The 1,106,200-nt window shown below is 45.2% G+C and overlaps 1 protein-coding gene, 2 long non-coding RNA genes, 1 other non-coding gene and 3 pseudogenes across 8 annotated transcripts in view; 4 read left to right on the top strand and 3 right to left on the bottom strand.

Moving 5' to 3' along the window:
- LOC118541855 (U4 spliceosomal RNA) overlaps positions 1-121 on the bottom strand; it is a 148-nt gene extending 27 nt beyond the window's left edge. The window contains exon 1 of the small nuclear RNA XR_013449417.1: positions 1-121. This exon is cut by the window's left edge and continues 27 nt beyond it. This is a non-coding gene — a small nuclear RNA (U4 spliceosomal RNA).
- A 55,265-nt stretch (positions 122-55,386) lies between these two features.
- Positions 55,387-56,428, top strand: LOC144382036 (small ribosomal subunit protein uS2 pseudogene; annotated as a pseudogene).
- A 30,717-nt stretch (positions 56,429-87,145) lies between these two features.
- On the top strand, positions 87,146-965,144 carry SDK1 (sidekick cell adhesion molecule 1). 5 transcript variants are annotated; one of them, XM_078074254.1, is made up of 45 exons: positions 87,146-87,657; positions 440,284-440,443; positions 451,941-452,047; positions 454,155-454,302; positions 614,086-614,219; positions 726,734-726,845; positions 727,585-727,775; positions 735,480-735,563; positions 739,001-739,195; positions 741,619-741,735; positions 742,975-743,142; positions 745,006-745,108; positions 747,278-747,454; positions 755,699-755,835; positions 776,696-776,843; positions 777,748-777,888; positions 782,444-782,625; positions 801,752-801,867; positions 803,625-803,817; positions 817,645-817,743; positions 823,698-823,889; positions 827,008-827,129; positions 847,848-847,957; positions 849,527-849,677; positions 850,271-850,508; positions 859,485-859,600; positions 860,979-861,168; positions 863,134-863,232; positions 877,632-877,826; positions 880,522-880,723; positions 884,743-884,846; positions 887,176-887,246; positions 896,742-896,877; positions 898,322-898,378; positions 900,400-900,501; positions 920,324-920,439; positions 922,319-922,505; positions 924,086-924,223; positions 930,069-930,230; positions 931,063-931,188; positions 941,220-941,384; positions 944,958-945,095; positions 947,804-947,924; positions 948,364-948,493; positions 961,498-965,144. In XM_078074254.1, the coding sequence occupies exons 1-45, from the start codon at positions 87,429-87,431 to the stop codon at positions 961,747-961,749; spliced, it is 6,561 nt and encodes a 2,186-aa protein (XP_077930380.1). In that variant the 5' UTR covers positions 87,146-87,428; the 3' UTR covers positions 961,750-965,144. The 5 variants fall into 5 exon arrangements, with proteins under 5 accessions (XP_077930380.1, XP_077930381.1, XP_077930382.1 ...); XM_078074255.1 differs by having other exon boundaries at positions 726,737-726,845; XM_078074256.1 differs by lacking the exon at positions 898,322-898,378.
- On the bottom strand, positions 102,879-104,263 carry LOC118530007 (developmentally-regulated GTP-binding protein 1 pseudogene; annotated as a pseudogene).
- Positions 174,094-174,702, bottom strand: LOC118535866 (large ribosomal subunit protein uL15 pseudogene; annotated as a pseudogene).
- Positions 965,145-1,051,402: 86,258 nt separating the features above from the next.
- LOC144382056 (uncharacterized) lies at positions 1,051,403-1,054,359 on the top strand. The gene is made up of 2 exons (XR_013448441.1): positions 1,051,403-1,052,180; positions 1,052,524-1,054,359. It is a non-coding gene; the product is annotated as an uncharacterized LOC144382056 (long non-coding RNA).
- Positions 1,054,360-1,069,895: 15,536 nt separating this feature from the next.
- Positions 1,069,896-1,072,884, top strand: LOC144382057 (uncharacterized). Its single transcript, XR_013448442.1, has 3 exons — positions 1,069,896-1,070,542; positions 1,071,328-1,071,491; positions 1,072,371-1,072,884. It is a non-coding gene; the product is annotated as an uncharacterized LOC144382057 (long non-coding RNA).
- Positions 1,072,885-1,106,200: the final 33,316 nt, after the last annotated feature.

Genomic DNA, 1,106,200 nt, shown 5'->3' on the forward strand with positions numbered 1-1,106,200 from the left:
CCCTGATTCTGGACTTCTGGCCCCCAGATCTAGAAGGGGCTCTATTCCTGTTGTTTTCAATTAGCAATAATCGCGCCTCGGATAAACCTCATTGGCTACGATACTGCCACTGCGCAAAGCTCTATTCCTGTTGTTTTAAGCCCCAGCTTATGCTCATTTGTTACAGCAGCCCTGTGACACGGATACCCATGCATGGGGGGTCAGGGCGTATGTAGACACAGGCTCTTGGGAAGGTGATCTGCTGACACTTATCCAAATGTCAGGCACCCCTGGCCCCTGACCCAGCTTCTCCTCTGCTAGGAACTTGTCCTACAGATGTGTTCACACAGGCACTCAGAAAGCATTCCTACAGCATGCTCTTTCCAACATTGCAGAAGTGAACCAAAAATGGAAAACAGCCCAAAGCAATAAGAGTCTGCTTGACTGAGTTAGGGTACTTTTCCTTTACAAAAAAGAATGAGGAAATTCTTTGTGGGCCTATATGGAACAGTATCCAATGCATCTTGCTCAGGAGAAAAAGTCAAGGCGCCAAAGGAAGAGAATGATTCACTAGCCCTTTTGAAGTTGAAGGGATTCTGTATACACATGTGTATAAAAAGTACACAAAGCAGAGATACAAGTACAGCTGTGTCTTCCTGAATGAGGTGCAAGCATCGGTGACATCTCCGCCTCTGTCAGGACAGGGAGGGAGCCTGCCCTCTCCCTACACCCCTTTGTACTGATGAACTCTTTACCTCCTGCACAGAGTACCTGATTTTTAAAAACCTAACTTTTTTTTTTTTATGTTCTTGTGCTCTGTATTTGGCAATATTATTCTTGGCTCATGAGCTGACTTTTAGTTTGCACAATTTGAAGAAGAATTTGGTCAACATTGAATGAAAATGGAAAAACCATTCCAAGCCTCTACCTGCAGGGAGTGGGCGGTGGTGGGTGCGGTGGGGGACATTCCGTGGTGACAACACCACGCGAGTGATTCATCTCGCGCTGTCCCTGCTCAGTTTGACAACTACCCTCCTCGTTCAGCCTGTGCTTGACACGCAGCCATGTGGTGGTCACCGTGGATGCTGTGACACCATCCCCGCTCAGATGCAGTCACTGGCAGGGCAGTTAGGTGGCTCATCCCCAATCCCAGGAGCGAGGGCTTCTGCCCAGGTCCCCTGACTATGACTTTGGGCTTTGTCTACGGGTTGCCCAGGGGAACTGAAAATCAGGCACAAAAGCAAGAACTCATCAAATTCAAAAAAAATTTTTTTTAATGTCATTTTAACCTTTACCCTGATACAGAATAGTCTCCCCCTGGCAGCCGAGGATGGGGGGGGGGGCGGTTAGGTCGTGTTGCTGCCCTGTTCCGAACTCAACCAGATTTCCTCATCACTGTCACCAAGAGAAAAAGCTGAACCTCGCCATCCTCTGTGGGGTCCGCAAGGACTGTCCCCCCACTGCTCATCCAAGCTCAGCTGCCTTCTGGGAACTGGTTCACCCCCTACACCCACCCCTCCAGCCAGCTGGCCTCCCCAAGTCTCCTCTACCTCTGCACCTGTGTCTCCCACCCCAGAGCGCCCTTGCCCTCCTCTGTCTCTGCAAGGCTGAGTGGCTTGTTCCATGAAAATGTCCCCTCTCCGCTGGCTCTCCCAAGCACCCTCATTAAATTTGCAAGCCCACTCTGCACTCCCCATTCCCCTCCCGTGCTTCATTTTTCCTCATAGCACTTTCCTTCTGCTATTTGATGTAATGGGCTTATTATCCTGTGTGTCTCTCTTCCCCCGTCATGGACTAAATTATGTCCCCTCCCTTCCCATTTATATGTTGAAGCTCTAACTCCTAATGTGTCTGTATCTGGAGTTGGAGCCTTTGAGGAGATGATTAGGTTACACGAGATCATGGCGGGGGTGGGGGTGGTGCAATCCAACACGACTGGTGACCTTGAAAGAAGAGGAAGAGACACCAAGGATCCCTCTCTCTCCCCATGGGTGCACAGCAGGAGGACAGCCACCTGCAAGCCAGGAGGAGCTCTCGCCAGGAAACCAGCCCTGATGGCACCTCGATCTTGGACTTGCAGCCTCCAGGACCATGAGAAATAAATATCTGTTGTTTAAGCCGCTGGTCTGTGGTATCTTGTGGCAGCCAGAGCAGATCGCCCCGATTGGAATGTCAGCTCCACGAAGACGGACGTTTGGTGCTCTTGTTCTTTTTTGCATAACTAACTCCTATAGTAAGGGAACTGAGTAAACGTTTGCTGAGTGCATAAGAGAATCTGGATGTGGCCCCCACAGGGCCAGTAGAGAAGGGTCGTGGGGCTTCTCAGTATGTCTGGGCACCATGGGGACAATGAGTCCATACCTGGTTGGTGACAGTCACGGCTTTCCCCAATTCCTTCTGGAAGAGTGTGTGAGGGCCTGCCTCTGCTATGATGATTGCATCTTTCCGCTCCCACCCTGCGCTAAGATCTTCCACCAGACGGACTGCTTACCTTTTCAGTGCTTCAGAGGAGAAACCAGCGAGGGCTGCCGGATACGGAACAGGTGCATTCCCATCCCCGCGTCGGATTCCAGTGGGCCCTCCGCAGGCTCCAGTCTGTTCAGCTCTGGCCCTGGAGACATCCGCCTGCCCCCTCTGAGCTGGGAATCCACCTCGTCGTGTGAAGTCGAGACAGCAAAGACAGTGTGGGTCGCACTCTGCCTGACTCCGGATGGCACACCTCCGTTTATTTTCTGTTCCCGGTGCCAAAACGCGAGACACGTGCCATATGCCCACTGATTTCCAAAGACTGTGGGATTCTAGATGCATCGGCAGCATTCACACACTCGGGGAGGTGTGATGATTGCCGCCACGCGGAGCGTGCCCGTGTCTGTGCGCCAGGAGGCTCCGAGCTCCTTCCTGGACACATCAAACATGCACATATGGTGTTGGAGGTGCCATAATTCCAGACACACAGCATATGTCCTTGGAGCAGACAAGGCACTAAATTAATTCTAAACACCGGTTGTAAGTTTCTTACCGAAATGCTCCCTTCACTGTATAAATAGCTTTTGTGTTCCACATTTCCTACGGCGGACTCTATGGAAGCCCAGACATGCGATTCTGGCTTGATTTTTATAGCGCTGAGCGCTCTTCAAAATAGCGCCATCTCCATAAAGGGAAATTTGGGGAAAATGATGAAATGTGAAACAAAGGGACATGGAGTCCTCTCCTCTTTGTCTCTGTAGGGAGGACTTGGGGCCTCTGAAGGACGTGGGCCCTAATCCTCTAAGGAGGGACATCGTCCTGGTTCTTACCTTCACTTCTCCGGGATAGGCTGTGTCCCCACTGACATCTGGAGTCTGGGCTTCTTGGCCCCAGTCCTACCTCTGCTTCTCTGCTGAGTTGACGGTTTGCTCCATGTTGGTAATGACCCCTAGGTAACATCGGGAACACCAGAACAAACTAGAATCCTGGCCAGAGGAGGCCAAAATGACATGGAAATTACTTTTTGGGTGAGTATGTTTGGGGAGCCGGGGACAACAGAGGAGCAGAGCCCCTGGGGCTCAGCCTGAGTCTTGAGCCTTGGACCTCCTTGGCCCTCCCCTCTCTTGCCCTGCATTCTCATCCCCTCCCTCCCCTCCCATCCTCTTTCCTCTTCTCCCCTCTCCCCCCACCTCCTGTTCCAGCCTCTAGTTCTGCTCCCCTTCCTCATGACAAGACCAACCAGGACCACAGCCGGTCCATGTGATTATTTTATGGATGTTAGAAAAGTGTGCTCTCCTGAGTGTACACAACTCTGTGGCCACTCCCCTTAGTAAGTGGACAATGCCCTTTGCAAAGGAAATGTCTCCCCTTCCTCCGAGCAGATGCAGCTTTGTGATGAGCATAGAGCTCAGTGAATGGAGGACAGGATGGATTTCAGCTCCCACTTGCCGTCTCGGCTGGGTGCCTTTGTACAGTGCACAACCTGTACAACAGTCCCGGGCAGCCTAGGGAACATGCTCCTACCCCCTTGGTCTGGAATACATACTTCCTACTTGCTACTGGCCTTTGTGGCAGATTATATTCTCAAACAAACAAACAAAATCAGCAACAGTATCTCCCATTTCACACAATCTTCTTACAATGACAGTTCTTTCATCTATAGTGGGGTCTATCCCCTTGAATCTGAGTGGTTATGACTGTGGCAGAAGTGATGTTATGTGACTTCCAAGGCTAGGTTATAAAAGGTGATGAAGTTTCCACTTGGTTCTCTTGGGATGCTTCCAGGACAAAAGGAAGCCAACCAGACCATGCTGAGAGAACACAGGGAGAAGCCCCGGGTCTGCATTCCAGCTGACAGCCTAGCTGAGGTCCCAGCCAACAGCCCAGCACCCACTGCCAGACATGTGAGTGAAGGTGCCTCCAGGTGATTCCAATCCCAGCCGTGCCCAGACTTCGAGTCTCCCAAAGGCGGTGGAGGTGGGGCCAGGCACGGTGAATTCTTGGCTCAGAGTCTATGAACAGGAACTGGTTCTTTTCCACCACTAAGCTGGGGCGTTTTTATTGCACGGCAGTAGTAATTGGGATAGCCTTCAAAACTCAGCTCTCTGCTCCCTCCTTCAAGAAGCCCTCCAGGATGCCTAGACTGGGTCAAATCCTCTATCTTCTGTGCCCCCGTCCGTTGCCCCAGGCTACTTGATCTCAGCCCTTACACTGTGCATCAGCTCACTTAATCCCCACCTCAACTCTGTGAGCCAGGTGTTCCCATCCCCATGTCACAAGTCCGGATATCGAAGCTTACGAGGTCAGGGGACACTGCTCGGGTTGACAGCTGACGTGGCTGTGAAAAAAGTGGAAATGCATAAAAGAAAATACATGAGTATTTCTCCAGGTACCAGGCTCCTGGGCCCTCCAACTTGTACCGGTGGAACCCTTCGCAAGGACCCCTGACAGGTGAATGAAGCTTGCGGCACCTCCTGAGTTCAGCATCTGTCCCACGAGGTAAGCTGTCGTCCCCCAGGGCTGTCGGGACCCCCAAAAACAAAACAGCAAGAAGGCAGGTTCCCAGCCAAGCAGCAACAAATCGGTCACATGGCTCAGACACATGGCTGCGGTGGCTGGAATGTTCAGATCTCTTGGGGAACCTGGCTCTGAGTGGAGGTCAGAACTCTGTGGGTGACACCAGGTGGGACGCAACGGGGAGGTGCGTGTGACTGATGTTTTCTCTGGTGGAGGCCTGCGGGGTCCCGCGAGTCAGGGCTCTGTTTGCAGGCTCCGCTGGGCCCCAGGCTGAGAAATTGGGGGCACTGACCTCGCTTGGCAGCCTGGGAGCTGGTGCGGTTTCCTCACTGGCCGGAACCGCTGTCGTCTGTGATGTAGGGGCGGCCTCGGAGGGGCAGGGACAGGCAGAACCACCCCCTCGTACAATGAAACCTTTTTTTCCCATAACACATCCCTTTTATATATTGACTTTGAACATCACGAGTGGCTTGCATTTTTAAGAAACCACACAATACAGTAATACACTGTAAAAACTGGTTTCAAATGGAACATAGAATACAAAGTTAAAGTGCTCTCTTTATTCCCACCTCCCCACTTTCTCCCTACAGAGGAACCACTGTTAATACTTACCCTCCTCCTTTATAGTCTCTTGTCCATGGGTTTGCATATGGAAACACGCAGCCTGTCTGTATACATTCCGGTACAAGGTTTTACGTAAGTGCAATTGTATGGTTTGCGTTATTCCGTGACTTGTTTTGCACTGAACTTTTTACTCATTGTCTTGGGTTGTTGTTGTTTTTCCCATGTCTGCACACTTAGCTAAAAAGCTCCTTCTTCTCGAAACTGCCTGGTTTTCCAGAGTGCCACTGTGTCACGGTTTATTTACCCAAGTCCTTCTTGGAAGCAATTTGGACTGCTTCCCGTTTTTGCTGTTACTATTGCTCCAAATCAACATCTTTCCAGTTACTTACTCCTTGGTATATTTGTGCAAGTGCTCCTACCAAATAGGTTGAAGTGGCATTGTTAAGTTAAAGGGTGTGTGCATGTAAATGTTTAGCAATAACTGTCAAAGTGCCCTCTCCAAATGCTGTGCTAACTTCCTCCCGGGGCATCCCGGAGAACCTGCACCCCACAGCCTCACCAGCATTACCTGCTATCAATCCTTTTACTCTTTGCCGATCTAATAGGCACAAATTATATCACTGTGACTGCAATTTGCATTTCCCTATTTAACTACTTAGGCTGAGCATATTTTCATATGTTTATTGGCCAATCGTATCTATAAAAGTGCCTATTCATATCTGTATTATTTAGGATGCTTTGGGGAGCAAGGAACAGAAAAATGTGACTCAACTGGTTTTGCCAATAAGGAATTTATCTTCTTGTGTTGAAAGAACCACAGATAGGGGCGCCTGGGTGGCTCAGTCGGTTAAGCGTCTGCCTTCAGCTCAGGTCATGATCTCGGGGTCCTGGGATTGAGCCCCACGTTGGGCTCCCTGCTCAGCGGGGAGTCTGCTTCTCCCTCTCCCTCTGTCCCCTCCCCCACTCATTTTCGCTCTCTTACTCTCTCTCAAATAAATAAATAAATAAATAAAATCTTAAAAAAAAAAAGAACCGCAGATGAGGACACGTAAGATGGTGTACCTGCTGTGGAAAACAGCGTATCTGCTCCTTAAAAGATAAACGCGATGGCCAGATGACTCAGCGATGCCACTTATAGGTATTTACCCAAAAGAATCAAAAGCAAGGACTCAAAGAATTAGTTGCACACCCACGTCAATAGCAGCACTAGTCCTAATAGCCAAAAGGTGGAGGCAGCCCAAGTGTCCATTAAAGGATGAACAGATGAACGCAGTCTGGTCCATCCACACAATGAAATATCACTCAGCCCAAAAAAGGAAGTTGTGACACCTGCTACCACATGGATGAACCTTGAAAACATGGTCAAACAAGTCAGTCACAGAAAGACAAATATTGTGTGGACCCACTTTTGTGAGGTCCCTAGGGGCGTCAGACTTGCAGAGACAGAGAGTGGACAGTGGTGCAGGGGGCTGGGAAGGGGGTGGGGGTCAGTGTGTCATGGGGACAGAGTCTCAGTGTGGGGAGATGGAAACGTTCTGGAGACAGACGGTGGGGATGGTTGCACAACAGTGTGAAGGTACTCAGCTGGACTGCCGCTGAGCTATATACTGAGAAACGGTTACTAGGGTAAATTTTATGCTACATGCCCTTTACCACAATTAAAACCAATTTTTCCAGTTAAAACAAAAAAAGTGCAGATTAAAAGTAGCTCCAAGGTTGGTGAACTTAGCAGTGATATCATGGAGGTCCTGGTACTTTCCATTTCTCTGCTCTGCTGTCTTCAGGGAAATCCCATCTTCGGCCAGCTCCCCTCCAGGTCCTGGTCATCTACAGTGGCCTCAGGCCTCGCATGTCTGCCACAATGCCCGGGAGCAGGAAAGGGGGGCTCCCCTTTCAGTGTCTCTTTTTAGGGTTGAGGAAAACCTTTCCTGGAAGCCCCATTCCTACCCCTCCCAGGAGATGGGACTGACGGCATCACCTGCCCATGACCTGTTCTATCTGTGGGCCACGGGCAAGGAGAACGACCAACTGTGATGGGCCTTGAGGAATCCAGAGTCCAGGGCACCGGGCAGGTAGAGGTGGCCCTGAGCAGCTCGGGATCCCCTAGGAAGGGGGAGAGAGGACTGACTGCCACAGGAGGCAACCAACACAGCTTGTGACGATGTTTGCTGCCCGTTTTTCCAATGGGTCATTTGTCTGTTCTTTTTGATTTCTAGGAGCTCTTTATATATTATGGAAAGTAATCTTTTTTTCTATGATAGCTGTTAACATTTTTCCTGGCCCGTTGCTTTTCTTTGAGTGGCTTATATTTATGTAAGGCCAGAATTCAGCTGGAAGTATGATTTTCTCCCTCTCTCTTCTTGATTTCATTAATAATGCAGATGCTTTTCTCCTGCTGAAAAACAAAACTGGAGGCGGTTGAAGGTGACTGAAGTCATCCTTATTGGTTTGCAGGCTTTAAAGGCAAAGGATGTCTCCAACCAGAGGCAGCTGCCGGGCAGTCGTCTGGGAGGCTGCAGGTAGCACGGTGTCTCCTCTGTCACCGGCTGATGTGACAGATCAGTGAAGTGACCGAACCATTGCAGGTACACGAGGAGGGATTGCACAGGAAAAGAAACTGAGATTGTGTTTCCACGGAGGATCCACTTAGCAAGTTCTGCTGATGGGGCTCACCAGAGGACAAAGTTGATTCCTGGGGTGGTGGTCACAGTCATGCAGAAACATCTCAAACCGCAGGTGTTTCCAGGAGCCATGTGGGTCTGGAAAATGCCTTTACAGTGACCACGATGTCTGACCATCCCCCTTCCTGGGGCTCCCAGCCTCCGCACGCCCCTGGGAGGTGCATGGAGAATGGAGGGGATGCTTCCATCTCTCATTGGTCTCACCCAATTTGTTTAGAACTCAGGGAGCAAGGGGGGCAGTATTTGATGGGGATTCCCTCTGCAAACTCAGAACCCTCTCGCCTGATATCTGTGGTCATGCAGGCTAGAGTGAATACCAAGAGCTCACGTGTGTGTTGTGATTCTCACGCTCCAGGTCCTGTTCTCCATGATTTGCAGGTGTAGTGACCCTATGAGGTTAGAACAACCATTCCCCCATTGTACAGGTGGGGAAACTGAGGCAGGGGAGGCTAAATAGCCACGAGGCAATGCTGCTGCTTTCGGCCCAAGCCCCAGCCCTCTCTGCCCGTTTGTGGAAAGCAGAGCCCTTTTGCCAAAACCCGAGTCGGGTGTTTAGTGTCCCGGCCCCTCCTGGCTGGCAGCTTATCTTCCTCACGTCAGGCCAGAGCGGATCCGTTTCCTGAAGTGAGGACGGTGATGACCCTCTTTCGAAGGGGAAGGTCCCGAGAGAGGGTCTGCTGAAAGAGGAAAGAAGGGGCAACGCTCTACAGGAGTGAAGGTTGGTTCCGAGGCTGAGAGGTGATACTCAGAGAGTCATAGAGGGCGAGGAGCAGGCAAGCCAGGAGGAGGGGGCAGCAAGCACATCACGCAGAGATGTGACTCTGATTCCTTGTCCGGGATCACCTGTCCCGCGGTTGCACTACGACCTCTCACATTCCTCCATCGGCTCTCGAACCACAGATGTATCCACATATTGCACATCTGGTCCAAGATGCCAGGCTGGGGAGAAGGCGCTCCACCCACGCCCCGCCGGCTACACCTCATTTGGGACGTCTGCAAATGATCCGAAGTCGCAGGCGGAAACAGGGTGCGTGTGTGCGCCCGCGGGCCCGCGCGTTGCTCTGCAGAAAGAAGGTGCAGGTTTCACCGGCCTCTCCGAGAGATTAGGAGCCACTGCCCTCGGGTGATGGCCATTGTTGAGATGGGCATGGGGGGCAGTGGGAGGTCACAGAGGAAGGGGACTGCGTGCGGATGGGGGCAGCAGAGGGGCTGCCGAAATCCTGTGTGGTGCCAGGCCAGTCTCCCACCCGCTCTGAATCCTGCAGCCTCATCTGTAAACATGAGAGGCTCCTTCCAGGGTGGGTGTGAGGAGTAAATGAGATGACGCCCCCCTCCCTGGTCTGAGCCATCTGCCTGCAGGAAAGGTCCTCCCTTGTCTTCTGTGCATCTGGTCCATGTCTTTGGTTTTCTTCTTCTTTTCCAGCCGACCCTCTGGTCGATATCACTATCACACCTTCAGCAGCGGGGGAGGGGGGGGTGAATGCGTTGTTAATTTTACAATTCACACAGCCACAGGTAACATTTGGGGAGAAAGAAGCGGGAATTACCGGCTCACTCAGGTCCGTGCTTCCAAATGCTCCTGATGCTTCTCTCTTGCGCTGACCCCTCCCTGATCGTGAATAATCGAGAGGCTGATCATGGTCAAATTGCCTAATGCAGTCACTAAACACAAACATCTGGCCCCATTAAAACCAAAAGCATCCCCAGAGGCCCCAGGCCCCAGGAGGGTATTACCAAGAGAGGGTGGGACGGCCACATCCCAGCTCAAGCCGGCCGTCCCCAGATGGCCCAGGAGGTGAGAGCAGGGGAGCTTATGGGGCCTCAGGCCATTAATCTCCCCAGGGCCCTAATGCCGGAGCACATTTATGGCCCAATCAGTCCTTGTGCCTTGTCTCCTTGGCGTCCCTGCTTTGTTAACACTCAGCGTCCATATTTTCTGGTGACAAACTAGGTCACGTCTATGGCAAAGGGTACTCTGAAATCATACTGTGTCATGCTTGTGAAATGAAACATACACTGACCTTAGACTGGGGATCCGTTCTTAATTCAGATGGAAAGGTCAAGACCAGGGGAGGGGACAGTGAAAGTCCGCGCCCCCGGATTTCCCAGACACACCCCCTGAGCCTAAGCGGTGCCTTGGGACCGGCCGCCACCTCCGGGCCGGAACATTTAGGAGCTGGTGCAGGAGGCGTTCGCTCTCCTCTGGGCCACGGAATTGGGGCGGGGGCCACATGTCCGTGGTAAAGCCACACAGGAAAGCAGCCTATGTGACTAGGCACTGAGTGGAAGACTGGTTTAAAATATATGTTTTAAAAGAAAAGTGAGGCGCCGTAGGACCAGGAGACCAGGAGATGACCGGCATTGGAAATAAAGTCTTTATTCACAGTTCCAGGAGGAGGGTGTGCGGGGTGCCACATGGGGCTGCAGGGGACGCACAGGGCCGGTCCGGAGGCAGAGGGAGGCCGCACTGGGGGTGAGAGCCTTCTCGTGGTTTCCCCGGGAAGGAGGGGCGAGGCGGGGTGAGCAGGCTCAGGCCCGGCTAGTTTGAGTAATTCCAGGGGGCTCGGGGGCTGAGGGGCTGTCCTGGGTGTCTGGTCCCTGGGGGATTAGGGCAGGGGGGGGGACAGTGGCCCAGAGCGTGAGAGCCCCATTTAGGAGGGGTTGGGGTGCAGGCTCTGGGTCGGTTGGTCCGCTTTTGAGACGTGTGCTCCCGGGTGGGTGGTTTAGGGTCCTGAGGGGCGAGCTCGCCTTGGGAGGGGCAGTCCCTCCAGGGTCGGCGAGGCCCCAGGTGTGGAAGCATCAGAACGCAGACGATGAAGGGCGTGGTTGATACAAAGACAACCACTCAGGAGGTGGTGGAACTCACTCTGGGCTTAGTGGAAGGGAAATTAACCTTTGTTATGTGAAGCCATAGAGATTTGGATTGTCATGGCCCTTGCTTCCTGGGTCCCTCCTTCAGTGGCCCCTCCGTGAGATCTGCGATGTTCGCCCAGCCCCCGTTGTCACAGCAGGGGAAAACTCTCTTAAGCTCCTCTGCTCTAAGGCAGTGAAAATAAGTACTTTCTTCCCCTTGGAAGCCATGGCAGACATCACTAAGCAAGTGACAGGCTTTGCATCAGAAGCCAGACTGAATCTCAGAGGTCTTCTTAACATAGAGCTTCAGGCAGTTGCTATCCATGGGTCCAGATTGGCACGCATGTCAAATTGTGTGTCATTTCTATTTTAAAGGGTTAAGGATGTTCTCTTTCTGGAAGTATTTTTAGTTAAAGAAGGGGAAGGAGAGGATAGGGAGAGGAGGAGGAAGAAGAAGAACAGGAGGAAAAGGAGGAGGAGGAGAGAAGGCACCTGGGTGGCTCAGTCAGTTAAGCATCTGCCTTTACTCAGGTCATGATCCCAGGGTCCTGGGATCGAGCCCCGCATTGGGCTCCCTGCTCAGTGGGGAGTCTGCTTCTCCCTCTGCCCCTCCCCACCACTTGTGCTCTCTCTCTCTCTCTCAAATAAATTAAATCTTTAAAAAAAGAAGAAGGAGAAGAAGGAGGGATGGGGAGGAGGAAGGGAAGGGGGAAAACTGGCAGGGGGAGGGCACAGTGTAACCAAAGGAATGAATAGATAATGGTGCAATTTTAGTCAGCAGAAGTTTTGGGAAAGAGAAGGGAGGTCTGCATGATCCCCTCATGCCCCAGCCACTCAGAAGAGTGCTCTGGGTGGGAAACCAAGGACACTTTCTATGTTCTCACTTTCCTGCCTCTGTTGTCACCCAAAATGGTTCTGATGCTAGTTCTCCAGGCCAAGGTAAACACCACAGAGCAGACAGGAGGCGCTTCCATGGAAAGCTCCTCCCACCTTGTCTCTCATCGCATCCCTCACAATGCCCACAATCATGCAGGCAAAGAAAAGATGCTCAATAAATGTTTACTGATTGGATCTAAGTTGCAATGCTATCTACCACCCTCCAGGAAGCCAGGTGGCAACGAAATTCACCCCCGTATAACCCTGAAGGGCATGATGACCGGGAACCAGCATTGAATGATGCTCCAGACTGGCGAGATGCATGTGTTTCAAAGGCCACGTAGACCACAATTCACGCAGCCCCTTGGCCTCTAGGGGACGCACACTTGGTCTTGGGCTCTCTCACGTTAGCTCCGAGGGGACAGGCATGGTGGCTTTCACTGCTCCGTGTCCTAGTCCTGGGCCCGACACGCAGAAAGCTCTCCATCCACACTTGTGGGTGGAGGAGCAAACTGATAGCAGCACAGCAAGGTGAATGGGGTGGGACTCCTACCCTCATCCCATCAGGAGGCGAGGCAGACATTGCAGCCGAGAGCTGGGCGGGGCTCCATTCCCCTGTGCAAGGTGCGGAGGGTCTGGGCGGCTGGGCTCAGGCGGGGGCTCATGCAGAGGCTGGAGGGCAGAGCCGCGGGAGGGCTGGGGGTGGGCCCTGAGTTCCCTTCCCGGAGATGCCTTTGAAGAACTGTGTTGTGCACAGTAACATTGCTATATTTCCACACACAGCTACAGCCCAGAGAACCAAAGACTTTCTCAGTTGACAACCTCTTTCTTGGCTTATTAGGACCAGCCCCCAGTCCCCGGGTCAAACCCGCATGGTCTAATTTTATCAGAAGCTTCTGGCACCCTTGCCAACCTACACCAGCTTGGGTGATCTCTGCTCACCCTTCCTGTCGAGCCTGCAGAAAGGAAGTCAGAGGCCCCCGATGTTTTCACTGACCCAGGGCAGGGAGGTGGATCAGGAAAACATTAGCTCACAGACGCTGACCCTGCTGCAGCTGATCCGACAGGCAGAATGAAGGCACTTCCTGAACAGTGGGGCTGGGGGCAGGGGTGCAGAGAGCGAGCCCGGGGATCCTCAGCTTGCAGACAGCAGGGCTGAAGGCACAGGGAAGACTTGATGCTCTGCATCTTGGATCAAAACCCGCTGAATGCCTTCACCCTTGGCGCTGAGAGCAAGCAAGCCGCCCTCTGTGGGGAGCTTGCTTCTCACTCCAACGACCTGGACGGGAAACCTGCTCATGGAGCCATTCTCCCCTCTGAGCCACCGCACAGCGTCGCTGGAAAGGTGACAGTCCCCAGAGGGGAGGACCACAGGCTCCCGTCCTGCCCTCCCTCCCACCTCCACATGCACACACCCCTCACCTGCCTGGTCCAGGTGGGCTCAGGGTGAGGGGCTGCAGGGTGAGCAGGCAGAGACTCTCGGAGGACAGCTCCAAATTGAGTCTGGAGGACAAATCAGAAGGGACCAGCACGTGTCAAGGCCTCAGGGTGAGAGAGGGCAATGCAGCACTGTCTTTATCTGAGGTTCCCCCAAAGCAAACCCCGCACCAGAGAGTCCAGGGGGTGCGGGTCAGGGTGGACAGAGACACAGCAGTGGAAGGCAGCCCTGAAAGTGCGCCTCATGGAGCCAGCGACCACAGGGGCAATGGGAGTAGGACCCCACGGGGAAGTTCTGGGAAATGGTGCCAAGCCCCTGCCTCAGACGATCCTGGGCATGGAGTGAGGGGGCCGGGGTGTTTGTAGCTCCACGCAGGTAAAAAGGTTGCCTTCCAGGGGGATATTGAATCCCAGGTAATTCTGCTCCACCCTTTTCCTGAGGCCGGGGGCGGGCAGCTCTCTGACGGCAATGAGGTTCTGGCCTTTGGCAATCAGACTGATGAGCCTGGGACAGATGTGGGAGGTCCTGGGCCGGGCGGGGTGTCGCAGAGAGCCACCCCAAAGCATTGCAAGGGGGTCAGGACAGTTGGGGAAGATTTTGGTAGCAGGAGGGGGAGGCCAGCAGGGGCCAGACTATGGAGGTGCGGACAGGAGGCTAGGCCGCAGGGCTCTGTGCTGTCAGCCTGAAGAGCAGTGGAAAAGTCGCCTGTCCGAGAGCTCTCTTTTCAGACCACAGCGCAGAGAAGAGACCGGAGGGAGCAGGGAAGGTTCGCAGTCCTGGTGCAGGGACACTTTGTGGCCAGTTGTCACCGCCCGCCCACTGGGCTAAGTCTCCTGTTCCGAGCCTGGCGTGACCTCAGACCTTTCCCCTTGTGTGTCTCGTAGCAGCTCTGATCTCCACCTCTGACCCTGGGGGCTGGCCAGGCAAGACATTTCTGGAAACAAACTTGTTTGCAAAATTGTATCCATGCTTCTTTGCAATGTGCCTTTGTGACTTTGAGGGTCTGCCCATCCACAGGTGGGGGCCATTTCCCCACCCCCCGAGCCCCAGACTTGCTATGGTCAGTACAATGCATGATGCGGACTCTGAGCAATTACCCCCACAAGGGTTTGCATGCTTCTGCTCTCTCTTTTGGAATTCTGCAGCTGCCACACCAACAAGCCTGTGCTGACCCAGTGGATAATGAGAGACATCACCTCTGTTTCAGGTATCACTTGCTGCATAACAAATTATCCCAAACCTAAGCAGCATAGGACAACACACAGTTATTATCTCCCTGTTTCTGTGGGTCAGGAATCAGGGCTTGGTTTGCCATCTCTCTGAAGGCCAGCTCATTGGGTCAGCTGGGGCCAAGGTCATAACAAAGTCCAGCTGGGGCGGAATCCACTTCCAGGCTCCATGACGAGGTATTGGTAGGCTTCAGCTTACCTGGGGCTGTCACCCAGAGGTGGGCCCCACGTCCTTGCCACTCGACTTCCCCAGAGGGTGTTTTACAGCATTGCTGAGTGTCAAAATGAGAAACAGAGAACAATCAAGATGGAAGTCATAGATTTTATGACCTCATCTCAGAAGTGACATCCTATCACTTTTGCTGTATTCTGCAAAGAGCACCTTATCGTATGTTTGGCATGGCCTGGCATCCACGCAGGTCTTGGTGGCTCCTTCCATTCCCTGCGAGATCTTCCCTACCCACCAGTCCAGCTCCCCATGCAAGACCCAAGTTCCGTGCACTGCTTCTAGTTCTGCATCCCCCGGCTCACCCAGAATCATGCCTTCCGTTTTGCAAGAATTTCAGGAATGACAGCTTGAGTCAGCTCTCCATTATTACACAGGTGTGAGCTTTTAAAAACTTGGAGATCATAGTAAGTACATAGATTGAAAGAAACAATGCAGAGAGATCCTAGATACCATTCTCCGACTTTTCCCCAATGGTATGAACTTGCATAACTGTATGACAATATCACAACTGGAAATTCACATTGATGTGATCCACCCACTTTTTTTTTTTTCTTAAAGATTTTATTTATTTGTTTGACAGAGAGAGTTAGCGAGAGCAGGAACACAAGCAGGGGGAGTGGGAGAGGGAGAAGCAGGCTTCCCGCCGAGCAGGGATCCTGATGCGGGGCTCCATCCCAGGACCCTGGGATCATGACCTGAGCCGAAGGCAGACGCTTAACAACTGAGCCACCCAGGCACCCCTGATCCACCCACTTAATTGAGATTTCACCAGTTTCACACACATCCGTTTGCGTGCGTGTCTATGTGCGTATTTCGTTCTATACAATTTTATAATGTGCGGAGTGTGTGACCACTGCCGATCGCAGTAAACACACAACAGTTCCATCAAAAGGATCCCTTGTGGGGCGCCTGGGTGGCTCAGTGGGTTAAGCATCTGCCTTCAGCTCAGGTCATGATCCCAGGGTCCTGGGATCGAGTCCTGCCTCGGGCTCCCTGCTCAGCAGGGAGTCTGCTTCTCCCTCTCCCTCTGCCTGATGCTCCCCCTGCTTGTGTGCACGTGTGCGCTCTCTCTCTCTCTCTGTCAAATAAATAAATAAATAAAATCTTAAAAAAAAACAAAAACAAAAACCCCAACAGGATCCCTTGTGCTGCCTTTTTATATCTGGAGCCACCTCTCCTTCCCACCTCCCACCCCCCAGGAACCTCTGGCAACAACTAACCTGTTCCCCATTTCTAATTTTATCATTTCAAGAGGGCTCTATCAACGGAATCTTGTGCCATGTAATCTCTTGATGTTTGGCTTTTATGGCTCAGCATCACTCCCTTGTGATCGACCCAGGGTATTGTATGTATCGATAATCTGTTCTTTTTTATTGCCAAGTAGTATTCCACGGTACGAACATACTACCATTTGTTTAAACGGTCACACTTTGAAGGACATTTGGGTTGCTTCAGATTTGGGGCTATTAGGCATAATGCTGCTATGAGCATCCCCGTGTATAGATTTCAGGTGGACGTAAGTTTTAACTTCTCTGGAATAAATGCCCGGGAGTGTGATTGCTGGGTCCAACGGTGCGCCCATGTGTGGTTTTATAAGAAACCACCATACTCTCCTCCAGAGTCATGCTTGTACTATCTCACCTCCCCACCAGCACGGGATGGGTGGTTTGGTGTCTCCACATCCCCACCAGCATTGGATGTTATCACCGGTTTTTGTTTGAGCCATCTGATAGGTGGGAAGTGATAGGTCATTGTGGCTTTAATTTGGGTTTCCCTATTGGCTAGTGATGTTGGTTATGTTTTTTTCATGTTTGTTCATGTCTTTTGCCAATTTTCTAGCTGGATTGTTTGATTTTTTTTTTTTTTAATGCCTAGTGTTGAGCATTCTTTATATTTCTAGGTATGAGTCCTTTGTCAGATGTGTGGTTTGCAAATATTTTCTCCTCGTCCAGATTTTGTCTTTTTGTCCTCTTAACGGGATCTTTCACGGAGCAAAGTTTTTTAATTTTGATGAGGTCCACATAACCAACTTTTTCTTCTATTAAATGTGCTTTCAATAAACTCTGTCTAGCCCTATATCCCAAAGATTTTCTCCTATGCTTTCTTTCTCTAAAAACTGTATCATTTTCACACCTAAGTGCATGATTCATTTGGAGTTACTTTTTACATAAAATGTGACACTTAGATAGAGGTTCATTTTTTTGGTGGTGGTGTTATTTACAGGTCTGAGGTTGTTTCAGCATTATTTGTTGACTAGGCTATCCTTCCTCCATTGAACCGCTTTCCTATTTTTCCGAAAATCCACCAGGCAATTGTATGAGTCTATCTCTGGGTTCCCTATTCTGTTTCAGATCCATGGGTTTATTCACTCTGCCAAAACTACACTGTTTTGATGACTGTAACTATATAGTAAACATTAATATTGAATAGAGAAAGTTCTCCCAATTTAGTATTTCTTCAAGAACATTTTTAGCTATTCTAGGTCCTATGCTTTTCCATAGAAATTTCAGAATAAGTTTGTCTATGAACAGTCTTGCTAGGATTTTGAAAGTCATTGCATTGAACCTATAGATCAGTTCTGGGAGAACTGACATCTTTTACTAGGTTGAATCTTCCAATCCATGAGCATGGTATATTTCTCCACTTATTTAGGTCTTTTTCTATTTATTTTATTAGTATTTTATAACATGCAAGATACAGATCCTATGCATGTTTTGTTAGATTTATACCAAAGTAGTTCACCCAGTTTGGATCAGTTGTGTTTTAAATTTCACTTTTCACACATTCATTGTTAGTACGCTGAAATGAGATTGATTTTGTGAGTTGTTGTTCTATGATATTACTGGACTCACTTATTTGTTCTAGAAGTTTCTTGGAGATTCCTTAGAATTCTCTACATAGACAGTCATATCATCGAATAAATAGTTTTATTTCTTTTCTTCTAACCTATGTGTCTTTTATTTCCTTTTTTGGGGGTCTTATTCTACTGGCTAAAACCTCCAAGCACAAAAGACGTTCTTCTTTTGTTTCCAGTCCTATGGAGAAAACATTTAGTGTGTACTTAAACTTTCATAAGTGTGATGTTAGCTGAAGGTTTTTGGTAGATGCTCTTTATCAAGTTGAAGAACTTTTCCCTGTAGTCCCAATTTTCTGATAGTTTTTATAATGAATGGGTATTAGATTTTGCCAAATGTGCTGGAGTTTTCTTTTGCATAAATTGATAAGATCATATGATTTTTCTTCCTTAGCCTGTTAATATGGTAGATTACATTAATTTTTTAATATTGACCCAGTCTTGCATCCCTGGAATAAATTCCATGTGGTCATGGTGTATGATTCTTTTTTATACATTATCAGATTCCATTTGGCAAAATTTGTATTGAGGATTTTTACATCTAAATTCATGAGAGAGATTGGCTTATTTTTTTTCTTTCTTGACACTATCTTTTTCTGCTTTCAGTGTCAAGGTAACATTAGCCTCATAAAATGAGCTGGAAGGTGTTCCTTTCTCTTCTATTTTCTAGGAGACATCATGTAACATTATTGGTTGCTGTAGGGATTCCAATGCGTACACAGTTTATTATGGTATTGATACTTTACCACTTGAGTAAAGTGTAAAAAACCTTACTTCCACTTAGGTCTTTTTAACCTCCTCATTATTATATGTGTATTATATACATATTAATACATATATTAATATATGTATAATATATAGTAATACAAATATTAACATATATGTATTATATGCACGCACACACACATACACACAAACAGTAAGTCAGTCCTATTCTTTCTTCTCCTTTTTGGACTCAGAAGATATAAATGTTAATTGCTTTCTTATTGTCTCAAGCTCTCTGAGAATCTGGGATGTTTTTTTCTTTTTTTCCTAGCTTACTTTCTTTCTGCTAGTGAGATTGGGAAGTCCTAGTGATCTGACCTCAAATCTGCTGATTCTTTTCTCTGTCATCTCCGCTTCTGAGCCAACCAGTGAGGGTTGTTCTTCTTTTCCTGGTTATTGTATTTTTCAGTTTTTAAATTTACATTTGGTTCTCTCTCTCTCTTTTTTTTTTTTTATATAACTTCTATTTCTTTACTAGGAGTTTCTATTTTTCATTTGTTTCAGAAGAATTCATAATTGCTTTTTTGAAGCATTTTTATGATGGCTGCTTTTAAATTCTTGGATAATTCCAACCTCTGATTCATCTCTGCTTGGGTGACTGTTGCTTGTCTTTTTTCATCCAGGTAGTGATTTTCCTGGTTCTTGACAGAGGAGCGATTTTCTATTCTATCCTGGGTATTTGGGGTATTAGGCTGTGAGACTCTGGATCCTATTCCATTTTTCTTCTTGAGCAGGCAGTCTCTCTGGGAAGACGTGGGGTGAGGGCTGGATGGGTTGTATGTTCAGCTTCCCACTGAGCCCACGGACACCATCCTGGCAAACGTGGAGAGCTGACTCTCTGCCTCCTTGCAATTGGGGAGGTGGAAGTGAGTGTCCCCATTGGCTCTGCAGACATCTTCCCAGTGAAAGTGGAGAGCAAACCTGCCCCATCTGACTGTCTCTGAACTCCCCTGCCAGGCTTCACAGATGCGGGGATGGGAAAAGTGGACCGCTGACTCCCACTGCTTCATCATTTCAGGGCACGGGCAGGAGCCTCGCTGACTCCAGGGGAAGGGAGAGGGGAACTCCTCTTATGCTTCTTTGTTGTGTCATGTCCAGGAGTAAGAGGGAGGACCTGGGAGGAATGGGGAGACCCCATCTTGTGCAGAGCTAGAAGTTCAGGTACCACATGATCTTTCTATTCTCTCTCTCTGTTTCTTTATCTGTAAAATGGGCATAATAATACCCACTCCACCTGCTACAGAACTGCTTTTTAAGAATGAACTAAGATGCTTATGCAAATGAAAGCACAGTGGAAAATCTTACGCTGGTAGAAACTTCTTTTATAATGATGGTTATTTCTGAAAGTAGGGTCTGGCAAAATGAAGCTTGAGAAGAGACAGGATAAGTGGTAGGGCTCCTCCCTCTACATCTATCAATTTAATGTTGGTGAAAACAAACTGGACAGCCAGAAGGCAGCCTTCTATTGCCTATACCCTGTTTCTTTTGAGTCCATGGTGACCTTTCTCTTGACGAGCAATAACCCTGGAGAAAGATAGAGGAAAAATGAAGATTAAGGTCATGGCAAGGAGAAAGCAGTAAAATAGCTTTAAAGAGCCTAATAAACCAGGATAATTGAATGTAGTGAGGATCGTGACTGGGACAAAGAGGGGTGTCTGCAACACCATTTCCAGGAAACAATCATAAAAGGAAAATAATGCTAAACCCGGGAGGGGAGGAACAAGCCATAAAGGGGACCCAGAGCAGATAGGGATGGCCATTCAGAATGGTTCGTAGCGACCCTGCCTTACTTAGGGGCATGGGATGGGACCTCCAATTGGAATGGTGTATTATTAATCAGGATGGCCTGGGTCTCAGGTGTCATTGGCCCCCATTCCAGGGAGGCAAAGGGTTCTGAACTGCCTGCCCTGGAGTCTCAGGTCTGCCACCTTGTGTCTGTGTGATCTTGGGGGAGCTTTATAACCCTTCCCTAAAATGAAGCTGGTGAAGGTGCCAACCCCACCAGGTTGTTTGAGGGTCAAAGGTGAGAGGATATGAATCGTCCAAACTGCCCATCATAGGTGATTGATGTATAGGGCAATTCCCTTCCCAACTCCAAGCTTGGCAGTTTGACCTCGGGGGCCAGGCTCCAGGTCTTGGAGGCACCTCTTCTAGAGCTTCTAGAGCTGTTCTGCCATCATTTCCTCCATGTAGTGGCTCAGGGTTGGGAAGAGCAAGTCTAGGTGACCTTGCCCTAATCTCCTCTCCAGAATACAGTCCATCCCATTCTCTGGGCTCCTTTTTCTCCCCTGTCCCAGTGGGTCTCCACTGAGCTTACTGTGCAGGGGGCTCTGGAGGCCCAGTCCTTGGGGCTATCCCTAAAAAAGGGGTATTCCTAGATCAGAGTGGGGGCTGAGGCAAACCAAGAGCCAGTCCCATCTTCCATCCTCCTGCTCTACGTCTAGCAGACGCTGGGTTTGATGGAGATCAAGATACCCCACTAAACTGTAACTCACTATGCTCAGAAGATGGGTGCCATGTCTGTCCTGTGCGTGGTTGAGGCCCCCACCCGGTGCTGCAGTGGGGCCAACCAGCTGAGAAGAGCCGACTGTTAAATTTCAGGAGTTTTGTAAGCTGGTTGTTAAACATAGACATTATTAAAAATTAGATTGTAAAAACTTTAAATAAATGATACTGAAAACAAAGATAATGAATACTCAAAAGTCCTCACTCCCTAATTAATGTGTTATTATCTCTGCTCTAGAGGTTGTTTATGTCTATTGTATGTTTAGGACATACTGTATGGTAATGTGGGAGCTTGACATTGGCCATTGACCATGGTGGGAGTATACACACCACAGGAATCAGCAAACACAACAGATAAGAGCTGGATTTATTGCTTGGTTGATTGTTTACATTTAATACAGTGATGGAGAAAAGGTTCACCATGTAGGTTAAAGTGAGAAGTGTGCAGTGTTAAGTTATAAATAGCACAAAGAATTAAAGAAATGTTCTTCCAGTGTTTGGGGACTCGTTCCGTATTCAGCAAAGAAGTCACTCAGGTCATCGATGAAGAAGTGAAGTCCGGGCAAACACCTTTCTTTGTTGTTTTACTTCTGTCTTAACCTAAATGAAAACATTAACCACGACTCGTGACGGAATTCCTCTCACCGAGCGGTTAACATTAACCAGAATACCACCATGTCTAGAACAGCGCCTCACTGAAAGGGCATGCCCAATAAATACTTTTTGGGTGACTGAAATCAGTGAAAACAAGCCATGAAGGATGTGTGGGGCCGTCTCCCCTGTTTGGTGATGCCTTGGTGTTGGTGGTGGCCCTGTGCGTTTTGGGTGCTGTCTCTGTCCCCATCCTCGCTCTGTGCCCCTCTTGCACGCGTTCAGCTGTGCTCTGTCCTAGGGCTCCTCAAGCAGCAACAGGCACGCGAGTCACCTGCGGGTCTTGTCAATGGGCAGGTTCTGACCCAGTGGGTCCGTGGCGGGGACCAAGCTTTGCAAGCTCCTGGGTGACATCGTGCCGGTCCCAGACCACACTTTCAGCAGCGAGGTTCTAGCCACACCAGCCTCCTTCTCACATGGGAGGGTCAGGGCTGCCATGCCATCTTTGAACTTGCCACGTCCTTTCCCCGCAGCACTGGTCCCCCTGATCCTCACACGACTGGCCTCCGTGCATCTTTCGGGTCTCTGCCCAAGACAGAGAACTACCCATTGAAAGAAAGTGAGCCCTTCCCTGGGCACTCTCTACCCCAGCAGCCCACCTCGGTTCCCTGTACAACATCAATGGTCGTCAGCCCCCCTCCCCCACCAAATGTAAGCCCCATGGGAGCTCTCCTGTCCACCCTGGGGACTTCATAATAGCAGGTGCGCATTTCATCTTTGTGGGCTGATGGTTAGTGATGTCGCTGCTCCTCGGGTAGTTGGAGTCCAAGCGCTGGAAGCCGTTCTGGGAAGGCGTGCGGTGGGGTGGGGATGTTTATCCCTCACCCACATGGAAGGGAAGACTTTTCTTACACCCTCTCTCGTCATTTCAGCTCCTCTACCATCATGACCCCCCACCAAGAGTGCAAGCCCCCAACCTCAGCAGTTGCCCCATTTGCCTCCCCCTGGGGCAGATCTTCCTGGCGTGCGGGGATGGCAGTGTGACCGGCCCCAGCGGAGGCTCTGAGTAAGGGCTGGCTGGCTGCCGCTTTCCGAACAGTTTCTGTTGAATTTTGCACAAACATGGGGCATGGGGACGACACACATGTAGCACCCGGAGGAGGTACGTTCTGGCCAGCCTGGCGCCCCTGGCACATTTCTCAATTGCAGATGCTCTCTGGAGCTAAGCAGGGCTGTGGATTGTGATGCTCTTCTCCGTTGGCTCAGCCAAGAGATAGATGCCTGGGGCCCTTCAGTTTGGGGGGGAAGATGAAGTCTCTGGAGTGTCTGGAAGTTAGTTCCCTTGTGACTGCTCTTTTTTTCTAATTTATTTAAATTCAATTAATTAACATATAGTGTATTATTAGTTTCCCAGGTAGAGGTCAGTGATTCATCAGTTGCATGTAATACCCGGAGCTCATTACATCATGTGTCCTCCTTAATGCCCATCACCCGGTTACCCCAACCCACCCCTCTCCCCTCCAGCAACCCTCAGTTTGTTTCCTATGATTAAGACTCTCTTAAATAAATAAAATCTTAAAAAAAAAAAGTCTCTTATGGTTTGTCTCCCTCTCTGATTTCATCCTGTTTTATTTTTTCCCTTTCTTCCCCCATGATCTCCTGTTTTGTTTCTTAAATTCTGCATATGAGTGAGATCATATGATAATTGTCTTTCTCTGATTGGCTTATTTCACTCAGCCTAATACCCTCTAGTTCCATCCATGTCATTGCAAATGGCAAGATTTCATTTTTTAATGGCTGAGGAATATTCCATTGTATATATAAACCCCCTTGTCACTACTCTTAACATTAAATCAACACATGGAGTGCCTTTTGTTATTTTTACCTTCTACACCCAGAGTTTTGATAATATCAGCACACACCATTCGCTGAGTAGGACACCCTCATTCTGCACCGGGCATACATTTCAGTTCATTTAATCCCCCCGACAATCCCATAGAACAGAATCTCATCCTGTCCCAGTTTGGAGACTGGGACTTGAAGCTCAGAGAATGTCAGTCCGCTGCCCCAGGTTAAACAGCAAAGGGGGAGAGTCGTGATCCAGAGGATCAGAAACTCACTCAGAGGTGAGTGCATGTTGTCCGTTATGGACGAGATCAAACATATTTCAGGCTTTGTGCTCCAGACAGGCTCCATGCAACCCCTCGCCTCTGCCACTGAAGTGTGAAAGCAACCGTGGACAATCTGTAAACAATGGAGCATCGTGGCGTTCTGATAAAACTTTATTCAGGAAAACAGTACTCAGCTCCTCCCACCCCCACCCAGACACGGGGTCAGTGTGGCCAGTGTCCAAGAGAAGCCACAGGTCTGGATGTGAGGTCTGTGTGTGTGTGTGTGTGTGTGCGCACGCCCGTGTAATATCTCCTCTTTTAAATATTGGCTCGGATTACTACAATAAAATCCAAAGTCCCGTGCAGCCCGAGTAGGTGTTCAAGGATAGACTCTGGCCCATGGGCTGCCGGCTTACAGCCTCTCTCTGCTCTGGAAACCTACCAGACAACACCGCGTTTATTAAGTAATAATTCATCTGTTTTCCCATATTTTATTTATCAAAGACCTCAGGAACCATCAAGCCGAACATTTTATCAGCAGGAACTGACCGGCAGACAAGTGTTACCTCCTAGGGGTTGATGATAAATCCTGGCGAACCAGGAAACCCTAACATTTTAATTAGCTGGAACATTCTTATCAGCCGTGAAACCTGACCATGTCATTTCATATTGTTTGCGAACCCCTAATCAGGAATCTCTGATTTGGCCCCTCGAGGGCCACCTCACACACACGGGCTCATCCTCATTATTTTACTGTGGCGGCCGCCTTTGTATTATTCAACAGACCCCACCAGCACCGACTGACAGTCGGGGAGCACACTTGCGCTCAGCGGAGCATCTTGAGTTGCTGAAACAAAAAGTAAAAAGGGGGTTCCATTTGCCACAACACCAGCAAAAAAATACACACTTTTTTTTGCACAGAACAAAGAACTACTCCAGATCAAGCACGGCAGTAGACAGGAGATTTCCTCCTCTCGGCTCCTGGAGAAACCGGAGTGCAGTGGGGACAGGACCACGCAGATGCTCTGTTACCCTTAAGGCACTAGGTAATACCTGAAAGGCCCCTGCTTACCTGCCATCTCCATGGAGACTTGGGGGGAGGGGGGGAGATGTCCCTGTTTCTTATGGATTTAGAAAACCCAAGCCTTCTAGAGAACCACAACTTTGGGGAGATCCCACGCAAGGAAATAAAAGCAAATCCAGATTTAGTAAGGAGGGACCTCATTCGAAAGGGTTGTTAGGGGAGGGAAGGGGGTCAGGGCACCGTGGCAATGGGGGGAGAGCTCAGGTCTTGGCTCTGCAAGCATCGTGGGATTAGGCAAAAGGGTTTTCTTTCATGGGGAGGAGTGAGCAAAGCTAGGAAGGGCATGGGCTGGAGATGATCGGGGTGTGCGCGGAGACCTTCTCATCCGAGACAGGCTTGTTTTAGGGGGGCTGGCTGCCCACAATCCCTGAGGGTAGGCCAAAGGTCAGGCACCCACAGAGCGGAGAGGCTTAACCCAAGTTTGGTTAACCAGCATTTGCTGCAGTTGACCAGTGGGGACTGTTTGTGAAACAAAGGATGGGAATTTGGGGGTCTGCGTCTAGCCTTGCCGGAGATAAATAAGGCGGCAGCAACCTTGAGTCTTATCTGGGTCACGTGGCAAAGGGCATTTGTTCACTACAAGCTGTTTCTGGAACACAGAAGGGGGAGGAACTTCCTAACCATGCTGTTTTCCAGGAGAACAGGGCTGAGGCAAAAATTCAAGGCTGTCACGCCCCCCTCCCCCGCAAGGCATCACCTACAATAGTCTATGGCTTATGGATATTTTTAGAATTCTACCACCTTTGCCTAGAGTCATCTAATGAATTTTCTGGGACTTTCCCTTCTGGAACCTTCCCTTCCATCTCCCCCAAAGGAGCTGGTCCCTCAAATTCTGGAAGGATCTGCGATAGGAGGCAAGGCTGAGGCTGAACAAAGAGGCTTATCTCAGGTTCCCCTGGAATTTGAAGGAGGCCCTTCCCAAAGTCCACCCATCCCTGACCCCGCGTCAGGCCCTGCTGTAAGGGGGTTCCAGGGATATCCTGAACCGGAGCCCTCCACTGCTTTCCTAACCCCCTTTTCACCCCTCATCCCCAGCCAGCTTTTTCCCCAACTGCAGACTCTGACCCTACCTACCAGGTTCTGTTGCAAAACCCGAGAGCTTTTTGATTATCCTAATCTGCCTGTAAAAATACTGCCAAGAGCCGGGTTGCCACAGATATGGAAAGTTCAAACCTATTTCCCTATGACAATAAAGAATAATATTTACCGGCATCATTATTATAACCACTAACAGGGCCGTGGGCATGGCCACGCGCCAGGTACTGGGGGAAGCACGTTGCAACTGTGAACGGGTCCCTCGGATCCAGGCAACAACCCCGTAGGGCTGGTCTCATTATTCCCATCGTACAGATGACGGGACTGAGGTTCAGAGGGGCCTTTCCTAGTGGCAGAGCTGGGATTTCAACCCCAGGCAGCCCGGCCCCAAGGCGGGACTTCCACAACCAACTGCAAGACTCCCGGGATTATACGGCAGCACAATCTTGTTTCCCAGAAACGATTATTTTCTACTTGTTGGCAGGTGGAGGGGACACAGGACACCTGCTGGGAAGTCAGTGACAGTCTTTGCTGCAGAGGCAAGTGGGCATGTCTGTTTTAGGGAAAACCGGCTGCAGACAGAGGCATCTGGTTACCCCAATGCACTGTTTCTAGACCCGTGCTGGGAACCGAGGTGCTTTTCCTTTTAAGAGGCTCTCAGAGTAAATGAACTTGAGATTTCATTAAGATAGCTATTGTGTGAGAAAACTGGGCAATCTGGCTGAACAGGTTTTGGTTTTGTTTTGTTTTTTTTTAAAAGAAGTACCTATTTTAAAATAAGATTAGTATTGGTTACTCCATCTCTGCAGCCAACTCACCTCTCCCCTAAACCTGACTGGTGGGGGGAAGGGGGTGGGGGAGGGGGAATGAGGGAGGGGTAGAGAAGGGGTACTGATGATCGGGACCTACTCTGCGCTGGCCACATACATCATCTCTCATTCTTACGATAACCCTGGAGGCAGAGCTTGGCATTTGAGTCCCCCCGAAATTGGTTTAAATCTCCTTTCCGCCACCTATTAATAAGCTGCTTGGCCTTCAGAGGGCTGCAGTCCCCTGTGTGAGTATTGGTGTCCTCAGATAAAGGCAGGCATCCTAATCGTATCTGCCCAACGGGCTGTGAGGATGAATGAAATCATGCACATAAATACATCCTGCATATAAAGTGATGACTAAGTGCATAGTCTTTTTAAAGTAGGCGTAATTATCCTCACTGTACACAGAGGAAACAAGTCGGAATGACCAGACCCACATCGTAAGGCTAGTAAGCGATGGACATGGAGTCGGCAGATCCAGATCCAAATTCTAGCAGGCGGGAAGCAGTTAATAAGTGGGAGGTAGTATTACTGGTAATGGTGAGTACCATTATTGTTACAGGCTGGTGGCTTGGGGTCCGGGGCCTGGGCCGACACCCCGTTGTGACTGGCCCCCTGCGGGGACTCCCCTGCTACCAGCAGTAACAACCATTAATGAGGACAGGGCTCACAGACGATCACCAGGAACAGTCTGCCCTCATACCTTGGCCTTGCTGACTTTATATGCTGGGGAAGCAGAAGGGAGGCTAAAAGCTCTTCTGAGCCCTCAGAATTCCTCTTCACCACCTCAGCCTGAAATCTAAAGACTCAGAATTCCTCTTCACCGCCTCAGCCTGAAATTTAAAAACCCCCGCACACATACTCAGGGCTACATATCAGGAATTTAAAAGGATCTTTTTCCAGGGATGCCGTGGGACCACTTCTCTGCATAATGATTACAAGGGTCACAGAGAGGCAGTGTAGTGCAGTCGCTGTGAGCGAAACTGGCCAGTCAGCCCCAGTCATTGGCTCGCTGTGCAACTTTGAGCACGTACCTTAACCTCTCTGAGCATTGGTCTACTCCTTTTATAACACGGAGGCAGTAATAACCTACCGCAAAGAGCTGGGGTGAGGATGGAATGAGATCCTTGTAAGGTGCCTGGCACCTAATAAAACTCATGATAATGATAAGGAAAATCTGTGTCCTGAGATGGCCCACCGAGCCAGCTAGAGAGTCGCAGGCCTTGCCCCGGGGCTCTTCCGGGTTATTCTCCCTGCTCCGCTTCCCGCGTGCACCCATCCGGGTCCTTCTCGCCGCCCCACTTCGCGCATGCGCCAAAAGTGCCAAGTATGCGGAAGTAGAAGTGTATACATTGCCCCCTTTGTGCTCGGGGCTCAGACCTTTGGAGACCGTGCTCCTCTGAGCCCGCCGGAGTTAAATAAACCTCCTGTCCTCCAGGATCTCCGGGTGCCGCTTGGTTCTTCCGTCGGGCGATCCAGTCCGGGTTCCGTAACATTTGGTTCCCTGACTGGGAAACGCAACCGCGCTGGCCCATTGTTGCCACTGGTTTGGGGGCAACGGCGAGGCGGTGACAGAACGAGGGATCATAATGGAGAAGGCGCGCCCTGCCTAATATTCGGCAGTCTCCCGCCCTGGTCGCCTCGGGTGGCCCCACTCCGCTGTTCTCGCCGGACTTGAGGAGACTTGGCAGGTGAGGACCTGGTCCCAACGTCGGATTCCGGTAAGGCCTGGGGCCCCAGGACCCAGACAGGCCCGCCCCCATTGGGGTGGAGGGGAGCCTGATCACCTCCCAGAGACCTCTTAGAGCTCTCACAGGTAGGGATTCCCAGGGAGGGAATGTAATAACTTCTGGAGTGTGAATGTGTGAGTGAATGTGCAGTCCAACCTGACTTGCTCAAGCGGACTGATTCTGTGACTCCACGGGCGGGCACCCTTAAGGTCCCCAGAAGCCTGCGGAGTCTGAGTGGGCCCCTCTGCGATTCCATGGTGAACGGCATACAGTCTATGGCGGCATCGGAATAGTTTACGATCGTAAGTCACAACGCTGAGACCGCTACGGCTAAGCCTCACCTAAGCTCCTTCAGGACATGGCCAGACAGGCATCTGATTGGTCTCCTCATCTCAGGAGGCACCCCCCACCTTTGTTGGTCTCTGTGCCACTGCACACGGGGACACACCATGGGGTTAGGGCAGAGTAAACCTACAGTTCTAGAGACCATGATCAAAAATTTCAAGAAGGGGGGCGCCTGGGTGGCTCAGTCATTAAGTGTCTGCCTTTGGCTCAGGTCATGATCCCAGGGTCCTGGGATTGAGCCCTGCATCGGGCTCCCTGCTCAGTGGGAAGCCTGCTTCTCCCTCTCCCACTCCCCCTGCTTGTGTTCCCTCTCTCGCTGTGTCTCTCTCTGTCAAATAAATAAATAAAATCTTAAAAAAAATTTTTTTTCAAGAAGGGGTTTTTGGGAGACTATGGAGTCAGGATGAACCCCGGCAAGTTGAGAACCCCATGTGAATTGGAATGGCCCACCTTTGATGTCAGGTGGCCTTCAGAAAGGACATTGGATGTCCCAGTGATTCATACCCCCCAGTATGGCGGGTCATAACAGGAGAACCAGGACACCCTGACCAGTTTCTGTACATTGACTCCTGGCTAGGAATTGCCCAGACCCTTCCCCCGTGGGTGCAATTTGCTTGCAATAGGCAGGGACAGGCCAGGGTCTTAATTGCCTCATTCAAGCGACCTAAAGAAAATCAGCAAAAGCCCTGGTCTCCACAAATCCTAGCCAGAGATCCCGAGGACGAACCGACCCTGCCCCTACCGACCGTACCCCCAAGACCGCCTACACCTGGCCCTTCAGCTCCAGACACTCCGCTGCCGTCGGTTTCACTGGCGCCCCCCAGGCCCAAAAGATCCACTTTCTCCAGGACCAGCGGCCAGGCTGCATCCCAGGCCGGCGCAAGCACCCTCCAAATGCCGGTATGAGAGACGTGGGAACCTGAGAGGCATGATGAAGATGGGACGGTCCAACCCAGCCATTCCATGATGTATTATCAGCCCTTCTCCACCACTGATCTCCTCAACTGGAAACATAACACCCCATCCTACTCTGAGAAACCACAGGCTATGGTAGACCTCATAGAATCCCTCTTCCAGACTCATCAGCCAACCTGGGAAGACTGCCAACAGTTACTCCACACCCTGTTTAACACAGAGGAAAGGAAGAGAATAATGAAAGGTGCACGGCTGTACCTGGAAGAGCACGCACCAGCGGGAGTCATCGACCCTGCTGCCTGGGCTAATACGGCCGCACCCGAAGAGCGCCCAGCATGGGACTTCACCACAACCGAGGGACAAGCCCACATCTGCCAGCACCAGGAAGCCTTTCTCTGGGGAATCTGTGCAGGAGCTAAAACCCATGAACATGACTAAAGTATCCTCGGTCACTCAACAACCAGGGGAGTCCCCCGGGGACTACTACGAAAGACTATGTGAAGCCTACAGGATATACACTCCATTTGACCCCAAGGCACAGGAAAGCCAACAGATGGTAAACACCTCCTTCGTGGCTCAGGCCACTCCAGACATCAGGGAAAAAAACTTCAGAAACTAGAGGGTTTTGCCGGGATGAACATCACCCAACTAAGAGAGATTGCCAATAAGGTCTATATGAACAGGGAGGTCACAGCCGAACGGGAAGCCGACAAAAAGGTGAAAAAGAAAGTCAGCCTCCTCACCACCACCCTGAAAGAAAAGGACAACACAAAGGTGGGGAGACCCCAACCACTGAAAGGGGGGAAGCCCAGAACCCCCTTGGCAAGGGATCAATGTGCCTACTGTAAAGAGAAAGGGCATTGGAAAATGAATGTCCCAACTGGGGAAAGGCTCAAAAGCCCAGCCGCTTGGAAGAACCCCAAGAGGAGGACCTCATAGGCCTTGCAGGGATGGACTCAGACTGAGGGGGACCAGCCTCTTTCCTCCTTGGCTCCCATGAGTTTCATCGGTTTCACTGGCGCCCCCCAGGCCCAAAAGATCCTCCAAAATGGAGGTGGGGGGCCAACCAGTGACTCTTATGGTTGATACTGGGGCCAAGCACTCTGTTGTCATCTCCCCAGTGGCCCCTTTCAGCAAAAGGACTGCGACCATCCTCGGGGCCACTGGGACGCAGGCGATACAACAGCCCTTTTGCCAGGCTCGCCAGTGTGAACTCAGGGGCCACAAGGTCCAACATGAATTCCTTTATCTGCCCGATTGCCCCATCCCTCTCCTGGGCCGAGACATACTCTCCAAATTTAGGGCTCAGATAACCTTTGAGCCCACAGGACACACTAGCCTCTGACTGAACCCAAGGCAAGAGGAGACGGGGTCTCTAATACTAGCAATTACCATGCCGAGTGAAGAACAATGGAGGCTATTCTGTGCCCAGGCCCAACCAAGCAGCCCACTGGAGTTCAGACTCGCCTTCAGTATGGGCTGAAAACAACCCACCAGGAATAGCCTGGAATTGGGCCCCTATCATTGTTGAACTGATCCCAGGAGCCCAACCTCAGATGCAAAAGCAATACCCCCTTCCACAAGAAGCTAAGATCGGCATCCAAGAACATCTGACCGAACTCAAAGAAGCAGGCATTCTAGTCAAGTGCCAGTCGGCCTGGAATACCCCACTCCTCCCAGTCAAGAAGCCATGAGGGGGCTACCAACCAGTTCAAGACCTGCGGGCCATCAACAAGGTGACCATCTCTCTGCACCCAGTGCTCCCGAATCCATACACCCTCCTTGGCCAAATCCCAGGGTCGGCGAGATGGTTCACTTGCCTAGATTTGAAGGATGCCTTCTTCTGCCTCCGCTTAGCTCCCCAGAGCCAGCCACTGTTTGCCTTTGAATGGTCTGAACCTGATACAGGGCCCCAGATGTCCTGACTTGGACGCGCCTCCTGCAGGGGTTTAAAAACTCACCAACCCTCTTTGGGGAAATGCTGGCCACAGACCTCGCCAGCTTCCCAAGAGAGGCCACATGATGCACCCTCCTCCAGTATGTGGATGACCTCCTCCTCGCCAGTGACACACAAGACGACTGCACAAAAGGCACAAAGGCCCTCCTACAGCTCCTGTCAGACTCGAGATACCGAGCCTCATGGAAGAAGGCACAAATCTGCCAACAACAGGTCCAGTACCTTGGTTTCCTCCTCACCCAAGGGAAGAGAGAACTAGGGCCGGAGAGGAAAAGGGTCATCATCTCCCTGCCACAGCCCCAGACAAAAAGGGGCCTACGAGAATTCCTGGGGGCTGCAGGATTCTGCCACATCTGGATCCCTGGGTTCTTGGCAATAGCAAGACCCCTTTATGATCTCTTAGGGGGACCAGATCAAGAACCCCCTGCCTGGACTGAGGAAGCAGAAGCCGCTTTCACAGAGATAAAGACCGCCCTGGGGCAGGCTCCAGCCCTGGGCCTACCAGATGTAGAAAAACCCTTCAATCTCTTTGTGCATGAAAAGGAAAAAATAGCACCCAGACTGTTGGACCTTGGCAACGGCCAGTTGCTTACCTGTCAAAGAAGCTGGACCCCATGGCAGCAGGATGGCCACCGTGCCTCAGGGTGCTGGCAGCCACAGTCCTACTCATCAAGGAGGCGGACAAACTTACCCTGGGGCAAGAACTTAATGTCACGGAGTTGTGTCCCTCATGAATGCACAGGGACACCGCTTCCTTTCCAGCTCTCGGCTAGCACAATACCAAGGGCTTCTCTGCGGAAACCTGCGGGTCACCCTCGAAACAGTAAGGACATTAAATCCAGCAACCCTTCTCCCCACGGAAGAGGGGGAAGCGGACCATGACTGCTCCGAGGTGACTGATGAAGTCTACGTGAGCCATCCAGATCTGTGGGATCAAGCCATAAAGAATCCAGAGCTCACCCTGTTCAGCGATGGCAGCAGTTACCTACAAGAGGGTGCCCGGAAAGTGGGTTATGCAATAACCACAACCACTGAAGTCCTAGAAGCTAAGGCCTTACCAGCTGGATGGTCAGCTCAATGGGCTGAATTATATGCCTTAGTCCGAGCCCTCAGCCTTGGTGAAGGCAAGCGAGTCAACATCTACACTGACTCTCGGTACGTCTTCGCTACTGTACATATACATGGAGCCATCTACAAGGAAAGGGGCCTCCTAACTGCAGCAGGAAAAGCTGTCAAAAACAAGGAGGAGATACTGAGACTCCTCAAAGCCGTCTGGCTTCCAAAGGAAGTAGCAATCCTGCCCTGTAAGGGACACCAGAAAGGAGACAGCCCCATAGTGCGGGGAAATCATCTGGCAGATGAGGCAGCCAAGACCGCAGCCAGTGAGGACATGGACAGAGCCCCTTCCCTCACCATGGCCCTGGCACCCCTGGAAGAAGTCCCTCCATCCAGTTACACTAAAAAGGAAAAGGAATGGGCCATGGCTGAGGGAGACACCCTAACTGAAAAGGGATGGTGGATGATGCCAGATGGGCACATCTTTGTTCCAACAGCAACTGGAGGGCATCTAGTCAAGGAACACCACCGACTCACTCATCGGGGAAAACTGCACTAGAGGCCTTCTCAAGAGGCTGCCAGCACTATGCCGAGCAACAAGTGAACGATGCATGACATGTGCTAAAAATAATGCTCGGTCTGCACCACGGTCCCCGCCAGGTGTCTAGAGGATGGGAGCAACCCCCTTCGAAGATCTAGAGGTAGACTTCACAGATGTACAGCCAAGCAGAGGGTTCAGATATCTCCTAGAAATAGTATGCACATACTCTGGGTGGGTCGAAGCCTTCCCAACCAGGACGGAGCAAAGCCGGGAAGTAGCTAAAGTCCTCTTGTGGGAGATCGTCCCCCCAGTTCGGCTTGCCATTAACAATCCATAGTGACAATGGACCCACATTTGTGGCAGACGTTGTACAGGTCTTGACCAAATCTCTCAACATCACATGGAGACTCCACACCACTTACCGGCCCCAAAGTTCAGGGAAAGTAGAGCGAATGAATCGCACCCTCAAGGGAACCTTAGCAAAGTTTTGTCAGGAGACTAACCTCCCATGGCCAGATCTGCTGCACGCCTGGGATATCAGGTTTCTCCCCATTCGAATTAATATATGAACGGCCTCCCCCGTGCTTGGGAAGCCTTCCAGGAAACTTGCATCAGGTTGGAGATAAAGGGATAAAGGAGCAGCTTCAGGCCCTGGGGGCCACCCTAAATAAATTACAAAAGTACACCATTGAGAGGGCCCCAATCTCCTTAGGGTCTCAGGTACACTCCTTCCAGACAGAGGACTCAGTTTGGGTCAAAGATTGGAAGAAAGACCCCCTCAAACTGCAGTGGACAGGGCCCCACACTGTTGTACTAACCACCCCCACTGCCCTCAAGGTCTCAGGTGTCACCCCGTGGGTCCACCACTCCAGAATGAAGAAAGCTCATCATTCGGATGAGGAGCCATGCCAGTGGAGAGTCCAGCCAGACTTCACAGACCCACTCTGGCTTCACCTTCGACAGGACCCCACCGACTGATGGACACCTGCTCACTGTGGTCGCTGGCTCTCATCGGCGTGATTTCCCTCATCTTGGGAATCGGACTCTACACTGTTGCCCCTCCTGACTGGACTTTCCCCCAGAGGCTTACTATTGTCATTGCTTATTAGGTGACCCTAGGGTGTATTACTGCACTTACTTGTCCACGGGTTTCATCTGCTGACAGGTTAACCATGATGGCTCCCTCTACCTAAGGTCATAGACCCCACTTTTACTGGCCCTCTGCTGTCTACTCCTGAGCGCATGTCACCATGGTTTTCCTGGCCCCAGTCAGTCCCGGTTTTCTGCTACCTGGTGTGCGGTTCCTCCTCACTGCCTCTAGCTTGCCCGGCCCGGCAGGGGGGCAAACTCTCGTATCACCGTTACTGGCAAATGGACTTTCCAGCTTATCCCCCTCAATCCTGCACCAGTGCCCCCACTGACTTCTTCCACCTGGGATGGGCACACACCAAAAGTTAACCTCCATTTTGATGGATTCCAGCTTCTTGATACCTCCTGGGAACCTCATAGACGGTGTTCCTACCATGGTCCTCACTCAGGTTACTGGCTGGTAGATATCTACATCTGTGGGGGCCCTACACCTCAACAGCCAAACACCTGCCCTCAGTTCTGCTCGCAAGCCTGGGGATGTGAGTCATGGGTAGCGACTTGGCCGGGAATGGAATGATGGTCCATCAGGTGGTGGCACCTCAAACAGCACAGTGACATCCGGATTTCCTTGTCACACAACGCCACCCCATACTCTTGCTCTAACAATCACTGTATACCGCTCACCCTCTCAGTCTTAGAACCCAATGCCACATCATGGGCTACAGGAATCATTCTCCTGTTGGGCCAATATCACCCTATGGGGACCGACCCCATGGCCAAATTTATGATTAAGTCCATGTTCACTCCAAGCCTTACAGTCAACCCACGGAGTCAGACAGAAAATAACTCGCCCTGGTGCATCCCTGGGTCCCCTTATAGCGCAACTGTTAGGTATGATTAATGCCTCCCACCAAGCACTTAACCACTCAAATCCACCCCTAGCATCTGACTGCTGGATCTGTATAAAGCCTGGTCCCGTCCAATACCTAGGTGTCATTCTCAACCAATCTACCCTGTCACCCCCCACCTTGGCATCGGGGACCTCAGATTATCCTTTTCTGGCTCCGGTACCGCTGTATGGCAACTCTTCCTCTCCCATCATGGGCCACAGTCGGGTCTGTGCGCCTAGCACTTTTCTGGCTTGTGATCAAGGTGTATACATCTGCATCACCCCGCGCGATCAATCATGCACACTTGTTAGTCTCTTACCCGATCTTTCAGTCCTCCCCCGGAGTGATGCCCCACTTTTATGGAGACCTCCTAGCCGCCCCCGACATTCCCCCCATGGCCATCCCTCTTATCGTGAGCCTGCTGTCCACATCAGGTGTTGCCCTCGGCGCCACTGGCATTGGGATGTCTCAGGTGCAGTACCAGGGGTTAACTCAACAACTCATGGCAGACTTTTCCGTCCTCACTCAGTCGGCCCTGGCCCTACAGCGCCAACTCGATTCACTGGCCTCAGTGGTCCTCCAAAACAGGTGTGGGCTCGACTTACTCAGGGCTGTGCAGGGGGGCTATGCCTCTTCTTACAGGAGGAATGTTGTTTCTATGCTAGTGAGTCAGGGGTGGTCCAAGAAACCTGACCCAATTACAGGAACGAGTACATCGCTGGTGGGAACCACTCCAGTGGACAACTTTGTGGGATAATCTCTCACAATGGTTCCCTTGGTTTGCCCCCCTTGTTGGCCCCCTCCTATTGTTTCTCCTCATAGTGGCATTTTGTCCTTGTATTCTTAATGCCCTTACTAGGTTTATCACTACTCAAATTGCTAAAATCAGACTCCAGTTGCTCCTTACTCACTATCGCCCCTTAGAAGATGAAAATGGTGCCCTCTAAACTAGGTGTTTAAAGGGGCATCAAAGGGGGAATGATAAGGAAAATCTGTGTCCTAAGATGGCCAACTGAGCCAGCTAGAGAGTCCCAGGCCTTGCCCCGGGGCTTCTCCGGGTTCTTCTCCCTGCTCTGCTTCCCGCGTGCACCAATCCAGGTCCTTCTCCCCACCCTGCTTTGCGCGCGCCAAGTATGCGGAAGTAGAAGTGTATAAATTGCCGCCTTTGTGCTCGGGGCTCAGACCTTTGGAGACCACTCTCCTCTGAGCCCGCCGGCGTTGAATAAACCTCCTATTCTCCAAGATCTCCAGGTGCCGCTTGGTTCTTCTGTCGGCCGATCCAGTCCAGGTTCCGTAACAATAAAATTTAGCCATTATTTGGAAAGATGTGTCCCTCTTGGCTCCCAGGGAGGCTGGGGTCACATTTGTCAGGGGCGGGTGGACTGATTTTGAGGCACTAAAAATCATGCTGTCTTGTCTTCACACACAGCATGGTGGCAACCTCCAGCCCACCCCTGACCTCTCGGAAGGAAGGGAGTGAAGACCTGGCAGATCCCACCACCCTGCCCTTGCCCCCCACTCTTTACCTGCCCCCAGGACACACCAGAGCTTTCCCTTCAGTGTGTCTGAGTTCTACTCTGTCCTGGGGAGGAAGCCAAGTTCTTAGCCATGACATTGGCCTTCTTTCTTCATTGTTAAAAAAAAAATGGTGAGAAATGTTCTCTTATTGCCTTCCTGCACCGTTTCCTCTTTCTCTCCCTCAATTTCTTAGGAATGAAATCACCCAAGATATAAATAAAATGTTCTAAATAAAGCTCTCCTCAACTGCAGCATAAGACATATCTGCGTATGTATGTGACTGTCAGCCAAAATAAATTAACCTCCAATGGAAGTCATTTTCATGTAATTAATTATTCTTGTATCAGTTGAAAGAGACAGGTGCACCATTGGCATGCCTCGCCCGAATTTCTCAATGAACATCTTAAGAAGGCTACACTTAAAACATGCCAAATGACTAGTGCACAGCTACTGCTTTTGTCCTGATACTGTTTCTTGACTTAGAACCTTTATTTCTCAATTACTGCAAACTGAAAACAAAAGAATTCACATCAAAGGCATTTTGAAGTACGGGAGGTATGTGACGTGCTAATTAAGCAGCAGGAATGCAGCCTAGTGTGTCAGCTGATGTTTTCCTTCTCTAGCTCAAGAAAGGGGTTTAGGTTGCTTGGGGATTTACAGCAAAACAACCTGCGATGTGGTAAGTCTGTTATTATCAAGAGTTCTTTCTGCATCTTGGAGGTCAAAGCCCTGGCATGTTAAGTTATTTGTACAAGATGAGAAAATAGGATGAATGAGGAGATGGCCAGGTGAATCTGCAACTTGCTGAATGAAATCATCCAGATAAGGACTATTAGGGAGTTGGAGTCTCTAGTGGAGTGTCTTAGGCCTCTTTCCTTAGCCTTCTTTTGAAACCATCAAAGGGGGACATGACATGAATCTGGGGAGACAGTGACTATACTGGGTGACAGGATCAGACCAACCAACCCCAACAGCCTGGAAATGAGGGGCTGATTGAACAAGCTGTTTTCCAAAATAAATGTAAATTCTTGCAGTGGGGGTTAGAAAAAATACAGGGTACAAAGAATTAACTTAAAACAACCTTATAATCATAACCCTTTCTGAGGCATCTGGTTTTAAGTGTGCCTCTTATTTATGAGCAGCAAATAACTGTATTTTAAATCCAATTAGATATTTAATAGGAGAGCTTAACCCAATCACATTTATTGTGATGTCTGATATACTGGGATTTAATTCTGTCATCTCATTTCGTATTTTTTTATTTACCATGTGCCTCCCTCCCCTTACTTTCTTTTATGGATTGATAAAGTTTCCTTCTTTCCTTTTCTTCTACTGTGTTGGAAATGATAGCTTACACTTCTGTTTTGTTTGTTTGTTTGTTTGTTTTTTGCTACCCATACATTTTTTGAACAAATATACTTTATATTTTTCCCTAAAATTACATAATGTCTCTGTTCTTCCCTCAAGCAAGAAAAGGGCTTCTTCCCTCCCATTTTCCATGTTACTGCCCTATAGAAGTGCACATCTATCTTTTGTAAACACAAAAACAGTTTTACTAAGTTCAGTGGTTAGTAAGATTTATCAAATTACTCAATGACGTCTTCATTCACTCTTGTTGCTTGTGTCCCACTCCTTCATCAGAGTGAACTTTTCTTTTTGCTGAAGTGCGTCCATTAGTAGCTTTCTTGTGGAAGGATGGGGCCATCTGTGCAAGTAAACCGTTCCTGTCTTTTTATGCGTGAAAGTGTCTTTACTTTGTTCTCACTCTTGAGCGATAGCTTCTCTGGGTATATAATTCTAGATTGACAGTTATTCTTCCTCAGCTGTTTTATGTTTGAGGGCATCTAATGCTACTGATGAGATGTCTGGATTGTCTTTGCTTTATTGGGGAAATCAACGTCTTCTCTCCAGTAGCAATGAATCTTTTCTGTTTATCTTTAAAACTCTGCAGTCACTAAAATTGTCTGTGTGTCAGTTTATTTGTGTTTATCCTACTTAGCACAAGATGTGAAATTTCTAATTAGGGATCCAATATCTTCCCACAAAAGCAAACTTCAGCAAATAGAAAAGACACGTCTTATTCCTGAACAAGATGGCTCAGCATCATAAAGATGTCAAAGTCTCCATAAAAATGCCAAGTTGTTCCCCCCACCCCAGAGCCAGATAAGATGATTTGAATGTTCAAATGGAAAGATAAACATGCAAAAATAGGGAAACCACACAAAAGGGAAATAAAGGCTAACTACTGTAAACATATTATACAGCTTCTTTAAGTAAGAATGTGATCCTAGGGCATAAGTAGACAGAAAGATCAACACAAAAGCCAGAAACAGACCTGAGGACATAAGAAAGCTTAGTATGTGTTAAATGTGATGTCTCAAATCATTGGGGGAAAAGATAGACTTTTTAATAAATGGTTTTGTAGTAGGTATTTATACTTGGACAAAATTGAATTCGTTCCTCACACCATAAACTAGAATAAATTCAAAATGGGTTAGAAAGCTAATGTAAAGTGTTTTAAAAAAATTATGGATGAATTCCTTTACAACATGGGCATGGAGAAATCCTTTCTAAATATGAGGAAAAATCCATATGCAATCAATAAAAAGACTGATAATTTGATTGCATAAAGATATACCTTTTTATGGTTAAAAAATCAATGTAAGCAAAGTAAAAAACACAATAAATGAGAAACCATGGACTATAAGCATAATCTATATTGTAGACAAATATATATCCCTAATAATATAAACCCTAATATATGTTGTAATAATGTCCCTAATATATAAAATCCTTTCAAAAGAGAGGGGTGAAAGACCACAAACTTGCCAACCAAGCAAAAGACATAACCACATAGTTCATAAAAATCAATGTACAAATAGCCCTTTTAGACATATGAAAAGATATTCAACCCTATTCTTAACAAGAGGAATAGAAATTAAAACTACACCCAGGTACCATCTCTTACCTTTCATTCTGGCAAAAATTCTAGACCTGAACAACACTCTCTTGGGGAAGACACAATAAGATGCAAAATGGCTAGCCCCTCCAGAAGGAAATGTGGCAATATCCAACCAACTACAAAGCACTTACCCTTTGATGCTCTGATCCCACTCCTAGGGATTTACTCTTGCCCACCCCCAAGACACACCTCTGCAAATACAAAACAACATCTGAACAGGTCGGCATCGCACCCTTGTTTCTCATAACAAAATATTGGAAACAATCTAAATACCACTCCTAGGAGACTCATTGAAAAATGATGGTACGTCCATGCAGTCAATTGCTGTGCAGCTGGGAAAACGGTGAGGAAGATCCTTAAGAATTGATAGAGTGGTTTCCAGGATATGTTGTTAAGTGAAAAGAGCAAATTGCAAAAGACTATTGGAATATGCTAAGGGTGTGTGTGTGTGTGTGTGTGTGTGTGTGTGTGTGTGATTTTTTTTTTTTTCTGGAAAGGAACATAGGAAACACAAACAAGTTAAGAGCTTCTTCTAATATTTCTTACAAGGTAGGTCTACTGGAGACAAATTCCTCACTTTGTGTTCTTCCTAACTTTTGAAGGATAGCTTTGCTGGGTCAGATTTCTAGGCTGGAGGTCTTTTTCTTTTTATGACACATTAAATATTCCACTCCATTCTCTTCTTGCTTGCATGGTTTGTGAAGAGGACTCTGATGTAATTCTCTAATCCTCATGCTCTGTACATAAGGTGTTTTCTTCCTCTGGCTTCTTTCAAGATTTTCCATTTGTCTTTGATTTTCTGCAGTTTGAATATGATATGCCCAGGTGTAGATTTTTTGGTATTTATCCTCACTGATGTTCTCTGAGCTTCCTGTAAGTGTAGTTTGGTGTCTGTTGTTAATTGTTAAAAACTCTTGGTCATTATTATTTCAAATATCTCTTCTGTTCCTTTCTCTGTTTCTTCTTCTGGTATCCCCATTACACACATGTTGTACATTTTGTAATTGTCCCACTGTTTTGAGTATTTGTGTCCCCCTTTCTTTTCATTCTTCTTTTTATTTGCATTTCAGTTTGGGAAGTTTCTACTGACGTTTTTCAAGCTCACTGGTTCTTTCCTCTACCATTGCCCAATCTACTGGTTTGCCCATCAAAAATGTTCGTTTCTGTCATGGAGTTTTTGATTTCTAGCATTTCCTTCTGATTCTCTTTTCGCATTTCCATCTCTCTGCTTACCCATCTGTTCTTGCATCATGTCCACTTTTTCCATTAGCTCCCTTAGCATATGAATCATAGTTGTTTTAAATTCCCAGCCTGATAATGTCAACATCTGTGTTGTGTCCAGGTCTGGTTCTGGTGCTTGGTTTGTGTCTTCAGACTCTGCTTCCTCTTGTTTTTTAGCATGCCTGTAATATTTGTTGAAAGTCAGACATGATGTATCAGGTAATAGGAACTGAAGTAAGGAGGCCTCAGTCTAGCTCTGTGGGATTCTTGTCTCTTAGGGACATTGACAGGATGTGATTTGACCGCAGGTCCGTTCTGTACGTGCCTCTGCTCATTCCTGCCCCCTTAGGCAATCACCTTGGGCCATTGTTGCTATGTTTCAGCCCCCATTCATGAGTAGAAAAGTCCTCCCCAGATGACCCAGTCCTCAGATACATGGAGTCAATTCTCTGTTCGCTTTACCTTGCAAGATTTAACTCCCAAAGAATCTGGGTGTTTTTCAATGGCAGTTAAGTCTTAAAACATATTTTTATACTTTTTTCCATTATTTCTATACTTTTTTCCATTATTTCTATGATTTTGGAGATGGAAGGAGGGAAGCATTGTGTGAACTTATGTTGCCATTTTTATGGAAAGTAACCTCTCTTCCCCCCTATGGCTTTGAAAAAGCAGCTCCATTTCATAGAGCATGGATTGCCCTGGCGTTTCAATTGCTATCTTAATTAGCTTGTAGACAGGCATTTGCTTGACTTGCTTGGATAATGATAACAATCCTTTTGGAAGATTATTGACTGATACTTCAGATTTTTCAATCAAAAACCTTAAATTGCAAAATTACATATTTCAGACATGTATTAACTTCAGTAACAAAAGTAAAAGATGCCACATAGAATCTTTGAACATCATTGAACTTCCTGCTCTGATGCACAATTATAGTATTTTTGTGAAATTACAAAGAAAGTAAGAGGACGTGATCTTTCCTCTCTTAAAGGCAATTTCTTTCTTTCTTTCTTTTTTTTTCCCAGCAAAAACTGAGGTATATAATCCGTGAAGCCAAGCAGGGTTTCTGCTACCTGCTCTTCCCAATTGTTGTTCACATTCAGTGCAGGTGATCAGCCAAAATGCGTTTGGGCAAAAATAGCAATTTTGCCCACCCCCAATTCTCTTTCTTTTCTGTCCCCCATCACCACTCCAATTTGGCCATAATTGTACCGTTCCCATAACAACAGCCAAATAGCTGGATCTTTGCGGAGGGCTTATAACAGGGTTGTCCACAAAGCCACCGGCAATGCTGTGCAGACCCTGCCTATCAGCATCTCATAAAAGAGACAGCTATCGGGGTGAACGTTCTTGGCAGCTCCAGACCTAACTTGCTAACTTGCTGCTGATGACCGCTTCTGCGTTCCTGAACTGAGGCCCGTATTTCTCTTACATTCCTCGCATGCACTCAGCCTTCCGATTGTCATTCCCTCGTGGCCTGCCTGGGACATTAAAAAAGGCACACACAGAGAGAAAATCTCCTTCTCAGCATAATATTCCACCAAATTGCAGCAAAAATCAAAGAATAACATTCTTGAGATCTCAGGGCTACCTTTACGGGGAACTCTCTCTCTCTCTCTTTCTCTCTCTCTCTCTCTATATATATTTTTTTTCTTCTCCTTTTTGCTGAGCCACTGTGTGATTTTTAGGGAGCAAATTTGTTGGTCAGGATGCAAGAGCTGGCTGAATGAGAAGTTTTTTTGTGACGGACTGCAAGATATGTCAAGCTAAGTTAGATGAGTTCTTACCAGCAGCTATTTTGATCTCTCAGTAATGAATGAGACAGCTGCTGTGGGTCAGCCTGGCGCTGAATCCCATTTTCTGTCTGAACTGAGGACAGGTACTTTGCAAACTGACAGTTCTTCTACCCTTCCTTTGTGAGTGTGCTGCTAACATGCAGACTGACGTGGGTCAAAATCTGGGGTGTAGGGAGGGCAAGAGAAAAGGACAGTGGGGATAAGAGGTTGTGATTCGCATTCACCTGTGAACCCAGACTCAGGGTTTGTTCTAGCAGCCAGCCGTGCTGTACCTGCAGCTGCAGGCGTGAAAGCCACTGGCAAGGACTGTAAGCAGAGCCCAGGGGCTCCCTCCGACAGAAAGAGAGCATGGGTCACCTCCTCTGCTGTCCCTGGGAGCTGAGGTGGGCTGGGCTGTCGGGCAACTTGATACCTGGCAGCCAGAGACCTCCAGGCTTCAGGTTGGACCCGTCAGAAATGGGTTTCAAATGTGTCACGTCGGATGAAATTTTCGTTTTTACCCTGTCCGGGGACAATGCCAATATTTTGTATTTGCAAGAACTATTGTCTAATTTTCTAAGCAATTTCTCGTGTTTTACTAGTGATTTGATTGATCCCATGTGCATTGAAATATGCTCTGATGTTTGACTTTGTAAAGTGTGGATCGCAGACCGGCAGCATCGCATCCCCTGGAGCTTGTGAGAAATGTAGACTCCTGATCCCACCCCAGATGTCTTGGGTCTGAATCCGAATTTTAACAAGACACTCAGGTGGTTCAGTGCACATGAGGGGTTGGGAAACACTGTTACGGGTTCATCCTCTGCAAGTCTGTTCAGATTGCTCTTGTATTTGTATTTCCTTGGGAAGGATGAATTTGTCATTTTTTAAAGATTTATTTATTCATGAGAGAGAGAGAGAGAGAGAGCAGGTGGGGAGGGGCAGAGGGAGAGAGAGAGAGAATCTCTAGCAGACTCCCCGCTGAGCGAGCGTGGAGCCTGACTCGGGGCTCAATCTCATGACCCAGAGATCATGACCTGAACTGAAATCAAGAGTCAGACACTTGATTTTAGACACGGATTGAGCCACCCAGGCACCCCTGTTTGTCAGTTTTTATAAGATGTACTTTGGAATTTTAGTTTGAAAGCTCATCTTGAGTAAGTGTATGTACGGGTACATATGTGTGCACGTGTGTCCGTATGCATGTCCGTGTGTGTTTCTTTTTCCCTTGAGGCCCTGGTGAGCCCAGCTGGGAAGAACATGAGACTCAGTCGAATATGCCTGAATGGGGACCATGACTCCAGAACTGACCAGCTGTGGGGCCCTGGACAAACTACCTCATCTCTTTGAACCTCAGTTTGTTCAACTGTTCGGTGAGGATGATATCAACCTCACCCAGTTCTTATGAGGATAAAAATAATATACATAAGACCCATAGCCCAGTGCCTGGTCCATAGTGGGTGTTGAATAAATCGTCATAGCGTTACCACTGTCTTCAGTTTTACGGAGGGTAGCAGAGTACAGTAAAGTACACAGAGCTTAAGTTTTGGGCTTGGTGACTGTTTGCACAGTATCACCTGTGTAACCCCTGCCTTGATCAAGGTGCAGAATATCTCCAGCCCACCAGAAAGCTCCCTTTATGTCCTTGTTATTTCAGAGATATAAAAGATTCAGTCTTTGCCCTGGGGAAGCTTTACCATCTCTCTGGGACTAGAAATCTAAACTATGTGAAATTGTTAGTGAGCAATCATTAGCAACTGTATATTCAATACTGTGTTTGGGGCTGGTGTCTTAGTCCATTTGGGCTGCGATAGCAAAAATATCATAGACTGGGCAGCTTAAACAACAAATATTTATTTCTCGCAGTTCTGGGGCTGGGAAGTCCAAGGTCGGGGTGCTGGCACATTCTGTGTGTGGTGAGGGCCTGCTTCCTGGTTCACAGATGGCCATCTGGCCGTGTCCTCACATGTGGAAGGGGGAAAGGAGCATGTTGGGGCCTCTTTTATAAAGGCATGAATCCCACATCATCTCACAAAATGCTCCCTCCTAGTACCATAACATTGGGAGCTAGGATTTCAACCTATGAATTTGGGGGGTAGGGATATCAACATTCAGTTCATTGCATCTGGGGACTTAGAATAAAGGAAATGGGGTTATGAGAACCCAGAACTCAGGAAACTTTGAGGAAGGCTGTGTGGGGTGAGAAATTCTGAACTCCCTCCCTGTCAAGGTGAGGCAGAAATTCTTCCCCTTCTCAGGTGAGGATCCTGAGTGTTTAGTGAAAGAGCTGAGATTAGAATTTTTCATCTTGCAGAATTCTTGTTCCCCATCTTTATTCTCTATCTGATTTAGGGTTAGATTGTCTCTAGGCATGGGGGACGGTTCCGATTTTCATGACTGCTCTTCGAAAGTCCTTTGTAGGATCGTCATGAATTTGAGAGGGAGGTAGCTTCACAAATGAGTTCAGGGAAGGAGGGTGTGATACTGGACATGCTTCTCAAAGGATGAGAGAACAAAAGGAGACATGGGAACAGAAAACAGTCCTGGTTCCCTCATGCCCAATCCTGGTGGAAACCTTGATTTAGATCTCTATGTATGTACAAGCTATGGAACACAATACATTTAGACAATTTGAACCCTGGGTCACCCTTAGATGGGACTTGAGTCTTGTAGGTTTGTTAAGCCCAAGAGCAGCATGTGCTCATGAGATAGCGTGCCAGACTCTCAGCTCAAAGAGATAATGGCTCAGCTTATGGGATGGTTAGTACAACTTGCCCATGCCCTTCTGGCACAGTGTTGCTATTCCTGAGTTGGGCCAGTCAGAGATGCACAAACTATGAGAACAGGGACATCTGTCTGGAGGTAGGGGAGGAACTGCCTGTTCCCCCAAGCTTCTCAAAGCCCATCAAGACTGCAGCTCTACTGACAAGGTACAGCCTGAGGAAATGGCAGCCGATGTTTAACAAAATATGTGGGTTGAGAAAATATTTCAAAAACAAGAAATGGAAAGGATTGGGTTGGAGCAAAGGAAACAAAGTAGAACCTGATGTGAGATGAAGCTAGAGAGGTAGAGGGGCTTGTGCCCCATGATAAATAACTTTATTATCTTAAGAATGCTGGGAAGCCATTGGAGAGTTTTATAAGGCTCTGTGACATGACCAAGCTTTGAAATGATCACTCTGCAGTGGGACTACTAGACTAAAAGAAGTCAGGATGGCGCAGTTAAATAGTCAGGAGGCTACTGCGGTGAAATGGAGGTTGCTTGGATGAATGTCATGGTGGTGGTAGTAATGGTGGGGGTGCTGGGGGTGGTGATGGTGACAGTGACGGTGATGGTGTAGGTGGTACTGATGGTGACAGTGGTAGCAGTGGTAATGATAATGATCATGGTGATAATGGTGGTAGTGGTGATGATGGTGGTGATGGTGATGGTGATGGTGGTGATGGTGGTGGTAGTGATGGTGATGGTGGTGATGGTGGTGGTGATGATGGTAGTGATGATAATGGTGGTGATGGTGGTGGTGGTGATGGTGGTGGTAGTGATGGTGATGATGATGGTGATGGTGGTGGTGTAGTGATGGTGATGGTGGTGATAATGGTGGTGATGGTGGTGGTAGTCATGGTGATGATGGTGGTGATGATGGTGGTAGTGATGGTGATGATGGTGGTGGTAGGGATGGTGATGGTGGTGGTGGTGATGGAGGTAGTCCTGGTGGTGACATGGTGGTGATGTGGCAACGGTGGTAATAATAACGATCATGGTGGTGGTGATAGTGGTGGTGGGGGTGGTGAAGAGGGTGATGGTGATGCTGGAGATGATGATGATGATGATGGAGATGATGATGGAGGTGATGGTGATGATGATGGAGGTGATGGTGGTGGTGGTAGAGATGATTATGGTGGTGGTAGTGATGGTAGTGGTGGTGGTAATGATGGTGGCGACATGGCAGTGTTGGTAATAATAACAATCATGGCGGTGGTGATGGTGGGGGGGGTGGTGAAGAGAGTGATGGTGGAAATGGAGAGAAGTGGAAATCTGCACAATATTTAGAAAGCAAAATGGACCATATTTAGTGATTCTTGGATATCACTTAGAATTAGAGGATGAGGAACAAGAATAAATCAAATTTATTTTGTAAAGAGCCTAGAAATTACGTTAAGTTGCTCTTTGCTTAGTTGAACATGCATATTTGTTAACCTCCTTTCTACAGTATGGTTTAACAACGGGCCTCAAATGGTAACAGTCTCCAAAGCAACCACCACCGTGCATGTGTTTGTGATTGCAGTGGTGGATTTGAGGCGGCTGCACATTTTGACAATCCTATCATCAACACATGGGGCTTGTTTCCCTTGCCTTGTGATCTGGGCTGGCCTAGGACTGTTTCGGCAAACTTGTGGGAGAAGTGATGGGCATAATATCCCCGCACAGCATCTTGTCTCTGAACCCAAGAAGTCAAGACCCCAGTAATGGACGCTCTATCTGACGGTCTGGTCCCGGAGGGGTACCATGATGCATTGCCTATTTAAATTAGAGGGGGTTTAAATTACTCAATTTGAACAGTCCTCCCCATGGAAGAGATTAAATCCCAACTAACGGAGAGATGCATGAGAAGCAAGGAGCAAGACTCTGTCAAGCGCTATTCCTCATCCAACCTCAGCTCCTTGGAACAATGACTCCTAACTGACTGTTCAGGTTTTAGGGGTGTGTAAAATGAGGAAAATAAATCGATGATTTCACGTGGTAACTCTTAAGAAGTCTATATGGTCCAGTTAGGTTATTTTTGTTAACATTTCCATTGTAAAATGGCATTTCTTTCCAGGATCAAAGCTCATCCAAATGATGCCTTCCTAGGAGCATAGGCATAAACTTTACACTCTGCTAATTGTATATCTGATTAAAACTTGAATGCATCAAAACATCCTTTGGAATAATTAGAGACACTTCACCGATAGGGGCACAAAGTTAAATGTGTCCAAACACATCTGAAATCAGCAGAGATGGAGCTAGGGAAATTAATATGGCGTTATGTCATTTTACAGTATTTTAAAAGAATGCAGAATTTGGCTTTCAAAGGATATGCTTTTTCATTTAGGGTAAAATAAGGTGCACTCTCCAGTCAAAATAAGTGGCCCATTCGTGTAAAGTTAATGTATGAAGTACAATTTATCTCCAGGTTGTTGAAGGGAGAGCAATCATTTAAGGGGCACTGCTGTTCCCTGGGAAGGGAGCCTCCAAGACAGTTTTGATCCATTGATGTGTGCTGTCTAATACGCTCCCCGAGGTACAGTTTCCCTAAATCTATTAGACTTTTACAGTCTTCCAGGATGTGCAGTCTGGAGATGCTCTATCACACTGTATTAACTTGACAACGTAATGTACTGCCATCTTTTATTTTCATAGGAAGTACTAGGTTTGACCTTGAAACTCTTAACCACACTTTATAATCTTCAGCCCATCCTGGCAAAGAGGGGCCCCTAAGAAAAATGCCCCAGCAAGATTGTGAGTCCATAAAACCTTGGATTGAAATGACTGAAATGGGGGAGGTTTGGAGAGAAGGGGTCCTGGCAGATCTGTCTGGATCCACGGGGCAAGTGAAATGGGGAAGTGAGGAGTCATGAAAATTATTAACAGCTACTAGTTTACTGAGCTCTCACCTTGTGGCAGGCACTGCACTTCACAGAATTATCCTACTTCCTCCTTGTGAGAATGGACAGAGGCTCAGAGAGGCAAAGTAACTTACCCAAGGTCACCCAGCTAGTAAGTGGCAGAGCGTGGAACCAAACTCAGGTCTTTTTGACTCAAAAGCCAGAGCTTTTGAGCATGATGAGTGGTGCCTCACCCTAAGATAAAATCTCTGCTTTTGAACAAAGTTAAGTCATCTTGGGCTGTACTTGTCCATTTGGTGCCTTTGTGTATCATGTCTAACCCTTCCCTTCACTTGTCATAAGCTGATGGCTGGGCATTTCCTTCCTGGGTCCTTCCCTAGGAAGACAGAGTCCTTCTCTGGGGGCCCAGGATGGTGTGCTAGGGATACTAGGTGCATACGTTTCCAGAGCAGGAAATTGAAAGGGGCCGAAACAGTAGCTCCATGCAAACTTCCTAGATGCTGAGCCCATTCAGGTTTCCCTGGACCAATTAGTTCATATGCAAATGCCAGGGGACACCTGAAAGTGCCTGATCTCTGCAGATATCTAGTAGGGCCTTTGAATGGCTGAACTGAGGTCCCAGAGGCCAAGTCAAAGGTCAACAGTTCACCAGCCAACAGTGGATGCAGACATCAATTGGTTGGGAGGGGCACTGCACAGATCCATGGTGGATACTCACATACTCAGAAATTTGCTTCTTCCTGCAAGCCATAAAGGCTTTTAATTATTGAAGAATGATCCTTGCGTCTGGCCAATTTATCAGCCTCTGGCAAGAGTAAAGAGTCAACCGGCTATGAATCCTATGTGATTACTAATAAGAACGACATAAAATGACACCAGTGCTGAGGAATGTTCTTGGTTGGGCTCCAGCCAAGGCAGTCCTGGATTGGATGACCCCAGGTTAGCTACTGCTTTCTTGGTGGTTCTAAGTGGATGCAGAAGGCAAATTCTCCCAAAAGGCTGGTACTCATAGGGCCGTGGCAGGATTGGGAAGTAGGCGAAGATGGTTTCTAGTAGGTCCCCAGGTGGACCCCCCCTTCCAGGATCATGATCACTCCCTCCAGGCAACCAGGGCACCCCCAGAGCCTCCTCTATGTACTTCACTCTGGGGCCCAGGCCTTCTGCAGAGGTCCACAGTGGGGAATTGGAGCCAGCATGGCTGGGCTCAAGTCACAAGATAAACAGCCCACAGGTCCATCAGCAGATGAATGCGCAGACTAATTGTGGGACATCCATACAATACAAAAGTATTCATCCATAAAAAAGAACAAAATTCTGATAGACGATACAATGGGGATGAACCTCAAAAACGATGCTGAGTGAAAGAGGCAGATGCCAAAGGTCGCATGTGGTAGGATTCCATTGACAGGAAGTACGCAGACTCAGTAAAGCCCCAGAGACAGAGAGCAGATGGGTGGTTACCAGGGGCAGTGGTGGGAGCGATGAGAAGCTGCTTACTGAGGGCTGGGTCTCCTTCCCGGGTGATGAAGACGCTTTGGAGCCAGGTACAGGTGCCACGGCCTGGGGAACGTGCTAAATTCCACCGAACCCTTCACTTTAATATGGTTACTTTATGTCCTGTGGGTTTCACTCCCATAAAAAAATAATAAAATAAACACAAAAACATCCAATCACAAGACCCTGTTAAACAAGCTAGGGAATGCCTTGCAACCCAGCAGGGGCCAGTGAGATACCTTGGTTCACGTCCACAGCTGGGCTGAGTTCTAGGAGAGCCATTGCATTTCTGGTAGAAGTTCAGAGAGCTGACTTGCCTCGCTGGGCTGCCCAGTTCTCCCCCTCTTGAACACATGCACCATCTAGAACCCCGGAGCCATCTTGCGGTGATGGGGCTTCCAGCAGGAGGGAACGGCCACGGACCGTGGAGAGGCTAGCCCTACCTGCCCGTGGCGGCTGCTGAGTCAACACTGTAACAGCCCCATTTTTTTTCTTTTTTTTTGCCTAGGAAAACTGGAGTCAGGTTGACCTCATGATTTATTTGGAGGGCCTTGAGAATGCAATCAGTATTGTCTAAGGTCCAAATTTAAGGAAAAGTAACTTATTTTATAATATATTTGGCAAATTAACTTTGTTTTGTACAGTGAGTTCAAGTTACTAAAGTTGAATTTTAATAAAATAGACCTTATACCTAATAGAACACATTTAACAAGTGAGGAAAAATTCACAGAATATTGCAATTCAAATATGGAAACCAGGGGCACCTGGGTGGCTCAGTGGGTTAACCTTGACTCTTGATTTGGGCTTAGGTCGTGAGCTTAGGGTCATGATCCAGCACCCCCCCCCCCCCAGCGGGCTCTTGTCTCCAGGTGGACCCTGCTTGAAATTCCCTCTCTCCCTCTGCCCCTCCCCCCCCAAAAAAAGACAAATATGGAACCCAAACTAAAGACTCTTGTCTTTTTGTCATTGAGAAGAATCAATTCTTATTTGTTTAAACCATCCTAAAAAACAACAGAAGCCATCTGTGCAGAGCTTGCTGTGGGACCTTCAAGAGCCTGGCAATAAGGTGGGAGACAGATCTATACACGAATAATCCAACATTGTATGGTGACCACCATGTGAGAGCTATAATCGGGGATGCATGGGAGCCCAGGGAAGGCACCTGCACGTGTCATCCAGGTGAAGCGGTTGTTCACTCAGGGGAGGGGCTGGGGGCTCTGCCTGGGCAGAGCTAGTCTTGAGAGAAAAGACCTGGTAAGGCGCATGCAGGAAGCCGATCCCCGGCTCAGTTTTGCTAGACTACAGCATGAATCCGATAAAGGGGAAAAAAAGGTAACAGACATATCAGCAATCTTCCAACCACCCTCCCTGTTGGCCTCGCTGTGCTAACCTGTGCAGGGAGGGGACGGGGCCGGGGCGGAAGGCCAGAGCTGGCCCCTTTCCCTCCCTCGAGGAAGGACAGGGGGTGGGTTGCAGGAGAAGAGAACAAGGGAGGGGCATTAAGGAATTAATGAAGGAGAGAAGAAAATGAGATGAGCAGCTCCCGTTAGAACCAGGGCTTTGAGGAGAGAGGTATGGAAAGTGGGTTTTTAGGACATCCCTCTGTGTGTGAAGGCCTTCAATGAGAAATTGTCAGTAAAGACTATCATTAAAGTTCAGTGCTTTTTGGGGTTGGATTTTCTGTTGGTCACACTGCTGGCTGTGGGAGTCTCAGTCTCCTTTAAGGCAGGAAAAAGAATACCGGGTTTCCTTTGGGCGACAGTGAGGGATAAGGTAGGGGATGGAAGAGATGTGTAGATGGCTAGATGGAGAATCCCTGGGCTCTGGGACTTTATCCTGCAGGCAGAGGAGAACTTTTGGATGGGCAGACAAATTATGTAGCTTCCCTAAAGCTCAATTGCATCTATAAAATGGAAATCATGATGATACCCGTCCTATAGATCTGTGTCATGGGTGTCACAAAAAAACCACACATGAAAATAGACTAACACATTTCCCAGCACAGAGCAGCCTCCTAATTAACCATCACTGAATCGGGATCTTCCTTTATGCCCCCAAACTGACCTGCCCCATGTCCTATTCATCAAGGACCCACGTCTCTCTAGAGCTGTTCCAAAATTCACACCAGGGAACCACAGTGGCAAGAGCTTTGTGATGATTTCATGGTTCGTATCGAACTTCACTCCTTGATCCAAAGGAGGGGGTGAGGTGGGTGTTTCTGTGGGCAGAAGAGAAATACACACACCGTCTGCTTCATTATAAGGCTCTGATCCTTGAGCAGGCTCTTTATGCAGTTTGAGCTCAAGGGCCTGCCTGAAATGAGGAGCACAGATAAAAAGAATAACAAACATGTGTTACACATTTGCTCTGTGCGCTTCTGCGCAGGATCCTCCTTAATCTTCACAACAGCCCTATGACATAGCTCCTTGTACCTGCTCTTTACAGATGAAGAAACAGCCCAGAGAGGTAAAGTACTTTGCCTAAGGCCACACAGCTAGGAAGCAGCAGGTCCAAGTCTTGAACCCAGACTCTTTGCCATTAGTCTGAGCTCTTGAATCCGAAGACATGCGCCTCTCTCAGGAAAGCCAAGAAATCCTGGTGGAGGAGTGAAAGTCCAAAAGTACATTAAACATAGTCATAAATGAACCTTGAAGGGCCAGATGACTAGATTCTATTAGCATTAAAAAAAGTTAGCAGTTAGCATTTTAAAAAAAGAGGTATTTATATGTTCGTCCTCACCCTCATAACCCATTCTGTTCCAATAAATTAACTGTGCTCAGCTTTGCAGAGAAGCAGGGAGCTGCCCCAAATCAGATGGCTCCATACACACACTATTTCTCTTGCAGGATCATTCCTAGAAGGGATTCCTGCAGCCAAATGACACCAAGTGTGACCATTGCAAAGTACAAACAGGATTAAAAGGAAAACATCTGTGTTTTGCAAGGCTGCACTAACTCAAGACAAACAAGCTGTGTATATACTCAAATGCTCAGTGACTTCTGATGGCATCCCCACACCTGAGTTCGTTGGGTGGCCTGGGGCATGAAGACATATGTGTGATTCCATCATGTCAGAGTGACTTGGAGACCCTCCTTTTGTGGTGGTGGTGGTGTTCAAGTCAGTGAGTCGTTACTACACATCCCTCCTGGGATGAAGTCTTTGGAGTTTCAGAATAACTTCACATATGTACTACTATTTTATTAACGCTTCTCAGATGTCATGCAGGGCTCTGAACTTCAAACACAGCTAGCCAGGATTTGATCCTCAAAAGAGACGAGGAGGCTTCATCAAGATGCCCACATGCCTAAAGCTATTTGTTGGATCCAAAAAAACAGTCTCATTTTGTGGGGGGAAAAGAAAACTTAATTACCAGTGAATAAAGCAACTCTCAGAACATGTGGTTTCAGGTTGTGCCAAGATTTGGGGCCAATTTATTACTTTATTATTATTGTTGTTGTTAATCTTTACTTGAAAGATGTATAAAGCCACTCAGTAAGTCCCTTTCTCAAGGATACTGAAGCCGGAGAGTCTCTGAAAGGCAAAGCTGAACGGCAGATCACAGATCAGAGCAAAAGCATTTTTATCATACATCAGCATTAAAGGGTAAAGGATGTTCCATAATGGCTTTCCCCCCCCTCCTTAACAAAGAAACTGCACTCTCCTTTGTTTGGGAAACTGTGATGCCTTCAAGAATAATTTGCTTTTCTGCTTCCGATTTTGTTCTTCTCCTTTGGCAACTGTGCTCGGCCTGCATCTAAACCAATATTTGGAAGGGATGTTGTTCTCTGTTTATACTTCCATGTTTCAGGGAAGACATCATGGCTGAAGGAGATGCAGTTTGAGAAAAGGTCTGTTCTCTGTTCTCCGCAAGCCAAGGAAAACATATTTTTAAAATCTTGCTAACACGTTAGCTTTGGCATCTTTAAAACTCATTTTTCTCCACATTTTTGTGTCTCTCCAACTTGGCTGTCGGTGAGCTGTGTGGTCTGATGAGTGACCAGAGGCGGAGATATGCATCGTAGCCCCATCACCAACTGGCAGAGGGCATCGGTTACAAGATCATTGTCCTTGTCCAATGGAAGGAGGTGGTTTTGAGCTGGACAAAGTGCCATCTGTGTCTACAGACACAGCTTGGAGATGGACCACACGTGAGAGCAGACGTTTGATTGCAAATTGTTAGAATTGACCAGAAAGTAGAGAAACACAGCAGCACGTCCCCCACCACCACACACCCGGCCTGGTGAGCTGGATTGTAGGGCTGACGAATGGACTTAGGGCTTTATGAATGACCCTCTTCCTTTGTTGACACACAGGGTGACCCCTGTGTCCTCTAAATGGTGCAGGCCAGACATCTTTTCCAAGTCCTAATAGTTCCTTCCCTTTTATAAATGGCCAAATCGAAGCACATTAGAGCTCCCAGGGGGCCAACTCTTTAAATGCTTCCTGTACAATGGGCCTCAGAGGCTCCTGCCTCCTTCCTAAATGGGCCTTCCTGCAAATCCCGGCGCACTTCCTCACACTCAGGCATCAGTGGGCTCTGCCGCATGTCCTCGCTAAGGCCACAGCAGCAGCTGCTGAATATTTTATTTCTCACCGGTGTCTCTCCATGCAGTCCGCACCTGGATGTCATCTTTCCTGTTGTGACACACTTTTCTCTTAAAGGAGCCATCAGTGATGATGTGTTATAGTCTGTTCAGAAGCAAGGTCTCAACCAGCGTCCCTGTTAAGCTGGAAAACATTATCCTTTCCAGAAACCGGTCTTTGAAGGTTTGTGCAGATTTGGTAAGAGGGAACAATCCAAGGAAGGCCTTGCTTTCATGAAAGCCCCCTCTCTGTCCCCAACTCCCTTGCAGGTAACCCCAGGGGAGAAATTTTAAAAAGAAAATGTGGGCTTAGAAGACTCCAAAGGTTGCTTTTTCAGAAGGCACTAGTTTCTAAGAGTACTATTCTTAGTCTTTGGTTTTAGAACTTGCATGAATTCATTTATTCCTTCAGGAGATGTTTATTTAATTCCTACTATGTCAGGCACTAGGCAAGTCACTGGAACCCAGCCCTGAACAGTGAGACACCCACCTTGCCTTCGGAGAACAGAAAACCTAGTGAGGGATTCATTCATTCACTCATTCATTCAGTACTGCTTATTGAGTGCCTATTATGTGCCTGGCATTGTTCTAGAGATTGGGATACACAGTGGTGGACAAAACGGGAAAATCATTCTGGTGGGAGATGGACATTTTTCAAATAATCACATAATGTATATAATTATAAAATGTAATAAGCACAGCAAAGAAATCTTCTTAAAAACACCTTCCATGGGATTCTATACCCAGCTAAACTATCATTCAGCAGTCAAGGCAAAAGGTATTTTTCAGATGTACAACAAATGAAAGACTTTATTACCAGTAGATACTCAATGTCAGAGGGAAGTGGACAAGGAAGAAAGGCATGAGAAATGAGAAACAGCACAAAAATTCATGAAATTCACTGGCAAATGCAATGAACTACTGCTTATGTTAAATTGCTACTTTTTTAACAGAGAAAAAAATTACAATTAATGAAAATGAACAAAATAGAAAACCAAGTTAAAGGAGAAATAATATTACAAAGTAACAGAAACTGGCTTTTTAATTAAACGACTAAAACAGACAAGCCTCTAGCAAGATTTAAAAACGGATGGAGCTTTTCCACACTCCCCAGAGAGGGGTCCATACGGTGTTGTTCTGCGTTCCCATGATAACTTAAAGGGAAACTTTTACAATGTCTGGAGCTCTCAATGTCCTGCAAATGAAGGAGGAGGAGGTCCTTAAATTCCTTGCAGTAGGAGCCCACTTAGGTGGCACCAACCTTGACTTCCAAATGGAACAGTACATCTAGAAAAGGAGAAGTGACGGCATCTATGTCATGATTCTGAGGAGAACCTGGGAGAAGCTTCTGCTGGCAGTACATGTCATTGTTGCCATTAAAAACCCAGCTGATGTCAGTGTCCTATCGTCCAAGAATACTGGCCAGTGAGCTGTGCTGAAATTTGCTGCTCCTACTGGAGCCACTCCTGTTGCTGACCGCTTCACTCCTGGAAGCCTCAGGAACCAGATCCAGGCAGCCTTCTAGGAGCCCAGCCTTCTGGTGGTTACAGATCCCAGGGCTGACCACCAGCCTCTCACAGAGTGGCTTATGTTAACCTGCCCACCATTGCTCTGTGTAACACAGTCTCTACCCTGGGCTATGTGGACATCGCCATCCCTTGCAACAACAAGAGAGCTCACTCAGCAGGTGTGATGTGGTGGATGCTGGCCCCAGGGAAATTCTGAGCATGCGTGGCACCATTTCCAGGGAACACCCATGGGAGGTCGTGCCTGATCTCTACTTCTACAGAGATCCTGAAGAGATTGAAAAGGAAGAGCAGGCCGCTGCTGAAAAGGCTGTGACCCAGGAGGAATTTCAGGGTGAGTGGACTGCTCCGGGTCCTGAGTCCACTGCTACTCAACCTGAAGGTGCAGACTCGTCCGAAGATGGGCAGGTACCCTCTGTGCCTATTCCACAGCTCCCTGCTGAAGACTGGAGTGCCCCGCCGGCCCCTGAAGACTGGTCTGCAGCTTCCACTGCTTGGGCCACTGAATGGGTAGGAGCAACCCGAGTGGCCTTAAGCTGCTCTTCCACAAAGGCAAACAAAATGGAAAGAAGGCTGATGGAAGATAAACAGTTTCTTACAAAAGGGTATGAAAAAAACATAAATAAACAATGATAGGAATAGAAACAGATGTATAGCTGAGATTTGTTTTAATGAGGGAAATTAAATTAAAATAAAATAAAATAAAATAGGGGCACCTGGGTGGCTCAGGCAATTAAGCATCTGACTCATGATCTCAGCTCAGGTCTTGATCTCAGGGTCCTGAGTTCAAGCCCTGTGTTAGGCTCCACATTGGGTGGAATAATAAATAAAAATAATAATAAATAATAAATAAAATAAAATTAGGCAGATACGATGAATAACTTTATGTCAACAAATTCAAAAGCTTAGATAAAATGAATAATTTTCTGGAAAAATATAGACTACCAACATCAACTCAAGAAGGTTTAAAAAATCTCAAATACACCAACAACCATTAAAGAAACTGAACCGGCAATCAAAAGTACCCCCCATCACTCCCACACCCCCACACCCCAAACACACAGACAAAAGGCCCTGATTCCGTTTTACAGATGAATTCTAACAAACCTTCATTGAATAGAGAGAGCCCCTATCTTATAAAAGATATTACAGAGACTAGAAAAAGAGGGGGAAACTACGGAAATAATTTTATAAATTTAGCATAATCATGATGGCCAAACCAAATTCTCACAATGCTACAAAGAGGGTTCGAGCATTTTTGTTCTAAAAGCCGGTGCCCTGCTTGCTAGCCTATAAAGGGTGGGGTCAGTTATCTTGCACACTAAAAGAGTCTGGAAGAGAAAGGGGGTTATCACTGATCATCCTTCACATTAAACCGTGTGTTCAAGTGAGAACTTTGTTTACTGTACAAAGACTAAGATATCTCCCATGAGACTTGGATGACACCATTTCAAAAGCTGGAGTTACAAAGATGAGGTTTGCTAATCCATTGTGGTCCATTTGAATGCGATTGCTAGAAATATCACTTCATCAGGAACGAGGAACTTGGGACAAATGCTAAACCAAATGGGAGGCCAGATCAACAGGTGAAAACCAGGACTCTTCCTGAGCAAATCAGGAAATTTATAGCCCATACCGAGGAGATCAGAAGTATTCTGGATGTAAAATCAAAATGCAAAACCAATAAATAGCCTTCCTCTATAACAATGGAAACTAGTTAGAAACATGTAATAGGAGAAGACACACAAATATAATAGAAGAAAAACACATACAACAACAACCAAAAGTATTTACACCAATTGGGGACATATCAAAACTTTTAAAACTTTATGGAGAAAAGTACAAAACATGGCTAGAGGTGAGGTTTTTGTTTTGTTTTGTTTTGTTTTGTTTTAATGCATGGATAAATCATATACAAGCTTAGGAATGTTCAGTGTAATAAAGATATTGGTTCTCCTTCAATGTATTTATAAACTGAAATTCATCCCAACAGGATTTCTCAAGGAACTCCAAGCGGTGGTTTCAGATGGGGGCTGGAGCTCCTTGTGTCAAACCGATGTTCAAAGCAACAAGAAGAGGGAAAGAAGTAAAACCCCCAGTCTGATGCTCTTTGGTCCCACTCAGGAACCCCTGCTTATTTTGTAGCAGCCAAAATATAGAGGTGGCCACATCTGAGAACAAGACAGGTAAGGAAATGTATCCTTTCGCGCTGCGTTCTGAATAATGTGGGGTCTGTTACTGAGGAAGAGGGAAGGGGATTTGGGAAGCAGCCAGAAGGCTTTGTCACTCAACTTAAATGTCTATCTTTAGGAGAATGGGTAAATAAGTTGCATTTACATTCACAATGGAGTATTACCTAGTGGTTAAAATGAAGCAAACAGAGGTACATGGATCCATATAGCTAAGCTTCGGAACAAAAATCTCTTACCTGAAAAAGAAAGTTGCAAAGTGACTCAAAGTATATGATACCATTTATATAAAGTTTAAAAGCCTGCAAAACAACACTGTGTATCTTTTATGGCTACACAAAATACTTACGTTAGGAAGATAAAAAACATGAATGGGAATGAAAAACACTAAATGCAGGGTGGTGGTTACCTCTCAATGCGATCAGAGACAGATACGTCAAGGATTTCAGTTCTCCCTATGATGCTTTATTTCTTCAAAAATGAGGAAAGGGGCACCTGGGTGGCTCAGTCGTTAAGCGTCTGCCTGGGGATCGAGCCCCGCGTGGGGCTTCCCGCTCAGCCGGGAGCCTGCTTCTCCCTCTCCCACTCCCCCTGCTTGTGTTCCCTCTCTCTCTGTCTCTCTCTCTGTCAAATAAATAAATAAATAAAATCTTAAAAAAAAGATGAGGAAAAAAAGGTTTGAAGGAAAATACTGTTAAAGTTAAATCATGAGTACACAGAATGTAAGTTATCATTCCCTATACATTTCTGTATGTTTGACATTTTTCAAAATTTATGAGCTAGAAGGAGAGAGAGCAAGAAAGAGGAAGTTATGTAAAGACATAACTAATGAGGTGTAACTTACATACAGTGAATTCACACATCTCAGGTGTACAACTTGATAAATCTTTACAAAGCAAATAAATCCAGAGCATGGTACAGAAGGCAGCGCTGAAGAAGGTTCTCTTAAGTCCCCTCTCAACGATAGCCCCCACGAAGATTCACCACCATTGTGACTTCTGTCACCATAAATTAATTGTGTGTGTTTTTGACTTCTGTATGAAGGAATCATGCAGCATCCTCCAGCGTCTTCTCTTTAATGGCTGGCTTCATAGTCTCAGCATGATGACAGGTTCATCCCGAGGGGCTGTCTTCTAAACTGCCTTGGTTCTGATCCAGGTGGAAGGCAGGGGCTCCACGTTCAACATGAGGAGGACCATCTATCACTTCCTGAGCCCTGCAAAGCAGTGGGGAGGGAGATCTAAATTTTGGGTGGTTTTCAGGATCCTGTACTCATGGCTGTCGAGGGAGCTGGTGTCCTGCCGACAGCTGTAGGTGGATTTGACAATGCTCCCAAACTCCCTCCTGACCCTCAGCTTCCCATTTCCCTCGTCTGATGTCTGCTTTAAATAAAGTAACAACCAAGTGTCAGGGACTGTGGAGAGACTTGGGACATCCCAGCCCTCAGACAGCTCACCAGGGGTGTAAAAATAATTAAAGCTGCAAAAGGAGATGTAGGTAGTATTTTTAGCCGTATGTCCGAGGTTTGCCTCTCTTCAGTGCCCTGTTCCAGTCCCTCACTTGCTGCCAGTGTTTTAGAAAGTTAACTCCTTCACATTGTTTGTGTCAAAAATGTTAATTTACAGAGTAACACGCCGAGGTATGATATGCTAGAGATGCATGCAGGTGGGTCCTGCAGCTGGACTGGGAGGATGTGGCGCTCTGGAGTTTCTTGACATGGGCTGTATGTCCTGGGTGTCGAGACCGTTGGCCAGCTATGCTCCCTCCACATGCTCCCTGGTGTGTGGAGGCTGCAAGGCGGGCCGTTGTTCCAGGGGGCCAGCCGGATGCTCCCCCTGGCTGCTCACAGTTCCCTGGAATCCATCACTGAAAGTCATGGACCAATGGAAGTCTCAGGTCCAAACTACAAAAGACAAAAACAAATACAAAAAACGGAGGGTGGCGTGAAACGCACACACGTTACATAGACCACAGCGGAATCCGATGTCTGTTTTAAATGAGTCATTCTCACTTCCATATTATCACTTTGTTTTGTCTGCAGCGGAGAGGCTACTTCGAGTTATGTATACTCTCTGTGGTCTCCCTGGAAAGATGGATTGCCAAAGATGACAGTCTGAATTTGACCACCAGACCCACTGCCCACACACAAAGACCCCATTCCCAACTTACCTAAAGAACCTGTTATGTCATAATGGTTTTGTTTTTGCACAAACAGGAGGACGGCCCTAATTATCCAGGTAAAACAGGACACGTGAAGCTCAGAACACACTCCTGGAGATCATGCAGTTAATAGTCACGCCTGTGAGTGGGAAACACAGAATCGTGATGCTGACCAGGAGGAAAAGGGCAGTTTGGTTGCCTTAGTGAAGTTGATTCACTACCCGTGCAAAGGAGATACTGAGCTTAGTTCAACAAAGAAGCAAACATGTGGTAGAGTTCCATCCCCGTTCAGTTTAACCCGAACTGGATGGTGTCTCTGTGCTTGTGATCCCCCTTTCAACTTGAGAAGGAAGAAAGAATCACGACTCTGGAGAAAGGAAGGATGGAAGAGCAGCAAGGTGCTGATGAGATGCCAACTGAGTTATAGAGAGTCTGTCCAGAAAGGGGGGAGGCGGTGTACTTGAGAATTCAGCCAAGGAGAACAGTGGAAATGAATAAATTATTTTGGCTGCCGAGAATAAAAACCTGTTGGTGGAAAAGGCACAGAACAAGTCACTGGGAAGGGAGTGTTGAGTGAGATTTCGATTTGGTGCCGTCTCCTCTGAAGTTGTAAGAGACAGCTGGTCCAGTGGCTGTCACCCTGCTCCTTCGTTGGCAGCTCCCTGGGGCCACACACTGCAACGTAGCTTCTCCCTTTGCCACCTGGAGCGAGAGGAGAAATGTTCCTTGATAAAACCTGAGCCACTTGTACACTTATCAGACCTTAGCTCTTCCAGTGTGTGCCCACACCAGGGATTAGCAAAAAACAAAATGCCATTAACACCTTAAAAAAACAAACAAAAAAACACAAAAAACCCAAACCAAAAAGAACCTCTGAAGGATGCAAGCGCCTTTGCAGAGTTCTCTCAGAGCCAAAGTCCATGGACTTTCAATCTTGTCGAAATCACTACTAATTAATACCTTTTCACTTCCCGCTGAAAGGAAAAACAATTTACAATTCAGTCAGGCGGCCTACGCAAAATCACTCTAACACCTTCTATGTATGTTCTGAGACGTGCTCTCACATTTCATGATCCGTTTATTTAACAAGGTGGGTAAACGGCACACAATTATGGCGATAATATGGCTGAGGTGTTTGGTTTCTATCTCTTCGCCGTAAATTGTGGTTGTTCAAGCCTTCACAGTAATGTTTGCATCCCTCTCTCAATTTCTTCCTATCACTTGACAATAACTATGAGGGTTTTTTTTTTTAAAGAATGTTGGTTTAGGGGCGCCTGGGTGGCTCAGTTTAAGCATCTGCCTTCGGCTCAGGTCCTGGTCCCAGGGTCCTGGGATCGAGCCCCGCGTTGGGCTCCCTGCTCAGCAGGAAGCCTGCTTCTCCCTCTCCCACTCCCCCTGCTTGTGTTCCCTCTCTCGCTGTGTTTCTCTCTGTCAAATAAAATTTTAAAAGAAAAAAAAAATGTTGGTTTATTGTCATCATATCACCTATTCAAATAGCACTATAATTTAAAAATGTCTTGGTAGGCACGACTCAACTAAATTAATTACACTAACAAAGATATTCTAGGGTATATGCCTCTGAAAATATAAGATTAAGTATATTAGCTCTGTTGTGTGTGTCATTTTTCTCTGCATAGGCAAAAAGTGCTGCCTGGATAATTGAGCGGGCAATTTTGCTTTTGAACGATACTATCAAAGGACCCAAGGATTTAATTTCAGATTTTTTTTTTTCTTGGAAGACTACATTCCACATGTAATTCTCGGCACTGGGTCAGGGCTGACTTGCTTCAGAGATTCATGAGCTGCTGGAACGAACATCAAAAACCAAAGCCAGGGTTGTGGGAAGAGCCGGACCATGCAGGGCTTCTGGCTTCTTAGACTTGGCCTCTTTATTGCTCGTTGCCTCTGAAATGTCCTTAGTCTACCTTTGCCAGGGGCAGTCTCAGATGTGAGTAAAGGGAGCCCAATCGGCTGTTTGTAGAGGTCCAAAAGGATTAAGATTTGAAGGTGACAGCCCTGTTAGGATAATCTCCCTCAAACCTTGGTCAACAGTTGAGGGTGATATCCTTATACCTTTTGCCTGTTGGCTCTCTCCTGGGGGCAGTCTCAAAATGTTCTTGAAAAAGGTGTCTTAAGGAAATAGGCAATCTCACTTTTGTAGAGTGCAGTAGGAAACCATGGTAATGTCACAGTGAGCCTTCCATCACAGAGACATGGGTAGCCTCCCATTAATTAGGTTAGGGAAATGCAGAACGAAATTGCCATCTGGGGAGAGTAAAATGACATATTCTTTTTTTTTTTTTTCATGCCTCCTGAATTTTGAACGCACTGAACATGGTCACAGCCAAAGCCATCCTTTAAGACCCTCCGACATTTTAAGATGTATGGGGGTTGACTTTATCCTAAAGCCCCTCTCCTCAGTCCCCACACCATCCCCGCGAAGTCTACGGAGAGAGACGCACACCTAAATGGTCATTTATATGACAATAATGACAACTAAGCTCTGCCGATACCACTCTGCATTTTACAAAGTGGCTTTCCAAGTATCAGCCCATTTGTTTGTGAACTCAAGATTCCTTGCACTTGGCAGTGGTGGTGGTGGGTAGGTGGAAGGCATGTGGGGTTTGATTTGATTTATTTTTTTTAAATCGTAATAGGAATCAAAGCAAAGGGAGATGCGATCATTCTGCTTCGTAGAACTCCCTCTGCCCATCTTTCTCCCTCTCCACGACCTCCAAATCTGTATTGAGCTCCATGGACCCTCATTACATTTTATTTGGGTGCTATTCGTTAAGTGCTGTCCGTGGCCGTTCATAAGGCCCCCCCTAGAATGGCAGGAGGTGACCATTTCCTGCGTCTCTGGGGATCACCCATTCTGAAATGTGACTCTTCCATTCTTCTCCAATCATTAGGACTGTCGGGGGAGCAGGTTTATGTTGCAAAGCCAGAACAGCTGTTTTGTGACTCATGGGAATATCATATTTAGCATGTTTTCCCCAGTGAAATGTATTTATTTAGATGACACATAATACTGTTTAGAAGCCAACCCTCCTTTGCTCTTACACTCAGCCTTATGGAAGAAAACAGAGGAGTGAAAAAGGCAGAATGAGCTCATTTGAGAGAGCCAGCTGGTCGGAGAGTTCTCTCGGGCCATTCATGCAATGAGCTCACACTGGAAATCTAAACAACAGGGAAATTGACACTGGGTACTGAACTACAGGGCACAAGAAATAGGAAGTAGCTTTGTAGCCAGCTCATCCTAAGTATCTGTGGCTCACAAATCTTGCCACTGGGGCTGGGAGATCACTGATTGCACACAAGCATCTGGAGAGAAAACACAGCCATCTACCACTTGAATTGATAGGGTATCTCGGGAAGTGATAGCGGCATTATGGCTTTTATCCTCTCTGTAGGTCAGCCTCTGGAAGGTAACAAGACCATTAGCACTTGAACAAGCCAGATGGCCCACTCAGCAGATAGCAGGCTCCCCTCCTTGACCCAGTCCCCTAGTTCAGCTGTTCCCAGACTTGGCAATACTGTGCCTTACTGAGCTAGAGCTCAGAACATCTCCCAAATATAGGGAATTGGGGGGGGGGCGGAATACAGAAATGACATTAATGTGTAAGTGATAGAAGCCTTCCTTTCCCCTTTTTTATTGTTCTTGGTGATGTCTGGAACACAGTGACTTTGCTGAAGCAGCATGCTGAGGGCACTCTCCAAGGGCTCCCATTTAATTAAGTATATCACCTTGAACTTGCTCACATTTGATCTCATTTCCCTCCTTCCTGCCCACCTGCACGGTCTTAAGATCTTCCTGTTTCCCTGTCATCAGTTTTGAATCCCTTGTCCTTTTATCTGCTAACCCTGAGCTTTCTCTGTACCCATCCCCCACCTCCTTCAGCTCTTGTAAAAGAATATTAAATAAAACTGGGGCTGCCACTGATCTTTCAGGAGTATTGCTCTTTGCACCTCCCGTTGGAGAAAAGTCTGTGTACCCTTATCACAACCATTTGTTCCTTTCTCCCTACCATTCCCCAACTGTGTCAAAACAGTCCTCATCTCATTGGTCAGTGGCTCAATTATTTCAAAAGGTCTTTAGTGAATAAAATTCCTTGAAGTCTTGAAAGTTTAAGCACATGTTTTTCAAACCTTTTGTAGCAGCAAATCCCTTAGTTACCCCACTGTTACGGCACTGCTGGATACACAGAAGGGTGTGAATGTGTAGATCAAGACCAGAGAAGGTACCCAATCAACAAATAGCTGCTTATGAATAAGAATAAGGAGCCCAGGGAACGGTGCAACACAGAAAACATCCCTTTCCTGCCTGGGTCATCAGTCAGTCCTTACAGAACCGGCCTCGGATAAGGGCTAAGGGGAGCCCACGTTTCACAGGCCACCCTCCAGCCTCCCCTTCCAACTCAGTCCCCAATGCAGGGTCCCTTTCTCCAGCTTCTGGCTCCCTGCACAGTCAAAGCCAGGGAGGCTACTGTTCTTTGTTCTGTCTTGGAGGGCAAGGGAGAGTATCGTTGTTTTCTGTGGATACAGTGATAAAGATGATGATAATGGTGATGAAGATGATGTGGTGATAGTGGTGATGGTGATGGTGATGGTAGTGATGGTGGTGATGATGGTAATGATGGTGGTGATGGTGATGGTGATGGTGATGGTGGTGGTGATGGTGGTGATGGTGATGGTGGTGATGATAGTGATGGTGGTGATGGTGGTGGTGATGATGGTGATGGTGGTGATGGTGATGGTGATGGTGGTGATGATGGTGGTGGTGATGGTGGTGATGGTGGTGATGGTGGTGATGGTGGTGATGGTGATGGTGGTGATGGTGGTGATGATGGTGGTGGTGATGGTGGTGATGGTGGTGATGGTGATGGTGGTGATGGTGGTGATGGTGATGGTGGTGATGATAGTGATGGTGGTGGTGATGGTAGTGATGATGATGATGAAGATGACAATGAAGATGATGGTGATGGTGATAGTGATGATGGTGAAGGTGGTTATAGTGGTGATAGCAGCAGTTAATAGCACCAAGGCACCACCCTAGCAGTTTGCATGTATTAACTCATTCAAACCTCAGGACATCTTGATGAGCCAAGTATTATTATCATAATCAATCTCATTTTACAGATGAAGAAACTGGGGCCCAGAGCCATTAAATAACTTGCTTAAGGTGACATAGCCAGTAAAGGCAGAGCTAGGATTTAGACCCAGTCTGCCTCCAAAACTCATGCTCTCAGCCACTGCACTGAAGGTGCAGACGCCTTAGAGTTTTTGAGGCAGTAAATCTAGAAGCAAATGAACTGGCATTAGCATTATATGGAACTATCATTAATTATGTTTGGCAACCCCATAAGCGATGAGGATGGGACGGGACAGGAGGGGACGGAGAACTCCACCATATCACACCTTTTCTCAAAAGGAATCTTATGTAGAAAATAAATACAAGCAGAGCTGTTTGGGGAAAACAGATGAGGGGGCCTGGAGTCTTATTTCCTGACCTCCTCAAAGACCCTCCAAAGGGGCCCTAGGGTACTGTGGAACTCAGCTGGAAAGTTCTTCGGTTCCAGGTGTGGTGCATAATACTGGTCACCATTTATTAGCTACCTGCTTGCTACCTGCCAGGTGCTTTCCTTATCAGTTTTAATCCTCAACACTGCCTTGGAGGTGAGGAGTGATCATCCTCATTTTACAGGCTCAGGCAAGTTTTGCAAACAGTCCAAGTTTCCCTAGTCTAAGTTGGTGGCAGAACTGGGGTTGGAGGCAGGACAGCATGGCCGAGAAAACCTCCTGTCTCCCAGATATATGGGCTGCTTGCTGTGCATTACCCACAGGGATGAGAGCCATCCATTTCTCTTTGTGCACATGCTGACCCACCCTCTCGGGCCTAGGGCCCCGGAGGACTCCAGTGCAGCCATCAGGTGTGATTGCTCCGGGAGACACCGGTGTAACTGCTCTTGCTGGCACACCCCATTCGTTCCTTGCCCTGTGGGTAACCTTTAAGTCCACGGGCTTCTCTTCTTTCTCCCAGTTACCAGCAGCTTGGTGCAAATGGAGGCTGAGAGCTGACTCATCTGTGATGTAATTCCCCAGGCCCTGCCGGGACGTTCTTACGGACAGGGTCACATCTGTGAGCCAACATCCTCTCCAGCCCAGCAGCCGTTTGCAGTGACAGGTCCCACACTCCTGCCAACCGACCATCCCAATTTCATCCTTGAGCTCCTGCCGCTCTCTCAGGTGGATGCCATCTGCGTGCAGTGATTTATCTGCCCTCACTCCTTTCCAATCTGGCTTAGAACATCCTCGTATTGACCATGGTTTGATCTAGTACCTGTCTGCTGTAGAAGCCATTCGAACAGCCTCTGTAGACCGAGGCTAGAAGTCCATTCAATCCCTTAACTGATTTCTTTTCATCCTTTCCCCTGTAGAGAACATCTATTAGTCATACCATCCTTTTCAAAAGTGGAGTGAGCCACTGGGTTGGTGGCTTATGCTCTCCTGGCAGGATGCTGACCTTGTCTGTGATCAGGGAGTTGTGTTGCTTAGTGACTGAAGTATCAGCTTCAGAGCCAGACTGACCTGCGCTGATGCCCTGTTTCCACCACTGCCCATCTGGGGAGCTTGCTGGACCACTACCACTTTCTCTCCCCCTAGGGAACCGCTCCCTCCACGCTCCATCCTGGTGCTTGTGCTGGGGTCACCGATCACAGGACACCAGCCCCTCAGCCACAGTGATTGGTCCAGTGATAGGTCAACCAGAATCCTTTCCTGAAATTTTTCTAAGAGAGCCTGTGGAGGAGGCATTTCTCCTCATACAGACAATCCAGATCTGCTAAGGCCCTTCCTCACTTCTCCAGTGGAAAAAAAATCTCAAAGCGGGTGAGAGAACTGGCAATAAGTACAGAGAACAAGAGTCAAGGGGCGGGGAGGAATCCGGAACTAGGGCACGAATAGGAGTTTGGTGCCCCGAGAGACCAGTTTCTGCGGTCTCCAGAGCTAGAACGGCACCATACCTTTCCAGTTATGGGACGAGTCCTTTTTCCCTTGAGCTAATGTGTTGGGGTCCTGTTAATTACAACCAATGTGTCCAGATTAATCTAGCTCCCCAAATGAGTTTCCTACCGAGTCTCTAGAGGTCTTTCCTCTTTAATATCATTAAAAGGCCTCTTTTCATGGGATTGCTTTGAGAGTCTCCTGCAAACTATACAACAAAATCTGGGGGATCAAATTGTGTCTGGCTCTGTTCAGAGAATTCTCTACTGCTATTTGGACAAGCTCTTCTTCTTTTTTTTTTTTTCCTTTCAGTGATCCAAACTACTTACAGAGCACTTTTGTACCTCATCAAGTGCTGTCAGCCACCTTTTGAGATAGGAATCTATTCATTCCATCAACAAGCCTACTATGTGCCCATCTCTCTTCTTAGTGCTGAGAATACACTAGTGAATAAGACAAAGCTCCCACCCTCATGAACTTACATTCCCGTGGGAGAAACAAACAAACAAGTGAGTAAATGCACAATATAATTTCAGGTGACAGTAAGTCCTATGAAGAACAAGTAGATCAACTCAAAGAGAAGCTAGGGGGTTGGGTGCCATTTTAGACAAGGTCTTCCTACATGGTCATAGAAGGCCTTTCTGCAGAGCTGACATTAAGCCAGTAACTTTAATCAACTCAGGGAGTAAGCCAATGGGAATGACATTCCAGGGCAAGTCCAAGGACCCTGAAGCAGGAATGAGATTGGCATAATGTAAGAAAGCAAGGCCAACTGGATAGCATGAAAGTGAGGGGCAAGTCTGGGCACCTATTAGCCCAGACAGTACCTTTGTGTTAATTAGAAAAAGGTATGCCTTCTAGGTAGACTGATTACCACCAGCCATCATTGTGCAGGCCACAACCTGGACAACTGTACCTGGTAGTCATGAAGAAAGTCTTAGGAGATAAGTCAGAGAGAAACTGGAACCAGGTCATGTAGGAAGGACACTGATTGGATTTTACTCCAAGTCATCACTGAGAAATATTACATGAACCACATATATAATTTAAAATTTCCTATAGGCACATTTTAAAAAGTAAAAAGAAACAGGTGGAATTATTTTAATAATATGTTATTTAACCAATAAATACAGAATATTAACACATTAACATGCAATCAATATAAAAAATTAATGAGATGTTTGTCATTGGTTTTTTTCATACTATTTTTTTTTTTTGAAGTCTGGTATATATCTTACATTATAGCATAACTAACTCAGGTGCCAAATTTTTATCAGATATACTTGATTGGCATTTAGATTTTATAAGTTTACAGTGGAAAAGGTAGATTTACATACCCAGGTTGTCCAAACATACTTAGAAGTTTTCTAATAATTGAATTTGGCATCAGTTTTTAAATTTAAATTAAATCAAATTAGTATGGATTTCCTTAGTTCAGGAGCCACATTGCAAGTGTTCAATGGCCACATGAGCTAGTGGCTCTCGAATTAGGGCAGGGCTAAGTGCTTTGGGAGTGACTGTAGGGTTGAGAGCAGAGAGTGCGCGACCTCACAGACCTTTAAGAAGGAATGTTCCGGAAGCTGTGTGGAGAACAGACTGGTAAAGGGGAGACCATTCTAACAGTCGAGGTGGGAAATGACAGTGATGTGCAGGGACGCTGGGCTGGCAAGACAGGGCAGACCGGGAGCTGTTCCAAGGCTATAGGTCCCCAGACTTTGTGGGGAGAAACCAAGAATGACTCCAGAGCCTGGGCAGACTTTCTGGGACACTAACGGAGCTTGAGCTTCAAGACTCTTGTGTGGGCTTCTCGCCAAGGCTTGAATTTTGTGGTATGTGTGGTATTTGTCAATTTTTTCAAATGTGTTAATTTGGGGTGAGTTTTTACTCATTCTAAAGAAATACTCACCTTCATTCTTTTTGTTTTTTTTTTTTTTTTAAAGATTTCATTTATTTATTTGACAGAAAGAGAGAGCACACAAGCAGGGGGAGCAGGAGAGGGAGAAGCAGGCTCCTGGCTGAGCAAAGAGCCGGACAGGGTGCTTAATCCCAGGACCCTGAGATTGCGACTGGGGCCGAAGGCAGATGCTTAACCAACTGAGCCACCCAGGCGCCCCTTCACCTTTATTCTTGATTTTATTAATACTCTTTTTTTTTGTCTTCTTAATGAGAACCCTCCAGATTGAATAAGCTTCAAATTCCATAAAAACCTGGATCCGCCTCTGCTAAAGGGTGTTACTCGTCCATTTATGAAATTTAGACCTGCAGGGGTAAAATGATGACTCTGTATGTTTTTCTGTAATGTGCCACTTTTCATCCAGTAAGTTGTGTTAAGACAGTGCTCTGGGGGGGGGGGGGGCACCTGGGTGGCTCAGTCGTTAAGCGTCTGCCTTCCGCCCAGGTTATGATCCCAGGGTCCTGGGATCGAGCCCCGTATCGGGCTCCCTGCTTCTCCCTCTGCCTCCTCCGGTTTGTGCTCTCTTTCTCTCTCAAATAAATAAATAAAATCTTAAAAAAAAAAAAAAGACAGTGCTCTGGGTTTTATAGACTTATTCTTTTTCATGCTCCCTTCATGTTTTCCTAGAGCCTGCTTTTGAGCATATTGTCCTTCTAGAGGGAGCAGGTAAGCAGGCAAGCTAATTCTTGGGTATGTACTTCTCCCACCCTCCAGCAGACAATGAATCTGTTCTGCGGCTAGGAAGTGGTCTATCCTGATAGCTAAAATGTGGATTTGCAGCCAGATGCCTTGGCTCCACCCTGATTCTGCCTAACTCGTTGTGTGACTCTGGGCACATCACTATCCCCCTCTGAGCCTCCTCAGTTAAACATGGACCATTGCACCTACCACAGGGTAGTTATGAGGATTAAATGACACACCCCATGGACAACATCAGCCGTTTGCCTCATAGACAGTAAGTGCTCAGTCATTGATTGCTATTATTATTATTATTTTGTCTATTTTCTGGTGCCTTTCCTCCATGACTTCCTGCTCCAGGCATTGTCCATCAGTCAAGGCCAGGGTCCTAACCCACCTGTAGCAGGAGAGAGTCAGTCAGCCTATCACCCTCTATAAGGACTCAATCATTGCAGCCCCTTAACCAATTGGTCAAAGTTCGCGTCACCAGTAACGGGCCCACTTGACTCAATGTGTCCTGATGTGTGGCACCCAGAAGGCCCGATCAGCCTCGTTCTTGTCCAAGTGCTGAACCTGAACATAAGCAGGAGGAAACACCCAGCAGATGTGCAAAGTGAGGCATTGGAAAGGACAACTGACCTGGACTCTTGCAGAACATTTAATGTCACGAAAAGCAAGCGAGCAAAAGGAGGCAGGGCACGCTCCGGGTGGGGCGTCGGAAGGGACAGGGCGGGAACACACCGCAGGCTAGCGCTGACTGCGACCCGGCGCAGGTAAGAGCAAACAAAACGAAATGGCCGCCAAACCCAGTCAGGGATCAGGTGGGGAGGTGTATGGGACACCTGAGGTCATGTTAGTTCTCCTGGGTGTGAGGTCGGGATCAGAGTCAGTCAGTGCAATGCGGACAGCGGTACCTCCCATACGCTCCACTCTGTGCGGTGAGGATTAAGGGAGAGACTCCATGCAAACAAAAATAAACAGGAGAATGTCCTTATTTTGAGGAGAGGCCTGATGAAGGAATCAGAGGTGACAGGGACATTCAGAGAGGAGAGAGAGAAGGCAGAGGGAAATTGGAGGAAAGAGAGAGGGAATAGCACACCGTTAATCCTGGTAAATCTAGCGGAAAAGTACATGTGTGTTCATTGTACCATTCTTCCAACTTTTCTGTCAGTTTGAAATTAAAAAAAAAAAAAGACGCTGACCTTCAAAGCCACTTGACCTTTACTTTCTGTTCAATAACGCATTGGGCCTACCGGTGCACAGCAATGAAAGGTTTCCATCAATACTGGACTGAATTTGGCCCCTTGCTAAAGCCAGACGCTGTTGTCCCCAGCCAGGGCATGGCGGGGTGGGTGGTGAGTGCGGCAAAGTGGTTTTGTTACGTGGGATGGAATTTCCATGCGCTGGGATTCCCTGGCGCATCCTTCGTCGGGGAAGGGTAGGTGCCCCGCTGCTGCGTGTCCTCCCTTTCCAGACGGCTTTGCTCCCTCCATCCCCCCTCCCCCTCCTTCTGGCATGGGTTTTGGCCGAAAAGCCCATCTCATCAATTGTTCCCCTGCCACCAGTTTTCTGAGACGCCAGCTATGTTAAGATCTGCATTTGCTGCCAAGGATCCATATGAGCCATCTCACTATTTAGGCTCCTGGCATTGGGATATACAATCTGGCTTTGCTTGTCTGTCTTAGCCTACCTAATGTCTCATTCGATGGGTCAGATTCTGTCTATTCCATTTATTTTATTTTATTTTTTTAAAGATTTATTTATTTGAGAGAGAGAGAGCGAGTACACGGTATACAGTGCACAGGAGTGGGAAGGACAGAGCGAGAGAAAGAATCCCAAGCAGACTCTGTCCTCAGCGCAGAGCCCGACACGGGGCTTGATCCTAGAACCCTGAGATCACGACCCTGACACCATGACCTGAGCTGAAATCAAGAGTCAGACGCTTAACTAACTGAGCCACCTAGGCCCCCCTATCCCATTTATTTTTTTTTAAGAAGGCTATGAGTCTTTCCTCTTGGCCTCTATCCCAGCAGCCTCATCAATATCATTTGCTGGCTTCCTCCCATTTTAAGTTTGGAAAATCTATTGAAACAAATAGTGGACCTTTGTAAACTCCCATAATGGAACCAATCTTGGTTGAGCTGTGCTAACGGAAGTCATTCATATTAGAATTCATTGTGTGTCTTCTACGTTAAACTGTAAGTTCCTTGAGGACAGGGACTGTGTCCTAGTCTCTGGCCCTCCAACTGTGTCCGTATGTCATGGGAATTCAACAAACATCTGTCAGATAAAAGAAACATCCCTATCGCTGTAATCCTTCAGAAGCAACAAGCCAATCCCCCTCGGACAGCAGAAGGTTGACAACTCGTGAAGGCCTCCCTGGCCCTTTATAGCTTCAATGTCATTACTGTGCAATAGAAGTGTTTGCAGGGGATTTCCTGGGCTTAAGGCACCAGAAAGGAGGGAGGATTCACTACAACCTTTACTTAATGACCTACGAGTGGTCAAGGCCTCTTGCTTTCATTCAACAAACTTTACTGGGAGCCAGGGTTCCCACAGCAGCACTGGGCACCAAGGATAAAAGACGGTTGGTCTTAGGGAACCCCCGGTATCTTAGGGAGGGATGACCAAGGACACATGTCCTAATCAGAAGAGGCAGAGAGAAATAACTGTCACGGGAAGAAAGAGGAAAACATCCCTCCAGAGTCCCACTTTGAAATGATCTCGAAAGCTCTCAGGATAAGAACTTTGCAAAATAATACGAAGAGCAATGTTTATAGAGCTTCTCATAATCACAGAACATTTTAGTTGTAGATTCTCATCTACATGAAACATGCTCCTCTTTTCCTAGAAGAGGAAACCCAGGCTCCCGGAGGGAAAGATTCCTGGCCCAGATCCTGCAGCTGGGAACTTCATCCCCTGCTTTTGCTCTGAGGACTGGGTGTGTGGTTCCAGCGGCGCAGAGGGCTCATCAGTTTCCCTCCACATAGACTCAACTGGCCTGGGGTCACTCTGTTTCTAAAGCTCCTTTAGTGATACTAATAAGGACCACTGTGTATTTGTCATACCTTTTTATTCTGTGTTTCTGATGCTTTGCTATCTTGGGGACTTGCTGGCCCTGAGGAGCTGCCCTCCCAAGGTGAACCCATTCCCAGAGACAGTAAACAACTCACCTCCAGTGTCCCTTTCATGTGCAAACCGATCAGCCCAGAGCCCACTCCCTAATCCTCTCCTCCGTGGTGCCAGGCACAGGACAGCCAAGGACAGCCATTATGCCCCGAGCACATTGAAATTATTCAGACTAGCCATACTAAGCCTGATGCCCTTGCCTTGACCATTCCTTCTTGAGAAAACAATAGAGAAGGCCTTTGCCCACATTTCTCCTTCCTCTCACTACCTCCTGGCAGATCCTGATGCTCCCCGGAGTGACCAGTGTGGTGGGGAGTACTCCTCCTCTTGGAACTGTGAGTAACAAACTATCTATTCAATGGCAGTCATCGCCTGATCTGTTGGCCTTGCTGTACCTAAATTATAATAAAACCTATGTTTAAAAACAGTGACATTAGGGATGAAACCAATGAGGGCTTTGCAGATCCCCTGGGACTTGGGATCACCCCATTGAGAGGTCTCTTCTTTCTCTTCCCCTTAAACAGAGTGGCTTCCCTATTATCTGGTTTACATAATGGACTTTTTTTTTTTTTTTTTAAGATTTTATTTATTTATTTGACAGAGAGAGAGAGCGAGCACAAGCAGGTGGAGCAGCAGAGGGAGAAGCGGGCTCCCCGCTGAGCAGAGAGCCCCACATGGGACTCCCTCCTAGAACCCTGGGATCATGACCTGAGCTGAAGGCAGATGCTTAATCGATTGAGCCACCCAGGCGTCCCCATAATGGACCTTTTAGACATAATTCAGATCGTGGCACTCCCAGTGCCACTGCTATGACTCCCCAAAGCTAAAGTTCCTATCATGGCCTTAAAGGCCCTCCTCCTACACCTGCTGACCTCACCTCCACCACACTGGCCTCTTTGCTACTCAGGAACCCGGCAGGCAGGCTCCCCTTTAGAGCCTTTCCAGCTGCCTGCAACACTTTTCCCTAGATAATCCCCACGTTCAACCCCTCCCTCCCTCCTTCCCTCCCTCTCTCCCTCCCTCTCTCCCTCCCTCCCTCCCTCAGGTCTTTGCTGAAATGTCACCTTCTCCATGGGGATACACTGTCTTCTCTGTTCTGCCTTTTCTTTTTCCTGTCACACTTATTATCCTTGAATATGCAGTATAATTTATTTATTGTGCTTATTGTCTTGTCTCTCCCCTCCTTCCCTCCCCACCCTACTGTGTATCACACAGGGTAAGGAACTTTGTTTAGTTCCCTGATATATTTCAAGGACCCAGAAAAGTACATGGCACAAAGAAGGCATTAAAATTATTATTTGTTGAATGGATGAATCTCCTCTTAAGAATTTGTTGAACAGGGGCGCCTGGGTGGCTCAGTCGTTAAGCGGCCGCCTTGGGCTCAGGTCATGGTCTCAGGGTCCTGGGATCGAGCCCCGCATCGGGCTCCCTGCTCCGCGGGAAGCCTGCTTCTCCCTCTCCCACTCCCCCTGCTTGTGTTCCCTCTCTCGCTGTCTCTCTTGTCAAATAAATAAGTAAAATCTAAAAAAAAAAAAAAGAATTTGTTGAACAAAGTTTCCTCCGTTAATAAAAGAGCTTGCGGGGCGCCCGGCTGGCTCAGTTGGTACAGCATGTAGCTCTTGATCTCAGGGTCATGAGTTCAAGCCCCACATTGGGGGTAGAGCCTACTTTAAAAAAAAAAAAAAGAGGACTTTGCAAACGGCTTGCCTAAATCTCTCTGACCATTTTCATGTCAAGGATGGGCTGGGCCTTCAGGATGTCCAGCATAAAAATGTCAAGGAGGGATCTTCTAGCAAGACCCTGAGAATGGTCAAGGGAATGTCACTTCTGCTCTGGGCAAAATGGTGAATCACAGTAAGTAGTGTGATCATCCAATACCAAAGGAAAGGAGAGATTCTGGGAGAAAAGCATCATTATTTTGGTACAGGAAAGGGAGCTCTGTTAGGGAGTCAACACATACAAAAATAAACACATGGAAATAGTATTTTAGGTTTTCAGAGAGCCCTGGATGAGACTCTGCACCAAAATCTATTTTTAAACCTTCAGTTGGCACAGGATGGAGTGGGCAGGGCGGGGCTCCTTAAGGGATGAGACAATGACTTCGGGGCAGAGGGAAGAAGAGCAGAGATGAATGGGCAGCTGTGGCCCGAACAGTGTCAACCGTGGGGACCCCGGCGAGGAGCCCTGGAAACGGTCCCTTGCAATGTTTTTGCAAATGATGTGTCAGGAGACGTGCCCGGTGAAGCCAGCAAATCAGCACGTGACCTTGGACCTTCCCGGGCGTTGAGACGCCAGGTCAATGGAGACAAACAGAAGGAGGTCTTCAGGGCTGAGTGCGCGGGCAGGGAAGTAGCAGGCAAGCCTCGCTGGGGCCGACTCTGGTCACGCATCGAGGGAAAAAGAACTCGGAGCTGTCAGCCGTGACCCAAGGAGAGGGCCGAAGAGGCACTGTGCGCTATTTCTGGAACATGTCAGCCAAGACGAGAACGGAGTAGTGGATCCTACTGGGTCATTAAAGACAGTTCATCATCCTGCTGCTTTATGAAATGCTTCATCCTCCAGTGTTCTCTCCCCACGCCCTCCACCCCGGTACTGGGCCTTCCTCTTAACCTTCCCTGCTCTCCCTTTGTAATTCCCTGCCTCTGAAATGGGCGTTGCCCTCTGCAGAGAGGGCCAGGATCTTGTGAGTTCCTAGTACCTTTTCAATCCCAACTTAAACTCCTCCTTCTCTGTGAGACCTCCCCAGACAGGGCTTCGCCATCACTGCTCAGAGTTAAAAGTGCCTCCCCTGAAACATGTTAAGATGATCTGCTTAAAGCTGGCCTCTTGCACCGTGAGCTCCTCAAAAATGAGAAGTGTGTCTATACCGTAAGTGCTCAATGACTATTTATGCGATGCACGAATGGAGAGATACTCTGTATCTCAAGACAGGCACATGGAGAGGAGGACTGTCCTGAGCCAGCCACGATGGCCGGGGGGAGGAAGAGTGTGGTGGGGAGGCAGGTGTCTTCAGCGTGGAAAAGGGACAGCTTCAGAGGACACAAGTACCACGTCAAAACCCTTGAAAGGTGTTGAGGCAGTGAACAGGGCCACAGAATACTGGACCATGAGGACACGGGAGAGGGGGCAACCCTCCATGTTTCAGAAACACTTTGAAACGTTTATTTCTGCAAAAAAAGAAAGCTGCCTTATATCTTTTTGTTACAAAGCATCACATTTAAAAAAAAATAAAATCAACTTTGGGGGAAATTTACATGCAATTAAACACTCTGTGACTGCATAGTTCAATGAGCTTTGACAAATGTATACGCCCACTAACTATCCTCACTGTCACGATGCGGAGTATGTCTGTCGCCCCAGAAAAGCTACCAGGTGCCCCTTTGGAGTGAATCATCCCCATCCCCCACCCCAGGCAACCAGTTGGCTTCCTCTTGCTGTAGATTGGTTTGCCTGCTCTAGAGTCTCATGGGGACATGGTGGTGTCTGGCTCCTTTCTCTCATCATTGTGTTTTTGAGATCCATCCCCTGATGTTGCATCTATCAGTAGCTGGGTCATTTTTTTTTTTCTTTCATCCATCTGTAGTATTTCACTGTGGGACCATGGTACAGTTTATCTGTTTACTTACTGAGGATATTCAAGTTGCTTCCAGTTTGGGTCTGTTATGAATAAAATCGCCATAAACGTTTACGTAGAAGTCTTTTTGTGGGTAAGGCACAGTGCAGACACAGTGGTTACCAAATAAAATAGGAGAGACAGAATCTCAGATTTGGGAGGGGAGTTAATAGGAGTCTTAACTGTTACTGAGTCCAGCCCTCTGCCTGCTGCTTTCTCTCCTGCATCATATCCCTGAAACCTGGCTGTTTGGTCTTTACTTGCCCCCACCTGACAGGGAACTCACTACCTCTCAAAGTAGTTTATTCAGTAGGGGGGAAGCTCCAAGTGCTAGAAAGTTCTCCCTTCACTGAATTTCAACTGACCACTGAATAGGGCCCACCCCCCCCAGTGCCAAAATTCAGTCTAATAACATGTGCACAGAATTGGATGTGTAAAAACGGCCACCAGCTTCACCTCAAGTGTTTCCCAATTTAGTCTACAGATCCTTTGCTGTGCCAACCATTTCACTCGATTTATGGCTCTAGCTTGTGGCTGTCACTCTTAACTTGGGCCACCAGTTACTGAACACGTTGCTCCAGCTATGGTCAAGCTGGCCCGGCACTGGGCAGCTCGTCCTGCTCTCTGCACAACCATGTTGACCCTGCCTTAGCCCAGGACCCCCGGCACACACGGCTAACTCCCACAGACTGATAGGCAGCGAGAGAGCAGCCTGGAGCCTTTTCTCACATGTGTTGCTATTAAACCATGTCCCCCCCACCCCGATCCTGTGCTTTCCACAGTGGGTTGCAGATTTATGGAAATAGTACAGACTTGAAAATACAAATAGTTTCAAAAATGATTCAGACAACTTCATGGTTGAGAGACCCATAATGGCTTATTATGGCAAACTGGGATGTTCTGTTGCTCATCTCTTGCTTTTCCGGCTGACATCGGGATAAATAACTGAGCTGGACTGGATGGTTTCTGAGGCCCCTTCTAGTTCTCAAATTATGTGATTCTTTGTCCTCCCACCAAATGTCCTTTGGTGCCACTGCCCGTCCCAGAGTGAAATCAGTGGGGCCAAGAGGCTGGCTCTGTTGTATGTTTTTAGAGAAAAGAAGGTAAACAAAAGAGAAAGGAAGGAGAGAAAGTAGGGAGAAGCAGCATAACTAAAAATTCCCAACATCACTGAGTATGAGTTTGTGCAAAGGCTTCTCGCTCCTCATGTGGGAGGGAGAGAGCTGCTAAGTCCTACCTCCATGTTAAAAGCACAACTTATTTTGGGGCGCCTGGGTGGCTCAGTCGTTAAGCGTCTGCCTTCGGCTCAGGTCATGATCCCAGGGTCCTGGGATTGAGCCCCACATCGAGCCCCACATCGGGCTCCCTGCTCGGCGGGAAGCCTGCTTCTCTCTCTCCCACTTACCCTGCTTGTGTTCTCTCTCTGGCTGTCTCTCTCTGTCAAATAAATAAATAAAATTAAAAAAAAAAAAAAAAAAAAGCACAACTTATTTTAATTTACCTATTGTTTCTTCTAAAATGATATGTATTCATCTTAGACTTCTTAGAAGCTAAGGAAAAATTTAATGAAAAAAACACCTACGATCCTATAAAGAATGAACACCCGTAATATTTTGGTGAATTTTCTGCCAGTCCTTTTTAAATGTTTGTTTACCTATCTTTCTGTCCATCCCTCCAATATATACCCATGTATTCCAAATTTTGTAAAATAAAAATGGCACAGATAACTTTCCCCATTTAACACAATCTCGACCATTTTCCCATGTCATTGTTCTTTGAAAAATATAAGTTTCATGATTTCATAGTATCCCACAAAGTAGATAAGCCATAATGTATAATAATTCCTTCTCTTAGACACTTGAATTCCTTCTGATTTTTTCCTATTATAAACAATGCAGAGATAAGCATTCTGGCACATGAATCTTCACATTTTCAGTCATGTTAAAGATATTTCTACTGGAGTGTAATTTGGGGGCAAAGCATATGAACTTTCTTAAGGCTTTTCATATATGAGAATCACCAAGTTACTTCCCACAATCCCTATGTGACTCTGCAGTTGTGTTCATCTCTCAGCCAAGAACTTTTCAGAATGACAGAGCAGATAAACTCTGTTTCACTTCCAAATTGAATATACTCAGAAGAGCCAAAGGTAAAAGCCATACAGAAAAGCCCAAATTTCTCACTAAGCATCCTAAGCCCTGTAAGAGAGGAAAAAAGCAGTTAGAAGGAAAATTGGAGGTAAACTGCCATAATTGAAAAAAGCCACATAGTAAATGTCCCAGTTGAAGCTGAAATGCCAAGGAGCACAGGTATGGAAAGAAGATTGTCCTATAAACTAGGTCCAGGGCTATTAATGTGTCTTAATTCACAAGGCTAAAGGGACCTAGTCACCACTGCATTGGTTTACTCAGGCTGGGGTCTTCAACGGCAGAAATCTGTTTTCTCACAGGACTAGAGGCTGGAAGTCCAAGATTATGGTGTCGCCAGGCAGATTCTTTCTGCACCCCCACTCCCTGGCTGGCAGGTGGCCAACCTCTTGCTGCCTCTTCGCATGGTGGTCCTTCTGCGTGTGTATTCCTGGTGTCTCTCCATGCTTCCAAATTTCCATTTCTTACCATGACACTGGTCAGATTGGGTTAAGGCTTACCCTAACGACCTCATTTTAACTGAATTACCTTTTTATTTTTTTATTTTTATTTTTTTAAAGATTTTATTTATTTATTTGAGAGAGAGAGAATGAGAGAGAGAGCATGAGAGGGGGGAGGGTCGGAGGGAGAAGCAGACTCCCTGCCAAGCAGGGAGCCCGATGCGGGACTCGATCCCGGGTCTCCAGGATCATGACCTGAGCCGAAGGCAGTCGCTTAACCAACTGAGCCACCCAGGCGCCCTTAACTGAATTACCTTTTTAGATACAGTCCCATTCTGAGGTACTGTTAGGACTTCAGCATATGAATTTTGTGGAGGGATGCAATTCACTCCATAATGTGCACCTAGTCGAAGGAATGGTTTATGTGGCGGGCTTTGTATTTGTAATCTGATTCCACAGGCTTGTAAGGCAGGTCTAGGAGAAAAGTACCTGCAAAGTACACTTCCTCCAAGTATCTCACGGAGCCCTCAGGAAATATCCCTGGCAGACTATGTTTTCCAAAATGTCTACAACAATACCTCCTATCTTGCCCACTTTTCTGCGATGTGACCTTGCCCCCTCTACATCAAGAGGTAGAGTCTACTCGCTCCTCTCAAATCTGGGCTGGCCTTAGTGACATGCTTTCCAAGTCATGGTGGGCAAGTGATGCCCATACCGTCCCAGGCTACTGGAGAAGGGGCCATACAACTCCAGGAAAACGCTTTTCAGACGCTCCCTCCAGGAACCCAGCCGCCGTGCTGTGAGGAAGCCCGAACCACATGTGTGCAGTCTGGTTCAGAGTCCCAGCTGAGGCCAGCCTGCAAGCAATCCCAGCTCAGGTGTCAGACTTTGAGTGAAAAGTTCTAGGGGATCCCAGCCTTAGCCATTTCCCTGCTATGCCCTCATTGAACTCCTGATCCCCAGACCCTGTGCGCAAAGGGATGGTTTCACATCACATTTCGGGGTGAAACTGAGCCAAAAGACAGACTGTGGCTTATTCACACATTTTCACCTGGTGGACGGTGGAGCTAGAGTAAAACCCAGCCCTCACAGCGTTCCGTCCAGGGCTCCTTCCACCATTTACTCTGCCAACAAGTGTGACTTGTCTGTCGTGAGCACATACTCTGTTGGGCCCTGAGGAGACACTGGGGACAACTGCATGCAGCTCCAGAGTGCAGCATGAGGGCGGTGGAGGACATCGCAGAGAGGCTACAATTCAGCACAAGGGAGACTCGGCGGTAACTGGAGCTTGCCCCGCACGGAATGATTCCGAGGATGGACACCGAGGAGCTGAGTGCCTCAGGCAGACAGCGGGGCTGAAGAGGGGCTCATATCAGCCCCGAGTCCCCCGTTCAACTTCCTGCCTTGTTCCAAAAGGGATGTAGGAACTTTCTTTCTTTTGACTGAGAACTTCCTCTTTTAAACAAGATGCTCTTTAAGATCCCTTCTGATGAGTTCTCGTGATGCTGTCTGTAGAGTATCTGTCCTGCCTACTCCAAGGGCAGGAGGCAGTGTCGGGAGACACGGGTTCACATCCCAGCTCTACCTGTTTGTTACGGGCGGGGTAACCCCAGGGAAATGATTTAAGCTTACGGACCCTCAGTAAAGTGCACAAACATACTTCCTGTCTCACAGGGGTTGTTGTGAGGATTAAATAAAGTGCTTATGTGAAAACCAGGTGCAGAGACATCTACTGAATCTGTTGCTAAAGTCTGCCCCTTTGTCCAAAGTAGTATCTCCAACCGTCCACATTCTCTTCCTCTTTCTGTCCCTAAAATAGCCTCGTCCTCTTTGAGGACAGCGATAGAAGAGAGAGAAAGAAGAAAATATGAGCTACCTCTTCCTCAGCTTTGCTTGACCATCCACCAATGAACCTGTGCCCCTTGCCCATCCCCCTGACCTCCCTTTGTGAAAGACTGGAGAGCCCTCTCCTGTTCAAAGCCCAGCCTTCCCTTCACAAGTCGTCCCCAGAGGTCTTCGGGATCCTGAGCTATTGGTTATGGATCCTTGCAGATCTCCCTTTCTACAGAAAAGACACTTCCCTCAAGCCCAAATCTCCTCGCCATCTTCTACCCTCACCCAAACTTCTTAAAACTGACACCTGCCTCTCTCACTCGCTTCTCTCCCACCTGGGGTTGGCTCAGGCTCCCACCGAAACTGCTGTCACAGGTGTGGGAGGGGAGTCTTGTCACTAAATCCAGGAGTCACTTTTCAGCCCTTAGCTTCTAGATGCTCTGTCCTATTGTCTTTGTAGATTCTGTGAAGTCACCTTCCCATCACGGGGGCACCACCCTCTTCCACCTTGCCTCCCACCTCTGCTCCCCCTTGTTGGCTTTAACCCTAACATCCTCCTGTCCAACAATCGTATCTGTGTGCGGACGTCCCACGGACATCTCAAATCTAACAGATTCAAAATCAGATCAGGTGTCTCTTTCACCCCATCCCTCCAATTCTGTTCCTCCAACTGTGTTCACTTGCTTAAGAAACCAAATGGTCATTTTTCTGGCTGCCCAAGCTGGAAAACGGGTATCATCCTCCACACCATCCTATCTTATCTATGGATCCCACCTCCTCAATAGCTTCTTAATCTGCCTCTTCTCTCCCATCCAACTGTCCCTGTCATTCCCTATTTAAATGGCCACAATGGTCTCCTCTCAGGCCTCCTGGCTTCTGATTCCCCAACCCTAATGCATCGCCTGAATGGTGTGGCTAAATCATATCTGATTATGAACTCCCCTGTTTAAAAACCCTCAGCAGGGCTCCATGGTTCTCATGCTGGAGTTCACACTCTGAGCTCCCGCACATGGTGTTCGCTCTGCTTGGAACATCCTGCCTTCTTCTTCAGGCTGATTCAACTCCTACTTATCCTTCGGATTTCTGTTTAGACTTTTCTTCCCTGGAAAACTTTCCCTGTTTCCCCACGGCTGTGAGATCCTTCTCAGATGTTCCCTTAAGTGCTTTTGCTTATCGTACGATTACTGTGATTGTTTATTTCCCTCTTGCCTAGCTAGCCCTGGGGCTGGCACAAATCAGGACATTAATAAATACTTGCTGAAACTTAAGAAGGGAAGGAGTTACTTTCCACCAATCGTTCTCAAACGTTCTCAGCAAGCATGAGAATCACCTGGTGGGCTTGTTAAACCAGCTTGCTAGGCTCCACCCTCAGAGATTCTGATGGGAGTTTCTGCTTCTGTCCTTTTGGGGTGATGCCCCGGCATTTGCACTTCTAACCAGGTGATATTGTTGCTGCTAGTCTGGGACCACACATGAAGAGCTTCTGCTTTATACACTTTATACACTTACATATTATTCTATTATTCAGTCTGCAAGGTGAGGGATGGCTATTTTTAGAGAAGGCTGGCAGAAGTTTTTGGAGGCTTGGTACATTTCTGGTACCTCTCTTCTTCATAGCTTCCTTAATAACATTTCATGAGAGTTTAGCTTCTTAAAAAGTTCTCGGAAAGCTGAGTGGGCTCTAAGGTAACCAAAGCCCACGCCCCATTAGGGATCAAAAGCAGCACCTGGTGGCTCCTTAGTGGGTTGCCAGGCTACGGAACAAAGGTGAGGGTAGGATGGGATTAGCAGCTGGAAGAGAGTTTAGAATGAGCTACTGAGGCATGAAGAGAGGGTAGACCTCCCATCAGGAGAAGACTGTGGAAACCAGATGCAAGGAATCCCCATGACCATTGCCTTGATTTGCACGTGGAAGGGCACGCCATCCCCTTGAGGACAAGTTCATGCTGCAACTTGTCCTCTAATAGGACTGGGGAATATTTTTCTCAGAAGAACCACTGAGCTCCCGTAAGGGACATTTCTTATGGGTAAGAAATGACTTAGGCTTATCACCACTTGCTTTTAAAAAATAAGCTCTATTAGTTTATTTTTGATCATAAACTACAATTCACATTTGAATATTTAAAAAGTACAGAGAAGCATGGAATTCCATGTCCCCTGAAGGGCATTTTATTAAAGTTTGGCATGCATCCTTACAGAAAAAAATAAAATTAACATAAAGGGGGATTATTCTATATATACTTCTCTATAACGTTATAAGAAAAAACTTAACTGAATACAGTGGGCATTTCTGCATCCATACTTCTAATTCTACTTCATTAACAGTGATAGGAAGTTTTATTGTGTGGATGTACCATATTGTACTTAACCTTCCTGGATGGGCATTTAGATTGCTTCCTGTTTTTTGCTGTTATTAGCAATCCTTCAGTGGACAACCTTGGACATACATCTCCGTGCATTTGTGAAGTGGAATGGCTAGATCAAAGACAATTTGTCTTTAAAGTTTAGCTATGAGTTGCAGGTTTCCCTCCAGAAAGGCTGTGAATGTATATTTCCACCAATAGTATGAGTGTCCATTTCCACATACCCTCACCAACATTTGCACTCATCAGTGCTTTAAAATTTTTTATAAGCTCTGTTACTTTAATTTTTCATTTCTTGGATCAGTTTCTTTGGGCACTCTTCAAACACATTTTTTCCCCTTTGTATTTCTTCCTGACTTGCCTGTTCAGTTCTTTGCCCCTCTTTTTATAGGAATTATTCATCTATTTTTCTTATTGACTTACAAAAGCTATTTATATGTAGAGAGATTAATACTTTCTTCAGTTTGTTGCTTGTTTCTCTTAATTTTTCTTTCACAGTGCCATACAGATGTCCTTGGTTTTTAATTTGTATACAGTTGAGTCTGTTGATGTTCTATGAAGCTGCATATTTTCCTTTTAAAATAAAAAAAAATCACAATTCTTTTTTTTCCTATGAGGAAAAAAAGAGAATGAAGCAAAAGAAAAAATAAAGACAGGAAGAGGATAGAAAAGAGAGCTGTATTCATGTTTATTCTATTCTCAGGAGATATGGAGTGATTCTCAAACTTTAATTTACTTGGAGACCTCATTAAAATGTAGATTAAAATTCAGTAGGTCCTGCAAGGGCCTGAGATGCTATGTTTCGAAATAGCTCCCAGGTGAGACTGATGGCCAGTGGACCACACCTGGCGTAGCGAGGTTTTAGGTTATGACAATGGGGAAGACACTGGTGGCCTCAGTTACAGTTCTAACTTCACTTAAATGATCATTTGTTTGAAAACTCCTCTCTCTCTCTCTCTCTAATTAAGCAGGTGAAATCTTAACTTTTTGCTCTGCAAAGTAGGAGATAGCTGCAGCTCATTTTTAAAAGTAAGTCCGCTCTCATGGAGTAAAATCCCTCCATCTCATGGTCTTTTAGAATATATGGCTAAAGATTTTAATTTTATTAATTTTTTTTTATATTTGTGCCTATAGGTTTTTAAAGGTAAGTATACAAGGATGAAGTGTTCTCGAGAACTTTTTGGGCTGGATAAAATTAAATGGAGAGATTAATTGGTCGTTACAGGCAGAAATAGTCCAGCTCTGTGCTGACTAGTCCTTTTCTGAGCATTATAAAGGGGTTTTTCTGTATTATTTTTTTCAGAAAGAATAGCTACAGTCTAAACACATCCCTGAAGACAGTAATCTAATGAGTCATGTAAAAGGCAACATAGTCTGGTTGGGGAAAAAAAAATCTTAGAATAGCACTCAGGAGAGCTAGATGCCTACTCTGGCTTTAACGTGGTTACTTTGTGTATGTTAAACTTCCCTAGTTTAGTGCCTTCAACTGTAAGATGAGGCGATGTTCCAGCCTCACTGACCCAGGATGATACTGGAATAAAAAATTAGAGATTTTGGAGTAGAAGTGGTATCAGTGCTCCTCTTACAACCTATGGTATACTGGCTTAGGCTTTCTAATTTCCAAACAAGTTTCCACAAAACTGTCTCTGACATGCAAAACAAATTGTAGCAAAAGAGGCTCTGGACATTTTTTGAGTGTCCTGAAATCAAGAAGCTGCCTCTGCCATATTCATGCCTATGCTGTAAGAGCATATGGGCACGGCTTGCTTTTTGCAAGGAGAATAATGGGCATGTGTTTCTATTTGAAAGGAAAAGGTTAAATACGGACTGGACTCAAGGGTAGTTTGGGACAGCACTGCCAAGTTGGTATGAGGAAAAGGAAACCAGCATTCATTGAGTGTGAATTATCTCATTCCCTTGCGACGACCCTGTGAGATGGGAATTATTTCTAACTTTTTACGGGAATTCAGAGTCAGCAATTTGCCCAGATTTCACAACTAGAAAGACTAAGACCTCAAAGCCCTCAGCTCCACTCTTACCCCTCACCCCCATCTCTGAGCAGAGCAGCTTCACCTCTTTTAGCCTTAGTGTCCCGAACTCTACTAGTGACAGCCCCTCTCACACAGGGGGATGGTGGGGATTAGTGCCATGATGTGCCTGTCCAGGGCTGGCCCACAGTAAGTGTTCAGCGCACAGTAGATATCATTTCTCTCCTAGGCTCTCATATAGCCCCGGAGGTTAGAAAGGACGCAGGGCCGTTGCAATGGAAAATAAAAGTAGACACGCCCCCCTCCCAGTCTCATCCACCTGTCCTCAGGGACAAGGTACCCAAAGGGCGCGTCTGTGCTGTATCAGGAAGTGCCCACTAGTGCTTCTCACTTTTCTGGCCCTCCCTGCATGGCGTGGGAAGGGGTCCGAGCCCTGGGAACGGATCTAGGTCAGAATCCACCTCCTCTATTTGGCTACTGTCCTTGGGCCTCAGTTTTGCCATCTTTCCTTCATATGGTCATCGTTGAGACTTAATAAGGGTGGGTAGTGCATAGTAGGTGCTCTGGCAGCGGGAGCTGAGACGCGGCTCTCCTCTCCCTCGCCTGGGGCAACAAACCGAACAATCACAGCAAACCTGCACCCAGTTGTCTTGGGGATCCAGCACGGAGCGAGGCGCACGCCCTGTCCCGCTGCCATCGCCACTTACATGATCTCAATCATCACATGCCCCCAGGCTCCTCCAGGCCAACTGCCAACAGCATCAGACTGTGTGTCACCTTCCAGGCCTCCTCCCACAAAAATACTGGCCTCCCAGCCTCCGGAGCTTAGTTCACCCCATAAACTCTGCTAATGCTTACCACATGCGGCTGAGCTGGCGCGCCCCGCCCCACGCCCCTTCCGCGGGCTCCCCAGGCCTGGCTCTAGGAGACCCTGACTCCCAAGGGACCCTTCTGCGTAGGGGACCCTTCCCCGCTAGGAGAACTTCTCCCGAGGGGACCCTTCCCGCTAGCAGACCCTCCCCCTAAGGGACCCTTCCCCTAAGAGACCTTCTCCTTAAGAGATCCTCCCTGTAAGGGCCCCTTCCCCTAAGAGACCCTTCCCAGAGACCGGCCCTGCCCTCGGCGGGAAGCGGCCGGCGCTGTGGTCCCCGCAGCCCACACATGACCTTGGACGCCTCTCCAAAGCCAGCGTCCACTCCTGGCAACAGGCGGCGGGTCTACACCCAGTGGTGCCTTTTGTTGTTAAGAATTGGAAACCCGATCGCGCTTGTTTCCCGTTCGCAATCACAGTAACTTGGAGCTTAACCACTCGAACACCCACCCTCTGGCCGGAGAGGGCGGATCCCGGAGGGGTTGAGGGGGTGCGGAGGGCGGGCTGGGGGCGCCGGGAGGGGCGCGCCCACCTGCACCGGCCAGCGGCTCTGCGGCCCGGCCCACCTGCTCCTCTGCCGCACGTGCGCCAGCCCACCTGCGCGCCCGCACGCCCCAAGGAGGGCGAGGCCGGCGCCGCCCCCGCCCCCACCCCTGCGGCCCGCACCGCCCCCGCCCCCGCCCGAGCGGACGGCTGAACGCGTGCCGAGACGGCGCCGGCCTGCAGTGCGCGCCGCGCGTCCCTAGGGGGCGCAGCCGGCGCGGGAAGCCGCCGAGGCGAGCCAGAGGCCCGGCGCGAAATTCCAGGCGGGCGGGCGCGGCGAGTTTGAAAACAGGCGAGGGCGTGGGGGCGGGGCGCGAGGCCCGCGAGCCGCCTCCCCGCGGCCAATCAGCGGCGGCGGCGGGCGCGGGCGGGCGGCGCGTGCGGCCCGGCTGTGAATGGGGCGCGGCGGCGGCGGAGGGCGAGCGCCGGCGCGCGGGCGGGCGCACTTTCTCCTCAGCGCCGGGCGGGGGCGGCGGCGGCGGCGGCGTCTCCTCTTCAGCGCCCGCCGGACCCTCCGGGAGACGTGGCGCGGCCGGGGCGCTCCGGCTGCGGGGGCGCTGGGGGCGGCGTGACGGGAATTTCCCCCGCTGACAACTTCTCCTCCGCCGCGCCCCTCCGCCGCCCCCGGCCCCCGCACCTGGCCGTTCGGCCGGCGGCCACCGCCCGCCCGTCCCGCTCGCGGGGCCCGAGGCCGGGCGCGGGCGGCGGCAGCTCCGCCTCAGCATGGCCCGGGGCGGCGGCGGAGCGGCGGGCCCGGGGCGGCCGCGGGGGTCCTCGCCCGGCCCCGAGCGGCGGCGGCGGCCCCGGGGAGCCCGCGCGGCGCCCGAGAGCCCCGGCCGGGACGCGGGGGAGCGCGGCGGGCGGCCGGCGACAAAGTTGAGCGCGGGCCGGCGGCGCGGATGGTGGGCGCTCCTGGCGCTGCAGCTGCACTTGCTCCGGGCGCTGGCTCAAGGTAGGCGCGGGGCCGGGGCGAGTCCGAGCCGTCGGGCCCGCGGGCGGGCGGCGGGGCTTGACGCAGCGGGCCGGGCAGCCGAGCGCTCGCCCTCCAGACGCGCCCTGCGGGGCTCTGTCGCCGGCGGGAGCGGAGTCGTGCGGCCCCCGCCGCCCAAGTTGGGAGCCGGCCGCTCGTCGGAGCCCGGCGCCCCCCGCGGGCGGCCGGCCGGCATCTCCGCGGGACCTCGGGGCGCGGCGCCCGTGGCGGGAGCGGCCGCGCGGTCCTGCCCGGGTCCCGATCCCGCACGGCCCGCTGCCCGAATCCGGGGCGGGGGGGGACGGTGCAGACCGCCGCGGGCAAAACTTTGGTGCCCGCGGCTTTGCCCCCCGCCCGGGCGCCCGGCGAGAGCGGGGCGGGGCGGGGCCGCTCCTGGGGAGCCTAGCTGGCGGCGGCGCGGGGAGCTCCCCCTTCGGCCTGGGTCCTGTGAGAGCCCTCGGGCGGCAGCAGCCTTCCCCGCCGAAGTTGGCTGGTCTGAAGAGGGTCAGGATCGAAGCAGACGGCGAGGACGCCGGCGAGAGGAGGTGCGTCCTGCGGGGGAGGGCTGCGGCTCGGGCCAGCGCACCCCTGTGCTGCCGGCGGCCCTGGGAGCGCGGGCTCGCTGGGGGTCGCGGCGTGGGGGCGCCCCCGTCTCCGGAAGGAGCCGGCGCCGGCGGCCGCGGGCGCTCGAACTTCAGTGAGCCGTGCGCGGTGTCCGGTGGCGGCGGGGGACGCGGAGGGACGCGTCACGGCGGGCAGGGGGTCGCGTCCGCGAGGTGCGGGCCCCCAGCCGTCCCCGGCAGCGGCAGCTCGCTCGCGGCGCCTGGTGCCCTCGACCGCGGTCCGCCCCTCCCCGCACACCTGCTCTCCCGCTCTGCTGCGTGAAGGCAACTGCCGTAGGGCTGCTTAACCCCTCCATTACTAGGGAGTTTTCGTTTCGCTGTGTGCGCGCGTTTCTTTTTGCCTAATGACTGACTTCGGTAGAAAAGCGTTTATTAAGTCATTTTGTAGAATGGCATCTGTAGGTTGCTAGAGAAGCCAGGGTCAGAGGAAGAAGTCTAAATCACTGCGGGCTGACTTTTAAAATGGAGATGGTGTTTATTATTGTTTCCCTTTTTTTTTTTTTTTTAAAGCGGTGACTTGCACTTTGCAGTAAGCCCTGTACATTTGTACATTTGAAGATTTGTGCCAAGTTCACACGGCGGTGGTGGGGGGGGAACCTGGTGGTCTTGTTCTTAGGTGTATTATAAGGGTGTCAAGCTATCAGTTGCACTCTGAAGGCTGTATAATGTGTCGTATTTTTACAGCTGTAATGCTAATGAAAATACATAATTAAACTGCACTAAGGCAACAGTTAAACTTTGTTAGGAAGGAATATTCCTTGTTGCAGGGAAAACATGGGTACCTGTTTTACATTTATATGGTTTATGAAAGTGTACAGGTCTTTTAGTGTAAAATTTCAAATGGGTTGTCACAAATTTTAAATTCATTGACAGGCTTCTGTTCTTTGTGCTCTGTGAAATGTGTAATATATCCATCATTTTTTTATATCATATTGAAAATTCATATTACTGGGGAGATGTCACCATTTGACAAAAGCTCATGTATCTTGAAAATGAAGATTCTGGTGCTGCTATAGAGATTTCTGATGGGATGATGAGTTGGTCATATGCAAGGGAATATATTCTCTTGAACCTTATCAGATAAAATGTAACATTCTAAATGGAATGCTTAACACCAGGCTGGAACTAGTTACAAGTACCATATTATTGTGTTGCTAGGTGAAGCGTTTCCTAATTTCTCTTTGTCTTCTAATGGTATTTCATGTGGTTGGGCTTGGTCATGATATTTTGGGAGAAAAGTGCAACATTGACTAGTAAAAGTTACATATAGTTACATAGCCCAAGTTACATAATTGGCATTGCGAGAAATACCAGGTTCGGATCTTCCAAATATAACTTTAATATGTCTTGGGGACATATATGTGAAGGAGCCAGATCTGAGTGAGTTTATTTAAGTAGGCACCACTCCGAACGTGGGTCTTGATCTCACCACCTGAGATCGAGTTCCTTGCATGCTCCATAGACTGAGCCAGCCAGATGTCCCCAGACCTGAGTGTTTTGGGAGGATGCCTTCTGGCGTGAACGGTGGTTGGGTCATAAGTATCATATACGTTTAGTCTGTGATGCCCTAGTTTTATTGCTAGATCTTTGATAGGCTTGTTGATCCTGGTAATGTTTAGTATAGCCTCCTACATTCAATATAGCCTCGTGTGCCAACAGTTTATATTCACCAGGCTGAGAGGGATAGAGATGCCCTCCTCAGTTATTGCTTTGGGGTTGTTCATAGTTCTCAGTTTCTCCTTTGGAGTTATCGCCACTTAGATCGATGGTTCTTGAACTTTGGTGCGTATTAGAATTACCTGGGGAAATGTGGTGATCCTGTGGAACCACAGCTTGCTTTCCAGGTGATTTTGATACACACCAGGGGTTGAGGACACTAAGTTAGATTGCCTTATGTCTTTCCTCATTCCAGTTATCTGCTGCTTTCCTGGAGCCTCTCTGGCTCTATGTTTCTCCAACCTGGGTACGCCCTGGAGTCACGGAGGAGCTTTAAACCATATTGAAGCCTGGATCTCATTTCCAGAATTTGAGGTTTGACCTGGGCATCGGATTTAAAAACTCCTCAGGTGATCCTAATGTTCAGTCAAGTTTGAGAACCATTGCTCTAACCCTTTCAATGAGACCACATGATGCATTTTCCCTTTGAACCTTGTTGCTGGCCTTGTGGTTTCATAGTACTCCACTGCCCCCCAAATTCCAGTGACCTTTATACACTTTGAACCTTTCATTTAAACTTGTTGCATGTTTGTGATCTCAAGCTTTGAAGTTTCTCCCTGACTTAATCAGCTTTTAATCGCTTATTCTGTTTATTCCTACTGTTGGGTTCCTACTTTGTGCTAGTGTGCGGTATGCATCAGAATCACCAGTGAAATTTAAAAATACAATCATCTGGCCTCCACCTCTGACCTGGAGGATCTCTGGAGAGTGAATTTTTGCATTTAAAACTCCACAGGTGATGCTTGTATCTTTATGCTCTGGTTTTATCCTTGTTGGCCAATCCCATTATCTCACTTAATTCTCTGTCATCATTAGTCTGACTTCATGTGGTCTGGATGCTTACCTGGACCCCTACCTGGACCACTTTTCTCAGGCCAATTCCCAGCCTTGGGTAAGGTCTACTAATTAGGCTTCTCTGCCACTGGTTTGCTGGAGAAGTCAGAAAACTGTGCTAATTGGGTTTGCTGCAAACCTAGCTTCCTTTTGGGGCCTTATGCTTTTATTACCCCAGAAGCATTTGGTTTCCCCTTTTCCTCTTGGACCCCCTTTCTCTCACAACTTTGAGATTCGAGTTTCCTCTGGAACTTGAGTTCCAGACTACCTACTTTACTGGAGAGTCTTCATGGAGAGTGCTACACTAAGTGTTCAGATACTCACTGATTAAATTTTATTAGACCACTGCATGTTTAACAGATGGCAACTAGCCACTGGGTTGGTAACTGTCTTGTAAATCCAGTAATCAGCAATTACCACCCTCTGTGCAGCCTTACGTAAGCCGCCTGTACCCGACCTTTACTGAACCCTTCTCATGTGCCAGGCACTGAGTGCTTTATGAGTAGGCTCATTTACTCTTCACAACAACCCCTGAGAGGTAGGTAGCATTTTGTACTCATTTTACCTGTGGGGAAACTGAGGCACAGAGATGTTAACTGATTGGCTTGAGGTCCTGAGGCTTGTAGTGGTGGAGCCAAAATGGAAAGCAGGCTGCTTAATCCACAGTCTGTATGTAACCGCTAGGCTGGACTGCCTTCCATGTAGCCTGGAGCTTTCTATGGGAAGGGAGAGCAATCAGATCAATACCAAGGGAAGATGGTAGTTGATGTTTTCTAAATACTGTGTTGTTACTGGACCTCAAATTTCAGGTTACCTTATTTACTGTTGTCATTGTTAAATTCCATTGCATAATTTGGAAGAGAGAAGAGGAAATATGCATAACCCCCTCCATATACCCATTCCTCTCCCGTAATAAAATGTTGCCATTTTGGAGTTTTTCTTCATAAAGAATCTTTTTCATACTGTAATTTTCAGATTCCAACTGAGAATAGGTTGTGGCAGTCTCTTGGCAGATTTGAACACCCCAGAATTGACCACTGGGAGTGTACCAACCATTTCTTTGAGGAACAGTTGGAAAATTCTTTTATCTGCATTCAAGTACATGAATTTAAGTCCTTTAAATGCAAATAAAGAGGTGGGGTTTGTAATGCACAGAATTTTTGTTAGTTTGCTTCAGCATGCCTTTTATCTAAACATGGTTAAGTTTAGCTACTTACTGGGATTCTACCTAGCTAGGAAGTTTCTTGTGCCCTTAAATATTGGGGTAAAACAAAGTGGAACTCTGACGAGTTAGGTAATTAAATGGAATCAAGATGTTATTAAATTCTGCCTACCAGTTGCCTTTATGTTATTTCCACTCTTTAGAGCCCTTGCGTATTTTTTGTTTAGAGACATGAACTTGGGGCTGTCCTCTAGGTGTCCCCTAGATCAGAGACGAGTAATGTTGGTTGACTGAATCTACAGAATGAAAGACCCAGAGTGAGTAGGAAAACCGAGAAACTGGTTTTGACTACGTCACAGCTTAAATTTCTGCAAGAAGTAATAAAAGCTGTAGTGTGTGGTTTTTTTCTTTTTTTAAAAAATATTTTTAAGTAATCTCTATACCCAACGTTGGGCTTGAACTTAAAACCTCGAGATCAAGAGTTGCATGCTCTTACTCACCTTCCACCTGAGCCAGGCAGGTGTCCCTAAAAGCTGTAGTTTTAAGAAGTAGACTCTTGAAGTCCAAATCCATGGAAGGTGAGTAAAGCTGAGGGTAGGGAAATAAAAATCAGGTTGAAAGGTATAGTATAAAGAGGAGTTAAAGTAGAATTATTTTTTAAAAAGTGAAGATTTTTTTTTTATTTGGTTATTCTTTCTAAGTGATGATACATTTCTACCTAATGTAACTGAGCATTTTCATTTGTATCGTTTTTTATTATAATTAGGCTCCAACATGCCTGTAAGTTATTTTCTTAAATTTCCCCCTATGTTTTTAAATCTCCTTTAATAAAAAAGGCATAAACATTTGTACGCATGGTCCTGACCAATGTATTTTGTCAACTGGTCCAGAGAATATGGTACCTCCTGCCATCCTTTTGTATTAGCACATAGAAATTAGTCCTAAGTTTTTTAGTGAATTTTTGAAATGCAAAAATCTGTCAGAATTAGACAGCTACTTACCTGCCACTTATTGATCCCATATCTGAGACCTCTTCTGGAGAAATATATTATTAGTCTTAGATTCATTGTATTAACGCTATTCTTGCTATATCCAAATATAAAATGAATAAATGCTGTTATGGGAGCACTGCTCTAGGAAACCCTAGATATTTATATATTTGCTATTCTAGTATTTAGGTGGTCTGGCCTCTTGACAGGCAGCTCTAAAGCCTTAGCCTGCCCCCTGCCCCCACAGTCTGAATGAGAATACTTTTGTAAAGCTTTCTTAGAAACATGGATGTGGTGAATGGAAAAGGTGATGGTCTAAGTGTCAGTAGACCTGGTTTTTATTTCACTCTGTAACTAACTTGCAATAGGAGTAAATCTGTTAGCCTCTCTAGATCTGTTTTCTCGCCTGTGAAAGGAGGGGGTTAGACTAGATCTTTAAAATCATTTTGTTCTGATTCTCTGATCTTCCGTATGTTGTCATATCCTTTCTGCCCTTTACTAGACTCTGTGTGTGTCCTATCTGGGGATTCTGTAACTCCATATGTCTTAGCTCTTGGAAACTAATTCTCTTCATTTTACTTTTTCCAGGGTATTTACAATATCAAAGACAACTAAGATGCAGTACAGTATTTCTCCTGCCGTCTAGCACATGATGTATTTACTCCAGCCTGAAAATGGTTCATCAGTAATTTAAAGAGATTGGTAGATGGTGTTTGTTGATGTTTCTGTGCTCAACCTAATGTTATGTTGGTTAATTGTATTCCTTAGGGACTTTTAGTAAATCAAAAGGCCCTCAAAATTAACACAAGAACTATTTTTCACTCTAACAGGCTTAGCTAGCACTCTGTTGATATACAATGCCTAGTGAAGATAACAGCTATCAATTAAATAATCAATTTCTTGACATGTGTCAGTCATGTAAATCTATTAATTTACTGATCTTTGGAGATTAGCTTGTTGAACATGGGCTAAGACTATAGTTTCTGCACTGTTTTTGGCTTTGCTAAGTATGTATTTTTTAACTGACAAGGCCAGCCTTTGGAGATACGGGCTGTAGAGAATGGGCTAGACTTGTGGGCCCACATTATTATGTAGATAAAGTTAACCTTTGGTGCAATGTTCTGTTGCTTCTTCTCCCTTTCAGAATTCTCTTCTGTATTCTAGACATGATTCCTTATCAAGAGAGGTTTGGAAGCTGTCAGATATGTAAGCTTGATTTTATAAATATGAATGATCTTTTCAAGAAAAAAAAATATTGGGAGGTAACCAAAGAATGGCTATGGCTACTCAAAGAGGAGTGCCCGTGGTTGCCTTTATTTATGTATGTATTTATGTATTTGTTTATAGAACCCACGGGTGGTGGGGTGGGGCAGAGGGAGAGAGGGAGAGAGAATCTTAAACAGAAGTTCCTCATCCAGCGCAGAGCCCAACGTGGGCTCCATCTCACGACCCTGAGATCATGACCTGAGCCTAAATCAAGAGTCGGACGCTCAACCAGCTGAGCCACCCAGATGCCCCAGTAGTTGTCTTTATTAAGAGTAATTGGTGGTGGGAATTTTAGCAACCTAAGTAGACAACTAGTTTGGAAAAAGATTTCAGGTAAGGAAGGATTTTCATAGCTTATATCACGTAGGTATATCCTATCCTACTTAGATAAGGATGATCATCTCCAGAAGTTGTAGTTTCTGTGGGTTCTTTGGTGTGATCCTTAATTTATTTTGTGTCTTTGTGGTTTATTCATGAGAGAGGGCCTATTTTCAAAGTGAAGGTTGGTTCTGTTTGCCTTCATCCTAGGTGTTACATGTGGTGGAAAAAGAATAGGAGATTTTTATTTTGCGGACCAAGCCCTTATATACAATGAGTGTCAGTGTTGATTTAATATATGAACCACCAGATGGCAACAGAAAAAAGTGTTTATGGAGGATATAATCTGTAGTTTTCACAGCTAATTTTTTTCTTTCCATGGTTACACTACTTTTCAGTATACTTATGTAATACTTAAAATATTTGGCTGTGAGCAAGGTGAGTTTATAATACCTGACAATGCAAATCACAACCAGCAAATAGAATAGTAACTGTAAAGTATTACTAGAAAAAGACCATTTCTTTACTCAAACATGTGTATAACTGTTCCCAGAGGGAATGGGTTTCCAAATATGCAACTTTATGATTTACGTTATTGTATAGTTACACTTTTACTTCTAATTTTTTTTGTTTTTGTTTAGCAGTTAGCTTTACAGTAAGCTGTGATGTTTTGTAGAACATAAAGGAAAACATGGCTCTTACCCTACAGCATTTTATGTAACACCTTTTAAAGGAGATACATGAGTTTACAAACATTAAACATATTTATATATTTTCTGGCCAAAGGTATTTTTACTTTATGTCGAATTTGTTTTATTTTTGCCTTGTAGGCATGTCCCCTTTTTCTAAGTGTGTCTTCTTGGCTCTTCTCAAGTTTTTTTCTTTCCTTGTTCTTAGCTAAGACTCTTGGCTGCAAGCTAGAAACTCAGTCTGAACTACTTAAGAAAAAAAGGATTTCATTGGAGGCATCCTGGGGTATCACAGTGTAACAAGAAGAATACCTTGAAACTTGGCAAATTTGTGATTCAGCTCCACCTTAGGAATAACTTAGAGCCAAGTGTTCAAAACCTCTCAGGAATTGTCCTCTCTGTCATCCTCTCTCAGTTTGCTTCTGTTCCCGTGTTTGGTGTCATTCTTGACTGTCACTGAAAATTGGCTTTACTTCTGTGACTCAAACCCAGCTATCATCAGTCTGCATTTCTAATGCATCAGAACCTGAAATAAAAGATTGACTTAAAGCTTTGGTCCTGAGTCCGTAATCTGGGAAATGATCAGATTGGTATTTTAAAAGCATAATCTCAAGAAGGGGAAAAAGCATTTTGGTTGCAAAACAGAGTAGACTGGGAAGAACCAGAATGAATGACCCTAGGTGAGTTAGGCTGTCCCAGCAGTTGAGGTGAGAGAAGGTAGTATAGCTTGGACTGGGCTAGGCTGGTAGTGGTGGGGATGGACGGGTAGGTGTAGAGACAGATGTAGGGTGCAGAAAACCACAGGATTTGGTAAGGTAATAGTTTGGATATGGAGGGTGGATGAGAATGTCATGGGTGATGTTCAGGTTTCTGGCTTACATGACTAGTTGGTTAGTGCATTCATTTGCTGAGGTTGGACCACTGTAGTTGGGGCAGTATGGTCATGATTGTGGTTTTTGATATGTTAATGCCAGGTACTTTTGGGGCATCCAAACAGCTGTTAGGAAAGTGTTAGATACACCTTTTTCAGTCAAAGGTGAGGTGTGGGCTTTTGTTGTAAATACTTGTGGAGAAGGTATAGCCTATTGTTTAAAGGATAGGATTGGCATAAAATGGACTCAGTCATTTGCTAGCTTTGCTTCCTAAGGTTGGCTACTTAGTCATCTTTTAGCATTATTTCTCATCCCTGAAGTAGGTATAGTAATTGATCCTACTTCATAGAGCTGCTGTGAGGATCAGTTGGTATGGTTGCAGGTAAGGTGTTTAGCACCTTAGCAAGTACATAGCATGCATCCTGTCAGTGTTAGATGGTAGTCTTATTTTTATGGTTTTGTGGACAGGAATTGTGCCTCATTCACCTGTTCTTTTCCCATAGTATTAGACATTAATGAGCCACTGTAGGGCAGAGTGGGGAGTGTGAACAGTTGACATGACTGGAGCATAGTGAGGGTAATATGGCTGTGACTTGATAAATTGAAGGAGGAAGAGATTGGAGTGATGGGAGTGAGAGAACAATGGTGGTAATATTGGAATAAGTATTTGAACTGGGGTGATAGTGGGGTGGCAAAATTGGAATAGTCAGTATTGCTGCGGGGAGGTGAGTAAGATGAGAACCAAGAAGAGGCCATTGGATTTGTTGATTAGGTGGGAAATGTTTATCTTTTTGAGTGTAATTTCACTAGAGTTCTAGGACTATAGAGCAGATTGAAGTTGATTACAGAATGAATAGGTAGTGAGAAAATGGAGTCAACAGGTGTATTCTTTGTTGAAATTATCTGTTGAAATTCTCAAGAAAAACTATGAAGGCATTTGAAGTGTGTAGTGACGAAATGATCTTAAAATGTCTTGGGAATATTTAACCAATTTGGAAACTGTTCTCAAGGTTGAAAAAAAAGTTGGCTGTTGTCATCTGGCAAAATGGTAAGTAAGCATCACAATTCCCTGAAGTGATCATTTTAGTTTCATACTTTGTGACAATCGCAGGTTTCTATCAACATTGCCACCAGAGCTGATCTAGAGGACTTTCACCCATACCCTGACACAAACACATAGAAACTGTGGACAGAATATACTAAGGACAAACGAAAGCATTCCCGAGCCTGATAGACCAGGAAATCCCAGGTGCCAGAAGTGGGAGAACTCAAAGCCAGGGTATAATTGGGAGCTTAAGACCTGCCCTGCTCTCAGATCTGGATGCAGGCTCCAAGGGCTTGGTCCTGAGGGTGTCATGAAGGAATAGGAGACATGGTCTTAGGTCTCCATGAAGAAGGAAGGTGGGGTTGAAGTCTTCCTACATAAAACTTTGAAGGTTGTCCATCTGTGAAAAGAAAACTAGAAAAATCTAGTCCAAGGAAGTGCAAAGAAACATGTCCTCCTGAGGTTGTATGTAATTAGAAATAAAAAGAGAAACCTCTGAATCCCAAAGCTGTACATAACATTGAGGGTGGGTTAAAATTTAACATTTCTTACAGTGCAACTAACCCTCAAGCTGAGAAATTAGCGGGAAATGTGGTATAGAGCTATGGAAACCAATGGAGCCCTTAGAAATAAGTGTGAAACTGTCCTGCAGAGCAAATGAAAAACTTGGCACTCTAAATGAAGAAAGAGTTCATGCTAAAGATGAACTTGCAGTAAAAAAAAAAAAAAAAAAATTGCCAGCCAAACAAGGAAATGAATCCGTACGAAGGAGAGTGGGCAGGTGTTTTAAGTAGGAGAATTGTACTCCAGGAGGTACTCCCAGGACGTAAGACAGAGATTCCTTGGTTAAAATTATTAGAGATACAAGAGGTAAGACTGTAATGAAAGAACACCATAGACTAGAAGATTTGGGAAAGGACCAAAGAGAACTTACAGAAATGAAAACTATGGTCTTTAAAAGTAAACTCAGTGGACAGGTAAAACAGCTGAGCAGTATAATTGAAGAGCATACTACTGATTTTTTTAAAAAGATTTTATTTATTTGAAAGAGCACGAGTGGATGGGGGTGGGGGGCCAGGGCAGAAGGAGAGGGAGAAGCATACTCCTTGCTGAGTTGGGAACCCGATGTGGGGCTTGATCCCAGGACCCTGAGATTATGACCTGGCCGAAGGCAGATTCTTAACCAATGAGCCACCCAGGTGCCCCCAAATTACTGATTTTTAAGGAGGTCTGAGGAAATTGCTTGGAATGAAGTACTGAAGTGTCAAGAGATGGAAAGTGAGTCCTTGAGACTCATGACCTTTAGTGTGAAAGTCTAGTATTACCTTCTCTGAACTTCCAGGAAGAGGAAATAGTGGGGGGAGGCACTATTTGAAGATATAATGGCTGAAAATTTTCCATAATAAATGCAGGGCCTAAGTTCTGAGTTCCAAGAAGTGCAGTAAGCCCCAAGCAGGCTAAGTAAAAATAAATTCATATTTAGACACATTGTAGATGAAATACTAGAAACAAGACAAAAAGCAACCTGAGGGAGGCCGTTGTCTAGACTGGCAGGAATTTTGAGTCCATATAAAGTAATGTTCAGGAGTAAGTGAAATAAAGCCTTTGTAGATAAAGACAAAGATCACTCATAGACTTGCTGGAGGACTACTAAAAGGTGTTTGTCAAGAAGAAAGAAATTGAAACTGGAGGAAGGAGTGAGATGCAAATAGCAAAGTACGAAGTTTTAGGAAGCAGTTTCTCTAATTTATTATATGCCTTGTGGTTTGGGAAAAGTGAGCATTAGTAGTTTCCACTGATGTAGGGTGGACAGATTAGCTTAAGAGTGAGGGCAGCACAGTTCATTCATTCATTTAGTGCTTACTGAGGGCTTTCAAGGAGCAAGGCACTGTGTAAAGCAATAAAGGCACAATGATAAAACACAGTTCCTTCCTTCATGGAGCTTATTGCTTATTAAGGTGGAGACACACTGACAAAATAAAATATAGTTGGTTGTGAAGAGCCCTTTCAGCTGTACAGATGATTCAGAACCTGGGGGATGAGCTTCAGCAGGATCTTAGCAGGGATACAAGTAGGCAGGCCATATTAGAGTCTGGGGATTCAGATTAGGACTTGGGAACACAGATTCATGTAGAAAGAAACTGAGCAACCTGAGTGAGGAATTTAGTGTCTAGATAATGACAGGATATTGCCAGATAGAAGGACCGAACATCAAGACTTTTGTGTTTAGCCGGCACATTCCAAAATGGTGTTCTTTACATTCCGAATTGGGGCCTTAGCTGTGAAAAAAATTGGACTTGGGTCTTAGCTAGCAGGAAGCTAGATTAAATGTGCAAGGATAAACTACTTTTTTTAAAAAAAGATTTGAGGGCAGTGGGGAGAGAGGGCGCGTGCGTGCCCGCGCACACATGGCGTGGGAGAGGGAGAAGCAGGCTCCCCGCTGAGCAGGGAGCCCTCCACTGCCATGGGGCTCAATCCCAGGACCCTGGTATCATGACCTGAGCTGAAGGCAGCTGTTTAACCGACTGAGCCACCCAGGAGCCCCAAGGATAAACTACTTTTAGTAACATTTGAAGAAGAGCATACATATGGAGGAACATTGTTAAGATATAAAGAAGTTCAGCGGATCAGAATTAATGGCAGGCGAGAATGTAGACATTTGTGATTTGTGGCAACTTGATATTACTGGCTGGTTGTTTTTAACAAACTCCTGGACTTTGAAAATTACTTAAATCTAGTATCACAGAATATTATAGTTAGAAAGGCAGAGGTCATCTGTATCTCTCACTTCTTTGTGGAATCAAACATGAAACCTAAATTGTGTTGTGCTTTTGTGTTGATGGGGATGTTGTAGCGAGTGAAAATTTATAATTTAGCATTTCATTAGCTTCAAATGCCGCTTAAGGTTTTTTTCTTAAAAAAAAAAACAAAACAATTTCTTTGCTTCAAAAGTTGTTCTTTCTTGGGTAAATAAACTGAATTTTACCATAAATGATATTGACAATAAACATGTTTGTTAAAAAAAAAAAAACAAAAAACCAAGCCAAAACAAAAAACCCCAGTCAAACCTCATTTTCCCTGTGACTTTTCCCAAATCAGCTAGTGAGGAAACATTGGGAAACTGCTCTGACTCTCCTTGCCCCATTTCAGGAAACAGGCTTGGTTGGAGTCCTCTGTATGTGTTAGCAGTGGGTGACCCTGACCAAAAGTTTCTGGCAACTTTTCTAGTGACTGATGCAGCGTAGGAGTAAAAACTGTACTGGGTTGGTATTAAGTATGTTGTAGAAGTAGATCTAATTGACATGGAAAGATATTCAGAATACATTAGGTGAAAAATGAGGTTATAGTGTGCTTTGTACAGTGTAATAGCTTGTCTTTACCGAGTGCTTCTCATGCACTGGGCACTGTGATAGTGCTTTCTATGCAGTATCTTCTAGCCTTGTTACAGCCCTATTCTATAGATGAAGAAGTTGGGGTGCAGACAGGTTAAGGTCACCACTTAATAAGTGGTGGAACTGAGCTTTGAATGCAGCTTTGGTTGACCCCAGAGCCCCTGCTCTTAGTCCTTGCACTTTGCTGCCCCTCTGCATGTGACCTGACCACATGGTGTGGGAAGTTTCTCCAATACAGGGCCGTTTATACGTACATAAACAGGAAAGGGGCTGGGAGGCAGCACACTGAGATGTGAATATTAATAGCAGCTGTCTCTTAGTAGAAATATCGCAATTTTCTTTTCTTTTACTTTTCTCTATTTTCTGACTGTAATGGGGGCTTAGATTGCTTTTGAAATAAATAATATAAAATCTTACAGAAAAGCATAATAGGTTTAAAAAGTAATGGGGATGTAATATTAAGTCAGAAACAGGAAACCGTCTTATAATCTATGCAGCAAGTATGAATGAACAGATCATCCTGTCTAGAAAGTGTTTATCTGTGTTATGGGAAAATTTTCTGAACGTTCCAATTTTCAAACAATAAGCATTTATAACTTTTTAAAAAATTATGAAAGCAATTATTATTTACCGTAATGTGGTATTAGTGGATTTTAGGAGGACTATGGTATTAAAGTAGTTCAGTGGTTCATGCTGAGATTCCATTAATGGGTACCTGAGATTTTGGTGTGTTTTTCTGTTGGAGGGAACGTAAATTACTGTTTTGGGCCTTATTTTGTTCATTTATTTGAAAAGACATGCAGTATCTTAAAATTACAGACTCCCTGGAAGAACAAAAACTCCTTTGAAAGATGGATGGATAAACACATTTGTACCATTGATTTCTGGTTAGGGCTGCTTAATCTTTGTTTTACGACTCTGGTGTCAAATTCTCCCAATAACAACTCCAATATCAAATCAATAAGTTGAAGTTTTTATGGTATTATGTACAAAAAGCTTGAAGCTTGTAATTGTAAATGAAAATTAGGAGTAATTTTAAATTGAAATGTTTTATATAAATTAAGAACTTAGTGCATTTATATTAGATACACTATAAATGTAAATTAGGAGAGTGTTAGGTATGAATGTGGTAGTGTGGCAGGCAACACTTAGGGTGGCACCTGGCTTACAAAAATGTACCATTTCCTGGGAATCGCCCTGGTCCACAGCAGGGGCCTCCGTTGGCCATTTCTCTGCTGTGTCCTCTTTCTGAATTGTTTTCATGATGCTCTGTGAATCTGTGCATCCTCAGAGCTGCTCTGGCTCTTGCCTGTCCTGAAGTGCGGACATTCTGCTTTTCCTCATGTTTCTCAGTATATCCTCCTTTTTGCTTAAGCTACTCAGAATTGTTTTTCTTTGAGCAAATGGTATTCAAACCTTTTGAAGGATGGGGGCAGGGGTGCTTAATAATAAAGCATTGCCAATAATTTTGAACCACGTAAATATAAAATTATAGATATTCTAATAGTAAATACTTTAAGGCAAGCAAAGGAACATACATTGATTCTGAATAGGCATATTTTTAACTGAATTTCAACAAATTCAGGTCTTCGTGTGTTTTGAGTTTGTGTTCATCTTTCTGCTTTTCAGACTAATTGGGGAGTGGGAATTCCTTTTCCTTACTTTGCTTTAGATGCTTCTGTGTCTTCATTTTCCTTCCCCATTTCTGCAGCTCAGCTTAGTTCTGTAGCTGTGTTCCCTGGGCCTGCCAGGGGTGGGCTTGCCTCCGCTCATTCCTGTCTGTTTACTGACGATTTTTGAGCAGCCTTGTTTCTTCCCTATCTCACCAAGTTTTCCTACCCGCAGTCTCTCCTCCCACATTCACAGGAGTTGGTTTCTTCTTTCCATGTGTGGCAGCACGTTCAGTCCTCGTTTAGGATGTGAGCAGTGGTAATAGGTACTCTTCATAGGTGAAAACATGTAGAAAGCATATATGACTAAAATAGGTGTGCCTTTGTTGTCCATAAATCTTTTAGTTTTATTTAGCCTTGGTAAGCAGGGAGAGGTGTAAGGTATCCTTCATTATAGGATTTTTAGCTTTTACAGTTATAATGTATTTTATTATGTAGTGCTTCTTTTTTTTTTTTTTGGAAGGGTCTCCCATGACTAAACATCAAATAAGATGTTGCAGTCACATTTTTATCTATTTCACACTTAAGACCAAGCTCCCAAGTACCCCTTCTGCAGATGTCTCACTGTACATATACCCATCCTCATTCAGTCCAACCCAAAACAAATTCTGACGGTGACACATGAACTGCACATAGCTGGATGGCCTACCAGGTCCTTTATGCAGTTGAATTTACAAGGTGATACCAAGTTAAGACAAAGTTCCAGCTTGGATGCCTTCATCTCCCTCCCCTGAATCCTGATCCACTGGCTGCCAAAGCTCGAAGGGGTTTGGGGTAGGGTGCTTGGTCATGGGAGAAGCTGCTATGGTTGGCCCAGCACATGGGTAGAGGGGAAGGTTTCATTTCTTCACAATCTGAATGACATCCTCGTCCTCCAATGTATGATCTTTACACACTTTTTGAGGATTGTGTTTCACAGACAGACCCCACACCAGAGAGTATTTAAATTCTTTGATAAGATTTTTGTGAATCTTCGTGCAGAAATCCTCCACCGTAGTCCTAGAGTAAGGCAGCACCACTGGGGATATATAATCTGGCAACTGGCCTTTGGGCTTGGTGTAAATCCTCACTAGTTTCAGGTAGTCCCAGATCTTTTCCAAGAGGTCATCAAAATTCCAGCGGTGATGGGCAGAGATGGGTACACAGTGAGGCACCTTATAGATGATATCCAATTCCTCAATGGAGATCTGATCAATCTTATTCAACACATAGATACAAGGGATATAAACTCTATTTCCTTCTACCACGTCGATGAGGTCATCCGCTGTGGCATCACTACGCAGTGTCACATCAGCATTGGGAATTTTGTATTCAGCAGAGTGCTCTTCACAGTTTCAGCATCCAGCTCACTCTGAGGGCAAGTGGCCGTGAGATTAATGCCTCCTTTATCCTTCTTCTTAAAGCCAATGTTGGGGGGTTTGCTGTTCAAGCGAATGCCAAAGCCTTCCAGCTCATTTTCAGTTATCTTTTTGTGTCCCAAGGGTTTCAGGACATCCAGAACAATCAGGATCAAGTTACATGTTCGGGCCACTGCAATGACTTGACGGCCTCTACCTTTCCCATCCTTGGCACCCTCAGTGATACCTGGAAGATCCAGGAGCTGGATCTTGGCACCTTTGTTATCTGATGACACCAGGCACAGTGGTCAGAGTAGTGAACTCATAGGCTGCCACCTCGGAATATACCCCTGCCAGGTTACTAAGCAGTGTTGACTTTCCCACTGATGGAAAACCCACAAACCCAATTCGAGCATCACTTGTCTTGGCCACATCAAAACCTTCTCCTGGTCCACCACCACCACCACCTTTTGGGGTAATGAGCTCTCTGTGAAGCTTAGCAAGGCGAGCCTTAAGCAGCCCTAGGTGATGTGCTGTGGCCTTGTTCTTTTGAGTCCGAGCCATCTCGGCTTTGATCTCCGCAATCTTGGCTAAGGTGCTGCTCATGGTGGCGAGTCACAGGGCGTTGGGAGGAGAGCGTAGTGGCCTCCGCACAGACTACTTCCCCTTACACAGCCACGGGGGTACCTGCCAAGGCCACCAGGCGCTACTCTGTAGTGCTTATTTCTTGTGAAAAATGACATGAGTGGGTTAAAAAGTCTCACCATGCCGAAGTATATGTAGTGAAAAGGCTCTTTTCTGATCTCAATCCCCTGGTCCCCTCTGTCTGAGGCCATCACTGTTCCCAGTTTGAATATTCTTTCAATGATATTTTTTGTGTGTGCGACCATATATATCTTTTCTCCCAGCCCTTGACTTTATGCAAAAGGTAGCATACTATTACTTTGGAGACTGGCCTCAGCACAATTGTCTTTTTTTACTTAACATTGTATCTTAGAGAGCATTCGTATTAGCACATGTAGATATCTCATTTTTAAATACATAGAAAATGTGCTTTTAAGCCGTTGGCTAAGGTGTATTGGCATTATAACATGATGGTGTCATGAGTTTAAGAGCTGGGTTAAAACCCTGGCTCTGCCATTTATGAGCTGTGTGACCTTGGAGAGGTTATATAACCAGTTGCTCCTTTATAAAATGAAAGGTTAGTATCTCTTCACAAGGTTTTTGTAAGGATTAGAAGAGATAATGTATGTAAAGCATTTAGCACAGTGTCTTGCTTAATAAATCATAGCTATTTGCTCATTAATTTATCATCAGATCAGATGAACCCCTAATGTGTTTCTCCTTCTTTAACTAAAATAAAATATACAGAAGGCATTACATATTTCTTGACCTTTTAACTTACCTTGTCTGTCCTTTTCTTCCATTGTATGCTTTCCTTCTTCCTTCCCCATCCTTTCCTCAACAAATGTTACATTTCTTTTACTTTTTGAGATATCTTGGCTTGTTGATGACTTTACTGACCTATCATATCATCTCTGTCATTGCATTAGGTATCATCAGTTGTGGTTTATTATAAAACCTCACAGAGAAGAAATATTTCTGTTGATGATACTCCAGAGTGAATTTAATGTCAGCAGTCGAAATTTTTCAAGTCACTAGGCAGAATGATTCTTTTTGTGACTGGGATTTCAGCTGGGATGGAACTGAGGTTTGGATACAGATGGTAACTGGCAGAGAGTGGTAAGTGTAGGGCTGAGGTGCCACAGAAGCACTCCATGGTGTGGGCCTGTCCGGGTTGTCCCTAGGAGGCCGGTCATGAGCGGGTGGGGGAGGGGAGAGTGTGCATGGGGAGGGCGGGGATACAGCAACCCCATTGTTCACTGAAAACTGTCAGGATGATGATAAGTCAGAGGCAGTGGGGCCTCGGGGGAATGGTATGCAGGGTGTGGTGTGTACAAAATAGAATAATACGGTGTCTGTAAACTAGATGAGTTGCCTTACTGAGCTATTTTAATGTTCTGCTCCAGGGTACAAGAAGTCTAGCTAGGAATTCCCCCCACCTTTTCATAGGGGCTGCATGGATCTCCTTTGACAGGACTCTGTCAAACTGTCGTGCTTGGAGGAGTCAGGGCTGCTGTACCTAGAAATATTTGTGTAGGGCCCTTTAAGGGAGTTGAGTGTAAGAGCATCTGGGGGTTTAGACCTGGTGAGTTTAGGGTATTCACATCAGTGTGATTCCATCTATACCCACCAGCTGGTGTGATCTAAGCAAACCAACTTACATTTTAGAGGTTTCTTTTGTGCCCTCTTCAGGAGTGGTTTTTGGCTTCTTGGCCCTGATAGGTTTTCACTACTTGGATGATGTGTATTTGTACTGTTTGATATTAATGTTCTTGTCCCTTTTGAGTGTCTGTCATTGTATGCCAGTGATGAGCAAGGATTGGTTATCCACTCCCAGGGTACCTGATAATGGCCTGCATGTCCCTGGTCTGCCTGTCGCCAACTCAAATCTCGTTTTTGCTGTAGATCTGTAATCATTGAAGGAAATACGTAGAAATGCAGCACTAAAATACATTTGAAATGTTCTGTTCAAGAATTTGACTTTTTTTGGTACTGTTTCTTTATATTAAAAATCTGATTTTCTCTTTCACTTTCCTAAATCTAACCTATTCTTAATAATCCTTTCTTCCCCCATTTACTTTACTGAAAATTTGAACATTTAAAGAGATGATGGCTTGACTGTGTACCAAGGCTTTCTGAGAAAGGGAGAAAATGAATTTCTCTTTGCTTCATAGAATTGCCCAGAAGTGGTGGGAGGATTATAGTGTGGCAGAGTTGTAATTCTTCTGCCCTTTTGAAACAGTTCTTCCAGATCCCTTTCCCCTTTCCCCATTCTGTTCTGATGTGTGGGTTTAAGACATTCCAGGTGATTCTGCTTTGCACACAAGCTCCCCTCTCTTCCTCCCCAGCTCCCTTAAATGCATGTATACACCCGAAGAGGGAGACTTTCTAGACACCTGATTCTAATTTCCAGATGTTTGCCCTCCTTTGCAGTTTTAGCCATCTTCTTTTTTTTTCCCTATCCCTTGTTATTATTTTACACATAATACCTTGAAGTCTGTGGAGAAAGCTACAAGTAAACTAAAAATGTTTATATATTATACAGAATGAGAACTCCTGTTCCTGTAAATCGCTGCATGGCATTCAGAATTGTGTATTTCAGCATCCCAGTTCTTCCTTTAAAGTAGTTTTGTTTAACATTGGTTGATTTTTCTCTTGGTTGGTGTATGAAAACCCTAAAGATAGAGGAAACATTTTGACCCAATTTTGTTCTTTACAAATAAGTCATCAGAAATCAGATTTGTGGTGCCAGTTCAGTCTTTGTAGATTTTAGTCAAATATCTTGTATCTCTTAAGCAGTTGCTCTGTTTAAATAGTAATTGTTACAACCATCTCAGAATAAGTCCTACTTGAGTTATGGAATTTGTTCACTCATCTGTGTTAAGAAAGGAAGACCTTTTGTATATCTTTTGCTGCTTATAGAGTAAGACCAAACTGTATATATAATATCAAACTTGACAAAAAATTGTTTAAAATGATTTTGATGTCAGGAATTAGAGAAATGAGTATGTTGGTACTGTCAGGGAAAGTGTGGCTTAAAAATATCAGCTAAGGCTAAGCAGTCTTACTTTAAACCTGTGCTTGATAAAAATTAAATGTAGCCTGTAGACTCTGACAGAGGATCATGAAATTCTTGAAGTATGTATTTTTCTTCTGAAATTTAACTTTTGCTAATGTAATACAGTATTTAGTGATACCTTGCCATTTAAACATTTTAAGATATTTCAGGGCATATCAACTGAAGGCTCTTGAAATGAAAACTAAGTGTATTTAAGTGTTTTTTTTTTTTTTTTTTTTTAAAGATTTTATTTATTTGACAGAGACACAGCGAGAGAGGGAACACAAGCAGGGGGAGTGGGAGAGGGAGAAGCAGGCTTCCCGCCGAGCAGGGAGCCCGATGCGGGGCTCGATCCCAGGACCCTAGATCATGACCTGAGCTGAAGGCAGACTCTTAACGACTGAGCCACCCAGGCGCCCCTACTTAAGTGTTTTTATTGTATGTGAAAAGAAAATCTTTTTTGAAACTCATTCTTTAAAAAAAAATCCTGAGGGGCGCCTGGGTGGCTCAGTTGTTAAGCGTCTGCCTTCGGCTCAGGTCATGATCCTAGGGTCCTGGGATCGAGCCCCGCATCGGGCTCCCTGCTCGGCGGGAAGCCTGCTTCTCCCTCTCCCACTCCCCCTGCTTGTGTTCCTGCTTTCACTATCTCTCTCTCTCTCTCTCAAATAAATAAATAAAATCTTTAAAAAAAAAAAATTCCTGAATGATGATACCACGGATTTTTTTTTTTTTGAGGGTTTTTTTTTTTTTTTTTTTTAGAAGCCTCAAAATCAAAGTAAAAATGAATTAGAAAGTCATCTTTGATTTTTCTGGATCACTTAATTTGAGTTTATTTCAGAGTACCTGAAGTTTCTTGGAGTGCAGTAATGGTGAGGGAATCCTGGGTGATCAGCCTGTGGGTGGTGAGCTTTGGCCTGTCCTGCCACTTCTGGTTCTGGGGGTTCAGCCCAGGACTGTGATTGAGGTCCATCTATCAGAACCTGCAAGAAGAACTCAAGGCATTTACTTGATTGATACAGAATCAGAATAATGGTCAATTTACATGAAAAACAAGCAGTGCCTTTTTTTTCAGCTTTATTGAGAAATAATTGACATATCACTGTATAAATTTAGGATGTATAGCATGATGGTTTGATTTACATATATGTGTGATGGTTGTTGCAGTAGGTTCAGCCAACACCGATCATCTCATATAGATAGAATACAAAGAAAGAAGAAACAAAATTTTTTCTCCTTGTAAAATGTGAACTCTTAGGATTTCCTCTTAATAATTGTCCTGTATATCATAGAGCAGTGTTAACTGTAGTCATCATGTTGTATGTTACATCTCAAGTACTTATTTCTTTTTTTATCATGAGTTTCAGGTGTATAGCTTTATAATTAGAAACTACACATTACAGAAAATCATCACCAGAAGTCCAGTTTCCATCCATCACCATACAGTTAGCCTCCTTCACCATTTCATCCAACCTCCTTCCCCTCTAGTAACCACCAATCTGTTCTTTGTATCTATGACTTTATTTTGTTTGTTTGTTTAGATTACACATATGACTGAAATCGTACAGTATTTGTCTTTCTCTGACTTATTTCGCTTAGCATTATCCCTTCAAGGTCCATCCATGTTGTTGTAGATGGCAATATTTCATTCTTCTATGGCTGAGTAGTATTCCATTGCATAAATATATCACATCTTCTTTATTCATTCATCTATCAGTGGACACTTAGGTTGTTTCCATATCTTTGCTATTGTAAATAGCTAAGGGGTCCGTGTATGTTTTTGAAGTAGTGTTTTTGTATTGGAAATAAATACCCAGAATTGGAATAGCTGGGTCATATGGTAGTTCCATTCTTGAGGATTTTCTATAATGTTTTCCAAAGTGGCTGTGCCAATTTTCAATCCCACCAACAGTGTATTAGGGTCCCCTTTTCTCTGCATCCTCTCCAACACTTGTTATTTCTTGTCTTTTTGATAATAGCTATTCTCACAGGTGTAAGTTGATATCTCATTGTGATTTTGATTTGCATTTCCCCAATAATTAGTGATGTTGAGCATCTTTTCATGTGCCTGTTGGCCATCTTTGTCTTTGGAAAAATGTCTATTCAGGTCCTGTGCCCATTTTTTAATTGTAGCTTCTGTTGTTGAATTGTAGGAGTTCTTTATATTTTTTGGATATTATCCCCCTATCAGTGATACGGTTTGCAAGTATCTTTTCCCAGTAGGTTACCTTTTTGTTATGATGATAGTTTTCTTTGCTGCACAGAAGCTTTCTAGGTTGATGTAGTCCTATTTGTTTATTTTCGTGTTTCCCTTTGTAGTCAGATCCACAAAGATGTCAGTAAGACTGATGTGAAGAAGCTTACTGCCTTTGTTTTCTTTTAGGAGTTTTATGGTTTCAGGTCTTACATTCACGTATTTAATCCATTTTGAGTTAATATGTATATGGTGCAAGTTAGTGGTCTAGTTTCACTTTCTACATGTGGCTGTCCAATTTTCCTAGCACTGTTTATTGAAGGAAACTGTTTTTTCTCTGTTGTATGTTCTTGGTTCCTTTGTGGTAGATTAATTGTCCACATATGTGTGGGTTTATTTCTGGACTCTCAATTCTGTTACATTGATCCATGTGTGTGCTTTTTTTCCCCCTCAATACCATACTTTTTTAAAAAAGATTGATTATTTGTCAGAGAGAGAGCACAAGCGGGGGGAGCAGCAGTCAGAGGGAGAAGCAGGCTCCCTGCTGAGCAAGGAGCCTGATGCGGGACTCGATCCTGGGGTCCTGGGATCATGACCCAAGTGGAAGGCAGACGCTTAACCAACTGAGCCACCCAGGCGTCCCCCCAATACCATACTTTTAAAATTACTATAGCTTTGTAATATGGTTTGAAATAAGGGAGCGTAGTACCTCAGCTTTGTTTTTCTTTCTCAAGATTGCTTTGGCTGTTCAGGATCTTTTGTGGGTTTGTACAAATTTTAGAGTTATTTGTCCTAGTTGTAAGAAGTATGCCATTGGAATTTTGATAGGGATTGTATTGAATCTGTAGATTGCTTTGGAAGTATGGACATTTTAACAATATTCTTCCAAACCATGAGCATGGAATATCTTTCCATTTATTTTTGTCTTGTTCAGTATCTGTCAGTATCTTAAAGTTTTCAGTGTTCAAGTCTTTCACCTTCTTGGTTATATTTGTTCCTAGGTGTTTTATTCTTTTTGATGCGGTTGTAAATGGGATTATTTTCTCAATTTGTCTTTCTGATGCTTTTGTTACTAGTGTATAGAAACACTGCAGATTTCTGTATATTGGTCTTGTATCCTTCAAATTTACTGAAATCATTTGTTCTAAAAATTTTTTTTCTTTTGGTGGTTTCTTTAGGGTTTTCTATATGTAGTATCATGTCAGTTGCAAATAATGAGTTTTACTTCTTCCTTTCCAATTTGGATGCCTTTTATTTCTTTTTCTAGCCTAATTCTTGTGGCTAGGCCTTGCAATACTGTGTTGAATAAAACTGGCAAGAGTGGGCATCCTTGTCCTGTTCCTGTGCTGACAGGAAAAGCTTTTAGCTTTTCACTATTGAGGATGATGTGAGCTGTAGGTTTGAGAGTTTTTATCCTAAATGGATGTTGCATTTTGTGTTATGCTTTTTTTTTTAATGTGTTGTAGCCTGTTGATTGACTTGTGGTGGTGGTTGAACCATCCTTGCATCCCTTAAATAAAGCTCACTTGATTGTGGTGTATGATGCGGTTAATGTACTAATGTTTGGTGTGTATGTGTTCATGGGAGCCTCTTTTGATTGTATTTCTGTGGTATCATTTGTAATGTCTCCTTTTTCATTTATAGTTTTGTTAATTTGGGTCCACTCTTGGGTAGTCTAACTAAGGGTTTGTCATTTTTGTTATCTTTTTCAAGGAAACAATACTTTGGTTAATTTTTTTCTCTATTTCTCCTATAATCTTTATTTCCCTTTTTCTGCCAACTTCGGGCTTGATTTGTTCTTTTGTTTTTCAGGCATAGAGTTAGGGTTGTTTTTTTTTTGAGATATTTCTTTTTAATGTGGGCATTTATTGCTCTGAATTTCCCTCCTAGAATGCTTTTGCTACATCCTGTATGCTCTGGTATGTTTCCTTTTTGATTTGTCTCAAACTTTATTTCCCTTTTTAATTTTTTCTTTGATCCATTGGTTGTTTGGAGAGTATTGTTTAATTTCCATGTGTTCTTAAATTTCCAGTTTTCCTCTTGTTAATGATTTTTAGTTTTATGCCATTGTGGTCAGAGTAGATACTTGGTGTGATTTCAGTGTTCTTGAATTTGCTCAGAGCGGTATTGTGGCCTAACATATGGTCTGTCCTAGAAAATGTTTTATATGTGCTTGAGAAGAATGTGTATTCTTTTGTTGGATAGGATATTCTGTATATGTCTGTTAGGTCTATTTGGTCTATAGTGTTGTTCAAATCTGCTGTTCCCTTATTGATTCCCTAGATGATATATCCATTGTTGAGACTGGGGTATTAAAGCCCTCAACTATTACTGTGTTACTGTTTATTCTTTGAGCTTTGTTAGGTTTTGCTTTATATATTTAGGTGCTCTGATGTTGGGCACATAAAGATTTAAAATTAATATATCTTGATTGACCCCTTTATCATTATGCATTCACCTTCTTTGTTTTTACCAGTTTTAAAGTCTATTTTGTCTGTTATATCTACTTTTGCTTTTATTGGGTTACCATTTGCTGGAAATGAGTTCTTCCATTTCTTCAGTCTATGTGTGTCTTTAAGGCTTAAGTGAGTCTCTTATAGCTAGCATATCAGTGAATCTTTTAATTCATTTAGCCATTCTGTGTCATTTGCTTGGATAATTTAATGTGTTTTAAAGTAATTATTGATAGGTAATGACTTACTATTGCTATTTTGTTCATTGTTTTCTGGTAGTTTTGTAGATCCATTGTTCCTTGTTTCTTCACCTGCTTTTTTGTGTTTTGATTTCTTTTGATGTCTGTATGCTTTGACTTATATTCTGTTGTGTAATTGCTATACATTTTTCTTTTGTGGTTACCATGAGGCTTACATAAAATATCTTCTAATTATAACCTATTTCAAGCTGATGACAACTTCAATAATATTTCAAGACTATACTTTTACTTCTCCCTCTCACATTTTAGGTTATTACTGTTAGAATTTACATATTTTTATATTGTAGAACTATTAACACATTGCTGTGATTACGGTAACTTTTACTACATTCATTTTAATTTTCAAACTAGAGTTCTAAGTGAATTATGCACAATCATGCCAAATTACACATTCTAACTTTGTGCATATATTTATCATTACCAGTGAGTTTTACGCTACATTTTTATGTTCTTATGATGTTGATTAGCGTCCTTTTTCTTCCACTCAACTCCCTTTAGCATTTCTTGTAAGAGAGGTTTAGTGGCAATGAACTCCCTTAGTTTTTATTTATTTGGGAAAGTCTTCATCCCTCCTTCTTTTCTGAAGGGCAGCTTTGCCAGGTATAATACTCTTGGTTGACAGTTATTTTCTTTCATGTTTTGAATATGTCATCCTATTTTCTCTTGGCCTGATGTTTCTATTGAGAAATCTGCCGACAGATTTATAGGAGGTCCTTTGTATGTAACTTCTTTACTTATGCTACTTTTAAAATTCTTTAATTTGACTTTTAAAAATTAATTATGTGTCTGTATAGCCCTTTTGGGCTCAACCTATTTGGGGTCCTTTGGGCCCCATGGATCTGGGTGTCTTTCTCTCACCAGGTTCAGGAAGCTTTCAACCTCTGTTGCTTTAAAAATACTGTCTGTGCCTTTCTATTTTCCTTTTGGAATTTCCATAATGTGAATATTGTTTCTTTTCATTGTGTCTTGTAAGTCTCAGGGTTTCTTCACTCTTTTTCATTCCTTTTTTCTTTTTTCTTCTCTAACTGGGTAATTTCTAATGTCCTAGCTTCCAGGTCACTGATTTTTCTCTTCAGTATGGTTGAATCTGCTTTTGAAACCCTCTGTTGAATTACTCACCTACTACATTTTTCACCTCTAGGATTACTGTTCTGTGTTTTTTTTTTTTTTTTTTTGATGGTGTCTATTGCTTTGTTGATCTTATTTTTGTTCATTGTTTCCCTGATTTCCTCTAGTAGTTTCTGTGTTCCTTTAGTTCATTAAACTTTTTTTTTTTTTTAAAGATTTTATTTATTTGTCAGAGGGGGAGAGAGCACAAGCAGGGAGGGCAGCAGGCAGAGGGAGAAGCAGGCTCCCCGCTGAGCAAGGAGCCCGATGCGGGGCTCAATCCCAGGACCCTGGGATCATGATCTGAACTGAAGGCAGATGCTTAACCAACTGAGCCACTGAGGCATCCCTTCATTTAACTTTTTAATGGAGATTTTTCGGAATTCTTTTTCTGATAGTTCACAGGTTTCTGTTTTTTAAATAGGTTATTAAATGTTGTGTTATTAGAGCTTGTTGTGTCATATTTACTTGGTACTTCATGTTCCTTGATTCCTTATGTTGGTATCTGCTCATTTGAATAATCAGGTTTCTTTTTCAGTCTTGGTAGGTTTGCTTAGGCAGAGACTGATCTTCACCAGTCAGCTCAGTTTGGGTTTCTGTGCCTCTTGGTAATATCCTTTTGCAGGTGGGGTCTGCTATTGTCTTTTTGAGTGAGGCAACTCTGACCTGTGAGGTTGAAGATAGGTGTTGTACCATTGGCTGAGAACAGCTGGATAGGACTGCTGGGTTGGACACTACTAAAGGGATGCTTTAGGATGGGCCCTGAGGCTGCCTGGATTCTCTGGTCAGGCTTACTAGAAGATTGGGGTTGGGTACTATATTCACTCATAGATTGGGCTATGGGAAGCAGGACAGGACCCAGGGCTTGTATGGCATGTTGTTTGGAGACCCGAATCAGGCCACAGTGTGGACTGAATTCCCTGGGCATGTGAGGCCATCACAGGGGAAAAGCTGCAGGCAGTGCTTTTTGTCCAAGTGACACTCTAAGCAGGGCTGTTGGAAGGGCTGTGTAGTTTCTCATGTGCTCTGGTTATGTTTTCTGGTTGCGCAGGCTGGAGCTGTACTCATTAATGATGGGGCTATGAGTTAGTTTCCGTCTGGGCACAGTGGGAGAAGCAGCTCTAAAGTCGGCAGAGCTCTTTGTTGTCCCAACTTAAGCTGACCCACACCCTAAGTTCCCTGGTTGAACAGGTTCACTGGTTTTACTCTGCACATTATCAGCACTGCCTGCCCTTCTCTTGGGCTTGAGTGCCACTGGTCTGCATGACTTTCAGGTGTTCCCACCAGCCCCTCTTGTCAGATGTGGCCAGGAGACACATTCTACAGTGGGTGGGACTGTGACTCCGCTCCTTACTTGGTCGTAGCCAGACTGGCTCTAGGGCTGGCAAAACTCCTTGTTTGAGGATCTGAATCAAGCCAGTCTGTACACCCTGCAGAGTTCCTTGGACAGTCCCACTGACGTGATTCTACAGATGAACAAAGCCTGCTGGTTGGGATTACTTTTCTTAGGCACTGTGGATATGGACTTGGTCCACCAAGATCCTTGTGTTGATTGTTGCTTTCCCTTTCCCACCCCTCTGTTACAGTCAGTTTTCCAGTGGCTGGGCCCTGCAGATCCCCTGCAGTCCCCATTGAGGTCAAACTAGTGGCTTCCACATAGCTACTCACACTGCTGGTGGGGGGCGGGGGGAGGCGGTGCATGGCTTGTTGTCCCTCTGGCGTTATCTTTTCCCATTGGAGGATCTAGAGGCTGATGGGAGACCTCTCTGGAGGCTTGGTGCTTTGCTGGCTTGGGGATGGGCGGTGTTGTCAATTTATAGCTGATTCTCTTACCCTTCTGGTGCAGTCTATCGTCTACTCTGTGGTGCAGTGGGGGATGCTTCAGATTAACCCTGGTGTTCTAGGATTCTCTCATTGCTGTTCTTATACTTGAATAGTTGTTAGTTCTTGTTGTGAGAGAGAGTGAAGTCAGGACCAACCCATGTTGCCATCTTGGTCACATCATCCTTCCCTCCCCCCCCCCCCCCCGCCTTGTTAAAATTTAAAGATATTGTAAAGATCTTATGGTGTTTGAAGTTACTTTCCAAAAAAAATACTCCTTGGGGAGCCTGGATGGCTCAGTCGGTTAAGTGTCTGCCTTCAGCTCAGGTGATGATCCCGGAGTTCTGGGATGGAGCTCCATGTTGGGCTCCTTGCTCAGCAGGAAGACTCCTTCTCTCCCTCTCCCTCTGCTCCTGCCCCTGCTTGTGCTCTCTCACTCACTCTCTCAAATAAATAAAATCTTAAAAAAAAAAAACATATAAAAAAATCTTATTTTTTTGGTCATATTATGACTAAACTTATTTAAGCTAAGACTTAATAAAATAAATGTGGAGTTATTTTTGCTTACTTTGTAAACATATTTACAGGTCAAGCTGTATAAGAATATATAGGGAGAGGTCTTGCTGACACCTCTATCCCTCCAGCCTTTTTGTCTCCTCCCCTGTCCCAGGTAACCATTTTTATTAGCGTCTCTCTTTTTTTAAAAAATTTAATTGAGGCAAATTTCATACTGTAAAAATAGCCATTTTATTTATTTATTTTTGAAGATTTTATTTGACAGGAAGAGCGCACCTGCACAAGTAAGCAGAGCGGCAGGCAGAGGCAGAGGGTGAAGCAGAAGCAGGTTCCCTGCTGAGCAGAGAGCTGGGGGATGGGGAGCTCAGTCCCAGGACCCTGGGATCATGACCTGAGCCAAAGGCAGACGCTTAACCAACTGAGCCACCCAGGTGCCCCCAAAATAGCCATTTTAAAGTGAACGGTTCAGTGGCATTCAGTACATTTTTTCAGTATTACACAATCGTTGCTTCTATGCAGTTCCAAAACACTGTTATTACCTCCAAAGGAAACTCTGTACCCATTAAGTGCTCATGCTTTCTTCTCTCCTCCCTCTTCTAGTTCCTGGCAACCACCAGTCTGCATTATGTTTGTATGGATTTGCCTGTTGTGGATATTTCATAGAAATGGAATCATAGGGGCACCGGGTAGCTCATTCAGTTAAGAGTCTGACTTTGGCTCAGGTCATGATCCCAGGGTCCTGGGATCCAGCCCATGTTGGGTTCCCTGCTCAGCGGGGAGCCTGCTTCTCCCTCTCCCGCTGCCTGCTACTCCCCCTGCTTGTGCGTGCTCTTTCTCTCTGCCAAATAAATCTTAAAAAGAAAAAAAAAAAAGGAATCATATAATAGAGTAGGAGACCTTCTGTGTCTGGCTTATTCCACTTAATGGTGTTTTCTAGGTTCGTCCATGTCCTGTGTATCAGCACTTAATGTGTTTTTGTTGTTTTTGTTTTTGTTTTTTTTAATGGGTAACCATTATATGAATATGCCACACTTTTTAGCCGTTCTTCCATTGATGGATATTTGCATTGTTTCTACCTCTTGGCTATTGCAAACACTAGCTGTGAAAATGTATGTAGTTGTATGAGTACTTGTGTTCATTTATGGATTATGTGCCTAGGAGTGGAATTACTGGATCACATGATAATTCTATGTTAAATTTTTGAGTAATTGCCACACTTTTCTCCAGTGGCTGATCCATTTTACTTTCCCAACAACAATGTATGAGAATTTTAATTTTTTTTGAAAAATTTTTGACTTGCATTTCCCTAATGAATAATGATGTTGAGCACCTTTTCATATGATCATTGGGCATTTGTATATCTTTGGAGAAATGTCTCTTCTTTCTTTGTCCATCCCTAAATTGCACTGTCTTTTTGTTGAGTTGTAAAAATTCTTTATATATTTTGGATTCTAAGGCCTTTTCGGATACATGATTTGAATATTTTTTTTCCTTTCTGTTACTAGTTTCTTGCTTATTTTTCCCGTATTGTTTTTGCAAAAATGTGAGTATACAAACATATTCTCATTTCCTCTCAGTCATATATAAAAGATAGCATATTGTACAGTTTTCTGTAATTTGATTTTTTCCAACATAATAACATAATTTGGAAGTCTCTCCATATCAATGCACAGGGATTCTCTTCTTCCCACCTTTCCTATGCTCTGTTTATGCAGTACCTCATTGTACAGCTATACCAGGTTCATTCAACCAGTCTCCAGGTTACTTGGGTTTTTTTAGTCTTTTACTATTCAAGATAGTCCATATTGAATAATCTTACATTGTGGGTATTTTCACACTTGTGTTGGTTTATCTGTGTGATATATTTTTAGAAGTGAGTTTACTGCAGCAAATGCCCATAATCTTAAATATGGTCTCTTTCACAGCAGAAACTCACTTATTCTTACCTGGACTTCTTTTGTGCTACCATTACATTTTAACATTCCTTTATTTCTGTAAGAACTGCTGTATAGTGTCAGAGTTGTGTTTCACCAAGAACAGTGGCTGCCCCAGATATGGGTACTCATGAGTGTTTTACAGGAGATGATTTTTATACTTCATATAAATGGATCTGTTATTTTCAGGTGAAAATCTAAACATTTAAGTGGATATCCACTTTGGATTTTGATTGTTGGTCATAGAAAACATTGAGAAGCACCTGCGCCAAACTGAGGAAAAGTCTCTCTTCCTTGCCATAACCCACTCTCTCAGCTACACTCAACTTTTTGATTATCCTTTTCTTTTACAAATGAGAGTAGTTGCAAAGACTGACTCCAAATACATGTAAAAGTCCACCATTGTTACTGGTTATAATTTCCCTTTATTCTCTTACCTTTGTGTTTACATTCCTTTCCCTCTTTGAAGGGTCAACTCTGATGCATTTTCCTTCATGAAATCTTCCCTAATTCATCCAAACTAGAATAGTGCCCCATCTCCCATACCATTTATTTGCAGCTTCACTATAGTACTCAGAAGTTTCACCTAGTGTTATCATTACATATACGTAAACTCTTCTATTGTACTGTACAGACTCCTTGAAACCAGGGAGTGTTTTTCTCAGAGGCTTGAACTTATTTCATGCTCAATTAGTTAGAGCTGAGTGTCTTGTATAAATTAATGTGTAAGTCTTTATGCTGTTTCTTCCTCTTCCTTGTCACCCTCTAAGTGTAGATGTTCTTCAGGGTTTTCTCTCTGGCCTTTTCTTCCTTGTGATTTCATCTACTCTCTGTCAACAATCATTCCTAAACAGATGACTTCATCTGTATCTCCTCACTCCAGTCCCTGATCTGAGCTTGGGCTGTGATTCATCCTACTAGAACCCCAAATACAGTGTCCCTCAAGCCAGAATTGTCATTGCATCTTTTAGTGCTCTATCTGGCCTGTAGTAAGCGTTTGTACTCGTGGAATAAATGTATATATGAAAACATTTTTCTTTTCCTGACTACTGAAAAATGTTACTAAGACCCTGCTTTGCCTACCTGTCTCATCACTTGCTGGTCTCCATTGTTTCTGTAAGGAAATATTGCACATATATCCCCTGTTTTTCTACTGTCTCCACCTGAGTGTGCCCGCCCCCCCCCCCCCACCTTACTGTGTGAGCTACTACAAAGACTAACAGCTTTTTTGTGATGGATAACTGAGGTCTACCCTTTTAGTCTTAGGAATCTTAGCTCTCCAAAGCTGACCAAGTTGAGCCTAGCATTAAAAGCTCTCCAGCCTCTGGATGTCTCTGAACACCTTTCCAGCCTGTTTCCTATTCTGCAACCTGGTCTGGTTTCAGCCAGTATTTTCCCTCTCTTGGTGTCTCCATCATCTACTGAGTCACTTGAGCTGGAAACCTGAGACTTCTCTTGAGTCTGCCTCTTCCTTCCTTGACTCTTTCCCCCTCTCCTGCACAGCCAGTTAGTCAGATTTGCAATCCTATGGATTTTACTCCTTTAAATATTTTTCAAATCTGTCCTCATTCTAACTGAACTTTCTGCCCATATTTTTGGTCAAATCCATCCTCTATACAGCTTCCAAAACCTAAATCTCATCATGAATCTCTGTTCATAATGGCTCCTACTGCAGCATTCAAGAATCTTCTCATAATCTGAGCCTCGTTTTCCTCTACAGTGCAGTCTTTCTTGGGTTTCACTTGGCACTCTTGAAATACTGAACTGCTGGTACTCCTTTGTTGCTCCCTTCTCCAGAACACACTATCCTGTTTCTGCCTCCTTACCTTTGTTTTGCAGGTTCCTTTAGCCCAGAATATTGCTGTCTAGCCTCTCTTTCCTGCCCCACCTTGGCTAGGCAAACTTCAGGTCATTTGTTGAGTCTCAGCTCAGGCATCACTGCCTTCTTGTAGCCTTTTCTGATTTCTCTGTCCTCCGCACTCTTTCCATAGTACCCTGTGCATCTCCCTATCTTTGTACCTTCCTCATTGTAGTTGATTATAACAGTCTCTTAAGCTAGTCTGAGAACCTCAAAGATTATTTTATACGTTGATATAATCCTTGCATCTGGCACAGTGCCTAATACATAATAGGAACCCAATAAATGCTTGTGGAATGAATGCATTGTGTAATTATTCTTCGTTTATCACCATTTATGCCTCTGCTTATTGAATTTCCAGAGCTTGCTATAAAAGATAGGAAGAAAATATATGGTAAATGTGGGCCAGCATTTGGATGGATCATAATATATCCAGAGCCTCTTTTAGAGAAAAATCCACTTCCAAACTCATTCAGACTGTTGATCAAGTTCACTTTATTGTGGTTGCAGGACTGATGTCCCATTTCCTTGTTGGCTGTCACCTGGGGCTACTCTGCTTCTAGAGGCCACTTGCCTTCCTTCTCATGTAGCCCCTCTACAAGCCAGCAATAGCACATCAGGTTATTTTTATACTTTGAAAATCTCTGGCTACTTCTTCTTTCAGTCAGAGAAACTAATTGCTTGTAAGGGCTCATGTGTCCAGATCAGGCACAACAGGATAATAACCCTATCTGAAGGTCATATGTGCTATAAGATATAACATGACCACAGGAGTAATGTCCTCATATCCACATGTTCTAGAGATTGGGGTGGGACAATTAAAATTCTACCTACTGCTGGACTCATAGTTGAGTGATGTTTTGACAGGTTGGGTAAAGGTTCTGCTTTAGCCGGTAAAGTGTCTCTTTCCTTGCCTTTAAGTTCAGGGTTTATGCAACCTGTTTCCATTTCTTCAAGTCCGTTGGTCTCCTATTCCTGCATATGTGACAAGGATTTTAATCATGTTATGTATCTCATAATGCAGAAATAAGTTTGAGAGAAAGGAGTTTAAGTGGACTGTTAGTCCTCGTAATGAAATCTGGTATGTATTATTCTAGGGAAACATTCATTTGAAATCACTGAGTAGATTATTTTGATTGTAAGTAGAATTATTTTTTTAAAGTAAACTTTTTATCGAAATAGACATACAGAAAGTACAGAAATATATTATTTGATAAATTTTCACAAATGGAACATAACACATGTAATTAATATCAAAATCAAACTCTTAGAATGATAACCAGTACCCCAGAAGCCTACCTATCCTATGACTCCTTTGAAAGCAGAGTTTTGTTTGCCCATTAATTTGATAAACTTTTAGCCTATTAAATCCCTTTAAAAATTTGCTTTTATTTTAATTTAAGATGCAGGTATAAAAAGATAATCCTTAAAATTTTTGGAGCATGTGATAAGAGTAGTTAGGAGAGAGCTCTTAGAATTTGCTGCAGAGGATGAGATGTAGTGATCAAAGGTGTTGTGGGGCTAGATTCTTTATCTTCTCAGTAATAGGAAATAAACTCCCAATTTTCTGACCTTTAGTTAGAAAAATGGTTTTTGTTCTCAAAGCAGTAGTAAGCTCTTTTGTTGTTAAACAGAAACTAGAAAACTCTTCTTTAGGGAAGTCCTCCTCATGGGGTCAATTTGAGGTGGTTGTTGGTTTTTATATTTTAAGACCAGAATTTCTAGTTGTTCTCTTGTTTAATTTTATTAAACTTGTGTCCAGAAAAAAGTAAAGGACAAGATTTCAGAGTTGATACGTTTGAAAGTTCTTATGATCAAACATTAGAAAGGAAATTCTTTTTCCCGGCTTATTAACAGAGGGCAAGCTTTCCATGTTGAACTTTACTTTTTTTAAAAAAAAATTTATTGGGGCACCTGGGTGGCTCAGTTGTTGGGCGTCTGCCTTCAGCTCGGGTCATGATCCTAGGGTCCTGGGATCGAGCCCCGCATCAGGCTCCCTGCTCTGCGGGAGGCCTGCTTCTCCCTCTTCCACTCCCCCTGCTTGTGTTCCCTCTCTAGCTGTGTCTCTCTCTGTCAAATAAATAAATAAAATCTTTTAAAAATTTTATTTATTTACTTTAGAGAAAGCTTGCGCACGTGAGTGCGAGCAGGGAGAGTGGTGGGGAAGGGAGTTAATCTCAAGCAGATTCTGCACTGAGCCCGATGTGGGTCTAATTTCACGATCCTGAGATCATGATCTGAGCTGAAACCAAGAGTTGGACACTTAACTGACTGAGCCACCCAGGCACCCTCGAACTTTACTTTTTAACAGAGAACAAGCTTTAGGAAACTATTTCAGCCCCCTATATAATGTGGTAGACTCTGCTGGAATACCTGTTTATGTGTCTCTGGAACTGTGTTTATCACCACCATTGCCAAAGTCTAGACTGTCTGAGAAGGATGGCTTCTTAAATTTTTCTACCTAGTTACTTTTTGGGAGGTGATGCTTGAGTTTCACAGGCCCATCTTAAAACAGATTCTGGGGCACCTCGGTGGCTGAGTTGGTTAAGCATCTGCCTTTGACTCAGGTCATGATCCCAGGGTCCTGGGGTCAAGCTCCACATCAGGCTCCCTGCTCCGCGGGGAGTTTGCCTTTCCCTCTTCTGCCCCTACCCCCAGCTCGTGCTCTGTCGTTCATTCTTTCTCTCTCTCTCTCTCTCTTTCTCAAATAAAATCTTAAAAATAACCCCACAGATTCTGACATAGTGCTCTAATGGATGAGTTGGAGATCTTCAAGCAATAGATCATATCCTAAACATTGATATGCAAGGATTCATGATCTGAGCATCAGTGGCCTATTCTTTTTTTTTTTTTAAAGATTTTAGTTATTTATTTGACAGAACACAAGCAGGGGGAGTGGGAGAGGGAGAAGCAGGCTTCCTGCGGAGCAGGGAGCTCGATGAGGGGCTCGATCCCTGGACCCTGGGACCATGACCTGAGCCGAAGGCAGACGCTTAATGACTGAGCCGCCCAGGTGCCCCACAGTAGCCTATTCTAAGTATTATAGTAATCCCAATCTTTTGTATATAATTTTTTTTTTTTAAGATTTTATTTATTTGTCAGAGACAGAGAGACAGAGAGGGAACACAAGCAGGGGCAGTGGGAGAGGGAGAAGCAGGCTTCCCGCCGAGCAAGGAGCCCGATGTGGGGCTCCATCCCAGGACCCTGGGACCGTGACCTGAGCTGAAGGCAGATGCTTAACGACTGAGCCACCCAGGCGCCCCTGTATATAATGTTCTAATTTTTATATGTAGCATCTTAACCTATTACTCTGTATTTCTCTAACCTCATGGATTATTGCATATATTTGTACATGACATAAGTAATTTTACTTTTTATTTTCATTGATATTTAAATAATTTTAAAAAGAGAAAAATACAGATATGTTTTAAAATGAGAATTTAGGCATTGTGCTTAAAAATTCTTTTTATTGTAGTAGGCATGTGAAGAAGCTTTTTAAATGTAATTTTGGTTCCCAGGAACCAAAGTGATTTTAATTATAGGCGATAGAATATAAAAGTAACTCCATCATAGAAACTGTCCTAAGGGATTAAAGTGCATATCTACAAAATAGCTTCTTGTGAAAAATTATTAACATTGCTAAGTAATGTAGTTTTATATATCTGCAAAAGAGGACTAGAACAATTGGTGAATGTCGTATAAGTAATCCTCAGACCCCTTTATTTTCTCTATGAACTTCTGCTCAACTAATTTTTCATGAACAGGAAAATCTTAAGGGTTGTTAAAATCAAAGCCATTAGGCTTTACGAAACCATGACTTAGGTGCATGGAGCAAATCTCCATTTGGGTGACCTAGGAAAGACCATGTTTCTTGGCTGTGCCCATACACACACACATGGGGTTGGAAAGAGCCAACCAGAGAAAAAGGCAGAATTCTACTTGGGAGTGTGTGTGTGTGTGTGTGTGTGAACATCTCAACTTTAATAACATGATTTGTGTTTTTCCCATCCTAATGTCTTTGGTTTTATAAAAATGGTACTTTTTCATGAAAAATTGTAGAATATAGAAAAGCATAAAGAAAGTACAAATTAAAAAATCTTCCTCCCCACATGTAACCATAGTTAAAATTTTGATGAACTAGTTTCCAGAAATCTCTGTGCCTATGTATATATGTGAACGGGTACATATCCATTGAAGTGGGATCAAATTGTATGCTGTTTTGTAATCTTTCACTCAACCGTCTGTCAGTTTTCAAATCTATAAATACAGATATGTACTATTTTCAATGGATATGTACTCTACTGTTAGTCATATTTTGCTTAACTCTTAGACATGGGAATTTAGTTCTTCATTTTAAATCATGATATGAATATGAGTATACATGTTTTCCTATTTGTCAGATAGTCACCTCAGTTAGCATAAATACCTTGGAGTAGGATTGCCGGTCACAGGTAAATACCTTGGAGTAGGACTGCCGGTCACAGAGTACATTTGTTTCATATCACAGGTGGTGTTACTGTACCCTTTGCTAGGTCCTCAAGTCTGCATCTTCTCCCCAGCACTGCTGTCAGTTTTGTTTTTTTATTATTGCAAATCAGAAATATGCAAACTGATAGCCTTTCCTTCCACTTTATCTTTCCTTCATTCATTTTTAAAAAAATTTTATTTATTCATTTGAGACACAGAGATAGAGCATGAGCAGGGGGAGAGGCAGAGGGAGAGGGAGAAGCAGGCTCCCTGCTGAGCCAGGAGCCTGATGCGGGGCTGTATCCCAGGACCCTGGGATCATGACCTGAGCCGAAGGCCGACACTTAACCATCTGAGCCACCCACGTGCCCCTCCTTCATTCATTTTTTATTGCTTTAATTTATCATGATAGATGTAAACATAAGCTATGGTAGATTATGCATCCATCACTCAGTTTCAGTAATTTCAACTCAGTTAATCTTGTTTCACCTACACCGTACCTATTTCTCTTCCTCCCATTTATTGTGAAGCAAATTCTAGACATTCTTATTTAATCTGTGTTAAATTATTTAATATTCTCATTTTTATTTGTATCTCTTCACTTATTACTGAGAATGAGTATCCTTTTGTATACATATTGGGTCCAAAGTGGTTATACATTTTAATTCAATGTGTGAATGTAGTGAAATAGTTGATTTTCTTTCTCTGGTTTTATACCAATTACATTACTGTGATTTAGCATTTAGGTTTAATAATCTTAAAATGTACATGTAAAGATAAGATTCAGTTCCAGGAAAGTAACTAGAGGTTGTGCTGGTCGTACAACATCTGCAGCATTTTGTTCTGGGTGTGACATTTTGAGGACGTTTACAAGTGAGGATATCCAGAAGAGTGACTAGTGTGGTGAAATTACAGAATAGTGTCCTACAGGGAATAGTTGAAGGAGCTGGGTGGGGATCTTTAGTTTGGAGGAAACAAAACAAGGCAGAGAGTGGTGAAAGGTGACAACTATCTGAAGATGTGTCATGTGGAGGGGCTTCAGGGATAAGGAAGAAGCGCTAGTTAGGTAGCAATAAATTATATCTCCTCTCTGGCTCCTCATACTTTTACTGATTTTGTTCATATACTGCTGATGAAAGCAAGTGATTTGTTATGTGGTGCAAATGATGCTTTTGGGTTTCTGGGAAACCCTGAGATGATCTTTGTCAGGTTTTGCTCCACACATCCATTCTCCAAACCAGGACTTAACTTTGATATTTAAATTGATTTTGCTGTATAAGAACATACTCTTCAGTTAAAAAAAATGTTTTTCTAGCTTAGAAAGCTGCTCAGTATAGGCCCACAATCCCATACCCATAGTTTCAAAATAAAAAAAAAGTTCTGAACTATTTTTCATAACTCATTTGGAGGCAAAACTTGACCTGAACAGATGTCTTTATTTATTCCACTTTGTGTGAATATTCATACAATTCTTTGCAGAAATAGTAATGTGTTTGATTACAGTGTGCTTTTCCATACCCGAGGGGATGTTATGTAATGTTGTATTATTACCCTTCTAAAATCCAAAGAAGTCTGAATTTTGAAACGCTTCTAGCCCAAAGGGTTTTTGTACCTATAATTGTTTTTTTAATATGTTGAGTGATATATTGTGTATTTTGATACCTGATGACTATGCGTATGTAAAAAGAGGACAGTAGTTAACACTTGTTTGTCCTTTTGGAGGCTGTGAAATTAGGTTAATATGTAGAACATATTCAAATTAGGACTGCCCCAAAATAGCATGTTATTAGCATGGTATTATTCTAAACAGGTTTAACATTCTTCTGAAAATGGGAAGAACAATGTGGTAATACAGAGTTGAAATATTATAAATGTTGAAGAGAGATGTCTTCTAGAGGCAAATGGCAAGATATTTTTAAATGTTTTCACTTCATCCAATCTGATTGGTGCATTATGGTGTTACATTGAATAATTTGAAATGAAGTAATGTAAAACAGAAACAGGCCTGTTTTAAGTCTACATTTATGACCTTTTTGAATTTACTTTTGGGCATAGATATTGAAGTTCCTTGTAAACAATGATGATTTCATTTTAGATCATGTTGACATCCTAGTTCAAGGGATCTAAATTGCTGATGTTGTAAGCCGCGCCCCAAACTTTACATAGAGAGAAGGGCAGTATGGTTTAATAATGTATTTATAAAAAGAAAAACAATTTGGTTAAAAAACAGCAGAAAAATGTATTATGTGAAAGTCTCCTTCCTTTATTCTACCCAAAGATAACTACTAATTTTTTTGTGTATTTTTCTAATAATTTTATTCATATCAGTAATATACATGTGTTTTTTTAAAAAATTATACAAATAGGAACATATACTCTATTGTCTATTGCTTTTTCATGTATGTGTCTTAGAGGTCTTTCTGTAAGTGCACATATAGATCTACTTTCTTTTTGGTCACTGTGTAGTATTCCACGTATGCCATAACTTTCATATCCAGTCCTTGATGGACTTATAGGCTGTTTCTCTTTTTGGTTATTAGAAATGATCATGCAGTAAACATCTTTGTATGTGTAGCTTGATATATTCTTTTTTTTTTTTTTTTAAAGATTTTATTTATTTATTTGACCAGAGGCACAGCGAGAGAGGGAACACAAGCAGGGGGAGTGGGAGAGGGAGAAGCAGGCTTCCCGCGGAGCAGGGAGCCCGATGTGGGGCTCGACCCCAGGACCCTGAGATCATGACCTGAGCCGAAGGCAGATGCTTAACGACTGAGCCACCCAGGCACCCTGTTTGATACATTCTTGTAAGAAAATCCTACAGGTAGATTTCTAGCATGGTAATGCTGGATTTATACAGCTAAATATATTGATAGTGTTGAATTACCCACACAAAAGGTCTTACCAGTGTTATCTTTTTACTGTGTTCATGAATGCTGTTTATTTCCTCTCTTGCTGCTGCAAGTAGGTATGTTTTAAAATATAATGAACGTTAAGTTTTTTCATTTAAAGTCCTATTTTGTTAATGACACATTTAAATCTGAAAAATAATTTCTGTGTATGAACCCATATTTTCATTTTGTAGACAGTGGTTGTAGGCTCAGGTTCTCTGCTCACACACCTTTGGAAACCCCGTCATGAGGCACTCTCTTTATGATGTTGGGGAGAAACAGATTATTTCCTTCTCATTTGATCTCCTTGGGAGAAAACAAGCCCCTTGTTTATGTACTTTTTTATTGAACAGGTTTATTGAGATGTAGTTCATTCAAAATGTAAAATTCAGAAACTTTTGGTATATTCAGAGGTGTGCAACCATCGACATAATGAATTTTAGAACATTTTCATTACCCCCAAAAGAAACCTCACACCCCTTAGATATAATTCCTCTATCAGTTTTAACCCCTAACCTAATATAATTAGTGGTTTATTAGATTAGCCACTAATCTACTTTCTGTCTTTATAGATTTGCTTATTCTGGGCATTTCATATAAATGGAGTTCTACCATTTGTGGCCCTTTCGCATATGGCTTCTTTCACTTAGCATCATGTGTTTAAGGTTTATCCACCTCGTAGCATGAATCAGTACTTCATTCTTTTTTATGGCCTTATAGTATTCCATTGTGTGGATATATCACATTTGTGGTTTTTTAATTCTTTTTGGTGGTTATAAATAATGCTGATGTATACAACTTTTGGTGTGAATGTAGGTTATCATTTCTCTTGGGTATTCTGTCTAGAGGTGGAATTGTTGGGTCATAGGATAACTATGTTTAAGCATTTGAGAACTCTCAGACTGTTTTCAAAGTGGCTGCATCACTTTATATTCCCACCAACAGTTTATAATGAGAGTACAAATTTTTCCACATTTTTGCCAACACGTTTTCCTTTAAAAAATTAAAATTATAGCTGTTCTAATAGGTGTGAAGTAGTATCTCATTGTGGTTTTGACTCCCATTTCCTTGATTGCTAATAATGTTGAGCATCTTTTTATGTGCTTATTGGCAATTTGCATATCTTTGGGAAAATATTTATTCAAATCCTTTGCCTGTTCTTATATTTGAGTTGTAATAGTTCTTTATATATGCTAAATATAACTGTCTATCAGGTATGTAATTTTTGGATATTTTCTCTTCTGTGGGTTTTTCACTTTCTTGATGCTGTTCTTTGAAGTACAAAAGGTTTTAAGTTTGATGAAGCCTAGTTTTTCTTGCTTGCACTTTTGGTGTCCTATCTGAATATACTTTTAGGTGACGAATTTGCCTGATGAAACATCTTTCTATTGGATACTGGATCCATTAGATTGGCTATAGGCAACATGTTTCTCATCTCAGCCACTTATTCCTTCAAATCTTAGGTGCAGCTTATTTTAAGGCAGTACCAACAAGCTGACTTTTATTTTTTTTAAATATTTATTTATTTGACAGAGAGAGAGCAAGAGAGGGAACACAAGCAGGGGGAGTGGGAGAGGGAGAAGCAGGCCTCCCGTTGAGCAGGGAGCCCGATGCGGGGCCCGATCCCAGGACCCTGGGATCATGACCTGAGCCGAAGGCAGACGCCTAACGACTGAGCCACCCAACGACTGAGCCACCCAGGCGCCAACAACAAGCTGACTTTTAGATGTTTTACTTGGAAATAAGTTTAAAGGTATTTTCATAAAATCTAGCTTTTAAAATAAAATATGACCTTGCAATATGGTTTTGCATGTTTATGGTAAAACATTTGTTATTGCTTACATTGTAAGTACTAAAAAATACACTTTTGCAATTTCAGAATGTAGCTTTCTTGTGCCTTATTTTGAGTAGCGTTAATCTGATTTTTTTAATGCTAAGAAGATGGTGATTAATTTATTGCAGGTTAAAAAATACCTTATCCAAACTATTACTGTATTAAAAGTTAACGTCTCAAATTTTTGCTACTAATTGATAACTGAGATTTTTTTGAGTTTTAAACTGATTTATTTTTGGTCATACACAGTTAAATATTTCTTTATTGTAGTTTTAAATCTCCTCACTTTTTCCCCATATAATTAATGTACAGGGCATGGCTTACTGATAAGTATGACTAGAGCTGTACAAATTAATCCTAGCAGGGCTCCATCTTTTAATGTCAGCACTGTAAATTGTTCTCAACATTGTTCCTGTTATTCTGGTATTATATCTTATGTAGATATAAATTCTTATTTTGTGGGTGAAAAGGGATATGGTTCAGTGGGATTCAAGAACTTAGAAATTGCCCTCATTCACATTTCTAATAAGTGAAGTCAGAGTAATTATAAAGGAATGATAATGGAATCTGTTATCTATTTAGAAAAACAAATTTTATTGCCATTTATAATACATGTAAATGTCTGCTATTTATTTTAGAAAGAATTATTATATTTCTAGGCCCTAGAAAGTCTTTGCATTTCATAATTAATGTTAGTAGAAGTTGGAACAGTTTCTAGGAATGTCATAATGTGCTGTAGGGGACAGTAATACTTTTAAAGGTTCTGACATGCAGCCAGTAAGGTGTTTCTATTTCTCAATAACTCCCCTTCCCTCCTGAGAGTAGATACAAGAAGTATTTTTGGTAAATCTGCCAAGTTTTTTATATGATTCACATTATAATATCATTGAAAGTGCCTAAATAATATTAACATTTTAAGTTAAACAGTTACTCAGCTTACCACTTTGACATTATCACTGATTAGAATTGAAGGCTAAGTTGAGCCTGGGGAATGGGTTTCATTGTCTAGAAAAGGCTCTTACATTTCTCTTTTTCAGTATATCATAACCTTTTGTTAGGGCATTGCCAAGAAAGGAAGAGACTGCGTCACGCTGTGTCTTTGACTTTGGCATTCTCACGGGTACACTGTTCATGAGTTCAGATCTCTTGTTTTTTAAATTTTATTTTATTTTTTTACTTTTTGAAAAGATTTTATTTATTAGAGATAGTGAGAGATAGCAAGAGAGAGAGCACAAGTAGGGGGGAGAGGGAGAAGCAGGCTCCCTGCTGATTAAGGAGCCCAGTGTGGGGCTCAATCCCAGGACCGTGGGATCATGACTGGAACTGAAGGCAGAGTCTTAACCAACTGAGCCACCCAGGCGCCCTAGATCTCTTGTTTAATAAATTGGAAGCTAGTATGTTTCCTGTGGTTCTGGTGCTCTGGGGGTGCCTGATTCCTAACGAAGGCCAAAATGCACAGAGCTGATGGGACCAGTTATTGGCAAAATTATGATGTTCAAAATCTACTTGTGGAATATCTGGAATTTCATACTTCTAGGGAGTCATCTGACTTCTGGAGAGTCGTATAAAGGAATATTTCACTTTCTGAGAAGATGTTTGTTACATTTCATAATTGTATGTTACCCTTTAATGAGGTCAAAGAAACATCTTTACTGCAACTATGGAATGCGCAGTTTGGTTCTGCCTGCCTTCGGTTGGGCTCCTACATGTTTTCGTGTCTTTCATTATTTCTGACTTCTGGTTAGGTGGTGACTTTATTTTCTTCCGTACTCAGCCTGGATTCCAGGGTCATCTCTAGCTCTTAAATCAGTACCCTGAACTTTGTCACGTTAATGAACTTCTTTGTCTCTGTTTTTCAATCTGTCATGCCTATTCCTAATGCCACATAGACTCTTCTCCTTTATCTGCTCTTGAGGCCACATTGCTCAGTACTTTTGTGTGAATTAGAACAACTTTGAACACTGTTTTTTGTATTGGTCAGGGTTCAGTTCTTTAGAGAACAAGATCTAATTCTTCCTACTTTAAACAGAAAGGGATTTAGCACAGGGAATTAAATGTTTTGCTGAATTGTTGAGGGGGCTTAAAGGCATACTGTAGCCTGACTGCCAAAGGCAACTGCCACATCCACCCTGTAGACCTGGGCTGCTAAGGGAGCTGATATTCCAGCCTGATCAGGAAGCTCATTGCTGAAGTGGATGCTGCTGATCTGCTCCTGACCCCACAGTCCTGCTGCCTTGGCTGTCATCCACATGAGGGTGATGGATATGTCACACTGTTTCTCTCCCCACTTAATTCAGATTCAGTCGTAACTCAGTTGAATCATACAAAATATAAATTTGTATTATTCACGTTTATCATGATCTGATTGATTCAACCTAAGTCCAGTCCAGAACACCAGTAGCAAGAGTGCTGAGAAATGTGGTTTTTAGTTTTCCTGTCCCTGTGGTTTGCTAGTAGAAGGCTGGAGTAATTTGAGTCAGTCTGTGGTATTCTCCACAAATGTATGGTTTCTCTCTAAAGCTGGCTTTGGAATTGCCTTACTGTCCTTCCACTTGTCCTTGCGAGAGTGATTCTTCTGTTCACGAACGTGGCAATTCCTATTCCACTTTACTCTGGTCCGTTGAGCGCGTGACTAGAACCTGTGCTTGAGAGGAAAAAGAAGCTGTTACTGGGTGTGAACTCCACTTAATCATTCTTCTGGCTTTATCTCCTGTTATTTTCAAATTGCCATAAGTAGCTGCAGCACCACCATGTGGCATGTAGGAATGAGGAGGTGAGTGTCAGCAAAGTGTCTGGGGACATAGAGACTCTGGGAATTGGGGTCTAGGTGGTGCAAAGGACAAGTATGAGGAGAGAAATAAAAACGTTCTGGTAATTCAGAAACAATCTCTTGTGAGATTTTGACACCATGAAGTTACTCTTTCCTTCTTGAAAACCTTTCTTCACTGAGTCCAGGACATATTATTCTCCTGTCTCACTGACTGAAACCCTTTCCTTGTTTGCTTTGTTGATTCCTCTCCTTGCCTCAGGTCTCAGTCCTTCTTTTTTTCTTTGTGGGCAGTCTCCTCTTTAGTTTTTATTTCTAGCCTCAGCCTTTCCCAGAAATCTCGACTTGCTCTTCCAGTGGCCTACACTGATCTCCTTGTAGGTGTCTAATACATCTATAACCAAAGTCTTGATTGTTTTGTTCCTCCTCATCTGCCCCTCACCCAGTGTACCCTATCTTACTAAAATGCATTATGATTTACCTAGTAACTCAGGCCCAGAACCTTGGAGCTGTCCTCAGTCTTCTCTTTCATTCTCACATTCACTCCATTAACAAATTCTCTTGGTTCTGCCTTCAAACTAAGTTCTGAAACTGCCACTTGTAATCATCCTTACTGTTGCCATCCTAGGCCACCATCATCACTTTAAATGGTTACCCTCACTTTACTCTTCTGTACCCAACAGCCAGAGTGAGTCAGTCCTGCTCACTTAGCGTATAAATCCCATTGCACCTAGAATACAATTTCAAGTTCTTACTATAGCCTACAAGGCTTTGTGTGTATAGTCCTGGCAGTTGTTCTGACCTTACCTCCAGTCTCTGTCTGGCTTATTAAATTTCTTCCTCATTGTTCTCCCCAGCAAACCGCCCCCCCCCAAACTTACTGGGATAGGTACATACTAGTACATATCTATTATTCTGATCCCCCCTAGAATATGTTTCATTCTCAGGAACTTAATTTTGCTCCCTGCTTTATGCTTCTTTGGCACATGGGTGCTCACATGTTTGCTCATTGGAAGGTGGGGGCAATGAAATTATTTTAAAGGTCTTAGTGCAAGATTGAAGATTAAAGTGTCTTTTGGGGAGGGGCAGTTTGTAAGAAATAGTAAAATATGTGATTACAGGTAAGAGAAAGTAAGTGTTAAGGAATAATACAAATATGGAACTTTCAAATTAATAGAAAAAATGGAATGAATAACAACCTGACCAAAACAGTAGGAGTTAGGAAAGGGAAGGTGGAAACAGTATAAAATAGCAAAGTAAGATAAAAGAAAGAAAAGTGAGTGGGCCAGAGACTTCCCTTTCTGTCAAGATGAAGCAGTTCATTCCTCCCAGCTCCGCCCTCTTATAGCTCAAAACTCCTGGAGGTAACACAACAAACAAGCACAGGAAGACCCTGAAAGATGGAAAGAAGGTGGACAGTCTAGGAACCTGGGGACTTTAGAAATGACAAGAGGGTTTCTTTAGTTTTCCTTATTGTCTCCCATGCATCCTGGACAGCATACTGCAGAAGCCTCCAACCCTGAACAGCCAACAGCACAGGAAAAACTCCAAGAAGAGCCTTTCCTTAGCCAAAGTAAAGGGAAAGGATGGTCTAAGCAAATTTTGTGTTAGTACTCACCCTGCTCCAGCCAAACATCAAGGGAACCTCTCTTTCAGCACTCAGTTTCAGCAGGGCTGAGCTAGGAGTTGACTCTGCCACCTTCCCTCCTTGGGAGTGACACACATGCCTTTCAGTTGGTCACTGTCCAGGAGAAGTGAAGAGTATAAAACATTTGCACTAACAAATGGCCCTAAATAATTATATGAAAAAAGAAAAGATTTAAAATCAGTAACCCATGCTCTTAACCTCAAGAAATTAGAAAAACAAAATAAATCCAAAGCAAAGAGAAGGAAGGAAATTGAAACTAAGAAAACAAGGGGGAAAAAAATCAAATAAATTGTTCTTTGAAAAGTAAAATTGATAACTTCTAGCAAGACTGGCAGAGATAAAAAGGGAGAAAACACATCACAATAAATAAAACTACAGATCCTGCAGCTATTAAAGGAATAATAAGGGAATGATACACCTTTACACTCATAAATTTGACCACTTAGAGGAACCCAATCAGTTCTTAAAAACTAAAATCTACCAAAACTGAATTAAGATGAAATAACGTGTATTAGTGGTATAGCCATTAAATTGAATTCTTCATTAAAGAGATCCTGAGAAATCTCCAGGCCTAGATGGTTTCACTGGATGAAACAAGAGAAGAATTAATACTGTTTTAATGTAATCTCTTCCAGAAAATAGAAAAGGAGGGAAAACTCACTCAGTTTAGGAAGCTAGTATTACCCTAACAGCAAAATCAGGTAAAGGAAAACACATATGAAAAGAATTCTGCAGGTCAGTATCTTTCATGAACTTGGAGGCAATATCTTCAACAAAATGTTAGCAAATTGAATCCATTTATAATGAAAATTTGTATATATGTATAAATTATATATATAAATTTTAACATGGCCAGGTAGGATTTATTTCAGGCATCCAAATCTGGTTCAGCATTTAAAAAAATCAATGTATAATCTACCATATCTGCAGGCTGAATAAGAAAAATCATGTGACTTATCATTTGACCCAGAAAAGGCATTTGACAAAATCCAACATTCATTATGATTTAAAAACTCCAAATATTAGGAATAGAGAACTTCCTCAACTAGATAGCATCTACCAAAAATGTCCAGCTAAGACCCTACTTAATGGTGAAAGGTGGAATGCTTTCCCTGTAAGTTTGGAAGAAGGCCAGGATGTATACTCTTACAGCTATTCAAATAGTACTGGAAGTTCTAGCCACTGCAATAAAGCAAGAAAAAGAATTAAGATATCCCCTATAAGCAGATTACATTATTATTTACATAGAAAATCATAAGGAAGTTTAGGAAAAAACTTGAACAGTGAGCTCAACACAAGTTGTATACAAGATAAATACACAAAAACCAATCACATTTTTATTTAACAAAGAACATGTGAAAACTGAAATTAAAACCAATACTATTTATAATTGTTCCAAAAATATGAAATTTTGAGGTATAAAGTTTTATAGGATTTTTGTACTAAAATTACAAAATGCTAATGAAATTAGAGCTACATAAATGTTGACACATACTGTGTTCATATATTAGATTTAGTAAATATGTTTCTAAATTGACATAGATTTTATGCAGTTTTTATAAAAATCATCTGTTTTGTAGACACGGCAAGGTTTTCAGAATTTTGTATGCATAGGCCTCAGAATAACAATCTTGAAAAAAAGAACAAAGTGTTTGGAATCATTCTGATATTAAAGTTTTCCCTGTACCTACAGTAATTAAGATGGTGTGGTATTGGCAGAGGGAGAGACACATAGATCAGTGGAATGAAATAAAACCAACAAATTCATTCACAGAAATATGTTCAACTAATTTTTGATAAAGGTGCAGAAGCAGTTCAATGAAGGAAGGATAGCCTTGTCAGATGATGTTGGAGCAATTTGACATCCAAAGACAAAATGGTGAAACTTGATCTGAAATTTATACCTCACATAAAATTAATTGAAAATCATATTTAAGTACAAAATCATGAAACTAAGGGGAAAAAAAGTCATCAGGACCCAGGAGTAGACAGTGAGTTCTTAGTGTTGAGACAAAAGCACAATCCACAAAAGAAAAAAGTTGACCACTTGGAACCCATTTAAAAACTTTTGCTCTTGGTAAGACCATATTAAAATAATGAAAAGAGAAGCTACAGACTGGTAGAAAACACTTGTGACCAACATACCTGCCAAAAGACTTACTTAGCTATATAAAGAACTGTCAATATTCAGTAGTAACAAAAATCAATTAGAAAATGGACAAAAGACATCAACAGACACTAAAGAGGACATATAAATGGCAAATAAGCACAGAAAAAGACATTTAACATTGTTAGCCATTAGGGAAATTAAAACTACCAGAAGAAACCACTGCTGAAGGTAAAATTTAAAAAAGTGACACCACCAAACACTGGGAAGCATGCAGAGAAACAGCATTACATCTACGCTGCTGGTAGGAACCACCACTGTAGAAAATGTTTTGGCAGTTTCTTATAAAATTAAATGTGCAACTACCATAGGATCCAGGAGTTGGCACTTCTGGCTATTTATCACAGACAAATGAAAACGGTCACATAAAAACTTGTACAGGAATGTTTATAGAAGTTTTATTTGTTTACCCCCACACTGGAAACAAATCAGATATCCTTCAGTGGATGAACGATGAAACAAACCATAGTGCATCTATATCCTGATGACTACTCAAAAAGGGGCAAAATGTTGATACCCATTATGTAGATAAATCTCTACATTGAATTTTAAAAATTATACTGAAAGGTTACATACTGTGTGATTCTCTTTATATATTCATAAATGATGAACTTCTAGAAATGGAGAACTTGTTACTGGTTTCAAGGGGGATGAGGGTGTGAAGGATGTGGCTACAAATGGCAACATGAAGGGATCCTTGTGATGGAAATGTTCTGTATCTTGACTGTGTAATATCTTGGCCATGGTATTGTACCTGATTACTCAAGATGTTGCCATTGTAGAACAGTTGATCAAGAGTGAATGGGGGGGGGCACCTGGGTGACTCAGTCGGTTGAACATCTGCCTTAGGCTTGGGTCGTGATCCCATGGTCCTGGGATAGAGCCCCACATTGGGCTCTCTGCTCATTGGGGAGCCTGCTTATCCCTCTCCCTCTGCCTGGCGTTCCCCCTGCTTGTGCACGCTCTCTCTCTCTGTCTCAAATAAATAAAAATCTTAAAAAAAAAAAAAAAAGTGAATGGGGACCTCTTTGAATTTCTTACTACTGCATGTGAATCTACAATTATAATAAATTTAAAAAATGAATGGACTGGATTCTATCAGAAGACTGGATTAGAAATTGATTTAATACATACAGTAGATTATAAGTAACACTTAAAATCCAGTTGCTAACGATGAAAATAGAGATGAGCAAGAAGATACCATATACAAGAATGAAAAGAGGAATGGCCATATTGATACCAGATTAGTTGAAACTTCAGCTGAAAGCACTCAACATTGTTACAGGGAAATTAATTGGTAAAAGCTTGCATTTATGAAGAGGATATTGGCAGTGAAGATGGGTAGACACCAGATCACTCTCTAAACACATAAAAGAACTAGAAATGCATGTAAATTTTAATAAATTTAGGTCAAAGCAATCAAAAGATCATCACCTACCAAAGCCTATAGAGCACAATGAAAACTATATGAGGGAAATTGTATAGAATTAAATGTCTTCAGTATTGAAGTAACAAAAAAATTCTCCAAACCTGCATATCTAATTGAAAAGTCTTTCAGCAATTGAAAAAAAAATTTTTTTTAAAGAAATTGTAAGATACACATACTTTACCATCTTGACCATTTTTTGAGTGTACTGTTCAGTAAAGTACATTCACATTGCACAATTTCTAGAACTCCTTTTATCTTCACCAGCCCCTGGCAACCACCATTTACTTTTCTGTTTACAAACTTGAATACTCCAAGTACCTCATTAAGGTGTGATCATCTTATTATGTCTGGCTTATTTAGTATAATATTCTCAGGGTTCATCAATGTATCATATTTCAGAAATTTTTTAAAAAGATTTTCATTAGAGAGCACGAATGGGGTGGGGGAGGGAAAGGGGAGAGGGAGAAGGAGAAGCAGACTCCCTGCTGAGCAGGGAGCCCTACGTGGGGCTCTATCCCCAGGACCCTGGGATCATGACCTGAGCTGAAGGCAGACGTTTAACCAACTGAGCCACCCAGGCACCCCTGGAATTTATTTTTTTAAGAATTTATTTTTAAGGCTGAATATTCCATTGTATGTTTTATACGCACACAGACATATATGCACCCCCTCCTCCCACATTTGTTTATTCATCCCTTGATGGATACTTGGATTGTGGCTATTGTGAATACTACTAAGAACATGAGTGTGTAAATATCTCCAAGATCCTGCTTTCAGTTCTTTTCTGGAATTCTTTATATTCCAGATGTGGATTATGGATCATTAAAATCCCATTTTTAATTTTTTGAATAATCACCATACTGTTTTCCATACTTGCTGCACCACTTTACATTTCCTCCAATAGTACACAAGTGCTCCAATTTCTCCATATCCTGCCCAACACTTTTTTTTAAATATAATAGCTATCCTAATAGGTGTGAGTTGTGTTATCTTATTATAGTTTTGATTTCCAGTTCTCTAATGATTAATGATGTTGAACATATTTTCATGTGCTTATTGACTATTTGTATGTCTTTGGAAAAATGTATGTTCAAGTCCTTTGCTACATATCCAGTTCTAAGCAGTTAGAACATATGAACCTATAAACTGAAATAAACCTACAAGAAGGAATTAATAGTTAAAAGGTGAAATTAATGAGGGGCGCCTGGGTGGCTCAGTCGTTAAGCGTCTGCCTTCGGCTTGGGTCATGATCCCAGGGTCCTGGGATCGAGCCCCGCATCGGGCTCCCTGCTCCGCGGGAAGCCTGCTTCTCCCTCTCCCACTCCCCCTGCTTGTGTTCCCTCTCTCGCTGTCTCTCTGTCAAATAAATAAATAAAATCTTTAAAAAAAAGTGAGATCTTTTTATTTTTTAAGAGTTTATTTTAATTCCAGTTAACACAGTGTTATATTAGACTCAGGTATACCGTACAATGATTCAACATTTCCATACATCACCTGGTGCTCATCGCAACAAGTCTGTGTCTTAATCTGTATTGCCTGTTTAACCCACCTCCCACCCACCTCCCTTCTGGTAACCATCAGTTCTCTAATGTTAGGTGTCTGTGTTTTGGATTGCCTCTTTTTTTCCTTTTGCTCGTTTTTTTTTTTTTTTTTTTTTTAAGATTTTATTTGTTTATTTGACAGAGACAGTGAGAGAGGGAACACAAGCAGGCAGAGTGGGAGAGGGAGAAGCAGGCTCCCCGCTGAGCAGAGAGCCCGACGCGGGGCTCGATCCCAGGACCCTGGGATCATGACCTGAGCCGAAGGCAGACGCTTAACGACTGAGCCACCCAGGTGCCCCTGCTCGTTTGTTTTGTTTCTTAAATTCCACATGTGAGTGAAATCGTATGTTATTTGTCTCTGATTTATTTTGCTTAGCATTGTACTCTCTAGCTCCATGTTGTTGCAAATGGCATGATTTCATTCTTTTTATATGGCTGAATAATATTCCATTGTGTGTATATACAACTGCTTATTCATTCATCAATTGATGGACACTTGGGCTGCTCCCATAGTTTGGCTATTGTAAATAATTAGTAAACATAGGGGTGCATGTATCCCTTTGAGTTAGTGTTTTTTGTATTCTTTGGTAAATACCCATTAGTGTGATTACTGGATTGTAGGGTGGTTCTGTTTTTAACATTTTGAGGAACCTCCATATGGTTTTCCACAGTGGCTGCACCAGTTTGCATTCCCACCAACAGTGCAGGAGGGTTCCATTTTCTCCATATCCTTGCCAACACCTGTTGTCCCTTGTGTTGTTGATTTTAGCCATTGTGACAGGTGTGAGGTGATACCACATTGTAGTTTTGATTTGCATTTCTCTCATGGTAAGTGATGACGAGCATCTTTTCATGTATCATGGCCATCTGGATGTATTCTTTGAAGAAATGTCTGTTCATGTCTTCTGCCCATTTTTAAATTGGATTATTTGGTTTTTTGGTGTTGAGTTTTGTAAGTTCCTTGTATATTTTGGATACTCTTTATCAGATTTGTCATTTGCAAATATCTTCTCCCATTCAGTAGGTTGCCTTTTAGTTGTGTTGATTGTTTCCTTGGCTGTGCAGAAGCTTTTTATTATGATGTAGTACAAATAGTTTATTTTTACTTTTGTTTCCCTTGCCTCAGGAGAGACGTATCTAGAAAAAAGTTGCTACAGCCAGTGTCAAAGAAATTACTGCCTGTGTTCTCTTTTAGGATTTTTGTGGTTTCAGGTCCCACATTTAGGTTTTTAATCTACTTTGAGTGTATTTTTGTGTATGGTGTAAGAAAGTGGTCCAGTTTCATTCTTTTGCATGCGGCTGTCCAGTTTTCCCAACACCATTTGTTGAAAAGACTGTCTTTTTCCCGTTGGGTATTCTTTCCTGCTTTGTTGAAGCTTAATTGATCATCTAATTGTGGATTTATTTCTGGGTTTTCTATTCTCTTCTATTGATCTTTGTGTTTGTTTTTGTGCCAGTACCGTACTGTTTTTAAGTACACAGACAGCTTTGTAATATAACTTGAAGTCTGGAATTGTGATGCCTCCAGCTTTGCTTTTCTTTTTCAAGATTACTTTGGCTATTTGAGGTCTTAGGGTTTCATACAAATTTTAGGATTGTTTTAGTTCTGTGAAAAATGCTGTTGGTATTTTGATAGCAATTGCATTAGATTTGTATATTGCTTTGGGTAGTGTAGACATTTTAACAATATTCTTCCAGTCCATGAGCATGAAATGTCTTTAAATTTCTTTGTGTCATCTTCAATTTCTTTCATCAGTGTTTTATAGTTGTTAGAGGTACAGGTCTTTCACTTCTTTGGTTAGGTTTATCCCTAGATATCTTATTAATTTTGGTGCAGTTATAAAAGGGATTGCTTTCTTATTTCTCTTTATGCTGCTAATTGTTACTGGCATATAGAAATGCAAAAGATTTCTGTAGATTTTGTATTCTGTGGGTTTACTGAATTCATTTATCAGGTCTAGCAGTTTTTTGGTAGAGTCTTTTAGGTTTTCTATATAGAGTATCAGATCATCTGCAAAAAGTGAAAGTTTTACTTCTTCCTGCCTGATCTGGGTGCACTTTCTTTTTGTTGTCTGATTGCTGTGGCTAGGACTTCCAGTACTATGTTGAATGGAGGTGGTGAGAATGACATCCTTGTCTTGTCTCTGACCTAAGGGAAAAGCTCTGTTTTTCCCCATTAAGGATGATGCTCCCTGTGGGTTTTTCCATCTGTGGCCTTTATTATGTTGAGGTATGTTTTCTCTAAATTTGCTTTGTTGAGAATTTTCATCATGAATGGGTGTTGTACTTTGTCTTTTTCTACATCTATTGAAATGATTATATAGTTCTTATTTTTTGATATAATGTATCACATTGGTTTGTGAATATTGGACCACCCTTGTAACTTAGGAATAAGTCCCACTTGATTGTGGTGAATGATTTTTTAAAATGTATTTTTGGATTCAGTTTGCTGATATGTTGAGGATTTTTGCATCTGTGTTCATCTAGATATTGGCCTGTAGTTCTCTCTCTCTCTTTTTTTTTTTGTGGTGTCTTTATCTGGTTTTGTTATTGGGGTAATGCTAACCTCATAGAATGAATTTGGAGGTTTTCCTTCCTTTTCTATTTTTTGGAATAGTTTGGAAAGAATAGGTATTAACTCTTTTTTAAATGTTTGGTAGAGGGCCGCCTGGGTGGCTCAGTCGTTAAGTGTCTGCCTTCAGCTCAGGTCATGATCCCAGGGTCCTGGGATCGAGCCCCGCATCGGGCTCCCTGCTCCACGGGAGGCCTGCTTCTCCCTCTCCCACTCCACCTACTTGTGTTCCCTCTCTCGCTGTGTCTCTCTCTGTCAAATAAATAAATAAAATCTTAAAAAAAAAAAAATGTTTGGTAGAATTTGCCTCTGAAGCCATCTGGTCCTGGACTTTTGTTTGGTGGGATTTTTTTGGTTATTGACTCAATTTCTTTGCTGTTTATTGGTCTGCTCAAATTTTCTATTTCTCCCTGTTGCAGTTTTGGTAATTTATGTTTCTAGGAATTTATCCATTTCTTCTAGGTTGTCCCAGTTTGTGGGCATATAGTTTTTCATAATCTCTTATGATTGTTGTATTTCTATGATGTTGGTTATTATTTCTCCTCTCTCATTTGTGATTTAATTTGAGTCCTTTCTCTTTTTTTCTTTGTAAGTCTAGAGGTTTATCAATTTTACTGGTCCCCCTCTTCCCCCAATGAACCAGCTCCTGGTTTCATTGATCTGTTGTTCTTTTTTTTTTTTCCAGTTTCTATATTATTTATTTCTGCTCTAATCCTTATTACTTCCTTCCTCCTGCTAGTTTTAGGTTTTGTTTGTTCTTTTTCTAGCTCCGTTAGGTGTAAGATTAGGTTGTTTGAAATTTTTCTTGCTTCTTGAAGTAGGCCTGTATTGCTATAAACTTCTGTCTTAGAACTGCTTTTGCTACATCCCAAAGGTTTTGGACAGTTATGTTTTCATTTTCATTTGTTTCCTTGTACTTTTTTTTTCTATTTCTTTTTTTTTTTTTTTTTTAATTTTTTTATTGTTATGTTAATCCCCGTACATTACATCATTAGTTTTAGATATAGTGTTCCATGATTCATTGTTTGTGCATAACACCCAGTGCTCCATGCAGAACGTGCCCTCCTCAATACCCATCACCAGGCTGACCCATCCTCCCAACCCCCTCCCCTCTAGAACCCTCAGTTTGTTTTTCAGAGTCCATCGTCTCTCATGGTTCTTCTCCCCCTCCGATTTCCCCCCCTTCATTCTTCCCCTCCTGCTACATTCTTCTTCTTCTTTTTTTCTTTCTTAACATATATTGCATTATTTGTTTCAGAGGTACAGATCTGAGATTCAACAGTCCTGCACAATTCACAGCGCTTACCAGAACACATACCCTCCCCAGTGTCCATCACCCAGTCACCCCATCCCTCCCACCCCACCCCCCACTCCAGCAACCCTCAGTTTGTTTCCTGAGATTAAGAATTCCTCATATCAGTGAGGTCATATGATACATGTCTTTCTCTGTTTGACTTATTTCGCTCAGCATAATACCCTCCAGTTCCATCCACGTCGTTGCAAATGGCAAGATCTTATTCCTTTTGATGGCTGCATAATATTCCATTGTATATATATACCACATCTTCTTTATCCATTCATCTGTTGATGGACATCTTGGCTCTTTCCACAGTTTGGCTATCGTGGACATTGCTGCTATAAACATCGGGGTGCACGTAGCCTTTCGGGTCCCTACTTTTGTATCTTTGGGGTAAATACCCAGTAGTGCAATTGCTGGATCATATGGTAGCTCTATTTTCAACTTTTTGAGGAACCTCCATACTGTTTTCCAGAGTGGCTGCACCAGCTTGCATTCCCACCAACAGTGTAGGAGGGTTCCCCTTTCTCCGCATCCCCGCCAACATCTGTCATTTCCTGACTTGTTAATTTTAGCCATTCTGACTGGTGTGAGGTGGTATCTCATTGAGGTTTTGATTTGGATTTCCCTGATGCCGAGCGATATTGAACACTTTTTCATGTGTCTGTTGGCCATTTGGATGTCTTCTTTGGAGAAATGTCTGTTCATGTCTTCTGCCCATTTCTTGATTGGATTCTTTGTTCTTTTGGTGTTGAGTTTGATGAGTTCTTTATAGATTTTGGATACTAGCCCTTTATCTGATATGTCATTTGCAAATATCTTCTCCCATTCTGTCAGTTGTCTTTTGGTTTTGTTGACTGTTTCCTTTGCTTTGCAAAAGCTTTTTATCTTGATGAAGTCCCAATAGTTCATTTTTGCCCTTGCTTCCCTTGCCTTTGGCGATGTTTCTAGGAAGAAGTTGCTGCGGCTGAGGTCGAAGAGGTTGCTGCCTGTGTTCTCCTTTAGGATTTTGATGGACTCCTGTCTCACATTGAGGTCTTTCAACCATTTGGAGTCTATTTTTGTGTGTGGTGTAAGGAAATGGTCCAGTTTCATTCTTCTGCATGTGGCTGTCCAATTTTCCCAACACCATTTGTTGAAGAGACTGTCTTTTTTCCATTGGACATTCTTTCCTGCTTTGTCGAAGATTAGTTGACCATAGAGTTGAGGGTCCATTTCTGGGCTCTCTATTCTGTTCCATTGATCTATGTGTCTGTTTTTGTGCCAGTACCATACTGTCTTGATGATGACAGCTTTGTAGTAGAGCTGGAAGTCTGGAATTGTGATGCCGCCAGCTTTGCTTTTCTTTTTCAACATTCCTCTGGCTATGCGGGGTCTTTTCTGGTTCCATACAAATTTTAGGATTATTTGTTCCATTTCTTTGAAGAAAGTGGATGGTATTTTGATGGGGATTGCATTGAATGTGTAGATTGCTCTAGGTAGGATTGACATCTTCACAATATTTGTTCTTCCAATCCATGAGCATGGAACGTTTTTCCATTTCTTTGTGTCTTCCTCAATTTCTTTCATGAGTATTTTATAGTTTTCTGAGTACAGATCCTTTGCCTCTTTGGTTAGATTTATTCCTAGGTATCTTATGGTTTTGGGTGCAATTGTAAATGGGATCGACTCCTTAATTTCTCTTTCTTCTGACTTGTTGTTGGTGTATAGGAATGCCACTGACTTCTGTGCATTGATTTTATATCCTGCCACTTGACTGAATTCCTGTATGAGTTCTAGCAGTTTTGGGGTGGAGTCTTTGGGATTTTCCACATAAAGTATCATATCATCTGCAAAGAGTGAGAGTTTGACTTCTTCTTTGCCAATTTGGATGCCTTTGATTTCTTTTTGTTGTCTGATTGCTGTGGCTAGGACTTCCAGTACTATGTTGAATAGCAGTGGTGATAGTGGACATCCCTGCCGCGTTCCTGACCTTAGGGGGAAAGCTCTCAGTTTTTCCCCATTGAGAATGATATTCGCTGTAGGTTTTTCATAGATGGCTTTTATGATATTGAGGTATGTACCCTCTATCCCTATACTCTGAAGAGTTTTGATCAAGAAAGGATGCTGTACTTTGTCAAATGCTTTTTCTGCATCTATTGAGAGGATCATGTGATTCTTGTTTTTTCTTTTGTTAATGTATTGTATCACGTTGATTGATTTGCGGATGTTGAACCAACCTTGCAGCCCAGGGATAAATCCGACTTGGTCGTGGTGAATAATCCTTTTAATGTACTGTTGGATCCTATTGGCTAGTATTTTGGTGAGAATTTTTGCATCCATGTTCATCAGGGATATTGGTCTGTAATTCTCCTTTTTGATGGGGTCTTTGTCTGGTTTTGGGATCAAGGTAATGCTGGCCTCATAAAATGAGTTTGGAAGTTTTCCTTCCATTTCTATTTTTTGGAACAGTTTCAGAAGGATAGGTATTAATTCTTCTTGAAATGTTTGGTAGAATTCCCCTGGGAAGCCATCTGGCCCTGGGCTTTTGTGTTTTGGGAGATTTTTGATGACTGCTTCTATTTCCTTAGTGGTTATAGGTCTGTTCAGGTGTTCTATTTCTTCCTGGTTCAGTTTTGGTAGTTGATACATCTCTAGGAATGCATCCATTACTTCCAGGTTATCTAATTTGTTGGCATAGAGTTGCTCATAATATGTTCTTATAATTGTTTGTATTTCTTTGGTGTTGGTTGTGATTTCTCCTCTTTCATTCATGATTTTGTTGATTTGGGTCATTTCTCTTTTCTTTTTGATAAGTCTGGCCAGGGGCTTATCAATCTTGTTAATTCTTTCAAAGAACCAGCTCCTAGTTTCGTTGATCTGTTCTACTGTTCTTTTGGTTTCTATTTCATTGATTTCTGCTCTGATCTTTATTATTTCTCTTCTCCTGCTGGGTTTAGGCTTTATTTGCTGTTCTTTCTCCAGCTCCTTTAGGTGTAGGGTTAGGTTGTGTATTTGAGACCTTTCTTGTTTCTTGAGAAAGGCTTGTATTGCTATATACTTTCCTCTTAGGACTGCCTTTGCTGTATCCCAAAGATTTTGAATAGTTGTGTTTTCATTTTCATTGGTTTCCATGAATTTTTTTAATTCTTCTTTAATTTCCTGGTTGACCCATTCATTCTTCAGTAGGATGCTCTTTAGCCTCCATGTATTTGAGTTCTTTCTGACTTTCCTCTTGTGATTGAGTTCTAGTTTCAAAGCATTGTGGTCTGAAAATAGGCAGGGGATGATCCCAGTCTTCTGGTACCGGTTGAGACCTGATTTATGACCTAGGATGTGATCTATTCTGGAGAATGTTCCATGGGCACTAGAGAAGAATGTGTATTCCGTTGCTTTGGGATGGAATGTTCTGAATATGTCTGTGAAGTCCATTTGGTCCAGTGTGTCATTTAAAGTCTTTATTTCCTTGTTGATCTTTTGCTTAGACGATCTGTCCATTTCAGTGAGGGGGGTGTTAAAGTCCCCCACTATTATTGTATTGTTGTCGATGTGTTTCTTTGCTTTTGTTATTAATTGCCTTATATAATTGGCTGCTCCCATGTTAGGGGCATAGATATTTACAATTGTTAGATCTTCTTGTTGGATAGACCCTTTAAGTATGATATAGTGTCCTTCCTCATCTCTTATTACAGTCTTTGGTTTAAAATCTAATTTGTCTGATATAAGGATTGCCACCCCAGCTTTCTTTTGGTGTCCATTAGCATGGTAAATGGTTTTCCACCCCCTCACTTTCAATCTGGGGGTGTCTTTGGGTCTAAAATGAGTCTCTTGCAGACAGCATATCGATGGGTCTTGTTTTTTAATCCAATCTGATAGCCTGTGTCTTTTGATTGGGGCATTTAGCCCATTTACATTCAGGGTAACTATTGAAAGATAGGAGTTCAGTGCCATTGTATTGCCTGTAAAGTGACTGTTACTGTATATTGTTTGTGTTCCTTTCTGGTCTATGTTGCTTTTAGGCTCTCTCTTTGCTTAGAGGACCCCTTTCAAGATTTCTTGTAGGGCTGGTTTCGTGTTTGCAAATTCCTTTAGTTTTTGTTTGTCCTGGAAGCTTTTTATCTCTCCTTCAATTTTCAATGACAGCCTAGCTGGATATAGTATTCTTGGCTGCATATTTTTCTCATTTAGTGCTCTGAATATGTCCTGCCAGTCCTTTCTGGCCTGCCAGGTCTCTGTGGATAAGTCTGTTGCCAATCTAATGTTTCTACCATTGTAGGTTACATATCTCTTCTCCCGAGCTGCTTTCAGGATTTTCTCTTTGTCTCTGAGACTCGTAAGTTTCACTATTAGATGTCGGGGTGTTGACCTATTTTTATTGATTTTGAGAGGGGTTCTCTGTGCTTCCTGGATTTTGATGCCTGTTTCCTTCCCCAAATTAGGGAAGTTCTCTGCTATAATTTGCTCCATTATACCTTCTGCACCTCTCTCTCTTTCTTCTTCTTCTGGGATCCCAATTATTCTAATGTTGTTTCGTCTTATGGTATCGTTTATCTCTCGAATTCTGCCCTCGTGATCCAGTAGTTGTTTATCTCTCTTTTTCTCAGCTTCTTTATTTTCCATCATTTGGTCTTCTATCTCACTGATTCTTTCTTCTGCCTCATTTATCCTAGCAGTTAGCGCCCCCATATTTGATTGCACCTCATTAATAGCCTTTTTGATTTCTACTTGGTTCGATTTTAGTTCTTTTACTTCTCCAGAAAGGGTTTCTCTAATAACTTCCATGTTTTTTTCAAGCCCAGCTAGTATCTTTAAAGTGATGATTCTGAACTCTAGATCTGACATCGTACTAATGTCCGTATTGAGTAAGTCCCTGGCAGTCGGTACTACCTCTTGTTCTTTTTGTTGAGGTGATTTTTTCCGTCTTGTCATTTTGTGCAGAGGAGAATAGATTAATGAGAGACCAAAATGCTAACAGGGTAACAACGTCCCCGGAAAATATACTCTAAACAAATCAGAAAAGACCTGAAGCAGTGGGAAAAGAAAGGGAAAGAGAGAAAAAAGAAAAGGAAAGAAAAAAAGAAAAAAGAAAAAGATAAAGATAAAAACAAACAAAAGCAGAACAAAACAAAACAAAACAAAAACAGAATGTGATCAAATATGATCAGGCTGGATTATAGATCAGTGCCACACACTAGATTTTGGGTGTATTTTGGTCTGTTAAAAGAAAGTCCCTCCCAAAATTTTAAAGAAAGAAAAACTTATATATGTACAAAAATAAGGGTTGATATGATGAAGGGATGGAATATGACTGTAAAGATGGAAATTATAAAAAATTTTAAAAAAGGATTTGATAAGTTGTTTGAAAAAAGAAAGAAGAGGATTAAAAAAAAAAAAAGAAAGAAAAAAGGGAGAGAATGTGATCAGGCAGGGGAGTAGAAAAAAACCATACACTAGAGATTTAGAGTATATTTTGATCTGTTAGAAGAAACTATCTCAAGATTTTAAAGAGAGAACAACTTATATATATATGCCAAAAATACGGGTAACTACTATGAAGGGATAGAATATGACTTTAAAAATGAAAAATAAAAATGTTTTTTTTAAAAAAGGGATTGATAAGATGTTGGTTGAAAAAGGGAAAAAGAAAAATTCAAAAAAAAAGAAAAAAGGAAAAAAGAAAAAAAGACAGTTAAAAAAAAATAATTAACTTTGAAAGACTAAAGAATCATGGTAAAAAAGCCATGAATTCTATGTGCAGTATTCCCCTAGCGCTGGAGTTCTGCCGTTCTCATTGATCGGTAAACTTGGTCTTGGCTGGCTGTTCTCGCTGATCTTCTGGGGGAGGGGCCTGTTGCCGTGGTTCCCAAATGTCTTTGCCGGAGGCGGAATTGCCCCGCCCTTGCCGGTCGGGCTAAGTAATCTGCTCGGGTTTGCTCTCCGGAGCTTTTGTTCCCTGCAAGCTTTCCGTACAGCTTTGGAGGCGGAGAGTGAAAATGGTGGCCTCCCAGTCTCCGCCCCGGCGGAGCCAAGAACTCGGGGTCCCGCTCCTCAGCGAGCCCCCAGAGAAAAGCAGTCAGTCACTCCCGTCTCCCCGGTCTCCGGCCGCACTCCGCGCTCACCCGGCCTGTGACCGCGCCTTTCTATCTGGCACCCGACCCCGGGTGGAGTCTCCAAACCCAGCAGATCCCCGCGGTGCGCTCCCGCACCTCTCCTCCCAGGGGAAGAAGGTGAGTCTCCCCGGATCTGCCGCTTGTTGGGTCCCTGCTGGAGGAGCAGTGGCCCGACTGTGCCGCGGATCACGGTTTATAGCAACCCCGAGCTGAGAGCCCGCACCTGGGCTCCGTCTCTGCAGCCGGCTTCCCTGCTCCGATCCCTGGGAGCTCTGCCGCACTCAGGCACCCCCGGTCTTTCTGTGACCCCGAGGGTCCTGAGACCACACTGTCCCGCGAGGGTTCCACCCCCCACTTCGCCACCAGAGTGACGTCCCTCAGCGGAGCAGACTTCTAAAAGTTCCGATTTTGTGCTCCGTGGCTCTATCACTTGCCAGAAGCGGCCGACGGAGGCCCCTCCCCCGCCGTCTATCCTCCCGAATATCGCCTCGGATTCACTTCTCCGCTCGTCCTACCTTCCAAAAAGTGGTCGCTTTTCTGTTCAGAGAGTTGTTGCTCTTCTTTTCTTTGATCTCCTGTTGAGTTTGTAGGTGTTCAGAATGGTTTGATCCCTATCCAGCTGAATTCCTGAGAGGAGACGAAATCCAGGTCTCCTACTCCTCCGCCATCTTGCTCCGCCTCTCTTTTTTTTTCTATTTCTTGATTGCCCTATTCATGGCTTACTAACATGTAACCTCCATATATTTGTGATCTTTCCAGATCTTGTGTCATGGTTGACTTGTAGTTTCATAGCACTGTGGTCAGAAAAGATGCATGGTATGACTTCGATCTTCTTGAATTTGTTCAGGCTTGTCTTGTGGCCTAATATGTGATCTATCTTTGAGAATGTTTCACATGCACTTGAAACGAATGTGTATTCTGCTGTTTAAGGATGGAATCATCTGAATATATATGTTAAATCCATCTGTTCCAGGGTGTCATTCAAAACCATTGCATTCTTGTTGATTTTCTGTTCAGATGATCTGTCCATTGATCTAAAGGAGGTGTTAAAATCCCCTACTATTGTATTATTATCAATTAGTTCCTTAATGTTTGTTTTTAACTTTTTTATGTATTTGGGTGCTCCCATGTTGGGTGCATAAATATTTACAATTGTTAGATCTTCTTGTTGGATTTATTACTAAATTTATATATGTCTTCTTTTGTCTTTTACAGTTTTTGTTTTAAAGTCTATTTTGTCCAATGTGAGTATTGCTACTCTGGCTTTATTTTGACATCCATTTGCATGATAAATGTTTCTCCATTCTCTAGGTTTTCTTTTTATGTTACTTTCTTCTTTTGCTGCTTTACATTTTTTTTCTTTATCGCTATATTTGGCCAGTTTAATTGCAATATGTCTTAGTGTGGATCTGCTTTTTTAAATTTTGTTGGGGGTTCCATGTGCCTCCTGGATTTGTATTAGTTTCCTTCTCTAGATTAGGGAAGTTTTCAGCTATTATTTCTTCAAATAAATTTTTTGTGCCCTTTTCTCTTCTTCTTCTGGGATTCCTATAATATGGATGCTATTACATTTGATGGAGTCACCGAGTTCCCTAAGTCCTCATTTTGCATATATTTTGTTGTTGTTGTTCAGCTTGATTACTTTCTCTTTCTTTGTCTTCTAGGTTATTAATTCATTGCTCTGCTTTTTCCAGCCTGCTGTTCATTGCATCCAGTGTGTTTCCAATCTTTGTCTCTGATTTTGTTTGTTTGTTTTTGTTTGTTTTTTGTTTTTAAATCCCTGATGGGTTCTTTTTTTAATTCTGTGTTAAGGGTCTCACTGATGTCTTCCACTCTTTTCTCAAGTCTAGTGAGTATCCTTATGGTCATTGCTTTAAATACCCAACTAGGCATGTTATTTATATGTGTTTTGCTTAGATCTCTGGCCGTGGCCTTTATTTGGAATAAATAAATATTTATTCCTTTATTTGGAATAAATTTCTCTGTCTTCTCATTTTGTCTGAGTCCCTGTGCCTGTTTCTCTGTGTTAGTAAGTCACCCATGGCTCCTGGTTCTTGAGGGTAATGGCTTTATGAAGAAGAGGTTCTTTAGTGCCTTGCCATGTAGTGTTCCCTGTTCCCCAGGGCCTAGGGTTCCCACAAGTCTCCAGTATGTACTGCGTGTCCTCAGCTATTTTGTCCTGGCTGCTTTATCCTTTAGGCCACTTGGCTGCAGAGGCTTTCTTTTCCTGTTGTGGTCAGTGTTTTGTCCCTGGCCTGAATGTGGCGAGTTTTAACTAGGTATGCCTTGGTCTGCTTGTGTAATGAGACCTGTTGTCACTGCCAATGAAACTGAGGTTCTGCAAAACTTCCAGGTCAAGAGAGGTGTTATGAGCAGGGGTTTGGGCTGGTCTTTTGGAGGAGGGGACCTGTCATGCTGGGACTGAGGCAAGCATGGCTGCAAAGGATGGTTTCACTGGTGGATAGAACAGGGCTTGATGTAAGCAAGTTAGGTAGCAAGTGTAGGAGTTGCACTGGTTCCTGTAGGTGATCCTGTGCTTATGCTGAGGGTGGGGGAGAGAAATGGTGCCTGCTAGTTCCTTTGTTCCTGGAGGTCTCTCTGTGAATGCTTTCTCTCTGGGATATGCCCCAAGACGAGCAAATAACCTCCCCACTGTGTGCCCCAGGCACTCTTCAGATTGCTGTTTTCAGTCTGTATGTCAGGGGGCTGTTTGCCTGTCTTCTGTCCAAGAGCAGTTCAGTGTGTCCTGGCTCTATCCGAGCTAAGCCCACTGACCTTTAGAACTCTATGCTTTAAGCCCAGCTTGTCAGAAGTCATGAAATTTGGCCCCTCTCTGTCTCCAAGCCAATTGCTGTGGGGATGTTTCCCCTCTGTGCACCAGGGAGATCTTTTTAAACCAAGATTGGAAACTCAGGGGGCGCCTGAGTGGCTCAGTCGTTAAGCGTCTGCCTTCGGCTCAGGTCATGATCTCAGGGTCCTGGGATCGAGCCCCGCATCGGGCTCCCTGCTCGGTGGGAAGCCTGCTTCTCCCTCTCCCACTCCCCCTGCTTGTGTTCCCTCTCTCGCTGTGTCTCGCTCTGTCAAATAAATAAAATATTAAAAAAAAAAGAAAAAGATTGGAAATTCAGAAGTTATGAAATAAATGGCAGCACATTTGGTGATATGAAATCTTAACTTTTTCCACTGTAAAATATAAAAATAGGAAAGTTATTTGCAGTTCAGGTGATAAAGATATTTTCATATTGACATTAAGAAAACAACTGATTATAAAGCAGCAAATATAAATGGTCACCAACATGGAAGGTTGCCAAAATTTACTAGTAGTCACTAGTCAGAAGAAAAATTCAAAATAAAGCAATAATGAGGCCAGGCAAAATTAAAAAGCTACTCTGTTGGTGTGGTGGGGATGTGGAAAAAAGGTAGCAACGTAATTTGATACAGCTTTTTGGGAAAGCAATCTAACAACATCAATTACAAAAATTTTTCACACAGTGTGCATACATACTAATATGCATCACATGCATACATACACCCTTTGACTTCAATTCCACTCTTGTGACTCTGTCTTGGAATAAACTGCCAACATGTGAAACAATGGTAAGAGAATGTTTTCTGGGCCATTGCTTGCAGAGACAATAGAAAACAAAGGTGATGACCATTAATCAAGATTTGGCTGAATAAGCTATGATATGTGCAACCATTTGCAGCCATGAAATAGAAGTAATAGAGCAGTGTCAGATGTCTGGGGAGAAATTTCAAGAGGTGTTGAGTATGAAGATCAAATTGCAGGAAGGTGTATATATTCTGATTCTGTTAAGCAAATAATAATAAAACTTCTATATTTGTATTTATATGATTATATGGTGGAGAAAAATATAGAGGAATATGTATTAAGGGAAGGGAGAGAAGGAGGGAAAAGGAGAGACAACTAAAACCTCACTGAATGGTCTGTGTGATATCAACACACTCATTTGTAGGCAATATACAGAGTATATATTATATATAAGTTGTTTAGAAGTATACATGCATAATAACTTCCAAAAAGTGAACTTGAAAACAGACCCACATAGTTCTTTCCTTGTGCAGATCCTCTTTTAGATCATAGTTGTGCTTTGAGGAAGGTAACCACATTCTTGCAGAGCTGGGCTCAGTTACTTTGTTCACACAGCTCTTTTCTCTGACCAAATACAAAGTCTGTCAGGAGACTGTCAGGTGCCCCCCAGTTCATATTAGAAACTTCTCTTTGTGACGCCTTCTTCAGCTCACCAAGTGAGGTTATTCAGGCCTGTGTGCTTTTCTGGCATTGTTTTTGTGACTCAGTTTTCCATATTGTACTTTTACATGTTTGTCATTAGGCCATTACACCCGAGGGTATCTTATAAGCTCATATTTTTTTTTTTTTTTAAAGATTTTTTATTTATTTATTTGAGAGAGAGAATGAGAGACAGAGAGCACGAGCAGGAAGAGGGTCAGAGGGAGAAGCAGACCCCCCCGCTGAGCAGGGAGCCCGATGTGGGACTCGATCCTGGGACTCCAGGATCATGACCTGAGCTGAAGGCAGTCGCTTAACCAACTGAGCCACCCAGGCGCCCTTATAAGCTCATATTTATAACGTTTACTTACAGTCACGTTCATCAACAAGAACTGGATTGTTGCAAACAAAAGAAGACTTATGGGTAATGTATGCAATCATATTGGCTTTAGGATCCAGTTTTTTCTGTTTTATTTTACGTGTATGATATCTGAGAAAGCTGATTTACTTTAGTAGTGGCAGTAGTTAATAGCTTTTAAAAATAGCTTCTCTTGAAATTTCAAGATGTGTTTGTTATATTGACATAGAAGCTTATAAAGAATTGTAGGAAGTTTATTTCCAAGCTGATTAAAAATGTGACAGCTGCTCATTATTATCATAAATAGAAAAGAAAGCCCCCAAATTTTCAAGAAACAATACTACATTAGGAGCTCAGAATAGATGGATATTATGTCTTAATTTTTTTGTTGCTGGACTGAATATAAATGCCGAAAGCATGTTTCAGTCCTCTTTGGTGTATAATTTAATTTGGCACATATGTGTTGCAGAAGCATACTTGGTACTATAGTTCTGTGAGAGTGAACATAAAAATTCAATGGTCTCTAATTCAGAAAACAATGATCACTGCAAGTCATACAAATCCTTATATAACAATAGCAAGAGAAACTTTACTTCACGGTTTATACAAGTAGAAATTAACCTGATTATTCAGGGTAGTTCTTTGGGGGACTTCTGTATATAAAACATTGAAGTTCGTATCCATGTGTTTATGACTTGTGCTTCATTAACAGATTTTATTTTATTATTTTTAAAGATTTTATTTATTTGAGAGAGAGAGAGCACGAGAAGTGGGGAGGGTCAGAGGGAGAAGCAGACTTCTCGCTGAGCAGGGACCCTGGGATTGGCACTTGATCCTAGGACCCTGGGATCATGACCTGAGCTGAAGGCAGACACTTACCAACTGGATGGTTGCAAACAAAAAAAGAATTGAGCCACCAAGTGCCCCTATTTTATTATTATTTTTAAACATTTTATTTATTTGACAGTGTGTAAGAGTGCACGATCAGGGGTGCGGGGGTAGCATGGTGGAGCACAGGGAGAGGGAGAAGCAGACTCCCCGCTGAGCAGGGAGCAGGCAATCCCAGGAACCTCCCTGGATCATGACCTGAGCCCAAGGCAGACACATAACCAACTAAGCCACCCAGGTGCCCCTTATTATAGATTTTAAAATAAATATATTGCAAAAAACTGTTGATGGAAGCCTTGAAGTTTTGTTGCTGAACTTTGGAGCTTTGTTGAATATGCGTTGGTAACTACTACACCATGGTACTTGGACAAAATGTCATTAGAAATCGCATTTTGGGTTTGGAGGATTTTTATTTTATTTATTGGTTGTATGGTAAAAAAGTTCATGCTGATAAAATCTATTTTCTGGTTTCTTTAGGATCTGCCTTGTTCTAGATTGACAATATTTCCACAGCTTAAATCTCTTAATTTCAAAAAAACACATTGATTGAAAGAAGATTTTGGGATATAACATATGTTAAGAAACAAATGAGAATTAAAGACTGAGCTAAACTTTTAATTCAACCTAAATATATCATGTAAATAAATTAAAGTAGTTGTCATTTTTATGAGATCAGGTTTCCTGAAAATTTTTTTGTAAAATCCTGTTTAGTGATATAAACACATTAAGTATATTTTGCTTATTCCTACAAGAGGAATGATTTTTTTTTTAATTGCAAAGAATTAATACCATTCAATAACATGAGCTTTTGTTTTTCCAGAAATTCTTCTTAATCTGAAGATAGAGGAGTATGGTAACCTCACTTATCAGGACCTGTGATATGTTTACAGAAACCCAAATTCCAGAATGGGTTCCTTTTTTTTTTTTTTTTTTTAAAGATTTTATTTATTTGTCCGAGAAAGAGCAGAAGCAGGGAGAGCTGCAGGCAGAACAGGCAGAGCAGGCAGAGGGAGAAGCAGGCTCCCCGCTGAGCAAGGAGCTGGATGCAGGGCTAGATCCCAGGACCCTGGAATCATGACCTGAGCCGAAGGCAGATGCTTAAGGACTGAGCCACCCAGGCGTCCTCCAGAATGGGTTCTTAAAAAGATCTTTCAGCCTGAACTGTTTACTCTGATCATGCCTTTCCTTTTAGTGTTTCCTTAGAGTATCTTCTCCTCAGTCATAAATGACCTTGTAGTGTGAAATTTGAGATTTTGTTTTTTCACATTAATCAGTTTTTGGCAGTAGTATCTGATATCTTTGTTGGGAAGCACATCACCTTGTCTAGATTATGCAGTCTGGGCTGCTGTGACATCAGTGTCCAGCAGTATCAGCCTGTTAGACTCATCACATGCTATAATTTTGAATTCTTGTTTTCTGTCTCTTTTAAGCATAATAACTAAAAGATTCTTTTAGAACATCTTATTGTTCATTGTTTCTGATGTTTGTATTCCTGGATAATCTGTATTTAGTTTGGGTCTAATTTTTAAGATTTAAGAGTCTGAATTTTTCTAAACTGTTACTTTGAATATCTCATACAGTTCTTAAAATCTTTCATGGGATCCCTATTATCTTCAGGATAAAACTCAAACTTTTAAGCCTCTAGAACTGCTGCTGACAATTAAAGTTGGTTGTGCTCTACATGTGGGTACCCGTAAGGAGTCGAGTCCCAACAGTTTTCTATCCAAGCTCTGGGCTGCTGGCAGTGGTGGGCACTTCTCCAGTTCATTTAGAGGCATCATATGGGCTATTATGTAAGGCTATTCATCTGGCTTTTGCTTTCTTTTTAACTATACTTTATGCTTTTTTTTTTTTTTTTTTTTAAGATTTTATTTATTTATTTGTCAGAGAGACACAGTGAGAGAGGGAACACAAGCAGGGGGAGTGGGAGAGGGAGAAGCAGGCTCCCCACTGAGCAGGGAGCCCCTTGCAGGGCTCAATCCCAGGACCCTGAGATCACGACCTGAGCCGAAGGGAGACGCCCAACGACTGAGCCACCCAGGCGCCCCTATGCTTTCTTCTTTCTTTCAACACAACAGACCTGTGTCTGTTAGGGTTTTCTGAAACTACTTGAGGTTCTCCAGATGTACTATGTTCTATGGTGCCTTTCTTGTAATAATAATTTGAGGCAACATTTATTAAATAGACATTTTATTGCAATATCTTACCTAGTCCTTACTAAATGAGGGTAGGTCTCATATTGCTCTCATTAAATACACCTGAGGAAGTGTTAAGTGATTTGTCCAGGATAACATAGCTATAAAGTGGTGGTGTCAGGATTTGAACCCAGGCTATGATGATTGGCCTCAGTGTTTGTTTGTTTTTTTTTTTTGAGATAGAATTGATATATAACATTATATTGGTTGTAGGTGTACAAAATGATTTGATATGTAAATGTTGAGAAATGATCAGCACTTTAAGTCTAGTTACCACCACACATAGTTTCTTTTCTTGTGGTGAGAACTTTGAAGATCAGTTCTCTTAGCACCTTTCAAATATATGATACATTATTAATTATAGTCATCATGCTATATGTTACGTTATATCCCCAGGGCTTATTTATCACTGGAAGTTTGTCTCTTTTGACCATCTTCACCCATTTCATTCACCCCCTACCCTTGGCAACCACCAGTCTGTTCTCATAGATTAGTTTGGTTTACTTCTTAGATTCCACAAATACGTGAGATTATATGGTATTTGTCTTTCTCTGACTTACTTCACTTAGCGTAATGCCCTGAAGCTCCATCCATGTTGTCACAAATGGCAAGATTTTATTCTTTTTTATGTCTGAATAATATTTGATTGTATATATACCACATATTCTTTATCCATCATCCATTGATGGACACTTAGGCTGTTTCTGTGTCTTGGCTGTTGTAAATAATGCTGCTGTGAGCATGGGGGTAGTACAGATATCTTTCTGAGTTAATGGTTTTGTTTCTTACAGATAAATACCCAGAAGTGGAATTGTTCGAGCATATGATAGTTCTATTTTTAATTTTTTTAAAAGATTTTTATTTATTTATTTGACACAGACACAGTGAGAGAGAGAACACAAGCAGAGGGAGTGGGAGAGGGAGAAGCACGCATCCCACTGAGCAGGGAGCCTGAGGCGGGGCTCAATCCCAGGACCCTGGGATCATGACCTGAGCCGAAGGCAGACACTTAACGACTGAGCCACCCAGGTGCCCCTCTATTTTTAATTTTTTGAGAAACCTCCAGATTGTCTTCCATAGTGGCTGTACCAATTTACATTCTCACAGACAGTGCAGAAATATTCTTTTCTCCATATCCTCACCAGCATTGGCTATCTCTTTTTCATAATAGCCATTCCAGCAGGTGTGAGTTCATATCTCATTGTGACTTTGATTTGTGTTTCCCTGATGGGTAGTGATGTTGAACACCTTTTCATGCACCTGTTGGCCCTCTCTGTCTTCTGTGGAAAAATATCTATTCAAGTCCTTCACCTGTTATTTATTTATTTATTTATTAAAGATTTTTTTATTTATTTGACAGAGAGACAGCGGGAGAGGGAACACAAGCAGGGGGAGTGGGAGAGGGAGAAACAGGCTTCCCGCTGAGCAGAGAGCCTGATGCGGGGCTTGATCCCAGGACCCTGAGATCATGACCTGAGCCGAAGGCAGACGCTTAACTGACTGAGCCACCCAGGTGCCCCCTTCACCTGTTTTTTAATTGGGTTGTTTATTTTGCTGTTGAGTTGTAGGAGTTCTTTTTATGTTTTGGATATTAACCTCTTAACAGCTATATGATTTACAAATATGTTCTCCTATTTCATAGATTGTTATTTCATTTTGTTGATGGTTTTCCTTTGCTGTGCAGAAGCTTTTTACTTTGATGTAGTCTCAATTGTTGCTTTTGTTGCCTTTGCTTTGGTGAGAAATGAAAATATCATTGCCAAGACCAATGTTTTTTTTTTGTGTGTGTGTGTTCCTATTTTTTTATTATGTTAATCACCATACATTACATGATTAGTTTTTGATGTAGTGTTCCATGATTCATTGTTTATGTATAACACCCAGTGCTCCATGCAGAACGTGCCCTCTTTAATACCCATCACAAGGCTAACCCATTCCCCCACCGCCCTCCCCTCTAGAACCCTCAGTTTGTTTTTCAGAGTCCATAGTCTCTCATGGTTCATCTCCCCCTCTAATTCCCCCCCCCCTTCAAGACCAATGTTAAGGGAGCTTACTACCTATGTTTTCTTCTAGGAGATTTATGGTTTCAGCTTTTAGGTTCAAATCTTTAATCCATTGAGTTTATTTCTGTGAATGGTATATGAAAGTGGTCTGACTTCATTCTTCTACATGTGGCTGTTCAGGTTTCCCAGCACCATTTGTTGAAGAGGCTATCCTTTCTCCACTGTATATTCTTGGCTCCTTTGTTGTAAATGAATTGACCATATATACATGGGTTTATTTCAGGGCTCTCTATTCTGTTCCATTGATCTATGCATCTGTTTATTTTTTTTATGTTTTTTATATGCATCTGTTTATATGCAGATACCGTATTGTACTGATTACTAGAGCTTTTTAATAGAGTTTGAAATCAAGTGTGATGCCTCCAGCTTTGTTCTTTTTGAGGATTGCTTTGGCTATCCAGGGACTTTTTTGGTTCCATATAAATTTTAGCATTCTTTATTTCTATGAAAAATGTGACTGGAATTTTGATAGGGATTGCGTTGACTTTTATAGATTGCTTTGGGTAGTATGGACATTTTAACAATATTCGTCCCATTTCTGAGCATGGAGTATCTTTTCAGTTATTTGTGTCTTGTTCAGTTTCTTTCATCAGTGTCTTACAGTTTACAATCTACCAGTCTTTTACTTTCTTGGTTAGATTTACTCCTAGGAATTTTATACTTTTTCAAGCAATTGTAAGTGAGATTATTTTCTTAATTTCTCTTTTTGCTAGTTATTAGTGTATAGAAACACCACAGATTTTTATATAGACTTTTGTATCCACTTTACTGAATTTATTCTAAAACTTTTTGGTGGAGTCTTAGGTTTTTCTATATATAATATGTCATCTGCAAATAGAGACAGTTTTACTTCTTTCTGATTTGGATGCCTTTTATTTCTTTTTCTTGCTTAATTGCTCTGGCTAGGACTTCCAATATTATGTTGAATAAAAGTGGCAAGAGTGAGCATCCTTGTCTTGTCCCTGACCTTAGAGGAAGAGCCTTCAGTTTTTCACCACTGAGTGTAATGTTAGCTGTGGGCTTGTCCTGTATGGATTATGTTGAGGTACATTCCCTCTGTACCCACATTAGTGAGAATTTTTATCCTAAATGAATGTTGAATTTTGTAAAATGATTTTTCTGCATCTATCGAGATGATCCTATGATTTTTATTCTATATTTTGTTAGTGTGTATGACATTGATTTGTGGATGTTGAACCATTCTTGCATTGCTGGAGTAAATCCTCCTTGATCATGGTGTATGATCCTTCTAATGGATTGTTGGAATTTGCTTTGCTAATATTTTTGCTTAGGATTTTTGCATCTATGTTCAATAAGGATATTGGCCCCGTAATTTTATTTTCTTTTAGTGTCTGTCTGGTTTTGGTATCAGGGTAATGCTGGCCTTAACATAAAGAATTTGCCAGTATTCCTTTTTCTTACGTTTTTTCGCAAGAGTTTGAGAAAGATTAAGATTAGTTCTTTTTTTTAAATGTTTGGTAGAATTCATCAGAAGAGCCATCTGGTACTGGACTTCTGTTTGTTGGGAAGTTTTTGATTACTGACCCAATTAACCTTACTATTACTATTTTTAAAATTTGTATAAGTTTTCTTGTGTTTCTAGAGATTGAATCCGAGGTCACCTTTGAGGACAAACTGTTGCTTTGGGAAGGTCACTTAAGTAGGCTTTTGGTTATGTAGGACAATATAGGATCTTATTCTGGAAAGTGGAGCCAAACTGTTCAGCTTAGTAAAATCTAAAGATTCATTCCCCACCCCTCAGCTGCCCCCTCACCACCACCATTGGAAGAAGTGTTGCACTTCTAGATTATTTTTTGTAGGTCTTCAGGGATGCCAGAGGCCTGGATTTCTGGAAGATAAACCCTCTTAATGGTTAGGTGAAACACTAGGCTTCCTAGGGCCAGGTGGAATGTGGCCTCTTGAGTATTCATGTCAGTACTCATGTCATTCAATAAGGAGATTTTAAAGCATTGATCCTATAAGGACAGCAATATTATTGAAGTAAGAGTATTTTAAGAAAAAGGAATCTAAAAAAAAAAAAAATGCTGGAAAAGAACAATTATAATAAGTATGGCTAGTTGTATCTTTATTTGAATCGATATGGCAAAAATATCAAAGGAGATAAAAACATCAGAATCAGTAAGAAGAAAGCCAGGGAGACATATAGGAAAAGTTATCAGTGAAGCTGAGAGAATTTTTTGCTCTTCTTTAGTAAGGAAATTGAAGAAAGTTTTACTTTAGACACCAGAGCCTGCAGTGAGATTCCTTACTTGCTGCTTCCTGAAAGATTTAATGTCTTCACTTCTGTTCATTTGCTCAGCATGTTAATTTTTTTTCTTTTCTTTCCTGCATCTAGGTGTTAGCCTGTTATTTAAAGTTGTCCTTGCCCTTAGAGACCCTGCTTAGATGCCACTTGCTCCAAGAAATTCCTCTCCATTTGCACAAACCAGAAATGATTTTTTTATGTTCTTGCTTTTCTTACAGCAATTTGTACCACTGACAACAGTTGATATAAATCTTCTGATATTTTCTAGTATGTGGAGCAATAGCTTTATAGGTTAAAGAGCATATTTCATTTGGCATTAGTAGTGTTTACATTGTCTTGAGTATACAGTACATACAGTGAGGTTTAGATTGCATGAGACTTGTGAGTACTGATGTACTATCACCACAAGGCAGTGAGGAGGAGGAGTATTCTTGGAAGACAGACTGATAGGTTAGAACTATCAGCAAAGAGAGAATGGGAAGGGCGTGGTACCAATTGGAAACCTGGAGACTTTTCCTAAAGCCACTGCTCCTGCTGTCTCTGCCAAAAGTTCTTGAAGCAGGAGCAAAATAAATTTTTCTCTGCTTTCTGATGAATCAATCAAGTCTACACCCTAACCATTGGGTCCAAATACTCTTCCAAGGTGGTTTCCTATCCAGAAGACCTAGATACTTCCAACTTCCCTTTAGTTTCATTTCTGCCAAATTCTTGAGGCCAGGGGCTAATCCACTAGAACAGTATTTCCCTATAGCTTGGTTTTTAATTGTGTTCTGAATTTAGTTTATATTCCTAAATGGTTTTGCAAGTTTTTTCTCCCCATGCCCTCAGAGGAAGTTATGTGCTTCTGAACCTCTCGGGTACCATTTTAGTAAATTAAGAATTCAGTTCACTGAATGATACCCCTGTGGCCTGAAAGAGTTAATACAAGTTTCTTAAGTACCTTATTAATTCCCAGGGAATAATTTATGCATTAGAGTGTAGCTTAGTATCTAGTCACTTACACACTATGGATTTTTTTTTCCCTTTGGAAAGTAGATTTGAACCTTTGAAAAACAAATGGAGATTGAGCTTAAGTCAAAGAATCCTGTTTCATAAAAAATGTAAACATGTAACATTTAGGTGAGAGAAGTGGTGTTATTTTAATAGTGAAGATGAAGCAGGTTCAAATCCCAGCTCAGCCCTGTACTTTTATGAGACCTTGGTAGATTAACCTCTCTGTATTTTTCTCCTCTCTGAAGTGGGGATGATGCTTACATCAGAGACAACATGGAACAGTGGGTTAATCACTTAGTGCATTTGGGTTATGCCCAAAAACTTGGGTTCATTTCCTGGTTTCACTACTTGATAGCTATGTGACCTTATGCTTAATTAAACTCTTGATTCATAACAACTCAGTAGTGTGAGCTATTTTTATTATTTATCAGTATGACTTTTGGAGCAGATCAAATGAAGTAGGGGATAAAGAGTACCAAGTACTGTGTCTAGGACATAGTAGCAAACACTGAATAGAGCATAGCTTTGCTATATTATTCATTACAGAAGGTTTATCTGTAGAGTTCCAGTTTTAAGTTGCAGATGTAATAAGCCACTTACCATATAAAATATTGTGACACTCCTTACCTTATTTCTTATGTTGTTAGGTTCTGTCCTATCTCTGGAAGGTACTCCTCACAGTTTTATATGTGTCAGCAGAGAGTTTATGTGGCTGGCTTGCTCCTCCTGCTCCTTTTTACAACCTAGGCAGCAGTATCTTGGAAGTGAACTTTAGTTTTGGCATTTTGTTCATTTCCCTTCTATATCCTCTTTTCTTCCTGCTTTTGCTGTCTTCTTCCTCAGTCTTCCATTGCCTTCAGCTGCCCTATGGTTGCAGTTTTAAAGAAAAACATCATGTATGTAGGTGTATGACTTTGACATTATGAGGACTGTGGTTTTGTGATAAGAGCAGGGTCTTACCCTTATTAGACTATGGCTCACTATTACCTAATGGGAAAGTCATTCTTGGAGTCCCTCATCTGAAAAAGAGGCCAGCTCTTCAGGCTGGAGAGTGGAATAGGCTGGGGAGAGAGTGGTGGGAAGAACTCTGGTTTATAAGATGGATTTCTCCTTGACTCTTGGACCTGAGGGTGAGTGACTAGGATGTCCAGAAAGGAGTTAATTGCCCTGGTGTTTTTCTAATAGGGACCAGCTATGTGGAGGCAGATGGAGGACTAAGAGTTAGGAATATGGGCAAGTAGTCTGTGGAGTTAAACCTCCCTTTTGGGGCCAGAGCCACATGTACATTGAGATAGCATCCTGGTTGGCAGATCTAAGGGGTTTACTTCTTGGGCATTGTTGGACTGTTGATGAAGTAGTAAAAGGAGGATAAAGTTCTACTTGGGGCCTTTATATATCCCATGTTTATGCCATCTTTTTATGAAGTACCATAATGAATGTTCATGCTGTTGGTGGTGTATGGGTGAGGTGCCCCAGTAACAGTAAGTTTGGTTTGGAAGGGATGACTTATTTTGAGTCAGTTAGTATATAATGGATCAAAGTGAAAGAGTGAGAGACACCCCCCCCCCCGACCAGCAAATGACATAATCTAAAAACAATAACAGGATGAATATGCCACAGTGGAAAAAGTCACTTGACAGCTCAAAAAAATTTTTTGTGTCTGTCTGAGCATTATCTGTTGAAGACAGTGATTTATTGGAGATGGTATCCTAGGGCAGGCATATTTTCATAGTGGAATGCATACAACATGATACCACAAACGTCTAAAACCAATAAATAACTCCCTTTGTCAGGATTCCAATCTACTGTGTGCTCATTTGATATTACTTGTTCTCCACTGTAGTTCACCTATGAAGACAGATTACAGTGATCGGAGGTATTCGGTGTTCAGGGGCGCCTGGGTTGCTCAGTCAGTTAAGTGTCTGACTTTGGCTCAGGTCATGATCTTGGGATCCTGGGATCAAGCCCCGTGTTGGGTTCCGTGCTTAGTGGGGAGTCTGCTTGTCCCTCTCCCTCTGCCCCTCCCCCCGTGCTCTCTCTCACTCTCAAATAAAATCTTAAAAAGTATTCAGTGTTCAGTCTTTTTGACAGTTTTTCATTTTCTTGTAAATGACTAGTAATATTGGTAAAATGTCCTTTTGCTTTATGTAATTGACTGCCTTTAAGTTTGGCCTGTTTGAGGTGTTTTTCCTGAGTCTGATCAACTCTAGAATCATGAAAAGATCTCTGGGCCGTAAGACTGAGGATCTTATCCTGGACTGCTGCTATGTGTGGCATTTGTCTATGGCCAGCTAGCCTTTTCCTAGTGATGTCTCAGCTTTTACTTCTTTTTTTTTTTTAATATTTTTTTTTTATTTTTCAGAGAAAGAGAGGGAGAGAAAAAGAGAAAGCACAAGCAGGGAGAGCGGCAGGCAGAGGGAGAAGCAGGCTCCCTGTTAAGCAAGGAGCCTGATCTGGGACTTGTCCTGGGATCATGACCTGAGCTGAAGGCAGACACTTAACTGGATGAGCCACCCAGGCGTCCCTCAGCTTTTACTTCTTTTTTTTTTTTTAAAGATTTTATTTATTTGAGAGAGAGAGAATGAGAGAGAGCACATGAGAGGGGGGAGAGTCAGAGGGAGCAGCAGACTCTCTGCCGAGCAGGGAGCCCGATGTGGGACTCGATCCAGGGACTCCAGGATCATGACCTGAGCCGAAGGCAGTCGCTTAACCAACTGAGCCACCCAGGCGCCCTCAGCTTTTACTTCTATAGTTGCCAAACATGTCAATTTTGCTCCATTTCATATGCTAAACTTTGTACCTGTTTATTCACTTATTACAATTAATCATGCATCTGGAAGTTGGCTTGAAACTTTAAAAAATTAGACAATTATAATAATCAGTTTTTCCCCCATTAAAAGTGAAAAAAGTTTTGTTTCTGAGGAATTTGGCTTCAGATGGTTTTTATTTTGGGCTTGATGTTAAAAGAGAATTATGATAGAGTAAACACAATTAATAACATCTGGTTGCTGCAAGGATCAATAATGTCCGATACATAGATATCTATTTTGTGCTAATATACCTAAGTTTCAGTGGATAAAACTAGAAGAATAAAAACAAATTTGAAAGCTGCTTGGTAACTGCCTAAATGGTAGTTATTCTAAGAGTCTGCTGCCATCATTTTTAATGGGGTAGCCTTGTACTTTCATGGATTGGTTAATCTTAAAAACCAGATGGTAGTTGTAGCAAAATTTCATGAAGATTTTATGTCCTGTGCTTTGCTATCAGCGAAAAGCATGAGAATTTATTAACTAGGGAAGTTAAACATTACCCTCAGTGAGAAAACAAGCATATAAGAATAAAAATTGATGAATCATTTTATTTACCTAATAATTTATTGTCATTACTCAAAAGGAATACAAGGGGGAAAATGAGAAAAAAATGGAGACCTTAGCACCATTGTCTTCTACAAAGAAAAAAAGAAGAGGCAGGAAAAACAACATAAATTCAGGTGTTAGTAATTACAATAAATGTAAGGAGACTAGATGATTCAGTTAAAAAACAGTTTGTCAGATTGGGTGAAATAACCCAAATCCAAGGAGATGCTAGGTTTACAAGAAGCATATCTAAAGGATACAGAAAGAAATGGAAAATTATATTTCAGGGTTATTCTAATCAAAAGAAAGCTGGTGTAACTATATTGATAAGAGACAAAAGAGACATTAAGGTAAAAGGCATTAGTAGAGATGAAGAAAATCTCTACACAATGGTAAACTGTTCAGTTCATCAGCTATAAAAACTTACGTACCCAGTGACATAGGTGTGAATTATATAAGCAAGATCGACAGGAAAAATAGCCAAATTCACACACCTGTGGGAACTTAATACCCCCCCCCCGAATAATTGATAGACCTAGCAGACAGAAAATTCAGAAGGATGTAGGTGATTTAAAGAGCCTGAATAACAACTTTGACCTAATAGAGATACATAGAACATTACTTACGCTTCCTGTGTAACCCATTTTTTTCAAGCATATATGGAACATTTGACATTGGTTATGTATAGACTGTAAAGCAAGTCTCAACAAATGTTTGAAATCCTGTAGAGTATGTTCCCTAACTATGGTGGAATTATGCAAAGACTCAATAATCAAAAGAGAACAGGAAAATCCCCATATGTCTAAAAATTAAGAAATATACTTACAAACGCCTTATAAATTAATAGTTACATAAAAGTACCAGAAGGCTGAAAAATTGTCATTTAAAAACCAAAAAAAAAAAAAAAAAAAAATCCCTGCGCTGCTGAAGGTGGTACCTAAAAAGTGTCATCATTTGGGTGTATTTTTCTTAATGTCCAAGTATTTGATACTTCTGTATTCCAGGGATCTCCAGTATTTTTGAAAATTTTCTTTTCCCTGGAGGTTAATGATCATCTAAGTTGGATTAGGAAAGTAAGTCTCTGAGCTAAATGGGGAAAAACTCCTGCTGGTGGCAAGAGGGTGTGCCATGACCAGGAAGTCTGTGGATTTATTAGAAATAGAACATTTATATGCTGGTTTTAGTTCACGGTCTGTGACCCCTCTTTTTATTTACCTAGAGCTGGAAGACCAGCTGAGCCTATAATGTGACCTTGGTCTAGCTGCTTAAGAGAATTTGAGGCCCAGACAGGTTGAAGTAGATTATTTTTACTTCTGTATTTAAATAATGGTAACAGAGGCAACTTTAGGCCCTCACACATGCACAGGTTTGGCATTTAACCACCTCTTCTCATTTCTGTTTCTGAGGAAAAGAAAGGAGACTTTGTTACTACTGATTGTTGGTGATCTAGAGAAATTTACTCCCTCACCCTCCCCGTTCCCTTTCTCTTTCCTTTTCAAAAAGATTCAGTCATTCCCAGCTTCTAGTAAAGAAATGAGTTCAGGCCTACAGTTTGAAAGAGTGAGAATCTAAAGCAGAGCAGACACCAGGTTGAAGAAATAATTTGTCATGTCACGGATGCAGGAACACGCTATATATGGGAAGAGTTTGTTGGAGTAGAAAGGCTCTGTCTTGAGGAAAAACAAAGCATAGAAAGGTATGTTAAATGTCAGGTAAATGTGTTTCTGGTGATCATGTCCCATTGGCTCATTAGTTTTTTTTAAAATTTTCCACATTATCCCAATTTATAGTTTCTTTTCCTCAGGCAGTTTCTCTAACTTGTTACCTTTTCTTGTCATTGGTACCTTTTTTGAGTAGAGGCTGGATGTGTAAGTGATGTATATGACAGCATAGAAAAACTCAACTATTAAGTAGATTAGATCCCTTTTTACTTATCTTACAGCACCTTACTTAATCCTGGGTCACTATTTACAAGTTTTAATGAATATCTTTCATTTTAGCATTATTTTGAAACTTGATGGCATTTAGAATAAAAGTGCACATAAACTTAGTCCATATTTGGATTTATAAAATATATGGACAAGGACTCCTGTTTTTTTAAATAAGCATAACTTACAAAAAATTAAAACACAATAATGTAGAAAAAGTTATTTTCATACTTCTTGTTATTAACCCATATTCTATGTTTCTACTCTGTAAAATTCAAAAAATGTTTAGCTCTTACTAGTTGTGCCCTGTGTGTAGTTTCCTTGATGGTTCATCCCAAAAATGTCTTTCTGAATGCCCAGTGGGGTGGGCAACCCCTAGACCTGTTAAAATGATGATACTTCCACTCTGTCATGAACAGAAACCACAATAACTAGATTAATGCACACAGACCATGAGAATGATAGCCACAGGGGTCGTGTTTATCATTTTTGGGTGAAGGACTGTTCAGAGTGGATTCCATACAAATGGTGAATAGAAGCAGTCTGACGTACTTGGGCACATCCATTGTGTCAGCCTGCTTGCAGTGTGCTTTCCATAGGGCACCTCATGTGGTCCCTGTCATGATTCCTTGAGGTTGGAGCTGGGAAACCAGACCTAAGTGAGATTGACCAACTTTCCCAGGTAACACATTTCATGGTTGAACTGGGTTCCGAATCAACATTTTAGACCACTGTCCATTTTACCAAGATTCAGATTATTTTGTAAGGCAGGCAAAAAACCAGGGCTGTGGACAAATCAGGATAATATGACTTTATTTTAGGCCTTATGTTTATGTCTGGAAAGTTGAACATGAAAAGGTTGTTTTGAAATGCTGTTTTTCATCGGTACTTACGATCAGTCTAGAAATTAATTTTCTGCGAAAAATGTTGATAAAAGAAACATCATAAATGTTAAATTTAACAGTCTTCATATTTCATTTGCAAGAACATTTTTAGTCATTTAATACTTTAACAGCTGAAAAAAATTTAGATGATCTGTATTTTTTTCATGTATATCAAAGTCACACGTTTATTAAATCACATACAGTTAATTACATTTCACTGGGAATTCATAGTGACTTTATAAGTCTGGAGTAGACTGTTTAAATAGCCCTCCTAGCTAAGGCATTAACCCTTGCCCTTATTAAAAACATATCCTGAAGGATAAGGGCAAAATATGATTGATTATGCTGTGCTTAAATATCTCAAAATGAAATAAAATGAAGCAAAGTTAAATAAGAAAACTGGACTAAACTATGTTAAAGAATTCTCACTGCTGTGCTTAAAAATAATCCACCAGACAACACTTAATGTACAGATCTTCCTTGCTTTATGGTGGGGTTACTTCCCAATAAGACCATGTAAGTTAAAAATATCATTAAGTCAAAAGTGTATTTAATACACCTACCAAACATCATATCTCAGCCTAGCCTACCTCAGTTGTGCTCAGAACACTTGAGTTAGCCTATAGTTGGGCAAAACCATTTAACACAAGGCCAGTTTTATAATAAAGGGCTGAACATATCACGTAATTCATTGGACACTGTGCTGAAAGTGAAAAATGGTTGTGTGGGTGCAGGATGGTTGTAAGTGCATAGGTTACGCTCATCATGGGACCGCTGACTGGGAGCTATGGCTCACTGCTGCCCAGCATCACGAGAGTATGACACTGCTCGTGGTAGCCCGGGAAAAGAACAAAGTTCAAAATTTGAAGTATGGTTTCTACTGAACACATATGGTTTTTGCACCATCGTAAAGGTGAAAAATCCTAAGGTGAGCCATCGTTAAGTCAGGAACTGTCTGTATGTTGAAGTGTCTACTTTCTAATCATATGATTGGAAACAAGTCTTCATTTATTGTCTCATTTTCTTTGACTAAACTGGGATGGACCTATTTGGCCACATCTGTTTGTTTTTTAGTCATGTTAGGTGATAATTTCATTGATATATTGATATGCAGCAAGGTTTTTTTTTTTTTAAAGTAACTGAAGATTTCAGCATAACTCGTATCTAAAACTTGATCATGAATATTCTCTGAAATTAGGACTAAAAGTCTGTTAAAATATAAATGAGTTGTCATTCACATAGATAATGGAATTACTTTTAAAATACAGATCTCTTTTGTTGAAAATGTACTGTTTGCCATTTGTAAATTTAAGTTTCAGTACAACCACTGTTTCCAGTCAGGCTTCTCTTCTGCTCTCTGCATCCATGCGCTTCCCTGTTCTTCTCTCTCCACAGATGCCTTTCACAGGAGAAATGGAAGCTGTAGTGGGAACATTCTGAATTTCCTGAGTTTTCTGAATTTTAATGAAATTTCGGAAACTGTCCCCTGAATTAAATTTATCTATCATGCCCAGATTCATTATCCATTAAATCTGCTCTTTTATGCTTTCCATATTCTTACCTTCCCAGGTTGAGAGGGCAGGGCATAGACCTTTGCAGCACATTCCCAGACTTGTCCTCTAGAGGGTATTTATCTGGTAATTCTCCTTATAGCTGGTTCTGCAAAGTTAGAAATCACACAGTTGTCCCAGCATTCATGACATTCTTCCATCCTGCCCTCCTGTCCCCTTACCATGAGGTCTGCACTGTGGGGGTGGAATACCACATAGCTCTTATGGACTGTGCTTCCTGATGAGGAACACTGCTGAAAGAGGGGGTTCATGACCTCGTAGAGTAAGGCTCCCCATGTCAGTTTCATTAGGTTATACAAGTCTTCGTGGTCTGAGGATCTTCCAGGGGCTCACAGCTGGTCTGTCTGTAGGTTGGAAATCCATTGCCTTCCTCAAGTCATCTGTACCTCTTAAATTGTTTAGTCTTTTTTTTTTGGTGAAATACAGCACAAATAAAGTGCATAAAGCAGATGTACATTTCAACCAAGTGTAAAACACCTGTGTGATCATCACATAGATCAAGAAGTGGGACACTGCTGGCTCCCAGAGGCCCTTGAGTGTGTTACGGTTTCTGTAAAGATTAAGGCAGGTATTCCATGAGTTTATCCTCAGATTCCTATGTTTTGATTTAAACAAGTTAGGAGGCTGCAATTTAGAGTATGAGATTCACTCCTTCATTGTTTTCACCAATCTTTGGATTTTAGTTTCCTGTTTCTCATGTTTAGTTTTCTGTATGGATTCTGAAGATTATTTTCTTTGACTAAACCAGTAGGTGTAGAGTTATGTGTTTGCTAAAATTATTTGTTACAATGTAATATAATTAAAAGAAACTTTTTTCATTTTTTGAAAACCTCATATTATTCTGAGATTGTTTCCTGATGCTAATTTTAGTGTCAGTAATTTGTCATTCTTTTATACACATGATGTCTTTTCAACATTTCTTTTGAAAATCTGAGCTCATCAGAAAAATACCTGCTTGGCCACATTAATCTTTTTAAGTATCTCTCTAATTTCTTGAAATCCTGTGTTTATATCCGAATTTAAGATTTTAGAGACTCTGGACACTCCTGTTGATGTACACGCTGATACTCATGGTTGTAGGGAATGTGACATTTTGTTTTTGTGTCTTTTTCTCTTGCTTTGCCTGTTTATCAGGCTTTTTCCTCTTCTCTTTTTCTGCTGCCTCTGTCTCCATCCATCTTTCTCTCTTCCCTTCCCTTCTCTTTCTTACTCTAACTGAACATGATACAGAAACGAACAAACCCACAGAACCAAGTTTTTAAACTAATGGTGCAAGTGCTCAGATTGTCTAGATATCCTATAGCTGTGACCTGAGGGATGGAAGAGAAAGGCAAATAGATTTTAATGAGTAAAGAGTTAGGAACATATTTTAGGATGTCCTGATAGGTGCACATACTGTTAATGTGACCACTGAGCATATCTTCTGCAATGACTATATCTTCTTGAAAACAGAAAGATAAACCATGAACTTTTTCTGCTATTGGATTTATGATTTGGGATTAAGCATATTTTTTCTTCCCCATTCATGCTCTCTGAGTTATGGTCAGGTGTATTTCTCAGTTATATTTGGTTTAAAAACCTGTAGAGTAACACAAGCAGCATAGCATAGTAAAACTTTATTAATGACATTCGTAGACTGATGTGTAAGCCTTTCCCATTCATCTCTGGCTGAAGTAGTAGAAGTGATGATTTTTGACAATTTTTTTCAGTAGTCAGTTACTTTAATGAGGGAGGCTAGCTGGAACAATTATCTAATCATTAAAATGTTCTTTCAAGCTTACAGTGTAAGTTAAGGTATGACTCATAAAAAAAGTTTTTCTATAAAAACCATCTCAAAATAGAATTAAGTGTTGTTTGGAATTACTATGCACCTAGAATTTTCTGTAGGATTGAAGGTGGTAGCAGCTCTGAGCATTGATATTGATTTTGAAAATTAAACCAATTGGCAGTCGTCCCCTGGAGGACTTGGTTTCTGAGTCCTTTATATGTACTTGCACTACAGTAAATAAAAATTCGTTCTAGATGGAGCCAGAATGTGATGGATTTTAAGCATTTAATAAAAGCTTTAAATATTTTAACTATTAAGGTTTTCTTTGCAGTTGCAAATAAGGATCAAGTAATGATTGTTATAGATAAGAATATAGTACACTCATTTCTAAGGCTTGGTTTGGAAGGTTAGTGCAGCTTTCCCCCAGAAGTCTCTAAATTAGAGCCTGGTTTTCAGACTGATCCTCAGAGCTCCAGAGTTAGAGTTTCCTGAGGTATCACTTTGGGGGTAAGGAATACAGGTAGGGATATGTGTGTTGGGGGTAGACATTGTTCCTCTTACCTTGCCAGCTCTGCTCTTACTTATTTGCCTCTGTATAACAGTCTAAGATTTCAAGAAAGGCTGGCTTTTGTAAAAATGAAAAGTTGAAAAATTAGTGAGCTGTGGCATCTATAGCTTTCTGTCTAGGATTGTTTTTCTTCTATATTCTGGTTCTTTTTGCAAACCCCACCTTCATCCCATACCGTGTGCACATGCCTGAGTGCAGCGGTTTGGTGGAAGCTGAAGGTTACTGTGCCTCTCCTGTTTACCCCCCCCAGCATGGAACTCATCGTGGAGACACACTTAGTTCAAGGGATGGGCATGTGAGCAACCAGGTCATTTGGCTTCCCATTTGGTACTTTTCCACAGGAGTACCAAGGAAAGACTGCCTTTTTTTCTTGGATTGCTACTTGTCTGTGGGCTGCCAAGTGGCCTGCTTCCTGGCTGAGGGAGAGCTCTTGAGAAGAATGCAGCACATAGAGGGAGCACAGCCAGGGACTGTGCCCTGCCACCACTCTAGGAATCTGGTTCCTACAAAGGTAGGGGCCTTCCACTCCTGGGCTACTCACTTGCATGGTGCGGACATGCTCGCTCGCCCGCTATGTGATGATTTTTCCATGTAGAATTAAGAAGTACGAATGATACCTTAAGGAAGGTGACACGTTAGGAGCTATACTGTTAGGCTACTGTTGTTAAAAGAATCAGAGTCTAGACTTTTAGTTTGTAATTTTAAAATTTATTATTTTTTTGCCTGCCTGTGCTGAGTTCATTTTGCGTCTGGCCAGGACATTCAAATAAAACATACAGAATACCTTCTGTAAAATGTCTCTTCTCAGAACAGGATTACCACGTGGTCTCTTAGTGCTGCTGACATTATAGTCCAGGGGACTTGGGGGCTCGCTGTTAGGAATAGTGTGAGAACGCCTGAGCAGACGTGCCAATTCCAGAGCAGGGCCTGCCCTCACTTTTGAGTTTACAACCTTACCTTCAAGAGTTGAGCAATTTCAAGACAGTATCTTTAGGCTTTGTGGAACTCTTTGGGGGGTTCAGGACATTCTGGAGGTCACTCTAAAGAGGAATAATATTCAGTAATTAAGCCTTGGAGGTAGGAATTCATACTGTAGCCATGACCCTGTAGGGTCTTAGGACAAATTGAGGAAGGCTCTTTGTTTGCCTGAGTGAATTTTGAGGCTTTTGCCTTGCCCCTGGGGGTTTTGTCCTCATTTATAGCAATAGACACTTTCACGAAGGAATTTTATAAGCAAAATATAATAACACTTTCTCCATTTTACGTCTGGTTCTGCCATTCTGCTATTTGTTTTCTTTGCAAGCCGCATGACATCAGGGGCAGGAGAAGTGTTCCTTCCTCTTTTGTGGCCTTCAGCATTCCTAGACGGGAGGGAGCACAGTTTAACATTCAACCATTTCTGTTAGTTTGCTTCTTTAGTGTTAGGATGTAAACTTCAAGAGGGTAGGGGTCAAGTTAGTTTTGTTCACCATTATATTTTTCTCTAGTCCCTGTGGAGTACCTGCCTTAAGGAGATGCTCAGTATACAATTTGTCTAATGAGTGAAGGAAGCTCCTGGGTTACCTAAATTGCAGTGAAGGCTGGGGTTGATTCTTATCAGACCAGTGCAGAAGACAATAGGTATTTTAAAGCAAGTAGACTTTACAGGAACACTATTACACAAACGTGTAGCTCTGGGGTAGCCTATTCAAACACTAGGCCTGTGATGTTAACTGTATGTGTGCACGCACGCGTGTGTGCATGTTGGAGCAAATTAGAGAGTGCATGTTGAAGATTGCTGTTGAAACACACTTTTCTTTCCTGTATGTTTTAAAACATGTCAAGAATATGTGACAAGCTAGTGCTGGGTTGACTGTCTCAAGTTTTGTAACCCTGGCCCAATGCTGTGTGCATTCCCAACCACCTGGCCTGCCTGATTCTGGAGCAGTGGGAGAGAAGCTCTTACTCTGTCAGAGTCCCCTGCATTAGCAGTCCTCCTGCCCCAGAGGAAGGGAAGACTATACTCTTAGGAAATTGTGAGCCCACTGGGGATGGGGAGAGGTGTTGATTTGGGCAATTTCCATGTTGGAAATGGTTCTGCCTATGTGTTATATGATGTATTTAACATGGAGGAACAACTCAATACATTTGAATAGCAAAGCCTCCAGTTGGCATTTATAACATGTGCTGAAGAAACAAAATGGGGAGTTGATGGTCATATCTATCATCTTTCCACTTCAGTTGAATTTTAAAGTGACGCTTTAAGAAATTTAATGATCAAGGGGTGCCTGGGTGGCTCAGTCATTGGGCGTCTGCCTTCGGCTCAGGTCACGATCCCAGGGTCCCGGGATCGAGCCCCGCATCGGGCTCCCTGCTCCGCGGGAAGCCTGCTTCTCCCTCTCCCACTCCCCCTGCTTGTGTTCCCTCTCTCGCTGTCTCTCTGTCAAATAAATTAAAAAAAAAAAAAAATTTAATGATCAAAAGATAATCTTATCTTTTTTTTTTTTTTAGAGATTTTATTGAGAGAGCACGCACAAGTAGGGGGAGAGACAGAGGGAGAGAGAGAATCTCAAGCAGACTCCCCACTGAGTGCAGAGCCCGATGTGGGGCTCCATCTCACCACCCTGAGATCATGACCTGAGCTGAAATCAAGTCAGACATTTAACTGACTGAGCCGCACAGGTGCCCCAAAGTCTTAGAAAAAATATATGATCAGATATCTCTGACACTGTAGTTTCTATATTAAAATTATTTAATTTAAAAACCTCCATTAAATTAGTACTAATTTTCTAAACACTTATGGTAAGAATATTTGTCTTTAGTACCTCTGTTACTTGTTCTTTGATTCTACTTTATGTCCCACCTACTGCCGGGTTCTCTTATTTGTATTTTATTTTATTTTTTTAGCACTTGTTAGCATTTAATGACCCTCCCCCCCCCAAAGTGGCTTCAAGCTACTAGAAGGCAGGCGCCCCCGACACACTTAACCTTCTCCTCTGCTCTTCTACTGAAGAATTTGGCCTTCACGATGACAGGCTGTTTTGGGAGTTTTCCCTTTCCCAAAACTTTGTAGTAGCCCGATCGCACCACATCAGTGATAGGAGCAGCTGCAGTCTTGTTTTTGGCGGCATTTACCCGTGTCTGCTCACTGACCACGGTCCGCAGGTGACAGTTGGGCAGAAGCTCTGGTTCCTCTTTAAGTGGTAATGTCTCACACCAGCTTTTCCAAAGTAACCTGGGTGATGCTTGTCGAAGCTGATCCTGTGGTGGTGCATGCCAGCAGCGTTAGCCCGGCCTCCGGGGTACTTCCGGTGCTTGCCGACACGGCCGTGGCCGTGGCCCGGGTGGCCCCGGAGTCTCCGGGTCGCCCTCAGTCTGGATGGCAGGTCGGCAGCGCGGACGGAGAAGGGAGGCCTTCGCGAAATGTCGCGAGGTACCGATGACGGGGGCGGAGCCAACTCGTGTTTGTATTTTAATTTCCTAGTCTTATCCTTCCTTGGGTTACTTTCCCATCTTTTCTCCATGTCCTGCACCTTCTCTGTTCATCCTTTGTCTGCTTTTGATTCACTCCATTTAAATTTACAATTTGATTATCTCTTATTTAACCATTTATAAATGTCTATAAGCAGTTTCAAATAGGGTAAGAGCAAATTATGCTTCTTGACAAACTACCCTGCGGCTGCCTCCTTTTTAGAACTGCTGGCCAGAGTTCTCCTTTGATCATGCAAAGTATATAAGGTCTTTATTGCATATTTGTTAGAGAAAAAACTATGTAGAACATTATAATTGTTCTTGACCAGTATAGCTGGGCAGGTTTCTAATATCAGTCAATTTCAAAATAACTAGTGAACTTTACAGGGTGATTATTTAAAATGCTGTCTTGGTAATAGCTAACGAAAGCGAGCTCTATGTACAACCTGGCATTTTAAAAAACCTATCGTAAGTATTCCAGATCTATACCTTGGAGCAGATGAATTTTTCAATGGCAGTCCTCATTTTCTCTACATTGAGTTATGTCTTGGTACCACACTTTATTGCAAACCTCTCAGACCTAAAGGATTTAAGGTTTATTATTGCAATTTTAGAGCAAGAAGGAAAGAAAAATAATTTTCCTGAGTGAAGGGACCTAGTTCTTGTAATAGCATTTTGAACTGAGGACTATACTGTGATAAATAACTCTTACTGTAGAATCTGGATGAAATTAACCCTGGGAGAACCTTATATATCCCTGAGGCGTTAGGTGGCTGATTATGACTTTGTGTAATGTTTTCACACAGTGTAGTACACAAATGTGTGTGTGAGCTGAGTGTAATTGCAACCTTTCTTTACCTTTTCCCGACTGTCTTTTTGAAGATTCCTTTTGGAGAGGATTTATCTAACCCCACTTGAATCTTCTCTTATTTGAGTAGGATTTTGGTGATGGTGTTTGAATATAAATATATGGCAGCAGAAAATTTTACAACACCAAATTCATAATTATTCTTGGGTTTACTGTATCTGAAAATGCCATTTTTTCATATTTTCTGATATCTTTATAAGTTTCTTTAGAATATTAAGGTTTAAAAGTGTTTTTTGTTTTTTTTTAAGATTTTATTTATTTATTTGAGAGAGAGAGAATGAGAGCGAGCACATGAGAGGGGGGAGGGTCAGAGGGAGAAGCAGACTCCCCGCTGAGCAGGGAGCCCGATGCGGGACTTGATCCCGGGACCCCAGGATCATGACCTGAGCCGAAGGCAGTTGCTTAACCAACTGAGCCACCCAGGTGCCCCTAAAAGTGTTTTTTTAAAGTATAATTTACTTCAACTTCTGAAGGAATACCCAAGATTTAAAATCCATTAATTTTTAGAAAATAAAAAGTATGCATTTATTTTGTAAGCTAACACTCTGCAATATGAAATAGTATTGAAACATATAATTAAGGAAAACATTTATTGAGAATTGTATGAATATAAAACCAGCTTTCTTCTTGGAAGACATATACATGTACCATCTAAAAGGTACTTTTGGGACTATTTATTTGTTATACTTTCCTTTCATAGTTTTCCATGCTTATTTTAGTAGACTTCTAAGAAAAACTTGGATAATTTTAGGAAATAAACATTTGTAATGCCTCATTTAAAAATTTTCATTTAAATTATTTTAATTTTGAGATAATTGTAGATTCATCTACTGTTTTAAGAAATAATACAGAGAGATCCTTTGCTTTTTTTTAAACCAAGTTTCTCGCAATGGTAACATCTTAACAACTATAGAGCGTATCTAGGATACTGACATTGATACGGTCAAGATACAGAACATTTCCGATGAAAGGATTCTTCTGGTTAACCCTCCTTAGCCACACCTGTTTTCCTTCTGCTGCCCTCAACACCACTCCTGGCAACCACTAATAAGTTCATTTCTATAATTTTATCACTTCAAGAATAAATAAAGGGAGTCATATGCAATGTAGCCTTTGGGGTTGCCTTTTTTTTCCCCACTCAGCATAATTCTCTTGAGTTTTATCCAGATTGTTGTGTATACCAATAGCTAGTTTCTTTTTTATTGTTGAGTGTAGTCCATGCTATTGATGTACCAGTTTGCTTAATGATTCACCCATCAAGGACATCTGGGTTGTTAACATGTTTTGGCTATTACACGTAAGACTGCTATAAACATTTGTGTATAGGTTATTTTGCAAACTGATTTTTCTGTGATAAAAATGGGCTTATGGGTATAAATGTTGGTTGTATTTTAGTTGAATGTTTAATGTTTGAGAAGCTTTTTCTGAGGTGGCTGTACCATTTTGCATTGTTACACACATTGTGTGAATGATCCAGGTTCTCTACATCCTCATCAGCATTTAGTGTTGTCATTTTATTTTAGCCATTTTGATAGGTGTGTAGTGATACTTCTTTTGGATTTTAATTGGTATTTATCTGATGTTGAACGTCTTTTCATTTGCTTAGCTCTCATCTGGAGATCCTCTATGGGGAGATGTCTCTATGTCTCTTGCCATTTTCTAATTAGATTGTTTTTCACTATTGGCTTTTGAGAGTTCTTAATATATTTTAGATACTAGTGCTTTGTCAGCCATGTGTTTACAAATATTTCCTCTCACTCTGTAGACTCTTCATCCTTGTAACAGTGTCTTATGTAGAGCAAAAGTTTAATTTTGGTGAAATTGCATTAATCCGTTTTCCTTTTATGGATCATGCTTTTGGTGTCAAATCTAAGAACTTGTTGCCTAGCTGTAGATCCTGAAGATTTTCTCCTATATTTCTTTCTCCTAAAAGTTTTGTAGTTTTCTGTTTCACATTTCAAGTCCACGATTGATTTAGAGTAATTTTTGTGTATGGTCGAGGTTCATTTTCCTACCTGTGGATGTCCAGTTGCTTCAGCACCATTTTTTGAAAGGCTTTTTTCCCCCTCCCATTGAATTGCTTTGTACCTTGTCAGAAGTCAGTCGGGGTACATTTTTGAGTCTGTTTTGGGTTTTCTATTTTGTTTCATTGATCTGTGTTATCAGCCAGTATTATATAATCTTTGGTAATTATAGTTATATAATAAGTTTTAAAATCAGATAGTGATTATTCTCCCTTTTTTTTCAAAATTGTTTTAGCTATTGTTACTTTGTATTTCCATATAAACTTTAGAATACTGTTCTCTGTATCTACAAAATACCTTTCTGGGATTTTGATAGGAATTGCATTAAATCCTTAGATCAATTTTGGGATAATTGATACCTATACTGTGTTGTCTTTCAATCCATGAACATGGTGTATCTCTCCATTTGTTTACCTCTTCTTTGATTTCTTTTATCAGCATTTTTTAGTTTTTGTCATATAAGTCCTGTATAAGGCCTGTAAATTAAGGATTTAATTTTTCTTGGGACAGTTACAAATAGTATTTTTAATTTTTGTGTCCATGTGTTCATTGCTAGCATATAAAAGTTTTGTGTATTTATCTTATTTCCTGTGACCTTGCTGGTAGAAGACCACACTGCTGCATTGTAAATCTAAAGCCAGTGCACTTGAAGGAGGCAGAAAATGAACTGGAGTAACTTATATAGGAGTAGATTGCTAGAGAAGGGGGGTGATGGAAATGCCTCTTGATTTTAAAGACCTTGAAGGCTTTAAATGTGTCATTCATTTTCAATTGGAATATGTCACTTTCATCTTGTACTTTTTAAAGACCTGGAGCCAGTATTTTCTCCAAGAAGCCCTGGTTTATTTTAGAGGAACAGGATGTTCAGAAACCAAGATCTGGGCGCTATTGCAACAGGAGGCCATTGCTTTATAGTTCTTTCCATGGTCAGAGCTAGGAATTGAAAATAATTGAGTTCACATTGATATTTTGAAGTTAGGAGATTTTTTCTCCCTTCTTTCACTTTATATTTCTATCCTTTTTCTTTTTTTTTTTCCTATCCTTTTTCTTATACTGAAAATACTGGTTTGCTTAACCTACAATATACATTCATGTTTTAAAATGGCACAATATTAAAACTACTAAAGTTCAAGATTTTTTTTGCAGGTTTGTTTTTTTTTTAAAGGAGTACTTTCAATATATACTACTAAGGATGTACAAAGTACTGAGGGTAAATGTTCAAACAGTTCCCTGTGTAGATACTTTAACCATTTGATGTAAATATTGTCTTATTTCCATTTCTTTACATCTGCATTTTTCATTTTTTTAGTTCTTTATATGTGTATATGTGTATATATGTATACATAGACATTGATATATGTGTGTATATATGTATACACACATATGTACATTTTTAGGTTCAAAAGTCAAAATTAAAAAGTTATCTTTAGAGAGCCCTCACTTCCATCTCTAAGCCCTTCACTCCTTCTTAGTATTCCTCCATTTTATTATTTTTTTTGCAAAAATAAGCAAATACTTTTTTCTTTCTTATACAGAAGTCAGTATTTTATATTCTCTGTCCTCCATCTTGCTTTTTTTATTTCACAATATATCCAGGAGATTACTCTGTAAGAGTACATAGAGAACTGTTCCTCCTTTTTATAGCTGCATAAGTACTGTATAATTTTGCGTGTGTAATTTTATTAGATGTTTTATCTAATTTATCTAATTTTATTAGAGAAATTCCTTTATAGGAATTTTACTTTTTATCAATAGTGTTTGTGATTTTTCAGTTTCTTTTCAACCTTGCCAAGAGAGTGGATTTTTGCCAGATAGGTAAGAAGAGGTGTCTCATTGTAGTTTTAATTTACATTTCTCTTCTGAGTATAGTTGAGCATCTTAAAATGTCTAAGTGCTTTCTCTTCTGTCAGCTGTTGGTTCATGTCTTTTGCCTATTTGTTTATCAGGTTTTTGGTACTTTTTGTCTGGATTTTTAAGGAAAAAAACACTATCTCCTCAGGAAATGAATTGTTACATCCCAGTTTGCTATTTGTCTTATGATTTGCTTTTTGGGTAGACAAGTTTTTTAAAATGGATCTTTTTTATAGTTGTAATTTCATATGCTCTAGATGTTTATGCAGATGTTCTACATAGATGGGATAAAGAAGTTAGAAATTACTTTTCATGTTTGCATGCCCTAGCTGCTCCCCTTTTTGGGCTATATTTCAAACCAACTATTGCTAACAGTGCATTATTCTGGGTCTTATGTTGATTAATTTTCTCACCATATACCACAAAATCACAGAATGCCACTACTGGCTTTTTGTCTATCCTAAACTTGTCATTTGTAAAACAGTTGCTTGGTGATGTTAATTATTTTTGTAGAACTGCACTCATGCCCCTTTTTACTTTGTAATTAATTTCCATAGTCTGTGTTCCTTGGGTCTCTTGTCTAGACTAGAGGTTTTCATTCTTTTTCTGTAAAGGGCCAGAAGTAAATATTTTAGACTCTGCAGGCCATATAATCTTTGTCACAATTATTCACATTTGTTGTTGGAACATAAAAGCAGCCTTAGACATTATGTAAATGAATGGATATGTCTGTGTTCCAATAAAATATTATTTATAAAAACAGGCAAATTGGGGAGAGAGAGAAGAGTGGGCATATATGGGTCATGGGGCATAGTCTGCCGAACCCTGATCTAGACCATTATATTTTAACTCCCCTTTGACTGGCTTAACTGCCTACTTCCTTGCTGTCCTTTTGGGTAAATTTAATATCATTCCCCTTAACTATAAACTTGGATAATTGAATCATGTACCTCCTGGGAAATCAGTATATTGTTTGGATGATGATGATGATGATGATTAGATTTTATTTACTTTTAATGTACAGTATTATGGCAGCATAAAATGAGTAGATAGGAAAATGTTTTTTCCTAGAAAATTAGAATAACTAGAACATGGTTAAATTCCTATTTATTGGGACTGCTGCTGAAATATTCCCTTTGAGGATGAACATTGCAGAAAGACTGTCTATCATATCATCAGATCTCTCGTCAATATCTAAGTGATAATTTAAGAGAAAATGATCAGCAGGAAGGAGTCCGGTCATATTTTTGTAAGTATATTATTGTCCTCAACTAAAAGTAAACTTAATAATAAGGGCATCTGTGGGACGCCTGGGTGGCTCAGTTGGTTGAGCATCTACTTTTAGCTCAGGTCATGATCCCAGGACCCTGGGATCGAGTCCAGCATCAGGCTCCTTGCTCAGCGGGGAGCCTGCTTCTTCCTCTGCCTGCTGCTCACCCCGCTTGTGCTTGCTCTCTCTGACAAATAAATAAAATCTTTTAAAAAAATTAAAAAATAAGGGCATCTGTGAGTAAAAAAAAAAAATCTGAAACAGAGAAAATATGTAAAATTTAGTTAAATATTCCTGAGTCACTTATATAAGACTGATCATTTTTAGGCATTACAAAGAGAAGAAAGTGTTCCTAAGCTGCTCCTTTCCTGAAAGAGCATTTTGTGTATCTGCTATTGACATCAAAGTTACTTGTCTTCTGGTTAGGCTACTGTTTAACTGAGCATTTAAAAATCACCCATTGCCCAGCTCACTTTTGTAGGAAGCATTTCAGTTCCAAATTTTATCAGCGGGATTGCAAATCTGATATCTCTACTACCGTATTTCCATCCAGTTTTGTTGGTATTGAAGAACTGTCAGTATAGGTTAGAGAACATTGAGTGAAATTGATAATTTGAGATTTCAAGTTGGCATGGAAAGGTTTGGATTATGGGGTGGTGGAGCTGGAGGGCTGACCAGTAAGGACAGCAGCAGACAGCAGCACTGGGAACTCGTGAGGACTTGCAGAGTCTGGTGTTTGAATCCAAAGCATGTGCCATTTGGGCCTTTCCATACTTACCTTCCCTTTTATTCATTGTTTCCTTTTGTGGAGGTGAAAAGTAGCCTGATAGGACCTGGTATCTCATTTATGTCTTAACACTTTATTTCAGTTGTTAGGAGAACTGAATTAGAACAGTACTTGACACATGTAAGAGCTGAATAAAAGTTAGCCATTACACATAAAATCTGATTGCTATTAAATAATACAAATATTGCTCCCTGTTTCACATATAAAAGAGTCAGGTCTTTGTAATTCTGTGAAATTGTGTTGTCCCAGATTGTTATACCTCATTGCTCTGTGCTGCTTCCTGCTGCCTCATTTAATAATGTAAATAAAGTTTTATTGAAACACAGTGATGCTCATGTGTTTAAAGTATTGTCTATGGCTGTTTTCATTCCACAGTTGAATAGATGTGACAGAGATTTTATGATTTGCAAGACCAAAAATATTTACTATCTGGGTGTTAGAGGAAAAGCTTGCTAACCCTTGGTATATAGGGTCTTCTGGTCCAGAGAAAAAGGAAATGAGAAGTTCTCAATTATGAAACAGCTTTTGAGACCAGTATTTTAGTCTTCATCTCTTTTACACCCCATACTGAAGCCAATGATTTTATATGAGAGGATGGTATCACATGTTTTTTTCACATTTTCATTTATATTGCTACCAAAGAGCTGATTGTGAAGAACTGTAAATTAATAAAACACCAGATTTCAGTAAACTGTAAATAACTTAGAGATTTGAAGTAACTCCTCTCATAATAAATGAAAAACTAAACCCCCCAAATTTGTGGTACATTTCTTTTCACTTAAGAATAAGTACCTATAGCCTCATTGGCTCACAGTACCCATGGAACACAGCATGTTACTACCAAGTGAAAAGAACTTTTAAAACCAATCTTTGTTTTAAAATGTATCATTAATATTATCTGAATCACTCAGATTCAGAATCATCATGAACAGAATGAACACAGACCTAAGATAAAAGTTTGAATTTAGACCTGATTTTAAATTGAATTATGTATATGATTTTAGAGAATATGGTTTTGCTGGTGTGATAATGTTTCAAAAGTGAATCTGCTTTATGCATACATGGCTTTTCAGAGCAGTCTCCTTTCTGGCAGGAGAATATCAGACAAGTGGTGTTTTTTAGACAGCAAGGCAGATGGCTCTATTTCTTCAGTACGGGGTATGCCAACCAAAAGAGACAGCTACACGAATGTTAACCCCTGAGGGAATGAGAAAACAATTGCTGTCAGTTGTTCTTTATAAGCCTGTGGCTTGAATTCAGAATGATGTGGAAAAGTAATCTTGTCTTTTAAGAAAAATAGGCATTAAATGCACAAGCGCAGCCTATAATCTCAGTTCTCACTAAAATTATGGTGTAATTACTTAAACTCTTAGTCTGACATTTCTGGGATAATGTGGTGCAGACTACTTAGGCCTGATATACCGCTTCCCAGTTCCCATTAAAAAACATCTATGAAGGTGACAAACATGGGCATTTGCACTATAAAGCAAATGCCATGTGCCAAGATCGGAGTAGAAGCTTCCTGAATGTTGGTTGAGACTAATTTTGGACTATATAGCACATGTTCTACTTCTGAACTAGAACAGGGCAAATAGTCCCCCACAAAGTAGGACACAGTTTAAAAATTGATTGACTTACCATGCCTAACTTCAGGAAGCACAGGGATTATACTGAGTGGTTTGTCTTTTGCAGACCTTTGAGCCAGTCAGACCAGTGTCCCTAACCTGCCCTTTCCCTGTCTCCACTAGTTATTTTCTATTTATTTTCACCTGAAAACTGTCACTCCCAATATGTCACCCAGCAGCAGGAGCTTGGGGGGAGATGGCTGAGGGTATACTACACCCCCGAATGCATGTAATTTAAGGAAAGGCTTTTTAAATAGGGCTGTTGGTGCCTATGTTTCATGCACTGTGTACTGTGCATGTGACAGCTGACAGGAGTACCTAGCAGAGTAGGAAGAGTTATACCCTGTCCACATGCTTACATGGGAGGGAATATGTGTCACACACTACCAGTCAAGCCGAGAGTTGGACACATCTCATTCCAAAGTTTCAGTCTGAGAGGGAGAACTTGCCAGCATTTAGTGGGCGTTGAGGAGACTAAGGACGTGTTACCTGTCTGCAAGAATATAAGATCTAAATAGAACTCGTGCTCAATGGACATAGAAGACGCCTAGCATGTGGCTTTTGAAAAGATTCTAAAATATAAAGAATTACTTTGAAGACATAGTGCATCTCTCTGAAAATGATTACATGTAAGCAAATTTACTATAAATTTATAACCGGTGTAAATCTTATGTATTAAAAAAATAATCATGGCCTCAAGTAAAAAGGAAACCAGAGAACCCTGAAGAACAGGATGAGATTGACAGCAGAAATGTTAAAACTCGTTGAAATAAAAGAATTCAAGGAAACCAAACTTGTAATATAATTTAATATTTATATTAAGACAATCAAAAGAAGACTTGATACTTGAAAAAATGGAAAGAGTAATATGGATGACAAATTTGATAATATGTCCAGAATGCAGAGGGAAAAAGTGACAAAGATATGTAAGTGTGAAAAGTGGATGTGGATGACAGATAACAGGTCTTCAGTTCAACAGGTGTTCCAGAGCAGGAAACCAGAGCAGTAATCAGGGAAATCGTGATTGAACTTTCCTGTGCCAGGGAAGAGTGTGAGTAAATATCAAAAGGGTCCCCTGAGAACCAGTCAGAAGTAATGAGAAAAGGTTTCTACTTAGATCTATCCTGGAAAAATATTTGAATTGTAAGGATAAAACAAGCCCAGGAGATAAAGCAGGTTACCTACAAAGGAACGCAAATTAGGTTTGTCTCAGTATCTTGTCTATTAAATGTCAGAAGTCTGTGGCCTTGTAACCATATTCAGCTAAGTTGTTCATACGGAATAAAATGGCTGTTCTCAGGTGTGAAATAACAGCATTCATATTTCATTCCTTAAAAAGCTATTCAGATAGGGCGCCTGGGTGGCTCAGTTGGTTAAGCGACTGCCTTCGGCTCAGGTCATGATCCTGGAGTCCCTGGATCGAGTCCCGCATCGGGCTCCCTGCTCGGCAGGGAGCCTGCTTCTCCCTCTGACCCTCCCCCCCTCTCATGTGCTCTCTCTGTCTCAAATAAATAAATAAAATCTTTAAAAAAAAAAAAAAAAAGCTATTCAGATAAATATTTATGCATGGAGGAGGCCACTCTTGGATTTTAGCTTATTTCTCGACTTTGAACGAGGAGTGTGAAGCCACATAGCCTCCTGACCTTTTGGGAGGTGAGGATGCATTTATGTGGCATGTCTGATGATTGGCGGTTAGCAACACAGGCTCTCAGGCTAGTCCAGCTCCGCTGATCAGGAAGTTGGGTCATCCGAAGGAAAATGGATCCCAAGTTACAGTTAGAGCATTAAAAACCGACCAACCAAACATAAAACTAAAAATAATCCGACTAGATTTCCTTTATAAAAGCTATATTTCAAATAAAATAACTCAAAAACTTGAATGAAATTGGTAAATGCAAACAGAGAACATAGAAGTTCTCTTATTGCAAGACAAAGCATTAAAATGGGACAGAAGTAATCATGAAGATGAAAGGTCTAAGCCACAGTAAAATAATTTTTATGGGATAGGTTACATCATATTAAACATTACTGGAAGACACAAAGAAAAGCAGAGTAATGAGACATACTACTGTGTTTCTTTTGTATAGACTAAGTTAGATAAGAAGAATGGTAGAGGTTATGAATACTCTAATCATTAAGGCTGCTCTAAGAGACATTGAGAGCTTTACCCTGCAAATAGAAATGATGTCTTCTTAGGGCTCCAGGGAAATTTTTTTCTAGATCATAAATCTAAACTTCCAACAAACTGAGAATAGTACAAAATACATTCCCTAACCACAATGAAATTTCAAAAATGTACATGAAAGTTTAAAAAAAACCCAGATTCTTGAGTGCCCCCGCATTTCCTAAGTAACTTTTGATTGGATCAAAGAGGAAAGCAAAACTAACAAAATGTCTAGAAGAAGTTCTAGAAAAAAATTATGGGAAGTGCATGTTAACATGAAGATATGATCAAAGCAGGACATAGAGGGAAAGTAATGTATTTAAATTTCTTAGCAAAAGTGAATAAAAATCAAGCACTTCAGCTCAGATGTTATAAATGAAAAAAATGTATTTTTTTTTAATTAAAACATAAAAATACTAGAGGGTGCCTGGGTATCCCAGGGTCCTTGGTTTAAGCCCTGCATCTCATCGGGCTCCCTGCTTAGTGGGGAGCCTGCTTCTCCCTCTCCCTATGCCTGCCGCTCCCTCTACTGTGCTGTCTCTCTCTCTGTGAAATAAAGTCCTAAAAAAACACAAAAATTCTTGAAAACAGAATAATAGTACAATTGATAAAAAATTTAAGTGTTATTTGGAGAAAAAGGTAGGACTTTAGATAGCCTAATTGAGAGAAAACAAAACATGAAAAATAAAGAATGGGAAGGGTAATTAGGAAAAATGTATTTTGTGTGACTATACAGTTGACCCTTAATGTGGGGTAAAGGGGTGCCAACCATATTTAACTTTTGACTCTCCAAAAACTTAATAGCCTGTGGTTTACCAGGAGCCTTATTTTTAACACATTTTGTATGTTATATTGTATTCTTACAATAAGTAGAGAAAAGGAAATGTTAAGAAAATCATAAGAGAAAATACATATACTATATTTATAGAAAAAAAATCCTCACATAAGTGGATCCACCCAGTTCAAACGTGTGCTGTTCAAGGGTCAACATATATTCATAAATACAAAGCTCAAATGGATACTTTTCTAGGAAAAACTAAGTTACTCAAATTGACTTGAATAGAGAAAACCCTATTAAAACCCAAATAAAGATTTACAATATTAATAGCAGAAAGTGAGGGTTAAAGAGCTAGCAATGCCCCTCAGCACACATACACTCAGTTTTGTTGCTAAATTCTTCCAAACAGATCATAAGTATGGTACTTATTCTTCCTGAACATAGAGAGATGAGAAACTTTTTTTTTAAAAAAAACTTTTTACCACCCTGTTGGTTGTCTTTCAGTCATCCATTTTTCCTTATTTTCTTCCTAAAAAGATTTCTGATTTTGTCAGGAATCCATTCCATCCTTAGCTCTGTGGGGTGGGCTATGATTAGTCTAAGAGCCAATTAATGGGAAGGAAATGGTCCCAGCACCATTTGTTTTTTTTTTTTTAAAGATTTTATTTATTTATTTGAGAGAGAGCGAGAGAGAGCACATGAGAGGGGGGAGGGTCAGAGGGAGAAGCAGACTCCCTGCTGAGCAGGGAGCCCGATGCGGGACTCGATCCGGGGACTCCAGGATCATGACCTGAGCCGAAGGCAGTCGCTTAACCAACTGAGCCACCCAGGCGCCCCCAGCACCATTTGTTGAACAGACTATTCAATGGAAAAGAAATGGGCTTTTTAACAAGTGGGACAATTGTATATCCACATGCAAAATGATGAATCTGGGGCCCTGACTCACACATACACTAAGATCAACTAAAAATGTATCACAGATCTAAATATAAGAGCTCAAAAGACAAAACTCTTAGAAGACATAGGGCCAGGCAGATACTTCCTTAGATCTGACATGAAAACCACAAGAGATAAAAAAAAAAAACTTGATAAATTGAACTTTATAAAAATTGAAACTTTTGTGCTTCAGAACACACCCAGTTCCCTCTTACCACCATTTTAAAACTAGAAAGAGAGCCCATCTGATGATAAATCTACTACCTCGAGAGGACAGAGCAGAAGGCAAAACCCCGAGTTTTTGAGATTGTTGGGCCCCCGAACTAAAGAATCTTAAAACCAGCACCACCTCTGTAGTGATAATTACATGAGATGGTTAGTTTCCTTTTTGTGAAAGTTTGAGTTGGAGATTCTGTTATGTGCAGTTGAATGGATCTTAAGGGATATACACTGAAATAAAAACAAGCTAGCCTTAGAAGATAGCACATGATGTAAGATAGCAGACTCTGTAGACTATATTGGCAGAATTGCAAATTATAAAGATAGATTTTATTTCAAAAGAGAATTACCTAAATTCTGACATTCTAGAATTTTACTTTTGGTTGTTTTCCCAACTGCAGGATTTTGATGATGAAACTTAAATTTTAGAAACTAGAATCCAGCAGTTAATTTAAAAATAATATCAAGTGGAATTTTGCTCAGTACTAAGAATAATATAATTGAAATTATGTACAAACCAATGGAAAATTATATAGTCTAAATAGGTGTTAGGAAGTTACTTGGTAAAATTTCGTATCCCTTATTTTAAAAGGAAAACTTAGAAGGACTGAAGGGTGTGTTCCATCTTAACGTCATCAAAGATGGGTCTCAAATTAACAGTCAACATCATTTATTACAGTGTAACTCTGTAAACACTTATTTAAATATCCCAAATAAAGTTACCAAGGCCATTGAAAAAATTTTTTGGAAGTGCGACACAATGTTAATTTGATACTGAAAAATAAACAGCAAATGGCAGAAAGGAAGCAAAATTATTGTAATTCAAAGGTATTAGATGGCTAGAAAAATCAAAAAAGGCAACTGATGAACTATTAGAAGCAATTTGCTAGGGTGCTTGTTTACAAATGAAGTGTTTAGTGCTTTGAAAACATCAGGTTCTTCCCCACCCCAGGCCCTTTATATATGGTGTTCCCTCTGCTTGGACCAATTCCTAACCATCCTCTCCCCGCTCCTTACCACACACACACTTGGTCAACTCATTCAACCTTCAAATCTCAGATTAAGTGACACTTTAGAGAACTTTGACTTTTCAAAATTGGGTCCCTTCTCACACCAGTTCAGTTTCTGCTTTTCTTACATAGCAGTTATCTATAATAATAAATTATGTGGTTTTGTAGCCTGTCACTCCCTTCAGAGAACAGAGACTGTGTCTGTTTAGGTCACCATTTTATATCTAGTACCTAGATGCTATCTGCCACATAATAGACATTGAATACATATTTGTTGGTGAAAGAATAAATGTATAATAATTAAAAATAAGTTTTATGAGTAGCATATGTGTAACATGTTTAGTGATGCTATATAGCCATTTTCCTAACAGTTCCTATGAACAACCCTCAGCACTGTCATAGAGACCGATCTGGCCTCTCATTCTAATAAAGTTAATAAGAAGTTCATTTGCAAGAATACAGGCATACCTTGGAGATGTTGTGGGTTCAGTTCCAGACCACTGTAATAAAGCAAATATTGCAATAAAATAAGTTAAATGGGTTTTTTGGTTTCCTAGTATCTATAAATGTTATGCTTACCCTATACTGTAGTTTATTGTGCGATACCATTATGTTTAAAAAATGTACATACTTTAAAAATACTGCTAAAAATGCTAACCATCACCTGAGCTTTCAGGGAGTCATAGTCTTTTTTTGCTGGTGGAGGGTCTTGCTTCGTCATTGATGGCTGCTGACTGATCAGGGTGGTGGCTGCTGAAGGTTGGGGTGGCCATGCCAAGTTCTTAAAATCAGACAGCACTGACGTTTGCTGCACTGATGGACTCTTCCTTTCATGAGGGATTTCTCTGTAGTGTGGGATGCTGTTGGATAGCATTCTACCCACAGGAGAACTTCTTTCAGCCTGGGAGTCAGTCATCTGACACCCCACTGCTGCTTTATCAGCTCAGCTCGTATGATCCTCTGAATTCTTTGTGGTCACTTCAACAGTCGTCACAACATCTTCACTGGGAGTGGATCCCATCTCAAGAAACCAGTTTATTTGCTCCTCCATAAGACGCAGATCCTCGTCCGTTCAAGTGTGAGATGGCAGCAGTTCGGTCCCACGTTCAGGCTCCACTGCTGATTCTAGTTCTCGTGCCGTTTCCACCACATCTGCAGTGACTTCCTCCATGGAGTCTTGAACCCCTCAAACTCGTCCATGAGGTTTGGAATCAATGTCTATCAAACTGCTGTCACTACTGATATTTTGACCTCTTCCTATAAATTATGTGACATCTAGAACGATGAATCCTTTCTGGAAAGTTTTCAATGGACTTTTTCCAGAACCATCAGAGGAATCACTATCTATGGTGGCGATAGCCTTATGGAGTGTATTTGTTAAATAATAAGACCTGAAGGTTGAAATGACTCCTTGATCCTTGGGCTGCAGAATGGATGTTGTGTCAGGCATGAAAACATTTATCTTGCTGCTCATCTCCATCAGGGCTCTTGGGTGACCAGGTGCATTGTCAGCAAGCGGTACTATTTTGAAAGGGATCTTTTTTCTGAGCAGTAGGTCTCGACAGTGGGCTTGTTGTTCAGTAAAGCATGTTGTAAATAGATTCACTGTCATCCAGGCTTTGTTGTTGCATTTATACAGGACAGGCAGAGTAGATTTAGCCTAATTCTTAAGGGCCCTAAGATTTTCAGAATGGTAAATGAGCATTGGCTTCAACTTAACGTTACCAGCTGTATTAGCCCCTAACAAGAGAATCAGCTTGTCCTTTGAAGCTTTGAAGCCAGGCACTGACTTCTCTCTAGGTACATAAGTCCTGGAAGCCCTAGACGGCATCTTCTTCTATCAGGCTGTTTCATCGTCACTGAAAATCTGTCGAGTGCAGACACCTTCAGTAAGGATATCAGCTAGATCTTCTGGATAATTTGCTACTGTTTCTGTGTCAACATTTACCACCTGTTCATCTTGTACTTTTATATTTGGAGAAGTCTTCTTTCCTGAAACCTCATGAACCAGCCTCTGCTAGCTTCAGACTTGTATTCTGCAATTTCCTCACCTCTCTCAGCCTTCATGGAATTGAGGAGAGTTAAGGCCTCGCTCTGGATAAGGCTTTGGCTTAAAGGGAATGTTGTGGCTAGTTTGATCTTTTATCCAGACCACTCAAACTGTCTCCAAACTTCCCATTCCCAATAAGGCTGTTTCACTTTCTTATCATTCGTGTGTTCACTGGACTAGCACTTTTAATTCCTTCAAGAAGTTTTCCTTTGCATTTACTACTTGGCTGTTTGGTGCAAGAGGCCTGGCTTTTGGCCTGTCTCAGCTTTTGACATGCCTTCCTCACTGAGCTTAATCATTTGTAGCTTTCAATTTAAAGTGAGAGACTTTACTCTTACTTGAACACTTAGGGGATCTTGTGGAGTTATTAATTGGCCTAATTTCAATGTTGTTGTGTCTCAGGGAATAGGGAGGGCCCCCAAGAAGGAGAGAGATGGGGAATGGCTGGTCTTTGGAGCAGACAGAACACAAACATTAAGTTCAGTGTCTTAAATGGATGTGGTTTGTGGTGCCCCCCCCCAAATTACAATATAAACACCAAAGATCACTGACCACAGATCACCATAGCAAATATAATTATAGTGAAAAAAGTTTGAAATATTGTGGTGATTACCCAGATGTGACTCAGAGACACAAGTGAGCAAATGCTATTGGAAAAATGGTGCTCAATGCAGGGAGGGTTGTCACAAACCTTCAATTTGTTTAAAAAAAAAAAAATACCTTTAAAGTGCAATCAAGCAAGTTATGCCTATAAATATTTATGAGTTGTGAAGAAAATTTTAGAAAATGGACAATGAGGGCAGGCTTGCCTTTGAACATAAGCTTATGATAAAGTTGTAATTATTAAATCATTGCGATACTGGCTCAGGGATAGGAAAATGAAATACAGTCTAGAAGTAAACTCAAGTATATGTGGAGATTTAGTATATTTCCAATATTTTTTATTTTAAATTAGTAGAAAAAATATAGGTGATAGCCAGTCTTTAAGATGGCCTCCAGTGATCCTTGCCTCCTAGTGTTTTCACCCTTTTTAGCCCCTTCTCATAATTGGGTAGGGCTGATTTATGTAACTTAAAGGATATTATGAAAATGATAAGTGTACATCTTCCCAGGTTGGATTATAAAAGACATTGCAACTTCTGTCTTATACTCCATTGGATCATTTGGTCTGGGGGAAACCAGCCACTGTGTCATAAGGACACTCAAGCATCCCTATGGAGGGGTTCATGTGGGGAAGAACTGATGCCTTAGTCAACCCCCCAGTCAAGAACTTCTTTATGACAAAGAAATGATATGAGTAAGGATGAAAGAAAAACCACAAATTAGGAAAACATGTTAGCAACTTGTATTATAAAAGGTAATATCTCTTAAAGAACTCTTGAAAATCATTAATAAGAGTCTCTTTATAGATGGGATGGCTGAGGACATGAACAGGCAATTCACAAAGTAGAAATACCGATATAGGAATGAATAGTAGTTATCCAAGAAATATAATTAAGAACAAGGTAAAATATGATTTTTCATATCAGGTTGGCAGAGGTTAAAAAGACTATGAGGTTAAAGAGATTTCTGGATCTGCAGCAAGTTTAGAAAACATGGGTGGGAATGTAGATTTATCTCCCCTTTCTGGAGGGCAGTCTGACAACATGTCTCAAAGTGCAGATACAAAGTGATTACCATGTGTCTTTAGCTATTCTACTTGTATAAATGTATTCTGTGGTACAGAAAGATGTATATATTACCATGAACTGAATGAGAGTCTTTGGGCTAGTCAGATTTCCTCTGCTTCTCCCCCCCCCATTTCCCACCTCTTTTGTTTCTGTTTCCCTTTTCAGAAATTCCTGTTGGACCCTCCTGGATTTATTCTCTACTTTTCTTATTTTTTTTCTTTGTTTCTTCTTTATATTAATAATTCCCTTAACTTTTAAGCAATCTGTATACCCAACTGGGGCTCAGACTCACGGCCCCAGGATCAGGAGTCACATGCTTTACCAAGTTGGTAGAGCTAGCCAGGTGCCCACAGTAATTTCCTTAACTTTAACTTCTGTGTTGCCTGCTCTCTTCCACCACGTCTATTCTAACATTTAAGTACACTTCAGAAGTTTTGTTTTGCCAATTACTTTTAACTTCTAAAAATACTTTATCATTCCTGGGGCGCCTGGGTGGCTCAGTGGGTTAAGTGGCTGCCTTCGGCTCAGGTCATGATCCCAGGGTCCTGGGATCGAGTCCTGAGTCAGGCTCCCTGCTCAGCAGGGAGTCTGCTTCTCCCTCTGCCCCTCCCCCTGCTCTGTGTTCTCTCTCAAGTAAATAAATAAAATCTTTTAAAAAAACCCCATAAAAATAAAGATACCTATTGTTCCTGATAAATTCTTTTTTCCACCAGTCTGTTCTGAAATGGGTATAATAGCTCTTGAATCTTTCCGAGGATACTGATTAGAATTTTTTTTTTTTTTTTTTTTAACTTCAGATTCCTTGATTGTCTTTCTTCCAGGGATAATTGTTGGTTTTTTGTTTGTTTGTTTGTTTGTTTTTTTAATCTTCTTCCCTCTCTCATGTTGTTAGATAGTCTCCAAGGCCTGATGATCCTTGGCTAACTGTTCATAGTTATGAATGAGGACCAGGTTAATTAGCAGGTTTCCTCTTCAGGTATCTAGGTCTGTTTTTCCAGCTCTCTCTTCCCTTGAATGGGAGGGTGTCCTGCACCTTCAATGTAGAGTGTAGAGCACATTGCTTGGCAGTTTTCCTTGTTGGGTGCTGCCTGGATCAGAAGTGGGCAAGTGAGATGGGTTAAGAAGGACTTTATTTCGTTCTGAAGAGCTTCACTGTCTTGTATTCCCACGCACAGTTGCTGCTGCTTCTTCCTCTCCCCTCCCCACCCCCACCCCTATCTTTTGCAGGGTTTTGGAGTTGTCAGCTTCTCTCAAGCTCTAACATCTGGGAGCTTTCCCCAGATAAATCCTCCATTTTGGGTTGTGTGTGGCATGCTTACTTGTCCAGCTGTTTCAGACTCTACTTTTTAATCAACCTACTGAGCCAGTGGTGCTTGTCTGTATTTGTTGACTCTGAACTAGAAGCTTCTCTTGGATACCTTGAGAACTGCTCTCATTCTTCTGTTTGGGGCCACAATTATCCTTGCTCTAACTTCTAGGAGTCCCTTATATTTTTGATCCCTCATTTTTATGATTTCTGGGCATCCATAAAATATTTGGTCTGCTGATGGCACCATTTTTTGCGTTCCAGGATTCTTCAATTTTACTTCGATACAGAAGTCTTTTCTCTCAGTTTACAAGACCTTTGGTGGGAGGAGAATAGACGCTTGTGCTCAGATGACCTGTTCTTATTTTGTATGTTATTTCCATGAATTTTTCTGAGATTTTAAGTTTTCTTCTGCTTACTGTATTAACGGTTTACTCAGGGGTTAGGAGTGTGCACATATCCTTGTTTTACACATGAGAAAATGCTGAAATCATGGTTAGGATTCAGATCCAGACTCCAAAAACCCATCCTTGTAGCCCCTAACCCTTTTACTATCTTTTCTGGGTGTTAGTTTGGTGCCTCTCTTTCATGCTGTTTGTTTATCTCAAGGTTTTGTGTTCCTTGCATTTCTGTTCACATCTGTAGGTAAGGAACTATGTGTGTATTTCCTCAGCTCAAGAGAGAATTTCTCCTTACCTGTTGGCAAATGCAAGTTCAGATACAGTAGCTTGACTTCAGATCACTTTTCTGAGGAAGGCAGGGGGCATGTTGTAGGGCAGGGCGTTCACTTAACTGGCCTGCCTGGTGAAGCAAATTGCTCCACTTACTTTATCCCTTTGTGGGCTCAACTGTCTTCTCTGGTAGGGCCCCTCTTTCAGACAGCTGTGCCCATGGCTACCTACCCCTTTCCTGGAGCAAATATCCAAGTAAGGCATTTGAAGTAGGGGGACTAAGTCAGTTCTTCTACTCTCCAGTTAATTACTTGGCTAATTATCTGTGGTCAGTTCCCTCTTCTAGCCTGCACTGCACTGATAATGGGATTATTCTGAGGTTCTGCTGGGGAAACTGTTACAGGTTCCTTGTATTTCTTTAGATTTGCCATCATAGTGTCCTGTCAGTTTTAGATTTTTTCCAGAAATTCATCTGTTTCACAAATGCTAGAGTGATGGGTATTAGGAAATAATAGTAAACAAAAAGAGAAACAGAGCCTATCATGTTGGAGTTTATAGTCTCATGGGGGAGAGGGGCATTAAATAACGGACTCACAAGTGCACGTTCTCTGAGGAAAAACTGGTTTGCACTGTGGGGGCATACGAAAGGGCTGACTTACTGGGAGAGGGATTGCCCTGGAATTCTACCTAGACTAAGTGACACTTGGCCTGAGATATGAAGGAACAGAAAAACAAGTAGATGAGGGCACAGGATGTGAAAAGACCTTATAGATGAAGGGGAATGTGGTCCACTGCTGTTACTCCTGAATATTTACTATTGCTATGTGGATTTATTTTTATTGTATATTTCTTCTCTCGTTTCTTAGAGTTTTGAAAGAAAAAGATAAACTGTCTTGAACTAGGAAACCTCAAGGAATAATCTGGGAAAATTAAATTAGCAAAAAACAAAAAAGGATCAAACTTACATATCATAAATTGGAAGGCAATAAGTACACTAATACCAAAAACGTTATCGTTGGGAGGTGGATATGACCTTTTTTATACTTGTATGTTTCCAGTTTTCTATGAATGTGGATTGCCTTTATAATAAAAAAAGTTCTTGAAACTTTATGGTTTGGCTTATATGTAAAAAATGCAGAGTATGTTAATAGGTGAAGAGGAGTATACATTACGATTTTATAAAGATGTTAATATGTACTTGGTGGAACTGGCATACCATTGGTAGCAAAACCAACCAGTACAGTAGAAGAAGATTATACTTAAGAATTCTTACTAGTGTCTCATGATAAAATTGTTTTAAAGCTGTTAAATGGTTCATAATCTTCAAAGATTTTAAATCTTTATATCCTACAAATAGTGCTTTAAGAGTTACAGAAAAACTGAGTTTTGGATACCTTGACATTGAAGTGTCTGCAGAATAGCTTGTGTGTCCTTTTGGTATTCTATCAGTTGGGATTGTATTCAGTGGCAAGTAACCTAAACCCAGACAATTGCTTAAATAATTTAAAGACAGAAATGTTTACATTTAATTTTAACTTTTTAAAGTTTAGGACATGGATGGTAGTTTTTTAATGGCTATAAAGGAGCCAGTCTTTGTCTTCCTGATTTACCATCCTTTTATGGCTTCTGACTTCATGATAACGAGGTGGCGGCTGCATCTCTAGAAATTAATATTGTGATCCAGACGGGCATAAGGAGGAAGGATATTCCAGTTGGGTTTGTTCCTTTTTATCAGAAAAAATACCATTCACAGAAACCTCACCTGTTAGACTTCTCTTTATGTATCACTGGCCAGAAATGTGTCACAGAACCATCTTTAACTACAAGGAAACCTGAGAAATCAAGCTTTTGTTTTTAAAAGGGAACTCATTGCTCTTTAAAGCAGAAGCAGAGTTCTATTAATAAGGGACAGGGTGGACATTGGTTGGGCAACTTGCTGTGTCAGCCATAGGAGTTACTTGCTTATAGATGGTAATGGAAGTCAAGAGTGTGATTAAGATTGTTCAGAGGAGTATACAGAATAAGAAAATCAATGAAAGAACCCTGAGGAACTTCAGTGTTGAAGGAACAGAATATGTATTCTCACAGGGCACTAAGGAATAACCATGAGCAGACGGTGGGAGGGTGATTACCTGGAGAGCGTAGTGTCACACAAGCCCAGGGAGATGGAAGAAGGCAGAGTTTACATTGCCATGTGTGCTGGTGAGTCAGGTATGCCAGGCACCAAGGTGTGAACTTGAGGTTTAGCAAAAGGAAGCCATTGGTGACCCTGGAGAAAAGTTATTTTCAGTGGTGGCCGTGGGCTGTGGAGTGAAGGAGGGCTAAAGCAGTGACAGTGACAGTAAATGACTCTCAGAGGTAAACCAATTCTAAGCATAGTAGAGGGGCAGGGAGAGGAGTAATTGGGGTGGGGAGATGTGAGTGTGGGAAAGGTAATACTAGAGCATGGTTGAACATTGAAGGTGTTTGAGAAAGGAGATTATAGAAAGATTGCATTTCCCAAGGGAGGTGGAAGGTGTGGCGATCCAGAGCCCAGGGCGAAGGATAAGCTTGGAGGAAGGATGGATGTGTGGATACAGAGGGACTTTTGTAGCTTGGCAACAGGGAATACGAGCGAGGACCTTTTGTCTTCTGTCTTTCCTGGGAAATGAGAAAGGCATCATCCTCTGTGTTAGGAGAGAGATGGCAGGCCTGGAGTCTGGAGGGGACGGACAAGATCACTGATAACATTGTAAAGAATCTGGGAGAGTGAAAGGTAGGGAATTGGGCTGCATTAAGAGCCTGGTCCATGGTTCGAGAACCTGCATTGAATGAAGTTCAGTCCTACCAATCTGCTCAGTGCCATTATCTTACATAAAAAGGATTGAAAAAATTTTAGTTGACATTTTTGAGTGGTACCTAAGAGCATTTTAGAAGTATTGAACCATAAATTTATACAAAAAGCAGTTAAAACACATTTTTAATAGTTTTGTCTCTTAAACAAATTATAGTAATGACTAACATTTGTTGAGGATCTGCTCTGACACAGACAAAAAGCTAAGCATATTCTCTGTTATTTTTGCAGTCTTTGTGAGAAAGGCCAATGGGGCAGGTATTATTATGGTCTCTATTTTTACAGATGGCAGAACCTAGGCTCAAATAATTTTAAATAGCCCGTTCTAGATCACATTTGAACTGCATCTCTTGACTCCAGAGTGGTGTTAAGTACTCTTGTGTGGATTGACTCATTTGAAATTGCCTGTGATGATAGTGGCAACGTATGGTTCATGCTAACATACTTAACAAAATATTTGCCAAGGTCAGTGGACTGCTTTGTGCTAGGACTTAACCCTGGGTATTTTAATTGCCATAATCTGTTGTAGCATTTAAAAATATTTATAGTCTTAATTATCCTGATTTTTTAAATTATCATATCACATTAATGCTAATTTTTGAATAACATATTAGTTTCCTTTAAATTTGAGTATATTTTGATAGTGATGTTAACTTTGCCTAACTATACTGACAAATCAGAATGGGGTGGGGAGCTGCTGGGAATATTGGCAAAAATAAAGAAAGAAGCAGACATTACAAATCTACTTTCTCACAACATGAGTAAAACATAAAAATGAACTAAACTGTGATAGTTGTTAGCCTGCTTGTTTAATCTTCATTTTACTACCTTTGTCTGTCTAATCATTGTAAGCCAAACCATAAGATAAACATCAGCTTCTTTTAAGAACATTTTTTTCTGATTATAAAAGCAATCCATAATCATAGAAAAGTTGAAAATCAAGTATATATAAAATAAAATACTTAACATATATTTGTATTCTTCACCTCTGATTCGGTGAATGGTAGTCACTTAAGAAATGTGGATTCATTTTTAATTCAGTAGGTTTCTGACTTATTATGTACTTGTTGACTCATGATCAACCTGATCCTCTTCCATTTCCTAAGCTTGTTTTGGGTGAATGGCAGGAATTTCTTATTTTATCTCTGACTTGTGAACAGGTATCACTCAACAGTATTAATTAAGTCACCCACTCTCTCACTTACTAATAAAATATTAGTTCTTAAGTTATATTCTCATACTTTAGTTAAAAATTTCCATTTAAAATCTGAACTAAGAAATTGGAATTTTTTTTCCGCATTAAAAAGTCTTTATTAAAAGGATACAAAATTACGCCTGTGGTAGTGTTTGCTTATTTACAAAGCTTGTGGAGGCTATCTGGCCTACTTTTTTTGGCCTCCATATAGTTAGATTGCATGCATATTTGAAACACTTGAAAAGTGTCTAGCTGATTGTACACTCTGTGTTGAAGACCTAATCTTAAACTGTGTAGTCTTGGTATTTTCATGTAACTTTTAGTTCAGGTACAAGAATTCTTTAAAAAAAAAAGGCACTGACAATTAATTATGTGATCGAGAAAAATAATTTCCCCCAAGTTAATTGCACAAATTACTGTAGACCTAAAAGGTTAATGATTGTCAAATGTCTTTGATGCATAGAACCTATTAAGTGCCAGTATCATTTGAATAAATAACTAGACTAGTCCTTCTTGGACAAATGGTCTTATCCAGAGGACAGCAGTACATACTACCCTTTTTTTATGTTTTAGAGGGACATTTTTTGAACTCTTCAGCGAAACAACTTAAATGAGTTAATCTTAGGAGCCACAGTAGATTCTTATAGTTCAAAATATAAGATAGTGAAGCAGTTTAGATTTCAAAAAGTAACTATGGTCATTTTTTATACACATTGTACTTTATAGAACTGAAGTTTATGAATAGATTCAATTTTTGTATTTTATACAGACTTAGCTTAGGCCTTAATTAGATAGAATTAATGCATGATTATCACTGTGCGTATCTGAAATGAAACTTCTTTTATAGCTATTCATAGAAGAAAACTTTGATATTTTAACATTTAATATTAAATAACTAACATTAACATTAGTATTGAAGTTTAGCATTTAAAAAAATAAAATTATTTCTTAAGCTTTGTCTTTTAATCTTTTTATACTTTTTAGTGTTTTGTAGTCAACAGCAGGTTCCAAAAGAGTTAACTGGAATATACTTTATTTTCAGTAGCAATATATATAGTATTGTGTGAAGAATACTAATTTCTCTAGGAGATGGTTTCTCAAAAAGGATTCCATGGTTCAATAAATATGAGAAAGACTGCATGCTATATGCTTTTAGAAGTGTCACAATTTACATTAACATACTGAAAGATCTGAGAAAATCTAGAGCAACAAATAAATCAATTTAGCGTTGTCTCATCCAGTGTTAACCAAAAATACTTGATGACAGAAATTCTTGTTTCACATAATACTTAGGAACATTCTAAGCACTTGCTGGGATCTTGTGTTCCATAACCATTTTGGTACATACTATTATAGCTATAGTTCTCCTTCCCAGATCTTGAACCCCAGCATTCAAATGTAGCAGATAAGTTCATCTGCTATATTTATACAGACGTGTGTAGATAAGCTCACCTGTATAAACAAATACACATTTATAAGGGTATATACACACATATGTAGATAAATGTACACATATGCACATGTATTTAATCTATATGATACCTGCAATGTATAGCAGATAGTAGAATCAGAAAATATTTGTTGAGTAAATGGATGAGAAAATCATCCCAGTCCATGGCATATTCCCAACTGCCTTCTTCAAGATGCAGAAAACCACACCACCAGCCTCAACAAGGTGTGCAGTTCACAAGTATGTAGATAGATATGATCTTTTTAGGGACACCTGAAACATTAAAGACAAACGACTAACAATTTTTTGTACCGTTTCAGTATTAAGTGTGTCAAAAGTAAAGGCCCTGGATTTTGGGTCAGGACACCCAGGTTCAGGCCTACATTCTACCATTTTCCACCCATGTGATTTTAGGCAAGTTACAGATTTTCTCTAAGTCTCAGTTTTTCTCATCGATGAAGGAAAATAATATATACCTTGTAGGATTATTGGAATATAATGTAATATATGGAATGTATTACAACTGACTTTAATTACTTGGAAATAATGCTGTGAATGCTTATTGATCCCAATATGGGGTAAAACTCTATTAAAAAAAATGTGATTAACCTAAATTTTTAATTCCATATATATGTTGGATAAGAAAATCCTATTTGTTTTGTTTTCGAAGACAACTTTAAACTATGAACATAAAAATATATTTTTCTGATTAGTGGAGAAAAAAATGAATGGACTTTTCCCATTCTTGTTTAAAAACTTAAAACCTTCCTCTAAAGCTTCTGAAAACTAAAAACTCCTGAAGACTAGTCTAGTCTCTTTATGCCTTTAGCCTGAGATCCTTTGCACTTGTTAATCTTTCTGCCTGGAACATTCTTCTACACATGGTGATTTGCTGCTTCACCTCGCTTCCCTGACTGCCTTAGAACTGTCCCTGTAGGTATCTCTCTATCCCTCTGCCCTGCTTTACTTTTTCTTTATAATTAGTCACTATCAAACATTTATTATATATATTGTTTGGAAGGTGAGAAATGAAGGTCACACTATGGATATTAGTAAGGTATTACAATATTTTGTAATTCTGAATTTTAACAAAAATTTTTTTGGAGCAAATTTGTGTTTGCTTGTATAGTTTTTCATACCTATTATTTTAGCACCTTAGAACTAATCCAGCTGTTATTTAGTAATGTTACTTCTGTAAAATTCTCTAGTAGAATTTGTATCAAATTACATGTGCTCTCTCTTCCCTTTCTGTATGGATATCTCTGTCTCTACATGAAGGAAGCTGTGGTAAAAATGTTACGTATTTTTACTAGCCAATAATATTAAATAAATAATGGGAAAATATTTCTCCTGACACATTGAGTTGATAACAATAGGAAATAATAGAGTTACTTATTTTAAAATTATATTGATAACTTTAAAAAATACTGTGGTAGAAATAAGACTCCTTTTATGCATTAGCATCCAGTCAAATTGTAATAATATTTTATAATGTAAGGTTATTGATATTAGAAGATGTGGAACATTTGGTTTTCCATTGTATCTGTTAGAAATGTATTGTGTTTTTTGTGGTGATACTTTTAGTACTATGCAGATTATAATTTTGGGTATCAGGAATTTCTTAACACTTTGGGTAAAAAGTTTTTCCTTTTTAAAGGGTTAGGGTTAAGGTTTTGTAAGAACATGATTTAGCTTTATGTAGCTTTATGACATAGACTTCTACAATAATTTAAAAACATTCTCACCTTTTTAAAATACTTTGGGGGGTGCGGTACCTGGGTGGCTCAGTCGGTTAGGCGTCCAACTCTTGATCTTGAGGTCATGAAATCGAGCCCTGTGTTGGGCTGGCTCCATGCTGGGCATGGAGCCTTCTTGGGATTCTCTCTCTCCTTCTCCCTTTGCGCTCCCCCCGCTCCGCCTCGCAAGCACACGCTCTCTCAAAAAAAAAAAAAAAATCTTATTCAGGGTTAGAAGAGCCATCTAGAGTATCTAATTTTTCTTAAGTCCTTCATAATGTTCGGATTCTTTTGTATGTTCTCTGTTGAGGTATTTTTCTTTTCCTCCAGAAGTAAACTCTTTTGAACGTCTGTAAGTATGTTCCTTCAGGAGCTATGTCCAGTCCACCCATTCACTATTTGCAAGGAAATGCTGCTTTCCTAATGAAAATCAAACTCAGACCTTCCAGTTTGGTTTTTGATGGCAGGGAGTGCGCATGGACTGGGTGGCTTAGAGTCAGTCCTAGATACTCCATTCCTTCTGGGCTTTCTGTTAATTACAACTGCTACCACCATGTTTATCTTTTGGGAGAATGTGTGTTGGTCCCGTTTAACACTTTGGCCCAAAAGGAGACACCATATGTCATAATTGAGACAAGGCTGTAGTGTTCAAAGACATGTTAAGGACATTTTTACTGAGTACTACAGGGTAATGAAGGAATGAACACCCAGAGAGAACTCTGAATCATGAATTTAGGCATTCCAACTTCAGGGCTAAGGCATATTCATCTTTAGTGAGTTCACACTCCTGATTGGTCGTAAGTGCCTTTTTGCATTTAAGAAAAAGGTTCCCCAGTTGAGCATGTTTTCTCTGGGCTGACAGATAACAAATAGTTGTCCCTTTTAGGCACATGCCTCCTTCTCCAGGCTGAACCAGCTCTGGCCAGCGTGCATGGTTCCAGGGCATGATTTCAGCTGCCAGTCGTGCTTGCAACCTGGGCACCTTTGTGCCGGCCACATAAATATGTTGTGGCCCTGCATTGGAGTCACGTAGGTTTTTCCATCTGTCCTTTTGCCTTCACAAGGCATGGACCACCTTTAACCACCCCCTCTACCAACTGAGATTGCTTGCTTTTAGAGGGCTCTCATCTCCTCAAAGCAGTGTGGGTCAGTTGTCTTCTCCTACCTCCTCCCCTCGGGCTCACCCTCATGGTGCCTGTTGCACATCTGAAGCCCTCTCCTTTTTGGCAGTTGGCACTAGGACACAAGCTCAGCTTTCTGCTAAGACTGTCTCTCAACCAAAATATAATAGAATATAGCAACCTACAACATCAGGGAAGAGCTGCATGTGCCAGTCACAGTGGAGTTTTTATCCTACACCAGGTCTCTGTATTTTGAAGGTAAATGTTCGTTTTCACTTTTGTGTTTGCAAAAGTATGTTAGCTCAGGCAGCTACGATAAAATACCATGGACTGGGTGTCTTAAACAGCAACATTTATTTCTCATACTTCTGGAGGCTGGATCAAGGATCCATGATCAAGGAGCTGGAAGATACAGTGTCTGATTAAGGTCCTCTTCCTGGTTTGCAGACTGCTATCTCCATTCATTCATTCATTCATTCATTCAAAGATTTTATTTGAGAGAGCATGCGCAGGCTCGCATGCACGAGTTGGGGGGGTAGGGGCAGAGGGAGAGGCAGGCTCTCCACTGAGCAGGGAGCCCGACATGGGGCTCAATCCCAGAACCCTGGGATCATGACCTGAGCCAAAGGCAGACGCAACTGAGCCACCCAAGCGCCCTGCAGACTGCCATCTTCTTGATGCATCCCCGTATGGTGGAGAGAGAGATCATCTCTTCTGTGTCTCCTCTTAGGACACTAATCACATTCATTAGGGCTCCACCCTCATGAGCTAATTACCTCCCAAAGGCCTCACCTCCAAATACCATCACCCTGGGTATTCAATATATGAATTTTTTTTTTTTTTTGGGTTTTTTTAAATTTTTTTTTATTTATTTTTTTTTACTATTTAAATTTTTTTATTGTTATGTTAATCCCCATACATTACATCATCAGTTTTAGATATAGTGTTCCATGATTCATTGTTTGTGCATAACACCCAGTGCTCCATGCAGAATGTGCCCTCCTCAGTACCCATCACCAGGCTAACCCATCCTCCCAACCCCCTCCAAATCAAAACGTCAATGAGATACCACCTCACACCAGTCAGAATGGCTAAAATTAACAAGTCAGGAAATGACAGATGTTGGCGGGGATGCGGAGAAAGGGGAACCCTCCTACACTGTTGGTGGGAATGCAAGCTGGTGCAGCCACTCTGGAAAACAGAATGGAGGTTCCTCAATATATGAATTTTAGGGGGACAGAAACCTATCATCCATAGCAAGAAGTATATTGCTTAATAAAATAATGCTTGATAAAGTTCTTGCATTTTTACTACAGGCTAGAAACTAGTCTGAGAATTTTGCATATTGGAATTAACTGAGTCCTTATAACAATGCTGCAGAGTAGCTAGTATTATAATACTTATCTTACATACAGGTGAGGAAACCGTGTCACAGGGAAGATATACATAACTTCCCCAGGATTGCCTGGCTGTTAAGTGGGAGAGCCGTATTCAAACCCAAGCTGTTTTGCCCCGTAGCCCACACTGTAAACCACCGTGTTCCTACAAATACATATTGCCCTAAGTTGATTCTGTATTTATATATTGATAGAAGGAGCTCAGGGCTGGGAACCTGGAGACTCTGGCTTTGTGAGTAAACCACATTTGTGACTCTGGCAGGGTAGCTTCTTTGATCTTCAGTTATTTCAGGTATAAAACAGGGTGACTGTACAATGTTCATTGTTAAATTCCCTTCTCATTCTGAATGCTTTGGTTGTGGTATGTTCTTAGATAGGCTCTAAGGTTTAGTGGTCTCTGTCATCTATGGAGTCCCATCTCTCAAATGCTATGTGACTGAAGTAAGAAAGAAGAATGTTATTAAACCTCATTTAAAAAAGTTGTTTGCATTTTTTACCTATGAAATGTGGACTTTCTCTTTATAATACCCATCACACAGGTAATAGTTGAATGGTGGGTGTAGTTTGAAACGTGTTTTTTAGACTTTAGTGGAGGTGTAAGATATTGAAAATTATTCCTTACTAATTTTTTAAAATTTCAGATAATTTTATGCATGCTATATATGTGTATATGTGTATAAATATATGTGTATATATTTATATCATATAAATATTATGTAATATTTTATGGACCATGTAATCTCAGTTTATTTTTTTAAAGACTTTATTTGAGAGACAGAGAGAGCACGAGCAGGGAGGGGGGGGCAGAGGGAGAGGGAGAATCAGATTCCCCGCTGAGCAGGGAGGCTGATGGGGGACTTGATCCCAGGACTCTGGGATCATGACCTGAGCTGAAGGCAGACGCTTAACGACTGAGCCACCCAGGCGCCTGAAATCTCAGTTTAAATAAGGGATCTCTATCATATTCATTCAACGCATATTTATTGAATACCTACTATGTGTCAGGCACCATGTTTGATGCTGGAGTATAGAGAGGATAAAGAGAAGGTAACTTGCCCAAATGGAGTTTACATTCCAGTGGTAAAGGAAGCCGATCAACAAGTAAACAAATCAGTGAATAAAATCAACAGAAGGTGTGACACCTCCTGGGCAAGAACCAGCAGCTGCTGTGAGAGAGAGTCACTGCTGTGATTGAGATGGGGTCAGCTTTTCAACAGGGCCGTTTGGGAAGGCGTCTGAGAGGCAGTGGCATTTTAACCAAAAGCTGACAGAGGAACAAGAATGATCCAGCTCTGGGAGGACTGTGGGCAGAGGTACAGGAAGGGGTGGACGGGGGATGCCATTCTCGTCCAGTTTGAAAGATTGAGTAATGGCTCCCAAAGTTACCCAGGTCCTAATCCCTGGAGCCTGTGAGTGCTGCCTTCCATACTGAAAGGAACTGCATATGTGGTTGAGGATGTTAAAATGGAGAGATTGTCCCTAAGTACAAGTGTCCTTATAAGAGGGAGGCAGAGAATTGACTTGAAAAGACGTCTAAAAATAATACAGAAAGAAGAAACCAACAGTACCTTCAACACTGCTCAAAAATGTCCTCAGCTATTCAAGTTCATTGCTCGTACATTATGCTTTCCATAAAACCATAGGACATAATTGGGCTAAACTTTCTGCAAATATATTAAAAACCTGCTTCCCCAGTTTCCAATAACAAGTTCCTCATTTCCTTTTGAGCCCTTAGCACCAGAGCCTTGAACCTCCATATTTCTACCGAGAGTCTTTTCAAGGCAGTCTGGGTTTTTTCCAGTCATGCACCTCAGAATTCAATCCTCTAGTCGATGACCATTTCCAAGGTCCCTTCCACATTTTTAGGTTTTTGTTGCAGCAGCACCCCACTTCTAGGTACCAAAATCTGTATTAATCTTCCATTGCTGTTATAACAAATTACTACCCATTTATGGCTTAAAACAACAGAAATTTGTTAACAGTCCTGGAGGCCAGAAGTACAAAACACAAGTATAAAGGGGGTACAGTTAAAGTGTTGGCAGAGCTCCCTCTGGAAGCTCAAGGGAAGAATCCATTTTCTTGCCTTTTCCAGCATCCAGATCTGCATTCTTTGCATTCTTTGGTTCATCACCACTTAACTCATCTTGTATATATATACACCAAATCTTCTTTATCCATTTACCTATCAATGAACACTTGGGCTGCTTCCATACGTTGGCTATTGTAAATAGTGCTGCAGTAAACATGACGTGTATATATCTTTTTGAATTAGTGTTTTTGTTTCTTTGGGTAAATACCCAGTAGTGCAATTGCTGGATCATAAGGTAATTCTGTTTTTAATTTTTTTTAAAGATTGATTGATTCTAGGGAGAGCAAGCCGGGGGGAAGGGCAGAGAGAGAGGGAGAGAGAGAATCTCAAGCAGAGTCCCCCCTGAGTGTGGAGCCCGACATGGGGCTCGATCCCAAGGCCCTGAGATCACGACCTGAGCGGAAATCAAGAGCCAGGTGCTTAACCAACTGAGCCACCCAGGTGCCCCTGTTTTTAATTTTTTGAGGAAACCCCATGCTGTTTTCCATAGTGGCTGCACAAATCTCCATTCCCACCAGTGATGAGGAGGGTTCCTTTTTCTCCACAAACTCACCAACACTTGTTATTTCTTGTTTTTTATTTTAGCCATTCTGACAGGTGTAGAGTTGTATCTCATTGTGGTTTTAATTTGCATTTCTGTGAGGATTGATAATGCTGAGCATCTTTTCATGTCTTTTGACCATCTGTCTGTCTTTGGAAAAATATTTATTCAGGTCCTCTGCCCATTTTTTTTTTTTTTTAAAGATTTTATTTATTTATTTGACAGAGAGATAGCAAGAGCAGGAACACAAGCAGGGCGAGTGGGAGAGGGAGAAGCAGGCTTCCCGCCGAACAGGGAGCCCGATGTGGGACTCGATCCCAGGACCCTGGGATCATGACCTGAGCCGAAGGCAGACACTTAACGACTGAGCCACCCAGGCGCCCCCTCTGCCCATTTTTAATTGGATTTTTTTTTGTGTTGAGTTGTGTAAGTTCTGTATATATTGTGGATATTAACCCTTTATCGGCTATGTCATTTGCAAACATCTTCTCCTATTCAGTAGGTTGTCTTTTTATTTTGTTGATGGTTTCCTTCACTGTGTAAAAGCTTTTTATTTTGGTGTAGTCCCTATAGTTTAATTTGGCTTTTATTTAATTTGCCAGAGGAGACCTATCTAGAAAAATGTTATTATAGTTGATGTCAAAGAAATTACTGCCTGTGGTTTTTTTTCTAGGAATTTTATGGTTTCAGGTCTCATATTTAGGTTTTTAGTCCAGTTTGAGTTTATTTATGTGGATGGTATTAGAAGTGGTCCAGTTTCATCCTTTTGCATGTGGCTATCTAGTTTTCTCAACACCTTTTGTTGAAGATACCATCTTTTTTCCATTAGATATTCTTACCTCCTTCGTTTTAGATTAATTGACCAAAAAGCATGGGTTTATTTCTGGATTCTGTTGTGTTTGGTTGATATGTGTGTTGATTTTTCTGCCAGTACCATATTGTTTTGATGACTACAGCTTTGTAGTATATCTTGAAATCTGGGATTGTGATACCTCCAGCTTTTTTGTTCTTTCTGAAGATTGCTTCGGCTATTCCAGGTCTTTTGTGATAGGATACAAATTTTAAGATTATTTTTTCTAGTTCTGTGAAAAATGTTGGTATTTTGACAAGGATTGCGTTAAATCTTAGTATGGACTAAGTATGGACATTTTAGCAATATTTGTTCTCCCAGTCCATGAGCATGGAATATCTTGCCATTTGTTTGTGTTATCTTCAGTTTCTTTCATCACTGTGTTACAGTTTTCAGTGTGTAGGTCTTTTACCTTCTTGGTTAATTCCTAGGCATTTGATTCTTTTTTGTGCAGTTGTAAATAGGATTGTTTTCTTAATTTCTCTTTCTGCTACTTCATTATTAGTGTATAGAAATGCAAATGATTTCTGCACATATGTATCCTGTGACTTTACTAAATTCATCTATCAGTTCTAGCAGTTTTTGGTGGAGTCTTTAGGGTTTTCTATATAGAGTATCATGTCATCTGCAAATAGTAAAAGTTTTACTTCTTCTTTAGAGTTTGGATGCCTTTTGTTTCTTTTTGTTGTCCAATTGCTGTGACTAGCACTTCCAGTACTATGTTGAATAAAACTGGTAATGTGGACATCCTTGTCTTGTTCCTGACCTTAGGGGGAAGCTCTCAGTTTTTCCCCATTGAGTATGACATTAGCTGTGGGTTTTTCATGTATGGCCTTGATTATGTTGAGGTATGTTCCCTCTAAACCTACTTTGTTGAGGGCTTTTATTGTGAATGGATGTTGTACTTTGTCAGATACTTTCTCTGCATCTCCTGAATTTATCATACAGTTTTTATCCTTTCTCTTGTTAATGTGATGTATGACATTGATTGATTTGTGAATATTGAGCCACCCTTGCATCCTGGGAATAAACTCCACTTGACTGTGGTGAATGATTTTTTTATTGTATTGTTAGATTTGGTTTATTAATAATTTGTTGAGGATTTTTGCAGCCATGTTCATCAGGGATATTGGCCTGTAGTTCTCTCTCTCTCTCTTTTCTTTTTTGTAGTGTCTTTTTCTGGTTTTGGTATCAGGGTAACGCTGGCCTTGTAAAATGAATTAGGTTTTCCTTTCTCTTCTATTTTTTTGGAATAGTTTGAGAAGGCTAGGTATGAACTCTTCAGATGTTTAGTTGAATTCACCTGTGAAGCCATCTGGTCCGGTGTACTGGGTTAAACAGTGTTCCCCTAAGTTCATGTTTACCTGGAACCTATAAATGTGACCATATCTGGAAATAAGGTCTTTGCAGCTCTAATCAAGTTGAGATGAGGTCATACAAGATTAGGTGGTCCCTAATCCAGTGACTGGTGTCCTTACATGATGAGGGGAATTTGGACACCATGACAAACAGGGAGAATGCCACGTGAAGGCAGGAGCAGAGATAGAAGTTACGCAGCACCAGCTACGGGGCACCAGGGATTGTTGGCAGCCACCAGAAGGTGGGACAGAGGCATGGGCGGGTCATTCTTCTGAGACCCCAAGAAGGAGCCGGACCTGCTGACCTCTTCATCTTGGAGTTCAGTTCTCCAGAACTGTGAAGACAAATTTCTATTGTTTTAAGCCCACCCAGTTTGTGGTATTTTGTTATGGCAGCCCTAGGAAATGAATACATCTTCTAGCACGTAAAAATTAGATAATGGACTCTAGCACATTAAAAAAAAAAAAATAGAAAAGGCCACTTTTTCACAGTGTCAATGTTTACTATGGCTGCTTTCCAAATTTGGAGTTGTGGAAGTTAAGTTGCTACTCTAGCTCCGTGGTAATGCCTAAATTTTTGCTCCGGGTAAGATTTAGAGTGGAGTAAAAAGATCTTAAACACAGAATCAACATTAATATCAAACTGAGAAGGGACAAGAAAGAACTAGAAGGAAGGTTGAATAAGATGGTGCCAGGTCTTCTGCAATTTGTTTCTTGTAATTTTTGCCCTGGGCTGGCCAGGGAAATAATAGATAGACTCTACAGAAGTCAACTCTTAAAAGTGATTTTTCTATCATTCTTTTCCTCTGTCCTATCAACCCCACATGACCTTTTTCCCCCCCGTGCAGGACTTAGAAATGCACTTCAAATGTAAGCAGTTGCTTATCGCAATGCCACAAGTAAAAGGCTGCCTCATTTTGTGGAATAGAGTTGTCTCTGGAAATTTCGCTTTAAAGTACATTCAGGAGTTATTTTTTCCTTCTAGTTTTTCTACTGGGAATAAAAGATTTTTTCCTGCAAAAAAATAACTGAACCCAAAATGTATTTTACAGATTATTTAAAAGTAGATAAAGGTATCTGATTAGCAAACAATAGAAATATTTTTAAGAGTATTTATCATATATTCACAATAGCAAAATATACTATGAAGTTAAAAAAACACAAATCCTTTATAGAGGTATAAAAAGAGGCATAGATAAATGCACTGATGTTCCACATTTACAATGCAAAGTATCAATATGATAAAGATGGCAGTTATCCCCACATTATTTCATAAATTCAGTTCCAGTTAATAACTGAATACTTAAAACATTTTTCAGCACAGACATTTTTAAACTTCGCAAAAGTAAAGAGAATAGTTTAATGAACCCCCTGTGCCCATCATCCAGCTTTGACAGTTACCAGCATTTTGGCCATCTTGTTGTAGGACCAGGGATTTAAGGGGAGAATGTAGTGTTGTTTCATATTCCTGGAGAATTTAAAGATTTTATTTATTTATTTATTTGAGAGTGCACGTGCAAGTGGGCAGGGTGGGAGTGGGAGAGGAGCAGAGGTAGAGGGACAAGCCAACTCTGCCCTGAGCATGGAGCCCCATGTGGGGCTTGATCTCAGGACCCTGATTCATGACCCTGAGATCATTACCTGACCAAAACCAGGAGTCAAACGCTTAACCTACTGAGCCACCCAGGGGCCCCTTCCCAGAGAATTTTAAAACAGGTCCAGAGATTGTCATGCCATTTTTAGCTATAATTGCTTTACCTGTAATCTCTAACTTAGTACTTATTTTTTAAAGACATAACTACTAGTTCATTATCATACCTAAAGAAATGAATATTTATTCCTTAATATCATCTAATTTCCCATCCGTATTCTGATTTCTCAGATTGTCTCTAAAAAGGCTTTTTATAGTTGTTTTATTTGAATCTGGATGTAAACACAGTCCTTACACTGTATTTGATTATTTGATTTTAATGTCCCTAAGCCTCTTTTATTTTATAATGGCCTCTCCATTTTTATTTTACGCAGTTGATTTGTTGGGTGTGTGTATGTTTAAGTGTGTGTGTTCTGGTGTTATGAACCTGATGCCTCTCTTCCTCCACCTGAGCCTTTAGCGTCCACTGATGCTTATTGCCCCAAATCATTATTTCCTTGGGGGTTGAAACACAGTGCATTTCTAATTCTGTCATTCCTTATGCTTCTATTAGATAGAATTCTTTATAGATCTTATCCCTCGTCAGCTATATAGTTACTCTGAAATGTTTATACTAGAAAGGCAGGATAAATGCTTGATTTTTTTCTTTTATCTATTTTCAGAGTGGTGAGCTGATGCCTGCTTGGCTATCTACTGTTGCATAAAAATTTACCTCAAACTCAAGGGACATAAAAGAACTGTTTTTATTGTACGTCATGATTTGATAGGTCAGACATTTTGGAAGGCCTGACTGGCAGTTTTGTTCTCTGTGGAAGAAGGTGTTCTGCTGGTGGATGGGCAGGTCTGGAGAGTCCAAGATGGCTGCACTCACATGTCTGGCATCTTGGGATAGTTAGAAGGGTGGGCTCACCTGGGACTCTTGCAGAGAGTCTATACATGTTCTCTCAGGCGTGGTAGTTCCAGAACAGTTGGACTTTTTCCATGGCAGCTCTGAATTCCTGGAGAAGGAAAGAATTTGCAGCCATCTTTAATCTGCCATGATATCCTAGTAAATTCTACTGATGACCAGTGATTTAAAAAAATTTAATATCATTGATTCATGAACTTTTATATATTTGAGGTCTTTAATCTGTTTCACTCATTAGTTTTATTGGTACTCAAATTGTCACATTGTTGGCCAGGTGGGGCCCCTTTAAGTTGGATCTTAGGACATTTTGATACAACCTCATTATTATTTTTGTGGTTAAAAAATATGTATATATAATATATAACAAAATTTGTCATCTTAACCATTTTTAAATGTACAGTGTTGTGCAGCATCACCACTATTTCCAAACTACTTCATCATTCCAGACAGAAACTCTGTAGCCATTTAAGCAATAACTCCCCATTCCCACCTCCACCAACCTCTAATCAAATTGTTGTCACTCTGAATTTGCCTATTCTAGATATTTTATATAAGCGGAATCGTACACTATTTGTCCTTTTGCAATTGCCTTATTTCAGTTAGCATAATGTTTTCAAGATTCATCCATATTGTAGAATATATCAGAATTTCATTCCTTTTTAGGCTGAAAGTTCCATTGTCTGTATATACTACATTTTGTGTATATCCATTCATCTGTTGAGGGACGCTTTATTTATACCTTTCAACTATTGTGAATGATGCTATGATGAACTTTAGCATACAAATATGAGTCCCTGTTTTTAATTTTTTTGGGTATACACCTAGGAGTGAAAGTGCTCATTCATAAGGTAATTTTATGTTTAGTTTCACAAAGAACTGCCAAACTGTTCTCCAGAGGCTACACCATTTTACATTCCTCCTAACAATGTATGAGGGTTCCAGTTTCTATATATCCTTCACAACGCTTGTTATTTCCTTTTTTTTTTTTTTAACTATAGCCATTCTAGTAGGTGTGAAGTGATATACAATATGGTTTTGATTTGCATTTCCTTAATGACTACTGATATCGAGCATCTTATGTACTTCTCAGCAATTTGCGTATCTTTTTTGGGGAAATATCTATTCAAGTCCTTTGCCTTTTAAAATATTGGGTTGTTTGTCTTTTTGTTGTTGAGTTTTGGAATTCTTTAGATATTTCTGGTATTAAATCATAATTAGACACATTATTTGCAAATATTTTCTCCTATTCTGTAATTTGCCTTTTCACTTTCTTGATAATATCCTTTGCACCAAAGTTTTAAATTTTGATCAATTGGAGTTTTTTTTTGTTGTTGTTTCTCATGCTTTTGTTGTCGTATTTAAGAATCTGTTACCAAATCCAAGTTCACAGGGTCATACCCTGTTTTTTTTTTCTAGCAGTGTAATGGTTTTAGCTCTTATATTTAGGTTGTTGATTCATTCTGAGTTAATTTTTGTATGTTAGATGAGAGAATGGTCTAACTCCATTACTCTGCATACAGAAATCCAGTTGTCCTAGCACCATTTGTTGAAGAAACACTTCTTTCCCCATTGAGTGGAGATGGCACCCTTGTTAAAATTCCTTTGGCCATACATGTATTGGTTTATTTCTAGACTCTTCAGTTCTATTCCATTGCTCTGTATGTCTCTTCTCATGCCAGTACCATACTGTTTTGCTTGCTGTAGATTTATAGTAACTTTTAAAATCAGAAGTGTGAGTCCTCCAAATTTGCTTTTCTTTCTCAAGATTGTTCTGGCTATTTGGGGCCCCTTGCAATTCCTTATGAAGTGGCTCTTGGCATTTGATAGAGTTTGCACTGAATCTGTAGATCACTTTGGTTACCCAGGCGCCCAGCCTGTAGTGACATCTTAGTATTAAGTTTTTTTTTTTTTTTTTTTTAGATTTTATTTATTTATTTGAGAGAGAGAGAATGAGAGAGACAGCACATGAGAGGGGGAGGGTCAGAGGGAGAAGCAGACTCCCCGCCGAGCAGGGAGCCCGATGTGGGACTCGATCCAGGGACTCCAGGATCATGACCTGAGCCGAAGGCAGTCGCTTAACCAACTGAGCCACCCAGGTGCCCAGTATTAAGTTTTTTGATGCTTGAACATGAGATGTCTTTCCTATTATTTAGGTCTTATTTAATTTCTTTCAGCAATGCAATATTTTGTAGTTTTCAGTATATAATTTTTTTCACTTTCTTGGTTAAAGTAATCCCTAGGTATTTATTCTTTTAGATGCTGTTGTAAGTTGTTTTCTTAATTCCTTTTTCAGATTATTTATAAGAGGTGTATAGAAATGCAACTGACTTTTTCATGTTGATTTTTGTACTCTGCAGCTTTGCTAAATTCATTTTTTAAGCTCTAATATCTTAGAAATTTTGGTGATGTTTTTTATAAATAAGATCATGTCGTCTTCAAATAAAGATCTACTTTTTTTCCAGTTTGGATACCTTTTACTTATTTTTCTTGTCTAAGTGCTCTGGCTAGAACCTTCAGGACAGTATTGAATAACTGGTGAAAGTGGGCATCCTTATTACTGATCTTAAGGGGAAAGCTCTCAGTCTTTCACCCTTGAGAATGATGTTAGCTGTGGGTTTTTTGTAAATGTACTTCATCATTTTGTGGAACTTGCCTTCTATTCATACTTTTTTTTTTTTTTAGTATTTTTATCATGAAAGTATATTGGATTTGGTTAATCCTTTTTCTTGTCAGTTGTGATCATCATGTGGTTTTATTCTTCTGTTCTATTAATGTGGTGTTACATTGATTTTCTTATGTTGAAACACTTGCATTCCTGGGTAAATCCAACTTGGTCATGATACATAATTCTTAATATGCTCTTGGGTTTGGTTTGTTAGTATTTTGTTGAGACCCCCATTCTTTTTTGACAGTTTTGTTGCTTTCTAGAATAACAAGTTGTCTTAGTCTCTCCTTGCATGTTTCATGACCTAGCCCTGGAATCAGTCATTTCTTAAAATAGTCCTTGTTCCTTTTAGTGGAAATAGTATTTAGAAGCCACAGTTTGGGTTATTGCTTTTTGGTGTTTGCAGTGGTCAGAGCTAGGAAATACATATAAATACATATCTGTGAAATCATATACACATGAATACATATATATTCATAGTAAAATAATATGCTATACATTTATTTTAAATTAAGTGAAAAACTGAGGCTTCTATTTCAAGTGAAAGATTAGTAGGGCTGCTTTGATTTTGTATTGGTGTCCCTTTTCTCTTTGGGTACAAGTCCAGCTTCCTTATGATACTCCTCATTTGATTCATCCTATGATATAAGAATAATAGTTTAAAAATAACAATACCAACATTTCTGTTTACAAAAAGACTATAGAATGCCATTTAATGTTTCTTTGCAGTTCTTTCCCTCCCCTCACCATCTTAGGCTATATCCCTGTGGAAAGAGGTGTAGTCAAAATTCAGTATTTTAACTTGAAGTAATGGTTTTCTCTGTGTGGTTATACTATCAACTTGATGTATAGTTTAGTTCATTTTCTATTTCAGGAATTGCTTTTCCTTTGTTTTTATTTAATTTTTGAAAATTACTATTATATGGTTTCAATGTCTCCATTTTAAAACAGGATATATACAAAGAGATCAATCCATGTCCCTTTTTATTTGTATTAATTTTAGTTTCTTCTTTATTCCATAAAAAATACTGACTATAAACACTGTACTGCCTTTCTCATTTTCAGTTAACAATAAGCAAAACAATATGTACATGATATGAGATCTCTCCATAGTAGTTGGTGGAGATTGTCCTTTTGCCTTTTCTAGCTATAGAATACTATATCCAAGAGGTGTTATTTACATGTGGTTTGACAAACTCTTCCTAAAATTCACATAGTAGAGAGCCATGAATAGCCAAGACACAGAGAAGAAGGATTGTACCTTACTAGTTTTCAACACTGGTTATAAAATTTATTATTTAAAAGCATGTTTTTGGTATAGGGATAGAAAATAGATCAGTGGAAGAGGACAGAGAGCCAGAAAAATACCCACATAAATGTGGGAATTGCATGCATAATAGAGATGGCATCACAGTGTCACTGGGAGAAAGAGTGAACTGTTTAATAAATTATGGCAAGATACTTGGCTATTGATATTAATAAAGATAAAAAATTAGATCCCTACTGTACATTAGGGTCAAAAATAAATATCACATGGTAAAGACATCAGTCTGAAAAACAAACTTCTAAAATATATATATATTTTTAAAGATTTTATTTATTTATTTGACAGAGACACAGTGAGAGAGGGAACACAAGCAGGGGGAGTGGGAGAGGGAGAAGCAGGCTTCCCGCGGAGCAGGGAGCCTGATGTGGGGCTCGATCCCAGGACCCTGGGATCATGACCTGAGCTGAAGGCAGACGCTTAACGACTGAGCCACCCAGGCGCCCTTAAAATATTTTTTAAAAGATTTTATTTATTTTAGAGAAAGTGTGAGCTGGGGGGGAGGGGCAGAGGGAGAAGGAGAGAGAGAATACACATGTATAAAAACAGGTTCAATCTTACTCATAAAAGGTGGTATGCAATTTGAAACAGCGTCCATCAAGTAGTCAAAAGTGAACTGTCAATACCAAATGTTGATATAGAAGATGTGGGCAAACAGGAACTCTGATATATTCCTGTGACAGATGTCTGCCCTAAAGAAACGTTTGTACTTGATTCATAGAAGTTTATTCAGAAATATTTATTGCAGCACAGTTTTAAGAGTGAAAAATGGGTAAACGTTGAAATTATGCATCAGAAATAGTAGATAGATAAACTGTGGCTTATTCATACCACAGAACACCATACAGCAGTTAAAATGAATGGCCTAGATTTGTAGCTAGCATCATGGTTTAAGTTTCAAACCAAGGGTCAGATGGAGAAAATGTGGATCCACAGAATCTTAGTCACATGGCTGGTAGAAGTGTAGATTGTTCTATAAATTTGGAAAACAGTTTATTATGTCATAGTATTGAAAATCCATATACTTTACAATTTAGCCCTTTCAATACCAGTTATATATCTAAGAGAAGAAACTCTTGTCATGTATATCAGGCACATATATGTGATGTTCATGATAGAGTTGTTTAATAGCAAAAATTTTGCAAACAACCCAAATGTTTAGTGAAAGGAAAGTAGATGAATAAACTCTGCATCTTTGTATAGTAGAACTCTATATAGCAATCGTACAACATGCACTGGTACAGATTTTTTTTAACAACTCCTTATTTACTTTTTTTCCACACAGCTTTAAGTATGTCTTACATATCATAAAACTCACCCATTTCAAGAGTATAGTTTAATGATTTTTAGTAACTTTATTAAATGGTATAGCCATTACCATAAATCTGCTTTAGAACATTTTCATCCACATCTCTCTCCTGCACTAAAGTCCCGCCAGCCCATTTATAGTTAATCCCAGTTTCCACCCTCCACTATCTCCAGGCAACCACAATCTACTTTTTGCCCAAAACTCTGACATTTTATATAAGTGGAATCATATAATATATGGTCTCTTATGTCTACCTTATTTCACCCCAAATGATGTTTCTGAGGTTCATCCATGACATAGCACATGTCTTTAGTTTTTTCCCTTTTATTACTGAATAGTTTATTATGTAGATAAAGCACATTTGATGCATTCACCATTTGATGCATATTTAGATCGTTTCTAGTTTGGGGCTACTATGGATAATACTGCTTTGAACATTAGTGTGCAAATGTTTGTATGGGACATATATGTTCATTTCTTTTTTAGGAGTGGAATTGCTGGATTATGTAGTAGTTTTAGTTTTTAAGTTTTTGAGATACTGACAAACTATATTCCAAAGTGGCTACACATTTTGTATGTCCACCAGCAGTGTTTAAGGTTTTTTTTTTTTTTTTGCTTCATCCTTACCGACATTTGTTATTGTCTGCTTTGTTTATTATATTCATTCTAATGAGTGTGAAGTGATATTGCAGTTTTAATTTGCATTCTCCTAATTATTAATGATGTTGAGCATCTTTCTATGCATTTATTAGCCATTCCTATATCTTATTTGGTGAAATGTATGTTCATATCTTTTGTCCATCATTTGAATTGGTCATTTTTCTTATTTTTACTGAGTTAAAAGAGTTGCCTGTAAATTCTGTATACAAGTCCTTTAATATCTGCTTTGCAAACATTGTTCTCCAGTCTGTAGCTTGTCTTTTCATTTGCTTAATGGTGTCTTCAAAATAGAAATTTAAAATTTTTAAGAGGTTCATTTTACCAGTTATTTCTTTTATGAACCATGCTTTTGGTGTCCTAAGAAATATTTAGCTAAACAAAGTCTTGAAGACTTTTCTCCTATGTTTCTTCTAAAAGTTTTAGAAGCTTGAATTGAAGTCTGTGATCATTTTGAGTTAATCTTTTCGTGTGGTGTGAGAAGGTCTATAAGATCATCTTTTTGCATGTGTATATCCGGTTGTCCCAGTTTCATTTGTTGAACATACTCTACATTCCCCAGTGAATTGCCTTGATGTATTTGTCAGAAATCAGTGGACTATAAATACAAGGATTTGTTTTTAGAGTTTCGATTTTGTTCCACCTATCATTGTCTATCTTTTATGCCAGTATCACCCTACCTTGATAACTCAGGTTTTATAATAAGTTTTGAAATTGAGATGTGAAATTCTTCCAAACTTGTTCTTCTTCAAAATTGTTTTGGTCAGGGGTGCCTGGGAGGCTCAGTTGGTTAAGCATCTGCCTTTGGCTCAGGTCATGATCTCAGGGTCCTGGGATTCAGCCTGGTGTTGTCGGGCTCCCTGCTCAGTGAGGAGTCTGCTTCTCCTTCTCCCTCTGCCTTTCCCCTGCTCCCTCTCCCTCTGCTCTGTCACTCTTGCTCACTCTCTCGCTCTCAAATAAATAAATAAAATCTTTTAAAAAATTGTTTTGGCTATTGTAAATGTTTTGCATTTTAATGTAAATTTTAGGATCTTTCTTCCATTTTCCGTGAAAAGGCTGCTGGAATTTTGATAAGGATTTCATTGAACCTATAAATCTACTTGCGGAGTATTGCCATCTTAACAAAATAGAGTCTTCTAATCCATGAACATTGAATGTCTTGCCATTTTTAACAAATCTTTAATTTTCTTCAAAAAAGTTTTGTCATTTTCGGAGTGTAAGTCTTGTACTTTTAAAATTTATTCGTAAGTACTTTATTCTTTTTAATGCTATTATGAATAGCATTAAATTGATTGTTTAGCATTAAATTGTTAGATTGTTTAGCATTAAATTGTTAGATTGTTTCTTGCTCATATATAAAAGTACAATTGGTTTTGTATGTTGATCTTGTATTGTTTGTATTGTGTGTTCTGCAACATTGATGTACTTATTTATTGGTTTTAATAGGTTTTTTTTGTTTTGTGTGTGTGTGTGTGTGTGTGTATTCCTGAGGATTGTCTGTGTACAGGATCATGCCATCTGCAAAAAGATAGTTTTAATATTTCCTTTACAAACTGATGCCATTTATTTATTTATTTTGAGCGGGTAGGCTTCCAGTACTGTGTTAAATAGAATTGATGAGAGCAGACATCCTTGTCTTGTTCCTTATCTTAGGGGAAAAGAGTTCCATGTTTCATTATATGTATGGTATTTTCTGTAGTTTTTCGCACATACTCTTTATCAGGTTGAGGAAATTGCTTTCGACTCCCAAGTTTAAGAATTTTTACCGTGAATGGGTATTGGGTTTTGTCAAATGCACATTCTGCAGTTTTCATGTGGCTTTTGCCCTTTATTTTATTAATACAGTGTTATGTTAATTGATTTTCAGCTGTTAAACCAACCTTGTATTCCTGGGGTATTTCCTATTTTATCTTGGCTTATAAGTTTTTATATGTTCTTGTATTTGGTTTGCTAATGTTCTGTTGAAGTTTTTTTTGCATCCATATTTGTGAGGGATATTGGTTTATAGTGGTTTTTTTTTTTTCTTGTTTGTTTTTTTTTTTTTTTCCTTATGCTGTCTTCTTTGGTGTCAGGGTGATACTGGCCTCATAGGATGAATTGGGAAGTGTTCCATTCTCTTTTACTTTCTAAAAGAGTTTTTAAGTAGAGTATTAGTATTATTTCTCCTTTTTAAATATTTTATACAATTCACCAGTGAAGCTGTCTAGACCTAGACCTTTTCTGTGGGAAGACATTAAATTGCTTATTCAATGTCTGTGCTTGTTAAAGATCTGTATAGATTTTCTATTTCTTCTTGAGTCAGTATTGGCAATTTGTGACTTTTCTAGGAATTTGTCCATTTCATCTCAGTAGTTGAATTCCTTGGCACAAAGTTGTTCATAGTATTTCCTCTTAATTCTTTTAATTTCTAAGGGTCAGAAGTAATCTCTATTTCCTGTTTTGGTGGTCTGTTTTTCTTTTTTTCTTGCTAAAGGTTTGTCTACGTAAGGGTTTGTCAGTTTTAATATTTTTAAAGAAACTACACTTGGTATTTTAGGTTTATTTTGTAGAAAATTCATTTAGTTCCTGCTTTTCTGTTTTATATTTCTTTAGTTTCCACTCTCATCTTTATTATTTCTTTATGATTCCCTTCAATGTGTTTTCCTTTTCTTTTTCTACATTTGTAAGGTAAACATTTTGGTTGATTTATGATCTTTCTTCTTTACTAATATAGGTATTTATGCAGTAAATTTCCCTCTACATATTGCATTAGCTGTGTTCCATACATTCTGACCCTTTTCCCACAAATACAATTATACTGTTTTTTATATTTACCAATGTAATTTCCTTTCCTGGTGTTCTTTATTTCTTCATGTGGATTTGAGATGCCATTTAGTTTCGTTTTATTTCACATTGGAGGAATGCCTTTAGTATTTCTTGTAGAGCAGGTCTGCTAGTCACACATTCTCAGTTTTTCTTTATGAAATTATTAATTTTAATTTTTTGAAGGATAGTTTTGCTGGTTATGTAATTCTTGGTTGACAGTCTTTTTCTTTCACCACTTTGAATATATCACCTCACTGTCTTATAGTCTTTATGGTTTCTAATGAGAAGTAGGCTGTTAATCTTATTGAGGATCCTTGTAGTAGATGAGTCTTTTTTTTCCTGCTGTTTTTAAGATTCTCTGTGTTTCAACAGTTTGACTGTAATGTAAGAGTTTATCTAGGTGTGGATCTGTTTTGAGTTATCCTCTTTGGAGTTCATTGAGCTTCTGGATGTGTAATTTAATGTTTTTCATCAAACATACTTTTTGGCCATCATTTCTGTTACAGTGTTTTTGAATTCTGATATTTCCTTTTGATTTTGTTTTATTCGTTTTCATCTCTCTGCTTATATTCCTGCATGTTGTACACTTTTTCCATTAGAGCCTTTAGCATATTAATCACAGTTACTTTAATTTTCTGGACTGATAATTCTAAAATCTGTATATGAATCTGGTTCTGATGCTTGCCTTGTTTCTTCAGACTTTGTTTTCTTGCCTTTCTAGTATGCTTTATAGTTTTTGTTGAAAGCTGGACATAATATCTGGGTAATAGGATCTGTGGTAAGTAGGTGTTTAATGTGAAGTTTTATGTTTATCTGGCTTGGAGTTAGGTTTAGTGTTTGCTGTAACTACTATAGGTGTTAGAGGCTTTAGTTTCCTCTCATATCCTTGTTCCCCCCTTCGTTTTTGTTTTTATTTTATTTATTTATGCATGCTCCCCTAGAAACTCCTTCCTAAATAGCATCTGTATCTTGCAATTTTTTTTTTAGCTGTAATCACTGGTATTTTCTTGGAGCCCTGTAGGTATGGTGGTAAGGTATTGTGGGAAAGAAGCATTCTGTAATCTTATGTTCAAATCTCAGATTTTTTTTTCTTTTTTTTTTTTAGTGGACTTGAGTCTCTAAGATATGATCTTCAGAGACTTTCACAGCATTGCTTTCTTCCCTTACGTGTGGCAGGGATGCTAGAAGGGACTGAGTTTTTAATTATTTTTCTTGCATGTCAGTTTTCTTCTGGTAAAATAGTTTCTCTTGAAGGCAGGTCTTTGTTATGGGGAACAGAATACTCTGGGAGTATTTCAAATGGTTACTTTCCTCCTGGGTGTATTTAGGAATTAATACTTTTCTTTTTCTCCTGCCGGATGGATGTTGCAACTTTTCTTCTGTCTTCACTGGGAGTACCTGGTAGGGCTCCAGGAGTAAAACTCATGAAAATGTAGGCACCCCCTAAGACTGGGCCTGCTCTCATGCTAGTCTTATGTTCAGCCTTGAGCAATTAGTCAATTATCATTTGAGTTAGTGGTTTAACTTAAGTCAGCTACTGGCTTTTAGTGGCTTTTCTCCTAGTTGTGATTCTGTGTCTCTATTTTTTGGCACAGATGTTTGTCCTGTGATTTCAGTTATCTGATGCGTCTTAGATTTGTTCATTTTTAGTTTTTTTCAGCATTTTTCTTGTTGAGAGAATGTAAATGATGACTCCCAAGTTCTTTATATGTTGGAGTTATTTCCTCAAATACACTTTTTGCCAATTTTTTTCTTTTTCTGGGACTTCCAGTGTGCATGTCTTTGTATATTTGGTGATGTTCCAGAGATCTCAGAAGTTTTATTTTTCTTCACTCTTTCTCTGTTCTTCAAACTGGATAATCTCAATTGAGGTATCTTCAGATTTGTTGGTTCTTTATTCAGCCAGTTCATATATGCTGTTGAGCCCCTGTAGTAAATACTTCCTTTCAGTTGTTATAGTTTTCAACTGCTGAGTTTCTATTTGGTTCCTTTTTTTTTATAATGTCTGTCTCTTTCTTAACATTATTTTGCGAGACATTATTTTCATACTTTCCTTTAATTTTTTAAAATTTTATTATTTTTTTTTTGCAAAAAAATTGTGTTATATTGTAAATGGTTACATCATGTAATAAATTAATTTTTTTTTCTGTAGTTACACATAGAAGTTATTCAACATAAACCGGGGTGCTCAAATCATTAAAACATTTATAAAAGAAGATTGATTCCCAGGGCCTTGCAAGCAGGAGTGGTCCGATATGGAGTCCAGCTTAAGCAGAACGATGAACTTCTTTCAAACGTGTTGGGTGTATATGAGGTTATGCCACCGGTTCCTGTTGGAAGGTCAAGTTCAAAGGGAAAATACACAGTAGCTGCGGGAGCGGAGGCATTACCTTGCCAGGAGCCTTTGGCAAGGTGAGCTCGCTCCTATGCTCATCCTTTCCCGCATGCTGCCGGGAGTGTGCATGACAAGCTGCCTCCTTCCCTCTCCCAGCTGCCTGGAGCCTAAAATTTTATTATTTTTTAAAGATTTATTTATTTGAGAGAGAAAAAGAGAGAGAGTGCTCACATAGAGGGAGAGAGAGAAGCAGACTCCCTGCTGAGCAGGGAGCCCGATGTGGGGCTTGATCCCAGGACCCTGGGATCATGACCTAACTGACTGAGCCACCCAGGCGCCCTCAAACTTTCCTTTAATTCTTTAGACATGATTTTCTTTAGTTCTTTGAAAATACTTATGATAGATTATTTGTAGCCTTTATTTAGTAAGTCTAAAGTCTGGGCTTTCTCAGGGACAGTTTCTATTGATAGCTCTTTTTCTTGTGTATGGGCCGTACTTTCCTGCTTCATTGTGTGTCTTAAAATTTTTTGGTCAAAACTGGAAATTTTAAATGATGTAATATGTAAACTTTAGAATTCAGAATTCCTCACCTCCCAGGATATCTTCTTGTGTTGCTATTTTTTTGTATAGGGGCTTTTTTGGACTAATCCTCTAAAGTCTCTTTTCCTTGTTGTGTGTAGCCACAAAAGTCTCCGCCTAGTTTGATTAGTGTCAACTGATGATTAGAGAAAGATTTCCTTAAATTCCTTTTACCAGTAAGTCTTCTAACCTTTTGTGAGTGGTGATGTGTGCTGAGTGGCTCTCACACTTTCAGCACTCAGGTATTTTTTGTGCCTGCCTTCACTTTCTGTAGTGTAGGGCCTCAGGGTCATCCAGAAGTGAGAGACTTGGGCCCTCTTCAGCTTTTTTCTGGGAATGAACATAGCTCTACATATGTGTGTGGAGCCCTAGGTCCCCAAGAATTTCTGTGATATATTCAAAACCTTCTGTGGACATCTTATTCCATAGATCTTCCTTTTAAATTTTTGACTAGACTCTTGTTTGCCCAACTGGTATGACAGACCTAGTAGTGGGGATGTTAATCAATTGCAGCTAATTGTTTTTGACAGACCCCCTGGGGATAGGGCTTTTCTTATTTAGTGAGCTCTGAGTGACATCAGATAATAATGCTTTGTGAATGGGGCTTTTCCAGGGAGCTGAGATAGGTCAAATAATGACAGTGTTCTGGAGATGGTGTTTCTGTGGAGATCCAAACCTGGAGGAGGCAGAGCTACAGGTTTTTGTCAGTTACTGTGTTTGGGAGGCTGCTGGTTTGTGAAGTTGCTTGTTTTTAAAGTTACTGCAGAGCTCAGGAGAGGAGGATACAGTAGATCATACTGAAATGCCATAAACTCAGCTGTTCTAACCAAGGCTCAGCAGTTTTTCTAGGATAATGCTAGATTTTCATAAGCCTTTGGTTAATTTCCAGAATTTTGAGAAGTTGATTTTCACAGTTGTGCCAGTATTTTCATTGTTTTTATGGATGGGAGCATTTACACAGGTCCTCATTTCACTCTTCTGATAGTTCTGTGCCTCTGCTCCCAGTATGGATGAATTTTAATAGCAAGTGAAAATAGTAAATCCCTGAAGATTACATATACCATTTACAAATTTTATAAACTTAGAAACAACTAAAAGAACACATACATATATAACTATATTATGTATGTTATGCATTTGTATGTGATATGTGTGTATATACATATATATGTATTATGCAAAATACATGAACATATAACTATAAAAAGTATAGGATTCCAGATAGTGGTCTCATCTTAGGTAGGGGCAGACCTAGGGATAGGATTGAGGATACATGAGAATATGTATAATATACATAAAATATATATATATTATAATTAAGGTCCAGTTTTATTTTGGAGTAGTGAGTTCATTTTTTATTACATCATTGAAAACGTATATACAAGCAGAAAACATTTTATGGTTGAGGTTGCTTTCACATTAGCATGTGACATGGGGAATCTGTTACTCAGTGGAGTTTTATAAAGGAGCTTTGACCTTAGCTTTAAAAGCCATTTTTATGGCTAGAGGAATTACTTAGGGGGCATATCTCTCTCCAGTCTCACATGGGGGCTGCTTCAGTTGGCCTAACATCAGGACAAGACAGATGATTGTGAAAGAAGTGATAGCCATTAGTGCCATTCTGAGATGAGTAGTTCTCAAATACTGCCCCTCCCTAGGTCCCTGCCACTGTTTGCATTGTTATAGTCCTCAGCTTCATAATGTGCTCTGAGGGGTTCAGTAAACATCCAGGAGCTGTCAACGGAGCCCTATAAATATCCAGATAATGCAATTCTTACTGAATCTTATGCTTGAAGCATGATGTTCATGACTTGTGCAAATGTTGAAAAGTTTTTTAGAACTCTCATGTGAAGATTTTGGAGCAATACCCAAAACTGCATTGAATATGAGTTGAGCATAATATCATGGAGGCAGGATCAGAATGGAAAGGTAACTAAAAAAATGGAAATTTAAACAATTATAGTTTTCCCATTTTAAAGAATGAGTGCTTTTAAAATTTCATTTTATTTTAATTCCAGTATATTTAACAGAGTGTTACATTAGTTTCAGGTGTAGAATATAGTGATTGAACAATATCATACATCACCCAGTGCTCATCATGACAAGTGCACTCCTTAATCCCTATCACCTGTTTCACCCATTTCCCTACCTCCCTTCCCTCTGGAAACCATCAGTTCTCTATAGTTAAGAGTCTCTTTCTTGGTTTATCTCTCTGCCTCTCTCTCTTTACCTTTGCTCATTTTTTTCTGGTTTCTTAAATTACATGTACAAGTGAAATCATATTGTATTTGTATTTCTCTGACTTATTTTGCTTAGCATTGTACTCTCTAGCTCCATCCAAGTCATTGCAAATGGCAAGATTTCATTCTTTCTGTGGCTGAATAATACTCCATTGTACATGTGTATATGTGCGTGTACATATATATACACACACCACAGATTGTTTATGCTTTCATCAGTTGATGGACACTTGGACTGCTTCCATAACTTGGCTGTAGTAAATAATGCTGCTATAAACATAGGGGTGCATGTATCCCTTTAAAGTAGTGTTTCTGTATTTTTTTGGGTAAATACTCAGTAGTGTGATTACTGAATCATAAGGTAGTTCTATTTTTAACTTTTTGAGGAACCTCAATTTATTTGTCCACAGTGGCTCCACTAGCTTGCATTCCCACCAATAGTGCAAGAGGGTTCCTTTTTCTCCACATCCTTGCCAACACCTGTTGTCTCTTGTGTATTTTTAGCCATTCTAACAGGTGTGAGGTAATCTCTCACTGTAGTTTTGATTTGCATTTCCCTGATGATGAGTGATGTTAATCATTTTTTCATGTGTCTGTTGGCCGTCTCTATGTCTTTTTTGGAGAAATGTCTGTTCATGTCTTCTGCACATTTTTAATTGGATTATTTGTTTTTTGGGTGCTGAGTTGTGTAAGTTCTTTATATATTTTGGGTACTAACCTTTTATCAGATATGTCATTTGCTAATATCTTCTCCCGTTCAATAATTGTGTTGATTGTTTCCTTGGCTGTGCAGAAACTTCTTATTTTGATGTATTCCCAATAGTTTATTTTTGCTTTTATTTCCCTTGCCTCAGGAGACAGATATAGAAAAAAGTTGCTATGGCCAATGTCAAAGAAATTATTGCCTGTGTTCTCTTTAAGGATTTTTATGAGGTTTCACATTTAGGTCTTTAATCTGTTTTGAGCTTATTTTTGTGTATGACATAAGAAAGTGGTCCACCTTCATTCTTTTGCATGTTGCTGTCCAGTTTTCCCAACACCATTTGTTGAAGAGACTGTCCTTTTCCCATTGGATATTCTTTCCTGCTTTGTCGAAACTTAATTGACCATATGATTGTGGGTTTATTTCTGGGTTTTCTATTCTGTGTTCCATTGATCTATGTGTCTGTTTTTGTGCCAGTACCATACTGTTTTGATTACAAAAAAAGAATTAGAGACCAATATCTCTGATGAACATATATGCAAAAATCCTCAACAAAATACTAGCAATCTGAATCCAACAATACATTAAAAAAATCATTCATCACGATCAAGTGGGATTTATTCCCGAGATGCAAGGGTGGTTCAGTATTCAAAATGAATCAGTGTCATACATCACATTAACAAGAGAAAGGATAAAAACCATATGATCATTTCAATAGATGCAGAGAAAGCATCTGACAAAGTACAACACCCATTCACGGTAAAAGCCCTCAACAAAGTAGGTTTAGAGGGAACATACCTCAACATAATCAAGGCCATACATGAAAAACCCACAGCTAACGTCATACTCGATGGGGAAAAACTGAGAGCTTTCCCCCTAAGGTCAGGAACAAGACAAGGATGTCCACATTCACCAGTTTTATTCAACATAGTACTGGAAGTGCTAGTCACAGCAATTGGACAACAAAAAGAAACAAAAGGCATCCAAACTCTAAAGAAGAAGTAAAACTTTTACTATTTGCAGATGACATGATACTTTATATAGAAAACCCTAAAGACTCCACCAAAAAAACTGCTAGAACTGATAGATGAATTTAGTAAAGTCACAAGATACATTATTAATGTACAGAAATCTTTTGCATTTCTCTACAATAGTAATGAAATAGCAGAAAGAGAAATTAAGAAAACAATCCCATTTATAGTTACACCAAAATAATAAGGTACCTAGGAATAAACCTAACCAAAGAGGTGTTGAAAGACCTGTACTCTAAAAACTATAAAACATTGATGAAAGTAACTGAAGACAACACAAAGAATATTGTTAAAATGTCTCTACTACCCAAAGCAATCTACAGATTTAATGCAATCCCTGTCAAAATACCAATAGCATTTTCCACAAAACTAGAACAAAGTAATTCTAAAATGTGTATGGAACCACAAAGGAACCTGCATAACCAAAGCAATTTTGAAAGCAAAAAGCAAAACTAGAGATATCAAAAGTCTAGACTTCAAGTTATTTCACAAAGGTGTAATAAAGGATGAGTGTGTTTTAACAGAGGTGTCAACATGCAGCCTTGAGAATGGCAGTACCACCACTGGAAAATTTTTTATTACTGAAAAACGTTCGTAGAGGCAGTATTGTTAGGGTCCAACAGTATTCCCAAAACTTTTCCTACGTGGAATCCACAAAAATGGTAATTTTATGGTTTGTTGGGGAAAATAGCAAGGTCACTCATGGCCACAATAGCCCAAACCAACCACAGTTCACTGGTTGTGAAGACCTAAGTTTGATTTCTGGGTTTACTTCTTACTTATTCTTTGGGCTGTTACATTACTTCTCTGAGCCTTAGTTTACCTACCTAAATGATAGGGATAATACTGCTTATTTGTAATAATTTTATATCTACTAATGTTTGACTATAAAAATTACCCCTTAGTTTCTGAAATACTTAAAATGTAAAATAAATTTGAATATTGGTCAACATGAGAGCAAATGCCATTTGTACAAATGAGTAGTCTTTTAATTTTTATTATTTATCTACACTTGAAGGCCAGTGCATGGTATTTGCTAGGAGTTTATATTCATACTCTCATATATTTGTGTGGATATCTTTACTGCTTTCGTCCATTAGGATGTATGAGCACCTGCTATATGTGTACCTTGTGTTAGTCATTGTAGGAGATATAAAAGAAGCAGAAAACTTATGGAACTCAATCTGGCTTGTGAGGTATGGCTTTTATGCAAATCATGAATGATAAAGTGGTGTCATTTACAGAAAATAATGTGCAGAAGATAAATGCAAAAAGATCTTAAAGAGAATGTGACTTAGTGTCTGGTACTCAGTAAGATATGAAGGGGATGGATGTGTGTAAGATCTAATTGAGATTCTTAGGAAAGGCGTTAATGAGGTCTGAAGAATTGAATGATCAGACATACAGGATGGTGAAGTTTGGCTATTCTGAGAGTAATGGGAGAGGCACTTCAATAGTTCTTACTGTGTCTTCCCAAGAAATTCACTTGGAAGCACAATATTCATTTCTGAGGAGGCAATGACTAAGTGTTAGAAAAGAAATTCTCCTAGATACTATTATAAAGTTTGAGTATTTCTATTATGATTTTATTACTTCCCATCTGTGGTAGATGTTTTATTGAAATTATTTGGATGTTATCAAGCTGTGACAATGATGCTTTAAAGGTCATACACAAAACACAATTAAATTTGTCAAGTGAAATAAGAATATGCATTGTGAAAAGCAAATAATTTGAAGTAGTTCCTTTTTTTTTTTTTTTTAATATGGGCCATTTTATGATGACATTTTGAGGTATTTAAATAAATCACAATGTTTTTCTTTTTGATTGCAATTTTCCCTTCACTATTTGTGTAGGGTAAAAATAGAAAACCAATGTGTTTAAAGTTTGAGTCTTTTAGTTAATATAAACTTATTCTGAAGTCAACAGTAGATTGTATTATAACTGTGTGGAAATGTACTAAAATTATTTAGCTCTTATGTAAATGTGATGGCTTCTGATTGATAGAGATTTAATTATGCATACTTTGGTTTATTATAAATTACATAAACCAACATTTCCTTACCTCTGTTTGACATTAGTTTATTCATTAAGAGATCTCTAAGTTTCCTTTAGTTTAAAATTTTGTGATTTTATTTTATTTTTTCCCCCATAAAAGTAATGAATGATTGTTTCTTCCAAATGTTTGGAAATTCATAGTAGAAAAGTTTTAGTTATTATTGCCCATCTCGGATTATTTTAATATGGTGACTGAGAATGTTTTCTGTTTGATTTGTGGTGCAGACTCAAAGTCACTGAAAAACAGATGTTTTTGGTTCTAATTTAAGGAGTGCTGGTTTAGGTAATGAATTAGGCAAACAAAAATTCCTTTGCACCTAGGAAGAAAATGCAGATGATACCTAGCTGTCTGAATAAAGAGTAAAAACACAAGAATAATAAGAAAGGGAGATCCAACACCATGTCAGGTTTTTGGTGTAAAATAGCCTAGTGGTTACTATCTATTAAAATAGTCTGTTACTATTGTCTGTTTCCATACTGATTGCTCACTTATGTGCTCTGAGAGGGTGGGAGCACTGCACATCTCTCTTGGTACTGGAGTAGAATATTCCACATTCCTTTAAAGCAGTACAACATGTATCTGTATGTGTGTATGTTTCTATATCTACCTGTCCTCAGGTAATCGAGAATTGATAGCGTTAGTATTAATGCAGTTTGTTGTCTTTTCTTTGTTTACCTAAACAATGTATTCGTCTGCCCTTAGCTTGACATTAGTTAGGGGTGCAAGAATACTTATTGGAAAAGTAGTTTGAGATGTTCAGAATTATTATATACTTCTGAACTGGATCTGAAAGCTCTTCTGGGCTGAAAGCCAGTTGATTCTTGTCAGTGTTTTTACATGACTGAGGTCAATTACTTCAGAGATTGAACAACTGTAGCCTTGGTAAATGGTTCACTTCTGTCCAGTGGTACGATATAGGATCCTTTTAAATGCTGCTGTAATTGGTATTTTAATGAATGTGTTTTGATTGGACAAGAATGTAAAAGCTATTTTGGAGTATTTTCAAAGGCATGAAGTTTAAAATACTGTAACTTGTTAATTTTGTGTTCTGTAATGTACATAAAAAGATAGAGGTTTCAGTGTTTGTATTAAGTAAATGAAAATATTCAAATGAACCTTTTGTATAAGAGGATTTGCGAAATGTAGAAAGATTCTGAGCAGAAACAGTTGGATTTAAAAATTGAACTAGTTGCCAGAGGGCTTGGGTTCTGATCATGGCCTGCCTACAAGCAATATTTGTGACTTTGGCAAGTCTGAGTTTTCCCATTGTTAAAGATCTATTCCAGGACTGGCCTAGTCCAATTTCCTTATTTGTAAAACCTTCCTTAGTCCTGGAATACTTTCTGAAAGAAGTAAGTGTGGCATATTGCTAGCTCTATCAAGTACCCTGCTGTTATAGGAACTTGAAGTTTGAGGGGTGGGGTAGAGTAGTTGGGAATAAAACTTGGACATGCCCTTTCCAGAAATCCTAGAGCCTTATTGCTCTGCAAAGCAGCAAGATTTTATGCTGTAAGTGCACAACTTGGAAACAAGTAGCCACTGGGCTGAACACTGGTTTCAGTGTTTATGCTAAAATACTATGTCAAACCACCTTCACAGGTGTGTGCTCTCCCCGTTCTCCGCAATCCCTACACCTCCTTAGTCTCATACTCGACTGTTTTACCTGTTTTTTGCCTTTGAAAGCTTTCGAGTTTATTCCATGCTGGAGTAATACGTAGACAGAGGAGGATTGTGAGAGGAGAGTGGCATCATCAGATATGCTTATAAAAAATTTACTTTAGCAATATAGTGCAGGGTTGATAGAGCAGGGTCAAGAGTAGTGGCTTAGTAACTGACCCTGTAAGAAAGTTAAAGTCAGTACTCTTGATTTTATTTCGTTTCTTTCTTTCTCAGTATAGTTTTGTTTAATTTTTAAAAAACAAAAAAAAACTCTTGAGTAAGTTAATCAAGTGGTTGATTCAGGTGATTTTTTTGCCCCCATTTAAAAGCTGATGCATTGAAAAATGAACTTAGTCAATTATCATCTCTCAGAGGTTCTCTTGGCATAGAACTTGGATATGTGTGTTACACTGGAATTTTGGTTTAAAAAATGCATATACATATACACAATATATGTAAATGCAATATACATAAAATCTGTGGGAACACTTTTCAGATATCCCAGACAATTTAAATAACAGATTTGTACCTAAGTAGCAAATGTGTTTCTCATTTCTCTCTATGGAATTACCAGTTGTGTCTGAGGGAAACTTGCTGGATTCTTTTTTTTTCCTCCCCAATTGCACTGCCTTTGTGTATTATTGTCAAGATCAGATACTCCGGGATCAGACAGATCGTGTTTACATCTTACCTCTCTTTCTTCACCTTTGGGCCATTTCAGTAATTCACCTGAGTTTTGATTTCTCCATGGATCATTTTGCGGATCGAATTAAACATCATATGGAAGGCATTTAGCTTTATCATGCATACAAGAGTGCGAAACGAGGATAGACCAGTCTTCCAGTTTTTGGATGTGTTTCAGAAGAAGGGATATCTAAGAGGAAATATTAATCTCTGATCCTTCATTAAAGACTTTGTGTGTGAGCCACATACAATGTCCACAATATATAGTGCTCACACACGAGTAGAGTTGTGTTTATGCATGTATACAAGCATTGGTATACACACAGAATGAATTTAGAAAGTCAGTTGATGAATTGATGAAGAAGTTCCTAGTTGGTAAAATAAGCATGAACAGTACATTTATAATGTAAGCAGTCCACTTTTATACTAAAACAGAAAAGCAGAAAATACCTATTCTAATTTTTACCTCTTTGTAGACAAGGTTGAGTAAATTGCAGAGTGGTTGAGGCACAGAGAATTGGTTACCTATGGAATCAAGAACCCTAGAGGAAAGGGCAGAGATTATTTTTTTCACCCAAAATTGCTCTGTCTCTCCGTAATGGGTGGGGAAAAACAAATCCCCCAAAACACACAGTGTGCTGAGACAAGGAATACTGGTCTGTTCTAATGATGCTTGGGGTCAAAGAAGACCCTACAAGGTGGCTTCTGTTTGCCCCAGAGTTCATAGCCTACTCAGAATTCACTGCATTTCCTGGAACTTCATATTGAAAATTTGATAGATCACAGCAGGGATTTTCAAACAAATAGCCATTACCAAACATTTGTTCTTTCAGTGACTGATAGAAAACAAAGCTTCTGTGAAGACCAGGCTTCACAGATTTTGCATCATATGAGGTGGTATTTTTTGTGACCAGTGCATGGTTGACTGGTGTCAGCAAGTGCTTAAATATCTGCGATTAAAAGATACAAATGAAAGAACACATAATTGAAGGAAAAATAAACATAGCGACAGCACCCGTACATTCAGAAATGTGTCTATCTCAGTGTGTCACTTTGGGCAGCCAGTCTTCTCATCTAATAAATTTATTTTCCGGAAATCAGCTTTATGTGAGGGACATATATTATTTACCTGCATTATAAAATCCAAGCTGGGGGCGCCTGGGTGGCCCAGTCATTAAGCATCTGCCTTCAGCTCGGGTCATGATCCCAGGGTTCTAGGATCGAGCCCTACATCAGGCTCCCTACTCAGTGGGAAGCCTGCTTCTCCCTCTCCCACTCCCCCTCTTTGTGTTCCCTCTCACTGTCTCTCTCTCTGTCAAATAAATAAATTAAAAATCTTTAAAAAAATAAATAAAATCCCAAGCTGAGTGCTATAACTTGAAAATAAAGATCCTTCATTTTGCAAACATTCCTTGGGTGCATATTATATGCTGGGCACTGTTCTAGGTGTTCGGTATACAAGGATAAGTAAGAATTGCTCTTTTCTTCAGGAAGTTCCCACTTTTGTGGCAGAAACAGAGGTGTAAACACATCTTTTAATGACTACTTATTGCATGAGTGCTGTGTGCCGGGCTTGGTGCTGCACTCTGGAGAAAGAGGCAGATGTAGCCCTGTTCCCAGCAGGCACCGTGGTGGTATGGGGCGGTACAGGCAGGAGCTGAGAAGCACTGACAGGCCCTCAGAACCAGGTAAAGACCAGTGTGCTGTTAGGGCCTGGAGAATGCCAGCGCTCACTCTTTTTATTTTGTTTTATTTTTTTAAAAAGAGGGAGTGGGTGCTCGTGCACGCGCAGGGGGAGGCAGGGAGAGGGAGAAAATCCCAAGCAGACTGCGCACACAGTGTGGAGCCCAACGTGGGGCTCAATCCCACGACCCTGAGATCATGACCAGAACCGAAATCAAGAGTTGGACGCTCAGCTGACTGCGTCACCCATAGTTCACTCTTTTCTTTTGGCTCAAATAATTCACTTTATGACTAAAATGTTGCTTTCCTCTGTTTTATATTATTACTTAACAATCTTCTTTATAGTCTTTAACCATAAGCTGTAGCTTTATTGATTTTTCTTTTTAATTTACATTCTGGTTATTATTTCTGAAGGAGTTATGAAGAAATTCCATACAGCATCCTATTTGATAAATTACTGAAAAAATATTTAATATATTTGAGTATCTCATTTATCTTGTTATTCAAGGAGGTTTTAGCCAGTTACTCTTTGCTTTTTGTATGTTGAATTGATCATTCTTTTTAAGCACCTGTTTATATAAATTTATTGATTTGACCTGTACTTGAATTAACTGTTTACAGTTGATATGTTGGACAGTACCATAGATTATTTATTAATTATAAGTTTTATATTAATACAAATTTTAAATTCTGCTTTTTAGAACTTTATTTGCTTTTCCATACTCCAGTATATTCACCAACATTTGATAATAATGCATTATAGGATGGCAGTGCCATTTACTTACTGAAGGCTTTGCAATATTTATTTAGCCGTTTCCAGTTTTGCAATAATTAAGTGATGCTGATGTACAGTTCCCATTGCATTTTAAAGACCTAGCTAGTTAATTAGCTTAAGTGGTTCTGTCAGCCCTATTGACAGTTGGAGGCACATAGTGCTGGCTTGTCAGGCTGCTCAAATGAAACCTGTAAGAATGACATTACTGGGGTTAGCTTCTTTCCCTCCCCACCCTTGAGATATGCGTTTGCTTTCTTTTTCATGACATAAAAACAAAACCAGATAATGTAAACTGACACTTTTGCTTCTGATTAACATGGCTTTTTATTAACATGGATTAGTGTTTTTCTACTCCTTTTCCTTGCTCAGGTTTCACCAGTCTTCATAATCTTTCATCCCACCTTTCCCTCACGATGGTCTGTTTTAGGATTTTATTATATTTTTGTTTTGGATGCTCTTGGTTACTCTCAGAACGGATTGCAGTCTGATCACATGTTTGCTCCTGTGTCCATCATCTGATGGCCCGCACAGTTGAGGAGTCTTGTTTCCGCCTCTCATCCCTCGTTTCCCTTATCATGGGCTTTGAGGTGTTGCCACTTCTTGTTTCCATCAAACTTGATGGAAGTTATGGAATTGTTCTGGAAGCATACATTCAATGAAGTTGGTTTGGCTCTGGAATCCAGCTGTCTGGCAGGACAGGGGTCAAGGAAGTGTAAGTGGAAAAAAGAGGAGTCCAAGTAGGAAGTGAGTGCTGTCCTCCTGAAAGGCTGAGAACCATGTGCAGTGTGCAGGTAGGCTGGCTGGAGGGAAATGGAAGGTGGAGTTTGAGTTTTGACATTGTTATGTTTATGTTGGTGAGACATGGTCTGGAAATCCCCCAGCAGAGTTGAAGTGAATGAAGATCTGTGTTTTATGGGATATGTGTTTGAGAGTCACAACGTAGAGGTATTCATGAGGGCAGTCACTGTTTATTGAATGCCTATTAGCTACTGTGATGGGGCTTTGCGAATATGCTCTCTGTGCCTTAATTTCCTCATCTGTAAAAGGGGTGTAATAGTAGGATTCTTGTGACGAGCAAATGAGTTAATATGTGTAAAGTGCTTAACCGTATCTGACACATAATAAATAACATTTAAATGTCATCATCATCATCATCACGATTTAATCCAACATCCCTTTGGAGAGAGGCATTATTATACACATTTTATAGAAGAGGAAGCTCCAGCAGCCTGACCACTCTGTCAAAAGTGACATAACTAGTAAGTGACAGGGTCAGAATTTGAACTATGCTTGTTTCTTTCCTTCCTTTGCGACAGTAAGCTCTTCAGCGGAGGCTGCGTGGTGTAGAGGAAGTTGGAGGATGAGATGCCTGCCACGGATGTTGTTTTGAATGTTAAATGGACAGGGCCCTTTCACAACACTGGAAGAAGAGCTTTTTAATAACAAATATAACACAATCTTACAGAAAGATGAGGATGAGGCTTGGCTTTTGAGACCTGCTAGGGAAGAACAAGGGGAAAATGGAGAAGATCAGTATAAGACAAAGCAGAGTTAGAATGAGAGGACAAGAGGACGACCATGTAGTTTCCACATTGAGGGATAAGACAGCTTCAAAAAGTACCTGTTGGTCAATGTTGTCAAGTGCCACATGCAGGTCAAGCAGAATGAGACTTGAGGAAAGGCAGTCTAAGTCACTCTTTGGTGTTATAGCAGATTAAGTTTATTTCCCTTTCAAGCTAAAACAATTGGCTGTAATTATAGTTGTAAGAAACCGAAAGATATGATACAGTGATATAAATAAATTGGGAGCTAAAATTTGGATCCCCCCTTTTGCAGTTCATATATTTTATCAACAGAACATTCTAGTTTGTCATTTGTCAGCTTAGAAATCCACTCAGTTATCTCACACAGCTCTGATGCTTCTCAGCATATCTGAAATGCAGTAGATACACTACCAGGAAACGGTGAACAATGTGTTAATGTTAACCTGGAAAAGCTCCCTTTTAATGCAGTGATTTCTATTCACACTAATTCTTCTCATTTTTCCTTTATTTTTTTTGTCTGTCCTCTCCACAATTAAAAAAGACTCAGCTGACTTGACTAGAACTTGAGAGCAACATACAGTGAATTCTGGAGTTAACTTGTTTAATGTCTGTGAGGGCTTGACAAGACCTGGAACTTGGTTCACTAGGTGTGAGCCTATTGCCTTGGATAGTAGTCTTTAATAAATGTACTTTGAATGAGGAATGAAGGAACTCTCCATGGAGTTTCATATTGATAAAACCTACAGATAATTTATCTGACACAATGTAATGATATACATAATTGGTGTATTGTTTCAAAGTTAACCAAAAGCAGAAAACAGACTAGGTAAATTGCCATTAAAAAGATTTTCTTTTATATAATAAAGTCAGGTTTTATGCAATTCATATTGTCTGTGTGCATGGGTTAGAGGATTATGGAGCTAAGCTCAGAACCCTGGACAGAAATTGTCCCCCATTTCTGCCCCTGCCTGCACCTCCCCTCCCCTGTGACCCAGCCTGATTGAGCTCCCTGGGATTCTTTGTTTGCAGATTTTCACTTTTCATCAAGTACTGGAAGATGGCATACTATGAACACCCATAACTTAAGAACACACTAAATTTATGATAGGATGGCCTCCACCCTCTTTAATAAGAATTACATTTCATCTTACTAAAATCAGAGAATAGATATAAATTGGGATAGTCTAGGGGTGAAGTTTCCAATTAATTTGAAGTAATGAGATTCTTGGTGTCCATAATATAGAGGTAGTAAATAATAACTTGAGAGCCTACCATATACAAGATATTTTGTAGGATGCAAAGATACATAAGTCATAGTTCCTATCTGGGGCAGTTTACAGTTTAAAGCATTTTTTTTTTTTTTTTGAGATATACTTCACATAGCATAAAATTCACCATTTTAAAGTGCACAGGTTAGTGATTTTTAGCCTTCTCACAAGGTTATGCAAACATTCCCACCATCTAATTCAGAACACATCACTTCAGAAGGAAATTCCAAACTGATTAGAAATGACTCCGCATTCTCTCCTCCCTGCAGCCCCTGGCAACCATTAATCTTTACTTTCTGTCTTTATGAGTATGTCTCTTCTTATGATATGTTATTTTATATAAATGGAATTATAAATATGTGACTTTGTGACTGGCTTCCCCCCCTCCTTTTCCCTTTAGGATAATGTTTCCAAGGTGTATCAGTGTCATAGTGGGTGTCAGTACTTTTCTCCTTTTCAGTGCTAAATAATATTCCATTGTGTGGATGTGCCACATTTTATTTATTCATCAGTTGGTGGACATTTGAATTGTTTCTGCTTTTGGGCTATTACAAATAATACTATAATATTGCTGTGAACATTCTTGTACAAGTTTTTGTGTGAAGATATGTTTTTGTTTCTCTTGGTTATATATCTAGCAGTAGAATTGCTGGGTCATACAGTAATCTACTTTTAACTTTTTAAGGTTATGTAGAACCTGACTATTAAGAAAGTGCTTTATAGCCTTTATAGTTTTTATTCATCACAGTAACTGACTGAGAAAGGAAACTGAAGATCTGGAAGGTTAGATGGCCTAGAGGAAAACTTGCATGTGCCACAGAAATAGATTTAAAATGAGGTTCCTGGATGCATCAGTTGATGTAGGGCAGAGCTGCAGCCTCAGTATGTATTGGTCGGGAAAGGTAAATAAACTGTGGTAACCCTGTAGACTGTGTCACGGGTGTGTGTCTGTGTGTGTAGCAGCTTCGTGTGTGTATAAGCAGGGACAGACTTAAAACCATAAAACATGAGGTGAGTGGAAAAACCTGAGTTGCAGAATGATAGATATGGTATAACACATCTATGTAAGTTAAGAAAACCATCAAGTAATATAATATATTGCCATGCACTTGGAAAAGTATAAAAATGGATGTGAAGGACATTCACCAATCTGAGCACTGGTTGCTGTACATCCCTACTCCTGAACTTTAAAATCTTTGCCATTTCTCCTTACTGTATATTTAGCAAATTACTTCTGTTACAAGACTATCAATTTCTTTAGAATAAAAAACCATATTAACCATATTTTCCTTACTGTTTTATCTCCATTGTCTGGTACAATATGCCTAGCATATAAGTGTGAAAACATATTTTTGAATGGCTAGGCAAATGAATACTAGGCCGCTTAAATTATTTTGGGACAAGGTAGGGCAAGACTAAATAAATTAGCTGTTCTCTCCCTCTCGGCATGTTGTCTCTTCCATACCTTCATATTCAGCTAGTGTTATCATAATATGAGGCTTGCAATTACAAGAGCAGTTTTGTGTGACATGACAAGCTAATAAAGCAGATGGTATGTGCAAATAAGCAGGATAAAAGATATCTTTGCTGCAAAAGTCATTGCTGTCTCCTTTAAAGTATGGAGTATTTTATGATAGTAGATTTTATCTTCTTTGTCAAGGTAATGATTATGGATCCTATAAATCTTTACAGCTTTGTTGTATCAAGTGTCAAATTACACAGCTTAGGTAGTTGTAGAAAGAAAGATACCTGTGATCAGATTTGGAAGTAGTATTACTAAAATTTTCACCTTTTGGGAAGGTGTTGGTCTCACTTCTTTGTGTTATAGAAAAGAAGAACTCTGTTTCCACTTCGGGTCTCTCCCTTGTTTCTCTTTATTGGCTTCTCCCCATGGGAGAAAGAATGGCAGATTGTAAAGTTTGGAGCCTGACAATAATATGGGTGAAAGTACTGTGTCTACACATAGCCTCTCTTCTGTTTCTCACTAAGTGCTTCACAGGTAGACAAGGCTCTCCTCCTTCACTTCTTGCCTTTTGCCTCCAGGCAATAACTTACAGGGGAGATGGAGTCCTGGCAGCACCAGCCTGATCTGTACTGTTTCTGGTTCTGTGTCCCAGCCTTCCTGTGAATGGGTAAATTAGTGAAGTCTTGCTCAGAACCTGGTAGGAGGAAGGACATAGGAACCCCGTTTTGACTTTAGGCCTAAGCTACATCCTTTAACAGAGTTTACCGGAACCTATGGGAATATTATATGCTACCAATTCTCTACAAAACCCATGTTTTAATGACCCATCTGTTTTAATCCCTGTCAGTTATTTGTGGTTATGTTTAGTTGTTTAGAACCAAAAGAGGTGGTAGAAGTAAGCCATACATTTCCTATGCAGTCCTTTTTCTCCCCTTCTAGTGGTGATACTCCTGATTTTTACCATTCTTGACAATTGTTGAAACTTGTTTCTTTATAATTATGTCTTGCAGAATCTTCAGCCAACATCTTGGCAGTATAGGAGTTTACTAAGCTTTTTAGAAGAAATTTGACCTATCTGGACCCGTAAAAGCAGTTACAATCCTAAGGGATTCTATCAGAGCGCATTTTTGGTAGTTGTTTTATAGGTGGTGAAGTCGTTTATTTTCACTTATGAAAGTACCACAACAGTCTGCCTTCCTTCAGACAATACCCACTCAGCAAAGGAGCATTTGACTTGAAAAAGATAGATATTATATTTAATTGAATCTCAGATGCCACTAATTAAAAAGATACACTGTTTTATGTCTCACTAAAAAAAAGGCTGCCAATTAATTGTGAGATGTCATTGGTTATAAGATACAACCCATTTCACAGATGTTAAATATAAAGAAAAAGAACTACAAAACAAATGACTTATAGATGAGCGATTCTTCATTTGTGGAATAACTCAGTAGAGGCAGGTTGGTGTGTTAGAAGAAACACAGGACGATGGACTAGACATTTGGAGACTGAGGCTCTAGTTGAGGCTGTAGGGTAAAATGTATACCATTTCCTTTAAAAACCGTAGAACTGATAGAATTTGGAGCATTTCTTGGTCTTTGCCCACATCTCCAGCATCTTCTCGTGACACTTTCTCTTCGTTCTGCTTCATGCAGTCAGACTTCTTTTAGTTTCTCCAGCCGAGCAAGCTTCTTTCAGCCCTGCATCCTTTGCAAATGCTGTTTCCTTTCCCTGAATCCCATTTTGCTTCTTTCTATGGCCAAGTGCTACTAACTCTTCAAGCTTATACTGAAATATGACTTTCTCTGACCCTCCAGGCTAGGTTTGATTGCTTTAGTGTACTAAGGCAAATATAAGTATATGTACTTGCTACCCCTTTTATCTCTCTTTAGTAATACTTGTCACAGTTGTAATCAGATATTTACTTATGCAGTTATTTGTTGCCTTTCTGCCTGCCATGACAGTCTCTTTCATGCTGTATCCACTGTGGGTAGTGTGGTGCCTGGTGCATGGTCCACACCCAATAGACATTTGTTGAGTGAATTGAATAGTAGTGTCCAACAGTGACACATACTGCTGAAGTATGGCAAGTCAAAGTCTGAAAGTTGTCCCTTGGATTTGGCAAATGGAAGTCATTGGATATTTTAAAAGGCATAATTTTAGTAGGGTGCTAGGGACAGAAATGAGATTGCAAAATAGGCCAGAATGAAAAGAAAGACATAAATACTTGCTATAAAGTGCTAGAACATTTGTAAATGATTTCTCTGATGATAGCACCTTTTCTTGAGTTTTACTAATTTGGTAGATGCTGTCAGACTCCTCCAAATTACAACAATAGGATAAAAAACAAATCCCAAGGCATACTGTGGTTTCTTTTTTCAGCGGTTGTGAATGGAATGGAATATTCACTTTAGTACAAATAATCACAGGCAGGCAGTTCAGAGCATTCTGCTCCAGAAGGAGTAAAGAGTAACCCAGATGTTCATGATACCCTCTACTTAGCACTAAGCCAAAAGTGCAGTCATTTAAAAAAAAACAAAAAACCTATCAGTTGCATCAAAAAATACGTATGCTTCATCTCTATGCTCAACAGGATTTGAAATAGAACCTTAGTAGAAGCAACTCTCCACATAAGGATGAAATAATTTGACAGCACTTACGTAATGGAAGTGGCCTCCTGAAGATGTTCATTGTGAAGACCTTCCAGAGTGTATTCTGAGAGCTGCTTTGCATAGTCTTGGTTTGTTCTACTTAGGAAAATTAATCATAGTAACAAGTACTCACAACACTTTGGGAAAGTTGATTGTTGTAAGCACTTGATGTATGTTAACTCACTTCCTCCTCACAACAAACCCTGTGAGGAAGCTGTCCTTACTCTTTTTTTTTTTTTTTTTTTTACTGATAAGGAAACTGAAACCCAGAGGGCTTACAAAACTTGCCCAGGGTGGCAGACTTGGCATTCATATGCAGTCATTCTGGCTTCAGGATCCACGTTCTTACCTACTGTAATGTACCACAACTATGTGGGAACTTGATTATAAAGTCAGGACTTAGGATTGGCTACCATTCTCTCTTCTGCCCATTTTCTCACCCCTGAAACTAGAGCACCTTTCCCTCTTCACCTCTAGTGTGACTGTCCAGAGAAACACCCATGAGAGGCTTCCACTCTCTCCCACCAGGGCAGCCTACAGGGAAGTTGCTGTATTGGAACTCATGAGACTTTCCAGGACACCGCCATCAGCTCTGTGGAATTCTTTTGTGATAGGAGCTTCATGGTGGATTCGGTCGATTTTTGAATGCTGGTCAGGAATCCTCATCACCCTTCAGTGTTGATCACATGGGAAAATATGTTCCTAGTTCCAACAACTGATTTACACGTATGCTTTTGGAACATAATCTGTCTTTAGGTTGGTAATTACCTGTGTATGAATTAAGTACTGAAGTTCCCAATGTTGAAGAAACATGCTACGCTATTAAAAGAGAATTAACAGCTTTCTCTAAAGAACAAAACTAAGCTCAATGTGGCCTGGTATTAATCCCTGCCTAGAAGTTATACAATCAAAAGGGTGAAGTGTGGAAAAGCAAAGATAAATAAGTAAAACTGGAAAATATGCAAAGCAGTTTGAGTTGTACCAGTAATTCAGAAGTAGGTAATAATGAGAAGTGCATCAAGCCCTGTGGTTGTGAACGTGCCACCAAAGCACTAGGTTTTTCAAGTATTTCTCTGGCACTCAAACCTCTTTGTCAGTGGCACTCTAGAGCGCCTTCCATAGTTATTGCAAAGAAAAGAATGGCCTAGATTGAAAACAAAATGCTACTTAATATTCAATTTGATGTCCTTTAAATTTAAAAATGTTAGTAATAATATTATAGTAGGATTAACAGTATTATCATATTAGCATTAAAATTTTCCCATTATTTTTTTGGGTTGGTGTATTTGAAAGTATTGTTTAACCTAAAAGATTTTAAAAGGTTAGGTGAAATAGCATTTATTTCACACAATTTGATGGATTGGCAGCAGCAGGGAAGACTTTACAGCTCAGATGGTTTCAACACCCTTCTGATCTTCTTTCGGCGTTTTTCCTCTCTCATTAATTTTTCTTTCAGAGCAGTAATCAAATAATTTTACTGTATGTAGAAGAGATGCTCAAGTAGTGAGGTGTTAATGGACTCCTGTGCATTTTATATTTCTGTGCATCTTCTTTATCATAGATCTTAATAGGCTTAACAGTCTTTTGGGGAGAGGGAAGGGGAGGTTTTACTTAATTTGGGTACATACGTTGTCTTTTATAGAGCTTGGTATGTGGCTCACACAGCAAGTAGGGTTATAAGTTGTTGTTTTAAAGAAACTGAATGTTTTCTCATTGTATTTGTTTTAACATAAGGAGAATCGTTCTGGAAGAATTTATCACATCTCAGAACAATTATTTTTAAAGCATAATACTTGGATTGTTTTATGGCATTGTTGTTTAAGTGGTAGTCGAAAGGAGAAAGGGCAAATTAAAGCCTTTTATCAATGTTTTTTTTTTTATAAAAAGTTTCCTTGTCTTTACACCCACTTCTAGTTATTTCAGTGTTAAATTTAGTTTGTTACTGAATAATTGTCACGTTCACAATTACTCAATCTTTTAAAACTGCATTTCATATTTTTTGCTACTTTCTGATAGAAAACCTTTTGACCTAAATATTTTATGAATATGTTAAAAATCTCATATTATTGATATTAGTTTAGATATGTAAAGTTTAATTTTCAGCACTGACTACCATATGTAAACTGGTGGTATTGTGAAATGAAATCAATAGAGAATGGACATTTTCTACATTGTATAAGTGTTTAAAATTAAAGAACACCACTATGGGGTTAAGTGCCTTTTTGTTAGTTTTTGGTTGGGTTGATACTCTTGCGGCTTTGGCAATGGTTGTTACACTACAAGACTTACCTTTCCTCTTCTAATTAGAGATGACATTTAGAGTACTGTGGGTTTATGAGAACCTGTTCTTAACCTCAAATAATAGAGCTTCTCCAGGGGCTGTGTCTTTCCTCCTTGATTTCTGGGCACTTGAGACTCTTTTGAAAAGTGGGCAAAGTTCTTCTTAAGATGAGCTATCAATTCCGTCAACTTAAGATCCCTAGAGGGGCCGAGCCTCTCCTGTGGAATCTAAGTGCTACTTCCTTATTTCCGCAGAGCTGCCCTAGTTTTTTATGACTAGCCTGAATAAAAGCCAGATAGCCTTGGTTTTAGTTTGGATCCACATTGGATACTACACGAATGGCATTTAAACTGAGACCTGGGGGGCACCTGGGTGGCTCAGTTGTTAAGCGTCTGCCTTCGGCTCAGGTCATGATCCTAGGGTCCTGGGATCAAGCCCCACATCGGGCTCCCTGCTCCGCGGGAAGCCTGCTTCTCCCTCTCCTGCATCCCGCTCACTCTGTCTCTCTGTCAAATAAATAAATAAAATCTTAAAAAAAGAAAATAACCTGGTAAGTTTTTAATGAAATTTGCTTTGTGCTGAATCTATAAAATAAGAGACTGATGTCAAAAAAGAAATAACCTGACTTTGGGAAGGAATTCTTGAAAATGGAAAGCATTGTTGCTGAATAGGGGAATGAAATAGACTGGATGGTGCCTGAAATAAAAGAATAAATCGGAAAACATGAGGCCTGATTAACAACAGAAGTAACAATAGACATATAATGAAATAATTATTGATATACCTACAATGAGATTTCTGAATTTCAAAATAAAAAGAAAATTCCACAAGTATCTGATCGGAATAAAACCTGTTACTTTCAAGTGGAAGAAGCTCAGACCCTAGAATTCTATAGCTACCTAAACTACTGTTAGGCTGTTAAAGGCTCAATATTTTCACACATGCTATTGTTTTAACTATGAATCCTTTCAGAAAAAATTAAGAAAATATTGCAGGCAGTGACAAAACCAAGGGTGAAAACCCCACACACTATAACAGAAAAGAACTCATAGCTTATGTGCAACCAGTGGAACTTGAATTGGATCTAAATAATTGTGACTAGATTGTGAAGCTAAGTGGATTCCTTGAACGAAGAATACTGTGGAACATAAGCAGTTTTTCTTTCCTTACTAACGCCTTTACAAAAGTAAAATATGTATATATTTCTTTAGCTCTGGTTCACATGCATTTCTAATTAATTGAAAACTACTCTGGCAAAACCTGAGGCCTGAGGATAAAAGGTGGGAGTAAAGTGGGGATATTTAGAGTGTGGGAAATGGTACAAATATGATAGACTAGCCATTCCAGGGAAACATACCAGAAACGATCTGATTTTCAAAAGTAATCATTGAAATAGGTAGCATTTATTAAGTATTGCAGGGTTCTGTGCTAAGTATGTTATTTTTATCTCATTTTACCCTGCATATTATCAAAGATATTAATGGGCAGGCCAATTTTGTATACCTGCAAAAGTGTAAGAAGCATTCATTAATATTATAGATTAATTTCAAAGTCTTATTTTTTTTGCTACTTCCCTTTTCTCTTAAATTGAAATGTTCTAGGGAGTAATCCTAATAAGGAGTCAAAGGAAACTATTATAGATCCAGCATGTAAAGAGAAAAGAATAATTTGGTTGGTGAAAGCTGTCATCCTTTTCCCAAGAAAAAATTTAAGCACAAATGATTCTAATAATTTACCTTTTTTATTATGGCCAAAATATTGGCTCAGATGGTAGAGAAGAGTAAAATTTTTATTGAGGAACCAGGACCTGAGCTTTCTGTCTTTGAAAGAGGAGAATATGTAGTTAATTTTCATGATTCCTATCAAAAGAACAATGAACTTTTGAGCAGATTGGCTGCTGAGCAAAGGGAGTACAGAGCAGAGCTAATTGAATCTTCAATAGGGAGAATTTCTTGAGATAAGCAGGTTTCTATGATTTCATAAGATTTTTTTGGGCAGTGAGAACATAAAAATAATAAATTCAGGAATGAAAAGTCAATCAATAAAGACCCTGAATTGTGTTTTAATCATGGAGTCAATTGCTTTTTATTTTTCGTTTTTATTTCCCATACAGAGAATTCTAAATGACAAAGAAATATATTTCTAGGTAGTATTGTATTATGGGACTCAGTAAATTAAACTGGGTTTAGTTTTGCTTTTGATATCTGGATGGATTAGGAAAATTCCTTTTGGGCAACCAGGGACCAGGAGATCAGACAGACACCGTATCCATTTATTTGCTATGAAGATTGTAATTCAACCTTGTAAAAGTGTTCTAATGTTATGTTCTTGGTAAATAGTAGAGTAAAAGTAGGGAAGACCATTTTACGTTCTGAACAATAAATGGTTCTTGGCAAATACATATTAATTTTAGAAATGTTATTTTATAGTTCATTTTGAAAAAAAATTTTAAAAAGATGAATTATTTTATACTCAAATGTGTGCTAAGGCAGCTTACTATAGACGTTTGGTGCCTTTCTGGAAAACCTTTGTTTAGATAAATCTTTTCTCTGGAATTGTGTCCTTAAATATTTGAACATTTAAACATAGCTATGCCACCCTCAAGTATAAGGGATTTATGAGCTTAAACTTCTGTAGGATACTTAGGAAATCTCTTCATGCTGATGAAACAGGAGACTTTAGTATTATCGAGGAAAGAAAGAAATGTGAGATTTGTGAGGATATGTCTCAATAATTTTACTGCATCAAAATTTAATCATTTTTTCTGCTGATAGTCTGGCTGATGTGCAGTTTAGTTTACTTTTCTAAGAATTCCCTTTCAAAAACAAAATACATTTATATGTAACACATTTTATTCTTAGAAATATAAAACCTAAAATATTTAAGATGGACAGCAAAATGTTTTTAATTTTTTGAAAGTAGCCACATCTGATTAAAGCCATTTCTAGCTAAATCAAGTCTTTATTTTTTCACGTATTTATTACGTCTAATATATGGAAAAAGTATTCAAACCTTGAGGTCTTTGTTTTTCCATTCTTGACTGTCATAAAATTGTCAGCTCTTTTGCTGTGATAGAAAAGTTGTAGGAACTACTGAACTAAAAATTATCTTCTCTTTTTTTTCCCCATAAGCTGCTGCTCAGCAGCTGAGTGATCTCAGGGAGGCAGGCCTCTGTTACCCTCCTGTGGCAATGATTTACACTTTACAGAGGGCAGATTTATGGCCCTTATCTGTTGAAGACTTTTATGAATGACTGGTATAAATCAAGAACTGAATGACTGTTTTTCCCTTGGAGCATAAATCTATGATTGGGAGATTGATTTCTGAGAAACTCTTTGGTAACCCATTTAAATTATCATCTTCTACCAGTTTTCTGTATTTTGGCATAAACTGAATAAGTAAAATACAGCTTAATACCAGTGTGATAGATTTGTTTTTCTTCTGTTAGATCTGGAATTCACCTGGACCCCTTCTGTAACTCAATAAATAACTCAGTTAATAGAGTAGAAAACAAATTTATATAGTGGGAATCCCATTGATGGAAATAACTGAAGCAACTATATCTACCTTAGGCAGGAGAGGGAAAATGAAATATGTGTTTAATTTTAAAGGTACTTATGACAGAATGTGCCATTAATTGGGGAAAATAAGATAGAAAAAGCCAGTCCTGTCTAGGACATTAGCAGACTACATTGGAAATCCTAGAAAAGTATAAAAACATGTCAGCCCGGAATCTTTCACACACAGTTTCTTAGGAGGCTTTCTTTCAGGAAGACCTGTCTTTCTACAAACAGCATGGAAGAGGTCGGAGCCCACTTAGAATGGAAAGCTAGATTCAAGTGGTTTGAAAAATAGTTTCACGGACAGTGCTGTTCTTCCTCTCACAAAAATTTTTGATCTATAAATGACAACTTATAGGTAGAGGGATAACAAAATGCATGAAATTATATTATTTTCTTCTCAGATAAATGGTCCTTCCCTTCTTTTCCTCTTGTTCTGTGCAATTGTACAACTTACAGTATGGAAGAAAAGGTTGGTCAGGAGATAAGCGGTTGATCTGGGCTAGATTTAAATGGAACTTTTAAAAGGACAGTGCTGGGCACATAGCTCAAGGGCAGAAGTAAGGAAAGCAGCCTGCTGGGGAGGGACGACAGCACAAGAGGGCTCTACGTGCAGCAATAGGGTGAAAAGATGAAAAGAGGGTGGTCCCCTGGATGAGTGGGAGAAGAGTGGGTTCCGATTGTGGCTCTGGACCTGGGCAGCCTTATTACCTGTATGACCCCAGGCAAGTTACCTTCTCTGTGCGTCATTTTCCTTATCTCAGTGATAATAGTAAGAGAACCTACCTCCTAAATTTGTTAGGAGCATTAGCTGAGTTGAATATATAGATGGATGTAAAGTCCTTAAGATAGTAGCTGGCACATGGTTTTCAGCAAATGTCAGGAAGTAGGACACTGACTAGATAGCCACTGCCATTCTCAGCTCCTGTCTCTAGTTAGTCACTGCCTTTGGTCAGTTCTACATTTAAATATTTAAATACATTTAAATATTCCTTAAAGATGGTTTCTCCATGGGGCACCTGGGTGACTCAGTCGTTAAGCGTCTGCCTTCGGCTCAGGTCATGATCCCAGGGTCCTGGGATCGAGCCCCACATTGGGCTCCCTGCTCGGCAGGAAGCCTGCTTCTCCCTCTCCCACTCCCCCTGCTTGTGTTCCCTCTCTTGCTGTGTCTCTATCTGTTAAATAAATAAATAAAATCTTAAAAAAAAAAAAAAAGACAACCCTGGATTCAAACCCCTGCTCATATCCTATCAGCTAAATGCCTTAAAAAAGCACTCTGGGCAGTGTCTTCATCTGTAAAATGGATAATAACTTAAAAAAAAAAATGGCTTCTCCATGCTGAAGGCCACAGCTTTATTTAGAGATTCCTAATTTTAGTTCAGTTGCTTCTTTTAGTAAAATTTTCCTAAAGTCCATCCTGCCCAGTATGACTAGGTATTTTTCTTTTTTCTTTTTTTTTTTTTTTAAAGATTTTATTTATTTATTTGAGAGAGAGAGACTGAGAGAGAGAGCACATGAGAGGGGGGAGGGTCAGGAGGGTCAGAGGGAGAAGCAGACTCCCTGCCGAGCAGGGAGCCCGATGCGGGACTCGATCCAGGGACTCCAGGATCATGACCTGAGCCGAAGGCAGTCGCTTAACCAACTGAGCCACCCAGGTGCCCTGTCAAATAAATAAATAAAAATCTTAAAAAAAAAAAAGAGCTGGATGCTTAACCAACTGAGCCACCCATGTGCCCCCAGACTCCTTTTAATATATCATATAGCTCTTAAGTAAAAGGTACCAGACTAAAACATTATTAAAAGAAAGTAAGAGTGTCACCTGGGTGGCTCAGTCAGTTAAGCATCTGCCTTTGGCTCAGGTCATGATCCCGGGGTCCTGGGATTGAGCCCCACGTCAGGCTCCCTGCTCAGCGGGGAGTCTGCTTGTCCCTCTTCCTCTGCTGCTCCCCCTGCTTGTGCTCTCTATCAAATAAATAAATAAAATCTTAAAAAAAAAAAGATATTTACAGAATGATTCTCTTATCTTGATCTTGAACTAAGCCTGTTGTATTGATCTCAGAATGCGCTTTTCTGTAGAAATGTTTGAAGATGTGATTTGGTACGTGGTCCATACTACAAAAACCTATTTTATATGCATATCTATATGTACTTGTGTCTCTATTATCTCTTTATATGTATCTTTCTGTACCATTTAAAATGCATATAATTTTTGTATAAAATACTACATTTCGAGTCCCAACTTTGGGAATCCTGGTAACTGCTCCTTATCTTGAAGGCAGCCCTTCCTCTTAGCCATGCTTCAGATAATTAGGAGCTCTAGTAAATTATTAAATGTTTACATCTGTGCAGGAATGGCAGTCTATCTTCATTTCTACTTGATACTCTACATTCCATTTCTCTGACCGTACACGTGTTTTTAATAAAATATTTTTGTGTATTAGGACTGTGTCTTAATCAGTAATTAAAGTTCTTTTGATATCAAGTAACAGAAACAGACTCTACTAAAAGAGACACCAGCTCTGAGGCTAAGGTGGATGTGTCACAGTCAGAATTGCCAGGCCCCTGGAGGACTAGGGATTGGGGCTCTGTTAGATACTCAGGAGCTTCTCTCATTGTCTAGCTCTTCTCTGCCTCTTCTCTGTAACTACGTTTGCCTCTCTGGCTTTGAGATCACTTGAAGCAAGCTTTTCTTTGTCTGCTTCATTCTTCTTTCTCCATTGACTGGCTTGTTCTAGACCTCTGAGTCAGACCTCCTGGTTCATGGTTTTATTTCTCTTCAGTTGCAGTGATGAGCAGATTCTATTGATAGCCTCTGAGACTTGATTCCAGAATCCAAAAGACAGAATGACTTCAGTTAGGTGGGCCTCTGTCACTAGATGGGCCTCTGTTGTCATTGGTTAGGCCTCCATCACTAGTACAGTTGTCTGTGATGTGAGGAGCTGACTCCTGCCCTCCCCTCATGCTGCTGGGGTTCAGTTCTCTGTTGGAACCAGAGCAGAGGGAGAATGGGAACTCCCTGCTCATGTCTATTACCACTAGTTGTATTTGGCTTTTTTGCTTCTGGCTTTCTGTCTATGTTTCACCACTTTAAAACTAAGGAAAAAATATCACCACACATTCTGTGTTTTCAATTAAAATTTCACATCCAAAGTATTCCTAATAATAAATGGCTCACAAAGAACCATGAAACAAGGACCAGTAAGTAGACTTACTGTGAAAGCTCTGGAAGATGTTTCTAAACAAGTGTATCTGTTTTACTTTACCAGAATCGTAATAGTCTGCTGATTCTTCGAGGTGAGTAGTCTGAGGACACAGACATTGGTACGGGCTGTGAGTGAGACTATGACTTTTAGTCACATTCTGTGCTGCTTCATTGCAATGAAAAATATCAAAGGTGAATGCCGAATCAGTTTTTCAGTATTGTACTTGTAAAGGCAGTCCATGAAGTGGTGAATGGAGGAATCAAACTTTTATGGTAATCTTTTATTATAATCTATTTCCAGTTCAGTCAGAGAAGCAGCATGGCCCAGTGGACTAAAGGGAGGATGGGGAATTTGGAGCTCTGAGATATAATCTGTTTTGCAACTGACTAGTTTTGTGACCTTGGGAAAGCACATTAACCTCTGTCTACTTCCTCATAGGTAGAATGGGATCTACTGGATAGAAATATAGGTATCTTCTGATTTGTACAAACTGAATGAATAATAAGATTTTATACAAATCAGGAGTGATTTTTTTTTTATACCAGAAGCCTGTGGTTTATAAAAAGATTCTTCCTAGCATTCCTTTAACACTCAAACTCTTTTCAATCTTTTAAACTGTGATTACTAAATATTAAATTTATACATACCAGTTTAAAAAACACACCCATTGGATAGAATGAGAAAAAAATAGTCTCATAGAATTATGACAAGAGCTCAGTAAATTTACATGAACTACTCCAAAAACAGTGTTTTGGAGGCCACAGTAAATGAAGAATATGTCCATACCTTAGAGTTCAGGGTTAATTTTTTCTAATATGGAATGACATTAGTGCCGGTTTTGCCATATGTTTGCTATCTTTTTGACTCTGGTATCATCGTATTGGTCTTGGCATTTTGACCCTGGTGCTGAGTCGACATTCACGCTGGCACCATGTCATCTCGACCCAGCAGAAATGATTGTAGGCACTTGCAGTTTCTGCTGCTGCTGGAATTTAGATGTAGCAGTGTTGAAGGTTCGATTTGTACTCTGGAAATCTTATGCCTTTCGAATTAATTCTCCAGAGGGTGAAATATCCTAAAAGCTAACATGTAAACAAGCTCGAAGGATTAAAGTAGTAGGAAGCAATAGTAGTTTGTCATATATTTATGTTGAATTTGCATAACAGTCTTAGTTATTTAAAAGTATATTACTGTAGTAAAGAAATATGTTTTGCTGGATTTCACATAGAGAAGCTCCTGAAGCACAGAGATTAAGTAGCTAGAGACACAGACAAATACCTGAATCGTCAGAAGAATCCAGGCTTGTTACCTTCCCAGTGTAGACTGCACCCTGAACTATCGTAGAGGGGTATTGCCTGATTGGGTTGTAAAACAGTCTGATATCTACATTTGAGTTGCTTTTGAAGGACTCCCTATCCCTCCACAAATACGGTAACAAAATTTGCTTGTATTCCACAAATAGAGGTGTTTTTTTTTTTTTCCATCTAAAAGAGTGTCTCCCAAACCAGTCTGAAGATGAATGCTGCTGGGCCACCTTTTCCAGAAAGAATTTCATGACTAAGCCTCATTGATATATAGATTCATAGCGTGCTATTCCTAGCTTCAAATACTCATTTACGGGAAAGACTGACTAGAATTTTTGAGTTCTTTTATATTGTTATTTAGATTTCTGTTCAAGTTAAGCTAGTTTTCCATTCATTTTACAGGAAGATTTTCCCAGAGTTTCTTCTTGATTGCAAAACATATCCCCAGAGATGCCATTGAGCATAACTCATGCTGACCAGTTGACTCCAAGTGTGACAGCACCGTATTCAACAAGTCCAAGTGAAACCAGGTGGAGGCCAGAGAATGTGCGTGCTTTTGCCTAAATTATCTGGTTCACTGTTTGAGTCCTCAATTTCAATTGGCCTCAAATGAATGTTAAACCAGAGATAAATTTTGTAGCCTTTTGAAGTACAACAAATGTTTCGACATTGCAATTACTGGTTTATAGTCACAATTCAAAAGGTGTGTGCAAATTGATGTTTGGTTTAGTCATTTCAGTACTTGGGAGGACGGGTAGGTTGGATTAGATTTGTGTTACTTCTTTTCTCTGAGAAAGGTAAGGCAAGTTCTTACATTATTGTATTCAGTTAATAAATTCTCTTCCCCCCTCTCCTCCTCCTCCTCCCACCCCCTCCTCCCTCCCTCTCCTCTCCCTCTCCTCCTCTTCTATCTTCCCTCCTCCCCTCCCCCTCCTCTCCCCTCCCTTTTCCCTCCCCTTTCCCCTCCCCCTCCTCCCCTCATCCCCTTCCCTCCCCCCTCCCTCTCTCTCCTCCCCTTCCCTCCCCCCTCCCTCTCTCTCCTCCCTCTCCTCCTTCTCCTCCCTCCCTCCCTCCCTCTCCTCCATCTGTATCTCCAATCTCTTTTTCCCTCTCCTTCCCTTATTTCCTCTCCCTCTTCTTTATGTGTATATTATATAGAAAAAAATTCCAGCACAATGACTGAGTGAATTGCAACATTAAAGACTGCTTGGCCAAGAAACTATTAATCTTTGTATGTCAGCCTTTAGGGACCAGCATCAAATACAGACATGTTAGAAATCTTTTGGCCATTCCAGCTGAACTGACTCAGAAAATTTTTAAGAGCAATAGTCAGTGCTTAGCAGAAGAGAACCAAACTTGTAAATTTGAGAAACTCTCATTTTTAACATGGCTCTTATACATCACAAGCTTGACAACCTTACAGATTACATGCCTCCTGCAGCTGACTTCAAAAATTTGTGTTTTAAACACAATTTTACATTAAAGTTTTCTGTGAACTTAATGATTTATTAATAAGTTTAACTTTTGTTGAAAAGTCAGGTTACTTTGCATATAAATACTACAGTGCTTTACAGAAGTGTTAAGAGGAATTGTTATCCCACACACCGGACTACTTAAAGCAGTGTTCCTTTTAAGCAGTCAGTTGAAGGAAGTTCAATGAAGGACTAATAACAGAAAAGAGGCAGAAACCTTAGCTATGGGTCCATCTTATAACCTGTTTTTTCTTTCTCTTTGAAGACCCAGAGTTAGAAAGTATGTGTGCTGTGCTACTCACTTTACCAGGTCAAAGAGCCAGTGTGATGAGAGATTAGGAAACAGTGTTTTCAAAGACTCACTTAATGTAGATGAATATGTTAATTTGACGTTTCTTTCACTAGGGACCTGTGCGAGAATTTCCACTTTGTTCCCCTTGATTTTTGTGAATGGGGTGGAATTTTTATTCAAGTCCTCTTTCCGTTAATTTTGTTGAGGATGATTATCCTGGATGTGCTACCTACACTTCTACTGAAGAGGTATGCTCAACAACAAGAACCACCCACTTCTCTTGGATAAGATAGGACACCATATAGCTACCATTTGTTGAAGATCTCATATGTTTCTTCATTTTTTTTTTTTTTTTTTTTTAAAGATTTTATTTATTTATTTGAGAGAGAGAGAACGAGAGACAGAGAGCATGAGAGGGAGGAGGGTCAGAGGGAGAAGCAGACTCCCCGCCGAGCAGGGAGCCCGATGCGGGACTCGATCCCGGGACTCCAGGACCATGACCTGAGCCGAAGGCAGTCGCTTAACCAACTGAGCCACCCAGGCGCCCTGTTTCTTCATTTTAATCCTCACAACTCTATAAGTATCATCCCCATTTCATGTATGAGGGCAACAGTGGCTCAGAGATGTTGAGGAGGTCATTTTTCCAGTTAGGTGACCAAGCTGGGATTCCAGCCCAAGTTGGCTGGACCAAACACAGATGGTCCTAACTCTGCTTCTCTAGATCCCTTCCCCATGATGTGTGAGTTGCTGCCATTAGCAACTCAAACCTGTTTGCTTTCGGAGTTGTGAATTGCATAAACAGAGCACATCCTGGGGGAGCCTTCCTTTGCTTCCCAGCAAACTTAGACATAGATTATAATAGACCCATTTCATAGCAATGTTTATCTTTTTTTTTTTTAGAGTGGTGGGGAGGGGGAGAGGGAGAGGGAGAGAGAATCCTAAGCAGACTCTAGGCCCAGTGCAGAGCCTGACTCCTGGCTAAATCTCACAACCTTGAGATCATGACCTGAGCCAAAATCAAGAGTTGTATGCTTAACCGACTGAGCCACCCAGGCACCCCAGCAATGTTTAAGTCCTCCTGTTTCACAGGTGATTTTTCTGGAGGAAAGATGATGGGCTAAAATTCTAGATCAATTTTTAAGGGACTTTTCCTAATTATTCAATCCCCGTCTGGATCGCCTTAATAAGACATGAAGTTATATTCCAAAGAGTAAAGTACCAAATTATATAATTCTTATTCTGATCAGTTAATTGCAATGTATTCAACTTTAAATGAATTAAAGATTTCTAACTTAAAGTCTATTTATATTTGTGATTCTTAACACTTTTACGAAAGCCTCTTTGTATGATTATCAATGTAAATCCTTTCCTTTTCTCACTATTTATGTTATGGAAGATAATGACTGGGAGAAAAGCAAACTATTATTAAGCATAAAAACAGATTACATTAGAAATCCTCTTCCGTGTTATTTCTAAACCCACATATTTTGACATGTGACTTAATAAGGGGGCTACTGTTTAAAGAGGGACTAAAGGACGACTGATCTCTGTGCTGTTTTACATGTCCCTCCCCCAGCCCCACCTTAGCCCACCTTCTGATTTGTCCTGTCCCCTTTGTCTGTGTCTGCTCTCTGGAGACCCTCTCTGGAGACCCTCTCTGGGGACCTCATCCTTTCTCATGGATTTATGGTGACTACTACCAAACTTTTCTTTCTGGCCCTGCCCTCTGCCCTATAATCACTTTTTATCCACAAGATTGTTTAATGGAACCAACAAAGAGTTTAATCTCCTCTAAAAATATTTAAAAAGGCAGGACTGTTGCTCTCAACTAAATGTTAGCTTTGGAAATTAGGTCTAAATTATGTTTAAGGTTATAAATGAGCTTAGTATCTTGTAGCTTACATGGTAAGTTATTCTAAAGAGTTTAGTGCCATAATGGTTTCAAATAATTATGTCATTTTGTTTTCCATATAATATCGATTTTAATTGTAACACTAATAAGCACTGAGGACACATTTTACATTCAATCATATAAAGTTATTTGATGAATTGAAGTAAGGTGACATTTGCTGGATTTAGTGGAAGTTTAGATCCATTTTGCATTTCAGTGGCTGACTTTAGAAAACTTTTTAGATAGGATTTCTTGGTAAATTAAAGGATTTAGGGGGATGATTATGAAATAATTGATTAAAAAGTGTGTAATATTAGTTTTCATTGAACTTAAGCTTGTATGGGTTCAATTTAAAACCTAATTCAATACATTTTAGATTTTATATTTCCCTGAACCTCTTTTGGAGTATTAATTTTGTCATGCTTGTCATTCTAATCTAATGATGATTTAATGTTTGCAAACCTGAATAAATCTGTATGCAAGGAGTTCTGTGTTTTTAATCAATGAAGATTGAAATTTGGCAGCTGAGATGATAAGAAAAATTTTAAATAGAAAATGAAAATAATGATTAAACTTTAGAAAGTACTTTTATTAATGTTCTTGGCTATGAACCATGTAATATTTTTCTCTTCTTTTTATCATGTAACATTTAGATGGTGATTGAACCTTAAAAGAAGTAATTACCACTAAATTGTGAAGAATATTTAAATTAGAACAGAACCTTTGTGTTCACTTTCTCCCTCTTTCCCTAAAACCTATGATTTAGAGTTGTAAATAAAAGCCAAAAAAATGCTAGCCTACTTTAAAAAAACTCATCTACCTTCTGTTCTTTAATGAAAGTATATCTTTACTTCATTATTATTTATTGAATAAAAATGTAGAAGTTAGAATGTTTAATAGACTAGTCACACCAAATAAAAGAAAAATTCTGGCTTTAAATATCTAGGGGTCAGCAGCCCCTCTTCATCAATCTAGGAGAGCCCTGTCTGGTTTAACATTGCTTTGCTTTTCCAAGGATCTCATGACACTAAAAGACAGTACAGTCCTTAAAAATCAATACAGGACATCTGATTGTAGTCCTTCACCTTTATTGCTCAGTGCCCTTTGAGGGTGAAGGAAGATATTCCAGTGCAAACAGTAGGTCTGAAAACCTAACAGAGTGATAATAAATGATTCTTGGAAAAAATAAAAAAATTCTAACGTTATTTCTCAGAACTGAGGGGTGGGTTTTGAGGTGGAATAAAAAATGAATGTGATTATTTTCAAGGCCGAAATTTGACTTGTTAAATAGAGTGATTTGGTGACTTAGTGATTAGCGATTTAGTGATTAAATAACACAAATGTTTTATAGTATATGAAAAGCAAAAATTTTTTAATAATGTGGAAATTTATGAAGCCTGTAATGCCCTATTAGATGTCAGCAGTTAAAATTAGATAGAATTAAGGAGAAGAAACAGTTATTCAGATAGCTTTGTAGAAGCTTCGGCTGAATTGGAGCTTCTGCTTTTGTAGTATTGGAGCTTACTGGTGAAGAAAGCACACAGTGACATCCCTGAAGGAGGTCCTGTGACACAAGTGAGAATCCCCCTTACATGTGTGAGAGATGGGACCATCTCTTTTACATTATCTCATTTGATCGTCTTAACTCCAAGACCTTGTTAGGGTAGGCATTGTTATTCCGCATTTTACAGATGACAGAATGGACTTGGAACAATTACGTTATCCAAGGCTGTATGGTTTATAGGTGCAACTGACCTCCCCTCCAGAGCTGCTGAGATCCTCCCCCTCCCCACACACAGTGCTGTTAAAACACTGCATTATATGGTCTTTTGATAATCTTTTATCCATAATATTTAACACTAAGCCAAAATTTGCTACTGAGACTTATCTGGCATTGTTAGTTCATATGCCCAATGAATATGACTTCTTCAAAAAAACATGTAACAGGGGTTATCATTTTATAGTTATGTCATCTGTCTTCCAGCTAAATTCAATACCTTCATTTAAAGACATAGAAGATAGAATGTGCCGTGTATGCAAAATAATTTGTCTTTAAGCCATAGCGTATCCTAGGTCCTATGATTTCTATATGAGACAGGCCTCGAAAATGTTGGCATAATGCAGACAGCTGCAGAGACACCGCCAACTTCAGGAAATATCCATTAATTGTTGAGCATTTTGAATGTATAGTGCATGACCGTTTTTAGTTGAGCCTCAACCAGTTAGACACTACATAGTTATCTCATTTTAGAGGATAAATAACTATTTCCCATGAGTGAACATTCCATCCAAAACGTATGCCACTTTCTTTCTTAAAAACTGGTAAAGTGGACGTTTCCCAAGCCATGATAACACATGAGGAGCATGCAAGCACCAGATTCAGCTGTTCCATTGGAGACCACTATTGTATTCCTTTCAAACCTGAGGAGAAATAGTCAAGAGTAATATAAGATTGTTTGGGGGTGTGGTTAAACTTTCCTAAGACTGATGTAGTGGACAATAATCAGTTATATTCGAAGATCTATAAGCTAAATCCAGAATTCCACATATGAATACTCATACTGAATCTACACAAACACTGTGAGTCAGTGTTGCCAGAACATCCTGTATCTGCTCTGTTAATACTTTCCAGTGGGGGGGGGGGTTTCTTCTTTTTAATTTGTCTCTTAATGATCTGATACACTGTTGGATGAGATATCATAGTTTGCTTTATAAAACAATAAAGAACCATTTTCATACATTATTTAGTTTTATTATAGTGTAAAGCCATCATCTTTGTGAGAGGAAGACCATCAGATGGCCAAACAGAGCTCTAACTACATACAGGAAGACCTCCTTTCTTACCAGAGGGCCCTTTTGTTGTGCCAGAAGCTTCTGAGGTGGAACAGAATGAGACGTTAATTAAATTAGCTCCCAAATTAACCTTACTGGTTATCTTTTTTTAAGTTGCAGCTCTATTGAGGTATAATTAACATATAATAAACTGAAAATATTTTAAGTATGCACTTTGATAAGTTTTGATATGTATACATCAGGAAATCATCACCACAATCAAGATAGTAAGCATATATATCCCTCCTCCCAAATTACACTGAGCAGAGTTGTAGTTCCTCTATCAGGTTCTTTGCACATGCCTCCATCATCAGACAATCACTGATCTACTTATTGTTACTGCAGATTAGTTTGCATTTTCTAGAGTTTTATATAAAGATGGGCTCCTGGGCGGCTCAGTCAGTTAGGCGTCCGACTCTTGATTTTGGCTCAGGTCATGATCTCAGGGTCATGAGATTGAGCCCGGTGTCTGGCTCCATGCTGGGTGTGGAGCCTGCTTAAGATTCTCTCTGCCTCTCCCTTTTTCCCTCTCCCCCCCACCTCAAACAAACAAACAAAGAAAAGGCATACAGCATGTCGTCTTCTTTTTGTCTGGTGTAGTTATTTTGAGATTCATCCATGTTATTATGTGTATTGTTCATTTTTCATTTTTATTGCTGTGTAAGTATTCCATCATGTAAATATACCACAATTTGTTTATCATTTATCTGTTGATGGATATGTGGACAGTTTCCAGTTTTGGGCTATTAGAAATAAAGCTGGTGTGAACATTTGGGTGACACTGTTTATCTGGACTTATGTTTCCTTTTCTTGTGAGCAAAGCATAGTACTGGAGTGGTGGGGTCATATGATAGGCACCTGTTTTAAGAAACCGTTTCCAAAGTGGTCACACCATGTCCTCTGGGACAGCTCTAGTTTCTCCACATTTGTGCCAACACTTGGTATGGCCAGTCTTTTTAATTTTAGCATTTGTAAAGAAGTGTGTAGAGATACCTCATTATGGTTTTAGTGTTTACTTCCCTGATGACTAATGATGTTGAGTATCTTTTCATGTGCTTATTTGCCATCCATGTGTCTTCTTTGGTGAGGTGTCTTTTCAAATCATTTGTATGTTTTAAATTGGCTGGTTTTCTTTGTTGTATTTTGAGAGTTCTTTATTTCTTTGGAAAGTAAGTTTACCAGGTGTATACTTTTCACAGGTGTTCTCCCAGTCTATGAATTGCTTTCTCATGTGTCTCACAGTGTCTTTTGAAGAATGTAAGTTTTTAATTTTGAGGAAGTCCAGTTTTCCAAATAATCTTTTATATGTTGTGCTTTCAGTGTCATATCTGAGAAAATTTGTCTAACCTAAGCTCATAAATATTTCCTCCTAATTTTTTCCTAAAAAGTTTTATAGTTTTAGGTTTTATATCTAGGCCTATGGTCCATTTTGAATTAAGTTTTGTATATAGTGTGAGGTATGGATCCAATTTTTTTTTCTATTTTTTATTTAATAGTTCCAGCATCAATTGTCCATGTATGTCTTGGTCTAATTTTGGACTGTTTTGTTCCATTGATCTATTTGTCTCTCCTTACACCAGTGCTGCAATACCAGTAGTTTTATAATAATTCTGGAAGTCAGGGAGCATGAGCCCCCCAACTTTGTTGCTTAAGTGTTTGGGCTATTCCATGTGAATTTTAGAACCAACTTGTCGATTTCTACCAGAATGCCTGCTGGGATTTTGTTTGGGATTACACTGAATTTATAGGTCAATTTGGGGAGAATTGATGCCTTAACAATATTGTCTTTCAAACCATGAACAGAATGTCTTGGTGTCTGAAATTTAAAACTGTTATCTGGGTTTAAAATATAAGCCATTCAGGATTACTGATCAGGAAAGAAAGCAAAAGGGATACTCAGAGTGCCTCACAGTTAGATAAGCAGGATACTGGGAATTGGTCTTTCTGCTTGATTCACCCGATCAGTTCTTCACATAATTCTCATCTAATGTGAGATGTCTAAACATTAGATGCCTTATCCAAAATAGGAGCCTTGAGTCTCCCACAAGCATCTTTGTCCCACAGATGCTAGTCGACCATAAATATGTATACTCACCTAGTCTGCTGACACCATGCCAGATGGAGGGCATTTTGTGTGAAGTTAGGATGGATTTAAGCCACAGATCCAAGAATATCTGAATCCTCCCCTAATCAACTACCCTTTTTTGGGTGTTTTCTGTAGGAAAGACACAGGAACACATGCAACAAAGATTAAATCATTATTAATAGGAACAACGTAATTCTAGTTGTGAAGGAAAGAGGTCAGGGTACCACAGATATTTAGATAGCCATGTTGTTTTATAGAATATAGCCTTTCATGTTGGGGCTATACATTTTTCTGAAGGAGTGTCAATTATAGTAATGAGGCTAAGCTTTGACTTCTATAAAGACAACAAATGCAATGGTGACCAAGTCATTGCAAATTACCAATTCTTCAAGGACAAGTGGAAACATATTTGTCATTGACCGTGGGCCCATTCTGTTCTCTAACATGGAGAATAGATCTTTTTGAACTAGGGTAGTGGTGTGGTTGAGGGCATGAAGTCAGGCTGCCTGGGTTCAAATGGCCACTCTGTCTTTGCAAATGTGCAGACTAAATTGCTCTGAGCCTCTTTTCTTTAAGGATACAGAAAATTGTCATGGAGAGAGTAAAAGCAAATAGTTGGGCTCAGTGTACTTGGTACAATTTGTGTTTTTGGCATAATTTTTTTCCACTTTTTATCTTTTGTATGTTCTTGTTAACCACTGACCACCTTTGAAAATGTGGACTGTGTGTTCAGTGAACTACTCTTGCTTCGCTTTCTGTCAATTAATTGTTCTGTTTGTTGGCCTCCCCCTTCACATCCCTTCTGACTTTCTGATCTTCACTCTCACCCCAGCTGGCCTTCTCCACTTACAAACGAGTTTCTTCCGAAAAGCCTGCCCTCCTGTACCACCAGTGACTCTGAGACTAGAGCAGGGATGGGCAACGTGTTTACTTAAAAAGCAACACAAACAGCCTTTCCACATCCATCCTATAAAAACCAAAGCCAAATGCTCTTTTCTACTCTGAAGTCGAGAGGAAAGTTTTAGGGTTATATCCTTAACATGTAATTTAGAGTTCAAATATTTTATGTCTTAAATAGTGATGCAGGGAGTATTTAATAAGCATTGACACAAAAAAATTAACCATGTGGTAGATAGCATTCTGCCAATTAACAATTTATTTTATTTAGCTGCGGAATGAACTATGTCAGTATGAGCGCTAACACTACTTATTTCTGACAATTTTTAGAATAGGAATAGGAAAAATATTCAACAGAGATAATGGTTGCTTGAAAACCGCTTATGTCAAATATATTAAAATTTGAAATCGTTGAAGGCTAAAATCCAAATTCTGGAGTAATTAACCAAAATAGTTGACAGATGTCAGCCATGCTAATAAAATTTGTATTCCCTGAATATTTTCCAGCTTGTAATTAACTGTGCAGATGATGTGATCTGATTTTTGTCACTAACTGCTTATTAATGAAGGGGAAGATGACTAGTTACAAAATCCATAGTGCTAGCTGAATACCGAGTTTAAATATTTCTCATACAGCTGGCATAGATAGCAGCTACAGAAGCCTTGATACTGGTTTGATTTGTACTTACTTTCTTCATCTGTGATTGCCAAGGGGAAACTGAATTTGTTAAATTCAGCCCTGAGTGACCTTGAAGATAGTAAACTGTTTTTATTTGATGGTCAGCAAGTATAATGCTTTCATTTTTAGATTCTTTGTTATAAGTTTATGTCATCAGGCTAGTGATATCACCATTGGAAGTTCCATAATAAAGTGCCAAAAGGTAATTTTGAGTTCAATGAAAGCTAAGCAGAATGCCATCTGCCAACATGATCTGAAGACTTGAATGCAGAATACTGTTAACAGAAATGGTGTGATAACAAAAGAGCATCATTCATTATCCTCTTATAATGTGGCATTTAATATAAAAGAGAAATACTCTTCAGATGGCTGATGAGCGTCTAAGTGTGAACAAGAGTTTGTATCAGGTGTCTGACTTCAGTGCCTCGCTCCTGTATGCCATACATCTCTTCTCTCAACCAGTGCTTATCGAGAGCTCGCGGTATGTTGGGCACTGAAGTCAGTGCTGTGGGTATAGTAGCGAGCCCAGTCGTTCAGCATCTCTAAGCAGCTTACACTCTAAACGGAGGTAGACAGATAGTCACACCAGAATTCTAACTGTAGCTGGTGTCCTGAAGGGCAGGAACATTTTATTGGCGTTGTTGCTGGAGGTCAAGAAAGACTTCCTTGAGGATTTGCTGCTTAAATTGTCATCTGAAGTTGACCAGGTGAGAAGGTGGGAAGGGTGTGCAGGTAGAGGGAGCAGCTAGTACAGAGTCCCTGTGGTGGGAGAGAAAACCCAGGATGCTCAGTATTTGAGGCACGTAGAGAAGAAGGCCAGCGAGGCTGGAACAGGGAGGGCAGTGGGTCAGATTACAGATGGTTCTGGAGAGTTAGGTAAGAGTCAGAGCATGCACGATCCAGAAAGCCAGTTTCAGGAGATGTGTCTTTGATGGTACAAGAGCAAAGGGAGTCCTTGGAGGGGTTAAAGAAAGGTAATGTGATCACATTTCAGTTTTGATAAAAATCTCTATGGCTGCAACAGAACTTGGATTGAAAAGAGAGTGCATGTGGGCTAGGGCAGTTAGGGAGCAATTACAGTTGTTTTGACAATAAGCATGGAAGCCTGACCAGAAGCAGAAAGATTCTAGAGATACCACTGTGCACCCTTCCCACTGTGCCAACCCTCTCTTTAACAGACTGTCGCTCTCTTACCTCTGCAGGAATCTTTACTCCATTGCTCGTCTCCTGTTTGCTTTTCCCCCTGTCAAGGACAAGTTCCTTTAGTTCCTTCCTCTTTTATGATGGATACTTTCAGACCTCAGTTCTTTGTTGTCTTCTTTGGGTGGCCTTTCCAGTAGAGTGGTCTTACAGTATTTATGCTTGTCTGCCAGATTAAACTGTATTTGAATTCAGTCCCTAAGAAATAACTGTTTGACATCTCCACTTGGATGTCTCCCAGACATCTCCAACTTCACATGTCCTTAACGTCACTTTGATTTTACTTTCTCCAAACTGGTTTCTTTACTTCCTCCTCCTCCCCTTTTCTCTCTTACTCATTTTTGTATCCTGGAGTTTAGGATAATATATATTGAATGAGTGGGTGATTCAAGGTATAATTATAGCAGTAGGTGGCTCTAAGAAGAGGGAAGACTCTTTCCTTACACCATCTAAGAACAAGAAAACTCCATTCCTTTTATAAGAAAACTAGTTTGTCAAAGTTCTTTTAAAAATGGGTCACCCACAACTGGACATACTCCTTTATTGTCCAGTGCTAGTTCCCTTTAGAGGATCCCACGTCTATGTTTCCCTCCCTGGCTATGTATAGCTCTACTCCACAGTCAGGTGTTAGATTGCTATCATTGACTAATACTCCATTTTCGATAGGCTGATATGCAGCTTGGTTGGAGGGAGTTACCTTTCTGTAAAGCAGTGATCCCCATTTGCCTAGGTGACTCAGCTGCAGAGTTTGGAACTTGGTCTTTTCTGATACCACCCCTGGGTATGGGGGAGCAGTGCCTCCATTCGCCTGGGCAACGGTGTCAGTCTAGGCAGCGTAGGTGGCTTTTGCTTCAGAGGTGAGGCTTTGTGTTTCCTGTGGTGTTTGGAGTAGAGTGGTCATTGTTTAAAGTTTTCTGTTAGGTTGTGCCCTTCCTAGTCCTTTAGTTAGAAAAAGCAAGTTTTCCTTAGAGATTTTTGTCCACTTTCATTGGTTTTTCTAGGTTGCCATCTTCTCCAACATTGAATCTGGGATGACCCCAAAAGAAAACCCAAGGAACATGCTGCCGTGTCATTCTTTGGGTCCTGAGGTCCAGTCTGACTTCTTTTCTCTGCCTTTCAGAGTCTTTTAATGATCGTTTTATATATAATGTTAAGAGTGTTTAGCTGTTTTTGCAGGAAGAATGGAGAGACATAATTCTCCTTGGTTTGGAGCTAGAAGTCAGGAAGCTCTCTTTAATGATTTTATGTCTTTCAAATAAAGTTTGGCCATTAAATTAAATAAGAATAAACTCTTTCCGTAGAAGAATGTAATGTTCATCCAGTTTAACGTATACTTGTTTTATGTATATTTGTATATATTGCAGAAAATCTTAGAGTTTGTAAAATTTCCACCAGCTCTTCACACACAACAAAATTAAAATTACTTTATCAGTGCTTTATGTGACTTATATTTAAAGTAGGATCTTAAAAAGAATTATGAGTAAGAGCAACCAACGTACTTTCAGAAACTTTCTCAAATTAAATATATTGGATTTATCAAGTCTCTGCTTTTAATTTTCTCTAGTAGATTCCTTCCAATGTATTGTAAAACAGCATTTGTAGAACAAGTTAACAATTTGAAACAATACCTGTTTTCAAACAAGATTAAACTGTATTTGAATTCAATCCCTAAGAAATAACTAATATCGAATCAGTGGCACTACACAGAGTCAAGATCCCAGGGTATTGTTTTAGCTACAAGTGTTTGCTGATGTTAAACTGTACTGTTAAGTGGGTTTGCTTTCGAGATTATTGCTTTACCATGAATTTATTCTCTTCAAAATCTTTTTCAGACTTTGCAGTTACATGGCTCATCTTTTTAGACACCATGTAATCAATAGAATAGCTTTCAAGAAAAAAGTTGAAAAAAAGACAGATGAATTCCATGAAGGCAAAATTAATGAACCAGTTTGAAATGTGAATGAATCCGGGTGTGTGGTGGGTTTTAGGTGATCCCCCCTTTTTTTTGTGCAAGTGAAAGGCTCTAGGGCTCTAAACTTCAAATCTCATTAAATCTTTGAGCATGCAGATAGAATAAATCTCATTTAAAAAGTGTTCTTCACCCAACAGGTTTATAACAGTATTATTTATATCTGTTTTAATATACTAAATATTATGCATTAAACTACATTAGAGGAGAGATTTTTGTGTTTAATATTTACTTAATTTAATTACAAAAATAAAATAAATTATAACAATTGAAGCAATTAACATATTATAAAGGAAAAGTTATTTTTCCCCAGCCTTCTCTCCTCCATCCTTTCTCCCTCTCCCCTGCTAATGTTAACATTGTAGGGTTTGTCTTTCCATAGTTTTCTCCATGCTCAGACAAGTACAAACACACACTGATATATACTCATACACATTTCACATTTATTGGGCCCCACTGACTGTAATTATATGCTTCATAATGGGGTCATTCTCTATATATACCTGAGTCTTCAAATCGCCTTTTCCCTCTCACTCTTCCAGGACAATAGATGCAAATCAAAGTTATTTAAAATTAACTATTGTATAGAGTATCTGAAGTATAGATGTGTCCATTTATTCAGTCATTCCTGTTGATGGCCATTTGGGTAGTTTCCTGTGAGATTTTGTATTGCTTGTTGCTATACAAACAGTTGTTTGTGATTACAAACAGGAGATGAACATCTCTGCTTATGTGTCTTTAGTTTTATATAGCAGTTCTTTTATTCCCAAAGGGTGGATTTCTGAAAATGAGACTTCCAGGTCAAAGGGTATGTATATATATACTTAATTTTGTGTGAATATTGTTGTATATTTTCCCAAATGTTTACTGAATTTGTAGTCCTAATAGTGTCATATGAGATTGCTCATTTTCTCACATCCTTAACAGCACTAGATATTCTCAGTCTTTTAAATTTTTACTAATTTGATGGGTAAAAAAACAGTACCTCATTTTTTGCTTTAAGTAGCACTTTCTGATTTTTGGTAGAGTTGAACATCTTTTGATGTTTATTGGTCACTTCAATTTGATCTGTGAATTTTTTCTTTATGTTATTGGCCTGTTTTTCCTTCCAGTTGTCTTTTTCATCAGTTTATGGGAGTGTTTTCTAAATCAGGGTTATTTTCTCTTTGATGATAATTTTTTTTTGAAGTTTTTTTTTTTTTTTTAACTGGTCTTATATGTATTTGGAATGGTTTGTGGTATTTTTTGTTATAGAATAAATAATACATGAAATAAGAAATAATAAATGCTATCACTTTTATGTGTCTTTATATCTTTATAGGTTTCTTATCATCCTTAGTTCTACAGACATTCTCCTAAGTTCTCTTATTGTGAATGTCACTGTTTTATTTTTTAATATGGAGATCTTTAATTCATCTGGAATTTACTTTTATAATGGGTGGGATATAGGGGCCAAGTTTTGCCTTTTTCCTGATAGCTAACCATTTATTATGCTAATGCCATTTAGTAAATAAACCATCCTTTCCCTTCTGAATTTAAATGCCATCAGTGTTCTTTTAAAATATTTAAATGATTACATTTCTTCTCCAGCTTAACCCATTTTCTGTAAGGTAATGACTTTTTAAAAGCAGGATTTAGTAAATTGGAAAGGTTATTTCTCTGCTCTCAAATGTCAAATGCTACCTGATACTCTCTACTGTTGCTGACTAAAAGTGCAAGTACAAGAAGGATTACTGCTGTGAACAAATCCACTAATCAGGATGTAACTTAACAATTTTAAGACCCTGGGTAAAAAAAATGGGAAAATTTGGGATATTCATTCAGTGCTTCTACAAAAGCAGTAACATGTAAGCACTGTGAAGAAAGTCATTTATTAAATATAGAAAGAAATTTTTTTTCCTATTCAAACATACAGAGAAATTAAGTTCATAGAGGCCTTCCTTCTCCTTAATGGCATAAGCTACACAGGGATGGCACTCCAAGTAAGGCTGTGTTCCAGGTGCAGTCGGGGCACCTCGCATGTGGAGATCGGTAGGCAACCATCTACTTCACAGTTGTATTTTGGGTTCATCCTTGAAGTAAGCCGTGCACCAGGAGATCAAATCCAGACATCTTATTTTCGTGCATTTTGGGAATAAGTCCTTGGGCTTGGTGATACATCATCATGCTTTACAAAATCTTTTTGCTGGGGAATGCTAATTGTATTTATTCATCATACAAGTGATGGTGTAACTGAGGCCCAAGGGTACAAGAGCAGTTGGCTCCAGGGGTCCCAGATAGATCAGGTTTGGCCACTCACTGCTGACAGAATCCAAAGGCAGAGAGATGAGTGATGGTGAAACAAGAATTTATTTAAATGGGGCCAACACTGGAAGACGCTAATGTCTCAGAGCCTTCAAAGCGCTGAAAATAAGTCTAGGATTATATAAGGAAAATGTGGGATAAAGATTGGTGGGTACAAGCAGGTGAGCAGGAAAGGTCAAGTAGATCATTGTCTCAGCATCACTCACATGGGTTCTTGCTGGTGCCAGGGCAATGCTTGTTGCTTGAGGGGTAGTTTCAGTTTCCTCTTGGGATGCTCTGCCTGCCGGGTGTTTTGCCCGAGTTAAAGATAAGCTGGTGAGAAGAACTTAATCAGTTAGAAAGTACAGTCTGAGGTCAGAACGGAGGTGGTTGAAATCCTCTTTCAGTGAAGGAGAGACCAAGGGGACTCCTGCATCTCTAATCAGGAGGAAGAACTGTATCCATTACAGATTTGAGAAGATTTGGCTATATATTGCAATATAGTAATGATGGATCATCTTTATAATTAGAAATAAGATCTTGAAGTACAAAGCATCCTTACTGCTATACTAGCTGGCAGTAAGGCTATAAGCAAATAAAATATGCTGTGTCTTAGGTTGGAATAGTATGTGGCTATTAAATCATGTGTTTCTGATGGATAGTTATAGTAGGTAAATATTCTGACATTATTAGATTTCATGACAAAACAGTATCTACAGTGGATATCCAGCATTTAAACTCAAAAGATACCAAGCAGCAAAGGGACTTGTGTGACTCATTTGGTCCTTCATTCATTCATTCGTCTTTTACTGAGCATCAGCTGTGCTGCAGGCACTCCACGAGGCTGTGGCAAACAGGGATGAAGGGCAGTTTTTCTTTCCAGGAGCTTACAAGCTAGTGGACAGGTGAGTTGTATCATCACAGGACTGTGCTTTAACAATCACGTGAGTGCTCAGGATGTGATGAGAGTGTAGTGGAGGCACACACGAATCAGACTGGGCGTGTGGGGTCTGTAGGACTTCCTGGAGGTGGTGACGTTTGAGTTGACTTCAAAAGGAATAAAAAAGAATTAACCAGGGAAAAAGGATGATTAGAGGGAGGGAAGCTTTCAGATAGGAGTATTCTTAGTACATGGGGACACTGAAGAACTAGCTGACTGTAATGTTCGGATAAATTCCAAGTTGTTTGGTATAATTGTATCAGGTGCATACATGTGCATGTACGTATGTTCATCATTGTGAGAGATGATGTGTAGAGATTCATAATAGTGAGGTCTTGAAAATCCTCTAACCCACACTAAAGAGACTAGATTTTATCCTGAAGGAGGACATTAGGCAGGAGGGTGATCTTTTCAGATCTGCTGTTTAGAAGGCTTCCTCTGGAGGTCTAGTGAAGGATGGATGAGGTGGTGTTAGGTCCAGAGTCATGAAAACTGGTAGGGCCGAGGCATAACATTCCCAGTGAGAACTGTAAGGTGTATTTAGAGATTTCAGGGAGTAGCACTGCTAGGATTTGGGATAAGAAGGAAGGAAAGGAAGCTAGGATAATACCTAGATTTCTGGTTTGGAGCAAGTGGATATATGGGGATTTGATCCATGAAAACTAGGGGGGGAGTGAATTTGGGAATGGGAAAATACTGAGTTCAGTTTTGGACTTAAACATTTTGAGGCCTTTGGGGAGAAATGATGGTATTTATTGGGCAGCTGAATAGATGTGACCTTGGCACAGGAGAGAGTTGAAGATTTAGAAGTTGTCGGCATGTAGGTCGTGATTTTAATCCTGGGGTTGCAGCGATGAAATAACAGCACGCAAAGAGAAGAGGGCTGAAGATGAAGGCAGAGCACCCTGGGACGGTGACCGAGATGGAACAGCCAGAAAGTAGGAAGGAAATAGGAAGAGAGCAGCCAGAAGAGAGACTCTCCGAAGGGAAGCAGTTGTCACCAAGGTCAGATGGCACAGAGATTTCATGTTAGCTCAGTTTGTCAGGGCGTCTGTTGGACTTGGCAACAAAGAGGTAATCAGTGGGGTAGGCCAGAGCGGGTTCCTGAAGTGGCGCTGATAAATGGCAGTTTATAGGGATTGCACAGAGAATGGTAAGTGAAGTGGAGACAGGCATACTATTACTTTGTTTTGGTAGGTTGGCTATTAACAAAAGTAGACGACAATACAGCAGCTAGAAGGAGATGATGCAGGGCTGAGGGAGGTGTGTGTGTGTAAGATGAACAAGATTTGAGCAGTGTCCTAAATTTAGGGATTAGAGAGTAAAAATAAAGGTGATGAGGTAAGTAATTGATATGAGGTCCCAAAAGAGATGAGGGAGCATGGAGCTCTGTAAGAAATTGGGACCCCTTCCTCGCAGAGTCTACAGAGAGGGGGGGAAGACAAGGACGGGATGTAAGGTGCAGGCAAGTTTGGGTCGGAGGCGGGGCAGGCAGGGTAAGAACAAGGAGAGCTGTGTTTTCCTTTGTGAATGGGGGGGGGTGCCTTCTGAGGAAGGAGAGAGAAGAGATGGAGAGCTAGGGGACTCAGGACACGGGGAGGGGAGCCGCATAGCACACACACGTCTGCTCATGGCCACCGCTGCCATGGCTCCTGCCGGTGATGCAACCACATGGAATTTGAGTAAAGTGGATGTAATCCAACTTCCATGGTCTTCCATTAGGTAAAATGTTTTGACACTGAGAATCTATGTTTAACATGGGACTGAACAATTTACTGAAATTTAAGCTGAAGTAAATATTTGATGAATAATACAGGTATAAAATTAAATAGTTCCATCAGCCTCTAGGAGACATGCTTTGCTTCAAAATATTAACATTTTTTTTTTCTTTCAGCTAACCATTTGAAAGCCACCTGTATTCAGACAGTCAAACCAGGGCAGTAAGGGAGAGACTTGGGGAAGTACATAAAGGTGTTGCTCTGGGCAGCTGCTAAGAAAACAGGCTCCAGATGGGAGTGTTAACATAGTATACGGGTTTCTCTGCTTATGAGCCCTGACTGTAATATTGATTTTTTTTGTATATAGGAAAAATAATTTGTTCAAAACCCAGAGTGAATAAGCTTGTATCTTAGAACCAGGAACAGAGGACTAACTTTTTTATTGAGTTAAATTGTGTGAGTTTATCAAGGGTTATTAAAGCTGACTTACGTGATTAAGAATAATCAAGTTATGGACATTTTTACGTCTTATCTGTTCAACATATATGAGGCCTTTGCCATGTCACCTTTCTTTAGAACAGGTAGCATTTCATCTAAACTTTTCAGAACAAGAGTACTTTTTTAAGGGTTCTGGGAGGGTGCGGATATCTCAAATTCTTAGATGCTGGCTCTGTATTGCCTTTGCTAAGCATCTGGTTTCTTTCTGTCCCTCTCTAGAAGCAGACGATTGATATTGGAATTTGACAGCTTGGGAGTGATGTCCCTACACATAAAGAGCATGGATTTATTCATTTTGAATCCTAGGGATGTTCTTAACCTGTAAGCATCCCTGGAATTAAGTTAATCCTGTGATTGTTGTATCGAAAATAAAAGGCAAGAAAGTTACTTTGAAAGTGCATTAATCAAAACGTTTATTACTAAAATGTCACATTAAGAAAACTCTTAATTTTGTGTTTATTTGCTTCATGGCTAACATCATAATGCAGTCTTGCAAATATCTAAAACAGGAAAATATTTTCCAACCTGCTATGTTATATTACAGAAAAATTTCCCACAGTACTGTCCTGTATATGGTGACATTTAGAATTCAAAGAGAGATATACATAGTTATGTGACTTTGGGAATTTCTCTTCCTTCCACCGTCTCCCTGTTAGACACCTCATTGTTTACTCTTTCTTTACTCTTTCCAAAAGTCGTATAAAGTTTTTTAATAACCAGATTCCTGTTGCTGTTGAGCTATCCCTTCCCCCCCCCCCCTTTTTTTTCCTGATGTTTTTCCCAACTCAGAGCATATTCCATTAGGAAGTCCCTAATGATGTCAGTTAACCCATTCCACCTTAATCAACCATGAGAAAACCACATACGACCGACCACTATTTTTTTTTTTTTTTGTAATTTTTAATGCCATGCATTGGTGCCTCCCCTCCATCCTGACACCTTTATAGGACTGATTCTGCAGCCACAGTCCCTCTGTTCTCATCCTGCCATCGGTGTCTGGAACCATGGCAGAACTTACACTCCCGTGTCTCCAACATGACGAAGCCCCTGTCCCAGTGCCTGGACAGGCCAATGCCTTGATGCTGCGGCAGACGCCTTTCCCAGCGCTTACGACACTGGCTCTGAAGCTTGACTTGGACTGAGGGACATTGCTGGCGTGTAAAGAATGCAGACCCCTGGTCCCTACAACCAGAGGTCCTGATTCGGTAACTGTGGTAGGCTGTAAAATGACCTCCCCTCCCCAGCCGCCAAATATCCAACATCCCATACACAGATCTGTGAATATTCCCTTATTTGGAAAAAGGGTCTGTGTGGATGTGATTAAATCCAGGATCTGAAGATGAAGAGATTACCTTGGATTACCTAGATGGGCTCTGAATGTCACTGCAAATGTTCTTGTGAGAGAGACACACAGGGGAGAAGACAGACTGAGGAGGAGGAGGCAGTGAGTGTGGCCATGTGTAAAGCAATGCTGACAAGCGGCCAGAAGCTGGAAGAGGCAAGGAACAAATCTTTCCTTAGAGCCTCCAGAGGGTCAGTCCTGCCGGCGCCTTGGCTTCAGAATTCTGGCCTCCAGAAATCTAAGAGTAAATTTCTGTTGTCTTAAGCACCCAGTTTGTATTTTGTTATGGCAGCCGCAGGAAACTGATCTGGTCGCTTTGGATGGAGCCCAGGAATGTGCATTTTTTGAAATGCACCTGGGTTATTCTGATGCAGGCGCTCACCTCACCACACTGGACATATGTTGGCTTAGAAGGAGGGGCTAACTTTGACCTGCAGCCAGTGTGAGATGGCACCTAGCATCTCAAGTTGACACTTGGACAGCATTTTTTACTGGACTGAGAGACACTGGTGTTCTTGAGTTCTCCTGGAACTGCGATTCAGGTTTGTTTGGGTTAACTGTGGATCTGGGTTAGTCTAGGTCTATAAAGTAATATTATTCATTATTCCATTTTGCTACAAAGCATGGCGGTGAGGTGGGAGAGGAGAAAAGTAGGGAAATTTTAGAAAGTATAGGTTATGTAGTTTTTTTATATGGAGAACTTTGTCATTTCCATTAAAATGCTAACTTTTTCATTATAATTTACTATTCATGGTAAATAATAACTGCTTTCTTCTTTCTTATAGAAACTTGGACCCAAGGTTGATTGGTTGGCAATTTATTTATACACGTCCTATTCTACACCATTTTTGAGGCAGTATGCAATAGGAATATATAAATACAATATACATAAAATTGATACAATCAGATCATAAAAACCAACTCAATTTCTAGAGTTTCATCTTTATCATTCATTTCAGTATTACATGTATTTCTTTGAAGTTTCCCCTTTAAAAAGGAACTTTAATTTTGGTAATAAATGTATTTAAATTTTTTCAAGCTTCCCTAGATTTACTTGTACTCTTGCGTGTGTGTGCGTGTGTGCATTAAATTCTGTGCAGTTTTATCACAGCTGTAGGTTTGTGTTTCCACAGTCAAGATACAGAATAAGCTCTCTTCCTACGAGGGTCCCTCCTGTGGTGCTTTCATAACCATCCCTGTCCCAGTCCCTAATCTGTGGCAATGATGGGTTTGTTTTCCATTCCTCTAATTTGTCATTTCAAAAATGTCACAGTATGTAACTTTTTAGGATTTCTTTTTTCGCTCAGCATAATTTCCTTGGACATCATCTAAGTTATATTTATCAGTAGTTCCATTCCTTCTTACTGCTGAGGAGGATTCCATGATCTCTATGACAGTTTGTGCAACCATTTGCCCATTTAAGGGACATCTGGTTTATTTTCAGTTTTTGGCTCTTGCCAGTAAAGCTGCTGTGCACATTTATATGCAGGTTTCTCTGGCATAAATGCCCAGAAGTGCAATTACTGGTTGTATAGTAATTGCATGTTCAGTTTTATAAGACTCTGTCAAACTATTTTTCAGAGTGGTGGTATAATTTTAATATTCCACCAGCAATTTATGAATGGTACAGTTTCTCTGCATCCTTGCCAGTATTGAGTATTATCCTCATTTTCAAGTTTAAACATTCTGGTGGGTGTGTGGTGATAGCCTGTTGTGGTTTCACATTGCCCTAATGGCTGTTGATTTGAACATCTTTTGATCTCTGTTCATGTTGTTTGCCCGTTGTACAGTTGGATTTTTTTGTTGAGTTTTGAGAGTTCTGTATATATTCAGATACTTGTTCTTTGTTGGATATGTAGTTTGAAAAATTTTCTCCCAGTCTGTGGATTTTTTCATCCTCTTAACAGGATCTTCAGAGAGCCAGGGTTTTTTTTTTTTTTTTTTAAGATTTTATTTATTTGTGAGAGACAATGAGAGACAGAGAGCATGAGAGGGAGGAGGGTCAGAGGGAGAAGCAGGCTCCCCGCTGAGCAGGGAGCCCGATGCGGGACTCGATCCTGGGACTCCAGGATCATGACCTGAGCCGAAGGCAGTCGCTTAACCAACTGAGCCACCCAGGTGCCCCAGGGTTTTTAATTCTGATGACGTCCAGTTTATCAGTTTTTCTTTTATGGATTGTGCTTTTAAGAGTGAAGTCTAAGAACTTGTTGCCTACCATTAGTTCCTGAAGATTTTCTCCAATTAAAACAGTTTTAGAGTTTTAAGCTTTATGTTTAAGTCTATGATCCACTTTGAGTTAAATTTGTGTAAGACTGGAGACTTAGGTTGAGGTTCTTTTTTTTTTAACCCATGGATATCCAAGTACTCTAGCTCCGTGTGTTGAAAATGCTGTTCTTTCATTGAATTGTTTTTGCATCTTTGTCAAAAATAAGTCGAGCGTATTTGCATGTACGTATTTCTGGGTTCTGTGTTCCATCCATCTATGTGTCTATCTGCCAATACCTCATAGTCCTGATTAATGTAGGCCGTATAATATCGGGTAGAGTGATTCTTTTCACATTGTTCTTCTCTGTCAAGATTGTTGGAGTTATTCTAGGTTTTTACCTTTACATAGGAATTTTTGAGAAATCTTGTCTGTCTTTGTCTACAGTGTCTATATTTGTACTTGGATTTTGATAGAAATCATGTTAAACCAATAGATCAGTGTGTGAGGGGAAGATTGACATTCTTTAAGGAAAGGTTTGCTAGTCATAAATTCTTTCAGTTTTCCTTTGTCTCAGAATGTTTTTATTCCCTCTTCATTCCTCAAGGATGATTTTATTGATACAGAAGTTATAGTTGACAGTTTTTTTTCTTTCAGCACTTGAAGAATATGTCACTTCTGGCCTCAACAGTTTTTGTTGAGAAATCTGTCATTTGAATTGTTATTCCTCTATAAGTAAGATGTTGTTTGTCTCTCACTGATTTCGTTTTTTTTTCTTTAGTTTTCATTAATGTGTCTTGGTGTGGATTTTTGGGGGGTTTATTATGTCTGGGATTTATTCAGTTTCTTGAATCTGTAGATTTATGTCTTTTGCTGAATTTGGGGACTACTATTTCTTCAAATATTCTTTCAGCCCACTAGCTTCTCCTGTCTTTCCGGGACTCCAATGATACAAATTTTGGAACTTTTGTTATTGTACTGCAGGTCCAGAGGCTATGTATTTTCTCTGTGTTGTTCTGATCACTAAGTTTATGGTTCAGTCTTCAAACCTGTTATCTACGTTTTCCAATTGAATGCTTCCAGAAGGTTTCTTTTTTAATTTCTCTTATTGTATTTTTCAATTCTATAACTTTTATTTGTTTTTTTTATAACTTGTATTTTATTTCTTTGCTGAGATTATCTTTTCCTTTTTTTTCTTTTCTTTCAGTTTTTCCAAGAAAATTGGTAATTGCTTGTTGATGTGTCTTTATGATGGCTACTTTAAAATTCTTGTCAGGCACTGTGGAAAACAGTGTGGAGGTTTCCCAAAAAATTAAAAATAGAAACACCATATGATCCGGTAATTCCATTACTGGCTATTTACCCAAAGAAAATGAAAACAGTAATCAAAAAGATACATGCATCCCATGTTTATTTTGCAGCATTATTTACAAAAGCCAAGATAGGGAAGCAACCCAAGTGTCTGTCAATAGACAAATGCATAAGGAAGATGTCACACACACACACACACACACACACACACGATGGAATATTACATAGCCATAAAAAGGATGAGATCTTGACATTTGTGACAACATGGATGGACCTAAAGGGTATTATGCTAAGTGACATAAGTCAGACTGATAATACCATATAATTTCACTTATATGTGGAATCTAAAAAAACAAAACAAAACAAAACAAATGAATAAAGAAAAAGCAGGATCAGACCTATAAATACAGGGAACACAGTGGTGATTTCCAGAAGGAAGGGGGGATGGGAGGATGAGCAAAATGGGTGAAGAGGAGTGGAGGTACAGGTTTCCAGTTATGGAATGAATAAGTTATGGGAATAAAAGGCACAGCATTGGGAATATAGTCAATAATATTTTAATAGTGTTGTATGGGGACAGATGGGAACTACGCTTGTGGGGAACACACTATAATGTATGGAGAAGTCAAATCGTTGTACACCTGAAACTAATACTGTGTGTCAGTTAAACTCAAATAAAAAATTAAAAATAAAATACAATTCTTATCAGAAAGTTCTAACATATGTGTTAGAGTGTTGGCATCAGTTGATAGTATTTTCTCATTCAGTTTTGATGTTCCTGGTTTTGGGTATGTTTTATGATTTTTAATTGTATCTTTGATATTTTGGCTATCAAGTGTTTGTTCCTATTTACACCTTTTATTTTAACTCCTAAGTTCAGCACTTGGGTACTATCTACTTTTGTTAGTGGTTCCAATGACATCTTAATTTTAAAGCCTTTGTTGTGCTGTTTTGAACTGTTCTTTGTTGTTGTTTTGTTTTTTGTTTTTTTCTTCTGGTGCCTACAGGCCTTGCACCAATTCCTGCTGCTGCTCCTGAAGATGCAGAAAGTGCTTTTCTGTTCTCAGCTGCTTGGTGACTGAATGGACGAAGGGACTCTCAGATTTGGTGGGGAAGAGGAATGCTCTTTCTGCCACTTATCAGTGAGGTTCTTAATTGAACCCCCTTTCTGGTAGTGCTGGTACCATTGCTGGGATTCCTATTGATAGGGGAGAAATGAGCTTACCTAGCTGCCTCTTTTGCTAGTTTAGAGGTGGAGAAATACCAGGCCTGGGTTGCTTTCTTCTTACAGGTTGGGGTTCATAAGATGCCAACCATTTTGTTTTGCCTCCAATCTTGGCATCCCTGACCAATTCACTTCTTCTTTCTGCCTTTCAGAAGTCTTGCGGGATGAGGATATAACTCTCTTAATTGGTTCTTGTGCCCTTTCTCAGTCTCTTCCATGCATACCATATACATTTTCCTCTCCCCTCCCTTGGTCCTCCCAGTTTTATAACTTTTGGTCAAATCAGAACTTGGTGCTTACATTTTATGACTGTTGATTATTGGCACATACTGTGTTCCATGAGGATATTTCTTTTCTTCACAGGTTTCTGTTTGGTTTTCTATGTACCTGTTATTAGCTTATCCCTAAACACTATGAAGTTGAGCTTAATATGGCCAAACATACCAGTTGGCTTATCATTTCCTTTTTTTTCTTTTTTAAATCAGTTCTTCTTTTTTTTTCCTTGGAGATGTTCCTCTAAGAGCCAGCTTCAGTCTGAGCTGGTTACATGGGCTTCCACAGAGCTCCCATCTTGGAATGCATGTCACCACCATTCTGCCTTCTCCCTTTGCCGGCCTCCTTTGCTGTCTCTCTGTTGCTTATTTCAATCCTTGTTTGTTGGTGCACACCCTCTGGGAGTTTCCTAAGAATGCACAAGTGAGAAGGAAGTTTTTATGCACTTCAGATCTTTGAAAATGCTTTTATTTTACTCTGATACTTGTCTAGGTATGAAATTCTTGGTTTAAAATAATTTTCCTTCAGAATTTTCAAAGTATTGCCCATTGCCTTACAACCTCCAGTGATTTTACTGTGAAATAAAATGACATTCTAATTCTTGAATTTGACGAACAAAAATATGACTGCTTTTAGATAGTTCTTTTTATCTTTGATGATTTGAAACTTTGGGTCGATAGCCCTTGATGTGGCATGGTAGCACTGGGATGGGGCTTTGTGGGCTTGTTTAATCTGGAAACTGTTTTTCTGTCCTGGGAAAATGTCTCATTGTCTTTCCTCTTGTGTTTCCTTTCTTGCTATATGGAACTCTGCTAGAAATAAGTTCCACAACTAGAGGGATTTTTGTCATTTGTTGTTTTATCCTGAGTGCCTAGAACACTGTCTTTACAGAGTAAGTACTCTGTGCAATGAATATTTGTTGAATGAAGGAATAAGTGAACTTCTTCCATTTGGGAGTATGTCTCCTGGATTTATCTTTTTTTTTTTAGACATTATACTTTTATTTTTTATTTATTTTTTATTTTTTATTGTTATGTTAATCACCATACATTACATCATTAGTTTTTGATGTAGTGTTCCATGATTCATTGTTTGTGCATAACACCCAGTGCTCCATGCAGAACGTGCCCTCTTTAATACCCATCACCAGGCCAACCCATCCTCCCACCCGCCTCCCCTCTAGAACCCTCAGTTTGTTTTTCAGAGTCCATAGTCTCTCATGGTTTGTCTCCCCCTCTGATTTCTCCCCCTTCATTCTTCCCCTCCTGCTATCTTCTTCTTCTTCTTCTTTTTTTTTTTTCTTAACATATATTGCATTATTTGTTTCAGAGGTACAGATCTGTGATTCAACAGTTTTGCACAACCTGGATTTATCTTCTAATTGTCTTTCCTCTTCTATTGTACACCTCTCTTACCTTTTGTTTTGTACACAGGGTGATCCCCTCAGTGGCTCTTTACCAATTTCCTGGTGTTTTGTCTGCTAGTATATTATTTCTATGATATTATTATTATCTCTCCCTTTTTTCCCCTCATATTTCTTTTTTATAAAGCACTATTATGGTCAGAATCCTGGTAAGAAACAGAATAATCTAATAGGTATACAGTCTATCTGGAATTCATTTAAGAGTATGAGGTAGAGGTCAAGATATATTTTTTTTCCAGGGGGGATGGGGTAGCTCAGTTGAGTCTTGATCTCAGCCTAGGTCTTGATCTCCGTGTCATGAGTTTAAGCCCCACATTGGGTTCCATGCTGGGCATGGAGCTTACTTAAAAAAATTATTTTTTCCTTATGTGTGTCTGGACACAACATCATTATTAATATGATAATCATTTCTTTTAGGCACTGCAGTGTCACATTTGTCATAAATTAAGTGACTGTGTATATGTAGCACTCTACTTGCTTAAGCAAGTAGAGATTGTTTCATTGTCATCTTTTGTTTATTCTTGTGCCATTACCACACTATTTTTTTTAAATTCAATTTAGTTAACATATAATGTACTATTAGTTTCAGGGCTAGAATTTAGTGATTTATCAGTTGCATTTATTACCCAGTACTCATAATATCAAGTGCCCTCCTTAATGCCCATTACCCAGTTACCCCATCCCCCCACCTACCTCCCCTCCAGCAACCCTCAGTTTGTGCCCTATAGTTAAGAGTCTGTTATGGTTTGCCTCCATCTCTGTTTTTATCTTATTTTATTTTTCCTTTCCTTCCCTATGTTCATCCATTTGGTTTCTTAAATTCCACATATGAGTGAAATCATATGATATTTGTTTTTCTCTGACTTATTTCGCTGAGCATAATACCCTCTCGTTCCATCCACATCATTGCAAATGGTAAGATTTCATTCTTTTTGATGGCTGAGTAGTATTCCATTGTACACACACACACACACACACACACACACACACACATATCACATCTTCTTTATCCATTCATCTGTCGAAGGACATCTTGGCTCTTTCCATAGTTTGGCTGTTGTGGACATCGCTGCTATATAAACATTGGGCCCCTTCCAATCACTGTTTTTGTATCCTTGAGATAAATGCCTAGTTGTGCAATTGCTGGGTTGTAGGGTAGTTCTACTTTTAACTTTTTGAGGAACCTCCACATACTGTTTTCCAGAGTGGCTACACCAGCTTGCATTCCCACCAACAGTGTAGGAGGGTTCCCCTTTGTCCACATCCTTGCCAACATCTGTTGTTTCCTGAGTTGTTAATTTCAGCCATTCTGACCAGTGTGAGGTGGTATCTCATTGTGGTTTTGATGTATATCTCCCTGATGCTGAGTGATGTTTAGCAATTTTCATGTGTCTGTTAGCCATTTGTATGTTTTATTTGGAGAAATGTCTGTTCATGTCTTCTGCCTATTTCTTGACTGAATTTTTTTTTTTTTTGGTGTTGACTTTGATAAGTTCTTTATAGATTTTGGATACTAGCCCTTTATCCAGTATGTCATTTGTGAATATCTTCTCCCATTCTGTGGGTTGCCTTTTAGATTACCACACTATTTTAATGACTCTAGCTTTACAAATAGACGTTATGTTTGGTAATGAAAGTCTCTAAATTTGTTCTCTTCAACATTGTCTTATTATTGACCTTTTGTATTTCTTTGTAAGTTTGCAGATTCAATGTCAAATCACAGACACACACAAACATGTAAAAGTACTCTGCTAAGGTTTTGGATGGGATTGCATTAAATCTATAGGTCAACTTGAGGACAACTGACATCATTACAGTTCTGTATCTTTTAATGCATGACTTTAGTATAGTCTTTCTATTTTAAATTTTGCATTTTTAAAGAACAAATTGCATAAGATTATTGTTTGTTCATGCCCTGAAGTATCTTGTCCATTTAGTAGGAATTCGGTATTATATTTGTAGTAAATTCTTACATCCCTTTTTGCATAAGATATGCTTTCAGTTATGAAGTTTTTATATACTTTATCACTTCGAAATGTGTTTGGTTCCCAATGATTTGAACCTCATGAATCTCCCCTGTGTTTTGTTTTATTTTATTTTAAACTTTATCTGAAGCTGACATATTCAGGACAGGACCGGATATAGCTGCTCCCCAATGCCATCAAGAACTCAGGCTCTTCCTGTCTTTCTGCTTCTCCTTCCTTACTGTGTTGATTTTGTCCCTGTGCTTGCTGCCTCATAGTCATGGCAACACTTGTCTATTCCAGACAGGAGGTAGGGAAAAGGGCCCAGAGATGAAAGGAGATGCCTGCAGAGTGTATTTGTTCTTTCTCTGTTCTAAAACCAAGAAAGCAGATGCTTTCCCAAGTCCCCACCCCACAGAACTGAGAACTGTTGTTGGCCAGAACTCAGTCCCACAGACTGTCCGGACCTGTCACTAATCAAGGCCAGTGAGGTCACCGCAGTGACCAGTTTGTTTAAACCTGTTGTAACTCATATCCTTGGCCTGGGGTAAGGGCCTCCTCTCCTTCTCTACTGCTATTTGAAAGTTCTTTATTTTTTTAAGATTTTATTTATTTCAAAGAGGGAGAGAGACAACATGAGTCAGGGGTGGGTAGAGGAAGAAGCAGACTCCCTGCTGGGCAGGGAGCCCCATGAGGGACTTGATCCCAGGACCCCGGATCATGACCTGAGCAGAAGGCAGATGCCTAACCTACTGGGCCACCCAGGCGCCCCTCTACTGCTATTTGAACTGACTTCTTTTTTTTTTTTTTTTTTAAAGATTTTTGTTTATTTATTTAACAGAGAGAGAGAGCACAAGTAGGCAGAGCGGCAGACAGAGGGAGAGGGAGAAGCAGGCTCTCTGCCAAGCAGGGAGCCCGATGCGGGGCTCGATCCCAGGACCCTGGGATCATGACCTGAGCTGAAGGCAGCCGCTTAACCGACTGAGCCACCCAGGCGCCCCCCCCTTTTTTTTTAAAGATTTTATTTATTCATTTGACACAAAGAGAGAGAGTACCCAAGCAGGGGGAATGGCAGAGGGAAAGGGAGAAGCAGACTTCCTGTGGAGCAGGGAGCCCGATGTGGGACTTGATCCCAGGACCCTGGGATCATGACCTGAGCCGAAGGCAGTCGCTTAACTGACTGAGCCACTCGGGCACCCCTGACTGGGGTTCTTTTAGCAGAAAAAGAGTAGAGAGAAATATTGTGTAGGTAAGAGAAGATGCCGGTCACAATTACTGAGGTTTCTCAATAAATAATATGTTAATTTTTAGAAATCTGCCTGTTTTTGGGTAGCAAAGGAAGTGATTTTAATTTTGAGTGTTTTTGCTTTTTGCCCAACATTTTAAAATAAAGTAATTTTGGGATAAGTGTTTATTTTGAAGTCTTTTTTTTTTTTTTTTTTTGAAGTCTTTTTTTTTAATCTCTTAAGATCTGGTGGTATTTTAAGAAGGTAAATGGCGTTCCTATTTCCGTAAACTGTTGCTTCCTGGAGTGTTTAGGCATAATGGCATTTATCTTTTTAATGGGAAAATGCTTTCTAAATTTTCATCAGCCAAATGGTAGAATGGGGACAAGTGTAGTGCACGCGGGTCACATACTGTTACCTGCTTGTAGTACTACAGTTTGGTATGATTGAGTTATGCCTTTCGTAAGAAGGGTCTGGGAAAGGTGGAAATTGGTGTATTAAATCACTTTATCTGAGAAAGCTTAGTTAGTGAATTACTAATTTTCAGAAACTCTGCTTCAGAATCTGAATCAGTAAATATCTTTACTATAGGCTGTAGGTGTTTATGTCATTGAAAAACTGAAGTTGTTTTTTATGTATCTGTTATTCGATGCAGTTCAGATTTTATGAGTGATTTTTTTTTCAGTCTTCGGAAGAAAGTTGGAAATGTGCTTTTAGGGAAGAACTGGAGTTGTGGTAGCTTATAATATGTCAGTATGTCAAATCAGTTGATGTATACAAAATCTCATTCACTCAATTTCCAAATTTAATGACTTGAATCTTGCCATTTCCCCCCCTTATGTTTATCTTTATTTTATAGGTTATATTATCTTGCCTAATGTTCCGATTTGAGAATAATTAGGAATACAGCTGACCCTTGAACACCATGGGGGTTAGGGGCACCAACACCTGCACAGTAAAAATCTGCATATAACTAATGACTTCCCCAAAACCTAACTACTTATGATAGCCTACTCTTGACCAGAAGTCTTACCAATAACAGAAACAATCAGTTAACACCTGTTTTGTATGCTATATGTATTATATATTGTATTCTTACACTAAAGTAAGCTAGAGAAAAGAAAGTGCTCTTAAAATCATAAAAAAGGGAAAATGCACTTACAGTACTGTATTGTATTTATTGAAAAAAACCCAGGTATAAGTGAACCCTGTCGTTCAAACCTGTGTTGTTCAAAGCTCAGCTACGTGGTGTCAAGAGCTTTGTTTAGTCATTGTGAATGAATCAGTTAAAAGAACTATTTCAGGGCAAAAAACAGCCCAATTATTATAAATTGGAGAATGAATGAATCTTAAAATTATTTAACTTATAGAAACCACTTCTGGTTATCTGTATTTCCTCATTGCTCTGTTCCTTATCATTTGGCATTTTTATCATTCATTCATTCATTCATTCATTCATTCAGAGAGGGAGTGGAGAGGGGCAGAGGGAGAGGGACAGAGAGAGTCTTAAGTAGGCTCCATGCCCAGCACGGAGCCCAACTTGGGGCTTGATCTCACGACCCTGAGTCATGACCTGAGCCAAAATCAGGAGTCGGAGCTTAACTGACTGAGCCACCCAGGCACCTCTGGCATTTTTAAAATAAGAAATCTTAGACTAGATTTTTGACTGAAGAGCAGCCTTTTTATCTTTGATAAAGAAATGTTTCTTTTTATATTCTAAAGAATACATAAAAATTCAAGACCAAATCACAGCAGGTTTGGAACATAGATATCTGAAGTGGAAATTTCATAGGATATTATATAAATACATAGGATTTAACTGGATTGTGCACATTTTAATGTTTTTGATGGATTGTAAAGTTTTCAGTTTAACTGTCATGCATGATTGTTGGTGTCTTGTAGAAATCAATTTGCACAAAGTAGCCTTCCTGTTGTTGGATCTTGACTTTTCTCTAGCTTTTCTTGATTCTTGCCCATTTTTGGAGCATTGTTTACCAGTCATTGTGACAGTTCTGTGAGCAACATGGTCTCATTTCCATGAATTCCTTGCCCACTTGATACATCTAAAGTTGAACTCTCTTATTTAAAACCATCACCCTGAGTGGTATAATAAGCTCATGAAGTTTTAGCCAGCATCCACATCTCCCTGAGAAGTCCTGTGATTTCACTAGCCAGAATGTCTTTGTGCAAGAGTCAGAGTTGGGGAAAATGATGTGAAGAAAAAACCTGAAGGACCAGAGGACAGAGCAGCAGCTGCTGTGGAGCGGCATGCGGGCTGAATTGAGGTTTTACGATCTGGATTAGAATCCTCCGGGCACTTGGGGGGCGGAGCAAGATGGCGGGGGCGGAGCAAGATGGCGGAGGAGTAGGAGACCTGGATTTCGTCTCCTCTCAGGAATTCAGCTGGATAGGGATCAAACCATTCTGAACACCTACAAACTCAACAGGAGATCAAAGAAAAGAAGAGCAACAACTCTCTGAACAGAAAAGCGACCACTTTTTGGAAGGTAGGACGTGCGGAGAAGTGAATCCGAGGCGATATTCGGGAGGATAGACGGCGGGGGAGGGGCCTCCGTCGGCCGCTTCTGGCAAGTGATAGAGCCACGGAGCACAAAGTCGGAACTTTTAAAAGTCTGCTCCGCTGAGGGACGTCACTCTGGTGGCGAAGTGGGGGGTGGAACCCTCGCGGGACAGTGTGGTCTCAGGACCCTCGGGGTCACAGAAAGACCGGGGGTCCCTGAGTGCGGCAGAGCTCCCAAGTATCGGAGCAGGGAAGCCGGCTGCAGAGACGGAGCCCAGGCGCGGGCTCTCAGCTCGGGGTTGTCATAAACCGTGATCCGCGGCACAGTCGGGCCACTGCTCCTCCAGCAGGGACCCAACAAGCGGCAGATCCGGGGAGACTCACCTTCTTCCCCCGGGAGGAGAGGTGCGGGAGTGCACCGCGGGGATCTGCTGGGTTTGGAGACTCCACCCGGGGTCGGGTGCCAGATAGAAAGGCGCGGTCACAGGCCGGGTGAGCGCGGAGTGCGGCCGGAGACCGGGGAGACGGGAGTGACTGACGGCTTTTCTCTGGGGGCTCGCTGGGGAGCGGGACCCCGAGTTCTCGGCTCCGCTGGGGCGGAGACTGGGAGGCTGCCATTTTCACTCTCCGCCTCCAAACCTGTACGGAAAGCTTGCAGGGAACAAAAGCTCCGGAGAGCAAACCTGAGCAGATTACTTAGCCCGGACCGGCAAGGGCGGGGCAATTTTGCCTCCGGCAAAGACATTTGGGAACCACGGCAACAGGCCCCTCCCCCAGAAGATCAGCAAGAACAGCCAGCCAAGACCAAGTTTACCGATCAATGAGAACGGCAGAACTCCAGCGCTAGGGGAACACTGCACATAGAATTCATGGCTTTTTTACCATGATTCTTTAGTCTTTCAAAGTTAATTATTTTTTTTAACTGTCTTTTTTTCTTTTTTCCTTTTTTCTTTTTTTTTTGAATTTTTCTTTTTCCCTTTTTCAACCAACATCTTATCAATCCCTTTTTTAAAAAAAAACATTTTTATTTTTCATTTAAAGTCATATTCTATCCCTTCATAGTAGTTACCCGTATTTTTGGCATATATATATAAGTTGTTCTCTCTTTAAAATCTTGAGATAGTTTCTTCTAACAGATCAAAATATACTCTAAATCTCTAGTGTATGGTTTTTTTCTACTCCCCTGCCTGATCACATTCTCTCCCTTTTTTCTTTCTTTTCTTTTTTTTTTTTTTAATCCTCTTCTTTCTTTTTTCAAACAACTTATCAAATCCTTTTTTAAAATTTTTTATAATTTCCATCTTTACAGTCATATTCCATCCCTTCATCATATCAACCCTTATTTTTGTACATATATAAGTTTTTCTTTCTTTAAAATTTTGGGAGGGACTTTCTTTTAACAGACCAAAATACACCCAAAATCTAGTGTGTGGCACTGATCTATATACCAGCCTGATCATATTTGATCACATTCTGTTTTTGTTTTGTTTTGTTTTGTTCTGCTTTTGTTTGTTTTTATCTTTATCTTTTTCTTTTTTCTTTTTTTCTTTCCTTTTCTTTTTTCTCTCTTTCCCTTTCTTTTCCCACTGCTTCAGGTCTTTTCTGATTTGTTTAGAGTATATTTTCTGGGGACGTTGTTACCCTGCTAGCATTTTGTTCTCTCATTAATCTACTCTCCTCTGCACAAAATGACAAGACGGAAAAAATCACCTCAACAAAAAGAACAAGAGGTAGTACCGACTGCCAAGGACCTACTCAATACGGACATTAGTACGATGTCAGATCTAGAGTTCAGAATCATCACTTTAAAGATACTAGCTGGGCTTGAAAAAAACATGGAAGTTATTAGAGAAACCCTTTCTGGAGAAGTAAAAGAACTAAAATCGAACCAAGTAGAAATCAAAAAGGCTATTAATGAGGTGCAATCAAATATGGGGGCACTAACTGCTAGGATAAATGAGGCAGAAGAAAGAATCAGTGAGATAGAAGACCAAATGATGGAAAATAAAGAAGCTGAGAAAAAGAGAGATAAACAACTACTGGATCACGAGGGCAGAATTCGAGAAATAAACGATACCATACGACGAAACAACATTAGAATAATTGGGATCCTAGAAGAAGAAGAAAGAGAGAGAGGTGCAGAAGGTATAATGGAGCAAATTATAGCAGAGAACTTCCCTAATTTGGGGAAGGAAACAGGCATCAAAATCCAGGAAGCACAGAGAACCCCTCTCAAAATCAATAAAAATAGGTCAACACCCCGACATCTAATAGTAAAACTTACGAGTCTCAGAGACAAAGAGAAAATCCTGAAAGCAGCTCGGGAGAAGAGATATGTAACCTACAATGGTAGAAACATTAGATTGGCAACAGACTTATCCACAGAGACCTGGCAGGCCAGAAAGGACTGGCAGGACATATTCAGAGCACTAAATGAGAAAAATATGCAGCCAAGAATACTATATCCAGCTAGGCTGTCATTGAAAATTGAAGGAGAGATAAAAAGCTTCCAGGACAAACAAAAACTAAAGGAATTTGCAAACACGAAACCAGCCCTACAACAAATATTGAAAGGGGTCCTCTAAGCAAAGAGAGAGCCTAAAAGCAACATAGACCAGAAAGGAACACAAACAATATACAGTAACAGTCACTTTACAGGCAATACAATGGCACTGAACTCCTATCTTTCAATAGTTACCCTGAATGTAAATGGGCTAAATGCCCCAATCAAAAGACACAGGCTATCAGATTGGATTAAAAAACAAGACCCATCGATATGCTGTCTGCAAGAGACTCATTTTAGACCCAAAGACACCCCCAGATTGAAAGTGAGGGGGTGGAAAACCATTTACCATGCTAATGGACACCAAAAGAAAGCTGGGGTGGCAATCCTTATATCAGACAAATTAGATTTTAAACCAAAGACTGTAATAAGAGATGAGGAAGGACACTATATCCTACTTAAAGGGTCTATCCAACAAGAAGATCTAACAATTGTAAATATCTATGCCCCTAACATGGGAGCAGCCAATTATATAAGGCAATTAATAACAAAAGCAAAGAAACACATCGACAACAATACAATAATAGTGGGGGACTTTAACACCCCCCTCACTGAAATGGACAGATCGTCTAAGCAAAAGATCAACAAGGAAATAAAGACCTTAAATGACACACTGGACCAAATGGACTTCACAGACATATTCAGAACATTCCATCCCAAAGCAACAGAATACACATTCTTCTCTAGTGCCCATGGAACATTCTCCAGAATAGATCACATCCTAGGTCATAAATCAGGTCTCAACCGGTACCAGAAGATTGGGATCATCCCCTGCCTATTTTCAGACCACAATGCTTTGAAACTAGAACTCAATCACAAGAGGAAAGTCAGAAAGAACTCAAATACATGGAGGCTAAAGAGCATCCTACTGAAGAATGAATGGGTCAACCAGGAAATTAAAGAAGAATTAAAAAAATTCATGGAAACCAATGAAAATGAAAACACAACTATTCAAAATCTTTGGGATACAGCAAAGGCAGTCCTAAGAGGAAAGTATATAGCAATACAAGCCTTTCTCAAGAAACAAGAAAGGTCTCAAGTACACAACCTAACCCTACACCTAAAGGAGCTGGAGAAAGAACAGCAAATAAAGCCTAAACCCAGCAGGAGAAGAGAAATAATAAAGATCAGAGCAGAAATCAATGAAATAGAAACCAAAAGAACAGTAGAACAGATCAACGAAACTAGGAGCTGGTTCTTTGAAAGAATTAACAAGATTGATAAGCCCCTGGCCAGACTTATCAAAAAGAAAAGAGAAATGACCCAAATCAACAAAATCATGAATGAAAGAGGAGAAATCACAACCAACACCAAGGAAATACAAACAATTATAAGAACATATTATGAGCAACTCTATGCCAACAAATTAGATAACCTGGAAGTAATGGATGATTTCCTAGAGATGTATCAACTACCAAAACTGAACCAGGAAGAAATAGAACACCTGAACAGACCTATAACCACTAAGGAAATAGAAGCAGTCATCAAAAATCTCCCAAAACACAAAAGCCCAGGGCCAGATGGCTTCCCAGGGGAATTCTACCAAACATTTCAAGAAGAATTAATACCTATCCTTCTGAAACTGTTCCAAAAAATAGAAATGGAAGGAAAACTTCCAAACTCATTTTATGAGGCCAGCATTACCTTGATCCCAAAACCAGACAAAGACCCCATCAAAAAGGAGAATTACAGACCAATATCCCTGATGAACACGGATGCAAAAATTCTCACCAAAATACTAGCCAATAGGATCCAACAGTACATTAAAAGGATTATTCACCACGACCAAGTCGGATTTATCCCTGGGCTGCAAGGTTGGTTCAACATCCGCAAATCAATCAACGTGATACAATACATTAACAAAAGAAAAAACAAGAATCACATGATCCTCTCAATAGATGCAGAAAAAGCATTTGACAAAGTACAGCATCCTTTCTTGATCAAAACTCTTCAGAGTATAGGGATAGAGGGTACATACCTCAATATCATAAAAGCCATCTATGAAAAACCTACAGCGAATATCATTCTCAATGGGGAAAAACTGAGAGCTTTCCCCCTAAGGTCAGGAACGCGGCAGGGATGTCCACTATCACCACTGCTATTCAACATAGTATTGGAAGTCCTAGCCACAGCAATCAGACAACAAAAAGAAATCAAAGGCATCCAAATTGGCAAAGAAGAAGTCAAACTCTCACTCTTTGCAGATGATATGATACTTTATGTGGAAAATCCCAAAGACTCCACCCCAAAACTGCTAGAACTCATACAGGAATTCAGTCAAGTGGCAGGATATAAAATCAATGCACAGAAGTCAGTGGCATTCCTATACACCAACAACAAGTCAGAAGAAAGAGAAATTAAGGAGTCGATCCCATTTACCATTGCACCCAAAACCATAAGATACCTAGGAATAAATCTAACCAAAGAGGCAAAGGATCTGTACTCAGAAAACTATAAAATACTCATGAAAGAAATTGAGGAAGACACAAAGAAATGGAAAAACGTTCCATGCTCATGGATTGGAAGAACAAATATTGTGAAGATGTCAATCCTACCTAGAGCAATCTACACATTCAATGCAATCCCCATCAAAATACCATCCACTTTCGGGCGCCTGGGTGGCTCAGTCGTTAAGCGTCTGCCTTCGGCTCAGGTCATGATCCCAGGGTCCTGGGGTCGAGTCCCACATCGGGCTCCCTGCTCGGCGGGAAGCCTGCTTCTCCCTCTCCCACTCCCTCTGCTTGTGTTCCCCTCTCTCGCTATGTCTCTCTCTGTCAAATAAAATAAATAAAATCTTTAAAAAAAAAAAAAAAAAAAAAAAAATACCATCCACTTTCTTCAAAGAAATGGAACAAATAATCCTAAAATTTGTATGGAACCAGAAAAGACCCCGTATAGCCAGAGGAATGTTGAAAAAGAAAAGCAAAGCTGGCGGCATCACAATTCCAGACTTCCAGCTCTACTACAAAGCTGTCATCATCAAGACAGTATGGTACTGGCACAAAAACAGACACATAGATCAATGGAACAGAATAGAGAGCCCAGAAATGGACCCTCAACTCTATGGTCAACTAATCTTCGACAAAGCAGGAAAGAATGTCCAATGGAAAAAAGACAGTCTCTTCAACAAATGGTGTTGGGAAAATTGGACAGCCACATGCAGAAGAATGAAACTGGACCATTTCCTTACACCACACACAAAAATAGACTCCAAATGGTTGAAAGACCTCAATGTGAGACAGGAGTCCATCAAAATCCTAAAGGAGAACACAGGCAGCAACCTCTTCGACCTCAGCCGCAGCAACTTCTTCCTAGAAACATCGCCAAAGGCAAGGGAAGCAAGGGCAAAAATGAACTATTGGGACTTCATCAAGATAAAAAGCTTTTGCAAAGCAAAGGAAACAGTCAACAAAACCAAAAGACAACTGACAGAATGGGAGAAGATATTTGCAAATGACATATCAGATAAAGGGCTAGTATCCAAAATCTATAAAGAACTCATCAAACTCAACACCAAAAGAACAAAAAATCCAATCAAGAAATGGGCAGAAGACATGAACAGACATTTCTCCAAAGAAGACATCCAAATGGCCAACAGACACATGAAAAAGTGTTCAATATCGCTCGGCATCAGGGAAATCCAAATCAAAACCTCAATGAGATACCACCTCACACCAGTCAGAATGGCTAAAATTAACAAGTCAGGAAATGACAGATGTTGGCGGGGATGCGGAGAAAGGGGAACCCTCCTACACTGTTGGTGGGAATGCAAGCTGGTGCAGCCACTCTGGAAAACAGTATGGAGGTTCCTCAAAAAGTTGAAAATAGAGCTACCATATGATCCAGCAATTGCACTACTGGGTATTTACCCCAAAGATACAAAAGTAGGGACCCGAAAGGCTACGTGCACCCCGATGTTTATAGCAGCAATGTCCACAATAGCCAAACTGTGGAAAGAGCCAAGATGTCCATCAACAGATGAATGGATAAAGAAGATGTGGTATATATATATACAATGGAATATTATGCAGCCATCAAAAGGAATAAGATCTTGCCATTTGCAACGACGTGGAAGGAACTGGAGGGTATTATGCTGAGCGAAATAAGTCAAACAGAGAAAGACATGTATCATATGACCTCACTGATATGAGGAATTCTTAATCTCAGGAAACAAACTGAGGGCTGCTGGAGTGGGGGGTGGGGTGGGAGGGATGGGGTGACTGGGTGATGGACAATGGGGAGGGTATGTGTTCTGGTAAGCGCTGTGAATTGTGCAGGACTGTTGAATCTCAGATCTGTACCTCTGAAACAAATAATGCAATATATGTTAAGAAAGAAAAAAAGAAGAAGAAGAATGTAGCAGGAGGGGAAGAATGAAGGGGGGGAAATCGGAGGGGGAGAAGAACCATGAGAGACGATGGACTCTGAAAAACAAACTGAGGGTTCTAGAGGGGAGGGGGTTGGGAGGATGGGTTAGCCTGGTGATGGGTATTGAGGAGGGCACGTTCTGCATGGAGCACTGGGTGTTATGCACAAACAATGAATCATGGAACACTATATCTAAAACTAATGATGTAATGTATGGGGATTAACATAACAATAAAAAAAATTTAAAAATGAAAAAAAAAAAAAAAAAAAAAAAAAAAGAATCCTCCGGGCACTTAACAGTTGTGTGACCGGTCATCACTGAACTATTCTGAGGTTGTTTTTTTTTTTTTTTAATTAATTTATTTTTATTTTAATTTAATTTTATTTATTTTAATTAATTTTATTTTATTTTATGGAGAGAGAACAAGGGGGTGGGGAGTGGCAGCAGAGGGAGAGGGAGAAGCAGACTCCCCTCTGAGCAGGGAGCCCGATTCCAGGCTTGATCCCAGAACCCTGGGATCATGACGTGAGCCGAAGGCAGATGCTCAACCAACTGAGCCACCCAGGCGCCCCAACATGTGTTATATATTGATGATTCACATTTATCTGAGCTCTCAAGTTCTCTATCCAACCATCAACTCGATTTTTTCACTTGTGTGTTTCCAGGGTACCGCAGACTCAGCATGTGCTAGGCCAGGCTCTTCTACCTGCTCAAGCACTCCGTAACTTAGGAGTCATCCTCGATGCCTCATCCACGTTATCCCCACATTTCACGGTTTTTCCTCCCAAATGTCTTTCCCACCTGTCCTCTGTTTCTGCTACTGCCACCCTAACCCAAGCTAACACCATCTCTTTCTTGGACAAGTGTAGTGGTTTTTTAGTGGATCTGGTCTCATCCATTCTGGTGCCCTTCCTGTCTGTTTGCCACCCATTGCCAACAGGATTTCTTTTTTTTTTTTTTTTAAGATTTTATTTATTTGACAGAGAGAGACACAGCAAGAGAGGGAACACAAGCAGGGGGAAGGAGGGGGGGAGGGAGAAGCAGGCTTCCCGCGGAGCAGGGAGCCCGATGCGGGGCTCGATCCCAGAACCCCGGGATCATGACCCGAGCCAAAGGCAGATGCTTAACGACTGAGTCACCCAGGCGCCCCACCAACAGGATTTCTGAAACACAAAAATAATATCATGCTACCCCACCTGCTTATTTTTCAGTGCCTTCCAATTGATGTTAGGATAAAGGCCAGAATCCTTAACATGGACTGTGTGGTCTGGATTTTACCTCTCTGCTTTCTCCCTTCCTTTCCCCTGATGTGTGAGTGCCTTGCTCCCTCCTGATAGGGGGCTTTACACTTGTTTCTTTCTCTTCCCTCACCTAAATGTCCTCCTTCAGATGTTAGTTAGCACAGATGTCATTTCCTCAGGGACGTTGTCCCTGATTCCTGTGGAGACTGAGTGAGGACTTGTAGGCTTTCCCTGTCCTTCATGTCCTTTGCACACATGTAATTTTACATTTAATTTTGTGGTAATTTGATTAATGTCTCTTTCCCCATGACATCAAGGACCGTGTCCTTTTTTCCCCCCCCCCAGCATTTTAACCTTGGTGCTGCAAAACACTTAGTATTATATGTTTGGGACTGACATATTCTTGAATGAGAGAATAAATGAGGAAAGAATGAATGAATGACATCAGATAGATTGGGGTTTGAGTTCTGGCTCTTATACTTACTTGTTATGTGACCTTGAGCAAGCTTTTACAGAGGTCAGTTTCTCTAAAAGCCTTTCTTCCTCATTTATTGAATGGGGATAATAGGGGTCCTAGATGGCTCAGTGGGTTAAGCACTGGATTCTTGATTTTTGGCTCAGGTCATGATCTCAGAGTTGTGAGGTGGAGCCCTGGGTCAGGCTCTGCACTCAGTGGGTAGTCTGCTTGAGGATTCTCTCTCCTTCTGCCCACCCCTGCCACTGACTTCCCTCTCTAAATAAAATAAATGGGGTTAATAATTGTACATAGTATAAAAATACAAAAATTTCATAGTTCAGTTCCAGCCCCTGTAAGTGCCAATTAATCATCAGACAATCATGATTGTTACTACAGGAGTGTTTGTAACTTCTGGTTTTCTAAAGTAGGTGAGTTTTCTGTGCATGTTTAAACTACTTTAGCTTCAAGGAACAAATGATCTTAGGCCTTGTGAGTCTTCATCTCTGCTTGTCTCTCCGGTAATGCTGGTCTTCCCTTACATTGGTCCATGTTAGTGTCTGATTTTAACACATTCCTTCCATAACAGGCTGTATGAGGAGGATCTAATATAATGGTGACGTTGGCACCTGAACTGGCTTGTTCGTCACGTTCCAGGCATGTGGGCCCCATCTTTCACCTTTAATCCCACTCCAGGCACCTGTAAGCTCAGGGCCATGTCCCCCGTCTTTGGGGCTTTAGAACCCAGAGGTCCAAGCACATGTAAAATATTCTTACTCTTAATCTGTCCTTTTCTGACAGCTTTAATCTGAAACCAATCAGCCTCCTTTAGGATGCTTTAACTATGACTTAACCAGTCATTTAAATATTTTATGTACTTATTTCTGAATACTGTTACACTGACATATCTTTCTCTGTGTGAAATATACAAATGCTCATTTCAAGTATATAAAGTCATTTTTTGGGACAGAGGAAATTTGCTTTCTATTGTTAGCAAGATAGTAAAGTTAAACTTGGCATGCCTTTCCATTCTGTCTCTCTTTTTTAATAAAAGCTATGCTTTTATTAATTTTGAGAGAGAGAGCATAGCAGGGGGTGGGGGTGGAGGGGCAGAGGGAGAGAGAGAGAGAGAATCTTAAGCAGGCTCCGTGCCCACAGCAGAACTTTGGTATGGGGCTTGATCTCGTGACCCTGAGATCATGACCTCAGCCGAAATCAGGAGTTGGACGCTTAACTGACTGAGCCACCCACGCACCCCTAGAAAAGCTATGCTTTTAAAGCCAACATTTATAACACAAGGACAATAAATGTTTTATTGATACAATTCATAGTTTGTTTTTAACATTCACATATAAAGAAAGTAACTTGGTTAAAGTACATTTCAGTTTAATGACTTATTTCTCAGTTCACTGTTTTTATAGCAGATTTTTACAAAATACATCATGACTTTATATTATATATTAGTTCTTATCTGGAGAAAAATATACATTTATGTGATTTTTTTTTTTTCCTTTAGAATTTGCCATCAAACTATAGTTTACTCTGAGTATTTAAAAAATAATATACCCTTTGTGGCTCAGGTAACATTTTTGCTCACCAGTCGTGCACTTGAGGAAGACCCCTGAAAAGGGAGTGCACACACTCTTACAGGAATCAAGAATCAGAAATTTGAGTGTGGTGGAGCTAATTCTATGAGAGAGGCTGCTGCTGGAGGGCTTCCCAATGCAAATTGGAGCTAAGTCTCCACTCAGAGTGATTACTGGAATTCTGGGGACAAATCCTCAGAACTTTTTGATTTATGATATGGGCTGGCTTCTGGGGTGAAGCAGAGGCTCTCATGTCTAGTTTGTCACCTAGGACAATCAGTGGCATTCTCTGGAGGTTCTCATAATTCGTTCCAACATTTGTATAACACATAGAAATTCAAAAACCCAAAATGAAGATTTTTGGAGAAATGGGCATAGAAAACAGTGAAAAAACCTCAGCGTAGTTTGAGATTTCAGCAACTGAAGACTTAAGTTGAGAAGAGGTATTTCTAGTAGAGATACTCTGATGTCCCTAACCCTCGGTTTTTCTTGTTATTTAATACTTAGGAAAGCTTTTCTTCTTTTTTGTGTGGCTTTACATCCCTCTAATTGCTGAATTTTGTATAATGTTGGGTTATTGGTGGGATCAAGCCTGCCATGTACTATAAACACAGTCTTCCTGATTAATTACTTTTTGGAGGGTGGGAAAGTCCCATAAAGGAAGGTGGATCTATGTTCTTTTATCTGCTTATCTGAACATTCAGGCAGACTTGGAAGGTCTGGAAGGAGCGTCTGGTGAGCCAGCTTAGAGCATTATATTGGTGTTTACTAAAGGATTTTACCGCTTATGGATAGAGCATTTCAGGGAGTCAACGCTGAGTTATCCATTGGTCTAAAATCCTAACCAACTGTAGGGACATAGAGGAGGATTTATTAACCACACCTGAGACATGCTCACATGACCAGATCCTTTCTGACTAAAAGGTGCTATAGTAATTTTCCATCCCTCTGTTTTTCTGGACTAATAGTAAAGCACAGACATGAACCCTTTGAATTCTTCTTCAGGAGGTGGTGGTTTTTCTCTCCTCAAATGGACAACTCTGAGAAGGTGAGGTTTTGTTACTGGCTCTGCCTTGGCTTCTACTCTTATGAATGGGACCGTTGGACACATTAGCACATTAAACTCATGGGAAACTTTCTAATTTTGTTTGGTTCTTGGGATAGGAAGAGCCTTAGTGCCTTCAGGCAGATTCTTAGCTTTATATGCTGGTTCTGGGAGCTGTGTTCTGCAGGATATGGATGCAAATATTGACCTTACAATGAGGCCCTGGATGCTGCTTCCCAAAACATTAATAGGAAGCACAGCAACATCAAATCACTCCTTCTCTGTGATACTGGAGAAATGCTGGGTGCTTACCTAGAGAACGTTATTCTGCCACAGACAGGGTTCTTACCTAGTTGATGTCCTAACTTCAAGTATCTGGTTGGGTTGTGTCTTACCATTTGGGTTCTTTAGCTTGGGCTGTGAGCTCAGCCTTGTACTTTGTTTGGCAGGTTTTCTCATCTTCATCCACTCTTATCTCAGAATGCGTATATCTGTTTTTTGAGCCGTGTTCCATATCCACAGTTCATATGAAATTGCTTGTCATTCTTGCTTATCACTTAAAATAATAACTGACTCCTTTGTTTTGTGACATTTGCTAATAATGGCAGAGCTATCCAAACACACAATAATCTGTCAAGAGAATTGCACAAAGTATCCCCCTTCCCCCTCTCCAAAGCAAAGTTGAATTGAAAACATAAAGTGAATTTTCATATATAAGGATTTTGACTCATGATTTTTACTATGTGTTAGATTGATACCAAATGACTGGAGGCACTGAGTTTTTAAAATCGGAAATACTTATACATCATCCATGGTAAACATCCAGTCCTTTTTTATTAAAAGTGTCTGTTTTTCCAGTTCTTTTGATAAATATGCTGTAAAAATCTCTCGATACACACACACACACACACACCCCATGTGTATATTTGAAAAAATATATGTAGTTAGTAAATAAGACTTTAAGGAAAGAGACACCAAAATGTTGATAAATGTGGTTATACCTGGGTGGTAGAATTTGAGATGCTTTCTATTTTGCTCTATGCTTCGTGGGGAACATGTGTTATTTTTATTGTCAATAAAAATTTTTTTCGGGACGCCTGGGTGGCTCAGTTGGTTAAGCGACTGCCTTCGGCTCAGGTCATGATCCTGGAGTCCCGGGATCGAGTCCCGCATCAGGCTCCCTGCTCGGCAGGGAGTCTGCTTCTCCCTCTGACCCTCCTCCCTCTCATGCTCTCTGTCTCTCATTCTCTCTCTCTCAAATAAATAAATAAAATCTTTAAAAAAAAAAAAAAAAATTTTTTTTTCTATGCTTTTAAAATTTGCCAATAATTAAAGACCGTAAAATTTGTATATTGACCAACATTTGAATTGGAGCTAAATATCACTTATATTTCTCAAGAAGAGGAAAATATTTTTATTCCTGTAATTAAAATGAGCCCTACTGATGGTGTTCAGGAATTGTTGGCCACTGTACTTTTGATACATGTGAAAACTGTACCTGGTAAAATAACTCTCTAATAGGTTTTTGGAAAAATGGACTAGGTATTCCTTTATATGAGTGAGTTTGTCTGCTTTCAGCTAATTATCATAGTAAATTCTTTTAAATTTGGTACCTGTTACTAAAATACAACAAAAATCATAGTCCATCTTTGCAACTATCAGGGTTCCTTAAGCACAAAGTTTGTTGAAACCTTTAATTTTAAAGGTTTCTTCAATAGTGATTTCTTCATTAGTGATTTCTTTCTTCATTTTTTTGAACTTCTAATTTGAGGTAGGATTAAAAATAAACTTAATTTTATGTGTTTTAAATTGGAGTATTAAAACTCATTCTCCAAATGAAAATTTGTTTCCCATAGCATAAGACCTTATTTATTAGCTTATGCATTGGAACAGTGCTTGGAGAAATCTGAAAATGCATCACAAAGTTATTAGAGATCTTGCTTGTATATAATTTTTAAGCTGAGTTTCTAATTGTCATACATAGGTGACATAATCATTATTGTTACTGTATTTCTTGAATGAGGATTTAAGCAGTTCTCCACCTCAGACATTTATAATGTAATACATCCAAGAAATGAATAGTTATCTCAGTATTTTTGGATGGAAGAAATAAAGCATAGAGAAATCAGTCTGTTGTGAAAAAGTTCAGATATATATATTCAACATTTCTTTATTCCTACTTCATGTGAGACATTCTTGTTGTCTCTTGGACAACAAGAATGTCTTTTACTGGTGACATGCAGTTCTCTTGTGCCCAATACTGTGTTTTCTGAAACGGTATAAATAAAAGTTGGTTGATATAATTTTGGGGGCTAACTTTACACAATTTGGGCTTTTTCTCTGGTTACATGAAGTTACAAAATACTCATTAACAATATATTGTTAGGTTTAAAGATTTTTTTTGATCATGTGATAATATACAGGCTGGTTTTAAATTTGGAATTTTGTATCAATGAAGTGATTTCCTCAGATATTCTTTAGTAGAATAGAACTGAAAACATGCAGTAAGTAGCATTAGGTTATGTTTATTTCAGTATTTGAGTATTTTTGGAGAGCTTATCTACTTCATTGTGATTTGGTTTTCCAGTCAGGGCTTATTTCTAGCTTGGTTTTCCAAAGAAAGTTTTTTTGTGAGTGAATGCCTTGCTTTTCCTTATCCATTGACCTTTCAGAAGACTTTCTATTCTCCATTTAATGCCTAATTATTTAAGGATTCTCTGGGCAGTTTGCTTGAAGTCTGTTTTTCCCTCTTAGCCATTGACAGCAAAACACATCTGCCTGAGTGAGGCCCCTTTGATCTTCAGAGAGCTTTATCTAAAGGGAGATTAAAAAGAAGTCTGTCAGGCATTTTCCCAAAGAAATTGAAAATGCTTCCTCAGATTTCAGATCAGGTGAAGCTGCTTCTCTGAATTAAGACATAGGACAATAACTATGTTGATCAATGGTTTAATCATAGGTTAAAGATTTCAGAGATTTGCCTTACTTGGTATGAGGGAATATTTTTTATTTCAGCACAGACACAAATTTCATACAAAAATATTGATGGCCAGAAGCAACTTCTGTCCATTAATTTTACCGTTTTTTAATACTACTAGTGTCTCTGGAGAAGAAATGAACAAGGTTCTGTTTGTTTTCAGTTTTGTTTGAACCTAGCGTCCTGGGAGGAATTTTTAACCAGTCTTTTCTGAATCTAGAGTTTGAAGATTTCAGAGATGCATATGATGTAGTTTTTGAATATAGGTGAGGTTTGGTGGGGTGAGATCTAGAGCTGACGGCCAAGAAAGAATTCTTGAGACGTCTTTGGTGCAAAATGGTTGTTTTATTAAAACACGGGGACAGGACTTGTGGGCAGAAAGAGCTGCTGCACTGGGGTCGTGAGGGGTGGCTGATGATACATTTGGGAGTTGGGGGAGATAAGGAAAAGGGGAGTTTTCAAAGGAACTTTTATAGGCTAGAGAGGACCTACCAGATACTGAAGGCCTTGCCATTGTCAGGTTAAGGTGGTTTTTCCCTCTAGCAAGGCATTAACATTAAGACAGTTGGAGGAACATTATACTCTTGTGCCTTAAGTATTTGTCAATGGGCTGGAGATTATAAGGACAGTTAATTTTATCTACATTTCCTTCTGGAAGTTAGGTTATCTATAAGAATGCTTTCTTTCCTGGGGCACCTGGATGACTCAATTGGTTGAGTGTCTGCCTTTGGCTCAGGTCATAATCTCAGGATCCTGGGATCCAGTCCCACATCTGGCTCGCTGCTCAGCGGGAGTCTGCTGCTCCCTCTGACCCTCCCCATCTTGTGTGCATGGCGTGTGTGTGCACTCTCTCTTTCTCTCTCTAATAAAATCTTAATAAAAAAGAATGCATTTTTCCTGTCAGTCTCTAAGACGTTTGTAAATTGAGGGCAACTCCTGTCTTGCAGGACTATAATCTCAAAATTAACCATTTGTTTTTCCTTCCCTTAGCTTTAGGGCAGCCAGGAGTGCCTGAGGAATGTTGTACATGTCCCACCTTGAGTGTGGTGGTTGGGGGGTGGTTGTAGGGTGTCACCTTGTGATTTGTCCTCAGCTTGCCTTCTGCTCCCTCATCACTTACGCCAACCCCCTCCCTCCTTTTACACAAGCACGCACACACACACACACACATACATGCATGCACGCACCCACAGTGCTTATGTTGTGCCAGGCTCTAGATTTGTACTCTTTACCAGGAGCAAACCTAACAGGTGTAGGATCTGATAGGCTGTAGGCTTCAGAGAAAGTTCATATACTGTCCTTAAAACAGTATATACAACTATTTAAAGATCTCTCGAAGGGCTTCACTTTTAGTAAAGAAATACAAAATCTATACTCAAATAAATTGAATTTCTGATTCACTATTAATTTTAATCTTTTAAAAGCTTAGAGCTAAGAACAGCTAATGAAATTAATTTATAACATAGAATATGTCTGTAAAAAGTCTTTGAACCTTCTCATTCAGTTAGTGAGAAAACCTTGAGAAAGAAAAACCTGTAGCAGGGTGTAATGGAAACTATTGAAGTTGGGGGTGTGGAAGGAGAGGAAGCAATAAGGAAGTCTAACACAGGGTTACAGGTGATTTCTGAAATGAATGGTTGAAAGGACACAGAAAATAAGGAGCTGACGGGAGAATCAAGCTTTCCAAATTTCTTTTCAGAAATTCCAGGCTTTTTATGAAATTTTGAGAAAATGGCTTAGCCTTATGTTTTTCCATTTTGAGCTGCTTGGAAGAAAATATCATATAAATGCAAATTTCTGCTATAATCATTTATCCATCTTGTATTATGTGCTTAAAGATTTGGAGAATCCAGAAGCTGTTTAATATAAAAGGCATTGCCTATAAAATATTCCTTTATCACATAAATAGTTTGCTGTATTTGATAAGTATATACTTCTTCTTTTAAAACATACATATTATCTTTGTCTTGTATTGTTTCCTAACTTATTAGCCTCATCACTCTAATTAGTGATGTCACACGAACTTTAATCAAAGAGCGATTTTCCTCCTCCTCATTTTCATCCCCTGAGTAATCTCTGAGTTGACCAGAAAGACCCTGTCAACATCTGGTAATTATTATATCTGTTTGGGGACTACTGGAATATGGGACTTGAGTTGCTATTAGTTGATAACATTTGATGTCCTTCATTTCATTAATTAGTTTAGGAAGACTATTTGGATTTCATATATAAGTGCTTGCTAATTACTTGAGTCATGAGAAGACTGAGAGAGGTCCAAGTGTCCTATTAATTCCTTTGAGTCTGAAAATTTTCTCATAATTGGTTTGGCAAGAAGAATAAGTGAGATTAGTTGCTAATGAGGAGATAAATATGTAATTTTAGCATGATGTAAAGCTGTGATTGTCAGTAAGTGGTATTAGGAATCCAGATTATTTTTATTAGACCTTGTTTCTTTCTGCAAAATCATTATCATCTCCTGATATTGTAAATTGGGTTATTTCACACCGTTATTTTTAATATGTGTTAATCCTCAAACTACAGGTACTTAAAACCTTGTTAATTAAGGAGTCATTAATAAAGTTAGCAATATGAGCAGTCAGTTTGTATTCTTCAACTAATTCAGATGAAATTCAATTTGGCTTATTTACATTGTGTTTTCAATTTGGCTAAAATAGATAAAGGAAGTCAAGAATAAGAAATGCTGTCAATTTACACAGGCAAGCTCTGTGTTCAGGTGGACTGATAAATTTGTAAAGAAAGGTAAAATGCTTCTTTTAGTAGTCAAGAACAAAATAAGCTTTGTACAGTTTAACTTTTTATAGTCCATTTGACTTTCTGTTCATTTTTTTGTATTTTTATTTTTTATTTTTTATTATGTTAATCCCCATACATTACATCATTAGTTTTTGATGTAGTGTTCCATGATTCGTTGTTTGTGCATAACACCCAGTGCTCCATGCAGAACGTGCCCTAAGCTTTCTGTTCTTAACGTACTACTTGTCTGGTTCTGTTAGTTTGAAGCACTCTCTGGGACTTCATTAGTTAAACCTCAGTTGTAAGGTGCGGTTTCTCTGCAACAAATATTTAAGTATTTTGCATTTGATTTGTGGAAAAGGCTCATTTTCCTCTTAAAAAAATCAAACTCTTCAAATCATTCATAACCACAATCACTGTTACTTCAAGCATGCATTGTAGTCCTGAGTCCGTTTGTCACTTCTGTAATCTTCATATCCCTCTTCTGTATTTTTGCTTATGCAGAAGAATTTGTATTGTTACAGTGTATATGAGTGCTTCCTCATCCTTTATGTCTGGCTCTTGCCCCACTATGTGTTGGGTTAGTAAATCCATAGTTCTCTTCATTAATTTTTGTTGGCAAGAAGGATTCTAAATATTATTTTGCATCTTTTGTTTCTAGATATCCTCAAAACTCCCATTTTTAGCCATAACGTTTTGGGTTTTTGTTTTTGTTTTTGTTTTTTATAATTTTGAAGCAGCTCTTGCTGCAGGCGGAGGGATTATAAAGAACAGTTTGGTTTCTACACGTTACATATTTTGCACAAATTTTATTTGTGGATCTGGCACGTGCCCATTGTGTTGCTAGACAGTGTAAAGGAAATGAAAATTTTTAGTGACTTTTCTTCCTGAGGAGATGCACTAATTAGAGTGATGAGGCTAATAAGTTAGGAAACAATACAAGACAAAGATAATATGTATGTTTTAAAAGAAGAAGTATATACTATTATTATTGTTATATCTTCACAGAATATTTGTAACCAGTAATTACTGGTTCTGTACTTAGTTAAAAATGGTGACTTCCCCATCATGAAGCCTTGAAATAAATGGAATACTACTGTTTGATTTTTTTTTTTAAAGGTTTATGTATGTATGTATGTATGTATGTATTTTAGAGAGAGAGGGAGAGGGATAGTCTTAAGCAGACTCCACGCTGCGTGTGCGTAGCCTGATGCGGGGCTCGATCTCACGACCCTGAGATCATGGTCTGAGCTGAAACCAAGAGTCGAATGCTTAACTGACTCTGCCACCCAGGTGCCCCTACTATCTGAATTTTAAAGAAAATGAATCGCTCTTTGATTAAAGTTCGTGTGACACCAGAAAGCCTTCAAAAGTTCGAACTTTGGACCTAAATTACTCAGTGTCTATTTGAAGAAACTGAGGCCAGCGACTTGCCTAAGTTACAAGCTAGGTAACAGTAGTGTCAGCATTAGAACACAGGGCGACAGCTACACACAGTGCAGTTACTGGCAGTGCTTAGGGAAGAAACACTGTGAGCATGACTGATGAAAGAAAGGCCCTTTCCCTCCCTCCTTCTCTTCTTCCCCCTTTTTCTCTTGCCACTTTTTCTTCATCATCATCATCGTCATCGTCTTCGTCGTCATTACTCTTTATATTTGCATGGCTCCTTCTGGCTTACAAAATATTTTCACGTACACCAAGATACTGGAGCATCACAGCAACCTTGTGAGGTAGGTCAAGGTTGACTCTGATCTAGGATGAAAAAAACACACCTGCAAATCAGTGAAATAATTTGCTAAATAAGTGAAGCAGAACCTCAAACCCAAATTTCATACTCCAGGCCTTTGACACCACCTCTCAGAAAGCTGATTCTACCCCAAATCCTTCCCCAAACCAGGAGAATCAATTAGAAGAACATGCAGAAAATGAGTGAAATTGTGTGTGAATGCTTATTGCAGTTGCGTGGCTTGCACCTCTTAAAATGCTTCACAAGTTTACTTCCTCAGTAATCCTTGTAGATTTGTGTTGTGTGCATTATTAGTCGGTACACAGCATAAACAGAACTCGAGGCTGGCTTGAAGAATAGCTTTGTGGAGTTTTAAACCCCCGAGGACCGCCCCTCTCTAGATGGGACTCCTGCATAAAGTGAGATGTTAGCAGTTCTAAAATGACCTCCAGAAAAGCCTTCTGAATTCTACTCTACACTTCCATATGCTTATTCATTACTACATTTTCCCTACAGCTTCAGCTACTAATATATCTTGAATTACTACTTAAATTTTTTTCTTTCCAGTTACCTTTGTTCTACTTCCAGCTTCTTCCTAAACATAGAGCCCTAGCTCTCAAAGTAAGGTGTTAATATATATGACAGTGTTCAGGAAGTGTGGTAGAAACTAGGTGATCGTTTTAGACCGTTGTTTGCCTTTATTTTGCTTAGGGTATTTTTCCAAATTCATATATATTCCTAGCTACCATAGCAGTAAAGGGTAGTAGAAGGCATTTGGACTTTCAAGTCAGAATAGTTCAGGTTACAAGATGCCCTCCATTATTTGCTAGCTGTGTGGCCTGAGGCAAATGCTTTGACATCTTTGGGCCTTGACTTTTTTACCTATAAAATGAGGTAGATGCCTGCTATGTGGGATTGTATGAGGGTCATATACCTGTCCACTTGACTTCTCCACGAGATGTTTTAAAGACACTTCCTGCTCATCATGTCCAGTACTAACCTCAGTCTCTCCCTGCCACCACCCTTTCAAAAGGTGTTCTCTAATTTGGTTAATGGCACCATCCTCCATCTAGATGCACGTTTCTCTTTCGTACTTTATATCTAATCCAGAACTGTTTTGCCACGTTTACCTCCTATATTTCTCTCTAACCTACTTTTCTCCACCTGCAGTGACATCGTATTAGTTCACACGACTGCCATCTCTCAGCTGGGTCATTGTAGTGACATCGAAACTGATTTCTTTGCTTTCACTTTGGTACCCTACAGTCCATCCTGTATGCAGCAACCAAGATAATATATATATATTTTAAAGATTTTATTTATTTGAGAGCGAGCGACAGAGATAGAGCACAAGCGGGCAGGGTCAGAGGGAGAAGCAGGCTCCCGTCTGAGCAGGGAGCCCGATGCGGGGCTCGATCCCAGGATCCTGGGATCACAACCCAAGCCTAAGGCAGACGCTCAACTGACTGTGACACCCAGGTGCCCCAGGATAGTATTTTTAAAATAAACTTAATCGTGCCATTCTCTAGCTTAAGACTCTTCAGTGTTTCCCATTGTCCCTTCTGTAGCACATGGCCTATAATGAGGTCCATCATCATCTGGGACCTGCACTGTCCCTCTTGCTCTTTAGCTATCGGCTGCTTTCTGTTGTGTTTCAGCCATGGTTTGTTCTCGCTCTGTCTGGAATTACTGCTCCATGCTCCCTGCCACTCTCTCCAATCCTGTGCCATTAAGTGACCACCTACTCTCCCTGGAAAACTACTACTCATTCTAAAGTCCTCTGGGAAGACTTCCTCATTGCTGTGTCTCCTTTATGGATCTGTCAGACCATACAGACTTCCTTAGCACAGCCCTTCCAGAGTAGGGTGTCCTTTCTTCAGAGCACTTGTATCTCACTCACCGTATGGTCACTTGGTTTGGCAGAAACCAAATGCGGCACGGTAGTTGCTTGGCATACTCGTTTTTTTCTCCCTGCACTTAATTTTCAGTTGAGAAATTTATTTTATTAATGTTTTATTGGAAAGTAAATTTCTCTTTAATTTCTTTAAATTGTTTGATTTTTCTCTTTAATTGTTTGATTTTTTAAAAAATTTTGTTGTAGGTATTACTTGTGACATTATGGCCAGTTTTTTTTACCCTTCTGGGTAAAAGTCTATGCGGGATTTGGACAAAAAGTAAAGAAATTCATTTGTCAAGTCCAGCTTGTATATCCTTTTTAAAGAATGATGTATATTATACCTGCACGTGATGGTCTTCATGTACAAATGTATGATTTCATAGTGGATCTGCAGCATTTAAAAAATTACCTTAGTTCTTCTGTAGTTTCCTGTGGCACCATGAGGTATGAATTATTCATTGTTCTATATGATTTCTGCCCAAAAACATTAATTAACTCAAACATTTTGACTTTCCCTTTAAAATTCCACTGTAATTTAGTATCTTTAATTTAGTTTTAGAACCTGTTTATATATCCTGCTTATTATCTTTTGTTAATTAAAACTTCTTCTATTTATCATGGAAAAGGCTCTGTATATTTTTAAACCTGTGTTTTAAAAACCAATTTAAGGGGCGCCTGGGTGGCTCAGTCGTTGAGCATCTGCCTTCAGCTCAGGTCATGGTCTCAGGGTCCTGGGATCGAGCCCCGCATCGGGCTCCCTGTTCGGCGGGAAGCCTGCTTCTCCCTCTCCCACTCCCCCTGCTTGTGTTCCCTCTCTCGCTGTCTCTCTTGTCAAATAAATAAAATCTTAAAAAAAAAAAACAATTTAAGGGCACCTGGGTGGCTCGGTTGAGCAACTGCCTTCGGCTCAGGTCATGATCCTGGAGTCCCTGGATCGAGTCCCGCATCGGGCTCCCTGCTCGGCGGGGAGTCTGCTTCTCCCTCTGACCCTCCCCCCTCTCGTGTGCTCTCGCTCATTCTCTCCCTCTCAAATAAATAAATAAAATCTTAAAAAAAAAAAAACAATTTAAAACCTATTTCAAAACAATGTTCTTCACTTGTGGATGATCTGACTAATTTCATTTATATTCTGTCTCATTCATCAAAGGTTTTGGAGTGCTTCCTATAATAAAATGCATATGGAAGCTGTTTCTGTAATTTTCTTTCTTTGATCAGTTTCCACCTTTTGTAGCTTTCTTTAATGTCATTGACCTGAACAGTGCGCGGGATTCCATGATCCAAAGCAGTGCGTCATTTGCATGTAGACAGCCCTCTTCAGTTACTGTTACCTGTGAACATCCAACACTACAAGGCTGTCTTTTCAAACAGTGGTCACTAGTGATTTCAATATTAATGTTTTTTAAAGCAGACATGACATTTTTTTCTCTAAATTATCATATTGTTACTGTTGTTGAAATCTATATTCCGCTTTTCTGCCAAATGATACAGGTTAGTAAAATCCTTCAAGATTTTATAACCAAAAGCTTGGGGTCATGTAGGACTTCACCATCTTTTATTTCAGTATATGTATCATTTTTTTACTGTGCCGTTACCTTCTGATTTTGTAAGTGGTGGGTTCATTTTCTGTATTGAGATCTAGCATTTTAATATAGTTAAATTTGTCAGTCTCTTTGTAGTCAGCTTTTCAAACCTCTGGTTCTTTCTCCCCAACCATTTTCTGCAACTGCAGTTCAGTTTGGATGACCTCACCCAAGCTTGACTGTGTGGTTGAGTCTAAAGGCAAAATCCCAGGCCTTCCTGTGGATGGAATTCAGGCCTCCTCCAGCCAGTGCAGGGCATTCTCTTTGTTCCGGTAACGATTAAGAGGTGGGTGTATGTCTAGGATTTGGGCAGGGATGGAGGAAGAGCAACTCAGCTTTAGATGATGAGGCCTACAGATGAGGACTGAGACCCGTAGGCGTGAAGGAAGCCATACTGTGGACGAACTGGCACATGCTGATGGGCAGATCCAGAGAACTGCAGAAGAGTGGAACCAGAACTTTGGTTGAGATGAACCTGAAACATGATCTACCTCTGTACTTTGCAGTTAAGCCAGTTGTGATGATTTTCTCTTTGCAGCCGGATGACATCCTAATGATTCATTTTTGCTTCATGGTTTTTATCTAATGTGTACAATGAGAAGTTGGATGAAAATGTACCTGTATTTTCTTCTCTAGTAGTGTATCCTTTTCCATCGATTTAAAACATGCTTCTAATGAGGGGCGCCTGGGTGGCTCAGTCGTTAAGTGTCTGCCTTCGGCTCAGGTCATGACCCCGGGGTCCTGGGATCGAGCCCCACATCAGGCTCCCTGCTCAGCGGGAAGCCTGCTTCTCCCTCTCCCACTCCCCCTGCTTGTGTTCCCTCTCTCGCTGTGTCTCTGTCAAATAAATAAATAAAATCATTAAAAAAAAAACCAAAACATACTTTTTATGAAACATTACCCTTGTGGATTTTCTGTTTTGTTCCACTGATTTGTCTTTAAATCCTTGTATCAGTAAAAAAAAAAAAATGTTAAAGTATTATCCCCTTGTATTATGGTTTAATGTTTTTAGGCCAAATCTCCCTTGTTATCTTTCCCAAAATTTCTTGGCCGTTACTCTTCGTTTACTCCAGGATTAACTTGAGAATTATTTATGTTTTGTAAAATAACTTGAGGTGTCTAAATATGGGGTCTGTCCTGATCACATGGGGGCCCCCAAATGTGGGGCGAAGATCATGTGGAAGCCGGTGGCACAGGCTTTGAAAGAATTCACCTGAGGCAAAAGAAAGGAGACAGAAGTTTATGGAATACACCTGCAAGGGAATGGAGGGCAGGACAGCAAAGCAGAGACTGTCTGCCAGGAGGCAGTGGGTGAGGGCTGTTTGGGGAAGGTGAGGAGGTATGGTGACATAGGGCATTTTCCCTTTTTTGGTAACTGTGCCCGATTGTAAGTAGCCCATTGGTAAGTTTGGGTCTATGGATATTTTGAGGTGGGTCACCTGATGGGCCTGTGTTCAGCCGGGGGTCACTGTGGACCGTTTCAACATTCCATAGCTCAAACCTGTTTGCCTAAAAACTGCCTCTACTATAACTCCTTGGAGTTTTGATTAGAATTCTTTTTATTTTATAAACTTGTCTTATAAATTTGGGAGTTTTGGCATCTTTATGTTATTAGGTTTTTCTGTGTATACCAGAACATGGCAAATCTCTATATATCATGTATTTTTATATCCCTAATTTTTTGAGGTAGATTCTCCACATTTCTTGATAATGTGCTATTAGGCATTTAATATTATTATTGCTGTTATTAATGAGGTCTTGACTCATTTCTTATTTTTTTTAATTTGGAGAAAATATTTAAACACATACAGATGTTATTATTAGAAAAAAATCTAGGAATGTCATTTACATCTTCTCTTTAAATAAAATTCAAATACAGTTGAATATCCAATTACCACGAATTTTACATTTGTATCTTTGTTTTCATTTGTTTGCGGACCTTTTGTTTTTTTGAAAATTTGTTTTAACTTAAATTCAGTTAATTAACATATAATGTATTATTAGTTTCAGAGGTAGAAGTCAGTGATTCACCAGTCTTATATAATACCCAGTGCTCATTTATACCCAGCACTTAAATTTATATATTTTCTGTCACTTTTGTTGCTTCTTGGGAGTTCTAATATGTGTTATTTTCATTATTCACGTGTAAGTATCTTAACATTTTAATTATGATTTTTTGTTTAATCCATGAATTATTTAGATATGTGTTTTTAAATGAAAATTTCCATATTTTTTTGAAATACTGATTTCTGGGGTGCCTAGGTGGCTCAGTTGTTAAGCGTCTGCCTTCAGCTCAGGTCATGATCCCAGGGTCCTGGGATCCAGCCCCGCATTGGGCTCCCTGCTCAGTGGGAAGCCTGCTTCTCCCACTCCCCCTGCTTGTGTTCCCTCTCTCACTGTGTCTCTGTCAAATAAATAGATAAAATATAAAAAAAAAAAAAAATACTGATTTCTAATTTGCATTATAGTCATAGATTTTGAGGTGTATTAAGTGGATTGTTTAAAATTTCTTAGGACTTGCTTTATGGCTCAGTATGTGGTCACTTTTTGTAAATGTTTCACATTTGCATAAGAGTATCTATTCTCCAGCTGTTGGATACAGGTTCTAAAAATAACTATTAATCAGCTTAATTATATTGTACAAATCTTCAATATCTTTAATGATTGTTTTTAGTCTGATTATCTGGCAATTACTGAGAGAGATATGTTAAAATATTCCACTAAATGATATATCTGTAAATTTCTCCCAAGTTCTTCCAATTTTTTCTTTATAAATTTTGAGGCTGTGTTATTAGGTAGGCAGAATAATGTCTTCTTCCTTCCTACTCCCCCACCAAAAAAAAAGATGTTCATATCCTCATTTCCAGAACCTGTGAATATGTTCACTTACATGGCAAAGGGGGGAATTAAGGTAACAGAAGAATGAAGGTTGCTAATCATGCGATTTTAAAATATGGAGATTATCCTGGATTTTCTGGGTAGGCCCAGTGTAATCACAGTGGTCGTGAATGTGGAATACAGAGGCAGAACATGTCAGAGGGCTATGATGTGAGAAGTACTCCATCAACTGTTGCTGGCTTGAAGATGGAAGGGACCATGAGTCAAGAAATGCAGGCAGCTTCTAGAAACTTGAAAAGGCAAGGAAATCGATTCTTTCCCCTAGGGCCTCCAGAAAGGAGGATTGCCCATTTCAGCCCAATGAGACTTGCATCAGATTTCTCATTAGTCTTTCCCTGCTGTATCTTTTTTCCTTCGTTAGCTTTCTGTCCTTCAATATGCTTACGTTTTGTGTCTCTTTTTAAAATATTTTTTTATTTAAATTCAATTAATATGTATTATTGGTTTCAGACGTACAGGCCTGTAATTCATCAGTCTTCTATAATACCCAGTGCTCATTACATCACATGCCCTCCTTAATGTCCATCATCCAGTTACCTTCCAGCAATCCTCAGTTTAAGAGTCTCTTATGGTTTGTCTCCCTGTCTGGTTTTGTCCTGTTTTATTTTTTCCTCTCTTCCCCTATGATCCTCTGCCTTGTTTCTTAAATTCCACATATGAGTGAGGTCATATGACAATTGTCTTTCTCTGATTGACTTACTTTGCATAGCATAATACCCTCTAGTTCCATCCCTGTCATTGCAAATGGCAAGATTTCGTTTTTTGATGGCTGCGTAATATTCCATTGTGTGTGTGTGTGTGTGTGTGTGTGTGTGTGTGTGTGTGTGTATATCACATCTTCTTTATCCATTCATCTGTCGAAGGACATCTGTGCTCTATTCATAGTTTGGCTATTATGGACATGGCTGCTATAAACTTTGGGGTGCACGTGCCCCTTCAGATCACTACATTTGTACCTTTGGGGTAAATACCAGGTAGTGCAATTGCTGGGTCGTAGGGTAGCTCATTTTCAACTTTTTGAGGAACCTCCATGCTGTTTTCCAGAGTGACTGTACCAGCTTGCATTCCCATCAACAGTGTGAGAGGGTTCCCCTTTCTCTGTCCTCTCTAAGATCTGTCATTTCCTGAATTGTTTCTTTTAGAGATTCTGACTGGTGTGAGGTGGTATCTCGTTGTGGTTTTGATTTGTATTTCCCTGATGCCGAGTGATGTTGAGCATTTTTTCATGTGTCTGTTGGCCATTTGTATGTCTTCTTTGGAGAAATGTCTGTCTGTTCATGTCTTCTGCCCATTTCTTGACTGGATTATTTGTTCTTTGGGTGTTGAGTTGGATAAGTTCTTTATGGATTTTGGATACTAGCCCTTTATCTGATAAGACATTTGGAAATAGTTTCTCCCATTCTGTCGGTTGTCTTTTGGTTTTGTCAGCTGTTTCCTTTGCTGTTCAAAAGTTTTTTATCTTGATGAACTCCCAATAGTTCATTTTTGCCCTTGCTTCCCTTGCCTTTAGAGGTGTGTCTAGCAAGAAGTTGCTGAGGCCAAGATCGAAGAGGTTGCTGCCTGTGTTCTCGTCTAAGATTTCGATGGATTCCTGTCTCACATTTCGGTCTTTCCTCCATTTTGAGTCTATTTTTGTGTGTGGTGTAAGGAAATGGTCCAGTTTCATTCTTCTGCATGTGGCTGTCCAATTTTCCCAACACCGTTTGTTGAAGAGACTGTCTTTTCCATTGGACATTCTTTCCTGCTTTGTTGAAGATTAGTTGACCATAGTGTTGAGGGTCCATTTCTGGGTTTTCTGTTCTATTGATCTGTGTGTCTGTTTTTGTGCCAGTACCATATTGTCTTGATGATTACAGCTTTGTAATAGAGCTTGAAGTCTGTAATTGTGATGCCACCAGTTTTGGTTTTCTTTTTCAACATTCCTTTGGCCATTCAGGTCTTTTCTGTTTCCATACAAATTTTAGATTTATTTGATCCAGCTCTGTGAAAAAAGTTGATGGTATTTTGATAGGGATTGCGTTAAATGTGTAGATTGCTCAAGGTAGCATAGACATTTTCATAATATTTGTTCTTCCAATCCATGAGCATGGAATGTTTTTCCAGTTCTTTGTGGTCTTCCTCAGTTTCTTTCATGGATGTTTTATAGTTTTCTGAGTACAGATCCTTTGCCTCTTTGGTTAGGAGTATTCCTAGGTATCTTACGGTTTTGGGTGCAATTGTAAATGGGATCGACTCCTTAATTTCTCTTCCTTCTGTCTCATTGTTAGTGTATAGGAATGCAACTGATTCCTGTACACTGATTTTATATCTTATCACTTTGCTGAATTCCTTTACGAGTTCTAGCAGTTTTGGGGTGGAGTCTTTTGGGTTTTCCACATAGAGTGTCATGTCTGCACTGAGAGAGAATTTGACTTCTTTGCTAATTGAGATGCTTTTTATTTCTTTTTGTTGTCTGATTGCTGAGGCTAGAACTTCTAGTACTGTTTTGAACAGCAGTGATGATAGTGGACATCCCTGCTGTGTTCCTCACTTTAGGGGGAAAAGCTCTCAGGTTTTCCCCATTGAGAATGATACTTGCTGTGGGCTTTTCATATATGGCTTTTATGATATTGAGGTGTATTTCCTCTATCCCTACACTGTGAAGAGTTTTAATCAAGAAAGGATGCTGTGCTTTGTCAAATGCTTTTTCTGCATCTATTGAGAGATCATATAGTTCTTGTCCTTTCTTTTATTTATGTATTGTATCACATTGATTGATTTGTGGATGTTGAACCAACCTTGCAGCCCAGGAGTAAATCCCACTTGGTTGTGGTGAATAATCCTCTTGTAATCATCATGTCTGTAGATTATGAATTTTTTACAGTTTAACAGTACTTTTTAATTAGAGAATTCAGAATAACATACTTATGATTGTACATATATTAGGAATTATTTTTACCATGTATTTCTACCATTTTATTTTGTCCCATTTTGGCTTTTAAAAATTTTCTCCTTTTTTGTTTTCCTCCACTATTTTGGATTTAATAGATTATATTTCTGTTATTTTTGTAGTTACTCTTAACGGTTTCACATGCATACTTAGAGTCTAAAGACTTCTCCCTAACACTCCAAGGACCACTAAATGATTTTAATTCTTGTCATTTCATTTCCACATTCTTATTGTCTAGTATATTTTGTTCTTTTTTTTTATAAACCCCAAATGCAATATCATTATTATTATTGTTGTTTTATATGGTTATATTTGTTTGGAATTAATCATGTTTACTATTTTCTTGACCCAGCTTTTTGTCTTGCATTTCAGAGCATCCTTCTGGGATTTTGTTATTGTTTTTGACTACAGTTATTTTAAAATTTTATTTATTTATTTGAGAGAGAGTGGGAGAGAGAGAGCACGAGAGGAGGGAGGGTCAGAGAGAGCAGGGAGCCTGATACAGGTCTCGATCCTTGGACTTGAGGATCATGACCTGAGCCAAAGGCAGTTGCTTAACCAACTGAGCCACCCAGGCACCCTAATAGTTACTTTCTGTCTGCATCATTTAGTAGTCTTTTTTCTTTGGCTTTCCACTATTGCCATTGAGAGGTTCTCTGTGAATTGAATTCTCTTCCTAAGATGGTTTGTCTTTGGTGTTTTGTAGTTTCATTATAATATGTCTAGGTGTGGATTCTTCATAATTATCTTGATTGTATTGGGATTCATTATACTTCCCACATCTGAGGATTTATATCTGTCATCAACTCTGGAATATTTGCAATTGCTGTTTCTTCCCTCTATCATTTTCTTCTGGGGTGCTATTACATGTGTCTTAATGCTCATTGTCTTATTTTGCATTTTAGGTAACTTACTCTTACCATCTCCTGGTTCACAAGTTCTCTCCTGGAGGCTGTATCTAATTTGCTGTTTAGGCGATTGTATTTTTTTTTTTTTTTTTTTTTTTTTAGTTTTAGAAAATGTATTTTTTGTAAAATATGCTTGGTCATATTTTCATTTTCTCTTGGACCTTTCTCGTGGCTTTAATTGCCTGTTATTTTTAAAAACATACCGAACACTGTACCTCATGTTCTGTATCTGAACATTATGTGTTAATTTTTTTTTTGAGTCTGATAATTATGTTTGCTTTTTCTATAGACCCTTCCTGTGATTTTTTTTCCTTATATGTTATCATTTTTATTGTGAGTTCATGTGTGCAAAGATTTAAATTGTAAAAATTCTGTGGGGCTATTTTGGACCACATAGATAGGGTAAAGTTAAATATTAATAATTTGTTAAGGTCAGTTTGTGATTAAAATTCACAGATACTTTTCCCACCTTTGTCCAGAATCAAGACCAGAAAGGGCAAGTTGCCTTTTATGTCTGCTTTGTGATTTATTATTTTATTATTGTTATTATCATTTTATTTTATATTATTATTATTAGTATTTTTAGTTTATCTTTTCACAGAAAGTAGGGACCTTTAGTTGCTCTGGCTTGATTATAATTTCCCACTTTATATAGACTCAAGGTCTTATCTTCTGTTTTTTTGTGCAGTTGTTTAAAAACAGAATCTCTACATTCTAGGGTCACCATCTTAAGGTATGTAGGTTTGTGCTCCATCTTTTTTTTTTTTAAGATTTATTTCAGAGAGAGAGTGTGCATGCACAGGCGTAGGGGGACGGGCAGAGGGAGAGAATCTTCAAGCAGACTCCCCACTAAGCACGGAACTGGATGTGAGGCTTGATCCCAGGACCCTGAGATCATGACCTGAGCCAAAATCAGGAGTCAGCCATTTAACCGACTGAGCTACCACGTGCCTGTGTGCTCCATCTTTATGTTCTGTGGTTGTTTACTCTACCCTTTGAAAAGGAGTTCCCTTTCCTTTTTGCAGCTGAGCTATGCACCTAAATGGAGTTTCAAGTATTTGTCTTTGTGTATTTTATTGCAAGGAAAGCTTTTGTAGTATCTGGATTAGTTTATTTTCTTTCTTTTTTTTTTTTTTTTTTGTAATGTACATGTTTTTAGAAGGTGAACATTTATGAACAGTGTCCACTATTCCTCTACGAATGTGTAGTTTTTTAAAAAATATATAAATAGTACACTATGTTCTTTTGTTTTTTTTTAAAGATTTTATTTATTTATTTGCGAGAGACAGTGAGAGAGGGAATACAAGCAGGGGAAGTGGGAGAGGGAGAAGCAGGCTTCCCGCAGAGCAGGGAGTCCGATTTGGGCTCCATCCCAGGACCCTGGGATCATGACCTGAGCTGAAGGCAGACGCTTAACGACTGAGCCACCCAGGTGCCGCACTATGTTTGTTCTTAAATGCTGTTTTACTTACATATTTTTTAGATTTACCCATGTAAATACATATGGGCATAACATATAACTTTTAACTGCTACATGAAATTCTATCTTATAAATAGATAATGATGTGTTACTCATTCTTTATCAATAAACATTTAGGTTTTTTTTTTCACTTTTTTGCTATTACTAACAAAAAATATTCTTTGTGCTTTTTTTGGAGAATTTCTCTAAGGTATACAATTCAGAGCGGAACTGAAATCAGTTAAGTTCTGCCATTCTATAGTTCGATTAGTCTTGTCTCTTCATCTGTCATGGAAAAAAAATGTTGAAGATCATTGGAGATTAAAACTCACTTCAGAGTGAACTCATAACCAAATGGAGCATGTTGCTCTTGGTTGGATCCTGAATCAAACAAACCAGCTGTAATATTTTTAGACATTTGTGGAAATTCGAATATGGACAGTGAGGGTGAGTTGAAAATAAGGAATTATTGTTGATTTTGTTATCTGTGACAATAGTGTGATTATATAGAAAAATATCCTTATTTCTAGAAGATGTATGTTGAGTATGCATGAGGCCCTATCATGATGTCTGGCATTTACCTGGAAATAATCCAAGAAAATATTGATAAGACAAAAAAGCAAAATGTTTATATTAAACTTGGATGTTGGGTATACAGGTAATTGTTAGACTATTTTTTGTACTTTATATTTTAAACTTTCACCATAGTTCAAAAAGACGAAAAAAGAAATTATTTGCTCTTCATTTTGTAAGAGGGGTTGGCAGACTGTAGTTTGAGGGCCATATCTGGTCCTGTACAGGTTCTTGTAGATAAAGTTTTATTGGAACACAGTCATATTTATTTGTTCATGTATTTTTGTGTGGCTGCTTTTGTGCTACACTGGCAGAGTTGAGTAGTTTTGACTGAGACCATTTGGCCTGGGCAGCCTAAAATACTTACTATCTGGTTATTTACAGAAAAAGTTTGCTCTATATACTTACCGTGATTTATTTTTCTTTGCAGCCTTTAACTCTCCAGCCTTCTTTCTTCCCTTAACATATACTTATTTATTTGTTGTTTGGCTCTGGTTACTAGAATACAAACTAAACAGAGTTGGTGTTTTCACTAAAATAATACCAAGTACATATTAGGAGCGCAGGAAATATTTGTTGATTAATAGATGAGTTGTCAACATGTGAGAATCTAGTTTCCCCACATCCTTGTTAGCACCTAATATTCTAAGATTCATAAATTTTGCCAATAAAGTGAGTGAAGTGGTATTTGATTATTGTTTTCATTTGCATGTCTTTGGTTAGTAAGGGTGAGATTATGCATGTTTTTTCTGTGTTCTCTGTTTATTGATTATGTATATTTTATCTTGTGTGAATTGCTAGCTAATCCTTTACCTCTTTTCCTGTTTGGCTGCCTTCATTAATGTTTTGAATACTGAGTTGAAGCTGCTGTCCTCCAGAGGGGATTTGCATTTGCTTTTGCCAGTTGCCCAGGGCCACAACTACCTGAAGGCTACAGTTAAAAATTGTTTGCTTGAGGCTGTTTTTGGACTTCCTAATAGTGTAGCTTGAATCTAGGCTGCAGACATGTGTGAGGCCCCCTGGTGGTTATAAATTCTCAAGGACCAGGTTTCCCTTCTATTCCAGTAAATCAGACTTGTTTCTTTGCTTTTTTGTTCTACACAGGGATTTATTTCTCACTCACCTTTACACTGTGATCAAAGGACTTTGGGATTTCCAACTTAATTCAGAAGTCTCTTTTGAGCTTCCTACTCTGTAGAGCCCACAGACTTCATTGCCTGCTTCTGATACTCCAGGTCCCTGGAATTCAGAGATGGTGAAAACTTGCTGCCCCTAAGTCCAGCTTTCACTTTTTCCCCCTGCCGATTTCTTATGCTCTTGCCTGATCAGAAATACATTTTAGAATTTTTTGAAATATTTCATCTAACGTTTTTAATTGTTTTCAGTAGGTACGTAGTTTACGGTGTCTGATCTGTCATTTGTCTGTAAGATGAAACCACTATCTTTTTTTAAACTCAAGTAATACATGTTTTATTACTGGAGCTTTGCAATATGTTTAGTACAGCCTGTCCTTTCACTTAACTGTTGTGTGGTTTATCGTTCCCATAGATGTTTTGACATTCTTTACATGCTTTAATTTTTCATCCTTTCTTACACTACAAGTTCTCCCTGCCAAATCTGTTGGCTTATTTTTTGTGACACAAAATTAAAAATATTGATGTCATTAAATTCATTGTTTTTCTCTCATGTGTTTTAAGTTTTGTGTCTTTTTGAAGAAGGAATCCTCACACAAGGTTATGAAATACTTTCCTATACCTTCTATTAATATTTATAAAGTTTCACTTTGAATATATTGATCTTCAATTTGTCTAGAATATTTTTTTTTAAAGATTTTATTTATTTGACAGAGAGAGAGACACAGCGAGAGAGGGAACACAAGCAGGGGGAGCGGGAGAGGGAGAAGCAGGCCTCCTGCTGAGCAGAGAGCCCGACGTGGGGCTCGATCCCAGGACCCCAGGATCATGACCCGAGCCGAAGGCAGACGCCTAACGACTGAGCCACCCAGGCGCCCCTGTCGAGAATATTTTTTGTGAGTGTTATGAGGGAGGGCTTTAACCGTTCATTTTCCTAAAAGGATAGCTGATTGATTAACTGATCGTTTCTCAGTCTATCAGTTAGGTCCTGGCAGAAAACAGATTGTGCAAACAAACAGGGATAATTTAAGAAGAGTTTAATAAAGGGACTTTCACAAATGTGTGGCAGTTTAGGGAAATGGAAAGGAACTCAGACTGTGAAGTAGGTAACAACTGCTTTTTCCACCTTGAGGCTCTAAAGGGATAAGGGCTTGAAAGAGGAATATAGATGTCGAGAGGGCTGAGTGGAAAGGCCATCTGATAGGAGCTGTGGCATTTTGTCTAGGGATGTCATGAGCCTAGTGGCAACCATATAGAAAGTGGCCACAGTATAGAAAGGGGGTGGGCGTTTGGGGGCAGGCAGGGTTTAGGGGCTAGAACAAGTCCCTGGACCTCATTCTTTACCCTCGTTCCCCATTGGATGAAACCACCTGAAAGTCACAGGAGCCCACTATGTAGTCCCAACAGGTCAGCCTCCTGGGGCACAGAGCAGGTACCAGAAAAGTGTAGAGAGGTATTGGACAATATTCAGTGTGTCAGTTGATTGGAAATTTTACCTCCTTTACATCTGGAACTCCGTGAGCTGTACCAGGAGAATATGGCGGTTACTATGAGCAGATGTACTGGGCTCGAATGCAGATTCTGCAGAGCACTAGTTGTGGGACCTTAGACAAGTTACTTAGCCTCTCTGTGTCTTAGTGGGGTAAATAAAATACCTAGTTTAACGGATTGTTGTGGGAATGAAATGAGCTCATGTATGTAACAAACTTAGAGCTGTTTCTGACCCACGAGTGCCAAGTGAAGGTTAGCTATGATGAAGACCGAGGCAACAATGATGATGTTGATGCTTTTTTTTTTTTCTAAAGATTTTATTTATTTATTTGACAGAGACAGTGAGAGAGGGAACACAAGTAGGGGGAGTGGGAGAGGGAGAAGCAGGCTTCCCACTGAGCAGGGAGCCCGATGTGGGGCTCGATCCTGGGACCCTGGGATCATGACCTAGCCGAAGGCAGACGCTTAATGGCTGAGCCACCCAGGTGCCCGATATTGATGGTTTTGAGGCATTTTCATTCTTTCTTTATTAATACCACACCATATTAATTAAGACCATGCTGTGTTGCTTTTGTATTGTTCTATGTAGCTCATACTCTTTCAAGGTTTTTTAAAACATTTTCTTATATATTGTTTATTTTATGTAAGTTTTGGGATTAGCTTATCAAATTCCTGAAAAGTCATGTTGGAATTTTGGTAGGGATTGGAATTACATTTATCAATGAATTTGTTAAAAAAGGACATCTTTACAATATTGAGTCTCACCATTCTTGAACAAAGTGTATCTTTTCATTTTCCAGGCTTCTTTTATGTTGTTCAGTAAAGTTTTATAGTTGTCTTCATAAAGATCTCGAACATTTCTTTTAGTTTTATACCCACTTTAGCGTTTATGTTGCTTTTTTCTATTAGATTCTTAAATTGGCTATGTTAGAGGTGTAAGAAAGCTATTGATTTTTGTGTTGACCTTGTATGTGGCCCACTTGCCAAAATTCCTTTTTTTTCTGTTTATTACCTGTGATTTTGTAGGTGAATAATCATATTGTTTGTGAATTATGGTAATCTTGCCTTTTCCAATAGTTACAGCTATAAATTTTTGATTATTTTATTGCAATACCCAATGAGTAGGTTGTAGGTTTGTAGCAAGTAGAGTGTATCTCCTTGTTTTACTCTTCCTTTTAATGAGTGCTTCTACTATTTTACCAATAAATGTAAATTTTTCTCTGAAATTCTGGTAAAAACCCTTTATTTGGTTTTGCTAAGCATTTTTGTTAATAATTGGAGTTGACTATTATCAGATGATATTCCAGCCTCTACTTGATAATCTTAAGATTTTTTTCTCCTTTAATACATTAATATAGTAAAATCATTGGCACTTTTTTTCTTTTCCCTTTTTTATCATTGACTACATGTATGTGCCTTGGATAAACCCTACACAGTCACAACACATGGCTGGCTTTTACACTTCAAAATCATACATTGTTTAAAAATGTTACTTCCATGTTCATAAGTGCTATTTCCATCTAAGTTTCTGTTCTCATCCTGTTGATGAGTCCAGTTATTTTGGTCTCTTAAAATACGTTAGGTAGCTTTTTTTAAAAAAATCTTTTTATTTGTCTGAAGGCAGTTTTATATTATAGTAGGAATTATCTATTCCCTGAAGATTTAGGAAACTTCCAAAACCCATGTGAACTTAGTGCTTTTTTTTTTTTTCTTTTTTTTTTTAGAGTTAAAACATTACCTGTCATTTTAATTTTGTTTGTGATTATTTGGTGTGTTCTTGTTTTTATTTTTGGAAGTTTTTAGTACATTTTTTAAATATTTTATCCATTCTGCCTAGATTTTAAAATTATGATTTTATGGTGGAAAATAATCTTTTTCAAATCTGAAGTTATTTTCCCTTTCCCATTTCTACTGTGGTTTATTTGAACTTTCTTTTTTCTTAATCAGACTTGCAAAACTTTGCCAATTTTCTAGATCATTTCAAAGCACCTGGGTTTCAAATGTCCTGGTATTTTTGTTTCCTAATTCATTTTTTCTTTTGTCTTTAATGATTTATTCTACTTTCTTCTTTGGATTTATTTGTGAACTTTTTTTTTCCTCTCATTTTCTGAGTTAAAAAATTTATTTCTTTTAAGTGTCTTATCTTTTCTAGTAAATAAATCTTATGCTATGAATTTTTTCTGACCCTGCTCAGGCTGTTTCTCAGTCTTCATTCTGTAAGCTCTAACTACTATGTGCAAAGGACATGCAAATGTTTCTTTTTTTCCCCCTTTATTCCCAAACACATTTATATGTAAGGTTTTATAGCTAAATAGGCAAATATGGAGATAGCACTTTTTGTAACTATGTTTTAACTTTAACCCATTGCATTCATTTAAAAAGGTTAATATGGGGGCACCTGGGTGGCTCAGTTGTTAAGCGTCTGCCTTCGGCTCAGGACATGATCCCAGGGTCCTGGGATCAAGCCCCACATCGGACTCCCTGCTCAGTGGGAAGCCTGCTTCTCCTTCTCCCACTCCCCCTGCTTGTGTTCCCTCTCTCGCTGTGTCTCTCTCTTTCAAATAAATAAAAATCTTTAAAAAAAAAAAAAAAAAGGTTAATAGGATTGCTATTTTTTTGAATTTGTGAATATATTCTTTTGTCCTAATATTTGGTAATTTTTGTGAACATTCCACATGTGTTTGATAAGAATGTATATTATACTCTGCCTTTCTTAACTGTCTTATCCTCTGTCAACTTGTTTTTATCTTACATGCGTATTAAAACTATTGTATTAAGTGCATAAAGGTTATATTTGCATTGCAAATGTTGTATGAGCTATATTTTTATGGTCTACAGTTTTTCTTATAAAGGGCCAGATAATAAATATTTTAGGTTTTGTGAGCCAGATGTTATCCGTCACAACTACTCACCTCTGCTGTTGTGTGTGAAAGCGGCCTTAGACAGCAGGTAGATTGCGGCTGTGTTCCGGGAAAACTGTAGGAACTTGTGGCGGGCCAGGATTGGCCCGCTGCTCTCAGTTTACCGACCCCTGCTCTAGCATAAGGATTATGAGAATCTGAAGTTTAGATATTATCTATATGTAATATCGTATTTGTCAATCTTTTGGGTAGTAATTTGTTGAAAATTCTCACAACATTACCCCTTGTTTTTTGTATTTCTTGTATTTTCTCTCTTGAATCAGTTGGAAAGTACTTATTTTTCTAAAACATCAGTTTTATTAGTATTAATGTGTGTATTCTCAAAAAGGACAATATTATGAAAATTGGTTTGGGTTCCAGAGGAGGCCAAAAAACCGAACCAAACCAAAACAGACAGCTTAGAAATTACAATGCCTATGACCCTCCAAAGCTGAGTCCTACCCAACGAAATTTTTTTCCTTAGCATTTAATTTCAAGGGCAGGATATTGATTAGGACAGTCCCCTCAGGGGCACGGTAATGAGAAAACGGTTAAGTATTCAGATTTCGTACTGTTTCTTGAATGTAACGTCCTTTAAAAGTTTTGTAGTGTCTGTTTCTGAGGTTATACATTTGCTTACTCCTACTGTTGCATATTGTGTTTTCTCCAGTTGTTCTTCATCAGACAAGCTAAAAGTGTGTCTTCCCTGCCCTCTTAAAAGACACTCAGCTCTCTCAGCTCTTTTCCAGATTCATCTATTTTTATCTTTTATCTTTCTCTGTTCTGTTTATTGCTGTTTGCTTTCTGATATCTTTAAATGATTAATTTGTTAACTACTTCCCATCTCGATTTTATGTTCTTCTGATTATAAATCTTGCTTTATTTCTTTTTTCTTTTCCTATATTTTCTGTCTTTTCTGGAGTGTAACATTCTTACTATCATTATTTTCTAAAGATTTCGCAATTGCTTCTCCAGCTGCTTTGACAAGTGATTTCATTTTTGATGAGAATTAAAATTTTTTTCCCTTATTTGGCAATTTTGTCACGAATTTCAGTTTTTATTACATTATCTTCAGGGAATCCGATCTCGATAATTTTTTCTTTTGAATTGAGGATTAGTTTATGGCATAATATATAATCATGTTATATGATCGTGAGATGATTTTTGAAGCCCATTACAGTGGTCATGAGTTAAGATGCTTTCAGCTATAGGCAGTGGAAAAACAGCTGAAAATGGCTTAAGCAGAAAGGAAATTTATTATCTACAAAACAAGAAGCCTTGAAGGAGAGTAATTCTAGGGATTGTTAACTATGGGGGCCTTAGTAACATCATCAAAAACCTATGTTTCACCAGTGTTTTCCATTCTCACCTTCTTAGCCTGCCAGCTTGGACTTGGGCTCTTACACAGGCTCTCTTCAGGGTTTCAGGGTGGCTCGCATAGAAAATGACCAGAGGCTAACAAGAGTAAATGTCCCCATTTAAGGGCCTTGTGTGTGTGAGGCCTTCTCAGGAGCTTCCTGTAGATCCAACAAGCCCTTTCAGTCCCCGGGATTGTGTCGCAGGCCCACTACTGAACCAGTCATTGTGAAGGAGACCACTGTGGGTAGCAAGCGTGCTAACCATTTGCCTTAGGCTAAGTTGGGGCTGGCAGATTTGATAGTAGCCTTTCCTGAAGAACACAGGCCGTGGGCAGAGTGATCAAAATCAAGATTCTGAGAGTAAGTTAAAGCCGGGGTGCAGCCGAGAGTGCAGGGATGGTGTTTGGGCAGGAAGCCAGTATTACTGTCCACACAGTGGAATACTTTATCAGCTAGGACATCAAATAATCTACACACTTAATTTGGAATATTTATTTCTTCAGGTGTAACTTAAGCATAATTTTGGCTATAAATAATTGAGTTTGTCATGAAAAGCTTGATATGATTTTTGTCTTTAATCTATAGTTGCTGCCCCACTGAAAATTGATTATAAAATTCTCTATTACTATTAGTAAATTAGATATATATTTTTGCCATTTTCTTTATAATTCAGAATCTTAGGATTTTGGGAAGACATTGTGTGTGTGTGTTTCACTGTTCATCCAGTACTGAATACTAGATTTCCAGAAACTAATTATTAGTAATAATGAAAGGTGCGTATCTTGAGATACATTGAGGTGCAACTCAAGATGGGATTAGCTACCTAGTTTGTTTTTATTAAAATTTTTTTTTCCTGCATATTTGTAATCCGGGGAAAGTTTCTAATGTGAAAAGTAAAGTAGATTTATTTTAAGGCAACAGATAAAAAATTGGTCTAACAGCATTGTGTGAAGACAGATAAGATGGTCCTATTAAAATTTGGTCACAAAGTATATATGGTAATGCAGCAGGATTCATGCCAACTAATTACTAGTTCAAGTTTGTTGTAAAATCCTGAATTAATGGGAATTGTAGTGTCACTAAGTGAGTCCTGTCATGAGGAAATGATATTACCAGTGACATAAAATAGTCAGAGGCCAATACATTTGGGTAGCTAATTCTCAGGATGAACTTTTTTTACCTGCCTTGTGCTTCCTGGTGGTTTCTTTTCTTTTTTGTTGAGAGAATACACAAAAATGATATATTGTCACTTGCTTTCACTATGGAATTATTTCTCTTGATATTTAGACATAGGTACCAATTAAATGAAAAGAAGTCTGTCTTAAGTAAAATTATTACTACTCGTATAGTGTATCTTGTAACTCTTTAATCTTGTAACTGCTAGGTTTCTTACTTTGCGTCCAGGTAATTTAATATGAATGATGGATTATTAAATTCTTTTCATAGAAAATAGGCATATATTAAGTTAATAGTCCTTATCACTGATACCAATTAGCAGAAGAGAAATGAATTCCCAGGATTTATATTTCCTAACAGCTCTTTCAGGATTGTTTTGTTACTCTCGGGGAAAGGGTATGAAATGTGGCCTAGGGATCTGGCATAGAACATTTATTCATTAATTCAACAAATATTTATTGAGCTCCTGTGATTGTCCGCCATTCTTTTGTTCTATACATCATTTTAAAGATTGCCATCACTTTTCTTCTGATACTTCTTTAGAAACCTTATTTTGTGTTAAGCATTTACCATATGGAATGCCTTGGCTTCCACCACCTCCAAGTCACTCTATCAGGAATGGAATTCAGTGTGAACACATGAACTACATGCCCAGATGCTTGGCTGCTTGAAATGGTTCGTGAGTGGAAAACATTGCCTGAGCCCACACCCCTGACTCGGGAGGCCTGTCAGCCCTGCACCCCCTTTCTTACAGGATGTTGCAGGGAGTCCCAGTCCTACGTGTGGGCAGGGAGCTTCCTTTAGGCCTTGATGAAGCGTGTTCCCTGTCATCTCTTAAGGCATTTCTTCTAGAAGAGGATAGTCTGTTCTCCCTGTCCAGCACTCCCACAGGCAAATTTGCTTCTGTTTGGCATTCATTCCTGTGCAGCGTTTATCCTGGGGCCCAAATTGCAGTGGTAAAATAGCCGCCATCAACAGACTGCTCCCCTTCCCCACACCTTTGCTCTAACCCTCATGTAACCCCACTTTATAGATTACAGGACAAAAAGGACAAAGATCTTGTTTGGATTGCCTGGTGGAAGTCTGAGCATTTGTTGGGGGTATGAAGTCTTAAGTGAGCAGGATGTCCAAGCCTGCCTGGTTGTTAAGGGGCTCGCTTTGGCTTCCATTCAGATGTCTCCCATGTTGACAACATAGAGTGAGACCACAGCTAGAGAGGTCGGTGTATCTTCCGAGCGTGGTGTCTCCGTAGGGAGGACTGCAAATAGATCCCTGTTTGGTGACTGGGAAGACTAGAATTTCTGAGGAGTTGTCTGAAGCTTAGCGTGGCGGGTCCCTCTGGGCATTGGAATCACCTGAGGAACCTTTAAAGCTGCCGATACTCAGACGGCCTCCCCCAGCCAGTTACATCAGAGCCTGTGGACGTGCAGCCCAGGTGTCAGTATTTGTAAAGTCCCCAAACAATTTCAGTATGCAAACCAAGGGTAAGAACCACTGGTTGAGAGCTTTGAACAATGCAGTTGTTGCTGTTTTATGGTAGATATCATAGAAATATGTTGTTGAATTGCCTATAAAATGAATTAAAGATTGAAGCATTTCTTTTTCCCCCATTCATAAACCCTGTGATAGCATTCTTAACTTTTATAGAATTACCTAATTTTGCCTGATGAGATTTACTTAGAAAAAGAAACATATAGCTCTATCTCTCCTGAAGTCTTTTTGCTGCTACTAATTAAGGCAGTACACACATTCTTAGCTGAGGTAGAACTTTAGATATTGTCTCTTTGCTCCACTGAATGTAACATGAGTGTTACGGCTTTTTGAATGAATCAGGGCAATAAATCCAACATTGTTTGCAAGCCAGATGCTTTTTCTCATATGCCAACAATTATGTAATCGAAGTCTAAAGTAGCCATTTAAAGATTCCTTGCTCTTGAACAGAATTTAAGAATTAGAAGTAGTAATTAGCATAGATAAAAGTATCTTATTGACCACCATTTAGTCGATGCAGTGAATACGGGTGCTCTTAGGAAACAGGTATTTAAAATCCTCTGTCCTTATGGAACACATTACCTTTTGTTCAGTTTACACTGACTTCCTGTTGCTTTCTGGATACAGTGCAAGGTGTTCATTTCATTTGCAAAGCTGGATGTGATTTGGGCATTTGGCAGGATAAAACTTAAATTTCCTCAAATGCATGCCTTTTAGGGACTTAAAACATGAGAAAAACAATAATAACCACATATTTAAATCCTGAGCATTTCCAAAAGTCTTTCTTGTTCATCTCAAACTTTCTCCTCTGCTGCAGTTGTTTGTTGTGTCTGGGGGCAGATTTGTGAGTTAAAGAGTAATGTCTCTAATTAAAAAGCTAGTGGCTGACAGATGTGTCTGTGAAATTGGTGTGACCTTACCAAAGGCGTGTGTGGACAGTTCTTCATCAGCGCTCCTCTTCCTCCTTAACACGGGGGACTTGATCCGGGATCGCACAGTTCACGTTTAACAAGTGCCCTGTTGCTTTCTGGTTGACTGATGTTTTGTTTGTTACATAACTTCTTGACATCCTATTAAGACTGTAATTATAAAACGAAGTCCCAACTCCTTGACAATAACGGCAGACAGGAAGATGCAGCTGTTAACCTGCTCTTCCTGATTGAACACAGAACTTAGTTTGGTTGTTAGTTGACTAATGATTAAAATTTTTATATTTAAAGATGAGCTGAGAAAATCCTGGGAATTTGATACTTAAATTAATATGTAGTTTATGCATGTACTGTATTCTAATATATTTTAATGTGTCTGTCTACTTTTCATCTATTTATCCATCCTTGCCATTACTTGAGCGCTAAAACTCTGAGTTTTTAATCTTCAAGACTAGGGCTCAGTCCATTGAGTTATTTCATTAATCAGATTTTAATGATGCTTATGGATTTTGTTTTCAAAAAAGAATGAAAAGTATTACTTTTTGTGTAGTGTGCTGTTCTTACTACAGAGTATTGTTTTCTTTATTTCTAATTTAAATTTATTTACAAGGAAGTGCCCACACTGATAAAATAGTCATAATTAAGCAAGAAATTTGATTTTCTTGGGCTATTCCTTTATTTAGCCAACTAAAGAAAGGAGAATTATGGAAGGAATTTTATGAATCCTATCTTCATGAGGCAGGGCTTTGCAATGCTAAGGCTTTTCAGTTTCAATTTCTCTCTCCCGAGGTTAAAAGAATCATTCTTGTGTTAGATCATGAGTACTGCGTTTGATCATCCTTTCTCACTTATGACATAGCCTCTGTGACTTAAGGAACATTGGATTTGCTATAGTAGATCATTCTGAATTTGTCTCTACATGGAATGGCCAGACTGAATTGGCACCGAAGTTCCATTACAAATCCTTCATCCAGCCTTCCAGTTTGAATTGGAAATATCAATTCAAGCAGCTCACAAGTCATCAAATGTTTCAACAGGTTGTTATAGCCAGAGCAGGCAAAAGAATAAGTTCTGGTATAGACTGTTCATTGGAAGAGTCCAGTTTTGCATTATATTTAGGTGAGTTTTGAAAAATTAGATTTTTTTTTTTTTTTAAGATTTTATTTATTTGACAGAGAGAGACACAGTGAGAGAGAGAACACAAGCAGGGGGAGTGGGAAAGGGAGAAGCAGGCTTCCCGCGGAGCAGGGAGCCTGATGCGGGGCTTGATCCCAGGACTCTGGGATCATGACCCGAGCCGAAGGCAGACGCTTAACGACTGAGCCACCCAGGCACCCCGAAAAATTAGATTTTAGTAAACTTTCACCCAGTTTATTTAGAAGTCATATATGTTCCAAGAACCTAAGAGAAAGAAAACAAATACCTCCTCCTCCGCGTAACATTTAAAATAGCTATTTAAAGTCCCTTTTTTATTACATAGGGAAGACTTAATGCTTTTTAACCTTGGAGCAGTGTTTTTTACTTCATATGTGATTTTAATGAGTTTTGTTATATGTTATTCTATTACAGTCAAGATTAAAGATAGGAATTTGGAGGGGGGTGATGAGTAGTACTAGATGGAGCAGTGGGAAATGAGAGGGGCATCATACCTGGAAGAGAAGAAGGGTTTATACTAGTCAGGGGACATTTAGGGTGGTGGTAAAGAGCTCTCAGTCAGTAATAACTTCTGAGGGTATCATAACATTATGTTATTTTAAGAAAACTAGTGTTAGAAATTACAAATATTTGAAAAAGTGTTATGTTTTATATACTCCATCAAAGAAATCAGGGACTATATTGGGAAAAATCACCAAAGTCATTAAAACTTTAATCCAATTTTTAAAATGATAAGAGCAAACATTTGTAAAGTGCATCTGTTTGAATCACCTCATTCTCTGATTATGCTGCATAATTCAGAGATTACTACGTGCACTTTATTTGGTAAACATTGTGTGCAAGAAGTGATATGGGGACTTCTCCACTTCTTGGTCCTCTGGTTTCATGTCTGTCTGTCTGTCTGTCTGTAGCCTGACTTTGAGTTCTAAGCCATTATCTTTATGGGCTAATGTTTAGCACTGTCCTTCTCTCCTCTAGGACCTGAAACCTACTGTGAGTCAGACACATTTATGGGAAAAGAGAGAATAATACTAGTACATTTGGGGAAACATCCCAAGGGCCAGTGGGACAGGAACACTTACCATCTTAAGAGGAAAACTTGGGGACCGATCCAGGAGTTGGGAATAGTTTGGGGAATAGTTATTCCCTTTTGGACTGTATAAATTTTAGTCTTCTCTGTTAAGTGTAGGAACGAACTTACTCTCAGTGGTGAGGCAGCCTCGCTAACTGTGGTGCTGTAGCGAGAGCCCTACTGCCTGTTAGAAGTTGGACTGATGCCCACAGATCTCATCTTCTACCTACTCATAAATGATTACCTTTCAGTGAAGAACTTACTCTGCTGTCTATATTTGAGAACTCTTTTGATGGGAAAAAGGAGCTTCCTCAGATTTTAAATTTGTAGTAAAGGCATTTAAAAACCTTCTGTCTTTCTAAAGTGCTCCTATTCCAGGGCATTCCCTGTCTTGGTTAACGAGGGTTGTCACTATACGTCTCTCAAGCTTGAAGCTTTAGCACAATCTCTGTGCTTTTCTTAGTACCCACAGCCTGCTGAAGATACTATATTATGATTCAAAACTCTTCTCTCAATGAGACCTCCCTCTTGTTTATGGTTGCCTTAGTTCAAGCCTACAGCTGGAACATGTAACAGTTCTTACTAGTGGCTTCTCTGTGTTTGGGCTCTCCACAAGGTAGACAAGATTATCCTCTTTAAAAGCAATGGTGGTGATGTCATGCTTCCCACAAGATCTCCATTGACTTTGGCTGCATCACTGGTCAGCTTGGCTTCTCCCCTGTCCTGCTCCACATGCCCCACTCTGTGCCTTTGCACATGCTGTTCTCAGAGCTTGGAGGCTCTTAAAATGTGGAAGCCACGGAGACGATACGCCAACTCTCTCCCGAGTTCACATCTTATTCTGTCATAGATCTGTTTACCTACATTTCTCAAAATTTCAATTCATAAATTCCAAAGAAAATGTGTATATAATTAGAACATATTTATCATATGGTCTGTCGCTTTAAAATCAAATAGGGTCTTAATCGTAAAGTAACATTATTGATAAACTTTTTTCAAGGTAGAGAGATGATAGAACATAGTGGTTAAGAGCTTGGACTCTGGGAAGCACATGGCTTGGTCTTGAACTCCTGCTTTCCATTGAGTCAGTAGCTGCGTGAGGAACCTCTCTGCCAGCCGTGCCCCTTATCACTAAATTGGCCATAACATGGGACCTGTCTCATAGGATTGCTGCAGGAGCGAAGAAGTTAGCATATCTGAACCTCTGCGGATAGTGTATGCCGACGTGCTCTGTGTGTTAGCTGTTGTTACTGTCCTTGCCTTCATCAGTTCTGGCCCCCAAGTTGTGTGTGTATACAATTATATATGATGTTATATACCATATATATTTTAAAGTTTCTATAGCTTGTCAGGGTATCAAGCTCTGTCTTAACATTTTATCATCAGCATTATAGAAGGAGTTTATCTGTACCTACTTTATCTTCTTTTGCTTCCTATTTGTAAAATATAGGGAAGATCATATTTTGCATTAGCAAATGAGTTGTTTGGAACATTCGTATGGCGAAGGTGAAAATTTAAAACTGAGGATTCAGGTCAAGTGTAATGCATTGGCTTATGCTTAATAAATTTCAGAATAATGAATTTTCACATGTTGAATTTCCCTGTTTTATGAAGAATGTCTACATTCTGAATATTTTGCTTCTCAATTCAGTTTCATTTGTTACATTGTGAAAGCATAAAGAATGGGCCATTGGTTAATTCATTTAGTGTAGTGAAGGTATACAAATTCAAGCTAAATTTGGCTAATTTCTTCTACAGGCTGGAAGATAAAACTCCTTTTACCTCCCACAGTTAGGTTAGTAGTGCATGACCAGACTCCTCTTCAGAGGTCACCTGATTTAATTGTGGCTGTGAAGCAGCCAAACCATCTGAGTCCCCACATTCCTGTTTCTACCCCTGTGCGTTATCAGCACAGAATGATTAAATAATTATTGTTGGTCATGTCATTTTTCCATATGAAAAATGTTCACAACAAATACAAGAGTTAAAATCCTTCTAGATAGGAATGTTTATTAATGGACAAGACCGGGCTTATTGCTAAGTCTTGATTTGAATCTATAGCTTAGCTAGGAAGAGAGACTCCCAAATATGCTCCAGCAAGGATGTTAACCCTACATGGGCATGATGGCTACTCCTGTCTTTTTTTGATTATTTTGTCCCAAACCTAGGATTCCACACTGCTTAAATTGTGAAATAGGAAAGTACGCAAGGGGCCTGGTGCCTCTGTGGGAGTAAATAGAGTATTCATGGGGAATGTCCAGCTACCTGCTCTTTTTTATGTTTTATTTTTTGATAGATGATGCTTATCACTCTTGTAGCTCTCTGCTGCAGACATCATTGCACCTTTATCATGAATGCGCTGTGGCTTCCCAGTCATTGCTGTTCCAGAGCGAGTCTCTGAAGCAGCAGGAGTGAGATGGTTTTGCAAATTACGATATTATACCACATATGATCTGTCTCAACCTGTACCACACATATCCTCACAGAAATAACATTTAATTACGGCACTATCCTTCCTGATATCAGACACTGTTAAGATTATATTGTTTGTAGTAAGATGGGGTAAAAAGTGGCTTAAAGATGAAGGAATAAAATCACATACCTTGATAAACCCCTTAGATGCCATTTAGGCTGGGGAGTGCTTCGATTTTGTTTCCTCTCTTTACTCCCACAATAAAAATGCAAACAATAATTTGACAGACAAACACTGTCAGACACTGTAACCCCATCTAATCCCCTCACTGCACATCTTAATCCCTGATGGACTTCTCTCAGATATATGGGCTGTGAGGTTAGGGAGTTTTCTGGATGTGACACTTTTCGCAGAGTCTTCCAGTGACGGATGCAGTGACCTTATCATACAGACAGCTCTATCCAGTTTGACAGTCCAGCCATCTGGCTTATATCGATCATAATTGATTTAAAGAAACCAGCCCTCAGAAGTTGGTCATTTAAAACCCTAAGGCTAACTGGGCCTACATTTAATTTGAAGTTTTAAACCTTTATTCTTGAAACTTGTTTTGAATTGATCTGTAAAATTAATCCTAGTTTCTTGTCTGTGTGAGGTTTTGGGGTAAAAAAAAAAAAAAAACTCATGGCTTGCCTTCAAAATGTCAACTTTTATGAGGACTATTTTATACTCTAATGACCATATACGAATGTGTACTCATAGTTTGAACTTAAGTCTCTTGTTAGAATTTGCAGGAGTTGAAAACTTAGGTGTACTGGAGCGCCTGGGTGGCTCAGTCGTTAAGCGTCTGCCTTCTGCTCAGGTCATGGTCCCAGGGTCTTGGGATCGAGCTGTGTGTTGGGCTCCCTGCTCCGCAGGAAGCCTGCTTCTCCCTCTCCCCCTCCCCCTGCTTGTGTTCCCTCTCTTGCTGTGTCTCTCTCTGTCAAATAAATAAAATCTAAAAAAAAAAAAAAAAAAGAAAACTTAGGTGTACTGACTGTTAGTCCTGGCCTCCTTATTTTCCAGCTTTCTAGATTTGAGTGCATTACTCCACCTCTCAGAGTCTCTAGACTCTATCGGGTGGTGATAGTAGGTGTTTCATCGCATGGCTGTGAGAATTAAGTGAAGTGGTATACATCCAGTGCTTAACGTGCTGCCTAGCACATTGTGTGGAGAAATAAAGATTGATTTTACTACTGGCTGCTGTTACTGATTACCAACTGCTGCTGATACTGCTTGCTCTCTTGAATCTTCCTCTCATGGCTCCCTAACACCTGCTCTCACCTTGTTCTCCAGTTTCACTGACACAGCGGCTCTCTTTTACCTGCTTCTTCATTTATCCGCCTGTTCAGTGTTGGAATCGCTTGGAGTTTGACGAGTGGGCTTTATCTTACTTGACTTTATGTTCTCTGAGGATGATCTCATGCACAGCCAGGATTTCCACGCTCACTTGTTTGCTGATGGCTTCTGTATGGTTATCTCCAACCCAGATCTCTCTTCTGGGCTTCTGAAGGCACTTCTCCTGCTACAGGGCAGATTAGGGGACCCAGTGCCGTACGGGCAGGTAAAGATCAGTTGGGAAATGAATACCGTTGATTCAGAGCCAGCTTTTATTGGTTAATTGATAAGAATATGTGGAAATCCAACATTTAATTAAAATGTAGGTGTTTTATACTTTCTGTTTTTTAAAACTTGATATTGGCATGTCACACTGTAATACAAATACGTTTTGGTCAAGTGTTCCCTTTCTGCAACTCCTGGTTAAAATGATGCCTCTAGAATTATTTGTTTTGGAAAATCTAATTTTCTGAATTGCTGAGATTGTACCCAGCTCAGCACTAAATGGTTTCTTTAAGATGGACATCTTTCCAGATTTATTTTATGCTCTGATTTAATTTGATGATCAACAGTGATATATACAGTACTAACTTGCATGGTGCCTTGTTAGGCTACCTGCTCTTTTTTTTACATTTTATGTTTTATTTTTTGATAGATGATGCTTATCACCCTTGTAGCTCTCTGCTGCGGACATCACTGCACCTTTATTATGAGACTACTATGGCTTTCCAGTCATTTTAATAAGGTACTAACTTGTTTTGTTAAAATGGGGTTTATTAACCAATCATTCCTTAATGCCTTAGCCATTTTTTTTTGCTATTTTTTTTTTTAATTGTGAGGTGTATACTACATGAGGACGAGTATATAAAATGTGCGCTATGGTTTAAAGAACAATAATAAAGGAACAACTAAGTACCCAGCTTCCAGATTAAGAAAACAGTATCGTTTTCTTAGAAGCCCCCCATGTGCTCCTCCTCTGTTGTTTCCTTCTCGCTCAGCCTCAGGGATAAGCCCATAATGTTTCCTTGCTCTTCCTTACAGGTTAACTACCACATTGTTATTTTGCATAAAATAATTTGTTGTTTTGAAAAATTGAGTGACTTAGATATAAACCTAGCTGTGTAAGAGAAGGGCAGTGTTGTCACTGTAGTCTCCCTAATTAGAGACTGAACTGAACCTCTGGCTCATGGCTGGGCTTCATTATCCCTGGGAGTTTACAAAGCCCCTTCTGGGGATGGTGGGCAAGGTCACGAACGAGTCCTGGGAAGCTTAGGGCTTCCTGTAGTCAGAACAGGGCTGTTGTGTGGATCATGTGTTAGATGCCTGGCAGAAATATGGAAAGGGGATGAACGCTTCTCTGTTTTCTGTTTCAGCATTCCCCGTACCAACCCCAGCTTTCCAAAGTAGACCACAGTAGCCATTGCAGGGTAAAAGGAATGTCCTCAGTGGATAAAGGCATCAAAGTGGGATTGGGAGTTGGTGTTGGGGGGCAGTAGAGACTATCAGCTTGTGGTTAGGACTAGCCAAGTACATATAAGAGTCTGGGTCAGGCTCACCTGAGCATTTTGTGTTCAGGTGAAAAGATGGTTTAAAGCAGAGTTGTTGAGGGGGTGTGGTTTGTGGTAACAGTCCACACGTCTATCTCTTGGGTCACATTGCTGAAATTTGGATCACTTCCCTCTTTAATTGTACAGCTCTCATCCTGGGATCAGTCTTCATTGTGTTCTGAGGATGGCATTTGCTTCTTACTTCTGTTGGATCTCATGCTTCCTGTATCCCACATTTCCCTCTTTCTTAGATTATTTTTTTGTTTTGGTGGAGCACCACCTCCAGTATCTTTTGAGTGAAGTCTGCATGGGAGATGCATTTTTTGAGATCTTATATATAAAAATTTCTTATTCTACCCTCAGTTTTAGAATGACAGGTTGGAGAATTCTTGGTTGACAATCACTTTCGTCAGTAGTTTGAAGGTACCATGCCATGGTCTTGCTTCCAGTATTAAGAAGTTTAAAAGCCATTCTGCTTCCTGCTTCTTTGATGTGATCTTGTAGTTTTTCTTTGCTATTTGTGAGAATTTCTCTTTTCCCCATTGTTTTGAAGTTTCACAATGATATGCCTAGGTGGAGATCAATTTTCTTCCATTGTGCTGGGTGCTCAGTGGGTCCTTTTTAACCGAGAAACTGATTTCTTTCAGTTCTGAGTTTTCCAGAATAATTTATGATATTGTCCCCTTCATTTTTTCTGTCTGTCCTTTCTGGGATTCCTCTCATTTGGAGGTTGTACCTCCTGGACTGGCCCTCTATTCCTTTTCTTTTCTTTTGCATTTCTTTGACGTTTTTGCTCTACTTTCTGGGAGACTTCTTTAACTTCATCCTCCAACTCTTTGTTTTTTTCATTATCATTTTGTTAATTTTTAAGAATTATTTTTTCCTTCTTTTCCTTTTCATAGCACCCTGTTCATGTTTTAATAGATGCAATATTTTTACCGTATCTCTGAAAATTGTAATGAGTTGTTTTTTTTTTTTTTGGAATTTCCTTCTCTTTTTATATAGTCTTTGTTTTCCCTGTGCTGCTTTTATTTGCCTTATGATTGTTTTGATTTCTAACTTCTCTGTTGAAGTCTTTCTGTAGATGACCATTAATCTTACATATGTGCTTACAGTACAAGCCAGCAGGCTAAGGTAAAATGTTGGCTGAAAGTGCTGAGCCTGTGGGTGGTACATGTTAACTTGGAGTGTCACTGAGGGGTGATCTGCTTGAGCTCTTTTTTGGGTCACCTTTCATGGTTAGTATCTTTAGAGAACTCCTCCTGGATTGATGAGATTCCCTAGAGAAGATTTCTTCAATTCCTTACTTGACTTTTAGTTGTTGCTTTTCTTCCTTTTCCTCTTCTCTCATTTGCTGTCCAATTTGCTCTGGGCTAGAGAATTGGGGAAAAATCTTGATTAGGATTGTTTGAAATGAGAACAGTTAGATTCTGAGTAACAGCCTAAGGGACTGGACTGTGCATAAAATGCTTTAAATGTGTGGATTTTTTGGCATCTGTTTCGGTGACCCAGAAACATGTTTTTATTTATTTTGTATTCTTGGGTGTATTCTGGAAACCTGATGTATTCATGTAACAGAATTCTAAATAGATGAAGTATTAATGCAGATTGTTCTGGAGCAATTTTTTTTCATAGCCATTTCAGTTGATCCAGTACGTGTACTTATCTAGTTGATTATAAAATGATTTATTCATTAATTTGTTCTCTAATCTTACCAGTTACTGAAGGAAAAATACTGATCCATAATGATCATAATCTTCCTTTTATTTTTATTTTTTTTGAAGTAGAGCAGTTGTTTTAACTTCTTACCATTATTGTAGGAAATCCACAAGCTCTCAAAAGCAATGGGAGACTGAGAAATATTTCTTACTTTTGATGTTTTCCAAGGTTCATATCATGAGTTCCTGTTGATTTACAGACATTCGGAAATTTAAAGTATTCTGCAGCCGTTTTAGCTTCTTCTTATTCTTGCTTGTTGTTTTGACTTCCCTTATCAGAGGTGTTTCTTTTATAACTTTGTTTTTTATTACAGTTGAAATTCTAGTGATAGATAAACCTTTAACAAAAATTCCATTTATCCATAAGTTCACTGTCATTTGGTTATTCTGATTAAACATATGAATGTTATAATTAGGGTTTATTTAGTCACTGCCATTAAAACAAACCTATGAGATGAAAATTCAGTGTACACAAGGATCATTAATTGAGGATTGCTTCTTCAGAGAGTTTAAACATTAATTGTTTTAATTAAAATTTTTTACAAAATGTTTTCATAAGATGATTTATTTTTAATAGCACTTCTGACACAGTTAAAACATGATCACATATACAAAGTGTGGATTCACGTACACTTTTATAACTACATATTTTATGTAAGCAAACCACTTCTATTTCTTAACAAATGAAAGGGACTTTTGTTAGAATCAGCTCCAGCTTCTGATTTTCTGAATGACCTTGAGGACATTGTTTACTTGTTCTATATAACACACTTTTCCTGGCTATAGAACTAAGATGAAGATGTTAATCCTGATCCTACCAAATCATTGCAGTATTGTAGGGATTAATGAACTCATGTTTGTAAAATATTTTGTTCTTCGTAAAATTGGAATTACCTAAATAGATGATATTATCATTAATATTATGTATTATGTTCACAGTGGACTAGATAGTAATGCCATTGTATCACCTAATGTTTTAGATGTCTTTTAATTAAAATTACATGGAGATACTGGTGTGCTTTCTGCAGTCTTGTCTTTCCCTGCAAATAGTAAGTGAATATTAACATGAAACATTTAAATCATACATATTTACAAGGTTCTTAAGAATTTATCAGCTCCAGGGCGCCTGGGTGGCTCAGTCGGTTAAGCATCTATCTGCCTTCGGCTCAGGTCATGATCCCAGAGTCCTGGGATTGAGTCCTGCATTGGACTCCATGCTCCACAGGGAGCCTGCTTCTCCCTCTGCCTCTCTCTCTCTCTCGATCTCTCTCTCTCTCCCCCTCCCTCTCCTCCCCTCCCCCTCCCTGTCTCTCATGAATAAATAAAATCTTTTTAAAAAAAGAATTTATCAGCTCCAGGGAAAAAGAGGGAGTAAAAAAATATTCATTAAGACTCAAGAACTCCAGCAATCATATTTGGAAGAATTGGGTTATCTGTTTTATGGTATTCATAATATTTCATAATATTCATTTTCAGCCAGTGATGATTGAGTCTTGTCAAACATAGTATACAGCAGAGAACAATCTACAAGTGAAATTGAGGAAAAACAACTACATTTACAATAGCATTGAAAAGAGTGAAATCAGGGGTGCCTGGGAGCTCAGTTGATTAAACGGCTGCCTTCGGCTCAGGTCATGATTTCCAGGTCCTGAGATTGAACCCCATATTGGGCTTCCTGCTCAGCAGGGAGTCTGCTTCTCTCTCTCTCTCTCTGCCCCTCCCCATCACTCATTCTCTCTCTCTCTCAAATGAATAAATAAAATCTTTAAAAAAAAAGTGAAATCTTGAGAATAAAAATGAAGTGCAAGACTGGTACATTGAAAATTACAAAACATTGTTAAAAGAAATCAAAGATCTAAATAAACAAAAGACAAGAAATGTTTATAGATTGGAAGACTTAATATTATTAGATGGCATTATTCCCCAAATTGATCTTAAACCAATTCATATAAAAATCCCCACTGAATCTTTGCATTGGTGTTGCTGCAGAATTCAACCAGCTGATCCTAAAATCACATAGAAATATAAGGGATCCAGAATAACCAAACAATATTGCAAAAGAAAATCAAAGCTGGAGGGATTCATACTTCTCACTTTGAACACTCCAGAGCTATAGTCATCAAGACAGTATGGTACTGGCATGAAGGAAGGTGTCTAGATCAAGGGAATAGAATTCAAAGTCTAGAAATAAGCCCTTACATTTATACTCATTAGATTTTGAACCAAAGTGCCAGGACAATTAAATTGAGAAAAAACTAGTGTTTGTAGCCAGTTGTGCTGGGACAACTGGATATGCATGTGAAGAGAATGTCTGGGCCCTACCTCATACTTGCACAAAAATTAAAGTTTTTTTTATAGCTAAACCTGTAAAATTCTTGGAAGGAAACATAGGAGTCAATTTTGAGACCTTGGGTTAGATAATAGTTTCTTAGGTATTATGCTTTTGAGACCTTGGATTAGATAATAGTTTCTTAGGTATTATGCTTTTGAGACCTTGGATTAGATAATAGTTTCTTAGGTATTATGCTAAAAGCACAGTTTATTCAGCCACTGAATATTTATTGAGTACTTTTTATATGCCTTGCATAATAGTATAAATAAATATAAAAAAGGCAAAGTTTCAAGTGGTGATACACTAGATTTTTGGGGGTTTTTAAAATATGATAAGTCTCTTTGGCTATTAGAGTAATTTTCCTTAAAATATACAGATTGTATATACTTGAAAATAAGTAGAAATTTTCCTTTTTTCTTAACTTCCTATGCATTGTTTTTAAGGATAACCTGTTCTCTCTCTTTTGCTTTACTAACTAAACCTTTTTGATTTTTACTGGTTGCTCTAGGGTTTACAATACACATATTTATTGTCTGTCTTTAAGTAATAATCTCTTCCTTCATGTGAAAGATAAGACACTAAAGGAGTATACTTCATTTCCCCTTCTTGCCTTTTGTGCTATTATCATCTCTTATCTTTATTATATGTTACAAGCGTTACAGCAGTTTGTGTTTTTGCTTTAACTCTCAATTTTTCTTTTAAAGAAATTAAAAAATGTGAAAAAAATTGATTTTTGTTCATCCATGTTTACCACTTAGGATGCTTTTTATTCCTTTCTGTAGGTATAGGTTTGCATCTTGTAACATTGTCCTTTTGCCTGAAGACCCTTTTTAAATTTTTCTGGCAGCTCAGGTCTTTTGAAAACAAATTCTCTAAGCATTTCTTTGTTTGCAAACCAGTTTTGGTTCTATTTTTAAATGACATTTTCAGTGGATATAGAATTCCAACGTGACGGTTTTATTTTTTCCTGTAAGAAAAGAAGTACTTCCATTGTCTTCTGACTTGTATTGTTGCTGGTGAAAAGTCAATAATAACTCTTATCTATTCCCTGTGTATAATATATCTTGTTTTTCCCTTCTGGCTGCTTGTAAGCATTTCTGTTTGTCACTTGTCTTTAAGGAATTTCATTATGATGTGACTTGGTGTGTTGTCTTGGTTTTTATTCTGTTTGGGGTTTATCAGCCTTTGGGATATATGGGCTTATATTTTTAACTAATTTGCTAAAATTTAAATGTTATATTTTCATATCATTCTCCTTCTTCCAGAGCTCCAATGACATGTATAGTGTATTTGATTTCTCTGTTTACCCAGATTATTTCTTTCAGGCTTGTTTCTCTCCATGCTTCAGTGTGTACACTTTCTATTGCCCTGTCTTCAATCTCACTGATCTTTTCTTCTCCTGTGTTTATGTACTTGTAAGCACATCCAGTGACTTTTTTATTTCATTTCATTTTTCAACTCTAGATGTTTTCCCCCTATATTTTCATCTATATTCATTATGTTTCTTGTTTTTCTTTAAGTCCTCAAATATATTTATGCATTCATTTGAAGTCCTTGTCTATTAATTCCATCATCTGTCATTGCTGCATCTGTTTATATTGTCTGATTTTTCTCCTGATTAAGAGTTGCATTTTCTTTAAAAAAAAAAGTAGGTCTTTTTATTCTGGCAGCAAGTTACATTACATGTCTATAACCTTTATTTTGTCAAGTTTGTCTTTTGTGTCCTGTTGGTGGGCAAACTTTACTTGTTTACTTGGGTGAGTCTTTACTATGGCATTTGTTTAGCTTAATTATTTTATTTTATTTTTTAAGTAGGGTTCATGCCCAGCGTGGAGCCCAACACGGGGCTTGAACTCATGATCCTGAGATCAAGACCTGAGCTGAGATCAAGAGTCAGATGCTTAACTGACTGAGCCACCCAAGTGCACCTGTTTACCTTAACTCTAATGCACGGTCTTTGGGTCTCTGGTGAGTGCCCCAGGTGTTGAAGGAGGTTCCTTTGGGGCTCTGATATCTTCTAGCTGGGCACACTTCAGTCACCCTTCTTGATTTTTGCCTTGTTTCTTGGAATCTCACCCTATACATATATGGCTTTGTATTCAGACAGAGAGTCAAGGAGACTCATTTGTAGATTTCTGGACTTTTCCATAGAACTCCTCCTTTTTAATATTCTGCCCCATCAACTCCTCTCATCCCTGTGTTCTCAGCAGAGCTGATCTGTCTCCAAGTCACTTCCCCTAGACTGCACCCTTCTCTTCTCTTACCATGAGACTCTCCACTTGATGTCACAAGGCAGGCTTACACAGGACAGGTATTCTCTGCCATTGGCCCTGTGTAGGATTTCTGTAAGAAAAGGAAAAAAGCACAGAGAGCCCCGGAATACACATAGAAAATGAGCGTTTAGAGGCTAAATTTTAGAAAATAGAATGAGTTAGATCAGTGGTTCTCAACGCAGGCTCCATGTGAGGATCAGGACCTCTGGTGGGAGTGGGCCCATAGTTTTCAAAGCTCCCCATGTGACTTTGAAGTCGAGCTGTGGCTGAGAAGAACTGCTGCTGTAGAGCTGACCAGGGGCTCAGTTACAATCTTGTTCCCCTAGGTTCTCTTAAGAGACAGCCAGTGCTTGGACCTGTTTTGTTTTTTTTTTTTAACGGCAGCTTAATTCACCTTTGCAAACCACTTTGTGCTGCTAGTCACCAGGGGAAGGGAAGAGCAGGGCACAAAGTGATGAGAAAGCCAGTGTCTCTCAGGCAGTTTGAGATTTCATAGGGAAGCAGTGCTGAATACTCAAATTGTAACTGATACGCTCAAAAAATTCTGTTGTCAGAACAGGTGTCACTAATAATATCTTGGCTGCTCAAAGTTCAAAGTTTTCCCTTTGCTGGCACGGCAGTGTTTGATTATGTCATGTGACAGTATTTCAGTTGGCTGTGGATACTCAGATTTTTATTTTTATTTTTTTCCTTTAAAGATTTATTTATTTACTTTAGAAAGAGAGAGTACATGCGAGAGGGAAGAGGGGCAGAGAGAGAGGGAGAAAGAGAATCCCAAGCCGACTCAATGCTGAGCACAGAGCCCAACATGGGGCTAGATCCCTTGACCCCAAGATCATAACCCGACCCGAAACCAAGTCGGACGCTTAACCAGCTGAGCCATCCAGGTACCCCTCAGATTTGGCTTCTAAGAAAGAAAACATGGCAGATGGAGGATTACATGAAGGATTGAAGGATAATGAGCGGCTAGCTTTGGGGAAGGAATGTCTTTATTTTTCTTTTCCAACATTCTTTTCAGGTATTCTGGTGCATGTTTTTCTCCACCATGAGGATAGTTTTCTGATATATGATGATAATCACTTTTAGCAGTACACACATTAAGTGTCACTGGTGTTAAAAGGGAGATGTGTAACATACTACATTTATTTTTAGGCACATTTCCCATGCATGGTAAGCATGTGCACCATGGTAAATGTACCACTTTTTTCACTTATTTAGTACACATTTATTTAGCATGTACTATGTGCCAGTTAAATTCTAGATGCTTGGGAGACATCAGTGAACCAAATGGGCAAAAACTCCTACCCTTTTTGAGCTTTTACTTAGTGGCAGCATTCAGAGGGGACAAAGACTAAATAATAAACATAACAAAGATATTACACAGTATGGCATAAGGCAAGGAATGCTGTGAGGAAAGAAAAGAGCAGGGGATAAGTGATGGGGTGAGTGGTCTGGAGTTTTCAGGGTAGTGGTTGAGGAGTGCACCATGAGGATGGTGATATTGAGCAAAGACTTGAGAGGAGTGAGGGGGTGTGCAGTGCAGTTTCTCAGGGAAGTGTTCTGGTGAGTGCAGATGTTGGCAGGGCAATGTTCCGCAGGTTCCCAGGAGTACCTGGCAGTCTGGGCTGCAGACAACTGTGAAGAAAACTCAGCTGGCGAGGTAACAGGGGCTTGGCCATTAGTGCCTGTGTAAGGATTTTGGTTTTACTTTGCATCAGATAGGAAGCCATCAGAACAAGAAGTAACGGGACTAACAGGAAAGGGCCACGGTGGCTGCTGTGTTCAGGAGATCCATGCTGAGGCTGAAAGCTGGGGCCCAGGGCCAGGGCTAGTGCAGTAATCCAGGCAGAAGAGGGGGTGGGGCCAGGGCGACAGGGGCGTCTCTGAGGGTAGAGCCCACTGGCTTCTGTGATAGACTCCTGATCTGAAGAGAGGAGTAGAGAGTGACTCCAGGCCGCACTCATTTCTACCGAAGTCCACCATAGGCAGCATCTGTTAATTTAATACAGTGATTGCAAATTTTATTTCTTTCGCTTTTTGGGCATTTACAACATAATTTACTATATTCTGAAAATCATACGATATTTAGATTATTCTTCTCATTTGCAGAGTGGTAATATCTTTACCTATTTATATGTTCAAGATTTCACATTTGATTTCAGGGATAAAGATTTTAAATAAAACTGTAGTTCAAAAGTAATTTCAGTTCCTTAGACTTAAATTATTTAAAATTCAGTAAGTAGATTATTTGGGTCATTTTACTTCGCTTAGTGCTTTACATTAAAATTTTCCTGTTTAATGATCACTTAACTAATAAGTAAAATTTGCTAATCAAATTGTCAGACTTTGTTAAATGGCTTGTTGAAATGTTTATTTAACAGTTATTCCTGACTTTTTAACATGGTGGAATGCCTTCTAATCCAGTTTTTTCCTGGTAATTGTGATACGTGGCAGTAGTTAACAATTATTTTAAAAAATTCTTTATTATAAAAATGAGCTCTTTGTAGACAATTAGTAAAACATAAGAAGTTTAAAGAAGCAAAAAACAGAAAAAGAAAATCAACCATAATTTTACCCTCCCAAGACAACTACTCTTAATGGTATTATTTCCTTTCAGTCTTTATTTCTGTGCTTATTTGTATGAATAGTTGACATTTGGGGTAAATAAAATTTTGTTATCTCCCCCACCCCCACCCCCCACTTAAGATCACAGTAAAAGCTTTTCTTCTTGCTTTGTTAGAAATGCATCCTGCCATCCTAAGAGCTGAGTGATGTAATGAGATTTAATGTTTACCTATTAGAAATTTTGGTTATCTTCACCTCTAAAAAATTATTTATAGCATTGCATTAAAATAATGGTGCATAAAAATCTTCCTGGTATTTTGGATTATTTTCTTAGAGTACATTCCCAGAAGTTAAGTGACTTGTTTGGAGAGTAGAAACATTTTGATGGTCTTTATACATTATGGTGTTGCTTTCCAATAATTATGCTAATAAAAATAATAGTAGTTAACATGACTGAGTTCTTAGTTGTGCCAGGCATTACTCTTAGTGCTTTTGATGTTTCCTCTTGCTGAATCTTCCCAACAGCCCTATGCGGTGGGGCATGTGCTTTATTCCTGCTTTACTGCTAGAAAAACTGAGCCCAGAAGAATGATAAAGGCAGACCCAGGATTCGCGTGGTCTATCTCCTTCTGCATCTGCTCAGCTGTGTTGCTTTGCAGGGCATGCAAGCATCCTATCAGTTCAATCCTAGGTAGCTACTATTGTAAAGTTCCCATTTAAAAATCTCATAATTTTACTAAGACATGGATTCTTGTTTGGGTTTACTTGTCTTTGAATATTAATGAAAACTTATTTAAGTACATATTAGCCCTTTGTATTTCTTATTTTGGGCATTGTCTTTTCATGTTCTGAAATTGTTATTAACTTGCTGTGAACTCTTTATACATTAAGGAAATTAGCTATATTGTGTCAAATTTGTTACAGATATTTTGTCTAGGTTTGTGGTTTGCTTTTTATTGTAAGCTGGCTTTGATTGCAGATTTTGAGTTTGGTAGAAAATATGGTCAAAGTAGATTAATTTGTTTTTTTTTTTTTTTTTTTTTTTTTTAAGATTTTATTTATTTATTTGAGAGAGAGAGAATGAGAGACAGAGAGCATGAGAGGGAGGAGGGTCAGAGGGAGAAGCAGACTCCCTGCCGAGCAGGGAGCCCGATGCGGGACTCGATCCCAAGACTCCAGGATCATGACCTGAGCCGAAGGCAGTCGCTTAACCAACTGAGCCACCCAGGCGCCCTAATTTGTTTCTTTTATGATTTCTTCCATTGCTTTGAAATGTAGAAACATCATCCAGAAAGTTGATATTTATATCTGCACTTTCCCTTAATTATGAGATTTTTGTTTGGAATTGTGTTAAACTTATAAATCAATTTGGGAATAACTGACATTTAAAAAAATAGTCTTTCCCATACACAGCAAATCTCTTTATTCCAATCTTTGTCACTTTTAGTGTCTCTTAATGAAGACTTAAGAGTCATGTGGCTAAAAGAGTTATGGCAAACAATATAAAGAAAATATTAGTATTTTAGAAATGAAAAGGAAGAAGCAGGACAAGAGAGGTTATCTGTTTCAGAGGAAATGTCTACAGACTCACTGTCTGATGGAGTTTGTATGTTTTTACTCTAATTTCCAAGAACAATATTTTTTTTTCTGCAAGAGATTTCTAATAGACATTTCTGCATCTCATAAATTGAATATGGTGCATAATTTTCTGTTGTGTCTTGGGTTTGTTTTTATGTGTTTATGTATTCTGTTAATGAAACAAGGGAAAATATGTAGTTAAAACTTACAAATATATTTGTTGGAAATTTACATACCCATCAGATTAGCTTTAGTTTCCCTTGCCTAAGAAATGCACGTGGCTTAAACAAGGGAGAGGTTTATTTCTCAAATTTTGAGAGGTAGGTTGTCCAGGGCTGATGTGGTGAGTCCATCATCACTCGGACTCAGTTTCCATGGGACTCACTGCTTTACCTTCCACAGTGTGCCTCTTAAGTGGTTCTAGGTGGGTGCTGTTGTTCAGCTCTCATGTGTCTCCGCATGCAGGAGGGAGGGGAGCCGAGGGACATAGGACAAATAACATATGCTCAGCTTTGTTTGAAGGTTTCTGAAAGTTGCTTCGCAGTACTGAACACTGCATCTTGTTGGCCAGAACTGTAGGCCCATGGGACAAGATACAATATCTTGTGCCCAGCTGAAAATAAGGAGTTGTATTACTAAAGAGAAATGGGAGAATGGATACTGAACTAGTTAATTAGCCATCTCTGCTCCACCTCATTTTTATTTATTTAAGTTTATATCTGTCTCTGTCTCTCTCTCTCTAGCATTATTTTATGTATAATTAAAGGAAAGGCAACATTTCTAATATTAATTAGAAAAATAATTCCTTATGCTATTTCACCCCTGAGTGCAAAGTTTTTATGATGAGACATTATTGGGCTTGGAAGGTACCTTTGGCACTATTTAACCTTGACGTCACCCAGTGTATTCTGTGGGCAGAGGGAGAGGCTGAACTTGTTTGGGAGGAGACCAGACCTGGAGGGGCAGTGACTTCTCATTCTGCTCTGTTGTGAAAGTGAGCATGTCTTGGACTGAGAGTTGTCTCTTACCCTCTTGGGACCATCCTGAGAAATAGTCCCATAGGAGGAAAGACTTTTGTATTTTAGGAAAAGAACATTCTTTATTGTGTCTAAATTGAATTTATAAAGAGAGGTATCTCTGACTGGCAAGATTCTTGAGGGCAAATATTGCATCCTTATGAATTGCTTGGCACAGATCCATGTACATAAGGCCCTTAATAATGTTTCTAAGGGCAGCGATATGATAATGGCAGGACTGAAACTATATTTAACTCATAGTTTCAACTCTACTTGTAACTTCATGAATGATTACATTTAAAAATACATACTGTGTAGTTAAATGCTAGGTAATTTATGCTCAGAATTGTGTTTTTGATAAAATTGTGTCCTCTATAACGTAGAATGTATTCTTAAAATGCTCAGATTTTTCTTGACTTCCAAGACCTAGAACTGAAACAACAGGTAACTTTCTTGTTTTCATATTTGAGTGTTATTTCAGATTGTGTAAGGGTTTAGCCAAAGAAAAACATTGATGTAAATTTTGCTTTGTACGTTTTGCACTGTTTTTCAACTCACTTGACTTTATAAATCTCTTGATTTTCCAATTACAAGTTATAGTTGGCCCTAAAACAACATGGGTTTGAACTGCTGGGTCCACTTATATGTGAGTTTTTTTTGATAGAATACAGTACTATAAATGTATTTTCTCTTCGTCTTTATGGTTTTCTTAAAAACACTTTTTTTTCTCTAGCTTACTTTATTGTGGGAATACAGTATGTAATACATATACAAAATATGTGTTAACCAACTGTTTATGTTATCGGTAAGGCTTCTGGTCAAGTTTTGGGGGAGTCAGATGGTATACTTGGATTTTTTACTATGTGGGATTGACAGCCCAACCCCTGCATTGTTCAAGGATCGACTGTACTTGAAATTACAAATGTATCAGTATTATAGTCTCAGAGATGTAAATCACCTTATTTTGATCAATTTTTGAAAATTGAAACAAAGCTAATGAAAAATAGTCTTCACCATGTATGAGATTTAGCTGAAATTTTTCATTTTTGATCTTTAAAAATGTTCATGTAGTATAATTTGATGGGCTTTCTGCACATGTAATTATTTCATTATTAATTGTTATTTTATACTTAGATGAGAACTAAAGTATTAAGTCTTTAATGCAAAAACTTGAAAAAGTGCAAGAAAATTTTAGAACTCCTTTGTTCTTTTAACTCGAAGATATTTTCTTGTTTTGGTCCACTTTCAAAATAGGCACACACATTTATTTATATACGTATATAATGTATATTATATAATATGCAGATTGTACATATGTATTTTTTACGTATTATATAATACGTAATATATACATACTATATATACCGTACATTATGTATTATACACATGTACTATGTTTATATATAATATGTAATATATGCATACTACATATACCGTACATTATGTATTATACACATGTACTATGTTTATATATAATATGTAATATATGCATACTACATATACCGTACATTATGTATTATACACATGTACTATGTTTATATATAATATGTAATATATACATACTATATATACCGTACGTTATGTATTACATATACTATGTTTATATATAATATGTAATATATACATACTATATATACCATACATTATGTATTATACACATATACTATGTTTAAACGTACATGCATCTATATGTGGTATATTACAGGTGCACGCACACACGCACATAACCTTTGAGTGGAAGCTGCCTGTGTCACACCATCCTGCTCGATGACATGTATTTTATATTCTTTTAACAAAATTTTTGTATTTTGAATTTATTTTCCATAGGCTAATACTTGAGTACAATAAGCAATTTTTAAGTATCTTACTTTAAAAGGCTGTTTTATACTTTCAGAAATAAATAGTTGTCAGACCTTTTATGAAAATACTCTGATTTCTAAATGCAGTATTTTTAGAGCTTCCGTGACCTCTTAAGGAATTCATTTTCTAGTGTACTACTAACCAATACTTTTGCAAAGTGTTCTAAAAATATATTAATTAGGGTGTAATAGCCTTTCGAATGAGTTATTATGGGTTTGTATAAACTATAATTTGAAAAAGTTCATGAAGTCTAGTGAAGAACTATGGTTATTGTCTGACAATTAACAATTTGAAATATATCCAGTTTTACACATTTTTACTTTAAAAGAAATTGATACAAAAATCAGTCAAAGAAAAGTACTTTCTTAGGAATTCATTAACTGTAATAGACTTCATTACCCATAATTTGGGGACACGGAAAAGCACTCACGGAAAGAGCTCTGAAGTGCCCTGTTGGGTCGCCTCCGCCTGCTAGTAGCTCTCTGATGTTGACAACCAGGGGATTTTTGGTTGCGGGGAGGAGTATGCTTGCCTGTGCTTAGGTTATCTCAGAGGATTAGGGTTACAAGCAAGCAGCCCTGATTTTCCTCTGTGACCTGTGTTGTATACATCATTTCTAAGTGAATGAAAAGTCTTAGTGAGCCTACTAAAATTTTGAGTCTGAACCATTTCTGGAAGAAGCTTACTCCTAAGCCTCTGAATGAATAGCAGCAATTGCTCTGGTAGTTAAGTCAGGAAACTAGGTCTCCAGGTCTGTCGTAGGAGTGCCCCATATTAAAGTCACATTCAACATTGCATGAAACTTTGCTTATGCCCAATTTACTCTTGGAATTGTAGAGTACCAATGTTTTTAATCTATTGTTATGTGGGCCTCTTATCCTCTTAATTATTTTAGCTTATTTTTGTTTGATTTACTGCATCTCCTCTTGAGTTGAACCTGTGCAGATTCTTTACAGTATCAGAAATAGAAATGCATCATGATTCCTTAGAGGAGGAAGTCAAGTAATGGTCCTGTGTTTCAAATACTCTTCCTGATGAGACTCATCACTTTTGCATGCTTTAGACAGGAACTTATTGAGCCTGTTTCATTAGGAAAATAGCCCATGACCACTTAGGGAGTCACGAATATGTCACCTTTCATGACTCATAGCTCAGGGCCCGTTATCCCTGGAGTAGGTTGTGTTATTATCTTGAGTTTGTAATCTGCACATTGTCGTGTTGATATCCACCACTCTTCTCACAAGGCTCTCAGCTTTTTTATGTTACATGGTCTATTAGCTTTGAATTTTACCACCACCAAGGGCTTTCTTTTCTTAGCACATCTGGAGAATTCCTTGTGCATTTCTTTTCCTAGGTCATCATTAAATAAGACCATTTTCCTGGCACCTGACACTATAGCTGAAATTGCTCTTTCCAGAAAACAAACTCCCTGTTATTATGCTATCTTGAGCCAGGGACTAAATGTTTTTTCTTAGTCTAAAGGTAATTCATCTTGTATTTTGTTTTTTGGTTCATTTTTTGTGCCCTTTCTTTTTTTTTGGTGGAAAAGCCTACCAGGGTGTTTAAAGAACCAAATTAAGTTATAGTTTTAGGCCATTTTTGGTCAAAACATCATTTGTCTCTCAAAGTGTTTTCATAAGATACTATGATATTTGTGTTGATATTTATAATATGTTTTTGCCTAGAAGATAGGCTCAGTTCATATAGTATATCCAGTATTTATACGAGGCAGGAAAATACATTTTTTTTCCTCGTATTTTAGGAGAATAAAACTGTCGACTCTCCAGAACATACAGGAAGAGGGAAAGATTAGATAGGAAGGTAGGAGATAAGAAATGTGAGTGCCTGTGGAAAGAGTTTAAAAATTTGCTAAGTTCTGAAGAGGGAAAGGCTTCTTCCTATCTTTCAGAAGGTCTGAATCCAGAGGCCAAGAAATAGGGCAAAGTAAGTGGAATAGTACTTAAGGTGCTAAGTTAAATGGAAAATACATTTCTTCTGGGGGAATAATTTATTTTGTACTTTCCTTTCTGGAAAAAAAAATCAGTAGTACATATTAGAAATTCTTAAAAGTGTAAGCTTTTTATGCAGTAATTACACTTTATTGTAGGAAATAATACCAATCATAGCCAACATCTCTCTGTTGCGTGCCATGTTTCAGGCACTGTTATAAGTGTTTTACATATTTTAACTTCTCTAACTCACCATAACCCTGTGGGGGCAGTACTGTGTTCTTCCTTTGTTTTGGGGGTGGGGGTGGGAGGCTAAGTGACTCGTGTAGTATCACAAAGCTAGTGAGTGGTGAAGCCAGAATTTTATTTTGGCTCTGTTATATCCAGAGATGTGCATAAAAATTAAGTAAAATATTTAAAAAATTGAATCTACTTATATTTCCACACATAGAAGTTACTATTAGGAGGAGAATCACATAATTTTGTGAGGAGATTAAAAGGTATCTTGTAGAAGATACCTTCCATAATGCTAAACCTGAAAAAAGTGTAATACTGTTTTAATAAAAGGGGTATTAATGCACATATATTGGAATACAAACATTGTATGAATCAGGAAAACATCTAACAGAATAATAATGGTATTGATTACTCTGAATGTTGGGATTATTGGTGATTTTATTTGTGTGTGTGTTTTTCTGTTTTCCAACTTTTTTTCCATTGAGCATGTGATTCTGGGTTTGGGAAAAAAGTTATTTTAAATTACTTTAATTAGATTAAAAGTTTTATTTATAATTATGCTAGTTAGGTAAGTAAAGATAGTAGATACCAAGTTATCACAATCTTTTCTGGAGCCTGCCTTGTGGGTATTACATTATGTCCTACCTGTCTTTTAGCACAGTGATCTTGTAAATGACATGGCTTCAGGATTTTGACCAACAAATTCATGGTTTCCTTCTGTGTTCCTCTAGAACATCTGGATAAATGCTGTCTAGTTCCACTGATTTATCTGTGTATAGTTTGTTAAGAGTTTAAGAACATCTTGTGCTGTTTTGATAGCCATTGAATGGTTATTGCATTAGTACAGTATTTTTTTTAAGAGAGTACTCTTTTTTTTTTTTTAAAGATTTTATTAGAGTGCATGCACGAGCACCCACGGAGGGGGGAGGGGCAGAGGGAGAGGGAGAAACAGACTCTGGCTGAGCAGGGAGCCCGACGAGCCATCCCAGGACCCTGAGATCATGACCTGAGCCAAAGGCAGACACCTAACCAACTGAGCCACCCAGGCGCCCCTGCATTAGTGTAGTATTAATAATAACAAAGCTGTGTGTACAGTCTTCCTGTGTGTTATTTAACTTTGCCATGTATTGTGGTATAGACTGGACCCCTAACCCTGTCCAAGAAAACTGACTGGATCATAAGGGGATGTTTTGCCTGAATTTGGAAATTTTAGTATGAGTTTCTCACCTTGTTTCAAAAGCAGTTGAATCAAATAGCTTAGCATATACTATAGTTCTGATGTATTTGATCTGCTAAGTTTAAAATTCAGTTTGGCTATGAGAATTGCTCCAAGGTTTCCTTAATAAAGACTGAAACATTAAGGATGCTCTTTACTGTTATCCCTGTTCAAGTGGGCCTGTTGATCATTTATCTAACCAATTTACCAGCATTTAAAGAACCATTTATGTTTGGATAGCATGTCTGAAATTGCCTTTTGGCCTGTGTACTTTCTCTTATTTGACCTTGTGCTGCCCTAGTTGTTAGCAGATTAGTTTCTTGTTGCTACCATAATAAATTAGCGCAAATATAGCAGTTCAAACAACACTTATTTATTATTTCACGGTTCTGTAGATCAGAAGTCTGGGTACAACATGGCTCAACTACTACTTCTGCTGAGAGTCTCACAAGACCCACGTCAAGGTGCTGGCAGGGCTAGGTCCTTTTTTGGAAGCTCTGAAGACGAATCTGCTTCCAAGCTCATTCACATTGTCTGACTTCAGCTCCTTGAGGTTGTAGGGCTAAAGCCGTTTCCTTGCTGGCTTTCAGCGGGGGCTGATCTTTGCTCCTAGAGGCTGCCCACATTCCTTCTCATGTTTCCCATGTGGCTCTCTGCAGAAACATCAGCTTGAGTCCCATTCAAGGGAATCTTCTACTTCCTTTCCGCTACATCTCTCTGCTTTAAGATTAAATTAGGCTCACCCATATAATCCAGGATAATCTCCCCTTTATTCCACAAAATCCTTTTTGGCTTGTAAAGTAATATATTCATAGGTTTCAGGGGTTAGGGCGTGACTGTTTCGGGTGCTGCTCTTTTTAACACAGTGAGGTTGTTCTCTTAATAAACCTGTTCCTTCTATATATTAACTATTGTGTTATTCACAGTCATGGGCACCCAGAAATTAAGAGAATCAGTCCTGACATAGGAGTTGGTAAAAACTCATAGAGGATTTGTGATAAACACTTATGTTGGTATTTTAGGATTTTTAAAGGAAAGTAAAACTGGTAGAGATGGAAAATAAGGCTTTATATAGAAGGAAGCACTGGAGTGGGTCCTTTCAGGCTGTTTTGGGTTTTGATATTGTAAGGTTTGAGGAGTTAATAGAAGGTGGGAAGAACTTAATCACCTGAACAAATACGGTGTAGGACTGGGCTTGGTGTGCTTGTGTGGCAGCAAAGGGGCTACATTGACTCAATTAAGAAGTAGCCAGGAAGTAATATATATACATTGTAGAAGGGTTGGACAGTCATGCAATGGAATTAGGTATAATTTCCAAAATGGGAGACCACTTTGTTATGGAGTGAGAAAGTAACGTGTGGAAACTAGTGTAAAGACTAGTGTTGCGGCAGCATGCAGGATGGATTGAAAGTGGGGAAGGTAGAGTTAGGACAGATGGTCAGGTGCTGCTGTCTGCTGTCTCGGGGCATGGGGTACCCCATCTGGACCATCATCATCAAGCACCTCACTTTGGTCATCTTAAATATCAACATCATGAGAGTTTTACGATTTTTAAAGCAGAGGGTACTTCATTAATTCCTTCATTGATGGGGCTTTTGGTTTTACTGTATACAGTAAATCAATCTCTCTCTCTCTTTGTTAAGGCTGTGATGTCAGTAAGAGTGATGAACTTTTCTCCTGTGTCAGACTTGTAATGCTTCACATACTTTTCCAATAGCTGTCTTCAGAACACATTCAGGATAGAAAGAATTGCTTTTTCTATTTGAATATGAAGGGCTGAAATTCCGGAATCTGAAGTTATTTTATCAAGATCATTCAGCATGTCAGTGTCATAAGTAGAAGCAAAATTCTGGGCTTTAATTCTGATCCAGTGCTCTCTCCTTGCAGCTATTCTTAGAGATAAGTTGAGTGAATCTTCAGACGGTACAGCTTAAACTAAGCTGAATAATCTTCCTGCTAAATAAATATGTATATATTTACTAGTTTTTAAGGAGATAACTTATCTGTGAGGCATACAGTAAATACTTTGGAGTTCCTTGGATGCAGGGACTTGAGCATCTTGCTGCCCCGGTGCTCATTATGGGGTTTGGCTCACAGAAGGAGCCATGAGATTCTTATTAAATCAGTGATTGATGATGGGGATCACCTGGGCTGACCTTTGAAGCTGCTTCTTTCTGATCCTCTTCTAAACTGCCAGAGGCCTGAGGGCCAGTCGACAACCCAGATCCAGGGGCAACCCCACCCTGGATCACTGATGTCTGGGGTCCCAGCTTGAAGGCTCAGCGCCCTTTATAAAACAGTCTTGTTTTAAAATAGTTTTTCTTATTCTTTCTGGGGAGATCGAGATTCACAAGTTTTCGCATCAGAAAGTGTAAATAGCCTTTTTCTAAGGAGATCTGGTTAGTTTGTTAAATTCCGACTAGCATTTTAGACATGACTTCACTAAAGGTTACAGGCACTCCTTGGCTCTAAAATTTCATTTCAAAGTAAGAGGTCCCTAAGGGCTAGTTTGACTTATTTAATTATACCATACAGAACTCGGGTAATAGTTTTATAAAAACCCTCTTCAAGGCAAATTTGTAATTTAATACAAAGTGGTAAATTGGTATACCTTTAACATTTGTATCATGAGACAGGTGATGTAGATCAGGATTAAGTAAAGGGAAAAATTTTACGGTATCACATTTGAATTAGAAATGACAATATTTGTGTAGTTTTAAGAAAACTTGAAATGTGAAATCTGAAAAACAGCATATGCAATTGACCTGAATGACATAATTTTAACAAGCCAGCAAATACTGCAGAAGCATTTGTAAATCATAAGTGAAACTGTGGATTTTCTTCCTAGTTAACAGTTTCCATGTTTCTGTATGCAGTGAAGTGTGCTAAGTACTGGATCCTGGAGGATGTAGTCTTTGCTGTCACAGGGCTTCTAACCTAGTGGGGGAGGAGACACAGAGACCTAGGGCAGATATCTCCGAGGTATCTTACTGTGGGTCCAGAGTACTCAGCAGTAGGTACTCAGCACACAGTAAGTTATCACTAAGTATTGGATTAGTGAATGCAAGTGGCCTTTTTTCTTTTTTTAATTGTTATGTTAATCACCATACATTACATCATTAGTTTTTGATGTACTGTTCCATGATTCATTGTTTGTGCATAACACCCAGTGCTCCATGCAGAACGTGCCCTCTTTAATACCCATCACCAGGCTAACCCATCCTCCCACCCCCCTCCCCTCTAGAACCCTCAGTTTGTTTTTCAGAGTCCATAGTCTCTCATGGTTTGACTCCCTCTCCGATTTCCCCCCTTCATTCTTCCCCTCCTGCTATCTTCTTCTTCTTCTTCTTCTTCTTTTTTTTTTTTTTTAACATATAATGTATTATTTGCTTCAGAGGTACAGATCTGTGATTCAACAGTCTTGCACAATTCACAGCACTCACCATAGCACATACCCTCCCCAATGTCTGTCACCCAGCCACCCCATCCCTCCCACCCCCCACCACTCCAGCAACCCTTAGTTTGTTTCCTGAGATTAAGAATTCCTCATATCAGTGAGGTCGTATGATACATGTCTTTCTCTGATTGACTTACTTCGCTCACAAGTACTGTGGGGAGAGCGTTCTTGTTAAAAGGAAACTTTTTTTTTTTAGTGTGCTTGCTGTTGTTATAAATTACTGCATTTCTAATATTTTCTTTTACTTTTTTGCATCCCTTTGCAAAAATCCACTTCCATTTCACTGGGTTTGTCTGATGATAGGCTTGTGAGTTTCTGGAATAAAGCTCATTCACTTGCACAGATGAGAATTATACCATTGTCTTGTGTCCCCCCTCTTTAGGAAACATGTCCTTCTCCCTTTTACCAGTTGATGGCCTCCAAATTTTCTGTCACCTGTGGTTCACTTATCTATACAAGATGAATTTATTTATTCACTTGTTCAGTAGGTATTTTTGTTTTAAGATTTTATTTATTTGAGAGAGAGAATGAGAGACAGAGAGCATGAGAGGGAGGAGGGTCAGAGGGAGAAGCAGACTCCCAGCTGAGCAGGGAGCCTGATGTGGGGCTCGATCCCGGGACTCCAGGATCATGATCTGAGCTGAAGGCAGTTGCGTAACCAACTGAGCCACCCAGGCGCCCCTGAGTAGGTATTTATTGAACAACTAGTAGGAGCCAGGAATTATTTTAGGTATGGAGATAAAACTGTTTTATAATTCAGACATGGTGCCTGCCTTTACAGATAGAACAGTCCAATAGAGAAGGCAGATGATTGGACCAGTAATTAGAGTGTCATGTGATGGAACTGTCATAGGGGACAGATGGAGGAGTGAGGGGGTTTAGGAAAAGAGATATAAAGTTATAATGGAAACCCTTTGATATCAGAAAGCTCTGTGAAACATGTAACCTATCAGTGTCAGTTAAAAAAAAAACAACAACCAAGAAGCCCTTAAAGTTTCCAAATTGCAATCTGTTATGGGTAAATTTTTTTTTTTTTTTAAAGGTTTTATTTATTTATTTGGCGAGAGAGACACAGCAAGAGAGGGAACACAAGCAGGGGGAGTGGGAGAGGGAGAAGCAGACTCCCCGCGAAGCAGGGAGCAGGATGCAGGGCTCGATCCCAGGATCCTGGGATCATGACCTGAGCCGAAGGCGGATGCTTAAGGACTGAGCCACCCAGGCGCCCCTGTTATGGGTAAATGTTACGAAAAGAGAATTGAATAGACATTTGACTTAATAAAAAAAAGATGAAAAGCAAGCATTATTTTTTTTATGTATTTAAAGGAAGAAATATTATCAGGAAGATGCTTGTATTTTGGTTACTGAATACCTTACAGCAGTGCTTCTCAAACTATCTGTGGTGAAGGATTGTTTTTTCCTGTTTTATCTTTTTATTTTTTTTTTTAAAGTAAGCTCTGTGCTCAATGTGGGGCTTGAACTCACGACCCTGAGATCAAGGATTGCATGCTCTACCAACTGAGCCAGCCAGGCACCCCCGTTTTTTTCTGTTTTAAAAGTTCTGGTCCATTGCAGACTGATTAATGGTGTTTCAGCACATGATTAATATGTAGTTCACACCACATGGAATCCAAACTGATATATACTCTGATCAGATTCACTGATGCGTCACAGCAAAGTCAAATTGCCACAAAGTTTCTAAGTGTTATTCTTAATTTCTGTTCTGACAGTGTGCAGACTGGCACCAATTCTAGGTCACATTTTTGAGCAGCAGGTCTGCCGTGTAACTGGATGATTAATTTCGTCTATATTATAACAGATAAAATTTAAGTCTCTTTGTTCTAACGTTGTCATCACCAAGCAGTCTTACGGTTGTGCATTTGGTTTTCTACTCACTTTCATGGCCAAAATTTTGCTGTGATTGTGGGTCTAGGCCCCATGGTCAGCTGACAACTTGATCTCTGTACAAATCTGTCTCCTCTGAGTCTGGATTCTCATCTCTGGCCCTTGATTCCATCACAGGGATTGAAATCCTGCTGTGCCTGACCTGAGTCTGTATGGTCAACATATCAGCTTTGTTGGCAACATTGATCCATTCATTCAGTAAGTATTATCTGAGAAGATGACATTTGAGCAAAGACCTGCAGGAAGGAAGGGAGTGAACTAAGTGGAGATGTGAGGGAAGGACTTTCCAGAAAGCAGGAACAGCAAAAACCATAGCTCTGAGATAGGAGGGGTGAGGTCAGGGTACCACATCATGTAGGGCCTTCTAGAGCATTTTAAAGACCTTGGCTAATAATTATTTGGAGTAAGTTGGCAAACCATTATTGAACTTTGAGTAGAGGAAAAAATCACAAGACCCTACTTACATTTTTTTTAAAATTTTATTTTATTATGTTATGTTAATCACCATACATTACATCATTAGTTTTTGATGTAGTGTTCCATGATTCATTGTTTGCATATAACACCCAATGCTCCATTCAGTACGTGCCCTCCTTAATACCCATCACCAGGCCAACCCATCCCCCATCCCCCTCCCCTCTAGATGCTACTTACATTTTAACAGTTACTCTGGTTGCTGTGTTGAGAACACTGTGAAAGGACAAGGATGGAAGATCAATCAGGTGATTTAAATGATCTACGAGAAAGATACTGAGATCATTGAACCAGATGGTAACAGTAGAAATGGTGGGAGGAGATGTTTGGATCTATTTTAAAGGTTGTGCCCGTAAAAGGAAAACAAAACAAAACAAAAACAGAGCCAAGGATGACCTTAGCATTTCTGACGTGAGAATTTATGTTTCTGTCCACTGAAATGGGGAAACTGAGAGCAGCAGGTCGAAGGGTGACATGTTTGCTGTGAGACGTCTCTTAGATATCCAGGTAACATTGTCAGAGGGGCAGTTGGATGTACAAATCTGAGTTATGCTCTGGAGAGGTCTGGGTTAGGATGAGAATGGGGGATCATCGGAATGACAAGAGGCTTAAAACCACAGGAATGGGTCGGGTCATGAAGAGAGTATGTGAAGATAAACCAGAGAAGAGGTCTTTTGAACTGAACACTGGGCTCTCCAATATTTAGAGATTTGGATGATAAAGAGGAAACAAGCAAGGAGGCTGGACGGAGCAAGCAGAGTGGTGGGAGGAACGTGGAGGATGGTGTCCTGGGAGCCGGAGGAGAAAGGAGATCAGCTCTGCGAACTGCTGCTGAGTCCAGTGGGGGGACACTTGACACTTGAATATTGGGTTCAGCCTCATTGGTGACCTTAGAAGAACGGTTTTGATGAAGTGATCTTGATGGAAACCTAACTGGTGTGGGTTCAAGAGGCAGTGGGAAGAAAGAAATTGGAGATTTCCAAGGTGCAGTTTGCTGTAAAGGGGAGTAGAGAAAAGCAGTAGTGGCTGGAGGAGGGAGTGACAGGCTTTCAAGAGAGGCTTTGAAAATTTTAATGGGAGAATGTCTGTAGGCCCAGGAAGAAAAATCCAGTGGAGAGGGAGAAGTCAACAATAGGGAGAGAGAGAGTAGAATTGCTGGAATTATGTTTTTGATCTAGCGTACAAATGCAGGTTTTAGTCTTGGATGGGAGCATGGCCAGTTTATGGTAACAGGAGAGAGGGCAGAGTGTACAGGTATGGGGACAGGCAGGTGGGTAGAGGTGGTGGATGCTTATGCAGGGGCTCTTCAGATTGCGTTTATTTTCTCAGAAATAGGAGCAAGCTGAAAATGAGGTCTGAGGAAAGGGGTATATAATTTTCATCTAGAGGTGTGGGAGAGGGGACAGAGCAGACCATGGGATTGCCAGGCAGCACAAGGTCCCATTTGAGGTTTGTGATCATGAATTTAAAGGGAGCCCAGTCAGTAGGATTGTGTGTCTTTCTCCAAATACAGTTAGCTGCCTGGGAGCAGAAATGGAGTTCACACATAAAAGAGAGCACATTATTCTTGTAACGTAGAGTAGGCATCTCCCCATGGATTCAAGCCCCCAGGAGTGGGTTCTGGGCACATCAGGTCATTTTCTTCTGCCTCTGCCCTTCTTTCATCTAGTGAATTTGTATCGGGCAGCTTGTTCATTTGCACTCAAGAAAAACACCTCTTCACTCTAAGTTTGTTTAGACCCCATGCCTTCCTTTTCTTATCTTCTGAGAGGTTGATGGCATCATGCCTTCCCTCCCCAAGTACAGTCTGTAAGTGTGGCTGGTTGCTAAGAGAGTAGAAGTAACTCAGTAGTGTCCCCCGGTACCAGCAACCTGGAAAACGCTTTTATGCCTGCTACATATACAATGTCCTTCTGATTGCAAAGACCTCTGTTCTTGAACTGGGCCAGGATTAATCCTTGTCACCTCTCTTTTCTCTTAAAGTCACATGTCTGATAAAGGGATGGCTTCTGGAACAAGTAGTACCAACATAGAAGCCATACGTAAAGTTGGTCTTCCAGTGGCTTCCCCTGCGTTCCCTGCTATTTCCTGTCTCAGTTGCTTTGTAGATGACTTCTTCTCCCTGCAGTTCCCTAACTCCCTATTCTCTGGCCAATAAAAAACTATCACATTTAATGTAATAATTTTTTCTATGTAATTTTGTTCACTTAAATAAAATTTAAATTTTACCAAGGACTTAAAATGGGGTTGGGATAGAGATTAATGAGACAATAATGTATCGCTGCTCTCAAATAATTCACATTTCAGCTTTTATAGGGTTTGTTATTTTTACCATTCAATTTTACATTGTAGGACTTATCGCAGACTTTTGTTACGATACCTATTTCACTATAAACTGGCAATATTTTTCATCTATTGGAGAAAATTTTTAAAGTCATTGTTTTTCTCTATGATTTGATGTAACTTCCATTTAATAACGATTGTTTTTAGATTGAGATTTTATCAGCCTCTTTTTTATATACTGTATTTTCCCCATATTCAGTAATGTGAATATACGTATTCCGTATATATTTGGATTTTTTTCATTGCAGATAGTTATTTGGTGGAATTTTTATTTTTAGTTGCTATACTTTCCTCCATCACTTTGCTCAGGAATGCTGGATGAAATGGTTGCTTTCATTTCTCTTTTTCACCATCATGATTGTTTCCTGCAGTCCCATTTATTTTTGTCAGGTTTTCCTTCATGCCATCAGTCTGTCTCATTTGTGTCCTGGTTCTACCGCACAGAGCCATGGATGGTCTTTTATTTGCTTGATTTTCATTCTTGACGCATATACAAACCACTGGAGTGTGCATTTTTGAATCCCATATATGTCTTCCAGATTTAGCTTTATATTATTATGAAGATATTTGTCATTTGGGCAGATCTGAAAGTCTTTATTCTTGAGACTTTTCTCTGCTTACCTTTTTTAATGTTCACATGGCAGGTTGTCAGTTAAATTGGTATAAATCTATCTTCAGTTTTAGTATTCTATAACTACATAAATTCTAAATAGCACACCTCTGCTCTGGTGGTCTGGTCTAGATGTTGTTAGTGGTCATTAACTCTGTTATTTTGCCGTTTATAGTGAATCTACATCTTCATTTTTTTTTTAAAGGTTTTATTTATTTATTTGAGAGTGAGAGAGATCACAGAGGGAGAGGGAGAAGCAATCTCGCCGCTGAACAGGGAGCCTGATGCGGGGCTCCATCCCAGGACCCTGAGATCATGATCTGAGCCAAAGGCAAATGCTCAACTGACTGAGCCACCCGGGCGTCCCTGAATCTACGTCTTTCGGCGATTATATTTCTCTTTCACAGAAATTTGTTATATATACAATTCTGTTAATGTGTCAGTATAACAAATATCTATTAAATGCCCACAATATGTTAGTTACATAAGTAATGGGAATACCATGGTGAATAGAGTGCCCCTGTAAGAATTACATCCAGGTGTGGGAGACAGACAATAAGCAAGTAAACACAACACATTATAGAGCTACAGATAGTGTGTGAAGACATTGCTGAGGACATGGGGCGTGGTGAGGGCAGGCCTTGTGGGAGAGGTGCCACTGAAGCAGAGAGCTGATTGATGTGATATGGTGAAGGGCATTGTAGGGAAGGGAGCAACAGGGGGAGAGGCCCTGCAGCAGAACTAGCATGGAGTGTTTGCAGGGCAGCAGGAAGGCTGGGGGGCTGGATGGTAGTCAACCAGCGGGCGAGTGGAAGAAGGTGAAGTTGGAGGTGCAGCAGGGCAAACTGAGGGCACAATAAAGGGTTTGAATTTTATTTTAAGTGGAGGACTGGTCCTTAAGGTAGAGGATTTTTAGTAGAGAAGGGTTGTGAGCTTGTTTGCTAAAAAACAAAAAAGCAAAACACACAAAAACAAGAATACTCCCTTTCATAACCACAAGAAAAGCACCTGAATCAGGAAATGAGTGTCAATATAACACGGTGTGTCGTATCCATAGATCATGTTCACATTTCAGTTTCCATCCCAACAACACCTCTGTCTGCTTTCTGCTCCAGGGTCCACGTGCTGCATCTGGTCTCCCCATCTCTTTCAGTCTTTCCCTTGTCTTCACAATACTGACAGTTCAGGCCATTTACTCTCCAGCATGTTCCTCAACCTGAGTCTGTCCAGTGTTCCCTCATATCCAGACTCAGGCTGAATTTCGGCAGAAATAGCACAGAGTCAATAGTGTTCTTAGCATTTCTCATCAGGAAGCACTGGCAGTGTGTTTGAGAGGGCATACCCGAAGGCAGCACCAGTATTCTGTCCCCCATGAAATCTGCCTGCCAATATGAGCATCCATGGATGACCTCTGCCTCGATCATCATTGTAAAGATGGCGTTTCAAGTGAGACTGAGTGAGCTTTTGTGACTTTCACGAACCATGTTCAGCTATTTTTCTGTGAGTGAGGCGGGCGTAGAGCATTGGGTGTAATTGATATTGGGTTTTCCAGGTGTCTGTGATAGAAGGAGAGGGGACAAGAGAGTTAGGGGTGCTTATAAGAGCATGACTGTAGTGATGGGCCATGGAATCTAAACTGGGTAGAGGTTGGGGTAGGACATGGACAGAGGAATGACCAGTCAAGGTGTTTTCTTGTGGTCGGTGGATTGGAGGTCTTGATGGAAGCCAGTTCTTGTTTGGGGGTGCATCAGCCGGACTGCCTGTGACACAGCTCCCGTAGTACAGTGTGGTGGCCTTGATAATTGAGCAGGTGAACCAGGAATATAGCAGGGTACTTAAGACAGATATTGTCAAGGTCTCTAGAGTTTAGTGATGGAAGGAGGTGACCAAGTTGGGCTGGAGGAAAAGTTCTTCAGAAATGATAACAGAAAGAACTGAGAGAGAGCATCACAATGGATGGATCTTCTGTGTGCCTGTTGCATGATGACAGAAGCTGTGAAAGGGGGAAAAGAGTGCCTCAGTGCTATAGTTTTCACCAGTGAGGGGAAAGGGTGCCCAGGAGGTAAGTAGCTGGTTTAGCAAGAAGTAGCTGGGGTGGAGTGGTCTGGTAAGCAGAATAGTATGAATATGTTGCCTTAGCTGATGGAGGGACTTCGCAGATGTGATTACAGTAAGCTTCCTGAGATAGGGAGACTATTCTGGGTCGTCTGGGTGGGCCAAATCCCGTCACCAAGGTGCCTCTAAGAAGGAGGCAGGGAGGTTAGAGAATAGAACATGCTGGTGGCAGTGCAGCCAGAGGGACTGAAGAAGCCACTGGCTTGAAGGTGGAGGAAGGGGTCCTGAAGCAGGGAACACAAGAGTCCTCTAGAAGGGCAAGGAAACAGAAGCTGCCCTGCTGGCAGCTTTATCTTAGCCCAGTGAAGCCCATTTTGGACTTCTGACCTCCATGATGGTGAGGTAATAAATTTGTGTTGTTTTAAGCTGCTGAGTTTGTGGTGATTTGTTATAGCATCAACAGTAAAATAATCCAAATGGTTTAAGGCTAATTCTTCAAGTTCGCAGGAAGTTTTGAATGAGGAGGAAGATCTGGAGCCAGTCATGGCAGGCCATCTTCAGGGCAGTGGCAGGTGGGGTTTGGGAGATGAGACGGCTGCCACCTACAAAGGGCTTCAGGGCACAGCCTGGTTTCAGTTACAGAAAGAAGGGATTGGGCTATTTGGAGAAGAACTTGAGCATGTAGGGATGTGGCCAGTGGTCTATTCCTTACGGCGTAGTGAGTGGCAGGGTATGGAGGTCGGGAGAGGTGGAATTTGAATCCACTCACTGCATGCAGAGAGTTCTGTGGGGTTCAGAATCTGCATCATGTTTGATAACCTCAGGTGCTGAAAGTCCTTGTTGTGGCCGAAGTTTACAATAAAGCAAACAGAACAGTAATTTAAGGCATGATGGGATTCCTCCTGGGAATGGTGGGCAATCACTTCTCCTGGCTGTGTCGTGGCCATGGCCACTGTGTCATGGCCTAGGGCCAGCAGCGTGCCTTCCTCCTTACAAGGCGCTTCTTCTGCTCTAACTTGGGGTCTTCCCCTTACACACCTGGAGGGCACCTTAGCAGCTAGAGAGATGTGTGAAAATATTTTTCCAGAGCCATAGTGAAATAGCCTCCACTCAGGTCTCTCCTGCCCAACCATTCAGGAGCTTGTTACACCTAAAATACAGAACAAAACTCACCTTTGTAACACTTATCTTCATTTATTTTACTGAATTTAAAAGAAACGTGTGCATTGTAGAGATTATAATAACATATAAAGAAGAAAACAGATTATTCACTCACATAATGAGCATTCCATTTTGGCATACTGCTTTACTCTTTATTTGATGTGTTTCACATAGTTGAAATCATGCTATACATAAAATTGTGTCCTGATTTTTTTTTTTTTTTTAAGATTTTATTTATTTATTTGACAGAGGGAGACACAGCTAGAGAGGGAACATAAACAGGGGGAGTGGGAGAGGGAGAAGCAGGCTTCCCACCGAGCAGGGAGCCCGATGCGGGGCTCGATCCCAGGACCCTGGGATCATGACCTGAGCCGAAGGCAGACCTTAACAACTGAGCCACCCAGGCGCCCCTCTGTGTCCTGATTTTTAAACATAATATGCGCCATAGCCATTTCCCCTTCTTTTAAACATTACTTATAAGCAACCATTTTTTTTTTAAAGATTTTATTTGAGAGAGAGACAGAGAGCACGAGCAGGTGGGAGGGGGGCAGAGGAAGAGGGAGAAGCAGACTCTCCGCTGAGCAGGGAGCCAGACATGGGGCTCAATCCCAGGACCCTAAGATCATGACTTGAGCTGAAGGCAGATGCTTAACTGAGCCACCCAGGTGCTCCTATAAGCAACCATTTAATGTAAAAAATAGTATTCCATCATATAAATAAGTCATAATTCAACATTGTATAGTGTCAGATTTCTAAGTTTTTATTATTATGTGATGAACACCTTTGTGGGTAAAATTCTATACCTAAGACTATTCCTTGGGATAGAGCTCTAAGAATGTACTAACTAGATCAAAGAGTAAGAACTTGTAAAGACTCTTGAAAAGTATTGTTAAATTGTATTCCCCAAACCTAGCACCAGTTTATACTCGCACTAATGATATATATGTGAGTGCCCATTATATCGGCTCAAAATGACAATGACTTTATTGATATATGTTTTATAATGATGATACAATAAACCATAGAATCTTGGAAATGACCCATTTCAACTTGCCTAAGAGTAGGAGTTAGATATTTCTGGTGCAGGAACTGTTTTTGTGGTATCTCTTACAGATGTTCATTACTGTCCTGCTTAAGCACTTCCAATGAAAGTTCCTGGATTTTGTGTTTTTCTCAGTGGCTAATTCTTATTAAAATTCTAGGGCTTCCCAAGCTACTGAAGAAAAAGTGTCTTTTTATCATACTGTTTAATCTGTGTGATAACCAATAGAGGACATCTGCTGAAACTGGTTCTTGGAATGACTGTTAACCATGAGAGAAGTGAACCAAGCTGGAAAGGAGAAGAAAGGACTAGAATTTGAAAGGTTCACTCATGTTTTATAGAGGAGAAGTACATGGATGGGATGAGAAATGGAGGGAAAAGCGTATTACTGTTGCTCGTGATATTACCAACAGAGTCTTACTTACTTTCAAAGAGCTACACATATGAGGAAAAATTCTGTATTTCAAGATTACTTTGAATATGAAGTTACCATATGTGTATGACCGAGAAATAAAAATGTAAGCCAGGGTAGCTAAATTCATACCTGGAATATCAGCCTTTGTTTAGTTCATGAGGAGTAATAGTAGTGAGTCTATGAAATTACATCTATGAACAGATTTATGTGATAACATATTTTCCTGAAAGAATTGCTTGCCTATTGTTTCTCTGTATATAAAAACATAGACAACTATCCAGAAAGTCAGATCTAAATATTATTAAAGTTCATTTCTCCATGAAAAATCCTTATTGTACCGTTGATCATCCCTGTTGAATTTTCATTGGTTTGGAAATGATATGGCTGGTGCTTGGAATTATGCTGTTAGAATGTTCTACCAAAATAGCTCTGCTTCATGTACCAGTGAATGAATCATTCATTTAAGAGTCTAACAAGATCTGACTAATGTGAGCTCTAGTCTGCATACTGGATCTGTTCCCGACTGTCAGGCCAAAGGACTGACCCGTGAACCACGACGTGGGGCTTACACTTGATGTTAAATGCGGATCTTTTGATAAGTCCGTGTTTTCATTTGAATAATTCAGGGGCACATTTTGGATTGATCTTAATCTCTGCCCTGTATTAGTGCTTAGTGGAAGTCCTTTATTTACCCTGAGTTTCGCTTTGAAATGTTCATGATTTTTTGACTTCAGTTACTTATGGGTTGGGAGAAGTGTGGCAGAAATTTGGTATTTATTTGAATAATGGATATTTAGAAGGCCAAATTGAGGATAAATTTAACTTTTACTTTCTTAAAACTAAAAAAAAATGGAATTTAAACAACCTGGAATTTGAGCAGTTAATTTGTCTTTCGGATTTTTTCAGAGTCCCAAATTTTCCTAACCATACTGAGTCTAGCCAGAAGGAATATAGGTTGGTTAGAATGTAGTTAGTGTATAAGGAATTAATTTGTGTCACTATCTAAGTACATCCCAGATATTAAATATAAATGGTCTTAATATATTCATTATTGATATTGTCCATACTATTTTCTTCCCCATTAGTGTAGATAATTCACTTAAACCCGTTACTTATTTTTGTTGCTTCCGCCTGGGTGCTGACATTTGTAGAAGTGATATGTGGGAGAGTTTATTTTTGAAAAAGAAAAGATTTTGGTTTTCTACTTATGCTTACCTGAACAGTATAAAGTGTTACTCATTAATATTTTAAATATACAAGGAATTCATAGGAAATACTTTGCAGTTCAGGTAAAATAAACTGTCTAGAAATTAAGTAGGCTTTTGTTTTAAACTTGATTCATTTATTTGTACTAAAGTAGCCCATTCAGTGACACCCCATTTATCTGGTCATTTTCCAGAATAAGATGGAATTTTCCAGGTAACTGATCATAAATTAGTTTTCCAGGTAACTGAATCTTACACCTTCAAGGACTAAAAGCTTCTAAATCTAACCATTTTTGATGGAAATCTTTATAAAATATATTATACAGATTCTACTTTCTTTTGTACATTTTCTTAATCAGAGGATACTCAATGTAATTTAATCTTTTTTCTGATGATTCAGGACTACTGTTTTTAACATAAAGTAGTTGAGCGTTACGCCACCTTTTAGGTTTTTTTCTTCTTGGTCGGATTATTAACAAGCTGCTGGTTCTCGTGCTGTTGTATCTCCTTCTGATAACTCCTCTTGCACCCTCTTCTGGTTTTCCTTTTGTTCTCCATGGCTTGTGAAACTGAAGTTAGGAATTACTGTTTATGGTAAATCAGAATCCAGGAGGATCAGAGTAAGGGTCCAAGGAAGCAAGTGAGGTCCTTGAGTGCGGTTTTTCTCCACCGGCTGTGTCTGGTATTCACATTTACCCAGATTGCTTCTGGATAAAGCTTTGTTCTGAAAGATTGGTTGCTGAGAGGTCACTGACTCATGGTATGTTAGGTCTTACCTGGGACGTTCACCATCCCTCACAGGTGAGTAAACTGAGCCGTAAGAGAGCATTCTGGGAATCTCCGTGGTTTATACAAATAAGTCATGATGATACCTAGGCTTTAGGACTTGGTCTTCTCTCTCCAAGCCGAGTGCTTTTCTACTGTAACTACACTGTTAACTCTAGGTAATGATTATGAGCATTGTCATCAGTCTTGGTAGGTACAAAAAAAGAAAAAGAAAAAGTCTGTGTTCTTTCTCGTTGGGTCTCTTGTTACTCACCCTTTTACCTAGCCTGTAAACCAGAGAATCATCCTGAAGTTCTCCATACTCTCCATTCTAAGAGTTGCTAAAACCTTGCCTGGTTTACAGCCTCAGTACTTCTAGAAACTTCCCTCCTCTCCATCTCTGTTACATGGCCCTGGCTTAATCCCTTGTCATGTGTCTTTTTTCCTTCCTTGTTATGCTCCCTGCCTCAGGGGTAATCATTCTCAAAATCACCATTCACTTGGCCAATATAAGCACTCAGTAAATGGAGAAAATAAGGGGATAAAGAGGGATATGGAAAGATTGTAACAAACATGGGCACCTGAGGCACAAAGAATGCATACCAGTGGGTAGAAAAATAAAAACACCCAAATACAGATGGAAAATAGTTGAATTATGCATGTATAGGTGTGAAAGAAAATGATTCCAGTGTTAGAGCAAGCCCAAACCATGTGATAAATGTAGAGTAAGACACAGTGAAAACCCTGAAAACATATGGTATGTAACAGCCATTGCTCTCTTACCACATACTTGAAAATGAGTATTGCTGCTGATCAGATTCTGATTAGAATTCCATTTCCAAGTACAGACAGGGCTGAAGGATGTGAAGTCTACTAAGTAAGCTGAGAAGATGAATAAGAAGATCCATTGGTAAAGACTTAAGGAAAAAGAATTAATGTGACTTGAAAAGGAGAGGTTAAGGGATAGCTCATATGTGACTTCAGTATATAAATTGTATTGTTCTGAGGGTGATATCAAAATAAATTCTGTGTATTCTCCAGACAGTAAGGGATTATATTGTCAGCAGTGCTTTAAATATTTTTGTTTTTATCAGTTTAATACATGTACTCTATAAATAAAGCCAATTAGCCCTGTAAGTTTATAATGAAAAATAACAGTACCAGGTACTCTGCTTATCCTGAAATGTGGAAATTGATGTCCTGGGAAGTTTTTATTGTTGGTATTAGTTCATTGATAGTTTTCTTCTCCCTTTTTGTCTTTTATCTCTTTTTGTAGAGCTCTTGCTAGTTTCCTGTTGTGCTTGCTGTGTTGATCCTCCTATTTTAATCTATTTTTCTCTCCCATTGTCCATCTTTTTGGCTTCCCCCATTCATTGTTTCACAGTATTTCTTTCTTAGGTATTTAAGGATATTAATTTTTTTTCTTCCTTCATTGCTGCTGCTTCTTGCATCTTTTTTTTTTTTTTTAAATTGAGGTAAAATTGGCATATGACACTATATAAGTTTCAGGTGTACAGCATTATAATTCAATATCTGAATGCACTACAAAGTCATCACCATCAAAAGTCTGGTTTCCAACTATCACCATACAGTTGACTTCCTTCACCCATTTCACCACCCCAATCCCCTTACCCTCTAGTAACAATCAATCTATTCTCTGTATCTATGAGCTTTTGTATTGCTTTGTTTGTTTTTCAAATTCTACACATGAGTGAAATCATACGGAATTTTCTCTGTTTTACTTTATTTAGCATAATACCCTCAAGGTCCATCCATGTTGTTGCAAATGGCAAGATTTTATTCTTCTTTATGGTCATTGTGTGTGTGTATCTTCTCTATCCATTCATCTATTGATGGACACTTAGCTTGTTTCCACATTTTGGCTATTGTAATTAATGCAGTGAACACAGGGGTGCACATACATCTTTCTGAGTTCATGTTTTCATATTTGCATAAACATCCAGAAGTGGAATAGCTGGATCATATAGTAGTAGATTTTTCTTAATATTTTGAGGAATCTCCATACTGTTTTGCATAGTGGCTGCACCAATTTACATTCCCACCAACAGTGTATGACAGTTTCCTTTTCTCCACATCCCCTCTAATACCTGTTATTTCTTGATTTTTGATAATAGCCATTCTAACAGGTGTGAAGTGGTATTTCAATGTGGTTTTGATTTACATTTCCCTAATAATTAATGATGTTGAACATCTTTTCGTGTGCCTGTTAGCCACCTGGATGTCTTCTTTTGAAAAATGTTCAGATCCTCTGCCCATTTTTAAGTCAATTTCTTTGTTTTTTATTGTTGACTTGTATGAGTTCTTTATATATTTTCCTTGTTAGCCTCTTATCAGATATGTGCCTTGCAGGTATCTTCCACCATTCAGTAGGTTGCCTTTTGGTTCTGATGATGGTTTGCTTCACCGTGAAGAAGTGTTTTGGTTTGATGTGGTCCCATTTGTTTATTTTTGCATAAGGTGTAAGGTAGTGGCCTAATTTCATTCTTTTGCATGTGGTTGTCCAGTTTTTCCAGCACCATTTATTGAGGAGACTGTTCTTTTTTCATTGTATGTTCGTGGCTCCTTTGTCATGAATTAATTATTCATTTATGTGTGGGTTTACTTCTGGACTCTCAGTTCTGTTCTACTGATCTCTCTGTGTTTTTATGCAAATATCATACTGTTTTTATTTTTGTAGCTTTGTAGAATAGCTTGAAATCAGGAAGATACTTCTGGATTCGTTCTTTTTTCTCATGATTGCTTTGGCTATTTGGGATCTTTTGTGGTTCCATACAAATTTTAGAATTATTCTAGTTCTGTGAAAAAATGCCATTGGAATTTTGATAGGGATTACATTGAATGTATAGATTGCTTTGGCTAGTATGGACATTTTAACAATATTCTTCCAATTCATGAGCATGGAGTATCTCCACTTACTTGTGTCATCTTCAGTTTCTTTCATCCCTGTCTTAGAGTTTTCAATGTCTTTCATCTCCTTGGCTAAGTTTATTCCTAGGTATATTACCCTTTTTGATGCAATTGTAAATGGGATTGTTTTCTTAATTTTTCTTTGTTATTAATGTATAGAAACACCACAGATTTTTGCATATTGATTCTGTATCCTGCAACTTTACTGAATGTGTTTATTAGTTCTGACAGTTTTTGGCAGATTCATTAGGGTTTTCTATATGTAGTATTATGTCATTTATAAATAGTGGCAAATTTACATCTTCCTTTCTAATTTAGATTCTGTTTATTTATTTATTTATCTATTTATTTATTCATTTTTTTGTCTTATTGCTATGGCTAGGACTTCCAATACTGTTTTGAATAAAAGTGGTGAGAGTGGGCATTCTTGTCTTGTTCCTAATCTTACAGGAAAAGATTTTAGTTTTTCATTATTGAGTACAGTGTTAGCTGTGGGTTTGTCATATATGGCCTTTATTATGTTGAAATATGTTCCCTCTGTACCCACTTTATTGAGAGTTTTTATCATTAATAGATGTTGAATTATTTTGCATCCTATTTTTTACATTTGTTTTGGTCTCTGTCCTTTATGTTGGAAGCTGTCTTCCAGTGTCTGTTGGTCATAAACCCCTTGCACACAGATGGATGTCAAATGCTTTTTTTTTCCCAGACTGATCTGTCATATTTCATTGGAGTTCTCCAGCTGTCAGTGTATATAGTTCTCATGTATTAAATTTTCCATATTTAACTAGCAAAACTAAAAGCTATTTAAATTAAGCATAAGAAAGACTTAAATTCTAGGGATATTAGATATTGCATTGGATTAGCATGGGAGGCTTAATAACTTCTTTTTTTTTTTTTTTTAAAGATTTTATTTATTTATTTGACAGAGAGACAGAGAGAGAGGGAACACAAGCAGGGGGAGTGGGAGAGGGAGAAGCAGGTTTCCCGCTGAGCGGGGAGCCTGATGCGGGGCTCGATTCCAGGACCCTGGGATCATGACCTGAGCCGAAGGCAGACGCTTAACGACTGAGCCACCCAGGCGCCCCAAGGCTTAATAACTTCTGAAAGCTTTTTGTTTTGATTTTTAAATATTAATGTTAGCTGTTTGCAATGTATATGGTGTGGTAGATTTTGTTAGGGGTTTCAGGAGTAGAGTTCTTGCCTTGTTTTGGAGGGGAGGAATTGTTTTCAGGAGCTTTACAATTCTCCTTCCCCAAAGTTCACCGTGATTCAGAGGTTAAATTGGGTTTAGATTGATGAGTTACAATATATACTTCTTATTCTGGTAGAATTGCCAACAACTTGTGGTTGAGAACTCCTCCTAAGTGATACTTCATTACCATCACCCTTAATTAAAGATAAGATAATGGGTCATTTTCTTCATTCTGAATACTTAGTTGTTGAGAAATTATTTCATATAAAAATAATTTAAATGTTTTAAGGGCACCTGGGTGGCTCAGTTGGTTAAGCATCTGTCTTCTGCTCAGGTCGTGATCTCGGGGTCCTGGGATCAAGCCCTGCATCGGGCTCCCTGCTCAGTGGTGAGTCTGCTTCTCCATCTCCCTTTCTCTCTGTGATTTCTCTCACTCTCACTCTCTCTAAAATAAATAAATAAAATCTTAAGAATAGGGACACCTGGGTGGCTCAGTCAGTTAAGCGACTGCCTTTGGCTCAGGTCATGATCCCAGGGTTGTGGGATCGAGTCCTGCATCACGCTCAGTGGGGAGCCTGCTTCTCCCTCTGCCTGTGTGCTAGCTTGCTCTCTCTCTGACAAATAAATAAATAAAATCTTAAAAAAATTTTTAAATGTCTTAAACCAATGTAAAAAAAAATAGGCAGATTTCACAAAGGAAGTTCAATGTTTTCACAGAAGGAGTAGTGATAGATATTTTCTCAAAATTATTTTACTAATAGATGCTAAGGGCCTTGTAAAGTGAGAAAAATGCATTATGGTTTAAATTAATAAAATGCACCAATTTATTTCAGAACTATTGAAGCTAATAAAATAAAATAACTTGGACATTAATTTTCATTACTATGATTGTGTTAAGTGTGGGTAGTTCTTTTATTGCATTAAAACAAACTGGTAGACTATAAAGAATCCTTTGTTTATCTGTTGGTTTAATTTTAAAAGGAAAATGTATATTATTCTAATTATATCCAGTGTTGAATGTTTCATTTATAAATTTATGACTCACATTCTTAATTTTAACAATATTTGATTACCTTATATTCTGTGGCTTCTGTATGGAAAGAAAGCTAGCCTAAGAACCAAGAAAAGAAGACTTTTCCAGGTTGAGTTATACTACTCATTTAGCTATGTAATATTCCTTTATTATATGACAAAATATTTCTATATAGGGATTTCTTTTTATGTATAATTAGGTAACACAAATGATATATGTGTGTGTGTTTGTGTATCATGGTGGAAAATTCAGACATTATCAAACTGTATAAAATGAAAAATGAAAGTCTGCCCCCACCTCCACTGAAAACAAAACAGGTTATAAGCAAACAGAAGCCTACAGTGACAGAGCTCACAATTGTTAACAGTTTTTGTACATCCTTGCAGAAATTTTTCATGCCAGTGTCAGTATATGCGTATAAATCACAATACAGGTATTATTTAGCACCTTACTTTTTTCCCCTTACATCTTGGAAATGTCTTTATGTAAACATATTCCTGAACATATTTCTAACCAATATCTGGTAGCTATAATTTACAAATTAATAAATTTAATTTTTCTTTTTTTCTTAAATCTTAATTTTCCCCATGCATGTTTGAATTATATTAGCAGAATGATTTTTAAAAATCTGTGCATAGAAAAATGAAATTAAGTAAAGCGAATGTTAACAATGCACGTATTGGGTGGTGAATTTGAAGTGACTTTTTCCTTTATTTTTTTTTTTTAAAGATTTTATTTATTTGACAGAGAGAGACACAGCAAGAGAGGGAACACAAGCAGGGGGAGTGGGAGAGGGAGAAGCAGGCTTCCCGAGGAGCTGGGGGGCTCGATCCCAGGACCCTGGGTTCATGACCTGAGTTAAAGGCAGACGCTTAACGACTGAGCCACTCAGGCGCCCCTTTCCTTTTTTAATACTTTTACGTATATTTCATATTTTTAACAATTGACATTTTATTGTGGAAAATCCATTTTAATAAAAAGCACTGTCCTATTACGAAGTAATTATCAATCGGCAGTTCTTTAATTGAATTATAAAACCATATTCTTTATTGACTGTTAAATCACACCTCATTAAAAATATTATTTTTAGGAGGGGAAGAATGAAGGGGGGGAAATCGGAGGGGGAGAAGAACCATGAGAGACGATGGACTCTGAAAAACAAACTGAGGGTTCTAGAGGGGAGGGGGTTGGGAGGATGGGTTAGCCTGGTGATGGGTATTGAGGAGGGCACGTTCTGCATGGAGCACTGGGTGTTATGCACAAACAATGAATCATGGAACACTATATCTAAAACTAATGATGTAATGTATGGGGATTAACATAACAATAAAAAAAAATTAAAAAAAAAATATTATTTTTCCCAGTCTCTTTATTTTTTAATTCAAGTATAATTTACATATAATAAAATGCATGGATTTTAACTATACCCTTTGATGAGTTTTTTATCCACTACACTTAAGATATAAAACATGCCAGTAATCCCATAAAAGTCCCTCAAATCCTGTTTAAATCAACCCCTCCTCTCCATCCAGACCACCGCTGATCGGGCATCTATCCTATGGATTAGTTTTTTTCGTTCTCAGCATCATATGAATGGAATCGCACTCCAGGTACTCTTTGGTGTCTGTTTCATTAAACAAAGCAGTATATGTGTATCTTCATCACAATTTAAAAAATGCCTTCTCTGGGTGCCTGGGTGGCTCAGTCGTTAAGCGTCTGCCTTCGGCTCAGGTCATGATCCCAGGACTCTCTCTCTCCCACTCCCCCTGCTTGTGTTCCCTCTCTTGCTGTGTCTCTCTGTCAAATAAATAAATAAACTCTTAAAAAAAGATAAAAATAAAAATATATGCCTTCTTTTCATCCTTTTCTTAATGTTTAAGTAACTGGACCAAAGTCACACAGGAGGTGCCAGAACCAGGGCTTGATCTCAGGTCTGTGTGAGCCCAAAGCTCCTTTCCCTGACTCTGTACTGTGTGGCTTTTATAGGACTTGTGATAGGAAATAAGGTCAGAAAGGGGGGTAGTCTCTGGTTGGTGGTACCTCGAGTGTTATGCTAAGGAATTTGTACTTTATTCCTTGTAATGTGAGTTCTCCACAACAGCATTGTGATATCTTGGGATTGAGAAGTACAGCAAACTGCAAGTTTGTTATTTAAAAAGAGACAAATTCCAGTTTTCCTTTAGCCAAGTATTCATTAAGTCGCTCCTGTGAGTCAGATGCTGTTCTAAGCCGCTTGCTACCAGAGCCCTGGCTGTGGGGAGGTCTGATCGGATCTTTGAGTCCGGGGCCTTGGTTTGAGATGTTGGCCTTTTTAGGTGTTCCTCCATTGAGCAGGTCAGTCTCCCTCGACAAAATTCTGTCTCCTATCTGGAGGGTGATAGCCTGGCTGCCAGCATCCAGGAAATTGAGTTGGGCCATGTATGTGTACATTCAGATAATCTCCCTCTCTTCGGGAAGGTATCGGGCCACGACTCTCCCGGAGTTAGTTCTCTAAGTCCAGGTGTCCCTGTGTTACCCTCTGCAGAGAGTAAATCTCAGTGCTTGTCCTGAGCGGCTGAGAGCAGGCCCCGGGTTGTGCACAGTGAGGAAGGACATCCGGTTGCTGGTTGTGTGCCTCCCCTGATTTCCTCCTTCGCACTCCTTTGGGAGGTAGGTCAGGCCACCCGAAATCCTCTGGGGATTTTGCATCGTAAATCATGTCTGCTGTTAGTTTCCCTTTTGCCAGCTTTGGATTCAGGTGTCTTTTGTTGGCTATAACATTTTGTATCTCTCCGTCTTATATTCTCTCCTGTGTTCCCTTTACCTTTAAAAGAAAATCCCTTCACTGTCATTTCAGTTAGGTTTCCAAAAAGAAATATATACATGTTTTCATTCTGTCGTCTTTATCTTGGAAGTCCTGTTTGTATGTTAAATCATTCTGGGAATAGATCTCTTTTCATTGGTTTTATCTCTTAATGAATTTCCTTTGTTAATTCTGAGGCAAGTTCAGAAGTACTGAATTTCTGTACTTTCGGAAGATCAATGTAATTTTGACTCCAAGCATCTTCTTGTTACCCTGTTAGCAACTTATCCTTATTCATTCTTAAGATACATTCCCTTTACCTGGAAAGGGGGATGGTGTCACATTTTGAACTACCTTGGATGTCAGCAAGGAACTGGTATTTCATTCCTTTTGTGTGGGAATTGATTAGGTCCATGTGGCCCCCTTGTATCTGCCAACCCAGCAGCTTCTGTGGTAGGTTTGGGACACAGGGATTTAAGACACTCCTCAGCCCAGAATGTCATGGACTTGGTGTGTGTGGGGGGAATCTTTAGGCCCATTGAGAGGAAATCGCTTTGGTGGCTAATGTTTTAAGGAACCAAAGAGGGGGGGAAAAAAAAGAAACTCCAAACACATTTATACCGCTGGCATGATTTATGGTTGTAGGCACCAAGATGCAGAAGGGATCTCCTCGAGAGGTGCTTTCGTTGCATTCCGTTTTCTGTTTTTTGTACAGTCTACCAAATTGGCATCATCTCCCTTCTGCCTTTTCAACCCAGTCACTAACTGGTGTGGCTCAACTCATAAAAAATGGCTTCTGGTTTTGTTGTTTGTGGATTGAAAACTCCCTACCACCTTTAGGGGTACAAGAAGACACACAGGAGAGGTTTTCCAGTAGTTCCCTCCTCTTTGCTTATGGCACCTAGGTCCCAGGTGGTTAAACTTTTCTTTCCACAGGTAGGGCTTGTTGGGGAGCTGGCGGCTAGGGCATCCTCTTACATGTACTTACCAAGACATTGGAGCATGGCTATAAAGACCATCCAGCTGGTGCTTCATTTTTAGCAGTTCCTTCAAAGACTGATGTATGCCTTGTTTAAAACATTATTTGTATGTTTTATGTGGGATTTAATGGGAAAGCAAAAGAGGAGCTATGGGGCTTTGCCCTTGCCACCTACGTGCCCAGGATGGGGCTTCTTGCAGGAGCTTTAAGCTGGACAGGCTGAGTTTCTGCTGCCCCATTAGAGGATCCATGTGAGAGGTCCTTGTGGTCTGGAGACTGTGGGCTGGAGCTCAGCAGAGACTGATTACTTTGCCTGTCCCCGTACCCTGAATTGCAGACTCACCTAGAGCAGGACCACCTCTCACTGGCATAATTCATGGAATGTATGGGTGCTCAGTAACAATTGTAGACTGAGTAAATGAGGCAGTTATCACCATGGTGGTGGTCTGTGCTGAAGTGAGTCATGGGCATCAGTGAGGTTACAGAGACTATCGGCCACACTGCCGTGGCCAGCTCACCAGCTCGGTGCAGGCCGTATCCACCTGAGGAGCGGGGAGCACCCACTCTAGGACGGAGACTGCTGCGGGAGCTTAGCGCAGCGTCAGGGCAGACAGTGCTGGCTGGAGGGCACAACGAGCCTTATCTGATGGGGGCAGTTGCTGCTCAGCCACAGCCAGTACACATGGTGACAGAGCTCCCAATTTCTCAGATTTAAGCAAAACTCTAAGTGGTAACATGAAATATCTTGAATTTTTTTTTTTTTTTTTAATTTGTAATACTTTGAGGAAACAGTGAAATACAGATTTGGTTCAGATTTGGTGTGTGGGCCTTCACATTGTGGTTTCTAGCTAACCAAACAGGAAGAGGGCTAGGCTGCTGGGAACCTTCTTATGAGGGGCAGGTGGATGAAAAAAAATCCTTTAACGGGCTTGAAAAAGAGCAATTAAAGAGCTAGAGAGGAGCAGTGAACTTGAATCTAAAGAAGAGAAGACTTGGAAGAAATCCGGGGGAGGTTGATGGAGATCTGCCGCGATGTGTATGCATGGTGTGGAGACGTCACATAATTAGAGACCACAGTGAGTCTGTCGTGAATACAGAGAGAATTCATGTTAGCGTCATGCAGCTGGCTCTGGTCTGGCCTGAGTATCCAGGTCCAGACTGTGACTTAGGCATCAATGGAATCAAACTTGTTTTTGAAGTTATTTCCTTAAAGCTTTGCAAAAAGAGCCCAAGTTCGTATAAATTAATTTGACATTCTAAAAACCATTACTCATGTATCTGTAATATAATACTTTAAAGGAGTATTTAAAATATTTCAAGGAATTTACATGAAACTGTCAAGGAAACCACTGTTTTTATATCTTCACCATGAAAGGATGGGCCTTCATATTGTCTGTCTGGGTAGAATTATGACAGTAGATCCTATTCCAGAAGATTTGATTTGATTGGAGGGAAGCCCAGTTAAAGTCCCAGTATTAATTTTCTGTCATGTTATCTACCAAAGAACAGATTTCCAAAGTCTCTCAAACATTTGTCATAATTATTTCTATTTGCTAAACTTGATCAATGTTTTTCAAGTGACATACACATTTCAAATCAAAACTGAACAAAGTATATCCTTGAGTATAGCGAAGTATATCCTCTCTAATGTATTGGACTAAGAAAATGTTTTCATTTGTTGAAATAAAAAGTTTATAATTAATTGTAAATTAATCAGTGCTTTGTGCAAGTTAGAAATTATCTAGTCGGTCAAACAAAACCCGTTTACTCACTTCCTTCCATGTACTTCCATATGCTCAAAGCTATACAGATTAATTTGTTGTTATCCTTGTGCTGCAGTGGGTATTAGTGGGTATAATCTATGCCACACACTGATCACTCTGTGTGCTCCATGCCTCCATGTCTTTACTCATGTGTGTGCCCCAGCCCACGAACGTCCCACCCACTCTATCTCTTTCCCATGATCTCCTTCTTATGTTTCAGGGACAACAGAAAATGTCAGTCATGCTAGAGCTGTCCTTAACTCCCCTTATTGTTATTCCTGTAACCCTTTGTATGTGCCATGGATATAGCACTTATCAAATATGTGTAATGTATATATTATGTATATATATATTATATATAAGGGAGAGAGCGAGTGCACGAGAAGGGGGCAGAGGGAAAGAGAATCTCAAGCTGACTCCGTGCTGAGCATGGAGTCTGATGCCGGGCTCAATCTCATGAGCCTGAGATCACAATCTGAGCCAAAACCAAGTCAGGCACTTAACCGACTGCACCACCCAGGCTCCCCTCAAATAATATTTTTGGTATTTAATTTTTTCTTCAGCAAGACTGCATGCTTCCTAAGGGGTGTGTGTGTGTGTGTGTGTGTGTGTGTGTGTGTGTGTGTGTATCATTAATTTCTGCATCTAGTCATGTATCTGACATAGGGGAGCTTTTCAACAAATGATTGTTGACATAGATTGAATCTGTTCGATAGGACGGATACCACTCTAGTTCATGACTCAGAAAAATAAACTGTTAACCCAATGTGTTGTTAGGCAGTTAGCTTAAAAGTCTGATGAACTAAATGTCCTTATATATTGTTATTATATCATTCAAACAAAGGAACAAAAATAAGAATCTTTAAGGGAAGAAGGGCTAGTAGATGTATATTTAAGCCTTCATAAACTAAAAATCCAACACTATCTTATACTTTAAGATATTTCACATTGATTTACAAGTTTAATTGATGGATAAGTAGTCAGTGATAATGCCAAACTCTAGAAATTTCATTCATGATGAGAGTTTTTTAAATAATCTGTGATAAATTTCTATTATGTCAAAGCCTGAATTACATAGTTTAGATATTATATGAGTGAAAGCATTGTTCAGAAATCTGATTGTGAAAGTCTCAAATAAAACAGCTTAGAACATTATTTTTATTCCCAGTAGGAATGTTGGGAGGTGATCCAGTGTATCAAAAATAATCCTGTTCAACCTCTGCTTTGTAGAGATCGTGATTATGCCCCTGCTTTGTGCTGCCTGTGTATCCAGCAAGGGCTGAGATGGGGAAGTATGTTGGTGTGCCAAATTCATGCCATCATGCCTGGCATATAGTAGGTTAGCATTTCACAGGTGTCCATGCTATTATTGCTTGATTAAAATAGCATTGATGTTGTAGTCAATAAAAACATTAGAAGAAAAATATTTAAAATATTAAAATAGGAGATACTTTAATCTATAAAAACACCTTGCAGTAGCTATTGGTGATGTGATATTGTCTCTCTTTAAACCTCTCTTGGAAGTTATGTGGTAGGCTTAGTTTTTTTATTTATTATTATTAGTGAAGTATAATGGACATACAGTGTTATATTAGTTTTGGGGGGGCAGCATTTTTTTTATTATTATTATGTTAATCACCATACATTACAGTATTAGTTTTTGATGTAGTGTTCCATGATTCATTGTTTGTGCATAACACCCAGTGCTCCATGCAGAACGTGCCCTCTTTAATACCCATCACCAGGCTAACCCATCCCCCCACCCCCCTCCCCTCTAGAACCCTCAGTTTGTTTCTCAGAGTCCATAGTCTCTCATGGTTCATCTCCCCCTCTGATTTCCACCCCCTTCATTTTTCCCCTCCTGCTATCTTCTTCTTCTTCTTTTTTTTTTTTTTTTAACATATAATGTATTATTTGTTTCAGAGGTACAGGTCTGTGATTCAACAGTTTTACACAATTCACAGTGCTCACCATAGCACATACCCTCCCCACTATCTATCACCCAGCCACCCCATCCCTCCCACCCCCCCACCACTCCAGCAACCCTCAGTTTGTTTCCTGAGATTAAGAATTCCTCATATCAGTGAGGTCATATGATACATGTCTTTCTCTGATTGACTTATTTCGCTCAGCATAATACCCTCCACTTCCATCCACGTTGTTGCAAATGGCAAGATCTCATTCCTTTTGATGGCTGCATAATATTCCATTGTATATATATACCACCTCTTCTTTATCCATTCATCTGTTGATGGACATCTTGGCTCTTTCCATAGTTTGGCTATTGTGGACATTGCTGCTATAAACATCGGGGTGCACGTATCCCTTCGGATCCCTACATTTATATCTTTGGGGTAAATACCCAGTAGTGCAATTGCTGGATCCTATGGTAGCTCTATTTTCAACTTTTTGAGGAACCGCCATACTGTTTTCCAGAGTGACTGCACCAGCTTGCATTCGCACCAACAGTGTAGGAGGGTTCCCCTTTCTCCGCATCCCCGCCAACATCTGTCGTTTCCTGACTTGTTCATTTTAGCCATTCTGACTGGTGTGAGGTGGTATCTCATTGAGGTTTTGATTTGGATTTCCCTGATGCCGAGCGATGTTGAGCACTTTTGCCTGTGTCTCTTGGCCATTTGGATGTCTTCTTCGGGAAAATGTCTGTTCATGTCTTCTGCCCATTTCTTGATTGGATCATTTGTTCTTGCATGTTGATTTGACAGTTCTATACATTACTCAGTGCTCACCACGGTAAGTGTAGTCACAGTCTGTCACCATACAACATTATTACAGTATTAGTGTCTATATTCTGTATGCTGTGCTTTTCATCCCTGTGACTGACTTACTTTATAACTGGAAGTTCATGCCTCTTAATTCCCTTCACCTGTCTCACCAGCTTTTCTTCTGGCAATCACTGGTTCTCTGTGCTTAAGAGGCTGTTTTATTCTGTGTTTACTAAAAGTACCTTTGGAGAAGGCAAAGAGCTCCAAAAGGGGCCTTTTTAAAGAGCAAATGGAGAAATGAGAAAAAACATCAAAGATGAAGGAAGACTTCTAAGAAGGAAAGTAAAAAAAGGATTTACCCTTGCATCAGAAGCTCCTCCAAAAATGGGACCAGAAGTAAGGAGATGGGCAGCCCTTAGAGAGAGCATCCTCCATGCCCTCAGTGCTTGTCTCACTCCCTGGTGCCAGGAGCCTCCTTTGGGGGAGATGAGCGTTTATGTGAGTTTGCATTTGTTGTCGCTGCCCTCATCCCCATGTCTGGGACAAGCTTAACAGTGATTCCTATTTGTCTTTCAAAATTTCCTGCCAACATGTGTTGAGCTCTGTCTCCAAGCTAACTGAGGTTATTTCTCATTTTTATTTTATTTTAAAAAATTGATGTTTCTTCCACTAGCAAGAAAAATTGAATTATCACCATGGAGGTGTTATCATTGAGATAGCATTTGTTATAGGATTTGGCCTCTTGAAGAAGTAGGTCCCATTCTCCTTGGCCTCCCTGTTCTACTCTATGGTTTAATTTTTGTATTATGAATACATTCATGATCTTTTGTGATTGTGAGAGTAAAGCCACAAGGCCAGACTCCTACCCTGTTGGGCAGCTATTCTTACTAAAAAGAAGGAGCTCTCAAGTCTGAAAGGAGTCCAGGCAGAATGGGCCAGGCAGGTGAGGTGGGAGGTGACTCCCTTTCTCATGGCCTGCACTTGACTAGCAGCATCCTTCCAGCAGCCCCTTCTAGTAGCAGGGAATCAAGAGGACACGTAACCATACAAAGGCAAGTCTGGGGACCTGTAAGGTGGCCATTTGCTTATTCTGAGAAAAGCTTTGGAATGGCATTCAGTATGTTTCTGAGACCGTGGTATGCATGCTTACGGACAGGGGCAGGAATTATAAGAATTTCATTTTTATAATGCATTTTAAATCCTATTGATGTTCATATGGTTTGAATTTCATTTTTGGTTTATTCTGTGCCAAAAGATCATGTTTCTTCAGAGCCTTTAATGAATGTTAGCTTCTAAATTACTTCAAAATATTCATTTATTAGTTACCTGATAGTATAAATACCAACAGCAACCTGAGTTATATAAACTGGATTTTATCACTAAGAAGGACTTTATTTTTGAGAAATGATCACTTCTTTATGCATAGATGGCTACCACTACCCATCTCTTCTCCTTTCAACTTGTTTAATTCCTTCCTCAACTGTAACAATTGTATAGTTTTTGTATTTGAATTATTTTGCTCATAAATTATGTTATCCTTGGCTAAAGGCTTTTCTTTTTTAGTAAATGCTTTTGACTATCTGGCCTTTAGAGCATCAATTTCATTTTTAAATGCCTACAGAGACATGCTTGACTGCTTGTAAATTTTCTAGTGTAGTTCTGTAAGAATTCTTCACTTTCCAAGGACCATATGTATCCATCTTGGTTTCCAACAGTTTATAACTGCCAGAATAATTTAAAAAACATTTTTTTTTTTTTTTTGCAACTTAATTTAGAGCAGAGCGCATTTTGTCAGCCAAAGCAGTGTAGGAAGGGGCAAGGATGAAGCAGCATTAGACCCCCAGCACCATTCAAGGCAGAGCAGGGTGCCCAAAGAGCACTGCCCGCAGAGTCTCAGGTTTTAAAATTTCAGTTTATTTCATGCTTAGGCTACGTATCCAGTGTGGGTGGGTGAGGGGGTTTCTGCCCAGTGCAGTCCTAGGCTGACGTGGGAGCCCATATCAGATGCTGCAGATACCTTTCAGACAGGAAGAAGTGCAGCAGGGATGTGGCCTGGAAGGGCGCCCTGTGACTTCTGCTTGCATTTCATTGGCTGAAGCAAGGTGCCATACCTTACTGAGCGGGCAGGAAGTGCAGTCCCACAACGGGCCTGGAATATTCTGTGGGCAGCAGGATTGAAACCACACATTACAGACATCTTCCAACCAAGGCTAACTGTAGGGGGTATTTTTAAGTGATCGGTAATAGCTTTTTGCTAGAGACATTTCCACATTATGCAGAATGAAAACAATCTCTGATGTCAAAGCTATTAGGGATGGGGAAAAAATTAAACAGGAAAGCAGAGAATTGATGAAGAGGTTTGGAAAATTGTAGCAGTGCACCACATAAACAGTTTGGCAGAACGCCAGATGGCCTAGTGTTAATCAATTTTAGGCCGACATGACTGAAAATTTGGGGAAAAAGAAAAGATGAATGTGGAGTTGATTTTAGCAAGGTAGAGTTTTGTCTTCCTTGTAGCTGTTCACTGCTAGAACTCTCAGTTCTCTGTACTCTTAATCCTTCAAGGCTTAATTCAAATACTGGTTATTCATGTGTATTTTACCCCACTCACATATGAACTTCTCAAGGAAGGAGGAGGGGCCATTTTGTGTCCTCTGTGCCCAAAACATAGCTTACAGGCGCTCCGTGATTATTCAGTGAATGAATTAGAACCAGCTGGCAACCCTCTCCCAGTGTGCAGGGGCCTCCAGCCCCTTTGGATGCTGAGCATTTCATGCCCTGGCTTGGGGCACTGCTGCTCTTGGCGCTGCTGAAGCAAGATGGCATTCCTGAGAACTCCTGCCCCGCTGCTCTGCTCATTTTGGTGAGGCCAGTGCAAGTAGGAGGGGTAAGAAATAGTGTTGGAGAGCTGAGAAGCAAAGGAAAAAAGTAAATTTGTACCTAATAAGTGTTTTTTGTTCTGCATGTTTTTGTTTCATTCTTTTGAACATTGAGTGTATCAGAATGAGGAAAGCCTAAATTAGTATAATCTAGTTATTTAAAGAACTTAACAACTCTTGATAAAGTCTTCACATAATTCGACAAACACTTTAACTTTCAGTCTTTGTAATGTAGAGCGGTGGTTCTCCAATGTGCCAGTGCATCAGAGTGGCCGGGGGGGTTTGCCAGAACCCAGACCTGCTTCAGTAGGTCAGGTGGGGGGACTGAGAGTCTTTCATATCTAACAAGTTACCAAGAGATGTGAGACTGCTGTCTGGGGGCCACACTTAGACCAGCGGTGATGTCCAGGAAGGACGACGGAAACGGGATAGAAATATATGAGTTTACAGCTCCACGATGCTACCTAACAGACATTTGACTTTATGTAAGTTCTTCCACCCCCTAGTCCTCTGTTTCCTTCTTGTGGAAAATGAAGGTCATAATTGATTGAGCTCACATGGTATCAGATGAGCTTGTTTAATAGAGCCATTAAAAAAGTAAGGCTCTGTAGAAACATTGTCTTACAGTATCTTCAGTATTATGAGCCATGAATGCTTACTTTGTATCAGATGTACACAGGGCACTGTGCAAGGGAGTGGAGGGCAGGACATGGAAAGAAAAAGAGCAGCATAAGTGTGGCAGATACCCAGTGCCAGGTGTGTGGAAGGGACATTTAGAATTCAGGGAAGGACAGGTTGCCGTGGGCTGCTCCGGGTGGCCTTGACCCACATTGTACTGTGTAAAGACCATCATTTCACACGAAGACCCTGGTCATTCTTCGATGTAGAACTGTCTTATTGCAGAGGTAGTCTCCTGAAACGTAGAAATCTGTAATGTTAGTGCATTCGAGTAAAGTTTATCCTTTCATTGGCCTCAATCTCAGGTTACCAACCGGTTAGACTTTGGTAAAATTAAAAGTATAAAATTATTCATTTGCCAGCATTTAAAATCCATCATCTCAGTAAGATAAAATTATAAATATAAATACCAGAAAGAAACAAAAAAGTCCTTTTCTTAGTCTCTTTAGGCTGCTATAAACTGCCATAGATCAGGTAGTTTATAAACAACAGACATGTATTTCTCACAGTTCTGGAGGCTGGGAAGTCTGAGATCAAGGCACTGGCAGATTTGGTGTCTGGTGAGGGTCCCTTCTTAGGTTCATGGACAGTCATGACCTCACATGTGAGAGGGGCAAGGGAGTTCTCTGACATCTTTTTTATAAGGGTACTAAGCCTCCACCCTCATGACCTAATCACCCTCTACAGTCCCTATCTCCTAATACTGTCACATTGGGAGTCAGTTTTCAACATATGGGTTTAGGGGATGGGCACTTTTGATTGAACCAAATGAGATTGGTGAGGAAAATCTCTGAGAATCTCAACTTAAAAACGCAGAGTATATACAGTTAATACGTAGTTGACCAGCATTAGCATTTTTCTTTTAAGGCATGTGACCTTGTCCATTCTTAGAGTTTTAGTTACGGTTTTTTTATTTGGTTTAATCCTAAGGCTTTAAAGTTACACTTAATAGTAAGTTTAGAAATTAATATTGAATGTAAAATATTAACAGTTTTATTCTACTTTAAGTGATTTAATAGCCCAATATTTAAGATTGGATAAAAATTGTAATTTGCCAGTAATAATTTTTATTGATTTGAATAGAAAATATGGAATAATTTTATAGGTCAGAGCAATTTATCTGGTAAATAAATTATTATTATTTTTTTTTTTTAAAGATTTTATTTATTTGACAGAGTGAGACACAGCGAGAGAGGGAACACAAGCAGGGGGAGTGGGAGAGGGAGAAGCAGGCTTCCCACGGAGCAGGGAGCCCGATGCAGGGCTCGATCCCAGGACCCTGGGATCATGACCTAAGCTGAAGGCAGACGCTTAACGACTGAGCCACCCAGGCGCCCCTGGTAAATAAATTATTTTTGACAATAGAATTGGATTTTAAACACATCTTGGGCAAAGACTGTATCTGGGTAATAGATTGAGTTCTAAATGATGAAGTATAATTATATATACCAGCTACCATTATGAGTAATATAATAATTTATATAAAAGCTTTACTGCAATTTTAATAGTTTTTGTTATCTATTTTCCAACCAGTGAATACTAAAAGGCCAGTTACTACCATATGAGTTCTGTTTAGATTTTTGACATTAAAAAAAGGATCCTCATTCTTGAAAAAGATTGAGAATCCCTGACCCAGTTCAAAATATTAAATATAATAGTATTACCCAGTCCCTTCATCTTGACTGACTCTTTGCATCATCTTGTAACACATGTGTCTTACATATTTCTTGCCTGATTGGCTAGAATCATAGCTTCTGTAAAGTAAGCAAGGATAGGAAACTAAAAACATTAACTAGTTTGAAGATGCGAGCATTATTTCACCACTCTCAAGGCACAGATACAGCTTAGCCTTAGAAGTGGCTTTTTGCTTCCCTGCTTGGTTCTCTACCTGGCTACCTCCTTCCAGAACCTTCCTTTCTCATGTTGCCTCACCTGTCCTTGTTGCAGAATATATTAGAAATCACAACCAAATTCTTCCACCATCGTTTTTCCTTTTTTATACTCTTTTAAAGATAACTTGTTTCTGAAGTACCACTGGAATAATAAATCCAAAGATTTGCCCTCAAATTCTTGAAAAATTTTAGTGTGGGACAGTTATAAACCCTGCACTATGTACTATCAATTTCCCACAATTAAATGAGTGTGAATTAACATTGAAATGGATCATTTGAATAGAGATCCAGGTATAAAGGAAGATCTGATGGGGGCGCCTGGGTGGCTCAGTTGTTAAGCATCCTTTGGCTTGGGTCATGATCCCAGGGCTGGGATAGAGCCCCGTGTCGGGCTCCCTGCTCCGCGGGAAGCCTGCTTCTCCCTCTCCCACTCCCCCTGCTTGTGTTCCCTCTCTCGCTGTCTCTCTGTCAAATAAACAAAATCTTAAAAAAAAAAAAAAAAAAAAAACTGATGTATGATCACGCTGGAAAAAATCAGTTCAGAAAAGGTGGTTTATTTAATATCATTGATATAACTGACCATACTTCTGGAGGAAAATAATTTTAGGCACCCTTCTTACCCTATGTACAGTAATTTCAGATAAGTTATTATCCTAAACATTCTAAATATACAAGTCATAGAGGCAGGATTCAAGTTCAGGTCTGACTTACTCCAAAGCCACATGCTACATTTTAAGTGTTGATAGATGTCATTGTGTTACATTTCCTAAAGGAGAAACATTTTTGTTGCTCAACATTTGACTGTTTCCGTTTTGTTGTCATTATAAATAATGCTGTGATGAACATCCTCCTATATAAATTGGTAAGTGGAGCCAAGATTATTTATTTACTTAGAACAAATTCTTAGAAGTGAAATAGCTGGGTCATAGGATACTCAAATTTTGAAGGCTTTTGAAGTGAATTTCAAAATGCTTTTCAGAAAGGCTATGTGGATTGAATGATTTTATTTATTTTTTTTGGTGTATTCAATATCTTACTATTTTTCTGTTCAAGATAGATCATCATTTGTTAGAAGTATTGTTGCCCCTGTTTTCTTTTTATATCGGCCAGTTTCTAATGAACTTTGGACTTCCTGTGAAATGTGGAGTTGATATTTTATATCCTTTATATCATCTGTTACAAATTAACATATTAATAAGCTCATGAAGAAAATATCACTTCTCTGAGTCCACATGTCTCCTTCTCTAGCATTATTCAAAGGGCTCTGTTAGGATCCAGTCACAGCAGTAGGGTTCTGCTTTCAATAGTATACTTGTAGCAAAGGTGCTGAGGCCAGAAGCCCTCTGCCCTCACAGTCTCTGAATTCCGTCTCTCGGTGAAGCTTGTGGCTACATGATTTCTATTGCTCTCCATTATCTACTCGGTGGAAGTGCATTTTATTTCCAAGTTGTATAAAAACATGTAAGACTTACTCCTGTATTTTGTTAACTTTCATGCATACAGTTCTTTTCGATAGAATCTAGAATTTACTGGGTTAATTCTGAAGGCCATGAAATGTGATTTCTGTGAATTCTAGTCTTCCTGTGAGGATGCATTCTCTTTGTGGAAGCCGCCACAGGGTTGACACAGTGTTCTTTATTTTTCTTCCACATACTTTTTGTACCTTCATCTGCAACCAACAAGAGACAGGGTTGAAATAATGACATTTCATGACTTATCTGATATACATAGAATTCCTTGTGAGTTGCCATTTTACTTAAAATTTTTAAATAATATATTGTGCTAAATATTATCCCTTGTGATGAAGGAAAATAAAGTTCTTTTCAGAGCAGGGAGTTTTATGTCCTACAGTATTCTTTGTGAAATAGGGTGGAGGCGCATCGTCAATCACAGTACAGTCCAGACTGAATTTAGAGCATCTGCATCCTGTGATCAGAGTTACCTGGTCTCTGCAGTGGGGGGTTTTGGTTTTTACTTTTTAGCACAGACTTGGCCTACTATACTACAAGGTGAAAAGTACAGGCATTGTTTAAGTTGGCCGTGAATAATAACACTGTCGATCTTTCTGTAAACAGTTTTATTAAGGCACACTAAGGCATTGTTTTTTACTATTGTCCTTCTCTTTACTGCAGACCAATTAATATGCAAACAGAGACTGGAATCATGACTTATTTTTCTTTGCATAGGCCATTTAAATTTAGCCAGGATGGAAAAAATCCTATTTTGGTGCATGTAACACTAAAAAAAACAATGCAGCTTCATTTGCAGTCTCCTGAAATCTGCATCTAAAAATAATATATTTAGATATATAAAAATTATGTTTGTTAAACATCAGCACAGTTATCACAATGATAATGATATTTGTAAAGTCAATGTGAATTTTTAGCTTTACGTATAAATATATATATGCATACATGTATATCAATATATTTATGTATATATGTATCTCAGCATATATATCTATATAATGAGATAACACAGATTACAAATGATTTATTAGAAAGGCTGCAAATTTTAGGTATCTTGTGATGTTTAAATAAACCACAGTATATCAGCGCCTGGAATTTTTTTTATCCTTATATTTTATATATCCTTTATATATCCTTTTTATATCCTTTATATTTTACTTCTTTGCATTTTCTTTCCTTTTCTTCAGATGAATTAGTATACTCCAAATCAGTGTTCTTTTTTTTTTTTTTAAGATTTATTTATTTATTTGACAGACAGCGAGAGAGGGAACACAAGCAGGGGGAGTGGGAGAGGGAAAAGCAGGCTCCCCACCGAGCAAGGAGCCCGATGTGGGGCTTGATCCCAGGACCCTTGGACCATGACCTGAGCCAAAGGCAGACGCTTAACAACTGAGCCACCCAGGCGCCCCTCAAAATCAATGTTCTGTGGCAAAAAGGAAATTATGGGTATTGCGCATGTTACCAGGGATTAAGTTACAGTAGCCTGGAGGACCACTTGGTTAGGGCACCTATCTCACGTCCCTCCACCCACAGAACCTCTCCTTAGTTATTGCTGGATACTTACTATTATGCCTTCCTTGATTTTATTGGAATAGTGGTACTTAGGATACCTCTTTGCCGATCTGTGACATAATAGTTTGGTTTTCCTCCATCCTTATACTTGATAGGCAGCTACTAAAGGTGAACTTCTAGAACACGTAGAACAAGTTGGGGCTTCTCTTGTACTGATTTTATCTGCTTGACAGATAGATGTGTTCAGGAACTTTCTGTAGTCATTAAAATGTAAAGTAAAATTTGAAAGGCTTTGTATGATATTATTATTATTACTATGGCAAGTGATGGTTTAAGAAAGAAAAGATTTCTTGTAAGAACTCTTGTCATATTTCCTTCTATTTCCATGTTTTGATATTTCTAAGAAATGTTTTACTCTATAAAAGATAGGTTTTTATAATTATTTTTGCAATATTGCTCAAAAGCCTAGTTGAAATGAACATATTGGCTTATTTAAAACCTTCATTTACCAATCATGATTGTTAAAAGTGGTAAAGGTTAAAGTAAATCATACAAGTATTGGATAAACTCAACCAGCTTTTAATAATCTTATTTTAGCATGGTAGGAGAAAGAACAACCTATTTAATAGCCTTACCTACTTTTAAATCATGCAATCTAAATTTTTTTTGTTGTTTAAAAAATCTTTTTCCTTTTTGTTCTTTTGTATTTTATTTATTGTAGCAACTGTTGGCCAGGAGTAGATGTTTTTAAGAGTTACAACCCCGGCAAAAAAAAAAAAAAAAGCACATCTGTGTTGATGATGCAATATTTATTAATATAGGTCATATTACTTTACTATATCAGCACCTGATGGGTATGTGAATTATTTAAAATGAGCATCTGTATACTATTTTATGATATTTGAAATAAAATGAATTTTTAATATTCATATGTAATACAATCTGCCAAGATTATCCTGGTAAAAGTTTCAAATCCAAATCGGAAGTCAGCTGCAGTGTTTCTCCCTCGCTTTATAGGTCAAGCAAGCCTAAAGTTGGACACAACCTTCAGTGAAGTTTTCTTGCTTCAAAATGGGATAATTATGTATATATTTATACACCATTATGCTAATAATTTTCAAGTCAGTTAAACTTCCAGCTTGCTTGCATGCCTCCTCTGTCCTTTTTTCTGGAATTAATGCTATCCAAAAATAGAACCAGAAACATCGATTTAGCTGACCTCACTTTCCCCCTAAATTTAGAAGTTTTATATAACAGACAACTTTAAAAGTTTTCATCTAGAAAATTTTTCTCAGTGGAATTATTTAGACCTAGAAATTGTGAATCTTATCAAGCTTTAAAAAAACTCTTAACTAACTGAAAAAATTGAGTATTGGTTTTGTTCAGGTTTTAGTCTAATACAACTCCTAAGGTTAAGATTGGATTTTCTGGTGAGTTGAAATCAGGGCCCCTGGCCTCAGGAGCTCTCTGTTGGGTGAATGCTTGTGGGGCCGCTCCACTTTCCAGAGGCTGCTGGATTGTTACCTGCCTCTTTGCCCCCCAGACCTTAGCTGACGCAGTCTGAAAGGAAGGCGGAATTTGCCAGTATGTTTGTTCATGATACATATTTTTCTCTTCACAAATAATTATGTTCATTTTGCTGGATCTCATTTCAGAGAGCTCCTTTCTGTTGAGTGGATTCCGAGCAATGTTTCTGAGCTAGACTGACCACAGAGTAGGATCTTAACCTTATTCATGGCTGTGAATCATATGAAGCTGTTTATCTTAGCTGTCATGCTGTTCACTAATTAGGTCAGTCTAGGGGTTAAGGGAAATGAAAGACTGCAATAATGATTGCATTCTCAGAACAAAGCCCAGTCATTTTGTTTTGTCTCATAAACCCAGAAAGGGAAGATCGGTTCAGACCTTGGTGAAGCATTCATCATCTTCCTCGCTGTGTCTGAAGATTGTGCAGAAGGTATTTAAATAAGTACCTTAAGAGTGATAAGGTACAGGGCGCCTGGATGGCTCAGCTGGTTAAGCCACTGCCTTCGGCTCAGGTCATGATCCTGGAGTCCCGGGATCGAGTCCTGCATCGGGCTCCCTGCTCAGCAGGGAGTCTGCTTCTCCCTCTGACCCTCCCCCTTCTCATGCTCTCTATCTCATTCTCTCTCTCAAATAAATAAATAAAATCTTAAAAAAAAAAGAGTGATAAGGTACATATTTAGATTATACTGATTTTTAAAACGTTTTTTATCCTCAAACTAAAACCTGTTAATTGTAGAACATTTGGAAGACATGGAGAAATAGAAGAGAGGAAAGTTTAAAAATACCCACGATCCTACCATCTAGAGGTATAATTATTTCATGGATTTCCTTCTGGCCTTTTCTATTCATACGTTTTATTTCACAAAATTTAATTATTGCAATTTTCTGAGTGCTTATTTCATAGAAGGCAGTGAGCTAAGAGATTTACATGTGATATCTATTTCATGTTCACTGCAGTCTATGAGACTGTAATGTCCAGTGATGAATCTGAGACTTAAATTAGAAACTTGTGACTTGTAGTCTGGACAAGAGAGCATAGATCTGGTTCTCCCTCCTCCTCCCTACTAAGTACAACTGTAAACCCTAGCAATAATGCAGGAGGCGAAAAAGGAGGACTCTGAAAGTTTGGGACCTTTGCACTGGAGGAACCATAGAGTGGCAGGGCCTATCACATTCCCCTAGCCAGGAGGAACCAGCAGATCTGGCATTTCTTGACCCCTAAACTAGCAACAGAAGGCAACCCAGGTGGGCCCCCTCCTTCCTTGGATCAGACAGGAACAAGCCTGGCGCCAGCAGCAAGAGGTATTAGTAGGAGCCCCTCCAACATTCATCAGCCAGGGCACGTGATCTCCTTTCCTGCTGGGCCTGAGATACCTCTTCTCACTGAGAGATACCTGGGCATCTGGCAGGTCCTGCCGTCGGGTACCACCACCAGAAGTGGCCCAGTCCTTTCCTGCCTCGGCACACTTAGTGTCTAGAAACTGAGGAGGCACAGATAAGGGGGATCCTGTCACAGTACGCACTAGGCCAGGGAAGCCTCTTCCAGCCTGTGGGCCTGGTCACCAACCCCCGTTCCACTGGGAGAAATGGGGCAGCCGGGCTTGGTGAAGCTCCTTCCACCCTCTCAAGCAGCACCAGCAGGACCCTTGGGAGTCCCATCAGCACCAGATAAATAAAACAGATCAAAAGAACACGGTAAAGGCTATGAAAATTAGACTGTCTTTGGAACTAAGGCCCACAAAAGTAGGCCAGGACCTTGATGCTGAACCCAGACAGGGTGATGGCCTTAACAGGAAATCACCAAGGATACAGAAGAGCTGAAACACCCGGTCATCAACAGGGCTTAACTGACATTTCTAAAACACACCACCTAATAGTAACAGAGTTCGTAGGACACTTGCTAAGGTGGAGCTTGTCCTGGGCCGTAGAGCGGACTTCAGCATGTTTAAAACCGTTGAAGTCATGCAGGGTGTGTTCTCTGACACACTGCAAATGAACATTCAGTAACAGGAAAGACAACAGGAAAACCTCCAGACAGGTAAAAATGAGATCACACACTTGTAAATAATACATGGATCAAAGAGATCTTAAAGGAAATACAAAATACTACAATCAAATGGAAATGAAAACACAACATATTAAAGTATGTGGGATGCAGCTAACAGTTCAGAAAGGGAAATTTATAGTACCAAATTTTACATAAAAATTGATGAAAGATCTCAAATCAATAATCTAAATTCCTACTTCAAGAAATTTGGAAAAGAAGAACAAAGAAACCCAAACAAAAACCCCAAAGTAAGCAGAAAGAAGGAAATAATAAAAAGCAGAAGCCAATGAAATTCAAAATAGGAAAAAAATAATGAAAATCAAGGAGCAAAAAGCTGCTTCTTTGAAAAAAAAAATCAATAAAGTTGACAAGCCTCTAGCAAGACTAAGAAGGACCGAGATAGTACACAAATCACTTAATATCAGGAATGAAATGGGGTAACACTACAGATCCTGACGCCATTAAAAGAATAATAAGGAACAATATTATTCTCATGTATTTGCCAACTAAGAAGAAATGGACAGTTTGTCTAGAACTATAAACCACCACAACTCAGGATGCAATAGATGATCTGAAGCGTTTTCTAACCATCGAGAGATGGGTAGGAAGCAGTGGTGTGGTCACAGAGGACCAATGCCAGGGACCCTTGTGATGACACATGAGCCGACACACATGCAGAAATTGTGTGCAGTCACACATGTACGTTCATGAGTACAGCCAGACTGGGAAATCTGAATAAAAGCAATGGACTACATCCACGTGTAAGTCTGGTCCCAGTATCCTACTATAGTTTTGCAGAATGTTTCTCACTATTGCAGGAAACGGAGTAAAGGTACTCAGAATCTCTCTGTTATATCTTACAATTCCATGTGAATCTACAATGATCTCCGTAAGATTTTCAGTTTTAAAAAAGCTAACAACTTGTTGCTTTAGGAGTGGAACCCTGCTGGTGATTCCAGAGCCTGTGGTCTCAGTGGCACATCTGTGTTGCCATGTTCCTCTGAGATTCTGCATTGCTAATGGTTCTGTGCAATCACATGTGAATCCCACTATGTGTAAACTTTAAAGTGTGTGTGTGTATGTATATGTGTGTGTGCATATGTATCTTTCCTTTATCTTTACCAGCAATGATCAGAGTTAGATAATATATATATTTTCCTATTTCTGTCACATAGTTTGAAAGTTCCATTAAGTATTGGCCATTGTAGTCACTGAGGACTCTGTAGGTTCCCAGTGGCAAAAAAACCGGACATAACTTAGTAGGGAGAACAATAGCAACTGCCAGAATGGCTGCCAAATTCGACCATTTTGACTTACAGAAATGGTAGTTTCATATGGTTCAAAGAAATTCCTGGCATACAGGATTTCTTGGAAGGATCTTAGAATGGGTCATGGGATCAAAGGAATTGCGGAGAGGACAACAGATCTTTGGGGCTTCTGAGACTGGGACCCAGGACACACACTATTTCCATTTCTTCCTAAGTTTTGGGTTCTGCTGCAGATGAGCATTCTCCATACTGCCTGCAATGGGATCATTGGTGGCCTTCAGGGTCTTAGCCTAACAGTCTTTCAGTGAGAAGGAAAGGAAACCTCTCCGAAATTTGTTTAAAAAGTTGAGGATTGAAGTTAGTTTGGCTTGGGTCCCATGCCCATTTTCCAGTCATGGAGCAAGGGGCAGTGGTTGGCACAGCACGAGTCTTATGGACAAGGAGGCAGAGATTGCTCCTGTATGAAGAGGGAGATGGGGGAGAGCACGTGAGGGCTGACCCGGACATGGCCAACAGGATGACCACTGGGATCCAGGAGCTGCCGCCGCGGCCTGTGTCTCTTGTTACCAGGGCAGGACATCTAAATGATCGTTAAATTGTGAATGTAAAAATGACTCTAGACTAGACTTAATTGTTACAGCTTTGAGGTCAGTAGAATTTTTCTCTTCTGTTAATGACAAGCCTGTCAAAATTAGAGACTATCAGAATGTTTTCAAAGGTAGCATTTGAAGAAGGCATAGTATTTATAAACTTTTAACATATATTTTTAGTGGACAAATATGATTCCATCACAAATTCACAGTCACCTTTTTTTTTTTTTTTTTTTAAGATTGATTTCAGAGAGAGAGAGAGAGTGTGAGTGTGTGGGGAGGGACAGAGGGAGAGAATCCTCAAGCAGACTCCCCACAGAACACAGAGTCCCACAAGGGGCTTGATCCCATGACCCCGAGATCATGACCTGAGCCGAAACCAAGAGTCAGACGTTTAACTGACTGAGCCACCCGGATGCCCCTCACGCCCCTCACATAGTCACTTTTTTTTTTTTTTTACCACGCTTGAGGTCACATAGCAAAGACTGTTTGAAGGCAGGCTTGTGAATAATGGGTATGAGAAGCAGTGGCTGAATGCTTTAAATCTTCCTGTAACATACAGGTTGCTTGTTTTAAGAACTTAAGAATACAAATGGAAGGCTCACGTGTCCTCTCCAACTGAATGTATTTTCCTTGAAGCTTTTAGTTTGTGACTCAGATGCCGAACTTAGCATGATATATGAGTGATTATTATTATTACAAAAGTCAGATGGGCTCTTGGAAATAAAATCCTGAACGGCGCAGGATAGTGTGACTCTTGCAAGGACTTGGTTATTCAGTAGTTTGCTGCTATGCACTCGGACTTCAGGGCTCATCAGCATAGGAGGCCCCCGTTTGAGCAGTGCAGTTGTGTCCTTTGTAAAATGGTAGTGACCATGATCGCCCACCCTATTGTCCAGTGTGGCTTACGTGAAGACCCATGTGAACCTTGCTTGGGTCCATTTTCAGAAAACAGTGTTTTCTTTACCAGTGAATTTCTGTTACTTTGGCTAGAAAACAACAACAAAAATGCATGCTTTAAGGTTTTCTTCAGTGCCAGGAAGCCCCACTCAGTGCCCAGACGGAGTCATCAGCATCCTCAGATGTAGCTGTTCATTTGTACTCTTCTCTGATTCATCCCTAAGTATCTTGCAATAACTTCTGCTTTTTCTGTCTGCAGCCCCATTGTAAAAGCAATGTCCATTCAAGTCCCTTCCATATCTGTTTACAGTTTCTAAGCTGTTTTCATAGTCATAAATATTTGAACTTCAAGGTAATCCTGCAAAGTATAGACAAAGATGATACCATGCTTTTTCCTTTAAAAACCTGCCTAAACAGAAGCCAGCACAGGTGAGTCCAGTATCAACATAGACTGTAGACTTCATAAGGGCAGGGACCTGTTCTGTTCACCAAGTAGCTCTAGCTCTCAGTATAGTGCTTGCCGCTCAATAAATGTTTCAAGATCATTGATGTTGAATAAACCTAAAATGTACTGAGCTCCTCAGAACTTGGAAGAACACAGGAAAACTTGTGTTGGCAGAAGAAATACACAGCCCCAGGAGACCAGAATGTAGCTCAAAGCAACCTGTCACGAGCACGTTTCTTTGAAGTCTGGTGTTTTATCTTAAAAACTCATGTAAATTTTGAATTCTGCTTCGTATTAGGAATGTTTATTTTATCACAAAATTATTTTAAATGTTATTTATCCTAAAATAGTATGTTTCTGGGAGATGTGTTGTATGTATCCTGAATACCCCTAACTAACATATCTCTAGGGTACTTGTTTTGCTTTTGAGAAATACGAATGTCCAATTAATTACATCCAATTGAAGGATTATCAATATGCGGATGAACCAAATTTATGCCTTCCACCTTTTCCTTACCCCTGAATTCATCATCTTAGTTCATGGCAGCTCTACCTTTCCACTTTTTTGGACACAAAAACTGTTGCATCATCCTCGACTTGTTTCTTTCTCTCACAGTTTACATACAGTTTATTAGGAAATACTGTTGTTTTTACCTTGAGAAAAATCCTGAATTTGATCACTTGTAACCACCCCTTCTGCTACCAGACTGGCACCCGCATCTCTGTTAAATAAATGCAGCAAGGAGGCTGTTAGGCTGAGGTGGCTTTAATGCGGTAGCAGGTAGCAGCCTATGTAAGCAGACTGAAATCTAAGCCTGTAAGTGCCTCAAGGTTACGAAATCAAAATGCTAAAGATGACCAGTCACAACAAACAGCCAACTAGCCTTTGAGCCAGTTTCCTTTGTTCTCGTCCTTTCGCACTTTCTCTGTCTCTCCCCTGGCTCCTGGGGCAGAGGGCTCCTGACCACTCACCATCTGGTGCTGCCCCACTCCAATCAGGTTTTGCTGAAATAAACTCTTAAAATGTTTGATACGCCTCAGGATATCTTTTGCCATCTTTCAGCTGGTTTGTGCGGTAGCCTGGTAACTGGTGTCTGCGTCTCCACACGGCAGCACGAACACACACGTCAGGCCGTGGTAGTGCTCTGCGTGACATGCCGTGCGGCCCGTCTGACCGAAGGGAAGGCCTTCGCTGGAACCTCAGCTCCTGGATCCCTGTCCCAGACGCTCTGGCCACCAGGGTGCCTGACTCGCTGCTGCTTCAGGGCTTTTCACGTGCCGTTCCCTCTGTCAGACCTGTTCTTGGCCCAGAGATCCGGACGGTTAGCTCTTGTACCTCGTTTGGGTCTTTACTCAGAAGTCAGACTTGCAGTGAGGTCTTCTCCATTCATCCCACATGAATCTTCACACCCACCACCAAACACACTTCCCTTTCCCACTTTATTATTTATCCCGTGACACTTACCGTATCTAACATACTATCTCTTTTACATCTTGAAGGCATTTATTATTTCCTCCCCCCACCCCCTTTCTCTCAAAAAATATATCTCTAGATGGTGAGAGGAGCGTGGCATAGGACGGCACAGGATACATACCAGGCATGCCAGGAAATCTTTGCTTTCCTGATCTGTGTCCAGAGTTTTATTAGAATGCTGTCTTTGAACTGTCCCTCACTCTCTTCTTGGGTTCAGAACCCTAATGCTTACCCCCAAAGTCTAAAGCCTACTTCTTGTCTTTAGGATGTTCAGGCAACTTTGCTCTGACTTTGAGTCACCCTCCCAATTGTCCATGATTGCTGCTTTCTTCAGGCATCAGGGACAGAGCTGCTCATGGAGGAAAGAAAGATATTGTCTCCTTTCTGATTACTTATTTATTCCTGCGTATCTCAGTGCCTTTCTCTTAATAGAAATTGTAAGTGTGGTTGTAGAACTGGAAAGTCCTTGAGACCATAAATACCCTGGTGACCACCTGGGCAGGCGACTCCTGAAGAGACTTGCTACTTAGGTTTGGGGTGTGTCTGTTTCCCTTCAGTGGTACTTGCCGACCGGGCATGATGCCTGGCACATAGTAAGTGCTGAATAAACCGTTTTTTGAATCAAGACTGGACCCCTAAATTTGAATTTGGTTACTTGACTTAGTGTTTCCCTATATGGCCTCCATGTGGCCTTTACATTTTTACATGCTGAAGCTGCAGGAGACCTTGTCAGAGGCCAGGCTACGAAGAGCATGTGTTTCCTTCCAGAATGTGCTGTCTCTAACAAGCAAGCTAAGTAAGTTTTTCTGAATATGTATTCAAACAGGATTCACTATAGGGCTGGCCTTGAATTTGGAACATGTTTTTACAAGGAACCTGTAAGTTATAAATATTTCACTTTCTTTTCATGGTTTTCTTTTTAAATTCACATTTGCTTCCATTTTCTTGTTAAAATGGATTGAGAAAGATTAATTTAACAAAAATGCCAGTGGGGGAAATACAGAGAAAATATGCAATCCTAGTGAATATTTTAGGTCTCTGTTATTCAACAACCCGCAGCTGTTTATATAGTAGATCTGGGACAGAAGGCAATGTCCTATCGCCACAGTATGCTGCCTCGGAGCCGCTGATCACCTGGGGAATAGAAGGTGGATGTTTGGGGACTCCCATGGTGCCCTAGTGAAAAATGATTCCGTGTGCAAGGCAGATCCTATCTCTGAGGATTTCAGACCATATTGTACAGTTTCCAAAAATAACTTGCCATTAATCAGCTTTGACCCCTGTCTTTAGAATAACATTTTCTGTTTATTCAAGTAAGACTTGTTCATCGTCGAAAATACTTTGGCCTATTCCTGCGTAGGTTTTAAAGGCAAGAAGTGGTGTACGGGCTTTTAGCTCCAACCAATTTAAGTAGCATAGACACTGATGCCCTAACCCCAGATTAACTTCTGCGAAAGTGTAAAAGCTCTAGTGCTAAGAACTAACCACAAAAACATGAGGACCCCTTGTGGAGACTGAAGGCTGCTTGAATTTCGGTATCAGTGGGAAGTGGGGAGGCAGCCAGGGGTGTCACGAGAGTCTGGAAGAAAGCTTTTTGTTTTTTAAATTGTGGTGAAATATACATAACATAAAATTTACCATTTTAACCATTTTTCAGTGTACAGTTCAGTGGCACTAAGTATGTTTACACGAAGCTCTGCTTTTACCTTTCCCACTACTTTGGATTTTATTTCCAGCCTAACAAGCCCCTAAAGGCTTTCTGTATGAAGACCTACACTGAAGTATGTTTGGAGGAAGTATTTAAATATGCAGGGTAGTAAACACACGGGCAGCTCCAGCAGACAAGGGAAGGAAGGAAGATCAGGTCCCCTGGGAAAGTTTATTGACGCTGTCAAATGACAAAAAAATAATCCAATTTAGTAAGAAGTCTGATGTCCTTTATTCAAGGGAAAACAGTCGATGGATTGTTTACAAGGGTCTTCACAAGCAGTGGAACATGTTCCTGAGGGATTTGGAAGAGGTTTGTAGAGTGTTAGGAGCAGCAGAGCTGAAACAGGACCTGATGGACTAGGAGGCTGGGGCGTCCCTGGGAAGGCTAGCAGGTACTGTTTTCTGGAGTCGGGTGAGCTAGCTAAAGCGTTGCTGGACGATGTGGTTGGTGCGTGTTAGGATTCCTTGGCAGGTGTTTCCCATAGTGCAAGGCTGGCTTAGGATTTGATTTGTGCTGTGGACGGGGCCACAAAGGTGGCCTCCATTTTGTGGGTCCTGATATGGGAATTAGCTTTATCAGTGCCTTTAAAAAAAGTGCAGGACCAAAGAGAGGAAGAGACCACAGGCCAAGTGACCTGGGACTAAAATTCCAGACATTATCTGAAGGATTGAGTACAGGGGAAACCAAAGAGACTTGGCTACAGGGCGCTATGCTCATAAAACACAGAGGTACGGCTTTTATACCAACAGGAAGGTATTTGCTCTGTCTAATCAAAAATAGGGAAGGCGGTGTGATGGGGGGAAAAGACAAAAAGAGAAAGGACTACATTAAATGGGAAATATGAAAAGAGTGGCCAGCATCTAATGTGATAATAATTACAACATATGTTACCAGGTTATCCTTTATAAAGGGGAATTCTCAGACCTGATGGAAAAAACAAGATGCAGAAATGAGTTATCTACAAGAAACACACTTCAAAAGAAAGGCAGTGGAAGGCTGAGAATAAAAGGTTAGAAAAGAGATCTACACAAACAGGAACCCAGGGAAAGTAGCGGTACCTTAAAGGAACTATAAGGGAGAGCAAGGGATGTTCTATACTGATAAAAGGAGCGTCAGAACATGGTGTACTCCTCAAAAATATGGGTCCCTAACAATTCAGCTTGAAAATATACCAAGCAACAATAGAATTGCAGAGAGGGAGAGAGAAAATCAACGATTGTGTTGGGAGAGTTTCAACACTCCTCTCTCAGAAACCAAAACCCTGCTGTGAAAAAATAAGCAGACACGGAGAAGAGTTGGACAACACAGTATGCTTTAGCTGTTAAAAATATGCCTAAAACTGTACCCTCAACAGGCTGTGATTTGGGGGGCTCGTAGGGAATGTTTATAGAGAGCAAACCATTAGTGTGCCATCCAGGAATCCCTGAGGGTCCCCACAGACGGGAGTGATACACTTAGGGTCCTTCAGTAAAGCACCATATGACAAGAAATTACCAGCAAATGACAGCCCCCCCCCAATCTCTGTGGTTATAAATTAAATACCTATTTCTAAATAGCCCTAGGGTTAAAAAGGAAGTAAAAAATGAAATTGTGATGTGTTGAGAACTGAAATGTCCCAACTGTGGGATACAGTCCAGGCAGCACTTAAAGGGGTTTTAGGGTCTTTTTTTTTTTTTTTAAGATTTTATTTATTTGTCAGAGAGAGGCAGAGAGAGCACAAGCAAGGGGGAGGGACAGGCAGAGAGAAGCGGGCTCCCTGTTGAGCAAGGAGCCTGATTCAGGACTCGATCCCAGGACTTCAGGATCATGACCTGAGCCAAAGGCAGACACTTAACCAATTGAGCCACCCAGGTGCCCCAGGGTTTTAGAGTTGTAAATTTGTCAGCAAATAAGAAAGGTTAAAAAATGAGCCAGGCAGTCATCTCAAAAGTTGGTAAAAAACAACCAACACAACAACAAAACAAAATCCAAGGAAACATGAGGGAAGCAAATAAAGGTAAGTACTAAAAGCTATAAAATACAGAATAATAACACTAAATGATACAGAAGTTTAAGAAAATCAAGAGCTGGTTCTTTGAAAGCTAAATAAGATCTCTGACAGACTGAACAAGAAGAAAAAAAATGAACAAAAAATTAGAAAATAGCCATAGACCCAAGATATTTTCAAATGATAAAAGAATACTGGAACACATACTATATACTAATAAATTTGGAGGAGGAAACTAAATGAATAGGTTTTCAGAAAAAAATACGAAATGTCAAAATTGCCACGAGAAGAAATAGGTAACACGATTAGATCAATAAATGGTCAGACCAATATACAGACATGCAGTCTGTTTCCCAAAATCTCCAGAGAGAATTTTATAGGTGATTTCTGGCAAACTTCTAAGAAACAATCACTTACTATCTTTTACAAGTCTTCCCAGAAAATAGAAGGTAGGTGGAACGATGCCCAGCCCCTAACGCTACAGAAGCCTCCACCAGAAAGTCTGTGAATGCAGTACTGCACGCTAAGAGAACGAAGGAAAAAGTAGGATTATCTCAAACAGTGTAGCAAAGGCACTTGATAAAGTTCATCACCTATTTGTGATTTTAAAAACACACACAGGTTTCATACCAAAAGCTGTTTCAAAGGCTAACTTATTGGAGAAATTTTGGATAATTCCTTCTACTACTAGGAACAAAACAAGTACGCTGCTGTCAGTCACAGTCTAGTGCAGGAAACAACAAAACCTTCCAGGTTTTCATGCAGAAAGAGATAGAGTGGATTAGGTACTTAAGTTGTTGGAAAGGCTTGGAGGAGTAGGTTTGGGGGTAGATTTCAAGGTCACCCCGCAGTAGTTCTAGTCCAGAGGACAGGAAGTTGCTGCTGCTGCCACTTTCATTACCATTTGCTTTTTACCCCTGCAAGCAGATAGCCAGATACCCAAATGCAGACTCTGGCCCCACAAACAAATCTGCCCCCAAGCTTGCTTTCCAGCATCCACTGGAAGCACGGCCATCCTCTGCTTTGCCTCCCTCTTCCAAATCTTTTGTAGAGTGCCCCTCAAGCGACAGATTCCAAGTTGCATCCACAACCTTAGTTACAAGGAAGCCTAAGAAATGTAGCTACTGGTTTTCAGACCTATCTAGATGTAGAGTGGAATGGAGTTTGAGAGAGTCAGAAGTATCTGCCACATGCTCTCACTATCTCTGCTGCTGATTGACCAAGCATTGATGTCCTAAGGAATGCTATCCAGAAAGAAAAAGAAAGAAAAGCTTAGTATTGGAAGGAATAGATAAAATTATCATTATTTATGGACAATAAGGTCATCTTAATTAACAGCATGTAATAAACTGTTTATTAGAACTAATAAGTAGGGTGACATTGGGGTATATATGCTCAATCTATAAGAATCAATATAATTTCTCTATATTAGAAATATCCAATTAAAAATGTAATAAAACATAAGCTATCACTCATAATAGCAACAGAAACTATACAGTATCTGTGAATTAATCAAGAATGCATAATACCTCTTCAAAGAAAAAATTTTAATAAAAGACAGACGATTATGTAATAGTTTTTTAATTCTCTTGGGTGTAGTATTGAAAGAGGACATCGGTTCTTCCTAAATCTTTAAATTCAATTAAATCTCTCCCAAAATTTGTTTTTGAAGAATTTGATAAACTTCAACAAAAGCATAATGCAATAGGGAAAAATTTGACAAATTCGATTAAGTTTTGAATATGCCATGAAGGCATCCATAGACAGATGGCCAGGTGACAGAATGGGAGATGATGTATGCAGTGTCCAAAACCTGCAGAAGATTAATAGCGAGTCGATGTCTAGAACTGCAAGAAACTCCTTCAAAATGGTATGAGGGAGATAGCAGGCCTAACAGAGAAAGGAGGAAGACATATGAGCTTATATTTCACCAAAGAATAAACCAGAAGGCTAGCCAACATATGAAGAAGTCATCAAACTCATTGGTAACCAGAATAATGAGAATGGAGGCAACAGTGTGATAATCACTATTAAACTAGTAATGATTAGCTGAAAAGTGAGTGTAGAAATTCTCATGCAGTGATAGTGGGAATGTAGACTTCTGCAGGTATAATGGAGGACAGTCTGGAAGTTCTTAATCGAATTAGGAACACACACTGGTTCAGTTTATTTTCCTGGGTATATGTCCCAGGGACATTGTCAGTAATTGAATAATGTATGTGGATGAGGTGTTTGTGGCAATCTTTGTTAGTTTCTAGAGGCAGGAAGTCTGGGTGCCATTCTAGGAGAGCAGCTGGGTAGGACATGGTGGCTACACGCATGGAGCGATTAGAAGCAACTGCAGCTACTGTACACGGAGGGCAAGGTGTGAGGTGTCACAAAACACAGCAATGTAGGAAAAAGAAAGCCACTGAATGAGATGAGTAGCATAATACCATCATTCATTTGAATTAAAAGTACATGCATACAGAACAATTTGCAGTTTTTAAGAGCATATTAAAACAAAAAGATACCACAAAACACAGGAGATTGTTTTAGCTTTTTTTTTTTTAAGATTTTATTTATTTGAGAGAGCGAGAGATTGAGAGAACGAGTGGGGGGAAGGGTAGAGGGAGAAGGAGACTCCCTGTGGAGCCGGAAGCCTGACTTGGGACTTGATCCCAGGACTCTGGGATCATGACCTGAGCTGAAGGCAGACGCTTAACCGACTGAGCCACCCAGGCGCCGTTTTAGGGTTTTTAAAAAGCAGTGTGATGAACATCTTTGCATGTATTTATCGGGTCGCATTTCATGTTATCTGCTTAGAGAGGGAGGGCGGTGTTCTTTGGTTTGCGGACTGTGTGTCCTCAGGCAAGATGATGATCCCTCTGTGCCGGATTGCCCCTGGGCTCTGAGGATTAGATGGCTTGAACTTATAACAGGATCTGAAGGTTGTCCACCACATCATAAATGCTCAGTGAGTGACAGCTGTCACTGTGGCATTGTTCCTGGAAACAGAGCATGGGGTTGTTGACTGGTTTAAACTTTTTTAAAAAAAATTTTTAAGAATTTATCCATTTGGGAGGGGGAGAGCAGAGGGAGAGAGAGAATCCCAAGCAGACTCCCCACTGAGCCTGGAGCCCAACACTGGGCTTAATCCCATGACCCCAAGACCATGATGACCTGAGCCAAAACCAAGAGTAGGACACCCAACCAGCTGGACCACCCAGGCTGCCCTGGTACAAACCACCTTTAAGGTATATCGTTGGTTTGTTCATTCAATAAATATTTATTGAATGCCCACTGTCTGTCTCGGCATTTAGACAAAGTAGGCAAAAATCCTTGCCCTGGTGGAACTAAACTGCCACCGTAAAGAGAAAAAATGAATAAATGAAATATGTAAGATGGTAGTACGTGTCATAGATAATAAAGCTGTGGTTGGTTTTCATGGTAGTTTGACTCAAATGTGCTCAGCATCTGGGTCATTCACTTACCTTTTCATTCTACATGTTCTCAAGAGAGAGGTCATTAAGAGATGTGTTGTTTGAACCAGGGTCACTAATGATAAGGTATAGATCAGTTCATTTACTGTATTAATCTTTGTTGGTCAGCTACTTGAGATGACTCTGATATGCCATCCCTAACTTCCCTCCAGATGAAGCTGTTTCCCTCTCTTTGCTCCCATGACTCTGTACCTCTGTTAGAGCAGTAATCACTAATATTTTTTCTATGACTAGATTTCAGATTCTTCTGATCAGGAACTGTGGGCAGTTCATCTGTCAATCCCTAAAATGGTCAACATTCAGGGAGTTTTGTCTAGTTGAATTTTGACCTTTTCTTGTATCCTTTGGGCTTCTTTCTGGTAAATATTCCATGACCCCCAGTGTATTCATTACCACATTCCCAAAGACCTCAGAAATGATTTGTACCAGCAGTTTATGGTAAAGAGCAGACCATTGGCAGACAGAGCTTTTATAGTTAATGATTCTACCTTTGGTGACATACTTTTAGCAGACTCCCTGACATGAAGTGTTTTTTTCCTATATTGACCTCAACTTGGATTATCTGTGATGGGTATTGTTGGTCAACAGATCCCTTCAAATACCATTCAGATTCCAACAAGTTTTGCCCTGACTTAGGAGCGTATATCCATTTTATGTTGTTAATAAATAGAAAATATTTTCCCAAAGGAATTAGACAAATTGATTTAGTATCTTTTTTCATTATACAAATAAACATTTATTTTTAGTTTAGCTGCTCTAATTTATTACTGAATATTTAGTGTGGCATGTTTTTTCTGCACATCATCATCAGCGGTTCTTTGGACCTTAATTTTCTCATTTGAAAAATTAATGAGTTTGTATTTTTTATGTTTATTTACTCATTTAAAATTTATATCTTAGTTTTAAAATGCATTTAAAACTGGTGAAAGTGATACAAAGAGTACAAAAAACAAATACATCAGAAGTGAGAAAAACAAGGAAAACAGAAGTAGGCCCACGCACTGGAACCAGATGTGAGGCGGATAGAAAGACGCAGAGAGTCTGGGTCCTTTGCCATGAGGTGCCTGATTTTGGTGGTAGTGCTACCCAGCAGCCAATAGGAGGAGGGAATCCCAGCTGGTGCTAGGCTTCCCAAGGCTCAGCAGGGAAAGCAAATTCTTTGTTGCAGAGAAGCACAACCATTCATGAGGCCACAGCCAGAGGATATTGTTCTTGAGAAGTTCGATGCAGTGGACACGGTGGTTTAATGAGCAGTGTCCCAGTTATAAAGCCTTAGGAAGAGTCCCCGAGGGCTTCCTGTCCACATAGGCGGTGAGAGGGGCCTGACTTGGGAGCCAGGACCAGAAGTGAAGGTGCTTCTCTCGATGCGGGCTTGGCAATCCTGTGCTGGAGACGCCCCATGTCTGCACCCGGGGATCATTGGCTTCTGCTTTGCACTTACTGAAGGAAATTTTCACTTTGTCATCGTGCGTTACAAATTTGTTACTTTTGGAGAAAGAATTTGACCTTAAACTTGTTAGGGTCTGTTCTCTGTGACATGCAGTTAACACTTGGTTTACTATTTTACTGGGCACTGTGTCCCTTGGTGCGTCTTCTGTGTGAGAAACCACCATCTTCCTTTGCTTCTACCTTGCTGAGGCTCAGAGTGTCTTTAACTTTGGCCTTCGGACCATCATTTTCTGCTTATCACTTTCTTTTCCTCACAGTCGTAAATCCCGCACAACAGCTCCATCGTTTGAGAGAGGTGGGGACAGAAACCACTGGCGCTTCATCCTCTGTGCAGCGCCCGCACCTGGCTGGGTTGGGACAAGCCTTAGGCCACGGCTTGCCTGGCTTTTTTCAGTTACCACTTAACCTAATGGTCCCCTTTCCCCAAACTGCTGTTTTCCTCTCCCTGGGCGATGAGGACTCCCATTTAATCCATTGCTCTTGTGGGAACGTCTCACCTTCTGTCTTATCTGGAGATACTTCTGGTTTTCTAATGATAGTTTTGTTTATAACAACATGATCACTGACTTCTGTCAGTCAGCAGATGGCACTGGCCGGGTCCCGTCCCCCAGCGTGGCGTGCCGGGGCGAGCGGGAGTCGCTGTGATTTCCTGCACCAGTAGGTCCCCAAAGGCGTTTCCAGCTTTGTGCCACAAAGTGCTTTATTTTAACACAAATTAATGTTCTTTATTTTGTTCAGTGATTTTTGTCAATACGTAAATGCTCAGAATTCATTTTGCTGGCTTCCTTTTCATGCATGCTTCTTTCATCTATGGTGATTTATGTGTTTACCATCTGAGTTAAGAATTTCCCTGTCAGAGTATGTACTGAGGTATTTGTACTTACAGTACATAAATTTGTTTTATGTTTTCCCCGGGAGCTGATATTTTATATTTTTCTCAAATATATGTATTGAATGAAGTTAGGATCTTCCCATTGGAATGTTTGTTTTAAATATTCCAGTTAAGTGTTCTATGTTATTTGATTTACAGTTGGATTATTGAAGTTGATTATTTACTTAAATGTAATAGCTGGAATACCTGTCTCTCTCTCTATATGTATATCAACTTATTTTGGATGTTTTATATTATCAACCTGCAAAATCTTTGTGATATTATTGGTGTTATTCCAGGCTGTCGTTGTTAACAAAATAGCTTTTTGTTTTAGAGTTTGTTATAAAGGAAATCCCAAGTACACATCTTTTAAAGATTATTAGCTCATCTAAACCCTTTCTAAAATAATCAACTCTGAGAAATATGAGGTCATCGAATATAGCATTCTTGGTAATCAAAGAATTAGGATCAGATTTTTCACGTGGACAAGCAGTTGTGTGAGTTAGGAGGAGGTGGAACATGAAGTGTTTTCTTGATGTTGAGCTAATCTGCTGTCTGTATTTTTTAAGCTAATTGGTGAACCCCTAAAAACTCTGCCTTGCCCTTAAAAAGCCCTCAGTCATTCTCTTCTTACTCGTTTATTCCTTTCTCTTAAATTACTCACTTGCTATCCTATTGGGAAAATCTTCAAAGCTCCTTGTTGAACCTCTGAGTCACAGGGTTAGTCGGCTACCTGCCGGTGCCTGATGTCAGAGAAGGGGCGCTGGCTCGTTACCTGATGTCAGAGAAGGGGCGCCGGCTCGTTACCTGATGTCAGAGAAGGGGCGCCGGCTCGTTACCTGATGTCAGAGAAGGGGCGCCGGCTCGTTACCTGATGTCAGAGAAGGGGCGCCGGCTCGTTACCTGATGTCAGAGAAGGGGCGCCGGCTCGTTACCTGATGTCAGAGAAGGGGCGCCGGCTCGTCACCTGATGTCAGAGAAGGGGCGCCGGCTCGTCACCTGATGTCAGAGAAGGGGCGCCGGCTCGTCACCTGATGTCAGAGAAGGGGCGCCGGCTCGTCACCTGATGTCAGAGAAGGGGTGCCGGCTCGTCACCTGATGTCAGAGAAGGGGCGCTGGCCTGTTACCTGATGTCAGAGAAGGGGCGCTGGCTCGTTACCTGATGTCAGAGAAGGGGCGCTGGCTCGTTACCTGATGTCAGAGAAGGGGCGCTGGCCTGTTACCTGATGTCAGAGAAGGGGCGCTGGCCTGTTACCTGATGTCAGAGAAGGGGCGCTGGCCTGTTACCTGATGTCAGAGAAGGGGCGCCGGCTCGTTACCTGATGTCAGAGAAGGGGCGCCGGCTCGTTACCTGATGTCAGAGAAGGGGCGCCGGCTCGTCACCTGATGTCAGAGAAGGGGCGCTGGCTTGTCACCTGATGTCAGAGAAGGGGCGCTGGCTTGTCACCTGATGTCAGAGAAGGGGTGCCGGCTCGTTACCTGATGTCAGAGAAGGGGCGCCGGCTCGTTACCTGATGTCAGAGAAGGGGCGCTGGCTTGTCACCTGATGTCAGAGAAGGGGTGCCGGCTCGTTACCTGATGTCAGAGAAGGGGCGCTGGCCTGTTACCTGATGTCAGAGAAGGGGCGCTGGCTCGTTACCTGATGTCAGAGAAGGGGCGCTGGCTCGTTACCTGATGTCAGAGAAGGGGCGCTGGCTCGTTACCTGATGTCAGAGAAGGGGCGCTGGCCTGTTACCTGATGTCAGAGAAGGGGCGCCGGCCTGTTACCTGATGTCAGAGAAGGGGCGCCGGCCTGTTACCTGATGTCAGAGAAGGGGCGCCGGCTCGTTACCTGATGTCAGAGAAGGGGCGCCGGCTCGTCACCTGATGTCAGAGAAGGGGCGCCGGCTCGTCACCTGATGTCAGAGAAGGGGCGCCGGCTCGTCACCTGATGTCAGAGAAGGGGCGCCGGCTCGTCACCTGATGTCAGAGAAGGGGCGCCGGCTCGTCACCTGATGTCAGAGAAGGGGCGCCGGCTCGTCACCTGATGTCAGAGAAGGGGCGCCGGCTCGTCACCTGATGTCAGAGAAGGGGCGCCGGCTCGTTACCTGATGTCAGAGAAGGGGTGCCGGCTCGTCACCTGATGTCAGAGAAGGGGCGCCGGCTCGTCACCTGATGTCAGAGAAGGGGCGCCGGCTCGTCACCTGATGTCAGAGAAGGGGCGCCGGCTCGTCACCTGATGTCAGAGAAGGGGCGCCGGCTCGTCACCTGATGTCAGAGAAGGGGCGCCGGCTCGTCACCTGATGTCAGAGAAGGGGCGCCGGCTCGTCACCTGATGTCAGAGAAGGGGCGCCGGCTCGTCACCTGATGTCAGAGAAGGGGCGCCGGCCTGTTACCTGATGTCAGAGAAGGGGCGCTGGCCTGTTACCTGATGTCAGAGAAGGGGCGCCGGCTCGTTACCTGATGTCAGAGAAGGGGCGCCGGCCTGTTACCTGATGTCAGAGAAGGGGCGCTGGCCTGTTACCTGATGTCAGAGAAGGGGCGCTGGCCTGTTACCTGATGTCAGAGAAGGGGCGCTGGCCTGTTACCTGATGTCAGAGAAGGGGCGCCGGCCTGTTACCTGATGTCAGAGAAGGGGCGCTGGCCTGTTACCTGATGTCAGAGAAGGGGCGCCGGCTCGTCACCTGATGTCAGAGAAGGGGCGCCGGCTCGTCACCTGATGTCAGAGAAGGGGCGCCGGCTCGTCACCTGATGTCAGAGAAGGGGCGCCGGCTCGTCACCTGATGTCAGAGAAGGGGCGCCGGCTCGTCACCTGATGTCAGAGAAGGGGCGCCGGCTCGTCACCTGATGTCAGAGAAGGGGCGCCGGCTCGTCACCTGATGTCAGAGAAGGGGCGCCGGCTCGTCACCTGATGTCAGAGAAGGGGCGCCGGCTCGTCACCTGATGTCAGAGAAGGGGCGCCGGCTCGTCACCTGATGTCAGAGAAGGGGCGCCGGCTCGTCACCTGATGTCAGAGAAGGGGCGCCGGCTCGTCACCTGATGTCAGAGAAGGGGTGCCGGCTCGTTACCTGATGTCAGAGAAGGGGCGCCGGCCTGTTACCTGATGTCAGAGAAGGGGCGCCGGCCTGTTACCTGATGTCAGAGAAGGGGCGCCGGCTCGTTACTTGATGTCAGAGAAGGGGCGCCGGCTCGTCACCTGATGTCAGAGAAGGGGCGCCGGCTCGTCACCTGATGTCAGAGAAGGGGCGCCGGCTCGTTACCTGATGTCAGAGAAGGGGCGCCGGCTCGTTACCTGATGTCAGAGAAGGGGTGCCGGCTCGTCACCTGATGTCAGAGAAGGGGCGCCGGCTCGTCACCTGATGTCAGAGAAGGGGCGCCGGCTCGTCACCTGATGTCAGAGAAGGGGCGCCGGCTCGTCACCTGATGTCAGAGAAGGGGCGCCGGCTCGTCACCTGATGTCAGAGAAGGGGCGCCGGCTCGTCACCTGATGTCAGAGAAGGGGCGCCGGCTCGTCACCTGATGTCAGAGAAGGGGCGCCGGCCTGTTACCTGATGTCAGAGAAGGGGCGCTGGCCTGTTACCTGATGTCAGAGAAGGGGTGCCGGCTCGTTACCTGATGTCAGAGAAGGGGCGCCGGCTCGTCACCTGATGTCAGAGAAGGGGCGCCGGCTCGTCACCTGATGTCAGAGAAGGGGCGCTGGCTCGTCACCTGATGTCAGAGAAGGGGCGCTGGCTCGTCACCTGATGTCAGAGAAGGGGCGCCGGCTCGTCACCTGATGTCAGAGAAGGGGCGCCGGCTCGTCACCTGATGTCAGAGAAGGGGCGCCGGCTCGTCACCTGATGTCAGAGAAGGGGCGCCGGCCTGTTACCTGATGTCAGAGAAGGGGCGCCGGCCTGTTACCTGATGTCAGAGAAGGGGCGCTGGCCTGTTACCTGATGTCAGAGAAGGGGTGCCGGCTCGTCACCTGATGTCAGAGAAGGGGCGCCGGCTCGTCACCTGATGTCAGAGAAGGGGCGCCGGCTCGTCACCTGATGTCAGAGAAGGGGCGCCGGCTCGTCACCTGATGTCAGAGAAGGGGCGCCGGCTCGTCACCTGATGTCAGAGAAGGGGCGCCGGCTCGTCACCTGATGTCAGAGAAGGGGCGCCGGCTCGTCACCTGATGTCAGAGAAGGGGCGCCGGCTCGTCACCTGATGTCAGAGAAGGGGCGCCGGCTCGTCACCTGATGTCAGAGAAGGGGCGCCGGCTCGTCACCTGATGTCAGAGAAGGGGCGCCGGCTCGTCACCTGATGTCAGAGAAGGGGCGCCGGCTCGTCACCTGATGTCAGAGAAGGGGCGCCGGCTCGTCACCTGATGTCAGAGAAGGGGCGCCGGCCTGTTACCTGATGTCAGAGAAGGGGCGCTGGCTCGTTACCTGATGTCAGAGAAGGGGCGCCGGCTCGTTACCTGATGTCAGAGAAGGGGCGCCGGCCTGTTACCTGATGTCAGAGAAGGGGCGCCGGCCTGTTACCTGATGTCAGAGAAGGGGCGCCGGCCTGTTACCTGATGTCAGAGAGGGGGCGCCGGCCTGTTACCTGATGTCAGAGAGGGGGCGCCGGCTCGTCACCTGGTGTCAGAGAGGGGGCGCCGGCTCGTCACCTGGTGTCAGAGAGGGGGCGCCGGCTCGTCACCTGGTGTCAGAGAGGGGGCGCCGGCTCGTCACCTGGTGTCAGAGAGGGGGCGCCGGCTCGTCACCTGGTGTCAGAGAGGGGGCGCCGGCTCGTCACCTGGTGTCAGAGAAGGGGCGCCGGCTCGTTACCTGATGTCAGAGAAGGGGCGCTGGCTTGTTAACCTAAACTTTCAGATCAGCAAGAAGTGACTTTTTTTTTTTTTTTAATTCAATTCAACATGTATCTGCTGGGTATTTACTATCAGAATACTATGGATGATAGGAAGACTAGTGAGTCAACAGTTCCTAATTTCAAGTAATTTACATTCTTCCTTTATAAATTAAGTTTGATAGATCTTTAATTTGTTTAATGGTATTTCATGAATTTTTGTAAAGTAAGGTGTTTTAATTTATGACAATCCTAGGCAAAAACACCTCGTCGGAGAGGACGTGGAGCCTATTAGGGATTAGAATCTCCTAGACCCTCAGGGCAAGAGTATCGAGATCGTTTTCATAATGGGTATGAAAACCTGGGCTTGGCATAGGCATCGTATCTGACTGGACTAATCTCTCCGCCTGTGTCCTAGAAAGACACCCATCACTGACTGACCATAAGGGAGAGCACTGGAATGTGCCAGAAAGAGCACAGATTAAATAAGCCAAACACATAAAAGGGCCTAGCAAGTTGCCTCACAGTGTATGAACTCAAATGGTGGCTTCTATTATTCTATTATTTTATTATTATTTCTTATTCTGGTGAACTTTCTTTAGAGAGGAGGGACAGCCATTCATCTATGGCTATTTATCCAGTGCCTGTTTTGTGATGGGCATGGTGGTAGGTATAGAGGATTTAACTGTGAGCTAGACAGACGTAGTCAGTGCCCCATAGAGATTTTAGTTACCTGGGCCATTCAGGCAAGTGCCTAGGCTAAGCAGCGTGTATGATAGGGGTGAAGTACAGGGTGCAGTTGGGGGTATTCCCCTGAACTAGGGGTCCAGGACCATGTCCCATTGAAAGGCGGGTGGAAGCTGGAGAGAGCAGGAGCTGGGGCTAGTAGTGTTCCGGCAGAAGTAGCATCCTGTGTGACCCCCCAGCCCCCGCCCAGAAACGAGGGGAAGTCCAAAACACCCGGAACTTGTGTGTACAGCCCGGGTGTGGGGCCAGGTAGGCCCTGCTTGGGCAGTGCCTTGAGCTTGCTCTGAAGGAGTCTGGGCTTTATCCTAGAGCAGTGGGGGAGCTATAGATTAATTTTAAGTATTGCCAGGATCTGACAAATCCTTAACTTAGAAAGTTTTCTGGGGTCTCAGCTGAGACTGGGCCGGCTTGGTGGAGGAGAAGCTGCAGAACCAGGGCTGGAATTGTGCAAGGGGCTGGTGCTGAGCAGCTGTGGTTGGGAGGGCTGGAAAAGCGCCCCAGAGGCTTGGACAGTGGGCAGAACCGTGAGCAACAGGGGCTGCGCAGAGGGCCTTTCTCTGCTGGGCCAGCCCTGGGGTTCTGTATACTCTTCATCAACAGGGAATGGGGTGGATCTGTTTGCTCATGGGCCCAGGGAAGAGCAGGCGTCAGGGAGCCTTGTCCCAGGACAGTAGATGCAGCTGCCCACTGGGGAACCGCCGTGCCCCCGGGAGGACACAGAGACAGTGTCTTTGCAGTCACACCCAGCACCTGGTTAGGGGGCTTTCTTCAAAGCCAGCCTTTGAATAGAAAGAACAGTAATCAAATGATTCTCTCCCCAGGGGTTGGGCGGGTTATCCAGATTAGCTCAGGGCCAAAGCTAACTAAACAATGGAAGGCTTTCTGGGAACTGGGCTGTGTCCCTCTGCTGTGGCCAGGTGCCACCGTGATTTCTGCTCTTGTGTTCTGCACAGGGAGAGCCCTGGAAGCCGCTGTGGTTCCTCCCTTTCCCGTGCTCTCACTCCAGTGCTCACTCAGACAGACGGACAGACAGGAGGAGGGAAAGAAGGAAGGAAGGAAACCTGAATGTGTGATGAGCCCAAAACTAAATACTGGGTTTTTTAATCTTTTTTTTTTTTTTCTCTTAGCTTCATCAATTCTATGTGCATTTATTGATTACTTCTTAAAAAAGGGCTATATTTTAGGTGTCAATCTTTGCAGAGTTGGTGTTTTCACTTTGGAATCCTAATAGTTTGCTTTGATGACATGGCTAGACCGGCTTCCCAGCTGAGGCCCAGCTCTCCTTGCAGAGCAGACTAGTTAGTTCCCAGGGGACCTGGTATGTGAATTGACATTTCTGCTGCTGTTTACTGATGACAGAACCTGGGTTCAAGGTAGCCAGTGGGGCCTGTGTTCTTGTTGTGGAATGTGTATGAACTTGGGAAGGATCCCCAGCCTCCTTCCCACGCCCCTGACTCTGGTGAGTGCTGCGTGTAGGGTGCTTGGCATTTGCACATCAAGACCTCTGCTCCCACCCCACGCCCCTCCTCCACACAGGGTCATTCCCTCCGCAGCTCAAGGAAGGTAGAAAGTAATGGGTGCAACATGGCGCCTCCTGGCTTCATGAAACTCAGAAGAAAAACATTGCATTTAAAGGTATGAAGCATACCAACTGCTAAACCAAATAAAGGAATAAAGAAACAAGTGATAACAGGTAAAAGTAAAAAAATCTACTGGAATGAGGACGTTAGAGTTCTAGGATTAGGAAAAGAAGTAACTAACAGGCTCACAGATTAACAGTGTCGAAGGCACTTTGTGTGAATTCTAGACGTCTGAGCGTGAGCTGTGCTGTTGCAGCCCCTGGCGTCTCCAGGTGTGGGGGAGTAATTCTCTGTTTCTCCTTCCAGCCCCTTCAAGTTGTCAAGCTGTTACTGCTTTACACTCGTGAGGAGCCAAAGAAACCTCCTTTGCTTCTCAGAAGACAGGCCCCGAATTTGAACTGATACCTGTGTTAGTCGGCTTGGGCCACCATAGACCGGGGGTGGGGGGCTGCCTCAAACACCAGAAATGGTATTTCTCACAGTTCTGGAGGCTGGAAGCCCAGGATCAGGGGGCTGGCCCATTTGCTTTCTGGTGAGAGCTCTCTTCCTAGCTTGCAGATGTGTTGCACATGGGGAAAGAGAGAGGAGAGAGGACACTCTGGTGTCTCTTCCTGTAAGGGCATTAATCCCATTGTGAGGACCCCACTCTCATGACTCAGCCTAATCCTAATTATCTCCCAAAGCCTCAGCTCCAAATACCATCTCCTGGGGGTTAGGGCTTCAGCGTGTGAATTTTGGGAGGACAGAAACATTCAGTCCAGAACAACATCTCATTGGTATTTTATTTAAGCTAAAAGAATACATTTATACATTTTCTGGAGGAAAAAAAATCCCACATGGCTATAAATAGTGGTTTCAGCTGGCTTTTGATTTTTCAAGATCAAGTAAAATAAATCTAGAGGTAAACAATAAAATTCCATTAAGTAGGAGCATCAAAGGGACCATCTTAGTAAAGGCTGTAAATCTGGAGAAAGTTTTGGGGATCAACTTATTAATAGCATTCAAGCCCATCAAGTTTTCTTTGTTCTTTTAAAGTTATGGGAATGAATTAAAAAACAAGCTTCCCAGTCTATCATGTATCATTGAAACCCAAAACACAATAGCATTTGTCTTGTTACAAACCAGGAGGCTGTACATCTATTATTTATTTTTTATTAAAGGTGCGAGCTCCAGAGCGAGGCCCATGAAAGGCCAAGAGAAATAGGAGATGAAGCCTTTCATCTCTGCCTAGTTTTTCCCCATGTGCCCCAGGTCAGCAGTGATTCAGTGTTCCTGCTACTCTTATGACTGTGTTTGTTTACCTGGACTATGTTGAGAGGTAAAGAGAAAAGAAAGGGAAAAAGGAGGAAAATGACAAATCTGACTTTACATTTTAGAACAGAGTTAAAATTGTAATTAAAGAAAGCTACATGATCATTTCTAGCTCTAAACACAATTTTCCATCAAACCACTTGTGCCTTGTATCTCTTAAGGATCATTACACATAATGTAGAATGATAATGCTGTGCTATTCAGAGGGCTCTTTTATGGCCATCACCCTCAAGTAGGGCCCCAGGGGTCACCATTGTTTACAGGGTTGATAATGGCCTGGCCCAGGTGAGGGCTTCTGAAATGATATCAAACACCTCAGTCTGACTCTGAACCAGGAGGGGCCTGTGGAGCAAGGTCCACTGCCCCTGCCTCCCCAGGGGGGACTGGGGAGCAAGCCAGGAAATCCTGGGCAGAGAAGTCCCAGCGTGCAGCCACATGACAGGGGTGACCATTGGAGATCCCTGACGCCTTCCTATGGGGTCTGTTAGGGAACGGATCCAGTTCATGGGTCCCATGACCTCCACAATCCAGCAAATAACTTCCTTAACTTGAATATTTTAGTCGCACTACCGTAAAGCTGCCGGTATCTTTAACTTGTTAGAAATAAAACCAAAAACAAGTGGTTGTGAAGTCTACCATTTTCTGCAGTGTAGGAAACCTGATTTATTTACACCTGTGGCACTTAGCGCGATCATGTGTAGGGCAGTGTGTTGCCTGTTAAGTCCATGTGCATAAACTAAAAGGAGTGTTTATTGTCCCGGAAACTAGAGTTTCTGCCTTTTGTTCTCGATGCTTCCTTGATTCAGGGGGAAGGTGTGTACCTGTGAATGATACAGAGGTCAGCTGCCCTTCGCTGGCACTGCCGAAAGCTGCCCATGGGGAGTAGCGGTTTGATTTCCCTGCTGGCTGTGGGCATTCGTTTGCACTTCCGCCATCATGGGCGGCCTCTCATCATCTTTCCTCTGCGCCTTTGTGGCCTCCTGACATGACTCCTGTGTCTGTCCACCTCGCAGACACCAGGCCGCACATGAAACCGTCTGGAGGCTGGCCATCCTGGAGAGTTTGCCCTGCCTCTGAGCGCATTCTGAATTAAGCCTGTGTTCCTCCCTCTGGCTCCCAGACCCATTGCAGTACCACCCCACCGCGCGTCTCCTTCCCTCGTGCTTCTCTACGAGTCCTCTCTTGCCAGTAACAATAATGATAGCTGAGACAGTGCTCCAGGGTCCGTCTGTCCTGTTAGTTACACCGTTTAGAAGGTGCCCGGCCCAACATCCCAGCGCCGGCCGCTCGTAGCCGCAGACTACGCGGCTCAGCCAGGCCACTGTCACTTCTCAGCCACCTTGGACTTGGCATGCTTCTGGGGGTCCGTGCGCCCCAGGAGTGGGCTCCTTCACACGCCTTCCTGGCTCCATTGCCGCCTTCTGTGCTGTCCTTAGTAAACTTTCCCTCCTTCCGTGGAACCCCATGGAACTCCTTCATGTTTCTGCTATTTATGGAGCCCTGTCCGTCAGGAGCTGTGCTAAGTGCTCTCTGTGTCTGTTCAGTTAAACTGAAGTGAAATAAACGGAGAACTTTATTCTTCAGCACTCCTGTGAGGAAAGCGTTCTCTCTTTTACAAGTGAGGGAACCGGCTTGCACTAAGTTTTTGTTTGGTTGTATGGTCCCCCAGCCATGTTATAAGCTTCTTGAGGGCAGAGTCAGAGTTTCCTCATTTCCTGTATCCTCAGGCAATCCCTACTCTGTCCACACACCGAGGAGGCAGGCAGCGAAGTGTGAAGGAACTCTGAAGCTGTCGGGACGATCAGAAGAAGAAACGTTTGTGAGAGGCGCCAAGGGGTCTCTCCCTGCCTTCCATCCCCCTTTCTGCATGCACCTGGGATATTTTCCCTGTAGTTGGCATTACTTTTCTCACCAAAAGGGGGCTTCATGAAAGTAATGGACTTGAGTGCCAGCGTCTTGTCTCCACTCAGCTCTGTGGTCGGTGGCTTTGTTACTTGGGGCCTCAGGGTGCCATAGAGGGGAAACTCCGCGTACAGGGGAGGACTGTGGTGGGTAATAAACGAATCACACAGGTAATGGGTGTGCATCTAGGAGTTCACAAGCCTACGACAGACTTGTGTCCCAAGGTCTTCCCTTCTGTGACTCAGGCCCAGGCCTAAAGGACGATGGGGGTGGGAGCAGAAGTGGGGGGAGTAAAGCATTTTGATAAAGCAAACTGGAGACTGCGGACAGATTGGTGTAAACACTTTTCAAGCCTCTGGTTGCTTCTTACATTTAGGCCCTGGCTGTACCCAGTGGGCCGTATATCAGCAGGACCTTGTTTACCGCTCTCAGACTAATGAGGATTATCATTTATGCTTGAGAGTATGTAAATTTGGCAGTTCTTGCTCTAAAATAACATTCTCCATCTTTCCGGGAGTAAACTGCTTTCTTAGTAAACAAATTTTCAGTTTATTATGTTACCATTTAGAAACTTTCTTATTCCAGTGCCAAATTGCTCTTAAAGGTGACTGAGTCGTAAAGAATATTTTATTTACCTTGAAATCAGATTCTGTTTAGAACAGTATTAAAACACGAGGAGAGTCAGCAATCCATCACTAGAAATATGTGAGGAGCTAACATTGGAATGCACACGCGTATTTGAGAGGTTGTTTCTATCCAGTTCATAGCACTTATTTCTGTATCACTGAGCAGCTGTTACATGCAAGACCCTCTACTTGGGGGTCTCCTTGAGATACAGAAATGAATAACCTATTATCTCCGGCCTTGGAGCCTCTAAACTTTGATAAGGAGAATAAAACAAGTACTAAATAAGAGGCAGAGAGTCCAACATGCCCTTTGAGAGGTTGGCATGCAGAGGATGGCTCAGGGGAAGACCATCCGAGGAACCGGTGCATGGAAAGCAGTGTCTGTGACAGGTTGATTTGCCGATGGATGGGAGGTGGCGGGCGTTTGCGGTGGAGGGAACGTTACCAGCAGAGGAAAGCCTGGGGGCCTGTGGAGCAGTTGAGAGGTCCAGTCTTGGTGGAATGAAGGGTACGTGCCCACAGTTTATGGCTAGAACCCTGGTGTGGGGTCAGATACCCTGCCCCTCACCCTCCCGGGAGGTACCAGTGCTAATCTGACATGGTTGATGATGGAGAAGTTTCTAAAGTTTGTACAGCCAGGATGACCGGCTTCCCAATAGTCCAGACAAACAATAGGGAGAACAAGAAGGAGAGGAAATGCCCAGTAGGTAGTTGATGAGGTGAATGAGAACCGGGAATAGAGGAACCGGAGGTAAAGATTTGGGGGGAGGTCTCTTACAGATGGCTGAAAGGATGGTAGTGTAGACTGCACGGGGTGGGGGGTGAGTAGACAAAGATGAGCGATAGCAACATGTCGTCACAGGAAGAGAGGAGGAGCAGCTCTGGATAGAACGAGGACGGATGACAGAAGCAGGAGTGGTGCCCTGAGCACACGAAGGAGCAGGTTGCATAAGGAAGGGGATGGCGTTAAGCACATTGTCACTGGAGAGTTCGGGGCGGGACAGCGGGTGCTGCTGTGGTGGCACTAAGATTTGAAGCTTGGTGGTGGAGGGAGGGAGGGAGTAGAAGGTGCGTCAGGGGTGAGAAAAGGGTTGGGGAGATGAGACAGGAAGAACCTAACAGTAGAACAGGTTTAACCACTTTCGCCTCTAAAGATGTGCTATGATTTTTGTCAGTGGGGAAATAGCTCATTTCTTCTACCTTCCAAGACTGGTGGCAGAGGGATTACAAGGAAGACTCACATCTCAGGGCCTCTGCCATTCCTGTGTTGCCAAAGGAGACAGACCGTATGGCTCTTTGTTGAGTATGCACGTGTGGCTCCGGAGTGGATGGGGGTGGGTGGGGGGAGAGAGCTCAATTGCTGTGCTTTACAAAGTGAGGGGGTTTACTTCGGGGGTGGACTGGCCTGGGAGAGCAGAGAGGCCGAGATGTATGTGATTGTTAGGGAGAGAGGGTGGAGCCACTGCTCAGTTGTCCTAACTTTAAGTGTGGCCACTCACAGATGAGTGTCTTTGGCAGGAGAGAGTGAAGAGGAAGAATTTAAGTCATGCCAAGAAAAGGAGACCGGGGGGCTAAGTTCTACTGGGTCAGCATGGACTAGCAGAAGAGCCCAGCCATGGGGCCAACAGCTGTGAGCTGAGCAAGTGTGGCCAGGTGATGTGGCCCTGAGAATGCATCTCTGGTGATTAGCAGCAAAATTGAGGAGGGCTCTGGACTTCCCACAGTATGTGGGAAAGGACAACAGAAGCGATTTTATTCCACTGTCCAAGGACAGAGTAACCTTAACTGTCATCTGGATGTCATGGGGGATTTCTTAATGTTTGTGCAGACAAGGAGAAAGCACTCCGTGGGGACAGAGACGCTGCCACTTGTGCAGAGGTGACATGCCGGAGGAGTGTGAGAGCCGATGTGATAAGGACTCCATAAGAGATTTTTTTTTAAAGCAGTGAGGGTCCATGTAAGGTTAGTGAGCCCCGCAGTGAAGCAGTCCGCATAATTGCTGGGTGGAGGAGGCGGAGGAGGAAGAGAGGGCAGTGGGCACAGTGCAGAGGTTTGGGGATTGACATGGTGGGCTCGGACCAAGGGTAGGTCAGGGAGGGATGCTTGGGTGTATGTGAAGTCTTGTCGAAAGGGCTGGGTATGGGTCCAGACACAAGTCCTAACTTGTGTTAGCTAAGTCCTAACACGCACGGGAGTGCAGGAAGAAGAGGGCAGGGATCAGCAGTCAGAGGGCTAGAGGGTTTGAGACTTTCAACATTTGCTACTGCCATTGGTCAGGGCTCTTCAGAGAGACAGAACCAACAGCATGTATCTATCTGAGACAGAGGGAGATATTGATTTTAAGTATTGGCTCACATGATTGTGGAGGCTGAGAAGTCGCAGGAAGCAAGCTGGAGACCTAGGAAAGCTGGTGTACTTAGTTTGAAGGCCCAGAGCCCAATTCTAGCCCGAATCTGCAGGCCGGAGAGCCAGGACCACTGACAGGAGAAGATCAGTGTCCCAGCTCATCAGTCAGAGGCAAGGCAATCCAACTTTCCTCCGCCTTTCTGTTCTATTCAGGCCCTCAGTGGATTGCATGGTCTCCACCCATGATGAGAAGGGCCATCTGCTTTACTCAGTCTATCAATTCAAATGCTAATCTCTTCTAAAACACCCTCACAGGCACATCCAGAAATAATGTTTAACCAGCTATCTGACATTCTTTGGCCCAGTCCCATTGACACATAAAATGAACCATCACAATGCTCCATGACCTCTCTTAGATTGTTAGCTAGCTTTCCATGTTTCATCAGATCTCCTTGTCCAAGTTGTAAGCTCCTCCAGGGCAGGGACCCTGTCTTCTCCTTTGCATTCTTGGTAGCTGACACAATACTTCCCATGTACTAAATGTTCAGTAAAAATGTGTTGGATGGCTCATTGATCCAATAAATTTATGTCTGTGCCAATACAGAATTGCTCTTGAAAAGCTATGGGTAAATCAATTCTTTGCAAATTGAATCTTATTTCATATGTACCAGGGACATAGAGCACTTAAAGGGACCCTAGGTGGATCTTTTGGGAATCCAAGAGTCCTTTACTCTGTTTTTCACATTTTACAGAAAAGGAAGCTGTTACAGAGAAGTTAAGTGACTTGTCACAATCTGATTTGTTGGTCAAATACAAGGTTTCTTAAAGAGAAGTATTGCTGTTATTTTAGGTAGAGAGTGACTTGGTGAAGAGCCCAGCTCTAGGGTTTATGTCAGATCAATAACACCATACTTTTAGCAGTATTTCTTTTAGTCTGCAGATACTTAGTAGATTTGTATAAATCAAAGCATTATTTCAGTGATATACTAATGACTGCACTCTATACTGAACAGTTTTGCAGGCTATGTAGCAGGTTGGGAAATAAAAACCGAAAACAAAAGAACATACAGAAAAAGCTTCTGGCTGAGAAAATCACTTCTAAAAGAGCCTGGCTGGAAGCATTTAGTTTTTCTTCTGTGACTTGTGTGAGGATGATGAATGTGCTGGGTGGGTGCCGGGTCTTGGGGTCCTGAGGGTGTGCTCCCAGATTCATTGTGGGGGTGATGGAAATCTCTTCAGTCAGTGGCTTCATGTTAAGTTGGAGGAAGATGTTGACAAGATTTAGTGAGACCTTTCGGATACCTCACTGATTGAATTACTCATTTTAAATAGATTGGGTTTTATCAACATCTGTATTGGGTTGATTTAGTTTCTTCTTGCTGCATTCTGGAATAAAGTAATTTATTAGATGTGAGAAACTTGAGAAAAGAAGCAGTGCTACTTTGGGTTACTATTTTTGGATTATCCAAATAAAAGAAATAAAAGAGCCAAAATGTTCATTTGATTTGCTCTCCTTTCTCTTCATAGTTGTTTTCACATGGCTTCTGCTTGTCAAAAATTATTTTGAAGTTGTCATTTACTACAAGAGACACTTCCTTTTCGTTTGGGATTTTAGTTTCTTGACATGAGACATTGAATCAGATGTGAGGGGCAGGAGTTAATTTGTATTGATATTAGCTCACAGCTGTTGTGCAGACACTATTTCACGCAGTTCCTGGCACTCTGGGGGGGTAGACATTATTACCCCCCTTTTATAGATGTGCAAACTGAGACCCACAGGGATAACAAAACTTGCTTGCACAGGTGTGTGGGTCCTTTGCCATAAGTGCTCAGACTCATCCTGCTCATCAGCACTGTCTCCCTAGCCTGAAGGTCTTCCGTCCGTTTTTACATTTATTATTAGTGTTGGCCGCTGTGACTACTATTTTTTGGAGACACTGTGATATATAGAGCACCTGGGTGGCTCAGTCGGTTAAGTGTCCGACTCTTGATTTCGGCTCAGGTCATAATATTGGGGTTGTGAGATTGAGCCCTGTGTAGGGCTCCATGCTCAGCAGAGAGTCTGCTTCTCCCTTTCCCTCTCCCCATCCTCACTGCTCACTCTCTGTCTCAAACCAACCAATCAATCAATCACTTTTTGAGGACACTGTGATATTACTTACATAATAATGTCTTAAAAAATAAAGTAATACTAAATGAATAATCCTAAAATAATACTATTTGAGCCCTGTGAAAAGTATGGATAAATGGAATCTTTTGGTTATTCAAACTCTCAGTATTTGTGCTCATCACAGTCTCTACTTAGCCAGAATTGTGTGCTGCTTGAGCTTGTTATGTGGCGCTGCGTTAGGATATACACAAAAGTGGTAATGAGTGGAACGTTGGCTTTCAGGTCAGTGTAAATACAACTCTGTTAGGGCTAGAGGGTGAACTGTGGTGGGTTTGTAAAGTTGAAGCTGGAATTGAAATGCGTCACCTACAGCAGGCGGCTTCCGGCTGTACTCCCAGACCTTTGGGGTGCCTGTCCATTGTCTTCACCTGTTATGAGCACTTGTAGGTAAAAGTTGAACTTCAGTGGATTTGAAGTAGTAACATACATGGTCTTTCATGAATTCTAGTTGGTGTGAAGTAAAGAAATACGTTTAGAATTTTTACCTCCTTTCCTGTTTCCATGTCCTTTGCCTTTCTTTTGATTAAAGTGTGAACGGATAATGCTGCAGTTGAAATACAAGAGGGCAGATTATGGATAAACTGGAAAATCAAACTCTGTGGAACAAAGACTCATTATTTTAAAATTACGTAACAAATTTAATTAGGTAAACTATACCAAAGAATGAATTGACAATGTAAAATATGCTGTGTAGCTTTTAAAAAATGAATACTTAGTTTGAAATCACTAAATCATAGCAATTTCTTGCTTTATGCAGCAGAGTTCTATTATTTACAATCGAAAGTCAACATATTTTAGGGAAGATTGCTAGTTTCACCTCACTGTGTGATATCCTTCAGTTCCTCTCGGGGGTCCCCAACCTCAGCTGCACATTGAAATCACAAGGGAGACTTGAAAAATACTGATGCTGGGGCCTCACTCCCAGACATTCAGATTTTATTGGCCTGGGGTAGAGCCTGGCTAGCAGCATTTTTTAAAACTCCCCTGGAGGTTCTAATGTGCATCAGAGTTAAGAACCATTGTTTATATTATAATCACTCTTTAATTATATTTGGTTACATCTTCATAGACGGAGCTCTACAGTTGAGCATTTTGACTTTAGAGTCGTACTCTAGCGAGGCAGGCAGCTCAGATCAACTTACAGGCAATTTAAAGTGCTGACCTTTATCTCTCAAGTTTTTATGTTTAGAGGGCAGTTACTGTAAGGATTACCCTTTCCCTGTTGCAGCATCATAATACTGAGTGCCAGGACCCAAGTTTCTGAAACCTCCCAGTAGACCCTTTTTAAACTGTCCTGAGCCTGCAGGGTATGGCAGGACCTAGCTGTTAATTCAGTACTTTCATCTGATTGACGTGGGGAGGATCACTGGCCACCTAAGGGAGGCCTTCCCATTATTAATTCCTTTCTGGATGTCCTTTGTGTGTCTGCCCAGAGGCCTTGGCATTGGGTACGTTGTGAAAGTCATAAAATTAAAGAAACATCTTGTCCTGGCTGCTCACACTGACATTCAGAAAAACAATCACAGTAATGGCTGGGGCTTTCTCCTTTGAAAGAACACGCACCAAGGGCCTTTGGTGTATTTCTTGATGGAATTTGCTGTGGGCCCGCTGTGCACTGATGGGTGGAAAAGGGCTAATGGTCATGTTGGGGCCACCGCTACTGGAATTGTCCAAAATCTTTGAACTCATTTCGGTGTGTGCGCGCATGTGTGTGTCCACGTGCACGTGGACGTACTGGGGGGTGTGGTGCGCGCGCGCACATGTGTGTGTCCGCGTGCACGTGGACGTACTGGGGGGTGTGGTGTGCGCGCGCATGTGTGTGTCCACGTGCACGTGGACGTACTGGGGGGTGTGGTGCGCGCGCGCACATGTGTGTGTCCGCGTGCACGTGGACGTACTGGGGGGTGTGGTGTGCGCGCGCATGTGTGTGTCCACGTGGACGTACAGGGGGTGTGGTGTGCGCGCGCATGTGTGTGTCCACGTGGACGTACTGGGGGGTGTGGTGTGCGCGCGCATGTGTGTGTCCACGTGCACATGGATGTACTAGGATGCACATATGCCGTTTCTTATTGTATTTCAAACATGAGGCTTATTTTTAAAATGCTTGCAAAATTTGCCCAAAGAGAGGAAAACCTTTAAATTGGTGATTCTTAAATTTTTGTGGGTGTATCAGGATCAGATATAGTCAGCCTCGGATGGGGTCTAAAGTTTGAGAGGCAAAGATTTAAATAAATTTCCCCAAAAAGCTACTTTTCTTAGATCCCCTGATACAGATTACAAATAAGGCTATTGATGGTTCCGTACAAAAACAAATGAATATAGTTTTACCATTTGTGGAAATCATAGTTTTGAAGCTGGGAAGAAAGCCTGTGTATCACTATCTGCTCTATTTTTGGAAGTAATGGAGGAAGTGGTTCAACCTGATTACTGCCTGTGGAGTGAGGAATTTCTTAGTATTTGACTGACCGCCTGCTGGCACTTTATTTCCTTAGAGCTCTTCAAGTCATTATAAGAATCACCCAGCGGTTTGAAATGAAAATGATGTCTTACTATAAAATGCCAGCTATCTATGGTAAAAAGATTACACGCCATTTAAAAATATAATTGCCATTCCCCACTCCCCCTTACATCCAAACATCTCAGCATAACAGAATCCTTGCAGACTGAGAAGGAGCACTCAAGGTTCAAGACTTGCAAATTTGAGAAACTGCATCTATTTTAAGTGTTTTAATAGTCCAGATAATTATAACTTCACCTACTGCCCTTTTCTTTCTGCCTACCTCCTGGTCATTTTAATGATGCAGTTTGTGTATTGCTGCTGATGAATTCTGCCCGGTGCAAGTTATTTATTTATTTTTCCCTGAGCTGGATTTTATCCTCTGTTTACTTATCTTGGTGTTCTGTTTCCTTTCTGAACTGCCACCAGACTTTCCTTTACATGGCCATTGTGTAATGCACAGCAGGCCGAAGAGCTTGGGGACTCCTGCTGTGGGAGCCCTGTTTGGGTAAATGTCACCTCTTTAGACAAAGAGAAACTTGGCCAAATCACAAATCCAGAAAGAGCTTAGATTGCCACATCTTTAACATTTTATATAACAATTTGAAAGTCTATGTTTGCTGCATGGTTTTGAAGTGCTAACTGGTATGGTTAGGGTTTTTATTGCATTGCTTGTTACTATCCTTGGGGTGAAGGTGGAAAGGAGCCAGTTGGGGATAAGTAATCTGGAGTCTGTGCCCTCCTGCCCCACTTCCCTCCACAGGCTTACGAGGAGCTGGGACATGTACCTAGGAGAAGAGAGCTCTTCTGTAAAAACGTTGTTGACTTCCATGAAAATTAGTGTTGCCACTGGAACTTAATGGGGGTGCAGAAGAGAGCCTGCCTCCATTGACTTGTGGGGGAAAGTATTTGCGTTGAGTTAGTATCTGTGACACAAGCTAGGGTTTAGGTACTGTTTTAAGAAGTCTTACTCATCTTTAGGCTTATTTATTGACCTTAAGAACGTTCTTAGGCAGTAAAGCTGCTTCTCTCAGCATCAGGGCTTCCATCAGGGGCCCTGGCCTTCACTGATTTCTATGCTTGGCTGCTGACCCTGGCCTCCTTTCTAGTGTATAGGAGTTGGGGTCAGTGTAGAGCACTTCCACGTGGGCTATCCCTTCCCACCTTTCCTGACATTTTGCTTTAGTTGGAGACCTTGCTGGCTCTGAAAGGACTTAGCTCATCTTTGTATAATTCTGCTTGTTTGGACCATGATTATTGTCTAAGGACTTGATCCAAAAGAGGGTACCCCTAGCTACTGGGGAGAGCCTTTTAGCTTTCAAGAATGTACGTGCAAATTTAAGGCAACTATCCTTCCCTGTTTCTCTTGTCATTTCTCCTGTGTCCCCTCCAGTCTCCCTCCCTTCTCCTTCTCACTGGCCACAGCTGATACCCAGAAGGTTGGCTCTTTTTAAGAGCACACACAGCACAGTGGGCGAGAGAATAAACTTTGCGGACAGGTTCCCTGGGCGCAAGTCTGGCTCTGCCACTTCTCAGCTGTGTACCCCTGGACAAATTTCCTTGACCCTTCTGTGCCTCAATTTCCTCATCTGTAAGAGAGTAAAAATAATAGTACTTACCATGCTTAGCACAAATAGCTATTATTGTTTCCTAAATACACTCTTTTAACAGCTTTATTGAGATAGAATTTATAGCCGTGAAGTCCATCTGTTTAAAGTGTCAACTCAAGATTTTTAATATGTTTAGAGCTGTGCCAACATTTCCATATTCTAATTTTAGAACATCCCCAAATCATCTACTAGAGGCCCATCCGCACTCCCTCCTTGCTGTCCTTCCCTGTCTGCCAGGTAACCACCCATCTACTTTGTGTGGATTTGCCTATCCTGGACATTCCTGTCAATGCAGTCACACAACACATGGTCCTTTGTGACTGGCTGCTTCCATTCCACATGTTTCCAGGGCTCATCCATGTTGCAGCATGGATGGGTCGTGTATTTAATTCCTTTTGATTGTTGAATAATATTACATCGCATAGGTATTTACCACATGTTGTTTATCCAGCCATCACTTGACAGACATTTGAGTTGCTTCCGCTTTTTGGCTCTTAGGAATAATGCTGCCATGACCATTCATGTACAAATTTTTGTGTGGACATAACCCACACATTTCATTCCTCTTGGACATATACCCAGGAGTGGAATTAATGGGTCATATGGTAACTCTGTTTTAACATTTTGAGGAACTGGCAGACTATTTGCACCTTATATTCCCACCAGCAACCTATGAGGATTTCAATTTCTCCATATCTTTGCCGGCACCTGTTAGTGTCTTTTTGATGATAGCCCTTCGTGTGGGTGGTTTGGGATGCGTTATCTCATTGTAATATTGATTTTTCTAATGACTGATGTTGAACATTTTTCGTGTGCTTATTAGCCTAAATATACTATTGACTATATGAAAACTGGCTTATTGGTTTAGAGATAGTAGGGATATAAGAAATATCGGTCTCTGCTTTTATAAAGTTTGCAACCATGACAAGAGTGAAGATAGTTTCTGAGTCAAGCATACGTAAAGAGTCCTATCTGCATCTCATTAACAGTAAGAAAACTTTAGCTCTAGATAAAGCTAAGTCATCATTAGTGTGTGGAGTTTAATCATTTCCTAATAGGTTTATGTGTAGAGAGATCATTTTGTTTGATTTCATCTCTACTTGCTTTTGTGTTTTAATTTTTACAAATTAAATTGGTAACGTGGAAAATGCCTTTGTTGCCATGCTGTGAGTTCCAGTTTGTTCTCAGCAACTCTTAGAAGATTGAAGTCAAATGTTGGCCATTTTTCTCCCTTTTTTTAAAGTTTTTTTTTTTCCCCCATCTTGCCTGAATTATATAAGCTATTCAGCTGGCCACTTAACGGTGGTTTTTCTGTAGCATTGGTGAGTTTATGTAATTTTGCTTATAGGAAATTATATATATTCATTTTTATACCTCAATTTACCCTGTCCGTTGAATGTTACCGGCACGAAATCTGTGGCTATGGCACTGATTATCTCTGATGGCTTTTCTAATAGTGCTTATCTGCACATAGCTTGATCTTGGGTAAGAGGCTTATTTGGTGTATATTTTCTGGTTTTTGAAACAGAAACATGAATCACTGCCTCTGATATAAAACTCACCAACACTAATGTTAATATTTTGTCATGTAATTATGTTTCTATTCATTTTTAGTTTACATTCTGAACCAGAGGGCCAGTGGGCAGAGTGCATTTTCATGGAATGAATTAGGCAAAGAGGTTTGACCTTGATACTACCATTTACTGTCTCTGTGGTCTTGAACAAGGTGCCTAATCTCTTTCTCAGTTTTTTCATTTGTATAATGGGCATAAAGTATGACCTCTATCTGATGCAGTTGTTGGGGGAATACCTGAGATTTTGTTTATTAAAACATTTCTTCCTGGGTATGCAGTAAATGCTCAATAATTGTTAGATAGTAGCACTAGTACTATGAATAGGAACTATAACCTTGTTGGCTCCTCTGTCTGATCAGGAGATAAGATGCGCATGAAGAGTTAAATGGTACTAGGAGGGTTAAAAGCTCAGTAACAGACAGCAAGCTTGTTGGCACGATGGCACAGGAGCTTGTGTTCTAAGGTGCCGGTGACCCCCAGAGTGGACAAAGTTACTGCCCTAAAGCGATGTGAGCCAGGGGCTGAGGCAGGTGTGTCTCCATCCTGAAGGTGGATAGATGTATGCCTTAAGGACTTTTAACTGAGGTAAAGTTTATAAGTGGTGAAATTCACAGATATTAAGGGTACAATTCGATGAGTTTTGACAAATGTATAGACTCATGCAGCTACCACCTCAGTCCGGATGGAGAACGTCTCTGTCACTCCAGCAGATTTCCTCATGCATGCCCATTCCAATCAATCTCCGTCCCTGTAGGCAACCGTTTTTCTGATTTCTTTTCACATAGATTAATTTTGCCTGTGCTTGAATTTCATATAAAAGGAGTCATGTAACACGGGCAGTTTTATGTCTGGCTTCTTTGACCCAGCATGATGTCTGAAATTCCTCCATTGTGTTGAGTTTATCAGTTTGTTCATTTTTATTGATGTACATCTCTGTTGTTTTCAGTTTAGGGTATTATAAATAATGCTACTATGACTATTCATGTGAACTTATTTGTGTGGATGTGTGCTTTCTTCAAGAAATATCTCTTGAAGAAATATCTAGGCCTAGAACTTCTGGGTCATTGGGTAGATATTTGTTTAATTTTATAAGAAATTGCCAAACCTTTCCCCCAAGTGCTCGTACCATTTATACAGTCTGCCAGTGACGGGAGAGCTGCCATGGCAACACACATTTGCCGACATTTAGTGTTGTTTGTGTTTTTCCACTGAGCCATATAGTCCATAGTGGCAAATGATGTTAAGCACTTCCTATGTGTTTGGTAGCTATTTGTATATTTTCCTTTGTGAAGTTCACGTTCAAGCCTTTTTGCTCCTTTTACTAATGTGTTTCTTTTCATCTTAATCATTGAGTTGTGGGCGTTTTTATATAATTTGGATACAAGTTTTTTTTAAGATCAATGTAACCCCCAGAATATTTTCTTCCACTTTGTGGCTTTCGTATTCCTTCGTTAACAATGTACTTCACAGTGCATTTGTTTTAATTAAGCTTTTTTTTTTTTTAAAGGTACTCATACATTCAAAGGAGTTATTAGAACTAATACAAAGAGATCCCGTGTACCTCTGTGCCCTTTACTCAGTTTTCCCCAATGGAAATATCTTGAACAATTATTGATTGCAACCAGGCAACTGACATCCGTGCAGTCAACATAGAGAATCCCTTATGTTGCCCTTCCAGTGTCCTCCACCCCCACCCCGCCCCCATTTCTGGCCCTTGCAACCCCTAGTCTGTTCTCCATTTCTATGATTTTGTCATTTCAGCAGTGTTATATAAAAGGAATCCTATTGTATGTGACCTTTGGGATTAGATTTTATTTTTCACTCAGCAGAATTCTTTGGAGATTCATCCAGGTTGTTGTGTGTATCAGTAGTTTGTTCTTTTGTATTACCTAGCGGTGTGCTATGGTTTGGATGTCCTATAGTTTGTACAACTATTAACCTTTCAGGGACATCTGGGTTCTATCCAGTTTTTGCCTGTTATGACTAAAGCTGCTATTAACATCTTGTACAGGTTTTTATGTAAACAGAAGTCTTCATTTCTTTGGGATAAATGCCTAAGAGTGCAATTGCTGGGTCTGTATGGTAGATACATGTTTAGTTTTATCAGAAACCGCCAAACTGTTTGCTAGAATGATTGTATTACTTCATGCATCCACCAGTAGTGTATGAGTAATCCAGTTTTGTTTTTGTTTTTACACCATCAGCATTTGGTGTTGTCCCTACTTTTTTTAATTTAGCCATTCTGATAGGTATGTGCTGATAACTTATTATGGTTTTAATTTGTATTTCTCTAATGATTAATGATGTTGAACATCTTTTCATGTGTATATTTGCCATCCATAGATCCTCTTCAGTGAAATGTCTGTTTATCTTTTGTCCATTTTCTATTTAGATTATTTGTTTTGTACAGTTAACTTTTGAGGGTTCTTTATATATTTTAGATACTAGTCCTTTTTAGATATGTGGTTTGGACATATTTTCTCCTAATCTGTGCTTGTCTTTTTATCCTCTTCACAGAGACTTTTGGAGAGCAAAGTTTTAAATTTTGGTAAGATTCAATTTGTTGTTGTTGTTGTTGTTGCTTTTAATGCATTGTACTTTTGGTGTCAGGTCTGAGACTCTTTGCCTAGCTGTAGATTTTAAGGATTTTCTCTAATATTTTTTCTAACAGTTTTCTGGTTTTACACCTAAACCCATGATCCATTTGAGTTAATTTTTATATGAAATAAGAAGGTTAGGTAGAGGTTCTTTTTTTTTTTTTTTTTAATCTTCTGGATATTTGGTTGCTCTGGTGCCATTTGTTTTAAAGACTATCTTTCCTCTTTTTTTTTTTTTTTTTAAGATTTACTTATTTATTTGGGAGAGAGAGTGTACGAGTGGGAGGGGCAGAGGGAGAGGGAGAGAGAATCTCAAGCAGACTCTGTGCTGAACACAGGGCTTGATTTCATGACCCCGAGATCACAACCGGAACGGAAACCAAGAGTCAGATACTTAACCAACTGTGCCTCCCAGGCACCTCTATCTTTCCTCTGTTGAATATGTTTTTCATCTTTGTCAAAAATCAGTTGGCTATACTTGTGTTGGGGTTTTTCTAGGTTCTCTATTCATTTCTTTGATTTAAAGTTCTACCTCTCTGCCAATACCGTACAGTCTTTTCCCTCCCTCCCTCCCTCCCTCCCTCCCTCCCTCCCTCCCTCCCTTCCTTCCTTCCTTCCTTCCTCTTTTGTCATTCTAACTTGATTGTAGCATGCTCCACTCTTTAGTTGAAAACTTCAAGCATAACCACTGGCTTAGGTCAGGCTATTTGTGACAATTGATTTCATTTTTAAGTCACTTAAAATTTTTACCACAATCAAACAGAACTGGAAGGCCAATAAAGGAAAATAAAAACAAACAAACTCAGAAGTCCCCGGCTCCACTCCTCCCTAAATTATTCTTCATTGAACGCTAGTTCTTGATTTATCAAATTTTATCATTTTTTCCCTTTTTTGTTTTTTTGTTATGAAGATGAGGATTTCACATCCTTATATATCCTTGCTTTCCCTCCTGTTTTCCAAATATAATTATATCAGAATTTTTAGTTAAAGTGGTGTAAAATGTTTGAGTAATTTTCTGTCTAATATTTTGTAGTTACATTTCCTTTCTTGTTCAAAGTATTTTGCTTTCTGCAGTTAATAATTCACTTCCCCCCACCTATTTGTCTTTGTTCCTATTACTAATTATTTGCAGACTTTCCAACTCCAAAGATTATGATTTTCCCACCCAGCCCAATGCATCAGCTTTTCTTTGTTCTTAAAGATGTTGCTCTGGGAGTCATCTGCCATCATGCTCTTGCCTGACCCACCTGTGCTCTAGGTAGTCCACATAGATGTGCTCCTGGCCTTTCTCTTTGCTCCTCTCCAACATGTATCTTGTTTCCTAAATCCCACCTCTTTCTCATCCTTAATATATACTCTAATTTTAGTAGAGTACATCTTTTAGTAGTTTCATGAGAAAGCATGTATGGGAAATATTTTTTGAGACCCTGAAAGTGTTAATATGTATTAATATGAAAATAATACGTATCTTTTCATGCTTAATTGATAATTTGAATGTTGAATTCTGGGATACAAATATTTATTCAAAATTTGGGGCAGTTGCTCCATTGACTTCTAGCTTTGACTATGTTGTTGAGAAGTCAGATGACATTCATATTTACAATCTTTTAATGTGAACTAGTTATTTATGACTTGAAGATTTTAGTATCTTCTCTTTATCCCCAATGCTCTGAAATTTCATAGCAGTGTAACCTGATATGGGGATTTTTAAAAATTCATTATGCTATGCATTTAATAGGCTCTTTAATTTGAATATTTATGTCTCAGTTAAGGGAATATTTTGTGTATCAATATTTTGATAATTTCCTCTTTATTTTACTCTGTTTTCTTTTTCTGGAATTCTATTACACAGTGGTTAGAATTTCTGGACTAACTGATATTCAGATTTCTTATCTCCTATTAATACCGTATTGTCTTGATTTACCGTAGCTATATAATAAGTCTTAAAATCAGGAAGATTGATACCTCTCATTTTCTTATTCACTTTTTTTTTAAGATTTTTTTTTTAATTCATTTGAGAGAGACAGAGACAGAGAACAAGCAGGGGAAGAGGCAGAGGGAGAGGGAGAAGCAGCCTCCCCCCCTCCCCCCCGCCCTGAGCGGGGAGCCAGATGTGGGGCTCAATCCCAGGACCTGGAGATCATGACCTGAGCTGAAGGCAGATGCTTAACCATCTGAGCCACCCAGGTGCTCTCTTCTTCATTTTCAAAATTGTTTTAGATATTCTAGTTTCTTTGCCTTTCTATATTAATTTTAGAATAATCTTGTGTATATCTACAAGGAATGTTGCTGGTGTATTAACAAATTCCATTAACCCTATATATCTGCTTGCATAGAATTGACATCTTTACTATGTTGAGTCTTCAAATCTATGAACATGGTATATCTCTAAATATTTGTTTAGGTCCTTTGATTTCTGTGATCAGCATTTTATAATGTTCAGAATAAAGATATATTTTGTAAAGTTTATACCTAAGCATTTCATTTTATTTGGAGTGATTATGAATGGTATTGTGTGTATAATTTTGGTTTCTACTTATTGGTAGTTTATAGAAATGTGATCGATTTGTGTGTTGATTTTGTATCCTACAACCTTGTTGAACTCACTTATTAATTCTAGAAGGGGTGTGTGTTTGTGTGTGTGTGTGTGTGTGTGTGTGTGTGTAGCTTCTTTGGGATTTTCTACAGACATAATCATGTCATCTACAAATAGGGACAATTTCATTTTTCCCTTCCAATATGTATGTCTTTTATTTATTTATTTTCTTCCTTATTTCAGTGGCTAGACCTTGAATAGGACTGATGAGAGCAGACATTCTTGACTGGGTACCAAGTTCAGGGGAAAGGTATTCAGTCTTTAACTGTTGAATAAGATGTTATTAGATGTAGATTTTTGGTAGATTTTCTTTATAAAGAAAGTTCCTCTCTATTCCCAATTTGGTGAGTGTTTTTTTTTCTTCTTAACTTTATGAATGGGTGTTGGATTTTGTCGAATGCTTTTTCTGCTGTAGTTGATAAATCACAGATTTTTTTTAGCTCATTGATATGGTAAATTATGCTGATTGATTTTTCAAATTTTGAACCAGCCTTGCATACCTGGAATACATTCCACTCAATCTTGGCATATAATTCTCTTAATACATTACTGTATTTGACTTGCTAATATTTTGTTGAAGATTTTTGTGTCTAAGTTCAGTAGAGATATTGGCATATAATTGACTTCTTTGTATTATCTTTGCCAAGATTTTATATCAGGGAAAAACTAGGCTTAAAAAATGAGTTGGGAAACATTTCTTTCTCTTCTGGTTTTTGGACAAGAATATGTAAAGTCAATGTTAATTCTTTAAATGTTTGATAGAATTCTTTAGTGAAACCATCTGGGTCTGGAGGTTTTTCTCAGAAGCTTTTTAATTACAAATTCAATTTCTTTAATTGGTTACAGGGCTATTCAGGCTGTAGATTTCATTTTGGCTGAATTTTTGTAGTTTATAGTTTCTCAGGAATTAGTTCACATCTTCTAAGTTCTCAAATTAATGAGTTTAAAGTTACTCATTGTATTCCTTTTTTAGTGACTGCAAGATCTGTAGTGATAGCCCCTATTTCATTGCTGGTATTGATTTGTATTTTCTCTATTTCTTTCAATCTTGCTAGAGCTTTACACTTCTTTTTCCTTGAAAAACCAGGCTTTTGATCCATTAATTTTCTCTCTTCTCTCTCTCTCACTCTTTTTTTTTTTTTAAGAGAGAGTATGAGTGGGGAATGGGAGAGGGATAGAGAGAATCTTAAGCAGGCTCAATGCTCAGCATGAAGCCCGATACAGGGCTCAATCCCATGACCCTGAGATCATGACCTGAGCCGAAGTCAAGAGTGGGATGCTTAACTGACTAAGCCACCCAGGCACCCCTAAAAATTGAGCTCTTAAGTAAAAATTAGAATTTTGGAAATTTTGTATATGCCACCCTGAGCTGGACAGTTCCCATTATTTAGGGATTTTTCTGATGAGATATGGAGCTGTATTAATGTGTGATACTTTTTATATAGCATAACGAAGTATGTCAACATTTGGAAGAGCTACATAACTCAGCAAACCAACAAAGTCATGCAGGCATAAGAAATCCACTCAAAGTGTGAGATAAGCTGAAAGATTGTAACTTTGCCAAAATCAATAGGCCTTATCTATTGGAACTTTGGTATCCATAAGAAGTTCCTTTCCCATGTAATTTTCTTGGTCTAAAGTTAAATCTTTACCATTTAGGTACATTCTGAGTCCCACTTTTGATGTCAGTACATACGTGGCATAAATTCACTGTAAGCATATAAGCAGGGCAAGGTAAATCACCTCTGAATTTCTTTTCTTGGACTTTTCAGCCTTTTATTTAATTTGAATTGGACTTTTAGGATTATTTGAAAGAAATAGTGTGCCATGTTCAAGAAAAATGTTGGTTATTTCTGATAACTCTTCTCTCATTTTGGTTGGTCCTACTTTTTCACTACAAACCATAGAAATGACAATTTAGTCCAATTCTACTTTGAAATAAAATATTGGAGAGCTGGAAGCTTATTTCAGTTTGGAGAAGTAGGGGAATTGCTTTTATCCTTCTCTCTCTTATTATTATTAATTTATATGCTGAAATATATTAGCATAGTGCAGGATCAAACCAGTACATAAATACAACCATTTATGTTTCTGCCATAAGCTTCACTGTAGTTTAATCTCACTGAAAGCTTGAATGGTTTCTTAGGGGAAAATACTGGAAGGGTAGGTTTATCCCATGAGTTCCCTTAAATATGCTGTTAATTCGCATTGATTTCAGAGGAAACAGATAAGCAGTTTGACTTCCCCCTGACTGAATGCATCATCAAGCTGTTCTCAGTACTGTTTAATGGAAACCTGAGGGCCCCTCCTGCTTTCTGGGTTTTCATATGCACAGATGCCATGAGAAGACTGCAGACACTACTCAGAGAAAATCCCACACTTCCTGATCAAACTTTTGAGTCCAAAATGATGACTTTATGGTGAGATCTGGGAATATATACTGGGAGCTTTTTTCTCCTTTCTCCCTTCTGATTATAGTGCCCTCCAGAAGACAACGGGACAGAGCCTCAGGCGAGGGGTGAAGTGTACCTGCTCATATGGTGTGCTCAGGCTCCCCTAAGTCCCTGACCAAGCTTAGCAGTCATGCCACCCCACACCAGGCCATCCTTCACCCTCAGAGGCCTCTCCAGGGCGGCCAGGATGCTCCTACAGCCCCGCTCACCTTTCACAGGCCAGGCGCACGTACGCACGCGCACACACACACAGAGGCTTGCACAAGTCCACTTTTAATTGGGGTGGAGACGTGCAGTAATCTAAAAACAATCTCATTTGTCATCAAGGATGGGATGGTTCTTTAACAAGCCTTCAAATGCCTTTGAAAGCCACTGTGCGGCATGAGCAGCAGTAAGAATGTACCTGAGCCCTCACGTCTCTGTGAGACCTTGGAGCCTCGGTCCCTGGGAAGCCTGAGTCAGGCCGCCCCGGGCTCCCTGGGCACTGATGCCCCTTCAGCTCCTCGCCTGGCTGACTTGTAGACACTTGAGCCATGGGACATCCGTGGCCGTGAACCCGTCGAGGGCCCCCTCAGGCAGGGCTTCCTGCCTCTGTCCTCTTGCCTCTTGTTGGCCAGCGTCACGCTTCCTGGACTGTGGCTCCTCACGGCAGGGACCAGCTGTATCCCCAGCGCTGAGCCGCCAGGAGACACCCCGTGAATGCTTGGGGGGGGGCGGCTTTGTGGCTGCAGAGCTGACATCAGCAGCCCTGCGCTCCTGCCTGCGGCTCTTCTGGGCTGAGCTCTGTGGGGACTGGCAGGGTGGTGAGGCTCTCCTGGCTCCTGGAGGGCAGAGTGGCGACTTGCCTTCCGGGGAAACTTGCAGTCCCGCCCCATCAGACATGCTCGAGGGTATAAATATGGGAAACACGGTATATTTTGTAGTCATCACGTTCATTTTTTACCGTGTTTAAAATACATATATTTGTTCAACGGTAGCTACCTTTTGCCCTGAAATTTCTGATACTCATTTATTTTAGAAGGCAGTAGTGGAAATACATAAGGTGACATACAGAGAGGTTGGCTGATTTTTTTTTTTTTTTAAGACCCACAGAATATGATGGGTCTGTCACTGGAAAATACTTATAAATATTTCTTTTTTTTTTTTTTTTTTTTAAAAGGTTTTTAGTCTTTTTCTTTTTTTTTTTTTTTTTTTAAGATTTTATTTATTTATTTGAGAGAGAGAATGAGACAGAGAGAGAGAACATGAGAGGGGGGAGGATCAGAGGGAGAAGCAGACTCCCTGCTGAGCAGGGAGTCCGATGCGGGACTCGATCCCGAGACTCCAGGATCATGACCTGAGCCGAAGGCAGTCGCTTAACCAACTGAGCCACCCAGGCGCCCCTATAAATATTTCTGATAAGCTAGGAGAATGAAGCCTGAGAATTAGCCCTGATGATAGAGCTGCATCCTCCTCCTTCATTTCACCTGTAGCCAGCAAGGGCTTCGGTAGGTGGTCCCAGAAAGCACAGCTTGAATCAGCTTGTTCTAAAGCACGTGGTGGACTCGGTCCAAAGGGAATTATCTTAAAAGATCATCTCATCATTGAAGGGCGACCTTTCCATATTTGCATATTTAACTGTAGTAGAACATACCTGATCATATTTACATTTTTACCTCAGAAATACACTTGAAATGCACAACTGTTGCCTTTAAAAAGATTAATACTACTATTATGAGAAAGCACAACACACTGTGAGGTTGAACTCCCAGCTTCAGTAGGTGTACGTAATGACCTGCCAGCAGCAGGGATTTGAATGACTATATTTACCAGAAAAGGATCTTCTACCTGTATTTTTCGGAATAGGTGTTCACAAATGATGCATTATGCCCTGTGCTTTTGTTTCTCACTGGGATTTGAAAAATAAAACTTTCCATTAGTTGTGAATTCATAAGCTTGGGGCATGAAAATGTTTGAATTTGATGTAAAAGAAGTTTTGAAAGGAAGATTAGTAGTTTAAACCAAAAGATTAGTCGCCTTGGGAAATTCAGCTGTCGAAAAAGCCGAGTTCAGTAATAAAAGGTCCTGCTCCAGCTGATTGCTCCATTCACGCTGCGATTCCTAATCTTTCCCGCCGGACCCTCGCCTGATCGACAGCGCTGATTACCAAGGCCTAATAGCACTCATCGTCACTTTACCAGAATGTGTGGGGCTCGTCTGCCGTAGACACCCCTTGTCTGTGGTGTACTTGGCTCCTCTGCTGTGTGGGAGTTGATTATTATTTCTCATATTCATTATCACTTCAAATGGAGGAGAAGGGTGAGGTCCCAGAACCGATCACGATTATGCTGGCTCACCTCTCTCACTGGCAGAGTCACAGAGGAGCTTGAAGCTGGACTCTCTTGCCACCAGCAGTTGATTCCTATCCATTCTACCACGAGAGAGTTTCTGGTAGTAGACCCAGGATTTCCGTGATGGAGCAGATCGTTAAAATCCAGGGCAAGCTCACCCTTCTTCAGGGTAGGACACCTGGAGCCACAGGACAGGGTTCTTCTTCAGAGCTGTTTATTCCCTGGTTTCTCACAGAAGTAAATGATCTTTACTGTGGCAGGTGGGTTGTGGTCCCTTTGTAGATGAGCAAAAGATTATCTCCACGCCGGACAGGCAAAGTTAAATCCATTTACATTCTATCAAAACCTTAAAGTCCATTTAGGGAAGTGACTTCTACATCATAAAATTGTGATGTTATCTTAAGAGAACATTACGTGCACTGCTCTCCTTTGGATGGCCCTGAAGTCTGTGTTATCCAGACAGACGGGACTCTCTTGTTCATAACTGATTTATGTTCTATATAAAAGTATGTGAAAATGGAAATTTCAGAGTTTTTTGTAGTAATTCATTCCAGGGTCTTACAGTGTTCATTGTTAAGAACATAGAAGCTGTGACTTAATGTCTACTTATTTTTCCCAAGGAGAGGGAGAACTGCTATTCATTATTTGGGAAAACACACCTGTGCACGTGTACACACACACACGCATACATACATACATACATACACACACACACATGCACACACACCCCTCATCGAGCACCAGGTAGACCATTGACTTTTTCCTAGGTCAGAGTTTGATGATCTTATTTCAGAGGTAACTCAATCATTTTTGTCTTTATGGATCTTTTCAGACTTTTCTCTGTTCCATTTAAGGTATATAAGGATCACATGCTTTTGTCAGGGTCTGTGTGGACCTGAATACTAACGCTTCTGTCTCTTTTTTTGTCACCAAAGCTTTTGTGCTCTGTTGCTTTTATGCCCCCTGAATTTCATGATCTGCATGTATTTCAGTGGTAAATAGTGCCAGGTTCAGAGCAATAACGCTGTTATTCTGCACACTGGCTAATCTGTGTTACAATATTTGTATAATGATTGTCACTTACGTAAGATCCCAGAGCACGGACACATTTGCCTCCCTTCCTCCTATCATAAATGTTAGTATCTGCACTAACCACACTTCTGTGATCATTTGGATCACAGGATATTTGCTTGCCAGCTATATGAAACTACTCTTTATGAAAACTTCTTTTCCTGCTAATTCAGTGTGTGCAGCATAATTTGTACAGAGTATAAGCATGTTTAGTAAACTATGAATTCTAGGAAAAATTGAATTATGGTATCATTTACATTTAAAACAGTCATATAATATATTAAATTGATGATGCTCTGTCAGTTGTAAAACCAAATTCACATCCTTGAGTGTCTATTTTGAAGCTTTTTTCTTTTAAAAGATGTATTTTTTATGACTCATTTTTGTAGGACTCTGGAGCGATATGAAGTGGCGTTTCTTTCTCCATCATTAAATATGGTGCAAGCGGCAGGGCACTAATACAGCCTGGAGCTCAGTCAACCCCAAGGTGTCAAAGCTATAGTCATCACTTCAGCCTCATGAGGCCATGAGAGTGGACAGTTTTAGATGAAGTATGTAGCAAAGAGGGACATCGGACACGCTGTCACTGCTGGCAGTCAGCCTGAGGATGCCCTTGTAGCATGGCTCAGAGTGGGTGGTGTGCAGTAGCACCTTGGGATGGGACGAGGATCGACTGCCTTCCTGTCTTTCAGTCACAAATTTCGGTCACAGTGCCTGATACTTTGCCGTCTCTGTTCCTGCATCAGACGTAGCCGTAGCCTCTTACGGGACAGCAGCTGTGACTTATTCTCGTTGCATTCCTAGCACTAATAACTAAATCACTGTGTGTGTGTGTGTGTGTGTGTGTGTGTGTGTTGAACAGAAAATCGCGCAAGTCAGAGACCTAAGAATCCTTCTTGACACCTCTCTCTCCCTCAGTCCCATATTCAGTCCATCAATAATTTTCTTTTTTGCTACCTAAATATTGTTTTAAAGCCACCCATTTCTCTCCATCTCCACCACTACAGCCACTGCTGTTACCTTGGCCCAAACCACTGCCACCTTTAAGAGCATTTGCCTGGATCACCGCAGTGGCCCTAACTGGTTTAATCCCACTGCTTGGGCCCATCTTAATTCCTTCCCCATGGTGTGGCCAGATGAGCTTTTAACAGCACAGCCTCTTCAAAGGCTGTCTGCTGTCCTTCCATAATAATGGCTAATCATCATTATCATCATAACACTGGCAGTACTTTGACCAAGGCCAGTGAATAGGGTATCATATAATTTATCATTCACACAAGGTCACTTTTGAATGTGAAGTGGCACCATTGAAAATCACACAGCGATGACATGGAAACAAGGATGTTCGCTTGCCTTGCCTGCAACACCCTGAGAGGCCTAGACCTTGTTCACCCTGCTTCCATGCACTCTGTCTTCTATGTGCCCATAGATCTGCTTGTTTTTCAGTCTTTTGTACTTTCCGGGGTTACTCACCATGTTTGCTACCACCACAGGGCCTTTGCAGATGACACTACTTGAGTTTTTGAATCCTCCTGATCTTTTAGCTTCTGCATGGCATCTCATTGACTAGGCTAAGCCTTCTTTTTTAATAGGCTCTTACCACATTCACAAATGCAATTTAACATTTAATTATTTGAATGAATACTAGTAAGAGATTGGCAATATTCTATTATCAATATACCAGTAGTAGAATGCAGTGGTCAACACAATGGCAAAATAAACTCTATACAGTTGGCCCTTGAACAACATGGTTTTGAACTGTGTAGACCCACTTATACATGGTTTTTTTGTAGTACAGTACTATAAATATATTTTCTCTTCCATATGATTTTCTTAACATCTCTTTTCTCTAGCTTACTATATTGTAAAAATACAGTATATAATACGTATAATATACAAAATATGTGTTAATCGACTGTTTATATTATTGGTAAGGCTTCTGGTCAACAGTAGGCTATTAGTAGTTAAGTTTTTGGGGAGTCAAAAGTTGTATGTGGATTTTTGACTGTGTGGGGGGTTGGTGCCCCTAACCCCTGTGTTGTTCAAGGGTCAGCTGAATATTTAAGTTCTGTATATTGGGGCGCCTGGGTTGCTCAGCTGGTTGAGCATCCACCTCTTGATTTAGGCTTGGGTCATGATCTCAGGGTCATATGATCGAGCTCTGCGTTGGGCTTCACGTTCAGCATGGAGTCTGCTTGAGTTTCTCTTACTCTGCCCCTTCCCTGCTAGCGTGTGCACATGCATTCTCTCTTTCTTTCTCTCTCTCTCAAATAATCTTAAAAAATTAAATTGTATATATTAAGTACAAAAAAACCTAGCTATATGTACTCCAACTTAATGTAAAAATACAGTTAATATGCTATTAACAGCATACTGTTAATATGCTATTTGATGCTTAATTTGTTAAAAATACAGTAATTTAAAAGCCCAGCTTAGTAATTCCACAAATTTATCCAAAATGTGAAGTTAAGATATGGGTTCTTGAGAAGATTTCCTTAAGGAGAAACGCATGGCATTTAGAGTCATAATATATAGAATTCAGGGATTCTGTAACAGATTATCTGAGTTTTAAATGGTGATTTCACCACTCACTGGGTGGCCTTGAGCAAGTTACTTAGTTTCTTTGGGTCTCCCTTTACCCATCTGGAATATAATAAGGAAGGAATATAATAAGGACTATAATAGTGACATCTGTCTCATAGGGCTTTTGTGAAAATTAAATGAGGTAGTGCGTACAAAGCGCTTAGCACAGTTTCCAGCACATAATAAATACTCAATGAATACCAGCCATTGCTGTTATCTGTGTTGTTGTTATTCTCTTTATTTGTTCAGCAAATATTTTATTCAGTATCTACTTTGCCTCTGGCATTGTTCTAGGTTCTGGGATTCAGAAGTAGTCACTAAGAGGGCGTAGAATGCGTTGGTATAATCCATAAGTACTCTCATGTCGAGATCTTGTAGGTGCCATGACTGGAACAAATGTCATGGTTTGTTGGGGCATGTTGGTAGGGAGCGGTTTTGTCAGCTGGAAGGATGAGAGCGAGTCTGCTCACACAGAACTGGGGGCACATGGGGGGTGGGAAGGAGCACCTGGCAAGGCCCGAAAGGGCTCAGCCTGGTTCAGAGTTAGTGTTCATGTGTGAGTAGAGAGGGTCGGGGGCCTGAGAGAGGCAGGTGTGCCAGGGGGATTGTGTTCGAAAGTGAGGAGCTAGAATTCTGTTTATTTTAGTGATGAAGAAACAGAAACCCACATGCCCTAATCAGGGTCATGTAGAAAATGAGTGATGGGGCTGGAACTAGAAGCTAAGTGTCCTGTGTTCATATTTATGTATTTTTAACTATTGAAGTGTACATACAGAAATTGCACAAATCTTACATAGAATAATTTTCCATGAATTTTCACAAAATTAAGTGCCCCTGTGTAATCACATCGGGAAATAGGTCCTGGTCTGCTCGCCATAAGCTGCCCTGTTACACCCCTACACCGTCCCTGTCCCCCTGAGGTAACATCTATCCTGACCTCTAAGAGCACAGATTAGCTTTGCCTGGTTTTGAATTTTCATGAACTTTTGGATAGAAGCATATGCTATAAACTTCTTTCGGTCTGGCTTCTTTCACTCCACATGTGTCTGTGAGATTCATAGGGGGGGCCAAGAGTTGTTGCATTCCCATTGCTGTGTAAGATTTTGTTGTATAAATACACACAGGTTTCCAGTTTTATAGCCCCGTGTGTGTGTGTGTGTGTGTGTGTGTGTGTGTGTGTGTGAGAGAGAGAGAGAGAGAGAGAGAGGTGGAAGCTGGATGGTGCTTCCTGTCATTTATGTACGCATGTTACTCTTGCTTATCCTAGTTACTTTTTTTTTTTAACCGACTGAAGGTTACATGAAGAAATTTCTTTTAGAGCCTCTGTGTAGACCCTTGGTTGATACTGTGAAAATATAATGCCTAGTTAAAACCATGGCTTGCATGACCAGAGATTGCCCAGTACGCCTCTTTGTTTAACAGGTATTAATCATAAATAGAAATAACTGCAATGAACTTGTCAGATGTTTTTAAACAGTGCTGATCATTGAGCTTTCTGCCTTCTGAAATATCATCTAGGGTATTACATGTTTCTAAGGGGTCGAGGATTATTGGCTCCTTAATTGGGCCAAATAGCCATCATTTATACTTTTTAAAATTAGGTCTGTTTAAATAAGTGATTGATTAATTGGATGAATGCCATTTTCATGTGTACTTCATTCACTTTTTTTTCTTTCTCTCTTGCTCTCTTTTTTTTTTTTTGATATTTCAGATGATGTTGTGCCATATTTTAAAACGGAGCCAGGCCTACCGCAGATTCACCTGGAAGGCAACCGCCTTGTTCTCACTTGCCTTGCTGAAGGGAGCTGGCCTTTGGAGTTCAAGTGGATGCACAATGACCGTGAGCTCACCACCTACACCAGCGAATATAAGTAATTGATTGCTTGAAAATAAGATTCCATTTCAAGTTGATGTGTTTAGAATATTTGCCTTATTGACCATAATAGCACAAAGGGTGAAAATATTTGATTGAATTTCTAATGCATTAGGATTAAAGGAATAGAGTTAATTAGAATGTGATTTAATATTCTGATCTACATTGTATTTACACCTAGGAAGTCTATCATTATATTTGTAAAAGGAAGCCCGTTAGTGAAATTACCAGACTAAAAAAAGCTATAGTTACGGAGGAATGCAAGTAACAGCTTTAGCACGATAAATTTGCTGTCTTGTGGCAACAGCCCCACCCACCAGTATTGTTCGTATTTAACAAGCATGAATGTTTAAACAGAGATCTTTAAATCAGTAGCTTCTGGAGCTCTGAGCAGTCAACAGAAAATTTACCCGGCTAACTTTTAGAGTCAGGATGGGAGAAGATGAGGCTTTGGGGGAGGGACATGAGCAGAGTCTCTTGTTCCAGCAGCAAAAAAGGATGTTTACTGAACTCCTGCATGTGCTAGGTGTGGGGTGCAGGAGTGAGCATGATGCTCTGAGGCAGAGGGGAGGCTGAGATGAGGTCACACCTGAGCTGTGGCTTCTCCCAGGACCAGTGGTACCCGCTTGTAAACTTCCTGGTCTCCCTGCAGTACTCAGGTCTTTTCAGGTTTAAATCTATTTAGCTTCTGTTTCTATGTGAGGGTTATTGTAACAGATGCTGTAGTTCTGAGTAGGACAGAGAATTAGTGACTGCCTAAAAAGTCCAAGAGGTCCCCAAATCAGCAATGTCATGCTCTTATTTAATGGAAATTAGAGAATTGGTTGTCCAGAGGTATTTTAAATAGAGTAATGGGCTTCTGAACATGGGGCATAGCCATCACTCACTCACTTTGGGAGTCAGAAGTTAGGGGCATCTGGCTAGCTCAGTCGGAAGAGCACACAACTCTTGATCTCAGGGTTGTGAGTTTGAGCCCCATGTTGGATGTAGAGATTACTCAAATAAATCTTAAAAATTTTTAAAAAATAGTCAGAGGTTATAATATGATGGTCCATGAACCACATCCAGCCTGCCCAGAATGTGGTATGTGTGTATGTATTTTAAAAATCAGTTGAAAATATATGTGGATATACACACAGAATATATTTCTTAATTGCTTGCCAGCATTTAACAATTGTAAGATTTCATATAAAAATGCACTTTCTGGTCCCTCTTGACCAATCAGAAGGCCTAGCCACCTGGCTCTGCTGCCCCCCACAGAAGAACCGTGTTTTGCTCAGTTACCTCATCCGCCTGCTCTTTGTAGACATAGAAGTTTGTGACCACCTCTTTCATTACTAGGCCTGTACTGTTAGAGTATCTGCTGTCGTAGGAGCAGTTTATCTTAATAGTGTAAGGTCATGTGGACATCAGCAGACCCAGGTTTGAATCCCAGCTCACTCCCAATTTGCATCAGCAATGTAATTTCAGGCAAGCCACCAATACCTGCAAAATGGGGACGATCATACCTCATTTGTGGTGTTGTGAGCATTAAAAGGCTCTAATGTAGGTAAAATGGTGTATTTTCTGGCCCACAAGCAATCAGCTAATAAATCCTAGTTGACATTCTGTATTATTATAATGAGGTGTTAGGGTACTTGGTTTTGTAGGAGGGGCATAAGAAAGGAAAAGACAAGCAAGCTTAGAAATGAGAACCACGTGTGAGTAGTGGGCTTTAACAGCCAGTACCTTGAATCCAGATATTTCTGTTCAACTTCTGTGTGTGACTTTGGACAAGTGACCTAACCAGTTTGATTTTCTCATCTGTAAAATGGGTGTGATATAACCCACCTCAGAGATTTCTCATAAAAATGAAGTGACATAATGTTTTGTATGCCCCAGGAAGAAAGGAATGAAGTTTCAGAAGACTCCAGATTATTCTTCCCTACAAAAAGTAGTAATGTGGATGATCTATAATGATGGTCTTCAAATTGGGGAACATGGCCATGGATAGTGGCAAAGGAATTTCTTTTTAGATGTTCAGTTTCCATATGTGTGTGTTCTGAGGTTGAGCTGGCCGAGAACATGCCCCTGTGTGGGCACCTGCGCTTCTCCTCCCTGCCCCTCTCTGTGCTCTTTCTCCCAGTTTACAGAAGGAAGGCTCACTCTCCCTGAGTCCTCTTGTGGAACTGCTTCTCAAGGATGCAAGACAAGTGCATAGTTCAGAATATTCGGCTTGAACAAAATGTTGGGCTCTTTTAAACAACCCCAGAAGAACTTCTTGCCTTTCACATATTCCCTTTAGGGGAAAATAGGACACTAGAAATGGGATATTTTGATCAATTTTGGGTTTTTAAAAATTCGGATACGTTGTAGAGTTAGGCAGCAAGAGCTATACCAATTTTAACATCCTCACCTTTTCCATTCTCCAGCTGTTATCAAAGAATATATTGTGCCTCAAGGAACGTGTAATGAGAGCAAAGCAAAGAGTGTGCAAGATAGATCCATGGCAGACAAGGGCATCTTGTTTTATCTAGGTGGCAAACCCACAGCCGCACCCTGGGGCTTGTCCACTTATACAGAGCAGGAGTAGAGTATTCAGGATTTGTTAGAAGAATGAAGTCAAGAAATATTCTTTTATGAAGCATGTTCTTTCTGCATTTTACCCTCCTCTGAGATGAGAAGAGTGTGGTGAGGCCTCAGTTGGAGATATCAGGGAGGAGGAGGTAGAAAGTGTTGTTTACTTCGATCAGATCCATGTTCTATCTTGATGTAGAAGGGACATGCACAAGAGGAAAGTTAGGGCTTTGTATTTTTCTCAAACATTTACGCAGAAGACACTTTGATTAACTTTTGCAAAGAAGATTATTTGATGCTCTAAATCCATATCCATTTTTTATTACTTTCCTGTGTTTTGCTTGCTGCTATGCTTCAACTTCTTCTCTACTTGTTTATTTGCTTGTTCCAGGTACTCATTGGATTTAAATGAACACAAATGGCCACAAATATGTTGTCAATACCTTCTCTTTGTTGTTAATTTCTATCCAATTCTGTTTATTCTAGTGGTAAATAACTTCCCATTCAATGAAATGTAATTGAAAAAAAAGCCACTTTCCTGTCATTAAGAGACATTTTCTTTTTAAATTTTAAAGGCTTAATAATTATATTTCAGCATTAACACATATATGTTGTTTTGATTAACTGTAATAATTGCAATGAACATGTAATACAGAAGAATTTTTATAAGCACTTAGAATCTTTTGATCAAAGGATATCCTTTTTAAGTTGCCGTTTATATGTGTATTTTTATTTCAGATAAGTATATTAGATAATCAATAAGTATCTTTCAGGCATAAAAATATGTTACATTAGACTAAAATTCTATGGGGTAAATAGATTTACAACTCAAGTTCAAAGAGTAAAAAGGAACAGTATGAAGGTTGTATGTGTTAAAGAGTTCATTAATAAAAAATGGATAATGTGCTGGGGCGCCTGGGTGGCTCAGTCGTTAAGCGTCTGCCTTCGGCTCAGGTCGTGATCCCAGGGTCGTGGGGTCGAACCCCACATCGGGCTCCCTGCTCGGTGGGAAGCCTGCTTCTCCTTCTCCCACTCCCTCTGCTTGTGTTCCCTCTTTTGCTGTGTCTCTCTCTGTCAAATAAATAAATAAAATCTTAAAAAAAAAATGGATAATGTGGATTTCAAAATCTTTAGATTACATTGGACACATGTAAAACAGCAGTGTAACAGTTTTGTTTTAAAATGCTAAATCAAGGACGCTTGGGTGGCTCAGTCGGTTTAGCTTCTGCCCTTGGCTCAGGTCATGATCCCAGGGCCCTAGGATCAAGCCCCACATCTGGCTCCTTCCTCAGCAGGGAGCCTGCTTCTCCCTCACTCCCCCTGCCTGTGTTCTCTCTCTCTCTTACAAATAAATAAAACCTTAAAAAAAATGCTAACTCAGGGGTGCCTGGGTGGCTCAGTCAATTGAGCGGCTGACTCTTGGTTTCAGCTCAGGTCATGACCTCAGGGTCCTGGAATCGAGCCCCGCATGGGGCTCTGTGCTTAGCGGGGAGTCTGCTTGTGGATTCTCTCTCTCTCCCTTTACCTCTCTCTCTCTTTCACACACACACATAAATAAATAAATCTTTAAAAAAATGCTAAATGATACACCATGCCATTATTATATAGGCAACTATTTAGACTTAATGATGAAACGGTTTTATTGTCCATTTTAAAATATGCAAGGAAGATGCAGCTTTTTTGTGTTGCTCTTTGCACTAGCAGATTTACCTGTTAATTTGGCACACTCTGGATAATCCACAGGAAGACAAAGCATTGTGGGTCACTGAAGCAAGATTGCAGGGGTGGCTCATTATATATGGACGATTAAAATGATATACATGCTTCATTCCCATTTCTTTAGAAACTTAGAAGAAATGGGTTATTCTAAAGCAAGAGGGGTTTGGGGTAGATGTGATAAATTATATTCTGTTCACTGAGGGCTTCAGACACTGAGATGGGTTATCAGGGATCCATTGTATTTTGTCATCATTTTTTTTAGATATAAAACCTGTCCAAAAATCTCATGCTATTTTTTTCAAATTACTCTTTCATCTACTTCCTTCTAATAAGCACCTTCAGCTGTCATATGTTAACGTTCACGAGACCATTCTCAGTCTCAAATTGAAAAACATGGCTACTTTATGAAAATGGTAGCTGTTTTCTCCCTGAAATGGAGTCTCTCTACCTTCACCCCCACTTTGGTGTCAGTAGAAAATACTAATCCTATAAAGGGCACATAATATAAACTCAGCTTTTCTAGTTTTGACCAAAAATAGCATTTTCTTTGCTGCTTGTGTTGCAAACTGCACAATGAATTTCAGTGATTTTCTGATGTTTTTCATATTGATGCATTATGCATATTTAGGTACAGGTGACTGTATTGGCAAAATTGTAGTAGTTTAGCAATTAAGCCAAGTTTACATAGCTGTCATAGGCAGATTTATCTTTTTTTCTTCCTGAAAATATTTATTTTCAATTATTTTCTACTTTGAGATAAATTATATTCAAATAAGAATAGATAGATATCTAAGCCAATAATTTCTTAGTGGTAGGCATGATATTCATTGTTATAACAGGCGGGATAATTGGATACTGTGAACTGCTAGAAACCTTACTGTCTCCTTATGTGACCTGTCTCTGTGGTTCAGTTTCTGTGACAGTATCAACAATAGAAGTTTGATGGATAATAATTCTTTTTTTTTTTATTCCAGTAAGAAAATAGGAATGGTTAAGGAAAAAGTAACTTTTTCTTATGTCTTATAGAAAGATGAAAAAATTCACAATATCAATAAAAATTATTAAATACCTGGGAATAACCTTTATAAGAACCTACATGAAGTGGAAAACCTCACTAAGAGATACAAAAGAGAATCCTAGATAGGAAATCTAAACAACCATAAAACCAGACAAGTATATGAAACAGTTGTGTTTAAGACACTGGACATCAGGCAGCCCAAGGTGGTGATGCCTGAGAAACAGAAAATCAGTGGGCCCTCTGATTGCCCCAGCTTTAATGCCATGTGAGAATTTCCAGGCTATGGCCCAGACACAGGGTTGCACATGTGTCTGGAGGACTCCTGAGTTTGAGAGAATGGAGAATCCAGAGAGATCAAGGCAGAGTACCAGGGAAAGAGGACTAGAGATCTGCAGAGGTTCTATGTTAAGTATGAGGCAGAATATTCATCAGCACATTCATGTGAGGAGAGTCACCAAGGCCCAGGAGAAGACTGCCCAGAAATGATGGTAGTTCTTCCCATGCTTACCACACAGGGCTGGGTGGGGGGCCTGTTCTCACCAGCCATACCAAAAATCCTCATAATTTATGGGATTATTGGATAGAGGATACAGAATTATCATGGGTCTGTAATGAGAATTATTAACCCTTGACCAAATGCAGCTCTGATCCTAAGGTTTTATAAACAAGACCAGAAAGGATCAGATGACTTTCAAGTATTTTTGAAGCATCGGAGGGGCGCCTGGGTGGCTCAGTCATTAAGTGTCTGCCTTCAGCTCAGGTCATGATCCCCGGGTCCTGGGTTCGAGCCCCGCATCAGGCTCCCTGCTCAATGGGAAGCCTGCTTCCCCCTCTCCCACTCCCCCTGCTTGTGTTCCCTCTCTCGCCATCTTTCTCTCTGTCAAATAAATAAATAAAAATCTTTAATTAAAAAAAATTGAAGCATCGGGGAGCAAAACTCAAGAGTATTTATAGCAATACAACAATATCCAGCACCAAACAGGGTAAAATTCACAATGTCTAGAATTGAATCAAAGATTATCAGGCACATAAAGAGGAAGAAAAGTATGACCCATAAGGAGGAGAGAGATCAATCTATTAACCTCTCAAGCCAAAACTGACACAGGTGTTAGAAGTAGCAGAGAAAGATGTTGAAACATCATAAATGTATTCCATGTGATCAAAGCTAAATACATACATGAAAGATATTAAAAGGCAGAAATCAAACTTCTGAGGATGAACTCTATAATGTCCGAGATGAAAAACATATTGGATGGGGTATCAGCAGATTAGACATGGCAGAAGAAAATGTTAGTAAACTTAAAGGTATAGCAATAGAACTATCCACAATGAAAGGCAGATAGAGAAAAAGGGGGGGATCAAACCCAATGAAATGAGCATTAATAAGTTACAGGACAACTTCAGCTGGCCTAATGTATGTGTGGTTGGAATCCCAAAGGAGGCAGGGGCAGAAAAATATTTGAAGGAATAATATTGAAAATGTTCAACATTTAATGAAAACTATAAACCCACCAATGCAAGAAGCTCAGCAGATCCCAATAGTGGATTTGCTGGCCAATGCAGTAAGGGAAACAAATACAGAAGAAATAAAAGAAATCTTGATTGTAAGAGAAGACATAAAAATGTCTTTTTTTGAGGGCGACATGATCGTTGATGTAGAAAATGTGACATCTATTAAAAAGCTGCTAAAACTAATAAGTGGACTTAGCAGTGTTATGGGATACAAGATCAGTAGTTAAAAATCTTAAGACCCTGAGACAAAGCATCTAATTAAGCTTTATTGCTAAGCTGTGGGAAAGACTCCTCTACTTGTCTTTTGTTTTGTTTTGTTTTTAATCTACTCTGCCCCTACTCACCAAAAGGAAAGGTCTATTGAATTGAGAACTCTTTTGTTAGGTGACATGTAACCAGTTGGTTTCTTCATCATCCCACTGAACTGAGTGTGACTCCCGCCTGTGTCTTCCCATAAATGGCTTAGTTCTCCAAGTTGTTTGGCTTCAGTTTTCTTGACTTGGTTTATAGTCACTCTTCTGCTTGTTGCCTCTCCATTAGTCCTGTCCTCTTTGAACTGCCCAGCCCACAATAATAACAGTTATATTTGGCTCAAGTGGACTAGTCTTGCACATTTTGGCTAAAATAATTAGAATCTCTTATAGTCCTACACTGCTTAAGGCTCTAGGTCCTTTTATCTTTTTCTTAACACATTTCACTCTGGATTTTTCATTTCAGTATTTTGTTTGTAAAGAAAGCTGTAGACTGATTCCACTTTTGATTATTATTCTTTTTTAATTTCATGTAGGAAATTTATAAAAATAACATTGAAAGCCTAATGATTTATCATCACATCTCCAAAAGAAGAATCAAAGTAGTTCCAAGAAGGGTATAAATGGATTACAGGGGTTTTTGTTGTTGTAGTTGTTGTTGTTTTCCTTAACCATTTTTTTTTTTCACTTTGAATATAATATTGGGCTCTGGGCCAAGATATGAAGGTTTATTATAGAACTTGGTTGTTTATTTTCATGCAAAATAGATATTTTATACCAGCATAAAAAGTTAGAGTTGTGAAGAATAGTTCTACCTGGAGTGGCATAAAATGGATGGAGGATCCCTATTCAAAGAAAAAAAAAGCCTTAGGTCTAATTTTAATGGGCATGAAGATTCTCTCTTGGAATTGAATTATATTGTCTGACCTGAGAGGGAGAAATGCAGATGTGCCATCATTCAGAACCAGCATAGGTCTCTGTAGACCTGTGTCCTTAGTCATAGTATCTCACTGCTGCTGGAAGAACTGCTCCACAGTAATTTGTCTGCACCCAGGCAGTATTTTACCAGACATTTTCTCAAATTTTAGTGTTTCATGTTCAGGAAAATTCATAACAGGTTAATTTATCCCAGTTTTGGAGGGACTGTTATTGCCTAGTGATTCTTTGTGGTTTACTAGGAAGCCACGATTTTTAAAAGAGAGATGATTTGGAGAGGCATTATTTGGGTTTTTCTGTGACCATGGTGAGCACCTGGTAAGTTCAGAAGCTTTTTCAGCTGAAATTATTTTGGCTGTGTCCTGTAGTGTAGACATGTGGGGAATTCTAGACAAGCCACAGAAACAAACTCTTTCTTGCTGAAATGGAACAGGAAGTTGTAGTATGGACATTGGGTTGCCCTTAGAATCAGTCTCCAGGCAGGCTGGAGATTGGGCAGGAACAGAATGAGGTGAGCCTGCTAGAGCCAATCAACCCAGGAGCCAGTCCTGTGAGAGTCCTGCTGCTAGTTCACCTGGAGCCTGGATGCTGTTGTTTGCCACGGCCCCCCTGGGCCCGGGCTCTGCTGCACCCCGGAACCACTGCTGTCAGATGAATGCTCCTTCAGCCCCATTCCTGTGCATCACCAGCCTCAGATCAAAAGTCCAGAGTACGTGTGGCCAGTGGTCACACATTGCCTCCTATCTGTGTCAGGGGTCTGCCTCCACCGAGACTCAGAGTGGAAAATTCTCCGAACACAGGAAAATGCTATAGATCCCAGGTAGACAAAAAAATGTCAAATGTTCACTCCAGGCAGGGCTAGTCAAGCAGCTACTTATGGGCTGAAATAGAGCTAAAGTGGCTTGCTAGAGAAACTCTGGGCTGGTTCTTGTGGTCCATCCTGAGGGGCAATTCAGAACTGAGGTATTCTCTTACTTACCAGGAATGGACATTTAAACCCTTGGTTTTGCTGTGATTTTGTGTTTGATTTTCTTTAATTTGCTTTTCCTGATAATGAACTAGCCCTGGAAAATATTCTGTTGGTCTAGTAGAATTCTGCCTTTATACAGTGAATACAAACATTCCCTGCTGTGTTTATTTGAAATAGGAGCAGGCATTTTCTATATTTTAGTGGCATATGGTGCTAAGATTTTATCATACTTTCTTATAAAGAGCCAGGAAACTTTCTCTGCTTAAAAATGTGTGTTTATAAACAATAGGCTTGCAGTGAATATTCCCATCTGTTAGGTGAACATAATTTGTGTAGGAATTCCTATAATAGGTGGAGTACTTTGCAACTGTTTTGTATATTTTTTCCCTGGCGAGACATTAGACTAAAGAGATGGTACAAAACAGCATATGCCTAATATTCAATTTTGTATCTGCTCCTCCCTGTGGTTTGAAAACACTGCTATTTCTGTGCATTAGTACATAGGATTACTATAGAAATTCATAAGAATTTAAAATCTACTTAGGATACTGCAAAAAAAAAGGAAAATGGAATGGATAACAATTATATAAATTTGGAAATGTTGCAATGATGAAACTGTTGATGTAGTTTTTCAAATATGTCCTCCCATAACTTGTGTTATTTCGTTTCCAGAAACTTTTTTGACTTCATTTTAACTTAATTTCAAAACTCCTCCTTATTATAATAACAGTATCTGACAGTTAAAGCTGCTCATCCTTCTAGTCTTGATTTGTAATTTAAATAAATGGCATTGACTTTTTGTGTTCGGTTTGATATTATTCTTACTATCCACACTAATTAATTTTTTGTTTGAGATGAGCCATTCCTCAGAATAGAGTAAAATTTTGAAGATTAAAACTCAGCAATAATTTTCATAAAAGATTTTATTAATCTTGTCATGGGAATACCAAGATGGTTATCAAAGGGAAAACATACTTTGATTAATATTTGCTTAGTGCTGAATTACCTATATTGTCCAAATGTTTTATTCACTTAAAAATTATGCCTTTAAGTTCCTTTCTCAGGTTGATGAACTGGACATACTTGAGTAAAAGGATGAGCAATCAGTTGAATATAAGCGATTTCAAGCTATGTTTAGGAACTGAGCTAATAAAGCATACTGTTCATGGTGCTTTTTACCCATTTTTTTTTTTTTAAAGATTTTATTTGTCAGAGAGACAGAACACAAGCAGGGGGAGAGGCAGGCAGAGGGAGAAGCAGGCTCCCCACCGAGCAAGGAGCCTGATGTGGGACTCGATCCCAGGACCCTGGGATCGTGACCTGAGCCGAAGGCAGCGGCTTAACCGACTGAGCCACCCAGGCGTCCCTTTTTACCCGATTTTTAAAAGTTTCTCTGATTATCCTTTTGAGAGGTATTTTTAAATTGAAGATAACTATTAACATCTTTGTAATAAAGGATAACGTCGCTGAGTTTTCTCTTTTTTGGGAAATAGGCTACCATTCGATTGGGTGTTAGCTCTCTTTTTCTTTCTTGTGGTAGGCAACTTCCTATTTGTAAAAAGTATTCAGGACTCAGCCTTATTCTTGATTTGTTTTTGAACATGGCCTAGAAACCAATTAATGTACTCTCTTAGGTATTGTGAAAGGTTTGGGCTCTGGAGCTTTAAAACTCACTTCAAGTGGTCCTTGGTTATAAATCGTACTTGCTTATGGATTTCAAAACATTCTAAGTTATAAAACTAATAGTAAACCCTAAAGCAGGGCTTTTATGGGATCTGTATCTTCTAACTACCTTTTTTTCTTCTGTAAAATGTTACTGAAGTTTTTAGAAAGGCATTGATTTGAAGGATGTGATTACTTACAGTCACAGCAGTGGAAAATACCAATGAAATCACCTTTCAGTTACCCAGAATGTTTTTAAAGTTAATGTCAGGCCATATGCAGAGAAGGAAGCGAGGGAAGTGTATGAATTGTGTTGGGGGTTCTACAACAGTGAGTGCAGAGGGCAGTTGTGTCACCGGGTCGTTGCTGTCTTTGCCTCGATGACACCTGTATCTCATCCTGAAAGTGTTGTTGGAATTTTTAGGAAGAGTAACATGACACATTATGTAAAGATTGTTGCCAGTTCTAGAAATAACTTTTAGAGATCCTAAGAGAATTATAAACACTTTTTGTTGAAATGTCTAGTTTAAGTGTAATGACCTATAGCTATTTTACATTTGTCATTTTTTCAACTAGTTATGAGTGTTCTCTTTTACATGCATGGCAGTGTGCCTGGCGCCAGGGCTAGAGTGATGAGCAAGGCAGGTCTGGAACCTAGCTTCATGTACTACTGAAAGCCTCACTGGGGAGACAGACATCGATTATGTAATCTCACAGATAAAATTGCAGTTGGGGTGAGCAGGTTGACAGAGAAGAATTACATAGACATTAGTTTACCAAAAATAAAATATTTGTTGAGCACTTGTGAAATGAGATGCCAGAGCTGCTCCTAGATATAGAAGCATTAACACTTCTCTCTGGTATTTGGCAGGTATATCATCCCGTCTTTACAGAGGCTTGATGCTGGGTTTTACCGCTGTGTGGTGCGAAACAGGATGGGAGCTCTCTTGCAGAGAAGATCAGAAGTTCACGTCGCATGTATGTGTGCATTGGAAAAGTCTCCAATGATGAATAACAGAAACAAAATGTCTGTGGGGAATGCTGATCAGAATCACTTTTAACCATTGTAGGAATTGAGATTCTGTCTTGGATTCTCTTTGGAATAGAGTAATTGCTAAAGGTTTTGGGAGATAACTAAATAGCTAGTGGGGCTGGTCTGATGGTGGTGACGGGGTTAATGAGGTAAATGCCAGTCCTGGCCACTCAGTAGTCAGGGCCTCCGTCAGGCCCTGTGGAAGACAGAAAACAAAATTTAACAAGATGCCTTCTCTTTTATGATTAGCTGCTCTTAGCATTTATGATACTCAGGTTCAAATGCTTTTCAAGTAAAAAATTAAACCCAGTTAGGAAAAATTTTGTCAGTTCCTAATTAGTTCTTTCCAGTGATTTGTTTAGAAATCCTTTAGCTACACAATAAAAACTAGGTGGATAGTAATGTCCTAGATGGGCTTACTGTTAGTTACTTGATGAGTTCTCTGTGGGGCAGACCCATTCGGAGTAAAAGTAACTGGAGGAGGTATCAGAACGCAGAGTTTGCCTTTGATGTCGTCTTTAGCAGGAATTGGAGAGACCAGCTGGCTGACGTAAAGCACTTAATACTTTTGTAGTCCAAAATCTGTGAAGGGTCAAGTCCATCTAAAATGGCCTATCTGCTTTATTACGTTTTGAATTTACTACCAAAATGTCTCTTGATTTAAAAGAAAGCAGGGAGTGTTTATGAAGCTTTAAGTTACTAGGTTATGACAGATTTGAGAGAACTCCAGAGAGCTCTTAAATTGGGATGTCACCCAACGATGACAGTGTTTTCTTACTTGTTTTTCTGACCATGGGTAAGGCCTATAGTTTTCAGCATTACTATATCAAACAGAGTAATTGCTCATTACTCTACTATTTTGTAATCACTAGTGACCGAGTGAAGTGCTGATCCTGTACATGTTTAGTTATGTTTTTAATTAGGAAAGCTTAACTTTTCTGAATTGTGGTGAACTCACTCAGCTAAATCTTTCTGCGGAGTAATTGAGAACTTCTATTCAATGGGATAATTGAAAACATAATAAATACAAAGTTCAGATCAATACCCCAAACATATTTGAATAAGTTAACAGCTTGGAATTTATTATAATATATTAAATTCTATTATGTAATATTAAATTTTGGGCTTTTTTTGGGTTAATTATTTATACCCTTGTTTCTGTCATTTATCTCTGGCTCTTAGATGTTTTCTTCTCTCTCTTTTCTCCTTCTTTTTGATAATAAGTTTCAACAAGTTTGAAAATAACCGTGACTGCTTTCCTAATCTGTTTCATTAGTTTGTTTCATCTCTTTCTTAGAATATTAAATGCTGCTTATTACGTAGGAAATAATTTTCTTTGAATAAAAAATCCATTGATAATAGGGATTTTCTGTGACTATTCCAAATGTTTGCACACAGAGAGACGACCATAGTAGATACACCACGTGAGCGTATACGCACATATCTGTATCTAAGCAGGACGCAGACATTTTTCAGAAGTTTCAAATGTTACTAATTTAAAAATTGGCCTCTTATACCTACACTCTAATGACTGGGTTTTTTTCTGTGACGTCCATTTTTTAAAAAATGCCGTTAACCCGTAGCACAGGGACTGGCACAAAGCCTGCTTGCCCCAAATTAAAAAAAAACAAACAGCGCAATGGCGGCTGCCTGGGTGGAACCAGCCTGAGAGACTGGGGAGCCAGGGGGTAGCTGACGGCGCTCCGTTAGTCTCTGCGGCGGTGGGATGCTTTCCCACGGTTTATTCCGATATTAAAATCAGTTGCAAACGTTTCATTGTAGTGTTGCAGCGACACAAAGACCATGAAGTTCTGCTGATTAATGCATTTCATGGGCACTTTGGAGGCACACGGCTCCGGCTCATGCTTCACTTCACCGCCAGATCCGCACTCACCAGCATTACTGCTCAGTCTCTCTTGTCTTACTGCTTAAGTATAGCAACGTCGGTGACTTTGTTGTAGTATATAGGTATTTCCATCTTTGGCCCTCCCCCCCGCCCCCCGCAAAAAAAAGAGTTTTCTGGAACTTAAAGGGTCTGATTTTTCTCTGCAGATATGGGAAATTTCATGGATACGGACCAGAGGAAAATGGTGTCTCAAGGACATGCAGCAGTCCTCAACTTACTGCCCATCACCAGCTGCCCGAGGCCACAAGTGACTTGGTTCAGAGAAGGGCACAAGATCATTCCCAGCAACAGAATGTAAGTTGCTCCAAACTTTAAAACACACCTCATTATACTTGTTGGCACCACTGACATATTATTTAATGAATTCCACTGTGTCAGTTAAGCTTTGAAAAGAATAATAACCGGGTCTGGTAGTCCTCCCCCAGTCCTTACTAAGCAGCTTTTTGGAAGACTTGGCTTGGAAATGTTTAAGCAGTTTAAAGAAATCATCTTGTAATGTTACTCTTTGATAAGCTGCATGCGCAGAATAAAGCATCCTTACTTAGTTGTTAAGGTCCGTTTTTTCCCCTCTTGAATGTACTTTTTGAGACGTCATTGTCACCCCTGAGCTGTGTTTAGCTCCAAGGACTAATTTAAGGGGTGCTGGTATTTACTTACGGAGCTGTGGGGTTTCCCCCTTTTCACTGAGCCATGTTTGATGCTGCTCTCTCCGACGATAAAACAGTGATGACGGCTTATTTCTCTTTACCCTTTTCCCCTGCCGTGACAGTTCTAGTCCCTCCGTCTAATTAGTGGTTCGCCCATCTATTGCAGAAGAGTTGCTTTGTGATTAGTTAAGCATTATTTCAAGGTGTTCCTGCCTTGGTATTTATCTAATGCCAAACGGATTTTTTTCATTTAGAGCTTTAAGTGATTAAAAAGAACATTGGGTGTATGTTTCATAACTGGGCATTTTGCAGTATAATTTAAAGATAATATACCAAATATAAACATTTCAGGAATGAACATTTCTGAAAAAACCATGAAATGCTTATAAGCTTGGGCTAAAAGTCAAATCCTTATGCCGTCAGATGGTTGCACTCATACAAAAATTCATGAGAAGAAAATGCTTTTGTTTTGTTGTGTTTTTCCAAAAAGGATATATGTATATAAGATAATTTGCTAAATAGGTTTGAAATATAACTCTGAAAGCCACTGTAAGGTGTAAACTTGCTTTCTCCCCTACCTGCCCATCCATGGGGTCCCTTCTCTAAGCCAGGTATCATGACTCTTCTGCCTGGGCATCTGAACCTGCTTGGCCCCAGACCGTTCTTAACCTTATCTAACAAATGTTTCTATTCTTGTTATTGGAACAGGAAAAATATTGAAGTGTATAAAGGCCATATTTAAAAATTTCAGTAAAAATACTAATTTCCATAGAAAACGGGATAACTGCTTTCCTTTTTAATTTTTTAAGAGTTGCTGGGGTGTCCACATTTATATTGATTCCAGTGACACCAAATGCCTCTCGAGGTCGGTGAAACAAAGAACAGGGGTCAATTTTTCATTCTTTTAGAAGACTGCTAGGCTGAACAAAAGGCAGCTGAGGTGGACTCTTGTGAAATATTCTGGAAGGTTCTAGCATTGAGCACAGTGTGGCTGGGCCAATTTGGGATGAATGCTAGGGAAGAGTGGGTGCTAGGGAGGGTGGGTAAATTGAACTAAGCTTCCTCTCCAACATCAGAGCTTCTAATTAATGTCAATGGGAGCACAATCCGTGGGGGAAGGATTAGTTTAACTCAGCAGCAGGCAGCTGTATGGCAACTCACTTGTTGACTTGCGGTCTAGCCATATTCACGAGGCTGCATTTATTCAAGAAGTATGAAAGGAGATAGAATGAAATAACAGCTCTTAATTGTATAAGCTTTTCTTTTTTTACTTGCAGATTCTTGCTAAAGACTGTTTAATTCCTGGTGAGCTACTAATGTAAAGATGCTAAGTAGGCTTTAACTTAGTGTCCTATCAAACAAATGGTCTGCGAAGCTATTGATGAATCTCCAATCTCAGTAGAATGATATGCCGGTAATCTTTTTTTTTTTTTTTTTTTTAGATGAGATGAGATGAGATGAGGCTGGTTATGGATATTTCCACATTTGCAGGCCTTTTGTTTCATATTTTCCACCTCATCATCACCCCCATATTTATTAAGTACCTGCTGCGCAAGATGTCATAAATCAGTGCATGTGGTTTTCTTGATAAGTTTATACATCATTCAAAGATACATTGCTTTATACTTCTAAGAAACGTTGGCTTTGGATAGGAGTTGGGAGGGCATTTCTGCATGGCCCCTGCCCAGACGGTTGGCAGACAAAAGTCAGATGGCATTAGCTCTGTTCGGCACCACCAGAGGTGTCATTTAAAAACTGAAACGTTTGGCTCAAAGTGTTTCACTCATACTGAAACAGGTCAAGCTTCTATACCCGCTGTAAGCTGGTTGTCTGAGGCCAGTTCCCTAACACAGCTGGGGAGAGGGTCCTTAGCCACGGGGAGGAGGAGCCTCATCTCACCAGCCCCACCTCCTTAGTATTTGTTTTTAAAGATTTTATTATTTAAGAGAGAGAGAGCGCAGGGAGAGGAGCAGAGGAAGAGGGACAAGCAGACTCCGCGCTGAGTCCCGAGCCCTACGGGAGGCTTGATCTCAGTACCCTGAGATCATGACCTGAGCTGAAACTAAGAGTCAGACACTTCATGACTGAGCCACCCAGGCGTCTCACCATCTCCTCCCCGCCCCCTGTGACCTTCAGAATGTGAGCTTTTGGCTCACAATTAAATGATTTTATTTTTCATTTTCAAGGGAAACAATAATTCTAATATTTCCTAACTTGAAAAGTTAGTTGAATAGCCTATTAATAATTTTAACAGCAGCTGTTATTTATTAAGTACCTACTTTAAACACATCTTCCCTGATACTCATAGTTGCCTTCCGAAGAAGTGTAATTAGTTGTGCTTCTGGAGATCAGACTGAGGATTGGAGATGTTGACCAGCCCACCCAAGGACACACACCTGACCAGTGCTGGAGCCGGGGGTCCACCCCAGGCCTGTCTGGCTCCCACACAGCTGACCAGTGCTGGAGCCGGGGGTCCACCCCAGGCCTGTCTGGCTCCGAGTCTCATGCTGTCTTTTGCATCACGCTAATCCTTCTTTTCACTTTATTTTGCCAAACCTTCTTGGTGCTTTTGATTTATTTTTCCATATACTTCTTATATTCCTGTTTCTCCCTTTTTAGAACACCAGCCCTCGGTTTGAAATGCTGCAGGTTGCCGAGAGCCACAGGCACACACAGACACGTGCTCCCACATGGCCCTGAGCGTGCCCGCCAGTGTGTCTTCTATCCACTGTATGGGGTCTGTGAGGCCCTAACTTCAGAAATCTTTGACAAAAGAGAAGGCAGACATGTTTTTCTGACTAAGGCATGGGCTTTATGAAATTCAGAGGCCTAGTGGGAGATGGGGTGGAAATGATGTGTGTATGGCACAGGCTGGGGGGCGGCAGGAGGTAGAGGGCATTGCCGTGTGCAGACCCAGCACCCTGTCACTGGCAGCCTCTTTGTTCTTGGGCCACATACTTGTGAAGGAGGAGGCTTACGTGGTGTGGCGAAAGGAGCAGCAAAACTCCGTCACCGTCCCAGGAGAGTAGCTGAAGTGAATGTCCCGTGGTGGACGTGAGCTGCCTCACATTCACATCAGAATGAGGCTAAATGAAAAGCCCACCAAGTTCTGACTGCAGTTTGGGCTCCCCCCTTTCACTAAGTACTTAGGGCATCCCACATACAAGGCACTGTCCCAGGCACCGAATATGCCGCAGGAAACAAAAGCAAGTCCTTGTCCTCGGGAAGCCTGTCTCCAGAGGGCATGCCAGCTGGTGACAAGAGTGAGGAGAGAATGAAGCAGGGGACCGAGAGGGGAATGCAGGGGTCAGGTGGGTTGCTGTTTCAGATGTGGAATCAGAGAAGGCCTCTTGATAATGCCCTCTTTGAGCAGAGGCTTGAATGAATCAGGGGAGGAGGCCTGGGGGTAAATCTGTGAGAAGAGCACCCGAGGTAGGAGAAAGGCCCGTGTGTTGGAGGGGCAGCTGGGCTGGACCGAGGGAGACGGCTGGGGATGAGGTTCCTGAGCTGGCTGGGCCTGATTCCTAGATGCCGGTTACTTAGCCAGAGTGAGGACTTTGGCATTTGCTCTGAGGATCGGAGCAGAGCAGCAGCATGATCTCCCTTGTGATTCTTGTGTTAGGAGTTCTGTAAAGAATGGACACAGGGCAGCAGAATCCCAAATGAGGAGGCCCGTTAGGGGTTTGCTGCAGTAGTTTAGGTGACTCAGACCGAGCGGTTTGGTTTGGGGAGGGGTGGTGGGAAGTGTCAGATACTGATACATTCTGAACATAGAATGAATAGGATTTCCTGCTGGATTAGATGTGGGGTATGAGAGAAGGAGAGAAGCCATGGAAGACTCTAAGAATTTTGGCCTTTGCAACTGATAGGATGGACTTAAAATTTCCTGAACAGGAGAGATGATTTGCGGGCAAAGCAAGTTTTGTCTGTATTTGGGGGGGGGGGGTGGATTTTGTACACGTTTGAGGTGCGTAGTAGATGGTCAAGAGGATCCAGTCATGAGATAATTGTTTATATCAGACTCATGGTCAGCAAAGAGGTCTAGGCTAAACTTGGGGGTTGTTGGTGTGTTTGTGATTTTTTTTTTTTTTTTTAAAGATTTTATTTATTTATTTGAGAGAGAATGAGAGACAGAGAGCATGAGAGGGAGGAGGGTCAGAGGGAGAAGCAGACTCCCTGCTGAGCAGGGAGCCCGATGCGGGACTCGATCCAGGGACTCCAGGATCATGACCTGAGCCGAAGGCAGTCGCTCAACCAACTGAGCCACCCAGGTGCCCCGGTGTGTTTGTGATTTTTAAAGCTCTTTAATGCTCCGTATAAAATACCTAAGTCAGTAAGTGAAGCCCAAAGAGTTCCATCATATCAGTTGAGATGCTCTTGGTCACAGAGGATGACTCTGGCTGAGCTAAAAGACCACGCACTGGAGTACTTAGAGAACTACAGAACCAAGCCAGGAGAAGGACCGGGAGAGGGTGGGCACGGGGTGGGGGCGGGCTACCGGGACTGTGCTCGAGGCCGAGGAGCAGGGAGCGAGTCAGCACTTTAATGGCTTCTCAGGGATGTGAGGTCCTAACTCCTGGAACTTGTGACTGTGTCACGTAATGGGCAGAGGGGGAGGAAGGCTGCAGAAGCAGCAGGGGACTCATAAGCTGGGAAGGTGGGACAAAGGAGGAAAGGTGAAGTCTTATTCTGGCACAGTTGTGTTCAGTGCCGGTGCCCCTGACCGGCCCGTGCCCACCGCCGGCAGTACTCACTCTTCTCGCCTTCAGACATGAGCAGATGAGGGTCCCGACCCTCATGGCATGTGTAGGTCCTTTCCTCCAGTAGTTTCAGCGTCCTCTGGGTATTGGCCATCAAAAACATCCTTGTTCTGAGAACTCTGTCTTGCGTAGCAGATATGCACTCCTGGAATGGCTGAGTGCTTCAAGAAATGTGAAGAAAAGCCATGTAATGTTTATAAACTTCCTCACCAAAGGAGCGGGGGGTGCATAACAAACCTTGAGAAAAAATGCTATTGATGAAGGAGAAATATATCTTAGGAAAGGCAAACAATACTTTGAAAGAAATGAGAATAAGTTATACTCAGAATTTTTGAATAGGTAATTATAGGCTTTATTGATCTAAGAAGATGAAAAAAAATGCGTGTTTATTTTTCTGATTCACTGAATCCAAACAGTTTGCTGTCTTTGCATATCAAAGATGAGAATAGCCTTGTCTTATATTGTCTAATTTGATAATAAAATTGTTCTGTGTTATTTTGGTTTTGATATATGCTCTTTGTTTCCTTTTATTTCTCAGAATGTGAAATGCGAATGTTGATGTCATGCAATATTTCTCTCACCTCCAGGAGGTAATTTATGTCGGCACTTATCAGATTAGGACGCAAAAACTTGTTTTGTGCAGTGCCATTCTCTTGCTTAATTGCAGGTTCTTGTGCTCAGACTGCATGCGGCAGCCTACCTGACGGGAATATGGAAGCACAGTGTACTTGCATGTGTTTGCCGGGGAATGCAAAGTTTATAGATTAAATATTTCAACCTCCAGTCAGCTTTTTGCAGGATGACTTGCCAGGAAAGATGTGAATTGTGAAGTATGGGCAGTAAACAACATCCCAGGTGACATGGAATCAGCCTGACTTGTAATTGTCCATGCTTAAATACTTGAATGTCCATTAACTTACTACCATTTCATTTCAATCGCTCCAAGAAAGATTTGTTTAAATTAGCACTTGTAGTGGAAGTCACAACTTAATGCTTGAATGAAGTAGATCTGGTTGTAATAATATTTTTATAATTAACTGGGCTTTCAAAATAATATGCTTTTAAATTTTTTATATTTTATAGGCATTTTGTGAATGTTTATAGAGTATGTCTATACATGTGAATGAGCCATATTTGGTGTAAGTGAAAAAGACTAGGAGATGTGGGCTCCGGACCTGCTTCCATCATTAATTCTGACTTTGGGCAAATTACTTACTCTGCTTTGCTTCCATTTTCCCATGTCAAGATGGGGAAGGTGAGCTAAATGGCCACTGAAGTCCTTTCTGGTGTTCACATTCAGCGATGCTCGCGGAAGGGCAGGCCAGTTCTGCCTCTCCCTCTCTGTCTTCCTTCATGCATTCAATAGATATTTACTGAGCAGTCATTTTGTGCCAGGCACTGTTCTAGCTCCCAGGGGTGGAAAGGGGAATGAGGCATTGAAGGTCCTGCCATCAGTGAGCTATGGCCTCATGTGGAAACAGGCTAATAAACAGGGTACTCTCAGGGGACAAGCACCACGAGGGAATGCGCAGGGACGGGAGAGCTGAGCGGAAGAGGAGGGAGCTGGCTGCTGCTCCGCAATGAGGGGCCCCGGACAGCGTCTCTGGGCAGGCGATGTTGTGGCAACCATGTCACTGAGTTAGAATTTACGTACAACACGAACAGATTTTCAGCACACAAATTGGTGAATTCTAGCAAATATGTGACAAATGTCAGCCCCTTCCCAGTCAGGTTTCCTGGTGCAGTTAGTACTCCTATGCCCCCTGCCTCCAGCCCTGCCCATTAATCTAATATTACTGTAGGAGAGTTTGTCTATTCCAGAATTTCTTATAAAGGGGATCATAGAATATGAAATCTTTTGTGTCTGGCTTATTTCATTCAAGATAAATTCTGTGATATTCTCAAGGTGATGTTTAGTAACAGTAATTATTAATATTTCTGAGTGCTGGCATTGTTTTAAGTGTTTTCCATATAATGATTCATGAGCTCCTCCCAGGAGCTCAGTGAGTCATCCTGTTATTATCCCATCCTGTTCTTGTTCCCATACTGAGGCTCTGTCTCCGCTAAGTAATAACCGCTTTACCGACGGGAGCTAAGGTGGGGAGAGGGCAGCAGCTGGTCAGTGTCCTAGCCCACGCGTCCCCTGCCGTGCTGACTGCTTTCTCAGCTTCTGTCTGCACGGGGCTGGAGGACAAGTGTTCTTGGCAGAGGGGCAAATACTTGCAAACCCAGGAAAGAGCTGCTTGTATTTGCTCAGCTGGAGGGGCTGTTGTGCGGTTAGGGTGTGGAAAAGAGGCAGAGAGAGTGCAGAGGGAAGAGGCTGGGAGGGACACGGGACCTGGAGGCATCTGAGTCTGCGAAGGAATCTGGATTTATTCCATATACAGTAGGAAGTCTTTGCGGGAGTTTGTGTTGTTTTTGAAAATGTTTTGAGATTCTGGTAAAATACATGTCGCATAAAATTTACCATCTTAACCACAGTTCAGTGTACAGTTCCGTGGCGCTAAGTGCATTCCCATTGCTGTGCAGCCGTCCCCACCATCCATGTCCGGAACGCTTTCTTGTTCCCATACTGAGGCTCTGTCTCCGCTAAGTAATAACTCCCCACTGGGCCCTCCCCGCCCCGGCACCCTCCCCGCTGCTTTCTGTCCCTGATTTTGACTCTTCCAGGGTCCCTCATGCAAGTGGAACCATACAGTATTTGTCCTTTTTCCTCATTTTAAATTAAACTTTGTATTTCGAGTTGATCGTGTATTCAAATAGAGTTGTAAGAAATAATACAAGGAGAGCCCATATGCCCTTTAACCAGTTTCCCCAAATGGTGAGATCTTGCCACACTGTCGCACCATATCACAGCCAGGATATTGACATTGACATGGCAAAACACAACACATTCCCATCCCCAGAGGGTCCCCTGGGTCCCGTTTATAGCCACGCCCCTTTCCTCCAGCCCTCATGCCCACCCTAAACCCTGGACATCACTGATCTGGTCTCCATTTCTGTCATCGCGTCACTTAGAGAATGTTATGTAAGTGGAGTCATGCAGTTTGTTTTAGGGTAAGCTTTCTTCACTCTTCATACTTCTCTGACTCATTCAGGTCGTCGCCTGCACTGGCGGTTGGTTCCTTCTCACTGTGTGGTGCTCTGTGGTGTGGACATACCACAGCCCCACAGTGTAGCTGGTGGCGAGGGACATCTGGGCTGTATCCAGTTTTCCACCATTGTGAATAAAGCTGCTATAAACATTTGTGTATAGGTTTTTGTGCAAACAGAAGTCTTTGTTCTTCTGGGACGAATGCCCAGGAATGCGGGTGCCGCGCAACACGGAAGCTGCATGTTTAGTCTTTGCAAGGAGACGCCCAGCTGTTTTCCAGGGTGGTTGTACTATGTTATGCTCCGCCCAGCAGTGCCTGAGCGGTCCCATTTCTCAGCCCTTCTCTCGCACTTCCTGCTCGCACTATCTTTCGATGTAGCGATCCTGATAGGTGTGTAATTATAACTCATGGTGTTTTTAATTTGCATTTCCCTAATGACTAATGATGTTGAATATCGTTTCATGTGTTGATTTTAAAAGGAACCAAATAGGAAAAAACTAAACTTCTTGAGGTGAAAAATACTTATCTAAGAAGTCAATTGAATCAGTGGAAGAGCAGACAGTATGCAGCTATAGTGGAAAATACTGTCCTGGTGGGTGTGAGGAAGAAAACTCAGAATAAAGCACAGAGATAAAAAAGATGGAAAATATGGAAGACAGGCTAAGAGATAAAGAGGATAGAATAATCACTCGAGCTCTAAGAAGAGGAAGGAAAGAATGGAGGGAATGGGTGGAGATAATGTTCAGAGATAATTGTCATAGTATTTCCTAAAATGATGGATCCTTAGAGCCAAAACGCAGATTAAGCTCCAAGTAGGATAAATGAAAATATATCCAAATCTAGACATATTACAGTGTCACCATCGAACTTCAAAGACAAAGAAGAAGTCTTATCAGCAACCATACGTGTAATTCAGGTTGCCTCAAAGGCACGGTCATTAGCTCTCTGTAGACAGCGATATTAGAGAAGATAATGGCCCTAATAGCTTCAGAATTCCAAGGGATGTAAGTGTAATCATGGAAGCCTGTAGCCTGCTAAACTAGTGTCCAAGCTGAGGGAGACACGAGGGTATTTTCAGACAAGACTGGGGACTATTTTTCTGAGAGCTCCCCTGAGAGACCCACCAACAGTGGGCTCGAGGACAAAGGACACGGAGTCTAGAAAGGAAGTAGAATGTCAGGAATGTTGGTCTTCATTTGGGAATCTGAGAATGGGTGTATGGGGGGGAGCGGGAGCGGACCAGCAGAGAGGTTTGCCACACCACCCCAGCTGGACTGTCCAGCAACATGTAGCTTCAGGCAGCCGCTCTGAAGTCACCCTGTGAGTCCGGCACAGCTGCAGCACTGGGGCCAGCGGGGTCCCGCCCTCCTTTGTGCTCTCCTCTCTCCCTTCTCCCTGCTTGCCAGCGACCTTGCCCACCTGGAGCAGGCCCACAGAGACGCTGCTGCCGAGACTGTTCCCCAGGAGAACTGGGCTGTGATGTGAGGGACTTGAGATGAGACTTCAGAATGGAACTTTCGTGGGGGTTGGCAAGGCCGAGAGGGTGACCCTGCCTGTGGGGCTGCGATGGCACAGGAGAAAGTACCCGCAGAGGTGAGAGGGTTGGGCACCAAGGGCACAGCAGGAGGAGGGGTCCTCGTGACGGGGTTTTGAGTAGTGTTGTTGTTGGGGTGCGGATCCAAAGGCCAAGAAAGAATTCTTGAGACGTCTTTGGTGCAAAAAAGTGATTTTATTAAAGCATGGGGACAGGACCGGTGGGCAGAAAGAGCTGCTGCCCTGGGGTTGTGAGGAGTGGCCGATTATATACTTGGGAGTTGGGGGAGGTAAGGGAAAAAGGGAGGTGTCCAAAGGGACTTTGATATGCTAAAGAAGACTCTTCTTTTTATTTTTTTTACTTTATTTTTTAAATTTTTTTTAAAAGATTTTATTTATTTATTTGACAGAGGCACAGCGAGAGAGGGAACACAAGCAGGGGGAGTGGGAGAGGGAGAAGCAGGCTTCCCACAGAGCAGGGAGCCCGATGTGGGGCTCGATCCCAGGACCCCGGGATCATGACCTGAGCCGAAGGCAGACGCTTAACGACTGAGCCACCCAGGCGCCCCTGTTTTTTTTTTTTAAGATTTTATTCATTTATTTGACGGAGAGAGTGAGCAGCACTGACCTGCAGCAGGGAGGGGCAGAGGCAGAGGGAGAAGCAGCGCCCCTCAAGAAGACTTTTGGGCTACTGGAGGCCTTGCTGTTGTCAAGCTAGGGTGGTTTTTCGCTCTAGCAAAGTATTGACCTTAAGACAGTTGGGAGTCTGCTCAGGAGTGTCATGCTCTGCCCGCCTCAAGTACTTGTCAATGAGCTGCAGGTTATAGGACACTTACTTTTGTCTTCATTTCTTCCTGCCTATGTTTCCCACATCACTAGGGAGATGCAGAGCCGGGAGATTTCCTTCTGCAGCAGATGGTGGGAGTAAGTCGAAGCGCAGCAGGGGTACTGGAGAGTAAAGGGAGCTCTGACTCCCTCACAGGGGCTTCAGCGGGACTGGGGCTTGGAAGGAGAGGCAACGGTTTGGTGGTGCCCGCTGATGGCTCTTGCTCTGGTAGACCGGGCTCTGGGAAGCCCTTCTGGGACTGCTGCTCTGGGTGGTTCCTCCAACATACGGCACTTTGCAATCCCTCCGCTATAGACAGAAAATTTGTGTCTCCCTCGGCTCCCCCAGTTCACTTCTTGGAATTCTAATCCCTAGTGTAATGGCGTTAGGAGATGGGGTCTTTAGAAGGTGCTTAGGTCATGAGGGTGGAGCCCTCATGGCAGGGACCTTCGAGAACTCCCTCCCCACTTCCGTCATGCAAGGACTCGGCCAGAAGCTGTCCACAAACAAGGAAGAGGCTCACACCAGACACCCAATCTGTCAGTGCCTTGAGCTTGGATTTCCAGCCTCTAGAATTGTGAGAGAAATGTTTCTGTGTATGAGCTGCCCCATTTATGGTATTTATAGCAGACAAATGGATGAAGACACCCACCTAGGAGGTGTCTATCCTGGGACAGATCACATAACCTCCCAGTGCCTCTCCTGTACTTGGGAGCAGGGAGATTGGTCTCTTTCTCCTGAGTTGTCCTGAGATTTAACAAGAAATAATAAGAAGTAATTTACTAACTAATGTCTGAGGAAGTGAAAGCTGATACATGCTATATGTCCCCCCCCCGCGATGATGTCCTCATGCTTCCTTAAAGATGTCCTGTGTAGATGTGGCTCTGGGCGTGGCAGTGTGTAGATGTCTGGGGACGTAGTACTAGCTGGGAGGGAGGGACCCAGGGGTAGAGAATGTGCTGGGGCCGTGGGTGCCGCTCTGCCCCCGTCTGCCTTCGCTCCCGTACACGTCCTACAGGCTTTTCCAAGTGCTGGTTTCTTCACCTAGGAAGTTCCTGTTGTTGTTCTGACCACATCCAGGAGGAGCCCCATTGTCTGAGCTGATATGAGTGCAGGCAGATCAGTGTCCGCAGACATAGAGAAGAGAGAGGGAGGTGGGAAACACGACATTGCTTCAGTGAGTGGCCTCCAGAATGCTAAGTTTCTGCCTTCCTGCTTCAAGCCAGACCTCACTGTGTGCAGTGGGAGGAGAGCCAAGATTGCCTGAGAAGTTCATGTTTCCTTTCAGATTGTTAGGCAATCTGACACTATTGGATGAAAGGTCACCCCTTAAACACCATTCCACCAGGTTCTGGGCTGTGGCTGGTGGTAGCCGACGCTGACGACGGGGCCTGCACGGTCAATGATGCGGGTGGACTTGATGAAGGTTGTTAAAGTGTCTTCTGTGTCGTCAGGTTTGTTGGGCGTGTGTGGGCAGCTTACACCGTCCTACTGCTTTGGGATAAGGCTACATCACAGCCAGAGAACCGTTCCTGAGCAAAGCGAATAGCCGAAGGGCAGGGGTGGGGAACTCAGAATTACTTGGTTCCATTTGAGTTGGCAGTGTAGTATTTAATGACAAGACTTTTATATTCTATGTACCAATTTTTCATTTGAAAATAAAATACCACTTCATTTTACATGAGCAGATCTAGTGACAATAATGCATTTCTTTACAAATATTAGCCTATTACACATCTCAAGTCAGTTGCACATAATTGTATTTCACCAACTCTACATAATACTTTAATTAAAACTAGGATAATTAAAATGCAGTTTTAATGAACAATAAATTCTGAAGTTGCCAAGCCTGGAATGTGTTATGTGAATCATACCTTGCTTTCTTTTTAGCTCCTAAATCGGTATCCATATTACATTTTGCAATGGCAAAGATCTGAGCAAGAGTCATTCTTTAAATGCCTCAAATAATATATTTCTTTGTGGCTGTCATATATCTGTCTCCCTTGCATACAGTTGGTTGTTTGCTACTAGTTATAAACCATAGAAGCAAAGAAAAGTTTTTCTTTGTGTTTTTCCCCTAGTTTTATTGAGATATAATTAATATATAGCATTGTATTACTTTTAGATGAACAGTGTAGTGATTTAATATATGTATGTATTGCAAAATGATCACCACAGTAGATCTAATTAACATCCATCACCACAGAGAGTTACAACTTTTTTCTTCTGTTGAGAACTTCTCAGATTTACTTTCTTAACAACTTTCAAATATACGATATGGTATTTTTTTTTAAGATTTTATTTATTTGAGAGAGAGAGAGTACAGAGAGTGAGAGGGAGAAGCAAACTCCCTGCTGAGCAGAGAGCCCGATGTGGGGCTTGATTCCGGGACCCTGGGATCATGACCTGAGCCGAAGGCAGACGCTTAACTGACTGAGCCCCCCAGGTGCCCCCCCCTTTTTTTGAGAGAGAGAGAGCGCGAGCGAGTGAGTACGAGTGGGGATGAGGGGAAAGGGAAGGGAAAATCTCAAGCAGACTCCATGCTTAGCACGGAGCCCGATGTGGGGCTCAGACTCACAACCCTGAGATCATGACCTGAGCCAAAATCAAGAGTCGAGTGCTCAACCAACCGAACTGCCCAGGCGCCCCTACAATATTCTTTTTTTTTTTTTTTTTTAAGATTTTATTTATTTATTTGACAGAGAGAGACACAGCGAGAGAGGGAACAGAAGCAGGGGGAGTGGGAGAGGGAGAAGCAGGCTTCCTGCCAAGCAGGGAGCCCGATGCGGGGCTCGATCCCAGGACCCTGGGATCATGACCTGAGCCGAAGGCAGACGCTTAACGACTGAGCCACCCAGGCGCCCCGCCCCTACAATATTCTTAACTATAGTCACCTTGTGCAGTATATACCCAGAACTTATTTATTTTATGACTAGAAGTTTATACCTTTTGGCCCCCTTCACCCCTTTTCCCCTGCCCCCACCTTTGACAACAACCGATCTGTTTTCTTTCTATGAATTCAGTTTTCTTAGATCCCGTGTATAAGTGAGATCATACTGTATTTGTCTTTTCCTGTCTCACGTATTTCGAGTAGCATAATGTCCTCTAGGTTCATCCGTGCTGTCACAGTGACAGGAGTTCTTCCTTCATTAAGGTTGAATGATACTCTGTCATACATGCGTATGTATTGTGTGTGCAAGTATGCACCACACCTTCTTCATCCGTTCGTCTGGCGAGGGACCCTTAGGCTGCTTCCATGTCTTGGCTGTTGTGAATGCTGCTGTGGTGAGCATGGGGTTGCAGACCTCTCTTTGAGACCATGATTTCATTTCCTTCAGATGTACACCCTGCAGTGGAATTGCTGGATCATACACTAGTTATCCTGTTCATTTTTGGAAAACCTCCAACGTGCCTTCCACAGAGGCTGCACCAGTTGACATCCCCACCAGCAGCGCAGGAGGGCTCCCTTTCTCCACCTCCCCTCCAACACCTGTTACTGCTTGTCTTTTTGATAATACCACCCTAACAGGTGTGAGGTGAGAGCTCATTGTGGTTTTGATTTGCATTTCCCTGATGATGAGTGATGCTGAGCACCTTTTCATGTAACTATTGGCTGTTTGAATATCTTCTTTGAAAAATGTGTATTCAGCTCCTTTGCCTGTTTTTAATTGGGTTGTTTCTTTGTTTTTGAAGGCTAGGCAACTAGCAAAGTGCTTGGCCGTCCCAAATAGTGAACGTTTATTAGATGAATGGATAAGTATTTCCTGAATGAATAAATAGTAGTACTCGACTCATTCTGGGGAGATGGTGTAGGACAGTGTGCATTAAATTAAGACTCAGAAAACTAGGGTCCCAGTCTCAGCTCCATCACTTAGGAGCTGTGTGACCTTGGACAAGTCCTTTAACTATTCCCAACGAGGGTAATAGAGTGGGTCATCTCAAATGGGGAGAGTAGTAGCTACCCTATCAAACTCTTGGAATTACTATGGGGATCATGTATTTGTTGGGTAAAATTATAGATGTGAAAACACTTTCTAACCTGTAATGTAGTGCTATTGTTTTTTATCATTTCCACCTCTGCTCCGTATACTCCCCATACACATAAACATGAGTTAGTATTGAAAATCCACTATCAACTCATCCTGAACTGTGGATTTTTAGGTAGTTTTCATAATGAATCTTCAGTCCTCCATCAAGTGGCACCTGGTAGGACAGAATACAAGCTCTGCCCCCTCAGCTTCCCCCAGTTATAATGTCCTTGAGAAATTCAAGCAGGTCTTAATATTGGCTGGGTCATTAGGGAAGCATTGCTGCCGGTGCATCTAATGTATAGTTCATTACCCAGTCAGACGGTGTAAATGACTTTTATTAGCTTCTCTTTTGGATTATCAGTGCCACTGTACTGTCTCCCAAATACAGGCCGCTTACTCACTCACTTGTCTGCTCATTTAACAAGTACCCAACTGTACTGGCATCATCCATGAAAGTTACTCCTGAAACACCAGATTCCCTAGGAAGGAAATAAGCTTTGGACTCTGGCCAAGGGAATACCTCTACAGTTAATAAGTCAAGAAGACTTTGTAACACTGTTTCATTTCTAATGCAGACATAGGGCATGGTCCCTAAGGGCAGCTTCTGGTGATGCTCCTGGATGCGTATCATCTTGTATATCCAGGGAGAGCCAGTGGTCAGAGTGCAATTCAGTTTATACGGGCACTTTGGGGGCTCTGTGTCATGGCAAGCCAGACCTCATCTGGTTTTGCCCCAGAGTCCTTAGGCAGAAATCTTGGCTACCAAAGTGAAGTTCTCTCACATAATAGAGGAAGGAAAGGAGCACTAGGAAGGAAGGGATGTGGTTAGAGCGCAGGGAAAGTCACATGCTTTGTGTCTTCCTCATGGTGTGTGTGCTTCAGGGCTAGGACTGCGAGGAGGCTGTGACGTGCAGAGATTGAGGCACTGGGGGCGCAGGGAGGGTCAGGAAGGACAAACAGATGAGTGGTGGGCCAGCTCAGCTTGGCAGAAGGTGCTGTTATGGTTGGCAGCCTGTGTCCACAGGTGGGAAGAGAAGCATTTCCAGGGATGGGCCAGGGTCGGGGGCCTGCAGAGTCCTTGAGGTCACGTTTTCGAAGGGGATCAAGGAGCATGAACTGTGAGTTGAAGACCCCACACAAATGAAGAGTGGGTGAGGAACAGGATAGACTTTAGAAAGCACATGGTATTTAAGTAAGAAGGGCTGACTGTGAGAACCAGCTGTATTCTGTAATCATTTTCTGACTCTGGGCAGACCTAACTTAATAACTGAGGGACTCAGCTTCGTCACATGTGACATGGGGTAAAAGCAATCCTGTGAATGTCCAATGTGAAACACACTGCCAGTTTGTCGGCTGGGGCTCTGACGAGCCCTGGAAGGGGCCGGCTGGCCTTAGGATGAAGTTCCTAGCAGCAGGGTAAGTGACGTGCAGCCAGTGCAGGTGCTGTGGAGGGTCGTGCATTTCCTCATCTTTCTGCAAGACTGCTCTAAATCTTCATGGCATTCGAGTAAAGGAAGCAGAGGAAATCTTATCACACCAATTTTGTGGATGACTGCATGGGGGAAGAAAGTGGCTATGTGGTTTAAGGTCAAATACTGTGTTAGTGATAGAGCCAGGGATGGAGTTCAGCACCTGAATGATGCCTTTCTGGTCGTTTTTGTGAATGTTTATGACAGAGTTGACCTCAGCTTGCCCATATGGGATTTGATATGGCAAAAGGGGTCCTGGCCTGGGCATTTGGAACCCCGTCTTCGGCCCCATGATCCTGCATGTAGTCTGGTGCCCAGTGGCGAGTCTGCAGCTTCTGAAGGCTCCTTTTCTTCCTCAGTAAAATACAGGTGATAATAAAACTGACCTCACAGCACTTTTATTTTTGTTTGTGATAATCAAGCATGGTAACAGATAGAAGAGCCTATTGTGAATTACGAAGTGTTCTGTCTGTGTGACCTGGACTCATTTTCTCACGAGGGCTCGTTCCTCGCTGTAATCAGATCTGACCAAAGCCTACTTAGATCGAATTGCTCAAGCATTTGCATCCAGGGGACAGTCCCTAATGTCAAAGCTGTCACTCATCCTCTCGGTCTGTCTACCAGTCAGCAGGTGTGAGGCTGTGGGGATAAAGAGATCAATAACACAATCCTGGCTCTGAAGGGCCCACAATCTAGTGAGGGGATTGTAGCTGCTTCTTCATAGTTCATCCTGCATAGCTTCTTTGTTTTCTTAAATAATAGCTTTATTGAGCTGTAATTCACCTATCATAAATTCTTTTTAAAGAATACACCTTTTTAAAGTGTATAGTTCAGTGGTCTTTAGTATATTCAGAGTTGTGCAATCATCCCCACTCTCGAACAGACCATTCCACCACCCCAGGAGAGAACCCCAGAAACCTAGCAGCCCTGTCCCTGCCCCTCCCCGCAGGCCCTGGCGCCGGTCAGTCTACTTTCTATCCCTGTGCATTTGTCTGTTCTGGACATTTCATATAAAAGGAGTCATACACTGTGTGGCCTTCTGGTACTTCGTGGTCTTTTTTCAATTGATTTTTTTTTTTCTTTTTTTCTCCCCCTCTCTTACTGATCATCATTAAATATTTCAGTGGATCTTTTTTTGGTACCTTTCCTGAGCTAAATTCTACCTAGGTAAAGAAAAGATGTCCTTCATTTCTTTAACAAACATTTTTCCAGTGTCTCCTTTGTGTTGGGCACTCTGGCAGGCGCTTATATGATGTCACACAGGTCCCTGCTCTCACAGGATTTACAGCAGTCAGGGGAAGCAGACGAAAAAAGTAGGCAAATGAACAAACACATAAAGAGAATCCGGTGATGAGGAAAGCCTATCCCAGAATATAACATTTAGAACAAAATTTAAAGAAAGGAAAGAAGCCAGCAATGTGAAGAAATGGGGCTGGACATTCTGGGTACAGCATTGCCAAGAAACTGAAGTGGAAAAGAGCCCAGTGGGGATGTAAGACCTGAAAGGAAGCTGGCATGGTCATCATGCTTTGGGAGGGGATGTAGACCCAGATGAGGTCAGCAAGGCCTGGTTATGCATGCATGGCAAAGGGTTGGGGCTTTATTTTTTAAATTATTTTTTAAAAGATTTTTGTTTATTAGAGAGAGAGTGAGAGAGAGCACAGAGGGGTGAGGGGCAGAGGGAGAAGCAGACTCCCCGCTGAGCAGGGATCCCGATGTGGGACTTGATCCCAGGACTCCGGGATCATGACCTGAGCTGAAGGCAGACGCTTAACCTACTGAGCCACCCAGGTGCCCCAGATGGTTTGGGTTTTATTCCAAGTGTGGTGGAAAGACATGAAGAATGGATAGTAAGGGGCAAGAGTAGAACCAGAATACTTAGGAAGCTCTTGCAAACATCTTGGCAAGAGGAGCTTACATAGCCTGAATTAAGATGGGAAAGAGGAAATGGGGAAAAGTTGGCAAATTAAAGTAATAGGTTAAAGCAGAATCAATAGTTATGGTATGAAAAAATAATAAAAAAATAAGGATAACTGAAAAGTAGAATCAATAGGATTTAGGATGGGGTCGGTGTATAGGGGAGTCAGGCTTCTTATTTCTGATTTGAGTCCTTGGGTAGATATCTACTGAAGTAATGACAACTGGGTAAGGATGGGTCTGGGGCATGTTGAGTTTGAGATGCTTGTGAAAAATCTTGGTGGAGATATCAATGAGATGTTTGGGTGTACACGAGTCTGGAGCTCCAGTGGGGGATCTGGGCTGGGGATATGAAATCAGGAGCCATCCATGTGTGGGTAGTGCATGTGGGGCATTTAAAACCACAGGGGTGGATGAGTCTTTTTAGGGAGAGAGATTTTAGATTTTAGATTTTGCTGAAGAACTCCAACATTTAGCGGAGGATCGAGAAATAAGATGCCCATGAGAAGAAAGAGACCGCTGGAAAGGGAGGGGCAACCAGGAGCACTCGACATCGTGGAACCGCCAAGAGAACATTTCACCTGATTCCAGCCCACACATGGCCTTGAAGACTACAGAAACAAGGGAAGAGGAAGAAGAGATCAGCAAAGCACAGGAGAGAGAGGTAATGACGAAGAGCCTGGGGCAAGCCCTTTGCTCTGTAGCTTTCACCACCTTTTTGGTAAAACTGGCACATGATGGACTCAGCTGTGCTGCCCGGCTGGGAGGAGATCCAGTTTCACTCTCTGCCAGAGCCACAGATTAGGAGGCCCTCTGGAAAAAACGTGTTGTGGACAGATTAGAAAGTTGGGGATCAAACAACCATAACAGCACTAGTTCCTGCTTCACCCAGGATGATTTTTCTTTGTGGTTTTGTGCTTGGTCTTTATCACCACTGACGGAATTGCACTGTTTTACCTTGGAAGGTTACAAATGGGGAGAAATCCTTAGAACTCATTCATCTTTGAGAGCGTGAGCCTTTCCTTCTTCAGTCTAGACGTGCCCGTTCGTTATTAGACAAGGTAAATTACTATATCCAAGAGATAAATTTTGTCCTTCAGTCATATGAGCAATGTGCATATTGTACTTTTATAATCCGAGTCTGTAGTTTAACGCATGAAGCAGTTCTGTGAATGACTTGTGCTGAGTCATTTCGGGTATTTAGAAATTACCTACATGAAGTCTACCTGTGCTCACAGTCTTTTTCACACGTACCTTTCATCCAGTAAAATCGCTGTTCAGCCATTAGTGCTTACTCTGGAGATCCAGGTTACCATTTACCTATGCTTTGTGGAGCTTAGTGTTCTGTCTGAAACCTGCGTCATGCCAAGTTCTTTGAATAACTAATTTGCTATCAATAATTTTGTCAAGCTTTTCTTATTCTCAAACTTGATATGGACAAAGAAATCATAATATGGCTTGAAGCTGCTATCTGTGGGTTAATATTCTTGAACTACATTTAGTTAAAATTAAGAATTTTGTCTGTGGAAACGAATGTGCAGCAGTACTTGTGTTAATGAAAGTTGGAGAGAGGCGAGAAGCCGGCAGCCCGCCGCTGGCTTATCGCTGGTCCTTGGTTGTGAGTGCGATGTCTGGCTCTTCAGTGCCTGGCTCTCATCTAACAAACTCTGTACGGATTTAAATACATTGTAAATGCCCTGGATAAAATTTAGTCATTTCTTTGATCTAGTGATGAAATTAGGAATTGCGGCAATCATGGAATTTTTGAAAAGCATCTAATGATTAAGATAGAAAAATACTGTTTCTAAATATTTACTGGAAAATGCCCTGGTCTTAGCATTTTCTATGATCTTACTGTTCTTCTTAGTATCTTTAAGGAGGTTAATACGTACAGCTTGCAAAGAAGCAATACAGAGTGGTGGCTAAGCGTGAACTCTGAAATCAGACTGTCTGAGTTCAAACCCTGATTCTGCCATTTCATAGTCATGTGACCTTGGGCAAGTTACTCAGCCTCTCTGATACCCAAGTTTCCTCTTCTGTGATGCTGGTATCCTAATAATATTTGTCTCATTGGAGGGAAAAGATTGCCTATGTAGCACCTGTGAAATTAGAGGGCTTGGACCAGCACCTGGATCATAGAAAGCATCCTGTTAGTAGTTCCTGTTACTCTCATACACACGTGTATGCGTACATGAATACACGTGTACACGTGCACATACAAACATACCTACACGTAGGTACATAGGTGCATAAATGTGTGTATATGCACACACGCATGTGCACACATCTATGTGTGTGTGTAAATGTAAATATAATGTGAGTATAGGCACATACACACGTATGCGTACGTGCATACACGTGTACACACGCGTGCACAAACATACCTACACGTAGGTACATAGGTGCATAAATGTGTGTATATGCACACACGCATGTGCACACATCCATGCGTGTGTGTAAATGTAAATATAACGTGAGTATAGGCGCATACACGTGTATGCATACGTGCATACACGTGTGTATTTGTGTCTGCATGCATGTATCAGACAGCTAGGACAAATACTTGATTTCATTTTGGACTTTGAAAGACTGCATAGATTATTTTGTCTTAAATTAGTTAATATACTCAGACTAAATAAAGTTGAGTCAAATGCTTCCATATTTTAAAATCTATTGCAGTGGTAAAAGGTTTTGACTCTTATCCATATTTAAAGTGAGTAGAATTGTGATACTGACTTTTAGAGTAAGATTTGTAATGATAGTAAAACATCCTGAATCAGAGAAAGGAACATTCGTGTTTCTGTCTTCAAGTGGGGTAATTTTAGGGGGATATTAGAAAAACCAAAGCTTATTTCATGTATACTGTTTCTTCTTTAAGCTCTCAACTAGATAAAATACTTAGGGAAGTTGATTTTATGCTTGAGACACATCTTGACTTGGGTCTCCCTCTCATGGTTTTGTTTACTTTCTGTGAAGTTGTCCTCTGAGGGCTCCGTGCTGGAATTGAGATAGTTGTACAAGAAAATACTGGATCAGGTGAGGAAAGAGAGACACTGCTTATACCATGTGGCTAGCGAGGGAGTGTGTGTGACATGTAGGTGACAGCTTGTCCCTGTCTGCCCAGGACTGCCCCAGCTTAGCACTCAAATTCGCTAACGTCCTTGGCAAACCAGGTGGTTGGTCACAGTGCTTGTTTGTTTATGGCTCCTGTGGGTATAAAAGTTGCCATATTCCAGTTTCCCTAATGGTGTCAAAGGCTCCACATCTGAAAGGAAGCATGGAAAGTAGAGAAATAAATCTAACATTAGCTAACTATCCTGTAAATGCTAAGCAAGGCAGAAATGTTTTATGGACAGAATTTATTTGCAAAGCATTTTGCTGACTAATATATCATTGTCACTCTAGGAAGAACTTGATATGCTTCCATAGAATGCTAGGCATTGTAGATTTGGGAAAATCAGCTGTAAGATCTTCCCTGACCCCAGTATCTCATCTTGGTCTCCCAGAGTTGCTGTGACTCGTCATGCCTTTTACAAGCTTTCTAGCGAATTTTCCATCTGAACAACACTCATGCTTGTTGAAACACACCTGTTGAAATGAGCTCTGTGAGCGTTTCCCACAGGCTCACAGGGAGGCATTTTTCTTTCTTCTTGGTGGAATGCTTGACAAAAACACACATGCCTTGAAGGAGATGTAAAATACGAGGCAAGTCAAAGGGGTGCCACCAAGCTGTGTCACTGGGATACTCTTAGTCACAACAATTGTTATAATGAGAAACGCCAGGCTATTAATTGCCCCCACAGCTCAGGGCAACTCCAGCTAAAATGCAGTTGTGCTGTGAAAAAGTGTAGCGAGAAAATCTAATATGTGTACTCTGTTCTCACATGCACATTTTATTGTGGTCATCTTAAAGCCTTTGCTGTTGTGCTTATAAATTTGGAAAACAGAAATGGTATGATTCAGCTTTCGGTATGCTTATATTTCTTTCTGGGAAACTTTTTTCCCCCTCTGGTTGTGGAAGTAGGTGAAATCTGCATGAGCTCTAACAACTTGGCATCTCGCTGTGGCTCTCAGACAAAGGAACGCTGCTCCAGGAAATCCAAATTGTATTTTTCTATCTTCATACTTGAAAAAGAACAGTGACTTTAAAGAACAGTCTACCATTTTCAGGAAGAATAGATACGAACCAGATTAACAGCAGAATGATTAAGACCTTTATAAGTTTGAGTAGGTTCTTTTGACTAACTCAGAAATCCTTGAGTTTACATGAAAGTAGAGAAATAAATTAATGATATTAAGTCTCTACAAAAGAGTGGACTTTCTCTCTGTTGTCTTCTCCAAACCTGTAAAAACTTGTGGACAGGCCTTTCATGTGTGAAGTAGGTTTCAGGCATGAATTCTCTGTGCCTTCTCGGCTCATGCCCCCATGCAGGAAGACCCACTGTGCTCCCCAAACAGCATCCAGTCTCATCTCCACCCTGTAACAATGCCTCAGCCCCTTTTCCACCACACTTTACAACTAATAGCCTGACCTATGGAAAGCTTGGGGCAAGTTCTGCAAGTTCTCTTTAACATAAAGAATAATTTCTATGAATGTGTATGTCAATTAAAATAACGAATACCACTGCTTTTATTCCTGTCCCCACTATTCCTACCTTAAATCAAGCTAGGTTGGAATTCATGGGGGGCAGGGACGTATTTTTGTCCACTTTGCATCTCCTGCGTGAACTGCAGGGCACACGCATATGGGCACACAAGCAGTGATCGGTTTGATGAACGAATGAGTGAGAAGGAGCGAAGGAGTGAGCTTTGTCTTGTGCCTGATTTCCTGGGAGTTCATCTTTTTCTTTTTTCCTCCCTCCCCCTTTCCTTTGGGAGGGACATAATGCTACAGCAAAAGGCAGCGAGAAGTGGTGTTCTGAGGTTACCCTGGGATGTGGCGTGGGATCCCTGCGGCAGCCAGCGGCCTGCAGAGAGCTCCCCTTGCCCAGAGTCGGAGAGAAAGGGGATAAACGGTTAATTCATATTTGAAATACTGAGTGTCGTTTGCCTTGTTTTCCTCCCTCTGTTAACAGATTTAGATTGATCTTTAGTGATAAAGGCAGTCTGTCAGTTGGCTTCATTAATGAAGAGGCCGAGAAACTTAGAACCCTCAGTGCCGTGTTCCTTGGGGTCCTCTGGTGCCTCAGCTTCCGAATCCATCAGTCCGAAAGGTCTCTTCCTCTGCTTCCACCACCTTTGTTCGGGCAATCAGCTTTTCTACTTCAACTCCTGCAGAAACTCTTAACTGATCTCTAGGTCCCCAACTTTGTCCTTTGTCCCCCACCCCCCACCAGTCTAGCCTCTATCCTGGGGGCTAAACAGATCTTCCTGCAAGTCACACGTGGCCCCCTTCCTTTGAAGACTGTCAGTGGTTTCCCATGGCTTCAGGATGAAGTCTGAGCTGTGGTCCTCCTGACCCCGCCCCTGCCTCCCGCTTGCCTCCTCACATCTCCCCCTTACCCTTAATGCCACAGCCATGCCAAGCCCTTGGTGCTGCCCCCCGCCCCCCCCCCCACCCCCGCTCCAGGCTCTCCATTGTCTTGGGACCGTTCCATTTCTCTGACTAGTTTTTACTTTGGCTTCAGATTTCATCTTCCATACCACTTTCTCTGAGAGTATTTCTCAGGCTGCTTTCCTCAGCCTAGCTGCTCACTGAGACCAGGTTCAGAGTGATCTGTGTGGTCCAGTGTCACCTGTACTTCCTCACCTCCATTGTCGCGCCCGTCAGCAATGTGATGGAACGCTCTGCTTGTTGGTTTCTCTCTGCATTGTGACCTTCTTGAAGATGAACACCATGTTTTAGTCACCCGTGTGTCCTCAAGCCTTAAGTTAGTTCCTGGGGCATAGCAAGTAATTGGTATTTATTTGAAAGAATTGTTTGATTTATGCCTAATAGGAATTTTCTTCTCATACTATGTGTCTGTTAAAGTACATTTGTAGAAATTAAGAAATCAAAGAGCGGGAGCACACATTGATGTCAGTGGAGGGATAAGCTGACTTTTGTCTTTCCTGTCTCAGGTCTTGCAGGATGGAAATGAGGGATAAACGCTCACATTTCCTCTTATCTGTATCCGCTGAGTCACTGGGGAGGTTTGCTGGCGCAGTCATATCACACTATTCACACTCTTTTTGAACTTGGAATTGAAGTGGGTTTTTAATTTACTTTTCTCTTTAAGGTCTTGTGCTTTGTTAGTTTGGGTGCTCTTATAGTCTGGGAAATTGTATGGTAGGGATTTGTTTTTCCATTAAGTGCTCCCAGAAGAAAATAAATGATAAAAGAAATAAAAATTCCAATGAATTATGACATATGCAATTTCTCGTGCCTGTCAACGTACCCTGCCAGGTTGTTCTGATCTAACTGTAGGTAAATTCTCATAGAGAAATATATATCCATGAAGGTTATATAGTTGTTCAAGTGTAATTCTGTTATAACTATATTATTATCAAAAATGCATCTTTGGGACTCTGCAGCTTCTGTTTATTCCATTATTAAAATAATAACCCATTTATTTTTTTACAGGAGTAATTTATAGAACAACATTTTGGCCTAGAATGATTTTTTTAAAGCTATTTTTGAAAAGTTGGGGCTAAATGAAAAACCATAAGTAGTTGACTCACGAGGACTGATAGTTCTGGTTACCACTGATAGTGTAACGGGAACATGCCCTGCATTAACTTTGGGGGTTTCACATAAGTAAAAACTCTCAGGTTTAATGTTCCAGCAAGCCATAATCCGTTACGCTCATCCTCGCTTTGTTCAGTTAAGATGGAGAGGCACACTGCATTGAGATTTTAACAACCAACACGTAAAGTGTCACTTGCTTTATTTTATATAAACTAATTTATTTTAGAAAACACTTCTTTGGAATTAAGATTAATACAATATGGCAATGTTAAGAGAATATTTAAACATGTATTTTTACTATTGTAACTCTCATATCTGTCTTTGTTTCTCCTTCAGCATTTCTATATTTCTACAAGTATTAAAGCACTGTCACCTTAAACTCATTGCTTTGTAATCTGTCTTCTTCTGCAGCCCAGCTATAGTGTTGATTCCCTGTTGTACCTAATGCCACCAGTGGTTTCCCAGTCATACAGGTTCTGTGCTAGACGCTTCCTTCTTCACTTTCTTACCCGCATTACTTTAACTGTCAATCCTATAGAGTCTACTACTGGGTGGGGCTGGGGGGGACTTCAATTATTAAATATATACGGATGCAGAAAAAAATGCATAAAACCTAAGTGTAGAGAATGAGACATAATTATTGAGCGAACACCCATGTGACCACCTTTCATTCCAACACTGAATATGACCTGTCCTGTGGCTCCTTTCCAAGCACCCTCCACTCCTCCTCCAGAAGACTTGACTTTTTTTTTTAAAAGATTTTATTTATTTATTTGACAGAGAGAGAGACAGCGAGAGAGGGAACACAAGCAGGGGGAGTGGGAGAGGGAGAAGCAGGCTCCGCAGCGAGCAGGGAGCCTCATGCAGGGCTCAGTCCCAGGACCCTGGGATCATGACCTGAGCCAAAGGCAGACGCTTAACGATTGAGCCACCCAGGCGCCCCCAGAAGACTTGACCTTTATGGTCATACTTTGTTGCTGCTCTTTAGAGTTTTACCACTTACATCTTTTTTTAACAACTGGAATCAAATAGAATGTGTTCTTTTGTATCTTCTTAAATTCAACATTATGTGTCTGAAATTTGTCCACGCTGTCCTTTGTAACTGTGTTTTATGTTCATTGATATGGTTTTCCATTGTATGAATGTCATAATTTATCATTCTATTGTGAATGATCGTTGGTCTTACTTGTATTTATGGTTACAGTGAACGACCTGCTGTGAATACTCTGGCACGTACTTGCTGATGCACTGGGTATTCCCATCTTCAGCTTCACGCGATCTTGCACACGGTTTTCGAAGTGGTTGAACCGGTTTACATTCCCACCATAATCACAGGAGTTAAAAGCTCCAACTCTTCGTCAACATGTGGAATTGTCACGTTTTTAAATATTCACCAATCCAGTGGGTGTACAGTCACCCTTCACAATGGTTTTAATTGTCATTTTCCTGTTTACTTAAGGAGGTTAAGTGTGTTTTTATATGTTCGGTTGTCAGTTGCATGTCCTCTTTTGTGACATGCTTGTTTAAATCTTCAGATCTTTTGCCCATTCTCTGTATTAGGTTACCTATCTTTTCTCATTGATTTGTAGGAGTTCTTCAGAGACATTGGACACAAGTCCACATCTCTGGCTCGCCTTTTTGCTCCTCTTTGGGTGTCCATTGATGAGAAGAACTTACTTTCTCTATAGTTGTATTCATCAACCTTGTTCTTCATGGTTAATGCCTTTTTAGTTCTGTTTAAGATATCTTTCCCTGTCCTATGGCATGATGATATTCTCTTAAGTTATTTTCTGAAAGCCTTATGGTTTTGCCTTTCACTGTTGAGTCTCTAATCTGTATACTGTTGATTTTTGTCATGAAGGAAAACCCTGTCTTTTCTTCCTTTTCTTTCCTCTAGGTCCCTTTTTTTCCACACCCCCCCATCATTTTATGTTCTTGTTATCTTTTGACTGGCTATTGCCTTATTACCTTCCTGCCCTCATCTTCCAGTTCATGGTCCATGTTACTTCACTAGATAGATTTTCCTAAATGTCAGTCTGGTAATTGTATTGAATTTAAAAAAACCCAGTGTCACTTACTTCATTCATGATTAAATTTTGTCTATATTTCTGGTATTCAGAGCTACTCAAAAATCTGTTGTTATTTGTAGTTTCACCAAGAAGAGATAACATCTCATCAGGGAAGATGAGCTGGCTCTTACAGTGATTCATCACCATGTCCAGAATCAGTCTTCAGCTCTGCACAGCCCAAAGTGTTGTGTTTATTTTTTTTATTTTTTATTTTTTGTCTGAATTCTTGGAATTTATCCTACTCAGAGGAGGAGAGTAGTGTGAGAGCCAAACACCCATTTGCAATGAGGAATAACACATTCCAACAACCATTATATTCATATCTGTTCTCCAGGCTACCCTCTCTCCAGTATCACAGTATCTAAGAAGCCAAGTTGGTATTACAAAATTGCTTTCTGTGCAGACAAAAGGAGCTAGGACATTTTAACAAATATTTATTCTGAGCCACAGTGAGGCTAGACACTTTGTTCTCTCTTTACAGCAGTCTACCTGGGTTTTTTATATGCACCCAAATCAGTCTCTTTTTCTCTCTTGGATTGGGCCAGAGAAACACAGCCAAATCTTTGTTCTTTGAACCTCTTTTTCTCAGGCTGCATGATGACCCGCCCTGCTCCCCAACCCTCACTAATTATACTCCTCCATCAGGAAGAGCAGAGTACAACTGAATCAACTTCTACCAGGGCAATTCTGAAAGTAGCCTTTTCTTCTGAGATATTATATGTCTCATTGTTTCTTCAGCTCCTGCCCCCAGCTCTCTGGTACCCTCTCTCCACCCAGGGACATCTCTTGCACTCGAGCCTGTCCCGGCTTATCTCTTTTTAATCCTACTACAAGAAGTATTGTGCTTTATGCAGAACAGGCCACTTGGTATTTTTGAAGCACACCTTGTTTCTCACTTCTTTACCTTTGGTTAATTATGTCATTTCTTTGTCTCGGTTACCCTGGCCCTGGGTCCATTAAATCTATAACTTCTAAAAAATCCTATGTGATGACATATAATGAACCTTTCCTGTTCATTCCTCCTTCTCTAGAAAGTGCCTTACAATCATATTTTCTACTGAAGGGCAGAACCTGGTGGGCCATGTTTGAACCACATGACTCTTTTCTCTGAAATAGCAATTAATCCATTGGCTGGTCATTGACTAATTATAATCTTCAAAGAAGGCTGTGCTAAGAAGTCCAGACACCATAAAGCCCATAGAACTGTTTCTTGGAGCACCCAGAGCCACATACCATTTGGAGTGACGGGGCCACAGAGGAGCCACAGTACGTAGAGGAAGCAGTTCTGCCAAGGATGATGGGGACAGGTGCTACCAGGAGAAGGGAAATGAGAGGTGTGAGGCCCAGAGAGAGATGGAGACAGAATGCCACCTCCGTCCCACATGGCTCAGCACCTCCTGTTCCAGTGCCCGTCCTCTTCAATATGGCTGTGCCTCATTTCCAGGAGATCTGTGTCCTCATACTATGTACAGGGCATGAAGAGCAAGTCTTTCTCCCAACCTCTTCCTACCTGAGTCTTTTCTACCCAGAAGTAACATCTGTTTTTTCCTTAATTTTAAAAAGGTATAAAATTCACCCTCTTTGGGGGTACAGTTCAGTGAATTTTGACAAACACATGCAGTTCTTAATCCACCACCCCAATTAAGGTATAAAATACTTCCCTAACCCCCAAAATTCTCTTGTGCTTTGAACTCTCCCCCCACCAGCCCTTGACAATCACTGATCTTTTTTATATCCCCCTATAGTTTTGAGTTTTTTGGAATGTCCTAAAAAAAGAATCTTACAGCCAATAGTCTGTTGAGTCTGGATTCTTTCGCTTATCAGTGCGTTTGCCATTCATCTATGTTGCTGTGTGCGTCAGTACGGGCATACCTTGCTTTAGTGCACTTTGTAGATATTGGGGTTTTTACAGTTGAAGGCCTGTGCTAACCCTGTATTGAGCAAGTCTGTTGGTGCCATTTTTCTAACGGCATTTGGTAATTCTCCTAATATTTTATACTTTTTCATCATTATCATATTTGTTACGGTCATCTATGATCAATGATCTTTGATGTTACTATTGTCATTGTTTCTGGGGTACTGTGAGCTGTGTCCGTTAAGATGGCGAACTTAATAAATGTGTGTGCTCTGACTACTCTACCAACTGGCTGTTCGCCATCTCTCTCCTCTCCTCGGGCCTCCTTGTTCCCTGAGGCTGCAGATGTGGTGGAAATAGCAAGAGAACTAAAATTAGTAGTGGAGCCTGAAGATGTGACTGAATTGTTGCAATTTCATGATAAAACGTTAATGGATGAGCTAAGACAGTGGTTTCTTGGGATGGAATCTACTCCTAGGGAAGATGCTATGAAGATTGTTGAAATGACAACAAAGGATTTAGACTATTATATAAACCTAGTTGATAAAGCAACAAGTTTTGAAAGGATTGACTCCAAGTTTGAAAGTTCGATCGTGGGTAAAATGCTATCGGACAGTTTCACGTGCTACAGAGAAATCCTTCATGAAAAGAAGAATCAATCCATGTGGTAAACTTCAGTATTGTCTTATTTTTAAGAACTGGCCACAGCCACCCAAACCTTCAGCAGCCACCACCCTGATCAGTCAGCAGCCATCAAGATTAAGGCAACACCTTCCACCAGCAAAAAGATTGCAGCTCAGATGATGGTTAGTACTTTTTTGCAATAAAGTATTTTTTAATCAAGGTACATACATTGGTTTTTTAGACATAATTCTATTGCACATTTAATAAACTATAGTATAGGGTAAACATAACTTTTTATGTTTCCCATTTGCACTGGGAAAACCAAGAAATTCATTGACTTGCTTTATTGCAATATTTGCTCTCTTGTGGTGGTCTGGAACTGAACCTACAGTATTTCCTAGGTACGCCTGTACTTTGTTCCTTTTTATTCCTTAGGAATCTTTTACTGTGTGGATGTATCTCAGTGTGTTATTTGTCTCACCGGTTGAAATATTTGGGATGTTTCCAGTTTGGGCCAATTACAGATAAAGCTACTATAAGCATTCAAAATAGGTTTTTGTGTAAACGTAGTCTTAATTTCACAGAGTTAAGTTCCTAGAGTGGACTTAAGGTAACTGTATGTTTAATTTTATAAGAAACTTATACGAAATTTCAAAGTTCTCAGCGGCAGTGATCAGAAACCTACTGTTCTATACCTAGCCAAATTATCGTTTGTCAGCAAGGGGGGACAGATGTTAATGGCATTTTAAGGTCTGCAATATGCCCTTATTATCTATTGTTGCTTAATAAGCCACGCTGAAGTTTAGTAGCTTAAAACAAAAATAAAAATACTTTGTACACAAATCTGCAATTTGGGCAGGAGTGGAAAGGCTTCTCTTTGTTCCACATATTGTCAGCTGGGGTAGCTCAGCTAATGGCAGCTGACTCCTCCTCCACGACAACTCCTCTCATGCCTGCAAGTTGGTGTTGACTCTGCATGGGTAGTTCATCCAGGGTTGAGGGCCAAAGGCCTCAATTCCTTTCCACATGGACCTCTTCATGTGGCCCGGGCTCTTTCAGAGCATGAAAGCTGGATTCCAAAGGCAAGCATCCCAAGAGCAAGAGCCACATAGAAACTGTATTGCTTTTTATGACTACCTTTGGAAGTCACATGGTGTTATTTTCACCATTGCACTATCAGTTGAGATAGTCCTGTAGGCCTGCCCACGCTCAAGAGAAAAGACTTCATCTGTTTATGAGGGAGTGGCAAGGATCTGGATGAGCATGTCATGTGGGAAATATTGTTGTGACCCATTTGGAAATTAAAATCTGCCACATAATGGCTCAAGAAGTTTACCACCTACCAAACTTCTTTGAAAGAATTTAAAAAGGATACACTCCAAGAAAAAGAAAAATAAATCAGGGGAAAAGTAGAATATAAGGAGTGATGATGAAAAATAAAGTGGTAAAATGTATTGGTTAGTCTAATTGAATGTTGAATTTTTTTAATTAAAAATGTGGAACTAATATCTCATAATAACATGGAAATGTAGGAGCAGAGAGACATAAAGCTTGTGAAGGTTCTCTTTTTAATTAAATGATTTAGACACTGACTCTGGACTTAGTTACAGAATCCTTTTTTAAAAAAACATTTACTTTTTTTGAGGTCTATTTGACATATGACATTACGGGATTCTTTATGAGAATATTTGGAACATGAGCAAGTTCTATAGTGTCTCTTCACCTCCTTTTCACACATCAATCCATGACATTCTGCTTCTGCTCCCACCAAAATGGAATCATTTTTTTGTTCTTACCCTACTTAAACTTAGCTGACTTACTTGACCCTTTGGTTCACTTTCTCCTTCTTAAAACACCTTTTCTGACTTCCATAAAACCACACACTCCTGTTTGTTTTTCCTGTCTGTTAGATTCTTTTACTAGGTCATCTTCCTCTAAATACTGGATTTTTTCAGTCTTTGGTCCTAGGACTTCTGTACCTTCCCACCTTATTTTCTTTCCTTAGGCAATCTCACATAAGTCCATAGTTCACATACAAACTATAGTATTTGCATATGACTTGCAAATTTATTTCTCCAGCCCAAGCCACTTCTTTGACCTTCAGACCTCTGTATTCAATGCCCTCTTCATGGCATTTTCCTAGATCTTCTTCAAAAGCACCTTGATCCTGTTTTCCCTCTGTCCTGCTTTCACTTCACAAAGATCCTGACTCTCCGCCAGTACTCCTTTCTTCATATAGATGACACCACCGTCCAATAGTTGTCCAAGCCAGAACCAGGGAATTGTCCTTGATACTCCTTTTTCTCCACTACTACATCTGGTCAATCATCAGGTTCTTTTTATTGTACTGCCTAATATCCCACAAACCCACTCACATCTCTGTGTCTACCTCTGTCACCATCTCTGGCCAAACTGCTGCATCTCTCATAAATTTCTGCTGGAGTGTTATAACCTCTTTCCCTATGTCTGCTTTTGTTTTCTCAATCCATTCGTCATGTTGTGGACAGAATGATTTGTTAATATGAATATGGTGCCAGTCCCTTGCTTAAAATCCATTAGTATCTTGGTCTGGGTAACCAAATCTCTTGGCTTCATCTCTGTCTCTGAAACTCAGCCATGCCACTTTGTATAATGGTCAGACTCATAGTATCTAGGGTCAGATTGCATGAATTTGAATCTTAGTGTTTTTTTTTGCTTACTCTAGCCATGATCTTGGACAAATTCTTGAACCTCTACATATTGGGGTTCTCTTCTTTGAAATGGAATTATTAGTGTCTACTTTGTAGGGGTGTGTGTGAATTAAATGTGATGAAACGTGTAAAGTGGTAGCATAGTGCCTGACATTTAGTAAGCCTCCAGTAAATGTTAGCTTATTTTCTTGAATGACCCACGTTCTGCATGACTCAGGGAATTCTTACTGTTTCTTCCCTCTGCCCAGGATACTCCCATCATTTCCTGGTTAATATGGACTTATCCTTCTGCTCCAGGAGGACCTTCCATCCTCATTGGCCCATGACAGACCCAGTTCATGTCTTTTGTAGATCAGTTAATGCCTATTAATTATTTTTAGGGTGTCCCCTTTACTGCTGGTTTGTGCAGTAAATTATATGGTCAGTCTTCCATGCTTAGTTCAAAAGTGACTTTTTCTAGGGAACTTTCCCAGTTCCACCAAGTCAGGTGCCTTATTATTTGTTCTCATAACACATCCTGCATCTTTCTTTGCGGTAGTTATGAACAGGTCATTGTGTAACTCATTACTTGAGGTTTGTTTTTCCCATTAGGTTGTAAGCTCTCTGAGGATGAGAACTGGGTTGTCTGGAATCATTACTGATCCCGCAGCACTGATCTTGTTTGTCAGTGCTCCCTAAATATCATTAGAGGAAAGAAGAAACACTAAACCAGGAATCTGATCTGGCCTTTTGTCCTGTTTCTCCCATTAAATGTCAAGTCACGTCCCCTTTCTGGGCCTCAGTCTCTACCTGAAAAATGACAAAATTGGACTTGATGTTCTCTAAAGCTCCTTTGACTCTGCATTACATGAGTGTAGGTACATCAAAGAAACCTCTTACCTATTTTCTAGTATTTAGAATCTTGAATTCTAAGAAATACATGGAATCAATTTAATTCCCCCCCAAAATAGAATAATATCCCTATATTACCCAGTGAATATAGCCCTGATTGTTATCCCTTTCCTTGTTATGGACTCCTAATGTGTAAACGGTGATATTATCTCTTTTTTCTCAATATATATGAGAAGAATATATAGTCTGTATGATTATGTGATCATTGCTGTACCTGCTAACAAGTTGAAAACTGAGCTAATAGGGAAAAAAAGCCCTAGTTAAGATTATTTAAAGTAAGTTTGCTTTCTCTAGGTAGGTAGCCAATTAAAGACATTTTGTTCTTGTTGTTGTCATTCAGAAAAATAATCCTTAAGGAGAGAGTGTCATGAAAATTGAAAGCATTTTTATTGAGTTTTATAATGAAATTAAGTAGAAAATAAGAACAGGAAATGAAATCTATAACACTAATGGGAAATCTTGAAGCCATTTTATAAGGTTTTTTTTTTTTTTTCCTAATTTAATTGGGTCTCACAACATGTCTGTGAGGTTGGGAAGGTTTTTGTTTGTTTGCTTGTTTGCTTGCTTGTTTGTATTTAATAATGTGAGGAAATCTGCTAAACCTGACTATTCCCTTTCCAACTGATTAATGCATACATAGCAGTTGCTTACAGCTAAAAGCAGGAAGACCCTGAAAACTGAGAAATAGCTACTCTGAAGTCATTTTGGCTTCTGGGAGGGCTTAACAATGCTTTGGGATATAAAATTTCCTGAGGTCTTTAAGAAATTTTCTTGGTAACTCTTAGGAATGGTGGGTCATGGTGCAGTGACTATTTGTGTAAATGAAAGGGTTGTAGGTGGGGCGCCTGGGTGGCTCAGTCGTTAAGCGTCTGCCTTCAGCTCAGGTCATGATCCCAGGGTCCTGGGATCGAGCCCCACATCGGGCTCCATGCTCCGCAGGAAGCCTGCTTCTCCCTCTCTCACTCCCACTGCTTGTGTTCCTTCTCTCACTGTGTCTGTCTCTGTCAAATAAATAAATAAAATCTTTAAAAAAATAAAAAAAAAAAAAAAAAAAAAGAAAGGGTTGTAGGATTGAGGGGCAGAGAATTGTGAAGAAGAGGCCTGTGACTTCCAGTGAGAATGGAAATATCGCCCCGCCCCGACGTGGCTTCCACACCAGTCCTGTTTCCATGGTGCCGGGTTGTCTTGAATGCCTACAATGCCTTACTCCACCACGGCAAGTCATTCCTGTACTCCACGCCCCCCTCAACACCTTGGAGTATCTTTTGTTTCTTGGCCTTATTGGACGTGGGCCAGTATGAAAAACTAAATTTATCTAAGTTCGTCCTTCTGCTGAGAACTCTTGAGACAAAAACTGAGGCATCATCTGGGCACCTGGGTGGCTCAGTCGGTTAAGCGACTGCCTTCGGCTCAGGTCATGATCCTGGAGTCCCGGGATCGAGTCCCGCATCGGGCTCCCTGCTCGGCAGGGAGTCTGCTTCTCCCTCTGACCCTCCCCCCTCTCATGCTCTCTCTCTCTCATTCTCTCTCTCAAATAAATAAATAAAATCTTTAAAAAAAAAAAAAAAAAACTGAGGCATCATCAAAAGAGAGAGGACATACGGGTGAAGAAGATGGTGAACTGGAAACCAGTGTCTGGAAAGGTCCAGAAGTAACCCCATCCATCGACTGTAGGACTGGCTCCATGAAGGACATGATACGGAGGCGAATGAAGGAACTTGAGAGAGCTCTGAGCCTGCAGGGACACGCTTGCGCCCCAACAGACCCCAGCCTGAAGACCTGCTTTGGACCACCTGCATTGAGTTGGGCTTAAAAGCTCAATCTAACTTTCAAAACTGTTTAATTTTTTTTCTAGGTGCATCTTTCAATACACTTTTGAAGGATTCCAAGTGATTTCCTCTTCATTTTCTTTTTTCTATCATTTTTAGAGGATAAACTTTTTTTTTTTTTTTAATTTTTAACTTCTTTTGGCTATGGGGCAATCAGGCTGGTAGTGAATAAATCCTTTCAGTACTAAGATACCTTTTTATAGCATTTGACCAATTTGAAAGGCAGTGGTTCCTAAATTTCAGTGATACACCAAGCTTTACAGAAAATGAGTTCCAAAGGGAATTGATTTTTATCTGCAATACTTTCATCCTACAGACAGGATATTGACTACATTTGATAGAATGGAAGTGTGAAACTAGAAAGAAACATTGCAGTAATAAATCCTCTGGGAGCCGTTCGTGATCAACAGGATCATTCACTGGATGGAAATGTCTGAGAGCTGGACAGTGTCAATAGAGAAGAAAGATGAAATGAAAGCATCAGCGTTCTGGAAGAGTGTTCTTCCTTGAGTCCTACGGTTTTTGTTAACGGGTTCTTCTTTTCAGTATCCTGTCCTTGTTCATTAGCTCATATGAGAATCTTAAAATTCCTAATAACTTACAATCAAATATTTTAAAATGTCAAAATACTGGTAGACCTCAGTCCTGCTGGCATGTTGCCATATGAATTGATCCACAACCATTGTGAGATGCCTCGGTACAGTCTTCTTCTTTTATTTCTGTCTTACATTATTTTGAATTTCATGCTTTCCTAATGCAGTAGGTAGTTTTGTCTTAGTGTGGGAAGGTAAAAGGTCTGTCATCAACGTGGGCTTCTCTTCATGAGCTTCTCTTTCCTGCTGTATTGTGTAGTTGGTTGCTGGCATGGTTACTTCATTATATGGCTAACCATAGTTTTCAGCTGTATGTAGGAAAACATGTCTCAAATGTTGATTTCCTTTGAGAATTACATTAAAAACTCAATTCTAAGTACCTCTTCTTGAATACTGATATAACTGACAAAATGATTACAAATCATTCTTCGAAATAAGAACAAAGTAGTTTTTATCTCATTAAAGCTCATATATAATTTTGTAGAGAATAAGGGATTATTTCAAAGAGTTTTAATAGGTGATAATAGGGAGATTTCTTTGATCATAGAGTTTTTAAGAACTTTTGAAGTTTGGAAATCTGTTGAGGCAAAAAGAGAATGAGGGACTCTCTGGATAGCACAGACTGATCCTAAGTGGATTGAAGCACTGTCAGTGGTGCACGTGGGAATTGTGAGTCAAGAGGTAGATCATAAAAGAGTAGGGGAGAGACAGCATCAGAAGTTGACTAGAAGATGAAGGGATAGTGGGAAATAAGTCAGATCCCATGAGGTTTAGAGATGGAGGCAGGTAAGGAAGAAGAAGGTAGAGTGGACTGGACAGGGCAGTGAAGCTAGGATGACAACTGCCTCCACTCTAAGCCCAGTGGTATGAGGCTATGGGAAGTGTAGACAAGGCTACAAGGGCAAGAGGGTAAATGGGGGAGAACCAAGCTCCAAGTGGAGCAAGACGAGGAAGGAAATAGTCAGAGACGAGGTGGACCGACCAGGCAAGGGGTTTTGCAGGGGTTCAACCGTGAGTCCCTTAGGCACACTGAGAGTGGTTAAAGACTGTGGGACCAAGGAGGGATGTAGTGAAGCAGGAGATGGTGCAGAGATGTCTAGGGATTTGAGTGTAGGAAATGAGAGAAATTGAGATTCTGGGACTTTACCCATCAACAGGGATAAAGGCAGTGATGTGCTGTTAAATGTTTAATAACTGGCTTTTGGCAAGGAAAAGTCCTAATTGGTAGCATTTGCCGATTTCCATGGTGTTAGTACTCCCACCAAAACAGATTTCAACTACCAACATGGCATCGTCTCCTATGGATTTGGATAGAAAAGCACAAAATTGGCACATGTGAGCCAATAGGAGCTGGCTTCAGCCACCCCAGATAAAGGGCATACTGGAATTAATGTTTTTGGGCAAAGGCAGATAAGTGGCCAAAAATGTGAGCGATAGAGTGTAGGGAGCCTTTGGTATCCCTTTTGACTTCTGGGGATAGAGGTACAGTGACCTCAGGCCTCTTAGCTTGGGCCATTTAAAAAACAGGCCTGGGATGGATTTGGCCCACAGACCACAGTGCCAGTTACTGCTATACACTTTATCATGCCTGTGAAACATCTCCACTTGGGAATCTAATCGATCCCTCAAATTCAAATCTGTTTAAGTTATTAATATCCAGAATATACCTATTTTTAAAAACTCCTACACCTCAACCATAAAAAAACAACCCAATTAAGAAATGGATAAAGTATTGATAGATACTTCCTCAAAGAAGATAAACAAATGGCCAAAAGCGTATTAAAAGATGCTCAGCATCATTAGTCATCTGGGAAATGCAAATCAAAACCACAAAGAGATACCCACTTTATACCCATTAGCATGGCTATTATAAAAACAAAATCAGGAAATAACAAATCTTGTTGAAGATAGGGAGAAATCGGAGCCCTCATGTATTGCTGATGAGAATGTGAAATAGTGCAGCTTGTGTGGAAAAGTTAGGTGATCCCTCACAATATTAAACAAAATTACCACATGGTCCAGCAGTTTTACTCCTGGGTATATACCCCAAAGAATAGACAGCAGACTTAAACAGATACTTGCACACTCATTCATAGTGGTGTCATTCATAATGGCCAGAAGGTGGAAACAAGTGCCCACCAGCAGATGAATAATGAACAAAATGCAATCTGCGCATCCAGTGGAGAATTATTCAACCATAAAAAGGAATGAACGTTTGAAAAATGCTACAACATGGGTGAACCTTGAAAGCCATGCTAAGTGGAAAAAAAGCCAAACACAAAAGGACAAATACTGTATGCTTCCACTTATAGCAGGTGTCTAGAACAGGGCAATTTGTGGAGACAGAGAGTAGAACGGAAGTCACCAGGGCCAGGGGCGGGGGGATTGGGGGGTCTGTTTAATGGGCACAGAATTTCCGTTTGGGATGTTGAAAAGGATGTAGAAATAGTGATGGTTGCACAATGTTGTGAATATACTCAGTGCTATTAAATTGTACATTTAAGTGGTTAAAATGATAAATTTTATGTTATCTATATTTTACTACAGTTTTAAAGAAAGCAATTCAGTGGAGGAAAAATAATCTTTTTAGCATAGGGTGCGGGAGAAACTGGACATCAGCAGGCAAAAACCATGAACCTCAACCTAAAACTCACACCTTACGCAAAAAAAAAAAAAAAAAAATCAACTAAGATTACACTTTAGATCTAAGTATAACATGTAAGCCTGTGAAAGTCTTTAGAAAAAGCATAGGAGAAAATCTTCAGGACCTGGGAGTTAGTGAAGATTTTTTAGACATGGCACCAAAAACATGATTCATAAATGAGAAAAGTAAATAAATTGGGTTTCATCAAAACCGGAAACTTTTGCTGTGTAACAGATGCTGTGAAGAGGATGGAGCGAGAAACTGTAGACTGGGAGGAAGTATGGGCAAGCCACACATGTTTTAAAGGCTTTATAATCGTTTTATCAATATAATCATTTTATTGTATAACCCAGTGATCACACTTCTTGATAGTTATTCCAGAGAAGTGAAGAACTAGGATCATACAAAAACATGCACACAAACATTAATAACAGCTTTATTTGTAATAGCCAAATTTAGAAATTTATTTGTAATTAGCCAAAAATTAGAAACAACCCAGATGCTCTTTAGTGAGTGAATGATTAAACCAGCTGTGGTCTGTACTTAGTGTGGAACACTACTCAGTAACAAAGAGGAATGAACTATTATTACAACTTGAGCAGATCTCAAGGGCATTGTGTTAAGGAAAAATACCCAATTGCAAAAGGTTATATGCTCTATGATTTCATGTATATAACATTCTCAAAAGCACACAGTTATGGAGGTGGAGAAAAGATGAGTGGTTTCCAGGAGTTAGAGATAGAGGAGGGCTCGGGAGGGCAGTGAGGGAAGAGGGAAGAATGTGAATAGAGAGGGGTAGCACGAGGGAGCTTTGTGGTGATGGGATGGTTCTATATCTTGATTGTGGTGGTGGTTACACAAATGATGGACCCGTGCTAAAGTGGCATAAAACTATATGCACATGCAGATGCGTCCCTGTATAACTGGTGAAATCTAAACAAGGTCTGGGGGATTGTACCAGCACCTGTCCTGGTTTTGATGTTGTACTGAGGTTTGTTGTCGTATCTTTGGGGGAAATTGGGTGGAACGTACATTAAACCTCTCTGTACCATATTTGCATTTTTCTATGAATCTGTTACTATTTGAAATCTATTATTTTGAAACATAATTGTTCAGTTTAATTATAATAAAGTAAATATTTGCAGAAGCAATGTCCAGAAATGGATCGTTGCAGCTTCTTAGAAGGCCTAGGTTTGCTCTTTCCCCCCTTAAAAGCAGCAGCTCGCCTGACTCCTGTGTATGGTAACTACTCTGTGATTCCTTGTCATTTTACCACGTACGTGCTATGGTTTACTTTTTGGACTTTTTATGAAGTCCTAACTATATGTATTCTTCTGTATCTGACCTCTTTCACTCAACGTTATTTTTATGAAATTCATACTTGTTCTAGAAAGCAAACATTCATTTTTATTGCTGTTTAATATTCCATTGTATGCACACACAACAGTGTGTTTATCCATTCTAGCATTAATAGACTTTTGAATTGTTTCCTAATTAGACTACTACAAACAGTGCTGCCATTTCTGTTCTTATACATGTCCCCTGGTATACCTGTGCACATGTTTTTGTTGGGTTTTGCCAAAGAATGGAATTGCTGGGTCATAAAGGCAAGCGTGTCTTCAAATTTATGAGAAAATGCCTATTTTCAGTTTCTCCATTACACTTAATTGCCTTTTATACTTAATTTGTGATGTTTATTTTATGTCTTCCATCATTAGGATATAAGCTCCCAACATATTGTTTCGGGTTTTTTCCCATTCTGCATTTCCAGTATTTATAACAGAGGGACATAGTAGGCATTTAAAGATTGTTGAATCCATGGGTGTTACATCCAAAGGATAGCTTTTCTTCCCTGATTAACCCTACCTTCACTTGGATCAGGTTAAAATGGATAGAGTCCAGAATGTTTTTTTCTGGACCCCTTGAGATCAGATGCATTTTGGAATTCAGAGTTTTTTATTTTTCATGTTTTGGAAAGGTGATAGAGCCCATACACTATATGTTACCTAATACCACGAGTGTGGGTTCTAGGAGCATCCCGTGATCAAACATATTAATGTCTCTGTGGTGGAACAGTGACAATCACTGAATGAGATAAGAAAAACTCAAAATAGCCTTTTATCAGTTAAAGCAATTGTTTGATAGAATTTTAAAGGATCTACATGTCAGATCACCGGGTGAAGATTTTGATGCTAAAAATATACATCAAAATTTACAAAAATGTCTTACCTTTCCTTACAACTGTGGGAGATGATAGGCAGCATAAATATGATTATACTCACTTCACAGATGAGATAATTGAGTCACAAGGGAATCAGGATCTTACCCCAAGTTTTACTAAACAGCAGAGCTAAAACGCAAACCGTGTCTTATGCTAATACTTTTTCAACAATGCCACAGCTGCTTCTCATTGATGAAAGTGGCAGTTTTTGTGATTCGTAAATTAACATTTCCAGAGGGGAAAAAGCTGCTTCATAATGAAGCTGTCATAAATCATGCACAGTTGTCCCAAGATTTGGAACAGAGCTAATGGCAGTGCTCCCACCGAGGCACATGTACGCGCTGGACTGTCCAAGGTCAGCATTTGTTTGTCGGCTGCAGTGAAAGCTCTGACCCTCCACACACAGGGACGCCTGCCTTCAGCATCGCCAACCTCCCTTTCTTGTGTTCTCTCTTTTCTTTGTGGAGAATTCTTTTCCCATATCAGCTCCACAGTGCCACGCATTACCCTCAGCCTCTGTCCTCTCTCAGCACAGAGGAGGATCTGAAATAAGGCATCTGGATTTATAAATTAAACAGCAGTTTTTACTGGGAGTGATTTTCAGGCAAGGTATTACCTGGTAAGGCATTGACATTGAGTGAATTGATTGAATGAATGTAGATTACAGACTTCCTATGAATTACGTTTATCGTATTTGCCTATCTCTTCCAGTAGAAGTAAGCTGGGTCCATGTGAGGCTTTTTATTATTTTGTTCTCTAATGCTTTCCTGATACCTATAACAGGACCCAGCACATACTCTGCACTTGTTTAATAAATTAATGATTGTATATGCCTTTTATCTTTAAGAGATATATGCCTTTAAGCTCTGTTAAAAAACAATTTCAGACTGGAAGAAGTAGATAGATTTCTGTGGGGAGTAAGTAGATTTTGGCATGCCCTATAAGAGCACTCATCACAGATTATTACCATTATTTTCTGTGTAATCTTTTATTAAGAGTTAGCTTCATGAGAACAGGAAACTCATCTGTGCCTGGTACATAATAGGCATTCAGAAACTATTTATTGACTTCAGGTTCTGCCAGGTGGAGTTGCCCCATTGCTCCCTGATCCTCCCCTTACAACTAAAATTCCTTGGATAAAACACAGCAAACAAGTGTAGGACATCTGGGAAAAGCAGAAATAAGAGGCCTGCCTGGGGACTTTGGCACTTAAGAATCAAGGTGTTGGCAAGTTCCCCCAGTTTTCTTACTACTGCCCATGTATCCTGGACAAAGAGCTGCAGATACTCTCATCTGAACCAGCAAACAAACACACACACACACACACACACACACACACACACACGCACACGAGCGCTCCAAGAAAAGCCTATACCTTCTAGCCAAAGGTCTAGGAAAAAGGTGGCTTAACATCTGTGCTACTCTAGCCAAGGAATAGGAAAAAAATGCCCCTCCCTCCCCCACTACCTCATCATGTGAAAGTCAGTGTTCTACCGTTACTGCACTCTATCAATATAGGCAGGTACTCTGATCTGCGCATTGGTTGGTGTTGGTGGGACTGAGCATGGAACTGATCCTCCATCTTCTGCCCAGTGAAAATAGTTGGTGTTCTGATTCCTCCATCAGGGTACTGTCATTGGGCTCTACAACAGTTGAGCATCGCCCCAACTCAGCAGCAGAGAGACCTAAGGAGCTGGTGAGAAGTGGGCTAATTACCATTAGGCCTCACACCCCACACTTGTTTCAGCTGGGCCCAGTGGAACACTGTGCAGCAACAAAGCAGTTAGCCTCCCCCCCTTTCCTGATGGTTGTAGGGCCCACAGTGGAGCTGATCTTTACTCTCACTCAGAGGCAGTGAGGTAGAGGGAGTCAGCGCCCCCCTTTTGCTAGGGTAGTGTTAGAGGAGCCTGGTACAAAGCTGTACATACACACCTGTCTAGCCCTTATGCTACACATCAACCAAGGGTATGCCTGCAAAAAAGAGAAGATTACATAGGATCAAGTCTTACTATATACTATCCAAAATATCTAGGATATAACTGAAGATGACTTATTATACTAAGAACCAGGAAAATCACAACTTTTATTAGAAAAGCCAGTAAACACACTAATACAGAAAGAAATCGGATGTTGGCATTATGTGGAAAAGATTTTATTTCTATTCTATTTTATTTTTTAGAGAGGGGGAAGGAGCAGGGGGACAGGGAGAGAGAGAATCTTAAGCAGGCTCCATCCCCAGCATGGAGCCCGACGCAGAGCTTGATCTCACAACCTTGAGATGACCTGAGCTGAAATCAAGAGTCAGATGCTTAACCAACCAAGCCATACAGACACCCCTATCACCCCTGCTAAAGCAGCCAATCATAAAAGTACTTTAAAAAGTAATTATTAATTCTCTTCATAGAAATGAAAAAATAGAAAAGTTCAGCAAAGAAGTGTAACAAAAAAGAACCAAATGGAAATTAAAGAACTGAAAAATACAGTAACCAAAATAAAAGTTCACTGGAAGGGCTCAGTAGCAGAGGAGAGATGACAGAGGATTGAATCAGTGAGCTTAAGGATAGAGTAAGAATCTACCCAACCTGAGCAACAGAGAAAAGATAGACTTGGGGGGGGGCGGAGAGAAAGAGACCCATAAGGATCTATGGGACAATAACAGGAGCTAACATTCACATCATCAGGACCCACCCATCGGAGAAGAGGAGGAGGGTTGAGCCAAGAAGTATTTGAAGACATAATGTCTGAGAACATCCCAAACTGGTCAAAAAAACATAAACCTACAAATTCAAGAAGTTGAGCAACCCCAAATCAGATAAATGCAAAGAAATTCATACCAAGACATATTATAATTAAACTCTGAACACCAAAGAAAAGGGAAAAGTCTTGAAGTCAGAGCGAAATGACACATTACTTGTAGAGGAACATGAATTCTAATGACAGCAGTCATCTGAAGCCATGGGGGCTAGAAGGAAGTGGCAGAACATTTTTCAAATACTGAAAGAAAAGAACTGTCAATAGCAAATTTTATATCTTGTGAAAACATCTTTTAGGAATGAAAGAGAAATCAAGACATACTCAGGTGATGGAAAACTAAGAGAATTTGTTGTTAGCAAACTTATCCTTAAGGAATAGCTAAAGGAAATTTTCTAAACAGAAAAAATAATGTAACAGCAGAAAACTTGGAACTTCAGAAAGGAAAGAAGAACATTGGAATGCATAAAAATAGGGGAAATGTATTAGATTATCCTACTTTCCTTGAATTTCTTAAATCGTATTTGATGGTTGAAGCAAAAATTATAACAGCATCTGCTATGGTGCTTAGTATATGTAGAGGAAATATTAAAATGATTTCATTTAAAAAGTGGAGAAAGTAAAGAGACTTGAGCAAAAGTAAGGTTTTTAAACTTCATTCGGAGTGGTGTGTCATATTATATATATTGTAATATCTACATCAACCACTAAGAAAACTATACAAAATAAGATACTGAAAAACACTAGAAATAAATCACTATGTATTCCAAAACATGTTTACATAACCCACAGGGAAATAAGAAAAGAGAAACAGAATAGCAAGAATCAGATCAAACAGAAAACAAATAATAAAATGGCAAATTTAAGCTCTAACATATCAATAATTATAGTAAATGTAAATGATATAAACCTGCCAATTAAAATCAGCAATGATACAGAACAGAACAACATAACCAACAGAACTTAATATAGAACACTTCACACAACAAAAACAAAGTAAATGGTTTTTTCAAGTATGCATGCAACATTCACAAGGATGGACATTATCCTGGGCAATAAAACAAACCACAACAAATGAAAAGAATTGAAATCATACAGAAATATTCTTTGGCCATAGTGGAATCAAAGTAAAAGTCAGTAACAAAACGACAACAGGAAAATGGGGAAATTAACACACTTCTAAATTGTCTCTGGGTCAAAAATAAAGCAAAGGAACTTTAAAAAAAAATGCAGAGTAGTGAATGATAATAAAATACAAAATGTCAAAATTTTTGTGATGCTGCTAAAGCAGGGCGAGAGGAAAATTTATAGCTCAAAATGCTTACATTAGAAAAAAGGAAGAGTCTCAATAAACCATAAACTCCCACCTCAAGGAACTAGGTAAAGAAGAACAAAATAACCCAAAGGAAATGGAGGGGAATGATAAAGGGCACAGCAGAAACCAGTGAAACTGAAAACAAAAATGGTGGAAAAATGATATTAAAGAAAGCTGGTTCCAATTGCACTATGAGGTATTGACCCAAAGGATGCAAAAATACAGATTCATAGGGATACTTGCACCCCGATATTTATAGCAGCATTATTCAACAATTGCTAGACTATGGAAAGAGCCCAAGTGGCAATCAACTGATGAATGGATAAAGATGTGGGATATATATATATATATACACACACAATATAGTATTACTCAACCATCAAAAAGAATGAAATCTTGCCATTTGCAGCAATATGGATGGAGCTAGAGGGTATGATGCTAAGTTAAATATGTCAGAGAAAGACAAATACCATATGTTTTCCCTCACATGTGGAATTTACGAATAAAACAGATGAACATAAGGGAAAGGGGGAAAAAGAGAATGGAAAGCAAGCCATAAGAGACTCTTAACGATAGAGAACAAAGTGAAGGTTGATGGAGGGAGGTGGGTGGGGGATGAGCTAGATGGGTGGTGAGTATTAAGGAGGGCACTTGTGATGAGCACTGGGTGTTGTATGTAAGTGATGAATCACTGAATTCTCCTGAAACCGATATTACGCTATATGTTAACTAACTAGAATTTAAATAAAAATTTGAAAAAAGACAAAGCTCATTCTTTGAAAAGATCAGTACGGTGGACAAACCTATAGGAAGACTGACAATGAAGAAAGAAAAGATACAAATCACCAATATGAGAAATGAAAAGAGAATCACTATAGTCCCTGTAAAAAAATGAGAGGAATAATATGAATAACTGCACATATGCATATGGCCACCCAGGCGACATGAACTGTTCATCAAAAAGGAAAAACCAAAACTCAACCAAGATGAAATAGAGAACCTGAGTAGTCTCATAAACAATAAGGTAATTGAATTTGCTATGAAAAACTGCCTGAAAAGGGGATTTCCCTACAGTTTCCAGTGTCATTGCATTTGAAGTGAGTGTCCAGAGTTTACCCAATTTTACCAACCTTTTAAAGAATGCCAGCTTCACATACACTCTTCCAAAGAAATGGAGAGGAGAAAACACTTTGCAATTTATGAGAATAATATTACCTTGATACCCAAACCAGATAAAGGCAGTTAAAAAAAAAAGTAAATCTGTAGACCAATATTTCTCACACCTTTAGTCATAAAAATCTTCAAGAAAATATTAGCAAATCAATTTTCAACAAATTACATATCATGACTAAGCAGGATTTGCTTCAGTTATCTATCAAAGGCTGATTCAACATTGAAACTCAATTCATGTAACACATTATATCAACAGTCTAAAAGAGAAAAAAACATCGAATCAATTTATGCAGAAAAAACTTCTGACAAAATTCAACATGTATTCCTGGTAAGGACTCCCAGCAACCTAGGAATGAAGGGGGAATTTCCTCAAATTGGTAAAAAGCATCAGGAAAAAAAAAAGAAAAAACCCAAACCTACTATTATCACTCATATACCCTGCTGGCAGAAAGGTAAAATGGTACAACTATGGGAATAGAGTGGCTGTTGTTTTATAAAACTAAAAATGCAATTACATACAACACATCAAATGCAGTCTTGGGCTATTTTATAAGATTTAAAGATTCGATTCATGGCTAGACACAACATGCTGACCCTGGGATAGGTGGAAAGACAGAACTCTTTGTTACTTACAGCTCCACAGGAGAAGGCCAGGCCCCCAGCAGGGCCATGCAGGGAGTTGCAAGCTGGAGCTACGGGGGGCAGATACTGTGTCAAGGGGGGGGGGTTATCTAGGTTTCCTGGGCTCCTTGGGGATTGGCTAATTTGAAAAATTTCAGTGGTCTGCAGGGTGTGGAGGCTGTCCCTAGTCATGGTGCCTGGCCCCAGAGCAATGAGGGCTAATGCAGAGTGGTCCTGGAGCACAAGAGCCCGGTCAGGGAAGTGATTGGGTGTAGACTTACCCAGTGCTCCAGGGGAACTGACTGGCCTCTAGTCAGGGTGTCCAAACTCGATCAAGACAGCTTTTAAAACAAACAATTTCGTATGGGTATTTTTTCTGTAGAAATGAAAAGTCATGTTCACATAAAAAGCAGTAATGAATATCCATAGCATTTTCTATTCATAATCACCCAAAACTGGCAAAAAAAAAAAAAAAAAACAACAAAAAACCAATGTCCCTTGACTGGGTAATGTTAATTAAGCCTCGGGATACAACACAGCAGTAGAAAGGAATGAACAACTCGGGTGGATCTTCAAGGAATTAAGGTGATGAAAAGATCCAGCCCCAGAAGCCACATCCTGTATCATTCCGTTTATAGGACATTATGGAAATGATGAAGTTCAAGGAGTGGAGGACAGATTAGAGGTTGCTGGGGGTCCGTGTGGCAGGGAGGAGGTGCCGGTGACTGTGAAGGCCATCACGGGACCCCTGGGGTGCTGGGGGTGCTCTGCATCGCATCGTACTGATTGTTTCTTACCACTCCGATGGAATCTGCACTTACCTTAAAAAGGTTAAGTTTTTTAAAGTGTTTATTGAATGGAGGAAGGAAGGAATGCTCATGGGATGGAGCCTCAAGGTGTGCATTGAACTTAATTTGTATGAAGTCACTTGTGAAGAGGCATCAGAAGGTGCAGGAAGGACTTTGGCCTCTTCTAGATGCCTTTTTTCCCCCCCTCTACAAAAAAAGACAAAAAGGGAATGGGGTCTTACTTTCTATGGCTTCTCAGGATGCATGGAAAAAAGAAAAATCATAATTAAAGTTTCTAGATTCAAACTGCTTTGAATACACTATGGGAAGCAACCTCTTTTTTCTGTGAACCGGGCTCAGCACATTGATAATCGGAGTATAGAGCCGGTAATAGCCCAGAGTAAGGGAATGAGAGTGGAGCCGTGACACGTTCAAAGATTGTTAGAAAGGTTTTACTCCAAAGGTTAGAATATTTCCAAAGGGAAACTACTCTGGAAACCAGTTTTAACTACATTCAGGGCAGCCTGAGCATTAAGAGCTTCAGGACAATCAGTGCTCAGTGTGGTAATGAGGCAGCTGCTTCCTGACTCCTTTTTGAGAGCTGTGTCTGCCAAATTAATTGTATTATTGCTATTTATAGCACCTGAGGCTTTCTGCGTGTTTCTTTGGAGTGTTCCAAGCCCTTCTACAATCCCAGAGAGCAATGCAGTGTGCAGGAGTCGGTCGGTACGGGCTGGTGGGTTGTGGATCCGACCCGGGTTCTCCTTCCGCCTCTAGCACTTCTGGCCCTGTGGCCTAGGGCTCACCGAGACCTGAGCACAAATAACTGCGTCTGTACTGAAGGGGGTCTCAAAGAAGAAATGATGCGGGTGCTGGGTGGACAGCACTCCCTGCCGGCTCCACAGACACCGGGGCTGCTGCTGTTCTCGCCCAGTGAGGAGCGGGAGCAGGACCCGTGGCGCAAGGGGATCAGGACACGGATTGCGTCTCTGCTTCTGACTCGCCTTGTGACTTCTACAAAGTCACGTACTCTGTAGGCCTTAGTCTCTTCATCTGGCATCTTCTGATGTTGGAGCAGACAGCGTGCAGAGTATCTTCCAGCTTTCATGGGTGTGGCTTCTGAGCTGAACTTGTTCCAGGCAAAATGATAGAGTCACGTAGTGGTTGGGAGCGTGGGCTTCGAATCTTCTAGGTCTGGGTATGAGCCCTGCCTCTGTTCCTGCGGTGTGCCAGGCCCGGCAGCCGGCGGTCGGCTTTCTCAGCAGGACTGTGGTTCTATTCTCGCCCCTGCTGAGTCCTGGTTGCTCTACGTCAGGTCAGCACAGTTGGCCAAGGCCAGTCGGCGCCCCCACCCTCTGCTAGCCTTGTGTTTCTGTGAACACACCACCTGTTCATTCAGGCATCGTCTATGGCCGATACCCAGCTACACGGCCAGAGGCGGGTAGTTGGGACAGAGACCATGTGCCTACGAACCTGAAACTTTTTACTGTCCAGTTCTTTACAGAAAATGTTGGCCAAGCTCTTCTCTAGGAAAGTTACGCTAATCCTGCCCCTTGGTTTCCTAGCTTCCTAGCTTCCCTTCATCTGTAGAAAGGTGGAAGGGGTAGGCTTGTTGACTGATAACACTGAGCCACTAGTCTCTGGCTCCTTTCCTCTAGGTATTTATTATATGAGAAAATGGACTATTTTCAGAAGCCTCTTAAGCATCTTTGTTACTGTTATTGCTTGCGACTCAGTGCCCCACTCTTTTACTGTTTATAAAACTTTGCACAAATTACTTCTCCAGGCCTCAGCTTTCTTATCTGTATCTCACTTTTAATAATAACCAGGATTAAATTAGTGATAAATATAAAGTTTTGCTCAGTTCTTTTCAGAGTAAGCAAATAATTGGAAGTTACTGTTCTTACTTTTTTTTTTTTTTAAAGACTTTATTTTTTAACAGCGAGAGAGACAGCGAGAGAGGGAACACAAGCAGGGAGAGTGGGAGAGGGAGAAGCAGGCTTCCCGCCAAGCAGGGAGCCCGATGTGGGACTCGATCCCAGGACCCTGGGATCATGACCTGAGCCGAAGGCAGACGCTTAACGACTGAGCCACCCAGGCGCCCCTGTTTTTACTTTTGATGAGTCCATACATAATTTTAAAATACTTTCTGTCTCCGTCTACACAAGCACATATTTGCCAAATTAAATACCTTTTGCAAGAATCATGTTTTATTTAGAAATGTTTTGACAGCCAGAACGTATGTTTCTATTGCAAACAAAAATATTTCCCGTTTAGAAATACTTGTTCTGATCATCTGTGTGGAAATGAATGTTTTGTATTTGAGCTGTTAAGCTGCAAAATATATTTGCTAAATGCTCTTGCAAATGTATTTGTCCATTTCTTAGAATATTGCCTTGGAGAAGTACCCAGTGACAATTATGCTCTTACGAGAATAACCCAGAGCAGATCTAGCCTTTTGAACAAATAGGGGGTGGCAGCTGGGACAGACAGCTTTGTGGTTGTCAATGCAGAGATCCACATTGCTCCTCATGGCTCTCACATTATGTCCAGCCCTAGCTGGGTGAGCCTCCACATGGTGATTACCATGGATCCAGTATGAACTGACATGTTATACTTCTGTTTCAAGCACCAGACAATATTGACTTTTTTTTTGCTGTAACAATAATTTTTTTCCTTTGAGGGCCATGAGTAAATAGAATTTTTTTTCTTTGCCAAAATTGTAATAACTCACTTGAGGCTTATTGTTAATTTTCAGTGATAGTGGCAAGAGTTCATCCTTTTATAATTCTCATATTGCTTCTCTTTCACGTTTTACATGTAGTAAACGAAAAAGTAAGCCCACTGGATAGCCTATGTCTTTTGCTAGCATTTAGGATAAAGAGAAACCCAATAAATCATGCATTGATCAGCCCTACCAATATTGAATTATGAGATCACGGCATAACTTTATAGATAAATCACCAAGCCAGTGTCACAGAGTCAATCTGGTTTGGAGAGTAGGAAAGCATTTCTTCTTTTCAAGATTCCACATTAGTTTTAACCCCTATAACATTATACCAATATTTTTTCAACTTGATTATACTCTCCGCTGCAAGGTTAAGATAAACTTTACATTAATAAAAGCCATATGACTTGTCTTTTGAGTTTCAAGAGAATTTAATTTAAAAGTGGTACTTTGCATTTATATAACACCTTTCATAATGTGTGGTCTCAAAACACTTTGGAAATAAAATACACTAATATGTTAGCCTGGATTTACAAGCAGTTCACTGGGCTTGTGTTTTCCTTACAAGACTGTGACCCACCAGAAATACTCAAATATAGTGTGTTTGCCCTTGTCAGGTGATATTCTTCTTAAAGGAAAATTATTTAGAAGAAAATTTCTTCCAAGTTATGATAAAAAAAAAAAACTTCTCTCTCGTTTTTTATTGTTTAGCAGGAAGCTCACCGATTTTTTTTAGATAATTACACCAATGTTTCATACCTAGAATTACCTTTCAACATGAATAAATTCAAATGTATATGAAAACCAGTTAGAAATTTCTGAATTTCAGACTTGTGAGAGAAAGAAATGGCTCAGATTTTCCTTCACTTGTATGATTGTCACAAACCAGAGTAAAAATGCCATAGAAGAAGAATATCTAACAATATGAAGAGGCCTCGCTATTCCCTGAAGTGCGAGGTGAATCACAGACTGAATTTTGGACTAGAATGGACAACTTCCCTGCTTCAGCTGTGGAAACCTACAAACAGTTCAGTGGAGAGGCCACATGTTGGAAATGGTTCAGAAAATAGGATGCCCTTCTCTCTTCTCAGAGACCTGTAGAGGAGGCATGGTATTCACAATAAAAAGTAGAAGACAGATGTTCTCTGGGGTATGATATTTTAGAAAGAAATAAGAAGATTACTATCTGACATGATCCATGGGAACCCATCTCACTGATCTCCTGCTGTGACCGTGGGGGTCCAGCGCCAGCCCCAGCGCGTAGTCGTTGCTCTTAGGTCTGGTTTCCGCTGAGCTTAGGGTGCTTTAAAGTCAGAGGAGAAAACAATAAGTGCTCGTAGTATCTGCTCTTACCTTCATTAAGAAACAAATCTTAGACTAATAGGATATTGTATGTCAACTATACCTCAGTAAAGAAAGGGGAGAAGAATGAAGCAGCTTTGGATATACTCACGTAGGATACTTTCTAAGATATTTTAAGTGAAAAAAGCAAGGGGTAAAAAATGTGCACAAATGCTTCCATTTGAATGAAAAAAAATGATTAAGATATGTGTGCATATGCCCTCTGGAAAAATACACAAGATGCTGCTAGTGGGGTTGCCTGTGAGGGGAGTGTGGGGCTTGGGGACACCAATGGCGGGAAGATGCTTTACCGCCACTTTTGGGAACGTTTTGGCTTCTGTATTGTAAGCACGTATTAACTATTGAAAAAAATGAATAACAGTGTGTGGGTGGGGAGGAAGTGAATGCCACAGACGGAAACAGCCTTTCAAGAACTTTGGCATTGAAGGGAAGCAGAAAGTAAGGAGGGATCGGGGAGTTCCCAACTCTTCCAGGCTGGAAGGACGCATGAAGGTGACAGGGAGACAGGCAGAAGTGACATATGGGAAAAGGGAAACAGGAGAGGAGGGGTGCAGCTTTAGCAAGCAAGATTAACCTTGAGAAGGAGAGAGGGGCTGGAGGAATAAGCAATGGTATGGATGCTTTGGGGACCCGTGAGCTCTGAGGAGAAGGACCAGGCAGAGAGGGTGAGGGGTAGGGGGTATGCAGGATGCTGACTCATTCATACAATAGTGATGCGCTGCAGATGTAATGCAGGCGGGATGCAGGACCTGGGGCTCAAGGAGCAGGGTGAGGGGTCGGTGGGGAGACCAGTGGCATCCTCAGCACATTCTCCTCAGTGGACTGTCTTCAACAGTTTTAGGGTAATGTGTTCACCTGGTGGTTAAGTTTCATGAAAAGAGAAGTAGCAGCAGGGCGGGACGCCGGTGAAGGGACCCCAGGGGTACCCATTTCATAGGCGTGCCTCCCTCTGCCCCTTTCCCACTGGACCTCATCCAGAGGCTCCTTCCCTGGAGATCAGAACCCAGCTCTGCCCTTGTGCCAGGTCTGCGGACATAGCAATGAGCAAATGAGACATGGACCCTGCTCTTGAGTTGCTTATAGCAGAGTGGAAAAGACCGTCATTAAGCAGGTAACCACAAAATATTGGTGCCTTTGCATTTGTGATAAACACTGAGGGGAGAGTACAGGGGACCCTAAGATAATATGGCATCTAATCTATGACCTCTTGTAGGCTATGAAAAATCAGATGGGAATGTTGTACTTAATAGTGTCAGTAAAGAGACAGGGCTCTCTGCTGAGACAGAGAGGCCGGGGACAGAGCAGGGCTTGGGAAGTCTGGGACAAGTTGATAGCAATTGTGTGAGAAAAACAATATGGAGCTGACAAAAGCTATGGCCATTTGGGGCTGGAGAACATGAAGATGCCAAGACTCTCTCGGCACTGAGCAGACTCAGGACCATAGAGGGTGCTGGATGCTTTTAGGTGTGCGTTAGTCCGGGTTCTCCAGAGAAACCGCCAATAGGATATATAGAGATAGTTAGAAGGAGGTTTATTAGGAGGGATTGGTCCACACAATTTTGGAGGGTCAGAAGTGCCATGATGTCCCACATGCAAACTGGAGACGCAGAAAAGCATGTAGTGTAAGTTCCCATTATAGTCCTGAAGGTCGGAGAGCAGGAGCGTGGATGCCCGAGGGCAGGAGAAGAAGGGTGTCCTGAAGCTGAAAGAGTGAATTCACCCTGACTCCACCTTTTTGTCCTGTTGGGGCCCCAGCAGATTGGATGATGCCCCCCCCCACACACCGGGGAGGGCAGATCTTCACTCAGTCTACCGATTCAAATGCTAATCTCTTCCAGAAGCACCCTCACAGATACCCAGAAATGGTCAACCAGCTGTCTGGGCATCTCTTAGCCCAGGGAAGTTGACAGGCAGAATGAATCCTCACATGTTAAGTAGATGGGGGAGTCTGTTCATGAGGTACACATATATTAAGTCACTGTGATGTACACTTAAATATCTTACAGTTCCCCATGTCAGTTATACCTCAATAAAGCCGAAAAAAAGTTTAAAACAGGTAAATCTCAGTTTACTTACTCATGCATACAACACGTTCAGTGTGTATTATATGCCTCATAGCAGCTAGGCAGCAGGGACGTTCTTAAGAAGTTGGTGGACAAGCTCCTTGTGTGCCAGATTCACCAGGACCTTGCTTTTCCATTCCCCTCCCCCCGCCTTTCCTTTCTGTTTTTTTTCCTTTCTTTCATTTATTCATAATCAATATTTATTAACTTACTAGAATGTGCCAGGCACTCAGAGTATAGCTGTGAGCGAGATGTATATGATTCTGACTCTAATTTTATTTATAAATGGGGAGACAAACATTAAATAAATAATTGTATAAATAAATTTTATTATAATTTGTATTCAAAGACCCCAAATAACTTCTGACTTTTTTTTTTTCTTAAAAAATTCTTTCTGGGGGCACCTAGGTGGCAACCAACTCTTGATCTTAGCTCAGGGTTGTGAGTTCAAGCCCCAAGTTGGGCTCCACTCTGGGTGTGGAGTCTACCTAAAAAAAAAAAAAAATATATATATATATATATATATCTTTCTGATTCTAAAACCTTATAGACTATTTAGAAAATATAGGAATATATCAAGAAAACATAACCTGGGATCGCCCACCCACCCAAAATAACTGCTGTTAACATTTTGATCTATTTTCTTCCCCTTCTTTGTTTCTCTGTGTGTGTGCACGTGTTCATGCGTACGCACCCACACGTGTATGCATCTGGGGCCTTATTGTATGTTGTTTTGCTATTTCCTTTAAATGATCATTAAATAATGAGAATTTCTCATATCATTAAATACTCTTGAAAAACATATTTTAGGTTTGCTGAATACTTTTTTAGTTATGTACCATAAATTCTCTATTTGGGCTCATTCCAGTATGTCCTGTTGATTTTTGTGTGTGTTTTGGTGTTTTGTTTCATTTTACCTGATGTGGTGATGAAAGTGTAAATTTTTGTCATATTTCTGATGACTAGTCTGACATATAATCTAGAATTGGAATTAGTGGCTGAAAGGACACTCTCAGTTAGATGGAACCCGTGGGTGGCCACTCCTGGCAATGGGGACAGCAGCTGACTTCTAGCAGACTTTGCAGGGTGCATGGAAGGAGGGCTGAAACAGGTAGTGAAATTTGAAATGACAGCTACAGACCTGGGGATTTCTGATGATCATCGGCACTTGCACTGGTCTAGAAAGGGTTTGCATAATTTGCTGGGAATAGTTGCAAAGGGAAAAATAGGAGATTGGGAAAGCGAACGGTTCATTAGATGCTCTAAAATACTCTCAGGAAAATAATACTCAGATCTTGGTGCAATCAGTGTCCTGGGAAACTTAAAAAATACAGATTTCTGGGCCATATCTCTTGAGATTCTGATTCTAGAGGTTGGGCCCAGGAGTCTACATTTTTACAAGTGGCCTTGATAATTCATATCATCAGGCAAGTTTGTGAAACAGTGCACTAGAACAACAGGACTCTTGATAGTAACATGGGAGCCTTGCTGCCGATCATTTTTTTTATAAAATGAAAAGCTGACACATGTTCAAGCCCACACCCTACCGTGATAGGCATTTCAGTGCTCTGGTATTTCTCTGTGCGTCATCTTATTGATCAAGCAAACTCTGAAACTGTTTTGGTGTATAAACACTTTGCCCAGGAAAGCAGGCACAGAGGCGGCGCTTCGGGGACTGCACGTGTTACAAGCAGAGTCACTCTATTCAGCTTTTCTGTGGTGCTGTGGATCTCACACTTTCCTGATCACTAAAGATATTTGTGGCACACAATCTTAGAGTTATTGGAAGACAGCTCTCTTCTAAGGCAGTGTGATCTATTCTAGCTGCTTCACATGGCAAACTCCGTAGGTGTTTCCCTCGAAGAACTTGTTTACTAAACATACTTGTGGGAAGAAAGGAAATTGATTCTGGCTTTATAATAGGGTTTAATTATTACTTTTCATGATTAGTAAAATTATACGAAACACATGCTTATTGTGATATGTTACATAAATACTGAATAGTGTGAGTAAGCAGAAAAAAATCTCCCAGAACACTATTTTCTATAGGCATTTACAAGCATTTTTGTCATGTGTCTGCTTTCTTTTATGTATGTTTTTATTATTGAGATCCTACTTGATAAACTGTTTTGTAAACATTTTCAAACTAAGATTATATCCTAGATATTTTCATTTGTCAAGAACTTTGTAAAAAATTATTTTAATGGCTGAATAATAGTTTGCCATACTTAGATGGGGGGTGCCATACTTAGATGTGAGTATCCTTCCAAAATCAGAAATATAAAACGTAGGGAAATGCATTGCCAATGCATTAAGTATTTCAACTAAATATATTTAATTGAGCTTTATATCATATAAACATTTTCCTATCTCCTTTGTACAATGTGTTTATTAATCTGAGTAATATAAATGCCTGGACATAAACAGAGAAGAAAATATGAGCCAGTAGCCAGTATATGTAGTGGGGAACACTGAGGATGATTGACACTAACAGCCAGAAGACACCACTGAAATTGCCTTCTCTTGGTTCTTCAGTGACAGCCCAGCTTTCAAAGCTAATGGGCATTTTCCACTTTTTACATTTTTTTGCCTTTTGCAGCATTTGGAACTGTTATGACTTTCAGCTTTCTTGACACATCTCTTTTGCCTTTTCAACATTACTCTTTTGTATGTCTTCCTTGGACTGTTTCTCTTAATTACTTCTTTGTAATTGTAATTTACTTGTGACTAAAATGTTGGTGTTCCAGTGCATTCTGTATTTTGAACTTCTTTTTTTCCATTCTGAGCAATCTCCCTGGGTTCCTTCTTCTTGCTCTCAAGTCTTTAATGGCCTCCTAGGGATGATGGCCTCAACTTACATGCTACACTCTTCTCTCTGTCTTGGAACTTGCAGATAACACCTGCCGTTCATTGTGGTGGTCCTGGTTCAAATCCATGCTCCTCTCTATGACCCCTAACCAGTCTTCTTGCCTCAGACTCCTTGGGTCACACACTCTGCTTCTGCAGATGGTAGGATACATGCTTGCCTCCTTTGGGGGCATGGAGCGCACTGACTGTGAGTGATTGGTGGTTGATCAAAGGACCGACCAGTGGTGATGAAAATTCTTCCCTCACCAGTTCCTACGTAGTTCTCATCTTCTGTCCCCAGGACTGGGTGATGGTGCTCTGAAATATGTAGTCCAACTTTCTAGAGTATGCTTTTCTCTCTTCCTTTGCATCACCATCTGTATTTAAGGTTATTCAGAAATTCTTTCTAGTACTTCCTAGGTGCTAACTTATAAAGCAACATTAAGAAAATTAAAGAACAAAAGAAATAACATAATTATTTTATAACATTCTCTAATATATTAAATAGTTTATTGAATTTAGATACTAAAATGTAATTATAAAAAGTAATCCACTGTAAAGGGGAGCATCTCATTGTTTCTAACACCCTGGGGTGTCGATCCCAGCAGCCAGGAAGCTTCTAATACTTACTGTTGCAATCCCTAAAAGAAAACATAAGTAATGTGGCATGTGTATATAGAACAGTGGTGCTGAGCAAAGCCGTAGTTTAGAAATCCTTTGAAGACCTTGGAGGGCTATACCCATTGGAATGTGAAAGAAATCTTTTATTTTCTTAATTTTCTTTCTCAGCTGTCTTTGACCAACTCTTTTAATAAAGCTAGCTGGAATGAATGAAGGGAATGTCAGCCATTCCTTGTTAGTTTTTTTCTGTTACCTTTGGAAAGTAATAATAATGATTTTGTACAAGGTGGTTTTTAAATTATGTGACTGCTAATTATAAGAAGAGCCACAATACTGAAATTTGTGTAGTGCTAATTACTCATCCCTTTCTCTCCTGCTGTAATTCACAGTGTGTCTCTAGGAGTCAGTGGCTGATTTGGAACTTCTGCCTCTGCTTTTTCTCAGCAATTAGGTTTTGTCTTTAACTAATGGAATTGAGTGATACTTGGCTAATGATATGGAGAACTTCTCTTCCACTTTGCTGCATTAAACGTTGACATCAAACCTTAAAAAAGGTCTCCTGGGGTGCTGGGGTGGCTCAGTAGGTTAAGCGTCCAACTCTTGATTTTGGCTCAGGTCATGATCTCAGGGTTGTGAGATTGAGCCCGACATTGGGCTCCATGCTGGATATGGAACCTGCTTAGGATTCTCTCTCTCCCTCTCCTTTTGCCCCTCCCTGCTTGCACACATGCTTGCTCTATCTCTCTCTCTCTCTCTCTCTCTCAAAAAAAAAAAAAAAAACCTCCTGTTTTTTTCTTCCTAAGCCCACATGATATTAAGACACTTTGAATCCTCCCTTTTTCTTAAATTATCATTGGCTTCTTACTCTTTGCCCCGGACAGTTCTTTTTACCATCTCCACCTTTCCATCATTATCTTCTGCCCTAAGCTAAGCAGATGAGGCACATTTTTTTCCCTAAACTTGGTGTGGAGTTAATAATTTATGCATTTCTTCTTCCTGCTTCACTCCTATGTAGGTTTTTCTGTTGTTATTGTTCCTCTGGCATTTCTATGTGCTAATGATCCTTGAATGTTATTTTGCTGATCATTAATCTGTGGAAGAGAAAGAAAAACTGTTAAGAGAAGCTTCCCAATTCATGTCTCTGGAGAGATGGAGTGGATGTACTTTTCTCTATTCTTCCCTTCAAAGGACAGCTAAAATCCCTGAACATTTTTTATGAAAAACATGAGAAGACTCTGAACGGTGGAGAGGAGGTGGACTGCCTAGGGACCTTGGACTCCATGAATGACACCATGGTGGATTCCTTGAGATTATTATTTTCCTCATATTTATTAGACTGGGTGCCAGAGAAGCCAAAAACCCAGATGCCAATGGGCACACAGAGAAAAAAGCCTCCAAGAAACCCTGCCCTTTCTAGCCAAAGGACCATAAAAAGGGAGCAGCCTATCAAGACAGAAAACTTTCAGACAATAACCACGTTACTGCAGTAAACACCACAGAAAACACTGTGGGCACACTCACAAACCCCACCAGCAAAGACCAAGTGGGGAGCCTAGACTTCCAATCTTGCCAGGCTATCATGAGGTTCTCCATCCCCCACCCCTGACCAGAGTGGTAAAAAAGAAGTTGAGTGTGTAGCCAAGGCTTACATCCCTCTGGGTAGTAATGAGTTCCCTCCCTGGCTTCAGAGGAGACCACAAGGGAGCCTGGCCTTCTACTCAGACCTGGCGCTCTCAAGGTTCCCTTCTCTCCTAACTGGGTAATGTTGGAGGAGGCCTAGTAGACTTTCACTTCCACCAGTGATAACAAGGACCCCCTCCCCGACAATGTCAGTGGAAGCAAGATCAGGAACAATGATAGACCACCCTCCACCTCCCCAGAGAGGTATTAAGAGAAACCTAGTCTGGAGCCCAAACCCCCACCCAACCCAGCACTAATGAGGAGCCCTCTACCGCTACTCCTGGATGTCAGTACAGGCCAAGTAGGAATCTTAGACTTTCACCCACACCTGGTAGTAATGAGGGAAGGGCTACCCTTCCTCCACCAAAGTAGTGTCAGAGGAGGCTGGCTAAGATAGAAGATTTACGTAACATCCAGAATCTCATAGCATGCTATTCAAAATGCCCAGGTTTTAATTGAAAATCATTCACCAGGAATATCTCAACATGGATGACAAAAGATAATCAACAGACACCAACATGACACAGATTTTAGAAATATCTGACCACCATTTTAAAGCAACAGTCATAAAGTGTTTTAATGAGCAATTTCAAGCATGCTGGAAATAAGGAGGGGGGGGATAATATCCTGTAATATAAATAGAAAGTCTCAGCAAAGAATAGATAAACAATAATACAAACATTTTAGAACTTTTGTTATACAAAACATTTTGGAACTTAAAAATACAATAACTTAAATAAAAACATCTTTCAAAGGATAGGCTTAACAGTAGAAAGGAAAGGACAAAGAAAAGAATCTATAAATTTTAAGATAAAAGTAGAAATTACTTAATTTAAACAACATAGAAAATAGATTCAAAAACAAATACAAAACTAGAGCCTCAGACTTCTGGGACTATGACAAAAAAATCTAACATTTGTGTCATCGAATCACAGAAGGAGAGAAGGAAGAGAGGGGTTGAAAAAGTATTTAAATAAATAATGGTTGAAAAATGTCACATTTGGCACAACACACAAACCTGTAATTTAATAATCTGAATGAATTCCAAATAGCATAAATTCAAAGAAATGTACACCAAGAAACATAATAGTTAAACTTCTGAAAGTAAGGACAAAGTCTTGAAAGCAACCAGATTAGCACCTTACCTATAGGGGGGAAAAGTTCTAATGTCATCAGATTTATCATTAGAAACTATGGAAAGCATAAGAAGGTGGCAGAACATTTTTCAAGTACTGAATGAAAAGAACTGTCAGCCACTAATTCTCTATCTGGTAAAAACTATCTTTCAGGAATGAAGGGAAAATTAAGCCATTTTTAGATGAGTGAAAAATAAGAGTATGTATTGTTATAATAATTACCTTTAAAGAATAGCTAAAGTAAGCACTCTAAAAACCAGAAATGATTAAAGGGAAAAAAAAGGTAGAGGGAATGTTAGAACATCAGGAAGAAAAAACAAAGAACAAAATGTATGAATAAGATAGACTTAACTTTTCCATATAAATGTTCTTTTTCTTTTTTCTTTTGAGTATAGTTGACACACAATGTTACACTATTTTCAGGTGTACAATAGTGTAATTCAACAAGTTTATCATCATGCTATGTTCACCACAAGCGTAGCTACCGTCTGTCCTCATACGTAGCTATTACAGTGTCATTGGTTGTACTCCCCATGCTGCGCCTTACTCATTCCATCACCGAAGCCTGTATCTCCCACTCCACTTCAACCATATTTCCCACACCCCCAAACGCCCTCTCCTCTGGCAACCATCACTTTGTTCTCTGTATTAACAGGGCTGATTCTGCCTTTTGTTTGTTTATTCATTTTTTTTTAATTCCACATATGACTGAAATCATATGGTATTTTTCTTTCTCAGCCTGTTTTATCTCACTTAGCATATACCTCTAAGTCCATCCATGTTGTCTCAAATGACAAGATTTCGTCCTTTTTTATGCCTCTCTAATCCAGTGTGTGCGTGTGTGTGTGTGTGTGTGTGTGTGTGTAACACCTTCCTTATCCATTTGTTTATCAGTGGACACTTAAGTTGCTTTTGTATCTTGGCTATTAAAAATAATGCTGCAATAAACATAGGGATGCATATATTTTTTTCAAATTAGTGTTTCTGATCTTCTTTGGTTAAGTACCCAGTAGTGGAATTATTGGATCATATGGTGTTTCTCTTTTAATTTTTTGAGGACTCCCCATACTGATTTTCAGAGTGGCTATATCAATTTGCATTCCCACCAACAGCATACAAGAGTTCCTTTTTCTCCACATTCCAGCCAACAACTCTTTTTTATGTTAGCCATCTAAGAGGTATAAGGTGATATCTCATTGGGGTTTTAATTTGCATTTGCCTGATGGTTAGTGATATTGAGCATCTTTTCATGTGTCTGTTGGCCATCTATATGTCTTCCTTGGAAGAATGTCTATTCAGGTCCTCTGCCCATTTTTTAAAAGTATTTTTTGCTTTTTGGTGTTGAGTTGTACAAGTCCTTAATATAGTTTGGATTTTAACCCCTTATTGGATATATCTTATCCTATTTGGTAGGTTGCCTTTTGCTTTGTTGATTTATTTCCTTTGCTGTACAAAAGCTTTTTATTTTGATGTAGTCCAGTAATTTATTTTTGCTTTTGTTTTTCTTGCTTTAGGACACATATTTGGAAAAATGTTGTTATGGCTCGTATCAGAGAAATTACTGCCTATGTTCTCTTCTAGGATTTTTTATGGTATCAGGTCTCACATTTAGGTCTTTAATCCACTTTGAGTTTATTTTTGTGTGAAGTATTAGAAAGTGGCCCAGTTTCATGTTTTTACATGTAGTTGTCCAGTTTTTCCAGCACCATTTACTGAAAAGACTATCTTTTCCCCATTGTATATTCTTGCCTCCTTTGTCATAGATTAATTAACCATATAATCATGGGTTTATTTCTGGGTACTCTATTCTGTTCCATTGATCTATGCATCTATTTTTGTGCCAGTACCATACTGTTTTGATTATTGTAGCTTTTTAGTATATCTTGAAATCTGGGATTGTGATGCCTTCAGCTTTGTTCTTCTTTCTCAAGATTGCTTTGGCTGTTCACGGTCTTTTGTGGTTCCTTACATACTTTAGTATTATTTGTTCTGGTTTTGTGAAAAATGCTGTTGATATTTTGATAAGGATTACACTGAATCAGTAGATTGCTTTGGGTAATAGGAATATTTTAAGAGTATTAATTCTTCCAGTCCATGAACATGGAATATGTTTCTATTTGTGTCATTTTCAATTTCTTGTCATCAATGTTTTATAGTTTTTAGGGTACAAGTCTTTTACCTCATTGGTTAAGTTTATTCCTGGGTCTTTTATTCTTTTTGGTGTAATTGTAAATGATGCTGTTTTCTTAATATCTCTTTCTGCACTTTGTTATTAATGTATAGAAATGTTCCTGAGTTCTGGATATTAATTTTGTATCCTGCAACTTTACTGAATTCATTTATTCTAGTCGTTTTTTTGTGGAGTCTTTAGGATTTTTTATGTATAATATCATGTCATCTGCAAATGGTGACAGTTTAGCTTCTTCTTTACCAACATGGATGCCTCTTCTTTCTTTTTCTTATCTGATTGCTCTGGCTAGGACTTCCAGTACTATGTTGAATAAAAGTGGCAAGAGTGGACTTCTTCATCTAAGAGGAAAAGTTGTCGGTGTTTTGTTTTTTGTTTTTGTTTTTCCCATGGGGTGTGATTAGAGGGGGTTTTCCATTTATGACCTTTATTGTGTTGAGATATGTTTTCTTTAACCCCACTTGATTGAGAGTTTTTTTCATGAATGGGTGTTGAATTTTGTCCAGTGCTTTTTCTGCATCTATTGGGATGATCATATGATTTTTTATCCTTCACTTTGTTGATGTGATGTATCACATTGATTTGCAAACATTGGACCATCCTTACATCCCTAGAATAAATCCCACTTGATCATGATGAATGATCTTTTTCATGTATTGTATGTGGTTTGCTAATATTTTGTTGAGGATTTCTTCATCTGTGTTCATCAGGGATATTGGCCAGTAGGTTTCTTTTTTGTGGGATTTTGTTTTGTTTTGTTTTGTTTTTTGGTCTGGTTTTGGTATCAGGGTAATACTGGCCTTGTAGAATATATTTGGAAGTTTTCCTTCCTCTTACATTTTTTTGGGATAGTTTGAGGATACTTGTGAATTTCCTAAATTATGTTTGATGGTTGAAGCAAAAAGAATAACACTGCAAAATGCTTATAGGAAATGTAGAGGAAATATTTATGACAATCTTATTATACATGGGGTAGGATAAGGAATCTAAAGTGAGCAAAGGCTTCTGAACTTCACTCATATTGGTAAAATGTTGACACTAGCACACCATGATAAGTTATGTGGTTAAAATGTAATACTTAGAACAACTACTAAAACACTACGCAAAGAGATACACTCAAAAACACCAGATACATCAAAATAGAATTCTGAAAATATTCAGGGGGGCCAAAAAAGAAATCAGGGAAATTTTTTTTAAGAACACAGAGAAAACAAGCGGCAGACAAAAAAAATAAATGGTAGCCTTAAACCCCAAAATATCCATGATTGCAGTAAGTATAAATGGTTAAGATATACGAGTGAAAAGACAGCAATTGGTAGGGTAGTTAAAAAAAAATCATGACCCAACTATATGCTCTCTACAATAAACTAATTTCAAAATAATTGTATGGGTACATTGAAAGTAAAAGGACCTAAAAGATAGGCCATGCACACATAAATCAAAAGAATTCAGGACTGGCTAGATTAGTATCAGCTAAAATAGAGTTTAGAACAAAGAAGGGACGTAACAAAAAAGGGCCAGTCTACCAGGATGACATGTCATTTCCAAATAAGTGTAACAATTGAGTTGCAAAATATATGAAATAAACCTAATGGAAGTGAAAGGAGAAATCACAGTCCACACTTAACATTTGAAGACTTAAATAGCCCTCTCTCAATATTAGATAGAATAACTAGTCAAGAACTCAGCAAGAATTTAATAACTCAGCCACACTTTCAACCAACAGGATCTAATTGGTATTTATAGGACACTTCACTCAGCAACAGCTGAGTATATGTTTTTTTAGCTCTCATTAAACATATACCAAGATAGTCATTGTCCTGAGCCAAAAAGAAACTTTAATGCATTTAAAAGAATTGAAATCACAGAGTATGTTCTCTCACCATAGCTGAATCACATTAGACATTAATAAGAGAAAGGTAGTGAGAAAATGTCCAAACACTTGGAAACAACACATTTCAAAATGCCATGGCTCAAAGAAGTCACAAAATAATTACTTTCAATGAAAATTAAAACACAACATATTATAATTAGTGGGACACACCTAAAGCAGATGAAGAGGGAAACTTAATGGTACAAAATTCTTACATCAGAAAAGAGGGAAAGTTTAAAATCCATTGAAGCTCCGATCTTAAGATGCTAGAAAAACAAGAGCAAAGTAAACCTAATACAAGCAGAAGGAAGGAAGAAAACAAAGATGAGAAGGGAAACAAGTTGAAAACAGAAAGATAGAGAAAGTCAATGTTAAAAAGCTAGTTAGAAAAATCAATAAAATAGACAAACTTGTAATAAAACCGACAAACGGAAAAGAGAGGGCACACAAATTCCTGAAAGCTGGGCTGAAATGGGTGATGGCAATGCACACTCTGCAGGTGTCAAACGGAAAATAAGGGACCACCATGACTAACCCTACGTGCAAAATCCGACCATTCCGGTGAAATAAAGAATTTCCCAACAAGCACAACTCACACATGTTGAACTAGATAATTTCTAAAGCCCTATAAATAGTAAGGAAGTTGATTTCAAAGTTTTAAGCCTTCCTAAAAAGAAATCTCCAGGCCCAGATAGTTTCACTGGAGAGTTGTACCAAACTTTAAAATAAAGATCAACCAACCCACCCCTGCCCCAGCAAGTCTACCCAATCTCTTCCAGAAAATAGAAGAGGGTGAAAGGCTTCTCAATTAATTTTATGAATCAGCAGTATTATTTTGATATGCAAACCAGAAAAAAAAAAACCCACACACAAATGCACACATACAAAAGAAAATTATAGACTGGTATTCCTCATAAGTACAAATAAGAAAGCCTTAACAAATTGTTAGCAAATAGAAATCAGCAGTATATCTAATAGAATTACACATTGTGATCACATGGGATTTATGCCAGTTATGCAAGGCTGGTTCAGTATTCAAAACTGAATCAGTGCAATCAAGCATACTAATAGCCTAAAGAAGAAAAGTCATATGATCATATCAATTGATGCAGAAAAATTCTTTGACAAAATTCATACCCATTTGTAAAAAAACAATAAACTAGGAATAGAGAGAACTTTCTCCACTTGATAAGTAGCATGTACAAAAGCTATGGCTCACATCATATTCAGTGGTGCCATACTCAGTGTGCTCCCCCTGGGCTTGGTGACAAGGCAAGGATGTCCACTCTCACCACGCCCCTTCAACACAGTACTGGGATTTCTAGCCAGCTCCATAGCCGGGGTTGGGAGAGGGGAGGAAATAAAGGCATACAGATAGGAAAAGAAGAAAAATAACTTTGTATTTGCTGTTGACATAATGGTCTACCTAGAAGATTTCAAGGATTCTTTAAAAAAAAAAGCTCCTAGAATAAAAAACTCCAAGGTCATAAGATACAAGATGAACGTACAAAAATCAACCACATTTCTATATAGTAATGATGAACATATGGAAATTGAAATACAAATACGATACTTTTTACAATTGCTTTAAAAAGGAATAATTTGGTGTACAGCTAAGAAAATATGTTCAGGGCCTGATGCTGAAAACTATAAAGTACTAATGAGAAAAATCAAAATCTGAATATATTGGGAGATGTGCCATGTTCATGGATTGACAGAAGTCAGTTTTCCCCAAACTGATGTATAAGTAGGTTTAATACAATTCCTGTCAAAATTCTAGTGAGATCATTTTGTAGGTATGGAAAAGATGATTATAAAATTTATGTGGAAAAGCAAAGGAGCTGGAACAATGTTGAAAAAGAAGGATAAAGTGGGAGAAATCAGTCCACCCAATTTGAATTCTTACTAGATAGCTAAAGGAAGAAAAGCTCTATCGTACTGGCAGAGGGATAGATACATAGATCAATGGACAGAACAGAGAGCCCAGAAATAGAGCCACATAGGTATAGCCAACGAATTTTTGACAAAGGTACAAAGCAATTCAATGAAGGAAGAATAATGGTCTCTTCAGCAAGTGGTGCTGGAATGATTGAACATCCGTAGGCAAAAAAATAAACCTTGACCCAAACCTTATTCCTCATACAAAAATTAACTCAAAATGTGTTCGATTAAATGTTAAATGTAAAATGACTAAACTTTCAGAAGAAGACACAAGAGAAAATCTTTGGCGTTAGGCTTCGGTGAAGGGTGCTTGGCATGCCACCAAAGGCGGCCCGGTCCATAAGAGAAAAAAGCATTAAATTGGAATTCTTCAAGTTTTAAAACTTTAACTCTGCTAAAGAGCCTGTCATGGAATGAAAAGACAAGCTATAGACTGCAATAAAATATTTGCCAGCCATGTATTTGAGAAAGCACTCATGTCTAGAACATATCGAGAACTCTCAAAACTGTAGTAAAAAACCTAATTCTAAAATGGGCAAGACACATGAAGAGACCTTCCATGAAAGAGGACAGGGGATGGCAAATAAGCACATGAAAACATATTCAACACTCCCAAAAATCAGAGAAATACAAATTAAAACCATGACAAGAATCACCATCTAGCTATTAGAACTGCTAAAATAAAAAGTAGTGATGGATAGCAAATGCCTTCAAGGTTCTGGAGAACCTGGATTGATCAGACGTTACTAGTGGCAAAGTAAAATGGTTTGGCCTCGCTGGAAAATAGTTTGACGGTTTCTTTAAAAACAGACAAGTAAAAAATGGAACATACAATGATTATAAGACAGCAATTCATCCCAGAGACATGAAAACCTATGTCCACAGAAAACGGGCACCCAGTTGTTCACAGAAGCGTTGTTCGTAGTGGCCGAAAACTGGCAATAGCCCATATGTTTTTGAGTGGATGATGAGTAAACAGTGTAGGGCATCCATCCGACAGAATGCTACTCGGCATTATAAAGAAATGAACCATTACCAGCGTGGCCCCTCGGGGGGAGCTCAGGGAGTTACCCTGCATGGAAAGAGGCCTGTCTCAAAAGGTCACATACTGCTGTGTTTATAGAACATTCCTGAAATGACAAAATAATATGCTTGAAGAACTAGTTAGTGGGTGTCAGGTGAGGGGAGGGGGTAAACGGGTCCTCCAAGGGAGGTGTTTGTGGTGACGGAGTAGTTCTGCATCCTGATTGGAGGGGTGAGGCCAGCTGCATGTGTGGTAAAGGGCAGCCCTTGTCCCCACGTCAGCTTCCCAGTTTTCATTGCGCTTAAGAAGTGTCCGAAGAGTCCAGATGAAGGGCACACAGGGTTTCTCTGTACTAGTTTTCCAACTTCCTGTGAATCTAAAATTATTTCAAAATAAAATGTTTTGTGTTTAAAAAGCATTCTTCTTAGATGTCATTTTGGTCAGAATTGTCCCCTCTCCCAAGCGGTCTGCTTTAGGTTGCCGTCTCATCATGTGAAGTTTTGTGTGTTTGTTGGTTTGGCATCAACAAATGCTTCCTTGTTTTTCAAAGTTAAATTTTTATCCTGAAATTTGGCATCTGCAAAACTTCTCTAGCTACTTTGTGGGAGGAACTAAACTTCTAAAATCAAAGGAGAATCTGGCTCACTAGCGTGTACAAAGGTTAGAAATTCCAGATTTTCCCCTCTGACACTTGTCACCTAGGACCTCAGTGCTGAACTTCACTGCAGACTCAAGGGGGCAAAGCATGTGCTGGATGCCCCAAGACTTACATATTCTCTGCATTTTTGTATTTTTTTACATTGGATAAATTATTTTTAAATTATTTGATATATTATTTGACTGTAGAAGAAGAGATTTTATTAAAACTCTGAACATTTCTTACTGAACTCTGGATACTGCTTGCCACGTATTTTCCATTTTCAGTCCCTTTAGGACAGATAGAGAATTGATATTTGTCTCTTTTTTCAGTGACAGATTCTGTGATACTTACAGCCAGTGGTGCTATAATTAGTTGTTGTCTTGTTTCCCATGTTGGCATTTTGTTCTCCCACCTGGGTTTCTTGTTCAAGGGGTCATGTGAAATACCTCCGTGTCCTTCAGGATGACCAGCTTGATGTGAGATCATCACATACTGGACACACAGGAACTTGTTTGTCCACTGGGTATTCAATTCATGCCATTTTAATGAGGCCGAAAAAAAAATCCATTGCTCAAATAGAATTATTTTTTATTAAAGTTCCCATGTTAGAATTATTAAGGACAGAGCTCTGATTGGAGTTGTTTCTAGTTTTGATATGAGAACAGGCTGTCTCAGTGCTTTGCAATAGTTGTCTAGCTCATAGATTTTCTTAAACAGTCTCCATACCCTTCCTGTGTTCTGTCACATGTTAGCACAGTGGCCACTGAGGCGGAGAGATGGGGGTGCTTGCACACCCCACGTGAACTGTGGCTGTGCTCACGCTTGAACAGGAGGGGTCCCAGTTCATGGAGAAAGCAATAGGAAGACTGCTGGGTCAACAGTCTCAGGAGCCAACCTCCATCGGCATCTTAGAAAAATGTCCTAGGAATGTGTGCACTGGCTTTTGATTATTTCTGTTTTCAAATTGCCTTATGCTGTTATCCAGCGTATTGAATGTTGTATCATTAATAAATACCTGGCTGATACCTTTATTACTGTGGCTTCATGTAGTAATATAGAGACTTTTCTCTAAATTATCAAACGTATTTAAAAGCTATTCTTATACATTCATGTCATTTTCAAACTTTAAAATTAAATTTTACTTCCAGAGAGCTCTCAGGAGGTGCTTTTGTGAATTCATCAACTGTAATTTGATAGCAATTTTTATTATTGTTCAGAAGGTAGAATAGCTTTGTGTCCAAAAGTTCGAATTATATAATTTAAGAAAGTTGATATACTGTCTCTTTTATTACAGGAAATGGTATGATTTGACTTTTTTAGACAACAGAAAAGTACTTCTAAACAGTTTTGCAACTTTTCTCTTTTTTCCCTTTAAAATGAAAATACTCTCAGGAGCGCCTCGGTGACTCGGTTGGGCGTCCGACTCAGCTCAGGTCATGATCTCAGGATTGTGGGATTGAGCCCTGCATTAGGCTCCACACTCAGTGGGGAGTCTTACTTCTCTCCCTCTGCCCGCCACCCCCACTCGCTTGTTCTCTCTAAAATAAACAAACAAATCTTTAAAAAAATAAAATGAAAATACTCTCCATTAACTTAGGAGACTGTACTCTCCATCAGCTTTGCTGTTAAGGACTTAGTTATTTTGTCATTAAATATTTATTTAGTTCTGGGCTTATACTTCAGGGGTACATCAGAGAGTAGACAAATAAGGTCTCTAACCTCATGAGGTTTATATGGGGGAGACAGGCAGTTAACAAATGAATAAACAAGGTAATTACAGATTTCTAGAAATTATATGAAGGAAACAGATTCATGTAACATGGGTGGTGGGTAATTTGGTGGATGGTCAAGGAAGGCTGCTCCTCGAGTTAGGTGACATTTGCACTGATTCCTGAAGTTTAAGAATGAGCCAGCAAATACCTGGGGCTTGAGCGTTTCAGGCCATAGAGGTACCTGGCAAGCTCAGAGACCCCAAAACAGAAAAGCTAAGTTTATCGGAGAAGCAGGAGGAAATGAGTGGATGGGAATGTGATGAGTAGGGGAAGAATCCCAGCAGTAGGGATGGAGAGAGGCAGGGACCAGACCCCTCGGGGCCCTTTGGACCATTTGCGTCCTTTGGAATTTCATTCTGAGCACAGCGCTTATTCTGAGCATCTGTGGAGCGGGGTACAACCTGATCCTCTGCACTTGGCTGCTGTGGGAAGCAGAGGCCTGGGAAGAGACTGGCATGGCTGATCCTCCAGGAGAGTTCTCCTGGGTTGCTGTCCTATGTGAGCAAGTTACTTAAGTCTCTCTAAAGCGCAGTTTCCTCATTTGTAGTTGAGATTCATGTCAGTATCTACATAAGAAGGTTGTTGGGAGGGTTCTGTGAGAAAATTTGAAGGCTTATGTTTGGAACAAAGCAAGTGCTCATTGTCATGACCATAATTGTCACCCATTGTTATAAAGATGAGTAAGATTTCACTGGCTTCATGACATGCACGGCAGTGGGCGTATAGACAGACATGTAGTGCACAGTAGTTCTGTTGTTAGAAACACACACAAACCGGGTACACCTGGACACAAAGGAAAATTTGTTCTGGGGGAAAGGCTCAGAAAATGTTACATAAAGAGTTGAGTCTAAATGTGGCTGAATATCTACTAAATGGTCCTGTGAGGACCCAGGCACCTCACAACCTCTCCCCAACAGACCCTTTAGTCACACCACTCGGTTCCTTCCTTTGGGTTAGAGCATTTCCAAAAGCCTCTGTGAAGGTACAAACCCACACACTCAGTACCGAGAATACTGATTGTCTTGTTAGCCCCAAACCTGTCTTAAGGGGAGAGATACAAGCAAGGAGACGTCTGTGTGGCCTTGTGGCCGGGGGATGACAGGCTGCCCCGCCTGGGCTGCGGCGGAGTCGGCCTGCAGGAGCAGGGGAGCTTGGGCTGCGGGAGGCAGTAGAGGATGTAGGGAACCCCTCCGCAAGCTGGAAAGTGTGAGCGCACCCACGAGATAAACACCTGCTTCAAAGCTGTGTGTGTCTGGGCAGCAAACTGATGGTGAAGACATTGTCTTCCTCTGTTAGGATAAGAAAGATAATGATGTTTTACTTCAGCGTCCTTTGGGAACTGAGGCTCTATGTAAAGTACAGTTGTGGTTGTTTGTCTTTCCGTGCCTGAAAAATCCTGGGGGAAAGAAAAAAAGATTTCCAAAGAGTTTAAAGTAAGAAAGGGTTTGGGGAGGGAAGGCATAGAGGATTATACACTTTCTCTGCTTTCCCCTGCGTTGGTTGCTTTCATGATCTTAGACATCCCCTATTTCTTTCTCCCCAACACAGTCTTTTACCATTGAATTAGGCTTGGTCTAGACTTTGGTACTTGTAACAGAAAGTACAAAAACTTACCTTTTCAAACCTATGTCAACTCTATTAGAATAAGAGCCAATCAGTCATCAGATATCTTTCCACAACTTTCTGTTGCAGTATTTGATCGTTAAGTCACAGAATCTGAACTAGAGCTTTCATCTGCAGAGAATACAGTAGCTTTGAAAGCAAAACCACTCCATAGTTTAATGTTTAACTAATTATTGTGTAATATTGCTTGTAAGATGATATAGTCACAACCTGTCACTTATTAATGAGTTATATACCTAGTAGTCACTGCGATCAAGAACATAAATGAGAACCAGGAATCAGCAAAGTGGGTTTTGCACAGCCAAGATAGACGTCAGAGTAATTCATGGCTTGATTTAAAAGGGAGAGCTCCTCAGACCCTAATTCAAAGGCTGTTTCATCTCGGTCCACAAACACATTTGAAATATCAGATCAGAAACAGTGAGAGGACAGGGTACAGACAGCAGCGAGGAGTGAGCAACAGCCCCGTGGCCGCAGAGGGGAAGAAAGAATGCAAAATGTGGAGCCAGGGATCACAGAACGGCAGGCGTTTGAAGCCACGTCGTGAAGGTGTGAATAATAACCCTGCAGATACGGTACAGCAGAAACAGCCTGGACTTTAGATCTTAAGGGGGTTAAAAAAAACCCAAATTACAGATAGCCCGGGATCAGGAGGTAGAGGCCTCGCTTGCTCCCTCTGTGACCAGACAGTTGCTTAAAATCTCCGGGCCTCAGTTTCCTTATGAAATATGAAGGATAATAATTAGCGTTATTAAAATTAAATGAAGTAATCTTTAGGAAAAGGGCTCTGGCTGTATGAAAGCACAGTGTGAATGTTAGCTTTCTGAACCCCTTTCCTGCCTTTTGATGGGCTATTTAATTATCAACTAGTCATTCACCTTCCTTGAGACTGTTTCCTCCCAAATTGAGAACAATAACTATTCTGTTTGCCCATTTCATACCAGTAAGATAATGCCCTTAAAGTGCTGTGTGTTCTGTACATATCATGTAAGAGATGGTGTCATTATCACTACACTGTAGAACAAAACTGTGAAATTGGTGCAGAGACATCAAGAAAAGGTTAAGTGTCATCAATACCCTTTATTTAAGAAGGAAGAGAACTGCTGTATAATTTCAGAAAATTTTCTCTAAATAGTGATTCTAAAACAAGTTTCCATGCTTGAAGCCTTGAGCGTTAAATGCCTGAGAAATTTGCTCTTGTAGGATATCTTATTTCCCAATTGTGCCAGAATGAGTTGTTTTGTATATAAGTCTTAAACAGGGAGAGGTTCCAGTTAAGTGCAAATTACAATGAAATTAATAAATGACACCATTTTTTAGACTTTAAAATGGGCTCTGAGAGAATGCAGTGTGGGCTTAGATTGATTATAATTCTGATCTTCTAAGTTGTGAATCAATATTATATAGCATTAAAACTCAAAAAGTAAGTGAAGAATCAAGTAGAGAGAATGCTCATCTCTCAGTTGGTTCAACCTCTCAAATGATGACTTAAAATCTGTTAAATGCTAAGACTGTAATTGTCCTCATTGTTCACTATATTCCAAAATAATTGCACATGTAATTAGTATCAGTTAATGATAGATATTAAACTACACTACTCACAAATACACTAGATTGTCATAAATTTTCCAAATATAATTGCAGACTTAAGGTTTTATTTCACTTTTTGCAGATGAACTACAGACTACAAATGAATGAATGTATTTAAGATTACCAGAAATTTTATTAAATTAAAAACTATTTGATTCAGCATTTTCTGATCCATCCCCAGTGGAAGAAAGTAGACCAGGTGGGCTTCCCTCCTCAGGTGGTACCAGCCAAGACTGAGTGAGAAGCCTACTAGCACCGATGGCCCAGAGAAGCTTTCTCAGTCCACAGGGCCAGGAGTATCCCCCACCTTGCAACCAGTGACAAGGGTAGGCTGGGGAAGCGCCTTCTGTCTCCATAGGCAACAATAGCAGAGATAGAGCAGGAGCCTGAGCAGACCCCATAGAACAGAGGAGACCTGAATAGCTCTGCAAAATAAATTGTCATTGGAGCTACAGATACAAAAGTTGGCTAGATACATGAAGCCTAGCCTTGCCCGCTAAAATAAAGTATTTAAATAGGATCAGGAGTCTCAACATAATATCCAGAATGTCCCGGACACAATTGAAAATCACTCACCATACCTAGAACCAGGAAAACCCTAACTTGAATGAGAAATCAGTCAGCTGAAGCCAACATTGCAGTGAATCCAATGTTGGAATTACCTGACAAGGATTTTAAAGCAGCCCTCATAAAAGTGTTTCAACAGCAATTTATTAATTCTTTTTAAACAAATGACAAAATAGAAAATCTCAGCAAAGAAGAAGAAATTTAAAAAAAAAGAATCAAGTAAAAATTAGTGAATTGAAACATCCAGTAATCAAAATAAGAAGCTAGGTGGATGAGCTCAGTAGTAGAGTGGAGATGACAAGGATAGAATATAGTGAATATGAGGACAGATCAATAGAATTTACTCAGTCTGAACAACAAAGAAAAAATAGACTTTCAAAAAAAAAAACAACAACAACAAAGAACAGAACCTCCAGGATCTGCAATCTAACATTCAAGTCATTGGGATGCCAAAAGGAAAGGGGCAGGAGAGTGGGGTTGGAAAAGCCTTCAAGGAAATAATGTCTAAAAACTTCCCACGTTGGAAAAAACCCCACAAACCTGCAGATTCAGGAAGCTGAGTGAATCCGAAAGAAGATAAAAATCAATGAAATCAATTCAAAGATGTTTCATACTTAAACTTACAAAAAGGTAAAGAAAAATTAAAACTCTTCAGGGTGACAAAAGGAGCTGCCAGTTTGTTAATTCTGTATCTATGTCTGGCAAAAATGTCCTTCAGGAATGAAGGGGGCAGCTCAGAGAACCTGTCTTTACAACACCTGTGCTTGAAGCATGACTAATGGACGCCCTCCCAACAGAAAGGAAATGAGCAGAGAAGGAGGTTTGAGACTGTAGAAAGGAAAGAAGAACAGAGATAGGATGAAAGTAAACAGTACAGACTCCTTCTCCTATGAGTTTCTTATATTTAGAATTTGAAGAAAAAATTATAACACCATATGAAGTGGTGCTAAGTGTATGGAGAGGGGTACTTATGACATTTATATTTAAACAGTGGGGAATGGGACAGGCTCTCCGTACTTCATCTGAAGTAGTAGGGTGTTGATACAAGTTACCTATGTCTACTGTAATGATTAGAGCAACCACTAAAAAAACTACACGAAATGAGATACTAAAAACCACTATAAATGAAGATGGAATCCTAGAAATCATTCAACAAGCCCACAGTAAGGCAATAGAAGAGAAAGGAAGAATGAGGAAAAGAGTGAGTAAACAGTCTAAATACACCAATTAAGTGACAGAGATTGGCAGAGAGGATGTCAAAACTACATAACTACAAAATCCACTTCAAACATAATGATGTATATATATAGGTTGAAAATAGGAGGTGGAGAGTTGTATCATGCAAGCACTAATTTAAGAAAAGTCAGGACTGGCTACGTTACTATCTGCTGAGGTAGACTTCAGAGCAAAAACCATTACAAAGGAAAGAACCAGCCATTACTTAAGGACGAAAGGATGATTCTACCACAAAGACATAGGCATCCTCACTGTGTGTGCTCGAACATCACAACTTCAAAGCATGGGAACCAGAAGCTAACCTGAGACAGAGGCACAGCCAGTTCTACTTGGGGACTCTCACCAATTGACAGAAACAACTGATGGCAAGGATGTGGAAGAACTGAACACCACCACCAACCAACAAGATCGAATTGACATTTTTAGAACAACTCTACACAATACACGTTCTTTTAAAGTACCCGTGGGACATTTTCCAAAATAGAACCTATCCTAGCGCATAAAACCAAACCTCAACACAAATTTAAGAGTTGGAATCATACAAAGTGTGTTCCATGAACATAATAGAACCAAACTAGAAGTGAATAACAGAAAGGTAACAGGAGAATCTCTAAGCATGTGGATATTAAACAACATACTTTTAAGTAATTCATAGATCAGAGACAAAATCTTAAAGGAAATAAAAGAAATACATAATACTGAATGAAAATGAAGTAGAGATAAGACCAAAATTGTGGGATGCAGCTAAAGACATGCTAAGAGGTAAATTTATAGCATTATGTTTATACTAGAAAAGAGAAGCACACCTGGGTGGCTCAGTCGGTTGAATGTCTGACTCTTGGTTTCGGAAGCTCAGGTCATGAGCTCAGGGTTCTGAGATTGAGTCCTGAGTTGGGCTCCATGCTCAGCGTGGAGGCTACTTGAGATTCTCTGTCTCTCTTCCTCTGCCCCTCCCCCTGCTCTCGCTCTTTCTCTTTCCCACTCTCTCTCTAAGTTAATGAGTAAATCTTAAAAAAAAAAAAAAAGGGAAGGTCTCAAATCAATGATTTAAGAACCCGCCTTAGGGACCAGAAAAAGGAAAAAAGAGAGAAGACATAAATCACTAATATTAGCAATGAATAAGAGATATCACTACACTTCCTACAGCTATTAAAAAGCTAATACTAAATGTCAAGCTCATAAATTTGATTAGATTAATTGGATCAAAGTCTCAAAAACTACCAAGTACCCAAACTCAACCTATGTGAGATAGATAATCTGAATAGTACCACAGCCATTAATGAAATTTAATTTGTAATTAACTTCCTCCTCCTCAATCTCCTAGCCCAGATCTTTTAATTGGAGACATTTACCAAACATTTAAAGGATGAAAACCAATTTTACACAATCTCATCCAGTAAATGTAAAAGTAGGTAACACTTCCCAATTCATTTTATGAGGCCAGTCAAAAAGCACAAAAGCAGAAACTATCAACAGATGTGTCTAATGAATATAGATGCAAGAATCCTTCCACAACATTGGCAAATTGAATCCAGTAAAGTATAAAAAGAGCTTTACACCACAACCAAGTGGATTTTATTCCAGGTATGTAGGGCTGGTTCGATATTTGAAAATTGTTCTATGTAATCCATCATATCAACAGGCTAAAGGAGAAATCTTACGAACATATCCATTGACACAGAAAGCATTTGAAAAATCCAGCACTCTTTCATGATAAGAATTCTCAGCAGGGGGGAGTAACCGGTTAGGGGGAGTAACTTCCAATTCAGTTCTTTGTACACTTTTTATGACCCTGTAATTATTTCAAATTCAGAGTTTTTAAAATTACAAATACTTTTTGAATGTGTAAAAATTAAAAAAAAAATAAGGCTTTCAAAGTATAAGCTTCCAAATTTTGGAGAGAATCCTGCAGTGATTTGCTAACACCTCTCTTGCTGTCCCCTTATGAAGCAAACGACCCCGTGTTTTGTGCTGGAACCAGACATCTGCTATCATGGAACCTGGAACTTCTAGAGGAAGTAGGGACAGGGTTGGAGAGTGCACGGTGTTCTCCCCGAGGAAGGGCAAGAAGCGGGAAGAGGAGATATGCCCCATAAGAAAAGAGTATCTGAGCTGGGAGCTCATGGAAACGTGCTCTGCGTGCTCTGCACCATTTTACTAGGACTTAGGAACAGGTAGCTGAGCAACTTGGTGGACTGTCTGCTGTCCTGTCAGCTCTCCCTCATACGGCAGTTATCTGCTGATTTTCTCCTCATCATTTAAGTCTTGCTAAGAGGATTTACATGAAAAGAAGGCTCTGGCTTGGTAGGCTTGATGGAGGAAGGGGAGGCCGGGAGGCCATGTCCTGTGCCGAAGCCACCATCAGAGACAGAAACTCCCAGAACAGAGAATGGCTGAGCTGAAGAAGCAATCAAAGCAGTCTGTCTCCTGGCACTGCAGCCACGAAAACGCAGCTCTCTCAGGGAGGCAGCCCGGGGCACAGCAGTGCATACAAAGCTTTTCATTGGCAGAAGGCCCCCGGCTCTCCAGCCTGCTGCGGGGGACATTGCCAGGGGGCGAGCTTGCCTGGGTGTTGCCTCTGACCTTTATTTCTGTCTGTGTGCTCTTTCAGAACTGGGAGCTCTTTACAGAGGCACCATGTACACTCCATAGCACACCACCCAATGCTGGACATGCAGAGGTGCTCCTAAATGGGCCATAACGTATTTAACAGCACCCCTACACCTCACAACGCCCGGACATGCATGCTGGGAAAGCAAGTGCCTGGTTCCGGGCCCTTGGGGACAGGGATTGTCACATATCCCCCAGCGCATTCTTTGGGTCATGCCCAAGCCTGGAGCGCATGGGCTTCTGGCTCCCACGGCCACATACTCATTCCCCTTCTGGCCTTTTCTCTCCCACTCTCAGGAAATAAGTATTTCCCCAAGGCAGAGAGGAGAAGCAGCGTGAGTACTTAGTATTTATAAACTCCTTTCACCTGGAAATTGCTTTACAAATTTTAAACTTCACATTACTCTTTGGGAGAAGAAAGAGGTAACATATAATACTCAATTTCACACTTGGGAAACGGAAACAGTAAGGTTAAGTAGCTTTTGCAAGGCCACGTAGCATATCCTTTAGGAAGGAATTTGTGACTATATAATTCTGTTCCCAGGCCTTTTTCAAGTGTGTTCTAAAATAAAATACTTCTGACCTTAAATTTAGCTTTGTCCCTATTGAGTAATAAATTAAGAGTTCAAAATGAGCAAGTAAATACTGTGCTGAGGTATCGACATAAATTTATATGAATACCGTAGAAATCAGAGGGTACTTTCCTGAAATACTAGAATACAAATCTTTATGTCTTAAATATAAGCCCTTGAAAAATGTGATAGTTGTTGCTAAAAATAAACTGGTAAGGGCAGCTCCAGTGTCTTGCTGATTTAACAAGCACAGAAGTTGAAGGAGAGTACTTCAGTTTTCTTTATTCACACATTAATAACAAAATGGGAAAAATCAGTGAGAGAATTAGATCTGTTTTGTTGACCTAATGATAATACAACTTTTCATTATAAAACCTGAATTTCTAGCTGTACTCTATTATGAAGGTTAAGTATTGTAAGACGAAAGCTCATGCTTTTAGAAAGTCAAACACGGCATATTAAGTAGTCGTTCTGTTGCACCGTCAGCTTATTATGTCTGAGCAGAATTTATCTATTGTGTGCCCAGAGGTGAAGTCAAGAGAAAACTTTTTATGCAATTGCGCTCACGTCTTCTGAGGTGAGGGTCCTCATACTGCACTCTATCAGCCCGTGGTGACAAATAGACTTGGACGCTGAGTTCAAACACAGTGAAGTAGTTCACAGCAAGCTCAGGAGAGGTGCTCCAGGTCCCCAGCTTGCTGTCTTCCTTGAGGGGATCCAGAGACGTGGGCTCACTCCACTCTGCAGCGCCCTCCACTGCTGCTCCTCATCCAGCCTCTGGAGGGGAGGACAAGCAAGGAGGAGTGCCTCCCTGGTGAGAGCCCGGCCCTCCTCACGGCATGCCTGCTAGCATTCCTCTGAAGGGAACTTGTCCTGTGGCCACACCTACTGGTGGGGAGGGGCTTGGACGTACAGTTTCTGGGTGGGGAGCCACTTCCCGAGGTGGCAATGTGTATTTTAGAAACAAACCAACAAAAAATGGATTTTGCTGGACAGCCAGCCCAGCTGCCATGGAAGTTTTTTTCAGATGCATTTGCTTATACTTTCCTCTGTAGCCACATTCTTTTCCCCCAAATATGGGCCTAAACAAGTACTTTATAAAGATAGTTCTAGAAAGTTGAATTCACTTTCAGTTGGTAGAGGAATTGGTTTTTCTGATTAGAGTTCAGTCAAGAAAGAAAACTTGCTGGGGTCTTCTGAAAATTCCACAAAAATGAACATTTTACCGGAGAGGTAGAACAATGCGGGGTGAAGGACATGAGTCCTTGAGTTCCACTCCTGGGAGTTTCACAAGCTGAGAGCCTGGCCTCAGCAACTCAGGCGTTAAGACCTCAGCATCTGATGGTGGTGTTCTGTGACCAAGGGCTGGGGCAGGTCCGCAGATGCACTGTTTTGAAAATAACTCTCCGGTCTTTCTCCTTGAAATTAGAAGATGACTTAGGTTTTGACCAATTTCACATTTTAAAAAAGTTTTCCAATTATAATGACAGAAGAATCTGCAATTAAGGATCTCCTTAAGCAAACATTAATACTATCAATAACGTTACTGTGACTTCAAAATTTCAGTCTGTGTCTTGCCTTCCACTCTCTGACATAAACAACCGACAGAGACACAGGAGCCCCACAACAGAGAGGGCAGCCACACTGAGGAGGTCATCGATGCCCTCTGCTCTCAGTGACTCAGCCCGAAGCCATCCAACTTCGCAGTTGCTCAAACCAAGACCATTGGAGGGAAGAAAATTGTGAGTGCCAGCCTGGGAGTATACGGTCGTCTTCTCCCCTGTAAGCCTGGCCATGAATGACATCTGATTTGAAACCACAATTTACTACTGTAATAAAGTTTCTAAAATTACTGCAGAAGGAATTCAATTGTATTGAACAGTCAATTGATTCTGGGCTAAAACATGCTTACATCACAAAATAATGACTGGTTTGAGAAAAATAAGGTTGTATTCAGGCGCCGATATCTCAGAGCAAGAGGGACACTATTAAAATTCTTTAGGGGAAAATAAATTGCTGATCTTCTAAGTATGCTTGAAGCCACATCACCTTCCACCATCCCAGTATCCCAGCGAGACAGAGCAGGAATTGTCACTTGAGAGAGAAGGAGTCTCCGGATCTGAGAAGTTACTGGCCAAGAACATTTTGGCCTAGTTACCAGCACCCAGTTTCTAAGGATCTTCACACTGCTTCAAGCAAAAAGTGACGGCCACTGGATTGACAGAAACTTTCTTTTTTAAGGGTTGGATTTAGAGGGATGCTGACTAAAATCCATTAACTCTGATCAGTTAATGAAGAACAAAGTTAAGGCTTTTGAATATTAAGATAGATGGTAGATGCAAACAACGGCATCAGCGATAGTAACTCAGCGATAGACATTTCTTCCGTACAGAATGGGTTGTTTTTGTTTTTGTTTTATAGCCTTATGGCAAGTTCTGAAGCCCAACTGTCACTTCTTTACGTGTTTTCATGTAAGGGAGTAAGTGAATTCTTTGTTTTGTGTTTTGTTAGTAAGTTTTCTAGAATATTTGTTTTTATTGGTTTTAACCCACTGCATTGCAGTTGTTTCTGATTTTATTCTTTGTTATTGAATCATTTCTAAGATTACAAATGAAATTTTAAAAGATTTGCACGTTTAGTGCTTCAAAAACTTAAAAATGTAGATAGTGTGGCCCATCGTGCTCTGAGTTCTCCCATGGACTCAGGAGCTAGGGGAAGTCACAGCTCACCAAAGAGCCAGCGGACCTCCTGCTCCCACGGTTCTAGTAAACGGTCCACCACCGGGCCCAGGTCTTGCCTTCACCCAGCACCTTGTCACTGAGCACCTCTTCCCCATGTAGTCCAGAGGGCTGTAAATCACAACAAAAGGTTTTGCTCACCCACTTTGCTAGATATATTGGAAAGAAACGCCATTCATTACACCCTAATCAAACTGTAATTGCCTGTCTCCGTGATAAATAGATCATGAATAAGGTAGGTCTCTGAAGTGACGCTCTTGGGAACGTGCCTTTCAGTCTCTACAGCCTTGACATACTTGTGACAAGAAAGCAGGCTTGCTGTTAGAGAGACAACAGTGTTTCCCTCTCTTGAAGGGAATTGATTCTTGAAATGTTCACCTGCATCATAAATAGGCATTGGAGAAAGTATCCCTCCCTGACTGTTTACATGGCAGATAGAGGAGCAAGTTACTTTGAGTTTAAAAAGCAACCTTGTTGCCATATTGATTTAATCAAAGTTCTGTTTGTTTGTGTCTACTGATGTAATGTGTAATCAGAATCCCTAAATAGGAAGTGGTTTCATTCCAGTGCTCTGTATTCTGGAAGGAACGTGTGATGTTGGGTTTACCATGATCATTTACCACCAGCTCATCACCGCCAGGCACCGAAGCCCTCTGCATTATTTCTGTGCTCTCAAGAGGCTGCTTCTGCCCTACGCGTCCTTGTGTTTTTCCCAGGGACAGCAGTTAAAAAAGAATCATGAAGAATAAAGCATATGAACCAAAGTCCATACTTTATTCAGAATTTCTTAGTTTTTATTTAATGTCCCTTTTCTGTCTGTCCCAGGATCCCCTCCAGGACCCCATAATTACACTTGGTCACCTTATCTCCTTAAGCTCCTCCAATCTGTGATAGTTTCTCAGACTTGCTTGTTTTTTATGACCTTGACAATTTTGGGGTAATTCTGGTCATATATTTATGTAAAATGTCCTTTAATTTGGGTTTTTCTGATATTTTTTCTCATGGTTAGACAGGAGTTAGAAGTGTGTGGGAAGAGGACCGCAGAGTGACATGCCATTCTCATCATGTTCTGTCAAGGGCACCATGGCCTGTCAGCATGACTCTTCCCTGCTGATGCTGACCTTGACCACCTGGCTGAAGCGTGTGTTTGGTTTCTCTACTACAGTGTTCCCCCTTTCCTTACTACTTCTGCCTATTTTAGTTCTGCCTATACCACAAAGACTACCTCAGGATTCACCTCCTTCTACATGTATTCCTTTGAATCTGTTCAGTTTTGTGGGTTATTAGACCATAGGCTTATTGTTGGAAATAAGACTTATTTTTTGAGAACTGAGTTAGGAAGGAAGGTGGGAAGCGCTTGCCCAGCTCTTCCCCTGAGTGACCCACACTGTGATTCCACAACATATCAAAATTATGGTCTTTCTTTTACACCTGGGGAAAACCTCAGAACTCCTCTAAGGGGTGGTCAACAGTGGGGGAGGTGGGGTGAGGGAAGAGACTACACAGTCATGACTTAGCAAACTCCAATGGCTATTCTACGAGGGCAGATATATATTTGAGAGGGAGCTTGTGTTTACAGAAAAAATACTCTGGATCTGTCATTTTGCTGACCTGCCTTTGCCAGCTGCCAGGACACATGACGTGCAGCCCTGTCTGCCACAGAGGTTGACCTCCCTGGAATCCTGCTCCTTAGAGCTCCGAGCTTTTAATTGTTCTTAGCCTTTGGTGTTCCCCCTTATTTTATCTGAGAATTTCCTCCATGTTTAATTTTCAATCAGAGACCATGTCTTAATGATTGTAACCTCCAAGTTTAGCACAGAGCTGAGCACTTGTGAATGTGTTCTGAAAGCTCTCTCTCTGGCTTCTACCATGTGTCCTACATCTGCCTGTGCCTTAAGGACTGAGCATCATGCATCCCCAGCACCAATCTTGTGCCCAGGACAAAGCAGACCTTCTAAACAGAAACAGCAACAAAAGTCCTTGTAGTATAAAGAAATGCAGTATAAAACAACCTCAAATTTCCATCAAAAGGATTACATTCAAGAATGAATTTGTTCATGTCAACAAGATACATAGAAAAACTTGTATTTAAAAATTATGAAGGACGACAACTTGAGGGAGAATATAGGATCTCCCTGGACCTCATGACCTTAGCCTTTCAGATTAGCTGCTGTCAGTGTAGGGTTCCACTTGATAACTTAGTCTAATCTTTGTGGGCAGCACTGTCCTGCCTGCCTGGATAGTGTCAGCACTTATTTTAACACAGCATCAAACTATTTTGGGGTATTGATGGTATTGATGGATGTAAGGTCCGGTGAAATTAAATGTCTTTATCTTCGTAAATCACATAATATTTCGTTTTCAATTTAGAAGCAAAGTTAACATTCATATACTCAGGTGCAAAATTGCTTATTAGCCCAAAGGAAAATAGACTTTCACAAAGGAACATACACTTTAATGGCTGTGACATTGGAAGTCTTCACTCTTGTAGTGCTATCTTCAGATATTCATGGTAGTCTAGATCAGTGGTTCAGGGGCAGGTAGGGATTTTATCCCTCAGGAGACACTTGATAACGTCTGGGGATGTTTTTGGTTGTCACAACTGGGTGGAGGGATGCTGTTGACATCTTGTGGGTGGAGGCCAGGTGAAGGTGAAGGATACTGCTGAGCATCCTCCAGTGCACAGTCAGCCACAGCAAAGAACTGTCTGACCCAAAATGTCAACAGTGTCAAGGTTGAGAAACACGATTATGTTGTCTCTAGTTTTTGTCTGGTACACCTTTCCCTAGACCCTGAGACTTGCTTATATTTGGTTTGATCTCAAAGATGTTAGAGAATCCCAGAGAATGTCTGTGACCCTAGGTCAACCTAAGAATGAAACTACTGGAATGTTCTAGAATGACTTCTAGAACAGTGGTTTCCACTCAGCCTGTTTGAATATGATGACTTTTTTTTTCTTTTTTTAAAGATTTTATTTATTCATTTATTTGAGAGAGTGAGAGAGAGAGAGAGAGAGAGAGCACATGAGAGGGGGGAAGGTCAGAGGGAGAAACAGACTCCCTGCCGAACAGGGAGCCCGATGCGGGACTCGATCCCGGGACTCCAGGATCATGACCTGAGCCGAAGGCAGTCACTTAACCAACTGAGCCACCCAGGCACCTGATGACCTTTTTTTAATAACCAAAACTTTCAAGGAGTCTCACGTAATTATTGACCTCTTACTATTCCATAATAGAGAAAATGCATAATGGTGCTAGTGCACACGCACGCACACACAGTGACTGTGGATTTAGTGCAGTGCTTACAGTAATTTCTATTCTGTTACAACATTTGAAAAACAATAATACATACATGCCTGTGTGAGACCCACTATTTATTCAGTCTGTAGTTAGTGCTTGGATGCATATGGATTTGATGGCCCCTGGAAGGAAATCTCTGTCCTCACAAGGGAACATGGCTTACAGCTTGGGAATGGAGATAATTAATGAGGATTCCTTTGAGATAGAGGTGACCTGGAGAATACTCACATCTACAGCTAAACAAATAGTCTGAGAGACAGAAGAGATATCTTAACTCCACACACAGTGACTGCTTATTAAATGTCTGAATGAAGGTGGGGGCTCTCCCCTACTTTTCATGCCTTACTGCCTGCCACTTAAGGAATCTGGCAGCTGAGGCATCAGGCTGCTTTCTCTAGCCCTAGTCAGAGTAGGAGCTCGGGAGAAAAGCCAGTGGATAGAGGAGACTATTGCCAAGACTCTGAATCTTCTGGGACCATCTGTGTCCACTTTTTCAAAGAGCAGATTGTAAAATGACAGGAGTGTAGGACATGGAGGGTAATAGAGATGTGTACGAGAAGACTCTAGGAAGGAAGAGAGGGGACTGGTGCCAGTGGGAAAAGCCCATCAGAAGATTAAGTATCCTGGCAGCAGGACTGAGAGGATGAGGTGACAAATGGCCCTTTTCTCTGGGAAGGAAGCCAATGACATGTGAGAGTTGTGGCTTGGGTTCCAGATCTTAGATCATTTTTCCTTACTCACAAAATTAAGGCCCACATTCCTTCCAGAAAACTAGCTAGAGCAAACAGATCAAGAGGCAGCCAAGTGGAAGAGCCACAGATGTGGTAAGAGGGTGGAGGGAGCAAGAGGATGTATCATCAGCTTTTTGGCAACTGCACCCACCATACTCTGGCCTTGAAGATTTTGCTTTGGCTCCCAATCTAGAGGCATTTTCATGGCTCTGCCATCTGTCTTTGAAATACAGCATCAGGCTTAAGGTCCCAGATGGACCTCAAGATAGCTTTTATTTTGATAATTTTGGTTCTCAGTTTAATATTCTCTGCTTTTCCATTGAGTAGTGTATCAGTTAGCTATTGCTGTGAAACAAACCACTTCTAAACTTAGTGGCTTCAGAGAGTAACTTTTTGTTATTTCTCAGGATCTGTGGGTTGGCTAGGTTGTTCTGCTGATCTGGGCTCACTTACGCATCCATGGTCATGGATAGCAGGATGCCTGATCAAGGATGGCCTCAGATGGACTCATTTCTCTTCCATATGTCTCCTATATTCTTCCATAAAGCTCACAGAGGCATGTTTTCACAGTAGTGGGTCCAGGAGAGAAAGCAGAAATTTACAAGTGCTTTTTCAAGCTGCTACTCGTTGTTACATTTACTACTGAACCACTGTGAAGCAAGTCACATGACCAAGTCCAGCATCAATAGAGGAGGACATTACTCCATAAAGTGGATACAGGGAGGCAAATATGTACCGGAACTGGTGAAATACTAAGTAAGCCAGTTGATACCTACTAGCAGTTAGAATGACTTTTCTCCTGCATATTCTTTTATTTTTGCTATTGTTGCTTTGGAGCAAAACACATTATGTATTTTAATCTACGTGGTGGTTGAGATCCACCTCGTTGGACATCTTGAGTAGGCATTTTAAGTAGATAATTTTTCTGTCTCTTAACCCATTGTCTGTGATCGTCCTGTCACCTACATGATGATGACAGAAACCCCAGGAATACAAATGCGGCTCTTATACAGCATGTTCAGGGAACTAAATAAAAGAAGCATATAGATTTATGAAGAAACAGAATGGAATCCCCACGGAGAAAAGTCTCCTGCTAATTTTAAGATAAAATGATGAAGGAAGGAGTGTTCGTTCCAGTTGGGTTTCCAGTTTTTAGGAGTAGTGGTACAGAATAGTGAACTAGGGAACCCCAGCTGTTGGTGTGTTTTGTCAGTAGGGTGTGGGAAAACTGCCTATTTTCAAATTGTTGTGATCAGATGGATACAGAAGAATTTATAAACATATATGAATATAAAAATACATTTTTGCACTTTGTCAGGAGAGACCTGACATATTATTTGGAGCTATTTAGATAGAATAAAGTGGAACTTTCTAAAATTCAAAGGTAAAGACAAGGAAGATTTTTCTAAAACTTTATGCAATAAGTTTCTGCTTTATAGCATTCATATTTACTCATTTCCATTAGTCCCCTCTCAATCCTAACTATGTCTAGTCACATATTTTTTGTTCAGTGCTAATAACTATACTTTTATATTCTTACTAGCAACACATTCTCTGCTTTCTCCACGTGGGGTGTTCTGAGACTGAGAGGCAAACATTAATTAATCCTTACAATATGTCTTCTTTATTTGTTTAATTGAGGCACTGAGACGCGTAGGAATTTAGTGGCAGAGAGGATGTGAATCCTTCAGTTCAGGATGCCTTAGCTGCTACGGTAAGCATTATAAGGCAGAGCCTGTGCAGCAGCTCAAGCTTTAACCCTCGTTGGACTGTTGGGGAGCCAATTAGATCTCTTTATGTGCTATTCAAAGTTTCTTCAAGTGGCCATCCTAGATGTGGCAAATGAGTTATCTTTTTTAAAGATTTTTTTTTTATTTGACAGAGAGAGAGAGAGTACAAGCAGGGGGAGCGGCAGGCAGAGGGAGAGGGAGAAGCAGGCTCCCTGGCAGGGAGCCCGACGTGGAGCTCAATCCCGGGACCCCGGGACCACGACCCGAGCCGAAGAGACACCCAACGACTGAGCCACCCGGGCGCCCTGAAAATGAGTTATCTTTTTTTTTTTTTTTAAGATTTTATTTATTTATTTATTTGACAGAGAGAGACACAGCGAGAGAGGGAATACAAGCAAGGGGAGTGGGAGAGGGAGAAGCAGGCTTCCCGCCGAGCAGGGAGCCCAATGCGGGGCTCGATCCCAGGACCTGGAATCATGACCTGAGCCGAAGGCAGACGCTTAACGACTGAGCCACCCGGGCGCCCCGAGAATGAGTTATCTTGATTAGAAGTCATCCATAGGTCTGGGGGGGGGGCAACCCAGAGTTTCTTTGACATAATCCTGTGAGCTACAGGCTTGCGTTTTGGTCATTTGTCTACACAGGCAAGTGACCCCGTCCCTGGGGCTCTGTATTTTTTTTCCCAATTAAATAGAACAGACATTAGGCAGTTCAGTGATAAGCATAAAAGACTTTGACAAGTTTCTTGAAAAGAAGGTGTTCCATCACCATGAATGGCTACCTTTGTAATGTGTTTGGTCTTTAAAGGATCTTTCAGTTTATCACCTTATGTCTTTAAATAGTCCTCTTGAGTCAAATTCAGTTTCCCAGTAGTTACTTTGTCTGAGGAACTTGAACAGGAATGCGTGAAAATAGTTACTACATTGGGAGGCCTTCTGAATGTGTTTAGTTAGATGGCTGCACACAATAAATTATTTGTAGTATTTCACTCAACAGAGACTGTCTCATGAGTTATTTTTCACCATTGATATGTAGAGACCGCAAGGAATAGAAACATCCTCTTTGCTTTAAATGGACTCACTTGGTCTTCTCTTCAGAGCTGCATGTTCTAAGTTTCCCCACTCCGGGGTCAGGGCACTGATGGGTGAGTGGGTGTGGAGGTATGGCTGGTGTCCCGGCTGCCTCCTGGAGCCCCACCCCATTTTGATTATGCAGTTAATATCTGCATCACTCCTGAGTCCCTGAGTGCCCAAGGCTAGGTCTGTCTTCTTTGGTTCTTGCTTCCTTAGCCCTTGGTACAGTGACTAGCAATAAAGTGATGAGTACATATTCATGAAATGAAGGAATGAATGGAATAGCGTGGGGCCTGGAAGAGGCTCTCCAGGTGGTGTTTCAGAAGGCTGTTGTCTCATGGCCATCTCTGCATGGAGTTTATCCCAATCCTCACACCCTACAGTGACTGTTCTCAGGATAGATGGCTCTCTAATTTGAATGCCGATCAGGATCACCAAGGACACTTGGTCTGGAGTCCCATCCCCCAGCTACTGACTCGGGATCTCTGAGGAGTGGGCCCCAAGAGTTTAATTTTCAGAAGGCTCCAAGATGTTTCAGGTCATCTACCCTGAGAATGCGTGTCAGGAACTGTGGAGGCAGACCTGCCACACACCCTGGTTGTGCTCGTACTGGAAGCACCTGTCCTCTTGCCCAAGTTCCCAGTAAGATGAAGGCTCATAGAACCTGTTTCATCTTCAAGATTCATGATTGGAATTAAGGAACAATAAATCTCTTCACTTACCTATAGGATCATGCTGATATTTAACTTTGGTTGTTTTAAAATTTATTTCTATCATTAGACTCTGCCCCTCTGGAGCAGCGGCCTAGCACACAGTTGGTGCTCATTAAGGAACTGGGGGGGGGGGGCAGGGAATGCCTGAATTCTGTGACCTGCTTGAGAATAAATCAACATTGGCATAACTAGATGAAAAAGAATGTTAAGTTTGTCTTAACACACATCTATCCAAATTAATAAAAGGTCATGAAGTCTGCATTCTGACTTCAATTCACTATAGATGATGTTAAAACTGATACTTGAATAGAGATTCATTTTAGAATTTGTAATGGAGCTGCTCTGTAAGTATTAAATCAGTAATTCAGTAAGAGGTTAAACATTTCAGTTAAAGATATTATCTGAGATTAGTTACCATTTGCAGCTTAAATAATGTTTCCTTTCCAAAACTTTATCAAATGAAATAACTATTAATTAAACACTAGCTCTTTTCCAGTTGGAGGAAGTGAATGTAAATATCAAAGACTAGAGACCAAATTATTTCTGAGATGTACGGGACAGTTGTGAGTGTGGCTTATGTGTATCTAAGCCACTTAATCTACTACATAGTTTTTGAGGTGAAGAGCCTGCCTCTTGGAAACAAATTATAATGTATTTAGGATCAGCCATCTTTTTTGGGCCAAGTGTTCCATAACCAGTAGTCTGTATTTTCCAAGTTCAGCACAAAGTAGGTTCCTGATAGAATTATGAAGTAAGCAATGCATCTTTAGCATCAAGTGTCCCTCTCCTTCCTCTGTGTGTACATGTTGGTTAAAACTCCTACAGTTGTATGAAAACCACTCAAAGTGGTTTAAGCCCAATGGAGAATTTATAATTAGACTATGAGAGGTATCTTCAGAATCCTAGGGTAGGAGTCTAGCTGGAACTCAGGAAGGGCTTAGAATCAGAAGCAAGAAAATCCTCTAGATTTTCTCTTTGTCCCTCTACTACTTTTGCTTCATTCATTTATTTAACTGTGTATCCATTTCTTTTTTTAAATATTTATTTATTTATTTATTTATTTATTTATTTATTTGACAGGGTTGGGGGGAACAAGCAGGGGGAGCAGCAGCAGAGGGAGAGGGAGAAGCAGGCTCTCTGCTGTGCAGGGAGCCCAATGTGGGGCTCAATCTCAGAACCCTGGGATCATGACCTGAGCTGAAGGCAGACACTTAACGGATTGAGCCACCAGGTGCCCCTGTATATCCATTTCTATTTCTTTTTCATTTATTTTTTTAAATTTTTAATTGTAAAATACATGTAAGTTATAATTTAACCATCTTCACCATTTTTTAGTGTACAGCTCAATAGTGTTAAGTATATTCACATTGTTGTTCAACCAATCACCAGAACTTCCTTATTTTGCAAAACTGAAACTCAGTGCCCATTAAACAACCACCTGCTCCTTTCTTCCCTTAACCCCTGGCAACCACCATTCTACTTCATGTTCTTTTGAGTTTGACTACTCAAGGAACCTCGAGTAAGTGGAATCATACAGTATTTGTTGTTTTTTGACTGGCTTATTTCACTTAGCTTAATATTCTAAAGGTTCATCCATATGATAGCATATGTCAGAATTTCTTTTTTCTTTCCTTTTTTTTTTTTTTAGAGAAAAAGAGCAAGCAAGTGGGGGGGGGGAAGGGCAGAGGGAGAGAGAGACTCTCAAGCAGGCTTCATGCCCAGCATGGAGTCTGATGTGGGGCTTGATCTCACAACCCTGAGATCATGACCTGAGTGGAAACCAAGAGTCAGATGCATAATGGGCTGAGCCACCCAGGCACCCCAAAATTTCCTTACTTTTTAAGAATGAATAATATCCTATTGTATGGATAGACCACATTTTGTTTATCCATTCATCAGTTGTTGGGCATTTGGGTTGCTTCCATTTTTTGGCCACTATGAGTACTGCTAGGAACATGAGTATACAAATATTTTCTTGAGACCTTGCTTTTGGCTCTTTTGGATATATACCCAAAAGTGGTATTGCTGGATCATGGATAATTCTAATTTTAATTTTTGAGGAACTGCCACACTGTTTTCCATAATGGCCATGCCATTTTACATTCCCACCAATTTAACATGGTTCCCATTTCTCCATATCATCACCAACACTTGTTATTTTCCCTCTTCTTGGTAGCAGCCATTCTAGTGAATGTCAGGTGATCTTGTGGTTTTGATTTGCATTTCCCTGTAGACCAACTTACCTGTTTTCACTTTTGCTGCCTGTGCTTCTGGTGTCATATCCAAGAAATCATATTAAATCCAATTTCATGAACTTTTCTTCTGTTTTCTTTCTGAGAGTTTTATAATTTTAAGTCCTACATTTAGGGTGTTAATCCATTTCAAGTTCATTTTGTATGTGGTATAAGTTCATGGTCCAACTTCATTCTTCTGCCTGTGGATGTCCAATTTTCCTACCACCATTTTTTGAAAAGACTGTTCTTTCTCTATTGAATGCCCATGCACCCTTGTTAAAAATCATTTGACTACTATGTGAAAGGATTTACTTCTGGACTTTCTATTATATTTCACCGGTCTGTATGTTTGTGTTCATGCCAGTGCCACATTGTTGTAATTATTATAGTCATGTAATAAGTTGTGAAAATCAGGAACCATGAGACCTCTGAATTTGTTCCTCTGCAAGATTGTTTTGGCTTTTTGGGGTCCCTTAAGATTCCATATGAAATTTAGGATGAATTTTTCTATTTCTGCAAAAATAGCATGGGGACTTTATAATAGTGATCGCATTAAATCTGTAGTTCACTTTGGGTAATATAGACATCTTAATAATATTAAGGGTTCCAATGTGTGGACATGGAATGTCTTTCCATTTATTTGTGTCTTCTTTAATCTCTTTTGGCAATATTTTGCAGTTTTCAATGTGCAAGTCTTTCATCTCCTTGGTTGTTAAGTTAATTCCTAAGTATTTCATTCTTTTTTTATTCTTTTTTAAATTGAATTGCTTTCTTAATTTCATTTTTGGATTGTTCATTATCAGTGTGTAGACATGGAACTGATTTTTTTGTGTTGATTTTGTTTCCTGCAACCTTACTGAATTTGTTTATTCTTATAGGGGTTTTTGTTTGTGTGTGTGTGGGATCTTACGGTTTTCTCTATGTAAGGTAATATATATAAACAGATAATTTTGCATTTTACTTTCTTATTTGGATACCTTCTATTACTTTTTCTTGCCTGATTACTCTGCTAGGGCTTACAATACTGTGTTGAATAGAAGTGGTTAAAGGGGGATATTCTTGTCTTGTTCCTACTCTTACAGGAAAAGCCCTCAGTCTGTCATCATTAAGTATGATGTTAGCTGTGGGCTTTTCATATATGACCTTTAGGTTGAGACAGTTTTCCTTTTATTCCCACTTTATTGGATGTTTTTATTGTGAAAAGATGTTGAATTTTGTCGAGGTCTTTTTCTGCATCCTTTGAGATGATCATGTAATTTTCCCCTTCATTCTGTTAATGTATTATATTAATTTTCACATATTGGTACATTCTTGCAGAGGTGAAATTTTAGGGCTTTTTCAGGTCTTTCCTGGATATGTGCAAAGTCCTGTACATCTGTGTGGCCTTCTAAATTTCCTGGAATATGTCTGAGCTTTTCAAAACTTCCTTTGGACATCTTGTTCCCCAGTTTTTTCCTTTTAAGCTTTTTGATCTGTCTCTTGATAGCCCCCACTGGTATTGCTGCCTCAGGCTACTGCAATATTGAACAGTTGTCACTGATTGTCAAATGCCCTAGGGACAGCACTTGTCATACAGAGTGAAGTCTGAGTTAGGTCAAATAAAGGCAAACACTAAGAATAGAGCTTTTCTAGGGAGCTTCTTGACTAATAAAATAGTAACAGCTCTCTGTTCTATTCTGCTTAGTGGCTTCAAGGTAACTTGGTTTTCATGGCTACTGTAGTTTCAGGGCTCTTGGTTTTCAGGATTCTGTGGAGAGGGATATAGGAATAGGCCAAGTTGAAACACCCAGAGTTTGCTGTTTTTAACAAGGGTCATCTGTTTTTCTTTAATAAACACTCCTTGGGTTATTGTAAGCCTCTGATTAATTTCCAGAGTTCTGAAAAAGGTTTTGCCAGTGTTCTCATTAATTTAATGAAGAATTTGATTTTCAGAAGTTTTTACTTTATTCTGGAGATGCTTCTCTCAGGTGACTTCCTATGGTTCAATCAGGTATGGACACAGAGAAGAGTCTCTGTGTATAGAAAAGCCATTAGGGACCTAAACTTGTGGTTAATGTGCCTACGGCTGCCCTCTGGAATCTCAGGGAGTAGAATGTCTGCAGATTATAGAATACTTGGCTTCTTTGGCCACATCTCATTGAATAGCCCACCCAGCACCTCATACACAGCAAGTGGTTGTTCTAGGTACTTTCTGTAGTGCTAAGAAAGATATGAAGGGGTTGCTGGGACAGTCCCCCCTCCACCAACCATGAGACTATCTGCACTGTTTTAAGTTTCTCTAGTCAGTCTTTGGAGCCCCCAGAATTTTAGGAAGACCCTGTCAACCCACCTACAATGCTGGAACACTGAACAGTAATCTATAGCCCCATGTCATCCCAGCTCCCCGGAACACTCTTTGTCTTTACCCTGCTCTCCTGCAGTGGTCTGTGTGGGAGTTTTGTACCCCGCTGACAGTGACATATGTGTTCAAAGCTTATTTTAGCTATTTTAATCAGGAAATGATTAAAACAATTGGTTTTTAAAATTCTCTGTATATTATCTGTGTTATTCTTGAATACTAGATTCATATTAAATAGTTGTTTGCCCTAATTAACTTTAATATTACAGATTTGTGCCTTTTGGGCTCAGCACGCAGATTTATGCAAGTTATATAAAGATTTTAAGCTAGGAGCCCTAGCATTTACAATCTCATTTATCCCATGTCACTATGTCACTAATTCACCAAAGAAAGAGGTTGAACTATTGGGATGGACATGCTTGATCATTTTAATTTTACTACTGTACAAACCAAGGAGCACACAGTGAGTGACTTCCCAAAGATATACCTCGTTACTGACTTAGAGAAAAACCACGAATATCCAAGTCTGTTGATTCTAAGCTCCATCCTCTGCCCCTTTTCTTGAGCTGCAGTTTGTGTACCTGTACCATAGCACGTATGTAAGTGTGCTGTATTTTTAGTGATTTCAGGATTAGTGCATGAAATAGAAGGGACAGACCACCAATTTCTGGCCAATATAATTTGAGACGGGAAGTAGTAATAACACTATTGGAAAAGAAAAGAGAGAAGAAAAAATATATCGTTTGCAAATGATACATTTGTCTCTCCAGAAAAATCCAAAGTAATTGATTGAAAACTATTAATTTGAGAGTTCCTATATCGTGGAGATTAAGAACATATATCCTAACTGGGTTTGTATCCCAGCTCCACCGCATACTGGCTGTCAGGTTTTTGGCACATTAACCTCTCTGTAAAAGTTCTCTTCATCTGTAAAGTGGGGATAATAATAGTACCTACCTCGGGGCGCCTGGGTGGCTCAGTTGGTTAAGCGACTGCCTTCGGCTCAGGTCATGATCCTGGAGTCCCGGGATCGAGTCCCACATCGGGCTCCCTGCTCGACAGGGAGTCTGCTTCTCCCTCTGACCCTCCCCCCTCTCATGTGCTCTCTCTCATTCTCTCTCTCTCAAATAAATAAATAAAATCTTTAAAAAAAAAAAAAAAAAGTACCTACCTCATTGAGTTGCTTTAGGGATTAATGAAAATAATATATATAAAGAATTTAGAACTATACCAACCACATAATAATTTAAATAATACGAAATAGCTGGATATTGGCAATTTCATCTAATTTGACCTAAAAGCAATGTAGAAACAAAATAAATGAACAAGGAGGGTGCGGGAGGAGAGACAGACAACCCAAGAAGCAGACTCTTTACTATATAGAACAAAGTGATGGTTACAGAAGGGAGTGGTTGGAAGATGGATGAAATAGGTAATGGGGATTAAAGAGTACACTAATCATGATGAGCATTGAATATTGTATAGAATTGCTGAGTCACTGTATTATACACCTGAAACTAATATAACACTATATGTTAACTATACTGGAATTAAAATAAAAAATCTAATGAGCTTTCAAAATAAAATTTTTTAAAATTTAAAAATAAAAGTAATGTATAAATGTTTTCTCTTATTAGTATTATTACCACCAGTAAGAGAAATCAGTAAAAGTGATTAGTCAAAAAAATAGATAATAAAAAAATCAGAAGATATCAACTTCTAGCTTCACAGTATGAAGAGCTCCACTGATCTACTCCACAGTGAAACTAATGAAATTTTTTTTTTTTTAAAAACCCAGCATTTAAAGACTCTAGAAATGGTCCTAAGGGTAAGCAACAAAAATCTATTCAAGAAAATCTACAAAAATTCTACTAGAAAAGTGAGAGTCCTTGGAATTTGAATGAAGACTCCTCCCTTCCAGCTTAATCGAGGTAGAGACTCCACTCCAGAGTCCTACAGCCAAGCACACAGGGCTCCTTATGCCTCCAGCTCTCCATTAGAGGGCTTTCTTTCCAGGAGGAGCAGAACATCAGTGTTTCTTATCCTGCTGAGTCTCAGCACCCGTGAGTACAGTAGACAAGTAGAGGCTCCCTTCTTCCACCCAGCCTCCACTTATGAATGGGACCCTGCAATTTTAGGGCTCAGCACATGAAGAATACTGGGGTCCACATCACCTTTGTCTTGACTTGTGAGGCAGTGGTTCCATACCAAGAGAGGCAAACTAAGAGGATCTCAGGCCTCTACCCTGCCCCTCCACTTGGAGCTCAGCTCCTAGCATGACACTCAGAGAAATTTGCCATTGTCCCCACTCCTAGCTCCAGAACCCTGGCTAAGAGATTTTTCCTGACCAGTCATGGGAGGGACGTCCTCCTGAAGTAAGAACAAATCTGAAACACTGGCTTCAAAAACCATTCTTTCAAAGAAGCCAGAATTTGTTTAAATTCATTTGTTGACCAATTTATGCCTCAGGGTATTATTGGAAACAATAGAGCAATCAACTGGCAGTTAGTAGAGTTTAACAGCTGGGCATGTTCAGGGTAAGAAAGGAAGAGACCCCTACAAAAACCACAGTCATCCTAGGGTGACATTCAGTATACCCAAAGAGCAACATCAGAGGCTTAGCATTCTCAGGTAGAAATACACTTTACTAAAATAATTCAGCCAGTCAATAAATAAATAAGCAAATAACAGTAACAAGCCCCATAGTGGGGGAAACCAATACCCAGAGTTGCAACAATGTATTTTCTAAAATGTCCAGTTTCTGAAAGCAAATCTTGAAAGCAGCAAGAGAGAAGAATGGCTATTACTCACCAGGGAACCCCAATAAGATTTAACAGTTGACTTCTCACCAGAAACAATAGTGGCCAGAAAGCAGTGGGATAAAAATACAACCTGCTCAGAGGAAAAAGCTATCAACCAAGAATCCTCTATCTTGCAAAGATATCTTTCAAAAATGAAGGTAAAGACATTCCCAGATAAATAAAAATTGAAGTTGTTACTATCAGATCCTCCTTATACAAAAAACTGAAGAAACTTCTTCAGGCTGAAAGCATGGTTCTAGATGGTAGTATGAAACTACATGTTCTCACTGTTAAAGATCCACCAGAGAATTAAGGTCACAGGGCAGACCTCCACCCTAGAGGCTGGGGAGGCAGGTAAATACAGAGAATCACAGATGAGGTCAGCTACCTAAACAGAAGCCGCGGAGCCACTAGATGATAGGAACACTTAAGTGGTAGTTTTGATGAATCGCTGGAGGCTGAGTGTGGACTATCTTGAGATTTAAAATTCTTGGAGGCCCAGTCTTAAGGGACTCCCACACTTTTGTGGTGTTTATCTCCTGGAATCTTCCTTGATTCTTACTGTAAAAATGGAAGAAAAGCTCCCTCTTTTTCCAGGCAGGGAAGAGAAAAAGTAACCATTTTGAAATATACCCAGAGCATTCTCCCTACAAAATCCAGTTCTATAAAGAAAAGTAACTCACCAGAGCCTTATCTAATGTTGGAGCAGAGCAATTAGCCAGCTCCAGCCTCCTCTGGCCTTCTTGTCTCATGTAAGGGAAGAGAGAAATGGTGTAGATGTACTTCTTAAGGACTCAGGTCCACTAAAAAACTGAGACTTAATCATAAGATTATAGATACTTTCCCTTCCAAACACCTACCACCATATCAGCAGGGCTCCCATGTAATTACAGTGGATGGCAACTGAGAGAGCTGCAAGACACAGGCTCTACTTAAGGAGTTTTTAGGACCCTGAAGACAATAGGGAGGGATGGACAACAAGGCAACTTGTTTCTGGAACTACAGCGACAGCAGGTATTAAACACAGTCCATCTGCTAGCCAGCCTGACATAAAACCTCACACTAAATGCCTCCTCACATCAGTTTCTGTTACCCATCCATCATACCTGGCTTTCAAAAAAACATTACAAGGCATGCTAAATAAAAAGCAAGAAAAATCAGTCTGAAGAGTCAAATCAGGCATCAGAACCAGACTCAGGTATGACACAGATTTTGGACTTATCAGAGAATTTAAAATAACCATGATTGATATTTTAAGGGCCCTAATGAAAAAAAAAAAAACAAAACGCAGCAACAGATAGTATAGCAGAGAGATGGAAACTCCAAGAAAGAATCAAAGGGAATACCAGAAATAAAAAAAAACTGTTACAGAACAGTCTTTGGTGGGCTTATTAGTAGCCTGGACATGGATGAAGAAAGAATCTGTGAGCTTGAATATGTGGCAATGGGAACTTCTCAAACTGAAATGTAAGGAGAAAAAACTGAAAAAGTCGAACAGAATATCCAAGAACTATTGGACAATTAACAAAAAGTGTAACATATGATAGTAAGAATAATAAGAACATCAAAAGGAGAAGAGAAAAAATATTTGAAGTAATAATACCTGAGAATTCTCTGAAATTAATTACAAACACGAAACCACTATTCTAGGAAACTCATGGAACACCAATTAGGATAAAATCCAAGAAGTCTACTACTAGACAAATCATATTCAAACTGTAGAAATCCAGACAGGGAAAAAATATTGAAAAAAACAGAGTGGGGAGAATGCAAGAATAAGAAATACATTAGAAGTCTTTTGGAAATCATTCAAGCAAGGAGAGAGTGGAGTATAACATTTAAAGCATTAAAAAAAAATAAAACAGCAACTAGAATTCTGTATCCAGTAAAAATTATCCTTCAAAAGTGACTCTCTCGAACAAAAGACAAACAATAGATTTTCTCAAGCAAAAACTGAAGAATTTATTGCCAGTAGACCTGCCTTGCAAGAAATGTGAAAAGAAGCTCTTCAGAGGGAAGGAAAGTAATATAGGTCAGAAACCCTGATCTACATAAAGAATGGAAGAGCATTATAGAGGGAATAAATTAATGTAAAATAAAATATTTTTTGTATTCTTAATTTAAAAGGTCAGTATCTTAGAATAGCTCTTTTATAATTCCATTTTTATAAAGTTCAAAATATAGGCAAAATGAATTATGATGTATAGAGATGAACATATAGGTGGTAAATGTATCAAGAAATGCATCAGGGTGTTTGTGAGTTGTTCATTTTGGTGGGAAGAGGGGTAATTCTTGCAGGGGCACCAGGCCGGAATGTTGCCGAAGTTCTAAATTTTGATATGGGTCATAGATATGTGAATGCTTATTTTCGTTTTATATATTCTTTTATATGTGTGTTATTTCACAATTTACATTTTTTAAGATTTTCTTTATGTATCTTTTTTATTTGAGAGGAAGAGTGTGAGCAGGGGTAGGGGCCAAGGGAGAGGAGAGGGAAAGAATCTCAAGCTGCCTCCATGGCCAGAGCAGACAATGCGGGACTCAGTCTCAAGACCCTGAGATCATGACCTGAGCCAAAACCAAGAGTCAGATAGTTAACAGACTGAGCCACCCACACACCCATGTTATTTCACAATTAAAATTTTTTTTCATATAGTTAGCTTTCCTGTTTAATTAGCAGTAACCATATAGAAAACATCACAGAAGGAAATTCTCAAAACAACGTAATATTGGAACAAGTATACCAAGAAATGTATAAGACCTCTGTGAGGTAAATCTGAATTTTACAAAGGTATACAAACAAAATCTTGGCTGTATAACCCCATTTCCTGAATGGGAAAACTCAACATTGTGAGGATCCTGTTTCTCTACAAACTGATCGATAGATTAATTTAATGCAATTTCAGTCAAACTCCTGGAAGATACATGTGGTACTTTGATACAATAATACTCAAGTTCTGAAGATGCTGAATAAGTTAGAAATAATAAGACAAAAATTTGAAACAAAATAAAGTTTCTTTAAGAGCAACAAAAGTGGAATATCAAAGCAATGATTATAGAAATGACTTTTCAAAAAAATATTGAGACAGATGGCTAACTACTTAGAAAGTGATGTTAAATAAATTTGGGGAGATGCAGGTATGCTGACAAACAGGATATCCTAGAAGAACTGCCACTAGCAGGTAAATATATGGGAAAAGGTATCTCACTGGTAGTATATCGTTTTTACTTTCAATTAAAACAACATTTAGAAGGTACTGATCTAGTAATTAGTATTTGTGTGTACTTCTAAGGGTGGAGTATCATGCTTACTATGCTGTTTTCTGGAGGGATATGTAGCAATATTTACTGAAGGCATTTAAAATTAGGTAATATTTGAGAATTCTATTTTTAGGAATTTATTCTGAAAAGTGCTCACACTATGGATTTTGTTTGCTAAGACATTATGCTAGGTACTGGGAATGAAGTAGGTAGGGAATGAAGCTAGGTACATGCTGATGAAGACAGGAAGACAAACATTAAAGAGGCACATGAGACAATCATAAGAGAGAAAAAGGAAATGATCACCGCTGTTCAAAGAGGAAGTGCCAGAGATAAGAGCACCTCTCACTGGAGCATTGAGCCTGGCTTGACTGTGAGGACTGGCGCGTGCTGGGGATGGCCATCGGAAGCTTTCCCTGGAGAAGCAGTAAACGCTGAAACACGGAAAAGTAGTAGGAGTCAGGGAGAAGAGGCTGGAGGAGTGGCCTGTGTGAGGCCCGCAGAACAGGCACAAAGCAGCAAGAGGATGGAACAGGGAGGACACAGAGGAGGGGCTCGTGATTGCCCTGGGAAGGCAGAAAGGGCCGAACCGCCCCAGGCTGTTCATGCACATTTCAGGTTCCAACCAAGAAACTGATAGGAAAAAGAATGCTTCAAAGAAGGCAATCATTCAATATTACATTATATAATTTTAATGATGTTAGTATATGGTCATTATTATGTTGTATATCATAATGACTATGATTATATTGTATATTATTTGGTAACTGTATAATCAATATTACATGATGTTATTTAATAACACAATGATACAGTATTTAATGATATGATATGAAATGATAAAAGCAGGTGCAGTTTAATCTCAGTTTTGAAAAAGAAAATTGTGTATGTATACATGCAAATGCTGAGAGAAACTTCTAGTGGCTGTGCCAGAGTTTTCTGTGTGTTGGGGTGAAGGGTGCTCTTTATAGTCTCCTTTTTTTTCTAAATCCCCTAAAATGGATAGGTATTACTGTTCACTTAGAAAAATATGTATTATGTCAGAAAAATATGTTCAGTTTTATCTTGGAACAGTTAAATGAATAGTCTGTATATATTATAATGGGCTTATGACATGATGCTGACAAATACCCGTTAGATGGCATAGTGTCTGAGCTAAAGCTGGCTCTGTCCCTTTGAGGTCTCCTTCAATGTCCACTTTTCCATTAAGGACCCTTAAGCTTCAACGTTTTTATTGCAATATATTATTCAATCATATGGATCTGAGAGAGAAACTGAAACCAGCTAGCCTCAGGCAGTTGCTTTAGAAATTCTAATACCTGTTCAGTTTCTTCATGCTTCATGTATTGAACTGTAAAAATTCTGGTTTTGTTACCATAGGAAAATCATAGGGTGAATTAAATCTCATTCCTGTTTTATTTGACTGGGAGCAAAAACAAATCTTAAAATTCAAAAGCACTTGGTGCAACCATATAATTACTACACATAAACTCAGAATCTCAGCTACTGCATGCTTTTATTTTCAGTACTATTCACAGCATCACTATGGTTCAGGGATATCTGATTCATCATATCTAGACATATTTTTTTCTGTTCTACAGAAATTTGGTAACAATAATGATATTCCAGTTTAGGATAAATCTGAGAATAGCGGGGAATAAAAACACAAACCATATGTAGATGGAAACATGTCAGTAATGGGAATGGTTTGATAGATCATATTCTCACTGTTCCATGCCTCCAGAATGTAATCAGAGGGTCTAATGGATGAATGCACTAAGGAAGGAGAACACCACCTCTTAATCTGAAATAAGAAAAGAAAGCAAGATTCTGATTAATGATGAAAGTGGCCCTAGTGCTTAGTCTAACTCCTTCCCCTGCGCCAGCTTGCTCACAGTCAAACCCTGGTGTGGCAAGAAGAAAAACACCTTGGGGCACCTGGGTGGCTCAGTTGGTTAAGCATCTGCCTTCAGCTCAGGTCATGATCTCACGGTCCTGGGATCGAGCCCCGCATCGGGCTCCCAGCTCAGCGGGGAGTCTTCTCCCTCTCGCTCTGCCTCTCCCCCTGCTTGTGCTCTGTCTGTCTGTCTCTCAAATGAATCAATAAAATCTTAAAAACAAAAAGAAGAAGAAGAAGAAGGAAAGCACCTTGTACCCTTTCTTCCTCTTGTAAGGTACCAGGAGCAGTGGCCTAGGCTCCTCTTTGGCTGATGTGCTGGGCTGGAGTTCCAGTCTCCCATATGCCAGCAGTAGTAACATGCCCTACAACTCCCAAGGCTGGAGCCATCTTGGTGTAAAAAAGCAGCAATAAACATTAATTTGGACCAAGTCAGAGCTAAAAAGAAGAAACAAAAATGAAAACAAAAAGCTCACCTCTCCCAGTGGGCTGTGTACCACCGTACCTTGGTTTAACAGCAGTTGCCGCTAGCATCCAGGCATTTTTCACACTTTTTAATACAAAGCTCACACAGGCTTTTATAGACTATGGTAAGATGTCTGTTTAGGGACCAAGCCATGATTTATTTGCCCAGTACAAAATTGACCTAATTTATGGAACAAAATTGGCAAAAATGTTTTACTCTCAGAAGATATAGTTATTTTGATTTGCTTCAGTTAAAAATCACTTAATAGTATCAGTTTATCAATCATTGTTAAGAAGGACTAGAGGTTTCGTATGATCTTACAGGCCTCCCTAAAGGAAGGCACTTGATTCATGCAAAAAAAAAAAAAAAAAAAAGAGTTGCTGGACAGCAAGAAATATGAAAGAGGTGTTAATTGCGTTGCAGACAAGTGAGAAGTAAGGCAAACCATTTAATTTTGACATCCACTTTCATGTGCCACATCAACAAGTGTAAAAGTATTTAAATGTGTAGCTTATGGGTAATGCTCTCTATAGGTAAATACTAGTGAAATAGAAGATATTTGGTAGAGTCGAATGGGATAAAAGATTCCTGTTTCTACCCTCCGTTCACACCTTTCTCTTCTAAACCTTTTTCTGCTTAAGTGATGTGAAGATGCCTGAGGGTGGTGACCGCAGAGCAGAGGGGAGATATGTCAAGACCAGGCTTCTTTGTGTAGTAATCTCATATACCTACATGTGCAGAACCTTTCCTTTCTGAGAATTTATTTTTTCCTTCTAGAAGGGGCCTGCATCCACAGCAGTACCTTGAGCCTCCACCTTGTGGCTGTTGTCCCCAGGAAAGGCTTGGGAACCCCTTCCTGCGCAGGTCCGTAGCGCTCCTGCCGGTCCCTGCCTGGCTGCCAGCACTTCTGACATTATGGGACATTTAGGCCCTCACTGACATGAAACTTAAATTTCAGCCAACGGTTTTCATGTGCATTTCAGCCTTCTGAAGGTCTGAAATTTCTCAAGGTATCAAATAAGAGGCTATAAAACTAGGATGATGCCCTCTTTACTTCCTGTCCCATAAACCTTGAAGTCAGTCCTGCTTTTATAATTCATTGCTGCACCACAATTGCTCACCCCAGGATGCTGTGTGTAGCAAGGAGAACACGAGGGCAGGACCAGATACGTCAGATACAAGAGAGGAGAGCCTGGGGGGCAGGGAAGTGGGCGGACAGTGAGTGTGGTTAAATTCTCCAAAGCCTAAAGGCAACTCAGTCACTGTTATCTGTCCAGCCTGGACTGTTGTGGCAGGACTGAGCCTCGTCCAGTGAGGATTCTCTCACAGCCATACAGACTTCCTCTTGAAAGGTCCTTTTCCTCAAAAGAAATTATTCGACACTTCATTGACGACAGTGTGGAGCTCTGATCAGACACAGCGGACACAGCTTCTGGGAAGGGGTCTGAGGCAGGACATTTTTGGGGGCTCTTGGAGCCGCCTTACTCAGTGATGGGTTCACATGGGCTGCATCAGCCCTCCTGGTCTTTCCTCTGATGACCACTCCCTCCTGAAAGCCCCGGGAAAATTGTTCCCTACCTCCATTTCTTTCCCAGGTTCAGTTGTAAAATTTGTGTGGCTACATCTAATTTTAAAAAACATCATGAATCATGGGCGAGAGACTAAGACAATATTTCATGTGAGGTATATTTCCATTGAACAGAGGATAAAATGAACTCTCTACCAGTGGAAAAAGCATTTCTTTTGCCTTCTATAATTTACATTTCCTAACCTTTTGGTAGAGGTGAACTCTAGTAGACATTTTCCACGTTGCTGCCTATATGAATGCACGTAGACTGCAATTTTTGTTTTCATCTTGTCCATCCTGATGGTTGAGCCTGAAACTGACTTTGTTAACTTGTCTTCCATAAGCTTTTATTCACTGTTACTAGGAACTGCAATCTGTGTAATGAATTTATTAGATCAGTTATTTTTATCTTAATGCATGTTTAAAACTTCAAAGACCCTTTTCTTTTGGTTTTCTTTCATTGAAATGGTTTCCTGAACATCACAGCTTCCATGCCTTCACTTTGATACATAATTACTATTCTGCAAGAGCTCTCGGTATTTTTAATGTCACCTGACCTTAGGATTTTAATAGAATTAAATGCAAACAAGATGAGAAAACAAGGGTCATGGGGAAACTTTATTTATTACTGAGTATTGGGAGAAGTTTGAAACTCTTGGTCAAAGTGCAGTTCTGTGTTTAAGAAATCAAAAATATGCCAGGAGATGCCTTCAGAAACAGCATTTATAGAAATTGCTTTTTTGGGAGTTTGATTTTAGAATTCATCTGGGTCTGTATAGGGTTCATTTCTTTCTTTGCATTTTTATTGTTATAAATCAAGAGACTCATCTTCCAAGGCAAAAGCCTTGTTATTGGAAACGATGTGTGAAAAACTCTTGATTTGTTACTTGTAAATAAGTAGTGCATCTTGTCAACCTTGACAAGAAAAAGGTAAGCAGTTTAGCCAGCAAAATCAGGTTTACTCAGGAATAGCAGAGGAACTGCAGTGCACGACATGTAGACCGTGCTGAGCCCCAAGCCTGTCCAGAGAACAAAGCATGGGAGGGTTCTGGAAGAGAGGACAGTGGGCATGGGGAACAGTTGTTCTGAACAAAAGTTCTTTGGAGGCAAGTGAAAGTTCGAGGTTGGGGCGGCATTTTGGTGGGGATGTGGCATCTCGTTGGCCAGGTTGTGGTGTCTCGTTGGCCGGGTTGTTCTGGGCCAGGAGAACGTCTTCCTGCTGGTGTATGTGAGGTAGGCTGCCATGGAGTGAGTGGTCTGTGTGTGACATCCTTCCCTTCAGGGCTTCCCCATTCCGTTTTGCATGTATTAGTTTTCACAGTCTGTTATCTTAACTCTCCCTCTGAAATTCCAACAAGATTTGTAATAAATATATAGTAAGTATTTGCATATTTTTTCTATCTAGTTATGTTATTATCTCAGCTTTAAATTCCAACTTTTCCTAATTACTATCCCCCTACCCTAAAAGATAAAGGTCAACACTGATGCTACTAGTTCTCTAACTAAATAAAAGGACAGTCACTGAACTCCCAAGTGGTCTTTGAATTCTGTTGCTGTCAGATCAATAAGATGTCTGCAGTGATGATCAAAAACTGAGAGAAGCGAGGGTTGGGGCACTATTTCCAGATACAGTCATTCATTAGCTAGATTGCATAACTGGTTTATAAAAACACCATATCTGGAAAAGTATAATTTTTTTTAAATTTTTTTTATTTTGTTAATCACCATACATTACGTCATTAGTTTTTGATGCACTGTTCCATGATTCATTGTTTGCATATAACACCCAGTGCTCCATGCAGAACGTGCCCTCTTTAATACCCATCACCAGGCTAACCCATCCCCCCACCCCGCTCCCCTCTAGAACCCTCAGTTTGTTTCTCAGAGTCCATAGTCTCTCATGGTTCGTCTCCCCCTCTGATTACCCCCCTTCATTTTTCCCTTCATACTATCTTCTTTTTTTTTTTTTAACATATAATGTATTATTTGTTTCAGATGTACAGGTCTGTGATTCAACAGTCTTACACAATTCACAGCACTCACCATAGCACATACCCTCCCCAATGTCTGTCACCCAGCCACCCCATCCCTCCCACCCCCCACCACTCTAGCAACCCTCAGTTTGTTTCCTGAGATTAGGAATTCCTTGTATCAGTGGGCACCTGGGTGGTTCAGTCGTTAAGCGTCTGCCTTCCGCTCAGGTCATGATCCTAGGGTCCTGGGATCCAGCCCTGCATCGGGCTCCCTGCTTAGCGGGAAGCCTGTTTCTCCCTCCCCCACTTCCCCTGATTGTGTTCCCTCTCTTGCTGTGTCTCACTCTGTCAAATAAATAAATAAAGTATTAAAAAAAAGAATTCCTCATATCGGTGAGATCATATGATACATGTCTTTCTCTGATTGACTTATTTCGCTCAGCATAATACCCTCCAGTTCCATCCACGTCGTTGCAAATGGCAAGATTTCATTCCTTTTGATGGCTGCATAATATTCCATTGTGTATATATGTGTGTGTGTGTGTGTGTGTGTGTGTATATATATACACACACACCACATCTTCTTTATCCATTCATATGTTGATGGACATCTTGGCTCTTTCCACAGTTTGGCTATTGTGGACATTGCTGCTATAAACATTGGGGTGCACGTACCCCTTCAGATCCCTACATGTGTATCTTTGGGGTAAATACCCAGTAGTGCAATTGCTGGGTCATATGGTAGCTCTATTTTCAACTTTTTGAGGAACCTCCATACTGTCTTCCAGAGTGGCTGTACCAGCTTGCATTCCCACCAACAGTGTAGGAGGGTTCCCCTTTCTCCGCATCCCCGCCAACATCTGTCGTTTCCTGACTTGTTCATTTTAGCCATTCTGACTGGTGTGAGGTGGTATCTCATTGAGGTTTTGATTTGGACTTCCCTGATGCTGAGTGATGTTGAGCACTTTTTCATGTGTCTGTTGGCCATTTGGATGTCTTCTTTGGAGAAATGTCTGTTCATGTCTTCTGCCCATTTCTTGATTGGATCATTTGTTCTTTGGGTGTTGAGTTTGATAAGTTCTTTATAGATTTTGGATACTAAGCCCTTTATCTGATATGTCATTTGCAGATATCTTCTCCCATTCTGTCAGTTGTCTTTTGGTTTTGTTGAGTGTTTCTTTTGCTGTGCAAAAGCTTTTTATCTTGATAAAGTCCCAATAGTTGATTTTTGCCCTTGCTTCCCTTTCCTTTGGCGATGTTTCTAGGAAGAAGTTGCTGCGGCTGAGGTCGAAGAGGTTGCTGCCTGTGTTCTCCTCAAGGATTTTGATGGACTCCTGTCTCACACTTAGGTCTTTTATCCTTTCTTGATCAAAACTCTTCAGAGTATAGGGATAGAGGGTACATACCTCAATATCATAAAAGCCATCTATGAAAAACCCACAGCGAATATCATTCTCAATGGGGAAAAACTGAGAGCTTTCCCCCTCAGGTCAGAAACATGGCAGGGATGTCCACTATCACCACTGCTATTCAACGTACTACTAGAAGTCCTAGCCACAGCAATCAGACAAGAAGAAGAAATAAAAGGCATCCGAATCGGAAAAGAAGAAGTCAAACTCTCACTCTTTGCAGATGATATGACACTTTATGTGGAAAACCCAAAAGACTCCACCCCAAAACTGCTAGAACTCATACAGGAATTCAGTAAAGTGGCAGATATAAAATCAATGCACAGAAATCAGTGGCATTCCTATACACCAACAACAAGACAGAAGAAAGAGAAATGAAGGAGTCGATCCCATTTACAATGGCACCCAAAACCATAAGATACCTAGGAATAAATCTAACCAAAGAGGCAAAGAATCTGTACTCAGAAAACTATAAAATACTCATGAAAGAAATTGAGGAAGACACAAAGAAATGGAAAAACGGTCCATGCTCGTGGATTAAAAGAACAAATATTGTGAAGATGTCAGTGTTACCTAGAGCAATCTACACATTTAATGCAATCCCTATCAAAATACCATCCACTTTTTTCAAAGAAATGGAACAAATAATCCTAAAATTTGCATGGAAGCAGAATAGACCCCGAATAGCAAGAGGAATGTTGAAAAAGAAAAAGCTGGTGGCATCACAATTCAAGCTCTATTACAAAGCTGTCATCATCAAGACAGTATGGTACTGGCACAAAAACAGACACATAGAGCAATGGAAAAGAATAGAGAGCCCAGAAATGGACTCACAACTCTATGGGCAATTAATCTTTGACAAAGTAGGAAAGAATATCCAATGGGAAAAAGACAGTCTCTTTGACAAATGGTGTTGGGAAAACTGGACAGCCACATGCAGAAGAATGAAACTGGACCATTTCCTTACACCACACACAAAAATAGACTCAAAATGGAAAAGTATAATTTCAATAGTAATTTCTTTACTATTTTTATAACCTGAATTTATGAAAAAAAATATAAACTGTCATTTTATGAACTTGATTTCTGAATTCTCCTAGAAACTTTAGATGATCAAGCCATATTTCATTATGGTAATACATCATCGATGTTAAAAAAAAAAGAAAAGCAAAAACATCACCATCAATATTGGAGAAACAAGAAATGAAAATTTTCTAAACTAGAGTTAATGCCACTTAACCTTAATAACAAAAGAAGAGAAATGCAGGGCAGAAGCCTTTTGTAGGAGGGAAAAGGGGAGTAACCTGGTGGGGTTGCAGTCACCCAAGACAGGAAAGGTCTTGCAGATTATCGCACTTGGCTCTTGACCCTCCCCCTAGAAAGCTGGACCGTTAGAGCGAATGGCCGTTCCGTAGGCTGTTTATCACAGGAAAGTGCCGTGGGGCCTGACTATGGTGGAGTTTTTCTCACCAATGAGATGCTTGAGGTGATACTCCTAGGTTCACGAAGTGGCTTTCGTAGGCTGAATGTGGCTGTGCTTTGCAAATAACGCATCCTAAAAGGCATGCCTTGAAGTAGCCAGAACTGGACCTTTTGGTAATGACTGCCCTTTTTTCATCTTTGCACTATATTTAATAAAATATGTTGGAAAGAATTCAACATTACTTAATAAAACAAAATTCTGAAGAAAAGTAAAATGCAAAAAAAAAAAAAAAAAAGATTTGATGAGGAAAATCTTTCTAAAAGAAAACTTGCTATTTCTAGTATTCCTTTTGGCTTTCCATTCAAGACTTCTGCCCAAAGTATAAGCATAAATAACTAGACCATATGGAAATTGGTTGTAAAAGATGTTTTAAATCAGCCAGTCCCTCCAAGAGTCTTGGAGCATCACATACATTGATGTTACGCTGGCTAATGAAATTGCCTCTTGGAGAGTTTTTATTCAACCAAACTGAAATTCTTTCTCTGAGAAATTCATATTACTTTTTAATACAATTGTCTTGGTTCATACCCCAGGGATATATTTAAGTTATAATTGAATATTGCATTTTTAAGAAGGTTCCTTAATTTATTGCTTCCTTCAGCAAATTTTGCTTGGTGTTGTTCTGTCAGAATAATTTAATTTTACATCAGCTAATTTAGCTCATATTAATATTTCCCCTGAAATTCAGATAGCTTGGCAAGCTGTTTAGGTGGTGAGAAAGAAAACTCTTTTATAGGAAGCATTAAAATGTTAAATTATTTTGAAGTGAAATCATTTTATCAGTCCTGGGAGGCAGTCCATTACTAATTCTATTGTATCCTTTCAAGAAAAGTCAACTTTTACTGAAAAAGCCAGTACTCTTTTCGCACTTCATCCTCTTTCTCTGTTTTCCATAATGCCATCCTTCCTTCCAGTCTCCTCCTGCCCCTCCAAGTCCTCCCAGGATTGCTGACTGCAATAACAGCTCGACCTGCTTTCTGAGTCACAACAGCAACAGAGTCCCTTGTCAGTGGTTACAATGTTCAGTGAATAATTCAGACATGATGAAAGAAAGCCTCATTTGACAAGATAGTACCTGTTTCAGTGAACGGCTGGTGTGCAAACAATGCCGGCGTTAGTTGGGGGGATACGGGAGTTCAAAGGATTTGGTGATTTGGGGAAAGTGAATTGCAGCTCAGGGAGCTTCACCAGCATCCTTTCTACTGTTCCCACTGTGGGCCTGGAGCTTCTTGCGTTGCTGATTACATAGCATTTGGATGATGTTTTATCTAATTTCTGATAAGGCTTTGTTTTATAAAGTGGGCTTGCTTCTGTGGAAATAAATGAAGAGCAAAGGAGAACAAACAGAGGCTATTGATTCATAGTTTGCTCCAGCAATAGTTGGCTCTAGCAAGGGAGCCTTGCTTCCTGCTGATATGCAGAGGCAGGCGGGGAGTGACAAAGCTCTGCCGGGAGAGCAGGGGAGGCTCGGTGTCTGATTGTAGGGTGTTGGCCTGGGGAAGCTGGAGGCAGCTCGCTAGAAGGGGGCATCTCAGGGGATTGCTTTGGGGAACATATTTGGCTTTTTCTGGTTGGTCCTGAGCTGGGAAGGATCTGAAGGGACAAAAGTAGAGAAGTTGGTGGTCATTGCCCAAGTCCCAACCGTTCTAGGCCATTGGTGCAGAGGATGTGTTTGTCTTCTGACTGGCCTGCCGCGTGGGTTGGGGTTCTGCTGGCATACACGGCCTGGCCAGGGTCTTCAGCACATTCAGTCTCTTACTTTGTGCTGAGAAGTACATCTAGCCAAGTGTGAACTGAATATACTTCAGTGGGAAATTTTAAATTAAGAAGGATAATGGGATATTTTTAAAATTTACTTTTTAATTTGTTTACAGTAAAATTCACTCTTTTTGAAGGACATAGAATCTGGTAACCACTGCCACAATCAAGATACAGAACATCACCTCCAGAAGGTCAGCCCCTCCTCTCCCCCCTGATCCCAAGCCACCAAGGACCTGTTTTCTGACCCTATAGTTTTACCTTTTCCAGATGTCATGTAAATGGATACGTACAGAATGGAGCTTTTTGACTGGACTTCTTTCACGTAGCGCAAAGCACAGGGCACATCCCCATTGTTGCATGTATGTCAGTAGTTCATACCGTTTTTTTAAACACCAAACTTCAGTCTTTATTTGTATTTTGCCAGTTTTCCTCCTCATGTCCTTTTCCTGGTCTAGGTTCTACCCAGGACATCATGTTGCATTTCATCCTCATGTCCCCTTAGACCCCTCCAACCTGTGACAGTTTCTAGGCCTTCTCCTATATTTTATGCCCTTGGCACTTCTGAAGAATCTGGTCAGCTGTTTTGTAGAATGTTCCTCCCTTTGGGTTTGTCTGATGTTTCCTCATGATTAGACCGGGATTATGGGTTTTGGAGAAAACTACCAAAGATGTGCCCTTTTCATGCCATCATATCTGGGGATAACATATCAACGTGACTTATTCCTGGTGATGGGAACTTTGAGCACTTGGTGAAGGTAGGGTTTGACAAGTTTCTCCATGTGCACTTGCTTTTTTTCCCCACATTCTATTCCTGAAAGATTTTTTCTCATACCAACCAAGTATGTGATGTTTTTCCACATGAATGCCCCAATTCTCTGACACCAACTCCCAAAGTCAGCACAGGCCCCACAAGACTGCATCTACTGCAGATGGCAGCCACAAATGGGGTGCTCAGGCTACCTACATTTCTGCCCAACCTATTACAAATTCAGAGGTTCTCATGACCTCCCCAGGTTTGATAATTCCCTAGAATGACCCAGTAAAGTGCTGTATTTATCGTAACTGGTTTGTTATGAAGCATGCAACTCTGGAAAGAGAGTCATAGGGCAAGGTATGGGGAGGGGGTGAGGTACAAAGCTGCCATGCCTTCTTTGGGTGTGTCACCCTCTGAGCACCTACATGTGTTCACCAGCCTGGAAGCTCCACGCACCCCTCAGTTTAGGAGTGTTTATGGAAATTCTGTTACATGGGCATGATTGTTGAATTCATTGGTCATTGGTGATTGACTCAGTCTCCAGTCCCTTTCCCCTCCCCAGAGGTTGGGGGAGTTGAGGGGCAAGTTCTAAGTTTCTGATCAGTGCTCTACCCTCTGAAGCAAGGTAGGAGCCCTCCAAGAATTGCATCCTTACAGCCAGAGACACTCCTGTCACCCTTATCACTCAGAAAATCCCAAGGGTTTTAAGAAATCTCTACAGGGACCCCAGACAAAGACCGGATGTAGATTTCCCATTATGCTGCAGTTCCTTAGAAGCAAGTCCCTGGTCCAGCCCACACTCAGGCGGAGGGGCATTGTGCTCCACAGTGGAGGGGAGAGTGTCCAATACCGTGGGCATATGTTAGTCAACATATTATATTCTGGGGGAGGTGCTTCGAGGCCAGGCGAGTATCTGTTTCTCCTTCAGCTTGCATCCGCCAGTTTTAGCGTTCGTCTGTGGATCGTGCCTGTAGCGGTTATTACGATTATATTCTGTTTCCTTTATTTCTTCTGCATCTACTATTTGGAATTCTTCTGTAGTGCAGATTTGTCACTTTCCTCATCTGATTCTCTACTCAGTTATTTCTTATATGGACACATGGACATTTATGTTATTCCTTGGGTTTTAATCTGTTTTTAGTTTGTACCCCAAATTCTTCCAGCTTTGACCTTGGAACTTTTTTAGGTTGGTTCCTGTATCCATTTGATTTTTTTTCGTAGCACTTCCTTACTCTCTGGCACCATGAGATGCTCCAGGCTTCTTTTATACATGACCTGCACTGGCCGCAGAACTAGCCCTTTCTATAAAGACCCCTGGTTTCTTTTATTGGAAAATGGGGTTAGAAACGAGGATCTGGGTGCCAGGTGCTTGTTGCTGCTGGACTGCCACACTTCGAGGCCTCTCCGTGGACAGAGCTTGCAGATAGATGCGTGTATTCTAACCCATGTAAACCTGCAAGTCTATTTCCCTAGCTGTGTGTGTATATTTTAAAATAACCATGAGTTCATGCCGGCATCTCTGACCGTAATGGGGGACCATGGGTCCATTCCATTTTCCTGTGCTTCATATTTGTCATTTCTTTCTTTGCCAGTGAGAAACCTAACTCCCATTATCTACAATTTACTCACTTCTTTAGCCCTATCGTACATGTACACCAGTTTCAGAATTGCAAACTCATACCGCTGTGAGAAGCAGATTTACCACCTGAGCAGTGTGTCTGTGGAGCTCCTTTCTTGATTAGCCTTACAGTGACCAAAGGCTGTTTTACGGAGCTGCTCAGGCAGCTCGGCCCTGCCCCCGCCCGCGAGGATCTGTGGCACATTTGTCCTTGGTTCGTTAGTCATTCATTTATCACCTTCTGCATCCAACCTACCTTCTCCCAGTATCCCAGCTGGCTTTTGTTTGTCTTTAGTTTGTAAACAATGAAGTTCACTCTATGGTGACCCTTTCTTTTTCTTTTTTTTTTTAAGTTTTTATTTTAATTCCAGTTAGTTAACATACAGTATTATATTAGTTTCAGGTGTACAACATAGTGATTCAACACTTCCATACGTCACCCGGTGCTCATCATTACAAGTGTGCGCCTTACTCCCATCCCCTATTTTTCCCACCGGCTCCCCTCTCCCCTCCACGGTGAGCCTTTCAGTGAGACCCACAGAAGCATAGAGTTGTGTGTCCATCACTACCACCTGGAATGGTTTCATCACCCTCAAAACCCCTGCAGTCCTTCCCTCCAAACCCCAGCAACCACCGCTCTGCTTCTGATCATACAGTCTTGCCTTTTTCAGGGTGTCATGCCAATAGGCTCTTCGGGTCTTTTGCCTAGCAAAGTGCATTTAAAATGTATTCATTCTCTTATGTGAATCAACAGCTCATTCCTTTTAATGCTGAGTAGTATTCCATTGTCTGAATGTATCATGATTTGTTTATACATCTGTTGAAGGATGTTTTGTTTGTTGGGGTGGTGATGAATAAAGCTGCTACAAAAAAAAAGCGCTACAAACATTTGCCTGCATAATCTTTCTTAAACTTACATTTTTAGTTCACTTGGGTAGATACATAGGAGTGGATCAGATGTTATATGTTTAATTTTAATGTGTTTGCAAAATTTCTGTTTATCTGGAACATAGAATGAATAGCACCTTTCCTTATTGAGCATTTTGATTGTCAAATTACATATGGCTTTTTAAAGTTGACTGATTTTTCCCCCCTTAATTTCTTTGGAAAATCCAGAAGTTACTGTATTTATGAAGCACATTTTTCTTTTGATCCATACTTAGTGATATATTTAGTTATTTGGTGGCAATTCATCTAAATGAATGAATTCATGTGCCATTTCATCTTTTCTTGCCTTAAAAAACTAGGCCTAATCGTTGTGTAGGGTTGATGGGGGTGGAGGAGAGGAGCGAGGGAGCAAGAGGGGGAGAGAGAGGAGACAAAACAGACACCATACAGGATGTTGGGGAAGAGTGGGGAGAACATAGGCGTGACTCAGGTGTTTTGATGATACAAGCTGATTGGGGTAGAAATATGCACGGTTTCAGTGGCTAAGTGAGTCGTGGAGACAGGAACATTCAGGCTATGAGATCATGCAGTACTGGAACACTGAGGTTGAATAATCTGAAAATTAATAACAAAATCATAAGAATAATATTTAAGAACAAGCGTGAAGTGTTTGTATTTGCTTTGATTTTTGAATAGCAGACTGTGGAGCTTTTTACTTCTTGCTCAGTGGTTTAAACCTAGCCCTAGGCAGGAATCAGCAGATACTGTTTTCATATGACAAGTCTTTAGCTGTTATTTGAAATGCTTTTTTGGGGCAAACGATGGTCACAAAATATCAGTAGATGACTGTGAACCAGAGCATATCTTTGTGGGGTTGTGTTATTTTCAACCACCATTTAGCCACAGATTGTTTAAAGAGATTGAAAATATTTTTAGATGGAATAAGTTGGGAATGAATACATGCTAGCCTCTTAATTCTGTTTTGGGGAATATATCTCTGCAATTAAAATCTAAATGTTTCTAAAACAATCCGTTATTTACCTTAGATCAGTGTTTTGCCTCGTACAGGATGCTTATGGGGCCATTTCTGGTGGTCCCAGTGAGGACAGTCATCGAGAGGACAGGAGCCAGGCTAGACCACGTGCAAGGCCTGGACGGTCCTGCCTGATGAAGACGGCTCCGTGCCCTCCCTTGTCTTCCACATGTCCCCTTAGATGTTTACGTAGGTTACAAGAAAAAACTCTATTCATCATAGGACGTAGTATTCCATTTTTTAAATAAACATATAGCACCTTTGCAGTGTTTTAACATGTACTGAAATTCTCCAAATGCAATTACTGAGTAAATTAAGGGAAAACTGTACTTTGTTTTCTTGGGAATGTTACCAGGAGCCACTCACTGTTTTAGTGATGCCCCGTGGAGTAGAAGCTGCTGGTAAAACACACCTGTATGCATCTTCATTTCGGGCTGTGGCATGGAAATATGTAACAGAGGGCTTTGAGTTTAAGGTTTGAAAGAACCTGTATCAATAAAAGTTTTTAAGATGTCATTTATTGTCATCCTCTCCAGTTTTTAAATTTTTGTAATATGCTCCCATGAAATAGGTTATAAAATCACATAATTCAATGGTTGATTTGTGGGGGAGGTTGCCTGCTGTTTTTAAGTCTTCTTCTGGGACTGCCCCCCCATAGCCTCTCACTTCTTCCCTGTTAAGTCTCCAGAGACCCCATCTGATATGATGGCTGGCATGTGATGGGGGTATTCAAAGATTTTATTTATTTGAGAGAGAGCTAGCACGAGCGGGGGAAGGACAGAAGGAGAGGGGGAGGGAGAGAGGCAAGTGGACTCCACACTGAGCGTGCAGCCCAACATGGGGCTCACAGTGGGGCTCCAGGCCTGGAGAGGGGGGTTCTTGACGTGGAGCTTGATCCCAGGACCCCGAGACCATTACCTGAGCTTAAGGCAGACATTTAACCGATGAGCCACCTAGATGTGAGCTATATTTTCTGGGATCCTTTGCTGGTAGCCTGTCCCATGTCAACATGGCAAATTGTTTTAATACTGCATTTAAAAATAACCCTCATTATTCCTGAGAATGCCATATATGTCTTCACTTAAGTAATGTGTCATTTGTCTAGGAGTTTTATTTCAATAAATACCATTAATATTTGAAATTATTAGTTCAATAAATATCATTAATATATAAATAAATACCATTCCCTCTTTCTCATATCATTTGCAAATAAGCTTAATCTGTTAATACTTAGCCTAACCTTGGTATTTTTAATAGTTTGAGTTTAAATTTTTTCTTGGCATGTAACGTAGGTATAATAAGGTACACGGGGTGCCTGGGTGGCACAGTTGTTTAAGTGTCCGACTCTGGATTTTGGCTCAGGTCATGATCTCAAGATCATGAGATTGGGCCCTGCACTGGGCTCTGTGCTGGGCATAGGGCTGCTTGAGATTCTCTCTCTCCCTTTTCCCTCTGCCGCTCCAACCAACCTCCCCGTTCATGCTTTCTCTCCCTAAAAAAAATTTTTAAAAAGATTACTAAAGTACACAAATCTTAAGTATACAGATCACTGAATTTTTTCAACATTTTATTATGAACATTTTCATTTGTAGAAAGAATTATAAAGTGAATACCCTTATACCCACTGCCTAGATTGTACAATTAACATTTTGCTATATTTGCTTCATCATGTGTCTATCCACCGACCCATTCCTCTGTTTTTCCACCAGTCCATCTTATTCTTTGATGCATTTCAAAGTAAGTTGCAGACATTAGTACACTTTACCCCTAAACACTTCACCCCACATTCTGTTAACCAGAGTTCAGTATTTGTTTACTTTTTTTAAAGGTAAAATTTGCACATAGTGAAATGCATAAATAGTAAGTGTACCACTTGAGTCACTTTTACAAAGGCATACGTGTGTGCACAGCAAGCTCCAACACTATGGAAGATCCCCATCGCCCTGAACGGTTCCCGGGTGCCCCTTTCCCATCAAACCTGTCCCGACCGCCAGAAAAGACTGATCTTCTGGACTTGGGGTCATCGGTTAGCTCTAGTCTGGGACTCATGGGTGACCATGAAACCCTTGAAGGGGGACCATGAGTCAAAACCATCACATGCCCTGGTGAGTGTCCAGTGGGGTTTCCCATTTCAGCAGTCATGTTTTGTGTGGTAGTGTTCTTGCTGGTAGGGTCAGTGAGGATAATGAGCTAAGGGAAGAAGAAATACTTAAAACATGATCTAAGACACTATTCTCAATCCTCCTGTACAAAATAAACCCCCCCTTTTATAGCAAATATTTAATCAAGCTTCCTTACTGTCCTGCAATGAAATTCATAGATTAAAAAAAAAAAGCCTACACATATAATTTCAGAAAATCAATATAATGTCCTTGCCTTGATAGTAAGGAGAAATAAAAGAAAGCAATTCATAATGAATATGTATTTTAATATGTAAATTGAATGCAGAAGCAGATATGAGAATCCAGCTGTCATCTATTAGGCCAAACATTAAAGAGATTTTAAAAAATGTAAAACAGTACCAGTCTTTTAACTATTTTTTTGTTTAAAAAAATATAATTATAACATCCATAAAATATCTGTGTTAATATGTAAGGTTTGATATTACCATTTTTGATGAATCAACAAATATTTTTAAGTGTCTCAGTTTAAAATTTAATATGATAAATAGAAATAGATATCAACATAAATCAAAGCTTCTGGGAGTTCTCAGAATTATAATTTTAGGGCTGCATGACAACACTCAGACCAAAAAAAATCTGAGAACCATTGGTTTAGCCTGTACTGAAACTTCTTATAAAAGGAATCCTACAGAATGTTCATGCTTTGTATGTGTACAATGTTTATTTTACCCAACATAATGATTTTGAGATTCATCCATGCTGTTTGGTATACCAGCAGTTTGTTTCTTTTTATTGGTAAATAATATTCTGTTGTACAAATACATCACAGCCAATGAATTCTTAAATACACACACACACACACACACACACACATACACACACACACACACACACACACACACACACACATCCATGAAAACCCTATCCAGTTGGGGATATGAAATATTTCCATGATGACTGCCCCCCTAAACGTAGCTCCTATTCTGGCATCTAGGAATCTCGTATGAGTGGAAAATAAGGAACACACTGTTTTATGTCTGCCTCCTTAGCCCAACCACGCCTGTGAGGTGTTGCTGTGTTGATGGGTATGACGGTCGCCTGCTCTGGTTCTCAGTCTGCTGTCCCCCTTCTGTACCTCTACCCTTTGTTTCCCTCTACTTCCGTACAGAACAGTTTTTAAATTTATATTTTATATGTGCAGACATATTCATTATAAAAAGCTACAAGCATCCACCAACCTTATTATGCCTCTAGTGTAGTCGAGCTTATGCATTTATAGATTGAAATGCATAGTCATTATACATAGTTTCCCTCCCCCCCCCTTTCTATTGCTGTTTGAGTATTATATTGATTTTTTGAAATTATATGTGAAGGCTGGTTATTTTTTCTATGAATTTCATCTCAGAAGAGTGAAGTGGGTGTGCATTATCAAATATTTGTTGTTAAAAAGGGGTGGGCTTTGGGTCCAACAGGATTGAGAATACTTCTTGGACCATGATTCAATCATCCTCACTGAAACACACAACCTGGCAGCAGTAACATCACAATGCAAAGAATTAATCGTTTGCTTCATAAGAACTTGTTTTTAATAAGTGCATCATTTATTTAAAAATGGCATTTTTCCAAGAGATGACATTTCTGGCCAGTTGGCCAAGATTTGCTGTGATGGATAGAAACGTCATGTTTGAGGATTGGCATCTTGAATTATGTGTAAAATTCTAATATTGATTTATAGAGGGCATTATTCTTGTGTATTATTCTCTTTATCTCCTTGGTATCTGATTTGCATTGGTTAATGTAAAATAAGAAAACTAGTTATCCATTTTTTCTCAGTCTGAACATTTCCTGAATTCATGCCTTAGGAAGTTCTTTTATTCCAAGAAAATGATCCAGCCACCATGAATTGCAAAGTATGTTATCTTATTTTTCACATTGGGAAGTAAGAATGGTAGCTACAAGTGAGGTCTCTGAAGTCAGAGCAGGTTGATTTTTATTCTGGCTCTCCCAGATAAGTCACATCTCTGCTTCAGTTTTCTTATCCATTAGATGGTGGTAATTGTGCCTACTGAATAGGGCTGTAATTATCTTGATAATAGGTAATTATCAAGTGGAATAATATAATGTGAACACTTAGAATAGTGCCTGAGTTTTAGTAAATGATCAATAAACAATAGCTTTTGGTTATTATTAGTTTTTATCACAAATGGTAATTAATGGTGAAATTAGGGATTGTGTTGCCCTGATGAATTTTTTGGAATTAGATTTCTCAGTAGACAACAAGTATATATGGAGCCTATTATGTGTAGACACTTGGGAATTAAAGATATGAAGGGATAATGATTATTCCCTGGCGCAAGCTCAGGTAATTGCCTCTACAATAACACACCCAAAGGTGGTTGTATTTAAATGTCACCAGGGAGAAGTAGCAATATCAGGTGGAGTGTCGGGTTCCCCTGGTCGCTGCTTGGATTTGGAAATTAGGAGCCTGTGAGCAATCTTAGTAGGAAAAGCCAGAGGAATTCAGGATAGGAAGGAAGTAGAAACAGTATGTCCATTTTGGGAAGTTTGGAGGAGAGTGGAATGGATGGGCATCAAGGAGGTCCCTTGGTAAGGATGGGAGAGGGGATGGCAGGGGCCATACAGGCTGGAGGGACAGCCGTGGAGGTGCTGTGGAGAGAGGATTGGAAAGGTCCATTGGGGGTCAGGAGGCCCGCTGAGGCTGAAAATCCCACTGATGCTCTGGGCTGGCTTCAGGGAGGTGACCTGGGGCTGAGCAGAGGAGGTTTGAGGAGAATGAGAACAAGAGCAGCCCAGAAAGATGTTTTTTAAAAAGCGCAAGGTGGTGCTGGGAGCCCATTGGCACGAGACCCAGGAGGGTGAGGGTATGGTAAGGTTTCCTCCTGTTTATTTCCCATTGTTTGCATTGTAGTTACTCATTTTAACCTGAAATGGAATCCATGATAGGTAATGCTTCCTGGGTGCAGGCACCTTTCTTGTCTAAAGACTTGAGCCCCTTCCGCCTGCCGGCAGCCCTAAGAGGCAGACGGTCTCGTGCTTGTCACTTTAAGGACGAGGAGACAGAGTGACCAAGGTGCCGGGTCGCAGGCGCAGGAACCAGGGTTAGGTGGAGGGGCTGGGGCCTCAACCAGGCAACCGCACTCTTGGTCTAAACTATGATGTGCTGCCTCATGAAACAAAGCAAGACGAGAAAAATGAAGGGGGAACATCGGAGGGGGAGACGAACCATGACAGACTGTGGACTCTGAGGAACAAGCTGAGGGTTCTAGAGGGGAGGGGGGTGGGGGATGGGTTGGCCTGGTGATGGGTATTAAGCAGGGCACGTACTGAATGGAGCACTGGGTGTTATACGCAAACAATGAATCATGGATCGCTACATCAAAAACTAACGATGTGATGTGTGGTGATTAACATAACAAAATAAAATAAAAAAAGAAAACAACGTTGGACTTCTCTAGGAGGAAACAAAAATGCAGTGAGACAAAGTTACAGTTTTCCTCCTTGGAGGTCATCACTGTCATGGGGTGGCTTCTTACCGAAGCAAGGGGAGATGATTTCTGAACGCTTACTTGGGGCCAGTTGCTATTAGTGTCATTTGTAGGACTCTCCCTTCCGGTCCCCACGGGGGCCAAGGGTCAGCCTGGCCGCTTCCACTCTTGTTCATGCCTGAGGAGACCAGAGAGCAGTCATCTGCCTGGGGCCGCACCAGCCCGGTGCGGTCCTGGCTCCTGCCCACGTGCTGGCGCCACTAACGTCCCCTTCATCCTTGGGGAGCCCGTTCTGTTCCTACGGTGGCGTGGCCGCCGTAGTAGTGGGGATCGCTCTCCTCTATGAAGTTTCACCGGAGACACTGTCACTTTGAAGCACAGTGACAGCACAGACATATAGAAGTAGAGGGTAGGGGCACCTGGGGGCTCAGTCAAGTGTCCGGCTCCTGATTTTGGCTCAGGTCCTAATCTCAGGGTCGTGAGATCAAGCCCCTTGTCAGCTCCGCACTCAAGAGGAGAGACTGCTTAAGGATTCTCTCTCCCTCTCCCTCTGGCCCTCCCCGCACTCGCATGCTCTCTCTCTCTTTAAAAATAAAGGGGCGCCTGGGTGGCTCAGTCGTTAAGCGTCTGCCTTCGGCTCAGGTCATGATCCCAGGGTCCTGGGATCGAGCCCCACATGGGGCTCCCTGCTCCGTGGGAAGCCTGCTTCTCCCTCTCCCACTCCCCCTGCTTGTGTTCCCTCTCTCGCTGTCTCTCTGTCAAATAAATAATAAAAGAAAAGAAAAAAAAAAAACAGAGGGTAAAGGCTCCCAGATTCGAGGAGAATATCGTAATGGGCACATACAGCAGATTTAGCATGCCAATGAAATACTTCATTATCATCCTGATCCTTAAAGTTTAAGGAAATGAAATAAAAAATCAGTAACCTCGAAGACAGTATTGCATTAAGCAGGCAAGTCTGTCATTAGACTTCTCGGTACTCCTTGGCCCAGCAGCTGTCTCAGAGGCTGTCTGATAATTTGATTAGAGCACACAGGTGTGGGTCATGCATTTGGAATGGCTAGAGCTGCTTCTTGAAAACCCCAGTGGCACGGGATGTCTGCAGCCAAGTATATGCATGTTCTCACATCCTGACAGAGATTTTCACACCCTGCTTTGTGTAGAGCCTCAAACTCTGGTACACAGCAGCAGGAGTCCGAAGACATGACTAGAAATAGTCACCAGCACTCACAGTTTCTGAAACCCCCGTACCCGTCCCTCTGAAGCCTGTTCTCCCGCTTTCCCTCCACCCTCTCCCGTGACCCAACTTGTCGTTTGTCCTCTCTTTCCTTCCCCCTCCCTTAGATCCTGTTTGGTGCACCTGCTGTGGGAACACCGCAAAATGAAGCACTTCCTTGGGGGGCAGTCAGTCTCCCAGCGGCTCTGTTCTGTCATGTCCACGATTTGTCTGTGTGCTGAGTGACCTCTGTGAAGTGGCTGTGGTGATGCTGCTCACTGTTGGTGCCCCCTCTGTGGCCTCTGCCGAGTCTGGATAGTAGGGGCGCCTTGGGGGGCGCCTGGGTGGCTCAGTCGTTGAGCGTCTGCCTTCGGCTCGGGTCATGATCCCACGGTCCTGGGATCGAGCCCCGCATCGGGCTCCCTGCTCAGCGGGAAGCCTGCTTCTCCCTCCCCCACTCCCCCTGCTTGTGTTCCCTCTCTCGCTGTGTTTCTGTCAAATAAATAAATAAAATCTTTAAAAATAAATAAATAAATGAAATAACTGTAGAATCTCATGCACCTGTAAGAAATAATACAGTAATACCTGTAAGAGATCCTGTGTCCCCTCTACCCAGTTTCCCACAATGGTGACATCGTGCAGAAGTGTCCCACAGTATCACCACCAGGATATTGCCGTTGATAGAACTTACCAGCCTTATTCAGATTTCCCCGGTTTTACCAGTACTCATTTTGTGCATGGCTTTGGATCTGTGTGATTCATCACGTGCAGGTTTGTGCATCTCCACCACGGTCAGGATTCAGAGGGTGCCGCACCACAAGGGGCCCTCCTGGTGCCCTCTCAGAGCCACCTCACCCACACTGACTCCACTGCACCTCCTCAGTCCTCCAGCAACCACAGTCTGCTCTCCATTTCCGCAATTACGTCATTTCAAGGTCCTATAAACACCATCATGTGGCGTATATGTCACCTTTTGATACTGGTTTTGAGATTGGACCTCAGCTTAAGTCCCTTGAAGTCCGTCCATGCTGTTTCGTGTATCAAGAGTTCGTTCATTTTTATTGCTAAGTAATATTCCAGGGTGTGAATGCAGCACAGTGTGGTTAATCATTCAGCCACTGAACGACACCTGGGTTATTTATAGTTCTGGGCTATTATGAGTAAAGCTGCTGGGAACATTTGTGTATAAGTTTTGTATGAACATAAGCTTTCATTTATCAGAGATAAATACCCAAGAGTGCAGTTGCTGCATTATATTGTAACTGTATGTCGAGGTTTATAAGAAGTTGCCAAACTGCTTTCCAGAGTGCCTGTACCATTTTACATTCCCACCAGCAATGTCTGAGTGATCCAGTCTCCCCGCATCCTCGCCAGCATTTGGTGGTGTCACTGAATTTTAGCCATCCTGAAGGTGAGCAGTGCTATCTCATCGTGGTTTTAATTGGCATTTCCCTAATGGCTAATGATGTGAATATCTTCACATGCTTATTTGCCATCTACCTTTCCCTTCATATGTATCATCATATCATTTCCCCTTTTCCTTTTCAAAGATTTATTTATTTATTTTAGAGAGAGAGAGCACGAGCAGGAGGGGCAGAGGGAGGCGGAGAGAGAATCCCAAGCAGACTGCCCTCTGAGCTCAGAGCCCAGTGCGGGGCTCAGTCCCACAACCCTGAGATCACGACCTGAGCTGAAACCAAGAGTCAGACACTTAACCGACTGAGCCACTCAGCCGCCCCTCATTTGCCCATTTTCTAATTGATTTTTTTGTTGTTTTAGAGTTTTAAGGGTGCTTTACATATTCTAGATAGTAGTCTTTTTTTGGATAGGTGAGTTACAGATATTTCCTCACGGTGTGTATCTTGTCTTTTCATCCTCCCAACAGACTCTTTCACAGAGCAAAGGTTTTAAATTTTGATGAGGTTTCATTTGTCAGGTTTTTTTTTCTTTTTTGCATCATGCTATTAAAATCTAAGAACTCTTCACTAGATCTTAGGTCCCAAAGAATTTTTCCTACGTCTTTTTCTACAAGTTTATAGTTTTGCATTTTACATTTAAGTCCATGATCCATTTGAGTTAATTTTGTATAGATGTGAGGCTAATTTTCTTTTTCCTTATGACCATCCAAATGTTAAAAACACTATCCTTCCTCTATTTAGTTACCTTTGTGCCTTTGTCAAAAGTTAATTGTTCATATTTCTATATTTATGGGTTGTCTTTTCTGTTGCATTGATCTGTGTGTCTGTCCATCGGCCAATACCATACTGTCTTGATTGTAGTAGCTTTATATTGTCTTAATAGGGTAGAGTGATTCCTCTTACTTTAATATTCTTGTTCAAAATTGTTTTTAGCTATTCTAGTGCCTTTAGCTTTCCATGTAAGTTTTAGAATAGTCTGTGTATATCTACAAAATTTTTCTGGAACTTTGATCAGAGTTGCACTAACCCTACAGACCGCTTTAGAGCTAACCGACATCTTTCCCACGTGGCGTCTTCTATTCCAAGAACACGGTGTGTCTCTCCACCTATTTAGCTCTTCTCTGATTTCTGTCATCAACATTTTGTAATTTTTAGCATACAGAGTCTGTAGATGTTAAGTTTATAGTTGAGTTTTTCATTTAATTTCAAGTGAGTGTAAATCATATTGTGTTTTTAATTGTAATTTCCACACGTTTATTGTTGGTATATGGAAATGGAAATGTAATTGATTTGTGTGTGTGTTTATCTGGTATCCTGTGACTTTGTTCAACCTATTTATTGGTTCCAGGAGGTTTTTCTTTTTGGATTCCTTGAGATTTTCTACATAGACAATCTTGTCATCTGCAGATGGAGATGATTTCACTTTTCCCTTTCCAGTCTGTATGTCTTTTATCCCTTCTTCTTTCCTTACTGTGGGGGTTAGAACTTCCAGTGCTGTACTCGATAACAGTGGTGAGAGCAGACATCCTTGCCTTACTCTCAACCTTAAGGGTAAACACTGTCTGTCCCCCTTGAGTATCAAGTTCGAGTAGGTTTGTGGTAGGTATTCTTTATTAGGTTGAGATAATTCCACTCCATGCCAACTCACTGTGAGTTTTTATCAGGAATGTTGGATTTTGTCAAATGGTTTTTCTGTATCAGTTGATACTGTGTGATTTTCCTTTTTTAGCCTGTCTGTAGGATGCATTACATTAACTGATTTTCAGATGTTGAACCAGCCTTGCACACCCAGTATAAGTGCTAATGGTCATATGGATGCAATTCTTTTTAGACGTCCTTGGATGCAACTCACTAATATTTTATTGAGGATTTTTACATCAGAGATTATGAGAGATACTTACCATAATTTTCCCTTTTTGTGCCATCTTTGGTTTTGGTATCAGGGTAATACTGGCATCATAAAATTAGTTTGGTGTGTTCTTTTTTATCTTCTTGATGAGATTATATAAAATTGGTGTTAATTCATCTTTCAGTGTTTGGTAAAATTCTCCAGTGAAACCATGTGTTTTGTGTGTTTTTTTACAAATTTAATTTCTTTAACAGCATAGTACTACTCAGATTGTCTATTTCATCTTGGTTGAATTTTGTGTTTTTTTTGTGATTCAAAGAATTGGTCCATTTCATCTGCATTGGCAAATTTATGACAATGACATTTTCATTTTCAGAGCCCTTGTGATGCTATTTCAGTCTGCTGGGTGTGTCTGATGCCTCTGGGTCTCTCACTAGTTTTCTGATGCTTTCTAATGGGACAGGAAGAGTTCCCCTAGGCCGGACTGCCTGGTACCTCTGGCTTGGGGAGAGCATCGTCAGGCTCGAGGGAAAGGATAGAGCTTCTGATACTGGACTCTGGTTTTGGTTGGATTCCTCTGCCTGTTGGAGATGGAAAGCACTTCCCAGGTTCGTGCCACCTGACTACAGGGGGGCGGTCTCAGATCTGTAAGAACAAAGGGGCTTTCCAGCCTGGATACTTGTGGAGAGATATCCCTTGTCACGGCTGCCAGCCACCTGCAATCTCTTGGTGAGGAAAGGAATCTTAGGCCTGGTATGGAAGGAAGGCCCTTCTTTTGACTGCTTTTCCTTAGTGGGTTCCTGACTGATGGACCCCTGGCCTGTTCATAGGAGCTGCTGGACTCACCTTTTGTTGTTGATGGGACTTCTTTCCAGTTCAGGTGAGGGAGGAGCCTGCCTTGACTGCCTTTTGTTGCCACGTTGGAGGCTGGGCGACACCAGGCTGGGGTCACTTTCTTTTGTTGGTTGGGGTGGCAGTAAGTGTCCCAGGCTTTCTTCCTCCCTCCGGGGGTCTCTGACCAGTTGGCCTTCTGGTGCAGTCAGCATTCATTGTTGCTTGTGCATCTCTGGGTCACCTGCGTGCATTTTCTGGTCTGAGCTGGGCTCATCCATGCGTGGTGGTCCGCTGAATGTCGGCCGCGTGGCTCTGTTGAACCAGACTGGCTCCCCCACACTTGTGGGGATTGACTGGCTGTGGGCCGACTGAGGGCGGCCTCGGATGAGGTGGCAGCGCTCTTCCTGGTGTGGCCTCTGACCCTTCAGTAGGCCGGCCTGCGCTTGTCTACGTGGCAGGTGCAGCATTGCAGGAGGGCGGACCTTGGCTCGGCGCTGGCACCCCCCCCCCGTCAGCTGCACCGTGTCGGCAGAAACAGGGCGTGGGCCCAGCCCAGAGCCCAGGGAAGGGGCGATAGGTCCCATCTCCTCATGGGAGGCACTTCAAAATCATTGCAAACAGCGTAGATCTGGGGCGGGGGGGGGGGGGATGAAGAATCGAGGCCATTCTTGTAATAAATTTACCTCGTCCTCCCTGTCACCCATATGAATGATTGAGTTAGTCTCTTGGGTTCTGAATCCCTTTAACCTGCATGGGGGCTGCTTACAGAAACTGACATCTGTGGCATTTCTCTTTGCTTCGTAGGATGGATTTGGTTTTTAAACAAATCCAGTTTAAGCCATCCACCATGGAAAACAATATGCTTTACCTTCTCAGAAATTGGTATCGTTGCCAGATTATTTCTTGACAGTTTTCTGCATTTTCCAAGTTTTCTAAGGAAAGTGTGCATTGATTTTATAATCTAAAAAATAGTTATAAAACTTGGAGGTGTTTTTCCAGGATTTATGATCTTCTGAATTCTGTTCTTTGCTTGAGCTTTTAAAATTATTTTGTGATATTCATATCTGGGTAGCTCTGATCCTCAGAGTCTGACAAACTGTGATGGGCCACTAAATGAGATTATTAAATTGTCAAACTCATGCTTTCTTCTCTGAGGGAGGCCTTTTGCCTCTGTGGCAGTTCCTCCCTGGAGGGCCCCCCAGTTGAGGACTTGTGAGGGCTAGACAGTGCCCAGACGCTGGTTGGCAGGGTCAGCTCTGCAGGCAGCCCTGTTCCTGCTCTCCCAGTCCTGTTCCTGGAGCAAATCTCCTTCACAAACGTTCAGTCCTGGTTGTTTGGGAATTACCTGGGTCGCTGCTCTGCATGTGCTGGTTTTCAGTAAATACAGGTCAAATTTGAGGTTTACAAGTAGTTCTGGGTGTTTGTTCTTATGAGCTCCTAATAGTATCTCTTCACTGTTTTTGCCTTTTTTACGCCTTCTTGAATTCTATTAAGTTGAACCCTGTGTGGTGGCCAGTTTATAGGTCAAAAGCAACTGAATGTTGGCAGTTGCATATGGTTCAACCTAATGTTCTGCATTTTACCTGAAGCGGTTTGTGGCTTTGCTTGGGTGGCTTTCCCAGCCTTCCAAGGAAGCCTTTTCTTACTGCCTACAGGCAGGCTCTTCCCAGGTGACATCTTTCCGCCTTGACATGTGTACTTCTGTCCCGGCCGTGCAGACTGATGTTTTTAAAGTAGTTTTCAGCCTTCCATAACATTTTTGTTCTGTTCATTTTTTCCTGTTTAATTCCTATGCTCAGTCATTATTACCTCTTAAAAAGAAATAATTATTTGATTAATGTCTTTGATTCTTCCTCTCCTACAACTTAATTGCTTGTGACCAGTCTTTGTGCTGATTCACGAAGCATGTTCCTATTGGCTGTCCTAGTCAGCTGTCATCCATTCTCCACCCTGTGTCCTCCCTAGTATCCTGTATCCTCCCTAGTATCCTTCATTCGGCACCTACTGTGCATCAGGCCGCGTCCCAGGCCCTCAGGTCATGAACATGATAGGAAACAGACCGTGTGTGCTCAATAAATGTTTGTTGAATGAATACATGAGAGTGAGTAGGTGAATGAAAGCTATTTGCTTTGAAGGAGCATATCTCCTCGGGGGAGATAAACTTATAAGCAGACGGTTCTAATCCAGTGTGCAGAGGACAATAATAGCCATCCACACAAGGTGCTTTGGGAACACAGAGGAGACTTGTTTTTCCTACATACCATACCCATATTCTGCTTCTTGATTACACCCTTAAAAGATATTCTGTCAGACTTGTGCTTGGATAAGTTAAGGCCTCTGTTTCTATCACCTGAACAAATCTATCTCATTTGACATTTCTCTCCCCGTGCGAAGAACCGGGTCAGGTGGATTGTTGTGTAACCCTTCTCCACCTGTTGCAGAGTTTCTGCTGCAAGACTTGGATGGAAATGATAAAGGACTGGGTGTAAACCACCCAGCACATGGCATGGGTTTTCAGCACACAGTCACTATGTAGGATAGCGGTTGATCAAAAAGCAAGTATACTAATGGCCCACAGTAAAGAACTTGAGCAACAACCACTAGAAAAAAAGAAAAGGAAGTACCTTGCTAACATATTTTTTTTTCCTAGAAGAATTAAAGCAGAGACCTAAGTCATGGTTTCCTGGACAAGGATGAATCTGAAAAGGACATAAAACAGAAATTGACCTTGGTTGTGTTACAGAGACCTAAGACTGTCGTGCGGTAGTCTTGCATAACCATATAGTGAAACTTCTCAGAATCTCCATGGTAACACGCAGAGAGCTGTACCACAGAGAGCCGCGTGTACCTGCATGAATGCCAGTCCAGCAGGAGAACCGTATCCATTCCCCACTCACCACTTGCTCATTTTCATCTCTGCGCTTTCCTAGCACCCCACACACCTGCCTCCTCATCGCTAATAATGATGATATTTTTGTCTCAGATCTGTTTCCTAGCTCACCCTTTCTGGTGTTACTCTACATCCTCGGCACTTACGTAGGACGAGATAAGGATGTCACCGTAGGGCTGCAAACTTTGCGTCATGATAAAAACACTTGACACATTAAAATGAATGTTTTAACTGCAGACTGAAGTGAAACACAAGTTTGATCTTCAAGTGACTTTTGTCCCATCCTTTATATTCAGATGGCTATGCACTAATTTGCCTTTATTAGTATGCTGCTTAATAGATATCCCTAAGTCTTTTTACAAATAGTCTAATGTTTGAATAAACCTTTACAGCTGTCAGAGTGTTTACTCCTGTAATCCAACTTGCTCCTCACCTGGTGTGGCAGTCAGGGCAGGGAGTGGGCTTGTCACTTTCCAGGCAGGGGAACATCGTCTGGTATGGATTTGCAGGTCCACGAGGGTGGAGCTGGAACCAGAACCAAGGCTCGTGTCCTTGTGCTGATGCCACCCCTGCAGACTTGTCGAGAGCCTGAGCCCTCTCTCTGCCACCTGTCTCCTCTCATCGCTCCTGGAGTCACGTGCTGCCCCGAGCCCAGAGTGAGCATGCCAAGGTTTTTGATGGACCGTCACTTTACAGATTTTCCTGCTGTCCTACGATGTGTGTTTACATATTATCTTGCACTGATTTTCTGAAGCTTAGGGACTTTGCAGAAGTCCTTGAAGGATTGCTCCTTTAAGGAGATTATGAAAGGAGAAGCAGTCCCCATCCCAGCCCAGCTCTAGACTGGAGCAGCACTGGCTTCCTGCTGAGAAATGATCTGTGGGGATGATGGACATTGTTGTTTGGTAGCTAGCATTTGCTGACACGGTGTTATTTTACATGAGTAGCTGCAAGGCTTTCTTGAGATCATTCTCTCCTTTTCCTTTCAGGCAAAGGAAACGTTTTGGTCTGTGTTCAGAGAAATCAAATGGCACCAAGCGTTTTCCGTGACATTATGACCGCCATCTTGGGGACAACCACCCGTGTCCGAGATGAAAGACATTTCTACCCTTAAGCAAATTTTTGTTTTCCCTATTAAGAAAGAAGGTTGGGGCGCCTGGGTGGCTCAGTCAGTTAAGCATCTGCCTTCTGCTCAGGTCATGATCTCAGGGTCCTGGGATCAAGCCCCACATCGGGCTCCCTGCTCAGTGGAGAGTCTGCTTCTCCCTCTGCCTGCTGCTCCCCCTGCTTATGCTCTCTCCCTCTCTCTCTCTCTCTGTGTCAAATAAATTAAAAAAAAATCTTAAAAAAAAAAAAAGGTTAATCTGAAGCCAGAATTTTCCGTACTCATGTTAGTCCGTATTTTAATAGCATTTTCCTGAAGATAATCTGTCAGGATGAAGAAGCAAGGTGATACTCTACATTAGAACAAGGCTTCCTGGCTTAGGTGTTAAAAATAATTCTTTTGTTAAGTGCTTTGGACTTTGAACAAAAGAGTCCTTGAGAAACTCCATTTAGCTGGCCGGGTTAAAGTTCGTGTTCTTTATCTTGTTATATCTGACAAATATAGTCAGAGAATGTTTCTGTTCCACCTAACAGTTATTTCTGCACATCCGAAGAGACGGCTCGCATGCATCTGTCTTTATGCATCGAAAACATGAGTATGTATTTCGTCTTTCCTTATGGTCCAGTACACCACATATGTTTCCAGTAGGCTCAAGTATATTTAGATCAAACATGAATCTAGCAAGATCCATAAACTGAAATATATTATTTAAGCTTAACAGAATAGACTGGATGGAATGGCTGGCTTTAAACATAAGCTGGAACAAAATGATGAGCTCATAATTATTTAATGTAAACTGAGTAAGGTTGAGGGCCCTGTGGGGTCAATTATTTCAAGGGCTTCAGTGATTACACCTCGCGAACGCCTCTCCAGGCCAATGCTACTCAGGTGGGAGGCTCGCCGGCAGCGCCGTAAAGCACCTGAATGGTTTCAGACTAAAGAATCTGTTAGTTTTGCACGTTTAACATCCTTGACACTTAATAGGATTTGGGATTCCGCTGCAGCCGCAGCTTCATTGCATGACACTTTAATTGAATGCCTTGGAGTAAGATGAAATTAACAAAGACAGTATTAAATTATGGATGTTCGTTTTTTATCATTTGGCTAAGAATTCTGCAGTTTTTCTCTAATTATATTATTTTGAATTGATTGATATAAAAAAATAAATACACTACCTTTAAGACTAGGTGTACCATCTGGTCCAAGAAATTGGGACTAGCACGAGTGTGGAGTTGACGTTCAGCACAGTGTGTGTCCGGAGCATGGGAAATAACTCCATCAGGGCCAGCGTAGTTTTAAAAAGGCTGGCGGTAATCCCCCGTCCCCGAGCGGGAAGGGCCAGGCAGACGACCCGTCTTCTGTGCTGTAGCCACCAGAGTTACAAATCCCTCTCCAGACAGACAGGAGCCACGGACTAGCACTGGTTTTTGCTCAGGAAGTCACGCTCTTTTAGTGTGGCAAAAACACATGTCCCACACATGTTAGAGTCAAGGCCGGAGTCAGGCAAGTCCCCCCTGGTTCTGTGTAAACATCCGTGCGTGGAAACGGTTTTCGTATTGGGTTATTGATGATCTTGATATTGCGTCTCTTTTCCTTTAATGCCACTTATAAGGAATCTTCTAACTGAATGAAGATCTGGGGGAAAAAATGATATAGTTAATCAGCTAAGGCCAGTCTGCTTAGAAAATGTGAAAACAGAAAAGAAAATGTAGGGAAACATTACAAATTAAGTAATTATTTTGTTAACAGAATATTGGTGTAAATGCTTCATAAAGTAATTGTCTGCTGGAGGGAAAGGGGGTAGAAAACAGAATACATTTGGGAAATTAGTAAGTACAGGCATTTAGCTTGAAAAATACAGTCGCCGGTGATTACAAGCACGCTTCCGAGCTCTGCGTCTGAAGAGCGTAAGGAAGGAGCCAGCAGTCTCTCAAAAATGTCCCTACGCGCCATGGATTAGGAGGCCACCCCCCCATAGCTGGCGCTCCCCGTGTGACTCACATCACCATCCTATTGAAAGGACCACACGCTTATCTTGCTTCCCCATGCAGAATCGTAGGTAAATATTGAATAAATATTGAGTAATACGGTATGAAGCTCAAATGAACACAGTTTTAGTGAATTGCCTCCTTTTATTTGGTCATGGATCTCATTGTCTGGTGTTGCCAGATAATACGGCTGTGGTCATGGATGTAACGCACACATGTGATCGTGTGCAGGACAGGAAAAGCCAGCATCACAATGGGCACTCAGAGGCCAGATTGTTTCCCTAGTTTTGTTCCCTTTTCTTTCTTTGGGGTCTTCTGTCTGTTGGTTTCACTGTCTCTCCCTCCCCTTCCCTTCGCTCCTTCCGGTACACAGCATTTTATAAGGTTCACAGAAGCCCATCCAGCTGACCTGGGGCCCGGTCCTCTCATAGAGCTGCCGTCTTCGTGGACAGTCAGCAACTGGTGTTGTCCACTGTCACAGAGTCAAGCAGCGTCTTCTTGTGCCTGCCACTGTAGCATGGAGAACGGTGGCAACACGTGAAACAGAGCACCTGTTTTGTAGCCGCTACTTAGCACTCTTTCTCTCCTTTCCCACTTAAACACATACCATATCATGTTGGGTCCCGGATCTTAAATTCTGGCCTAGTGACAGTCATCTGTGTGGAACACAAAAGAAGAGAGAAGATTCTAGTGAGTGCCCTTATAAGCCTCTCCGTGTAAGAGGATGCAGATAAAGATGCAAAGGGTACCATTGGACGTCTTGTGATCAGTGAAGCTATCCCTGTGCCCCAGTGGGTGGACTGAAGCCCTGGGCCGTCTCTTTTCCCTGATAACAAATGAACTTTATACGATAAACAGTCTTTACCGTCTCTATCTCTCTGACATGATGCATACTTGCATCCAAGCTAGAGGGAGAAAAAGGGTAGGCTTACCTCTTCCTGAGCACTTTACAGTTTGCTTTTCCTTTAAGAAGATTTTCTTGGATGTGCATAAGTAATGCTTCCCTACAGTTCGTACCCTACAGATCCCTTTGGCTCTTCTTATCCTCCTCCGAAAATACACCAGCTCGTGTAAAATTTATCACTGGAACTCCACATCATCTTTTTAAAACTATAACAACGGAAGTAGCAGTAGGTTTTAAACTGTGTTCTCTCCATTTGCTCAAACCGAGTTGATAGTCCTTTCCCTGACACTTTGGTGGTGGCTGAAGTAAACATTGCCATTGTTCTCAGGTGGCAAATAAGAAATGTGACTTCTCTTGACAATATGTTCATTGTCATTAAAATTCTCTCATCCCAGAAAAGACTTACCTTCATTGAAATCATTTTTTAAATCCCATAAAGAAAACTTTTCTGCATGTGGTGTGGTCCTTAATCTTCTTTCCCTTTTTTGCCCAATTTAAATTTTCTGGCATTGTTTGAATGCTAATTATACTTGACAAAATTCTGTTTTTTAAGTATCTGCATCTAAATTCTCATTAACTTGGGAAAGTACAAAGAAAATAGTTCTTTCATTTGCAGAAAGGCAAGGGTGGCAAAGCGCAGCAACAAAGTAAAAAACGATCCCACTGAAGACATATTTGTGTTTCCTGTTTCACTGCTTCGATGAGCATCTTCTTAGCCTAGACATGGACCAATATAAACAGAAGAAAGAGTACTTATAGAAACGAGTTTTAAAACATTGGTTTTTCTAAGGCATTAGTGCAAAATAAATCTCTCCTGGTTTCCCTAATTTCTGTATCTCCAGGATTCCCAAAGTGCCTTTTTATAACAGCAAGACTCGTTCCTCTAAGTGAAGATCCTTTTTTTTTAGGCCGACCCTATCCACAGTCGTCCTTTCTTCATATGTTGTTGCCCAGTTCACCATAAAACAGTTAACTCAGAGATGCACTCTTAAAACCCCCGTTGAAATCGACCTGCTTGTCAGAAACGTAACCTGCCTTCTCTCTCTCTGCTCTCCCTTACGTGTTTAGATGCTTTGGGAAGTGCTGCATAGAAGCATTTCTAAACCTAAGAGGTCATTTCGTTGGGGCCCTCCCCCCTCAGGACTGGAGTTTCACTGCTGCCGTTGGCAGAGGAGGACAGATAGAACCGCTCTCGGAGGTCAGCAGAGACAGGAAGCAAGGGGAGCGAGGCGCTCTCGGAGCCGTCAGGAAGACTGCAGGGGCAGGCTCTGGCCGGAGCTCGAGAATGATTCCCAGGTTCACGCCAAGGCCCTGGCCCTCTCTGGGGAGTGGGGTTCCTGGTGGGCAGTCTCAAAGCAGGGCCACCGTCCCTCTGCCGGCATGGGAAGCAGAAGCTACGTGTGAGGCCTGTTGGCTCCAGCATAGAGCCCCTCAGGTGCCGACATCTGCAGCCACCGAGCCTGCCTCTCGGGAAGTGAAGGGCTTGCTGGGTCCTCGGAACCTCTGGACTGCTTCCGCCCAGAGCGGGACACCCCCACGTCTGTGCTTGTCAGGAGAAGCGTCTCCACCACCTGCGACAGCGCATGCAGTTGATGTGTGAAACCTGCAGTCTGCAGATGTGGTCTTGAGCTTTCTAGCTTCTGCCAAGCAGGATGGTCTGCCACGGGGGGATGGGATGGAGTTGAGCAGCCATCTCTGATATCGGCCACCCTGTCTGCATCTGACATGCAATTAGCTCCTGTAGGCAAATAAGCCATATTTTATAATGTTTTCCATTAGAATTCTGCATGCTGCCCTGTTTTCATGTCATTATTTCTATACCTTTAGGTTATTTGTATGCTGTACTGAGCAGTGCCCTCTAAATGCCCCTCAGAAAACATCACTTTATAAGGGCATGGTTTTTCCCAGTACAAGATGAAGAGGTAGAAGTCAGGCCTGGACCTTCAGGCTGCATGGGCCTCCTGGCCAGTCCTGGGAAGAGGCTGCACAGGAAGCTAGAGGCTGGAATGGCAGTGTTCCTGGAGCACAGTCGGTTCCTGGGGCACACTGTCATGGCCGTCAGCCCCAACAGCTGGCTAGGGGAAGGAATCCCTCCCCCGCTCCTGCTGCCTTTCACTGGCTCTGTGGCCGATCCTTGGCAGGACTGAGCCGTTTGCTGCCTGGCGGAGGAGGCTGCAGCTGGTCTGAACCTGGTCTGTAGAGCCCCAGCCCAGCCCCCAGGACAGGGGACCATCCCAGGGTGGTTTGGGGCTGGGAGATCATCGGTGACCATCCCACACAGAGGCCAATAACAGATGCCAAGGCAAAAAGACTTGAAAGTGATTGCCTCTGAAAGTGGGCCTGGGGACCTGGGGAGAGGTGGGACAGGGGACTGCTGTGGTCAGAGAGAGTTGGAAGTGTGGGGAAATTAACTAGAATGTTCACAATGGCCAGAGGAGCTCTGCTCCGGAGCCTATGCTCGGGTTTGAATCACAGCCCGACCACTCACCAGCTGTGTGGCCTTGGACACGTGACTTGGCCCTTCTGAGCCTCGGTCTCTAGTAATAGTGCCTAGCTCCCAGCGTGTTACGAGGATTACTTCGTGTCTGTAGGGCTGAGCAGTGTCTCATATTTGCTAAATATTACATAAGTGCTGGTTAAGCAGCCCCCGGCCGTGGCTTGTATGCTGAGGGCTGAGCTGGTAGACAAAACCAAAATTTATGTGAGCAGGGGCACCGAGTTGCTAGATCGACCCATCTAATAGAACTATAGCTAGTGAAACGGGAGTCCGGAAGCAGAGTTAACCCTTGGGAACTGATTTGAATGAGACAGATGTCAGGGCTTCGGATACTATGTGGGAATTGTGGCAGAAACCATGTCCGCTGGACCAAGCCATGGTACAGATATGAGGAAAGACTTGGTGGCAGCTGTTGTTCGAAGGTTCCTCTGGGCCCACTGGTCATGAGCCCAAAGCCCATGTTCCAGTACAGGGTTCCAGATCCTACTGGCTAATGGAATAAGGCTGCTGACATGATTCCTGCATGGCCTTCATTTCTTCAAGACCCAGGCTGAGGCTGAGTGGGATGATGCCAGTAGCTCCCTGGGTTGGTGGTTTGGGGAGATTGGGGAGGCAGGGACTCACACCAAGTGCCCTCTCAGCTGCAAGAAGCCTCTAATCCCTATCTCTGAAGGGGGAATCCATTTGGAAATAGACCTTACTCAAGGGTGATCAGTGCAAGATGTGCTCCAAGGATGTATTCAATTCTGATCCTCTGGCCAAACACGGAACAAAGCTCCCAGATACCTGAAGTAGGCCTCTTAGAACTGCCTGACTCCAGACTGTCCTGGACCCCTACTTTATGCTGATAATGGCCAGATCCTGACCGGCACCTGCCTCTGAGGGTGGGACCCTTGCACCTCTGAACCATAGAGCGCCTGAGCACCTGCCTGGATGTACCGCTCCCTCTGTCCCTTCTTGCATTCCTCCTCCCTTTCTTCTTACTCACTTCTAGGGAACACTAAAGGCTTAATTTTTTCATTTGCCTTACTAAGATGTATGTTCTTGAAGGTGTGCTGTGTCTTATACATCTTTATATTCACTGTTTCCCTGCCAAGCAGGCCCTGCAAAGAGCTGACCCTTGTTTGTTGATGAATAAATGAGATATACAAACAAGCCTTTTATGCTCTTACTCTCTTTCCCACTGTCTAACTGAATGCCCTTTTCTTCTCTCTCCCATCCATCCATCCATTTATCTGTCTACTTATTCACCTGTGCATCCATTTACCTATCCATCCATCCATCCATCCATCCACCCAACCCCCATCCACCCACCCACCCACCCATCCAGACACAAATCTACCTACCCATCCACTCACCAATCCATCCTTCCATCTGTCCATATGTCTGTCCATCCATCCATCCATCCATCCATCCATCCATCCTGTTTGTTTCTCTATACATCTCACTCTGAGCTTGTTTACTTAACATCAGAACCATTGTTGGCTCCTGCTTAGATTCTGATACATTGTAACCTCTTCTAGCACACATTCCAGCCTAGTTTTTGACATAGAAAGCTTAGTGAATGCATTTAGGTGTAGCTTTGAAACAATGAAATATTAACATTGTACTAACTCAAGCCTTTCATACATGGGAAAGAAAAAACTCACTTCACAATAATACACAGAATTGTGTGGGAGATAATGGAAGAAAGGACAAAGGCTAGAATCCTACAGACAGGATGATGATAAAATTCATTCTATTAAGAAGAGTGATGTCCCTGGGGAGGGTATGTGTTCTGGTAAGCGCTGTGAATTGTGCAAGACTGTTGAATCTCAGATCTGTACCTCTGAAACAAATAATGCAATATATGTTAAGAAAGAAAAAAAGAAGAAGAATGTAGCAGGAGGGGAAGAATGAAGGGGGGGAAATCGGAGGGGGAGAAGAACCATGAGAGATGATGGACTCTGAAAAACAAACTGAGGGTTCTAGAGGGGAGAGGGGTGGGAGGATGGGTTAGCCTGGTGATGGGTATTGAGGAGGGCACGTTCTGCATGGAGCACTGGGTGTTATGCACAAACAATGAATCATGGAACACTATATCTAAAACTAATGATGTAATGTATGGGGATTAACATGACAATAAAAAAATTAAAAAAAAAGAAGAGTGATGTCCTGTTATGAAAAACTCTACCCAGTGTCCTTTTAAAAAAGTTACAGTAACATGTAAAGAGTATAGGTTTAACATTGTGGTCTGTTCCTATAAAAGAAAATTTCTAAATTTGAAGGCAACCCTTCACTATTGTAAGATCCTATAAATGATTCACTTATTTAGCTTTGAATCTTGTCGTCTTATAGACCTCTTTGAAAAGACGTGATCATTATTAGTAGATTAATCAGCTACACAGAAGATGTATTTTCTAATAGATAGAAAAGCTGTGTATTTGAAGATCTTCATGCTCTACAAAGGGAAGCCTGCCCAGCCGTTGACACGACTAACGCTGAATCTTTCTGCACACAATGATGGTCACTTTTAGTTTATGAAAGGCTTCCTTGTGCCTTAAATAGTCTTCAGGTTTCTTTCTGAGTGCAAACTTTTGAGTAGACCCTTGAGCCTCTGCCCTGTACAGCTTTTGCTCCCTCCTCATCTGTCTGCTCTATAGCTATTCTCAGCAACTAAGCAGTCTTGTTTTTTCTTCAGATTTGGGAAGCTATAAACTGCATCTTTTTTTTTAACCTTCCACTCCTCTGCCACTTACTGAGCTGTTGGAAGCAAGATTTAAAGTATAAATGGGTGTCAGCATTCAGAATGCCAGTTGCTTAATGGCTGTGCAGTGCGGTGATCCGGTTCTCCCGGGATCACAGAAGGGGAATGGACTGAGCCCGGAGGGGGTCAGGGACAGGGGCAGCATTCTTGCTCGGCTGCAGTCACCTTGGAAACCAGAGTTCAGTCTGCCTAAGCCTGATTAGGACCCCTCCCTGTGAAGTCTTAAAAGGGATGTCTGGGAATAGGGCCCTCCCTGCCCTGCTCTCAGGAGAGCAAGAAAATCCTCCCCGGAAGCCTGTTGCTCTGAAGGTGCCCTCCAGCCTCTGTGTGGGAGTTGGGGTCCCCAGACTTAGCACAAGCCCAACTGTCCTAGTTTTAATAAACATGTTATCTTTTTTATTGTTTTATTTTATTTCATCACGATAAATGCGCTCTTTCATCCCCACCCCTTAAACCTCCACCCCTCACCTCCTCCCCTCTGGAAACCATCAGTGTGTTCTCTATACAAACATGTTATCTTTATAAAATCTCTCTAGTATGTTCCTTGAGTTCATTTTATATTTTATAATTTTACCTCCTTTAAAAAATATAAATTATTTCAGTTTTACAAAAACAAATTTAAAAGAGCATGTCATGAATGCCCACCTACCCGACTTACAGTTTGAAGGCATAAAGCATTGCCCATGTGAGGTGTCCCGGCCTCAGGTCACAGACACGATCCTGAATTTCCTACTTAACATTCCCATTTTGGCTGCTGTTTCTTTCATTTTTTGATAATTTTTTTTTAAATGAAAGATGTTAATACACCAATTATATCTTAGTAAGGCCAGAAAATTTTTAAAAGTGAAAAAAAAAAAAAATGAAGGCAGGAAAATAACATGTAGCAAGGGGGTGAACTCTGGGGCACACCCCACTCTACTTCAGGGTGTGGACCTCGTACTCCCTCCTCCATGTGGCGGGCCCAGAAGACATCTGCTTTAGACCCTCTGTCTGTTGCCTTACATGAATTCTTAGGCACTAAATTTGTCCTTTAAGGAAAGATGAATGGGCTGATTTTAAAAAATACTGGTAGAATTTTCTTGCTGTTGTCATTACTATTATGCACGAAGTTTGAACTCTGTGCCCGAAGCTTTGCACAGGCCAGCTCATGCCCTTCCTTCAGCAGTCCTGGGGGGCATCTGCTGGAGCCCTGATGAGGTCAGGCAGCTTGTCCAAGGTTAGTGGCACGGCAAACGGACTCCAGAGCCTCTCAGCCACACCCACACATCCTCACGTAGGAGATGGACTTCATTAGTGGGGGCTCAGCCTCCTCGGGCCCATGTCATGCTTCCACCAGACAACGTGCTGTACGGGAATGTTGGATACGGTGTCTTGTAAACTGAAGTCACCTGGCATGCCAGGCCAAACGAGCCTTGGCTGTCAGCGCACCCCCCAGGGCCTTCCTACAGGGAAGTCAAGTCTCACAGATCCTCTTGTGAGTTTATGAGAGAGAGGGCAGTTTAAGGGCCTAGAAACAGATACAGAGTGCGTAGACCTCCTTCAGAAATGGAGCCCGGGGCGGGGTGGGTGGGGGTGGGCACTGGTGTCCTTAAAGAGCAACAGGGGGAGGATTGGCTGCACTCAAGGAAAGTCTTTCATCCCTCACCGGGGGCATCTGGTTGTTAAGTGTCTGTCTTTCAGCTGGCATTCTCTCCTTTCTAGGATTTATCATGAAAAGTTAAATTACAGTAAATTAAAAAGTGACACAGATTTGTTATAACCCATCACGGTAGATTGGGAGCTGAGACCTGAGGTGAAACGTCTCCTTCTGAAGTGTCAGGTGTTTTCCCTACTCCACGTGGTTACAGGATAAAGTCACAGGCGTGGGTTTATACCCATTTGTATTCTTTCTTGAGTCAAGTAGTAAAATCTGTGAAATTGACTGATTATACTCAGAATAATATCATGAGAATGATAAATCTAGCTTCAGCTCTCATAAAATGTGTTTCTGGGAAGGTAATGACTTGTGATGAGACGCACACACAGATATCACGAGAGTGCGAAGACATGGAATTCATAACCTTTGGCTTTCGAAACCACGGACTGCTCTGGGGGCCCAGGCGGCCTGCCTGGGGGCCGGTAACATGGAGCACGACGCTTTGTGCAGTCTGTCTTTCCCTCTCTGGATTTGCTTAGAGGCCTAAGTTCTGCTTCCTGTGACATGTCAGGGAGGAAGAAAAAATGATGAAAGGGAGAGAAAATACTTCTGCAACTCGTATAGGTTAATAAAGGGAAGACGAATGAGCTCTTTAAGTATGAGAGAATGGGATGCCCACAGATGACCAGATAAAATGGAAGAGGCATCAAATAGAGAGAGAGGTTTCTTTGGCAGTGAAAAAGCATTTCTTACTCGAGAGGGTACTAGAAGATAGAAGTGGGTCTCAGAGTGAGCCTTTGAGGCTACTTTCCTCTTTGCATGTTGGTGTCCTTCACTGAAAGCAGAGCTCCCTGGAGACAGGGGTGCGCCTTCCTGCCTCCAGCCCAGCACGGTGCTGGTCCCATTCATCCTGGACTCCTTGCTCTGTGACACCTGGGGACCCACCTGCAGCAGACATTCTGGACTCAACCGCTTCTGACTGTCTCCCCATGACCACTGAGGTCCCAGCCCCTGCATGGCTATGTGCCCCTCTGGATTTGATGACCATAGTGCTATTCACTGTTTTTGTTTGCATTCCTTTAGTTATTCATCATGCTGAGCAGTTTTCAAATGCGCAATATTCATTTTTGTTCTTTTAATGAATTTTGTGTTTGTTTTATACATTCTTGCCAGTTTGCCTTTTGATTTTCTTGTGTTTTTTTTTTAGATAAACTAAAATTACAAATGTTATGTAGTCAGGTTTATTATAAATCTGTTTCTTTGTTATGTTACATAGTTTGCACAGTTTGTAAAAAGTACATTTACCTTTAGCAGTTAGATACTTACTAAATTTTATTTTTGTTTTATGTTTAATTCTTAAAATTTAGTATCTTTAAACACATACACACATCATTTTAAATGTGCATAAATATGCTCATATATGTGTTCTTCAGTTCATCTTTTCCCCCTTTTCCTTGCTGCTTCCTTCCCTGCTTCTCCTTCTCTTTTCATCTAACCCATGTTGGTAACGTAAACTGTATCTTCTCTTTTTTTTTTTTTTTGTACAGTCATATAGTCCCATGTAGATATGCACATGCACACACACACAGTTTTTATTGCCACCATTTGTAAAAATTGGATCACTTATTATATGCTTTTCTATATCTTTTCATACTCAACAATACTTAAAAAAAAATCATTGAGCTCAACTTGTATTGCTCCAATTCAGTCTTTTATTTTTTATTTTTTGAGAGAGAGGTAGGGGAGGGGCAGAGGGTGAGAAAAAATTTCAAGCAGACTCTTCGCTGAGCCTAGAGTCCAACACAAGGCTCAATCTCACCACCCTGAGATCAAGGCCTGAGCCAAAATCAAGAGTCTGATGCTCCACCAACTGAGCCACCCAGGTGCCCCTCCAATTCAGTCTTTTAAATGGTTCTGTGATGTCCCGCCTGTGTATGTCATAATGCATGAAGTCTTCTTCCGTAATTCCTTTTCTTGTTGGAATTTTATGTTGCTATATGGCATGAGGGAAGGATCTAATTACTTTTCTTTGCTAAATGGCTGGCTAGTATTTCCCTGATGTTTTGTTGAATCGTCTCTTCCCGTCCTGTTGACCCGCACCTCTTCCTTTTCTGCACGTTAATCATGGGTGTGTCATGTCTGTTTGGGGGCTCTCTGTGCAGATGTCAGCTTTTCATGGTTTTTGTTCACTTTCATTTGAAAACACTTTTTGATTCTGGCATAATTTTAGAGTGATAACAGAGCTGTATGAGAGTTTGGTACTCCCTTCACCCAGCTTCCCCTAATGTTAACATCTTACCCGACTCGTGTGCCTTTATCAAATCTGGGAGACTCACTTTGGTACAATGCCGCTGACTGGACTAGAGACTCCATGCAGATTGTCCCAGCTTTTCTCTTCATGCCCTGCTCCTGGTTCAGGCTCCAATCCCAGACCCCGTGTGCCATTTGTCCTCATGTCTCTTTGGTCTCCCCCAACCTGTGACACTTGTCTTTTCTTGTCTCTCGTGACCTTTACACTCTTGACAAGGAGCACTGGTCAGTTGTTTCATAAACTGTCCCCCAGTTTGGGCTTAGCTGGTATTTTCTCGTGTTTAGGCTTTGTTGTAGGAAAGGAGGAAGAGTCCCAGAGGGTGAACTTCTCACCACAGTGATCAGGGCCGCAGGGATTGCTGCTGATGTCAGCCCTGGTCACTTGGTCCAGGTGATGTCGGCCGGCTGCGTCCCCCGGAAAGTTCCTATTTCTTCTTTCCCACCTTGTGTTCTTAGTCTGGCCACGTGCAAGCTCCACCCACTGGAGAGAATTTGTGGATATAAGTTAAAACCACCACAAAAATAAATATTGGGGTAGATACTTTGAGGTTATACAAATATCCTGTTTTTCCTCAAGTTCTGCTCCCTAATTTTACCAGTCATCAAGTGGCTCTTGTCTGTTTCAACTCTTTCTGTGGATTTCTCACAGTGGCTTTTCTGCTCTCCCCATTCCTTCCACATTTACTAATCCAAATCCTCCTGTAAGGAAAATTTATCCTTCCTCCTTCAATTACCTGTTATTCAATCATTATTTATAATGGTATGGGTTTAATGTCATTCTATAACTGATAGGATCTTAATTCTTCCTTTAAAAACAATCTGCGGTCTATTACTTTTTCATTCTTCTTAAAACTTAAAAAATATTTATTTTCCATTTTCAGAAAGTTCAACTGGGTTGTTCCTTAGAACTTTGGTAAACTTTTCAACTAAATCTAGAAAGAAAGTATATTGTTATGATCCAGTAATTATGTTACCTGGAAGTGTGGCACACTTGTCTGTGTCCCCACTCGTTCCCCTGAGACCTCTTCTGGCTTCTCCATGCTGAAGGCACATGACTGTGTTAGGTATCATTTATTCTAGAATGACAGCCAAGGCTCCGTAACCTCTCTTTATACTTGCCTGGGTTTACTTGTTTTGCAGGGTGGCAAATTTGGAGCTCTCTGCTTTTGGTATCTATTTAGATATTTATCTTACTGACTAGATTGCTATATCATGGGTGCTTGGTTCATGTTTTTTTCTAACTTTATTCTACTTTTCTTTTTTCCTTTTCTGGGTTAAGCTTTGGTTCCATGTCTCTATGAGATGGAACAGTATATCTTTCCCAGAGTTATGTAGCTAGTTAGGTTTTTGCATGTGCTTCATTAGCACCTTCAAGTACGTACAATAAAAACCAGATTTTTTTTTTTGTTAGATTACAGCAGGGGTGTGGATTTAGCACTTGATCCCCTGACTTTTATGAGAAGGCTTCAGTACTGTAGGTTTTCTGCTTTATAGTCTGATGAACTGAAGGGAAGGGAGCAATTCTATTTTCTTATTTAAAAAAAAATCTGTTCCTGTCACCTCTTAGCCGATTTGGTATTTGAGTAATGTCATATACATATCTTTATTAATATTATTCATCAGTGAAAATGTCCAGCCACATTGATGTGCTCTTGACTAACTACTAGTTATCTTTCTGTAAAGCAAAGTGCTGTTTCCTCTGCTGTCACACACCAGATGATTCATAAAGTACCACAGTGTTCAGAGTTATCAGTATCACTCCTACACAGCTTATTCCTGTATCAAAAGAGGAAAGTCCTTTGTGCACTTTGAGATATCTTATCCACCTGCAGAGGCGTGCTGGAAGCCCTGGTATACCAGCAGTCTGGCCTCACCTTTCCCTGACTCTGCAGACTTGTTCTTGTCCTAAGTCTGGGTTCTGGTTAAGCTAACTCCCTTTAACTTTCTCTTTTTGTCAACCCCTTTGTTCCTCCTGCCCTAACTGAAATGTCCCAAACTCAGATAGTTGTACAATGAAATGCAGTTTTTAGCAAATTCCTTCATTTTACTAATACATCCCAAAGCACAGTTGAACTAGCTGTACTAAGCTGAGAGTTTGGGAGCAAAAGAAGACACAGAAGACACATCCCTTTTTCATTTAGGAGGCATTCTTGTGTAATTAGCTATTTCATATAATGGGATTTTTTAAAATAGACAAAAGTAATATTTTATCACCATAACTTTTTTTTCTTTGTGGTAGCTTTAATGAAAACTTTTCTAATATGTCTCTACCTTTCTTTGGAGCATAGTGCATATAATTTATTCTCTTTTCAATATCACCACAAGGTTATAATTAAAAGCATAAATTCCTGTTTCATGACCCTGAGAGTCTACTGAATTGTTCAATCCCTTTTTTTCTTAAATTCACCGACTGGCCTCAGCTGTGCATTTTGCATTCTTGTAGCTACATTTATTACTTTATTTATGTCCATTTTTGATTGTCACTGTGCTGACAGTATCCCTGTCCCTTTCATCCTCCCTCCTTGGCTCCGAGGGTCTCTCTTCAAGTTTGACCAAAGCAGGAAGTGGGCTTCCCATTGATATGATCTGGAAGGTTCCACATGACGTGGATGCTCTTACCTCCTTAGCTTCCTTGGACATCCTGTAATGCACCAAGCCTGTCTCATCACGGGGCCTTGCACTTGGTGCTCTCTGTCTGGATGCTCTAAACTTGGTTTCATGTGGCACATCCTATTTTATTATTCCATTCTCACTCTCCAGCATTTGTCTCTCCTAGAAAACTGCAGTGAGAACCGTGGACCACCGGTATGCTCTAGGAGGGTAAAACGGCTTGTTGGTTTTCATTTCCAGACCGTTCTGTCCCATAAAATGATTTCGGAGTGTTCTTTCTTTTGCTTTCCTCTGGCATAGTTTTTTTGTTTTGTTTTTGTTTTGTTTTTATTCTGAAATAATCCTACATTATACATTTACATAAAGTTGCAAAAATCCTGTCTTTCCTCAGGCAGGCCCATGTATCTTTCATCCAGTGGTTATATTTTACATAACTACAGTGCAATTTCAGAACTGGGGAGATTGGCATCGGTCCCACGTGTGTGTCTAGTTCTATGTCCTGTTATCACATGTGCAGATTTGTGTACCCACCACTGCAGTCCAGACACAGAGCTGCCCCACCACCTCAGAGGTATCCCGGATGCTGCTCCCTCCCCTACAACGTCCCTTACCAGCAACCACTAACCTGTTTTCCATCTCTGTAAGTTTGTCATTTCAAGAACAGTAATATAAGGGGAGTGACCTTTCGAGATTGGCTTTCTTCACTCAGCGTAGTGCCCTTGAGATCCCTCCAAGCTGTCTGTATCCACAGGTAGCTCCGTTTCATTGCTTCAGTGGTGTTTTACAGTGTGGCAGCGGCAGAGTTTGTCTAACCCTTCACCTGTCGAGGGACATTTGTTTCCAGGTGTGGGCTATTCCAAATACAGCTGCTGTGAACATTTGCCTATAGGCTTCTGTGTGAATGTGGATTTTCCTTTTATATGGGATCAATGTCCAGGAATACAGCTGCTGGGTCAAATGGTAAGTATATGTTTAACTTCTTCAAGAAATAGCCAATTTTCCGGCGTGGCTGTGCCATCTTATGTTCTCACCATTAGTGAATGAAAGATGTAGTTTTTCCATATCACCATTTTCAATTTTGGCTGTTTTAATAAGTATGTAGTAATAGCTCATTGTGGTCTTGTTTTGCATTTCCTTAATGGCTAGTGATGTTGAGCATCTTTTCATGGGCTCATTTGCCATCCGTATATCCTCTTCAGTGAAATGTCTCTTTGTGTCCTTTGCCCATTTTCTAATTGGATTTTTTTTTTTAAATCACTGTTGACTTTTGAGTGTCTTTATATCTTCTAGATGTATGTTCTTGTATCAGATTTGTGGTTTGCAGGTATTTTCTCCCAATCTGTGACATGTCTGTTTCTTTTCAGGGCTTTTCACAGAAGTTTTTATTTTGTTCAAGTCTAGTTTATTGCTTTTTTTTCATTTATGGGTTGTACTTTTGATGTCATATCTGAGGACTCAACAAAGAATTTCCCTTGAATTTCTTCTAGAAATTTTATAGTTTTACATTTTACATAGAAATCTTAGATCTATTATGAGTCAATTTTTGTATAAGATGTATGAGGGTTAGGTCCAGGTTAATTTTTTTCCTTCTGTGAATGTCCAGTTGCTCTAACACCATTTGTTGCAAAGTCTCTTGCTCCGTTGAACTGCATCTTCACCCTGGTCAAAAACCAGTTGGACAGACTTCTGTGGGTGTGTTTCTAGGTTCTGTATTCTGTTCCATTGATCTGTGTGTCTGTTTATCTGCCAATACCATACTGTTTCATGAATTTTAGAAAAATCTTCCCTATAGCTACAAAAAAAAAATGGTTCTGGGAGGTTTTTTTCTTCCTCCAATGTTTTCTGTAGTTTTTCACATATAAGTCCTAGTCATACTTGTCAGATCTTCACATAAGTATAATTTTCACATCTATTGAGTGATTGTGAATGATATTATATCTTTAATTTTTGTTTTCACATGTTTGTTGCCATTACATGGAAATACAGTTGGTTTTTATGTGCTTATCTTATATCCTGAAACCTTCCTTTCTGATTTATGATGCTGAAATCATGCCCTTTTAGGATCCTGGGAAATTCCTTAGTTGAGCCCTGAGTCCTTGTGCTGTGACCTAGCCTTTGATGGTTTCCTGCCTGTGTGATACACCATGTTCAAGGCTTATCTTGTACATTTCCTGGCACAGACCCATCATCAACCATTTCTCCACAAGAAACTGGTTTCTTCATGTGGAAATGGCATTTAGAGACCACATCTGGCATCAGGAATTGGAACCATCACTTTTAACCACTGTGAGATACTGCTTGACTCTGGAATGTGGCGACTAATTAAACCCCTAGATATTCTCTTATCTGTCAGGAAATTCCCTAGTAAGGGTTCAATGATCATTTGCTAGTTGAGTGAGTGAGTGAGTAAGTGAATGAATGAATGAATGAATGAATGAATGAAAAACATCTTGTGCTAGTCTGATGGTGGCAAGACAAAAAAAATATTGTATGGCCCATCTAAGAAAGAAAATGTCAAAGGAATTCAAATCACTGCCAATTCTTCAAAGAATTCCAAAACTCCTGCGAACCACACAACTTCTCTTTCCACCCTCTCTCCTTCCTCCCAGTGACCTCCCACCAGCCTGGCCTCTTTGCTCTCCCTCTTCCTTTCTGGATCCACTCCAGACTTCGTGTTTCTCTCCTTGGGCTGAATTCCCAAGACTGTCCCCTTCTCTAGGCTCTGCTGCCACCCCAAACTGCTTGGTGAGGCCCCATAGGAAAGGAAGAGAGAGACTGCACATGCTCTTGATTGGAAGTCTTCTCTCCTCACCACAAATAAGCACATGGATGCCGGCACTTGATCACAGGTAGCTGTGCATCAGGCCTGCGGCGTGATGGTGGGACGCGCATTGCCCGGCGCTGTCGGTATTCAGCAGTGCACGTCCCACCACCACGTACACGCTTCAGACTTATTTTTTAATACACAAGATGGCCCTGTGAGCTAGGCAAAGATCTCTCATTTCAGAGGTGAAGAAACGGAGCCCAGAGAACTAACGTGGCTGCTGTAACAAATTTCCATAAACTCAGTGACTTAAAACAACACAGGTCTATTTTCTTGCATTCTAGAGGTCGGAAGTCCGAATTGAGTCTGACTGGATAAAATCAAGGTGTGTGGAGGGCTGCATTCCTCTGGCAGGTCTGGGGAAGAATCTGTTTCTTGCCTTTCCAGCTCTAGAGGCGCCTGTGTCCTTGGACCTGTAGCCCCTCGTCCATCCTCAAGCCAACAGAGTCGCACCTTCAGACCTCTCTCTGGCTCTGACTCTCCTGACTGTGTTCATTTTGAGGGACTCTTGTGATGACTTGGACCTACCCAGATCATCCAGTATCATCTTCCCATATGGGATCCTTAATCACATCTGCAGAGTTCCTCTGCTGTGTGAGGAAACATATTTGCAGGCTCTGGGGGTTAGCACGTGGCCAGCCCTGGGGCCATTATTCCGTAGACACAAAGGAAGTGGCTGTGCTACTTATCAGGGCTGAGAGTTAGGCTGCACCTTTTCCTGCCTCCCCGCCCTGCAAGGCTGGCCTCTCCTTTGGGGACTCTCAGAGGGCTTTACCTTTGGGTAACTCTGGCAAAGAGTCGGCTGTGGTCTTTCACTCTGTTCAGACGTAGTGCCTGGTTCATTGTAATCATTTGGGGCCAGGGTGTGGGTTGAATACTGCTTGGGGCAAACCTAAAATGCCTGTTGAGAAATGTGGCCAAGGACCGAGAACGAATCCATCAACACCTAACGAACAACAGCGTGGTTCTCCATGAAGACAAACGGAGGCAATTACGTTTTATGTTACTGTGTTATGTTTGTCATGGAAATGAACTGCATGATCGTTAACAACGGCAGGAAGTGGAGACAGTTGGGGAAAGTGCCTGTTACCCTTTCTTCTGTTTTTATCCATTTTCCTCATTTTGTTTTCCTGTGGGGTGTCTAGGCACCATGAGTGATGTCACCTAACCCTGCATGCTGCCTGTACCTCACAGGGGTACTGTCATGGTAATAATGTTTTCAGTATACTTAGACTTTCTCAAAATGGTCCTCTTTAAATTATTTATGGCTATATTTTGGGCATATCACCATTTACCCTGGCAAATCTGAAGTTACCTGCCTATTTTCTCATTTTAGACACATCCTAATGTCCAAATCAAATGGTTTTATAAAGCTTTTCCTGGAAAAGTCCGAAGTGGGTAGTTCTTGAGAAAAAAGATTGCCTGTCTCCAAAGGAAATGATCACTAATCTTCATAGCTGACCCCAAGTCTCCAATGTCTGCCTCTTGTTCGCAGGAGCAATGGCTGGATCTAGTGGGGAAGATAATTCCTACCAGAGTGACCAAGGAGGCCTGGCTTTCGGGTTCTGCCAGGATAGGAAGGGGAACCGCTCACCTCCAGCTTATATACCTCATGGGTATGGGGCTCCTCTGCCAAGCTCTGGCCTGTTGTGGAGCAGTGGTCCTCCTGGTAGATGTCAACACGTGGGACTTTGACAAACCCAAGTGCATCACCAGCTCCATGGTCACTGCCTCATGCTGAGCACTGTCCTAGCTACCGAGGGGCCTGACCTGAGTCCTAGAGAAGTGGGGGAGAGAGACAGAGAGGGAGAGATGGAGACGGGAGGGAGGGAGAGGCACACACCCAGGCTGCAGCACTCTTGAATGCCAGGACAAAGGTTTACGCCAAATACTGTTCCTGGCCTCGTGCCCCACCAGGTCCGGGGAGAGGGAAGGCGGCTAGACTCAGGTGAGGGAACTCAAGAGAATTTGGGGTGGGTGGGGTGGAGGGGACTGGGTTAGTCTTCATTCCTCTACTTTCTTTGGGAAAGTTCCTTCACCTCTCGTAGCATCTGTTTCCTCCCTGTAGGGGTGACAACAGTAGCTCAGCATTTTGGAGTTGGGGGCATATGCCAGGCCTCGTGCTAATCTTGTTTGTTTCTCATGCCAGTGCTAAGCAATGAGTGCCTTTGTTATCCCCACCGACAGACAGGCAGCCTGTTCAGCGCCCACAGCCGGGGCGGGACGCAGAGGAGGGTCCCCGGCAGTGATCTCTCCATCCACTTCTTGGTCACAACCACCGGGTGCTGGGAGAACCAGATGCGGCGATGTGTGCAGAGCGCTGAGCACGTGCCAGGCCCGTGGGACGTGCTCAGAAAAGTCTGCATCTTCTCTCTGTGAGGAGGGCAGAGCAGCTTGGCAGAGGAGGGTGGTTGAAAGGGGCTTCTTGCTCCTTCTGTGGAACTGCAAGCAGCCCCAGGTTGTGGGATGAATGGGGGCTGCCCAGGGCATCTGTTCTCAGGGAGATACATCCAAAACAAGCTCACCCCTGCTGAAATGGAACTCAGAGAAACCTGTCAGAACTCAGGCAAAAACACCACCGTCCCTCTCCCAGCTGTGGCTAACGGTTCTGCTGGATTCGCTGATCGGCACCTTTGGACTACCTCCCAGTGCAGGGTAAATAATGCAAGGTCTTCTGGGCCCTTAGCCCAGCCTGCGCTCCCTGAAGACATTCTCATTTCACATAACAAGGGATGTGGTAACCCTTCCTGAGGGTTTAGTTTAGGAGCCCAGGGTTTTAAATCCCTCCCAGTCTTATTTATAAATCAGTTGCTCTGTGTGACTGTTTTACCATTTCCCTGAGTTTGTGGGCCAGGCAGTGTGCGTAAGCGCAGAAGCTCGTGGGCTGTGTGATGGAGCATTCTGTTTATACACAAATGCCGTGGCCCATACCAGTAGTTTCCAGAAGGAAACAGAGTTAAAAGTTGGGTATCCTTCTAGATTTATTGTCATCTCCACTGCCGACAGAGTTCTGTCCTTGAGCACGAGGCTCTTGCCCACAGTCTGGGGAACGTGCGTTTTCCGGGAGTGCGTGGAGGGGCGCTGCCACGGAGCTGCAGCTGTAATACTTGAGGTGTTGCGGCTCTGCCACGGCCACGTGGTCTGTGGGCACAGCTTTGTCCCTAAGTCATCAAAGACCATTTAACAAAGAGTAGGACCTCTTTGTCGTAATCACCTTCCTTTCAAGAGGAACTAATGCCGTGACTGACTTGCAAGGGGGAGAACATTCCAGAAGCAGTCTGTCTCCCCCCCCCCCCCCCGCCTTGATCTGCCAGCATTCCTCACTGTTGTTTGCTCTTCAAGAAGCACTGTTTTTCACGGCCGCTACTCCTTGTGCTTGATCCTGCCACGAAGACATGACCCCACACAGGCGCTGCCACGCGGAGCCAGGGTCACGCGCTCTGCCCACCGCCCGTTCTGCAGGAGGAAGAAAGCCTCCATGTGCCTTGTGCTGAGGGAAGGGAGATGCAGAGACAAACTGTCTGACTTGTCTGGATGCATGAATCGCCAGGCTCAGCCTTCCCGACACAGCCCGCTAGGCGGGGACGGCTGCCTCGGAATGACAGGGGGTCACAGGGGCTGCAGGCGGGCACGCACGCCCTGTGGGGGCCTTCACGGGGTTCTCGCATCCCCTGGCTTGGCGGCAGCCCGCTCTGCACGCCGGCAGTTTGGGGAAGAGTATCTCAGTCGGCCATGGCAATACGCATTTAATTCTGGGCTGACATAGGTATTATTTTTATTATGCCATATATAAAGTGAACTTTTTCAGATCTGTCCACTATTTGGAGAGGATCTCAGGAGAGTCCCCCTCTAGGGACAGTTTCGTTAGGGCCTGTCTAGGTTCTAGATGTCCTTCTGTCATCCTTTGTAATGGTTTCTAGTTGGAGTGGATTTTACGGTCTGGGTGAGTTCCAGTGTTTAAGGACCTGACTACACGTTCTGCACATTTTGTTGAGTCTTGTTTCTTTTTCTAATTGTTTTGTTTTAGCAGGAGAAAAACGTGGCTGGGAATTTTTATGCCTGAACTTCAGCTCTGTTTGAACCTTCCTCAGTCAACTTCATTCTTCCACATACGACCAGGCCAGAATTTGGGTATGGCCTCGTATTTGTGCCCAGAGCTGGAACCATTAGCTAAAATAACGAAAGGCCCTGGGTAAAGTATACATTGATTAAAATGCTTTTTAAAAGTAGCTAGAAAAAGAAATAAAAAGCAAAACAAAATGAGTGGACTAGAAAAATAGATGAGTAAAAATACCTGGAAAATTTAAGAAGCACTGCTATAAATAAATCCATTTATCCTGGCCGAAAATCCCCGATGCAATATACGCTGCAGTAGGTGTATCGGATTACCCTGAAATTTCTTTACTGCTTTCCCATCTCTCCTGTTGTGCAGTATCTTTCCAAGAGGAAAAGGACTGATTCTGTTCATGACACGTCAACATGTGTTGAGAAGAATCCAGGGATTTTCCAGCATTAAAGTCTCCTATCGTAGGGTTTGCTGTTGGAGTGGGAGATGAGTGGAGGTACCTGAAAATAGGCTTTTCTAGGCTTCTTTGCGAGAGCATTACTTTGGCTTCTGCACACATGGCTTTAGGGAGTAGCAGCTTTGGATTATTTTATGACGTGAATCTGGTAATTCCGTGACTTGGCCGTGTTTGTATGGCAGTCTGGTCAGTAAAACTGTGAAAAGTATTTGATATTTAGCCCTAGAAGGAGGATGGTAGACTACATTTATTACCTGACTACCTGCCATCCATACGCACCACACCTGAGGAGCCAGATTCAGATCCGGCAAACACTGAGCACAGGACTTAGTGTCAGCCCCACTCATGTCACTGCCTGATTTCCACTTGACGAAGGTCCTTTTGACGTGAGTCCTGTCACCCCTACTTCACAGATGACAAAACCAAGTAGTGAGCCTGAGGGAACAAACCAGAGCCAGACCTGATTCCAGGCCTGTTGACCCGTCCAGGTCACACTTGTCTGGATATTTCCAGGACCTTTCTCTATCAACACAGAGTATTGTGATTACTTCAGCCTGGGTTTACCCATGGAGTTACTGCCTGTTGTCTGTAATTATCTTGTACTGGTGGAAAGAGGGGCTGTCTTCTCTGTAGACCATTTGAGATTTTAATTTGAAGACAGGCCATGTTTTACCTCAACCCACCAGGAACTAGTCTTGGAGAAGATGAATGAGCTCTGAGCTCTGGTGTCCCTTCTGCTTTATTCAGAGACAGACATTGTGCCCTCAGGAGGGTGTCCCTCTTTGCTTCTCTTTGTGGCGCAGGGAAGTTCTGTCTCTGTGCTGCTAGGCGAGCCGACCCTGATGCCCACCCAGTGCCGCGCTCCTAGTGAGCAGTCCGGGAAGCCCCAGGCCAGGCCCACAGTTTGGGGGAAAGGTGGATGCGTCATCCTTTGGAGCAGGACAAATAGGAGCCCTTGACCAGAGCTTCAGGAGGAAGGCAAGACTTGTGGGTGGGAGGCTCAACAGAGGTGAGGCTGGTACTTGCTTCCACGTCACCCCCAGAAGCAGCCCTCCTGGTACTGAGCTATTGCGTGTGTTCTGGGATAGAGACCTGACCTGTCTTTCTAATATGACATCTCATCCGCATTTCACTTTTTAAGAAGCTGTCACCAGGAAGATGGATGTGGTCAGACCTCCACATTTTCAGCTGCCTCTTTGGCTTCTCTACTCCTCCTCTAAAATTCTATAAAATATAGTTGGGACTTCACAGACCTATCATTTTCTTTTTCTGTCTTTTGGATGTGTTCATCTCATTGACTTAGCTCCTTGTGCTCAGTAACCGTATTCCCTGGTCACCTTCCCTGGACGGTGTCATGCACACCACAGGCGCTCCATACAGACTCACTGAAGGGTTGGGTGACCCCTTTCCTTGCCTGGGTTCTGGTACCGAGATGGAGTTGCAAACTCAAAAATGAACAGTGAGAGAAAATTTATCAGTATGAATACGTGCATGTTTTCTTCTTTCTATTCATTCAACACGCATCTATTGGTGACATTCTGTTTGTCAGGCTCTGTGCTTAAATACTGGGGGCAACTGTGTCTAAGGCGGAACATCTGTGTATTGAACATGCTTCAGATCCAGACAGTTTAAGGGAGTTATCATTTGAGAAATCCTATCCTATAATGTACCCCCACTGGTATCTGTAATTAAGAGTTGACAGCTAATGTAGAATAAAGACTTTATATAAATTTAATTATATTTCCCCATATACTTGCCCTAATGAAATTAACCACACATGCTATAGAAAAGACTCCCTGCATGGATTAAATTGAAATGTTTGGCAAAGCACGGACCACAGTGGTAACTAAGCTGGTGGAAAGCTTGATGGCTCTTCCCTGTCTCTGTATCTTGCTGCTCTTCAGGGAAAGTGAATAAAGTGTTTCCTGTTACTTCTTGTAGTTCATAAAAACACTGAATCTAAGCTCCATGGGACATGGGCTGTGTGCACCTGGTTCAGGTTTGTACGCCCTCTGCTCTGAGTTAGGCCTGGGGACTCAAATCTAAGTAATGAATACAGTTATTTGGTTCTCTTCCCACGGCAGTCCAGGAGAATGTCTACCCTTGCTTTCCTTCCTGGTCTCGGGCAGCTCCTGGGGGGAGGTACAAGTGAGGCCGTTTTCATCAACCACCAAGCTGGTGCTTCCATAATTAAGGTGTCGGGGCCACAGGTTGGAAAGCCGGTGTTCTGTATGACATTGAGAGTGTGACGTCCCCCGACATTGGCAAGTGTGGCAGGAAGCTCACTTGAAGATATGCCCGCTGATTGCCCCGCCCCCAGCCCCATGCATCCAATGCGTAAGCCCTTGGATCTAGGTGTCCAGGGGCATTTTCCCCTCACGGGTGATTTTGATCAGAGCTGATGGCCAAAGACCCCAGGGATCTCCTCTGAGGTTTTAACTTCCCCGAAATAGAGAATTCTTATTTTGCCAACTGCCTCAAGAAAGTGTTGGGAGAATCACGTGCAGAGCCAAAAGCACTTGGAACGTGCCCTTTCAAATGAGTCCTCTTCTGAACCACTGTATTTCCTTCTTAGTAAAGCCCCATTACTCAGGACAGCTGATAGATTTCTCTCTGAGAACTGTCCCTGTGCTTATGGCCGGCAGCAAGCAACCCTTCAGCTTGTTCTTCACATGTCCAACACTCTGTTTTCCCAAGCTGTAGTGCACTGAACTTTTGAATTTGTGTATCATTTTCTTTCTTACTATCCCCTGGAATTAAAAGTTAGAAGATTTCATTTTGATACCACCTTACACCAGTTAGAATGGCAAAAATTGACAAGGCAAGAAACAACAAATGTTGGAGAGGTTGTGGAGAAAGGGGAACCCTCTTACACTGTTGGTGGGAATGCAAGTTGGCACAGCCACTTTGGAAAACAGTGTGGAGGTGCCTCAAAAAGTTAAAAATAGATCTACCCTATGACCCAGCAATTGCACTATTGGGTATTTACCCCAAAGATGTAGTGAAAAGAAGGGCCATATGCACCCCAATGTTCATAGCAGCAATGTCCGCAATAGCCAAACTGTGGAAAGAGCCGAGATGCCCTTCAACAGAGGAATGGATAAAGAAGATGTGGTTCATATATACAATGGAATATTACTCAGCCATCAGAAAGGATGAATACCCAACTTTTGCATCAACATGGGTGGGACTGGAGGAGATTATGCTAAGTGAAATAAGTCAAGCAGAGAAAGTCAATTATCATATGGCTTCACTTATTTGTGGGACATAAGGAATAGCATGGAGGACATTAGGAGAAGGAAGGGGAAAATGAAGGGGGGGAAATCGGAGGGGGAGACGAACCATGAGAGACTATGGACTCTGAGAAACAAACTGAGGGTTTTAGAGGGGATGGGGTCGGGGGGATGGGTTAGCCCGGTGATGGGTATTAAGGAGGGCATGTACTGCATGGAGCACTGGGGGTTATACGAAAACAATGAATCATGGATCACTACGTCAAAAACTAATGATGTGCTGTATGGTGACTAACATAACATAATAAAAAATATTATAAAAAAATGAAATGTAGAATTAAAATGGGGAAGACTAAGGAAATAATTTCATGTAAAACCACACATACATTTATTTTAATAAAGTGAAAATAAAGGAAAAATCTCCTTGGCTTAATGCTATAATTTTCCTGTAAAGTCAATGTAAGTTTTAAATTAGTACTTTGGAATTATGTGATAAAAAAGCCAAGTAGTCTGTATGATGGGCAAAGTACTAAACGCATACCGTTGCATTCATTTTGAAAGTTGTTCTTCTGGAATAAAAGTGATTTACTGTGGAAAGATATTTTAAAATACAGAAATCAAAAGAAAATAAGTTATAATCTTACCACTCAGAGTTCACTACTGTTAACATTTACATATACACATACAGAGAATTATGTCTGTGCCCTGAGGACACACTCTTCTCTTTTTGAACCCAAGTGGATGCCACTGGACATGCTGTTCTGCATCTGTATCGGGATTCATTTGACTTCTAGAAACAGAAACCCTAACTTAAACAAGTTTAAACGTGAATAAAGTACATCATCTCATGAAATAGGGGCCCAGAGAGAGGATGGGCTGCTGGATGGTTGGTTCAATGCCTCGGTCGGGTCATCAAGATGAAGGACCTAGCTACTCTCTTTTCTCTCTGTCCTGCCACCAGCATCATGAGCTTCATGCTAAGGTTTTTCCCTTTGTGGTCATACAGTTGCCACTATGAGCATCTGGACAGCACGCTTCTTCATTCACATCTGGTGGAGGGAGAAAAAGCCTGTTCCCGCCAGCCATGAATGGAGATCCTGCCCTTCCGCCTGGTGAGACGAACTTAGGCCTGACTGCCCCAGAGTAAGGACAGTCCCCAGACACCTGCCATAGGCCGACTGGCTCAAGCCTGGCTTCCTCGGTCAGTCCCTGGCAAGAGGGATTGGCTTACCGTGATTGGTTTATACTGGTTGGGGTCAATTCTCCAAACCACGTCGCTACTATAAAATGGTGGGGATGAGGAATAGATGTTGGAAGTCAGCCCCCTCCTCAGTAACCTGATATTTTCACAGAATGTTTTATGGACACATAGAAGAGTCATGTTAAAGGATCAGTTAGCTTACTTTCTCATCATCACCTTCAGGCTATTGTCTAATGTGCTCTGACTCTCAAAATTCTGTCCCTCCTCCTGCTTTTGTCTACATGCCGCCTTCCCCCTCGTGAGGGCGGTTGGCAGCCTCCAGGTGTGGGATGCACATTTCCTGCCTGGCCTCCAGCAGGGGTGAGAGCCCTCCCCCGAGCGTGCTCCTCCCCGTTGTCCAGTGGGGCAGCCTGGGTCCCATGCCAGTTCCTCATGTCTTACATGTGGCTCCTGTACCTGTAGAGGCCTCTGATGACCAAGATCCAACCTGGCGCTGGGAATGAGCCAGCTTCCTGGCATCCATGGCAGCCTGGGCCAGGCCTCTGGTGACCAAGATCCAACCTGGCGCTGGGAATGAGCCAGCTTCCTGGCATCCATGGCAGCCTGGGCCAGGCCTCTGGTGACCAAGACCCAAACCTGGCGCTGGGAATGAGCCAGCTTCCTGGCATCCATGGCAGCCTGGGCCAGGCCTCTGGTGACCAAGATCCAACCTGGCGCTGGGAATGAGCCAGCTTCCTGGCATCCATGGCAGCCTGGGCCAGGCCTCTGGTGACCAAGATCCAACCTGGCGCTGGGAATGAGCCAGCTTCCTGGCATCCATGGCAGCCTGGGCCAGTCCTCTGATGACCAAGATCCAACCTGGCGCTGGGAATGAGCCAGCTTCCTGGCATCCATGGCAGCCTGGGCCAGGCCTCTGATGACCAAGATCCAACCTGGCGCTGGAAATGAGCCAGCTTCCTGGCATCCATGGCAGCCTGGGCCAGGCCTCTGGTGACCAAGATCCAACCTGGCGCTGGGAATGAGCCAGCTTCCTGGCATCCATGGCAGCCTGGGCCAGGCCTCTGGTGACCAAGACCCAAACCTGGCGCTGGGAATGAGCCAGCTTCCTGGCATCCATGGCAGCCTGGGCCAGGCCTCTGGTGACCAAGATCCAACCTGGCGCTGGGAATGAGCCAGCTTCCTGGCATCCATGGCAGCCTGGGCCAGGCCTCTGGTGACCAAGATCCAACCTGGCGCTGGGAATGAGCCAGCTTCCTGGCATCCATGGCAGCCTGGGCCAGGCCTCTGATGACCAAGATCCAACCTGGCGCTGGGAATGAGCCAGCTTCCTGGCATCCATGGCAGCCTGGGCCAGGCCTCTGATGACCAAGATCCAACCTGGCGCTGGGAATGAGCCAGCTTCCTGGCATCCATGGCAGCCTGGGCCAGGCCTCTGATGACCAAGATCCAACCTGGCGCTGGGAATGAGCCAGCTTCCTGGCATCCATGGCAGCCTGGGCCAGGCCTCTGATGACCAAGATCCAACCTGGCGCTGGGAATGAGCCAGCTTCCTGGCATCCATGGCAGCCTGGGCCAGGCCTCTGATGACCAAGATCCAACCTGGCGCTGGGAATGAGCCAGCTTCCTGGCATCCATGGCAGCCTGGGCCAGGCCTCTGATGACCAAGATCCAACCTGGCGCTGGGAATGAGCCAGCTTCCTGGCATCCATGGCAGCCTGGGCCAGGCCTCTGATGACCAAGATCCAAACCTGGCGCTGGGAATGAGCCAGCTTCCTGGCATCCATGGCAGCCTGGGCCAGGCCTCTGATGACCAAGATCCAACCTGGCGCTGGGAATGAGCCAGCTTCCTGGCATCCATGGCAGCCTGGGCCAGGCCTCTGATGACCAAGACCCAAACCTGGCGCTGGGAATGAGCCAGCTTCCTGGCATCCATGGCAGCCTGGGCCAGGCCTCTGATGACCAAGACCCAAACCTGGCGCTGGGAATGAGCCAGCTTCCTGGCATCCATGGCAGCCTGGGCCAGGCCTCTGGTGACCAAGATCCAACCTGGCGCTGGGAATGAGCCAGCTTCCTGGCATCCATGGCAGCCTGGGCCAGGCCTCTGGTGACCAAGACCCAAACCTGGCGCTGGGAATGAGCCAGCTTCCTGGCATCCATGGCAGCCTGGGCCAGGCCTCTGATGACCAAGATCCAACCTGGCGCTGGGAATGAGCCAGCTTCCTGGCATCCATGGCAGCCTGGGCCAGGCCTCTGATGACCAAGATCCAACCTGGCGCTGGGAATGAGCCAGCTTCCTGGCATCCATGGCAGCCTGGGCCAGGCCTCTGATGACCAAGATCCAACCTGGCGCTGGGAATGAGCCAGCTTCCTGGCATCCATGGCAGCCTGGGCCAGGCCTCTGATGACCAAGATCCAACCTGGCGCTGGGAATGAGCCAGCTTCCTGGCATCCATGGCAGCCTGGGCCAGGCCTCTGATGACCAAGACCCAAACCTGGCGCTGGGAATGAGCCAGCTTCCTGGCATCCATGGCAGCCTGGGCCAGGCCTCTGATGACCAAGACCCAAACCTGGCGCTGGGAATGAGCCAGCTTCCTGGCATCCATGGCAGCCTGGGCCAGGCCTCTGATGACCAAGATCCAACCTGGCGCTGGGAATGAGCCAGCTTCCTGGCATCCATGGCAGCCTGGGCCAGGCCTCTGATGACCAAGACCCAAACCTGGCGCTGGGAATGAGCCAGCTTCCTGGCATCCATGGCAGCCTGGGCCAGGCCTCTGATGACCAAGACCCAAACCTGGCGCTGGGAATGAGCCAGCTTCCTGGCATCCATGGCAGCCTGGGCCAGGCCTCTGATGACCAAGATCCAACCTGGCGCTGGGAATGAGCCAGCTTCCTGGCATCCATGGCAGCCTGGGCCAGGCCTCTGATGACCAAGATCCAACCTGGCGCTGGGAATGAGCCAGCTTCCTGGCATCCATGGCAGCCTGGGCCAGGCCTCTGATGACCAAGATCCAAACCTGGCGCTGGGAATGAGCCAGCTTCCTGGCATCCATGGCAGCCTGGGCCAGGCCTCTGATGACCAAGACCCAAACCTGGCGCTGGGAATGAGCCAGCTTCCTGGCATCCATGGCAGCCTGGGCCAGGCCTCTGATGACCAAGACCCAAACCTGGCGCTGGGAATGAGCCAGCTTCCTGGCATCCATGGCAGCCTGGGCCAGGCCTCTGATGACCAAGATCCAAACCTGGCGCTGGGAATGAGCCAGCTTCCTGGCATCCATGGCAGCCTGGGCCAGGCCTCTGATGACCAAGACCCAAACCTGGCGCTGGGAATGAGCCAGCTTCCTGGCATCCATGGCAGCCTGGGCCAGGCCTCTGATGACCAAGATCCAAACCTGGCGCTGGGAATGAGCCAGCTTCCTGGCATCCATGGCAGCCTGGGCCAGGCCTCTGATGACCAAGACCCAAACCTGGCGCTGGGAATGAGCCAGCTTCCTGGCATCCATGGCAGCCTGGGCCAGGCCTCTGATGACCAAGATCCAAACCTGGCGCTGGGAATGAGCCAGCTTCCTGGCATCCATGGCAGCCTGGGCCAGGCGTGGGCACAGCAGAATCAGGGTCTGTTAGGGAAGAAGACTCAGAGAATGAATGCATGGAACCCGCTTCAATGTCTTTAAAAATTGCTCTTTTCTTATATATTATAACAGTTGTCTGAATTATCTGAAATTAAGATGAATGTCTTCAGATGGTTTAATTTTCATTTTAAAAACTCAGTTTCTTTTGTAGAAATTCTCTGTTCAGAAAGAGTTGGATGGGAAGAAAGAATAAAGTCTTCTGGGGAACTGATCCTCATTAATCTAATGTTCTCTAAAGCTTAGGCATTTTTGTCCTGTCTTTTTTGGCATGGACAAGTTTTTCTTCATAATTTTTGACTTGAAGTGGTCTAGAAATTAAAACCTAGAAGGAAAAAAATGAGCTTAAAGATACAAATTATAATAGATGTAAACTTTCATATTTTTATTCCTTATGTGCTTTTTATTTTCAATACCCTTGAGACAATGTCATAAATAATATAGAGAATTAATAGGCATTTTTGGAGAATAATTCTGAGAAATAATAGACATATTTGAAATTACTACAGCAAAAATCAGATGTTAGGGAAAAAAGTTACGACATACTCAGTTTTTTAAATTAAACTATTAAATGTGTAACTTCATGTGTAATAAATATTCATATTTAATTTTAGGTGCCAGGGTAACATACACTAAAATAAAATGGAACAATTTCTATGGTTCTATAAAGGAATCTATAAAGGAGTCATAAATAATTATGGTAAAACTTTGAGATATTTTTATGGGACTAAAAATTGAAAACCTATTAATAGGGAAATTTTCGTAAGTGATAAAGGAGGTAGGTTAGTCACAGAGGCCTCAAACTGCAGTATATCCTACGGAACCCTGAACAAGCAGTAACTTTGTAAGGTAATCTTGTATAATGTGTGAAAGTGAAGAGTGTCTGAAGAAGCTTTCCAGAAGGTAGCAGGAAGGAAAAGATTATTATTACAGTAAAATTCCCCATGACCGGTCCTGCAGTTTGCATGTTTTTTTGTTACCAGAACAGAGATCTTATCTGAATTTGGAAGGGCTACGACTGTCTAGGATTTAAAATGAACAAATAAACGTATTCCCTATAAAGTAACAACCTGTGGGCAGCAATGCACTTCACTCCGCATCCCGGGTGCTTCCGGCGTTTGGATAAGAGCAGGGACTAAAGTGTATTTGGGTGCTCAGAATGTGTCTTACCTGCAACGCCCAGTCCACCCTTTGTATCTTTTTGCTTTGTTAACAAATTCTGCAAATTATAGCAAGAGCAAAGGATACTAGGACACTTATTTTCATTAAAAGCTGCTTGGATTTATGGAAGTTGTATCTTTGTTACTTTTTTTTCTTCTTCTTTTAAGTAAGTACTCTGGTGAGACTGTGTGTGATCTGCCCGGCAGAGCACCAGTCCACATGTGGGAAGACAGGTCCTCCCTCTGGTATTGTCACCTTGCTATGTTACCTTGAACAAATAACTTAACCTCTATGATCTTCAGTTTTCTCATTTCTAAAGAGAAGGTGGTGGGTCAAATGTGTCTCCGAGGTTCCTTTTTGCAGCAGAATTGGGGTATACGAAAAGGTCTCAGTGATGATGGGCTAGACTGTTTGTACCTCTGGATGTGGGGAGATGGCCCAGGTGAAGAATGTGCAGTCCTAGCATTAGCGGTTATGGGAAAATCGAGTCAAAGGGGTCAGTGCTGCCCACTGGCAACTTTTCTTCTACCCACTAGTCGAGAAATAGAGGTACAGGGGCTCTAATGAGGCTCCTTGGGAGGTAGAGGAAATTGCAGTGAATTCATTTGCCCCCAGTCCAGGTTTGGGGTGATTCAGCCCTGCATTTTTGAAGTTTGTGACCATTGTGTGATCAAACAGCCCTGCTTGAAGGGAAAAGACCCAGCTCTCTGGAATTTCTTCTGACTTGTTACAGATTCACAGAGGAAGCTTTGAGTTTCAACAAACCTTGGGTATATATGTTCCAAAATGTTGTCTTCCTCACAGCCAAGGGTCGGAGGGCTCAGACCCTCCTCGCAGGAGTGTGAACTGGGCCAGAGAAGGCTTAGCCACCGCCAGATTCCTGAGGTCGACCTGTACGCTTGTTTTTTGTCCTTCCAGATCTTTTTTAAATCCTGGACATTCCTTTCCAGTTGGCCTAATAAATTAATTTGCCTTACGAACAAGAAGTCCTGTGGAGTGGCTTTGACGCTGTCCCTTGTCTGATACAGAGCCATCACGCTGGAAAATCAACTGGTGATCCTGGCCGCGACCGCGGGTGACGCCGGGGCTTACTACGCGCAGGCCGTCAACGAGCGGAACGGAGAGAACAAGACCAGCCCGCTCATTCACTTGAGCATAGCAAGTGAGTTTTGAAATTCCAAATGATAATTCTGAAGGCAATAAAATCTTGATTTAATTAATATATTTCTCATGGGACGTTTTGCAATAAATCTCTAAGATAGTGGCGATGGTTTAATATTGATCCAGTGTCAATAGTTGCTTTCTTTGAAGTGGTATGCAGAAAATGTGAGCACAACAGGTGATTCTGACTACAAGATCTTATTTGTTTTGGGGATTTAAAATATTTTTGCTTTCGCTCAGTTACTGCGTACTGTTTTTAACAACAACAAAAAGATCTTGATTTTTAAGGAATTGTATCTATGAAACTAATTTGAGACTAGATTAAGCACAGGTTGTTAGTTTAATTTAAAAATAAGATCTTTGAGAAAATATATATATATATTAAGTTGTGTTAAAATTAGCAGTATTTCTTTTTTTTATTTTTATTTATTTATTTTTTCAGAGAGAGAGTGAGCAGGGGGCAGAGGGAGAGGGAGAGAGAGAATCTTAAGCAGCCTCCAACGCCCAGGGCAGAGCCTGATGCAGGGCTTGATCTCACGACCCTGAGATCATGACCTGAGCCAGAATCAAGAGTCAGAAGCTTAACTGACTGCGCCACCCAGGTGCCCCAGATTAGCAGTATTTCTTAACTATAATCAGCTGACCATTTTTTCTACCTGATTTTACTGAATAATGAAGAGAATACAGTTACACTTTCGGTTTATTTAAGGAAGTTTTAGTTTGAGGAAACTTAGTTTAAACATTTGGCCTTTGAAAGAAGGCTCTAGCTAGAGTTGATTGCTGAAGAAGGGGGAAATGGTCAGAAGCAAAAACTCTGAGCTAAAAGAGATTAAAATGTGCACCTCGCAGGGCAGGTCGCCAGATGTTGGCAGCGTGAAGTTCCATGGGATGAAATGCAGTGACTCTGTTCCTGAGAACATACAGTTGGGAAGCGGTTGTAAATTTCAAAATTTGATGATCACATCAAACAAGAGTGAATTAAATGGGTTTGTCTGTACAGCAGTAAATGTCATCTTTTTGAGAAACACCTCAAAGGGATGGCCTTCCCCGGCAGGTGGTTTGAAAAGTTTCGTGTCTTACGTGGGATGGGATCACAGTTGCGTGAAGCGGAGTAGGACTGACTGGGTGAATGTCTGCCGCAAATGTGGGGCAGGAGACCACGGGGTTAACTGAGTGTTCTGTCACGGCCCGTCCTTTTCCTGGTAAGTGCTCCTAAGCGGCCGTCATCCTGCCATCAGCAGCTCCATTCCTACGAGTTGAATTCTGATCTCCAGACCACAGATTGTGTGCGGATTGGGCCGTCACCGTGGCCTTTTTAATGCCTTGGAGAGTTATGTGCGTTGACTGGGTGTGGGCTTTTGAATCAAGAATCATAATAGAAATAAATGTGACTTATCAAGATTTTTTTCAATATTGATAATAAAGGATGGAAATTGTGTTATCAAATAGATTGATTAGTGATTTCTGAGTTTTACAATTAGAACCATTTATTCTGTTTAGAAAATTGATTTAGCACTCAATTGTAATATACATACCAGGATAATAATTGGTCAGATTGGGAGAATTCTAGGTCAGAAACAAGGAAATTGGTCTTAGCCGGTTGGAAGAGGGGAAAAAAGGTCCACGAATAGTCTGGTTACCGTGATGCTGACCTCACAGAGCTGGGGAATAGTCTGCCCTGTAGTTTCCCACATGCCTGTTCTAGAAAGGCCAGTAGGAAGTAAAGCCAATACAGTGAGTTTGCAAGTTGCCATCCTAATGCAATACCATGGCGTTAGATAATTGGAATATGTAAATTCTTTTTCAGTAATTTCAGTTTCTACTCCTACCAAGAAGTATATTGGAAGCAGCTCATAAATATTATAATTAACTGCCTTGCATTTTGTTCCCTTGTATATTTTTATCTTTTCATTGGCACCAGGTAAAATGTACAGAAGGTGAGATATAAAGAGGTTGATGATGTGGATGGACTTACTGTAAATCTTGGGAGAAAACCTGCACACTGTTTCCTTATATACTCTTTGCTTTTTATTTGGGACCAAGTAACATGTGAAGAGTCAGAAGATTGAGGAAGCAGCCTTATTTTAATTCTCAGGATAACATTCTATTGACATATTGGATCTAGCTAAAAGTTAAATGGCACTTTATTATGCATTTTCACACTAAAAATTCTATTTTGAAACCTCTAAAGATCAGAAATATTGATAAATCTGTAGAAGCCCCCAGAATTGTATGTTTAAGGGCTGCTCCTTTCTGGACCGCAGCAAATGCTCTCAGCAGCAGAACCGCTCTCGGGCCCACGCCAGTGCGCGGTGAGGCCGGGGAAGGGGGACGTGCAACCCCTCTAAGTTTATCATGGGGTTAGGTGTCCTCAGGACCCGTCTGTGCTGGTGGTAGGACACGCTGTGTCCTGCAGACTTAGACATCTTATTTTGTTTTGTTTTGTTTTTTTCTGATGGAGGCTTTGTAAAAACACCAAACAAGATTGATGAAATTTAAAAAAAAAAAAACTTGCCAGCCAGCATTTCTGAAGAATCAAAAGGTATTACAGCCAATTATCATTTAACAAAGATAATTTTTTCTTCAGCAGCAGGAGACTAAAATAAGGAACCTTTATGTAGTGAATACGATTGAGGTGGTAGGGTACTGGAAATTAAATTCCTGGTGGATCGTACTATAATTAATTTAAAATTGGAGAGTGCCAGGCGGCCCCACCTCTTGTTTCCTGTCATAGTAATAAGCAGTTCCTCCTGCAGGACAGCCTGGCGTCGAAGTGGGATAGCACCCAGGGGTCAGCCTTGTCTCAAAACATCTAAATGAGTGATGCCTTAACACCCAGCTAACAGGAGCAAATAATGTATCTTCCCAAACAACCGTGTACATGAGAGTTCAAAACCTCACCCCCTTTTCAGTCGCTAAATGTTTTGGCTACACTTGAAGCTTATGGGAAGCAAAAGATAGAGAGGATTCAGATAAAAATAAATAAATGTTTAAAAAAGCATGACAATTAGAAGGGAAATGCAGCCCCTCCACCAGACCACCCGCTGTTCTGTGCATGTTTGGTAGATGGCGTTACTGTCTCTTCCCATTTCTGCCCCTTTTGTGTGGCTAAGAAGATAAATTGCAGCGTGTTCTGCACAGATACTTCCTGTCCAGAAGGAGAGGCCATCTCTGAACTATCCATTCTCCTGCTCCCCAGTGAAAGCTCGCTGCCATCTCAGGGGTGGATTCACTTTGAAGTTTTAATGTGACGTGAAGCCAGCAGATGTTAAGGACATAGGTGGGACTGCTGAAGCGTCCTGCATGAATTTTTCATAGCTGGCTCCCGCAGCTCAGGTGCGCGCCAGAAAAAGAATGGGCTGAACTCACCCGAGAGTAGACGTTTCTATTCTGAGGTCAGACCCAGGCAAGCTTTATAAACCTGTCAACCTGCTTTTGGTTTTCACTTTGAAGATTTTACATTGAGTTAACTTTGGTGGATCAGATCTTCTGAACTGAATTAATATGTGAATAAGTTTCTTCTTAAAATCAGAAAAAAGGGTAGAGTCAGGAGATGAGAGGAATTCTGTATGATGATGAGTCCGTCATTGTGTAGATGCCACTGTGCACACCTTGACCCATCATGGGTTCTGACCCAACGTGCAAGATGTCCAGTGTAATGAGAGCCTCTGGCGGGGAGGAGGATTGAAAAGGAAGCGGTGCCCGTCTCCTTCCTGTGTTTTTACCTCTTTCATTTTAATGCCTCCTCTTCAAACAGCATCCGCAGATAGGATATCATTTCAGCTGATCCTCCTTCAGGCTGACAAACCCTTGCTTTTCATTCTGAAGACCACTTAACATTCTTTTGTCCTCTATAATGCTAATTTAACTGCAGACCTCATATATGTGTAGTAGTTGAAAGTGGATTCCTGAGAATAATGTCTGAGAGAACCGCCCTGTAAAACATGGCTTTTGTGCGCCCAGATAAAATTCTCTCGCATTTTCTTTGTGCCTTAAATATTTCTGGGAGAAAGGGGCAAGGCAGAAGCCTTTCAAGTGTACTCTGACATGATTCCCAAAGCAATAGGAACAGTTTGAAATATTACTGGAAACCTATCCAGAGACAGTGTCCATACCACAGATGATGAATTTAGAATCCAGCTATAGCTTTATACATTGGATGGAACTTTACTGCCAGAATTTTCAGAAACATAAATAGGAAGTGTACTTATGGTAGAGTAATGAGCTAATCATTTCGGATGTATTGAACCTTCTAAGTGGGGTGTGTAATGAAGCATAAGACGTGCTCGGGTCATGGCATCCTGGAGCTGGTCGCGAGCAGAACAGACTGTAGGCTATGGTCTCTAAAGCGATTTTGTGGGTACTCCATCAGTAAACAAGCCTTGTGCATTCACCCCTCATACATGCATACTCAGTTATTTATAAATTAGAAGCATAGAACTATCATACAAAGGAGATAAAGGTGAAATAAATGGTATCTTAAGTATCTTGCTAATCATGAACATCTTATTAATCTCAAAAATAAGACAAGTGATTTTTCCAGCAGAAGTGGGTTTATTCAGGAATAACAGAGAGTGCAATTCAGGACAGGCCAACTATGGCAAAACCATAGGCAAATCCAAGAAACAAAACAGGAATGTTGTTTTTGGAGAATAAAGAGGAAGTTGCAGGGGGTTTGAACAAAAGTCTGTTGGAAAAAAGCCAGAGTTCATGGTAATGATGATTCCTGATTGGCTGAGTTGCAGGGGTGGTTGATTTCTTTTTGTTTTGTTTTGTTGTTTAAAGATTATTTATTTGAGAGAGAGAGTGAGAGAGTGTGAGTGGGGAAGGGGCGGGGGGGAGGGAGAGACAGAATCCCAAGCAGACTCCCCGCTGAGGGCAGAGCCCCACATGGGGCTCGGTTTCACAACCCTGAGATCATGACCTGAGCGCAAACCAAGAGTCGGATGCTCAACCGACTGAGCCACCCAGGCGCAGGGGTGGTTGACTTCTTGGAGGAGATGCATCGCACATCTTTCCCTGTTGGGGCCTGGAACTGGGAATGGTCCTGTTGACCATTCTGCTCTTGGGTCTGTAACTGACAGTTCCTCCTGTAATCGATGTCAAGCGTGGGCTCCCAGCCTCCCCTTCTAGCCACCTAAGCCCACTTTAGTGAGGTTCCCCTTACTAATTTTCAGATTCATTTCATCTTTAGTTCATGTCTCATGGCACAACAGACACTTTGTGAGTGGCCTTCCTGATGATGGTCTAGTTTTTTGGACAAATTCTTGTGACATCTGTTTAAGGAGTACTATTTATCCGGTGTCGTTGCTGATGAAGGTCTCCATGCTGCCGTTTGTCATTTGTGCTCCCCTCGGGAGTACCTCAGATCTGTGCTTCTTCACGGTCACGTGTATCCGGTTATCTATTCTGTGAGAGTTTAGTTAAAACCAAATACAATTGACCCTTGGAGAACACAGGTTTGAACTGCATGGGTCCACTTATACGCACAATTTTCCCAGTAAATACAGTACAGTTCTCTAAGTGTATTTTCTCTTCCTTATGATTTTCTTAATAACATTTTGTTCTCTAGCTTACTTTATTGTAAGAATATAGTATATAATGTATTTAACACATAAAATGTATGTTAATCGACTATTATGTAATTGGCAACAGTAGGCTATTAGTAGTTAAGTTTTGGGGGAGTCAAAAGTTATACACAGATTTTCAACCGTGTGGGGTGTCAGCAACCCGAAACCCCATGTTGTTCAAGGGTCCACTCCATACAAGGACACCTACCCTTTGGCAAGTTCTGAGAGCAAACAGATACACAAAGGCATCCTGTGAACCTTCTTGAAAATGAACATTTTTAGCTCTACCCCTGAGATCACATGCCTTACAGTGTGTGACATGGGGCCATCCCACTGAGAGACCTGACCTGCATAATAAATGGCATTATTAAAGATCAGTGTTCTTCTTATGGCTCTGGTTTAAAAACATAGATACAAATGCCTGTTCTAATATTTTGTTTCTGAACCCCAGTTGTATGTTTATATGGATTAGTGATGGGCTTAGAATCAAGTAGAACCGGTGATTCCCAACCAGACTTCAGCTTAAAAGAAAGGAAAAAAAAAAAAACCAAAGATGAAGAAGACAATAATAAGGCCATAATTTTCTCCACAGCCCACATGACATTTCTGTTATTAGTTAGGATAGACCCCTTATTTCTGTTCCCTACCCCTGCTCTCGCCCATCTTCTTTTCCCACGCTGCCCATCTTTCTCCTTTGTGGCTGATCTCAGCCTAATCTCCCCCTTGGTAAATCTTAGGGAATCAGGTTAAACTGTGAATTGTAATGCCCGCAACTTCTGAATGAATCTGGGATAGCCCAGTATCCCCAGTCTCCCAGAGCAGCTGTCTTCACACTGGGAGAGGCAGACCTCTGGGGGGGGCACACAGATTGCTGAGGGGGCAAGCAGGCACATAGACTCTTCCGGGAACCTATTTCCAGGCGCTTTCCTGTGCTCTTCCTAAAAGCAGGTGTGTGTGCACGTGCCTGAGTCCCGGGGGCTCTGCACGGGGTTGCCTCTCTCACAGGTGCGAGTCACACATGTCCTGAACCTTTAATACAGGCCTTGCGTGCGGGTGTAAATGGCCAGGCGCCAAACGCAGGGAGAATTCTAAGCGTCTGTCAGAGTTGTGGAAGTGATGTACTCTAATAACTGGGAAATAAACCATTTTATAAATCAGGTGTTTTCACTTTCTTGCTATCTACAAAATGAGGCAATACCCACACCCATTGTCGGTGGATATTTTATTACAGATAATTTTTGAAGATTGCTAATACAGAGTAGTATCAACTTGTAGGACAGGAAGACATTTCCAGCCCTCTTGGAATTTTGGGGGGGTAACAGGACTAACTCTCGTCAATGAAATGTGAGTGTAATGAAGCATGTCACTTCCAGGCCAGGGATTTGAGGCAGCAAGTCACCTTCACGCTCTCCCTTCCCTATGGCCGGGCCACGTATGGAGATTGGCGGGGCCACAGGCTGGAAGCTGCCTAGATATCTGAATCAGCACATGGACAGAATCGCCAGGAGAGTCACCCCGATGGACTGGGGCGTTAGAGAGCAGGGAGTAAGCCTCTGTGTGCTAAGCTTTATTTATGATTGGAACAAAAAGCAGTCTATCCTAATAAATTACCCTGTGGAAGTCAGAAGGGACTAAAAGAATCGAGAGATATCCTTGAATAAAATTCCTTCCATCCTCATGTGCTTTTCTACATGAACATAATTTCACAGGAGTCTCATCTACAAAAAGGAAGTAGTATGAGAATCAGGGTAAACCTCTATCCATGTCACAAAGAGATACATTTTCAGTGATTTTTTTTTCTTTTATATGTAATATTCATCAAAATTGGTTTTACATTTGTTTTGATTAATTGAGTACAAATAATAATTGTAACAGTAACTCAATCCGAGAGAACTTTTTTTTAACCCCAGAGCCATATGGTTGCTGGGAAATTTTAATTTATATGCATATTTTATCAGAGGCTGTGATAGGGTGATCAATAAAATACTTTGCATCATTAAATGTAATAAATTACGATAAAATTCTGTGGGAGGTGTGGAATGGAAATACAGGTTCAAGAAGAAAAAGGAATGAGGTCAGATTTCTGGCCACTAAACATTGGAGGTTGCTCATGTGTTTTTCTCAGTGCGTGATGATGTGTATCAAATCCTTAGACCCACTCAATCAGGCATCTAGATTCCTTTGGACACACATAAAAGAATGCCACAGACTTGTCTTGTATTAAAATACACCAGCATAGTCAGATATTAAAAGACATGAGAAGTGATCTTCTCTGCAGTCCTTCAAATCGGTCTTGAAAAATGTGAGGTGCTAACATTGTTAATGTCGGCTGTGGAACAACAGAGTTTTGCAAAACTTTTCTAGGTGATGTAGGAGCAAAAACTGTTCCGACCTATATGCAGATTTGATGATAATTTATAAATAAGTGTGCTGTTCAGTGATTCCCCGAGGGAGAGGCAGAAGCAGGGCCCTGATTAGCCTTGTGCTCTAGATTGGCGTTTCATGGACATTTTCCCTGTTCAACCCCACAACAGCCTGTGAGTGAGTGAGAACACCGGTGCAAAGCTGAGGGTGCTGAAGCCCCAGGAAGTCAGGTCATCGACCAAAATCACAAGAATAGTGAGTGGGGAGTTAGGGATTCAAGACACAGCTTCTTTGAGCCCCCAGCCCCCTGGGTTTTCCTGTGAAGCGGGAGCAGCATGTATTTTGGATGCTGTGTGTGCTTTTGTGTCAGTTTGTGTCCAAGTGAGGAGAAGGCAGAGCTCAGGGGAAGGAGCCCTCCCATTTGTATTGGAGATTCGGTCAAGGGCTTTTCCACACTCAAACCTCGGAAGAGCTTGGTTTTGTTTTTAAAAGGGAGGCTGTTTCGATGCCAGAACCACTCCCAAGAACCATTCAGTCTCGGTAGAGCCAGCGTACTGTTCGTGCACATGCAGCCCGGGAGGCTGGCACCCTTTTGCAACCAACAGAGGTACACTTGGAGCTGTGATGAGACCCCGCTCACTCACCGGAGCACAGGTTTGCCAAAGGGTGAGGTGGGCGAGGCGAGAGCGCTAACGGAGCGGCACAGTGGTACTTACGGTTCCTAACAGCTCGTGTGTTGTCACCCAGCGTGCATTACATACCACGTGGGACGTAGAGTAAAACGTGATCTGCCCCGGTGACATGCACAGGCCTTCACTGGGGACCTGCCGTGGCAGATTCTGCCTCGGGAGTAAGCCACATCCCAGAGTGAGGGGCCAGGTGGACTCAGTAAACAAAGCATCAGTATTCGCTTGCTTCTCCCAATATGGGATGATTATTTAAGAGCAGATATTGTCATCTGGTAGTGACTTGCCTAATCAGATTTTTTAAAATTCCCTCAAAGCCTTTCTTTAATATTTTTCAAAACCACCTCTCCTCCTGCCCCCTTGTGAAATACACTAATTGAAAATGTCATATTCAGACATCTAAACACAAGAGTCTTCTGACCAGGGCAGTCTAGGGCTGCGACTAGATGTAGCCCTGATAATTTTACCCTTGACTCTGGGATCTCGTTTCTTCACCTTAGCCAACAAACAGCCGCATGTCTGCATTCAGGTGACCGAGGACTTAACATCCTGTCATTGCAGGACCTTAATAATTAAACAGAACATTTCAGAACTTGTCACGGTTTGGGAGGGACTCAACACTGTGACTCACTCATGCAGTAAGTACCTTGCCAGCCCAGAGCCCTTCGGATGCCACATTTATTGAAGTACTTCGTCTGCTCTCCCTGTCGCTATAATTGATATGAAAAGATAAGCAATTTTTAGAGGGCACAAGCAAGGGGGATGGAAAATTGAATTTTCCTTGCAGTCATTTTATCAGCTCTAACATACATCCATCACACATCTCGTCTGGGGAGATCCTAAACAAAGTCATGGTCATCAGCGGAGATGGGGCCACAGAACCAGTTGTTAGATGTAAGTAGAGTTTTCTGTGAAAAGCTGTGTTTACTCAGTAGTTGGATAGAGATGACAACCATGGTTAGTTCGAGCTTTCACTCTTTTCCAGACAAAATAATCGCACTCTGTTCTTCCTGGGGTACCCTTTCCTTTTACGGATGGACTTGGTGTTCCGAAGCCACTGATCAGGAAATACTTGTTCAGTTTGTCTTCCCCCAGAACTTCTGAGGTTTGCCAACTCCACATTGTCCGACTTGCTGGGCTAGACTGTCTTCGTAGCTCACCCTTCAGAAAAAGGAGAATATGTGATTTTCTGATTTGGAGGGGACGCTGAGAATGGAACCAGCCTCTTGAGTAATGGCCGATGTTGTGGAGGGCAGGCCTGATAGTCCAGGTGCTAACATTGGTTTTGAGCAGTCAGGTAAGGATGGGAAGACATGATCTGGCTGAACGTGGGATGAAAGCGTGTGATAGCGGTTGCCGTAGTTTGGGCTGCTGTAGCAAAATGCCATAGACAACAGACATTTCCGTCTCACCGTTCCAGGGGCTGGGGGTGCCAGCATGTCAGGTTCTGGTGAGAACCCTCTTCTGGGCTGGAGACTTCTCTCCGTACCCTCACACGGGGGGAAGGGCCCCTTTTATAAGGGCACTGATCTCCTTCACGGGGCTCCATCCTCATGGCCTGATTATCCCTGAAAGGCCCCACCTCCTGATGCCTAAATCTCCACATCGGGGTTTAGGATTTCAACCCAAGAACTTTGAGGGGACACGAAAATGCAGGGCATTGCGGTAGACGAGCAGTCGTCATTTACTGAGCGTCTGCTCTGTGTCCAGTGTGTAACTATTACACGTAATCTCAGCCCTCATTTTTAAAAAAGCCCTAGGGGTCAGTATTATCCCCATGTTACAAATGAGGAAGCAAATGAAGGGAATAAATAGCGTGCACAAGGCTACACAGTTAATTACGCATTTTACTTTCAACCCAAGTCTGTCTTCTCCCAAAGAGATTTTTCACCATTTTATTTGTTGAGTTTATTTATATTGCAGATCATTTTCGGCTTTTAAGCTCATGTTGAAAGTTCTTACTCCGGTTGCTGCTTTTCTGTTTGCAGCCTAACAACTGGTCACCTTCTGATAACGGTTCCATTCTTCTTTACAACTTAGTCATAATGTTTTATTGCTGATCACTGTAAATGACGTTCTTTTGGCTCTTATAGAAGGCAGTTATAGCAGGTAATTAAAATTGTAGATCTTTACAGTGTGGTTGTGATATTAAATCAAGCCTTAAGAAAATCAGGTAGAAAGCATCTGTTAAAGTAAAGCAACTCTGAAGACCATTCCCAAATCCAGAGAGCCGAACTCCCCACTTCTCCACAACACTTGTATCTGAGGTGTAAAAACCAATAGAATTTATATCAGAAATAATAGGAACCAGAAATTTGTCTTAAGGTGTAGACCCTGTCTGTTCTAATTATCGAGTTCTTAGCAATAGCCCCACCTGTGATTCTTTGTTCTTTCGGGTAATTATTCCATCTGTGTACCCTCTCACCTTTTACAGTCTCCAGGAATACCCTCCTTGGCACAAAGTCAGTGCCTACCCTCAGAGCCTAGTGTCGCTCTGTCTTTGGTAAAGCAAGTCATAGGGGCGGTAAGAAACGTGACAGCTGGTTGTCAGTGTAACTTGCTGTTTGCCCAGGAGCATTTGTAAGTATAGCTTTTTCAGGTGGAATCCCAAAGCCTGTTATTTTACATGGTCCCATAGATGAGGAAAACGTGAGCTGAGAATTTTCTGGTCCACCCTGGCTGTATACCTGAACGACCATCTGGGAAGTCTGAAGGCTGTCTTGGTTCTGGGATTTTCCTGGGGAGCAAGATTCAGACACCAACCCACATGCGCAGTAGCTCCTACTGGAACTCCCGAGAGAATTAGCTATTTTTCCATTTGGTCCCTGACATGGACTCAGGAGTCGACATCGGAGCTGGAGAAGCTGAAAACCGAGACCTACCAGCTGGCCCCGGGGGATTCATTAGTTGTTTGCTTGTTTAACTGAGAATGGATTTGGGGGCTATAGCCCACCTGGTATGGCGGGCCGCACGCTGTTCTGCTCCCTTTCCTGGACAGACCGTGGTGCACTCTCATGTATTTCCCCATCAGGATGTCACTCTGTGGCTATATTAGTGAAGACACGGTTGAATTACACCAGAGTTTGCTCTCTGATGGGAGGGTTTCCAGCGCAAATGTGCTTCAGAATTCAGACTTCTCCCTTTCCATTCCTTAAGACTTTGGGAAGCACCCTCGTCAGAATGACTTGTGCATGAGACCATACGGAGAAGTGGACCTTTGGTTGTCAGTTCATTTCAGAAAGTCAAGGTGGATTCACACTTTTTTAGCCTACATAGGAAAACTCCTGAAATGAGAAAATAGCCTCAGAAAAAAATTATGCGAAAATGTTGCTATCATAAAGAAATATAAAATGAATAGGCAGTGTTCTGAGCCTTTCGTGTCTTTGTTCATGTTAGTTATAGCATTCACAAAATCATGACAGTAAGCATGTTCTTGATAAAAATCCAGGAATTTCTAGTTAACTTGAACCCTGTGCTGGCCTGAAGATTAGCTGGATCGTACGCACCTCGTGAGTTTGTACCCGACGGATGGGTCCTAAGTTGTGATGCCCCTGCCGACCCCTGTTCTGCCTGCCGGTCAGTATATATTTTCAATATCAGACCAGCCTGGAAGAATACTCAAGGATGCATAAAAAAGTAAGCTTACCGTCATCGTGGAAACACCTTGCGCAGTCCACCTGCTGTTCTGGAGTCTCCCAGCACCCTCCTCCATACACTGCTGTCCGTCTCTACAGAACAGGCAGCGGGCAGGGCTGTGGTGTGACTGCCTTCCATCTTTAGGGTCTGCGCATCTCCTTTTTGTTCCACGGTGTATAATCCCTCCTCTAAAGATTCGGATTTCATCTCTGCTCTTTCATTCGGAAAACGCCGAGCATCTCATATGTACGGGCATTATGCTTGATGCTGAGGAGACTTAGTAAGACACGCTTCCTTGCCGTTCACAGGCTCGAGCTTTGCTAAGGAGAGGTGGACCACGAGTGAATGGCAGGGCTGTGACGTGTGCAGTGCCCAGTAGGATGGACGTAGGTGGGAGTGTTGTGGAAGCGCAGGCCAGGGAGTAGTAAATTCTGCTCCCAGGGTGGAAACGCATCCTTAGCAGAACTCTGTCATCTTTTTGTTCGTTTATGGAGAGATGCAATCCCAGTGACACGATGAAGGCAAGGAGTTTTGGGGTGGAACAACGCTCTGTTTGACTAAGGACGGTTGCCACCACTGTCCTGTCGTCTGCTCCCTGTTTTCAATACCAGTGTCCCCATCAAGACTGCATTTCCCACATGCTCATTCCCAATAAGTGTCCTGTCTCGATCTCTTACCAGAATGTACATTCCACGAGGGTAGGCTTTTTGTTCTCATTCCCCAAGCAGCGGGAGGCGGGCATGACAAACAGTGGGGCCTCGTGAGTGCTCATTCAGTGAAGGAGCGAGAGGGCTTAGAACCCAGCTCACCGCCTTCCCATCTTCACTGCTTAGCCCTGGGCAGCATCCCGTCCTGATCCTCCCTCCGTCTCCACCTCCTCATGAGCCTGCTCACCAGCTCCATCCTGCTCCTTCTCTTTTGGTGTCCCTGACTCCTTCTGGTTCTCCTTACCCCCAACCATTGTTTGTAGGCCTTAGGTACAGGATTTCATTTTGTTTTTCGGCTCTTTTGTTTCCACCCTGGAGAACTCATTCGTTCTTGTGACTTGATGTATCACTTCGATCAGATGTTCTCTCCAGACCTCAGTGCCAGTCTGAGCATTCAGTCTTCAAGTGGAAAGTTGCATGAAATGATGTAAGTCCTCAATGGCTGTGACTTTCTGATTATCTCCTAATTGTTCAACCTATTGGCCTGGTTTAGTCAGATGCCCTGAAATGGAAGGCATGTCCCCAAGCATCGCCTCAGTTACTGAATTCCCTTCTTCCTGTGCTGGTCACCAGCTTCCCTCTGTGTGGCCCTGTCGCTCATGCAGCTGGCCATGCTGTGCCTGGTCTGACGCAGTGCTCGGGACACTGTGCCCTGAGAATGACATCCACTGTGTTGCTGCACAGTTTCACTTGGAAATTAAATTAGCCTGTCTCCTTAGACATCCTGTCCAAAGCAGACTCTTCTCCTCAATTCCCTTGAGAATCCTCTGACTGCCTTTCCATGTTTCCACCTCTTCCCTGGCCCTGAACATTTCACCTGAATCCCTGCTTCTTACAGAACACGTATCCATGGTCCATCGGTCCAATTATCCATCCATCCATCCATCCATCCATCCATCCTATAATCTGCTCACTCAGCACATATTTATTAAGTACCTGGTAACTGCGAGCACTGTGTCGGCATTGACAGTATAACAGTGATCCAGGTGGACGGGTTTCTGCCATCACAGCTTATGTTGGCGGGACAGAAAGGCCAATAAACATGTTTAATATGGTATGGGATGTCCTAAGTTAGGGAATAGTAGTTTTCTTATTCATCCTGAGTGTCTGCCACTTCCATTTCTAATCCTTTGCATGCTGTGAAAGATTGGGCTGGTAAATATAAAGATAGGCAAGATTGTATGTTGAAGAAACACTTCGGGGGGAAGAGCCCTGATAGATCTTACTTATATGGCCATTGCTGTAGACTTACATAGAGAAAATAGGGGAAAATTTCAAGAGATGGATTATGTGAGAAATAGAACCAGTCAGTAGAATTCCAGCCTTCAAGCCATGGGCCTCATTATTCTCATGAGCAGGGCCCTTCTGTGGGCAAAACTGGCTGAGCCACCAGAAAGAATGCCGGCACCCTTGCTCTGCGAGCCCCATATGTCAGACTGTAATTTAAAAGATGAGTTGCTTGACAAATGGACTATTAATAAAAGTTCCTCATTTCTAAGCCATTCAATATGTGATTTGTAAAAATTGATTTCCTTACAACTTATGTTGAAGTTATGTAAGTAACTTCTATACATAAAATAACTCCGATGTGTAAGTTAAAACTACGACATTGGGCCTCTAGAGCTGCCACAACAGGGTGCCACCAACCGGGGTTCTAGACCACGGACGTTCATTTCCTCACAGTTCTGGAGGCGAGAAGTCCGAGAACAAGGTGCCGGCAGTCTGCCCCTTCTGCTGGCTTGCTGACAGCTGCTTTCACTCTGTCCTCACGTGGCTTTTCCTGCGCGCACGTGGAGAGCGGGAGAGAGAGGCCTGGTGTCTTTTCCTCTCTTAGGAGGACACCCGTCCCATCAAATTAGGGCCCCATCCCTATGACCTCATTCCTCTTTAATTACCTCGTTAGAGGCCCTTTCTCCAAATACATACTGGGGATTAGGGTTTCCACATATGACTTTCAGGGGGACACAGTTCAGTGCGTAACAACTACCCCCTCCTTGTTATGGCTTTCCTGAAGTACAGTCTTGCTCTGGATGACATGCCCACTTTGGCCACCTGTGGGCCGTGTTTCATTTAGTCCACATGATACCCCTAAAAATACATGAGTCAGTATTTCAAAGTTGAGAGAAACTCTTCCAGTTTTAAGTAATACCTGACGAGCTGGCCCACTTTCCCAGTTTGGACAGTCTGCAGTTGAGAGCATTCTCCGGGCACTGAGGCTTCCATTTTCCTGTGGAGTGCAGCATTTGGGGAAAATATTCATTGTGGATTTTAAATCATTGCAGATTTCTTTATTTTATTTATTTTTTTTAGAGAGAGAGTGGGGGGCATGTGGGGAGCAGCAGAGAGAGAATCTTTTTTTTTAATTTTATTTTGTTATGTTAGTCACCATACAATACATCATTAGTTTTTGATGTGGTGACCCAGAGAGAGAATCTGACGCAGGCGCCATGCCCAGTGTGGAGCCCAACGCGGGGCTCAGTCTCAGAACCCTGAGATCATGACCTGAGCCAAATCAAGAGTGAGACACTTAACCAACTGAGCCACCGTAAAATTTAGGCACCCCTAAATTATTGCAGATTTAAAGTGTCATAAGGGGCAGGTGTTTTAGTGAGAAATTAAGAGAGAAGCACAAGTCACTATGAAAACCCCAGCATGGGGGCACCCACCCAGGTCTGGGGGACTCGGAAGGTTTCCCCTGAGGAACTGATATTTAACTGTGACCTTAAGGTTGAGTAAGAACAGTTAGATGAAGAGCTGGGGAGGAAGGCCACCCCGATAAAGGGGTCCACAGAAGCTTGAGACATACCAACTTTTAAGATAAGAACAAAGCTCTGCCCTAGCAGGGGGCCCAAACGTAACTGTTGGGAAATATGAACAACACTTTAAAAACCAGGGGACTCCACAAACCATTGAAGATCTGCTGACCTGGACCCACACCCCCCTCAAGACAGCAGTTAGCATGAGCAGAGTAGATGTGGCTCCCTTTCCATGCACACCTGCCTGTCTAGCCACGACCCCAACTCTCCTGGGCTGTGTCCCTAATAAGGAGACCAGCCAGGCATGATTTATTATAATGTTCATACTGTTGTTTTTCTTAGAGTAGAGAACTCTTTTGCTCTCCCCAGTCTTTACCCAAAATAAGGAAATAGAAGTTAGACAGGGAAGGTGGAGAGTAGCTCGCGCTGCCCGATGGGGTTATTTGTGCTGCCTGTCTGCTTGCTGCCTGCAGGCAGGAGTCTGGGCGAAGGCATGTCAGCACTGCTCACCACGAGCAGATGGGGTGGGTGATCTAGACCAGGGATCTCCAGTCAGGGCTGTCACTGCAGGGGCCTTCCGTGATGGATGCTGTCAAACTCAGCTTCCATGACGGACACACCTCCTGTCTCCCAGAGGGCTCTGCCCGAGGAAGTGTCTCCGGCCTCGAGGTCCTCTCCCACCTCCCTTCACAGTCCAGGACCCCCTCGTCTTCCCTGGTGCATTGCTCTGGACTGTCGAGCCCTCCACCTGCCAGACCAAGGACAATTCCAAAGACAGGCCAGTGCTGAGAAAGTGGGTCACTTTAACAACGGGGTAAGAAATCCTATTTAAAGTCAGGTGGCCTACAGTTCCCAGCTTTCAGCAAAATTGAAGGAGGACCTCATCAAGTTGTCAGCCAATAGATCATTAAAAATAATGTTTGATGATAAATTACTCTGTAATTTGGGGCATAGTCGTTGGAATGATGTCAAGGAATTGACACTGTTCTAACAAAACTCCTTCCATTCCCATATGCTTATGTATGAAAATAAGTTTTCTCAATGCATACGTTTATAAAAACAAAAAAATAGAAATAAAATTGATGCTGAATGCTTTCTCATTTTAGCAGGAAGTAATATTCATCCATGAATACATGAACTAATTTTTTAAAAAGTCCCATTCATCCACTAAGAGATGTATTTCCAATAAATGTATACTTTTCCATGTTCAATATTTGTCAAAATTTGTAATGATGAATGTTGGTGTGATTATTATTACTAATAATTATAATGAATGACCAACCAGAATTTTTTTAACATTTAGAGTTTTTGGGTCATGGAATTTGAAAAAAAAAATAATGAAATATCTATCCTTTCTTGTGTAGAGAAGTGTGATAAAAGACTTTCAAGCATAATATATATGACAGTAAATAAAATTCTATGCATGGATTGAGAAAAAGGAATGATGTAAAATTTCCAGGTATTAAAAAGGAGATTTTAGGATGAATGATAGTTGGTATGAAATCACAATCTTGTCTAGGTCTCTTTGGATACATTTAAAAGAGTGATCTAAAGTTTCACTTAAAATACACTAGAATTAAATGTAAATATTTAAATGTAAAGTTTATGTGAGGGGGATATAGTTTTTCAAAGTTCTTTTATGGACTAAATGGGCAAAAATCCTGGATGCGAGTTACATGATTGGTTTACAAATGAAAGATGAAGCGGAGGAGGGGATATCAGAACCTCCAGACGGTCCTGCCAAGGGTGCCAGGACAGTGAGAAAACCAGAAGGTCAGACAGACAGAGGACAAATCCCGCAAAATTTATAAAAGTGCCAGGCCAATATATTAAACAATAATCATACGAAAAGTGACAAAGTAGAATAAAAATATTTTAAGTGTATGACAGTTTCTTAACCCTAAGTAAGTGCCCATGAAAATCACCTGGGCTGGTTCAGGACTTTTTCTTGAAAGCACCCAGGTGATCTTACTATATAGCCAGGGCTGTGAATTGTTTGGTTCAAGTCAACGTGTGGTCCTTGGACCAGGGATATAAGCATCATCTTGGGAGCTTGTTAGAAATGCAGAATTTTGAGCTCCACCTCAGTCCTACTGAGTCAGATTCTGCATCTGAACTAGATTCTTAGGTTATTCATAAGCACATTCAGGTTTGAGGAAGCCAGGAGTTCTACCAAGTTCCCGGGGCTGCTGCTGCTAGAATAGCAGAGTTCTAGAGCAGAGCTGCTCAAAGATGGTCCAGCACCCCGCAGCATCAGCATCACCTGGACGTTTGGTAGACATGCAAATTCTCAGGCTCCCACCCAGACCTACTGACCAGAATCTCTGGGAGTAGGACCTAGGAATCTGGATTTTAACAAACTCTCAGGTGACTCTGGTGCTCACTAAAATTTGGGAAGGACTGCTCTAGAGAGAATCCACATGGACCAGCTCTGAACCTCAGGTCAATTTAGGGAGATGGCTAGGAGCTGAATACCCAGAGGCCCAGCCTAATGAGGGAGTCGCTGCTAAACTTCTGTCGAAAGCTCCATCTGTCTCCAACCTGCAGGCCCCTGTTCTGCCAGGAGCCCTGGCTATCCGGCTGACTTCATGCAGACGTGACCCGATGGCGCCTTACATCTTCCCTTGTGCCACATGCACACACAGCCCTTGGAAACACGGCCCCTAGCCAGGCCCTGGGGGGTTCAGAAGGCTGAAACCATATCTGAGAGGACTGTCCAGTAGATCCAGGTGCAAATTTCCCCAGTGGCTCACTTCATTTGATCCGGCGGATCTGATGGTGCCAGAGGCATCCGTGTAGGGAGGGATGCCGTGCGTGTCTGTGGCAGGCCCCAGGGGAGGAGTTGCAGTTTGGGGCCCCAGACTGGAGCAAGCCCATTCCTTCTGCAGCAGAGCACTGTTCATCATTTGAGAAGGACAGACATCTCGCTCTAATGAGTTTCTGGGCCCTCGTAGACACTGAGCACCAAGTGACCAGTTCCCAGAACTGCCCGTCATAAGCCAGGTATTGTGAGGCCCTCCAAGTCATGAGGATGGTCTGGTGGAGATGGCCCGGCCCAGGCAGATAGACAAGGCAGTAATTACATGAAAGATAACCCCAGACTCCTCTGGCACATACCTCTTCACCACTGACACCTCTTCCCCATCTCATGAGCATAACCTCCGTGGGAAAGGGTCCTTACAACCAACGGACAAAGGAGTGAAAGCCCCAGGACTGATTCCCAGGTGGGTCAGGACCATGAGCTGGCCCCAGCTGAAATGTGCTTGGTAGTACATGGCCGTGAAGACACTGGGGAAGGGGAATCCTCCCAGTGGGCAGAGCTGCAGGCAGCGCTCACCACCGACCCAGTCCTGGGGTTATGCTTCCTGTCCCTAAACCCTGGGCTCTGCCCTCTTGGAGCTCCTGTATCGTGGGAGACATTGCCTCTAGCAAAGGGTGCACCAGGCTTCCCTGGACCAACAGACAAGGACAGAGATTGAGGAACTGGCACCGATGACCAGGAGGAGCCTGAGCTGTTGCCACACAACAGGGGCAGGGAGGAATCTGAACCCAGGTGACTCTCTGGTATGTCCCCGCTGCTTCCACACCCAACAATCAGAGGCAGTGGGCAGCCATAGCAACTGGGGCAAGTCAACTGAACACTCTGACGAAGCTCTGGGTCACCCCACCGGACAAACCACCAGACCAGCTGGAGTCTGGCCAGTGCGAAGTTGTTGCCCGCCGTCCTGTGCCACTGGAGTTTGCCTCCCTCACAGTGCTCAACCCAGGTGCAGACGGGACTGTCTGACTGTCTAGTCTAGCAAAGGACGTGTGGTGTCACCACAGGGGCAGCCAAGACGTTGTGTGTGCTCTTTATGGAGGTCCAGCGCCAACCAAACGTGTCTCATCAGAGGATTCTCAGAAGAACATAGGTCAGTGATGGAGAGGAAGGTGGCCCAGCTCTTAGTCCTATTTGGTGAAGATGCATCTAGCACCTGCCTACACCCCTCAGTCCGTTTGGACTCAGGACAAAGTGGATCTCGTGAGCAGCCTTCAGGTACTTCGTGATCAAGGAACTTTGTAGCTCAGGACAGCCGTGCCTTCCTCGTGTTCTTGACTTCCTCCATGCTGGGCTTCAGCCGGACTAACAGGCTTGTAGGCCAGTCCTCCTGGTAGCATGGAGGCCGGTGCTAACTAACCCTAAAGGGAAAACCAGAACCACTTTACTCGAATTTCTGTTGACTTATATTTACTTCAGAATTCCACATCGCATGGGCTCACATTGCTTTGTGTATGGGACCAAGTTGAATATTCTGGTTTTAGATTGTCTTCTTTATGACTACAGACGGGATATGATTTATTAACTTTGTCTCAAGCTATTTAAGAAAAGAGCCTTTATTGTGAAGAAGAAATTGTTAAAACCCTATCACCTGCAAGTAGGACTTGGCTTTTTCTTCTCTGAATTAACTAAAATCAACCTGTTTTCAATTGATGATATTCCTTCATTAGTTTTAATTCATTTTTAAGCACATCTGATTTTTTTTATTCATAATGCTTTTGATGAAAATTAATTCGTTTCTTTAAGAACTGAAACAATATTATCACGGGCACTCAGACACTGTTCGACGAAAGGGCCCTATCATAAAGCCAGCCTCAGGGTCCAGAACGTGTGTCTGTTTCAGAGAGAACCCACTGTAGGGTAAAGCTCTGTAGGCATTTGGCTGCTGGTGTAGGCCTCAGTTTTCTCATCTGTAAAATGAGGACTATGAACCAGGTGAGCCCTATCTAAACTTCTGTTTAATGGGCCCAACAAAATTAAATCTTTATAGGATATATGAAAAATATATGCAAAGTTTATGTAAATGTTATACTGATTAAACATTTTCTTAACCCAATGTAGAACGGCAGTCAAAATTCTAAGTCGTAAAGGCCTAGGCAAACGCACAGGTGGGTAGGAGATGAGAGGAGAACAGTAGACTCAGGTATCAGGTCCACCCCAAACTAATGACTAAGACCTAGGGGAGACCCTGGATGTGCTGCCCTGGAGGGATCCCCAGATGTGCTGACCTGGAGGGGAGCCCCCCCAATGTGCTGACCTGGAGGGGGCCCCTGGATGTGCTGCTCTGGAGGGATCCCCAGATGTGCTGACGTGGAGGGGAGCCCCCCAGTGTGCTGACCTGGAGGGGGCCCCCGGATGTGCTGATCTGGAGGGGGGCCCCAGATGTGCTGCCCTGAAGGGGGACCCCCGGATGTGCTGCCCTGGTTCTCAGGGAACAGTCAAGCTTGAAGTCTACACCTTTGCTGATCTTCCCTAGATAGCCAGCTTTGTGCAACTTAATCTCTTTTGCAACAGGCAACTGTGAAACCAAATGTCACTAAGCCAAAGAAAAATCCACTTCCTTAACTATAATTTCAATAATGAAGAATTGAGAGAGAGAAAAAAAAAAACACTTTTAAAAGTACCACTTAACTTAATGCAGCTCTTCAGCATGCATTTGACATCGTTGTTTGCCTAAGGCCTTGGAGACAAAAGTCAAATCTATTTACCTACCATGTTTCTGATTTGGTCTGATTCAACAAGAGCCTAATTTTAATAAAATGTGTGATCCTATATTCAAAATCCATTATGAGTAGAACCTCCTGAATTAATCCATTCATTACTGACCAAATAAATGTTGTTGTTGTTTTAAGAAAAGGGCTTTTAACATAATACTTTATTAGTCAGAATCTATGCTTCAACAGAATGTCTGTTTTCACACAAGGTACGGGGCTCAGTGGCCTGGCCCAGGGAAGTAAGGCAGAGAAGGAGGTCCCGAGAGCCAGGGTGGCTCAAGAGTAATGACCCAGAACGTTCTCAGGGACGTGCCCAGTTGGGGACAGCAGAGAGGGAGGGGGGCAGAGTTGGGAGACAAAACTACTTCAGGCTGGAGGGTGGGAGGAGAGGAAAAGCTTCATCTGAGACTCCTGTCTTCAGCCAAGCCCAGCAGCAGAATGGAGGCAGGAGCAGCTGTAGAGCTGGTCAGACTTGAAAACAGATCCAAAGCTGCCCTAAAAAAACAAACAAACCAACCCGGCTCTTGATTCAGTGTCCCTGAAGCTGTGGGTCTCCCTCCAGCATCCCAGAGAGGATTCTCTCAGACACATGGTTTTTTTCTTTTTAACAAATGCAGCCTAGTCAATTAAACAGAAATTCCATTTGCAGGGCATATTTATTTAACACTGAACAGGTTGCTTGCTATACGAGCCCCAAAATAATACAAATAAAATAACATATTTGAGTGGATAGAGAAAATTACTGGGTACATTTAGAAAGTGACTGGATCATCAGTATAAGCAGATTGAAATTGTGGTTTCTGGAATAAGTTCAGTAGAAATGATATTTTATTTGAACTGCTCTCCTATATACAACCTTACAGAAATCCAATTTAATAATTTTAGACCATATCCCCAATTACTTAAAGAAGCGGTGGGTTTGTATTTCTTGATAATGAATTTGCGTTTCTGTTTGAAATAAATGAGAGTAACTCGCACATAGCAGGAGGAAAGAGAGCCATAGAAATTTTGTTAACTTTAAGTTTAGGTTGCTGATAAATGACACTCACTTTCATGAGCTGAGTAATAAAAGAGCTCGCAGGGGACACACACCCAAGCACATGCATGTGCATACGCACACACGGGAAAAGAAAAATGTGCCGGCACGTCCCTTTGAGTATGTAGTTAATATACTGCTTAGAGGGATCTCAATGAAGATTTCCTATAAATAATGTTTATTGCATAAAAGTAAGTAGAGCATAAGGTATGAATTCTAAATGTGTTAAGGGAATTCTGCCCTCTGATTTAAAAAGTGAAGGACATTTCTTTAAGGAGTTGGATTATCTGTGATAGGTCATTTCTGAACATAAAGTGCCCATTTGCCAGCAGGGCTGATGTTTGGATGCCCTTTCCCCAAGCCCCCGCTCCCTCCTCACCTCCCTGATTCTTTGAGAAGTAGCCAGCCACCCTTCTATAAAGTCCCTCCAAATCTGTGTGTGTTGACATGTCCTATTTGCCTCCCTCCTGCCCCAGAAGGGCATTTCTGCTCCTGTTCAAGCCTGAGGACCCCCCCTCAACTTCCCTGACCCCGTCTTCTCCAGGACCTTGAGCCTTGTCCTTTGTCCTCCCACCTGCCGCTGCACATCTGTAGGCATACTCAGTGCCTTCTCCTCGACGTTGTGTCTGAACCCCCGATTGCCGTCAGACACCCTCAGACTCCCTTTCCTGGGCCTTCGCCTTCCGTGGTCCTCTGGGCTCTGGTCCCCACTGGCACTGCCACCAACGGGTCAGAAGTGACCTGCTCGTCTCCAGATCTCGGGCTCCATGCTGGTCTCTTCGGCCTCTCGATGAGGCTGGCTGCCCTCCTCAGCACCCCCTGTTCTAGCTTTTCTAACTTGCAGGCAGCTCTTGCTCAGGATTTCTCTTCGACTCTTTCTCTTTTGCACCCCCTCCCCATTAAATGTCCTGCTGGGGGAGCTGTCCTGGCCTCACAGCTCTTTCCTGTTAGTGGGGATCACTTGGGACTGGAGCCCCAGGTCTGCTCTCGTGATTGTGTGCTCTGCTGCTGGGGTCTCACACGGCCAGATGTCCCATGGACTCTTCAGACCAACGTCTGGGTGATGCCAGGGCTCATTTCTTGCCCAGACCCAGGGCTCTCTCACTAGCAACTGAGACCTCTTAAAACGAAATCAGAGGATCGTCTTAAATTCCTCACCTAGTTCCATTAAGCTCCCAAACTCCATCAGTTCTATTTCTGAAATAGTAGTAATTTTATTTAGCATTTCCCAGAGCCTATAACATGCTCTGCTGAGGGAGGTATTTTACAGAGGAACCTGCAGATGTAGGGTTAGTCAAGGCCACAAGACTAGTAAGTGGTAGAGGCAGGATTCGAACCTGGTGTGCAGCTGCAAAGCCCAATATTTCAGCCTCCCACGTGCTTTGCGTTTCTTGTTGTGTCCCCATTGCCATGCTCACGCTCTCATCATCTCCACCCTGGGGTGGGGCTCCGGGCGCTTTTGCTGCTCTTCTTCGTGAAAGAAGTTGTGAAAGCCCTCTACCTCCTTGCACATTTTTAATGACTTTCATAAGTCAAATGACTTTCATAAATAGTTGCAAGGAATATTATTGTAAATATTGACATTTAAAAGTAAAACTGTCACTTCATTCTTCGGAATGGATCCACTGGAATAGCTAATTACCATAGTGGTTTGATATCGACATCTATTTCCAGAGTACGTGAAAAATGTTTTCTTGGACAGTTGGAGGGGGTGCTGATACATTATTGACCTCTGCCTCCCCCACCCCACAGAATTTTATCCCACTCTAATGTTCTTTTATGCTTCAAAATTTGTCATTGATCACCGTATCATACTTTCTTGCAAAGGTTGATCAGAATACCATTAAGTATATTATAAATTTCATAAATAATTATTAAACAAATTTTAATGGAAGCATATATCTTAATGAGATGGGTTCAAGGGTATTTATGTTTGGGTACCTTAATGAAAGGAACTCAAATTGGTTCTTCGGTTTGGGACCCAGAGGAGTTTTATTCAACGTGGCAAGTCCTTAGGATTCAGTATGGAAAGACATTAGCCTTTCCTTTTCAAGTGTCAGGGAAGTGGTGAAGGGGAAGGCGGAGGGAGGGCCTGAAGCTCAGGCTTCTCAGGCGGATAGTTTTAGGGAAAAATACATATGGAAGTTGAAGATCTGGAAATTGATTCTCTTAAAACTGCCTGTGCTTAGAACGTTCCTTGCATCACCTTACCCCTGGGTCAGAGGTGCCCTGGTGTGAAGACCGCTCTCTGGACTGTTGCAGTGGCCTCCTCTGGCAGGTAGCCGACCCCAGGCAACGGGGTTCACTTTCTATGCCACTTCCCTTCTTCAGAACTTAAAGCCTTTCCTCCTTGCCTGGTGTTTAAGACTCTTCACACCTGTCCCAGCCGATGTGTAGAGTTTCAGTTTTAACAAATTTTCCCTCCTCTCCCCAAATTAATGCACCCCTCTCCTGCTCTGCTCTTCTTTGAACAAGTGCCCCGGCCTGGAGTGCCCTCACCCCCTTTACTTCTGCCCTCAGCATCTTCAGGATGGCTCCCGTGTCCCGTCTCTCGTGAAATCATATCTAGTCCTGAGCGGATTCGTACCTCTGTCCTAAGGCCTCCCGCGTGGTGGTCCGTGCACCTGCCTCACCTGTCAGGGCCTGAGCTCCTTTCCAGACATCGCCTCCCTTCTGACCCTGGGTCTTCAGGTGAAGCACAATGTCCAGGATACTGCTTGGGACAGAGTTGGTAGTTTCAGATGCCAAGAAATTAAACCTCTTGAATATTTGTAAGAAAATTGACCTACTATTCTTTAGAAAGATCATTTTCTTGAGGAAAATCTGTTTAAACAGTTTGATATTGTATTCATTGATTGAGAGGGTAATTTTTTGACTTGAGAGAATATGGCGAGAAAATATTATGCGTGTGGAAGATCCCTTGAGCCTCATACTGACCGGTGAATTTCCGTTTAAAGCAGGAAGTAGAATTCATTTTGACGCATGATTCTGACAGGGTGCACATTTTGATAATAGATTGGAATGTTGCTGATAGCAGCCATCATCCAGAGTATAACACACCGTCCTTTGGGTGTGGGATCATTGGTTTCTCTTCTCGTTATTGTACCTATCTATGTAACTTTCAAAAATCGTAAGTTAATCTTTTTTAAAAAGCTGTGTGGAGGCTCCCATAGGGAGTGTATACCAGAGAAGCTGACAGACCTTTAATTATGAAGGCAGTGTTTGGCACCACAATAACATATTAGCTTTACAAAAAGAGAATTCAGAAGTTAGGAATAATAATGTGTATTTTCACAAGTTGAAATTATCAATAATTCACAAGTTGGGTAGGAACTGGAGACATAGCACAGTTTCTTTGATGTTGCCTAGCAAGTTAAAATGAGGAAGGCAGGGGCGCTGGGGGGCTCAGTCAGTTAGGTGTCTGCCTTTGGTCAGGTCATGACCCCAGGGTCCTGGGATCGAGCCCCGCTTCGGACTCCCTGCTCAGCGGGGAGCCTGCTTCTTCCTCTCCCTCTGCTGCTCCCCCTGCATGCTTGCTCTCTCTCTCTCTGTCAAATAAATAAATAAAATCTTTAAAAATATATGGAAGGCATATCCTTCTATAATTGCATTACTGTTTTCCAAACTTCTGTCCTATAACCAAAGCCAGTAAGCAGAGGCGGCCCATTGGCTTGAGGAACACCACTCTGGAGACAGGCTGCCTGCCTGAGCCTGGCCGCACTGCTGGCAGGCACGTGGCCCCACATGGCTCCTGAGCACCCCCCCATCTGTCTCACGCTGGGGACAGTGACACCCACCTCACAGGAGTGGAGTGTTCATTAGGTCCCTGTAGAGTGTGTAACAGGGCCTGACATGTAGTACAGTGATGCCTATTTTAATTATTATTATTTATTACTCATAGAATTATTAAGTACAGTGATAACTTCTCTTACTATTGTTTTATTTTAATTATTGTATATTATAGTTTTTATTAATAAAAATATGACACTTTAAACATTTTCCAAAAATTGTCTGGTGGGCCAACTAAAAAAAAAAAAACAAAACAAAAAACCACGTGTGCATTATTAGTAGCTCACAATTATACAGTACACGTGGGGAGTTCCACTTGTTGGAGTAAAAGTTATCATTTTATTAAAATGCATTTAAAGCTTGTTAAGAGCAGACAAAGATGCTATCTACCATGAATAATAAGCTTTTAGGAGACAGTGTCTTTCTTGAAGACCTGATACAGTCTTTTTTAGAAATTGAGTTATTTGGATGATATTAACATTTTAATGAAGGAATTATCCTTTTTTCATATTTCTTAAGAAACTGATATTTAATTTCGGCTTCATGTTACTGATGTTATAAGTATTTAACATTCAAAATCTCAGTTAAAACTAATTTATGCTTCATATTTCCATAGAGATAGAAGCATAATACACTTCTTTGTATCATGTGCGTACCACTCTCGCTCTGTCATCAGTGTTTCCTTTAATGGAGCTATATTTTGAAAATACCAATCCCAAGGAAATAATAATTGAGATAAGTAATATCTTTGATGTGAAAACTTGCCAATCATACAAGTACTGTGAAGACGTGTATTTTTAAGAAGAGCCTCATTCGCTAAGTGACAGTCACTGGCATTGGGCAGGTGGGTGTGATTTACGGGAAGCCTTGGCGTGGGTTTACCCACCCGGCCTCCCAGGAGACTGTCCTCATAGGTGGCCGTGGTGGACATGGAAGATGTGGCCTTTGGAGAAGGACTGGACATCAAAGCTAAATGGCTGAATTGCTTCAGACACCCAGTAGAGAAAAAAAATAAGATTTAAGGCGTTGTTATTAAAGAATAAGATCTATAAGTAAAGCAGCTCATTCTCATACCCCTGGCAGATTTTGACAAATAAGAAAAAAATGTGTCCCTAATAGGAAATATGTGTTTGAGGTATATTTTAAACTACTTAATGCTGCTGGGGCATTGAGAGCTTGCTTGTGTAACTGAAGTGGAGTTAATCTGGGTGAACAAAAGGAGAAGGAAGGGTTGCTTTTTCTAGCTCATTTTTGGACAACCAAATAAGAATTCCTGGGTCCTCTTGTTGACGATGAGCAATGTGCAAGAGTGGGGGTCTACTCTTGCTCTTTCTTGGGATTATTTAAGTCATTTTGAAATTTCGATTCCAAAAACGGTTCTGGCCAGTGTCCTGTAGAAGCCTGGAAGTGGCCAGCCCAGAGTGCTGAGGGCAGAGTGTCTTTGAAGGACACCCCGCATGTTTGGCAGCTGTGGTTGTCTCACTGTGGTTGCAGGGCTCACCACTGGACATACAGCAGTTGTATGAGTCTCATAAAAGGCGAAAGAGGTACCGTTTATTTTGTTTTTTGAAATTTACCTTTAAGGCATGCTATTTAAGGAAAGAAAAACATGAGGTTTTTTGGTCTTTAAATACTATGTGCCCTTTGTCACAGTAGTCACCGACCCCAGAGTCCTTCTGAGGGAATCACCTCATGGGAAGGCAGGAGATTAGCTTGTGGTGACACTAACTAGTTCTGTCCTCCTGCACGGCAGTGTGGAGAAGTGGGCATGTGCCATTTGGAGGATGCCCCGTGCTGATACTGATTTTGCTGGTGGGAATGATGGAAAGCAGTCTGTTGTTCAGACTAATCTTGGAAACATTTGCAGTCCTGAGTATAGATCCTGGAGTTTGTTCATTTATTCAACAATTTTGGAGGGCATTTATTGAGTGTCAGCTGTTGGGGATATAGTAATAAAGATGACTATCCTCAAGGACCTCACAACCTATTCTATCTTATGTTTCACAAGCTTTGTGGGGTTTTTTTTTTTTTTTTTGCTTAAGTGATTTTAATATTGAAAGCTTCGCTAGAAAAATGTTCTAATTAGATTTTGTATATGTACCTGTATATGTATGTATTACTTTTATTTTTTAAGCAATAAACCTTATAAATTTCTTACTTTGGGAATAGGGATGATAACTCCAAGGAATAAAGCACTTGAGAGTGATATAGCAAATCTTACTTTCTTGGAAAACTTGTAGGAGCCAATCTGATACCCGGTTTTGGTGGAGGAGCAGGGTTTGGGAATCATCTAACCTCTGTTCAGATCTCAACCCTTCTTCCCAGCCCCGTGAGTGCGGGAAGGTTACCACAACTCTTCAAGCCTTAGATGTCCCATCTGTAAAATGTGAATAGTAAACATAGTAATTCACGCCTTACAGAGTATTTGTGCAAATTAAATCAGATTATATAAGTAGAGCCCCTAGAACACAGTAGACATTCAGTAAATGTGAGTTATGTCACCCTCTCATCTCCTTGCCTGCAGTCTCTGTACTTCTTACCCGTACACATTATTAACTGTTGAAGATGATCTGATATCCTAGAGTAAGATGGTGACCATACCCCAGAATAGAGACAATGAGAATAGAATGTAATTTAAGAAATATTTTGCTCATGAAATTTTAAAGTTTGTCATGTAACTTTGAGTGTCTTTATTTATTAGAAAACATAAAAGCGACGATTTAGCTTTATTTTGCAATATTTTCTTCTGAAAATACAGGAAGAATATATGAGGGGTTAGGTCAGTTGGCAGACTAAGAATCTACCATAGTCTTTCCCTCTCACTCCAAATAATAGAAACAAAAAAGAAGACAGGTAGATGATTGATAGATCGATCGATAGATAGCACAGATAGGACATAAAGCGATATATTATTACGAGGAATTCCTGGAGGACAAAAGCAGGTGGGAGTGCCTGAGAGGAAGCCTACAAACTAGGTGTGGGAGACAGGGAGAGTAGGGTGGGGCCCGGTGCCCATGCAGGGAGACTGACTGAGCTCTGGCAGCTCTGTCCTCTGGAGTCTGCATACACCATACTTGCTCATCCCAGCCCCCTTCGGCCCTGGATGCAGTTGCCTGCAGGTGAGAGCTATGCGTACTGGGGTTGGAGTCAAAGAGTGGTTGGTTCCGCCGTACGCTAGGAGGAAAGGAGAGTGCTCCTTCCCGAAGATCGTCTATGTGAGCATCCTGGTCAGCAGCGCATCCGCCCCTTCTCCCACGGCAGGATCCTCACTTGGAATCTCCAGGACAAAGATGCGCATAACATTCAGAGTCACTGGGCAGCTGGGAAGCCCCAGGAAAGAGAGACACAAATTCAGCAAAGAACACTCATTCGAGGAAGCACTGAAGAGAGCAAGTGGAAAAGAACTATAGAGAAGACACAGATCATTGTTTCAGGAGAGATACAAGAAAAGATTTCATCAGTAAAAACTGCACATCCTGGAAAGTAAAGACTGACTGTTGAGACAAAAATGCAATAGGTGGAGGAAATCAGTGGACACAATTGGAGAACAAGCTTAGGAACCCCCCCTCAGAATGTGCCACAGACAGACTGTGAGATATTATGTAGGTGGGGAAAAGCTGATGGTCGTATTTCTACAGCCAGCATTCATTCAGTAACAGGTGTTTCGTGTTAAGAGAAGGTGGGGGAGGCACTATGCAAAGAAATATTAAGGGATCTCCATAACTGAAGCAAAGCAAATTAAAGAGGTCACTGGGTGCCAGTAGAAACAGCAACAAACAAACCTTCCAACACAGTATTCTGAAAGAGCTCTGAAAGAAAAAATAGAATACTTCTAGTCGAGATTCTGAGGGAAAATAACTTTGAATGTAAAACTCTATACCATAGTCTTTCAAGTGACAGACATTTGTAGACATTCATGATCTCAGAAATTTGCCACCTACTCATTGTGAAAGAATTTTATAAAGGATATACTCCAGCAGTAAGAAAACTATACACAAATGAAGTAAAAATGAATAAAGAATTTGCTAAACCTTACTATTAAATCTAAAGAATGTTTCATATTGACTATCAACACAGAACAAAATTCCAAGAATCATCAACAATGAGAGGTATTGATGGTCTGGAGAGAAGAGAGAGGGAGGGAGTGGTGAAGAAATGAATAAAACGTATACTAATTTTCTTAATCTTGTTCAGGAGAAGGACATACCTACTGATTAAGTCTAGATAAGGAAAAAGTACATTTAAGTAAATGTTAAAATGTTAAGGATAGCCAATAGAAGAATAGAAATTGAATGCATAGCTTCCAAACACTGGAGGAAAAAATGGAATGAATCAGATCAATCCAAGAAAGAATAGGAAAAGAGGATTTTTTTAAAAAATGAAGAATCATAGGAAATAAATATATGAAACAAGATATCAGGACCACTACAAACAGATGAGTAGTCTCAGTAAATGTGACTAATTAAAACTCACCTTAATGAAAGACAAAGCCTTTCAGATTGTTTTTTTTTTTAAAGCAGTTGATTATTTGCGATTTACAGGGAATATTTTCTTGCCTGTGTAGGAAGGTTGAAGTAAACAGATACAAAGACATATCAAATGTTAACCATAATCAATCTGATTTAACAATATTATATTAGGTATTAGAGAAATTAGAACTCAAGTCAAATGGTATTAAAAAGAACAAAGGAGGGGGCCCCTGGGTGGCTCAGTCAGTTGAGTGTCTGACTCTTGGTTTCAGAGGCTCAGGTCATGATCTCAGGGTCCTGAGATCAAGCCCCGAGTCAGAGTCCACGCTCAGCATGGACTCTGCTTGAGATTCTCTCTCTCTCACTCCCTCTGCCCCTTCCCTTTCTCGCTCGCGCTCTCTAAAGTAATTAAGTAAATCTTTTTAAAAAACCAACAAAGAAGAATATTTCATGCTGAGAAGGGATCTGCCAAGACACTATGACAGATATAATTAATATGGTGGGTTGGACACCTAAAAATGGAAGGATGGCTCAGAATTAGACTATGAAAAAATTCAACTCCCATTTATTGTCAAAGTTAATCAGCCACTGGGAATGGAAGAAAAGCATATTAACCAAATAGAGGGTATCTAACAAAAATCTGGAAATAACTTAGTCATAAATTATTAGAAGCCTTGAGTTTAAAGTCTGGATCTGGGCAAGAATGTCAGCTATTACATTATCCTGAGGACAGTAAATGAAATAACAGGGGCGGGGGGATAGAGGGAGTGGCAGAAAGACAGGAAAGAAAAGAGTTATAGATACTATAAAGAGGCCAGCATGTCATTATTTCAGGCAATGTGATTGCTGACACAGAAAATCTAAGATAATCTATTGGGGATTAGGATTTATGAGAGAGCCCTGAAAGCTGCTTGGATACAAGATCAACATAGAAAAAATTAACAGTTTTCCTGTTCATCAGGAATAATTCTTTAGAAAGACATAAAGAAAGGTAATTAAAATTAAAACATGCCATCACTATAGCAAGCTAAACTTCTAAATAGTTTTTAATAAACCCAACAAGAAATACATAAGAATCTATAGAACTTCACTGGAGATTTTGAAAGACGGGACAAATGGAGTGGTAGAAAATGTTCATGGATGGAAAACTCAATTATGTGAAGATATCGACTCTCCTCAGATTAATCAATAAATTCAGTACAATGATGAGACTTATCAAGTTTATTTAAGAATGAATGTGGAAGCTTTTAATAAGCCCTAGTACATCCATATGATGGGATACAACAGATCCGTTCTGGGTAATGAGGTAGATTTGTACATATAAGTACGGCTCCAACTCCAAAACATACTTTTTCTGTGGAAAAAAGAAAGTCATAGAACAGTGCATGTAGTATGATTAGTTTATTTCTCTCTCTCTCTCTCTCTCTCTCTTTTTTTTTTTTAAGTACCATACCCAGTGTGGAGCCCAACGCGGGGATTGATCTCAAGACCCTGAGATCAAGACCTGAGCTGTGATCAGGAGTCGGACGCTTAACCAACTGAGCCACACAGGCACCCCTGATTGGTTTATTTTTAAAAATACAAAACAGTCCTTTATACATTTTATTAGTACAGCATATACAGATAAATGAATTGGGAAAGATCCAGAAAAGAATTGCACTGAACTGTTGACCACGGCTTTCTCTGGAGAGGGAGGATGAGGACGGAACGGAGAAAAATTTCAAAGAGGTGTTTCACCCTCCATTCAGAGTTTGCTTTCTACATAAAGCCCAGGGTTTTCAGGTGTGCTTATTTAGCAGGAGGAATTAGGGGAAATACATCTAGGCCGTCTTCCTGGACGCACGAGTCCCCAGTACAAGCTTCACAAGGGGTAAGAAAAAAGGAAAGAATTTCCCTGTTACCGTAAGGTAATAAAGTTGTCACGTTGGAGCAGGAATGTACAAAGGTACTGTTTGGTTATCTGGTGTAACAGCTATCCCCCATATTTAGTTGTTTATAACAACCTCTCTTTTTTTCGCTCATGATTTTATGGTTCATGAATTGGTGAAGGACTTAGCTGGGAGGTTCATCTCCGCCCTACCTGTTGTCAGCTGGGTGGCTGGGCTAGCGGTCTCTTTTTTTTTTTTTTTTTTAATTTTTTTATTGTTATGTTAATCCCCATACATTACATCATTAGTTTTAGATATAGTGTTCCATGATTCATTGTTTGTGCATAACACCCAGTGCTCCATGCAGAACGTGCCCTCCTCAATACCCATCACCAGGCTAACCCATCCTCCCACCCCCCTCCCCTCTAGAACCCTCAGTTTGTTTTTCAGAGTCCATTGTCTCTCATGGTTCTTCTCCCCCTCCGATTTCCCCCCCTTCATTCTTCCCCTCCTGCTACATTCTTCTTCTTCTTTTTTTCTTTCTTAACATATATTGCATTATTTGTTTCAGAGGTACAGATCTGAGATTCAACAGTCTTGCACAATTCACAGCGCTCATCAGAACACATACCCTCCCCAGTGTCCATCACCCAGTCACCCCATCCCTCCCACCCCACCCCCCACTCCAGCAAATGCATCAGGGAAATCCAAATCAAAACCTCAATGAGATACCACCTCACACCAGTCAGAATGGCTAAAATTAACAAGTCAGGAAATGACAGATGTTGGCGGGGATGCGGAGAAAGGGGAACCCTCCTACACTGTTGGTGGGAATAGCGGTCTCTTTTTAAGGTGGCTTTTCTTTGGGATGTCCCATGCTCTGTTCTCATTCTCTGGGGCCTTTATTTGTGGTGGCTTCAGGGTAGTGGCACCCATATGTGGTGAAATCCACTTATCAATTAGGTTGCTTTGGACTTGAGGCAACAGAAAACCTCAACTCAAACTTGTTTTGAACTGTAAGGAGATCTATTATCACCAAGTCCAAAGGCAGAGCACGTGCCTGGTGTGGCTCATGATGTCATCAGGGGCCCAGATTCTTCTTGCTTTTCTTCTCTGTCATCCTCAGCATCCTCAGCATCGGCTTCATCCCAAATCAGAGTGACCACTGGTAGCAGTTGGAGTTTCATGCCTCCTCATCAGGAGCCACACCATGAATATTCCTTCCCTTTTGCCTTATTAGATCAGCTGCAATCACAGTCACCAGGGGAGAGCCAAATGGTCATTGGCTTAGACCAGATTTTAGGTGTTGAATTAATACCGATGAGTCAACCATAGTGTCCTTGACACCTCTGTCACTCGCACCATACTTAGAATAAATTCCAAATAAATCAAACACATAAGTGTAAATAAAAAACTGTGAATCCTTAGAAAATATTGGTATACGGAAAACCTTTTCAAGAAACAAAAATGTAAAGCAGTGAGAGAACTGGGAAAATACTTTATTGCATCAAAATTTACAGCCTCCATGTAATAAGGAGCTCTGTAAGCAAAATTAAGAGACAAGAGACAACCAGAAGTAAATATTTGCAACACAGCTAATCTACAAAGACTTAGTATTCTAGAAGTAATCACCATGAAAAAAGGTAACTCAAGGACAAAAATGGTCAAAATATATGACAAGGCAGTTGATAGAAGGTGAATTACATATTGCCACTAAGCTTATGTAAGGATGGACAAGCTCGCTCTTCATCTAGGTAATGCAAAATAGAGTACAAATTTCACTCATTAAACTGTTGAGCATTGAAGAAGTTTGATGATATCCAATATCCAGTTTGATAAGATCCAGTGTTGGGCAGGGGGTAGCATAACAGAATTTTTAAAATACTGTAAATTGGTGTGTAGAATGAGGCAGCCATTTTGATAAGCCATTAAATCCTGTTACAACGAAGGATAGTTTCCCATGCTCTGTATGTCTTCGCTTCACTGCTCTGAGAAATACTTGAGTGTGATCACAAGGACATGTATGGAAGGCTGTTTGCACTGGTGTCAACTGGAAATAGTCCTCATGTTCCTGAATAGAGACTAGCTAGGCAACTTACTGTTGGGGAAAAGATGGGGAAAGAGTCCTGATTGTTGCTCCAGTGGTAGCCGTTTTGTTTGAACAAAATCCACCCATTTCATTTGATGTCTGTGTAAGATCAGAGCGTCTCCGTACATCCTTGTTCCGGTGCTTGCATTCCGGTACTTGAAGAAGGGTAGTCATCACCACATAGACATTTTTGGGTTTAGGGAATGCTTGGGTGCTTCAAACTGAAGAGGTTTAGCTGACCCCCCTGCTGCTCGGGTACCACCAAAAAGAAATGGAATGAGTAATTTCAACACAAATGGGAGAAAGCAAGCCTCATTTTCATACCATGGAGCACTTGAATGTCTTCACCAGAAGGGCTGTTAACTTGGTGCTCATTCAGCACCCTGTTTGGGGCTAACACTTCTTTATAAGATGCCTTCGTGCGCCTGAAGTGATTCACAGAGATTGATTTGTAAAACATTCTGAATCAATTAAGGCTTTAATCAGCAAAGTAGCAAACTTCACATGGCTTGTGGACTAATTTTACCGTCTCCCATCAATGTGAACCTAAGCTGAAAAAAGAAGACAATTAGGAGGATGCAATTATCTGTCCTGATTACTGAATTAGAAGTTTGTGTTTATCTGTCCCGCTGTAAAGGTGGGGATCTTCTGTGGAAAACAATCCCAGCAGCTGGTGAGGTGCGGGAGCCTCCCGGCTCCAGGGCCCCTTTCCACAGACCCCCTGAGAGCAAGGGTGAGTCTCTAGCTGTCCGCTCTAAGTGACCCAGCATAAAACAAAGGCTCCAGGGAATATTTTGTACAAATGTTTGAGAGCAAGGTTCCAAAACGCTCCTTGCCAATGGCGGTGGGAGTTTCCCGCACAAACATCTCATTTGAATTACTGCATCTACAGATCTATCCACTTGCACAATGATCAGGAAATTGGTTTCCTTTATTTAGACGATCTCTCTGCCATGGGTGCATATTAGAGCCACATGGGGAGCTTTGGAAAGTTCCAGAACCCTCCGAGAGCCATTTCATCAGAAAGTCAGGGGAAGACACCAGGCGCAGACACTTTGTTAGGCTTCAGGTGATTCCAGTCTGCAGCCAGGATGGAGAAGCCCTGGTTGAGAGAGCTCCTCCAGGCCAGTGTAGTCTGTCTGCCTTGTTACGATATAGTGACTATGTCTTTTTGGGACAGGATTATTTTTGACAATTTGTTCTTTTCAATAAAGCTGTGTGTTAAGTGTGTAACTACAGATAACTTTTGCAACCTTATCAGATTTTTTGTTTCGTATTTACATGTTTCATGTTTACAAATCAGGAAGATCCCTTTGACAGGTAATGCTTCCTAATCCTTGATTTGGAAAAGGTCGTCATCTGAATTATTTGTTCAGCAGTATCAGTGAATAACATGTGAGTGATATTCCTTATATGTACCAGAAATGTCAGCCTTTTTCTGACAGAACTGGAGTTTGAATTATGGGCTATGTGTCTGAGGCATCTTCTCTTAGCTCCATATTCCAGAGCTACTAGAATATTCTACTCGGCAAAATGATGCAATTATGTCAGGAGGAGTGCCGGGAGCAGGTGTTGTCCCCGGAGCGCCTTGCTTCTCACATAAATGGACTTACCAGACATTTTTCTCTGAGAGGAGTTCTGGACGAAACTTCTTCCCACTCTTCAGCATTCCCACTGCTGGCTTAGCGCCCTTTACAGCACCTGATTGCCTGGCAAGTCCTTTCTTGAAAAAAACTGTGGTAAAATACCCATACCATAAAATGTATCATTTTAACCATTTTTTGCATATACAATTCAGTGGCATTAAACACATTCACATTGCTATGCAACCATCACAACTGTCCATCTCCAGAACTTTCTTTATCCTCCCGAACAGAAACTGTCCCCATTACAAATACCTGTTACCCGCACCCTGCACTCCCCATGACTTCTAATCTGCTTTCCGTCATCTAATTTGATGACGAGGCACCTCATACAGGTGGGATGATACAGGATTTGTCCTTTTGTGACCGACCACTTACACACTGTCCTCAAGGTTCATGCATGTTGTAGCAGGTATCAAAACGTCCTTCCTTTCCAAGGCTGAGTACTATTCCATTTGTATGTATATGGACCACATTTTGTTTATCCATCCACCTGTCCGTGGACACTTGGGGCACGCCCACCTTTTGGCTACTGTGAATCATGCCGCTGCAAACGTGGGTGTACAAATACCTGTTCAAACCCCGGCTTTCAGTTCTTTTGGTCACATGGCAAGAAGTGGAATTGGTAGATCATTCTGTGTTTCACTTTTTGAGGAACCACCAACCTAACAGCCCCGTTCCCACCAGCAGTACTTAGGGAATCTGACTTCTCCACGTCCTTGCCCACGCTTAATTTCTGTTTCCTTTTTAACCACAATGGGCATTCTAATGGGTATGAAGTAGTTGACTGGCTTGGTTTCTTTTTTTTCAATGTATGTTTTTGTTGTTGTTGTTTAAGTTTTTCATTTTAATGCCAGTATAGTTAACATACAGTATTATGTTAGATTCAGGTGTACAACATAGTGATTCAACACTTGTATACATTACTCAGTGCTCATCATGATAAGTGTACTCTTAATCCCCATCACCTACTTCACCCATCCCCCCACCACTCCCCTTTGGTCACCATCAGTTTGTTCCCTAGAGTTGAGAGTCTGTTTCTTGGTTTCTCTCTTCTTTTTTCTTTGTCCATTTGTTTTGTTTCTTAAATTCCACAGTTGAGTGGAATCATATGGTATTTATCTTTCTTTGACTGACTTATTTCACTTAGCATAATACACTCCATCCACGTTGTTGCAAATGGCAAGATTTCATTCTTTTTATGGCTGAGTAATATTCCAGAGTGTGTGTGTGTGTGTGTGTGTGTGTGTAACTCTTGACTGGTCTATTTTTAATACAATTCTATCTGGAACTGGCTCACCTCTAATATTTTTACATGCAGCAAAGAGATTCTTTTTGTGTAAAATTTGGGAAGAAGGCTCCAATTACTCTGTATAGAGCTATGCGTTTCCAGCCTCAAGCTCAGCCAAACCTTCTCTGACACCTGCAGTCTACAAGGCCTGCCTCTTTTCTGGGTTCTACAGTATAAATTGCCTGACTTTTTAAAGGTATCTTAAACAGGGGCGTCTGGGTGGCTCAGTCAGTTAAATGTCTGACTCTTGACTCTTGATTTTGGCTCAGGTCATGATCTCAGGGTCATGGGATCGAGTCCTGCAGTGAGGCTCTGTACTGGGCATGGAGCCTGCTTAGGATTCTCTTTCTTCCTCCCGTCTGCCCCTCCCCATCTAAAAAATAATAATTAAAAAAGTTTTTAAAATAAAGGTATCTTAAACAGGCACTTGAGTTGTACCTTCCCATTAATTTTTTTTCTTCCAAAAATTTGTTGTATCTCCTTTTCTGGTTTGCTTTGTACTTATAGGCCAATAATTTTAAAAACCTTTTACTGTCATTTTAATAGGGTTTTGGGAGGGAGAGAACGTAAACATGTTAACAACTGTTACAGTTCGTGGAGCCCAGTAAACAGCCCAAGTTCTCAATCTGTTGGAGAACATGACAAATGGGTAGAGTGGATAGGAGGTTAAAATATTATCTTTATAACTAGTAAAGCAGAGTTTGAAAATGTGGTTAAGATCTGCAGGGAAGTGGGTTTCTCTAACACCAAAACAAGTGTTGAACTTAGTCACTCAGTGTTATATGGCCCTAGACAGCACGTGTGCTGGCCCACAAGGAGCGTGAAGGAGCAAAGCAGGTGTATGTCCTGGGGAGAGCCTGCGTAGGAGAGAGAAAGAGCGAGAAGCTAAGCTGAACATCTTGTTTATTTATTTTTCCCAGATTCACAAATTAGGTAAAGTTCCATCTCTTTCTGCAGTGAGGGAGATAATGAACAAAGAAGCAAAAGAGACAGAGACAGATAAAGAGAGAGAGATCAGGAATGGACTTCTCTCCATAAAAAAGAAAACAGCAGTGGATAAGAAATATTTTGTCCAGTAGGAATCCTCCATTTTCAACAGACTGTCCTTTGTCCCTGCTTGAGTTGCTGGCATCTTGGGGTTGCTAGCCATGACCACATTCTCCATACATTTATGCAGCTTCCCACTATGTCCCAGTGCCCTTTGACCTCAGGCTCTGTTTCTTCCCACATATTTTACTGACAAGAGTGGAAAGAAGAATATGTCTTGGCCCTTGGCCTTGGGGGTACAGCATGTCCAAGGAAGCCATATTGGAGCCCCTAAAAAGTGGACAGGAGAAGGGGAGGTAAGAGGGTGGCAAAAGCAGAGGTTTGGTGAGATGTGCGGATCCTCCTGGAAAAGTGAGGGTGGAATTAGCTTGAAAGGGTGAGTCAACTCCACAGGGAGAGAGCACAGAATGGCATTTCATCCATCTCCCTGTGGTAGAAATAAGACCACAGACTCCTTTTTTTTTTTTTTTTTTGACACAAGACCTGGACATTTACAAAAATTTCTGCCTGCAGGAAGAAAGGATAGAACACCAGCCAGCTAGACCCAGGTGACCACTTCACCTTTGTTCCTAACACACCAATTTTGTGGGTTTTCTTCTACATAACTCAAGTACAACCCAGGATCCCAAGAAACCACTCACATCTTTCCAGAAATTATTTTGGGATTCATAGGAAGGGAACCATTTGTTTTTTGTTTGTTGTTTTTTTTTTTTTTTTTTTGAAAGATTTTATTTATTTATTTGAGAGAGAGGATGCGAGTGAGAGCGAGAGAGTGCATGGGCGAGATGAGAGGGAGAGGGAGAAGCAGGCTCTCCACTGAGCAATGCGCCGGATGCAGGGCTCAATCCCAGGACTCCAGGATCAATGGCCTGAGCTGAAGGCAGACGCTTAACTGACTGAGCCACCCAGGCACCCCAGAAAGGAAGCCCTTGTAGTCATAAGTAAACTACAAACTTTAAATGAACTTTAAATATGTATTTGAAAAGCAAAGACAACAACAGTGAACAAGGCAGCATGCATATCTGAAAGGAGATTCAGATGCATATTTGAAAGGAAAGGGAGTCAAAGAGAATAGAAGTTTATGATTATATTATGCTAGTTGATTTTTTAGGTATTTTAGAATATATGACATACAGCCCTTTTGATTATTGGGAGGCTGATTTCCATCATGTAGAACAACCAAATCAGAGCTTTTCTTACATCTCAAACCACTTTAAAAGGTTGATTCATTCAGGTATTCATTAATTCAGCAAGTATTGATTGAGCATCTCTCACTACTTTGGCCTGTTTCAGGCTCTGGGAATTCTGTCATGAGCAGGACAGAGGTGACCCTCCTCTAGTGAGGGTCATTCCAGAAGGGAAGACAGATGACAAGCAAGTCAACAAGCACCTAACTTCAGTCATTCCAGGGAGTAATGCATGCTGTGAATGATGAGGATGGATGCAGAGAAGAAGTACAAAGGCCCCAGGAGGGAAGGGATTTGTTAGGTTTAAGGAGAGAAGCCAGAGTAGCTGGGTTGTAGCTACCAAGGGGGAGAGTAGTCTGAGATGATGAATGCTACAGACTGGCTCTCCAAACCAACACACCCACTCGACATTTCATACAATTCAAGGGAGGTAATGGGCACCCCCCCCCCCGAATCCATGGACCACAGATTAATTCAAGGGACAGACTGAACTTTGGTTTTGGTACCTACAGAAACCGAGCTGGTTAGATTGGGGGAGCATACCATTGTTCCATGTGCATGGGAACAACACGTCCTATTTTAAGGGCAGCAACAATGGAGAAGCAGTGGGGGAGAAAGCTGAAGAGTTTGAACTTGATCCCACTGGTTGTGGAGCTGGGTCACCAAGACAACGAGTGTCCCCCAAGTGGGGTGACCTGGCTGTGGGTTCCCTGCAGGGATTCAGACTGGAGGGACACGCCCATCACCTTCTTCCTCTGTCCTAGGGCAAATTAAGAGTGATGGGCTAGGGGCGCCTGGGTGGCCGAGTCATTGGGCATCTGCCTTCGGCTCAGGTCATGATCCCAGGGTCCTGGGATCGAGCCCCGTGTTGGGCTCCCTGCTCCGCGGGAAGCCTGCTTCTCCCTCTGCCACTCCCCCTGCTTGTGTTCCCTCTCTCGCTGTGTCTCTCTCTGTCAAATGAATAAATAAAATATTAAAAAAAAGAAAAAGAGTGATGAGCTAGGCACTAGGGGAGTGTAGACAGGCAAGTGTATGTGGGTGTGGATTTTCATTCCTGGGGCTGATGGAAAAGCCATAGTCTTCCAAGTGATGACACAGAACCAAGGCAAACTAAGGTTCAACCAAACACAGAAAAAACGTGTTTAGTGATTTTGACGTGTAGGATTCAAATGAAATAAGAATTGGCCTTGGCCAGTCTATCTGAGGAGATGAGTTCAAACCACCTGAAGAATAGAAGGCCTTCAACCCAGGAGAGAAAAAATGGACTCTTCATTTGAAAGCATATTTTCCACAAGCACATTAGAAATGGGAATTTGATTATTTTGGTGTTGGAGATATATAAAAATGCAGCTCCCTTTGGTTAAAACATTTTTATTTTATTATTTTGTTTTAAAGATTTTATTTATTTGACAGAGACACAGTGAGAGAGGGAACACAAGCAGGGGGAGTGGGAGAGGGAGAAGCCCGCTTCCCGCCGAGCAGGGAGCCCAACGCGGGGCTCGATCCCAGGACCCTGGGACCATGACCTGAGCCAAAGGCAGACACTTAATGACTGAGCCACCCAGGCACCCCAAAACATTTTTTATTTTAAAAATTTATTTATTTATTTGAGAGAGAGCAAGCATACACGCCCACAACCTGGGGGAGGGGCAGAGGGAGAGAGAATCTTAAGCCTACTCCCCACTGAGCGTGGAGCCCAACATGGGGCTCGATCCCATGACCCTGAGATCATGACCTGAGCTGCAATCAAGAGTCAACCAACTAAGTCACCCAGGCACCCCTGATTAAAACATTTTTAAAAACTTAAAATACACTTTTTGATCTCTAGGTTATTTTTCATCTTTGAGATAATGTTTTTTATTTTAATCATAATTTTCTTAAGAAATAATAGTGTGTTTTATTTCTTAGCTATTGTTCACTGGCTGTGTGTGGTTTACCACTGCATTAACATGCTCTTTTTCTTTCTTTCATGGAAGAGATGTATATTTTTTGGCAGACCATTACTTACCCTTTGTATCTTTCTAGAGATGATCAGAGTTCACAGATTACATGAAACTTCTCATAAAAAACCCTATTTCATAACTCAAGAGTAATTTTGGTTTGAATGTTTAGCAGAATGTGAATCCTGGCATATTTAGCTGCCCTGATGAAAGATTACACGTGGGTGGCATGTAAATTCAGAAGAATTCCCAACCTGGTGAGTCATAGGTCAGCCTTATAAATTGGAAGGAAATACAATCAAGTAACCTGACATTACCCACTAGGAATGTTACCGTTTATTGTTTATTAATGAACAATAAGCAAACCTGTCACCAATCATTGATTCTGAAAAATGTGCTGCTTGGTTTACTCACCCAGTGACTGGTACCATCAGAGCAGGGGGTTTGTCTCAGGGAAGTGCAGTGATTATTAAATACCATCAAGTAGACCCTTGATATAATGAGATTAAAACTGTCTGTACAGAGGAACTAGACTTTATTAAAAAAGAAATAGGAAAAGAAAGCTACCTTATCAAAGTTGCCTTTACAGACTGGGTGACATCTGGTTAATAAATTTGCTATTTTTGTTGGAAACATAACTTGCATTACTATTAGATTAAAAAAATATGTGGAAGTCTTCATAACCAGATAATGTAATATGATCTTCTACTATGGTCAAACCCTGTTCTTTCATTTATATTTTTTTCTTCCACAAGTATCTACCCATATTTAATTCTACATTCTGTCATGATAAACAGTCTGGACTTACATCCTAATATCAGACATTAGCATGAATGTAAACCAGCACTCCTGCTGATTATATTTCTTCAGAAACTAAGGGCACCTCTTGTGCACATAAGTTATATGTACAATGGCATATACCTTCTTGTCCATAACAAAAGTTAAATTGCAAATACCCTGTTAATTTGCACACATAGGCGTGTGTTCAAGAGCTGCTGTTTATAAAAAGGAGTTTCCTTTGGCATCATTTTAGCCTTCAGGACAAGAAACATCTATGTTGCTTGCTTTTGTTGCCTAGTATTCTAAGACGAGTAATTGACATGTACAGTATCATTGCTCTATATAAGAAAGTGTAAATTACTGTGTTACCTTGTGGAAAGGCAATAATACAAAAGGGAAATGTGAAGTTGATCGACATTTCTCATTCGGGAAAAACAAAGTTAATTCTGGTCATCTCTGTGGGGCATTCTACTTGGCTACAGAAGACGGTCAATTGAAGATTGCCTTTAAAAAAGCAAGTGGAAACAAGCACAGTGTGCACTTGGGCACTACTGTATTTTTCACTTCTCTAAGATCTCAGTTGGGAGCAAAGCCAGAGGGAAGTGTGGTGGCTAGGAGCCCGGACAAGCTCCCAGCTTTCTGAAGTCAACCCAACTGACCCAACCTTCTGCCTCCCCTTCTCAGCTCCCCCTTCTTCCCTTCATCCCCCTGCACACAAGCACTCAGCTTCCACACGCCAGGTGGTGGATTTTCCTTGCAAATAAGAAAATGAAGACACACTATTTTTAACTCTTTGAGATTTAAGATTTTGAGACTTCACCTGGAGCGGAATGGGCTCTCTGGAAGTCACCTAGGCATGGGAATATCATGCTGCCAAGCAAAAGGGAGGAGGCCTACAGTGTACAGTTAAATTAAAAGCCAATGTAACACATTGCCTGCAACCTTTAACAAATCACATATGGGTTTCTTTTGTTCCCACAGGGTAGAAAAAGAAAATGCTGTTTAAAGAATTTTATTTGAAAGAAATGCCATCTGATATTTATTGTTCCCTGAGTATTTGAACTTAAACATCTTGGGGATTTATTTGGGATCATCCATCTAAGTGTAATGTGACAGGTTCTGTATAAATGAAGTACTGTCCTTGTGTCATTAGAAGTAAAAATGATCAAAATAAGAAAAGGCACTTAAAAATGCATTATTCTTTAATACAAAGTCTTTGTCAACACTCAGAAAAGTTTATGTAAAGCTACATAATGCTTCACTTTTAAAACTTCATAAAAATATTACAGTCTAGGGGTCAGAGTTTCCATGAGTTTCTGATATATTAAACTTAACTCTCTCATTCTAATATATCAAGTAGTTGCTACTTCTCATATTTTTACAGTTCTCTGGCCCTTTTAATTAAGGCAGCTGACCTTGTGTGCCAATTTCCAGGGGAAGATGATGGTTATCAGGAATAAAATAAATGCTCAATATGGGCATAACTGTTGCATTAAACAAGTAGAACTTAAGAAGGATGTAATCATTTTTAGATAAATAGCTTTAATTCTGGTCTCTGAATATCATTTTAAAACACTACGCTTAGACTAGTCTTTCCCTGGAGAAATCTCCAGCAGGTGCCATTTATTTATTTTTAAAAGAAAGTAAACTTAATGTTAAGTAATTTTAAATTTACAGAAGAGGTGCTTAGTTAGTACAGAGAGTTTTGTATACACTTCATCCAGTTTCCACATAATATTAACATTTTATATAACCATAATACATTTATCAAAACTAAGAAATTAACATTGGTACATTGCCATTAACTAAAATATAATTTATTCACTTAATGTTTTTCCACTTATGTTCTTTTTCTGTTGCAGTATCCACTCCAGGCTATCACTTTGCACTTAGTTGTTATGTCTCCTTAGTCTCTTCCAATCTGTAATAGTTTCTCATTCCTCCCTTGTTTATTATGACCTTGATATTTTGGAGATGTACTGGTCAGGTATTTGTAAAGATTATTTGATTGATAGTGAATTCTAACTATAGATCAGATTGGAAAGAATTTGACATCTTCATAACATTGAACTTCCCCTCCATGAATATGGTATACCTTTCCATTTATTTAGGTCTTTGATTTCTTTCATCAGTGTTTATAGTTTTTAGCATACAGATCGTGCACATGTTTTGTTAAATTTATATCTAGTATTTCCTTTCTTGTTTTTTGTTTCTTTCTGGCACTAGTGTAAATAATGGATTCTTCCCTTTCCCCCAAATTTGCCTTGTTCATTGCTGGTATACAGGAATACAGTTGACTTTCATATATTGACCTTGTATCCTGCCATCTTGCTAAACTCACTTATTCTCAGAACTTTTTCATAGATCCCGTAAGAGTTTCCACATAGACATTTGTGAATAGAGATGGTTTTATCTCTTCCTTTCCAATCTATATTACTTCCTTTCCTTGCCTTGTTGTACCACTTAGGACTGAATAGGATGTTGAATAGGGGTGGTCAGAGAAGACATTCTTTCCTTGATCTTGATCTTAAGAGAAAAATCCTCAGTCTTTAATTATTAAGTATGATGTCAGCTGTGGGTTTTTTGTGGATATCCTATGTTTGGGTAATAAAATTGCCTCTGTTTCTCATTTCCTGAGAGTTTTGATCATGAATGAATGTTGAATTTAATCCAATTCTTTTTCTGCACCTACTGAGATGTTTATATGGTTTTTCTTAGCTAGTCTGTTAATATGGTAACTAATATTGATTGTTTTTTTAGTATTGAACCCACCTTACAATACTAGGATAAACTCCACTTGGTAATAATGTATTATTCTTTTGTACACTTTTATATATTTTTGTATTCAATTTTCTAATATTTTGTTGAAAATATTTACATCTATATTCATGGAGGATATTTATCTGTAGTTTTCTATGCTTGTGATGTGTTTATCTAATTTTGATATTAGAATAATCCTAGCCCCATAAAATGAGTTGAGAAGTATTCCATTCTCTTCTATTTTCTATAGGAGATAATATAGGAGAGTTGGCACGTTTGGAAGATTTCACCAGTGACAGTATCTGAGTCTGGAATTTTATTTTGTTTCATTTTGTTTTTAAAATTTACAACTACAAATACAATTTTGTTAATAGATATAAGACTATTCAGGTGTTCTTTTTTTTTTTTTTTCTTGAGTGAGTTATGGTGGTTTGTTTCTTTCAAGGAATTGATCCTTAAAAATTCTAAATTGCCAAATTTATTGGCATAGAATTGTTTGTGTTATTTCTTTTTTATCCTTTGAAGTATAAGGTATCAACACTAATGTTTCCTCTCTCATTCAATATTTTTAATTTGTGTCTTCTTTTTTCTCAATCAGCTTGCCTAGAGGTTTATCACTTTTATTGGTATTTTCAAAAAAGCAGCTTTTGGTTTCGTTGACTATATACCTCTTTTCTGAAAACTTTTGTCATGACTGCTATAGGGTTTACAATATACATTTTAAAATAATCTGAGTCAGCCTTCAAATAATAGTATACCACTTCACATATAGTATAATCTTAAAACAGAATATTCTCAATTCCTCCGTCTCATCTCTTTTACAATTATTATATTTAATTTTAAATATGCTATCAACACACAATATATTGTTGCTATTACAACTTTAGACAGTCAATAGTCTTTTAGATGACTTAAAAATAAGAAAATGCACCTTATTTTATTCTACCTTCATTTATTCCTTTGCTGATTCTCTTTACTTCTTTGTGTATATCAACATTCCTGATCTGTATCATATTCTGCCTGAAGAATGTTCTTTAATGTTTCTTGTGTCACAGGTCTCCTGGCAATAAATTCCCTGAGTTTTGGAGGAGAGGGTTGTTTGTTTTTCCTTAAAAGGTCTTTATTTCTTCTTCACTTTTGGAGGAGAGTTTCACTGGGTATAGAATTCTATACTGATGTATTTTTCTTTCAACATTTGATGTAATTCCATTGTTGTCTTGCTTTCCTGTTTCTGACAAGAATTGTTCTGTATTTCTTATCTTGTTCCTCTGTAGGTAATGTCTTTTCCCTCTTCTTTCCTTCAAGATTTTTTTGTCTTTGGTTTTCAGCAGTTTGAAAATGATATCTAAAAGTTTTGTTTTGTTTTGTTTTGTTTTTATGCTGTTTGATGTTCTCTGAACTTCTTGGATCTGTAGTCTGGAGTCTGTCACTAATTTTGGAAAATGCTTGGCCATTATTTCTTCAACGGTTTCTTCTCTTTTCCGCCTGTCTTTAGGATTTCAATTATTTGTATGTTAGACTATATTCTCCCACAGTTCGTGCATGCTGTCTTCTGTTTCATTCACCTTTTTTTCTCTCTTTAAAATTCCATTTGCGTGATTGCTATTCTGTTGATCTCTCTTGAGGTTCAGTAGTCTTCTTTCAGCGGTACTCATGAGCAGGTCTTCATTACTATAATGTTTTGGTCTTTTTTTTATTTCTATCATTTCCACTTAATTCTTTCTTACAGTTTTCATTTCTATGTAAAACTACCTATTTGGTCTTGTTTGTTATCTGCCTTTTCCATTAGAGCTTTTAACATATTAACCATAGTTAATTTAAATTTCTTGTCTGATAGTTCCAACATCAACATCGAATCTTAAGTCTGGTTCTGATGATTGTTTTATCTCTTCATGGAGTGTTTTTCTTTGCCTTTTTTATATGCCTTATAGTTTTTGTTGAAAGTCAGATATGTCATAGATGGTAGATACTTAGGTAAATATTTTTTTATGCTCAGAGATAAGCATTGCCTTTTCTTCTGCTAGTGCTTTAGGATGAGGGTGTGTTAATTCAGTCAGGGATTGGGCTGGGTTTAAAGCTTGCCGTTGTTATGGTTGCCCTCATTCCACTGGAGGCTTCAAATTCCTCTAGTGATATCTTGTGTTTACAGCATGGGCTCATTTTCCAGAGGGTTTTTCTGTTCCCCTTGTCTGCTCCGACTTGTCTTTGAGTCCCCCGGCTTAGTTTGAGCATTCTCTTTGCACTGCTCCCCAGGGGGAACCTGTGTCTTGTGGAATCCCCAGCTGTACCCCTCAGTTATTTTCAATCAGTGGTTTTTAGTGTGGGGTGAGGACCAGGGCAGAGGTGTCCTGTGTTCTGATTAAGCCTCCCTCTTAGGCAGACCCTGTGAACCTAAGCTTGGGAATGTGGTCCTTATAAGTTGTTGCTGCTCTTTGGCTACACGTCCTGCTATCCTGGTATACTTTCCAGTCTTCCTCCTGGGGCAGAGCCCCCCCTTCACCTCCCACCCCCACTTCCCTGCCCTGTCTGACTAGGATTACTTAGTGGGATTCCCATAGGGATTCCCAGAGGCTACAGTTGTGTTGCTCTTTCTCCTGCCTATTAAGGCTTTTGTTCCTTTGGGGGTGTTGGAGAGAGAGTGTGGGCAGGATGGCTGCCATTCTCCCTCCCAGCTGCAGCAGGTTTCCTGCAGTGCCTTAAGGCCATGTTTTGTTATTCTTTCCCCTACAGAGTATGGCTTTTGTTTTTCAGGGGACAGAAGAGAGAAGTCTGGGCAGAGTTTCAGCAGTGGTGCTGTTCCCCAGCCCGAGCCAGCACCATGGAGGGAGCTTTCTTAGGATCCCCATTGACCTTCCCTGTGAGCACCCAGTTGGTTCCTGAGGAAAACCCTACACTAGGCCCTTAGCCCCTTTCTCTCCATGACCCCTGGGACAGTACACACTCGCACTAACCCCCTTGGCCTTCGGCAATTCATTAGAACTTTTAGCAGAATCTTCCTCTGTGCTTGAGTTCTATTCAAGTGGTGTTCTAGACAAGCAAATGCTTGGGTCCAGGTTCTCCATGGAGGTGCCTGTCGCTTTCTAGATTTTGGGTTGTTTGCCCTGCAACTTCTGTTCTCTGGCAGGTTCAAGAAAAGTTGTTTGCACATTGGCCAGTACTTTGCTTGTTGTGAGGGGGAGTGATACCAGGGACACGTGGATACTCTCCCAGTCGTCTCCCAGAGGCTCGGTCACTTGACTTGAGGTTGACTGGGGTAAGAGTCAGACTCCCAGCATTATGACAACTTTCTCCCCAGTTTGTCTTCTAATCTCTAGCTTTTTTGGTGCCATTTTCACCAATCTCCTTTAGGTTGGGAATTTGTGATCAGCTAAAAATTGCAAAACACATTTTTGACACCCAGTGTTTTAACTCCTATTTTGAGGATCTTGCACGGTAGGATGTGGATGTGGAAGGAGTCATGACTTAAATTTCCTGGGCTCTCAACAAGACAGGAAGAAGCCAATGTAAACATCTTCTCACCAGTGCTTGTTCTATTTAAGTGAATAGATGTTTTTAGTAACTGGTCGCAGAACAGTGCTTTTTATCTGGGTGTTATTTTTATAATTTTAAGATGTGGAAACAGATGACCATGGAGAGCTCATAACATCCTAAGACATTTCAAGTTTAAGATACTGAAGATTACATTTGGGATTTCAGATTTCAAAACTCAAAATGCAATGCTATAATATATCTTAAGTGGCCAAAGGAAAGATTTTATGAAGGGTCATGGATACTTACTGTCTTTTCTTTTGTCATAGTGACATTTTTAACCAAGATAAGTGACCATGCTTCCATGTGACATCTTTATAGCTAAGGCGGGATATAGATGTTGAGCTGATTCACCAAACCTCAGTGTTTTTTTTAAGATTTATTTATTTGAGAGAGAGAGAGAGAAAGTCGGGAGGGAGGGGAAGAGGGAGAGAATCCCCAGGCAGACTCCCCACCAAGTGCAGAGCCCATCATGGGGTTCAGTCCCACGACCCATGAGATCACGACCTGAACCAAAACCAAGAGTCGAACACTTAAACAACTGAGCCACCCAGGTACCCCCAAACATTAGCATTTTAATACAGCTCTATCATACTTTATTCAGTGTCCCTAAAATAATTTTTGTGGAGTTGAAATATATTGTAATATTAATGGGGATTTTCTTTTTAAATGAATTCTATATTTTTTTCATAAAGCAAAGACTTTTTTGTTTAAATAAATAGCTTCTCCCCCACTATCCCTTCCCTCCCTTATGTAGAAATCTTAATTCTTAGATTCAGAGGCAACGTGTTCACAGCCTAGAGGACACAGTTAAAAGATCCAGCTTCAGAATCAGAAACATCTGGATTCAAATTCTGGCCAGGAACAGACCACTAGTCAATCACAGTGGCCACCAGATCCATCAGAACGAGTGTCTGGCTAATCACAATGGCCAGCCTGGCCTGTGAGAGCCCCTAACCCTGGGCTGCTGTGGCCTGCAGCAGCTAGTACCAGCCTTCTTCTGTACTCCCCGTGCACTGGGCGGCCGATCCTCTCCGAGCCTCCGTTTCTTCCCTGTGTGGGGATAATAATCTCTACCATGTAGAGCCGTCGAGAGGATTGCCGAGGTACAGTGGTTCCTGGCACACAGGAGGCCCTCGGCAGACGGCAGCTGTGTTTACGACACGGGTAGGTGTCAGACATCGCAAGGAGAGAGAGAGTGTGCTCCTTCGCTGCCTCACACTTCCACGTGCCTGCTCCTGAATTCACATCTTCCTGGGCTTGGTTAACTGATAGAGATGTGGACTATAGCTAATGGAGACATTTCTCTGTTTTCTAGCTAAAAATATTTAGGTGATTTCCTCCTTTTAAATTTTTGTTTTTAAAGTATGAAACAAGAGAGAATACAGAAAAAGTATGGAAAAGAAATGCAAAGTCACCCAGAATCCTGTCCTATCAAGTTAATCACCGTCAACTTACGAAGTTTATCCTTCCATACTTCTTCCTGTAAAAACATGCAAATGGTTATGAGATTGGGAACATACTGAACATGATGTGTTGAAACCTCCCTTTTACCTAATTGCTGTATCACAAACGTGTCTGTGTCAGTAAATAACATCATCATAGAATGCCATTATATGGACTTCCCAAATTAAATAAACATGGGTTAATGGCCATCAGTGGACTCCAGTGAACTGCTTCAGATGTTTATCTTTTCACTCATACACAGTTACTTTCTTAGAATGCATTCCTAGATGTGGATCTGCTGGACAAAGAGAATGTGCATTTAAATAATGAAACAGATCACCAGATTCACTTGGGAAAGTTGGTTCCAAATTATACTCCCCTTAAAGCATAGGTAATATCCATATCTCCACATTTGAGAGGTTTAGAATAAAATAAAATCTTTCTATGTTCTTTGATAAGTAAGAGCATTTTCTCCCTAAAAAGTTTCTTAAAGTTTGAAATAAACAAAAGCTTTTAACTACAAAGCAAGTCCTTTCATCACAGCAGCTATGAGGACTGCATTTTCCAGAATCCTGGGGTCCTGGGGTCCCGGGGAGCCCGCTCCTTTACAGGTGCACACAGTGAGGCTTGAAGTCAGAGGGTTGAGAGGAAGAGTATTCTGAGTCCTACCAGCCGCTTTTCCTTTTCCCCATCTTCCTGTGTTAGGATAGTCCGGGATGATCCATTATTTTTCTCCTAACTTCAGGGCTGCTCTGTGACATTTAAGTTTTCTTTTAATGAAACTACAACACGCATATAGAAAAGTATAAAAATCTCCGCTGAATGAATTATTACAAAGTAAACACACCTGTGTAACTGCCACGCAGGTTAAGGTCAGAAAAAGATTTTTATTAACATTTTCTAATATAGGTGCTCATAGTGAAAAATGTAAAAATGTCCTGACAATTCCTTGGACTACAACATTTATATCAGACAGTCATTAATTTTTCTTTGGGAGAATGTGCCCATTGGTCTCCCCTCTTCTCTTCAGGAGCAATGAATTCCCAATGTTCTCTGTGTAACAAATTGCCTGATTTTTAGAGTAACCAGAGCACTGAAGAACTTTCAGTAGTTCTAGGCTTTGACAGTGAAACCAAACCAAGAAATCTGAAGGGTAAACATGGTGGTTTGCAACAGTTTGTAATTGGGAGAACACTGCCACACACAGCCGGTCAGAACCCAGGTACTCATGGCTCGGTGCCCGTCATTGCTTGGTGCTCACTCGAGGGTACTAGAGGATCGTTGGAGGACCATAGCAAACCATGTGCTTTGCACTGGGGGACCTGGCAGGGAGTTAGAAGTGCTGGTAAGGTGATTTGGTGCAGCGCTTGCCGACGGACCTGGTTGGATGTAGGGGCCATAGCCCCCCCACCCCCAACTCCTGGAGGCCGTGCCCTTCCCCAGGTGCCAGGCTGTGCCCGGGAATTCTGGCAGAGAGGATTCACGGTGGGCCTCACGTCCCAGCAGCCAGCAGCCAGCTCAGCTCTGCTCAGAGGCCTGTCCTGCAGCCTCACTTACCATTCCATGCGTGTTCAGGATGGACACCTGGTTTAATCTTGTTGTTCAGTCAATAGCTTTTGCATTATCTTTCTTTTTTTGTGGTTAATGTACCATTTTTCTTCTCCTTTTTTCCCCCTTCACAAACACCACCATGCCTGAAGTGCTTCCCCGGCCTGTAGAAAAGTTATATCCTCGTCTGTAGTGGAACAGTGCTCTGATTAAAGTGATTAAAACTATATACAGCATGCATAATTAACCTTTGCGCGGCTGTCGCGGCAAGCTGAGGCATGGAGCTGATACGGTATCTGTCTGTGGCAGCCGGCGTATGCTACATGACCATTTTTTTTTTTCTGCAGAATTTTAATCACTTGAGATAAAGAGCCAGGAGAGAGAGACCAAGGCCATATTAATCCTCTCAATGGCTTTAGAATTTCCCTTCTATTCTGCTGCCGGTAATCAAGAAAAATAATGCTGCCTTAATCCTAGATGCCAAGGTCAATCATCTCTGTGCCCTTTGATAGTAAGGATGTCATTATGGAAAGATTTTTAATGAACGTAATTCTCGCTGTGCTCTGCAGGGAGAAGGGTATGTCCCACGACTTCAGGATGGTCAGGCATGCCTCAATGTCTGGCAGGACTGATTTTAAAATATTAGCTCTATTAGAAATAAATTCATAACAGCTGGTTGGGGCTGCAGACCAGCTACATGTAGCCATGAGAGACTGAGGAAGGCAGGAGTGAGGCACAGCAGTGGGCAACAGGTGAGGGGGGCCTGACCCTGTGATTAGCACTTGGGCCACAGCAGCGGGAATGTGGCCCGATGTGAACTCGACGCCTCCCTGGTGTGCTGCCAAATCAAAATACAAGTGCGGTGATGCAGAGATGCGTGGTGACATTTTAAAACAATGCTCTGGGTTGTTTTGTTTTTTTTTTAAGAACATTCAGACAGGTGAAAAACAAAAATCCTTCCAGCTCAGGAGCACCTGAGCCAACTCCCAGATGGCTGCTTGTGCTTCTTCTACCCACTTCTTCTCTTACTTGGTTTTCCCCCAAACATGTTCTCTTGGTCAAGGAGACATGGCAGGAGCCAACAGAGCCTTGACAGAAAGTCACAAGGCGGGGGGCTGAGAGCAAGCACGGCCGGCCGTGGCTCTGAGCTGTGGCAAGGGAGGGCAGGATCGCTAGGAAATCTCGTGTATCCAGGGTCATGGATCCAGGGGAAGATGGGGCTGGAGGCAGCGCTGAGCGCAGGCTTCGGATCCACACACGGTTACTGGATGGTCAGGAGGAGACACGTAACCGGGTGGCTGTTCACCCTTGGGATCGGAAGAGGAACTTCACCTCTGGGGGCCGAGGTTTCAGAACAATCCAGCAGGGCGGTTCTGCCTGAGCCTGCACACCAGAGGGGTTACTGTATATAAATGGTTTGTATTCACGTGTTTTTAAACATGTGTTAGACTGACCTTCTGAGAGGTCCATGTGCAGCCTCCCTCCATGTTAAAGGGTGGGCCGAGGGATTAGCAGGTGGGGTGGCAGTAAACCGCTTGAGACACCTGGGATGGAGCAGGCAGGTTGACCTCAGGATGCTGGGAGTGAAGGTCAAGGCCAGTGTTCACCACGAGACCCTCTTTCTCCTAGAGCCATCCTTCTCTCAGGGCTCTGATCTTTCTTCTCTCCTTTGTAATCTGACCCCAAATACTGATTCTGTCCTTGTAGAATTTTTGCTTGAATTCAGTAAACACCTCTGCTTGGATTCTACTCATTGAGAATTTATGACCATCTAGCCTAGCCTGGAACGAAATTTACCCTTGCACTGTGAGGAAAGTGTACACAGAGCTAATTGAGAATGTAGATAGCATTGTACGGGGCACGTTCTGCCTTCTTACATGAACACGCTATTTTTAAGGACTCAGATACCACTGATATCACTATTTACAAATGAATCTTCTTTTTTTTTTTCTTTTTATTATTAAAGCAGGCTCGGCAGGGCCTCTCCTTGGAACCACTTTGTTAGCAATTCATTGGAGCCGTTAAAATGAATGAAACTGAATTTTTAAAAAAACGTTCTATAATTTAGACTTTTCTGCTTCCTCTGAACTACTGTACTGTGTTGATGCAGAAAACAATTTAGTCATGCATACCTGAGAGATGGTTCCGGCTTTTGTTCGCTTCCAATGTAATTTCCATAACGGAGCATTTGCCCCATTTCCATAGATCAGTACATGCGTTGGCTGGGAGGGCCACACAGATGGGATCCTCAGAAGAAATTGGAACACATAGGAGCTGTCAGTCTGAGTTACTGGCCTGACTTCTGGCATCCAGAGGCTTTTCCACAGGGTTCTCCAGAGCCCAAGGGTCCCGGGGAGGTGCCGAGAGGCCCCCCAAGGGTTAAGCAGATGAGCTGGGTGGCTGGTGGGCAGGGTTCCAGGGCTGGCCCCCCCACACACACTTATCCAGTGTGGCTCCCACTCTTCTGTTTTCCACACTGAAGTTTCTCCTAAGATTTCTTTGGGTTGGGGGGCGGGAAATGTTTCTTAAAAGTTTAACAGCTTGTACAATCCTTTTCGTGTAGTCCTTCGCTCTGTCTCAAAAGAACTTATAAAGGAAGATTGGTCTCCTGGGTAAGAGGTTGTATCTGAAAGAGGAACTTCTTTGGGCAGTCACAGAGAGAGGGAGAAAGAGAGAGAGAGAGAGTGTGTGTAGCTCTCTGTCATTTGAGGCTGCCTCACTGCATAACTGAGTTCCAGAAATTCAGGGAACCAGACACATGGGCCAGGGGAGGATTTCGATGGCCCCAGAGTATTAAGGCCTTTCATGTCCCTTCTAAGAAATAAAGACTTTACCATGAGGAACTAAGAGTTCTTCTGCAGACCTCATTCCCATTGTATATCCAGTCAGTGGTCACTGTGCCCAGTGACTGGAGCCCATGGTGCTTGAATCTGGCCCTCCTCTGCTCCCGCGGCTGCCCCACACCTAGTCGGACAAGGGGTTGTCATCGTTCTCCTGCCTCCGGCCTCCTCCCTTTACTCAAGCTCCACATGGCCTCCAGAATCCTACCTTTAAAACACGGGAATGCTCAAGTCACCACCCTTACAGCTAATCCTTCGTTGTTTGCCCTCGCCAGAGATGATGTCTGTAGCCCTGAACGAGGCATGCAGGGCTGCTCACAAGGTGTACGGTCTCCTGAGTGATTTCTTTGTTTACTGGTTTGGATGCATATTTCATTCCTGGACTCGGGCTCACTGAGGGCCCCTTGCATTTGAATTCCACCTGCCTAACACATAAAGGGTGTTCAGTACGTTTGAACTGAATCCACTGGACTGTCCTTTGTTGTTGTCGCTGCTGTTTATTGACGTAACTGTGTGCACCGGGCATTTGCACGTGGACACACACCTGTTTTTAAGTCTTCACAACAACCTTAAGCTGAGGGTGTAATCTACTTCCTGGATGAGGAAACTTCGTCTCAAGAGAGATTCAGTGCCTTGCCTGACCTCACTGTTATTTTGTTGTTGTTGTTGTTAAAGATTTTATTTATTTATCTGAGAGAGAGAGGATGAATAGGGGGGAGAGAGAGAAGCAGGTTCCCCGCTGAGCAGGGAGCCCGACATGGGGCTCGATCCCAGGATCCTGGGATCATGACCTGAGCCGAAGGCAGATGCTTAACCAACTGAGCCACCCAGGCGCCCCCTGACCTCATTGTTATTTAACATCATTCCAGCAAGCAGTCGGCGAGCACCTATCATGTGCCAGGCCCGCGCTCAGTGCTGAGGACAGTCCCTCCCTCAGGAGGCTCACAGGGAGTGGGGGCAGGCACCTCCCTCAGAGGGAGAAGTCCGGCAGGAGGGGAGGCCAGGCACGTGCAGGAGTGCGCAGGAACGTCCCCCACCTCATGTGGACCAACATGCTTGCCCCCCTCCCCCCGCAAGTCATTCCAGCTTAGGCAATAGGGGCTTCTTATCCCCCTCTCCTCGCCACTGGCCCATGTCCTTCCCAGTGGACAAATTGGAAAGGGAATAGGGTGGGAAGGAAGGTGATCTCCCTTGACCGCCTGGGCCCTGGGCTTCTCTGACTCGAGCCCCTGGGTGCTGCTCTTGTCCTGGTGGGAGGGGCAGGTCAGGGGGGCTGAGCCCGGACCTGCCCACATGGGAGGCTGCCGCGGCTTGATTGGAATGCCGTGTGTACAGCGCAAGGAATTTGAATGAGGGTGGCCTGACATGCTGGGTCATGACAGCCCAGAGTGGCTGGTTGCGGGGGAGAGCTGTCAGTGAACTGGCAGTTAACTGGCTGCCCTGGGAATGAGTGTAGGTGAGCTGGTTGGTGCCCGCGGGACCGGGTCCCTGAGGTCAGCAGCTCATGGGGTGACTGCATGGGGCTTGGGGCCGGAACTTACGACACACATTCCTCACATTTTGTAGAAAAAACACTGCAGACCTCTGACGATTGTCCTCTTTGCTCTGGGTGTTTATTAGACATAAGCTTTTTAGGTATGTGTCTCTTACTGAGAACCTAGGTTGGCTTCCTAGTGTCAGGTCGGCTGGGTCTAGCACCCCAGCCAGTCATCCTGGCTGCCACTCCCAGCCCTTCACCCATTCCTCTTGGTGGTGTGCCTGTCTTGTCCCCTAAGCTGGTGAAGGCTAGGGCATCATTATCACATCTTTCAATAAACAGGATAGATGCTGCTTAATTATTGAGTTGACCCATGGCCTACTTCATTTCCTATTATACCACAATGCCAACCTCCATTAGGCATATAGTTCCATTGAGCCTCTCCTCTCTCTCATTTCCTCCCAGAGTTCATCATAAATACAATGACAATAACAAATGCTAACGTCTATTAAGCTCTTTCTGAAGAGAAGTCACAGGAGTGCATTTTGCATGTTGTTTCCTTTTGAATGCTCCCACTTAGACCCTGAGCTGAGTTCGGAGCTTTTAATGTCCCAGAGGCATCCCGTGAGACAAGGATTTGAGTTCAAGGAGTTCATTTAGGGGGCAATCCTAGGACAGGAATGACACGTGACACAGAGAAGGCGAGGCAGCCCATCGGAGGTTTACTCTCCGGCAGTACTGGGAAGACCGGAGCTCGGTGCACAACACATACTGCGCCCTTGTCTCAGGACTGAGGGAGGGAACCGGGGTGTTTGTCGGACCTCTCCCAGCAGCCACTGTCTGGCAGCCGCGTGGGGCAGAGGCTGATGCTCTGCAGTCGTCAGAGGTCTGGCCTCCGTGGATGAAGACAGAGCAGGCTCCAGCCACAAAGGAAGCTGTCCGGCATCGTGATCCAGATGCTGGCCACAGGAGGTTGGCCGGTGGGCACGATGTGTGGAGGCTGGGTAGGGCAGATCTGCATTAGGTCATCATATTATTTTCATTTGACAGATAATAAAACTGAGCGTTAGTGGACTAAGTAACTTGCTGCAGGGAACGCTTGTGAGTCATTCATGTTCTTCCCGCTATGGGAACCTCCCCTCCTTCCTGCCAATCCAGATATTTAATATCCAGTTCAACAGTTGCTTTGCGAGCTCGGTACCGGCCTCTGTCTGGGTTGGATGTCTTTGGTACCTGCCCCTATCCCAGAAGTTGGTACTTGAGGTACAAAGCAAACTGGCTTCCATGAAGGAGTAGATTTCAGCCTAGTCTGAAGGGAAACCGAGGAGGCCAGGCAAATATGTTTGCATTTGTAATCCAAACTTTGAGTAATAAATAAGCTAGGCTCTGCTGCTGTTATAAATAAGTTCATAATGCCGGGGGTTTCACACACGTGGGTTTAATTCTCACCCACAGAGCCCACTGCAGGGCCGTGTGGTGACTCCGGGATCGGACAGTCTCGATCTTGTGTCTCCCTTATCCCAAGTGCACCCCTACCTCTGGCAGGTCACAAGAGTGACTGGACATTCCTGCTTGGGCTTTCCATAATTCAGTCCCGAAATGACGATGACATGTCTGTTTCCATTATATTGGCCATGCCTTGTCACGTGGCCCCAACGAGTCCAAGGAGGCTGAGGAGTGCAGCCCCAAGTGCCCAGAAAGGGCAGGAGAGGGACAGCTGGGCACCAGTGAGCACCAGAACGGTCTTCCCCAGTCAGAGAAGGAATGATTAAACAATCATGATCAAGGCCTGCCTAGGGCATTTCCTGGGGGTTTCCAAAAGGCTGGAAGAATTTTGCCATGGGCTGTAAATGTCAGTTGCTCATTAATTCGTCAGAAATGCCCAGAGCCAACGTTGCTATTACTAACAAGATATATTTGTTTTGCTATTTAACAAATCAAAAAAGCATGTTGTCATTTTCCCCCGGTCCTGAGGATTCTTTATGTGGATGAATACTCTCCATCTTGTACATCATATTAGTTATAACACCTTTTCTTTTCTCTCTCTCCAAGTTATGGCTGGGGATAAATCTTCTTGGCATGAAATATCATCATGGGGTAGCAATCAACAGTTGTTCGCACAGCTGTTTTGAAACCTAAACTAAACTAAAAAAATGCATTCGAATACTCCCTTCTTCCCCCAAGCAACTGATGTGAGGTCTGCTGCTGGTGTAGGAACCTGCAAATTTTCATTTACACTTGGCGATCTCTTTCTTTGCTCTGCCTGGTTGTTTTACAGGAAAAAAAAAAAAAAAGTGACAATTAAATGATGTAGGTCTTACTGCCTTAACACAAAAGATGTACAAATGCTTTCCAAAGGGTATTTTAAAAAAATAGATGATTCAGCCAAAAGGAGACCAAAAGATTTAGGGAGGCCTTGGATGTGTTCTCTTTCTCTTGAAACGGATGCTTGAAGTTTGACTCCACTTTTCATCAGAGAATAATAGACACTGTGCCTTCTGCCTGACTCACAGATTCCAGCTGATAAAGGAGGAAATCATACCTTTACAGCTGTTCCCAGGTTGTCCTCACTTGGCTCTTTGTTGTGAAAATTGTGGAAATAATTCCTCATTCCGAACAAGAATGACTTGTCCCTTAATCCGATGCTGTTCTCATAACACTGCCCCGTCCCACAGCCTGGCCTCTGGCCTCTGGGATGGAATTGGCTGAAGCTTCTGCTGAGAGCAGCATGGGACACACGCTGCACCCGGCCCCTGGAGGGCTTACGCCCATATTTGCCCTGGTGTAGAGTGGGTTTACAAAGGCTTTTGAAAGCCCAAAGAGAAAATGTATACAATAAATCAATGGTGACGCATTAACAGACTGCTACCGTATCCATTGTTACAGAATGTAATTCCTTGATGATGGCATTTTGTACAGCATATCATCGCAAAACAATAGCAGTATCACCACAGTAGAAACGACTTTGATAAATTATACAGGAACGGGATCTTAGAATTCTAGTGTAGATCTAATTTGGGGTTATCAGGACTTGTGGAGCAGTAGAGTTCAATTTTCCATTGTACAGAGGAACAAAACATCCCGGGAGGAAGAATGCACGTATTGTGAGAATCGGTGTTTTCCACGGTGAGTTACTGGTGCACGGTTGGCTGGGTTTTCACCTCTTTTGACTCATTCTCTTCTTATTCTATATAATAAGCTATGTTCATGTTAGTTTTTTACATTTTATCTAAAAATGAATCTATGCGTGCTTCTGAAAATTGCCACAACTTTAAGAAAAAACTATGAAATTTGATTTCTCTCTCTTCTTTTTTTAGAGAGGGAGAGAGTGGGGAGGGGCAGAGGGGGAGGGAGAAAGAGAATCCCAAGCAGGCTCCATGCTCAGCACGGAGCATCCCACAACCCTGAAATCATGACCTGAGCCGAAATCCAGAGTCCAACGCTTAGCCAATTGAGCCCCCCAGGTGCCGCATGTTGCCACTAATTTTAAATGAGACCTGTTGATACTACTTTAAGGATCCTGACAAAATCGCCCATAGCCCTTGTTGTCCTCTGGGCCTTGAAATTTAAAAAAAATCCACAATCCCCTCTTGGCTCCCTGAAGTCTGCTAAGAATGGAGACTGAAAGTGATGTCTAATCACTGCCTCCAAAATCCAGCCAAATAATGGAATCCTGGAGGATATGAGAGTATTTCATTGAATTCCTATATACGTCTTACTAGTAGGACAGGTGCCTCCTGTCCACAAGCCCTCACCTTGGTGACAATGGCAGTGAGTCTTAAAGGGCGGTGATTCTCCCGTCCCGTCCCCGGGCATACAGGACCAGGCGTCTCCCTGGGCTCGCAGGATGCTGGAGGCAGCACGAGGGACACAAAGACCGAGGGATGGCTGGGCTCCTTTAAAGCGGCTGTGGCCACTTTTGGGCTCACCATGGTGGTGTCCAAAGGTGACAGGTCCTACAGCAGCCTGGCCAGACTGTTCCCACGAGAAGATGGGGCGCTGTTGGAGAGATGCCTTAGCTCCTGCTGGCCTGTCTTCCAAGACTGGCCAGCTAGCCTCTTACTGTTTTGTACACTCCTGAGAGCCTTCCAGGCAACCTCCCCCCAATTCTTCCTTGCTTGTGCTAAGTTAGCCTGAGTTGGTTTCTATCATTTACCAAGAATCCCTGACTAAAGTCTTGTTTGACATTTCCCGAGGGCTCAAAGCAGAAAGAGGCCTGTGACATAGCTTTCTCCCTCATTCTGAGACCACGCCCAGACCTGCCCCTGGCTCAGAGTCCTACAGCCCGTTGGCCGCTGACCTGGGACCAGGATTCTGTGCCTTTGTCTCTCTTCACGTGGAAGTTCCAGTCAGGAAGAAGAGCCGTTCTGTAGACCGGTGCTGTCCAGCGTGGCAGCCGTTGGCCACGTGCGGCCGCTGAGCCCTCAGAATGTGGCTCGTCCACGGTACCCATGTGCTGCTAGTGCATCGTGCACTCCTGTGTTGAAGATTTAGTTCCGAAGAAAAGGTTAGCTATCTCAACGTTTATGGTTTTGTGTCGGTCACGTGTTTAAATGATAATATTTTAGATATGCTGGGTGAGATAAAGTATATTTGTAAGCATTTTACCTCTTTTTATTTTTTCATTGTGTCTACCAGTAAATTTAAAGTTATGTAGTGTGACTTAGATTATATTTCTATTGAATAAAGCTGCTGAATAAAAAACTTTGAGAGAAGATGACACTGAGCCTCTACGGATAGCCGTGGGTCTATGGTTTTTGTGCCTGAAGGTTACATTAGTCATCTTTTGCGGTGGTAACAGATATTCTACAGATGTTCAGGCGGTGAGCATGGATTTCTCACTGGGGGTCTTCCAGTCAGCTGCGGCTCTGCTGGGCTTGGCCAAGCGTGGCTCAACTCAGCTGGTGCACATGCTTCTTATTTGGGAACCCAGGCTCTGGTGGAGTAGCCACGCTCTGGGTCACGTGCTCATCCCCGTAGAAGCTCCAGAGGGTGAGCAGAAACACACGATGCCTCCTAAAGCCTCTGTTGGGAATTACTGACCAACTGTCGCTTTATCTCCTATTCCCGTTGTCCCAGCAGGTCACATGCCCAAGGCCAGAGTAAATGTGGCAGGGCTGGATACCCTGCCTGCTGGGGAAACAGCGTGGGCAGGGACACGAGGAATGGTGGTGAGCATGGGATCGAGCCTGCCACACTCTGCCCTCTCGAACACACATGTTCACCTCCCACATGGAAATACACTTGCCCTTGCCTCAAGGCAGCCTAAACGTAGCATAGATTTATGGCATCAGAGTCAAGATCCACAGCATGTTCAGTTATAGATCCTCTTGACCCACCTTCTCATGAACCAAAAGGGCAAGTTAATTGCTTCCTCCCCTCCTTTCCCGCCCCCCTACTCCCATATTTAATGTTGGAACAAGGACAAGACAAGCTCAGTAGCACTCCCATTTGGAAAGAGGAAGGGAGAGAGCCCCATAACTGTCCATGTGAGTCCTCATATCCTGCTGGGGAAATACTTTTAGGTCCCTGAGAGACGCAGAGTGGGGACTGGTCCCCAGTGAGGCCCCTGGGAGAACCCAGTCTGCTGCTTACCTCTGAGGAAGGCACTCGGAGATTGGCCCAAGCAGATTTCTTAGCCTGTTTCCTTCCCACAGAAAAGATGGAGGCTAATGGTGATTTTAGATCTCAGATGGTTATTGTCAATTTTGATTCAGGCTCAGTATGTTTCACGCTTCACGAAACCACTGCATTTATCTTCATCCATGGCTGCTGGAGGCTACACTCGCCTGCAGTGCTCACAGTCCTTTCCAGCCCAGGGGCTTCTCTCTCCAGAGTCAAGCACAAGTACTTGAAGTTCCTGGTGCTTCCAAGAGACCAAATTCTGGGTCTCTTTCCCTAGGCCATTTCGTGCAACTGAGCAATTTCTTTGGGGCCACACTAATCCTATTGGACATTCCAACAAAGCCGATAACAGCCATCCCTTTGATCTGGCCTTGACCAGAAGGCGGTGCCTTGATCGCCACCCTTGATTTGCTGAGAAATAGTGCCATTTTCAAATACTGCAAGTCCCAGAATTTGGGGATTTTCTACACTCCCTTTCAATGGTGTTTGCAAAGCACTGAAATTATTTTTTTGCAGGGAGAGGGTCATTTCTTTCCTACATGGGATGTAAAGTCATCCTATAACAACCAACTCAGGCAGGTAACATTCTGTTTTGAAACAAGTTTAAGAGGTACATTTTCTACCTTCTAAGTTATCACAAGTGATATTTTTTGCCAAATGTTTCAGTGCTGCATACCTTGGGTTGCCATTTTTCCAACTTCCCATAAGAGTTCTCTGGCTTCCCATCACCCAGACCCAAAACTAATGCCCTGCATATCAGGTTTTGGGTTATGGCAGCCCCTACTTCCGTGGACCGATTTCTGCATCAGTCAGCTCTTGCTGCAGTAACTTCACAACCCCCAGATCGCTGTGGCATTCAACGACCAATATTTATTTTTCACTTAAGAATCCTGTGAGTCAGCTGCAGCTCCGTTGAGCTTGGCTGTGCTCCCCATGCCTTCTCATGCCAAGACTGGGGCTGAATGAGCAGCCACCATCTGGGCTGTACTCTTCTTGTGGTGGAGGGCAGCAGCTCCAGAGGGCAAGTGGAAACCCGCACTACCTCAGAAGGGCTCTGCTGGGGACTGGCGCTCTGTCACCTCCTCCCATGAGGTACATGGCAAGCCTAAAGTTAATGGGGTGGATTGTGCCTTTCACCCTCCAGGGAGTCACAATGAGGGCAGGGCGGAAGCAAATAATTTCAAATAAGTGGTACCGTCTTTCCTAGCTGTAGACTCCGTAAAGGACCCTGGTGGTCAATCAGCCAGAACCGCTGGGTTGCATTTTTGGAGAGGCAGAGTCATAGGCAGGATAAAAGTCATGGGACAGGGGGACCTCCAGCCCAGGCGGTCATCCAGCTGTGCATCCCGCTCATTGCAGCAGAAAGAACCTTGTAGGGAGTTATAAACCCTGAGTTCTGGCCTCAGCGTAGCCACCACTTCCATGGACACCTTAGGCCAACAACTTTTCCTCCATGGATCTCAAGTCCCTCTCGACTATTAGCAAGGAGTTGGATTAAATGGCATCTTGGGTTGCTTTTGAGGATGATGCTTTCTCGGCCAAACCACTTTCTATGGCGGGGAGCATGCTCCACCATTAGGAGCTTGGGCTGCAGCAAAGAGAATATAGGTTTAGGAATCAGGCTGATTTGAGTCTTAGTCTCATTCTGCCATTTATCAGATGTGGAGCGTGGGCCATCTTTAACTCTCTGGGTGTGTTTCTTTGCCTATGAAACGAACATAATGGAGTCTCACCTCTAGGGCTGTTGTTAGGATTATTATTTTGTACAGTTCCCATTGTGGGAAAAGTTTTTGTTGTGGAGAGTCAAAATCCGACCCTCCCCAGTGAGCTTTGGCCCCAGTTCCACCTGTGTCGAGGGACAGCAAAGCAAAGCAGTTAGGAGCCTGGGCACCCGACAGCCTGGGTCTGAACCCAGCTCTGCTGGCTCCCTGTCCGGGTGGCTGTGGGAAGGATGCTTCGAGCCTTTTGGCCTCAGGACACCTAGCTGTACATGAGCTACCCCGACGTGTGCCCCACGGTCTTCCTGTGAGAACGAATGTGCCGACGCCTGCCCGTGCTAGCGGCTGTTAGGAAGACTGCTGTCTCTGCTTCACAGGGCAGCTCTGCGAGTGCCTTCTGTGGCCTCCCAAGATTCTTCGGGCTGGACAACCTCCGTCCCTCAGCGTCCCCCAGATGTCAGGCTTCCTGCACGCGTCACCGGCCTAGCACTCCCCTTGTGATCCTGCTTCAGCAGCTCTGGTTGAGGTGAAGGAACAGAGGGTGCGTTCCAAGTTGGAGTTCATGCCCACCGGGGCGGTTACACTCTGGACGTCTCCGGACATCTCCACAGACACTCAGAATCTGCCCGCAGCTCTCACCTGTCGCCCCCTGGCTGGCTCACCTGGCTTTGGGCCTTGCCCAGCCCCCTCCAGAGGGTGATGACTTCATGACCCCAGTTGCTCACCCCGATCCTCACCTTATCTCACTCTGGGCCACCCACTCGCCAGTTGACATTTTTTGCCCAACTTTGATTTCCTGGGCTGGTATTAAGGATTTTACATGTTTACCTTCAGTGGACTTCTTAATCCTCGTGTCATAAACCATTTACTAATTCTTTCCATTCGGGTGCACCTCTTATTCACCAGCATCTCTTTAATGATCTGGAATGGTTAACTTATTGAGTGGGTCCCTGAAAGACTTAATCTAATCAAACGAGGAGAGAAAACTTCACAATTCTCTTGGTTTCTTGCTCTTTTCAAGTGGAGAACAAGGGGGAAATATACTATTTTTCTGAAATTTATGAAGTGGTCACTTATTCCTTTCCTTATTTTTAAAGTGGGGGTTGATAACTCATCATTTTATCCCCGTATCAAGTCAACGAAGACTTCTTTAAAAAATCTCTATCTTCAGATAACAAGCAAACCACGTTAGCACTCTGAATGAATAGCTAATTCCCACAATACCTATATAAAACTCAGCTGTCTTTCAGGAAGCGTGGTCTACTCTAGGAATGCAGGGTTTACACGAGCGGGGGCATCCGGGGCAGAGCTGCTCTAAGCACCACCTGTGGCCCACGGCCACGTGCCTTGGCATTTTCCTCTCTGGGCTTCTCTAAGCTCGACTGATGGTGATCCTGGCTGTTTTTGCCATGGCCATCACCGCAGCAATGGCTAAGGTACGAGAATAAATTCACTGAAAGAAAAGGAAAGTTCTGAAGCAATGTCTTCCAAGGTCCCCCATTCTAAAAATGGCAAGGAGGGTTTTAAGTACTTCTGCTTGGAGCTGTTCATGCTTTCCATCATTGGAGTTGGACCAGTTTTAGAAAATATGTATCATAAATAATCTTCAGAACATTTTAATATACTGCCGATAGTATTAAAAGTGAAAGCTTTCATAAAATTTAATTTACTTCTCCATGTAACTTAAATCAGGAGCAGTTTTAAAATGTGCACAGCTCCTGCTAAATTAATAGCTTCCCTTTAGCCTTCTGGGCTTGGGGGCTTCACAGTCTGTGCCTGGAAGCTCAGTGACTGACTGAGGGGAGGCTGTGGTTCTGTGTCCGTAGGGAAACCTCCTTAGGGCCTCTGCAGAGCGTTAGCGCCAGGCCCCCAGCGGGTGGGGCGCGCGGCTTCCTTCCCACACGGCCTTAGCAGGGAGTCCAGGGAAACACTCCCCAGATGGACCCAGTCACTGAAGGGAATTCTGTGCCTTCCTTAGCAGCCTCGGGATGCCTCGGGATCTCCTGGAGACCCACGGCAGCATCTTCCTGGACACCCATAATGTCAGCATCGAACCCACCGAAAACAAATGTGCTTCACTCTATGTGTGGTGTGTACCGAAACAAAGGCAGGATGCCGTTCTCCTTCCTTCACACCTATCAATTGTCAACATACCCCTGACAGTGCGTGTTTACCTCGTTCATTCCTCTGAGTCTTTTGTTGCTCTTACTTGGAATATGGTGTAAGTTTCTATTACAGGATAAGAACAGTAGCACAAAATACCCAACAGGTGTGGGGAAAATCACTGTAGTGGGAGAAAGGGATCGTGATAAAAAGTAGTCCAGGAGTTTGGTACCCACAGATTCAATTTGATAATCACTAGAAGAATTGATTCGTATGTTTGGTTATTGGGGCATAATTAGGCTAATCCCTCACTTCTGTATGCGACCGATGGTTAATCAGGTCCTTTCACCTACGTCGCCAACACTGTAGGTTGCCTGACCCAACGGGCAGTCCCTAGGCCCTTCCAGCTGGACGTGACCATAAGACAGAGTTCTCGCTGATGAGAATTTAGTGGAAGTCCTCTAGGTAGGGCTTCAGGAAAGTGTTCTGTTTAGAATACAGAGAGAAAGACATGGCTAGCGCCACTTTGCCATTCTCCCCTTTTCCTGCCCGGAACAAGTTATGTGAAGCTGGGGAGAGTGCAGCCATCTTGCTGCTGTGAAGCAGGGAACATGAGGACAGATGCCAACTCCCTGAAGGACCCAGGCACACTTGCTCCCCCTCCTTCCCCCTCCCCAGTCTTAATGCTCCTTGTGTTCGAAGTTGCATAAAGTGGGTTCTTAGATCACCGATTTGAGACCTTTCTTCTTTTCTAATGTAAGTGCTGTACCTATTTCTCTAAGCACTGATTTAGGTGCATCCCAAATTTTTATTATGTTGGGTTTTCATTTTCATTCATGACAGAATATTTTCTAATATCCTTTGTAATTTCTCCTTTGACCCAAGGGTTATTTGTGTGATGTTAAACTCCAGCTATTTGGGGATTTTCCAGATAGCTTTCTGTTATTGACTTCTGATTTAATTCTCTTGTGGTCAGAGAATATACTTTGCATGATTTCAATCCTTTTACACTTATTGAGATTTGTTTTATGACCTAGAATATATTGGCAAATGCTCTGGTGCACTTAAAAAGAATTTGTATTTTACTCCTGTTGGATGGAATGTTTTGTAACTATCAGTTAGGTCGAGCTGATTATAAAGCTGTCCCAGTCTTCTATGTCTTTACTAATCCTCTGAATTTTAAACAATTTTTTTAAATGAGAAACAAAAGCCTTCTATATTTACTCACATATTTACCATTTTTGGTGCTTCTTATTCCCTGGTGGACATCCGGCTTTCTCATTCTTTTCCTTCTGCTGGTGATAGAGTACGCCCAGGGCCTGTGGCCTGGTGTGGTGGGAGCATTCTTTTCCTTCTGCTGGTGATAGAGTACGCCCAGGGCCTGGTGTGGTGGGGGCACAGACTTCCGGCCTTGTCGGCTCTAGGTGCTGCGCTGTCTGCACCTCCCCCACCCTCCCGACACCCCCGCCCTAGACCTCCAGCCCGGACCCCAGATGCACAGCTCAGCACTCAGCAGAGCCTGGGGGGGACACCGCCCTGGGTTCTGCCCCCACAAGCTTTGACTTCCTGGCCCCCCGAACGCTGAACCCTGTCTTGTCAACTCAGGAGGCCCACTGGGATCTGGTTGGGTTCCCTCCCGCTGGGCTGGAAACCCATTTGAGGCAGTGAGCTGGGGCACCCATTTGTTTTCTTTTACTCGGGGGTCACTGTTCTATGCGGCCTGTGGTCCAGTGTCTAAAAATCATTGTTTCATATATCTTGTCTGGCTTTCTGGTTAAGATGGGGGAATAAATCGGATTCCTCTTCTTCTTTCATGGCTGAAAGCAAAAGTCCTCTCCATCTGCTTTTCAAATAAAGAATGTTTCATTGTAGTAAAATACACATAACGAAGTTTACTGCCTTCACCATGTTGAGTGCACAGTTCAGTAGTGCTAAGTGCACTCACACTGCGTGCAGCTCCCCACCCCCATCCATCCCTAGAGGTTTTCCTCCTCCCGGGTCTTTGCCCAAGAGTTCTGTTTAACCAGCTTTTAAAACTTCAGAGTAAAATATGGAAAATTACATATGCACATGATCGTGAAAATAAGACAATGAAAATTAAGTTATTTATTTTTCATGCACTTTGCCCATTTTTTATTGGTTTTAGACACTGTGTATTGCAAATATGTTTTCTAACGTTAACATTTGTCTTTTGCCTTTTACAGCCTATTGTCTTTAGGAAAATAAGGCTCCTGAAACAAAAGAGCAGGCGCTCAGTGATTCTGACTAATGATAAGTCATCTGAATTCGTAAAAAGTTAGAATGACTAATTTAGAATTTTAGTTTTATTGTGTTGGAGGCATCTTGTCACCCGTGATTGTCAAACTAAGTCTTAGCAATTAGAGCTCTTTGGGAACATGTTTTAATAAGTAGATGGTGATTTTATTTCCATGAACGTTTTTCATTTGTAAGTGCAAAGAAGTTCTCAACTCTCTAACATCTTGTTTATATTGTTGATTTGCTGAGAGAAAAATTTATCTTTATACAAATGTAGACTTTCTTTAGCCCAATCCCTAAATGAATTATCATAAATTCTGCATTAATGGTTTTCCAATTATGCAGTAAGGTAACAGTTTGTATATACCTCATTTTATTTTTATATCAGCACAATTCTAGGCTTCTTTTTGGCTTCGGTTTTAATTATGAGAAAATTATTAAAATATCATCTTTCCTAAAATCCTCCCAGATTTGCTGGCAGCATCAGGTAGGAATCAGTGCATGAAAAGGGTCTTGGAAAACAGAGGCGCTCCCCCTCCTTGGCCTGGCGAGCCGGCCTTGACTTTTGATATCACACGCTCAGTCCCCTACAGAGGTGTCCTGCCGCAGAACGTCCACTGGGTGTTTCCAAGGCACCTCTGTTCACGCCCTCCTCTGTTGAAGGTTCTTGAATACCTCACCATCACCTACAGTTCACAGCCTGTTTGAGAGCTGAGCTCAGAAGGACCTGTGTGCAAGTCCTCTGTCTCCCCATCCCACGTGACTTGCAGAGAATTACCCACCCTCTCTGTGCATCAGTCTCTCTCTCTGTGGGATGGGAGCAGCCGTGGCTCCCGTGGACCATTGGGGAGACTGAGCACAAATGCAGGTAAAGCCCACAGCTCGTCTCCTGGTCGGGGTAGGCTCTCCGGATAGGGAGCTACTGCTTCCGTACCCGCAGGCTGGTCAGGACCCCTCCCTCCCTATCGTAAGCCTTGGTCTGAATGCCCTGCTGGGTTGCATGTGTGTTTTTGCCACCCTGCCTCTCTGCCCTGATGCCTTTGTCCACTGTCACTGTCCTCGGCTGTCACTGCTGGCCGACACTGCTCCCGGGGCCGTTCCCGACCCTGAGCGCCCTGCTCCCCCCAGGTCTGTGCAAATCGCAGCTGCAGGAATTGTTAGAGCAAACTGCAGTTCTCCCCTGGGGTTTTGGTTCTCTTGCTCACATTCTGCCTGACCACATGAACTGAAGAGGATTTGAGTGGATTCTTTCTAAAAATTTTTAACTGTGAGATATCTCAGACACGTGAGAAGCTGTAATTTGGTACCAGTGTTCCCCACCAACATGTAACAAATATGAACATTTTAAATGAGGTACTTTTACCGAAAAACAAACCCCTCCCATCCCTTCTCCTCTCTTTGCTGAGGAAACATGAACCTGAATTTGGGGTGACTCCTAATCCAGGGTTTCCTATTTTATTACACACTTTCATCCGTGTAATTCTATAGGATATCACTTGTGTATATTTAATTTACACAAATGTTTCCATTTTATAAAGCAGTTACCCTCAAATATTTATCATGCACAATTGACTTAATGGAGTCTAAAATTAGGCAGCACTTTCTGAATATAAATGGACTCTCCCAACTTCCACACCAATCAACCTCTCTTCCAGATTTCCTATCTTCGTGGTCTTCTGTGTTGATTCTATCTTGTTTTTAATCCCCAGGTTAGTTATAATAATGTACAAAATTACTTTTCACAGTTCGTGTTTATTTAGATTTGCCAACATGATTTACTCCTCATGGCTTCTCACACCCCCTCCTCCCTCTCCCACGGGTACCTCCTTCAGAAGTCATTTCCTGTGGATAGCCTGAGAATATCTTTAGTTCACCTCACTCATGTTCTTCCTCTTTTATTTTGGGAAATTTCAACCTGCAGTAATCTAAGACAAGTAAAATGTGTATCTTATACCCTCCACCTAGATTCACCGATTGTTAGCATCTTGGCACTTCTGCTTTCTCTCTGTGTCTCTCTGTATGTGTTGGTCTCTGTGTTTCTATCTCCCTGTCCCTCTCTCTGTCTCTTCCCCCCCAACACACACACTTTTTTTTAGTCTGAAGCATCTGAGAATTTGTCATAGACCCCCCCACCCTAAATACTCCAGCATCTATAGACGATGAACAAGAGCATTCTTCTCCATAACCTTAGTAGGATTATCACTCTTTAAAATTGAGCCTTGCTTTAGCATTATCATCTAACATACAGCCCGCATCTAATTGTCCCTAATTATAACAATAAAGAGCATCAGAGATTGTTTTCAGCTCTGGTGTCCAGTTAAGCATCCTCCTCTGTGTTAGTTCTCACGTCCCTTTGTCTCCTTACCCATAATCTGCAAGGTCCTTCGCCTTTTGTCTGTCATGACAGGGACATTTTTGAAAAGCCCAGACCAGCTGTTTTGTAGAATGCTCTTCAATCTTGAATGTATCTGACTGTTTTCTCTGTACTAGGTTCAGGTTAAACATCCTGGCGATACTGTGTCCGTCTCAGTGACCCGCACTGGAGCCGCTGGGTGTCACTTGTCTCATTATTCATGATTTTTGGCGAAGTGATGATTTGGTTAAATGGAGGCCAGCAGATTTCTCCAAACTTGAAGGTGCATTCCCCCTTTGTAATTAGTTAGAAATCTGTGTGGTGATACTTTGACACTCTGTAACTGCTATGTTGCCCAGTAGTCTGTCCGAGGCAGTTAAACATTCCTGGAAGACTCTCGGTGTCAGTCGGATATGACCTCAGTGACGGCTGGGTGCCACCACAACCATGCTCGAACTTCCGCCATCTGTCTGTGTTTGTTAGCACTCTGCTGCCAAGAATTGCTCTTCCTTCTCCATACCTCCACCCTTAAAATTCTTTAGAAGGGACCTGTGCATTCTTTTTATTAATTCAATATGTTATAATGTAATCCTTCAGTTACTCACTTTGAGACTCAAATTGTTCCATGTTTGGCTGGGAGGAGGGGGAGAATCCATTCAGAGTGTCTGCTCTGTCTTTTCAATATGCCCTTATCTGATTGTGAGCATTTCTCACGTTCTGGCAAAACAAGGTGTTCCAGGCTCACCTTGAATTTTCCGTGCCATCAGCCATTGTTCCAAGAAGCTGTGGTTCCTTTGAGTGGGGTATGGCCTTTAGAACCCAAGATCTGGGAACTAGGTGTGCTCATTACTACTGAGGTATTACTGCTTCTGGACTCTTCCACTGGACAGAACAAGGATACATATATAAGATATTATATATGATGTGTAATAACTATGCTATATATTTATATCTTCTTAAGTGTGTATTGTGTGAGTATGTGTGTGTATATACACATATATGTAAGCAGTTCTTGTTTTAATAGGGAGTTTATATTGGCACTTCAAAATTCCAGTTCACTATCGATATCCCAGGACTTTTTCTTCCCTTCCCCCATTTCATATTTGTATCTCCCTTCTCCCACAATGAGAGCACCAAATTCCAAAGGCATTAATTTACTTATTCATTTTCTCAATCCTATAGTTCACACAAAATTGTTTTGGCATTCCCATACCGATACAGCCACCTACTTCAAAGTCACTTAGCACAATTCAAGATTTCTTTCTTGTTCTTTTTGTGCCTAGAAGATACGCTCCTGAGGGTTATAATCAGATACTGAGTTCTAAGCTTTCTTGGATTCTTTTTTTTCTTCTGTGTGTTATGTTATCTATTTGATGGACCGTTAGGTTCATTCATTTCTGTATGAATCAATTTTAGGAAAATTTTTCTCTCCCTATTGATTGAATAATAAATTTTTGGAAATATAAATCAGCATAGCTCAAAAGTCAAAACCACACGAAAAGACACACTCAGAGAAGCCCTACCTCTTCCCTATCTGTTCCTTGTACCCCATTCTCAACCATGCCCCATACACAGGCAGATTCCTAAGTTCCTGGTATATCCTTTCTGTTTCTTTTTGCAAAAATAAGTATATACCAGAGAATGGGAGAAAATATTTGCAAGTCATATGTCTGGTAAGGTCTGTTGTCCAGAATATATAAAGAATTCTTACAACTGAACAATAAAAAGACAATCTAAGGCAAAAACAAAGGATTTTAATAGACAGTTCTCAAAGAAGATAGACAAGTGGTCAGTAAGCAAATGAGAAAATGCTTAACCTCATTAGTCATTAGGGACAAGCGAATGAGATACCACTTCACACCCACTAGGATGATGATTAGGATTTTTTTAAATGGAAAATGACTGGTGTTGGTGAGAATGAGGAGAAACTAGAATGCTTGTATCTGTTTACGGGAACGTACAGTGGTGGCAGCTGTATAGAAAACACTTCACAGGGCGCCTGGGGGCTCAGTCCTTAAGCGGCTGCCTTCGGCTCAGGTCACGGTCCCAGGGTCCTGGGATCGAGCCCCGCATCGGGCTCCCTGCTCAGTGGGAAGCCTGCTTCTCCCTCTCCCACTCCCCCCGCTTGTGTTCCCTCTCTCGCTGTGTCTCTCTCTGTCAAATACATAAATAAAATCTTAAAAAAAACAAACACTTTACAGCTCCTCAAAAACTTCAATGCAGTGTTACCTATATGACCCAGCAATTCTGCTCCTAGGTATATACCCAAGAGAAGAGAAAGTGTGCACTCACCCGGGAGCCGGCACATGGATGTTTTCATTAGCATTATTCACAATAGCCAAAAAGTGGAAATAACCCAGATGTCCAGCACAGATGGTTGGAGAAACAAGATGTGGTCTATCCACATAATGAAATATTACTGGGCCACAGAAAGGAAGGAAATACTGCTACATGGTACAAAGTGGATGAACCTGGAAAACATCAGGCTGCCTGAAAGAAGCCAGACAAAAAGGCCCACATACTGTGTGATCCCCTTGATAGGAGATGTACATGATCAGGAAACCCATAGAGACAGAAAGTTGATTAGCAGTTTCCGGGGTTTGGGGGCAGTAGAGAGTGAGTGCTGAAAGGCACGGGGTTTCTTCTAGGGTGGTGAGGTGTTCTGGAATGAGGTAGTGTGGATGGTGGCCAAACCTTGTGGATCTGATAAAAGCCACTTACCTGCACACTTTGAAATGGTGACTTCTATGACATATGAATTAGATCAATAACATATAAGCATTTCTTTTCTTAGATGCTCATCACCACCTTGTTTCATTTTGTTTTGTTTTCAATTAACTATCCTGAGCATTGGTTCACAGAGGTCTTCACTGTTCCTTTCTTACAGCATTACACACTCACTGTACCGTGCATCATCCTACCAGTCTCGTATATATGGACACTTAAATGGTCTCCAGTATTTTTTGGTTATAAATAATGCCTCAGTGCATGCTTGTTGCACACGTTTGTGTACCACTGGAGGTGGTCTTACCCTCGATCCTGAGTGATAGTCTGGATGCGCATCAAGTTCTACGTTGATAGTTTACTTTCTTTCAACCCCTTCATGCTGTTACTCTATTTTCTTCTAGCCACTTTATTTTTCTGATAAGAAATCTGCTGCCAGTTCAATTATTCTTTTGCGGGCCATCTTTCTCTATGGTTGTTTTTAAGATTTTCTCCTCGTCTCTGCTGTCTGCAGTTTCATGATGCGGTTTATGTCCTTCTACTTCACAATCTCCATGTTTCTTCAGTCTGAGGAATCACGTCTTAGCAGCTCCAAAAGTCTTAGCTTTTTTCCTTTTTCTGAAAACTGCTTTTCTGTCTTTGGTTGTCTCTCTTTCTAGAACTCCTAGGTAAATGTATCTTGGACCTCTTTATTTCACCTTGCTTTCTCTTACCCTCATTTTCATAGTTTCTACCTCCTTATCTGTCTTTGCTACATTCTGGAAACTTCCTTGATCTTTCTTACATTAAATTATTTTCATGTTAGGTCTGTCTCATCTGATGTTTAACCTCACCTTTGAATTTTTTATTCCAATTGCTACATTTTTCGTTTGTGGAAGTTCCATTTGCTACTTTCAAAATCTTCCTTTTCTCTTTCACGTCATTCTATTTTTTGTTAGAATTTCCATTTCTCATTTGTTCTCATAACTTTACATTTCCTTATTTCACAGTGTCTCTCAGATTACTCCATTATCTCAAATTCAGGGGTGTGAAGCCTGCTTTTTAATATATTGGCTCTTCCTAATGGTGGCTGCATTTTGTCTGCATGTGAGCTCATCCTCATTAGTAATCAGTTTTCACATTCATGGATTATAGACATGTTGCTATGGAATGGTTTTGCCTTTCTTTGGGCCATTGTCCCAATGGTTTTATTGGACTAGAACTGGTTTAAATTAATTTTTCAGGTTAAGGAGTACTACAGAACACAGGTGGTACTTCTTTGTCCCTTTGATCTTTGTTATTTTCTGGCACATACTACTTACCCTTTTTTTCTACCAAGCTTAGCTCTGAATTTTAAATTTCTTTACTATATTTTACCTAAATTATGTGCTTATACCAGGAATGGGGTTCATGATAGCTAAAATCAGAAATCTAAATAGATTCTTTTTCTACTGTGGTAAAATGTATAGAACATAACCACTTTAACCATTTTAAGTCTACAATTCAGTGGCATTAACTGCATTCCTATTGTGCAACCATCACCAATATCAATTTCCAAAATGTTTTCATCACGTCAGACAGACTCTGTATGTATTAAGTAATAACCCCCCATTCCCTCCTCTCCTGCCACCCTGATAACCCCAACCTACCTTCTGTCTCTATGAACGTGCAGATTGTAGATAGTTCATATAAGTGAAATCATACAATATTTGTCCTTTTGTGTCTGGCTTATTTCACTTAGCATGACATTTTCAAGGTTCATCCACCTTGTAGCACATGTCAGAACTTCATTTCTTTTATGGCTGAATACTATTCCACTGTATATACCAGAACTTGCTAATGCATTCACCTGTTGACATATATCTGGGTTGTTTCCAACTTTTGGCAGTTGTGAATAGTGCTGCGGTGAGCATTCATGTACAGATATCTGTCCTGTTCCCTGTTTTCAGTCCTTTGGGGTAGAGACCTAGAAGTGGAATTGCTGCATCATATGGTAATTCTCTGGTTTTTTAACAAAATATATGTTCTTAGCAAAATAAACGGAGTCCTAGAGATGTAGCACTCAAACAGCAGAGGTGGTAGGGTCTTATCTCAGCTTGCTTCTACTTTGGATAACATTTAGGATATTCCGGCTTTAGACCAATCCTTCTCAGCCCAAATTTCCCAGTGCTTGTTACATACTGCTCAGGTGTGTGCACCATGTGCATCCAGTGTGATTTTCGATGGAACTAGAATAGTTTGATGAGTGCGTGCTTGTGTATGTATTGCTTATTTTTATCGTTCCTTCAGGTGGGTGTGTGTTTGTTTAGGGTTTGGGGTGATGCCCCAATACTGTACTCGCTCCTGCTTCAGTACACTGTTTCCTGGTCTTTCTCATCACTCCTCTGACTGCTGCTTTGTTTTCCGTAACATGAAAAGCATTTACTGAGCACCCACAACGTGCTCGGTTCTGTCTAACGGTACAGTAAAACATGGGTCCCAGTCAGTGAGACAGGCGGAGGAAAGATGATGGCGCAGTGTGGGGAGGGCTGAGCAGAGCCATGCACGGTGCTCGTGGAGCTCTGCTCCCAACCCAGAGGGCACCCACTCACTCGGCACACTGGGCTGCAAAAAACAAACACTCATTTAGGCTCCAGCAAGTGACGGGACATTCATTGCACAAGCAGAAGTGGAGATAAGGAAGGCAGGACTGAAGAGAATGTTGTTCCATCCAGGTAGAGGAGTGCTTGGTCTAGTTAGCCACTGTGAGCCTTATTGATATCAAAAGGGAGATCATACTCTTTTGTAAGTGAATACATAAAAAATGTATTTTACCCATGTTTTCCCAGGTATCTAGAGCAGGTGTAAGGGAAAGAAAGCATCCTTTGGGGGATCCAGGAGAGAAAGAAATGATTTTTTGGATGCCTTGCAGTGAAGAAGGAATAAGCCACATCTGAGAGACCTGGGTTGAAGTCTCCTGCTTCCATAGATGTCATTTTGGAATTCTAGGATGGTCCATCAGGAGCAGAACATGAGGCTGCATTTTGATGGTCTTTCTGTGCTCAGCCAGAGAGGGTGGGGGAGTGGGTTAGGAAGCAGCCCCTTTGGCTGTGCCTCTTGGCCCATTTTCCTCTTTGGTTGCCCTGAATTTATTTATTCCTGGAATATACTTTAAAAATAAATGCGGAATTTCTTGTCACAGGCAATGGAAGGGCCCAGGGGCAGGCGGTCTTCAGACACAGCTAGGCCCACATACTTGACTTCATCAGACTGGGTTTCTTCCCATGACGGGCTCATCTGTCCTCTAGCTTGTTTCCTTTCTCAAGCAAGGTCTCAAGTGGTGACCAGACAGCCACCAGTAACTCCAGCCTTACATCCTGCCTCTGCCACAGGGCACATGCCCCATCTGCTCTGTGGGGGATGCTGTTGGCCAGTGTGAGGAGCACCGGGAGAGTAGGAGTGGGGTGGGCGCATCCCAAGGACCGTCCCTGATCCTGCTGTTGTGGCCTTTGCTCAGGCTGGCATGGCCACCTTGCAGCGCTAGGCCACCATTTATACTTCAATGGGTCCCAGCTCTCCCGAACATGACAGGCTGGGGAACTCCTAGAGGGCAGGTGCCACGTGAGTGGTCCCCACAGTGCCCGGTGCACTGTCTTCCAGAAAGTAAGTGTGTATACACGGATTTACTCTGTATGTGCTATGCAATATGAGCTTGTATTAGGTCTAAGAATAAACAAATACGCGTGTCCTAGGTACAGATAGTTCAAAATTCACTACAGAGATGTTCAATGATTAAAGAATCTTCTCTTATTTCACATGATCTATGGCTTTTTCTTTTTGTGTACCTTGCTTGCTTAAAGTAAGATACCTCTTAATGCATAAATCAACCCCTTTCGAGTAAAAGTTAAATACAACACAGCCTTGAAAACCTAAATGAGCAGTAGGGATCGTTGTACACTCATGCCCCCAGGGAAGTGACTATTTTATATGAGAGGCAGTAGAGGCCAAGGGTAAGGTTCATTTAAAATGTGTGAAAGTAATAAAAGCGCTCATGGATTGAGAGACCATCTGAAAGCACTGTTCACTTTGTTGGTGATGCTGACGTGGGAGCATTGTTTCTTTGTGGGGAAAACAATTCGACGCTGTCTGAGTGGCTCCTGCCTCGTGCTGTCTCAGCAGACAGTCCCATTATTTTTCGGTGGAACGTGCAGTGCTCTGAGCCTCTGTTCTCTCTCCGGCACGCAGAACCACAGCAGAGGGAGAGTCGGAACATTTCAGAGACGAGGCAAAACCAGATTATTCTGCTGTGCTGCCGCTTCGGCCCGGCACAATCCTCTGTGCAAAAGTCTCTCTTGTGAGGCACATTTTTAAACCGTGTTACGCCTCTAACCCGTGTCTGTGTGGGAGAATCTGCGCATGTGGGGAAAAGAGCTGCACGTTGTAGGACGGCGGCTGCAGAGGCCGGGTTCTTCTGGCCAGGGAGTCTGTTTCCTTAGCATTCTGGAAGGTCACTGGAGGTCTTAACCGGCTAGACCATTTCTGTCCCATGGGTGCCACCGTCCTGGTCGGAAGCCTTCCCAAGCCTCTAAGCTCTGCCCTTTACCCCAGCGCGGCTTTTGTGTCCGAGCGTGGAATCTGGGCACATCGGGTTGAGAGGTGTGGAAGTGAGCGTCTTTATTTCCCTGTCGTCCTGCCATTGTAGCCTGTTGTCAGTGGTCCTCAGTGTGACTTTCTGGAGTGCAGGTCACCTGAAAGGCCAGTCTTTGGCCCTTCTGCCTGAATAGCCATTGATTCTTCCTCTGGAATCCATCATGAGCACTTACCCAGAAAAACTGACTATTCGGATCGTTAAATCCCCAATTAGTCTGGATAATCGACGTCCTGTTGTATGCCATAAACGTGACGCGTGCCGTGGGGCACAGTGGGCTTCTTGCTCGGGCCCCGTGGCTCCTCCCTCCTGGAGTTCCCACGCGCGGCCCTCCTGGCTCTGCGCTCTCCTCACGTGCCAGCTCTGCGGGGCCTCGGCAAGATGGCGCCCTTGACTCTGTGCCCGCTCCCTGTTTTGTGGCGGCTAGCGTGGCCCAGCCGGGGAATTTCCATGGAACCTCTCTCTTTTTTTTTTTTTTTAACTAGGACAGAAGTAGAAATGACACATAAATAAAACATGAATCAACCTGAATGTACATGCCCTCACACAGCGACGGTGGCCGCTGTGGGAAGGCCGGACTCAAGCCCATGCTTACCTGACACCATGCCTGTGCCCTCCACTCGGAAGAGCAGCAGCAGTCGAACTTCGGTGAGCTACCCAAGGTCTTCCGGCTGGTTAGTGGGCCAGGCCAGCCAGTTCCTTCTGGACCATGGTTTGTCCCCAGTTTTCTATCAGGTGTTGGGGAAGAGAGGTCACACGGGTATGAGAATGAGTAGGATACATCTGGAGTAGGCCCTGCCCTGGAATGTGTGAACTCCCCCATGATGGTGTGTTACGGGAGTAATCTGGGGCCGGGGTGCACATAAACGACCCAGGGGATGGGAGGAAGAGCTCATCTGGCTGTGGAGACATTTGAGATGCACCTTAAAGGTTGGGCGGAAGCAGGATTTGGAGATGAGGGAGAATATCCCAGGTGAGAGATGGGGCCGGGGCGGCAAGCAGGGCAAGTGGCCCCGTTTACTTGGAACAAAGGGCAGGAAGTAAGTGTGCAGGACGAGCCAGGTGACAGAGGAGCTTGGAGGGACCTCGGAGTGTGTTCTGTGTCGTCATGGAAGGGTTTGGAAACAGGGAGCTCTGCAATGTCAGCTGCGTTCTAGGAAGATGGGTCTGGTGACAGAGGGGGAGCTGGGGGCTCAGCTTCAGGATTGTGTTTCCTCAGACCCAGGAAGGGAAGCTGCCCTTGTTTCTTGCAGATTTTGCTTTTGTATGCTAATGCGCATTATTGTGAATTCTGAGAAGAGGGAGAGTTCCTAAATTTATTTGACCACAAAACCTCTTTTTCCCAGTAACTGGTGCCTAGTAAGCCCTCCGTGTTTGTGTGTGGACAAATAAGCAAGCGGGACACCAGTACTCCACAGAATATGGTTCATGAGCGCTGCTTTCTCCAGGGGGAAGAGCAGGGATGGGGCTTTGGTCATTACCCAGGGAAGAAGGAGCGCTTGCTGACGCTGAGCTTCAGCGGGCTGAAGACGGAAAGCCGGCCATTGACGCTGAGCCCCAAGCACAGGCCCCAGCAGGCTCAGAGGGGCCCCGCAGGCTGGCTGTCCTCTCTTCCCGGCCGGAAGTGGGCTGTGCCCTCCTGGTTTCCTCTTGTGGCTCTCCCCCCACCTTCTAAACCCGAAATCTGTGATCCAGGGGGACTGTGTCAGCGAAAGGGGTAAAGATGAGGGCAAGGCCGCCCCTCAGGGCATCACCTGGAAGCCCCCCACCCCCATCCTTTATTTCCCCTGGAATGTATCACTGCTGTGGTGGCAACCTTTCCCTCATTAAACCCTCGGCTCCCCGAAACCTGCCTGGGTAAGTTCACCCACAGTCACCTCTTCATCTGTTCTTGTCGCCTCTGTGTGCGGTGGAAATAAGGAAACTGATTTGGGGTGAGACCGATGCTGGCCTCTACCCATTTCTCTTTGATTTTCCTTCACGTTTCTCTCTGGTCTTTGGTTTTGTTCATCTCTTGGTGTGCTGTGTGAAAATCAGGCGAGCCAGAGAAAATGGCCTGGGGGGTGACTGGCTTGCTGCAGAGGACACGTGTGGTTCACGGCAGCTCTGGGGCCGCGGCCCAGCGCCTGTCCTGCTGTACCTCGCGTCCTTCCTTAACAGTGCCTGCTTTTCCAGAAGCTTCCTGCTTCCGTTATAAAGATAGAAGAGCCCCTGCAGATGTGAGGAAAGGTAAGGAGCGATTTCAAAGGCCCAGACTGGAGGTAGCTGCACATTTTGCATTTAGCGAAAGCCCATTTGCAGTTTTTCCTCATATGCGGCTTAAAGCGCGTGCATTACACAGTTCATTTATGCCTTTATCATAATTAGGTGCGAGTAAGTCGCTGCTGGGAGTTGCTTGTCTGCGCTATTATGGTGTTTGCCTTTTCTCTGTTCCTGCTTATCTTCTTACACCATTTCATCTTATTGGCTTCATGTCAGATCTTTTAAATGGTTATAATATTCTCCTTTCTGAGATCAACGGTGGAGGGGGGCACAGACTATGTCAAAAGTTCAGGGAAATGAAGAAATGTGCATATATACGTACACACTTAGGGAGACGGCACCGAAGTCACGGAGAGGTTGTGCGGAGATGGGATGACGTAAGGTTAGCCACTCGGAGCGTTTCCTGCTCCTGGAACTCAGGAGGGTGTGTGTGCGGGCGCTGCACAGATGGGGACTGCCTGCTGCCGCGGGGCTCACGGAGGGCCGTCAGATGGCGGAGGCGGGCCTTCGAGGCTCGCTCCTGCACACGCGTGTGCTCCCCCAAGTCTACTTCACCGTGATGTTTTGCTGGAGGGCAGACTGACAGTGGGAACCTGCGAGAAGCACAGTGATGTGGGCTGACAGCTCCAGCCCTTCGGGTAATTAAAATCTAAATGGAATGGTGAGAGAAGTCCATGCAGTCTGATTGGTTAATTTACCTGCTTTTGAGAATTTCAGTGAGACTCCTGCCATCATTTGAACTTTTAAAAAGAAATCATAAGTCTCCAAAAGTGCCTATGTTTTGTGGTCTACGTGCCTGGGGAGACTGAACCCACTGTGCGTGGGTGTTGGTGACGGGGACCCCGGTGTGAAGCCCGCACCGTGTGCCGTCTGTCCGTCCGTTTGTGACGCCCGTGTCTCTTGGAAATCTCACAATCGCTGATCACTCACCGTTACAGAGCCTGTGCCGAGGTGACCCTCAGAGCCCAAGGGGTCAAGGATATTTTTCAGGTAACAGAGTGAACCGTCAGGCATGGCAGGAGGTGGGATGAGCCTCGTTTCTCCCCCAGTCTCGCCGTCTCTTTGGCAAAGCTGGTGTTTGTGGCTGTGAGGGAAGGACCCGGATGGAGCAGGGAGTCCTTGTACTGGGGTGCACGGAGACCATGTGTCCTAGCAAACGCTCTCTCCCTGCCGCCAGCTCCAAGTTACGGAGGTTGATAAAGTGCCCTCAGGAGCTTCGCATGGAGCCACATTGCAGCTCATTGGTCCTCACACTCTGTGCACCTTCTACCTGGAGCACTCCGTCAAAAAGCCTGGCATGGCCGGGTGTATTTGGGATAACTATCCATTTGGTAGATATTTAGATATTTACTTTTTTCTTTATTTTGCAACCTACTGTCTGTTCATTTATCCCCTACCACCTCCACTAAATGAGATCAGAGCCAAACTCTGAGAAATCTGTCCTGTTACTTTTTAAGCATTCTGGTAGAAAAAGGGATTATTTGTTCTCCTGCTGCCCTTGTCTTTAAAGACAATTAAAATTTGACTGTTCACGTGTGTTATAGACAAATCAGTCATTTTAAGCAATTCCTAGGTAAGGTTTAACATGGCCTCAAACAGTCACTTAGAGCCTGGCTTGGGATTATTCATATTTTCCTTTATTACACACTTTGCCTGTGTGTGTGTGTGTGTGTGTGTGTACACATGTATGTGCACACACACATTGTATTTCTAGGAAAAACATTGAAGAGCAATTTTTTACTGAATTGTTAGGTATTAAAGAAATTTAACAATATAGCTCCCAAATTCTATATACTTCATGTTATCTTCCATCTGATGGAAGAGGAAAAGTCATAGATGATAGGTGGGCAGGTAGACAGACATTGGATTTTAGCCTCTCCAGCAGTTCCTGGTTTGGGCGCAGATGTACATTTGCCATACCAAGTTTCTCCCCAGGCCCGAGTACCAGATGGCATTTCTCCATTTCAGTGATTCTCCTAGGCCCAAAGGCTCACACGCCTAAGGCAACTGTCCATCTAAAATCACTACCGTCATCCCTTAACAAACCAACTACAACATAATCAATTGGCTTCTATCAAATGACCCCTGAAGTAATACAGAAAACAGAGTCAGTGTGTTGCATGGACCACATATATACACCATTATCTTCAGGCTTATCATTTTGAATCTAATCTGGCACTAAATGAAAATCAAACACCTGATAGCATTAAGTCTCTGATGTCTTTCCGTTGTCTCGTGGGCAAGTGTCTGTTTCAGGTCACCATCCATCATGCATTCGGCTAATGTTTATTGAGCCTCGGCTCTCTGCTGGGAGCTGTGCATGAGCGCAGGGCGACTCCAGCGTGCGGTGTCCAGCTCTGAGGCTTTCTGTCCCAGAGGAGACGGGAGGTGTCCTTACAGCCAGCACGGAAGGAGCCTGCGACGGGCTTCCGGAGGTGAGGGCTGGGGGTGCTCCGGGTGCCCGGGGGCAGGACAGGAGGTGGCATCGGAACCGGCCCCTGTGGGGCGGGTGGATGTGGTAAGAAGGAAGTCAGGCTCTTGTTGGAGTGCCGCCAGCCTCCTTAACCAGGCTCACAAGCACTCGTACACGACCAACTGTCATAGTAAAAACATGAGTCATGCCTCGTATTTCCAGCTCTGAGGAGGGAGAGACGAAGACATGCAACAGACGTTCTCAGAGTGACTTTGCACACGTGGGAGCACGCGGGCACACACCGCTCGCCTGCGCTCGGGCTCTGCGGTCACCACGGGAAGATGAGAGGCTTAGGGCTCCCAGATTCCGATCAAACTCCCAATAAAGCCGAAACAGCTTCTGTTGCCATTCTGGCTTCTGTTTCAGGGCCCGAGGGTTCATGGTTTGGTGCGGAATTCGTGGTCTCGGAGGCGCCCCTTGTCGGCAGGGGCGGGCAGCGTTTCCTTTGCTGGGTCTTAGACCCCAAACTCAGGGAGGTCGGGGGTCCCGGGAGCAGTGAGGGCGCCTGTGTGCTCCGTCTCCACACCGCGGCGTCTTGGAATACTCGGGCCACTGGGTGCCTCTGGGAACGCCGTCCATGAGCCTAGGCTCTACGGAAAGCCTTCCTTCTTCCGCCGGCCCGATTCGTCTGCTCACGTTTCCGCACGCACGGCTTCTCGCTGCCTCCTTCCTCCTTCCCACGGACACACCCATGTCACTGACAGTGTTATATTTCACTTCCTGTCCGATTGATCTGTGGGCATAGAATTATCCTTCTGCCCGTTATTATTACAGCATTCGATGCAATCCTCATTAGCCCGCTAACTCGTGACTATTACTATCATTGCTAATACAGTGGCTGTTAACTAAATATGAATAATTCATGCTATCACTAATATAATTACTGTTATTAACTGTACTTCCGCTTGCATAATCTGTCTTTGCTGCCTCATCTCCCTCTACTTCCCTTCACCTTCTCCCTGCCTGTGTTCCCCGCGGATCCCAGGAGCCGGGCTTCTCCCCCGGGCCAGAGTGAAAGTGTGCCAGCGACCAGCCAGCACTTAGTTCGTCTGCAGAGCAGAGGCAAGGGTGGGGGGGCTGCTGGCTTGGCGGCTCACGCGGGTGCACCAGCGTCACCAGCATTGCTCTTGTCCTGAAGCGGTACTCTGCCTTTGCTGAGGCCACAGGGCCCCCCTGCTGTTGCAGGTCCCAAGTCAGAGAGGCCGTGGGCCCTGCCCGCCCTGCCTCCAGCGATGGCAGACGGCAGGTGGAGGGAAGACTGACGGCATCAGAGGGACCGGAGTTCCTCCCTTATTCCTCCTGGCAAACCGAAAGAGTTTGTGGACACTGTCAGTGATATCAGGGCATTGATCAAAATATCACCGTGTGTTTTATGCTCCATAGATTCTGTTTCTAAGAGGATCAGCATCTCGAATGTTTAAAAAGTCTGATTTAGGGGTGCCTCGGTGGCTCAGTCGGTTAAGCATCTGCCTTCGGCTCAGGTCGTGATTCCGGAGTCCCAGGATCGAGCCTCCCATTGGGTTCCCCGCTCTTCGGGGAGCCTGCTTCTCCTTCTCCCTCTGCTCTTCCCCCAGCTCACGTTCTCTCGCTCACTCTCTCTCAAATAAATAAATAATCTCAAAAAAAAGTCTGATTCATCAACTGTATGCTGCTGTGTGGGGTCCCACGGGGCAGTTAATGGCTGCTGGCTTGAAGGGACCTACAGTCGGCTTGGGGACCCTACGGTGTAGCTGGTGAGGAGCTACAGGTCAGGCTGCACACACACCTCACATCTCAGATAGATTTGCCCCTTAGGCAGGTCGCAGTCCTCCAAGGGGAGGAGAGCAAAACGACAATTAGAGCCACGGTCTGGGAGTGTCAGCCCCGGAGTGGCGCCTCATTAGCCGAGGGAGGGGCCAGGTCTGGGAAAGCTCTACAGAGGAGGCAACAATTCGCTGGCTTTTCTGGAGGCAGGAGTGCAGCAGGGACGGCTGGGTGAAAGGACAGTGCAGCCAGAGGGAACCCTGTGCAGATGGGAGCCTCCCAGGAAAGGGGATGAGCCCCCCACAGCTGCTGGGAGGGGGTCTGGGATCAGGAGGGGAAGATCGTGCCATGCATAACCGAGACTTCCGGACTTTATTCTGCAGGTCACAGTGATTCATTAGGGAAGGATTTTAAAACTAGGAGTGTTTCAGGAAGATGGTTCTGGCTGCAGCGTGTGGGCCAGTGTGACGGAAGGCTTTTAATATGTCGGATGCGAGGTCCTAGGACTTGAGCTAAGAGAGCAACGGCGAGGGTGGAGGGAGGGACGCACTGCGAGTTTGGGGGAGATTGTAGAATCCACACATATTAATTTATGGGGCTAGAGAGAGGGCAGCGTCTTCCGTGACTTTCATGTTTCCGGCCTGAGTGGCTGCTCGGGTGATGTTCCCAGGGGTCGGGACGACACAGGAGCAAGTTCGGGGTTGGAGGGGCAGGACGGGAAGAACGACGAGATAGTGGATTCCGCTATGACACACTGAGTTTTAGATCCCAAGGTGGAAATTTCCAGAAGGCATACCGGCACCTAAGCTACCAGGCTGGCGCTGGAGACGGAGATTTGGTAGTCGTTACTTTAGGGTGGTTTTGATGACCCCAGAGAAGATAGCCCAAGGAGAGGGTGGTGGGAGGGTGTGTGAAGGACGAGCCAACACTGAATAGTGAAGAAAGAGGACAGATACTAGTGGAAAGCAATAGGTGGTGAGGGTCCAACAGCTACAGCATAAAGCAGGGGCTCTGGAGCCCCGAATGAAAAGGCGGGAAGGCCCTTTGCAGAGGTAAGGAAGGCTTTGCAGGGGCTTGAGTGCCCCCTGTGGCAGTCCCAGGAACTGCAGGCAGGTGCGCAGCACAGTCCCCGGCCTCAGGAGAAGGCGGCAGAGACCAAGAAATTTCAGCTCAACTTCCTGCTTCCTGTCGCTGAGATATAAATAAGACGCTATGGGGACAGAAAGTTTCTTTTTTTCTATCTTATTAGAAGAGTAATAAATGTTAACTGTAGAAAAATGAGAAAATACAGTTAAGCAAAAAGAAGATAGCCGTAACTCGCAACTCTATAGCCCAGGCTCATGACGGTTAACACTTTTCACACAGTTTCATGCAAATAGAAAAGTAAACATTTTTAGCAAAACAGGATTATACCATAGATACTATTTTGTAAGCTTTATTACTTAATATTTCATTATTTATACAGTGTTAATGATCTACTGTATCGTTTTAAATAGCTGCCTCGTTTGCTTTCTTAAGCAAACTTATCCTAATTTATCAACCTAGCTCTTAACTGTTGGACATTTAGATTGTCTCCAGATTTTCACCATTACAGACAGAATGGTGAATATCCTTTTAGCTCCATCTGTGTGAACATCAAAATTATCTCTTTACAATAAATTCCTAGAAGTGGAGCTGTTATGTTGAAGGATGTTGTAATCAAGCTTTTGAGGTACAAGAAATAGACACCCATACAAACTTGCTAGCTCCAGTATAAAAATGGGGGCGGGGGGCTCATAGGAACAGAAGGAAATGAGGGGGGTCTCACAGAACTCGAGAACGAGATACCCCAGGGTGAGAAGTCAGAAATACCAACTCCCTGGACCCAGAGCAATTTTCCAGCTACTCAGGAGCCATGTGACCTCTCACCGGTGCTCTCTGCTCCCCCCTCTCTTTCATCAGCCTCTTCTGCTTCCTTCTTTTGCCACCAGACTCAATTTTATATCACAACCACATAGCTTTGGTGGCTGATAGTCATGTCTGTCTCTTAGATAAAGTGATGGGCAGATTCTTACAGTCATGAGTCCTGGCCGGTTACCTTTGGGCAGTCCCAGACCTGGGGGTTGAGAGAGGGGTTTCGGTCAGTTGTGGATTAGTGAGAACTGACTGTGGGCTTTTCCTCCCAAATCCACAGTCTGTGACATCGCGTTTGCAGCTGAAGATCTGCCATGGCCGGAGTGCTTGCACCTTGGGAATCGGCGAGTAGTATGGATCAGGGCTGGTTGTTCCGTGTTTATCAGAAAACTACTGGGTGTCACATGGAATACAACTGTTAGATTCCTTTAGAAAAAGGTATGACCAGTGACTGACATCTTTAGAGTGTTTTTGACAGGGGCACCTGGGTGGCAGAGCTGGTTAAGCGTCCAACTCTTGGTTTCGGCTCAGGGCTCAGGTCCTGATCTCAGGGTCATGGGATCGAGCCCCAAGTTGGGCTCCGTGGTCAGCACAGAATCCGCTGAAGGCTCCCTCTGTCCCCCACCCTAAAATAAATTTAAAAAAAAAATCTTTAAAAAGGAATAAAAGAATGTTTTTGACAACTTAATTCCACGAAAACACCGTAGATGTTACTTTATTCTAGCATTTCATGCTGCAGAGAAGAAATCTGGAGGATTTGGGGTTTTGGGTTTTGGTTTTGTTTTCTTCTGGTTGATACCATGTTTCATCTATCTAGACTCTGTCAGTTTTATTTATTTGTCCCCGAAGCTCAGATTTTTTGCCGGGATATGACTATAGTGGCTCTCTCTTTCTTGGTACTCAGTCCTTTTTATTTAAAGATGCAAATCTTTGTTCACGTCAGGGAATTTTTCCACATTGTTAATTTGATTGATGTGTTTCTCTCGCAGACTATTTTCACCTTCTGGCATTCCTATTATGCTCACACCAGATCTGTTGGATCAATCTTCCATTTTGCTCATCTTCTCATCATAGCTCATTTAATCTGCTTTCTCTAAATTCTAGGAAAAACTCTCAATTCCAGCCAAATTCACTGATCTGATTTTATGCACTATCCAGTCTGTTCTTTGGGGCTTCTGTTGCATTTTTACTTTTGGCACTTTGTATTCTCATCAAAAAACCACCTTTCTGATCTAAGATCTTTCTGTTTTCATATTTATAGTATGTTATCACCCCTTCTCAATGGGGCTTTTGTTCGATTCAGATTTTGATTCATCTGAATCAATTTGATTTGGAAATTTCCTGAAGTGTTCTCTTTCAAAGAGGGGATATTTCTTCAGAGTCTTTAAATTAATTGATCTCTTTCTTATGGACTTTTTCCATTATGGGCTTCATTATTAGGATTATTTAGCTTTTATTTTGTTGCATTAATGAACGTGTAGATTGTAGTGAGGTATCTACAGTTCACCCTAATGGGACGAAGGGAGTTTTTATTTCAACGATAATAGAATTCTTTCCCCCTTCAGTTTTAACAGTCCAGGGGTTGCTGGGGCCCTGCTCCTCTCTCACCTGTGCTCACTGTACTAGGAAGTTCTCAAAGTGGGGTACCCCGGCCAGCTGCATCAGCATTGCCGGGCCCATGTTAGAAGTGTAGATTCTGACCCCACCCCAGATTTACTGGAGCAGAAACTCTGGAGGCAAGGCCTGGGAATCTGTGCCTTAACAAGCCCTCTGGTGACGGAGATGCCCTTCAAAGATGGGGAGCTGTTCATCTACTGTCACCTGATTTCTGTCCCTAGCAAGTTCACACCGTGTGAGTTTATTTTCAGCCCCTTGTGCCAACACCAGTGCTCTGTCCGGAGGAGGTCACAGATGGGGCCCACAGCCCCAGCCCCACAGACTGCTCTGACGTGCTCTCTGGTACCCTGACCTGAGCGACACTGGTGCGGTTGTCCACCAGGGGCTGGGGGTTGTCCCTTCGGCTCTCCTTCTGCGGATGGGGAGTTCCAGATCTGAGTGGGGGTCGTCCCTTCGGCTCTCCTTCTGCGGATGGGGAGTTCCAGATCTGAGTGGGGGTCGTCCCTTCGGCTCTCCTGCGGATGGGGAGTTCCAGATCTGAGTGGGGGTCGTCCCTTCGGCTCTCCTTCTGCGGATGGGGAGTTCCAGATCTGAGTGGGGGTCGTCCCTTCGGCTCTCCTTCTGCGGATGGGGAGTTCCAGATCTGAGTGGGGGTCGTCCCTTCGGCTCTCCTTCTGCGGATGGGGAGTTCCAGATCTCAGTGGGGGTCGTCCCTTTGGGTCTCCTTCTGCGGATGGGGAGTTCCAGATCTCAGTGGGGGTCGTCCCTTCGGCTCTCCTTCTGCGGATGGGGAGTTCCAGATCTCAGTGGGGGTCGTCCCTTCGGGTCTCCTTCTGCGGATGGGGAGTTCCAGATCTGAGTGGGGTCGTCCCTTCGGCTCTCCTTCTGCGGATGGGGAGTTCCAGATCTGAGTGGGGGTCGTCCCTTCGCCTCTCCTGTGGATGGGGAGTTCCAGATCTGAGTGGGGGTCGTCCCTTCGGCTCTCCTTCTGCGGATGGGGAGTTCCAGATCTCAGTGGGGGTCGTCCCTTCGGGTCTCCTTCTGCGGATGGGGAGTTCCAGATCTCAGTGGGGGTTGTCCCTTCGGCTCTCCTTCTGCGGATGGGGAGTTCCAGATCTGAGTGGGGGTCGTCCCTTCGGCTCTCCTTCTGCGGATGGGGAGTTCCAGATCTGAGTGGGGGTCGTCCCTTCGGCTCTCCTTCTGCGGATGGGGAGTTCCAGATCTGAGTGGGGGTCGTCCCTTCGGGTCTCCTTCTGCGGATGGGGAGTTCCAGATCTCAGTGGGGGTCGTCCCTTTGGGTCTCCTTCTGCGGATGGGGAGTTCCAGATCTCAGTGGGGGTCGTCCCTTCGGCTCTCCTTCTGCGGATGGGGAGTTCCAGATCTCAGTGGGGGTCGTCCCTTCGGGTCTCCTTCTGCGGATGGGGAGTTCCAGATCTGAGTGGGGTCGTCCCTTCGGGTCTCCTTCTGCGGATGGGGAGTTCCAGATCTGAGTGGGGTCGTCCCTTCGGCTCTCCTTCTGCGGATGGGGAGTTCCAGATCTGAGTGGGGGTCGTCCCTTCGCCTCTCCTTCTGCGGATGGGGAGTTCCAGATCTCAGTGGGGGTCGTCCCTTCGGGTCTCCTTCTGCGGATGGGGAGTTCCAGATCTCAGTGGGGGTTGTCCCTTCGGCTCTCCTTCTGCGGATGGGGAGTTCCAGATCTCAGTGGGGGTCGTCCCTTCGGGTCTCCTTCTGTGGATGGGGAGTTCCAGATCTGAGTGGGGGTCGTCCCTTCGGCTCTCCTGCGGATGGGGAGTTCCAGATCTGAGTGGCTTTGCTTCAGACAGGGTGCCTTCATGCCCTCTTGCAAAAATTCTCTTGTGGATGGTGGTTATCCTGATTTTCTGTATCAGTACATTTATTTCCCTATTTTTTTATCCTTTGGACATTTCTGTAGGGATTTAAGTAGTGCAAAATGGGTGAGTTCAAATCACCTAAGGGCAGAAGTTTGAATTTTTTTTTTGTAATGAGAGCATTTGAGATGATCTAAGGACTGTAACCTCAGAGACTCACAGGGCTGTGGGCAGCTGTGATCCTCAGGTGGGAGTGAGGACGGCCTGCCTGAGGCAGCGAGTGGTGTGGGGACGGGGAAAAGCTTGGCTCCCACGAGTTTCGGAGGACAGGGGCTCAGCCTGATAACCCATGGAATGAGAGGGGCGTGAGAGAGGACAGAGGCGAGGAGGACTATGCTTTCTGCCTTGGCCCCTGGATGGTTTCTTGGAAGAGAGGCAAACTGGACTTGGCTTAGGCAGAATGCTGGCTCTGGAGGTGGGAATGGAGGGAGGAGCCCACTCCCGCCCGGGGGGAACGTAGCTGAGACAGCGGGAGGAGCAGGCGCTCGGCGTGCTGACACATGCATCTCACCTGCTCAGCTGCGTCGCGAGGGGTCCTGGTCGCGAGCGTGCCCACATCCAGCAGCAAACCAGATGCAGAACCGGTGCCACCCCGATTCCTTTTGGGCCTCTTCCATTCTGATCTGTTGCTGATGAAAATAGTGTTGAGGACATTCACCAGGTTCCTGAGAGACACGAGGAGAAGCAGCACTGCCCTGAGGCTCGCAGCCCCTCCGCTGTGTCGTGTTTGAAGCTTTGCCTCCGGCCATCCCTCAGAGAGTTTGGCATGTTAATTTTCAGGTTTACCAAGTAGCACTGAGGATAATAATGAATTTCTTCACCCATTACCCTCGTCCTGTCTGTTGTAATTCCTCCCACTCAGAGTGTTTGTTTTCCTGTTCCTGCATGTGTGTGCTGGGGGTGAGGGGCCAGCCTTCAAAGGAGGTGGATCTCTTGTCTGGTACTTCAGCTCTTGGATCCTCCTTCCTAATTATGGCCGGTGCAATTCTCACCTGGCTGCAATGCGGGGACATCACCTAGAGTCTCAAGGGCTCCATGACCTGCTGCAGCCAGTCTCTTCATTTGACCTTTGACAATTTTGTCCGCTCGCTTTCCCTCTTTCTCTTTATCCGGGTGTAGCTTAAAGTCTGTCTGCTGACGCAGAGCATAGAACAGAGCACGCAGGCCAGCCCGCTCTCTGAGGAGCCGACAGAGCCGAGTCCCGGTGCCCACAGGCTTCACCACCGCCTGGTTTAGAATCAGAGCCCGCGCCCTCTTGCCAGAGATCGGTCAGCACACTGAAGCAGGCAGAAACGCAGACCGAGTCATCTGCAAAGAACCCTCGACACCTTGGCAACTTTGCACCCTCCATGAACACAACTGGCCTTGAAAACAAGGAAGAGCAATGGTGAGAAAGTGATAGACAGCCCCGTGCTCTCAGTTTGCTCGCAGGACAAAGTGCACCCGAGTTTCCCGACGGAAGCTGCAGTCCACGGGGCGCACACAGCCTGTCCTAATGCTCAGGTTGTAACTGGCAAGAGCCATGGCGTGTCCATCATCAGGAGAGATGAGCACTATGATCTCTGGTCACCAAAGTAAGCAGTTTTCATCCAGGAGGAGAACAGAGGTGAAGGAACCTGTGAAGGATGTTTCCCTGGACGCCTCCCGGTCTACCGGCCCATGTGCCACCTGACAGGATGCACGGCGGGCCGGCCCCGGGCTTCCTGGCAGTGGGCAGGTTGCTCTGGGACACATCCATTCCTTTCCCTGCAGCTGAAGAAGTGCTAAAGGAAAGTGTCATAGGATTTGTAGCAGTCTTGGGGGGAAAGCTGATGCAAATGTCTGCCACAGGAAAGTTCGGCAGATGTGCTCTGCAGTCTGCTAGGAAGACACCCAAAGTTTTCCCTAATAAGTGGAAAATAAATCCCAACTATTACACAGGCTGGCCATTGCTCCACTCTCCTCCCACTGCCCATCGATGAAATGGAGATTGTCTTCTAGGAACTGTGTTTTTAACAACCCTTTGTATTTCCACAAGTGGGTGTTTACAATAGTAAGTCCTACAAACTCTGCACCCCTTTCTTGTCCTCAAGGGAGGGGGGACTGCTGAGCGTGTGACCATGGGGACCCAGAGCCTGTGGGAGTCTTTGCAGCCACTCCAGGGGAGGGGGGTGTCAGCTCCACCTGCTCGGCCCCAGAATATGCCCCGCCTCAAACACACACGAGTGGAGGCTTGAATGGAGGTCCCGGGGCCAGGAGTCAGGGTGGAAAGGACGCAGCTGTGGTGCTGAGCAGACTTTACATGGCCTTCTCACCAGGAGAGGGCCGCCTCATCCAAACTCCCGGCGCCGGGACAGCAGGCCTCCCGGCTTCTGGTGAGCAGCAGGAATGGCCTCAAGGTGTGGACACTTGGCCTGGCGCAGAGCAGGTGCCCACAAGTGTGGGTTTGCCACTATCTTCTGCTCCCAACGTCCTCTGGGGTTGCCTACAGAGAAATGTCATGAGATGGTTCTGAGTTCAGATTCACCTCTAACACCCAGGCTGTCCCTACAAGGGTGTCTAAGAGGCAGTGAGGCTTGGTGGTTAAGCATGCAGGCTCTGGGTCGTGCGGATCTGGGTTCATGTTCTGTCTCAACGGCTCAACTACTTGGAGACCCAGGCCAAATTGCTCAACTTTCCATATATCAGTTTCCTTATGTGTAAAACAGGAACAGTTATCCCTTATATTTATCAGAGAGAGGAGGCAGAAGCCAGATTTCCGGCAGGATTCACGGGAACCTGAATGCAAAGAAAAGCTGGCCTGGATCGCCCAGTCACCCTTAAGGCCCTTCAGGATACCCAGTATTAGGTTTCGGGCCACAGATGGATTCCTGATCTGCCCACCGGTGGGTTTCCATTGGCTCACGTTTTGCTTAATAGGCTGCTAGGAGCTGACACTCTTTTCTCCCTTAGACTTCACAGTGTGGGTTTGGGGGAGGTCTCATTGAACCGGGTCTGACCTCACATTATGTATACGTAAAGGTTATTAACATGTTGGTATTTAAGAACCCGTTTAAAAACATATGGTGTTCCAAAGCCATCACATGACTTATCCAGAGAGAATTTGTTTTCATTCAGTAAATGTTGGGTTCTTTTGTTAATACCCTGTTTTTAATCAGATATTTCGGGGCATTCAGTTTGTTGAGTCCTTCCTGTGTGCCAGATGTGGTTATATTCACCTTACATATGTTATTTCATTTAGTCCTCACACAGCATAACCCACTTCTCTCACAGTGAAAGGAAGCTTGGGGGTAACCAGGGAGCTGGTGAGTCAAAACGCCAGCACTCGGACTCCCGGCCCCATCACTGAACAGGGCCTACGGCGCGCCATGGCCACAGAGCCCATGGGGCCCCGGCTCCTGCGGGAGAGGCAGTTAGTCCTGCTTGCTTGTCTGGACCCAGCCTAGGCCACCTGAGAGAGTTCAGGAAAAACAACATCCTCTGATTTCATAAACAGATTGGATTTTGAGGTGTATTTCTTTGCGGGAATCTAGCTCACTGAACGTCTTTAGAGTGGAAATTGTGGTGGCACCCGAGGTTCTTATGTAAGTTAACAAATGATTATTCCTCGCGCAGAACTACAGGACTGACCTGTACCAATGAACACGTCCTTTGTTTTCTCCTGATTGCTGACAGCAGCCGCTGTGTGTTCTGAGTAGGAGAGTATTTAGTGACAAAAGCCAGGCGGGTGTTGCAGCGGGGGGAAAAATTAGGAAATTGATGAAATATCTTTCCATTTGCACCTTCACAAATAGGTTAATTGTTTCATTGACTGGCTCCGTCTTGATTAGGAGGCATTAGTAGCAATTAATGATAGAACTTCAAAAAAGGTATAGGAAAATTAATAGAATTTTCAGTTCACATAGATTATAGTCATTATCTACTGTATCCAGAACCATCAGGGCTGCCCAGCCCGCTGATTAAAGTGCAAGTAGATTTTTTGGTCTGAATTCTCTGGATAATTGAACAACTCTTTTCGTTAGGCTTTCAGCATATAATTCCCTGTAGTGAGCTAATATTGTTATTTAGTTTTAAATGCCTCAATTTTAGGACATACATGAACACCTTTTGCAAGTTTTTTTATGACTACATGCACATTTTAGTATTTGATTTAGGGTGATGAAACTTTTTAAATAAAAAAGCAGCTGCCAGAGTGTGGCTTAGCACAGTTCAGGTCAAGAGACACGAGATCCTGAGGCTGATTCTGTGTAGCCTTCCCTCCCAGCAGCTGGGAGGCTGTGGCCCTCGCAGACGGGCCGGTGGGAACAGCAGCATGCGCACAGCTGAGCAGGGGTGCTGGAGAAACGTGGAGAATACGGCTGGGTTACTGGGGTGCGGCTGGGAGCGCGGGGAAGCCCAGTGAGTCGGTCAGAATACACAGGCCTGGAGATCCCGGGGGCTTAGACGGCAAAGTTTCTGTTCGCTCATGTTACGTGTGCTCTGCAGGCCTTGTAGGGCACTGGGGTCGGCTCACAGTAGGTGAGGTCCTCAGACCCGGGCTGCGGCACGTGCCGCTGTTCTTCGTTGCCGCCATCACCACGGGAGGCTTGAGGCTCACCACACGGGACGTGGGCGCCTCACATCCTCACAAGGATCATCCTCCCCTTGTGCCTGGAGGGAGCAGAGAAGTCAGAACAGTGGTGAGCATCATGACGGTGACGTATCCCACCCCAGCTAAGCGTGAAGCTTGAACTGGCGGGCATTGGGGCGGTGGTCAGGGTCTGAGTATGAGGAGCTGGGGTTCCAGGAGGATCAGCCTGAGTTCAGCTCTGAAATGACCACCCTGGCTGTGGAGTTCCTCAGTCTTCTCTTCTCTGTGGGCTTTCTCCTCTGCTGCTCGTGCATGGTCGCACCTAGGACCTTCTCACTGGAGTCAGGATGGGGTAGCAGTTAAGAGCACAAATTCTAGCCATAAGCCTGGGTGGTTTGTATCCCAGCTCTGCCCTGTGATGTTGGGCAGGTGACCTACCTTGTGAGTCTCAATTTTCTGTCAAAATGGGAGCAATAAAAAATATACATAATGATGAAAGCAAGATGATTGGCACAGTGTCCGGCCCACACGAAGTAGTTAATAAATGTTTGCTATCATTCTTATAATCTCTGAAAACATTCCACTGATGGGATCTTTAATTCTGTTCAGTTCCCCTCCCATTGACCTTCCCTAACCTTTGCTCTCTTCACCTTATTGAAACCTAACTCGTGTCTGCTCACCCAATCCGTGAGTCTTTTCCTACACACCATGGCGGCCACATTTTCATTATTTCCTTGTGCACATCAGTCCTTTCTTGACCAGCGTGCCCACCTTGCCAAGGCTCCACCCATCTTCCCCCCTGCTTCTGCAGGGCTGAAGTTCCATAGACAGTGGGTGTTGTCTATACTCTCTGGGGAATGTCAGTGCTGCACAAAGATCCTTGGACTCCTCTCAGGTTCCTCCTGCCTCTTTTTCCCTGCTGGTGGTCCCAGGCCTTGCCTCCTTCCACAGGCTTCACCTGGTGGCTGGTTAGATGGAAAACCTGATTTAGAATCTGTGTGTGCGCAGGGTACCCAAGCGGTGCCCCCATGTGCCCCTGAAGGTTTGAGAAGCACTGACTTAGAAGATATCGATTAAAAGGTCTTAAGAGTAGGTGTAGAACCCTACGTGGTTTCCAGTGCTCTGGAAGCGGAAAATACCGATGTCAAATTAAGCTAATTAGAGAGTGGGTTGAAATTAACTAACCAGAAAAGACTCTCTGAGGAAAATAAATTTTGGACCAGGTTCGGGAAAAGAAAAGTGTATTTATAAATGTATGTAAGACTGGTTACTTTCATCATGGTTCAGAGCATCTTTATCTATAGCCATTACTTACAAAAGCCTGGTTGTAAAAGAATGATTTCCTCATCTGTCCTACTGAATTATTTTTATTTTGTTATTTTTCTTTATGCAAATAAAAACAAATATGCACAGGTAGTCTTATTTCTGCCCCCTTTTCTACCTCAAAAGCCACCCATTGTACATCCTTTCAGCACGGTGCTTTTCATGTGTCAAGATGTCGTGGAGACACCTGTCCCGGCCCGTGAAGAGCTTTCTCATCACGTTTTACACATGCACAGGACCATGTTCACGTTTCGCTTCTCAGGTGATGTTTAAGAGTCTTTCACACAACAGTCACCAACACTTACCCATGAGAGGTCCTAGCCCCAGAAAATAATTTATGAAATCCATGTTAAGTTTCTATGCGTCTTCTAAAAATGGACTCCTTCAAGTAACCACCACCACATTTCAGCTGAGGTTATTTTAGGCTACTCTGTCTTTCCCAAACAGTACTTAAATTTCAAAATCAAGAAATATTTGTTTCTTTGAGACACTTTGCAAAGACTCAACCAAAGGCAGGTCCCTCTTTCTGGAGGAGTAATTCTGGGAGAATTCTTGACTTATATTCAGTCGTATGGGGTCACCTTCAGGCTCCTAATACGCCCCTCTGTCTCCCGTGGTGAGTTTCACCAAGCATCCTGAGGCCGATCGACCCTATGCTGGTTACCCAGAGAGTGCCATCCTGCCTTCAGCCCCTTTCCCTCTCTCCCTGTGTTCAGGCTTATCAGACATTTTACTGCTTATCGACAAGTTGTCTCAGGGATTGAACAGAGACTAAGTCAAATTTTTGAATAAATAGATGGCATCCTCTTATTGGAAGCTTTGGGAGAGGTTTGGTGGAAGTGCCAGTTGTCTAATGATTTGCCATAATTGCTTTTGGATTTCCTATAAATTCTCCATAAATCTGTTATTCCTGCTGCCTCACAGAAAGCCGAGCACTCACGCTGCTTTAAAACTACAGAAGAGTGCTAAGTATGTGAAATGCGCTTAGTGTTCATTTATTTGAACTGATCGTTTGCACGGTCCAGATTTGCTGAGTAATCATCGACCTTCCACATTTTAAATAGGCCCACACTGACCAGCTTCTTTCTTAATATATTTGAACAACCGCATAAATGGGATTAGGGCTTTATTTTTTATTCACCTGCCTTCCTGTCTATGTGAACAGACTTCTTGTATTTCCACCGACAATACACTCCCCTCTCAATGACATTTGTGATAATGTATTTGTAAGTGTGTATCTTAAGAGGGATCTTAGCTATGTTTTTGTACACTTAATCTTTATATACCCAGCTTCTGCTTTATATGTTCTCTCTGTCTCTGTCATCAACCTTAGATTTATTGTTGGTGTTGATTTTAGACCAAAATATAAATGAGATTGTGTTGACATTTTAAAAAATCTTGCTTCATAGCAGATTGAGTAGAGAACCAGTTGGTTTAAATAGATAACCTTGGGTCATATCAGAAAATGTCTTGTTCTAGCTGAGTACTCTATTCTTGCACTGTGGGACTGACTTTATTCATTTAATGGAAGCTAGGGCAGACAGGAAAAGAAATATTTTCTTCTCTTAAGATTTCCTGATTTGTTTGTACGTATGTTGTGACACCCAAGGGTAATTCTGATATAGCAACTTCCAACAGCAGCAAAAAAAAAAAAAAAGAGTTGGGGAACTCCCTCTACAGTTAGGATTTCTCATTCTTCACTCTCAAAGCATCTGTGTTCTGCCTCAATCTGTGGCCTTGTTTGCTGTGCTCCTCATCAAGGACAATGACCCACCTAATTCCCAGAGATAGAGGGAGAAAGAGTACCCACGATGGATGGGAGGGGGAGAGAGAGAGAGAGACCTGTGTGCTCAGACTGGATGTGGCACTGTTCTGCAGCCAGATTCTGAGCCTGATTATTTATTCTGCTCAGGGTCAGGGCTCCCTACCTGGGCTGCTAAATAGCCAATGAGGCCGCGCCCAGCACCTGCCGTGGTGCATCGGGAATAGTCGGTGCCGCCATGTTGACAGAGGGTGCAGCCTTGCCGGCCCCACCCAGAGGTGAGGTCAGGTGAAGTCCCCGCCTCTTCATCCTGAGAGAAGTGCTCCTTTATCCTAATGACAGAAAACGGAATGTGGTTCCATTCCTGAACTTATTTTGGAATGCATCAGGCTGAAGGACTTGGTTGTCCCTCAAGTTATTTACTTAACTGTTTATTGTTTGGGAACATTTACATCTCACAGTTGCTTTGAGATGGTTAGGATAGAAATCCTGCAAGATTTTCTGTTTCAGAGTTTGCCCTCCTCTAGGATGAAATAAGTAAGAAATTGATGACCTAAAAACATGGCAGAGGAAGTGTTCATCAATATATTTGAGTGAACATTTGTGTTTAGGGTGGGGATACATTAAGAAAACGCCAAGTGATTGAAAAAATCTTTCTTCAGTTCTGTGTATAACCACCTTTGAGAATTTTAGTTTTGTGAAACACTAAATGTGGGAAAGAGGGGTTTTATTTGGCTTTGGATTTCTGGTTTTATTTAAGGTATCAGCCTTATATGGAAAAATCAAAAGAGGGTCATTTGTTGGTCCTTACCCCTTCTGGTAAGGAACTGGAGCCTTGAGAAACCTGTTTTCCCCAGATTGGCCCTCAGCTCTGTGTGTTTTCACACGGCTGGGGAAGGATATAAAATCTAAAGCTTTCTATTTTATGTTGTTCCAATCAAGCAAAGTCTTCAAAACATAACAGCCCTGGGACTCTTCACCAGCAGCATGGCTTCCTGAGCAGGCTTCTTTACAACCAGACTATGAATTTACCTGGAGCTCTGATGGCCATAATTTCTAGTCTATGAATTGAACAGTAGTATCTTGTAGCAAGTGAAAATAACTTCAATTTAGTCTGGTTTTCTAAAGATCCTTATTGTATTTTAAGGAGGAGGGCACGGTTGTGATTTTCAAGATCTATTCTGCTGAACAGACTGTGACCCCTTTCTCTCTTATTTATCTCCTTTTTAGTTTTTTCTTTCTCTCATGTGCTCAGAACATTTGTTAAGTTAATTTTCTGTTTTCTCCAGGGACTCGGGATTGAATTTCTTTGTTCTTGGTTTTATCTATTAAAGACACTTTCCTAGTTACAGATTCTGTTTGTGAATCACATGCTTTATAAAGAACATCTGATCTTCCGCGGGATGTGAGCTTGGCACCTGGTCACAGACATACCCCGGGAGCCGAGCTGCACTACTCTCCAGACACCTCTATGTACAACTCTTGTCTTGGGAAGAGATGTTGATATTTTAGGAACAGATCTGGAGATCCATTTGAACAATGTAAGTTAGGTTCATTCAGTTTGGCAAGCATCTATTAGGCACTTACTGTTTGCCAGAGGCTGTGAACACAAAGGGGTTTGTAAGCATCACACCTATAAGGAGTTTATAGGGGAGGGAGCAGTTATGCTCTACAGACCCCTTTGTCTGGAGGAGAGAGGGTCTCATCTCACTTTCCCCAGAAACCAAGTGTGTGAGTCTGATGAAGATGTGAGTGTGATAGTTTACTTAGAGGTGATCCCCAGACATACAGGTAAAGGGGTGTGTAAAGGGGAAGAGCAAGATGCCAATACGGGGGGCACTCGTGAGCCCATCACCTCTGTGAGTGCCTGTTCTCAGTAGCCAGGAGACCTCACAGGGAGTTGGAAGCCACTTTAGTGCCACTTATGCCTTTGTGGTTGAGAACAACTCTCAGGGATATTAATTCACTGGCCTTCTGGCCTGTCAACCTCACCCCTGTAGGCCAATGTCGTGGAAAGCCGTGACATTTGTTTTTCCTTTTTGTAATGCAAGTGCCCGACTTAAGCCGAGATGCCCGAGCACCCATTTCAAAGATGGCTGTCTTGGAATCAACTCACTGCCAGCCTCAGGCCGAGACAAAGAGCCAGGCTGCCTCCGCACTGAGGCTCTTTGTTTAGAGCTCTGAGTGGATTTTGATAACTGACCCCTTGGGCCTCTTACTTTTTCTCCTCCTGGACTTCAAATTACTGCTTTTATGTTTTTAATGCACCAATAAAGAGTGAGCCTGTGAAACCATAGGCCTGCCCTGCTCGGCCCCCGTAGAAGCAGAACCCCCAGCCCGTACACTCTGTCTTTTCCCCTGTCTCTCTCAATCTTGCTCTACCTGCCCACCTCCCTGCATGGCCCTGGTTGTGCTGCATAATTCCCAAGTCTCCTGAGTAATAAACCTTGATTTTGTTCACGTAGCCCCAGTGGTTGTTGCTGAAGGGTGTCTTCGAAGCGTAGTAAGAACCATGAGGACCAGTCCAAGCATAACACTGGTTATTGATAGGCTGAGACTGGCACAAACGACAAGCCATACCCCTGACCAGAGAGTGACCTCGGGTGGGAACTCCCAGGTGCTAGCAGAGGGCCCTGGGCTCGTACGTGAGGGGCGAGCAGCAGAGACTGTGGGCAGGCCCGGGCACCACTGTCTACAGAGTGCTTTCAGCGACTGTGAACAGCGCAGCGCGTTGTTGTGTATACACCGTAGACGGTATGCTCATATTCAAAATGATCAAAGGCTGAAAACTATAAAACCCTTGGAAGAAAACACAGGGGAAAGCTCCACGATGTTGGATTAGGTGATGCTTTCTTGGCTACAACACCAAAAGCACAGGCGACAAATGAAAAATAGACAAATTGGACTCCATCAAAATTAAAAAAGTTTTACATCAAAGGACACTATCAACAGAGTAAAAAGGCAACCCATGAAATAGGAAAAATATTTACAAATCTTATATCCAGGGATTAATATCCAGAATACATAAAGAACTTCTACGACAAGCAACCTGCACCCTGATCTAAGACACAGGACTGGAATAGACATTTTCCAAAGATGATGTACAAATGGACAACAAGCACATGGAAAGATGATCAACTTCACTGATTTGGATAAACAAAATGCAGTCCTTCCATACAGCAGAATATTATCCAGCCTTAAACAGGAAGAGAATTTTGACAAATGTTATAGCATGTGTGAGCCTTGAAGACTAAGTGACATAAACTAGTCACAAAGGAGATAAATACTGTGTGGTTCCATTTATACGAGGCACCTAGAATAAAACTCATGGGGACAGGAAGTAGATGGTGGGCGCCAGGGGCTGGGGAGGTGGGGGGTGCAGTTAAGTGTTGATGGGGACAAAGTTTCAGTTTGGGAAGATGAGGAAGTTCTGGAGATGGTTGGTGGTGATGGTTGCAGAACAATATGAATTAATGCCACAGAACTGTACACTTAAAAATGGTAACTTTCATGTTAAGTATATTTAACCACAATAAGGAAAAAAAGTGCACCACATGTACAAAGAGGGCGGATCATTGTTACCGAGGCCCTGGGAAACTTTCATGGAGGAAGTGACATGTTCCCAGGCCTGGATGCATGGGTGGGATTCGGGGAAGCAGGTCAGGTGGGGGCACTCGGGTCAGAGGGGGCAGCCAGATGCATGGCGTGCCATGTGGTCTGGCCATTGAAGCTCAGGAATACGGAGCTGTGAAGGAGATACTGAGGCAGAGAAGACCCAGCTGCCTCGTGCCTGTGGTCACCTGGGGTCTGGCCTCAGCCAGCAGGTCAGGGAAGCTGTCTGCGGTGTGGCCAAGGGTCCTCAGTGAGACTGTTACTCCTCGGGTCTGTGACATCCAGCCTGGCAGAGTTCTCCCAGAGACACAGGAAGGAGAGACTTGTCCCCAGACCTCCACTCGGAGTTCACTCGAGAGGTTTTTATTGAGCACCTAACGAAGCATCAGGCACTGTCCGAGGCTCCTGTTCTTGCGAGCTCGTGGGGAGACACAGACGAATAAAACCAACAAGTCCAGTGAGCCACACGTCAGGCAGTGAAGGGCCAGGGGAAAGCTGACCAGGGCAGAGGGGCGGGCACGGAGCCTCCCAGCCTGCAGGGGCAGAGATCAGCAAGCACTGTAGCTCGTGTCCTCAACATGATGGCTTGGTGGCTGTTAGGAAAAATCTAATGTGGTTCTGATCCGTCCCTTACAGTCTAGTAAATGCACTGATGTTCTTCCTACGGATCTGCCAACCTCTAAATATTTTGTGTCTCTCATTTGAACTTTGAAGAGAACTCTTTGCCAGAGAGCTCCTCCCGCTTGGGCGGTAGAGGAGGACCGAGCCTGCGGTGGCCCCTGCCGAGGGGCCCTGCGTATTCCCCTTGTCCTTGCTAACAGCCTCAGAGGGGCATCAGTTGCCCTGGTGGGCTTGGGCTCCATGCCCAGATTTGCACGTCTGGCACATTTACTCAAGGGAATTTCTTAATTAAAGCTAAAAGTGATCTGTTATTGTTCCTAATTACATTCTCAATAATTTTAGAATGCCATTCAGAAAATTGACCTACTCTGGTGAAAAATAGATTCTCTTACCCCTCTAGCCCACCCAGATGGCCTGTAGTCCCAGTTTTTGTGTTGGTTATGGTTGTTCTAGTATGAAGTGGTAGATCATGCATTTATGTGTTTAAATAAAAAGCAGGTTATCAGCTCGTGTCTCTCGAATCAGACAGTTGGGTCACTGCAGCGTCCAGCCAAGCTGAATCCTGTCTTCTGTGTACCAATTTGTGCTCGTCCCCAAATAAACAGATGAATAAGCCCACTGTAGAGCTGCCTTCTATTACCTTCATTTTTCTCTGCCCAGTACAAAGCTGACGAAAACACATTTTTTGTTACATTCCATTCATTTCCAAATGCGCAAGTTTTCAAATATGTTATAAATGAGAAGAAAGGAAACTGCTGGATTGTTTGTCAAACTGTCATATTATTTTATTTATCGTCTCTTGTCAATAGAAAAGTCCAGAAGTGTACTGAGATAAAAATGGAAGTACGTGTAAAGATAAAATTGTAAATGGCATAGACTGCTGTATTTCCTCCCATTTTTTTCCCTCCTCCTGTTGGGTAGTAAACAAGAAGAATTGGGTCCGCTGGTGCACACTCCTCTCAAGAGTGCCACGAGAGCATCTGTGGTTGCATTTGCCCTCAGGAGCCTGCCGCCGACCCCATGTACCCGCTCCCCACACCGCACCGGCGTGGCGCCGTCACGGTTCGTGACCGGGTTCTGGCTGACCAGTGATGAGGGACACGGCGTCTAAAAGAACAGGAAAGTTTCTGAGAAACCTCCACACACCACAGATTATTAATACCCAGCTTCACCTCTTCAGGAGCCGGGTGCCTACAAATTAAAAAGTGAACTCGGGGAAAGAAAGAGGTGGGAGGAACCTTCTACTTAGTGAAGAAGATTTTTTTTTTCTATTAGGAGAGAAATTGTGCCATTTATTTCAGTTGTCACAATATAGCTCCTGTTAACATTGTCCAAGTTTTGCCACCAGAAAATCACCTCATGGAGTTCTAGCGAATGACCTGATCTGTGTTGCTGATACACCTCTCACTGGAGCACATTTTAATGAAAAAAAAAATAATATTGATGTCTATGAGTTCTTGGAGATATATTTAAGTTAGTTATATTGGTTATTTATATATATATTTATATATTTATTTATTTTATATGTATTTATATATAAGTTATTTATATATTTATTTATTTTATAAGTTATTTATATATTATATATTTATTTTTATATATACTATATTTATAATTTATTTATATATATAATATATTTATATATATAAGTTATTTATATGTAAATAACTTGTGTATATATATACTTTATATATATTTATATATTTTTATGTATTTTTTGGGGGGGTGTATGTCAGTCTCTTAAAAATATGTACCCTGGGGTTCAGCGATTACAGGATCTGAGCTATTGAGATGCTGGCTCCCCAGGGTGGCAGGAAATCAGACATACCTGTTGAGATGTTTTTGCAGGCAGGAAAGCACTTAATCCCTTTGCCAGGCCATTTTAATAATGCAGAGAAGGATAATAGACTCCAAGCAGTTGCAAAGCAATTGATGAACAGAAAAGCCACCTGATTTTCTTTGAGTATCTTGGAGCTGTTTTCACTCCTCCCCCAGAAGAGCACCAGGGTCCCTTGCTGTGCATGGGAGAAGGTCAAGAATCACAAAAGACCAATTAAATGACACTTTTTATTGTCAGGAAGCAGGTTGAGAATGGTCAGAGCCAGCCTGTTGGCAGACACTGAGTCCAGAAGTGAACAGCGAGCACCTCCCGCTCGACAATGTTGTGTGTGGGGTACAGCGCAGTCCTTGTTGCTGGAGGTTGGGAGTTTTACCTGCATACGGCTCTGCATTCCTTAGCGTTGTCCCACACGGTGAATTCAAAGATTCATCTTCCAAAACTGAGCAGAATAAAGGATACAAACATAGTGATCCGAAGGGGCACCTGCACCCCAATGTCTATAGCAGCAATGTCCACAATAGTCAAATTATGGAAAGAGCCCAGATGTCCACTGACAGATGAACGGGTAAAGAAGATGTGGTGTATATGTACAATGGAATATTGCTCACACATCAAAAAATGAAATCTTGCCATTTACAATGACGTGGATGGAACTAAAGGGTATAATGCTGAGCGAAATAAGTCAATCAGAGAAAGACAAATACCATATGATCTCACTCATAAGTGGAATTTAAGAAACAAAACAGGAGCATAGGGGAAGGGAGGGGAAAAATCAAACAAGATGATATCAGAGAGGGAGACAAACCATAAGAGACTTTTAATCATAGGAAACAAACTGAGGGTTGCTTGGAGGGGAGCAGGGTGGGACATGGGGGTAACTGGGTGATGACATTAAGGAGGGCACATGATGTAATGAGCACTGGGTGTGATATGCAACTGATGAATCACTGAACTCTACCTCTGAAACTAATAATACACTATATGTTAATTAATTGAATTTAAATAAAATTTAAAAAATAAAAATTTAAAAAAATTAAAAAAAAACACTGAGCAGAAGTAGCCTTGATTTTATATGTGGGAATTCCTGTCTACTTGGAACAAAATAATGGCATAAACTCTAATTTCCGTAGTGTCAGAAGCTCCTTCTCTTCCCGGCCTGCTCTTCCCACAGTCCTTTGTAGACTTGGCTGCCCGCCCTTCAGAGGTGTGCTGCTGGGGTTTGTCCCAGGCCTGCCTTCTGTCCTTGCTCTTCCGGCTCTCCCGGAGAGGTCTTCTCGTCTCAGGATTTCAGCCACCGCTCCCGCGCTGACCAGCCGATGCCCCCAGACACCCCACAGGCACCTGAACATGGCCAACTTCTCCTCTATCCTAATACACGGACGTCCTCACCCCCAATCCTGTGCTTTCTTCCAAGTTTTCACCCCTGAGTTGCCCTGCCGCCCACCCAAACCACTCCGGCCAGCAACCCGGAGCACTTCTGTGCACAAATCCAGCTGCCCGAGGCCCCTGTCCTCCCTCTCCCTCCTCCCCGTGGCGTCCCACCGTCTCCTACTCAGTAGGGTCCCCTCCTCGGGGTCCTCGGTGACTCCGTTCTCCACTGGACTGCGTCCATGCTGCACCCAGAAGCACTTCCCCTCAACCTCCAGAGGGACTGACACTTTCCCATATAGGCTGGGCGGGTTCCACGCTCTTTGTTTCCTGTTCCTGAAATGCCTTTCCTTCCCTCCTCCGCCTGGTGAATGCCTGTGCGTCTTTCAAGGACATGGCTCAGGCTTCCCGAATTCCCCTGGAAGACTCAACCTCCTGGCCACACACCCACCCTGTCCTGCGGTGTCCCTGCCTGCTCCTCTCCTAGCCCCACACAGCCTGTCCGTGCTCGCTCTGTTAACCGGACGTCTTCCTCTACTAACCCACGCCTCCCTGATGACCCTGACCTCGCACGTTAAACCTCTGAATCCCCAGCACCAGCTCAGCGCCCGGCTGCAGTGCGCTTGAACTACAAGGCCGTTGTTATGTTGCTGTTGTCCGTAGATGCTGTGCTGACAATAACCAACCCTGTTCGGTTTGGACAAGACTTAGTTCTTCATTTAACAAGTACCTGCAGAAGGGCTGTTATGGCCGAAGCACATCATTTCATACCCAGATGAATAACTCGGACATCCTTCCTTATTCCAGGAGACAGACAGACCCAGGGGCGCCTGGGGGGCTCAGTTGGTGAAGCGTCTGCCTTCCGCTCAGGTCATGGTCCCGGGGTCCTGGGATCGAGCCCCACGTCGGGCTCCCTGCTCGGCGGGAAGCCTGCTTCTCCCTCTGCCTCTGCCCCTCCCCCTGCTCATGCTCTCTCACTCTGTCTCTCAAATAAATAAATAAAATCTTAAAAAAAATTTTTTTGTTTTAAAGGTGGACAGACGCACGGGCACATGATGATGTTGCGGGGAGCTGAGAGCCACATGCTGGGGGAGCCAGGGCACCCGCGGTGCTGGGTGGGAGGGGCCGCTGTTGTTCTGTCCAGATAGCCAGTTGCCTGAATCTTAAAGCTTTTCTGTAACTGTTAAGGTCATCTGCTCAACACGAGCAATATGTGTTATTATTATTGGTATTGAACAAAGATTAAAAAAAGGAAAGCCAAGGAACCTTCGTTGTCTTTTACTCCCTGCTTGCTTTCAACCCTACTTTCTCTTTTGTTCCTCCAAATTTGGAGCCGATTCTTTCTGGAGCAGGAAGATCTTGAGGTTTCAAATAGTCCTGTAGCTCCCATTACCTGCTAGCTTCTTGACGAGATGCTGCTTTTACAAAACTGAAGGCCCTGTAGCTGCAGACACACTAAGCACTGAGGGGCCAGAGCGGCTTTCTAATCTCAGAAAGCGTGGCAGCTATCATAATACCATTCTTCCTCGAACAAAGGCACCTCTCACGGAACACGTCTGCTTGTGTGTTAGAAGGGCACGTGGCTTGCTCATTTCGCACCTGTTTACGTGGGAGCTGTGCTGCCCGGGTTTTGTATCTCAGGGCAAATGTGACCCAGCACCCTTCGGTGGAGGGCAGCGTTCAACCTCATTATTCTCTGGTGTGGCCCGGGGAAGAACGTGGTGGCGTGCCAGCCGCCGAGCCCATGACCTCAGCCCTGCTTGAGCTGGCTGCTGCAAAGCTTTCCTGAGGTGTATTTGCCAGGAGCACCCACCTATGAATCAGGAAACTCGACACAGTGGTGCTAATAGAGAAAACCAAAACGTGGGATTTGCTATCTCAGATGGCCTGGAAAATTCTACTCCTTTAGGACCCAGAGTCTTATTTGAAAGAAAGAAGTCTGTATTTTTTAATGAGATGTTGATATCTTTGAAACAAGAGAGTGTGGGGAAAGGTGTCTATGCTCGGGGCTCCGTGTGCCTGCCTCTGAGCTGTGAATGGGGCGCAGGGTGTTCATCTTCGAGAGCCAGGACACTGGCCCCAAACACCTTCAGGGCCCCAGTGGGGAGGACAGTGCTGGCAGAAGAGATGGCTGGGACAGAGCAGGGGGTGAGGGCTCTGTTCCCAACCCCATGATAGTACTGTTAGCCCCCAAGTTCGTGCAATGCCCTCTCCGTGCCCGGAGAACACGCATACCTACAGACGCATATACACGTACCCTCGCTTGTAATGGCCCTGTGAAGTGCTTATCGGTTTACAAATGAAGAACGTAAGTCTTGGAGAAGTTAGGTGACTTGTTCCCAAACAATTAGGAGCTGTGGTGGTATTTCCAGGTCGCTTGGATTCAAAACTGTTCTCTTTATAACTGTGCCTTTCAGCTGTTCGGTGCGTGGGAACCTCGTCTGGGTAGTTGGGGGCAGGGAGAGAAGCTTGGAGTGGGGTAGGGGCCCGGGCCAGGGGAGCCTGATGGAGTCTGTTCCCCGGGGCCAGGCCAGCACCCCACGTCCCCATGTCCACGTGTCCAGCAGAAGGGCTGGTGGTCAACAGCTAGCATGTCATCACTGCGTGTGCTCAGGATGGGGCTGTCCTCCTCACAGCCAAATGCAAGGGAAGAGCAGGGGAAGGCACGGTTATGGGACAACAGCCAGGTGGGACTGGAGGAGACCAGCCACGTGTCAGAGGGTGTTAGCATCCGAGGCAGGTGGACAGCCCGATTCAGGGCTCAGGAGCGGTTCTGGGCTCCGCCTGGGTGGGGTACGGACAGAGCCCCGTCTAGAGAGGCTCAGGACGCGGGCGCGCGGAGACCGATGCTGAATGTCGTTGTTGTCTGTGTGCCGTGCTGGGCATGGACCCGTGGGGCTGTTGGCCCCCCGTCGCCGTCTGTCTGGCCAGGGTTTGCCCACAGGCTGCAGGTGGAAACTGAGACCCCGGTTAGGGAGAGTCTTTCTTTCCTTTCCTTTTTTTTCTTTTTTTTTTTTAACTCTGAAGAAAGAATTTTTATTCTTGCCCATTTCACTGACCAGGAGTGTGACTAGAACCAGTGGTTCCCAGCCGGGGACAGTTTTGCTGCACAGGGGACATTTCTCAATGCCAAGAGACTTTTTTCTTTTACATTACATCCTCAGATCTTATTTATCTTTTTTTTTTTTTTTTTTTTTTTAAAGATTTTATTTATTTATTTGAGAGAGAGAATGAGAGAGAGAGAGAGAGCACATGAGAGGGGGGAGGGTCAGAGGGAGAAGCAGACTCCCTGCTGAGCAGGGAGCCCGATGTGGGACTCGATCCTGGGACTCCAGGATCATGACCTGAGCCGAAGGCAGTCGCCCAACCAACTGAGCCACCCAGGCGCCCAGATCTTATTTATCTTATAAGTAAAAATTTGTCCCTTCTGACGACCTTTACCCATTTTTCTGCACCCCTGCCCCTGGCAACCACAGTCTGTTCTGTTTCTGTGAGCTCCTCGTGGTAGATTCCTTATGTAAGTGAGATCGTACGATGTTTGTCTTTCTCTGACTCATCTCACTTAGCACAATGACCTCGAAGTTCATCCACGTTGTAGCAAATGGCCAGTTTTCCTTCCTTCTCATGGCTGAATTTTATTCCACAAACGTACCACGTGTTCTTCAGCTGTTTCTTTCCACATGGACGCATATGTCGTTTCCATGTCTTGGCTGTTGTGATGCTGACGTGAACGTGGGGGCGGGGGCAGAACTCTCTTTGCGTCAGTGGTTTCTTTTCCTTTGGGTCCATACCCCAAAATGAGATTGCTGGATCATGTGGTAGTTGTATTTTTAATTTTTAGTTTTTTGAGGAATGGGTAGAGGTGGTGTTGGAGACAGGACGGAAGAGTGAACTTTGGGAGCAGAAAGACAAAAGACCAAGTGTGGGGGAATACGCCGGAGTCGCTACTGAGCCTTGAGATGAGTAGGCGTCTGCCGCATTGCACACATCCCAAAGCCCGTCCCTAACTGCTCCCCACAAGCCTGAACCCGTCTGGCCTTTCCCTCTCAGAGATGGCAGCTTCTCTCTCCACAGACATCCCCATATCCAGCCATCAGCAAACTCTGACCCTGCCCTTGAAAAGTGCCCCACCTAGTTTCCATCCCCACCACCCAGTCTTTCGGTCACCTGGCTGACCTCCCGTGTCCTCCCTTGCCCCCTATGGTGCATTCTGGGGTTTGATTCTTAAAACAGGCTCTCATCATGTCATCCTCTGCCCCATCCTCTTCCCACCCGCCTTTAGGATGTTGCCCAGAGTTCTCCCCGAGGCGCGAGGCCCTCCCTGAGCCGACCCCTCCCATCACCACCTCTCGCTCCATGTCTCCCCTTGCCCTTAGGGCTCCAGCCTGCGGCCCCTGGCAGCTCCCCCAGCACCCCGAGCCTGCCGGGCAGCGAGGGCTCTGTGGTGCTCTGTCCCCCGCCTGGAATGCCCTGCACCCAGGCCTCCCCAGGCTGGTTTTCCTCCCCCTCCCCCCCCACTCCTGCTGGGTTCCCGACCCCGAGTCTGTCTCCCTGTCTCCCAATGCTTGCTCTTCCCCTAAAGCCTTGCAACGGGGTGTCTGCCATTCACCCTCCTTCATCCACAACTCTACAGCTTTAGGAGTTCAGGTGAACTTTGAACTTTTTTGTCGTTGTTTGAGAGACGTGATCTTCTTTAAATGTACTTTTTAATTAAATGCAACCTCGACAACTTCCCCCTACTCAGCTCTCCAGTGATTAAGGGGTTCATGGGAGAGGGAGATTGACGAGGATTAGGTGCCGTTTCCCAGGCTCGGATGCGTATTCCCTTCACTGCTAAAGCGTCGGCCTCGTTGCTGCGGAAGCTGCCTGGTGCCCATTTGTTGCTGACCTCTGCAGAAAGCCTCTTTTGATTCAAAGCCTTCACCTCCAACCGCCTAAAACCAGCCTGGGAAATGTTCAGGTGGAAAACCACAGTAAAGTCTCCATTAAGGAAATGCTTGGGGGAAGGAGCATTCTAGTCAATTTAATTCTTGTTAACTGAGCACCACCAGAGTTTTTATCAGGAGCACGGCATTATGCGAAAGGAAGTTGACAAATTTTGGATGGAAACTTTATTTAAGCCCTTTCTCTGCCATTTGAAGTCACGTGACTCTGGGCCTCAATTTTCTCATCTATAAAAGGGGGGCCAATAATCGCTCTCTTATTGTGTCATTAGATTAAATGGGGAAGCGTTTGCAAGTCATTTATCGATCGATAGGCTTGGTGGCTACATGGGAGCTTGGTAAAGTGTGTTCCCTTCCCCCTCGTCCCTTTGTTTTCATTCTTCTCAGAAATAATTCTTAATACACTGGCATATAGCATTTTAAAAATCTTGTGTTAATATAGAACATTGAAGGAGAGGGTAATATTCCTGGTGGAGGTAGCAGTGACTCATTATTGTGGAATATTTATGAAAAAATAACCAATCATTAAGGATTTTGAGTGCTTTTGTATCTCAGACACTGTGGAATAGCAGAAATAAAGAGGTCATTTTATTCTTTTTGAAATGCCTAGGTATTCTTCTTTGCATCTCTCTTCTAAAAATTGAATGTGGGGGAAAAAATTGGTGGATAAGTCAGCATGGCAGGTTCAAAATGGCAGATAAAGCACCTCTATTACCGCCTCTCACTTAAAAAACAAGTAAAAAACGTCTAAAAAGCAGTAAAGGAATAAGAGACTGAGGAGCACAATGACACAAAGAAAGCGACAAGAACGACTCGCAGATGCGGGGTGAAACCGTTTCTGGAGAACCGCTCTCAGATGGCGGAATGGGGGCCCCGGGGGCGAAGGGGGTAGGCTGGGCTATGGAGGGGCTGATCATGACCTGGAGCTGGAGACAGAGGGAAGAGGGAAGAGTTTGTCTCTGGAACAATCCACTTCCTGCCCTGCTACCGTATGCAGAATAGTCAGCAGCTAAACAGGACAGACAGATGGACACCTACTAAGGTTCTCCTCCACCGAGGACGAATGGTCCAGAGGGAAAACCTCTGCACTCTGGGATCTGGGGTCTCTGCAGAATAGTAGTGACTCGGGGGTCATCCATCTGCCCATGCAGATTCGACTGAAATTTAAGTTCTTTAGAAGAACAGAGTGCTCCAGCCTCGTGTGCTGTGCTGAGCACGGTCCCCGCTGTTGGGAGATCTGTGTTCTGGGCGCGCGGGTGAAATCGTACGGGCGGGTTGTGTCAGCAGTTTCAACAGCACATGCACGGCTTTGCTCTGATCTTGCTGCGGGGGCTCCCAGGAGTCAAGGTCACCTCACCACCAGGATCACAAATACTCCACTGAGGAACGACCACAGTTTAATCGCACCTCTTACCCCTGCTTCTCCAAAAGTGTCCTGTGCCCCGAATCAAACCCAAGTAGTCACTGGACTTGTCCAGCCGAGCCCGTGGGTGAGGCACCTGGCACGGCGTGTTGGTGCGTGCGAAAGTGAGTTACAGAAATACCGCTGCTCTGTCGGTGTGGCCGGAATCCTCGACAGAGCGGTGCTGCCCTGTCCCACTCGCCCCCGAGGGGCATAAGCTGGGCCCTGGCGCTTCCCGGTGTCGTGCGCACCGTGTCCCGGGTCAGCGTGCCATCGAGGCCGACCAGCTGGGGGCCTGTCCTCCCCGGGCAGTGACAAGTGCTGAGCACAGGATTCCTCCTCTGCCACCATGGCTGAGCGGTGATTAATGCCAAATTAGCACCTTGCTCAGTGACCTTTTAGCATTTGCCGCTGCTCTCCTTCACTTCACATAACTATTTGCAAATATTAGCTTCTCAGGTCATTTCTCCTCATCAGCAACTTTCACAGATGACAGGCAGGTTGTTAATCTGATTGGCAGTCAGCTTCTGTCCTTTGCCCCATCATGAAAGTGTCTCTGCTCGGGCATCTCAGGAATCCCATAAATAGCCCAGCGACCTCTACGATGTTCCAAGCAGAGAGCCTCAGAAGGAGGCTCCCACAGAGGCCCTGCCGGGCTCGCTTTGAGGGCAGAGAGGCTGGGAAGGGCATGAAACCACCCCTGGGACTCGTGGAAACTGGCTTCTATCAACGTCACCATGTATAGGTTAAAAAATTAATTTGTTGGCTCTGCACACACCAAACTTCTTCTTTTTTCTTTTTTCTTTATTTTGTAATTCACATGAACCTTTAAATCAAAAAATCACATACTGCTTAAGCAGTGAAGGCAGAACACAGACAAGGCCAGTCCTTATTTTCCCTGCCATGTAGCTGGGCGGGCGGGCAAGAGTCTCACCGCAGAGTTGTCCCCAGCGCTGGGATTGGGGGCCTGGCGCTCCACCGTCAGGTACTAGACAAATCATTTTGCATTTGCAAAATCTAAATTTATTTTTATTTCCAGTCTCTGCCTTCTCCACTCTCTATCGAAATCCCTGTTCTAGAAATGTTGGATCTGTCTTCAATTCCCCTAAATAAACAGCAGTAAAGTGTACTCTGGCTAGTTTAGTTTTGATATTACATGTATTTTAGAGAAAAGTGGCAAAGACGTGTCATATTTTTTTCTCCCTTGTCACCAGAAGTACGAGCTAAATTATTTATAGTTTGATACTCACAAAACAGAGGTGGATTCAGGATATTTACTTTTCAGGGAAGAAAAAGGGATTGAAAGTACACGGACAGAACAGACCACTTTGTTGATTGAATATGTTTGCTCTGGGGAGTCACATTTGGGCCCAAGTGAGAATGCCAGCCCCTTTCTAACACCACACGTGCCCGGCAGAGTGCCTGATGCGTGGAATATTTGTGGAATTGAGCAGACTTGAAAAGAGTGGGTGGACTAGGTAACTCAATAAGCAGAGTCTTAAGTCAATAAAAGAATAAAGTCAGCAAACATTTTGGAAAATGCTCAACACTCTAAAGCCCTTATCCACATGATGTCCAGGCGGCGGTGTAAGGCCCTGGGTCCCTTGATTTCCAGCCAGAATGCTCACTTACCGGCTATGGATTCCGCCCTAGGCTCCTACGGTCTGATGAAGGCCAGTGACAGTGAGCATGCCCAAGGGCTCCCCGCAAGGGGTTGGGGTGGGGTTGTGACATTCGGGTGTCCTATCGGGGTGGCTTGACAAGATCCCCCGTTTGTTATGTTCCAGTCTTCCCATCTTCCATACTTAGGAGAGTCCTGTGGACTTTTGCTTTCTCTGCCACAGGAGATGTTGGCACCCCTGAAACCATGGCGCCCGTCATTGTGATTCCTCCGGGCAACAGAAGTGTGGTGGCTGGGTCCAGTGAGATCACCTTGGAGTGCATCGCCAATGCCAGGTACGTGGCTGGTACTGCCCTGGGGATACGAATCCATTCTAACTGTGATGAGATGGACCTTCAGTGGAAAGACACATCACGCATGTGCTTGCTCTTCTGGCAGCGGTGGTCTTGTTTGTGCAGCGGGGCTACACGCACAACACGCATGGGAAGATAGGGACCCGACCCCCAAGCCTGGGACCGCAGGGGACCCGACCCCCAAGCCTGGGACCACAGGGGACCCGACCCCCAAGCCTGGGACCGCAGGGCTTACGTTGAACATACTGTGAGTGCTGGTGGAGGGTGTCTGCTGAGAGTCCAGCTGAGGACGGGCAGTTCAGTCCTCTGGGTGCAAAGGAAGGAGTTCGTCCCTCTTCTCTTCTGCAGTGCTAGGCGTCCTCGGCCTAGTTAGTGGTCGCTCCAGAATTCAGTTCCCGCGATCTTGCCTCCCATGTAGCCAGGTCCTCTAGTAGTATTTATTTTAAACATTCTTTTCCTGTGCAAACGGAATCATTAGCACTTATGGTCCATTGCTGCTGCAATTAGCTGTCCTTGCTCAATAGCCCTTGAGCGGAATGTATTGTTGATGCCGTAAGGGAGTCGAGCTGTATCTGGATCGATTTTTAAATGTCCGTTGTTCAACCCGCCATGGTTCCTGGTAGAATTAGCTTTGTCAAGCTTGTGCTGAATGCCTGCAATTGTTAGTACTGCCATCTACCTGACTCACCCTCGTTGTCACTCATGCCCTGTGTCCTCCCAGGCCTGTCGAAGAGCTGCATGTGAACTGGAAGAGGAACGGGGTGAGGATCGCCGGAGGGCTGCACAGCTTCGGGAGGCGCCTCACCATCGGCAGCCCGACGTCCGCAGACACCGGGGTGTACGTCTGTGAGGCGACGCTGAGGGGGAGTGCTTTCGACGCAGCCACCGCGAAAGCCTTTCTGTCTATCACAGGTAACGCTGGCGGCAGAGGCGCGGCCCCCTCGCCGAGCGGCCCCTCGCAGCACGGCCTTGGAAGCAGCCCAGAATCAGCCACGTCTCAGCGGCTCCCTTTCTAACTCAGAAAATGAGGGCGACGCAGAGACTACCTTCCAAATTCGCCCTGTTCTTTTTCCAAGAACATGAGCCCATTGAACGCAAAGTGCTGATGTTCTGAGTACTTCCAACAAGTGTTACTCTGGATCCTTCCGATCACAGAGCTTGGGAAGTGACGTGGTGAGGCCCCTGGCACATACGTCACCCTCTTGTGCTGGCCTCTCTGCCACTAAGCTCCTCTGTAGCCCTCGCTGGGCTGTTATGGTCAGTTTTCAGAGATTATCCTATTACTGGTATTTTTTGACCCAGAAAAAAGAAGCTTTGGGATATTACCTTCTGTTAAATTAAAAGGTGAGAACAGAGCTGCTTCCTAGGACGTGCGCCAAGGGTCACTCCTGAGCCAAGAAGAGCAAGAAGATAAAATTCGGCACGCAGGAGTTGCTCTAGACGCTGGAAAGTGTCAGTGTTGAGGGAGTGTGCGTTGTTCGGTGGCTAAGGGAATCCTCCGTGTATTTTCGGATTATGGTAAGATCACATTACATTGTGAAGCAAGTGCCTTTATTTCTCACGTTTCTTCGGCTTCTGTAATACTTTGTCTTCCTACGTGGCTGTGGTCACTATCGCCGTGAGCCGTCCAGTAGGATGGTGGCCGCGGCAGGTAAGAGGGGCCGTGGCGGCCAAGCCCAGGCAGGAGAATCTTTCTCTCTGGGAGGAAGGGAATGAGAACGAGAACGGTCAGATCAGCGGAGAGCCCTGGGGAGGGCTGTGGCTCCCACATGACATATGTCACAGTTTGCCACTTTGCAGACTAAGAAAGAATCAAAGCTTGTGTTTTCATATGAAATTAGCAAGAGTATCAAGAAATGCTGCAAAGAAGGCAGTTTGCCTTGAGTGTTGTCACACTCCTTTCGATCATGAAGAAATGGTTCTGTGGCCTGAAAACCACCCGGCTGAATACACGCAAACCTGTCAGTCCCTCCGAACGGAGCGTGAAGATTCTTAAAGTATCAGGAAGGCAGGCCTGAGTCGCACGTCGCTGCGGACTCCTAGTAGGGGACTGAGCCAGTTCTCTTGCTGCTTCTCTCCTTGTGCTTCCGACGGAGGGAAACACCGCAGTCCCACGCCCCGCGAGGACTTGTCCTTCCTTCACGATGTGAGCATAGCACCTTATAGATGGAACCAGAATTAACATACGGGGTGTGTCCGTCTCCAGGAGACAGGACTGTATTGTGTTAAAACATCTCAAGGTGATTTAAACAGGAGGAGAAATTTATCTTATGTTTGTTTCCATCATAATTCCTTTTAGAAATATTTAAATGGGGGCGCCTGGGTGGCTCAGTCGTTAAGCGTCTGCCTTCGGCTCAGGTCATGGTCCCAGGGTCCTGGGATCGAGTCCCACATCGGGCTCCCTGCTCGGCGGGAAGCCTGCTTCTCCCTCTCCCACTCCCCCTGCTTGTGTTCCTGCTCTCGCTATCTCTCTCTCTGTCAAATAAATAAATAAAATCTTTAAAAAAAAAGAAATATTTAAATGTATCCTATGAACTTTGGTTTTGCGTTGACAACTGAATTCCAGAGGAGACTGTTGGCCGCTCTGTGTTCTGGCTTTGAAGGCTTTGAAAGGGACACAACCCTGCGTCCTTGTGATGTTGGTTTACACTCCCTTTTATTCACCAGAATGTGCTGTGACAGGGAGGATTTTGTGAAGGCATCGTCCTGGGAAAGCCCTGAGGGTGCCTCTGTGAATCCAGAGTGGTTGGGAGATGTCGGCCCAGGCCCGGCCACCTGGTGGGGGGCTCCCCGGGGCGCCGTGGGGCCGGCAGGCGTCCGGAGCAGGCGGGTGCAGGAAGGCGGAGTGGCGCTGGCTCTCAGGGACTCTCATCTGGGCTCACAAGACGAGACAGGGCCGTGGAGGCTGTCCACTCCGCTGGCGTGTTGCCTGGTTTCCCAGGTTTACACGGGAGTGCGGGCCGCACCACCCCTGCCACACGTCCTGGTGGCCTCCCGGGGCCGTGCTCCCGGCACCTGACCTCTGCTCCACCCTTTCTCCTGACCTGCCCCCACGGGCTCCCGACAGCCCCCCGCTCCCCCCGCAGGCTGAGGCAGACGCCGCGGCCCGCCTGCCCGGCCGCAACTGCCCGCACCACCGTTCCTTCCTGGCGGCCTTCCCTGGCCACTGGAGCCGAGGCGCCCGCCTGCGGCCCGCTGGAAGTGCGGGGTCTGAGGGACGGTGGATAAATAGCTGAGCTCCCTCCCTGCTGTGGCGGGGATGTGACCTGGACGTCCTGGCTGCCCGTGTCCCCAGGGGTGAGCTGACTCGGTCACGTGCTCGTTTCAGCTGACCTCCCTCTGCTGGTGGCATTTCCACCCCCTGCCCGATCAACCGTGGGCCACTGGGCTGGGCTGTGGGGACAGACCTGGGCTCAGACTCCCTCGGCACCACTCACGGGCTCGAACACGTCCCTTAGCCGCTGCTGGCCTCAGCTCCCACATCTGTAAACTGTAGACGAGGTGGGAAGTGATACGGGTGCTGGTCACAGACGCCCGGAAGCAGCGGCTTTATGCTTCGTGGTAGAGCGCGGCGTTGTTGAAGTTGTTTACCGACACACACTTCACGGTCCCTGAGATCAGGGTGTGTCTCAAGATCCCTGGAAGCAGTTTCTTTCTTGGGGATAAATACAGCGAGGCTGCCTCTTACCCACAGCTGCAGTGTCCCAGATTCCTCCTCCTGTCCACACTGACAGACCAACACTGGCTCCTGCCACTGCCGTTCACACGCTTCCCGGCTTCTGGGAGGGCCCGTGTCCCCTCACGCTGCCCGCACTCAGACACGCGTCGGGGCGAGTGGCTGCTGTCCACAGCCGTCTCTGTGCATCTCGGTCTGTTCTGGTTTGCAGACGCAGGTCATTCAGGAATTCCAAAATCGCATCATTAAAATCACAGATTCCTCGTACCCTCTCCTGGCTGACGCCAATGCCACGGTCAGGAGTTCCAGCTGTACTGGAAGGTTCTCTAGAGCTGAGACCGAGCTGCTCTTCAGTGCTTGATTCCCAACATAAGATGCTTCCTCCCCTCTCCTCCCCTCCTGCTCTTCCTTCCTTTCCTCCACTTAACATTTCTTGAGTCTACGTCTTGGACACCGTGCTGGGCATTGGTGATGGTGCTGCAAAAAAGTGGCCGTGGCCCCCGGCATCCGGGAGCCCTGTGTGGAAGGCAGGCCCTCACGAGGCAGTTACGACTCAGCAGAGTACACCCGCGCAGACAGCAAGGGGCGCCTGACCTCACGCGGCGGGTGCCGGGGCCAGAGGCTCTCCGGACGTCCGGCCAGGATGGAACCCTGCGGCGGGCCTTGTAACCCATTCACGCTGGTTTAGGATGAGCTCAAGATGTCTTCTTTCTGGTTTTACATATGGCGACGTTGGAAGCACCCACATTAATCATCGGTGCCCTGTGACACCTGGAACTTACCTGTACAACAGGTCATTACCGAATGAAGCTCAGAAAATAGAGCTGTTACAGAACTGTTTCTAAAACAAGAGGGAAACTTGTACGAGGCCAACACCAGTGGCGCTTGGGTCATTTGCTGAATGCGGGATGGGCAGGCCAGCTGTGATACCCCGGGATGGAGCGGGGTTCAGGAGGCAGGGGGCCGCGAGCGTGCTCTTCCGGGCCCCCTGGCCATCTCTGCCCCCCACCCCTGCTGATCTGCCAACCGTTTGTGGAGTACAGTGTGTGCAGGACCCTCCTGAAGGGCCAGCGTGGGCAGAGGACGAAGAAGGAGGGTTTGCAAAGATGAAAGGGATGCAGCTGCTCCCCTGAAGGCCTTCAAGGATGTCAGGTCTTTGGTAATCTCCTGTATGTCTCCGTCCATCGGATAGCTTTTAGGTGTCTCCCCAGAAGCTGTGACAAGCACTGCCAGCACAGAGATGGGGAGGACAGTTCTTCTCCGAAGAAGGTCCACGTGGAGGGGCCCTGCCCGAGGAGGTCGGGGGGACCTCTGCGGAAGGAGGGCGCTAGGGCTGATCTTGAAGACCGACTCGGGATTTGCCAACAAGCCAGGTCTTCTCGTGCTGTGGGCTCTGAACCCCCTTCTCGGTCTCCCCTTCCAGCGGCAGGAAGGTTGCTGCTTTTAGGGGTTCTGGGGATAGGACTGGGCCCAGCCAGCTAATCCAAGGTCAGCTCTCCATTTCAAGATGGACAGCCTTCACCACACCTGCAGAGGCCGTCTTGCCACATAGTGTGACTTGCTCCCAGGTCCCGGTGACTAGGGGGTGGACACCTTGGGGCCATTCTTCCCACCACAGTGGACAAAGACACCACGTGTGGATGATGGGTGGCAAGTCAGGGACACGCCCTGGCATGACATGGTCTTTCTGGAGCAGAAGGGAAGACAGAACAGGGAGCATCCTTGGGTCTCGTGGTAAGTCCTACTCAGGACAGGCCCTGCCACTCAGATGTGGGGACTTTGGCAGGAGAGCATGAAGAATCCTTGGGACGCATGGACCATCTGCCGTAGCTGCCTCCACGAGGCCAGAATGAGCACTGTACGGCCCTGGCATTTCAGAGGGTGGGGGATTTGATAGAGGCCTTGGACATAGGCTGCCTGGGAGGCATCCCACGTCCTGTTCTGAGGCCCGGGCAATGAAGGATGATCGGCGTGGCTGGCCGTTTCTCAACACAGGATGGGAACCTTTTCCTGATGTCTTCATATTGTTTCAAGAGAGATGAAAGTGTTTGTTTCAATCCCCAGTTTTACTGGCTGCCCCTGTGATACGTTTTTGGAAGTCCGGTGTGCACGAGTATCGGCACTGTGCCCTTTCTAGAAAGGTCGCTGCCAATTAGCTAAGATGCGCACTTGCCCCTCAGAGGTTAAGTGGTTGCAAGAGTCTGTGCACAAGAGAACTAATTCACAACGAACTCACCATTCACCCCACGGCCCTCACGTCGTGGACATGCCTGGTGCGCCTCCACTTTTGTCCTTAGGGCTGACTATGTGTAAAAGTAGCTGGGGGTTAAGAGAAGAAATCTTCCGAGCACCTGTTGAGTTATGTTGACATGAAGGGTCAGCTGTGAGCGAAATCGTGACACATACGTAGTGGGGAAAAGAAATACGATTACCGTCAGAAGCTACGGGGCCTTTCAGGGTCTTGGCAGCTACTCACCCACTCTGCTTCGCTCAGCCGCCTGGAAAAGTTGCAGGAACAAGGCCGGAGTATCAGTAAATGAACAAACATGCTCAGCCCGTGCCGTTCCTGGCCTTCCTAGTTGTCAGCCGTGCAAGCCTCCTGGTTATTGGCTCCAGAGGAGAGAGACGGCACTTGGCAACATTGGCAGGACGCCCTTCCAGACTGTGCCCGAGGAGCCTCGCGGCTCTGCACTCGGTGCTGCCGAGTCTGTGGGGCGGGTGCGTTTGTGCCAGGCTCCCATGGTAACTGTCTGCAGTAGGGAATGGCGGTGTTCACAGATGAGTGGCCCCGGCCAGGCCTCTAATGCCCCCCAGCCCCGGAGCCGTGCCTCTGCTCGGCTCGAGCCAGCTTCGGGCCACGGTGTGACGAGCACCCGTTGTCTCCGACCCCGGGCTAGGTCCTCCCCTGGCCCTGGGGGGAAGCTGAGTGGCATTGCAGAGTGAGGAGGAGCGGCATCGGGACACTGGCCGTGGCGCCCAGTGCCTGAGGGAAGGCCGTCTGGTCCTATAGATGTTGACCATTTCTACGTGCGGGTTTCTGTTATCAAAGTGTACTTCCTCTGGGATGAATCCCGAGGGACTTGGGCCAAGTGAAAAAAGCCAATTCCGAAGGTTACACACTGTGATTCCATTCCTGTATCATTCTTGAAATGACAGAATTACAGACGGAGAACAGATGAGTGGTTGCCAGACGTGAGGGATGGGACGTTGGGGTGGCCATGGTGCTAAAAGGGCAGCGTGTGGGCCCCTTGGGTGACGGCCCCTCTGCCTCTTGCCTGTGGGCACACAGGCCCGCTCACGAGTGACGTCGTCTAGGGCTAAGCCCGCACACACGCATGCATGAGCACACACGTACAAGGCAGACCGCAGAGGGGAAAGTGGGGTAGGTCAGTGTCTTGGGTGTGACGTTGGGCTGTGGTTTTGCAAGATGTCACCATTGGGGGAAACTGAAGGAAGCCTCGGATCTCTATTACTTCTTACGATCGCATGGGGCTCGGCAATTATCTCAAAATAAAATGTTTAATTTAAAAAAGGAGAACCGTCATTAATCACGGGCAAATGTTGACTCTGTCACTTAGTCTTTTTTTTTTTCCTTTTCCCTCACGTCCCTTTCATCAGACCACAGAGGTAGATATCGACTTTAGCATTCACTGATGAATATGGGGCATGACCCGCACACGAGGGCCGTGACAGGATGCAACTCCTGGATAGTTGGAATATAGATTCCGCTGCTGTCATGATTATTGATGAAGGAAATGTGGCTGAATATGAACATGTGGGTGTGCAGCGAAGACCAGCTTGAAAAGATACCATGAATCTTTGCACTGTGTCTTTCCACCCAGTCTACACACACCCAAAATCCAGTAGAGGGCTCTGCGTCCACCTGGCAAGAGTGCAGCCCTGGCCTCAGTCAGATGGCATGCACCCGAGTGACCCGGGTCATCGCAGAAGGGGTGCCGAACTCCCATCTCCACGGAGAAACTTGCAGCCTTTTCTTAAGTGCTCATGTCTTCTTTCCCTTTTGTGGGTTCCAGCCTGTTTTAAAGACCCGGGCGGTGCAGGAGGCATGCCAGGCTACACCACCCACACCCCACACCCCACACCCCACACGGCGACAGTGGAAATCAGCCACTCGGGAAGACAGTGCCCAGGAGTTAATCATCACACCGAAAGTGAATACAACAGCCTTTTGTTATCGCAATAATGAAATCACCAGCACCTTCGTACCGGATGAATCTGGCCATGCCACTGTTGAAGTTCTGCTGAATAAACTGAGAAAGATATTGCAGTTTACTCTCCAAGAAGATTCACTGTTTAATACACCCACTATGTTTTTGTTGAATAGGCAAGGGGAGTAGCTAGAGAGATACAAGCGGGCAAGTTTCCTCTGCTCCTAAAGATGGACGAGGGGCCCTTTTTCTTTCTTCCCTTTGCTATTATTTAGCCTTCCGTTGAAGTATTAAATCTATATTTTGGAGAAAAAGAACCACTAAGACTTTAAAAAATACGTTAATGGGCCACCCCGTTCCCTGACACAGGGCCCCTGCCTGGCTGTGGCGCTTTATTTGACATGCTGCACGCATCGGGGTTTGGTTTAGATACTGAAACAAACTAGCCTATAAAACACTGTGCTGTAAATATAAACCTTTATGAACCTCTCGGGATAGTCCTTCTAAACTGTGAATTAAGATATTCCATGATTCAAGCCTGTAAACGGAAAAGTAGCCATCACCCTGAGTAGTAATTTGCTTCCCAAAACCTTAGAATATAAACCGCCTTTGGCCTCTGCTCACTGAATTCTGAGCTCGTGTATACGATGGCGACTAATGAACTTTCCAGAAATAGTTTTTAAAAGGAGTTCAAACTCTTTCAGTCTAGACAGGTCTCCTGAAATACACCTCTTTTGCTTAGGGGCTATTTTGTTCTTTTCTTGTTTAAAGAGCCACCATATTTCACTGCTGAGCCCGAGAGTCGGATCTTAGCGGAAGTGGACGATACCGTGGACATCATGTGTCGAGCCATGGGTGAGTGTGGGGAGGCTGCTCCTCAGGCCGCCGTGAGGTGGAGGGACCAGAGGGGCACTTCCGTTGCTATCAGGACACACGCTGAATCTGATGTTAGTGACAGGGCCTTTGGATCCTAGCAGAACTCAGCTACTGGGCATGTGAACTTGAGGAAGGTGATCTTGACCTTGCTGAACTGTTGCTTCCTTGCAGAGCTTAGCTTATCTTCTGGCAGAGCAGAGATAAGAATATTCACCCAAGGGAACAACAAGGAGTCCTTCACCCCATCCGAACCCACGGAGAGGGACAGCCTTGTCCTCTCGACTCCCTTTCAAACGCTCTGGTTCCACCAAGGCTTGGGGCAGGAGATGCTTTCCCGTCCATGGGGCGATTGGGACTGGTGACCACGTGCACTCTGGAGTAAGAGAGATGGTTTTAAATTCTTTGAACAGGAAACCTTCCTTTTTTCTTTTTTTTTTCTTTTCCTCTTTTGCCTTTTCAGCTTCAGGTTGACTTTTTCTTTGTTATTTCAAGAAGCTCTCTCCTCCCCACCTTGCCTTGATGATGAGCTGTCCACTGTCAGGCAGCACAAATAATTATAGGAACCCCCTCCCAGAGACAGGCTTTTTAAAGGCAATTTCATTAACAAAGGCTATGTTGGTGCGCTGGAGACTGTCAGTGAAAAGGACTTCTTTTTTTATGTTTAAACCTGTCCATCTTAAGGGTGGGTATTTTATTCTAAGAGCTTGGAGGGTAAGGATTACTAGCAATTTTGTAAATCTTCAAAACAGCTCCATAAAAGAGATATTATCTCAGAGTACACATATAAAAACAAGACCTTGGAAAGCAAGGTTAAGTAACGTGCTCAAGGCACAGAGCCAGGGAGCGATGAGATACCTCTAAAAGCACAGCCCGGTGTCTGGCACGTAGGAGCTGCTCATTAAAGACTAGACAAGCCGCCAGGGGTCGCGTGGCAATGGAGACGGGATCCAAACCCAGACCCATCAGCTCCCAAAGCAAGGGTTTGGGCCGGGGCACCTGGCTTCTCCCAGAGAGCCGAGGGCCTGGGCTTAGAACTCATGCCAGCTGTCCACAGGTCTGGGCGTGTCCTCTTCCGTCTCTGAAAGGGAGTGGGGGTGTCCTCTGAGCAGTGCCGATGGCTCCCGTAGAGATCGGGGTCTGCCTTGGGCACCCTCCTGTACCACTGTGCTTCCGCACAGAGTGTGTATCCTGGGGGGCTTGGTCCCCAGCCCCTGGGCCACTCACGGGGGCCGCTGTTGGCACATCTGCTCTGCAGCGTCCTTCTCTGCTCAGGATCCCGCGGAGTGGTGGGGGGAGAGTGATAGGAACTTTACATGGAGATGTCCCCCTCGCAGCGGGTCGCGTTGCTCTCTTCCTGGTATAAACACCGTTTTCTAAGGTCAGTGCTGGTCTGGAAGTGAAACTCCGCTGTATTTCGAGTGCTCAGATTTTAGAAACCAGCATCTGCAGAACTGCTGGGGACAAGATTTCTGTTTATGAAACTAAATTGCCTCAAAACAGAAAGACTCCCAGTTCCCTGTATACTAACAATTACTTTTCGATAAATGACAATCTTAAGCTCTTCCCTTGACAGGAGAATGCTCTTTTTTGCATTTCTACAGGGTAAACTGCTGGTTAAATACAGACATGTAAATATATACTGAGCAGGCCTTTCAACGTTGCCGTCAGATAATTTACTGCTTTCTTTTAATTTTGACAGTGAAACTATAGCAGCATGCAAAGTGGTTACTCTTCATGAAAGCTACATCATGTAATTGCTCTTATGAGATTTTACGTGAATTGGTTATGCTTTTACCTTGAAATGGATTTTTTTTAATTTCCCGATTTAATGAAAAGTGACAGGAAACATAATTAAGGCAAAGAACAGAATCTGAGAATACATTATCTTGAAATATTCTACGACATTAACTTTATTTATTAAAGAAGACATCTTACACCTACACAGCATCTGAAATCAAGGGATTTGGGTGTGCTTTTCACCATGAATCCTGTCGAGATGTGTTTTATTTAAATTTCATAGGCAGGGAAACCGAGGTACAGAACAAGCCTAGACATTCCTGCGCGTCTCCATGGGCCCACAACAAGCACACACGCACCCGCCATGGCTCAGGACCTCGTTGTCTCTTGTGCTTTGGCGGAGTTCCTATGCGCAGCCTGTCATGTCTACCCAGTTGTCCCCTCTTTGGTGGCTTAGAAGGGTCAGAGACATGCCAAGGAAGCAGTGTCCCCTACTATTAGTCACGCAAGCCTCCCAGGGGAGCTGCCCAGCGAAGGAGCCTGGCGTCTCCCCATCAGGGCTCGGCCCGTGCAGTAAGGCGCCGGGGGATAGCGCATGCCTCAGCATCGCCAGGGCTCCACGTGCTGAGCACAGCCAGTGGGGGCCGAGCAACAGAGGTCCTCACTCCCTCAGGCCGAGGACAGTCCATTCACAACCCAGGTTCTGCCCCTGTGAGCTTGTCCTTTGTCCCCTGCATCTTCCCTCCCAAACCCAGCCTCACCCTCCATCAGCTGCTCCCACTGACCGAGGCCTGAGTTTTCACCATAACGTCATTAGGATGAGGAAGGCATACCCAGCCTCAGTCTGACCCTCCATCCTCCTGGTCCAAGTGCTGGCCTTGCTCTGAGTGCCATCAGCTCCTAAGGACAAGGATGGCGCCATCCGGCGGCCCCTGCTCGTCACCTGCTGGACTCCCATTTGTCTTTTCCCACGTCCGCAGTTGAATGCCCCTCATGTCTCCTCAGCCTCACCCACATGAATCGCGGGTGCTTACTCAACCGCAGCCATCCTCCACCGTGGAGGACGTCCACTTAGATCACTGATGTCCAGCCCCCTCGGCAGGGGACGGCTGCAAAGGTGGGACGCCTTCTTCTTGTGGTTGTAATCGTGGTCATTCTAGCCAGTGAGCGCTGGCCATGTGCCAGGCACTGGGAGATTTGTGGACGCTGATGTGGTTAATCTTCCCAACAGCATTTCGAGGTTGCAGTGACACCTTCCTTCCAAATGTATCTCCTGCCCTGGTGGCCTTATCCCGAGCCTCAGTGGCAGAGTCAGGTACTGCAGGGCCGCAGGGACCTTCCTCCCCATCCCTGTCTGTCCCCAGGTCGGTCACGGTCACGGCTGGAATCCCTTTCTCCCCAGACCAGAGCACAAGCGTGTGCCCGCTCGGGGGTCCAGAACGATCTGCAGCCCGGCGTTAGGAGTTCATTCCTGCTCTCCCTCTTGCTGCTTCTCTGTGTCCGTGTCTTCATAGAGATGAGAAAAATAACACTGTACAGGGTGGATGAAGGGACTCCTCGACGAAAAATGCCACTAAAGTATCGCCTCGTAGCCTCTCAGACATGTTTGCCTCAGCCTGCACGGAAAGTGCTCACAATTTAATTTTTTCAAATGCCCGATTATTTCCACTCCTGCACAGGGGTCCCTCTTCCCACCCTCCAGTGGTACAAGGATGCCATCTCCATCAGCAAGCTCCAGAATCCTCGATACAAGATGCTCTCAAGCGGAGGCCTGCGCATCCAGAAGCTGCGTCCCGAGGACTCCGGGATCTTCCAGTGCTTTGCCAGTAATGAAGGAGGGGAGATCCAGACCTACACCTACCTGGACGTGACCAGTGAGTGCTGCCCCTCAGAGCCAGACCCCCCGGGCTGGGCCCTCGGCCAGAGCTTCGCACCCTTTGTGTGTGTGACACACTCAGAAAATGGTAGCATCTGTTCGGCAAACGGACAGGGCACAGGGGTCCATGGTGACGCACTGCGGAGAGCCACCTCTCCGGCCGACAGGAACCCGCGTGCTAAGCCCCTGGGCAGCAAATATGCCCCGTTGTCCCCACGCCCTGGCGCCCCACCTGCTCTCAGGCAAGCCTCGCGCCCTCCTCTCTACTGAGAAGCAGGGGGGAAAAAAATCTCCATTTTTCTGGACAGAACTGGAAGGACTGTTCAGTGAATAGCCTGTTCCTAATCTTTTTCTTTTGATCTTTTTCCCATTTTTTAATATTCATCTTCTATTTTAGTTTTATTGAACAATTATAGTTCTTCTGTAAGTTTCTTTTATTATCCCATTAGCAGAAATACTTTGGCACTCTGTCTTTGAAAAATAAAATGAAGGTACAGGTTTCCACTGCATCTGTGGGTTTTCTTTTTCATCTCCACAGTTGTAATATTGTTCTTCTAAAATGAAGTAGAATTTAGTGATTATGGAATTATACCTTTCATGTTTGCCCTTTTGGAAGCCAAATGCTGATATCCTCAGGTGTGAGAGCCGTTTGAGAAAGCAAATCATGTCCGTAGGCAGATGGCTCTCGTCTGCCTGAACTTATAAATTTAAGGATTGAATGTATTTTGGTAAAGTAGGGGTCACGCCCTTGAACCTTGTGCAGGGGTCAAATTTAGCCTCTGGTTTGGAGCATAGGGAACCAGTATCGCTTCAACCAGCGGGAATAATATTGGGTACTTAGGCCGGAAACTGAGTTTCGATTAATTAGAATTATTTAAAGTGTATCTTACAAGTCAGCCAGGAGGCTGTGGGCCCCAGATGAGCACACTTTTTTTTTAAACTTGATTTTAATTCCAGTATAGTTAACACACAGTGTTCTATTAGTTCATGAATTTAACAAACATTTCCACAGCATCTGTGTCAGGCACTGGGGTCTGCCAGGCTTGGGGACAGAGCTCTGAGGAAGACCTGTGAGGTTCTCGTGCCTCCAGGACAGAGGTCGTGAAGCGGGGAGACAGACGGCAGAGGAGGGCACAATTTAGCCAGGGATGAGGGCCAGGAACCGAGCGAACAAGCAGGGCCCAGGGTGACCAGGGAGGCCTCTCTGCGGTGGTCAGGGAGCGTTCCCTGAGATGCTGCCGGAGCGGAGGCCCAAAGGTGCAAAGTCTTGGGGGACGAGGGTGTTACGGGGTGAGGGAGGGGTTGCTGCAGTTGCCTTCCAGGGACAAGCTTGGGGAGGTGTGTGTGCAGGGAGCAAGGGGACAGTGGGGACGCCGTCTGGTGAGGAGCCAGGGGTCATGCCAGGAGACGGGTTGGAGGGACAAGTAGGGCAAAGGCCCAGGAGCCAGTGGGAGGATTTCATGGGGTTTTGGCAGGGAGTGGCGGGGTGTGCTTCATAGCTTCCACAGGGCACCCAAGGCTGGGTGTAGAATGGCCAATGCAGGGAAGAGTGGAAGGCTTGGGACCCGGCAGGAGGCCAATGTACTGTCCATGTGGGGGCCCCAGAGGTGGAGGGAAGCAGGGGGCTCTGGGATTTTCTTTGGGGGCAGCATCCACGGGACTTAGGTGGTTTGTGGGGATTCCCACCTGGTGCAAGGAGAGGTGCCAGCAGTGCTCTGGTCCCGAGTCCCATCCACTTGTCCTGGGAACCCCAGCCCAGGCTCCTCAGGGGCCTCACAGGATTGGGGGGCATGCAGATCCCCATTCTTCAGGGGTTTCCAGTTTAATCATTATCAGAGTAGAAAAAGTCGCATGAGCCTCGCTGAGCCAGCCTGAGCTACCCCTGACTGTCTCGGTCTGATTCAGAGTCTCAGGAGCTGGAGGCCCATGCCGTCCCCCAAGGACAAGAAGACCCCCCAACACTTGGGCCCCCGACACTTCCTGGAAATCCCTCACTGACATGCTTGAAATCGGTTATTTTGTGAAAGTGGCATCCTTTGGGTAATATTTAATATTCAAAAATCAGCTTTTTCTATTTTTTAGAAAGTGCTGAAGACGAGCTTGTTAGATTTATCTGAATAAATGTCTCCCCCTCATTAACGTTCACCTGAAACAGCCGCTCCCAGGCTCCTGCACTTGCCCACTTGCGTGTCCATTCCATCACGAGACTGGATTTCTCTTCGGGTTGTAAACACAGATAGGCAGCTCCTGGGGGACAAATAAGGGAAGGTTATAGTCACTCCTGAAAGGTTTTCCTCCTTTATTGCTACCGTTATCTCTGTGATTAGTCCCATGAAAGTGCATATGGGCCACCCCAGCAGGCGGGTCTGAGCGCGTCTGAGGGGCAGCACACTGAGTATCTCACTGTTCGCTCCCGCTTAGATGTTGTACCAGCGTTTACCCAGCTTCCGGTGGACACCACGGTCACCGATGGGATGATGGCTGTCCTGAGGTGCGAGGTGTCTGGAGCCCCCAAGCCCGCCATCACGTGGAGGAGAGGTAGGTGCAGTCTGGCCAACAACAGGAGGTGAGCGCGTCGGGCCAAGCCTTGTGCGTTTTCATTCCCGCCCTCCTTGGCTCCTTCAGTAAAGACTGGCAGCCGTCTGTGGGGCACCTGCCAGGCGCCAGATGCCGGAGCTACCGGCATGAGCAAGGCGGCCAAGGCCCCCGGGAGCTTCCCGGAGCCTGCCTCCACTCGAAGAAACAGCCGTGTTTTAAAACGTGTGACTACCCCTGTTTTCTGCCTCAGCCCTTCGTAGGGCACCTCAGGCTTGTGAAGGGGCTCCCCCAAAATACCAGGTAGTGGATTCGGAGAAATGCTGCCAGGGCCCAGTGTCCCCACTTGTGAAACGGAGGTCCTGTTACAAATTAAGAATAATATCCTTGTTCTTTTAAGAAAGAAGGGTGCAAGGATGCACACCTGAAACTGATAGGATATGCGTGCCAGCGAGACTTCGATCTGCACAGAGCACTGGGTGTTAAACGCAGTGAATCGTGGAACACTATGTCAAAAACTAATGATGTGCTGTATGGTGATTAACATAACATAATAATAAAAAAAAAGGCAGAGAAACCAAAGCCTGGGTTATGCCACGGGCCTTTGCTGTGTTCCTTAGCAGAGTGGCTGAGAAGGGATGAAGCTCACAAAATGGGAAACAGAGAGAGAAAGATGCTTCTGGTTCGTTTGACACACGGGACGCTCTTGGTGTCACCCGTTTTCAGTCCCCGTGAGGAGTGGCATCGCGCCACAGGCTTTCTCTGTAGTTCCATCCCTTTGCTCACGTAGGCACGTGTGTCAGTAAATGAACCGCACACACGGTCCCTCCTTAGGAAATACATGCCGAACGGTGTGGTTCCCACCCTCAGACCGTAGCTCTTCAACGTGGAGGTCTGAGGAACTCCAGGCCAGTAAGCAAGAGGGCGTTCTTCTATCTTACATATACTCTGTCTCCGGATTCAGAATGTCGTGATAGCTTTATATAGAAAATCTTCAAGTGCATACAGATGTAACGGAAACTCAGAACCAGTCACCCAAAAGTAACAATCGCCCACATGGATCATAATTTGTTTAACCAAGTTTCTCAATTTTGGACAATTAAGATTTTCTTGGTCTCCATTATCCTAAATAATGCTGAAGGGAACTGCTTTGGTTATTGTTGTACGTACGGTTTCCACTTTATTATGATTGTTTCGAGTTATTTTCTTGGTGCTAACACTCCTTTCTCGACTTTCCTTCAGGAAAACATATTTTGGCCAGTGGCTCCGTGCGGATTCCTAGGTTCATGCTTCTGGAGTCTGGGGGTCTACAGATTGCCCCCGTCTTCATCCAGGATGCTGGCAACTACACCTGCTACGCAGTCAACACGGAGGGGTCCCTGAACGCGTCCGCAGTGCTGACCGTGTGGAGTAAGGACCACAGGCCACGTGGAACCTTCTGTTAATCACAGTTTAATCACCATGTCAGCTGTGCTTAGGGATGTCAATATGCCCTTGGACTCTCTAATTGAATCATAAGAGAATGATTATTTTTACAACTAATTTATAGAAATCTGTTGAGTAATTAATTTTTCAGCTTCTAAAAGCATAATTAGAAACTGTATTCAAAGATTTAATGGGGACGTTTCAGGAGAGAGAAAAGAGGGACTTTTTACAGTCAGTGGCGTAGAGGATATTAGCCCAAACGAGCCCAAACGACAAAACCCGTAGGACGGTTAATTTTGAAATCTTCGTGGAAGGGAACCGAATCAAGAGTTAACGTTTTAGAGAAAGTATGTTTTTTCTATAATATCATTATAACCAACTAAACCACTCCTAGTATTTTAAATATGAGCGTTTTTCATGTTAGGAGTGAACTGAGGAAAGATCTTTGTTATTTCTCCAACTTTTATTTCTTTATCTAGAACAGTTTTCGAAAACAGAGAACCGATTGTTTTCCAGACATAAGGATTCATTACCAAATATCTCTGCCCACCCCCACCCCCCAAACCTTTTAGCTTCACTTGCTGGCATACTTTTTCCTCTCTGCTTTATCCATAGCTGTATTACTAAAAATAATAATAATAAATGAATAGAAATCGTTCATAAAAGCAAAAGATAGTGCTCACTGATTTTTGTAAAGCTTATCTATATGAAGAGAGAAAATTTCAATTTGCCTCAGTGACGAATTTGTTAAAATACTGTCCTGGAAGAGAAACTGAATTATCGTGCTTTATTTCATGTCTGTTTGGCTCTGTGATATAGTTTGTGTCCACTTTGATCAATGACCTTACTAATTTATTAGGTATTCTAAAAACACCAGGAGTTTTAAAAAGGAATGAATTCAATCACCCCCATATTGATTGTCAGGTACTGAAAAAGAGGTTTTGTCTTGTTTCGTGGCCCACTGTGTCCACCCACTTCCGATTGGTCATATGTCCCTAACATGTCAACTTCATATTTAATAGCTTGTGAAGAATTGATGTCTGCATCTCTGTAGGTCACTCACCAAAAGTTCCATAGATTTGCTAAGATTCAAACTATGCTCGTGTGGCCTGCCTCCCCTTCCGCAGACAATGAGCTCGCATGTTTTCCTGGACACTCGGCCACAAGCAGTCAGGCTGGGCGCCAACCTAGTCTTATGACTCCCACGTTTTGGGCTCTGTTAGTAGGACCAGAGCAGCATCCACCTCAGGGGTGCGCAGCGGAGGGGGGGGCCACCACAGGGCTTTTGCCGGGGCCTTGGCTGTGGTGGCCGCTGGGAGCACCAGGCCCCACCCTGACCCGCGCCCCGGTCAGGCGACCACCACGCCTCTTGAGCTCCACCTTCTAGTCCTGAAACCTGGGAGTGGTGCTCTCACAGCCCTCCCAAGGTTGTTGTGAGCGTTAAATAAAACAACATAAATGGAAGCACTTTGCAAAGTCATGAAGTGCTGTGCAGACAGCAGAAATGACCAGAATGTTAATGATCTTGGGAAAGAACCAAGATTTTCCCCTAAGACTGCAGAACCGCATAAACCTCTGCACACGATCTTCATTCTTGATGTCTTCCCAAGGGTTTAGAGGTTCGGGAGTGGCCCTCGCGGGGAGGGCAGGCCCGAAGACCGTGGCTGCGGCCTGGGGAGGCTTGCTTCCAGTTCCCTGAGCATTTCTAAGCGCTTCCATTTATGCTTGCTTTGCCAAGATGAGAGAAACCTTGGAGGTTTTGATGTCAGATGACCAATCCCTCCCCCCTCAAAGGAGGAAACTCTGGAGCATGTGACTTTGTCTGAGCTGTGCTTTGTGTCTCCACAGATCGCACGTCCATCGTGAACCCTCCGGAGGACCGCGTGGTGATTAAGGGGACCACGGCCACGCTGCGCTGCGGAGCCACTCACGACCCCCGGATTGCCCTCCGGTCAGCTCTGTCACTTACAATGTCTGGGGCTCGTTCATATCCTGGGAGCTTAGGAACTGAAGTGGAGATGAGAAGGGAGAATTTGGGGAGCTTTGATTTCAGCCACAGATCCCTGATTACGGCATCTCACGGTCTTGGGCTCCATCATTAATCACACAAATCCCATTTTCCACTCCAGCCTTATGTATTATTTACCGTAAGCTATGTTCCACTTCATGACTTCGGTACAGCTTTTCATGATTTTTCTGCCAAGGTTAATACACTATCTGTAAAACGTACTTGTCAGAAGCTGACACTTAATGAGAGAAAAATCCGGAGGGATCGAATAGGATTTCAGCAGTGTTTACGCTGGGCCGTGCGATACTCGAGAAGGGTTTTCTCTGCTCTGGCATGGTTTCATTGTGAAATGGGGAGCAAGGGAGACCCACACCCAGAAGATAGACAACCACAGTCATCTGGTGCGTATACAGGACAATACTTGTATAGAAGGGACTAGATGCCTTGAAGCTCCACTAAAGGAATCGTAATATCCCGTCTTTGTCTGAGTTCAGATGGGAAGGTAATGATGAAATACATGACCCTCCAGGGAAATGCGTAGCAGCTGACACAGATGATCGTGGGTGGTGAGCTTCTTCCCAAAGAGCTGCCACTCTCAGAACTGTTTTTAATTTTCAGAATCTGCCTGGAAAATAAATCTAGAAAGAAAGATACAGTCATCCTAGAGTTGTCTCTCTGGCCTTAGCCCAGAAGGCATGTGCTTAGCCAAATGGATAGAATCGAGATGCCTTCCTCCTTTCTGGAACATCTCACTCTGGGCAGAGGGACATGGTTGCTGCCATGTACATTATTAACTGGATCCCGAGACTGAGCTGTTTTCTCACTCTTCTTGGGCAGGTGTTTGGCAAATCATGAATTTCTGTGCCTCCACCTGGCTCTCTGGAGTTCCTCAGAGCTCAAAAGCCAAGTTTGGTTTAGTTATAAGAACGTCAGATGCAAAACCAACAAACAAAAACTAACAGTTCAAGATTACCTAGAGACTCCATGGAGGCCGTCTTAGAGAGAGTTGTCATGCCCAGAAAAGAACCCGTTCATCTCTAAATGGTTTGGGAGTAGGACTCCAGAGACAAAGAAGGACAGATAGGCTGGTTTTCTGCTCCTCTACGAGCTCACACAGAATCCCTCTGGATCTTTGTGGGTTTCCCAGAGCTTCTTACGTGTGATTAAACAGACAAAATTGGAGCCTCCCTCCCAAGGAGGACTTCAATTGCTCACTCTTGGGGCACCCCTTGTCCCCGGGTTTCTCTGCCCCAAGAGCACCTAAGCGCCCTAAGGGACAATCTGCAGGTGAATGTTGTACCCCCGAGTCATTTCCTTCTTGGAGGACCAGGTCTGTTCTGTCTCAGAGTAGTTTCAGATAAGCAGTTTATTAATGTCTGTGCTCTGTGCATATTAAACCTTAAAAGAACTGGGTACGTTTTGCAAGTCCAGGCAAATGATTTTGGAAAGGAAAGCCAGCACTTTGATCCCACCTAGCAGTGAGTCGTGGCCCCCTGCCCACTGACAGCCAGATGCTGGGCAGGCTCTTAATTGCTTCTACATTCGAAAAGAAAAACGTGCTACAATGGTCATAAAGAATTAAATGAGAAAGAAAGGCAGTTTTAAGGACAATCTGCCAGAACAGTTGGATGTTAAGAAAACACGTTTATGGGGTATGATCTGCCTTTTTCTAGAATTTGGGTGGTTCCCCTCTGAGGAGTTTTCGGACAGTCATTGCTTCCTATCCAGTCAACACTGCCCTCCTCTAGGCGCACTCCTGGGCGGGAAGGTGAAGTAGTTTTAGGAAATGACGGGTGTGATCATGACACGACAGACTTCCCGTCCCTAAACCCAAAGACAAGATCAGTGTTCTCTGTGGTCTTCACCGGCCCGTTTTTGACTTTAACATCCGTGGTTGTACGGTGACCAAGCTAGCTGGTTGCTTTTCTTTTTCCTTTCTTTTAGATATATTCACATGTCATAAAATTAACCCATTTAAAGAGCACGGTTCTGTGGCTTCTGGTGCATTCACAAGGCGGTCAGTTGCCTGCGGCCCAGATCCTAACTCTAGACTCTTGGCTGGATCTTAACTGGAGATCTTTCCTAACTTGTGACTCCCCGCCTGGCCCACAGCTACGTCTGGAAGAAGGACAACACAGTCATCACCCCATCCAGCAGTTCCAGGGTCGTGCTGGAGAAGGACGGGTCCCTCCTCATTAGCCAGACGTGGTCGGGTGACATCGGAGACTACACCTGTGAGATCGTGTCCGAAGGAGGGAACGACTCCAGGACGGCCCGGCTGGAGGTGATGTGAGTGTCGCCACCATGTAGCCTTAACTGCCCCCCCGTTATCTGCGGCGGTACGGCCAGCTGTCCCGACTCCAAGTGCCCGGCACGACAGTGGGTCCCCAGCCAGCCGTCAGAGGCCATGGCCTTACACTGGGCTTTTGTTAGATCCTCGAAATTACAACTTTTTGCTCTTGGTTTAGAAGGTTTGATACTTGGTTTTCATCCTCTTCCTCCTCTCCGTTTCCCTCATTTCCTCCGTGGGCACCCTATCCTGGTGGGCTCTACGGCTTCCTGAGTGTGTGTGCATGTGCGGGTCTCCGTGCCCACCTCTAGCCACTGCACCTGCTGACCCCGGGCTCTCTCTGCCCTCCCCTCCGCGCTCACCTGGCCTTCTGCCAGGGCCTCAGCCTGCTGCTGCCTCCACAGCTGGGCCTCTTGTCTTCTGCCATCCCCCCTGAAGGGCTCGTGCCTCCTCTAGAGCTCAGCCACAGGGTCGCCCCTGGGTTGGGACACCAGGTGTCTCACAGCCTCCCGGCCTTTGCGTGGACCCTCTTTCAGAGCCCTGGTCGTCCCGGGTGGAAACGCCTATTTTCACCATTCCTTCCCCACTGAAGCAGATGCACCTGGATGGCACGGCTTTGCATTTTGAGTGCCTGGTGGTGCTCTGGGACCCCAGAGGGGCTCGCTAAATATATGTTGGTTGGTGGACGTGCCCATGAATGGATAAATGTGTGTAGGTTACTGGCCATTGGCTGGTCCTCCTTCTGACTGGCTCTTCCCTCGAGGCTCACACACCCCGGGCTGTTCCTCCTGAGCACACAGGCTCAGATCCCACTGGGGAGATCCCGGGCCCCCGGCACCCAAACCCCCATTCGTCTCTTTCTTCCTCCTGTCTTTCCTCCTTCTGTCATGTTGGGGATTTCTTTTTTTAATTTTGATAATATTGGAGTACATGACCAGCAAATTCACATAATCCACTGTGCTATTCACATTTTTAAAACTACCTTTGAGAACTCTTAGATCATCCATCATTGGTATCAAATAAATAAAAGTGTTAGCATTTCATAAAGACTCTGTCAGCAGAAGCCAAATTGCATGCTTCTAATACAGTGCATGCTTTTTATTCTGCACAATTTTTATGTTCTACTGATTTACATATCTTCCCTTCTATTTGCTTATTTGATTTCCTCTGAGTAAAATACATTTTTCAGCAAATGTTGCTGTATCTATAAAATAATAGGCTTTCTGTAATGGTAAAACACCTCATCTCTAAATACAGAAATATTTGCAGATTTGTGATTCAGACCAATTTAGGTACACTGGGTTGCAGAACTGATTTGGAAGGCTGGTTCCTTGTGAATTGAGTGTAATAAACACTCTACTCCTGCAAATCTGAATGAATTGAGGAAGCTGTAGGTTATAGTGTGGTCTGTCTCTAGATCCGAATAGGTCTTAACCCTACGACATCAGTAATGATAATAGTCATAAGTCACGATTGCAGGGCACTCGTGCTTCTCAGAGAACTTTCAAATCAAGCTTGGTAACATTTCCGTGATTTACTCAGATGACAAAAAAAAAAAAGAAGGAAAAAGAATCTCATATTGCAGAAGTGACTGAGAGGTACTTACAGCTAAATAGTGTCCTTCAGAAGAGGCTGAAAGCCTGCTTCCCCTGCCTCCCCACTTGAGTTAAAAGCTACTTTGTTAAATATAGAAATTAGGGGCATCAGAAGTGGGCTTTGCAGAAGCAGACGGTTCGTTGGCTTGCTCTTGGTGTGTTTGTGGCGAGTTTCAGCGCCCTCCTCTGTGCCAGCCTGGCTGGATGCATGTCCCCTCACCCCCAGGACAGCCCTGGAGAAAGCACGGTCCTGGCAGGGCCACGGGGGCCAGCAGGTCCTTGGGAGGTGCCGCCCACCAGCCAGGCTGGACTGGACACCCCGCTCCAGCTCTTCCTGACTTTGGGCAAGTAGCCACCGTGTCTCAACCTCGGTTTTCCTGACCGCGAGCTGGACATGTCATCATGACCCTATAGGGCTGTTGTGAGGTTTGACCGAACCAGCGTTTGTAGAAGCCTGGCCTGGAACCCAGCTTTGGGTGGGTACTCAGTAAATCACAGCTCCTCTTCCTCCCTCACCATCTCGCAAGAAGGGCCGTGACTCCTTCATCAGGAGCAGCCTCCCCACACCCGGGGCCAGGAAGTTTCTCTTATATCCTGCTTTATCTTTGACCACATTCTGTGACCCTCGGACCCACTACATATGTCTGTTTGCTGCTGAGCCCTCCATGACTGGAACGGTGCCAGGTGCATAAATGTCCCGTAAGTGTCAGAGTGAGCCTCGCTCCCCCGCCCATGAGGATGAACTGGGCTTACGTAATTGGTATCACAGAGGAGGACTAATTATGAGGGGTCTGCCTTCATCACCTCCCCGAGAGGAGAGGCTCCCACAAATCCCCACGGTGCCACATTGTGCTGTATAAATTAATCACATGCAGGTCGTCATGAAATGCTGGTCGCCGGCTGGATGACTGTGTCTTTCACTGATGCCTTTCGCTGGTGCCCCACGGGAAGGAGCTAGTTTGGGATGACCCCATACCCCAAAGCGTCTTGCTGTATTGAACACACCAGGGGGACCAGGCTCCTAGAGCTTTATGGATTGAGTAATTATTAATCATTTAAAGACCCAACTAGCTTTGCATCTTTCCTTCTGAGATCAGAGACTAATTCTTAGGAGCCTGGAGTACAGAGAAAACCTAATTGATGGAGCTGACTTGAAGATTCGGTCCCTGAGGCAGTGGGAGAGGTTTCTCTCAATAAAGCTACACCTGACAAAGCCATAATAAGGAGTGAGCGATTTAATACTGCTTCTCGAGAGTTGTCAGGCCCCCATCATCTTCATCCTCAGAGTGAAGTCGGAGAAGATGGGTTTGACCGGGTCATCATTTGTGCATTAAAGGGTCAGCACTTCCACCTAGAAAAATACCCAGCTGACCCTCTTCCGCGCAGCAAGTGCCCCCATGGCCACAATTTTGCCAATTGCTTCGAATCTTTTTCAAAGCTGTTTTCCCCAAACACACTTGGCTTAATCTCCTTCCCATACAGTCCTGGTTTCTTGTTGTTGATCTCCGATAGTCTTGTGGTGTAATTCGCTTGATAGTGACTTCCCCGCCCAGCTCTCTTTAAATTACAAAGTGACTCAGCACCAGCTTCACCCCCATTGCTCCCAGATCCCTTTCATTTGTCACCCTGTCTGCATATCACTGTCTGTGAGTCACTCTGATCATTTATCTCCTTTCAAAGTTGGCAGAGAAACGCCAAGACAGTCTATTCCTATCAGATAAGATTCTCTGAAATGGATTCCGAATATATTAAAGCCTCATTTATCGGTTATTGATGGGTCAGTCAAGTATTGCGCAAAGCTTAATTTTCCTGATAACCAAAACTTATCATTTAAAGAAACAGTTTACATTTCCAAGGCATATTAAAAAGTTCTTTGCATTGAGAAACAGGTAGGATTGAACACAAGAGATAAAGGGGATTTTCCTACAGGACAGAGGCTGGAACTAGGAAAAATCTAAATTTCCTTCCGACTCTTGAGTCCTGTGGTATGTGTAAAACGTCACATTGCTCATTGAGCCACCATCTTGGGCATGACCGTGAACCGATGAAGAGGACTCTGGGGGCGCAGCGGTGGATGGCGGCTCATGATTTCTGGAGGCATCATGTCATGTCCTTGGGCACCACTGGGCTTGTAGCTCCCTGTTCCTACATTAAATGTCTCAAGTCTCAAGGCTGCTTTGTCTTCACAGTTCCAGAGTCTTTTCAATCTCCCCTCCATCTCAGGCCCCTGGCTATTATTTTGCCGTTCAGGGTGCCCCCTTCTTGTGGGCGCTAGGGCCTTCTCCTTAGTGGCTTTTGATCAGCAAAGAGGAGGGAAGTCAGAAACCACTCTTACTAGAGTCACATGCTGAGTGAGAATCAGCAAGCTCTGAGGGGCAGGCAGGGACAAAGGGCAGGTGCTCAAGTAGTTTCCTCTCACTCCAGAAGTGGCTGTGACTGGCCCACAATCTGCAAAACACTCCACTCCCCAGAAAGAAAGCTCTCTGGTCACCTGTAGATTGGTCATCTCTTGGCTCTCATTTTAGGCTGAGAGAAACATGATCTGAAATTGAGTGGAAGAACCCCATATTTTCCCAGCTGTGGGAAAGATGTACTTTCAAGATTTAGAAGTGGATCTGGCGTGTCCCACGCAAGGCCACAAGACAAGGTGTGCCGAGACACAGTGGTTTCTCTGGGGCCACAGGTTGAACACTCTGTTGTCCAATAGGAGCCTGTTCCTCTACAGCCTCGGGTCCAGTTCATCCAAACTCAAGGTCCAGAATGGCCACTCTGCAAGGCTTGTCCCCAGCAAGCTGTGCGCCCCCCACCATCTCCTCTCAGAGCCCGGATGCCTGGCTCCTTAACCTCTAACCCGCTTTTGTCTCAGCGTCTGTCCTCTCTCCTGACCATTACAGAGATGTCATATGATCTTTTGTCCAGTCCCTGGGACACTTTCCAGTGAGCTGCCCTTGGGGTCCCAGTTCCAGCCCTGGAAAGTCAATGTCACACAGCTAGCCTGGACAGTTTGAACACACGTGTCGCTTACTTGCCTTCCTCTGTGACCCAGTGCAAGCCCTGCATTCCCACCGCTGCCCCCAAACCACCCCCAGTCTTACCCTTGGCGTCAGCAGGCCATTCCCCTTCCTTATCCCTCCTGCCTAAGGGAGCCTCCTCTCCCTCTCCACTCACCCACATGCCTCCAGCCATGTGGCCCCACCATCTCCACAAGGTGACCCTGAGGCAGCCCCGCCCTGCATTCCCACCCAGCATTCTTTTCAGAACCATCCTGTGGCTCCTGATCTGAAGGGCCTCACCTTGTCCCAGTCTAGATGCAGGCTTGTGCCCCTCCTTAGTTGGTCAGCTCTGGGAGAGCAGGACAGTGTCAGCCTCCCCCTCAAGGTCCAGGGAAAGAGGCAAAGAAGGGAGAAAAGAAATTTCCTACCCTAGAGAAGGGAGGCAGATCCATAATCAAACAGAATGCACTGGGGTTCTTGCTCCTGTAGGGCTTCAAGATGTTTGGTGAACTGAAAAATCTGTAAATTGCAATGGGAATCAAGAGGTAGAAGTGATCGGTTCTGCTCAAGAATTAGTCAAAGGTGAGAGGGAGGCCGCGCCTCGGAGGCCAATTTTCTGATTGGCTCGACCCTCCAGTCAATGGGACATCACGTGTGCCTACACACAGGTCACAGAATGGCTCCACTCAGGGAGATGCTGGAAGTCTGATGCTCTCAGGAGGGCACCCAGTGTGGGCTGGGGGCTGAGAGTGTGGGAGGGCATCTCAGCAGATGAGGGGCTAGCTCATGGCGTGACCCTCTACTGTGGCAGCAAGCAGGACCTTCGGGAGGATTGCGTGTCATGGCTCTCGGGAGAGCTGTGTTGGCTGGGCTGAGGCTGGTCTATGGCAATGAGGGGTTGGTGTTACGGGAATTTCTCAGGGACAGTAGGTCAGACGTAGCAACTACTTAGATGTGTGTGAGGGTGGGCATGGGAGTATAACCACTGACTGAGAGAAGGATGAGCAAACCAACACCCTGGTTTTGGTGGGAAGAATGATTCATGACCAGGGTCAACCCCCACAGATCGCTCCTCTGAAATGTGTCATTGGACTTGCCTCCTGCCCACTGTAAGATCCTCTTAGGACCTCCCAGCACCTCATTTCCACCACCCCCGTCCTTCCAGGCTCTCGCGGTTGCTACATCTGCTTCCAAGTCTTGGGGCTGCATGCACATCTCTCCTCCCAACTTGGAAGTAAGTGGGGGTGGCCCTCAGAACAACAGCCTGGAACACAAACCAGCCTTGTCAGCCTTCCCAGTTAGTGTTTGTCATGTCAGAAAACCTTGTACTTTAGGGAAAGTCTTTACAGTGCAGTTCTGACCCCCTGGAGTCAGCATGCACCCCACAGGTGAAGGGCACTGTTCCTCACTTCAGACACCAGCCGCAGCTCCACGGCCCCCAGGCCACCCGTGACTCAGACCAACTCACTAGCATTTGGGGCTTCCCATGACCCCAACAGGGTGGATGATTGCCTAGAACAACTCACAGAACTCAGTTAAGTGCCATACTTAGGATTTCAGTCTTATTATAAAGGATACGATCAGGTCCGGACATAGGAGAGGCAAGGGCAAGGTCTGGGAGGGTCCCCAACACAAAGCTTCCACGTCTTTGGGAGAGATCATCCTCCCGGCACACAGATGTCTGACGACTGACCAGGAAGCTCAACTGAGCTTGGTGTCCAGAGTTTTTACTGGGGTGTCATCATTGGCCACGTGACTGAGCTTGGTCCCCGGCTCCCACCCCTCCTCTTCCAGGAGATCAGAAGGTCTGGCTGATTTCACTGGCTCAAAGACCCAACCCTCGGGCGCCTGGGTGGCTCAGATGGTTAAGCGTCTGCCTTCGGCTCAGGTCATGATCTCAGGGTCCTGGGATCGAGCCCCGCATCGGGCTCCCTGCTTGGCGGGGAGCCTGCTTCTCCCTCTCCCTCTACTGTTCTCCCTGCTTGTGCTCTCTCGCTCTCTCTGTCAAATAAATAAATAAAATCTTTAAAAAAAAAAAAAAAAGACCCAACCCTCTAACCACATGGTTGGTCTTTCCAACATGGCGGGTCCCCTCCTAGAACTCTGCAGGGGCCGCCATGAGTGCCGTTGTTGGCATAAACTCAGGTGTGGGCCGACGGGCCCCCCACCAATAGCTAAGACAGTCCCTCAGGAACTTCCAAGGGCTTAGAGTTCTACCTCAGGAACCTGGGACAAAGACCAGACGAGCTCTTTATGATACCACAGTCTTATTTGGACATATTTATCCAAGTTTATCTCAGTTTGTTTTCAGGTGGGACTCCTTCAACAACTTTGGTTTAGGTTTCAGAACAAACCAATTTCAATAGGAAATGGGGCATGGGAGAAGAATAGGTATTTTATCCTGGCATTCCCTTCAGATTGGTCTGCACTGGGAATTTAAAGGAGAATCAGTTACTGGAGAACTCAAAGAGAAACAGCTCCCTCTCTGATTTAAAACCTAACTCACAGTTAAAGAGAAAACAAGCCAACATTTCAGGCTCAAGTTGATTCTTTATTGTACTAATTTAAAGTTTCAGTCTACACTGGAAATACTAGTTTGTTTATTAATGGTGTGCCTGGGTCAGAGAGAGCTGTGTTTCTGAGGTAGCTGCAAGCATGTAACGGCTTAATAAATTTCAGTGTAATGAGTACGTTTTTAAAATTAAAAATATCAAGCATAATTATGGCTCTTTGTGCTGACCCATGTGGGCCAGCAGTAATTGATGTCTACGAGAGACCAAAAACTAGCGAGTGGGTGACTCGGGTCCACACAGCACCCCTCCCCCAGCACCTGCTGCAGACCTTTCTAGAAGCTGTTCCCAACGGTGGCCACAGAACAGGGTGCCGCTCCTGGATCCGTGAGATGGAAAGTCAGGCCCCAGCCTGGGGCCCCTTAGGATTATACGGTGGCAGACCCTTGCTGGTAGAAACCATGCAGCTGGATTTTGAAGCTTTGTCACCAGTAAATCCCAGTAAACACTTTTCAGTATTTGTTTGCTTTCATTGTGTTTCCATTCTATAGCCCTGCTGATGTGTTATTCACTCTTTCCAGGGCATTTTAGTTAGTTTTCTCCACGTTCCCCTGAGTCCTTCCCCCAAACCCTGTTTGTTACCCAGCAGAAGACGGAATGACAGCACAGCCCCGTGCTGTCGGTAAGGGGCCAGCCTCGCTGTCCAGCAATACAGGCCGGCACTTCGGCTGGTGATCCCACATGCTAGCGTTCCAAACTTTCGTATTCAGTCTTATTTCCCAGGCCTTTTCCTGTTTACACGGCTTCCTGTATTTGCATTAACAGCTTCAGGTTGTAAGAACTAATTGCTGACCGAGTTTTCTCAATTAAATAACATACTGTGTAGAAATTGACCCTCCCCACCCGACTGAAGGTACGGAGTCATCAGCTGCGTAATCTCCACCAGAAGGATCAGATCAAATTTCTGTGGTAGAAAAAACAACGTTGTGAATGGGGAAGGGGGGGCAGTCAGTATTTGTGTTTGGGGCATATTTTATATTCTCCATTTTCCAAACATTGCCCGCCAGGCCTGTGCAGTGTAAGGACCAGGCCAACCGTCAAGTCTGATGTGCACTCTCTTCTCTTTTTGTTCCTTTGTGCCCAAGTGAACTGCCTCACTCACCTCAGAACCTGCTGGCCAGCCTGAACTCTTCCCACAGCCACGCCGTAATGCTGTCCTGGGTTCGGCCCTTTGATGGAAACAGCCCGGTGCTTTATTACATCGTGGAGCTGTCTGAGAACAGTAAGTAATGAAGCCAAGTCGTCACCTGGGACAATAATCAGATTGCTCTCTGCACACGTAACACCCTCAACCCTTACTTCTGGCTCAGACCCCAAACGACCAGGAAGATGCTACTGATGCTTTACGGAGTTCCAATGAAAACCCCAGCTCTGGCTTCGGGAAAGATAGAAGGTGACATGGGAGCCTGTGAGGGATGAGAAGGAAGCCTGGGGTCTTCCCGTGAGAGCCCAGATCTGGAGGCCGAGGCCCCAAAGGGAGGCTGTGCACACTCCCGTTCAGCACCGTCCCCAGGGCCAACTCGGGCTTGGGGAACAATGCCGCACCTGGGGCTGGTTGGGAGCCAAGGACAATACTAGTTAGTGTCTTCACACGTTTCCTCTGGTGCAGATACGGGCTAAGTATTCCCGGGGCCGTCCCTTCCTCCCCCTCTTGGCCTCCGTCAGCATTTTCTGGCTTTGCTCCGGCCCCATTGGTCCTCCTTCCCTCCTCTCCGCGGGCCACGGGACAGGCTCCCCAGCGTCTCTCTTCTCTGCCCCCTGCAGTCTCCTCTTAGGAAGTCATGTGCATCCCTGTGATTTAAAGGGCCATCTTTTCCCTGAAGAGAGATCTTGGTCTCCGGCATCCTTCCCTGGACCTCCGGAGTCAGCCACAGAGCATCGTCCCTCCCCATCTCTGTCTTGTGGTCTCACACACGCTTCCGTGCGAATTCTTCAAACTGTGATTTCAAGTTCTTTTAACCCTGACGATCCTCACCACGTTAGTGTGGGCATTCAAATCTCGGTTCCAGCCCCACAGCACCCTTGGTGAGGCCTCTGTTGCTCCAGCTGGAAGGCCAAGAACAGGCGCTCCTCCCTCCCTCGCCTGGCCCCACGCCCACATCCGCAGCTCAGCCACCCTGCCGGTGTGTATCCTAGGACGTGCTGGACCCTGCTCCCCTCTCCAGCTCTCACCAGGACAGCCTCTAACTGGTCCCCCTGCTTCTACTCTTCTTCTCTTCCAAAGCATTCTGACACAAGCAGAAACACTCATCTTCTTAAAATATGAAGGACGTGTCCTCCCTGGATACACCGCACAGGCCTTAGAATGAAACCCACTGTCCTTGGTGCCTGAGTGCTGTCACCTGCCCTGCCACCCTCCCTTATTATATTATCCCCTCCGTGATCCTGCACTCTCCCCGGGCCTCCCCCATGGGCGAGAGAGCCAGACCACAGGGAGCTGGGATCTTGTGACGGGCCATGTCATGGGGCCCACGGCTTGTCTCCTCGTGCCATTGTCATTATAAATGGGTCCCTGTTCAGGACAGCTAGGAATGGAGCTCTCTCGGGGTCCCGCCGCTGAAATCCGAGTCACGCAGGCAGAAGTGCACGTGGCTCGTGGGCCCTGCTCACTTCTGCAGGCGCGGGCATCCCACAGCTCTGCCCACGCTCATGCCGACCGTCCGCTCGTCCTATAATTAGTGACTTCACCCTCCGAGTCTCTCCTAATTATCTTTCATACTTGCCCCTCGTCTCGTACGAGCGATCCTCCCTCCGATCATCACATGCTCGCACCGCAGCAGGCCCTATGTGCCGCTCATTTTCCAGCGGAGGCAGCCTCGGGCCGAGGTCACACAGCCGGTAGGAGGGGGCGGCGGGATCCCCCCGGGGCCCTCTGCCTCCACAGCCTGTGCTCTTAATGAGACATTCCGTGGGGCAGAGTCTCCTCTCGGCACTTGGCAGCAGCCCTGAGGTGAATGCCGACCCACGATGGTTCACTTTGGTTCCCGTCTGTGTGGAGATGCAAGGGACCCACTCTGCAAACCTGCCTTCACTTGAGTGGGGCGGTTCCCAAACCAGTCCGCTGAGAGAGGTCCCAGGAGCAAGATGTTAGTCCCTTCCCCGGGGTTTCTAAATTTACATCCTTGGCTATGACGGCTTTGGTTTTGAGCCCCGTCTGAAAACCAGGTGCCCGAGGTCCGGGCCCTGGTTCCCCTTTCCCGTGGACTCCTCTGACGGCCCATCCAGTCTCTTTCCTCAAATTGCGGGGTAGGGGAGTGAATGGAAACTGGTCTGCATGCCACCATCCATCGTAGCTTCAGCTCAACAGCTCTGGTCAGAGGGAGAAGGCATCGGCATTATTTATTAAAATAACCTTTCTGAGAAGATAAGGGTTTCCTGAGGACATCGTGGTCATGCGGCCTGTAAGAACCGTAGGGCTTGACGCCAGTCTGTATGGAAACGGCGACACAGGAGCAGAACTCTTGCCCTCAGGATTCAGACAGACACGGCCCCCGCTGGGCGTCCGCATCCTTGAGACCAGGACCGGGTTCGTTCATCTCTGTATCCTCGGCCCCTGGCACCTGGTGGGCACTTGGCAAGTGAACTGAAACAAATCTCTCTGGTAGAGTCCCTTTGTGATGGACTCGGGCTACGGCCCTAGACCCTCTCCCAAAAGACAAGTGCTCCACCATTCTCAGGTTACCAAAATAAGACTTTGTTTCAAAACGCCATTCCTGCTGTTTTCTCAACAGATTGCGTGGGTGATTGGTTCTTCCAATCAGACATCTTGCCCGAGTAGGAAACAGGCTTCCTGTGCAATCCTTCATTCCACCCATGCGTCCGCTCACCCAACACTAAATCCTGACCGGTCATCTGCTTCAGCCCAGGCGCTCTGCCGGGTGCTGGGATGCAGGGCTGAGGTGACCAGTCTCCACTCATTAACTGCAAGGAGAAGGGCACACTCATCACCACATCCTGCCACATAACGAGCTCCCGCCGAGGTTCGTGCCGGTGCTGTGGGAGCCTGGTACAAGGGGGACCGGCCGGGACATGAAGCAGAGAGCCTCCAAAGGGGACAGGCCCCAAGACACGGGCCAGGCAGAGGATGGGGCAGCATCAGCAACGGCCCCAAAGCGTGAGCCTCGAGGCACGGCGAGAGCAGCTGGCTTCTACGGAGACGGCGGGGGCGCTGGGCCGGGACATTGCCGGGTGTGGTGGGAGGGTCTGCCTGGGGAAATTCTCCCTCACTCTTGGTGTCCCAACTCAAATATGGCTTTCCTCCATACCTGTCCTTGACCCCCACCGCCATTGTGCCCAGGCAGCCTTCCTCCTTCCCTCCTCGGGGTCCTGATACCGTTATATGTATTTCCCCTTGAGTATTTGGTACTGTGTATAATAGTTACTGGTCTACAAGTGTGTCTTCCAGCGAGACCGTGAACCCCATAAGGGCGGCCCGGGCCCAATTCTCTTTGTACCTGTGACAGCCAGTAGAGAGCCTGGCACACACGGGTCCTCTCTGTGGGCGTTCAGTCGCTTCATGTCATGGCAAAAGGGTCTAAGAGCATCATTAGTTCCTCATTAGCATCTGATTCTGCCAACTGGACCTTTCTGGAGCTGGCTCCGACTCCCATTTGTTTCTCCTTCAGAGGCTGTGATGTCGAAGAATCTAGAGTATTCTACACTATTACTATTACTGCTTGAAGTATTATTACACGAAGAACCTAGAGCAGATAAGATGGTTATCTCTGGGCTGATTCCAATTTCTACTGAGCAAAATACGTCTGTGGGCTTTGCCGAAACAGTTCACAGTATTGCCAGTTGCATAGTTGCCGAACTTCCTGCCACAGCGAACAGGAAGCCCAGCTCTGTCCCCTGGGCCAAGGATCTGGTTTTATTTTTATTAGGAAGCGGTGCCCTTAAGAAACAGCTGAATATGCTGGCTAATTATGGTCACAAAGAACAGCTTAGCAGCAGTACACTAAAATGGAAATTGTATTTGGCCTATGCTCCACACTGTGCAAGTGGACGAGTCTAACTAACTCCATGCAGCAGTCCATCCATCCGGCTCCTTGGGACACACTCTGCAACCAGCTGCTCCTGGCAGGCTGATCGGGACGCCGTTCTCCTGGAAACCGTGGCCCCTGCAGGGGCCAACCTGGCGTGGCTCCGTGGCGGGGGCAGGCCCTGTGCAGCACCTGCCCTCACCACAAGCCAGCCGCTACCAGAGGGCCTCTCCAGAGCTTTTGTGAAACAGAACTCCGCAGCCCCCACTGAGCCTTTGTCCGTGCACTTGCCTGGAGGTGAAACCCTCTCCAGAGAGCACGCTGGGCCTCGCAGGCACCCTGAGGACTGCCCCTCTGTGGAGCGTGAGAGTTCTCTTCGCTGAGGCTCAAAGAGGACAGCAGTGTCCAAAGGTCTGGTCCGAGGTAACTGCCTGGGGGGGCTGAGAGCACACGGGGTCTGCAGGCAAGGGGAGCCTGGGGGTCCTGGGTTAAGAGAGCACAGGGATTGTTGCAGCCTGATAGCAAGGACGGGGCGAACTGATCGAGAATTCTGGTGAACAGCTAGAGCATTTGGCCCAGTCTCTTAAGTGCTTGTTGAGTTGGATCAAGAATAATCTTTCTTTGAGATGATTATGATAACAAGGCAGGAGAAGAAACCGAGAGAGGCTTTGAAGTGGACTCAGAGACACATCAAACCCACGTTACCTGGCGTCTCATCCGGCAGCCTTTGGGGCTATCTGCCGCTGTAGAGACCCGCACTTTTCATTGCTTTCAAGCTGTTCCACAACTCCGTGGATCGTACAGAACTGAAGAGTAATGCAAATAATTCTCCTCCATAGAAATGCAAATAAATCGTGTCTGGGTTATGAGTGGTTCTTGCAGTAACCAGTTATCACTCTAGATACGAACCAGGTTTGCATCTATCTGTAAATTCATTTAGAGTGCGCGCTGCAAATTCCCTTTTGGTACCTTTGGAGCACCTTACTGGTTCCTTCATGAATTAATGAACTACCTAAAATCTTTAGCACGTGTTCATTTTGTATTTGGATGAGAGCCATGGTTTTACCTTTTAAAAAATGTATCCTTTCAGCTGAGTGAGTTGGCCTCATATAGTATTAGAAACACATGCACTCATTGAACGAGCTTTGGCGATAACCCTGATTGTTGGGAGAGGCAGTCCTTAATCTAATCCTCAAATTGAGCCCTTTGCCTGCGCTCCCTGAGCTGCACTAAGGCATTAATTCCACTGCTAAAATAGAATAGTTGAGATCTTTCACCAGCTGGAAAGATTGTCTCTTTTCCTATGAATTTTTTTTTACACCGTAGCGCGTGTTCCCCGGGAAGCAGTCACAGGTAATAAACACCCTTACACAAAACTCCGGGCTTCGTTTCTCTTCATTTTTTTAATAGATGCGGGTGTGGTTTTGCCATCACACCTTAAAATACTTGAATTGAACTAAAATATAAGATAACTTTGTAATTTTTATTATTAAAGTTAGGCATGCTCACTAATAAAAACCTAGAGCTTACTTGAAGCACAGAGAGGGAAAGGAATCACCACAGTCCCTTGTGAGTTGAAAGCCAGCCCCACTGTCCCACGTCTGCCAGGACTTAATACCCGGCCACCCTCTGCCTTCCAGCTCTCCTTCCCTCCTGGCTCTTTCCGCCTCACCAGAGAATCACCTCCTCCTCCTCATCTCTTAGCCATGCCGTCCGCTCTTCTCCGCGGAGGCCAGAGCCTCCCCGACCTGAAGGCCAAGTGCAAGTGAGTGGTCATGGTCCTCCAGAACGGCTGTGCCGCCCGTGCTCTTGATCTCCCGCCACCCAGAGCACCGTGCTCCCTTGGCTTGACTCCTGCTTCCCTCTTGGATCCTGCCCTTCTTCTTCCATCCCTCGAGCCATTCCCTGTGACTTGTCTGGAGACTTCGTTTCCTCTCCTCCCCTAAAATGCCAGCATTCCTCACTTTGCTTGCTCAGCCCACGGTCTTCACCTCCTCTGTGCCCCCCAGCTAGTGAGCCCGTGCCACCGTGGTTCACCTGTCACCCATGTGCTGCCGTTCCCTAAAACATGTTTGCGACCTAGACCTCGGCCCTGGACCCCAGACTCCTGTAACCAAATGTCCCCGGACATCCTCACCCAGCTGTCCCATGGGCTCAGCAAACTCAAACTGCCAGAACTCATCATGTTTCCCCTGAAATTGCTCCTTCTCAAGTTAGAAACCCAGACATCGTTTTGACTCTGTCCCCCGCAAATGGTAAGGTTTACCTCATAAATGTTTCTCCAACCCATTGCCCTTCTCCATTCCTGCAACCTCTTTTCCCCTGCTGGCTGCCACCCCATCACACGAGTCCTTCCAGTTATCCTCCCAAACTCTGCCCTCCCCGAGCCATCAGCAGGAGCCCTCGAAATGTACATGTGCCCGAGTGAAGCCTCCCCCCTCTGCTAGAAACCCTTCAGAGGCCCCTCAGAGAAGGGCCCACGGCGGGGCTGGGTGCGAGGCCTGAGTTCCTCCATGATCTCCTTCAGCTCCCCCAGAGTGCGTAGGGCTCCACATGGCCTGGAGACTGGTCCCTAGCCCGTCTTCTAGCCACACGGCCAGCCCTGATTCCACCATAGATATTTCATTGCTTAAAGAATAGATTCTAGGCTGATTACTGTGGCACATAGTCCTATTCATCATCCACCTGCCACCTGCCTCTCCTGATTTATCTCCAGCCACTCACTGCTTTGCCTGTTACGCTTTAGCAATAAGGCATGGCTCGTGGATCCATGCGCACATAGTTCTCTCCCCGTCCCTGCTCCTCTGTCTCTAGTCAACTCCTTGTAGCATCTCCTCCCAGCAGTGTCCCCTGTCTCCCCTTCCAGGGGACACTGTTCCCAGGTCTTACTCTGGGGGTGGTGGTGTCCCAGATCTTCTCTAGGGGGGCACTATCCCATGTCTCCTGCTCTGGGCGGGGGGTGGGGGGTGGTGTCCCAGGTCACCTTCTCTGGTGGGGTGCTGTCTCCAGGTCTCCTGCTCTGGGGGTGTGCTGTCCCAGGTCATCTTCTCTGGGGAGGGATGTTGTCTCCATGTCTCCCCTTCTGGAGAGGAGTGCTCTCCCTGGTCTCCTGCTCTGGGGGGTGTGCTGTCCCAGGTCATCTTTTCTGGGGGGGCAGGGCACTGACCCAGGTCTCCTCCAGCAGCGATGAATTACCCAGCAGGCAAAGTAGGCCCTGAGGGCACAATGAAGGCAGGACACCAACACATGAAAATATCTAGAAGGAGACTCGTAAGAATATTTTTCCTCCTCCCAAGTTTGCAAAGATACTCTCCTATGTCTCCATTCGGAAGATTTTTACTTTGCATTTCTTTGATTACTGGTCCTGCTGAACACATTTTCCCAAGTTCCTTGGCTTTCTGTGCTTCCTCTCTATGATCTGTCAGTTTCCTTTCTTCTGTTTTTGTATCAAAACCTTAGGGGTTTTTTTGTCATGTGTGACACGTATTCTTTCAGTTTGCTTTTTACTCTTAATTTTTGTGTATTCCTTTTTGACATACGGAAGTATTTGATTTTTACGTAGTTAAATCTGTAGATCTTTTCCTCTGTGATTTCTTTCATTACTTGTATGTTTGGTTGGATAGCTCAACACAAGCATAAAATACTAGTTCTTGTAAGTTTTCCTCTTGTTTTTAAAGCTTTACTTTTTCATACATTTAACTTTTAAATTCATCTGGAATTTAGATGGAAATTCTGATATATGATTTTTATTTTTTTAAATGACCCTCATTTTCCCAACACAATTCACTGAATATTCCATTTACTTATGGATTTTTTTTTCCTTTTTTATACATGAAGAGGACCTGTTTCTATAAAAGTCTATTTGGGGTTTATTTGGACCCATTGATTCATCATCTGTTCTTCTGCCTAGTCTCTATTTTAATTGTTTTAGCTCTGAAATGTGTTTTAATAGCTGATAAAGCAAGTTCCTTCATCTTTTAAGAATTTTGCTGGTTCTTGTCACCTGTTTATTCTTCTGGAAAAAAACTGGAATTATTTTGTCAGCTTTCAAAAATAGTCCCATTGACTTTTTAGTGATGTTAAACCTATGATGAGTTTTATGAGAACTGACTTCTTGGAGATTCTGTCTTTCCACCTAGAAAATAACCTGCTTCTCCATTTTGTTAGCTGCTTTTTTATATCATGTAGGGAAGTTTGCAGGCTTACACTCACAGGCTCTACATTTCTGTGTGAAAGTCGTGCTAAGATTCTGTCCTATTGCTGCCAGGAATAGGATTTTCTCTCTGTTCCATCTTGCAGCTAGCTCATTGTTGGAGTATCATGACAGTCCTGATGTTCGAGTGTTTGTCTCCTATGCACCCACTTTCCATATTCTCTTTTTATTCTAACGATTTTCCAGTTGATCCTCTTAAGTTTTTGAGGTAGACAATCATATCTTCTCCAAATAATAAAAACTTATTCTTTTTTTTTTTAATGTTACAGGGTTAGCCAGGATAATTTAAAAGAATAATCAGCATAGTAGCGAGTCTTTTGTTCATCCCCTGATCTCAGTGGAACATCTATCAGGGGTTTACTGTTACGTATGATACTGATCTTTTGTTGCTTACTGATATATAATTTGCATATCATAAAACACAAAGATCTTAAGTGAGTTTTTACAAATACACATATACCACATATCTCCTACCTCAAATAAGGTACAAAATGTTTCCATCCTCCGGGAGGTTCCCCTGTGGCCCTTCTCAGTCTGTCCTCCACCTGCAAGGACCAGCACTCGGCAGACCTCTTTCCCCACGCAGCCTGTTCCTGAAGTTCATATAAATGAACAGGATCTTGATTTGAAACAAGTTCATCATGATCTAGTACATTCTTCCCATTCATGGTTCTTAGGATTTTTAAAACATCTTTTTTAAAAATATTTTATTTATTTATTTGATAGAGACACAGCAAGAGAGGGAACACAAGCAGGGGGAGTGGGAGAGGGAGAAGCAGGCTTCCCGCCGAGCAGGGAGCCCGATGCAGGGCTCGATCCCAGGACCCTGGGATCATGACCTGAGCCAAAGGCAGACGCTTAACAACTGAGCCACCCAGGTGCCCCGATTTTTAAAATACCTTTATGGAAACTTCTTCTAAGCCAATTATTCCTAAAATAACAATATTCCATTTAGCAATACCCTACAACTTCCTCCTATGAATGTCCTCGGCTCCACAGCCCTGAGGCGGATTCCTGAGGTCCTGCCCTCCGCAGTTCAGAGGTGACACACTGAGGGATGTGGTCACCATCATGATGCCAGGTTCCCGAGCCTCAAACTCCAAATTAATGTATTTTTCCTTAACTTGGAAAGGAACACTGTCTTCCATAAGTTAATACCATACTTGCTCTTTTCTGAAGACGTGCTAGAAGAAACGTGAGGTTGGGAGAACATGTCTCGGTCTTCTGCATGTCTCACCGTGTCTTGGCTGGAGGCAACCACGTGGTGGGCGTCTCTGCCACCCGGACAATGCCTGTTTCTCCCGAGCAACTTAGCAGCTTCCTTTTCAAACTCTGCCATCCAGCACGTCACTTTTCCCTTTGGTCTCCTGGAAACCCAGAGCTAAACTGAGTGCTTAGCTGGACTACCTAAGTCCTCCCAGGTGCTCAACACTGTCTTCTCATCCTTAATGATTTTGGATTTGTTTATTTTTTATTTTAATTTTATATGCAATTTTATGTATATTTTCACTTCAGGTATTTAAATCTTCTTTAGAAGCAGCAGACCTCTCTCTCTCTCTCTCTCTCTCTCTCTCTCTCTCTGCATGTGTACACATGCACACGGGCACACACACTGAGCGACCGAGTGAGCCAGACCACAGTCCTTATCCACAGAGGGCCATACAAGGTCACTGAGCAATGCAGCAAGAAAGCAACTTAAACGCGGCAGACGGACCCGGCAGGGGGTGCAGGCAGCTTTGTCCTGGTGTGAGGTTCAGAGGCAGCAGGAGCGAGCAGGAGGGTTGCTTATTCTGAATTGGTGATTGAATTCCCTGGAAGGAAGGGCGCCAAAGACAACTGGGAGCCCAGGGGCTGGGCCTGGGAACTGCAAGCCCACTGAGGGATGTTGTTCTGGGCGGATCATCGGCTAACCTGGCTGGAGCATGCTGAGTCCAAGGTGACATTTTGGGGTCCAGGTGGCAATTTCCCACAGGCCTGTGTCTTTCCCCGGGCCTAGAACATTGTCCTGGCCACAGCTTTCTTGAGCAGGGCATCTTCTATCAGCAGCTGGTCTGCGACTAGCTTTTGGGGAGCACTCTCTGGGGCCTGGGGCCTCTCCCCAGCCCCCTCCCAGTATCTTTGGGGAGGCAGGAAGGGTCCGTCGTCCTTCACAGGGATAATCTCTAAGCCATGTGGCTCAGCTCTTTCTTCTGTGGTCCCAGAGCCTTCTCAGCCAGGGCCCGGGAGCTGTCTCGCACCCCACTCTCCATGAGCTCATTTGCTCCCGAGTGAAAGCTGTTCCTGACTGGCTCTGCACAATACGTTCAATGTCTTCATCCCCACTTTTGCTATTACGTGCTTAAAAGCTGACGGGCTTTGAGCCGTTTTGCTTGCCCAAATTGCAGAGACTTTGGTCTTTATGCGTCAAGTCATTTTAATGCTGTCTTTGAAACATAGCTCACACAGGTATCTACTAATAGCCTCCGAGTTGTTAGGAAGTATTTTCTGTCTCAGCTCATTTTTCTTGGGGCTTTTGCATATTGAACCTCACATTAATGGCATTTGCTCCCATTTTAAAATCCGTGCAGGAAGACAGAGTGTGTCACAGATACTTACTCATCTTTGTTATCTTGCTGTGCTGTGGGCCCAGAGAGGGGCTGAGGTGGAGGGCTGGGGGTTCTCGCCCTCTCGGCTCCCAGCCCTCCGGCAAGACACGGGGGTGGGCCCGGAGCCCGAGGTCGCCCCCGCAGCCCTCGCTGGTGCTCATCTCCGGTGGGCCCTTTCCAAACGCGTCGCACATGCTGGGTAAATTCCTGCCTGGGTTAGCCCGTAGGACCGCTCAGTGTGGATGCAGCGTGGCCCCTGCGATGTGTCTGCCCTGAGGCTGGGGCAGCTTCGACGCAGAGAGGGCCGCCTGCTTCCGCCCGGCCACCGGCCAGCCAAGGTTCGAGCTCTCCAAGGTCTGACCCGTTGTGTGGGGCGCACCAGCCACAATCATGATATGGCTCCTGCCCACAGCCCAGTTCCCCTGCACTTCTGGATTCGTCCAATCCCTCTTCCCAACCCCCCTGTCTTCTCTCCACCTCTCTGAAGTGGATGGCTTCTCCAGTTCAGCGCCCACACCCTGACCAGGAGTGCATGTCCCCTTGTGGACCCAAGCCTCGAGCACCTTTGGGGTCTTACAGTGCAGAGGCCCCAGTCCCTTGGACATGAAGAGCGTAAGGTCCCAAAGCCCGTTGCTGGCTTTACTTTGGCCACGTTCCCTAGTGGGGGGAGGGAGGTTCATTAATTTCCCAAATGCTCAGCACTTTGGTTCTAGACTTTGAAGGCCACGCTTTGTGCCTTTTCCCTCTGGCCCTGCACACTTTCTTGTTGCTCTGATAACGTCAGCAACAGAGAAAGCCCTTCCCAAGTGAGGGACGCCAAACCGTACTTTAACCCTCTGCTCCTTGGGGCTTTGTCTTTGGTAGGGAATAGCCCCCTGCTGCCTCCCCCCTCCCAGGCCAGGGAAGTTCTGCGGGTTGTGGCCGTTCCTCCTGTGATCTCAGGCTTCTCTCCCAGGGTCGAGTCACAGCATTCTTCCAAACTTGTGCTTCAGTTCACTCATTCTAGATAGTTGTGATGCCTCGATGGCATCTGGTCCATCCAGAGGACCTTGTCATCTCGTGTTGCGAGCACGGCCCATCCTACCAGTGTGCCGTCTACCCACCAAGCAGGACGCTGCAGCACCACTCTGAAGTCAAGTCCTCTCGGTCTTGTAACAGTTTGTAACCAGAGTCTTCTTTACCCTTCACAGAACTAGTTATTATCTGCGCTTCTCTTTGAATGTCCAGACGAGCTCTGAATGAGCCGAGAGACCCCGTTCTGTAGCGCCGGCTGAGCATGCCTCCGAGTCCCCACTCCACCTGGCGTAGACTAGGGGCTTGGGGGCGGGGATTAGCTCTCAGCCCCAGCAGCCGAACCAACGGAGGTGGAAATGATTTGTTGTCTGGGCCTTGAAATTTCGTTTCTCGGTTCACGTTACAATCAGAACTTCAGGGCACTTGGATGTCAAGAAGCAAACGGTGATCATCCCACCAAATTAATTTCAGTGACTCAGTGAGCTGGACGCTGAAATGTAGGTAGGAGTGGTCTCCGAAAAACTTGAAAATAATTACACAAAGCACTTGAAAATTCATGAAAATGGTTTTTAAAAAGCAATAGAATGCCCCATGCCTGTTTTGTTTCATTTTTTTCTCACACTCTATTTTCCAAGTTTTTGTTAATGAATATGTATTTTTGTGATGTCTTTTCTATACATGTATAACTTTTATATACATATGTAATTTATATATGTATATAAAATTTATATGTAATTGTATATAATTAATATATATTATATATATATATATATATTTTTTTTTTTTTTTTTTTTTTTTTTAACCTTCTCGCATTACTTAGTGGGCATGCGGTTCTGTGGGTGGACTCAGGTTTTGGATGGCTGATGTCGTTTTGGAGCTCTCACTAAGGGAAAACTATTCAGAACCGGAAGGGTCTCTGCAGGGCCTCGGGCAGGGCCAGTGCAGATGCGGGCCGAGAGCTCAAGGCCCCTCCGTCCTTGCGCCTTCCAGAGGGCACGCTAGCCTCCTACCATGAGGGCCGTCGGCGACTATTGTTCACAGCTGCGGAGGACGCGGCCCCTTGCTGTCCCTCCACCCCACAGACGGCAGGCGCTCCAACACTGAGAGATGAAGTGAGCCCCGTCTGGGACAGTGGGACAGCCCCATCGTCCCGGGCTCCAGTGTCAGGAACGGTGGCAGTGGCTTGAAACTCGCCCTGACCCTGTTGTGCGTGCCTCCCTGTGTGAGCTCACATGCCCAGCTCCGTTCCCTTGTCCCGCGGAGCACACAGGGCCTCCCAGCGCAGGTCCCACTCCGCGTGCCCCAGCTTGTCCCTTCCCCGCCTGGTCCACATCAACCCACTGACGGACAGGCCTCTTCTTCTCTTCAGATTTATTTTAGAACAGCTTTAGGTTTGCAGAGTTATTGTGAAGATAGAGAATTTCCAAAAGCCCAACGCGCAGTTTCCCCTCTCGTAACATCTTCCATCTGTACGGTACGTTTGTCACAGTGAATGAACCAATACCGACATGTTTGTTATTAACTGAAGTCCGTGCTTTATTCAGATTCGCTCAGTTCTTCACGACTGTCTTTCCTCTGTCCCGGGTGGGATCCCGGGTGGGTACACCACACCACATCTGTCTCCTCAGGCCCCTCTCAGCGGGCCACTTGCTCAGACATTCCGTTTTGATGGCCTTAACGGTTTTGAGGAGTGCCAGTCAGGTGCTTTGTAGGACGTCACTAGGTTGGGATCTGGGGATGTTTTTCTGATGATTAGACCAGCATTCTGGACTTCTAAAAGGAAGAACACAGAAGCAAAGCGCCATTCCCGTCCCTTCCCATCGGGGTGCGTGCCGTCAGCAGGCCTTACCGCTGTTGCCACTGCGGAGGCCTTTTGACCAGTGGGAAGTGCAACTTCACCTGTGCCCAGGCTTAGGTTCTCACCCGTCCTGAGTGTCAGGATCTTCCTAAGAAGCCCAGAGTACTTACATTCAGTGTCTAAGCAGCCGGTGTGCGGAAGGAGAGCCTCTCATGAGTGGCATGGCTGAGTCTCTTGGAAGCTTTGGGCCAAGACATAGTTGTGCTTCTGGTTCTGTGACTAAGCTCTTGACTGAAAAGCCTGAGTACTAACTGTGACCAGTAATGAGAAGTCAAAAGAACAACATGCCTTTATCTGGGAGTTTCTACCCAGGTAGAAAGATCAGACCACGAACCATGGTTCCATCCCTCTGTGTCTCCTTCTCTCATATGAACAAGAGGATAATCATACCCGCCCCAAGGTTATTGTGAAGGTTAACTATGTACATACAAAGTCACCCCAGGTGCCAGGACATGGCAGGTACTTTTGCTGAACAAATATTGATGGAGCCCCTGCTCTATGTCAGGCACTCTTCTAGGTGCAAAGGATCAAACAGTGAGTAAAGTCGATTTAATGGAGTTTATCTTGTGGGTGGCTGTCTAAATGGGCGTCATTTATTGTGCGTATTATTGTTATCATCATAACCTAAAGCTTCCATTTTAGGAGACACAGTACGCAGACTCTTGTAGCCAGAACAGCATCAGAATTAAGAAAATAATAAATGTGCATCTTAAATCTTCCACTTAACTTGCTCTGTAACCTAGGGGAAGTTGTTTTAATGCAAGAATGTTCATTCTCATTCATATAAAAAAATACAAGGCAAAGCATCAGTGGAATCGCGTTTTTCATCTACCAAACATATGATTTAAGACGGTCACAATGCTCGATGCTGGCAATGTTGTGATTAACAGTCACTTTCTAGAAACTCTTTATTATGAAAAGTGTGACACATACACAAAGGTATTCATGCGTTCACTTTGACACCATCAACATATTACCATATTGGTTTCATTGAGTCCCCACCTTTTGTTTTGTTTTGTTTTGTTTTGTTTTGTTTTGCTAGGGTATTTTTAAGGAAATCCCAGACATTATGTCATTTCAGCCTTAAGCGATTCAGTAAATAGCTCAACTAAATGACATCACACACAACAAAATTAATGGTAATCATCTTATACTCAGTCCATATTTATATGTCCCGAATTGCTTTTTTTATGTGTTTATTTAAATTCTGTTACTTAACATACAGTGTAATATTAGTTTCAGGTATAGAATTTAGTGATTCATCACTTCCATACAACACCTGGTGCTCATTAGGACACGTGCCCTCCTTAATGCCCATTATCCAGTTACCCCATCCCCCAGCCCACCTCCCCTCCAGCAACCCCCAGTTTGTTCTCTATAGTTAAGAGTGTTTCTTGGTTTTTCTCTTTCCCTGCCCATGATCGTTTGTTTTGTTTCTTAAATTCCACATAGGAATGAAATCATACAGTATTTGTCTTTCTCTGACTGACTTAACTTCACTCAGCATTATGCTCTCTAGCTCTCTCTGTCTTGTTGCAAATGGCAAGATTTCATTCATTTTTATGGCTGAACAAAATTCCATTGCATGTATATACCACTTCTTGTCTATCCATTCATCAGTCGATGGACACTTGGGTTCTTTCCGTAATCTGCCAATTGTAGATAATGCTGCTATAAATATAAACATCGGGGTGCAGCTGCCCCTTTGAATCTGTATTTTTGTATCCTTTGAGTAAATACCTAGCAGTACAATGACTAGATCATAGGATATTTCTATTTTTAACTTTTTGAGGAACCTCCATACTGTTTTCCAGAGTGGCTGCACCAGTTTGCATTCTACCAACAGTGCATGAGGGTTCCCCTTTCTCCACATCCTCACCAACACTTGTTATTTCTTACGTTGTTGATTTTAGCCATTGTGAGTGGTGTGAGGTGATATCTCATTCCAGTTTTGATTTGCATTTCCCTGATGATGAATGATGTTGAGCACCTTTTCATATGTCTGTTGGCCATCTGGTTGTCTTCTTTGGAAAAATGTCTGTTCATGTCTTCTGCTCATTTTTTTAACTGGACTCTTTGTTTTTTGGGTGTTGAGTTTTATAAGTTCTTTATATATTTTAGATACTAACCCTTTATCAGATATGTCATTTGCAAATATCTTCTCCCATTCTGTTCGTTGCCTTTTAGTTTTGTTGATTGTTTCCTTCGCTGTGCAGAAGCTTTTTGTTTTGATGAAGTCCCAATAGTTTATTTTTGCTTTTGTTTCCCTTGCCTCAGGAGACATAGCTAGAAAGAAGTTGCTATGGCCAATTTCAAAGAGGTTACTGCCTGTGTTCTCCTCTAGGATTTTAATGGTTTCCTGTCTCTCATTTAGGTCCTTAATCCATTTTGAATTTATTTTTGTGTATGGTGTAAGAAAGTGGTTCAGTTTCATTCTTTTGCATGTGGCTGTCCAGTTTTCCCAACACCATTTGTCAAAGAGACTGTCTTTTTCCCACTGGATATTCTTTCCTGCTTTGTCAAAGATTAGTTGCCCATATAGTTGTGAATCCATTTCTGGGCGTTCTCTGTTCCATTGATCTATGTGTCTGTTTTTGTGCCAGTACCATACTGTCTTGATGAATACAGCTTTGTAATAGAGCTTAAGTCCGGAATTGTGATGCCACCAGCTTTGCTTTTTTTTTTTTTTTTTTTTTTTTAGGATTACTTGACTATTTGGGGTCTTTTCTGGTTCCATACAAATTTTAGGACTGTTTATCTCAGCTCTGTGAAAAGTGCTATTGGCATTTTGATAGGGATTGCATTAAATGTGCAGATTGCTTTGGGTAGTATAGACATTTTAATAATACATGTTCTCCCGATCCATGAGCATGGAATGTCTTTCCATTTCTTTGTGTCATCTTCAAATGCTTTTTTAAAAATTGACTTTTCATGGTTGATTCTTTTGAATCCAAATCCAGATCCAAACAAGGTCCATCCATTGCTTTGGTGGTTCTGTCTCTTGATCGACAAGAGCCCCGTGTCCCTTTCCCCTGCTGTCGTCTGGTGCAGAGACCAGGGTGTCTGTCCTGCAGAATGTCCCACACCGATTGCTTCCTCGTGGTGTCATTTAATTGTTCCTGCATCTCTTTAATTGCCCAGAGACCAGAATGAGTTTGCATCAGCTTTTGGTTCCATGTGTTTTCTTGGATCCCATGTGTGTGTCTGTGTGGGAATGTCTGCCGCCTGGGTGTTGCTCGGTACTTCCCACTGCCTCTCACAAGGAGACGCTGGAGGCCTAGCTGCTCTTTTAGTGATGTTCAGTCCGCTCCCAAATCTAGGAGGTGGTGGCCGTAAGGACAGGGGGCGTTATTTATACCTCCCTGAGTCTGGGTTTTCCTCTTGTATATACCTCCTCCCCAAGAAGATTCGCGTGGTTACGGCTGTGAATTCACATCCAGACTGCAAGCTGCCACACAGACATCAGGTGTCAGTAATAATTATGGTCCCTCTGGCAATGAAAATTTTCTTTGAAAAAGTCTTTTCCTTCCTCGGATACCTTTAATTGAGAACATGGTAAGGCTCTTTTTTATTGGAAATAAAAAAGCTTCCAGTACATTTGTGACGATTGAAAACCGCCTGCTTTTTCACCAATCGACAGAGCAAAGGAGTGATTAACTCCTCGTGGATTCTGGGCACTTGAAGCCAAGAGAAAGACCAGTGATGCCCGTGTGGGGTAGAGGTTTGTTTAATAGCCTGGCTGAGGAATACCAAAATTCCTTCGGCTTCGAGATCAGAGGTACAAGAGGCATCCCTGAAGGGGAGGAAAAAAGCTATTGAAACTTTTATGGGATGGTTTCCTTTATCAAAAGAATCTTCCACATCTCAGCCCCTCCGACAAGCATCTTGAAGCCCTCCTGTCTGAGGACCAGGAGGAGCATCTTTTAAAGGGATTTTGCTTACGGATTGTCAGGGACAGACCTGCTCTTTACATTTTAACAGTTCTCAGCAAGATTGCAGTGCAGAGCCTTGTGAGGGAGCAAATCCTTCCCAAACCACTTTTTTTTTCCTCTCTTTTTTTAGTACAAATCAGAGTGCCCATGAGATGGATCGGTTTCATTTGTATTAGTTTTCAGTTTAATCTCTCTTCCTGCCAGACCTTTTATCTTCTAGGAGGGAGAGGGAAAAGAATAAATAGAGTTCTGTGGACGTATCCAGAGGCCTGAGCCGAGCCCCCGGGTACAGAGCAGATTAATAGGCCCTTGTTGCCCAGTCAGATGGGGCCGCAGATCCCGCTGCTCAGGTTACACACTTGGAGGAGGTGTCTACACTCTGAGGGGAACCTGGGAGGGAGGGCATGTGGGGTGGGAGAGGCGGCGTGGGGTGCTCTCTGCCCCCTTTGTGCTGACACGCATCGGCTCTGTCAGCGGACTCGGCCACCGTCTTTTTGAGTTTGCCTCTTTCTGACCTTGGACTCTGTACCTGAATGAGCAGGTGAGCCATTCACTTACAGACACCGAGGTCTGCAGGAAGAGAGGGATGGAAGATAAGTTTTATTGAGCGCTGCATCAGTCCCACAGGAAGCAGGTGGCCCTCTTAGAGCAGTCAAGGAGGGAGTCTGCAAAGGGAAGGTCTGCCCAGGTATGGGTGGAGAGAGACCCCGGGAACCCCAGGGCTGGAGCCAGCTGACTCAGGACACAGAGACAGGGAGCTGCAGTGCCCAGAGAGGAAGAGCAGGAACGTTTGGGTGAAGAATGCGATAGTCCTGGGCCGTCTCCCCGTGAGTAAGAAAGAGCCCAGCTCTGCCAGGCAGGTCGTCCAGGGCCCGGAACGGGGTGGGGAGGTAGAGACGGATGAGGGGCAGTGGGAGGGGGACAGGCCCATCCAGCAGGGCCTGGATGCGTCAGCTTACTTCTCCTTCAAACCAATGACGGTTTCAGGAGTTCTGTGTTATTTCCCCATTTTTTTCTTCCCCATTGAAAAAAAAAAGTTTCATTGTGGTAATATACACATAACATAAAACTTAACATCTTAGCCATTCTTAAATGTACAGTTAAGTGGTGTTTAGTACATTCACATTGTGCCACCCATCTCCATTCTTCTCATCTGGCAAAACTGAAACCGTGTATCCATTAAATGTGACTCCCCATCTCCCCCGCCCCCCCACCCCAGCAGCTACCATTTACCTCTGTGTCTGCGGATCTGACTCCTCCAGGGACCTCAGTGGACCTCAGGGGCCTCATCAGTGGGATCCTACACAACCTGTCTTCTTGTGACTGCCTTATTTTCAAGGTTTAGCCCTGGTGGAGTGTGTGTCAATCTCTTCTTCTTCAAAGCTGAATAATAAAATATTTCGTTGTAGGGCTAGACACATTTTGTTCATCCGTCCATCCATCGACGGACACGGGTTCATAACAAATATCTCTTTGTGACCCTCCTTCCATTTCATTGGGGGATATATTTTGAAGTAGTTCTATTTTTAGTTTCTTGAGGAGCCGCCATATTGGTTTCTGCAGCGTCCACCCCATTTCACATCCCCACCAACTGTGCACGAATGTTCCAGCTTCTCTATACCCTTGCCCGCGCATGCCATTTCTGCTTTCTTTATAGTAGTCATTCCCGTGGTTGTGAGGTGGATCTCCCTGTGGTTTTGACTTGCCCCGCCCCCAGCTTTACAGAGGAAGCTCAAACAAAAGTGAACAGCAGTCCGCAGAAGAGCGTAGTCAGCTGTGACCACTCTGCATCCATTGTCTTCCAAAGGAAAACCATATCTCCACTGGAGTGTGGCTTGGCAGGGAGAGGCACTGCTCCCCACCAGCAGTCACATGCATGCAAGGGAGGGCTCTTGCATCGTCCATGCGGACAAATGGCTCTTTCCTGTAGGGGAGCTGCTTAGCAAACCAGACCACCATGAGCTGTCTGATGCTTCTAGAAGGGTCTCAGACTCCCAGTGCAAAAAAGAGAAATCGGTGTGAGGTTTTCCGTAGTTCACTGGGGATGCACACGTTGCACTTTTAAGGAAACATAAAGAGCAAGGGATCCTCATCAACCGTAGATTACCTATATCACTGAAAATCAAAAGCCAAGAACACTGAAATGCCCAGCTGGTGCTGAGGACTGCATTCCCAGAAAGCCGTTTTTGGAAGCAGCTTTATTTGAAATAATTAAAAAGATTCAGCCTTTGTAGCCCAACTGGCATCCTGCTCCAGAGCGGCGTAACTTTTTGTCGAGGAATCTAGCTAACAGACTCCAGCTTCGTTGTAGACGGCTCGGCATGAGAGCCAACACAAGTTGCCCTTGCGAGGCTCATTTCATTTTGGAGCAGCCTGTGGTTATTTCTTGGTGACTCCTAAGGACGCAGCACACATTTCTGATGAGCCCCCGGCACAGACTTGTGAACCCTCATAGTTAGGTCTTTAGGTTTTTGCCAAAGTGGCAGTGATCCTGTATGTGAAGGGCACCCGTGGCTGGTGTCCTCCGCAATCCGATCGCTGCCCAATGCCATAGTGGAAATCATGGCTCTCCTCTCTCTGACCGTCTCCAGTGTGGGTGAAAGGGATTTGGGCACCACTTCCAAGAAAGAAGACAGACGGTTTGATTTCCACAAGAACCCCTTCCCCCCAATTTTACCTCACCGATAACTTGAAAATGCAGCTCAGGCATCATGACGATTCCAAATGAGAAGTAACAGTGGGTGTTCAAAGTCATTGCCAGGTCTTGTTCATTCCAGGGCATCATTCTACTAAATGATCGGGCCAGAAAGCATGTTTCAACTTTGCACCAAAAAAAAAAAAAAAAGAAAAAAGTCCCACAAAGGTGTGGGAGCCCAGCAGAATCCTCTGAAGCCTTGCAGGCAAGAGCCCATTTGGCTGACAGAGTCGCTCTTCCACACCTGCCGGAAAGCTGGGTGCAAAGATATTCTAAACTAGCTGCGAATTCCATTACGTCTCTCTCCAGCCAAAGCCACTGAGGGGTGCGGTGCTGTAATGGGCCGCCACGCAGATGGGTTGCAAAATGCACAGCCCATCTGTCTTTATCATGCTCATTTCCTCTTTTATTAAAATGTTAATGAATATAGTTTTTATTTATCATTTGGTGACATGTGCGGCATCCTTTTCTGGGAGACAAATCTGCAATCTGCCTCACCGTGTGAGCTGACAGGGAACGCGGGAATGAGGAATATTTTGGTTCTGTTCAAACTGCCATATGCAGGTTGAAGGAAAAGCCACTTTACTTGCTGACAGCAGCGTGAGGACGATGGGCGGTCTTGGGGTTCAGTGCCGGGCCCAGTGGCCACGAGCCTTGGTTTCCACTTCTGTGGAATGGGGATAACCACTCCATCTGCCCAGGAAAGCAAATGAGAGAACTTACGGAAATGTAGTTTGCATTCCCTTATTATTATTCAGACATGTGCTTGTATGGTTCTGAATTCCTTTTGCTCATTCTTTCAGACTCTCCATGGAAAGTACATCTGTCAAACGTCAGCCCCGAGATGACAGGCGTCACCGTGCGCGGCCTGACTCCAGCTCGCACCTATCAGTTCAGGGTGTGTGCCGTGAATCAAGTGGGCAAGGGCCAGTACAGCGCAGAGACAAGCAGGTGTGCGATCGCGCAGCCCGCGGTGGGGACGTGGGGCAGCTTGGGCCCGGAGGCAAGACCAAGCATCCAGTTAGGAGGAGGAGGTTGATGGAAGGAATCAACCTCCGTGCCTTAGGAACAGTGGCAAAAATGTGTGCAGGAGAGACTAGAACGAAGAGAGGAACACGGTCACTTGTGTGTTGGACGAGCTGATTTTCCTTCATTGCTCTGAGGGAAGTTTCTCCGACTTCCGTGTGCTCGGGCTGCGCCAACACGAGGCGTCCCTGAGAGCACAGCCCCCTGTATTCAGGGGGTGAGGCGCTGACCGTGTCTTTGCACCCTCTGCCCACCCGGACTGCCGGCAGGACAGGAGCTGGTGCCGCCATCTTGGCAGGCGAGCGTCTGGCAGGGCACGGCGTGCTCCGGGGTGGTCCTGACCTGGGACCATGGCTTCACCCCATTTCGGTGTGCCCTCCCCAACCAACCTGAGCATTCGCTGGGCCCAAACAGTGGAAGAGTTGAGACCTAAGTGACTTTTTTCAAAATGTGGGCGTTTGGTATGAGAAATATTGAAAGAGCCAAAGAAAAAAACAATTTGGAAGGTGTCTCAGGCTGTGGGCCAGCAGCCTGGCTCACTCAGGCTTGTAATCCCTTCCCAGAGTGGAGGTGCTGTGGGTTATCCAGACAGAATAAGGTCACCTCCTGTGTCTTCCTGGTTGCTGGCTGGACTGATTCTCTATTATGTTGATTTGCTGTACCTATTTCATGCATGTCCTTTGAGTTTGATCAGCTGTGTGCTTCGCTTTGTTCATCACTTGATTTTGGTAAATAGTTAGGCTCCAGATTCAGCCAGACAGAGAATGCCTATGGGGACCGTTTGTCTCAGATGCTGATCTCTCTTTCCCTCCCCATATTCTATTTCTAGGTTGATGTTACCTGAAGAGCCGCCCAGTGCTCCCCCAAAGAATATCGTGGCCAGTGGGCGTACCAATCAGTCCATCATGGTCCAGTGGCAGCCACCTCCAGAAACAGAGCACAATGGGGTGCTGCGTGGGTACATCCTCAGGCAAGTAGCCTGTGTTTGGCCATTTTTAGACTGTCGTTATAAAGAGTCAGGGGTCTGTATTGCTGGGATTGCAAACTCAAAGGTCTGTAGGAGCCCAACAGTAATCAAGAGAATCAGGCCGGTGTCATACTCTAGGGAGTGGTGGGGACTGTGGCAAACAAGCAATTGTGGGTGGCCTTGCAGGGCGGCCTCTGCATATCCAACCATAGCAGGTCCATGTACGTATCAATGGTTGCATTTTGGTAGAAGAATGAAGAGGGGTATTACAAGTTTGCGTCAAGCTATGCTATTCATTCCAAATCTTTTCTTTCTGTTTCAGTTTTTACCAGGGGCATGCATTATTAATAGAATAATTTTTAATTAATAATCAGTTGATTTCATTGCTGGCCAGTTGTTACCAGGCTAGCTCCTATGTTCAGTATTGCCAGGTTTTCTAGTGTTTCAAAGAAATTTTTAAAAATCTAGCTTTTTACATGTGATCTCACAGTTTCTAAATGTTGGAAATGAAGTCAGTACATTTTGAAACACAGAGCAGGCCAAATTCACACCTCCACAGACCAGATATGGCCCAAAGGGTGGCCAGTTTGCTTCCTCTGCCTTATAAGGGGCAGTCAGGCTTCTAAGAACATTGAGAAGACTCTACAAGAACTTGGCTGGGTTAGAGAAAAGAAATCTGTTTTGCCAAAACTACTGCTAATCTTGAAATTGCACCAAATGTGATAATTGCAGTGGTTTGTTGATGCAAGTAGTGAACAGGAAAAAGTAAAGCAATATTAAAGGGTTTTTATGAAATCTCTTCTAACAGATGGTACAGCCACGGACGTATTTGTTCAACGACATGCACTTTGTCTCCCTCCTCAGCCTTATGAGGCAAGAGCCATGGGTGTCCATCACTACCTTCCTCTCAATGCCAGGCCCGTGCCCTTGCTGAGCTTGTGGTCAGCAAATACTGGGTTTTAACAGAGGTCGAAAGGGGCTAAATGTAATGTCTTAGTTACAAAAGTGTAGCTTCTCTAGCTCTGTGCTCTTTGCATACGGAGGACCGCTCCTTCCACTATCTATTGTTGTAATCATCCACTCCTGGTTTAACACACATTTATCCACATGCACGTCATATTAGCCCATCACAACCACTTCACTGCTCTTCCCAAGTCTTCCTCAAGCTTGTGAATTATCCTCTAAACACAAGCTAGATCATTATCTACCTGAAGTGGTTTAAATGTGGCTGTCCTTCAGGGTACATGGAGCTGGAGGACTGGAATCAGCACTTGGGGCCCCTTTGGTCACTCTGCCCCCAAGTGCACTCCCCCCTTTCAACAAGAGACTATGAACTGGGCCCTTCAGGCAGGGGGCACCTGTGGGCTCGGGGCAGTTCCCAGTTCCCTCCCGAAAACAGGCTGAGGCTTCCCACTGCACACAGGCCCAGGTCTCCTGTCCGTTCGTGCCACTTGCTCCTCACTCCAGCTGTCACTCATGTCCCATGCTCATCAGCCAATGAAAATAGTTTCCTTGCCCTCCCCACCCGGCCCTACACATGCTTATCATCTCGGCTGCCTCCGCCTCGTCTTGAGCACATAGAGAAGGTTCCTCAGGCTCCAGCTGCCAAGTAAGGACTTTAAAAGTCAACCCACAGAACCAAGCTCGGGGCGAGGACTTTTATAATAAAATCTCTCTGATGTTACAAGGCCCCATCAGGAACTGCACGTTTCTCTATTTTGGGGGATTACCACCATTAAAAGGATTTTGTGTGATGATGTCAAGTGCTGGGAGAGAGGGCGTCTGTATTTGTAGGGGTTTAAATCAAGAAAGTCCTAAAACGAGGGTGCACTACCCAAGGCCTGTGAATTTCAAAGTTTTCAGAAATTAAAGACCCATGCCAAAATGAATTTGCTTGGAAACATTTCCGAATAATCCTCCGGTCTGCAAATCAGCTCTGTTTGCAACTGGGTATCCTCCAGGGCTCAAGTGTCTGTGTCAGACGCACAGCAGAATCCACGAAGAAGCAAAATGGAAATAAATCACTGTTGTGGCTCCAGCTGTAAGAAGTAGTTAGGATGTGTGCGCAGTAATAAAATATTTATAATAATGGGCAGGGTGCTTCTTTGAGAGGAGCATAGGGGTTATGTCCTTTAAAAACATCCTCCTGTTTATTTCCATATAAAAAAATCATTCTGTCTGAGACAGTCTCCCGGGCAACGTATCCCACCAGTCAAAGGACGATGCCCTGCACTTTCCTTATTAATTGTGACCTTCCCAGACATCCTGTGAATATTACAAAAGCACCCTGAGCCACGGGTCAGAATGGACCAACCTGCCTGCTGCAGAAAGGAGGACAGCCCGTTTCCAAGACACGAATCCCGTGGTTTGGTTGGCGCGATTGTATGAACAGGGGTCTAGGAGAGGATGCGGCTTAGTGTCTCAGCTTAGCATCCTTCCTAGCTGCGCAGTGTTTCCAAACCAGAAATAGTTACGGCGGGCTTTACACTGTCACGGCTCTTTGGCACCCATTGTTTCATTTTATTCTTGTGACAACCCTGTGAAAGGCCATTATGATGATGTCATTTTCGGGAGTTAAAAACCAGGGCTCAGAGACGTTAAGACTTCGCTTGAGGCCACGCAGCGCGTCAGTCTTCTTCCCAGCCTAAGCCTTCTGGAGCTGACTTCTTTGCTTTTCCCTGGAATGTGTATTGTGTAGTGATGGGTCCACACTAATGAGCTCTTCTTAAGCGATCGTGCCCAGCACGTGCCATGTTGGTTGTAAGTGGTCCTGGACACAATTCACATGCCAGGGGACCCTGGGTGTGGGGCCGATGCTTACCTTCTTCCAAATGGCTAATTGTCTCAGTGCTGTTTATTTTGTAGACAGGGAATTTAAGTGGGAATATCTGGCACGTGGGTTACTCGATGCCAGGCCTCTCCCTGGGGGCCGCCTTGAAGACCATGATGTCATATAAACGAACCTAACCCCCTGCTAGGAAGTGCACCCACACTTGCTGGGTGCAGGCAGTTCAGCAAAGGAATATCAATTCAGTAGGTGTCAGAAGTGGATGGACTATCAGGCAAAAATGCGGGGTGAGACATTAGCCTTCGCTTTTGCCCGTCCCCGGCGGCCCGCGCCCCCCGCCCCGCGAGCTGCTGCTTCGGGCAGAAGGAGGCAGGAGGCCTGGAGCCTTCTTGCTGTGCTGTCTGCTCTTGACCCTGTGTCCTCCGCCACAGGCCTGGCCTCTATGATCTGTAGCAACAGGAGCTTTTCCGCCCTCGGAAAATCCAGGTTTTCACCAAGAACCTTTTACTGCCTGCCCCGTACTTCCGTACCGTACCTGTAGCTGCCGTTCTCTTTGGAGAGCTGTCTTCCCTGGAAGGGCCCGAATCGGGGGGGTTCTTATTTCTCCCGACGGCAGCAGCCTGGCGCGGCCTTCCCCTTCGTGCACCGGCGCTCCGCCCGGGACGGCGCAGGGAACAGGGCATCCTCTGCAGCCTGCGGTGGGGCTCAGTGTCGGTGGGGAACCGGACCCCAACCCGCCGTCGAGGGTCCCTCGCTCAGGGTCCCCTCCGTCTTCACCTTTTCCCCTCATCAGACAAGGCCGCATCTTCCCGAGGCGAAGAGCTGCCGCTTGGACAGGAATTGGGTGTTTTCGAAGCCGCAGGATGACCAAGGCAGGTCCTCCCAGCACATGCCCCTCGCCTGGCCCCGGGGAACCGCCCCACTTCTAAAAACAAAATCAGGAAAAACATTTGCTCTTCCAAATAATGCTACAAAAGTCCTTCCGTAGCACACGTGGCAATTTCCTAATTTATACGTTTTCTAAGTCCAGAGTCGTGTATGTCACTTTTTAAAACAAATACAACTTTAGATTTATGTCTTTGGGGGGGGGGGTGAATTATTCTGTTTATTCTACACGTTTCCTTTTTTAACATCAAGGTAGAGTTGGTCCGTAACCCTGTTAGTGTCAGGTGTACACCGTAATAATTCACTCTATACACTGCAGAGTAATTGCCCCGGTGAGTCTGGCCACTGCCCGTCACCGTACAATTAACCCCTTCACCCATCTCGTCCGGGAAACCCCCCTGCAGAGCAGCCTGTCATGTAGCAACGGACTAGTACCGGAGAGGCGGGAACCCCCTTTAAAGCCACTCGTTCCGGTGCTGGGACCCACGTGAACAAATCTAGAAGCCCAGATGGACGAGCAGACTGAGAAGCTTCTCTGCTTCTCCCCCATTTCAGAGCCGCGGGAGGAGAGCGTTGCTCCCAAGTTGTCCGTTTATGGCAACACCCCGGCAGAAATCATGGCTGGGACTTTCGGTACTAAGTCCCTGTGCTCCCCGGACGAGTCACACTGAAAAAGCCATCACTTTTCCTTAGGCGTTTTGCCCAGAGCTTATGATCGCTGTGAGACTCAACGAGCCCTTTTTGGAACGGCTGGCTTAGGAAGCCGTGTCGTCTGGGGCTCTGGCTTCACTCTGGTCTGTTCCCCTCGTTTCCCTCCCACTGCACAGAGCGAGTGCGGGTGCGCCCGCTGCCTGGTTCCAGCCGTTTCCCCCTGCTCTGCTGTAGGTACCGCCTGGCGGGCTTGCCGGGAGAACACCAGCAGCGCAACATCACCAGCCCGGAGGTCACCTACTGCCTGGTGACAGAGCTGATCATCTGGACGCAGTACGAGATCCAGGTGGCAGCCTACAACGGGGCGGGCCTGGGCGTCTTCAGCAGGGCCGTGACCGAGTACACCCTCCAAGGAGGTAAGCTGGCCTTCCTGCGCGGTGGCCCGGTCTTCGCTGGGGAGCAGGACACGCTGAGTTTGTCTGGAGCGTGGGAGAAATGAAAATCAAGGGCCCGAGCCTCTCGGGGGCGATGAGAAGGAAATTCATCACTCACGTTACTCAGTCTGTCTGTTCCTAAACAATAGCTGTACTGTAGAAGGACGCAGACAGCATTCTAGCTGCTGTCTTCCGGGTGGTAACGCACCTTCAGCTAGTGCACGTGCTCTCGGAAAGATCGCGCCACCACCTATTTCTAAACAGAGCAATGGTGCGATTCACAGTAAAGCTCTCCCTGGAGTCCCAGGCGATACGGTGGATGCTCTTCAAAGAGAGGGCTTATTTAGAATTTTGTGTTTAGTACTGCACGGTGATTACTGGTAAAGGAATTTACAACTTGGTGCATTTCTTTTTGTTTTGTTTTGTTTTCTTAATTTTTAGTTACACAAGCCAAACAATTTACTAAATCAGTAAAAACCCCTCCCCACGCCGACCCTCCCCAAAATGGCCAGGCAGAATGACATAGAGCCGGTGGGTCCTACCTTCGTAGGCTACGCCCCAACCCCATCATTTTTAGGCTGATCCCCGCTGTGTTCTGGAGGACCTGGGTCTCAGCCGCAGGAAGGCCCGGCAGGAAAAAGTGGACCCTGTCTTGGAGCGGCTGTGCATGCCCACAGCACCCCGATCCTGGTCCGGGGAAGCAATTCCCCCACAAAATGGGCAACTCCTCTCATTCGGCACTTTTAGCCTCTGCCGACTCACAGGTGTGAGTTTATTTGCTTAGGCGTTTTTATTGCCACCAGGCCTTGACCTTTTTCAAATGATAAGGTTTCCAATTGCCCACTTCTCTCCCCAAATCATGTCAGAGACCTAATGTTCCTTGATATTACGTACTGTTATATCACCCCTTATCGATTGGCTGTCTGTCATCATCCGTAAGTCCATAAAGCCTCCTTTATAAATGAAGCGTAGTCAGTTCTGCTTCCACAGGGAAATATTTCACTGGCAGGAATATTTAAAATGCAAGACAGCCAGGAAGTACCCGCTCATCTGCACATGAGGCTTGATTACTCTTTGGAAAGTGGAGACAGCTGAGCACCTGGACAATTAATGTTTGCTTTAATTCGTCTACTTAACAAAATAACAATAAATTGGGAAATACTTAAAATAATGAATATTGCCATTAACAATTCTCTATTACTGTTAACTGCGACTGCTTCATTTTGGTACTGGAGCATCTGAGTCCTGTGCCGGGCACAGGGAAGCACATCTCCACCTCGCCAAGAAGGGCTTGCGGACTTAGAGTTTGGCTTTGACTCGGTTGGCACGGGGGAGCCGTTGAAGGTTGAGAGCAGTGAGAGGAGCAGAATGCTAAATGAGGAGGATGAACCTGTCGGCAGGTGTGCAGGCGAGCTGAGGGGGGGCCCCAGCGGCCACGGGGACTCCAGGCCGAAGGGCCATGATTTGGCCATGAACTGACGGGTTCCCTGCTGAGCTGGTGCTGGCCGTGAGAAGGGCAGGCTGGTACGCTTGGGCGCTGCTTCATCGTTTTTAAACTAGCTTTACCTCTGTTCCCCCCAAGAGCCTCGCAACAGCACCCTGTGCGTGGGACTGGGCATGAGAACCTTGGCAGGGCACCGGCTCGAACAGGGCAGGTTTGGTTTGCAGCCGCTCACACGTCAGGGAGCTGAACACTGGCCAGCTGGAGCGTAGCTGCTCTGGAACGCCAGGACGCCGGCCTAGGCGGAGGTGGCGGGTGGGCGGGCTCCCACTTCTGGGATGGAAGGACTGATGGAGGATGCTTCTGCTTGGTGCAAGGATTCGCTTTCCTCTGCTAGGTGAGAACATGGCGTCTCAGCTCTCCGTGCAATGGTTCCTAGTATCACTCTTTTTTTAAACTCTGGATGAGCTGACGTCCCTGATTGATGCCCTGTGTGTAGTTTCCCCATCCGTATCTCAGCTTATGCAGCTGGGTCATCTTCCTTTGGGCGTTGGATGGCTGGTGTTGGAGCCCCGAGCCCGGAGCCCCTGCAGGTCTCAGGGGCACCCAGGGGAGTGGTCATAATTCACATCTTCCCTCCCTGCAGGCATTTCTGCCTCAACGTTGCTCCCTCCTAACCGGCGTGGGCATAGGAAGCATGGGCGTCTTTGTCCTCCCTCTGGGGGACACGAGCCCTCTCCTCTAGCCATGTTTTAGGCTCTTCCTGATGCTCACGTGACTGTAACACCCTGGGGAAAGGACCCCGTGCTTCTGGAATGCAGTGGGTCTTTCCCCGCTGTGTCCAGGCCCTGCCGTACACCTCGTCCCACACCCAGCCCTTGGTCACCTGATAGAGTTTCTCAGACTTGCCACAGCGTCTGAGTCTTCACCAGGAAGCACCGTCCACCCTGACCCTCCTTGGTTTGAGGGGCAAGCCTGAGCCCCAGGATAAATCGGGTGAGACCCTCGTTGACCGCAGCGTTGGGATACTGTCCCTTGGGCGTGCTTGGTGCTGGACAGGTGTTGGCAGGGGAGGCAGCCGGCCCCACGCCTGCCGTGCGCTGCCGCTGTGCGGGTCCAGCCCTGCTCCCCGGGAGCGTCACCCCACAGCTGAACAATGGGGAACCAGCTTGTAAATTCTGTCCCTGAATCAATGTTCCCACCCAAGACAGGACACACATAAGAGAGGACTTAGACGTGCGGATGGGAAGAACCGGGGAGTGGGGGTGGGGGACCTGGTCTGGAGCAGGGGCAGAATAAACCAGATAAAAAATGATCTGATTAAAAGGTGAGGCATTAGGAAGAAAAATGGCAACAGCAGGGGCCATGAATAATTTAGGGAGACGATGATGGAGAGCAAGGGTTTGTGAGCTGTCTTCCCACACACGCGCTCGCTCACATCTGTCCAGAAACAGCCCTTTCTTGCTAGTCCATCAAGGCCTGACTCCATAGTTGGTACTTACCTGCCTTCAAGAAACACATCAAGCTCTGTGAGCCGCAGGTTCCCCATTGTAAAATTATAACCGGTAACACCGTCTGCCCGGGCTGTTTCACGGGCAGGTGTGAGAGAAGACAAGGGCAAGGCCTGGAAAGCCCTGAGCTCCTACACAAATACCCGGTTGCTGCGCTGTCCCCATTCCTCCTTCCAGGGCAACGCCGGGCGTCTACTTCCTATTTGAATGTTTCTGCAGGGGCAGTTGGACCGAGAGAAACGGGCTCAATCTCTCTGCCAATAGGAAAACCTCAAGAAGCGATGGAGCACCTACTGCAGGCCCAGTGTCGTATGATAGGCCATGGCCCCGAGAGTGGGAAAGACGCCGGACGCACTGTCAGTCCTGGGGACTTGCGGCCTAGCCCGGGAGGGGGACTAACATCTGTGACAGAAGAGCACAAACTACCAACGAAGCCAGCCTCACTCGGGTGTAGTCGCTCCCCTTCTGTCCACAAGATCCATGTGACGAGCGTGCTTCAAAGACTTGCCAGCCGAGAGACTCAGAGGAACCTGCCGTCAATGTGGAAAGGGGCTTTATTGGGATCTACATGGTGGGACCACAGCAGAGGAGTTAGGGTTCCGCTGTCCACAGTGGTTGGAAATGGGGTCCAGCTGGGAGAAACAGACCCAAAGTAACAGCTGAAACAAAATGGAGGGGTGTTTCTATTTCCTCCCATCAAGAGTGGGCCTTGGGTTGCATGGGGTCTTAGTGGCAGCTCCATGGTCCCCAGAGAGTCAGGCTCCTTCTTTTCGTTTTGCCTTCTTTAGCGTTTGCCTCATGGCTGCGAGCTGGCTGCTGGGATGCCGGCTATCAGGCCCACATTCTAGAAGGAGGAAGAGAGAGCGTTATGCCTTGTGGCCAACTATGCAGGTGTGCCCGTCTTTGAAGAACTTTCTTAGAAGTTCCATCTGCTGTTGACTTAAGCTTACAATTCATGGAATATCTCTGTGCTGGAAGGTCTGGTGCTCTTTCGGCTGGATACATTTCTGCCCGTTGCTAAGAAAGAAAGGGGGGACAGATAGTGGAGGGCAGCTAGCTAGCAGTTTCTGCCTTGCTTTCTACCTCGACTCCTGCTGAGGAGTCAAATGCAGAGGATATGCAATTTCTAGACGTAAAATCGTGTGACCTTCTGTCTCATAGCTGGCTACATGTAGAGGGCCTCATGATCCTTTGGAATTGCCCACGTAAGAATTAGCAGACACCAGCCCCACGGTTCCTCAGGGCCTCAGCTCGTGGTCTGTTTGGGTGCCGGCTGAATGTGCTTGTGGCCACTGGGGACCCCTCTCCGTGGGCTTGGGGTGACCCCCGGCTGCTAGTGCCGTGTGTTGGCCAAGCCTGTAGGACTGAGCTGGCCCTTGCAGCTGGAAAGAGAATAATTTCAATGCCTGTATATTAGAGGGGAAGAGAATAGCTCATAAAATTAATTATTTGTCAGCCTAATTTGGAAAATTATTGCAACGTATATGCACATAATTCTGGAGTCTGTCAGGACTCCACGGGAACAGCAGGAAGCACCCGGGCTTCGGGAAGAATAAAGCTTCCGGCCAGCCCGCCTGATTTTTCCTCCTCCCTTCAGCCAAGCGGCAAGCCTGATCCATCAGGGGAAATGAGATATAATTTGTCCTGACTTTAATAAGCTCTTTGGATTTAACTCCTCTTGAGAAAGCATCGGAACGCCAAGGAGAGATGGTGCGGCCTGGCCACCGTGAGGCGGTGTGTGACGCGGTGGCCGGTCATTCTCAAAGAGAACTCAGGAACGTCCAGCCTCGGCCTGGGGGACAGAGCCAAGCGCGCACAGGCAGCCCTTGCTGGTGCCCACAGCAGACGCAGAGTGACGGGCAAGCGTTGGCCCCGGGGGGCAGGGAGCGCCCGCCCGCTGCTGGGCGCACAGGTTGGCTCTCGAGTGTATTTCCTTCACGGAAGCTCCGGAGGGACAATGAGCTGGTTATCCGTACCTTGAGTTCAACACAATGAGCTGTCGATCCCTGAAGTAATTTGAACCTACTATTCACCTGTCACATGGCCCATTTTTCTTTTCAATCCCATTTATTATTGAGATCTATTAAAAATGTCTGATTTGTCTACTTGGGCTCTTCGCATTCTCAGTGTGGGCTAACACCTTGGACACGTGGGTATTCTTTAATATAAACTTTCTGACCACCCCGCCCCCCGCTCGTCATGCACCCCCCTCATCCACCATTCTGCCATTATCCTGTCCACCAGTCCCATCGAATAGATCTTCTTAGCAGTGCCTCCCTGACCTTTCCTGCTCCAGGCGTTTTAAAATGCGACATATTAACTTACAAATCGAGCAGCAGAACTCTAAGGCAGTCCCAGCCATGTGAACTTTCCAAGGGGGTGAGAGGAAAGATCCCTCCTGCCACAGGAGCTACGGCCTAAAATCCGGCTCACATGGAACCCGCTCGTCAAGTCTCCATCATGATTACCCAAAATGAAATGGAAAATAACTTAAATTGACTCAAGAATTTCTTTCAAGACGCTCTGGAAATCAATGTGCTTTCGGTTGCGAGTGGAAAAAGCCATAGCATGTAAGTTCTTCATAACTAAACGCCCAGTATAATTACAAGCATTTTTCTTACTGCCAATGTCGACGTCAGCAACTTTCCTATCATTTAGGAGGAGGAGAGCACTGTAGTCATCTGAAGCAATGAGGGGTCCAAATCCAACGCCGATGCAGTGATTGGTTCCCAAATTCAGGTTTTATTAAAAAACAGTTCAACTCCCCGCCAGAGCCCCATGCAGACACAGCGTGACCGTGGGGTTCTCAAGTGAGCCTGAGCATGGGATCCTGCCGGAGCATGAGTGTGAGAGATGACCGCCAGATCCTAAAATACGCCCGTGTAGACGAGAAAACTTCCACTCGTTTCTTAACTGTGTTCACAAAGATGCAGATGTTGGTTTTTCTATAAAGGGTCCAAAGACAAATTACACTATAAATCATCATTTTGAGCATGCCAAGGTTTTAATTTTTTTCTGGTTTTATTTCTTTGTCATTTTTCTTCCTGTAACAGGTATTTTTGTGCTATAATGATTTATTCTGGTTTCAGAACATTACCTTCTAATGAAAGAGAAATATTTCATATTTAAAGAGAGATGAAGAAAAACACTGGGTTATCCACATCTCTAAAACATTAGTAAAAGCTCCTAAATGTTCACTTGGGCTTTGAAAGGTTTTCTAAAGTAAGGATTATAAATGAACGCTCTGTTTGCAAGCTTCATTCGCATCTCCTCCTGGGAAATTCTCAATGTGGCATGAATGACATTGCACAAAAGATTGGTTTCTCAATCCTTAAGACTTTCTAGACCTCAGGCTGCACCTACAGAAGAGGATAATGTTGCAGATTCTCCCAGAATCACCCACAACATTAAGTAAGAACTGTACAAAATGATGTGGGATGTTCCATCAGGAATGAGCTCGATTCGGTCTTTTAGAATTTTCAGGGAAGGAAAGGATAGGATAGGAAACTAGCATTTTGGAGGAAGCCACTCTATATGAGTTTTTGCTGTCCCCTGCTATGCACGAACACGCCATGCCTCACCCTGATCATCCCCCCGGCAGTCGTGAGAGACTGGTGTCACTGCTCCTATTTCACAGAGAAAGATGGGAGCTCCAAGAGGTAACTAACTTGCCCAAAGTCACATAGCTGGAAGATGCTAGAACTTGTGCTCTTTTCGTTCTGCATGTATCAAACATGGACAAAAATTATTTCCAGATTTCCGGTGTAGCTTGAATATAGAATAGAAAACAAGCAAGAGCTCATCTTACTTATGTTCACACAGCAGGTGGATTTGCAGTGGTTTGTGGACATTTTGGACTGCAGTCTACAATAGGAAATCTATTTGACAATGAAACCCAGTACACACACACACACAAACACACACACACAGCTGAAACAAAAGATTCATAAACCAATAGTCACCCTTACACTGTGTGATGTTCTTTGATATTTTCTATCCTATTTCATTCTGTTTCATTCTCCCACTCTTTCACAAACACTAGCTGTGACCACTAAATTGATTTCCTGGTCTGCTAATGCATTTGTGACCTACAGTTTAAAGAACACTGAATTCAAGCGACACAGGGTGCTTGGTTCAGCTGATCTTGCATCCCTTTCAGAAGAGGCTCCCACTGGCCTGTAGGACAAATCAGGGTCCGCAAGGGAGACACCACTGAAGCCCACAATAAAAACCCGAACAGGGGTCTGAGTGAGGGCATGAGTGGGGTGACCCGCCTGGGTGCAGAGCTAAGATCTGGGGGCTGGAGGAGGGTTCCAGCACCTGAATCTGTGCAGATGACCTCGTGAGTGAGGAGAGCTTCCCAGGGGGAGACTTGCCCTTCAGTTGCCTCTGGAAGACACAAGGAAAAATCAAACCAGTCTTAAGTTGCTATGACCAGCATATTATTTTGTCATGTACAAGACGGTCTTCCCGACAAGCCTGGGAACTCTTCGAGGGTGGGGGCTGTGTCCAGTTTGTTTCTGCATCCCCAACTCCAAGCACAATGCCTGATATGTAAATAAACAAGGCATAATTAGATGTCTGATTAAAGACAGATGCTTCTCATTTCTTCTTCAGTCTCCAATGCTATGCCAATTTCATCTCCATATTCAGCATGAGGCCCTCCCTTCCCTCCTGCTGCTTCTTACCTCAGAAGCTCCAACGAAAGCCCAGTGCCCACCTGCTCTGCCCCCACACATTGTCCCTCCCTAGCCTAAAAACCGGTCGCAAATGTTTTCTCCTCAATGCCTGACAAAAAAATTGGGGAAAATAAGTTCAGAAAGGGCCGCACAATGCTTTTAAAGTTTTAAAGTATTTTCTTTTATTCAGGCCATTAAAAAAAGATACCCGAGCTTATTTGTCCAAGATTTGTTACCCTAATAATGTGTTAGGAATGTTTAATGCAGTGAGAACATTCAGGTGTATCAAAACCACAAGAACCGTAACAACACAAGAACTCATCCACAGCCTGTAACGATCTGGAATTAACGAGAACACCCGACACACAAATTGTAATATGTACATCCATGCAGCAGTGTGGAGCCAGTAATTCTTCCAAATAATGAGCTTGTTTCTCCCCTGTTTGAAAGGCAGAGACATTTAATTCTGTAGGATCGCCTGGAGAACTAGATGCCCATGAATCCCCACTAAGTTCTGGATAGACACCGCAGTCCTTAATATTTTAAATCATCCCCTTTAAGGCTAATGAAAAACAGAGTGCACAGTTGTGGTGAAGACACAAAGACCCGAGTGCCCCAGCGCGGCGTGGGGGCGCCCTCCAGAAGCTGCGGCCCGGCCCACGGCTCCATCCCCAGTGAATGGGTCCAAAGTGAGGAGACCGTTTCCCAGGCAAGGTGGGCCCTGAACAGCCCCACACCAGACTGCCCCCCGGCGCCCTGAGGGCCACGAGAGATGAACTGTTTCTGCAGAGCTCGCTGACTTTCTGGGTTTATCTGCAACAGATAAGGCAGGGCTACTTTACTGTAATTTCATTCTGTGCTAAGTTCAGCTGATTTCACAGCATCGTCAGGGGGCTGCCCAGCACCGTCAGCCTGGGTTTGCCCCCGTCCGATGGGGGTAAGAAGCAGGGTGCAGAAGGCAATCTTTGTCCTAGCACAGAGGCTCCTGTCCCGGGAGACCCCATGAATTCCTACAGCGTCACTTTGTTCACTTTGTCTGACGTGTTGTGAATCTCCACAACGTCAGAAAGCCCTGTGGTCACCGCTGCTTCCTTTAGATTAACAATGACTGTAAACCGATTCTGCCCTTTACGTAGACTGAGTCACGATAGCACGGAATTTACTCAAGGGTGTTACACGTAAGCTTTACAGAATCTGCATAATTTTGTTTGAGCGCTTGCTTGAGACACACTCTTTCAGCGCAGAGGACGGCTCAGGAAAAGCGCTCGCCCAGCATCACCTCAGATTCTATGGGTTGTAAATAGCAGTACACGTTCCTGGCAGAAAAGGGGGGAAAGAGGCTTGTGAGCACCGTGAGCACGGACCCAAGGGGAGCTGCGACCACAATCTTAATCTCCCTGTAGGGACCACACATTTCTAAATCAAGGCAGATCACAATCCCGTGGAATCGGGCTTTTGGCTGGGTGCCACTTGGAGCGCTGAGCTCAGCTGCAGGCGCCTCACCGTGAGGGGCCGTGGGAAAACCAAGGCTTCTCAGAGGAGGGCAGCCGGGGCAGAGCGGGCAGGGCTCCCTAAATCCTGCCCTACGGGAAACAGAGAAACAGGGTGTCTATTTGGCCAGGAGGCGTAAAGCCTAACTGGACACTTTTGTGATTTTCAAATAGTCTAATATGGGTGAGGGACCGTTGACCCAGGAGACAGACGGGGGTCACTGGGCACAAGTCGTGGAAGGCGAGGTTTTAGTGGAGCATAAAGAAAAGCCCCTTTACCGAGCATAGCAGAGGTGCAGGGTAACCGAAAGAGCAGGAACGCTGTGTCTGAGAAGCTCTGAGAAGCTGTGCCCACAGTAGCTGATGGGCCACCCATCTGGGTGCTGCGGGTGAGCCCCATGGCCTCGGAGGGCCCTTGCATCTCCTCCTCTGGTCTGCACAGCTCGATCTGCACCATCAATAGGGTGCCTGGTCTGGCTCTTCGGGGTGCCTGGGTGGCGCAGTCAGTTAATCGTCTGCCTTTGGCTCAGGTCATGATCTCCAGGTCCTGGGATCGAACCCCATGTCCAGCTTCCAGCTCAGCAGGAAGTCTGCTTCTCCCTCTCCCTCTGCCTTTCCCCCCTGCTCATGCTCTCTCTGTCTCTCTCCCTCTCAAATGAATAAACAAAATATTTTTAAGAAATAAAAAAATAAATAAACAGGCTTTCTTGGATAAGTAAATGGATGATTCCAAGTCAGGTCTCCAGCAGGTAATGCATAAGATGAGCCTGCAAGATCTTGACCTCTCAAAAAGCAAAGAAACTATCAAACGCTAGGGAGGGCTTGTCAGACTCATGCCCACCTGGAGAGATACCCACTAGTTAAAGATAGGAACCTATGAAAATCAATACCACTAATAATTGCAATGAAGTGAAATGCTTCAAATACATTTCAGTCCATGGATTCATAACAGTATTGTTTTTTAAGCCTCATTGGTCACCTTTGGAGAATGTAATAGAAACTATTATATGCTGAATTTGTATAAACCTTCCCAATCAAAACTCTCAAGATGTATAGGGAGATACTTGACCTTGATTGGTGAACATCATAGTTTTAATATCTGGTTTTTTTCTTGAGATGGCTCCATTCAGACTGCGTGCAGACTTTTAACCTCTTCAAATACATGGAAGTTACCATTGACGAGAAAGTATTTGCACAAGTAGCTGGTCACATATTTGAAGATTATCTATTACCTTTTCCCCAGTTAGGAGAAACTTCTTCCTTGCCATTAACTGGAATGCGGATAATTCAACCTCCTTAAATGGCACTTTACGGGTATAATGTTTCTCTAGGTTAACAGCTTTTCCTTTTATTTCTTTGACAGACATAATGTTGAGTGGTTTTTTGTGATGAGGTGAATGGATTGGATTCTGAGCAAATGTGTTCCGTATCAAGTATTTCAGAATAAGGGGTGTTTCTATGAATCTACACAGATGCTGTTGTCAGTCTTAATATTTTGCCTTCAGAGTTCAGACAGCGACTCCTTAGAATTATAAAATCGATCCTATATCACGAGTGCACAGGTAACTCCATAACCAAGCTGAGTTTCTGCTTTGACCCCGTATGGGTCAGGATGCTTCCACAAGGTCCTGGCAGTTCTCGACCGTGTCCACTAGGTGCTCAGAAATGTCCGTTAATGGGGCACCTGGGTGGTTCAGTCAGTTAAGCATCTGCCTTCGGCTGAGGTTGTGATCTCAGGATCCTGAGATCAAGCCCTGCATTGGGCTCCCTGCTCAGCAGGGAGTCTGCTTCTCCCTCTCCCTCTGCCCTGTCCCCCCTCCACTCGTGTTCTCTCTTGCTCACTCTGCTCCTCTCTCTGAAATAAATAAATAAATACATAAATAATCTTAAAAAAAAAAAGAAATGTCATTTAACTAAGCCACCGTTGGTGCCAATAATTCATGCTTCCACAAATCTCCAACGTGACACCCAGTCACCAAAACTAATAACAACAGTGATAACAATAGTGCTTTGTTCAGTTCACACACTCTTGGGAGACTCTTCTTTCCAAAAGTCCAGAGGCTTCCATCTGAAATTGAAATAGGAAACGAGGGGGGCACCTGGGTGGCTCAGTCAGTTGAGTGTCTAACTCTTGATTTCGGCTCAGGTCATGATCTCAGGGTCAAGAGATCAAGCCCTGCATTGGGCTCCACACTCGGCGGGGAGTCTGCTTGAGATTCTGTCTCTCCCTCTGCCCCTTGCCCCAACTCATGTGCAAACTCACTCTCTCTAAAATAAATAAATAAGTATTAAAAAACAGAAATAGGAAACAGAGAAGTTCCCATTTTCAAGTAATGCTATTAGAAGACCAATGGATGACATGTCAGGTGGTCCACAGACAAACTTAGTTCAGATCATTAAATCCGAAAAGTCTCCATCACGGGTGGATGAATACTGATCGTTCTAACCTCACCTGACATGTGGCATTATCTTCAGTCCCTCAAAAGAAATTCTTTTGTCAAAAGCGTTGCCATTTTTTTGTCTTTCACAAAGCAGCAACAAAAAAAAAAGGTCTTGGATATTATTAGATTTACCATTCCGATAGCATCATTTAATGAGGCTTCTGAGGCCACAGGCCACCTCTTACAGAGGAGAACTTCTCTGTGAATAAAACAATGGATTTCTTGAATCTGAGGCTTTTCAGATTGAATTTTGCAGTAAAATCTTTATACCGTTCTGTTGGCTTTGGTATACAAAACTTACAACTGTGTTCTTTGATACCTGACTTATTCCCAGTATCCATTTAGCTTTTGGCCACTTCATCCTTCCTAGCGTGTCTGGCATGGGGTACGGTGCCCCTGTCGCGATCAGTTCCTCGTGGGGGCCTGCCCCTCCCCAGCGCTGGCACAGGGCCTGCTCGGGGCTCACTGCTGTGACCCCCCGGGAGCTGCCCACTGCCTCACCCAGGGCCCCCCTTCCCCACGGCCAGCCTGTGGCTAATGGCGCCGCTGTGGGCGTGGGAAAACCCAGTCCCTCGGCCTCAGGTGAGGACAACTGGAAGGGCTCAGCTGAGGTCTGGCCAGCTACCCTCTTGCAGAGCGTCTCCTGCGCTGTCCTGACCTCCTCACTTCCTTCTGGGTGCATCTGCTGAGCCTCTGCAGAGCCAATACAGGAAATGGCTCACAAACAGGACGCTCAGTCTAACACAGGTGTGCGTTTTTACAACGTAAGTATTCTCAGCATTTCTTTTGAAGGAGTCAATCGGAACGTTTTGCTTTATATTATCTTCCCACTAAGTTTGTCCCTGGGTCGTCTGACGTGTTGTCCACACAGCTCCTCACAGTGTTATTCAGAAGGGGTACCTGTCCTATTTCCCGTGCCCCACTGGTCCCAGACAGGTTGCCAATGTTTCTGCGCCGTCGGGTAACATGAATGATTCCACAGGTGGGAGGGGGAGTATTGGCTTTAGCTTTCAAGAGCAGCACGTTGTAACCAGCTTCTTGTCCTCGATCTGATATGATTGTGACCAGACTCATAAATACCCTTCCTTCCTGTTTTATGGCTGCAACCAATTTCCCACTTCTAATCTTTTCTGGGTAGGGTCAAAGCTGGGATGATCTGCCGGGCATCCTCACTTCATCCAATTCCTTTGCCGTCAGGTACTGACTTTAGGCTGAAGAAGGAGAAGATGATCTGAGCACGCAAATCTCAATTTCAGATCATTGCCCTGACATTCCCTGGGTAGAAAATTTCTTTTACTGTCTGACTTGGTGTACCTGATAACTTCCTTTATTTGGGTTTTTTTTTTTAATATTTTATTTATTTTGAGAGAGAGAGCATGATCAGAGGGGAGGGGTAGAAGGAGAGGGAGAAGCAGGCTCCCCCCTGAGCAGGGACCCGACTCAGGGCTCAATCCCAGGTCCCTGGGATCATGACCTGAGCCGAAGGCAGACGCTTAACTGACTGAGCCTTCCAGGCGCCCCCGATGACTCCCTTTCATCAGAAAGTTGTTCATTATGCTGTGGAAGTAAGTCTCTATAAATACAAAATAGAATCAATAATATAGACATAAATAATTTTAATAAATATTTATATATTTAAATATAAAGTACACAGTGGACTGTGGGCCTTAATGACTTCAGAAATCAGCTTTTCAAAAAGTTTTGGTTGCATGCATTCTTAAGAAGTTTTGCAAATGAATTGAGTTGAAAAATCCAAAAAAAGGAAGCATGCACTAGGCAATATTGACACATTCATTTCTATTTGATTAAAGACCTAAAGTTCTGAAAAATTCATGACCTATGAATATTAATTATGTACTCTCTGATCCCAAATATTTCAAAAAGTCAATTATTTGAAGCTGTAAAACTTTGTAGTCCTCTTTATTGATTTATTTAGGTAGCTTATTATTTTAAAACATTTTTATATTTCTAAAACCAAAGATTCGTTTTGAAATCCATCAAGAATCAGATCTTGCTGAATTTACATGACTAGCCAGGAAGAAAGGAAGGGAAGGAGGAAGAAGGAAATTTTTAAAAATCATTCATATCTTACCAGGGAACCCCTGGCATCAGGAAATAAGCATAATCGCACATGCCCTCTGTGTATGACCGGGTGAAAATGCTGGCAAATTAATTGAAAAAAAAAAATCCATACACACTTAACAGCAACAACAAAATCCACTGATGATAAGCAACTTGCAACAAACATAAAAGTGACCTTGGGAGGATGGGCCGGTGGGGATGTCGGGGAGAGCGCCGTTCTGTTTTGCTGCTCTGGGGCCTCCCTGCAGATGCTCCGTGGAAAGTGGGTAACAAGAACTGGATTCGGAAAGCGTCTAGCGAAGTCACGGCTAGTTTTGTGTTTTAAATAGACTTTAGTTTTTAGAGCAGTTTTAAGTTCACAGCAAAACTGAGCAGAGGGTGCAAAGATTTCCCGTGTACCCCGCACCCCTCCCCATCACGGCACCCCCACCATCAGCATCGCTCAGCAGAGCGGTCCATCTGTTACAGTCCGTGAACTCCAGCGACACATCGCTGGCACCCACAATCCGTAGTTCACATTGGGGTTCACTCTCGGTGCCGTATGCCCTGTGGGTTTTGACGAAAGTGTAATGATATGCGTCCATTATGACATCATATGCAATAGTTTCACTGCCCTAAAAAATCCTCTGTGCTCCTCCTATCCCCCCCCCTCCTGACAGTCACTGATGGACCACCTCCACAGTTTTGCTTTTTCCAGAATGTCTTCTAGTTGGAATCACACACTATGGAGCCCTTTTAAACTGGCTCCTTGCACTTAGCAATATATGATGCACAGGTAAAGTTGTCGAATGTAATTTAACAGTTGTAAACTTTTCCGTGGCTGTGAGCAGCAGTTGATGACAAGGAAGAACTGACGGACATCAGTAACTCTGGTGCTGATGTAAGCCCTCGGAGGCACCTGACAGGGCCTCCCTGCCCTGTGGTGCCTCCTACATGCCCATCCCAAGAAATCCCACCTTCGGCCATTGCTTTATCCTGGCCACAGACTTTCCTATAACGGATCACTTCCTGTTTCTAAAACTGCTCATGTGGCTTCTCCATCCACGCACCGTAGTCATGAGGGGCCTGTGGTTGCTGGGTGCTCATGACAGAGCTCCTTGTCCTTGGCTGGGAGAATCAAGACAGCATTTAAGCTCCATTGAATTTAAGACTGAGAGCATCCTAGGATTAGTGCAGGGGGAATTATCTAGAAAAAAATGGATTTTTTTTTTTTTTTTAAGCAATGAAAACCACAGAAGAGCATAACACCTGTCACTTTACCAGACCACTTCAAGGCCTGCAGTTAGGGACAAGGAAAGGACTGCACTTTAAATGCTAATTATCTGGGGAGAAAAATGTCCATGGAGGCCTTATTCGGAGCAGTGGGAGGCCCCCGCTTCCCTCAGCTCTCCTGTGAAGACTGCAGAGAAGTCCCACCTAGGAGTGAGGCCCTTGCCTTTCCTCACGAGAGGAGGGTTCCACGGCCTTCAATAATTAAGGCCTTTCAGCCTCCGTGGGAAGCACTGTCGAGAAGGATTTCTTGGCTGTAGCTCTTTCTCTCACTCTAGGGAATTCTTAATTCCATCGTCTACGTATTTGTGAGTCATTTCCGATGACAATAATTAGGGCGACAAGAAGGTGAAGGATGGCTAGGACAACTGGTGATTTTTTTGTACAAAGCCCCAGGCGGGCGAGAGACAGGAACCTGAGGCTCCGAAACCTCCTTCCTGGGACTTTGGGAAGGAACGTGCGTCCAGCTCCATGAGCTTTGAAGCAAGGATGCGGCTGGCAGAGCCATACTTACCTCCTGGTTTTACGTGGCCCCAGGTAATGAGAAGGGAGGACGGAACTGCTTCCTTGGCTGGGTCGGCCCAGCTCCCTGGGGTTTTGCTGAGACGACGGCAAGCGAAGAGACGCGCTGACGTGAGGATGAACAGCCCGACCCAGGAGAGCATCAGCCTCCCGTTATGTTGCACCAAAGCAATGCAGAGATGCAAGACGTCCCCTTAGAGCACTAGGAAATCATTGCTTGATTTAATTTATGCAAAATGCCAAGTTTTTAGAAGTGTTAGATCAGTGTGGTCTTATCTAGAGAATATCACAACGTTGGATGGGAACGTTTTATGGAATTCTAGAGTCAGTAACTGGGCCCACAAGACCCCAGAAGGAAGCCTGCAGAGAGCGATGCATTCCTCTATCCCCGCAAGCGCGGCTTCTGGGAAAAAAGCCCAACACTTCCGAGTCTCCTCCCAGTCGCCCCCTGTACTTTTCTTCCCTCTCCCTGAGAGAGTTGGAGGTTTAAGACCAGCAGCGTTCTCTTATACGTCACGGTGCTGTGGGCCGGGAACTGGAGCAGGTCTGAACAGGTGGCTCCTCGGTCCACTGGCAGCTGGGCTGGGGGCAGAGGGGGGGCCATGGATCCACTCACGTGTCGCGGCCTCAGCAGGAAAAGCTACAAGGCTGGGATCCCCTGAGACTGCAGGCTGCTGTCAGGGTCCTGGACTTCCTACAGGGCTGCTCGGGGCGCTCCCAGAGAGGCTGGTTCCGGAGAATAGAAGCTTCAGGCTCAGCAAGGCCCGGGTGGTATTCTGCAGGTCGGAGTATTCACGGAGCTCGCGTGCAAGGGGCCCAGACCCAGACATCGCCCCTCAGTGGGAGAAAAGCATCAAAGAGTTTGCAGCAGTTTTTAAAAGCCAGGTTTCCTATGATATAATTTACAGAAAATGATACAAATTCCCTTTTTAGTGTACAGTTGTATATGTTTTGATAGACGCACACCATCCACAATCACAACCATGATCAAGACAGATGATCTCTGTAACCCCCAAGATCCCCCTGGGCTGCCCCTCTGTACTCCAGAGCGGTTATATTTTCAGCATGTATTTTTTCTGTTCTTTTATTTGTAAGCTCTTTGTGTCTTCGCCTTTAAAGTGAGATTCTTTTAGACACCACACAGTTGGTCTTGCTTTTCATCCGATAGCCCGTCTTTCATAAGTATGTATACTGTTTACATGGTACGTGACTTGAAAAATGAGGTTAAAATCTATCATCTTGCCAATTGTTTTCTATTTGATCCCTCTCCTGTTTTCTCCTTTTCTGTACTTTTTGCCTGCCTGCTTCGGGATTAATTAGGTATTCTTATATTTACATTATTTTCCCCGCTCTTGCCTTATTTTAGATCTCTTTTCTAGACTCATTTAGTGATTGCTCTGGAGTTTATAATATACATCCTTAATGAAAGACAGTTTATCTTGAAGTTTATCACATGCACGACGTATGAGCCTAGTCAGTGCCTCGGGGCCTCCTTCCTGTCTCTCGGGCTGTCGGGACCCCTCTCTTCACTCGTACCCACACTACAAGTCCCGATGAAATGCTACATTTTTTGCTTTAAACAGTCAACTATATTTGAGAGTGAGTCAAAAATAAGAAAAGAAATATATTCTACTTACCTTCATCTTAACCGGTTCTGGAAATCACCCATTTCCCTGCATAGATCTACAGCTTCAGTGTCCGTCTGATATCACATTCCTCCAGTGTTTTTCACAGCGTAGCTGTGCCGGGAATGAATTCTCTCTGCCTTCGTCTTCCTGATGACGTCTTTATGATGCTTCCCCGGGACAAGAACCCTGGGACCATAGATTTTCCCATTAGTCCTTGAAACATGTCACTTCACTGCTCCCGGCTCACTTGGCTTCCGACGGGAAAGCCCTTGTAATTCCCTCCTCTGTGTCTCTGTACGGTTGAACTCGTCTGGGCGTCCACAGCCTCCAAACACTCTGCCCTCCGCTGCCGGCCCTCATTCAGCCACTAGCACTTCGTTAGGAATTCCAGCTGAGCTTTCCCTACCAGGCTGTGCAGTATCCCCCATCCTCTCTCCTGCTCCATCCCAGGTGAGCCAGCGCTCACGTGGTCTCCCCTCCAAGAGGCCCATCTTTTCTCAACATTCCAGACTACTCGGTGGCCCCGTTGACCTCAGATTTCCTGCGGGCTCAAGAGAAGTTAAGATTTTGTAGTTAGTTCGGCTTCTTCTTCTTCTCGGATGTGACGTTCTTCCCAGTTCTACATCCTAGGCACTGTGATCCCCCTGGCCATTTTTTTTTAATTCGAAAATGCAGAATGGGGAAACGGACCGTTTGCTTGCCGACTTGCAGCGGCAGGGACCGAGGAATATCAGCCAGAGTCCAGAGAGGACGGGAAAAGAGCGTGACTTGAAGAGTACACTTGAGGGGCTTGGGGGAATTTTATGCTTTTTTCACTTCTGCCTAACGAGATGGGCTTTTGAAGAAGAGAATAATGAGAGGCTTAGTCATCTTTAACAGGACCGTGCTCTGTCCCCATGTGCTCTGTTCCAGGAGACTGTTGTCTTTATTTCTTTACCTGGAGCCAAAGGATCCTTTTGGCTTCTGTGTCTTATTTTTGAAACAAGCTCCTAAAGAACAAGGACCTTCTTTTTCAGAGAGTTGGATGTCACAGCCCGTGGGCTGGTCCCCTCCTTCGAGGCCACAGAGGTCCTTGTCCTCTAACAGCTAGCCATGTCACATCACTGCCTTTTTCAGAACACTTTGGATTCCCCATGGCCCACCATGTACGTTACCAACCACTGTGTTCGGCATAGGAGACATGCCCGACGCGACCCACCCACATCCTCAGCCCAGCTGCCCACGTGTGCCCCGTGTCTAGCCATGCTCACTCTTTCTCATGGTACTCCAGGGTTTTATAACACCAGGCCTTACTCCATCTTCCCAATGGAGAAGGCTTCCCTCTTCAGACATCTGCCCTTTCTTCCAGAACTAGTGCAGGTGCCTCGTGACCGCAGCCTTCTGTGCTTTCCTCGGGCAGATTCGGCTGCTGTCCTGGGCGTCCACTGCTCCAGAGAGTGATGTGCCTGTTTCGGTTACATGAGTATCTCCCCAAGATCATGACTTCTGGAAGGCAGGCCATTTGGCAAGCGTATAGCTGGTCAATAACAGAAAGACAAAATGGTGGTCCCTGTAACAGACAAAGAGAAATTTAGCCTCCAAATGAGTGAACAATCCATATGGGAGGGGATGCTTTTTTTTTTTTTTCCATATAGAGGATAAATGGTCTTGAAACATAGTGGTACGTAATGGGAGAGGGGGTTCTCTCAATGAAACCTTGCCTGGATCTCAAACCCTGAGTAACTGAGAAACAAACCAGAGAAAGCTCTCATTAACTATTTACCTGGGGATTCCTGGGAAAGCCTCACCCGTGGAATGAGATGATCCAGTCCACTTTTCTGCCAATGCCTTAAAGAATTCTCCAGCAGAAAATGAGAAATAGCCCCAGTTATTTTTCTTTGTAATGCCACTATTAGCTTCCAGAAACATTCATCACACTTCCCTGTTCTCAATGCCATAATGGCCTGTGAATCATGAGTGGCAGCTAAGAGTTTCTTTCTCATCTCTTCTCCCTACTGGGCCTCCTACCATTTGTTTTGGTGTCTTCCACGACGGCCTTGGAACAGTGCCTACTGCGCCCCCACAGAACGTGCAGACGGAAGCTGTGAATTCCACAACCATCCGGTTCCTCTGGAACCCTCCACCTCAGCAGTTCATCAACGGCATCAACCAGGGATACAAGGTACACAGACTTAGTTCAGAGTCCTGGGTGGCTGTCCTGGTCTGTCATGGTCTTGTGACCAACGAGAAGGCTGCCCACTCCTCATTTCATGGAGAACCCATTGTATCAAGTTACTGAGTGTGTTGGCTTTGGTGGTGGGGGTGGGGGTCACCATTTATCCAAGGTCTTATCTGCTCTACTGGTTCAGAAACTCACATTATTAGTTTTCAAGTGGGTGGTTCATATGTAACAGAGCGATTTCTTTTGAGAAAAGCCATCCATTTAAAAATTAGCAGTGGAAAACCTATCTCCGTTGATTGGAATCAGCATTTGTACAAACCACATCTTCCTGGAGAGGAGTCCTCTCAGAAGAGCCCAGCCTTAGAACAAAGGGCGCTAGATCAAGGGAATGATATTTCTATCAAGTAAAGATATTTACTCCCTCCCCGTCTCAACTTCGAGGAGAGTTGTGTTCATAGAACCAAGACCATTGAATTCAGGGCACCTACCTGGCCTGAATTAGAGACACAGATTCCCACTATGCAACTGCCCTCTGTTCTTAGCTACCAGGATATGTGAGCTTCATAGATGTATTTGGATGCAGTTTCCAAAAGTGTAGTCCATCCTGCCTTCTAGATCAGCGTCTGGTTGGACTTGGGGTCCCACCTTGATTTTACCTACAGCATAGTCACTAATGTCCTGCAATAGCAGGTAAACTCAGGGGAGATCTTAATGAAGAAAGGACTCCATGTGGTCTGCTTGAATTCTTCGTAATTTCAGATTCCAAGAGTATTATTTCCTTAGACACTTGGTTCACTTTTTTTTTCCCATTTGGATTCAACTTACAGAAACCCTTTTTTGTTTTCACTAGAAAGGCAGATGCAGCTAGAAATTCGCCCTGCCTTTTCTTTTCCTTTTAGACTCCCCAGAGGAATATACACTCAGAAGCTTTTTTGAAAGAAAATCATATTGATCAACCAAGATGATTTTGCCTCCTTGACTGTCCTGTCAAATCTTATTGGCAAGACCAGAGCATTCATTCGATGGCTCAGTGTCGGTTTGATCTATATAAAAATACGCTTTGTGTCCCACAGCATATCAACCTTCAAACCTAATTAACCCTGGAAATATTTGGTATCAAAGGAATTAAAAGTCACACTCATACATAATGTTGCTCAAACATTAAAACAACTTCCCTTGGAAAGTGTATATGTACTATATTTCTTTAAAATTGTAATTGACCTCCTAAAATTCTTTCCAGAAAACTAGTGTGACATAAATTGTAAATAATTAAGATTCCTTCCCATGGAATCAGAGGCTTCTCTTTGCGGCAGAGTAGGTGCTAGCTAAAAAATATCTGTGTTCATGTTTCGTTGATATTTGCATTTATGTTTCATTGTACTGATTAAGTCAAATAAAGATGGTGTTGTGTTTATTGCTTAGTGTTAAAAAACATTACGCTCTGCAACATCTTTAGGTGAGGAGAAAGTGAAGTTTTGAGGAGTGTCTGTTATTCCAACATGGGTCAAAGTAGATATTTATATATACATGTATAAAATATGTATACATGTACATATTTGTGTTCAATTATCTGTGAGATATACTTTCAACTCCATATTTTTAAGTGGGATCATAAAATGTAGGATTTATGGAGTTTCTTAATCATGACTTCGCTTTCTTTGAAGATATATTAATCACAAAATAAAAATCCTGATACAGACTCAAGAGTGAAGGTGTGCAGTTAAAAAGGATCTCTTTCTCAACCTGTCCCATCGCAGCTCCTCGCGTGGCCAGCTGAGGTCCCTGAGGCCACCACTATGGTCACCATTGCGCCAGATTTCCACGGAGTCCACCACGGGTATATAACGAACCTGCAGAAGTTCACTGCTTACTTCACCTCAGTTCTGTGTTTCACCACTCCAGGGGACGGGCCTCCAAGCACGCCTCAGCTCATATGGACTCACGAAGACAGTGAGTACTCCTCCACCATGTGTCTTCTCAACAGTCACAAGTCAGGTGTCAGGGAGGTCCAGACCACCGTCCTATCCCGTGCTGGGTGGGGGCCTAGGAGGGTCATCAGGAATGTCCGTGTCTTCAGAGTGTTTGCAGTCTGCGTACCCTGGGGAGATAAGTCAGTGGGAAGTATTGGTAATGAGCAGCGGAAGGTGGTCCCTGGAACTGGAAGCCAGGCTAGCGGAAAGAGTTCAGAGGGCCAGAGAAACAGTCTGGTCTTAGCCATGTGGTCCACCTGTGGTCTTGCTGGACTTCTCTTCCCCCACATTTCAACTTCCAGTCCCCTTACCTTCTTTTTTTTGTTCCAGTATTCTTTTTTTTTAATTTAAATTCAATTAATTAACATATAATGTATTATTGGTTGCAGAGGTAGAGGTTAGTGATTCATCAGTCTTATATAATACCCAGTGCTCATGACATCCCATGCCCTCCTTAATGTCCATCACCCAGTTACCCCATCCCCCACCCCTTCCCCTCAGCAACTCTCTTGATCATATGATCAAGAGTCTCTTACAATTTGTCTCCCTCTCTGATTCCATCTTGTTTTATTTTTCCCCTCCCTTCCCCTATGCTCCTCTGTTTTGTTTCTTAAATTCCACATATGAGTGAGATCATATTAATAATTGTCTTTCTCTGATCTGACTTATTTCACTCGGCAAAATACCCTCTAATTCCATCCACATTGTTGCAAATGTCAAGATTTCAATTTTTTTGATGGCTGAGTAGTATTCCATTGTATATATATACTACATATTCTTTATCCATTCATCTGTCGATGGACATCTGGGCTCTTCCCATAGTTTGGCTATTGTGGACATTGCTGCTATAAACATTGGGGTGCAGGTGCCCCTTCAGATCACTACATTTGTATCTTTGGGGTAAATCCCTAGTAGTGCAATTGCTGGGTCATAGGGTAGCTCTATTTCCAACTTTGGAGGAACCTCCATACTGTTTTCCAGAGTGGCTGCACCAGCTTGCATTCCCACCAACAGTGTAGGAGGATTCCCCTTTCTCTGCATCCTCACCAACATCTGTCATTTCCTGACTTGTTACTTTTAGCAATTCTGACTGGTGTGAGGTGGTATCTCATTGTGGTTTTCATTTGTATTTCCCTGATACTGAGTGATGTTGAGCATTTTTTCATGTGTCTGTTGTCCATTTGGATGTCTCCTTTGGAGAAATGTCTGTTCACATCTTCTGCCCGTTTCATGATTGGATTATTTGTTCTTTGGGTGTTGAGTTGGATAAGTTCTTTATAGATTTCGGATACTAGCCCTTTATCTGATAAGACATTTGCAAATATCTTCTTCCATTCTGTTGGTTGTCTTTTGGTTTTGTGGACTGTTTCCTTTGTAGTGCAAAAGCTTTTTATCTTGATCAAGTCCCAATAGTTCATTTTTGCCCTTGCTTCCCTTGCCTTTGGTGATGTGTCTAGGAAGAAGTTGCTGTGGCTGAGGTCGAAGAGGTTGCTGCCTGGGTTCTCCTTGAGGATTTTGATGGATTCCTGTCTCACATTTAGGTCTTTCATCCATTTTGAGTCTATTTTTGTGTATGGTGTAAGGAAATGGTCCAGTTTCATTCTTCTGCATGTGGCTGTCCAGTTTTCCCAACACCACTTGTTGAAGAGCCTTTTTCCATTGGACATTCTTTCCTGCTTTCTCAAAGATTAGAGTTGACCATAATGTTGAAGGTCCATTTCTGGGTTTTCTATTCTGTTCTATTGATCTATGTGTCTATTTTTGTGCCAGTACCATACTGTCTTGATGATTACAGCTTTGTAATAGAGCTTCAAGTCCAGAATTGTGATGTCCCCAGCTTTGGTTTTCTTTTTCAACATTCCTCTGGCTATTTGGGGTCTTTTCTGGTTCCATACAAATTTTAGGATTATTTGTTCCAGCTCTGTGAAAAAAGTTGATGGTACTTTGATAGGGACTGCACTGAATGTATAGATTGCTCTAGGTAGCATAGACATTTTAACAATATTTGTTCTTCCAGTCCATGAGCATGGAACGTTTTTCCATTTCTTTGTGTCTTCCTCAATTTCTTTCATGAGTGTTCTATAGCTTTCTGAGTACAGATCCTTTGCCTCTTTGCTTAGGTGTATTCCTAGGTATCTTACGGTTTTGGGTGCAGTTGTAAATGGGATCACCTCAATTTCTCTTTCTTCTGTCTCACTGTTAGTGTATAGGAATGCAACTGATTTCTGTGCATTGATTTTATATCCTGCCACTTTGCTGAATTCCTGTATGAGTTCTAGCAATTTTGGGGTGGAGTCTTTTGGGTTTTCCACATACAGTATCATGTCATCTGCAAACAGTGAGAGCTTGACTTCTTCTTTGCAGATTCGGATACTTTTTATTTCTTTTTGTTGTTTGATTGCTAAGGCTAGGACTTCTAGTACTATGTGGCACAACAGTGGTGATAGTGGACATCCCTGCCGTGTTCCTGACCTTAGGGGACAAGCTCTCAGTTTTTCCCCATTGAGAATGATATTCGCTGTGGGCTTTTTGTATATGGCTTTTATTATATTGAGATATGTTCCCTCTATCCCTACACTGTGAAGAGTTTTAATCAAGGAAAGATGCTGTACTTTGTCAAATGCTTTTTCTGCATCTATTGAGAGGACCATATGGTTCTTGTCCTTTCTTTTATTCATGTAGTGTATCATGTTGATTGATTTGAGGATGTTGAACCACCCCCTGCAGCTCAGGAATAAATCCCACTTGGGTGTGGTGAATAATCCTTTTAATGTACTGTTGGATCCTATTCACTAGTATCTTGGTGAGAACTTTGGCGTCCATGTTTATCAGGCATATTGGTCTGTAATTCTCCTTTTTTGGTGGGGTCTTTATCTGGTTTGGGGATCAAGGTAACACTGGCCTCATAGAAAGAGTTTGGAAGTTTTCCTTCCATTTCTATTTTTTGAAACAGCTTCAGAAGAATAGGTATTAATTTTTCTTTAAATGTTGGGTAGAATTCCCTTGGGAAGCCATCCAGCCCTGGATACTTGTTTGTTGGGAGATTTTTGATTACTGCTTCCACTTCCTTGCTGGTTATGGGTCTGTTCAGGTTTTCTATTTCTTCCTGGTTCAGTTTTGGTAGTTTATACATCTCTAGGAATGCATCCATTTCTTCCAGGTTGCCTAATTTGTTGGCATATAGTTGCTCATAATACGTTCTTATAATATGTTCTTATAATATAGTATGTTCTTATTGTTTGTATTTCTTTGGTGTTGGTTGTGATCTCTCCTCTTTCATTCATGATTTTATTTATTTGGGTCCTTTCTCTTTTCTTTTTGATAAGTCTGGCCAGGGGTTTATCAGTCTTATTAATTCTTTCAAAGAACCAGCTCCTAGTTTCGTTGATCTGTTCTACTGTTCTTTTGGTTTCTATTTCACTGGTTTCTGCTCTGATCTTTATTAATTCTCTTCTCCTGCTGGGTTTAGGCTTTATTTGCTGTTCTTTAGCTCCTTTAGGTGTAAGGTTAGGTTGTGTATTTGAGACCTTTCTCATTTCTTGAGAAAGGCTTGTAGTGCTATATACTTCCCTCTTAGGACCATCTTTGCTGCATCCCAAAGGCTTTTGAACAGTTCTGTTTTCATTTTCATTTGTTTCCATGAATTTTTAAAATTCTTCTTTAATTTCCTGGTTGACCCATTCATTCTTTAGTAGGATGATCTTTAGCCTCCATGTATTTGAGTTTTTTTCCAAATTTCCTCTTGTGACTGAGTTCCAGTTTCAAAGCATTGTGGTCTTAAATATGCAGGGAATGATCCCAGTCTTTTGGCAGTGGTTGAGACCTGATTTGTATCCCAGTATGTGATCTCTTCTGGAGAATGTTCCATGTGTACTTGAGAAGAATGTGTATTCTGTTGCTTTAGGATGGAATGCTCTGTATATATCTGTGAAATCCATCTGATCCAGTGTGTCATTCAAAGCCCTTGTTTCTTTGTTCATCTTCTGCTTAGATGATCTGTCCATTGCAGTGAGTGGGGTGTTAAAGTCCCCTACTATTATTGTATAATTATCAATGTGTTTCTTTAATCTTGTTATTAATTGGTTTATGTAATTGGCTGCTCCCATGTTAGGGGCATAAATATTTACAATTGTTAGTTATTCTTGTTGGATAGACGCTTTAATTATGATAGTGTCCTTCCTCATCTTTTATTACAGTCTTTGGTTTAAAATCTAATTTGTCTAATATAAGGATTGCTACCCTGGCTTTCTTTTGATGTCCATTAGCATGGTAAATGGTTTTCCACCCCCTTTCTTTCAATCTGGAGGTGCCTTTGGGTCTAAAATGTGTCTCTTGCAGACAACATATCGATGGGTCTTGCTTTTTTTTTTTTTTAAAGATCTTATTTACTTATTTGAGAGAGAGAGACACAGCGAGAGAGGGACCACAAGCAGGGGGAGTGGGAGAGGGAGAAGCAGACTCCCCGCGGAGCAGGGAGCCCAATGCAGGGCTCGATCCCAGGACCCTGGGATCATGACCTGAGCCGAAGGCAGACGCTTAATGACTGAGCCACCCAGGCGCCCCGGGTCTTGCTTTTTTATACAATCTGATACCCTGTGTCTTTTGACTGGGGGCATTTAGCCCATTTATATTCAGAGTAACTATTGAAAGATAGGAATTTAGTGCCATTGTATTACCTGTAAAGTCACTGTTTCTGTATATTGTCTCTGTTCCTTTCTGGTCTATGTTACTTTGGGGCTCTCTCTTCACTTAAAGGATCCCCTTTAATATTTCGTGCAGGACTGGTGTAGTGGTCACAAATTCTTTTAGTTTCTGTTTGTCCTGGAAGCTTTTTATCTCTCCTTTTATTTTGAATGACATCCTTGCTGGATCAAGTATTCTTGGCTGCATGTTTTTCTCATTTAGCACCCTGAATATATCATGCCAGTCCTTTCTGGCCTGTCAGGTCTCTGTGGATAGATCTGCTGCCAGTCTAATGTTTCTACCCTTGTAGGTTACAGACCTCTTGTCCCGAGCTGCTTTCAGGATTTTCTCTTTGTCTCTGAGATTTGCAAGCTTCACTATTATATGTCGAGGTGTTGACCTATTTTTATTGATTTTGAGGGGGGTTCTCTGTGCCTCCTGAACTTGAATGCCTGTTTCCCTCACCAGATTATGTACATTCTCTGCTATAATTTACTCCAATATATCTTCTTCCCCCCCTTTCCTCTTCTTCTGAGATCCCCATTATTCTAATATTGTTTCACTTTATGGTATCATTTATCTCTTGAATTCTCGCCTCGTGATCCAGTAGTTGTTTATCTCTCTTTTTCTCAGCTTCTTTGTTCTCCATCATTTGGTCTTCTATATCACTAATTCTTCCTTCTGCCTCCATTTTTGATTACACCTTATTAATAGCCTTTTTGATTTTGACTTGGTTAGATTTTATTTCTCCAGAAAAGGATTCTCTAGTGTCTTCTATGCTTTATTCAAGCCCAGCTAGTATCTGTATAATCGTCATTCTGAACTCTAGTCCTGACATCTTACTTATGTCCATACTGATTAGGTCCTTGGCAGTCAGTACTGCCTCTTGTTCTCTTTTTTGAGGTGAGTTTTTCCATCTTGTCATTCTGTCCAGAGAAGAATTACATGAACAAGAGAACAAAATACTAAAACGGCAACAATGACCCCAGAGAAATATACACTAAACAAATCAGAAGAGACCCAAAACAAAAAACCAAACAAAAAAAAAGAGAATATAACCAGACAGGTGAACAGAACAGAACAATACACTGGATCTTTTGTGTATTTTGATCTGTTTATTAGAAGAAACTGCATCCCAAAATTGTGAAGAAAGAAAAACTTACATACACACACACACACACACACACAAATAAAATTAAATACAATGAAAGGGTAGAATGTAAGTGTAAAAATGAAAATTAAAAAAGATTTTTAAAAAAGAGTTGATAAAATAAGACATTGTTTAAAAAAGGAAAGAGAAAAAAAATAAAATTGAAAGACTAAAGAGTTGTGGGAAAAAAATCATGAATTCTATATACTATTTTCCCCCTAGCACTGGAATTTTGCAGTTCTCACTGATCTGTAAAGTTGGTCTTGGCTGGATGTTCTTGCTGATCTTCTGGGGTGAGGGGCCTATTGTGCTGATTCCCAAGTGTCTTGGCCTGAGGAGGAATTGCACCACCCTTGACGGGGCCAGGTTAAATAATTTGCTCTGGATTGCTCTAGGTGGCTTTTGTTCTCTGAAGGCTTTTCGTGCCATTCTAGAGGATGAGAATGAAAATGGCGTCTTCCGAATCTCTGGCCCCGGAGCCAAAAGCTTGGGGCCCCACTCCTTAGTGAGCCCTCAGGGAAAAGCAGCCAATCCCTCCTCTCTCCCTGGTCTCTAGCCCCACTCCAAACATTTCTATCTCAGGCACATGACCCCGCTTTGCGTCTCCAAACCCTGCAGACTCCTGCGGTGCTCACCCACCCCGCTCCTCCCTGGGGGGAGAGGGGGAGGGTCTTGCTGAGGTCCTGCCGCTTGGTGGGCCCCTGCTTGGAGAGCAGTCACCCAACTGTGCCACAGTTCGCAGTATATGTCAATCCCGAGCTGAGAGCCCACTCCTGGGCTCGCTGATTGCAGCCGGCTTCCCTGCTCTGATGCCTGGGAGCTCTGCCACACTCAGGCACCCCCAGTCTTCCTGGGACCCTGGGGATCCTGAGACCACACTGTCCCACCTAGGGTTCTGCCCCACTTTGTTGCCTGAGCGCCTTTCAGGTAGCAACGTCCTTCACTGGAGCAGACTTCTAAAAGTTCTGATTTTGTGCTCCACGGCTCTATCACTTTCCAGTGCTGGCTGATGGAGGCTCCCTCCCCCTATGGTTTATCTTTCGATATATTGCCTCGGATTCACTTCTCCACATCTCCTACTTTGCAGAAAGAGTCGCCTTTTTATTTGTAGAATTGCAACTATTCTTTTCTTACATCTCCGGTTGTGTTCGCAGGTGTTCAGAATGATTTGATAGAAATCTAGCTGAATTCCTGGGACCAGACAAAACTAAGATCTCCCACTCCTCCGCCATCTTGCCAGATCCCTTACCTTCTTCTTGAACGCCCTGTCAGGCCTCCTGGCTGTGCCTTCCCTGACCCTCCCCAGGGCGGCTCTACCCAACCCCTCTGAGCACCTTCACTTGGCATGGTCCCCATCTGCTCAGTTCAGACCACCTCCTTCTCTGCCCTCAGGCTGACACCTGCGGAAAACATTATGTGGTGAAGCTCCCTGAGAAAATGCCCACAGATGTGCACCAACACTTGAATGTGGGAAGGTTCATTGCATTTATTTGTAATTGGAAAAAAGAAAGAAAAACATGCAAATGTTCCACAGGGGTGTAATTTTAAAAATTATGGAATGACAGTATACTAAATATTTTGTCATTATTAAAAGGTTTTTAGAGAAAATAGTCATGATCTAGTTGTTAGGTGAAAAAAATAATATGCGAAACTATAGGAGATCCAAATTTTATAAAAACACACTTGTATAAAACTAAATGAGATGACAAAAAACCTTGAAAGAAACATGTCACACTTCTGACAGTTGTTATATCTATGTGGTGTGATCATGCGTATTTTCTACATTTTTGTTTGGATTTTGCCACATATTCTCATTTCTACAGTGGGTATGTACTCTCTTTATAAGGAGAATTGAAACTAGCATATGTTTAAAAAAAAGTCACCCGGGGCTGCCACTTGCCTGTCCTCCAGCTTCCTCCTGTCCCGGCCACGGGGCTCTGGGCGTGGCCGGCCTCCTGTACCACTGAGGGTGCCGTGCCCAGCCTGCCCTGCTCCCCAAGGCCTCGGCTTCACTGTACTCACCAAGGTGGCGTTTACAGAGGTCAAGGCCGTCCAAGATGGGAATCCTCCCCCTCTGCTCCCATATCAGGGCCCCTCTGTTCTCACCCCAGTTCCTCTCTCGGAGGATGAAGAGTCTGACCGGTTGTCAGCCCACAAATACGCTTAGATCTCCCTCATCCGAAAGTGGCAACTCTGCGCCCACCCCGGCACGTTGAGTACCTGGTGAGCTCACTTCCTTCTCGGAGAAGCTATTCCTTGGACCCCTAACCTCTCACACTCCCCGTAATGCTTAGCAGCCGCTCTCACCCCACCCCTGAACTGTGACCACCTTACCAAACATACAGTTTTGTCAGCTGCTGCGACTGCATTGGGTGATACGATCGTGTGGTTTTTCTTTTTAGCGAGTTGTTGATACAGCGGATTGATTTTCAAATGTTGAACCAGCCTTGCACACTTGGAAGAAATCCCACTTGGTCCTAGTTCGTAATTATTGTTTACGTTGTTGGATTTTGTTTGCTAATACTTTGTGGGTGAGTTTTTGCATCCAGGTTGACAAGAGATATTGGTCTGCAGTTTTATTTTCCTGGACTTACTGTCTGTCTGGTGTAGTGTCAGGGTAATGCTGGTCTCATAAAGTAAGTTTGGAAGTGCTCCCCCTCTTCTGCTTCCTTTCCTTCTTTTTTTTTCTTAACGATTTATTTATTTATTTGAGAGAGAAAGTGCATGAGCAGGGGGAGGGGCAGAGGGAGAGAGAATCCTAAGCAGACTCCGCGCTGAACACAGAGCACAGCGCAGGGTTCGATCTCACGAGATCATGACCTGAGCTGAAACCAAGAGTCAGATGCTCAACCGACTGAGCCACCCAGGCACCCCAGCCCCTCTTTGGCTTTCCAGAAGAGATTGTGTAAAACTGGTGTCAATCCTTCTTTAAATGTTTGGTGGCGTTTTCCAGTGAAATCCTCTAGGCCTGGGTATTTCTTTTGGGAGGGACATTTTAATTATAAACTCAGTGTCTCCAGTAGTCATTATACTATTCTGTTGTCTGCTTAATCTTGGTTGAGTGTTGGCAGTCTGTGATTTTTCAGGGAACCGATCCCCTCAGGTGTCCAGTGTGCGTGTAACGTTGCTGGCAGTAATCCCTGGGTATCGTCCCGTGGCTGAGGAGATGTCCCCATCTTTCTCGTTTCATCCCTGATATTGCTGATCTCTTTTTCTATTTCTGCCATTCTTCCTAGAGATTTGTCAGTTTTATTGATTTTTTTTTTTTTTTTGGAGGAACCAGCTTCTTATTTCATTGAGCTTTCTCTGTTGTTTTCTGATTTTCAGTTTCATTGATTTTTGCTGCTAATATTTCCTTCCTTCTGCTTTCTTTGGGTTTATTTTTTGGTCTTCCTTTTTTAATTTCTTGAGGTAGGTACTTAAACTATTGATTTGAGGCCTGTCCTCATTTTGTTTATAAACAGTGCCATAAATTTTCCTCTCCACACTGCTTTAGATGTATCCCACATATTTTGGCATATTGTGTTTCATTTTCACTCAGTTCTTTTATTCCCTTTGAGACTTCCTGTTTGGCCCATGAATTATTTAGAATTGTGCTAGTTAGTTTGGAGATTTTCCTCTTGTCTTTCTGCTACTGATTTCTCGCCTGATTCCATTATGGTCAGAGAGCACACTGTACAATTTCAATTCCTTTAAGTTTACTGAAGTTTGCTTTATGGCCCAGCAGATGCTCAGTCTTGGTGAATGTTTCATGAGCGCTTGAAAGGAATAATGTGTATTCTGCTATGAAACCCGCTTTTCAATTATAAATTGTATATACCACCCCCAAAAATAGTTTAGGATTAAAGGAGAAGGTTGATGAAGTTTAGCTTTTCCATTTTTAAAGAAAAAAAATGTGTGCCTATCTTATCAAGTCTTGTTCCTACTGTGATAATGTTATAATTAAACGTTGATTGATCGGTCCATTCATCATCTGTCCAACGCAGAAATGCATGTGCACGCTTATATTCGGGTGTCTTTGGAGCGCCTACTGTGTGCGAGGTAGGCAGCTGGGTGTTGAAAGGGTTGCAGAGATAAGTAAGCCGAGCCTCTGCCTGTGGAGCTTCTCCCCTAGTCAGATGTGAGGGACGTGGCTGAGGCCAGTGCCCCCGAGGAGGGAGGTCTGGAGAAGTGGCTGTAGCCGCCCAGCGAAGAGCGTCTGGTCAAGGAGCATCAGGTGTCAGGTGAGTCTTGTAGAGGAGGCAGCAGCTCAGCTGGGTCCTGACCGATGAGACTTCCATGCAGAGAATGGCTGAGGGCATTCCAGGTGGGAGGAACAGCGTCCGTGGCGGCAAGGAGAGTACACGAGTGTGAGAGAGTACGAGCGAGGTGTTGGGCGAGGCTGTGGTGCAGCTTGTGGGGGTTGGGGAGGGGATGAGCTCCAGAAAACAAGAGTCAGAAGAGTCTCAACTGCTAAGAGCTCCAGAAAACAAGAGTCAGAAGAGTCTCAACTGCTAAGTTCAGGCACTTGGACAGACCCACAGAAGGTTCTCCATGAGGGGTGTTATTTGAATCAATCCGTGTTTCAGAAGTTCTGTCTGGGGTTTGTGAGGATGCACTGGAGGTAAAGGTGAAGGAAGCTGGGAAGAAGGCACAAGATTAAGAGAGCCCACACCCATGCTGTGGGGACAGCGGTAAGGGGAGATGGATCCTGAAGACATGTCACGGGGAATTTGGAGGCTCATTAATAGATGGGTGGAAGGAATTATCTACGATGACTCAACATGCTTTGGTTGATGTGACTGCGTAGTGATGATGCCAGCAGTCGAAGTGTGGGACACGGTCTCGGGCGAGGATGCTCCGCCGACTTGGGACGCACACGGTGTGCGGTGGCTGTGGGGCGTCTGGGCCCGGGTGTCTGAAGTGGGTTGGGGGTTCCTAACAATTTGCGATTGTGATCTTACTTTCCAGGAAAGGGTTAGGGAAGGTAATTGAATATGTGGTCTAACCCCAGATGGAAATATCTGAAATCCGTTCCACCTCAGGGTGTCTGAGCTCCAAGGTCCCCAGCAGTTAAAGCCCCCTAAGCAGATGAAGTTGCTGTAGGGATCAGGTGGGCAGTGTAGGACAAGGGGGCTAAGAGAAGGGTGACGCTGGTGGGCTCTGGCCCAGTCGTGTGGGACTGAGGGTGCAGAGGGGCTGCGCAGGGGGCCCGTGCGGGGTCTCGGAGGAGGAAGGAGCCTGGTTTGGATGAAGGGTACTTTCTGCACTCATCTGTAGGAAGGCTCAACCCAGCCCCCTTACGTGAGTAGATGGGGTGGGGAAGGCAGTGCTAGGGGACGAATGTTACAGCACCCCCCCTTATAGCTAGCTCTTCATTATGTGGACGTTTTCCTCTGTTTCATTTATTCAAAGAAGAGGCCAGGGCAACACCTCTGCTCAAGCCACAGCCTGGTCCAAGTGGATATCAGACTTCACTTTTCAGAGGATGTTTATTAAAAATACAAAGTGGCAGAAGAAGGTAACTCCTTCCAAAGAAAAGAGAGAAGACTCCTGGCTGAATTCTTTGCTTAAAAAAAAAAAAAAAAAATTCCCAGTTGTTGCCAGTTAAGCAAGCAGACAGACATGGTGGGGAGACATCCCGTTAAGCTCCGTGGCCAGGAAACAGAACCTTAAGTGCATTTTTGCCCACCATTAGTAGGTAAAAAGAGAAACTGGAAATTTCTTTCTTGGGAATTGAGAAAACTGGAAGTGATGTCATCTTTTTAGAATTTTTCTAACAGAGTCACCATTTTTCAGTAGCTGGGGAGCCTACTGATGCTGTTCAGAGCATGGACTATGTCACGGCAAGGTTGAGGGAGGGCGGATGGCTTGGCCCGGCGGGTGCTGGAGGCACGGCCCCCCCGTGCTCTCTGGCTGAGGCACCTCCCTTGGCTCCGCATCCCGCAGGCCTCCTTTTCCAAAGCTCTGACGCGATACGGGGTGAGAACTTGGGGGTGGGGTGGGGAGGGCGGGCAACCAGTGAAGAGGAAACAAAATATAAATTTTAAGCCTAGACGTTGTCAGCTGGTTCCAGCAGAGCTAGAGGACAGCACATTTGGGCAGGAATCCAAGCAGCAGAAACACTGAGAATATAAAAGGAGCAAAAAGCTTTCTTTGCTGCTCTATCGATGGAAAAAAAAGCAAGTCTGTTCAAAAATCCGCCAGGATGTCTTTCTGGAAACTCAAACCTGGAGGAGGATGAGCTGGATTCGACAGCCATCCTATGTGACCATCTCCCCCGCTCAGAGAGTGGCCTTTGTTGGTGTTTGAGCTCATCCATAAAACATCTTGAAAGTTTCACCCAGATGAGTGTATTTGCTGAGGCTGTTTCCATCTTTTTTTTTTTTTTAATCAGAAGTTGTGTTAGGAGGCTTTGTCCAGGTACCAGCTGAGAAGCAGGTACGGAATCTGCCATCTGGGCAAGCAAGGCCGACAGAACAGGGGTGAGGCTTCTCTGCGGGGATGCCCCCAACTCTGCTCTTGGGCAGGACAACCGACACCCTTGTCTTCATGCTCTCCGATTTTAAGCTTGAAATATTACATCGTGGTATGTGATTAAAAAGATCTCGGTGTAGCACATTCAGGGCCCGAGCAGGGAGTCACGAGGCAGGGGCAGCTCAGGAGGAGGCTGGTGTCCCCGCTGGGCATGGGGCATGTGCTTAATCGGTCTCTGCTGAGCAAGTGGGTCCCTTGGCTCCTCTCCCTCTCCTTCTGTTCCTCCTTTGTCTCTGATTCTGGCCCCACAATCCTCCCCTCCTTCCTCCCTGACTCGGTCAAGTGCAGTCTCTGGGGTTGGGCACCGGGAGGGGGAGGCCTGTGGGGCCTTGCAGAGGCAAGCAGAGCAAACCTGAGCGAGCAGCCCCACCAGCTGCAGGAAATGGCCGGCTGACCCACGCCTGGCTCCGTCAGCGGTGGAGCCCATCTCTGTCCCTTCCCTCGCCCCCATCCCCAGGCCATCCCAGACTCCAGCCTCCCGTAAAGCACTTCCTTTTCCCTCTGCCCCCCCCCCCAGGCCCACCCCCACAGAGCGGGAAGGAAGCAGCCCTATGAGAGGGCCTGCAAGCAGGGGCTCCGTGTCCTCACTGACCTGGCCTGGCCTTGCAAGCCACAGCTGCAAGCGGTCGAGGGGTCTGGGCAGGAGGCTCGTCAGGGCCCCTGGAGCTGAATATCCGTGACCTTGGACTGCTCACCTCACGGTGGCCCTCTCGGACTTTTACTCTGGTGCTTTCCAAAGTGGCAGACATTTCCTCTGAGAAATGACTTTGTGTTGGGTTAGTAAGACAACTAGGAACTAAGAGTAGCAGCTAACGTCCGGGGACAGGCCTCCAACCCAGCAGCTCCTCGTTAAAGCACGACGCCGTGCCTCTGCCCTCCTGCGTCACAGAGAACAGCCGCGCACAAAGAAACTCCTGGCAAAGGAGCACATTCTTGCTGGATCTTTCTCACAGCGCTGGCCCCGTGGAGCCCCTCGAGGGGAGCAGGGGTGGGGAGCCTGGAGCTCTGGGTCGGGTCTGCAGGTGTCGCCCTGCGGCCAGGGGTGGGCAGGCCTGGCTGCACAGAGCAGGGACCCCACACCAGCCAGACGCTCACTGCGAGGCGTGTCCGGGGACGCTGGGCGCTAGCCACTGCTTTTCAGGACCCAGCCAGCCTGCTTGCTCTCATTAGAGTAGATCAAGGAGAAGGAGGTGTGTATAAGTCTCTTGCCTGTCTTTGGTTCTCCGCATGGCTGGGATGCCGCTGATAAAACATTTTATGTGCCCAGAACCAGGATGCCTTCTGCACCTCGAACTCCCTCCCCTCTTCTGGGTTTTTACTGGCATTTCCTTCGAGTCCGGCCTGCGGGCCCCAGCCCAGGCTCCCACTTCCCTTCCCTGGTTAGAACTTTCCGCACACATCTGACCCAAAGAAAAAGGGGCTCTTGTATTAACGGGTGACTTTATTTTTGATTGCTAGAACCAGGAGCTGTAGGACATCTGAGTTTCACGGAGATTCTGGACACATCCCTCAAGGTCAGCTGGCAGGAGCCTCTGGAGAAGAATGGTATCATTACAGGTTAGTATCCCTGTCTCGGAAAAAGGAAAAACAAGCTGGCCCCAACAAGGGACATGGGCATTGCTGCAAACAGCCCAGCTGGCCGGGGCCACGGGCACCAGAGGCCTCTGGGAGGTGGACACGTCTGCTTGGCCGTCGGCAGAGGGCTCAGTCACCACACCCGGCACCGTGCCCCCGGGACCCCACCTCCTGCGGGGCATGTCCCTGCATGGGCTGTGGCCTCCGAGTCTTGTCTTAACAAACCTCCAAAGCCTTTGTTCAGGGAGAATCCGCATTTCATGGCACATCCCCTCACATGCACCGTCCCCCACGGTTCTCTTAGCAACGCGGCAAGGTCTGTGCCCATATCATGACCCATTGGCAGAGGAAGCTGAGGCCCGGAGAGGCCCGCCTTCAGCACACGTGCACCGGATGCCGACCCCGCACTGAAATGCTGCCGATCTGGCAGTGGCCAGGTCCCTCCCCGCCTAAACCAGGGCGCCACAGCGGAGCCCGGGTGTCCTGGCTCCGGCGCCCCTAATCCTCCACCCAGTGCCCCCTGGGACCCGAGGTGAGGACAGCCAGCCTGCCAGGCGCCCAGACAGACTCCTCTCGGGCTGCAGGTGTCTCTTGTGGGGCTTTGATGATTTTTTTCAAACAGAAGAGCTTTAACCTTTCAGATTAAAGCTTAATTTAAGTCTTGGCTTGAAAAACAAAATTCTGGGTGGCTTCGGCCTCAGGGGAAGGTGGGAGCCTCACCTTGCCTCCCAGGCCCTCCATTTCTTCGTGGGGCTGCAGGGACGAGGCAGCAGGGCCACGGCCGCCAGTGGCGCCATCCGTTTCGAGAACGGTACTTGAAATGTCAAGCCAGCCGCTTGGTGTGGGACATGTAGTTTGTGGCAGGCGCTCTCTGGGACTGCCTGCAACACCTCCCGTCACGTCCAGGGCTTCTGCCTCTGCCCTCTAAGCCTGGACCCCGAGGCTACAGGGGGACCCAGCTCCTGAGCGAGTCGCATCCATCCTGCTTGTGAGTCTGCTCGGAGCCTGGGCCACGTTCCTTGTCCCTCGCCCCACCACCCACAGAAGCCTGTGGGAGCCCACCCACACTAGCAGGTGCACCAGGGAGACCAGCAGTGAGGTCTGTCCCCCCTGCCTGGCCTCGCGGCTCAGGGCCCCTTCCCCCGCCGTGTCCAGGCAGCAGCAGTTTGTTTGTCCAAACAACCACGAAGCACCTCCTACAACCCCCGTCTGAGACCGGGGGTGGTGCTGTCCCACGGCCCCATGGCCAGCAGGGGACCAGGCCAGCACAGGGATTCAAGTGTCTGTGTTCTGGCCTCTACATCCTCAGTGTGCTGGCAGTGGGGTTCGAACCGTGCTCCTAACCCCAGAGCAGAGAGAGGTTCCCATCTTCCTGGGCTCACAGCCTCTCACCAAGTCTCTCAAGGTACCAGGGCCAAAGAAGCCCTTCACAGCTGTTTTGGAGGTCACTTGGTGCAAACACCTGATTTATACGCTAACAACAGCTGTTTGAAATGAACTGAAAGAAAAACACATTTGTATTTTCTTCTTCAAGCTAATAGGATGTGTGTTCCTGATGTTCCTGATTGGATCAGGCTCTGCCCACCTTCCTGAATGTGGGATCGGAGTGGACCCCACCACCTTAATTTCCCACATCAGTCTTCATGCTGTACCTGCTCCTCTATCACAGAAACCACCAGAAACTCAGCTTCGCAAAGACAGGATGTGTCCCAGACGGGTGCATAGCACACCCTGACCCTGACCTTGGGAACAGCTCAAGCTCGAGCTCCCCGTCGTCCTCTGGGGACACAGGCGGGAGGTGCCCAGCATCACCGTGTCCCCGTGCTGTTTATGGGGCTCTAGGCAGTGTCCCCTCCTGGTGCCAACCCCTCCTACTTTTTGTCCACAAAACACCCATAGTCCACAACACTCCTGTGCTCGGCCGGAGCCCCCTACAGACCACGCCCCAGAGGTCACCCTGCTCTGAAGCCGCCTGTGCCCCTAAGTTTTAACCAGAGTACGTGTGTGGGTCTGGGTCGACCTTCAGAGCTAATGCTTTGAAATACCCACGGTGAACAATAATGTAACTCCGGGAAGGGGGAGCCACTGCTGGAACGGGACCGCAGGACCCAGGACGTGTGTTCAGGACCCACAGTGAACAACAACGTAACTCCGGGAAGGGGGGGCCGCTGCTGGAACGGGACCGCAGGACCCAGGACGTGTGTTCAGGACCCACGGTGAACGACAACGTAACTCCGGGAAGGGGGAGCCACTGCTGGAACGGGACCGCAGGACCCAGGACGTGTGTTCAGGACCCACGGTGAACGACAACATAACTCCGGGAAGGGGGGGCTGCTGCTGGAACGGGACCGCAGGACCCAGGACGTGTGTTCCGCAGTCTCTCAGCACAGGATCGCCAGTGTGACTACGTACAATCACAGAGGGCTCCCGCCGCCCGCAGCAGAGGGACCGAACACGGTGGGGGTGGGTAGAGAAGAGAGCCCGTTCCGCTCGACTTGGCTTTAAGCCATACAGAGGGAGGACAAAGCAAGCCAGGCAGTGCTAGGGAAAAGAGAAAAACAAAACACCAAAAGCGCAAAACGGGAGGCTGCCCTTGGAAGCAGAGAGTCTCCAGCAGAGCCCTTGGGGACCGGTCGGTCCTGTGGCTGGAACGAGGGTTGTGCTCACCATCCCTCTCGGAAGCGGAGCATCCGGCTGCCTGCTCCGCCCGTGGGCGTCCTGCCGGCCGAGCCTCAGAAGCCTGGCTAGGGCTCCTGGGTAGACGTATGCACACGGAGACTTCCCTTCCTTCAGATACACGTGTGGTCCTTCGAGAACACACCCACACCTCACTCCTGCTGCAAATCTTTGGGGAAGCCCATGGGCGCACGTCCTCCCCGAGCAGGGCCAGCATGTCCCGGCTGAGCGGTGCTTGCCAATACTCCAATTTATGATCCTCCGTTCTCGCCAGCTAATAGGGCTTAATGAACTCATTTTCGTATTCTATTTAAACAAATCCGTGTGGTTACAAGCAGCAGCCTATAGTCTATGTGGAGCTTGGCCTTCTGACGGCCACCCGCTGGGGTCCCCCTCCCTCCCAGCGGCCGCACGGTCCCCATCTTGCTTGGTCTGGCCTGTGCTGTCGCCTTTTCCAAGTGTACTATGAAGTGTGCCCGGGGTCCCAGGAGCTCTGGGGGAGGCTGCGGAGGAAGAGGGCCTACGGGAGCTGAACCCACCAGCGGTGGTTTCCTGGGCTTCAGTGCTCGTCCCTCCAGCCACCTCCCCGGTGACCCCTGCCCTCAGGGAGGCATTCGCTCGGCCCCCACACACGGGTCAGCACCCCCCGCGGACGGGGCCCCGGGCGGGGCGGGCCGGCACACCACAGTCTATCCCAGGCTCCGGGGGGCGGATCTCACGGAGGGGCAGAAGAAAAGCCTGGTCTCTGGGCAAAGCCGGCCTCGGAAAACCACGGACTGTCCTTCCGGAGCCTCCTTGTTAATGCAGCTGCTGTTGGAGCGGCTGCAGGGCAGACAGCGGCCTGGCGTGCTCCTCCGCATGGGGCGCCGGGTGTTCAGACCCGGGGGAAGCCGTTCCTTATCAGCCACAAGGCACAGTGAGCAGCCCCGGGCCTCCCTGTCAGGTCGGGGCCCGAAAGAGAGGGCGCCCCGAGCAGGGGCATCCGGTCCGCCGAGCGATTGCCCGTTGCGCTTGATGTGAATTCCAGCCTCTCCAGGCTCCCTGCGCACTCTGATTCACGAGGGCCAGGACGCAGACAGACGGCTGGGATTGGATGTACTGCTCTCTTGCAGAGAAGTGACTTCAGACCAACAGAAAATTATTCCTGAAGCTCCCGCGGTCGTCAGTCTCGGTTAGGCCGCATCCGGAGCAGGTCGGACCCCGCCCGCTGAGGGCGCCGGCGGCTAGGCCCCTCCCACCTCCGCTGGAGCAGGCGGAACGCTCCGGGGCCAGAGCTGCCCGCCCCGCGCCCCCCGCCCCCCCCCAGGAGCAGGGCAGGAGCCCGAGCGCCCCTGCCCCCGCCCCGGCCCTGCTCTCTGTCCATCCCTGTGCGGCAAGCCTCCCGCGACGCGCCCGGGCCCTGCTTTCTTGCCGCGGGGCTTTGCTGTGCCGTTTGGTCTCGTGTGCGCCCACGACGCCAGCCCACGCAGCCCACCCACAAGCCTGGCGTCACGGACCCCGGCAGCGCCGCCCCGCCGAGGATGCTGCAAGCGCTGGGCTCGGGATCCAGGTTGCCGTGACGAGCCACGTGCTGTGTTTGCGTAAATTTTTATCAAGAACAGCTTTTAAACAAAATTGTCTGGCAGACAAGCTTGGAACATAAAACAAAGCCCTGTCGTCCTGTACGTTCAGGGAAGACTCCGAGGATCAAACCGCTCCGCGATGTCGCAGGTGTGACCACCGAGGCTGGGGGCAGTCGGGTGCCACGCGCACAGCAGCGCTTCAGAGGGAAGGCTGTGGGGAGGCGTGGAGCCCGGGCCGACCCCAGGAACCCCTGCCGCTTCCAGCAAGTTCACGAGCCTCTCTGCACCTTCGTGTTCTCCACTGCAAACGGGGTTGGTGACTTGGAAGTTCTGCTGTGAGGCCCGAATGAACTAGTGTGGGTAACGTGCTCGGAACACCACAGGAACGTTGGGAACGCTCTGGGGGCTTGAAGCCATAGATACTCATTGCCCAGCAGGCTTGATTTTTAATTGTGCCATTAGATCCAAAATTCTGAATTAACAAAATGAAAAGAACTGATTGGTCTGGCGCACTGAGGAGGGGGGAGCCTGGGTGTGGGGCGTGGGGAGGGCGAGGAGGGAGTCTGAGGTCCGGAGGGAGCAGGGCAGTGGGCTGTCCACCAGCCCGAGCACCGTGTGAGAGAGGCGAAGTCTGGGGGTGCCCACGGCCCAGATGGGCTGCGTGGAGACCAGAAGGTAATGGGGGAGATGCCGCGTGCGCGGAGGCAGCCATGGCCGGTGCCCCCGTGCTGCCCTCGTTGGATGTCCGCTCAGCACCGCCCAGCCTGAGGGCTGTGGGACTGCAGCGGGCAGCAGCTTCTGACATCAATCTTTTTTTCAAAATATTAAATTCCCAAGATGCTCTCTAAATTCTTGTTCACCTGCAAGCACAAGTTTCTAACCATATTTATTGCTTTCATCACAATGAGCTTTAAGACGCCTCTTGGTGCTTCGGTATCCCTGAGTTTATTGACCGGGAAGAAGGAAGAGCAAAAGCATTTTCAGCTGTTCCCCTTGCCTTGGGACCCGCGAGCACCTTCCATCACTGTCTCCCGCTTTAGGAGACTCTCTGCTGGGTCTCTAACCACATCAACTCCCCTCCATGGGGGTTGATTCAGGATCTTGCTGGTTTTTTTTCTCTGAGCCTAAAGTTGCGGTGGAATCCGAGGCTGAATAAATTGTGGTCACGAGGCCCCACTGGACTGAACAGAGACCAGGGGAAAATCACATTTTGCCAGGAAAACAGGAGGTTCAGAAAGTGGGGACGCAGCAGAACTCAGGCACTCAGGCAGAGAGGGATGTTTTGGGAAAGCACTTTGCGTGGGAGAGAGCATCTATCAATTATTTCAGGAGGGAAAAAGTGGCAGTGTTTCCACAAATTAGTGGCAAGCCAGGAGCAAGCTCCTGATTTAGAGTAGTGTATAATGAAAATACCAGCGTATAAAAATGGAAATATTGATGACAGGTACCCACAGTTTAACACGAGGTGAAATCAGGCACCACAGGCTGGCAGCCATCACTCCTCCTTCCTCAAGCCAGCTCGGGCACTGGGGGGCGGGGGCACGGGGACCCCGCGGACGGAGGAGGGGCCCGGCCCGGAGTCTCGTGTGGGCAGGGCAGCGGGTTCCCGCCCGGCTTCAGCATACCTGCTGTTTCAGATCGTCCGTGGCGACAGCGGCATCCGGACGGCCCAGCTCACCCTGTGTTCTCGCTCCCCAGGCTACCAGGTTTCCTGGGAGGTGTACGGTCGGAACAGCTCCCGGCTCACCCACACCCTCAGTAACACGACTCACGAGTACAAGATCAGAGGATTGTCGTCGCTCACCACCTACACCATTGACGTGGCCGCTGTCACCGCCGCGGGGACTGGCCTGGCCACCTCATCCACCATTTCTTCTGGAGTGCCGCCAGGTCAGTAAAACCCTCTAAGTGCAGGGCACTCTGAGGTTGCTGGTGCTCTGGGTGGATGGCAGCCCTGTGTGCGGGCCCGGGGTCCTTTCGAAGAGGGGTGTCCGCTTCCTGCAGGGGCAGTGGGGTGACGAGTGGACCATGACCCAATGTGGGCCTTGTCCTCCAGCGTCTGCAGCTGGGGTGTGGACTGGAGGGACGTGTCCCAGGGAGCAAGCTGGCCCCGAGCTCCTGCCCTGCAGGGAGATGGTTGGGATATTAAAACCAAGAACAGGAAGCATAAAGCTTTATTCACTCAGTGAAACACTGGAGTTGTGGTTTGCGATAAGACAAGGGAGTAGGAGGAGGTGGGAGGCAAGGGATCTTCCAGACAGAGGGAGGCAGATGCGTCCCTGCGGGCTGGGGAGGGCGTTCGGCTGGTGATCCCTGCTGTCCTGTCCTTTTTGAAATTCAGATTATCTTCCTAAACGTGCAGCTCACTCATTTCGGCCTCGGAGCTCTGCACTCAACTCTTTTCTCTGTGATTTTAAAATTTATGTTTAAAATAAGTGTTTTTCCTGGGAATTCACAAATACAAGGGAATGTGAGGAAGTATTGTGGGGTGGCTCTGGGTTCACTTCTCTCATTAAAGCTGCGGGTCTCTTGCTCTTTAAAAGATGTCAGTTTGCCTCATGTGGGTTGGTCTTTGAGGATAAGGCCCTGAAGCTCCCTCCAAAATCAGCACTTCGTCCTATAATGCCCTCCACCTCCAGACCCATGTTCAGAGCCCAGCTGTTCTCTTGGACAGGATGCAAGCACATAAAACGCATACAGTAAAGAAGGGAATCAGCACAGGGATGAGTGTGTGCCCCTCACAGGGACCGCGTCTGGAGAGAGCCGGGCAGTCCTCCGAGTTGTGTGTGGTGTCAGAGGAGAAGGCGTGGTACTTCCTCCCTCTGAGCAGGGCGACCTCATAGGACACTTTCTAGACCCCAGTCGCCACCTGCCCTGCCCGCCGGGGAGGTGTCCCACAGCAGGCCTCTGTCCCCGATCAGCGGTCACCACGCCCTGCCCCTGAGGCAGCAGTGGGGCGCCATCCCCCACAGCAGCATCCCAGGGGCCCCTCATAAAGCACGCTGCTGGGCCCCCCAGTGTGGGATTTGCCTCCGGAGCGGGTTCTCGGGTGTGCAGACGCTGCTCACTGGGGACCACACTTTGAGGCAATCTGGTGTTTCTTAAAGGCATTGACAAGATATGTTTACTTTTTTTTTTTTTTTTTTTTTTTAAAGATTTTATTTATTTATTTGAGAGAGAGAATGAGAGAGAGAGAGCATGAGAGGGGGGAGGGCCAGAGGGAGAAGCAGACTCCCTGCTGAGCAGGGAGCCCGATGCGGGACTCGATCCAGGGACTCCAGGATCATGACCTGAGCCGAAGGCAGTCGCTTAACCAACTGAGCCACCCAGGCGCCCAAGATATGTTTACTTTTTTAAAGAAAGAAGTTTTTGGCTTACGGGAAGATTTGTTTATTCTGTGTAAACAGCCCGTTCCCACAGCACACATTTAAAACCTCGTTAACACTCTAGGGGTGCTTGGGTGGCTCGGTGGACTGGCCGTCCGACTCTTCATTCCGGCTAGGGTCACGATCTCAGGCCCGCGTCGGGCTCCGGGCTGAGCGTGGAGCCTGCTGGGGGTTCTCTCTGCTTCTCCCTCTGCCCCTCCCTGCTCGTGCGCGCGCTCTCTGAAAAAAACAACACTACTAACGCTCTAATAACTAGTGGTGGTGGCCTGATGCGGGACTTGTTGGAACTGTCCCTCAGAGGCCGACAGTAACACGGGGAGCGCCGCCACGTGTGAGCAGGTTTCCCGGGATGGCGTGGGCTCCGTCTAGCCGCGGCGGGGAGCAGGCGGGCGCCCCTCCGGAGGCACCACGGAGCGAGAACTCGAGGGCAGAGGGCCCTGCTGTGCCAAGCACACCCTGAAGAGCTAAGGTGAGGGAAGCTGTGGAGAGGCCGCTGCTTCCCCAGAGGTCAGGTCACCCGTAGCCGGGGATGGATCCCAGGGCGCCCTGCGAGTTTGCGGGAAGCCAACGCACAACGACCGTCTCTCTGGAGGGCCATATCCCACTGGCCATGCTTGAACCCCACATCCGTTAATGTCTGGAACACCGCTGAGAGAAGCCAGTGAGCAGAGACAAAGAGTCACTATCCTTCGATTTCAACATTTTCTGCTTCAGATTCACTACACGAGATGTGGGAAGGCCCCTTGAGGTTAGGGTTGATTAGCCCCGTGCAAGTCTGGGTTTCCAGCACCCACCACCCCCGGTTCGGGCAGACCAGGAGGCGTCCCTCAGACACCATGCAGGAAGCACGCAGCTCCCGCTTCCAGCTCGAGGTCCCTCTCCCTTCCTTCCATCCCACTGTCTAGAGTAGCTGGTGTTGCCCAGTAAGACAAGAGGCTGCATTTCAGACTCGTGGCATTTCACTTCCAAGCGGGACAGGCTGTTTGGGGGGGGCAGCCTGCCGTAGGTCTGTATTCGGTGAATGGGCTGCAGCCCCACGTAACCTCCCAGGATGGGAGCCCATCAGAACCCCCTCCCCCCCCCATTCACTTGCAGGAGCAGCTGAGCTCAGGCAGAGCGGGGAGAGCTCCGCTCCTTCACCTCAGTGTGGTTGTCTTGGAAACCAGACCCGGGGCCTAGGACTCAGGCACCTGCTGTCTCCCGCGCACCCCACTCTGTTTCCCCGGCGTCACGGTCATCACCAAGGGGAGGGTGGACATTTGGTCATGTTGTTTTTGGAGCCTGGAAGAATCACATCCATTCATCCTTTTTTCTTTCAACGAGTGTCTATTAATTACCTGCTGTGCATGGAGGTGAGTAAGTTCTGACCTTCAGAGAGGATCATCCAGAGGCCACATGAATATGTGTCCTCATCCCACTTCTGAGACATGGGGCCTGATGCGCGGCCCCTGAATGTAAGGATAGTGCAGGGGTCATGTTCCCGGGGAAGCGGCGCTTCTCACTTATGTGGTTTTGAAAACAAATCCAGGCATTTTGAAACCATTTACTCGCCGACGTGTTTGCTGCATTTCCTAAGCTGTCAGAACTTGCATCTCCATGTCTTGTCTCTCCTTTGTCTCTAGAGCTCCCTGGCGCCCCATCCAATTTGGTCATTTCCAACATCAGTCCCCGCTCAGCCACACTCCAGTTCCGACCGGGTTACGACGGGAAGACCTCCATCTCCAGGTGGATCGTCGAGGGTCAGGTACACTCTCCTTGGAGGGACGGCGGGGCTTCCAGAGTCGGGCCTGCACGGGGGAGGCAGGGGGCCGATGCGTCTGCAGAATGGCTGGTCGGGGGCACAGTGGCTCCCGGGACGGGGGTTTGGAGGATGAGAGCCAGAAACTGGAGACAACGGGCTGCCAGGGGAGGGATGTGGAAGGGAAGAGAGACAGGGTGTTAGGCTGTGTCTGAATGGACCTTGAAAGGAGTGATAAGAGGGCTTCACATTCGAGTTTCGGCTCCAACTAGGTACCCAAATTGCATAGCATAGTTGATTTATTTCTTTTGAATTCCGTACAACAATAAGCTACCAAATGTACAAATAAGATGATTTTTTGGTACAACTCATCTATCCTGTGAGGGAATGCATCCGCAACACGTAGAGAGCATGTTTGTGCCCAAGGCTCTTCCAGGCAGTATGCGAAAAGGAAGAATTTCTGTCTTGGGAGAAAAGAACACACATCACAGTTGAGGACCAGCAGGGAGGCCCGAGGGCTGGAGCCAGTGTGGGGGGCACTGGGCTCGAGGAGCCCCGGGCACACATCCCACAGGGTCCCGGGCATGGGGTTCCCTGGGACTGGGGAGCACCACACAAGCCACACTTCCAGTTCCAACAAGAGCAGGAGATAAAAGCTGAAGAAACAAACTCTGGATGTAGAAAGTGTCAGAATAGTTCTTGTGTCTAGACTTTCATTGCTGTGCTTGTATTCTGTTGTAAGACAACTCACTCTCAGAAATTGGCCATAATTTAGGGAACCAAGTCCACACACATCCTCAAAACATTCATTAAGCCACAATTTCTGAAAGCGGATGCAGGAATCTGAAAGTGCAAACCAGCTGGTTGGGGCGCGTCGATAGAAGGGGCTGGGACATCTGTTTCCTTAGGAAAAAATCAACAGCACATCCCTACCTCACATCAAGTTGAAAACAGGTCCCCAGGGAATGAAAACCAAAATGATAAAAGTGAACTTTAAAACGCATAGAGGAGAATACAGGAGAAAAATCACTTTATCTCATGAGAACCAATTGTAGCACCTCAAGGTCTATCAGACATAGCTGGGCAGGGAATACAGAAGCATGTGGTGCCGTGCACGGCATCATGACTCCATGCCCCGTGAACGCCAAAGATGCAGGTCTGCAAGCTTCAGACCCGCGTGTGAGGCTCGGCCGGGAGGCAGTGACGTGGAAACGCCAACATCTTGGTGGCTTCCCCAAACAGGGGCTTTCCTTCGTGCCTCTGGGGCCAGCCGGGAGCGCACTACTTCCGTGTGGGCTCTGTTTACCAGAACTCAGTCGCAAGCCTTCCTTCCCTCTTTCCCTCCTTCCTTCCCACCTTCCCTCCTTCCTTCCTTCCTTCCCTCCTTCCCTCCTTCCTTCCTTCCTTCCTTCCTTCCTTCCTTCCTTCCCTCCCTCCCTCCTTCCTTCCTTCTCTCCTTCCTTCCCACTTTCCCTCCTTCCTTCCTTCCTTCCCTCCCTCCCTCCTTCCTTTCTTCCCTCCTTCCTTCCCACCTTCCCTCCTTTCAGTTTACCCTTTCTTGTTTTTGGCAACATAAGCAAATACACACGTTTGTGTTCCCTGCTTGTCGCTCAGAACAAAGCACCCAGCTCTCTTCGCCGCGTCCCGAAGACCCTGTGCATCCTGCAGGCAGATCTTCCTCATCCCTTCCCGCAGACGCAATCCTCCCCATGCCCACGTGCCAGGGCTCACCCAGCGGTGCACACCCCTTTTCTTTCTGCCGGCATAAATGACCAAAACCTTAGTGTCTCAAACAGCCGTCTTGCACTGGCTCACACATCTGTGGGTCACAAGGCCAACATGGGCTTCCTGGGCTAAAATCAGGGTGTTGGGAGGACTCCGTCCCTGTGGAGGCTCTAGAGGAGGATCGCTGGTCTTGCTCGTTCACGTGTTGTCAGAATTCACCCCCTCGTGGTTCTAGAACCAAGCTGCCCGTCGCCATCCCCAGCGTCCATGGCCACCATGTTCCTTGGCCCGTGGCCCCATTTCCTGCACCCCCTGAGCCGGCAGTGACAGGTCCAGTCCTCCTCGGGCTCCGATTCCTCCTCCTCCTCCTTCCATCTCCTGTCTATGACCACCCTCCCGCCTCCCTCTCGGCCACTGGTAAGGACTCAGGTGATTAGACCGGACCCACACAGATAATCCAGGATAATCTCCCTATTTCAAAGCTCTTAACCGTAATCATATCTACAAAGTCTGGTAACATACTCACAGGTCCCAGGAATTAGGGTGTGGAGTTCCCAGGTGGGGGCATTATTCTGCATTATTGTCTTTAGCCTTTTGCATAATCATCTTGAATCTTTGGGATGGATTCCTGGGAGTGGGATCAGTAGATCGGACAATGAATGTCTATGTAGATTCTCTAGACGTTACCAAATCCCTCTGCTGTAAGTGGTAACATATTGTACTCTCACCAGCAATATATATGAATTTTTGCCATGCCAAAAAAAAATACAAGTCTAATTTATCAGTCATTTCTTGCATGCTTTTGGGTTGTCAGTCACAGAAAGGTTTTCCCCACACTTGGATTATAAAGGAATTCACCTAACATCCTACTACCACTGTTAAAGTCGCTTTTTTGCATTTAGCTCCGCAACCATTTGGAATTTGTCCTTATATGTGGAGTGAGGTATGAATCCATTTTTGTAATTTTGCAAATAGCTCTGTGATTATCCCAAAACCATTTAATAAAAAGTCCCGTTTTTTTTTTCTCCTGCTGATTTATAATATTAAATTCCCATATGCACTTGGGTTTATTTCTGAACTTTTTATTCAGTTCTATTAGTCTGGCCATTCATGCGCTAATGCCACATGGTTTAATTATAGAGGCTTTAAAATGTGTTTTCATATCTGGTAAGGTCTTCCTGACCCTCACCACTGCACACACGTGCACCCCTGCCCTTGCCGTGTTTAGGATTTTTCTGGCTACTCTTGTTGATGTCTTAGGATGGTGAGTCTTCTATCCAGGAACATGACATGTATATGCTTTTCCATTTGTTTAAATCTACTTTTGTCAGCTGTTTTCTTCTTAGCAAAAGCACTGGGCTATCTATTCCTACCTCACTCTGCTCTGAGAAATGCAGGAAATGTCAGGAGCAATCAGCGTGCCTTGAAAACTGTGGTAGAAGGAGTGTGGGCTTTGCCTCAGGCAGACTCGTGCCCCCTTTTCCTCACCCCCCTCTTTCCCTGCTCTGGGATCCTGGACGTATTTCTTTTTTTTTAAGATTTTATTTGTTTATTTGACAGAGAGAGAGAGCAAAGCAGAGGGAGTAGCAGGTAGAGAGAGAGGGAGAAGCAGGCTTCCCAACAAGCGGGGAGCCCTGACAAGGGGCTCGATCCCAGGACCCTGAGATCATGACCTGAGCCGAAGGCAGACGCTTAACCGACTGAGCCACCCAGGCACCCCCTGGATGTATTTCTTAAGTTCTTTGTGAGCCTTAATCTCCTCATCTGTGAAATGGGGTCAATCGTACTTTTTGCCAGATCGCCATGAAGATTAATTAATGTGTGTGTAATTTTAGTTACATTTTCTGACATTCTGCTGACATATAGGATCACAATTGATTTTTTAATATTTCTCCTCTTCGAATGACTGACACTAAGCTGCCTCTAAGCCTTGTGGGACGGGGTCGTAGCCAGAAAACTCTTGAGAATTCTCTTCTTACTTTATTGATTCTACCCTAGTTTTCTACAAAGAGGTCCTATTATCCATTAATAGTGACAGCTTTGTGTCTTCTTCTGAAATCCTCTGTTTCTCTTTTTTCGTTTTTTTTTTTTTTTTAATTTATTTATTCTGTAGTCTTGGTGGGAGGGCGAGGTCCTCCCATAGCATATTGAACTGGAGCAGTGATAGAACAGTGGTTGTTTTATTAATAACTTTCAAGAAATTCTGTTAAGGTTTTATCATCAATTATGACATTTACAACATTTATAGTATTTTTTTTGCTTTTATAGCTAGGCTATATCGGGTTAAGACAACTCTTTTCTAATCCTGGTTTGCTAGAAGTTCGTTTTTTTTTTTTAGGATTTAAAAAAATCATTAATGTTTATTTTTATCAAAATATTACTTTGCGTCTGTTGAGTCGTTCATGGTTTTTCTTCCATCGTCTGTTGGTAAGATGATGTATGTTGATATCCTAGTGTTCAACCATTGCAGTGTTCCTGGGATAAACCCAGCTTGATCACGATGGCTCTTTTGTTTAGTTTGGAGCTGAGATTGTTGTATTCATGTTTGTAAGTGAACTTGGCCTTTTCTGGTTGTTTGTTTGACTTTTAAGATCAATAGTTTATTTTCTCACCCGTTCTCATAAGCAAAGATTTGATTGCCCTCTAGGCGGGGTGAGAGGTGGGGCTGCTGACACAGACCTTGGACCCAGACCGGGAGCCTCGAGGGCATCTTCCCAAGGCGCTCTGGGTTTCCCAGTCCTGGCTGAGCCTTAGCGAGTGAGGCGGGGATGGGGCTTTGCCCTGTGGGTGTAAACTTCCAGGTGGCACAGTGGATTAAAGAGCTACAGTCCCTGTTGTGCTGGTCCTGCCGTAGGGACTCTGAGTGGGATGCAGTGATCCGGCCTCTCCATGTCCATGACCCCAGTTCCCCAGGGGAGCATGGTCTGGGCAGGCTCCGTGCCCTTCCCCAGGGGTTATGCTCCCCCAGGTCTGTCTGAGAGTGTCCTGTGTGGTGAAGGTCCTCGTTGCGGTGCCCACAGCCGATGACACAGACTCCCCGGGTGTGCGCCCCAGGCTTCTCTGCTCACCACCGGCTCAGCTTGTAGCCATCAGTTAAAGGTCCTCGCTGGAGTTTGAGATTTCCTGGAAGTTCATGTTTGCCTTCACCTTGAAAGTATTTCAAAACTACAGAAAAGTTGTAAGAATACTAGAGAGCTCCCTTCACTCAGAGACCCCATACAAGTTTGTCAGTTGGCCCAGTGTGTCCTCAGTGGGAAAAGAATCCAGCCCAGGATGATGCTGCCCCTGGTTGTCACATCTCTCCAGTCTCCTTCAACCTGGCTTAGTTCCCTGGCCGGTCCTCAATTTCGTGACCTTACCGATTTTGAGGGTTATAGGCCATTCATTTCCTAGAAGACCCCTCAATTTGCATTTGTAAATTTCATTATGATTAGAGCGAGGTCATCCATTTTTTGGTCAGAATGTCACAGAAGTGATGTTGAGTTCTTCCCACCGCATCCTGTTGGGTTGAATAAGACATTGACAGGTCCCATGACTGGTGGAGTGAATTTAGCTCACGCAATTAAGATGGCATCTGCTCGGTTTCTCCACCATAGAGCTGCTTTCCTCCCCTTCACAGTTAGTAAGTATTCTGTGGGGAGGGAGGTACTTTGAGATTCTGTGAAAATCTCATTCCCCTTCCCACTCGCACCCACTAGTTTTGTCTTACACTGAAATTTCTTGCCGGAATTAATTAGTACAATGAGGGCACCAAATAGCAACCTTTCTAACTCAATCATTTCTTCTGTGTTTATTGATTGGACTTTTACTGTAGGAGACAGTTTTTCTCTTCCCATTTACTTATTCATTTATTTGTTGACATCAGGGTAGACTCATGGTTTCCTACCTTACTTAACAGATTCTAATCCACTGCTCTCATTACTTCCGTCCTTGCCCTGGCTCTCCTGCATTTGGCCAGTAGGAGGCCCTTCCACCTGGTTTTTGTGTTCTCCTCGCATGTCTCCATTACTCTAAGCACACCCTTGCTTTCTGGCACAAGGTATTCTAGGCTTATCTTCCCCTTTCTTCTCTGTTTCCAGCCATTTCTCCAAGGAACCTTGGGTCCTTTCAGTGCAGAGCGGCATTTAGAAAGCAAGATCTGGGCACTAGATGTGCTCACTGCCACTGGATGTCCAGGCCACCTCCAGTGCGGGGAGCTAGGAAATACGCACCCTCAGGTGCATACATGTCTCCACCTCGGTCAATTTCTGTATCTATCTACATACGCTGAAAATCACCAGTTCACACCAGCAACTCCAAGTACACTTTAGTACCACCTGTTTATTCAAGCTGCCCCTTTCCACGTTTACACTAGCCTTTCTCTGGCTCCCACTAACCTCGGTTATGTATTTATTTGCCAAATCCCCCTGTATGTGGGCAGTCCTCCCACCTGAGTGGGCTGCCACCTGCTTGGACCCCTTTGCACAGGTCCTGACCCCGCCTCCCCCCACCAGCTGCCCTAAAAATTGTAACATGCAAATGTAAGTTATCAAAATTTTAAGTTAATCATTGTCTTAATTCCGAGCCAGTGATACTTGTTATTATGTCCCTGTTTCAAGTCCATTGTGTTTCTCTCTGTGCCCAGAGGCCGTGATTATTATGAACATCTCCTCGCACAGGCAGTGCCCACTTAGATTTCGTGGTGGGTTTGGCCACAGCTTCACTTCCCACTTACATTGGCCTCGAGATATGTCCCTTGCTCCCAGTGCTCGGCCAGGCGTCTGAGAAGACATCTGTCGTACCCTAGCCAGCACCGCTCTGGCTTTGGCGGGAGGCTGACCTTAAAGGTTATCTTGTCTGCCATATTGCTCAAACTGGAAGTCCCTTACAAATATTCTCTCTGAGGTATTTTAAAATTAACTCAGTAAGTCTAAAAATTCTGGTAGTGGTGCAGATAGTTGAAACTTCAAAACCCAAAGAGAATATTCCCGCCTGAAGCTCATTATCTGGATGATTTGTGTTTAAATGTTCCTAGAGATTAAATATTAATCTATAAACAGAAGCTCTGTTCCAAAGCCCGGAAGGTAAGGATTGTAGACTTTTCCTGGGCTCCTTAGGACAGAGTCTTGGCCAAGAAGAAGACAGAAGACAAGCCATGGACCTTTTACCGCCTGGTGTGCTGGGAGCCCCCAGCTGCTTCTGTCACAGGGCTGGCGTGCCCTTCTCCAGTGTCTGCTTGGCCACGTGAAAGAGAAGCCCTTTTCCTCAGACTTCTGGATTGACTCCATCAACAGACCGCTACCCTGGTTTCTGTTTTCCTAATCCATTCAGTTTGGGCTAAATACGTTGGACCGGTTTTCAATCATATACTAAGTTATCCCAAGAAAATTTCATGATGATGTGGCAAAGGTTAGCGTGAATATCCTTTTTTTTTCTTTTGGCCAAACCAATCCTGCCTTTTTTTTTTTTTTTTTTTTTTTGCAACCTGTTCCTGCTGACCTCGAAGGCATATTGCAGAGGGCATGCCTTTAAAAATTAATAAAGGGTCGTCTCTTTAAATGCCTTGGCAGACACTCTACTGCTAGTTTTCTACAAACTCCTGGTGGAATATAGTCCAACCCACCCACGTCACCTGCCAACACTCACACGGCCTCATCCAGGGGAAGAGCAGGTCTGCAGCCCCTCTTCTCACTCCTACTGCCAGGACTCTGGCCATGAGATCTTTCAGGAAACCCCATTCCCACCCCTCTCCTTGCTGCCTCCTGGGCATTCACCACCTTCCATGGATCGCCGTCCAACTCGTCCCCCAGGAAAGGCCACAGACAAGTTCCCCAAGGCTACCAGGTGAAACGGTCAGTGACATGAGGACAAATGGCACAGGCATTGGGGTCAGAGAGACGGGACCTTGAACCCGAGCTCCGCCGCATCCCAGCTGGACGGACACCGGCAGGCCGCCCAGCTCAGGCTCCTTGGCTGTGAAGCAGGGATATTAATACCCGCTCTGAAGGGTTGCTAGAGAATTAGAACACTTTGTCATATTTACTTATCTAAGGTGGGCACACCTCTGCTTTCTCTGGGCATGAGGCACTTTACAAATGAAATCCCCTCTAGTACCTGCCATCCCTCTGGGCCGCAAGGGCTGTGTCCCCGGCCTCCGTGTGTACTGTCCACCCATGTCGAGTTCCCCCGTGAAGCCTCTCTTCAGCTCACTAGCTACTTCTCCGAGAACATCACGGTGGGTTCCATGGTTGAGGCAGGCTCCAACTTTCCTAAACTCAGAGCAGCAGGGCCCTTGAGACTGCCACTGGGATAGGTGAAACCTCTGGAACATTCCTCACCTAATTCTCTTGGGATGGATGCAAGCTGAACCCAGGCTTTCTCTGCCAACGAGACTGCAGCGTTTCCTTGCCTAGCCTCTTGCCCTGCGCCTGACCGCGGGCCAGGGTTCAGAGAGGAGTAAGAGGCTGGAACACCAGGTCCAGTGAGGAGTCGGCCATGCCATGACTCATCACACTGAGAATAGGGGGTGATTTCAAAGTGAGCCCGGGGTGCTTGCAGAACTCGGGAAGGAGGGACCACCCTGGTTCGGGGGGTGGTGGAGGCCCAGGAAGGAGATGGTGTCTGCGCCCCATCTCCAGGAGCCATGAACATCGGTCGGGGCAGGCACCAGCCGAGCGGCCTTCCAGATGGTGAGGATTTGGCTCCTACCAAATACTTCGTGGCAGGATAGCAGTATTTTCTTCCCTTTGATCAACTTCTCAATCACATCATCTTTGCAGAAAAGTTTCCTTTAAATTCTGACTGCTTTGAAAGCACACCAGGGAGGTTGTATCACTCAGTGTTACCTCCAGTGAGTTAGGGAAGGAAAGACCCCAATCCTTGGAGGAGCACGTTGCCAGGCCCTGTAGTAAGCCGATGCCCAGATGTGGGTTGAAGTTCTAGAGAGCAGCTTTTATAGGTATTTCCGGCTCAGTAATGCTTTGTGCAATTAGTCACCTTTGACTGTAGCCTGAGCAAAACCTCTCTTCCCTCATTTTTATGGTGCACGTAGAAGGGGAGAATGCAAATGTTTTCTGTGTTCATTTGCTGCTCCTGTTTGCCTTCCTAGTCCCTCCGTAAACCCCTGCCGTCTGCAGCCATTCGCTGTGCTCTAATAGCCAAAATAACATCCAGTCTTCTCTAGAGGCTGCTTCGAGCAGCTTTCCTGTAATGAAGATGATGGTGGTACAGATAAACCTGTTTCCATTCCGAAAATGGGAAGGGGAAAAAAAGCCCACTTACTGCTTGTTTGTGCATAATAGTACCATTTTCCTAAAAGGACCTGTTTTAGAGAGTGTTACGGGCTAATAAAATAAAGCACCAGTCTGCCGACTGTGGTCTCGGTAACTACAGAGCAGTGGGGATGGAGCAGGTGGGGGCGCCAGGTGGCCCCCGTGTCCACGGCGTTCCTAGAAGTCGAGGTGCCGAGAGACGTTCTCTGTTTCCCAGGGCACTTCCTGCGGAGGGACCAGATCGCACGGGCTGATGAATGGACTGCCAGGCTTTTTCTTTCCCCTGTGCTGGGTGCTCACAGGCCGTCCCCTAACCTGCCCGAGCCACGGCCTCTGGCAGTGAACTTCTCCCAGCGGTGAGCTGCAGAGAAAACATCCAGGGGGACCAGTACATCTCCTTTCTCTTCTCACACGTAGAAACCCTTACAACTTGAGTGTTTCCCTTCATGCCCAGGTTCCCGGAGCTTTAAAAGCCAAGTGTGCTGCCCAAGAATTCTAGAACCATGGCTCCCCTCCTCCACTCCCTTCGGCCTCCGTTCTGCACCTTCGTCCACTCCCTGTGTCCCAGTCCTAGCTGTGCTCGTCCTGTGCCAACCTAGAGCCTCGGGGAAAAGCAGCCGTGCCTCTGATGAAGAGGGAGACTTTACAGGGGGGAGCAAATGGCTGTAGGCCTTGGAAGAGGCTGTAGTTATGAAGACCTTGCGGGTGAAAGTAGGAGGTGTGCACATTCAGCTCCCCAAAACTATTGCCCAAAACTGTCCCCTTGCCTGTATACTATTTTCGGTGACTTCTTACCCTCTAAAAGTCCATCACATTGTTAAAGAGCAAATTTGGGAATGTGGAGGCCGAGAGATCTGAGGTTTTTTGCAGTAAGATACTCAAAGCTGCAGCTTTGCCCTTGACCTTTGCAGGATGGGTGGGACCAGTGAGGGCCCCTGGGGTCTATTCAGCCCCAAGCAAGGCTGGAAAGGGACAGGCCAACCGGCAAAGCACAGAGCCAAAAAGTGGGACCCTGGGCACGTTTGTGAGGAGCCGGCCTCCAGGCTGTGGGTGTAGGAGGGTCCGTGGGCGCCGGCTGGCTGGCAGAGGGCAAAGACCACACACACCAGGACGCATAGTGGGAAGAACGGTGCGTGGAAAGCTCTAGTATGGGATTCACACATATTAAGCACTTAATAAATGGAAGCTCATAATAAAAATAATAAAGTCAAGGCAAGCGTTTGAGGAAAGGCTGCATTCCTGGGGAGGCCTGTGGGGAGGATGCAGGGCCACACCCTGAAACACCCGGGCCCAGGCCAGCTCAGGGCTGGAGGTGCTCTGGGTCAGAGAGCCGAGGTGGGCTGAGTCCCCCGTGATGGGAGGGTATGCAGTTTGGGAAGAGGCCCAAGCTCCCGGGGCTGGAAGCCAGCCCAGCTCGAGCGCCCAGAGTGTCAGCTGAGAGTCAAGCTGCTGGTACTTAGAACTCACTCGTGCGGAACCCAAATCCCACAGCTTGAAAAATGTCAAGTCCAGCTCTCCTTGGCCTCCGTGGTCCTGGTATAAATTAGGCCGTGAACGGCAAGGGGCATCCCCAGCAGCACTTTGGGCTCCAAGGCTTCACCGGCCTGGAGGGTGTGGGCCAGCCCGTGTGTGCAGAGGGATCGCCCTTCCCACCCTGCACCCACTGCCTCCGGCACGGCCTGGCAGCGCGGCCTGGGCCCCCTGCTCAGTGAAGTCTCACCTGCTCGGGAAGCAGACGAGCCAGGAAGGCCAAGAGCTGCTCGCGCTCCCCACTTTGTCACAGAAATGCTCTTCTCCACTGGTTACGTGGTCACAGAGCCTGGTGAGCCCGGGACCTCATCTCTCTTGTTCCGGGCGCTCCCCTCTGGCCCAGAACAGGGCCTGCTGTGTGGAAGGAGGGTGCCCGGGGAAGCCTGTTGCCTGTTGGGGCTGTGGGTCACGGCACAAACTCTAGGGACAGAGTTCCCATGCTTTCAAAGCGTTTCCTGTGCTGATTTAACTGTCCACCTGCCACTATCACCTCTGACGTCGGACAGGCTTTCCAGTGTGTTCCATCTCCTGCAGCGACAGAGACCGACGTTTTTTGCCTCATTGCTTCAAGATCTGCAGGTGGGGACTTCTGATCGCTAATCCTGTCTCCCCTTTCCCGCATCTCGGAAGGAGGTTGGGGCTGTGGGTGGTCCTCTTCATCAGTATCTGTCAGCATCTCAACTGTCATGAACTCTGACTGTAGTTGAATTTCTTTGTCATACTAGGAAGAAAAAGAGTGACATTATTTCTGAATAGCCTGTCAAGTATGCAGAGGAGGGCTGTCACCGACTCTCTGGCTCTTTCAACGATGACGCAGTCAGCTGGATAAAAGGGACAGCACCTCTGCCTAAGCGTTTGGGCCCCGCAACGTACATGCTCGGATATTTCAAAATGTTTAGCGTTAGCTTGATTGTCCATAATAACACCCTAACAGTGACTTTTCTCTTTTATTTCTTGACCAGCATGGGAAATCTATACAAGATGAACGGTTTGAACTGGTCTTCTTGTTCATTAGTCTATCAGATCCTTTTAGGTCCTGTTACGGGACTTTTAAAAATACCACAGAGCAGAAAATACCATAGCGCAAGGGACAATGCAGGTAGGACCGAGGGAAACGTTTACCACAAATGTCATTTTCAGGAAATAGAGGTCAACATATAGCTAAGTCACAACTGTCAAACCAAAATAAGGGTCATAAGAGAAATGTTTTCCTATTCTTTTTGAGGACCGCTCAAAATCTTTCATCCTAATTCTCCTGTTGGGGTTTTAGGTTCACCCGTCTTTCATTTTTCCGATCGTCCGGTTTCGTATTTGTTTCATTCAGTCACCCATTCACCCAGTAAACATTTATTAAGCACCTGCTGTGTTACAGGTTTTGGGTCTCGTGCCCAATGCTAGATTATAAAGACCTCCAGAGCCTCCCAGCCTGGGGGACGTGGGAGGGACGGCTGACCTGTAATCTGGTCGACACAGATGAGACCTGCTGCTGAGAGGGAACCCGAAAGCAAATGGGGGCCTGGCCGGAGTGGCCAAGGAAGGCTCCCATGGAGGCGAGGTTGCCACGGGGCATGGCAGGGTGAGCAGGACTCCAGTGGGGAGGAGGGCGTGTGAGCAGGGAGCACGGCGGCATGACGGCGGAGTCGGGAAGTTGCGTGGCTCCTATTGTTTCAGAACCTAAACTTTGTTTTTATTCGGGTTTGTTGAGGTCAACAGGTCAGGAGATGACTCACTGAAAATCTAGTCCTACTCACAATTCCAAGAGGAAGGGGCTCGGGATTTCACGCAGGGAAGCACCAGGGCTGGTCAGGAGGCAGAGGGAGGCTGCGCCGTGGGCGAGAGTCTTCTCATGGTTTCCCCGGGAAGGTACGGGCGAGGCGGGGTGAGCAGGCTCGAGATCGGCTAGTTTGAGTAATTCCAGTGGCCGTAGGGCATAATGGCTATTTGTCTGGTCCCTGGCCCTGGGGGATTAGGGCAGGGGGACAGTGGCCCGCAGCAGGAGAGCCCTGCGGAGGAGGGGTTACGGAGTGGGCTCTGGATTGGCGGTCTGCATTTGCAAGGTGCATCACAGGCGAGTTGTGGGCTGAGTTCCTCCTTGGGGGCTGCTCCTGCGGGGTCGGCAGAGCCCCAGACGTCAGGGATCAGATACAGAAACTGGAAGTGTGGCTGGTGCACCTGCGGGGAAGGCGGGGTGGCTGCAGAGGGGGATGTGTGTGAGCAGGGACGGGAGACGGGAAGACGAGCTGCAGCTGCTAGGAACGGCCTGGTTAGTTTGTCTAAAAGTGTCCATGGGAAAGCACCCCCGGATGTAGGAGCACGGTGCCACGCGTCAGGGTGTCCCATGCCCTTCACACGCCCCATCCCATCAGAGTCTCCTGCTGATGTTTGGGGGACATCATTGCTGTCCTCACTCTGCAGGCAAGGCTGAGGTCCCAGCATCACAAAGCAGGCGGCAGGTAGCAGGCGGTTCTCACGGCCTCGTGCCTGTCCCACCACCCCGCTTGGACCCCACTCTGAGCACGACGGGGCCCAAGTCCTCACTGTCATTTCAGCATCTTGGGAAGCCGCACAGGGAGGTGTGGGCGTTCCTGTTTGTCCTTGAGAGGGGTTGGATCTGATGGGAGAGAAGGGACAGACGCAGAGGAGACCACCTGCACTTCAGAGATAAGCAGGGGCAGGTGCTGGGGAGAGCGGCTCATTGTCCTCACGGCGGCTGGGCACTGAGGGAGGGAGGGCCCCCCAGCCTCGAGGCAGCCATGCTCACAACCCGGGCTCCTGGACAGGGACTGTCAGGGGTGCACAGAGGGCCTGTGGGAGAAGCCTCTTCATGGGAGGGGAACACTGCATGGAAAAACTGTCTCTAGAAGGATATTTCAGGTGGGGATGCATTTGGGGACGGTGTGTAAAGTGGGGGAGACCTGGGGAGCCCAGAGGATGTGAGACAGGGAGGACTGGGTGGGACAGGTGAGGCCGGGAATAGCCTGGAGTGCGGGGCAGCGGGCTGACCTTGGAGCTCCCCCATGCCCAGTTCCCCTTTATGGCTGCGGCAGCCGAGGCCCACAGCATCCTGGGGCGTGTACCTGAGGGACACGACCAGGTGTGCTGTGCAGGGTGGAAGGAAGGGGATCCTTCACAGAGATGCAGGTCGGGGCGCCGTCGGGGCGCCTGGCAGCTTTCCAACGGCCCGTCCGGGAAGCACCTCACCTGGCCAGTGGCCGCCGTGCGGATCCTACAGCGAGCAGTCGGCAGCCCTGACCCTTTGGTCTTTTGCAAGCAAGTGCTCTCTTCTGTTTTTAATTCACTGAGCGAGACTATCAAAATCGTTCAAGCAACAGGTCAGGAGCTTCTAAACCAGGGTCCCATCACTGCAGTCAAGCGGCTGTGAGAGGTGGTGGGGGCTGCCAGCTCAGTGCGGCATGGTGCGGGAGGGAGCGGGACGGGGAAGCGGCTCCGGGTTTTCCATCCTTGCTGACAGAGGGCCGCAGCGTCAGGACCAGATGGCAGGAACCGGGGAGGGGTGCGTCCTGGCAGGGAGAGAGCAGGGGCTGTTGCAGGCCAGTGGGGTCTGAGGCGCTAGCTGAGATGGCCAGGACTTAGAAGCATCCACCTGGTGGTCAGTAGGAGTGAAGGCCACACACAAGGCTCTGAGCCATCGGTCAAGGGTCGCCAAACGCTAGGAGGAAGGAGAGCGATGCCTAGGGAGACAGAGGAGGAGGGCCAGGACAGACCCAGAGGCAGATTTCTTTTCGGGGTCACTGGAGGCAAAGGAGGAACCAGAGAGGAGACAGCTGGAAGGCCAGAGGAGGCCAGGAGAACCCGATGTGCTTGACGCCCCCCCCATGGTAGAAGACCCAACAGTCATTTCCCAATCCTCCTGCGTCTGAAGATGGAGAGAAGGTTAAACAGTTAGGAAAGAATAAATAAATAACCAGTAACGGGAGGGAGGGCTGGGGAACGAGGCTCAGGCTGTTGCAGAGCATGAACCCTCCTTGGTCAAGTGTAGGGACAAGCCCCCACCCCCACCCCAGTGACTCGTCAGGGCTGCAGACTGCGGACGTTTGGGGAACTGGCCTTGGGCCTTGCTCAGGCCTGAGCCCCTTCCCGGTCGGGCATGACCTGCCCGCAGTGCCGTGCAGAGAGGCCCCATCTGTCCCCCGTCCTCGCTGGGGGGCTTCATTTGGCGGGGGCGCCGGGGACAGCACTCAGAACAAGAGGGGACTCGGTAACTGTGCAAGTTGCTTGACTCGCAAGTTTTCCTGCTGACACCAGAGTTTCAGCAGGCAGGGTGCACTTGGCTTGGCAGGGTTCCATGGAATGAATTCTTGGAGAGTCTTTTTTCCCTCTCCTAGCTCTGGATGAAAGGAGAGCTGCCTCCTCCCGCCCACCCGGCTCCGTCCTCCCTCCTTCCTGGCACAGATGCGGGCTCCTGCGCCCCCTCTCCATCTGCTGTTTCCTTTCATAGAAGGAGGTTAATGACCATCCTCTGAGTAGCCGTTCACCTTGTGGCCACCGGGGCCTCGGCAGGGTGTTGGAGGTCTTGCCCGGCGAAGGCTGGCCTCCCCCTGACTCCTCGGAGGCCCCGCTGACCGCAGAGGCTTTCCTAGGACAGACAAGTCCAGCTCTGGTGGAAAAACGCACTCAGCAATGGTAGGGGGGCAGTCTGGGACCCCCAGGTATTAAATGAGCACCTGTGTCCAAAGGAGCCCAGCCTCCCAGCCAGACGCGGAGGCAGATGTGCCCATCAGAGCCCTCGGGGAGGAACATGGGCAGGGCAGCAAGTCCTGGTGCTTTAGGAAGGACAGCAGCTCCCTAATGGCTCCTAACGACCACCTCCTGATGAGCAGCATTTGAAATGTGTGGCATTTCTGCTTTTGTATTAAGTATTGTAAAGTGCTGTTTGTTAGCTTTAAAAGAAGCAGCAGAAGAAAAAAACCCGTCAAAATCCCAGCTTCCCTATGGAGCTCTGATTTGTTTCATCTTTAAAGAGCTCTGCCACACCGTATGTCCGGCGCATCATTAGTGAACAGCCGGTTACTTCTAGAACACTCGGTCGTGACGGTTTTGAAATCTGACTAGAGAGCCGGGGAGCCCAGCAAGTGTTAAAAGACTTCTGTTTCTCACTAAAAAGAATTCTGGTCTCTTTAGATCAAAATGTAAACCTTTTATTATAAAAACTTAAGCTCCACCCCATCCCCCCTTCAGGGGTCCATAAGTAAAATTACCTTTTCAGTAATCTTCTGCTTTTGGAGCTCAGTGCAAGACAACCCATTTTCAATACTGATTTTGAAACCATGCACGTGTTCACTGCAGACTCACTTGTGTGTGGAGCCAATAGCCTGAGCTGGACCCTGGGGGAGATGCTGGGGTACGGAGGGGAGTAAGACCCCGAAACTGCCTGGGGGCTCACACGCAGACAAAAGGGAGAACACACGTGGCAGGACCCCTGGGAAGTGAGGCAGAGGGAGCACTGCGTGTCATGTTGGTGAAACACCGCCGCAGGGATTGGCAGACTTGTCCTGTGAAGAGCCAGAGAGTTAATCCTTCAGGCCCTCGGGCAGGTGGTCGCTGCTGCAACCACACGGCTCTGCTGTGGGAGCGTGGAAATAGCCACTGGCGGTACACAAACCAACGAGTGTGGCCATGTTCCAATAAAACTTTATTTACAACAACAGGAGGTGGGCCAGATTGGGCCCTCGGGCCGCAGCGAGCTGACTCCTGTGCCCGGGCCTGGCTTCATAAGCCTATAGCTCATCTGTCTGAAGGACTATAACTGTGTTTGTCTTACTATTTATGATTCGGCCCGGGCTCTGTGAAGTTAGACGTGAGCTTAGAGAAGATGGAAAGCCGCAAGCCCAGAGGTTATGATCGCTGTGCTCTCGTAACTGGCTTTACTAATATCTTGGCCACCTTGTCGCAGTGTCCTCATCCGCAGACTCCACGTACTTCGAATCTGGTATTCTCTGAACCAGTTCCAGGACCTTGCTGGTTCCCTCATCCATGAGCAAAAGGAATCTTTGACACGTACATGTATTTGTAGGAGAGTCGTGTCTTCAAGGGAATGCAACAGGTGGGAGGAGTGCTGTATGTCAGGTGCGCAGAGGATGCCCTGACAGCGCAGAATTAGCAGCCCGGTGGGGGGAAGGCGGGGGCGCTGGGGCTGTGGTTCACAGAAGCTTCCCAGATGCTCTGCAGATTCCAGAGGAGCTCACCAGCCGCAAGGACAGGAGCAGGAGGGGGGGCGCGCTTTAGAGAGCGGGCAGAGCGATTGCGAGGTATGGGTGTTTGAGGCTGAGTGATGCCTCCAGCTAATGACAGGCTGGCTTTGCAGGGAGAAGTGGCAGGAAGAGCCAAATGGAGCCATGCGGCACCTACCTGGGCTCGCTGCTCGTTTGGCACTCATCCAAATCCAGGTTTTTAAAAGAGACAGAGCACTCCCTGGGAAGGCGGGGGAAGTGTGACCTTGGGGGTCCCCGCCCATTCGTCCTAGCCGGACAGCTGGAGGCTGCACTCAGCCAGCTACCACCTTCTCAGGAGGCACTTAGGGGCTGGCAGAGGTGAGCACGGCCACAGGGCCCTGGAGCTCCAGAAGGGGAGCCGTCCCCGCTTAGAGGCCCTCCAGTGGACAGCGTTCTTCCCCGGGGAGGCTAAGTAGGAGCCGTCATCCTGCCGGCGCCCCACGTCCTGGCAGTGGAGCTGCGGGCCAGCGTTCCGAGAGAACCACACTAGCCTGCGGCGGCCCGCGGCTTCATCCTGGCCTTTGCAATGCCCGTGGATGCTCCGCCGGAGGCCCGGGAAGGAGGCCCTGCCCGCTCTCCACCCATCTTCGCAGGAACGTGGATGGAACGGGCTTGGAACCTGGTGCAGCTGACTGCTGCTGACCCCACCGAGGCCGCGTGCTGAGCCCCGTCAACCACGGTGGCTGCATGGCCAGGGGCAGGCCGGGGTCAGGGCAGCCACCCGGACAGCGGATGAATGCGCCCAGGCCAGCGAGGCAACCAGGCAGATGGAATGCAAACATGGCGGGTTCAAGGCCAGGCACCTGCCACCACCTTCCGTGCTTTCTTAGCCTGGGGCATTCCTCTGCACCAGGAGCTCAGACAAAGCCCCCACAGTTGGAGGGGTGGGGCTGGGGCACCAGGAGGGGCCGGGGAGGAGTGGCATTGCAGAAGCAGAGGGAACTCCACAGTTGGGCCTGGGGATTTGGCCAAAAGTCGGCACTGAGCGTGCATGTTTCCCCCACACACGCAGACATGGAAGGACATGAATGCACCGCGGCAGCACGGGGCGCCACGGTGCCCAATGGCGGTGAGCAGGTGCCCGCGGCCAGCACCTGCCTCCGTCGCTCGGTGCCGTGGACACCCTGCTCGCCAGCGCCTTCCGTGGCGTGTCGGCCTGGGATCCAGTGGTAAATAAAAGGTCTTGAACTGATTGCCGTGAAACTGAAGTCATCTCTTCTTCCTTTTTTCTTTCTTCCTCCTTTCCTCCACCCCCCCCCAAACTTGTCTTCCAAGAAATAGTGCAGGTTCTCTGGTTCAGTCTCCCAGGGATCCCTTTCACTGAGAGGAGCTCACCTGTCACCAGGGGCTCAGAAACCACCAAACCCTCCTGTGAGGCCCCGATCGAGGGGGCCTGATGCTCCGTACAATTCACCCGGATTGTTAGCATTTTGGCTTTAAGGCATTCATAAATCTTGTTAACATCTAGAACGGTGCTAACTGAGCAGAGCACGGTCCCAGCCCCACTGCTGCTGGAGGCCCGGAAGGCGTCCGTGAGCCGTGCAGAGCCGCGAGGGACCCTCCGAGTCGCTGTGCAGCTGCAGCTTCCTCTGGAGTGACAGCACCGGGGTCCCCGACTCCCTCCAGCCCTGCGGGTCCTGTCAACTCCCCCGCCCTTCATCCCACAAGATGCCTGCTGCGTGGGCCGGACACTGAGCTACAAGCAGGCCTCCCGCGGGGACGTTAGCATGCCCCCTGACGTCACATCCGCGGGGGTACTCACCTCTGTTTGCCCAGCAGCGTTGCATGGACCCAGGCCGTGGTCTTCCCCTGCTGGTCCTCTTGCACTTCACGGGCACGGTGGAGGAGGCAGGTGGCCGCCGTGGGCCCTGGGGGCACGTACTGCCGTCTGTGGCCATAGCTCGTCTAAGCCGGGTTAGCCTAGACCCTCCCATTCTCCAAGACAAGGGTCTGCGCCACGTGCATCTAGCCTCGATCTACGTCTGCTTTCTCCCTCTTGCATTCCTGTCTCTGAAGTGAGGGTCTGCAGGCTCCGGGGGTCCCAGTGCTGAGGACCGGAGGAGGCTGGCCGCACGGGGTGCGGGGGTCCTGGAGGCTGTCCGCCCTGCCCCCAGCTGTGGAAACTGCTTCGTCTTCTCCTGATTTCACTGCCCCCTCCAACTGTCTCGCTCCTTTGCTGACTCCGGGCTACTCGTTGATTCTGATCTCCGGGTCTTCACCAAATGTTTCTGGCCAGTCGTCCCACATTTTAACACTTTTTTTATTTATTTGACAGAGAGAGAGAGCACAAGCAGGGGGAGTGGGAGAGGGAGAAGCAGACTCCCCGCTGAGCAGGGATCCCGACGTGGGGCTTGACCTCAGGGCTCCGGGATCATGACCTGAGCCGAAGGCAGACGCTTAACTGACTGAGCCACCCAGGCGCCCCTTAACACTTTTTTTTTAAGTGAGGTGAAATTCATATAACGTAAACTCAACCGTTCTAAAGTGCACAGCTCACAAGTTAGTGCGTCCACGATGTCGTGCAACCACCGCCTCTACCCGGTTCCCGAACATTTTCATCGCCCCAGAAGGAAATGCCATACCATTAAGCAGTGACACCCCTGTCCCTCCTCCTTCAGCCCCTGGCACCCACCCATCTGCATTCTGACTCTGTGGATTTACCTATTCTGTAAATTTTATAAAGTGGAATCGTTATAAATGTGGCCTTTGGGGTCTGGCTTCTTTCACTTAGCATCGTGTTTTCGAGGTTCGCCCACGTTGTAGGTTGTAGGTTCCTTTGTAGAGCTGACTAGTGTTCCCCCGTGTGGACACACCGCGGTGTTCATCTGTGCGACCCCCAGCCGGCCTTCGTGTGGCCCTGCGCTTTGGCTGTTGTGAAGAGAGCTGCCGTGAAAACATGCGCTCACATGCTCACTAGAGGACCAGCTTCCGGGTCATTCCGGCATCCACCTGGGCGTGGAATTGCTGGCCCATAGGCTCATTCTACATTTCACTTCTTGAGGAACTGCCAAACTGTTTCCATGTTTTCAACGTAGAGTATTTAGAGCCTCGAGTTTGCATTTAGCTTTCTGGAGGAGGTGGGCCGCACAGCCCTGTGTCCGCTTGGCCCCCTTCACGCCCTCCTAGACCTTTCTCCAGTTTTCCAAGACTTCAAATTCTTGTGCTGTCCTCCAGCCACCTGGCTACTTGCCTGCCAGTCTCTCTGCAAGCTTAATGAGCACATTTCTGCACTGTCATCTGACACATTTATGAAGCATTAAGAGCAGAGGGCCCTCGGCTGACCCACCTCACCCCAGCTTGTTTGGCCTGAAACCCCCTCTGTGCTCCCAGCCTTCCCTCCACTGGGTCCCCCAGAGCCACACAGGCTGCGCAAGGCCGAGTGTTCCTGGCACAGAGATGCAGAAACCTGCGTGGGAGAATTAGGGCTTTCCTGGCTGGCATGCAGTCGTGGTGTCTCCCCTCATGGCTCTCTTGACTTGGCCTGCTGGTCTGGCTCCCAGGGCAGTGGCCAGTCCTTCTCTGTGCAAGGCCTGTGCTGGTTCTTTGGTGTGTGTTTGGGACAGAAGTGGGCAGGGCGGGAACAGGGAGAGACTGAGTCCCCCCGGTCAGTGTGTGGTGGAAATGGCTCTGGACCCTATGTGGGATCCTGGCCAAGTCTTCTCTCTAGGCTTCTCTTTGAGTCCTCACCTGTCAGCCAGGAGGAAGGACAGGATGGCATGGGGAGGTCCCTTCCCACAGTTGGCTAGCCCTGGGAGTTTTGTTCCCAGAGACTTCATCTTCCAGATCCTGACCTTGGCAGGAACAGCAGGAGCCATATCTCCAGGGCTTAGTTGAGGGTGTGTGTGCAAGATCCAATTATCTGCCCAGGTGGGAGTCACGGCGTGGGTCTGCGCAGCCTGACATGCACCAGGCAGCCACATATTCTGTAAATGGCATCCTCCACACCACAGCTCATCCATCCCATCTGAGGATCGTCTTTCCCACAGGTTGGAGCCATTGGTGATGAGGAGGAGTGGGTCACCCTCTACGAGGAGGAGAATGAGCCCGATGCCCAGACGCTGGAGATCCCAAACCTCACGCCCTACACTCATTACAGGTGAGAGCAGCAGGTGATAAACCACCACAGGAGGAAGGCTAGCAACGCCAACAAGTGGCTTCAGCCCGCAAGAGCAAAACCCAGTTACATGCATGTGATTGAGACATTTCCAAGGGGCAGTAACAGTACATTGAACCTTAGGAGCAAGATACATGGCTGAGTATTATTCGCAGAGAGAGTTTATCCCCGATGCTGGATTAGCAATGCTCCTGCCATCAACACCAGCGGCAATTGCTCACTCTTACATTAGGCTCAATACCAAGAGCCACGGGCAGCTGAGATGTGCGGCCTTTCCTCACAAACTCCACGACCACTTGGGACTATCAACATGCTGTGTGTAAACAGAGCAGCCGTCCTGGGACCGTCCTCTGCTTCCCCCTTCCAGTACCCAGGAATTGTGGGGCTCACTAATCAAGCACTTAACATGCCATGTAACCTTTCGCTTCTTGATCCTGAAACCTATCCAGGCAGTAAATCCTTGGCCTTAAGAAAGGCTAGCATGATCAGAAGCCGTTAGAGATGTTGTAACTTCCCGTAAGATCATTGACCAAGATGAAATTTCCAGTGATCACCAGATGTTGAGTTTGATAATGTCATTGTTCATAAGATCGGGGAGTAAAAGACTGAGAATGACTAATTCAGAGAGTAAAAGGTGACCTTATATCTTCATGAAGAACATTTTTTTTCGGTATAATACTGACATTAGAGCTTTTTAAAACAAAGCCTAATGAGAGCTGCAGTTCAGACATCCTCCCTGAGATCAGAGCAGATGAATCAAGACACCATACACTCATTTGCAGAGAAAAATATTTCTCAAAAAAAAAAAAGCGAGCTGCAGGGCATCCAGGCTTACCCTGTGAAGCTGGTACCAGCTGTCTCATTGCGTCCAAGGTCAGAAACTGTGACTAGAGACCCCCGTCCTCTTCCAGCCTCTGTGGTGAATATGTGTGTGTGCTCAGGGCATGTTTCCTGGGTGGAAGTTCACTCCAAGTAATTGTACAAATAAATAAAGGAGAGAGAACTGAAAACATTAACCGAGTCTCTAAAGCACGCCCACCCCACCCTCATTTTATAGGTAAGGAAATGGGGGCAAGTCTGATTTGCCTCAGGTCTCAGTTACCAATGGGGTCAGAGTCCCAGGGTGTGGGTTCTGGGGCCAGTGCTCCTCCCCTGAGCCAACAGAGAATAGGGTGCAGACACCCATGCTCATTGAAACAACCAGACTCTTCAAGGTCGTTTGGCACCTCAACTGCTAATCCCCCGACCTTACCCAAACACGAATCAGCCAATGACATCAGATGACACAGATTTCTGGCCATGTAACCCATTCAGTTATGCTTTGCTTGGGAACTTAAAATCTTTGCGTTGGAACAAATTTACCATTCTTTGGAGGTTTTGGGGGAAAGGGCCAAATATGCAATTTGCATTTTTCATGAAACCAGGTGGAAAGAGGGCGTCCTTGGGCAACAGCGTTTACAACACAGATGGACCCACAGCGGAACCTTCTGAGAAGGTGGTGGGTTTTTGTTCCTTCCTGTAGAATAACTGTGTCCACGGTTTTACCTCTAGATTTCGCATGAGGCAGGTGAACATTGTCGGTACCAGCCCCTTCAGCCAGTCATCCCGGGTCATCCAGACCCTGCAGGCCCCCCCTGATGTGGCTCCCACCAGCATCACCGTGCGAACGGCCAGTGAGACCAGCCTGCGGCTCCGCTGGGTGGTGAGTTGGGGGCCGGAAGTGGGCTGCAGGGACAGTCGCCTTGACTATCCAGGTCTGCATGTGAAGCCAGAGCTTAGTGATGTCTTAGTCATGGCTTTGTCCTAGTCCAAGCTAATCTCTCCGTTAAACTAGAAAGTATTGCATTTTACAGTTGGTGTTGGGTCGCAGACCAGCCCAGGTGACCCTGTTAATGAGCAGCATTACTCACTGGCTTCTTGGAACAGAGGAATATTCTTTGGGGGAGGGAAGCCAGTGTGCCACAGGGTGGACCTGTAAGTCCTTAAGCTGGGTCAACACAGAGCCAGCGCTCAATGTTTGTAGGAGAGCCAGCTTGATATTTATTCAGAACATTTCCCCCACAAAATTAAGCCAAAATGTATTAAAAGAAATTATGTTTAGCCCAAGTTACTGACATGATTTCATTTAATTAACAGAAGAAAAGTTCCAGGGAACCACGTGGTAAAGGTTCTAAGACTATTCCTCCTGGAAAGTATTTTCCATGGACTTGGTCTGCTAAGACAGGCTGACGCTTTGGGACCTTGACAGGTGGCAGTTCTGAGACGCAGGCTCACCACGCGTGTCTTTGCTTCCAGCCGCTGCCCGATTCCCAGTACAACGGGAACCCCGAGTCGGTGGGCTACAGGATTAAGTGCTGGCGCCCCGACCTCCCGGCCCAGGCACTGGTGCAAGTCATCAGCGACCGGCTGGAGAGGGAGTTCACCGTCGAGGGGCTGGAGGAGTGGACCGAGTACGAGCTCCAGATGCAGGCATTCAACGCCATCGGGGCTGGGCCCTGGAGTGAGGCAGTGCGGGGCCGCACACGGGAGTCAGGTGAGGTGGAGGCTCAGCCCCAACCTGGGTCTCCCTGGAGATGGGGCTCCGTGTCCCCCAGTCCCCACGTCGCAGCTCATTGGCTCTGTCCCCGCTGTGTCTATGCCGACACTTTCCTAACCCAGTAATTAGGTCAACCTTGATGGTAATTTCAGGAAAACATCATTAGAGTCCACGCCACTAATTTGAAATTAATCGTGGGTCTTACCAGGGGCTGGACTCGTGGTATTATCTTTTAAATTAGGTATAATTTCACAATCAGTGATAATAAGCAAGGGTGTATAGAGATTCTAAGGGAGATCTTTATAACACAAGGCACTCAGGACCTCCTCTTGACAAAGTAGTGTGTGGGACGGGTTAAGATCATCTCCCCTGCACTAACAAATATCCCCTCAAAGGTTCGATTGCTTTGACACAGTAGAGCTTCATTTCTCATTCATCACCGAGTAGGATCGGTGTCCTATTCAGCGGGTGGCTCTCTTCCTCTTGATTCAAGGACCCAGGCTCTGCTGTGCTATAGGCCCAATCCTCGTCTGTGCCCAGCTACCCAAGGAAGAAGAAAGAACAAAGAGTGGGCAGCCCTGCTCCCTAACACTGTCCAGAAATGGCACACATCCATCCACGCAGAGCACCAGGCTCGGGGTTACTGCTGGTGGCCAGGGAGGAAAGGAAAAGTACTAAATACTTTGGGTCAGTACTCGGTAGCCTGGGCTGCAGTCTGGTAAGGACCAGTGTGTTCCCCTGATCTGCTGGGCTTTGCGGGCTGACCTGTGGTTTGGGGGACCCCTGCTAGCCTGGTTTGAGTTTGTGGAGTGACAAAGAGGGCTCCTGTCACGTTTAAAGATGCAATGGGACACAGACCAGTTGTTTCCACTTGGTCTGAAATGGCGAGGTTGTCTCCTGAAGAGAAGGAAGCGTACCACTCCCCTTCCAAGAGGACTGATACTTGAAGAGAGGTTTGCCAGAGTAGCTGGGGCTGCCTCAGATGCCTTCCTGGCTTTCTTTCAAGCTGTAAATTTTATGTGTGGTGATTAACATAACAAAATAAAATTTAAAAAAAAGAAATAAAAGATTGAGACACTACATTCAGCTTGTGGCTGTGCGATCACATGGATTTTTAAAAAGCTCTATTCAATCTCTGAGTCTTTGTGACAAAGAAGAGGACTGGAAACATTCTAAGAGGACCATTCTAACCCCAGTAATAGGCAGAGCGAGAAAATATTTTTTAAAACAACTTTGCTGTAACTAACTAGAAAATTATGGACAAAATACCATTTTTTGAGATTTAGAATTTATTAATGCCCTCATAAGAAAAACAGAGAAAATCCCCAGATGTCAGATGCACACAGGGACTGAAACAATAGTGCTGAGCTGGTGCTGAGGCTGCCCTGGGGGGTTGGCATGGGGTGGGGGTGTGGGCATCCATCCTGGGAGCTTCAGGACTCACGACATGGTGCCCATCCAGGAACAGAAGGTTCAGCCACGAGTCTGCGCAAGGCGGGGAGTTAGAATCAAGGCCTTTGCACACACAGACAAGGGTCCTGAATGCTGTACCCTCGTTGAAAGGGGAGACTGGAAATCTCTGCCCAGGGAAGTTTGTCTGTGTCCATCTGTCTACCCGGACTCTGAATAGAAAAAAAAAATGTAACTCTAAGTCCTGTGCCCAGCTCAGGTTTGGGTTCTGAATTTACTCTGTCTGGTCCAGAAACTCCTAGAAAAGAAATTAATGTAAAACTTGGTTCCAGACACCAAAGTGTAAGCAACAAAAGAAAAATTTAGACTTCATTAACATGAAAACCTTTGTGCTTCAAAGAATACCATAAAGTAAAACAAACAAACAAACAAACAAAACAACAACAATGAAAAGCAGTCCCCCAATCATAGAAGGTATTTGCAAATCATCTGATAAGGGACCCATATCCAGGATGTATATAAAAAAAACTCTTACAACTCCACAGTGAAAAGACAACCCAGTTAAAAACTGGACAAAGGATCTGAACAGACATTGCTCCAAAGAAGACATACAAATGGTCGTTAAGCACATGAAACGGTGCTCAACATTATTCACTGCCAGGGAAATGAAAACACCACAATGAGATACTAGTTCACACCCCTAAGGTGGGTAAAATAAAATTGAAAAACAAGTTGGACAATGACAGGTGTTAAGTGATATTAAAATAAGTATGGTTCAGATATCGTACACTTTGTATATCATTGGAAGACCATGAAGAGCATCCTCACTGACCAGAAAATCTTCTTACCCCAGGGGAAATAGTGATCCACTCCTCCTGAAAGATTATGTATTATACCCCAATAAATGATTTCACTGTCCTCTAAAAACAACAAAATTTTTTTAAAAGACAAAAAAAAAAAGAAAAAAGAAAAGAAAAAGAAAGAAACATGGTTCTAGGCCAGACTTTCTGGGCAACAAAGAAGAAAACATCACTGGAGAGATATTGCCACAGCCAACTTGTCCCAAATAAAAATCAGCTTTTAAAAGATGAACTCACAACTTTCAAACACACAAGGAAATACTCTGCCATGAGTAAAAATAAGATCTTCTTCAGGTAGGTAGGTAGGAAGGAAGGAAGGAAAGAAGGAAGGAATGGAGGGAGAAAGGAAGGGAGGAAATTAGGCTCTGATTGCTTTAAAATACATACTAGTATGAAAGAGAATATGTAATAAGTATATTGAAAGTTATTAAAGACTTCCAGTTATAGAATGATAACTTCTGAGTAATCTTATGTATAGCATAGTTATTATAGTTAATAATACTGTATTATATGCTTGAAAGTTGCTAAGAGAGTAGATCTTAAATGTTCTCACTACAAGAAAGGAACAATAACTTTGTGACTGATGGAGGTGTTAGCTAATGTTATGGTGGTAGTCTCTTTGCAGTACATAAGTGCCTCAAATCAACATGTTGTACACGTTAATCTTATACAATGTGGTGTATCAATTATATCCCGATAAGAGCTGGAATAAATATAAAATAAGACTGTAGTCTTAAATTATGAAAAGAACACATTAAAACTTTAGGTAAAAATTCAGATGCCACTTTGAAAGCACTTTTTAAGAAAAACAAATAGGACACAGCCACTGAAAATAAAACACCACCATTAGGTGAAAAGTAGTTTAGACACAGCTAAAGAGAGACTTACCAAACCAGAAGCTAGATACGAGTAAATAACTTAAAATGCAGCACAAAGACACAGAGACCGAAAACATGGTAGAGAGGTTAAAAGACATAAAGAATAGAATGAGAAGGTCCAGCATGTATCTAGTAAAAACTCAGAGGGGAGGGCGCCTGGGTGGCTCAGTTGGTTAAGCGACTGCCTTCGGCTCAGGTCATGATCCTGGAGTCCCAGGATCGAGTCCCGCATCGGGCTCCCTGCTCAGCAGGGAGTCTGCTTCTCCCTCTGGCCCTCCCCCCTCTCATGCTCTCTCTCTCTCATTCTCTCTCTCAAATAAATAAATAAAATCTTTAAAAAAAAAAAAAAACTCAGAGGGGAAGGAGGGAGTAGATGAGAACAAGAAAATATGGAGAGATAATAGCCTTGAAGCTTCAGAATTGATACTTTATCAGACTGAAGAAAAGGAATCCTACGCAGAATAAATAAAATAAATCCACACCAAAATGCATTGTGCTGCAACTGTAGAGCATGAAAGCCAAAGAGAAAATCTTAAAAACACTTGGAGGGAAGGCATCTTACCTACAGAAGGCAAGACGATTGGAAGCCGGCTTCCCAAGAACAGTGGAGGCTAGAAGACCCTGGAACAGTGGAATCATAACGGAATGAGAATAATGTTGAAGGAGCTGAGAGGCAATAACTGTTAACCTCAAGTGTTACACTCAGTTAAATTACTTTTCAAGGATTTTGTTCAGAAAACTGTAAGCTAAATGACATGTAAGGATAAATAAAATGTAATAAAAATGGAAAATAATACTGTTTTGTTAAGTTTCTGAAGAATGCTCTCAAAAGACAAAGTAAAGCCATGGCAAAATTGCTGAGGTGAGACTATATTTTTGTAAAAATCTGTTTCAGCTGCTGCAAGCTCCCTTTGCAGTGGTCAGGAGAATGCTGAGGGGACCACTCTGTGCGTCAACTCACCCAGATGCTTTCTTCTAGCTCTGTTCCCTTCAGACAATCTTGTGTCACCTCCTACCCGATAACTCTGAGGAGACTCTCTTGAACAATACTGTTTGTTTTTGTAGGCATTTCTGTGTTTTAGTTAATATCGAGGTGTGGCTTTGGTATCAAAAAAAAAAGGCATAATGGGTTTGTTTTCATCTTGGTTGACAAAACCAACACAAACATAGGTACGCACGACTAAAGGAGAATCATAGGCAGCCCCCGGAACTAACTGCATCGATTCCAGTATTGCCTCGTTCATCGTTGGCTTGTTGAGAAGATTTCTGGTTTAGAAATTTTTCTTGCAATATAAGTTCTCCTTTATGCTCTCACATTCTTTCTTATTTTGAGGGTTCTGGCTTATAGAAAATTATTTTTTAGTTTTTAATGGGATGTTTGTTCAATTAGAAGAGATTTGGTTCCGCAGGTGTTTTCATCACAAATTGAATAATAGGGTTATTGATCTTCATTTCAAGATGAGATGACTTAGACTTCAGACATTTTTAATGCTGGAAAAGTGGGCCCCTGGGGACCCCTCTTAGGCTGATCTCTCCCCAAGAGTACTGGTGCTCAGACATTGGTCCCCCCAACCTGGGGCATTCTTTGGCACCCCTTCCAATGTTGCTGGTCCTTTGGGGCTTCGGCATTTCCCCCCTCTGAACAGTGTTTCCAGAACCTCCTGCTGGGGGCAGCCCCTCACTTCTGACCAGCACGCCCCTCCCCGTCGCAGCAGTGTCGATGTTTTACCTTCCCCCGTCCAGCAGAGGACTCGCCCCTCCCAAGAACAGATCCTTCCAGGCACTGCTCAACCCTTGGGGGTGGGTAGGAGAGGGTGCAGGGGTTGCAAGGCCCAGTGGTGGAACGCAGCTGATGGAGAGGGAGGAAGGGGAGGGAGCTGATGGGGAGAATAAAACTGCAGACCCGTATCTCGTGGAGATGGCCACACGTGGGTACTCACATACGGCACAGTCATGGGCATACGGAAAGCCGATGTGGGAAGCACAGAGCAGAATATTTTGAACCACGCTGAAATGACATTTCCCATTTTGAAGTACGATCTAACTGGCTTCGTGACATCCTATGACTTATTATGATAAGGATAAATGAGGCCCTAAACATCAAAAGACTGAGCAGTGAGGAATCCTGTAGAGGAGAGAGAGCAAACGAAGGAAAAGAGAAGCGTTTTAATCGGGATTGTTCTTCGTGAAAGGGAATCTCTAGGACTGTCCCCAAACACAAGATGGCAGGTTGGAAAGGGAGTTTAATCTACCTCAAAACAGATAATGGGTGAGATTTTTCTTTTTTAACCAAATCTTAAAAACATAGATATTTTGTAACTAAATGGCAGATTGGATCCTGGTGGGATCTGAATCCACTGACACTATAATCCGGAATGCGTCCATTTTCTGTGGCTCCGTCCTTGGATACCCCGCCGAGCTCTCGGCACCATGTCCAGGTCACCCCCCTCGCCAGGGGGCCTTCCTTCTTCGGGGGTGTGGGTGCCCTTCAGGAAAGGGATGCACATACTACCACACCCTAGAAAATCAGTATTATTTGTAGGTCCGTAGTGAGGACTGAGCACTCACGGTGTCAAAGGTGGGCCCGCAGGAAACGGTTCCGGATTGGAGAGGCGGACGCGTTGTGTTGCTATGACAGTGGCCTCTCTCTGTACCGGCAGGGACAGTTCTTAGAACACAGCACTGCAGTAGTGGGCACGCAGCACCTTCGCAGTTCTCATCTGACTCTAAATAAAGTCAGATAAATTGTAGGCTTGCCTGTTCTTCCAGTGGTTGTGACTTGTAAGTCACAGTCGAATCAAGGTAGCAGTGTATGCCTTGTTTCTTGAATATAATAAGCATATGTGTGAGCGATGTCCTGGTGACTGGCATGGCGGGAGCCCCGTCGGGCGCGGAGAACATGAGTGGGCCCTGCGGGAGCCGCCACCACAAGGCACAGGGGACGCGGGGAGGCGTGGGTGGCAAGCACGCTTCCCTTAGAGGGCTGAGTAAGCTTGAAGTTATAAAGATTCTTTTTTGTGACACTTAGCTGCTCAGATAAATTAATACTGTTTTGTTGAACGACTGACCAACCGTGTGAATGACTCTCGACTGACATATTTGGGAAGAAAAAGTGTATCTAGCAGGTGTGGGCTGACCGGCATTATCTCTCTAAAAGTGTAAGGAAGATCCCTGAACCCTTATGCGAACAGGCACAAACAGGTGACTCTTCTGTTCTGGGGACACGCCGGGTGACCTCCATTGGCAGCCAGTCTAACGCCTGGGTTCTGTAGATGGTCGATGTGGTGGGTAGAGGGGGACAGGACCACCACTGGGCCGTGGAGGCCAGGGAAGTCAGCCAGTCTTGGGGCTGGAGCTGAGGTCTTTGCCCCCAGGAGGCCTCCATGACTCCACTCTCTGGGGACCAGAAGGTGCCAAGTCCTGCCCACCCCCCCCCCCCCCAGGCTCTGTGTTCCCTCAGCAACGTGCCCTCTCAGGCTTTCCTTGGTTTCTCCCCTCGGCCTCTGTCTACAGGAACCACTGGTTGCCGTGGTGATCTGGCCAAGCTGCCAGATAAGCTAACAGCGCTTCTAGGACCTACGTGAATCCTGGAGCTTTTTTCCTTAAATACAGTATTAGTTTCCCACGGCCGCCATAACAAAGCACCCCAGACTGGGGGCTTAAAACAGCCCAGATTGACTGTCTTACCGTTCTGAAGGCCAGAAGTTGGACACCAAGGTGTCGGCAGGACCACGCTCCTCTGCAGACGCTGGGGAAGGATCTGCTCCAGCGCCCTGTCCCAGCTCCTGGTGGCTTCTGGGCTCGTGGCCGCGTCCCTCCAGACTTCCTTATGGCGGTCTCCCTATGGCTGTCTGTCTCTTCCTGTGGTGTTCTTAGAAGGACACTGGCCGTACTGGATTAGCTGCCCTACTCCAGGGTGGCCTCACCTAACCAATGACATCTGCAATGACCCTGGTTCCAAATAAGGTCACATTCTGACCTACCAGGGGTTAGGACTTCAGTGTATGGAAGCCGGGGGCGGGGGAGGAGGGGGACACAATTCAACCCATAACGAAGACCAAATCCCTTCAGTGAAGAAAATCCAGGAAGCAAATGTCGGAGAGCAGCGTTATTGTGCAAACCCCCGTTACTTTGTATATTCAGAGTAAATGAGTGAGCTAGCCACCAGCAGCCGCTTGGCTAGGAGGAAGGAGTGCCTGTGTGAATGAATGAAAGAGGGAATGAATGTAGAGGGGCTCTGTGGATGGAGGGTGGAGAGAGCCCCCGTGAGCGGAGCGTCCCTGCTTCTGAGGTGCACGTGAAGGCAGCCCTCCCTGCATTCACAGAGCCCCGGTGGGGCTGCGGAGGGGAAGGGAGTGGGCCCCGCGGGTGCTGGTGCTTGGCAGTCTTCCGCCCCCTCTCCCCAGGGAAGGGAGCTTATGGCGTCATTGCCCCACTCTCTTCAGAACAGAGAGCTGCTCATCGCCTGCTCGTTGCAAAGCCCAGTGCTGGGCACGGGATGGGGAGAGAAGACAGGCTCGAGGAGGGGTGGGCTGCACTTGACCATTTCACAGATGGGACAATCAAGGCCCAGAGGAGTAGAGCAGCTTCCCCAGGTCACACGGCTCGGGATTCTCATTGAGTCTGGTCTTGCTCCAGAGCCCGTGAGCCTGTTGCTTCCCTGTGAACACCTCAAGGCCTCCCGGCTTCAAGTGGTGATTTTGTCGCTTATTAGGGCTGTGGGCAGGCTGTGTGACCACTCAGAGCCTCCATTCCCTCCTCTGCGGAGTGAATGCCACTGTGAATGCCACTGTCCTACCCCACTCTGAATGCCACTGTCCTACCCCATATTACTCTCCGTGAAACCCAGTGGACTTGCAGCATTCCTCCTGTTGGACCATGGAGGCTCTGGAGGGTCGTGGGTGGTTTGACCTTCAGGCCACAGCCGACAGGTTCCTCGTGCGCCGTGCCTGTCTGCGAACACTGCATCCCCTGACTTTGCTGGGGGAACTCTGGATCTATCTTTTCCATCTGAGTAAAGTTTAAATGGGTTCACAGGGAAATTCTCAAAGCAAATCGAGATGATCTAGAATATAAAGCCTTGCTTGTAAAGCTTGACTCTTGTCCTTATATGCATTCTATCCGAACCACTGCAAACATATAAGACAAATTAAAATAAGTTCAGTGACATAGATAAACATCATCTGACACATACACAGGTCAGGAATTGCACAGCCTGCCTGCACGGGCCCATCGCATTGAAAAAAAAAAAACGAAACGGAATGTATGGAGCGTCCTCCAGCCTTGGTCTCTGCATCTGCAGAAAGGGGCTCATAACCCCTGCATCTCCGGGCTGTGGTGGCTGTTAGCTGGGACTGCGGTTCTGAAGACCCCTAGCACAGGGTGTGTACTCAGCACCTAGGAAATCTTTCCTCCCCTCCCCTTCATGTGAATGATAATGTCCCCCCTCTCTCCTGGACCTCTGGCCCCTCTCAAAATACCACGTTTAGAGATGTCACTGAACTGGTGTCTGAGAGTGAGGATTTCCCATTTGCGATCAAAGTCTGGAGCTCCCACAAGCTAATATAAAAACAGACCAAGTAGATTTTCTTGCTGGGTAGACTCAGGTAAAATTGAGCTCCTAAATACCGTGGATTTGTGGAATTTGTTGCTAATATTAAAGAGATTTACGTTTCTGTTATACCTCTGCACGCTTGATCTGATCACACCAAAATGCTCAGAATTCGTTGCTCTTTCAAGGACAACTTGATTGGGTAAAAATTGAACCTTTATTTATAGAAGACTTTGAACTTTGGGTACCAATCTGTCTTACTCATCCTTCGCAGTTCCTTCAGCCGCCCCTGAAAACGTGTCCGCTGAGGCCGTCAGCTCCACCCAGATCTTACTGACGTGGGCTTCCGTGCCCAAACAGGACCAGAACGGGCTCATCCTGGGCTACAAGGTACGTGTCGGGGGTGCCCGTCCCGTGCGTAGGCTGTGCAGGCGTGCTGCGTGTCACCCCCAGACCAAGGAGCGCAGAGCGCCGTCCAGACCTGCAGCACCCGCCTGTGTTGTGATGGTCACACCTGTCGTCTCCTCTAAACTTCATTCCCATCTGGGGACGAGGCCTGGGTACAACCTCCTGACAGAGGCACGAACAAGGCACGGCTAGGAGCCGGCTGCTTAAACTCGAGCCTCTGCTTCCGGGCTTGCACAGCACGAGGGATCGTGGTGGCCGGCTCTGAGGCTGGCCCGAGAAGGAAGGGGGTTTGGTTTTGTAAGATGCGCTTTGCTCCGAGCGCGTGCCGAGTCGGTGTGCTTGGCTACTGCGTGCGCGCGGGCAGGCCAGCATCCTGGGCAGTCCGGGGCAGTGGCGGCGGCGGGAGGGGGCGAGCGCCTTCCTGCCTCTCCGGGGGCCCCTGCTGGGTTCAGTCTTACCTGCACTTACCCACCTGTGCTTGTGCTCCATCACCCCCCCCAGCAGCGGGCTGGATTTTCCTGGATGTGACCAGCAGGGCCCCCCCGTGTGTTACACCTGCGCAGCCTTCGGGCGTGGGCACCCCAGGCTTTCTGTGGGCTCGACCCCTAGTCTCTGGTTTTCCCCACCTGTTCTCCTGGGCATTCAGATTGCTCCCTCACGCCCCATTGGACGTGGTGATCTCACTGGGCAGGTGCAGTGACCAGAACTCCACACCACACTCTTCTCCCAGAGAAGAGAGCTTGCCCTGCTGTGTCCAGGCTCCTCCCCGAGGACCACCATCTTTTACGGCCTCTGGGTCCCCGACTCAGGGACCAGGTCGGGAAGGGTGAGCTGGGGGTGAGGACTGAGCAAACAGGCAGGCGCAGGGAGGGCCGTGGAGGGGAGCCTCCCAGAGTGCTGTGTCCGTGCGTGGACGCAGCATGGGGCCCGGGGGACCGCGGCCCGGGTTTCCCATGGCTCACAGCAACTCTCCTGGGGCAGGAGCCCAATTTCCCAAGAAGCTGGGAAGCCGAGGGGGGCGCTGGCTCCGGTAGGAAGCATAACGTCTGTGTTTGCGACCGAGTCCTCGTGCTGGTGGGCGTGGTCGGGGTTACTGTTTGTGCCTCGGATCTGGTCAGTCAGGCTCAGGGGCGGCTCCCCCAGCCGCGGGCTGGGTTGTAACTCCAGGTCCCCTTCTGCTCTGGAGTGCATCCTCCCCCGAAATACCGTAGCGTATGGAAACCAGATCCGCAAGCCTCAAACACAGCTGTTGTGGGAGAAAAACCACAGCTGGCTGGTCCGTGCCGTGTGGTTGAGAGGGCCCCCTCCTGGCACCCCGCATCCCCGTGACCACGCGCGCGCCTGTGTGCTCACACTCCAGATTCTGTTCCGGGCCAAAGACCTGGACCCTGAGCCCCGCAGTCACGTCGTGCGAGGGAACCACACGCAGTCGGCGCTCCTGGCCGGTCTCCGGAAGTTCGTGCTGTACGAGCTCCAGGTGCTGGCGTTCACCCGCATCGGCAACGGAGTCCCCAGCTCTCCCCTCATCCTGGAGCGGACCAAGGACGACGGTACGGTAACGGTGTGCCTGAGCAGCCCAAACGACCCGGACGGTTGTCATTTTTCACTTAATTTTCAAACCACGTTTCCCCCCCCTTTTTTGGTTGAGGAAAATAAAACAGAATTGCTTTTCAGTCACTGAGCGTTTATATGGCCAATTTCAGCCCGGAGTGAATTTTTACAGCCTAATTAGGAACCTCTGCACATTTCGGTCATAACTCTGCGAGAGGCAGCGCGGTAAGGGCCGGGTGGGCGGGGGCCGGAAAACGTCCAGCCGCTCTGGCTGGCGGTGTCCGCACAGGTCGGGGTGAGAGCCCCACTCCCAGCCTGGGTGCCTCGATTTCCGTGGTGCACCCGCTCCCGTGGTCCGCACGCCAAGAGGCTCCTAGAAGTTCCTGCACGGAGTGCGGTGGGCTCCACGGGCTCCCCGACTCCCCACGCTCGTGCCTCCAGGCCGGAATAACAAGCACCTCTTGACGGCTCTGTTTTTACGGAAGTCTAAATCATCAGCAAATACGGTTTTCCACTTTGCAGATGTCAAACACTTAAAGGTTATCTCTTTTTACATTTTTATTGTTACACGGACTATAGCAAATAGCCGGGGAGGGGGTATATATTCTGGGGGAAAATACTGCTCTCCCCCCCACACACACCCACCTTAGGGATCAGAAGCTTCTCGCAGAAGTGGAAGAACTGTAGATTTCCTGACACACGTCTGCGGAAGTCATTCAGTCAGCCCCACGGTGCTCCGGCTGCTGAGCGGACCGGTCCTCTGTGTTCTCTTGGGAGACGGCACCAGCGCTGGGCTTCAGTCGGGGGGAGTTAGGAGCACTGCACACTGTCCTTTCCTGGATGCAGAGCCTCGGGGGGCTGGGGCCTGACGGGGGGCAGTGGCCTCGAGGTTGTTTGCAGAACTGTGCGAAGCCATGACGGCCCGGGTTACACAAACGGACCTCCAGCCTTGGCCAATCACAACTGCCTCGTCCTAAAGTAGAGACTGGAAGTCACAGAATGCTTTTCCTTCTTCTCCCACGGTGCGAGTAGAAGCGTGCTTTCCACTCCCTCATTTCAGTGTGATCCAGATGATCAGCCGCGGGGACGGCGCAGGGGACAGAAGCCACATAAGGCTGCTGTCAGAATTTGCATATTTGTGCAGTTGGTCCTTGCGTGCGAGTCTATAGCCTCCTTACGGTTATGTTACCAAACGCAAGGGTCACAGATTTATTTAAACACAGATTTAAAATGTTAAATACTGTTCTCCGCTTAATAGCCAGAGGCAGAATTCAGCGGCCCTGGAATGACCGTAACAAACATCATCCTATCTCTGTATTTGTTGTTCCGAGCCCATTGCCTCTTATCTGGGAATCCATTAAGTTCCAACCGGAAGTCTGACACTCACTCGCCACCCTGTTTAAGTAAATATACCTACGAGGGCTATGACGCTGGTAAGCAGCGGCGCCGCACCACACAGGATTACTCTGCGCATTTGGGCGCATCGACTCTTCATTTTCTAAGACGGTGCATAGGAGAAAAATCATTCGTTGTAAACATGTCACTTTGTCAGTGGGGAGGGACTTTAGGCCATCTGATTTATCTAACACCTGCTGGCAGGTGTCAAGCCCCCAGAAGGATTCAGCCCAGATTGGCGGAATCTTGACCTCGGGCTTGATGTGCTTGCGGCCTCACGCCCCTTGCACTCACGGGCTCCCAGCACGGTTTGTGAGCACCGCTTCTGGAAGTTGGAAAAGCAGATGAGCTGGATTCTAAATGAGGTGTTTTCTCAACATCATTAGGGGGCCACATGGAGCCAGCTAGATTCCAAAAGTCATTCATGGCCTTGAGCGTCTGGTCCATGAACAGAGTCACCCGTGGTCGCGAATGCTCGGCCAGTCCACAGAGTCCCATGTAACCTCGTCATGTTCCCCCCCTAACACCGTAGTGGCACCTGGCTCACGGGTTTCCTCTCCTCCCTCCAGCCCCAGGCCCGCCAGTGAGGCTTGTGTTCCCGGAAGTGAGACTCACGTCCGTGCGGATCGTGTGGCAGCCGCCAGAGGAGCCCAATGGCATCATTCTGGGTGAGGAAGCGGCCGTGATTAAAGAGATCATAGCTCAGGGGGAAATAGAAATTACATTGATTCCATCTGTTTTTATTACATGTCAAAGAGGTTGAACAACAACAACAGCAAAAAAAAACCCTGCCTTTTCTGCGCTGAGAAATGTGGGACCCTCTACTATCTTGTGAACTGTGTGCTGAGGTTTCTTTGCAGATAGAAATTTTCATTTTGTTAACCCAGAATTTCTTCCATTTGTTCATGATTCACAACAAAACCATCTGTAATTGGCCCTTCCTTCAGCTCTGAAATAACCAGGCTGTTTCCATGGGCGTCTGGGAAGAAGCAGCCTCATTTTTCGCGGGAGCCAGAGACCTGGGCTTCGCTCCCAAGTTCCGGGAAACATCCTTGGCTGCCGGGCCTTCACCTCATCCTTTTAAGAAGTTTCCAGAGTGAATTGTGTGCCTTGGGTCCCCGGGAAATTGTTTATTTTAACGTTTCGTTCAGCGGGGTATCTCTGATAGCATTGATGAAAAGCCTTAATTTTTCTTAGTTCCCCAAAGGCGGCAGGTTTTATTTAAAAAAAAATCATTGGTTCCCTTATTTAGTCACCCTTTTCACCATGACAAATTCAGGGCCTCCCCTATGCACGGCATTGCGTGCATGGTGGGCAGTAAGGAGAGAAGATGCACCTGTCCTCAGGATGTGAGTGGCTCACAGCACCGTCGGGGAGAGGCCCAAGGACAATGCAACGTGATAGGTGACTAATAACAGTTCACGAGATGCCCCACAAGCAGGTCCCCCGGGCCGAGGGAGCTGGATCTTGCTGATGAGTGGCCTCTCGAGTCCTGGAGGAAGGGAGGTGGGCCGTCCACTCAGCCAGACGGATGCCTGGTGCCTGTGGGAGTATAGACAGACCCCAGCCTGGAGATGTGGGCTGGGGCCCAGCCGGAGACGGCTGGGGATGGCCGGCTCTGCCATGCAGGGAGTGCCCGGGGGCCCAGATGCTGAAATCAGGGATCTAACAGCCGGGGTCCCAAGCTCGGTCTACTCTCCAGACCCAGGCCAGCATCCGATAGGGTGTTGCCCTAATCCAGACTTGCAACGGACCCCCACATGTGTTAGCTTGTGCGTGGGATGGTTTACAGGAAGATTATAAACCTGAGCTTATAGACAGGTAGTAAAATTCACCACTTACACCTGTCCCTGACGTTAGGATTCTAATATTTGGTTTGAAAAACAGTTTCACTTCATTAAAAAAATTTTTTTAAAAAAAACTCTCTGCTGAGGGCAATAGGGAGCCACCCCAGGACTTTGAGCTGCAAAGTGACATAATCAGGTTTGCCTTTTAGGTAATAACTAGACAGAGAGGCAAATATTTTTTGAGTTCTTGTTCCATGAACACGGGGAGGACAGAGCCTGGGGCACACCGACGTCATCTGCTGCGAGGCTGGGGCCCTCCTGTCTGGCCCTTCCTCGTGCGATCCTGGAGTTGCTGGGCGGGGTACTTTGCTAAGAGTACAGTATTTCTGAATTGGGTGACCTTCGGAACTGCCGGTTCTTGCTGCTCTAAAACCACGATGAGCTGCGGAAGAAGCTGCTGGTGAAGTGTGTATTCTCATCCCGTCTGGATGAGGCAGGATCACAGACACGTGTTAGGCCCCGCGCCTTGTGCTCCAGACCTGGGACGGGAGATGGTCTACGGAGCGTATGGCTGGGCCAGAGGTTTCCCGGAGCCCCTCAGTGCCACACCCGGCTGTCTCTTCTGGACCGAGCAGGGCTAAACATCTGATGACCCAGGGGGCGTCCCCAGCTTGCCATGAGACAGGAAACCTCTCTGGAGCACAAAATGTGAATTCTGACCTGTCACAGTACCCGGAGTCTCCAGGAAGCAGAGTGTCCCCGGCCTGCTGAGGAGGGAGGCCCCATCCCCACCCGCCCCGGGCCTGGCAGCCTCTGCTCCTGCCGCCCCCGCCACGGCCTCTGCCCTCTGCCCTCTGCCCCGGCACTGCAGCTGGGGCAGATTCTGTGCCCACCTCCACGCTCACTGTAGCCATCCTGGGCCGACAGAAATCATCCCGACAGGAGGACCCCATGGGAGAGGGATGGGAGGCCAGTGAGGGTTTCATGTGTGTTCCTCTCTTACCATAGACGGACATGCACTCTGATTTCGTAGCCATGGCTTTGAACTACTCATCCCCAGTCCTCCTCGCGAACGTGGGGAGGTTCTGGCCTTAGCCAGGGCCAGCCCACTGTGCTTGCTGGTCCTTTGCCCCTTCTGTGCCTCTAAAGTCACATTCAATGTCACCTCCACCTGCAAGCTCCCTCCACGCCTGTCCCTGCCTGGTTGTGCCCACTGTCATCACATGAGTCTCACTGTCCGATGGTAAGATCTCGTCACTCACTTTGAAGGGCATCTCTAACGCTTGTACGTCTGACTGAAAAAGCACCGTGAACAGAGAATTCAGACCACAGTGGGGTAGCATTTACATCATTCAGATTTGGAGGCCTAACTCAGGTGCTACCCGGGAGAGACGGGGACGTGGGCAAACACACATGTACGCTCCTGGAGAATGATCTGGAATGTCTGGGCGAGGGAGCACGTCTGTCCTCCGCATCCCAGAGGCCCTTCCCGTCAGGTCTTAAGCCTGGAGTCCTCACACCTATACCCAAGGGGACACGCATGGGACGCTCCTGCCACATGGCGTTTGATAACAGGACATCCGAGTGTCCATCCGTCGGGTGACAGAAAGGTGTATTGTGGGCTCTTCACGCAGCAGAAAACATGATAGCGGTTAAAGGAATGACCAAGATCTACGCGAGTCTACATGAGGAAATCTTACAAGCATCCATTCAAGGGAAGAAAAACAAGTTGCAGGAGAATACACGCAGTTCCTGTACATTTAAACTTTGATGAGCATTATTATTATCATTTACGGATCCACACGTGAGAGTGTGCACTCACGGACAGGAAGACACCCCGAGTTGCCTCTGAGGAAGAGGATCCGGTGGGGGCCACAGGACGGCCTCAACTTTTTCTGCTTCATCTTCTCTCTTATATGAACAAAACAAAAACAGTCCAATTTGGCAAAATCGCAAGATTTGTTCAGTTGGTGCGATGAATACTTGGGTGTTCCATCTATATTATTCTCAGTATTTTCTGTATGTTTGAAAGATTTATAATCAAAAAGGACAATCATAAGATAAAAATAACACATTCACTCTAAATTTAAAAAACAGAAAATTCAAACAAGAGGAAGAAAATGAGAATCACCCACAATTCCACCGCCCAAAGATAATGTTAATATTTTTTCTTCTAATCATTTTTCTAATACTTCAATTATAAAATATTTCCTACTTAAAAGGGAGCCTCTTCATCGTACTGCATGTATGTTTAGCGGTGGTGACCCGCACGTGTCCCTGCTGCCCCATCTAGGATGGACAGCCCACCAGGCCCCCCAAGGGATTTTGTGTTTATCTCTCCTTCAGTTTTCTGTATGACTTTCCTAGAGTTAAATTTAAGCCTAAAAATCTAATATTAGTGCTGCATGTTTTTAGATTTCATACAAACTCTTGTCGCGTGTTTTTCTGCAACTTGGCTCTTCCCTTCCCACGTCATGAATCTTTCCTACGTACACACCCTCGCTGTCCGTTTTTGCACACACCCGACCAGGATGTTTGCAGCGTCTCCAGCATCCTGGTGCTCGCCTCCTGGTGCGTGTGTGGAAGGGTTCCCCAATGCCAGATGAGCACACCCAGCCTTGCGGGTCTGTCGGCTGCTCCCATCCCTGGGCTGCCCTGGGCTTCATCTCAACTCTTATTGTTCCTGTTTCCTTTTAAATCTCTATAATTTCTCCTTCTTGCTTGCTGATTGAACCATGCACTTAGGTTTTCTTTTTTTGATACCATATTAATTAGTTTTGGATGTCTTAACAGGAAGATTTTTCAGGACATCTGGTTTACCACATTCCCAAAAGCAGACTCTCTCTGTATACTTCAGTACTGTTTGGATGCGCAAGGTGCGAACAGGTTCTACCCAATAATGTAATGTTTAAATGCAAATACATTATAATTGAAAATTTAAAAAAATATGGATGATCTCCCAAATTGTGCAGTCAGAAATAATGATGTGACTGATGTCCTTAGAGGCGAATCTTCACAGCGTTTCTGATGATCTCCTCAGGATACAGGCCTGGAAGCAGAATAACTGGGAGAAGGTGCTAGAACATTTCCGAGTTCTTCACCTACTTGTCACACTCCCCCTCCGGAACGCTGTGTCAGTCAGCTCTCCTGACAGTGGTGCCCATGTCACCGCACCTTCACCAGCATCGACATTAATGGGTTTTTTTTTTCATCTTGGCCAGTTTGATACGTAAAATACAATATTTATATGAAGGGGACATTTTCAAAGTTTACTAGCCATAATTTATTTTTTTCCTCTTGGGAATTTCCAGTTTATGTTCTGTACTAGTTTGCTGGGGCTGCCCTGGAGAATCACGCAGCGCGTGGCCTAAACAATAGGAATCTATTTTCTGTCAACTCCAGAGGCTGGAGGTGTGAGATCCAGGCGTGGGGAGGGCTGGCATCTCCAGCGGCCTCTCTCCTTGGCCTCCCCGTGCCCTCCCTCACCTGGTCGTCCCTCTGTGCATGTCTCTGTCCTGATCCCCTTTTGTATGGGCACCAGTCCCACTGGATCAGGGCCTCCCTCCCCCCAGTACTTCATTTCACCTTAACCCCTCTGTAAAGACCCTCTCCCCAAATACAGTCATGTTGGAGGTGCTCAGGGCTAGGACCGAACATGGCACCTTGGGGGATGCAATTCAGCCCGTAACACGTCCTTTGGCCATTTTTCTCTTGGGGACTCACCCCTTCCTTACTGGCTCTCACATGCCTTACACGTTGGCGGCATCCAAGTACCAAGTGGCTGGGAGACCTGAGCCCGAAATCCGAGTCTGAGTTGGGGGCCTGGCTCTGCGAGTGTCAGTGCCGTGACACGGGGTCCGGACAACTTAGCCCAGGAAACACCGCCCGACATGATCATTAACAATATTCACTGTCACAGATGTTGCAAAAGTTCCCCTTTTGATTTTGGTCACAAAGACTTTCACGTAGGCTTGAAACGTGTGTGTCTTCCCGTCGTCTGCTGTTTCCACGGTGGGGAAGCAGGGGCTGTGTCCTGCATGCTGGCCCAGTAGGCTGGGGTCAGCGTACACCCGGCCCCTCCCAGGGTCGCCGTGACTCCCTCCGCTCCTCACTCTGAGTGGTGGCCTCTCTCCCCACTCTGGGCTTGCAGCCGCATCACTCCCTGGGCACCACATCCATTCAGGACACGGTGGCAGGACTGGGGCACGCGGGAGGGTCAACAGGCTCGGCCTCTTTGTGCTGCAGAGGGTGAGACAGAGCAAGAGGAAATGCTGAACAGCCACCTGATCTCAAGACCTGACTCAGCCCGCTGTTCTCTGGAAGTTTCCCGACTTCATGCCCCTGGGCGGCGTGATTCACCCTCCCCCGCATCCCCACAGCCATGGTCTGCAGGATAAACTCGTGAATCCCGGGCTGCCTGCTCTGCTCTCCCCTGGGTTTTAAGCACCACACTCCGGACAGTCTGAAGGCAGCGTGGGTAAGCTTGCAGACTCAGCAGCCCAGCCTGGTGAATTTAGGCACGTCACTGAGCCTTTCTGTGCCTCAGTTTCCCTATTCCTCAAATGGGAATAACACTCATACTCCCTCGTAGTGTTGACTGAGTTGGGCATGAGGACCTTAGGACAACACCTGCCACGTGGTAAGCACTCAACGAATGTTTGCTCGAATGCATGGCTGTTCCGTATTTCATCATGTCTCCCGGACCAGAGAATTGCTTCTTGACGCCCAAGTCTTCGCCTGGTCCCAGCATCTAGCTGGTGCTCCCCAGCAGAGGTTTCACACGGGCAAACAGGGAGAAGAACCAGGAAAGGCAGGTTGGAGCCAGGTTATAAGATGCTCCTAAGGGAAACCGAGTTTCAAATTTGGATTTTGATCTGTAGTTCCTGGGGGTGGGGGGGGGGTCACTAAAAATCACAAAAATCCAGGTAAAGAGAGGGCAGTATTTAAATACTTCGAGCATTCCAACCATGGCAAAGCAGACGAAAAGTAAAACAGTGCTATGTCTACCTGTAATGCAGAAAACACCACATCTGAGCATCTTTTGTTGTAATGGCCTTTAGTTATAATGGTAACAAATGTTGTCTGGGTAACCTGTCACCTGGATATTATTACAGCTAGCACACCAAATTGCAGACGCCGTAGGAAGGATGAGAAAACAGTTTCTAAAGATTCAGACTGGTGTTCATGGGAGAGAAAGGGAGACATCTTTTTGCAAGACTGGCTTCCCACCCAGAGACCTTGAATCAATGCTCCCACTTGGGCAGCGCGGCCTTCCAAGTATATAAACACCTCTGCAGCCCGTGCTTTTGTAATCTATATCAAAACATGTTCTTGCATTTCCAAAAAAAATTAACAGCACGAAACACCACCAGGCGCCTACAGGGAAAAACACTTGCTTACTTGCGTAAATATTTTACTGTGGAGAGCTTTTAGCATTTAGAGCCTGCCTTTGGGGGATGCGGTGGGAGCCTCCTGAGCACGGTCACCCTCCCTCCCTCGCTGACGACTCCGCACTCCCTTAAATGCTACCAAGCTAACGTGATGCATGTGCTCTTTAAATCCACGCGGGGCTGCCCGGCCACACACACCAGAGCCTCCCCCCACTTCCAACTGCCTACCGAGGGCCTAACATTTACCCTTAGCTTATTACAGAAGGGTGTGCAAAGACTCTGCTGAGAATTAGGAGTGCGAGTGAATATAATCCCTGTTTGCAAACACAGAGTTTTGATCCACTATTGCATTTGTCTGCCCCCAGCCCTCACACGGATAAGCTGTAAGACCAACAAGCCACACCGTGCCTGGGCTGGGCACCCCCGGGGCCATTCTGCTGCCATGGGCTCTCTGGAACAAGTTGTGGGTGCTGACAGGGCCCTCACCACTCACACCCACCCACAGGGGCTACCGAGGGGGTCAGCAGCACCGTGCCCCACTGGAGGCCTTGGCTTCGGGCCCCCGAGCATCAGGCCCTAGGGACGTGCCACCAAACAGGCGATTCTCAGATGGGTGCCTTTCGCTCATACAGGAAGCACATAACCCTCAAGAGGCCTGCAACCACCCAATGCACCGGACGCAGCTCCCTCAGAGGGCTCTGGGTGCCAGTCTACAGTCACCCCATCTGAGCGAGGCAGCTGAGACCCACCCCCCCCAGGAGCCACCCCCCCGCCCAGGAGGCTCCCACCAACAGCAGCATCTTAGAACCTCCTCATGGATCTCACACAGCTAAAGGTTCTAGAACTGGTGTCGGGCTTGAAACACACGCCCTTCCCCAATTCTCATTTTCTAGATGCGAGCTTTTTTCCATCTTCTGGGCGTGTTCAGAGACCGCATAGTTTCCATCTTCACCTTGGATCAATGTGGCTCATACTTGGCCTTGCCCCCCTGAATGCCTGTATTATAATTCACCCATAACCTTACAAATCAGACTTCACTCGGGCTTTGTTTTCCTCCTACTATTGATTCGACTTGCCCATTCTTTCCTAACGCCCAGCGCAGCCTTCTGCCCTTGCACCGCTGACATCCAGCATGCTAATGTTTCTGATCGCGCTCGAGCTGTAATTACATAACTAGCCTTTTCCACCGAAACACTCTTTTCCCTCAACACTATCTGCCGTTATTCCCTACAAATGCAAGAACGGGTACTCAGCTTCCTTTTGCCATTTGTGCACAGGAAAAGGCTCTCCTCTACTGCCCGTGAGGCTAGGGCGTTGTAAGGACATTAGAGGTGGCCGTCTTTCCGTTCACCGGGCCACAGAATGGGGACTGGGGGAGGCCACCGTGAGTTTAGGGCGGATGAGAGGAAGGCACGAACATACCCCCAGGCTGAGGGACTTTCTCCCAGCGGCTCGTGTGGGAGCCAGAGCAGAGGCGGAGATAATAAGCCGGGCTTCCCGGGACGCCTGGGTGGCTCAGTCGGTTAAGCGGCTGCCTTCAGCTCGGGTCATGATCCCAGGGTCCTGGGATCGAGTCCCGCATCGGGCTCCCTGCTCAGCAGGGAGTCTGCTTCTCCCTCTGCCTCTGCCCCTCCCCCTGCTTGTACTCTCTCTCTCTCTCTCTCTCTCTCTCTCTAGCAAATAAATAAATAAAAAATCTTTAAAAAAAAAAAAAAAAAAAAAAAAAAAAAAATAAGCCGGGCTTCCCGCAGCTGCGCGCGGACGACGCCGTGCCTTGCTGTTCCGTGTGTTGCTTCAGAGTCGGCGCCGTGGCTGTAGGAAGTGGGCCTCATGGCCTCTGTGCTTCGGGGGCGGAGGGGCCCGGGGCAGTCCCGCTGCAAACAGCCCCCTTGCTGCTCAGTGCTGGTGGCGCCTCGAGGGGCAGGTCTATGCGTGCAGTATTACAGCCGATCAAAACTCACATTTCTGAAGGACAAGAAGGACGCTTTGGAGATGTGGTAAGAAGACACGAATGAAAAGCCTGCACTTGGAGTAAAATCAGTTTTGTTTCAAGTTCATATGCATAGGAAAATGATGACCAAAAGCTGTCCCTAAGATAGGAACAGTGACCTCGGGATGGTGGCAGGTGCCGTGTGTGCGGTCGGCCCACGGGGCCCCCGCACTGCCCTCCACAGCCCGGCCCACAGCGTCTGCCCTGGGGCCGGGCTTCTGGGGGAGTGCCCAGCAGCAACCCCCAGCCCATGACTGCTGGGGGCTGGGGGGACGCCACTGCAGCCCCTGCCACCCCCATCCCCCCAGTGGGCAGAGCCTTGGGGGCCCAGCAGGGCAGCTCCTTACTCGCGCCGTCTACCAGCTTCCTGTCTCCTGGGCTCACCTCCCGAGAAAACTCTGCTCTGGGCTGTCTTGGAGTCGACTGCGCCCCTCAGGACTCAGGTAGCAACATCCATAGAACAGAAAGTATCCTGTGTGGGCAGAGACCCCCCGACCAGCATCTCTAGCACCTGCCCCTGCGTAGCCGGCTCCATCCTCCTCTCCTGGCCAGCGTGGCCGATGGTGACCCACGGCAGCCCGTGGGATGTGACATTCAGAGGGCCTGGGGCCTCAGGCCGCCCCCCATCCTGACGTACGCTCTACCTCTCCTTGGTGCTCTGGGCTCCGACGGCCGAGGGCTCTGGCATTGGGCTGGGCGGGGGCCGGTGGGGGGCTGCCCCTCGCAGGTTGTCGTGTGCATCACACACCTAGCGGTGCCCCACGCCTCTTCCGGACGACCCCGGTGTTTCTGTCCACTTTCCAGAACAACTCATGCTCTCCAGAGGAACCCTGGCCTCGGCGTTTCTGCCTCTCTGTGTGCTGGCATCGACCCCCTAGCGCCCCCCCACCCCACCGCCCGTTCCCAAATGCCTTGTGGTCTCTCCCAGTCCCTAACGGTCACCTTGCAAATGTCCCATAGAGCGACCAGATTATTTTCCACTTGTGTCTCTTTTCTTCAAATCATCAGAATTCTACCGTTTTAGAGCAGGAAAGAGCTGGGGAAGCAGCAGGTCCTCCCGGGCAGAATGGGGCTCCCACACTGAAGGCGCAGCTCTGTCCCCTGCTCACTGTGCCCCCTCCCGGCCCTCGGGGGTAAAACGGACACACATCCTGTGCCTGAAATGCAGAGGCTCTAATAAGTGGGGACGAGTCGTTTTCTTGATTCATAGTGTAGGGTTGAGCGCGTCTCCCTCTTCCCTCCTGGGTTCTACGGCTGGTCCAAGAATTAAGTTCACATAAGACAGATGAACAGGAGGAAAGCAAATTTAATTTTGTAGGTACAGGAGCCCCAAAGATCAGAGGCTCAAAAGTGACCAATGCAGGCTGTTTTTAATGCTTTTGAGTCAAAGAAACAATAGATTGATGACGAATTGGCAAGATGAGGGGTTTGGGCTTGGGGCGGTAAACTAGTGAAGTAACAGGGTTACTGCCCATGGTTGGTGACAAGGCTGCCTCTCTCCCTCCCGGTGCAGCGGGGGGACTGATTTCCTGCTTCCAGGGGGACAGAGGAGGGTCTGGGTGTCCCTCTGGCACTGGCCGCTGCTTAAGTAATTTTAATCCAAAATAATCAATATGCGAAAATGGCATGTTTGGGTGTGGCCTAAGCTACTCTGCTTCAGTGGCTGGAAACGAGAAGCTGAGAGTCGCCTTGGGGTTGGGGTTGAAGCCTGGCTTAGGGCCTCCCGGCAGCCGAGGTGTTGAGTACGGAGGAAGGGCCTGCAGGCTGCAGTCTTGGGCTCCAGGGGGGCTGGGACGTCTCCCAAGCCAAGCGCGTGCATGGCCAGGTGTCTGCCCGCTCCGGATGCTGGGAGAGCATGTGCCGGCAGGTGGTTCCTGCATCTCCTTGCTCTCTCAGCTATAGGCGTGTGTTCTCACACCGTGAAGACAAAACCTGTTCAGCTCCTCCTACCCAGAAATCCCGTGTGCACGTAGCCAGGGCCCAAGCCCCAGGCCTACGTACATCAGCCGTCTTCTGGTGCAAAGTCAGACTCTTTCTTTGAGGAGGGTTGGTATCTCTTCATCACCAGGAGTGATATTCAGATGGCTGAACTCACTGACACCAGGTCACACCTCATTCTTGAGGTTTTAAAAATGTTGTTTGCTCCTGTTCTTGTAGGTAACGTCTGTGCCTGTCACTGTGGCCTCTGTGCTCTGTCAGTTTGTCTTTGCAAAATATCCTTCCTTATCTTCTTTCTCTAGTTTAGGGATACGCGTATGTTAATGGCATTGGTCTGTTGCTTTTTGTTCTGGGCACGGTCGGGGGGAAGAAGGGGTCGCCACAAGGCCCCTGGCTGACCCCGGTCCTGCGTGAGGCTCACTTCGGCCTCTGTGTATGGAGCGCATCCCCGTGCGGGCAACACCGCCTTGGGACAGCAGATGGCTTCCACCCAAGCTTGGATCTAGACCGTGCGCCGCTGTAAGTTTGCCGAACGGGCATTGCTAGTCCCCCACAATCCCGCTGCAATTCCTGACAACATAAAAATAATAACATGACTCAACACAGCCGAGGGGGGCATCCCGGGGGTAGAGGTGCTTTGAGAGCATCGACTGACAGAACTTCATGGCTGCGGGGGTGTCAGAGACACAAACCGGAAGAGAAACAACAGCAACACTGTGAGCGATCAACCGTGTGTGACCGACGAGCCAGAGGTGGAAGTACTCTGACTTCACCCCCATTCCCGGGGACGGGGCCGTGGGTGCAATAGGAACAATTAGGGATTGAGTACCTTGTGGAAATCATGGCCGTCGGGGGCGAGGACGTCGTGACTCTCAGGCAGGAGTATGAGAAGAGCCACAAACAGACGGTGAGCCTTGGGAAGGACCAGACACGTGGCAGAGCGAATGCCGACCCAGAGGGGCTACCGAGGAGAGCCCAGTGCGGGGCAGGATGTTGCATGCTGCGTGCACAAGCACGGACGAGCGTGTCTTCATGGATGCGTCAGCGGCTCCCTGCTCTCCGATGCTCCCCAGAAAGACACCCAAGAAGCCGGGGCCTGGGTGGGAGGAGACTTCTTTAAACTGGTTCCTTACATTCCCATGTTATTTGTGAGCCACGTGAGTATAATACAATTCACAGAGTAACGACAAAACATTGCAATAGAACATTTTAATGCTTTCATTTAAAAAAAAAAAATAAAAGGCATCTTAAGGGTAGGAGTTTTCCAAGATGAATGTGAATTTCAGGACAGGAGACCCTGTTTCGGCCAGAAGGCGGCCGACCAGAGACGAAGGCCCTAGAAGCACAGTCCCGGCCCCAGGACACGGCGCTGTCGGGTGACACGTGCGGAGGGGCCGCACTCGATGTCGGCTCTGTGCCCGGCTCAGTGCAGAGCACGCAGCGCACAGCAAACGGGACCAGCCTGGCGGGGCCGGGGTGTCCCGCCCACGTCTAGGTCCTGTCCCCAGCTCCGAAGGGACCGAGCGGGAGCCTGACCCATGTCTGTCTGGGTCCCGTCCCTGGGCTGCTACTGCCTGGCACTCACCACCCTTCCCCAGAGCTGCCAGACTCAGCAGGTGCCTGGGTGAGGGCCAGAGGCACTGGGGATGAAACTCCTTGGAGGCTGCGTGACAAAGGACGTCCAGAGTGGCAGGTGGAGGGACTGGTGGGGACGCTGCGTCCTGTAGCCTCCGAGGGTGGAGAACTGCCTATGGTCCTTCTTCTGTAATCACGTTATAAGCCAGAGGGAGTGTGCGTGGGCGCTCGGCGGCGCTGGGGGGCCCTGCGCACCTCCCCTCCCCTCCCGCGCGGCCAGCGCCCTCCCCACGAGCCACTCCTGCTGCACCGCCCCCTCGCACAGCCTAACAGAGACCCAGAGGGGGCACGTCGCTGGGTCACAGTCACACAGCAGAGAATTCCCAGAGCCTGGATCGCAACCCGGGCAGGTGCGCTTCCAAAGCACGTGCTGGTCGGCCCCGCGTGCTGTTGTCCCTTGGAAATACACTCGTGCTGCAGGCACTCGATGCCCCGTCTCCAGTAGCCAGGATGTGGCAAGGGGTCCCTCCCTTTGCTGGAAGATTGGGGCGGATGTTCTCTCCTCACAGGAACAGTATGACTCAGTAGAAAGTGAGACAGACTCAGGGCTCCCGGCCCGGCTCTGCTGTTACTTTCTGTGTGACCTCAGGCAGACCACTTACCCTCTCTGAGCTGTACAGCTTCATGGCCACGTGAGGACACATAGGCTTCCTGTCATGGCCGTTGTGAGGGCTCAGGGAGCCAGGAGGTCAGCAGGAGAGCCCCTTGCGGTGGCTACAGTGACCACGGTGTCCTCACCCTCAGGCGGCGAGGTGCCCAGGAGTCTCTGAAGGCTTGGGACCAGTTTCCCGTGGCACCCAAACTCCAGGCGCCCCACCTACAACAGGGCGAGGGAAAGAAAGGTGGGAGGAAGGTACAGAGAAGCTCGGCCTGGTTTCTCTGGGCTGCCGGTCATCGGTCCCTGAACGGGGAAGGACAGGCGTCTAGCAGGAGACCCCGGCCAGAGGCTGGAGGCCAGCTGGGTCACCCCTGGTAGCCCGGGGACAGCTGGTCGTCGTGGTGAGGAGAAGGAACCACTCAGAGTCCAGCAGACACCAGGCCCGTGAGTGGCCATCGTTGTGGACCGGGCAGGGCGTGCCGGACCCCCGGTCTGTGTGGTGATGGCGGTGACCAGCCGTGGTCAGGGGCTTGATGCTGAGCACAGGAACCGTCCCCCGGCCTCACATACAGCCGGCCGGAGAGGCTCCTCGTGTGGTTGGACAGGTGACGAAGTGCAGGAGCTGGGAAGACGCCCGTAAGCTCGGTCACCAACGGAGCCGAAGAACGTGTGAGAAGGACGACAAAGGAGTGGGGGCATGTGGCCCGGTGAGGCGGGCGGGCGGCGTGGAGTTCCTGAGGCCTCGTTGCTGGGCGGCCGTCCCCCCCCCCAGGAGGCCAGCGGAGGCTGAGCTGGTGGAGGACAGAGTTCGGCTCTGCTGCCCGCCCCCCTCCCGCACCCCGGGAGCTCCTTGTTTACCCGGAGCAGGTTGGCTGTCAGCCATGTGTGGGGGCGCCACCGCACCCACGAGCTCTGGCTTTAATCAGTGCAGGAGCACAGCTGTCCGTGCCCACAAAGAGGCCACTGTGCCGGGACCCGGGCTGGGGCTGACAGTTGTCTCTGCCTCTTCAGAAGCGGGCGGAGGGGGTCTCGGCACAGCCTGCTTGGGAGGCTCGGTCATTAATAACGTCTGATCAGCCATAATCCCTTGATAATCAAGGAGCTTCGGGAACCGTTCAGAGCGCGGAAGCCCCCCAGAGCTGATGATGACGCGCAGCGCGCCGCCTCCTCGGCAGGAGGGGGATCCTGTGCAGGGGAGCCCCCAGCTCGGGGGCCATGCCGGCGTTCCCTGGGGTGCGGGCGCAGGGGAGGGCGGCCAGCAGGAGACGGAGCCCCGTCGGCGTCTGCTCCCACTCCCCAAGCTGGATCTGCGGGCCGACGGGGAGGATGACCGAGAGGAGGGGCGTGTGCCATGGGAGAAGGGCGCACTTGGAGGAACATTCTAGAAGGACGCCCTGCCCTTGGCCCTGTGAGGGGAAGGGCGGGTGGCAGGAGGGGCGAGAGGGACAGAAAAAGCAGGGAGCCCTCCCAGCCACGTCCTCTCGGCTCCAGCAGCCACGGGGAGGATGAAACTGTCTCCACATCTTGGGGGCGGGCAGGATGAGGGGGAGCGAGGGTCATGGGTCCCGGCACTCAGAGGCTCCATCCATCACCGCGGCTGTGCCCACTCTCAGATGCCGGCCCCGGAGGAAGGACATCGGGGAAACAAAGCGGGGGGTGGGGTGGCGGGAATGCGGGGCCCGAGCGGGGGTGACGTGACTGACGCGTGGCCCTCCTGCCCTGCCCGCAGGGTACCAGATCGCCTACCGCCTGGCCAGCAGCAGCCCCAACACGTTCACCACGGTGGAGGTGGGCGCCACGGTGAGGCAGTTCACGGCCACCGAGCTGGCCCCGGAGTCTGCGTACATCTTCAGGCTGTCGGCCAAGACGAGGCAGGGCTGGGGGGTGCCGCTGGAGGCCACCGTCATCACTACTGAGAAGAGAGGTAAGACCCAGGGCCGAGTCCACCGTCGTGGTGCTCCGGGGAGGAGAGCCGGGCCTGAACGGGAGCCGCGAACTTGCTGGCCGCGCGGCTTCCCGGGTCAGGCCCTGCACCGTCTCACGTCTACACAGCCCGGCGTTTACCGGACAGGCAGGCATGTCCCTCTGCTCCCAGAGCCGTGGTGTCACTGGCCCAGGGTGGCTCTGAGTCACCACGCTGGAGGGTGGCTCCCTGAAGCCGGGCACGTGGTGTCTGGTGTTCACAACCACGTGCCCAGCTGAGCAGGCGCTCCATGAACAGTCTCCTGCCGGGCAGTCCTAGGGAGACCTGTCCTCGTGGGCGCCACTTCTGTCCAGGCGCTGGCGAGGGGCCTAGTGCATGTTGTCTTGGTTTATCCTCACCAGAGGCTGGCGAACAGTGCTGTGAGCCCCGTTCTGCAGAGGAAGTGGGGGCCAGACAGATGCAGTCATCTGCCAGGGACGCAGCTGTGGGGCAGCGACGTGGACACCCTCCACAGGCCCCCAGGCCGCCTCTTCCCACGGAAATCTGCTGTGGGTTCCCATCTCAGTGAGCCCCTGACGTGCCCTCCAGCCTCGCTCTGACATCTGCCTCAGCAGGCTCCCTCCCCAGGGCCACCCCCACTCCAGGTGCAGAGGTCAGGGCCAGGCCCAGAGGTCTCGGGGAAGAGGACAGGAAGGCAGGTCTGCTCGGAGAGCTGACCTGTCCAACTCCCATCTAGGAGTCCCCAGGCACCAGGCTCTGGAGCTGTGGGACTTCAGGCAAGGCCCTCCTCCTCTCTGTGCCCTGGCGCCCACGTGGGGCCTCCTGGGAAGCACCGAGGGCCAGCACGGTCCGCAGACCTCCGGGGGCAGAGCTGGCGCCATGGAGCTCAGAGGGTGAGCGGTGTCCTTGCAGCCTGTGTGATCGAGATCTAGAGCAGACAGTGTAAGGGAGGCAGAGTGCTTGAAAAACCACGTGCAGGGCCGATCCGAAACCCGCAAAAGGTAGAAGGCAAAGGAAGCTGACGTGCACTGAGCCCTCGCCACGTTCTGGCCACGCTCTGGCCACGTTCCAGGCACTGCAGCCCACTGCTCTCTCTAATTCCCACACAAGCAGGCCGAGCAGGTGGGGAAGCTGATGCCCCACAAGGTCCGGCGGCCACTCGGTGGCTGCTCAGGACAGGGCCGCTCGGCCCAGGCACACGGCTGACCCTTCCGATGGCCAACGGGGGGGGGGGACACTGGCGTCACCTGTCCATGGCTTTGAATCTTCTGGGGGCTTCACACCTTCCAGAGGAAGGCCGAACCCTTCAGCCCACTATGAGTCCCCCGACCCCAGCCACTGAGCCTCAGTCCCCCAAGGACGATGACAAATGCACAACCCCTCCTCCTCCTCTGACGGTTACCTCTGCTGTGAACTGGAGGATGGAAGCCTTGGAGTCACTGGAGATGCCAAAGCATGAAGCAGATGGAGAGAGAGCCGTGCACACTCGGGACCCTGGCTATCGGCACACAGCACTGTCCAACCCATGGCCCCCAGCACGGGGGGCCCCTAGACAGAGGACAGGCGCCAGGAGAACCCCCTCCTGCCCAGGTCCGCAGGCTCCCCCTTGTCCAGGACGTGCTCGGGTCCCTGAGTGCTTCTCCCAAAGGCTCTTGCCTTCTCCCTCAGAGCTGATGCAGCCCCACAGGGAAATCTAGCACTTTCTAAGGCACAGGGAAAGACACAGGTTTGCTAACGGTTTGACGTGACTCACATCCAAGTGGCAGCATTAACACGAGTGCCCTTCAGGAGGCACCCGGGTCCACAGCAGGGTTGCTGCTGATGGGGCTGGGGGGACGCACGCCCACACCCTGGCCCGCACCCCGACCACCCGCACCAGCTGCCTGGGGCCCATAGAGCTTAGGGGATTTCCGCCAGGGCCCGCAGAACCCCCAGCAGAGTTTGCCCATTGCCAGTTTGCCCAGGAGGGTGGTCCTTGCAGCTGGTGAGGGGACGCAGGGCTATTGCTCTGGGGAGGAGGAACCAGGCAGCCAAGCGTGTGCTCCCAGAGGAGCACCGACCACGTCAGGGGGAAGGGCTGCTCCCACTGTCACCGCAGGTCACTGCTTTATTACCCACCACACGTTCTCAGCAGGATCAATAATCTTCATGATAAACAATTGAACAATTATTCTTTCCTCTGTGGAGTTTCTGTGCTGCAATCGATGGGGCGAGGAGACACATGACGGGAACGATCCATGCTCAGGAGCCAGGTCCTGGCCCCCTGCGCCCTGCACTCCCAGGCGCCAGCGCTGTGGGCACAGAGCGGCGGTGACAGCCCCCGCAGTTGCTGAGCAGGACACCGTCCGTGTTTCAGCCTCGGGTTGGCTTCCAGGGAAAGGAGTCAGCATGACAGATGCACTGAGCCCGAGACCAGAGGGAGAGCCCACAGGGGCCTGGGAGTGTCACTCAGAGATGCCCAAGGGACGTGTGGTCGTCGGGGAGCATGTGTGGGCTCACCCTCCTGTCTGTCTGTCTGTCTGTCTTCGCACTGAGAGAAAGCCAGGGTCTCCAGTCAGATCCGGGCCGGGGCAGGTCGGGAGCCGGCCGCCAGGCAGCCGCAGGTGCCCAAGGGACCGGGAATCAGCTCCCTGTTCTCTGCCTTCCTGGAAAACAGCCTCTCACGCGGCCCTGGTCTGTTCTCTCTTGGTTGCAGAGCGACCGGCGCCCCCCAGAGAGCTCCTGGTGCCGCAGGCCCAAGTGACCGCCCGCAGCCTCCAGCTCCGGTGGGTTCCGGGCAGTGACGGGGCCTCCCCCATCCGCTACTTCACCGTGCAGGTGCGAGAGCTGCCCAGGGGAGAGTGGCAGACCTACTCCTCGTCCGTCAGCCACGAGGCCACGGCCTGTGCTGTCGAAAGGTACCCAGAGCCAGGCGGGCCCTCCCCGGGGGACGCAGCAGGACCGCTCACGTCTCTTCTCCGCGCGCACACTCCCTGTACCAGGGCCCGGGACTCCCCCTGCCGGAGCCCGCTCCAGCCTCTGCCCCGGCTCTGTCCTTCCGGGCCTGCCCTGTGCAGGTGGCATGCACACCCCAGGGCCCAGGGATGGACGAGGCACAGGTGACGGGGCCAGCGAGCCTGCAAGTGCGGGTTCCCGCCCCCTACGGCACCCTATCCCCTGAGGCGGAGGAGGGGGAGGTGGGGGCAGGGGTGTCCCGGCTGAGAGCCGCACCTTCTCTTGGTGCTCTCTCTCCTGGTCAGCAAGGCAGATGGCTCCCCCACCTGCTGTCACCCACCGGAGATGGCTGATCAGGGAAATGGGGGGGCGTCCCCACTGTGCCGTGAGAACCCAGCATTTATCCAGTTACTGAGTGAACCACCAGGCAAAGGCAGAGCGGAGCGGTGCCGACCACCGCAGCTCAGCTCTTGGCACCTGCGGCCTCATTTGGGCCCCTTTACATGTTCCCACTCCCCTCTATGGTGAGGGACCAGGGCACCCCCCCTATGGTGAGGGACCAGAGAACCACCCCCTTATGGTGAGGGACCAGAGCACCCCCCCTACGGTGAGGGACCAGAGCACCCCCCCTACGGTGAGGGACCAGAGCAGCCCCCCTATGGTGAGGGACCAGAGCACCCCCCCTACGGTGAGGGACCAGAGCAGCCCCCCTATGGTGAGGGACCAGAGCACCCCCTCTACGGTGAGGGACCAGGGCACCCCCCTACGGTGAGGGACCAGGGCACCCCCTCTACGGTGAGGGACCAGGGCACCCCCCTCTACGGTGAGGGACCAGGGCACCCCCTTCTATGGTGAGGGACCAGGGCACTCCCCTCTACCATGGGGGACCAGGGCTACGTAACTGTCTAGATGAGGGTTCTCAGCAGTGACCTCAGGCCCTGCATCCCCACCTGGGGGGCCCGGGCTGCGCAGGCTCACCCCACCCTTCAGAAGGCCCCTGGGTCTGTCCGGTGGGCAGGCCTGTCCTGGGAGCTGGCCTGGCACCTACCCTGTCCTCCTCCTCTGGCCCTGACTGTGGTCACTTTCTGTGAAGCCCACATCAGGCTGTGGGGGGGCCACGAAGGAGCATGCCCCACCGGCTCCGAGGCTGCCAGGACCCTGGGCAGCACCTCGCGCTGGGAGGGTGGAAGAGGCCTAGACCCCGTTTCCCAGGCTGGCCCATGTTCCTCTCACCTCAGACAGAACACCACGTACTCATTGCCCCCTGTTCTGGGCACCGTGCTGGGAAATCTCGCACACGTTTCTCGTTGAACCCGCAGGATTGCCCAGCGGGGGAGGTCATCGTCCCCATCCTACGGAGGGGAGTGGGTCGCCTGCAGCCCCAGTGCCTCCCCCAGGTGTCCTGACCCTCCTCCTCTGCAAGGCCGCCGGGCTCAGCCCCTGCATGCTGCTGAACCTGAGCCCAGGAAAGGAACAGCTGGGCATTGGGGGGCGGGGGGATACTGGGCTCCTGCAGCAGCCTGATCCTCGGACACCCCCCACCCCCCAGGCACAGTCCAGGCTGTGAGGGACGGGGGGGTGGCGTGTGGCTCTTTCACTGCCTCTAACGTGCGGCAACAGCAAGGTTTAGAGAGAACGGGACCCCCCCCCCGTGGGTTCGAGGTGACACGTGACGCACATGTGGGTGCAGTCAGCACTGGGGCATCATGGGAAGGCAGACTTTGAGGCCACAACTGTCCAGGCTCAGGTCGGCTTCCAGCCACGTGCCGTGGGGGCGGTCTTGGGCGGCTCCCCAGCACTCACCTTCCGGCTTGTTGCACGGTCCGGGGCCATGCGGGGCCTGGTGGCACCAGGCGGGGGACAGTGGCGGCCGCCCTACACAGCCCCCCGGGAGGCACGGCTGCATGTTGTCAGCATCCTCGCAGCACACTCATGGGCGGCCCCAAGCAGGTGGCACGGATGTCCCAGCGTCTCCGTCGTGGCTCCCAGACCTAATGCCCCCTGGGGGGAAGGCCTTCGGAGCGGGTTCCAGTCCCAGAAGGAGGGCAGCTCATCGGCTCTCAGCTCCAGCCGCCTGGGGCCCGAACGATACTCCGTGCACAGTGACCGCCTCCCTCACACGCTCCCGGGAGCACCAGTGGCGTCTGAAAGCTGAGCGCGGACGGTCCCCGAGCACAGGGGCTGTTTCCAGCAGGGCCAGAGGCACCACCGGGCCCCCCACGGGAAGGGCATCAGTAGCTCCGACGCGTGAGCCTGAGGCTCATCCACCTGCCCGAGGTTACGCAGGGGTTAACGTGTAGGCACTCTGGAGTGCATGCTCCTGGCAACCGCCCTGGGCTGCCTTCTAATCTGCGAAGGAGAAGCTAATGCAAATGTGGGCCTCAGGTGGTTGAGGCAGGAACCAAAGGAGAAAACCATGTGGTTGTCACCAGAATTAGATAAAAGAGCTCCTAGGAAGCTAGGAACAGATGGGAAGTTATTTGTTTTAATAAAGGATAGCTCCCCAGAAACTGGGAGCAAAGATCATTGTTAAGGGTGGAACTTTGGAAGCACCCCAGGACAGCCAGGGCCAAAGCAAGGTCGCCCAGCACGGCTTCTCCAGCTGTGGAACGGGGGCATAGGGAGGCCAGGAGACAGGCCCGTGGTCACGGACCAGCCGTGGCAGGGCAAGCTGGGGTGGCAGAGGGCTTGAGGGAAGAGCATCCACTGAGGTGCCAGCCAACAGAGAACCACTGTAATCCCATCGTAGGCCGGGGGGGCGTATGAAAACAGAGTCAGGGGAAGATTCTTCCGATCCCGTGTCCAGAGATGGTTATCAGTCTTTGAAAACGCAGAATCTTTCCTCTAGACCAAGGATTACCCAGACCCCACTTGCAAACCAGATGGGGGTTTGGGGACATGGGGACCCCCTGGTCTCCTGGAGGACCCCTCAGAGCCTCCGGGGTTCCACGGGGCTCAGTTTGAAACCCACAAGTTTACAGGTTGGCCCGGGAGGGGGGACAGGACTGCCTTGGAGGGGGGTTTGCCCGCCGGTAGCTGAGGAAACAGGCCGAGTCCAGAGCCGCTCCTGTTCTCCTGGTCTGGGCGATGGACACGGGCCGAGCCTCGCCCGAAACAGAGCTGCTGTCAGCGGGACAGGGGCAGGGGGCGGGGGGTCTCCTCATCTGCTCCTTCGGAAGTAATGGCAAGGATAGCCAGGGACCCGAGGAAGACCGGAGCTCGTCTGCTCAGAAGCCTGTGTGGTACGGAGCTCAGCGCAAGGGACCGTCCACACAGGCCGCGTCGATGGAGGGAGGCAGGGAGGCCCGAGCGGTGGCAGCGGGCCGTGCACCCGGGGCATTAGGGCCCCTTAACTCCCCTAGGAGCCTTCCCCACGGACGGTTGGCATCGGTCTTCAGTACAGCAGAGAGGCTGCCTCGAGACCAGACCCTCTTCCAGTCCTGGCCAAGCCAGGGGCAAGGGGCTCAGTGGGGCCGGGCCTCGAGTTTCTCATGCCCGCAATGGGAATCACACACCCCCAGAGCTGCTGTGCGGTGACCCCGGGCACTGCCTGGCCGGGCCCACGGCGGGGACGAGGGGCAGGGGGGCCGGGCCAGCGCCGACCTCCACGAAGGCGCGCTTGCGGGCCCTCGCACCACGCTCTGAATCGCTCCCAGTCGTGCGAGGGCTGTGGTAAATTAGCTCCTCCTGAGAAATTCTCGCGTCCCTCAGAGAGCGGGGTTTTGCTCTGCAGGAGAGGCTCTAAGGACAGGAGGAGCCCCGAGTAAAACCGCCACCCCGGGCCAGGACGTTCGGCACTCCGCTCCGTCCCTGGGGGCAGGCTGGGAGGACAGTGCCGGCCGCCTGAGGGCCCCTCCCCGGCAGGACGGATTCCCGGTCCCTGAGCCAGGGCCTCTTCCTCCGGGCTGCCCACTCCCTGTGGCCAGAGTGTGGGTCGGGACAGAGGGGAAGGGCTCAGGCCCTCACGGCTCTTCTGTTTCAGGCTGAGGCCCTTCACTTCCTACAAGCTGCGTCTGAAAGCCACCAATGACATCGGGGACAGTGACTTCAGTGCGGAGACGGACGCGGTGACCACGCTGCAGGACGGTGAGCCAGCTGGGCCCCAGGCCGGCGTGCAAACACAGACCCCTGCCCGGCTGCGCCTTTGGACCCCGAGACACGGGCTCCCGGAGAGAGGCCCCGCTTTCATCGGAGCCAGGAAGGGGTCACCCGGGGGAGGAGGGCCGTGGCTGGCGAGCAGGGGGACTCGGGTAGCAGCAGACCGCTCAGAGCGCCCCATACAGCCTGGGGCCGTGAAGCCGACTTCAAGGGCTCGCAAGTGGAACGGGTTCCTTTGATTGGCTTCCAAACCCCTACGATCCATTAGCATCCTAGACATTGAATAATTTATAGGTTCATTAAAAATAAATGTGGAAGGGTAGCTGGTTTTTGAGAGGTTTCCCCATTTTTCTTATCCACAAACCACTCCGCAGTTTTGCCATTTGACAGAAGCACAGGGAAGGGATGGAGGGAGATCCCCTAAAAGCTCCAGGTGGTTCTTAACCGCTCTCTCCCACCTCAGAGGAGCAGGCCCAAAGATCCCTTGTGATTTCGGGTGCCAATCCTGCCAGGCCCGGTGGGAGGCCGACTTAGGACACGAGGGTTGCTCTTGCCTCTTCGGATCCCGGGCTGCGAGCCTGAGCCCTCAGCTCACCCAGCAGCGCTGGGTACTCATTCCCCACATTTCCATCTTTCTCCTTTATAACCTGGGAGCGTGGCTTCACCAACATGAGGCCTCAGGCGAGCCGAGGACCAGCAGAGGGGTTTGGGGGACCTTCTAGCTTCTCGGCCTCACACGGAGATTCCTCTGCTGCACCCCCAGGCCGCCTGCCGCCGGGACAGCCCCTCGAGAAATTGTGGTTGTCTTTGTGGCTCGTATTTTAATCTTACATTTAACACAGCTGGGGTTCTCTTTGGGAGTTAGCACTAATTCTTAGAAGAAAGAGGCAAACACAGAAGCTGATTTTGTTGGCGAGTCTTTGAGGAAATCGCAAGCGGGTGAGCAGGACACCGCAGACTCCCTTTGCCCTTACAGGGCTCAGGCTCCTTCAGAAATGGCCTGTTCTGAAAAAAAGCATTCGAGGGCCTCTCCAGGTTCCCAAAGGCCTGTCTGGTCCTTTGATACTTAAATCATTTCTTTTGATGCACCTATCCTGTTAATCTTCCTCTTCTGAGATTTGCAGTTTCTCTAGCAGTTGACTGCATTGTTCGCACCGTATTGTCTCCAGAACCACAGATCCGCTGAGAGGGACAGGCTCCGGGGCTTGGGGAGCCCTGGGCCGGGGTGGGGGGGCTTTCAACGTGTGGATGGTTTGCTGATAAACATTGCCTTGCTATGGTGGTTGGGATATTGAGACCCCCTCAATCCAGCATGATCCAGAAAGCTGAATAAGGGTCCACCGTGGGCCTCAGGAGGCCAGAGAGCACAGGGCAGAGGACTCCCCAGAAGGCAGGAGGGGTGCTGCCGGTGTGGCTGATACCAGTGTGTCCCAGGTGCTGGGCACACTGGCAGGTGTGGAGGAGACTCACAGGGCAGGTGGCCGAGGGGCCAAGTCTCGGACAGTCAGTGGGTGCGGGGTGGGGAGAACAGCCTCAGTCATTCCGCTCAGTGACTCTTGGCGAGCATTTGATATACGGTCTCAGGATCTTACAGTGGGCAGCCTTGAAAAGGCCAGCCCGGCGTGCCGGCAGGACCGCACGGGTTCAGTGGGAGCGGAGGTAGGGAAGGGGTGTCCGAGGAGGCCCATGGGACAGACGGATGGTGCAGGACTGTAGTTTCCAGCATGCAGGGCACGGCCACGGGCAGAGCCAAACTGACCGGATCCCTCTGGAGAGCAGAGCCGAGCAGCCACGGCCGCTGCCCTGAGCACAGCCGCCATCCCTCTGCCCCAGACGTCGGCCTCCCTCCCTTAGGGTCTGAAACCAAGAGCACTCGGGCCTGGCTTGACCCTTTGTCCCGCCCAGAGCCTCTCTGACCTAAGTACCTCCAACAAATGATGCTCTCCTCCAGGGAGGGCCCCTGAGAAGATGTGGGACAGCAGGAAGGCTCCCCAGGCAGGGTTCCCAGGGAAGAGAGCCAAGCGCTTTTGTGTGTGCTGTGTGGGTCTGCTGGGGGGCAGGGGGCGGGGGGACAAAGGCAGGGCATTATCTTGTCGCCTCCATCAGGATCAGTCCCTTCTCTCCGGGCAGGAACGGGCTCCGCAGGCGGGGAAGGGCATCCATCCATGGGGAAGCAGGGGAGGCGGGGATGTTGGCTTGCCGGCTTCCCACCCTCCCCCCCAGCCGGTCCCTGAACCAGGAGGGAGCTGGCTCCAGAACGGCAGCCAAGAACAAGCAGAACCAGCTAATGCTCACTTTTTTCTTTCTTGGATTCCAGTTCCGGGAGAGCCTCCAAGTTTTGTCTCGGTCACGCCGCACACCACCTCCTCTGTTCTGATCCAGTGGCGGGTAAGGGCTGGGAAGGGCAGGGTGTTTCCTGCACCGGCGTCAGAGGCTGGAGCCTGCCCACCTGCCGTGCCCCATGTCAGCGTCTGAGGGTCGGCGGTGGGTCACAGGACACCGCATGGTTGGCTGGCCAGGGGGAGCACCGTGGACCCCCTGAGCCACGCTGTGGGAAGGAGCCTGAGCATGGCTCCCTGGGGAGAGCAAGCGGGATGGTGGGGCTGGTGCAGGGCATCTGGGGCTGAATGTTCCAGGCATTTGGGGAAGGACGGCCCGGCGAGGCCTCCGTGGTACACACAGAACAGGGCCGCAAAACCGTAGCCTGGGGAGTGATCTTTCCTCCATGAATCGTCCACTACCAGATAAAATACCCACAGGGTTACATGCGTCCTGCCTACGTTCCAGGTGTTAATCCTCAGTGAACAGTCCAATCAAGGCATCTTGTCCTAGACAATCGAGTGATGTTGGTGGGCCTTGAACAGCGCTGTAATACGATGTCGAAAGGACACTCTGCCCTCTCTTGGCCTTATTTCCAATTTGGGTACTTTCGCCAACAGCAATGTACATGGAAGACAAAAATAATAGAGGGGAGAACTGGCAAGGAAGAATGCCCCGGCCCAGGACAAGCCCAGCAAGGGTGCTCACGGGTCTGTGGAGAGGGCTCAGCCAGGCTGGGGGGTCAGGTTCAGCAGCCGGGCTGGAGCCAGGCCAGACAGACACAGCAACGGGCAGGGCCAAGGGCAGCGATGGGAACGTTGTAGGTGCTCTGGCCAGCAAGGGAAGCTCCTGAGACCAGAATGGGGCGGCCTTCCAGGAGAGGGCAATGCCTAGAGCCGGGGTCGTGGGGTAGGGAGGTGGGAGCAGGTGCCCTGGTCTGTGTTCACGGCCACAGTGAGGTGAGGTCTGCCTAGGAGTGGCCACGGTAGGCTGGTGGTCCACAGAGTGGTCTGTGCAGCTGAGCTTCTTCCTCCAGGTTAACAGGATTGTCCAGGAGAGTGCCAGCATCACATCCAGACCAGGCAAGAGAGAGGGGACAGTTTGAGGTCAGGAGACATAGGGGCCCAGGGGATGTAGGGACCAAGAGCAAACTGTGGCCTGGACACGGCCTTAGAGAGGCAGAGGCCGTGCCTAGCCGGGGACAGAGGCTGGCAAGAGGGGAGGACTGGAAGGGACTCCCTTGCAAAAGGAGGGACCAAAGGGTGTGGGCGTGCCAAGAAACCCAGAGGAGGCCCTCAGGGAACCTGTCCTAAATGGACCGCCTCCATGGGCCTTGTAGGCAGGGACAGATCTTGCTGGAGACCCCTCCAGGCTAGGGCTGGTGCCCAGCAAGGAGCAAAGGGGAGAGAAGTCAGGAGCCCTCCCTGGCCTCCTGGTGCTGCTAATGGAGCAGGGGTGCTGGGCAGGAAGTCAGGGCAGGAAGACTAGGGTTGGGGTGCGTGCGCCAGCCATGAGGGGGCTTCCTGAACTCTCAGGTGGTGGCTCCTAACCGCTGAAGGTTCCTGCTGCCTCCCCTTATGTGGCAACTTGGCATCAGTAGGTATTAGGTCTACTCACGTGCAATTTGACCCTGGAGCGAAGAGCACAGGTGGAAATTCCATGCGGGTCAAAGGAACAGACTTGACATGGCCGCTCCAAGAGGGACGAGAGCGGGACTTTCATAGCCTGGGCTCCATGAGGCACGCAGAATCTCCAGGTATTGACAGAGTGGCTGTGGGCCCCTCCTTCACTCCACTGCCAAGTGACACGTCTCAGAGATGAGGGAACCCTTAAAGGTGATCAAGAGACCGTTCCAAATGTCTTCAAGTGAACGTGGAAATTTGCTGCCTGGCGTTGTGTAGTTTCCAGCCTCACCAGTGTGGGGACAGGATGGGAACTGGTTCCCAACCCTGCCTCTGGGCGGCCGTGTCCCCTCAGCTTGTCTCAAGGCCCCACTGGCTCTAGGTCCATGGACCCCAGTTTGCCAGTGGATGACGTGACCCCAACAGGCCTCTCTGGTTCCCTGTTTTTCCTCTGTAAACATAGGAGGTCGAAGGTGACCTTCAAGGTCTCTGATGCAAGGCCCATTAGGTCTCGCAGCCCTGACTTCCAGCAGGGCCTTTGGTGGGAGGTGGGAGACATTCAAAGTGGAAATTCAAGGTCCCAAGAGCTTCTGCTTCCCACTCTCCACTAACTTAATCAACCCAAAGATTGGTCTTCTCTACTGTGCTAAATCTCCTTTGTAGACGTGGCATTTGGCGAGCCGGTAACTAGGTAACCTCCTTTTCTATAAAGGCAGCTCGGAGGCTTGGGACGGGCCGTTGCCTCCACACGGTGGCTGTAGGCCCCGCCGTCCTGGCCCCCGAGCATGCGGGGCTCCGAGCCCCGTGGTTGAGGTTGGACAGCTCTGTGAATGGCGGAGAGCTGTACCAAAGGAACTTGGCACGCATGTCCATCAGCTGTCCCCGTTTAGGGCCCAGTAGAACAAACTAATTGCAAGAAGCCCAGAGCAGGAGGTGGTCAATATGATGTATTGTAGAAATAATTGCCCGTCAAGTGCCAGGCAATTGAAGTATAATTAAAATTATGAGTAATTTCCTAAATCAGAGCGAACAGAACAAAGAGACTATGTTTAAATATAGATTTGCATTCCAAATGAAATGTTTCACCTGTAAACCCCTTTTCTTCCAGTAATTTGTTTAAAAATTACTGTGAACACCGCCTGTAATTTCAAGGCTGGTGACCCACTTAAATGTCTCCTCCATAGAAACTGTCAGGTTTGATTTTTTCCTGGTAGGATAATCAGTCTCTGCCTCTCATGGGGTCCAGTGCAACTTGAAATCTAAGGATTTGAGCGTGTGTTCTAGACAGTGGCGGTATTTTGTTCACACTGAGGGCAGCTCACAATAGACAGCGGCGTTTCTGAAGTGGTCACGGCAGAAGCTGGCTACTCTGAAAGTTCCCGTGGCTCATACGGCCTGTCACTCAAGTGTAGTTCCTTGGGTGGCTAGAGACAGTGGATTTTCAGGCCATTTTTTAGCAAAAAAACAAAAAACAAAAAAAAAAACTTGTTAGCGATAGATCACATCATGCACGTTGGACTCAGCAGAGGGTGGATTCGGTGTTGTCATAGGCGCCTTCCTAGGAGGAGCGTGACCGCCACCTTGACAGAGGGGAGCAGGCAGTGGGGCCTCTTCAGGACGTCTTTGGGGTTTGTTCCTTCTCTCACATGGGCTCCATCCCCTGCAGAAGACCAGCTCCTGTGTAGGGTGCTGAGTACCCAGAGGTGGACAAGACAGACTCCAGGCCTTGAAGAGCTTCTGTTTACTGGGCTGAGCCCTAGGATGCAGTAATGGGAAGACAGTGGAGGGGGAACTGGGAGAGGACTTCTGACTGTGTTTTGCAGGATGAATGCCCCCCCACCCCAAGTAAAGGGCAGAGATGGGCATCTGGGCATCACCCACAGCTGGAGCAAAGGCTCAGAGGTGTGACGGCCCCTGGGACTCAGCACTGGGTGTCAAGGGGAAGCATGTTGGAGCCAGGTTTTGTAAGGCCTCCTGTGCTCAAGCATCTCCCGGACAGATGGCCAGTCCAGGATGAAACCAACCATAGATGGGGTGATCTTGGATGTCACTCCCACAAGCAATGAGTGAGCGCCTGCCATGACCAAAGCCTGTCACAGGTGCTGCAGGGAAATAGAAACGAAAAGACACAGACCCGGCCTTGCCTTCAGGCAGTGTGGAATCAGAAACGGCAGTGTGGTCAGGACCAAGGGCTTGAAGAGCAGGTCTGTGGCTGGAAGAGAACCTTCTGTTTAGAGTCACAGGAGGCTCTAGACATCATCTCGCCAGACTTCCACCTGCTATGGGCCCAGGGCTGAGCCTGGGAGAGTGAGCCACCAGCCCAGGCCCACACTGCAAGGAGCCAGGACTCGAGTCCAGAGCCTGAACACGGCCCATGGCTTCTAGCACTCTCCATGTGTCACACGGAGCTGCCCTCCTGATACCTTCCAGGAGGTCCAGAGTCTTTCATGAATGACAGATGGGTTTACTCCAAACTCTAGGAATAGAAAGTGTGGTTAAACGCTATTCCAAATCCCATGCAGGCAAGCCCCAGAATCTCCGTGGAGCCTGTCCTTCCTGGGGCCAGGACCCACGGCAGCCTTCACGAGGCCACGCCTGGGCTACGTGGCCACCTGTCCCCCAAGCCCATATGGCTTCTGCGGGGAGGGCAGCGCTAGGGCCTCTCCTGCCTGGTTGCGGGTAGCGGTTGCTCCTGTGAGCGCGGGCTTGGCTTCTCCTCACACCTCAAAAGCACCCTCTCCTCCTTGGCTAGAAATGTTCGTGAGCCCAGGATCCATGGCCTCGGCCCTTCCCCTCTGTCCTCTGGCCCCAGCATGAGCGTGGACACACATGCCGTGGGTGGGGTATTTGCTGCCTGTTGCAGAACCCTATGTGGTCCCCAGTGAGGACAGTTATTTTCCCAAACTCCCAACTTCCTGCTGTTGATAATTGTGGTGAGCTAAACCCCAGCTTCTCTCCACGAGACGTGGATTACCCTCGAGCTATTGTGTCTCAGTCCTGTGCATCTGCAGAGTCAGGCCCTGGGGCCTTTGCAGCCTTCCTGGGGGTCCGCTTGTGCCTGAGGCTGCCACCACCACACCCTGGGATTTTGAGGGAGGCTGCGGGGGTGACCCGGCAGCGGTGACATCGCTGGGCTGGTACTTAAATAGACCCAGCCGCCTCTACCCTCCCTCTGATTCCAGTCAGCTCAGGTCTCAGGGAAGGGAGCGCAGCATGTCTCATCATCTCTGCCCAGACCCCTTCACTCCTCCTTGCTGCCACTCGAGGACAGTGTCTGGGGACGCTCAGCCAGGATGGCCCGAGGCTCCCGGGTGCAGGAGGTGCTGTGAGGAAAGCTGGATGTGGACACGAAGCATTCCCGTGCGTTACTCCCTGAGCTCCAGTGGTGCACGCGGTGTGAGCAAACACCTACTCGTAGGAGCTCCTCTGACCTTCCTGGTGTCCCGTCCTCGCTGCAGGGGAAACACGGGGGCCCGGAGCTGTCCCCGCTCCCTCACGGCCTATGCACCAAGCCGCCGTCCCGAGGGACAGAGACGCTGGATCTGGGGAGCATTTCACTCTGCCCTCCTTGCGGGAGGTCACTTCCCGTACTCCTTCTGTAAGATTTAGGTGATGGGATGAAGCAACGTCTCTTTTGCATTCTTAGACATCAATTTTTTCCAACTTTTCCATTCATCGTATTTCTTTAAGGGGTTTAAATAAGCTTTCTGTTACAACGTGGCAATAGCTGTGTCTGAAGGACACCCCGTGGAGTTAGGATTTTAATTCTCAAGTGCGGCCAGTCAGAAACCCAGGACCAGAGCTGAAGAAGCAGATTGTCGCGACCACATCTCTCCTTACGAACAGATGCGTGTGTGCGCCCGGCGTCCGCGCACACGGTCCCCGCTCCGTCCACATCCGCGGGGACCGTACCCAGCGCCAGTCAGCAGTCACGCCGAGCGGCCCCCACCTCCTACCGCGGGAGCCAGTTTCTAAAGCAGGGTTTGGGGGACCCAGAAGCTGTTCTGAAAGCAACCCTGTGAGCGCTTCAGGGAGTGGTTTGAACACAAACCCTGTGGGCCACACCCACGGTAACAGAGGGACTGGAACACGGGTCTCTGGGCGGGGGCACAGCCCAGGACGCGGGGATGCCCCCTTGCAGGCCCTCTCCAGGCCTTTTGAACACAAAGGTTTTATCCATCAAAGTTGGTAGGAAATGGGGGAAATTTAATAAAATAGAATAAAACCCACAAGAAAACCCCAGCCTGTCACCCACTCCCCAGGCTCCTGGGCTTCACCACCGGTTCTCCCTTTCCTGCCAGTGCTCAGCTTCCTGAGGCCCTCGCTGTCTGTTTTCTTGCTGAGTGAGAGGACAGAGGGCTCCCAGCTGGAGTAGGTGGTCACGGTCATGGTTTGGGAACAGGGGCTGGAAGGAAGGGTGCACCCACCCGAGTCCCAGGGACCCCGCCCTGGGTAGAAGGCAGTCAGAGACGGGGGAGGGAGCAGGTTAGCCAGACAAACCACCAGTCCCCAGGTAAATGTGAATTTCAGATCAAAAATTATACGAAGATTAAAATTTAACTAGGTGTCCTGTATTTTATTGGCTAAATCGGGCAACCCCACAAGGCCAAAAGCAAAACAGAAGAGACTGGCCTGGCATCAAAATCCCTAGATTTCATAGTCCTGCAAAAGCGGCCCGAGCCAGAAGGGAAGGTCCCCTGCGTTGCTGGGGACAGCTAACCAAAATCAAGCGGGAAAAGGGAAAGCCCGCAGAAACAGCTCCTCCCAGATCACAGCCTCGTGCTGGTTGAGGATGGCCGTGGGGCATTGGCACACTGTGGGGGACACCGGTGACTTCAACACAGAATGTGTGTCCCACACTGGGGTCTAGCGTCCCAGGGGCCAGGAGGAGCGTCGTGCTGAGGACATGTGGGGCCCTTCCATGAGGGATGCACATGGATCACCAAGGCAAGGCAAGCACACTCACATCTCCCACTTACACCTTCCTGCATCTGGTGGGGGGAGATGACACACTGTAGAGCTCCTCATGAGTTGGAGGCATCGCAAAGGACTCAGAAAGGGCGTCGGGCTGCCGGTAGCTTGGGTTGACGTGAGCAGTTTTCATGGTCAAAGACATCCTGAACTTACCAGGCACACCGTGTCCCTGTGGTACAGGCCTGCATGTAAACCGTGGCTAGCTGCATCTCTATGAGTATGTCTGGCTATCTGGGCTACGTCGCTGGTTTCTTTGGGTTGTGAGTAGCAAGGGTTGAAAGAGAACAGGATTCATCTGAACATCCACATCCCTCTGGTCCCTGGGTTCAGGCAGTAAGAATTGCATAGCAAGAGTCTGGGGGCAAGGATGTGCCAATGTCCTGGGGCTGCCGCCACAAGTTAGCTCAGGCCATATGCTTAGAACAACAGAAATGTGTTCTCGCACAGGTCTGAAGGCCAGAAGTCCAAAGCCAAAGGGCCAGCTTCCTTCCTGGCTTCTGGTTGCTGGTGACAACCCGTGGCAGTCCCTAGCTGGTCGAGGCGTAAACGCATTCCTGGCCCCAGTTCCAAAGTGTGTGTGTGGAGGCTCCCCCACACCAACACGCAACACCAGCAGGGGGTCTGGGAATCCAACTCGATTCTACCTGGAGATGGCATCAGATCCCACGGGGTAAAGGCTTGGTCCCCAAGACGGCCCCCCACTGCAGACGTCAATCACGAGTATAGGTTGTCCTCTCTGCTTTTGACCCACTGGCTTAAATCAGAGGTTCCCGCAACCCCATCCTCGGGTTTGACTAATTTGCTAGAGCAGCTCACAGAACTCAAAGAAATATTTGATTGATGAGACCACCAGTTGATTATGAAATGATATATAGCTCACGAACAGCCAGATGGAAGAGATGCACATGACAGGGTCTCGGGGAGGGGCACAGAGCTTCCATGCTCTCTCCCCAGATCTCCAGATGTTCATGGACTCAGGAGTTCTCCGAACCCCATCCTCTAGGGTTTTGTGGAGGCTTCATGACACAGGCTTGACTGATGAAAGCACTGGGCATTAGCCATTGATTGAACCTCCAGCCCCTCTCCCGTCCCCAGAAGTCAGGGGTGGGATGGAAAGTTCCAACCCTCTGATCACAAGGTTGGTTCTCCTGGCGACCAGCCCACATCCTCATTAACATGACAAGAGACATCTTGGTCACTCTGGACAAAGACACGTATATGAGAAACATATGGCTCATCTGAATGATTAAATAGATATTCTTCTTATAAGTCACAATGTTGCAAGCCATCGCTCGGGTCTCTGCTTCTGGGCTCACATGAAGCCCTCCCTGTGGGTGTGTCCAAATTCTTCTCTTCTAAGGATATTTGGATTTTCTTATTGCCTCAGTATTTGTCAAATGATTGCTGGATCCTAATTTGCTTCTCAAAATATGCTTTGTCTTCATCTTCAGCAACTGATAATGCGGAACACTTGGGCTCCCCGTGTGAATTAGCTCTTACAATACCTTGCTCGTGTTCATCCGTCCAAAGTTTGCCATTACATTTGCAAGCAGCTTTGCTATTAGTGATCTTCAAGCTTGAAGGTAGTCCTCTTGTCTTTGGGTGTCATTGAAAAGACCCATAGATACTTTGTTTTGGGGTTTTGGAGAGATTGGTAGCTTTGGCTTGTATTAGCAGGACTCAGGACTCCATATAGGCAAACATTTATGTCGGGTAGATTTCTAGAAGTGTAATTGCTGGATTAAAAGGCGCAAGTGCTTTGAAAACCTTGATAAATAAAACCAAGTTGCCCTCCAAAGAAGAAACCAGCCATTGGATTAGGGCCCTCCCTGTGGCAGTGTGACCTCCTCTCAACCACAAGGTCTGCAAAACCCCGTGCCCATATACGGTGGCATCCACAGGTACGGGGGTTAGGACCCCAATGTATCTTTATGGAAGACACAACCCACAGCAAAGGGGTTTTCCTACAACAAAGCTGTGGCCTCTACTGTGGGACCAGGACAGTGTTACTAGGAGGCTGGTGGTACCCTGTAGACAGCGGCTGGGTGGGCATCACGGGGAACTTGCCGTGCATCCCTGTCCCTGGACAAGCTTCACGACCCTGCTGCAGCCAGGGGTCCTGGGCGTGCCCTTTGTGCATCTGTCTGGTCACAGCTTGAGCAGTTCTTGTTCTTATCTGCTGAGTATTCCAGAGGAGACCCGGGACCCAGAGCCCCTGGCCCCCTGGCCAGCACTGTGGCTGCCATGGCCCTCCCCAGACTCATTAATCAACAAAAACTGACGGGAGGGAGAATGTGGGTTGGGCATCCCAGTGCGCATCCCGTTGTGGGGGTTGAATTCTGAGCCTCAGGGCCCGTCTACCACCATTCATGTTCCTCAGGGTGTCTAAATGTCGAATGAGCACCTACCCTACCCTAGGCCCTTCGTATGCCAGCTGACATCGGAGGGACCATGGGGGTTCCAGCTTAGGTCTGAGTCAGGGCAGAGTGGGGGTGACCTGGCATGCAGAGCAGTCACTGGGGGGCCCAGTGAGGCTGCCACGGGCCTAGGTGGCCGTCAGGGACAGGGTGGGGCCAGCCGGTGGATGATGCAGAACCAGCTCACATGCATAGTTCCCTTAGAGTTCTGGGTTCACCAGGCAACAGGCAGCTTCCTCGCCCATCTGCGACCTGGGCGGTCATGCCCTGCCTTAGCCTGGGGCTCCTACAAGTATTCCGGGGGGCTGCCCACGGGATAAGATGTGCGGTGCCTACACACTGGCACCAGGAAGCCTGGGCTCTCAGAGCCTGATCCTCTGCCTGGGGGTCCCCTGTGCTCCTCCTCATGAATGCGGCACCTGCCTTTTTGTCCGTAAACAACCAAGAACCACCTGTTTGAATTAGTGACTTCCTCCAGCACAGTTGACTGATTCAGCTTGAAGCAGAGGTCGCCAGGCCCCACTGGCGGGCTGACCGTGATGTATTTGCAGCCTCCAAGAGACGAGAGCCTGAACGGCCTTCTGCAGGGTTACCGGATCTACTACCGGGAGCTAGAGTCAGAGGCAGCCTCGGCCACCGTGTCCAAGACGCTCAAAACCCCTTCGGCTTTACGGGCCGAGCTCGCAGGTGAGACTCTTTCCCTGTCCCGAGATAGGCACCACACCATGCACTGGGGAGAGGAACCCTTGTGCATGTTGGCTCCATGCAAGGCATGGTGGGAAATGCCCTGGAGAGTGAGAGGAGATGCGGCTCACCTCCCGGGGGCACAGCCACCGGGGTGGCAGGTCTCCGGGACAGCCCAGGTGTGCACGGAGAGGTGGTGATCCACGGAGAGCTCCTGGGCTCTGGGGGCTTGCACCCAGGGGAGATCAGGGGAGGCTTCTCGGAGGAGGAGCAATTTGGGTAAAGGGATTTCGCCAAGGACACAAGGGCCTGGCAAAGCTAAGTGGTCAGGAGGCAGGGAGAGCCGAGGGGGATCCTGGATGGGGCCTCCTGGTGGGCCAGCCAGGAGCACCCGCCTGCGTGAGGCTGGTGGGCTGTGGCGGGGAGGGAGGAGATGAGCCAGGTCCTCCAGGGACATCATATCGCTGCCCCATGTGGAGCCCATCTGGGGGGGGGTGCGGAATGGACAGAGGCCGGTCACAGCCTGCTGCTCTGATGGGGTCCAGTCGGGCGCCCCCTGCCCCCCGGCCTCATGGTGCATGCACACCCCTCTCACCCGGAGCCGATCCACCTGCTCAGCCACTCTCCCCAATACCCCTGGCTCGGGCTACGACTCAGACCCAACAGCAGTTGAGGCAGCTTCTGGAAGTTCTGGAAAGGCCGCTGCTCTCCCCCACCCTCCTCTGTCAGAAGGGGTCAGAGGGCATCCCCCAAACAGTGTCACAGAAGATCCTCCCTGCCCCTCGACATCCTTGTGGCTTCCAAATGTGCGACTCAGGGACTGCATCCCTGCTCTCTCCACCTCCCACCACAGAGCAGGCTGTGCCTTGGGCCTGCTGGGGTCACGGGGTATCCGACGGGAGCAGCTTGGCCCGGCCTATCCTGGGAGTGGGGCTGATCGGAACAAGTGGCTCATCTGTCTCCGCGCTCTTGGCCACAGACCCCATCCCTGCCCCGCAGGTATCCCTGGCTTGTGGCCAGACAGCACCTGGGCTTTGTAGCAAAATCAAAGGACCCAGGATGCGGCTGGGTCCACTTACCTGCACAGGTGCTCGTGGTCTGTGGCTTGCCCGGCCCCGTCAGAGCGGGGCTCTTACCTGAGCACAGGTAGGCCGACAGCCGTGCCTGGCGCCCCGGGAGAAACCCATTTCCTGTCCTCTCGAGGGCCGGATACGCGTCTGATGCACTTAGAGGGTGAGTGCGGACCCCACCTGTCGCGGGCCGGGGGGCCTGGCTGTCTCCGGAAGCAGTGCAGGGGCCCCCAGTGAGCTAATGGGAAGTGTGGAGGCGGCGGTGTGGACGGGCAGTGGCTTCCAAGCTCGGCCGGCCCGCCGTGCCCGCAGCCCGCCGTGCCCGCAGCCCGTTTCCTGCTGGCTGACTGCCTTTCTGCTTTGCTCACCCCTCATAGCCCAAAGCAGCTTCAAGACGGTGAACAGCTCCACGTTAACGACGTATGAATTAACACGTAAGTGCCCGCCGCCTTCCGCGGGAGGCGCCGTGACCGCGGGGCAGCCCGGGGCCCGCGCCAGTTGGCCTGTCCGGGGACCAAGTGAAAAGCAGCTTGGACTAATGGCTCTAATTTCTGGAACTCCCCCTCTCCAGCGCCGCTTCTCAACACACCAAAACCATTGGGCAGACAGGAAACTTCCAGAAGCAGAGGCCGGGAAGGGGTTTGACTGACAGCTGGTCTTTGAGTTTGGGAAAGTCAGATGGAGCCAGAGCTCCTGTCTGGTTCCCTTTGACCTTTTCCTTTTACTCATTATTTAACTGTGGTAAGATATACGCAAAATTTACCATCGTAACCGTTTCTAAACGTGCAGTTTGGGAGCATTAAGCACGTTCAGGCTGCGTGCAACCATCAGCGCCGCCTCCAGGGTCCCGTCCCTCTTCCCGGGCTGAGCCTCCGTCCCCATGAAACACCCACCCCTCCCCCACCGGATACTCCCACCCCTCCCCCGCCCGGCCCCTGGCGCCCACCCTCTCCTTTCTGTCTCTGCGTCTGAGGTCTCCAGGGACCGCACACAGTACTTGTCCCGCTGTGTCTGGCTTCTTCCCCTTCGAGCTTCATCCCCGCTGGGGCACGGCTGGGACACCCTTCCTCTTCAGGGCTGAGTAGCGCCCCACTGCGTGCACTCACCCCACTTCGGCTGCCCATTCATCGTCCCTTGCCCCCAGCTGCGCCATGTTGCTTGCCCTCGCGCTCCTGGTCCTCAGAGGGTTTCATGGTCCAAATGCAGGGCGAAGGGGGCCCCCCAATGTGACTCCCGTGCGGGAGCTTCCCAGGACTGGCACGTGGATACGGGAAGGGGGACGAGGAGCGGCTGGCCCTCCCAAGGCCCTACCGTGTGCGGGCACTCTTCCGGGGCGGGCCAGCGCCATCCCACTGCGTCCCAGGCAGCTCCTGGGCAGCGGGCCCCGCCCTGGTGGCCGGGGTTTGGGGGGATTCACATGCGCCATTTTCTCCTCCACGCTGCTCCCCGAACATGGCTCTACCATCTGCGGTCCGCCCCATGTCCCCACCCAGCTGCCACTCCTCCACCCATTGCCTCGTCCACCGCGACGCTCCCCGCTGAGGAGCCGCTTGGAGAGTTGGGTGCGGCCCGGGGTTCCAGAGACGAGGCTTCCCTGGCGGGACCGCGCTCCAGGCTTTGCAGTCCGGGTGATGAAGACGCAGAGGGGCCCCAGCCGTGCCCGCGTCCACGTCCGCCCTGGCTTGTCTCAGTTGACGCTGAGGAGCCGCACGGTCCCGGGGTTGGGGGTGAGGACGAGCAGGCCAGGCGGGTGCGCGAGCTAGGCAGCTCAGCTCCGGCAAGGCTGAGGGTGGGAGAGGGCGGCCCCTTCTCCGCTCTGTGGGCAAGCCCGGGAAGCCGGCGGGGGCAGGAACCTGGTGGTCCGAGTCACTGAACCTCTGCGGACCGGCGGCTCCCCGGGAGGCGAGATCTGAAGCCTGGCCTGAGTCACCATTCACTCAGGGGTCAGACCCGCACGTAGGGCCTCAGGAAAGCAATATTAACCAGCCGGAGAACCTTCCAGAATGTTCTGGTTCACAGGTCAGCTACTTTCGTCCTGTCGCTCGGGCTCGACCTGTGGAACCCTATGTATGTGGCTTCACACGCCCTTGTCATCCGGAATGTGGTTGTTAAAAACTCAGAGGTCTTTGCATTGCCAGTGTATTTCCTCCTTAAATGCCGGGGTCTTTCCCCATCTGCTCTTACGGAGCGATTCTGGACCAAAGGAAGCCCACGTCACGTTCTGCCACCTCACTCTTCCCTCCGAAGACGGCGTGCTGCCGCCTTCACCCTGAGCGCAGAGTGGGACGGGTCTGCTGCCGTGCCCGGTGGCTGTTAGTCCGGGGCCGGGGAAGGAGCAAAAGGCCGCTCCACAGACCGTCTGGGGATGCGCACGGCCTGCCCAGAGGCCCCTCGGTGTGGTTCCCAGGCGGGGAGGTGGTCCCGGGCCAGCTGACCCGTCTCCTTCCACCTGTAGGTCTGAAGAAATACCGGCGCTACGAGGTCATCCTGACGGCCTACAACATCATCGGCGAGAGCCCGGCCAGCGCGCCTGTGGAGGTGTTCGTCGGTGAGGCCGGTAAGCTCCGGGCGCCCCTGCCCTCCGGGAGGCCTGGCCAGGCGCTCTTGGGCTGCGCAGCGTGCCAGTGATGAGGAGCACCATGTCGGTGCGCCACCAGGAGGCTCCAGGTCCCCGCTGGGAGAGACGGATCTGCCGAGGGCTGGGCCGACCCGGAGGCCAGAGAGACCCGTCCAGTCGTGCTTTCAGACCCGAGGGTTCATTTCACACCCAGAGCCCTCCTCGTGCGTCCCAGGACATGCTCCCGGGGAGAGGCTGCTGCCTCCACGGGAATCCAGGCGCGTGGGGACCTTGGCCTCTGCCGGGAAGTTTGTGCTCGGCTGCCCACGGTTCCTGCAGGGCCCCAGCAGCAGCCCGGCCCCCATGTCAGCCTGACCTCCTGGTCACGGCCCCTTCTCAGGACTCAGAAAGCCACGTGGATCATCGTTTGTACCCCTTTTAGATAAGACGCGGCACTGAGTTTGTTTCCAGGGCTGTCCCTCGTGTGGAGGCTCCCTGAGAGACATCATGTGGCGTTGAGAGCAGATTGGGCTCCCTTCTGGCTCTCCCCCTCCTCTGCTGGGGCCCCTGCTCGGGCCAGCTGGGGCAGGTGCGGACGACGGGAACTCCCTCGGAGGACAGACCCCCAGGGCCTCTCGGCCGGCCCGCAGAAACCTGTCAGGTGACCTTTCGAGATTTGGAGAGCTATAAACCAAATGGCAGCACTGGGGACCTAATTTAGCAGGATTTTTCTGGAACCATCAAGCAACACTTGTCCCAAGTGAGGATGAGTGAAATGCGATGCCTGGAGCATAGGTTTGTCGGAGTCTCTGTACGTCTGTCCCCAGGACTATCCCTCTGGCGTGGTGTGGCCGGGCGGCCGGTGTTCTGGCAGATGCGCCTCCCCTCAGGGGAGCCTCCCTCCCTCCCGAGGCCGAGCAGGAACAGGCAGGGAGGGGATGCGGACGTAGCTTGCGCTGTCTAGGAGGCCGGGGCTCCAGTCCTCTCTGGCACCTGGGCCCACGTCGGTCAGCACGGGGGTTGGGTTGAGGGGAGCACGTGACTGGGCAGCTGGAACCGGGGCACCTGAACCGCCCGTGGGCGGCCTGCATTCGGGGCCCCAGGGCACTGGAGGCAGATCCGGAGTCGCAGGGCCAGGGCGACGCTCAGAGGGAAGGACAGGAGCCAGGGAGGGAGGCGGGCAGGCACAGGGCGCCGCGTCAGCCGGCCGGGTCCCCACGGGCCTGAGGCCCGCTCCGTGCTCTGCGCGGCCTTGGCGGGTTGGCGTGCATCAGGGCTCAATGCGCGCAGCGTGAAGTCAGCCGTCCCCACCCCCAGACGCAGACGGTGCGGCTGGAGGAGCCCCGCTCCAGCTCCCCGTCCTCCCCTGTCCCGCTTTCGGCCCGGCGGCCTGGAGGTTACTATGTGTCTCTAGGAATCTGTCTGTGCCGAATGCCTCGCGGTGTCTGTGCTCTCGAGCTGGCTGCTTTCACTGGACACGCTTTCAAGGTTCACAGCCCCGTGTCAGCATCTCATTCCTTCTCACGGCTGGAGAATCCTCCCCCGTGCGCACACACGCGTTTTGGCTCTCCCCGTCCGTCGATGGCCACGTGGCTTGTTCTGTGGGGAGAGCTGCCCGAGCGTGGTGCACAGGTCTTTTCCAGCAGCACCGAGCGGACGCCGCGCCCTAGTGCACAGGGGGAGCCCGGGACGCTGCAGCCGGGGCCGGGCCCTGAGGCGGGGTGCCGGCCCCTCCTGCTCCCCGGGGCCCCTCATCTCCCTCTGCTCTCCGGGAGGGCTCCCCGCTCCAGCCCTAGAGGCCTTCCTCCCGGCCCCCGCCCACTCCCCGTGCTGTCTCCCCACATCTTCCAGCGACAGGCTCCTGGACCCCATAACCCCAGAAGGGAAAGGGGGGCCCTACCCAGGAGCCCGTTCTCCAGGGCCGTCTGGCCCCACACATGCGCTCTGACGAGCCAGCTGTGCTGCTGAGGCCACTGGCAGGAGATGCCAAGAAGCGCTTTTAAAGCCCGCTGAGCGTCGTACACTCAGTGTCCGGAGCCCTGCTCCCCGTCTTGGCCCTGACTCCTCCCCCTCCTGCCCAGGACCCGACTCCGGGCACTTGTCCCCCAGAAAGCTCTCTCTGGGGCGCCTGGGTGGCTCAGTTGGTTAAGCGACTGCCTTCGGCTCAGGTCATGATCCTGGAGTCCCTGGATCGAGTCCCGCATCGGGCTCCCTGCTCAGCAGGGAGTCTGCTTCTCCCTCTGACCCTCCCCCCTCTCAGGTGCTCTCTCTCATTCTCTCTCTCTCAAATAAATAAATAAAAAATCTTTAAAAAAAAAAAAAAGAAAGCTCTCTCTGGCCCCCTCCCCGGTACAGGTCCAGCTCTCTCCCTCTGTGCCCAGCTCCTCGGGCACCGTGTGGACACCTCTGCCTTCGTTATCAGATGGGACTGTCCTGTCTTCCTCCTCACGGGACCACGACCACTCATGTCAAAATGCTCCTCATCCTGAACTTAGGACCGGAGGGGACCACAAGGCCTTTGCTGTCCTGCACATAGAGGTCCCCAGACTCCCACGAGCTCGAGGCAGCAGAGCAGCCGCGGGAATCCTGGGCACTGGGAAGCACCCAGGTGGGGTGAGATGAAGCGGGTGGACTTCATGCCTCGGAGCAGGTGGGGGACAGGGCTAATCCGAGATGCCTCCTCCTGAAGCAGGGTGATGCGGACAGGGGCATCTGCCCCGTGGCCACAGTGACCCCAGTGCCCTTGCTGCCACAGGCACGCGTGCGGTGGGCACGTTTCTCCATCGAGTGTCCTTCCTCACGCCTCCCACAGCGCCTGGGCAGGGGAGGGGGCAGCTAGCCGGCGTGCAGGAGTGTGCACACTCTGGGGAGGCAGGCAGGCGGAGCGCTGGCCCGTCGGTCCGGTGGGCAGGCGGCGGGCGCAGGGACCAGAGAAGCTGCTAAGTGCTAAGGGCCAGGCTCCGTGCAAGGGGATCCTCGTAAGCACCACACAGGAAGAGCCCCGCGCGCGTCCCTGCCGCTCTGCGCCCCCCACACAACCTCGGATGGGTGCAGGGAGGGAGATAGGAAGGGAGTTGTGTGTTCGCTCCTTCCACCGTAACGGGGGTTACAGCCTCCCGGAGGCCAGTCGAGGACACGAGGACAGAGGCAGAGCAGCCTGGTGGACACCAGGAGAGGGTGTGCTGTGCCCCCCGGGGGAGAAAGGGCGAGACCTGCCTGCCCGTGTCGGATGCAGATGGGCACTGACCAGGACTCTGGGCCTTGAGCTAGGACTCAGGGAGGGGCAGGGCCGCGGCCCCGGCTGGCGAAATCAGGGAGTCTTTGGTATTTGGTGGAGAAGACAGGGAAGCAGGCTTCTCAGTGTGCATGCTAGCTGCTCTGGAGTCGAAGGAGAGTCCAGCGTTTGTAGGCGGCCCTGCCGGGTCTGGCTGTGTGACCATGGGCAAGTCACTTGACCACTCTGGGCCCCAGCCTTGAGGCATCATGGTACAGAGGGGAGCGCTGTGAGGTAGGACTAAGGACACCTGGGTCCTCATGCCGACTCTGCCCTGAACTCGTCTGTCCTGCCCGCAGGATGAATGTGCAGAGTATGAGCGCACAGGGCGGGTCAGTATTTGTGAATGAATGATTGAGACCCTGGGTGAGTTACTTGACTCGCTTGGCCTCATCTGCAAAGCAAGGTGTGTAGAGTAGGAGGTCTCTGGGTCTAGCCCAAACATACAGTATTTAAGTCTCTTTCACCTCATGGAGACAAGGTAATTTTTAGGAAATTTCTCATTGAGATTGATTTCTGAGCCCAGGCATTGCAAACTGGCACAAATAATACATCAGTATGGACTCCAGTTTGCCGGAGAGAAAATCCCAGCCCGAACAGGCTTAAGCTAAAAGAATCATTTATTAAGTCATGTCACAGAAAAGTTGAAGATCCAGCTGGCTTCAGGCATGGCTGGATCCAGTGCCCTAACAGGCTGGTTTGATGTCCCCTCTTGGTTCCACTCTCCTGTCAGTTTGCTCCTATCTTGGGGAGGCTCCTCGTCACGGTGGCCCTGCAGCGTGAGGTAGCAGGAAGGCAGCTTCCCTTCAGCGATGTCTGCAGAGGAAACCCACTGGCTCTCAAGAGCCGGCCTTTGGTGACACGCCCATCTGCAGACCAGATGCGGTGGCCCCCTGAGGTCCCCAAAGCCAGGCAATGATGTCGCGTCTACCTGGGCCCCGTGGGCCAGATGGTTGGGAGGATCCCCAGGGGAATGGGTGCTTCCTGCGGCGGTCCGCATGCAGTGATGGCAGAGTCTGCAATGGCCAGAGCTGCTCTGGTGAGAGGTGCAGGGACCGGGTGTGGGGTGCCGTGGCACGGCTGCCGTCCAGCCCCATCTCTGTGTTCTCGGGGTTCCAGCTGCTACAGGGCTCCAAGGAGCCCATATCCCAGCCTTCAAGATACATGCTACTCAAGGGTGGGTCCCCACTTTCCAGCCAAGGCTGCCCTCCTGCCCTGGGACAAGGGCCGGGCACATGGGCCCCTGCCTGTGTTTCCAGGCCTCCCAGGCTGCTCTCCTGGGAACAGACATCGGCTGTGTCATCTAGCATCCCCGCTCTTGCCCCCCCGCCCCCGTCCCAGGAAGCCCTGCAGGCCTCCTGCAGCCCACCTTTGGGGCCAGCACCTCGGGGGAGAGCTGTCTCCTCCCTCTCTCCATGCAGAGCCGGGGTTCCCTCCTCTGTTCCGGAACACGTTGCACACGCAGCTTTCTGCACTCGCCATCTGTGGTCTGTCTATGCTCTGTGCTCCATGGGGCCGAGAGCCCCTCCGAGTCCCCCCACCGTCCTCGGACTCCGTGGATTGCCTGGGACGGTGTGGGGAAGCGGTGGGGGGGGGGGGGCAACAGCAGATCAGATGGGAAGGAGGGAAGCCAGCAGCCCTGCTCGGAAGTGTGGACGCCAGAGGTAGATGACAGGCAGCACCCCAGAGGGTGGGGACCCCTGGGGCCAGGGGCACATGGAAAGTGCCCAGGGGGAGGCTTCAGCCCCGGCTCCCGTTTGCTCCATCAGCCCTGCCCATTCAAGAAGGACAGGCATCTGGGGACCCCAGAAGCTCAGAAACTGTGAGGGCTTCTGACAAAGCACAGCACAGCAGACCTGATGGGCCCCAAACCAAGCCCAAGGCGTTCTGTCCTGACTCTTGTTCTGCTTTGATCAAAAATTAATCTCATCCTGAATGCTTTGTGGGGACCAGTGGGGGCAGAGCGCCTGTTCCCTGCTCTGACAGTGGGGGGTGTGGAGGCAGAGACCCCCCACACACACACACCCTGCTGCCGGGGAAGGGGGATGACAGCCCGTTCTCACAGAGCAGGGACCCCCTCACCCCGTCGGCGCCGTCCCAGCTACCCCCTCAGGACCCAGCAGCCCCCGGACTCCGCTCTGCCCCCACCTGCTGCCCACAGCCACTGCGCGGAGCGGGTGGGCTCTTACCGAGTGGTCGTATTTGGGAGGCAGGGGTGACGGTAGAGCCCCTGTGAATTGGGGTTTGATTTCCTGAGGCAGCAGGCCCAGGCGCCTCTGTCCTAGGGTCATGGTGGAGATTCGGTGAGACTGAAGAATGAGAGGTCCTTGGCCTGGCGCCTGGCCCAGGGACGCACGGACAGCTGTCTGTCCACCTGCGCTTCAGGGGTGGGGCAGGGTGAGCAGCCCCCAACTACCTCTAGCGCCGCTTCCCCTCTGAGCCTCGGCCCAGATTTAAAGGCAGAATGCACTCCATCTCCCAACTCAGATGGGCCATCTACAGAGCCAAGACGGTCATGGAAGAGGAGAGGAAAGCCAGTGTCAACCCCGAGAAAGCTCTGGCCGGATGGGGTGATGGCAGCCGGGAGCGGTCTTGGCCCAGGAAGTGACCGAGGCGGCCAGGTGCTCGGCGGGGGCCTGAGCTGCCGGCCCGGACACACCTGATTTCAGAGCCTGGCCCGGGGCCCGGAGACTGCAGCCCGGCTCCAGGATGAGGGGGCACGTTGCATAGCCCACAGAGTGAGTGTGGATGCTGTGGGCCAGGTGCGCCATCCGCTAGGAGTAGAGCCGTGGGCGCCTGAAGAAAGGCAGGCTGCTGTGGAGGGGAGGGGTGCGTGTGCAGGGGCCTCTCGGGGCAGCGGTCCTGCTCCAGGGGATGACACACAGGGTCGGCCTCACCCTTTGACTCTGTCGTGAACAGCTGCCATCCCAGGAACTGCCACGCGGAGGAGTAGGCGACCCGCGAGGCTTCTGGGCAGGGTGGGCTCATGAGGTCGGGCCTCACAGCAGGCCTGCAGGAGAAGATGCATGTAGCCAGTGGGGGTCCTCCAAGAGCCGTCCGGCTGCTGGGCCCAGGGCCCACCTCCTGGCCTGACTGCTGTCACCCGCCTTGGACAGGTGTTTCTCAGCCAGGGTCCCGAAAGCAAAGTCAGAACCCTGCCAAGCTTGGAGCAGCCGCTCTGGCCTTCAGGAGCTGCCCGGCGTGGCTAAGAAAGGAGAGCGGGGGGGCAGGCGGTATGGGGCAGTGGGCCGAGGCCAGTCCTGGGGTGGTCACTCCTCCAGCCTCTATTTTCTGTTCTATGAAATGGGATGCCCCCTGTGCCCAAGCACGGCACACGCCAAGGCCCTCCCACTGCTGGGGGACGAGCAACGGAAGGGGAAGCCCGGACGGTGTCTGGGGGTGGGGGCTGCTCTGAGCTGGGCTGTCGACAGCAGCTCACAGGGGGCCCAGTTGGGGTTTTCAGCCACACCTGTGAGGCTCCCCTTACTCCCCCTTTTCTACTGCTTCGACTGTGAAAAGCCCAGCATTGGCTTTCCCAGGCTGACCACAGTCTCCCCATCCCTGCGGCCCCACAGACAGTAAGCCCAGGCAAAGCCTGGCTGGGACTTTACCCCCAGCTCCCAGCCCCGTGGGGCCAGGCCGGCCAGGCCCGTGCAGCCCGTCTGTCCTGATGCCACAGCATGGCACCTGCCGGCCGCCCGAGGCCACCTGTTCTCCCCATCCTGGCTGCTGGGTCTCCTTTCCTCCATGAGCAGCTCCAGCACCTTCCCGTGAACGTGCATGAGTGTAACCCACGTATGCCCCCCTGTTCCTGGAGGCTCTGAGTGCAGCTCACAGCTGCTCCCGCTCAGGGGAGAGGCTAGGAGACTCCACACCCGCCGAGCCCCCAGACGCTCTGAGTGCTCTGGTCCTCTCTGCCCCACTGGTCCAGGGGATGGCCCCTGCAGAGAGCGCAGGGCACAGCCCTTCAGCGGAGAGGGAAGATGTCCCCTCCCGGCCTCCAGAGGCTTCTCCAGATCTTGCCTCTTGCATCGGGGTCTGGCAGTGGTGGATCGAAGCCAGGTCTGGGATTGCATCTAGAGCCTCGTCCAGGGGCTGGAAGCAGCAGGGGCTCCAGAATTTCCCCATAGGAGCGGTTTGGGAGAGCAGGCAAGTGGGGCTCACTGCTGCATAAGGAATGGGGAGCCAGGGCCAGGGTATGCCTTCCCTGGATGAGGCAGGTGGTACCAGATGCGAGGCTGGGTCCAGGTGGCAGAGAACCTTCGCAAACCACCCCTGGGGTTACTCCTGCTGTTCACCTGGGAGAGAGACACGCATGGACGTGGGGTGTAGGGCCTTACTGTCATAAATAAAGTCCTGTGAACACTGTTGCAAATCCTTTACAGCCTCTCTGATTCTCTCCTTGGGAGAAAATGCTAGAAGCAGAATCCCTGGCTCAAAGGACATGAGCGTTTTTTGCTTGGAGAAGCTGAAACTCACTGACATGCCGTGCCGTGGGGACCAGGACGCGGGTCTGTGGTTTCTCTGCTTCCACGTTTGGATCTCGCCTCACTTGTTAGGTGAAAATATATCTCAAAATATATCTCACTACCGTTCTGTCCGCCGGCCTTTAATCCCTACTCTGCCGGTAAATGCCTGCCGCCGTACACGGCGACGTTTTTCCTGGGGTCTTAGTGTTCTGGGGGTGATTGGTGAGAGCTTTGTATGCATCAGGGACGTCACGTCCGACCCCACTTGTGGCCCATGGTTTCCCTGTTCTGTTGTCTGTCGCTGAGTTTCTTGTGTTAAAATTGCGTGGTCAAACCTCTCGCTCTGCGGCGTCTCTGCTTCCCATCCAGGAGCCCGGGAGGTACCCAGCTTGTCTTCCCAAATTTTCATGGCTCCGTTGTTCCCAAAAACTCTTGAATGCATCTGGAATTTGTTTCAGTGCTGGGCCAACGTGAGCTTCTCAGCGGCTGGTTTTCGGAGACGCTGCCCCAGTTCCATCTGTGAGCGACCTCTCTTCCCGATGCCCAGGTTCTTGCGAAATCACGCTCGCTCTGGTGCCGCCAACCCCCTCATGCTGCTTTATCATCCGTCCTTTGTGTTTCACAGCGCTCACCCTATTTTTTTGTTTTCCAGAACTTCTCAGCCGTTTTTAGGAACTTTATAATCATTTTGGCAAATTCTGTCAGGGGTTTGACGGAATGTGTATTATGTTCTGAAGGGATGGAAAAGTGCACCACATGGTCATCCCGCTGGCTCGCCCTCCCTCTCTGGACCCCCCTCACCTCCCCCCTGCGCCTCCCTCCTTGGAGCTGCACTAGGCTCCACCCCGCGGGTCACCTGCTAGACTCGGTCCCTGCAGTGTCATCACGCGAGCCCTGACCCCCGACGGCTTGTCCTTACTCTACCCACGGCAGCCGGAGCCTGAGGCCCACCTGCTTGTCGAGGCACACAACTTCCTGTCGCCTCAGGAAAAGGAAGGACTCGACAGGTTCTCCCACCAAAAGAGGGAGTTGGGACTTTCTCCTGCACCCGGCGGGAAGCGCCCACAGGAGGTCAGGTCAGCAGCCTGACCTTTGCTCTTTGACATGACAACTTTTGCCAAAAAGGAAAAATGGATAGTCACACACTGTCGTCGTTCGGTTGCTTTAGGGGCCATGTGGGTCGCAATGGGCCTGAGTGTCGCTTCACGAGGCCGCAGAGCATCTTGGAACATTGGTTGGCTCTTTTTTAAAGAACGAGAAACTTACTGGGAACCGTGGGCTCTACCTTCCTTGGAAGTCGCCGCTGGCTGGAAGGAGGAATGGCATGGCTTCTGGCTGGCTTAGCTACCCTCGCGACACAGAGCCGGGCTCCAGCCTCAGGGGGCGAGAGAAGGCTTTGGAGTCTGCTGGTCTGAGCCGGGTGCACGGCCAGGAGTCAAGGGCACTTTGGCCCACGGCACCTCCCCAGCGTCACGCACGATCTCCAGGTAATTACCAGTGGACGCGGGGTCGTGACCGGCTGAAAACCACGGCAGCTTCCGTGGCGGGCCCGCCTGTCATGCGGTGGGCCCCGCGGTGTGTAGGCGGACTTGCAGGCAGGTGATCACGGACGGCGGAGCGGGTGTCGCCGGGTCCTGACAGTCTGCTGCGTGCCAGGCGCGACTGCTGCCGCGGGCTCCCCGCTGAGCCGCGGGGGCGCAGAGGCCATCCCCCAGTCCGGAGGTGGCCGGGGGCTCCTGGGGCTCCTTCTCACCCCCGGGGGCCACAGCATGTGGTTTGCTCCCTTGGTGCACAAAGTCCCGACGAGCCATCACCTCCGAGTTCCAACTGGAGCGTCCCCGCAGAGGGACATCCTCCCGTGTTGCTGGGCCTGACCCCAGCAGGCCCGGCAGGTATTGGTAAGGGAGGGGGGAGCTTGCCCGTCCCCTCCCCAGGCCAGGAAGAGTTGCGAGGGACGGCCCTGGCGTTTGCTGCCTCCTCCAGGCTGTCTTCAGCATCCCTTACTCCAGGACCCCTGTCCTGAGACCGCGTGGGAATGAGGCAACGGAGTCAGGCAGCTGTATTGATTCTAAAGCCCCTGCAAGCACATGGGGGTCGGGGCGCTGAGTGGGCGAGGGGAGGGCTGAGGCAGGAGTGCCCCCGGGAGCAGCATCTCCGGCCACCGAGAGCATCACCGGGTCCCCCAGCTCTGGGCGTCCCTCTCCTGCACCACGTGCTCCCCAGCCTGGATTACTGCCTTCCCCAGCAGACGAAATGTTGGTAGATAAAGGACACTTCTAGTAACCTAATTTCCATCAACGTAGGAAGGTTATGGAGAATATTCGAATGCCTAATGCTCTATTTGGAAAGGATCCCAAACATCACGCCATCCGGAGTCCCAAGTTCTCAGCCGATTCTCGGGACGTTCCTCGGAGTACCGTACTGGCGATGGGTAGAGACCCACTCCCCTGGCAGCTCGAGAGGCCCCTGGAGGGGGAAGACCATGTCCTTGAGCAGCTCGCACTCTGGGCGGAGAGAGAGGCCTCCCCTGGGACCTCTCAGCGGGTGAGGCCGTCCTCGGGGGGCCCCGCGTGGACTGGCGTGCCTGCTGGGTCCGTAGCCGGGTCGTCCCCGGGGAGGAGGAGCACCGTCCCCACGCGTGTGAGTCAGCAGACCAGCCACAGGGGGACGGGGTGTTCGCGCCCGCCCCCCGCGCTGCTGGCGGCCCAGATGAAGCTGCGGATCTGGAAGTGCTCCGACCCCGGGGTCTCTCCCCAGAGCCCGGCCTCGCCTGTGCCTCTCCTTCCCCGCCAAGCTCTTCCTGAATTCAAGAACCCCCCTCCTTTCGTGTGTTGTGTCACCGCTGATGGGGGAAGCCGGGAGTGGGCACAAGCCGCCGGGCTGGCTCCGCGGGCCCCCGGGCACCCGTGCACTCACCGCCCAGCTCGGCCCTGGCGCCCACGGCCGGTCGTGCTTGCTCTGTCCTCGCACCCGCGTCCCTCTGCCCGCTGATTCGGCAGCTCTTCTCAGACATCACACCCTTTCTGGTAAATGTCCTATCACTTCATTCAAACGTATCTCCAGCATGTACCCCTAGAAGAACTCTTCCAATACATACGTACGTGATTACATAAACTATGAAGGCATCATCTCACCTGGAAAAATTAATGACGATTCCTTTGTGTAATCCAGTATGCAGTCAGCACGCAGACCCCCGGGGGACTGCCGACCCTCCGTCCTCCGTTCCGTCCTCCCCTCGCGACTCGCCAGCTTCGGCCGCATTTGCCCTTGGAACTGCCGACGCCCTGAGCTCCTTGTTACCAGGTCCAGCGGCTGCTTCTCAGCCCTGCTCCTGACCCGGCCTTTGACTCTGGCCGACTCGGCCCGGTCTCTGTGGCACAACCCCCCAGCTCCCAGGCTCCACCTCTGCTCTCTCTCTGGCTCCGTTCACTCCCGTCTGTCTGTCCCTCTCCCAGGATGGTCACCTCACTCCCACACCCTCAGGTGCCTTCCAGGGCCGCGTGATTCCCGAGTCTACTCCTCCCTGTGCCCCGGGGGCAATGCCTCTGTCTATCCCCAAATCCAGGCAGCCTTGACACCTCGGGGGGCAGCCGTGACACCTCGGGGGGCAGCCGTGACACCTCGGGGGGCAGCCTTGACACCTCGGGGGGCAGCCGTGACACCTCGGGGGGCAGCCGTGACACCTCGGGGGGCAGCCTTGACACCTCGGGGGGCAGCCGTGACACCTCGGGGGGCAGCCTTGACACCTCGGGGGGCAGCCGTGACACCTCGGGGGGCAGCCTTGACACCTCGGGGGGCAGCCGTGACACCTCGGGGGGCAGCCTTGACACCTCGGGGGGCAGCCGTGACACCTCGGGGGGCAGCCTTGACACCTCGGGGGGCAGCCGTGACACCTCGGGGGGCAGCCGTGACACCTCGGGGGGCAGCCTTGACACCTCGGGGGGCAGCCGTGACACCTCGGGGGGCAGCCTTGACACCTCGGGGGGCAGCCGTGACACCTCGGGGGGCAGCCGTGACACCTCCCAGCCCTTGATGCCACAGCCCATTTGGCTGGTCAGCATTTGTTGACTCGCGGTCCCCAGCGTCAAATGCCGCGGCCGCCGCCCTCCTTCGGGTGCCGTCTGCTGTCTCCATCCTCGCAGCAGTCTCCGCCGGTCCTCACGGCCGGTGCACCCCCCAGCTTCAGCCCAGTCATCTCCAAGTATGCCTGCGGCTCGTAGCTGTTCAAAGACTAGCTGACACAGGGATCGTGGGCCCTCCCCTCCCGGGTTCATTGGCGACGTGGAACGGGACGCTCTGGGCTCGAGTCCCGGCCTTGCTCCTCGTCAGAATGCTCTTTCACTTTTCTTACACAACAGGAATGTCAGCGACAGCCCCACAAGCGGCCGCGGGGAGGGCCCATGTGGGGTCTGCCGCGGCCCCCTCCTCCCCTCCCTGCGCTCGGAGCAGGCTGAGGGGCAGCACGCCCAGCCCAGCTTGTCCAGGGTGGAGGCCTGCTGCAGCTCTTCCTGCTGGGGACCTAATTCCCCAGCCTCACTTGTACATCGATTTCTTGAACCGTGTTCCTTTGACCTGGAGCTTCGCCCAGGGGTCTGGTGCCGTCGGTCCTGACACTGGGACGTGGGAGAGAGTAGGAACTGGAGGGAGACACCCTCCCCACCCCAGACTTGCCACATCCCAGCAAGTGCGGGGCTCAGAGTTTACCTTCATTTTACAGGTGAGAAACACTGAAGCACCAAAGCTTCCAGAGAGTTCTACAGGAATGCTCTGCTGGTCAGTGGTAGCAGGACATACCAGTGTGGCTGCCTCATCCAGGGCAGCTGTTTTTCCTAGAAAATAAGGCCCTCTGGAATCAGATCAGAACAGAAGGACACAGGGTTTCAAAAATTGAGAAAACCGTGGATGAGGCCAGTCTGGGCCAGCCTCACTCTCCCTGGGGCTGCCTACCCCAGGTCACCTGCCTCTCCGGACTTCCTAGGCCCCCCACTGCCTGCCCAAGCACGTGCACACTCACCTCTGCCTCGACCTCCACAGGGGGCCCGAGTGGCCAGGCCCTGGTGGCTGTTCTGTTGCACCCGGCAGTCCCAGGGTTACATGACGGGGACAAGCTCACAAGGTTGGTGGCCGGGGACATTCCAGCACTCATACTTGACAAAGCAGCTTAGCAGCCAAGCACCCCCTTCCCAGCCCTGCCCTACATCCTTGCTTTCCTGACCCAGAGCTGGGTCCGCAAACCAGGCCAACAGGCCAAATCCAGCCAGTGCGTGTTTTTGTAAATAAAGTTTTATTGAGACGCCCGTTCGTTTACATACCATCTGTGGCTGCTTTTGCCATATGAAGGCAGAGTTGAGTCGCTGTGACCCAGACCTTGCGTCCCTCAAAACTTAAAATGTTGCCCAGCCCATCACAGAAAGCTCCCCAGCGCCTGTCCTTGACAATCAGCAGAGCCTTTCAGTTACGGAGACCCCAGTTCAAATCCAGCCCATTCTGGGACAAACAACTTCTGCCCCTTCAGGCTCAGCTTTCTAAAGTGTGAAATGAAAAGAAACATCTTACCTCTAGCTTGAGTTTTGCAAATACAAACTGCATACAGTGCAGGTGATTAATCGGGGACCATGGTTTGTGCCACACAGACCACCAGCGGTCACAGTCCAGTCATGGCCCGTGGGCCTGCGTCTTGCTCCGGTGGGAAGCTCACTCCACAGGCAAGGAGAAAAGTGCTGGTGATGGGCATCGGTGATGGTGGAAAGCATCACTGGCGGGGATCAGACTCTGGGTTTGTTCAGCACTCACCTTTATCACTGAAATGCCTGAGAGAGAACTGCATTTGAAGTCCCACATTTAGCACAGGGGCTACATCAAATTCAAGCCAGTCCTTCAGAGCCCAGGATGTGCAGAGACTGGGCCTCGGCTGGGTACTTTTCCTAGAGGAGCTCATGCTTGTACAACGGATACATTGGTTATCTATCACTGCATAACAAATGTTCCGCACGCAGCTTGAAACAACACGCATGTGCAACATCGCCGTGTGTGGAGGCCAGGTGTTCAGGCACAACTTAGCTGCGTCCTCTGCTTTGGGTCTCCCCAAAGCGGTAGCCAGGGCGGCTGTCTCATCTGAAGGCTGGACCGGGGGAGGAGCCATTTCTAAGCTCACTTGTGGGGTGGTTGGCAGGCCTCTATCTCGTGGGCTGTTGGACAGAAGCCTCCCTGAGCTCCTTGCCATGGCGAGCCTCTCCAGGGGGCATCTCCCTGCATAGCCGCTGGCTTCTCAGTGCATGAGAGGGCAGGACAGAGGGCCAGCAAGATGGGCACCAGCCATAGAGACGGACAGTCTCCTGGATGCTAATCATGGCACCGCCACCCACCACGTCTGCCACGTTCTGCTGGTCGGAAGCAAGTGCTCGCAGGAAGGGAGGGTGTGCGTACCAGGAGGTGGGACCATGGAGTGTCTCCATCATCCAGGATGCTCGTGTCCAAGGCTGTGGAAGGCAGAGCACCCAGGACACACCTGTGCTGCTCCTGGCTAATGAAGGAACTGCAAGGAGAGACGGACATTTAAACACATCAGCACGCGGTGACATGACTACTGACAGTCCCTATGGGGACATAGCCCAAGCAGGACCGGTGCACCCTCCACGCCTGCTGAGCGAGTCGCTGGACGGTGAGTACAGGGGAATGGGCTTGGAGCGAGACACTGTGTTCAGGCCACCTTACTGAGTGCCTCCTCCTTGCTGGCTGCCAAGCTGTGTCCTCTCAAAACTTAATTCATTTCGTCTCTGAAACCCATTAAGTCTGGTATTTTCTCCTATTTTACAAAAGAAACTGAGGCTCAGAGAGATGGAACTGTGTCCCAAGTCCCACAGGCTGAGCCCAGATCCTAAAACTCACCATCCAGGGCTTTTCCCACAACCTTCCATCTGCAGCCTCCGTAGCCCGGAGTCCATGACATTGTTTTTGAAGATGGTTTTGGGGACCTGTTTCCTGGTTTTTCTTGTTAAGCTTCCTTAAAGTTATGTTGGTTCTGACTCAGCAGTGAGGTGATTGGAGGAAAGACGGGCATCTGAGCTCAAGTGAGGGGCACCAGGCTGAGTGAGATGGGGCTGGACTGAGGCGGCCACTCCAGGAACCCGGGAACGTGGCCTCGGATCCCCTGCCCTCCCCCGCGCGTTGTGCTGGGCGTCAAGGGTTGAGTGCGGTGTGAGTTGAGACCCGGGGCGTCGAGTGCGATGTGAGTTGAGACCCGGGGCCAGGCCCTTCTCTCTCCGCCCCGGTCTTCCCCTGCAGGAAAGGCAGTGATGAGAGCCCGCCTCCTGGGGTTATGAGGGTGAGGTGAGCCCAGACAAAAGGCTTGCGCACGCACCCCCACGCCGTCCTCAGCACTGTGGTCACACCCCCTGATGGGTCACAGTGATTCCAGCAGCCGGCAAACTAGATGAGAACACTACTCTTCAAAAGGCCCTCCAGATGTCTGGGGAGAAGGGGCTTTGGTTTGAGAAAAGGGTGATCCATGTCTTTTGTGTTCATTACAGATTTATAAAACACGATCTTCTCACTTTGAATTCTGTTATAGGCTTTTTTAAACGTTACTGTGTGATGTCGAACTGAACACTGGTTTACAGAACCGGAGTTCCTCAGGGCAGGCCTGGCAGCTGCCTGACCTCCTGCGGGGCCCCGGGCATTGGACTTGATGTTGGTGACAACAGTGATTCTCCTGTCTTCCTTCTGGGACTGTGCCCTTGCCCAGAAGTGAACGAAGCCTTTGTGTTTCCAGGCTCCGCTCACCTTTTGAGATTCTGCTCCTTTCCCACATTCCTTCGCTGAGTCATTGTTCTGTCTCCAGTCTTGACTTGTCCCCCACTGAGTTAAAGACCTCCTTTATGTATTGCGAAGGCCCCAGAGGTTAGATAATTACCCAGAGCCGGAGTCACTCTCCAGGTACCCTGGCTGAGAGGAACAGATTGTATTAGCAAAGTTTGCTGAGAAGGTAAACTATGTTAGAGAATTCTATTTCCTGTTTGTTTCGACAGGAAATCAGAAAGAGTGGCCAGAAAAATGGGGATGTAATTAATGTTAACTGATGAATGTATAATTTTTTTATTATATAAAACAAATACCTGTCTCATTATGTTAAAATGTTAACAATGATCCTCAAGGTATCAGTTAAAAAATTGCTCTACCCAAATAATAAATCCCTGGGTTGCAGAAAGTGAAAGAAACCTAGCATAACCTAGCATGATCTAGCATGGCCTAGCATGATCTAGCATGGCCTAGCATGGCCTAGCATGATCTAGCATGGCCTAGCATGGTCTAACATGGCCTAGGATGACCTAGCATGATCTAGAATGGTCTAACATGGCCTAGCATCCCCTAGCATGGCCTAGCATGGTTTAACATGGCCTAGCATAATCTAACATGGCCTAGCATAGCCTAGCATGGCCTAGCATGATGTAGCATGACCTAGCGTGGCCTAGCATGACCTTAGCATGGCCTAATATGATCTAACATGGCTTACCATGACCTAGCATGACTTAGCATGATCTAGATGGTCTGATATGGCCTAGCATGGTTTAGCACTGGCAGATGCCCAGCACGGCCCCAGGTGGCTCCGGCACCTCGATGACCATCTGTCCGATGTGACCCCAGCAGATACCCCACCCTGTTGCTCTTCCTGTTCCAGCCTCGTACGTGGCCCTCACTTCCCTGGCCCATTGTCACATGTTGAATCCTCCCCGTTATTGAAGGATACTCTTTTCCAGGAAAGACCCCATGTCCCTGGCCAGAAATGACTTCTCATGGCCCTTTGAATCTGTCCTCACATCACACCCTGTATCATGATTACTGTGATTTCTCTCTCTTGTTACATGTTGCCGCGTCTTTGTGTCCACCCACCCCTCAGCGCCAAGCCTAGGGCCCGGTCGATATTCAGGAAAATGTCAGCACATTATACGCTGTGGTGACAACCAGCCGCCGAAGTCCCAGCGGCTTAATCACCAGCGGTAATTTCTCACATTCCCCGTCCTCCTCGGCCAGCTGGGTCCCTCCTGGTCCCCGTCATCTCCTCTCCAAGACACAGACTGAGGGCTCAGCCCCCGCGTGGGAACTGCTGCTCAGGTGGTAGTGAGGAAAGAGGAGGTAGCCGGCCGGGGACCCTCTGGAAGCTTCTGCCAGGAGGTGGCCTGGGTCACTCCTGCCCATGTGTGACTCCTGCTCTGCTGTCATCGACCACGCTGGGGCCAGCGGGGGGACATGTGGGCCCCTTCAGGAGGGAGACTTCCCCAGGCCGGACCGACGACCCTCCCACAGAGGCAGTGGGTAGTTCGAGTGAGTGAGTGAGTCTGCAGAGTTATTTTCTGCAGCACACAAAACCTTCCCTGACTCTCCCAAGCGTGCACTCATCTACCAGAAATCTTTCCAGGCCTGTTGTCTCTTTCTTTCCGTGGTGTGAGCACACGGGGCCTGTCCAGTGACCTCACCTTGGAGCGGAAGCTCTTAAATGCTGACGAGGGAGGGTCTGCAGCTCAGGACTGAGGAGTGGCCAGGTCCGCTCGGGGCCTGGTGGGCACGGGCTTAGGGGGCCATGAGCCAGGGCTCTCTGCTCTCCAGCAAATTAAGACGGAGCCAGGCATAGCCATGTTGTTCCGGCAGCTGCTCGTTGACCCGGCTGCTGCTGGCCGGCCAGGTCGGGGCAGTGCGTCTGCCCCGGGGGGTCGGGTGAGAAGGACGAAGTGCTGCCCTTCCTGCTCCATTGAGCTTGTGTGCAGGGCCTCCCTGTGCAATCAGCCAGAATCCCAGAAGATTCCAGAAATCTTCAGGGGCAGGGTGCTTCTAAAGGCCCCGAAGTTCCTCTGTTACTGCTCCGGTGGGCTCTGTCTCTGGCGGCTCTGTGGCCAGGATGGCAGGAGCCACCCCACCGAGGACTGGCTCCCTGGGGCGTGGTGGCATCGTCAGCCCTGACGCCGGGCATCACCTTTGCAAGCCACCTCTCAGGGCTGCTTGTGGGCAATCCATGTCTCAGCACATGTCAGAGGCAGCTGTGCGAAAATGCTCTTTAACGCCGATTTCATGCATGTGACGAAAGCATCCCAGGCTGACACCCGTGTTTACTGTACATCACGGGCGCGAGCAAGGGCTCGTCAGACATTCCGTCCGTGCCCCCCGCACATGCGCCATGACCAACAAGTACTGTATTTGGGGCTGTAAACGGCATTGCCTCCCTAAGTCGGGTCATCCTGCTGGCGTGGAGACCCAGACGCTTTCAGGAGCCAAGAAAATGCATCTCAAAACCGACACGCTCTGCTCTGTTTGCACACATTTCTCTCTTCCCTGCTGGTGTCGTCACCAAAAATGTCCTTGTTCCCTGCAGCATTTTTATGGCACAAAAGCTCTGTGCTGCGGGATAGCTGGTGGGCACGTCAGAGCAGCTCGGCACCTGCATGGGACCAACGGGTTTTGTCCAGCGCGTGACGACCCCGGCCAAGAGGCACGTGGCCCCTGAATTCCGGGAGCCGCCTCGAGTCCCCGGGAGCCCCAGTTTCTGTGGACCTCCATGTCCAGAAAACAGTCTCGGGCCCGGGGTTTGGGAAGGAAACCCTGGGGTGGGGGTGGGGTGGGGTGGGGGTGGGGCACCACGCACAGACGGTTCTAACCGACTACCGGGGTAATGGCCGTGCTCAGTTTTGCCTTTCACGTTTTAATTGTACGACAGTAATTTTGCGATAGAGTTGCTGATGGCAAACATGCAAGACATTAACTTTATTTATGTTTTGGATTATTAATGTGGCTGTTAAAATTCCTCCAGTTAGTTTTGATTGAATTGTTTTTTTGTGTGATTCTGTTGTTTAATGGAGCGGTAAATAAGAATTTCTGATAATGAGGCCGAGCATCTGTCACAACAACCTGGTGTCGGTTATTAACATTTCCATTAACGGCAGGGTGGGCAGTGATCATACGGGAGCCACACAGTTAGAACAAAATAAATAGTCGGTGTCAGGCTGAGTGGGTGTTAATTACTATTTTATTCTGCTTTGGGGGGAGGGAGGGGAAGGGGTGACTCTCAAAGGTCGTTCTCTCCCGAGAGCCGGTGTGCGGGGCCGTCGCCCTCGGACAGTGGCTGTGTCGTCTCTGCGCACAGCCTGGAAACGCTCCTGGGCCCGCAGGCCGAGGCCCCCAGACAGCTCCCGGGGCTCCGGGGTCCAGCCCAGCACAGACCCGTGGGGGCACGCACAGGGGGGCAGGGGAAGGGAGTAGCTCCCAGGAGGCAGAGAGCAGCCCATCATGCACGGGTGCCGGGCGAGGAATTCAGAGACGGCGCGGGGCTGGCGCACGCAGAGGAGACGTGTTCTGCGTGTGCACACGTGCTCTCGCCCGGCTTCCCAAGGGCCGCCTGCTGAGCCGATGGCCGCAGTGTCCTCCCCACCTCTCCGAGCACAGTGTGGCCCTCGGGGCGGGAGGACCAGGTCCTCAGAGTTGGAGCCGTGAGGGGCCTCGGGGCAGGGCCACAGGGAGTGGTGCCGTCTGTGCTCCTGACCCCGTTGGGGGATCAGCCCGGCGTCTGCAGCCCCAGGGAACGGGGCTCCTCCCCATGAGATTCCTGGCATGGGCACACAGATGCCTTATTTCCTCCACGTTCCATCCAAAACGCAGTGCCTCGCTCCACTGCGAACGTGGGAACACGCCCCGTGGGGCCAGCAGGACCTGGTGCCCACTCAGCGGCAGGCCCCCAGACGTCCCGTCGAGTCCCGGTTGGTGCTGAGACCTCAGATCCTCCTGCACGCGTCACACCTTGACGTCACGTAGCCCTTAGACCAGCCTGCCAGCACCACCTCGCGTCCCACTCGCGAGGCCCGCGGATGACCGCATCATACCTTTGTTTTTGAACACTCTGCCAACCGTGTCTCAGTAGAATCTGTTTTCTTTGTAATTCTGCAGACTATTTTACGCATCTCTAAACGTGGTTCCAGGAAGGGTTTGCAGGGCTCCCTGGCATAGAGGTTGGATGGCCCGGGGTAGGCTCTCAGCTAGGGGCCCTGCACGTGTCCACAGACACCTCAGCTCCTGTCCTGCACTGCTCTCTCCCCAGCCCCGGCCATGGCTCCGCAGAACGTCCAGGTGACCCCGCTCACGGCCAGCCAGCTGGAGGTCACGTGGGACCCGCCGCCCCCGGAGAGCCAGAATGGGAACATCCAGGGCTACAAGGCAATGCTCTCTCGCATGGTTTGGCTCTTCCTTCCAGGTCACCTGTAGGCCGGGATAAGTGGCCTCGATCCCCAGAGTTCCCGAGGGCTTTGCTGGAACCCCGGCCACACTCCATGTCCTGTCGGCAGACAGCCAACCGTCTGCCCGGAGAGCCACGGGCAGTACTGAGCGGCTGGAGCGGGCTTAGCCTGACCTTGCCTCCCGGCCTGGGGGTGGGGGCCTGGTGCCCAGGATTCCGTCCCTCCCAGGCCCGGCCAGGACCCCTTTCTGCCCCTGCACCCGCTCTGGGGGCCTCCAGTATCTCTGCTGACAATAAAACAGAGCGGGCTGAAGAGAACAGGCTCTCCAGCCCAGCTCTGCCCTTGAGTTTCTATTGAATATTTCGTGAGGTCCGGGCTGGAGGGGCCCAAGAATTTGCATTTCTAACAAGTTCCCCCAGGGGTGTGGTTCCTAGGAAGCCCACTTTGAGAACCACCACACTAAAATCTTACGATTTCACATTAGTTAACCATTCCGGAGATGGGGCCAAAGAAAGGCAGCGGGCCGTTGAGTGATTACCCAGAGTGGGTTCATCTGGGGGGGCAGGAAGCCCCCCACGCCCATCTGCAAGGCCACTTCCGTGCAGAGAACTCAGAAGGACCAGCTAAACCGGGCTGTCCCCGGCAAACTCCCCCTGAATGCCTCTCCTGCTGCAGGCCCAGGACGGGCGGTCGTCAGCTTCTGCGGCCAGCCTGCCCTGATGACTATTGGGCCAATTAAATGCCCATTTAAAAATGATTTTTGTCGGTGTTTTATGAAAATAAATACCTTCCTCCGCAGCAGGGCTGTTACAGTGATTAATGAGCTAGTGGGAAGTCTTGTGAGCTTGGAGGCAAGATGCTATTTATGTATGTCCAAAATACGTTTTCTAATTTCCTTAATGATAAAGACATTGAACTTGGATATTGATCTCAAGTTAGTAAGGCCTGTGCAAGTGCAGGATCGGCTGAGCACAGTCGGGAGAACAGAAGCTGGACCGCGTCTGGCCGGCGCAGGTCAGCTGTGCTCACGGTCCGGGTACATGCCAGCAGTGCTGGACGGAGGGCCCCCGCGGGAGGTGGGAAGCGGGCCCCGGCTCTCTGCATGAATGGCCTGGTTGGGTTGCGGCCCACGGAGCCAAGGTGGGTCCACGGGTGGGTGCTGTCTTAGGGCAGCCCGGCTGGCACTGGGGCGGGGCGGCCGTCCTCGGCCCGCTGTCCAGGGAAGTGATCCTGGAAACCTCCTCCAGCCCGTCCACGAGCACATACAAGCTGGGTGAGGGGAAATAAATCTGGGAGAAGCACGGGGCCTTCCCCCACAGTGCTGAGCCCGACGTGGTTCTTCCCCGGGTTATTTTTGGTGCCCCGTGGATTGAAGACTCACGTGTCGGCCTGCCGTGGGAGTGCAGGGCAGAGGCCCGGGTTCTCTGCACAGGCTGGAGCAGGGGTGGATAGGGTCGGTCTCCTTCTGTCCAGAAGACTGAGGGACAGGACAGAGGCCGTAAATCAAAGCACCGAGCTCTGGAAAGGAAAAGGCATTCACAGGGAGCTGGAGGAAAGTGCCACGTTCCGTGTTCTGTTAGGCAAAGCCCAAATTCCAGAAGAACAACTCAGAAATGCAAATTATTGGCTTCCCAAACTGTATTAGCAGCCGAGGACCCCCCTCCCCCCCGCACTGACTTCCCTCCCCCCGGCTCTCGGCCTTCCCAGCCGCAGCGGGGCCTGACCCAGGGGCTTCGTGCTCGGGCCCACAGTCCCGCCTCACCCTGCACTGGCTGGGCCACCTCCCCTGAACGAGCTCTGGAACGGGGCTGCCACCCCGTCCCCACGGCCCGCCTCTGACCTCTGGCTCTTCCCAACAGGTTTACTACTGGGAGGCAGACAGCCAGAACGAAACGGAGAAGATGAAGGTGCTGTTCCTGCCGGAGACGGTGGTGAAGCTGAAGGACCTGACGAGCCACACCCCGTACCTGGTCAGCGTCTCCGCCTTCAACGCCGCCGGGGACGGGCCGCAGAGCGACCCCAGGCAGGGGCGCACGCATCAGGCCGGTAGGAGAGCGGCGTGTTTCCTCCCCACGGTCTTCTGCTGGGCCCCCTCTGCCAGCCACAGGCCTGGTGGCCCTGCAGTCGCCCGTGAGCCCAGCTGAACAAGCGGGCCCTGCTCTCTGTCCCCACAGCTCACTGCTCAGCCTGCCCTGTCCCACCCCGTCGTGTGCCGAGCCATTCCTGCAGAGGCCTGGGTCCGATTCACTCGCTTCCCCCAGGGCCTGGCCTCAGCCTGCTGCGTGGCGGCCCCCGGTACCCACGAGGTGGCTGTGAGCGTAGACGCTCCAGGGTCGCGGAGGGCAGGCGGGCTCTGCATCTGCACCAGGCCTCCTTCCAGTTCCCTCAGGGAGCTTCTTACTGGGGTCTTGGCCCCGGCATGTCCACACCCCTGGGGGACGAGCACCTGTGCATGGAGTCCAGGCCACAGTATCGGGCGCTTCCCGGGTTTCTGGGGTCACAGACCACACGGAACGGCTCGCCGCCGCCTCTCAGACTCTTGCCACCAGCCAGGCCCAAGAGCACTGCGACACCAGACGTCACCCTGCCTGCCGCCCCCCCCCACACACGGAGTGTTTCCAGCACGAGGCTCATTCTCCCGTGCCTCTCAGCTTCCCAGCAGCCTGGAGAACTTAGGAGGTGGTCAGGAATTCCCAGGGAATGCAGCTTAGCACTGGTCCTGGGGATCTCTGAGAGGCACTTCGTTCATGGGACCCAGGAAGTGCAAAGCCAGGAAAGCCAGGGAGATCTGTCTCGCTCAGGGCTCCCGGGAAGTCAGTGGGTTCAACCAGTGAACCCCCCTAGGTGCTTCATCTCCTGGGGACGGGGACTCCCTAGCATCATGCGTCCTTCCCACAAGATGACTGACCAGCTTGCAAGGGCAGCTTCCCGGGGGCCTCATCCAGCAGCTGGGGAGGGGCCGTTTCTGGAATCCTAGCTGGGTCACCTGTTCCTCCCCAGGGCACCAGGCACCTGGCAGGTCACGGGGTGACTGAAGGGAGCACAGCTGGGAGGACGCATGGTGCTGATTCCGGGGGTCAGCCCCGGGCACCGACCCCCACACGGAGCCCAGGCCAGGGGGCGGTGAGCAGGCTCTGCTCCCTGACCACATGCCTGGCCCTCCACGGCCACAGGCAGCTCCCCCACCCAGGGTGGCTCGCTGGGGCCCCCTCTCTCCAGCCCCAGGTGGAGCCCAAGAGGGCCTCCCACACATACCCACAGGCCAGGGAGGAGAGGGGGCGGGGCCTCCAGCAGGGTTCCGCGCTGGGAAATGAAGCCGTCCGCCTTTCATTCTGCGCCTCTATCTATTATTCATCTTTGTGCCTTTGTCACTGCGTCTTTCAGGCTCCTTTGTGTTTAAACCCCATCGTTTTCTCTGCTCTTCTCGAGAGGGTCCAGGTATCTGATGGATCTGGGCAAGTTCAGAGACAGTCAATAAATCTTCTTTCATCCCAGAGCATGGAGACTTTTACTGAGTTGAAAATAACATCTAATAACACTTTTATTCGATGTGGAGGCATAGACGTGTATGTAAATGATCTATAAAGGAGCTTGACTGAAAGTCCCATTACGCTCTGTTCCTCCAGCTCCTGGGACCCCCAGCTTTTTGGCGTTCTCAGAAATAACTTCTACCACGCTTAATGTCTCGTGGGGCGAACCGGCGGCGGCCAACGGCGTCCTGCAGGGCTACCGAGTGGTCTACGAGCCCTTAGCACCCGTCCAAGGTGAGGCCCGAGGGGGGCAGCAGGGAAAGCCAACCTCACGGGCGCGCAAGCCACTCCCCAGTCCGCAAGAGGCCTGTGAGCCATCGCGGGGCCAGGACCAGAAGGTCCGCGCCCTGGGCTCCAACACAGCCCTCCCCCGGCCGGCTTGCAACAGGACACTCTTTGACCTTTCTCCCTTTGACCCAAGACATTTCTCTCCTGTTTCTGCTGTGTCCTGTGGGCACCACTTGTTAGAACCACACAGAGAACGTAGGCCCATCATGTTCCATGGGCATCCTAGGAGAGGTGGTGACTGTCCAGCATCCTCAGAGATTTCTCTAGTGACACCCTTCATGCATTCATTCCCTCGAGTCTTTATTAAGCTCCTGCTGCATGCCAAGTGCTGTTCTAGATGCTGGAGTCTATAGATCCGGGGAAGCAGGGACCTTCACCGAACTGTTCATCATGATCCTTGCTTCCCTGAATCCGTGAGTCTGTATTCCAGCAAGGAGAGAAGCAACACGCCCACAAACAATCCACGATGTGATGGTGACCAGTGTCTCGAGGACCTAGGCGTGCCGAGCCCCCAGCCCTGGGGAAGTTCAGCAGCGCATGGGCCGCTCAGGGTCGGGCTCGGGGTCCTGAGGCCAAGCCTGAGGAGTGGGGAGGAGGTCGTGCGAGAGCGGCAGGCCGGGTCACAAAGGCCAGGTCACCAGGGCAGGGTTATGAGGGCCAGGTCACGAGGGCCAGGTCACCAGGGTCGGGTCACCAGGGCCAGATCACCAGGGTCAGGTCACCAGGGCCGGGTCACGAGAGCTGGGTCACCAGGGCCGGGTCACAAGGGCCAGGTCACAAGGGCCGTGGCTGCAGGGCCCTGAGAGGGTCTGGCTCACACAGACCAGGGCCTCTCTGGCTACAACCACAGTCTCAATGCCATGGAATGAAAAGATTTATTGATCAGCTCCACACTTCCGAGGATCAATCAGAAGAAGCACAGACCCTCCAAGAAGAGCAGCAGAAATGTTTACACACAGAGGAGCCTGAGAGACACAGTGACAAAGGCATGAAGATGAATTATCGATGGGAAGAGAAGATACAGAAGCTTCTGGGGAGAAGGTGTTGCGGCCCGGCACAGAGGTTTGGGCCTGGGGAGACCAGCGGCGACCGCGGCACCTGGCAAGGGGCTTGGAGCTGGGGGCCTGGGGGTGAGAAGTGGGGACAGGGGCTGCGTGCGTTTGCAGGGGAGACTGTGCACCGCGTGGGGAGGGGGCAGTGACGGGAGTGTGCGTGGGCTGGGCCACTCGGCAGCACTGCTCCGCCCCTGCTGGGTTATCCCTCTGGCGCTGGGGTAATTTCTCGCTTACCCGTCCCTCCTCCCCACTCACAGCTGACGTGCTCTTGGAGGGCTCCATAGACATTCTTCCTCACCCACCATGTGCCCAACACCATGTCAGAGAAGGGGGACAAGCCCAGGGCAGGCTCCCCTGGTAGGACACACAGCCAGACTGTAAACATTATAGTTTATTTAATGTCTAGGACGGAAAAATATAACCAACACATCAAATAATATTGGCACTCCATTTAAAGCCGTGATAAAAGTTTCCTTTTAAAATAAGTACATTCAAGTAAAACGGGGTTGATTGGAAGAAAATTTAAGCACTAGATTTTATGTCATCGAATCTAAAATGCCATTATTAACTGTAAGATTCATTGTTATTTTATGAAGTGCTAGCAAAGAAAAAATGCTTGCAGTAAACCGCGGCCCAATACGTTTGCATCATCAATCCCAAATCAGAGATGTAAAACTGTGCAGGAAGAAAGGGTCTCAGACATTGACACGCTTTGGCAAATACCCGCAGAGGTCGGGCAGGCGCAGAGTTCGGGAAATGGTGGAGGGCGCGGCACCGGCTGTCCTGCTGCCGAGTTCTCTTCAGGACCGGGTGCCTGTCTGGGGACCAGGGGGCCGGGGCGCGGCGGGGTTGGGGTCCCTGCAGCACAGGCCCAGAAGGAGCCAGGCATCTGTGAGTGCTCGTTCCGCATGCACAAAGCGCAGAGCGCCCCTGGGCACCGTCCGTCCGCTGCCCGGTGCCATCTGTGCACACTGCCAGGCGTGCACACACGTGCGCACACGCGGGTTCCGGGAGCCCACGCTGCAGACGCTGTTAGCCACGCACGGAGGAAGGATTGCCAGGATTGGCGGTCCCGAGCGACCTTGGAGTCCCTCCTCATCGAGACAGTGAGTCTTCCCGTGCTTCCTCAGATAAGTGCAGGAAAGGGTTTGTAGAATCTCTAGAAACTCCGTGGCGGGCACCTCTGGGCCTGGAGCCCAGGCCGGCTCCCCTGGTCTTGTAAAAAGCACTTGCTGTCGAAGCAAGACCATGGCCATCGTCCCTGACTGGTGGCGGGCCACGGTGGCCCTGCTTCTTCACCCCCCGCGCTCCGTGGTCCCGACGTCCAGGAGTCCTGCTGGCTTGCCAGGCGTCTGTCCCCATGGCCTCGCCGCACCTTCCAGGGACATGATCCTGCATGCGGTTTCCCTGATGCGGTCGGGGGTGTGGTCTCGTGACCACGGGAACCCTAGCATCATTCACACGACGCAGTGAGACACTCCGGTGCCTCATGCGCAGCTGACACGCGGCTTCCTTGGTGCTCCCTGTAAGCACGGCCCCACGTGCATGTCCGCGATCGTAGGTGGGATGACGCAGCTCTCTACAGACCAGGCCCGTGCGAAGCACCTACGCACACTCGTCCGCGTCCTCACAGGCTGCGCGGTGTGGGGGCCGCTTTTACTCACGTCTCACAAGAAATGGGGCTTCGAGCCCTTGAGACGGCCGCCCGGGGCTGCAGATGGGGAATGCGGACGCGCGTGGGGTTTGAACCTGGGCAGGCTGGTTCGAGAGCCACCGCGGTGGGAAACATCTGGAGCACTTGCATTTCTGCAAGTAAACACGCTGGGAACGCCACGGAGAGAAGCATGTGGAGCGGTCATTGAAGCGTTTCATGGCCACCTGTTCTTCCCGTTCCCCCTGGAGTGACAACAGGTGGGGTCACTCGGTGACACCATTTCGCCTCTCGCCCGTCACCGGCATCATCTCTTCTGTCTGTCGGGAGGGCTGGTTCTGCCCACCTGGATCTTCCTGGCTTCGGCAGTGAGCGTGATACGCTTTGAAATCAGGGCAGGAGAAAGTGCTTTTGCTCAGCACCTTATGCATTTCTCCAGACTCTCAGGGCGCACAGCTTCCTCAGGTCCCCTGCCGCTTAGAGCAAACCGTCCAGACCCCCAAACTTGGACCATGTTGGTGGCTTGGGCGCATCCCAGACTCACTGATTCCTGCTCATCGTCGCGCAGCTGATCCAGGCCTGGGGCTGGTGACGGGAAACATTGAAGCTGCCGCTGAGCTCCAGGCTCTCCGCGAGTCAGAGGGTCCTTCGTTTCAACTGCAGACCTCATTCCGAAGCAGCATTGTCCCCGCTCCAGCCGGGGGTGAGGCCGGCCATGGGTCCCCCATGTCCTTCCCACATCCTCCCGCTTCCCTGGCCACCAGCAAATAGCCTCTTCCTGAGGAGCAGACTCACCAGCCCTGCCCTGGTTGACCCTGTGACCTTCTGGGGGTGTCCCTGCTCACCTCTAACATCAGTATCACTTTGCAGGATCCCACCGTGTGCCTGCCTGGTCTGACGGCATCTGCCAGAGCCCCTGGCTTGGCCCAACAGAGGACACTAGTCCTGACCCCTTCCAGCCCGAAGAGAACACAGGCCAGGAAAGGGCAGAAGCTCGGAGCAGGAGAGACTTGCCGTGGCCTCTCCCTGCACGTAGGCCCTTTGGGGCGTTTTGACCTGGGGCTGGCGAGGGGAACTTTCAGTTGCACATAGGACGGTGTGTGCTGTTATATAGTGAAGGGACCAGACGCTCAGGGATGAGGCCATGGGGGCTGAACAGAAGGCAGTGATGGACAAACGCAGCGCGTCGTCCTGTGCCTTGCTGAGGTGTGACTGCCCAGCATTTCCGGCGGGCTCGTCCAGCCCTCGCTGTCCCACCTCCACACCCAGATCCGTCTCTCCCAGGCGCGGGCGGGATGGGGGGGCTCCTCTTGTGGCTCCAAGAAGTCTTCGTTGTGTCCCCTCCCCTAGGGCAGCGGCCAGCCAACCTGCTCAGTGTGCAAACCTCTAGAGTGGGGGTCTCTTAGAGAAACCCAACCCCTGCCCCCTTCACGTTGGCTCCAGATTTCCAACAGGGAATCATGAAAGTAGCAAGTGGGTCTCTGAACGATTTCCGGTTCTTCCTGATGCCTCAGAGAACCTCTACGTTTCCCAGAGACGGAGTTACAAATGTAGTGAAAACATCAGTCATCTTTCCTGGGGGGCTAGCATCATATGAACTCTGCAGTAATGCCGGCCGGCCCTCTTGTGAGGATTGCCAAAGACATGACACGTGTGTTTATACACATGTGCGTGGTCAAGCTGGGGAGAAGCTGTAAAACGGTGATGTCGCCCGGTAGTGATTCTGCTAGCCCTGGGCGGCGCCTGGGTTACACGCGGGCAGACTCCGGGCCGGCCAGCCGCTCATTGGCCCAGGCCAAGGGAGCAGAGAGCCCGGCAGCCTCCCCCTGCCAGCAGGCCCCGGGGTCACTCCATCGAGAAGATGGGCCTGGCTCATCCCTCACCTCCCTGGGCCAGTCCCCTGGTCACAGTGGAGAGAACCAAGCCACGTGGAGCCTGAGCCACATTCTGGGGGAACGGATTTTACTTTTATGTTTTTTAAAATGTTTTAAATGGTAGTATTTTATGTGATTGCACCCCAGGGCTTTGTAGTGCAGGGCACGGTTTAAAAATTGACTAAATAAATAAGATTCTGACATAGTTGAGATGCAGGGGAGGTCGGACTAGCTCTACCTCCTAGTGGGATGGAATTCACAAAATCTGTACATGGGTTTGTTTCTGCTCTGGGGAAAAGGAAGGCATTTTTTAATTAAAAAAAAGAGGGTTGCTATCCAGAATAACTTTATATTGAAGAAGACCCCATCTGTTTGCTGATGATGGTCTTTGTGCATGCAAACCGTCATCCTGAAACCCCTTTCTTGAGCCATGCGAGGTGAGGGCACAACATCTTCAAACTTATTTAACCAGAGAGCCCCAGTTCTGTCCTGGAAAATGCTGCATTTGTATAATTTTCACCATGCGTCTTCCCCCCAAATGTTAAATCTTAGTTTTCTCATTCCATGTAATACAACCAACCACACGTTCACTTCGTTTATGTAAGCGAACTGTTGTTGTCTGTCCTCATAGTTCTCCGAATCGGGGCATCGATATTTGCAGTGATGGTCTTTCTTTGTCCTGCTTCAGGGTCCAAGGATCACGTTCTCATGAGTGGTTTGGGGGCCTTTAGGCCACAGGTTGGCCAATCCAGTCGGGCTGGAGACCCCTCTGGGGGAAGCCCATCTTGTAGCTGAAATGAAATCTCCTGCATCTTCTTCCCTGTTCTCTTCTCTGGAGTCGGGAAGCTCCAGGTCACCTACACAAGCGACACAGAGCCTGGTGCAGCTCAGAGCCCGCGGGAGGGGGGCCTGACCCGGGCGCGGGAGGACGGGGGGGCCTCCCCGCACGAGGCAGGATGCGTGGGCCACCTCCCGGCGTCGCACCGTGAGGCTGGCTCTTCCCTTTGCCAGCACCACGTATCAGACTCGAACACTCATTACACTTATCTGTGTTGAAAATTGCCTATTACCACCACTTAAACTCCTCCCAATTGTAAGAAATACTTCCTTAGCGAGCCGGGGACTTCATCTCTGTCGTCACGGCGAAGTAGGTGATGCCATGGCTCTTCTGACCCCGGCCCCCTCCCGGCCTTTGCTCTCGGTGGTTGCAGGGGTGAGCAAGGTGGTGACGGTGGACGTGAAGGGGAACGGGCAGCGCTGGCTGAAGGTGCGCGATCTCACCAAGGGAGTCACCTACTTCTTCCGCGTGCAGGCGCGGACCATTGCCTACGGGCCCGAGCTGCAAGCCAATGTCACGGCCGGGCCAGCCGAGGGTAAGTGGAGCTCCGCCAAGGGCCCCGTGCCCGGGGCCGTGCCAGTCAGGGGCCCGTCCCCGCCGCAGGCCAAGCGGCTGTGGCCCACCCAGAGCGGGCAGAAACGCAGAAGCCTTCTGGCAGCATGGGTGTCTGCAAAAGCACGTGCTAGCACCAACTTCCCCGGACGGGCTTGTTAAACAGAGATGAGCAAGTTCTTAGGTGTTAAACATGTAACGTTTGGGCCTGTTTTCTGGAAAAGCTTAGGAGAAAACAAGTGAGTTTTTTAAAGGTTTATTTATTTATTTTTGTGGGGGGCAGAGGGAGAGCGAGAGAGAAACCCAAGCAGACTCACCATTGAGCGTGGAGCCCGACTTAGGGCCCGACCTCACGACTCTGAGATCATGACCTGAGCCGAAAACAAGAGTCAGCTGCCCAACAATTGTGCTACCCAGATTCCCCCCACAAGTGCAGTTTTTGAAATAAGGTACACAAGAAATTTTGAAGTGCTCACATCATGCCGAGGAGCCCTGTAGCTTCCCACTTAAACTATTTTGGCATTTTTTTTAAATCCTTGGCAAGGTGAGGGTGGCAGAATCCAGGTTCCCAGAGGGCCCACTGCGTGCCAGGCGCAGTCCTGGGCCCGTTGCCTGGCTCATCTCTGTTCACGTCTGGCCAACCCATGAGACCAGTGTAGCCTTCCCACGTCTGGGATGAGCAGAGTGTGACCGGGCAAGGCTAAGCCACCTGCCTGGAGGAGTAGACTGAGCCTGGGCAGGGCTGGCCCCACCTGTGGGATGAGGAGCCCCCCGAGTGCCAGTCTCTACCCGCCCCTGTCTCTTTTATCCCACAGGCTCCCCGGGGTCCCCCAGAGATGTCTTGGTCACCAAATCCGCCTCTGAACTGACCCTGCAGTGGATCGAGGGAAACGCGGGCAGGACGCCCACCACCGGCTACGTCATCGAGGCCAGGCCCTCAGGTAAGGGGCGGGGCTGCAGCACCTGCCAAGCCGAGAGTCTGAGAGTCAGAGCCCTCAGCCTCCTCTCAGCCTTTCCCTAACGATACAGAGATGAGGGCAACTCGATGAAACGTTATGTGCGTCTCTCCCTCTCCTCCGTCACCTTGCGGGCATAGATTCTCCATGTTTCACCGCAGTATGCATCCCTAGGGGTGTGGTCATTGTCATCCTCAGAAACAAGTACATGCAAACTTAGGGACACTTGCAGATACTTCCAACTCATCAGTAGGATCCAAGAGTGTTTCTAGAGGCCCATTTTGGGCTCTTCATCTTTGCACCCAGACAGAGTCCTGCTCCTTTCTGATCACGATGAAGATTCTTGTTCACAGTGAGTCCCACACATCATCCCGTCTTTAGGCTCCTGAGAATGAGGTCTGAGGTCCATTCTCTACCCTGTCTGCCCTAAGAGGGTTTTCGCTCCCTTCCTCCCATTCAACGGTAATAACTAAGCATGGGCATTATTGGAAAATCTATTTCTGCTGCATTGAGCCGGCTATTACTCCTGGGAGCTAGGGGGTATCACGAAATGCAGAGAATACTGCGCACGTCCTCCGTGACCTTCAGAGGGTGGCACATCTAATCGTGACTATCTGAGCATGAAAATCCACGGTGTGCCGGGGCTGCCTGCCAAAAGCCCACCACCAGAGCCTGCCCACGGCGCTGGGCATCACCGTAGTTGGACAGTTCAGGAGCCGCTGGGCCGAGAGGAAGGCCCGCCGTGTCATACTCGTCACTGAGTCAGACAGACTGCCCACCAAACTGCTTTTGAGAGATCACTAGTTACAAGCACCTCCTAGTAACTCCTAAGTAGACAATCTGGTGCCTGAGACAAAACAGCATCCGTTAAAGGTGATATGAAAAGTTCTTTGGCTCAAGCATTAGCACGTTCAGCGTGTCAGCCCGAGGGGTCCTAGGAGCTTGTGGTTGAGCAAGGCACTCAGTCCGTTCTGGAAGCGGGGCTCACAAATCGGTACGGGCATTCTGCGGCCACTGGGTCCCTGCCCCGTCCCTCTGAAATCAGGCGGCCCCGAGAGCACACAGCAGGCTGTCTGCTGAGGACATCCGATTGCCCAGCACTTTCCGAGACTGCAGGAGCTTTGAATACGGGCCCGGTGAGATCTGGGCCCAGCCAAGGGCCGCGGAGGCCGCACTGACCCCAAGGAAGCAACTCTACGCTTTTCTCCCCAAATCTAGGGAGAGCATTCATTGCAAAGCTTGCTTTGTGCACTTTCAGGCCCAGCAAGGGGCTCCTGAGAGAATCTGGGAGATCCCTGGACATCACTGACTCCTAACTGAAATTCAGCATTTCCTTCCCTCATAAACACAGGTGTGTTTGTTTACTGTGACTGCGGTAACCATGGACCCCACACTGGGCAGCTTCACCCACGTGCGTGTCCTGCCTCCGCCCGGAGGCTGGGCGTCCAAGGGCAGGGCGTGGCAGGGTGGGTCCTCTGAGGTGTGAGGGAGGATCTGTGCGGGCCTGTCTCCCTCTCTCCCGAGTGGTTTGCCCTCAGTCTTGGGCGTTCCTTGGCTTGTGGAGGCGTCACCCCCATCCCTGCCTCTCCCTGTGCCCAAATGCCTCCTTTTTATGAGGACACCAATCATACTGGGTTAGGGCCTCCCCTCAAGACCTCGTCTTGACTAACTACATCCGCAAAGACCCTATTTCCAAATAAGGTCACACGCTGAGACATGGCGGATCAGACCTTGAATGCGTGAATTTTGAGGGGACGCAATTCAACCCCCCACGGTAGGTAAGAGACCACGTACGTAGCTGCAGAACCTGTGGAGTTGCGAGCAACAGAAATCACTCTGCTTCCCATCCATCCCGGCCGCGCGGGGCCTCCCAACAGGGCTGCCCTTGTCGTCCGAATGCTGCGTGGGCCTTGTCACCCAGCGTGGCCCTGGCATCGCGGTGCTCCCTGAAACCCAAGTCTGTGCACCCCGTCTTCCAGAGAACCACGTAGGCCAACACGTAACCCAACGAAAACCACGTGTGACCCACACGGACCACAGACCTGGGAGACGGGGCTGCCGGGAATCTCCAGTCACCTCTAGGTTCCTGCAGGCTTTAGGGCAGAACTGCCTTCCCCTCACATTTTATGCATCTAAAGCCATCCCGAGAAGGTGTCCCTTCAAGTCAGCAGATTGCCAAAGGGGGCTGTGGCCCCGAGGAAGGGTAAGAGGCCTTGCGCTAGAGGACACGCACACACAGAGGACCCCTGCCAACTCCTCTCCTTCTGCCGAGGGCTTGCTCCCCGACTAGTGTTAAGACCCGCCCCCCTGATGCGTGGCTGTGAGGACCGCAGTGGGGTCCCTGGGGTGACGGGAACGCTCCGTGTCAGCGACACTTCCCGGCTGCCATGCTCTGCTACTGTTTTGCAAGATGATCCCGTTGGCGGACACCAGTTAAAGGACACTCGGTTTCTCTCTGCATCATTTCCCATAACTGCATGCGGTTCTATTTACAATTACCTCAAAATCAAAAGCTCAGCTTAAGATTTAAAAAAATATATATATACATGTATCCCACGGATGGCGGATCAATCAAGTGCAACAGCGCATCTTTGGAAGGAGCATCTTCGTGTCAGAGATCAGCCGTGGGGAATGGACCACGTCAGCGGCCACACGCGGGTGTGTGGGCTCGGAATCCTAGCAGTGGAGAGCACATTCCAGCACTTTCTGAGCAAAGAGAAAGTATTGATTCTTGGGCTTCTCATTGGGTCATCAGAATCGCATCCATCCACCGTAAGGAAGGAAGCAGGTGGCCTGTTGGAAGAAGGGCAGCTTTGGGTAGTCCGGACGACGGTGTGAGGATGAGCTGCCTGGGACACCGGCCCAGGTCTCGCACCGCGCCCCGAGGGCCTCGGCTGGCCGGATGCCTCCTGAGATCAGCAGGACCCCGAGCTCCGCCAGTTGGTGCCGCGAAGAGGAAACCGGCCCCCGGGGACTAAGACGTGACAGGACGCTGACCTGCAAGACGCTGTTTTATTCAATGAGCGATGATTTGCCTCTGCTCTGTTCTGAGACCGTGGTCCCCTTTCAGACCGTGGAGCAAACCAGAGCGGCCGCGGGGCTCGCCGTCTCCCCGCGGAAGGGTGCCTCCTCCCTCCCGTGACGCAGGCCCGCAGCAACTCAGAGGCAAATGAAATGCTTTTATGGATTGTCAATATTTAAACACCTTGCTGGTGCCTTAGGGCTTTGGATCTCAGCTGTCATCTATTACAGGCCTCATTACACAAAACATTAAACGCTCTATCTTATTTTCTCCACCGAAGCTCTCTGGCAAGACTTTCTCCAGGCAGGCGAGTATTTTGAAGGGAGCGGGGGTCTGGGAGATGGGCCCAGGTTTTCATGAGGAGGCCCTATTTTTGGTGGAGTCCATCTGGCACCCGCGGGTCCCTTGCCACAGGGTGTCTGGGGAGCCTGAGCCACTTTGCACTAGGTGGCCCCCAGAGCCCCCTGCGTCTGCTCGGCCTGCCGTCTTCCCACCCAGCCAAATCTCCATCTTGCACCCGGGAGGCAGGCAGCTCGTCAGCTTGGTGGCTGGTGCCACGAGGTGGCCAGTGGGCTGGGGCAGGTGGGGGCAGGTGGGGACAGGTGGCAATGCAACCCCTTCCTCTTCTGCATCCTCACCGTAACCCCTTGCAAATTCTGCGGGATCGCCCCATTGCTGCCCTGACGTGCAGACAACCCAGCAGCAGCTATGAGATTAGCATCTCGGGCTGGAACACAGACTCTTTATTCCTGGGAAGGACGGTCAGTGGGCGCGGACCCAAGAGCAGCCTCGCCAAAGATGCATGTCTCTGGTTGTGCGTACGTTTCCTCCGAGTCAGTGTCGCCAAGTTCCCTGGAAGGCCTTGGAAACTATGCAGTGGGCTTATGCAGATGATTTATTTACACAAATTATCCCAAGGCATTTTATTGTGTAGATCACGAAACCGAATTTACATATTTACACAATAGACTGGAATGGCATAAAGGAACCATAAATGTATTTTCCTCTCCGAAGCAGCCATGAAATTCATATTTAGGACATACCCGGTGCAGGCAGCCTTTTTCACAAACAGTGTCGTTAGCCCAGAGCTGAGAGCTAGTCAGCTGGAGGACAGGGCCCAGTCCCCGGCCCTGATCGCGAGCCCCCCCAAACCCGCGTCCGCGTCTCCCAGCTCCCTCCCCGCTCATTCTGTTCATTTTTGGTCTTCGGCCCTGGGACTTTTCGGTTGAACAAAGAAGAAAATCAGCCTTTTTCCAAAGGTTTAAAATCCGTGGAAATCCCCAAGTCGGCAAATGCGGCAGGCGGGCCGCTGCTGCAGGTCCGACCCTCCCGGGCCTGGCGACCCTCCTCACACCCGCCCGCGCCGGCCGTCTTCGGGGCACGCACATCCTTTGCTTCTAGGCCTTCACCTCATCTGTCTCCTGCCTTCAGCCAGATTAGATAAAAGTTGATTTTTTTTATCCTCAAAGGTGTTTAGCCTCGTGTTTGAGCCCCACGTGCTTCAGTTAGATTTCGGACTGAGACCACCGCCGCAAAGAGAAAAGGCAGTGTTTAAGAAACAAACAGCTGACAGGCCTCCCTTCTCTCCGAGCTGCAAGCTGACAGTCACGTCGTTGGTTAGTGGAACCAGAAATCTGGGGCCCGTGAGTGACAGTTTCATTCAGCCTGGAGACCCTGTTTAATTGTCCGTGAAATCAAACTTTTGTGTCGGCCTGGCGTCTGTCTGAGTACCTGCGGCACGCAGCTCGGTTCCGGGCGTTGGAGGGATAAATTGAGCGACCCGCGGATGTGCCCGAGCCAGGCTCCATCTCAATTCGGAAGAGAGGTGTTCATGTTTCCAGGTTTATTAGGACATGGTCTGGGAGCGATGTGCCTCCTACCGCCGGGCGGGGGAGAGGCGAGGGCTGTAAGATGGGAACTGACGCGTTCTGTCGGCTGTGGGCAGGTCCGCTCTGAGGCCATGAAGCCTATTTAGGTGGGAAAACAGTTCTTTCTTTTTTTTTTTTTTTTAAGATTTTATTTATTTATTTGACAGAGAGACACAGCGAGAGAGGGAACACAAGCAGGGTGAGTGGGGGAGGGAGAAGCAGACTTCCCGCCGAGCAGGGAGCCCGATGCGGGGCTCGATCCCAGGACCCTGGCATCATGACCTGAGCGGAAGGCAGATGCTTAATGACTGAGCCCCCCAGGCGCCCCAAAAGGGTTCTTTTTCAAGGACCTTTACTATCAGCCTCTTCCCCGTGTTTAGGGCAGAGAGAAGGCAGGGAAGACAAAGCAAAGAGCTCACATTCTTTAAAGAAACACCCAACTGCTGAGGAGCCAGACTGTGTGTGGCTTCTCATCACCTCCCCTGAAGCCAGCGGGACTTGGGGTGTGTGATCACTGGGATCCCTTTAGGAACATGTGCAAAGTTCATCTCTCAGCAGTATCCCACCGGCTTGCCTTGCAGGGGGAAGCGAGAGTCCAGGCAGGTGTACCCTCAAGCGTCCAGGAACAGGGACAGGGGGGCAGGCCCCACACACAGATGTGATTTGGGCTCACTCCCCACCCTGGACCCCCCCACACAGACATCAGGAGGTGGCCAGCCTGAAGGCCAACCAGGACATTCAAAGCTGTGGGGCCAGCAAGGGACTTTGCACTGGGCATCCGGCAGTCAGGGATGCGGCTTTGGAAGACATTTCGACTCTTCTCTTCCAGCCCGTCCTAGATTTCCCAGGAGGGTGATGTAGGAGCTCCCCGAATGGGGATGGGAAGCCTGGCTGGGGTTCTCTGAGCCTCCCGGCGGGGGGTGAGCCTCACCTGGGGTCTGAGGGCTGGCTGAGTCGGATCCCCAGAGCAGCCCGTAGAACATGCAAAGGCTTGCGTGCCTCCCACGTGTTGATTGAGATGGGAATCTGGCGCTGGGGATTATCCCAGTGCGTGGAAAATCAGTTGCACAAACTTCATTATAGCTAATAGTTCTGTAATGTTATTTTCCCCCTAATTTGGAGAGATACTTTTCTCCATCATTGATTTATTGAGATATTTAGCAGCATAATACAAATGAGAAAAGCAATCCGCGGTGGAGACAGAGTGGACGCTTCAACAGCTGACCGGCTTTTCTTACCCACTCAGGACCACGATGGAAATGTTAGTGTAGACAGATCGCCCAGTGAATTACAAGCGACATCTAAAATGCCAAGTGCACTAATTTTGGCAAGGAAAAATTAGCAAAATAAAAACGAAAACATTTTCTTCTGTTAGCTCAGAAGGAAATTCTCTTGCTATGACTCTCTCTCCCCCAACATTTTTCAGTGTAAACGGATCACTAAATAAATTGTTCTGTGTTGAGATTCTATATCAATATTTAAAAAAAAAATTTTTTTTTTAATTCACACAATTCCTGGAGCTATGACAGAGCGCTTAAAATAAAATGTGGCCTTTAGGTGATGGCAGAGGAAGGGGAAATACTTTTTTTTCTTTGGTAGCAGGAAAGCATTACAGAAACATTAATGCAAAAGACACTCAGAGAACCTACTCCAGAAGAGTTCAGACCCACTCAGAACAGTCTGAGAATACCTCTCATGCTTAGTCCCTTAATTACAATGGTTTAAGCAACATTTATTTTAAAAGAGTCTATATTTTTTTTTAGTCTCTTTTACGTCATAAAATTATCTACCCTTTTATTTTATTTTTTTTTAAGATTTTATTTATTTGAGAGAGAGAGAGATGGGAGAGGGGTAGAGGGAGGGAGAGAGAGAATCTCAAGCAGACTCTGCACAGCACAGAGCCCGCCGAGGGGCTTGATATCATGACCCTGACATCATGACCTGAGCCGAAATCAAGAGTCGGATGCTCAACTGACTAAGCCATCCAGGCGCCCCTTGTCAGCCTTCTTAGAGGAAAAACACTGCACAATTCAGTCAACATTTAAAGCCCTTAGAATAGTGACTTGCTCATAGTAAGTGCTAAATAAAATGGTGGTGGTGGGTATTTACTAGAAGCCTGCTTGTGCTAGGCCCTGCAAAGGGCTATGGAGATACATGGATAGATGGATGGATGGGGTAGATTATGGACAGATGGATAGAAGGAAGGAAGGAAGGGTAAGTGGGTGGATGGATGGATGGGGAGATGGATAGATGGAAGGAAGGAAGGAAGGAAGGGGAGATGGATGGACAGGGAGATGGATGATGGATGGATGGGGAGATGGATGGAAGGAAGGAAGGATGGAAGGAAGGAAGGAAAGGGAGATGGATGGATGGGGAGATGGGTGGATAGGGAGATGAAAGGAAGGAAGGAAGGAAGGGGAGATGGATGGATGGGGAGGTGGATGGATGGGTGGATGGGGAGATGGATGGAAGGAAAGGAAGGAAGGAAGGAAGGGGAGATGGATGGATGGAGCGATGGGTGGATAGGGAGATGGAAGGAAGGAAAGGAGGGAGGGAGGGAGGGGAGATGGATGGATGGGAAGATGGGTCACATCAATAGATATTTATTGAACTCTTGAAAACTCGAGGGCCCAGTGATGTGGACAGGTAAATGCGAAGGAGTGCTCAGAAAGTCCATTGGTGGAAGCAAGCATCTCTTGCTGGAGTGCAGGAGTGAGGTCAAGAGGAGTCTGAAAGGGAGGAATGACCTCATTGATCTGCCTCCACCCCCTATCCTTAGACTATGAATTGCTCATCTGAACAGAAATCTCACCTGATTCCCCAATGGGTGGAACAGGGCCCAAGCAAAAAGTGAGCACTTCAGTATCTGTGGAATGAGTGTGTGGATGGATGGGAGGCAGTGGAGGGGAAAACGGGGCCACGGGGTCTCCCGAGGCACAGGGAGCGGCTTGTGCAGAGAAAATGCACTCTCTGTGCCCGTTATTCCCCGATCATTCTTGTGCAAAACTCCGAATGAACATCTTAGACAGCAGTCATTCCGTGTGCAAACCTCAATCTGTTAGGGCCGGAGGGGGGAGACTTGAAGATATAGTTTGCCATTTTGACATTACTAGTGGTAATGGGTACCTTGGTGAGAAATGAGTGTAACCGTGACTGCTTAGAAATAAATAATTGTGCTCTTTTTCTGCATGTGCAGAGATTCGTACCTTTAAAATCTCATTCACATCCGCTCCTTCATTAACCTGTGGCTGTAAGGACTTAATCGGTGCAAACTCTAAATCCTATGCAAATACAGACTTATACACTAGCAATTTTCTTTCTGTGTACTGTTGGGCTGATCCACTTGAGTATATCTGGTGTTCCGAGGTGCGTGATGAGGTTGGTGCCAGATAACCCTCGGCTCCCCAGAAACCTGTCCGTGCGTGTGCATGCATATTCACACATGCCTGTCCTCTCCCGATCTCCTGCTCTTTTTAAAAGATCACCTACCTGTGCCTGTAAAAGAAATTATAATTCATGATGGATCAGTACTTCAAATGAACATTTTGGGCACTGAGCCCACTTTTTGCCAAAGCACCTCCTTCGAGATCGGGCTTATACGTACTCGTGCCGTGCACTGTCTCCTCTGTGTACAGCACTTATAAGCACTTTATAAATAGTACCTTGTTTAACCCTCGAAACGGATCTGCGATTTAGATGTCTTTGTCGTCGCCATCCTGCACTTGAGGCCGAGAGGTTGGGTACGTTTCCTTGGCCCTGTTGGTGGACGCCTCAGAATCAGACCTATTGGCTTCTGTCTCTCTTCATCTCAACTTCCTGGCTTTAATTTCAACCTTATGAATGTTTTCCTACATGTCAGGGTTTAGATAAATTCGATATATATGTTTATCGTGGCAAAAAATACACAAGATAAAATTCACCGTCGTGACCCCTTGTTAAGTGTGCAGTTCGGTGGCATAAAGAACGTTCACGCTGTTGTGGAGACATCACCACTGTCCATCTCCAGAACTTCTTCATCTTCCGAAACTGAGACTCTATCCCCATGAAACCATAACCCCCCCTCCCCTCCCCCAGCCCCTGGCCCCACCACCCACTCTCTGTGTCTCTGATTTTGGTGAGTCCAGGGACCTCCTATAAATGGGAACCCACAGTGTTTGTCCTTTTGTGTCTGGCTTCTTCCACTGAGCACCGTGTCCTCGAGGTTCATCCATGTTGGGGCAGGAACCAGGGTTCCTTCCTTTTTAAGGCTGAATGCTATTCCACGGTGCGGATGGACCACATTTTGTTTACCCATTCATCTGTCAGTGGACACTTGAGCTGCTTCCCCCTTTTGACTATTGTGAATAATGCCATGAACACGGGTGTGCAAGTATCCATTCAAAATTCAGTATGTAGTTGTCTAATTTACACTTGTATTTGGTAGCACCGGGGCATAGATGAAAAGGCAAACTGGGGTTCGGGCAGGTTGGATGCTGCAGCCGCTTCAAAGGATGAGCAAAGTGGAGGGCAGCTCTTGGGGGGTCTGGCGTGCGAGGTTCGGGCAGAGTCCCCAGGGTGAGCAAGTGCAGACCCTGACCCCCCTCCGACGGGCCGGCGACATGTCTGCCCACAGCCATGTGGCCGTGACGGCCTCACCGCACTGGCCGCTGGTGGGATTGTCATCTCCAGTTAGGATGGGGGGGCAGGTGCTCCAAAGAACCGAGAACCCTGGCTGGGGTGTACGGACGGCAAGAGACCCACGGACGGGCCAGGGAGGCGGGATCCCGGGGTTGGGAGGGGCGTGGCCAGCCAGAAGGGAGCCAGAAACCCTCAACAGAAGAGGACATCAAGTCAGAAACCAGAGGGAGGCCTGGAGTCTGATGGGATCCGATGGGATCCGATGGCCAGGAGAACGTTCAGGAACGTGCCACCGCGCAGCCTACAGCCGCGGCAGAGTCTGTGCGCGAGGAGAGGGCTGGCCTCCCCCATGGCCCCCCGGCCCCCCGGCCCCGTGCAGCGCCCCCCACCTCCGGTTCTCACGTCACGTGCCCTCGGCAAGAGCAGCTGTGAGCCCACAGCAGGGCGGGCACCGCATCAGAGGCGGGAGACAAGCAGCCCTAACCTCCGCTCTCGTGTCGTCTCTCCAGATGAAGGCCTCTGGGACATGTTCGTGAAGGACATCCCCCGCAGCGCCACATCCTACACCGTCAGCCTGGACAAGCTCAGGCAGGGAGTGACCTACGAGTTCCGGGTGGTGGCCGTGAACCAGGCGGGCTACGGGGAGCCCAGCAGCCCCTCCACGGCCGTGTCAGGTAGGGAGCCCTGCCCGAGGAGGGGAGTCTCGGGGTGCAGCTCTTCCCTCGGAGGGAGGAGGGGATGACTTAGAGCCGGGGTGCAAAGAAAGAGGACAGCGCCGGCTCCGTGTGGGCACCAGCAGGCATGGGCCCAGCCTAGAGACACGGTGCGGGGGGAGCGGTGTGCGTGAGCCCGCACCACCACCACCACCAGGCCCCGACTGTCCGCACCACACTGCGCTTAAGCAATTCTTAATTTCTGTCTCATTTTTTCCTAATCAGAGACCCTTGCCAGAGTCAGGGCAGTCGGCTTGAGCTAAGCAGTGTGCCGTCCGGGGTGAAGGCAGCCCCCAGCCCCTCCCGTCAGCTCAAGGCTCCTTACTGGGCAGCCTTGTGCAAAGCTTGCAACGCGAGCATCACCCCAGCAGCCACGGGGGGGAGGGGTGGGGTCTCTTAGCACCCAACCCAGGTTGCGTCTGATCCGGGCATCCTCCGGGATGGCTGAGGGGCCCACGTGCGCCCTGGGCCAGTCGCCACCCTGTACCGTGAGCCCCCAGCTCCACTCTGGGTGGAAGATGCAAGGTTTCTTTCCCGGAGCTCATGAGGTGCTGATGACAGACTAGCCGTCCTCACCAGCCCTGTGGCAAGGGGTGCAACCGATGGGGGGGGAATCAGGAAGGGCTTCTCGGAAGAGGGAGCATGCGTCTGGGTGGTGGAGGGTGCGTGGGGCGAGGCCACAGGGGAGGGAGCAGCAGAGACAAAGTCCTGGCAGTGGGTCAGCAGGAGGGAGGGGAGGGGAGGCCCGCTCAGCCCCCCCTGCACCTGGCATTACCGGGGCTGCTGGGAGGACGCCCCTGTGGGGACCCCATCCAACAGGGTGGTCACACCACCTGGGGCTCCGCCCTGGATCTGCCGGGCAGCTGGAGGGATTGCAGGGAGCAGTGCAGAGGCGATTTAGAAAGGGAACTAGCAGCCCAGCGCGGTGGGGGGGCAGGCGGGGGTGCAGGCTGGGGGTCAGGCGGAGGGGCAGATGGGGGGGCAGGCCGGGGGGCAGGTGGGGTGCAGGTGGGGGGCAGATGGGGGGGCAGGCCGGGGGCAGGTGGGGTGCAGGCAGGGGGGCAGGCGGGAGGCAGACAGGGGGGCAGGCGGGAGGCAGGCGGGGGGGCAGGCGGGGGGCAGGCAGGGGGGCAGGCAGGAGGCAGGCGGGGGGCAGGCGGGGGGCAGGCAGGGGGGCAGGCGGGAGGCAGGCGGGGGGCAGGCGGGAGGCAGGCGGGGGGCAGGCGGGGGGGCAGGCGGGAGGCAGGCGGGGGGGCAGGTGGGGGTGCAGGCCAGGGGGCAGGCGGGGGGCAGGCGGGAGGCAGGCGGGGGGGCAGGCGGGGGGCAGGTGGGGGTGCAGGCCAGGGGGCAGGCGGGGGGCAGGCGGGAGGCAGGCGGGGGGGCAGGCAGGGGGGCAGGCGGGAGACAGGCGGGGGGGCAGGCGGGGGGGCAGGCGGGGGGGCAGGCGGGGGGTGCAGGCCAGGGGGCAGGCGGGGGGCAGGCGGGAGGCAGACGGGGGGGTAGGCGGGGGGCAGGCGGGGGTGCAGGCGGGGGGCAGGCAGGAGGCAGGCGGGGGGGTAGGCGGGGGGCAGGCAGGGGGCAGGTGAGGCCAGAAACAAGGTGGGCATCCCTACGACCAAGAGAAACACGTTGCCTGTCCCCGGCATGTAGATGTGTTTAAGCTGCCGACTGCTCTTGTTTAAATCAAGAACACCTTGCGTCTCCTCTTTGCCGTGAATTTGGAGGAAGGACCATGTGAGTGGGCAGGCTCGGGCCACGAGCCCCGGAGGCTCGGGAGGGGGTCTGCCAGAAGGAGCCCCAGCATGCTGTGGGCTTGTGTAACAGTAGGACTTAGACAAATCAAAATGTTCTCATTTCCTTCACTTTTCTTATGAAAAATTTAACATACCCCCCCAAAAGAGAGACTAGAATAAGGAATCCCTGGGCACCCATCACCTCAGTCGAGCAAGTCAAGGTTTGCCTCTCTCGGTTCCTCTGTGGAAAAGCCACGTAAAGCAATTCCAGATGCACAGGGCCGTTCATTCCACACGCACGCAGCCTGGGGGGACAAAGGCTGGTTCCTGCAGGAGAACATGGCCCCCTCACCCTTCTGTTCATGGGGCCCGCAGCTGGGCTGTCCTCTGAAGCCCGCTGCACCCCCTTGCCAGCCGCGGCTGCCGGCGGGAATGTGGTCAGCTTCCTCCGTCCTTCAGAGCAGCGGCCAGACAGCGGACCTGTGGGGTCCTGCCCCAGGGGAGGGGCGCGTCCTGCGGGTACCCAGGCCTTTCTTTTCCAGGCCCACCTGGGTGCTCAGTTGGGATTTGTTGGCTCATTATATGAAGCAATTAATGTGCAGCCTGAAAACCACTTATATATTTTGGATTCAAAATGCTGCCGTCTCCCAAGAAACCCTGTGCCGTTGCGTTATCCAAAGTCAGTTCCCCACTTTTGTCCCCAGTGTGCACACGTTCTTCACCCATCCAGTGAGAGATTGAACGTAAGGTAGACGTGTCTTCTGGGGGCTTCAGCAGCTGGGAGGCAGACCGCGGCTTCCTGTTCTGTCCGGTCTGGTGCCTCCCAACCAGCTCCCCTGCGGGGGGCGTGTAAAGGCCCCAGCAGGACCCCAGGGCCAACCGGCACCTACCAAGCAACAATTCCCATGTTTCTGTTCTTAGTAAAACAGAATAAAACACGAGCAAGAAGGGTATCCTTCTTCAGAGCAACTTTTAAGTGAACCTTTTCTATTCGTTTCTCAAAAACGTATCTAGAGATGGGGCCAGTGTTCTGCTCAGTTTTGCTGGAGGCAGGAACACAGCACAGTGCAGCCCTCGGGGAGGCCTGGTGTGGCAGAGGCCAGGGGGGAGCGCTTGCAGCAGGAGGTTTCCATGCAGGAGTGGACAGAATCCAGCACCGGGTGGGAGTGCAGAGGAGTCCGCTCACGGGGCTCATGGGCTTGGACTGTGCCCCGGGGCTAACGTGGGGCCACCGAAGGCTTTTAGGAAGGGACCGTTTGTTTCCATCGGAGGAAGATCTCCCTGGTGACAATGTGCAGAAGGGATGGGGGGAAGTCAGGAAGAGGCGAAGCCCCCGGAAGGGGTTGTAGGGGGGCAGCCGTGGTGGAGACGGTAAGGGGCCCCGGGGGAACATCTGGGAAGGAAGCCTGAGCGCTTGAGGATTGGACGATGTCCAGGCACATTGGTCCTTCCTCCATTTCTCCCGGACAACATCCATAAGCAGATGAAATCGGGAGACATAGTGCGAAGGGTGGTGTGGACGGGCAAGGACAGGGCGAGCTCTGGGACAGGGCAGTGAGGGTGCTAGAGGGGCCCGGCTGGTTCCGCCAGAGAAGGAGCAACCGCCAAGGAGCCCGTCATGCCTGAGCTCATGTCTGGGAAACTGGCCCTCGACCGCCCTAACCCACACCAGCCGGGCACGTGGGGTTCATATTGCCCGCGATTTGAGGCTGCCCCACACATCCTTCCGCCCCACCCCTGGGCCGCGGACAGGCGGCAGGAGTCCCCATCCCGTGTGACCCTGTGTTCCTGTGCCCTTCAGCTCAAGTGGAAACCCCGTTCTACGAGGAGTGGTGGTTCCTCCTGGTGATGGCGCTCTGCAGCCTGATCGTCATCCTGCTGGTGGTGTTCGCCCTGGTCTTGCACGGGCAGAAGCGGACATACGGGAGCTGCAGCACAGGTGGGACGCCCGCCTTGTCCCCCCACCCCACCTCCAGATGCGCCCGTGCACTGGGAAGCCAGAAGGTCGATGTCTTCTGTCTCTCTCTCAGTCCGGGCTCTGTGGTGCGGGCACCCGCTTTGCATTCCGTTCGCCTGCGGGCGATAAAGCAGGTGCAGCTGGTTTCCTCTGGGAGGAGCTCCCTGCAGCAGCCAAGCGCCCTCGACCCCGGCGGCCCCGGGCCGGGTCCTGGCTCCTACCGCCAATGAGCCGTGCGTCTTGGATCCGTCACGTGGGTGGTGTGGGCCTCCCTGAGTCTGTTCCCTCATCTGCACCATTGCCCAAACGCAACAGTATTTTTGAATATGACACACAGAGCGTCGAACAGGTGAATCACCGTACTACTCGGTGTCACGAGCACAGCGAGCCGGGAGCGTCTCAGGAGCGTTGGTGCGGCTCCTGGAGCCGCGTGTGGAAACACGTGCAGGTGCACCCAGAGGTCGGCTGCGCGTGTACCTCGCCTGACGCCCACGATCCAGCTGCAAGCCCTCTGACCCCGGCTCACCTTTGCATTCCGCAGCATAAGCCCCACGCCTGGCATACAGGAGGCGCTCAATAAGTGTTTGTTGCTACGTGAATCACCCCCAGCAGAGAAATGGACAGATGAACATGGGGCAAAGCTGGGCTCCATTTGTGGGAAGGTCGGGAACAACCCAAATGAGCGGAAGTTTCTAGAACACAGAACAGCGGTTGTCTCCTGGCAGAGAAGCATCAGCAGAGAAGGGCCGTGCGGGAACTCGGGTTCCGAGAGTGCTCTGTCCTGTGTCCCCAGCCGATGGTGCTCATGCACGTCACAGACACAGCAGCCCGGGGGCTCACGATCAGTACGCTCGATGTAGTCTAGTCTCCTCAGTTTTTAAAGGACTCTCGTAATGACCCGTGAGACCCGTTCCGTGCACCGTCAGAACGTAACTGCTCCAGACGGTGCTGTGTCCCCCCACGCGCACAGCTGCAGCTGGGCCATGCATGTGACCAGCTCTGCGACGTCACCGATGTCGCCACGGCAGCAGGTCCCGTGGCTGGAGCTGTGCCTACCAGCTCGTCTGTCTGTCTGTGCTTCTTAGGAAGGTGGATCCCTGATGGGGTCTCCCACAGACGAGTGGGCGCCTGAGCCCCCGGGGCTGAACGGCTCCCCCGGCCCCCGCCCCCCAGCACCATCCCTCACTGCGCCTGAAGGGTTAACAGAGCCAGGCACCTCGCCTAACATTAAGCAATTCATCCCTCCAAGAAAAGATTTATTTTTTTCTGTATAAATTCACTTCTAACAAGTGTTCGTAAATCAGATTTTACTCCTATGGGATTTACTAGGTATGAACGGCATGTCATTTTACTGAGTTAACGCTATTACAGAATCCTGTGTCTGGCGCATAGAAGATCTCCCCGCTTTTCACTCCTTCTGCATCTGGAAAACAGGCCTGAAAAGACAGATTTGACCTGCAGCTTCTGATAGTCAGCCTCACCTGGAGTATTAATTTAACATCATAATTGAAGCCTAGGAAAAAAAAAAAAACCTACTTGTCTACTAGCATGTCTGACTTGCTGCAAGGAACCATGCAGAGCCCAAACCTTCAAGATTATGGCCTGACCGCCTCCTGCTTGCTCCCCTCACACCACCGTCCTCAATGGGACTTCCTTTCTGAGAGCGGTTTTCACCTGCTCACCCTCTCAGCAGCCCAGATTCCACTGGCCAGCAGCCCCGTCCTCCTCCATCTGCTGGCCCGTGTTCTCTCGGCTTCCCCTGCTGCACGCACCTCGAGCATCTGGGCCCGTCGAGGGGCGCTGGGTTCGTAGCATAGAGGGCACCCTAGGGTTGTAATGAACCTGGAGCAGGCTCCTGTCCTGGAGGTGGGGACAGCGGGAGATAAACAGGTGAGGTCCCCACCTCCAGGAGCTGGGGTTGAGCCGTGGAAGATGGAAGGCAGACAGTAAGGAACAAGCCACTATGTCAAAAATGCACCACGGGGGAGGCTCTGCAGGCCTCTGGGAGCAGAGGAGGAGGAGAAGGAGGTCCGGAAGATTCTCTCTGGTCCCAGCACAGGGACAGCCCTGAGGACACGAAGCCATCGGAAACCCCTCAGCCCCTTTGGTTTCCCACAACTGCACTGTTATTCATTTGATCTACTGACATGTCTTAAAAAATGTTCTCCTATGTATTTATAAATTTATGATTTTTAAGTGGCTTTTAGTATATTGACGGACAAATGCAGTCATCACCACAGCCAATTCTAGAACATTTTCTCCACCCCAAAGATGCCCTGTTCCCTCCATGGCCCCCCTCCCCGTACATCTACTTTCTCCTTACTCTTTTATTACATGGTCGTGAGTTTTTTATTTTGAAATGTATTCAATATTTAATTTCCCTGCTTTTTAAAAAAGGTTATGCATTCTGGAGACTCTTTCATAGAATACTGGTAAGAATACCAGTAGTTTGGTGTCGGGCAAATAAACACGGAAATGCTCCAGTTTCACTGTCCGTAATGCACGGCGTCCTCCCCAGCGTGTCCCGGTACCTCTGATGCCTTGCAAGCCCAGGCAGGTCTGGCCCGGCTCCGGGCTCTGCTTCCAGCAGGAGCTCAGTAAACACCCGCAAGCTGACAGCTAGGGCTCGGCATCGCTGCGCCGGGCCCTTTCCTGGAACATCTGAACCCACCCTCCCATTCCGGCTGCAGGTAAGAGCATCTCCAACATGGAGGAGTCCGTGACACTGGACAACGGAGGGTTTGCTGCCTTGGAGCTCAACAGCCGCCACCTCAATGTCAAGAACACCTTCTCGAAGAAGAATGGGACCAGGTAGGGACACAGCAGCCGTCACCCCTCTGCCACGGTGGGGGTGCCGGCCACAGACATGCCGCCGTGCCCGCGGGCACCCACCAAACCCCAACAGGGCAGCGTTGAGCCTGGGGGGAGAAGGAATGGCAGGGGCAGGGGGCATCCTGCATCCCTCTCTGGAGCTACAAAAAGAAGCATATCTCAGGCAGCAGGGGAGTGACCTCGGGAGCCCCCCACCCTCCCGGCTGGCCCCCTGGGGGCTGGCTGCACACGTACGATTAGGGAATTCCTACTCCACATGCCATCACGCAAAGCTGTGGCGGACTGACCATCAGCATGGATGTCCTCTCACCAATGTGACCGCGGCTGCAGGGCGGGTCAGGAGGCCCCCGGGGGAGGTGTCCGTGGCCAGAGCTGCCCTGAGCCCGCGTCCCTCCCTTGCGGCCCCGTCCTGTCCTAGGTCCCCGCCGCGGCCCAGCCCCGGTGGGCTGCACTACTCAGACGAGGACATCTGCAACAAGTACAACGGAGCCGTGCTGACCGAGAGCGCCAACCTCAAGGAGAAGTCGGTGGACGCTTCGGAATCCGAGGTCAGTGGCTGCCGCCGCCATCCCCTACCTCTGTGACCAGCCTTCTGCCTTCCCGTGGCGCCGCCTCTCGGGTCCCATCTGAGTCTCGCAGCCGCTCCGGGCAGCAGGGCCAGTGGGAAATGACTCCCTTTTATAGATGAGGAATTCCATGCTTCAGTTCCTTCGGGCCTGGAGGTCACGGGTACTGGGCCAACTCTCAGATCAATACCTCACCCAAAGTGCCTTCTGATCCCGAAGCTGGCTCACTTTCTGTTTGGCTTCCAGAAGTCAACCGTGTTTTCTGGTGGTGACCGTAGAACCTGGCCAGTAGACCCCAGCTGCAGGGGCGGACAGTCTGAGCCTGCAAAACCCACCGAACCCGGGACCCCAGCCCCGGCAGCCCCTTCCCCTCTGTCCTGCCCTGCTTCCTTGTGCTAAAGGGGGACTTAGCCACTGCCCTTCTGGGACCGTTACAGGGTCTGGGAAACTCTGACTTGTCCCTGTCCTCACTGAGCAGATGGACCAGGGAGATCTTGCCCCCGAGGAGTGCCCCCCACCTGGGACCCATGGGCCTGCATATGCGAGGCCCCCTGAGCGTCTGAGCACGCCCGGGGCAAGGCCTCCATCAGGGAGCAGTCAGGGGAGGATGTCGTCCGGGGGCAGCCGTGGGAGTCTCCTTCAGGGGCTCAGCCCCCCACACCCGGCCCCCGGGAGGTGCCTTTCCCCACAAGGGTGCTGCCTCGGTGCCTTGCATTTACGAGCAAAGCCAGCTAGAGCGGCAGTTAGAGAGGTGGTCCTCCATCAGTCCTAAACTTTTTTATTTCACATACGCCAAGTCTTGAGAGAGAGGAAAATCACCAAGCCATTTGCTGGACACGTAGGCGGGCCCCACCTCTTGGCATTCATACGCTAAATCAATATTTAATCTAAAATAAGTCTCACCTTCGTTTGGACCTGAATTCAGGCCTTACTAAGCCCTGAGGCTCAATAAAATGGCTTCTTTTAAATTGTGCTTTGTGTATGAACTCCAAGTGAGATGGGGCAGCGGTGGGTGTCGTGTGAGACCGCGTCCGCTCCGCTCTGGGCTCTCTGTTTACAAAGGACGCCAGGCGCCCTGTCTGTCCCGTAGCCTCAGGCGTGGGGAAAACAAGCAGCACCGCAGAGGTCCGGAAAGGGACATTTGTCGGCAATTAAGGGGCTGTCAAGTGAAATGCGGCAAAAATGACCTGCCTCTTTGTGATAAGGAAATAGCAGCTTTCCTGGAGCTGTTCCGGCTGCTTGCACCAGGAGCCACACGCTGGGAATGAGTGGGATGGCCTTCTAGCGGATACCGTCTGTGGCAGCAGTTAGAGACGCGTTCGCAGGGCCCCTGCACGGCGTCTGTCCGTAATTCCGGGGCCTGCGGCTGTCTGGGCCCACAGCCCTCCCACATTGGCCCTGCGGGTCGAGCTCGTGGCAGTGCAACACAGGGTAAGCACTAATTGAGCACCTACTGTGGGCCAGGCACACTCATCTCACGCTCAGCCATCTCAGACGTTGCCCCGTTGCCTTCTGTCCCGTGAGGTAGAGCGACTCTGCTCCTTGGCCGGCCGACAAGACTAAGCTGAGGTCATCCAGAGCTTGGCGGAGCCCCGGCCTCCACTGTCTCTTCCAGCTCAGCACCCCGGGGTCAGCAGCCCGGGTTGGATGCATGAGTTCTGAACTCTTTGTTCATGAAAGCATTCTCAGAATGGGTGGACGGGCCGCATCCAGTCTGTCTCTCCTCTCACACAAGTGGGCTGTTTTGAGATGCAAATTCAGCTGGTTTGATGGAGGATTATTAAGTGTATACAGGCCCTGAGCTCGGCATATACACAGGTGCATACACGCGCACATGCATGGATACCTACATACAAACACACACAGGCACAGAGGGTGGAGGACGGAGGGAGGGGCGGGGGGTAGGGAGGGAAGAGGGGAGGAGGGCAAGTGTTGGAGAGAGGGGCGTGGAATTCACACTAAATCCTGCAAGGAGGTTGTCGTGATCTTCATATAATAGAGGATAAAGCCGAAGCTTATGGAAGTTTTTATGTCTTCCCTGGACATGCACTGATGGGGGCAGGGGGGAGGGGGGTCTTGAAAGGCATATCTGAGCACCGGGCTCCCAGTTCTGTCCCTCCCTGCAGACCTGCTGCACAGTTTTAGTTGTCCTAGCTCTAGGACTGTGGCTAAGTGCAAGGCCTGTGCCAGGAGGAGGGCGTTCCTTTTATAATTCCCACAGATGCCTCTCGTGGTTCCCAGTGCTTTTTGGGTCAAGGGCTCTATCAGGAATCTGATGAGAGGTTAGATGCTCTCTCTATATATGTGCAAAATTTCACCTAGGATCTGGGGGTCCAGGCCCCTGGAAAGCTCTGACCGTCACCTCCAGCTGAAATTCCCATGCCTGGGTTCTATCTGCCCCCCGGGTCCTTGGGTAGATACAATGAGGCCCATCCTTTTTCCAGAGTTCTTCGCTTTATAATCTTGCTAGGTCCTGTCTTTGAACCTTATGCATTTGGGAGATTTGTAGGCACTAAATATTCACGGGATCCCAATAGAGGGACGTGGGAACGTTCATCATCTCAGAAGTGCCAGCTCAGATGGGAGAGTTTGCTTTGAACCACATTTATTAAACAGCTTGATTGAGATGTAGTTCACATACCACAAATTCACCCATTTGGAATGTGGGTTATTTAGGAGTGTGTTTTTAATTTCCTCATATTTGTGAATTTCCCAGATGTCATTCTATTATTGATTTTTTAATTTTCTTCCATTGTGGCCCAGGAACATGCTTTGTATATTTTCAATCCTGTTAAATGTGTTGAGTCTTGTTTTATGGTCTGTGCCAGGAGAATGTTTCATATGCGCTTGAAAAGAGCGTGTTATTCTGCAGTTGTGCGGAGTGCTCTGTATGTGTCTGTGGGGTCTGGTTGATTCCCAGTGTTGTGGAAGTCACCTGGGTTTTTGATCTTCTGCCATCCACTAATGTATTGAAGTCTCCAACTATTATTGAATTGTCTATTTCTCATTCGAATTCTGTCAATTTGTGTATTTTGGGGCTCTGTCTTCAGGTAGATATATGTATATGATAGTTATGTCTCCTAGATGGATTGACCCTTTTGTTAATACAGTATGTCCCTCTGTCTCTGGTAACAATTTTGTCTTCAAGATTATTTTGTCTGATATTACTCAGCCACTCCGGTTTTCTTTTGGTTACTGATGACGTGGTGTTTCATTTCCATTCTTTTACTTTCAACCTGTTTGTGTCTTTTAATCTAAAATGTATCTCTTACACATAGTGTGTAGCTGGGTGCATATCAGTTTTGTTCTGCCAATCTCTGCCTTTTGACTAGATTGTTTAATCCATTCACATTTAATGTAATTACTGCTATGGTAGAATTTACATCTGCCGTTTTGATATTTGTCTTTTGTATGTCTCATATCTTTATTCCTCTTTTTCTCCCACTTCTTTTTTAAGTGAAAATTTTCTAGTGTACCTTCTTAATTTGCTTATTTTTGCTTCTACTCTATTTTTTCAGTTATTTTTGTTAGTCGTTGCTCTAGTATCAACATTTACTTAAGATTTATACTAGGGGCGCCTGGGTGGCTCAGTTGGTTAAGCATCCAACTCTTGATTTCAGCTTAGGTCATGATCTCAGGGTCCTGGGATCGAGGTCCACATCAGGCTCTGTGCTCAGCAGGGAGTCTGTCTGCTTGAAATTCTTTCCCTCTGCCCCCTCCCAATCCTCCAGCTCATGTGCTCTCTCTCTCTCCTCTCTCTCTCTCTTACACACACACACACACAAAGAAATAAATCTTTAAAAAAAAGATTTCTACTAAATCTCAGTGACATGTAGAAACTTTATTCCTATACAACTCGATGGCGTCCTCCCCTTTCTGTGCTATTATTATACACATTATGTCTGTATGTCCATACTGTTACAAACTCAAGAATACATTTTTTATAGTTACTACTTTACAGAACTATATGTCTTTAAAGGAAGTCGAGGGAGGAAAGGAGAGCAAGTATATTTCTGGAGTTTACCATGATAGCCTGCTTATGTACTTTTTCTGGTCCTCTTCATTTCTTCTTGTGGATTCAAGTCACCATTGGGTGCCATTTCTTCACCTTCTTCTTTGTGCTGTTATTGTTAAATATGTTACATTTCTACACATTACAGGCCCAACAATACAATCATATACATATTTTATGAAATTGCTTTTTAACTCAGATAAGAGAAGAAAGGGGAAGACATATGCAATCATACTATCTCTTATAACTACTCATGTGTGATCATCTTTGTTGGTACATTCTGTCTTTTCGTGTGAATTTGAATTTCTGTCTGTATTGTTTGCTTTCAACCTGTCGGTCTTCCTTGGGTATCTCTTGTAAGGCAAGTTGGCTAGCAAAGAATTTTCCTGTTTCTGTTTATCTCAGAATGTCTTTATTTCACCTTTGTTTTCTAAAGTAGTTCTGCTGAACAGACGATTCTTGGTTGGCAGTTTTTATTCAACGCTTTGACTATGTTGCCCCATTGCCTTCTGTCCCCCAGTTTTTTTCTGACTAGAAGCCAACTCTTAATATTATGTGAGTTCCCTTGTCCATGATTTCAAGAGTTTCTGTCTTTGTGTTTTTGACTGTGAGGTGTCTGGGTGTGGACTTGGTTCAGTTTATCTTACTGGGTGTTTATGGAGCTTTTTGGGTGTGTGGATTAATGCTTTTGGTCAAATCTGGAAAGTTTTAAGTCATTTCTTCGCCTGTTTTTTTCTGCCTCTTTTTTGCTCCTCTCAACCCAGTGCTGTCATGAGGGTCTCGCGTCCCAGTGCTCTGTACCTTTATCAGATTCTCTCTTCTTCTGTTGTTGTTCTTTCTTGTATGTGTTCATTCTTTTTTCTCTGTGTTTCAGATTGCATAATCTCTGTCGATATCTCCACGTGCCTTGATTCTTTCCTCTGCCAGACCCAGCGTACCATGGGGCCCCTCTGTTGATTTGTTCATTTTGGCTATTGTATTTTTCAATGCCAAAACTTCTCATTTGGTTCTTTTTAAGTAATTTCTATCTCTATTGAATTTCTTTGCTGGGTGCAATATTGTCATCTTACTTTCATTCTTTAAACATAGCTTCCTTTCGTTCTGTGAATATATCATAATAGCTGCTTCAAGAGTCTTTGTCTGCCAACATTTGGGCCTCCTCAGAGGCTGCCTGATTTTTGCCCCATGTATGGAACACAATATCCTGGTTTTTTTTTTTTAAATAGATCATTTTAGTTAATATATTGTGCCAACTCTGAATACTGATATCCTCCACCCCAAGGATTATTCTTGTTGTTTGCTTATTTGCTTATTTCTTGCTTAATGACTTGGCTGGACTAGTGCAGTGGAAATCGGGTTCCTCCGCAGTGTGGACTCTGATGCCCCTTTTTTTTTTTTTTTTTAAAGATTTTATTTATTTATTTGACAGAGGGAGAGAGACAGCTAGAGAGGGAACACAAGCAGGGGGAGTGGGAGAGGGAAAAGCAGGCTTCCCACTGAGCAGGGAGCCCAATGCGGGGCTCGATCCCAGGACCCTGGGATCATGACCTGAGCTGAAGGCAGACGCTCAACAACTGAGCCACCCAGGCACCCCTATTTTACCTTTTTTTTTTTTTAAGATTTTATTTATTTATTTGACAGAGAGAGACAGCTAGAGAGGGAGCACAAGCAGGGGGAGTGGGAGAGGGAGAAGCAGGCTCCCTACTGAGCAGGGAGCCCGATGCGGGGATCAATCCCAGGACCCTGGGACCGCGACCTGAGCCGAAGGCAGACGCCCAATGACTGAGCCCCCCAGGCGCCCCCCCTGACGCCCTTCCTGAGAGGCACAGCCTTGGGGATGCATTCGGGCCCCTGAATACCAGGGATGACCATGGTCCCAGCCAGGCTTTCTCTGTCTCTTTTTCTCACCCCCGTTAAGATTCTGGACGGTCTATCACTGTTGGTATCACACCCAGCTATTAACCTCCACCGCTGGCTGGCTCTATTATTTTTCGCAGTGCCCGGGGCTCTACATTACTCCATAGCTTGATCCAATTAAAGTGCAGCCCTTTTGAGGGGCAAGATGTTGTCAATCCGAATTTTGCTCTGCTCCCAAGAGAGTTCTCCTGAGCTGTCTCTCTTTCCCCGGTTCTCTCTGTTAAACTTCTGGCTGGTTGATTGCTTCACTTGTTACAATCATGGAACTACCAGCTTCCTCATAATTTCTCACCCCAAAGGACTCCGCTGTTTTCAGCAATGCCCTTAGGCATGCTCTGTTCCCAACAAAGCCATTCCCCTTAGGAGAACTCTGGAGCTCTCTGTTCTAATGGACTGTCTCTCTGCACTCTGTGGGACTTCCGTGTCACAGCACCAAAGCTGGGGGTGGGGACAGTGGCCCCCTTCTCCCATAGTGACGCACCAACTGCACAAGTAGGGCACTGGGTGGAGATGGTAGTCCCTGGGCTTCTGAGCTGGCCCTTCTCCATGTCAGACGTCTTCCCTACAAGCTATCCCAGGCAGGGGCAATGCGGGCTCAGGATTCTCAAGTGGTGTAGACCAACCAGCCTATGGGTGAAGACAGGGTGAGGAAGGGAACCCAGTTCTCTTGGCCATACCGGCCTGGGATAGAGCTTCCGTCACGCTGAGCCGGGGATCGGGGGGGGGGGGGGGGGCGTTGATGCAGGTCACAGTTCAAGTGCCTCTGACTCTTGCTGTTCTTAGTGAAATTTAGATTTTTGTGGAATAAATCTTTCTCCATTTGCTATATGTCCTTGCCACTATTTCCAGAGACTTTAAATGCCTGTTTATAAAATAACTTTCCCCAGTTAAATCATTGTCCCACCGGGAAGAGAATCTGCTGGCTCCTCACCAGCCATTCTGGAAACACCTTTTCCATTCGTAATTGATGGTTCTGATATTCAGAGGGGAGAAGCATGGGCTCCCTAAATCTGGCAATGATGACTTCTGGCCTAGCCCCTGGACCCCAAATTCACAGAAACAGAGTCAAAGTAGGTAACTGTAGACAGAGCCCTCAGAGAGATAAGCAAGGGTCCCAGAGAGAAGGACCCAGGAGTGGGCAGCAGCACAATACACCAGGGGCACCTATCTCAAATAGGACTGGATTTAGATTCCAGATACTACTCCTCTCGACCAGAGGCAGCTTCTAGGTTTAAATAGACTGCATGCTGAGATGTCAGAGGTGAAGAGTAAGGCACGTTCTGGGCCCTGGGCTTCATCAAGGGTTTGATGCCCTCCCCTCCTGCCCACCCTCCTCTGCAGAGCCCCAGGAGATAAGGAGCCCGAAACCCTACAAGGTCTTGGCTGGAAGTACTCTTCTGCAAAGCTGTTATTTCACTAAGAAGCTAGCGATGCTGTCCCTTTCTCCCCAGGGTATTTTTTTTAACCGTTTTCAGGAATATTGCTTAAAGTGGAAATTCTGCGAATGGGTTCACAGGAGCCCCAGAACCTGCCTGATTGGAGCCACTGTGAGTCAGGCTGCTGGTGTTGTATGACCCCTGCAGCGGCTCTTTCTCTTTCTCCGGTTTGGAATAAGAGGGTCTGTCACCGGGTTTTCACACAACTGCATATCAGGACTACTATTCGAATCGCATGATAAAAACTGTTTTCAAAATCCAAATAAACAGTTTTCAAAATCTCTCCTGCTCCAACCAACTTAGACCTCATATCTAATTAATTCCCTGTTAATATTTGACTCTTTCATCTTGCAAATATAATACCGAAAGTGTTGAGATTATCTCTATTAGCTGCTCGCCAGGCATCTGTGCACCTTTAGAAACTGCCACCACGTCCAATCACCTGCTGTCCTTCTCTGGTTTCCTGGGAAACCAACACACATCGCTACTTCATATCACACAGGAAACTTAAAAAGAAAGGACCCTGCAGCATTGCCTTTTTGTCAATAATTCTAACTCACTAAAATACATCCCCATTAAAAAATAATAATGTCACATAAACAATAAACAGAGCAGGCAGCAGGAGGAAGGATGGCATTTTGATTCAGTGCTCTCTCGCGGAGATCATGTCGAGGGCTTAGCAGGAGCCAGGAGGCCAGGCTTACGTGTCATGTGACCCTCCACTCTTACGCTCCTGTCTCTCCTGTCTTTCTGCAGGATGGTCTTCTCCCCTCACAGGTGCTGTTGGCTGGGTCTCTGGGCCCTGCCCACTCAGGACACAGAGCCGGCCGCCCAGCTTTGCCCCATAAAGAAAACTGCTCTTCCGCATGCAGTGCAGAGTCCCAGAGAGGATTCTGATTAGCCAATCACTGTTTAATGAGGGACAGGCCATTCAGCCCACGGACAAGGACAGGTAGAGAAGGATCACTTCCTGAAGTTCGTTCAGGAAGGTCAAAGCCCAGACAGGCACGTTGGGACGTCACTGTGAGCCGACAGCCACCCACCTGTCTCCTGCCGGGGCCCTTCTCAGCACCCACATCTGTCACAGACCCCGTCTCCACTCCGTAGGACTTTGAGGTCTGTGGTTGAGAAAACATATAATGCTGTAGCTTCTGAGCCATCTCCAGTGAGACTCGATCGTTCACCACGTAAACAAGCATACGGGTGTGGGACACGGGATACATCCATCCTCTAAGCCGGGCTGGACGTGCCCGTGGAAAGACTGCCTCCTGCAAGAACGCGGGAGTCCCTTCTAGACCAGACAGCCCCCCCCTCCCCCGGCTGCCACCTGGTGACTGTGAGCCCAGCTTCTCCATGACCCAACAGCTGCAGGAGGAGGGGTGGGCAGGGGTCGCAAGACCGGGGAGACGCGGGCCCTGGGCAGGTCTGCCGAGGCGGACGCCTGCATGTGGCCGTTTCCTCCGATCAGAGGCCTGACCCTTTAGGCAGCTGGCCTGGAAGGTGTCCCGACGTGTTTCTAAAGAGGCTTTATTCTGCCACCTTTGGCTGTGATACCCGCGCTGGGTCTGGCCCAGCTCTCTCCCCGACCAGTCTGACCCAGGGAGGTGGCGTGCTTGTGTGGGTCTCGGTCCTTTGGGACACAAAGCGAGGAGATTGACTCCTGTCGCTCCTTCGCACGCTTTTGCTCACACGTATCCTTCGCGGTTGGGACGGGCGGTGCGCGGGGCGGCCTCCGAGCACCAGAGGGTACGGTGTGAGGAGGCTGGAAATCTGGAATCTTACCTTCAGTCTTCACGTAACCACGACCCCTGACCCCAGCTGGTGTGTGACCTGCTGTCATCATCCTGAGTGTTCTGTGCCTTTCTCGAGGGGGGCTGCCCCCGACGCATCTCCACGGGAACTCTTTGCTCCTGAGCTTGCAGATCTTAGAGCCAAGATGGGTGTGTGAAGGAGGGACAAACCCAGCTCAGGGGCCGATAACATAGACTCCACCTGATCCTTCAGGTGACCTTTGCCCTTGTTCCTGCCGGACTCAGTGTACACAGAGCTTTGCCTCCTAAGCCCCTTGAGGCCGCTGGAAAACAGAGGAGGAAACAGACTTCAGCTGCCGGAATTACAGCTGCCCCATCTCTTATCTGCAGCCCCCGAGGCCAGGTCCCTTGAAGAACTCAGCGTTTTTCGGCTGTGGGAATACGTTGACCATTAGGTCACGTCCCCAGCAGGGTCGGGGCAGCAATCTCCGACCAAACTACATTAGCATTTCTGCAGCAAAACCGAGCACTATTCACGCTAAATAGTTTGACGTCAGTTCAGCTCGGGATTAGCTGCCAAATTAGCCCAACGCGGGCCAGGCTTTGCCGCCAGATGAGTTCCAGAAACAGCTTTTGGTTTTCAGAGCTCGGTGGGTCTAGGAATGACGGGTGGGGGGTTGTGAGTGGGCTCAGCCGACAGGAAGGCGAGGCAGCGGGAGCCTCGGGGCTACAAGGCCCGGGCGCGGCTCCCACCCCGCCTGGGACACTGGGCAGCTCGCCGGCTCTCTGAGCCTCTCTCTTCACCCCTAAAATAGGAATAAAACTCTGCAGCTCACAGGCCGCTGTGCAGTGTCAGAGACCGTGCAGGGGGTCACTCTGCACGTAGCAGCGTCTGCTAAAAAGCAGCGCCTCTTGGCTCTCTTGTCACCATCACTGTCCAATTATGGAGGGGCTGGACGCTCTCTGCATCCTGGGATGTGTCAGGAGGGGACCTTCATCAGCCCTGCGTTTGCATGAGCTCTGACTCCGTAAAAAGCAGAAGAACCACAGATGCATTCAGCTGCCAGCCGCTGATTGAGCCATAACATAAACAGTTTACATTTCACGTCCTGAGAAGTCCCAAATCTGTGACTTACTGTTACTTTCCTGTAAGTATTCGAGTGAGAGCCAGATTCTCAGTCTGCGTCTGGAAAATCCCAGGAGGCTCCGGCTCCCCTCGACGTCCACAGGGACTTCTGCCCACTTTCGTAGGCCTACAGGACACAGCGCCAGCTCCGGGGTGGAGGACAGTGTGAGTCCCCCTATCGAGCTTCCTGCGTGGGGGTGATGTGGGCCATGCCCTCCCCATCAGATGAGGGAGGGTGGCTCAGAGCACCAAGGGACGCTCTCTGGCTTTCATGAGTCTCTCTACAGACGGCACGTAGAATGGGGGCCAGCAGTCGGCTCTCCCCGCCTTCCCTGCCCTCACTCCGGCCTGGCCACCGATCAGAATCCCCCCGGAGCTTCTAAGAAACTCACATTCCCGGCCCCTGCCCCAGACCCTCGCCATCAAGACAGCAGGAACCACACCCAGTGATCTGTGCTCTCCCAAAACTTCCCTGGTGATTCTGAGACAGCCTTCAGGGGCCTCCTGACACCCTCTAGGGAGAGGAAAAAGGGCAGAGCTCAGGCAGGGCCCAGAGAGGAGGTGTGAGGAGCGGCAGGGTCAGAGCCCAGCCAGGGCATCGGGAACGGGAGAGGCTTTACCCAGCCACAGGCTCCCGTCCCCCCCACCCCACCCCTTGAACTTGACAGGCTGGCAGGCACACGTCTCTGGACCTGTTTTTGGCGTATTTGAGGTGTCCGTGGCCTCTGCTCGGTCCCCGGTGGTGCGGGCAGGAGCCCACTGTGTTTTCAGGGTGTGGGGCCTGGCTCTGCCCCTGGCTGCACCCCGGCAAGTGGCAGAGCTCCCCAGGGTGCGGGAAGCTCCCAGGGCCACGGAGCAGCTCTGGGGCAGGGGAAGGGGGGCCTCCACTGTCTTGGGAAAACGGCCTCACCCACTGTCCCTGCTAGCAGTGCTTCCAGTGATTTAAAGTCGACCCTCAGAAACCAGGAAATAGAGTTTTGCTTCAAGAATATGAACACAGAGGGGCGCCTGAGTGGCTCAGTCATTAAGCGTCTGCCTTCGGCTCAGGTCATGATCCCAGGGTCCTGGGATCGAGCCCCGCATCGGGCTCCCTGCTCAGTGGGAAGCCTGCTTCTCCCTCTCCCGCTCCCCCTGCTTGTGTTTCCTCTCGCTGTGTCTCTCTCTGTCAAATAAATAAATAAAATCTTTAAAAAAAAAAAAATATATGAACACAGAAACGCCGTGGACTAAACGTTCTTAACGGAAACTGCGGATTTATGTGATAAAAAGAAAGGGAGAGAAACCCTCTCAGACTGGCCTTCACGCGTCAACAGGGCGGGCTCTTGTGTACCGCTCGGCAAGGGGCCAGGTCTCTCTAGGGCCTGGGGGGCCAGGGCTGGGTGGCTCCGTTAGACCTCATGGCTCACTCGGGCCTCGATCCTCGGCAGCCTCCCCACAGAGGTGTGCATGGAGGTGACAGCACGTGGAATTTGTATCCCATGGAGGATACCCCTTCCTCGCCTCCGCGTGGCTCAGGGCCCACTCCCTGTGGTCTGGCCAGCCTACACCGCAGGGTCGGGCAAGCCCACTGGGCCCCACCATACGGGCCTTCTGCCCCGTGAGGACACAGAGCGCCCCCTGGAGGCCATGGAGACCTGTCCTGGGGCCAGAGGGCAGTGTGGACCCCTCTTGGGACAGGCTCAGCACACGGAGGGGTTGGGAGCAGCTGGGACAGCACATTGTCCCTGCGTGAACACAGCGGAGCTGCCGAGCTCAGCCGGGCGTCTGCGGGCGGCGGTCAGGCTGGGGAGGTGTGGGCGCACCTCGTGTGGAGGGTGCGAGTGGGGGGAGGAAGGGGAAGAGGGCGGGAACGGACACAGACCTTCCCACTTTGGGTCGTGAATGCTACTCCTGCGTTCTGGCCACTCCCTGCTTCCAGCTCAGCCCGGCTGCCTGTGGCCGCATCCCTGCCACGCTCCCCCATGGCTGCCCCCACGCTCCCCGTGACTGCCCTCCCCTGTGGCCACCGGTCCCCCCAGGGCTGTCCTCCCCCTCCCTCCAGGCCACCCCATCCCCTCCCCCATGCTCACCCTCCCCCCAGGGCTGTCCTCCCCCTCCCTCCAGGCCACCCCATCCCCTTGCCCATGCTCACCCTCCCCCCAGGGCTGTCCTCCCCCTCCCTCCAGGCCACCCCATCCCCTCCCCCATGCTCACCCTCTCCCCAGGGCTGTCCTCCCCCTCCCTCCAGACCACCCCATCCCCTCCCCCATGCTCACCCTCCCCCCAGGGCTGTCCTCCCCCTCCCTCCAGGCCACCCCATCCCCTCCCCCATGCTCACCCTCCCCCCAGGGCTGTCCTCCCCCTCCCTCCAGGCCACCCCATCCCCTCCCCCATGCTCACCCTCCCCCCAGGGCTGTCCTCCGCCTCCCTCCAGGCCACCCCATCCCCTCCCCCATGCTCACCCTCCCCCCAGGGCTGTCCTCCCCCTCCCTCCAGGCCACCCCATCCCCTCCCCCATGCTCACCCTCCCCCCAGGGCTGTCCTCCCCCTCCCTCCAGGCCACCCCATCCCCTCCCCCATGCTCACCCTCCCCCCAGGGCTGTCCTCCGCCTCCCTCCAGGCCACCCCATCCCCTCCCCCATGCTCACCCTCCCCCCAGGGCTGTCCTCCCCCTCCCTCCAGGCCACCCCATCCCCTTGCCCATGCCCACCCCCCAGCTGTCCTCCCCCTCCGTGTGCTTGCTCACACCTCGCTGTCCCCCCCAGGGCACCGACTCTGAGTCTGAGGACGCGCCCCCCCAGCACTCCTTCGTCAACCACTACATGAGCGACCCCACCTACTACAACTCGTGGAAGCGGCGGGCCCCCGGCGGGCGTGCCCCGCACAGGTACGAGGCGGTGGCGGGCGGCGAGGCGGGGCCGCACCTGCACACCGTGGTCACCACGCAGAGCGCCGTGTTCGCGCCCGCGGGCCCTGGCGCCCGGACTCCGCTCACCGGCTTCTCCTCCTTCGTGTGACGGCCCCAGCGGGGCCTCGGCGGACCTCCCAGCCTCCTTTTGTTAAGACAATCAACTCCAATAACTGAGCTCAAGCTTTTGTTTAAAGAGAATTCTGATAAGTGATGATTTTACCTACTTGTGGACACTAGATTTCAATTAGGAAGGTTTTTTTAACGGCTTTTTGTAACATCGCTGCAGGAAGCGGGTTTCTTTGTTTTCTTTTCTTTTTACGAGAAGGTGTATTTCAGTGGTGCAATGGCGGGAAGGCCTCAGACCCCCCCAACCCCCCGGCCCCGGGTTTCGCCATCCCGACGCCCAACTAGGGAGGCTGCGGGGGGAGGGAGAGCGGGGATGGAGGGAGCCTGCGTCCAGACCGCTCCTTCCTCTTCTCTACCTCCTGTGCCTCGGGAGAACCACTGTGCGCCGGGCTCTCCATCGGTGCCACCGCCCGGCTGGGCTCTGGCCGCCTCCCCGCCCGCAGAGCGAAGTCTGCCCTGGGCTCCGCGATTTTCCACCTGACTGCATCCACCTCTGAAATACTCTCCCTCCGCAGTTTCTAGGCAAGGAATCAGCTTCCAGGTTCCTGGCAAGGGGGCAAGAGATTGCGAGGTGGGGTCGTCTGACCCGGTGATGACCCCGTTGGTTGCACCGTGTCACCCCAGTGGTGAAATATCCAGGCCGTTTTCTTCCTTTCTGTCCTTAAACCCGACGGTGCAGAGCAGGAAACCACCCCGGGGCTGGAAGCCCCACGCCGGCCCTCACTCAGCAAGCTAGCTCCTTCCCGAGAACACAGCACACGGCCAACCCCGCTAACCCAGACAGAACCGGATGGCGCCTGCAGAATTGCTTGTTGTGTAAGAGGTGTGCATTGTTAACCAGAGTATTTTTTAAATCTTTTTATCTTTTTTTAAAATATGCCACATGAAATGAATGAGTCTCTGCTGTCTCCAGGTGCCTTTTTATTAATTGTTTAGCTTTGTACATGAGAAAGACAAAAAGCGTCAGTGTCTCCAAATAAAGCAAAACAGCTCTGAGCAAACGAGGCCCCGCATTGCCTCCTCCTCACCAGGCCTCCTGCACAGGTGGGCGCCGGCCTTCCTCTGAGCGTGGCCCCCTGGTCTCCTTGCTCCGCCCGCTGCCCACTGCCTTGCCCACCAGTGCCGCTGCATCCCCCACCCCGACCGAGCCCAGCTTCTAGCCTTAATGGGTTTCCTGGAAATGTTTTGGTTTTTTTTTTTTCCCTTTGCTATTGTTTCATTTTAGTTTTTTAGCTACATGAAAATAGCATGAACTACGTTGAAAATTCGAGAGTCCAAACTGTAGCTGTGGTTCCAGCCATCACATTATTCTTGCAAGAGGGGTCTGATGTGGCTGAGGAGCAGGGCCGACCCGCCGGGCCAGAGCCTAGGTCCGGGTGTACGCGGCATGCCGCTGGTGCCAGCCAGACTGCGCCCAGAGCTCGGGGAGGGCGCGGTGTCCCCACCTCGCCAGAAGGAGTGTGGCCGTGACACTGCCCAGCATCCTGCTGACAGCCCCAAGGCCCAGGGGAGCGAGGCAGGTGCTGTCCTCCCAGATGACCTGCGGTGCCCTGAGGGTGGGGGAGCCCGTCTCCAGGCCACACGGAGAGCGTGTGGTGTCTACTCGGCTGTCTTCCTTCTACACCTCCATGGGGCCCTCTGCTTTCAGAGAGGCTGCCTGTGGCCCCAGGAGACCGAGGAGAGTTTTGTGTTGGGTGAAAAGCCCCTTTTCAGTTTTTCCAAAACTAGAGGGAAGGTTCCTTTCTCTCTCTCTCTCAATCCCCTCCTTTTCCTTCCCTTCCTTCTCTCCTTCCTGCCGCCTTTTTCTGAGTGGAAGCAGAAATAGTCTAAACCAAAAATCCCAGATGCTCTGCCCAAAGCCACTTGTGCGTGAGAATCACCCACCAGAGTTCACGGGACAGGACGCCCCTCGGGTCCGGAGCCCCTGCTCGTTGCTCTCGGCCCGAGACGCAGGCGGAACTTCTTGGAAGACAGGCGCCAGCAGAGAACTCGGACAAACCCTGCCTTCCGTGCACTTCGCTCTCTAAGCCATATGGACTTTGCTTTAAATAACGGGGGAAAGTGTTAGAACGTGTTGGAATGAGGACGATTTGGTTTGAGTTGTGTTCTTTGCGTTGGGGGTTCCTGCCGCGACACGACACCTTTTTCAAGGCTCATCCTCTTCCCGGTGCTTTCTCTCCCCTTCCTGAACTTGCCCTGCGTGGAACTGCTGAGCCCACCCTGGCTGCAGACCCGCTGTTAGCCGGGCCCTGGGGAGAGGCTGCACCCAGCGGAAGAGAGGGTGTTCGCGGTCCGGTGTCTGCCTCACCCCCAGAGTGGCGCGGGGACGAGCGTCACTTCCCGGCCTCCCACCCTTCCGGAGGAATAAAACTATCTCACACGAACAAGCAACATTTAACCAAGACAGGATGAGACGTCCGCTCCTTGCCGTCCTCTGGAGTGACGTCGTGCGGCGCTCCCCGGCCAGCCGCTGAGCGCCCCCAGGCTCGCCCGCAGGTGGGTCACTGGAGATGGAGCTGACAGGTGGGGTGAAGCAGCGGAGCGGCCACGAGGGGCCGGGCTGTGTGTCGGAGCCGCAGGGCTGGGCGAGCACGGGGCTGCCCCTCTCCGCCCGGCACCGGAGCACCGCCTGCCCAGACGGGTGAGCGGCGGGGGCGGCTGCAGGCAGGGCTCGCACCGAGCGGCGTGAAGCACATCAGCACGGCCTCGTGTACCCCCTCCTGGATGAATCGGCTCACTCCGAGCCCCTCCTCCCCGGCCTTCCCCTCCGCTGCTCTCACGGCCAAGCTTTTAAGGAGTACTCGGTGAAACGTCGTAGCAGAGGACGGGGTGGCCTAGGGCAGGGTGGGGACCCACGCCCCCGCGAGTGAGGGACGAGGCCCACGGCCAGGGAAAAGGTCCACGCCGCCAGGAGGAAGGGTCGCGCGTGCTCTGTAAACTTCTTTTGTTGCTGGGCTCGTACTTGATCACGACCGGACTGAAGCATGGTGTTTGCGTAATGGATCGTAGCATGGTTTCTAGTTTTTACGAATTCTTGGCACACAGTGTAGTTATTCTCCCAATGAGCAATCCACCCACGTATCCCAGTCTGGCTGTCCCTAATGCAGCATCCCCGTAGCATGGACCAGGGGTCGGGAAGGCAGGAACACCGTGGCCGTCTGTGAACTGAGCTAGTCCGCGGAGGCACGCCTCGTCTCCCCTCCACGGCGCCTTCTGGGTTATCGAGAGTTTAGGTCAATCCTCAAGTTTTCCCAACAACGTTTTCTGGAATTGTGCAGAAAACCAGATCTCGTTAAAAAAAAGAAAAAAAACTTGTAGGAAGACAGAGAGGTGCTATGGGTACGATTTTTAATAAAAACATCATTTTGTTCCTTATTCACTTGTGGTTTTCTTCAAGTATCGATGAAATGACTCGTGAATTCTAGGGCTGTAAAGATGAACCCCAGTGCAGCCCTCAACCGCACGCGCAGCCGTCCCAGACCCCGCTCCCGGGGAGCTGCAGGTGCGCACGCACAGCAGGGCTGAGGTCAGAGGGATTTCCGCTCTCCCGGGGAGACGCCCGCGGGGGGCACCCGGCCACGTAGCCCCACCACCTGGCCGTGCCCCAAAGGCTCCACTGCTCCCTACCAGACTTAGCCTTGGTTGGCGGGAATGCAGGCCGGAGCAAGGCCTCCCTCCTGACCCCCAGGAGAGGCGTCCCTCTCCGGATCCCCACGTGCGTCACAGGGTGCCTCTCCCCCGTGCGCGGTGCATTTCAGGATCTCTGGGAGTGCGCACAGATCCCAGTGCTGCGGCCACGCCCGCACCAACGAAGGCAGGATCTCTGGGGGCTGGGACAGGCATCCGCTTCTTTTTGAAAGCTACCCAGGTGATTCCCACGGGCAGGCCAGGCAGGCCGGCCCCGGGGAGAGGCGGACGCCGGCTGCAGGGAGCGCCGGGGCCTGTAGGTCCCAAACGGCCCTCTTGCTCCAGGGGCCGGCACTGGCCTCAACGAGCCAGAGGTAAGAACGTTTCCGGTTTTCTCTTTTCCCCGCCGCCATCGACCGCCTGTCTCCCAGCATCCATAGATAGAACACTGAAAACTGCGCATTTCCCACCGTCCCCAGGCTGTCAGTGCGCCTGCCTGTCAGAGACAGCGGGCGGTTACTGAACACCGCCGGTGGCCGGGCGGCCGTCTGTGTCCTTGGCCTGTGTCCATCCGCGGGACTCCAGCAGCCCCGGGCGGCAGCACGGTCGGGGCTCCCGGGTTGTGGGTGAGGAAACGCCCAGAGGGGTGCAGACACCTGCCCCAGGGAAGCCAGCTGGCAAGGGGCAGATCGCGCTCCAAAGCTGGGTGGCCGGGGGCCACAGGGCCAGGGTCCTGAGCCCCCGCACTGCCTTCCGGGGGGGGTCTGCTTCCGCGGGGAGCTGGGGCGCAGAGCCTGGAAGAAGCCAGGGCCCCTGCGCGCAGCTCGGAGGCGCACACGCCGGCCTGACCACGGGGGAGACGGGCGCGCTCCCTGGGCCTGGGCCGCGCACAGCTTTGTCGTGAAGTCTGTGCTTGTTGAGAAGTTCAGGGACGGCCTTTCTGAACGCGGCATTCGTCACCGGGAACAGAAGCCCCTGCCGTGCTGGGGGACAGGTAGGTGGACTGCCCCAGGCAGGAAAAGCGACGTGGGTGAGGGTCCCAGCCCGGGAGGAGGCCTGAGTGCGCGGGTCCTCGGCCCCTGAGGAGGGGGCTGGGCGGGGGAGGGGCAGGAGCGGAGCGCGCCCCGCTGCGGATGTCTGCGCCCCGAGTCCCGGAGCCCGGCCCCAGGCGGCCCACAGTGCGCATCGGCGGGCGCGGACGCGGCAGTGGGGCGCAGGGGCTGCCGCCGAAGGGAGCTGGGGCTCTGGGTCCTCCTGTCCTTCACCGAGAGCCCCGTCCGCAGGATGATGGGGCCTGGGCCCCACCAGGGAGCTTGAGCCCCCGGCACGGCCCTCGGCAAAGCGCCCGTTTCCAAACTGTTCCTGTCAACGGGGCGCGCGCCCTCGTTCCGACGGGGAGGCCCGTTTGCTTGCGTTAGCCTGCGACTGTGCACCTGCTGGCCGCGGGAGAGCCCTGCTCCGTGCACCCGGGGCTGGGCCGGGGGACCTCCTCGCGCTGGGGCCTGAGCTCCGACCGGCGCGGAGGGGCAGCCCGTGGGGCCGCAGAGGCTCCAGCAGCCGAGCCCCGGGAAGGCCCGGGGGCTCAGGAGGATCGGTGTCGCTGGCCTCGGGATAAGACACTGGGTCGTTCCAGAAAAGATTTGCCAGCGAAGGCGGGGCCTTGTTCGCAGTGAGCTATGGATGGAAGCCGGAAGTGTGTTTTCTGCAAAATGAGGTGTTTGGGGGACCGAAAATAAAAAACCACTCCGTAAAAATCATGAATTGTTTCTAAATGGCCCCAGCCTGGCGGGGCCGCACCTCTGGAAGTATCTGGGGTTCACCCATGGCCTTCCTGCCGGCTCACCTGCCGGCTTGGGGTCCCTCCCCCACACAGCGGCAGCCTCTGACCCTGACCCACAGCTAGGGGACCCCCGTCAACCCCGCCGCCTCACCGCACCCGACATCCGCCTGCAGGAGAGAGAAGCCAGAGGGCCTGAGCTGGAGACGCGCTGTGGGCCTTGAGCTGACCATGTTGGGGGGTGGCCTTGACCCCTGACCTCCACCTCGTGATGATCTGAGGTCCCCGCGGCACCAAGGAAAAGGCAAAGCGAGAAGAGGTTTGGAGGTTGGTGACAAGGCCTCACCGTGTTTCCCCAGAAAACCGAGATTTGATGGTGGTTGCCAGCTTCTGTGATGCCCACGGTGGGTTTTAGGGGTTTGGTTCTGTCTCGAGGTGGAACCGTTCTCAGATGCTGTGTTTGGGAAGAACGGAAGCTTTTGCAAACCTTCTGATGAAACAACCCATTTTCCTAAAATGGTCGGTTCGCCAGATGCCCCTTGTTAAATGGTCTGATCGTGTCCGCGACTTTGCCTGGACAAGTGCTTCAGGATTTGCCAAAATGTCTTTCCCACTAATGGCTTAAGTCAGTTAACAGCCAGCATGGATGAAAATTCCAAGCTGTTAATTTTGGGCACCGTGGTCTTAAAATATCCCGCTTCTCCTCAGATAAGACCATATTCTACACTCATTGAGCAAACCACTACATTATGGGGTTGAATGTGATCCAGGTTCAAATATTTTAATAGAAAATTCATATTTCTGAGGCCATCCTGAGATATTTCTGTGGGTTCTCCAGCCAGCAGACAGCATAATTGGCCTGATGACTTGGGGGGGCCCATTGGGGTCCCTGAAGGGAGCCCAAGAGGAAAATCACATTCAGCTGGTAGAGGCCCAGAGCCTGCAACTGAGAATCCTGTCCTCTCTCTGTCTTAGGGAACATTTTTCTAGAATGTTCTGCCTTAGGGAACATTTTTTTGAGAACGTTCAGGGCCAAAAGGTTGGGGACTGGCTGCTCCAGAAATGAGGTGTGACAGAAGCCAGAGACCCAAACAAGCCACTCAGAAGGTCTCCAGGGGCATCTCTGCTAGAGAGGCCACACAGTGTCCCGGGGACCCCAGCGAGGGGAGGCCCCCTTCATCATCCACCTCAGTCGTGCCCACTCACCCACGTGAGCCTAGAGACAAGGCCCTTCTGGCCCAGAGCCACCTCTAGCACAGATGTCCCCAGGCCACCAGCGGCAGGAAATGAAATCTGCTATGTCCACACACTGGAACCTACACAGCTGTTTGAAAGTATGAGCTGGAAGACATCTGTGGGCACAGAGCAAGCCTCAAGTTATGCCCTCAGGAGCAAAAAGCAGTGTGCTCTCACTCGTGTGTGCATACGTGTGTGTATATGGACACACACGTCAGGATGTGTAGAGACCAGCTCTGGAATGATGGACAAGAACTCGGTGACGGTGATTGCCTCCAACCTTGGCACGGTCTGAATTTGTCACCACACACACAGAGTATCTTTTCAAACAGAAGAGGAAAATGGCGCCAGGACATCCAGGCTGACTGCTCCCCTCGCCAGTGCCTGTCCTTTCTGGGCATCCTGGGCGCCGGTCACAGACATGAATCGAAGAGGGTGGGCCGTGACCTAGCCGTGTGGTCTTGGGAAGATCGCTGATGCTCTCCGATTTATCTTTTTTCTGTAATGTCACACTAAGCTGTTCTGAGACATAAGTGAGAAGTAGATGGGAAGGCTGTCTGCAGACTCCAGGGGTCACCACCACCGTCAGCTCAGGGCACCTCGAGCAAAAAACGGGGCCTCCGGTGGGAGCCTGGCCGCCCAGCCGTACACAGGAGGACCAGAGGTGGAAGACTGTGGCAGCTGCTCCGACATAGGGGTCCACACTGCCGCCACGCCAACCACGCCGAGACTCCACCATCAACCCCTTCCTGCTCGTAGGCTTTTAGGTAAAAGTAGCCCCATCCAAACCAAAATCCACTACCCTGGTTCAGCCCCCTCTCCCTGAAACAGGACTATGCTCAACATGTTGTTTTGGAACAAGTGAGGCTCTTTTAGTTAAGAAATTGTACCTTGGGTCACTCCCATCTTCCATTTAGAATTTCATTGTACTGGAAGGTACCATACATTTTTTTTAAATTATTAATGAAGTTTTGGAAATATTTGTGAATCTAACTTGTGACTTGAAAACATAGGGAGTCAAGCCCTGCTCTTCCCCTGCCCTCTCCCCTCTTCTCCCCCCTCCCCCGTCATGTCCTCCTTGTCCTAGCCTCCTGAGTAGCCTCTACTCACAACTGTCTTTCATCATGCCAAGAACAGTCACCGCTAAATGTGGTTTCTGAATTTTCTGTTGCCTTTGAGTGACTCAGAATCCGGCTCGGGCTAAAACTGGAAGCGCACTGGAATCTCAATGAGGCTGCAGAGAATCCTGGTGGCTATTAGCAGAGATGATTGGAAAGTCAGAAGATTAATGCCAGAAGCACTTGGTTAGATGAAGTCATCATAATCACAACCCCGGTGCCCGTATCTGCACTCGGAGAGGTGGTGGTTTTGCCAAATCCACCACCAGCCAATCTGTCTGCCCTCCGTTCACACCCTGCTCTCATCTGGCTCACAGGAAGAGGGACTCGTCACCGTGCCGGGGCTTAGGAAAGAGCCAGGTCAGTGGGAGCCAGCTAAACAGAGGATGAGGACATTGCAAGATGTCTGGGATCAAGAGAGCTCTGTGCTTGTCTCTGTCCCCTGGAGGCCCAGCCTTTGCAGGGGTGTTTTCCCAGTATAAACCCCACAAGGGTCTCCAGGAGCTGGAACCCTATGGCAGATGCTGTCACGATCCTGGGGCGGTCCCCCTCCCAGATTTGCACCGCTGATGATAACTAGTATGTGAGCACATAGATTATCTGTTTACAGGTCTCTAAATCGAAATGCACCTGCATATTCGTTCCTGTTCTCTGGAGCCGCAGACTCTCACTGTCCATGAGTGTTTCTAAACTGGCCGGCTCATTCCGTTAGGGGCTCACCGAGGTCCCGTGAGGGGGTGTCACAAGATATTTTCAATATTTCAGAATGCCCAACAGAAAGTTATCTCCTTTTCCTTACCTAGGCCGTGCAGGGGTCAGCCCCACACTGGCGGGCGCCGAGGGGTGGGCTCCAGAGGCCCGCTGTCTGGATTCGCACCCGGGTCCCATCCTTCCTGGCCGTGTCACCTGGGCTGGGTTCTGATGCTGAGCTCAGTTTTCCCATCTGTGAAACGTGGACATTTGGAATACTCAAGAGATGGTAGCGATCATTGTAGTACCTGATTTCTAAAAACAAAACAAAAAGGAAAGCCAAGTACTTGGTAACACTCACTCACTTCTGAACAGATCTCTCCTGAGCTCTATGCGATGTCTCAGTACTTGGGGCACCTCAGAGAATGAGACAAAATACCCCCTCTTGTGGAACCAACTTCCAAGTAAGGGATCCAGAAATAAGCAATAAACATAACTCAGAAATTGTATAGGCTGCTCAGGGTGAGAAGTATAATTATAAAAGTAGAGCAGGGTGAGGGGCACTGGGTAGGAGGCAGGAGGAGCAGTTTCCATCTTGACTAAGGCATCTGGGAAAAAATGGCCTTCCGCTAGAAATTCGAAGGAGCTGACCATGCTGTTCTTTGAGGAAAGGGGAATGAAATTTGCTAAGTGGGTAAGATCTTACAAAATATGGGGCTTATGGGGACAGAGAATGATAAACATAGCTCTTCTGAGAAAACATTAGGAAATCCAGAACATGGCGCATTGTGCGATTTGGTTTGTACCACGAACACTCCCCGAGAATTGAAGGGGCAGAGGTTTCCGCGAGCCTCCCGGCAGGTCACTGGGTCTTGCCGTGAGAGAGCAGGCCTGGCAACACCTGCCAGGTGGGACCGGTGCGGTCGCTGGTCTAGATCAGGGCTTGGCAAACCACAGCCACTAGCCGCTGGAGGCCCACTGCCAGGTGGTTCTTTTTCTAACAGCTTTATTGAGAAATACTTCACATGCCGTACCATATAATTCACCTGTTTATATTGTCCAGGTCCACGTTCTGCCCCACACATTTACAGAGTAATGCAACCATCACCTTATTCAAGCTGTAGAGTTCTCATCATCCCGAAAGGCGATCTCATAGCCACGAACGGTCACTCACCATTTCTCCTTAAGCCCACCCCCCGCCCAGCCTGAGCAACCACTCATTTACCGCCCATCTCTACAAATGAGCCCCTTCCAGACATTTCATAGAAATGAAATCATACTGCAAACGGCCTTCTGTACTGGCTTCTTTCACTGAGCATCATGTTTTCAAGATTCATCCGTGCTGTAGCATGAATGAGCAATTCATCCCTTTTTTTGTTTGTTTTCCCCAATGATACGCCATTGTATGGATAGACCAGATTTTGTTTATTCATTCAGCAGTTGATGGACATCGATCGTTTCTACTTTCTATTATGAGTAATGCTACTGTGACTATTTGTGTAAAAATGTGTGGACACAGGTTTTCATTTCATTTGAGTGTATACATACAAGTAGAATTGCGGATCACGGGGTAACTCTAACATTTTGAGGAACTGCCAGACCTTTTGTCAACGTGGCTGCACTATTTTGCATTCCCATCATCAAAGTATGAGGGTTCTCGTTTTTCCACATCCTTGTCAACACTTGTAATCGTATTTTTTTGTCATCCCAGCCACCCCAATGGGCATAAAGTAGTATATTGTGGGTTTAATTTGCATTTCCCTAAAGGCTGATGCTGTGGAGCATCTTTCTGTGTACATAATAGACATTTATCTCCTTTTGAGAAATGATTATTGAAATCCTTTGCTTGTTTTTAAATTGAGCTACATATCTTCATATCGTTGAGTTTTAAGAGTTCTGTGGATTTAAGTTCCTCATCAGATCTATGCTTTGTCAGTATTTTCACCTAGTCTGGGGTTGCACTCAAATTGGCAGGAATAAGGATGTTAATAGTACCATTGTTTATAATAGCAAAAAATTGTAACATGAAGTTATTCAGTAATAGTTAAATAAACTACATTTATTCATAATATGGAAAACAGTTCCCTTTTTAACAGCAGCTAAAATGAGGACAGTCCCTGTGTAGTGACATGGAGTGATTCCTGAGACGTAGACGTATTGAAAGGACAAAGCATGGGGAGCCTGGGTGGCTCAGTCAGTCAAGCGTCTGACTCTTGATTTCAGCTCAGGTCTTGATCTCAGGGTCATGAGATCGAGCCCCATTTATAAAATAAAATAAATGAACAAAGCAAATTACAGAACAATATATATAGCATTTGACTACTTATAGAAGGCAAAACCACAATTTTCTATAGGTACGAACGTGTGTAGGTAAATACAGAGGGGGAGGGGCTGTGAAGAAACAGGAATCAAGAAATAATTAGTTCTGGGGAAGGATCAGAAGATGGGAGGGTCTGACAAGGGGAAGTCAAGTGTTTAAAAAGAAGATACAGGAAAGAGACTTCTGCTCTGAAAAATGGAGTAGATGTGCTTTCTTTGTTTTTGTTTTGTTGTTCCTCCCACTAAATACAAATAAAATCCTGGATATTTAGATAAACAAAAGAAATTGAAAGAAGCTGGCATATTGGAGAAGGACCTCAGGAGCTGAGGAATGACATAGTGGTACTTCTCTGGGTTCTGGCCAGAGTCTCTGGGTTTTGGCCTCACGTAGCTCCAACATGGTGCTGGGGAAACCAGAACCTGGAACAGGTACAGACCAAAAGGCCCCAAGGAAAGCCTAGCCTCCGTAGCCAAAGGTCTAGGAAAAGGCAGCCTAGGAAGACAAACATTTTAGACAGTGATTGTTCTACTCCGGCTAAATACCACAGGGAAAAACAGGGCATCTCCTACCCCTGCCAGCAAAGGCAGAGTTCAGATTTGTACCTCATGGGGCTGTGACAAGATGTCCCAACACCTCCTTTCCCTCCTGCTGCCACCTGGTGGTTTCAGATCATGCCAAGGGGAAAGCTGAGACTGTGCCAAGATCACACAGGCAGCCTGAGCTTCCACCACCACCTAGAGGTAATATAGCGTTCCTCCACCTCCCCAAGAAGGGTAGGGGTGGTGCCAAGCGAGTATAGTGGACAGTCAGGATTTCTACCACCACTCAGCAGTAGGAAGACCCCACCACCACCCAGTGTCAGTAGAAGCCGTTTGGAAAACAGTAATGAGGTGCCTGTCCATTTCCCATCCAGAGTGGTATCAGTGCGGAGCCTGAAAGTCCACTGTCACTCAAATGTAATGAGAAATATCTCCACACCCAGGAGACAATGGAAGCCAAGGGAGAACCTGGATTCCCACACCCACTGGCAGTAACAAGGTATTCTCCCTCTCCCCCGTCTGGATTGGTGTCAGAGGAGGGCAAGTAAAACACAAGGTTTAAATAAGATCCAGATCCAAGAACCAGGAAGACCATAAACTGAATGAGAACAGACAGTTAACAGATGCCAACACCAAGATAACACAGCTATTAGAGTTATCTGACACAGATTTTATTTTTTTTAAAGATTTTATTTATTTAACAGAGAGACACAGCGAGAGAGGGAACACAAGCAGGGGGAGTGGGAGAGGGAGAAGCAGGCTTCCCGCGGAGCAGGGAGCCCGACGCGGGGCTCAATCCCAGGACCCTGGGATCATGACCTGAGCCGAAGGCAGACAGTTAACGACTGAGCCACCCGGGCGCCCCCTGACACAGATTTTAAAGCAGCCATCATAAAAAAAAAACTTCAATGAGCAATTGCAGACATGATGAAAAAATTGAAAAATTCAGCAAAGAATTAGGAGATATAAAGAACAACCAAATGAACAATACAATAACTGAACTGAAGTCTGAGGGAGGGGAATGGGGAGGGTATATGCAAGAATCGGTGAATTTGAAGGTAGAACGATAGAAGTTACCCAACCCAAACACGAGAGAGAAAATAGACTGAAAAACAAAATTAACAGAATCTCAGAGACATTTGAAGCTACAACAAAAGATCTATACTAAAAGATTTGGGTCATTGGAGTCCCAGAAGGGGGAAAGAAAGAGGGTGTGGGGTGAAAAAGTATTTAAAGAAATGATGGCTGAAATTTCCCCAAATTGGGAAAAGATACAAATCTACAAGGTCAAAGAGCTGAGTCACCCCAAAAAGATACATGCAAAGAAATCTGTGTCAACACATGTCATAGTCCAACTTCTGAGAACTAAAGACACAAATCTTGAGAGCATTCAAAAAAAAAATGGGACATTAGGGAAAAATAATTCAAATGATAGTGTTTTCTCATCAGAAACCACGGGGACCAGAAAGAAAATGTCCCAACATTTTCTAAGTGCTGAAAGAAAAGAACTGTCACCTACAACCCTATATCCAGAAAAAAGTAACCTTCGGGAACAAAGGGGGAATTAAGGACAATGTCAGATGAAGGAAAACTAGGAGAATTTATAGCCAGAAGATCTGTAAAAGAATATTGTTAAAGGAAGCTCTTCAGACAAGAGGGAAATGAAATCAGAAAAAAACTGCAACCCGAGGAAGGAAGAAAGAATGGAAAGACAGAAACATGGGTAAATACGGACTTTCCTTCCCTTCTGAGTTTTCCAACTTATGAAGCAAAAGTGATAACACTTTGTAATGTGTTCTTATTGTAAGTAGAAGAAATATTTAAGACAATTATTTTATAAATGGGGAAGGTAGGGATGAAAAGAGATGTAAGTTTCTACACTTCATCTAAACTCCTAAAATGTCGACACAAATAGACTGTGGTAAGTTATATACTTGGGATGCACGTAACATGCCTGTGACTCTTAATATATATACATATATTTATATTTTATATAAATAATTCTAGATTAATGACTAAAAAACTTTGAAAAAGACTCAAAATCTCTATGGACAAATAAAAACAGAATTCTAACAAAAAAATGCTCATGTAACCCCCAGGAAGGCAGGGAAACAAAAACAGAAAAAACATAATACCGGGAGAACAAACTGTGAATAAAAAATAAAATGGCAGTGCTAACATTTCAATAATTACATTAAATGTAAATAATCTAAAGCAAGTGTAAGAGATTGATGGGGAGGGGAATGACCAAACTATTTGCTCTCTATAGTAAAGTTACTTCAAATATAATGATATAAGTAGGTTGCAAGTAGAGGAATAGAAGAATGTTAATTAAAAAAAGAAAGAATGGCGGGGCGCCTGGGTGGCTCAGTCGCTTAAGCAACTGCCTTCGGCTCGGGTCGTGATCTCAGGGTCCTGGGATCGAGCCCCGCATCGGGCTCCCTGCTCCGCGGGAAGCCTGCTTCTCCCTCTCCCACTCCCCCTGCTTGTGTTCCCTCTCTCTGTCAAATAAATAAATAAAATCTTTAAAAAAAAAAAGAAAGAAAGAAAGAATGGCTATATAAAATCAGATGAAGTAAACTTCAGAGCAAAGAAAATTACCAGAGACAGACATTACATAATGACTAAAGGGTCAGTTCGATGAGAAGATACAGCAATCCTAAATATGTATGCACTGAACAACAGAACTAAAATATGACACACAGAAATTGATAGAACTGAAAGGAGAAAAGAACCAGTTTACAGTCACAGTTGTAGACTTCAACACCCTTCTCTCAACAGTTGATAAAACAACTAGACAAAAAAAAAAAAAAAAGATAAGGTTGCACAAAAGCTCAACAACACCATCAATTATCAGTATGAATTGACATTTATAGAAAACCCCATTTGAAGACAGCAGAATACACATTTCTTTATTCATGGAACATTATCCAAGAGAGATCATATCCTGAGCCATAAAACAAATTTCAATGTATTTAAGAGCATTGAAATTGTATGGAGTGTGTAATCTGAGCACATCGGACTCAAACTACAAATCCGTACTGGAAAGGTAACAGGAAATTCTCCAAATATTTGATATCTAAAAAATAGAATTCTAAATAATCCATGGATCAAAGGAGTCTCAGGGAAATTTTAAAGATACATAGCACTGACTTTGAATGAAAATACGTATCAGCTCAAAGAGCTCTTGAGAGGGAAATTTATAGCACTGAATATTTACGTTAGAAGTGAGGGAATTCCGAAATCAGTAACTGAAGCTTCTACTTCAAGAAACTAGAAAAAGAACAGAAAAAAAATAAAAGCAAAGCAAAGAGAAGGAAGTAAATAATAGGATAAGAGCAGAAATCGAAGAATTAAAAAAAAAACAGAAAAATCAGTAAAACAGCTGGTTATTTGAAAAATTTAAGAAAATGGACATATCTCCAGCAAGACTAAGAATAAAAAAGACAATTATTATGAGTGAGACAGGGGATGTCCTTACTGATTCTGCAAACGTCAAAAGGATAATAAGGGAATACTACAAACACCTCTACAGACATAAATTTGACAACTTAGATGAAGTGGGTGAATTCCCTGAAAAGGACCAACTACCACAAGGCACTCAGTAGGAAATAGATCATCTGAATAGCCTTGTTGCTATCAAGGAAATTGATTTGTAATTTCAAGCATCCTATAAAAAAATGTCCACACTGAGATGGATTCACTGGAGAGCTCCACCGAATATTTAAAGAAAAATTAGCGCCAATTCTGTAGAATCCATTCCAGTAAACAGAAGAGGTGAGAACACTTCCCAACAAATTTTATGAGGCAAGTATTACCCTGATGCTAAAATCAGATGAGCCCAGCGCAAAAAAAGAAAACATCTCATCAACATACTGCATGAATATAAAGACAAACGTGTGGTCCCATTTATATAACAGTCTTGAAATGACAAAGTTCTAGAGATGGAAAACAGATTTGTGGTTGCCATCATTTAGGGATGGGAGGCGGGGAGGTGGTTGTTACTGTAAAAAGGGACAGGAGGGAGAGCTTTGTGGTGAAGGAACAGTTGCGTGTTTCCATTGCCGTGGCGGTTCCACAAATCCAGAATGCGAGACGGTGCCCAGAGCTACACACACACATTGTACCGAGGTCAGCTTCCTGGCTTTGCTGTTGCACTAGCATCGTGTAAGATGATGCCATTGGGGGTAACTGGGTGAAGGTATACTGGAACTCTTTGTGATGATGTTGCAACTCCCTGTGTATCCATAACCGTTTTAAAATAAGTTTTAAAAATCACAGTGATCAGTGATTCATCAGTTGCATGTAACAACCAGTGGTCATCATTGAACACTACCTCTGAAACTAGTGATGTACTATATGTTGGCTAATTGAATTTAAATTAAAAAATAATAACAAAACCACAGTGAGATACCCCTACATACCTATCCAAAGGGCTAAAATTAAAATGACTGACTGTAACAGGTGTTGGTAAGGTTTTGGAGGAATTGGAGACTTCACACACTGCTGGTAGCAATGTCAGGTGGTACAACCACTTCAGAAAACAGTTTCACAGTTTCCCGAAAAAGTTAAATACACGCAATATAATTTAGGTCTTCTGGGTATTTACCCCAGAGAATGAAAGGGTGTTTACAGGAAACAACCCACATGTCCATCAGCAGGGGAACGAATAAGCCAACTGTGGCACATTCATGGTGGGGTATCGCTCAGCCACAGAAAAAATGGGTGTAGAATACACGGGGCTTCGTGGACAAATCTCAGACCTGCTGAGTGAAGAAGCCAGGCCAAGCAGAGAACATGCTGTATGATTTTTATCCTATGTAAAATTCTAGGAAACGTGAGCAAATCCATAGCAACCGATGGCCGGTCCTTCGTTGGGGGATGGGCAAGTGAGAGTTCGTGGTGGGCAGGAGGTAGTGATTGGAGAAGAGTTTTATGGGGAGCAGATATGCTGGCTGCTTTGATTGTGGGGATGACTCTGTGTGTGTGTATTTATGTTACCCTCTTTAAATATCTGTGGTTTGTTGTATATCAGTTATACCTCAATAAAGTTGCTAATATTGAAAAAGAATATATTTGTGGATTATCTGTGTAATGATAAAAGCAAAGTAAAATATACATAGTCTTTGGGGAGAATTGATGCTGGATCAGAGCTCAGGTCAGGGGGGCGTCCGCCTCCCCGACTCCCACCCAGGTGGCCCACCGCAGCGGGGCAGTGGAGGCCCCTGTCCGGTTGTACGCTGGGTAAAGGTGTGAGTCTCACACTCCTGCTCGCAAAGGAGGGGACAACGATGAAACCCTCCCTCTTCAACCCTCCGCGCCACCCCTCCTCCTGATAGTGGGGTATGCGGCCGGCGGTGCGGACCCCGGCCACTCTGTGCCGTCTTTGTTGATCTCAGATCTTTGCTGCACCCCCTCTCATTTTCCGGGAGCCGCTCCCATGCAGCTCACCCCGCGACCCCCCAGTCCCAGCCTCAGACCTCCGAGGCTGAGAGCCCACCTGCACCGACGTTTCTGCGTATCCAGCTCTTGCATCTGCACTTGGCAGCAGCTGCGTCAAAATCACGTCCTTACCACGCAGACCCATGGCAGTGCCAAAGGGCACACCGCAGAAGGAGAAGGAAAGCAAGCACGGGGACCGTGGGTTCCGGTCCCGTCGCCCCCACAACAAGTGTCCTTGGGTCTACACAAACTGTGGTGTTCAGGGCTGTATGACCTGCACTTTTAAATCCCTCGGGCTGGCAGGGAAGGCAAGCCTTCCTCCTAGGACTCGGGGAGGGGGGGTTGTCCCTGGGACATGCTAGTGGCACTGAGTGCCCCCTGGCTTAGGAACAAGCCCAGCACTTTGAAACCAAAGCACATATCCTGCCTGGAAGTAAGAGGGTGCAACGCCTTCCCCTCTTATTTGCTAGAAGGGGAGATTATGCAGGAGGTTGCACGGGCTGGCATTCTGGGGACAGTCATGAGCACACTCAGATGTGCCTGCCCAGCCCTCTGTAGGCTGAGGACATGATCATCTTTCCAAGCCCGTCCATGGAGATGTGGATGCACCCTGTGGCCTGTGTCACACGCCTGCTGCTGAGTCTCCCAACTGAACACAGACTTCCTAGGCCTATCGGTGTGGGGGGCAGGCAGTTGCTATCTGAATCCGAGGGACTAGTGAGGGGTGGGGAGGTGCATTGTCTCTCGTGGAATCTGGGGGGCTGGGGACAGCGGGATGGGGGTGAAGATGGGGGTGGGAGGGCAGTGAATCTCCAGGCCCATGGACACACGCCTGCAGGGCTCTCGGGAAGCCCCTGTCCCTCTTGGCAGGGTCTTGGGGACACACCTGGGGTGGTGGCAGGGGTATCCAGGGATCCAGATGGGGCAGCACAGGGCCTGCTGGCCAAACTTGAATTTCCACAGCAGAACGAGGCCTCAGGGAGGGTCAGGAAGCTGTTGGGAGAGTTCCCTCCTCATCCCTGCATGATACCCTGAGCAGCATGGGTGAGTGACATGCGGGCTCCATGGGGAGGCGCTAACGTTGAGGAGATAAGGCAGAGTAAAGTGCTGCGTGAAGTGCCAGATGCTGGGGGGTCCTCGGCCACATCACAGTGGACACGGGTGTCTCCGACGAAGGTGTGAGGACACAGCCCTGGCTCTGCAGACGTTAGCTGTCACCCTTGTCACTTCAAGTGCTCAGGGGACGTGGCGCCTGTGACAGGAGGGACAGCGGGTGCTTCAGATGAGGGCAATATCAGTGTGTCACAGAACAGAGGGACAGAACGTTCTGGAACAAACATTGTGGAAGACAGAGAAAGATTTCCAATCCCTGGAAACGAGGCAGGAAGAGTTCAGGCAGAAGTGAGTGGACCCAGTGTCCCAGTCCGTGGAGCATCCTTGAGAATGATGTCTCTAAGTAAGGAAAAGCCCATTCACTGCAGCTCAGTCTCACCTCTTGGGATAATTTGCAAATGCAGGCGCCAACCAGTGCTGCTAATTTTTCAGGTTGAAAGATGGCTGAGCCACACAGGCAAGTGTGCAGACCCCTTCCTCTCCCGCCGCTGAGCAGGAATCTCAACAGGCCAAGAGCGGATGATTTAAATTACCGCATAGCCTTCTTCCGTTGTGATCAGGGCTTTGGGCTAGCCCACTGTCTCCCACTATTTTATCCATATCCGAACACTATCTGTACTATAATTCAGTCCATGATTTTCTTTACATCAACCTTTGTTCTTCTGTTTTAATCTAAATCAGTGTAGCTTTATCCTATGAAATAATATCTTAGAAATTCTAAACCACACATACTAGCTAGATGTCTTTCTAGTTTACCTTAAAATAGCTCATACTAACCCCACAAGCGTTTGTGCAATTACTGACCAAGCCATCTTGCCGGCCACGCTGGGACACGGTGGACGGGAAGGTGGGGGAGGGCCCCTGAGTGAGCAGCGACAGCACAGCAGGAGATCACTGGGAACGGGACTTTTTTCTTCCACAGGGGATTTTGGGATTTGAACTGGAATGTTTTAAGAAATATGGCAAAATCTGCGGGTAAGGCTCTCACTGTTAATCCTCCTCCACGCCACAGCAAGGGAAGGCATTCTGGGGCCTTCTCTGTGCCCTGCTGTACAGAAGCCGGCCCATCCGCCAGTCGGAGGGTAATGGCAGCAAGCACAGTGCCCACGGTCACCTCAGCTGTAGAACACCCTGTCTTTCTTATACTGTGGCTGTGGAGGCATCGCCGTAGCCTCGTCACCTTAAAAATTAACCCACCAATATTTGGGCCTCCACTGTGAGCGGGGCCCTGAACTGGGCACGGGGCAAGGACTAGAATTTCCAGAATCCTCTTGGATTGGGGAAACCTGAGTGGGGTTTCTTGAGAAATGCATAGGAGTGAATAGAGCTGGCTAAATAGAGCAACTTGGAGTCCTGTAGGGAAGATCTGGACCAATTCACGTACAACACGCTGGGACAGGGTATGGAGGACACAGAGCCAGCCAGGAAACCAGCTGGCCCAGGCGATCAAGGCTAGTGATCGCCATGAGGATGAAGCAGAAGCCACCACTACCCCCTAGCAAGACGAGCACCGTCTTCAGTGTGCACAGAGGTTGATTTCTTCGTTAAAACGGGTCCATATGAAAGGCACAATCTAGGCAGCACCCTGTGCACCATGGACAGCGCCTCCCGGGCTTCACTCTCTCCCTCTACCCTCTGAGGATTCAAGCAAAACAGATTTTAGTGCTACTGCCCAATGTGATCTGCTAAGGAATTTGAGGACAGGGAGATGGTATTGGACACCATCAGTCAATATATTGATAACACTTTATACAGTTTAATCTCAACGTCTCTTGAAATTCCCATTTTAGAAGAATCAGAAAGGCCAAGATTTCAAAATCAGAAACCAGCCTCACACTCTGTCTCCACTCCTCATTCATTCATCAGGCTCGTTTGGGCTTCTGCTACGGGGCAGGCACATTGCTAGGCACCGGGGGTAGGAGGAGACAGAGCCAGAGAAAGCACAGCTTCTGTCTCAGGGAGCTCACGACTGTGAAGGAAGGAGATAGTCCACAGCTGGTTCAAATTCAGCACCAAGGCCACGCCAGTTCTGGGGGGAGCAGAGTCAAGCCGGAGACCAACACAGAAAGGGAGCTATCTGAGCTATCTTGAAGGATGAAGAGCAGATGGTCACACAGAAAGGAGAGAACCACTTCTCACCCACTAGAATGGCGGACCATATAAAGGATTGGCATTACCAAAAGTTGGTGAGGGTGCGGAGCTGCTGGAACTCCCTCGTTGTTGGTAGGCACGTAAGATGGCTCCGTCACATCGAAGAACCGTGTCTCCTATCAAATTAAACACACATTTACTCTGTAACCCAGCGAGTCTTTACCTGGGCGTTCACTGGAGAGAAATTTAAATGCATCAAGAACAAACCATGTGTACAAGAATGTTCACGGCAGCCTTGTCCCATCATCCCAATGTTCATCAACACAAAAGGGGTAAATTGTGGATTTGTTCAGAATGTGGATAAACATACTCCAGGCAATGGAATCATACTCAGCAATAAGAAGAAACAAACTATTGATACATAGTGTATTGATACACAGTGTGCTTGAATCTCACAAACATTACGTCATGCAAAGGAGGCCAGACGCAAAAGAATACATGTAATGTGACGTCATCCTATGAAGTCCAAGAACAAACAAAAAAACGAATCGAGGGTGGTAGAAACCAGAAGGTGGTTTTGGGGGTGAGAAGCTGGGTGGCAAATGGTCCATGTCTAAGTAGTGGACATATCTACACCTTACTTTGCATGTGGGTGGTGATCACGACTGCCAAAACTGTTAACACTGACCTCTTACGATCACATATCCCAAAGCAGAATGAGGAAAAAAGGTCCTGGAATATTCTGCATATAGTAAAGACTAAGGATTTCAATCCAACTGGAGCATACGATGCCTTTGATAAAATAGGAAGTGGATGGAAGCAAGATAGAGAAATCCTATTAGGCTACATCCTTAAAATTAAATACTCAGATTTTTTATGCTATAAAGGGGTAAATGATAGGAGCTTGTGTAATTACTAAAGTTCTCAGAGAAGAAATCATCAAAATGCCCGGCTAGCCAACCAGGACATTTTGGCCCAAGGCATGTTTTTTAAATAATGTCGTGGCCCATTTCGTTTTGGCCGTGGTGTCTGGAGCAGCATCTATGGACACAGGCAGCCCATCCTGGTCATCCTGGATTCTGTCCTCATCGTGTGTGTTCTGGTGAAGGAGTTTTATGCCCTTTTAACCAACCAAGGGGCAGGTTCCAGCTCACGCATGCCGCTTCCATGCATGTCCTTGACCGGAAGCTAGTTAAACCTGAGCTCTCTGTGCTGGCAACATCCTATCCCTCCCTCTCAACCCGAGATAGGAATTAATCATCAGCTAATAAGCTTGAAGCCCCTTTTCGTATTCATAGGTTCATTTCATACTCTGATGGCTTTGAAAAATATGGTGTGGCTCTTTGCAACCATGCCAGCATCTAAGATGTGGAGCGGTCGCCTGCGAATCGGCAGTCATTTCTGGAAAATAAAGGCAGGTCAGTGTGGAAATGACCAGATACACCCGACAGTGACATCCGGAGTAACACCATCTATCCTTTTGCTGAAGTTAAAATAGCCAGCTGTCAAGGCAGCTAGATCTGAGCAGTTTCAGCGGGTCAGGTGCCTTCACCAGCAGCGGCCTCCGGGAAAGGGGCTCTGAGAGGTCCTGGGCAGGCCTCTGTCCAAAAACCTCTCTCACCTCCACTGATATGACAACTAAATCTCTACCACTGGACAGTAGTTTGGTGGGGACTTTAGGGCCAAGACCACATCTTAACCCCTTCCTCAGCCAGCCTTCCTCCCACCTTCTGCATGGTGATAGAACATTAGACGGCCCCGCATCACGCCAGACATCAATTTTCCAGAAGGTTTCTTTCCCACATTTTTCAATGTATTCTTAGTGGCCAAGGTCCCAAACCTGGTTTCCAGCCTCGGATCTGGCTCAAGTTGGCCGTAGGCCCTTTAGACACCTGGGTTTCCTCACATCTCCAAAAGCATTGGACGGTCCAAGGGATTATCTCCTCTTCATGCAGGATTTCAACAGTCTTCCCTCAGGCCTGTTACCTGAGACTAAAAACCAGTCACTCAGAAATATGCACGCCTCATGATGTCCCCCCAGCTTGACTCCCAGCAAAGAAACAGACGGGCTAGCTCGGCAGAGTGTGTCGCACGTGATCTGACTCTCTGTTTCTTTCTTCTTCTTCTTTTGGTAATGCATCTAATCCTTCCTTGGAGAAACTCCCAAGCCATTTCTCTACCCCAAGCCATACCTGTTTTCAATCACATAATCTGCTTTAGACCAAATGGAAGTTTGGAATCCAGCCTCATCTTCACAGAGGGTGACAAATGGAAACGGCTCAGAACTGTCCTCCCCCGGACCTTCGCCAGGCAGGGGGACGCCGGGCGCAGGGGCCAGGGGGATGCCTGGGCAGGTGGGGAGGGGTGTCAGGGTCTTAAAACTCCTTTCATTTAATGTCATCGGGTTCCCTTCCTCTCTTCCTTCTTCCTTGTCGTCATCTTCCATCTGGCTTCTCTTTCCCCAATTCAGCTTTACTAGGTGCCATAATGGTACCCATGAGCATACTACTTACACTGGAGTGCCAGGCGCAGACATTAATAAACGGATCTGTCTGCGTCCAGTGGCGCCAAAGGAAGAGAACCAGTTCTGTGAGCATAAGTAACCCAGGTCCAGGGGGTCTCCCTGAGGATGGAACACACCCGTCTTTCTGGTTTCTCTCAGCTAGAGAAACTACGAATCTGATTTCAAACTCCCCATCTGATGAAAATCCTTAGGTGATAGGGAAATGTGGACAACATCATTACATCACTAACGTGCATACCAAAATGATTTAGCCATACCCAAATCTGTATTTTTAAGAAGGGCAAGGTTGGGGGGAGGACGAGGCACACAGGACTCGAGTTTGCAAACGTAAGTATAGCGATGACATTATTTTTCATTGTTATCTTCTGTCCCGATCCCCCCACCACCACCACCACGGGGGACCTAGGGAAACGGTGTCTTGGAAATTCTGTAGGCGGATCCCAGTGTCACAGAACCCACGTGGCTTTCCTTCTCCCGGCCTGGAGCTGGGGATGAGGAGGCTCCTTGGGACCTGCCCACTCTGTGAGGACATGCCTCGTGTGGGTTCACGCAGCTTTCTGCAAAGTGCGTCAAAGGGCAGCTCCCCTCGTGACAAATGAATTTAAGGTGGGAGAAATACAGGGACCCTGTGCTGGGTGAGCGGCTGAGCCCTTCTTCACGGACAAAGAGGGTGGGGGATGAGTTCGAGCAACACTGTCCAATTCAGTCCAGTCTCTGAGCAGAGAGAGCAGTGAAAACCTCCAAGCTCCATCATTAGCTTTGTTGGACGAGTTCCTGTTCAGTGAAGAGCATCTTAAAGGAAAGGACAGAGTCGTACTGTTTCATCATTTTTTTTTAAGCCAGAAACCAACCCAAACCCTCAGTTTGGCCAGACTGGGATGCAGTAGGATGACCTCCATGGGACTGTTTCATCCCTCAGTTTTTGTTGTTGTTGTTGTTGTTGTTTTTATCTGCACTTGCTTTTTAGGTAAAAGAGGCCAGATGATAGCAGAATACATTCACAGCTAAAATTAAAAAAAAAAAAAAAGTCTTCTGGGAGCGACACGCCTGCTGGCTCATACCAGCTGTGAGAGCTGGTTATGCATACGTCATCCCCACTCACGTGCAGGAATATCACACCGGGCACTGGAAGTCAGCCATGTGCAAGAATTTACACCATGAAATTGGTGAACACCACAAATCAGAGCTTCTGCCCTCGTAGAGCCGGCTGATGAACACTTGCCAACCTGCCAGTGATATCCCTCCATTTAGAATGCGGGCCAGTTTCCTCTCTGGCATGGTGACTCCTTAAACCAAGATGATCTTTACGTTCTATAAAGATGGATGTTCATGGACGGGATTTGCAGAAGCAGGGAAGTCAATTCAAGCTCCAGAAACATTTTAATGACCATGATGAAATAAAATTCTTTTTCTCGCTCAATGGGATTAATCAGAAGATGTCATGTCTCTCTTAATACCTGAATCCCCTGTTACTTCAACGATTCTGGCCGACGGAGGGCTTCTGTTAGATGCAGGTTTCCCCTAGGAACCTAAAGGAGAGCGTTTCTATAAAACCGTTCATAAACCACAGTGACATAACATTAGTAGGGGAACCAGTTTTTCTTGTAAAAGCAAAACTCCTCTTCAGATTTCCTTTGCTGAGTGAAAACAGGCACCGACGTAGATCTTTCCTAAAATCAAGGTGGTGTTAATATGAACTTTCAGAAAGCGGGCATCCCCGAGCACCCAAATATCTTTTCGGCACTGGTGACCCATGCAAACACGACTGACCAAAGGCCGCGGAGAGTTTCTGGTGTCAAACACCAGGAAGGAAGTGGCTGGGAACGCATCGTGGAAGCGTGCGGTGTGGCCGTCAGGGAGGAGAGGGGCGGCAGTTGGCTCTTTACGTCGTCCGGGAATTGGAGCAAGACGGATGGAGAGGGTTTGGGTCCAGGAGCCCAGGCATAAATATTCAGGGTTTTCTTTCCCCTTTTCACAGACGACAGTATGAGGCCAGACGAGCCCATTTGCCTTTTCCCAGCCCTGCACATTATTAGCGTGGCCTAAAAGGCCCAGAGCCCAAATGAATTTAGAACAGGTATAAAAAAAATATGTGAGGATTTTACTGGAGCTAGAAATTATGACCCGAGGCCTCGGTCATCTGCTCGCTCTGGCACCTGCAGACCAGGCCGCCAAGCGCAGACAGACGTGCATCCTGTGTGGATGGCTGGGATTCTGCAAGGGAGCGGCTCCAGCCCTGACCCCTATGAATGTGCAAATCCCCCCTGCACCTCCTCCCCTCCCCCCCCCCACCACGCTCAGCACGTCGTCGGCGTGAAGACGTGTCAGCATGCATCCCAGCGGCAAAGCTACTGGGGAGACTGGAGGAAGGATTGGGTGTACCTGCGGTGGCACGTGGGGTGCCCTTGAGAGGGAGGCCGCAGGGGCAGAACTGCAGAGCCGGGCGGGGGGGGGGGAGGGGGGGCGGGGGCGGACAGGTCCTCCGGCTTGGACAGTTTATCTGGAGCTGGCTCCGTGCTATTAGCAAAAAAGAGACTTTGGATGTTCTGCTTAATTTCCTTTTATTCCTTCAACATCTAAGGACTTACTGAGTGCCTCCCATGGGCCTCAAGTCCGATGCCACCATGCCCCCCCCACCACCACTCGGAACCCAGTTTCCTCTCTTCTCCATGGAAAATCCGCAGCAGGAAAGGTGCCTGCCCTAGGCCCTCTTCCGTCTCCGCCCGACCCCGTGGGAGCGACAGATATGCCCCCACAGCCACCGCCCACGGTTTTCTGAGTGTTAAGACAGTTTTAAGCGTTTCCCGCTGCAGACACGCTCAGCAGCCCTCGTGTACGGGGTGTAAACTGTTTTAGAAACTAAATAAATCTACATATTTCCAGTCTTCGAAACACATCTTGTTCAATGAAGCTGCAAGGGGAGGACGATTTTGCTGCGGAATACTGATGCATTTCAGAGCATTTCCCCTGCAGCCCAGGACGGATGACATGTGGCAAGCTTTAGTGACGAGGACCCCGGTGGGCAACGACTTGGACCAGTGTGTTTGCAGAGGTCTGTGTTTCTGCTTCAGGAAGGACGTAGGAGAAGAACAGCTCGAAAGATCAGACTTCGGTTTCCCGAAAACGACGGAAGAAGTTTCTCCCCATGAGTTAATGGAATGTTGGTTCTTCTCGTTGCCTGAATTGTCTGTTTGCGTGATGATTGTTTTTGGTTATTTTTAAAACCACTTTTGCTGAGCTGTAACTCCAGTATAGTAAACCACACAAATCCCAAGTGCACACCGTGGGCACATCGTTACCCATGTTCCCACCTGCGTAACCGTCACAGATGACTTCCAGCTTCCAGAAGGTTCCCTCGCAGTCCTCCCCCCTTGTCCTCCACCCCCTGCCCCCAACCCCCTCCAGGTTACTACTTCTCCAGCACTTAATTACGGACGTGTCTGAACCCCCTGCTGGCGTGATCACGCCCTGGTCCTGCTCTGCTGCTGGTACCCGTCCGGTCTCCTCGGCTCCGCGTCGCGTGTGGCCTCAGGTCGCTCTGCGAATGTACCCCAGGAACGTGTCCATTCTACTGTCCATGGAAGGTTGGGAGTGTCCCGTTTGGGACTCTCGTAGTTAACGCTGCTACAAACAGTCTCGGACGTGTCTTCTCGGGACGTAAGTGCCCATCCCCCTTGGGTACCTACTCAGGCAGGGGTTTCCTGGATCATGAGCGGGTGTACGTGTTTAGCTTCAGGAGACACCGCAGAACTGTTTTGCACAGTGTCCGGGACCGCTCCACGCTCCCAGCAATGGTCTGTGTGTCCCAGCTGTTTCTCGTCCCTGCCAACACTCACTAGCGCCGGGTGTCGGTCGATCGTGCCTTACTTTGCATTTCCCTGAGAGATGACGATGTTCACCACACTCCCACTCTGTTCCCCTTACAGAAAATCTCCCCCACTATTCAGGCCCAACTTGTAGCTCACCTTTTCCGTGAAGTCTTTTCTGACGCTGACCCTCATGATGCATTCCTTCTTCGCCCCTGTATGGAGAAGCAGCTGGCCAGCACCCCACGGACGGGAACTTGGGTGTCCCCCGACTCTCCCACGCTCACGTCACGGCATCGCTCACCACACCAGGCAGAGCCGTTACGCCACGGGTACTCGTGACGGGAGGAGGGTTTCCTTCATTCTCCTCATCTGCCCAGTGAGTCCCACGCAGCTGACATCACCGAGCTCTGAGCAAGGGCTCGGGAACCAGCAAGTCGGCTCACCGGTGGGTTACGAGGTTGCCAATACTTTTTTTTTCAAGACTTTACTTATTTATTTGACAGACAGCACAAGCCGGGGGAGGAGCAGAGGGAGAGGGAGAAGCAGACTCCTTGCTGAGCAGGGAGCCCGACGTGGGGCTCGATCCCAGGACTCGGGGATCACGACCCGAGCCAAAGGCAGACGCTTAACCGACTGAGCCACCCAGGTGTCCCCGGATTCTCTTGACACTTTGCTGCCTCTGGTTTAGTTCCTTAAAGTGTGAGTCCTGTTTCCCAGGCCAGGATTTGGGGGGCCTCCAGTCTGGGTGTCATTACCAGCACCTCTTGTGGTGTGGACGCAGATCCCACCAGTAATCCGCGTGACATTCGCCACTGTCACCACGGCCACCGTGGAGATCACGTGCTGCTGCTTGAGCCGTCTGCTCCTCCTCAAGGTACAAAGCACTCGTCCCATCCAAATACAGCATGGGCGCCTCTGGTGGTGGCCCCTGGCCTGCTCCCAGGGTGCCTTGCCCTCCTCCCAGCTGCCCTGAGAACACCCGAGACCCGGCCGGCCGCCCCTCCGGGCTGCTGGGAGCATTTAATAAGATCAAGTGTGGGAAAACAATTTGCAAGCCTGAGGGTCACAATCAAGAACTAAAGAAGATGCTCCACATCACTAGAAAAAGTTCTCCACATGTTGCCATGTGGTTTTTCAGGAGCAGCTTAAAGTAGAGCAAAGTCCTAGTATGCACGCCCAGAACGTTCCCGGGGCTCCAAGCGCTCTGCTCGCACACCCACGTGAGCACACACCACAAGTGTGTGTGTATTTATTTATTTATGAAGCATACCATATACTACTGTGGGAATATATTATGTACGTAATAAAGCATACTCCAAAGTAGGTATTTTTTGAAGGATAAAAGAAAAATAATGCAAAGAGCAGCTTTAAAGGTATTTTCTGTACGGCAAGGATTGTTTTGCATGCCCCCAGACGCAGCACGCCCCGTGTCTCTTCAGTGACGAGGCTCATGGGATAGAAAGCCCTTTCCATCGGCAGCATGTCCCTCTGGAGACCCGGTTACTTAGGAGGCATTCTCCTCTCACTGTGCATTCTCGCCCCACCAGCACCCTCTCTGAGCACAGCTGTGCTGTCCTTCTGGCCAGACCGCCAAACAGAAATGATGCTGGAAGGCGCCACAGGCGGAGGAGGCCGCGGCGCTCAGAGCGGGGACCGGGCCCGTAGAGGCCCGCGCCTGCATTCAGTCCAGCCCCAGGCAGGCCGACCGTGCGAGCTCTTCGCTTTGTCATCTCCACTCCCCTCGTCCACGAAACGAAGAGAATGAAGCAGATGCTCTGTGCGCGTCCTCGGGGCTGTAAGAGGTGGCTGCAGAGCGCGTGGGCGCACCTGACTCTCAGCCACAGTCCTTCACCCTGTGCTCCGTTAGCCTCAGACCCGTGTGTCCCTGACGCTGTCCCATCCGGGTTCGCGCAGGTCCCACACGCTCTGGCCCGCTCTGGACTCCGCCCCACACGTAGAGACTCCTGACAACGCCCTCCCCATCCCTCTAGCGGACACCTGCACCCGGGACGAGCCGGGCATGGACTCTGTGGACATCACTCAGCATCTTAAGGAGAAACGACACCCACCAGGTCCCACCAGATGCCGAGCAGAGGTCATCAGAGGCATCCCGGCCCAGTGGGTCCTGCACACTCAATGTGCACAAGCTCTCAGTGTCCCCCAGAGCTGCCTCAATCTCCAGAACTGAACCCGAATGTTGGTGACCCTGGGAGATTTCGGGTGGCCCAAGCAGCCTGGTCCTGAGGTGACTTCAACCCATCTCTTTGGAGGACACAGTTCAATGCACAACATTGCCCATTGTTAAATTCCTGTGATGGAATTATACATTAACCCCATTTCAGTCATTTGTGCCTCATTATAAAAGAAGAGACATAGCTTCTAGTGATCTCTTATGAGGGCTTATTTTGCCTTCCAACTGACCTTGTTCTGCACATTTCTCTGATGCTGAGATAAATTACGCAGCCTGCCCACACGGTGAGCAGCTCCCTGAACTCGGAACTGGAGATCCCAGACTCTGAGGTTCCACCTACCGCCCCAGGCCACCCCCACACGGTTCCCTTATGGTACCCATCCACAACGAGCCTTGCAGAAAGCGGGAGGAGAGCACAGGGAAGCAGGAAGGAGGAGGAGAGAGACAACCCAAGAACACCATTGATCCACTTCATTAAACTTGCAAACAGAAAAGTGGGCAAAATGTCTGCAAAAATACAAATGAAGTGTTCCTAATTTATAAAGAGCTTGTGTGAATCAATAAGAACAGCAGGTTCCACGTGTAGACATTCAAAGGACGTTCACAAAACAAGAAATACAAATGTAAATAAAAGGATGGGAGGACGTTCAACCTCACTAGTAACCAGAAACATAATTTTTTACATGCTGTCTTTTATTACCAAATTGGAACTTTAAAATTATTATTATATATTATAATGTGTATATATGATATAATAACTATTATATAATATGCATATGTTATATAACAATTATATAAGATTTATTATATACATTAAGTACATACATGAAACATGGGAAGAGTCGGAAGCATGAACACCCTCAGTGAAACTGTAAATTGGTACAAACTCCCTAGAAAACAAGAAAAATAATGAAAAAAGTAAAAAGTGTTCAGATTCACTGAAGGAAATTGAGCCCTGCTACTACCAAGAAAATAAATCAGGCTGGTGTGCAAGTTTACAGTAGTAGGTAAATATATGGAAAGCAAGCCTAGTCATTAGCAGAACAGAGAGGCAGAGTGAGAGAGAAGTTTTCAAATGATTTCCACCTTTGACCTGATGAGTCCACTTCAAAAGAAAATCTGGAAGTCTCTTCCAATACGGTCATTGGCCATGTGTACCAAAAGAAGGGTTCTCAAGAAAATTTGCTTATTGGCACATTATTTGCAAAACAGAAACAATCAGAAACAAAGCAGGAGTGATCTAATGGTGGCGCGGTCTCAGACAGGTGCGCTAACCACACGCCGAAGAATTTGCACGGCATGGAAAAATCCCAAAATGCTAATGCCAGGATGAAAACATCAAAACACAAGATTGTGCAGACAGCATTAGCTTATGTAAACAACGCTCGGAAAAAAAGCCTAGGCAGAAACACAGAAAAACATGACAGTGTGTATTTTAGGTATTGTCTTATGATTGATTTTTATAACCTTTGTGAATGTTCAAATATATATATATATATAAATCTGAACAATAATTCACATAAAAATAAATTCGTACTTAGTATTTTTGCTGAAGCTGGGCTCTGGAAGGGAGCAGGGGGGTGGGGGTGGGGCGCGCGGCTGTAGACAGGTAGCGGACAAGGGCAGGGGTGGCTGGCTTCCGGCTGTGCGGGGTCGGTGCGGGATGTGACACGGGCGGGCGGGAGGCTGGCAAGCACAGGGGCAGCCTCCTCCCCTCCCGTTCGAGCAGCAAGCTCTCGGCTTTGCCCTCCCCACTTCTCCCCTCTCCGACTCGGACTGATGCCTAGGCCGGCCAGGAATCCAGCACGGCCAACCGACCCCCAAAGGTGGCGTCCCAGAGGCGCCCAGGGGCCCGTCTTCCGGATTGAGAGTTGGCTCGTTCTTTAAATTGGGGTGAAATACACATAACAAAATTTACTGTTTTAACCTTTTCAAGTGTCCCGTTCAGGGGCATTGAGCGCATTCCCTGTTGTGCAACCACCACCACCGTCCACCTCTACAGCTTTTCATCTGGTAAAACTGAAACTTGGACCCGTTAAACACTCACTAGCCATTCCCTTCCCCAGCCCGGGGGCCTCACCATCCTGCCCTCTGTCTGTGAATTTGATTCCTCTGGGACCTCACAGACGTGGCCTCGCCAGGATTATCTTCCGTGGCTGCCTTATTCTACTCAGCATCATGTCCTCCAGGTTCATCCATGTGGTAGCAGGTGTCAGAATTCCTTCCTCTTTAAGGCTGGGCGGTATTCCACTGTCTATCTGTGTCACGTATTTATCTGTTCATCCATCAGTGGACACCTGGGGTGCTTCCAGCCTTCTTCACGATTGTGAATGATGCTGCCGTGAACATGGGTGAGCAAATAAGACCCTGCTTTCAGTTCTTTGTGGAACTGCTGGGTTCCGTGGTCATGTTTTAAATGTTTTCCATAGCGGCCATATCATTTTATATTCCTCCCAATGGTGCACAAGCGTTCAAATTTCTCCACATCTTTGCCAACGCTTGTTATTGCCTGGGTTGTCTGTGTGTTTGGTTTGGGTTTTTTTTTTTTAAAGATTTTATTTATTTGAGAGAGAGAGAGAGCACCAGCACGGGGAGGCAGAGGGAGAAGCAGACTCCCCGCTGAGCGGAGAGCCCAACACAGGGCTCGATCCCAGGACCTCAGGATCATGACCCGAGCCAAAGGCAGATGCTTAACCAACTCAGCCACGCAGGTGCTCCTGGTTTTTTTATAACAGCCATCCTAATGGGTATGAAGTGGTATGTCATTATGGTTTTGATTTGTATCTTGAGGGGCTTGGCTTTTAGGAGCGCTTGTCTCCAGCTCATAAAATCCCATGAGCCTTCGCCAGGGATGGGATAGACGCAGGGGGGCAAAAACGGAGGCAGGGAGGCCAGTGAGGAGACCGAGGTCCAGGTGGGAAAGAACACAGCATTGGAGGTCAAGAAACCGATTGGATTCGAGAGAGATTTGGGAGGTGGGACTGATGAGATTGCCAATGGGTTGGATAGGGTGTGTTTCAAAAGGAAGAATCAAGGAAACCGGCTAGGTTTTGTGCCTGAGGCAGTGGGTTGGTGGTTGGACTACTGCCAGAAATGGGGGTGGGGAGAACAGTCTGATGGGGACCGAGAATTTTGAGTTAGCCATCCCACGGAGATGGGGAGTGATATCCATACACACAGGGACACAGGCGATTCTGATAAAGGAAAGGTTACACCAACCCTAAAAGCAATCAGCACGCCTCCATCTCAGGCCCAAACCACCCCTAACTCAGTGGGAGAGACTCACACAAACAGGTGAAGACATCGATGAGGTGCGGGGCGGTTCCACCCAATCACCCGCAGCTCACAGCACCTGCTCCACGAGTAGTTACTTAGCCGGTTCTGAGCAGGCAGACAGGCCCTCGTAGAGCTCGGAAAGATAGAATTCCTTGTTAGCGTCAGACTCCGGGCTCTCTCAGTACCCACTTCACAAGTGGCTTTTTCTCTCCGGCAGGCGGGCCCCACCCATGAGGTCCTCCTCCAGATGCAGTATCTGGACATGGCGGGAATGAATCCCTCAGGCTCCACCCCCAGGGGCACGTCTGGAAGGGTCTGGAAGAAAACCCCCGAGGGAATGCTGGTCGTCCCCATCTACCGTCTACACCGTCATCCCACGCCCTGGCTGGAGCCCCCGAGGAGTTCCGTCCTGACAGGTAAGTGACCTGAGTGCTCCGCTTTCCGGTAACCCTCAGGGTTGTATGATCGTGAAGCTTTTTTTTATCATGAGGTAACATTTACATGCGGTGAGATGCCCAGGTCATAAGTGCACACGTGATAAACACGTACACCAATGCGATCACCACACCAGCAAGATATGGAATATTTCCATCACCCCAGAAATTTTCCTCATGGCCCTCCCAAGGCGGTCTGCACCCGCCATAAGGCCCCAGTGTCCTGGTTTCTGTGACTATGGATTAGTCTTGCTGGCTGCCGAGTTTCATACAATGGAACCATCCAGTGTGCACTTTTTCTGTTGTTTGTTCCTTTTTATTACTGAGCAATAGTCCATGGCCTGGATGTCCCACAGTCTGCTTATCCACTCCCTTGTCTCCAGTTTGGGGCTAAAACCAATAATAGCGCTATCATTCTTGGGAAGGCCTCTCACGGACTGTGTCTTCATCTCCCTTGGGTAAATCTCTAAAGGTGGGAGCATCATGGAATTTCTGAAAGGACCTTAGCGGTGTTGCTTCTCATCCAATCCCAGATGCCCTCCACCCATTCTGGGTTGACACCATTGTAAAAAGATAATCCGAATGTCCGCCTGGACGAGTCCAACGCACTCTCTCCAGCCAAGGAGTTTTACAACCTCCATGTGCACACTAGGCTCGGAATTTAATTAACTGTGTTGAGGAAAGTGACACCAGGACCAGCTTTTAGTGGCTGTAACACTGAGGGGTTTATGGCCACATATTAAAACCAAAGCCATAGGGAGACTGGCTTGGAGCCAGACAAATCAGCAGCAAGAAGGGTAAAGATGTGTTGAAAATAAAATTTAATTTTCCAGCTGTGGTTATGAGCAAGCCCTATTCCGGCTTCACTGTGGGGTCACAGCCTAAGAAATGAGGCAGGCGTGGAGGCATCCGAAGCCCAGGCGGTGGCGGACCGAGGAAGATTTAGCAGCCTCCCGTGTGGGCTGGATGCGGAACGAGCACAGCCTCAAAGAAGGATATTAAGTCGGTGTCCTTTTTTGCATAAATCCTCATGGTCACAATCAGGGGAATCACCTGGAACCTATTTTACTAAATCGCTTTGCACAACAGGTCAGGCACAGCAGGAATTAATTCTGTATTCAGCCTGGAGTGAGAATGTCACAATCCAGGCGGGCCCCTCGCTTGCGGCAGAGCCCGTCCCCAGTCAGAGTGGCCATGTGGCCACATAGGTGGCCGCTGCAAGCCCAGCTGCTGGACTCACCCCCCCCAGGCTCTCTGGCCAGGACATGTCCTTCTGCAGATGTGCCCGCACCCCCCACCATGGCTTCTCAGCCCCCGCTGGCCTTTCCCTCCTCCCCGCCTGCCATGCACCACCATCCTTCCAGGTCTGCCTGATGCCAGTTGTCGGCGGCCCTGCATTAGTGCACACCTCGCCTGCCGTGCCCCCCATCCATCTCCGTTCTGCATGAGCTTGCTGGGGCTGCCGTAACCAGCTGCCACCCGCCCAGTGGCCTGACCATCAGAAATACTGTCTCACAGTCTGGAGGCCAGACGTCTGAGACCGAGGTGTTGGCAGGGTCACGCTCCCCTGCAGGCGCTGCGGGCCGATCCCGGTGGCTCCTTGGCTCATGGTGGCATCACTCCAACCTTCCCGTGACGTTCTCCAGAGTCTGTCTCTTCGCGTGGGGGTCTACATATAAGGACCCCAATTACACTGGATGGGGGATCCACCTGATTCCAGTATGGCCTCATCTTAACTACTGAACTATATCTGAACAACCCTATTTCCAAACACGAGCACTTTGTGAGGCACTGAAGGTTAAGACTTCACCAGATGAGTCTCGGGTGGGGTGGGACACAACTCAACCCATGAAACCTGAAGCAATTCCTTACACACTGCAGGTGCCCTATAAAGATGTGAGTTAATCGTATGCTGATGGGGCACCCAGGAGGTGCCAGGTATGAGGAGAGCAGTGAACAGTGCGCTCAATGACCTTCAGTCATCTGAATTTGTAGGACTGTCCAAGAACAGAGACGTTCCATTCTCTCATGGTCCTCATTATCTCCTTGCCTGGACCTCGGCTCAGCACAGACGATGGGGAGCGTCTGCAGCCCTACGCGCCCCTCCCCACAGCGCTGTGCTGAGTGAGGTGTGCATGCCTCTCGCTGAAGTCATCCCGGGTCATTCCCCTGGAGCCTTGCTGAGAGACCACGGAGGCACAGCACTCTCTACTTTGAGTCAGGTTTGATTCCGAAGTCCCCGTGGGCTTGGGGTTGTGTCATCGAGAAGTGGGGCTGGTTTGAGAATGTATTCTCAGGGAACAGTCCATCAGGCCGCCCTCACTTTTGATACTAATTGTAAGTTCAGGGGCCCCCAAAACCACCCTTAGGTTCAGCAATCTGCCGAAAGACTCAGAGAACTCATAGAAGGCTGTTCTGCTGATGGTAATGGTTTCGTGCAGTGAAAGGATACAGGTGGAAATCAGCCCAGGGCAGGGTCTGGGAAGGTTCCAAGCGCGGAGCTTCTGGTGCAGAGCATGGCCAGCCAGGGAAGCTCCTCTGAGCCAGGGATTTCACGGGGAGCCACCATGTAAGCTTGACGGACTCCTAGGCCCCTGGAGGTCGAGCTGATGTTGAAAGACCCACAGCCCCCACCCTAATTCATATCTACTATTTGGTGTGACCCAAACACACTTCTATCAGGCATGACATTCCAAGGGCTTTGAGATCACCTCCCAGAGCCAGGGGCAAGGGCCAGACCTCTTATTGGGCAGTTACATTTTTTTAACGACACACCAAGAGGTCCATAGATCCATTCGATAGGGGATTTTAGCCAATTATATCATTTCACTTCTATGGGTGGGATGGGGGGGACAGAGGAGCCCATGAGAATGGGTGGTGGTGGTACAGAGTGAAGCAGCAGTCTGGGAGCACTGGCCATGATCACCACCGTGACATAGGGGCCCTGCCTGCATGGGGAAATATGTCCCAGAGCACTTCTCTCTCAGTCCGCAGGGCGTGTACGGGAGGATGCTGCAGGGTTATTGGTGATGCCCGGGAGGTGGAAGCCACCTGAGCCACCACCAGGGGCAGGTGGACGGGTAAAACAGTGGAGCACATAGCTTGGCGCAACACGGTCATGAGGAGTTGGCGGGTTAGATGCATAAACAGAAACACGGGTGGATCCGCATTACGTTCATGGTGCCCAGTGAAAAACGTAAAAAAAGAATATGTGGTAATAGGGCACAGAACAATCACATAAATTAAAAACCCAGCCACACAAAGCAACAATATGCATTTCGCAAAAACATGAACAAAAAGGTACACATTGAGAAAATATTGGGCCATGGTGGGGTGGGAGGAAGATGATGGGAGTGGGACGCGGCATTAAGATGGACCGAAGACATGAGCACGAACATAGACTGGGAACCACACTATGTCACCACCAACTTCACTCCACCTGAACTTAGAAACTCTCCCTTAGTTTCAACTATACTCAAATTTAAACCAAAAAAAAAGAATGTTCTTAATTATGCCTTAGTGGTTATTGCTGATTAAAAAAAAAAAATGGGGGCGCCTGGGTGGCTCAGTCGTTAAGTGTCTGCCTTCGGCTCGGGTCATGATCCCCAGGGTCCTGGGATGGAGCCCCGTATCGGGTTCCCTGCTCAGCAGGAAGCCTGCTTCTCCCTCTCCCACTTCCCCTGCTTGTGTTCCCTCTCTCACTGTGTCTCTCTCTGTCCTATAAATAAATAAAATCTTTAAAAAAAATAAAATAAAAATTAAAAAAAATGGAACCATTATTTTTTAGTAAGAATAAAATAATGTCTGTTGGCTCTTGTACATAAGGTGAGGGGGGATGGGTGTGCTCTTTCTCTCACATTCTGTCACCTACTTCCTGAGATCTGTTGGAATAACTGTGGATTTATTATTAATAATTATTCATTACCCAACTAATACATTTGAACATTTTGATGAAACAAATGACTTCTTAGGTATCGATGAACAACCAAAGTTAACTCAAGAACATTTAGAATACCCCATGCCAAAAAAAGTCGTGTGGACCATTCTGTTGTGTCATGTAAGAGTCTCATTTCATTTATTTCATTATTTGAAGCACTTACATTACACTATGGGCCAGACACTTGCCGAATAAGATATTAGCTAATTTAGCAGCAGGTTTGCAAGATACAAGACCAATCAAAAAATTCAGTTAAAATTCTATACATGAGCAATGAACAATCCAAAAATAAAGAAAACAATCCCATTTACAATAGCACCAAAAAAGAATTAAAAACATCAGAATAAACGTAATAAAAATGAAAACCATTTACACTTTATACTACAAACCGTTGCTGAAAGAAATTAAAGATCTAAATAAATGGAAAGATACCCCATATTAATGGAACAAAAGACTTAATATTTTTAAGGTAGCAATGCTCCTCAGAGTGATTTACAGACTCAGCCTAATCCTGTCAAAATTCCTCCTGAATCCCTTTCTTTGAAGAAATTGACAAGATGATCTTAAAACGCATGTGGGAATTCAAGGCACACAGAATTGCAAAAACAGTCCTGAAAAAGAGCAAAACTGGAGAACTCACTGGTCCTGATTGAAAAACCTACGACAAAGCCGGGATGATCAGGAAAGCTTGGTGCCAGCATAGCATAGACATCAGGATCAGTGCAGTAGGACTGAGAGTCCAGAAATAAACTCCTACATCTATGGGCAGTTGATTTTTGACAAGGGTGCCAAGACCATTCGATGGGAAAAAAATAGTCTCTTCAACAAATGGTGCTGAGAATATTGGACCCTTACATCACACCAATCACAAAAATCAACCCCAAACGGATCAGACACCTAAATGCAAGAGCTTAAAGTATAACACTCTTAGAATAAAACATAGTTGTACATTTTCGTGACTTTGTATTAGGATGGATTCTTAGCTATGACACCAAAACAGTAAACAAAAGAACAAATAGATACACTAAGGCATTATCAAAATTAAAAACTTTTGTGATTCAAAGGACATCATGAAGAAATTGAAAAGAAAATCCACAGAATGGGAGGGGAAAAAATTGCTAATCCTATATTGGGCTGGGTCTGCACTTGGATATAAATCTAGATCTGATAAGGGACAATATCTAGAACATACAAAGAACTATTACAACTCAATAATAAGCAAATGACCCAATTTAAAATGGGCAAAGGATATGGCTATATATTCTATATTTTTTTTCCAAAGGAGATCTACAAATGGCCAATAAGCACATGAAAAAATGCTTCATTAGTCGTCGGGGAAATGCAAATCAAAACCACAAGGAGGTAACACTTCACATCAGGTAGGGTGGCTGTCATCAAGAAGTCAGACAAAGAGGTGGAGGGGATAAGAACCTAAAGTGGTACGGCCACTTTGGGAAGCGGGCTGGCTGTTCCTCGAACAGATGTGGAGTTACTGTAGGACCCAGCAATTCCACTCCTAGGTATATGCCCATGAGACCTGAAAGTATATGATGATGCAAAAAGTCATCAGGAATACTCAAGCAGCATGATTCTTAACAGCCAAAAAGTAGAAATGGCTCAAATGTCCATCTGCTTGAGAATGGATAAATAAGATACGGCATACCCATGGAGTTGAGCAGAATTCAGGCACGAACAAGAAGCAAGTACGGGCACGTGCAGGGGCCTTGAAAACATGCTAAGTGGCAGAAACTTACCACAAAGGACCACCTGTTGTGTGACTCCATACATATGAAATATCCAGAATAGACTTTTTTGGGTAATAAAAACGTTTTAAAATCGATTATGGTATTGGATGCGTAACAATGTGAGTGTATTTAAAAACCACTGAATGATATAGGAGCACCTGGTTGGCTCAGTCACTTGAGCATCCAAATCTTGATTTCAGCTCAGGTCATGATCTCGGGGTCATGAGATAGAGCCCCATGTCAGGCTCTGCACTCAGTGGGATGTCTGCTTGAGATTCTCTCTCCCTCTATCCCTCCCGCTCATGCTCTCTCTCTCTCAAATAAATAAATAAATCGTTTTTTAAAAATACATTAAAAAAATAAAAACCATTGAATTATACACTTTGAATCAGTGAATTCATAGGTATGTGAATTACATCTCAAAGTAGAACTATTTACGGGGCGCCTGAGTGGCTCAGCCATTAAGCGTCTGCCTTTGGCTCAGGTCATGATCCCAGGGTCCTGGGATCGAGCCCCACATCGGGCTCCCTGCTCCGCGGGAAGCCTGCTTCTCCCTCTCCCACTCCTCCTGCTTGTGTTCCTGCTCTCGCTAACTCTCTCTCTGTCAAATAAATAAATAAAATCTTTAAAAAAAAAAAAAGAACTATTTAAAAATAGTAATTTAATGCTTCAAACAAGCCCACCATTCTCTGCATTTTAAGGATCACACAGAGAGGTTGAAGGGCATGAAGCCCAGCAGCATGGCCCCAGATCCTACGTCATTATTCCCGTATCTGCCAGCACATCTTACACTGCCCACCACTCACGAAATGCAGCAAGATAGGTGATGGATGAATGAAAGTGGTCTGTTTCCTTCTTGTATCATTTACCAAATAAATGATGGATGGTCTAAAGAGTTCAATATAAAAACCAAGCCAACATCTAGAAAGAAATACAGGGAGTCTCAAGGTAGAAAGGACTTTTCGGCTATAACAACACAAAACAAATGGCACCAGAGTTGAATGGAATTATACCAACATACCGAAATTGGGGGGGGGGGACCCATGAACAAAATTAAAAGTGGAAAGACAAAGTGGGAAGAAACATTTGCAGTGTGCATGAAAAACCATGGCTTTAAAGCCAGTTCTAAAACTAGAAAAATAACTACCAAACATGTAAAATACTTGATGTACTCATCAAAAATATAAAACAATGCAAAATGAAGTATTAAAAATTGAAATTTCAGGGCACCTGGGTGGCTCAGTCAGTTGGGCATCCAACTCTTGATTTCAGCTCAGGTCATGATCTCAGGGGTGTGAGATCGAGCCCCACGTCGGGCTCTGCGCTCAGCGTGGAGTCTACTTGAGATTCTCTCCCTCTACCCTTCCCCCTGCTCATGCTCACACTCTCTCAAATAAATAAATCGTTTTTAAAAATTGAAATTTCGAGGCTCTAAAAAAGGTAGCACCCCATGTGAGTATAAGTGCAATGACGTGGACATTTTCATTCAACTGCTCACAGAATAGAAAGCCCCACAGGATTTCTGGAGCCACACTGAGGCAGAAGCATTCACAACAACTACAGTGTTTACACCTTGGACTAGGAATCTCACTTAGCAACTTATACCCAAGTAGCAAATCAATAACCACACAAAGCTTTAGATACAGATATGAGTTACTCACAACCAGAAATGAGAAATCTCCTAAATATGTAAAAATAAGTAAAGTTAAATAAAAAGTTAAATAAAAAAATTAAAGTTAAATAAACCATGATAAGCTTGTCTGACAATTCTACGTACCAGTTAAAATGCTACCGAATAGCCTTGGGAAACGCAAGCAATAAAAGATCACGGGGAAGAAAGCAAGATCCGAATCTGAAATAAGTAAATACAGAGACAAATACGCACAGAGGGGAAAAAAAAAATAGCACACAGAGCAGCGCTTCATGCACGGCAGGCCCTCGATAATCGCCCGCGATGGTGGAAAATGAGAGCCCAGCAAACACACCAAGATGGGAATGCTGGCTTTTGGGAGGGGTGATTTGGAGCAGTCTTTGTTTTGTCCACAAGTTTGTGCATTTCCTCGAATTTCTGCCATCAACACGAACTGACCTTCTAATCAGAACATCACGTAATTTGATTTTAAAGGTCTGTAGAGATGTCAGGTGAAAAAAAGAGCTGCCCGTATTTTCACCAGTCGGCGAGGACGGTCAAATACAAATCCAGACTAAGCAGAAGCAGAACAGTCAGGTGTCGGGACTGGAAACAGGCTGTTGGTCTCTAACGAGGGAGGTCAGGGTTCACGTTCAGTCCTGGGCAGCCGTGCGGACCAAAAACTGAACCAACACCAACAACAAAACATTTCAGTGGGTTTTCTTTCTCGTTTGATTCCCCGTCGATAATCACCATCCCTCCTGTCAGGAAAGGTTGTGGCTCCTGGCTCATGGTAGGTGTTTTGTCAGAAACCAGAGAAGCACCTCAGAGACCACCAGGGCCCCATGGACACCAGGAGCAGGTGCCGGACGTTCAAGGCCACAGGCCTTCAACGGAACACACTCCCACTCCTCGTTTGAATTTGCACACAGTCCTGGATTATTTTCGTGCATGGTGAAAAGTCCTTAACGATGCACAGAATGACCCAAATGCCTAGCGAGGGAAAATATATAAAATGTCACCCTGAAATCTGAAAACCCTCTCAGCCTGGAGAGCCAGGCTGTGTCATAATCTGTTGACGAGAGTAACTACAACGTTCCTGGAGAGCAATGGGGGCACGGAAAATAAAGAAGATTTAGGATCATGTTTGAGCCAAACAAAATAATGTAATTTCATATTAACCAGCTGCATGAGGAGCCCAGTCACTCTGTCCGGTTTATCCCACCACCTACTCCAGATTCTCTTCTTTTTGCTCAGATGTACAGTCATGGTCCTAAAACTATGGTTTCAAAGTCCGGATATTTGGGGAAGCATCAAACAGTGCGCCACTGTAGGGCTCGCCCGAACGGCGACAAGTCGGGGTCATTTGCTAGACCCACCCTGAAGGAGGGGGGTGCATAAAAGTGAACCTATGAAGAGATGGTTGATAAAATACATCTCTTCCCTCCCCCAGGGCGCCCCCAGTAATCCCCCGCGTGGCTTCCTGCAGGGTGGCATTTTCCTAGGACTCCAGATATTTGTTCCCGGCCCCCAAAGATCAGGACCTCAGACCAGAGCTGACATAAATATTGGTGCTGAAGTGGGGGTTCCCTGCTCTGCTTTGCACATGCCCCCCCCGAGAGGAGCCCCGTGTGACATGTGACACTTTGCAGACTGGCCACCCGAAGGGCAGCAGGCACTGGAGATGAGCCTCAACCGCCGTCTCCCCCACACCCTGTCTTCTATCTGATGTGTCCATCGTCTGTCCAGCCCCAAAGACCTTGGCAGGAGACGCCTCAAAGGGACCGGAGCTCCCGCAACAGGAAACGTATTCAGTACGTCTCCTGCTCTCTGTTCTTCTTCCTGAAGGGACCACAAGCACGGCAGGGTGGCAGCAACCTGAGGCTGCAGGAGTCATAAACTTGGGGAGGTTTCCCAAGCATCAGTATAGTAGCCGGTCTTGTTTGCTTCACTGTCAAACGGCCACAGGAATATCGAGGGAGAAATAAACATCCCCCCATGGCAATTGTTGGCTTCGAAAATTCACGGAGAGGATGTAAGAACACAGCTTGTGAGCTTCCATTCCCTGCAGTGGTCCAGGTGCAACTGTTCATGCAAGAGGTCACCCCCTCCGCAGATGACAAAGTCGCCAGCGCCCCCGGGAGTTGTGCACCAGGACAGCCCTAAGATGTGACCTCTGCCTTGCTGCAGGCCTATCCCATGGTCCTCCCAAGAGGTGGGGCTTGGGGTCGCTTGGGGCTTGACAACACGCATCGTAGACGTGCTGGCTCTTGCCCAGATTAGTGGAGGCTTCCATCGTGATGAATAGGGCCAAAGCCCAGTGCCACTGCACCTGCCCAAATAGGAGCCGACCAGTAAGACCTTAGCTCAGAATATTGTGATATTTTAACACTCACAAACTCTGATGTCAATGGTAAAGTGGCCCTAAGAATCAGCCAGAATCGTGTGCTGGTTCTTTAAATATATATGTACGCCAGTGGAGAGAGAGAGAATTCATATGCCATACAGTTTTCCAGTTAAAGGGTATAATTCAATGGGTTTTAGTATATTCGGTTTTGCAACCATCCCAAATCGAATTTTAGAACAGTTTCATCACCCCCAATGGAGACCCTGTACCTTGGGATTCACCCCCCATGTCACCTCCACTCTCCTGCCCCAGTAAACACTAATTTACTTTCTCTCTACAGATCCACCTTCTGGGCACTCGAGACAGAGGGCATGATACAATAGGTGGTATTTTGTGACTGTTTCTTTCCTTTCACGTACTTTCGAAGTTCATGGTAGCATGTTTCAGTAATTTGTTGTACATTATCATTGAAAAGGATTCCACTGCATGGATAGAGCACAGACTACAATTTCATCAGTAGATGGACACTTGGCTTGCTTCCACTTTGGAGGGATGACCAGTAATGCTGCCGTGCACATTTATGTACAGAGTTTCTGTGTTTTCATTTCTGTTGGGTAGAAACCCAGGAGCAAAACTTCTGGGCTAGATGATAACTCTGTGTCTAGCGTTTTGAGGAACTGCCAAAGTGCTTGCCAAAGTGGCTGATCCATCCCACGTTTCTACCAGCACTGCACTAGGGTTCCAGTTCCTCCCAGTCTTTGCCAATGCTCTGTGTTCTCTGTCTTGGTGACCGCAGCCGTCTTGGAGGGTGGGACGTGGTTGCTCGTTGAAGTTTTGATTCCCATTTCCCTAATGGTTATGATGTTAGACATCTTTTCGTGTGCTTTTTGGCCATTTATATTATCTTCTACAGAGAACTATCTGCTCAGATCCTTTGCCCACATTTTTCAAATTGGGTTATTTTTTAAAAATCAATTATTACTGAGTTGTAAGAGGTTTTATGTTCCTTATCAGATATAAATCTGCAAACATTTTGTCCCAGTCTGTGGGTTGTCTTGTCCCTTTCTTGATATTTTCATTTAAAGCTCCAAAGTTTTTAATTTTGATAAAGTCAGGTTTATCTCTTTTTTTCTGGCTTGTGTTTTGGTGTCATATCTAAGGAACCCTTGGCTAATCCAAAGTCATGAAGATTTGCACCTGTATTTTCTTCTAGTTGTGGTTTTAGCTCTCACACTTAGGTTTATAATCCCTTTGAATTAATACCTGTGGATCAAGTGAGGAAGGGGTCCACTTTGTTCCTTTGCCTGTGGGTATTTACTTGTTTCAGCATCATTTACTGAAAAGACTATTGTTTCCCACTGAATTGTCTTGCAGCCTTTTCTAAATCAATCGGCCATAAATATAAGGCTTTATTTCTGGACTCTCAGTTCCATTCCCTTGATCCAAATGTCAGTCCTTATGCCAGTACAACATTATCTTGATTACTGTAGTTTGTCATAAGTTTTCAAATGAGAAAATGTTAGTACTCACTTTTATTCTTTTTCAAGAGTGTTTTGCTCTTCTGGGTCCCTTGCATGTCCATGTGCATTTTAGGATGAGAATGTCAATTTCTGGGAGGGGGGGAAAGGGTAGCTGGGATTTTGATAGGGATTGCATTGAATATGTAGGCAATATGAGTCTTCTAATCCATGAATATGGGATGTCTTTCCATTTTTTTAGATCTTTTGAACTTTTTTTCGACAATGTTTCATAGTTTAATGTGTATGAGTTTTGAACTTCCTTTATTAAATATACTCCTAATTATTATACTCTTCTGATGCTATTATAAAGGGAATTGTTTTCTTTATTTTAGGATTGTTCATTGCTAGTGTAGAGAAATACAAGTGATTTCTGTGTGTGGGTCTTTCATCCTGAAACCTTGCTAACCTCATCATTTGTCCTAATAGGTTTTTTTTAATTGTACTTTTTGAAATTTTCTAAATACAAAATCATATTTCTGCAAATAGAGATGGTTTTATTTCTTCCTTTCAAACCTGGATGTTTTTATATCTTTTTGCTCCTTAACTACCCTGGCTGAAGCTTCCAGCACAACATGGACAAAAGTGGTACAAGCAAGCATAACAGTCTTTTTACTGATCCTAGTGGGAAATCCTTCAATTTTTCACCAATAACTGTCATAAGTACAGGTTTTTCATAGATGCTCTATCTGGTTGAGGAAGTTCCCTTCTATTCCTAGTTTGTTGAATGTTTGTATTATGAAAGAGGATTGGATTTTGTCAAATGCTTTTCCTGTGTCCATTGAGATGATCACATGGTTTATGTCCTTTATTCTCTTAATATTTTTATTATATTGATTTGTTTTCATATATTAAACCAATCTCACTTTCCATCCCAGTTGGTCATAGTATATCTTTTTCATATGTTGCTGGACTTCATTTACTAAGATTTTGTTAAGGATTTTTCATCTCTATCCATAAGGGATATTAATGTGTAGTGTTAGAGTATTTTTGTTTTTGTGATATCTTTGTCTGGTTTCATTATCAGGGTAATTCTGGCCTCACAGAATTAGTAAATGTTCTTCCTCTTATTTTTTGGAAGAGTTTGTTAGGCATTAGTGTTAATTCTTCTCTCAATGTTCGACTGAATTGACCAGTGAAGCCATTTGGTTGTCGGCTTTTCTTCATGGGAAGTTTTACTGCTAATTCAATCTTTTTACTTGCTATAGATCTATTCAGATTTTCTATTTTTTCCTGAGATGGTTTGCAAATTTCTAGGGATTTGTCTCTCTCATTTGTTATCTTGGTTATCTCTATAATTGTTCACAGAATTCCCTTATAATCTTTTTTATTTTTGTGAAGTTACTAAGCACACCTTCTCTTTCAGTCTTGATTTTAGTAATTTGACTCTTCTGGTTTTTTCTCTTGGGCAGTCTACGTGAGTTTTGTCAATTTTGTTGATCTTTTTAAGAACCCGTTTTTGTCCTGTTGATATTCTATATTGATTTTCTATTCTCTATTTTATCATATTTCTTTTTTTAATTTAATTTTTAAATCTTTATTTAAATTCCAATTAGTTGACATACAGTGTAATATTAGTTCCAGGTGTACAATTTAGTGATTCAACACTTACATATAACACCTGGTGCTCATCACAAGACGTGTACTCCAGGACTTTTATTTTTTTACTATGTTTAGTCAGCCAGCATACAGCACATCATCAGTTTTTGTTGTAGTGCTCAGTGATTCCTTAGTTGTATATAACACCCGGTGCTCCAGGACCTTTTCGATTAGACAACTGAGAGACTATTTTTAATGTTTGTCCGAGAGAAAAAGAATCCATAGGAATTCTATTTTATTATATTTCTGCTCTGTTCTTTATTATTTCATTCTTTCTACTTGCTTTGCGTTTTGCTTGCTTTTCTTTTTCTTGTTTGTTAATGTGGAAAGGCTGGATTGGTTTGAATCATCCCTCTTCTTTCTTCGTTTTTTACTACTATAAATTTCCCTTAAGCACTCTTCAGCTGCATTCTTTAAGTTCTGGTATGTTGCATTTTCTTCTTATTCATGTTAAAATGCTTTTTGATTCTGTTGGTGATTTCTTCGTTTGCCCTACGTTATTTAGAAGTGCTTTTTATTCCATGTCTCTGTGAGTTTCCCAAATTTTCTCCTGTCATCAATCACTCATTGAATTCTACTGTTGTTAGAAAGTGTACTTGGTATGTTTTCAACCTGAAGCGTATTGAGGCATTCCACTTCTCTGGGCCCCCCCCTTTATGGTCCTCTGGCCAAAGCTTAAGGCTCCAGTCACTGCAGCCTGCTGGCCACCTCTGCAATCAGGACTGCATGTGGGCCCATGTGGAGGAAGGACAGAAAGAGAAAAGTCTCCAGGGTTGGTGTCCTTTTGAGGGTCATAGTTCCACTGAACATAGAAGGAAGCTCCCCTCTCTGAGTTTGGGCTCCTGCTGGTCCCTTCACCAGCCACCACCTCTGGGATTGTCCGAGAGGCAGGATATGAGAGAATGGGGAAAACAAGAAGGAAGAAAGAAAAGGAAGCCCAGGGCACTGCTGTGCTTTCTGGGGATTAGGAGTCCCTTTTTTCGACTTTGAGCCAGAGCTAGCAGCTTCCCCTGAGCGCTCTCTGCCTGTGCCCCCACAGCTCACATGTGGGTTTCCAGCTACATCCAATCCAGCCTGCGGCACTGGAGGGAAGAATGGCAAACTCACCACCACTGGAGGACCCTTAAATCCTGGTCTTCTTCCCCAATCTGCCCAGGACTATTTTCTTCTGACGGTCCTCCGGTAACTGTTCCATGCATTCTGTCCAGGTTTTATAATTAGACACAGTGGAAAATACAGGTGAAGTGTTACTCCATCTTATCCAGAACTGGAACCTTGAAGTGGATTTTAGAAACCAGAAGTAAAAGAGAAACACAGATTAGTGCAAATCCATTATTTTTACTGGAAAGATATTTGAACCAACTGCTGCTAGTGGGGTAGCCATGTTTCCTCATCTACAAAGGATGGCTTCATTACCGTCATCTAAATTGTATGCCCAGGCATATCTTTATCTAATTCTGCTTGATTTTAAAGAATTATTCATATTCATTGAAATTTCTAGCTGCTTCTAGACTAGGCTGAATGAATAAACAAAGGACTCTCAGGGACGTGCTTACTCTTTAAAGATGTTTCATAACCCGAATACTCCAGGATCCTGCTGACTCTACTGCCGAGGTCCCTCAGGGATTATCTCAAACCCACAGTCTTAGATATTAACTTCCATTTTTGACAAGAAAGTTGATGGCAATGCCAACTCCAAAAACATTAATTAAAAGACACTAGATCATATCATTAGATGCACACGTATTGACTCTCCCTATTAATTCTTTAAGAGCTGGCCTAGTAAGACACAAGGAGAAGTCAGAGAACAGAGATGCCACAGTCCCCACTTCACTGAAATGCAGAGTTCTTGCAATGGATCCTGTTGATTCCATCAGCATCAGGAGATTTGGTGCAGGAAGGGAGTCAGGAAGTTCTTGCCAGATAACTTCTTTCCCAACCTGGTTTAGTTACAAAAGCTTAAGCTCATTGGGAACATAGAGTTTGAAGAGAGAAGTGAGCTCTTGAGGTAAATATGGAGACAGAAAGAGAGTTTCTCTCAGATAAAAAAAGAAAAAAAGGAACATCTCCTGGGTGTGTGGGATGGAGGCTACAGGGCAGGCAAGGACGCTCCAAATTGTGCCCTGACCTCAGAGACAGTGGCCACGTGATGTCCCACAGATGTGGATCCCACCCCAAACCTAGTTCAGAGGCAGCAAGAGAGTTTCAGATCTGAAGAGTCCACAGGAGCTGGCAGGGGGTTTCTCTGTTCTCAGCTGTCTTTGCCCCACCTGGAACTCCAAAGGCGAGACTCAATTTCTAGAAAAAGCCTCTTTTATTCCCACAGCCAAGTGGAGATAAAATTAAGTTGATTTAAAGACACTGAAGACATAAAACATTTCTGGCACACCCAAGTTGTGGACCGGGTTTCCCGTCCATCACCGCTCACCACCGCCACCAGCCAGCCACACAGGCACAATAATAAATAGTAAACAGAGATATAACCTTTGTGGAAAGGAGGATTTTCAGCAAATATAGGAGGCTGCCAAAGCCAGGGAGTCTTATTCAGCCAAATGATTATAGCTTGGATTTTATTTCTAAGCATCTTTTTAGCATTAGGTTGTCACCTATAATAAGTAGCCTTCTTGCACAAGGGGTAGAAGATCCTAATTGGCCCTGGCGAAGGAATTTTTCATACATTTCAGGAGGGAAAGGATGAGCAGCATATGTAGTTACACTAATGGTTTCATTTTTAAGACACTGAGTATTGTTTATGTGCTGTTCTTATTTTATTGCGTGCAGATTAACAATTGTTCATCCCAAGTAGAGGGCTGTGTTGGGGGGGGGTGTGGTGGGTGCATTTCATTTACTGGCAGCTACGAGCCTCCATGATTGGTTTTTCTCTCCCCTGCTGAGGTCAATAACCAGCTCCGATATGATTTCTGCTGAATCAGTTTGCTGTGATTTGTCTTGTCTTCCTGCCAATGTTAATTATATCTCCCAATGAGTGCTGGACTAAAATACAGAGCTTATTTCAATAGAGGAAAATGTATTTCTCCTTATTTGATGGCCCTTCATTTTGACTTTCAGCTCCCTCTCCGTCTTTCCAAGGTCTGTAATCAATAGTCACGTGGCTCTGGGTCCTTTATCTGGGAGAAATGGGGAGACCTTGGTGGTACTTTTTTTCAGACTTCAGAATCCAGAGTTAATGTAGGGATAAAAAGGACTTTATTCTCCTTCCCTTTCCAGCGAGATGCGCTCTCAACCCCTTATTTTAAAATAGTCCTCCCTTCTAGAAATCTGGATTTCTCTTGCCTATCTTCTGGGGAATTTATATGGTTCATCTTATGGAAAGATAGTTCTGCCCCCAGGTGACCAAAAGTAAAAGCAAAGTTCAAGCAAATAACTAAAACAACAACAACAACAAAAAAAAAAACTTTTCTCCAGGAGCAACTAATTTGTTGTCCAGTTCAGAATGTGAATAGTTGCCTGATGCCCCCACCTTACCAGAACTGAAGGGTTCCACAAACCCACTGTGTGGCGCTTGGGCTCGCAGCCCTCCCCACATGGAGACATCCTAGCCTCTAGCCTGGCACAAACTATATTCTCCAGTAACGGTCACTGATACAAAATGAGGGCCGGTAGGTGAGCCTACTGCCCAAAATGCTGATATTGGGACTGAACTATGTGGAATGAAAATTAAGTTATCATCTCTGTTGACCAACACTATGGACAAGAATGGGCAGATGAGGTCTGCACAGGTGGAGATGACTATGTTATCCCCATGGCTTCATGTCGCCTTTTTCTGGGTCCTGATCTCCTCTTACAAGGACACCAGTCAGACTGGATTAGGGCCTGCCTCTCACCTCCGACCACAGAGGAACAGAGCACAATGCTCATGGAACAAAGTCAGACTTCTGCCTTGCAGTCTTGCTCCCAAACTCATCTGCCCAAGCAACAACAATTTCATGGGTTGAATTGAGCTCCCCTGCTCCCAAAAGATGTTGAAGCCCTAACCCCTAGTACCTGTGATGTGACCTTATTTGGAAATAGGGTCTTTGCAGGTGATCAAGTGAAGAGGGGGTCATCAGGGCAGGAACTAATCCAATATGACCAGTGTCCTCATTGAAAGGAGAACTTCGGACCCAGACATCACACAAGAAGAGGCCACGTGAAGATGAAGGCAGAGATTGGGGTGATGCCCCTACAAGCCAAGGAACACCACAGATTGACAGCACCCCATCAGAAGCAGTGGGGGAGAGGCCTAGAGCAGACCCTCCCTCTCAGCCTCAGAAGGAACCCACCCCAGAGACACCTTGACCTCAAACTTGTGGCCTCCAGAAATGGGAGACAGTACACTTCGGTTATTCAAGCCACATCATTTGTGGTGTTTTATTATGGTGGCCCCAGCAAACTAAAACACACAGAGAAACTGTTTTTAATTGGATCCTTTCTGTTCTCTGCTTAAAATTCACCATCACACTTAGGATAAAATCCACCCTCCTGACCAAGGCAGAGAAGCCCTGTGTAGCCTGGCCTTTGATGACATCTACCCCACTCTATGCCTGTTCCTGAAATGCAATGCACTCCAGACTCACTGGACCCCCTTCCAGTCCGCAGACATACCAGATCCTCTGCTACCTCAGGGCCTTTGCACCAGCTGTTCTTTTCCCAGAGCCTTTTTTATCATTTTGGTTTCAGTGAAAACACCACCCCCTCTGAAAGGCACCCCTGACAAGCACATTTAAGACAGACACTCCCCAGTCCCCCAGGCCTGTCCCAGCCCCTATCCTGTTTCATTCTTGCACAGAACTAAGTACGGTCTGAGATTATCTTGGGGATAAAAGACCTGAAAGGAAACACACCAGAATGTTACCAGTGGTTCTCTCTCGGGTGAAATTACGTGCAGCATGATTTTAACTTGCTGCTTTCCAGAGCTTCCACAATTAACATGTATTATTTTCTGATCAGAAAAGAGACAACGGCTGCTTGAAAACATGGTCTACAGTTTCTGGGCATCTCTGCCTTTAGCCCAGTGCTGTTGGCCAACAGAACATTTCCCTTCTAGATGGTTCTCCAACATAATCTCCTTCCGGATGATTGTGCTTGGTTATAAAAACACTTGCTTAGAATTCTTTGATTCTGTGTCCCTCCAGCCAGAGCGAGGCTGACCTTAGTGAGTTGTCTGTGACCAACAGGATGAATTGGACGTGATGCTGTGTGACTCCCAAGGTCAGATCAGAAAAAGCCCTTTCTCTTTGGACGCTTGCTCTGGAGGCTTCTGGAGGAAACCAGGTGCCATGTTAGAAATACAACAGCTCTGAGACCACCATGTTGGAGAGGCCACCTGCAGGTGCTCTGGCTCCCAGCTCCATGGACCGCCAGCCTGAGGAGTGAGGCCGCTGGGTACTCCATCTTGGATGCCCGTCCCCACACAGTCCTTGGACCACTGAACATCAGCCACCATCTGGTGGCAAAAGCATGAGTGACTCAAGTGAGAACTGCCTTGCCAAACCCTCCCCACCTTCTTGTCCCCCAAAACCACATGCAAAATAAAATGAATTCTGGTTTGCACCCCTGAGTTTTGGGGTAATTTGTTTTTACAGAAACTGAATCTATTTCTGCACAGAAAAACAGTGATTTCCTAGTCAATTCAGAGGGCCTGGTAATGCCCGGTGCTGCAGGAACAGCAAGGAGGCACACCCAGGGTTCCTGGAGCTGCGACAGGAAACAGTCCTCTAGGACAAGACCAGCCACCCGGTACGGTAGGTCCTGCTGGATTCCTTACCTCAGTCAAAGTTACATCCCCACCCTCCCACACGCTTCAGACCTCACACATGGGGCAGGCTCGGCCTCAATCCAGAGGACTTGGGGCTGAGTGAGGCCATGGGCAGGAAGGACTTAGGTGGCTCTCACCCAGCAAGGTGAGACTTAGCATTGCGCGTGTGGCTCCTTCAGCCTGACCTTGCTGTGTGACATTTTTGCTGTGTTCGATTGGATTCTGAGAACCTGCTGAGGAGTTTTTTGCCAAGCAGCTACCACAGCAGAGTGGAAACCATAAGGACTTTGGGGTCAGACAGCTCTGAAGACAGTCCAACTCTGCTCTGCTACTTTACTGGGTGTGTATTTGGCTGCAGTTAAGAGAAAATGTGAACAATGTGGGTTTTTATAAGAGAGGATTATTTTACTCTCAGAGATCTGGAGTAGGCAGTTGCTGGCATTGCTTTAGCTGCTTTAATAATGTCACCAGGGACCCAGGCTGTGTTAAGTCTGAGGCTCATGATTTTCCTTCTTTCTCCCCTTTCCTTCCTTTCTCTCTCCCTTCCTTCCTTTTATCTCCTCATGGTCACAAGATGGCTGCAGCAGCACCAGATATCACATCTGCTAACAAGGCAATAAGAAGTGTGAGAAGTCATGTGAGCCACATTCCACCCTCCCTTTTTTTTTTTTTTTTTCCAAAAAGCAAAAGGCTTTTCAGAGCCACATGGAGTAGTGTTTTCATTGGGTTTCATGGGTCAGAACTGGATCACATGGCCCCTCTAACTGCAGAAGGGACTGAGGAATTGGGAAACCGCTTTGTTACAATTGTCTTAATCATAAGCCATCACTTAGGGCTGGGTGTGTTGAGGCCTTAAACTCGAGTTCCTGTCGGCAAGGAAGGAGATGAGGAGTTATAGAGACAGTTAGCAGTATCCACCCAAGCCACTTGGCCACTTTCATGTCTTAGTGACTCTGAACAAGACACTTGAGGCCTGTGAGTCTCAGTTATTTACCTGTAAAGTGGAACACCCCGTCTTCAGCATCCGGCAGGGCACCTGGCTTACTGAGCATGTCCTGAATGGAAGCATTTCTGGAAGAAAGCCATGCTGCCTTATCGAAATGTGTCACAAAATGTCTCCAGTTAGCCTGGTGGAGGTTTACATCGTGGAAACGGAAGTGTTCACAGTTCTGGCCCTGAGACCGGCAGTCTGCTTCAGAAGGAAAACAGGACAAATCTGCATGCTGCAGAGGGAATTTTGTGCTGCAAGCTAGAGTGGGCTGGAGACATCAGATAGGAGCCATTGCAGCCCCGACGGTGAGTCTCCTAGACCTCTGCTCTCTGCGTCTCTAGGACCCGTAGCCACTGCGCCCAGCACGGGTCACCAGGGCCCACGGAGATCTCTGCACTTACTCAGTGCCACTTACACACATTCCCTTCCTGGACTTTTTTTTTACTTTTTTTTGTAGGATCATTGCCTATGATCCTAGGAAAGGTGCACCTGGACTAATTTCCGTGCTGGAAAACCAGCTCACATTTTGCCCAGAGCAATGTTACCAAGGTTGTTCCGCTTTCAGCCCTAACTCAGATGCATTCTCCCCTCCTTGTCGGATCCTGTTGTCGTTAATCTAGCCGATTTTCTGCAGCCAGCCTAAATTGCTACTTGCCGCAGTCTCTTCGCCCCACAGAGAAATCCCTTTTACCACCATCTCCCGAGAGGCTAAGTCCTTGACTCCTAACCAGAATAAAGTGACTCGTTAAACTAGTCCATTGCCTTTCGGAATGAACATGGCCGCGTAAGACCGTTTTTTTCTGTCTCCTCCTGGAAATTGTGCATAAAGAACAAGGAGAACTTAAAAACCCCATAAACCCCATTTTCGGGGAAACCAGAAAACCGATATAGTCCACAGACTTCAGGGTACGTGCGCAGACTGACAACCAGCCAGGACGGAGCAGAGCTAACCGTGCAGGATGGGGGAGGTGGGGAGTGAGGGGGGCTGACGGCGGCTGGACATCCTAAGATGAAGGGGTTTGCCCCGAAACAGGGCAGACACGGGCACTCTTCTCCCGGCCACAGAAGCACAGGAAGTGGGTCTGTACAGAATGGAGCTGGTGCTTATGAAAGTAGCCTAACTCTGGCAGGGGAGAAGGAAAACCCACCCCGATTGATGAATTAATTCCGCCATCCCTCAAGGACCTCCTGCTGACTGTCCTCCCAAATTCTGCCTTTCCTTTTTCCAAGTTAATGGCGTTTTAGCCAGGCACAGGGCCACCCACGTGGAGACTACGCCTCCCAGACTCCCTTTCAGCTTCATGTGGTCATGTGACTATTAGAGGCCAATCAGAGGGTTGTGAGCAGAAGGGACTCTCCCAGCCTCCCTCTCAGCCCCGTGGTCATGTGACTATTAGGGGGCCAATGGGGAGTGAGGAGAAGGGAAGTGCGCCGCCTTCGGCGTGAGAGCCAACTGCGAGTTTCAGACGTCTGAGCTTTTCCAGTGTCTTCCAGAGGCCGGGAGGCAGGTGCGGTGCCGACGGCGCTCCGCTTGTGTCCGGTGTGGGCGGGGGTCTGGGGGATGAGGGAGCAGCAGGAGGGAGGGCACCTGGGTCTGCGGTGTCGTGTGGAGCGCCTCCGCCTCCGCCAGGACGGAGAACCGCGGGAGGGTGGTGTGGGGGGGGGCCCGGGTCCTGCGCCAGCTCCAGGTCTCCGCGTCCCTAAGCCGCGGGCGCTGTCGTGTATAAACGTGCGCCCACAAGTGGGGAGTGGCCGGCAGGGAAGCTGAGGTGGCGCCCGTGACGGGCTCCGTGGGACTCCTCAGCCCAGCCCCCGGGAGTCGGGCGGTCGGTCCCTCCGCGCACGTCGGGCGGGAAGCCCGGTGTCCCCGGGCCGGCCCTCCCCCGCCCCAGAGCTAGGCGCGTCGCTCTGGAATCCTCCCACCAGACAGTTGCCAGTTTCCTTGCGAAGTTGTTCCTCACCCAGGAGCTCGAGTTCCAGGAGCACGTGCGCACAAAGCCCGACTGCGGGAACGCACGAGTGTCCCGGCCACAAGCCCGCGGGAGCTTACGGCGCGTGCCCCCCTCTGAGCTCCTCCTTGTCTCCCACAGCGCTGCGCGGGGCCTGTCGGGCCTCCGGCTCTCGGCGCGTCCAGCTCACGGACCTGCAGCAGGGGTTCCTGGCCGGTGTTGCTCCTCGTCTCGCTCGGGACGCCTGGGCCGCTGCAGGTAGGGTTGAGGTTTGGGGAACCTTCCAGAGTGTGCACGCCGGGCAGCCACATGCGTGTTCACGGACTTCCTAAAAATCTCAAGCTCACACGACTGTGAAGATGGTTTCTACCTGGAGGGCGCGCTCGGTTCAGAGAACAGGCACTCGTGCGCTTACCCAAGCTGACCAGCCCGTGGTCCCTCAGATGACGTTTAGAGAAGAAAGTCTTTCTTTGGTACACAAACCAAACTTTACCCAAAGTGTCGGTGTGTAAAGAGACAAAATCGGGCCTGACCGTGGTGGTTCCGAGGTGCTTCTGAACCCATGTGACCCACTTTCCTCCTTCCTCAGCCAGTCTCGGGGACCATGACCATCCCTGTTCAGCTGAAAGTGACGGTGGTCCCAGCTGCCCTCCCATCTGCCGGGGCCGCGTCATCCTGTCCCACGAGCAGAAACCCTAGGCTAACTGCTAACACACAGCGGCGTGGAAGAATCTCACAAACGTTTTGTCCAGTGAAAGGAGCTGGGCCTGATGAAAGGACATACTGTTTTATTCCGTGGACGTGGAATTCTAGAACAGACAGATCTGTAGTGACAGCAAATCAGTAGTTGTTTCTGGGGCTTGACTGGGGAGGGGACATGAGAGAATGATCTGGGTAATAGAAAAGTCGGTATCTTGATAGAGGTTTGGCCGACACAGGCGTTTGCACTTGTCAACACTCCTCAGATTGTAACACGCTTACAACTGGTGCATTTCGATGTATGAAAATTTCATCTAAAAAAAAAAAAACCCAATAAACAGAGAAGGTGGGGTAAGTGGCCTGTTGTAGCCAAGCAGAGGGAGGGTGGGGGGCTCTGCTGAGAGCTAGCCTGGACACGCAGGCTGGAGCCGGCCACGGAGCCATGACCAGGTGACCGGACTGTTTTGCCACTAAATGGGATGTACTGAAAGTTTTAGTGTAAGAGTGTGATATGACCAAAACTGTGTTTGGGAGGGTGATTATCTTGTCACTATCTCAGGTGGGCACATCCCAGCTTCTTGCTTTGAACTTTGCTGCTCGTTCTGGCCACCACGCATCTGAGCATCTTTTCTGTGTTTGGGGAATCAGGCAGAGCTGCCTCTAGACCCCCCACCAGTCAGGCTGAAAGTGCCAGCTCTCAGCCTTCACACCTCCCAGGAAGCCAGGCGAGGGCTCCTGGCTCCAGGGGCATCAGAGCCAGTAGGCAAAGGAGCAGGGACCTCATGGGAACAGTCTGCCGAGAGTGGCCACCGCAGAGCAGCTGTGTCCAGTGTCCAGAGCCCCCAGTGTTAGGGACCAAAGAGGCCAGTGGGGGAAGCAGACTTGTCAGTGCCCCGGGGTGGGCGCTGCAGCATCTCCCAGCCGGTTTGAACTGGGACACTGTTCACAGCAAAGCAGCCTCTACACCTGACTGTTAGATCTCATGGAGATCTGGGAGCTCCCTAAAATCCTCTTATAAATTCCTTTTCTACTTTAATTAACTAGATTCAGTTTCTGTTGCTTGTAACTAAATCCTAACCAAAAACAGTTCCCTGCTCTGAGTGTTAGTTCCTTGGATCTGCAGGGAGCCATGGCAGAGACGCAACGGGGAGGACAAAAGTCGAGGTCTGAAACCCAGCCCTCTCATTAGTGTCCTGGATAAGTGCAGTGAGATTTTTACTCTTATATCCTTGGGGCTCCTTGCCTAAGAATGTGAGAGTTACAGCAAATGACCTGAAGACCCCATCTAGCTCTAAAGACATGATGGTGTGGTAGCTAACAGGTAATATCTGATATGACTTGGTGTCTCTACTTGGAGGACTGTCCTGTGTGGAAAGGTGGTGCCATTGTCCCCCTGCCACAGTACCCCTACCCTGGGGGCGTGTGAGGCCCCTGGTAGAAGCAGGATCCACCAAGAGTTCCGGCAGTAGACAGGGCAGAGGCTCTCTACCATCAGCTTTCTCCTTTGTCTGTAACGTGCCTCTGCTCCAAGACTTTGGCCCGGAGGCGGGAGGTCAGGGTATTCATCTTGCCCTGTTGAGAGCTGAGTCCAGCTTCACTAAGCACTCAGCTTAATTATCAGAACTGGGAACTGGGAATTCTTACTCAGACACATGTGGCTGTAATTCAGTGCAGGACTTCTCACTTGTTTGAGGAACTTCTTCAAAATCAGCTTACCTGAACCATAGATTTGCCAAAAAGATTCTTCCAGCTGGGCAATGTGTTTGCTTCAAACAACTGTGTATTTATCAAAACTCCTTCTAGATCCTTGCCTTTTTTTATTTAAGTTCAATTAATTAACATATAGTGTATTAATAGTTTCAGAGGCAGAGTTCAGTGATTCCTCAGTTGCATATAACACCCAGTGTTCATTACATCAAGTGCCCTCCTTAATGCTATCACCTAGTTACCCTCTCCCCCCACCTCCCCTCCAGCAACCCTAGAGTTAAGAGTCTTTTGTGGTTTGTCTCCCTCTCTGATTTCATCTTATTTTATTTACCCCACGCTTCTCCTATGCTCCTCTGTTTTGTTTCTTAAATTCCACATATGAGTGAAATCTTATAATTGTCTTTCTCCAATTGACTTATTTCGCTTAGCATAATACTCTCTAGTTCCATCCACATTGTGGCAAATGATAAGATTTCTTTTTTTGATAGCTGAGTAATATTCCATTGTATATATAGACCACATCTTCTTTATCTGTTCATCTGTCAGTGGACATCTGGGCTCTTTCCATAGTTTGGCTATTGTGGACATTGCTGCTACAGACATTGGGGTGCAGGTGCCCCTTCAGATCACTATGTTTGTAAAAAGACAGTCTCTTCAACAAGTGGTGTTGGGAAAATTGGACATCCACATGTAGAAGAATAAAACTGGACCACTTTCTTACACCTTACACACAAACTCAAAACGGATGAAAAATCTCAGTGTGAGACAGGAATCCATCAAAATCCTAGAGAAGAACACAGGGAGCAATCTCTTTGACTTCAGCTGAAGCAACTTCTTGCTAGACACGTCTCCAAAGGCAAGGGAAACAAAAGCAAAAAATGAACTATTGGGACTTCATCAAGATAAAAAGCTTCTGCACAGCAAAGGAAACAGTCGACAAAACCAAAAGACAACCCACAGAATGGGAGAAAATATTTGCAAATATCTTATCAGATAAAGGGCTAGTATCCAAAATCTATAAAGAACTTATCAAACTCAACACCCCAAAAACAAAAAATCCAGTCAAGAAATGGGCAGAAGCCATGAACAGACATTTCTCCAAAGAAGAACTACAAATGGCCAACCGACACATGAAAAAATGCTCCACATCACTTGGCATCAGGGAAATACAAATCAAAACCACAATGAGATGCCACCTCACAGCGGTCAGAATGGCTAAAATTAACAAGCCAGGAAACAACAGATGTTGGCGAGGATGTGGAGAAAGGGGAACCCTCCTACACTGTTGGTGGGAATGCAAGCTGGTGCAGCCACTCTGGAAAACAGTATGGAGGTTCCTGAAAAAGTTGAAAATAGAGCTACCCTATGACCCATCAATTGCACTATTAAGTATTTACCCAAAGGACAGGTCCTCGTCTTATTGTGCCCACCAAACCTAAACTATTAATGTCGAGAACTTTGTGCCATCCAGTGTGGTCTCCCCATCAAAAAACCCACCCTAAACCACTGAAGACACTTAGTGGGCTAAATGGTGGCCCCCAAAAGGTATGTCCACGTGCTAATCCCTCAAATCTGTGAATGTGACCTTATTTAGGAAAAAAAAGGGAGGTCTTTGTTGACGTAATTGAGGGACTTTGAGATGAGGAGAACATCCTGAATTACCTCAGTGGGCTCTAAATCCAATGCCAAGCACCCTTATAAAAGACACACAGAGAGAAGAGGAGAAAGCATTGTGATCACAGGGGTGGGGACTAGCAGGGTACCATCCCAAGCCCGGAAATACTGATCACCCCAAAGCTGGGAGAGGCCAGGAACAGATTCTCCCTGGGAGCCCCCTGCTGGATTTTGGACTTCTAGTTCTCTGAACTGTGAGAGAAGAAATTTCTGTTGTTTTAAACCACATAGTTCATGGGAATTTGTTACGGCAGCCACAGGGAACCAGTGCAAGGGCTAATAGTCATCTCATGGTTGACGTATCTGAAACTGAGCTCCAGGTTCTTCCCGAGGCCACAGCACTCAGGATCTTACCTGAGTGGGTTGTCTCCTTCCTTCCAGCTGCTCAGCCTGAAACATTGAGACATTCTTGATTTCTCTCTCACACACATTTCATAGTCAAACCATCAAGAAATCTTGTAGCTTCTACCTTGAAAGTAGGAACCCAGAATCTGAGCTGCCCCCATCACTTCCCCTGCTTCCATATGCTAGATTATTTCAGGGTCCTCCAACTGATCTCTCTCTTCTTTTCTGTTTCTCACTCACACATTCTCATACATTCCATTCCAGCCTCCTCATTGTCCCTTTAATACTCCGGGGCCTTTGCATAGAACTGCTTCATCTCCGTAGAGCACACTTCACCTGACAGCTGTATGGCTCAGCATTTCTCCACCTTCAAATTTTGCTCAAAGGTCACTTTCTATTAAGTTCTCTCTTGACCACTCATCTAAAGTACCAACAACTCCCCCAGCATTCCTGATCTTTCTTATCCTACTCTATTTTTCCCCTGTAGTCCTCAACACCTTCTGTCATGCTTTGCCCTGTCTTTATGTACCATGTGTGTTTATTGTCCCTGTCTCCCCACTAGAATGTAAACTGTAGGCTAGCAGGCATTTTACTTCCTTTGTTCCCTGATATATCACCCAGCAAAGTGCCAGACTCAGAGTAGGCACTCAATAAATATTTGTTGAATAAATAAGTGAAATAAAGAAAGTGTCGGCTATTTCTTTCATAATAGAGTGCATTTGTTGAGATCACAAAATAAATGAAATTGTGTGGTCATCAAAACTTACTGTCTGTGCTGTAGCATTTTGAAATATGAAGATATTCCACTTTACGAAAATGGTTGTCATTTTTTTCATCTTATCAGCTGCATTTTAGAAGCCTCCCCACTTTGTAGATGCAGTTGATGACTTACCGCTGGCAACAGCGGCATTTTTCTCCCTAGTCTGGACCGAGATGATCATTGTCACAGGGCATGCTGAGGACATCCGTAACACTCAGAAAGGCTAGCTGATCCTGTGCAACAAACAAGCCCCAGATCTCAGTGGCTTAGAACAGGAGCAATGCCTTGCTCCCATGAAGTCCCTGGTGGACCTCAGTGATGTCCCCACAGCTGCTCTCCATGTAACGGTTCATTTCTGCTCCCCCTTCATAAGTGTGCTCCCAGGACCGTTTTGGCAGCAGGGGAGAGGACCAGAGCCTCTACTATAAGCATTTAATGCTTCCACCTGCAAGTGACATGTTTCTCTTCTGCTGCATGCCATTGGCCAGAGCCAGTCACAGGACCTCAAAGGCATGGGGTCCAGAAAAGAGGGGATGCAGAACTCCTGACGAGCACCATCATGGATACCCCTGCAGGTAGAGCGGAGTATCTTCTATATATTTTTGAGCTCTTTGTTCTTATCTTTTGTCAGTTTGTAATAAACTGTTGGCAGTTTTTCTTATTAATTTGAAGGAACTCGTCAATGCTTTGCTTCAGATATAAGTTGCCAACACGGTGTTGCAATTTTGTCTTTCGACTTTTGATGTTTTTATGGTGGTTTATGCCATGCAGAGTTAGGCATTTTTAAAACCTTTTTATTGTAAAATAAAATTCTGTGCATGGGTATAGAAAAGCACACAAAAGAGATGTATAGCTTAATGAGTGATTTTAAGGCAAACACCCTTGTAAACAATACCCAGGACAAGAATAGCCTCCTTAGAAACCATCCCTTTCTATCCTGTTGCCACTTCTCCCTCTTCACAAAGTGACCACTCTTCTGAGCTGTTGGGTCATCAGCTCCTCGCATTTCTGAATAAATTGGTCACCCAGTGCGTATGCTTAGGACACCATAGTTCAGTCTTGCCCACTTTTTAAAAATCATGCTATGCCTTTTAAGTCTCATTTAATTTCACGATTACCCTTCCATCCTTTTTTTTCTTGCAGTTTACCTGTGGAAAGTTCTGGGGTATTTTTGGCTGATTGCAACCCCACAGTGCAATTCAGCGTGACCCTCTGGTCTCTGTGTTTTCCTGCAAATTGGCAGCTGGACCCAGAGGCTTGATTAAGCCCATGTTTCATCCCTTTGGCAAGACTCTAGGTGGTGTCTCTTGTCTACTTGCATAGGTTAGAATCTCCAGTGCAATGTTAAATAATAATAGTAAAAGCAAGCATCATTATCACGTTACTGATTTTAGTGAAAGCACTTCTAGGGGGCCGCCATTAGGAATGATGCTGGATTTTGAGCTACGATAAATGTGTTTTATTACGTATCCATGGTGGATAAGGTAGGATGTATCTACCCCTGTTTCTTTGAGTACTTTGTTTTAATTGGAATGGATATTGAAATTTTTCAAATGCCTTCTTAGCCTAAAATAAAAATGATCTTTTCATTGCCTTTGAATTATATCATTTTATTAGGTTTCCTCAAATTGAATTGTTCGTATATTCCTCACATAATAATATACTTGGTCATGATGGATTTGAAAATGTTACTAGGTTAGTTCATTAATATATTTTTGTTGAAGTATAATTAACATTACTCAGCCATAAAAAAGAATGAAATCTTGCCATTAATGTATTTTATTTAGAATTTTTCCATCTGTATTCGTGAGTGAGAGTTTATTGTTACCATTACCATGTCTGCTCCCACTGCAGTCCACTGGGTATTAATGTCAAGGTTATGCTCTTTTCATAAAAAGAATTTGAAACATTTTCTTCTTTTTCTGGCTGCATGCTGCATGGCTGGAGTAGATCCTCTAGGAGTTGCCCCAAGAAGGATCATGTTTTCATAGTTCTTTCATGTCAGAGGTATTTCTGTGGGTAGCCTTTCTACTTTATGGACAGTTTAGAGGGATGTAAAATCATGACTTACATCCTCTTTCCATGAGAATGTTGTAAGGATTTCTCTGTCCTTTCCTCTCTCTCTCTCTCCTTGCTTTAAGTGTTACTATAAAAACACCTGAGATCTGCTTGGATTTCTTTCCTCCACATGTCCTTCTTTTCTCGCATGGCTGCCCAAAGGAGGCTTTTCTTTCTCTTGGAAGTTTAGTGACCAGCCAGGAATGTTCCAGCATGAACTGCTGCAGGTACCGTGGAGTGCTCCTTCATCACATAGGCTCAAGCCTTGTTTGATTTCAAAGGCATTTTCTTGAGTTGTATCTTCAAATATTTCTTCTCTGCCTTTCTGGTTTCCTTCTTCAGGGACTCCAGTTACAACGTATGTAATTTCTTCTCTCACAGCTTTTGTATCGTGCACTCCGTACCCCATTTTAAAACTGTCTTTTCTAGATTTTCTTTTCTTTTTGTTTCTGTCCTCTACTTGAGAGGTCGGCTACCACTCTGCTGTTTTGTATTAGTTTTAGCTTTGATAGTATCCCTTTTGTTCCCTCCAACTCCATCTGCATTCCTGAGATGGTTTTCTTTCTCTCTTCCACCTTTTTCCTGAGTTCTGTCAACTTTCGCTTTATCCTCCTCTCTCACTTGATATTTTCGGCATTTTATTTTCCACCTCCTTTATTTGAGATTGTTTCCTTAAGTTTTTAAAAACTCATGGTGAGATGTTTGTTTGCAGATAGAGTTTTCATCTGTATGCTGTGGGGCTGTAGACAGGATAATGTCGTTTCCCCCCTGCCAAGATATCCACATTCTGACTCATGGACCCTCTGAATACACTGTGTTATGTAGCACAGGGGAATAAAGGTCGCAAATGGAATTAAGGCTGCTAATCAGATTACTTTAACATAGGGATATCCTGGTGGGCTTAATGCAATCACAAGCACCCTTCAATGTGGAAGAGAGAAATCCAAGTGATAAAATACAACAAAAACTCAACTGGCCATTGCTGGCTTTATAGCTGGAGGAAGAGGCCATGGGCCAAGAAATGTGCGTTCCTCCAGAAGCTGGAAAGGACAAGAAAACAGTCCTCCCCAGGGCCTCCAGAAGGAACGCGGCCCAGTGACCCCCATCTCAGACATCTGGCCTCCAGAACTGTAAGGTAATAAATCTGTGTTGCTTAAAGCCACTGATTCTGTGACAATTTTTTTTTTTTTTTTTTTTGAGAGAGAGCATGAGAGGGGGGAGGGTCAGAGGGAGGAGCAGACTCCCCGCTGAGCTGGGAGCCCGATGTGGGACTTGATCCCAGGACTCCAGGATCATGACCTGAGCCGAAGGCAGTTGCTTAACCAACTCAGCCACCCAGGCGCCCGTGGCAATTTTTTATGGCAGCAATAGGAAATTAATACACATTGCAAAATGTCTTCAGTATTCTTGGTACATGTTTGCTGCTCTTTTTCTCTTTTTTTCTTTTAGAACATGTACGTAGATGTGTATGTGTAGACATATATATATACACACACACACACATACAGCTTATATTTACTTTTATATGTGTGTACATATTATCACTGAATGAGTTAAGGCAGGGAGGCCCCGGCAGCGTTGTAGTCCTGTAGGCTTTCGAGATGCCAGGTCTTGCTTGGAAATTGCCGCTAGAACAGATTGCCTCCTGGAACACGGCACATCTTCATGATTCTTTGTGCAGACGTCTCTAGACCCGAGGGGTTCCAGTGGGGCATGTGTCCATCTCTTTTCTTCCTGCCCACATCAGAGCCGCCAGCAAGAGGATCTGCCAGTCAGGGTGTGTCTCTGGCTCTCCAGAACTGTGTTTCTGCTGATGTTCTCTGAGCTTTGTAGCATCTGGGCTGCCCCCACCCAGATCTGTCCTCAGCGTGTCTCCATTTCCTTCCAGCAACTCTTGTCACAGCACAATTGCTTTCAGGGGCATCTGCCTTTGTGTTGGAGTTCACCTTCATTGCTGAAAATGAAGTTTGCATTTTTTACTGGTCTTTTTTTTATTATTATTATTTTTGGAGCATGGAGGAAATTGAGTTTCACAGATACGTTCATAAGAGAATTCTAATCTGAATTTTTAATAAGTGTCCCAGTTGACCAAAAGAAATCTTTGGGTCACACTTTGAGAAACATCTAGAAAATTTTCACTACTGAATGGAGAGACTTGACCCTGAATCAAAGACAAGCTCAGGGGTCCAGCCAGATGAGCACCTTATATCATGCTTGGCAAATACTAACAGCTCCATAAGCATACTGAGTGGAACAAATGGGATTTTTGCTAGGTCTTCTGCTAAGGAAGATCCTAAAGGCAAAGTATTTTTTGCTTTTCAAAAACTAGCAAAGATGTTAAGTAGGATAGTTTAGCCCCAGCCCCTAGCCAGATGATGTACCACTGGGGACCCTTGGTGAGAAAAGACCCAAGGAAGGTCCACAGGCTCTGTCTGCCTAAAAATATCTCTTAACCAATCTGCACAGCTTGAAAACTCTCACCAGCCATTGGGCTGAAAAATGAGGTGGGAGGAATTGTCTCCAAAGACATGTGAACCCGGGTGCCCAGTCAAAGAGAATAGGACTGTATCCAGCCCTGCCATCAGACGAGAAACAGTCTTTGTAGCGATGAACCAACCACTGATGAAAAGGTCTTTGATTAATTCTTTCAACATTTGCACCGTATCTGTGTTGTACCAGTGACTGTGTTGTCACATTGAGCAAAATTGTGGAGGCTGCTCTCAAATTTATTGAGATAATAAGTAAACATCTCATAACTGATAAAAGTGTGTGTCCTGTGAGTAATGGCACGTTTTCTCTACTTTTGATCCAAATATCACACAATATCTAATCCTGCCGTTACTACTCTGGAAAGAGTTATATAGATGCTTGCATCCTCTCTGACCTTGTCCGTTGGTTATTCACATAGATGGTGTGATGGGCTGAATTATGTCCCTCCCCCAAATTCAAATGTTGACATCCTAACCTCCAGCACCTCAGAATGTGCTTGCATTTGGAGATAGGGTCTCTTAAGAGGTAATTAAGTTAAAATTAGGTTATTGTAGTGGGACTGGTGTCCTTATAAGAAGGGATGCGGACATAGACACGCACAGAAGGATGACCACATGGGGACACAGGACAAGACGGCCGTCTGCACGCCAAGGAGAGAGGCCTCAGGAGACACCAAACCTGCCGGCACCTTGATCTTGCACTTTAAGACCCCAGAACTGCGAAAAGCAGTGTCTGTTGTTGAAGCCACCCAGTGTACGGGGCTTTGTTATGACGACCCGTGAAGACTGACACGGGCTGGTGGTTGGACAGAAGCTGGGCTGCATCAGAGAATGTTCGCTAAGTGTTGTTTGACTTCATCCTTGGAAAATCTGTTGCCCTGACAGCAGTCCCCCATGCTTTTCTGTGACTTTCTTGTAACAGACACTCAGGAAATAATAAATATCTTGAAACTTAAGACAGACGTGAGTCTGACAAGTTCATGTCAAGATCCCAACAGAGCCCACCTTTCAGACAGGCTAATGAAGGGGGTACTTCCAGGTTCTAGCTTGGGTTTCTATAAAATTCCCAACTTAAGCACCCATTCTTCCCCTCCCCCAGCACTAGCAGTCTATGGACAAAAAGGTCAGCTCAGATTATGGGCCAGTTAGCCTAATACAGTCAATGACTGTGTCTTCCTCCAAACTTATTTCCAACTCAAAAGATGGATAATTATAAGAAATTTATTCTCAGCTAAGAAGGAGGAAAGCAATTATAATGATTTTTTGCATACATTTGGAGAATATTGATGCATTCCCCCCAGGTGTGTGGAAGCAGATTAGCATTTCCATTAATATTAGTTAATGTGGTTAGTATTTATCGAGCACCTTCTCTGCCCGGCCAGGCACTGTGCTTGGTGCTGCAGATACGAGAGCTGGTGCCTGGCTCAGTGGAGCTTAGGGTCTCAGTAGAGAACCAAGCACTAGTGAAACAAAAACAGACACTTCACAGACTGCAACAGGCACAGTGTAGGAAAAGACGCGGGACCCCGAGAGAGGGAGGCGGCGGGGCCAGGCAGAGCGGGGGCCCAGGACGTGGGCAGCGTCGGAGAAGGTGAGAGAGCAGGATGGAGTCTAGCCCGGCTGCACTCCGCAGGCTGCCGCAGAGATGCCCAGCCTGATAACTAAAAGCAACGAGGGAACCTTTGATGCTTCCTTTGAACAGCTCCACTGAGCTACAGTTCGTCCGTTGAAAAGGTACCCTTTCCGTGGCTCTTCGTATGTTCACAGATCTGGCTGTCACCATGGTCAATTTTAAATCATTTTCCTTATGTCAACAAGTCCCATCCGCCTCAGCCGTCACCCCACCACCCCCACCCCAGTCCTGTCTCCATGGGTCTGCCCACTCTGGACATTCCTGGTAAACGGGATCCCACGGCGCGTGCTCTTTTCTACCACAGATGAGAGGAGCCTAAACGGAAAGACGTGCTGGAGTGCAGAGATGCAGAGAGCCTTCCCCTTACGCCTGAGGCCTGCCTGCGAGGGAAACCTCCTTCTCCTGCCCAAACTGTCTGCTTCTGTCTGCCCTTAAAGGTGCCTCAGGCTCACCCCTGCTGGGCCCTCACCCCCAGCAAAACTGAATACCTGCCTCAGGAGTTTCCTGCTCTTTGAAGCTTCCAAGGGAGTTGAGAATTCCCTTCTTCATGTTTTTCCTAAATGGAAAGTATCCTTTGGACTCAGTTTATCACATGATTATTAGTGTTCGTTTCCACTCCGGGTAGGGCCCGGGCAGCGCCTTCTCCATGTTTTTCAACCAAGCGTTTGGCAAAGTTGAGTTATTAACTTGGTGTTTTGTCAATAATCCAAGTATTTGCCTTTCATTAATTAATAGAGTGAAAATTTCCCCATGTCCTTGACAACAAACATGAACTCCATAAAGGGTTCACCCTGAGCTCTGGTGTTACGGAAAAGTCACTTGGGCTCTTTCCCTCATTAGTTCTCAGAATAAGTGGTGCCTACTTTTTTTTAAAAAATTTTATTTTTATTGAGATGAAATTCACTAACAAAATTAATCATGTTAAAGTCAACAGGTCTGGCATTTAGCGCGTCCACAGCATAGTACGACCACAACTCTATCCAGTTCTAGAACTTTTTCATCACCCCGAAAGGAGACCCCATCCCAATTAGCAGTTACTCCCCACCCCGCCCACCCCCGGCAACCACCAGTCAGCTTTCTGCCTCCATAGACTTGCCTCCTCTGGACATTTCATATAAACAGAATCCTAGGATATGTCACCTCTGGGTCTGGCTCCTTTTCCTGAGCATCTTGTTTCCAAGGTTTATCCACGTCGTAGCGGGTGGCATGTTTCTTTCTTTTTATGGCTGAATAGTATCCACTGGATGGGTTCCATTTTGTTTATTCGTTCATCCACCGGTGGACACCTGGGTTGTTTCCACCTGTTAGCTCTTGCGAATAATGCTGCTGTGAATACGCATGTATGATGCTCTCCTTTTGAACGAACACTGCCCTACACTCTCTCCCCAAGCACTTCTTCCTGCTCTCCCCAGAGCCCCTCTCCCTCTTCTCCAGCGGCTGCCAAGGTTCTGAAAGGCAGGCTCTCAAAGCCCTCACTTCATCCTCAACTAACCCCCGACCCCCATCCTTCTCCATCCAGACTCACCACCAAAAGCCCTCACCAATCCCTAAGGAAAAGAGATGGTGGTCATGGTGGCCCTCCCGCTCCCAGTGTTCCCATATCTTTTTTTTTTTTTTTTAAAGATTTTATTTATTTATTTGACACAGAGAGAGATAGAGCAGGAACACAAGCAGGGGGAGTGGGAGGGGAGGAGCAGGCTTCCTGCCAAGCGGGGAGCCCGATGCGGGGCTGGATCCCAGGACCCTGAGATCATGACCCGAGCCAAGGCAGACGCTTAATGACTGAGCCACCCAGGCGCCCCTCCACATCTTTTTCTACGTTTTCCTATTTACATACACAAACATGCAGCTGAGGAAAATGGGGTGTTTGGGTGTGAGAGAGAGCGTAACGTAGATGAAATTATTCTGTACCTTTCATTTGGTAACTTGCTTTTTATTTTTTAATGCTGCATCTAGATGTTCCATCATGTTAGTACACACAGATGCACCTAATTATTTTTAGCTGCTGCAAAATTGTCCATAGCACCAGTCACAGTGGCATAATTAGCTTCTGATCTGTGGACGGACACGTAGGCTTTCCATTTTTCACTATAGCAAGTAATTCTGCCGTGAACATTGTCTAAATGCTTCCTCATCTAAAGCGTTGCTGTTTCTTCTGGGTTGATACTGGAAGGACATCTCCTGTCATTGGATATGTGCATTTTTAATTTTAATAGAAACTACCGATTGCGCCACCCCACCCCACCCCACCCCACCCCCGCCACATACCTGTCCCAACACTCCTGCTTGGAACAACCTGTTTCCCTGCACTTTTGCCAACATTCTACATTATCCAACTTGACGTGCTTGCAAACCTAGTGGGGCAAATAGTATTTAAGTCCTGTTTTAATTTGCATGTCCCCGATTACCAACCACATAATTGTTTTTAGATTGGACTAGAGCAATGGTTCTCAACCAGAGGCCACTCTGCCCCCGCAAGGAACAACTTGGCAATGTCTGGAGACATTCTTGGTTTGTCACCCTGGGGGAGCAGAGCTCCTGGTGTCAGGTGGGCAGAGACCAGGGGTGCTGTTACACATCCTGCTGGGCACTGGGCGGCCACACAAGGAAGGTCAGCATTGCCAGCAGATGCCCAAGCTGAGCATCTTTTGTTGAGAATGCCTGCCCAAATGATGTGTTTTATAAAACCTAGCAGTGCAGCCGTGCCATGACAGAGAGAGAGATTGCCCACAACAGGTCATGTGGTTTTTATAGAAATGATGATAACGAGATATTTCCCAGCAAAACCTCATCTCCTTCCCCAAGTATTGGAGCATTGCCCTCTAGAATGACGTACACAAGACACACAGGCGGGCAGGACCTCCCGGGCCTGGTAATTGGTGATATGACTGCGCGTTACTTCTCCTCTCCAGTTTCAGGTGACAGGGACTGGATCAGTCAGTTTGGAGGTTTTTGAGTCACTCCCTGATGCGATCCCTTCTTTCCCTGCCTGTCCCCCTCTGACCCTGAGGGTGGGGCAAATTTCCCTGTCTGAACAACCCCCAACATCCATCCCTCTATGCGCCTAACTTTTATTTCATAGGCAGGTCTTTGAAAACGCCGATTAAATTATTCAACATTTTCTGCAACATAATGAAAATTTATTCCCCCAACTTTCCAAAATCATTTTTGGCGTAAGAATTAACTGTTTAGGAAATAAATATTTATGCATATGATTCCTGACCTCTACCTCTCTACAAATTATGAAGGAAAATTCTGCACCAACTCGACAAAAATGAACCTGAAAAACAAATTTCACTGCATAAAAAACCCTAGGATTAACGTCAATGGGCTGGGAGCTGGAAAGGGCCTATCTCCCTCATTTTTTTTAATAGAATTTCACAAATAATCAAAAGAACAAACATTAAGAAAAGAACAATAAAGAGCCAAAATATTTGCTCTTTTGTAAGCTTTTGTTAAGAATGCCGTGCACATGCCAAAACTCATCTTGCAATATGGTCTAATAAAATAAGATGGTCTCCAAAAATGTAATATGGTTTCAGCCTTTTGCTCCCATTTGATGCATGTGGGAATGTTAGTAGAGGAAACAGGAGGGCTGAACGTGGGCTTACCCAGATGGCACTGGGTTGTGTATCTTCCCGATGCTAGACAACCTCAGTCAAGGCTGTTGTCAGTTTACGATGCTGAGCCCCGGGGTGTTGAGCCTCCAGGTGAAGTTGAGACCATCATTGCTACTTTAGAAATGGATGGGGGGTGGGGGTGCTGGGGACACATTGGAAGCAGCTTCCCAAAGTTTGGTCTCCCGTGTGTGTAAATTTGCAATTGCTAAGTTCTATACAACCATGAGAATCTTCTTGAATGTCTTGAATATTCCTTATTTGTTGATGCAACAAATATTTTAAGTGCCCTGGGTTAGACGGAATCACTGGTGTGAATTATTTACTCACGGGTAGTCTTGTAGCCACGTCCTTGCCATGGCTCCGTGGCAGGCAGAGCATCTCTCCACGACTGGACACAGGGCTTGGCCACATCATGGTTTGGCCAACACAGTGAGAAGCAAAGGCTCAAAATAGGCTCATCCAGTCGGACTTGCCCTCTTGCACTTAGGCCAACCCCATGTGAAGAATGTGCCTCAGAGCAGACCTGAACTGAGCGCATACTTGGAACCAAGCAGAGCCAGACCTAGCCTGGATCAAGTCCCAGCCAACCAGCAGACAGGTGGGCCAGAAATAAATGCTTGTTATGGAATACCAGTGAATTTGGGGGCGATTTGTTATGCAACATTGTTGTGGCAGCAGCTGACAATACACACCAATAGTATTCCCAGACTGGGGCGCAGAGATTTTAAAAGTTTAATAAAAGAAGGTCCCAATGTTTAAGAAGCTCACAGTTGAGTGAGGGAGCAGACTTGTACACAGATGCACAACACAGGTAGGTGCTGTTACAAATGTATGAGTCATAGAGACCCTGAGACGGGGTGGAGGGCTCTGCTCCTCCTGGGAGACCAGAGAACCCTTCCCAGCGTGGTGACTCAGACTGAGAGTCAACAGGCAAATCAGGAAGGGAAAGGGCCTTTAAAGCAAAAAGGAAGTGTGTGCGGTGTCCATGAATCTGCCACCATTCAGCCTGACTGGAGCACGGGATGTTAGGGGAAAGAATACTGAAGAATGGAGTTAAAATTGCTGGGGGGGTCCCACCACTCTGCACCCCATTGCAACCAGAGCATCATCCGCCCCCAGAATCCCTGCAGAAAAACCTGATGTAAAAACCTGAAAATGGTTAGAGACTTTGAAGCAGTGGAAGAAAAATTTGACCTGAAATCCGTATAACAAGAAATGAAATCACAACCTTAAAAATGCTAAAACCTCCACATGAGGCCTGCTCGTCAGGCTCTGCCTGCTGGAGACCAAGGACCTTAGAAACAGTATTACCCAGACTGGCGGGATCTGGAAGTCAGCAAAGAATTGGAAAGAAAAGATACCCAGAAGGATAAAGATCTAAGTGGGCTGAGGTCTCCCAAGCAGGAAAAAAAGAAATGACAAGATGTCAGTTGACCAAAATATAGGTTTCTGCCCTCGGGGCAAGATTCCCCCTGGCCTCTCCTGCGCGAGGGCAGCAGATCCTGAAGAGCTCCCCGGTCGGGTGCCAGGACCGAGAGGCAAGGGCTTCCAGCGTATTCTGCATCGCAGGAACCACCCTGGGAATTTTAACCATTTCACGTTTTACTCTTAGTGTATCTGTTAGGGTTCAGCCAGGGGAACAGAGCCGCCATGAGTGTGATGGGTTAGGGGTTTATGGACATTGGACCTTACATACATGTGGGTAAGCTGGGGATGGAGGGCAAAGGTGGGAGATCATAGAAAAGTCGCTCGCTGGTCCCCCCGAAGCACAGAGCGGGCAAATGGCTCCTTGGGGGAAATTCAGGAAGTCACGTACAAATGGCAGCGTTAGTGGGCTGCACTGGGCAGGCTGTGGAAAGGACTGGGACCTCGAGCCCTGTGTGGCGGCTGTTACTCCGGACCCGCGGCCAGGAGCTGCGGGGGGGCGGGGGGGTGTCACATGGGGCCCTGGGCAGTGACCACAAGGATGAATAGAGGCTCATGTCTCAGTCGCTGGGGAAGCTTTTGGTGCAGCGGCCAGGCGGCTCAAGTCAAACTGGCTTCTTACAAAAATCTAGGGGTAGAACTCATCCCAGGCTAGGGGTTCAACGATGTCCTCAGGCCCGGCCCAGTCCCATTGCTAAGCTCTTGCTGTCACCACGCTGTCTTCTCCATTGGTTGGGAATGTCCTGGCAAACAACCAGAAATATGACCGACCGCGGCCGCACATGGCAGGAAAAGCCATAAAGGACACTTCTGGCAAAAGGGGCCCCTGGCTTGGTTGCAGCTACGGGAACCGAGACCAGCCCAGGAGACAGAAATTCCCCAGGAAGAGCAGGGCGAATGCGGAGGACCGCAGAGGAGGTGGGGCGAAACGGGAGTTAGAGTAGAAGGGAGACCTGCCCTTGTGTGAAACCACAGGCAAAGGGAAAGAAACAATATATAAAAAATGATTTAGCATCTACAAAACCACAACTAACTAGAATTCGTAACAGAAGGACTAACTCTCTGAAAGAGCAGTAGCAGTGACGACAAAGCAGAGCGTAGCTTTGCTGGACCTCAGCTCGGAACGTGGAAGTGGGCAGACTCCGATTTCTCCCTGATCTGTCAGCGTCTGCAAATGCACACGGATGCACCGTGAGCACTCACGTGGGGGTTACAGATAGATTTTAGCAGGAAGGCAAATTCCCAAAGACAGGATCTGCAAATGATGAGAGCAGCCAAGCGAACAAGCGATGTCACGAAGTCGGTATTTTGGGGGATCATGAGCAGTACCGCTCACCCCTCCCAGTCACCCTGGAAATCCCAGCCATTGATCTGAGGTTGCCGGTTACGGGGGCAGACGTGTCCGTGTAAATCCGTGATCCCTGCCGGGAAACAACGGGGAGGGGTGTTCGCGTGGCTGGGGGTCAGGCTGTCATGGCGTCAGTGCTCGGCGCACAGTGCTGTGGCTGCCAGCGGTCCATGACCAGGCATCTGTCCACGTGGCGTCGCTGCGCAGCGGGGAGCCTTCACACCCCTGGGGTTCAGGTTGTCTTATAGCTTCAGTTGGGCTCTGGCGCCCTAAAATATGTTCAGCACTTCAAACGAAGTAAATGACATTTGTGGAAGGAATTTAAACTATAACTGAGTTTGAGAAATAATAGACCCCATAGACCACGAACAGAGCTGGGCTCTTGATGAGAAATTCTCTCCTTCAGGTCCCGTTTGACCCACTCACGCCTCTGAGATCCTGGCCTGTTTTCTGCAAGGGGCTGTGATTCAATCAGAGCCTGGGTGCCTGAGGGGCTGTGATTCAATCAGAGCCTGGGTGCCTGATTGAGGCAGCATGGAACATTCCGGGCACTGGACTCAGGGGCAGTCCAGCTGACCCTCACTGTTCGTGGACTCGGCATTCAGGGATCTGCATGCTCACTAAGATCGAGTGCTCGCCCAGGAACCCGCACAGGCCAGCAACACAGTGGGGTACCTGTCATTCCGCTGGGGTCACCGTGACCAAGCATCACCCACGGGCGCTTACAGAACAGACATTTGTTGCCTCACAACCTCGAGGCTGCAGATCTAAGATCAAGGTGTCGCAGGGCTGGCCTCTCCTCGGCTTGCAGACCCACCGTCCCGCCAGTCCTTGCGCGGCCTTTCCTCTGCCCACGAGTGCTGGCTCTGCGCGTCCCAGTCTCCCCTGAGGACACCAGTCAGATTGGATGAGGGCCCATCCCAGCGACCTCAGTTTAGCTCAGTCGCCTCTGTAAAGGCCTGTCTCCCATACAGTCACTCCCTGGGGTGCTCGGGGTTAGGACGTTGGTGCGTGAACTTGCAGAGGGGACACAGCCCGGCCCTCACGGTCGCGCGGCGCACACGTTTCCTGCTGAGGTGGAACAAGGCCACGCTCTGCCTGCCCGTGGCAGCTCTCACGCTGTAAACAAGTGTCCTCTTCACGGTCTGTTTAGCTCACCTGATTCACATTGTTGTGCTTTCTGTTGGGAATTTTGCTATTAAAACGGCGCCGAGGTGCTGGCCCGTGTTCCCAAGCTCAGGAGGCTGCCGTGCGCCTTATGGACGAAATGTGTGTGGGCGGTGAGTGTCGTTCAGGCCTGTGTTAGGATGCCATCATCCTGAGGTCAGAGTTAACGCATCACCAGTCTACACTAACTAAGGTGTCCATAAACATAAGCACACATAACACAAAGTAACTGTTGACCGACTGACAAAAACGGGACCAGAGGCTCATGGGAACGTGACCCTGTGCTTCCCCAGGAAAAAGTCCAGAATTTGCTAATTCGGGACTCACAATAACTTCATGGGACCCAACTCTGAGTAACTTAGAACCCACTAAAGCTTGATGCACATCTAGGCTGAAGGAGATGCTTTGAACTGCCTTTCGGCTTAACTTACTTCATTTGTTGCCCACCCTCCCCCACCCCAAATCAATCTCACCACCCGTGGCCTGAATGTCCAGATGTTTTCATAAACTCCTTCATGAGGTTGCAAAGCCTTCCCTAAAATCGGTATGGTACGGTTTGTTTCTTTAAAAGAGGGAGCACCAAGCAAAGAAAGACTTTGATTATAGGTATCTGGGAAACTGTTCCGTGAGCTCTATTTATGCATCAACTTGTCATTCAAATTCGAACCATCTGTGTTTATTGTTTCTTCCACGTAAAAGAAAAGGAAAGTACATGATATGATCGAGAAGAAGAAAGAAAGGGAGGGAGGAAGCGAGGGAGGGAGGGGGAAGAAGGGACTCCACGCGAAGTAAGTCATCCACAAGCAAGCCCCGTGTGGCTGAAGCAGCCCTGAATGAGCACCTCTGCCTGCAAGCACTCCTGGCCAGTCTCCTTGAAAGAAAGAGAACTAACCCTTACCCACGATATCTCAGTTGATCAGGACAGCGACGCAGAGAGCAGGTTATTGTCCCTGTCTTAGGTTGGGTTGTCCGTACAGCAAAGAAAAGATTTGGGTGTTTCTGAGAGTGGCCCCAGGGAGCATAGCCAGGGAGTGGGGAAGCGAGACAGAGGAGGAAGACGGATAACCAGGTGTGTGAATGTGAAGGTTCTTGCTGCGAGAACTCTCGCAGAGGCTGTGCACAACGCCCAGAAGTGTCCTCCCCCAGCAGTGAGGTAGCTGGGGTGTTCATCCACCACCCCCTTTCTGCACTGGCCGAGTCTCCCTCCTGGGGCATTAACGTGCATCACCCTCCTGTGGCGCGAGAGTGGACTCAGGTGGGGGACACAGGGAGCTGCTAGTGAGTGTAAGATCTACCATGGGGACCCCTGGTAGGGCCAAGAGGATGTGGGTGGGGCACTGAGTCGAAGTCTCTGTTTTACGGGTGAAAAATGGGAGGTAGCGTGTTCAAGGTTACCCATGGTAACCGAGAGAGAGGGTGTAGTAGTTATCACTTGCCGTGTAATAAAGAAGACGTCTCCCAAGTTGGAAGGAGGGCATGCATCCCCTCCATGCTCAGGTCCCAGAACTTTCCAGATTCTCTCTCCTTCTTGTCCACCTGGTGGAGGATGTGGGCTGCAGAAATCTCCCCAGCATCTAAACTTCTGCTCTCTTTCCAACTGCCTGCCTGCCCCCATTCAGGTATTTATTTCCTCCAGAGTGACATGAAGTCTGGGGATGTTGACTCCACAATATTTATACCAAATTTCTCTACCTTCTATCTAGGCTTTAATTTTTAAAACTTGAAATTCCATGATTTGATTTGACATTCCATTTTCCCTCGGGCTAGGAGCCACCAGGGAGGTCATTGGGTTATAAGTGACAAGTTTCGGAGACTAACAGAGAAGAGGAACATGGTGACTTCTCCACACAGTCATCCCTAAACACAAGTGACCTCATTTACCCCTTACCAGCTACCATCCTTACTCTACAGATAAAGGAACAAATTCGGGGAGAGATAGAGTGACTGGCCCAAAGTCACAGGTAGTGTAGTGTCAGAGTCCAAAATCTGTGACTTTCCACATGGTGGCCCTTGGATAGTTCTTGAAAAGACCGAAGGATCGTTCTCCCAGGTAACTGGGCTTCTTCCTGCAGCCCGGGGCTCAAATTACAACACAGAATCTGACAAAAAGATGAGCGTTTGAAAGCTGGACTGTCATGGGAAATCTGGGCGTGTGCGTGCCACGCGGATCCTTATCAATCCCAACACAGTAGCAGGTCTTGAAGCATCCATGTTATTAAATTTGTGTTTCCGTCGCTTTCTGTGTGTTTTTCGGCATCCTGTAATTCTGCTCTTGCTGGCAGTGACTGCTCTTAGCGGGAATTGACTCTGTCCTGGGCAAAGCAGCAGTAATCCTAATAATAGTAGGCCACGAATCTTCCGTGATGCACATTTTGAATGTGTATTTTCTTCCCACTTAATGTTTTATTTTTTTTTTAAAGATTTTATTTATTTATTTGACAGAGAGAGACATAGCGAGAGCAGGAGCACAAGCAGGGGTAGTGGGAAAGGGATAAGCAGGCTTCCCGCGGAGCAGGGAGCCCGATGAGGGGCTCAATCCAGGACCCTGGGATCATGACCTGAGCCGAAGGCAGATGCCAGGCGCTCTAGAGGAGAACCCGTGCTTGGTCCCCTGGCTGCCCCTGGCTGCTGGCGATCCTGGGCCTGGGGCCACCCCACTCCAGTCTCTGCCTCTGTGGCCGCAGCGCTTCCTCCCCTCCTGTCTCTGTGTTTCTTGTAAGGACACTGGTCACTGGACTCCGGCACCACCAAGAAAACCGGATGATCCCCTCATCTCAAGATCCTTAATTACGTCTGCAAAGACCCTTTTCCCAAATAAGGCCACAATCACAGATGGCAGGGATTAGGACATGGACGTATCTTTGGGGGGCCGCCATCCAGCCCACTGTGCGTCTTCACTGGTTAGGGTGGGTCTTTCAATGGGATGGTGCAAAGTTCTTGACATAATAGCTGAGGTTTGGCAGGCACAATAAGGCAAGGATCGAGAAGGAGTTTTGATAAATACAGTTGTTTGATAAACAAATGTTTTGCCCTGTTGAGGTCTCTGTCTTAGAAAATGTATGTTTGGGAAATCTGTGGTTCAGAGGAGTTGGTTTTGGAGAAGTTCCTGATGCAAGTGATAGCAAAGTGAGAAGCTACTGGACTCCCAACACGGGATGGGGGTCTCAGCACCAACCCCGCCAAGGAGCGACCCTGCTGGGAATGGTACTGGCCAGGCTTCCTAGAATCATGGCGAGAAAACAGACCATAGATGATCCTAGCTAGGAATCAGCTTCAGATACCAGCTGAATCCTGGGAGTGGGGCAGGGAGCACAGCTTCCCATTGGACACCAGCCAGAGAACGCACACAGGGCAAAGCAATCCCTCTTATTGGAGACCAGCAGGCATGAGGCCAGGGGCGCTCCCTGACCCAGTGCTCTGGGTGGGGGTGCTCCTTTACCCACAGATGCCTCCTTGGGAGAGCAGGAATGCTGGAAGATTGAATAGTCCCCCAAAAGATGGTATTTAGGGTGGTAGAGGCTGGTTGGACAAATGTAAAGTCTCCCTCCCACCCTTGATTCCAGCCGGGTGGGACCCTGCTAAGGAAAATCAGGCCCGGGGTAGGAAACAAAGAAACTGTGTTTTATGGGCACGTCTGCGTGGGTGAACATTTGAGACGCTGCGGTAGGAATGTGAGCGAGGTGGAAAGAAGGGATTTGGGAGTCCCGGGGGAAGGGAGAGCTGGCACTGTCAGAATGATGAACAGGGCGCTGGCAGGTCATCGAAGCAAGCTTGCTGCAGAGATTGCTCGATCCTGCCTCGGAGGGTGTGGTGCTCCTCGTGCAGGCTGGGATGGCCAGAGAAACCTGCTGTGTAACCTGCGTCCCCCTACACCTACTTCACCTCGGGGGTTTCTTTTTCTTTTTTGGTGGGATGCCCGCTGGGAACTACACACCTAGAGCAGGAAGAAGAGAGACCCAGGCCCAGACCCCGGGAACACCAGCACTCAGCTGAGGGATACACCAGGGAGGAGGAGCCAGGGAAGTCACGAGGGGGGAAGATGGAGGCACGGTGGAAGAGGCACCACGAAAATGATGTTGAGAAGCCCACAGACAAGCTTCAGGGGTGCCGGAAGGTGCCACAGAGCATCACCTATCTGCTTGGCCAACAGTGGCCATGGCATATGGAGTAGGGTGCTCTCACTCCGCAGGGGCTCTGGAAAACCCCTGGCCCGGCCCATGCCGCTGGCCCAACATCTGCCCTCTCTCCTGTCCTCGAGAGTCTCCGCCTTTGTCCTCTTGGACAATAAAGATCCAGCCCCAGATGCCCTTGGTCTTGGGAGCATTAGAGCTTCTCTGGCCTTTACGAGTGCATTGTCTCCAGCTTACCAGCGAGGGATTTCTTTCTGGAAACAGAACAGCATCACCACTGCCCACTTAGGTTTCTCTTGAGAAACGGGTCACGGTGTCGCCCTGAGTGCTACTGAGGCCCAGAGGTGCAAAAGAGCAGGGTTGGTGACGTCCCTTCATCCCCTGTCTGTGGCTGGGGTGGGCCTGTGTATCTAGGAAGACTGTGCTGAGACATGAGGCCACTGCCCTGCCCCTGAATCACAACGGCATACTTTATGTCTACCCAAAAACAGCATCCCGAAGGAAAAGAAGCAGTATCTGCCTGGCCGCTCACCTGTGTGGCTGAGAAATGCAAAATCATTACAGTCCACCAAAGCACTATTTCCGGTTACGGCGTATAAAATTCCCTGAGTGGAGGGATCGGAAAGGAATCAGCAGTTTTGGGGCCCAGGAGGTTCCGGATTCCACCACAACTTCATTCATCATCTCTGGTTACTTTGATCTGTGACGGTCTGTGGCGGCCCTTGCGGTTCCTTGCCGGATTTGCTGACAGGTGTACTGAATCATGTCTCCCCGAGTCACTCACTCCCTGCAAACGGGCTTCCCCTTCTGACAGGTGGAGGGGGGCAGAGCCTTAGCAGCATCACTTGGATTCTGCACCCCCAGGCATCCCAACACCTGCAAGAGAAATCGGGGACCAATACGCCTCATCTTACCTGAGGCAACTGTGGGTTTCCACTTAGATTCACGCCTCCTGACGTTACCAGTCTCCCAACAGTGATTACCTTACCACCACGCGGCTTTGCTCGCGGGAATGAATTTTCCCCACAGAGGGCATCCAAAGGAGCAATGCTGTGATCTCCAAACGTCCCATTTGGTCAGGATTTGAAGAATATTTATGTTGTTCGTCAGGGGCTGGGTGGTCTCTAATGTAAGCTTATGTTTTAAATGTACCACTTGCTCCGGAGCCTAAATATTCACAGCAGCACTGTTCACAATAGACAAAAGGTGGAAACGACCCAAGTGCCCAGGGACAGAGGAATGGATAACCGAAATGTGCTCCATACATTCTCTATATGGTGTTTTATAAGTAGCATATTCCATTTATACATGTATTTACACATAAATGGAATATTATTCAGCCTTAAAAAGCAGGGAAGTTCTGGCACCTGCTACAATAGGGATGGACCTTGACGTTATGCTCCGTGAAATAAGCCAGTCACAAAACAGGAATCCTATATGTTTGCACTTCTGTAAGGTCCCAGGAGTCGTTGATTCACAGAGACAGAAAGTAGAATGGTAGTTTCGGGAGGCTGGGGAGGCAGTGGGGGTCAGTGTAATCAGGACAGAGTCTCAGTGTGAGGAGACAAACGGTGGCAAAGGATGGACAACAGTGTAAGCATGCTCAATGCCACAGAGCCCTGTGAGGGTAAATTTTATGTGTATCTTGCCATAATAAAAACATTACGAGTGGTTATCTGTGAGGAATAGGACTTGGGACAAAGGACGACTGGGTTTTGTTATAAGCCTTGTGATAGTATTTGATTTTTAATTACATATATGTAATACTTGTATAGGTATTAATTTAAAAAATCAAACACAGGGCTCCTGGGTGGTTCAGTCAGTTAAGCATCTGACTCTTGGTTTTGGCTCAGGTCATGATCTCAGGGTCATGGAGTCGAGTCCCGCGTTGGGCTGTGCACAGAGTCTGCTTGTCTCTCTCCCTCTGCTGCCCCACTCCCCTCCTCTCTCAATCTATCTATAAAATAGATAAATAATCTTCTTTTAAAATCAAACATAATAAGTGTATCTTTTAGTTGGAGGAAGAGGAAACACATGTAAGAGTATAGAAAAACAGCCATCTCTATCCCATGTGTCTTATCTCGCCAGAATGAGAAATACCATATTTTTCTTCCCTAATACAACTGACAGAGGGGCACCTGGGGGGCTCAGTCAGTGAAGCGTCTGCGTTCAGCTCAGGTCATGATCCCAGGGTCCTGGCATCGAGTTCCGCGTCCCTGCTCAGCGGGGAGTCTGCTTCTTCCTCTGCCCTTTCCCCCTGCTCATGATCTCTATCTTTCATGCTCTCTCTCTCAAATAAGTAAATAAAATCTTTAAAAAAAAAAAAAACTGGCAGAGATGTGGATGCAGTTTGGAATGACTGAGCTCTTACATCAGACATCCTTCTCTTAGGAAAAGGGAAGGCTTTTTGTTCACATTTTTCAAAGCACGCTCATAAACATCTGATTCGATGTCACACCTTCATATTATGAGGAAGTGCATCTTCATTTTTAAAATAAGGAAACTAAAACTCGGGTTAATGATAAATTTCCTGCCGTAGAAGCCTCAGTGCCTACTACGACCACACGGATCACGGAAGAGCGAATGCGCCAGATACCCACGGTCAGCGGGAGCACCATTGTCTCTAGAAGTCATTGACAGTTAACAAAACTGTCATCTGTTTACCCATCATCTGTCTTCTGTCTGTGTCCTCTGCCCTCTGCATTCAGTCTGGGTACTATCTGTGTATTTACCTGTCCCCTGAAACAGCACCCGCTCACATCCTCGGTCCAGGCTGGCATTCGCCCAGGACTCCTCACGTCTAACACAGTGCCATGGCCGCTGCATTCGAAGAAGCCCACTCTGAAAGCACACCGTGTGTCCTCGAAGCTGTCGTCCCACCGCGTGTGAGACACGCGTGCAGCGCCCGGAGTGGTCATCCGCGCGTTGCTTCCCAGGCATTTCCAGCACAAACGGATATGTCTCTTCCAAGGACAGCATGTGGGGGACTCACTGGTGAAATGAAGCAGGCCTGCCGATGAAGTGAGCTCGGACAGGAGAGGCTAAACACCACTAACTCCTTCCAGTTTGGGGGTGGGGGGAGGAATTCAGCATAGCTGTCTGTGCTTCGGCTGCAGAAGGTATTAACTGCCAGGCCCCCATTTGGCGAGGCCAGCGAGAAACGCAGAGATGCAGGAGAAATCTGCGAGGGAAATAGTGGGTGGCCCTGCCTGCGGGAGGTGTTAGAATAACCTGAACGCTCCTGCTCTATCAGCCTGGACATCTGGTGCGCGGAGTAAATCTACAACTAGTTATGTATCGTCTTGTTCAGTAATGCTTTTTTTATTTAGCGGCAAACTCTTAAAGTAGTAATAAACTGAAAAAAAAAACGCATGTTTGATACAAGGACTGGGTTTCCATTTCTCTGGATGCGATGACAAAGACATCATTGACACACCATGCTTGTGGACACTGAGCATCCACCACGGGGGCCCTGGGATCACCCCACACACACACACGCAAACCAGGAAAGGGCAAACCTGCTGGAGAAGCTGAGCATCTGCTTCAGAAGTTCACTGCCATTGAACTCCACTCAGAGATACATTATAACAACATGCGCAGGTGCATTTACATAGTGATCTCTGAAGCATGACTTTCCCCTTAGATCAAATGATCCTTCTTGTAAATTCATGTTGCTCATTTCCTCACACGTACACGAAAGGGGAGCAAAAGCTAATGTGCTCTCGCTTCTTCTGCCAGATGTTTTCACCAGCAGCCACGTGACGCCAGTCAGGGCCAAGAGATGTGTCCAACAGAACATCAGTTCATTCCAGCTGGAGTTAGATTTTTTTTTTCCCATCCCCTTTGAAAATGCATACCGTTGAAGATAAAATACCTAAAACTGTGATGAATGCCATGGGAAAGTCAGAAAGTTCAGCGCTGGAGATCAATACTGGGGGCTGTGATAACACGATACACTTGATGGAGAACGCTAGCAAGGTAAAAACAACATTCGTACTAAATTGTAAGATTCTGTGGGGCAAACACATACCTGGAACTTGGTTGTGCTGCAGACATAATTATTTCCAAATACACAGCAGTATTCCGCCAATGCAGACAGACTCTGTGCCTGTCAGAATTTACAGTATGTTATTTATGCACACAGTAACTGAACTACAAAAACACTGGAGTAAAACTGATGACAAACTTTTTTTAAAAATTCAGCACTTTCTCTCCTCGTTTCTCATAGATGCATTTTTAGAACTGTTTGAACCTCTAGAGAAAACTTTTTTAAAGATTTTATTTATTTCTTAGAGGACAAGTGGGGGGAGAAGCAGAGGGAGAGGGAGAAGCAGACTCCCCCCTAAGCAGGGAGACTGATGTGGGGTTCGATCCAGGGAGTCTGGAATCATGACCTGAGCCAAAGGAAGACACATTTTAACTGACTGAGCCACCCAGGCGCCCCTAGAGAAAACTATTTAAGTATCCTGCAATGGTAAGTGACTTGTAAATATATGAATCCTCTGAGTTTTCAGTGCATTTATAAAAAAGGAATCAGTTGGAAATATTTAATTAAAGTTATTAAGGAGTTCCAAAAGATCCTAAGCACTTGAAGATCTTAGCAAAATGCAATTATTGAAAATAAACTCAGCAATCAGGAAGGTATTGAATGTGTTCCCACAAAAGCAAGCATGGAAGTAAACACCTGAAATCATATGAGTTCAAACCATGACAAGATTGCATTTTAAAATGCTAAAATTGTGTCTGGGAATACCTAGGCCTGCAGGAAGACTCTTTTGATGAAGCTCCTATTTTTAATTGGATATATTGATACTTAGTACGTATAATTGCCCCACATCTTTGATCAGCAAAAGGCTCAAAGAATCCTAGAGTAAAGTCACTTCATGAATTTGGATTCATAAAAATACTTGTCAGCAGAAGATACTCTGAATGGAAACAAAAAGACGGGATCAGTAAAAATTTGGACTGAAATGTTTACACATTTTAACACAAAAGTCATAGAATTGACCACGGCCTCCATTCACCGGCGTTGTCCTGCACTCACCAGACACCTCCGCACCTGCACAGGAGTCAGCTCTTGCAATCGAAAGTATTACGAATAACGGAGAAGAACTGACTGAAGGTGTCGAGGATTTCAAATTCATGAACCGTAGAAACCACTTTGAAGAAGTCTGCAGGCAATCTGATGAAAAATAAAATAGAATGACATTGAAAAACTTTGTTTTTCAGAAAAATATCGGTGATGTCACATTAGGAAAAGATCTGGCTAAAAACAGAGAAATATGTGAATAGCTGCCAGGAACAATTATTCTTCCCACGTGATTACCCAGTGTTCAGGTAAACATGACCTTAAATATATTATATTGTAGATATGTCCTTAAATATAAAGGACTTAACATTGTTTTTCCTTTAATACACATAGATTTCATTACTTTTTTAATATTTATGTTTTGGAAATAGTTTTTGAAAAGAACTATGTTATAATCCCACCAAGATAATGAAACTAATTTGCCAGCCAAAAAAATAAATACTGTTAAAATTATTTATATTTTAGTATTGCTCTTTCATTTCAGAATTTTCCCAGTTGAGACAAAAAAAAATTGCGTGGTTCACCCATCTTAAAATCCTTCCTCTTCCAGAAGAGATTGATGCAACATAAAAAGACATGAACCCTCCCGGCTCTCAGCTTCACCCAGTCAGTCATATGTTGGGGGCTCAATCGTTAACTGAAATCATTCAGAATATGTGCAGTCCTTTTCAGGCATTGTCCTGTGTTTATTAAAATGACCAGTTTTAGGGCACTTGGGTGGTTCAGTTGGTTGAGCGTCTGCCTTCAGCTCAGGTCATGATCTCGGGGTCCTGGGATCGAGCCCCACATCGGGCTCCCTGCTCAGCGGGGAGTCTGCTTCTCCCTCTGCCTCTGCCCTTCCCCCTGCTTGTGAGCACTCTCTCTCTCTCTCAAATAAATAAAACCTTTTTAAAAATAAATAAAATGACCAGTTTCAAGCTAGAATGACATCAGCTTCATTAGCTGCTACTGTAAATAAAATTAGGATCACGAAATAGTTTTTATTTTATTTCATCCTTAATAATTTATCTGACTTGTCCTTACTACCAAGAAGCAAATTACAGATAAGGTGTTGAGGACACGATCTTCAGGGGCCATTGTGTAGGTACTTGCATACACGTTTAATTTGAAAATCAGTCCCCCTGGCAGGGACACCCCTCCCCAGTCTGTGGGGTAGAGGACTCTAGAATAGAGGATGAGGGGACACAAGTGAACAACAAGATTCTTTATCAGAATGTTTGGGTAGAACCGCGTGCTTTAGTTTGGATACAAGTCCAGCTTGTACTGAGGTATCTGAACATCCAAGAATGGAAAAGAGATTTTTGCAATAAGAGCTGTAGAGATTGCACAGAGGCATTTTAGGGAGAGAAACGTCTCTTCGGCATGTAGTTAGCAAGTTAGCTGAGCTGACGGCCACAGGGGCTCCTGTCTGGAGACAGATCGGGGTGCATCTGGGAGGTCAGAGCCCTCCTCTCCTGGCCAAGGGCTACAGAGAAGAGGGGACGGGGGTCAGCCGAGAGAGCCGAGTGAGGTAGAGATAATTAATGCTTCTTGCTCACAGTGGAGCCTGTGGGACATCTGCAAACGATTGCTGGAATGTTCCGAGAGACAGCTTGTTGCCAGCCAGGTCTTAGCCTGTGTTTCCCCCAAAGGCCAACCCCGAGACAAGGATGAGGGGCTCGGTCATTTATCTGGAGGGAAATAAAAATATTAGTAATAAATGGTAACTATTAAATAATAATAAATCTCCTCCCCTCCCCCGCCCCAACTCTTTGGATAACCTCCAAATAAACAAGGGAAAGGAACGGCTTGGCACAGACGCGGGGGTCCACCCCTCGGGGGGCTCTCAGAGGTGCACAGGACAGGCCAGCGAGTTCAGTAGCCGCCAGCTTCCACAGCCCTTGTGGGAGGATGGCTCTCGGGGGCTGCTAACACCCCGAACTTCTAGCCTCGCTGTACGAGGGCAAGTTGGGTGGGGCCCCATCACAGGTGCCTGCCACTGGAAGCAGGGTCCACACCCACAGACGCCACATGTGGTATCCATCGTGTGGCCAGCACAGCGCATTGGCCCCCCCGTCTCCTGGTGACAGGCACTAAGGTTCTCCCCGTCATTTTGCCTTTGTAGACATTGCCGCTGTGCGTGTTCTCAGACGAGTCCCTGCAGACATGTGCCGGGCCCTGGAGTGGCTCTCCAGCTCCCCGGTGGGGTGTGGGCGACCCCCAGCATGGGATATCATCGGCAGATCCCCTGCAAGGTCATCGGCAGTTCATGAATATTCCTACTGATTCACGTCCTCACCGGGGTTTCCTACTCAGTCTCTCCAAGTGTTGCCAGCCGGTAAGTGAGACTCTCATTTGCATTTCCGTCATCTTTAGTGAGGACATGCTTGTTGTCTACTGAATGCTTTAAAAAAAAAAAAATAGTCTGGTATTGAGTGCTTAGTTCCTTAAGCCCATGTGTGTGGCATGGGAAGGGGGGGTTATGTGTGTGTATGTGTGTGGATTCTTTGTCCACCTTGAGGACTTCCTCAGGCAAAATTCTTTAAGCCACCTAGGGAAAATACTTGTGACGATTATTAAAAGTGTCTTTTACAGAGATCGTAATAATGAGTTGAACCACTAGAACACTAAAGATATAAACAATAACACCCTGATAAAAATAGAGTCTTGTTCCCCAATACCACATCACAGTCCCTCCACTTCGGTCTCTCCCTTGTAGTACTGCCTGTGTTTGTATTCGTTAAAGCAGGCAACTACCCGAGAAGGCTAAACCTTACCAGTTCTGCGTGGTTTCATGAGATTCTGAATAGCTCCCTTATATTCTGACCACAATCCAAGCTTTTCTGGTTCTGTTTAGCTAGCATTCCCTTTTTTAGGGATGTGCCTATCGACATATCAGGAAGAGCGTCACCACCTGCCAAAAAAAATCCTTTCTTAGTTTCTTAATTAGATTCAAGAGCAAGATAAGAGAAGCAGCTGAGCAGGAGGGAATCCCTGTCAGGTCACTCTTCATCTGTCATCTCAGCCCTGGGACAGACTTCAAGTCAAGGGCGTGGACGGCTCAGGAGCAGCCTAGACCACAGTGCAAATGGCTGGGGACCACTGGTGCAAGGGGGCCGGTGCCGGAAAGGGACAAGCAGCAGATCCGGGTCATCCAAACCCTGCACACTGAAGGTTTGCCCTTGACCGGCTCCCGCAAGGTCACTGCTAAAGCTCTTAGAATGTCCTGCCTGATAAGAGTGTCTTTGTTTCCCGAGGGGGCGCCTTCCAGATAGGCTGCGCTCACAACGTGATCTGTGGGCCACACAGTATCAGCTTGGTCTCTGGACGGGCTGGAGACCACGTTCAGCCACGTGGGTGGTCAGCCATGCCTTGGTAAGGGACCGCCAGCGAGAGCTCTGGAGGCGGGCAGTGCTCCACGCGTGCTGTCAGACGTCGCTGCGGTCCGCGTGGTTGCACTGCCAGGGGACGACAGGAAGCTCTGCCGCACGCGCCCCGGCCCTTTGCGGATCTCAGCCGGCGCCTTCCCCTGCAGCAAACCCTACGCGTGACTGCAGCCTCTTCTGTGGCCCCTGAGCCCTGCTCGTGAGCCACTGGACGCGAGGCCCCCGCACTGCAGCACCGCCCGGGGCACACCTAGAATGCTGGAGCGCGGGACACCTGCCCCAGCCCTCTGTGCACCACCGTCTGACTCGGTCCAGGCTGCCAGGCTGGCCGCGGAAACCACCAACATTTATTTCTCGCTGTTCTGGAGGCCAGCAGCCTGAGAGTGGGATCCCTGCGGAGTCGGGTTCCTGATGAGGGTCCTCTTCCTGGTTTGCAGATGGGTGCCTTCCCGCTGTATCCTCTGTGCGGCGGAGAGAGATGGAGGAAACAGGCCGCCTCCTGCTCGTCTCAGGGCTCTGATCCCCTCAGGAGGGCCCACCTTCCTGACCTCCCAAAGGGCCCTCCTAAAACCCTCACATTCAGGATTTCACCATAGGAATCTGGAGGAGACACAAGGAGTCCATAGCGATCACTAATCCTCTCACCCTTGCCCTGAAATGCTAGGGCCTTAACCCCACGGAGCCAGCCAGAATTTCCTCAATTTTAACAAAGATCCTGGAGAGAACAGTTACTACAAACAGACTGCCCTCTTGCTTCCATCGGCTAAATTCAGTACTCCTGGTTCGCATCTGGAAGACTTGTTTTAGAACTGACCCAGCCATGCAGACGCAGACGGCATCCTTTAGAGACACATACTGTCAATTCCTTTTTTTGCTGAACCTATTTAAATCCTCCAGTTAATAACGTCTTTTCAGGTAACGTGTTTGTATCCTGTGACCCTTACCCACAAGGCCATATCTTGAAAAATTTCAACCAGCAAATAAGCATAAAAAGCATTGATTATTCATCCTGTTCTCCAAGACTCAGGTTAGAAAGTTCGTTTGATTGCAAAGAAAATTGCATGGGAAGTACAATATATTTTTAAGTGAGAGAAACAGATCACAGCATTACATAGTAGTGTAATCCTGATGTTGTAAACACCGCACGCACATTTGCATGGAAATAAGCAGAGAAGAGAAAACCTTCAGACACTGACAGTGGGCTCCCGCGGTGGGGACAGAATTCTGGCAACTTTCCTTCTTTATCTCTCTGTTGAGTTTATTTACTGTCTGACTTTTCTGCCACAAACACGGGTTCATCAAGAAAGAAAGGAGGAAATAGTGATAAACAAGTGCGTTATCTCGATGGTCCTGGTTTGTTTTCCTAGCCGGCCTTCTCTGCGATGGAAGTAGATCGCAGCACTCATGATGGTGACTTTCATGCCGGTGAGGGCCCGCTGTGCTGTGTTGTGAGAGCGTGGGGCTGACTCCAGAGTGGCTGAGAGACCGCGCTCCCGCGGGCAGGGCATGGTCTCTGCCTCCCCAGGACCCGGACCAGCCTCTGTGTGTGGAATTGACTGGGATTCCCCCCATGTCCTTTACTAAACCTTTACCAAACTAGAATGGGGGACGGAGGGAGCAGAGGAAGAAGAAGGGGAGAGGAATTACCTTTTGTTCTATTCAGGAACCTCAAGGGATAGAGTGAGACTTGCCCACACGGGGGAGGGCTGTCTGCTTTCCCGAGTTCACGGGCTCGAATGCTCATCTCATCCAGAAACACCCTCATGGACACACCCAGGAACAATTTTCAATCTGGGCGCCCCATGGCCAGTCACGTTGACATAAAATTAACCACCGTGGTATTTCGGTAGATACAGATATAAATATTCAAAGCTCCTTCTCTGTTTGATATCTTCTTAACCAAGCCTATAAACAAAATGTGCGTGAAACACAGAGACTTTTTGTTACCCCCGTTCACACACACACTATGCTTTGCACCCCCACCCCCGAGCTTCGCCCCGTGTTCTAGATGACCATAAAAGAAAGAAGTGGAAATACAGCCACTCTCCCTTGGGCCGGTCGCTCAGCCAGCTTCAGTTGTCCTGTGACTCATCTCTCTGGACGCGGCAGAGAGTGTGGTCCAAGGGCTACACACCACTGTATTCAGATACCCCATTTCCACGTCTGGACACCTCATGGGTGGGAGGAAACTCACAGAGAGAAATAGGTACCAAAGACATAGTAATAATAGATCTAAACTTTGTCTCCTATACTTTAAATGTTACTCCAAATCAACAGCTTTGTGTATTCCACTCTGTACTCTCTTTACTGATTTTTACTCCAAATAACAGATTTTCTGATAGCCAGGATGCACCGTAGAGAAAAAAAAAAACATTCAAACACATTCACTTTTACTGCCCCAAAAAACACCTTGGTCATAGCAACTGCCTTCCTATTTATAAAATATATGTGATTTTTATTACACCCAAGGTGAAATTTATATATATATATGTGTGTGTGTGTGTGTGTGTGCGCGAAAGTCACCAAAAAAGAATCACTGGTAACCTCTTTAGTGGCAAACAGGGGAATGAAATGGAGCAGAGACAAACCAATTTGTCCACAGGACAACCCCTCTTCGGTGACCCAGCCGCTGATGATTCGCAGAGAGGCTCCGAGGCTGTAGCCAAAACAAGGCGGAATGCAAACTTTCCCGATATGTGCCGGGCTGCCGGGACAGAGTGCCCGTCCGGGGGCACTGCCCATGCACGTCCAGCTGTGCTAATCCCAGCACGCCCTTCCATGGGGTTCCAGCAAGCCACCCCAAAATGTAGAGGCAGGAAGCGACCATTTTATTATGCTCCCAGGTTCCGTGGGTCAGGAATCTAGACACAGGTCTCCTGGGACAGCTTGTCTCCCGTCTCTGCTCCTCCACCTGGTCTGAGGCCTGAGCTGGGCAAACGTGAAAGCTGGGTGTTCAATGGCCTTTGAGCATTTTTTGAAACAGGGCTAGTGCAGCTGAGGAGCTGAATTTTAAGCTTTATTAATTTCAGGTGTTAAGTCTAAATGGCCACGTGTGGCTGATGGCTACCACATGGACAGCACAGATAGTCAGCTTCACTCCTGTGTCTGGCAGCTGGTGCTGGCCATCTGCTGGCACCCCTGCTGGGCTGGTGGCTGGAATGCCTACCTGTGACCTCTCCGTGCTGTGTCTCAGCAGGGCCTAGTTGGGCTTCCTTGTCCCGTGGCAGCTGGTTCCAGGAATGAGCCCCCCAGAGAACCAGGGGAGGCAAGCTCACTTGGGAAAAAGCTCCTCCACATATGTTCTAGACCGTGCACACCCAACCCACTAGGCTGGCACTACCGTCATCAGTTACGTCCAGTGGGTGCAAAGTCCACGAGAAATTGGAATCGATCAGAACACAGATTTGAGGCCAAGTTCTGGTGGCCCAGTCCTCGCTAGGTGAACCTAAACAAGTTAGTAAACTCTTCTGTGCCTCAGTGTCCTCAGTGGTGGCTGCCCTTAGCTTAAAAGAGTTGTCAAAGATCCAAGATCACTCCATTCTTTTGTTCGTTCATCTCTAAGAAGTGAGTTTTTTGATCTCATGCTTGTTGCCTAATGGTCACAAGGTGGCTGCTACAGCTCCAGGCATCATGACCTCAGAAGCAGGAAACCGTGAGGGCAGTGGCAAGAGTTCATTTCCTGTAATGGTTCTCTCTTATTATCACCATGGGAAAGACTTCTGTTGAAGCCCATTGGTGTGTTCCCTTAGGATTATGATATATGACAATCCCTTGTGGCAAAAAAAAAAAAAAAAATACTGGAAAGCCACAACTGGCCATTTTCCATTCTTGAAAGTGGAAGGTAAACTAAAGAGAAGGCAGCTGGAAATGGTTGCTGTCTGGCAGACAACATCTCTTTTTAATTTGGGCCCATCCTAGGGCTTCACCTCCTCCCAATCCTGGAAAAGTAGGTTGTTCTCATAGCCTGAACCACCTAAAATCAAATTTAGTAAACAAGTTCATATTGAGCATCTACTAAATGCCAAGCCATATACAAGACAGAGAAGGTTTTTAAGGTTCCTCGTGGAACTTACATTTTAGGGGGGATACGTAGGCAAGAAACACATAGACATTAAGGAAATGTGATCATTTTAAATTGTGATATACGCCTTCCAGGAAATAAAAGGGCATGATGGGGTGGCGATGCCAGAAACATGAATAATTCAGGCCAAAATATAAAAATAATATTTGTGAAAAACGATACTGAACACCAAGCCTATTTTTCGAAACTCCAGCTGCCTTCTAATTGAAAGTGACGGAGTCACTCTGCCTCCCTCCCGAGACGGCTCTCCGCTGCTCCCAGAAATCGTCCTCCTGCTGAAACAAAGTTTGCTTGGCCCTTTGTGCTCCGCCTGCGAGCACCCCATGCGGCACCATCTGAGAATGAGTTTCATTCTCATTATTCATTTAAGAACATTTGTTTCCTCTCCTCTGGGAGGCCCTGCTTACTGTGCAGCTTTCTTTCTGATGCTTTCCTTTCAATTTTGCTTATTGATCCTATGAAGAATTCTGGTCCTTCTTTGGGGAGTTGGATTACATTCAACAGTTTAAGAAGAGCCGGGAATGTAAATACAATTGTAGGAAGAAAAAGAACAGGCGGCGGAAACAGAGGCTTCCTGCAAGAGCATCTGTCTGCCTTGATGTTATCGCCAGGACGGGATGTGCTCGCTCCCGAGGATTGTGTGGCCACGGCAGGTGACTTTCACAGAGCCCACGACAGAATGAACGATAGAGTCTTAGAGCTGTAAGTGACCTTATAAAGCACCTCATGCCGCCTTCCAGGGGCTGCAGAAATCCTGCTACGATGTTCCTGATCAGTGTACACATCAGTTTCCATTGGACCAGGTCCAGCACAGGGAGGTCCCTGTTGAGGAGGGTCAACATGGGCAACCCTAGTGGGCGTCCGCTTTCTTCCAAACGTCACCCGCCGGTCAGGATCCCACTTCCTTCCCTCCCATTCCAGCGGGCTTCCCCACCCTCGTGTGCCCGAGCACTGTGTGTGCTCCTGGCTCAGGGAATACAGCTCCGTCCTTCCGTGGCTCAGCAGCGAGGATTCAGCAGCAGCCTCGAGGCCCCTCCAGACTGGCCCCTTCTTCACCACTTCCACCGCTGGACCCAGCCCGAGTCCCCTTTCTGCTGGTTTAGCCTCGTCTTCCGGCCTCCACACTGACCACATCCTCCGAGGTCCCAGCTCAGCATGCAGGTCAGTGTTTCACAAGGAGCTCCTTGACCCAGGCGGCCGCATCCCTCCTCCTCCCTCTGTCCCCACTTGCTCCGCTGCTGTGGGTCAGGCCCACTGTGTCTCAGGGCCTTTGCTCTAGCTGTCCCTCTGCTTGGCGTGCTCATCCTACATCACCCATGTGGCACCCTTGTTCACCTCTTGGAGGCCCATTCCAATGTCACGTCATGAAGAAGGTCCTTCCTGACCCTTTCATTTAAAATTGCAACCTCATCCCACCCCCACAGGCCCTATCCCACTTCCCTATGATCTAGCATACTGCTCAGTGAATTGTTTTACTTTATTTTGTGTACCCCCCCTCCCCCAGAGTGCCAGTTACCTGATGGTGGGTATCATGTCCATTTGGTTCTTGCTGTTCCTGGCATCCAGAGCAGAGCTGAGCATACAGTAGGTGTTTCCTGGACATTTGTTGAATAAACCCTCCTCTACCAAATTACTTCCTGCGGGCACTTTAGCCTTTACTAAACAAATAGCTCGAGTTCCTTCGTCCCTTTCCCATATGACGTGCTTTCCAGACCCACACCCCCCCACACATACATCACCATTCTCTTTAATTTGTCAGTGTCTCTTTGAAATGTAAAGGAGAAATGGAACTCCACTCCAGATGCATTCTGGAAAACGGACATTTTACTGGTGGTATCAGTTCCTGTGATTAGGGACCGATTTATGCATTTACAGCAACGAGTATTGCTGCTTGAGCGTTACATAGCACTTTGCCTCAGATTAAGCTTGTGATTAACAGAAACTCATGGATCTTCTCCACAAAAAGTGTTGCCAAGTGGCATCTGTCTCTCCTAACCTGCATAGCTGCCTACTTTAAAGTTCCTGAAAGGGATCAACATCAGACATGGGCCTTCGCTAGCTTACCATGAGAGCCTGCATCTCCCTCCAAGTGCCAGGTGAGCAGAGGGCTCAGGGCTCAGCCCCGCGCTCCCCTCTCTCTCAATCAGAGGTATTAGGAATACGGTCAGGGATACGAAGTTGTCGGTGTGGTTCCTGACACATGCCCTGGGACCCGCTGACCTGTAAATATCAGTCTCCCCCCTTCTCTGCAGCAGCAAGCCAGTGATAGAGTCCCGTTTCTAAGAATGAGAACTAGTACACAAATGAGGTTTTCATCCAATGCTTGGATCATTCAAGAGATCGATACTCACCCCCGGTCACACGCTGGTCATTGTGTCTGTAGGCGCCGCAGGCTCTGGTGATGGTAACGCCAAACCGCCAGGTTCCCTCCCTCTGAGCCCCCAGACAGCTCCACCCCATGGACCGAGAATCCTGATCTACATTCATGATCAAGGGGGCTTGTTCCGTGCCATCCTTCAGACTTGAGTGCAGACGTGAGTGCATATCAGCTATATTGGTCGGAAGTTTCTCATTTCCATACCAGCGACAGTTCCAGAAGATTTACGGACCTGGAACTTACTGAATAGGGGAAATAGAATCAGTCCCACGTAGCCTACAGCCGGGCCAGGACTCTCGCGCTGCCGCCGACGACATAGGGCTCACCTGGGCACGACCTGTTCCGTCCTAGCTCCTCAGCTTCCTCCCCCCGCTACTGGGCGTTCTCGCAGCAGCGCCTCCCGCCGAGCGCTCTCCGGGGTGAGACCGGGGGCAGGGCGCCGAGCTCCACGCACTTGGGCCCGCTGCGTCTTGGCGCAGACAACTGCTGGACGGAGCTGTGCGCCCCTGGAGAAGAGGCTTCCCAAGGTCAGCGTCAGCAGTGGGCATCTGGCCCCCGTGGCTGTGGGTCCCTCCTGGCAGCCAGCGCCTGGTGGCCGCCAGCACACACCCACCTCGTGCCGAAACGGGAGGGCCCTGTCGCCTCAGCCCAGGAGGACCGATGCAGCAGTGGGGCACGTATGACACACGAGTGGCGCACTCAGAGCAGAGGGCAGGCGCCGGGTCTGCAGGAGGGGACGTGCTCCACACAAGGCCGTCTGCAGGTGCGGGCGGAGCTCTCTGGCCCTGGTGAGGACGCGCCCCCGCCCGAGTCCGTGCTCGTGGGGCAGAGCCGGCGTGGGAATGCCACCCACAGGGACTGCCCTTCCCGACGGAAACATCTAGAAGACACTATTCTCTTCAAGACTGTGGAGAAACAGGATATTTTCTAAAGTGCCTCCTGATAATAAAACACTTCTTGTTACATCAGTGTAGTTGAAGTTCATCTCCCAAGGAGGTTAAATTAAGAGTGGAGAAACCAAAGATGCTTAGATTTCAGGTAGGCTGTGCTCACAAGCGCATTCTTATAATTTCTAATTTTCAAAAAAGAAAATTGTTTTTTACCCCACTAGTGTGTGTAGTGAGGACACAGAAACTCCTCTCAATGTTCACCAGCAGTGATAAGCTAGAAGAAGCCGGCCCCCATGGGCTAAAGCTCTGGGAAGTAAGAATAAGACTCAGTTTAAACTTTTCCAGTTAATGAGCTTTTTTCAAAACTGGGACGTTCGCTTTACCATCATGTAGGAAACATAGATTCCCGTCACATGATGAGGGGTGACTGAAGGGGTGGCTGGAGGAAGTACGCACCTGCTCACATTCCTGAGTCCGGATTAGGGCCCATAGCATTGGTAATGTGCCCCTTACTTCCAGACACACAAATCCTGTATGTGGCTGGAAGTCGGCTCTGCCTTCCCAGGCGTCCATAACATTTACAGATGTCCTGTAGCATTTCTCCCATGTCCCCTTGTATACTAGTTATTTGCGGGCATGCCTTATCTTCCCTAGGAACATACCGAGCCCTTGAAGACAGAGAATGTCTTCCATCTGTGTTCCACCTCCACAGTGCGGCATTCATAATCAGGCCCTGCAAGTATTTCCTAAAGAAATGAGTAGGATTCCTACTAATTGGAACTCGGTCTTGAATACCAAAACCGATGGGTCGCTTGGGAAGGGCACTGCTGGTTCTGTCATGAGCCCTAATGGGAAGAGGCTGGACCCACAATGAGTACCATGGGGTGAAGACCATCACAGAGTCCATGGAGAGAGACGTGTGTAGCCATGTAGCCCCATATTGACTCAGAAGTCAGTGTGGGGGGGCAGGCACCTGGGTGGCTCAGTTGGTTGGGTATCTGACTCTTGATTTCAGAGCAGGTCTTGATCTCAGGGTCATGAGTTCAAACCCCGCACTGGGCTCCATGCTGAGCATGGAGCCTACTTTAAAAAAAAAAAAAAAAGTGTAGAGTTCTCAAATCCCATTTTCTAAATTGTTCCCTATGACCCTTTCTCTGCTAGGACAGGGGCGTTTCTTGGGGATAAACAATGAGTAAACATGAGCAATTTTTTTTTAAGATTTTATTTATTTGTCAGAGAAAGAGCACAGGCCGGGAGAGTGGCAGGCAGAGGGAAAAGCAGACTCCCCTCGGAGCAGGGAGCCCGATGCGGGACTTGATCCCAGGACGCTGGTATCATGACCTGAGCCGAAGGCAGACGCTTCAATGACTGAGCCACCCAGGTGCCGCAACATGAGCAGTTCTTAAGCAAAATGTGATGTCAGTTTTTCCAGTAGGTTCCAGATTACTCCATATCTAGTAAGGAAACCAAAAACTCCCAGACTATATTTTTTGTACTTCTCCTTTTAAACGAGTCTACACATTTTATAAAAAAATCAAAGGCAAAGTTAAATTCTGTTTTTTCCTATCTGTCTATTGGTTCTTAAACATTAGAAGCTGCTTGCACCATTAAATATGCTTAGGAAACTAAAGCCATCATATTCATATTTTTAGAATACACTCAATTTTTCCAGATTGAATCAAAAGTTGAAAGTAGACAGGAGCGATTGTTTCTAATATTTAAATGCAGACCCAGTGAGAACTGGTGGGTTTTCTCAAAAGCAGAAAGCTGAACAGGTGGTGACCTAGCTCTCAAGCAAACCATCCAGAAAACAACCTAATTGGGGAAAACAGCCGCGAGGGCCTGCCACCCCTAACACGAAGCTCCCCAACAGCTGAGCCCCTCTCCTTGCTGCTCCCCAGCCCGGCGAGGGATGAAGGTGTAGCTGGCGGCACGGAGGGTGAAAAGGCAAACAGCAAGCATTCCTCCGGGTGGTTTGAGCCTCATCCTGCAGGAAACACCATTGGTGAAGGTGAAACGTGTCGCAGGTGAGGTGGGCCAGGCTGGGGGCTGGTGTGATCGGGGAAACCCTGGATTCCGGACACACAAAGCAGAGCAGGTCGGCGCTCGAAGGGGCCACGGATGCCTCTTCTTGTCACTCTGGTGTTCTCTGTATTCTTCTGCTTGTTCTCTGGTGCTTCAGAAATTGCGATGGGGAAATTCTGGAAGTTCTAATGGTGTGTCTCTCGTGAGAAAGGTATTGATCTGAACCTCAGATGTGGTGCTCCTTAAAAATCTGAGCACCTTCTGAAGTAGTGTTCAGAGCACATTCGAGATGAGCTGCTTGTAGCCACGAACCTGGGCTATCTGAATAGCAGGGAGACGTGCCCGCCTGATGCTCTGAGCGGGGAAGCAGATCAGGAAAGGGAGAAAACCATTCTTGAGGGCCTGGTTTCAATGATCCTGAAAGACAGGAGATACCCCCTGTGGTGGACACTGGGCTGTACCCACGGGACCCCCCGCTTGGGGAGCCTCAGCTGCAGAGTCCGTGCCTTCCTGGGGGCTCTGCCTCTGGTGTTGGAGCTCCGGGCGGCCACCAGGGCCACCTCAGCCCGGAGAGGGGGTGCTCCAATAGACGCACTCATGCCAGGGCCCCCGGGCTTGTATGGCGGCCAGACTCTCCCTCCTTCCTCCCGTTCCCCTCCCAGGTGCTGGGCTCCAGTGGCCATCCCACCCACAACTTCATCTCTGTGTCTGCTTCTGGAGACCTCAAGCCATTTCCCTGGCCACTGGGGTGGGACTTTTGTCCTTTAAAGCTCAAATGGCTCACGGGGCCAAAAGATCTACCTTTTCTAGGTCAAAGACCTTGTCAAGTGACAAAAGTAAAACAGTTGAGTAGCAAGTTTGATATTCTTCATTCCAGGGAAAGCAGTCCATGGGGTGGGGGGGAGTGCAGTGGCTCACAAACAACACAGCTCCCAGGGGTTTCGGGCAAGAGCGCACTTTATAGAGTTTTATAGAGCGTTAGCACGATGAGGAAACAGGGCCTGATTGACTAAGAGGTCAGGGATTTCCTTATAAGGCTAGCAGGTCAACCCGGGGAATAAGGAACAAGCTTGTGGCTTAACGCTGATTGGCTGGGATTGCATATCTGACCTTATTTAGAACAAGGAAATCATGAGTTCCTCGGCAGCTGGGGACAGGCTGGCTCATATCCTGCATTTCTGGTCAAGCGGAGCATTTCTAGGGACGTGAGCGTTATTCAACTTGTGGTTGGCTGACAAGGCATCCCAGGCAGGAGTGGTTCCATCTTGGACCTAGAAATTTATTTCAACACCCTTTCGAGAAAAAGATGGAAGGCTACATTTTCCCCCAGAAGAATGTACATAAGCACATGCAATTTTTGCCTGCACTTTCAGGGAGTCCGGAGAACCTCTGAAACCCACCTGTGAAATCCTGAGAGATGTGGCCCCAAGTGCAGAAATCCCTGCCCTAACCCTAGCTTGAATAAAACTCTCGTAAATTCCTCAGATTCTGGGCGTCACTAGCCGTATGTACTGATGAAATTTGCCTCTTTTTTTTTCTTTTCTTTTTTTTTATTGTTATGTTAATCCCCTACATCATTAGTTTTAGATGTAGTGTTCCATGATTCATTGTTTATGCATAACACCCAGTGCTCCATGCAGAACGTGCCCTCTTTAATACCCATCACCAGGCCAACCCATCCTCCCCCCACCCCCAGAACCCTCAGTTTGTTTTTCGGAGTCCATCGTCTCTCATGGTTCATCTACCCCTCCGATTTCCTCCCCTTCATTCTTCCCCTCCTGCTATCTTCTTCTTCTTTTTTTTTTCTTAACATATATTGAAATTTGCCTCTTAAGGTAGATGTTCGAGGAGCCAGGATAAGCCATGAGTTCTGGATAAGCCTGGAAGGGATGGTGACTCTTGAATTAGGAAAATGAATTCCTCACTTGTCTTATGCTCTCCTGTCCTTCCGAAAAACCCACATAAGAGACTGATGGACAGAGCTGGCTGAGTAGCTGATGGAAGCACCTTTATTCTTTCCTGCTACTGGCTCTTCAGACTCCTTTCCTCCTCACCCCTTAATGAAGTCTCAGGCAGGTCACACAGACATTTGGGTCACTTCCAGAAACTATCAACAAGCAGCATTTGTTTTCAGGGATAAAATGTAAAAATGTTCTAATGTCATTGACTCTAAAATGTCTTTCCTCCGTCAGCTGAGCTGCCTTTAGGATCAAAAACCATCTATGGGAAGGAGAAAGGTCCTTTGTTTCCTCTTCCTTGCTCAGCCTCCACGCACACTCACCAGCTGTTACTGTCAGTCCCCCGGGGTCAGGCTCCGTGGAGAGAAGGGGAGGGAAGCTGACTCTTGGCTGGGACAGTCGTGATCTGGGCTGGAGCCCCCTGCATGTGACAGATGCTCTGAGGGGTGTTTGGGGGTTCCCCTAGATATTCCCTGCAGGAAATCTCACTACACATCCCCAACCCCAGCAGTGCCTCCTCCATCTGACTGCTTCCAACAACCCCAGACTTCTTGCAGTCCACCTGTCTGCTGAGTCACGTTGCTTACCAGGCAGCCTTCCTAGGATGGGAGTCACCTTCCAGGTGGCTCACCACTTGAGTCCCCATTTGGTCACTGCCCACTCACCACCAGCAGCACAGGGCACTTGGTCCTGTCCCTGTTGACATGGGTGCAGCCTGTTCCTCATTCTCTGCCCTGCCACCAGGGGAGTGCTCCACAGCACCGTCACCTTGCAGTTCTCGGGAGGGACCCTGATACCCACCCACCCCACATGGCTGACGTCAGGTCCCCCCACGTGTTCTTGCCAAGGCACACCAACCCTCTCCCGCTCCAAAGAACCCCTCCCCTGCCCATCTCCTCGACCCCCACGTAAATTCTCTGCCTCCTCTGGTACGGGCTGTTGCTGACGGAACCACCAGACAACATCCACCTGTCCTGGCAAAACCCCTAAGACCAAAGATTTCCGTGTCCACATCCTGTGACAACTCTGTGATTTAGTCTTTAGAACAAAGTCCACCGATATCCTTTATTTCCTTTAAATCGTGAGCCATGTGGGAACAAGGACAGAATTCCTCTCTATCAGAAATTCTAGCATCTAGAACTGTGTAACTGTGAGCACCCATTAAATAGTTTTGGCTAATCAGGAATACTGTGAAATGCTAAAGGAGTCTGCCCATCTGCTCCAAGACCCCGGACAGAATATACATCAAGGAAATACCCTTTCCAAGGGCAAAGCTGTCCAGAGCAAGGTGACCGCCCTTTCTTTGAAAGAAGCCCTGCATCCAAAGGCAGCTGCCTGGGACTCTGGAAAGCAGCCGCACTGAAACTATTTTTGGAAAACCTAAAATCACAGAACCTCAAACTTCCAGAGGAAGACCATGAGTTACCTAAAACAGATGTTTCAGGGAAAGGAGTAGAAACGTCCTGCCCTCACTTTCTGACAAGCCATCATGGCTCAAAGCGTGTCGCAGGAATGCACCCCGGGATACCCGTCCTTGGGGGTCCCGTGGGGCCTCGCCCCACTCCTACAAGTCACAGAAAACCCACCAGCAGAATGTGGTTGCGAAAAATGCCAAGACTGACCGCTGTCTCCACCTGAGCCTGAGACCTAGTGAACACGGAAGGTCGTGTGAAGGTCAAATTCCAGCTCCGACAGAGCACACAACTGTGAAAGAATGCAGCCAGGTGGACTGGTTACAAAGAAAGCTGGTTTCTAAAGGGGAGGGGGGTGCGGGGGTGGGTTAGCCTGGTGATGGGTATTAAAAGGGCACGTATTGAATGGAGCACTGGGTGTTATATGCAAACAATGAATCATGGAACACTACATCAAAAACTAATGATGTGATATATGGTGATTAACATAACATAATAAAAAGAAAGCTGGTTTCGGATGCAATGAAAAGTTTCATTTTGAGATATTCAGTGAAGAAAGCAGTTTTATTAACCTGATACATATTTAAAAATCAACTATCTAAAAATAGAGGTCCCACTGAACTTGATTTAATGAGCAGATAAAAATTATTTGGAATTTGTTTTTTTATTTCTATTGAAATCCATACTTAAAAGAGTGTGTGTGTGTATTTTTCTCAAGTTTACTAAATATTTTTTTGGTGGTGTGATTCTCACCCTTCATTTGCTTGATAGTTAAGTGTTCACGGCATGATTCGTACACTAACCTTTGTGATAGCTCTGAGTGGCACAAAGAGAGGTTTCTGTCTCTCAAAGTCCAGCTTGTATTCAGACAGCCAGGTGCCGGCCGGCACCTCCAGAACACTGGGCAGTGGGGTTTGGTGAGAACACTGTAGGCTTGGCCGGCCTGCGGTCTCTATCCAACTCCCCGCCCTGCTGTGTAGCCAAAGGCGGCCACAGATGATACGTAAACCAGTGGGCGTGGCTATGTCCCCACAAAACCTGACTTATGGACACTGAAATTTGAATTTCACACAATTTTCATGTGTCACAAAATACGATTCTTCTGGGTTTTTATTTTGTTTTTGCAAACGTTTAAAAGTGCAAAAACATTCCTGGGGGTACCTGCATGGCTCAGTTGGTTAAGAGTCTGCCTTTGGCTCAGGTCATGATCTTGGGGTCCGGGGATCAAGCCCTGCGTTGGGCTCCCTGCTTAGTGGGGAGTCTGCTTCTCCCTCTCCTTCTGCCCCTGCCCATGTGCACGCTCGCTCGCTCTTTTTCTGTCTCACAAATAAATAAATAAAATCTCTTAAAAAATGCAAAAACCATTCTTAGCTCACAACCTCTACAGGTGTTCAGGTCGGGTTTGGCCAACAGGCCCCATCACTCCGTGGGGGTGGGTAGTACTGAAGCCGTCCCCTCGTCAGTGAAGAAACTAAGGCATGGAGACTTTGAGTGACTTCCGAAGGTCAGCCAGCCATGAACGGCAGAGCAGGGGTTGGGTCTGCCTGTGGAGCCCCGCTTCTGACACAGCGTTAGACTGGCCCTGGCTACTGTATATATTGTGTGTTTATCGATCGCTTCGCCACCTCCAGCGTGATGTCATTAATTCATATGAAATTCTCTTCCAAGTGCTATGTTTTATTCCTGATGCCTCCAAAGCTTTCCATTACCGAACTTATTAACAACAAAGCAGCAGTTTGCGGTCGGTCGAGCAAATCGCCCAAAACAGTTGATGGTTTATTTTCACCGACCCCAGGCTCAGAAGACACGATCATTGTAATAATTTTCATATTTATTCCCATCCTACAATGTCTCTACAAGAGTTTTAGGTAACTAACAGCACTATAACCTCATAAATTAATGAAGATGTTACAAATGGGTGATGTTAAATCTTTAAACATAAACCGTGAGGCCTGGGCATGCTCCTGTAGGGGTTATTAATTTACTTCTTTCTCTTCCCAACACGGGAATAAGAAAAATAATTCACCCACAGGAAAAGCCAAAGGTGGGCCTGTCAGGCTTCCAAGCCACGCACCCCAAGTTCTGGAAGGTGCCGACAACTCCTTCCCATGAATATTTCCTCACTGCCGCTCTGTGCTCTTTTTGCTTTAGCAATTTGAGGAGTTCCAGAAAATTACTGAATACAACCTATATGCTCAAGGAACTTAATGACCACTGAAGAAATATATTCTGGATGAATCCATCACCTAAGAAATGTCACTGCAGCCACATTTGCTTCTGTCTTTAAGTTTCCAGAACACATCCGGTGGCAATCTGCCACAGGACCTTTGCAGCTGCTTCTCCCCCTGCTCAGAACCATCTTTCCTCTACAAGGTGAGCTCCTTCTCCCCCAGGTCTTGGCTTGAGAAACCCACCCTCAGCTCTTACATAAGGCATTTTCCATCTGCTGGTCTGTTTCACTGCCTTTTCTCCTTTGTAGTCGTTCACAGTCTGTAATTACATGATTTATTCATGGTTTACAACGGCTTTCTGTGTGTGCTTCTCTACGCTGCAAGCCTGGAGGGGATCACGCCTGCTTCTGCTGCAACACTGTTTCCCTGGCAGCTTGCAGGGTGGCATCTTGGAAACACTGGAGGGAGTCTTGGGAGAGGTTAGCGAAGGCACCCATGTTGGCAGATTGGGCCTCCAAGAAGGTCCCCAGAGGCCACCAATGGAGGTGATATGTGCAAGAGGTGAGGGGCTCTGGAGTAGAGAGCAACTTTCACAAGGCAGGAATGTGGCTTCCTCTCTCTTCCCTCTGTCATGATACCTTCTTGGATTCTTTTCTCCTTTGTCCCCCTCGGTCAGAACCTCCCATCTGGGGAATGCCGTTGGGGTGCATTTGCCAACTTCTCCACCTCTTGCAAGCACCCATGTGTCCCCATCCAGTCTGCCCATTTGTTCTGAATTCCCTGCGTTCAATCTGAGCTAAGACACAAAAGTTAGAAGAAAAAAAAAAAACAGTTAATGGATCAGGGAATATATTTACTCTTGTGCTCTCCTAGAGATGGGCTGAAAGGTCATTTCAAATAATTATCGCCCTGATAATTGAGCAGATGGCAATCACCAAATCAGGCAGTTCCCCGCCAGTCGGTGTCTCTGTAGCTAATTCACCTTCATGCCTGGGCAATTTGTTCTAACTAGATTATATTTCATGATAGTAACTTGTATTCTGCGCTTCTCAGGGCACCCCAGAAACAGACTTTCCAAAGGGTTTGGTGTCCCACAGAAAGCTCTTCCTACAGAAGCTAGGAGAACGGGCCTGGGCCCAGAGACCTGACGTGGGCTGCTTGAGGCATCATAATGATAGCCAATCACGCCTCTTTCCAAAGCTGCCTCCGTGTCTGTGCTGGAGCCGTGCCTCCCCCAGGACTGCCCTCCTCAGTGGTGTCACCCGGTGTCCCCTGACGCCTCCTGCTGTACAAAGGATGAGCGCTCAGACCATCTCGCCCCACGTTCTAGTGAATCGAATCCAAAGAGAACAGCAACCTGATTATGGCCACCATGCTTCTTAATTTATCATCCTGGCAACCCACTGTTCCCCTTACCCTTTTCTGCCTTTCAGTTTGGTCCTTTTTATAAGAATTCTGAGGGAGTTTCCTACCTGTGCAAATTCACCTCTTCCCGGGAAGCCAATCACCCTCCCTGGCAGGTGCTCCCTCTATGAATGGGTCGTTACTTTTAGGCAGGGATGTGAATAGTCCATTTACTTGGAAGAAATTAGAGGCGAGGATCGAGGCAACAGCGTATAATCACATAATTTGGAGCAGATCCAGGACTGAATATAAGCACCTTTGATTTAAAGGGGAAAAAAGCAATTAAAGGCAGTTGGCAGAAAGTTCTTTCAAGTCAATGAAGTCATTCAATCAGTCCATAAAAAATGACTAGCTTTTGAAAGCATAATTTGGTCCCAAGTGAGAAGAGAAAAAGAAAAAAAGACTGGCACCCACAAGAAGGAAAAACCAGCACCAAACATTAGTGGATGATCTCATTGGTTTTCTGGGTCCATCTTGTTTTCCTGTCATCCTGCTTCTCCAACACACTCCAAGTCTGCCGTTCATCCGGCTCAGCCAGTATCTCGGCCCCTCTGAGCATCCAACAAGGCTCCCCTTCGCGGTGGGGTGGGACGGGGCGAAGACTGCGGTGCTGGGCTCTCGCTCTCCCTGTTTGCCCGCCCGCAGCTCCAGCTCAGCCCCGGACACGCTGCCCGCACTGACTCCCGGGCTAGTGACGTCAGGAGCAAGGGAGGGGGCTCTCTGTCATTCCAGGGCACGGAGACCCTCGCAGACCTTGTTCTGAAGTGTGGTTAGCTGCCTGCAAGGGGAGCATGGGCAGAACACCAGTGCAGTATAAACGTCACAACGTTGCTTGGGGATGAATAAGTCCTAGGAAAAGTCCGCAGTTTCATTCTGGCACAACGGCCGCATCCTTCCTCTGTCTCATCCCAAACTGCTTTGAATCCCTTACTTGTGCTCACAGCCCAAGCTCAGCTGCTAGGTGCTGCTTCCCTGAGTGCCCCCCAAGCCCCACCTTCAGGGGACTGTCCTCCTGCTCGAAGTTGAGCCCTGATTACAACTGAGTTATAACCATAGCGTGTCATGCTGCCCTTAGAGGTCCATGTGCCTTCTCTGAAACCCTTGGGCCAGATGTGTTTCGGAATTCAGAACTTTGCAGCTTTCAAAAGATAATGCACTGCGTATGTTCTGTATTACATTAAAAACCCCGAAGGCTCCGGGGGCAGCACCCTGTAATCAAATCCATTAATATTTCCGCAGGAAAACACATGAATATTCAGACTAAGTGGGGAAAATAATGATTATAAATAGTCTCTCATCAGTTCAGGGCAGGTTTTGCAACCAAAAGAGTTCCAAAAACTTTCAGTGTGCAGGACTTTTGAATTTCAGAGTTACATGTGAGGGTAGTGGACCTGTATTTACATACCTTTCTACCCTGCCTTTCTACCGACTGAACACCAGGAAGGAGACGCTGGCTCCCTAGCGGTCCATGGAATCGGAAGCCTCGGTACCGTGTGTGACTAAAGCAATGATACATAAAGTAAAAGGAAGTGTTGAGGAATCGAAATAGGTGCCCCATGCCTTCTCCAGAGTGCTGCCCCACCTCGGGCAACAGGCTCACCTGACAGATAATCCGAGGCTGCGTCAACTTCCGTAAAGGGCCAGATAGTAGTCTTCCGCTTTTGGAGCCAGACAGTCTCATTTGCAATATTTAACTCCACCATCATAGTGCAAAAGCAGCCTTAGATGACGTGTACATAAATGGGTGTGTCCGTATCCCAATAAAACTTTATTTATAATGACAAGCTGAGGACCACGGTTGGCCTGCAGGCCACATTTGCTGACTCCTGAACAAATCCACAAATGTCTTAATGATCAAGACTTACTCAGCAGGTAGGGCTTCTGTCCTGTGATGAGCTCCCTTCTCCGGGCTAGAAATTCAGCAGTGACTAAAACACGAGTTTTCGCCCTTGTTAAGATTATAGTCTAGCTGAGTCCAGGAGTTAGATTAAATTCTTCAGATCATCTCAGCTCTGTGCTCTACTTTACCTTTATAAAAGTGGACCTTGGTCAAGGATCTTAATGGACACCTCAACAAAATATTTACAGATGGCAAATAAGCATATAAAAGATGCTCCACACTGGGTGTCATCAGGGAAATGCAAGTTAAAACAACAGTGCGATTCCATTGCACGTCTAGTAGAACGGCCCAGATCCAGAACATGGGCAACTCCAAATGCTGTCACGGATGTGGAGCAAGAGGAACTCTCACGCACAGCTGGTGGGCCTGCAAAATGGTGCAGCTGCTGTGGAAAACAGTCTGGCAGTTTCTTACAAAACCACACACACCCTCACCAGAGGATCCAGCAATGATGCTCCTAGGCAATTTACCCAAACGAATCGGACACTTATGTCCCTATGAAAGCCTGCTCAGAGATGTTTATGGCAGCTTTATTCATAATTGTCCAAACTTGGAAGCAGCCAAGATGTCCTTCAGTAGGTGATGGATGAACTGTGGTCCATCCAGACAGTGGAATATTCTTCAACGCAAAAGAGAAATGAGCTATCAAGCCATGAAAAGAGATGGAGGAAACCTCAATGCGTGTTTTTAAGCAAAAGAAGCCAGTCTGAGAAGGCTTCATCCTGTATGATTCCAACCCTGCGACATTCTGGGAAAGGCAGAACTATGGAGACAGTAGAAAGATCAGTGGTTTCTTGGGTGGGGGATGAGGGAGAGATAAATAAGCAGAGCACAGAGGATTTCTAGGGCAGTGAAAATGCTCTGTGTTATATTACAGTGATGGATACACATCATTGTTCATTCGTCCAAGCCCATAGAACGTACACCACCCAGGGTGAACCATAAGGCAGACCATGGGCAATGATGATGCGTCAGTGCAGATCCATCCTCGGTAAAAGATGTGCCATCCTGGTGAGTGATGTTGAGAATGGGGAGGCTGTGTTGGGGGGTGGGGCAGGGAGCATATGAGAAACCTCTGCATCTCCCTCTCAGTTTCGCTGTGAACCTAAAACTGCTCAAAGAAAGTTGTCTTCAAAAAAAATCGTTGGCCCATAGAGTCGATCCTCCTTAGCCACAGATTCCAAATTTCCAACTTTGCCTGTGCACTAAAGCCTACGTGTAACGTCAGAATAAACTCCTGCAGAGCTTTGGGTGTGGAAGACACGGACACGTGCAGAGCAGTGAAAGACGGGATTCACGCAGCGCACACGCTCTTGGCTGTGGCCCAGCCAGCCAGCCCTCGCTCTGCCTCTAGCTTGGTTCCCGTAGTACAAACAAGCATCCTTCCTGCATCTAGTGGGTATCATGGTTTTTGCATTTTTGAGCTCTTTTCTGTTTAAAACGTCCCCAAAGCACAGGGCTAACGTGCGTTCCTATGTGCCTAGAGGCTGTTTGCAGAGAAGACACGCAAGTTAGTTAAGCTTCATTCAGGCATGAGTTACAGTACTGCTTCTGACTTAATAGCGATGTGGTCGGAGGACGTGGGCTGTGTGAAAGCCATCCATCCCGTAGGCCTGGTGGAGGCTACCGTGCGGCCTCCCACCTCTGCTGGCTGCCCGTGGGCACGAGAGGCAGCTCTCCTACGGCCCTGCCACTGAAGGCGGAATTCCACGCGGGTCCGCTAGGCCAGTGCTGAGATCTGTGCAGCTCTCCCACGTCCTTGCTTATTTTTGTCTCATTAACCTCCAGTCATTGGAATCATTGTAAAAGGGGACTTGTCCATTTCCCCTGCCGCTCTGTCCATTCTTAGCCTCCTCCGTGGGGGGCTGCTCTGTTAGGTGCTCCACGTTTCGAGTGGCCATATCTTCTTGCTGAATGGAACCTGTGGCCATTATGCAGAGACCGGCTCTGTGCCTTATCACGCATTTCGCCTTCAACTCTACCCTGTCTGCTGTTTACCTGAGCGTGGCGGTCTTTGGGGGAGTATATTACCGATGAGTCTTTTCCTCCATCCTTTTATTTTCAACCTCTGTGGGCCTTATGCCTTAGATGTGCCTCTTAAAGACAGGAGACAGAGTGGGAAACCTGAGAGCAACCTCCCCCGCCCCCAGAGCGAGCTCTAAAGCCCCCAGCTGCTACGGACACCTCCTGGATCAGAGGAGGGGGTCCGTGTCCTGCGATTCCCCAGACGGAACCACAGGCGCCACGGGGAAGAGCAGGTTTGACTTACTCCATTGGAAGGGCCGGAGGAAGCCACTTGTCACACCCTCCATCTGCCTTTACCTCTTCTTTTCCTATATTCCATCTCTCTTTGTGTTGCCTTCGCTTTCCACAGGGTCAGACATGGGACTCGGGGACCAGCGGCTGAAGGGGACCTAGGAAGAAAGGATAATCCAGAAACGCAGTGGAAAGCCCTCCGCATCGGGGTGGAAAAGTGCTTCCTTCCCAGACCCATTGATCCTACAAGGCTCTGTGAAATCCAGTGTGCACGTAAATCACTTCACAAATTCCTTATTTGCCTGTGATACCCTTTCTTTCCAAACCTGAAGAAACGAGATCAGAATGACACCACTCACGTACCCACAGAAACAAGGCAGGGACGAAAGTGGTGAAGCAAGCAGCCTTAACCATGAGGGAACCGTGGAAACCGTGTGAGTCTGCAGGCTGCTCGTTTTCAGCCCCGTGAATTTCCCAGCTGTTAGAGGAGGTCAGTGCTGGTTTGCTGAAAACCATATGTATGTCTGTCCCTCCTGGGGGGCCAGAGCTTACAACAGGGAAGGGAAGGACTGACGGACGTTAGCTGAAAGGACCAAAACTCAGAGTTTTTGATGGAGGACATCATCCTTTTAGAACCAACTTACAAACTTGAACAGCCTTGGACATGAAGAGAGACTCAGATCCATTATGTATTTGAATTGTGACATAACCATCTAATCAAAATAATGCACATTGTTTAGAGAAGACATTTACAACTGGGCCTTTGGGAGTCAGTGTACCCAAATATATCCAGGACTTGATTCAAAAAAGCTTACATTTGACCTAAAAATTCCACACGTGGCCATTTATCTTCAGGTCATAAGGGGACCATTGGACATACACAGATGTATGAGGATGTTAACAGCATTGCTCTTTATAACCAGAAAATCAGAAAATAATCTAAATTGATAGAAAACTGATGAAGCAAATCATGGCATATCCTTGCAAAGGATTACTTTGCAGCCACTAAAATTATGCCACAGATCAGCAGTTACCAGCAAAGTTGGCCATGTTACATTAAGTGAAAAAAGCAATATGATACCTTAAAAAAAAAAAAAGGAAATGCATGTACAAAATTACCTAGTATATGCATTGAAAAAAAATGCAAAATTATTCATCAAAATGTTAACGGTTATTTGAATGTTAGGATTACTGGCAATCTGTATTTTCTTTGTGCCTTTTTATATTTCGTAAGTTATTTAAAATAAACACAAATCATTATAATGGTTTATAAAAAGAAGGTTCCTAAAGAGCCCATTGTGAAAGCTCTTGCAGCATTTTAAATGAATAATTGATCTATTTAGCGTCTCAGGTTTACTCTAAGTTACAAGTTCCCGAAGAGCGGGGAGCATTTTCGCTCCCGTTCCTCCCCCTGGCTCCACGCAGCCCTGCGCATGAGCAGAGCTCCCTGACAGCCGTCGACTGACTGGATATTTAGGTGTCAAGTACTGAGAAGGTATTAGTGAAAATCGCTAAGGACTAAATTGCATAGCTGAGCCTTTGGCACTATAACTTCTGTAATTGAAAACTAAAACCTCTGAGTCATTTCATTTTATTACAAATGAACCCACCTCACAACTCCCCTTCAGTTTTGAAATCTCGCCAAAGTGTTGGTTATGATCCCATCACTTGGCTAATGTGAAAGTTTTAAAAGCTATTTAATGACATCATTATCCTGCAAATCATAATGAGGGAGGCAAAAACGAGTCTGGTGTTTGAAAAATCCATGCATGGACCTGTGGTTTCTGATAGGGGAGCAGCGCCCATCTAAGTAAATTTGAGGTGATGGAATTTGGTTACTTTGCATCTCAACCTCTCCATCGGTGCCTTCGCCTCTGTACCAGTCAGATGTTGCTGTGTAACGAACGGGCACAAAATCTCAGCGGCAAAGAAAAATGGTGTACGTTTCTTGATCTACGCTGGGCTCACCGAGGGGTCTCTGAGTCTGGCTGGCCTCTCTCCCGTCCACCTCTAGGATCCAGACTCTAGTCTGCACCGTGTGTATTTGCTTGGGGTCCAGATGAAAGGGCAGGCGCAATTTAGGGGAAGCTCTTCTTCTGTCAAGGTAGAAGTCAAGGCCAAGAGCGTATGCGCAATCATACCAGCACACTTCAGGTTCCTGCACATGTCATGCTTGCTAACGCCCCTTTGGCCAGAGAAAATGCCCAACAGCAGTGGGGCCGGGAAGTCCACAGAAGGGAGCATTCGCGGAAAGTGAGGCATCGTGACCAGTGATTGGGCCTGCCATACCCCACGAGCACAGGTGGTCGCCCCCACTTCCTCTGCCGATCGGCCAGTGTTTCTGTGCATCCCTGTGTAGCCATCCGTTCCGCCTGAAGGAGAAGACAGCCCTGCCTGCATGGTAAATTGGGTGTCTTTTTTGGGTAAATAAAACACGGATTTGATGTTTTGTTGACCAAGCCCTGTTCTGTTCCGAGGCTCTTTGGAGAGGACGGGCCCTCACCCGGTCGGGACGAGCTTTCATCCCTTAGTCCCAGCGGCCGGGAGAGGGACAGAACATTGGTCGGAGGCACAAAGGGACTTGCCTGCCCCGAGTACAGCCAGGGTGCTACGGGCTGAGGAAGGACAGAGCCTGTCATCCCTCCGTTTGAGAAGACGCGTGGCAATGGCCGGTGGCCGGCAGCCAGCAGGGGCGCGGCCGTCGAGCTGGCACCTGGCTCCAGCTGAGGAGCAGCGTTCCTGTTTCCCTCAGACTGCTGAAGACCAACAGCACTTACACTGATGACTCCTTACTTTAAATCTCTGGGGAAAGCAAGTGCAATTTTATTTCCTGACGTTGTAAATGAGGCCGGGTTCTCGGGAACCACAGTGAAGCGCGTCAGGATGTATATAAACGTGAACAAAGCTGGGGACGTTGAAAGGAAAGATGTCGTGGGTAAAAGGGTCCGTCTGCTGACGCACAAACTGCAGAGAGGCTTTCAGCTTTTTCCTCCCAAATCTAGACACCAACTGGCAATTTGCGCATCTATTGTGTTCTAAACGAGGCTGACTAAACTCAGCTCCCCTCCAAGGCTTAGCCGGCTGAGATGGAAGAGCAGAAAGTCTGAGCCATCACACGAGGCAGTGAACGGTAAGGCTTGGAGCTAAGCATCCTAAATGGCTCGGGCAGGGCTTCTCGAAGCACGGTCCTCAGAGTGGCAGGGGCAGCGTGGCCCGGGCACTTGTCAGGGGTGCACGTGCTCGGGCCCCATGCCAGGTCTCCGGGAAGCAGACGCTCAGGCTGGGGCCCAGCTGCCTGGGTTCTTAACTCTCCCCTGGGCCCCAGAGGCTCCAGCTGGGGGGTCAGCGGTGCGGTGGGCCTCTCTCCCCTGGGCCGCTTGAAGGAGTCGGGGCAGTCTGCAGAGGAGAGAAGGAAGGGCAGCCCCACGGTGGTCGTGGGGGTGGGCACAGAGCAGAAGACCGTGCAGAGGCCAGTGGGCCCCACCCTGCAGCACTCATTCCTACGGCCGCCGTAACAAAGACCACAGACTGCGTCGCTTAACCCGCATGCATGTCCTGTCTCGGTCTGGAGGCTGGGCGTCCAAGGGCAGAGTGTGGCAGGGTGGGTCCTCTGCAGCTGTGAGGGAGGGTCTCTTCTGTCCTGTCTCCCGGCTTTGGGTGTTTGCCCTCAGTCTTGGGTGTTCCTTGGCTTTGGAGGCGTCACCCCCATCCCTGCTTTCTATCCCTGTGCCCAAATATCTCCTTTCTATGAGGACACCATTCGTACTCAAGACCTCGTCTTGATTAATTATATCTGCAAAGACCCTATTTCCAAATAAGGTCACATTCACAGTTACTGGGGGTTAGGGCTTCAGCATCTCTTTGGAGGACACAATTCGATCACAGTTTGATTGCTGACAGTTGTGATTCACACAGGCATGGACACCTGTGACCCAACAGGAGCCAATCAGGTACAAGACCCTGCTGAGACTCTGGGCTGGAACTTGGAGGACATAACATCCGACGTGGCGCAGCCATCTGGGGCTTGTCGAAGGATGGCAGTCCGTGAACACGTGGAGGGAGCCAACCTCCTCCTGGGGGTAAGTGGAACCAGGAGAATGTAGTGAAACACTGGGTCCGGGTGACATCACTTAAATGCTTAAAGCCAGGCCTATTCCCAGATGTTCCAAATACATGAACCCGTGTCTCCTTTTCATCAAAATCATTTTGGATTGTGGTTTTCTGTCCCTTGAAATCTAAAGAATGTGACGATATGCATGGTCCCGTGTCTCTAAATTCAAAGCTAGTTCTTAGCCTGGTGTGGCACGTGGAGAGAAACAGAACGGCTGAGTACAGGTGTGGGGTGCTCTTGGCTCAAGAGGGGCGTGCAAGGGCTCCCACTGCCCCCAGGGTCTGCTGCAGAGAGAGATCTCAACCCCCAGGACTCATGGCCGGCACACCCGGGTCTCCAGGCTGTCCACGGGGAGGCCCCAGGCCCCTGCTGCTCAGAATGCGGTGCACGGCCCAGCAGCAGCTGGCCCCCTGGGAACTGGTCAGAAACGCAGGTTCTCAGGGCCCACCCCAGACCTTCCGAACCAGACTCCGCATTTTAAACAGAATCACCATCGATTTATGTGCTCATTAAGGCTCAAGACGCAAAGTTCCAACCTAATTAGTGAGCAAAGTTTTGGTGGCTTAAATCCCAGCTATTTAACAATCAAATTGGATTTCTGCTCTTTCTATCTGATTTAAAGCTATTCCTCCAAGGATTGAGATGACCAAACAACCAAGTCATCCTATGAATATTGTATTATATTGTTATATTCTATTATATCATTATATTATAAACATAACACATCAGTATTAATTTATATTAGCAGCATAGTATATAAATTCCACTTTGAAGTACATGAGGCATTTGACAGTATGTTTCATGTTCAATTTATATCTTTATTGAATGGCATAATATAATACTGCAGACCACGAAGACAAAGTTTGTGCCTCAAGTGGTAACTACACTAACCGACATCTTCAACATCATGAGCAGAAGCTGCTGAGTTATGGCTCAGCTCTCGGCTCCGTGCGCTTCCACACCCTGGGCGTCCAGAGTCGCCGAGCAGATGCTGCGTCAGCACCAGAAGCACATTCCCCAGAAACCTGGGCAGCTGAAAGCCCCACTGCAAACATCTGGCAGTTCGTCTGCTACAGAAAGCAAATTGTCTCTTGCTTCCTGAGTTTCACAGAGATGTTTTTCTGGCCATGCACTGGGTTGAAGACCTGCTCGGAAAGGCTTTTGGGAGTTGGTTTCCGCCGCTGGTCATCGTTCTTGGAACAACCGCCCGGTGAGGACTCGGGGCTGCCGCGTCTCAGCGGGGATCGGCGGCAGTGAGGAAGAATAGCTAGAGGCCACAGACAACAAAGAAACCAAAATTAAGCTAATCCTCACACGTGCAAGGCTTTGCAGATAAATAAAAATTAATTTTGGCCTTTTCAGATCTTTGACTCTTTGTATCTTTATTTCGATCAGAACAGATTCCACCAAAACATAAAACGAAGATGGCCAGAGCTTAAACAAAATGTACAGAGCAGAGCCTGTTCACACGCAGAGGAGGAGTGTGTGTCCATGAGGAAAAGCACCGAGCAGAAGTGCAAGGTTTAGATTCTGGACAGGGGAGTGCTAATTGATAATGGACAACTTCTGTTGTGGGTAGAACAGAATGAGCCCATAGGTATGCGCACCATTGGTTAAAACAAGCCCTGTTGCTCCCTGGTCTGGAAAACGCTGTCAGTTTGGTCCAGGCGGGGGCTGGGGTCTGTCAAGTCCACGGCCCTCCCTCGGCGGCCACAGGCTGGAGCCAATCGTGTGGCATCTCCCGGACACGTGCCGCTCTAAGTGGGGGATTTTTTATATACAGTGTACGTTCACTCAGTCAATATCTATTGATCCTCTGATATCGACTGCTTCTTTTTGATTGTTGCTCAAATGGCACCACATTAGAGGGAAATGTGCCCCCTGCCCTCCTCCACTCCCCACCCTCCGGCTCTGTTCTACTTCTCCTGGCGCCCGCCACCCTATGCTGCTGCCGTGCTGGGTGCTGCCAACTCGATCCCCTCCCGGCGGAAGCTCCAGGGAAAGGGGCTTTGTTTTGCCCCCAGTTGCGTTTTCACATCTAGGACAGCGCCCAGCTGAGAGTAGGTGCTCCGAAAATATTTCTGAGTGAAAAGCAGTGCATCAGGTGCTAGACCTCCTGGAGCTTTTCAAATAAAAACAGTATTATAAGACATAAGCCAGATGCTCTGTATTTTAGTAAAATATATTTTAAACCCTATACTAAAAAGCACAAGGGAGAAAAAAAAGAACATTTCTATCCTGCTTTGGAAGGCAATTTATCAGCATCTATAAACATTTTAAATTCTCATCCCCTCCCAGGCCAGAGCTCTGTCTCTCTGGATCTGCACCTCCTCTCGTGCACAGGGAGGCATGCCCTTGGGTGTCCACATGGCTTTGTTTGTGAAAAATTGAAGACAGTCTCAGGCCCCATCCGCCTCGTGCTTGCCGTGGGTCTGGTCGGAGAACACAGCAAATGCCCAGTGAATGCAGACCTTACCATCCACTGCAAGAATCTGGTTCCTCCCCTGTCACGGCCTTTGTCACAGTCCCTCCGGGAGGGATCAAGCCAGTTCGGTCAGCAATCACACTCTGTTTCCACGGTTCCTGACCCCAAGTTGGGGTGTCCTCGGTCTGCCCTGGTCTGAGAGTCTGAGCCGCCCTCGCTGGTGGAGCAGGCCTGGCTGTTCTCGGCCCGCACCACCCATGCCGGGGCTGCGCTGCCCTAGCAGACACTGTCGGGTGTCGGCTTAGCTGGGCCCGGGTGTTCAGGGGAAATTTTGTGAATGAAGGACCCCAGCAGAGCCAGCAACTTATGCTTGGCTTCAGGCAACGAAGTGGGAGACAGAGCTTCCCCCACAGATAGCCTCCACTTTCTCATACAAAGCGGAGATACCTCTGGGGCCAGGCTGTCTGCAGCTTCAGTGCTCCATGTCCACGGAACCAGGAAGGCTTGAGGGCCCTTCCACTGGCCATCATAGAGTTCCACTGACCCACTCCCCAAAAACAGGAATATCAGCCAGAGAATCCCAGGCACCTAGGGGTCAGGCATTCAGTTTCCACAAGAGCTCAGGGGCACGTGAATAGCTGCTTTTCAAAAGTCACGTTACCTAGTAGCTATGTCGAAACTGCAAGTCCAAAACCCCACAGGGTACCTGGGCGGGTACTCTCCTGGGGGAGGCTGTCTCCCTTTGGAGCCCAGAGGCTGCAGTTAGCAAGATCTTCATGCTTGTTCTGTCCCCAGCAGCTGAAGATTTCACTGAGGTGCCAGGCATTCCCGCAAGACTCTGACCCATCACTGGCAGCGAATGGCAGGGGGTTAACGCACGGCAGTTCTATACAAACAGCTCTCCTGCATTATGGAAGGCAGTCTGCTTACTCAGAGTTCACCACTTGCAATGTAATCTCACCCAAAAGCAGCCTCCGAGGTGATCCATAAAATAAACCATCACAGTCTCTTTGCCCCGCCCCCACCACGCCCAGGGCCCCTCCCCCACAGGACCAGGTAGGGCGGTGACCTGGGAACCCACATCCAACAGACAAAGAGAAGTTGAGATCTTCTCCTCACAGCATATTCAGGCAGTCCTGTAGGCTCTGGGACAGGGAGACCTCGCCCCAACCCTGAATCCTGAAAGCGGCTGAGGGGCAGAGGGCAGGGTGGACAGAGTGTCTCTGGCGTCCAGGCTTGAGCAGCATGACAACCACTGGTGGCTCAACCAGCCAACCTTCCAACGCCGACAGTCCCCCCAACGCCCTCTGTCAGCTCTGGGACGCACACCCCTTTCCCCTCTACCTGGAGGAGAGGGGAAAACCTAAAAGCACCATCTGGGCTACTTGTCTCAACCTTACAGCCACCACCAAACCATCCTATTAACGGGCAACAAAATGGAGGGGACGCCATTTCACCCAGCCGACCATACAGCTTGGTCAGTGTGCCAAGTACCGATTCTCATGAACTTCCCTCGGGGCCCTCATCCGCCTCGTCCAGAAGCCGTGTCTGTATCCCAGCCTCATTGCCGGAAGTGCGAAGTCAGAATCTGGGAAGGGCCTGGGATTTTACCCTACATGCATATGCTAACTGCTTAGTTTGCCGCAATTTTATATACACATCCTGACAGAAGGACACAGGACCCCTGGGGCAGAGACAGGGAGGGTTTATTACTCACAGCAAACAGATAAACAGAGCAAGCATCTCGTCCGTTTCCACACACCCTGTTCCCCGCAGGGCCAGGCACGGAGGGCCAGATGTTACCTATACGCGCAGTGGGGTGCACCGCGGGACCCTAAAATTAAAAGACTCTGACCTTTTATGTGGCGGCTGGCATAGCTGCTTGTCCTCGCCTCTGAAGAGAAAGATTATTCATTACCCTGGAATGTAAGCAAATATTTCAAGAAGACGAAGGAGATTGTATCTTTCTATCCAGAGACCTCACCAGGGAGGTATTTCTCTAAATTTCTCTGGTGGCATATTCTCCTTAGCTTCCAGCACACGCTTGCTATTCGAGCCTGTTCTTTGTTCAGAAGGCCTACACCGTGCAGGAACATAAGAAACTCCATGGGGAATTGTCTTCCAATAATATCACCTTTTGTGAATTGTCTTTTCAAATATTTGGCACATTTTTTTTTTTAATTTGGCAATTCATCTTCTTATTGAGTTGTAAGAATGTTTATACAATTCAGGTCCTTTGTAAGATATGCATATTACAAGTATCGCAAACAAACAAACAAAAAAAACCCCTCCAATTATGTGACTTGCCCCGTTGTTTAGTTAATGATGTTTTGGAGTAGGAAGTTTTGAATGTCTTCTAAAGTCTAATTTTAATCAATTTTTTGAAATTTCCTAATTTGCTTTTCATATCCTGTTTTCAAAATTCTTCCCTGCTCTGTGCATTCTTCTAGAACCTTTGTAGTTTTAGCCTTCACATTTAGGCCCGTGATCCATTCCAAGTTCATACCGTCTGTGGTATGATGCTTATCTTGCTCACGGATATCCCATTACTGTAGTGCCATTTGTTGGGAAGACTGTTTTCCCCACTGGCTTGCCTTGGCATCTCTGTCAAAAAATTATTTAATCATATACGTATGGCTCTGTTTCTGGATTCCCTATTTTAGCACAGCCCAATGTAAATATAATGCAAGATGTAAATGTAAGCTACATATGCAATTTTAAATTTTCTAGTAGCCACCTTTTCAAAGGTGGACAGCTATGGGACTGCCATCTTAATAACCTACAGTTCAGTCAGCCACAAATATTTACCCACTGGTGCTGGGTTTTTTTTTTAATGACTAGTTCCAGGCTGGGCGACACAAGGGATGGTCCATCATGAAATACGTATCAAGTAAAACAAAATTTGACACAGCAAGATTAAATTGGTCCATAAGCTGGAGCCTCAGCTAAAAGCAGAGCCCACGAGTTGTGACTTTCAATGCGATGTTACGTAATCAATGCTTCACATTTCCTCCAGCCCAAGCTACACGGAGCAAAGAGCAAGCTTCTATAATCAATACCATGAGTAATATGAAGTTTATTTAACTCAAAGAAGAAAGAAATTATTAAAGACTGAAAAAATCTTACAGTTTAGTTATAAATAGCATACACTATTCTGTGCCCAGCCTCGTGGGTTAAGTTTCTAGAAACAATTGGTGAGGCTTCGTGGTGAAAAAACAGATTTATGGGAGAATCACCATTAGAAGAACAAAGACTGTGAACAAGGCTGCCTTTATAATTGCTGATGAGTCCACGAAAAATAAACAACAGAGACAAAGCAAAATGATGTACTAAGCATCGCTTTCCTCTGACTCCAAATCCCATAAAATAGCAGAAAATATTATTTTAAAGAAAATAAATATGTAATAGTACTAGACTAGAACCTTAGAAGATTTTTTTGAAGTATAGAAAGCACACAGGATACGATCTACTGAGGGAGAAAAGACAACAAAAAATAGCCCAAAGGCAACACAAAAGCTAACGCAGTTCAGGGATGCTCCAGGCCCAGAGCAGAACCCAGAAATCCTGGCTGCCCACTGACTTCATATTCCCTATCTCTGCTAAAGATTCTCCTAAATAGTGTGGTATTTTAAAAGTAATCTCAGATTACAAAATTTTGGCTTTTTTTAAATCAGTCAATTAACATATAGTGTATTATTAGTTTCAGAGGTAGAGTTTAGTGATTCATCAGTTGCATATAACACCCAGTGCTCATGACATCAAGTGCCCTCCTTAATGTCCAGTACCCAGTTACCCCTTCTCCCCTACTCACCTCTCCTTTTCAATCTTGGCTGCAGCAACTTCTTGCTAGACACATCTCTAAAGGCAAGGGAGACAAAAGCAAAAATGAACTATTGGGACTTCATCAGGATAAAAAGCTTTTTGCACAGCAAAGGAAAGAGTCGACAAAACCAAAAAACAACCCACAGAATGGGAGAAGATATTTGCACATGTTTTATCAGATAAAAGGCTAGTAAAGAACTTCTCAAACTCAACACCCAAAAACAAATAATCCAGTCAAGAAATGGGCGGAAGACATGAACAGACATTTCTCCAAAGAAGACATACAAATGGCCAACAGACATGAAAAAATGCTCCACATCACTCGGCATCAGGGAAATACAAATCAAAACCACAACGAGATACCACCTCACGCCAGTCAGAATGGCTAAAATTAACAAGTCAGGAAACGACAGATGTTGGCGAGGATGCAGAGAAAGGGGAACCCTCCTACACTGTTGGTGGGAATGCAAGCTGGTGCAGCCACTCTGGAAAACAGCATGGAGGTTCCTCAAAATGTTGGAAATAGAGCTACCCTATGACCCAGCAATTGCACTACTAGGGATTTACCCCAAAGATACAAATGGAGTGATCCAAAGGGGCACCTGCACCCCAATGTCTAAAGCAGCAATGTCCACAATAGTCAAATTATGGGAAGAGCCCAATGTCCATCGACAGATGAATGGATAAAGAAGATGTGGTATATATATACAATGGAATATTACTCAGCCATCAAAAAAATGAAATCTTGCCATTTGCAACGGCATGGATGGAACTAGAGGGTATTATGTGAAGCAAAACAAGTCAGTCAAAGAAAGACATACCATATGATTTCACTCATGTGGAATTTAAGAAACAAAACAGATGAACAAAGGGGAAGGGAGGGCATAATTTTGGCTTTAAAAAACAAACAAGGGGCACTTGGCTGGCTAAGTTGGTAGAGCATGCAACTCTTGATCTCAGGGTTGTGAGTTCGAGTTCCATGTTAGGTGTGGAGATTGCTTAAAAATAAAATCTTTTAAAAATAAATAAATAAATAATTCCCTCATAAAAAAGCATCCCAATTTGTTACCTTTTCTTTTATATTTTATATTTATTTTATATTTTCCTATTTTCAAGTGTATTTACATTTGCATAATTATAACAGTAGTACACATGCAATTTTATGTCCCGTTTTTCATTTAACCTTATAGAAGTATTTCCCATCTTGCCGCTGAATCTTTGTAGCTATCATTTTTAATATCTACATAATATACTTTGATTGGATGTACCATGGTCTATTTTCTGCTTGCCTTCTTTTTGACCACTTGGGTTGTTTCCAATGTGTGCTATTATAAATAATGCTGTAATTAACATCTTTATTTCCTCGACTAAATTTAAATCTGTTTTATGAATTAAAAGCAGCTGAACTGACTTCTGTGTCATTCCTTTTTGAACAAAAACGGAATGTCCTGGTTTCATAACAAGGAACAATCTAAATTTAGGTGTACAGGTAAAGCTGTGTGACAAGTCAGAATAGCAATGGCGGAGTTCCTAAAGCTTTTTAGACAATGTCTATTTAGCTTACTTGTCCCTCTTTGGGGAATAGAGTAAGTCCCAGGTTGCTTCAGTTTAAAATGAATCTCAAGATTGGTAACGTTAGCCTTGACAGGAGTAATTTTTTTAAAACAGTAGCACTTCTGGCTGTGTTACTTTCTTCAGATCTTTCCCCACTTGACCAAGGTGAAGGTCAATCGCGAATACATAATTTTCAAGCTATTTGAAATACTGAAACTGACACTGAAAAGGTTTCTGTTTTTTCATAAAGTATTTTGTTGCCCCAGATAAAGCAGTGGCTGGTGAGAGTAAAGCAGATATGTGTGTGCGGGCCGGGGTGGGGTGGGGGGCCATGAATTTTATAAAAGGACCAGTTACGAGTCGAAGAAATTTAAAATACGATATTAAAGATTTTAAACTCAGCAGAGCAGATGACCAGTAGATTGATGCAGCTACAAATGAATTACGTCCTGAATAATCAAACCACTCCAAGAGCCACCAAATATGAATTTCATATGTAGAGAATTGTGGGAATGAAGGAGAAAAAATTAATAATAAAATTATCAAGAGTTAAATAAAGACACAAGTATTGGGGTTGAGTGAGTTCCCTGAAAGTTGGTCAGAATGCATGAAACACATAAGCACCTACAGAGCACCACTGGGAAATTTCACAACATCAAGGATGAAGGGGAAAGTCCTAAAAGATTACAAAGCAGGCAAAAAAATAAATAAAAAGCAGAAGGAGAAAACAGATTGCCTACAAAGGAATAAACATCAAATTGGATTCTACCTTCTCATTGTCAACAATGGTGCTAGAAGACAATGGGCCAACAACCTCGAAAGTCTGAATATCATAATACAAAATGATCCCCACAACCAGGTTAGTTAACATATCCATCACATCATGACAATTTTATTTTTGGGGTGAGAACATTTACGATCTACCTACATTACGATCTACTTAGCAACTTGCAACTATGTAATAACACACTGTTAACTATAGTCACCATGCTGAATATGACATCCCCAGAATGTTTCCATCTTACCATTGGAAGTTTGTGCCCTTTGGCCAACATCTGCCCATTTCCCCCAACCCCCAGCCCTGATCACCGCCATTCTACTCTCTGTTTCTATGAGTTTGACTCTTTTTTTTTTTATTCCACATGTGAGATCATATCATATTTGTCTTTCTCTGTCTGACTTATTTCATTTAGCATAATGCCCTCAAGTCCATCCATGTCACAAATAGCAGGATTTTCTTCTTTTTTAAGGCTGAATCATATTCTGTTGTATATACACCACATTTTCTTTATGCAATTATCCATTGATGAACATTTAGGTTGTTTCCATGTCTTGGCTATTGTGAATAATGCTAAAATGAACATGGAGGTGCAGACATCTCTTTGAGATAGTGCTTTCATTTCCTTCTGATATGTACCCAGAAGTGGGATTGATAGATCATGTGGTAGTTCTGGTGTTAATTTTTTGAGGAATCGTGGCTGCACCAATTTACCTTCCCTCCAGCAGTGCACGAGGGTTCCCTTTTCTCCACATCCTTGTGGACACTTGTTACCTCTTGCCTTTCTGATGACACCCATTCCAACAGGTGTGAGGTCACCTCACTGTGGTTTTGATTTGCATTTCCCTGATGATGAGTGACGTTGAGCACCTTTTTGTGTACCTGTTGGTCATTTGTATGTCTTTTTTGGAAAAATGTCTGTTCAGGTCCTTTGTCCATGTTTTATTTAATTAGATTATTACTGTTATGATTATTTTGCTATTGAGTTGTGTGAGTTCTTTATATATTTTGGACATTAACCCTTTGTCAGATATATGGTTTGCAAATATTTTCTCCCATCCTGAAGGTTCCCTTTTCATTCTGTTGCGTGTTTCTTTTGCTGTGCAGGAGCTTTTTAGTTTTTACAGTTTTAGGTTTTACATTCAAGTCTTTAACCCATTTTGAGCTCATTCTTGGGAGTGGTGTGAGATGGGGATCAAGTTTCAGTCTTTTGCATGTGAATATCCAGTTTTCCCAGCACTATTTATTGAAAATACCATCTTTCCCCATTAAGTATTCTTGGCTTTCCTGTCAAAAATTAGCTGACCATATGCGCATGGGTTTGTTTCTGGGCTCTCAGTTCTGCTCCATCAGTCCACATGTCTGTTTTTATGCCAATGCCATGCTGTTTCACTACTGTAACTTTTCAGTATAGTTTTAAACCGAAAAGCGTGATGCCTCCAGCTTTATTCTTCTTCCTCAAGATTGCTTTTGCTGCTCGGGCTCTTTTGTGGTTCCATATGAATTTTAGGATTGTTTTGTCTATTTCTGGAGTCCAGTAAAGGGGTACTTTCAGAATCTACAGTGTGACCAAGTTTGGCGGGCTTCCCTCCAGGGGCCCCCAGATGGTGGCCAAGAGGGGCTAGAGCCAGTTCACGAACCACTTCGAGGTCCACGGCCAGTACTGAGGTCTGCGTGCCTGCTACCCCACACATGGGTGGGCGTGACCCCTCCCAGGCCCCTCGGCACCTGGTGCCAATGACAGGACCAAGCCCAGCGGGACGTGGCCAAGTTCTCAGGATCATGGAGCTATTTCTGGGGCTGTGGCCAAGACCAGTTGGCGAACAAGCTGCCTGGATTCAAACCCTTCCTTCTCAAAATCCTCTCCTTGGTCTTGGACTGTGCCGAGGCTTCAGTCTCCTACCTGGATCCCGGGGGCTCCCACAAAGACACTTTTGTCCATGGACTGATGCCGCATTGTTGTTGGGGGTAGGGGAATGTCTTATGCGACCGCCTTGCTGGCATCACCCCAGGATTTTAATTCATACACTGGTTTCTGGACCCTCTCATCATCCTGGATCCTCCTATCTGATTACACTTCAAGTTTGTCTAAGGACAATGACCACATCCAGGCCCCTGGAGGACACACACATATACCCACACACACCCCAAAATCAAACATTCCCTAAATCCATTCAGTGTTGCTCACAAATTCCCCAAAGAGATCGTTGGTGGGTTTCACACTTGCCATCCTCATGCAGGTTCTTGGTTCACATCAGAGTTGCAGTTCCAATCCCCAGAGTGAGCCGGGCAGGTGGGGAAAGGACGTTTGTTAGCAGGTAGAAAGAGCCATTCTGAGGTGGCCCCGTCTTCTCATATTTCCCAAAAAGTCAGAAACCTAGATTTTTGGTTTTTGGCTGGGGATTCTCCTGACTTCTGTAGTTTGCCAACAAAATAAGATAATTTTTAAACATTCTATGGGCCAAGCAAAACAAATACATGCACCTGATTCAAAGTAGACTGGAAACCTGCAATTGCAGCGAAGTCTAATGGGAAATAATTAGCAAAGGCGTTTAAATTTCCGGGGCCAGAACTTTGGGTCCAGCAGAGAAAGGGAGGTGTGGTGGCGGTGAGGAGACTCACAGCCATCTCTTTGCCAGGGACACCCCGCGGGAGGAGGCTTATTTTTTTCCTGTATTAAGAGATCTATGGGAGATTAATAATAATCCCATACATTGATGTAGCACTTCAAACCTGAGTGCTTGCTCATCTACAATTTCATTTGATCCTTATAACAGCCCCATGAGCTTATCAAGAACATCCAACACTCTCACCCGATTAAAGGGAGCCAAGAACTCACACAATTTCACTCACAGAAAGAGAAAGGGGGAGACAGAAAAGTGACCTTTCCCAGTTTTCAGTGGAAATGCTCAGAACTAAGTTCATTTTTCCCTAACTTTCATCTGCTCTCTCTTATCCTCCCTCTGTTCAATATGCTCCCCTGTTCTCTTGTTGCAGAAGGAGGAGGAGCGTGTTCACAGAGATGGGGCTCGGTAGCCACGGGAGTCAGAGGTCCAACCAGTGAAACAGAACACACCTGGCAAGGTCTGTAATGAAAATATCACCTGGTGTTCGAGGATCCAGAAACGACCCTCACTGACTTGTTGCTATTCAAAGAACCAAGCCTTGACTGACCTCAGTCAAGTCCTTGGTGATTTAAAAAAAAAAAAAAATCATTATCTGGAGCCAATCTTTATAATCCAGTGGCTCAGAGATAAATGAGTCTCTTATCAAAAGTGGGGGGAACATACCCATTGGGATGGCTTCTAGCCAAAGGCGGGGGAAAAAGGCACACAGAAAATAACCAGTTTTGGCGAGGATGTGGAGAAACTGGAGCCCTCGTGCTCTGCAGGTGGGAATGTAAAAAGTATAGTATTTCCTCAAAATGTTAACAATAGAATTACCATAGGATCCAGCCTTCCCACGTCTGGATATTCACCCACAAGAGTCGGAATCCTGGTCCAGAAGAGGTGTTTGCACACCCATGCTCACAGCAGCAGTGCTTGCCATAGCCGAAGGTGGAAGCAGCTCAGTGCCTGTGGACGAATGAAAGGATAAGCAAAATTTGGCCTGTACGTACAAAAGAATATCACTCAGCCTCAAGAAGGAAGGGAATTCCGACACCTGCTCCAACACGGGTGAACCTTGAGGAAACTGTGCTAAACGAAATGTCAGTCCCAGAAAGACAAATGCTGTGTGATGCTATTACGGAGCGTCCCCTTCATTCAGAGTAGTCAAGTGCACAGAGACAGAGAGTGAAAGGTGGGTCTCGGGGCCGGGGACGGGGAGGGGGAGTCAGGCTTTAATGGGGGCAGAGCTCCAGTTTTGCAAGATGAAGAGTTCCAGAATAGGCCAGGACTGTTGTGGGGAGGGCGCATGAAGGTTGATGGTAACCAGGCAGTTTCTCAGCCACCCAGGGCAGAGAGCAAAGACCCAAATATTTGGAGATGGAATGTAATTCAAAAGGGATTATACTGGCCATAAACATGCACACTTCGTGACTTCAAGGTGCATCTCCTACCTCCCTATGTCATAAGCGTAGCAGAGGCTCCTAGGCTGGTGTCACCGCAATTTTAGGTGTCTCAAGGTTCTCAGGAAGGCTCCATGGAAAGACAGAACCCACTGGAGATGGATGGGTTCCTGGCCTTGCGCAGGATTTAGATTCCCAGCAAACTGTGTCCAGTGGGGCAGGAGTCCACTGGGATTGGGGGCAGTGGGCTGAATAATGAAAATGCTTTCAAAAGACAGCCCTGGACACCTATGCACACCTCATCTTATCCAACCCTTAAGGGTACCTGGGCTAGATTCCCTGGAAGAGGAGATCCTACAGTAAACAGCAAAAGAGACCAATTAAAAAAAAAGTGATACCCCCAAGGGATATGTAAAAGCCTATTGAAAGGAGAGAGATCTATAGAAGGAAGAAATGAATTATGAAATAGACCACATACAGGTAGTCCACTGATTTATTACAAAAGTGCCAAGGCCACCCACAGAGAAAGAAATCGCCTTTTCAATAAATGGTGGCAGCACAGCTGAATACCCATAAAGGGAAAACAGAGTTAACCCTTACCTCACACCGTGTACAAAATTAACTCAAAATGGATCGTAGGCCTTAATGTAAGAATGAAATCCCTAAAACATCTAGAAGAAAAGCATTGAAGAAAACCTTCGTGACTTCGGGTTAGGCAGAAATTTCTTACCTATTACAACAAAATCACAATCCTTGTAAATAGGGATAAATTTGACTTTATCGAAATTAAAAACCGTTGCTCTCCAAAAGGCACCATTAAGAAAACAAAAAGACAAGCCACAGGCTAAGACAAGGTGTCTTCAAATCGTGTATCTGATAATAAACTTGTATCCAGAATATATAAGGAACCTCTGTAACTCAATAGCAAGAAGACGAAGAACCCAATTAAAAATGAGTGAAGCTCTTGAAAAGACATTTCACCAAGAAGTTACACAAATAGTTAATAAGCACAAGAAAAAATGCTTGGTATCCTTAGTCATTAGGGGATGCAAATTAAAACCACTGCGGGATCCCATTACATCTGCTAGAACAGCTAGAGTCCAAAGGACCGTCAGGTGGCAAGGACTCAGAGGGACGGCAGCTCTCACACGCTGTCAGTACGAATGTAAAACCAGAAAACACTTGGCAGTTTCTTGAAATGTTAAGCTTACACTTACTTTATAAGCCAGCAATCTCACTCCTACCTCTCTACCCAAGACAAATGAAAACATATGTCCACCCAAAGACTCGTACCTGAATGTTCATGACACTGTTATTCATAATAGCCCCAAGCTGGAGACAAGCCGAGTGTCCATCAGTGTCCAGATAAGCAAAATGTGATACACCCACACAGTGGAATATGACCCAATAATAGAAAGGAAGGTACTAGTGATACATTAAACAGCACAGACGTAACTCAGAAGCATTATGCTAAATGAAAGAAGCTCGAGACAAAAGTCAACATATTGTATAATTTCATGTATAGGAAATTTCTAGAAAGGATAGAGCTTCAGAGGTGGTAAGCAGATCAATAATTGTCTGACGCTGAAGTTAGGAATGGGTACAAGAAAATTTGGGGGGTGACAGAATTGTTCTAAGACCAGATAACAATGATGGGTGCAGAATGTATAAATTTACTAAAAATCATCAAACCTATACATAACAGTGGTTGAATTTTATGGCATATAAATTATACTTCAATAAAGCCGTTTCCCAAAAAAGAGTGTTCTGTATGTTACCCAGAAGCTCTACACCCAAGAATCTATCCTTACTACGCCTTAGCAAAAATGTAAAATGGCTTATGCATTAATCTATTTACTGTAGCATTTCTTATATAAGCAAAAGATGATAAACACTCCAAATGCCCATCAGTCGAGGACTGATTAGCTGTGGTATATTCATAAAATGGGTATTCGGTACCTGTAAAAAGGCATGAAGCAGATTATGGCATATCCTGTACAACAAATTCCCAAAAATATTGTTAAGTGAGAGAAATAAAGCTGCAAAAGAGTTCGCTAGTAAAGGAGTCTAAGAACGGGGGTAGTAATGTATTTTAATATGTGTTTGCATATCCTTTCAATAAAGAGACCATTGCAGTCTAGAGCGGTTTTTAAATTTGCTTCCAAAAGAACCTCTCACTGGTGTCCCCTTTGGCTGGGAACAGCGGTGTGGCCGCGACCGTGTGCAATTCCGTGACAATGACAGCCGCCACCAACAGGGGGAGTCTCCTCCGTCTTCTGATAGCCTGGGAGTTAAGAAGACGGGGTTCGGGGCGGAAAGTGGACCTCGGTGCCGTGCTGGTCAATGCTTATCACCTGGCTCTCCAAGAGGAAAATCCTGATTCGCAGCGTTTGCCAGTTTCCATGGTGCAAATATCCCATCAGGGCCGATATCAAGCAAATACTGTGACGTCCCTGAACCCAGCGCTGGGGAAAGCTACAAGCAGCTGTCCTGGGTGTCCAGACCAGTTCAGCCCACGGCTGGCAACGAGCTACCATTTCTCACATCTAACTGGCAAATCACAAAGCCTGACGGCACCAAGTGTTTCATAGAAAGAGGCCCTAAAATGTGCCGGGTCTGTAAATGGGTACGACTGCTTTGGAGAGCCGCACGGCATTATCTGTCTGGTAAAGCACACATACAAGCTGCAGTCCGGAAATGTTTGCAGGCTCCCACCGGGAGCTGTGGGAACAGAGCTTTTTGCAACATTGTTGGTCAGAGCAGAAAAGTGGAAACAATTTAAATGTCCATCAGTAGGAAAAAATTATAAATGAATCATAGAACGGTCATTCAATAGAAGAATGCCATCGAGCTCCCTCACGGCTTCTGCCCCGTGACGTCCTGGGGAATGGTCAGCCCCGAAGCGGCCTCCCTAGACACCGACCCTGCTGGAGCCTTGATCCTGGATGTCTGGCCCCCAGGACTGAAGAGAGAAATGTCTGTGGCGTCTTGGCTGCCCTGTCTGTCGTATCTTGTTACAGCAGCCAGGATGGGCCAAGACGGACGCAGAGTGCAGAGGTCACACCGCTCTGTAAGCAGACCACTTAGTCACCAGTACCGGCCCTTGTGACGTTCTCACTCGCGGCCGTGGGGCGCGATGACGGTAGCCTCTTGCAAGTCACCGGAATAGGGAGGGTCCACTATGGCCACGGCCATGACCATATCACACCTGCAGCTGGGTTTGGGCCCAGAGCTGCCTTCTGGCTCTTAATTCAAGATAAGTCAATTCGCCAAAACCATAAGACACTAAGGCCCAGGATATTCCTCTCATTTATCTGTTAGAGACAGGGACATAACTCCACAAAAATAGAGAAAACAGGGGCGCTTGGGTGGCTCAGTCAGTTAAATATCCGCCCTCCGCTCAGGTCACGATCCCAGGGTCCTGGGATCGAGTCCCGTGTCAGGCTCTGCTCAGCGGGGAGTCTGCTTCTCCCTCCCCCTCTCACGATCTCTGTCTCTCTCAAATAAATAAATAAAATCTTTTTAAAAAATTGAGAAAACAATAAAGTGGTCTTACGGGAAAGCCCACCAGAGGCCACTGTGCCCACAGAATGGGAGCAGAATGTGCCCACAGAATGGGAGCAGTGGTGTAGGACGAAGAGAGGACAGTGCAGGGGATGGCAGGTGTCAGGGCAGGACGTACGTCCTGATACAAAAGAGTAAAGTGTGTTTACAGGAACACCCACTTCTTCACAGCAGAGGCGGGGGTGGGGAGCAAACTGAAACCTCAGGAAGTATCCTCGGGAATCCAGTGACTGAGTCGTTCAGCAAACTGCTCTGTGCTGAACGGGATGACTTCTGTCCCTTCCTTAGCCCATGGGCGCCTGCTCAGGAAGCGTGGATCGCCGCGCCCACGGCCGGCAACGTCGGTGCTGCGCCTCGTGCCTGGAGTCCTGTCGGAGCACCGTCCGCATTGACGCCCTCGGTCCTCACAACACACGTCCGGGTAGGTGCTCTTATCACCCCTGCATCACGGATGGGGAAACTGAGGCTCCCCAGGGTTGAATACCTAGATCCCCCAGCTTTTAGGTGGCAGAGCTGGCTGACGAACCCAGGGAGAGTCTGCCCCACAACCAGCACCGCCTCGTGGCGGCAGTAATCTTCAGCCTCCCAACAGAACCACACACACACACACACCTGTACTTGTGTGTACACACCCCTGGACACACACACTCCTGGACACAGATGCACGCCAGGTGACACATGGATCCCAGGAAGCAGAGCCTCCAGAAGCTTTATTACAGAGGGCTGCATCCCAAGGGGCTCTCGACTGAGACTGTCCACACCACGGGGGCCTCATCATAACAAGCCTATCCGATGGAAGTTTCCAGAATACTCACCCCCACATCCTACCATACCTCCTAAAACATTTCTCGTCAAAATCACAAAAACCTGGCAAGAAACAAAACCTATTACTAATCTAAAGGTCCAGAGCCCTACTTCTAACGGGGACAAAAATGCCTCAGAATGGCGTGAAATGCAGCTTACTATCTCACTGGCAGTCAGAGGGAAGTTCTTGTTCACAGGTGTCTTACCGGAAAGGAGAGAAAACAGAGGAAATATTGAAACAGAATTTCAAGTCCCTCTTGAATTCTCTCCGAGTATCGTAGGTACTAAACATCGTACCCTGTCTGTGAGGACTGCATGGCCTCCGTCTGTCTGACATGTCTGGCTTGTGCCTGTGTTGTCTCTAAATCTCAGAAGCCCCTGAATTATTACCTCAGGGCCACATGGGAAACCAGCGCTGAGGGAAAGTCTGAACCCCCAGTCAGCATCCTGTTCATTGATCTCATGAGCCCTACTGGAATGCCAGTGCATTTAGGAAATTAAGACACTAGTGACCTCTTCTAGTCTAGCAGATTTACATAAGTCTAAAGCATGTTTGTTGAGTGAATAAATGAGAGATGAATGAGTGAATGACAAGGTGGACTCACCTTCCAGTCGTCCAGCTCTACGTGGAAAGGAGGGACCATGCCACCAGTCCACAAAGGACAGAGCAATTAAAACACTTGCCCTGTGCAGCACCTGGGTGGCTCAGTCAGTTGGGCGTCCGACTCTTGATCTCAGGTCATGATCTCAGGGTCATGAGATCAAGCCCCGCATTGGGTTACACACGAGGTGTGGAGCCTACTAAAAACAAAACAAAACAACCACTTGCTCTAAGTTTTCACTTCTGTCACTTAAAAAAAAACAACAAAACTTCCCATCACTGAGTTTTAGCTGTGGTTTTGATATTTTAACTGTGCAAAACAGGGTCCCAGAAATGTGGGTCTTGGGTACATCTCCTAAGGCGTTGATCTGGGAAAAGTGGAAAGGAAATTATTGCTTTTTCGGAGGGAAAACATCCAGGAGTTCTTACACAGTAATTGGGCACCAAGGGTCTCAGCGGGGAGAAGAGGGATCGGAGAAACAAGCCTCAGGTCTGGGGGAAAGGAAATCAGAGGCAGAGAGCAGCCTGCACGTGGACTCTGCCTGTTGGCCTTCTGGACGTGAGCTCCTAACCTTCTGTCCAGGGGCTGGGCCTCGGACAAGCCATCAGAGCTGGATCAACATGGACCAACATCAATCTGTGTATTGGCTAGTGCGTTCCATTCAGTTACATTAATTTTCTCAATAATATTTGGGGCACCTGGGTGGCTTAGTTAAGTGTCTGCCTTTGGCTCAGGTCATGATCCCAGGGTCCTGGGATCGAGTCCCACATGGGGTTCCCTGCTCAGCAGGGAGTCTGCTTCTCCCTCTGCCCCTCCCCTCTGCTCTTGCACTCTCTCTCTCTCTCTAATAAATAAAATCTTCAAAAAATAATAATAATATTGTCAAAGCATCTCTTTTCTAGTGATTTCTAGTGATTTCTAGTGATAAGTGATTCTGCCTTTGTATAAACACACACACACAACTCGTTCAAAGGTTAAAATCTGAAGTTGATAGACAAACACCCTCTCCCCTCCGTGTTCAATTCACCCAGAAGGGGCTTCCTTTGAAGGTAGAGAAGTACAGCAGAGAGCTCTGGGTCAGCCTCTCAAATCCCCAGAGATGTCGCCATTAGCAAAGGGAGAGTTAGAGGTTGGAAATAACTGCAGGGGGTTGGCAATTCCTGAGAGAATTCAAGTATGTGCGCATTCCCCAAAGGTGAATTTGAGCTGCCCAATAAACTGAAGTTCCAGAGCTATCCAGCAAAACAGAAGGCTACCCAGAGCTTGTGCTGTGAACAGAAAAGTCTGACTCTAGGGTACACAGCTTAATGGACCACTAGCGTGGACCCCCTTGATGCTCTTCTCCTCCTACCAAGTACGATGATGCCTTCCTGGGAATCTGCACCTGCCAGAAACAAAAGCCTCTTCTCGATGCTCACAAGCTAGAACATCAAGTCCTGGGTTGAATCAGCCCGGGGGCAGGGCTGCCCCAGGTGCCGCAGGCCACAGCAAGCAATAGAGCCCTCGGGTAGACGGGGCCACGTGCTGGGTGGGGTCTGTGACACCACTTCTGGGAAGTCTCAAACCTAAGCCCTTCCTCCCGAGGAGGAGCATTTTTACGATGAAACTAAGCTGCGATCTACAACCATAAGAAGCAAAAAGCGGAGCTCAAACAACACTTCTCTGATGGTAGCCCAGCACGGTTCCAAAAAGAGGCAGAGGTGTTGATTCTTCCAACATTTAGGGGAATTCTCTTCTCGGTGAAAAGGCAGGGGGAAATGTCTTTTTGTTCCTGGGATGGTTAATTTTATGGGTCAACTCGGCTAAGCTGCCGTGCCTAGTTTGTGGTCAACTGGCTGGATGAGGCCCCCCCACATTGTGGAGAGTAAGATGCTTTATTCAAACTACTGATATAAAGGTGAATCACATCTAAAAAATACCTTCACAGCAAGAGTCTGTGTCTTCAAATTCAGAGAGAAAATTCTGGCCTGCCTAGAATTCTATGCTTAAACTATCCATCAAGCAGAATTATATTCAGGCATGCAAGTTCTTAAAAGAAAAAAAAAAAACATTTACTCCTATGCATCACTTCTCAGAAAGCTCCAGATGTAAGGTGAAGGATGTGTTAACCAACCTTCTTGCGGGAAGCGTTTCGCAACATAGACATACATCGAATTGTCACGTTGTACACCTTTCGCTTTCACAACCTTATTTGTAAATTGTATCTCAAGAAAGCTGGGGAGGGGAAAAAAAACAAAAATAAGGTGCCCTCTACCAAGGCGAAGGAAGAAACCAAGAAAGGCAAAGCCCTGGGATCCACAGACAGGTAAACAAAGGCGAGCCGTGGGGTTCGCTGATGTGCCGCAGCAGCTCCTACAGCATTTCTGATGACCTCCTTGGGGCCAGGTAGTGATCTGGGGCCAAGCGGTGAAGCCAGAGTTGTAAGGCTGCATGACACAGAAAGCAGGATAAGGTGTGTGGAGAAACCCACCTGCTGCTGCTTTCCCAGGTAAAATTAATGAGCTCGTCTTATCATCAGGAACCCAGAGTGGCTCCAGGGAGCAGTCAGCCGGGAACCCACCCCGCGCAGCTCGGACGGACGGCAGAGGCTGCAGGGAGGGCGGTGTCTATGCAGGAGCTCGGCTGGTGCTGCCCCACAAGGAAACGGGCTCTTCCGTCCTCTCTGCTCGAGCAGGCACCCCGTCCAGTCCCATGGGGGTTGCTCTCGGTGAGTCACACAGCAGCATCCCCGAGGAGGGAATGTCCCAGGTCCGGGGGGGAGGGAGGGGCAGGAATCGTTCAGGTCAAGATCGTCTCTGTCTTGCACATTATGTTGCTCAATGTCCCTTGTGTGACAACCACCGAGAAAGTCCTTTTATAGTTTAAAAACCAGAAAAATGACAAATGGGCCGGCTTTATTCCCCATTAAATAATGCGATTCGGGCAATGTGCTCCCCTTATTGCCCAGACCAATACGATTTCCGGTGCCAGATTCAAAATTGAATCAGTCACTTAGTCCTTGAGGGAGCTTATTTGTTCCTTTTCGTAGCTTTGATTTATTTTTCTTTTCCCATAATCATATTGGATGTGTCTTTTATTCTAAGCGGCCTTAATATCTCTCTGGGAATCTCCACGACCAGCCCCATGAACGCCTCACCATGAACGGCTCTGGGAGCCAGTTAGTAAAATGTACAGGAAAGAGAATCATCAAGGCCTGTCTAGAAAAACAGTTTTAGGAGCCTTATTTAAGGGGAAACAGGTAGAAGGAAGAAAGAAGGATGTTCAGAGAGCATCGTGGCCACAAGCAGCAATGATGTGCTCACTCGAGAGAGATTCAAGAACCAACCAATGAATCGAGGCCATAATACGAGAAACAGGAAGAAAGAAGGGGAAAATGTGGGAAACACAATGTGCGGTGCATCTGTGTGATTCTAGGAAATAAGAATGTTTGTGGGCATCTCAGGGAAGTGGGAGCGATTGCAGATGCAGATAGGAAGATAATTATAAATATGGATAATGTTTTGATGCAAAGAATGTAGTATTTTCAAACTACACATATTTTTAGATTTACAACCTGAAAAATATTCTGTGGAGTCGGAGGTTTCGGGAAAGCCTTGCAAAAACAGATGACAGGCCTGCTCAAGGTCACTGCCCTTGAATGTGGAGAAGGAATGTCTGAATCTGGTATTTGATGAAGAACTTTCGGACGTCTTATGCAGGGCATGAGGGGTGCGAGCGGGATTTGCAGCCCACACTCTCTGTTGCCGCATCAAACAGTAAATCCAAACTGAACAAGGCAGAACCAGGTACCTTATGAACTATCCAGGCTTCCAAATCCCAAATGAAATGCAAAGGGTGTAAATTTCAATGGCAGCTAGGGGCCATCCCTAGAGAACCACATTAGGCCTTCCTTAATGAATGATGTTATCATAAAGAATCAAAACTTTTGCTGACATTTAAATAAGAAAATCAGTCTGGGGGCACCTGGGCAGCTCAGTTGGTTAAGCATCCGACTCTTGATTTCGGCTCGGGTCATGATCTCAGGGTCATGAGATCGAGCCCCATATCGGGTTCTATGCTGGGGGTGGACCCTGCTTGGGATTCTCTCTGTCTCTCCCCCTCTGCCCCTCCCCTGCCAAAAAACAAAGTATTAAAAGGAAAATCAGTCTGATTTAGAAGCAGGTGAGGGAACGAAGGAACTTCTTGCTTCCTAACAACTTTTTAGCTAAAGGAGGGAATGGATAAATATCTCTTCTTACAACATCTGTCCCCCATGCTCCCTCTCATTTCTGGATAAATATCCTCTACCATCCCTTCATTCCTACCAGATGGTGTCCCACGTGTGGATGATAGAAATCCTGGATCTCCTGGTGTGGCTGCATTTTTCATATCACACTCAGAGTCATCACTAAGAATTTAGTGCCTGGGGCGCCTGGGTGGCTCGGTCGTTGAGCGTCTGCCTTTGGCTCAGGTCATGATCTCAGGGTCCTGGGATCGAGCCCTACGTCGGGCTCCCTGCTCAGCGGAGAGCCTGCTTCTCTCTCTCCCTCTGCCTGCCACTCTGCCTACTTGTACTCTGTCTGTCAAATAAATAAAAAAATCTTAAAAAAAAAAAAAAGTAGTGCCTGCCCACTGCACACGGGGCCTCGACACGCACTTCCAGGCACCGGGTGCAACCCAACCTTCCCCTTCCCCCACCCAACTTCACCTGCCAGCTGATGGGGCCTCCAACCACCCAGTCTCCAGCAGGGAGCCTAGAGCTGGCATGTTAGACGTTTCTCTGTAAAGATGTGTGTAAGTTCATAAATAGGACAGTGAAGGTTGGAAGACCCCAGTAGGGGACAAAAGTCGCCAGCATAATCCTAAGTGGAAATAGTTGACCTGCTCTTCCCGACTATAGGACCCAGCTGCCTGCCAGACACTGAAAGATGAATGAGTTCAAGTGCTTTTCTCGTCCTCGGCAACCAGTGTCATAGCCTCGATGATTCGAGTGGGTCGGATGGTGTCCCCCATGAAGATGTGCCCAAGTCCTCAAGGACCTGTGAATCTGACCTTCCTTGGAAACATGGAATGAGGGTGTAATTAAGGACCTTGGGATGAGCTTATCCTGGGTTGTGGGTGGCTCCTGTACCCGTTGATGGGTGTCCTTGTAAGAGGAGGGGAGATTTGAGACATGGGGCTCCACATGGAAGAAGGTCATGTGAAGATGGGGGTGGGGGCAGAGAGTGTAGTGATGTGGACATGAGCTAAGGAAAGCCGGAGCCCCCAGAAGCTGGAAGAGGCAGGAAAGGCTCCTCCGCTAGAGCCCTCCTAGGGAATGTAGCCCTGCTGACACCTTGATTTTGAACCTATGTGAGAATACGTTTCTGTTCTAAGCCACCCTGCTTCTACTTTCAGCACCCGGTAATTTATAAGAGCATCATTGTGACATGCGAAAGCAACATGCAATTAAATTGTTCAAATAATTGGGCAAACAAGACCTACTGATCAGAAAATGAGGGTGGGGCTGCCCGGACTGACCTGGCGGGGCCCTGGCAGGCAGCAGGTCAGATCATCCTTCTCCTGGGTGATAGATGGGTCACGTAAAGAGGGAGGTCTATTAGGGTGGCCACTGAGTTGTGCACAAAAGTAGGGTTCTGCCAAAGTCAGAGTTCCATACGGAAATGGCAAGAGGAGCTGGAGACAGAGTGTTGTCAACAAGTGGAAGGTGACAGCGTGTGTCCCCACCCCTGGCTGCTTCCCCAGTCTGGTCCTGCTGGGCCACCAGCCTCATCTTCTTGGGAGGTTCTCTGGCCTCAGATGCTCAGAGCCATGGGTTTGTTGCAGCCTCAGCCACGGACGCTGGTCCACGCCGGCCCCTTGGAGCTCTGTGGGATCCCAGTGTAAAGAGTGACTCCCGCTGCAAGGGTTATGATGAGCCGTCCAGCTCTTCAGCTCTGCCAGCTCTGCGGATGGGTCCACGACACAATCAGAACTGCTTGCTTTCTCGAGCTGCTTCAGACAAAGCCGGCCGGTTCCACCCACCCCGCACTCGTCCAGAGCATCACTGGCTCTACGCCACCAGGCTCAACTCCCAGGAAACACTTCCCTCCAACCACAAAGTAACATTCGTCAAAATCTTCTGTATTCAAGGAGTCAAATGAGCATCGGTGATGTGGCCGTTCACTCAGCGAATGTGTTCTTGGAGCCGCCTGGGGGCTCTGCTGGGCACCACAAGGGGCTCACAGAGAATTCGAGAACTGGAACAGCAGAAGGATGTGGCTCAACCTCAAACTCCAGAGATAAAAGCACAGAATTTTTTGGATTTTGAATACTAATATAATTCATTCAGTTACTCATTGAACTATGTATCGAGGGCCGGGCATGCTATTCAAAGCTGAGTCTATAGCGTGTAAGAAAACAAGCAATTTTCTGCCCTCCCCGAATGCACTCAGAACCAGCAGATGAATTAATAGTAATAAGAATTACAAGAAGAACAGCAAAGCTCACAGCTGCTGGTCTGGGCATCGAACACCCCCGTCCCATCACGCCCACACCAAGACGGGTCAGATTATCACTCCCGATTCACCAATAAAGAAACTGAAGCACAAAAAATTTCAGCATCTGTGACTCCCAGAAGCGTTTTTAGTCGGCCAGTGGTTCATTTTTTTTTTTTAACATTTGGCACCATGTGGGGGATGTTATGACTTCTGATTACTCTCTTTCTTCTTGGACATTTCGTGGCCAGATCTGCCATTTCCTAGGGGGAAAGTTCACGAGATGTTGAAAGTTAAACACAGGCCATGAGAGAAGACTCAGGCATTCCCTCTCGGGCCGCTGATAATAAATGAACAATTTTTTTTTAATCAGAAATCTTGCCAAGGTCACAGAACTCGTAAGTGGCAGAGCTGAGCCTCGACCCCATTCAGTATGCTCCACAGCTTGTCCTCTTGACCATGACATTTGCTAAATTAATCACATAAAGTCGGTTTGCCATGGCCAGAAGTCTGAGCTCACCGCAATTAGCAAGGATAGATTTAAAGGTGCTGGGTTCACTCCCTGCACCTGGCTCGGAGATTGAGCCATAATGCAGGTTGATACGGTTTTTGAATTATTAATGAATGCCCTTTGTTTCTTTTTTCTTATTGGGGTGAAATCCACACCACGTAAAATGAACGTTTCTAGACTATACCGTTCGGTGGCATTTGGCACATTCACAGTGGGGTCTGGCCATCACCTCCACCTGATTCCATGCCCATGCTTTTATCATGCCCAATACTTCCCTCGACCCTGCTGATAATGCTCTGATAAACGAATGGCAGAGCAGAAATGCAGAAAGAGAGCGAGCCATAACTACGCTCTGAACATGGCCCCCCACATTCGTATGTTGAAATCCTAACCGCCAAAGGTGATGGTGTCAGGAGGTGGGGCCTTTGGGAGGTGCTTCGGTCGTGAAGGTGGAGCTTCTTACAAAATGGGATTCACGAACGGGGTTTGTGTTCTCCTACAGGAGGCCCCACAGAGCTCCCTGCGCCCTCCACCCTGTGAGGACACAGCAAGACTGCTGCCATCTATGAACCAGGAAGGCCTTCACCAGAACACAGCCGTGCTGGCGGCTTGACCTTGGACTTCCAGCCTGCAGGATGGTGAGAATTCAATGTCTGTTGTTTATAAGCTCCCCTCCCCCCAGTCTGTACCAGGATAGCCTCAACAGACTGAGTGTCAAAAGTCTATCCCAGGGGCGCCTAGGTGGCTCAGATGGTCGGGCGTCTGCCTTGGGCTCAGGTCATGATCTCAGGGTCCTGGGATCAAGCCCCGCATCAGGCTCCTGGCTTAGCGAGAAGTCTGCTTCTCCCTCTCCCTCTCCCTCTGCCTCTCCCCCTGCTCGTGCTCTCTCTCTCTCTGTATCTCTCTGTCTCAAATGAATAAAAAAATCTTAAAAAAAAAGTCTATGCCCAGAGGCCTAGAATGTTCTCTCCTATGTAGATGAGATTGGAGAAACAAGATGAATAGGATAAGAAGGCATCCCGCCTGTGAGACCAAAAAGGCTTCCCGGCTGGGGGGAGAGGGAGAGAGGAAGAGGGCATGAAGGGTGAGGGACAGACCCTGGAGGAACCACGCGGACCAGAAAATGTCCATAACGGCCAGCTGCTGGGAGCTGCGTGGAGGCCGAGGCCATGCCCAAGGCCACCAGTCTGTCCTGGGCAGAAGGCTTCTGAGGGACAGGTCACTAGTTGTCCTTCCTTTGGAAAGCAGTAACACTCTGCCGCCTTGCCCCCACCCCCATTTTTAAAAACCTTTTGCCGAGGCATCACCTACGTGTGGAAGTGCAGATGATAAGCATAAAGCTTGGTGTCTTTTCACAACCCGAATACAGCCACATACTCAGATTAAGGAGGAGAACATGACCAGAGCCCCAAAATCCCCCTGGGCCCCCTTCTAGTCAACTGTCCCCCAAATGGTACCCTCTCTCTTGACTCCAACAGCACAGATGAGTTGGGGCTGGTTTTGTCCTTTGTATACAAGCAATCACACGGGATGGATCGTCCCACCTGCCTCCATTCACTGAATGTTACATTTGTGAGATGAGTCCGCTTGTGGCGGTGATTCCTTCATTTTCACGGCCCTGTAGCCTTCCGAGGTGGGACCGTGCACAACGCATTCACCCGTCACCCCACCAGCAGGCAGGCAGTTTCGGGCTTGGGGCCTCCATGCATTTCACTGGAGCGTATGCTTCAGCTGGGATTTCCTGGGCCAGAGGACATAAACAGGTTCAGCTTGAGTAGCTACTGCCCCACAGTTTTCTAAAAGAAGTCTACTGAAATTCACAGGGAAACGCAGAGGGCCTGGAAGGGACAGGGCAATGCTGGAGAAGGGGAGAGAAAATCAGGAGGAGCAAGTTGGAGGGTAAGACTCTACTATGGGACTTATTATAAAGCCACAGTAACCAAGATGATGTGGAAATCACTCAGGGGGACAAGCAGAGGTTGAGAAGCCTCTCAGAGGAAAAGCAAAAGCCTTAAGCTGGGAATTTTCATCTCACTAGGAAATGAAAATGTCTGCAACATTAAAAAATATTTGAAAGGGTATCCAAGGACTCTCATGAAGGTGGCTGGGTGGAGGGGCACCTGAATGCCCAGCTGTGGTGTGTGGCACAGCCCCCCCCCCCCCGCCGCCGCCCCCATGCAAGGGGAGGAATGGGGCTGGAACCCAGCCAACACTAGGCTTGCTGAACTGGGCCCCCTGGGACTGGGTCTGCCCCAGGTGTCTTTCCCCCTAACATTTTATCATGAAATGTTTCAAATGAGTAGCAAAGTTGAAGGAATTTTACAGTGAACACCCATCTAGCCAACACCTGGATTCCACCATGAACACTCAACTATACTTACTTTATCAGGTATCTATCCATCACTTCACCCAACCACCCTTATTTTTTTTTTTTATGCATTCCAAAGAAATTGCAAACATCAATACACTTTTTCTAAATACATTGGCATGTGTATCATTATCTAGAGTCCAAGTCTGTTTACTGTCCTTTATGTAAAATTTGCATACAATGACATGCACAGATTTTAAATGCATGTTCATTGAGTTTGGACAAAAGCATACCCTTTGTAACCCAACCCCCATCAATATGTAGAACATTGATATTTTTAAATGAACGTGAAGTTACCTCTGGTTCTGGATAAAAGATTCTAAAAGCTTGAGCTGCCAGGAGTCCCTGATCAGGGAGGGCTTCATCTCTGGAAACTGTGACCTCAGGATAATTATTATGTTTGAAATATATATATTTTTCTAAGGTTTTATTTATTAGAGAACATGCACAAGCAGGGGGAGGGACAGAGGGAGAGAGAGAACCTCAAGCAGATTCCCCACTGAGTGCAGAGCCCGATAGGGGGCTTGATATCATGACCTGAGCCAAAACCAAGAGTTGGATGCTCAACTGACCCGAGCCAGCCAGGCGCTATTTTGACTTAAATCTTAATTTGCCAAGCAGAGCCCAAGTCTGATTCTGGGTTTCCCACAGGACCAATGTGGATCCTGCTTAGTGTCCAGTGAACATTTAGATAAGCAGAGGAGGTCATGGCAAAGGGAAATAAAGTGAGGATGGGCCCCTCTCCTCATAGGAGAAACGTACTTTCTAGAAAACCTCTTTTAAAAAAGCCAAGGATGTGACATGGTCTGGGTAAAGAAGGGTCCCTTCTCCCTGGAAAACGTTCCCGCAAACTGCTCCGTGGTAAAAGCTCGGGCTCTGAGGGCAGACCTCCTGGATTCAGATCCTGGCTCCCCCCAGAACCCGCTGGGAGCCAGGCCAGTCACCTCTGGGCCCAAAGTCCCGTGTCGTCCCCCCCCCAATGGCTTATAATAGTGTCGACCCCGTGGAGGTGTTTGTGTGTGTTTTTGTTGATGGTGCAGTCATTTACGGAGGTGAGATTCACATCACCTGAGGTGAACCATTCAGGGGCATCTAGTGCTCTCCCAGGGCTGGGCCCCCCCTCCGGCGTGTGATGGGTCGGGACCGGGGGGCCCTGCAGACACAGGGGCGGCGCTCCTCAGCAGGACCTGCTCTAGCTGCGTCACGGCAGGGGTAACTTCCACCGCCTCGTCTGGGCCAGCTTTCCCTCCGTCTGACAGATGGGCCGCTCGTCAGGTTCCAAGAAGCAGGAGCAGGAACCGCATGTGCACATGGAGGGGTGGAGCATTCCAGAACCTTGACGCCGAGGAAGCGGCAGGGGCCCTGACCGGAAACAGCCGCGTCCCCAGCAGGAGGGCCTCCGTCCGCAGAGCAGCCTCCGGCCTTGTCTCGGGCTGGACTTCCACTTCATTTCTCCTCTCCATGTACACTGCTTTTCAGATCAATTTCCTTATGTTTGTAGTTAATTTGGAGCTTAATTAGCTTGAGTTTTAGAGGGCGTGCAACCGCTGCAGAGGCTCTCTCGGGACAAAACCACATAAGGCTCAACCTAACCAAACCAAGTCACTCACAGCGGCCGCCCGCACAGGCTCCCTTCCCAGGGAAGGCAGCGGGCAGGTGAGGCTTCACATGGCAGGGCAAGAGGCCGGGGGCATCCCAGAAGGCCCCGTCCCCTCAAAACCTGAGAGCTACAAGGGTGTTGTTCTGTGCATGGATTCGGTGAGTCTGGAATAGGGCAGGGCACAGCAGGGACAGAAGGATCTGGGGCTCCGCGGTGTGGGGTCCTCGGCTGGAGGCAGGGGCTGGAATCCCCTGAGGGGGGTCTTGGCTCGTGCATCTGGTGGTCGGTCCATTGGCTCAGACCTCACCAGGCCGCCAGGGCACCCATACTCAGCATCCCTGTGTGGTCTCTGTGCGGCTGCTTGGGCCTGCTCACAGCATGGCATGGCGGCGCATCCGAGAGCAAGTGTCATGCAAGAACAAGGCGGAAGTGCGCCATACGTTTGCAACCTTGCTTCAGAAGCCACACAGCATCCCTTCTGCCAGACTGTGTTGCTTGAGGCGGTCTCGAAGGGCTGCTCAGTTTCAGAAAGTGAGGGGGACCTTGATGAAGGGAGGCAAGGCTCTAGAAGAACACGCGGGACTTGAGACATCACTGTGGCCATCTTTGGACTCAGCCACCCCAGCGTCCACTGAAGGGACACCTTGCCCCACCTCAGCAGGCCCAAGGCAGGCGCCCTGTCTCTCAGCAGAGCTGCGCCCCAACGAGGACCCTGGCAGTGGTTCCATAAAGCCCAGCCTGCATCAGTCTGTGCCCTGAGGGAGGAGCTAACTCTTGAAGTGGCACCGAGATGTGGAGGTGTGTCTGGCAGCAGCTAGCCGTGCTTATGCTGATAACAGAACCATCAACCCAAAGAAGACGGAAACGCTAAGCTGCGAAGATATACGCACGCCTGTGTTTATCACAGCACCATCTGCGTTAGCCATGTATCCACTGACAGATGAATGGATACGGAAGATGTGGTGTATACGCACAATGGAATATTCTTCAGCCATAAAAACAAGGGTGAGATCTTGCCCTTGGCAACAACATGGATGGAGCCAGAAGGATAACGCTAAGGGAAATAAGTCAGAGGCAGACAAAGACCATATGATTTCACTCATATGTGGAATTTAAGAAACAAAACAAACGAACAAAGAAAGAGACAAAAAACAGACTCTTAAATGCAGAGGGCAAACTGGCTGTTGCCAGCACGTGGGGAGATGGGTGAAGCAGATAAAGGAGATTAAAAGTACACTTACTGCGATGAGCACCGGGTAATGCATAGAATTGTGGAATCGCTGTATTGTACACCTGAAACTAATATAACACTGCATGTTAACTATACTTCAATAAAAAAATAAATAAAAATAAAACCATCTAAAAATGGAAGCCACACCTGCCTTTCTCACCAAGTTCTAGAAAAAGGACACAGCCCTCAAGATTCATCATCCAAGATACTCCTTCAATGCTCATCGGAACCAACATGTTCTTGGCTCAGTTTCTCCATTTACAAGGCACTTTCGCTGTCTTCTCCCTTAATTGGGGTAACCAAACCCAACCGAGACCTGCCAATTTCACCTCCCAAAGACCTCCAGTCCACCGCCTTCCCTCTACCTCCGCACGGTGTGTGAGCCCGGGCTGTACTCCTCCTCTCCCTCCTGGCCCTCTGCACTGGGCTCTGCACGCACATCCTGCTCCCAGTCCATCCTTCTGGCCACCCTCTTACAACCGTCCATGGCTTCTGCTTTTCTTAAGACCAAGCCCCAAATCCTAACCATGCCTACCGGGCCCCACCTGCTCTGAGCAGTGCCACACTCTCCAGCTTTCCCCTGCCTCCCCATCCCTACGCTCCAGTCCCCACACAGGCTCCTTGGTGACACATGCTCATGAGCCACATGTGGCCATCGGCCCCTGGAATGGACATCCTTGCCCCCACATTGCTCTCTCTGTTTCTTCTTCACTCCGTGGGCAGCTCTTCATCAGGGTCACACTCTATTCTGCTTGTCCCCCTGAAGTGGATTTTAATCTGTGTATGTGTTCCTATTTTTAGTACACATTATTCTTCTAAGCCACCTAAAACTGTGCATGGACCGAATATCAGCTTTCTTCCTTTGAATGGCTGAGTGTGGCTTATGGATGGACAGCAGGATCATGCCTTTTTAATCATCTCATTATAGAATCTGAGGTCTTCAGTTCTGTCTCTCATAAACTCACAGAGAACATCTTATTCTGTTATATTTTATTTATTAGCAGCTAAATACTTCCGTCAAAAGAAATCTCCCTGTGGATACAATCAGAGACCCCCCCCCCCCCGCAAATAAAATGTCAGAGGCAGTCAGAGCTGCTATGATTGAAGTGGGCAAGGACAGGAAACACTCCCACCTGCCCCCTTCACTCTCCGCCCTGTGCTGGGAGGGCCCCAGGGCACCCCAGCTCCAAGGAACAAGGTTTGAGAACCAATGATGCAAGTCATGACAACACATAAAGCTTCTTTATGAATTCCAGCATCGTTTGCATATAAAGTGTATATTAAAGTCTGGAGAGATTGCTTAGGCTCTTCAAAGTTATTAAAAGATCATTTTAGAAGTGAAAATCGCCTAAGAGATAACTTCAAAGAATTTTAATTTGTCTGTGAGTTAAAGGCAGCTGAGGTATAGTGAAATAGAATGTTGGTTAAAGTCAGAGAACCTGGAGAGGAATTCTAACTCCAGGTACAGAAAACGCAGAGCTTCACGAAGCGTCTGCTAGCCATGTTTCCTGCAAAACGGTGGGAAGATTTCCTTACCAGTTGCTTTGATAGCTAAACGGGACAGAAACTGGGAACATGCCCAAGGTTAGAAAGAAGGCACAAGAAACTTCCCCTTAAAAAAATAATTGGACAGGGGCACCTGGGTGGCTCAGTGGGTTAAGCGTCTGCCTTTGGCTCAGGTCATGGTCCCAGGGTCCTGGGATCGAGCCCCGCATCGGGCTCCCTGCTCTGCGGGAAGCCTGCTTCTCCCTCTCCCACTCCCCCTGCTTATGCTCTCTCTCACTCTCTCACTCTCTGTCAAATAAATAAATAAAATCTTTAAAAAATAATAATAATTGAACAATTAGCACAATATAGCTATAGAAATTGATGTTGAGGAAAAGGTATTTATGATGCAAAGAAATTTGTAATCTATTGCAGAAAGAAAAAAAGGACACATCCAAATGTGCTGACGAGTGTGCTGCTAGCTTTATAAACATGTGTTCTTTGTCATTTTATACCAATATATAATTTTATAATTATCCAGAAATGTATGTGTGCACGTGTGGGTGTATACATATATTTAAAAACCAAAGGATTACTATTAAAATATTAGTAGTGGTTATCTCTGGGTGGCAGGCTGCCTGAGAGATATTTAATTTTTGTGTTTTCTGTGGGTTGGTTTAGGGGTTTTGTTTGTTTTTCGTTTTGTTTTTTTCAAGTTTTTTTGCACTGGGTATGAGCTGTTTGTAATCAGAAGGCGAGGTTGCCCCTTCCCCTGTGTGAGCAGAGCTTTGAGCTTCTGGATCCACCTTCGTCATGGACAATTGGTACAGCATTCTTGAGTCTGTGGAAACTACTCTGGAGTTTAGTATTTTGATTCACAAATCAACTGAACAATCTGTTTTAAACTGAGTAAAGAACTTTCCTAGATTAGGTCATCTGGCTGTGAAAATGGCTGAATAAAACCACTCTATCCTTCCAGATGTGGACAGGCAAGGAGAGTTGCCACTCGAGTCTGATTTACAGGCAGTTGCTTTGTTTGGTTTGTTGGTTTGGTTCAGGTGGGCCTGACCTGGTGTGAATGAGGCCCGAAGAGACAGCTCTGTCTTGACCTTGGATCTTCGACCCAACCAGCCACTGGACACCTGGTGGACTCTCTCTGCTGAGGTGGCAGGGAGGGCACCCAAACCTGAGGAAGGTGCCAACGTCGGCAAAGATCTGCCTGGAAGGGGGTGTCACCATGCCCCTGGAGAGGGGCCTGGGCACAGATGGATGGTGGACAAGTGTGCCAGTGACATGAGAGAAGACCGGGGCCCGGGTGGGCGTGCACAGGTGTGATAGTGTCATGGAGGGGAGCCAGGGCATGGGGGGAGCCGTCTACCAGGTGGACCAGGCAGACTCTTTAAGGATGGTCTCGGGAGCTGCACCTGACAGAGCTGCAGCTGAACATCTGCTCTGAGTGCAGCCGAGGTCACCGAGGAAGTGAGTGTCCATCGAGAAGCACCCTCCTCTATTCATCAGAAGATCAGGGGAGAAGGCTGGCATCGGCCACTCGGTCTTGTCATGTGAGTTCTGCAAGCTCACGCTCAGATCTGGAGCCAGAAGACACTAGAAGTCTTCTTGTCAGAGCTGGGTGCACACGTCCACCCATCCCAGGGGGTAGAACAGGTGCAGAGGGAATCTAATTGGACTGTCTGCTCAAGGTGAATTTGAGCAGGAAACGAAAGAGGTTGTAGACAGGTGCTTTGGAGAATGGGAGTCCTGTTCCCGCCCCTCCGCACTGCACTGAGAAAGTGCCTGGTGACAGGAAGCTTGTGGGCAAAGCCGACACAGCACCGCATCTGTGCCCCTTGTCCCCTGCAGCTGTCCCGACACTCAGCCCTGCCGCGCACTTGACCTCCTGCTCCTTCCCTTCACCGTCCCCTCTCCTTGACCACACGGAACCTGGAGACAGTTCTGGTCTCCCACAGTGTGACCCCCCTCCCCTTCCTCCTGATCCTTCCCGGCTTTCCCCACCCTCCCCACACCTTATCCAAAGCCCCAAACTCATCACTCAGATGGGGCAGCCTGGCCTTTCCCTTCAAGGGGATTAGGGCCCTGAGATCTGAATTCCTTCATGTCTCCTCTACTCCCCTCCTGGGCCGGTACCTCCATTCTGTGCACACCTGCTTCCTGGCTCCACTCAGTTGAATAAACAACTAACCCATCCCAAAGACATCTACTGGATTTGGTCATCAAGAAGTCATTCCCGGCCTTGAGCAGGACATCTCCAGATGTGATGGGGGCGTAAGACAGGTTGTGGGTGATTGAGGAGGGGGTAGAAAGGAGGAGGTGGAGATGGAGCTTTGGGGGATGATGGAATGTTCTAGACCTCCATTGCAGGGGAGGGTCCACGATGATATCTATTTGTCAAAATTCATAGAACTGCACACTAACAAAGGCAAATTTCACTGGATGTAAATTACACCTCAGTGACACTGACTTCAGTGTAAACATACAAAATAAATCACTCTTACTCAACAATGATCCCTTCCCTCTCCAAACGACTCCGTTCCCTTCCACGCATCACATCTCAGACAGAAAAGATGATGCACATAAATATTTCTCTCCCGCTCCATTTTCCACTTTCTCCGTTCACCAATCTTCTTCCCATTTTCCCTTCAGTGCAGACTTTCCTCTGTTCCCTTAATGGTCCCTGTTCTATAATTAGTAGCTCTGATAATTCTTTTATCATGTATGTTTTATTTCTAAATTATTCATTGCCGTGGCTGTCCCATAATGCCTTAATTCTCAATTCCCTGATCACCATTTTTACAATCGTGCAGTATTAATAATATCTTCTATTTCAGTAGTGCCTTTTTTTTTCTTTTTGTCTGATGAACAAAAAAGTACTTTGCAGGCATTTTATATCCCTGTGAGGTAGTTAGGGAAGGGAGATCCTGCAGATGGAAATACACGGGCACAAAACACGCAACGTGTGCTGCTCCCAGAAGATGGCACCGAACGTTGGCCAAAGCTCACTTCAGAGCTCTGTATCCCAAGAAAGGTGCGGGCCCCCCACCCCACGGTGCCCTCCCCCACTCCCTCCACACCTGGAGCAATCTAGAGTCAGGTCAAGCCCAGCCTCTGGGTGGGGGCCCACACTGGGCGCCTCCCTTTACAAGGCGGAATACAGAATCTGCCCCATCCTGACCCTGACCCAGAGACTCACTGCAGGCTGGTGTGGGAGACACAGTGCTCACCTGGAGAGAATCATGGAATTTCTCTAAGTCCAGAGACTAAATCCCCCGACTCTGATTTTAATAAGCACACAGCACAGCACACCCAGGGCTGCAGGTCCCAAGCCAAGACCCACCCCACCGGGGTGCCCTCCAGCATTGTTTCCCTGGGGTCCCTGGGTCCAAGCCCTTCTCTCAACAAATGTGGGACCTCTGGGTTGTTGGACTCTCCCCAGTGTTCCTCCTCTGGCAGT

Source organism: Halichoerus grypus, chromosome 6 (assembly GCF_964656455.1).
Source record: "Halichoerus grypus chromosome 6, mHalGry1.hap1.1, whole genome shotgun sequence".
Classification (NCBI taxonomy): Eukaryota; Metazoa; Chordata; class Mammalia; order Carnivora; family Phocidae; genus Halichoerus; species Halichoerus grypus.

Coding starts and splice junctions, on each gene's coding strand:
- SDK1 (XM_078074254.1), top strand. CDS start 87,429: ATGGCCCGGGGCGGCGGCGGAGCGGCGGGCCCGGGGCGGCCGCGGGGG. Junction 739,196..741,618: donor CACCTACCTGGACGTGACCA/GTGAGTGCTGCC, acceptor GCTCCCGCTTAG/ATGTTGTACCAGCGTTTACC. Junction 847,958..849,526: donor ACGCCCTACACTCATTACAG/GTGAGAGCAGCA, acceptor TTTTACCTCTAG/ATTTCGCATGAGGCAGGTGA.